Source organism: Schistocerca gregaria, chromosome 3 (assembly GCF_023897955.1).
Source record: "Schistocerca gregaria isolate iqSchGreg1 chromosome 3, iqSchGreg1.2, whole genome shotgun sequence".
Lineage (NCBI taxonomy): Eukaryota > Metazoa > Arthropoda > Insecta > Orthoptera > Acrididae > Schistocerca > Schistocerca gregaria.
The window spans coordinates 348,608,453-349,761,885 of NC_064922.1; the positions used below are offsets into that span (position 1 = coordinate 348,608,453).

The following is a 1,153,433-nucleotide window of genomic DNA, read 5'->3' on the forward strand; positions in this document are numbered from 1 at the left end:
ACCCCGAAGTTGTTTCGGTTTGTTGTCACACGATGTTCTGCCTTAAACTGTCGCACCCACGAACGCACTTTTGACACATCCATAACTCCATCACCACATGTCTCCTTCAACTGTCGATGAAATTCAATTGGTTTCACACCACGCAAATTCAGAAAACGAATGATTGCACGCTGTTCAAGTAACGAAAACGTCGCCATTTTAAGTATTGAAAACAGTTCTCATTCTCGCCGCTGGCGGTAAAATTCCATCTGCCGTACTGTGCTGCCATCTCTGGGATGTATTGAGAATGAACACGGCCTCATTTTAAAATACTTCGCATGTTTCTATCTCTTTCCAGTCTGGAGAAGAAAAATCGGAGGCCTTAGAACTTGAATGCACCTCGTACATAGTTGGGACTGGGTGGCAACGCAATATTAATTAAATTTATTGTCTGATTTATGGCGGAGGATAGTTTGTCTACTATTGTTTTGTCCCAATTTCTGTTCCAGTTGAGAATGGTTCCTGAGAACACAGTTGTTGGTCGGTCTCTGTGAAAGATCGTATTTTTCTAATTTTTGCTTTCACGGTCTTTTCTCGAGGTATAGGTGGGGGGAAACAATATGTTGGTTGTTTCAGATGAAGATAAAATGAAATAAACCTGAAATTTACCACATGTCTGTGTTGTAATCTCAAAATGTTTGTAATCAACTGACAAAATTTCTCATACATATAGCAAAAGGAAGAAATAATTATTAAAAGAATCTGTTCCCAAATGCCACGTTTCCAAATCAGCGTAACATATGTTAAATCATTTCTCCCAGCCCCAAACTGATTCCTAAACTCATAAAGTAACTCCTACAAAACTGCAATTTTCGAATTTTATAGCTAGGATAAATAACTGTATTTAACACGAAAAACTTGGGGCGCATGCAGTACATATACGATGCGCGAGTAGAAATAGATTCCTGGCCGCAAGGTGTAAGGTCTAAAAACTTTGCAGTTGTGAGTGAATTTCTAATAGATATGGAAAGAATTGTATGATTTCCAATGAAGAACTTGGGATGCACGCTATAAAACTGCTAGCAATATTTAAAAGGGAAAATTGGAATTATTCACGCATCACATATGTACAGTATCGTCCCATATTTTTCGTTTAGAGCTTATAATTATTTTTATGACTATCTAAATTGGGTTAGAAATCTGTATGGGGCTTGGAGAAATTACTGTAAAATTTTAGGCCGATTTAAAAAGTGATACATTAAACAGATTTTGATTGAGTAATTTTTCGTTCCATTTCTAAATAATACTCCAAAATTTTCCCGATGTCGTCACAAATAGGAAGCGAAACTCTGTATTCACATCAATTAAACATCATCTGACAGCCTTGTTTGTAGACGCTCTTCGAACACTCGCAATTTTTCAACATTTATTCACAATGAAATATGCATGACTACATGTTTCGTCAAAATAAAGTACTTGAGGCTTTTGTTCTGATGCTTCACTTAATCGTAAAATATTGAAGATAGTACGCTCTTTTTGCGAGTACATTCTCTTGTCCGCACATTATCATTCGTTCATTCCGGCACTCTTCAAATGGAAATAGCATGGGCAGGACAGTATATCTACTAGCCTGGAAGTCCAGTTCTGGGCGACTTCAGCTATGAATTTTTTACGGAGATTATATTTCCTCATATTGTTCACACACTGCAGAAATAACAACACGTTTGTCTATAGTAATGAAATATTTATTGTGAGCGTTTTACTTATTCGTCTCCAGGACAAATACTTGAATTCTGCTCCACTTGAAATCATGTCCTTTCTGTAATTTGCTCTCCATGAACTTACTCAATTCATGTGTGCCTGGCTTCGTTTGCATCTCTTCGGACGGACTATCATGCCTTCTCTTCTCTCATTAATTAATAACCTTCATAGGTAGTTACCGCAGCTTTCGCAAGGTATTTTCCGCAGTCATTTTGGATTATATCTTTTCACGTTAGTACTGCAAGGCCAGAAAGTGACCAAACTGGTTCCAGCTGCAGCGGGACAAAGAGTTCACATGGCAGAGTAATAGTCACTCAATTTTAAAAATAACCTCGAAACGTCGGTCAAGAACACGAATTTTTCAACCAGACATCAACGTTGTGGCGTTTCTCCCACGTCTTCAAGCCATCCAAACGCAACGGAATTATTTTTTCCCTTACTTCTAGACACCATCTGTAGAGCTGTTTGTTGAGCTTGTACATCTGTCTTCTATCCTCACGAATTTTTCCCGGAGACGATGGATCCGCTTTAGGAATCCTGAGGATAGAAGACAAATGTACCAGCTGAACAGACAACTCAACAGATGGTGTCAGAATGTCTGGGAAAACAGATGTGCAAATTCTTGCTACGAATGAGAGACGATTGGCAATTGCGAAGAACCTGCGTCACCAAAAACCATCAAAATGAGCAGTATGTGGCGCAGATTGCGTTATGTACGATCCACTGACACAAGCGAAACTGTACGCCGAGTCATAGATGACAACTCCGCCTCCAGCGGCATAAGATGACGAAGTCCTACACTAGGAAGAACATGTCCGGACCGCATCTACGATTTTCCGGGATGAACCAACACAGTTCGAGACAGTTCGTCACTCTAGCGGAAATTAAACTACTCATACGCAAACCAGCCAACAACTGGCCGGGACTTCGTCACCAATGAAGACTTACAACACCTTTTCAATAGGCCGTTGATCCTAATCACAATAATTGTGAACAGTTTTCTTCACCAAACAGGCCTGTAAGAGGACGAGGGTGGTACCGCTGCCAGAAACCGGGATGGACGTCTCTCTTCCAAACAATTACCGCCCCATCCCTCTTCTACCAACGCTCCTCGAACGGGTATTACTCAAGGGACTTCAAGACACTATGCCATACGGTACAACGTGATCCAACCGGAACTGTTCGGACTCCAAAGTCAACTCTCCGCCGAACTACAGCTCCTCCGGAGTGCTCTTGGACCTCGAGAAAGCTCACGCTAAGGTATGGAGTGAACCAAAGCACCACCATAAACGATTTCTAGGTAAAACTACTTGATAAATTCCTTCAAGATAGGAAGCTGTATGCCTGAATGGACTATTATCCTCCTATTGACCGTGCCAGCCTATCTGAGCTGCTGACCATTAAAGCCTTTCTACTGCAGCTCAGCACAGCAGACAGTGCCCAACCGTCTGCCACCGAACATACAGGTTTCCTCCCACACACCCGCAATTAAATTTTTCCCGGCCTTTGCTACGCATAAACTCTGAAGTCACCACTATGGTCTCCTTCTAGATGGACTGTGTGCTCACGACTAGGTGACACTAAGTTAACAACTGTGTACAGCTTCTCTTGTTACAATTTCGCAGCACAGTGTAAGGCTACGCTGGTGTTCACTTGGTAAATCCTCTCAAAGGTCGATCCTTCTGACAGAAGACTTCAACATTGTCCACCAATTATCACTGAAACTGGGGAAATCTCTTTAAAAATTACAGGTACAATACTGTAACCTGAAAAGATTATTATGTAAATATTTCGCTTGAGTCCGTACCGTTGCGTGGATGGCACCTCTCGATGAGACGTTTGTATTGGCACAAAGTTGTTGTTAAGAAAACACTGCAACCGTGACCAGACGGTCTGCTTTATGCTGTGTGGGATGTGTGCCCTCTCCAGCATTCCTATTACTGTCTTGTGTTCAACCGGAGTTGGACGTTGACGTTGACATTCTTAAGAACAGCTATATCAAGGGCGTCTGCTTGGTGGTGGGAAAAATGTGGTACCCTCGTACGGTCCCTCTGACCGATCACAGTAATGTTTAGGTCCAGATTAAATAGTTAAGAGCAGTATGCTCCTCGTTTAGGTCGTCTCAAAGCAGTACCCAGTCTTCAGATAATCAGTGCCTATTTGTACTGAGGTATACAGCAACACACGTGATGTTTCGTACATCCGTCGCGACGGTAGCCGCCGTAACTTCCAATTGTCGCAGCCTTGGACGTTGTTCCTCGTGATGACAAGTTTCTTTTTTGGCTAGAATGACAGGCCCGCCTCCTGTTTTAGCGACCCGATGTGTATAGCACACGCGCATGTTCCATATGCGGAACTTGACGACTCCCTTAAAAGTGACTCCGAAATGAGCGCAGCGTCAATCTTGTGGCGTGTCAGGAAATCTGTTAGTTCTGTCATCATCGTTTTGACGCATTTCACGTTCCACATGTGAGGTGCATTGAGGGGACTCTGCGGCAGGTTCTTTGGGGAAACAAATGCTTTGAGAGATTCTCTACGAGTAAGAGAATGATACTCAGTTTTTTATGGCTGGTGTGATGGGGTCCAGGGCCAACTACACTGACTCTCCAGGGTCACGGGATGGTTCTTTCGGAAACTGACGAATATAGGTTTCTCTGTTTTTGTACGTGACAGTTCGCTAATTTATGACGGTCGCCAAATCGGACACATTTCGGTGGGAGGCAGCAGAAACTGGCAGTGCTTCCGCCTTTGAAATGCTTTGCACTAGAATGGGCCATCCTTGGAGTTTTGGGTTTCTACTCTCACTCCCCTGCTGAGGAGATACTTCAGATCGTCGAACTTTTGGTTATGTTTTCCCTTCATTAGCCGTACACAATACGCTGATTCCGATGAGTTTCTTAGTTTTCTAGGCGCTCTTGTGGTTCTGAAGTAGATCGATGACGTTGTAGCCTTTTCTTGCAGAGTGTTGAGTTCCTCTTTCTCAGGAGCCTCTTGTGATAGGCGTTTAATGAGGTCTTTGAGCAACTTGTTCTACGGAGATTGGTGAGTAAGAGAATGGATGTTGTGGTTGGCGAAAAAGGAATATCGTTTGTTGCTGGTCTGCAAACATATCGATGCGGTGTTTTATTCTGTCCTGTTGATAAATGGCCTTCAGACCGCAGTCGAGAAGCGAGCTGTTCGTCTTGTTGAGTTCAAGGTAACTCTGTGTGTTGTAAACGGTCACTGGCAGTACATGGGTAGTTTGAGGTGGTTAGTTCCTTGTCGTTTAGTCGCTGCTGATTCTTCTACTTCTTAGGCATCTGTAGCCGGTGCCTCCGATGGTCCAATCGCTTGCTACATGCTCATTATCTCTATCTTGTCAACGCGTCTTTCATATGGGTTGTGTAGTTCTTCTGCACAATTACTGTGGTGGCTCTTCTACTGGACAGTAGTAAAATCGCCCGCTTCACTGACTATGCAATCCAAACCTCCAGTTTATGCCAGTCCCAGAGGAATCTGCACAGGCGTGAACGTGCCAAAATCGGTAACCAATAATACAGATATACTAACCGGTAGCAAGACACTAAGCCACGTCACCAGTCGGACGGTGAACCAACAGCTTCGGCGCGCTCAGAAGCTCCCAATCATACCGTCGGCCGCCTCATCGCCCTCTGTCGGAAGCCACCTGGCCATGTGTGTGCCCGCGCTGGCGGGGGCGTGTCCTCGCCATTGCCGTTTGAATATCTGCGTCACTACCACAGTGCCATCCCTTGTGCGACTGACAGTTTCTCTTTATGGTCGCTGTGATCCTATGCTGCTGTGCTAATCTGATATCCTGTGCCCTGTCCATCAGAGTATTCGAGTTGTGAATTTTTACTGCTTCTTTGATAACGTTGTCCCGGCACCAAGGCGCCGACGTGAGAATTTTGATGATTTTTATTCCACACTGTTTCATGTACTGAGACAACTCCTTCTCTACTGGTCAGGATACCAGTTCTGTTGAAATTCGGTGGCCACACGCCTGCGCAGTTTCGTCTCAGACTCACATACACTATGAGATCAAAATTATCTGGACACCTGGCTCAAAATGACTTACAAATTCGTGGCGCCTTCCATCGGCTAGAATTCGGTATGGTTTGACCAACCCATTAGCCTTGAAGACAGCTTGCACTCTCACAGGCATACATTCAATCAGGCGGTGGAAGGTTTCTTGGGGGAATGGCAGCCCATTCTTCACGGAGTGCTGCACTGAGGGCAGGTATCGGTGTCGGCCGGTGAGGCCTGACACGAAGTCGGCTTTTCAAAACATCCCAAAGGCGTTCTATGGGGTTCAGGTCAGAACTCTGTGCAGGCCAATCCATTACAGGGATGTTATTGTCGTGTAACAACTCCGTCACAAGCCGTGGGTTACGAACAGGTGCTCGTTCGTGTTGAAAGATGCAATCGTCATCCCCGAATTGCTCTTCAACAGTGGGAAGTAAGAACGTGCTTAAAACATCAATGTAGACCTGTGATGTGATAGTACCACGCAGAACAACGAGGGGTACCATAACACCACTGCCTACGAATTGTACTCTTGGTACTACACGAACTGGTAGAATATGGCATTCGCCATACCCACACACAGCCATCGGATCGCCCATTGTGTGCCGTGATTCGTCATTCCATACAACTTTTTGCCAGTGATCAGTCGTCCCATGTTTACGCTCCTTACACGAACCGAGGCGTCCTTTGTCATTTACCGTCGTGATGTGTGGCTTATGAGCAACCGCTCGACCGTGAGATCCAAGTTTTCTCACCTCCCGCCTAACTGTCATAGTACTTGCAGTGGATCCTGAAGCAGTTTGGAATTCCTTTGTGATGGTTTGGATAGATGTCAGCCTATTTCGCATTACGACCCTGTTCAGCTGTTGGTGGTCTCTGTCAGTCAACAGAAGAGGTCGGCCTGTACGCTTTGGTGCTGTACGTCTCCCTTCACGTTTCCACTTTACTATCTCATCGGAAACAGTGGACCTAGGGACGTTTAGGAGTGTGGATATCTCACGTATGACACAAGTAACACCCAATCACTTGAGCACGTTCGAAAGCCGCGAGTTCCGCGTAGCGCCCCATCTGCTCTCTCACGATGTCTAATGACGACGTAGGTCGCTGATATGCAGTACCTGGCAGTAGGTGGCAGCACACTGCACCTAATATGAAAAACGTTTATTTTTGGGCGTGACCGGATACTTTTGATCACATAATGTACGTGCCAGCGTTGGCGTGTGCCCGTCCTCGACGTTGTTATTCGAGTACCTATGTCGCCATCGTAGCGTCTTCCCTTGCGTGATCAAAAATTCCTCTTTGTGGTCGCTGTGGTCCCATGTTGCACTAAGTTGGTGTCCTGACTCTGTTCAGCAGATTAGTCGAGTTGCAGATTTCCACTACTTCTTTAATAGCTTTGTCCCAATCAGAAGACGACGACGAGAGAATTTCGGTGTTTTATTGTTCCACACTGTTTCCTACACTGAGAGAACTCTTTTGCAACAGATCAGGATATCTGCGCTACTGAATACAGAATTTGAGTAGTTTAGTCTCAGATTTGTATAAATAGGAGGCTTTGGTCGTAGCCTCAGCAGTGTTTTTCCCGCTCCTGAAAACGTCGGTCAGTTTCACCGGCGAAATACTATGGAAATCTGACAACGGCTTTCGACGTTTCGCCCGAGAATATTACGCTTGTAATATTCCTTGCGAGCTGACATCAGTTACGGGTGAAGCACATACAGAATATTGCCAGTCGATGTATTCAACATCAAACGTAACTTTAAATAAAGGAATTTTGAAAAGTCAGTGGTGCCCGAAAAAACCTTGTTTCGTAAGCACAAGGTTACGTTTGAAACTACGAGAAATCTTGCCCACATATTGAACTATTGGGAATTTGTGGTTAATAAAGCAGTGGGAACCTGACTCTGTGCTAACTTCATCAGAGACAGAGGCTATGCACAAAGCAATGCAAGCAAGCGTACACTTGATAACGAAAGAAGGAAAAGGAAGACTTCTTATGTTTGGTTGCAAGCGACGCTGGACAGCGACCCCAAACGTAATGTATGGAGGTTGAGGGTCCATTTTAGCATGCATCATCTTGGTAATGTAATCCAGCGAGATGCCGTTCTCTGGGCACATAAGTGGGAGCATCCTATGTTTGATGGTACTCAGACTTGACCTACGACGACGATGATGGAAACGGTCATAGAAAGTTGGATTTTTTCTAAATATGACGCAGTAAGGTAAATGAGAAGTTTTTACCTAAGGAATCCACTGCAGACTTAGTCTCCTTTTGGTGCCGAATGCTGCCGACATGAATAATTCCACACTACAAGATGGGAGGTCTGTTTCCTCGGAGGTGTTATTGGAACGCTGGACATCAGTACTTGAGAAAACCGGGGACCGTGAACAGGTCGAGTTCTTCGTTCTCGAGTCACCCAAAATCCTACGAGAAATCAAAATTGTAATCAGAAAAGGGAAACAACCAATTCAGCTATCTGAGCATGCCACGCCGACTGAATAAACATTTCATCTTTCCATTAATTCCCTTCCTCTTACGTCCAACATCCAGAATGGTAGTGAAGCATGCCACAGAACGAACCCCTATTCGTAGAAAGGAGGAACAACTTGAAAATAAAGATTTTTAGTTATGTAAAATGAAAACACAATATTTACTGGAAAAACAGTTCTGTGACATACATGAAGCTCTCTCCGCTTCCTTACATAATCGCCTCCTACAGTTCAACGTTTGCCGTATCTCGTCACAAACTTCAGCCTTCCCACTTTATAGTCTTCTGACGCCAGTTCATTAAGCCAGGTGGTCGCTGCATCCAAATAAAAGACCGCTCCCGCATTTCAGCCACCCAGCTCACTCCTCTTTCTCTTCTCAATGTAAACTGGCTTGTGCTCGTAATGTTGTGGGGTGGGACTGCGATAAGTCGCACTTGTGCAGAGGGCAGTTGGTGAAAATGATAGCAAAGAGCTGTTATTCGAATTACGAGTGCTCAAAAGGTGAAACCTGCAGAAGTTTAACGGTAAGTGAAAGCAATGCGTGGAGATTATACAATGAACGAAACATACGGGAGAAAATTGTGTGAAATGTTCAACAATGGGCGGACAAATATTCACGACGGAACTCGACCTGGGCGGCCATCAGTCATCACAGAAGACATGAAGACTGCAGTGAATAAACTGGAACGCAGGCTCGTATTTTTCGAAGAATTGCTCATTGTGGTTTCAGACATTTCTTGTTCTTTGCTTAGCGGATCTGTTCCGCTACATCTCGGCTAAAACATAATTTATGGGAATTGGGTTCAGCACCACTCGTCGCCAAAAAACGGAGGAAATTGAAGCAGACACTCTCAACATGAAAATTCATGACAATCGCCTTTGGGATCGTAAAGGTGTTCTTTTCTTGGATGATACACAAAAAGGCACTACGGTCAATGAAAATCGCTATTGTGTGACGCTGAAAAAAGTACGGTGAGCTGTGAGTTATACAAACAAGGAGGCGAGCAATGCTTCCTGGAGGAATAATGTTTCTCCATGATAATGTTCGCGCTCACACTGTTGCTGAGACTCAGAAATCGCTCGAGCATTGGGGATGGGAAATTTATCATCCACGCATAGCCCGGAGCTTGCCCTTGGCAATTTCTACCTTTCCCCTAAGCTTAAAGAGTTTGCAGAAGATTATAACATGGAAATTCTGAAGCTCATGACCAGATACGACAAAATTTTAAATTGTGGATGGCGGTTATGTACAGAAGTGAAGGAAGCTTCACATGTGCAACACAACTCTATTTGCGGTAATGACCGTAGCATTTTTGCGCCCTAAAACCATAACAAAATAACAACTGTATTTTCCAATAAACATCGAGTTTTTCATTTCATGTAACCAAGTGTCTAGGGTGTCTGTTTAGTTCCAGATGCAACACACAGCGTTAATTCCTGAGTAAAGTTCTTTAAGAATAAAATATTTCACTACCGTTTACTACAAATGCGACGTTTAGAGAAAGTAGTCATTCAGCAGTAATGTCCCCTTAGTTTCCCTCAAATCCCCGAACGTCATTTCGCCATTAAAGACTGTAACATGGCTATAAAACAACAACCACAGTCCCAAGTCGTTTCTTTATATGTAATGGTTTATGAAACTTGCAATGTAAAAATTTTTCAGTATCCTACTGAACATGAACTACTGAATCCTTTTTTAAGTACAGACACACAGTCCTATGTTAATAAATTAAACTACAGTTACATTCCGGTACCATGTTCTAGAAAGGAGTGGCATGACAACAGTAAATGTTATGACTTACTTGTTCATGATGAGTAGTGAAGCAATGTCACGCAACATTACGTCACAAGATGCCTGAAGCAGCGCTGTGCAGGATGACGTGGCAGTTTCTAAAACAAACAAATTTTTACAAAACGTCAGGACAGCGAAGAATGTGCTTTTGAACTGATATTCAAAAATAAAAAATAAAAACACATGTCATCTACAATTATAACTGTATACAGACCCCCACTGGGAAATTTCTAAATATTTTCTACTCACTTTGATTCAGTGTCTTGCAGTCTGTGAGAGGAAAATAAATATTTTCTGCATAATTACTGAAGGGAGCAGTATGCCATCTTTTCTCTCTGGTCATAGCTGTAGAATTTGAACTGCAAATAAATATTACCTAATCAGAACCACTTTACAACGAGACTAAATTTTAGGTTTCTCTGTGAATCTATTAAAGCCAAGTTGATAGTGTGACTAACATAATTCGTTGTAAGTCATACACCGTCGGTGCAAAAAGGTGCGTGACTAATTGAGTTCTTGACGCGTAAGCGAAGACTGTTGTGAGCAGGCACTCTTAAGTTGTGGACGTACTGTGTAAGTGTCACCATTCGGTGTGTCAGAAATAGCGGTGGAGTAACATCTCTAAGTGAAACATTCTACATATTCTCCAGAATGTTTAGGAAAAGAGAAATTCTGTGCAAAGTTTTTCCTCCAAACCGTGACTCCATAACAAAATGACGTACGGATGTCTACGGCAATTGGATTGATATGCAAAACGCGGACAGTACTCTCTTCTGAAAGTATTTACGCGTAACGAGACTTGGTATTATCAATAAGACTTACCACTAAGCGACAAAGTGAAGAATTTCGCAAAAAGGGTCAACGCTTTGGTGATACAAGCGACATTCAAAGGAATGTGATGCGCAACACCCCAAAGAACGGATTTGGGACAGTTTCACAAGATTGTATGATTGTTCTGTGCTTTGTACTCAAGTAGGGGAGAATACGTAGAACACCCGATGCTTTAAAAAGAACCATCTTAACTTTTTTTTTTATGAAACCAGTATTGAAACATTTTGGGGTGGCAGGGTTATGACTCCTGTATGAGAACATAGTGACTGCTGCCGCAGCGATACTCTTATATATGTCATCAAATTGTCTGTTTCCTTCCTCTTGTTTGTGGAATCTGATTATTCCCATCATTTAAAATACTGATAAAACGTTAGTAAATTTCCGGTACCTAAGGAAAATTCGTGTTGGACTTTTCACAAAGAAACAATGTAAACGTACCTGTTTTTCTTTTTCCAGAAGTTTATTAACTCTGAATTTTACATACTAGGATTTGTAGTACCTAGTATCAGTAACAAGGTGTTAAACGAGTTGTTTGTGTCAGAGTAACTGATATCAGCTATTCAGTACGCCAATGGCTGCGGCTATCGGCCATGGTAAGTCACAGTGGACGACGTCATTACATTGAAATCAACGCATCGGAGAATTGGTAGGTAGATACAGAGTGCACGTGACTTGTGGTATGAGAATTGATTTTACTTACTGTAGTGTTTTGAATGAAGGTTCTTTTATTATAATAATGAAGTCAAGTACAGTGCATGATTACACGAAAAAAAGATGACTGGAAAGAAGCAGTATTTCATTCCATAGGTACAATTAATTCAAAAAGTTTTGAAGATCACTGTGTTAAGATTTGAGCTGAAGTTACGGAGTGATGAGTTAACCGAGAAGATGCGAAAGATTTCTATTTATGAATACATTTTTCTGTATAGCTGAATCGCATTTACCGTTAAGTTAGGGTACAGGGTTTTTCAAAAAAGCGTAAATTTATAAAATACTAGACTCTTTTTCTTTTTGTGTGGAAAACGTTTAACTTCTTTTTTACATGATCACATATACTGGCGGTGCTGCATCGTCCTCAGGCAGGCTGTTGCAACCAGCCAAGGAAGATGTGAAAAATATCAAAACATTGTCTACTGTAGGTATTTCAGATTTATTTTATAAGCTGCGTGTGTAGGAAAACATAGTTTGGTAGTGAGAAATTGAATCTGTGGTTATAAGGGATTATAACTGTTGTGGTTGGCAGGAGAGCCGACACCGTGTTACTAGAGGAGGCCGAACGGCACGCGATTTAGCTCACGCAGGCTGGCGTGAGGTCTGGAACAGGACAAGGAAATTAGAATTTAGAAACAACGGACGTAGCTGGTGGAATACTTAACTTTAATCCATTAAGGATGAACTTCGCTCTTGACGGTACATATTTCACAATATCAATAGTAACATAATGGCGCCTTTCTAGGTCGTAGCAAATGACGTAGCTGAAGGATATGCTAAACTATCTTCTCGGCAAATGAGAACGTAAGTAGGCAGTGAACCATCGCTAGCAAAGTCAGCTGTACAACTGGGCGAGTGCTAGGAAGTCTGTCTAGACCTGCCGTGTGGCGGCGCTCGGTCTGCAATCACTGATAGTTGCGACACGCGGGTCCGACGTATACTAACGGACCGCGGCCGATTTAAAGGTGGTGGCACCACAATAACTCAATACAGTGTTATAGTAATTACAAAACTACACAGCCCATTATTTTATTGAAGAAAGGAAATTATTGTGACTCTAATGTCGAATGTAATGGTGCAGTTACTCGTGTTCTATTTAAAAAAAGCGAGTGGCATCCCATATAAAGGAAGCAATAGAAAATGTAATTATTAGCGAAATATGAACTCCTCGCTAAGAGCTTCTTGCACTCTCAAGATAACGTAATCACGACCTTCATGCTGTTTTCTGCGCAGGAGACGACAACTGGAGAGGACTCCAGGTTGGTGAACATTTATTAGAACTTATTAATTCCACTCAGGGCGGTGGAAGCAAATAGGAACCTTGCGTGCTATCTAGTCTTAGTACAAATGAGGTCAGTGACAATTCATCTGTGATAACACAGAGAAAGTATGAAGAAGAGATATTTTCGAGAGAAAGTGTTTGTGATAAACTTGCCGTAAAGGGACATGGTAGGAAGTCTCAATACATTAGAGAATAACTACCTTGGTGCCACAGGGAGCTGTTGAGGGTAAAAATTGTAAAGGAAGACAGATATTGGAACACATCCAACAAATAATCGAAGACATTGCTCGCAATAGCTACTCGAATATGAAAAGGTGGGCACAGGAGAAGAATTCGTGGGGGACCACATCAAAGCAGTACGCACAGTGACGACTCACAAAAAGGCCACCTGTTTCCGCGATACAATATACAATGATCATGCTCTTTACCCTAGATAGAGTCTGAACTCTCAATGACGAAAGTATGTATGTATTAAGCGAAAATAACCAGTCTTCTCGCCTACCAGTCTCCCCAGGCGACCTGTTTACCCGACGGGAGGCACTAGCCAACCGACGTTTCATTTCATTTCATACCAGTCTTCGTACCAACTTATCATCGCACGGCATTAGCATACTACACAGTGGAAATTAGAGTACTACATAGTATAGAGGGTCTGATGCTGACGTGTTATATCGCCGAAATAGGTATCTTTTAAAACAACCGATTAAATGACAGGAAACTACCCCCTGTCACACACATGTAGGTGTAGTAAGTATATATGCATCCAGCTCTGCTGTTGCTAGCATTCCATCGGCGCATTCCATTCGACTGCGGCCGTCTCCGTGCCAGTCTCCGGCCGAATAAGTGGCCAAGCTTCTACAGCATCACCGCGAAGAGTCATAACTGGGCGAAGCAGCTGGTCTACGAGCCATCGGCTTCCTCTGATGGTTCCACGCTCGAACGGGACCTGCCGACTCGAGGCCTTTCAATGACTACCATCACCTGACACTCCAGCCAGCCTCCGAGAGCCCTTGGTTCGAATCGAGGACTCTGCACATTCCTACCAGGGACGTTGGGTCATTTGCAACGTCTGCTAGCCCAGCCGCGATATCGGCCTGCGGACTGACACCTGACTGACTTTAGCAAGGGCGACACCGATGCCAGGAGCCATTACGATACCACGACATATCAGTGCTGCAGCGTACTACTTACTCACTGCCCGCTAGCTACACCTGGGACATGGGTCGTCACCATCGACCTCCTGTTTGGAAGCATCGATTAATATAGAATTGATTCCGCACTCGCTGCGATACTGGAGATACCACACTACAGCTTCCCACACACTCCACTTTGGAGTCACCCGCGGACATCCTGCAACAATAGCGTCTTCTGGCTACCACACTAGTGATACGTTTTCTAGGCAAAGATGTACGACGGAACGATTCGAAATTTGACGCGAAAGAAGGGATTTTTAAGATAAAAGCAACTGTTAAAACATTTTTAGTTCGATTTCTGCCACTCATGTTAATGGTGCCGGAATAAGAGTAAAGGTAGATAACGTGCCAGTAACTTTTAATTTCCCTCACCATTAGAAGCCGCGGGGAGTAGCCGCGATGTCTTAGGCGCCTTGCCAATGTTCGCGCGCCTTCCTCCGTCGGAGGTCGAGTCCTCCCTCGGTCACGGGTGTGTGTGTGTGTTCTCCTTAGCGTAAGTTACTTTAAGTTAGATCAAGTAGTGCGTAAGCCTACGGACCGATGACCTCAACAGTTTGGTCCCATAGCAACTTACCACCACTCACCGTTAGAAACCAAGGGGGAAAGAGAGAGAGAGAGAGAGAGAGAGAGAGAGAGAGAGAGAGAGAGAGAGAGAGAGAGAGACTCAGTAGCAGAGAAATAAGAATGAGGTGCCATCTGCATTGGACAGTGAGATGTGAGACGCATTTCGCCTGTACTTTTATCGAATTAGTGTAAAAAACACTGTTATGCGGACTTTACAGCTGGTGTTTAGGTAACCTAGGAGCAGGAAATTTCGTTACGACAGCCGTTAGTGTCAAGCACTTAAAACTGTAGTTACATTCCATCCCATGGCTAAGGTTACCATGACTAGCAGAAACTAACAGCTATAGTTATCAGAGCGTAAATAGTCACGAAATTCGTTGACAGTGTGGTATATGCTGGGTGGGTCATACGTCAGCTGTAAAAACAGAGTTTTGAGCAATAATAATAAACAAATGAAAATACATATTTTTCAATAACTCTGAAACATATGTAGAGTTCGGCGAACCTACAAAGGCTGCCCACGGTGATTTCCATGCTGTTGTAAGCAAACATTGCATCTTGTTATCACTGATTTACAAATATTGTCGCAAATCTACTGGTACTGAACGATTTCTAATTCTGATTAGACTCATTCGTTCAAATACCCAATATCACGAATGTTGGAGGAATAAATCTCATTTTCTAGTGCATCCTAAAGTGAGACATCCACGGGTGAGATATCTGAGAATCATGCAGGACATTAAATAGTATCACGTCTGACAATTCTTACATCAAAAATTTCTTCCGGAAAGTGTCTCACAGTAACTAATATCGGAATACTCCATTTTTTTGCTGTATCAACGTTTCCTTAACCGGCTGCATATGTTGGAAAAGTGGAATACTTTCCAACTCTAATTACACTTCTGAAGCATATATTGTTGTGTTGGCTGAAGAGCCAACACCGTTTTACTAAAGGAGGCCGAAATGCACGCGTTTTAGCTCACGCAGGCTGGCGTGAGGAGGGAAGAACTATACTGACGTGAGGTCTGGAATACACTCCTGGAAATGGAAAAAAGAACACATTGACACCGGTGTGTCAGACCCACCATACTTGTTCCGGACACTGCGAGAGGGCTGTACAAGCAATGATCACACGCACGGCACAGCGGACACACCAGGAACCGCGGTGTTGGCCGTCGAATGGCGCTAGCTGCACAGCATTTGTTCACCGCCGCCATCAGTGTCAGCCAGTTTGCCGTGGCATACGGAGCTCCATCGCAGTCTTTAACACTGGTAGCATGCAGCGATAGCGTAAACGTGAACCGTATGTGCAGTTGACGGACTTTGAGCGAGGGCGTATAGTGGGCATGCGGGAGGCCGGGTGGACGTACCGCCGAATTGCTCAACACGTGGGGTGTGAGGTCTCCACAGTACATCGATGTTGACGCCAGTGGTCGGCGGAAGGTGCACGTGCCCGTCGACCTGGGACCGGACCGCAGCGACGCACGGATGCACGCCAAGACCGTAGGATCCTACGCAGTGCCGTAGAGGACCGCACCGCCACTTCCCAGCAAATTAGGGACACTGCTTCCGCTCACGCCCCAACATCGTGCAGCCCGCCTCCAGTGGTGTCGCGACAGGCGTGAATGGAGGGACGAATGGAGACGTGTCGTCTTCAGCGATGAGAGTCGCTTCTGCCTTGGTGCCAATGATGGTCGTATGCGTGTTTGGCGCCGTGCAGGTGAGCGCCACAATCAGGACTGCATACGACCGAGGCACACAGGGCCAACACCCGGCATCATGGTGTGGGGAGCGATCTCCTACACTGGCTGTACACCTCTGGTGATCGTCGAGGGGACACTGAATAGTGCATGGTACATCCAAACCGTCATCGAACCCATCGTTCTACCATTCCTAGACCGGCAAGGGAACTTGCTGTTCCAACAGGACAATGCACATCATCATGTATCCCGTGCCACCCAACGTGCTCTAGAAGGTGTAAGTCAACTACCCTGGCCAGCAAGATCTGCGGATCTGTCCCCCATCGAGCATGTTTGGGACTGGATGAAGCGTCGTCTCACGCGGTCTGCACGTCCAGCACGAACGCTGGTCCAACTGAGGCGCCAGGTGGAAATGGCATGGCAAGCCGTTCCACAGGACTACATCCAGCATCTCTACGATCGTCTCCATGGGAGAATAGGAGCCTGCATTGCTGCGAAAGGTGGATATACACTGTACTAGTGCCGACATTGTGCATGCTCTGTTGCCTGTGTCTATGTGCCTGTGGTTCTGTCAGTGTGATCATGTGATGTATCTGACCCCAGGAATGTGTCAATAAAGTTTCCCCTTTCTGGGACAATGAATTCACGGTGTTCTTATTCCAATTTCCAGGAGTGTATGACAAGGAATTAGAATACAGAAAGTGGACGTAGGTAGTTGATACTTAATTTTAATCCATTTATGATGAACGTCGCTCTTGATGGTACATGATTCACAATATTATCTGTTCAGATTATTGTAACTGAATATGGTGCCTTGGTAGGTCGTAGCAAATGACGTAGCTGAAGGCTATGCTAAACTGTTGTCTCGGCAAATGAGAGCGTCCCCGAGGCAGGATTCGAACCTGCGACCGTAGCGGTCGAGCGGTTCCAGACTGAAGCGCCTACAACCGCTCGGCCACACCGGCCGGCGCTAGGGAGTCTCTCTAGACTAGACCTGCCGTGTGGCTGCGCTCGGTCTTAAATCACTGATAGTGGCGACGCGTGGGTCCGACGTAAACGAACGGACCGCGGCCGATTTAAAGGCTACCACCTACAAATGTGGTGTCTGGTGGTGACACCACATGTATATGTTTTTACACAACTGACAGTACCGAGGGAACAATTAGGCCCAATTCGTGCACAAAAAAGTATTGCCCATACGCTCACACCATGAGGGTTTAATTCTGTCTCCATCACAACATGGGATTCGTAGAATGCCATACACTGAAGAGGCAATTAAACTGGTACACCTGCCTAATAGCGTGTAGGGCCGCCGCGAGCACGCAGAAGTGTCGCACCACGACGTGGCATGGACTCGAATAATGTCTGAAGCAGTGCTGGAGAGAAATGACAACATGAATCTTGCACGATTGTCCATGAATCCGTAAGAATACGAGAGGGTGTCGCCCTAACCGCCGTCTGCTTCACGTCTGCTGTGCAGCGAGCTACCTTAATTTAAGTATTAACTGTATTTTTCTTACTTGTCACTTCTTCTTCTGCGTGTTTTTGCTTTTAGGAAGCTTTAATAGTCGAGTGCTACTAAGTGTTCCATAGATCTCGTGTTTGTTTTGAATACAGTCAGAGAGTCCCTTTAGTCAGCCATAGTGCTAGTAGTGCTAGTGTTTGTTTTGAGTACAGTCCAGAGACAGGTAGTGCTATTTTCATTGTTTTCTACAAGAAGTGGTTAGCAATCACAGTTTAGTCAATAATCAACCGCCTTTAGTGAATTAGCAGTCTATTTAAAAGTTTATTAACACTCTATAGTAAATTGATTTCTTAGGACGGATAGGATGTGTGGCTGCTGTGTACGGACGCAGGAGGAGCTGGCCACTCTTCGCGAACAGCTGAGCGTGTTGATGGCCGCGGTCAGCCGTCTTCAGGCTGCTGCCTCGGAGTGTAGCGGCAGTGGGGAGTCTGGTGCGTCGCAAGGTACACCCCAGGTGTTACATGCTTCACCCACTGTTCCTGCTGTCGAGACATCTTCGCGGGTACCGGGCGCGGTTGGGCCACCCTCTCCCCAAGGGGAGTGGCGGGTTCAGCGGCGTTCGCGGCGCACGAGGCGGAGGGTCAATGTGGAGGCTGGCCGTGTGGCATCGCCCGCTCTGCCTGTGAGTGGACATGTGGCTGCTCCTTCAGCAAGGTCCGAGCAGGCACACGGGGGGAGGGGTTTATTAGTTATTGGGAGCTCCAACGTTAGGCGGGTGATGGAGCCCCTTAGGGAAATAGCGGAAAGGTCGGGGAAGAAGGCCAGTGTTCACTCTGTCTGCTTGCTGGGGGGTCTCATCCGAGATGTGGAGGAGGCCCTACCGGCGGCGATAGAGAGCACTGGGTGCACCCGACTGCAAAATGTTGCTCATGTCGGCACCAATGACTCCTGCCGTCTGGGTTCAGAGGTCATCCTCAGTTCATACAGGTGGTTGGCGGAGTTGGTGAAGGCGGAAAGCCTCACTCGCGGGGTGGAATCAGAGCTAACTATTTGTAGTATCGTTCCCAGAACCGATCGCGGTCCTCTGGTTTGGAGCCGAGTGGAAGGCTTAAACCAGAGGCTCAGACGATTCTGCGGAGAGCTGGGGTGCAAATTTCTCGACCTCCACTATCGGGTAGAGAAATGTAGGGTCCCCCTGAATAGGTCAGGCGTGCACTACACGCCGGAAGCGGCTACGAGGGTAGCGGAGTACGTGTGGAGTGCACATGGGGTTTTTTTAGGTTAGAGAATTCCCTCCCTAGGCCCGACAAGACGCCTCCTGAGACGCGGCAAGGCAGGAGTAGGCAAAATGCAACAAAGAATAACAATATTAATGTGCTTATAGTAAACTGCAGGAGCGTCTATAGAAAGGTCCCAGAACTGCTCTCATTAATAAACGGTCACAACGCCCATATAGTACTAGAAACAGAAAGTTGGCTGAAACCAGACGTAAACAGTAATGAAATCCTAAACTCGGATTGGAATGTATACCTCAGAGATAGGCTGGACAGTGAAGGGGGAGGCGTGTTTATAGTGCAATAGTATCGAAGGAAATTGACGGAGATTCGAATTGTGAAATGATTTGGGTGAAGGTCACGGTTAAAGCAGGCTCAGACATGGTAATTGGATGTCTCTATAGGCCCCCGGGCTCAGCAGCTGTTGTGGCTCAGCACCTGAAGAATAATTTGGAAAATATTTCGAGTAGATTTCCCCACCATGTTATAGTTCTGGGTGGAGATTTTAATTTGCCGGATATAGACTGTGAGACTCAAACGTTCATAACGGGTGGCAGGGACAAAGAATCCAGTGAAATATTTTTAAGTGCTTTATCTGAAAACTACCTTGAGCAGTTAAACAGAAAACCGACTCGTGGCGATAACATATTAGACCTTCTGGTGACAAACAGACCTGAACTATTTGAATCAGTTAATGCAGAACAGGGAATCAGCGATCATAAAGCGGTTACTGCATCGATGATTTCAGCCGTAAATAGAAATATTAAAAAAGGTAGGAAGATTTTTCTGTTTAGCAAAAGTGACAAAAAGCAGATTTCAGAGTACTTGGTGGCTCAACACAAAAGTTTTGTCTCAAGTACAGACAGTGTTGAGGATCAGTGGACAAAGTTCAAAACCATGGTACAATATGCGTTAGATGAGTATGTGCCAAGCAAGATCGTAAGAGATGGGAAAGAGCCACCGTGGTACAACAACCTAGTTAGAAAACTGCTGCGGAAGCAAAGGGAACTTCACAGCAAACATAAACATAGCCAAAGCCTTGCAGACAAACAAAAATTATGCAAAGTGAAATGCAGTGTGAGGAGGGCTATGCGAGAGGCTTTCAATGAATTCGACAGTAAAGTTCTATGTACTGACTTGGCCGAAAATCCTAAGAAATTTTGGTCCTATGTCAAAGCGGTAGGTGGATCAAAACAAAATGTCCAGACACTCTGTGACCAAAATGGTACTGAAACAGAGGATGACAGACTAAAGGCCGAATTACTAAATGTCTTCTTCCAAAGCTGTTTGACAGAGGAAGACTGCACTGTGCTTCCTTCTCTAGATTGTCGCACAGTTGACAAAATGGTAGATATCGAAGTAGACGACAGAGGGATAGAGAAACAATTAAAATCGCTCAAAAGAGGAAAGGCCGCTGGTCCTGATGGAATACCAGTTCGATTTTACACAGAGTACGCGAAGGAACTTGCCCCCCTTCTTGCAGCGGTGTACCGTAGGTCTCTAGAAGAGCGAAGCGTTCCAAAGGATTGGAAAAGGGCACAGGTCATCCCCGTTTTCAAGAAGGGACGTCGAACAGATGTGCAGAACTATAGACCTATATCTCTAACGTCGATCAGTTGTAGAATTTTGGAACACGTATTATGTTAGAGTATAATGTCTTTTCTGGAGACTAGAAATCTACTCTGTAGGAATCAGCATGGGTTTCGAAAAAGACGGTCGTGTGAAACCCAGCTCGCGCTATTCGTCCACGAGACTCAGAGGGCCTTAGACACGGGTTCACAGGCAGATGCCGTGTTTCTTGACTTCCGCAAGGCGTTTGACACAGTTCCCCACAGTCGTTTAATGAACAAAGTAAGAGCATACGGACTATCAGATCAATTGTGTGATTGGATTGAAGAGTTCCTAGATAACAGAACGCAGCATGTCATTCTCAATGGAGAGAAGTCTTCCGAAGTAAGAGTGATTTCAGGTGTGCCGCAGGGGAGTGTCATAGGACCGTTGCTATTCACAATATACATAAATGACCTGGTGGATGACATCGGAAGTTCACTGAGGCTTTTTGCAGATGATGCTGTGGTGTATCGAGAGGTTGCAACAATGGAAAATTGTACTGAAATGCAGGAGGATCTGCAGCGAATTGACGCATGGTGCACGGAATGGCAATTGAATCTCAATGTAGACAAGTGTAATGTGATGCGAATACATAGAAAGATAGGTCCCTTATCATTTAGCTACAAAATAGCAGGTCAGCAACTGGAAGCAGTTAATTCCATAAATTATCTGGGAGTACTCATTAGGAGTGATTTAAAATGGAATGATCATATAAAGTTGATCGTCGGTAAAGCAGATGCCAGACTGAGATTCATTGGAAGGATCCTAAGGAAATGCAATCCGACAACAAAGGAAGTAGGTTACAGTACGCTTGTTCGCCCAATGCTTGAATACTGCTCAGCAGTGTGGGATCCGCACCAGGTAGGGTTGATAGAAGAGATAGAGAAGATCCAACGGAGAGCAGCGCGCTTCGTTACAGGATGATTTAGTAATTGCGAAAGCGTTACGGAGATGATAGATATACTCCAGTGGAAGACTCTGCAGGAGAGACGCTCAGTAGCTCGGTACGGGCTTTTGTTAAAGTTTCGAAAACATACCTTCACCGAAGAGTCAAGCAGTATATTGCTCCCTCCTACGTATATCTCGCGAAGAGACCATGAGGATAAAACCAGAGAGATTAGAGCCCATACAGAAGCATACCGACAATCCTTCTTTCCACGTACAATACGAGACTGGAATAGAAGGGAGAACCGATAGAGGTACTCAGGGTACCCTCCGCCACACACCGTCGGGTGGCTTGCGGAGTATGGATGTAGATGTAGATGTAGATGTAGATGTAGATCTCATCTGAACGGCACGTTGCAAGTCATCCAAGATAAGCTCAATATTGTTCATGTCTGGGAAGTTTGGTGGCCTACGGAAGTGTTTAAACTCAGAAGAGTGCTCCTGGAGCCCGTCTGTAGCAATCCTGGACGGGTGAGGTGTCGCATTGTCCTGCTGGAATAGTCCATGTCCCTCGGAATGCACAGTGGCCCCATATCACTCCAACTGCACAGGCCCCACACCATTACAGAGCCTCCACCAGCCTGAAAACTCCCATGGTGACATGCATGGTCCATCGATTCATGAGGTTGTCTCCTTACCAGTACACGTCCATCCGGTCGACAGAATTTGATACCAGACTAATCCGACCAACCAACGTGTTTCCAGTCATCAAAAGTCCCATATCGGTGAGGCATAAAGCCTTGTATCGTGATATCATCAAGGGTACATGTGTGGGGATTCGGTTCCGATAGCCGATACCGATGATGTTTCGTAGAATGGTTCACATGCTAAAAATTGTTGGTACCCCAGCATTGAAATTTGCTGAAGGGTTGTACCTCTGTCACGTTGAACGATTTTCTTCAGTCGTAATTGGTCAAGTTCTTGCAGGATCATTTTCGGCCCCAGCGATGTCGGAGATTTGACGTTTTACTGGATTCCTGATATTCGCTCGTGAAATAGTCCTATGGGAAAATCCCCACTTCAACGCTAATTCGGAAATGCTGCTTTTCATTACTCGTGTGAAGGCTATATCATCATCACTCGTGTGAAGACTATAACACCACGTTAAGACTCACTTAAATCCTGATAACCTGCCATTGCAGCAGCAGTAACCAATCTAACAACTACACCAGACACTCGTCATATAGAGGCGTTGTCGACCGCGGAGCCGTATTCTGCCTGTTTACATATATCTGTATTTGAATACGTACGCCTACACCAGTTTCTTTGGCCCTTCATTGTACTTCGAGGAGGACATAAAAATCAGAATAGCAAAGGCAAAGTGAGCACTCCTTGCTAGGCGAGGTCTACTGGTATCGAAGATCGGCCTTAGTCTGATTAAGAAATTTCTGAGAATATACGCTTGGAGCGTAGCGTGGCACGGTAGTAAATGGTGGACTGTGCGCATAACCGGGAACGGGGATAACAGCGTGGTGAAGTAGAAGGATGTTAAAAATTTCGTAGAGGTAATGTATGGAATTGGATATTATAAGCACCATCCGCGATAATATATGTGGCAAACACTATCGAAAGAAGGGACACGATTGTAAAACGTGTATTCAGACAACAGGGAGTAACTTCCACGGTACTCGAAGGAGTTGCAGTGGTTAAGAACTATAGAGAAAGGCAGAGATTTGAATGTATCCAACAAATGCTGCGTGCAAGTAGTAACCTGAGATGAAAATATCAGCATAGGTGAGGAATTCATGGTGGTCAGAATCAACTCAGTCCAAAGGCTAATGACAAAAATAAATCTTCACGGACACGAGCCTGTAAAGATATCGACTCCTGGCATTCCAAGACTTTTAAGAATGCTTCATTTTTAAGTCAGATGTAGGATAACAAACAACAAAAGAACTTTTTTTCGTGTGATATAATCACAAATTAAACTTTCCGGGCTTTTTTCTTTACTTGTACTGTAAAACATTGCTTCTTGACAAACTCCGTAATTCTAGGTCAAAGAAGAGCCATACAGGTTTTGATGAATGAGTTTGCAAGTATCAAAATATTACATAAATAGCCGTGTCTTTTGGCTGCATTCCACCAGAAGTTCAAATTTTTACACCGCCAAGGGACCGTAGTCCTTAATATTTGACACAAATTTCAATTTCGTAAGTCTACCTGTTACGGAGAAAACGGGGTTTAAACTGTCGGACGGACGGACAGACAGACAGAGAGATAGAGTGACCCAAATTTTATCCTATAAGGGTACCAGTTTTAGCGACTGAGGTACAGAATCCTAAAACAACCTACTTCATATAGTAACGGGAGAAAAACGAAAAATCTTTTGTTGCAAAAAAAGAAAGCATGTGACGGAAAACGCGCAGGTGATTTCTTGAGAGCATAAGATAGTGTTTTACACATACGTTGTGGATTCGACAGAATGTCTGAAGCCGGCCAGTCCTGTGTGAACGATGTAGCAGATGAGATACAGAAAAGCGTTAAATGGAAATTCATTGAAGAAATGTTAGTTCTAGCACAAAGTTTCAGCATTTGTTTTACACTTTTTCACGGCCAACTACCAAACGACAATAATAACATTAATCATGAAAAAACGGGGAATACAGCCTAAATCTTAGCGCTGCCAGTGTAATCCAGATATAGTAGGCGTCAGAGTTTTTAAAACCTCTGCTTCACCGAGCGAGGTGGCGCAGTGGTTAGCACACTGGACTCGCATTCGGGAGGACGACGGTTCAATCCCGGCTCCGGCCATCCTGATTTAGGTTTTCCGTGATTTCCCTAAATCGTTTCAGGCAAATGCCGGGATGGTTCCTTTGAAAGGCCACGGCCGATTTCCTTTCCCATCCTTCCCTAACCCGAGCTTGTGCTCCGTCTCTAATGACCTCGTTGTCGACGGGACGTTAAACAACACTAACCTAACCTAACCTCTGCTTCAGATATAAAGGAGGGAAAAGTACACCTGTTAGTTCTACATTTCGTGGCTTGTAGTGACAGGGAAGTGGCCTTACCTCATACAACACGTTCCTCTGGTGTTGACTGCAACACTCGGCGCTACTGAAATAGACACACGGTCCAAGGCCACGCTAATGTTCAATTGCACGTCAAGTGATTACAATGGCAACACAACGCCCTTCAGTTCGGTGTTAAGTGGGTTCAACAACAGCGCCATTACAACGGCCGCTGCCTGCAGCTCACTGTGTGCACAGCGACAGTCTGCGGTGTTCGCCACAGACAGAGGTGTCCCGCCGCAAAGCAGATTTACGTCCACCGCTGACGTGACGCTATAATGTTCTCCGCTTTATGGTGGTAATAAAATCTTCACGGTCTCACATAACACACCGCGGATCCAGCTTTTATGGGTAATTGTATCAACGATCTGGGCGACAAACGGTCGACACTGACATCGAATGATAAGTCGATCTCCGCATCTATATTGCGTTTCCGATTATTAACAACTACTGTATTCTGACGTCCTCTCTAAATTTTCGTCTGACTTTTGAAGTTGTAGCGATATTTTTTTCCAGAACGACAAATATTTTGAGGCTGCTTTCATACGGGTGAATTGTTTTGCGGTAAAAACGTTCCATTTATCCTCGAAATATGGGTTGCTACCGCGTAAGTAACTCGTAGAAATAATCGAAAATCCTGAGAGCTCCAGATAAGGTTTTGCAGTAAAAACCGAACATAGATGGATCCCCTGTAGTAATACAGTTAAGTATGATGATAATCTTCGAGCTATCTAATGTTCTTCCAGGAGGTTTTTGCCTGAAATGATTTACTTTCAAGAGTACCTAACACAAAAAGATCAAAAATGGCTACTAACAACTAGGCGTTCATCCCAGCATTTCTGTAATTCTGAACGTACCCGTAAGCCTTCTTTTTGAACTCTGGAACAGTATAAAAACATTCTACAGGAAGTTACTTCCAGCCCGTAGCCTATCAAAACAGACAGGTATCAGACGTAGCATTTGAAAATCTATTCTGTCCACTATTCCGTAGAGGAATATTGGATTCACTTGAAAGATTCCTTGTCCAAATTGAGAATAAAGATGAGAAGGTGGATGTAAACGAGAAGGACGAAGATAGAAAATGTGATACAGGAAATCAGCATATTTACTCCTGACATTCTTGCAGTTGAGGAAGAAATTTTGTGAATCACTACGTTCTTACTTATTTATCTATTTATTTATATGGAACTTGAGGGTACTGACTAGTTTAATGTGAACCTTCATGATTTCCTCTTTCGTGCCACGTTTTCCCTAATAAGTAAGAGCAGCAATTACACATAATATTGTCTATTGTTTGGTGCGTGCGATCATATCTCTGTCTCTCAGTATGCTGTTTGCACTCTACGGCTCCCTTTTGTAATGTGGAAGTTAATCCCTCATGTCTTAACATATATCCTGACAAATGACGCCTTCTTCTAATCAGTATTTTCCACACACACCTTCCCTTGAGGATTTTATAAAGGCCTTTTCATTTCCTATCTTATTTGTCACCTTAAGTTTCAGCGCCCTTCTAAGACGCCATTTGAAACTCTTCAGTTGTCTTCTCTTTCTGTTTGCCCAATGTCCACGATTCCCTCCCGTACAATTCTTTGCTCCAGATGAGAGTTCTCAGAAATTTCTCCTTCAAATTAGGGCCAATGTTTGATGCTAGTAGACTTCTCTTGGACAGGAATGCCGTTTTTCCAAGTGCCATTCTACTTTTGGTGTCCTCCTTGCTCCGTCATTCATGGTTTATTAAGCTGCCTAGATAGGAGAATTCCATGGTTTCGTTGTGATGCCGCATTCTAATGTTAACTTTCTAGATGTTTTCATTTCTGCTATTTCTCGTTGCATTCGCCTTTGTTCGATTTCATCTTAATCCACCTTCTGTATCCATTAGACTGATTAGACTGTTCATTCTGTTCAAAGCATTCTGCAGTCCTACTTCACTTTCACTAATGTTAGCAATTTCATAAGAGAATCTTATCACTGATATCTATTCACCTGGAGTTTTACAACTGAATCATTCTTTTACTCCCATCATTACTTCTTCAATGAATATATTGAATATTACGGGCGAAAGACTACATCCCTGTCTTGCACCCTTTTTAATACGAGCATCTCCTTCTTGGTCTCCCATTCTTGCTGTCGCCCTTGGTTCTTGTTCATATTATATATTACCCGTCTTTCACTGTAGCTAGCGCTTAATTTTCTCAGCATCTAAACAACTTGCACCATTTACAATGTAAAACTCTTCCTCCTCTGTCTTGCCTCTTTATCAACGGCATCAGAACCTCCTCTCTGGCGTTTTCACCTTTCTGTAAGACAAATTGATCGTCTTTTAACAGATCCTCTATTTCCTTTCCTATTCTATTATGTATAATCCTTGTCAGTAACTTGTACACGTGAGCTGTTAAGCTGACTGTGGAGTAATTCTCGTTAATATCGTCTCTTTCTATCTTTGGAATTGTGTGAATGACGTTTTTCCGAATGTCTGATGCTATCTCGCCTGTCTAATACATTATCTTCACCAACGTGAATACTCGTTTCGTTGCCATTTCCCCCCATGCGTTTAGCAATCCCGATGAACCTTTATCTACCCTTCTGTCTCATTTCTTCATAATTACTGGAAAGCGCTTTCAACTCCTGACTCTTCTCTGTCGAATCCTGTTTCTTCTTCTATTACGTCATCAAACAAGTTCTATGTCTCACAGAGGCATTCAGTGTACTCTTTCCACATATAGGCCATCTCCTCTTCGTTTAACAGTGGAATTCTCGCTGCACTCTTTTAACTTCACCGAAGGTTGTTTTGACTTTCCTATATGTGAGTCAGTTTTTCTGACAATCTTTTCTTTTCGGTATCTTCATACTTTTCCTGCAGCCGTTTCTCCTTAGCTTCGCTGCACTTCTTACTTATTTCATTCCTAAGTGACTTGTATTTCTGTATCCTGAATTTTCCTGAACATTTTTGTACATCCTTCTTTCGCCGATCAGCTAAAGTATTTCTTCTAATGGCTCTGAGCACTATGGGAGTTAACATCTGAGGCCATCAGTCCCCTAGAACGTCGAGCTACTTACACCTAACTAACCTGACATGACACACATCCATGCCCGAGGCAGGATTCGAACCTGCGACTGTAGCAGCTGCGCTGTTCCGGATTGAAGCGCCTAGAACCACTCGCCCACAGCACCCGGCGTATTTCTCCTCGCAATTAACTTCTGTGACTGACCTTTTTCAAAATGTCCATTCCTCTTTAACTGAACTGCCTACTGACCTATACATCATAACAAGCTGTCCTGCACAATGGATTGGTGTTGGCCTGCTAGATCAAACTGTTTTGCTGGAGATACAGGTACAGACGCGCATGGCAATGAGAACACTGCACTGCACAGAGGAGGAGATGAACAAAGAGAGGACAGAGAGAGATGGGTGGGAGGAGGAGTACATAGATGGGGAAGATGGGACTGAGAGAGAGAGGAAGAGGAGGAGATCTAATAATAGAGGGAGAAGATCGTCAGAAAAAAAGGAGCGGAGGAGATGTACATATATAGGTGGAGGAGAAGCAGGCCCGAGGAAGAGGCGAGGAATAAATGGAAAACCAAAAGGGGATGAGAAGTTGGGCACATCGATGGGGGAAGAAAGAGATGTAAAGTGAGAAGCAGCTGGAGGGTATGTACAAAGAAGTCGAAGAGGAGATGCGTGCAATGTATGTGCCACATTGTGATATTAATGCGGAAGGGAAAAGCTAGGGGATGGTTGAGAGTGCAAAGGAGGGGATGAAGAGAGGGAGGGGCAGGAGGAGATGTAGAAAGGGAGAGGGTGAGAGTGAACTGAGAGTAGAAAAGAGAGGAAAGAATGAACGGAGAGAAGGAGTTGCAGGAAGAGATAGGAGGATGTGGAAGGGTAGGAGAAGATGGGCGGCCCAGCAACTCCTTCCCAAACCACTGCATCGTTTTCAATCAAATTAGGTAAATGTACTGCTTCTCCCACAAGAATAGGAACTGCCTTGGTGTGAGAATGGACACAGCCAAGCAGGGACAGAGAGGTGGATGATTCGTGAGAGACGGTGGAGGATGAGGTGGACAGAGAAAGCAGTTAGGAGAGGGTAGGCAATCAGAGAGATTTACAGATGCATTGTGGAGGAGGATGAGATGGACAGAGAGAGAGGGCAGAAGAGATGAACAGAGAGAGTGGATATATGCAGTAGGATTGTGAATGAAGAGAGGAAGAGATGGACAGAGGGAATGTGGAGGAGGCTAAGGTGAACAGAGGGAGAGGAACACAGATGACAGACAGAGAGAGAGAGGAGGAGGTGATGTGTGCAATATAAATGTTGAACACACAAGTGTATGAATCTGTGTCGAAGAGGCTACTTAAACATAAGATTTGCTGTTGACATTACTATCCTTAGCGAGAATGCACCTGTGGTCTATGCGGTGCATCCATGGTCTAGGGATAGCGTCTTCGATTAATAATCTAAACCCGCTTGGTCACAGGTGAGGAATCCGCCATCACTTAAATTTTCATAAAAATTAGTGTTGGTGGCCGAAAACTTTTAGTATAAGAAGTCACACTTATTCTTCCAACAGTCTTATCAAAGAGGGCGAAGGAGCAAACAGAGGTTAAGTGCAATCTCTTGTTCTTGGGGTGAGAAACTGCCCTGAAAGGCGGAAGAGCCAGCAATGATCAGTGGCGCGAGAAAGCAGAAAAAAATGGAAACCCCTGCATTAAAGACACATAACATGTACCAACAGGACGTGTGACTTGTAACTGGAAAAGTGTCATGACGATTTTTCCTTACGTAAAAGATTGCCGAATAGTCTCCCGTTTGGATCTCTGGGAGGGTGTACGTAGGCTGTTTGGGTTTTTATATTGGTAACGCCACGTAGCGCTCTGTATGAAAATCACTGTGTGTGGTGTATGCAGTCTGTGGCTGGGTGGCATTGTTGTAATATTCGATATTGTAGTGTTGGACTGTTGGCTGTTAACAGCGCGTAGCGTTGCGCAGTTGGAGATGAGCCGCCAGCAGTGGTGGATGTGGGGAGAGAAATGGTGGAGTTTTGAAATTTGTAAGACTGGATGTCATGAACTGCTATATATATTATGAATTTTGATGATATTAAGGAAAATACATTGTCTGTTCTCTATTAAAGTTTTTCATTTGCTAACTATGCCTTTCAGTAGTTAGTGCCTTCAGTAGTTTGAATCTTTTATTTAGCTGGCAGTAGTGGCGCTCGCTTTATTGCAGTAGTTTAAGTAACCAAGATTTTTGTGAGGTAAGCGATTTGTGAAACGTATAGGTTAATGTTAGTCAGGGCCATTTTTTTGTAGGGATTTTTGAAAGTCAGATTGCGTTGCGGTTAAAATATTGTGTGTCATTTTAAGCACAGTCATGTATAATTGTTCTAAGGGGACGTTTCAAGATGACTACCGAGGGCAGGTGACCATGAGCAAATGATTGAATAACAAACCTTCTACGAGTCCGAGTGTGGAATGAAAGAAGCTTGAAGGTGGTAGCGAAGTTGGAATATCTGAAAAGGGATACTCAAAGGCTAAATTTATACAGGGTGTTACAAAAAGGTACAGCTAAACTTTCAGGAAACATTCCTCACATACAAATATAGAAAAGATGTTATGTCGACATGTGTCCAGAAACACTTAATTTCCATGTTAGAGCTCATTTTATTACTTCTCTTCAAATCAAATTAATCATGGAATGTGTGTGAGAAAGTTTCCTAAAAAATTGGCCGCACCTTTTTGTAACACCCCGTATACAGTAATGGTCAGTGAAGTGAAGTGGAAAGAAGACAAAATATTTCTCGCCATATGAGTATACGTAACGTCAACAGCAGCAGAAAATGGTATAACGGGAGTAGGATTCGTTATGAATAGGAAGGTAGCGCAGAGGGTGTTACTGTGAACAGGTCAGTGATAGAGTTGTTTTCATCAGAATAGCCGGCCGGTATGGCCGAGCTGTTCTAGGCGCTTGAGTCTGGAACCGCGCGACTGCTACGGTCGCAGATTCTAATCCTGCCTCGGACATGGATGTGTGTGATGTCCTTAGATTAGGTTTAAGTAGTTCTAAGTTCTAGGGGACTGATGACCTCAGATCTTAAGTCCCATAGTGCTCAGAGCGGTTTGAACCGTTTTTTATCAGAATAAACAGCAAACAACACCAACAACAATAGTTATCCATACCGACGTCGAAAGCAGAAAATGAAGAGATAGAAAAAGTATATGAGGATATATATATAACACAAAAAAAGGGGGATGAAAATGTAACAGTCATGGGGGACTGGGATGTAGTTGCAGGGGAAGGGTTGAAAAACAGTTATGGAAGAATATACTCTTGTGAGATGTAACGAGAGAGAGGCGAAACATTACTTCAGTTCTGTAATAAATTTCAGCTTGTAATAACCAATACTTTGTTCAAGAATCACGGAAGGACGAGGTCTACCTGGAAAAGAGAGGTGACACGGTAGATTTCAGTTAGATTACATCATCATCACACAAAGATTCCAAAAGCAGCTACTGGATTACAAGGTGTACCCAGGAGCAGATATAGACTCAGATCACAACGTAGTAATTCTGAAAAGTAGGCTGAATCTTAAGAGATTAGTCGCAATGAATCAAGACGTAAAGAAGAGGGATACAGAAGTGCTAAGGAATGACAAGATGTACATGGAGTAATCTAAGGGTATAGCTTCAGCAATAAGGAATAGGTCAGTATGCGGTACAGTTGAAGAGTAATGGACATTTCTAAAGAGGACAATCACCATAGGTAAGGGAAGAAGTACTTCAGATGATCGATGAAAGAAGAAAGGACAAAACTGTTTAGGGAAATTCACGAATACAGAAAGACAAGTAACAGAGGAATGAAATAAATAGGAAATGCAATGAAGTTGAAAGAAAGTGGTTGCAGTAAAACCTGAAGATATGGAAAAAAGGAATGATTGATGGAAGGACTGACGCAGCACATAGGAAAGTCATAAGAACCTTCGGCGAAAGGAAAAGCAGGACTGGAGACATTAAGAGCACAACGGTAAATCCACAATAAACTGCAGAGGAGAGAGAGAGAGGACAGGTGGAATGTTGTTGTTGTTGTGGTCTTCAGTCCTGAGACTGGTTTGATGCAGCTCTCCATGCTACTCTATCCTGTGCAAGCTTCTTCATCTCCCAGTACCTACTGCAACCTACATCCTTCTGAATCTGCTTAGTGTACTCATCTCTCGGTCTCCCTCTACGATTTTTACCCTCCACACTGCCCTCCAATGCTAAATTTGTGATCCCTTGATGCCTCAAAACATGTCCTACCAACCGATCCCTTCTTCTAGTCAAGTTCTGCCACAAACTTCTCTTCTCCCCAATCCTATTCAATACCTCCTCATTAGTTACGTGATCTATCCACCTTATCTTCAGTATTCTTCTGTAGCACCACATTTCGAAAGCTTCTATTCTCTTCTTGTCCAAACTAGTTATCGTCCATGTTTCACTTCCATACATGGCTACACTCCAAACAAATATTTTCAGAAATGACTTCCTGACACTTAAATCTATATTCGATGTTAACAAATTTCTCTTCTTCAGAAACGCTTTCCTTGCCATTGCCAGTCTACCTTTTATATCCTCTCTACTTCGACCATCATCAGTTATTTTACTTCCTAGATAGCAAAACTCCTTTACTACTTTAAGTGTCTCATTTCCTAATCTAATTCCCTCAGCATCACCCGATTTAATTGGACTACATTCCATTATCCTCGTTTTGCTTTTGTTGATGTTCATCTTATATCCTCCTTTCAAGACACTGTCCATTCCGTTCAACTGCTCTTCCAAGTCCTTTGCCGTCTCTGACAGAATTACAATGTCATCGGCGAACCTCAAAGTTTTTACTTCGTCTCCATGAATTTTAATACCTACTCCAAATTTTTCTTTTGTTTCCTTTACTGCTTGCTCAATATACAGATTGAATAACATTGGGGAGAGGCTACAACACTGTCTCACTCCTTTCCCAACCACTGCTTCCCTTTCATGCCCCTCGACTCTTATGACTGCCATCTGGTTTCTGTACAAATTGTAAATAGCCTTTCGCTCCCTGTATTTTACCCCTGCCACCTTTAGAATTTGAAAAAGAGTATTCCAGTCAACATTGTCAAAAGCTTTCTCTAAGTCTACAAATGCTAGGAACGTAGGTTTGCCTTTTCTTAATCTAGCTTCTAAGATAACTCGTAAGGTCAGTATTGCCTCACGTGTTCCAACATTTCGACGGAATCCAAACTGATCCTCCCCGAGGTCTGCATCTACCAGTTTTTCCATTCGTCTGTAAAGAATTCGCGTTAGTATTTTGCAGCTGTGACTTATTAAACTGATAGTTCGGTAATTTTCACATCTGTCAGCACCTGCTTTCTTTGGGATTGGAATTATTATATTCTTCTTGAAGTCTGAGGGTATTTCGCCTGTCTCATACATCTTGTTCACCAGCTGGTAGAGTTTTGTCAGGACTGGCTCTCCCAAGGCCGTCAGCAGTTCTAATGGAATGTTGTCTACTCCGGGGGCCTTGTTTCGACTCAGGTCTTTCAGTGCTCTGTCAAACTCTTCACGCAGTATCGTATCTCCCATTTCGTCTTCATCTACATCCTCTTCCATCTCCATAATATTGTCCTCAAGTACATCGCCCTTGTATAGACCCTCTATATACTCCTTCCACCTTTCTGCTTTCCCTTCTTTTGTTAGAACTGGGTTTCCATCTGAGCTCTTAATATTCATACAAGTGGTCCCCTTTTCTCCAAAGGTCTCTTTAATTTTCCTGTAGGCAGTATCTATCTTACCCCTAGTGAGATAAGCCTCTACATCCTTACATTTGTCCTCTAGCCATCCCTGTTTAGCCATTTTGCACTTCCTGTCGATCACATTTTTGAGACGTTTGTATTCGTTTTTGCCTGCTTCATTTACTGCATTTTTATATTTTCTCCTTTCATCAATTAAATTCAATATTTCTTCTGTTACCCAAGGATTTCTAGCAGCCCTCGTCTTTTTACCTACTTTATCCTCTGCTGCCTTCACTACTTCATCCCTCAGAGCTACCCATTCTTCTTCTACTGTATTTCTTTCCCCTATTCCTGTCAATTGTTCCCTTATGCTCTCCCTGAAACTCTGTACAACCTCTGGTTCTTTCAGTTTATCCAGGTCCCATCTCCTTAATTTCCCACATTTTTGCATTTTCTTCAGTTTTAATCTACAGTTCATAACCAATAGATTGTGGTCAGAGTCCACATCTGCCCCTGGAAATGTCTTACAACTTAAAACCTGGTTCCTAAATCTCTGTCTTACCATTATATAATCTATCTGATACCTTTTAGTATCTCCAGGGTTCTTCCACGTATACAACCATCTTTCATGATTCTTAAACCAAGTGTTAGCTATGATTAAGTTGTGCTCTGTACAAAATTCTACTAGGCGGCTTCCTCTTTCATTTCATAGCCCCAATCCATATTCACCTACTATGTTTCCTTCTCTCCCTTTTCCTACACTCGAATTCCAGTCACCCATTACTATTAAATTTTCGTCTCCCTTCACTATCTGAATAATTTCTTTTATTTCATCGTACATTTCTTCAATTTCTTCATCATCTGCAGAGCTAGTTGGCATATAAACTTGTACTACTGTAGTAGGTGTGGGCTTCGTATCTACCTTGGCCACAATAATGCGTTCACTATGCTGTTTGTAGTAGCTTACCCGCATTCCTATTTTCCTATTCATTATTAAACCTACTCCTGCATTACCCCTATTTGATTTTGTGTTTATAACCCTGTAATCACCTGACCAGAAGTCTTGTTCCTCCTGCCACCGAACTTCTCTAATTCCCACTATATCTAACTTTAACCTATCCATTTCCCTTTTTAAATTTTCTAACCTACCTGCCCGATTAAGGGATCTGACATTCCACGCTCCGATCCGTAGAACGCCAGTTTTCTTTCTCCTGATAACAACATCCTCCTGAGTAGTCCCCGCCCGGAGATCCGAATGGGGGACTATTTTACCTCCGGAATATTTTACCCAAGAGGATGCCATCATCATTTAATCATACAGTAAAGCTGCATGTCCTCGGGAAAAATTACGGCTGTAGTTTCCCCTTGCTTTCAGCCGTTCGCAGGTGGAATGAGGGGGAAGATTTGTGTGACGTGTTAGAAGAAAATACAGGAGTCGATTTAGAAGATATTTAGAGTGAATTTAAGAGATCTTTGGAGGACTGAAAGTCTAATAAGTCAGAACTGATAGATAACATTCCACCAAAATTTCTAAAATTATTGGAGAAAGTGGTAAAAAAACTACTATTCACGCTGGAACATAGAGTCTTGAAACAGACCACCTGACTTTGAATAAAATATCATCCACACAGTTCCAAAGACTGCAAGAGCTGACAAGTGCGAGAATTATCGCACTAATAGCTGAAACGCACATTCATTTAAGTTGTTGACATGAATATAAAAGAAAACTGAGGATGTGTTAGATGACAATCAGTCCGACTAAACGAAAGGTTTAGGCACCAGAGAGCCAATTCTGGTGTTGCGATTGATAATGAAAGCAAGACTAAAGGAAAATCAAGACATGTTCGTAGGATTTGTCAACCTGGAACAAGCGTTTCACAATGTAAAACGGCGCAAGACGTGCGAGGTTCTGAGAAAAAAGGGATAAGCTATGGGTAGACTGGGGTAATATACAATACGTACAAGAACGAAGACGAAATAATTAGCAGGCGACCACAACCGAAGCGCTCGAATTAAAAAGAGCGTAACACAGGAACTTAGTCTTTCGCTCCTACTTTTCAATCCGTGCATCGAAGAAGTAATGATGGAAATAAAAGAATGATTAATGAGTGGGATTAAAATTCAAGGTGAAAGGGTATCAATGGTACGATTCGCTGATGACAATGTTATCATGAGTGAAAGTGAAGATGAATTACATGATACGCTAAATGGAATGAACAATGTAATGAGTACAGAATGTGGATTGAGAGTAAATCGAAGAAAGTAATGAGAAGCAGCAGAAATGAGAACAGCGAGAAACTTAACATCATGGTTGGTGGACACTAAGCAGATGAAGTTAAGGAATTTTACTACCTAGGCAGCAAAATAATATATGACGGACAGAACAAGTAAGACGTCAAAAGGGGTCTAGAACTAGCAAAAAGGGTATTTCTGGCAATGTTAGTCTGCAAGTATCAAACAAATACCTTAGTTTGAGGAAGAAATTTCTCAGAATGCTCATTTGGAGCACAGCATTGTATGGTAGTGAAATATGGACTGTGGGAAAACCGTAACAGAAGGGAATCGAAGCAGTTGTGATGAGCTACATACGAATGGACTGATAAGGTAAGTAATGAGGAGGTTCTGTACAGAATCGCAGAGGAAAGGAGCATATGAGGCACACTGACAAGGAGAAGGGGGAGGATGATAGGACATCTGTTAAGACATCAAGGAATAACTTCCATGGTACTAGAGAAAGCTGTAGAGGTGAAAATCTGTAGAGGAAGACAGAGTTAGGAATACGTCCAGCAAATAATTGAGGATGTAGTTTGCAAGTAAAGATGAAGAGTTTGGCGCATGAGAGGAATTCGAGGCGGGCTGCTTCCAGTCAGAAGACTGATGACTCAAAATAAATAAATAAATAAATAATCGACAATGAGGAAGATTTACAAGACCTGATGGATGGAAAGACAATCATATGAGCATACAGTATGGACTGACAGTAAACTGATGAAAGACAAAAGTAATCAGGGGTATCAGAAAAGAGAGCAGCGATGAACTTAACATCAAAATTGGGGACCAAGAAATAGTGAAGTGAAGGATTTCGAGTACCATGGAATATTGACAGGTGTAGAAAATGGGACGTAAAAAGCAGGCTTTTACTGTACAAGAGAGAATTGCTGGTCAAATGAAGGACATAAGGTAAGGAAGAAATTTCTGAATGTAAGCGTTTGGAGCACAGCACTGTATGGAAGTAAATCACGACGAGTAAGTAAACTGGAACAGGAGAGATCAGAAGCGTTGATACGTGGCGATACAGAAAATGTTGAAAATTAGATGAATAGATGAGATGAGATGAGAAAAGACGACGTTCTCCACAGAATAGGCAAGGTGTAGGTCATATGGAAGAAGGGACATGGGTCATAAAGGACTAACATCAATGCTTCTTAGGGAAAATGCATAGGGTAAAAACAGTAGGGAAGACCGAAATTGGAATATATAAAACAAATAACTGAGGCTGTAGTGTGCAACTGCTACTCCCACATGTTGCCACAAGAGGGGGATTCGTGGCAAGCAGCCGCCAAGCCGGTCAGATGCGTACTGAGATACAAAGGAAGGCGATGATTTATCAATGAGGATCACTCACAGTCAAGCCTACGTTTACATTTAAGGGCCCGTCAATTTAACCGTGAAATGGTCAGATGTAGTACTAGCAAAAGAGCAATCACACACTTCTGATCAACATCGTGTGCAAGCAAATGACCAAATGTGTGTGAAATCTTATGGGACTTAACTGCTAAGGTCATCAGTCCCTAAGCTTACACATTACTTAACCTAAATTATCCTAAGGACAAACACACACAGCCATGCCCGAGGGAGGACTCTAACCTCCGCCGAGACCAGCCGCACAGTCCATGACTGCAACGCTTGAGACCGCTCGGCTAATCCCACGCGGCTGACCAAATCATTTTGATCCTAGGGTCTTAACGCATGTTCTGAGATTGGCAGTCTTCAAGTACACCAGTTGTGTTTATTTGTTGCTTCATAAAATGTAAGATTCTTAAGAAAACATAAAACTAAATATTTATATCAGGAAAAGAATGTCCTCTGAAACTAGTCTGAGGTCTTTTATCATCAGTATGAATTTCATCCAAATGTTCATGGCATCCGTACATAGCGTCCATCGTCATGTCTCGGTAATTGCTTTAACTTATGTGAAAGGGAGGATGGAAGCTTGTGCAATCTCGACATAAAAGGTCTAATGCAGGTAGATAAGGAAGCGATAAGACTTTATCCAAAATTACTTCAAGTCTGCGGAAAAGACCAGTATTATTGGTAGTACCTCAAGGTCACTATCACTTTATTTGCGTATAGCACTAAGAGAGACATCCGCATGAACTGGATCGCAGCATTAGTTCGGTCTGCCACTGCTGCCGGAGGATCCTCCGACAGCTGCGTGCGGGGTGATACTGCGAGGAGCGGTCGTCATTCCCACTTGCCTAATTCTCTTCCTCGCCACTGCCACATGCCCCTCGTAACAGCAAGTATAAATCTCTCATCACTCTTCTGTCTGGTTTGATGCGGCCTGCCACAAATTCCTCTCCTGCGATAACCTCTTCACCTCAGAGCAGCACTTGCACTCAGCATCCTCAGATAACTCTCTTTCTCTCCTACAGTTTTTACCCTCTGGTGCCATAGATATCATTCCCTGATTTGTTTGCGGATGTATAGACGTCAGATCTCCTTCCTGGGGCATCATGTTTCAGAGGACGGGATCAGAACAGAGCGCACCTCCAACCTACCTCTCCCCCCCCCCCCCCCCCCCCCTTCGCAGAAATAAGAGGGGAATAGCTCCATTTATTGTCATAGCCAATTATGTCCGTAAATGTTCTCCAAATTTCGCCCAGCTAGCCGCCCCTCTTAATACGAGTAGCTTACGTCGAAAAGAAGAGGCTTTCGTTTGGAGAGAACGTCAGCAGTCTTCCTTTGAGGCCTTTTAAAACTGCCTTGAGTAAACCTCCAGTCTTGGCCTTCAAAAGGCGTTTATAGTCCAGACCGATGACTCCAATGCTGATAATGCCGCTGCTCGACCGCAGTAATGTTCTCGAGAGAGGCGAGCTGTCGCCTACGTTACTAGAAGCCGGACACAGGCTAAATAACAACACTCCATTTACGAGTGTGAGGCTCTGCACTATAAAAATTAAAATTCTACCTGGAGCATGGAGAGATAGATCTCAAAACACTCAGGCGTTAAGCCTAGTTCGGGCATGTCCCAAGGAAACTGTCAGAACTGCTAGATGGAGGTGCGCAAGTCCGCATTCCACTTCCAGATGCTGCGTATGAGAGGGGTGACAAACCACGTGGCCAATGCACTTAGCCGCATGTTTCAGGAGGACGGCAGGGTGATAACCGAGTGTGACAAAGCATACAACGAATCGGCTGGTGCCATTTTAACTGAGATGACGGAGCTCTTTCATGATGACGTTAAGCAGGACTGGGACCTCCAGCTGGGCACTACTAGGAAGCAGGTGCTGGGGTACTTGTTGATTAAGGCAATTTTGTGTCGTCAGATTAGAAAACCAACTGAGCCAAGACTCTGTTTGCCTGTAGAACTTGTCCCGTGCATGTTTTGTTATTTTTATGACGCCTTGCTTGGGAGCCATTTAGGGTTTCTCAAGATCACTGCTAAGACGAAACAATGGGCTGAGTAAGAATGTGCTATGATTAGTGGGGGACTGCGGTCTACGTAAAATGGAAAAGCCTAATCACAACTCACCCAAGGGCGTCCTACAGACGAAGAGACCTCAAGTTATTCATATATTACTTATGCTCCTTCTCCATACTAAGGCTTTTACCGGTTCAGCTGGCTTATTCGTAATAGGGGTATCACAGCCGCAGTTGAATCTACTATCTTTCTAAGACGTTTTCTACATTTCGTCTGCCCTGGGTCTTAGTCAGCGACAGTGCCCCAGCTTTTACTTCACAGGAGTTTAAGCGCATGTGTCTCAAAATGCCATTAGACATATTACAACACTCTACTATTATCGGGCCTCGTTTGCTGAGAGAGTAAGTAGAAAACTTCAGGCCACTCTCATCATCTATCATGCTAAGATCTGTACCAAGTGGGATGCATCGTTCCTATGGATCAACCTGACTTGTAATACTGCCCAACATGAAGCTATGAATGCCAGTCCCACTTAACTAATGTTTGCTTAACCACTCAATTGTCCCTTGTCCAGTTTGTGGAACATTAAAGACCTTAGGCTACAAAAGATCACTCTAGAGGTTTTTCAGATGTACTGGGCTAGGGCTAGGCAAAATATCCAATTGGTTCAAACGGACAAGGCAAGCGATATAATCAGAGAGGCAGCTCACTCATGTGAAAGTTGGGTATAGAATTGTCCGTAATTTCGGCTCTGCGGGCGTTAACGATGCAGGTATTTCTGGGAAGCTTACACTAAATTTTCTAGGACATTATCAGGTCCTCCGTGTGCTGGAGGCCTGTTAACCTTTTAATCTATAGTCTAGCTAACGGACCTCTCTGGTACACATCAGGCACAACTAAACAAGCCAGGTAGAGCCCCTCCGTTCTCCCACTCCCCTGTCAGGTATAAGGTGTGTGGGGGGAGGGGGAATTTATTGTTTCAGTTGGGGAAGTTGACCAGTGTCGGCTCGTATCAGTTTGTCTGATGGGCGAATTCCTCTGCTTGGTTTCTCCTTTGGTCGCCCTGTGGTGCTGGAGCTGCGTCACGGCTGGTGGGCTGACACTTCACGGCGTGCGAGTATCCTTTGGACAGCGGTGGTAGGACGCCGGAGCTCCGAGATAAATTAGTCAGGACGTCAGTTGTGCATTAAGTGACCAAAGGCTCCGTTCTGTGAGAAACTGATGGCTATTGGTTCTTCATCGAAAGTGTGTTGCCACCGCCGTCTATTGTGTTGCTGTCTACCAAAGTGACCTCATAGTGGCAAGCTGTCAGTTGACGAGTCACTTGCATTCTTTTCCTTTGCCTGTGATTCCATAGGAAATGACCATTGGTTGGTCGGTGGGTCGTCTAAGCAGGATGTGTACTGGGTGTTTTGGCCAATTCTAGATTCTGCGTGCCCCCTGATAACATGAAATTCGTTCCAGTTGCAGAACAGTGACTGGTTTTTGTATTATTTGAGTTGCTTGTGATACTGTTTCTAGGTTGATCAGTGATGGGGTCCAACCAGTAGGAGACCTAGTGGGAGAGTGAGAGTAATTATTGCTCCAAATTGTTAAGCGATTTCTTTAAAAATTGAATCACAGTGGCCATTCAATGGGGTGTCTATTAGCCCTATCACACAAGGAGATGACTGCATATAGTGGTCACTATGGACTGTTGATGAATACGCTATATTGGTAAGGTGCAGTATTTTTATTTAATGATGTTTTTGAATGATCAGTCAGTCCTAGCGCTGTCTGAGTACTGAATTTGTGAAGGCAACTTGTTGAGTGTTCTGGGGACCGATAGTAGTTTTATTGCAGTTATCTTCGATTATTTCTTGGGCGAAGGATTATAATCTTATTTTGGTGTTCGCCTTTTATTTTTTAAAAAAAAAGGAGTAGAAAAAGGGAACAAATTTAAAGAAGTTTCAAGTGCTGAATTATTCACGTGTTCCACACATCCAGCAAATAATTGAGGACGTGGGTTGCAAGTGCTACTCCGAGATGAAGAGGTTGGCACAGGAGAGGAATTCGTGGCGGGCCGCATCAAAACAGTCACAAAACTGGAAACAAAAAGAAAACTGTTTAAACTAATCTAACATTAATATCAGATTGTCAGTTTTGCAGGCTGGGTGAGTTAGCCATATTTTATACTGACCCAGCTCCTGGTTGCTCAACTGACCAACAAACTGCTCCAGTGTGACGGGAGAGGAAGCTGACCCGGTTCCAGGTGGAGGCTGGTACTGTGACTTCATTGTGACAACATTTCCGAGCCGACTTTCAGTTGCTGGTCGTCGGTCACTCAAGTTATTATACTTACTGCGACTCTCTGTTCTGAGGATTTTCTTAATTTCCTTTGCCTGCCTTCCCCTCCCGTAATCAAGTCGCAAAGTTGTGCAAATAGGAAGGTTTAAAACCATCAGACGTTACTAAATCCCACGAACTGAGACTCTATTGCATGTTTGTTTCACCACATACGTAGGTATATCGTTTCGAATTGTCGTCAATTTAACAAACGTTTAAGCTTTCTGTAACCGTTTTTACATTTATTCTATTCCTGGCAGTCACGACCGTGGCCCAGTTGTTTTGAAACAGGGCATTTAGTCTCTTAAATTGTTTTGAAAAAATTGTAATGTGTCTTATCTATTTCTGTTGAAGTGATTTTTTTTTAATTTACTAAAGAGAATATTTCCAAGCCTTCTGGGGCTCTGTATTGAGCTTCAACTTGTTATAATACTTAAAAATTTCAAGGCAGCTTTTAAGACTTCTGATGCTTGGTGATTATTGATTTTAATCTTCTTGTAAATTTTTTCTGACACTGCGTCATTGTTGATGTTGATATTCTACTTTTTTTTCTAAGAAAAGCGGATAAATTTCAAAGCAAATTCTTAAGCCCTTCTGGCGCCCTGTGATTATTGGATGTTGTTAACTGGCTTTTAGCTTCAATCCATTGTAAAGGAAAATTCTAGTGATGTTGAACCTGGGGTCTGCCCTTCCATGACCTCCTGTCACCATCAACGAAAGAATGTCCTGTCATACTCTCCTTATTTCAGTGTTTTCCGGATGTTTCCTTCTTTGCCGATTCTGCGTAGAGCCTCCTCATTCCTTACCTTATCAGTCCAACAAATTTCTAACATTCTTGTGTAGCACCATAACTCAAATGCTTCGATTATCTTCTGTTCTAGTTTTTCCACTGTCCATAATCACTGCCATACAATCCTATGCTCCAGACGTACATACTTAGAAATTTCTTCCTCAAACTAAGGCCTGTGTTTGACACGAGTAGACTTCTCTTGGCGAGGAGCGCTCTGTTTGTCTGCGACAGCCTGCTTTTTATATCCTCTGGCTTCGTTTGTCACGGGTTATAACGAGGTAGCAGAATTCCTTTAGATCATCTACTTCCCAATCACCAATTTGATGTTAATTTTCTCGTAATTCTGTTTTCTGTTAATTCTCATCGCTTTTGTCGTTGTCATGTTGAATCGTCCCCTTAGAAAAATTTATACAAGACTGTGCTTAAACTGACACACAATTTTTTTAGCGCAACGCAATCTGACTTTCAATAATCCCTACAAAAGAATGGCCCTTAACCAATACGTTTCACAAATCACTTACCTCATTCCAGATTCGAATCCTGGCAGGGTCGCCATATGAAACGTCCTCTTAGAAAAATTATACAAGACTGTGCTTAAACTGACACACAATATTTTTTTTAGTGCAACGCAATCTGACTTTCAGTAATCCCTACAAGAGAATCGCCCTGACTAACATTAACCTATACGTTTCACAAATCACTTACCTCACAAAAATCTTCGTTACTCCAACTACTGCAATACAGCGGGCGCCACTACTGCCATCTAACTAAAAGATTCAAGCTACGGGAGGCACTAACTACTGATAGGCATACTTAGCAAATGAAAGATTTTGATAGAGAACAGACAATGTATTTAACTCAATAGTGTTCAAAAGTCATAATGTATATAGCAGTTCATGACATCCAGTCTTACAAATTTCAAAACTCCGCCATCTCTCTCCCAACATCCACCACTGCTGGCTGCTCACTTCCAACTGCGCAACGCTACGTGCTCTTAACATCCACCTGCCCAACATTACAATGGCGAGTATTACAACAATGCCAACCAGCCACAGACTGCACACAGCACAGCCAGTGATTTTCATACAGAGTGCTATGTGGCGTTACCAATATAAAAAAACCTAAACAGCCTACTTACAATGTTTAGTCTCATCCCATATCCATACTATTAATTGCATTGCCTTAGGACCAAATATTTCCATTTTCCGCTCCTCCCTCAACATTTTCTCATTGTATACTCTTTCTATTGATGTTTTTCCTACTTCTACGCAAGAAAAAAGTTATTCGTAGCTATTTTCAGTTATACTAAAAGCAACAACCTAATTTACGTATCATCTCAAAGGGAGTCACTTATACGTCAAACAACTACTTAAAAATTTCCAGGGTTGTAGATGGCGTTATACATACCATTCTAAAAATTGGATCAAATACATTCTGCAAACAGAAGAGTCAGTTTCTTAGTTCAAGCATACGATCGCAAGTAACTGTCGCGAAACTATCGATAGCAATCTATAATGATCATCTTCAGATGTATCAAGAAAGAGCGAAACCAATACAGCTCCTAGAGAATTTTCTTCTTGTAAATAATAAATCAAGAAACAATGAAGAAAGAACAATTTCTTACACACAGGGTGTCCATTGATCATGACCGGGCCAAATATCGCACGAAATAAGCGTCAAACGAAAAAACTACAAAGAACGAAACTTGTCTACCTTGAAGGGGGAAACCAGGTTGCGCTAGGGTTGGCCCGCTAGATGTCGCTGCCATAGGTGAAAAGAATATCAAATGCGTTTTTTGAAAAATAGGAACCCCAATTTTAATTACATATTCGTGTAGTACGTAAAGATATATGAATGCTTTAGTTGGACCACTTTATTTGCTTTCTGATAGATGGCGCTGTAATAGTCACAATCATTTGACTTACAATTTTAGACGAACAGTTGGTAACAGGTAGGTCTTTTAACTAAAATACAGAACGTAATAAATTTGAACATTTTATTTCGGATGTTCCAATGTGATACAGGTTCCTTTGTGAACTTAACATTTCTGAGAAAGCATGCTGTTACAGCGTGATTGCCTGTAAATACCACATTAATGCAAGAAATGCCCAAAATAATGTCCGTCAGCCTCAGTGCATTTGGCAATACGTGTAACGTCATTCCTCTCAACAGCGAATAGTTCGCTCACGTAGTGTTCGCATATGCATTGACAATTGGCTGGCGCATGTTGTCAGACGTTGTCGGTGGACACGATAGCAAATATCCTTCAACTTTCCCCACACAAAGAAATCCGGAGACGTCAGATTCGGTGAATGTGAGGGCCATTGTATGGTGCTTCGCCAACCAATCCACCTGTCATGAAATATGCTATACAATACCGCTTGAACGGCACGCGAACTATCTGCCGGACATTCTTCATGTTGGAAGTACATTGCCATTCTGTCATGCAGTGAAACATCTTGTAGTGACATCGGTAGAACACTACATAGGAAATCAGCATACATTGGAACATTTAGATTGCCATCGATAAAATGGGAGCCAATAATCCTTCCTCCCATAATGCCGCACCATACATTAACCCGCCAATGTCGCTGATGTTCCACTTGTCGCTGCAATCGTGGATTTTACGTTGCCCAGTAGTGCATATTATGCCCGTTTACGTTACCGCTATTCGTGAATGACGCTTCGTCACCAAATAAAACGCATGCAAGAAACTTGTCATCGTCCAGTAATTTCCCTTGTTTCCAATGGCAGAACTGTACACGACGTTCAAAGTCGTCGCCATGCAATTCCTGGTGCACAGAAATATGGTACGGGTGCAATCGATCCTTCTCAACACCGATGTTTCTTGTTTTTCCAGATTCTCGGGCAATTTGTCTGCTAGTGACTTGCGGATTAGACACGACAGCAGCTAAAACACCTACTTGGGCATCATCATTTGTTTTAGGTCGTGGTTGACGTTTCACATGAGGCTGACCACTTCCTGTTTCCTTAAATAACGTAACTATCCGTGAACGATCCGAACACTTGGATGATGTTGTCCAAGATACCGAGCAGCCTACATAGCACTTGCCCGTTGGGCATTTCGATCAGAACAGCCATACATCAACACGATATCGACCTTTTCCGCAATTTGCAAACGCTCCATTTTAACACGGGTAATGTATTACGAAGCAGATACCGCCCGCACTGGCGGAATGTTACGTGATACCACGTACTTATACGTTTGTGATTATTATAGCGCCTTTTATCACAATACGAAAAAAGTGGTCCAACTAATACATGCATATTTCTTTACGTACTATACGAATATGTAATAAAATATGGGTTCTGTTTAAAAAAAAAAAAAAAAACACAGTTGATATCTGTTTGACCTACGGCAGCACCATCTAGCGGGCCAACCATAGCGCCATCTGTTTTCCCCCTTCAAGCTAAACGAGTTTCGTTCTTTGCAGTTTTTTCGTTTGATGCTTATTCCGTGAGATATCTGGCCTGGTCACTATCAATGGACCACCCCGTATATAGAAAAGATGAGCAGGAAAATGTGACGAAACATACTCGATTAAAACAGTCGACGTCTTATATTAGCCTAATATGATGAAGCCAGGGTTGCATCTCAATAGATATAAAGAGAATCAGCTTGGTATCTTCCTATGGATGCTATAGTGTCAACCAGGCTACATTGCCGACAGAAACATTACATGTACGTTCGTATTGTTCACGCCAAACTGGGATGTAGCTGCGACACAAAATTCATGTTTGTAATGTAACTCCCCAGGTGTCATTACGTTAAACATACTTGACCAATTTCAGTGTGTACAGTTAAGTAAAAATCTTACACTAATGTAAAAAAGCATGCTGGAACTAAAATATGTTATAATACGTAACATTAATAAAATGACGTGCATCTAAAGATATATAAATGCAGTTTTTATAATTATTAAAAAGGAAATTGGTGAGTGACTACATGTGATGCTGAAAGCTATACCTGTAACTTCGGACAACAACAAAAACATACCGATCTATAAGGTGTATGGAGCTACCAAAATTACATAAAATTATAAATTAAAGACAAAAACAACCAAACGAACGAACGAAAGCTAGTACGGAGTATGTAATCAGTGACTTGTGTTTCCGTACTCTTTTGAATGCGGCGTAGGCAACTAAGTCCAATGGAACACAACAGCAGAATGACTTCTCCGTCTCGCGCCACGTCGCGTTTAGAAAATTATCAGAAAGCTTTGTGTCAGTTAATTAATGTTCAACTGCCCATAAAATACTTTTATAAAGGAGGAGACAATCAGTAAGGAGAATGACATGAGTAGCGTAACAAAATAACGCACATGCGTGAAGTGTTCTATGCGAGGGGCGACGACTCTGGAAGGTAATTTTAATAGCGGCGTTAAATGATTAATGTAGGGCATTGACAAACGAAGTGAAGTAGGCACTCAGCCGTAATCGCTTTCTCCACTGAGCACTCTTTCTGACTCTTGCTTCGTGCTCTTGTAAACTTCTAACCCCTCCAACAAATTGAGAGCTGGCCTTTTGGAACTCAGTGGAGTAGACGAATACTGTTCGTAATGGTCTTTATTATGCTCAGTCTCTACTAAATGCTGCCACAGGGCAGGGCATTAGTACAGTCAATAGTATACACCTGAGGGCCATAAGATTTGTCATGTGCGGTTCTCAACCCGTTTTACCAGGAACTTAAGTGTGCAGTAAACTTAGAAACCACATTTAATATTAAATTTTCCAAAACATATTTCTTTCTCGGACAAATTACCGAGACATTACACTGGAACGCTTTTCGTTCTTTCTTTATTACCTCCATTAAGAGGGTGAATATGCTTTTTATGTACTTTTTCTTTAACCTACGGCAGTTTGCTTTAAAATACTGCCTTGTCTACACAGTTCACTGTAAGCCAACGGTATACGAAAGAGATGTTGAATAACTGATTTTGAAAAAGGCTCTTCTGCACCGTGGTAGACGGAAGGAATTGGGATTGATAAGATCTGTGCGTGTATGTTACCTGAAACTCGAAAACCGAAATTTGTTGTTAATTTTCTTTTTGTAAGGTCTAGGTGGTACTTTTCCATCTACGTAGTAAAGGTCGTATTTGGGTGCACGTTAACTTTTGCTTGTGAAAATGCGTTAACCTATTATGTTCCATAATTAGTAAGATACCACCGACTTAATGGCTGTAATATTTTTTTTCCTTTTAACCGTGGGAAATTTACGTCGTTCACAAAAATTTGTTTTAAAATATTAGCAAGGCTGTTATCTGTTTAAGATCGTCTTTTAAATAATATATTGTCTAAATGAAGACAGAAACTTTGTATGCCAACCACTCCGAAAGTAGTTCTGTAAATCCTGCAGTACTAATTTTAGAATGTGTTAGCAGATTACGTCTGGCCTTCGATGGAGACCAACACCAGCAGCGAGGCCAACGAACTTATATACAAGTACCTGATAATTAAGACGAAACATGCCAAATTGTTACGCGAGACAGTACTGTTCAAAATTACACTGCGCAACACCGTCGAAGGGTCACATACTCAAAACTCCATAATTGCCTATCAATGAGATGCAGAAATTTGATATTTGGCTCAAAGGTGGCAACCATCTTCTTCTGTAATGGTGCAAAAGCGTGACTCCCTGCGGCGACACCCTCAGGCCCGGCGACCCTTCAAACAAGCTGGCGACAGACCTGAAAAAACGACAGGGCGTACGATTTCATGTGATTTATGTTAATGATAACATAGGTGAGCCATAAAGGCACCAAGGACGGAGAATACTTTACGTAGTCTGCAGTTTGCTGAATTGTTCGCAGATGAAGAAACTGTGACGCAAAGAAAACTAGAAATCCATTTAAGGCGTTTCGGCGTTAGCCATCATCAGACACCTGGTTCAGATTAAAACCACAGTTGTGCCCAACACTACCGTGGAAGTGTCACACGATGGGAAAGTCGTCACACCTCTTCTTACACACGTTTCACTGCTTCTGTTCAAAATGGTTCAAATGCCTCTGAGCACTAATGCGACTTAACATCTGAGGTCATGAGTCCCCTAGAACTTAGAACTACTTAAACCTAACTAACCTAAGGACATCACACACATCCATGCCCGAGGCAGGAATCGAACCTGTGGCCGTAGCGGTCACGCGGTTTCCGACTGAAGCGCCTAGATCTGCACGGCCACAGCGGCCGGCCTCACTCCTTCTGCCGACGCCGCTGTGATACAGGTCGGAACTGGGAATTACAGCGTTGAAATAGTGCAGTTTTCTTAAAGGTTACCGAGAAAAATATTTCAGACACATCGCCGGTCAGTATTGACACGAAAACATTCTTAGGCTATCGTAAAGGGTATCAATAAAACAACCCCTTCCCTTGGGGCGTTTGCTCCCACACATTTCGCAGTCGAAAGCGACGGCTCGCATTACGATGAGCAATAGGACGGCATTCTTGATACGGACGATTCAACCGTTCTCTAATGACGATGACCCCGACGAACATTATCGCGCACAGTTGGAGAATAGCGTGACTGAGATTTTACACATGGTGTACACTGTGTAGCTACTAGCGGCCGAACGAAACTACTTGCCGAAATTTGAATGCGAAATGGAGCAGCAAAGGGCGTTTATGCTTTTGCAACCCTCATGTTACGCGCCCTCCTGTGACTAGAGCGCAGGAGTTGCGATACGGGGACATGCATGACTATAGCGGCAAAGGGTCCGTCTAAGAGCCAACCCCGCCCCCCTTCTCCAAACCGTCAACGCTCTCATCTCACCACCAAATCTTTGTTCCTGTAAAGAGGCGCCCAGTTACTGATACCTAGGAGCTGGTGTGACACCATCGAGACTGTTGTGTACATAGTTCCGCGTAGTCAGAGCGTACACAACTTTCCCACTACAATGGGCTCCACTAAGCACAACAGCGTAGGTGCAGCACTCGTCCGTCTCCGCACTACGAGATGGCGCTGCCTTAGAGATGGACCAAATTCTGCTTCCGCCGATCCACGTATTAATATGTAACGTAGCCAATGAGAGTGCTGCTAACGTAGAACCTTTGCTCCTCGCAGATCACACTCGCGCAGTGATACATGAATGTGTGAGGTATTATAACAAGTGTACAGACCTCTGATTAGTCAGTCTGCATTTGTCTCCTCCAGTCTGCATGAGTTCTACATTTGTCTGTACTAGTCTATAGTCAAGTTTCAGTGTGCGCCTAATAAGATTACCATATTCCTGTACATAGCCATGAAGATAAATGTATAGACACTTTTGTCAAGTATCAGAGATATGTGAGAATAAAATTAGCGTACCAATACCAAAGGAACTTCAGATTGCCAATTGTAAATAGCATCCAGAACCAAGTTAAGTAATTTTTATGCTTGTTATTATTTTAATAAATGTGTGCGAAAATTAATCACGTTCTGTTTAAAGTTGGTAACCGTCAATATGCTACTCTAAGTGTGCAAGTGGCATTTCTATCGTCTGACCTAACGGCAGAAGATAAACACGCCACGATCAGTCACGAGACATATTGCTGACACTCGCCTACTTCGTTAGAGCGACCAGTCAAATAATCTAATGGTGTGTGTACTGATGGTCTTGCAGTACACACACCACACAGACCCTTCAGTTTTCGCATGTGGGCACGAGGCGTTAGTCTAGTGACATAGCAGTACTCAGCGCAAGGGTGTCGTAATGGTTGCGTGTCACACTGAGGCCTAGGAAGCAATGAAAGGTACATTTTTAAAGCATCCAACGAAGGTGCCCGTTTGGCATTGAGGATGTTCCCGAAATGGTGGATCTTCTTGGAGGGACTCTTTGCACTCCCACATTCGCGCATGTGTCAATGTCACATCCTCACCCCTCCCCCCCCCCCCTCACCCCCCCGCAATGATGGCGTCACAAGGAGGCACAAATTGTGTGGCGAAAAAGCATAAACAACTTTTGCTGTTTCGGATCACGTTCAAATTTTGATGAATGTTTTTGAACACTCCCTGGTGATTCCACCTTGCACTCCAGAAAAAAGAAACGCTGCGGTCAAACTCAACGAGGTTGGAGGCTCACGATGTCTTTAGCGGAATAGCGAATCGTCCGAGGGAGGGAGGGAGGGAGGGAGGGAGGGAGGGTGTTAGCAGTGTCAAAGGTCGTCAAGAGCGTCAACCTGTTTCTCATCCCACTGTCAACTGATGATTTCGACCTCGAAATGCGAGGAAATCAATGCCTCAAGGAAAGGGGTACTACCATCGACGCCTTTTACGGCTCCAACCAACACCTTTTCGTGTAGATTCGGAGTAGGGGTGTGTTTCAAATACTTTTCCTTGGCCCGCCATAAGAAAACTGCGTGATGTCAACGCTTGGTAGTGCGGTTGTGACTTCCAACGCACACGTGTCAAAAGGAGGTGCGAAACGTTGGTAAGGGTGGTTGACAGAGCTTCCCATTGTGTAACACACCCACAGTGACGTTGGGCAGAATTGTGGTGAAAGTTGATGTCAATGTAACGTCATTATACAGCCTTATACCTCACATCAACTTCTTACCTGTGACATTTTTTTTTCACGTTTGTCGACATCTTACCATTTGAAGCGTTACCGAAGCCGAGGGTGACGTTGCGGGACGTCATGCTTTAGTTCCATTACAGAAGAATGAGGGAGGTACCTTTGAGCCAAATTTAAAGTTCCTGCACTGCAAGGCTACTAAGGACCCAAACCAAAGAATTCGTTAGTGGCTAGCAACTGAGATGGAGGTTTCTGTTTGCAACGGGGTGTGCTGTGGTGCCGAACAGCCTACACGGTCACAAAAGTTAAGAAGGATTATGTCTTTTCCTATTTTATGTTGAAGCTGAGAGCATGTTCAGCCATGTAAAAGAGAAAGTTCTGTATTGTATTTCGTAATCAAACTGAGACGGGTTCAACTACTGTATATAGCTACAAGTCTTCTAGTTTCAATTTTCGTGTTTCTTGTCCGTAGGCTCGTGTTACTAAAGGTAGATCCTATTATGGTTTCGTTCATTTATTGCTCTGTGTTATTATGGTTGGCCGATTATAAAATACTACGGGCTGAAATTGTAAAGACTGTTTTTTTCTATTACGTCTTTTTTGGTCAATGCCGTCCTATGTGTCACAGGCGCTGAATCAGATTTTTGATCTTTATATTGGATTAAGTTCTTTATTTGCTATTTATTATTGCGCGACGTCCATTTTTACAAAAGACGTGTTCCATGGGAAATAGTTATTCACTGTCAGTCATTTCTATTGTTGTCATTAGCTAGCCCATAGCGTAACAACGCAAATGCTGCTCTAACCAAATCCTTCTATACAGATATTACGCTGACGTCATCACATACACATCCGGTATTTCCTAAAAAATATATTTACTGCTGTTTCCACTTAAAAATTAAAAATTAAGGTCACTGCTAGAAAGTATCCATCAGCCGATAATACTAAGAAAAAGGAATTCGTAATGCAATTTGCACTGAATTCTATCTGTCGTATTTTCATCGTAAATTTAATTTCGACCCTGTACTAATATTTTACTTAAAGGGCCAACAGCTGATGATAAATATAAATCTTTAGCGAAAAGACAGTGTACGTTTACTAAAAGAGACATTTTTCCACTGGTCTGTAGAGTCCAGATAAAATGATAAGTGATTTCTTAATTGAATAAAAGGAGCGTGCATAAGGTAATACATACACAATAAGTGTGAACTGCCTCCGTAGCAGACTCGTCAGCATCGCTGCCTTCAGTGCATAAAGACTCGCTTGCAGTCCCAGTACATCCTCGGATACTTGTGGTGTATGACATCCGGAACGGCGTTTCTAACATTCTGCGTGGTGTCTGTTTGTTATAAGTCGTGTCTCCCTGCCACTTTCGCACAACGACGCTCTGAGCGTGTTTTTTAGGGAATTGACTGGTTTGAACCTGGGACCTGTTGCTGGTAAGGAGACACCAGACCACACATGACATGTAGAATTCAGAAGAGTTCAGTGAGACTAGCCATGATATAACCAAATACTTAATGATTTCAGCGTCAGCTCCACTGCACTCCCTGTAAAAGAATCTTAATACTAAATGTAGTGGAAGTGGTTCAAGGCTTTCCTATTTTTAGTTAGCTGGTAAAATAACGTCGAAAAAGCAGTTAAGTTTACCATTGGAAATTTTATTCTACTCACAAAACATTGTTTATGAATTGCACTATTGATAAAAGGAAATGTTTTAATACAGGATGTTAAAAACCAACTGCGTTCAACAAAAATGTGAACGAATATTCCCTGAATGGGTTTCCAAGTTCTACAATGGATCAGAGGGTGACCTATGCCATATCACATCTATAATCTAGGTTTAAATTAAGTTTCACGAAAGAGAAAACGATCAAAATGGTCTACAGTGACCCTCAGTTATCTTTAATTACTTACCTAACTTGTCGTAAATTACAGTGGCTGATGTTGCTTCTCAATAATTATATAACAGAAAAATCATCGCGTTTCAGATTTTTACTTCAAGTAGCAAATGTGAACACCATGAGATTTAATTGACGATCGACACTAGTATCACGTAAATCGGGGGTATAACGGATGAGACTTCTGCAGTTCTGAGTGAAGCTTTATGCGCTGTTATGCAGCATCGCGTGCATTCATTACCTTGTCGTTGGTTAGGCAGCGTCAGGGGGCGGCAGGCGGCGCAGCTCCATACAGCACGCCGTCTCGGATGCAAATCAGCTCCTAACTTCTCCTTACTACAATTTACCGAAGTTTGTTTATAAAAAAAAACTATCTGGCTGTGTTTTCATTTGAAAGTCAGGGTCTCAATGTTAACCTTAAGCTCCGCCTACAAAAATTCTGTCTAGCCAATGAGAAACATTATACTTTTCGTGGTGGGGCAATGTTTTTAACGTTTGCAACGTAACAGAGACGCGAAAAAGTCTCACGCTAAAACTTGCAGCTGGTGTGGCCCTTTTAGTGTTATCGTAAGATCTATACTGTTCTTCTGGAAGGCTCTATCTTTTAACATGTGCTGTGGGGTGGTCCTGGCGGTTGGCTTGAACGTGGGTGTCCGTCCCTTATCGTAGGGCCTTCTAGCTTAACACTGTTCGGCTCTCGGCTTCTGCTCTCGTTTCTCCCCTCGAAACTGCGTCTGTTTCATGGTGGGAAGGTATGACATGCATTTAGGCTTTCATGTGTTAGTCTGTGATATTCCATTTGCTCACTCGTTAATCGTATCACTTTGGTTAATTTAATGTCACGATTTATTCGGAGCTATGTGACATACTGCTGGATTTCCTTATCATGTCAGGGTTTTCATGGAAATTGTTGGATTTGCCTGACACCTTACACGTTCCCTCAGTATTGTGAGACCAAATGAGGAACAGATGAAGTGTAGAAGCGGCGGCATCATCGGGCTTGATGTACTGGTAATAACGACGGGAGGGACTGGCGCCTCGCTGAGCACATCACCCACCCTCATAGACCGTTTCTCGTACTGCCAATCGGCCAGTCGGAAGAGGGCTAATACCTAATCTGCGAATGATGTTACAATATGGGGCAGATGCAATGGTGTTGAACTACTGTGATTATTAGTTACTTGCGATTCTAGTACGCTTTATGGGATAGTAATAGACAGAGCGATACAAATGAGCCTTCCGGAATTGTCAGTAAAACGTTTAGTATAGATGTAAAAATGACCCAGACAGAAATAAATGCAAGACCGTCCATGATAATACGAGAATACAATTTACCACAGAGGACATATGCACGAGATATAGTGAGCTCATGAGATAATTCGCAAGATTTTAACAAAACTGGCAGAATAACAAAAATAACGAAATGCACAGGTGTGTATACAAGAGCTGTAAAATAGAACAAGGAAGCTGATATACTACTAACACGGTCCTTAGAAGGCCCAAATCAATCACTAAAACAAAACACTGTGTCTCCTTCGTCCATTTTTGTTGGAGCAACATTGTGATATAAAAGGCACTTTTAAATCACCCCTCTCAATCAAATTTATGGAACGCATCGAGTATCACTTATTGAGTGAATTACCAGCAAGTATTTTATTGCAAGAAGGATGTGTCTGGAGGAGAAGTGTCAGAAATTTCCCCCTTCAGGCTTGAAGATGCTGTGCTCGACCTTATAGTGCGTCTGAGTTCTTCGGACGACTAACGTACTAATATAAAGCACCCCGGAAAACTCAGGTGATCTTAATTTCAACTCTTGGAAGTATGTAATATTACTCAGTAAGCTTTCGAAGCACAATGCTACGAAATTCAGCCTGGAGAGAATAACTTTGGAAAACAAATATCACCATGAAAGAGTGACAACGTAAACGACATGTCACTAGCTAATCCGTATCAGTCCCACTTCCCTGACAAGGAGTATAAAAAAGGACCTTGAAACATATCTATGGTCTTTGCTTTGCAAGGGTTCCACCCTTAAACGAAAGTAGAAAAAAATTATTTCGAATGTAGCAGTAGTTGTTACATAAGCCAAGAATCAAACAATATAATAAAAATTTTATTCCTAGTTCAGATCACACTGATTCAATTGCTAACCTGCACATACATCTAATGTTAGTATTGTAGGTGACAGTGAACGTAATTTGTTTTTACGTTTTGTTATAAAGCGATTTTTATGTAATTCTGGCACCATCTCGCCAAAAAAAAAAAAAAAAAATGAATGAAGAATGCAAGGGCTCCCACGACTTAGTAAATCAAAAGTCGAGGAGTGTGTCTTCGCTGCTCCACAGATCCGAGAGCTTCTCGTAGAAACAAGTTTGATGAAATATTTGATGCAACATTACACAGCGATGAGATGACTGCTCGGAAATGTTTTAAGAATGTATCAGTTTCTTGGGAAATAAGAGATCAAAAAGTTATTGGGACTGAGCTATGTTAGGAAGTTGCACGTTTTTACCTCCTTTCCTACTGGCGCTATCAGGCTCTTCTAGTCGCCATGTGGCGCCTTGCTAGGCCCTTGGTTGTAATTCCTTGGGCATCTTGTTGACAACATGGGGAGAATAGGTCTTAGTCTGAATGAGCTGTACCGGTATAAAATAAGGCTTTTTTGTGAAAACGAAACACTAATTTTGAATTGAAAAGTAAAAAACATTTTATACGCAGTACTAACCATTGCTTTCTATACATTTTGACCACCTTTCTGGCAGTTTGTGGACACCACAACAATAGAAATGTTCGTCTTTTGAAGCAAACCAATCAGACACCCAATTTTCGACTTCGTCGTAGGAATGGAAGTGTTCCTCAGTCAATGCGTGTCCCATTGATGAAAACAAATGGTAGTCGGAAGGGGCCAAGTCGGGTGGGGTAGCGCCTCCCAGCCAAGTGTTTTGATTGTATCCTGAACCAGTTTTGCTTTGTGTGCAGGTGCATTGTCGTGTAAAGAAAATACTTTACCATGTCTTCTGGCCCATTCTAGTCTTTTTTCGACCAAAGCATTGTTCAAATTGATCATTTGTTGTCTGTAGCGATTAGTATTCACAATTTCACCGGTTTTTAGAAGCTCGTGCTACACCGCACCTTTCTGATCCCACCAAACACAGAGCATTGTCTTCTTGCCGAATCAATATGGTGTTTCAACCGATGTTGATGGTTGTCCCGGATTAACCCATGATTTTTCCCTTTTAGGATTCTTAAAATAAATCCATTTTTCATCGCCAGTAACAATTCGATGCAAAACTGATTTTCTTTCATGTCTTTGAAGCAAAATTTGACAAATGGTTTTTCGGTTTTCCATCTGTCTTTCATTCAGTTGTCGTCCGCAGTGGCCGAGCGGTTCTAGGCGCTACACTCTGGAACCGCGCGACCGCTACGGTCGCAGATTCGAATCCTGCCTCGGGCATGGATGTGTGTGATGTCCTTAGGTTAGGTTTAAGTAGTTAAGTTCTGGGGGACTGATGACCTTATATGTTAAGTCGCATAGTGCTCAAAGCCATTTGAACCTTTTTTTTCGTTCAATTAATGTGACACCCATTTTCAAAACTTTTGGATCTTTCCCACAGCTTCAAACGGTCAGAAATTGTTGGTTGTGCAACATTTAGCATTGCTGACATTTGCCTCTGACTCAAAGTATCATCTTCATCCAATATTGCTTGCAATTCGGCGTCTTCGAACTTTTTTGGTCTTCCTCGTTGTTAATTTCTTACATCAAAATCATTATTTCGGAACCGTTGAAACCATCTTCTGCATGTTGCTACTGATAGAGCATGATCATCATATGCCACGAAAAGCATTCGATGTGACTCTGCAGCACTTTTTTTTCAAATGAAAACAAAAAATTAATGCTATTAATGTTTACCACAAATCATCACTTTCTGGTACAAAATTCGACATTGTTAATAGGATTACAACATATGATGTGGTTCCATGATTTTATATATACTAAATATCTTTGACAGATGTCATACCAACCAACTAAACAAAAATTAAGGCTCGTTCACAACAAATGTTCCTTATCGACACGATTGTATCTTAACACTCATTTCATACCGGTACACCTGATTGTGGCACATGTGACGTACGGTGGGCTGTGAACGGAGGTTCCGGATGCACGGTTGTCTAAGCGGTCGGTCGTCGCTGAAGTGGTGTTGGCTGGCAATACATGGGCCTAGTGACGACACAGCAGATTTACCCATCAGTAAGGCGGTGTATTTGCTAATATGGGTGTTGGAGTGCTGTTCTGCCCTTGCGGGTACGGTACTCGTTACCTGATTGTCTCATGTGGTCCAGTGCTGAAGTTGCTCCCGCTAAGGAGAATTGTCTGCGTTTTCCATCACTCTGTTTCAAAAACTGAGATTTATCTTTTAGTGCCTCTGTCTGGCAGTATTTGAACGGCATACCTGTATGTTTTAAAATTTCCTGTAATTGCAATTTGTTCAATGTCTGCTTATTTGTCAGCTGCGTCTGAAATTGTCATATGTTGTAGCTCGTCAAGTGTGTTAGTGAGCAATGAGTTCGAAATTGAGTATTGTTTCTATTGGAAGTTGTTGCTTCTCTGACTGATGAAGCTACTATAAAATGTTCTACATCTGTGGAAAGCATACGCCCGAGCCCAATTGGCTCTTTTGCGTAATTGGGTTCCATTACTCTGGTGAATTTTCCCTTTCAGGAAAATTTATATTCATTGTTTCAAATATGATTACGATTGTAGTTCTTGTCTGTTGGCTTCTAAGGCACTTCAGGTAATGTGACTGAGGGTTGTGTGCGATTATTATATTTAATTGTTACATTTTATTATAAGATTAACCGGTTAATCATTAGTAATCATTTTATAAAATTCTAGTTGCTACATGTAAGTTTTAGTAGAGGCGTTTGGAGCCACGCTCACGTTGAGCTTTTGTCTTGGTCTGAGCATTTTCATATGTCTCATGATTACTACGCATGATTTATACGTCTGCTTGTTTTCTCTCGGCTTTGCTAGCTGTTAGCAGCGGTTGGAGGCGCTGCTCTGGGGTCTTATTTGTTACCCGTCGGTGCATCTGGTGTAGCCTGTCCAGGCCGCGCAGCTTCTCGTATCATCGCAACCTCTGTGGCGTTACGGCCTCCTGGCTTGCTACGGCATCCTTTACAAGATGCATTTCTATCTCGTAGCAATATGGCGTCAATTTACCCAGTAGTGCCTGTTATCTTTCCGTCTTATTCAGACCTAGGCTGCCGCATCCGCCCCTTCCGTTGTTTCCGTGTCTGAAGTTGTTTTTCTTTTTAGTTTAGTAGTTTTAATATTGATGTAATGTTCAGTTGTTAAATGGTATTTTATTATTTTTCAACTCCAGTATCTTGAATATGGTAAATAGCCTTCCCTGATAGATTATATACGTTTGCAAATTACGTGTTTCACTTTCGATAGTATTACAAGAAATTTATCTTTTTTCATTCATTTACACTGAATCTATTGTTGGTTTATCTGTAAAGCTGAACTGAGCAGTTTCCATTTTTAATGTATGTTTGAACAATGGTGTATATGTATGGTGATAAGATCGAGTAAGAGGATTCAGTGGGAATGTGTTTTTTCAACCCATGAATTACATTTATCGGTGCAATAAAATATTACTGAACTTTTGTGGAGTAACAAATGACTTGTGATAAATGGCCTTTACCTTCCCATGCCGGTTTAGTTATTGCTTAATATGAGGCGCCCATTGAAATTTTAGGGATCCGGATGGCTAACTTTTCTCATCTTGTGGAAGGCTAGGCTCTAACGCGTCTTTGAGAAACACGTCCCTTATGCCCATTTCGGCTTCTCCTCTAAAAATTGCGCTTCACTTTCAGAAGATCATATCGAGCCATATATTTGGATATAATAGTCGTGGTAAAGAGATATGCAGGGGAGTGGCATCCTGCTGTTCTGGCTGACTGCTGGTGGGCTATGGTGACGGATGCTCCACATGCAACTAATAAGCAACAAGCTAATCGGAAAAGTGGAGCCGATTTATAATTGTGTCGAACATTCTTCAAAATATCGGGGCAGAAAGTTGAGGATGGTGGAAGTGTTTATAGAACTGAATATTATTTACTGTAGCGGTGTTTACTATTTATTCTTTACTCGGTACTAATTACTGGATTGTTTTAACAAGTCTGATAAGTTCTGTAAAAAATTTGAAGAAAATGGAAAATTATTGAACTTATTCTGGCTTAATCTTCTTATTTTGTGAATTGAAGTTTATTGATTTTCATCACTGCAAGTGTTTCTCATTATTCGAGGGACTCTTCAACTCAGCGACTCACAATTATTTCTTGGACAGTATACAGATTCAAGTTTGTCTCTCATTAGTGCACAAAGCACTCTAAAAGTTATGCGAGGGTTGCCCTGAAAGCAATGCAATGCTTTTTTTTCAGCCGAAAAGAATGCTATGAATGCGAAACGCTACGTATGTATTATTTGAACTCTCCTGAGTGAGAGCGCAAAGTTTCCGTCACTTCCGACAGATAGCATAGCTGCAGGACAGTTTCAATGTACGTTGAAAGCAACTTGCCGTCATTGAATTTCTCACTGCAGAGAAAGAAATTCTGGGGACTATCCACAAACGCTTGTGCGAAGTCTATGGAGCATCTGCTGTCGACAAAAGTACAGTCAGTCGCTGGGCACGAAGGGTGAGATAGGAAGGCGGTTCGGCGGAGCTCCACGATTTGTAGCGGTGGGGGAGACCATCCAAGGCTGTCACACCTGACATGTTTCAGCGAGCTGATGTTGTCATTCGCGAGGACTGGCGCATTACGACACGGCAGTTGGCGCTGCATTTGTCAAAAAGCAAAGGAAGTGTGCGTGCAATTATTCGCACTCTTGGCTATTAAAAAGTGTGTGTACCGACAGAGCATACACGCGCTTGTTTCTACACATGGTGGCTGCCAGTCAAGGAATATTTTAGGGAACTGATTTAAAAAATTTATTTCAAAGTTGCAGTCAAATCTTTACAAGTCTACTCCCAGAGCCACTTCCGCTGTGCCTACGTGACACAAGTTGCTTGACTTTCAAAAGCGAGGCAGTTCTGTCCAGTTAAAGCAGCTGACAAGAAACGCCTTGAGCACTCTGCAAGCGAATTCACGCCATTGCCGCACGAGATTAGCCGAGCGGTCTTGGGGCGTTGCAGTCATGGACTGTGCGGCTGGTCCCGGCGGAGGTTCGAGTCCTCCTTCGGGCATGGATGTGTGTGTGTGTGTTTGTCCTTAGGATAATTTAGCTTGAGTAGTGTGTAATCTTAGGGACTGATGACCTTAGCAGTTAAGCCCCATAAGTTTAAAAAAATTCACGCCATTGGTTTTAGCCAATAGCGTGCGAGGGATAACGATCACGTGTGTGGATGCTGGAGTGTTCTACAGTGGCGAACACAGTTGCTTCTATCTCTTGTAATCCATACCTGGAGCAGAACAGACGTCGTTTTGGAAGGCAGAGCCTCTGGCTCTGCTTTTCACGCCCGGCCACCAACGTAAGTTAATATGAACCGCTCCCCCTGCTGTTGCATATTTCAGTTAATTATTGGACATCCTAGACTGGCCTAAGCTTGGTAACTTCCGATCCTAGGCGCGTCCCTTGTACACCGTACATTGAAATACATCCTCTTTATTGTACCTAATTTCCTGTTTTGTCACTTCAGCCCTGGATGACCACTCTCTATTCCTGACCGATCGACCTCCTGCCACCTCACGAGGCATATGTAGCAACCGTCTCTCCCCTTTCCCAAACCCTGTATACATTTACAATTGGTGACCAGAAGTGGGATCATACACATTTACATTTCGTGTTGCAGGAAGGCCTTGGAATGGGATAGGATTACATGGATAAAACACCATTCTTCCATTTGTGTGATTCTCTTTACGATCAATAAAGATTTCTTGAAGAAAAAAATGCCATGCATACTTCCTGGGCAACCCTCGTAGTTTTGAGGACGAGTCTGTGATGCATTACACAATCGCTAATGCCGTCGGCAAATGCCCCTTTCTTGCGAAGTGAACTCTACGTCATACACTTTTGTGAGAGTCTTTCTGACGGTAAGGGAGTATGGGTAGAGAGAAAATATCCGGATACATAGCTCGGCCACGAGAGCCTGTGAAAGAGTTACGGTGTCATAACTCCGGACACGCCGAACGGGCGTCGTCGCACACAACAGCGTCATAAACGTCAGCTGCGTTAAACAGCGGAACACGGCACTCGTCTTGAAACCAAGCGTGGCTCCGGAAAGAAACGTACCACGCAACGGGCTGCTAACGTTGAACAACAGGCGCCAAACGAAGCGAGATATTCCGTCATATATCAAAGTAAAACTAAAAAAAAGTCACTGACGTCGCAGAATGATCATATACACATGGCTGGCCATTAAAATTCCAAAACCACGAAACCCACATGCCACAAACGTCAAACTGGCATGACATGTACAGTCTTAGACATACAAATAATTAATATTTCGGCATGAGCTCACAAAGTACAAGCGCTGACGCTTTGTATACTGGTTAACACTACACAGTGTGTTTCTTTTTCAGCAATGGTCTCCTGTCAGAGCGAGACACGTCTTCCAGGATGTGGCGGAATTCTGCAGCGGTGGGATCATCCTGGCCTAAGGAAAAGGCGCATAAATTGCTCAATGATGTCCGCCGCGATAGCTGAATGGTCAGCTTGACGAATTGCTGTTCCCGGGGCCCGGGATCGATTCCCCGCTGGGTGGGGGATTTTCTCCGCTCAGGGACTGGGTGCTGTGATGTCTTCATCATCATTTCATCCCCATCCGGAGCGCAGGTCGCCAGTCTAGCGTCCAATGTAATAAGACCTCCACCAAGGCGGCCGGACCTGCCCCGCAAGGTGCTTCCCGGCCAATGACGCCAAAGGCTCACTTCCATTTCCATTGCTCAATTATAATATTGCTCGTGTTAGGCGTCATTGCAGAACCGTCATGGGAATAAAGAATCAATGGGTTATTGAGAGACGTACTCAACGCCGTGCAGGATCACAGCTGTCACGCGCCACCGGCTTTTGGGAACAGGCACACTTTATCGTCAAAAGTATGACACACCCTTGCTATTAAAAAAAAATGAATATACGATTGAATGTCTCCACAGGTGGATCCTGTACGGTAAAAGGAGATGGGGAACTTTGTGTTGTCAGCAGACTGGGTCAGTCAGGAGATCTCACTGACTTGGATATAGACTACTTTCTGGACGTCGCCAGAGTATCACATCCAGCCGGAGCATTTCGACTTTCCTAAAGCTTCCCAACTTATCTGTTGGTGGTCTGACTGTGAAGTGGAAACGTGGAGGAAGAGCTGAACGAATACCAAGTAAATCTTATATCCTGACAGACACAGACTAAGGGACAACTGAACCAGTCCCAAGTAGAACTCGTCCTGACAGACACAGCTGTCGAAGATTGTGGAGGTGACTGTAAAAAATTTTATTAAGCCAGTGAAAGGCGTAATGCGTGAATTCCAAAGTGCTACAAGCCAACCAACTAACCCGATGACTTAAACAGAATCGGGTACAATAGTCTACTAGCTTCTCATGAGATAGACGTTTCTGTAGTCGGTGCTAATGAGGCTAAAGACACCAGCCGCCGCTCCTTTTATGGATCAGCAGGTGGAAAAAACACAGCGCCACGGTCACGCCGAAGAAGAACACGGGTGCCGCCGCAACATCTCCGAAGGCCATCGGTTCCCAGCAGCTCCGCTCCGGTGAATGGGCTACCAAAGCGATCAGAAGGCTCAGGGGTATTGGCTACGTCGTCCGCTGCACAGGACTCAACTCCTGCCCTCACTGAGACTGCCAGTGCAGCCAGCGAGTCAGGACTGGTGCCGCTACGCGACCACACATCTCCGAGCGCTTGGCTTCGACGTTAGCCCACCAGACACCGATGTGTGACTGGGCCAGCCCCCGCAGCCGGCCGTGGTGGCCGAGCGGTTCTAGGCGCTACAGTCTAGAACCGCGAGACCGCTACGGTCGTAGGTTCGAATCCTGCCTCGGGCATGGATGTGTGTTATGTCCTTAGGTTAGTTAGGTTTAATTAGTTCTAAGTTCTAGGGGACTCATGACCACAGATGTTAAGCCCCATAGTGCTCAGAGCCATTTGAACCATTTTTGAACCATCCCCCGCGCCAAGTCAGGTGTGACGCAGCACGGCAAGGGGCTCTCGCTGCCTAAACTGCAGCACCGTAACGGACTGATCTCTTATGACGAACCTTGCATGGCCTGTGACAATCAGAAAGATTCCGCTATTTGCTCTTACCACCCGACTTAACTATCGCAGTAGTTTTTTTCCCCTTGGCACTTGCCTTGGCACGTTTTTCCCTCTGTCCTTCAAACAGCTACACTTCGTTCAACTTTCGTCCCATTCTATGTTCAGATTAGTGCCTGTGAATGGTTACCCTTAACCAGACGTACGCAAACTTCGCAGTAACGACATCCTGCTGGACCTCCCTTTAGTAAAGACTAACCGTTATGCAGATATGGCAGTAGACTTTTTTGTTGGTCATCATGCTGGTGTGGACGTGGGGAGGGGGAGGTCTCCACCTTTATATAAAAAGATACGCTTGGGCTGGTCTAAAGAGTGGGTGACTGGATTTTTAGTGATGACTAAAGCTATATCCTGTGGCAATATGATAAAAGTGTTTTGTGTTTGGCGAATTCCAGGAATGCAGTGAAAACAGTGATGTATAGCGGTGGTGATGTTACAGCATGATAGTGTTTTTTCTGGTTAGTTTGTCGTACACTTTCTGAACATACGAGAGCGCTAGATGCGGAAAGACACGAACACAGTTTACACTGCTATGTACTGCTTACAGTAGAGAAACAGTTCGGAGACGACGGTTGCTCGTACCAGTTGTATCAGCATGGCAGTGCATACTGCGATAAACCCGTACATAGGCAATGATTTCCGAACAATGACCTTTCTGAAATGGGCTGATCTATCCAGAGTTCCGGCCCCTACCCAATGGGACACCTCTGGGCTGAGTTAGGACGTCGAATTTTCCGCAGGCCCCAGGGTCCACCATCACCTTCTTCTCTGATTTCGGCTCTTGGGCCGAATAAAATTCCGTTCCCTCATAGGCATTAGGACACATTGGAAGTGTCCCAATCTTAAAGGCAAAGCTTGGAAACTAACGTCCACTAATAGTCCCGATACGTTTGATCAGATAATGTATATTCCACTCGGCCGTGCAGGCTCACAAATCTTGAGCTAGAAAACGGGACTGTTATCAGAAGACAAGTAGTGACGATGCTAGTGGGACGATGTCTAGAGCACTAACTGTATGGTTGTCAGCGGTGGGATCACTGCAGCGGCATTCCAAGTCTCTGTAGCAGAAATACGGGATTCGGCAGTGGTGCGCCAAAATTAGACACTGGAGTGGTTATCACTTCGTCTTTTAGCACGAATTCTGGCTTTGAGCACAACTTCATCCTTTCTGGTATTTCAACTGCAAATAGAAATATTATTCACTTTTTAAAATCTATTAAACTGTTACTAAAAAACTTTTGGTAGTCGCTTTAGCTGTTAGTAGTGTCTGCATTGGAGGATCTTACACACTCAGTTTCGCGATGACTTAATCACATCCTCAGGTGTGTACATATGACTAGTTTAACACTAGTTCTTTAAAAAAAATACACTGTCTCGCAACGTTCGGATGATGTTATGAAAACTTTTGGTAGCCCTTTGCTCTGACTTATTAGGCGGTTCTGGGAATTATAAGATTTCAATAAATTCTTCATTAGTGTAGCTATATTGTCCGTAGTTGCTTTACAATTTCGGAGGGTATTATCCTTCTGTCGCTGCAACTACAAGAAGATGTGTGTTATTTTCACCAGTGGCTTTTCGCTTCATTGAGGTAAAGCATCTTCAGTGGTGATGATTTCTTGTTGATTTCTTACGTATATCGAGGAATGCCATCTGTTAGCACATGTTTGCTGTTTTTCGACATTAGACACTGCTTCTTGTGGTCTTATTCTTAGTTTCTCTGAGGAACCATGTATTTCTTATGTTTTAAAAAGCACACTTTTTTGCACATCATTGCTTCCTGTTTATATATAAAAGTAAACAGGCACTGACCAAAAATAAACTTCACCAGGTAGTCCAGGTGCAGTCCACCTAAATCTCCAATTTTCAGAATTCGCTGGCTCAAAAAAAAAAAAAGACCTGTCTTTATTATCACTATTACTGTTGTTACTATTAGCAACAGTGGCAGCAGGAATAGTAGTAGGCAGCAGGTTTTCAGAAAATATCGTTCCTGGCCAAGGGAAGTATATTAATATCAAATATCGGCCTTAATTTGAGAAGAAATTTCTGAGAATCTACGTCTCAGTAGAGCATTGTATGGTAGTGAAAAATGGACTGTGGGTAAAGCGGAATAGAAGAGAATCGAAGCATTTGAGATGTGGTGCTACAGACGAATGTTGAAAATTATGTGGACTGATAAGATAAGGAATGAGGAGGTTCTGCGCAGAATCGGAGAGAAAAGGAATATGTGGAGAACACTGATAAGGAGAATGGACAGAATGATAGAATATGTGTTAAGACATGAGGGAATGACTTCCATGGTACTAGAGGGAGCTGTAGAGGGTAAAAACTGTAGAGGAAGACAGAGATTGGAATACGTCAAGCAAATAATTGAGGACGTAGGTTGCAAGCGCTACACAGGAGAGGAATTCGAGGCGGGGCGCATCAAACCAGTCAGAAGATTGATGAAAAAAAAATCAACACAATTAGGTCTTCATTTTTTCTATCTAAACGGAATTCAGATTGATTCCAAAAGGCTTTTGATACCGTTCCTCACACGCGGCTTCTAACAAAATTGTGGGTCTATGGATTATCGTGTGAGCTGTGCGACTACATTGGTGTTTTCTACATCTACATCCATACTCCGCAAGCCACCTGACGGTGTGTGGCGGAGGGTAGCCTGAGTACCTCTATCGGTTCTCCCTTCTATTCCAGTCTCGTATTGTACGTGGAAAGAAGGATTGTCGGTATGCTTCTGTGTGGGCGCTGTCAGAAAGGTCACAATGCGGAGTAACTGAAGGAAAGTCATCGATTAAAGCAGAGGTGATATCCAGCGTTCTTTAAGGATGTGTTAGAAGCCCTCGTATGTTGTTAATTTGTATAAATGATTTAGTAGACAAACTGAGCAGCCATTTTAAATTGTTTGCTGATGATGTTGCGTTTTACCCACAAGATCAAAACCAAATGCTAAATACTTTAAACGAGATATCTTTATCGTGCGAAGTGCGGCAATTGATTCTAAATACTGAAAATTGTGAAGTCGTCCACATGGGTACTGAAAGGAATCCGTGACATTTGGGTCACAAGAGACATCACACGACTCTGAAGACTGTCAATTCGACTAAACACCGAAGAGTAAAAATTACGAGCAACTTGAGTTAGAACGATCAGATACATAATTTGGTGGGGAAGGTGAACCAAAAACTGAGTTTTATTAGTAGAACACTTAGAAGATGCAGCAAATGCAATAAAGAGACTGCGTACAATTTGGTTGTCGGTCCTCTGCTAGACTACTGCTGTGCGGTATGGGAGCCTTACGAGGTAAGATTGACAGAGGACATAGAAAAACTCCATAGAAGGGTGGCTCGTTTTCTATTATCGCGTAGTAGGGGAGAGAGTGTCACGGATTACGGATAAGATCAGCTAGTGTGGGTATCAGTTATTAAAACAAAGGTGTTTTACGTTGCGGCGAGATGTTTTTACGAAGTCTTCAACTTTATATTCCGAATGCAAAAATGTTTTGTTGAGACTCACCTTCATAGGGAGAAATGACCATGATAATAAAACAAGATAAATCAGAGCTCTCACGTAAAAGTGTTGTGTGTTCGTTCTTCTCCAGTGACGTTCGAGAGATGAACTTAAGTGTAAATAGCAGAATATTAATGTTACTAGTATACAGTCAAACCGTTCTTCCTTTTTGTCATTACATTCACTCTGATTATTTTTACTTCTATCAATAGCCTTCTACGGCTGTTTATTATATTAAATTTAATGTTATTTCTTCAGTAACTATGATTTAATACGTATTAAATGTGCAAAACCCTGATCAACTGGAAAAGAGGGCAGAAGGCTGCAATCTGATCAGGTTGAATAAGTAAAGATATAAATAAAAATAAATGTTAATGCAGTATTTCAAATGTCCTCTGCATACAAAAACCTCAAATCAGAGTGAAGGTCAAGTCACAGGGAACATTTCGTTGTATCCGTGACTCTGTAAGATGAAGCGTGAATAAAGTGATCACAAATCTCACTAAGTGATGTCCCTCCTACGCGGACTGACACTTAGTACATGGTTTCCGGGCACTAGATCTTTCATTTTCGAACTGTGTCCCACTAGACGAGGTCGAAGACCACGCAGGTCGATAGTCGCCATACGTTAATTGGCAACATCTTTTGAATTCATAATACTTTATTCGATACAGGGGATCTTTTGCATAATCTAAGCGTAAAAGGTTTCATACATACTCTCCCTGTATTATGCAATATTTTACGCGATATCGTTTGAAAATCCGTAATACTACAGCATCTTTCGCTCAACAACATCTGGCAAAATAAACATGGTATCAACTAAAACGAGGAATGTAGCTAAGTGGGAGGTGAATGTTCCACGACTGTCTGCTCAAATTCATTACGGCTCTTCGTTGATACGTAGAATTTAAATTTGGATCTTCCTCTTTTTCCAAATAAAGCTGCATTTGAAAACTCAATTGAAAATCAAATATAATTATGCTACTAACAACTATACGTCTTAGTGAAGGTAGCTTACGTGTGTTAAATCTGATGTGCCACTACTTTGGAAAAAAAGCTGATCGTCGTTGAGTTATATTCCATGAACAAATAAAATAGTTTAAGTTTGGGCAATAGTGAAATGGAAATTCCACTGCTAAGCGCAGAGGAGAGAACGAATAGTGTGAAAAGCGCATTGAAGGCGTCCGTGAGGGGGAGTATTTACCTGAGGCCTTAAAAGAAGAAAAAGTTGGAGTCCATTTTGAACAGTTAGAAGATCCAGTAAGACTTGGATCATGTAAGGCTGGGGGGACGGGTGAAACTGAGAACCAGATGTCTATTCAGGCGATGTACCATCAGACTTTCGGAAAAAATATCATCCGTTTATTTCCGATACAGTAAGAACGGTTACTTGTGAGAACTATACAGTCAGCGTAACAGCTCATGCATCCACGTTGCTGACAAGAATAATGTACAGAAGAACGGAAAACAAACTGACGAACTTTTAGATGATTAGTTTACTTTGGAAAGGTACATCTGAGTTCTTGATAGTTGAAGAAGGACTGATGAAAAATCAGCACATGCTTATAGTATTTGTCAACTTGGAGAAAGCGTCCGACAATGCTATTTAAAATGGTCCAGGATATTCGAAATTATGAGTAAAACAGAGGTAACCAACAGGGAAAGATGGGTAATATACAATATGTACTAGAACCAAGAGGGAACAGTTACACTTGAAACCATAAAGAAGTGTTCGGATTTAAATGGGTAAAAGGCAAGGATCCTATCTTTCGTTTCTAACATTCAGTCTACACATTGATAAAGCAGTGAAGGAAATAAAAGCGATGTTCAGGTGTCGGTCTGAAATTCAGGGTAAACGGATAACCATCATAATATTCGCTGACGATCTTGCTATTCTCGAAGTAGGTGAAGAGGAATTGTAAGATCGGTTGAAAGGAACAAACAATCTAAAGAGGACGGAATATAAAGTGAGAGTAAAGCGAAGAAAGACGAAAATAATGAGCGGTAACAAAAATGATAATAGGGAGGAAGTTAAAATCAAAATTAATGATCACAAAGTAGACGAAGTTAAGGTCTGCTGCCTTGGAAATAAAATAACCAATGACCGACGAAAGAAAGGGATCATCAAAAGCAGACCAGCACAGGTAAAGAGGGTATTCCTGGCCAAAAGGAGTCTACTAGTAACAAACATAGGCCTTAATTTAAGGAAGAAACAACTGAGAATCTACATTTGGCAAATGGTGTTGTGTGATGAATTGAAGCGTCTGAGAATGTGGTGCTGCAGAAGGATTTTGAAAATCAGATTGACTGATAAGGTAAAGAACGAGGAGGTTCTCCTTAGGATCGACAAGAATGGTCATATGGAAAACACTGACAAGAAAAAGGGACAAGTTTATAGGACATGTGTTAAGATAGGTGCTTGAGGGAGTTGTACATGACAAAAACGGTAGAGGAAGGCAGAGACTGTAATACATCCAACGAATAACTCAGGACGTATAGTGAAGTATCACTCCGTGATGAAGAGGTTGGCACTGATGAGGAATTCGTGGCTTGTCGCCTCAGACCAGGCGGTTGGGAAATTTTCTGGCTATCGATATTGGCAACAAATGGGGAATTCCATCAACTTAAGTGGCTGACAAATGATAGATTCTCATGGTTAGTCGACTTGGAATGAGTATCTCGGAAACGGAGAAACTTCTCGAATGTCACAGTGCTACTGTCGGCGAGCATCTACGGAAAATGGCTGAAAGACGGTGAATCCACGAATGGACGAAAGGGTGTTGGACGACCGCACCTTGTGACTGAACGTGAATGGTGGATACTTGCCCGTTCAATAAGATAAGCTGTGTAAGATCCGACGACAGAGAATACAATGCTAGTGCAGGCAACATTGTTTCGGGTGACACTTTTCAGCGCTCATTGTTGAGCACCGGATTGCTCATGGCGCGACCCGTATATTATCCCACGTTGAGCCAAGGACATTCGTCAGTTAGAATTGCAGTGTGTACGGGATCATAGAGTTTGGACCGTGAATCAGTGGTAAAGTATCTCTTGTTCCGATAATTAACGTTTCCTGTAATAGCGGGTGCGTACTGAGACACCACCATCCAGGCGAATGACTGCTAGAAAGAAGTAGTGTGTTACGAACGCAGACCTATAGGGAGCAGTATTATGGTATGGGGCAAATTGACTTGCGCTTCAATGGGGCCTGCGATAGTAATCGATAACTGTAGACAGCGTGAACATTGCTGTGGATCAGCAGCCTCCATTCTTGCTTGATGTTTCTTGATGACATGTACCATCAGGATAACTAATCGTGTCACAAAATCAGACTCGTTTTGAGGTGGTTTGAGGAGCTGGTGAATCACGCTGACCGCCAGTTTTGCCTGATCTGAAACCAATGGAAGATTTCTGGTACTCTACCTGGCCTGTATTTCGTGACCACATACAAAAGGTCCTTAGATAACAGAAATCGGAATAACTTGTTCGTAGGGAGCTGGTGACATATCTCCGAAAACCTATTAAGGACTTGTCGAATCCTTGTCATGCAGAGCCACTGCTGTATCGCGATCCACAGGTGAACGAATACGCTATTGGTAAGGTTACTCTGATGTTCTGGTCATCCGTGTATATCCAACAAGTAAACGAGGACACTGCGTGTAAGAAGTGAAGAGTTTGCAAAGGGGAGGAAATCGTAAGGGGACGCATAAAACTAGTCTGAAACACACGTTACACAGCAAACTGCAGCCACAGACAGCACTTTTCAATTTTTGAAAGAGTGAAACTTTTGCTGGTAAACGAGGTTTGAACGCATTGTGGTTCGTTGTGTACATTTTCTTGGGACTGGAGTAAGAGAGCAAGTGCGCGACTGACACTTCTCTGCATGTAAACAAAGCAAAACAAAGGACGTATTATTGTGTTTTCTAAAGCCGAAGTTCTGCTTTCTTGCACCCAGCTTTCACGCTTCGGCAATCCTTTAAGAGCTTGACAGTGTCGTCTTCTTGTCCGCTTGTTAAAGCAGTCGAACGCTACAAAATGTCTCAAATCTCAAAAAAAAATTGTTGCCTTACACAACAACAGAAGAATAGTTCTCAGGGAGAAATGTCACGGGTTTTCATCTTATTGGGTAACGGTCATCATCGTTAATGTCCCCACCACAGGCAACAAACATTCGGCAGAGAAATTCTGCAGTGACAATATCATGTCGTTAATTTCTACTTTGAAGAGCGGAAAAATGTACGACGCTTCTTCCCAGCGTCAAGAAATCTTTTTACACCTATGTTGTATGGGTGCTAGCAGCTGAAGAGTTGGAATGAAAGCGGTATGAACGGAGGAAACTTGTTTCGCAGGTCGTGTCGAAGTGAGGCACTATTAGAGCTAACCAATTTCGGACATCTTTGGACACATTATGTTCGATTATAATCATCAAATTACACAATTTTGCCTATCGTGTTCTCTCTGCAAGACAGTGTAGATCATCGCGTCTGTTATTCAATAAACAATTGCTGTGGAAGGACGCAGCCAGCGGCAGACATATTTAACAAGCTTTTTTTTTCAGTCATGACCGGTTTCGGGTTATTTTCCGTCATCAGCTGGCTGTATTAGTTACAATAAATTGTCGGAACGTTCAACTGCATTTCATGTGCTCTTTTACTGCCTCATAAACAAGTGCCACGTTACGTGCTATATGATGGCTTGTTCAAAATGGTTCAAATGTCCGAGGCAGGATTCGAACATGCGACCGTAGCACTGGCGAGGTTCCAGACTGAAGCACCTAGAGTCGCTCGGCCACAGTGGCCGGCTACGATGGCTTGTATGACAGAAAAATATGCCTACATGCATGCCATCGAAAGCATACAAATTGAACCAGTTGTGTGCCCTCACGTTTGTTTTATGAGCACTGAGGTTTGTTCTAGTGAACAGTGGTATATCTCGTTTTGGTCGTTGTGCAGTTCTGGAGGAAATGTAAACAGGATGCACATATAAAGCAGTGACCTGCGGCGCATGAATATTTCACAACATTATTCAAAATAGTTGCAGCTTCATACTTGTAAATTCCATTTAATAATTTTGTTTAGTCCGCAACTCGCGGTCTCGCGGTAGCGTTCTCGCTACCCGAGCACGGGGTCCCGAGTTCGATTATCGGCGGGGCCAGTCAGATGACTGGGTGTAGTTGTGTCGTCTTCATCATCATCATCATCATCATCATCATCATCATACCATCATCATTCATCCCCATTACGGTCGGAGGAAGGCAATGGAAAACCACTTCCATTAGGACCTTGCCTAGTACGGCTGTGCGAGTCTCCCGCATCGTTTCCCTACACTCTGTCATTTCCATTTTTAGTTAGTAGCAAAGATTATGTTGTGATGGCAGGAGAGCTAACACCGTGTTACTAGAGGAGGCCGAAAGGCACGCGATTTAGCTCACGCAGGCTGGCGTGAGGTCTGGAACAGGACAAGGAGATTATAATTTAGAAACAACGGACGTAGTTGGTGGAATACTTAACTTTAATCCATTAATGGTGAATGTCGCTCTTGACATTACATGATTCAGAATATCAATAGTAACTGATAATGGCGCCTTGCTAGGTCGTAGCAAATGACGTAGCTGAAGGTTATGCTAACTATCGTCTGGGCAAATGAGAGCGTATTTTGTCAGTGAACCATAGCTAGCAAAGTCGGTTGTACAACTGGGGCGAGTGCTAGGACGTCTCTCTAGACCTGCCGTGTGGCGGCGCTCGGTCTGCAATCATTGATAGTGGCGACACGCGGGTCCGACGTATACTACCGGACCGCGACCGATTTAAAGGCTACCACCTAGCAAGTGTAGTGTCTGGCGGTGACACCACAGATTATCCACCAAGTAATGATATCGTTTATGTCCTGACAGGAAAAGATCTCGGTTATCTTACGCTTAGCTTAGAGTATTTGTAGGAGATGCAACAAGTTTAATAGCCCTTTCAGACCCGATACTCACAATTGTGTTGGTGCGGTTTATTTGTGTTGCAGCATCATATTATTCCGCTATGCAGTTGAGTCCGAAGTCACACGAGTGTGAATGAATCTCTGTTTCGTATACACCTCGATTTATATAGATATCTCGTTACAGACGCGAGATATTGTGTCTTAATCCTTGGTAATTTTCATGATGGCGAGTCGGAAGCATGTCTGTTGAGGTGAATGTTAATTGTGCTTTATTTATTGCGATTTGACATTTGGAAAAATTTGTTTCAGATTCCGAAAGGTGTACAGAAGTAAATAAAAATATGTCCGCCACAATTATTTGAATACGTTCATAGCTACAATGACTGTAACATCCAAACGCACAATTGTGTGTGTTGGGACTATTTTACCGGCATATGGTCGTTTTCGGTCGATATTTGCGGTTACGATTCGGAACAGATAACGCAATAGTTAAGTCATTTTACTATTGTATTTACGCCTTATTTTCACAGTTCGTTTGTTTTTTTCGTTTTAGGGTTTACTGAGGACGAAATTCTAGGCATATTAGATGACTCTGAAGTGGAAGTCTTTAGTAGTAATGACGAATTGTTAGATACAACTTGGACTCTTCCAACAATCAAAGCTAGACTTGGAGAAAGCTCTGAATCTTCTAACGAGGAGAAAAATTGTAACAATCCTTCTGCAACAATACTACCAGTTGCTCCAGAAGTTCAGGACAATTTTCCCAGTCAACACAGCAGAAAGAATTCTAAAATAAAAAAACAGTGGAAACACATCGTCGTTTGTCCACTTGGCTTGCGTCAATTCCTGGTCACAATAGAAAGTTGAATGCGAAGTCAATAAAGTACAAAAGAAAAACACTTTAGATCTTCTTGGATTCCGACAAGTGATTGGGGAAGCGCTAATTTCTTCTTCTTCAGGACAGGAACATGAAAGTGGATCCGATGAAGAGTCACCAAATAAAATGTACAAACGAGAGAACACACCATGTGATGAGAAGCGGCTAGACGGATATCATCACTGGCCAACTGTTGATGATTTGCTTTCAGCTCGTTTCTGCGGGTAAAAAAATTGCAAGAAGAGGACGAGAACAAGATGTCTGAAGTATAATACACTCCTGGAAATTGAAATAAGAACACCGTGAATTCATTGTCCCAGGAAGGGGAAACTTTATTGACACATTCCTGGGGTCAGATATATCACATAATCACACTGACAGAACCACAGGCACATAGACACAGGCAACAGAGCATGCACAATGTCGGCACTAGTACAGTGTATATCCACCTTTCGCAGCAATGCAGGCTGCTTTCTCCCATGGAGACGATCGTAGAGATGCTGGATGTAGTCCTGTGGAACGGCTTGCCATGCCATTTCCACCTTGCGCCTCAGTTGGACCAGCGTTCGTGCTGGACGTGCAGACCGCGTGAGACGACGCTTCATCCAGTCCCAAACATGCTCAATTGGGGACAGATCCGGAAATCTTGCTGGCCAGGGTAGTTGACTTACACCTTCTAGAGCACGTTGGGTGGCACGGGATACATGCGGACGTGCATTGTCTTGTTGGAACAGCAAGTTCCCTTGCCGGTCTAGGAAAGGTAGAACGATGGGTTCGATGACGGTTTGGATGTACCGTGCACTGTTCAGTATCCCCTCGACGATCACCAGAGGTGTACGGCCAGTGTAGGAGATCGCTCCCCACACCATGATGCCGGGTGTTGACCCTGTGTGCCTCGGTTGTATGCAGTCCTGATTGTGGCGCTCACCTGTACGGCGCCAAACACGCATACGACCATCATTGGTACCAAGGCAGAAGCGACTCTCATCGCTGAAGACGACACGTCTCCATTCGTCCCTCCATTCACGCCTGTTGCGACACCACTGGAGGCGGGCTGCACGATGGGGCGTGAGCGGAAGACGGCCTAATGGTGTGCGGGACCGTAGCCCAGCTTCATGGAGACGGTTGCGAATGGCCCTCGCCGATACCCCAGGAGCAACAGTGTCCCTAATTTGCTGGGAAGTGGCGGTGCGGTCCCCTACGGCACTGCGTAGAATCCTACGGTCTTGGCGTGCATCCGTGCGTCGCTGCGGTCCGGTCCCAGGTCGACGGGCACGTGCACCTTCCGCCGACCACTGGCGATAACATCGATGTACTGTGGAGACCTCACGCCCCACGTGTTGAACAATTCGGCGGTACATCCACCCGGCCTCCCGCATGCCCACTATACGCCCTCGCTCAAAGTCCGTCAACTGCACATACGGTTCACGTCGACGCTGTCGCGGCATGCTACCAGTGTTAAAGACTGCGATGGAGCTCCGTATGCCACGACAAACAGGCTGACACTGTCGGCGGCGGTGCACAAATGCTGCGCAGATAGCGCCATTCGACGGCCAACACTGCGGTTCCTGGTGTGTCCGCTGTGCCGTGCGTGTGATCATTGCTTGTACACCCCTCTCGCAGTGTCCGGAGCAAATATGGTGTGTCTGACACACCGGTGTCAACGTGTTCTGTTTACCATTTCCAGGAGTGTATTTATTTGTGTTTCTCAAAAGACAGTAATTGCTTTCGTGAATATCACTGCAAGAAATGACATAAACATGTAAGATAATCCCGACCCACAGAATCGTGTTGGTTCAAAATTTGTATCAAAATTAAAAATAAAATTTTCTAACCAATTGGTCCACGTTTCTATATTTTTTAGTTACAAAAATGCATTTATTTCAAAATTTTCATTTCAAGTGTGGGTGAGGGTCTGAAAGGGATAGCTAAGAATACATTACTGGAATAAACCCTTTACCTAAGGGCTATAAGACAAATTGTATCAACGAGTTCCTTTATCCTTTTATTTTAGAAAAATGTAGTAACTAATAGTGGATGATTGATGTATTATGATGGGACCATCGTTGTGCGTACCATAAGTAAGAAATATCTTTATAAAGGTAGGTCTATTGATAGTGACCAGGCCAAATATCTGACGAAATAAGCATCAAACGAAAAAGCAACAAAGAACAAAAGTCGTCTAGCTCGAAGGGGGAAACAAGATGGTGCTATGGTTGGCCCGCTAGATGGCGCTGCCATAGGTCACGCGAATGTCAACTGCGTTTTTTTTTTTAAAGTAGGAACTCCCGTGTTTTTTTTTTTTTTTACATATTCGTGTAGTGTGTAAAGAAATATGAATGTTTTAGTTGGACTACTTTTTTCGCTTTGTGTTAGATGCCGCTGTGATAGTCACAAACATCTAAGTACGTGGTATCACGTAACATTCCGCCAGTGCGGACGGTATTTGCTTCGTGATACATTACCCGTGTTAAAATGGACCGTTTACCAATTGCGGCGAAGGTCGATATCGTGTTGGTGTATGGCTTTTGTGATCGAAATGCCCAACGGGCGTGTGCTATGAATGCTGCTCGGTATCCTCGACATCATCCAAGTGTCCGGACCGTTCCTCAGGTAGTTACATTATTTAAGGAAACATGAAGTGTTCAGCCACATGTGAAACTTCAACTACGACCTGCAACCAATGGTGATGCCCATGTAGGAGTTTCAGCTGCTGTTGCGGCTATTCCGCACACCAGTGGCACATAAATTGTGCGAGAATTGGGAATCTCAAAAACGACGGTGTTGAGAATGGTACATCAACATCGATTGCACCCGTACAATGTTTCTATGCACCAGGAATTGCAATGCGACGACTACGAACGTCGTCTACAGTTCTGCTACTGGGCACAAGAGAAATTACGGGACGATGACAGAACTTTTGCACTCGTTATATTTAGCGACGAAGCGTCATTCACCAACAGAGGTAACGTAAACCGGCATAATATGCACTATTGAAAAACGGAAAATGCACGATGGCTGCTACAAGTGGAACATCAGCGACCTTGGCGGGCTAATGTATCGTGCGGCATTATGGGAGGAAGGATAATTGGCCCCCGTTTTATCAATGGCAATCTAATGGTGTAATGTATGGTGATTTCCTACGTAATGTTCTACCGATGTTACTTTTTACTACAAGATGTGTCACTGCATGACCGATTCACTTCCAACAGGATGGATTTCGTGAGATATTTGGCTCAGTCACGATCAATGTACCACCCTGTGTAGGCTACTGGAATATCTTGAGAATTCAGTAGTTGGCTGATAGCTATAAAGTTATCCACAAGGTGACGACATATTCAATGACTACGAGAATAAAGATTTTAGTAAGACTGACAATACAAACAAGTTATTCCCATTCAAGGTTTATGTAAATACAGTTGTAGCTTACCATACGAAGCCTAAAAGGCTTAGTCAAAGAACGTATGACATATCTGTTGACTTTGGCCTATGTTCGTTTTCGTCTATGGTATCTGTTAAGATGTTAATTAGTGACGGTGCTGTAAAGTCAAGGTTATCTATTAAAGATATTCTTGCTCAGAGGCCTGAGTGGCGGGGATCTCTATCAGAAGCGCTCCATACAGCATATGAAGTGGTGCGAACCACTGAAATATTCTTATGCATTAGTAGATCAGGCAACATTCTATTGACGATTCTTACAATGTGATAATCCGAAAGTGCTAATCCCTCTGAAGATCTACATCTGCATCTACATGAATACTCTCCAAATCACATTTAAGTGCCTGACAGAGGGTTCATGGAACCACCTTCACAATAATTTTCTGTTAATCCAGACCTCTGGCAGGACAAAAATTAAATCATGAGAGGACAGTAAGATATGAGATGTATCTTCTCGGAATATTATAAAGGATACAACAGTATGGAAATAATGGAGTGACGATCGACTATATATGGATCAAAACAGGGGTATCAAAGAAAACCTTTATGTATAAACGGAAGGGTAGATGAAGGACTGGATGACTATGAAGAAGCTACACGATAAGTTTTCAATTTCTTGCTTTCGTAACAGGCAAAAATCATGCAGAATTTACTAACGAATCTGTAGATCGTGGCAGCACTTACATTTGGCGACTAGTTTCAAACCTTACAAGTTCACTTTCAAGCCTGGTCTACTAAAACTGCACAGAAAGTGCCTGTTTTTAACACTGAACATCAAAGTGGCAACACATGCTTTATAAAATGTCCGCAGAATGAATGTTGAACTTCGATATTCATTACTAAGATAGGGCACTGAGCCTTGGTAAAAATTGCTGTTTTGAACAGCGCGCCGCAGGGCGTAGTGTGAAGCAGTCGCCCTCCGTTTCTGGCGGTGGCGCCGCTATGGCAATGGCAGCTTTGGTGTCTCCCGCTGGTGGGAAAGTGGAAAGGTTGCCTGTTCACGTGCATTTGAGAGGCGTTGTGAGCTCGCCAGTCGGTCAGTCGGGTCAGTATAGAGACAGTCTGGGGTCAGTCTCTCGTCCCCAGCTTGCCGTCTGTCTCTTGTCCGAATTTGTGGCTCAGTGAGAGAACTCAACGAATGGTCGTCCTGTCGGGGGCTTAGTTCCTGCATCTGAGTCTGCGAGTTAGGCCGTCAGTCTGCTCGAGTTGCTCTGGCAACGGTCATTGGTGGTTGGATCGATCGGTTGGACGCTCGCGCACTGAGACACAAGATGACTTGTCCGCCTTGAGCGTCGCCCCATGTGAGGTCGGCACGTGAGTCCAGTGGGTCGCGGCGTGTAGGGAGGGGTAGTGACTTCTTGGTCGACAAGAGAGCAACAGGAGTCAACCCACGACATCGCTCTGGCCGGTGCGAGCTGCGACGCCGTGAGACGGAGCGCCTTCCTGCGTCCGTTGAAGCGGCTGGCAGCGGACGGTTCGGGAGAGCCATTTGGGGGTGCTGCGCCAGGTCTTGGCCAGAAATCGCAGTTTATTAGAAGTTAAGTGAGTGCTGATATGTTGTTTCATTTACTTGTTAAATTCTGCTTGTTTTCTTGGTGAGGTCACCATCCGCTTTGTTTTGGGGTCGTCCCACCATTCTTCTCCGTTTGCCCACCCGCGGGAAGGTGGTTATTTATGAATTGCGTGGGCCGTTTTTCCCTTATGGAGTAGGGGCGGGTTAGAGAAACCTGCGGTTCAGGTTGTTCGGTAATCTCCCTATCCATCTGCCGTACGTTAATAGCTGCCTGTGTCATATTTGTTGGATCCGGTGTGTTAACAAATTTATTGCTTGGAATGTAACGACCTAATTCCTGGAATACGTTTTTATCTAGCCTACCATCTTGAGAGGCGGTATAACTCGTTTGGCCAACCTTGTATAATATTATACAAGATTGTGTTTCATGGGCTTTTATTTAAATGGTCCTTTTAGTATATAAAGTTGCCACCCTTCCACCATAAGACTTTTTTGAGAAGTTAAAATAAAGTTGCACCTTCGGTGACAAGTTAATCTTTTAATTTTAGTATTCTGTACCATTTCCATCCCTCCTACTGGGTGCATAGTTTGTGTGCTTGTGTGAATTGTTAAAACTTTTACTTTAAGGTAATCTGTGTTGCACATTTGCACCTGAGCAGTCTCTCAGAGGTTGTTGTGAATTGTCGTGACTACGGCCGTGTCAAAAGGGAGCGGCAAGGTTCTCAGCCCGAAAGTTCATACACTCAAGAATTTGTTTCTTTCTACCTCTGAATTCATTGTAACTTCATATTTAGAGGGTGCTTTCTGCTTATAATTTTAAATCTGTTTCTAAAAAGAAAAATGCATTTAGGAATAAAATTCACGTTTGTGGAAAGCAATTTCATCAGTTACTCCCTGGCAACAACTTCCATGCTCACATAGTGTAAATATATGTGTTAATGTTCTTGATGAATCGCTAGTAAATAAAGTCAACTCTTAAGAAAAAGTTTTGAAAGTAAATTCACGGTTCAGGCACTTTCAATGCAGCCTCAGTAGGCCAGGATTGCAAATCAATCTGTAATGTTTGAAACTACTCGCCAAATATCAGTACTGCCACTGCTGATAGATTCGTTAATAAAAGCTTTTTGAAATTTAATGAAGTTCCTGGTTCCCTGTCAACAAAACGTTGAAACTGAAAAAAAAGGCGAAAATGTCTAAGGTGAAAAAGTACATGATAATGATGAAATTTGAAGTTGATGATAATGATGATGATAATTATGATGATGGTGGTGATGACGATGACGATGACAATGACAATGAGGGTGATGGTGATGGTGGTGGTGGTGATGATATTAGCTTTAAATCTTTCTGTGCTCAACACAGTGTTGATGTACTTCAGAAAATAAAGTTACATCTCCATGCTTTTTTGTCACAGTTACTTAATGTCCGGCAGCCGATCAAGTCAAAGCTATCTAGTTATTTGAATACATTTACAGTTGCCGCAGGCGGCCAAGCGCCCACCATCGAAGTAAAGCTAAATACACAATCACTCTGGCGCTGCAGAAAGGGTGGCGTTCATTTATTTACATTGGTGTCGGGGCGGCGGTGGCGCGGTGCGCGAATTGCTCGGCACCGAAGCAGGGGAATTGAATTGCGCGGCACGTGCGTTGGCGTTCGCGCTGGCCGTGGCTCGCATGAAAGGCGGCCAGCAGCTCTCCCAGTGCGAGCCAGTGGCTGGAATGCGCTGCTATCGCGCGCCCCGCTGAACAGACTGGCATCACTGCTCAATGGAGAGCCGATCGGGGAAGAGAACCGAGCAAGGGCGCTAAATTACATTTGCTACTTTTATCACTTCATTAAGGTAAAATACAGTGACTAGCTTGACTGAAACTTACGGTGTTTCGAATTATCCAACATTACCGGTGAAGCGTTACACTATCAGACAGTGAGGAAAGATTTCAATCGTCGCAAATGATTTAACGTCTTAACGGCAGCGATAGCCTCACGGCGAAGCGTCACGTACGGAAGTGCGCGCGTGTCAGCTCCGCTGTACAGGGAGATCCATACATACGCTACGTGATCAACAGTATCCGGACACCACCAAGAAGATACTTTTTCACATTAGATGCATTGTCCTGTCACCTACTGCCAGGTACTCCATATTAGTGACCTCAGTAGTCATCAGACATCGTGAGAGAACAGAACGGGGCCCTACGTGGAACTCACAGACTTCGAACATGGCAAGGTGATTGGTGTCACTTGTCTCACACGTCTGTACACGAGATTTCCACACTCCTAAACATCCCGAGATCCACTGTTTCCGATCTGATAGTGAAGTGGAAACGTGAAGGGACAGCTACAGCACAAAATTGTACAGGCCGACCTCGTCTGTTGACTGACGGAGACCGTCGACAGTTGAAGAGGTTCAAAATGGCTCTGAGCACAATGGGACTGACCTTCTAAGGTCATCAGTCCCCTAGAACATAGAACTACTTGAACCTAACTAAGGACAACACACAACACCCAGCCATCACGAGACAGCGAAAATCCCTGACCCCGCCGGGAATCGAACCCGGGAACCCGGGCGTGGGAAGCGAGAACGCTACCGCACGACCACGAGATGCGGGTGAAGAGCGTAGCGTTCCAAAACATTGGAAAAGGGCACTGGTCATCCCCAGTTTCAAGAAGGGACGTCCAACAGATGTGCACGACTATAGACCTATATCTCTAACGTCGATCATTTGTAGAATTTTGGAACACGTATTATGTCCGAGTATAATGACTTTTATGGAGACTAGAGATCTACTGTGTGCGAATCAGCATGGGTTTCGAAAAAGACGATTCTATGAAACCCAGCTCGCGCTATTCGTCCACGAGATTCAGAAGGTCATAGATACGGGTTCCCAAATAAATGCCGTGTTTCTTGACTTCCGCAAGGCGTTCGATACAGTTCTCCACAGTCGTTTAATGAACAAAGTAAGAGCATATGGACTATCAGACCAATTGTGTGATTAGATTGAAGAGATCCTAGATAACAGAACGCAGCATGTCATTCTCAATGGAAAGAAGTATTCCGAAGTAAGAGTGATTTTAGGTGTGCCGCAGTTGAGTGTCGTATGACCGTTGCTATTCACAATACATATATAAATGACCTTGGGGATAACATCGGAAGCTCACTGAGGCTTTTTACGGATGATGCTGTAGTATATCGAGAGTTTGTAACAATGGAAAATTGTGCTGAAATGCAGGAGAATCTGCAGCGAATTGACGCATGGTGCAGGGAATGGCAACTGAATCTCAATGTAGACAAGTGTAATGTACTGCGAAGTCGTAAAAAGAAGGATCCTTTATCATTTAGCTACAATACAGCAGGTCAGCAACTGGAAGCAGTTAATTTCATAATTTAGCCACAGCCTGGGGGATGTTTCCAGAATGAGATTTTCACTCTGCAGCGGAGTGTGCGCTGATATGAAATTTCCTGGCAGATTAAAACTGTGTGCCCGACCGAGATTCGAACTCGGGACTTTTGCCTTTCGCGGGCTAAGCCATGTCTCCGCAGTATCCTTTCTTTCAGGAGTGCTAGTTATGCAAGGTTCGCAGGAGAGCTCCTGTAAAGTTTGGAAGGTAGGAGACGAGATACTGGCAGCAGTAAAGCTGTGAGCACCGGATGTGAGTCGTGCTTCGGTAGCTCAGATGGTAGAGCACTTGCCCGCGAAAGGCAAAGGTCCCGAGTTCGAGTCTCGGTCGGGCACACAGTTTTAATCTGCCAGGAAGTTTCTTATTAAAACGGATTAATGGCTGTGTGTGTGTGTGTGTGTGTGTGTGTGTGTGTGTGTGTGTGCGTTCCATATCTGCTGATAACCCAATGGACCGATTTCTACCACACCTCGTATACGTATCCCTTAATCCCTTATGTGAGGCAACCATTACTATGGGGTTAAGGACCACCTACGTATCACAGTTGCGTCATGAACAATGAGAAGTATAAAAAAACTGCCGTATCGTGCACGACGTTTAAATGTATACATTCTGTGCTACTAACTTTCTCGCAATCAACTTCGCAGGCAGCTTCTGAGAGCTTTCAACTGCGAAGCGCAAACGGTTGTAGGCGAAAACAATAGCCATCTATAGAGTCACGAAGAAGCGTTGCCATACAGACGTTTACAAAATCGCGTTGTAGACATGCAAAGCAGATGCGCTCCGCTTACGGAAACTGTACGGGATCATCTCTCATCTACTGCAGCAATACACAAAAAGTTTGTATCTAACAGAAAATTTGAAAAACCAATAACCAGGCAGTGACGGTTTTTTCAGCTAGTAATTAAGTGAACGAACGTGTTACACAATACTGGAAGCGACGAAATACAATACGTATTTCCCGTCGTTTCCCATCCATGTACTGGCTAAGTAAGAAGTATTTCTTTCTGGTAATTGTCAGGTTTTAACGTACGCAATTCGTGACAGAAAAGGAAAACCCAAAAGGGAGGAGGAAATGAATTTAAACTTTACAATTGGATAAGTGATTAGAAAATGAAGTAAAATTAAAAACCTGCCAGTATAAACTCAGTTATTAGTTGAGGTTGCACACCGTCTTGTCTGAGTACATGCACTGATTCCGCTGGGAAGGGTGTCATTCAACAGTTGCATTCTCTCTCTTGGGAAGATGACCCACAGCAATTGTAACTGGTTCTTGATACCTTTTTTGCTGGCAATGCGTTGGAGTTGACAACCGAGATGTTCCAAAGCTTGTTCTATCAGGGACAAATCTGGGGATGTTGCTGGACATGGGATTATCTCGATATCATGAGGGAGTTTACAGACACATGACCTTTTGTACTTCAAAATCATACCACGATAGACAAGCATTGTAAGTATATTCATGTCGTAGTTCGATGTAGCAGTCAGATGGCGATCCAGTAACAGTAAAAAAAGGTAAGTAACGACTGAGAGCCCTGACGACACATTCTACGTTTCGTCGAAATAATCAGCAAATCACTTTTAATAAACAGCATTTAAATTTATAATCGAAGATTGCACTTATTATTACTGAGAAAGAGAAATAATTTCAAACGGAAGCTTTCATTTGTTATTATTAAGCAAGAGATAGAAATCCTTAGGGAAGGTTTCATAGGTTATTGTAGAAGGGGAGGTTGGAAACGAGAGAGCAGAGAGAGCTGTGAAGAAGACGTCCGCCATTTGCACGCTGTCCGACCCCTCTCCAGGACGACAACGCGATCGCAGTGGCCTCTATGCGAAGAGGACATAAGCACGGCGCCGACTGGTGGTGGCCTAGTTACGCGGAAGCCTCTAGACAAGCGACCTAAATACAACTATCAACTGTATTACTTCACTTGTATTAGGAATAGTATGTACTGAAAAAAATACTTATTTTTCACGTAGCCCTTTGCTTGCGACACATCTATATACTTCACAAAGTTAAGTATTATCATTTGGGCCAGCCGGCGTGGCCAGCGGTTCTAGGCGCTAGAGTCTGAAACCGCGCAACCGCTACGGTCGCAGGTTCGAATCCTGCCTCGGGCATGGATGCGTGTGATGTCCTTAGGTTGGTTAGGTTTAAGTAGTTCTAGTGCTCAGAGCCATTTGAACCATTGTCATTTCTCTTATTTCAATAAAAACTCATTAATACGATTTGATTGAATGTTGTCTAGCGATCCGAGAAAGCAGGTTTCCTAGAGTCTCCATAGCTGACGACTACGGAGATTTCAACACAAAACAGGTGCTCAACACAATCCAACAGTCCATAAATATACTTTCAGGCAATAATGTGTTGAAGTCCGCCCCCGGTAGCTGAGTGGTCAGCGTGACAAAATTTCAATATTAAGGGCCCGGGGAACTGGGTGTTGCGTTGACCTAATCATCATCATTTCATCCCCATCGACGCGCAGGTCGCCGAAGTGGCGTCAACTCGAAAGACCTGCACCAGGCGAGCGGTCTACCCGATGGGACGCTCTAGCCACACGACATTTATTTACTTATTTATGTGTAGAAGACTTCACCAACAACGGAATCATTGTAGGACCAAACAACAAGACGATTACCAATATTGAGCTAAGATTCCAGGATGGATAGAAATGTTTCTCTTGTGAGTGGTACTAGTGTGTCTTAAGAGGAAAGAGACGTAATCGCCATATAAGCGAGCAACTATTTAAAAAAGCAAATTAGCAACAACTATGTTACGCTACGAGTGCATCCTAGACTTGATCATGATCCATCTGTTGGCGATGCTCGGCTTTGGTCGGTGGTGGGTCGATAATGATCTTCACTTCCAGGTCTGCAGACGTATTTCTAAGAATTGCCGACCCCTGGAACAATATTATTTGACTCTTCGCCACCGATAGAACAAAGATAACTGTACCTCGGCTATGTTTCGCAGTGGAGAGAGGCAGCTCCAGGAAAGTGCGCTTGTCTGAGGGGCGGGCGCCGTGGCTAGCGGCTGTTGAGACTGCTCTGGGCGGTCGCTATTCAATATGCCAGCTTCCGTCAGCCCCTTCCATGAGCCATGCGTTGCCCCCACGCCGTCCTATCCTCCAAGAACTCAAAATTAGTGTTTGTGAAAGTCTTGTTAACAAATTGTCATGCTTGTGAGTACTAAATACATTTCAGACGCAACAAATATCGATACAGAACAGCGGCTTCCATCCTATCTGTTCAAATGTCGGAGAAAAAAAACGCTGTCAATTTTATACCCTACAGTGAGCTACAGGTCAAAGACAATCCACATCCTCTCACGCCTCCTCCCAACACGCTATTTCCTAACATCCAACTTTGTACAACTGCGAACTAGGTTTACAATACTGTTGTCGATGACGAATAACAAAACTGCCGGTGTGAGAGCTTTATAACAATTATTTCTGTCGTATTTTCCTTTGTCTTGCGTATTTTTATACCAGATTTTCCGTAATTTCAACTCATTTTCTCAATTACTCGAGTTCATAACCACTTCTCCCGACGATTTGTCACGTCAACAAAACGTCTCATAATGTCAGTCTCGTGGTGCTTTCAGCTGGTGGACGTATCGTGAACCCCACTACATGTCTACATCAAATGATACAAATACTTTCGCAGTGTGGGAAATAGCCAGCAGAAGAGAGGAGGTGCAAAAACTATGTTCGTTAGCCGAAACGATTTACAAATTCGGTAAGATTTTATTGTGTGTGTGTGTGAATCCCTAATGGACCAAACTGCTGAGGTCATCAGTCCCTAGACTTACACACTACTTAAACTAACTTAAAGCTAAGGACAACACACACACACACACACACCCATGCCCGAGGCAGGACTTGAACCTCCAGCGGGAGTAAGATTTTATTACTATTAGCCGTCTTTCCCTATGTGGATGGGAGTCACAAAGTATTCTCGCACGAACAGATTTGATGGTTCTCACCACGACAAACGAATCATATCCATAGCAGCACTCCGCCCTCTACTTCGTAACGACTTCCTCCTTCGTCGACCTTATCGGCTTAGGATCTTAAGCGGTCTCGGTGGAGTGAGGCAGAGGGGCGTCGGGCCTCCCTCCACCTGGGCACCCAGCACGTGAAATAGAGTAATAGCGTTGTGTTTACATCATAATAACGTCAGCGCTCTAACTCCAAACAGCGGTCCATGCACAGGTGTTTTATCAACAGTTGTCGATACCCTGGCTGTGTTGGGGGAATGCATCATTATTGAATGGTATACACGAAAATAACAGACCACACCTGGTAAGCAATAAGACCATGTACTTATAGAAAATCTAGGTGGCACCAGCAGGGGAAATCTGCTCCGTACCTGTGTCAAATCCTTTTTGTAGGTCCCTACACGTTGGAGTGGGAATCAAATCAACGTACTAAACTGTTTCCAGACTTTGAGCTTCCATCAACTGACACGCTCTCTGGCGCATTAGAGTAAGACACTGAATTGTTTAGAGACTCAGTTTCACTACATCCACCACATTCAGCGCTTGTTGTGTCTAATATATCTGCGAAACGTGCGCCACTATACTTTCAACTATCTAGTTCGATTACTTTCTTGATTGTCCCACCTGAATTGCATGCATGTAGATCTTCGCAAAGAGGAAAATTCTTAGTATTTTAGCAGGTTGATGAATAGCATCCTTATAAAATCAAGCCACACCTGGATATGCTAGCAATATTAGCACATATGGTTGTCGATAAAATGTGGAAAAATGACTTAAAATGGTAAAATTTCGAAAATTGACGTAAAATGCATGATAAATGGGGCAGTGCGCGACGTGACGCAGGAAAATTGAGAGAGAATGAAAGAGTTCTTACATATATGCTTCTTGCGGAAAAATTCTTATACATGGGAACGAGTGTGTGACACCAAGTGGACATGGAAGCAGTAGGAACCAAGGGAACAGTAACTGATCGTGGAAAGCAATGCGAAGTTTGGAACAGACTGTTTAACGTGTACAACCACCAGAGGTAGAGTAATAATTTTATGTATGTCGGATCACAAGCTCAGGTCTCACCTGAAGTTGTGGGGGACAACCTCACAGATTTTTATGAAGTGTCCAGACACGTGATTACGATAAGCCTTATTTCCTCCTTAGCTACAGAGAATTTTATTTCCATCTTTGGGACTGAATATACTACTATAGAATGTGTGGCGTGTTTGAACCTGTGCACTATGGGACTTAACACCTATGGTCATCAGTCCCCTAGGCAGAGAAAATCCCTGACCCCGCCGGGAATCGAACAGGGGAACCCGGGCGTGGGAAGCGAGAACGCTACCGCACGACCACGAGATGTAGGCGTTTTAACTCTAACACTAGTTACAATTCGCTAATCTGTACTCTCTACCACTCACAACCCTGCATTGTCAGCTATAAAAGTCCTCACATAACAGTTGCTGCATGGGTTTTAACAACACGCAGTATGTCTATTGACGTAAAAGGAATAAATGCATGTTGACTGTTGTCTTGGATGCTTTTCTAAAATCAAAACATTCTAGCTCGAAATTGTCGTGGATCTGCGTTAAAGGATGTTGGAAAATAGATGGAGTAATCGGTTCTCTAGGGCACCATCACTTCTATGCTACAACCTGCGTTCGACTGGAATATAATTGCATGTGCTGGGAGTGACGTAGAGTGCTATTACTTACAATAGTTAACAGCAAACCTCCCCATACCACACCAAGCAGAGGATTTCCAATGCATATGTAATGAATCATGTCCACGAAACCGATGGAAAACCTATTTCAGCACCCTCCTCTAGAAAGACGAAGATGCAGGCGAAGTACATTGTTTCCCCGGCACATCTTGGACATAAATCGAGTCTTCAGTTTTATAACTGCAGTGATTCTAAGTCAATGATGAGGTTTTGTGAGATACTGCAGTCACTGTGTATACATTTGTTTGACAGTTGTGTGTGGAAGAGATTGTATCCTGTTCATGGAGCTAGTGCAGCACGGCGTGTAATTTCTCATGTCATACACAGCTGCTATGTATTTGTCTATTTCCTCAGAAGATGTCGTTGCTTCATGCTTATTCCTTTGCTGGCTATAAAGTTTAAGACTGATTCGAACACAGCAGAATTTTCAAAGTGTAATCGGATTTGAACAGTAGGCGCTATACACATTTGGAAATATATATACTGCATATATTACAGAGAATCTATGTTTTCTTATTTTTTGTGCAGAAGGTAGTAGTTTCATCATCTGAAAGTTTATCACCATCGTGAGTAAGATAGAAAACTTGCAGTGTGAAAGTGCATCAGGTGTATGGAAATATATTTCTTGTACTGGAGTATTAATAGTGTAGTAGTTCAATACTAATATGCGATCATTTCTTTTTTTCTAATGCCTTCTAGCTACGGACTCCAAACATTTGAACAATAATCCAAAATCTGATAGCACAAGTGATTTATGTTAAATATTCCAAACTGTTTCAGCCTAGATCTCCATTGTGCATAATCCACATGTTTCTTCTTCTTAGCCGCGTGGTCTAAGCGCCTTGTCACGGTTCTGGCCCCCCCCCCCCCCCCCCACCCCACCACTCTGTCGGAGGTTCGAGTTTTCCCTCGGGAATGGGTGTGTTGGGATGGGTGGCGTGAATAAGGTGGTATGGAAAAGTCTTCACACAATGGCACTTACGTTATTGGAATACAGTACCAGTCTGTATCACTAGCAACGGTCGGTTGTGCAAGTTTGTGACACGTGTCACGCTCTTTCTGAAAGCAAAATATAGAAGTGTATTAAGTACATTGAATCAGCTGTTCACTTCCTTCACTAGACGTTGAATGTAATGGTTATAGTTCCGTCCAACTTCTGCTCATTGCAAATTAAGTCAAAGAGAAGTTTGCTCGGGGGGGGGGGGGGGGGGTTGTTAAAGACAGAACAGTTACAAGAAGCATACAGAGACCATGCAGAGCTTTGCTCAGGATCCTTTGCTGATAGGTTCAAAGAAGGAGTAGCACGTTTCAAAATAGAGGGTAGAATGCTGCTAAGGATATGATTCATCTTTTGCGATAATCATCAAAGGTGTTGGTGAGATCTTTCACTCTCCGACTTTATCCCAGTAATGCGAGAATACTTTTGTGACTTCCATCCACATTGTGGGAGATGGCCAATCGTAGTAAAACATTACTGAATTTATGACGTGTTTTGGCTAAGGAGAGTAGTTTTTGCACCTCGTCTCTGCTGCTGGCTATTTCCCACACTAGGAAACAAAATTTTTGTCATGAGATGTGGGCAGTGTAACAGGATTCACGATATGTCAACAGGCGTGTAGCACTCACAAAGTAATGGAGGGGGTGGTTTAGCAATGTTACAGAAATTGACAGCTATGCTGAAACATCATTGGCTAATAGCATCTTGCGATTGATATGATGAGACATTTCGTTGACGTAACAAGTCATCGATAGCAGTGGTTTCGAACTCCAGTAATTAGTTAAAATGTCTTTAAATTACTGAAATCCTGATAAAATGGCGAAAATTGATAAAATCTAAGTAAAAATGAGGCAAATACGACAAAAATTATTGTTATAGAGTAATGCCGGTAGTTTTCTCATCGATCATCGAAAATTGAGCCGTAGCCCGAGTTCGTAGTTTTACTTCGTCGGATGTTACGAAATAACGAAGACGGGGGTGTAACGACAATTGCAGCTTGCTGTTAGGAGTAGAATCAACAGTTGTTCCTTTTTTTCCAACATTTAAAAGCCTCTGTTCTGTAATGATATTAGTGCATCTGAAACGTATATAATACCCACATCACGGCAATTTGTTTAGAAGACTTCCACAGACACTAATTTTAGTTCATGGAGACTACGAGAACTCGGGCTAAGGAAGCCTGCTGGAACCAGCCGACAGAAGCAGGTGTGATCGGCGCAATCATATTGAACACCGACAGCTCACAGCGACCTCAACGGCAGCTGGTCACAGCGGCTGCTTCTATGGCAAGTGCAGCCCCCAAGAGGCGTAGCCTCTTTCCACTGCGAAGCGTAGCCAAGGGCCGTAGCATGCTGACGGCTACTCTTCTCCTGAAGTGTTGTTTTGGTCCCATCCGCGACTAAAAGTCAAGTACTTCGTTGTTGTTCCAGGGAACGGTATGTCCGACAAATACGTTCGATTTCTGCAGACCTGAAAGTATGTTTCATTGTCATCTCAACACCAACCAAAGCAAACTATCGCTAGCAGATGGATCAGAACCATGGCTGGGTTGCACTCATAGCGTAACATAGTTGTTGCTATTGGTTTTTTTTAATAGTTGCTGGCTTATAAGAGTATTATGTATCTCACCTCCTAAGACACACTGGTACTGCCCACAAAAAGAAAAAGAAACACGAAAAATTCGCATATATCCATCCCGAAGTGTTTGTTCAATACTGGTTACAATGTTATTGTTTGGCCCTAGCATCATTACGTTATTTCTGAAACCTTATGCTCATCACAATGTGTGAAACTTGCTAGCTGAATGTACTTGTATAAATATTGTTGGATGCTGTTAAGTGCTTATTTTGTAGTACATTGAAGGCAAGATCCCATGTTCTTTGTTCAATATTCACCGTAGCCAAGAATAAGGTAATACCATGAGAGTAAGTTTACACTTACAGTACTTAGCTGGAGATTTAATTGATCTTACGATTACCGCTGTTTCCACTGTTGCCATCACAGTATTCGCTTTAAAGGCGGAAGACTGCACCCTATACAGGGTGTGATGTGTCTCTATAAAATATTCGTTGTACCAACAATAAGAATCACCAATGGAGAGTGAATGTACTCTTATTTAGCTCGAGGTTTCACTGATTTTATTACTATATACGCTATTTGTACTGCCACAGTATTCACATGCAAGAGCGTAAGAATATATCTTTTACACGATGTGAGACGAAGCCTGTTGGTATAACATTCGTTATAGCTAGCATAAAAATCACGCCTGGAGATGGTAATAATGCATCAAATGAGTGTTCCTGTTTATTCATTCACTTAAAAAAAAAGAGCTAATATTACAGCAGTTGGAACTGCAACAGTTTAGGCATACATGTAGTGTGTTACTCCATGAGGGGCACGTGATCTGTGTAACATACCTCCAACGACTATTCCTCTTCCACCTATGCAGCAAAAATCTCGTTCTTCCAGAATAAACAGATAAAGCTGTTATTCGGCACAGCGGAGCGTCTGAAACCTTTACCAGACGACATTCGTAGATTTACCTGAAGAAGTAGAATAAACGCTAGCGATAACAGGTTACAATTGCCTGTAATGGGGAAGGCTAGAGGGTGCTGGCAATCTTCTCCACCTGTCAGGGGCAGATCCGTATGTATCTTATTTATATGGGATGTCTTATTTCACTGTTTTACTACAAGAGACTGTTATTACTTAGCTGAGAGCCACTTCCATTCAATGCCCGCGCATCGAAATCGATTGAAAGCACACCGCTGTTGACCGTTCGGTTCTTCATCTGTGACAAATAATCTGTTGCTTCGCTATTGTTACAGGGGGGGGGGGGGGGGCAGTCTTTCCAAGAAATAAGTTAACAGCCTGCAGGAAGCGTCCTGTTCTTGAGTCTTTTGCTCATCTGTGACTGGGTTCCTCTGACGGGATGTTTGTGGCCTGCAACATCAGTAGGACTGATGTGAGTTCATAAACAAGCCAACATAAAACTCATTGTTGAGCCCGAAAATTCTTATTCAGACGTTGTCGCACTTAGCAGAAATTGTATTTGTTCTCTTATGTATCTAGTCGGAACGTAAGTGAACTGTGGAAAGTTTGAAACGCATTGGAATGTAATACTCGCAGAACAATGCCTCAGACATCTGAGTTGCCTCAGCGGATTGTGCGTTACCATTGCAAAAATGAAAGTAGAGTTTTCTCATATATGGCTGTTCTTTCCAGGTGGTGTATTTTACTTTTCATTATTCATGTTTCTACAATTTTTAGTGAAGTTTGCAGTGACAGCGAAAGCTCCGACACGATTCCCTATTCCGATGTTCGCCATATGGAAAAACAATATCCACTTCGCCGATTGTTGTATGTATTCTGGAAATATGAGTAGTTTCATGTCTGATCGCTACAAAGGAAGAGAACATACTGTTGTGACTCAAGCGCACCAACAAACACACACACTGAATCCGAGTTACTTTGAAAAGAGGTTATGTCGATTGGGTGATATTTGTGGAAAGATTATTCTTGGGGGGATGGGGGTCCAATTTTAGCTACCACACATGATAAATTCATGTCGTAGTTTTCCTTGTGGGCAGAATTGTCGCAGGACGCAAGTGCAAGGGTCGTAGTGAATCCTGACCCGGTGCAGACTATTTGAGCCCCGACATTTAGAATTTATGTGGAAAATGAAAACGCAACGCTAACGCAGGAAATCAGGTAGAAACATGCGGTGACGGCCACATTTTATTTATGCTCATTTAACATTTCTGTGATTTACTCTTGAAAATACCGTTATTTCCCAAGGAAGGGGTGTATTGATCCTAACAGACAGTAATTATTACTAACAGTTGGTTGTTTATTACATAGTTTAGCAAAAGGAAAAACACGAGAGAAACATCTTGACCAGTCTTGTCTAACTGTGGTTCCTTACATATACGTGAGAGGGCTTGGATGACAAAATTCAGATGAAGGTAGAGATCAAAAGCCTTCTCATACACAAACGGTCTTGAACATCTTTTGCACAAATTTACATCATATATACAGGTTTCAAAACAAGAAGACGCTAAGAAACAAGATCAGGAACAGGTGTTGGCAGTCTATAAATTCTGCGAAAGAATAAGTCATTCATTTCATACTTTGGGTGCTAGTGTTAGTTATGCTCGTATGCTTCAGACCTCCCTAGTTAAGATGGTTACTGAAAAAAGAGCACTTGTCTGTAGCCAGAATCATAGTAAGAATGATTACAAGTCTATATGTCTCTTCGTTCTGTGTGAAAGAAGTCGCACGTGAAAATGTAGGGACGGACTGAACGCCAAGCTAACCACTGACCTCGTGCTGCCACCACATGAGTAGTTACAAGGCAAAGGAAAACCTGACCACAAGAGCTTAAGCTTCACTTGAAATAATCAATACTTGCAAACACTTACTCCTCCTGACGGTGCTGACACCTTCAACTGTAGCCTAACTTAGAATCTCAACCCATCTTAAGATTACCACTCCACCTTCCAAATGAAACCTGCCGAATTCTTGGGCCCGGTCGAAGCCGTGCCAATCCTTTCTCCGGACTCTACGTCCAGAGGTAAATAAATCCTTAGAGACGGGCAGCTGATAGCCAAGCCGACGTGCTCTGCGAACAGACGGTGAGCGCAGGCATGCAAACAGCGAGCGCTGTACTCCCTCCATCGTCACAGGGAACAGGATGGGGAGCCATGTGAAAAACCTGTGCACAGGAGGGAATCAATCCTGAGAGAAATTCTTGGAGAAATCTAGACTCTCGTTATGTTCCATGTCCCACTACAAACACTTACTTCAAGCTGCAGATCGACGCGAACTGGGTACTGAAAGCTTTTTCACCTTCCTTTCGGCTGCGTTAGGAATCCTAATTTAATTTGTAACATCGCTGGCGCTCCGTCTGTGGACATATAAACTAATAAATTGGCAACAAACCTGCACTTTCCACATTGTTGCTGAGAACATTACATTCAGGTTTGTGCTTGCGATCTCTGCACTTCCACAGAGCGCTAAAGAATATACCACAAATTCTTCCCGAACAATTTGGAAGCTGGACCTGAACGTCGTCCTCCGTAACCTGTGTGGGAGCGCGATTGTCGTGTTTTATAAAGGGATCACATGGAACCGTTTTACGTGAAGTGGATATAAATGTTCAGTTACAACTACCTAATATTGTTTCACTAAATGAGCCTCCGTGAAAGAGCAGAAGGATTTTGTAAAAAAAAAAAAAGTGCAATTTTGTAGCTTATCCGAACGACACACTCACTCTATTTTTCTTACCCTTCTCCCTCCTATTCGGAGCGTTTGCTTTATGCTTTGAAACTTCTTCTACATTCTCAGATCCTTCACATTTTCTTTTCTATATTCTCGGACGAGACACGTAGTGTCCTCCTATCTTGAAATCCCTGAAGGTATATTAACGATTAATAATGCGCTAAATATTACGCATAGCGATGTGTTTGCGTAAAAAGTTAAGATTCCTTAACAATGTCAATTACAATGCAAAGACGTTGTCGGTATTACACATTGACGACTAGCCACTGCAGTTATTAGATGACACCACTGTCAAAACAGAACTTTCTCTGTTTCGCAGGGGGAGGGGGTGGAGGGGGGGGGGGTGTCCGTCCGTGTTCCCGAGACCACATGGTACTCGCCCACCTCCCTCACTCCCCACCACTCCGCAACTGGTTTGCTCGCGGGCAACAGCCTGAGCAGATGCAAGTGGTCTCGCTCAAAATCAGAGAGTTGCTACGCGCTGCCCTAGAGTGACCAAAAAGTGAGCGACGACGATCCAAACAGAGCCGTCGGAAAAAGTGCGGGCGGTCAATGCCCCTTGCTCACTTTCGAATAGAGAGAAATATCAGCACTTTCCGATATATCAAGCGGTGCCTTTCATGTGGTCAGTCCAGCGACACAATTTTTAGAACAGCAAGAAGCGTCTCAAGCCCGCCATCTGTTTTGAAAGAAACGGGCTTTCTCATGCCACCCCAAAGAAAAGAAACACGGAACAGCTTTAACTTCAAAACTGCGTTACGGTGATCCCACCTCAGGCACGCACCAAAAGCAGCACTTGGTATTGGAAAGGAATAACGCTGCTGATCTCAGTAAGCGATATAAAAACAAAAAAAAAAACTGTAAAATCAAATGTCCCACTGAATTCGTCCCTCAGCAAAAGCATGTGATAAAATACTGATAAAAGCCCAATGACATCAAATAAGAACCATGGAAAGACAAAATTATAGAAACGTATGAAAAATGGCGAACGTCTTTCAAAGTGTTTGCTTGCTTGTGATACAGTAGAGCAGATATTTTTCTTACTCTTACGGAGGGACGAGTGTAGGCGGCGTTTTTATCTTGTTACTGTTTCCTCGCGTTCCACACATGTTATGAATGCCCTTTCCAGTGTTACAAAAGTTATTCGCCGACGTCATAACATTCTCCAAACTGATCACCATAGCTCAGTAGGTATGGCACTTCGTTATATCGATTCTTTCTAGATGTACTACTGTACATACATCAGCATCTCATTCCTGATTCTCGATCACGGGGCGCCGCTACCGATTCCCATCCGAGACGGCCATTTTCTCGAGACTGGATGTGTATGTTGTCATCATCATCGACGCTCAAATCACCAGATTTAAACTAAAAAGAATTGCATCTCAAGGCCGAACTCCCCACACTCCCGTCCATAAACATCAAACCTAAATTTCCATCTCATACATACGCACGCACCCAATTTACATAGCTATTCATGAACTGATAAATTAAAAATAAAGGAATAACTGACTCCAATAATTCCAGTAGTAGCAGCAGTATAATTTTACAATACGAAATGTAACTCCTTAAGCGGAACGTGTGTGACTGTTTGGTCAAAAAATACGATGAATCATGTAGGACAACCCAACTCAAACCACGTTTTTAACAACAAAAACAGGTGCGTACACGCTTCATATGACTGTCGCAGTGCCACCCACCTCGAGGACATAACGAGTCATTCCCTACCATGAGAATCATCTCAATGAAGAGTGGTAGAAAGGAGAGCAACTAGTATCTGGAAAACAACACAAAAAAAAAACTTCAATTACTTTTTTGATTGTGATAGCGATTTTGAAGTAAGGAGCAATAAGTAGTAAACGCAGCGTCTGACTAATGGGAGAATTCCTTTATTACATCGCATTCCGTTTCATTTTAGTCCAATTCCTTGGATACAATAAAGTGAGTGCTGTAGGATAGGGAAAAAATTAAGAATGCATATTTTACCCAAGAGCTAGATACACAGATCGGCCAAAACATAAAGACCACCTACCTAAGAACAAGCATGTTAACCTTTGGCACGAGTAACAGCGGCGCCGCGTCGAGGCATGGAAGCATGGTGGCACTGGCCGGTCGCTAGACGGGGTTGGCACCACATCTTGACACACAAGTCTCCTAATTCCCGTAGATTCCGGGGAGGGGGAACGATGAGCTCTGACGCCACGTTCAGTCACATCCCAGATGTGATAGTTCGGGTTCACATCTAGCGAGTTGTGGAGTCAGCACATCAACTGGAACTGGCCACTGTATTCCTCGAACTGCTCCATCACACTTTTGGCCTTGTGACATGGCGCATGATCTTGTTGAAAAATGCCACTGCCGTCGGGATATATGTTCGTCATGAAGGGGTATACGCCGTCAGCAACCAGTGTACGATACTCCTTGACCGTCATGGTGCCTTGCACGAGCTCCACTGAACGCGTGGACGCCCACGTGAACGTGCATCGTGCAGCATAATGGAACCGCCGACAGCTTGTCTCCATCCCGCAGTAGAGGCGTCAAGAAGCTGCTCTCTGGAAGACGACAGATTCGCTCCGTCCCACCGACGTGGTGAGAAAGGTATCGGGAGTCAGCACCAAGCAGTGCGTGGCGATGGTCACTTCGCTACTTCAGTCATAGTTGCTGATGTTGTTGGTATCAACATTTGCACATGCGTAGGTCATCAGATTTTCAGGCCCATCTTTAGGAGTGTTCGGTGCACTCTGTGTTCAGACTCGTACTATGGCCAGCATTAAAATATGATGTTATTTCTGTCACAGTTCGCCATCTGTCCTGTTTTGCCGGTCTGCTCAGCCTACGTCGTCCGACATCTGTAATGAGGGTTCAAATGGCTCTGAGCACTATGAGACTTAACATCTGAGTTCATCAGTCCCTTAGAACTTAGAACTACTTAAACCTAAGTAAGCTAAGGACATCACACACGTCCATGCCCCAGGCAGGATTCGAACCTGCGACCGAAGCGGTCGCGTGTAATGAGAGGTGGCCGCCCAATCCTACAACATGTAGACGTGATTTCACTTTGGTTTCGCCACATGTCGAAGACACTCAGCACTCCTCGAAAACCCGGAAAGTGTTGGAGTTGCCGAAATGCTTGTGACGTCTCTGGGGTATCACAATCTGCCCTCGGTAAAACTCAGATAGTTCGCGCGTCTTCCCCATTCTACATACTCACAGCACTGATACAGCATGCGCCGTGTCTGACTAGCATCCATTGCTCGCCTGGATAGGTTTATATGGATAGTTCTGGCTTATCAGTGTGTGTAAATAGCTTAGTGATCGGCTCCACCATATTACCCATAAGACATTTAATATTATTTTTAAGTTATGAATATTTACGTACTTATGTATCATACTCTTTCCTGAACTAATGTGATGTCCTTTAAGTTTACTCCATATTACATTCACGTTTTGCTGAATTTTGAAAGTGTATGTGAAATTTTATGGGACTTCCTGAACTTTGAAAGAAAAGATAAATATTGTTAAAGATACATGATTTCAAGAACATATGTAATTTTAAATAGTTTCTGAATTATAATTTTTTAAAGACCACTGTGAAGAATATTCGAAAATTATCACTAGACATAATTATTGTACTTTAGTATTATGAAAATACTGTCTCAACAAGTTGATTACTACACTGAACAGCCATGGCTTGTTGGTCAGAATTAGGATTAAAAAAAAATGAACTAGAGAGATGAGTATCTGGAAAAAATTTCTGCGTATTTTATTAGTGAATTGATAGATGATGATTAAACTTATTTATTCGATTTTAATCACCTATGCCAATAACTATGGATACTACCAATGTACGAGTTGCATTGCTTATGAGATGCAGGCTTCCCTATTAAGGTTGAGATTTATTTGTGCCATCATAAACTGTACCATATCTCTTCTTGTACCTCGTTCTTTGTGTATACTACACTCCTGGAAATGGAAAAAAGAACACATTGACACCGGTGTACCAGACCCACCATACTTGCTCCGGACACTGCGAGAGGGCTGTACAAGCAATGATCACACGCACGGCACAGCGGACACACAAGGAACCGCGGTGTTGGCCGTCGAATGGCGCTAGCTGCGCAGCATTTGTGCACCGCCGCCGTCAGTGTCAGCCAGTTTGCCGTGGCATACGGAGCTCCATCGCAGTCTTTAACACTGGTAGCATGCCGCGACAGCGTGGACGTGAACCGTATGTGCAGTTGACGGACTTTGAGCGAGGGCGTATAGTGGGCATGCGGGAGGCCCGGTGGATGTACCGCCGAATTGCTCAACACGTGGGGCGTGAGGTCTCCACAGTACATCGATGTTGTCGCCAGTGGTCGGCGGAAGGTGCACGTGCCCGTCGACCTGGGACAGGACCGCAGCGACGCACGGATGCACGCCAAGACCGTAGGATCCTACGCAGTACCGTAGGGGATCGCACCGCCACTTCCCAGCAAATTAGGGACACTGTTGCTCCTGGGGTATCGGCGAGGACCATTCGCAACCGTCTCCATGAAGCTGGGCTACGGTCCCGCACACCGTTAGGCCGTCTTCCGCTCACGCCCAAACATCGTGCAGCCCGCCTCCAGTAGTGTCACGACAGGTGTGAAAGGAGGGACGAATGGGGACGTGTCGTCTTCAGCGATGAGAGTCGCTTCTGCCTTGGTGCCAATGATGGTCGTATGCGTGTTTGGCGCCGTGCAGGTGAGCGCCACAATCAGGACTGCATACGACCGAGGCACATAGGGCCAACACCCGGCATCATGGTGTGGGGAGTGATCTCCTACACTGGCCGTACACCTCTGGTGATCGTCGAGGGGACACTGAATAGTGCACGGTACATCCAAACCGTCATCGAACCCATCGCTCTACCATTCCTAGACCGGCAAGGGAACTTGCTGTTCCAACAGGACAATGCACGTCCGCATGTATCCCGTGCCACCCAACGTTCTCTAGAAGGTGTAAGTCAACTACCCTGGCCAGCAAGATCTCTGGATCTGTCCCCCATTGAGCATGTTTGGGACTGGATGAAGCGTCGTCTCACGCGGTCTGCACGTCCAGCACGAACGCTGGTCCAACTGAGGCGCCAGGTGGAAATGGCATGGCAAGCCGTTCCACAGGACTACATCCAGCATCTCTACAATCGTCTCCATGGGAGAATTACAGCCTGCATTGCTGCGAAAGGTGGATATACACTGTACTAGTGCCGACATTGTGCATGCTCTGTTCCCTGTGTCTATGTGCCTGTGGTTCTGTCAGTGTGATCATGTGATGTATCTGACTCCAGGAATGTGTCAATAAAGTTTCCCCTTCCTGGGACAATGAATTCACGGTGTTCTTATTTCAATTTCCCGGAGTGTATTTTTGTAGTGTACTCCTATCGGAGATACTGAATTGGTTGTACCGAGCCTTGTCAAAATTTAATGATAATCCATTTGCCCCGTAACAATTGTTGATCTTTTTTTCCTATTTCGTTCATGGCTTTTCAGTGAGGGGACTGATGCTACTCTTTTTCCTGTACCTGTATCACTCGCGAGACGTGAAAAATTGGTATCTTTTGACTGAGCAACTGTAAATTATATAGAAACAACTTAAAAGTTGAGTTCTGCAAAATAAATTACCGCATAATTCCATGACGAGTATATATATATGCACGATAATCCAGTTTCTTCATTTTTAAAACACATTTACTAATAGTTATAGATACTGCTCAAGTAACTAAATTATGTCCAAGATGTGGATCTCCCAGTTGAGGGAATGATTTACTAAAATTGTCAAAAACTTCGTTTCTGATTCTTGTAGAAGTACATCATTTACATAGCTTTTTTAGTGCTGTAAAGAATACAGAATAGTTTATATTGAACCTTGTTAAAATTTAATGATAAGCAGTTTGCATTGAAATATGCACTGATTTTCTAAATATTTCGTTAGCTGCCATTTTATTAAGAGTAGTGGGTACTAATTTTATTTCAGCATTTGTACCACTAGCGACAAGGACAGATTATATATATTTCATTGAAGCAACTGCAATATCATTTACGCAGTTAAAAAAAGAAAAAAGAAAAAGAAACACTGAACGCAAAATAGAACCCTGTGGTATCTCATGTCTGTTCCTTTCCGATTACAGTTGATAGATGTGTTCGCCATGGGACTGATACACTTTGTTTTAGTCGTAGAGATAAAATTAAAAAATAGTCTGTCTCCATTACTATACAATATTTCAACATGAAAAATGGCTTATCAAAATGACACGTCCATATTATTTTCTCTGCGTATTCTACAGCACATGATTCCTGCGAAGACGTTTTGCACCAAGCAATCGATCACTTAATGTACCATAGCTTTTGACGGACTTAGAAGTAATATGTAAAGTAAAACACTCTGGCGAGTTGTAAGGCCAACCAATGGGAAACGATTTTGTCTTCTCAATTCACTGTGTGTAAGCGGTTTGAACGGCACAAAGACAGTCAAATCTAGTAGTCGGTTTCGTGTGCTGAGTCTGCTATGGATGAGTAATATATTAAGTTGCTATCAAGTTCCTTTTTGTTGATAATAGTACGTTTACAAATAGATGTATGCTGAGATTCCGGTTCACACTGAAACATTTCCAGATGTGGATTTACCTCTGTTCCTATTTAAAGTTTATTGTTACTTGAGGTGATTTGTTTCCGAGGCATATGGTACAAAATCTAGTTTCCATTAGTCCATCTGAATAATAAGTCTGTTGAATTCATCACATTCTCGCTTAGTAAAATATTTCCACCATTTTCCAATGCATTAGGATTTATTGTTGTTCATTTACTTCTCTTGCAGAGATCCATAATAGAACTTTTTTCACGTGTGATAGATAGTACACCTTATCACAGCAATAACTGTATTTTAGGTAAATTAATCAGATGAATGAAGGATTATTCCCAATCGCATGACAGTGATAAATTCATGTTTAAGAATTGTAATACTTTCCTACTATTGTGTGCAGGTTGTAATTTGCATCGAGCTACCGCTAGAATGCTTCCACATTCTCTGCCTTATTAATCAAATTGAGCCACTATTAAAAGCAGTTTACACATTTGTCAGACCTGCAATTAAATGATCGCTTTTGCCACTTCCTTGCATGATTTACAGGTCAGAACTTAACTCCACGTATCGATATTCCGAGAGAGACGACTGCAGGTCATGTTGACTACGAGGAGACTGCTGTGCATGCGTAAAGACACAGTCTCGGTTGCGGGTTTGTTATTGTTATTTATTTGCCAATGACACATTCGGCCTCATTCGGACATCTTCAGTTGGCTGATGTTGGATGGTGCTAGGTACAAGGTGTACCGTCTGTACAACAGATTCCAAAAAATATGAGTAACTGCCCTCGTTAAATATTCGGGAACATTGCGCTGTGTCGTTGCTGAGGCATGCAAAATAGACCAGTGAATGCAAACCAGGATCAGGCCTGCATAGATGACATGTTGACAGATCTATGTAGGCCTGATCCTGCAACCAAGACTGTTTACTTCTTCATCGCGTAACCAGGACCACCTCTGCCAATCCACGTTTCTGGCAACCGTCGGTCCAGGAATCGAGGCACACTACAACTGAAGTGTGCCGGCGCCCCGTCATGTTGGAACCACATGTGTTGTCTTGTAGCGAGCAGGACGTCTTCCAGCAACTTCCTCAAATTGCAGCTGCGACGGCGTCCCTGTCCAGGTAATCTGCTAAATGACCCGGTCTCACGCAGACGTTGGTACACAGCAGCAAAGGTCGTACGATGTAGGATACGGCGATAAGGATATTGTTGTTCATAAACCCGCTGAACAGCTCGTCCGTTGTGGTGTGAACGACTCGAAATAAAAAATCGTAAGAATCGAATCGTGATAAGGACGAATCGTCGTTCAAACGATCGTAAGAACGATTGCGTGTTTCCGATTCGTGACGTTCAAGACACACAACCAAACTGGTATACCACGTAATTTTGCACCACCTTTCGCAGAAATCGACTCCTCTTTCCTGGCATAATGAAATAAAACAATAGATGCAATCAACTCAAACGTGACCTTTTCTAAACTAAGGCATTACACGTATAAATCGGGAATCACACTTGTAACGTCATATGCATATTTACTCATAAATGAACTATTTCTGGCATATCTTATCGTGACAGTTCGATTCTAACCCCATTGACGATTTCAGACATGTCCTGCCATCTGTGAGTAAGATGTAGAACTTTTTACATTCCGTAAGAATCGTGCCATCGCAGACTAGAATGAATCGTGAAAGAATCGTGAACGAATCGTAGGAATCGATTCGCAATGTGAGACTGAATCGTAGGAATCGAATCGGGAAAAAGAATCGTGTTCCGCAACTCTGCTACGTAGTAAGCACCAACCATATCTGTGTACTCACTCCAGGTGTATCGATGCACTAGTAAACAGAGACAATGCACTACTACACTGGTGGACAGCAGTTGCCTACAGTAGAAGAGCGTAATACACCCTCTAACAACTGAAGAGCGTAATATGACCTCCACTGGTTTAAATAATCCTCATAGGAAAAAATGACATTAGGGAAAAATATTTGTTTTGATGTCCCCTAAAACCTACCAGTGTTTGTCGGTTTAAATACTTTTCACCCTGTATGCAGCCGGCTGTGAGATGTCAAAGCGTAAGGGCCACAGGGCATCGTGGACACCTGGTGGCACAACGCGGACGCCTCGGCGGCCTGTCAGGTGCTGCGTGCAGACGGGGCAGAGCGAAAGGAAACAAATCAGCGGCCCCATTCAGCGACGGACGGCTGGTGTTTATTTGCGGACGCGTCCGCCAGTCGGCGCCCAAACAAAGCCGACACCAGCGCCACTGGGACAGAGAGAGCCGGGGCGCGCGTTCCGCGTGCACCCACAGAGGTGCACGTGCCGCGTGTCCAGCTGGCGACGCGCATTCCTAGCGACGCAGCGCGACGCTGCCTCGCGACCACCTGGAGAGACAAGAGCGCTGCCAAGGCAGGCGATATCGGCCGCATGCGGCGACCGGCAGCCGGGATGAATTCCACGGGCAGCTCGGCGTGTGCGCCAGTCGGTTCTGTGCAGTTCGGTTCGATACGGACCAATTCTGGCCGCTTGCAGTGCTTAGGTTCACGAGATGTGACCTTTAGTTGACATCGCTCGGAAAGGTGAGCGTCTCCGTTTTGCTCGCTTTGGGAGTGTAGCCACTGTGCAAATGGTATGCGTGCCACATTCTCTGCTAGTACTGCTGCCGAACTTTTTTTTGTTCGGTTGTGAGTGAAGTAACCACGTAGCTTCACTTCATATGTTTCAACGCATTTAGCGAAATCAAGTTATAGAAAGAGAGAAACCGTTAATACACACAACTAAAGGCCAATATCTTTGCTTCCAGTTCTTTTCAACATTATTACAACAGAAAAAAATGAGAGAGTAGCAACACTTTTCAACTGATCAAATATTTGTGGTAAGAAAAATGATATAGATCTGCATTTCCTATTCATCGTCTTCAAACAAGCGTTTGACAGCATAAATCGGCAAGAGCCGTACAAAGTACTGAAATGAGTTAGTATATGTGCTAAATTAATAACACTAGTCAGAACGACAATGACAGAGACAAGAGCAAAACTGAAGGTCCTTAGAAGAACAGGTGAAAGCTTTGACTTTAATAAAGGTGTGAAGAAAGGGGATAGTCTATCCACTGTCCTAGTCAATATAGCACTGCACAGTGTAGTAAATAAAATCAACAAAAGAGGCACTATGTTTTGGAAAACTAGCCAGTATTTGTGCATACGCTGATGACATTGCTATAGTAGGAAGAAATACCAATACACTCCTAGAAACATACCGGGAAATGGAAGCAGAAGCCTTAAAAATTGGTCTGACAGTAAATGAAAACAAAACAAAATATATGGCAACGTCACAACCGGAGGGCAGAAGAATCTCTAAAGACCTAAACATCGATGGGAAATTCTTCAATGGAGTGTCCTCTTTTAACTACTTGGGAGCCCTAATGACAAATGATACCAGTATTGGAAAGCCTACAAGGGAAAGAAAACAAGCAGGAAACAGAGCTTACTTTGCAAATATACAACTTTTCAAAAATGGCCTTGTTACAAGAAAAATTAAAATGCTAAAGTATAATTCCCTAGTCTGCTCAGCTATCACATACGGCTCAGAGGAATGGACGTTGACAGAACACGATAAAAATGCACTAAGAACCAGTGAGCGGGAAATACTACGCAAAATCGATGGGCCAATAAGGGAGGGAGAAGGCTGGAGAATATGCTAAAATGCCGAATTACAAGAGTTAATACAAGGCAGGGACATTTGTGAAATCACAGCGAATACGATGGCTAGGACACTTGGAGAGAATGGAAGAAAATAGAATACTAAATAAGAAAAATGATGAAAGGTATGATCCATTCAGTTAGGCGAAAAGGGAGACCTAGAAAAAGATGGATCGACAAGGTAATAATGGATATCACCAATATGGGAATACGGGGGTAGAAAATAGCATCAAATAACCGAGAAGTGTGGAGGAAGATTTTTGAAGAATCCAAGGCTCTCCAAGGGCTGTAGCGCTACTGAAGAAGGAGTAACACTTTTCTTTACAGCTACACTACCCGCGTGGATTTTGATTTCAGGTAGGATGTATCAACAGAAAAACATCCACTCTTCTGTCGGCGAAAGCGCTAAACGATAAGGTGATGACTGTAAGTATTTCCTTTGATTAAAAAGAGAGTTTGATTGACTGTGAGTTTCTGAATGTTGGAACATTAAGGTATCAGAGAAAAAGTTGAACGGCTTTAAATTTACATTAAGTAAACTCAACGATCAGGCCCTTAAGTCCACGCGTGTCGTCCAGCTGCCGTGCCATCCTTTGCAATCTGGCGTCATGCGGATTTTATTTATTTATTGCCAAATTATAGACCTGTTAGTTGATGTTTAAAGCAGGTCGTACATCTTAGAATTTTCGTTTTTCTTTTCATAGTTTCTTTTCTGTTGTTTTATCTATAACATTTACAAAGAATGATACTTTTAAAAATAACAATAATTTAAGGTTGAAATATAAATAAAATTTTGTTGTTCTTTAAGAAGAATATAAAAATATGATAGGATAGACGAGAGGTTTGTTAGAACCATCACCGAATGTAACTGACGGTGAATATCTCGGAATGGTTTCTTCGAGCTGTTGACCGCCAGTCTCACACACACACACACACACACACACAAACACAAATGGTTATCAGTAGAGAATTAATATTGCTTATCCTATTTATTACTAATCGTGTGTACTAACTACTTTAGGTGCCCATCTGCCCATCCATGTACAGCATTTGGCGATTTCTTGGCTAGATCGCCAGCACCTTATGCTTATTTAGTCACATCTCAGCTTCCTCCTCCTGTTCGTCCTCATTGTCACTATATTCGCTGTCACTGTGGGTATCGCTGTACACCCTCTGGAGGTCGTTCTTACGCTGCACATGGGTATGTCTGTAATGTCGTGTCCAAATGTACCCTTGATATGTTGTTTTTGAAATACTGTTTGTCAGTGCGTTTAATTGTGCCCATTGCTCTTCGTCTCTTATTGCTGTGTGTATATCTATGTCTATATCTGTGTAGTCTAGGTGTCTATTGTTCGCGTATTGCCCGCAGAAAGAGATAATGTGTTCTGGGAATCCTTCTTCCCCGCATGTGCATATAGGTGTCTGCCTACCATGCGGTTTAAGTGCGTGGCATAAGTTCCGTGTCCGGTTAAGAAATGTACCATACCGCGGCTGGGATCGATATGTCTCATTCTCAACCGCTCCCTTATGTCAGGGAGGAAGTCGTGCAGTCTACGTCCCTTATCAGTTACATCCCACTCCCCTTGCTATGTGTCCAAATGCCAACTTTTAAGGTGACGTATCGTCTCTATGGGCACACCGGTTATTGAGTGTACCTTATCTAGTCTCCCCACCTTCAACCAGTACCTTGCAGCTCTGTATTTGATCGTGATGTCTATGGGGCATATTCCGAGCACCACACACAGTACATCTGCTAAGGTGGTACCGAAGGCTCCTGATAGCCTAATACGACACTTATGTGCCCTCGTCTAACCGATGCTTTGTTGGTGACCACGTTCAGTCTATGTGCCCACGTGCTAGCTGCGAAGCTGAGTACTGATTCGAAGAGCGCCCAGTGGTATGTCCGTATGACTGGTAGAGGTAGTCTGTACTGTTTTGAATTTAGCCCCACCAGTTTGTGTAGTATTTTTTCTGCTTTGTCTGTTGTTACCAGAATGTTTTCATGGCAAATCAATTTTTCATCTATGTGTACCCTAAGATAGGGCGTAACGTGTGCTCGCTTGATGGTGTCCCCAATTTTAACCGAAGGATTCCTTTGGAGTGATCCTTTCAGTAAGATGTATGTTGTTTTGTTTTTGGCTGAGTTTGTTGTTGTGACACCACTGAGTGATTGTTTGTAGTATTCCACTGGCTTTCTCTTCTAACTGGACTCTGTTGTTTGCAGTGACTACAACTAACAGGTCATCTGCGTAGGCGACAATTCCGTCTTACCTGTCATCCCCATCCAGAAGTTGTAGGAGGAGTTCGATTGTTACGTCCGCGTTATGTTGATGCGTTATGGAAGGGCGTGGGGTCAGTCTTAGGGGAAACAGGGCGAGAACGAGTCTGATGTTGCATACTTGATAAATTAGGCGCCACCGTTACTCGGTGCTAACAAGCAGGGCCAACCAGATAGATGGGCACATCTGCGTACATCATAGCACGTGATACTACAGGTCTAATGAGTAGCAGTGACCGTCTCCAACGGCGTTCAAGTTACTATCTGAGTCTAGAATGAAATTTTCACTTAGCAATGTTCGCTGATATGAAAATTCCTTGCAGATTAAAACCGTGTGCTAGACCGAGACTCGAGGTCGGGTAGAGCACAGTAGAGCACTTTCCCGCGAAAGGAAAACAGAGCTCGCGTCTCGGTCCGGCACACTTTTTTAATCTGCCACGTAGTTTCTTATCAGCACACACTCCGCTGAGATAGAACATTTCAGTCTGGAAAAATGCCCCACTCTGCGGCTAAGCCATGTCTGCGCAATATCCTTTCTTGCAGTTGTGGTATTTCTGCAAGGTATGCAGGCGAACTTGTCTGAAATTTGGAAGGTAGGAGACTATGTACTGGCAAAATTAAAACTGTGCGGACAGGTTGTGAGTCTTACTTGGGTAGCTCAGCCGATAAAGCACTTGATCGCGAAAGGCACGGTCGCCAATTCGACTCTCGGTCCGACACACAGTTTTAATCTGCCAGGAACTTTCATATCGGGTACCATTTTAATACTTCGTAACTGCGCGTTTAAGTAGACTCACGCTCTTGATGACATACGGCAGAGTCAGAGACTTTATTGGATATCTTTTCATCATACTGGTTTCCCGCCTGGCCCTGGACGTAGCCGAGAGTTCGCGATTTGTGGCGTACAAGCCAACTAGTGTGACATCACAAGTTCGTTGAGGGGTCGGAATTTCCCGCGGGCCCCGTCACGGGCTTCCTTTGTTCAGGCTGTCGTTCCGCGAACTACGAGTCTGCGAACCGTGGCGCTGCAGTCGCTTCATAACCGTCGACTCGTCCCTTCTTACTGAGGCACGCAGGAGTGTAAGGATAGTCGTGGTTTATTGTTAGCACGGGTAATGAGTACACGATCTTGTGGCTGTAAGGTAGCACTGACATGGCGAAATGACCGACTGTCCGATGGTCTTTGTGAAACTGTGGAGGGCATAAGACGAAAATTAATTGATGCCAAATATACACTTGCAAATGAATTCCAGTAAAGGAAGGACGATATGGGGAAGAGGTTTCAAGCTTACGTTCACGCATCAGGACAAAAGACATACAAATTTCGCCCAATGCTAAAAAAATGGTGGTATTCGTGTTTATTCCACTTGCACTATGAAAAAACGTATGTAATGTGTAAAACGAAAACTGGGCGTAGACCAACTTCGCCGTTACATACCTTCACAAGAGAGTGCCTTATCAATTATTTCTCTAATTTATTTTATCACCATTTACGGATTACACTTCGTCCTCATGTCACATCTTCTGGTACTGTCGTTACATACTCGGTAACACCTTGAAAGAGTGTGGATGTCAATGTAATTGTTAAAAATTTTGTGAATAGATATTAAATATTAAAATAAGCTTAATAAGTCTTCCTAAAGCTTATCTGTATACATGTATGATGTTGTTTTTGTTGGATCTTCAGTCCTGAGACTGGTTTGATGCAGCTCTCCATTCTACTCTATCCTGTGCAAGATTCTTCATCTCCCAGTACCTACTGCAACCTACATCCTTCTGAATCTACTTAGTGTATTCATGTCTTTGTCTCCCTCTACGATTTTTACCCTCCATACTGCCCTCCAATACTAAATTGGTGATCCCTTGATGCCTCAAATGATGTCCTACCAAGCGATCCCTTCTTCTGGTCAAGTTGTGCCACAAACTCCTCTTCTCCCCAATTCTATTCAACATCTCCTCATTAGTTATGTGATCTATCCATCTAATCTTCAGCAGTCTTCTGTAGCACCACATTTCAAAAGCTTGTATTCTCTTCTTGTCTAAGCTGTTTATCATCCATGTTTCACTTCCATACATGGCTACACTCCATGCAAATACTTTCAGAAACGACTTCCTGACAGTTAAATCTATACTCGATGTTAACAAATTTCTCTTCTTCAGAAACGCTTTCCTTGCCATTGCCAATCTACATTTTATATCCACTCTACTTCGACCATCATCAGTTATTTTGCTCCCCAAATAGCAAAACTCCTTTACTACATTAAGCGTCTAATTTCCTAATCTAATTCCGCAGCATCACCCGATTTAATTCGACTACATTCCATTATCCTTGTTTTGCTTTTGTTGATGTTCATCTTATACCATCCTTCCAAGACACTATACATTCCGTTCAACTGCTCTTCTAAGTCCTTTGCTGTCTCTGACAGAATTACAATGTCATTGGCGAACCTCAATGTTTTTCTTTCTTCTCCATGGATTTTAATACCTATTCCGAATTTTTCTTTTGTTTCTGTTACTGCTTGCTCAATATACAGATTGAATAACAACGGGGAGAGGCTACAACCCTGTCTCACTTCCTTCCGAACCACTGCTTCCTTTTCATGCCCCTCGATTCTTATAACTGCCATCTGCTTTCTGTACAAATTGTAAATAGCCTTTCGCTCCCTGTATCTTACCCCGGCCACCTTCGGAATTTGAAAGAGAGTATGCCAGTCAACGTTGTCAAAATCTTTCTCTAGGTCTACAAATGCTAGAAACGTAGGTTTGCCTTTCCTTAATCTTTCTTCTAAGAAATGTCGTAAGGTCAGTATTGCCTCATGTTTTCCAGCATTTCTACGGAATCCAAACTGATCTTCCCCGAGGTCGGCTTCTACCAGTTTTTCCATTCATCTGCAAAGAATTCGCTTAGTATTTTGCAGCTGTGACTTATGAAAGTGGTAGTTCGGTAATTTTCGCATCTGTCAACACCTGCTTTCTTTGGGATTGGAATTCTTACATTCTTCCTGAGGTCTGCGGGAATTTCGCCTGTCTCATACATCTTGCTCACCAGATGGTAGAGTTTTGTCAGGACTGCCTCTCGTAAGGCTGTCAGTAGTTCTAAAGGAATGTTGTCTACTCCGGGGCCTTGTTTCGACTTAGGTCTTTAAGTGCTCTGTCAAACTCTTCACGCAGTATCATATCTCCTATTTCATCTTCATTTACCTCCTCTTCCATTTCTATAATACTGTCCGCAAGAACGTCGCCCCTGTGTAGACCCTCTGTATACTCCTTCCACCCTTCTGCTTTCCCTTCTTTGCTTAGAACTGGGTTTCCATCTGAGCCCTTGATGTTCATGCAAGTGGTTCTCTTTTTTCCAAAGGTCTCTTTAATTTTCCTGTAAGCAGTATCTATCTTACCCCTCGTGAGATAAGCCTCTACATCCTTACATTTGTCCTCTAGGCACCCCTGCTTAGCCATTTTGCACTTCCTGTCGATCACATTTTTGAGACGATTGTATTCCTTTTTGTCTGCTTCACTTACTGCATTTTTGTACTTTCTCCTTCCATCAGTTAAATTCAGCATCTCTTCTGCTACCCAAGGATTTCTACTAGCCCTCGTCTTTTTACGTACTTGATGCTCTGCTGCCTTCACTACTTCATCCCTCAGAACTACCGTTCTTCTTCTACTGTATTTCTTTCCCCTGTTCCTGTCAATTGTTCCCTTATGCTCTCCACGAAACTCTGTACAATCTCTGGTTCTTTAAGTTTATCCAGGTCCCATCTCCTTAAATTCCCACCTTTATGCAGTTTCTTCAGTTTTAATCTACAGTTCATTACCAATAGATTGTGGTCAGAGACCACATCTGCCCTTGGAAATGTCTTACAATTTAAAACCTAGTTCCTAAATCTCTGTCTTACCATTATATAATCTATCTGAAACCTTTTAGTATCTCCAGGGTTCTTCCATGTATACAACCTACTTTCATGATTCTTGAACCAAGTGTTAACAATGGTTAAGTTATGCTCTGTGCAAAATTCTACCAGGCGGCTTCCTCATTCATTTCGTAGCCGCAATCCATATTCACCTACTACGTTGCCTTCTCTTCCTTTTCCTATTGTCGAATTACAGTCACCCATTTTCGTCTCCCTTCACTACCTGAATAATTTCTTTTATGTCATCATACATTTCTTCAATTTCTTCATCATCTGCAGAGCTAGTTGGCATATAAACTTGTACTACTGTAGTAGGTGTGGGCTTCGTGTCTATCTTGGCGACAATAATGCGTTCACTATGCTGTTTGCAGTAGCTTACGCGCACTCCTATTTTTTTATTCATTATGAAACCTCCTCCAGCATTACCCCTATTTGATTTTGTATTTATAACCCTGCATTCACCTGACCAAAAATCTTGTTCCACCTGCTACCGAACTTCACAAATTCCCACTATATCTAACTTTAACCTATCCATTTCCCTTTTTAAATTTTCTAACCTACCTGCCCGATTAAGGGATCTGACATTCGACCCTCCAATCCGTAGAAGGCCAGTTTCCTTTCTCCAGATAACGACATCCTCCTGAGTAGTCCCCGTCCGGAGATCCGAATGGGGGACTATTTTACCTCCGGAATATTTTACCCAAGAGGACGCCATCATCATTTAAACATACAGTAAAGCTGCATGCCCTCGGGAAAAATTACGGCTGTAGTTTCCCCTTGCTTTCAGCCGTTCGCAGTACCACAACAGGAAGGCCGTTTTGGTTATTGGTACAAGGCCAGGTTAGTCAATCATCCAGACTGTTGCCCCTGCAACTACTGAAAAGGCTGCTGCCCCACTTGAGGAACCACACGTTTATCTGGCCTCTCAACAGATACCCCTCCGTTGTGGTTGCACCTACGGTACGGCCATCTCTATCATTGAGGCACGCAAGCCACCCCACCAACGGCAAGGTCCATGGTTCATGGGGGGTACATTATGTATAAACACAAATTCACTACAAAGCTGCCGGCAGCTGTGGCAGAGCGGTTAAAGGCGTTCGAATCCTACCTCGGGCATGGATATGTGTGATGTCCTTAGGTTGTTTAGTTTTAAGTAGTTCTACATTCTAGGGGACTGATGACCTCAAAAGTTAAGCCCCATTGTGTTCAGAGCTATTTGATCACTACAAAGCTATCAGTCTTTATCTTCTTGAGTAATCAGTAACTCGTTTCTTGCGGCCCGCTACCAATTTCTCTCCTGTGCCACCCTGTTCTACTCAAAGTAGCGCTTGCAACATACGTCCTCAGCTATTTGCTGGATATATAGCATTCTGCCTTTCTCTACAGTTTTTACCTTCTACAGCTCCCTCAAGTACCATGGGATTACTCGCTGATGTCTCGACAGATGTCCTACCAACCTATCCCTTCTTCTTGTCAGTCCGCAGCTCGTGGTCTTGTGGTAGCGTTCTCGCTTCCCGCGCACGTGGTCCCGGTTTCGATTCCCGGAAGGGTCATGGATGTTCTCTGCCTCGAGATGACTGAGTGTTGTTGTCTCGTCTTCATCATAATCATCATCCATCCCCATTACGGTCAGAGGAAGGCAATGGCAAACCACCTCCACTAGGACCGTGCCTATTCGGCGGTGCGGGTGTCCCGCATCGTTCCCTACGCTCCTCGGAGTATGGGACCTCATTCCTTTCTCATCACTCCTCCGAACTTTCAACATTCGTCTGTACCACCGCATCTCAAATGCTTCGACTTTCGCACAGTCCATATTTCACTACCACACATGATGCGCTCCAGTAGTAAATTCTCAGAAATGTCTTTCTCAATATGTTTGACACTGATAGACTTCCCTTGGCCACAAGTACCCTTTTTGCTAGTCTGCGTTTGATGTCCTCTTAGCTTGTCCGTCTTGGTTTATTTCACTGCCTCGGTAACAGAATTCGTTAACTACATCTCATTCGTGGCAATCCTGATGTTAAGTTCCTCTCTTTTCTAATTTATGCGACTTTTCATTACTTTAGTCTTTCTTCCATTTACACTCAGTCCATATTCTGTACTCATTACCGATACGTGGCGCCGTTGGCGCCAGTCGCTTCTCTGTACTCATTCTCTGCGATCGACTCTATATCCCGCGGCATATCTAAGCGAGTGTCTGTGTACTGCGAAATAACCATGGGTTCGATTTTCTGGCGGTCTGCTGTTACACTCCTGGAAATGGAAAAAAGAACACATTGACACCGGTGTGTCAGACCCACCATACTTGCTCCGGACACTGCGAGAGGGCTGTACCAGCAATGATCACACGCACGGCACAGCGGACACACCAGGAACCGCGGTGTTGGCCATCGAATGGCGCTAGCTGCGCAGCATTTGTGCACCGCCGCCGTCAGTGTCAGCCAGTTTGCCGTGGCATACGGAGCTCCATCGCAGTCTTTAACACTGGTAGCATGCCGCGACAGCGTGGACGTGAACCGTATGTGCAGTTGACGGACTTTGAGCGAGGGCGTATAGTGGGCATGCGGGAGGCTGGGTGGACGTACCGCCGAATTGCTCAACACGTCTGGCGTGAGGTCTCCACAGTACATCGATGTTGTCGCCAGTGGTCGGCGGAAGGTGCACGTGCCCGTCGACCTGGGACCGGACCGCAGCGACGCACGGATGCACGCCAAGACCGTAGGATCCTACGCAGTGCCGTGCAGTGCAGTGTGGTGTGGGGAGTGATCTCCTACCCTGGCCGTACACCTCTGGTGATCGCCGAGGGGACACTGAATAGTGCACGGTACATCCAAACCGTCATCGAACCCATCGTTCTACCATTCCTAGACCGGCAAGGGAACTTGCTGTTCCAACAGGACAATTCACGTCCGCATGTATCCCGTTCCACCCAACGTGCTCTAGAAGGTGTAAGTCAACTACCCTGGCCAGCAAGATCTGCGGATCTGTCCCCCATTGAGCATGTTTGGGACTGGATGAAGCGTCGTCGCACGCGGTCTGCACGTCCAGCACGAACGGTGGTCCAACTGAGGCGCCAGGTGGAAATGGCATGGCAAGCCGTTCCACAGGACTACATCCAGCATCTCTACGATCGTCTCTATGGGAGAATAGCAGCCTGCATTGCTGCGAAATGTAGATATACACTGTAGTAGTGCCGACATTGTGCATGCTCTGTTGCCTGTGTCTATTTGCCTGTGGTTCTGTCAGTGTGATCATATGATGTATCTCACCCCAGAAATGTGTCAATAAAGTTTCCCCTTCCTGGGACAATGAATTCACGGTGTTCTTATTTCAATTTCCAGGAGTGTATTTAGGTGATGTGTTATGAGGTAAACAAGCAGGGGCTTAATGATGCAAAATTTATTGTGTGCTAGAGTCCTGTCGTAATTATTGAGTGTGTATTATGGAACAAATATAACACAACTAATCGGCTCTGGGACTATGTTACGAGCGCGTGATTTAGTCATAAGACCAGCTTCTCATATATCTGAGTATATTATCACTTCCTGCTCTGGCAGTAATAAGCTTGTCTTCACTTATTAAGACCGTTCCATTAGCTGAGCGGTCAGCGCGTTGGAATGCCACGCACGTGGGCCCGAATTCGATTCCCGGTTGGGGTGGGATGTTTTCTCCCCTCAGGGACTGGGTGTTGTGGTGTCCTCATCGTCACTTCATCCCCACTGTCGACGCGCAAGTCGCCCAACATGGCGCCGCACTCAGTAAGACCTGCACTTGGCGGACGAACTTTCCGCCTGGGAACTTACGGCCACTGTCGCCATACTATCATTTCATTTCCAGGTATTATTAACGTCAAAGAAGTGCAGATATTTAAAGTGGTTGAATGGCTTGTGGGTCCCTTGTGGCCGTATTCCTGTTCTGAAACTTTTCTAATGTTTTAAGGATTGTGTTACTCTGGATACTGCCCAGTTGCTGTATGATGTTATGTTGTTGTTTCTTTGGTATAATTAGCACTGCGCTTCTTTCGTTGTAGCTGGTCGTTTAACTGGGGGACGACGCCTTGGCGGCGACCAGTTTGAACTGTAACCGATAGCGCGGTCGCTGTGTTTGTCAGTTGGCTCCAGATCTCCGGCGAAATTAAGTTGAGTATTTTATTATTTGTTCCTGGTGACGCGGAGGCGTCTGTCTTGTCCTTCTTCACCGTTCCTTTCAGCTTTCATTCAGTCTCGATCTGAGTTGTAGTTTCCGCGCTGAAATTTTGTAATGTTTGAAAGATGCCTTTCATTGTACTGGTTTTTAATATCTTATTCATAAAGAGATATTGTGAGTTGTTTCTGCTGTTATATTTTAAAAGGTGTCCTGCTTCTGTGGAAGTTTTCCTCAGTTAGCCATTTATTGTTTGTATGGTCCGTAATATTTATGGAAAGAGGATTTTAAAATTATTGTTTGGCGTGGGCTTTGATGCCGGTATATATCTTGTCGGTTTCGTAATGTATCAAAGTCTGGGGCATTTATTTATATCATTTTGGGGTTAACAGCAGTTCGCTGTTGTCAAGTAATTATTAAATAAAATGTTGGAAATTTCGAGCCAGAGTTTGTGTTTGATTGGTAATTACGGCCTTGTCTTATCGAGCTGAAGTACCCTTGAGCGTTTGTCCCACGCCCCAATTAGACTGCTCTTACCATTAAGTAGATCCTGTAACCTTTCTTCACTTTCACTGAGGATACAATGTCATCAGTGAATCTGATCACATATCTTTCAACCTGAATTTTAATTCCACTCTTAAATTTTCCATTTATTTCCGTTATTCCTTCTCCATGTATAGATTGAACAGTAGGGGGCGAAAGACTACATCCCCGTCTTACACACTTTTTAATCCGAGCACTCCCTTCTTTGTGTTCCACTATTATTATTCTCTTTTGGCTCTTGTACATGTTGTACATGATCCGTCTCTCCTTACATCTTACCTCTATTTCCCTCAGAAATTAGAACATATTGCACTATTTCACACTGTCGAACGCTATTTCCAAGCTGACAAATCCTATGAACGTCTCTACTTTTTTCTTCATTCTTGCTTCCGTTACCAACGGCAACGTCGTAACAGTCTCTGGCACCTTTAGCTTTCCTACAGCCAAACTGATCGTCATATAACACATGTTCAATTTTCTTTCCCATTTCTCCGTATATTATTCTTGTAAGAAACTTGAGTTCATAAGGTGTAAGGTGATTGTGCGTTAACTCCAGATTCCTACATTCTACACACTAACGTGAATTGCCGTTTCGTTGCAACTGTTCCCAATAATTTTAGAAATATTGAAGGAATGTTATCTATCCCTTCTGCGTTATTTCATTTTCTTTTAATGTTCTTTCAAATTTTGATGCTAATACTGGTTCCCCAATCTCTTCTATATCGGCCCATATTTCTTCTTCTATTACATCAGATATATCTTCCCAGTCATAGAGGTCTTCAGTGTATTATTTCCAATTAGGGTTCTCTCCTCTGCATTTAACAGTGAAATTGCCGTGATTTTAATTTACCGAAGGTTTTTTTGACTTTTCTATGTGGTGAGTCAGTCATTCGAACGATCATTCTTTTCCGATTTCGTCACATTTTTCAAGGGGCCATTTCGTCTTACCTTCCCTGCCCTACCTGTTCACTTAATTCCTCAGCTAATTGTATTTAAGTATTCCTGAATTTCCTTGCAAATTTTTGTACTTCTTTCATGGATCAACTGAAGTATTTCTTCAGTTAACCATAGTTTATTCCCATTTATCTGCCGCGCTTGATTAGCCGAGCGGTCTGGCGCGCAGCAGTCATGGACTGTGCGGCTGGTCCCGACGGAGGTTCGAGTCCTCCCTCGGGCATGGGTGTGTGTGTTTGTCCTTAGGATAATTTAGGTTAAGTAAGGTGTAAGCTTAGGGACTGATGACCTTAGCAATTAAGTCCCATAAGATTTCACACATATTTGAACAACGCATTTATCTTATTTGTACTTATGTTTCCTTTCCGACTTCTGTGACTGCGCTGTTTATAGATGTCCATTCCTCTTCAACTGTACTGCCTGTTGAGCTATTCCTTATCGCAGTGTTTATAGCGTCAGAGAACTTGAAGCGTATTTCTTTATTCCTTAGTACCTCCGTATCCCTCTTCATTGCGTGTTGACCCTTCCAGACTAATCTCTAAGACGTCAGCCTACTCTTCACTACTAAGGACTTGTGATCTGAGCCTGAATCTGCTCCTGGGTACACCTTGCAATATGGTACCTGATTTCGGAGTCTCGGTCTGACCATGATGCAATCTAAGTGACATCTTTCAATATCTCTTGGCCTTTTCCTAGAATACGCCCTCCTTTTGTGACTCTTGAACGTAGTATTCGCTATTACTAGCTGAAATTTATTGCAGAGCTCAATTAGTTTTTCTCCTTTCTCTTTCGCCTCCCTTTACGTACTGTATTACCATTTCAATATCCTCATATGCTTTCTCTATCTCTTCACCTTCAGCTTGAGACATCGACATTTGTACCTGAAGTATCATTACCGTTGCTGGATTGCTGTCGATTCTGATGAGAACAGACTCGCCTATGGGTCCCTATCGTCGATTTGTTCCTCAAAAAAGCCTCTACAACCCCTCAAAGTTTGTCGGAATACTTCTAGGACACCTTTAATATTAGAAGTGCAACTCCAAAAACTGTACAGAAACAACAAAGGCCTGCGTAGACTTGGTAGTTGATTCAGGTACCTGTAGTTATACACTAGCGTCAAAACGCAAGGAAGAAAGTAACTTTCGCATGATGTGTTACTGCCAAGTAAGTTACCTCGATGAAACTGATCCTACATAGTTAGAACTACTACAGTATAGTTGAATGAAGTATGCATGAGACGAACAAAAATGACACTTTTATTGGAAGGGAACAGTTACACTGAAGTGACCGCAATTTGTGATGGACCCTTGTACTTTCAAAAGGCGTGACATGGCTTTTAAAAAGGAGTGTTATCGCCACGGATGCTAATGCATGCTCTGCAACGTTGTACCATGCTGGCTATAAGGTTGGGAAAGAGGTGTTGTGGTAGGGTGTTCCATTCCTCCACCAGTGCTGCTGACAATTGCTGGATGGTCGTTGGTCCATAAGGACGTGCTGCAGAGCATTTCCCCAACGGTTCCCAAAGGGCTGGACGGAGTTTAAGTCGGGGAACAGGCATGGCAGTCTAGTCACCAAATTCCCCTCAAGTTCCAAAAGCTGCTTCACTTGCGCTGTTCAGTGTCATCCACAAAAATGAAATCAGGGCCGGATGCAGCGCTGAATGAACACACGTGGGGAACCAGTGTAGTGTTAGAATAATGTAGGCCGAACCGTGTACAGTTTTCAGAGATTTGGCAGTCAATACGCCCATGCAACACCACGCCACCCCACACCATAAACCCGTACCTCCAAAAAAGATCATGTTCTACAATTCTGGATGTACCCCTGTGTGGCCAGTGGGGGAACAAAGAATGCTTCCAGAAACACTGTCGAAGATGATCGTTTTGGTGATCTAGGTATTGCGGTGTGGTGGGATATAATGTTGCATGAGCGTACTGATCTCGAAAATCTTTAAACGTTGTACACTCACTGGTCAGCGGTATTGTGACACTGTATCCTTCTCGATGTACAACTTTTAGGGGTGCATTCTGTTATGTCTTCATTTTTATGAATGATGATGCGCGACCTCATCGAACAGTATTGAGGAGGGAGCTCTTCGAACTAGCGGATATTCGGCGACTTCCCCAGCTTAAATCCCATGTAGCAGGTGTAGGATGCGTTGGGTTGACATACGTTTCGTTAGGTCCATACCTACCAGCGACCATCCAGCTGGTGGAGGAGCTAGGCACCGTAACACAACAAATCTTTAGCAATCTTCTGGTCAGCGTGTTGGAGCACGTTGCAACGAATTAAGTGCCGTCCGTGATTATCACACATATTATTAAAAACCATGTCTTGCCTTTCGAAAGCGCAGGGATCCGTAATGAATTGCGCTGTTTTGTTTAATTATTGCCTTTGAATAAAAGTGTCTCATTTCTTTCAGTTACGTTTTATACTATGCTGCGCTACACTATACTGTAGGATTTCTTTCTACGTACGTCCAAGATTCATCGATCAATGTTAATTGGCAGTAACACATCATGCGAAAGTTACTTTCGTCCTTAGGTTTTGTGGGCACTTAGATATAACATATTGGAATAAATATGCAGAAAGTCCCATTACGATTTAATAATTGTACTGTCGACAAATCACGAGAAACAGTAATAACTGCAACGCGTTTTAAGTGGAACGACCACAAAGAAAGCTAATTCCAGGAAAAGCAAATATGAGGTTGAGATGCTGTAGTACAACCCTAACGATCTGTAATTCATTCACGAAGGAAGTTACTCACAAAACATTCGTTGGACCGACCCTTAGTATCGCCTGTCTGTCTCTGAATCTTTCCAAATGTCATTAGTAGAGGTGATAGTGAAGACCCATAAGAAAAATACTTGTTTCGTCGAAGCTTCGTTCTTTTACACGTTAGCGTTAAGAAGCCGCTAATCAAACTACCCTGGTAGACGCTGCAATAGCTGCGGTGTTCACAGAGAAGTAGGTAGGTGAGCCAGGTAACATATTACTTTGTCCGACATACATCTCGTGCTATGATCATAATGGGGAAAATCTATATCCACATCATACTCCGCGAGCCACCTAATGATGTGTGGCGGAGCTAATACGGAATCCTCACCGACAATCTTCTGGTGCAACATTCGGCAAATGGAACAGGAGAAGGAAGTAAATGGCAATAAGTATCGGAAGAGGCCACCGCCCCATATCGTGAACTGGTGTACCGAGAATATATACGAGGGTGTATTGGCAAGTCGTTGGCTTTACAAAGGAAAATACTGTCATGCATTTGAAAAAAAAAAACTATTTATTCAACATATTTCCCCTGCAGCTCGACAGATTAACGGCATCTTTGTTCCAGCGTCTATAGCCCATTAAAAATGAAATGAAATAGGAAAAAAATTCTCTGTGATCATCGCCTCGTCGGAAGGGATATTTTCGTGCAGAAACAAAATTCAATTTCCCAGCTTTCCTCGGCGTTTGGTGACCTATCATTGCTTCAGTTCAGTAATATACTGCTTTGCCATGATAAGTTCACCTTGTGTGAATAGTCAGGAAGTGAGATATCATCTTTACTCCAAAAGAAGTATGTGAAGAAGTTGTCTGCTGATCTTTGTGCTTTGAACTTCTTTGGACTTGCAGAACCATCTTGTCTCCAATCCTAGGAATGTTCTTTCGTCTCTTACTTGTAAGTGTACATCCACGTTTCATAGATGGTGTCCAGACGATCCAAAATCTCTCACGATCCCGGCGAAATTGGAAGTAATGGACTGTGGAGCATTCAGACATTTGGGACCCAGTTTGGATAAGGGCTTACTCATATCCAAAATTCCCTGGACACTCTCTGCAGATTCCCAGGGTCTGCTACCGTTTGCCACACTCTGATGAACAGCATCCGTGGATGCCGCAACTATAGCTTGGGTTGGTCTTCCAGGACGCTCTTCACTTTCAGTGCTGAAATACCCTATTTTAAACGCAGCATCCCGATTCTTGATGTTGGAACAGGAAGGGCATTTACACTCAGTGTACCAGACATGTCATCATAATTTTGTTCTGCCGTATTCTCACTCTGAATTCTCTGTATTCTTGCAGTATGTTACCTTTAAATCCCCAGAGAGACATGAAAATAAATCTTGCTGCTACTCAATTACTGTATGTATAATATAACGAACAAAGAGTAATGGAAGAAACACAGCTATCTACATGTATTGTAACTATAAAAAGAACTTGTCAGCACCTGCCGTATAAATAATGATGCAAATATCTGGAAGCGAGGAATATTTTGGAAAATTTCAACTGCTACCATCACATTAGTTGTAAAAAAACAAGCGCAGGAGCTATCATGACAAAGACGAATAATTTGCAGATTTTAATCATGCTTATGTGCAACGGAATACATTGAACTGTTAAGCGGATTGATGCCATAAATGATATCGGACTAATGCGCGATAAACAGTCCCGTAACGCTTAAAGAGGATTTTCAGTAGATGGTGTACAAATTTGATACATAATCAGCCAACGAGGGAAACAGTTGCAGACGTACTTACTCAGTCAGACAAAGAGGTAAACAGCTGCGGATTTGTGTGCTTAAATACATCCCTTATATTGGAATACGGGCACCATCCATTTTCTCCTCTGCACATAAAACAAGTAACGAATGTGAATTACTCTCAGCGCTGTGGAATATCAGTGGAACATTCACATTAGGAAATATTTAATACATCCGGAATTATTGAGATCATTCAGTGTGCAAATCATGTTGTGTGTAAAAGTGAAAGCGATTGCCAGTCATGGATCTAAACATAGGCACCAAAAATTTACAGACTCTGGCCTCTCAACTGAATTACTGAAGGTCGTCCTACTTATGATGTCAAAAATTCAAATTGCCACCGGTTACTCTTAAATATTTTCCTTACATTTATATTTATGCTGACATTTTCGCAATAGTTTTTAAGAACGATAGTTCAGGTATACATGCCGACGTCGCAAGCTGAAGATGAACAGATAGAGAAAGTGTATGATGATATTGAAAGGGTAATACAGTATGTAAAGGGGGACGAAAATCTAATAGTCATGGGCGACTGGAATGCAGTTGTAGGAGAAGGAGTAGAAGAAAAGCTTACAGGAGAAAATGGGCTTGGGACAAGGAATGAAAGAGGAGAAAGACTAATTGAGTTCTGTAACAAGTTTCAGCTAGTAATAGCGAATACCCTGTTCAAGAATCACAACAGGAGGAGGTATACTTGGAAAAGGGCGGGAGATACGGGAAGATTTCAATTGGATTACATCATGGTCAGACAGAGATTCCGAAATCAGATACTGGATTGTAAGGCGTACCCAGGAGCAGATATAGACTCAGACCACAATATAGTAGTGATGAAGAGTAGGCTGAAGTTCAAGACATTAGTCAGGAAGAATCAATACGCAAAGAAGTGGGATACGGAAGTTCTAAGGAATGACGAGATACGTTTGAAGTTCTCTAACGCTATAAATACAGCAATAAGGAATAGCGCAGTAGGCAGTACAGTTGAAGAGGAATGGACGTCTCTAAAAAGGGCCATCATAGACGTTGGGAAGGAAAACATAGGTACAAAGAAGGTAGCTGCGAAGAAACCATGGGTAACAGAAGAAATACTCCAGTTGATTGATGAAAGGAGGAAGTACAAACATGTTCCGGGAAAATCAGGAATACAGAAATACAAGTCGCTGAGGAATGGAATAAATAGGAAGTTCAGGGAAGCTAAGACTAAATGGCTGCAGGAAAAATGTGAAGACATCGAAAAAGATATAATTGTCGGAAGGACAGACTCGGTATACAGGAAAGTCAAAACAACCTTTGGTGACATTAAAAGCAACGGTGGTAACATTAAGAGTGCAACGGGAATTCCACTGTTAAATGCAGAGGAGAGAGCAGATAGGTGGAAAGAATACATTGAAAGCCTCTTTGAGGGTGAAGATTTGTCTGATGTGATAGAAGAAGAAACAGATTTAGAAGAGATAGGGGATCCAGTATTAGAATCGGATTTTAAAAGAGCTTTGGAGGACTTACGGTTAAATAAGACAGAAGGGATAGATAACATTCCATCAGAATTTCTAAAATCATTAGGGGAAGTGGCAACAAAACGACTATTCACGTTGGTGTGTAGAATATATGAGTCTGGCGACATACCATCTGACTTTCGGAATAGCATCATCCACACAATTCCGAAGACGGCAAGAGCTAACAAGTGCGAGAATTATCGCACAATCAGCTTAACAGCTCATGCATCCAAGCTGCTTACAAGAATAATATACAGAAGAATGGAAAAGAAAATTGAGAATGCTCTAGGTGACGATCAGTTTGGCTTTAGGAAAAGTAAAGGCACGAGAGAGGCAATTATGACGTTACGGCTAATAATGGAAGCAAGGCTAAAGAAAAATCAAGACACGTTCATAGGATTTATCGACCTGGAAAAAGCGTTCGACAATATTAAATGGTGCAAGCTGTTCAAGATTCTAAAAAAAGTAGGGGTAAGCTATAGGGAGAGACGGGTCATATACAAAATGTACAACAACCAAGAGGGAATAATAAGAGTGGACGATCAAGAACGAAGTGCTCGTATTAAGAAGGGAGTAAGACAAAGCTGTAGCCTTTCGCGCCTACTCTTCAATCTGTACACCGAGAAAGCAATGATGGAAATAAAAGAATGGTTCAGGAGTGGAATTAAAATACAAGGTGAAAGAATATCCATGATACGATTCGCTGATGACATTGCTATCCTGAGTGAAAGTGAAGAAGAATTAAATGACCTGCTGAACGGAATGAACAGCTAATGAGTACACAGTATGGTTTGAGAGTAAATCGGAGAAAGACGAAGGTAATGAGAAGTAGTAGAAATGAGAACAGCGAGAAACTTAACATCAGGATTGATGGTCACGAAAGCAATGAAGTTAAGGAATTCTGCTACTAGGCAGTAAAATAACCAATGACGGACGGAGCAAGGAGGACATCAAAAGCAGACTCGCTATGGCAAAAAGGGCATTTCTGGCCAAGAGAAGTCTACTAATATCAAATACCGGCCTTAATTTGAGGAAGAAGTTTCTGAGGATGTACGTCTGGAGTACAGCATTGTATGGTAGTGAAACATGGACTGTGGGAAAACCGGAACAGAAGAGAATCGAGGCATTTGAGAAGTGGTGCTATAGACGAATGGTGAAAATTAGGTGGACTGATAAGGTAAGGAATGAGGAGGTTCTACGCAGAATCGGAGAGGAAAGGAATATGTGGAAAACACTGATAAGGAGAAGGGACAGGATGATAGTACATCTGCTAAGACAGGAGGGAATGACTTCCATGGTACTAGAGGGAGCTGTAGAGGGCAAAAACTGTAGAGGAAGACAGAGATTGGAATACGTCAAGCAAATAATTGAGGACGTAGGTTGCAAGTGCTACTCTGAGATGAAGAGGTTAGCACAGGAAAGGAATTCATGGCGGGCCGCATCAAACCAGTCAGTACCCAAAAAAAAAAAAAAAAAAAAGCCAGTCTCATCAGGATCTGTGCGAAGAACATGTTTGACTCTGTCTGAATGACTTTGGCATTTATTCATGATTAATTACTATTGCGATCTATGTTTTACAGTCTACTACTAATGAAAATGATATGACAATATAATTCTGTGTTATTCAGATTTATTTTATCCAAAAAGTGTTTCGATGGGTAACCATGTAAAACTACTACTATACTGCGTTAGTATCGCTCTCCTTCCTCGTTTTCGTTTCCTTTGACATAAAAAAGAAAGCAGTAATGAAGGTTTCGTGTTTGTTTCTACATGATTTCTGTAACCGCCATCTATGGTATTTTTGCGTACCACTTTCCGTTATTATGTGCTTACAGCTTACACATTTATTAATGTGTTGTTTAAATATTTCTACGTGCGTAAAATGTAGATTAATTTAACTAGTGTAACATGTTAAAAGATTGACGATCTCTGAAATGTAATCGAAAGGTCGCTGAGTGAGTGGTCTACATCGACATCTACGTTGTTACTCTGCAATTTGCACTTAAGAGCCTGGAAGAGAGTTCATCGAACCATTTTCATACTATTTCTCTACTATTCCACTCTAGAATGGAGAATGGGAAAAAGGAAGACCTAAATCTTTCCGTTCGAGCTGTGATTTCTCTTATTTTGTTATGATGATCATTTCTCCCTAGGTAGGTGGATGTAAACAAAGTATTTACGCACTCGTGAGAGAAAGTTTGTGATTGAAATTTCTTAAATAGATATCACCGAAAAGAAAACCGCCTTTGTTTCAGTGCCTCCCACGCGTATCGTAACAGTTACACTCTCACACCTATTGCGCGATGACACGAAACTAACTGCCCTTCTTGCACTTTTTCGATGTCTTCCATCAATCCTACCTGAAAAGGATCCCACACCGCGCGGCAATGTTCCAGCAGGGGACGGACAAGTGTAATGTATGCTGTGTCTTTAGTGGGTTTGTCGCATCTTCTAGTGTTCCGCCAACGAAGCGCAGTCTTTGTATCACCTTCCCCACAATATTGTCTACGTGGTCTTTCCAATTTAAGTTGCTCGTAATTGTAATTCCTAGGTATTTATTCGAATTTTCAGCCCTTAGATTTGTGCGATTTATCGTATACCAAAATTTATCGGATTTCTTTTAGTTCAAAAATGGCTCAGAGCACTATGCGACTTAACATCTGTGGTCATCAGTCGCCTAGAACTTAGAACTATTTAAACCTAACTAACCTAAGGACATCACACACATCCATGCCCGAGGCAGGATTCGAACCTGCGACCGTAGCAGTCGCGCGGTTCCGGACTGAGCGCCTAGAACTGCGAGACCACCGCGGCCGGCTTTCTTTTAGTACCCATGTAGATGATCTCTCACTTTTCTTTGTTTATTGCCAACTGTCACTTTTCGCACCATACAGAAATTCTCTCTAGATCATTTTGTAATTGGATCTGATCGTCTGATGAATGCACTAGACGGTAAATTACAGCGTCATCTGCTCAAATTATCACCTAGATCATTTATGTGAATCAGGAACAGCAGAGGGCCTATGACACTACGTTGCAGAACGCCAGATATCACTTCTGTTCTACTCGATTATTTATTGTCTATCACTACGTACTGTGACCTCTCTCAGAGGAAATCACGAATCCAGTCACACAACTAAGACGATACTCCATGTGCACACAATTTGATTAATAGTCGCTTATGAGGAACGGTATCAAAAGCATTCCGGAAATCTAGGAATATGGAATCGATCTGAGATCCCTTACCAACAGCACTCATTGCTTCATGGGAATAAATTTTTTCTGAATCCGTGTTGGTTATGTATCAATAAGTCATTTTCTTCAAGGTGATTCACAATGCTCGAATACAGTACATGCTCCAAAATCTTAGTAACTTTGGTTGTGTTTCTGCCGTATGACATGGACTGTTTTCCCTGCATATCACGAACTGTGAAGTTAAGATATAAATAGAGCTAAGTGATTTCTGTCGTTCACTATCGTCTCACAAAGTAACTTGAAAATTATGAACTGCGGACAGTGGTGTGGCGTGTCTGCTGAGTAAATTACTTCGGTGTGTAGCGTGGACTGTGAACTTAAAAGCATACAGATCAAAGTGATTCTCGTTGTATATTATTATATCAGAAAATAATAACGTGAAATCTACAAATTCATACAGTGAAGTGACAGGTTATCAAGCAGACTGTTTTCAGTGCACAGTTAGGACTTTGGAGCTGAGGTACGAATGTACTTCTTATCATGGACTGATATTTCTCAAAGCAATTAAAGGCTACAAATGGGCAGTGGACTAACGTGTTCTCCAAGAATTTTCGATACATAGCGCTTACTGCGAAATATAAATCTACCGAAGTGTTTCCCGCCGTATACTTATATCTAAAACGAAATATGGAAACTGCAATGTTCAGACAGTAGTCATAAATCTTTAAATTTTTAACTTTGGCAGATGCGTGTTAGCTGGCGTGTAATTACATCTCAAATGGTTCAAATGGCTCTGAGCACTATGGGACGTACCTTCTGAGGTCATCAGTCCCCTAGAACTTAGAACCACTTAAACCTAACTAACTTAAGGACATCACACACATCCATGCGCGAGGCAGGATTCGAACGTGCGACCGTAGTGGTCGCGCGGTTCCAGACTGTAGCGTCTAGAACCGCTCGGCAACTCCGGCCGGCACTTACATCTTACAACTCCTCATACTATCGTATTCCAGAGCCATTGCGACTTTGCTTACTGAGTTGGTAGCTGTTTGTAATTGTTTCAGTCAGAGTGAGTAATATTGAGGGAATTAAGAGACAGTACAAAAACAATGTTTTCAATTTTTCCAGGATTATTTACTAGAGATCCTATGTTCATGTCGTTAGAAGATTTCTTCCATTTTTTTACTTTCGTCCCCTATTCGCTAAAAATGGAAAGCTTATAGGTTCACTTTGCCCTCTATCTCTCCGACTATTCCTATTGCTCATGATCGTGTAGACACATCAAGTTGCAATTTATCTCCCATATTAACGTCCACAGTACCTTCACGACGTAAAAAAAATTAAACTCCTAAGCCAATAAAATCAAAAGATACGGTTCTTTATGTCACATTTTTTGATAAAAGTAAACTCACTCATTAAATATTCGTTTTGTAAATAAAAACCATATTTTTCTTGCTGCAGTGTACTTTGTTACCGACTCGTTTCTCCTTTCACTTTTTTACTTTAAGGCACTTCAGTGAAATCTAGAAAATACAAACACACACACACACACACACACACACACACACACACACACACACAAATAGAGAGAGAGAGAGAGAAAGAGGGAGGGAGGGAGGGAGGGAGGGAGAGAGAGAGAGAGAGAGAGAGAGAGAGAGAGAGAGAGAGAGAGAGAGAGAGATGAAGAGAACAGAAATGAACAGAAGTTAGGTTGGCAATATGAACAAAGACAGACCCAACTGGACACCACATAAAGGACACGACTTTAAATCGAATATTTTGGTAAACTATCTACAGCCAATGCAAGAAGAATAACGGTGTTACTCAGCCTTTAGTGCAAAGTGCATAAAAACTGTCAAGAAAAAAGTTCACAACGTGAAAATGTGCGTATATTTCGTAAGTGAAATTAATATGTACCCTCCAACACGTGTGCAGATGAGAGGAAACGCAGATGCTAGCCAAGAACTCGAATAACGGTAAGTAACCACATATTTACGTAAAATGTAATACTAAACTATATCATTCTAGATTCGCCTGAGGATGCCACAAAGTAAAAGACAAAACGGTTCTGCCACAAATACGATACAATTCAGCAAGAAAAAGTCGGTTTATATTTATTGCACGATTATTTCTGTGCTTTCTGAGGATGATGGCCACACAAACAAATGTGTTATTCATTAAAACCAATAGCGTACTTCCCCTTGACGCAGGGTTACGAAGCTTGGTAAGGAGAATAGTTTCACAGCATACGTAAAGGAAGAAAGTTAGAAAGTTGCTAAGTGATAAATACTTCCGAAAAAAAATCTTTTTTCATTCATTATCTGATTTGAAACAGAAACACTACCGAAGGTCTCGGAATCAATGAAACCGATATCTTGCCAACATGTGTCGATAACAGGCAGCAATTGTCGAGATCCTTGATTACTGCCATGGATTAACTGTCTGTATCCGTCGTTCAGTTTGTACGGAACTATGAGTACCCGAGTCCTTCTCGCAACTGGCCAATTTTTAATATGACTTTTTAGTGAAATTCCGTTTGAGTTTCAAAAATAAATTATTTGTAGTCATCTTTTTTATATAAGAACACGAGTATTTCTGGTACAAGCTGTCTTAGAACGTTCCTGTTTCGTCGTCATTATCAGATGAACTACATTTTTTCCCCTCACTCACGAACCCTGTGTGTAAAGTGACATGGAAGTTCATGCTTCTATAGAAAAACTAGTCCAGAATAGTTGGCGATGGTCTCCATCTTCACAGTTGAGTTGTGCATTTACTGATCCAAAAGATTTCGAGCGTGCAGAAACTCCATTCATTCAGCTGTTATTCGGCCGCACACCTTTCTGCCGTCTGCCAAGTGATCGTCCTTTTAAACCTGATGGCCTTGCCACTACAGACGTAGCAGTCAATAAACAACGGCCAGAGATACTGTTTGACCACAGAGGCAATTGAATGAACTAAATCTCAGATCAGATGCCAGGTCAATGCAGTTTCTACTGATCCATTACTATTCCAGGGTAAAGCGAGAGCTAAGGAGTCATGTCGTGCGAAGTTTTTGCCGCCAGATAACTCCTCCCACAGGCGGCATACAATCTCGGTGACACGATAACTCAAGACTGATCTCTTCCTACACAAGTACTGACGTAACAGCGAGTGCCTCCAGCTGAGTCCTGCATCATACTAACATGTTACTAACTACAAGATCCCGACGGTATACCTGTGCGTATATTCGTGACCACATGCGCAGAATCTCCGTCCACTGCTTTACAAGGACAGACATAAGTGCTGTTCCTACTCACAGCATCTTTCCATATTCCTTCCTCCCCTTTAGTCCCCACTTGCGGTACCACAAGGCTCCATGTTAATGTTCCACCTCTATCACGAACTTGATCATTTTCATGCACCGTCAGCTTCCCCATTATACGGTAGTAGTATTAATAATCGCACCAGTGTTTAAATTTTAACAGTAATATAAAATCAACTGAGAAGTTCTAAAGGTCTAAAATAGTCCAATATACTGAAAAAAACATTTCTTATCTCCTTTCATATATGTTAAAATACACTACTGGCCAATAAAACTGCTACACCAAGAAGAAATGCAGATGATAGACGTGTATTCATTGGACAAGTGTATTATACTAGAACTGAAATGTGATTACATTTTCACGCAATTTGGGTGCATATATACTGAGAAATCAGTACCCAGAACAACCACTTCTGGCCGTAATAACGGCCTTGATACGCCTGGGGATTGAGTGAAACAGAGCTTGGATGACGTGTACAGGTACAGCTGCCCATGCAGCTTCAACACGATACCACAGTTTATCAAGAGTAGTGACTGACGTATTGTGACGAGCCAGTTGATCGGCCACCATTGACCAGACCTTTCAATTGGTGAGAGATATGGGGAATGTGCTGGCCAGGGCAGTAGTCGAACATTTCCTGTATCCAGAAAGGCCCGTACAGGACCTGCAACATGCGGTCGTGCATTATGCGGCTGAAATATAGGGTTTCGCAGGAGTCGAATGAAGGGTAGAGCCACGGGTCGTAACACATCTGAAATGTAGCGTCCTCTGTTCAAAGATTGCCGTCAATGCGAACAAGAGGTGACCGACACGTGTAACCATACCATCAGGCCGGGTGAAACGCCAGTAGGGCGATGACGAATACACGCTTCCAATGTTCGTTCACCGCGATGTCGCCAAACACGGATGCGACCATCATGGTGCTGTAAGCAGAACCTCGATTCATCCGGAAAAAAATGACGTTTTGTTATTCGTGCACCCAGGTTCGTCGTTGAGTACACCACCGCAGGCGCTCCTGTCTGTGATGCAGCGTCAAGGGTAACCGCAGCCATAGTCTCCGAGCTGATAGTCCATGTTGCTGCAAACGCCATCGAATTGTTCGTGCAGATGGTTGTTTTCTTGCAAACGTCCCCGTCTGCTGACTGAGGGATCGAGACGTGTCTGCACGATCTGCTATAGCAATGCGGGTAAGATGACCTTAATCTCGACTGCTAGAGATACGAGGCCGTTGGGATCCAGCACGGCGTTCCGTATTAACCCCCTGAACCCACCTATTCCATATTTTGCTAACAGTCATTGGATCTCGACCTACGCGAGCAGCAATGTCGCGATAGGCTACAATCCGACCTTTATCAAAGTCGGAAATGTGATGGTACTCATTTCTCTTTCTTATACGAGACATCACAACAACGTTTCACCAGGCAACGCCGGTGAACTGCTGTTTGTGTATGAGAAATCGGTTGGAAAATTGCGTCATGTCAGCACGTTGTAGGTGTCGCCACCGGCGCCAACCTTGTGTGAATGTTCTGAAAAGCTAATCATTTGCATATGGTTCAAATGGCTCTGAGCACTATGCGACTTAACTTGTGAGGTCATCAGTCGCCTAGAACCTAGAACTAATTAAACCTAACTATCCTAAGGACATCAAACACATCCATGCCCGAGGCAGGATTCGAACCTGCGACCATAGCGGTCACTGGGTTCCAGACTGTAGCGCCTAGAACCGCACGGCTACTCCGGCCGGCCATTTTCATATCATAGCATCTTCTTCCTGTCGGTTAAATTTCTCGTCTGTAGCAATTTTAATTACCAGCAGTGTATAATAGTAAATATCTACAACGTTTGGCTCAAGAGTGGGTTTATCCGCCTCCAGTCTATCCCTTAATAGGGAATTGAAATAAAGACACTATAGCATTGGTCTGTCTGCACCCTCGAAGATGGTACACGGCTAAAATACCAGATGAGGAGGTTGATGCACACGCGAAATCTAAAGGATCAATATGTAATAACTATCAGTTTTATTGTTCTTTTCAGGTGCTGTTACATTGTTTCCTCATCGCTGTGTTGAACATCATCTGACGCTGTTTCAGGCTGAAAGTGTTAGTGCTAACAGCTATACGTGGCACGGTGTGACGTAGGAAGAAAGTTACAGATTAAGCACAATTAAAAATGGTTAGTGACTCATGCACTGAATTAATGTCTTTATTTGTTTCATAGTGACTTTTTCACGCTTCGGAGGCTTCGCTCTAAGTACACAGTGAAGAGGTCGGCACTCTGCGTGCTGTGGCATGGGACGAGTGCGGATGAGTGCGGACGAGCTTAGGACGAAACAGCGCACGGCAGCGCCAGAAATAGTCTGTCCATTCCAGCAGGCGGTGACAGAGCGGCTATTCATCAAATGACTTGAATGACTCAGTTTCGGAGAGTAGGGTGTTGTCGCCTCAGTGGAATACAACGCAAAACTTTCTCCTTAGGACCCAAAGTAGAATGGTACGGAGTAGCATTCGTTAAGAGTGGCTCATGACCATTTTAAAGTCGATGTGTAATATTGTGTCCACGCACGTGTATCACTCACCAAAACTATCCGTCAAAGACAATTTCAAAGAAATAATATGAGTTACTGTATTCATCTAAGCGAAATTATTACAACATATCTTCACGTTACTTCTTCCGAAATATGTAACAACTGCGATGCGCTGGAGTCGATCACTAAAGGGATACCAGAAGGTAATGAGTTAATTATCAAAAATTATTAATTTTATATGAAATAACTTTAATAATAACTATTGTAATCAGAAGTTGTCAAATTTAAAAAAAAGGTAAAAGTCATCAGCTACCGACAGAAATCTACGAAATAAACATTAGCCAAGTAAAAGAACATTAATCTATCTTTTGAACAGCGCTCTTATTTATTCCACATCTACAACGTACATCAAGAACATATTTTGACTTTGAAGAAACGAACAAAATTCGTGCTTTAAAACATAGCACTGATTTTCAACATAAAACATGCACAGTATACTACAAAGAAATGCAGTATTTAACTCTCAGTTCCGCAGTAAAAGTTGTAACACCTATTTTTGAACTGTTTTGTGTCTATATCGATATTTCTATGTCAATTGTGGTATTGCTTATGTATAATGTTGTATCTGTTATGGAAATTCTTTGACTTTGTATACATGTTTCAGTTACGTGAAACCTTTGAACGATGTTGTCTAAAATTATGCTTGTGGATTTAAATAACTAATGGAATGATTGCTATGTAATTTACTCTAAATGACTTGGTCCTTAGGTAGAGAACGTAGGGTTAAATGTAAAAGATGTGGGGAATCGCCACAGCTACAGAAGTAGCCTGGCGTAGTGGAAAAGGTGTGATTGGTGCACAAGTGGCAACTCATACTTTGTGACAGGTAAGGAGTCTGGGCTGAGCAGGGCTGTGGTTAACAACTCGCTAGCAGTAGCGGATCGTTGTGGCTCATATTGCTGTAGTTTTGAGGCCAGAAGAGCTTAAGGGCAGTATTTATGGGCTGCGGATGCTGCATTTGGTGATACCATTATCATGGCACTGTTTTCAGCCCTATAAATATAATTCCGATGCCAAGAAGATATGTCACAGGGCGATACCAGCAGTACTGCCATGACTGCATCGCCGCCAGCTGAACAGCCGCTGCAAATTGCGCCACCAGTGTCACCAGCATTCCACTACATTGTTTATATTTGGAACTCTGTAAATCGACCAGGTATTTGTGAAATTCGGTTGATTTTAATAATAATAATTGTTGTGTTGCTAAAAACTCTATCTTACACATGTGATTATCACTAAAAAAAATGGCTCGTAGCACTATGGGACTCAACTGCTGTGGTCACTAGTCCCCTAGAACTTAGAACTACTTAAACCTAACTAACCTAAGGACATCACACACATCCATGCCCGAGGCAGGATTCGAACCTGCGACCGTAGCAGTCGCACGGTTCCGGACTGCGCGCCTAGAACCGCGAGACCACCGCGGCCGGCGATTACCCCTAAATCACAAACCAGGACAGGAATCCTATCCCAGTGTATTTAATTCCAAGTGCCCTAATTTATTATGAGAAAGTGATTGATCTTGAATTTAATGTTGTGTTGTCATTTGCACAGTCAGTTATATTTTTGAGTAGGTCAAAAGTCTGCTTATGAAAGCACAATTATTATTTAAAGAGTTATAGTTTGCTGTGCTTTACTTAATTAAATACTAACGATAAGAAAACTCACCATTTCTCTTACATAGTGGTGTAGTTTTGTTTATGACCACAGTTCTCCAAACCATGAAAGTTTAAGCATCCCCATGTACTAAGCTAGTTAGTTAATGAAGCAATGCAAAAGTTCCTTCAGAGTCAGTGTAGTTAGATCTGCATTTTGTTTAGCTGCTTCAAACCGTATTTAAGAATGAACTATTTACTGTTTTATCTATTCCGATGCAACTTAGTTAATGCATAGACATAGAAACCCTGTACTAACTAATAAAGTTATAGATTATGATTATTAGCAAACCCCCATCCCTCCTGATTTAAATTCGGAATCGTTTCAACCTTTTCCCGGTTCAGTACTGCTAGTAGTTTCATGTGTGTTGGTAAATGGTTTTATAAATTGCTGCACCTAGTTCATTTAATGTACGTGTATTTGAGAGGCATATGTTGCTGTTTACCATCTTATTGACCATTTGTTTTCTGAATTACTAGTTAGTTGCACCTTTATCTGCAATGTTAAACAGATGCAAGGAAAGAGTTTAGTGTGTGTGCTCGCGCGTGCGCGCGCGTCTGTGTGAGTGTGTGTGTGTGTGTGTGTGTGTGTGTGTGTGTAAAAGAAGGTTATGTTAGTCTTAGGATTGCCTTCTGCTTTATCATTTAGCTTGACACAAAAATACCTAATTAGGCTCGCGAACGATTTTAATATGTAATGCTACAACTGACTTTTGTGTTGGCAAAACGTCTGTTCCTGACCCATCTGTTTACTTTTAGTTATACTGTGCTGCAGTGTTTCGAGAGGGAGTCCCAGTTTGATTGTTTTGTTTCCATTAGCTTATATCACGGTCAGGTCTCAAAAATTCCTCGCAGAGGTGTAACACTAGCATCGATTGCCTATTTAATGGTGGTCGGTGGTACCGTTACAAAGTTCTAGGGATTAGAAAAAATGGTTGAAATGGCTCTGAGCACTATGGGACTCAACTTCTGTGGTCATTAGTCCCCTAGAACTTAGAACTACTTAAACCTAACTAACCTAAGGACATCACACACATCCATGCCCGAGGCAGGATTCGAACCTGCGACCGTAGCAATCGCACGGTTCCGGACTGCGCGCCTAGAACCGCGAGACCACCGCGGCCGGCTCTAGGGATTAGAGATTTGGTCATTGTGACCTTCAGACGAAGACTTCACAGGAACTGACGGAACGATATGTTGTTTATGCACCTACAGGAACGAAGCGTACGCCGTGAAACAGAGACTGAGAAAGCTCAATACAAGCAAACAAAGAGGTCAACCGAGAATTTGTATAATGTTATATCTCCTGCTGCACTAAATATTTGTGTGGAAAGTTTACATAGATATCAGGAAGCAGATACTGAATCTTAATATCAAGGTAGTTGAAGAAATGGTGCAAAGAGCACAGGATATGAAATTAGAATAATCAGGAGAATGATAGCAATGATGATTTGCAAAAATGACATTACGGGTAAACTTAACATCAAACTTCAGAGCTAAGTGAAGACTCTCTCAGACAAGATGGATGATCTATGACATACCTGCTGTAATACTTGTGAAGCCTGACGCTCAGAACAAAAGAGTTCCATTTCTTTGGATCTGGATATTGTGAGATTTTCCTGAAAGCCACAGAAGACAGGCATTGGTTAACAAAAAGGAATCTCTTGTTTTAGGACTGGCTGACAGCTGAGGGACGCTGGCAAGGACCCGAGACACTTGCGTGTGGACTTAAAGGCGTTCCCATTACGAAAAGTTAAGTTGTTAGGTTGCAACCTTCTCGACAACTCAGGAATACAGCAAGTGATTTTCTCAAGAAAAATGCGGCCCCTAAGCTACTATGGAACTGGCGACGCACAGTGGCAGGTGCTACAACGGAAGACGTCGTGACAACAACTGGTGGATTTCCTGTGAAATATGATATCCCTCGGCCAGGCACCTTCCGAAGCAAAGTCTGAAAGTTTGTCACCCTGCGCAAAGATGGCACGTGCGGCTACCCGCTCACTGGGCGACCTTGCTAACTGAGCCGACCAGTGACAAAGAAGATAAGACGGGAAATTCAAGTCTGAACTCTGAGGATGAGCACTCCTGTCGAGTAGGGGTGCTTCGACAGAAGTCTGGGGCTCTTTGCGGTAAGATCAGTCAAAAACATTGTGTGATCTGGCGTTGTCAGCTCAAAGAGGATCCTCTCATTCAGAAGTCTTTTGGAGATCATTTGGTGTTCACACTGTGGGACTGATTCGGAGATGACTGGGAGGCCATTGTGTGAGAGTCAAGCACGAAGATCATTTCGAGATATTCTCACACATCATACTAAATGAATCACATGCATAAAGCTTTCTGACGTGACTGTCTGGCGGAATGCAGCATATTTTGTACCGCGTGCTGAGACTGAGTCGGACGCTTACTTTCGATCCGACGTTTATTGTCACTTGGTGACATTTTTATTTCTCATTCCATGTCAGCTTCCGTTCTTGTCTCCATAGTTTGAAATTTTAAGCCTATGACTGTGTTCCCCACGTATTATCTCATCTTGCAATTATAACACTGGTACTTTCCCTTCCGTCTAATTGCTGTAGTCAACAGACGCCACGACCGTGTTGGGAGCCAGTGAGTAACGAACCCGGTGAGAACAATAGTAACCGTGTCAACCGCTGGACGGCACTGTACCTGGAGAGCGATAAGGCAGGAAGTACAGAACGAGGAAGACATTATACCTCCAAAGTAGTAGATGGAAATGAAAGCTACTATTTGTCAAACAATGCCCACGCTCACCATGTGAGATCTGCATGTTGATCTACGCTTAACCTGACTTCTGCCACTTATGCTTGCCATCAATTTTCTCATTTGGTGAGTAAAGTTATTCATCTAACCCCCCCGCCCCTACAAGTCCAATTGCTGAGTCGTGTTCATGTCCAGATTAAAGGTTCATTTGCAAACTCAGTCTACGAAATCTTACAGGTGTCAATTTTAACATCTCCTGTGAGTCGGGACATACTGATGAGGGCAGTGTGAAGGCGCCATGAGTCAGCAACATGAATATCATAGCAACATACTACCCTGTCCAGTTTTGTTGCTATGAGTTACATGGGTACCTTTCCTCTCTTCTGATAAGCAAAGAGATACGGCACAGGCAGCAGCATTATTATACGTAACCTGGAATGCATACAAAAAAATCGCCCTGAAATAATAATTCTTGGTACATGATGACATACATCAATGAATCCGTTTTGCCTTTAGCCTTTAAGCCTCGAGTAGTAGTCTCGACACAGGCCTATGTAGGATGGATGAAATCAAAGTCATGGAGCACTAATCATCATAATCCCTCAAGGAAACACCAGCCGGCTTCATTGGTGTTGTATCCTAGCAGGGAACCGAAAGGAGCGTTCTTGTCGAACCCACCTGTTGCTTTAACAAGGACACTCCGCCAGTAGCTGAGGCGGTAGAAATAAACAGAGCAGTAGTTCTGAAGATGTTAGACAACAAACACGAGGGCGGCCTGCAGCCGCTGGACATAAACACCCTCGTATTTCCACGTACCACTGCCTACACGGAGCGTATGGTACTCCCTCTGGTGTGTTGCATTGCTGACTTGGCCCAATTCACGGCCGTATGTTGGTTTCTCCTTTTCTAGTCTGGTTCACAGTTACATGAGTCATCTGCTCGGCTCCACATTCGTAATGCGATCGTCTGTATACTTTGTAATCACTCTGTCAATATATTCCGCGTTCTTAAACCTTGGACAGTTAGTTAATATGGACGGTTTCTGGCCCTATTGTAGGTGGCTACGTTAAGCCAGACAAGGCGCCAATAACTATTTTCGAAACATAGTTGTTCCATGATAGATCCATGCTTGATGTTCCTTCTCAGATCTAAGAATTACTTGACTAATCCTAATGACTCAGTCTGGTACGCCACCAGCATGTATCTAGACACATGTGGGGTAGATGTTCAGCATAAAATGTTTGTTCATTGCTTTCATTGTTTAATGGAATCAACGACATGACACTTCTCTATCGATCATAGAAAGGTTAGTTAAATGAAGCTATATGATTACAGAGCGCTTCTCAAGTCACAAAAATCTAAAACGTCTACATCCAAACTGAAACAATGAAAGAAATTCGTGCCGGCCGTTGTGGCCAAGCGGTTCTAAGCGCTCAGTCCTGAACCGCGCTGCTGATACGGTCAGAGTTTCGAATCCTGCCTCGGGTATGGATGTGAGTGATGTCCTTAGGTTAGTTAGGTTTAAGTCTAGGGGACTGATGACCTCAAATGTTAAGTTCCTTAGTCCTCAGAGCCATCTGAACAATATGAAGGAAATTCGTACAAAGGCTGGGATTCGAACCTGCGTCTCCTACTGACTAGCCAGATGTTCTAACCAGTATGCCACCCTGGAACAGTGACTTTTAAAAATGAACGCCTCCCTCGTCAGTCCAAATTCCCATTCACGCCTCAGACCTTGAGACGCTTGAGGCTGGAAAAGGTCTCTGGAACCTTATGGTTTCAACTGATAGCACTTATGCCTGGGTTTTAGGCATGGTATCCCATATCGTTCGAAGCTGAGGTGCTATACCATTACAGCTGGAGATCCTCTGCGATGCTATTAGAGTTTAGGTTGTATACCAAGTAGCCTGAGCGTGAATGGGAATCTGGATTGAACAGGAAGGTGTGCTAGGGTAGTCCGTGCAGTTGTACCACTTTTCTGTGGTTGCGTAATGGTAAGCTCAGCTTCCTAGTGAGCAGGAGAACTGGGTTCGAATTCCAGCCTTAGTACAAACTTTCATTCATCGCTTCAGTCCCCATATATTAAAGACAGACTATTCCTGAAGTTTAAGAGACGCTCTCATCCCCCAAATGAACTGCCCAAATACATTTCACATCATCCTTAGGATTTACACAGCCTTTATTTATTATTCAAAATCTCTATTTCAATTATTTTCAAATCTCAGCAAATTGCTGAGTAACATACAGACACTTGTGTTAAGGAGGTAAAAATTAACCTGTGTTGTTATAAAGTGTGATTCATTGGAGCACGCTGTATATCCAGTAGTGGTCTTTCAATATTGCATCCGTGAATACCTAGAAAAGTGGCACACCTGCAAGGACTATCCTAGCACATCTTCCTTTTCAATGAAATACCCATTCACGCCTCACGCCACTTGGTATAACCCCTAAACTCTAATAGTATCGCAGAGTATCTACAGCTGCAATGGAATAGCATCTCTGCATCGAACGAAATGGGGTATCATACCTGAAACCAGGGCATAGGTGCTTTAATCAGTTGAAACTACAAGGCTCCAGAGATCTTTTCAAGTCTCAAACATCTAAAGGGATGAGTTGTGAATCGGAATTTGGACTGAGGAGGGAAGTGTGCTAGGCTAGCAGACGCAGTTCAGAAAAGCCTTTGTTGCAGTGTGGCATAAGGGTCATGTGTAGCTAAGAAGCAACGCAAATCGCTCATTGAATTGATATATACCACACAGATGCCATTCAGACACTGAGTTACAAAACACAAATCTGTCTCACACCCACAGTCAGTACTATTATTTGATATGCGTTATCAAATAATTACACCTCTTATTTACCTTAGGAGGATACAGAAGAACTGTGCCACCTTTTTGGACGCAGCTTCGAGGGCTGTGTTGACCTATAACATACGTCACCGTTTCCAACGATCTGTTTGAAGCCTATTCTGAAGAGACAAAGAAACTGCTACAACTGCTTAATATCGTATGGGGCTCCCGTGAGCACGCAGAAATGCCGCATTACGACGTGGCATTGACTCGACTAACGTCTGAAGTTTGTACTGGAGTTTACTTAACACATAAATCCTGCAGGGCTGTCTATAAATCCGTACAATGGGTGGGAAATCGCTTCTGAACAGCATGTTGCAAAGCATCGCAGACATGCTCAGTAATGTTCTTGATTACGGAGTCTGGTTGCCAACGGAAGCGTTTACACTCATAAAAGTGTTCCTGGAGCCACTGTGTAGCACTTATGTATCAATTCTAGGTGTGTGGGATGACACATTGTCCTCCTAGAATTCCCAAAGTCTGTCGGAATGCACAATGAACATGAATGGGTGCAGGTACGTACGTGTCACCTGTGAGAGTCGTATCTAGACACATCAGGGGTCCCATGTCACTCCGACTGCACACTCCCCACACCATTACAGAGCTTCCACCGGCTTGAACAGACCCCTGCTGACATGCATGTTTCATGCATGCGGTTGTCTCCATACCCATCCATGTCCATTCGGTCGATACAATTTCAAACGAGACTCGCCCGTCCAGGTAACATTTTTCCAGTCAGAAACAGTCCAGTTGAAGGGCCCAGTCGTGTAGTCAGCAAGTGTACGCGAGTGAGACTTCACCTCCGAGAGCCCATATCGATGATGTTTCATAGAATGGTTCGCACGGTGACATTTGTCGACGGCCCATCATCGAAATCTGCATCAGTTTGAGGAAAGGTTGCAGTTCTGCCACGTTGAACGTTTCTTTTCAGTCGACTTTGGTTCCGTTCTCACAAGATCTTCTTCCGGCCGCAGCGGTGTCAGAGATTTGATGTTTTACCGGATTCCTGGTATCTACGGTACACTCGTGAAATGGTCGTACGGGGAAACCCCACTTAATCGCTATCTTGTAGATGCTGTGTCCCATCGCTCGTGCGCCGACTAGAACACCTGGTTAAGACTCACTTAAATCTTGATAAGCTGCCATTTAAGCGCCAGAAATTTTATTAATTCCTGGGTTCGACAAAATTTGGGTTTTTGTTTCTCCTGGTTGTATTTCGTTTGCAAAGCATTGCTGTTGCGTAAGGTCTTACATAGGCATTACCGACTGCAGAGCCATATTCTGCCTGTTTGCGTATCTCTGTATTTGCATACGTATGCCTATACCAGTTTTTGTCGCTTCAGTGTAGGAGCCTATTACGACAAGCGCGCAGATCTCTGCGACGTACTGTGCGATAATGGCGGGCAAAGGATCACTTTCGTGATTCACGAGTGTACATTTAATCTGGATCAATTATTCTCTTCAAGGCCGAGTGCATTACTTTTTGACGCTTGTGATAGTCGAGTTGGTCAGCATCAATGCAAGAGGACACATTTTAGGCCAGTTTCATATGCGAATGACGGACGCCGCTCATCAGTGTGGAGAGTAAGTTTCGGACTGCCCATTTTATCGCCCAGGTCTGTCGTTAACATCTGGGTCAAGGGTTTTTCTCGCCGCGCTCAGCTCATGATAACCTTTCCCCAGAAATGGTATTTTAAAAGTTTTACCGTTTTCTGCTGCACATTGATTTTATTAACTCGTTATTTACATAAACAAACATGCTTTTTTCCACAGTTTGCCATTTTCTAGTTATATCCCACAGTGTACAGTGTACAAGAGGTCGCATTTCCGGCCAAGTTCAAATGTGGATGAAACTATAAAATATGAGACAGACGACTTGAGTCTGTTTTTGTAGATATTTACGTTTCTATGTGTCACAACAAGGTTTTGGAGTGTCGGGAAGTCCATTCTGGAAGTATTTGTATGGTGTGTAGCATGTATTGAAGAGAAACATGGACGGTTAACAGTTTAGAAAAGAAGGGTATAGACGTTTTTGAGATTTGGGACTACGAGAGAATGCTGGAGACTGGATAGGTAGATCACGTATCTAATGAGGATAGAATTGGGTCGAAGAGAAATTTGTGGTACAACCTGATTAGAAGGGTCAAGGGGTCACCAATTTGGTCCGGAAGAAAGCACGGGAGGTAAAAATCGTAGAGGGAGACCAATAGGTGAAACGGTAAGCAGATTCAGAAGGATGAGCGTTGCAGTAGTTACTCGGAGATGAAGAGGGTTGCGTAGTATAGAGTAGCATGGAGTGCTACATCAAACAGTCTTTGGACTGAAGACCACAGCAACAACAAGAATAACAATATGGATTGTGTGGACTTGTTTATTTGCACTTACGTCAGTTTAATAAAAAAATTTCAAATGTCTTCGAGCACTATGGGACTTAACCTCTATGGTCATCAGTCCCCTACAACTTAGAACTACTTAAACCAAACTAACCTGAGGACATCATACACATCCATGCCCGAGGCAGGATTCGAACCTGCAACCGTGGCAGTCACGCGGTTCCAGACTATAGCGCCTAGAACCGCTCGGCCACACTGGCCGGCTACGTCAGTTTGACAGCATAGTCCACGTCGTTGACACATTTATATTTACTGTGAGTTTACATTTCATATTTGTGTAATTTCTGCTATAATTGTTACATACAGTGATGACAATATTTAATGCTTTTGTGTTGTGTATGAAGATGTAATTTGTCTTGAGGGTTCTAATGGTTTTATTTATTTCTGGCACCGTGAAGTACTGAAAAGTACCCTCTCTCTTTTAGAAAGTCACTGAAAGTTTCCTAATATTGCTTGTACTTTAGTTTTTTTTTCACTAAGAATTTTGTCTGGAAGTTCGTATGAGCTGATATAAATTTCGAATTACAACAAACTGGTCATTATGGTTCCTTTAGGTAAAGGATGTAGAATTTTCACTGCGTTTTCTATTTGTTCCGCTTTGTTCTTATGGTCAAGTAACTGCATGTAAAATAAGGATACCTTCACAATTTGACGTGTGTTCTTTAAATCTATCCGGGAAGTCCCTACCTGTTTGTCCAAAATAAGATGGATTTTATAAATTCCTGGATTCAACAAAATTTGTATTTTTGTTTCTTCTGGTCGCATTTCGATTGCAAAGCATTGCTGGCGCGGAACGTCATTTGCACGTACGCACCTAAAATATTGTACAGTGTTTTCCTGAACTGTGGCCAGTGTATTGTGTTGTTGCATAAGTATGTCTTTTGTGAGTTTTTTCTTTCCCTATCAGCTTTATTTCAGCATTTAAGTTTTGTGGGTTTCATGTATGCATTGATTATGTAGTCTTAATACTAACGCCCTGTTAAACGCAGTCTGTTGTTCTACATATCGTAATGTTTCTGTTTCTTTGTGCTGCGTATGTGTCAAGTTGTAAGTACGTGATTCGATCAGCTATTGATTTAAAAAATGGAACTTTATGTAATTTTGGGTTACAGAAATGACTGTCAATAATAATGTCTGTCGTGGTACGATTTCTATATGCCTCAAATCTGTGGTGGTTTTTTATTATTCCTGATTGTTTGGACAATAAATTTGACTTACTTGTTTTGTTGTACTTTTGTGACTATTGTTTTGGGTTTTTCTCTTTTTTGGGTCGTCAATCCTCCCAATGGCTTCATGCGGCCCGCCACGACTTCCTCCACTGCGCCAACCTCTTCATCTCAGAGTAGCACTTTTCGGTGTAAGCTATTAAATTTCTACGTCATTTTCGCTAGCATTTGCACGTAATACGGTGTAGCCTACATCCTGTGGTAGTATATAATGACATCTAAGGTGAGCGAACTTGAACTGAAAACTTTTTCTTCTAATATGGTAATAAATATATCAGCACTTGTGCCTGTTATGCAGTTGACCAGCGCCACTTCATCTAATTGTTTGTACAATTTGTTCTCAAATTCGAAATTGGGTGAATTCCAGTAATTCAAATAATTATTATGCTTCGACAGTACATACTTTTCCGTTGCCTAAGAGGTTTTTTCATACTTTCGCAAGTGTTTCTGTCAGAAGTATGTTTGTGTGGAGGTTGGTAATATCAAACGATATTTATTTCTCTTCATGGGTGATCTGTATGTTTTCCATAGTGTAAGCTATATTTTAGTATTTCTTATTGTGTACTTTAGTTTGTGTGTATATAAGATGTTCCACAAACGTAGCTACAAATTTCGAGCGTCTATGGAGGGTGTCTTGAGGAAAACATCGAGGGTGGGATCCCATGACCGGAAACGTCGTGCAACGACGCTGCAGAGCGTGAAACCTATAGGAGCAAACGTGACGTTGTGTACTGCCAGATGCCAAGAGAAACGTCTCATAATGTTGTTTGTGATTCAGTGATCACGACTGACTGACTGCCATGATCACCATTGGAGAAGATGCAAAAAAAAAAAAAAAAAATGGTTCAAATGGTTCTGAGTACTATGCGACTTAACTTCTGAGGTCATCAATCGCCTAGAACTTAGAACTACTTAAACCTAACTAACCTAAGAACATAACACACATCCATGCCTGAGAGAGGATTCGAACCTGCGACCGTAGCGGTCGCCCGGCTCCAGACTGTAGCGCCTAGAACCACACGGCCACTCCGGCTGGGGAGAAGACATAAGCTGAAAAGCGTTGGAGATTTTACAGGATTCCCGGAGAAAAATAAACTGCGGATGTAAACACCGTCCGAAACGGTCATCTATCAAGGCATCAGAGCATCGCATTCATAGGAGACAACATCGTTGTACATAGCACATATTTTCATCTTCTCCGTCCCCCCTCTCTCTCTATCTATGTATCTATCTATTTATCTATCTGTCTGTCTATATATCTACATACATCTCTATCTATCTATCCATCTATCTACACTCCTGGAAATGGAAAAAAGAACACATTGACACCGGTGTGTCAGACCCACCATACTTGCTCCGGACACTGCGAGAGGGCTGTACAAGCAATGATCACACGCACCGCCGAATTGCTCAACACGTAGGGCGTGAGGTCTCCACAGTACGTCGATGTTGTCGCCAGTGGTCGGCGGAAGGTGCACGTGCCCGTCGACCTGGGACCGGACCGCAGCGACGCACGGATGCACGCCAAGACCGTAGGATCCTAGCAGTCCGTAGGGGACCGCACCGCCACTTCCCAGCAAATTAGGGACACTGTTGCTCCTGGGGTATCGGCGAGGACCATTCGCAACCGTCTCCATGAAGCTGGGCTATGGTCCCGCACACCGTTAGGCCGTCTTCCGCTCACGCCCCAACATCGTGCAGCCCGCCTCCAGTGGTGTCGCGACAGGCGTGAATGGAGGGACGAATGGAGACGTGTCGTCTTCAGCGATGAGAGTCGCTTCTGCCTTGGTGCCAATGATGGTCGTATGCGTGTTTGGCGCCGTGCAGGTGAGCGCCACAATCAGGACTGCATACGACCGAGGCACACAGGGCCAACACCCGGCATCATGGTGTGGGGAGCGATCTCCTACACTGGCCGTACACCTCTGGTGATCGTCGAGGGGACACTGAATAGTGCACGGTACATCCAAACCGTCATCGAACCCATCGTTCTACCATTCCTAGACCGGCAAGGGAACTTGCTGTTCCAACAGGATAATGCACGTTCGCATGTATCCCATGCCACCCAACGTGCTCTAGAAGGTGTAAGTCAACTACCCTGGCCAGCAAGATCTCCGGATCTGTCCCCCATTGAGCATGTTTGGGACTGGATGAAGCGTCGTCTCACGCGGTCTGCACGTCCAGCACGAACGCTGGTCCATCTGAGGCGCCAGGTGGAAATGGCATGGCAAGCCGTTCCACAGGACTACATCCAGCATCTCTACGATCGTCTCCATGGGAGAATAGCAGCCTGCATTGCTGCGAAAGGTGGCTATACACTGTACTAGTGCCGACTTTGTGCATGCTCTGTTGCCTGTGTCTATGTGCCTGTGATTCTGTCAGTGTGATCATGTGATGTATCTGACCCCAGGAATGTGTCAATAAAGTTTCCCCTTCTTGTGACAATGAATTCACGGTGTTCTTATTTCAACTTCCAGGAGTGTATCTATCTGCTCTGCTTTTCGCTTTTTCATCTTGATATTCCCCAAAATAACAATAATTGATTAAAGTCATTTGTCTGTGAGATAAAACTACATCAGAGTAGGCACAGGGTTACAATTACGTGTTAAGTTCATAGGCACGTACGCTGATCACTGACTTTACTTTTGGAAAATAAAACTTAAATTCATTAAAAAAATAGTAACCTTGTATATAAATTTTTCGGCACCCTTCATTAGACCGCCTGACAGTGTAAAATATTTCAAATGTGCGATCGCTGCGCGGAGTGGCAACGCGGTTTGAGGGGCCATATCAGGAATTGCGCTGTCCCTCCCGCTTGAGGTTCGAGACCTCCATCGGACATGGGTGCGTGTGTTGCTCCTAGCACAAGTTAGTTTTAGTTTAAGTAGTGTGTACGTCTAGGGACTGATGGCTTCAGCAGTTTGGTCCCTTAGGAATTCACACAAATGTGTGATGTGAATCCATGTGCACGGAAATTGACTGTGATTTGGACACAGGCCACCACTCCTTTTCAGTGCTTCCTCCTTAATTATATCTGCTTAGGGTCAGATCTTTTGCCTTATTGCAAAACTTGGAAAATATTAGCTCACAGACATTTTAGATATTCTGGCGGTTTAACCTGGTCAACAAGTCAACTGCACCAATAACCAATTGCGTTTATTTTTGGAAGCAGAAACATAGTGACTTATATCCTTCCAGATGAGGATCTCTCGAGTGGCACCCGACTAGTAAGCCACATGTCATCGAAATCTACGTTTCGCAAGGTCTGGTGTCTCCTTGTAAAACTTTTTAGAGAGATTGAAGGTAATTCCATTTCATCTATTGGGGGAACCGCATGGGAGACACCGCTGCTAAAAGACACCACTGCTACCCACGCTTGAGTACTGTCTCACTGCGTATCAAGTAAGAATGTCAGCAGACGTCTAAGGACAACTTAATTCTATCGTAGTCGCTGTTATCTACAGCTTATACGAAAGAGGGATGCTCATGGAACTTTGAATGCTCAGAAAAAGGTAACATTTTTCTCATGAAACCTTACTGGGTGTAATAAGAGAACTTGTATTCTTTGAAGACTATTAATGGTTTCTTTGCATCCATCATATATCTCGAGCCGATGTGACCGAGCGGTTCTAGGCGATACAGACTGGAACCGCGAGACCGCTACGGTCGCAGGTTCGAATCCTGCCTCGGGCATGGATGTGTGATGTCCTTAGGTTAGTTAGGTTTAAGTAGTTCTAAGTTGTAGGGGACTGATGACCTCACATGTTAAGTCCCATAGTGCTCAGAGCCATTTGAACCATTTGAACGATCACGTAGAGCCTTGGTACTAGGATAAGAGAGATTGTCGTTTGTACAGAAACATGCAGAGTTTCTCTTTCCTCCTAGCTCCATTCGTTAGTGAAATGGGACAGGAAGGACTCATATACTCGTACGAGGGGCGTTCAGTAAGTAATGTAACACATTTTCTTCCCTGTAACGATTCGAATAGAAGATATTATTTCCCACTTTTTTGTCTACAAGATCCTTTATTTCAGTATAGTCCCTGTTCAATGTGACGGCCTTACGCAACCTTACTGGGAGAGACCGTACAAGTCTACAGGTCGATGTCGGAGCCGACGTCTTGCCGAATCAATAACCTCCCCACCATACATGCATTTCCTGCTAAGTGCATCCTTCATCGGGCCAAACAGATGGAAGTCGGAAGGTGCGAGATACGACTGGAGGGTGGATGAGGATGAACAGCCCATCGATGTTTGGTGAGCTCCTCCTGTGTGCATAGATTTGGTTCAAATGGCTCTGAGCACTATGAGACTTAACATCTATGGTCACCAGTCCTCTAGAACTTAGTACTACTTAAACCTAACTAACCTAAGGACATCACACAACACCCAGCCATCACGAGGCAGAGAAAATCCCTGACTCCGCCGGGAATCGAACCCGGGAACCCGGGTGTGGGAAGCGAGAACGCTACCGCACGACCACGAGATGCGGGCGCATAGACTTGTGTGAGGCGTTGTAGTGTCGTTTGCATCACCTCAAATGAGAGTGTCCGCACGTTTCAACATTGCAGGACTTCCAGCTGTGTGCGGTCGGTGAGTACGCAGGAGATCGGACAGGCTTGAGAGTCCTTGATGCGATGATTACAAGCGCTTTGCCCAGCTACTCACCGTGCGTTGGTTCACTGCCAGGTCTCCGCAGACATTCCACAAGCCCCTATGAAAATCTGTGGTGCTCTGGTTCTACGCCAAAAGAAACTTTGTTTGGAGCACACCGCGGTTACACACACCGCTTTGTATAGCGCCGCCACATGTCGGAACTTCATGAAACCATAGGGGCTGAATCGGGAATATTCCACGATGTCCAACAACAAATTCTCCATTTTTTACTAGAAACTGGCAGAGAGAAAAATGTGTACCATTACTTATTGAACGGACCTCGTACGTACGAGGTTCCCCTGGTTAAGTACTGTTTTATTGCCCCTCGGAATATACATGAAAATTTAGATGCGTCAACGACGAAGTAAATGAATTTCAGATTAAAAATATGAAACCATGTTTATGAGAGATATTTATCATAGTTATGAGAAATTTTTGTACATTTAGTACCTAGCAGTTGTGTAGTGATTGTTTCTCACTTATGTTATTAAATACGGAAATGCGTCTTTAAGCCTTACAGGACGACAAATGGGTCTCTCCTATCAATCGACACAGTATGTCAGTCTCTTGACATTTCTTTCTTATTTAATTTTTTGCCGTTTATTATTACCCACTTTTCACGTATTTATGCGTTCAGCTCGAGTGTAAACGGGGCTCACGATTGCGTCCGGTAACACAGAGTGGCTTCGTGTCCGTTTCAAGCGACATTCGTGCCACATTTAGCGCGCCAGCGTATCTGAGTCCACGAGCGCTGGACACCACCGCACTTGCATCAAGCAATTTCCGGTAGGCAGTCTGCGAGATTGGGGGCAACCGCAAAGCTAACTACGTTGCTCAGCGGTTAAACTTTTACCAGTAGTCATCAGCCAATATTTCTAAATGCGTGTTCCACAAACTGCAATATAGATCACTAGTAGCTATCCTATACATTTTCGATCCCTTAAAATAAGGTTCGGAAGTTATCTTTTTGTTTGTTTGTTGTTGTCCTGGTACACAACTAAAACCCCACGCCACAGTACCGCATTTGTCTACTACAGGAACCAATACGAAATGGCGGAGCCGGCCGATACGAGGAATAGTCAGAAATCTTTCGTCACCAGCTCGAAAGAATCAAGCTGATAACAGTGTTAGTTTTCTCTACACATCACCCTGAACTGGGACATATTTTTTACCTACGTTGGGATAGCTTAGAAGTCTGCATTTTGGCTGTTAACGAAATATTTCATTCTAAAATTTCCCTGCAATCATTCTGAAAATGCCTAGCGTGCGATGGCTTCTCCATCGCACGTAAACTAAGTAGGCACTCTGGATGCCATGTTAGGAAAATACGGCGCGCGCGATAAAATTTGATAGCCGAAAGAAGCACGTGCGACTGTGTCTTGTGAAGATTGGGCTGTGGCGTTTTCGTGCAGTACATCTGCTTCTTTGGGGATACAAAATTTTGTCTCACCCCATCATATTCTCCTAACACGGTACGCAGAACTTCTTCACTTGCCTCGGGCGGTGAAGCCCTTCCCCGAGCGAAGACGAGGTGATTTCCGTTCTGGGACGTTTTGTTAACAGCCTAATTGGAGACTTCTAAAAACAAGGTCTCTTACAAACCACCAGTGTAAAATAAAATAATGCGTTGTGAAAGACTTAACACTATTTTTTTCCGATCTGATAGTAAAATGTATATGACTACTCCTCTATCAACACTTCATTGAGATAACTAACAAGTACTCCCTCATACAAGATATGCACACTTTGTACGAGTACATACACAAAATTTTCATTAGTTATTCAAGGTTCGCAGGAGAGATTCTGTAAGGTTTGGAAGGTAGGAGACGAGGTACTGGCAGAAGTAAGACTGTGAGGACGGGGCGTGAGTCGTGCTTGGGTAGCTCAGATGGTAGAGCACTTGCCCGCGAAAGGCAAAGGTCCCGAGTTCGAGTCTCGGTCCGGCACACAGTTTTAATCTGCCAGGAAGTTTCAATTTCATTTTCCCCCGGGACAAGATTCTCATCGAAGGCTGTTGTCCCAGAAATATGGTTCCAATCCCGAGGTTCCGACCACGGTTTTCAGGAGGTTTTCCTTGGTTGTGCGGCGCATGCCGAAACTGGTAGGCCACTCTCATTTATTAATTTACTCGCAGCTGGGATCCCCATTTGCCACACTATCAGCCTGGCTGGATGGGGTTGACCTCAAAGAGACAGCCCACCAAACTCATAAGAGTGAAAAAAAATCACCTTCTTTTAAGTCCCTCAACAGACAATAAATGTGACAAAGTTAATGCATATTGCTTCTTCGGACTGCAAAGTTGTATTTTACGAATGATTATGTAATGTATTCAGATATCATCTGATGATGACTTTCTAAGAAGAAAACAGTGTCACAGCTCTTCAGTGATCTCAGGCTGAAAAATATAAGGAATTTTTTTTTAAAATAATAAAAAGCTGTAACACCTGTCGTGAGAAGATTTACTGATTGGTTCACAACTAGTTTCGTGACCATAATTATAGCGTCAGGTGTCTTTTTAGACATGGAAGCAGACTTTCATTAAACCATGTTCTCTCTTACAGCCAAAAAACACAGTCGTCAACAGCTTCACAGTGAGAATGCTACTTTGTAGTCAAGAAACTAATTTTGAACTAACAGGACGTCAATAAATCTTCTCACGGCAACTGTTGCTGCTGTTTATTATTCAGACTGATTTCTACAGCTGTGGCTGTCCCACTCACCTACTGATGTGTGTAATAAAAAAACATTTTGAGAAATATTACATTGCTGTTCCAATTGCAGCACACAAAAATAGTCAGTTTACAAATAAATCAAAGAAAAGAATGACGTATGAAACCAGTCAGAAGACTGATGACCAGAAAGGAAAATAACGGAAAGCGATGAATCACACCTGCGTTTGCTCACGAACGTTGCTTCGCAAAGATGAGCGGTAATCGGTTAACGCAACTCGTGGTCGTGCGGTAGCGTTCTCGCTTCCCACGCCCCGGTTCCTGGGTTCCATTACCGGCGGGGTCAGGGATTTTCTCTGCCTAGTGACGGCTGGGTGTTGTGTGATGTCCTTAGGTTAGTTAGGTTTAAGTAGTTCTAAGTTCTAAGGGACTGATGACCTAAGATGTTAAGTCCCATAGTGCTCAGAGCCATAATCGGTTAACATTGATGTACTCCATCCACCCTGATAATGCTTTTCCATAAGATAAATGTTCTGGTCGGATAGTTCTCCTCGTCCATCAATAATGCCACCGAGGTTATCTGGGAAGAAGTTCAAGTGATCATTCAAGAAAATTAAAGTGAAATCTTACATACGATAAGGTAGTGTAGTCTCAAAAGTTCTTGTAAATATCTCGATTGCTCTCTGACCATCGTGGAAGTGCTGTTTTCAGCTTGACTTTGCAGGCAGCTATGAGCTAGAGCCATTCATTTAATTTACGTTGCCAAGATTCTCCACAACGGACTAGACATCATTACAAAAAATAAAAAATTAAACAAACTGCTCTCGCTGGAGAAATATTCAGATAGGTGGTTGCAATAAACACTCACTTTCGCATCGCGAAGAAGTACGTTTCACGCTTTTAATAAGGAAATTTAAGGCTCAACTTGTTGCTTCAATCTCTATATAAATCAGGAACAAGATCGTTGAGTGTGGCTCATTTGATTCACAATGGCAAGGAGATTTGTGTCAGCAGGAATATCTCCTTCAGTGTCTTCTGCACGCTGGATGCTGGACTCGTCTTCATTCACTGCCACACTCTCCGTGACGTTATATTTCAGTAAGATAACGCAAGCCATCATGGTGCCGCAGTTGCCCTGAAATACGTCGATATGAAGGGTGTTCGGTAGTTGTCCTGGCCAGCACTCTTCCTCTGCCAATCGGAAGGTCACTCCTGACGTGTAAACGTACACACACAGTTACCATGAGCGCACCCACTGACAGAACGGCGCACCCTAATGGATGAAGCGCTCCAGTTGAAAGAAAAGCACCAGTAGGGTGGCAGTAGAGACGTCTGGGCAACAGCGAAGTGAATATTCGTCATGCCACAACGGAAAATCATGATCTGTGGTCGGACCAGCAGCATCACATTACGTGCAGAAGGTTTGTCAACCATGGAAGTTGTTCAACGAGTGAACCGTAATCACAGTCAGTCCACCGTCGACAGGTGAACAGGATAATGAGCACCAATGGCTTTTGAGTCAGAGGAGCCGTGGGATAACTGCTCCAGAACGAAGGCTACAGGAGGTCAAGCCTGGCATCAAATTGATGGGATAAGATTGCAAGTTACGAATGTCCATTCCCGATGACCTTGGAAAGCACCACTTCGTATACCAAACACCATGGACTCCGTTATAGGTGGTTAAGAAATTATGGAAAATGGGTGGCAGAGGATTGCTGCACGTTGTTGTTTAGGAAAGAAACTCGGATCTGTTTGCACTTGCTTGGAGACATTCGGTAATGTCGTATGTCTCCAACAATGTGTCCAACATGTGCAACAAGGTGGTGGTAGGGCGTGATGCTATAGTGCGGCATTACATGAGGCCACAGTACACTTACCGTTTCTGTTGAGGGACGTCTCCTGTTCTACGGCACAGGGACGAGATTCTTCCAGCAATAGTGGAACCGTAGCATAAACATTTTGGTGTCAATTTCATCTTGATGGATGATAGCTCGCGTGTTCATGGTGCTATTCTCGTGACCGCCTTCCTTCAGCATGCTAGGATCACTAGGGTGAAGTGGTCTGCCTGCTCACCAATCGAACATTTGTGGGACTGATGAAACGAGCCCTTTTTAGACGACTACAACAGTCACATCCTCCGTGCGACTGGTGCAGAATCACCTTAGAACAGTGGAACAGTTTGGCCCAGGGGTGGGTTGAGAATCTCATCGATGGTATACAACGAAGGATTCAAGCCTGCATCCGAGCTAGTAGACGCGCATTCATATTATTCAGGAGTGCTGTGAAAAAAAAAAAAAAAAACCATGTGGGAAACAGATGATTTAGCAGATATAATTTTTTCAGTTTGATGATATCGATGCATTGCAAGTGAAGAAGTGCACATTCCCCAGAGACAATTTCTGTTCGCTATGTTTATTGGAAATTACGAAGGTTTACTTATATACGTATATGTTTCATTTCTTTTCTGTCTGTTTTTATCCATTCATTCGCCTTAGTAGTTTACGGCAAAGATTAAAATGCCGTCTGCTCACGGCAGTCAAGCCTGTAGAGCTAGCGAGAAAAGATGAACATTAATTTTCTTAGGCTTGTAAAAATCCCATCGGATGTACTGTCTGTCTTTTCCCGTCCATGATACGGAGAGGACGTGGATTTCTGTTTAGTTCATTAATCACGTGATTTATATTAATTCTTCTGCTACGAACTCAACTTCACTTACTAGTATCTTATTTCGCCTGATCTATGAATCTACGTGTCAGTAATACTTCGAAGGAGCAAGAAATTTAAGCAGAGCAAGCTGCACGCCGTAATATTTTCTTCGAAGAGGAATAGGAGGTAAATAATTTCAAGGCTCGAACAACTAGCATCTAATAATCCTATATTATATGTTTGGATAAGCCAGACTTCCTGGAGTGTGTGCTGCATTGCTTAAATTAGCTGAGATACACGCTCTCGAGCGAACTCACTATAGTTGCACCTCTCGTGCGGCACCAGCAAATTTCCATTGTAATTATTATTCTTAAAATTATGAATTAGTCAATACCGAAATACAGAGGTGAGCAAAACTTTTGTTGATGCGCGTATTTTCCGTTATTTGCTGTAAATGTTAATGACACCAACCGAAACGTTATGTTTAAGGTGGTGACATTGCTTAACATCTACGTATAATGATGATAAACGCTATCAACAGCGGACAGTGCACCCAGTACCTGTAAGGTATTTTGATGCAAATCAGAGAACCAACAGCCCAACACCTTACGCTGAATTACAACAAGCACCCAGCGATGCCTAAAATATTTTTTTCCCACTGCGCAATATAGCAAATTTTCGAGGTTGAGCTCTCACATTTAACACATACCTCACCAAATAAACATTTATGTTTCACTATAACTGACCTACTTTGGCCATAAAATATAGGCCTTAGAATACTAATAAACATATGGTGGACATACTGAGTCATAAATATGGTAACTGAGATGGGGTAGCATAAATATAGAGGCACCCATGTTACGATAGTGCGTCAAAGTTAGTCTTACGTACATACAGAATAAGACCGCAAGAGGTCTACTGTGAGAGGGGAAGGGATGACCTCTAAAGTCACTGATGGTGTTTGCTTACATAAGGACCATAAATCTTTGCTCCAGAAAGTACTGTGCCCTTTACTGAGAGATTTCACTGTTAAAATCATTATGTATAACAAATAAGATGGGATTATAAGAAATAGGTCGATGTAAGAGGATGAGACAAGGATGTAGCCTTTCCTTCCAAATGTCCACTTTGTACTTCGAACGAGCGATGTCAGAAACAGAAGATTTGCTCATCAATAGGATCAAAACTAAGGATAAAAGAATAACATGATTCACTGATGATATTCGTATGAACGATGGAAGCGAGATAGAATTGCAGGACATAGCAATGGAAATGGACCAATGAGAAACGAATGTGATGAGGACAAGCAGAAATGATGGAGATATAAGTTACATCAGAATTGGTGACCACGAAGGAGCGATCGAGTTCTGCTGCCTTGGAAGCAATGTACGTCTGAAGAAGCGTGGGGTACGTAAAAAGCAGACTAGTGCAGGCAAAGAGAGTATTCCTGGCCCAAAAACGTTTACTAGTATCTAGCATTGGCCTTAACCTGAGGAAGAAAATTCCGAGAATGTACGAATGGAGGAAACATTGCTCGGAAGTAGCTCACGGGCTGTGCGGGAAGCTGAGAAAAAGAGACTCGTAGTGTTTGAGATGTGATGCTATAAGGTAATGCTGAAAGTTAGGTAAACTGATAAGCTCAAAAACGAGGAAGTTCTCCGCATAATCGATGAGCATAGAAATATGTGTGAAATATTGACAAGAAGTCAATTAGTAATTGCGAAAGCGTTACGGAGATGATAGATAAACTCCAGTGGAAGACTCTGCAGGAGAGACGCTCAGTAGCTCGGTACGGGCTTTTCTTAAAGTTTCGAGAACATGCCTTCACCGAAGAGTCAAGCAGTATATTGCTCCCTCCCACTTATATCTCGCGAAGAGACCATGAGGATAAAATGAGAGAGATTAGAGCCCACACAGAAGCATACCGACAATCCTTCTTTCCACGTACAATACGAGACTGGAATAGAAGGGAGAACCGATAGAGGTACTCCCCTCCGCCACACACCGTCAGGTGGCTTGCGCAGTATGGATGTAGATGTAGATGTAGAAGACGGGACAGGATGACACAAAAGCCTTAAGACTTCAGGAGGTAAGTCTCGTAGTATTAGAAAAAGATGTAGGGGGTCAACACTGTACGGGAAGGCCAACATTGCAATAGATTCAACAAATAACTGAGAGCGTTCGGTGTAAGTCCTGCTCTGAGATGAAGAGGAAGTCGTGGCGACCCGCATCACATCAGTCAGAGGCCTCATAGAAACCAGGGTTCCTCTTTATTACATGCTCCCTTCGAATCCACATCCAAACACGATAGTTCAGTTAGTTCAAAACTTTTGCAGTAGTCTGCAGTCAGAGGCCTCATAGAAACCAGGGTTCCTCTTTATTACATGCTCCCTTCGAATCCACATCCAAACACGATAGTTCAGTTAGTTCAAAACTTTTGCAGTAGTCTGCAGTCCAGTCATAATTAAAATGGTTGTTTTTCTTCATGATAGGTAAGCAGTGTCAAAGCCCGTGCATCACAAAGTGCATTACATTATTCAGGGAAGGCGCCCTCGCTTCCACAAAGTGCACTGTACCTCTCGTTATACTCTCTCCGTAAATTGTGCCCCTGTTCCACAATGTCATTAAATCGTCACGTACATTAAATGCTAAGCGGTTTGTAATTACTCTGCCTATGCACTCTCAAATCTGTTACGTTTAACTGATGTTCCTGTTGCGCAATCGCCTTTGCGTAAAGAGCGCCAACTTTTCCACCGTTAATTTATGCGTACAAACAGGATCGATGCGTGTAGTGGTACGTCGGACAACAAAACTGTTTGCTCGGTGCTTTCGGCAGTCTCATTTTGGAGGTCCACGGCTCAGCGAAAACCACAGAGTCACCCACAAAGCACACAAAAATGGCACTTGTTTAAAGGACCGTCATATGCGAATTGTTTGTGTGAAGCAGAAATCATTATTAAATGGGGATCATGTGTAGAGTGGAGCAGAATTAGCTGCAATTTCATTTTTGTGGAGGACAGTCCGACCAATGAAGGACAGTAACGAGAGGCGGAGACTGATGCTAACAAGGTTCGAGTAATTGATACTAGCATTTCCGTAATTTTATGACTACTCTAAAAACTCTGTAGTCATACATGAAAGGCGATGAGAAATATTTATGTCCTACTGAACTCAGTATTACTGCGCTGTATTATGGGATTTTCAATATGTTAAGTATATTGTGCCCTTGAATAATGAATTTCTGGACACTACTAACAGCAGCTACGGCTGATGATTGTGCTACATTGTATAATATATCAGCTTTTACTTTCCAGTTTAAAAGATCAAATTTCTTTTTTTGGCTCAAATTGCCCATAACTCAGTACGTTGCGGTTGTAACACGTAATTGAATAAAATATAACTTCCACTTTACATGTTTCATGTCCACATCTCATTCATGATGGCAGTATCTGGCACAATAATTTTAACTGTGATAGCCTTGAATGAATACGTTAATGCGAAACCGTGATTTCTATTATGTTTTCTGAGCGCTTGTTTTTTATCGTTTTGCGTACTTCTATCATCGCTGTATGTCAGGCAGCCTGTCATCTTTTATAATGATACACAACGTTTTGATAGTAAAATTGATACATGTGTTGTCATACATTCGTGTATGGTTACTACACAAGCCAAAACACTAAATGGCTTTTCACTGGATGACCGGCTAGAATAGTTTTGTTGAAATCGGTCACCCATTAAAAAGCTTTTTAGCCATCTTTGCTTGGAAAGTTTTCTTCAGTTACCGTACTGTCTCATACGCATGAGAGCCTACAAAGTGTTCAAATGGTTCAAATGGCTCTGAGCACTATGGGACTTAACTTCTGAGGTCATCAGTCCCCTAGAACGTAGAACTACTTAAACCTAAGTAACCTAAGGACATCACACTCGTCCATGCCCGAGGCAGGATACGAACCTGCGACCGTAGCGGTCGCGCGGTTCCAGACTGTAGCGCCTATAACAGCTCGGTCACTCCGCCCGGCCTAAAAAGTGTATTTTTATGTCTACTGGTCTTACGCGGTCCAGTAAATCTTCAGTGCATGTATTCTTAAACTTTTTATGTCTAGGCCAGAGCTACTCGTATTGTTGTTCGTATATGTTTTAGAAAGTATATAAATATTCAACTGGCTAGTGATTCCAGTTTGATCAATTTTATTTCATCGACATATCGCAACAAAGATTAAATTCTAGTCGAGATATTCACAAGTTTTTAATATTCAGTCGGCACAATTTCACACATTGGTGGCAATGTGTGAAAGTATGGTAGTAAACAGTGACACAGAGATCTCTTATTTGGCAGCTTACATTCTGTGCTGCTGAGTCCCTAAAACCTTAATTTATGTGTTTTAGAGTACCACACAAATTATTTTGAAGCGCCAGCAGCACAGAGGTCAGTTTTCCGATTTGATATTCATCTCGAGCGGGCGTAATACGTTGTGTTCCTCATTTATACGTTAGATTTCACTGTAATACTATTTTGCTTTGTAGCGCATAAAACCAAAGCTACTGTGTATTACACTGCATGATCGCCAGTTAATGTGGCAACTATTGTGGGTACATCTTATTCTCTGTACCGTACGTATTGTAAAGCACCGTTATCCATTCGTTCATTGTGTTTTTATTTAAGTCTAAACGCACTTTTTTTTCATAGTTTGGAACAATAAAATAAATATCATGGATAATGGCTGAAAGTGGTAGGGAAGAAGGGTAATTTACCAAACTTCGGGTCCCAAATGACTTTCTTCACTTCCGCTGCTGGAGCATAGAATATACGAGTAAAACAATAAATACTCCACTGGCATTAAGAAAGAGAAAGAATAAGTTTCCATAATCACTATTGAGGCAACAAGAAAATATTTTGATTTCATTGCTGCGCAGGATTAGCCGAGCGGTCTCGGACGCTAATTTATGGACTGTGCGGCTGGTCCCGGCGGAGGTTCGAGTCCTCCCTCGGACATAGGTGTGTGTGTTTGTCCTTAGGATAACTTATGTTAAGTAGTGTGTAAGCTTAGGGACTGATGACCTTAGCAGTTAAGTCCCATAAGATTTCACACACATTTGAACTTTTCTTTTTATTTCGTGGCTGAAATTTGCTGCACTGAAACAATTTATACATAATCAATGAATGTTGCTAAATGAATTAGCTCCAGAATATGGTAAGCGTAATAAATGTACCACTGTATAAATGGTTCCTTGACATTTTACACTAAATAATATAGGCTAACATCATTGGGGTAACAAGTTGTTCCTCAAAAGACCCATTTTGGTCACAGAATTCGTTTACTTTGAAGCTAACTAATTATAGTAACTCATAAAATTTATCAATTCAAGCTTTTCCGTGAAAACGGTGAAACACTGTACACTACTTGTCACCAAACAAGCTGCTTTTCACGTCGGGATGGAATGATCAAGGAGCGGTCGCTGTTGTGACGTCAAGTCGGGGAATCCCAGCAATAGCCGCGGCGGGTCCCATCTAATCTGGCCACGGGAGAAGCAGCGGAGGGTTTCCAGCTCCTCTGTCTGTAATGTGAGTCCTCATTGGCGGGAGTCCTCTTGGCGATACAGCGAGGAGCGGAGTGAGGGGCGGTGGGTGGGGGTGGGTGGAGGAGTGGGGGGGGGGGGGGAGGCGGATGACCCCTGCTATCTGGTAGCCAGCGTCCACTGGGGCCGTACGTCACGTTGACTGCAGGAGGGAGCTCAGGATAGCCCAGCCCACTAGGAATTGGACCGTGCGCAAACGACTTCTGGAGAACGCCGAACGGTTTCACAAGGGAAGAACTCCAGCGAGGGAACACACACGATTAACGCTTCCTTCCAGACCGCGTTGAAAATGAATAAATAAGTAAACAAACTCTATTCCTGTAAAATTTCAGTTGTATTGCACTGCATTCGCATACCAACAATCGTCGCTTGTTCTGTTCGTGGTAACCGGAGAGCAGCAAAGAGGAAATACAACAACAGAAAAGTCAGTTTACTAAACAGGATAGTAGTGGCAAAGCTATAATGTTGCGTTTCAATGGATGTCACTTTGAGTTTAGGTTAAAATGTTAACCCTCAAACTACTTCTTTGTACTATAAATAGTGATGTACAGTCCACAAGGATAACAATTCGTTTTCACCATGAAAAGTAGTTTATTTACTCTCATCAGAACATTCTTCATAAACAATATATATATACATATACATATATATATATATATATATATATATATATATATATATATATATATATATATAGAGATCATATTTATGTAGCCTTGATAATACGGAAGTGAAGTGAAACATAAAAATTCTGACTAGTTAATTGTATTAGAATAGATACGGATCAGTTCAAAAATGGTTCATATGGCTCTGAGCACTATGGGACTCAACTGCTGTGGTCATTAGTCCCCTAGATCTTAGAACTACTTAAACCTAACTAACCTAAGGACATCACACACATCCATGCCCGAGGCAGGATTCGAACCTGCGACCGTAGCAGTCGCATACGGATCAGTAATTGGCTGTTTAAAAGTGAACATATAGGGAGCATGTAATGAACTTCACACTTGAAGTGATTAAAAAAGTTTCACAGGATGTTCAGTCGTCATCGATGTTCTACACTCCACACTCTTTACACATATCCAATAAGAGATTTGATAAACCAAACGACTGCAGCAGGTACAGTCTTTGCTTGGGCTTTTTCTCGTTGATAAGCAGAGACACAGCTCATCGTTTCCTCTTTGAATCCAGAATGGGTATTTGTGATTTTGGGAGAAGTTTTTCAAAAGCCCTGACATTGTCATTATTAGTTCTTTTGGTAACCTGTCACTGATCAGTCTCTCGTTGACGTAGTGTTCAGTAAGCTGCCAGTGTTTTGTTGGAGTAATATTGGGAAATGGCTATGCACTTCTTGCAGCATGTTTACATAACATGTGAGTCAACTCCGTTTACGCTCGGAATTACGTAAAGGAAATAATTGCTGCTGTTCCTGTTAGAGAATCTGTACTTTCTGAATGATGCGCACTGAAAATGAAAATATCAGCTTCTCCTTTCTTAGAGAGGTAAGAAAATCAATGTTCTGTCATTTGAGAAGCTACACAGTGTTCAAACTTCTACATCGATATAATATTTCTGGAATTCAGGCGAATAAGAGCGCAAAGCAATACTAATGAAAATAAATTAATACACAAATAAAGCATTAAAAGAAAATGAGTTGTGCCATTATTGAACCCTTGTATCCTATACCGTCAGAATTTAATATCAAACCTTGCAGGTATACACTGAGAGAGCCGACTTACTGACCATGCTTCTACGCACATCAAAAAATGTTTTCCATCACCCCGGTTCCGAAAGTTCCGGAACCTGTACAGAAAACTGGAATAGAGATCAACATAAATATCTTTTCTGGCGTATTTATTGCTCATGAAAACCACATGCTGCATGTTTTACCACTATACATCGAGACATTCAGAGGTGGTGTTCCACTTTTCTGTACACACCGGTACCTCGAATACCCACTAGCAACTCTTGTACTGATGCATGCCTATATTCGTCCCGAAATACTATCCACAAGCTCATCAAGACACTGTTGGTCCAGATTCTCCCACACCTCAACGGCGATTGTGCGTAGTTCCCTCGGTTGGTGGGTCACGTCGTCTATAAACAACCCAGGCATGTTCGATAGCGTTAATGCCTGAAGAAAATGCTGGCCACTAGCCGAGCGATGTCATTATCCCGAAGGAAGTCATTCACAAGGTGTGTACAATGGCGGTGTGAATTTTCGTCCATGAAGACGAATGCATCGACAAAATGCTGCCGATATGGCTGCACTATTGTTCCGAGAACGGCATTCACGTATTGTGCGGCCCTTACCGCGTCTTTCACAAACACCAGCGGCGTACGTCGGCCCCTACATAATGCCACCCTAAAACATCAGGGAACCTCCACCTTGCTGCACTCTCTGGACAGTGTGTCTAAGGCGTGCAGCCAGACTGGGCTGCCTCCAAACACGTCTCCGACGATTGCCTGGTTGAAGGCATATGCGGCACTCATCGGTGAAGAGAACGTGATGCCGGCATGTTGTTGGGCCCATCTTTACCGCTCTGCATGGTGTTATGATTGCAAAGATGGACCTCCCCATTGCCGTCAGGTCGCGCATCAAAAATGGTTCAAATGGCTCTGAGCACTATGGGACTTAACATCTGTGGTCATCATTCACCTAGAACTTAGGACTACTTAAACCTAACTAACCTGAGGACAACACACACATCCATGCCCGAGGCAGGATTCGAACCTGCGACCGTAGCAGTCACGCGGTTCCGTACTATGCGCCTAGAACCGCTCAGCCACCGCGGCCGACAGTTGCGCATCATGCAACCTGTTGCGCATGGTGGCTGCTCGGAAAAGCATTATTCAACACGGTGGTATTGCTGTCAGGGTTCCTCCGAGCCATAATCCGTAGGTAGCGGTCATCCACTGCGTAATAGCACTTGGGCGGCTGGAGCGAGGCGTGTCATCTACAGTTCCTGTCTCCCTGTGTCTTCTTCATGTCCGAACGACATCGCTTTGGTTCAGCCCGAGACGCCTGGACACTTCTCTTGTTGAGAGCCCTTCCTGGCACAAAGTAACAATGCGGAAGCTTTCGAACCGCAGTATTGACTGTCTAGGCATGGTTGAACTAGACAACTCGAGCCGTGTACCTCCTTCCTTGTGGAATGACTGGAACTGATCGGCTGTCGTACCCTCTCCGTCTAATAGGTGCTGCTCATGCATGGTTGTTTACATCTCTGGGCGAGTTTAGTGACACCTCTGATCATGTTTTACTGCTGACGCTCTGCTTCATCCCACGCTTTGGTGTGGGTGAGCACATGTTTTTCAACGATTGTTACCCATGTTTTCTGTTCCGTTTTATATTCCTGTTCTGGGATTTTTCTCACTATGTACTGAACGGGCGCTGAAGACCTTGCTGTCGAGCGCCCAAAACCCCTCTACTACTGCTACTACTCTGAACAGTCTAATGGACTGTGACTGTGATACAATATTCAAAGTGAGCGTCTATCTCCAGTAGCTCTGGGAACCGGGGTGATGCAAAACTTTTTTGATGTGTGTAGTTCGTCTGCAGACTACTTATCAACAGTTTACAGGGTGGGTGGAGTTTCAGAGTATAGAAAATGACCCTACAATTCCGTTTGTGGCTTAAAACAAGAAGAACGCTCTTATACCAGTGAATAAAACTTAACGTTAAACGTATGGGCGAAATAATCCGCTTTTTTTTAAACTGCAAAAGTGCCTGCAGTGTTGTATCATTGGCACTGTGTGTTCTCCCGCCGTGGTAGGTATCGGAATTTTACACTCATCAATTGCCAGCGACTGAACCAAAGACAGTAACATCTTTTCGTGCAACTTTTAGCTCCTAGGAATTACTACTGTAGTACACAGTGGAACTATAACAGCTTCTCCAATACAATTTCAATTCAGTCTTGGGTGGATTTTATAGTAGCTAAGAAGTAATATGTCATTTACGACAGAATGATAGTGTCAGAATCAAGTGACAGAACTGAAGTATCATCTACACCTATACTCCGCAAGCTACCTCACGGCGCATTGTGACGCATAATAACCAAACGGCGCATTGTAGAGGGTACTTTTCTTCCATTTACGAATGGTCCGTACGAAGAAAGACTATCCATGAACCTGAGTTCGACATCTAATGTAATAGACTTTCTCGTCGTGTGGTCATTTCTCGTGATTTATATGGGACGAGTCATGTGTTTTCCAGCTTAAGCTCTTGAACTTTTATAAATATAACCTTTCAGGGACAGAAACAACACCTATATTGTAGGGTATGGCACAGCAGTTTGTTGAGCATATCCGTAACGCTCTCACGCTGACTTAACGGTCCTGTGACGAAACGTGACGCTTTTCATTGGATCTTCTCTGTCTCTTCTATTGATGCCACCTGATATGGGCCACAGACTGCAATTTTTTTTCGGATCATCAATCTTCTGACTGGTTTGATGCGGCCTGCCACGAATTCCTCTCCTGCGCTGTCTCAGAGTAGCACTCGCAACCAACATCCTCAATTATTTGCTGGATGTATTCCAATCTCTGACTTCCTCTACAGTTTTTACCCTCTACAGCTCCCTATAGTACCATGGAAGTCAATCCCTCATCTCTTAATAGATGTCCTATCATCCTGTCCCTTCTCCTCGTCAGTGTTTCTACATACTCCTTTCCTCTCTTTTCTGCGGAGGACATCCTCATTACTTATCTTATCAGTCCACCTAATTTACAAAATTCGTCTATAGCACCACATCTGAAATTCTTCGATCCTCTTCTGCTCCGATTTTCCCACAGTCCATGTTTCACCACCATACAATGCTCTACTCCAGACGTACGTTCTCAGAAATTTCTTCCTCAAATTAAGGCCGATATTTGATATTAATAGACTTCTCTTGGCGGGGAATGCCTTTTTCCCATTGCCAGTCTGCTTTTGATGTCCTCCTTGCTCCGTCTATCATTCGTTATTTTACTGCCTAGATAGCAGAATTCCTTAACCTCATCTACTTCGTAACCATCAATCCTGATGTTAAGTTTCTCGCTGATCTCATTTCTACAACTTCATTACCTTCGTGTTTTTCGGCTTACTCTCAATCCATACTCTGTACTCATTAGACTGTTCATTCCGTTCATGTAATTCTTCTTCGCTTTCACTCTGGATAACAATGTCATCAGCGAATAGCATCATTGATCTCCTTTCACCTTGAATTTTAATTCCACTCCTGAACCTTTCTTTTATATTCATTATTGCTTCCTCGATGTACAGATTGAACAGTATGGGAAAGACTACATCCTTGTTTTATACCCTTGCCACTTCCCCCAATTATTTTAGAAATTCTGATGGGATGTTATCTATCCCTTTTGCCGTATTTTATCTTAAGTCCTCTCAAGCTCTCTTAATTTCTAATACAAATACTGGATACCCTATCTCTTCTAAATAGACTACTGTTTCTTCATCTATCACGTCAGACAAATCTTCCTCCTCATAGAGGCTTTCAATGTATTTTTTTCTCCTACCCGCTGTCTCCTCTGCATTTAACAGTGGAATTCTCGTTACACTCTTAATGTTATCACCCTTGCTTTTAACATCACCGAAGGTTGTTCTGTCTTTCTTGTGAGCTGAGTCTGCCCTTGCGACAATCATTTCTTTTTGATATCTTCCACTTTTCCTGCAGCCAATTCGTCTTAGCTTTCCTGCCTTACTATTTATTTCATTCCTGAGCGACTTGTACCTCTCTATTCCAGAGTATACCGGAACATTACTTTACATCCTCCTTTCATTGATCAATTGAAGTATTCTTCTGTTACCCATGGTTTCTTTGCAGTTACCTTCTTCGTACCTACGTTTTCCTTCCCGTCTTCTATGATGGCCCTTTTTAGAGATGTCCATTCCTTTTCAACTGTACTGCCTACCGAGCTATTCGTTACTGCTCTATCTGTAGCCTTAGAGAACTTCAACCATGTCTCGTCATTCCTTAGCTCTTCGATATGCCACTTATTTGCGTATTGGTTCTTTCTGAATAATGTCTTAAACTTCAGCCTACTCTTCATCACTACTGTATTGTGACCTGAGTCTACATCTGCTTCTGTGCACGCCTTACAATCCACTTTCTGATTTCGGTATCTCTGTCTCACCATGATGTAATATAACTGCAATCTCCTTGTATCACCTGGCATTTTCCAAGTATACGTCATACTCTTTTAATTCTTGAACAGAGTATTCGCTATTACTAGCTGAAACTTGCTACGGAACTCAATTAGTCTTTTTCCTCTCTCGTTCCTTGTTCCAAGCCTATATCCTCCTGTAACGTTTTTTCTACTCCTTCCCCTGAAACTGCATTCCAGCCCCCAATGACTATTATATTTTCATCCTCACACACTTTCTGTCTGTCTTCATCGTCAGCTTGCGACGTCGGCATATATAGCTGAACTATCGTTGTCGGTGTTGGTTTGCTATCGATTCTGATAAGAACAACTCTGTCACTGAACTGTTCGCAGTAACACTCTCTCTTCCCTATCTTCCTATTCATAACAAATCCTACTCCAGTTATACCATTTTCTGCTGCTGTTGATATTACCCTATACTCATCTGACAAGAGATCCTTGTTTTCTTTCTACTTCACTCCACTGACCGCTACTATATCCAGATTGAGCCTTTGCATTCCCCTTTTCAGATTTTCTAATATACCTATCACTTTCAAGCTTCTGACATTCAACGCCCCGGCTCGTAGAGCGTTATTACACTCCTGGAATTGAAATAAGAACACCGTGAATTCATTGTCCCAGGAAGGGGAAACTTTATTCCCACATTCCTGGGGTCAGATACATCACATCATCACACTGACAGAACCACAGGCACATAGACACAGGCAACAGAGCATGCACAATGTCGGCACTAGTACAGTGTATATCCACCTTTCGCAGGAATGCAGGCTGCTATTCTCCCATGGAGACGATCGTAGAGATGCTGGATGTAGTCCTGTGGAACGGCTTCCCATGCCATTTCCACCTGGCGCCTCAGTTGGACCAGCGTTCGTGCTGGACGTGCAGACCGCGTGAGACGACGCTTCATCCAGTCCCAAACATGCTCAATGGGGGACAGATCCGGAGATCTTGCTGGCCAGGGTAGTTGACTTACACCTTCTAGAGCACGTTGGGTAGGGCGGGATACATGCGGACGTGCACTGTCCTGTTGGAACAGCAAGTTCCCTTGCCGGTCTAGGAATGGTAGAACGATGGGTTCGATGACGGTTTGGATGTACCGTGCACTATTCAGTGTCCCCTCGACGATCACCAGAGGTGTACGGCCAGTGTAGGAGATCGCTCCCCACACCATGATGCCGGGTGTTGGCCCTGTGTGCCTCGGTCGTATGCAGTCCTGATTGTGGCGCTCACCTGCACGGCGCCAAACACGTATACGGCCATCATTGGCACCAAGGCAGAAGCGACTCTCATCGCTGAAGACGACACGTCTCCATTCGTCCCTCCATTCACGCCTGTCGCGACACCACTGGAGGCGGGCTGCACGATGTTGAGGCGTGAGCGTAAGACGGCCTAACGGTGTGCGGGACCGTAGCCCAGCTTCATGGAGACGGTTGCGAATGGTCCTCGCCGATACCCCAGGAACAACAGTGTCCCTAATTTGCTGGGAAGTGGCTGTACGGTCCCCTACGGCACTGCGTAGGATCCTACGGTCTTGGCGTGCATCCGTGCGTCGCTGCGGTCCGGTCCCAGGTCGACGGGCACGTGCACCTTCCGCCGACCACTGGCGACAACATCGATGTACTGTGGAGACCTCACGCCCCACGTGTTGAGCAATTCGGCGGTACGTCCACCCGGCCTCCCGCATGCCCACTATACGCCCTCGCTCAAAGTCCGTCAACTGCACATACGGTTCACGTCCACGCTGTCGCGGCATGCTACCAGTGTTAAAGACTGCGATGGAGCTCCGTATGCCACGGCAAACTGGCTGACACTGACGGCGGCGGTGCACAAATGCTGCGCAGCTAGCGCCATTCGACGGCCAACACCGCGGTTCCTGGTGTGTCCGCTGTGCCGTGCGTGTGATCATTGCTTATACAGCCCTCTCGCAGTGTCCGGAGCAAGTATGGTGGGTCTGACACACCGGTGTCAATGTGTTCTTTTTTCCATTTCCAGGAGTGTATTTCGTTGATTATTCAATCCTTTTTTCATTGTAACCTCCCCCTTGGCAGTCCCCTCCTGGAGATCCGAATGGGGGACTATTCCGGAATCTTTTGCCAAAGGAGAGATCATCATGACATTTCTTCAATTCTAGGCCACATGTCTTGTGGATACACGTTACATATGTTTATTGCAGTGGTTTCCATTGTCTTCTGCATCCTCACGCCGTTGATCACTGGTAATTAATCCGTCTTTAGGGGCAGCTTGCCACCCATAATAAAAGAGAGTGCCCTGAACCTGTGTCCACTCCTCCGGCTTTGTTTACCAACGCAGTTGGCAGAATAAGGGTGACTTCTTATCCCGGAGGACTTCGGCCGCCAGTGCTGATCATTAATCAAAAATGAAGCAGCGGCTGGATTGGAACCCAGGATCGAAGACGTTTTGATTATGAATCAACAACGCTACCCCCTTTTTTCCCAATTTATTGATCATAAATTCTACAGTAGTACATAATTTTCAACTAACATTTAAATCTAATAAAACAAACGCTCCAGGTTCTTCAATTTTGCATCTCCTTTAATACAATTAGTTTTATGTGCTCATTAGACTTGTTCCAAGCCATTATGCCATGGTATTTTACAGTAGTTGTTGTTTTCAGTGATTTGTTGCCATTAGCTCACTCAAAGAGTAATGGACCTCTTCCCTATTAATGCAGAAAGCGCTACGTTTCTCGATGTTCACTGTCTGCCAGTCATTGCATCAATCATCCACGTGGTCTCCCTGCACTTCACTATATTCAGGTTGCGAACCATGCTATCGACTACATAATCGTCTCCGAACTGCCGTTTGGAGTTTTCAACGTTAACTAGCAGATCATTTATACATGCTGTAAACGCAAGTCAACTCAGGTATTCTCGAATTTACTTTTTAATCTGTCGATTTTGTCAAGTTGGTAAGACATGTTAAATTATTTCAATTAATTATTTATATTAATTATATTCGAATTTGATACCAACTTTTTCCGATACCAAAGGGCAGTGCCTTCCTAAAGTAAAGTAAGACGATATCGCTCTGACCGCCTTTGATGCTGGGATAAACAGAGCGAGCTGAGTGAGCCATGAGAGACATTTTTATCGATACCTGCTGTTCTAGCGTAAAGTCTTCGGCCCGTTGCTGGTAACTGGGGCTCTGGCGTCTCGCTTGTGACAACGACGTATTGCTTCGCGAGGATAAAGGATTGCCACTTTTTAAAAATTTCTTCTGTTGTCAGTTTCTGTCTTCCCAGTGTAATAACACCTTCTTCTGTAAATTTACAATCTCCAGCTTCTCTGATTATATTTGTCAATTTAATTGGATGTGTAGAAACGTTTACATTTACATGGTTAGTCAGTCATTCACCATGTAGTGCCAGCAGAGCATTCATCGAGCAATCTTCAAGCTCTTTCTCTACCGTTACTCTCCAGGAGAGCGAGCGGTAAAGGCATACCCGTAAATCTTCTCGTGCCAGCTTCGATTTATCTTATTTTATACCAATGATCGTTTTTCCTATGTAGGTGGGCGCTAAGAATATTTCCTGACTGAAATTTCGTGAAAAGACCCTAGCGCAACGAAAAACGCCTTTGTTTCAAAGATTGCCACCCCAACTCGCGTATTATGTCCCTGGCACTCTTTAACCTATTTCGCGATAATGCAAAACCACGTGCCCCACTTTGCACTTATTCGATGTCCTCCGTCAGTCGTTTCGGATGTGGTTCCCACACAACACTCCAATATCCAGAAGGGGACGTACAACGGCGATTGATTGAGTCTCTTTAGTAGAACTGTTAAATCTTCTGAGTGTTGTGCCAAAAAATCGCAGTCTTTGGTTCACTTTCCCTACAACATTAACTATATTATCGTTCCAATTGCAGTTACTCGTAACTGAAACCCATAAATATTTAGTTAAATTCATAGCCTTTATATTTATGTGATTTATAGTGGAACTAAAATTTTGCGGATTCTTGTTAGTACTCGCATGTATGACTTCACACTTTTATCTAGAGCCAATTGTCACTTTTCGCGCCATAAAGATATCTTGTCAAAATCATGTTGCGACTGGCTTACATCATGAGCTGACTCTGCGAAATGGTAAATAACAGCATCATCTGCAAGCAGTCTTAGAGGCCTGCACAAATTTTCTCGTAAATCGTTTATATACCCGTAGTTGATAAACAGCAGGCAGCCTATAACGCTTCCTTGGGGAATGCCAGATATAACTTCTGTGTCATTAAATAATTCTTATTCGGTTACTGCATACTTTTACTTTTCTGACAGGAAATCACAAATCCAGTCGCAGAACCGAGACGACACTCCATACACACACAATTTGGTTAGAAGTCTCTTGTGAGGAACGGTGTCAAATAAATAGAATAGAATAGAACAGAATTGAAAGAGATAGTTGTACTTCACAAAAGCCTACTGCAAATCGGCTTTAGCGGTATAGGTCTGTAATTCAGCTGATTACTCTTACTTCCTTTCTTGAGTATGGGTGTGACCTGTGCAGCTTTCCAGTCTTTTGGTACGTGTCTTTCGGCGAGAAAGCAGCTGTATATGATTGCTGAGTATGGAGCTATTGCTTCAGCCTACTGTGAAAGGAACTTAATGAGCATACAGTTTGCACCGGGAAACTTGGCTTTCTTGTTTTAAGCTGCCTCGGTACACCGAGAATATTCGCTTCGAAGTCACTCACGTTGCAGCTGTTCTTGATTCGAATTCTAAACTATATTCTTCTTCTTCTTTGGTGAAGGAATCTCAGAATCCGCACTTAGTAACATTGCATGGCACCTATCATCGGTGGTATTACGGTGAAGGTATTGATTGTGCCCTGCTGCTGGTGCGCTTTACACACGATCACAGTCGCTTTGGATTCTCTGTCAGAGTTCGAGGCAGAGATTCGTTGTGGAAACGCTTAAATTCATCTCGCTTTCAAGTCCGCGCTATGTTGCGATAGTCAGTAAAACATCACCAATCTTAGAGATTATTCTTTCTTTTGAATTTGGTATTCTTCGTTGTTTTCGAAATAGTGGTCTGACCGATTTTATGTACCACTGAAGATCAGTACCATCCCTTATTTTCTGGTATTAATGTCTCAGTTCCGGTCAATATTATTTCTTCGAATTTAAATATCTGGTCTACGCTTACACAATCCGTTTGGAAGGAGTGAAGACTGTCTCTTAGAAACGCGCCAAGCAACTTTTATGTGCTGTTTTAAATAGGTATATTTCGCGTTTATTTTTGGTAGATTTGGATGTTACGATATTCAGTCTTGTGACAAACAGCTTGTGGCCATCTCTGTATCCGCCATGACACCCCTATTTGCTCAGGATTGTTTTTTGCCATGAAGTCAAGTGTGTTTTCATAGACATTCACTATTTGAGTAGGCTCCTGAACCAATAATTTTCGGAGAAAGTCTTTAGCACGTTTTCAGACGATGTTCTATGCCTATCACCATCTTCTTGGTTGCATACTATTCAAGAACTATGTAAGACCAGTAAGTTTATTTCTTGTTGTTACTTCTGAATGTGCTTACTGTTTATGAATGTGCTGTCATTACTGTTATTTGTGTTCATTGTTTATCGCTACTCCACTGAATTTGCGATACTGGCTACCAAAGTGGCAGTACATAATAAAATTTTAGTTCCTGTCCGTGTGCTTTTTGTATGGAAGTTACATGATTAGGTTTGTAGGTGGTTTTTCGAGTATGTAAGATGTGAAATTTTGTAAACAGACCTATAACAATTCCTCTGATCCAGTTGGGCATTATGCCAAACTGAGGTTGGATGACACATAAGCGTACCTCAGTCCATGCTGCTTAAACTCCATACCAATGTTCATTAACTGCAGCAACTGACAATCGATGGCACGCCAATCTGTAGTCAGCTTACAGCCAGATTTTTTCAGTGTGGCTTTGCCTTATCCTGTGAAAGGTTAATATAACGCAAACCAAGAAGAAACAGCTTAGCTTCCAGAGCTCAACCCAACAGATATCGTTCGGGTTCTGTCCCAATCAGCGGCTATGTAAAGCAGAAGTGAACGTCTATTCCAACCAGTTGCCACCCCCATACCATTACGCCAGGTGCTACGCTCATACGCAGATTACCAAAAAACTCTGGCAGCGTTATTTCTTATGTCCGAAAGAACAGACCACCCACAGAGTCCACAGCTATGAAACATTAAATGTAAATTGAAGTAGATCACTTCTGTCAGCTGCAGTGGGACTTTACTCAGAATCAACAGTAACGAGTGAAAATGTGTATCACACCGGGGTTCGAAATTAGGATCTGCGGTGTCACAACCAGATACCACACTTGCTAGGTGGTAGCTTTTAAATCGGCCGCGGTCCGTTAGTATATGTCGGACCCGCGTGTTTCCACTATCAGTGATTGCAGACCGAGCGGCGCCACACGACATGCTAGAGAGGCTTCCTAGCACTCGCCCCAGTTGTACAACCGACTTTGATAGCGATGGTTCACTGCCTACTTACGTTCTCATTTGCCGAGACGATAGTTTAGCATAGCCTTCAGCTACGTCATTTGCTACGACCTAGCAAGGCGCCAGTTACTATTGATATTGTGAATCATGTACCGTCAAGAGTGACGTTCATCGTTAATGGATTAAAGTTAAGTATTCCACCAGCTACGTCCGTTTTTCTAACTTCTAATTTGCTTGTCATGTTCCAGACCTCACGCCAGCCTGCGTGAGCTAAAACGCGTGCATTTCGGCCTCCTTTAGTAAAACGGTGTTGGCTCTCTTGCTAACAACAACAGGATCTCCTGCTCGGGCGCGCGAATGGGGTCCGTCGCTTCAGGCCGCATTTCCCGTGCCGCGGCGCGTTTCCTCAGACCGCGACCCGTTTCTCCAGCAGAGGGCTCTGGTGTTCGACGCCGTCTACCATTGGTCCATTGGTCTTCCATGACGTTATGCCCCCCCTGGCGCCTGTGCTGTTCTAGAATGCCAACATATTAATTGCGGAGCTTCTCAGCGATACGGCACTAGCAAGCGGGCAATTGTCTCACTGAAATATTGTGCGGTTTTACAATATTATCCGGCGTAATATCCGGGAACGTATCAAGCAGATGCAGCGCAGGGAAAGCCTCAAACAGCACATCTGGGATCTCTTGTTTACTAGGCAGGCGCGTTAACGCATCCGGGACACAGCGTTACCCCAATTGCGGCCGATCCACATTCCCACTTACTGCCACCTATCCGCACTCCCTGTCCATCATAATCTCGCTCGCAACTGTGAGATTCCCAGAGAAGATCGGGTGTATTTGTGCATCCGAACTGAAGAAGGTGGATCCATTGCTAAGCTATGTGTATCAAATACACTGTGTGATCAAAAGTATGCGGACACCCTCAAAAACATATGTTTATCATATTAGGTGCATTGTGCGTTCACCTGCTGTTACGTAACCCATACCAGCGACCTCAGTAGTCATTAGACTTCTTGAGAGAACAGAATGGGGAGCTCCGCGGAACTCAAGGAATTCCAAATGGTCAGGTGAATGGCTGTCATTTGTGCCATACTTCTACGTGCGAGATTTCCACACACCTAAATGTCACTATGTTCACTGTTTCCGATGTGATAGTGAAGTGGTAACGTGAAGGGACACTTACAACACAGAAACCTACAGGCCAACCTCGTCTACTGACTGACAGAGACCGCCGACAGTTGAAGAGGGTCGTAATGTGTTGTAGGCAGACATCTATCCAGAGCATCACACAAGAATTCCAAACTACATCAGGATCCACTGCAAGTACTATGACAAAGTACTATAATAGTTAGGCGGGAGGTGAGAAAACTCGGATTTCATGGTCAAGCGGCTGCTCATAAGCCATACATCACGCCAGTAAATACCAAACGATGTCTCGCTTGGTGTAAGGAGTGTATGCATTCGTCGATTGAACAGTGGATAAACGTTGTGTGGAGTGACGAATCACGCTACATAATGCGGCGATCCGACGTTAGGGTGTGGATATGGCGAATGCCCGGTGAACGTCGTTTGCCAGCGTGTGTTTGCCAACAATAAAATTCGGGGGCGGTGGTGTTATGGTGTGCTGTCGTCAAACCTAAGGGTGGGCCAATACCATATTGACATCAATATGTCCCACTGCAAATGACTGCAGTGATCCCCTTCAACTTACGTTTAACGTTGTTTCTACTCGGAGCCTCCAATCACGGCTGCGCCCACCGTGATACTGTACGCAGAACCAGGACCTCGGTCTACCTCTCTCCTCTACCACGTCAAGGGAATTCGCAGTAATGGTCGCCTTGCTCTCGACTTCGTTGCAGTGTCAGTTCGGCTACTTGACCTCTGGCAGATAAGCCTGTTTCGTTACACAATGAACATGGGGTGACTGTAACATCCTGCATGGGCAGGTGGGTAATGCACCTGTCCTCTGACGTTGATCGCAAGGGTCAGTTGGTGATTTTACGTGGCTTTCAGTGTGGCCCTCTCCAGCACGTCGGTTCCGCGTTCGTTGAACAGCAATTTGATGCCTACCAACGCGAACATCAATATCGTGGGACGGTAATCCTTTCTCGACGGGCCGCGGTCCGCCAACTTTAGAACTGCGACATGTACTGGTAGAGGCTTCTCGTTCTTACACAATGCATAAAACAAAACACAGTATCCTTACAAACAAGATCCCGAAGCGATATGTGCATGACAAACCAGCTGCAAAGTATTTCTTTTCATTTTAAATGTAAATGGTGTTAGGCGTGCCTGTTTTCTTCGGTAGCACTAAACGCTTATTTGTATGTCGAAGCATGTAGTACACGTACTGTCAATTTGATGGCAGTGCGCGCCATCTTCACGGTGTTGTGGAAACTACTTCGAGGGAGAGACAGTTTTGGTGCTCTCTTCATCATACTCCTAAATTCTGCAGAGTTCTATGAAGTGGGTTGCGAGTATCTAAGGAGGACACAAATGTTATTGATGCGCTCAAAGTCCAATGAAATGCATCCAGGCTGACAGAATGAACTATTGTTTCCTCTTTGTTTTCGACACCTGGCGGACATTTCAGTTTTTTTAAGTGAACGCTCGAGGGTGTAATGATGTTTTGTTGTGTACTTAATTTATCAGACATCAAGGTATAATTTGGTGACATAAGCAGTTCTCAATTATTGCTCGCTATAGACTGGCAGACGCCCAATGTCATGTCGTCCTCATTCTCTTGAGCTGTGTATTTATCTGTGTGAAAATCTTACCTACTGGCTGACCCCCCATATTCCATCTGTGTAGAAGCTCCAGAGTAAAAGCTATGATGTTTCAAAGGAATTGTAAGATAATTTTTTTAACGTCCCCTCGACTTGAGGGTCATTAGGGACCGAGCTCAAGCTCGAGTCGTTTCGGGGATGGGGAAGGAAATGTACCGTGCGCTTTCTAAGCTATCTTCCCAGTATTCGCCTGGAGTTATTTAGTGATATCTAGTAAAACATTAAACTGGATCGCTAGACGCAGATTTGAACTGTCGTCCTCCAGTATGAGCTGCTACTGCGTCTCCTCCCTCGGTAACGATGCTGCGGTTTGACACGTTTTCATACTCTACGAGCATATAATAAGCTTTTTCATGTAAGTATACTATATGGGAAGCAGATGCTTAATATAGGAACCCTTGATTGAGAAGTGTAATGAAGAGTTCCTCGAGGCACTCACTGGCAAAAGCGTGGGATACGTCCAGGAGGGCGACACAAAAATGTCGTAGTGCGTCGTTGTGTCCGTCACCTCTTCCACCAGTCGCTTAATGTAATATGCCGTGTCTTACCCGCGCCGAGATTAGAACTGCAAGTCATCAACCGAGGTATGATCTATTATTAGTTACAGTTGGAAGAAATAATAAAATCTCGAACTGGGAACTGAAACGAATCCTCATCATCGACTCCCAGGTAATTGCCGTACACAGTGGATAGCTACACTAATACGAGGTGCATTCAAGTTCTAAGGCTTCCGATTTTTTTTCTCCGGACTGGAAAGAGATAGCCTCCGATTTTTTTTCTCCGAACTGGAAAGAGATAGAAACATGCGCATTGTTTTAAAATGAGGCCACGTTCATTGTCAATACGTCCCAGAGAGGGCAGCATCGTACGGCAGATGTAACTTTACCGCCAGCGGCGAGAATGAGAACTGTTTTAAATACTTAAAATGGCGACGTTTTCTTTACTTGAACAGCGTGCAATCATTCGTTTTCTGAATTTACGTGGTGTGAAACAAATTGAAATTAATCGACAGTTGAAGGAGACATGTGGTGATGGAGTTATGGATGTGTCGAAAGTGCGTTCGTGGGTGCGACAGTTTAATGAAGGCAGAACATCGTGTGACAACAAACCAAAACAATCTCGGGCTCGCACAAGCCGGTCTGACGACATGATCGAGAAAGTGGAGAGAATTGTTTTGGAGGATCGCCGAATGACAGTTGAACAGATCGCCTCCAGAGTTGGCATTTCTGTGGGTTCCGTGCACACAATCCTGCATGACGACCTGAAAATGCGAAAAGTGTCATCCAGGTGGGAGCCAAGAATGCTGACGGACGACCACATAGCTGCCCGTGTGGCATGTTGCCAAGCAATGTTGACGCACAACGACAGCATGAATGGAACTTTCTTTTCGTCGGTTGTGACAATGGATGAGATGTGGATGCCATTTTTCAATCCAGAAACAAAGCGCCAGTCAGCTCAATGGAAGCACACAGATTCACTGATACCAAAAAAATTTCGGGTAACCGCCAGTGCTGAAAAAATGATGGTTTCCAAGTTCTGTGACAGCGAGGGTGTAATCTTTACCCATTGCGTTCCAAAGGGCACTACGGTAACAGGTGCATCCTACGAAAATGTTTTGAAGAACAAATTCCTTCCTGCACTGCAACAAAAACGTCCAGGAAGGGCTGCGCGTGTGCTGCTTCACTAAGACAACGCACCCGTATATCTAGCTAATGTTACGCAACAGTTTCTTCGTGATAACAACTTTGAGGTGATTCCTCATGCTCCCTACTCACCGGACCTGGCTCCTAGTGAGTTTTGGCTTTTTCCAACAATAAAAGACACTCTCCGTGGTCCCACATTCACCAGCCGTGCTGCTATTGCCTCAGCGATTTTACAGTGGTCAAAACAGACTCCTAAAGAAGCCTTCGCCGCTGCCATGGAATCATGGCGTCAGCGTTGTGAAAAATGTGTACGTCTGCAGGGCGATCACGTCGAGAAGTAACGCCAGTTTCATCGATTTTGGGTGAGTAGTTAATTAGAAAAAAAAATCGGAGGCCTTAGAACTTGAATGCACCTCGTAGAGAAACTTGAACGATAACAGATCATCTATGAAATTCGAAGAGAGCTTTCGAGTAAGCGAGTTCTCATTCACCAACTGGAAAATCGCCCCCACCTGTAGAATCTGTCGGACAGGGGGAAGAAGAAGTTGCTTAGATTTTCTGTGCGAAGCGTACCATAAAGGACGGTTCCTTATCGTGACCTGGTGCCGTGTTATAAACGGCTGCTTATCCAACATTCACAGAGAGAAGTCTACATTGTTCGGACCACAGTACTAATAAATCTCTTAGTCACAGCTGTGTGACGCCGAAAGACTTGATCAAGACCTGAAAAGGCAATACTTTGGTATAATGTTTCGTTATTGTCTGACCGATGTCTCTCTGATTAGCCACGAGATTTGTCATTCAAAACATACTTCAACCAGACACTACTTCCAATGTCTCAATTTCCGTTCAAAGACCAAATCTTGCCTCTATGTAGGTGATTATTTACTCGCTTTGGAATCGCGCTGGATTTCATATAGGCACCAGCAACGCCCAAAAATGGATTTTTTTTCATCCGTTATAATGTTTGGAACTTATGATACAGGTTAATCTTCTTCTCCTTTGGAATGCGGCCCTGGATTCACTAAGGAATATGAAGTTGAGAGGGAGAGTGCGGAGCGGAGAAAATACTCGACCCCGCCGTGAAATGAACCCAGAAGCCCGTCATCGAGATGCAGTGACTTAAACGAGAAGCCGGCCGGTGTGGCCAAGCGGTTCTAGGCGCTTCAGTAAGGGGCCGCGTGACCATTACGGTCGCAGGTTCGAATCCTGCCTCGGGCATGGATGTGTGTGTTATGTCCTTAGATTAGCTAGGTTTAAGTAGTTCTAAGTCTAGGGGACTTATGACCTTAGATGTTAAGTCCATAGTGCTTAGAACCAATTGAACCACTATGTAAATGAGAAGACCACAAGCTGTTGACGGAGATGTGGTAAACCCCGTTCACATTAAGTCATACATACCTGGACGCTATCACGAGACTCAGATACCACCATCTGGTCGGCCAGAACACAATTTGAGTCACTGCACTTCTGCAATGAGGTGATAAAAGTCGTGGTATACATCGCGTCGGATCTCCTTTCCCTCTGCGCAATGCAGCCGCTCGACGTGGCATAAACTAAACAAGTCGTTGAAAGTCCACTGCTGTAATAGCTATGCTATCTGTATAGAAGCCGTCAGCTGCGAAATTTTTGCCGTTGTAGGGTGTTGTCCACGAACTGACCAAACGATTATGTTCGTGTCGGGCAATCTGGGTGGCCAAATCATTCTTTTCGCACTTGTCAGAATGCTCTTCAAACCAGTTGTGAACAACAGTGGCCTAGTGACATGGCGCTTTGTCGTACTTAAAAATATCGTCCTTTTTTGGCTGCAAATAATCTCCAAGAGCCGAACATAATTATTTCCAGTTAATGACCGGTTCAGTTGGCCCAGAGAATCCAGTACATTCCGTGGAAATACAGCCCACATCATTACGGGGCCAAAATCAGCTTTCAGAGTGCCTTCTTGACAGTTTGGGTCAGGAGCTTCGTGGGATCAGCGCTACACTCGAACCCTACCATCAGCTCTTACCAACTGAAATCGGTACTCATCTGACCAGCGCACGGTTTTCGTCTAGGGCCCGGCCGATATGTCATGAGTCCCAGAGAGGCGCTGCAGGCGTGTCGTGCTGTCAGGAAAGGCAATCGCGTCGATCGTCTGCTGCCAAAGTCCATTAACAAGAGATTTCGCCCCAGTGTCCTAACGGATATGTTTTTCGTACATCTCCACATAGCTTTCTTCAATTATGTGACACAATGAAGTTAAAATCTTCTGGGTTATCAGGCCGCGTCATGCTTCTTCGAAAATTATCAACGTTTCGGCTCCTCTGCTCGGATCTTCCTCAGGCTCTTCTGATATCCACTCTAAACATTCATGGTGGTGTCTGTTTGTTCTATATCGTGTCTCTCTACCACTTTCGCGCAACGACGCTTTGAGCGTGTGTTTTAGGGAATTGACTAGTTTGAACCTGGGACCTGTTGCTGGTAAGGAGACGCCAGACCACACATGACATGTAGAATTCAGAAGAGTTCAGTGAGACTAGCGATGATATAACCAAATACTAAATGATCTCAGCGTCAGCTCCACTGCACTCCCTGTAAAAGAATCTTAATACTAACTAAATATAGTGGAACGGGTTCAAGGCTTTCCTATTTTTAGTTAGCTGGTAAAATAACGTCGAAAAAGCAGTTAAGTTTACCATTGGAAATTTTATTCTACTCACAAAACATCATTTATAAATTGCACTATTGATAAAAGGAAATGTTTTAATACAGGATGGTAAAAACCAACTGCGTTCAACAAAAATGTGAACGAATATTCCCTAAATGGGTTTCCAAGCTCTACAATCGATCGAAGGATGACCTATGCCATATCACATCTATAATCTAGGTTAAATTTAAGTTTCACAAAAGAGAAAACTATCAAAATGGTCTACAGTGACCCTCAATTATCTTTAATTACTTATTTAACTTGTCGTAAATTACATTGGCTGATGTGGCTTCTCAATAACTATATAAAAGAAAAATCATCGCGTTTCATATCTGTTCGTTAAGTGGCAAATGTGAACGCCATGAGTTTTAACTAACGATTGACACTAGTATTACGCAAAAAAAGGGGGTGTAACAGATGCGTCTTCTGCAGTTCTGAGTGAAGCCTTATGCGCTCAAAAATGCGGCATCGCGTGTGTTCATTACCTTGTCGGTGTTTAGGCAGCGTCAGGGCGACAGCGGCCGGCGCACCAGCCACCCAGCTCGCCGTCTCGGAACTAACTCTTCTAACTTCTCCTTACTACAATTTACCGAAGTTGGTTTAAAAAAAACTATCTGGCTGTGTTTTCATCTGACCAATCAGGGTCTCAATGATAACCTTAAGCTCCGCCTGCAACAATTCTGTCCATCCAATGAGAAACGTTATACTTTTCGTGGTGGGGCAATGTTTTTAAAGTTTGCAACGTAACACAGACGCTAAAAAGTCTCACGCTAAAACGTGTGGGTGGTTGTGGCCTTTTTTGTGTTATCGTAAGATCTATACTGTTTTTCTGGAGGGCTCTAGCTTTTAACATGGGCTGGGGGGGGGGGGGGGGGGAGGGGGGTGGTCCTTGACGTAACAGGGACGCAAAAAAGTCTCACGCTAAAACGTGCGGGTGGTAGTCGTTCAGGTTGGCTGGCGGCCTGGGTGTCCAGACCGTCCCTTATGGTAGGGCCTTCTAGCTTAACACGGTTTTGCTCTCGGCTTCTGTTCACGTTTCTCCCCTCGGAACTGCGTCGGTCTCGCGGTGGGAAGGTACAACATGCATTTAGGCATTCTTGTGTTAGTCTATGGTATTCCATTTGCTCACTCGTTACTCGTATTACTTTGGTTAATTTAATGTCACGATTTATACGGAGCTATGTGACATACTACTAGATTTGCTTATTATGTCAGGGTTTTCATGGAAGGTGTTGGATTTGCCTGACACCTTACACCACTACTGCTAGAGCACTGTCAGAGACAAGTGTCGCGTCCTCTTATAAAGGGGTAATTTTCACGCGTTCGTGCTGGAGAAGTTTTAGTAGTGGTTAAAATTCATATGGCTACCGTTGGCGGGCCATAGTCATAGGCCGATATTCCCGCTCTGATGCAGAAGAAGTGGCGTTGTTAGCTAATCTACTGTGCCAGGCGTCTATCAAGTGACCTGTAGCTGCGGAAAAGTGCATATAGTCGAAACGGGAAGAGTTGTTAAAGAACGCATTAAGGAAGACGAACGGCACATGAAGCTAAAACTAATTTCAAAATCGGCAGTAGCGGAACATCGTGAGAACTATGGCTCTGACATCGATTTTAATAACGTACCTGTACTGGCTAAGAAAACAAACATTTATAGAAGAGAGTCTGAGAAGCTGTTGAAATTTCTAAGAATGTATCTAATTTCAGTAGACAGGATGGCTTTAGGCTTCCCGCATCATGGCTCCCCACCATCAGGGAAGTAAATACGCGGCTGCGGTGTGTGAGCGGCATAAACAACGCGCTTCAAGTCACCTCGGCGGACAATAATATTTTGGGTAAACATTCTCCCTCTCATGATCTGTCCGTTTCGAATCTATCCAATGATAACGACCAACCAATAGCGGTAGCAGAAATTTCAACCAATAACCCTTCTCCAGCGTAAGTGTGGAATACTGCCTTTCTATCCAATGACAATGGGCAGCCAATGGCATCTACAGGAGAGTGGCTAACAACGCCCATTCTTCTACATCAGAGCGGGAATATCAGCCTAAGACTATGGTTCACCAATGGTAGCCATATGAATTTTAACTATTACTATCACTTCTCCAGCACGAACGCGTCAGAAATCCCCCTTTATAAGAGGACGCGACACTCGTCTCTGAGAGTGTTCTGGCAGTAGTGGACACCAGAAGATCCTGAGGAGGATCCCAGCAGAGGAGTCGAAACGTCGATCATTTTAGAAGAAACATGACGCGGCCGAATAACCCAGAAGATTTTAACTTCAGTGACAATGCCCACGAAAACCAGCAGACTTACATATTTCACACAATGTTGCTTGTCTGTTAGCACTATAACTCCGCGCAAACACCGCTGTGGATCTTGTAATATTGAATTCACTAAAGATTTTCTAAATGGAGTATCCTATGCGTCTAGCTTCAACCACCATTTCACCCTCAAAGTATGTTAATTCCCGTCGTGTAACCATAACCACTTCGGAAACCTTTTCACAAGAATCACCTTAGTACGAATTCAGCTCCGCCAATACACTGCTCTTTCACACCATGTGTACGCGATGCTACCTTCTTCAGTATATGTATATATCGCTGTCCCATTACTTTTATCACCTCAGTATGTATAAGCTGTTTTACTGTCAGTCACAGCTCGACGCATTAGGTATTTATCATTAAATGGACACTACAGCGCAATCGTCAGCCAGTTCCCACAGCAGTGTCTGCAAGAGTAGAAGGGTACGTTGAGAGATTGATGAGAGAGAACGGCGCTGTGGCTGTGCTGAAGTGCTTTCTCTGCTCCATGTTCAAGAGTTATGATGCTCTTCTCTGTACGAGGCACTCGGCAGCTCTAGCGCTTGGCTTGTTGCGGGAGAGCCGTACTGCGAGAGAAAGATGTGCAAAAAAAGCATTCTTCTACCTTATATGCATTCAGTCTAGAGCATCGAGTATTGCAAGGTAAATTATTGTCAAACTATTCACGTACATTGTGACAGCAAGTAAATGTAAGTAGATGTTAAGGAGGGGAGGAATGGGAAGTCCAGCATCTTTGTCGATCTACACTATTTGATGGTGAAGAAGGAATAGAGATGAATTACTGAATAGGTAACCTGCAACTGCTAACGAGTTCCGCGCTCTGAGATAGTAGTTCTGTGATTGTGTTCTTCCCGTCGTCATACGGCGCTCATTAGTCCTTTGACAGTTTTTCAGCAAGTTATTTTGACTGCTATCTGCATTTCATGTAGAGAGTAAGAGTATTATGTAGAAGATCAAAATGAACTGATTCTAATATGTTGAGAAAACGAAAGGAACGTCACACATGTTCTCACGTTCTATGCTGAACGATTTCCGCCGAGGATATTATAGCATAGCCTCCGCAAGAAAGTAATGTAAACTAATTTATCGATAATAATCAACAATGAAGCGCTCTCTCCTCTATTAGATGTGCAACAATTGCTATCTCTGTATTGTGGTATATGAAAAAAGATATTTTCTTTCTTTGTCTTCTTCAGTGTCTCCTTGGTCTTGTTGTTTCTGATGTCCTATCTGACGGTCCCACAGAGATCACAGTCTGTAAATAATTAATATAATTATCTGTAATGTTATTATAAATTTTGTAAATATGTTGTTGTTGTTGTTTTCTTCAGTTCTGAGACTGGTTTGATGCAGCTCTCCATGCTACTCTATCCTGTGTAAGCTTCTTCATCTCCCAGTACTTACTGCAACCTACCACCTTCTGAATCTGCTTAGTGTATTCATCTCTTGGTCTCCCTCTACGATTTTTACTCTCCGCGCTGCCCTCCAATACTAAATTTTTGATTCCTTGATGCCTCAAATGATGTCCTACCAACCGGTCGCTTCTTCTTGTCAAGTTGTGCCACAAGCGCCTCTTCTCCCCTATTCTATTCAATACCTCCTCATTAGTTACGCGATCTACCCATCTAATCTTCAGCATTCTTCTGTAGCACCACATTTCGAAAGCTTCTATTCTCTTCCTGTACAAACTATTTATCGTCCATGTTTCACTTCCATACATGGCTGCACTCCATACAAATACTTTCAGAAACGACTTCCTGACACTTTAATCTATACCCGATTTAACAAATTCCTAATCTTCGGAAACGCTTTCCTTGCCATTGCCATTTTACATTTTATATCCTCTCTACTTCGACCATCATCAGTTATTTTGCTCCCCAAATAGCAAAACTCCTTTACTACTTCAAGTGTCTCATTTCCTAACCTAATTCCCTCAGCATCACCCGATTTAATTCGACTACATTCCATAATCCTCGTTTTGTTTTTGTTGATGTTTATCTTACATTCTTCTTTCAAGACAGTGTCCATTCCGTTCCACTGCTCTTCCCAGTCCTTTGCTGTCTCTGACAGAATTATAATGTCATCGGCTAACCTCAAAGTTTTTATTTCTTCTCTATGGATTTTAATACCTACTCCGAATTTTTCTTTTGTTTCCTTTACTGCTTGCTCAATATACAGATTGAATAACATCGGGGAGAGGCTACAACCCTGTCTCACTACCTTCCCATCAACTGCTTCCCTTTCATGCCCCTCGACTCTTACAACTGCGTGTGGTGTGTGTGTGTGGTTTGAGGTTTTCGGGCGCTAAACAGCGTGGTCATCAGCGCTCAAACGCATAGAAACAGGAACAATTGCGGTGAAGGGACGAAGACGTACAGCGAACAAGGAGAACTGCTAAAAGACACAGGCCTGACGCAGTTCCAAATCCTCACACACAGATTCAAAACAAGAGGAAAAGAAACGCATTAACAAAGGAAAGGAAACACAAGGAAAAGAGAACAAAAATCGAAGTGAAACAAGTAGGTAATCATGACTGGCGGACCTCTCACCCAGCAGCACATTAAAATCCTCTCCCTAAAATCCGAGGCAACAAAATGGACAGGACACAAAACCGTAAGACCTTAACCACAGTCGTTGCGTCGTCTTGCAAAATAGAGGGCAAATCCGTTGGCAAGGAAACCACCACCCTCTGGTCAGAGAATAAAGGACAGTCAAGTAAAATGTGGCGGACAGTAATCTGGACTCCACAAGCACTGCAGGTTGGGAGGGTCCTCCCGCCGGAGTAAAAAACCATGCGTTAAGGGACTGTGCCCAATGCGGAGGCGAGTCAGGAGAACCTCATCCCGCCTGGATGACTGGTAGGACTTACGCCATGGCCGCGTGGTGACCTTGACCAGACGCAGCTTATTTTCACCAACTGCCAGCCACTCCTCTTCCCATTGACGCATAACACGAAAACGAAAGGGAGGTAACAGCATGGAGGAGGACGGCACATTCAACAACGTGAGGGAGGGAACATGCGTCTTTGGCAGCCACATCCGCCAGTTCGTTTCCCCTAATACCCACGTGCCCCGGCACCCAGCATAAAGAAACCTCCTTCCCCTGCCGTTGCAGGTGGAGTAGGGTATCGTGGATGTTCTGGACGACCGTAGCTACTGGGTACAAGTGTTGTATGGTCTGAGGGGCATTCAGGGAGTCAGAACAGATGAGAAACACATCTCATCTGCTCCAATGCCCGCAAGATCGCAAACAATTCGGCATCAAAGATGGTAAACGCCCCAGGAAGCCGTAACTTGACGACTCGATCAGGGAAAACAACAGCCCAACCAACAGAGTCCCCCTGTTAGAGCCATCCGTAAATACTGGCACATGGTTGGGATGCTGGTTTAAAATATCGTAAAATAAGGAGGCGAAAACAAACGCAGGAGTGCAGCTCCTCCGGTACTCTGACATGTCTAGAAGGACGCTGGGCCTCTGGAACAACCAGAGAGGCAGGCGGGTAAAACCCTCGAGTTGGGGTGCCACACGCTCCACAACAAGGGACTCAAGCAAATGCTTGGTACGAATCCCAAATGGTCTCGTTGCCCTGGGACGACTGGAAAAGAGACGTTCCATAGGCGGTCGGGCAACGGTAGGGTACGCAGGGGAGGTAGGACAGGCAAGGAATTGACACACCCGTCGCACCATGAGGAGTTTCCGCCGGATGGCGAGCAGCGGTTCCCCTGCCTCAGCACACAGGCTGGGGATGGGACTGGTACGGAAGGCACCAGTGGCCAGCCTGATACCCTCATGGTGTACTGCGTCAAGAATCTTCAGATACGAAGGCCTCGCTGACGCAGACACGGTGCATCCAAAGTCAAGACGCGATCGGACGAAAGCCCTATAAAACTGCAGAAGACGCGCCCGACCTGCTGCCCAGGACCAAAGGCTCAGACACTTCAAAATATTCAGTGCCTTCAGGGTCCGCACCTTGAGGTCTTTATTGTGCGGCAACCACGACAACTTGGAATCAAAAGTGAAACCCAGGAACATCACATTGTCGCTAAAAGGAAGAATGGTGTCCCTCAGACGCAATTCATGGCAGGTAAAAGCACGTCAAGAACGATTAAAATGAACACACACACATTTGTCTGCAGAGAAGGTAAAACCCGTCTTCGCAGTCCATGCCTCTAATCGCTTAATCGTAAGCTGCAGCTGCCGACTAGCAGTGACAAGACTGGAGGAAGAACAGAAAACAGCGAAATCGTCCCCAAACAAGGAGCACTGGGCAGGACTCCAGTAGTGGACGTGATACTGTTCATGGCGATGGCAAAGAGGGTGACACTTAAAACGCTTCCCTGAGGAACACCATTCTCCTGCGCGTACGAATCAGATAGAACATTACTAACCCAATATCGAAAGAGGCGGCGGGAAAGAAAGGACCGAATGAAGATTGGGAGATGGCCACGAAAGCCCCACTGATGGAGTTGATTGAGGATAAGGCGGCGCCAAGTAGTGCCATACGCCTTATTAATGTCAAAGAATATACCTAGACAATGCTGGTTACGTAGGAAGCCTGCTGGATGGCCGCCTCAAGCAGGGTCAAGTTGTCTATAGTTGAACGACATCTCCGAAATCCATACTGAGAGAGGCTAAGGAGCTGCCTGGTCTCGAGCAGCCAAACCAGGTGACGGTCGACCATGCGTTCCAATGTCTTCCCGAAACAGCTCGTCAAAGCAATACTCCGATAACTACTGGGATGCGTTCGGTTTGAGGAGGGGAATCAAAATCGCCCCCTCCACGAGTCAGGGACCGTGCCGGATGGCAATATCATATTAAGACAATTCAGGGGAACTTCGTTAGATGGCAGCAATAAGTGCTGCAGCATGCTGTACAGGATTTGATCATCACCTGGCGCAGTATAATGAGCCACAGACAGCGCCTTATCCAGTTCCCACGTTGTGAAGGGGCAGTTGTAGGGTTCAGAATTTGGAGACCGGAAGTCCAAGTGATCCCTCTCGATGGCAGTGCGGTAGCGGCAGAAATCTGGATCACAGTTAATAGTGGCACTAGATGCCCCAAAATGCATGGCCAGTGTCTGGGCAATGTCTCTCTGCGCCGCGAGCAGACATCCCTGATGCAGCAATGCCGTGACAGGTAGTTGGGGGCGTTTCCCGGAAATCCTCCTGATGGCTTCCCATACTTTCGTAGAACTAGTGGAGCGGGAGATGGAGTTCAATAACAATTGCCATGACCGTTGTTTGCTCTCTTTAATCACTCGCCCTTGCCACCTGAAAGGCCGCAAGATTGTCAGCGGAGGGACGGCACTTGAAGCGGCGCAGAGCTGCACGGCGGGCTCGGATGGCTGAGCGGCACTCCACCAAGGGACAGGTCGCCTCTTGGGATGACTTGAGGACCGTGGGATAGTCAGTTAAGCAGCATGGGAGATCACGGCTGTAACATGGTCGACCCATTCGTGGGCGCTGGCACGGTGTTCCAAAACAGCTAAATGGCTGAAAAGGGTCCAGTCAGCTCTCCAGAGGTGCCACCTGGGCAGCACTGGTAATGCGACAGCCTCATCCAGGAGGCGAATCCAAGGGGGGAAGTGGTCACTAGAAAGGAGGTCAGCGGCAACATCTCACAGAGCAGAATCCACGAGTGCTGGAGACCAAAAGAAAAGGTCAATAGCTGACGACGACCCAGAAACAGTACAGAAATGAGTGGGAGCAGCAGAGTTGAGGATGCACAGTTCTTCGGACGCTATGAGGCCTTCCAGAATGCGACCTCTGTGGCAAGCAGTCTTAGTGCCCCATAAGACATTATGAGCATTGAAGTCCCCCAGAATGAGAAATGGGCAGAGGATTGGCTAGTAAGGTCTGTGAGAGCTTCAGAGTCTATTGCATCCTGAGGCGGTAAGTAAATGGAACAGATTGTGGGCCTCCGCCCCACAAGAAGGTCAACTGCAAGTGGTTGCAAATCCGTAACGAGAGGGAGCTCAGATGAGTGGTGCATGTCACCGACAAAAACTGCAACACCACCCTTTGCCCTTTCCCCCATCAGATCATCTTTTCGATACGCAGTATAGCCCCGTAAAGGAGGAGCATCAGTGGCCCGAAAATGTGTCTCGTGTAGACATAAGCGCAAGGTCCGCTCTCGTACAAGGAGTTGTAATTCGGTCACATGCGTCCTGAACCCATTCAGGTTCCACTGTAATATGGGAGCCAGTGATCAGGGTAGCTGAATTTTCACCTTGCCTCTGTGCTTGGGAGGAGAGCCCGTATTGGCTAGAGATTTATTCCTGGGACGAGAATATCGCCCCCAGTCGACATTAATGTCCATCAGCTCCGATGGCGACCCAATGGATATGTCAGACAGTACGATGGCATCGTCATCGGACTGACCCTTACTAGTCTCCTCAGGTGGCAAAACCTTCAGCTTCGGCGTCTTTGTCTTGGGGGGCTTAGAATGCAGAGCCTTGTCAACAGTTGGAGCTTTACTCGCCTGGGCAGAAGGCGCCATATGGGGAGGGGCTGGAAGTACCCCAATGTCAGCAACCAGGGCCTTGTCCGACATTGTGGGGAGAGCTGCATGTTGCAAAACAACCGCAGCAGCACAAGTGCACTGGAAAACGCAGGTATTAGTGCTGACACTAGCAACCTCCGTTTGTGTAGTAACAGTGGCCAACTGTACCGGTTTCTGCAGAGCGGAAGCGAAAAATGTTGTAAACACAGGAGGCTGCATGGGAGCTTCTTGGCGTCACCATAGGGGATGCGCTTACATGTTTTGATCTCCTGTATCTTCCGTTGCTCGAGATAGATGGGGCAGACCCGGCTCTAGACAGGGTGACTCCCAGAGCAATTCACGCAATTCACAGACGATGAACAATCGGCTCCTTCATGGGCAGGCTGACCACATTTACCTCAAGTGGCGATCCCATTGCACCCCAAGTTAGTATGCCCAAAGCGCTGACATTTAAAACAGCGCATTGGGTTGTGGAAATATGGTCGTACTGGCAAACGTAAGAAACCCGCTTTAACATGCTCTAGGAGTCTCTGGAAATTGAACGTGAGAATAAACGAGTCGGATTTGACTAGGTCCCTATCGGCTCGTTTCATAATATGCTACACGTCGACAATAACTTTGTCAGCCCACTCAGATTTCAACTCGTCTCTGGGGATATTCACCAAGTCCCTACATGTCACAACACCCTTACTATACTTCAAAGTGGGGTGGAGCTCCGTCTCGATAGCGTACTCTCCGAGACAGGTTGCTTTCCGAAGAGAAGTGACTTGACGGGAACTAGAAGTTTCAACTAACAGAGTCCCATTGCGCACTCGCTTCACAGATTTCAGTTTTCCTGCAATTCCCTCAAGACCCTTGTGGATGTAAAAGAGAGAAACCCTCTCAAAGCTACCTTCCTTCCTTCCGTTCGACAATCAAAAACATAGTCTGGTTATCAGCATGTGCTTTGCTACGACAGTCTGATAAATCTCTAGTAACACAAGGCGCTGGAGGACTCGCAGCACGAAGTCGCTTTTTCGATGGAGTGTGTCTTCCTACCAATGGCCCACCCAATCCACTGGTAGGCGAAAATGTAGAGCTCGAAGGGTCCATTGCGGTCCCACGAGCAGCTATGGAACTAAAGGTCCACTCAGACAGAGCCCCTCGTGCCTGAGTAAGCCTTATACAACTGGGGTGCGGCAAGTGCCCCAGAGCTTGCCCGCATTCGACTGTTCCACCCCAACAGCCATGCATCTTATAGGCGCGCAGCACACTGTAAGATTGAGGTTTACCTTCGTCGCAATCCAGGCTGTCAAGCCAAGATTACCGTTCCTCGCAGCACACAACATTCCACCGCCGCGCCATGCGGTGGTCGCTGAAGCATGTCCGGGAGTTACGGTGACAGGAGGCTGCCGGCGCTGACCAGTCCCCAGCTCAGGACAACGGGGTCGCCAAGCCCGTACTCAGCAAATGAATGCTGAGCCCCTGGGGGGTTTTATAACTGCCATCTGGTTTCTGTACAAATTGTAAATGGCCTTTCGCTCCCGGTATATTTCATCCCTGCCTTCAGAATTTGAAAGAGAGTATTCCAGTCAACATTGTCAAAAGCTTTCTCTAAGTCTACAAATGCTAGAAACATAGGTTTGCCTTTCCTTAATCTTTTTTCTAGGATAAGTCGTAAGGTCAGTATTGCCTCACATGTTCCAACATTTCTACGGTATCCAAACTGATCTTTCCCAAGGTCGGCTTCTTCCAGTTTTTCCGTTCGTCTATAAGAATTCGTGTTAGTATTTTCCAGCAGTGGCTTATTAAAGTGATAGTTCGGTAATTTTCACATCTGTCAACACCTGCTTTCTTTGAGATTGGAATTATTATATTCTTCTTGAAGTCTGAGGGTATTTCGCCTGTTTCATACATCTTGCTCACCAGATGGTAGAGTTTTGTCAGGACTGGCTCTCTCTCCCAAGGCTGTCATTAGTTCTAATGGAATGTTGTCTACTCCCGGGGCCTTATTTCGACTCAGGTCTTTCAGTGCTCTATCAAGCTCTTCCCGCAGTATCGTATCTCCCATTTCATCTTCATCTACATCCTCTTACATTTTCATAATAATGTCAAGTACATCGCCCTTGTATAGACCCTCCATATACTCCTTCCCTCTTTCTGCTTTCCTTTCTTTGCTTAGAACTGGGTTTCCATCTGACCTCTTGATATTCATACAAGTGGTTCTCTTTTCTCCAAAGGTCTCTTTAATTTTCCTGTAGGCAGTATCTATCTTAGACCTAGTGAGATAAGGCACTACGTCCTTACATTTGTTCTCTAGCCATCCCTGCTTAGCCATTTTGCACTTCCTGTCGATCTCATTTTTGAGACGTTTGTATTCCTTTTTTCCTGCTTCATTTACTGCACTTTTATATTTTCTCCTTTCATCAATTAAATTCAATATTTCTTCTGTTACCCAAGGATTTCTACCAGCCCTCGTCGTTGTACCTACTGGATCGTCTGCTGCCTTCACTACTTCATCCCTCAGAGCTACCCATTCTTCTTCTATTGTATTTCTTTCCCCCATTCCTGTCAATTGTTCCCTTTTGCTCTCCCTGATACTCTCTGCAACCTCTGGTTTAGTCAGTTTATCAAGGTCTTATCTCATTAACTTCTTAATTATGGTAGAATGTGTATTTTGTTGATAGAAAAAAGTACCTTCTGTGATCCACGATTCATTTACATAATAATTGAATGTGGCCCTGGTCATTTTGTGAAAGTTAATTGCTGTAGTGACGCCATTGATAAAATGATAAAAACTTTTAATAGTCATTTATTGCAAGAAGTATTAAAGATAATAGTGCTAATAAATTGAGAAGGGCGTCTTGTAATATTTTCAACTTCATTTTTTAGGCCATAGGTACAGTTTTATGAATAATAATTTTTGTTAATGTATACGCTGCCATTGCACATAGACAGCGATACTGGAGCATCAAGCCTCACAGAAAAAGAAATAATTAAGCAGTTTACTTAACTGGTTTATCGCGTAACTTGAAATCAAGATTTATTTTTTTTAAATCCATCGTGAGTAAAGCGGATTTCTTCACGTTATAATACGTATGATATTTGTGGCGATAGCGCGCTCAGAAAATAATTAGGCGTGGCTTTTAACCATCATAAAAGATAATTATTCACAAAACATATTCATTTCCAATTATCAGAATAATTTATTTCATTCTCTTTTGAAAAAGAGGTTACGCGATAATATTGTCTCGTGCTTCCTTTCAAGCGCATTGGGAACGAGCTTACAATTGGCGAACACATATACGCGAAGGGAACGAACAGATAAGCTGAGACTGAGTAAGGAGGCTGTTGACATAATAGAGATAGACGTCCTGATCGACAGAGGCAGTGCCTCTGCTCTCAGTAAAGCGTGGGAACTCAGTATTCAGCCGACTATAATCTCAACGACGGTCGAGAGCAACTTTCCCGCCCGACGGAGGCGGCAGAACCACTGGGGGACTACAGTTCGCACACAGCATTACGCTATCGCATCTCCTCGCCACACGAAACGGGTTGTGGCCAGGTAATGGGGGAAGGGGCGGCAAGCGATAGAAGTATAAACACAGTCTAACACCTACAATCGCGACACTCACTGCTGTGAAAATTGTTAACGTCTGACAGTTGGTGCAACACTAGCGCTCCAAGCGACGAGAAAAAGCACTCCGTCTTCAGGCCACAAGGGGCCCATTGCGACCATCCGACCGCCGTGTCATCCTCAGATGAGCATGCGGATAGGAGGGGCATGTGGTCAGCACATCGCTCTACCGGTCGTTATGATGGCTTTCTTTGACCGGAGCCGCTACTGTTCGGTCGAGTAGCTCCTCAATTGGCATCCTGAGGCTGAGCGCACCTCGAGAAATGGCAAGAGCGCATGGCGGCTGGATGGGCACCCATCCAAGTGCCGGCCACGCCCGACAGAGCTTAACTTCGGTGATCTCACGGGAACCGGTGTATCCACTGCGGCAAGGCCGTTGCCAAGCGGCGAGAAAGCAGTCTAAAAATTACTGTGTTTTAACTATTTTACAATTAGCGAGATAATTATTACATTTTTGCGTCCCAAGCATTAGTAAATTATCAAAAGACAGGATCATTAAATACATGTAAAATCAGCCGAATCTCACTGATTTAGTGACATAAGTTATAATTTATGATTCAAAATACTTTTGAATATGTAGTTGAAAACAACTCAAGCATGAAATGACAGTTACTTTCAAAAAAATGGTTCAAATAACTCTGAGCACTATGGGACTTAACATCGGAGGTCATCAGTCCCCTAGAACTTAGAACTACTTAAATCTAACTAACCCAAGGACAGCACACACATCCATGCCCGAGGCAGGATTCGTACCTGCGACCGTAACGGTCACGCGGCCCCTTACTGAAGCGCCTAGAACCGCTTGGCCACACCGGCCGGCTGAGTTACTTTCCCTGACGTTTAACAGCTTTGTAGGAAGGCCTATGTTTCACACAGTGTTACACTTCACTCCACTTTCTAGTAGATAAATATTGTAGGTTTAATTAATTTTTCTTCAAAGTGCGTTGAAGAATCTTGCCATTTGTGGCTCAGATGCAGCAACAACGAATTGTAGAACTGGTTTCTTATGAGCTGGGAAACAGTTTTATTGCTTTTGTTCTTTTATTATCACGTCTGTGTGGTTTTTCCTTCAGCCACAGTTGCGGAAGCTCATCTGCTACATTAAATAATGGTAATGGTACTGGATTCTATACATATTTCCGACGTTTCACATTCACTGATGTGACTGGAAGTTTAGAGAAGTAAACTTCAAGTTTCTGAGCAGATATACGAGCTTTTCTTTAAAAGGTTAGGGCCTCTGATATTTACGAGCAGCTTTTTTGCTCTTAGAGACTACGACATTGTCCCGTAAATATCGGTAGGCTACAAGAAAATCGTAAATAAATTGTTCTGTAAAGCAGGAAACAAAAAAAAGACGAATGTGGTGTCCTCTTCTTCTTGATTCTGCAATTTATTGCGCTGCAGACACTCCCTTTTGTAAAAACCATTCTACAAGCGAATATAAATTTCGCTTTCAGAAGATCTCACCGAACTGAACAGTGTAACTTTTTGCCTTCTTAGCGAGCTGCAATTGCAGTGTGAAGCAAAAATGAGAGGCAGTGCCGCGACTAGTTGCAGAGTGCTGCATTCGTAGAAAATATGCAAGCGTATGGGCCTTAGTGTTCGATTAATGTTACAACAGATCCATGATGGAAGCAGATTGCTAAAATTAAATTGCACTTCAAAGCCTGGTACAAATAGAAGATCTATAATTTCAGTGGGAAAGGTTATGGTGGCTCTTCATGGCGTGCAGTAAATTGTTGTTCATTGCGAATCTATATGGGTAGTGAGCGTAAAACGAATTAATGGAACGGCATTCGTGATCCTAAAGAATGGTGTTCTCATATTGAAACCTTCACAATCCAAATCGTTTCGGAACATTCCGCGGTCTTGAGAGAAACAAAAGGTGGGAATTCTAAGGAGCGCATTGTAACAACTTTACAGGAAAAGGGACTGGAATGACTGGGTATCCTTCAGAGAGTGTCAAGGAACCTTTCACACGCAAAGAAAAAATATTGTACATGCCTCTAATAAATATACGGAGTTTAATATCCTTTCAGCTTGTAGTCATGGGCTTACACGACTTCATTTCATTGTACTTAATCCTAATGTTTTTGTTACTTAGGACATTTCCTTTTACGACAGCAAATTTACAACTTCCCAGAAAATTGTAACGGGAAAAAGTTATAATGGAACTATGAGGCAGAGCACTAGGACGATAATGAGTAAAGACAGCATTTTAAGATACACCATCTTTCCACACAGACAGGTCAATATGCACATTTGGCGGCATCATATGCAGCAAAATAAGCAGTGTCTGTTACACCCTTTTTTGTGAGAGTACTACCTTTTCCACATTTTCCCTTCTATACCATGCTTAAGCACCTATCTCCCCCACATTTATCTGAGATCTTAATAGATGATACAGAGTTGTTTTTCTCTTATTTAACAAGATCTTAATCGTATTTTGACTAAAACTGGGATGGTGAGACCGTGGCTGTGTACAATTAATGTAGATTACTTCTTACAAAGAAGAAAACAGCAACCAGCCACTATTAATATAGCTATTTATTTAAGTAAAGTCGGCCGGAGTGGCCGAGTGGTTCTAGGCGCTTCAGTCTGAAACCGCGCGACCGCTACGGTCACAGGGTCGGATCCTGCCTCGGGCATGGATGTGTGTATCGTCCTTAGGTTAGTTAGGTTTAAGTATTTCTTAGTTCTAGGGGACTGATGACCTCAGATGTTGAGTCCCATAGGGGTCAGAGCCATTTGAACCATTTAGATAAATAGCGCCGTTACCGTAAATAAATATTTATTTACTCTGTATTCCATCGTTTGGAGGTTAGTTATTTTCACATAGGGCGCTTCTAACACTGTTTTCTACCTTAGGGCAAGAACACACCAAAAATACTTCGCCACAGTGGAATAATAAAAAAATCGAAAACGGACGATAATGTATAGCGTATCTTGAAAATTATGTGAACAGCCGTCTGACGATGAACTTGCCAGTTCGAAACCGGTAACGGCGCTATTTACCTAAATAAATAGCAATATTAATAGTGGCTGGTTTCTGTTTTCTTCTTTATAAGAATTAACCTACATTAAGATTTTTAATGTTTTTAATCACAACAATGGGCAATTAGTATTAAAATATTGTTAATGGGAAGCACGAGTAAGTATTCATACCCCATGAACTATGCACATCCTCAGCGTCTGTAACAATAGTCAACCTGCAGCTTTGAAACTGAAATTTAAACAATGATGCTACAACTGTAGAATGCTAAATTCCGTTAGTGCTGGAGTGAATTTAACTGCACCTATCTACCGGCAGTATACTGTCTTTTATTCCGTCCTAGTTTTTCACTAGAATGAATGTTTCACAACAAAATGTTGCGGAACGTTAAGGAGGAGTTGTGTGCACGTTCAGAAGACTTCAGTACTCAGTTTATAGAAACTGTCGGCATTCATCTGCGACTTGTCATGTGCAAAGTAAATATTGCAATCGATAACAACCATCAAAGAAACAGAATGAACCAACACAGCGAGGACAACAAACATTTAAAGAACACTGAACTTCGCAAGCCGGAACCTAAGCAAGCTACTCTGATACACGCCTTCGCTTCAGCATCTGAAAGCAGCATTCAATGAAAAGTGTCCGTCCCCGGTAGCTGAGTGATCAGCGTGACAGAATGTCAATCCTAAGGGCCCGGGTTCGATTCCCGGCTGGGTCGGAGATTTTCTCCGCTCAGGGGCTGGGTGTTGTGTTGTCCTGATCATCATGATTTCATCTCCATCGACGCACAAGTCGCCGAAGTGGCGTCAGATCGAAAGACTTGCACCCGGCGAACGGTCTACCCGATGGGAAGCCCTAGTCACACGACATTTACATTTAATGAGGTTAGTGAAGATCTTGCCATGGTATTAATCCAGTCAGGAATACTACTCCACAAGGTAAATAACCCTGCATACAAATTATTTCCTGATAAATACACACAAAAGTCAATACGAGATGAGAGCAATCTGAGAAAAAGTTACAGACAGCTAATTGATGGGAACGTTTTAGAGAAAATAAGATTCGGTCGGTAAACATGAAGTGGAATTCATTTTATGTGACACTACTGATTAAATGAAAATATACATTTTGAATGTGTTGCTTTTCTATTACCTGGAGAACGGGTAAAACATATTCTTTCATTCAAAAACTCACATATGAACTTGTGGCCAGGAGCTAAACAATAAGAAAAAATGAAGTTTGTTGTAACTGATCAAGCACGGTAAGGTTTCCGGTTTTCCCACAACTGAGGGGCATATAATCAAATCTCAACCAGGGACACCGTGTGTTTGCAGATGGTGCGCACTGAATTTGCGGAAGTACCAGGGAGAATCACTGCAGGGTGATCTAAAGAGGATTCTGGTAAATGCTCCCAAGCGTCAAGTATTTTTACCAGAAAATGACAAAGCACTGTCTTCCACAGTTACTTGTCATCACAAGGTAGGAGAAGTGGATAAGATGTGCGGTTTTCTGGTGGAAAGCGTTTATGAAATCAAATATTTCGTAAGTTCTTTAGACTCAAAGAACGCAGAAGCCATCAAGCAGACCCAGAAATTGGTCAACCTCAAAGACCTAGAGTTGGATCTTTCAGCAATGTATGGCTACAGGTATTTGCCTGATGTGACTCACAGTTTGGAAGAAGAAAGTGTGTGGAAGGACGAACAGTGAGAAAGTTGATGAGTGTTAGGTATATCTTTGATGGATTTGCTAGAGACAATTCCAATTAAATTTGAAGAACAATTCAGATGTGGTAACCTTTGCAACTCTATTTTCTTCAAATGTGCAGACAAGATAGGCGCCACTGGTTTCTGTAAATGTCGAGCAGAGTTTCTGCGTGTGTAAGAAGCTATCGAGCTCAAAGGCCCAGCATATTATTGTCAAAAACATTGAAATGACGTATGTAATCCAGCATAATAGAACCCTGTGTATAGGAAAAAGTTTATGTAGCTACTTAGAACTCAAATAAAGTAATTTCATCTACACAATTTCTTTCAGCTTTTAGCATGGTCTTTCAGTACCCATTTTCTCCTTATTTTATGACCATAATTTTCACCTTAAAATATTGTCATTAGTACTCAAGCCACATTTTCAGCCAGCACCGGTCAGAGACCCAAGTGCAGAGTGGATCAACATCTCTTTCGCGCCACAGCATATCGTGTAAAGAAACCAGGCCAGTCACCACTATAGCCCTACCCGCTGCCGATTACGATAGCCGGTCATAAGACGACACGCTGAAAAGTAATGCCTTCGAATTTTTTATGTGAGAACTCTTACGGCTCTTTTTAGATAAAACCAACGTTATTAACATTTTACACCTTTATTCTTGACATCTACTTATTTATTTCTTGACATAGTCATCCTGACGACATACCTGTCTCCCAGTAGCCAGTTACGGTGGCCGAGCGGTTCTAGGCGCATCAGTCTGGAACAGCGCGACCGCTACGGTCGGTGGTTCGAATCCTGCCTCAGGCATGGATGTGAGTGATGTCCTTACGTTAGTTTGGTATAAGTAGTTCTAAGTTCTAGGGGACTGATGACCTCAGACGTTAAGTCCCATAGTGGTCAGAGCCATTTGAACCATTTTCGGAATTTCAATAGCAAATCTCAGGTTGCTACACAACACGTCTCTTTGTATCGTCTTCCGTTGGAGGTTCATGAGCAACTCCTTACTAAATAAAAAAAAATACTAGCTTATGGACCTGACCTGTTACTAATTGCTTTGTCTCTATAAAATACCCGTTAGATGAGCATTTGGGTGGCTTTCTGTGTGTCTATGATCTGTCTAGCGCGGAGTGAATAGGCTAATTACCAATAACTCGTATAGTGGCAAAAGATGGACCTGTGCTGTTTTGTGATTAACGGCTTCAGTTAGCTTTGTCAACTTTTTTGCCTCAAGAACAACACGTTGTGTTCTGTGATACTGTGTGGCTCAGATTTTCCAACTGCGGCTGTCCTGCGGCACCGCAAGTGTGACCGCAGCCGGCCTACGCCCCTTCAACGGCGTTTTGCGGAAGCCGCACAGAGCTGCCGCCTTGCGTAAGACGTCCACCCACCAACCTGTCAGACATAGCTCTCGCGGCACTGCAGGTCTTCTCCTGAAGATGCCGAACTCCCCTTTATGAGCTCACACAACTGATTTTGTCGTCACACAGTTGAACTCCCGGTACTTGTTTGCACTAAAACTAACAACTAACATATTCTATGGAAACTACCTTAGGTTTTGTTTCGAAGATTGCTTCGTATACGAGAAATTTCTGCCTGTTCTGCTCCATTCTAGATTGGTGTGCAGCGACAATAGCTGCTGCTAAGCCTCCATTTGAGCTTTGATTTTCCCGATATGATAAATTTCACCACAGACACAGTGTTCATCAGCCCAAATAACTTCTTCTTCAGAACCACAACAAAAAGTTTATTATTCATATTTTGTTCAGCTACCTATGGGACATTAACAAACATAACTGACTTTCTCTTATTTTTGTTGGCTACGAACATCTGAAAAGCAGTACATCAATTTGAAAGAACAAATAAAATTAGTATTTCCTAATCCACTTCCTCTCATAAAGGCCTGTCCAACAACATACCACAGTGAAAAAAATTGTTCAAATGGCTCTAAGCACTATGGGACTTAACATCTGAGTTGATAAGTCGCCTATACTTAGAACTACTTAAACCTAACTAACCTAAAGACATCACACACATGAGTGCCCGAGGTAGGATTCGAACCTGTGACCGTAGAATCAGCACGGTTCCGGACAGAAGCGCCTAGAACCGCTCGGACATAGCGGCTGGCTATCGTAGTGCACCGTCCACGTAACAATTAGTTTATTAAAAAAACACGAAACTGACTTTCACTGCCCCGTAGTAACACACAGTGTACGGAAGCAGGGTAACTTGACTAGTCTACTTGCTGTAACTGACAGTACACACATGGAAACACGACGGAAATGGACATTGGCCATTAGGTCCACGGCTACGGATTATGGTCCTGTAATGTTAAATACTGGGCTGATGATTTAAGGGGACGGCCGGTGTGGCCGAGAGGTTCTAGGCGCTTCAGTCTGGAACCACGCTGCTCCTAGGGTCGCAGGTTCCAATCTTGCCTCGGGCATGGATGTGTGTGATGTTCTTCGACTAGTTAGGTTTAAATGGTTCTAAGTTTCTAAGTTATAGGGGAGTGATGATCTCAGATGTTGAGTCCTATAGTGATCAGAGCCATTTTTTCCATTTTAAGAACGGTTGTCAATGGAAACGCTATTTTCATCGGTAGAGGAGAAAGAACCGATGATGTTATGGACAGCGAACAAAAACGAATTTTGTAGTTGATTAATGTTGGCTGACTTACAAATACTTGCTCATATGATTAATTTTAGTACATCTACATGACTACTCTGCAATTCACATCTAAGTGCTTGGCAGAGGGTTCATCGAACCACAATCATACTATCTCTCTACTATTCCACTCCCGAACAGCGAGCGGGAAAAACGAACACCTAAACCTTTCTGTTCGAGCTCTGATTTCTCTTATTTTATTTTGATGATCATTCCTACCTATGTAGGTTGGGCTCAACAAAATATTTTCGCATTCGGAAGAGAAAGTTGGTGACTGAAATTTCGTAAGAAGGTCTCGCTGCGACGAAAAACGTCTATGCTGTAATGACTTCCATCCCAACTCGTGTATCATATCTGCCACACTCTCTCCCATATAACGCGATAATACAAAACGAGCTGCCCTTTTTTGCACCCTTTCGATGTCCTCCGTCAATCCCACCTGGTAAGGATCCCACACCGCGCAGCAATATTCTAACAGAGGACGAACGAGTGTAGTGTAAGCTCTCTCTTTAGTGGACTTGTTGCATCTTCTAAGTGTCCTGCCAATGAAACGCAACCTTTGGCTCGCCTTCCCGACAATATTATGTATGTGGTCCTTCCAACTGAAGTTGTTCGTAATTTTAACACCCAGGTACTTAGCTGAATTGACAGCCTTGAGAATTGTACTATTTATCGAGTAATCGAATTCCAACGGATTTCTTTTGGAACTCATGTGGATCATCTCACACTTTTCGTTATTTAGCGTCAACTGCCACCTGACACACCATACAGCAATCTTTTCTAAATCGCTTTGCACCTGATACTGGTCTTCGGATGACCTTAATAGACGGTAAATTACAGCATCATCTGCGAACAATCTAAGAGAACTGCTCAGATTGTCACCCAGGTCATTTATATAGATCAGGAACAGTAGAGGTCCCAGGACGCTTCCGTGGTGAACACCTGATATCACTTCAGTTTTACTCCATGATTTGCCGTCTATTACTACGAACTGCGACCTTCCTGAGAGGAAATCACGAATCCAGTCGCACAACTGAGACGATACCCCATAGCTCCGCAGCTTGATTAGAAGTCGCTTGTGAGGAACGGTGTCAAAAGCTTTCCGGAAATCTAGAAATACGGAATCAACTTGAGATCCCCTGTCGATAGCGGCCATTACTTCGTGCGAATAAAGAGCTAGCTGCGTTGCACAAGAGCGATGTTTTCTGAAGCCATGCTGATTACGTGTCAATAGATCGTTCCCTTCGAGGTGATTCATAATGTTTGAATACAGTATATGCTCCAAAACCCTACTGCAAACCGACGTCAATGATATAGGTCTGTAGTTAAATGGATTACTCCTACTACCCTTCTTGAACACTGGTGCGACCTGCGCAATTTTCCAATCTGTAGGTACAGATCTATCGTTGAGCGAGCGGTTGTATATGAGTGCTAAGTAGGGAGCTATAGTTTCAGCGTAATCTGAAAGGAACCTAATCGGTATACAATCTGGACCTGAAGACTTGCCCGTATCAAGCGATTTGAGTTGCTTCGCAACCCCTAAAGTATCTACTTCTAAGAAGCTCATGCTAGCAGATGTTCGTGTTTCAAATTCTGGAATATTCCATTCGTCTTCCCTGGTGAAGGAATTTCGGAAAACTGTGTTCAATAACTCCGCTTTAGCGGCACAGTCGTCGATAACAGTACCATCGGCACTGCGCAGCGAAGGTATTGACTGCGTCTTGCCGCTTGTGTACTTTACATACGACCAGAATTTCTTGTAGTAAACGCAGGTTTAATGACTCTGGACTGCGTTAAGGCAATGACAAAGCTAATATTATAAGTAGTATTCAAAGTATTCAAAAGTGTCAAATAATTTTAGATCCGTCGGAGCAATAAAATAAGTTCGATAAACCCAGTCAAGTGTTCGCCTTCGCCTCTGTAATCTTAGATATTACAATAAATATTTCCTCAGTAAGTCTCGATATGGAGATGCAGTGAATATCAAGAAATTTGGATGACCCGAATGTCAAGACGAGAAAGCCGCAGTGTCAAAGTGCTGTAAAATTCTGAATGGTTATGAGTTAGCATCGATTTATCAAATGGTTAATCGCTAAAATTAAACTGTGGGGTTAGGAGAGCACGCCTGTGAGGCAACGGACGAAATCACTGATCGGTGGTAAGAGACCGATCAGTTTGATCAAATTCTTACGTGAAAAATTTACGTGAGAATGAGGGAACGATCGACAATTAAATCTCATTGTGGTTCTGCTTGTTAATAATGAATAAGTAATGAAACAACAAGAAGTGTCCGGTAGTTATAACATCGAGCAATCCAGCCTCAATAGTTTTGATGTGGCCACGGAAAAAAACTGAGAATTAATACAGGATGGGGCAAATAAAAGTGACCCCGAAGAGTGGATACAACTGGAAGTGAATGTATGTATATGAACGCACCCTGTGTCGCGCACACCACGCTTTCGCCTGCCATGAGATCCACGTTGGTTCCTTGGAACACACCTATACAGTCTACAACTTCTCATGGTTTTGAGATTGTGGTGCTTTCTCATATGTTGTTGGCGAAGCGAATAGGCTGATTTCGTGACCGATCGTCACTTGACAATGCACTTTCTCCTATTTTTCAAAACATGGGCAGAATTTTTGTAATAGTGGCGAAAATTCTGCTATGTTTTGTAAAATTGGAGAAAGTGCAGTGTCATGTGACCATAGGTCACGAAATCAGCCTATTCGCATCGCCAACAACATATGAGAAAGCATCACAATTTCAAAACCATGAGAAGTTGTAGATTGTGTAGCAGAATAGCTACCAAAGTAAATGTCTACCAGCATCATGTAAGCTAGAAAATTATAAGTAACCCACTGAAGATAGCACAGAAAGTGCTGAAATATATCTGGGAAAGAAAGAGAAAAAAGGTGTCTTCCAAAAGGCGAAATTCCTCGTCCCATAGAAACAAATATTTTTTCTTGCATTTTTAAAAGGCTTATCAAATCACTCAGACATACGTATATATATACAAGTGCATGATGCATAAATTACATGTACACAGATATGTCAATGGATACGGACACGTATACTTTATGAGATACGAACGTATTTCCAAAAAAGGGCACATTTAACTGTTGAGTGATATTTGAGATAGCGTTACTTTTACAATTAAACGACTACTTCTTTTAGGTGCAAGCATAGGAACTACTGCTGTTTCTAATGACTTAGGCAGCAACTCAAATAACCCCAAAACAGTATGCTACCATGTGGCAGTTGGACGATATAATCAGTGTACCGCGACGGAAGCGAGTGCAGTAACGTCTATAGTGCTACGAAAGAAGTACAACATTTGGTCCTTGATGACAAGACGCAGTGAAGGTTTCTGGCAGTATCAGATTATGAACACAAATACGCACTCTGAATATCATCTGATTACTGTCTGTGGAAAGAATTTATGTACGTGGACTCTTCTTAACAATACAGCGTAATTCTGTATTCATAAGACACAGTTGCAGTAAATACGTATTCCATTACTGTTCTTAAATTTTACTGGTACTTCCGGATGTATAGCGGAGGGCACAGCCAGGTTTCGCAGCGGAAACGTCGTATGCAGCCCCTCTGCGCCGAGTTTGGCAAATGTGTGAGGCCCACCCCCTGGGGATAACTCAATAAAGCGCAGCTGCGAGGCGAAACACCCTCAGGAGGTGGCGAGACCGTTTGCCGCCCTTCCACCTGTCATCTTTTCTTAACGTCTCACACAATTTTCACCTCGCTCTCTCAAGCGCTTAGTTGCTCGGATGAACGTGTTTCATCCTTCACCAGTCCCCCTCCACCCCTACCTCAGCCTCTTTCCCCCCACAATGTCCACATTTCCTTCAAGCTCCAGCTCTCTCTCTCTCTCTCTCTCTCTCTCTCTCTCTCTCTCTCCCCTCAAAATGTTCATTCAGTCCTCAACGTACTTGGCCACTGGGCGTACATCATAATGAGGACTTCCGTTAATTATTCTCTATTCACTTTTATTAAAGGTAGGCACTCCATCTTCTGGGAACACTTTTCATACTTTTTAATTAACGCGGGGTAACACAATATTGGTCGCGACATAGAACACGCTCGTTAATAGAAGAAGTTGTGACCATATGCAGCATGTGTGCGTCATAGTCTGCAAGTGGGAAACATAGAATTAAAAGGCTTGAGAAATTGCTGTTGTTGCATTTTCGGCGAGTAGATTTCTCGTTGATTGGTGACATCTGCCTTCATCGTTTTCAACACAAAGCACTTAGCTCCATAACGTACTTTGTCACAAAGTTTGTGTCCGCAACTTCTAACCATCACAAAAACCTGTTTAATGAACACGACAAGTTTCCTTGTCTTCTGCACAAGAAATAACCTGATCAACACAATATATTTATTATTTCTGAATTATAACGATCTGTTCCACAGACTGCTGCTGGATGGATTAAAATATTCATTTTTCGCCAAATACGGTTAACGAAAAGCTTCAGTGTTGTAGCCATTTTGAATTGAGTATTCAGATGGTTCAAATGGTTCTGAGCAGTATGCGGCTTAACTTCTGAGGTCATCAGTCGCCTAGAACTTAGAACTAATTAAACCTAACTAACCTAAGGACATCACACACATTCATGCCGGAGGCAGGATTCGAACCTGCGACCGTAGCGGTCGCTCGGTTCTAGACTGCAGCGCCTAGAACCGCACGGCCACTCCGGCAGGCAAGTGAGTATTCACGGTGTCTCAAATGTTTTGGGTCAAACTGAAACAGGTGAGTGTCGGGCCACAACAGATTATATTGAGATAGAAAACTAATAATCGGAAATGCATATTTATTGCGTTATGGACATACGAAGCTTACACCACCTAACAACATCCTAGGTCATAGTAATCGCTGAAAGTGACGACCGCCAATCTCAATGCATGCGTTACAAAGGCCTGATGGTCTGCTACAGTACTCGGAGACTGTACCACAGGTTGTCTGTGAAAGATGTGGTTCCCATACGACGGTGCACCAGTCCACTTCGACATTAATGTCCACGAGCACCTGGATAAAACGTACCCTCATCGTTGGATTGTAATGGGAGGTCCTGTCTCATGGCTAGCGCGATCGCCGGATCTCACACCTGTGGTTACGTAAAGATGTTGGTGTACAAGCTGCCTGTCTCCTGGTATAACAGACACAAGGGATCTTTGAAAAGAGTGCGGCAGAACTTGATGCGCCATTGCCGTGAGACTGCCTGTCGCCACTTTCAACAAAAACTACGAGCTATGCTGTTGTTATGCGGTGAACGCCGTGTATGTTCATAACACAATAAATATGCGTTTCTGATGTTAGGTTACCTGTGTCAATGTAATCGGTCGTGGACCGACTATCAGCTGTTTCAATTTGGCCAAAAAGGTTTTGAGACACCCAGTAGTTTAAACCGACCACAGGAATATACTTCTGAAGCGAGCTAAACGTTCGTCGCGTTATACCTAGCCAAAGGATAGTGGGTTGTCTACCTTTAAGTGAAAGAGCGTACCGGACATAGTATAATGCCACCCAACGGCACTACGTGTTGTCGAATTTCTCTTGAGCACCAAAAGTAACGTTTTGCTCAAAAGCATAATAAAAAATTTTGCAAGCAAATATTGTTTAGTTACCACGAGGACTCTAAACTGCATGTTTACATTCCTCATTCGGAAGATATAAATAGCATATGTCTCTTTTACCCAGGAACCTTTTTTTTTAGGTAATCCATTTCCTCTCCTCAAGAGCTGTTCACAAACGTGTAACAGTACACCATTCACGCACACATGATGTTGTCAACAACGTAGCACAAAACTGCATTACAAACACTGAAATATTTTTAACGAGGTAGATGATTTCACAAAAGTCCACAACGACTGCAGACTTATTCAGGAAATTTGTTTCCTTTATGAATAAACTCAAATCGTTTAATGTTCGACATTCGGTTAGAAATAAGTTTGTCAACACAGATATACGAAATCCGGTCATAGCCTTCTGCATACATCTTAACATCGTTTTTAAACTGAATTTTTTTAAATTAAAACTAGGCATATTTGAAAAATGGAATCAGAATTTTGTATTCTTCAAGCAAGAATGTAATCATAAAAACACGAAAAATATTGGCTATGCGCTTAGCCCTTACAAGTAAGTCATTTGGAATTTGCAACGCAAAATACAAAAGTATGAACGTTGTTTTTATAGTTGAGTACTAATGTAAAGTACGGTGAAATTAATGTAGCTTCAGTTAGATTTAACTTAATTTATGATCAATATGCAATGCCTTCCAAGATTCAACATTTTGGCAACAGGTACATTCTGTACAAGTATATCATTTTCCAGTGAAGTGAGCGCTGTTATGAAATTTCTTGACAGCTTAATTCTGCACATCACGCCAGATCTCACTTACGATACATGCATAATAACTTCTCTGCTGTTTGGAATGTAAGAGAGTAGTGTTTCGAACATTTTAGTTGTTAAGGGAAATCGTGTGTACGCATTGCTAGCTCAGTGACATGCGAGCATTCCCAGTGAATGGCAAGATCCATATTCGAGTCCCGATGCTGTAGACAGCCTCAGCTCGCCAAGATTTTTCTCTGCGAACTTCCATTAATTCGCACCTTTCATGTTGCTATCAGCCTGGTATAACTATGTTTAGTTGACGACACATTTGTGTTTAACAATGCGTTGAGATTTGCAGTGGAACGACCAAGTAGGCATTGTCGTTAGTAAGGAAAACGTCAGGCTACTACTGTCGGGAGCAATATTGAGAAAGTGCAGTTTGTCAACAAAACATAAAGTTTACATTTAAATCTACATGATTACATTGCAATTCACACTTAAGAATTTGGCAGACGGTTCATTGAACTACATTCAGACTAGTTATCGAGCGTTCTCTCTAGAACAGTACATGAGAAGATCGAACACGTAAATCTTACCGGACTATTATATCATGATGGTCATTTTTCCGTATTTAAAAGCGCATAAACAAAATACTTTGGTACGAGGAGAAGAATTTAGGTGACCGTAAATTAGTGGAAAGCTCTCGCCGTAATAATATACGCATTTGTTTTTGTGATTGACAACCCAACTCGCTTATCATATACTTCATACTCTCTCCCCTATTTCAGAGGATTACTCAACAAGCTTGCCTTGATAGAACGTTTCCAATGTCTTTCGTCAATACTGTCTGATAAGGATCTCGTGACACGCAGCAGTTCTCTACAAGAGCATGGTCAAGCAAAGGGCACGCGGTTTCTTCAGTACCTTTCATGTACATTCAGAGTGCTAATAAGACTTCGGAAAAAATTTGAATGAAGTGAACGTGAATTAGACGTTCTATAACAATAACTATCAAATCGTATTGCAAACTGTAACAGAAACAATGATTATTGCATTCAGCTGAAATAGTCGTGACTTTGATAACGAGTTCTTTACTTCGTGCATTCATATCTATTATGGCCTAAACCTTAGTCATGACTGTGTGCACTCAAAGTACAGAGAATGTGATAATAAAGTTACCAATCACACACCGCAGCACCGTTAACCATGTAAGTGAGATATTTTAAATTCAACAGAAAACTAATTATGTACGTGGATCGCAAAATCGTTAAAGCAGATGAATCTAAGGTACACGTTTTTGTAACACAACCGTGAGAATCTCTTACAAAGCAGGAGAAAATGGTACCCTATCGAATGAACGGCCGTAGTAAGAAAGTAACGTCTGGTTTCACACGGCTCATTACCACCGGCTGCTGGGCAGTAGCGACAGTAAAATGACTGCCGACAAACATGGACAGGTGAACCACTTGCGATGGTAATTAGCATTTCCATACGAATGATTTGAATGGGAGTAAATAGGTAAGTTACGTGACTATGATACAAGGATTGGACAAAAGTGCGGAATACGAAAGACACAGCCGCGCGGAGTGGCTGCGCGGTTTGAGGCCCCAAGTCACGGATTGTGCGGCCCCTCCGGCCGGAGTTTCGAGTCCTCCTTCGGACATGTGAGTGTGTGTGTGTGTGTGTGTGTGTGTGTCTGTGTGTGTGTGTGTGTGTGTGTGTGTGTGTGTGTGTGTGTTGTTCTTAGTATAAGTTAGTAGTGTGGAAGTCTAGGGACCGATGGCCTCCGCAGTTTGGTCCCTTGAGAATTCACACATACACACGCACACACACACACACACACACACACACACACACACACACACACACACACACACCAAAAACACTTTACATTACCATACCTAATACGATGCAGGAAATCTGTTGACATTCGAAACTGCTTCCAGTACAGTTCCTGTGTCAATATCAAGTAAATTTCACTTGATTCTTCCTTCAAAATAGTGGCAAGTTCAGATAATGATGACAGAGACGGGTAGCAAGCAATCACACTACTCTCCCTTCTCAATAATATTCAGATTTTGTTACAATGGTAACCAGGGCATAAGCGAGAATTCTTCATTGTGCAAAACCAGTCCTCGACGATGATAGCTGTGTGAAGAAGGGTCCTTCAGTCTAGGTACAGAGCATTGCGATTGAGGTACGAACACTATACCGTGGGCTACACCCCATCATTCAAAACGGTTACACAAACCTTGACATTAATGCGACCTTGCAGAGTAACTATGGATCCCATGGAACACCACGATGTGGGTGCCCAAATGTTGCCGAACCCTGGACACGTTTAACGCTTGGGACATAAACTTGGCCAGAATTTGGAAACAGAGGCAACCGAGACTGGCCCGACCAAATGGCTTTCTTTCATTACTCCATGGTCTAGCTTTTATGGCTTCGGCACCACGTATTCGTATTAGAGGCTTTTTCATCACATATCAGTGGTTTTCAAATTCCATCTTTCCCTGTGGTACCGTGATGATAGAGCTCCATTGATGTTGTTTTGGTACTGATAGGGTTAGTGAGTGAGACACACTGTTCCGTGGTGACTTTTGCTGCTGTCGTGCATTTATTCGTCCTCAGAATCCTCTTCAATGACCCTTTGCCACGATCATTTAGCATACACTTTTGTCCGCGTTGTTATTTAGCAGATGATGCTTTCAACTTTTCCTGAATGCTGTATAAATCTTCTCGAAGCTACCGTGGTTACGAATGTACCCACTATACGAGCATAAACTGGTTGCCCACGTTCGATTTCACTTAGTTTCGACGTACTGCACTCACAGCTACGCAGAACACTGTTCCGACCATGACGGACACCTGCACTGTATTGAGGACATTTCAGAGATGCCTTTCGTGGTCAAATACAAGATCGAATCTTGCAAGCTTGTTTAGGACCTGCATATGCCTTCAAGCACACATTTCTCGTGGTATTTCCATATTATATCCAAACCCTGTGTGTTCCGTCTGTTTCATAGTACTCAGAGTTTGCGTTATTCTCCGTATGTATCCGCACATACCAAAATATCTACATCCAGTAATTGTAGATCATAGCGAAAGTTATGGAAGAGTATACGTAGCATTGTATCAGCTGTTTCTTCACCTTCTAATCGCGTATGGAGCTCAGGAAGAATGCTTTAATGTCTCGGTGAACGCTGTAATAATTACTCTAGTCCTAACTTTACATTATTTACACAAGAGATGTTTCTAGGTTATTTAAAAATGGTTCAAATGGTCTGAGCACTATGGGGACATTACCTGACAAATAATAATAATAATAATAATAATAATATGTGGAAGACACATAAGATGTTAATATAACCTTGTACACATACACACAGCATGCCAATGTGTTAGTGATTAGAACTAAAATTCTGTGTGACAGGGAAAACGATCACCAGAATATGTTAGTGTTGTTTGTGTTTAGTGTCGTAGCTAGACTAGTTAAGGTATACAGGTTGTTTCACAGCTCATGTTATACACATTTAGAGGTTGTAGAGCGAAGTTTGTGGATCCAGTTTTACATAGGAACCCATGTATGGAAACTTCATCCAACGACGCTACAGAATGTCAAAGGAAAAGACACCAGCACCAGTAAGTGCCTGTGTTCAGGGTGATTACAGGGGACGCTACAAACCTTCAGGAATGATGGAGAAGGATAAAACGTATCTATCTGCGGTAAGGGTGCCGGGTTCGGAAACGAAAGAGTCGAAATCAACAAGCGAATGTCATTCTGATTCATCTGACAGTGGGATACATGTACCGGTGCTGCTGTTGCTAAGAATGTAGGGTATGCAACTTTCAGAGGTGGTAGTATGCACTGAAACAAGGAAAAAATCCGGTAAACATTGGCTTTAAAATGCATACCTCAGGAGATACACATCTCTATTGAGCAAATGCTCATAGCTCTTAAGGTATTCATTTCTCAGCTCATGTTTGCTAGACATTTTTTCTTGTTGTTGTCGATGGTTCTACCTCTGAAACTGGCCTACCCCACAGTCTTAGCAACAACAGTCTGGGTACATGTATTCCATTGTCAGAAGTATCAGAACGGTTTCCCCTTATAACTTTCGACTCGACCGCTTTCGTTACAGGGACCCTTACCTCCAATTTTTACATGTATCTCCTGCATCATCTTAGTAAGTTTGTAAAATCATCACGGAATCAACCTGATTTACAGGTGCCGGCGGCTATAGCTTTGATGCTCTGTAGGGTCGTTGGATGATGTTTCCGGACATGGGTTTCTATGTAAAACTGGGTCTACTAATTCCCCACTAAACACATTAGAAATGTGTAAAGTAAATTGTAAAACACCGAGTCTAAACGACGTGAAAAACGGCAGGTGAACAGCGTCATTCGTGTGAAAGAGTGTTATCAGCATTTTTGGGTGTATTCGGATGTGACGGTGCACCGATGCATGAGCGCAGGCAGATGCGTTGTCTAGGTTCTGGCCAACCACGTCACAGCACCGCAAACGAGGATCGCCTTATTATGGACCAAGCACATCGTATGCGCTTCACATTTGCTCCTGGCATCCGAGAACAAGTTCTGGACTCCGTACATCATTCTAAGTTATCACAGAGACTAGCAACAACTGGGCTAGAGAATTACGTCCCTTGCGTGAGCTGCCGTTGGCACCACGTTAAAATTGGATGCATTTGGATTTGTATCTCTACCGCGAAATATGGACTGCTGATGGCTAGCGTCGTATTGTGTTTGGTGATGAATCATGTTTCTGCACTGCCACGGGTGACCAACGGCGGCGAGTAGACTGGCGAGCTGGGAAGACGACCCATGCTTGCAGTATTTTGCAGAGTTACAGTGGCGTTACTCCTGGAAGCTTAGTGTGGGGAGGCGTCGAATATGACTTCAGATAGCACCTGGTAGCGATTGAGGGAAGTCTGACGTCACAGCGGTACGTCACGGACATCCCGCACCCTCTCAAGCGACAGGTCACTGTGCCATTTTTCAACAGGACAATGCTCGACTACCCATTGCATTTGCATCTATGAACTGTCTGCTTGATGTTGAGTTACGCCCGTGGCTAGCAAATGAACATTTGTGAGACCAGCTCGGATGTCAGTTCAGTCCCAGTGGTAGTATTGAAGATATTAAAGACCGTTGTGGGCAACTTTGCCTCATAACAGGACATAACATTATGTCACCGTACTCAACCAAATCAGTACTTCCACCAAGCCATAGAGGGTAGAACGCATTACCAGCAAGTAGTCTCGTACTGACAATTTCTTTGCAAATTTGACTCGATTTTGTAGTCACTGAACTAGCATCGCATACCCTACCAATCCACGAAGTTTCATGTTCTCCTTTTCATCTGTGTGCCTAAACTTTCTTGTCACGCATTGTATCTGAAAACGTTTGCCAATTCAAGCTTTCCAGCATTTACGTGATGCTCTCCCACTACTTAAAGACACATGTGACTACTTCTGTTGCCCTTCTTTCAGTATGTACAGTACTCCCTGTCAGTTGGATGGTCCCAAAAATTTGAATGATAATCTAGCATGAGATGCACAGGGGTTTTGTATGCAGTCTCTTCTGCAGACATCCAAGATGTTCTGATATCCCACTAAAAGACAGAAGTCTGCGCCTCTATTACTTAAGACTGAGTGTATGTGACCATTTTATATAACCAGGACCTTGTCTGAGATGACTGATTCCATTTGTGACTCTTTGATTTTTTAGTCATAGGATTTGAAGTGAATAATTTTATCGGTTATATACATTTAAAGCAAACTGACTGTCTTTGCACAACACTGAAATACTATTAAGATCTGACTGAATGTCTCTGCACCTTGTTTCAGAAAATACTTAACTATGGATAACTGCATAATTTTCAGAAAGTCTGAACAAGCTATTGTTACCTTCCGCCATGCGATTAGTGCACGAAACGAACAGGATGTTTCTCAGTATATTTCCCTCAGGAATGGCTGTAGTTCGTTTTACTTATGACGATGATTCTTCATACAAGACAGAATGCTGCATTGTCCACATGAAGAAATCCAGTAAAACATGTTGTGTGGTAAACTCCTTAACAAACGTTGGTGCTGCACCGAGTTAAACGCTTTCCGGATGTCAAAAAATACTACATCCCCACCTGTTTGTCTTTTTCCATGACTTTCAGAATACAGGCTTAATATCCTGGGTGTAAGCATCCTTAAACAGCCATTCAAATAAGTTTCCTGCATTCAGGAATATATCCGGATCTTGAGTTTAAGAAAAATCATGAACGGGACGCTGACCACATGTCCACAATCTTAGAATACTTGGATTCGGCTCTCACTAAAGACTGAGTGAATTTTTATGTTTTCTTACTGTGTTTCGTCTTTTCTTACTGTCGGTAGCTTTAATTAAATTACAATTTGTTGATGACACAATTTAAGAAAACACTTTCTTGAAAATTGCTACCGAAAGTGCTCATATGTGTTCATGAAATATTGCCCAGTTTGACATTACAGTGTCACGAAAAGTAAAGTGTACTGTAGGACTGTGTAAAAACATCTATGTTGTCTCTTTTAAGTCCGTAACTCCGACAAGTTGTGCCTGTAAGACGTTTTGAAAACTTAAATTGTAAATAATGTTCTGTACAAAATTAAGATTTATAGAACTTTGTTTGATTCCCAGTTTATCGATGCACAAAACCATAAGAAACGTAAAGTGAACCTTTTTCCTCTGAAGCGCGCAGAGTTGGGCCAGGCTAGTAATGTTTATCGATTTCGGCAGCAGAGGTCATTCGTAGCGAGGATGAAAATCTACTTTATACTTCTCGGGTCAGCACGTATTTTCGAAGCCGTATTTCGCCTACACCCGTTCAACGATGAGGAGTTAAGGTTCCACGCAAATAAATGTGATGAATCTTATTACTTCGTAGGAGCCGTGGATACCATTATGTCAGGAGCTATGCAGACTCTTATGATAAACCAACTTTTTAGCGTTATGTCGATGTCACTGACCACTTACTGCTTTCTGGACTGCTATTCAGACTACAAGTCTATGATATTCCAGTTAACTATGTCCACCTTATATCACCTTCCATTTACCACTGTCCTAGCTTTGTCACGATCAACTGCACCTGCTGCATATTTTATCTCCATTACAAGTGTGTCTCAAGGCTCTGCCCTGTCACTCCTCCTTCATTCCCCAATCGTCACCGCGCACCTACCTCCCATGCCTCCCGCCAACGCCACTTGAATCTACTTGTCGAATACGTGGAAACTTCAAATACACCAACAGAAAAGCCAAGGTACAATCTTTGGCCGCACCACTCGGCGTTGACATCGACCAGATTTCCATCTTTCCATCTAAAACCAATCCAATCTTCCGACTAACACAGTAATTTAGTACTGATCCTCAACAGGAAACTAAAATGGAATTCACACCCCCTTACCATCCAACACGAAGACCGGAGCCAACTAAAAGTCGCTCCCAGGGTCTACAACCCTTCTCCCGTTATCCTCACCTACAAATCCCTCATCTCTCTCATCCTCACGTCAGCACTGCCTGGATCTCTGCCTCCCCTAAATTCTAGACACTTCCTTGAAATTCAGGAAAAGATAGGCACTCCGCCACGCGTTCCACAACCGCCTACCTTGCCCAAATCTCATCCTATGTGTATACCGCACATTCATTTCCCACAATTTTTCTTCCTAGAACACCTTTGGATCGAATACGTTAACCGCAAACCCAGCACCCGACATCCAACCCACTAATCACAAATACAGGTAACCTGCTGCGCTACCAGCTCACCTTAAATGTACCCTCACACATTATCCATTCTGTCCCGCAGGAATTTCAATCAACTCCAACTTCTCGGTGATGAAATCCGTCCCAAGACATCCCATTCTTTCTAGCTATACTCACAACGGCCCAACTCATATCGTCATTCCACATTTATCCCTCGCCCTTCCTCCATCTTGCTGACCTTAAGTCGCAATCTACAGTTCCACAAGGCTCCGCAGTGCATGGTCTTAATCATTCCATCTCCATCACGACCATCACCATTATCATGCATTACCAGAATCACCAATACACAATAGCCTCTTTCACGTTACAATTAGTAATTACAGGGTGTTTCAAAAATTACCGGTATATTTGAAACGGCAATACAAACTAAACGAGCAGCGATAGAAATACACCGTTTGTTGCAATATGCTTGGGACAACAATGCATTTTCAGGCAGACAAACATTCGAAATTACAGTAGTTACAATTGTCAACAACAGATGGCGCTGCGGTCTGGGAAACTCTATAGTACGATATTTTCCACATATCCACCATGCGTAGCAATAATATGGCGTAGTCTCTGACTGAAATTACCCGAAACCTTTGACAACGTGTCTGGCGGAATGGCTTCACATGCAGATGAGATGTACTGCTTCAGCTGTTCAATTGTTTCTGGATTCTGGCGGTACACCTGGTCTTTCAAGTGTCCCCACAGAAAGAAGTCACAGGGGTTCATGTCTGGTGAATAGGGAGGCTAATCCACGCCGCCTCCTGTATGTTTCGCATAGCCCAAAGCAATCACACGATCATCGAAATATTCATTCAGGAAATTAAAGACGTCGGCAGTGCGATGTGGCCGGGCACCATCTTGCATAAACCACGAGGTGTTCGCAGTGTCGTCTAAGGCAGTTTGTACCGCCACAAATTCACGAAGAATGTCCAGATAGCGTGATGCAGTAATCGTTTCGGATCTGAAAAATGGGCCAATGATTCCTTTGGAAGAAATGGCGGCCCAGACCAGTACTTTGAGGATGCAGGGACGATGGGACTGCAACAAGGGGCTTTTCGGTTCCCCATATGCGCCAGTTCTGTTTATTGACGAAGCCGTCCAGGTAAAAATAAGCTTCGTCAGTAAACCAAATGCTGGCCACATGCATATCGCCGTCATCAATCCTGTGCACTATATCGTTAGCGAATGTCTCTCGTGCAGCAATGGTAGCGGCGTTGAGGGGTTGCCGCGTTTGAATTTTGTATCGATAGAGGTGTAAACTCTGGCGCATGAGACGATACGTGGACGTTGGCGTCATTTGGACCGCAGCTGCAACATGGCGAACGGAAACCGGAGGCCGCTGTTGGATCACCTGCTGCACTAGCTGCGCGTTGCCCTCTGTGGTTGCTGTACGCGGTCGCCCTACCTTTCCAGCACATTCATCCGTCAGTCCGTTGAAATTTTTCAAACAGATCCTTTATTGTATCGCTTTTCGGTCCTTTGGTTACATTAAACCTCCGTTGAAAACTTCGTCTTGTTGCAACAACACTGTGTTCTAGGCGGTGGAATTCCAACACCAGAAAAATCCTCTGTTCTAAGGAATAAACCATGTTGTCCACAGCACACTTGCACGTTGTGAACAGCACACGCTTACAGCAGAAAGACGACGTACAGAATGCAGCACCCACAGACTGCGTTGTCTTCTATATCTTTCACATCACTTGCAGCGCCATCTGTTGTTGAAAATTGTAACTACTATAATTTCGAAAGTTTGTCCGCCTGAAAATGTACTGTTGTTCCAAGCATATTGCATCAAACGGTGTATTTCTATCGCTGCTCGTTTAGTTTTTATTGCCGTTTCAAATATACTGGTCATTTTTGAAACACCCTGTATAACTTAAATATAACACAAAACCATGTATTAAGTTACATATAATCATGAATATTGTGCGCCAACACGTTCTTTTTTTAAAATTCCTTTATTGTCGTCTGTTTTAGTAAAAATTGTAAGTATTTTCCATCAACGTGTATGTAACAATAGTTTATCATCCACTTTCATTTTAAAACATTTTTGCAAGTTGGGTAATATTTGGCTGAAGGACAATTTTGTCTCGTGACAGCCCTTCCCTTCGTGGGGAATTTAAATACAATAAAGAAAAAACAAGGAACCCCCCTACAACAGAAATGGATACAATGTTATTGATGATCTGTATGATATGAAAATTACAGCATTGTGTCTTAAATACCACTAAAGAAGCTACATTTTTTAGTCACAAGCCCCTGCTAAATAATATACTGCAGCAAGTCTAAATTGGCATGCTAAACTGTCTGACCTCTCAGTATTATCACAGTCTGAAACATACACGCGTCAGACACGAAGTCATTTTTGTTATACACTGCGACAGAACCGCAGCAAGTGACATAGAAGTTATATAATTAAACATCACACCCCTAATACGAACAGCATCGTTTGTTCTGATTTGTAACATATCTTTATTACAGTAGGAAACGTATGTGGTGGAAAATAAGGTAAAAATAACAAGAAGAAGATACCACGTTAGATTCTCTTCATGTTTCTTAAGGATCCTGGGAGCTATTAAGCATCGCATTACTATTCATGTGCCCCCTACAGCACTTACAAATTTTTGTTAGTGTAACACTGTCATGCCTGCCTATGTGTCTGTTTAAACACACCTGTCCTAAACTACTCTACGAATTTTCATGGGGTTTTTGTAGGTAACTTCAGAAACCAGTTCCAGAACTATTATAATATCAGAGTAAGAATAATCAAACACACAGCCGTCAGCATATTCGTCTTTTGAAAACAAAGTTATATTAAAAAAATTATTTGTAGATTGAAATGTAGGAATATATAACTCATTAGACTCTGTGACAACGAAAGTGCCTGTTACCAACTGCGAAGCTATCTCAGAAGGCCTTTGAAGGAGAAACTTGAGACAAGACTCAAAGATTAAAATATTTCATCATAAATACGATTACAGTTCGCGTCATTTCATTTCATTAATGAGTCTTTGTTGTCTTTACATTCCTTTTACGATCGCTTTAGACGCAAAATCAAAACTATATCGCAAAATCAGAAACAGAATTGAAGACAAATATTATTCTTGTGGCGTGAATTATATGAATTGACGGTAGCCTTTTTCGCCGCTTGAGGCTCTAATACCATTCCATCTGTCAAATGGTAACGAATTTCACGGAAGGGTGACGCTCTTATTTAAATTAGACTACGGTGTAATTATGCTTGGCTGTACCAGCGGTTTTCAGTTCACTAAAGAGCTCACTCAATGCTTTATAAGCTACTATTGTTAACATTTATTTTGTATTTGGAGACTCTAGGGGCTGCACGGAAAGCTCTTAATTTCTTTGTCAGCTTTAGCTTTTATGCATTTGCAGAGGCCGCCAATACACGTTGGTTACTGTTTATTCGAAGGTGAAAACAAAATGGCTCTGAGCACTGTGGGACTCAACATCTTACGTCATAAGTCCCCTAGAACTTAGAACTACTTAAACCTAACTAACCTAAGGACATCACACACACCCATGCCCGAGGCAGGATTCGAACCTGCGACCGTAGCGGCCCCTCGGTTCCGGACTGCAGCGCCAGAACCGCACGGCCACCGCGGCCGGCGAAGGTGAAAACATTATCAGGCTGAGTTCTGCAAATCGTTTATTGTAAATGCCAGTAATTTGAACCCCCATGTACGACGTATATTCCCGTATCTAAAACTGCTGTGGATATACTTTGCTTGCAGTTGTTTGTTGTCTAGTGTTGCATGTCTGTGACTCTGTAAGTATGTTTGAGGTTTAACTTTATAAATGATGAACAAAACCATCGAATAATGTTTATTATCCTGTAAAAAAATCCATAGTCGATTACTCAACTATTGAAGTATTCTGGTGCCTTAGTGAGGCGGTATGGCCATCTTCTCTCAAGACAAATACATCACCATAATGTAAACACATGCTGATGTCATTCGTCATGTGCCATGACTCTTATAAGATGACAGTGCAACCACGAAAGGTCTTAGAGCCTCCCGCCATCTGAGGTTTCTGCTTTTACTCGAAATGTATGCGAGTTGTTGGCTGACGTGCAGTGTGCTGTTGACTCTCTGGAGGCACGCAGTGGAGTGTGCACCTGCCTACCATACGTACTCAACACGGAAACGCTATAAATGCGAGTGTCTCGTTGTACAACATTAAACCAGAAAATTCCACTAATTACAGCAATTGTACCTTTATATTATCTGATCACTTAGGTAAATACAAATGAGAGCAAGCCTCATTAATGATTTGTTACATAAATGATTTAAATTTCCTGCAGTACGCATTAAATGTACCAAGTACGGCATCTGTTTTGCAATGGAATGCTGTCATAGTGGGAGCACAATTTACCTACACAAAAAAGCAGGTAATATTTAATTTTTAAGTTCGGCTCGCCTAAGAAATACATTTGTTGGGAAAATTACAAAAGCAAAACCGCTCCTAAACTTTAACAAATAATTTTATGTTCCTCAGACTGAACCACCATTAAACCACTTAAACTTAATTTTCTGAACGAAAATGAATCCCACGTCATGAAGTTACGACAGTTCATTGCTTACCTGAAGCTCAAAGTATGAGGGGTGCAGGTGTGCCCCAGGGCTCTGTCCTCTCCCCTCTCCTCTACCTCCTGTACATGGCAGATATGCCCCAGCCCCCCTCACCCTCCAGTACACCTCCTGTAGTATGCCGATGACACCGCATTCCTTGTCCTCGCTCCTATCCTCCAACGGTCCCAAAGCCTCCTACAGAATCACCTTGAACTTTTTGCCGCATGGTGTAACCAGTAGCTCCTGAAAATCAATCCTTCCAAGACCCAGGCAATCATCATAGGTCGTACCATTTGCTCCTTCCAGCTCCTTGATTTCTCCCTTACCATCTGTGCCCGTCCCATCCACCTCTCACTCACCCTCACCTACCTTGGCCTCACCATTGACCGTCATCTCACCTGGATCCCTCAACTCTGCTCTATCCAATCCAAAGCCCACAACCATCTCTGACTCCTCAAACTCCTCTCTAGTCAGATATGGGGGTTGAACCCCTCTACCATCCTCCACACCTACAAATCCTTAATCTGTCCCATCCTCTGTTATGCCAATCCCGCCTGGATATCCACCCCCACCCCCCAAACACTCTGTAAGTCCCTCCGGATCCTCGAGTGCCTTGCACTCCACCTCACCTACTATATACACCTCCCGTCTCACCCGTGTATCCTCTACAACCTAATTCCTTTCCCGCTTCTGCTCCTATTCCTTGAACATCTCCACATACTCTACATCTCCTGCTGCCTTGTTCCTCTAATCCCCTGGATGCTCCTCTCCTCTCCAACCCCAACCTTCTGCCGCACCTTCACTGTTGTTACCCCCTAACCTCCATCTCTACACTTATCATCTCCTTTCCCAAGGTGGCTTCCGTCAACTCTCCCTCCCTGATGATGCCCTCTCTCCCTCCATTCATCCCTCCTATCAGCTCTGATCCTCAGCTCCCCCTCCTTTCCTCTGTCCTTTCCCCAGGCTCCCTTCCCCCCTCCTTCCCCCCTCCTTCCATCCTGTTTTTCCCCACCTACCATCTCTCTGCCTCCCTTCTCTTCCCCAAGTCCTTTTGCATTTACTTACTCCGCCTTTCCCCATTCCCTCTTGCGCCTGCCCTGCTCCCCTCTTCTGAGTCCTCTCCCTCCGTCGGTTCCCCCTTTCGTTTTTCCTCTTCTCCCCCATTCACCCCTCCCCCACATCTGCTCTTGCCAATGGTGTGTCATCTTCATGCCGACTTTTTAGTGCAGTGTTTCCAAAGTGTTGTGAACAGACATCATACTGTCGCCGGGTATGATTTTTATATCTATTGCGAACAGAAATCAGACTGTCGACGCATTTTTTTTTTTAATTTTCTGTGTACTACTTTCCCTGTCTGCTTCCTATGTATTTTATTATCATCTCCCACCATTTGTTTTATGTTTTAACTTTCCACAATTTTTCGCTATTTTACAATTTACATCACCGTTTTATCGTCTGCTTTTAATGTTTCTTATCTTCTTATGTTTTAAAAATTCAGAAGGCTGAAGAGCAGCGTATTACGCTGCATCATTAGCCCCTACATCATCCACGTACTGCTTCCCGAGGAGTGCGTCTTTCATTGGGCCAAACGCATGGAAGTTGGAAGGTGCAAATATGGGCTGTAGGGTGGATCACGAAATCCAATGAAGTTTCGTGAGCGGTTCCCAGATGCGCAGAATTTTGTGAAGCCTTACGTCGTCATGGAGAAGGAGAAGTTCATTTGCACTTATGTGGCGACGAACATGCTAATGTCATTTCTCCGGTTTCTGAGGGTAGCACAATTCACTTGAGAGTTGATCGTTGCACCATGAGCGAGGACATCGAACACAATGAGCCCTTCAAGAGTTCCGGAAGACCGCTGACATGACTTCACAGGCTGAGGGCGCAGCTTTTTCGTCGGAGGAGAAATGATGCAGTGCCACGCGATGGGTTTGTCTCTGGTTCGAAGTTACGAATCCGTGGTCCATCGCCTGTGACGACGTTCGACAAAAATTGCCACGATCAGCCTCTTAACGCTCAAGCAATTTCGCACAGCTGGTCCGTCGCCGCTCTTTATGATATTATATTAAGCGACGAGGAGCCCGAGGAGCCAGCAGGCACCTTTGAGCACCCCACCTAGTGCAACTGTGTCAGCACTATTAACAGAAACGTCCAGCTCTGTGACGAGGTGTATGGTTACATTCTGTCGATCAGCTCGAGTATTAGTGTCCGCAAGCTCCAACGTAGCAGGCTTTACAACTGTATGCAGCCGAGCGGCACGCGGCAGATAGGACTGGATTGTGCGATCTGATTAGGATGAAAACAGTAGTCATACACAACAACTCTCCGTGCTTTTGTTCACTGCCAGGTTTTCGGAGGCATTCCCTAGTTATCTACCAAAAGAAAGCCAGTGACAGCTCTCTGCTTGGAAGGCCTCTTCAGCACAGATGCCATTTTCAAGGCCACATATAGAAGAGCCAACTGTTGGAAGTTCATGAAACTACGTGGCCGTAAGCGGGAATATCACATGATGTCACAAAGCGAATTCCGTATGTCTTCAATCTCAATTGGCCGAGAAATAAAGGCTCGCATTAATTCTTGAAAGCCCCTCATACAAAAGAGTTCAAAACCTAATTAAAAACACTCCACATTTTCTTGAATCTGCGAGTGGATAGTTGACTGATTAACAAAATAAGTTCCGCAACAGAATACACTTTTATGTCTGCAAAAATACAACAGATGACGGTTTGAGTGAAACTCAATTTCCACATAATGTACTGTTTACGTGCAACTCGAAAACTCTAGGTATCATCGGATCGATGATCCAAGTAAGCGGTGTGACGCGCCTTGTCACGGTTGGTGCGGCACCCTCTGTCGGTGGTTCGAGTCCTCCCTCGAGCATGGGTGTGTGTTGTTGTCCTTAGAATACGTTACTTTAAGTTAGATTAAGTAGCTTGTAGGCTTAGGGACCGATGACCTCAGCAGTTTGGTCCCATACGACTTTACCACAAATGTCCAAAATTTCCAAGTAAGTGCAAATTGTGAGCGCTGTTATACACTCCTGGAAATTGAAATAAGAACACCGTGAATTCATTGTCCCAGGAAGGGGAAACTTTATTGACACACTCCTAGGGTCAGATACATCACATGATCACACTGACAGAACCACAGGCACATAGACACAGGCAACAGAGCATGCACAATGTCGGCACTAGTACAGTGTATATCCACCTTTCGCAGCAATGCAGGCTGCTATTCTCCCATGGAGACGATCGTAGAGATGCTGGATGTAGTCCTGTGGAACGGCTTGCCATGCCATTTCCACCTGGCGCCTCAGTTGGACCAGCGTTCGTGCTGGACGTGCAGACCGCGTGAGACGACGCTTCATCCAGTCCCAAACATGCTCAATGGGGGACAGATCCGGAGATCTTGCTGGCCAGGGTAGTTGACTTACACCTTCTAGAGCACATTGGGTGGCACTGAATACATGCGGACGTGCATTGTCCTGTTGGAACAGCAAGTTCCCTTGCCGGTCTAGGAATGGTAGAAGGATGTCTTCCATGACGGTTTGGATGTACCGTGCACTATTCAGTGTCCCCTCGACGATCACCAGAGGTGTACGGCCAGTGTAGGAGATCGCTCCCCACACCATGATGCCGAGTGTTGGCCCTGTGTGCCTCAGTCGTATGCAGTGCTAATTTTGGCGCTCACCTGCACGGTGCCAAACACGCATACGACCATCATTGGCACCAAGGCAGAAGCGACTCTCATTGCTGAAGACGACACGTCTCCATTCGTCCCTCCATTCACGAATGTCGCGACACCACTGGAGGCGGGCTGCACGATGTTGGGGCGTGAGCGGAAGACGGCCTAACAGTGTGCGGGACCGTAGCCCAGCTTCATGGAGACGGTTGCGAATGGTCCTCGCCGATACCCCAGGAGCAACAGTGTCCCTAATTTGCTGGGAAGTGGCGGTGCGGTCCCCTACGGCACTGCGTAGGATCCTACGGTCTTGGCGTGCATCCGTGCGTCGCTGCGGTCCGGTCCCAGGTCGACGGGCACGTGCACCTTCCGCCGACCACTGGCGACAACATCGATGTACTGTGGAGACCTCACGCCCCACGTGTTGAGCAATTCGGCGGTACGTCCACCCGGCCTCCCGTATGCCCACTATACGCCCTCGCTCAAAGTCCGTCAACTGCACATACGGTTCACGTCCACGCTGTCGCGACATGCTACCAGTGTTAAAGACCGCGATGGAGCTCCGTATGCCACGGCAAACTGGCTGACACTGACGGCGGCGGTGCACAAATGCTGCGCAGCTAGCGCCATTCGACGGCCAACACTGCGATTCCTGGTGTGTCGTCTGTGCCGTGCGTGTGATCATTGCTTGTACAGCCCTCTCGCAGTGTCCGGAGCAAGTATGGTGGGTCTGACACACCGGTGTCAATGTGTTCTTTTTTCCATTTCCAGGAGTGTATATTGCACCCGTGGTCGCTTGGGATAGCGTCTTTGATTCACGATTAAAACGTTTACGGCCCAGGGTTCGAATCCCAGCGCTGTTTTTAAATTTTGATTAATAATCATCACTAGCGGCCGAAGTCGTCCGGAATAAGAAGTCACCTTCATTCTGCCAACGGCCTTGTCAAAGAGGGAGTAGGAGCGGACAGAGGTTCAGAGCACTCTCTTGTCTAATGGGTGGGAAACTGCCCCTGAAGGCGGAAAAATCAACAAAGATCAACGGCATGAGGATGCAGAAGGCAATCAAAACCACTGCATTACAGACACGTAACTTGTATCCACAGGAAATGTGGCCTGTAATAATAAGAAGTGTCATGATGATCTCTCCTTTGGCAAAAGATTCCAGAATAGCCCCCCATTCGGATCTCCGGGAGCGGCTGCCAATGGGGAGGTTACCATGAGAAAAAGATTGTATAACCAACGAAAGGATAACGTTCTACGAGTCGGGGCGTGGAATGTCAGAAACTTGAACGTGGTAGGCAAACGATAAAATCTGAAAACGGAAATGCAAAAGCTCAATCGAAGTATAGTAGGGGTCAATGAAGTGAACTAGAAACGAGACAAGGATTTCTGATCAGGTAAGCATAGGGTAATATCAACAAAGGGTGTAGGATTCGTTACGAATAGGAAGGTAGGGCAGAGAATGTGCCACAGTGAATAATAGTTCAGTGATATGATTGTTCTTATCAGAATCGACAGCAAACCAACAGGTACACATGACGAAATCGCAAGCTGAAGATGAGGAGACAGAGGAAGTGTATGAGGATATTGGAAGGGTAATACACTATGGAAAGGTAGATGATAATCTAATAGACATGAGAGACTGGAATGCAGTTGTCGTGGAAGGATTAGAAGAAAAAATGTTACACGAGAAAATGGGCTTGGGGCAAGGAATGGGATAGGAGAAAGATTAACTGAGTTCTGTAATAAACTGCAGCTAGTAATTGCGAATACTCTGTTCAAGAATCACAAGAGGAGGAGTTATACTTGGAAAAGGCTGAGTGATACGGGAAGATTTCAGTTAGATTACATCATAGTCAGATAGAGATTCCGAAATCAGATACTGGATTGTAAAGCGTACCCAGGAGCAGATATAGACTCAGATCACAATATAGTAGTGATGAAGAGTAGGCTGAAGTTCAAGACATTAGTCAGGAACGATCAATACGCAAAGAAGTCGGATACGGAAGTTCTAAGGAATGACGAGATACGCTTGAAGTTCTCTAAAGCTATAGATTCAGCAATAAGGAATAGCTCAGTAGGCAGTACACTTGAAGAGGAATGGTCATCTATAAACAGGGCCATCACAGATGTTGGGAAGGAAAACATACGTACAAAGAAGTTAACTGCGAAGAAACCGTGGGTAACTGATGGTGAAAGGAGGAAGTACAAAAATGTTTGGGGATACTCAGGAATACAGAAATACAAGTCGTTGAAGAATGAAGTAAACAGGAAGTGCAGGGAAGTTGAGACAAAAATGGCTGCATGAAAAGTGTGAAAAAATGATTTTCGGTAGGACTGCCTCCGCATACATAAGTCAAAACAACCTTCGGTAACAATAAGAGCAAAAATGAAAACATTAAGAGTGGAATGGGAATTTCACTGTTAACTTCAGAGGAGAGAGCGGATAAATGGAAAAAAATTACATTCAAAACCTCTATCTGGGGGAAGATTTGTCTGATGTGATAGAAGTAGGAACAGGAGTCGAATTGGAAGACAAAGGGGACCCAGTGTTAGAATTAGAAGGACTTAAGATCAAATAAGGCAGAAGGGATGGATAACATTCCATCAGAATTTCTAAAATCGTTGGGGGAGGGGGAACAAAATGAGTATTCACGTTAGTGTGTAGAATGTATGAGTCTGGCGACAACCACCTGACTTTAGGAAAAGTATTATCCACATAATTCCGAAGACGGCAAGAGCTAACAACTGTGAGAATTATAGCACAGCCAGATTAACAGCTCATACATCCTAGTTGCTGACAAGAATAAGAGTGAAATGATGCGAGATGTTCGAAATTCTGAAAAAAGTAGGGGTAAGCTATAGGAAGAGACTGGTCATATAAAATATGTACAACAGCCAAGAGGGAATAATAAGAGTGGACGACCAAGAACGAAGTGCTCGTATTAAAAAGAGTGTAAAACAAGGATGTTGTCTTTCACCCCTACTGTTCAATCTGTACATCTAGGAAGCAATGATGGGAATGAAAGAAAGAGTCAGGAGTGGAATAAAAATTCAAGGTGAAGGATATCAATGATACGACCGGATGACATTGGTATCCTGAGTGAAAGTGAGGAAGAACTACATGATCTGCTGAATAGAATGAACAGTCTAATGAGTGCAGAACATGAATTGAGAGTAAACCGAAGAAAAACGAAAGTAAATCGAAGAAAGAGGAACGTAATGAGAGGTAGTAGAAATGAGAATGGTGAGAAACTTAATATCGGGATCGATGGTCACGAATCAGATGAAGTTAAGAATTCTGCTACCTATGCAGTAAAGCGACCAGTCACGTACAAAGCAAGGACATCAAAAGCAGACTAGAGATGTCAAAAAGGGCATTCCTGGTCAAGAGAAGTCTACTAATATCAAATAACTGCCTTCATTTGAGGAAGAAATTTTTGAGAATGTGCGCTTGCAGTACAACATTGTATTACAGTGAAACATGGACTGTGTGTAAACGGGAACAGAAGAGAATCGAAGCATTTGAAATGTGGTGCTACAGATGAATGTAGAAAATTAGGTGGACTGATAAGGTAAGGAAAGAGGAGGTTCTGTGTGCAATCGGAAAGGAAAGGAATATGTGGAAAACACTGACAAGGAGAATGGACATCATGATAGGACATCTGTTTGGACATGAGGGAACGATTTCCATGGTACTAGAGGCAGCTGCTGAAGGCAAAAACTGTAGAGGAAGACAGAGATTGGAATACATCCAGCATATAATAGAGGAAATGGGTTGCTAATACTACTCTGAGCCGGCCGCTGTGCTCGAGCGGTTCTAGGTGCTTCAGTCTGGAACCGAGCTGCTGCTACGGTAGCAGGTTTGAATCCTGCCTCGGGAATGGATGTGTGTAATGTCCTTAGGTTAGTTAGGTTTAAGTAGTTCTAAGCCTAGAGGACTGATGACCTCAGATGTATAGTCCCATAGTGCTTAGAGCCATTTGAACCATTCTTTACTACTCAGATGAAGAGGTTAGCACAGGAGAGGAATTCGTGGCGGGCCGCATCAAACCAATCAGAAGATTGATGACCCAAATATATATATACAGGGGAGGATACAGGACTTTGACCGTAATGATGAGTAAGAATTTCGTTGCACACACAAAAACGCAGCGGCAGCCTGCCACAAAACTTTTCCGCCAGAACTTACTGGAAATCAGATAATTAACCAAAGGTTGGTACTCTGTATTATTGCTGCGTCACCATTCATTGACTCAGACAGTCGTGTGCCGACCCATCCGATTGGCTGACAACATCCAAAACGTACGGTTGAGAAATTTTCCCACACTGGAGATGGGAAAATGGCGGCTTGGTGAGTTTTTATTAACCTGCAGCGTGCGCAGATTTGTCACGGCAGCAATACTCAGAAGACATGAGGGCGCTATGCTGTAATATCAAACGTCCAAACCGACAAAGGAAACAATGTCAGCTCTGTGTCCTCGGAGTCTTTCGCGACGGCATTCATGAATATAACGTTCTCGGTTTTCCAGCCTCGTCAATTCAAATCGTATTTGAATTGAAGCGGCTGGAAAACCGAGAACGTTTTATTCATGTCAGCTCTGGGGAGCAGTTCTGCGGATCGACTGCCACACAGATGGTTAGAAACCTCCCCATACCCAAAACGCCAGGGCTATCAACGCTTTTTGCAGGATATCCGGTCTGGTGCGTCTCATGGACGAGAAATTTTAGCTGCATATTTCTCCCGAGGAAATTTTAGGAAAAACCGCTACGAAATTTAACTATTATTGTAAAACAATGTTGGAGTCTACTGTCATATTTTAGTTGCTAGTTACATTATTCCCATGCCGTCTATTAAGCCTTACGTCGTAGTCTTGACGTGTCTAACGATTCAAATTAAATAAGTGTAAATTTCAGTCATTGTGATGTCCAGTTTAGCAAATGTATCCCAAAATTTGGAGTTCTCTATCAACTGTTAATTTTGGTCGCGAGTGAAACATGTTTATAACATGCCGACTGGAAAGTGGTGAAAGGGATGGAAAAGACTGAAGACATAGAACGCAAAAAAGTCATTAGAGAAATACAGAACTAAAAATCAACGGAGCATCATGCTGTACATCAAACGACTTGGTTTGATCTGAGGGTTACGTAACTGTAACTTGATTTCTTAGCATGAATATTACTGTTATGTATTTATCGATTTTTAAATAATTAATAGTAATCAAAAATCTTCTTTTAAGTGAATCAAGTGTCAGCATCGACGTATTGTGACCACCACGAGTTCAGAAAAGTGATGAGACACAGATATGCACACCTACAGATGGTGGTAGTAACTGTACACAAGGTACAAAAGAATAGTGTATTGTCGGAGCTGTTATATGTACTCAGGTGGTTCATGTGAAAGATATCCGGCGTAATTACGGCCACACAACGGGTATTAACAGACTTCGAACGAGGAATGGTAGTTGGAGCTAGACGCATGGGGGCACTCTATTTAGGAAATGATAAGGGAATTCAATTTTCCGAGTGCGACATTGTCAAGGGTGTGCCGAGAATACCAAATATCAGTCATCATCCCTTACCACTGACAACAGAGTGGCCCACGGCCTTCATTCAATAACAGAGACCAATGTAGAGTTGTCAGTGCTAACAAACAACAACACCGTGTGACATTACTGCAGAAATCAATGTGAGGCGTACGACGAACAAATCTGGTAGGACAGTGTTGCGAAATTTGGCGTTAATGGGGTATGGCAGCAGACGAACAACGCTAGTGCCTTTCCTGACAGCACGGCATCTCTTGCAGCACCTTTCCTGGACTCGTCACCATATCGATTGGATCCTAGACGACTGTAGAACTGGCCTTATTATATGAGTCCGTGTTTCAACTGGTAAGATCTGATCGTAATGTTCGAGTGTGGCACAGACCCCACGAAGCCATGAACCGAAGTTTTCAACAGTGTACTGTACAAGATTGTTGTAGTACCAAAGCGGTGTGAACTGTGTTTAGATGGAACGGAATAGGTCCTGTAGTCCAACGGATATGATCAGTGACTGGAAATAATTATGTTCAGCTACCTGAATACCATTTGTAGCCATTCATATACGTCATTTTCCCAAACAAAGATGTCATGTCACCGGGCCACAATTGTTCGCGATTGATTTGAAGAATATTCTGAGCAATTAGAGCGAATGATTTGGCCATCCAGATCACCCGACTCGAAGCCCTTCGAATTTGTATGGGAAGTGCTCGAGAGGTTAGATCGGCACAAAGTCCTGCACCGGCAACACTTTCGCAGTTATGGACGGATATACAGGCAGCATACTTCAGTATTTCTACAGGGGACTTTAAATGACTTGTTGAGCCCATGCCAATTCGAATTGCCGCTCGGGATAGGACGTAAGACGCGATATTAGGAGGTTCCTCATGACATCTGCTCCAAAAAGCTCTTCTAGGGGGGACAGCGCGACATCTGTCACTTCAGTGTACATCAACTACTTCAAAAAGCTCTTCTAAGTAAATGTCTAAATTAAGGTGAGGAGTCTTCCCTTGTAAGGAGCTGCAGGATCATTGATAGGAGGTATTCCTTACATAGTTTATTACACCCTTGCGAATAAGCGGTTGTAAATGTGGGGATATATCCTAAACAAACAAACCGAATATAAAAATCTGAAACACACGAAGAAAACTGACAAGGAATATCTAAGTAAAGAGGTCAATATAGACAGCGACAAATAATTCCAAGCGATTTTACGTGGTCCCCGAAAATCTCTATTATCTTATATAAAAGCTAACTAATTTTACATAGAAATTAGGTCACGACAGAAAAGTAGTTTTCGTCAGAAGAAATCGATTTTAAGTAGACTGACCGGTCGCAGTAGATCAAGGATTTAAGAAAAGCACAGTGAGCTGAATAGTATTAATCACATGTTTCATTTGCTCCCTGTCGTTTCCCGCGAGCTACAAAATACAGTAAACAATGCGAGTAAAGTTTTGGCTTATCTGTAAGTAGATGCCTGTTGGTGTTAAAAATAAGGTAATACAGCACGATTTCAGTCCTCTATTTACGAAGCAGTCGTTTTACAATTTCTTTTGGATGTCGAGTATCTCTGATGCAAGCATTGCAAAGTTTAGATAAGAGAAAAATTCATGAAGTTAATTAAGTGACAGCTAATTACAAAATCTTGATGAAGTTTATTTGGTAAAAGAGAAGTTCTGTAGCACTAGGCGTACAAGGTAGCACCTGAGAAATATTATACACAAAAAATGCGAAACTCTTGTCGAGCAAGAATATGAACGGTGAAATAACTAGCATCTTCCGACTTTTGTAAGATACCTACACTTTACAGCTATCATGGTAATTAAAATCTTTTCACAGTTAGCTCTATTAAAGCAATGATAATTTTCTGTAGCTCTAGCAAGGTTGCATAATATTATTAAATCATACGTTTTTATTGGTAGTATAAACATTCCACCAAACTCTTCGGACTTAAGCTTAATATCTGGAGTCTTAACACAAAAGATGGCAGTAAATTATAAAATAAAATTTATAAAACTTTACAAGATTTTGGCGGTCTGTTTTCTGTTGTGGCTTTTGTGATGTATGTAAGAGTTTTATGTTGATCCCAAGTACGATAAAGTACCACATACGTCAAGTTCAAGAATGTAGGGCTGTGTTTAGTGCGCTAAAGTTCTTTCAGTGATATCACTACACATCAGCCCGCTCATGAAATAGAACTGGAATTACTGGGTAGATTTCTCTGTGTATTGAAAGCACTGCAAGCACAGCCTTATTTTCCTCAACGTGAATTAGCATGCTTGGCAAACGTGAGGAGTCTCATGGGAAAAGTCGTTAACGCACTAGACATTTTAAAGGTCCAAGGACACACATTGTGCTGGGCAGGCAGAGCAAATTTATTGTTTCCTGCAGTGCTTTCCTGTCTCGATCAGAAGTGAACAGTTTGTGAGCGTTGAAGTCTCAACATCTCAAAGTCGTAGACATACTTAAATGTGAAGCGATTAGTCTGCCAACAGTGAAAATCAAAAACAGTTCCTTATCCAGCGTCTGTACTTACGCTGCCTAACAGCCACTTGCCAAACGATAATTTTTGTTACTCATTCTCTACTCCAGGGGTTGTACTAGGCTCTTTATTCGGCCAATTACCAGACGAGCTCTGTTGATCCGTCGTGGACACGGGGCAGCTGCCAGTCAAATGTTTACCAACCGAAATCTCCAATCGGCCGTATGTTATGAGAAGTTATTTTATTTAGACAACCAGTTTCGTTATCTCATTAATGGCATCTTCAGACCCATATGCAGTACCATGTATACACAGTCAGATATATCTATACTTACATGACGGGAGCCATTAGTATCTGGATTCTGTGAATACTATTTAGAAGTGTTTACTTCGAAGACTTGCCACGTACATAGGAGTCTGAGATGCAGAAGCGGTTGCTTAAAAAAAATAATTCTCAGAACATAGAGCTGTTTGGCGATTTTCCTTGAGAAGAACTGTGAGACGTGTAGGTAAAGAGGCAGAGATGAAATGGAAGGGGATTCTAAGGTCCGTCAGTTGCATCACCAACGGGAACCTCCGAAAATCTGCATCCACGTCTACAAAGAGTCTGCAAACCACCATATGGTAGCTGGCGGAGGTTATCTGGTACAACTACTGGTCTTACACTCGCTTTATTGCAGATCGAGCGAGGGCTAAGCGACTGTCTGAATGCCTCGGTAGTAGTCTTCGTGAACCATATGCTAAATGTATGTTGGTGGAAGAAGAATCTCTAACTTTACTCAACACTATTTCGCAAGAAAAAAAAATCGTTATTTCCCTGCAAGGGTTCCCATTTTACGAAGCAGCTCCGTAATAACGTGCTTGTTGATCGAACCTATTTGCACTACGTGTTTTAAAAATATTTTTCAACCTGAAGGTAACCGATTGGATGATGACAGATTGGAAACTCGGAAATTTTTCAGCCAAATGTCCTACAACTGAGGTATGCAAGACAAGTAAAGATCTACTGTCACACCTTTATTTCCATCAACGTCTCTGTCCTACCTTCACAAGGACTCCATCTTTCTTGTACAATTTAAACTGCCAGGAAGTTTTGAATGGCCGTGCACACTGATGCACAGTGAAAAGGGAATCTGGATGCCTCCCAGATTTTGTCGATCGAACTCAGTTTCATACCATATGTTACTACTAAAGTGTAGAAACCAGTTATTGTTCAGATAATCTAGGTAAATTGTACATTAACTAGGGTGATCCGTTAAAGAGCAGAAAATACACTCCTGGAAATTGAAATAAGAACACAGTGAATTCATTGTCCCAGGAAGGGGAAACTTTATTGACGCATTCCTGGGGTCAGATACATAACATGATCACACTGACAGAACCACAGGCACATAGACACAGGCAACAGAGCATGCACAATGTCGGCACTAGTACAGTGTATATCCACCAATCGCAGCAATGCAGGCTGCTATTCTCCGATGGAGACGATCGTAGAGATGCTGGATGTAGTCCTGTGGAACGGCTTGCCATGCCATTTCCACCTGGCGCCTCAGTTGGACCAGCATTCGTGCTGGACGTGCAGACCGCGTGAGACGACGCTTCATCCAGTCCCAAACATGCTCAATGGGGGACAGATCCGGAGATCTTGTTGGCCAGGGTAGTTGACTTACACCTTCTAGAGCACGTTGGGTGGCACGGGATACATGCGGACGTGCATTGTCCTGTTGGAACAGCAAGTTCCCTTGCCGGTCTAGGAATGGTAGAACGATGGGTTCGATGACGGTTTGGATGTACTGTGCACTATTCAGTGTCCCCTCGACGATCACCAGAGGTGTACGGCCAGTGTAGGAGATCGCTCCCCACACCATGATGCTGGGTGTTGGACCTGTGTGCCTCGGTCGTATGCAGTCCTGATTGTGGCGCTCACCTGCACGGCGCCAAACACGCATACGACCATCATTGGCACCAAGACAGAAGCGACTCTCATCGCTGAAGACGACACGTCTCCATTCGTCCCTCCATTCACGCCTGTCGCGACACCACTGGAGGCGGGCTGCACGATGTTGGGGCGTGAGCGGAAGACGGCCTAACGGTGTGCGGGACCGTAGCCCAGCTTCATGGAGACGGTTGCGAGTGGTCCTCGCCGAGACCCCAGGAGCAACAGTGTCCCTAATTTGCTGGGAAGTGGCGGTGCGGTCCCCTACGGCACTGCGTAGGATCCTACGGTCTTGGCGTGCATTCGTGCGTCGCTGCGGTCCGGTCCCAGGTCGACGGGCACGTGCAACTTCCGCCGACCACTGGCGACAACATCGATGTACTGTGGAGACCTCACGCCCCACGTGTTGAGCAATTCGGCGGTACGTCCACCCCGCCTCCCGCATGCCCACTATACGCCCTCGCTCAAAGTCCGTCAACTGCACATACGGTTCACGTCCACGCTGTCGCGGCATGCTACCAGTGTTAAAGACTGCGATGGAGCTCCGTATGCCACGGCAAACTGGCTGACACTGACGGCGGCGGTGCCCAAATGCTGCGCAGCTAGCGCCATTCGACGGCCAACACCGCGGTTCCTGGTGTGTCCGCTGTGCCGTGCGTGTGATCATTGCTTGTACAGCCCTCTCGCAGTGTCCGGAGCAAGTGTGGTGGGTCTGACACACCGGTGTCAATGTGTTCTTTTTTCCATTTCCAGGAGTGTAGTTTAATTTCTCAAATTAACTAGGTTATTTGCAAATTACCCAGATCCTCTGCACATCATCTGCTATTAATTCATTAAACTGAAAATAAGATGGAACGCCGCTCCGAGTAGCCGCGCTGTTATAGGCTCCATGACACGGATTACGCGGCCCCTCCCGCCGGAGGTTCCAGTCCTCCCTCGGCATGTGTGTGTGCGTGTGCGTGTGTCTGTGTGTGTGTGTGTGTGTGTGTGTGTGTGTGTGTGTGTGTGTGTGCGTTGTTGTTCTTAGCACAAGTTAGTTTAAGTAGTGTGTAAGTCTAGGAACCGATGACCTCAGTCGGCCTTGGTTGCCGAACGGTTCTAGGCGCTTCAGTCCGGAACCACGCAACTGCTACTGTGGCAATGGACAATAAAAAGGGTCCGATGAATCCGTCGTTCGGTTTCGTCATGTATCAGGTTTGTCTGGAATACTTCATGTCGACTTCCCTGTTTTCTTCATTTCTGTAAATACCAGCGACCTAGCAGCTGTAGGGCCGAAACTGGGTGGTGAAGTTAAACGTTGTGGTTTCTGTTGGTAGCATCGAGCGACGATTTGGTCATCATTTCCTTCACACTTCACCCACCAACGCAAAGACCAATCTTGTGGTTTAGATTTTTGTTCATCACTTTCAGCAACTGTTTTTGAAGAATGTCTACGTGAAAAAAATTGCACACAGTTGAGTTAGAAATTGTTTTTTGTCGCAACTGGTGTGCTATAACTTCACATTGGATATCTTGTTATTCCATTCACACCGCCAATCCCTAGTGCAATTCGACTACTTCTTTGTGCCATCTATACTTCTCCACACAGTCAAAGAAAAAAACTAGTCGTAATCAAAGCTCAAATTGTAGTAAGACTCCTCCACACAGTGAAAGCAAAATTTTGTTCTACTGCCATTTCAAGATAACTACAAATATTTATCGAAAATTGCGAAAAAATATATTCTGAAACAAATATATCTGCACTTGATATTGCCATTTCGATTTCGATATAACTATGTATCAGTGACAAAAATATCGATATTATTTTGAAAAACTATCAATATTACGTCAAAAATCCTACTTGGAACATATTTCGTTTAAATGAATTTGTTTTAAATACCCGTTAATGCACTAAGTACTTCGTACTAGAACTAAGACCAATAGCTGAATTCGAGTGGTCATGAGCTTTTTACCTGTATATAGCGGGTATTTTAATTCTCACAGTGAAACATACCTCGATATTTGGGGGATTTGCTGTGAAACTAACGTTTTCTTTGCTTACTTCATTAAAAGTTGCCTTCATCGCGATGTATTTTCTGATTCAAATCATTTTCACACATGCTGAACAATACATCCTTACAGGCTCTTTCCTCTGTAGAAACTATTTCACCACAAATTACGTGATCAAGTGTATCACACCATTTACAATTGTGACCACCTGATAATGCTTTTGAGCAAACGGTACAGATAATGTCTTCTATAGTCTTCTTTGAAAACTGTACGAAACTATGAGGGTGAAGTTGATGATAACTCAGTGATTGGCTTCAACATGGAGAGGTGATTCCCTGGAGGCGCTGGAAAAATTAATATTCTTCATAACTGTGTCCTCCGTCAATGGTGTAGAAGGCAGTTTAAGATTACTGTCGATAAATTATTTTATTTATAAATGTGATTCTCTAGAAGCAGGGGATAACGCAATGTCCTCTTGAACAAGATTTGACAGTGGTCGTATAATCACAGTACCTTGTGAACCTCGTGATTTTGTGTTGTCTTCTTCTAGCGAATATAAAACAATTCATGGTATAATAGTAGGAACCAATCGCACTTTTGCGAGACAACCGAATTTGGCTTCGTATGAACTCCTTTTAATTGCAGAATTATAAGCACGATACTTCATGAATTTTACAATCATACACCGTCTCTCCACATGTTAGTTTGATTACCAGCGAACCAGGTAGTGGGCACATTTTCAATGTCCTGATCCTCTCGTTCTGCGCTTCCGTGACTTTGGCTGTATCTACGTTTGTCAGTAACCATTTTGATTTTTGGCCACAGCTATGTTACAAATGAAATGCAAAGTTGTTGGAGCGCCAAGAAGGAGAAAAATATGAACAAAGTTACAGGCTACTTCATATACCAGTTCGGCCTAAGCGGCATCAGTACAAAAAATGTTGTTAAATGGTCATGGTACATGACAGGAAACTTAAACTTTCCATCTGGTTGAGATTGGTAGTCTATGAGACCAATCTGGCATCTGCTACTGAAATGCGATGAAACAATCGTGTTTACAACAATCCCTTGTTTCACACCTTTTTGTTTCTGTTAACAATGTTCGCATAAAAACAAAAACATTTTCATTTGGGCTTCTGTACTTTTTTCCTAAAGTCTATTTAATCCCTCGATCATTCAGTCTCTTCCAATGTGCCAGTAACCAAAGGAATAGAATACAATATGTCAAACACTTCTTCGGTAAGGACAGATTTATCACACTTTCAAATACAACTGACAACAGCTCAATGAGTTTTTCTCTGCACTGTTCAGTCAACACATCAGACACTACGTGATCGAAAGTGTCCGGACACCTGGCTGAAAATGACTTACAAGTTCGTGGCGCACTCCATCGGTAATGCTGCAATTCATTATGGTATTGGCCCACCCTTAGCCTTGATGACAGCTTCCACTCCCGCAGGCATACGTTCAATCAGGTGCTTGGGAAATGGTAGTCCATTCTTCACGAAGTGCTTCACTGAGGAGAGGTATTGATGTCGGTCGGTGAGGCCTGGCACGAAGTCGGTGTTCTAAATCATCCCAAAGCTGTTCTGTAGGATTCATATCAGGACTCCACGCAGGCCAGTGCACGACAGGGATTTTACTGTCGCGTAACCACTCCGCCAGAGGCCTTACATTATGAACAGTTGTCCGGTCGTGTTGAAAGAGGCAAGCGCCATCTCCAAATTCCTCTTCGACAGTGGGAAGCATAAAGGTGCATAAAACATCAATGTAGACCCGTGCTTTCATAGTGCCACGCAAAACAACAACGGGACCAAGCCCCCTCCATGAAAAACACGACCACACCATAGCACCACCGCCTCCGAATTTTACTGTTGACACTAGAGACACAGGCAGATGATGTTCATCGGGCATTCGCCATCCCACAACCTGCCATCGGATCGCCACATTGGGTACCGTGATTCGTCACTCCACACAACGTTTTCCACTGTTCAATCGTCCAATGATTACGCTCCTTACACCAAGCGAGGCAGCCTTTCTCATTTACCGGCGTGATGTGTTGCTTATGAGCAGCCGGTCGATCATGAAGTCCAAGTTTTCTGAACTCTCGCCTATCTGTCACAGTACTTTCAGTGGATCCTGATGCAGTTTGGAATTCCTGTATGATGGTCTGGATAGATGTCTACCTGTTACACTTTACGACTCTCTTCCACGGTCGGCGGTCTCTGTCAGTCGACATATGAGGTCGGTCTGTACGCTTTTCTGCTGTACGTGTCCCTTCACATTTTGCACTTCACTATCACATCGGACACAGTGGACCTAGGGATGTTTACGAATGTGGAAATCTCGGTACAGACGTATGACACAAGTGACACCCAATCAAGTGAGCACGTCCGAAGTCCGTGAGTTCCCGTGGAGCAACCCATTCTGCTCTCTCACGATGTTTAATGACTACTGAAGTCGCTGATACGAAGTACCTGGCAGTAGGTGGCAGCACAATGCACCCAATATGGGGAATGTGTTTTTGGGGTGTCCGGATACTTTTGGTCACATAGTGTAGTTTTGAATTATTCGATAATCGCTAGATAATTCTTTCTGCCTGGAAACTTTTATTCGCTTTCCATCTTCAAGTATGAAATCATACTTTAGTTTGTCATTAAAACATATATTTTGAGTCTTTGCTAAAGAGGTTTTTGATGAATCTTTTCTTTATTTTACTCAACAAGTCGGTGCTTTTTTTCATACTACGAGCTAAATTCATCTGACTTTAAACAAATCATGGCACAAAGAAATGCACTGCCAGCCGACTCAAATTGTGAAAATAAAAACAACCGCCGGTGGGCAAGACGCTGGTGTCATTAAACTAGAAATGGATGAAAAGAGGGAAGGAGCACGGAAAGGTAATCAGAAAAAAAAAACTTTTGAACTTGAACGACGCTTAAGCTGTTACTGGGCACATTATCATGGTACATCTACATCGATACTCTGCAAATCACTTTTAACTGCCTGGCAGGTAAAAATGTGGAAAGCTCTTGATTCCCCTCGCTGATGAATCAAATCAGTTATCTGCAGATTAGCTGTGTAGTGTCCACATTAAAGGCTTTCAACAATTACACTACGTAAACCAACGTAGACACTATACAGCATGAGTCAGCTGCCCCTACCGAAGGGGTTTTATGCAGACTGCCGCACCTTTAAATACAAGTCTAATAATATTTATATTCTCTCGTTCGGTATGTGCAAACTATAAGTCCTACAGAAAAAAGATCTTCAACTTTCTGTAGGCAAGCTTTATGATGAGATTTGTTTTCTATAAAGGATCTAGTTTTAAAATTATTCAAGAAAAGCTTTAAAAAGTGACCTTCCAACGCGTGTATCTGTAGTAACTCGAAACGTGTAGCGTCCAGTGGAAACGTATCCCAGTACAAAATTTAAGTAAATTAAATTTTCTGTAAGAAACTGCTGTTCATTTGTTCTGTAGGACAAATAATTCGCACGTAGCGAGTGAGGGTGTATGAAAATCTCCCAAGTGATTTTTGAAAATGCTGCAGGTAGTGTAATTCCCATCCAAAGGGACTGTTGAGTTACTCGGTATCTACACCCACTATCAGAACCAGCTGACAGTGTGGTTCTCATAAGCTTTACTGGACATCGAAACATGCGGGGAAAACCACTTCAATCTAACATGACGCCCAAGTGGCGAGCAGGTAGGTGAAAGTGAAGGCGACTTTCGCTTCCGCAAGGAGACTAAACCACAGCTCCCTAGCGGCTGACAAAGGAAGCGCAGCTGTAGCGCGGAGGAATCCAATAGCCCCGGGCGATGGCGACGTGGTCCTTGTTTGAGGGCGGCGTGTTGACGGTGCGCGCGGATGGCGACCTTCCCACAGGATCCTGTTCCCATCGCGAGCGCAAACACCGCCGCAAACACGCCGGCCGGCGGACGCCTTCTGGCTGCCCGCCTGGGGCTCTGCCGCTCCGTCTGCGGCGGAGGACAGGGACAGTCACCGCTCCCCACCCACTGTGCACGCGGCCCCAGAGGCTGCGGATAAACACGGCGGCGCGAGTCGGCTGAGGCAAATACCAATTCTCGTACATAAATGGCCAGCGCCGGCCACCTGCCGCTTCCAGCGTCCCCATACCTCCATTATTATGAGGCGTAGTCACGAAGTACTAATTATGACCTCTAAAAGTTAAAAATGCGGAATGTTTTGTTTTCTTTGGAGGGTCTTGTTTGAAACACGGGTAAGCACTTAAATCCACGAGCCATGATAGTGAGATTTCTCCAGAGAGGCATTTCTACTACATCTACATACATACTCCGCAATGCACCATACGGTGCGTGGCGGAGGGTACCTCGTATCACAACTAGCATCTTCTCTCCCTGTTCCACTCCCAAACACAAAGAGGGAAAAATGACTGCCTGTATGCCTCTGTACGAGCCCTAATCTCTCCTATCTTTGTGGTCGTTCCGAGAATTGTAAGTTGGCGGCTGTAAAACTGTACTGCAGTCAGCCTCAAATGCTGGTTCTCTATATTTCCTCAGTAGCGATTCACGAAAAGAACGCCTCCTTTCCTCTAGAGACTGCCACCCGAGTTCCTGAAGCATTTCCGTAACACTCGCGTGATGATCAAACCTACCAGTAACAAATCTAGCAGCCCGCTTCTGAATTGCTTCTATGTCCTCCCTCAATCCGACCTGATATGGATCCCAAACGCTAGAGGAGTACTCAAGAACAGGTCGTACTAGTGTTTTATAAGCGGTGAACCACATCTTCACAAAATTCTACCAATGAACCGAAGACGGGTATCCGCTTTCCCCACAACTGCCATTACATGCTTGTCCCACTTCATATCGCTCTGCAATGTTACGATCAAATATTTAATCGACGTGACTGTGTCAAGCGCTACATACTAATGGAGTATTCATATATTACAGGATTCTTTTTCCTATTCATCTGCATTAATTTACATTTATCTATATTTAGAGTTAGCTGCCATTCTTTCCACCAATCAAAAATAGTGTCTAAGTCATCTTGTATCCTTCTACAGTCACTCAACGATGACACGTTCCCGTACACCACTGGGTTCTATTCCTTAAGAAGTCTTCGAGCCGCTCACATACTTGGATACCAATCCCATATGCTCGTTCCTTAGTTAGGAGTCTGCAGTTGGGCACAGAGTCAAACGCTTTCCGGAAGTCAAGGAATATGCCATCCGTCTGAAACCCTTCATCCACGGATCGCAAGATATCATGTAAAAAAAGGGCGAGTTGCGTTTCGCAGGAGCGATGCTCTCTAAAGCCGTGCTGATGTATGGACACCAACTTCTCTGTCTCAAGGAAATTGATTATATTCGAACTGAGAATATGTTCGAGAATCCTGCAACAAACCGATGTTCAGGATATTGGTCTGTAATTTTGAGGATCCGTCCTTCTACCCTTCTTATATACAGGTCTCAGGCTCTAGCTGGGGTAAGAGGCTTTCTGGATGTAGCATACATGCACAGTAAGAAGTGGTTCCCCATGTAGCATTGTAGCACACCGTGCCGTAATCCATGACACAGATTAGTATGAAATTTTTGATTTAGTTTGAAACACTAAGGAAACTTTGCCTAGTCAGATTTTTATAATAATTTATTCGTCATGATTTATGAAAAATACAGAGCTTAGCCCCAATTAGCACTGAATTAATTTCAATGGCAACAAGCGAAAATTTCTGGCGGACAGAACACATCACACAGACAGTAACATACGAACACCTTGATGGTAGCTACAACTTCAGTGCAGATGCTTGCTAATTCCAAACTCTTGGGAGAGTCATGTAGAGCTGTGAGCATTGAGGATAATGACCGCTGGACGCAACAGGTGTAGTGCGCGACAAGTTGAGAATGTGGGATGAAATGGAAGCGTGTCCAGATAGTCGGAGAGGTTAAGGCGACCACTCGTGTAAAAATCCGAAATCGAGACGTAGTCTGACAAATTTTCGCTTGTCACCACTGATTTTAATTCAATGCACAAATGGGCCTGAGATCTGTTATTCCTCTTACATACGAATGCAGTATCGAAAATGGTGTATGTTCTGTCAGGCATGCCCGACAGAACAGATTATATATATAGTCGTAGCAGGCGGAGATGTGGTACTCCGACGTGGCGCGTCCCAGGTGGCGAATGAGGAGGGGATGGAGGTCCTCACCAGCTTGCCGGCGGACTTGAGCGAAATAAAACGCACAAAAAATTGCTCTGAGCACTATGAGACTTAACATCTGAGGTCATCAGTCCCCTATAACTTAGAACTACTTAAACCTAACTAACCTAAGAACATTACACACATCCATGCCCATGTCAGGATTCGAACCTTCGACCGTAGCGGTCGCGCGGTTCCAGACTGAAGCGCCTAGAACCGCTCGTCCACATTGGCCAGCACCAAACACACAAAATTCACTAGTGTCTGTTCTGTATCCAGCGACTAGTGGTCAGCGCCTGTTCACCTAGTTGGTGCGCATGTGAAATGTGGCTTCGTCTCAACAATCAAGTCTGCAATCATTGTGGTCTTCTTCAAAGATCACCGCAACTAAACTCAACCTGAAGTGAACATGATGGAAGAAAAGGAAATGAATCCACAACCCCAGGCCCAGTCAACGCATTGGATTTTCCTGGTCATCGGATTCTGGGTGACCAGGAACATCTTTAGGAAAAGAATCAGAGCTTTTCAAAATCTCTTCTCAAGCACTACATTGGCACTCTCAATACAAACACACTCTTGGAAAACTAATACTACACAAGGACATACTAGAAAAAGTGTCATATCAGAATTCTCGTCATTCAAGAGACGCGCTTCAGAGATGAAAACCATTTCAATTCAGAAAAATCTACGAAGTGAAACCTGTTGTCAAAAGAGGCTGTCATAAGAAGCATACCATCATTGTTTGGTACAGGATTTGCTGTACACAAATCAGTCATGGATAACATCACAGATTTCAGTTCCATATCAGAACGTATTTCCACACTCTCCTTCAAATCAGGTAATAAAGCATACACAATTATCAATGCTCATGCACCAACAAATGACCATAATAGAAAAAAGCCACGAGAAGTTGAAAACTTCTGGGAAGACATTGAAGAAGTAAGCAACAACAATGCAGAAAGACACGTGAAAATTTTGATGGGAGATTTTAATGCGCAATTAGGTAAAGAAAGAAAGTACAATCAAATTACAGGTCTGCACACAGCACACGTTCGTACAAACAAAAATGCAGAACACCTCATAAAATATTGTCAAAATTTCAACCTCACAGTTATGTCGACGCAGTTTCAAAAGCCAAGCTGAAAACTTACAACATGGAAAGCACCCAACACCGTGTTGGGAGAATTCCAGATTGATTATGTGGCCAAATGTACGCGGGAAATTCTAAATTTCGGAACACGTAAGGGTTTTTTCGAGTCTGATCATTATTTACTACAGGTTAAGATTAGGACAATCCCAAGACAGAGAAAAAACAGCACGAAACAAAACAGTCAAAACTGATCCGGAATACTTGAAGATAAACAGGGACAAAGTTGTTCAGGAGATTAATAGGCATTCAAAATACACTTGGACAGACTTTCTAAAAACAGTTCAGAAGGCAATGCGATGGGGGAAACCTTCTAAGAAACAAAAACATAGATGGTGGAACGCGAATTGTGATCTACCCATTGAAAGAAGAACACAGGCATGGAAGAAATTGAGCAGTAACAGAACATCAGAAACATGGAAGGAACTTCACGAGATTCAGAAACCATCAACAAAGGGAATCAGAATAGAAAAACGGGCATATGACAACAACAGGTTGAAAGAAATTGACGAAGATTTCAAGAGAAATAACATTACAAGCTTTTACAGAATATTCAAAGACAATATGAAGGGTTATCAACCTCACAGCCTCTGCTTCCAAAGAACAGATGGCTCCATCGAAACGAACACGAAAGAAAATTGCAAAATCCTCAAACAATATTTGGATGGACTTCTGATTTGCAAGAAACCCACAGAAAAATTAACCTTCCGAAAGGCCAAAGCCAACCGTGATTCTAATCCACCCACAATAGAAGAGACAGAGAGAATCATCAAACAAATGAAAAATAACAGAGCAGTAGGAGAAGATGGTATAATTGCCGAGATCTGGAAGCTCCAAGATGAAAACATCACCAAGCAAATTTGTAAGATTATCTCAGAAATTTGGGCCACAGATAAGTTGCCAGAGTAATGGAAATGTGCTTTGATCCATCCCCCGCATAAAAAAGGGTGATAAGTCAGATCCAAATAATTACAGAGGTATTTCTCTAGTTCCAGACACAAACCAAATTCTCTCAAAGGTGTTGTTAAACAGACTAGAACCACAAGCAGATCCGCAAATAGGGGAATACCAGGCAGCCTTCAGAAGAGGAAAATCAAGCATAGAACATATATGGAACTTGAAAACATTTTGAAAGTCAGACAGACAAGATACACTATAGTTACCTTTGCTGACTTCAAAAAAAACATACGACTCCATAGACCGACAAACGCTCTTTGACGTACTGGAAGGATATGGCATCGACAGAAAAACCCAGGTTAATTATGCAACAGACGCTCACAGACACCGCCTCGAAGATTAAGTTCATGGGAGAAATTTCGGAACCCTTCCAGATGCACACAGGTGTCCCATAAGGAGATGGGCTTTCACCAGTCCTGTTTAACATAGTCTTAGACAAAATTGTCAAACATTGGGAAGAACAAGTTAAAGGAATACAGCTCGAAAGAAAGAACACGTGAAAGAAGAACAATCACAAAATGTCTTGCATTTGCAGATGACATAGCCATACATAGTAATAACACACAAGAGGCAAAGGTGGTACTGGAACACCTACGGGAAATAGCTGCTAAAACAGGTCTACAGATATCGTATCAGAATAATCAATATGTGGAACGACAAACAAACAATGTACACATCATGCAAACGATGTATGGATCCGTAAAAAGAATCAAAAAATTTAACTATTTTGGGGAATACATACAAATAGGAGGATCAAACAATGAAACCAACATACAACGAACAGAAAGACTCCAGAAAGCAAAGAAACTCACACGGTCACACTACAATAAGAAAAGCATATCAAGGCAGGCCAAAATTAGACACTGCAAAACAGTTGTATAACTGTAAGCACTATATGCGTCAGAAACGACCACGATTGAAGCATTATGCATTATAGAGACAGAAAAAACAGAACCCAAAATTCTCAGGAAAATATTCGGACCAATACACAAAGATAGCATATGGATGAAAAGAACTACAAATGGCTTATACCAGCACACTGACAGACTCATAGACATGATCAGAAAACGCAGACTAAATTTCTACCGACACATACACAGAATGGACAACACAAGACTTACAAAGAGAATCTTTATGTAGTAGAACATTCAAGTTCTAAAACAAATTTATTTATTTATTTATTTATTTATTTATTTATTTAACCTGGCAAGATTAGGGCCATCAGGCCCTCTCTTAAATCTAACCAGGCATTCTACTTATTTTACAGTCATATGTTTCAGTAGGCATGTTAAACTACATCTAATACAAAAAGTGAGATAAACAATTAGAAAGGTACACCTCGAAAAATACATTATTGAAGAGAAAGATTTAAGATAGGAGTGCTGGCAGCAGGGAGTATGAGGGAGACTCATGGTGAAGCGAGGAGAAGAATAGAGAGACATGATGAAACATAATTAAGGAAAATATAAAGGAAAAGGAGACTGCATGTCTAATAGAGATAGATGAAGAGGAAGGCATCTCAGGAGCAAGATAGGAGACACTAGCTTTGCTATTTGACAGATGAGAGGATTTGCCTTGCACATTAATTTTGTGGAGAATTTTATGCGGATGATAGTAGGAAATGCTTCAACTTCTTCTTAAAAGCAACAGGAGATTGAATTTTCCTCAAGGTAAGGGGCAGTTTGTTCCAGAGGCGGACAGCGGCAACTGAGAAGGAGTTTGCAAAAGTTTTTGTTTTGTGAGTGGGCACAGTTAGGATACCAGATAAGAGTGACCTCGTGTTTCGATTATGATGGTATGACAGGATTTTAATCTCTGAAGCTAGGTACTGGGGTGCTTGCGCGATGAGGAGTCGGTGAAGTAGACATAGAGTGTGGTAGTCACGCAGTTTGTCCGGCCGCAGCCACCCTAGCTCGGAGTATGAAGCACTAACATGATCATATCGGCGAATGTTGCAGGTGTAACGCACACAGGCATTCATGGTTAGCTCTAGCCGTCTTTTGTTTTCACTACTCATGCCTTGTTGAATCACATCACAATAGTGGAGGTTCGGTAGAACGAGTGCTTGCACGAGCTGGCGTTTCAAGTCCTGTGGGAATATGTTCCGAAACTTTTTGAGAGCATAGAGACAAGCAGACGTTTTTCGGCACACTGCGACTGTATTCTCCGCCCAGTTGAGATGCTCGTCCAAAGTTACACCCAAGTTCTTCACTGTTTTCTGATATGGTATTGGAGTACCTTCGAGCAGAATAGGAGGTAGCCGTTCGCGGAAATCTGAACTTATTAATTTCTGATGGGCTATTAAGATTACTTGCGTCTTTTTTGCATTTAATTTAAGCCCCAGGTTTTTCGCCCATGTCACTACTGAAGACAGATCATCATTCATCAGAGCGATTGCAGTGTTTACGTCTTCAGGTCTGACGCTGAGATAGAGCTGGAGGTCGTCGGCATAGAAATGATGTTTACAGGAGGACAAAACCGACGAAATATCGTTGACATATAAAGAAAACAAAAGTGGTCCTAAGACTGATCCTTGTGGCACTCCCGAAGAAACATGTTTCCAGGAAGATTTTTCATTTGCGCAGACAACACATTGCTGTCTGTCTTTTAAGTAGCTTTCAAACCATCTCATTGCACTATCAGAGAAATTAAGCTGTTGCATTTTTCTGAGTAATATGTCAAAGTTAACAGTGTCAAAAGCTTTGCTGAAGTCCAGTAGCGTCAATATTGTTGCCTTTCGATTGTCGATGGCATATTTCAGGTCATCAGTTACTTTAATTAGAGCAGTGTTTGTGCTGTGATGTTTACGGAAACCAGATTGAAATTTGTCATATAGACTGAATTCATGCAAGTGTTCAGTGATTTGGTCATGAACAATATATTCCAGTGCTTTGGAAACAGCAGGCAGTATGCTAATTGGTCGGTAATCACTAGGCAGTTGCGGGTTTTCGACCTTAGGGATGGGTCGAATTATGCTTCTTTTCCATGCAGTGGGGTATATTCCGTTCACGAGGGAAAAATTAAATATGTCAGTTAAGACAGGTACTAATATATCGGCAACATTCTTAATCATGGTTATACCGATACTGTCGTTGCCTATTGCATCAGAAGAGATTCTCATTATTGCTTTTCTTGCCGTATTTGTTGTTACATGTTTTAGATGAAAGGTATCGTTGTTAGTTATCCTGTTTGGGGATTCTTGTGGACGGAAATCATCAGCCGTGCTGGTATTCAGAGGTGCAGAGAAGAATTCATTTAATTCGTTAGCTGACACATGAAAAGTAGTTTCCGATTTTGCCTTTCCGACCCCCAAGCTACGGAGATTCTTCCATAGAGTCGTGGGTGTCAAATCGCTGCATACGAGGGAGCGAGCGTGCCTGATTTTGGCATTGCGAATGCATTGTTTCACTCTGTTCCGTAGCTTTCTATATTCTTCAAAACGTTCGGGTTTCGGATCTGCCTTGAAACGCCTGTGGGCAGCATCCCTATTAGTCATCATTTGACGTAATTCAGCTGTCAGCCATGGAGCAGGAGATTTTCTTACACGGACTGTGCGCACAGGTGCATGTTTGTCATAGAGGGCAGTGAGTTTATCACCAAGTTCATTAATTTTGCCGTCGATTGTAGGTTCTCTGATTATTTGATGCCATGAGATTTCTGAGCAATCGGCTGTTAGAGCGTCAAGGTCAATACGTTTCATGTTCCTACAAGTTATGTAACGCGATTTGATCCTTGGGGGCTGCACAGAGTAGGCCAGGAATATTACATCATGTGCTGAGAGGCCAGGGGCCGATGATTGACCAACATCTCTTACTTTGTCAGTCTGTTTCGTTGCGATCACGTCTATAAGAGTATGACTGTGCGCCGTATGGTGTGTAGGTTGTAATGGAAGAATGTTCATGCTATTGCAACTAAACAATCTTCTTAGGTTTATTGCGGAGGGAGTGTCTCTTAGCAGGTCTATGTTCAAGTCACCCATTACGATGACATGTTCGTATTGACACTGAAGTGAATGTAATTCCGACTGGAAGGAACTCATTGAGCTTATTTTTGGCGGCTTGTACACGACGCCAGTCAAGAATTTCCGACTTTGTATATTTATTTCAATGAACATGAATTCAGCCTCTTTTTCTTCAGCAGGATTTGACGTACATAAGACTTTCGCTTTGAGATCTGTTCGTATATATGCGCCGACCCCGCCACCTCGCTTTTTTGATCTGTCTGCCCTAAGAAATGTATACCCTGGGAGATGAATAGATGCAGAGGATATGTGTGGTTTCAACCACGTTTCGGATAAGAGGATTACGTGGTAGTTTAGTTGGTGGAAGAGGAGGCTAAGTTCTTCGTAATGCGCAGGTAAAGACTGAATGTTGCAGTGAGCTGCTAAAAGCTCGGACGCGTTCCGCTGAGCAGCCTGGAGTAGGGTGGCAGACTGGTTTGTCCCTTTGTTAGGCACTACCTGCCGCGAGGGGCACTGACCGGTGTTTCCGCCAAGTGACATATTCCAGGGGTGTCCGAGATTTTGCGCGCCCTGTTTGTGACTCCGCGAGAGCCGAAAGAAAAGCGACTGCAAGAGATTTCCTGAGGTTACGGGAGTATAGAAAATGGATTAGTGGTATTCGGTGAAGGGAGAATATGACCAAAATGGTGACAGCTGTGTGTCACTGAGTATCCTATGTCGTAAGAGGAAAAGTGTAATTAGAGTATTTGAAACAGCTTAGGGTGGAAATAAGGGAAAGAGGAGTGATTTAAGAGGCCGATGCTGCCAGCAGAGAGAAGAAAGCTTAATATTTAATAGAGTATCGTAGGAAGCTAGAATTAAATTGAAATTTGCTAAAGTGATACTGATAGTAATTTTTGTTATGCACAATTTAAACCGAAGAGATGGTTGACTAATGAACTAAAGGAGAGACAAATAATTGCAATAGAACTATTACAGAATGGAAGAGAATAAACTGAGAAAATGAAAAAAGTATTAGCAGTAACTAAAACTAAGCAATGGCTACAGCTAAAGACACAAAAATTGTAAAAAGTTAATACAGTTACAAAAACAATTAGTTGAAGGTACAAATAATTGAAAAGTTAATAAGTTACAAAAACAATTAGTTGAAGGTACAAATAATTAAAAAGTTAATACAATTACAAGACTATATCTGAGTATAGGACTGTTAAAATTTGAAAATGGTGTTAAGTTTGACTTTTGGCTCATGAAATAGAGGAAGGCATAAGGCACCTGGAGATCAACAAACAAATGATAAAAGACAGAAAGGAATTCAGGAACAAAATTAGGAACGCAAAATTTATGGTAAATGAGAAGAGGAAGACAAGAGCATTATGGACGGAACAAAGAAAACAATAGCATAGTCAAAGGATGAGGATATTTTGGGAAAAGGAAGAAAGTAAAGAAGCGAAAATTGTGTCATCATGAGAGATTTGAGTTCAAAAATTGTCCATAAGGGCAAAAATGCTATGAATGAATGAATGAATAAATAAATGAATGAATGAACGAACTAATGAATATAATAATTTATTTTTCCTTTATCACTTTCTGGTTGGTTTGTCCATCTTCAGACGGAGTCTCTATTTGTTCGGAGTTTTTAAAATTTGATGGCTTTGCCATATTGTAAGTAGGCTGTTTAGGTTTTTTTTTATTAGTAACGCCGCCGCCACGTAGCGCTCTGTATGAAAATCACTGGCTGTGCCGTGTGCAGTCTGTGGCTGGCTTGCATTTTGTCTGCCATTGCAGTGTTGGGCAGCGGCAGCTGGATGCTAACAGCGCGTAGCGTTGCGCAGTTGGAGGTGAGCCACCAGCAGTGGTGGACGTGGGTAGAGAGATGGCGGAGTTTTGAAATTTGTAAGAATTGCTGTCATGAAGTGATATATATAATATGACTACTAAGGTAAATACATTGTTTGTCCTCTATTAAAATCTTTCATTTGCTAACTATACCTATCAGTAGTTAGTGCCTTCCGTAGTTTGAATCTTTTATTTAGCTGGCAGTAGTGGCGCTCGTGGTATTGCAGTAGCTTGAGTGACGAAGATTTTTGTGAGGTAAGTGATTTGTGAAACGTATAGGTTAATGTTAGTCAGGGCCATTCTTTTGTAGGGATTTTTGAAAGTCAGATTGCGTTGCGCTAAAGATATTATGTGTCAGTTTAAGCACAGTCTTGTATAAATTTTTCTAAGGGGACGTTTCATATGTCAATCCTTAGCCGAGGATACCTCACTGGAATCTTCTGATTTTTCTTGTAGTTTGTGTAATTAATGTAGATTTTGTTTCTTGCTAGTTCGTAATTGTAGAGAGAATCTACTTTGTAGTAGTAGTCTTTCATTGTTGTACAGTACAACAATTGTGGCATGCATGTAGGGTTGCACCAAGTACACTCCCGGAAATTGAAATAAGAACACCGTGAATTCATTGTCCCAGGAAGGGGAAACTTTATTGACACATTCCTTGGGTCAGATACATCACATGATCACACTGACAGAACCACTGGCACATAGACACTGGCAACAGAGCATGCACAATGTCGGCACTATTACAGTGTATATCCACCTTTCGCAGCAATGCAGGCGGCTATTCTCCCATGGAGACGATTGTAGAGATGCTGTATGTAGTCCTGTGGAACGGCTTGCCATGCCATTTCCACCTGGCGCCTCAGTTGGACCAGCGTTCGTGCTGGACGTGCAGACCGCGTGAGACGACGCTTCATCCAGTCCCAAACATGCTCAATGGGGGACAGATCCGGAGATCTTTCTGGCCAGGGTAGTTGACTTACACCTTCTAGAGCACGTTGGGTGGCATGGGATACATGCGGACGTGCATTGTCCTGTTGGAACAGCAAGTTCCCTTGCCGGTCTAGGAATGGTAGAACGATGGGTTCGATGACAGTTTGGCTGTACCGTGCACTATTCAGTGTCCCCTCGACGACCACCAGAGGTGTACGGCCAGTGTAGGAGATCGCTCCCCACACCATGATGACGGGTGTTGGCCCTGTGTGCCTCGGTCGTATGCAGTCCTGATTGTGGCGCTCACCTGCACGGCGCCAAACACGCATACGACCATCATTGGCACCAAGGCAGAAGCGACTCTCATCGCTGAAGACGACACGTCTCCATTCGTCCCTCCATTCACGCCTGTCGCGACACCACTGGAGGCGGGCTGCACGATGTTGGAGCGTGAGCGGAAGACGGCCTAACGGTGTGCGGGACCGTAGCCCAGCTTCATGGAGACGGTTGCGAATGGTCCTCGCCGATACCCCAGGAGCAACAGTGTCCCTAATTTGCTGGGAAGTGGCGGTGCGGTCCACTACGGCACTGCGTAGGATCCTACGGTCTTGGCGTGCATCCATGCGTCGCTGCGGTCCGGTCCCAGGTCGACGGGCACGCGCACCTTCCGCCGACCACTGGCGACAACATCGATGTACTGTGGAGACCTCACGCCCCACGTGTTGAGCAATTCGGCGGTACGACCACCCGGCCTCCCGCATGCCCACTATACGCCCTCGCTCAAAGTCCGTCAACTGCACATACGGTTCACGTCCACGCTGTCGCGGCATGCTACCAGTGTTAAAGACTGGGATGGAGCTCCGTATGCCACGGCAAACTGGCTGACACTGACGGCGGCGGTGCACAAATGCTGCGCAGCTAGCGCCATTCGACGGCCAACACTGCGGTTCCTGGTGTGTCCGCTGTGCCGTGCGTGTGATCATTGCTTGTACAGCCCTCTCGCAGTGTCCGGAGCAAGTATGGTGGGTCTGACACAACGGTGTCAATGTGTTCTTTTTTCCATTTCCAGGAGTGTATTTCGCAGCTGCGCTTGCAATTAACTAGATATTATTTTCAGTGCTACGATAATATGTTCTCTTATTTTTGCTCTTCAAATTGTGCTTTTCTGTGTTGTCGTGTGAAATATTGTGACAATAATGGCTTTGAAAAACGTAATACTAGGCTCCAAAGTAAACTGAGAAATGACAGTGAAGACGAAAGCAGTGTGTTAGCGCCACCGAGTAATGAATTAACTAATGTTCAAAGTAGTAATTTGGTAATTGTACATAGGGAAATGGAGCTGGCTGCAAACTATGGTGTAGACAGTGAAACAGTTAGTAAACAGGGAAGCATTATCGATCAATCGGTCGGCAACAGCTCGCGTCAGGAATCCGAAATGATAGGACACAATCTTGCAAATACTGTACATTCAGGTTTTGCGTCCTCACCGTTTTCTCAAATAAGTCAAGACACATTTTTTGCTTGTCAAAACGTGAATGTTGCCGGCGCAAATGCACTGCCGGAAAGCATAGAGGAACAGATTCCAAACACTAACACATTATTATTGCAATTAATGCAACAAATGAAACAAAATCAGAGACAAACACAGCAAAATCTTCAAAAGTTAGACACAATGGAACAAAATCTTCGGAACAAACACGTGAAGATTTAACTACTCAGTTACATAACATTGAATCGAAATGTCAAAAAATCTGTAATGACGTAAAAACACAAATTTGTGAGCATTTCCAACCTATTTTTTCGCGGCATGAAAACGCATTACAGAATCACGAAGCAGTCATAAAAGAATTGCAAACTATTGTTCGTGAAAATCACGACACCTTACAAGCTAAAATGGACTCAGTTGCATCCACCGATTCGGTTACGCAACTTGCAAGAACACAGGAAAACTTAAAGGACACAGTAGATTCGATTTCAACACAAATGGACACTCCGAAACTTGGTTCAGAAAAACACTGTGAAGAAATGTGTTCACTATCGGAGAAAGTAGCCGAACTTTCGGATCAGTTCACTAACTTATCTGCAAAGGTAGATGATGATCTGAATGACACAAGACCTGTAGCCATCACTGACACAGAAGAGTATGAACAAATTAAGAAATTCAAACAAAATCAGAATCAAATTAATACGCAATACAAAAGAGAAATCCGGAAAGTACAAGATCAGTTGACGCAGGTAATACAAAAATTACATATTTCAGAGGTCATCGCGCTCCAACACTGGAAGAGGAACTTAGAAATACGGAAAACCCTTAAAATAATAACACAGGGCATTTCGAAAATCATGAAAGAAATTGGCAAGGTGCACCGAATTTTGAGATGGAACCGCCGACACGACGTAACAATGACCGATATGCTACTCGCCGACACGATGATTTTGACTATAAGCTGTTCATTACTGCACGTAAATTCAAAACATTTAAGAATTCTGGCAACGACATTCATCCACAAGCGTGGCTCCATCAATTCTCTCATTGTTTTCCTCCCAACTTGTCATTAGAGCACAGATAAGAATTTATGTGTGGCTACTTGGAGAATGAGCCAGCGGTAAGAATGCGATCGGTCATTCACGATTGTCACAGTGAAGGAGAATTTTATCATGCCTTCCTCTCATCGTATTGGTCTCAAGCTACACAAGACCGAGTAAAACATAGCATCATGATGATGAAACACTTTGAACAATCTGAATTTTCCAGTCTCGTCAAATATTTTGAAGACATGTTGCATATGAATCAATATCTTTCAAACCCATATAGCCCTTCAGAACTGATCCGCATTTGCATAATGAAATTGCCTGAACATTTAAGGAATATTATTTTGGCAGGGCGTTGCAAAGACGACATTGAAGCTTTTCAGGGACTCTTACAAGAATTAGAAATTGACACAGACAGTCGTGGGATGCGAAAACAGGAAAACAATCACTACAGTTCACATCCGTCACAATTCCGTGACGACAGAAACAATAACTGGACACGACAAGTCTATTCTTATAACGCAAATCGTGACGAAAACAGACACCACCCATATGACAACCACTGGCTGAGTAACAATAGTTACAGAGAAAGATCCCATTTCCGTAGTAATGAATATGAAAGAGATAACTATAGAAACAGACAATATGTGAATAAAAACAATTATTATTACGGGAGACAGAATAACTTCCGACTCAACGGTCCAGCGCGCAGTTACGATTCAGGGAGAAATTCTCCACCACTTAACCGACAAGAAAGAAACTACAGGAACTACCGACATGACGACAGACGATATAATCATAACGACAGACCGGAATTTCATCAGAACTGGCGGGATTCAAACAGGGCAGAGCCTTCTCGTCAAGGTGAATTTGTAGAAGTTAGGTCTAACCCCAATAACGGCGCGCGCCAACAAAGAGACAGACAATGACTCGCACCGCAGGCAGCCGCGTGCGCCGGCTGGCTCAGAGAAAAATAACATAGACGCTAACCTTGAGAAAAATTCCAGTATTCTTTACAGACGTATACAGCATGATAATTGCGTTCAAGTTGAAACTTTGCGTACTAGGAAGAGCAAAAGTTTATACCACATTTCACATGTAAAACCGTTTATTGAAAGATAATCTGTGTTTTAACTTTGTCTTTGCCATAAAACATTTCACTTCACATTTCTAGTATGCTTTGTCACACTGAGAAACTGTTAACATGCAACAATGTTTTGAAGTTAACTATCCAGTCTAGAACCTAGGGAACATTTTTAAACAGAAATTACGAATGTATTGTTATAGTGAACAGATGACACAGTGTTGTTATTTGTACATTCTTGCTTGTTAGTTGCACGATTACGTAACGACTATAAGGCTTACATACTTAGAACATATACTAGTAATGAGATTTTAATGCAACATTTTGGTTTAGTTGAAAAGACATTCTTTATTTGAAGTACTTTCTGTGAGATTAAAGATGACTTAGCACTTGGTTTCTTTGATAGCTACACAATTATATCACGACGCTACTAATGTGTGACACAATTTACATTGTGCTTTTGCGGTGTATCTGTTTTATATCTGCACAGTTTTCTGAATTCTTCTGGAAAGTAAAACATGTTTTACTAGTAACTTTTGTGGTATAGCTACAATGAGACAGCCTTTTCCGTAGCACAACAATGCGTTACATTATAGTACTTTCTTTTTCACGATAAGGTACGTAATAACTACAATATCTATACGCATAGCATTTCACTTTGGTTTATCATGAGGTAAGTACATTGACTTCTGCAGAACTTAGCTTTCGGAGGACGATAACTACGACACTTCCACAGAGATTATCTTACAACACGACGCACAGTTTAGCGCTACAGTACGTGTAGTTGAGTGATTTTGTACTTAAAACATTTATTTTTAAAGATATTTGAAGTACAATGATACAAAGGTTTTCCGTGATACATTTCATTCCATTGCTGTAATCTGTAACACCTGAGGTATTGCAGTAGCTTGAGTAACGAAGATTTGTGTGAGGTAAGTGATTTGTGAAACGTATAGGTTAATGTTAGTCAGGGCCATTCTTTTGTAGGGATTTTTGAAAGTCAGATTGCGTTGCGCTAAAAATATTATGTGTCAGTTTAAGCACAGTCATGTAGAATTGTTCAAAGCGGACGTTTCAATATCACAAACAAACTGTCGAAGAAAATCACCTGATTTTGATGAAAAGCCTCATGTTTTGCTCAGCTAGAGACCTAGGTTAGGTTGAAAAGTGACAGTCTGATTGTGAGAGTGGAAATTAGCAAGTGTGAAAGCGAAAACCCTGGATGTGGTGACAGACTTACCTTACATATAACTTACAGCGGGGACTAGGTAAGGTGGGAATGTAACATTTTGGTTGTGTTCCCTTCCAAACGTCACATTTTTACTTCCAACTTTGATGATGCCCTGTATGTGCAAGCTTCGGAGCGAGAGGCCCTGGGGCAGAGTGGAGAGCAGTTCAGTTGACTGGACGCCAGAAACCGAGACGGAAGTTGTACTGGAAGGGGTGTGCGAAGAGAGTTGGCAGCTTTGGAGTCAACGGTGAACGCAGGATGTCAACCACAACCAGATACACATAAGAGTGATGTCTTTGTTACTGCAATATACACACTAGCAGTGTGCTTTTCTCTCCCTTAGTGTTTGGCACGCCATTGACAAGTTGACGGGTTGAAATTATTATACAGCGAGTACTGTGTACGGAGAAAGACAGCCGGTGACTTCTGTATTCGTTCTGAATATGAAGTGTTCATTATAAGACCCAATAGCGTGCACGTGAGGCGTAAGAGTGTGATCCCAACATTGAGGTGGTTTGTGTTTTAACATTCTACAAGATAGAGTTCCGTAGTCTGAAATTGAGCTGAAGGGATGTACAAGAATTGTGCAAGGTTGTAATTTTCCAACTTTCTGTTGCTTTGTGGGGACTACGGAGTCTTGATAGAACTGTTGTATGCTGTAGTAGTAAGTCCTTGGTGGAGGTCGTTGGTAATAGTGGCAGGTCCTGCTGTGATTTTATTCGCTTATTGTGCTGTGCTTATATAGTTCAAATGGCTCTAAGCACTGTAGGACTTGACATCTGAGGTCATCAGTCCCCTAGACGCAGAACTAGTTAAACCTAGCTAAGGATATCACATACATCTGTGTCCGAATAAGGATTCGAACCTGCGACCGTAGCTGTGGCGCGGTTCCGGGCTGAAGCGCCTAGAGCCGCTCGGTCACAGCGGCCTGCTGCTGTGCTTATATGACTACTAAATTTTAATTTGCTACCGGTGGAGAGTGTGAATAAAGTCTTATTTTTTCACTGTTTTTTTATTGATGCCCACATGTGCATCACATGGGCCAAAAATCATTTTTGGTGTATGTGTACTGTGTTGATTAAGAAGATTTTTTTACTTTACTATAGTATTTATACAAAAGGCCTGTACTGGGTAGAAAATGGTTAATTTACTGTTAACTGCCTAATATTCTATTGATGCCATTGGGTATGTGTGAATATACTTATGGAGTTAAGAAATACTTCCATAACTTAAGCACACTCCTATACAACTCCCAGCCCAAACTTCACACCACTCGGAAATTGCACCATAGTTGTGAGTTGGAGAAGGCAACGAATGTGAAGGAAAAAACTACCTGAAATCTCCTGCGTAGAGCAGAAAAATCAACACATTCCATTTTTGAGACAGGCATCATTCCGAACAGGTGTTACCTAGTTCCGTATCAAGTCGCTATAAGAGGCGAACAGAAATGGTGTAACCCATGCCCTAATATTGAGTATCGCTCTGTAATTCATTTTTTTGCTTTTACTGTGGACCAGCGTTGTAACAATCCATGCTGAGTTCATGGAGACTACAGCAAGAATGCACCACCACATAAGAGAGTGGTCAGTTGGAGCAGACGCTTCCAAACTTTTCAGAGAGATCAGAATGACAAAGAACGAAGTGAGAGACCGTCTCTCTGTGGAGATGAAGGAATCTAAAGGTAAATGGAGATTCTGGTGCTCAAAGACCGGCTTATTACAATGTAGACGATTATGAAAGAATTAAAAATTAGTCGCGGATTGGTTTTCAAATTCTTGTACGACGTTTTGAACACGGTAAAACCACGTCTGCTCACACCTCTCAGGGTAAACAGCTGAAACATGCGGATTCACCAGCGTTGAAACTAGCGTGGGCCCAATCATCATCGCTCAAGGTAATGTTGGGTGCTTTTTGGGACTGCTATCGCATTCTGTTAAAATATGTTTGGACAACATGCTTATGGAGTAACAGCGATTAATATAATTTAACTTAGTATTAAGAAAACAGTCTTAATCACGTTTTTTATTTATTTAGTGCCGATCGGTTTCAACCCATCGCAGGGGCCAACTTCAGAGCGAACATATGGTCGACTGCGGGTGGCGTTACGTCTACCAAGGTGTGGCAGTCGACCATATGTTCGCTCTGAAGTTGGCCCCTGCGATGGGTTGAAACCGATCGGCACTAAATAAATAAAAAACGTGATTAAGACTGTTTTCTTAATATGAAGTTTTCTGTTAAAATATCATTCTCGTAAGCGGTATTTTAATAAAGAAGGCTTCATTATTTGGTTTGGAACCGTTTCTAAGCATGCAACACGCTGTTGAATTGTTTATCACTAGTTTCCGAAACTGCCTTCACCGTTAAACTAAATTACACAACAGTTTTCATCAGACTTGTGGTTAGGTCCTGGTCTTTTAACTGCATCATTGGATGTAGAGAGTGCTTCCTGTCTTCATGGTTAACTTAAAAGACAATCACATGTGAGTCGCACAATCAAGCTAACCCTCACACCACAACTATAATTGTCAACAATGGGCTTGTTGTAATACCACACTCCAATTCAGAGGTGATTTACCTTCATTTCACGGTGCCATTTAACGTAATGCCCGGCAAAATTGACGACAATAGAAATTAACCGTTCCCTGCGTAATGATTACGGGAGCGCCTCAAATTGGTACGCCGTGTGAAGATGGCATCTATTGAAAAGCTGAACGAAAACTTCGTATAACAACTGCTAAGACCCGATCATAATATCGCCAACGCCAGAATAGCAGCGACTTAAAGAAGGAGGGGTGAGAAGGGTACAATCCGATATTGCTGTGTCCAGCGTTCAGTGCGAAATGAACGACCCTCGAGAAACACATTTTCTGTAACATTACTCTGATGAAACCTTTGTTGATCAGTTTTCACACTAACATTTTACTTCAAAAGTGAGGTATCGAAAGAGAGTAATTTTATGTACTTTAATTCGTGATGCCTTGCTTACTTGTGCGGGCACCACATGGAAAGCCCTTACGCACCACCGTCTGGGAACGCCTGACATACGTGAAGGACCTGCGCCATAATCTAGATTCAAGGTCGCAGCTTGATTTTTCCGAGGTGACTACCACCAGTATCTGAATTACTTCTGTCAGCTTCACCACTCTTATTTTTACCAACATTACGACGAATTCTGACCACCATAATATATCCATATCAGTTAGATAAGGTATCCTGCCGCGTTTTTTTTGTGTATATGTAAAGGCTAATTTCAGGAAAAAAACTGTAGAGTTTTTGATACAATTTTCACTAGTACATACATTGATTCACGACGAACTTTTATGTATATCATCCGTTACCGCTACGTCACAGAATGTATCCAGCCGAAGATTCTTAGAAGACAAAGGCCTCAGACACGGCCAACCTATTCGGCTCATACTTGGCAGGTCGTTTGTGGAAAAACAAAAATCAAAGCCTAAATTATACTCTGGCTCAACACCACCCCTCTACCTCCACGTCTATTCTAAGAAAACCAACCCCAAAGTACATTAAGCGCAATAGAATCAAAATTTACGGGGTTGATTTTCATTATCACATGTGGGGGCCAACCACCATTATTTTCCAAGAAATCGAGGAAACAAACTTTTCTGATTGCCACTTACGTGCCCACAAGGTAAAAGCTCTTTCAACGGAAGCGCTGCTGACATAATGACCAAGGCATCTGTTTGGAGAGTAGAGAACTGTGTTCGACTGCTAAATCCGTTATGGAGTTTTTAATTTGTATTTTTTCCGTTTAGAAATTAGTAGGAGTAAGAGGGTCCGTAATGTAAGTAAATCAATAAGGAGTAATAACAAGGTAGGAAAATAAATTTCTCAAGCGACTTGGATTAAAAAATAAGTAAAAATTAAATCCTGGTCGCTTTAATATGGCTTTCTGACTTTGTAAAATGTCCTCAATTTCCTTCGAAGAACTAGATGGTTACTACCTCTCATGTAAACATTCGAAGCAAATATTCTCGCTGCGCCAAGAAGCTCTGATGAATGCAACACTGTGTACCTACATCGTTCCCTCGGAATACTCGGCGGCAAACAGACGTCGTTCACATTTTATAATATTCCTTTCCTGTGAATTAATTTTGATGCTTACCGCGCATACAATAACATCGCCTGATAAATATGTGCTGAAAGTTGATCATGAATTATGCTGTGAATCGTTATTTCATCCGCTGGGTTTACAGAATAGGACTACAATTTCGAAGCCACGAAATGATGTTCTTTTCTTGCCGATAAAAAAAAAAAAGATGTGCAAGTCAGTTGACCCTCGTCATCTATAAACATGCTAACATACATGATAGTATTACCTTCACCACAACAGCCAATTTTATCATCATATACCATGGCTTTAGAATGCTCTTAAGATATGTTTTGTAAATTGAACTTGTCACTTTCCTTTATTTGGAATCAGTAATAAACATTTTTTAACGATGCGGTTAAACCACTAACCTCTTCTACATCCCGAGGGCCCTATTATAATTACTTAGTTATAAGCGCAAGAAAACCTTACGCAATCGTTCTTCAGACGCTGTGATGGAACAATGCGCCGTGTAGGAATATGTTGTTTTATGTACGCTAGCAACTGCGAAAGAGATTAATTTTTCTCCTTTTCGTTTTTCTCGCTTATGCGATAACGTGTGTCGAATTGTCGTTTCCACAGCAGTCTTCCTAGCAACTGTTTTCATCCAACAAAGTTTAAAATTTTAATTCTGTACATATCAAAACCTTCTGAGGAATTAATTCGACTGCCTTCTTGTTAGTCCTTGCTGATTAACTAACCTTAGCAACCCTCCTATTCCTGCCAATTTCGAAACGGAAAGAAATATAAACGAATAATATTGTAATATGCATTTGGAAATCTGACACACGTTCTCTGCTCCGTAGCCAGGTTTTATTTTTTTAGAAAAATATGCATTTGCTTGTCTCATAGATATATGATGAAAAATAGTTATTGATTCAGTACCTAGCGATCCCCTCCTTTTGGTTCGATTGAACGTCTTGAACTCCCTGGGCGGTTTTCTCAAAAACGGGGTGAGGTTGGGGGGGGGGGGGGGGGTTGTTGAGCCTAATACCTTAGTCTTCCATTTTAACCAAGCGACCTGCCAAAGCGAGCCGATTCTATTGGGCGTGTCTGAGGCCTTCCCCTTATTAGTGTTACCCACATGAAGCGGAGGAGGGTCGCTTTGTTTCCTGTAAATCCAAACACTCATGAAGCTGATGATTCGAAAATGGTGACAAACCTGGGCGAAGCTACCATCACTCCAAAATATTTCTTTATTTAAGGCAACCAGTTTCAGCAGTCTTAGCTGTCACCTTCAGGTCTTAAACTTTTCTATGTAGGAAAACATGCTCAGTTTATGCTATTTATAATGTGCTGAGATTTATACATTTCACATCTTGTGCGTTAGGTCAGCATAAAATGGGTATGTTTTACTAAAAAAATAAAAACTGTGGATCTGAAGATGACAGCTAAGACTGTTGAAACATCTTGTCTTGGATTAAAAAATAAAAACTGTAGACCTGAAGATGACAGCTAAGACTGTTGAAACACCTTGTCTTGGATTTAAAAAATGGTATGTGCAATGTTGGCTTTCAAGTGTTTTCTAGCAATTAAAATAGATCGTCCTTCAGTATTCGCATCATGGGTAAATTCTATCACTCTCACTATTAGATAGTATGGGAATAGGCTTTTTATATATGTACACCACTTGATAAAAGCTGAAACTAGATATTTAGCGAAGATGATGTTTAAATAAATGAGGACAAAGGAGAAATATTGCCATCTTCACCAAAGAAATAAAACATACAGTTGCAATTATTATCATTATTATCATTGTTAGTTAAGAATGCGAACATGGACTGCCGGGAGACACAGCGATCGTTGTAATTAACTTGCGCAGAACTTCTATCAGTTTTGCTTGTCGGATGCAGTATTTGACAGCAATGGCAGACAGATCCTATTAGGCGACTAACAATATGGAAACTTAAGAATCATTGTCGTGGTTGCAACATTTCACTCGTTACCGCAGTCAAACGGAAAGTCATTGTTGGTTGTTTGGAATAGTTTTTTCTGTCATCTGTTACATTGTTCACAACCGCACTTTAAAAAATGATAAAACGCTGCTAAACTTGGAGGTCCGTGTCTAACCTCTAACCCCGTACACTCTGTGGTAAACGGCGCGCTCCCACGAGAGCTGGCAGTGTGAGTCAGAAGCGTGTCGTTTAATGCCTCGTGACAAAGTGAGGGCCCAGGAAACGCATTAGTTTGGGGCCGGCAGGCGCGGTTGCGCCGGGGCGCGGGTCAGGCCGAGGCGCCGGACGGCTGCGACGCCGCTCTCATCCCCGGCGCGCAATGCACTTAACGCTCGTAATCATGGCGGTGGCCGCGGGCGGCGCGGCTGTCGCTGCGACGAACGGACACCTGAAGAGCATCACTCACGAGAGGGCTGAAACGTACCCGACGGCAAGGAAGCACCGAGCCCCGAGACGTAGGGTAATCCCTTCAAGATGATCATTTTATATCTCTCTCAAGTACTGCATATTTCTTTACCTGCTGGCAGCTAAAACAATCTGGCACCCACAATAGATGAATGTAAAATTATACTCAGTATACTATCTTACAACGTAGTGGAAGATTCTTGAGATTTTATTACAGTTCCCTCGTTTCTGTTACACGCGAGACCGATGCCCAGGAAGAACGATTGTCGGTAATTTGTCTTCTGAGCATCGTGCCTTTAACGAACAAATATTTCTGGAATAATATCGTCCTCAAGACAATACGTGTACCAGCATTTCATCAATAACTGAACAGGTACATCTCTCTCTCTCTCTCTCTCTCACTCTCTCTCTCTCTCTCTCTCTCTCTGTTTCTCTACCTCCTACGCAGCCAGCGATATGCAGGGTGTTACAAAAACCTACGGCCAAACTTTCAGGAAACATTCCTCACACACAAATAAAGAAAAGATGTTATGTGGACATGTGTCCGGAAACGCTTAATTCCGATGTTAGAGCTCATTTTAGTTTCGTCAGTATGTACTGTACTTCCTCGATTCATAATCAACATGTGAGGAGTGACGAGAATCCGCACGCAATTGTGCAATCACGTCATCAACACAGATTTTCTGTGAACGTTTGGGCAGGCATTGTTGGTGATGTCTTGATTGGGCCCCATGTTCTTCCACCTACGCTCAATGGAGCACGTTATCATGATTTCATACGGGATACTCTACCTGTGCTGCTAGAACATGTGCCTTTACAAGTACGACACAACATGTGGTTCATGCACGATGGAGCTCGTGCACATTTCAGTCGAAGTGTTCGTACGCTACTCAACAACAGATTCGGTGACCGATGGATTGGTAGAGGCGGACCAATTCCGTGGCCTCCACGCTCTCCAGACCTCAACCCTCTAGACTTTCATTTATGGGGGCATTTGAAAGCTCTTGTATACGCAACCCATGTACCAAATGTAGAGACTCTTCGTGCTCGTATTGTGGACCGCTGCGATACAATACGCCATTCTCCAGGGCTGCATCAGCGCATCAGGGATTCCATGCGACGGAGGGTGGATGCATGTATCCTCGCTAACTGAGGACATTTTGAACATTTTCTGTAACAAAGTGTTTGAAGTCACGCTGGTACGTTCTGTTGCTATGTGCTTCCATTCCATGATTAATGTGATTTGAAGAGAAGTAATAAAATGAGGTCTAACATGGAAAGTAAGCGTTTCCGGACACATGTCCACATAACATCTTTTCTTTATTTGAGTATGAGGAATGTTTCCTGAAAGTTTGGCCGTACCTTTTTGTAACACCCTGTATACATACACTGAAGAGCCAAAGCTTTTTAGTATCACTTTAACGTTCCCAAAGAAACCAGTACACCTGCGTAATATAATGTACGGCCCCGCGAGCATGGAGAGGAGCAGATTAGTGTTTAACGTCCCGTCGACAACGAGGTCATTAGAGACGGAGCGCAAGCTCAGGTTAGGGAAGGATGGGGAAGGAAATCGGCCGTGCCCTTCCAAAGGATCCATCCCGGCATTTGCCTAAAGCGATTTAGGGAAATCACGGAAAACCTAAATCAGGATGCCCGGAGACGAGATAGAACCGTCGTCCTCCCGAATCCGAGTCCGCGAGCATGCAGAAGTTCCTTATCACGACGTGGCATGGACTAGACTAATGACCATATTGTGCTGGAGGGAACTGGCACCGTGAATCCGCAGGGCTGTCCATAAATCTGTAAGAGTGCGAGGGGGTGGAGATCTCTTCTGAACACCATGTTGCAAAGAATCCTAGATGTGCTCAACAATATTCATGTCTGAGGAATTTGGTGGCCAGCGGAAGCGTAGAAATTCACAAGAGTGTTCATGGAGCGACTCTGTAGCAATTCTGGACGTGTGGTGTGTCGAATTGTCCTGCTGGAATTGTCCAAGTCCGTCGGAATGCACAATGGACATGAATGGATGCAGGTGATATGGCAGGATGCTTACGTACGAGTCCCCTGTCAAATTCGTATCTATACGTATCACAGGCCCCATACCACTGCAACTGCACACGCCCCACACATATTACAGAGCCTCCACCAGCTTGAACAGTCCCCTGCTGACATGCATGTTTCATGGATTCATGAGGTTGTCTCCACACCCGTACACGTCCATGCGCTCGATACAATTTGTACCGAGGCTCATCCGATTAGGCAACACGCTTCCATTCATCAAAAGCACTGTGTAAGTGTTGTCGGGCCGAGGCGAAGCGAGAAGCTTTGCGTCGTGCAGTCATCGAGGATTCACGAGCCTTCGGTTCCAAAAGCTCATACCGATGATGTTTCGTTGAACGGTTCGCACGCTGACACTTGATGATAGTCCAGCAGTGAAATCCGCAGCAAACCGCGGAAGGGTTGCTCTTCTGTCACACTGAACGCTTCTCTTCAGTCCTCGTTGGTTCCGTTCTTTCAGGATCATTTTCCGGCCGCAGCGACGTCGGAGATTTGATGTTTTATCGGATTCCTGATATTCAAGGTACACCCGTGAAATGGTCGTTCGGAAAAATAACAGCTTCATCGCTACCTCGGAGATTCTGTATCCCACTGCTCGCGCTTCGACTGTAACACTACGTTCAAACTCACTTAAATCTTCATAGCCTGCCTTTGTAGCAGCAGAAACCGATCTAACAACTCCGCAAGACGCTTTTCCTATATAGGCATTGCCCGCCCCAGCGACGTACTCTTCCTGTACTGTATTTGAACACGCGTGCCTATACCAGTTTCTTTGACACTTTAGTGTATATATATAATTAATAAAGGACCAGAACCAGTTCCGCCATTATCTTTTGTTTTAAAAAACACGACAACTTTCAGCTTCCAAGGCCATTATTGAGATGTGTCTACATAGTATCGAAACGAAAGCTCTCCAAAATTATGAAGTTAAACAGTAAGTCTTATTCTCATAAGAACTTTTACTACGATGGTGACCGGTTCCATTATATTCGCAGACTATCTTCAGACCAATGATATCAGTCGGACGTTGTGAGTGGAGAAGCTGTTGAAAGACGAACGTCAACTTTTAGCTCAAAAATATTGCACTGAGATCGCCATGTATTACATAAAATAAATAGTGTTGAAAACCAATTTTTCAACAAGCATCGTGAAATCAACATAACAAAAATATTTTCTGAATCGTTTACAACTCAAGAATCAGACATATGTCACACGACCTTACACGTTTGGCGTCCTGAGAGGACACTGAACGACTGCTGAGACGTGCCGGGAGATGGCAACGAAGTAGGGAGGAGACAGCCTCTAGGCAGCGCCAGTCGAAGACTAGCGTTTAAGCGGGAAAATGCTAGTGATCTGATAAAAGTTGACAAAATAATTGAACATAAAAGAAAATGCAGAACAATATGATAATTGAAAGATTTTCGTCTACAGTGGGAACTATTTTTATAATAATACTTGTTACATATTTTCTTCATCATGATCTTTCTGTCGATTCCTTAGGCTGTATACGACTATAGGTAATATTTATGTTACTATGTTGTTCTGGTGATTCCTATTAGGAAGATAATTTTCAAAATTACTTACTTTGCGTAAGGTACAACTTTTTTAATGATAGACTAATTCACACAACACTATTTTTTTTATTTTTTTACTTTACTTTTATGTTGAGGATGTCTGTTTTTACATCTCTAGTTGACTAATCATATTGTGCACCGTAGTTCGATAGTATATAGGTACCCCTGAATAACGACCGTGGCGCCTGAAACCGGACGTTCTTTTCCAAATAAAAAAGAAAGTTTTAACGAAAAAAATATATTTATTATGTAAAAATGAGCGAGTTAGATGAAATAAAAAGAAAAATTTATTATTATGCAAAAATGAGAATGGGGAGAAGAAATGGCTTTAAATATTTATGTTATTTACTCTTTCAGTACGAACTTTGTTGTAGAACCCTTATTTACGTGTGGTAATAAAAATTCATTTAGACAGAATTAAGCACATTTAAAATTACGTGAACCTTAGCAACCCTTTCATGCTGATATATTCAAACTAACTGATTAATAACACTTATTTGAAACTTATTTAAATTAATTTTTTTACGTATTTCGGCCTTGGCACACATTTTCTAGATGCAGTGGGTTTTTAAATATTAACTGAATTCTTTCCCGGCGTTAGCTATGGAACACAAGACTGTCTCTGTTAGCATAAAATGGTTAAATATTGCCAAGCCGACCTGAACGTTTAATTATCACTGACAAATCACACTTCACTATACGTTTAAGTTATTTGCTTTAGAAATGGAAAGAACCAACAGATTAACAACTTCAACGTTAGTTATCCGCCTATGACTGCACAAATGTAAAACCAGTAATAAATTCAGTCAGCCTCAAGATCGCTGTAAAAGAAAAATATTTCGTAATTCACTGCTAATTTTACCTGCTCCCGATTTACGGGTTTGGTTAATTTTATAGCGGTGCAATTTTTTAAATGTGCCGCCGCTGCAAATCTTTCGGTCGCAGCACAGCCCAGCAACACCAACGGTAATCTCTAAAAGTGCTGAAAATTCTTTAAAGAAATATTATAGATGATATGGGCAAGCTAATTTACATTAGAAATACACAATTTTGATAAATTATAATGTATTTAGACCATAACAATAATTGAAATAACACGCCTTTGTAATTTCTCCTCTAATGGCGGCTAAAGATAGATACAGACAAACGAAGTCTACTCATTCATATAATGCTACGTCACAGGTTCCTCTCTCTCTCAGCTCTCGAGGAAGACGAAGAAGAATACACATTATGTAGCGCTATTTATATTATTGCTGATTGTGAATGTCTCTTTGTAATCTTACAACATTATTTTCCTCTGTGGCTATATTTCACATTTTTTCATCGGTGACATAAACATATTTCGTATTTACTTTATGAGTATAGAAATATTACAATCGTAAATACATCGAGAATATTATTACAGAAAATATTTCAATAATAACCAACATCCTTAACACAGAATTAAATTTGGTAAACAATTACAGTACATACGAATTGCTTCACAGCGGCGTACACAGTACAATTAAATGTCATTTCATTTTATTAATAGTGTGTGTGCTGCCAGGGAACGTTACAAAGTGCAACTGGTGTCGGCATTTTATTCAGAAACAGGACTACAGTTGACGAACCTGCATCAAGAGTTTCTGTATGATGGTCAAGAAAAGATATATAGCCTGTTTTTATTTCTATGGCTCCCCCTTTTAATATACACTATATTTTAATATCAATAAAAATAACTGTAATATGAAAATAATATTTTTTTTTACATCAGTGCTTAGTGCGCTGCTGCAACATGACGTCCAACAAATTCCTATTCAGAGAAATAAAAAATTTGAAGTACTTACCACCACGCCCAGAATTCTGTGATTTACATATTGACATTAATTTAAGAACTATAAGAGCAACAGAGGTTCACATTTTTGGCAATGTCATGATGTGAACTTAATAAAGTGTGCACTTCTAATTATCTGTATTATATTAGCACTAAGATTGTGAACACAGGTCAGTATACGGTGGCTATGTGAGCATGTAAATGATGTGAATCCCGTTTCCCTCAGTTCATCCCGTGTACGCTCGTTATGTCATCCCTTAGGTTCTTTTGCCTTAGTGTGATGGCGGAGAAGGTGTGTGTGTGTGTGTGTGTGTGTGTGTGTGTGTTACTCTATCTGCCCTGCTTTGCTCAACCTGCATGTCTTACCGGATCTACCTGTTGATTCACAAACGGTGTCAGACTTGTTGTTGGCAGGTTGCAGCAAGTATGTCCATCTGGTAACTGGCCCCTTTACGTGGCTGCAATGCTTTCTGGAGGCGTTCTCGCTGCAAGCCCATCCATGTGGCATACCCCTGAGGTTAGCATCTGATCACTATCATATGCGAAATGTAGATAACAATTTCTAGAATTCCTTGTTGTTTTCTAAATAGCGATCGATGGATCGTGCCACAGTCTCTATTAAAACTTCCTTGCCTTCGGAGGGCGTGGTTCGCGCGTACATCGGAGGTGCGAGGGCAGTGTCAGTGAGACTGGAAAGGTGAAAGCAACTCGCTCGTGGTGAGGCGGCCAAGTTGGAAACTGGCTGCGAGGCCAGCAGTGTGCCGGCAGTTGACAGCTCGAGTAAGGTCGCCAGTTAATAGTCGCAGGCCCTGAGCGTAGCAGCGATACGAGGAGGAGACACTCAGGAGGGTTCCTTGACTGCGAACCATTATTACCTCGGTTGTGGTCGGCTGCAAGCCTTTGGACGTGAGGGGCGTGTACCGAGGCGTGTTGGGTGCTTCAGCGACTGACCAGTCTGGAGACAGAGGACGGACCACCGCTGTGTTGAAGCTGTGTGTCGGCTCCACGCTGCCCTTCCTAGAATGTTGTACGGATGTGTCTGCTGAGTCTCCGATTTAGTTTATCTTATTCATTGAGCCGAGGGTCAGCAGTAACCATAGCGATGATCGCCATTTGCTGCACCAGTACAGTGAGTGTTTAGTTCAGTAGTTTTCTAGTTATTAGGGGTTCCCGTCCGGTTCCATATTAGACTTGTGACTACTGATCTCACTTCTATCTCTGGGCAGGAAAGCTGTCTGTGCACTGTTATAAAACTACTAAATTTGTTTAGGTACCTAATGCTCCTATTTGAGTGTTATTTGCTGTAAGGCGTGAGATTTGTGGCAGCGCGCATTCATGTATTAATTGGGTTTATTTCATATGCCACGTCCTGCATGTACTGTTACTGGACCTCACAATTTCATCTGCCTGTTTGGATGTTTATCTACCAAATTTGACTGGATTTTTTTCTTTTTTTGTAATGTTGGTATTTCTTAATCTTAATAAGTCAGTCTCTCTCTCTCTCTCTCTCTCTCTCTCTCTCTCTCTCTCTATCTATCTATCTCTCTCTCTCTCTCTTATCGAGGATTTTATTTTGCGTTTGTTGCTACTAGCTTATATGTGGCTTAATGCTATTCAAAGGGTTATGTTCTATGTGCCGTTAGTCAGGGGTTCGTTAGCCAACTAAAGGCTTTAGCTTGCGGTCCTGTGCTCCGCTCCACGTAACAGTTACTTGTTACCCCTCACCCACGTGGGGCGAATTTGGTACAATCTGTGGTTAGCAGCCGAACATCCTGCTTGGTTACAACATTTATATTTTAACCACATCACATTTTACTTTTTTTCTTTTCGCTGTTATTTTTACTGTCGTGCGGCGGCGTTTGACCTATGGCAGAGGCCAGGCCCAATTCCTCTACTAAATACTGTATTGCTCTATGAATTAGGCTACCATTTGTGTTTCTTTGCGTGGGACGTAGGTGAAATCTGCCTGACTGATAGAGCAAGCGCAGCGTCCGAAACATAAGTCCTCTCCCTACCGAACGGCCGGCCGCGTGCAGGTGGTAATTTTCCGAGCGAACTAGGTCTTGCCGCGACGGAGTTGTGTATCACATCCATATATTTATTTATGTGTTAATCACTGCGAGCCTACTTCTTTTAAGTTTTTTTTATGGCTCAGCTATATTGTTTAAGCTTAACCGACTAAGTTGCCACTTGAGTAATTATTATACTTGGTGACCAAAAACTCAGTATAAATTTGAAATCTTATAAACCACGGAATAACGTAGATAGAGAGGTAAAAATTGACACAGATGCTGGGAATGACATGGGGTTTTATTAGAAAAAAAAGTATTGCTAGACGCGTGAAATATCTCTCGCGCGTCGTTTGGTGATAATCGTGTGCTCAGCCGCCACTTTCGTCATGCTTGGCCTCCTAGGTCCCCAGACTTCAGTCTGTGCGATTATTGGGTTTGGGTTTACCTGAAGTCGCAAGTGTATCGTGATCGACCGACATCTCTATGGATGCTCAAAGACAACATCCGACGCCAGTGCCTCACCATAACTCCGGACACGCTTTAAAGTACTGTTCACAACATTATTCCTCGACTACAGCTATTGTTGAGGAATGATGGTGGACATATTGATCATTTCCTGTAAATAACATCATCTTCGCCTTGTCTTACTTTGTTATGCTAATTATTACTATTCTGATCAGATGAAGCGCCATCTGTCGGACATTTTTTGAACGTTTGTATTTTTTTGTTTTGTAAAAGAACCCCATGTCATTCCAAGCATGTGTGTCAATTTGTATATCTCTATCCACATTATTGCGTGATTTATTCAGTTTTCAAATTTATACTTTTTTGATCACTCATTATTTATTTACTTAAACATTTTGTGCTAATGTGGCTAGGCCAAATGAATGGTTATTGATCTTACTCCTTGTATACACTGTTGGGTTTTGAACTGGTCAAACACGAGGAGATTTAAGACCTGTTAATTTCATAAAGGTTCTCACTCACTATTTGTACCATTCAGGACGAAGTATCTAAAAGCAATTTTGCTTGGCTTGCATGCCTTGTGCACCTCCGCTATCCGGAGACACAGTAATTTTCTTGTATGATGCTTTTATTGTACTGCTACAGTTTCTATTATTGTTTTTAATCTGTTTGCTATTAATCAATCTGGTACAGTTTTATCAGCGTAAATTATTCTGTTTCCTAGTAGTCATTTCAACTGAGATGTTTACTAAATGTAACTTAGTGTGTTCTTTTAAAGTAAAGAGGAAGCTCACAACACGAATGATGTTCAGTCTCCCTTTGTCCTGTCCTTCCTACCACAGATAGCCTGACGCTGGCACTGCGTACCAGTTTCCCATACTGCTTTATTCTCCGATACTTAGCCGTAAAATTTGTGTTTTGATATATGAAAAAATGTAAATGAATCTACTAAAATAACTTTCTTGAGTAGGACTATAAGCATAATGACCCTCTCCACGTATGATCCACAAGTGCATATGACTTCGTAGTGAAGTTATTATCAACGATCAGACGTGACACTGTATTGAATTATCAGTGCTTACATATACATCAACGGGTAAAAAAACTGGAAATTTGTGGTAAGTACTATGGAACTAAACTGCTGAGGTCATGGGTACCTAGGGATACACACTACTTAATCTAACTGACACTAAATTGGGCTAAGGGCAACACACACTTACCCATGCCCGAGGGAGGACTCGAACCTCCGACGGGGGAAGCCTCGCGAACCGTGGCAAAGCGCGTTACACCGCACGGTTACCCCGCGCGGAAATGAAATGGTATTTCTTAACGGTCGTACAGTGATAAACCAAGCAAATTTACTGTTTTTTTTTTGTTATCACTCCCACGTTCAGTTATTCCTACCCAATGAATGTGTTGATCAGTAATATGAGTAACTTTGATTGCAGTTTACTTCTATTAACAGCCGAGCGGAGTGGCCGCGCGGTTGTAGGCGCCATGTCACTGGCGCGGCCCCTCCCGTCGGAGGTTCGAGTCCTCCTAGGGGCATGGGTGTGTGTGTGTGTGTGTGTGTGTGTGTGTGTGTGTGTGTGTGTGTGTGTGTGGTTTTTAGTATAGGGTAGCTTAAGTTAGTTTAAGTAGTGTGTAAGTTTAGAGACCAATGACCTCAGCAATTTGGCCCGTTATAAATTCACACACAATTGAACACATTTCTGTTAACCCTCGCATTACCAAGCAGGGTATTCTGACTACCCCAGCTTGATTTTTTTCCCTGTAATAATGTTATCTGAAGGGCCACATGCCAGTGGTTTCATGACTCTGTACTAAAATGATTAACGTTGAATTCACAATCAAGAGTGTGTAATTTTTTTGGCTTTGTCATTGTTATTCAAGTCATCTATTGGTGGAATTGTGAGACTACCCCGCTTGGTATGAAACGTCTTATTTTCTTATTTGTAGAAAAAGAAGATTTTGGGAAATCTATCTGTCATTCATCTTCTCTGTTGAGTTTTGCCATAGATCCAATGTTTGTTATTGTTGCTGGTTACTACTGTTGAGTTGAATTTGAAATTCACTGTTGACATTACACAAGTCAATATTTCATCTGCAAGTAACGATGTCCAAAGGACTTTCTATCGAAGAGATCATGGAAATTCTATACAATTCTGATGTCAGTGATGATGAAAATGAATGGGACGTCGATAATGAAATGAAAGAATATATGGAAACTCTTGACAAAGACTATATCATAGCATCAGATGAAGCTGATGATGAAATATCAGAAGACACTACACATTAACGTCAACAAGTAGAAGAAGAAGATGATGATAATGATGAAGAATACTCAAGTATTGCAATAAATAGTATGTCGAGTGTAGTTCTAGAAAGATCTGCTAATGATATTTTCATGGATATTAATAAATGGTTTAAAGCCAACTCACTGACATTAAACTTCGAAAAGACTCACTATATGCAATTCAGAACCTGTAAGAGGTTTCCACCCAGCATATGCATTAAGTACGACGAAGAGCAGATAGAAGAGGTTCCTGGGATTATAACTTGATAATAAATTCAGTTGGGAGGAGCACACCACAGAACTGCAGAAACGCCTTAACAAATCTGTATTTGCAATCCGAGTGTTAGCAGACATAGGCGACATGAAAGTGAAAAAGCTTGCATACTTTGCCTACTTTCATTCCATAATGTCATATGTTATAATATTTTGGGGTAACTCTTCAAGTCAAACAAAAGTTTTCAGAGTCCAAAAGCGTGTAATACGTATTATTTGTGGAGTAAACTCACGGACGTCTTGTAGAAACCTCTTCAAAGAACTGTGTATACTAACTACTGCCTCTCAGTATATTTACTCCTTCATGAAATTTGTCCTAAATAATATATCTCTTTTTCCAACAAACAGCTCAGTTCATACGTACAATACTAGGAACAAAAATGATCTGCACAAGGATTTAAAAGCACTTACTTTAGTCCAAAAAGGGGTCCACTACTCAGGAACACTCGTCTTCAATAATTTGCCAGCAAACATAAAAAAATTTAGTTACAAATAAAGATCAGTTTAAAAGGAGCCTGAAAGACTTACTAGTGGCCAACTCCTACTCCATTGACGAATTTTTTAATAGGAACAAATGATGTGTTGTATATATTTATACTATTAGTATTGTTATTTCAGCTTACAAATAAAAATAAAAAATAAAAAATGGTGACATGTTCCACATCCACGAGGATTTCCTCAACACGGATCTATGGAACGAAAAACTGATATAATCTAATATAAGACGAACACAATGGAGATTTGTTTGTTTCTAGAAGTGAACTACAATTTCTAGTGAAGCACCAAAAGGTGGACGGCGTCAACGTCGCAACATTTTGAACGTAACACCTTGCCCAGTGTATGATGGAAAAACAATCAAAACAATAACAGAGTCATTTTCATTATTTATCTCACCGGAAATAGTGAGCATCATTGCAGAAGAAACGAACAGGGAAGCCAAACGAGTAATTTCTTTGTGGAATGCAGCTCATTCTTCGAACAAAACGACATGGAGAGATATAAATGCAACTGAAGTGTACGCTGTATTAGCAATTCTAAGAGTAGTTAGTCGAAGTCATGGACATCGCACAAGTGCTTCCGATCTGTGGGGAGGTAATGTTGCCTTTCGGCAACCATTCTTTTCTGCTGCCATGTCAAGAAACCGATTTTTGTCTATACTGAAATTCTTGCGATTTGACAACAGAGACACAAGAGCACAGAGAACTGAAGAAACCAAGGACAAGCTACAAGGCATCAGGATAGTGTTCGACAAATTTCAATCTAACTTGTGCAATAAGTTCTATACTTACGAATATGTGACTACTGATAAACAATTAGCAACGTACCGAGCAAATTGCCCTTTTAGGGTTTATATGACGACCAAGCCTGGGAAGCATGGCATTAAAATTTGAGTTTTTGTTGATGTGAAGACATCTTACTTATTACGGATCCAAATTTATACAGGAATGGTGGACAATACTCGGAACGTGAATCAAGGACAGAGAGTTGTTTTAGATCTGATGGAACCATTCCTGAATTACGGTCCTGGAGTAACAACTTATAATTTTTTCACCAGTTTTCCATTGGCTGCTGAATTACTGCAAAGAAACAGGACATTGGTTGTTACGTCGCGTTCCAATAAGAAAGAGATTCCGAAGGAATTCTTGCCAAACAGAAAGAGAGAAGTTCACTCTTCAATGTTTGGTTTCACAAATGACTTGACCCTACTTTCCTATGTTCCACAGAAGGGAAAGGCAGTAATACTGCTCTCTACTCAGCATAATGAGAGACAGGTGAGTGGTGAAGAAAGTGAACCCAAACCCGAAATCGTACTGCACTACAACAAAACCAAAGGTGCTGTAGATAATGGTGACAAAATGACAAGAGAATACAGCTGTGTTAGAACAACGAGGCGGTGGCCACTAAGAATCTCCATGGAAACGATAGATATTGCAGCACTGAATGCATATATTCTGCACACTTATAGATTTACTGAATGGCAGAAGAATAACCGAGGCCGACGTGAAGTCTTCACGACTGAACTGGCATTCAGACTCAGCAAGGGCAACATGGAAGAAAGAGCCAAAAATATCAACCGTCTTCATAAAGATCTACAAGATGCACTGAAAGCTTGTGTTGTTGCAATTACTACAGCAGTGATCCAGACCCAGTGTTCCAAGTTACCAACGACACAACGATGTCTAGATTGCAAGAGAAACGAAGACCGGAATTCTGTTGTGTAACGTGCAAGAAACCTGTTTGTAATATACACGGAAAAGAAACTGTTACCGTGAAGTGCACGCAAAGCAAGAATGTACTTGACTGAAAAGTTGAAAAAAGTCTTGCGTTATTTTACTGCAGTGACTGTTGAGGTACATAGATTATTAACTTTCTGTTCGTTGAGTACGGAATTTAGTGAAAGATATAAAATTTTTTTTGTAATTTGTATCTGTGATCTGATTAAATACTTCTAATAACCTGAAAAGGCGCTTTTCAATACTAATTAAACCCACTCAATGGAAATAACGAAATCTGAGAACAAGTATTACAATAAAACACAAAACTCTTTTGGGGTAGTCCAGATACCGCGCTTGGCAAAATAGAGGTGTGGAAAAGCTTGGTAACGGGAGGGTTAATAAATGTATTTACTGAGTGTGCGTATGATGGGAAGTACTTTTCGAAGTTTCAGGTTCTTTGTCCTGTGACAGTTAGGAAATACTTGTACCAGGACGTTCGTGTGTAAGCAGTGTAAATTTTACTCATTTTCACATCCAGCTGTTGATAAGGCGACGTCCAGAAACATTAATGTGACTTCCTGTCAAAAGCCTGAATAACCACACTTTGTAGCACGGACCGCCGCAAGACCTGCATGCAAAGAGCCAGTCATGTTCTGGAACGTACCGATTGGGATTTGAAGCCATTCCGAATCCAGTGCCGTGGTCAGCTGCGCCAGGTTTCTCGGCTGAAGACCCATGGCACGGATAGCCAGGTCGAGGTGCTCCCACATATTCTCGTTTGGGTTGAAATGAGGGGAGTTTGGTGGCCAGGGGGTTAGCTAAACTCATCCTGGCACTCTTCGAACCACGCTCGTACACTATGGGCTCTGTGACACGTTGCATTGTCTTGCTGGTAGATACAATCTTGTCGAGGAAAAACAAACTACATTTAGGGGCGAACATGATCCCCGAGGATCCACTGCGTCTTCCAGACTGAGTAGATCAACCGGCGAACGCCACGAAAACATTCCCCAGACCACAACGCTCCCTCCTCCGGCTTGGACCGTTACGACGATTGTTCCAGGGTCTCTACTTTCAGAGGCTTCACGCCGTACATGCGAACGGCCTTATGTCTTCTGTAAAGGCCACTCTGCGGTGTACTGGCGCTGACGTTCAAATTCCAGCCTTCGTCGTCGATGAAAAGATCTCAGCACAGTGCATGTACCAGGAGCCTGTTGGCGGAAGCCAACACACACTGCAACGTTCAGTGTTCGGTCGTTGAGAAGACACTGTTGGTAACCCTTAGTTCATCTGGGCGGTCATTTGTTCAATAGTTGCTCGTCTACTCGCACGTACACGTCTCCGCAGCCAACGTTCACTCTCTGTCATCTATGGCCAGTGGGGCTCTAGAGTTGCCTCGGCGGCTGTTTTGAACAGCGTCATTTCGCTCAAAATCGTTCAAATGGCTCTGAGCACTATGGGACTTAACATCTATGGTCATCAGTCCCCTAGAACTTAGAACTATTTAAACCTAACTAACCTAAGGACACCACACAACACCATCCATCACGAGGCAGAGACAATCCGTGACCCCGCCGGGAATCGAACCCGGGAACCCGGGCGTGGGAAGTGAGAACGCTACCGCACGACCACGAGATGCGAGCCGTCATTTCGCCATACAGCACACTTCAAGCGCGGCGGCACGTAGACAGTTTACAAACTTAGTCGTTTCGAAAGAGTTTCCACTCTTGGCCTAGACCTATTAGGAAACAAAAATGTCAAACTACAAGGGCCTTATAACTCCATCACCCGTCAGTTCTGTCTGTAATACTTAAAAGAAAGAAGTCAATTCTAGTTTTCCTCATTTATTGATATACTGCTTGTAATAAGCTATATGATTCTACTCTGGTATGAAATTTGTGTTTGTGGCTTCTTCTCCAGTCTTCAAAAATGTAACCACCACGAACGGTTAATTTTATGTTACATGTGTGTGTATTAGTCATTCCACGCGGGCGTTATCCGCTGAATATTATGTTTTAAATTAGTGTCCGTAACGTTCAGTTTTTTGAGAATCATGGGAGTTATAAAACTAATTAGCTTCAACTCAGCATCGGTTTCTCTATAATTATTAACGGAAAGAATCAAGCGAAGAAAGTGGCAGACCTTGCTAGCACGACAGAGGAGAGAAGCGGGGAAATTTTCTTGCTCCGCCTCTGTTTTTCGTAATCCATCTCTCCATTTCATCTCCAGAAACACGCTTCCGCGTGGCGTCACGTTAATTTGTCAGAGGCAGGGTAGCGTGTAATGTAATGGGGGCGGTCCCATCTAGCAACGAAGGGAGGAGCAGGCAGCTGCGATACGTTATCAGCCGCATTACACGTTTCCACGCAGCGGGCAAAGTGAAATTGGACCACCCCGTGTTCTGGACACACCTGGCTCTCTGCGTTGCAGATCTTGCTAGCGAGATGTAGAATTTCAACAGAACTAGCGCACCAGTGGGCTTCACTTACGATGATTTTCGCTACTGGGCGAGACAAATTGCGTTCTGAGTCTTTGAAATGAGCCAAAACAAGTTACTGTCAGTTGCACTCAACGTACAAACTTTGTTAAAACACACAATCACACGAGCAAAAATCAAAAACTCACAAGGTTTTAACGAAAGACCTCCTTTGATTTAATTTAGAACGGCTGAAGGCCACATCGAAAATCCAAGGCACAACGCCTATGCATGGAATTGAGGTACAGGAGTTCTTCTGGAGGTTTCAATTCTTTAGAAAAAAAAAATGTTTTCAATATAAATAGGCTGAAAGCCTTAGCTTAAATTTTTCCCTTAGAACTCGGCTGAAGCCCACACATTAATCAAGAACAGTGTTACAGATTAAGGTCGAAACAAAGATTTTCAATGATTAATCTAAAACTCGGATGAAGGCCGCATATCAACAAAACAATTTAACGACTTGAGGCCTATGAAGGACTATTTTCAATTTGAAAAGGCTGAAGGACTTATCTTAAAATATTTCGTGTAAGATTCGGCTGAAGCTCTCGTACTAAAGAATAAAAGTCTTACGACTTAAGGGCAAACCGAGCGAGGTGGCGCAGTTGTTAGCACACTGGACTCGCATTCGGGAGGACGACGGTTCAATCCCGTCTCCGGCCATCCTGATTTACGTTTTCCGTGATTTCCCTAAATCGCTTTAGGCAAATGCCGGGATGGTTCCTTTGAAAGGGCACGGCCGATTTCCTTCCCCATCCTTCCCTCACCCGAGCTTGCGCTCCGTCTCTAATGACCTCGTTGTCGACGGGACGTTAAACACTAATCTCCTCCTCCTCTTTAAGGGCAAGACAAGGATTTTGAATTTTTAATTTAAGAAAGGTTAAAACGTGGCTTAAGGCCACACTGAGTACTTCAGACTAAAAACGAGATCACTATGTAAAACACAAGGAGCGGCGCTCAGAAGGTTCCAAGGGTTGGCCTGGGAAGGTAACAATAACGCACGTTTACATGAGACAGGTAACCAGACCAACAACCTCTTAATCGGGAGGCAACCCAACCGAAAGCCAGCTGACTAACCAACCAAGAAGATCAGTTATGTTCCACCCGACCAGCAAAAGATGTCGATAGCACAACAAGACAATAGACAACAAGATGTCAATAGCACAGCGTTCTGGATACTGGTGCCCAATCCAGCCAAGTCAGAATAAACGCCCAAAACTACGAGCAACACCGCAGCTGTCGAACTACACGTCATGCTTGACAGCACAACACGACGAGGAAAATACACTGCCGAAAACTGCGTCAACGACGAAGGCAGGCAACCGGAACGTCAACGGCCACAAGGCAGTAGGTAGCGCTGGTACACTTCATTAATGAAGGAGTGCATTAAATTAAGTTACACACCACACAGGAAACGGCTGCAATTCCAGCCGACTTCAATGCACGCACGTTGTTGCTCGCGGGAATGTCCCAGAAAGTGACAACTAGGATCAAACGAAGAGATGTGATAGCAGTTGAGCCTTGATAGTAGGCTAAGTGAGCACTGAACTTAAGTGTCCAGGATCGGCCGGCGACGTACTTCGCAACCCTCGCAAGAGGCGCTTCGCAACTACAGCCGCACATGCACGTCGCCAGGGGCTTCTGCCTCACTATGCGCCATGGAGACTTCCTCGCTACTCTGCCCCAGCCGACCGACCGCTGTACGCAGACAAGCCGCAGACAGCATTTCAATCACTGCCCAGCGGACATGATACAAACTACAGACACTTCCACGAAAAGACCTCCACAAGGAAAAAGAACAATAGTAAAATCAATCACTGAACAACAACACAGACTAATCAGAAGTCGACATACACACACACACACACACACACACACACACACACACACACACACACACACATAGAGAGAGAGAGAAACGATAGGCGGTCGGTGACCAAATACATGTCGTCTGATCAGACGACCGACCGATTGGGCAAGCAAGGCCGTCGCAACTCAAGTCATGTGTTTCAGCAACGGTCGGGAGAATCATGGCTGTCCGGACCTCACTGCTGCTGCGCCGTGGCGTAACTCCGGACATACAACGACCCGGAAACACTAGCCGTCGCAGCAAAGATAATATGACAGTGATGTTATCGAGAAGCGCTGCTGCTGCCACTCGCGGGCAGGCAAGCCAGCAACTTAGTGACGCCAGTAATTCAAATAAAATAAAAAAGGAGGCGGTAGTACCGTAAAAACAAAATGACAAGTAGTAAACGGCATGAACACGAACAACGAACGGCTCAACCATCTGTACATGATTTCTCACATGTTCATGAGAGTAAAATCATTCTGTTGTAAAGAAATATGTTGATAAATGAGGCTCAAATTCTATACAGAATTAATGCAGTTTAAAAACGAACCATCAGACAAAATTTTGTTTCCTATTTCATTTTGGTAAATATTTTACAGGTTAGTACGGGGTGAGTAGAGATCTAACAGCCCTTTAATTTCGTGAACGGTTCACGCTATAGGAGCGAGGGTGTCGTGAAACGACAGCACGTAGAGGAAAACATATGTGCGTTACATGGGTAATTCTCGTACCTCTCTTACAAACCGAGGTATCGAAGCTAGTACAGAGGCAGTGTTTTTTTTTAACGAAATGACACATTTATTTGTGACATTATAAATGTGTTGGAAACACAATTACAGTGAGAAATGAACTATAAGATGGAGGCAAGACGGTGGTTAGAATCAGTTTAGGTCTGGTTTGTACGCTGGTTATACTGGGTCATCTACAATTTTTGTGAATGGAACTGTGTGCTATCTTTTATTGCGCTGGAAATGGTTCATCAAAATGCTTCTAATTTAAGTTTGCCCCAATGTAAAATTGTTTTGCGAACAACTACGCTCGCGTCAGGAAATATTCTATCTTATCTCCAAACCAAAAAATTGATCTTATACTGGTGACATTATTATGAGTCATGAAAGAATTTTCTCTCTTTGGCTGAGTGTAAGATTATATGATGCTGCCTGGCAGATTGAAAATGTGAGCTGGACCGGGAATCGAACCTAGGACCTTTACCTTTGGCTGGCAAGGGCTCGACCAACTGAGCTTTCCAAGCACGTCTCACTTTTTGTAGCTTGAGGGTGGGCCGTCAATAGTGCTTGTGTGGCTCAACCGATAGAGCATTTGCCCAGGAAAGTCAGAGGGCAGAGGTTCGAGTACCGGTCCGGCACAGGATGTTTCCCTATCAATCCTGCATCTGCCCGTAGACGACCAAGTGGCCCGTGAACGACTTGGAAAGACAAGAAAGATTCTCACTGCCGGAATTTCTTGACTACACATACCACATGAAATTTCAATTATACGAAAAAACTTTTGCGCAAAGTACTCTTCTGCGTATTGCCATTTTGCAGAAATCTGAGGTCATCAGTCCCATAGAACTTAGAATTACTTAAACCTAACTAACCTAAGGACATCACACACATCCATGCCCGAGGCACGATTTGAACCTGCGACCGTAGCGGGCGCCAGGTTCTAGACTGTAGCGCCTAGAACCGCTTGGCCACACCGGGCGGCGTACAGCGCCGTACTTTAGGCAATAATTGTTATATTGCCGAGAGGTGATAAGGTAGTGTGCTGTTAACATGACAAAACGTGATTAAAGTCGTCGTGTACCACTAACCACCCATCTCCAACTTCATTAACAACTATTTATGCCACAACACATTTGTTACCTTTTTTTTGTCATCAGTCTACTGGCTGGTTTGATGCGGCCCGCCACGAACTCCTTTCCTGTGCTAACCTCTTCATCTCAGAGTAGCACTTGCAACCTACGTCCTCAATTATTTGCTTGGCGTATTCCAACCTCTGTCTTCCTCTACAGTTTTTGCCCTCTACAGCTCCCTCTAGTACCATGGAAGTCATTCCCTCATGTCTTAGCAAATGTCCTATCATCCTGTCCCTTCTCCTTAGCAGTGTTTTCCACATATTCCTTTCCTCTCCGATTCTGCGTAGAGCCTCCTCATTCCTTACCTTATCAGTCCACCTAATTTTCAACATTCGTCTATAGCACCACATCTCAAATGCTTCTATTCTCTTCTGTTCCGGTTTTCCCACAGTCCATGTTTCACTACCATACAATGCTGTACTCCAGACGTACATCCTCAGAAATTTCTTCCTCAAATTAAGGCCGGTATTTGATATTAGTAGACTTCTCTTGGCCAGAAATGCCTTTTTTGCCATAGCGAGTCTGCTTTTGATGTCCTCCTTGCTCCGCCGTCATTTGTTATTTTACTGCCTAGGTAGCAGAATTCCTTAACTTCATTGACTTCGTGACCATCAATTTTGATGTTACGTATCTCGCTGTTCTCATTTCTACTACTTCTCATTACCTTCGTCTTTCTACGATTTACTCTCAAACCATACTGTGTACTCATTAGACTGTTCATTCCGTTCAGCAGATCATTTAATTCTTCTTCACTTTCACTCAGGATAGCAATGTCATCAGCAAATCCTAACATTGATATCCTTTCACCTTGTATTTTAATTCCACTCCTGAATCTTACTTTTATTTCCATCATTGCTTCCTCGATGTACAGATTGAAGAGTAGGGGCGAAAGGCTACAGCCTTGTCTTGCTCCCTTCTTAATACGGGTACTTCGTTCTTGATCGTCCACTCTTATTATTCCCTCTTGGTTGTTGTACATACTATATGTTACCCGTCTCTCCCTATAGCTTACCCCTACTTTTTTCAGAATCTTGAACAGCTTGCCCCATTTTATATTGTCGTAGGCTTTTTCCAGGTCGATAAATCCTATGACCGTGTCTTGATTTTTCTTTATCCTTGCTTCCATTATTAGCCGTAACGTCGTAATTGCCTCTCTCGTGCCTTTACTTTTCCTAAAGCCAAACTGATCGTCACCTAGCGCATTCTCAATTTTCTTTTCCATTATTCTGTATATTATTCTTGTAAGCAGCTTCGATTCATGAGCTGTTAAGCTGATTGTGCGATAATTCTCGCACTTGTCAGCTCTTGCCGTCTTCGGAATTGTGTGGATGATGCTTTTCCGAAAGTCAGATGGTATGTCGCCAGACTCATATATTCTACACACCAACGTGAATAGTCGTTTTGTTGCCACTTCCCCTAATGATTTTAGAAATTCTGATGGAATGTTATCGATCCCTTCTGCCTTATTTGACCGTAGGTCCTCCAAAGCTCTTTTAAATTCCGATTCTAATTTGTTACATATGCGTCTAATATCTGTGATTCTTGAACCATAGGAACATGATAGAAAAACTGTAGTTCTAATCGCTAAAGCAGTGTGGAATGAGTTACTGCTTGTTGTTGCTTTTAGTAAATGTTATGTTTCTGATCTCTATGATATCTTCACCTATAGAAACAGAGAGTACTCCTAGTTACAACGAGGAAAACAGAGTATGAGAATTTTCTATGAAGGCTTTCTGGTTGCTGTAGATAAATTGTCTGAGTTTAATGCTGTCTTCAGATCTGACTGAATATTGTCAGAGTTTCTATCAGGTCACAGTGCTATTCAGTTGAGGGAATCACACCACCTGACATATCGTCTCAACATATTAACTGCACAAGAGGTGATACCCAAATACTAATATCATAGATTCTTTAAAAAGAAGATTTAACGCTGATTTCTGGCTAGTGAATTTCTGGCGACACGTTCCTTGTAGCTCGGGAAGATTTTCTTTGAGTGAAAGTTTTGTCGTCTTTCGAATTTTTTTTTTTACTTATTTGTCAAGATTAATTCTGATAGCGGTGGATATGAAGCCGTTCTTGTTATAATAACTTTCTTCTATTTACGATATAACTTTAAAACTCTTCTGGTGTTTCCTGGCTTACTGAGACAAGCCTCATTCTTTTTACAGAACTGAAGCGTAGCTTAGTGACAACAGTATCAAAATAGTGGACCTGTGAAAACACAATGGAGATATAGTAGAGACTGCAAACTTTACATAAGACAAACCAGCATTCGCAGACGTAGCAGCGCAGAAAATGGACCACGCTTACTATACAAATGTCGCATCATCTGTATACAAAGCAGTACTTTCCTCAACAGACATGAAACGACAGATGTCGTACTGGAGGAAAAGTGTACGCCGTGTGGAGTTCAGTGAGGGAAAACTTCACCCACTGTAGGTCATGCGGAAACGTAGAGGCTGCTACATTTAACATATGAAGATCACAACGTAGAACAAAAATATACAGGGTGTTGCAAAAAGGTACGGCCAAACTTTCAGGAAACATTCCTCACACACAAAGAAAGAAAATATATTATGTCGACATGTGTCCGGAAACGCTTACATGTGTGTGAGGAATGTTTCCTGAAAGTTTGGCCGTATCTTTTTGAAACACCCTGTATAATCTGCAACGGTATAAAAGGGATTACAAACGAAAGCAGAAAAGATGAGTAAATGCGAAACATACTGTTATGCTGTTTGGATAAATGGAAAGAGTGCTGCTTTACAATTAGTAGCGGGCAACGTGTGGACTAGTACGTCCAGATGAGGTAAGATTTAATTATATGGTAGAAAAATAATTGTAAGGAGGATTAAAATTAAACAAATATGCAAAATTCAGAGTAAAAATACAAAGCCAAAGCCTGCGAATATATATATACTCTTCCCCACTTGTTGGAGACTATGTATTTTTGTTCTGGATTTTTCATATTCGTTTATTTACATTTTATCCTCCTTAAAATTATTTTTTACCGGAAAATTGTTTCTTATCTCATCTGACTGCACATATTAGTACATACGCTGGCCGCTACTAATTGTAAGGCATTTATCCAAACTGTGTATCAGTGTGTTTCGCATTTACTCATTTTTTCTGCTTTTATTTATAATTCCATCAAATGTTTGTATTTTTTATTGTTATTGTGCATTATAATTGTTCATTATATCTTAAATACTGCAATTTTTATGTTGCACCTATTATTGTTGTGATTTATAATTGTTCATTATATCTTTAATACTGTAATTTTTATGTTGCACCTGCTCGAGACATTTAGATGAAGTGTCTCTCACTAAATTCACGCGGCGTACAGTTTTCCACCAGTTCGACATGTATGATTATATGTCAGTGGTGAGGAAACTGCCACTGTCTATGCAGATGGCATTCGTATAGATTTGTAAGCTTGTTCCATTCTCTGCCTTTTTACGTTCGTGGATGTTGGTGTTCCCTGCCACGCACGATTTGATGAATGTTTATTTGCAGAACACTACGTACGTTTTTCCTTACGACGATTTTTAAATTAGATATTTTCTCACTGTAGAAGTGTCTGAGAGACACATGGCCCCTTTAACTGTTAATAGTTTTCTTCATTCCCCTCCTTTGTAGATAATCTGATATCCAAAAAGGGTGGAACCCATTACTGAACGATCATTATTTTGCAACAAAGAGTGTTTTCTTTTTGAGATCTAGAAGTTACTTCCCGTGATTCCACTAAACCTCTCGTTCAGTCAATTTGTGTCACCTCTAAGATTCTTGTGGCAAGACACGTCTTGAAACTTCCTATCTCACCTATATCACGAATGCAAATTTTAGAATTTTACCAGCCTCGCCCTGGATAAATTTCTGTGGACGTTAATCAATGGATAGCTCAGCTGGGGACCATGGTCAGCGAGAGGCCAGCTTCCGGGTTCGGGTCCTGTCTAGGCACACATTTTTCATTTCGCGGGAAGTTCCGCTAAGTGATACGCCATCTCTTTTTTTTCTTGGAGCAAACTATATCGGAATTTTAAGAACGGACCTCTCCGTGACACACTCCATACATCCGCTGTAGTTGGAAGTGGATCTCGGTGACATTTATGACGTTGATGCAAGAACTTGTTTTTAAACACGCCGCTCTTCTGCGAATTTTCTTGGTCTCTTCAAGTAACCCCACCTGATCATGGTCCTGCACTGGCAAGCGTTTACCAAACATCCGTCGGAGTGTTTTGCAGTGTCACCTTTTCACGTGTGAACAGCTGTCGCTATGATTCACGGACTGAGCTAAGCATGGCATCCGGTTCCTACACTTTTTTGGTTGGTCCAGTTTAGTTCACTCCTAGATACACGGAGTATTACCAGTATTACCGTCGTTCCCAGAGACTGGCCACAGATCAGGTAATCAAAAGGAAACAGTTAGTTGTATCAATTTACAGGAAATACGCTACATTAAATTATTTTTAGGATGAATTTTCCAATCACTGCACCATGTGCCGAGCTTCTGTGCGCTTTTCTGCATTTCGCTACAATTTCCTGCCTTTACGAGCCTCCAATGTACCGTGCTTCACCGAATTTCCGAAGTTATACATCACATTATTTACACTAACTGTTAAAAACAAGTTTTCAACTCCCCTCCTGACTTACATACTAGTGCGCTGCCTGCCGGGAAAAGTGAAGCACCCAAAACACAGCAGCGGCGGGTACGTAAATTACACCGGAAGGTACCCGGGGGATGAAGAAAAGTAATCTTACTTAGTTTTATAAATTTCTAAAAAAGAGTTAGAAATTTATTTGTCCCGATTGCAAATATTAATTATAAGAGACAGACAGACGAAAACGAGACAAATGGAAAACAAAATAGGCGAAGTGTGAGTAGGACACCGCGCTGAAGGTTTCATTCAAACTTCCTTATGTGTATCAACAATTCATCCGTTCCGAGAATCGAGAATCTCGAGAACATCTGCCGTTATCACCATTTACATGATAGCGATCTCAGGAATTCCATTATCTTTGAGAATGGTTTCATTTCAACCATGCAGAGTGACAATTAGTGAACTATATGAAAAATAAATCCATTATTTACAATCTACGAAGTGCACACACTTTATTCAACATGTAAACGTCACAACAGATAAACGGATTTAGGTTATGACATATTCAATATGCTTGCCATCACTGACGATGATACGGCTCAGACGAGTAGAGAAATTCTCCAAGAACTAATGGAGTGTCGGAACATCTATCCAGACAATGACCTCCTGAATGGCTGATTTCAGCTCAGCAATGGTTTGGGGTTTATTGCTGTACACCTTGACTTTAATATAGTTCCATGAAAATGAATTGCATGTGTTCATATCCGGAGAATATGGCGGCCAATCCAGGCCATGGCCAGTGGCCTCTGTGTACCCCTGACACAGAATGGGGTTCCCAGGCAGGCCGGTGTGGCCGAGCGGTAGTAGGCGCTTCAGTCCGGAACAGTGCGACCGCTACGGTCGCAGGTTCGAATCCTGCCTAGGTCATGGATGTGTGTGATGTCCTTAGGTTAGTTAGGTTTAAGTAGTTCTAAGTTCTAGAGGACTGATGACCTCAGATGTTAAGTCCCATAGTGCTCAGAGCCATTTGAACCATTTTTTGCGGTCCTCAAAGTGTTCCTCCAGGACATCACTCTCCTGCTCTGATGGGGTCGAGCACCGTCTTGCACGAACCACATCTGGTCGAAATCAGGGTTGCTGTTGATAATGGGAATGAAATCACCTTCCGAAACCTTCAGGTACCGTTCGGTAGTCACCGTGCAATCCAGGAATATCGCAACGATTATTCCGTGACTGGACATTGCACACCACACAGTAAACCATTGAGGGTGAAGAGACTTCTCTATCTCATTCCCCCAAATGCACCAATTTTGATTACTGAAGAACACATCCAAATGAATGTGGTCTTCGTCGCTAAGCCGAAATACTAATTCCCATCATGCCCGCCAACATCCGTACAGTTTGAACGTCTTAACGCAAACCATTCAGAAGTTATGACCATTTTATTTCTTATAGCTCAATAATTGTCACCCTGTATTAATGCAACAGTCATGCAGGACATATGCTACCATTGTCATAATAATCAGTAGTTCTCCATTCAGGCTGAGTGGGTCGCAACGAGAAAAGTCAAATACCAGGCAAGGAGCGACTTTATTGCTCATTTGACGCGTTTCGTAATTTATCCTCATCAGATATCTAGGGTAGATTGCTACTCGTAGCAATGTTTGTGTGTGAAACAGATATTCCCAGATTGTGTGATGAAGTTTAACTTGATACAGCTACCCGTTCCTGAGAAAAATGGGTGTTAACAGGCGCTAGAACAGACAAGGAATGAGATAAAAAATGGGAATTTTTGTTGTGATATAGTTATAAATTTACAGTTATCGGAATTTTGCTCTGGTTGTACTGTGAGCTCCTGCTTCACGCAGAATTTCATGATTCAAGGCCAACTTGAAGTACCCCAAAGCTTTCATTAGTGAGCTTGCGAAATGCTATATAAGCAGCCGTATCTTTTGATTGCACTTCGGCAAGGGACCATAGACTTTAACGTTATATGTGTCCTGTTCCTGAAAAAAGATGGTTTGTAACAGACAGGCAGACGGAAGGACAGCCAAGTAATCCTTTAATGGTTCCATTTTCACCGAGTGAGATGTGGAACCATAAAAACTAAGTAAAACATTATTTCAAAAATAATGGCCGTAATTGTTAATACATTTATTCCACCGTGAGGCAACATGATCATTACCTCCAAGGGAATATGTTTGCGGTTGCCTACGGGATCATGATGTTGCCCAGGCCTCTTCGTCCGGATCAAATCGACAGCCACGAATGTCTTTCTCTATGGACACAAAAAATAGGGAAATCGCGTGGGAAGAGATCGGAACTGTATAGAGGATGTTAAGGGCGTCGCCAGGAAACTTCCGCGGCCTATTCGAAACAACCTCCTCAACATGTGGGCTCGCCCCCCTTACACATTCTCCATACGATCCCCATCTCTCCCCATGCAATTTCCACCTTTTTGGGAACCCAGACGACAGACACCTTGAGTCACCTCAGCATCTTGCAGAGCATATGACCGGTCCAGTTTATACACCATCATCAATCAGAGCTTTGAGCACAGTTCTCTAAGCATTTGCTGCTGATACACCATTGCGAAGAGCAGAGTGCAAAGCCGGTTCGTCTGACCTTGAAAGTATCTTTTAACATATATTAAACTACTGGCCATTAAAATTGCTACACAAACAAGATGACGTGCTACAGATGCAAAATTTAACCGACAGGAGGAAGATGCTGTGATATACAAATGATTAGCCTTTCAGATCATTAACACAAGGTTGGCGCCGGCGGCAACACCTACAACTTGCTGACATGAGGAAATTTTCCAATCGATTTCTCATACAGAAACAGTATTTGACCGGCGTTGCCTGGTGAAACGTTGTTGTGATGCCTCGAGTAACTAGGAGGAGTGCGTACCATCACGTTTCCGACTTTGATAAATGTCTGATTGTAGCATATCGCGATTGCGGCTTATCGTATCGCGACATTGCTGCTCGCGTTGGTCGAGATCCGTTGACTGTCAGCAGAATATGGAATCTGTGGGATCAGGAGGATAATACGGAACGCCGTGCTGGATCCTAATGGCCTGATATCACTAGCAGTCGACATGACAGGCATGTTTTCCGCATGGTTGTAACGGATCGTGCAGCCACGTCTCGATCCCTGAGGCAACAGATGGGGACGTTTGCAAGACAACAACCATCTGCACGAACATTTCGACGACGTTCACAGCAGCATGGAACATGAGCTCGGAGACCATGGCTGAGGTTACCTTTGACGCTGCGTCAGAGACAGGAGCGCCTGCGATGGTGTACTTAACGACGAACCTGGGTGCACGAATGGCAAAACGTCATTTTTTCGGATGAATCCAGGCTCTGTTTACAGCATCATGATGGTGGCATCCGTGTTTGGCGACATCGCGGTTCACGCACATTGGAAGCGTGTATTCGTCATCGCCGTACTGGCGTATCACCAGGCGTGATGGTGTGGGGTGCCATTGGTTACACGTCTCGATCACCTCTTGTTCCCATTGACGGCACTTTGAACAGTGGACGTTTCATTACAGATATATTACGATCTGTGGCTCTACCCTTCATTCTATTCTGGCCGGGGTGACCGAGAGGTTCCAGGCGCCACAGTCTGGAACCGCGCGATAGCTACGGTCGCATGTTCGAATCCTGCCTCAGACATGGATGTGTGTGATGTCCTTAGGTTAGTTAGGTTTAAGTAGTTCTAAGTTCCAGGGGACTGATGACCTCAGAAGTTAAGTCCCATAGTGCTCAGAGCCATCGGAACCATTTGAACCTACATTTCAGTAGGATAATGCACGACCTCATATTGCAGGTCCTCTACGGGCCTTTCTGGATACAGAAAATGTTCGACTGCTGCCCTGGCCAGAACATTCTCCAGATCTCTCACCAGCTGAACACGTCTGGTCAATGGTGGCCGAGGAACTGGCTCGTCACAATACTCTTTATGAACTGTGATATCGTAATGAAGCTGCATGGGCAGCTGTACCTGTACATGCCATCCAAGCTCTGTTTGACTCAATGCCGAGGCGTATCAAGGCTGTTATTACGGCCAGAGGAGGTTGTTCTGGGTACTGATTTCTTAGGTTCTATGCACCTAAATTGCGTGAAAATTTAATCACGTGGCAGTCTAGTATAATATATTTTTCCAATGAATAACCGTTTATCATCTGCATTTCTTCTTGGTGTAGCAATTTTAATGGCCAGTAGTGTACATTACGATCCTGTTGCTACTACCACAATCTTACTCTATTATGTCCAAGGTAACCTCTCTGACCGATGTCTCTAACGTAGTTCCAAAGTGTGTAAAGTGTCTAATTGTAAAGGTAATGTGAAACCGATATTAGAAAGCTAGAGAAGTCAAGAAATATACAATTTAACTCATATTTGTGACCCATGACTTACACAGAATTATGACAGCAGAAAAGTCAGCCACCTTTCGACCTCTTTGCAAGGTCACCCGAGCAGAAACTGTAGACCAGCTGATAAATCAGGGGGACGACTGCAGAGAATGCGACATTATACAGTTTCCCGCAGCACGCTGGGTTCGGCCCCTGCGTTGCACGTACAGTAGTGAGGCAGTCCAAAATTAACGTCAGGAATGCTTTAGCGAGTAATAATGCCCGCTACGGATCAGGTGACTGATGGCGCTCGTGGCTATTGAAGCGACGTCCGGCTGCTGACGTGTGATGACGCGTGACGCATCACGCTGCTGATGTCTGCGCGCCTGTATCGGCCTTTGGCCTCGCCGATGAGGAATTACCGTTGCTGGTGTACAGCATGGGATGTTGCCGCGCTCTGGCGCAGTCGATATATTGCATTCCGCACAGCGTTCACATATTAGAGACACGGCTCATTGCTTTACTGTTCAGTCGGCTTGCCTTTGAAACTTTGTGGCAGTGGACGAGGCGTTCTCCGGAGATTTAGCTGGTGCAGGACGGTACCGCTGCGGAAAGCAGTTGTCCGGAGTCACGCTGGTGGTGTACTTGCCTTATGCGTCAACGAACGGAACGTAATTCTGTCATATGCATATAACGTGCAACGTTCGTACTTCGAGTGTGAGTGGAAGGAATCTTTGTGTGTGTGTGTGTGTGTGTGTGTGTGTGTGTGTGTGTGTTCCCTGGTGAATTTGGTACGGTTTACTTAGTGATACCGCAAAAAATAACGATGGATGCGCACTCAACAAAACATCTATAACGGTACTTTCTGTGTGCTTTTACAGCAAAAGTAATGGAAACGGTAGTCAGAGCACGCGGTTGCAAAGATGTAAGACGGGATGTAAAATGTAAATTGACTTTCGCAATTTCTCGCCGAAGGACTTGGTAACACTGTTAGTATGCAGGGCTGAAGTATTGTTCTCTGCAACAGGTGTGTACCACTTCTCGCTCCTATTCCCGTGTTAGTACATCTATATCTACGTGGATACTCCGCAAATCACAATCAAGTGCATGCCAGGGGGTTCATCGAACCACCTTCACAATTCTGTTATTCCAATCTCATAAAGCGCGCGGAAACTATGAACACCTATATCTTTCCATACGAGCTCTGACTTCCCTTATTTTATCTTGGTGATCGTTCCTCCCTATGTAGGTCGGTGTCAACAAAATATTTTCGCATTCGGAGGAGAAAGCTGGTGATTGGAGTTTCGTGAGAAGAATCCGTCGCAACGAAGAACGACTTTCTTTTAATGATGTCCAGCTCATATCCTGTACCATATTTTGCGATAATACGAAACGTGCTGCCTTTCTTTGAACTTTTTCGATACACTCCTTCAGTTCTATCTCGTAATGATCCCACACCGCACAGAAGCAATCTAAAAGAGAACGGAAAAGCGGAGTGTAGGCAGTCTCCTTAGTAGGTCTGTTACATTTTCTAAGTGTCCTGCCAATAAAACGCTGTCTTTGGTTAGCCTTCCCCACAACATTTTCTGTGTTTCTTCCAATATAAGTTGTTCGTAATTGTAATACCTAGGTATTTAGCTGAATTTACTGCTTTTTATTAGACTGTTTTGCCGTGTAATCGAAGTTTAAAGAGTTCCTTTTAGCACTCATATGGATGACGTCACACTTTTCGCTATTTAGGGTGAACTGCCACTTTTATAACCGTTCAGATATCTTTTCTAAATCGTTTTGCAGTTTGTTTTGATCTTCTGATGATTTTATTAGTCGATCAGCAACAGCGTTATCTGCAAACGACCAAAGACGGCTGCTCAGATTGATTGTATTGTAGCAGGCCGTGAAACCATGGTAGCTGCAAAGTCTGTCCCCTATACTCCCTTTTTTGACGATTCTCTTGACCGCCAGTATAGGCTGCGCTCGTCTTCTCTGTTGCCTACCGCAGTTCGCTTTCGTTTGGCTGCTTCGTTAGCTTTGCTTTACGCTCGCTGCGAGCTCTTTACCGCCCTTGCTTCGTACCGAGGTGTCTTCGTTTCGGACTCCATTCGCTTATTAGGAACACTACTCTTGGCCAGGTGTATCGCAGCGAGTTTCTCTCGCACGCGGCTTGGAGACAGTGTCTCCGTATACACAGACGGTTCGAAGAACGACCATGGTGTTCGGTGTACCTTTGTACTTGGCGACGATCCTTTTTAATATCGGCTTCTTGACCAGTGCTCAATTTTTTTCCCGGGAAATCTGCGCCCTTCATCAGACCACCCGGTACAGCCGGCAACCCGGACTTCCACATTGTGTTATCTGATCAGATTCTCTCGGTGCTCTCAGACCCATCGCGCGCTGTACTCAGTCCCCCCTTTAGCACACCGGTTCCATGACTGCCTTCAAAAATGGTTCCAATGGCTCTGAGCACTATGGGACTTAACTTCTGAGGTCATCAGTCCCCTAGAACTTAGAACTACTTAAACCTAACTAAAGTAAGGACATCACACACATCCATGCCCGAGGCAGGATTCGAACCTGCGACCGTAGCAGTCGTGCGGTTCCGGACTGAGCGCCTAGAACCGCGACATCACCGCGGCCGGCTAACTGCCTTCACTCGCTTACTGTGGGTGGGAGCCAACGTGGTGTTCCTGTGGATTCCTGGGCACGTCGGCGTGCCCGAGAACGAGGCTGCTGCTGCTGTTGCTGCTGCAGAGGCTACAGCCCTCCTCCCACGCCATGCTAGTCATTCTGTTCCACCGGATGACCTTCGTGTCGTCGTGTGTCCGCATGTGTTCACAGTGGTCTTCGTTCCAGAGAAACAACCTCCTGAATATTAAACGTCTCCCAATAGTATGGTAGACTTCATCTCGGCCCTCAGGTCGCCAGGAGGTCATTTTACCTGGCTGTGTATAAAGCACTGTTGGTTTAGTCACCGCCATTTATTAAGTGGCGGCCCTGCCTCACTCTTTGCCTACTGCTCTCATCCGTTGACGGTGCGCCAGTCTCTGATCCGGTGTCCAGTTTTTAACTGTTTATGTTTGCGTCTGCGTTTGCCATCTACTTTGTCATATGTTTTAGCGGATGACACGCGTTCTGTCTATAGTTTCTTACGTTTTATTTGCAGGGGCGAGGACCTCCGGCATCTCAGCGTACTTTTGAGGGATTTTCGCTAGGGACAACCATGTCCTTAGCTGCTCCTCTTTTAAATTTGCTTGATTGGGTTTTTGCCTTCTTCACCTCAGGTTGTTTTATGTAGTACTTGTTTTTTCTTAAGCTATAGTACGGGCGCTTATGACTTTAGGAGTTTTGCGCCTTAACGCACCAACCAATAAACCAACCAACCAGCCGATGTCGATCTGCACAAAAGGGTCGCTTTTTGTTTGTGAAAGGTGTTAAACCCTTCGGAAATACTCGACGAATGAAAGTGCAGCATGGTGGCAGTTGTTAATCTCCAGCAAGATCTTCGAATGGATAGAACGCTTCTAACGGGGAAGATCTTCTTTAAATGACAACAATATCATAGTCACTGAGAAAAGAAGAGAGCTCCATGCAGAGAAAGCAAATGAAGCTCTCAGGAAAGTTTATGATTGTTCAATAAGCAATAAAGTAGCATTGAACATGAAGAAAAATAATGCCATGATTTTCAATTTCAAGAGGGAAAATGACAACGTTAAATTAAATGTTGATGACACCTCTATCGACTGTGTGACAAATGCAAAATTTATATGAACTAATATTGATTTTCAATTAAAGTGGTGTGAACACACAATGGTAGTTGCCAACAGAATGTCATCAGCATGCTACGTCCTTAGAATCTTATCATCATTGTGTAAATTGCAGTGTCTTTTAGTTATATACTATTCATTTGTACACTCAGTTCTTAGCTATGGCATTTCTTTTTGGGAAACAAACGCACGAAATATGAACATAGTTTTCAAACTGCAGAAAAAAGCCATAAGAATCATAATCAAAATTGGATATCGAGCTCATTGTAAAGATATATTCCAAACACTGGGGATTTTAATTGCTCCATGTGAATACATTTACCATTCAGTTGAACACATAAAAAATGACATTGGTAATTACTGCACAAACAATTCTGTCCATGACCATGGAACAAGAGGCAGACTAAACTTACATTTACTAAGAAAAAATAAACATAAAACTTAAACCAGCATTTTCTACCACGGAATAAAACTGTACAACAGATTACCAAAAGATATTTAAAAAATGCAAAAATACACTTATTTAAAAAGGAAGATAAAATATACCTATTATGCAATACATTTTATACATTGAAGGATTACTTAGATAAAACAGAGTAGGGGCATGGTAAAAGAAAGTTAAACAAATAAATAATAATAATGATTATAAAACATCCATCATTACACACAACACCTTCACTCTACTTCTTTTCTTATCTTTTCCGTTTCTAGATAAACTTACTCCCAAGCTATGCATTACACAATACTAACACCTCTTCCTCTTTCTGTGCTCAACATCTCACTCATTATAGATGGATGCTGACTCAGTTTTTTTAAGATAGCAGTACGGAAAATGGCACAGAGATAGCCAGTGTGTGTGTGTGTGTGTGTGTGTGTGTGTGTGTGTGTGTGTGTGTAGTGAGTGAAGTGTTGAGATGTGAGTGAGCAGTGTATTTTATAAGTTATTTGTAAGAAAAGTGTTGTATGCCAGGAATAAAACTCTAACTAGAGGTCTGTAAATGTATGTGTTTACGAATTTACTTATTTTAAATTGGTCTAAACTTGTAAATACGTTGACTTGTCTTATATCCTTGTAAAAAGAGATCTGCAGGTGAATAAAACTACTATTACTACTACTGTTTCTATACATTGGACACTCGTAACTTTGTTGGTCCTCCCAAAGATCTTAATAGTCCAGAGGGAATGTTGTCCACTCCACAGGCCTTGTTTCGATTTACGCCTTTCGGTGCTTTGTCAAATCCTTCTCGTAGAATCGAACTACCCATCTAATCTTCATTTACTCCTTTTATCTTTCTAATATATTGTCTTTTATTTTCCTTGTACAGGCCTTCTGAACACTCCTTTCATCTTTCCCTTCCTTGCATGTCAGTGGCTTGTGCTTGAAGCTTCTGATAATGATACAGTGCCTCCTCTTTTCGCCAAAGCTCTCTCTGACTTAACAAGAGACAGTATCTTCTATCTTTACTCTGTAATGCAGCCTTCTAAAACTTTTCCATAGCTGCTTTGCCATTTTGCACACACTACCAACCTCTGCTTCTTTATTATTTCCTTTTCCTTGTTTCATTTTTTGCATTTTTAAAAATATTTTCTCCTCTTGTGAATTAATGCAGTATCTCCCTAGTTACGCAATGATTTTTACTGAGCCCTGTCGGTCTGCCTATTTAATCCTCTTCTGCCTTCACTATTTTGTCTGGAAGCTATCCATTCGTTTTCTGTTGTATTCCATTCCCATGTTTCAGTCATTCGTTGATTAATGCTACCTTTTAAACAAGCTCTGGTTCTATTAATTTATCCAGGTCCCATCTCCTCAATTTTCTATCATTCTGCAATGCCTTCAGCTTTAATCTGCAATTCACAAACAATAAATTATGGTAGGACCCCTAATCTGAGAGCATAAATGTTTTGGAACTTCACATAATTTATACATTCTCTTTTCAATAGTAATAAACAAAACCATTCATCTACTTTCCCAACAATAATGTAACCTATTTTACGGCTTAAGAAAATAATGTTTCTTGTGTACTTAACATTATTTTGTGTTAAATGTCACGCTTCGCTGTAGAGTTCTGAGCGTGCTTATACGCCACCAATAGGAAAGTGATTCGATTTCATGTAAAATATTTTTCCCTTATAAGGTATTTCTGCTGGTGCATAAGACATCCCGATGTGATACTTTTAGTGTTGAGATCCAACCTTTGTACATAGCCAGCCTCACTTACGTTTTTCGTAGTTTCCTTAAGTCACTTAAGGCAGTAGTCTTCATGGTTCTTTTGTAAAGGACTAGGCCCAATAACTTCTCCCAATCCGAGTTTGCACTGTGTTTCTGATAGCATAGTCGCCAACTGGCGAAAATGGCCAAGTTAAAAATCATGGTTTTTTTTTTTAAATCTATGTATTAGCACAGACTGTGATCGTCCTTCATTACTTCAAAATTTCAAGTAAAAGTAGACTCGTTAGATGATGAAGAAGTAGATGCAAATCTAGATGGGAACAGCTTCATTAGACGTTAGATCATAGACGTAAATCATCAAAATTTGTTCAGTAGTGGACTTATGTAACACATTTACATTTCAACACTTTATAAAAGGTAGACTAAACGGACATGATAACGTGTGCCATTTATCCGACAAGACACTTATACAAAAATTAAGTCGCAGATATCATGCGACCTAAAAGAAAGAAAATCTGAAAGGGACGTGGTAAAAATTTCAGACAAACCATAATAGAAACACTATCGAAACTGCCGAATTAAATGAAACTGTTGGTTCCTGTCTTCAAGAATTGAGACAATAGAATTAAAAGAGAAACAATTGTAAATAAGAAATTAGGAAATCCTAAAGAGAAAACGTTGGTTAGAGACCAAATTTCATCACTTGAGATGAGGAAAGTCACTTTATGGAACAACAGAGAAAAAACTATTCAATCTCTCTAGTACAATTCAAGATATGAATCTGACACATGGATGGTTAATACGCACATAATGTCGTTCAAAATGTAATACCAGAATTTGTGTATGAAGCCGTTTCGAGGTGTAAATAAATGAAAGACATATGGAGACGGCAGCATTTCTATAAATATAGCTAAATCTGAAGAAAAAAGGAGCCTGAGGAGGTCCCAAAACTACTCGCTGAATATCTGTCAAAGGCTAAGATCGCCGAAATCTGGAACGGTAATGTGAATGGTGAATGTTCTACTTCACGAAGAGTGAAACAGAAAGAAGAAAGAAACTAAAGACCTAGAGAGAGAGAGAGAGAGAGAGAGAGAGAGAGAGAGAGAGAGGGGGGGGGGCGAGGGGGAGCGGGAGGGAGGGGGAGGGGGAGGGAGAAGAGAGAGAGAGAGAGAGAGAGAGAGAGAGAGAGAGAGAGAGAGAGGAGATACTGGAGTTAATAGTGCCGTGGAAGAAACTAGCTTTAGAACTGGATATAGCGCGACGCATGATTTGGAAAATTATGCTCAAGACCAATCAAAGAAAATCAATATCAACAATAACCCAATCCCTATGTTACTTCACAACAGAACATACACCAGGAATCGAAATAAGAGTCAGTTACGCAAGTTACAAACCATCAAAACTAATGTCAGCTATACTAGACGAATATGTCAGGTCGATTAAGTGGAGGAACGGGTAAATACGGATTAATGAATCTTCCCGAAATTCCTTTGTTATGCTGATCAATCTAAGGTATTGTTTATCTCTGGTTAAATAAGCTACAACGAAAAACGGAAAAACTTCATACAGCCAGTTGAAAAGTAGGTCTGAAAGTCATGTCACTTCGTAATAGGTATACAATAAAGTCAACGAACACAACGGGAAGAAAACTGTGTGGATAAATAATGGATCCACACAAAGTGAGTTTTCGTTTTAATGGAAACTGAAGGCAATGGCAGGATGGAAAACGGCAAAGAATTCATTTGGTATAGTGTGCTATTTATGGCTCAAAAGGAAGGATTAAAATCAGTTTGTAATCCATGTTTTGACTAGGAGCAGTGAGCGTTTATGTGAAAAACATTCAAGAGATAACGGGCGCTCAGAGAGCAATTGTGACAGTCGATTTGGATGTAACTAGGAGGTAGATAAAGGCCAGCGTCAGATAAATCACCATACTAGAAGACAGAATTATTACTGTAAGAAAATAAAATTTAAGTCTGATTAAAGTAATTAAATTTTTCCATTTTTTCATCGTGTCAGATGCACATCTATTTTTGTGATCGTGTCGCTCAGTATTTGATTGTCTTCAGATCTATATTGTTCCGTTAAGCAACTCATCATATCCACGTGGAACTACACATCATAATCTACTTGGATCTCAAGACGACAAATATTGATCTAACAGTTGTCGTAAAAATAATATGGCGACTCACATGGTGAAAGGAATGACTATTTAGTAAGTTCAAGTCAGATGTTTGCCTCGTGAACTGAAAACCGGTTACCAGAAATGAATTAATGCTGTAAAACATACACAGTATTGTGTTCCACATGTACTCAGTAAGGACATTAATTCTGTACTTGACACCAAAGACTTCCCTTAACTTGATGTAAAGTTAATCCGTGAACCGGATACGGTTACTTGCTTAAAGCTCAGTCTCCATAAATAAATTCTCGCTACAGTGGCTTTCGGTGGTTTTGTGACGCCGTTTCTTGAAAGGTGTCTTACGTAGGCTACATGCCGGAAATTCTGTTTCAAGTGTATGGTAGCATCTCTGATGTTGGTATTCTAAAAAAAAATTCAGGAAAGACTATTTAAACTAATAACCAACCTCGTTAGTTGTTAAGCAAATCAGAATTACACTACAAGAATATCACTATCAAACAATATTGGTTTCTGGCCCCCTAAATTAGGTGTATAAGAACTCGGTCTGAGTGCGGAAGGGAGGTTCGTACCAACAGCAAATGCTGCATAACAAAATTCTATTGAAAAACTCAGCAAAACAGACTGTACATAAAAGTTATCATAATTAGTGGTAGTGCTTTGAGGTTGCTAATAGCTTCTAAAAATCTCAATTATTCTTGTGTAATGGTAAGAATGCTCCAAATCGCGTAGCCAATAGTAAATCAGTATCGAGGAATGGATGATTATTGTTGCTCGATCACCGCACAATCAGTTGTTTGGAGAAACGTCATTCATGGGTGCTAACGCGGCAGGCACGAATGTAACTAAGGTTTTACAGCCTTTTCAATCTCACAAAGCGGAGAGTCTCCTCGCTTTTAACGGCAGGAAGAGGGCGCTCAATCACCTGATGATGAATGACTTTCTCGGCGAAGTGAGTACGGAAAGAGCAACTTCGCGAGACGAGAGGGGGGGAGGGCCACGAGGTGCGCGTGACGTCACACAGCCCTATCGATCAGGGTGTCAGTCTAATTAAGCGTCGGCGCTGCACCCACTCACATGACTTATTAAAGAGCCTCGCGGCTTTGCACTCCTTTGTAGATAAGCCGCACAATTACTCTCCACCCAGTGGCGCAGGGGTTGCAAATTCTCTATGAATCTTAGAGGAGGCGGCGCGGAATTTTGCCAGGCTCTGACTTAATAACGTCCCGATTAATTGACCTGTTGCTTTGTGCGAAATAAGATATTCATTGAGGGTCATATAAAGTAGGTAATTAGTGCAAGGAATTTCTTTGGTAATGAGTTCTGTATAGTTTTCACTCAGAAAAACAGGAGCATTTTCACCTTGGTCGGTGTCATCCTCAAGAGAAAGACCTCCCCCAGAGAACGTTGTGCGCTACAATTTCGTAATTCTTCTGAAAGTAAAAGTAATTAACGCTTGATCAAGTGATCCGGTATTATAGGACACCACATTGTGTTCAGATTATTTTACGATATTTAGAAACTTATTTTAATTTCTGCGTAGTTTTGCATATAGGGACGCTGTATATCCTGTAAAAGTACATTGTAAAATAACGTATTAGTATCTAAAAAGAATATTAATTTTGCATTACACTGGCAAAAATAATGGAAAGTATTTATGGAATTTATTATCTGACACACAGGAAACTAAAAAAGCAAAAGAGAAATATATTTAACTGTTCACTCAGAAAGTATGTTCATACAAAAATTACCTTTATTTGCACGTATCCAACAGGTCGTTCTTTAATCTGTCGTTAGAGGAGAAAGATCTCTGTACAACTAAAAAGACCTCATAATTGGTACAGGAGTGTTACGTTGAGGTTGATTTCCTCTTTTCTTTTTAGCAAGAGAAAAAAGTACCCATTGTTGAATGACATTATGACGAAGCCACACATCCACTGCATTTATCTACAGCCACGTAACTTCCGTAATCTTCAAGTTCGGGACACACTTCATAGCTGTTTCAAGAAAGTTCACAGCATCAAAGTTATTGTGGTTAATTTCCTTTATAACGAAAGGGACACTTAAAACAAGCTTCAGATATTACATACTTCCATTCGAAGGTAACCATGGCTCCATTACCCCTCTGTTTGAACAACTGATGCAAACGTAAGGTTACAGGGCAGAGAACTATGCCTAGAAACCACAAAAATTCTCTCTATTGTTGTAAAATATCCTGTCTAAGCAAGGTAATTGTAGAAAAGTATCATTGTCCAGTTGTTGTTTAGCGTAACAGAGTGTTCAGACGAAAGAAGTTATTCGGCTGTACAGTTTTTAGTTTATAATTGTATACAATCGTCTTGAACACACTATTTTGATGTTTTTTTCAGGAACATCCTTACCAGCTGCACTAATCTAAGATTTTCCACCGTTCTTCAACCTTCTCTGACATTCTTTTTCATTCCTGTTCTATTATTTAACGTTACTATAACCAGTTCTGCAATTTTCATTGATATACAACGTTCTTAAAGGATGGTCGGCTTTACAACTACAAACAGCTCAGCTCGTAAAGAGAAAAAGACATCAGTTACTTTGAAAGCATGTCTCATGAGATGTCAGAAACTGTTCGAGTGAAAGCACTGTGAAAAATGAGAGGGAGGGCTTCTCCAGTTTTTTATGCTCTCTTGCGTTACAAATGCATTATGCAATTCAAAGAGGGTACGGTGTGTTTCACAAAGATTCCAATTCACAAGATTGCATCTTCTACGTCAGTGAAGATGGAAACTTTACATTACGCACAGGACTACAAAGTTTTTACAAGTTTTTACATTCGAAAGAAGTGTCAGATTTTGGAAGGGTACATGTTTTACATATATGCAAATACACCTTGAGTTGGAGTCCTGAGTCGTGCTTGGGAACCTCAGCTGATAGAGAATTTGCTCGCGACAGCAAGGATCCTGAGTTGAGCCTGGGTTCCGTACAGAGTTTTAATCTACCAGGAAATTTCATATTAGCGCACACTCAAATGCAGAGTGAAAAAGTGAGATACATTTTGCAATGATGTTTAGTATCAGTTTTCCGTGAATCTCTCACAGATGCTCAAGAATTTCTGCAGTAGGCGCAAGACAAACGTCCAGACCATTGCCTAAGTACATACTTCTACGAGCGTCTCTGAAGTGTTGTATCGACTTCTGTTCCTATGTTGCGTCTCAAATGGCGACGGTTGGCATGCAGACTGAGTCCTTCACAAACTCTTACAACAAAGTTACATTTAGAAGAGGCCATTACCTGGGACGTCAATGGTCAAAGTGGAGACCATATGGCCTTTACTGCCAATGTATCACTGAGGTCACCCTCTGTACGAAAATCGCACCACACAGTTGTAGCCGAATTGCAGCTGTAGAAACGGAGAACACATACGCCTTCTGTTGCTTTGTTATCACCATCGCACACATACAAGGTAATGAACGAACGAACGAGCGAGCGCGCTGGTTGCATCCAGGGGATCCCTGCCAACAGTCACATCAAGCAACAGCGATATGATGTGATACGATACAACACAACGCGATATGCGATACGGTAGGTACGTTAAAGTATTTGCGTATTCATTCCTGTAGAAACTATGACTGTTCAGTGCGAGCGCAAAATCATTGGTGCTCCGATATTGACTGTGTGTGCCCGTCTTCGTCTCTGGCACCTCGCTGGGAGACCAGAGGACGTCTGGTCGCACAGGGGGGTTCGTAAGCAGTGGAGGACGCAGATACAAGGATGTGCTCGACTGTGGATGATTGAATTGCTGGCAGTTGCGGGCAGTTGGAGGTTAGAGTTCACCGAGGAACGTTGAATTGGGCCCAACGTAATTGGAAGGAGGCGGCCTGGCATGTGGAGTGTTACTGGCGCCATTAGTCCGGTTGGGGCTTGACTGTAAGCAACTCGACGGTTGAAGGAAGCGATCCTGCTCGGGGAGCTGTTGCGTGCCCATGTTCTGGGCTATAAGGACGGATAGCCATTATTTAATGCATTATTTAATGTATTACTTTTCAGAGACCTCACTATATGCTTTAGTTGATCTGGTGACATTCGCCAAACGATTTTGACATACATCTGTGGAAAGGGAATTTATTTTGGTGAGGCAGCTGAACAGCTGATTACATTAAGTCCGTATTACTTGCCATTTACTATTTTCCAAATTGGTACCCTGAGTGATTAAAAAAATGGTTCAAATGGCTCTGAGCACTATGCGACTTACTTGCTGAGGTCATCAGTCGCCTAGAACTTAGAACTAATTAAATCAAACTAACCTACGGACATCACACACATCCATGCGCGAGGCCGGATTCGAACCTGCGACCGTAGCGGTCGCTCTGCTCCAGACTGTAGCTCCTAGAACCGTACGGCCACTCCGGCCGGCAGTGACTCAAATGTTCAAATGTGTGTGAAATCTTATGAGATATAACTGCTAAGATCCTCAGTCCGTAAGCTCACACACTACCTAACCTAAATTATCCTAAGGACAAACACCCACACACACACATGCAGAGGGAGGACTCGAACCTCCGCCCGGACCAGCCGCACAGTCCATGACTGCAGCGCCTCCAGGCCGCTCGGCTAATCCAGCGCGGCGGTATCCTGAGTCATAATTATCTTTTCATTTATTATTTAGCGTTACCATCTACCGGACTTAGTTGATTCCGTGTGCATATCTGGTCTTCTACTATCGCAGTTTATTTTCCTGTAACCTCAGAAGTTAGCTGCTGGGCTTGCTTTGGTGTTATATATGAATGCAGTGAACAGGTTAACACAGCCGGTTCCTTCCAAATCTCGTTTGAATAAATGTAAGTGACACCGTATATAGGCAGGCTTTCGTGCACGGTGACGTGATGTTTTGCTCGACAATTGAGCTGTAAAGGCTCTCTTTATTTAAGCTTAAAAATCTCCAAAGTACACTCCTGGAAATGGAAAAAATAACACATTGACACCGGTGTGTCAGACCCACCATACTTGCTCCGGACACTGCGAGAGGGCTGTACAAGCAATGATCACACGCACGGCACAGCGGACACACCAGGAACCGCGGTGTTGGCCGTCGAATGGCGCTAGCTGCGCAGCATTTGTGCACCGCCGCCGTCAGTGTCAGCCAGTTTGCCGTGGCATACGGAGCTCCATCGCAGTCTTTAACACTGGTAGCATGCCGCGACAGCGTGGACGTGAACCGTATGTGCAGTTGACGGACTTTGAGCGAGGGCGTATAGTGGGCATGCGGGAGGCCAGGTGGACGTACCGCCGAATTGCTCAACACGTGGGGCGTGAGGTCTCCACAGTACATCGATGTTGTCGCCAGTGGTCGGCGGAAGGTGCACGTGCCCGTCGACCTGGGACCGGACCGCAGCGACGCACGAATGCACGCCAAGACCGTAGGATCCTACGCAGTGCCGTAGGGGACCGCACCGCCACTTCCCAGCAAATTAGGGACACTGTTGCTCCTGGGGTATCGGCGAGGACCATTCGCAACCGTCTCCATGAAGCTGGGCTACGGTCCCGCACACCGTTAGGCCGTCTTCCGCTCTCGCCCCAACATCGTGCAGACCCGCCTCCAGTGGTGTCGCGACAGGCGTGAATGAAGGGACGAATGGAGACGTGTCGTCTTCAGCGATGAGAGTCGCTTCTGCCTTGGTGCCAATGATGGTCGTATGCGTGTTTGGTGCCGTGCAGGTGAGCCCCACAATCAGGACTGCATACGACCGAGGCACACAGGGCCAACACCCGGCATCATGGTGTGGGGAGCGATCTCCTACACTGGCCGTACACCTCTGGTGATCGTCGAGGGGATACTGAATAGTGCACGGTACATCCAAACCGTCATCGAACCCATCGTTCTACCATTCCTAGACCGGCAAGGGAACTTGCTGTTCCAACAGGACAATGCACGTCCTCATGTATCCCGTGCTACCCAACGTGCTCTAGAAGGTGTAAGTCAACTTCCCTGGCCAGCAAGATCTCCGGATCTGTCCCCCATTGAGCATGTTTGGAACTGGATGAAGCGTCGTCTCACGCGGTCTGCACATCCAGCATGAACGCTGGTCCAACTAAGGCGCCAGGTGGAAATGGCATGGCAAGCCGTTCCACAGGACTACATCCAGCATCTCTATGATCGTCTCCATGGGAGAATAGCTGCCTGCATTGCTGCGAAAGGTGGATATACGCTGTACTAGTGCCGACATTGTGCATGCTCTGTTGTCTGTGTCTATCTGCCTGTGGTTCTGTCAGTGTGATCATGTGATGTATCTGACCCCAGAAATGTGTAATAAAGTTTCCCCTTCCTGGGACAATGAATTCACGGTTTTCTTATTTCAATTTCCAGGAGTGTAGTTACTAATTTCTGTAAATCTTGAAGCGCCATCACCAACTGTAAAGTTGTTACATGGTCAATGGCCGTTAATCCTGTTACCTAGTATTTCCGTAAATGCTATTAGAATTCGTTGAAGTGTAATTTTGACCACACGTTTGGCCGGTGTTACCAGTAAACTGGATTTACGGGCTTATGACGGAGAGAATTTGTTCCTCAATGAAAACTGTATTGAAAATTGCGTTCTCTGAAATGGCTTCGCTGTGGTAGACACGTATCGTTTGGCCTTGAGCCGTTTGTGCAGTTGCTAAGAACTAGAGGAAATTTCATGTTACGAGAGCGAAGACGTCGCGTGTGACGTCAGTGAAGAAGTTGGCTTACTGCAGTGACAGTGGTATATCTGAAGTTGTGTACCTTTGTCTCAATTGTAGAGCGGACAGTAGTCGATATATAACATGGAGTATGCTTGCAAAAGTTTCAGCGTTGTACATCCTGGAGGAGGATTTTGCAGAAGACAATTTTTAGAAAGTATTAATATGATGGAAGGACTTAAAGATGCAGCATTTATGGAACAGAGAGAATGTATTTGCATTGCGAATACGTTTTGAAGGTAATAATTTTTTTTTTTTTTTGACGCATACTGATAATATTAGCGATGCTTGTAACAGAACAGTCCTACATCAGTTTAGGCCATTTCAGTTTAGTACTTTTTGGTTCATATAATCGTGAAAGCATTACTCTGTAACACTCTCGAAAACAAAATAATTTTTTTTGGTTTTCTGGGAGTTTTATGTTGTTGTAAAATAAGGCTTTAAATTACAACATAGTCATTATGATGAAAAGATCAGTATTTTCATTTCAAGTAAGATTTTTATTTTTTTTTTTTTTTTGGTAGTATGAGCAGATCATCCCAATCTTTCACCCAGTAGTTAGGGTTTACATTAGCATATTTTAGCCGGCGCAATTTTTTCACGCTGTGCTGTTGCTGCTGATTATGCCGTAATTTTTCAGGTGGTCTTCTTTTCATATTTTTGTCAGTTCCTTCATTTCTCATTTCACGTTTCCTTTGCCCAGATTCTAAGCATTTCCTTTATAATTTAGATTTTCAATGGGCCAATGAAAAGTATTTCATTGTGTTTCTACGTGATAATGTTTCAAATTTTTTGGGCAGTGAACAGTTCGATTTTTGTAGTGAATTTTGACTAACAGTTTTGCTTTAATTTTCTGCGTAGTGAAAGTCAGTTACTTTTGTCTTTATGTAAATGTGTGCACTGAGACTCAATACTCGCAACAGTAATTCAGGATCGAACTTTTTGCAAAAGAGGACAGTACATCAGTTCTGAGTAAAAAGAAGGCAAACATTTTAATGCTTACGAACGGACGGACGAACGATCGAGTCTGAGCAAATAACTTTCAAACTGCCTACTACTTAAATTATCAAATAAAGTACTAGGCATTTTCAAGGTAGGAATCCTCCTTTTTTATTATCATTTCAAGGGTTATACCTAAGGCTTATTTTTGTATTAATAAATCAATGTCGAGGATCACTTCATTTTGTGATCGCAGTACCTCTCCACTCCCCAACCAGCTCACTACCGCAGCAGTAGTCCTGTGAAATGGGATGAATGTTTGTGAAACATTCTTCATGTGTACATCTACATCTACATGACTACTCCGCAATTTGCATTTAAATGTTTGGCAGACGATCCTCCGAACAACTTAAGCACTATATCTAGAGCTTTCGACATTAGAACAGCGCGGAAAAAAATGAACACTTCAATCTTTGCGTGCGAGCTCTGATTTATTTTATTACGATGATCCTTTCGCTGCAGGCAGGTGGGCAAGAACAACATTTTTCCTCACTCGTAGGAAAAAGTCTACGATCCCGCCGCAACGAATAGCGACTTCGTTTTAATAATTGCCACCTATAACTGCGTAACATAATCGTGATGCTCCCTCCGCTATTTCGTGTTGTATGACCTTTTTCGATGTACCTCCATCAATCCCGTCTGGTATGGATCACATACCGCTTGGTAGTACTCTGGCGGAGGATGGAAAAGCGTAGTCTCTTTAGCAGATTTTTTTTACATCTAAGTGTTCTACCAATAAAACGTCGTTTTTGGTTCGGCTTCCCACACATAATCATTTACGCCTTCGTTCCACTTTCAGTTGTTCATAATTGTAATCCCTAGGTATTTTGTGGATTTGACACTTCTCGCTTGTGAATCTTAAACACGGCTGCGAAACAACAACTGTGTAAATCTGAAGAGGTTGGAAAATCAGCCAACCAGTTGAAAACAAATGTTTATTAGCCTTTGACCTCGGCTTCGATATTTGTAAAAAATATCTTCTTGAGAGATAGTGGGCCTTACTACATCACATGATGGTACATTATACGACATGAATCCGAGCGGCTCATATCATATATTAAGTTGACATAACAAGAATTATCCCAATCCATGGCTTTAGACAGCTGCCAGGTTACATATATCGTACAGTCTCTTGTTAACAAAAACTGTCACAGGATAAAATATTTGAAGAAGTTACGTGTACATCATGCCAGAGAGTAAGGCCAACTGTTCTGGCCTTAGTCACCAGCTGCACAGCCGGCAGACTGCCTACGTATCTCAAGACCTCTCAGCCTTCCGCTGGCAACCGGAAAGGCTCCAAGAAGTCAAACAAAGGCAAGTGGTCTTCTCTTTGGCCAACTCTGAGATCATCTTCGACAGTGTCGCCATGTGATACCTTCACCCGGCCGACATCCGTATTGCTGGTGCTCACCACCAATTTTTTTTTTTTTTTTTTTTTTTTTTTTAGCGGGTCTTTGAAGGTTGGCGCTCGGCAGCCGCCGAGGTGGCACCCCTTCATTTTTTTCCTCTCCTCAAATGGAACGTTTGCGGTCTTCGATGGAAGAACCGCGGTGAGCGCCTGTTCACTGCCTTCGGGAAACAAAAATAGGTTCTCACGACCGCTTTAAGCTCTCGCAGTCCTTCCAGGTCTATTTTTAACTTCCCCCCAAGGACGGCATTCCATCTCGTGGGGTAGTTAAGCGGCTCATAAGGAATGACCTTCATAGACAACCCATCTCCATGACTACCCACCTAAAAGCTGTGGCAGTTCGCCTTCACCTTCTACACGTGACTTTTTGCCTTTGTATCGTTAACAACTCTGTCATTCGATGTCACCAAGGCAGACTTCCTCCAGCTTACTGGGCAGCTACCTCACCCCTTCCTGCAGCTCTGTGACTTTGATGCACACCATCCCCTTTTGGTTGCTCCCAGAACCTGCCCGAGAGGTGTCCTCTTAGCTGACCTTCTCGGTCGAGTTAAACCATTCTGCTTTAAAACAGGAGCACACGCGTCACTTTCAGACTCCATGCACATCTATTCCAATCTGGACCTACTCTTCTGCACTGCCCAGATTCATCATCGTCTCGAGTAGTCCATTCTTTCTGACACATACTTGAGCAACCATTTCCTGTGTGCTATCCGTTTGCTGACACCTACGCCACCTACGTGCACACTCAAATGGCAGCTGACTAAGCCCTCTCGAGGCTTTACTCCTCCCTGGCGACCTACAACGAACATTGCCCCAGTTGTGATGACCAGGCAGAAAATCTTACAAACGTTATCCTTAGTGCCACAGGAATTTCCATTCCTCTCACTTTCTCTCTACCATCGTGTGTGCAGGCCTCTTGGTGGACTGATGCGTGCTACCACGTAATTCACGAGTCGAGTCGTACTCTCCACGTTTTTAACGTTTTTTCTTTATAATAAGTTGCCGGCACAGTCTCTTTCTTCGGGATTCACTTGTTCTTTTAAGAGTTCCACACCTTCTTGCGTCGTGTGGGCCAAGCCCCGACGACTTTCTGGGACCAAGATCAATTTCCCAATTCCCGGCCTGATAGTAGCAGACTGTGTCATCGAAATAGTGCTATCTCCAGCACCTTGCGCCGCCATTTTGCTGAGATTTAGAGCTCCTACCGCTAATCACCCTGCCTTCCTTCCGAGGAGGCTAGTGCGATACCCTTCTCTTCTCAGAATCGTGAGTGCTACACTGCTCCCTTTACTATGAGGGAGCTAGATCATGCTCTCACTTCACCCCGATCCTCCGCCGCAGGGCCAGTCGATGTTCACATTCAGATTTCTTAGCACCTTTCCTTTATGGGCAAGCACTTTCCACTTCATACATACAACTGTATCTGGGCGGACAGTACGTTTCCCAGACACTGTCATGAAGCCACTACCATATCCAGACGTCAGCCTGGTAAGGACAAACACCTTCCTTCTAAGTGCAGCCACATTTCTCTCGCCTGCTATGATTGCGAGGCGATGGGAGGTATGGTTCATGCCTGGCTCGTATGGTGGATCGAGTCTCGTAATAACCACTGCACAGTGTGGATTAGGAGCGCGCCGTTCTGCAGTTGATCTCACTTTGTCCTTCAATATCACGAATGGTTTTCTGCGGAAATCCCAGACTGTGTTTTTGCGTTTTTCGATTTGGAGAAAGCCTACGACCCCTGCTGCAGGACTGGTACGCTTCATACTCTTCACACGTGTGATATTCGAGGCCGCTTGCACCGTTAATTCAGGAATTTTTGACGTACCGAGTTTAACAAGGTGCGTGTGGGTTCAGCCTTGTCAGACACCTTTATCCATTAAATCGGTCTGCCTTAGGGTTCCGTCCTGAGCGTCGTTCTCCTTGCCTTTGCTATTAACCCTATAATGGCCTGCGTCCCGCCGGGTGTCTCCGGCTCCCTTTTCATTGGCAATTTTGCTATCTATTGCAGTTCTCCACGGGTGTGGCTTATTGAGCAGTGTCTTCAGCAGTGTCTCGCTCGTCTTAACTCATGGAGCATCTAGAATGGCTCTCTTTTTTCCACTGACAAAACTGTTTGTATGAACATCTGGCGGCGCAATTCATTGGCACTACGACATTCATGGCGCTCATGCTTGATAGGAAACTTCCTTGGTCCTCCCACGTGTCTTACCTGGGAGCCCGCTGTACGCTATCCCTCAATGTAGTACGTGTCTGGGGAGCAGATCGAACGACCGGCCCGGCCGCCATTTGTACCAGTCTCTTGTTCGTTCGGAGCTAGACTGTGAGCGTTCCGTTTCACGCCCGGGCCTCTTGCGCCGCCTCAGTACTATCCACCCTTGCAGCATCCGTTTGGCGACTGGCGCCTTTACCCTAGTCCTGCTGAGAGTCTGTATGCAGAATCTGGCGAACTACTGTTGACCCACCGTCGTGACTTTCTCCTCAGCAGATATGCATGCCGTTTGTCTGCCCTGCGTGGCCACCAATCCTATGCCTCCTTCTCCCATGACTCCTTTGATCGCCAGTGTGGGACACGTCTTTCTTCTCTGTTACCTGCTGGAGCTCGGTTTCGGCTCTTGCTCCGGCGGCTTAACTTCACGCTACCGGCCACTTTCTTGGTGGGAGTGAACCCTTCACCGCCTTGGCTTCATGTTGTGGCCTCGTTTTCCCCTTGGCCTTCATTCGTTTCCCAAGAACACTACTGCAGCCTCGCTCTATCGCCTTCACTTTCACGACGTTCGCATGGAACTTCACGATAGTATTTTTGTGTACACCGATGTTTCTGGGACGAACCGTCGTGTCGGGTTTACCTTTGTCACCGGGGCGACGCTTTCGTCATCGGATTCCTGAACACTGTTCAGTATTTACAGCAGAACTCTTCGCCCTATATCAGGCAACGCAGTACGTCCGGCGACACAGGCTTTTCAATTGCGTCATCTGCTCAGACTCACAGTGCCCTTCAAAGCCTTTGGGTGCTGTACATCATCCATTCCTTAGTGGAACGGGTCCAGGAAAGCTGTCACTTGCTGACTGTTGATGGAGCCACGTGATGTTTATGTGAGCTTCTGGTCATGTCGGTCTGACAGGAAACAAGGCCGCTGACGGTGCTGCTAAGGCTGCAGTTCTCGTTCCTCAGCCTGCTAGTTGTTACCTTCCGTCCGGTTGTCCTTTTGTTGCCGTCTGTCACTTTATCACTTTGGCATCACCACAGGTCCTCCCTTCATGGGTACAAGCTCGTTTGTGTTTGCCGTCTGAGTTATCGGCCGTTTTAACAAACGACGCGCGGAATACCGACTGCGTTTTACTTTTTATCCGTCGCAGCAATATGGCGAACGTGATTTAATTTTTAGTTCTGGATCTCCGTTTCTCTATGGCTTACTTTACAGACCTTTCTCCAGGGCCCTGTTTTTAGCTGTCTACTGTTCTGTCGAATGGGATTGACGTCTAGTCGTCTTTAACTCCTCCCTTTGCCTTCGTGTTCTACAGTTTTGACATGGCCGTGTATGGCCCTAGTTGTTTTTGCGCGCTAAAACAAAACAAGACTGAAACGCCCCGCTAAACCCGCAGGACAGGACAGGTAGTTGGAATTGTGGAAATGAGCGGCTGTCAGTTACACTCGAACACATATAACATTATTTATTTGACAAAACACTACAGTACAAATTGTTGAACTTAGTTATCGGTTAAATATCCACACTATCTTAAGCCTTAAGGGCACAATCACTTTAATTTAAAAAAAATGACTATAACCCATCAACTCAAAATTCAGACGCCAAAGAGAATATTTAGGAGCCAGAGACCCTTACGTTAAGTAAGTTCTATAATTTGGCAGAAAGCCAAAAAATGTAACTCTTGAAAAGCGATAATCTTAATTCAAAAAAGGTCTGAGCACTATGGGACTTAACATCTGAGGTCATCAGTCTTCTAGAACTACGTAAACCTAACTAACCTAAGCACAACACAAACACCCACGCCCGATGCAGGATTCGAACCTGCGACCGTAGCGGTCGCGCGGTTCCAGACTGTAGCGCCTAGAACTGCTCGGCCACCGCGGCCGGCAATTCAAAAACGGATGAAGGCCCACGACTTAAAGAACAACTAAAATAATTTTTAGTAGGCAGAAGGCCCAAGGCTTTATCTTCAAACAATTTATTAATCAGGCTGAAGACCCGAACAATCTAACACTTGACAAGCAAGGTATTTTAATTTTAAAGCGGCTGAAGGCCTATAACTTAAAACACCACTAAAAACCACTCAACAACAGAAAATAAGAAAAGGCAGTGCAGTTAACGCCGCTCACAAGTCTCGGGGCTCGACCAGCACTTGAAATACTAACGATCACTTAGGTGAGACTGACTGTTGGTTGAGTTGTTGTCGGATAGAGAATGGTTGGGCCGACTGCCTGTCATCGGACCCACCGACAAGGTAACTTGCGCTCCACTGGACCATCACACAACCGGGAGTTCGATTCAAAGCGTAAAAAGGCATGGACGCCCACAACCAAGCATACATTAAGCTGTCAAACTACACACCCTGCTAGACAGCGACAACACGGTGAGAAAAGGACAATGCCTGAATTTACGTAAACAGCCATGGCAGGTAACCGGAACGTTAACGGCCACAAGGAAGAAAATTCCGCTGGTGCGCTTCAATTGCAAATAACGAAATACAGTTAGACTCCACTGGACGCTGGCTAAACCTTCGACAACTTCAACACACACGTTGTTGCTCGCGGGAATGTCCCAACAGCGAACAACGAGAACCAAATGGCACAGTGTGGACAGTCTTGACTCGCTGGTGAATTAAATCCAAACTCAACTTTCGTGTTCACGGTCGGTGAGCCACGGACCTCGTAGCAATGGGAATAGCCCAACACACTACGACACTGCGTGGAAACCGCCAGTGGGCCTGGCCAAACTACACCCCGCGGAAATTTCCCAGCTGCTCCACGCTAACCGACTGACTGCCGCACATCAGCTAGGAGATAGGACTAAAATAACTGAGCAGTCGATACCACAAGCAACACACAGTTTTTCACGAACACTTGCGCGAAAGACTAGACAATAATAGCGGTAGCGACTGTGCAGTAACAAGGAGGAATCACCGGTCGGCACACGCAGGCAACCGGTAAGCGATCGTCGGCCAACGTACACATCGTCCGACAAGACGACCGACCAACGACCAACCAAGGTGGTCCGCACTGAAGTGATATCTATCGGAAATCGTCGGGAGAGCCATGGCTGTCAGGACCTCACTGCAGCCGCGCCCCGACTGAACTTCTGCCACGTCCTAAGTCAAACACTGCCAGGTCTTAACTGCAATGCTAGCGCCTCCCAATTGACTAGCAGATTCAAACTAAATCCGAACACACGACAACCAGGAATTAATAACAGTCAGCAAATATAATATATCGATTTGCACCGCTGCTGCCGCTCACGAGCAGGCAAGGCGGCAGCTCGGTGACGCCAGTAATTGAAATTAACATAACGAGGTGGTAGTATAGTAAAAATAGGATGTCAAATGAGATATGGAACGAAAATGAGCCACACACGGCCCGAAGACCTAGATAAGTTTTAGAAGTAGTGCGCATATTGGCGACTTGCGTTAAATGTTGAGAAATAGAAAGATGTGCACCGCTCAAAACGCACAGGCATAGTGTCTATTTACCCAGCATCAATCAGTGACAAATGGAATCATTTGTACAGAATAGCTGGGTGTATCTTTTTGCCGGGGCATGCTATGTAATGATCGCATAGGTTCATTTGTAGTTACATCAGGTTGCAGGCCGTATATTCGCAGGGTACTAGGAAAATGCAGTCATTGTACTAAGGAAACGTGCTACACATCTTTCGTGCTATATCACCTTGGAATCTTATTAACAGAATTTCTAGAAACGGTGTGAAATGAGCATCTAGCATATTATTTAAACAAATAGGTATCGCTTCCGCAGAAGCTGTGAAGACAAAAACACAACGCATAGCACAGTATGTAAGCAGATGTAAATTTTCATGGCTGAGTTTTTCATTGCAGTGTTTATCTTCGTCTAGTCTCACCTCCTACAACAACTAACTAATGTTCATGCAGAGGGTCTACAGCAGTAGTGGTCAAGTATGCAGATCATATACTTGAAGGTTCCATGTTGTTGTTGTTGTGGTCTTCAGTCCTGAGACTGGTTTGATGCAGCTCTCCATGCTACCCTATCCTGTGAAAGCTTCTTCATCTCCCAGAACCCACTGCAACCCACATCCTTCTGAATCTGCTTAGTATAGTCATCTCTTGGTCTCCCTCTACGATTTTTACCCTCTACGCTGCCCTCCAATACTAAATTGGTGATCCCTTGATGCCTCAGAACATGTCCTACCAACCGATCCCTTCTTCTGGTCAAGTTGTGCCACAAACTTCTCTTTTCCCCAATCCTATTCAATACTTCCTCATTAGTTATGTGATCTACCCATCTAATCTTCAGCATTCTTCTGTAGCACCACATTTCGAAAGCTTCTATTTATCGTCCATGTATCACTTCCATACATGGCTACACTCCATACAAATACTTTCAGAAATGACTTCCTGACACTTAAATCTATACTCGATGTTAAAAAATATCTCTTCTTCAGAAACGCTTTCCTCGGGATTGCCAGTCTACATTTTATATCCTCTCAACTTCGACCATCATCAGTTATTTTGCTCCCCAAATAACAAACCTCCTTTACTACTTTAAGTGTCTCATTTCCTAATCTAATTCCCTCAGCATCACCTGACGTAATTCGACTACATTCCATTATCCTCGTTTTGCTTTTGTTGATGTTCATCTTATATCCTCCTTTCAAGACACTATCCATTCCGTTCAACTGCTCTTCCAAGTCCTTTGCTGTCTCTGAAAGAATTACGATGTCATCGGTGAACCTCAAGGCTTTTATTTGTTCTCCATGGATTTTAATACCTACTCCAAATTTTTCTTTTATATCCTGTGTAATTTTCACATCTGTCAACACCTGATTTCTTTGGGATTGGAATTATTATATTCTTCTTTAAGTCTGAGGGTATTTCGCCTGTCTCATACATCTTGCTCACCAGATGGTAGAGTTTTGTCAGGACTGGCTCTCCCAAGGCCGTCAGTAGTTCCAATGGAATGTTGTCTACTCCGGGTACCTTGTTTCGACTCAGGTCTTTCAGTGCTCTGTCAAACTCTTCACGAGGTATCGTATCTCCCATTTTGTCTTCATCTACATCCTCTTCCTTTTCCATAATATTGTCCTCAAGTACATCACCCTTGTATAGACCCTCTATATACTCCTTCCACCTTTCTGCTTTCCCTTCTTTGCTTAGAACTGGGTTTCCATCTGAGCTCTTGATGTTCATACAAGTGGTTCTCTTATCTCCAAAGGTGTCTAATTTGCCTGTAGGCAGTATCTATCTTAACCCTAGTGAGATAAGCCTCTACATCCTTACATTTGTCTTCTAGCCATCCCTGCTTAGCCATTTTGCACTTCCTGTCGATCTCATTTTTGAGACGTCTGTATTCCTTTTTGCCTGCTTCATTTACTGCATTTTTATATTTTCTCCTTTCATCAATTAAATTCAATATTTCTTCCGTTACCCAAGGATTTCTACTAGCCCTCGTCTTTTTACCTATTTGATCCTCTACTGCCTTCACTACTTCATCCCTCAAAGCTACCCATTCTTCTTCCACTGTATTTCTTTCCCCCATTCCTGTCAATTGCTCCCTTAAGCTCTCCCTGAAACTCTGTACAACCTCTGGTTCTTTTAGTTTATCCATGTGCCATCTCCTTAAATTCCCACCTTTTTGCAGTTTCTTCAGTTTTAATCTACAGGTCATAACCAATAGATTGTGGTCAGAGTAAACATCTGCCCCTGGAAATGTCTTACAATTTAAAACCTGGTTCCTAAATCTCTGTCTTACCATTATATGATCTATCTGATACCTTTTAGTATCTCCAGGCTTCTTCCATGTATACAGCCTTCTTTTATGATTCTTGAACCAAGTGTTACCTATGATTAAGTTATGCTCTGTGCAAAATTCTACCAGACGGCTTCCTCTTTCATTTCTTACCCCCAATCCATATTCACCTACTACATTTCCTTCTCTCCCTTTCCTACTGCCGAATTCCAGTTACCCATGACTATTTAATTTTCGTCTCCCTTCACTATCTGCATAATTTCTTTTATCTCATCATACATTTCTTCAATTTCTTCCTCATCTGCAGAGCTAGTTGGCATATAAACTGCTGCTACTGTGATAGGCGTTGGCTTCGTATCTATCTTGGCCACAATAATGCGTTCACTATGCTGTTTGTAGTAGCTTACCCGCGTTCGTATTTTCCTTTTCATTATTAAACCTACTCCTGCATTACCCCTATTTGATTTTGTGTTTATAACCACGCAGTCACCTGACCAGAAGTCTTGTTCCTCCTGCCACCGAACTTCACTAATTCCCACTATATCTAACTTTAACCTATCCATTTCCCTTTTTAAATTTTCTAACCTACCTGCCCGATTAAGGGATCTGACATTCCACGCTCCGATCCGTAGAACGACATCCTCTTGAGTAGTCCCCGCCCGGAGATCCGAATGGGGAACTATTTTACCTCCGGAATATTTTACCCAAGAGTACGCCATCATCATTTAATCATACAGTAAAGCTGCATGTCCTCGGGAAAAATTACGGCCATAGTTTCCCCTTGCTCTCAGCCGCTCGCAGTACCAGCACAGCAAGGCCAGATCAGTCAATCATCCAGACTGTTGCCCCTGCATCTACTGAAAAGGCTGCTGCCCCTCTTCAGGAACCACACGTTTGTCTGGCCTCTCAACAGATACCCCTCCGTTGTGGTTGCACCTACGGTACGGCTATCTGTATCGCTGAGGCACGCAAGCCTCCCCACCGACGGCAAGGTCCATGGTTCATGGGGGGGGGGGGGAGTTCCCATATAAAATCTAACAAATAATCCGAAGCGAGGTGGGACTGGCAAATGTACCACTATCATTTGTTTTCAAACATCGATGTTATTGGTTACGATTTGTAACCATTCGTGTATGCCGTGGCACAGCAATTGTAGGCTGTTAGATTCTTTTTGCCGTTCTGTACATGAGTTCCATTGCATTGAAGTAGTAGCTGATTTTTAGTTTTCGTGTTACTTGTAACCGTCAAGTGCGACCAAAGTTTGTTACGGAGTTTTAAGCCAACGACAGCATTTTCCTTGTGTTACGCGAAAGGACAAACAGGATTTAGAGACCACACGAATAAACAACCAATTGTGTTAATTCTTTCCGTCCTTACAAAATGAGCCAACCAGACTACATCTGTTCCTAAAACAGATTAACTTACGATATTTGTGTTGGAAAACACTGAAAATAATGGAAAAATAGATATTTTACAACATAGTCTTGGAAACAGTTCACACGAAAAAAAATATTTTAAATCCACGTTGACACATTTTTATCTGAACCCACATACCTGAAAATCTGAAATCTCTGTAGCATTCATGACAGCAAAATGTTGATAAGCAAAGCAGAAAAATACGGCATTTTGCGCTCTCTTGAGGTGTTCTTCCGCAGAAAATGTAACAGGTAACTCCACCACAGTGTACGCAGGAAACACCCAGAAACTAAAAAGGCTATTTCTTAGCTACCTTCAACCGGCGCATTAAGTAGCTAATTGTTCGCAGGTCCATCACAAAACTAAGCCGTGTACGAAACATCTCCGATAACAGCTGCAACAATTTAATTTTTCACAGATGATCTGTTTCCTCAACTAGGACGTAAGTGACCTATAGGTTACACGAAGGCCTCTGCTAAGAACGTGTGAACATTCCATAAATTGTCGGGGAAACTGCCGGATGTCAGTACTGCCTGTCGAGATATTTCGGTGCAGAGCCTTTTGGGTATCTCCAGGCGTGTACTGGCGAACGTACACTCTGCTCCTATATGTGTGTGTGTTGTATCTGGATTTGTAGGGGGGGATACGAAGTAGACGCTGATACCAGAAACACATACAATTGCATTGGTGAGATTCACACAGTTTTGTTTAAAATATTAATATGATGCAACCAATCTGAGGAAGGCCAGTAAAGATGCTTAACTTATTTTGTTGGATATACAATTGTTTGTCTCACTAATACCACTTCGGTTCTAAGTAGATTCTTAAGTAATTTTTGTGGCACACATTTACTTCCACTTTGGGCTTGCACATTTGGGCAGAACTCCATTTTCATACGTCATGGTTCCTTGCGGCTAGTAACGGAAGAGAGTAAATGGACATGGTGCCCCACTGAATGCCAGACTAGAGTTGTCACAGGCTGAATTCGAGGTGACGCCTTGGCAGCGACGTGTGCGATGGGAATAAACACTGCCGATCCCGCAATAAGAACCTGCCGACACATGCATGATGTACTCCACTGTGTCTACGCGAGCACCTCCGTAGAGGAAGCTCACTGTCTACATCAGATCGATTTTCTTCTTCGTCTCCTGCGTTCCTAAGAGGAGGCTCCACTTCTTCAGTACCCTCAGTCTACTATGAGACTATCGGTAAACCTTTCCCGTTGACGGAATATATATCTTTTACCAGTTGGATATTTCTTTCTTACAATTTTCACAATCTTCCGTTCATTCATCTAGTATTTGTGTTCGGGGCATTCATGCTTTGTATGTACCCAGTTAATAGAGTCCACTTTACATCTTTTTCTAGTGCTTTCACTTCTCTCTCTTTGTCTTCCCTACAATCCACTGCCGAAATTTAGTTTACGTGGTTACCCAAAGTCTTCCAGTTTTTGATGTTTCAGGTCTTGTCTCGGCTGTGTATGTCGTAACTGATCTCAATACTGTTTTGAATATTGTTTCCTTTGCATCTTTACTTACGTGTTTGGATTTCCAAAATGTATCATTTAAACACCCATCCATTTTATCTAGTTTTGCTACTTGTTCTCTGACCTCCATTTCGACATTTACACTGCTCGACAATTCCGAAGAAAATTATTTAAATATAATTATCTATTCAATAATTTTCCTCCACTTCCAGTCTGCACCTGATTGGTTCCACAAAAATGGTCATAAATTTGGATTTATTAATGCGATTTCGCTAGCGTTCATCAGTATAACAAATGATTTCTATGTCTTCGTTCACCGTTCAATAATTACTACCAGCCAATACCTTCTTTATCACCTTGATTATCTCCATATTAGAAAGTAGCGAGCTGAAACAGGCACCTCCTCTATTGAAACTATTAATCACTGTATAGCTAGATAACCTGAAACCAGTTTTCGCCTGGATGTCGTTCTCGGAATAAACATGTTCTATTTGTCGTTTTTAAGTGGGAGGGAATACCTCGACTGTAGAGCAGGTTTACCACACCGGTTGACTGAATTCTGTCGAAAGACTTCCGTATGTCGATAAAACAAATATAAATCTGGCAGGCTGTTTGTTGGCTTCTGTTTTGGGTTCTTCGGCCGACGTTTGTTTGATTTTTCTGACGTTTCGCCGGCACGAGTGACAGGCATTGTCAGAGCTTCGTACTCCATTGCTGGTGATGGACTGGAGTTGAGTTCGCGGCCGCAGATTATATATGTACCTGGCGCGCGAACGTACAAAGGCTTTTCCGTGCGCAATTCCGGTACAGTTCTCCTCTTGTTGCCTCCAACGGTCGTTCACTGCAGCACGAGAATCCAGGATCCTTTCTTCTTTCTTGCTGAAAATATTCCCCTTTTTAATTATTTCTATAGCTTTCCTGAACAAGAGAGTGTAATACCTCTTCTCTACAGTCAGAACTTCCGTGTCGGCGAATTTTACTGTGTGATTCGCCTCAACAGCGCGTGCTCTGCCAAAGCCGATTTCCCCACCACCTCTGACATGCAATTCCGCTTATGCTCTATAATCCTGGTGTCGATTGATCCGCCAGTCACTCCAGCATAAACTTTTCCGCGTGTGCATCGTATGCGGTATATTCTCGACATTGCAAATGGGTCCCTTTCCTCCTCTGCAGATCTGATACTCACTTTGATTTTCTTTGTAGGTTTATAAATAGCCTTTACTCCGTGTTTGTGCAATAAACAGCCGATTCTGTCCTTCATTGTCGTAATGTATGGCAGAAAGGCCGTGCCCGACATTTCTTTGTTCAATGTCTCACACATGCTGTCTACGAGCCGGCCGAGGTGGACGAGCGGTTCTAGGCGCTACAGTGTGGAACCGCGCGACCGCTACGGTCGCAGGTTCGAATTGTGCCTCGGGCACGGATGTTTGTGATGTCCTTAGGTTAGTTAGGTTTAAGTAGTTCTAGGGGACTGATGACCTCAGACGTTAAGTCCCATAGTGCTCAGAGCCATTTGAACCTGTCTACGACACAATAGAACGAATTTTTTCTTCGAGAGCTGATTCATGCAACACGAAGATGCTTGGAAAGAACGGATGAGAGATTTTGGACATTTTCTATCAAATAAGTAGAAGAATGCATCGAGACTACGGGGACAAAATATACACTATCACTCACAGGAGCATGCAGAAGGAACTCTAGCGCTGCACTAAACGACAGAAGATAAAGTTTGTAAGATGCCGGAAGCAGATTGACAAGACGGTTTGCGACATGTCACGCACAGTGCTCAACTTCGATAAACGATAACTGACTAAAGAGGAACTGTCTGTCCTTTAGAAAAAGAGGAAAGTTTGTATTTCGCCATCACCCCGAGAACTATACCTATGGAGGACATCACTGCAAACACCCAAGCAGCCGTACAGCTCCTTCCTGGTGAAAGAGCTGAAGAAAAACGCATTTAAACAGCCAAAATGCTGCGTCGAACAAAGCCACCAGTTTGTAACCTGAAGAAAGAAGTGGTACAAGCTTTCAAGAGTCTTAAAGCCGACAAGAGTATATTGGTACTGTCTCACAATAAGGGAAATGGAACCGTCTTAATGATGACCGATGATTATGAACAAAAGATCCGGGACCTATTAGAATAGAAGACGTACCGAAAACGAAGCACAGGTCCGACGCAGTGGGTCGCACTGAGTACGAATTTGTTAATCGAGACGTCTTCTCTCTCGGTGGACATACAGAGGAACCTGCGCGACACAAAAACCTTGCCTGTATGAATTACCAACGATCTATAAGAATAATGTTCCATTCCGACCAACTGTTGGTGCTCCTGGCTCACCGACGTATAAACTGAGCGAATATGTGAGCCTCAGCACCTCAGAAGTGAGATGCAAAACCCGTAAAGTGTTCTGAGCAATGTGTACACCACCAGTTATAGAAGAAGTGTAAAAGAGTCAAACACTCGGCGAAGAAACACATCGGGCAAAGAAATTTCGGGTACGGCTTTTCTGCCATACATTCCTAGAGTGGATCACATAATCGGCCGTATATTGCACAAACACGGCGGAAAGACTCTTTATAACCCGACAAGGAAGATAAAAGAGTACCTCATATCGGCAAGGGAGAAAAGGAAATATTCCGCATACCATGGACATGCGGAAAACTTTGTAGGAATGACTGGATAACCAGTCAACACCAGGATGTCAGAACATAAGCGGTACTGTATGTTCGGATTGGTGGAGAAACCGGCCACAGCAGAACACGCGCTGTGTGAGCCCGACCACAGTTTGTGAAAAAGTGGCCGCGAAAGCCTTAGAAGATGAGCTTGTTTGTCATATTCAGTTAACAAACAATGAATACTGATATGTGCCTGATCTATCAGATCTAAAACCATACTGCTTCTCTGCAAGGGCTACATTTTTTTTATTTCCTATTACTTTTGTTACTAGTTAAAGAACTGAACTGAATACTTTTATCCCTCTGTACCTGGACGTGTCTTTCTAATTCCAGTTTTTGTACATGACGGTAATAATACTAGTTCTCCATTCGCTTGGAATTTTGTTATGAGTTACAACTGTTAACTAACGTGGTTGATTGTTCAATTAGGGGCTGTCCTCGGTATTTCAGTAGTTCACTGCGAATCTCTTCTGTCACTGAGGCTCCTTTTCTTTTTATAGCAGTCTTATAGTACGTGAAATAGTTACACCATTGTTTACTTGTCTACTTATCTCTGATATCATTTCGTTTTCTGATAGTTTTTACTTTTAACATCTCTGTTAATTATTTAACCCATGATTCTTCATGTCCTAAATTATCGTCTGCGTTAATGGCGTTCTCCTTTATTTTTTCTGCTAATTTATTATTTATTTATTTATTTATTTAACCTGGCAAGATTAGGACCATCAGGCCCTCTCTTACATCTAACCAGGCATTCTACTTATTTTACATTCATATGTTTTAGTAGGCATGTTAAACTACATCTAATACAAAAAGTGAGATAAACAGTTAGAAAGGTACACCTGGAAAAATACATTATTGAAGAGAAAGATTTTAGATAGGAGTGCTGGCAGCAGGGAGTATGAGGGAGACTCATGGTGAAGGGAGGAGAAGAATAGAGAGACATAATGTAACATAATTAAGGAAATATAAAGGAAAAGAAGACTGTGTGGCTAATAGAGATAGATGAAGAGGAAGGCATCTCAGGAGCAAGATAGGAGACGGTAGCTTTGCAATTTGACAGATGAGAGGATTGGCCTTGCACATTAATTTTGTGGAGAATTTTATGCAGATGATAGTAGGAAATGCTTCAACTTCTTCTTAAAAGCAACAGGAGGTTGAATTTTCCTCAAGGTAAAGGGCAGTTTGTTCAAGAGGCGGACAGCGGCAACCGAGTTTGCAAAAGTTTTTGTTTTGTGAGTGGGCACATTTAGGATACCAGATAAGAGTGACCTCGTGTTTCGATTATGATGGCATGACAGGTTTTTAATCTCTAAAGCTAGGTACTGGGGTGCTTGCAAGACGAGGAGTCGGTAAAGTAGACATAGAGTGTGGTAGTCACGCAGTTTGTCCGGCCGCAGCCACCCTAGATCGGAGTATGAAGCACTAACATGACCATATCGGCGAATGTCGCAGGTTAACGCACACAGGCATTTATGGTTAGTTCTAGCCGTCTTTTGTTTTCACTACTCATGCCTTGTTGAATCACATCACAATAGTGGAGGTTCGGTAGAACGAGTGCTTGCACGAGCTGGCGTTTCAAGTCCTGTGGAAATATGTTCCGAAACTTTTTGAGAGCATAGAGACAAGCAGGCGTCTTTCGGCACACTGCGACTGTATTCTCCGTCCAGTTATGCTCGTCCAAAGTTGCACCCAAGTTCTTCACTGTTTTCTGATATGGTATTGGAGTACCGTCGAGCAGAATAGGAGGTAGCTGTTCGCGGAAATCTGAACTTATTAATTTCTGGTGGGCTATTAAGATTACTTGCGTCTTTTTTGCATTTAATTTAAGCCCCAGGTTTTTCGCCCATGTCACTACTGAAGACAGATCGTCATTCATCAGAGCGATTGCAGTGTTTACATCTTCAGGTCTGACGCTTAGGTAGAGCTGGAGGTCGTCGGCATAGAAATGATGTTTACAGGAGGACAAAACCGACGAAATATCGTTGACATATGAAGAAAACAAAAGTGGTCCTAAGACTGATTCTTGTGGCACTCCCGAAGAAACATGTTTCCAGGAAGATTTTTCATTTGCGCAGACAACACATTGCTGTCTGTCTTTTAAGTAGCTTTCAAACCATCTAATTGCACTATCAGAGAAATTAAGCTGTTGCATTTTTCTGTCAAAGTTAACAGTGTGAGAAGCTTTGCTGAAGTCCAGTAACGTCAATATTGTTGCCTTTCGATTGTCGATGGCACATTTCAGGTCATCAGTTACTTTAATTAGAGCAGTGTTTGTGCTGTGATTTGTCATATAGACTGAATTCATGCAAGTGTTCAGTGATTTGGTTATGAACAATATATTCAAGTGCTTTGGAAACAGCAGGCAGTATGATAATTGGTCGGTAATCACTAGGCAGTTGCGGGTTTTCGATCTTAGGGATGGGTCGAATCATGCTTCTTTTCCATGCAGTGGGGTATATTCCATTCACGAGGGAAAAATTAAATATGTCAGTTAAGACAGGTACTAAGATACCGGCAACATTCTTAATCATGGTTATACCGATACTGTCGTTGCCTATTGCATCAGAAGAGATTCTCATTATTGCTTTTCTTGCCGTATTTGTTGTTACATGTTTTAGACGGAAGGTATCGTTGTTAGTTATCCTGTTTGAGGATTCTTGTGGACGGTAATTATCAGCCATGTTGGTATTCAGAGGTGCAGAGGAGAACTCATTTAATTCGTTGGCTGACACATGAAAAGTAGTTTCCGATTTTGTCTTTCCGACCCCCAAACTACGGAGATTCTTCCATAAAGTCGTGGGTGTCATCGGTGCATACAAGGGAGCGAGCGTTCCTGATTTTGGCATTGCGAATGCATTGTTTCACTCTGTTCTGTAGCTTTCTATATTCTTCGAAACGCTCGGCTTTCGGATCTGCCTTGAAACGCCTGTGGGCAGCATCCCTATTAGTCATCATTTGACGTAATTCAGCTGTCAGCCATGGAGCAGGAGATTTTCTTACACGGACTGTGCGCACAGGTGCATGTTTGTCATAGAGGGCAGTGAGTTTATCACCAAGTTCATTAATTTTGCCGTCGATTGTAGGTTCTCTGATTATTTGATGCCATGAGATTTCTGAGCAATCGGTTGTTAGAGCGTCAAGGTCAATACGTTTCATGTTCCTACAAGTTATGTAACGCGATTTGATCCTTGGGGGCTGCACAGAGTAGGCCAGGAATATTACATCATGTGCTGAGAGGCCAGGGGCCGATGATTGACCAACATCTCTTACTTTGTCAGTCTGTTTCGTTGCGATCACGTCTATAAGAGTATGACTGTGCGCCGTATGGTGTGTAGGTTGTAATGGAAGAATGTTCATGCCACTGCAACTAAACAATCTTCTTAGTTTTATTGCGGAGGGAGTGTCTCTTAGCTGGTCTATGTTCAAGTCACCCATTACGATGACATGTTCGTATTGACACTGAAGTGAATGTAATTCCGACTGGAAGGAACTCATTGAGCTTATTTTTGGCGGCTTGTACACGACGCCAGTCAAGAATTTCCGACTTTGTATATTTATTTCAATGAACATGAATTCAGCCTCTTTTTCTTCAGCAGGATTTGACGTACATAAGACTTTCGCTTTGAGATCTGTTCGTATATACGCGCCGACCCCGCCACCTCGCTTTTTTGATCTGTCTGCCCTAAGAAAGATGTACCCTGGGAGATGAATAGATGCAGAGTATATGTGTGGTTTCAACCACATTTCGGATAAGAGGATTACGTGGTAGTTTAGTTGGTTGAAGAGGAGGCTAAGCTCTTCATAATGCGCAGGTAAAGACTGAATGATGCAGTGAGCTGCTAAAAGCTCTGACGCGTTCCGCTGAGCAGCCTGGAGTAGGGTGGCAGACTGGTTTGTCCCTTTGTTAGGCACTACCTGCCGCGAGGGTCACTGGCCGGTGTTTCCGCCAAGTGTCATAATACAGGGGTGTCCGAGATTTTGCGAGCCCTGTTTGTGACTCCGCGAGTGCCGAAAGAAAGGCGACTGCAAGGGATTTCCTGAGGTTGCGGGAGTATAGAAAATCGTTTCTTATATAAATATTTTGGGGATTTATTCTGTAGTGACGCTACGTGAAAGTGCTTTCATAAGATACGTTCTGTAGCCTTCTTCTTCCTTCTGAAGCTGTGAGCTCTCCCTATATTGGCATATTTTAGTTCTAACATCTAGCGCTAACTGGGGATGGATATTTCTGCTTGTGACACTACTCTATTGTAGATTTATGACCTCTTGTGTTCTGGAAAGTGTATTTGTACTCCTCCATGTTATCTTAAAGTATATAATTTATTCTCATTTCATTGCCTGACAATAAGTTGACCATGATCTCATCATTATAATGTAGAATGTCTTGATTAAACCGTTGTTTAAGTTTAAGGATGACACACTTTCCAATAAGAGCATTATAACTCCCTATTTTCCTCTTAAGTTAGCTTGAAGGTATCAAGAAAATCTCTAATACTATCCAAATCAAGAGACCAAACTGTATAAACAGCCTTGGCCAGAATCACTACTTACTTACCACTATCCTTTTTATTTAAGGAGCTTTCTTAATAACCTAACCGTGTCGGGATGGGGAGAGCTTTTATCTCACCTGGTGCCTAACAACTTTATAGATGATTCTGAGGAGCATACACTCGGCTCGACGGTCTTAAAACCAACTGCATTTTGACTGTATCTTGACGATGGATTTACAGTTCAGTCTAGAAAACAATTCCCAACAGTACAATTGAAACTCTTTGACTAAAGGCATTCTGAAAAACACAGCTCAGTTCACTTCGTGCAATTTGTGCCACAAATTTTGTAAACATTTAAATAACGTCTTTTCGGTGTAACACAAGACCTTTCCAACCACCAATTGGTGGTGAAATTAAACCACAATGAAAACCCGATGAATCTTTGCGCAGATATGCTTACAATCGTCTCTAATATTCCCGTCGATCGTGTCGTGCCGCAGTTGAACAGTGAGCAAGTAAAGATGCCGAGGTGTTCTGCCCGGTTTCATTAAGCCCACATAATATAACTGTTACGACCACACAATGCAGGGGTAAAAAACGGCGCTCCCGCAGCATTTTCGATGCAAAGTGATCACCCGCCTTACAACCCGGACTTGGCCCCTTCTGATTTTCATCTCTACGCTCACATCAACAGCTGGCCTTGAGGACAGCATTTTGTCACAGACAGCGAGCTGCAGACCAGAGTAGAGAATCAGCGAAACTCACAGGCGGCTGCCTTCTATGACGAGAGTCTTGGAAAGCGGGTATCACACTTAAGACAAACGTACTAGTCGAAACGGCGGTTATGTAGAGAAGTAGATGGTAGGTGTAGATAAACATTAGAAGTGAAACTTTTTATTTTCGCTTTAGTTTCCATCATGCATACAATCGGAGGTTGAGAAAAAACAGCCCTCGTAAAGAAAGTTTTATCTGACATCAGCGTCGTAATGGTTTACTTCTATAAGCGAAAGGGCGATACAGAAATTCTCAACAAACTAATTGAGGGATTTTACAAGAAAGACATCGAGCATTATCTAGAGCCTTAGACACTGACTGACCATAGAACACGTTTCAAAACGAGAAACGTACTAAATCTTTCAAGCCAAGTCTTGCATACTGTCTTAACTATTATGGTGTGTACGTCTCGTTCTAATACTTATTGGGCTTGACTTCTTATGAGAACCTGGGATCTGTCTTTCAGCGTTGTGATAGAGTGTGTCATACTCCATGTTGATGTTGATGTGGAGTAGGGGAACAAGTAATTTATGTTTCACTGTTTTGACGAATTCGTTTTCCGCAACGCAGTTACGCAAATTTCGACATGGCCGTGGATTAAACCTGTGATCCAGGAAGTATAGAATGATTTTCTTTTATTTCCAACAACTAATACAAAACTTCTACTTCTTTGAGTACCGGTTTCGGGCAGCAATGAACATCTTCAGATCTGCAGGAAAACATGCGAAATGAAACCAAACTAGTGAAAAGAATACATGATACAACAATTCAGTATGCTACAACAAAAACTTATTACGTTCATGGATGTGCCAACATGCCCTTAAAATATGACGAAGTATACCTATTTTACAACATGTCGCAATATAATAAAGCCAAACTGGCATCGTCACGGAACATATTTTAGTCTATTTTTAAAATTCTTTTCGCTTCTTTCACTTGTTATTTTATCAACTTTATGTTATTTTATTAGATCTACAAGCTTGATCTGGTCTATGTTACTATTTTTATCTAAAATGACGTCTCCGAATCATACATTATCACTTACCCGTTTCCTTTTAACAGTTTTAAATTTAACTTTGTGTTTTTAATTTTTACGCTTTATCGCTGTAATAACTTACATATTTAGCAACCCCACTGCAGACTTCACCTATTGTATTCTTCATTTAGTACATGCAGTACAATTTTATAATTGATGAATATGTGTAGACTGACAGTAGTGACACATAACCAGCTTACGGCACCGATATATGTTGCGGCTACTGTACTGCAGTTTGTTATGAACAGTAGCGACAGACAGTACTACAGCCAGAACAGTGGCCAGTTAAGCCGGCCGCGGTGGCCATGCGGTTCTAGGCGCTTCAGTCTCGAACCGCGCGACTGCTACGGTCGCGGGTTCGAATCCTGCCTTGGGCATGGATGTGTATGATGTCCTTAGGTTAGTTAGGTTTAAGTAGTTCTAAGTTCTAGTGGACTGATGACCTCATATGTTAAGTCCCATAGTGCTCAGTGCCATTTGAACCATTTTTAGAACAGTGGCCTAGTTTACACCTTAATTTAAATATGGACGACGATGCAGAGATGATATTGCAAATATTTGGTGACAAAGTCATTATGGCTTTATTATGTTAGCACATGTTATAAAACAGATATGCCGCGTTATTTTTGAAGTGCATGTTTTCGTATCCATGAAAGTAATAATTTTTCGTTATGGCGTATTTCATTGTTTTAAGGCGTAATCTTGTCGCTAGTCGTATTTTGCGGCAGATTTGAAGATGGTCTTTGCTGACCGAAACCAATACTACAACACAGTTAACCGCCAGGATTGCGGTGGTCTCTTTTGTAGGCCGTCACTCATTCGGATGAGAATTTAAAACGGGTGTTTTAGGACGCTGCTGTCAATTTATTGTGTGCTACTGTCTGTCGAGTTATTACAACGATTACACCTAATAAAATTTTGTAGGAAACCATCCCTCCACAGATGTTTTCACTGTGACCATACTACTGGCCTCATTTGCACTGAAACTGGAGTCCTTCTAGAGGTCGGTGCTGAAAACGGATAACGTCATAAAAGTAGATATCGTAGGTGTTGCGAACCAACTCAAATCACCTAAGAAAGGCAAATCATCTGCTACCAATCAGGTTCCATTCAGAGTATGCAGACAAAATAGCGCCTTTCTTAGCAAACATATACAACCACTCACTTGACGAAAGGTCTGTTCCTAAAGACTGGAAAGTAGCACAAGTCATACCAATATTCAAGAAAGGAAATAGGAGTAACCCAGTGAATTACAGACCCGTATCACTGACCTCAATTTGCAGTAGGATTTTTGAGCATATATTGTACTCTAACATTATGAATCACCTTGAAGAAAATGACTTATTGATACAAAACCAAGACGGCTTCAGTTCTGCGACTGGATTCGTGAGTTCCTCTCAGAGAGGCCACAATTCGTAGTGATGGACGGTAAATAAAAAAAAAATGGTTCAAATGGCTCTGAACACCGAAGCGGTCACGCGGTTCGAGACTGTAGCGCCTAGAACCGGTCGGCCACTCCGTCCGGTGACGGTAAATCATCGAGTAGAAAGAAGTGATATCTGGCGTTCCGAAGGGTAGTGTCATAGGACCTTTGCTGTTCCTGATTTACATAAATGGCTCTGAGCACTATGGGACATAACGGCTGTGGCCATCAGTCCCCTAGAACTTAGAAATATTTAAGCCTAACTAACCTAAGGACATCACACACATCTATGCCCGAGGGAGGATTCGAGCCTGCGACCGTCGAGGTCGCGCGGTTCCAGGCTGTAGCGTCTAGAACCGCTCGGCCACTCCCGCCGGCATTTGCATAAATGATTTAGGTGATAATCTGAGTAGCCCCGTTACATTGTTCACAGATGACGGTGTAATTTACCATCTATTAAAATCATCAGACGATCAACTACAATTACAAATTGATCTAGAGAGAATTTCTGTATGGTGCAAAAAGTGGCAATTGGCACTAAACAAAGGAAAGAGCGAAGTCATCCACATGGGTACTAAAAAAATCCGATAAAATATGCGTATACGGTAAATCGCACAAATCTAAGGGCTGTCAATTAGGCTAAATACTTAGGAATTACAATTACAAGCAAACTGGAATATAATAGATAATATTGTGGGGAAGGCGAAACAAAGACTGCTCTTTGTTGGCAGAACAGAAGAAGCGACAAACCCACTAAAGATACAGCCTACAATACACTTGTCCGACTTCTGCTGGAATATTGCTGCGCAGTGTGTGATCCACATCAGGTAAGATTGACGGAGGACATCGAAAAAGTGCAAAGAAGTTCAGTTCGTTTCGTGTTATCGCGCAATAGAGGTGACAGTGTCTGATACGATACGCTATTTGGGGTGGCAGTCACTGAAACAAAGGCGAGATCTATTTCCGAATGTGAAAATATTTTGTTGATATTCACCTGCGTAGGAAGAAATGATCATCATAATAAAATAAGAGAAATTAGAGTTCGAACGGAAAGATTCCTTTTTCTCACCCGCCATTCGAGAGTGGAATTATAGATAAGTAGCATGAAAAGGTTCGATGAAGTCTCTGCCAGGCTTTTAAGTGTGAATTGCAGACTAACATTGTAGATGTAGATGTAGATGTAGAAAGATTACAGAACTCCGTAAGTTGTACTAACGTGGTGTCTTCTCTCCAGGAAATTTGTTCCAGAATAATGATATGCCAGGCATCGGGTCGTCTTCAGGTGAAATGCATTGCTACTGTAAATGACTTTGATATTGATGCTGAGACAATTTTTACAATATATTTATTCACGGCACTGCAATAGTTCAGAATAAACTGCGTTACAAATAAGAGAAAAGCCCAGAACATGTGGTCGGATGTCAGAATAACTACGTAGACAAGCACACAGTGGCGGGTACGTAAATGATTAGAACTGCACTTCCCTGTGAGAGGCAGAACGGTACCAGAGTGCTTTTGTGTTGTTCCTGTTCATTGTTGTTACTAGCGCTGGTATTGTATGTAAAGGATGTGAACAGTGACTGATGTTATCTCTTTGACGGACATAGAGTGACATTCGTGTGAGACAGAGTTAGGAGGGTCATGGAGGATCTCCAGTTGGCGGCTGGGCGACTTGTGTATTTTCCAGATTTGTGGTGCAATCCGATATGACGGTGGCCTAATGTCTGACAGCTTCGGAACGCGAGGGCGGGTTTAATTGTTGCTATCTTCCCAGCTGACCACATCTGACCACCGCAAAGGAGGACCGCGCTCCAAGTACATCGTAATTCTTTCACATCTGCCCCCTCCATCGAGGAACAAGTCTTGGACTCTCTACAACGTTCTGTGCTGCACCATTCCACTGCCAGCAGGCTAGCTGCATCTGGATCAGTCCAATTCGAAGGCTGCTTTTAAAAACAAAACGGCAGCGTTTGGAGTGATGTCGTGACGTGAAGTGTGGATGAACGGCTTCTCATTGTACTCAGCACTGAATCGCTGTTCCGCACAACCTCGAATAGACCTCGTCGCCGGGTATGGCAGCAGTCTGAGGAGATATGTCATTTTTCCAATGTTTTGAAGGTACCCAACGCTGTTACTGCTGATGTCGTGATGTATGCCCTGCGGCCTCATGTATTACATCTCAAGCGACAGTGCCATGGTTCCATTTTTCAACAGGACAATGCTCGTCCACATATGGCACATGTCCTTATGAACTTCCAGTGTGACGGTTAAGTACCCATATGGCCATCCCAAGGGGATGTGTGGTTTCAGCTCGGACGTGAATCCAGTCTCAGTGTCAGCATCCATTCCCGGCTGTCAACGACGATTTAGAAGAGGCCTGCGCCAGTTTGCTTCAGGAGAGGGTTGTACAGGGTACAACCTTCCGAACGGTATCACCGTATGCATCTAGGGCAGATGGGATGCAACCTCATACTGCTAAGGGCCAAGGTGTTTTTAAAATTTGACTCGAGTTTGCAATCACTGAAATAACATCACATACCGTCTCAATCCTTGAAGTCTGATACAGTTTCCACCTCCTCTTCTGCGTGCTTCACATGTCTTGGTGAGGTAGTGTAACAACGCTCCATAATCTGCACGTAAGGCAACCTCGCATTAAATAAAATGTTACGGGCTACTCTGAACGGTCGAAAAACAACTAGAAGACTCAAGGGCAATTACAGACGAGGAGCGACTGAGATCAGCTGTACCGGAACATACTTTGCAGCCAGGAGACCACTTTATTCATTTTGATAGGACTCAAGTACTGGCAGCCACAAGCGAATATCATGAAAGATCCTTCAGAGAGGTCACAGAAATTTTAAAACACACAAGGAATTTCAGCAGGAAGGAGAAGAGCGCGAAATTGAATGAAATCTGGCTTCCGGTGCTGAAGATGATGTGTACCAGTCTTCCAAAATGGGGTGACAGCAGCAGTAAACGACGGCAGTCGACGATGACCAATTGCGCTAGCGCATTCAAAGCATGTGACGTCAGGCTACTGCGCGGAAGTGAAATTTTGCTGTAGTCGGTTGTGAGCGAAGGTGAGGCTCCGATAATCAAAGAAGTTACGATCCCCCTTGAAACTGTCCTCGACAGATGGGAACGAAACGTTGGGTTCTAAGGTAAAATCTGTTCCACCACGGCATAACAGCCCGGAACATTTTATTAATTGTGACACTTCCGGCCGTGAATGTGTATGTTTTACAATAACCTCGCATGTTACTGGAGTATTTTTATACAGAATAAGCAATAAATATTCTAATAATAAATGGTTTGTAATTGGTCAGTTTTTCTCGCAGTAATTGCGGGAACAGCCTCACGGCTTCCGGTAAGGCGAGCACCTCACCGCTAATCAGAGCGCATCACTTCTGGGGCACGATGAGATCATGGCTATTCAAATATTTTATTATTTTACAAATGTTACTGTCAGGTTACTTGAATACTACTGAAAGGTTATATTACCCTTTTGCGAATGAGTATCTGACGTCTTTTTAAATTACGAGTAATAACGAGTACTTCGTGTATACGTTCTGGTCCGCATGCTCCCCTGGTCTCACGTCAGCAACACGTAGCAGCCCACAGAACTGAAGTGCCACGATTTTATCCATTTTGACGCCACGCGCAAGCCGACAGGTGGAAACTTCGCTTGGTCGAAAAAACACCAATGAATACATTTTTGTGTTATCTGCCTGGTGCAACACGTAAGATGCTTTGAATGTCAAGAAAGAAAAGATGGATACGAGTGCCAGAAATATAGCGTAAGTGACAGCGGCCTGCAGGAAATTAGCTGCTCCAGCAGGCTTAGGAAGGATGCGCATACTCTTGTTCAGTAACTATTTTTAGTTGCAATGGTGGGCCTGTTCTGTTTTGTGTATACTGCAATACCTGCAGTCCAGTTACCAACATCTTGTGGAATTCTTAGGGAAAAGTCTATCTGTGGCTCTATATCGCTTGGCAAGCTATAAAGGAACAGATGATAGTGGTGCACTGAACATCTTCTGTCGAAAGGCGGGTTGCGTTGTACAGATATAGTTGCAGACTGGTGTTAGCTAGTTAGTTAATTACATTTTCCACAAATCATTTGGACGGTTCTTTCATTGAAATGAAGTCGAATGACTGAGTCTTATTTAGTATTAACATTAATGAACACACTTCTCGTTCCTGCTCACGAACCTACACTTCAAAACAAGGTATTTTTATATTTTTCATAACAAGTTACACGTTTTTAAACAGGAATTCGTCCAAGGAATGGTTCAAATGACTCTGAGCACTAGGGGACTTCACATCTGAGGTCATCAGTCCCCTAGAACTTAGAACTACTTATACCTAACTAACCTAAGGACATCACACACATTCATGCCCGACGCAGGATTCGAACCAGCTACCGTTTTCTGACTCTTGTGCACTTGCTGCATCAGTTGTTGGCATGATTCTGTTGCACAGAACTGAATATAGTGTGTGGCATCTTTTTCCTTTTTTTCCTAAATTGGGGGAGATCCTGTTTCAGAGAACTACTTAATAATTCTTTGAGAAACGTCACTAACACCTTTCTTCTGTGGATTTCTCTCTAATGTGATTCTTTATAAGACTAATATATTTTGCAACATGTACCATTCCTGCTTGCTGAATGTTAAGTTGAAGATCGTTCATATTTGTAGAGAATGGGGGTGGATCCAAAAACAAACCGTGTGGGTCTCCGTGATCTACCCCCAGTAACTAAAATTTAATTCTCTTCTAACATTGTCCGAATTATTCATGAACCGATCCACTATTGATATCCGAAGAAACTGAGGCTACACCTCTAGCTAACGCTTCCGTCGGCCTCTCCCAAGACTGCATCGAAATTGAGCTATGAGGTTATAAAGCACTGTGAGTGGCCCGTTCCTAGCAGCATGATAGCTATTCGCAAGTGGAGTTAGTGCAACGTGATCGGCACAGTATTATCTTCGACGGAAGCTCGGTGGCATCAGTTATGCCCGCAACGTCACCTGAAAATATGGTGGAGTTTCAAGTAAAGTCTTGATCTTGGATCTGGCACTGGCGTGGAAGTACTGTACTTGGCAGCCAACTACTGTTTCCCCGAGATTATCAGCTTTCCATGCACTGCTGAATATGCTTCCTGGATTATTTAAAGCTCAACAGGCACAATAAGTACACCACATATCATTTGCTAATTTGGCTGGATTCCACCGTATTGATTGTCTATTTACATAGTATGAAAATAAGGAAGAACTCAAACCAATAAACGACGAGTTCTCTAGGTAAGTACGCCACTGATTAGCTTTGCTTATTACTTCGATGGTGTTCGGGTTTGTACACTGCCAGTGGCACACTGTGTTGTCAGACTGTACATCGATTTCTTCAATAATTAACTTTGAGTGAGTGCTGTTAAGCCTTTTCATTACTTTGGTGGTTTTTAAAATTACATACGATAATGCGGTTAATAATGGAAGCAAGACTAAAGAAAAATCAAGACACATTCATAGGATTTGTCGACCTGGAAAAAGCGTTCGACAACTTAAAATGGTGCAAGATGTCCGAAATTCTGAAAAACGTAGAGGTAAGCTATACGGAGAGACGCATCATACACAAGATGTACAACAGCCAAGAAGGAATAATAAGACTGGAGGACCAAGAACGAAGTGATCGTATTAAAAAGGGTGTAAGACAAGGATGTAACCTTTCGCCCCTACTGTTCAATCTGTATATCGAGGAAACAATGATGGGAACAAAAGAAAGTTCAGGAGTGGGATTAAAATTCAAGGTGAAAGGATATCAGTGATATGATTCGTTGATGACATTGCTATCCTGAGTGAAAGTGGAGAAGAATTACATGATCTACTGTGTTCGGATGAGGGTTGACTTGGCATCCCTACGCTCACAGCTGCAATCGGCGCTGACTTCGGTCGCGCAGCTTGAGGCTGTTGCTAATGGGCACCACTGTGGGGAGCCGGACTTGGGTATCACGGGGATGTCAACCTCGTTCCGTCTGTCCCCAGATCGTTCTGCCGCTGTGGTTGCCCCTGTTGCTGCCCGCAGTGGGGCTGAGCCCTCGCCTGTCGTTGATTGGGAGATCGTTCCAAGGCGTGGCAGGCAGCGAAAGGCGTCCCCGGAGGCTGATCAGAAAGCCTCCCCGGTGCGTCTGACAAACCGGTTTCAGGCACTGTCTCTGGCTGAGCCAGATGCAGCTGCCTGCCCTGTTTCAGAGGATCATTCTCAGCCTTCAAGGTCCGGGCAATCGCAGAGGGTGGGCTTACTGGTAGTTGGGAGCTCCAATGTTAGGCGTGTAATAGTGCCCCTTAGGGATACGGCGGCTAAGGAAGGGAAGAAATCCAGTGTGCACTCCGTGTGCGGAAAGGGTCCTTCTGGATGCCATGAAGAGCACAGGGTGCAGCCAGCTGCAGGTGGTGGCACATGTCGGCACTAATGACGTGTGTCGATTTGGATCTGAGGAAATTCTCTCTGGATTCCAGCGGCAATCTGATTTGGTGAAGGCTGCCGGTCTTGCTTACGAGATGAAGGCAGAGCTCACCATCTGCAGCATCGTTGACAGAACCGACTGCGGACCTATGGTGCAGAGCCGGGTGGAGGGTCTGAATCAGAGGCTCAGACGGTTTTGCGACAGTGTTGGCTGCAGATTCCTTGACTTGCGCCATAGGGTGGTGGGGTTTCGGGTTCCGCTGAATAGGTCAGGAGTTCACTACACTCAGCTGGCGGCTACACGGGTAACGGAGGCTGTGTGACGTGGAATGGGCGGTTTTTTAGGTTAGAAGGCCTCGGGAAAGTACAGGGTGGGCTGCAATGTCAAAGGGTGCATGGCAATTACAGGGCGTGCTTGGATCAAGGAACATTCGGAAGTATAGTTGTAAATTGTTGTAGTTGCGCTGGAAAAGTCCCTGAGCTTCAAGCGCTAATAGAAAGCACAGAAGCTGATATAGTTATAGGTACAGAAAGATGGTTAAAGCCTGAAATAAGTTCTGCAGAAATTTTTACGAAGTCTCAGACGGTGTTCAGGAAAGATAGATTAGGCAGAATTGGTGGTGGAGTGTTTGTGTCTGTCAGTAGTGGTTTATCTTGTAGTGAAGTCGAAGTAGATACTCCGTGCGAATTGGTATGGGTGGAGGTTATACTTAACAGCCGAATTAAGTTAATAATTGGCTCCTTCTACCGACCCCCAGACTCCGATAATACAGTTGCGGAACAGTTCAGAGAAAGTTTGAGTCTCGTAACAAATAAATACCCCACTCATACGGTTATAGTTGGTGGGGACTTCAACCTACCCTCGGCATGTTGGCAAAAATACTTGTTCAAAACCGGTCGTAGGTTGAAAACGTCTTCCGAGATTGTCCTAAATGCTTTCTCCGAAAATTATTTCGTGCACTTAGTCCACAAACCCACGCGAATTGTAAATGGTTGCGAAAACACACTTGACCTCTTAGCCTACCAAAAAAAAATCCAGAGCTGATATAGAGCATCATGACTGATACAGGGATTAGTGATCACAAGGTCGTTGTAGCTAGGCTCAATACCATTTCTTCCAAATCCATCAGAAACAAACGCAAAATAATTTTATTTAAAAAAGCGGATAAAGTGTCACTAGAAGCCTTCCTAAAAGACAATTTCCATTCCTTCCGAACTGACTATGCGAATGTAGACGACATGTGGCTCAAATTCAAAGATATTGTAGCAACAGCAATTGAGATATTCATACCTCATAAATTGGTAAGAGATGGAACGGATCCCCCGTGGTACACAAAAAAGGTCCGAACGCTGTTGCAGAGGCAACGGAAAAATCATGCGAAGTTAAGAAGAACGCGAAATCCCGAAGATGGGCTAAAATTTACAGACGCGCGAAATTTGGCACGTACTTCGATGCGAGATGCCTTTAATAGGTTCCACAACGAAACATTGTCCCTAAATTTGGTAGAAAATCCGAAGAAATTCTGGTCGTATGTAAAGTACACCAGCGGCAAGACGCAGTCAATACCTTCGCTGCGCAGTGCCGATGGTACTGTTACTAACGACTGTGCCGCTAAAACGTAGTTATTGAACGCAGCTTTCCGAAATTCCTTCACCAGGGAAGACGAATGGAATATTCCAGAATTTGAAACACGAACATCTGCTAGCATGAGTTTCTTAGAAGTAGATACCTTAGGGGTTGCGAAGCAACTCAAATCGCTTGATACGGGCAAGTCTTCAGGTCCAGATTGTATACCGATTAGGTTCCTTTCAGATTACGCTGATACAATAGCCCCCTACTTAGCACTCATATACAACCACTCGCTCACCGATAGATCTGTACCTACAGATTGGAAAATTGCGCAGGTCGCACCAGTGTTCAAGAAGGGTAGTAGGAGTAATCCATTTAATTACAGACCTATATCATTGACGTCGGTTTGCAGTAGGGTTTTGGAGCATATACTGTATTCAAACATTATGAATCACCTCTAAGGGAACGATCTATTGACACGTAATCAGCATGGCTTCAGTAAACATCGCTCTTGTGCAACGCAGCTAGCTCTTTATTCGCACGAAGTAATGGCCGCTATCGACAGAGGATCTAAAGTTGATTCCGTATTTCTAGATTTTCGGAAAGCTTTTGACACCGTTCCTCACAAGCGACTTCCAATCAAGCTGCGGAGCTATGGGGTATCGTCTCAGTTGTGCGACTGGATTCGTGATTCCCTGTCAGGAAGGTCGCAGTTCGTAGTAATAGACGGCAAATCATCGAGTAAAACTGAAGTGATATCAGGTGTTCCCCAGGGAAGCGTCCTGGGACCTCTGCTGTTCCTGATCTATATAAATGACCTGGGTGACAATCTGAGCAGTTGTCTCTTAGATTGTTCGCAGATGGTGCTGTAATTTACCGTCTAGTAAGGTCATCCGAAGACCAGTATCAGTTGCAAAGCGATTTAGAAAAGATTGCTGTATGGTGTGTCAGGTGGCAGTTGACGCTAAATAACGAAAAGTGTGAGATGATCCACATGAGTTCCTAAAGAAATCCATTGGAATTCGATTACTCGATAAATAGTACAATTCTCAAGGCTGTCAATTCAACTAAGTACCTGGGTGTTAAAATTACGAACAACTTCAGTTGGAAGGACCACATAGATAATATTGTCGGGAAGGCGAGCCAAAGGTTGCGTTTCATTGGCAGGACATTTAGAAGATGCAACAAGTCCACTAAAGAGACAGCTTACACTACACTCGTTCGTCCTCTGTTAGAATATTGCTGCGCGGTGTGGGATCCTTACCAGGTGGGATTGACGGAGGACATCGAAAGTGTGCAAAAAAAGGGCAGCTCGTTTTGTGTTATCACGTTATAGGGGAGAGAGTGTGGCAGATATGATACACGAGTTGGGATGGAAATCATTACAGCAAAGACGTTTTTCGTGGCGGCGAGACCTTTTTACGAAATTTCAGTCACCAACTTTCTCTTCCGAATGTGAAAATATTTTGTTGAGCCCAACCTACATAGGTAGGAATGATCATCGAAATAAAATAAGAGAAATCAGAGCTCGAACAGAAAGGTTTAGGTGTTCGGTTTTCCCGCTCGCTGTTCGGGAGTGGAATAGTAGAGAGATAGTATGATTGTGGTTCGATGAACCCTCTGCCAAGCACTTAAATGTGAATTGCAGATTAGTCATGTCGATGTAGATGTACTGAACGGAATTAACAGTCTAATGAGTACTGGGTATGGACTGAGAGTAAATCAAAGGAAGACGAAGGCAATGAGAAGTAGAGAAATGAGAACAGCGAGAAACGTCTCAGGATTGATGGTCACGAAGTAGATGAAGTTAAGAAATTCTGCAACTTAGGCAGTAAAATAACCAACGACGGACGGAGCAAGCAGGACATCAAAAGCAGACTAGCAATGGCAAAGAGGCATTCCTGGCCAAGAGAAGTCTACTAATATCAAATATCGGCCTTAATTTGGGGAAGACATTTCTGAGGATGTACGTCTGAAGAACAGCGTCGTATGGTATTGAAACACTGACTGTGGGGAAACAATAATAGAAGAGAATCGAAGCATTTGAGATGTGGTACTACAGAGGAATGTTGAAAATTAGGTGGACTATAAGGTAAGGAATGAGGAGGTTCTGAGCAGAATCGAAGAGGAAAGGAATATGTGAAAAACACTGATAAGGAGAAGGGACAGGGTGATGCGACATCTGTTAAGACATCAAGGAATGACTTCTATGGTATTGTAGGAAGCTGTAGAGGGCAAAAACTGTAGGGGAATACAGAGATTGGAATAAATCCAGCAAATAATTGAGGACGTTTAGCAAGTGTTAAGAGTGTTCGCGAACTGTGAATAACATTCACAAGATTGCCATTTAGTTTGTTATGATAACTCTTGTATCCCGTTTCACAGTGTCTCATATATTTTTATTCTTGCTGTCTACGTTATTAGCTTCTTTCAGGACTTGCATATTTCTACACGTTTTAATGACCTTCCTTGCCGGCCGGGGTGGCCGAGCGGTTCTAGGCGCTACATTCTGGAACCGGGCAATCACTGCGGTCGTAGGTTAGAATCCTGCCTCGGGCATAGATGTTTGTGATGTACTTAGGTTAGTTAGGTTTAAGTAGTTCTAAGTTCTCTAAACATTCATGGTGGTGTCTGTTTGTTATATATCGTGTCTCCTTACCACTTTCGTGCAACGACGCTCTGAGTGCGATTTTTTTTTTTTTTTTAGGGAATTGACTAGTTTTAACCTGGGACCTGTTGCTGGTAAGGAGAAGCCAGACCACACATAACATGTAGAATTCAGAAGAGTTCAGTGAGACTAGCGATGATATAACTAAATACTTAATGTGCTCCCTGCCGCCGTTGGATAAGCAGCTGCAGCAGCAAGTCGTATAACCCTAGCTTACTTATTTGTTACATAGTTTAATTAATTTCTTTGCGTGTTTTTGGGTACTTGCATTGTTTAATTCATATATTTCGGGCGTATTATAGTATTTGAGGGTTGTAGCATCGCGCCTTAGTACCTGAATAGTGCAAATTCGCGTAGTCGTCTGTCTTCTGTTTTTGTTGTGAACGGCCAGTGTCGGTTGGCCAGTCAGTGTGCTCCCTGCCGCCGTTGGATAAGCAGCTGCAGCAGCAAGTCGTATAACCCTAGCTTACTTATTTGTTACAGAGTTTAATTAATTTCTTTGCGTGTTTTTGGGTACTTGCATTGTTTAATTCATATATTTCGGGCGTATTATAGTATTTGAGGGTTGTAGCATCGCGCCTTAGTACCTAAATAGTGCAAATTCGCGTAGTCGTCTGTCTTCTGTTTTTGTTGTGAACGGCCAGTGTCGGTTGGCCAGTCAGTGTGCTCCCTGCCGCCGTTGGATAAGCAGCTGCAGCAGCAAGTCCTATAACCCTAGCTTACTTATTTGTTACATAGTTTAATTAATTTCTTTGCGTGTTTTTGGGTACTTGCATTGTTTAATTCATATATTTCGGGCGTATTATAGTATTTGAGGGTTGTAGCATCGCGCTTTAGTGTTTACTTCGTAGACTCTTATTTAAATTGCGTGTGAGTTTCGTATAGGAGGTGCAATTTCGAGTTTTAGTTACTGTAATCGTAAATTCAGCAGATTGTAGCGCAGTCGTTAGGCATTTGTACAGCTTAGTTGATACATTCTTTGCGTGTTCCGCTTGTGTTATCTAGGCACGGACTCGTGTTTCGGTAACTGTTGTTAAACATCGATTAGAATGGACAGGGACTGCGATTGCTGTGTTCGGATGAGGGTTGACTTGGCATCCCTTCGCTCACAGCTGCAATCGGCGCTGACTTCGGTCGCGCAGCTTGAGGCTGTTGCCAATGGGCACCACTGTGGGGAGCCGGACTCGGGTATCACGGGGATGTCAACCTCGTCCCGTCTGTCCCCAGATCGGTCCGCCGCTGTGGTTGCCCCGGTTGCTGCCCGCAGTGGGGCTGAGCCCTCGCCTGTCGTTGATTGGGAGGTCGTTCCAAGGCGTGGCAGGCAGCGAAAGGCGTCCCCAGAGGCTGATCAGAAAGCCTCCCCGGTGCGTCTGACAAACCGGTTTCAGGCACTGTCTCTGGCTGAGCTAGATGCAGCCGCCTGCCCTGTTTCAGAGGATCATTCTCAGCCTTCAAGGTCCGGGCAATCGCAGAGGGTGGGCTTACTGGTAGTTGGGAGCTCCAATGTTAGGCGCGTAATGGGGCCCCTTAGGGATACGGCGGCTAAGGAGGGGAAGAAATCCAGTGTGCACTCCGTGTGCATTCCGGGAGGAGTCATTCCTGACGTGGAAAGGGTCCTTCCGGATGCCATGAAGAGCACAGGGTGCAGCCAGCTGCAGGTGGTGGCACATGTCGGCACTAATGACGTGTGTCGCTTTGGATCTGAGGAAATTCTCTCTGGATTCCAGCGGCTATCTGATTTGGTGAAGGCTGCCGGTCTTGCTTATGAGATGAAGGCAGAGCTCACCATCTGCAGCATCGTTGACAGAACCGACTGCGGACCTATGGTGCAGAGCCGGGTGGAGGGTCTGAATCAGAGGCTCAGACGGTTTTGCGACAGTGTTGGCTGCAGATTCCTTGACTTGCGCCATAGGGTGGTGGGGTTTCGGGTTCCGCTGAATAGGTCAGGAGTTCACTACACTCAGCTGGCGGCTACACGGGTAGCGGAGGCTGTGTGGCGTGGACTGGGCGGTTTTTTAGGTTAGAAGGCCTCGGGAAAGTGCGGGATGAGCTGCAATGTCAAAGGGTGCTTGGCAATTACAGGACGAGCTTGGATCAAGGAACAGTCGGAATTTTAGTTGTAAATTGTTGCAGTTGCGCTGGAAAAGTCCCTGAGCTTCAAGCGCTAATAGAAAGCACAGAAGCTGATATCGTTATAGTTACAGAAAGCTGGCTAAAGCCTTGTTCAGGAAAGATAGATTAGGCAGAATTGGTGGTGGAGTGTTTGTGTCTGTCAGTAGTGGTTTATCTTGTAGTGAAGTCGAAGTAGATACTCCGTGCGAATTGGTATGGGTGGAGGTTATACTTAACAGCCGAATTAAGTTAATAATTGGCTCCTTCTACCGACCCCCAGACTCCGATGATACAGTTGCGGAACAGTTCAGAGAAAGTTTGAGTCTCTTAACAAATAAATACCCCACTCATACGGTCATAGTTGGTGGGGACTTCAACCTACCCTCGGTATGTTGGCAAAAATACTAGTTCAAAACCGGTGGTAGGCAGAAAACGTCTTTCGAGACTGTCCTAAATGCATTCTCCGAAAATTATTTCGAGCAGTTAGTCCACGAACCCACGCGAATTGTAAATGGCTGCGAAAACACACTTGACCTCTTGGCCACAAACAATCCAGAGCTGATAGAGAGCATCATGACTGATACAGGGATTAGTGATCACAAGGTCATTGTAGCTAGGCTCAATACCATTTCTTCCAAATCCATCAGAAACAAACGCAAAATAATTTTATTTAAAAAAGCGGATAAAGTGCCACTAGAAGCCTTCCTAAAAGACAATTTCCATTCCTTCCGAACTGACTATGCGAATGTAGACGAGATGTGGCTCAAACTCAAAGATATAGTAGTAACAGCAATTGAGATATTCATACCTCATAAATTGGTAAGAGATGGAACGGATCCCCCGTGGTACACAAAAAAGGTCAGAACGCTGTTGCAGAGGCAACGGAAAAAGCATGCGAAGCTCAGAAGAACGCGAAATCCCGAAGATGGGCTAAAATTTACAGACGCGCGAAATTTGGCATGTACTTCGATGCGAGATGCCTTTAATAGGTTCCACAACGAAACATTGTCTCGAAATTTGTTAGAAAATCCGAAGAAATTCTGGACGTATGTAAAGTACACAAGCGGCAAGACGCAGTCAATACCTTCGCTGCGCAGTGCCGATGGTACTGTTATCGACGACTGTGCCGCTAAAACGGAGTTATTGAACGAAGCTTTCCGAAATTCCTTCACCAGGGAAGACGAATGGAATATTCCAGAATTTGAAACACGAACATCTGCTAGCATGAGTTTCTTAGAAGTAGATACCTTAGGGGTTGCGAAGCAACTCAAATCGCTTGATACGGGCAAGTCTTCAGGTCCAGATTGTATACCGATTAGGTTCCTTTCAGATTACGCTGATACAATAGCCCCCTACTTAGCACTCATATACAACCACTCGCTCACCGATAGATCTGTACCTACAGATTGGAAAATTGCGCAGGTCGCACCAGTGTTCAAGAGGGGTAGTAGGAGTAATCCATTTAACTACAGACCTATATCATTGACGTCGGTTTGCAGTAGGGTTTTGGAGCATATACTGTATTCAAACATTATGAATCACCTCTAAGGGAACGATCTATTGACACGTAATCAGCATGGCTTCAGAAAACATCGCTCTTGTGCAACGCAGCTAGCTCTATATTCGCACGAAGTAATGGCCGCTATCGACAGGGGATCTCAAGTTGATTCCGTATTTCTAGATTTTCGGAAAGCTTTTGACACCGTTCCTCACAAGTGACTTCTAATCAAGCTGCGGAGCTATGGGGTATCGTCTCAGTTGAGCGACTGGATTCGTGATTTCCTGTCAGGAAGGTCGCAGTTCGTAGTAATAGACGGCAAATCATCGAGTAAAACTGAAGTGATATCAGGTGTTCCACAGGGAAGCGTCCTGGGACCTCTACTGTTCCTGATCTATATAAATGACCTGGGTGACAATCTGAGCAGTTCTCTTAGACTGTTCGCAGATGATGCTGTAATTTACCGTCTAGTAAGGTCATCCGAAGACCAGTATCAGCTGCAAAGCGATTTAGAAAAGATTGCTGTATGGTGTGTCAGGTGGCAGTTGACGCTCTAAATAACGAAAAGTGTGAGATGATCCACATGAGTTCCAAAAGAAATCCGTTGGAATTCGATTACTCGATAAATAGTCAATTCTCAAGGCAGTCAATTCAACTAAGTACCTGGGTGTTAAAATTACGAACAACTTCAGTTGGAAGGACCACATAGATAATATTGTCGGGAAGGCGAGCCAAAGGTTGCGTTTCATTGGCAGGACACTTAGAAGATGCAACAAGTCCACTAAAGAGACAGCTAACACTACACTCGTTCGTCCTCTGTTAGAATATTGCTGCGCGGTGTGGGATCCTTACCAGGTGGGATTGACGGAGGACATCGAGAGGGTGCAAAGAAGGGCAGCTCGTTTTGTATTATCGCGTTATAGGGGAGAGAGTGTGGCAGATATGATACACGAGTTGGGATGGAAGTCATTACAGCATAGACGTTTTTCGTCGCGGTGAGACCTTTTTACGAAATTTCAGTCACCAACTTTCTCTTCCGAATATTTTGTTGAGCCCAACCTACATAGGTAGGAATGATCATCAAAATAAAATAAGAGAAATCAGAGCTCGAACAGAAAGGTTTAGGTGTTCGTTTTTCCCGCTCGCTGTTCGGGAGTGGAATAGTAGAGAGATAGTATGATTGTGGTTCGATGAACCCTCTGCCAAGCACTTAAATGTGAATTGCAGAGTAGTCATGTAGATGTAGATGTAGATGTAGATGTAGATGTAGATGTAGATCTCAGCGTCAGCTCCACTGCACTCCCAGTAAATGAATCTTAATACTAACTAAATTTAGTGGAAGGGGTTTAAGGCTTTCCTATATTTAGTTAACTGGTAAAATAACGTCGAAAAGCAGTTACGTTTACCATTGGAAATTCTATTCTACTCTCAAAACATCGTTTATAAATTGCAATATTGATAAAAGGATACGTTTTAATACAGGATGGTAAAAACCAATTGCGTTCAACAAAAATGTGAACGAATTTCCCTGAGTGGGTTTCCAAGTTCTACAATGGATCGAAGGATGACCGATGCCATATCACATCTATAATCTAGGTTTAAATTAAGTTTCACAAAAGAGCAAACTATCAAAATGGTCTACAGTGACCCTTATTTATCTTTAATTACTTATTTAACTCGTCGTAAATTACAGTGGCTGATGTGGCTTCTCAATAACTATATAAAAGAAAAATCATCGCGTTTCAGATTTTTACTTCAAGTGGCAAATGTGAACACCATGAGCTTCAATTGACGATCGACACTAGTATTACGCAAAAACGGGGGTGTAACAGATGAGACTTCTGCAGTTCTGAGTGAAGCGTTATGCGCTCCAAAATGCGGCATCGCGTTCGTTCATTACCTTGTCGGTGTTTGTCAGGGGGCCGGCGGCCGGCGTAGCAGCCACCTAGCTCGCCGTCTCGGAACTAACTCTCTCCTAACTTCTCCTTACTACAATTTACCGAAGTTGGTTTAAAAAAAAAAACTATCTGGCTGTGTTTTCATGTGAGCAATCAGGGTCTCAATGTTAACCTTAAGCTCCTCCTACAAAAATTCTGTCTATCCAATGAGAAACGTTATACTTTTCGTCGTGGGGCAATGTTTTTAAAGTTTGCAACGTAACAGGGACGCTAAAAAGTCTCACGCTAAAACCTGCAGCTGGTGTGGTCCTTTCAGCGTTATCGTAAGATCTATACTGTTTTTCTGGAGGGCTCTAGCTTTTAACATGGGCTGGGGGATGGTCCTTGACGTAACAGAGACGCGAAACAGTCTCACGCTAAAACGTGCGGGTTGTGTGGCGCTAGTGGTTAGCTGGCGACGTGGGTGTCCAGTCCGTCCCTTATCGTAGGGCCTTCTAGCTTAACACGGTTCTGCTCTCGGCTTCTGTTCTCGTTTCTCCCCTCGGAACTGTGTCGGTCTCACGGTGGGAAGGTACGACATGCATTTAGGCATTCTTGTGTTAGTCTGTGGTATTCCATTTGCTCACTCGTTACTCGTATTACTTTGGTTAATTTAATGTCACGATTTATTCGGAGCTATGTGACATATTACTGGATTTGCTTATCATGTCAGGGTTTTCATGGAAGGTGTTGGATTTGCCTGACACCTTACAGTTCTATGGGACAGATGACCTCAGAAGTTAAGTTCCAGAGTGAACCATTTTTGAAAGGCCTTCCTTAAAACGTGCCAATAATGTTTATACTATGCAAGTACTTTCGGGTCTTGACATATCCTAGCCTTTATATAAGTGTCCTTCACTTTAAATGAGATTTTATTCTCTTGGTAATTTATGGATTATCTGTTTTTTGGATTTTGTGGATTAGCTTTTAGGAAAACTACTTTCAACATTGAGAATAATTAACTGTGGAATGAATTAAATTTGGCTAATCTGTATGAGACTATTGTCCTTAGTATCATTCACAGGCGTTAATTCTTAGCCAAGTTCCACACATTTCAGACACTGTTAACCTTAACTTATGGCCTTTTCTTATTAAAAGGTTCCTTTACACCATATAATGTCATTTGCCTCACATAGAACTGTAACTTCACTTATTATGGTTTATTTGCCAGTAACAATTCTATCTGTTGTAACTAATAATGTTATCAATTTATGTTTGTTCATAGTAATGTGCTGTACAGTTTTTATAAGTCATTTGCCTTTTATGGAACAGCAACTTCAGTGACTTAAGGTTTAAATGCCATTAATAGTCCGAACTATTGCAATAAGCTATTTTCCATCACAGTCCCAGCTAACATTTACCAGTTTTAAGTCAGTATTACTCCGCACACACATGCGCGTGACCGCCAGCTGAGTTCGCTGCGTCGCTGCCCTCGGCTCCCCGTTACGACTCAGCGCCCGCGGCCCACCTGTCTGGCACGATGGCGTGACCTGTCGGCGAAACGTTAGTAGAAGTGACGCAGTCTTATGACTACGTACTGTAGAACTAACATTAGTTTGACACGCCAATTTGGGGTATATTTTAATTTAATTTTATATTGTGACATTTCTGAAGAAGGCTACATTATTAAAGCCGAAACCTAGGTAAAGTTTCTTTGCTTATGCAACTGGAGGCTGAAATTTAATATAATTCAGGGATATGACAAGAAAGGTCATTCGAATCTAAAAGTCCAGTAAACATAGACTCAAAAATATTTGTCTTAATGGTTATGAGGACGTCTTCGTCTTGGATACTGTGTATAACACATCTTATCTGTTGTTAAGTTCTTTCGTGTCTAGTTTTCGAGAGGTTGCAGTCTGGACGAAAAGGCGAAAATAGTGTACAGTAAACATGCACTCTGACAAGGGAAACTGCCCATCACACCACTCTCAGTTTTTGTAGTATGAGGGCCCAATGGACAGCCCTTCGAAAAGTGAACTCGATCAAGTATGAAATCATGAAGAAGGTATAATGGACTGTGAAAAAAAGAAGCAAAATCGAAACAGTGAACGGTCAAAGATGAAGTGAAATATATAACAGTTGAGAAGAGAAATGGAATCGCGGTTGAATGGCGCCGGCAGGGTCGCTCATCGTGTTCGGTCAGAGAGCTAGCTGGTCTCTGCAATAAAAAAAACTGAGTGAAGGGATCAACAACGGACTTCAACGGATGTCATGTGACTTCCGCTACGACCAAATACAACGAACTATAATGATCAAAATAGTAACGGTGTTTGACTGCCAAGCGGGCGAGCCATGTTCAAATGTACCTCGTGCCTTTTGTTTTTCCTCGGCTGTTCGCGTTATTCAGATTTGTGTCTGTGTCGTGGTGTAACGTCCGTTTGCAACGGCGAGGTGTAAGGTAGAGAGAGACCTATAATGAGAGTTGATTCTGCACAATTACTCAGTTATCCGACGAAACGAAATGACTTTCGAATGGAAACGGCAAACTTGTAATGACAAGGCTACAAGTGAACCGAATCCTCCACCGGAAAACACATCTGGTGTATCATATTCGGCATTAATGACAGTACGCTTCATATAACAGGGATCTCTTATCGACGCACCCAATTTGTACGACTGGTAAATTTGTGAGATAAGCCTCCATGTCCAAAATAGGTGTTCGTATAAATGTGGATATTACCATTCTGAAGGAGATTGTAAAATCATAATAGTTTGTAACATAAGCTGCCATAAATTAACGCAAAAGTTTCACAATCACACAGTTTTTCTGTGCTCTGTCAAAACATACCTTTTTTAACGTTTTTGAAGTTGCGTTCCGTTTCGGAAGTCTTCGCTCTTGCTGAGCCTTCGCTGGCTCACTTTGATGCCGTTTGTTCTTTGGCAGTTTGCCGCCAATCGAGTGGTTACTGAGTTACTATCACAACGAGTTGCTGACTTCCCTCTATCAGTGGCAGCAGCAGCGCTTATCGATACTAGTACTGCTGTACCATCTTTCGTGTGACCGCTATATTTCCGTGTGATGGGGTGTGTGGCAGAGCAGCACGGATGTCTCCACAGCGCGAGGTCAGGTCGGGACAATTGGTGGCGTGCACGCGCGGTCGGATTGTGAGGCGCTGGACACTGAAGTTGAGTGATCAGTTAACCTATTACGAAACTTCAACTGCTGTGGCATCTCTTCGTTCATTGTCAGTTGTTGCTTCCCGGGCCGTTCCGGCTAGCAGCAACGCATGGTGTGTTGGAGTCGGCGAAATTTTGCAGCTCTCATCCTGCATGGTCTTTAACTATTAAACTGGTGGTTACTTATGAGTGAAGCCCACCAGTTGTATTTTATGCCTTATGGCTGTTAACGCCTCAGTTACCTGCCCTGGTTGTTGGTGTAGTTTTCCAGCAGTGTGTTTTTCCTCGATATGTTGATGCTGTCTGTCATGGTGTGTCGTTCGACAGCCTTTTAGTTGTTTGTTCATATTTTTTCTTGAGATTGGTTATTGTGTCTTGGCTGTTTTTAGACGCCAGTTTGAAGAGGTAGTGCGGCTGGTATCTTCGTCCTCATCTGATATTTTCCGTTGTCATATCACTGGTCGGGCGGGAGGGAATTGATTAGGTTGTTGGTCGGTGCTTCAGTCATTCCTGGGTCGGGTCGCCATCCGATTATTTAATCTTATTCTTGGCTGCCTGTCTCACCTCACCTTACGTTAGAGTTACCTCCTCAGGCAGACCCTTGGAACACTTCTGAGCACCACTGTTCTGTTGGTTTTGACTGATTTTCATTTGTGTCTGCTGTATGGTGTGTTGCCTTCAATCCCCTATTAACTTAGTTTGTTTTAATTTCAAGATAAGGCCTTTAGCTGACTTAAATTATAGTTTGATGTTTGATTTGTTTAATAACTAAAATTCTGTAAGTTGGTTCTATCTGAACTTTTCGTTATCCAGGCCCTAAGCCCTGAGTTGTTCAATGTCTTGTGTGTCGCCCTCAGCCGAGTATTTACAAGAAATATTTTGTAAGTAAGGCCTTCAGCCACGTGTATACCTTAATGCAAATTTTATAACTTGTGTTCAGGCCTTCAGTCATTCTTGTTTCTGGTGTGGTTTTGGGCCTTCAGCCCAGGAGGTATCGCAAATTTCCTTAACTAGGCCTTCAGCCATATTGTTTTAATTAGATACTTTTATGGCAATTTGTAATTAAGTGGTTCTTAGTAAAATAAAAGTTTGTGCAACCAATAGTAACTGATTACAGCCCCTCCACAACCGTAACCTGATCCGCTATGTGCTGCGAAACCAGATTTCACTTTTATTCCTTTATTGCACGTAGTTCACGTCCATTTATACGTTGTTTTCATTTCCATGGACGCCTATGTAGTATCTCCCCTGGAATACCACATGACTCGTATTCTATAACAAATGTGTAGTTTGACAACTGCCAAGACTACAGAAATAGAAAAAACATTTCAATGATCGAACGGGCAGTTCCTAATGCTGTGGGGAAAAAAAGTTGCCACGAGAGAGCTTTGAAGACATGTTGCCCACTTGGCAGTCCAACATGGCCACTTACCCACGACGCTGTTGCTGTTTCTTTACTGCACTTCTTGTTTTGGACCATTCAACGTCCTTGTTTTGCTTTTTTTCACAGTTCACTACTCTTCTTCCACTTTTCACGCTTGATCTGCGTTCAGTTTCTGACGCGCTGTGCAATATGCGATCTTACCACTAAATCTCCGGGTGTGCAATGGAGAGTTTTCCTTGTAAGGTGCACACCTTAGGAGCTTTGAGTTTCTGCTCATCTTCAGCAATGTGAAAGACGTCTTTCTGCTTAATAAGTGTTCACGACTCCTACTGTATGCATTTTAGAGCCCATGTTTGCTAGATAATTTTTTTTCTTCTTTTGGTCCATACGACCTCCTCTCAAAATGTGGAATGCAAAGACCTTGGAGTAGAAGAAATCTGTTTCACGGTACCGACAAATCCCATGTTTACCGGACTTCTTAGCTTCGAATGATCGTCCCTGACATATCCCTGAACCTTTCCTGCTGTGACACCTTATACGCCTCAACTCATACCACCTTTTCTAACACTTAAAACCTGTTTACTCTTACTGAAGGTACCACAGACATGCCGATTCAGGGAAAAAAACTGTATGGAAACGAAGCGCTTCTGTAAAGTCTTAGGGAATGCACAGGTCTGCGGTGTAATTGCGTCATGTGTTCGGGGCGCTCCTTGGCTGGGGTTTGCGTTGCGCGTCGCGGAGCGAGCAGCCTGCTCTGAGCGGCGACGCCTGCCAATATGAGGACTCCCTGCTGACTGCTGCCTTGTGACGTGGCCTATCAGCGGCTGCAGCAGCCGCAGGCGCGGCCGGCACGCCGCGTATTGGCGTGCGCTTAGGCAGCTCAAGTCAGCGGCAGGGCGCTGACAGGGCAGTGACACGCTCAAGCGCCGTTCTCGTCTCACGCTTGTATTTGCATGCCGCAGAAGAAATTTGTTTTCTCACTCCTGCTGGTCTCAACCACACATTACCCCTCTTCCACGTACGTTCACTCTTTCCTGTTCAATAGACATCATCTCGAATGAAACTATATGGCACTGAAGACGTTTTCAAGTCTCGAACATCTATTGAAGGTGACAGAGGCGACAAATGAAAATTTATGCCAAGTCCGGGATTCGAACCCAAATCTTTAGCTCAATGGACAGATGTCCTAACCGCCACCTCACCTCGGCACAGTGGGTTTGCATAACTGCACGGACTGCATTAAACGCCTCCCTCTCAATACAAATTCCCATTTGAGACGTGGTAAAAGTTGCTATTTTGACGAGCGCGCCGCAGCGCGTAGTGTGAAGCAGTGCTCTCCGTTTCTGGCGGTGACGCCGCTGTGGCAATCTCAGCTTTGGTGTCTCCCTCTCGTGGGAAAGGGGAAAGTTTGCCGGTTCAAGCGCATTTAAGGGGTCAGTCAGTCTGGGTCAGTCTTTCGTCCCTAGCTTGCGAGTCTGTCTCTCGTCCGCATTTGTTAGGCAGTTAGGGTGTCTGTCGTTTGGACTGCTAGTATGTCTGTCGTTCGGATTAACTTCCTTTAAAGCCGGCAAAATGAGAATCTTTCCGCTCCACCAGTAAGGGAACTCAGCGAGTGGTCGCCCGGTCGGGGCTTAGTTCCTGCACCTGAGTCTGCGCGTTAGGCCACCAGTCTGCTCGAGTTTCCTCAGGCAGTGGTTATTGGCGGTTGGTCGGTCGCGCACTGAGACACAAGATGACTTGTCCGTCTTGAGCGTCAGTGCATGTGAGGTCCACACGTGAGTCCTGTGGGCCGCAGCGTTTGGCGAGGGGTAGTGACGAGAGAAACACGAGTCAATCCACGACATCAGTCTGGCCGGTGCGAGCTGTGACGTCGTGAGATGGGAGTTCGGCGCGCCTTCCTGCGACCGTTGAAGCCGCTGGCAGCGGACGATTCGGGAGAGCTGTTTGAGGGTGCTGCGTTAGATCTTCTCGAGAAATCGCAGTTTATCAGAAGTTAAGTGATTGGTAATATCTTGTTTGATTTACTCTTGTAAATTCTACTTGTTTTCCTGGTGAGGTCACCAGCCGTTTTCCTTCGGGGTCGTCCCACCATTCTTCTCCGTTTGCCCACCTGCGGGAAAGTGGTTGTTTATAAATTGGGTGGTCCGCTTTTCCCCTGTGGAGTAGGGGCGGGTTAGAGCAACCTGCGGTTCGGGTTGTTCGGTTATCTCCCTATCAATCTACCGTACGTTAGTAGCTGCCTCTGTCATGTTTGTCGGATTTGGTGTGTTAACGAATTTATTCCTTGGAGTGTAACGGCCTAATACCTGAAATATGTTTTGATCTTTGAAAACTTTAATATTATTGTCTATGATCTTAAGAGGCGGTATCTGTGTACTGTAGAGCATCTTAACTAATGTTGGCCAACCTTGTAGATTTTAATATAAGTTTGCATTTCATGCACTTTTATTTAAATGGTCATTTTACCCTATAAAGTTGCCACCCTTTCACCGTAAGACTTTTTTTGGAAGTTAAAATCAAGATGTACTTTCGGTAGCAAGGTTAATATTTTAATTGTTAGTGTTTTGTACCATTTCCATCCCTCCTACAGGGGCAGCATAGTTGTGTACTTTTGTAAATGGTTAAAAGTCTTAGTTTAAATATGTCTGGTGCGTTGCATATTTGCACCAGTGTAGTCTTTCAGAGCCTGCTGTGAGCGGTCGTAACTTCGGCTGTGTCAAAAGGGAGCGGCAAGGTTCTCTGCCCGAAAGCTCATACAGTCAAAACTTGTTTCTTTCTGCCTCTGAATAAATTGTAACTTTGATATTTAGAGTGTGCTTTCTGATTATAATGTTAAATGTTTCTTTTAAAAAATGCTTTTAGGCAATATTAAAGTAAATAAAATTTCCATTTGTTAAAAGGAATTTGGTTATTATTTTATCAGTTACTCCCTGCCAACTACTTCCATGCTTGCATAGTGTGATTAAATGGCTTAATGTTCTTGATGAATCGCTAGTAAATGAAATAAATTCTGAGAACTGTTCTTTGAAAATAAACCACGGTTCACCATTCACGCCCCCATTCGTCACTTTAGTCTACATATGTAGATTATTCATCTTTGAGACTTGAAAATGTCTCCTGATCCGTATAGTTCAATTTCATTGAAGTACCTGTACCTGAGATTCAGGAATCCCCCGTGTCGCTCGATGATAACGTACTATTCCAATAAAGTTGTACAGCCACTGCAAAGTTGTTAGAGTTTAAGGGAAATACCAATTGGGCTCAGGTGTGAATGAGAATTTGAACTAAGGAAGGAGGCATGTTAGGTTAGTCGTTCCGTTGTGCGAAGTCAGTGTGCCAAGGCAGTGTACGACGGTCTTTTGAAAAATCTGTGCAAAAATAAAAACTACTTACTTGTTTGGGGTAAACCTTTTTTATTTTTCGGCATAGTCTCCTTTTAGACTTATACACTTTGTCCAACGCTGTTATAATTTGTTGATCCCTTCCGTATAAAAGGAATTGTCGAAGTCTGTAAAACAGCTATTAGTTTCTGCAATCACCTCCTCGTTTGAATAAAGTATTTGTCCCTCCAACCATTTCTTCAAATTGGGGAACAAATAGTAGTCCGAGGGATCCAAGTCTGGAGAATAGGGGGGATGTGAAACGAGTTGGAATCCTATTTCCATTAATTTTTCGACCACAACTGCCGAGGTGTGTGCTGGTGCATTATCGTGATGGAAAAGGACATTTTTGCGGTCCACTCGCCGGCGTTTTTCTTGCAGCTCGGTTTTAAAACGATTCAGTAACGATGAATAACAATCACCTATAATATTTTTGCCCTTTTCCAGATAGTCGCTGTGGATTATCTCTTGCGAATCCCAAAAGACAGTCGCCATAATCTTTCCGACCGATGGAATGGTCTTCGGCTTTTTTGGTGCACATTCTCCCTTGGTAACTCATTGTTTAGATTGTTCTTTTGTCTCAGGGGTATAGTAATATATGCATGTTTCATCCACAGTGACGAAACGACGCTTAAATTCCTACGGATTCTTCCTGAAGAGCTGCAAACCATCCTTACAACACATCACACTATTCTGTTTTATGTCAAGCGTGAGCTACCGCGGAACCCATCTTGCGGATACCTTTCTCATTTCCAAATGTTTATGAAAAATATAATGTACCCGTTCGTTTGAGATGGCCACAGGACTAGCGATCTTACACACTTTAACTCTTCTACAATCCATCACCATATCATGGATTTTTATCAATGGTTTCTGGAGTCGTAACCTCCACAGAGCGTCCAGAACGTTCAGCGTCACTTGTGTCCATACGGCCACTCCGAAAATTTGAAACCACTTGTAAACTGTTCTGATCGAAGGTTCAGAGTCACTGTAATGTTTATCAAGCTCCTCTTTACTCTCCTGAGGCGTTTTACGTTTCATGAAGTAATGTTTATTCAGCACACAAAATTCTTTTTCGTCAATTTTTTGACGATCACACGAATTCATTGATTCACACGAATGCCAAACACAAAGAAATAGACCAATATGGCTAAAACTTGGTGTACGTTCTTTCCAAAGATGCTACTGACTCAAACATGACCTCGATACGCGCCGGTGGTGCCATCTCTTGGAATTTACACGGACTTTTCACACACCCCTCGTAGTTGTTAGTGCATGTGTCTAGTGAGCAGGAGACCTGGGTTAGAACCCGGCACTTCGTACAAATTTTCGTTCTTGGCTTCAGTCTGCAATTGTGAAAGAGACACTCTCATCAAAAGTATCTGCAGATCTATTAGTGGGCATTAATTTGGTGCGTGACTACCTTCCACCATTATGATGGCTTGACACTTTCCGTGAGGTGTATGATTGTCTGTGGAGGAATTGCAGCACATTCTGCCTCAAGACCCAAAATCAGAGAATGTGGTGATGTTGAACTTTCGGCCCTGCAGCAAAGTGAACGTTGCAACTCTTACCAAGGGTGTTCCACTGGGTTCCTGCCCAGGATCTGGGCAGGTCAGTTCATTATTGTCTATAGACTATTGCCTGACAGATACTGGTATACGATAGGGTGCAATGTCACACCGATGCAAATAAACGTCTACGAACTTACTCATACCGGAAGACCACTTCTGCCATGGTTCACTATACATGATGACTAGTCAAGTTCTTCAGGCATTCGCCAAACCCTTTGCCACAAGGCATAGCGTGATTAACCACTGAAAATCACTCGTTTACAGCTGTCCAGTTGCGTAGGGCTTTATGCCACCTCAAGAACTGACAACAGAAATGTGTGGCTTATGCGGAGTTGGCCACAGTACCCAATTCTTTCAACTCCTTACGCACGGTTTTTGTGCCTGCTGGAGCCCCGGTAGCACTTCGGAACTCACCAGTGATTTCTTCTGCTGATTTCATGCTATCTTTTACAAGCACCTTCTGCACCTTTCCTGTCCGTCGGCTCACGGCGTCGGTCTAAACTTAGTTTAGCAGTGGTAGTTCCTACGCGTTTACACTTCACTATCTCATCATCAATACTCGCTTTGGGTAGCTTTAGGAGAACAGAAACATCTATAACTACATTTATGTAGTTACTCTGCAATTCACACTGAAATACCTAACAGAGGGTTCATAGATTCCCTTTCATTCTGTTTCTCTACCGTTCCACTCTCGCACAGCGCGATGGGGGGAAACTAGCAGGCGAGCTCTGATTTCTCTTATTTTGTAACAATGATCATTTCTTCCTATGCAGGTGGGCGTCAACAAAATGTTTTCGCTTTCGCAGGAGAAACGCAGGAGAAATTTGGACATCGAAATTTCTTGAAAACATCTCGCCGCAACACAAAAACCCCTTTTTATTAATGACTGCCACCTCAACTCGCGTATCATATCCATGACATTCTCTCCATTGTTTCGCGATAACACAAAACAAAGTGCCCTTCTTTGAACTTTTACGATGTTCTCCGTCAATTGTATCTAGTACGGATTCCATACTGCACACCAATACTGCAGCCGAAGACGGATAGATGAAGTTCGGGTAATCTCTTTAATTGACCTGTTTTAAGCGTTATGCCAATAATAGACAGTCTTCCATTTGCCTTTTCCACTACATTATCTGCATTATCCTTGTATTTTAAGTTGTTCGTAATTGTAATTACTAGGATTGTATTTCAAATGAGAGCCTTTACATTAGTCTGACTTATAGAGAAACCGTAATTTAACGGATTCCTTTTAGTACTCATGTGAAAGGCAAACTTTTTTTTATAGGGTCAACTACCACTTTTCGGACCATGTAGATACCTTCTCCGAATCATTTTACGATTGTGTTTGATGTTTTCATGTCTTTACTGACCCTGTATCATATGCAAACAATGTACGAAGGCCACATAAATTGTCTCCTACATGCAGTAGATTAGGAACAGTAAAGGGCCTGTTCCATTCTTTGCGGAATGCAACATTTTACTTTTATTTTACACGATGACTTTCCGTCAGAATGAGCTCTGAGCTTTCTGACATGGAGTCACGAATCCAATCGCACAGCTGAGACGATATGCAATTGGCAAGCAATTTGATTAGAAGAGAATTTCCAGTTACTCTGTTATTCAACTACCAGTACCATGAGGAAACTATAGCTATAGCCACGAAAGTGTGGAACAGTGTAGCCTAAGTACTGGGAACCCTCATCCGCAGATATGCTCTCTGCTACTTGTATTTCGCAACCACCACCCCTCCTTTGAACAGTCACGAGTGCTTCAAAAATGTCTAAATGGCATCGATCTTACACAGTCGCTTTTGTGTGCATGAAGCGAAGACGAATAACAATTACTTAAATTCCTTTTTCTTAGCACTATAGCATTTTTAGATAATCATTTTTTGGGGTATGGCAAGTTTAACTTTTTCATATAACCTTTCTCAGATCTCTCCGTCTTACAAAGTAATTCGACAAATTAGGAAATATGCAGATTCCACATGTCAAAGGATTTGAAGGTAATACATGAGACAACATGCTACAATATAGACAAAGTAAAACTACTCAGTTCCTCAACTGCCAAGTTTATATTTTATATAGTTTCTCTAAAACATTACCGACTAGTTTATTCAACAGGCTAACAGTCAATAGTCAATTTCTTCATACATCACTCCTCATCCAAGGCAGGGCTCAAATTACATCGAACTGGATGTGATCTTCATATCTGTTATTCTATGTCATCTTTCAGTTTCACTTAGTTAACTGAAATGAAGATTATTAGTTCCTGCAAGTAACGATTCCTTATTAAATATGTGACTTTGTGGTCTTCATTTTGATAATACCTGCTGATAGTTCTGAAGTCCCTTGTCTCCATGGAAATAAATGTAGAACAGATACATATTTACGGATTACGTTGCAGAACACAGTTAATTGGATGAAATGAAATACGGCCTAGACAATTGTATGAATTTAACACACACATATAATATTTAGTGTTCTAACTGCGACATATAATTCCCAGTTTAATAAAATCACGCTGTCTTTAATGTTACAGTATTTAATATTATATTATTTAATATTACCGGAAAAGTGACAAATATAGTATAATCCGACCTATTATATTGCAGTAAATAACTATGTTTAATTCATTATCAAACAATATTTTCTTCTGCATGATATAAGTAAGAATCAGGCCAGTTTTATATGGCGTTATTTTCCCTTTCTTGAGAGATTCATTTATCTTATAAGGTCATGGTTCCTTTAATCGTAATAGACAATACGGAAGTTGAAGTCACTTTCCTCTTTTACAACCAGTAAGGAAGTTTTACTGATCTGGGTCCAAAAGAAGTTGTTCTAATCGTAAATGTGTATGAAGTCCCATAATCGCACGGTTACAAAGCCACTGGAGATACGAGTATATTCATGGCATACACAGAATGGAATTCAAGCCATAGAACTAGTGCTCAGTCTCTGGTAAATTACGGAGCTCAATGAAGAGGACAGCAGTAAATCCATGGGCAGATTGTGGGCTGATCCGCAAGACGGTGTTTCGGCAGAAGTTCCGCAGAGGCTACTGTTCCAGCTCAGACAAGGCAGTGGCTTAGAGGGAGGCTGAGATTAGACGATATGATATCGCTCGATGCTAAGGCGATGCCAGAGGAACGACCAGGGTCATTATTTATACGGCCGGTTGTTCCCAGAATCATTCACTACGCATGCTGCGGACAGTAATTTCACTTTTTCTATCTGCGCAGATTCAAACATTTTAAATTAAAAGAACAATATTGCCAGATGTAAATTATGTTAAATTGATCACTACGGCATAACGTTGCCAGAATTGCTTTTCCCAGGCTAGCATATTACCGGTTACTCGCTACAAAATAAAAGTGCTACGTTTTACTTGTGTAAGATTATCACGCACAAAAGTGCATGAATATAACATCAGTTTTTTGTGTTCGTCTCAAAATATATTCTCAACCTTGGCTCGCAACGTTCGTTTTAACATTTACATCTTCAAATACACTCCTGGAAATTGAAATAAGAACACCGTGAATTCATTGTCCCAGGAAGGGGAAACTTTATTGACACATTCCTGGGGTCAGATACATCACATGATCACACTGAAAGAACCCCAGGTACATAGACACAGGCAACAGAGCATGCACAATGTCGGCACTAGTACAGTGTATCTCCACCTTTCGCAGCAAAGCAGGCTGCTATTCTCCCATGGAGACGATCGTAGAGATGCTGGATGTAGTCCTGTGGAACAGCTTGCCATGCCATTTCCACCTGGCGCCTCAGTTATACCAGCGTTCGTGCTGGACGTGCAGACCGCGTGAGACGACGCTTCATCCAGTCCCAAACATGCTCAATGGGGGACAGATCCGGAGATCTTGCTGGCCAGGGTAGTTGACTTACACCTTCTAGAGCACGTTGGGTGGCACGGGATACATGCGGACGTGCATTGTCCTGTTGGAACAGCAAGTTCCCTTCCCGGTCTAGGAATGGTAGAACGATGGGTTCGATGACGGTTTGGATGTACCGTGCACTATTCAGTGTCCCCTCGACGATCACCAGAGGTGTACGGCCAGTGTAGGAGATCGCTCCCCACACCATGATACCGGGTGTTGGCCCTGTGTGCCTCGATCGCATGCAGTCCTAATTGTGGCGCTCACCTGCACGGCGCCAAACACGCATACGACCATCATTGGCACCAAGGCAGAAGCGACTCTCATCGCTGAAGACGACACGTCTCCATTCGTCCCTCCATTCATGCCTGTCGCGACACCACTGGAGGCGGGCTGCACGATGTTGGGGCGTGAGCGGAAGACGGCCTAACGGTGTGCGGGACCGTAGCCCAGCTTCATGGAGATGGTTGCGAATGGTCCTCGCCGATACCCCAGGAGCAACAGTGTCCCTAATTTGCTGGGAAGTGGCGGTGCGGTCCCCTACGGCACTGTGTAGGATCCTACGGTTTTGGTGTGCATCCGCGCGTCGCTGCGGTCCGGTCCCAGTTCGACGGGCACGTGCACCTTCCGCCGACCACTGGCGACAACATCGATGTACTGTGGAGACCTCACGCCCCACGTGTTGAGCAATTCGGCGGTACGTCCACCCGGCCTCCGGCATGCCCACTATACGCCCTCGCTCAAAGTCCCTCAACCGCACATACGGTTCACGTCCACGCTGTCGCGGCATGCTACCAGTGTTAAAGACTGCGATGGAGCTCCGTATGCCACGGCAAACTGGCTGACACTGACGGCAGCGGTGCACAAATGCTGCGCAGCTAGCGCCATTCGACGGCCAACACCGCGGTTCCTGGTGTGTCCGCTGTGCCGTGCGTGTGATCATTGCTTGTACAGCCCTCTCGCAGTGTCTGGAGCAAGTATGGTGGGTCTGACACACCGGTGTCAATGTGTTCTTTTTTCCATTTCCAGGAGTGTAGATAACGGTCACCGATTACAACTTTTATCGTTTATGAAGAAGAAGCTTTACAACAGGGTTCAAGAGGTCGCTATTGTTTCAGAAACTGGATTACTGCGGTAAGTCGTATCTTTAGAATCTGATTTATTGAAGCTATGCCTTATTATCAGTAAATTCATGATCTAATGATCAGTCTTGTAACGAAATGTGCCTTCGATAATAGGGAAAGGAATAGTCACAGTAGCACAAACTTACAATAAATCGCGTAACTAGTATCTGCTAGGCCCAGTTTGTATAATTGAACATAAGATACTGTGAAAATGACTCGTAAAATCTGATCAAAACTGTACGGTTCGCAAGCGATCAACTAATAGCTGAACGCGGTGCAGTGATACCGTGGCTGTCGACTGTGATCGCCATGCTTTATGGTGGAAGTGACTCATTGTTAACAAAGCCTCTCCATATCATTTGTCTAATGATAGGATTCGAAAGATTAAATTTTTATCAACTATTACGAAATGTTGAAGGGATCCGCACTATGCTTTGTGCAAATTATTTCGTGGAGACATGAACCCAAACACACTGTCGAAGAACTTGCCGCGGGGATTCTGCTTTCAGGAACTACTGTCAAAACTTACCTTTACACCTGAAATTTAAACGTGGAGGAGACGACATATTTATCCCTGCTAATGTGACAAAACTGTATACGAACGGAGTTACTGAATTATCTGCACTATCTATAATCACTCAATAGGCAAGAGCGTAATGATAGTAAAAGGAGTGTACAAGGTGGTAACAGAAAAAGAATACACCATAAACCCGTATAAATATGTTGTAAATGATACAGGATAGAAGAAATGAGCAACATCAATATCAAATGAGTTATCTATATTCTCTTCAAATCAAATAACGGATCCAAGCCACGCAGGAAATTCTAACAATCACAAAGCAAAGATTTGCACACCTGGTTTTCACCAAAGCATAGAACTATCTAAAGTGGAGGAGAGAAAGACGGAACTGAGTACATAATACTTCGGACTAGAAGAAATACAATTCAGCAACCAGCTTCCGATTAGAGAGTGCGAAGACCCTTAACCTTTTAACATTTCTCACCTAAATAGCACCCAGGTTCCCGGGTTCTATTCCCGGCGGGGTCAGGGATTTTCTCTCCCTCGTGATGACTGGGTGTTGGGTGTTGTCCTTAGCTAAGTTTGGTTTAAGTTGTTCTAAGTTCTAGGGGACTGATGACCATAGATGTTAAGTCCCATAGTGCTCAGAGCCATTTGAACCATTTAACCTAAATATCAGTTTACCTTCGTAATTCATCACAAGTTAAATACGCAAACTGAGTGCAAAATAACCCGTGCGATGCGTATATCATATGCATCGTTTGACATCCAAGAACAAATGCTTTCACTGCATTCAAAAGCGTTGCCCAAATGAACCACAATCTCTTCTATTGTCTGGAAGATAAGGCACGCTATCTTGACGTATCTCAGAGAGACATCACTAATGAGTCTACGTTGCGTGTCGATAATTGTCACTGAACGTCTTTAGACGGGCCGCGGCGCGTACGCGACGAACGCAGGCCTGAACTCACTCACTCGCTCCGCTCAGCAGACAAAATGCGTTTCTAAACCTGTTAACTCGTAGCTGTGCGTGTACGTAATACGAGAATTGAATCTTCTACTGGGGTCTGCTATCGTGGAGTCTTACTGATTAACAGTAGTACAACACAATTTAAGATAAATACTCGATATAAAAGATATAACGGATTGTGTATAGCATTTAGTCTCTTCTGCCTAACAGTCCTCATTTCATACGAGAAGTTGTGCCTCATCAACTGATAATCATTTGGCATGGTTTTAATTTTATTGTACCCAGTACAGCTGTAACAAATTGTAAGTAGGCCTATGGACTTCCTATCACCGTAGGACTAATAGAGGCAAAAGTGGAAAAATGGGCCCGTGCTGGTATTATGGGCCCCCTACATATTTGGAAGTACAGGCCACGAATTCTAGCGGAGAGCACATGAACTACTAAAACTAGTTGCCAAAACTTCACTGTACAGTACTACTGTACGTAGTAGCTGTCATGGTTTGTGAGTAGTTGTGCTGTGAATTTTTCACTGTCATCAAAAGTTTGAAAGGTTAGTGTTTACATGAATAAAACTCAAATTTCTAACATGTTAGTAGTTAAAATAAGGTAAGGTACGTATTTGGCTTGCTGTTTGGATACCGTTTTACGTTAATTAACGTCGGTTGCGAACCAAACTAGCCGTAGGCAAAATCGTTTTTCCCAAGATGGCGAGGTTGGATATATGGGCCCCTTCTGCTGCTGGTATTAAGGGCCCCGTAAAATCAATCAGATTTTATAGGACAATTTACAAATATTGTTACTCTTTATGATTCAGATGCCTCGAACACATCTTGCACCCCCAAAAAGATCGAAATGGCAATCATGGGACAAAGGAAATATGGCAAATGCTATTGTAGCTATAAAAGAGAAAAAAATGGGGTTGACAAAAGCGGTTAAAGTGTACTCTGTCCCTCGTTCTCCTCTCCAAAGGCTTTCCACCGGTTTTACCACAGGGACTTGAGGACGAACTGGTTAAATATCTTCTCATTATGGAATCCAAATTCTAATGCCTTACCAGAAATGAGGTCAGGCGCATGCCCTACCAGCTTTGCACAAGAAATAAAAAGTTGGTGTTTTTGTGCCTGATGTTGACGACGCTGTATGTCTATTTTGTGAAGGGATTTTTCAAAGGACACAAAAGGTGAACTTTGGTTCCAGTGTATAGACTGTGAGATGTGCGCTCAAAACGAATGCGATGGACGCGAAAAAAATGCTTAAGTGTGTGACTATTGTAAATAGGCTAGGCGTAGCCTGTAAAAATTATCCCACCAGTAGACTAACTTACAATATTCATAGCGAATCTTTCTTTCATTACACAGAAAAATTAAATAAAATTATATTTATCAAATTTTTGTTTCTTTTTATTTCAAACTACCTTGGGGCCCATATTACCAGCACAAATTCTTGAAGGAACAAAATGCAGAGTATCAGGAAAAAATTAAAATTTTGTTTTAAATATTAAAAAGTTGGGCCAAAACATGTAGTAACTATTGGAGGACATACCAGAGATATGTTTTATGTTAATTTCTGATGATTATACTAAAAATAAAACATGTTATACAAAAAAGAGGTGGAGGGCCATTTATCCACCTTTACCTCTAACAGCCTCCCCCCATGAACCATGGACCTTGCCGTTGGTGGAGAGGCTTGCGTGCCTCAGCGATACAGATAGCCGTACCGTAGGTGCAACCACAACGGAGGGGTATATGTTGAGAGGCCAAACAAACGTGTGGTTCCTGAAGAGGGGCAGCAGCCTTTTCAGTAGTTGCAGGGGCAACAGTCTGGATGATTGACTGATCTGGCCTTGCAACATTAACCAAAACGGCCTTGCTGTGCTGGTACTGCGAACGGCTGAAAGCAAGGGGAAACTACAGACCTAATTTTTCCCAAAGACATGCAGCTTTACTGTATCATTAAATGATGATGACGTCCTCTTGGGTAAAATATTCCGGAGGTAAAATAGTCCCCCATTCGGATCTCCGGGCGGAGACTACTCAAGAGAATGTCGTTATCAGGAGAAAGTAAACTGACGTTCTACGGATCGGAGCGTGGAATGTCAGATCCCTTAATCGGGCAGGTAGGTTAGAAAATTTAAAAAGGGAAATGGATAGGTTACAGTTAGATATAATGGGAATTAGTGAAGTTCGGTGGCAGGAGGAACAAGACTTTTGGTCAGGTGAATACAGGGTTATAAATACAAAATCAAATAGGGGTAATGCAGGAGTAGGTTTAATAATGAATAAAAAAAATAGGAGTGCGGTTAAGCTACTACAAACAGCATAGTGAACGCATTATTGTGGCCAAGATAGATACGAAGCCCACACCTACTACAGTAGTACAAGTTTATATGCCAAGTAGATCTGCAGATGATGAAGAAATTGAGGAAATGTATGATGAGATAAAAGAAATTATTCAGGTAGTGAAGGGAGACGAAAATTTAATAGTCATGGGTGACTGGAATTCGTCAGTAAGAAAAGGGAGAGAAGGAAACATAGTAGGTGATTATGGATTGGGGCTAAGAAATGAAGCCGTCTGGTAGAATTTTGCACAGACCATAAGAATCATAGAAGAAGGTTGTATACATGGAGGAATCATGGAGATACTAAAAGGTATCAGATATATTATATAATGGTAAGTTTTTAAATTGTAGGACATTTCCAGGGGCAGATGTGGTCTCTGACCACAATCTATTGGTTATCACCTGTAGGTTAAAACTGAAGAAACTGCAGAAAGGTGGGAATTTAAGGAGATGGGACATGGATAAACCAAAAGAACCAGAGGTTGTACAGAGTTTCAGGGAGAGCAGAAGGGAGCAATTGACAGGAATGGGGGAAAGAAATACAGTAGAAGAAGAATGGGTAGTTCTGAGGGATGAAGTAGTGAAGGCAGCAGAGGATCAAGTAGATAAGAAGACGAGGGCTAGTAGAAATCCTTGGGTGACAGAAGAAATATTGAATTTAATTGATGAAAGGAGAAAATATAAAAATGCAGTAAATGAAGCAGGCAAAAAGGAATACAGACGTCTCAAAAATGAGATCGACAGGAAGTGCAATGGCTAAGCAGGGAGGGCTAGAGGACAAATGTAAGGATGTAGAGGCTTATCTCACTAGGAGTAAGGTAGATAGAGCCTACAGGAAAATTAAAGAGACCTTTGGAGATAACCACTTGTATGAACATCAAGAGCTCAGATGGTAACCCAGTTCTAAGCAAAGAAGGGAAGCAGAAAGGTGGAAGAAGCATATAGAGGGTATAACGAGGGCGATATACTTGAGGACAATATTATGGAAATGGAAGAGGATGTAGATGAAGATGAAATGGGAGATACGATACTACGGGAAGAGTTTGACAGAGCACTGAAGACCTGAGTCGAAACAAGGCCCCCCAGAGTAGACAACATTCCATTGGAACTACTGATGGCCTTGGGAGAGCCAGTCCTGACAAAACTCTACCATCTGGTGAGCAAGATGTATGAGACAGGCGAAATTCCCTCAGACTTCAAGAAGAATATAATAATTCTAATCCCAAAGAAAGCAGGTGTTGACAGATGTGAAAATTACCGAACTAAGTCACAGCTGCAAAATACTAACACGAATTCTCTACAGACGAATGGAAAAACTACTAGAATCCGATCTCGGGGAAGATCAGTTTGGATTCTGTAGAAATGTTGGCAATGCTGTCCGTGCCACGTACCTTAGAATCTAGACGAAGGAATGGCAAACCTACGTTTCTAGTATTTGTAGACTTAGAGAAATCATTTGACAATGTTGATTGGAATAGTCTCTTTCAAATTCGGAAAGTAGCAGGGGTAAAATACAGAAAGCGAAAGGCTATTTACAATTTGTACAGAAACCAGATAGCTGTTATAAGAGTCGAGGGACATGAAAGGGAAGCAGTTGTTGGGAAGGGAGTGAGACAGAGTTGTAGTCTCACCCCGATGTTATTGAAATTGTATATTGAGCAAGCAGTGAAGGAAACAAAAGAAAAATTTGGAGTAGGTATTAAAATCCATGGAGAAGAAATAAAAACTTTGAGGTTCGCCGATGACAGTGTAATTCCGTCAGAGACAGCAAAGGACTTGGAAGAGCAGTAAAACGGAATGGACAGTGTCTTGAAAGAAGGATATAAGATGAACATCAACAAAAGCAAAACGAGGATAATGGAATGTAGTAGACTTAATTCTGGTGATTCTGAGGGAATTAGATTAGGAAATGAGACACTTAAGGTAGTAAAGGAGTTTTGCTATTTGGGGAGCAAAATAACTGATGATGGTCGAAGTAGAGAGGATATAAAATGTAGACTGGCAATGGCAAGGAAAGCGTTTCTGAAGAAGAGAAATTTGTTAACATCGAGTATAGATTTAAGTGTCAGGAAGTCTTTTCTGAAAGTATCTGTATCGAGTGTAGCCATGTATGGAAGTGAAACATGGACGATAACTAGTTTGGACAAGAAGAGAATAGAAGCATTCGGAATGTGATGCTAGAGAAGAATGCTGAAGATTAGATAGGTAGATCACGTAACTAATGAGGAGGTATTGAATATGATTGGGGAGAAGAGAAGTTTGTGGCAGAACTTGACTAGAAGAAGGGATCGGTTGGTATGACATGTCCTGAGGCATCAATGTATCACAAATTTGGCATTGGAGGGAAGCGTGGAGGGTAAAAATCGTAGAGGGAGACCAAGAGATGAATATACTAAGCAGATTCAGAAGGTTGTAGGTTGCAGTAGGTACTGGGAGGTGAAGGAGCTTGCACAAGATAGATTAGCATGAAGAGCTGCATCAAACCAGTCTCAGGACTGAAGACGACGACAACAACAACAACGACATAGTGCACAACATTGGTTGTTCAGACACGTTATTCAGGAATGAAAAAGGCTAATGCTACACTGTTCACTCATTCCTCACTCCCCATCACTGCACACACTTGTCATACATTACTTCTTGACGTTATATTACGTACACTACTAGCAAACATCAAGTCCGTGCCGTTGTTTCTATTCTGTGTACCGCAACTTCCGATTTTCTAAACTGAATAACTGAGTCGCCATCCATCTATAACGTTAGAGAAGCTCTACTGAGAAAGAAGATAAGGTGTTAACACTATGCATTGTATAGCTTTGAGAGTAATGTTTTCCAGAATAGAAAATAAATATAAGTAAAAAATAAGAAAAGAACCTAGTATTAAATCCCCTACTATGTGTTATCGAAGTTATCCTTCACTGCATAGATTGTATTGGCTGAACTGGTACCTCTTAGCTCCGTTTTAGTAGTCCCTCTAGCCTAATTACGTAATTTGTTGCACCATTTAATTCGTTGGCAGAAAATGCTTTTTTGAGTTTTATGTTCATTCTTCCTTGATAAATGTAAGATCTTGTTCCATGGTTATGAAAAACCTGTTTGTACAGTAATTATCAAGGTTATTTTTTATGTGCACAGCTGATCGGTAAATATCCTAACATGGTGTGGTTGAAATCTGCGGCGTATATACAACGAGAAAAACTGTTCGTGTTGGTTATTTTTCTGAGGTCTTTTACTGTAGTTTGTAAACTTTGTTCATATGTTTTGTATTTGCTCTCAGTAAAAGAATTTCATAGCTAAGAATTTATGGTTCATATATGCTGTATGTCACTAAAATACATTGACTGTTACATTCTGATAACTGGACTCCAAGGGTGCAGCACGCTAATACTATTCTGTTTACAATATCTCTGTGTGTTCACAATACAACTGAAAGTCAACCGGCAAGAAATAAGTATTAAATGGAGTGCCACCAATCTGTAGACGAGTGAAAGCGATTCACCTGGCTGAAGTGGCCGCAAGGCTGATGCAGAGGTCGCGTCTCACTGTCAAACACTTCCCGTCACCCTTCAGATCATAAACATGTAAATCTGTTCTTCAACAGTAAGGTGGCCTCTTTTATTAGAAATGTTAGAAGTCTGATCTATGGAAAGGCAAGTATAGCAGGATCGTGTCCTATATTATTTTGTCATTCTTCGTACGAACGGGATAAAATTTCTTGAATCCCTCAGTGTTCAGTCTTGCAGGTCTATTTATGGTTGTGTGCATTAATTAACTTTAATCAGTAGATGAAAATGTCATGTGACGAGGGCCTCCCGTATAGTAGATCGTTCGGTAGGTGCAAGTCTTTCGATTTGACGCCACTTCAGTGACTTGCGCGTCGATGGGGATGAAATGATGATGATTAGGACAACACAACACCCAGTCCCTGAGCGGAGAAAATCTACGACCCAGCCGGGAATCAAACCGAGGTCCTTAGGATTGACAGTCTGTCACGCTGACCACTCAGCCACCCTGGCGGACACTTTCATCAGTAACTCTACACATACTAAGTATGTTCCAAACAACTCAGGGGCTGACTAGTGTAGGTGCTGATAGAATTGCACAACAATCAGTTTAATAAGTCATGGTTGTAAAATACTGGCACAAATAGCATACAGAGGAATAGAAAGGAGGAAGGAACTAGCTTTGGGAAACATCAGTATGAACTTCTGTTAAGTGAAGGAACACGCGAAGCAATGCCCACCATGCAGCCTATGTTAGAGGACAAATGATGAAAACCTACATTCGTACTTACTGTTGCTTTAGAGAAAGCTTTTGACAAAGACGACTGGAATGAAATCTTTGAAATTCTAAAAGTAGCATAGATAAATCGCTGGGAGCGAAAGGTTATGTATAACAACAGATGTGAGAGAAAAGTAATGAGGTTAATATTTTTTTATCTACCAACAATATTTTACCCTTCAAATTAGCTCCCTTCTGCAGCAGTATACCGGTGAAGTCGTTGTTCCTACTCTAGGTAGCAGCGCTGAAAGGCTTCAACTCTACGTCGGTCACACTCTTCTGGATTTTTTCCAGGCTCCAAAATAACATCCCTTTAAGGCATTTTTCAATTTAGAGATAAGAAAAAGTCACAAGGACACAGATCACAAAAATAGGGTGACTGTGGAACAACACAAATGCCTTTTGAGGCCAAAAATTCCATGATGGCCGTTGCCTTGTGACGTTGGGAGTTGTCTTGATGCAACATCCACGTGTCTGCAGGGTCCGGTCTCATTCGATTCACACTATTGCTGACTCTTACGAGGACATCCTTGTAAACCACTTAGCTCTTTGTCCTCCAAGAACAAATTATCTAGGAACGATACGCCTACTATCAAAAAAGAAAATCAGCATTGTTCTGATCTTTGATTTATTCATTTGAGCTTCTTTCGGTTGAAAAGGTGTCTCAGTGTACCACTCCTCACTTTGTCGATTTACCTCAGGACCTTACCCAAAAAAGCTAGGATTCAACATATGTGATCACACTTATATGCCTGGGGTAGCAGGACAGAGCGGATTAGGTTGTGGAAAGGGGCACTCAACAATGAAACTTTATTTATCAGCACACAATATTAAAATAAGGATGCAGAACACTCAAAACTTTAATCAACCTCCTTTGATTAACTTTAGATCGGCTAAAGTCCACGTTCAAAATCCAAGACAAGGCCTAAGCAAAATTGGAATACGTGGTTGTTCTGGAGGTTTCACCCAAGAATGTTTTCTAAATCTTCAATCTAATGGGCTGAAAGTTTTAGCAATTTAATTTCAATGGAACTAGACTGGAGGTCGCGTATTAAGCAATAAGAGGAGTTTCAATCAAAAGGCAGAAGGACTTATCTTAAAACATTTCATGCAAATTGGGCTGAAGGCCCCATTCAAAAGCATAATAATCTTATGCCTTAAGGGCAAGAGAAGACATTAATTTAAGAGATATTGACACTCGGCTGAAAGCCACATGTCAACCAAATAACTAGAATCGAAACACAAAGAACGGCCCTCAGAAGTTTCCAAGAGTTGGCCTGGGATTGTAACACTAGCTCCCGTTTAGGTGAGACAGGCAACTTGTCCAACGACTTCTTAATCTGGAGGCAACCCAACCGACATACAGACAGCCGACCGTCCAATCAACAAAATCAGTTCTACTCCACGCAACCAGCAAAACTACCACTAGATTTCAGTACACAACACACAGAAAATTGGCACCCACAACGACCAACAACCCCTCAGCTGTCGAACTACTCGCCGCGCTGGACAGCAACAACATTATTAGCAGATAAACTGCCTAAAATTGCGTCAACGACCAAGGCCGGTAACCGGAACGTCAACGGCCACAAGGCGCTGGTGAACTTCAGTTACAGGGAATAGATTAAGTTAAATTTCACAGGAAGATGGCATGAATCATAGTTGCCTTAAATACACAAAAATTTTTGCTCGAGGGAATGTTCCAAAATCGACAACCAGGATCAAACGAAGAAATGTAAACAGTTGATGCTCGATAGTAAGTTAAGTGAGGACTCAACTTTCACGTCCATGATCGGTGGTCGACGAACCTCGTAGCACTCGCAGGCAGCACCTCACACTCCAACCACGCCAGCGGCTCCAGCCCGACTCCGCGCGACGGGTGCATGCTTGCTGCTCCATGTCAGCCGACCGACTGGACTGCTGGTCCGTGCGCGACTGCTGCTCCGTCGCGACTGCACTGCTGGCACTTCTCCCACTCACTGACTACCCAACACACGACGACCCGGAAATACTATCGGTCGCTCCAGGGATGGTACAACAGTGCGCTTATCGATGCGCTCTGCTGCTGGCACCCACGGGCGAGTAAAGGAGGAAGTTAGTGACGCCAGTAAATGGAATAAGAAAACGAGGTGGTACTACCGTAATAGAAGATGGCAAGCAATTAATGGGATGAACACGAGCTATTCACGGGTCACACACGACTGAACCATTCGTGACTATTGGCAATATTCTCAAGAAGATAAACACAAACGTTTCTTCCATCGTCATTTTGCTCAGTTGTGAGGTTTTTCGGCACCATTTAGGCTCAAACCTTTCGCTTGTGTAAATCTTCAGTCAAACTTTGATGTACCGTGAATGTGTTTAACAGGTCATCCATCATCCTTTTGTTGAATGTCGGTCTGATCCCACAAGAGCACGCACACGTTCGACGTTTTCTTTTGTTTTTGAAGCTCTCTGTGAGAGAATTTCATCTCCAACGTGTTCTCGGCGTTTCTAAGTTATGTTTGCCAGTGTAAATATTGTGCTCTTGCTAAGGAATTCTCGCAAGACTGTTCCAACTTTCGGAAGGTCAGCCTTCGGGAATTTCCCAAGTTTAACACAAAACTTGGTTGCATAATGTTGCTCTAAATTACGATGTTTCATTTTCGTAACACACAATAAAAACACCACATCACTTATGGCGTGGTAATTGTACAGAGCTGAAACTCAGACTGCACCTACGGAAGGGATGAACACACTGGGAAACACACAAAAAACAACACAGCGTAGCCAGATCCCTCTCAGTTTGTCATACTCATTATTTTTCTAACACTCCTCGTACGTGCACAAACCAGACTACAGTTGTCAGAGACGATGCGTATGCAGAGGGACCGGTAGTTGAGTGGGGAGGTAGACGGATGTAATGTAACTTCTATTTGGAAAGGGAATTCAATTTCTGGGAGCAGAAATAAAAACTTTAATATTTGTCAATAACGTCATTATATCGGATGTGCCAAAGGACTTGGAAGATAAGTTGAACGGAATGGATAGTGGATATAAACGAGATTCTTATGTGTCAATGGCAATAATACTGTTCGTAGCTGAATTAAATCAGGCGACGATAAGGGAATCAAATTAAGTAATTAGACTCTAAAAGTACAATATGAGTTATTTGTTTCCTCGTTGATGAATTTTTACTTAGCTCTCGTATCGCTTTTGTGAAAAAAAAAACAGTGTGGCAATATCTCCTTAATAATTTGACAACACAATATATCGCTATAGCGTGCTTTGTTAATCAACTGTTGAGCCGACGAAGGAAGTGGAAGCAGTTTCTTTAACAAGATACCGACGGAAACACATTATTCTCAGTGATAAAGACGGTTGTTTTAATTAGCATAAGAAGTCACGAAACTGCTGTGGGCCTGCTTTAAGCACGGTGAGGATAAATACGACCCCGGGAAACTCTGCAGGATTTACATATCTCTCAGTTTGGAAAGTGTAGGCTGCCACTGAATTAAAATTGCGTTAGCATGAAATGTGAGCGATGTTTATTCACACGTGGTAGGCAGTCTTAAGGAGATCACGCTCGGTGAGTAGCATATCCATTCGTATACTGAATTACACTTTAGCCTACAAGTAACCCAATTACAGGACTAAAATTGATCCGTGAATTTAGGAGAAATATGATTTAAGGAGCATTATGTTAGTATTCAGTGGTTTGCGTGGGAGCGTTACGACGTTATTTCAGAGCGGTTTATAGCGGTTATTTTCCCGACGTCAAACAGAGAATGGGAGTAGCAGCTTACCCTCCGGTGGTTAGTTTTATGGTAAACGAACATACAGTTATTGCAAGAAAGCTGGCTCTTTATTGCATGTTCACTTACTGTGGCTTTTAGAGGGAATATTGTTCTTCACAGTAATAAACTACTACGTTTAAGTATATAAATCATTAAGGATTTTATATTTACGATACAACGTCGAACAACGTGCTTTGTTATATAGCTCAACTTGTTTTTTTGAGTCATCAGTCTTCTGACAGTTTTCATGCATCACGGCACGAATTCCTCTAACGAACGTTTCAGTTCAAAGCAGCATTTGCAATTTACGTCCTCAGTTATTTACTGGATGTATTCCAATCCCCGTCTTCCTCTACAGTTTCTACCCTTTACATCTCCCTCTAGTACCATTCAAGCTGTTCCCTGATGTCTTAACAGATCATCCAGACGCTTGATCTTTGTCGGTGTTTTCCACATATTTCTTTCCTCGCTGATTCTGCGAAGAATCTCCTCATTCCTTACCGTACCTGTACACGTAATTTTTCACATCCTCATCTCAGATGCTTGGACTCTTTTCTTTTCCTGGTTTCTCAATCCATGTTTCACTACCACACAATGCTGTGCTGAAAAGTATATATCAGAAATTTGTTCCTGAAACTACAACCTAAGTTTTACACAATTCGACTTATCTTGGCCAGGAATATGTTCCCTGCTAGTATTAGTCTGCTTTTTATGTTCTCCTTGCTTCGTCCATGATGGGTTATTTTGCTGCTCAGGTAAAAGAATTAAAGAACTCCGTCTACTCTGTGATCCTCAGTTCTGATGTGAGGTCTCCCGATGTTCTAGTTTCCGCTACATGTCATTGCTTTCGTCTTTCTTCAATTTACTCTCGCCCATGCTTCGTAGTCATTAAACTGTTCATTCCATTCCATTCAAAAGTCCCTGTAACTCTTCTTCATTTTCACTGAAGATAAGTGTCATCAGTGAATCTTAACAACGATATCCTTTCACGCAGAATTTTAATCCCACTCTTAATCCTGTCTTTTATTTCGGTCATTGCTTCTTCGATGTATAGAATGGACAGTACGAGCGGAATACTGCATGGTTTTATACACCCTTTTTAATCCGAGCACTTCATCCTTGGTTTTCCAGTCTCATTTTCCCCCTCTTGGTTCCTGTAGATACCCTGTATTACCTACCTTTACCTAACAGCTTACCTCTGTTTTTATCAGGATTTCAAACATCTTCCACCACATCGCAACGCCAAACACTTTTAGCAGGTCAACGACTCTTACCAACGTATCTTTATTTTTCTTCAGCCATTTTTCCACTTTCAACCGCAGCGTCAGAACTGCCTCTCGGGTTCCTTTACCTTCCCTAAAGCCAAACTGTCGTAATCTAACAAATACTGTTTCCTTTTCCATTCTTCTGTATATTATTCTTGTGATTAACTTGGATGCATAAGTGGATGATGTTTTTCCAATAGTCGAGAGTTTCATACATTATACTTCTGGCAATGGTTTTAGAAATTCCGGCGTAATGTAAATGGTTCAAATGGCTCTGAGCACTATGGGACTTAACATATGAAGTCATCAGTCACCTAGAACTTAGCACTACTTAAACCTAACTAACCTAAGGACATCATACAATCCATGCCCGAGGCAGGATTGGAACCTGCGACCGTAGCGGTCGCGCGGTTTCAGACCGAAGCGCCTAGAACCGCTCGGCCACACCGGCCGTCCCGACGTAATGTAAAATATACCTTCTACCTCATTTAATTGTAAGTCGTCCAAAGATATTTTAAATTCCGTATCTAACACTGGACCTCCTGCCTCTTCCCTGTCGACACCTGTTTCTTCTTCTGTCACGTCATTATACAAGTCATTCTTTCATTGAGACCTTGAATGTGCTCTCTCCCTACATTGAATAGTGGAATTCCCATTGTACTATTAATGATGCCTTCCTTTCCTTTACTTGCGCCGAAGGTTGTTTTGACTTATGACAGTATAAGCTGAGATGATCCTTCAGATAGCCATGTATTATTCGATTTCTTGAGTGTAAGCCGTTTCGCCTCAGTTTTCCTGCACTTTCTATTTGTTTATTTCCTGAGTGTCTTGTATTTTTGTTTTCCCGAATGTCTCTGTACATTTTTATATATTCTTCTTTCGTCGATTGACTTAATTATTTCTTTACTTACCACGGTTTCTTCGCAGTTGTGTTCCCTGCAACCGTTTCTCTGCCCATTGTCGAAGATTGCCCTTTTCAGAGATGCCTACTCTTCTTCAAATGAACTACCTACTGAGCTATCCGTTACCGCAGTATCTGCAACCTCGGGAAGCTTCGGGCGTTTCTCTTCATTTCTTTGTACCCCAGTTATTTACTCATTGATTCTTCATGACTAGGCTCTCAAACTTTACCCTACTCTTTGTCATCGTTACATTGTGATCTGAACCTGTATCTGCTCCTGAGTACGCCTTACGATCCAATATCTGATTTCGGAATCTCTGCCTGACCATGACGTAATCTAACTGGAAATTTCCCGTACCTCCTGGGTTCTCCAAATATACCTACTACTTTCGTGCTTCTTAGAGTATTCGCTATTACTTGCTGAAATTGATTGAGGAACTCAGTCTTTCTCCTCTCTCGTTCCTAGTGCGAAGCCCAACTTCTGCCGCCACGGTTTCTTATGCCCCTTTCTCTCAAATCAAATTCCAACCCCCGTGACTCCTAGATTTTCATCTCCCTTTACATACTGAATTATACATTCAGTTTCGTCGCATACTGTCTTTATCTGGTCTTCTGTTCTCCAGGTCAGCATGTATATCTTAACTGTTGTTGTCGGTTTTTGTTTTGCTGTCGGTTCTGATGAGGGCAAAGCTAGCACTGAAGTGTTCGCAGTAACTCACTCTGTTCTCTACCTTTCTATTAACAATTTCTGCTGCTGTCGGTATTTTCCTATATTCGTCCGACCAGAAACGCTTGTCATGTTCAATTTTACATCACTGACCCGCACTATACGTGATAGGGCCTTAGCATTTCCCTTCTTTACATTTTCTAGCTTCCCTACGACTTTCTGACTTCTGATATACCATACCCCAACTCGTAGAACGTTACCCTTTCGTTGGTTATTCAACCTTTACTTCATGGTAACCTTAGCAGTTCCGGAGATCCGAAAGGGCCTAGTCTGGATTATTTTGCCAATGGAGGCGTCATCGTAATTCTTTCTCAGTTACAGGATATACATTTTGCGTCTTTGATTCAGTAGTTTTCATTGTCTTCTGCATCCTCATGGCGTTTGTAGTTGTTGATTCTTCCGCTTTTTAGAGGAAGTTCCCCACCGCAGACTTCTTATGACGTATATCTTCACCTGACATTGCTGACGACTTTTATTCAGATTTTAGACAGTGACGAGGTTCGAAACGGGGCATTGGACATTTTTATTACTAGTCAGAGATGTTACCACTAGACTAGGGGCAAAATACTTCAACTAGCTGAAGAAACTACTGGCTGCGGGCAAATATTATTTCATACCTCAGCTAGTGGAATAGTATTTGCTCACATTCAGCCGTTAAATCCAACATCTTTATAATCTTTGTTGTACCTGCCCTTATCCCAGATAGACTGACTGCTTTTCCAAAAAAATCATCAGTTACGCAACAAGATTCTCTTATCGAACATAATCGCATTCAGCACTGCTACAATTATTCGTGAATTATGATAGCCGTATTAGTTGCGTCCTCTCTTCCGGTAGAAGCACAGTGAGGTAGTAAGAGAGTATAATTCTTGTCCTGCTATACGAAATTGGATACGAAACTACAGTGGGCTGTTGGAACTGTATATGTCACCTTAAAATACAACAAACCTAGTTTTGGGCTAACCATTTGGCCAAATTCACTCTGATGTTCATTACATGATGCATCACTTGATCAAAAGTATGAATAAAGAAGCAGTGTTTGTTGCAATGTCTACGATGTAAAGCTTTACAGTAGGCCTGATTCCGTTTGACAAGGGGCATGTACTTGCTGGAATATTTTATGTGCGTTATTCCATGTATCCATAGTTACCATATATCAGCCAAACCGAAGATGCCGAGATAAAGGTGAAAAGCGTCATTGGGCAATAATAAAACAAATTTTACACTACCAACCAAGACTGCTTGTTTCTTCATATCATACATACTGATTGCTGTACCTAAGCCGTTATGAACTGGAAATAGTTTTTCTAAACGAAAGTGTCTCATTTCCTGTTAACTGACATTAATGTGGTGTTCGCTCACCCTCCTCCCCTATGACGCCTTGAAATCTTCTGGAGACACTTTCAACGCAGTGTCTGTCCGTGGATGAATGGCAGTCAATTATTCCTCAAAAGTGACACGCAGAAAAGGTATTCACGTTGTACGTTGGGGTCTGGAGGAAGGTCGATGTTCTAACTCATCCCACAAGTTTTCCACTGAGTTGAAGTCGAGACTCTGGGCATGCCAGTTCATTTCAGGAATGTTGTTGTGCAAAAATCTCTTTTATGCTACTTGTAATGCTGATGCAAACAATAATCTTCTTCGAATTGTCTCTCAGCTGTATGTAGTATGCAATGCTGTAAAACGTATTCATTTACTTCCAATTACAGCGTTTTCTTAAGCTCAATAAGGAGATGACCACCTAATAACGAAAAGTGCCTCCATATAATGACACGACTTCCTTCATACTCCACTGTTGGCACTGCGTACGAACGCAGGTAGTGTTCCTCAGGCAATCGCCACACCCTAAGCCTGACTGCCACAGGGTATCGTGTGATTCCTCATGTCAGTTCACTCGCTTCCAACCTGAACCCTCCACTGGCGTCGGTCTTTACACGATCTTTAGCGTCGCTTAGCACTGAGTATAGCAACGCATGGTTTATAAAGTGATGCTCAGCTACCCTTTCCCAGTTATTTTACCTCCGCACGCAGAATCCTTGACTAGCTGGACTACTGGGGGCACTTTGGGACTCAAGAGAGGTCCCTACCGCTAATTTAAGGCTATTTTTTACAAGCTGTCTCTACTCCAGTGATGATAGCACTGCTTTCTCCTGAACGACCCAGCCTGTTGTTAGTGCTTCCTGCCTTCCTTATACTGGCGAGTCTGCCTCTCTTGACATTGGATCATATGGGATATTCGTTTCGTGGTTCGATGTGCTTTGACCATGTCCAGCTGAAACCTTGAACAAAAGTTTGTGCACCTTCAAGAGTGATACGAATGAGGTCTTGAATCTGGTTAGATTCAAAATATAAAATACAAAATAAGAGAAAAAGGAAAGAAGTAGGCGTTTGGAGAACAAGGAATCATAAAATGTTGCAAGAATGATTATGAGCAGATGCACAAAACTATAGATCTATATCTCTGCCGTCGATCTGTTTTAGTATTTTAAAACATGTTTTTTGCTCGAGTATCATGTCGTTTTTGGAAACCCAGAATCTACTCTGTAGGAATCAACATGGATACCGGAAACAGCGATCGTGTGAGACCCAACTCGCTTTATTTGTTCATGAGACCCAGAAAATATTAGATACAGGCTCCCAGGTAGGTGCTATTTTCCTTGACTTCCGGAAGGCGTTCAATACAGTTCCGCACTGTCGCCTCATAAACAAGGTAAGAGCTTACGGAATATCAGACCAGCTGTGTGGCTGGATTGAAGAGCTTTTAGCAAACAGAACACAGCATGTTTTTATCAATGGAGAGACGTCTACAGACATTAAAGTAACCTCTGGCGTGCTACTGGGGAGTGTTATGGGACCATTGCTTTTCACAATATATATAAGTGACCTAGTTTATAGTGTCGGAAGTTCCATGGGGCTTTTCGCGGATGATGCTGTAGTATACAGAGAAGTTGCAGCATTAGAAAATTGTAGCGAAATGCAGGAAGACCTGCAGCGGATAGGCATTTGGTGATGGGAGTGGCAACTGACCCTTAACATAGACAAATGTAATGTATTGCGAATATATAGAAAGAAGGATCCTTTATTTTATGATTATATGATAGCGGAACAAACACTGGTAGCAGTTACTTCTGTAAAATATCTGGTAGTATGCATACGGAACTATTTGAAATGGCATGATCATATAAAATTAATTGTTTTTAAGGCGGGTGTCAGGTTGAGATTCATTCGGAGAGGCCTTAGAAAATTTAGTCCATCAACAAAGGAGCTGGCTTACCAAACACTCGTTCGACGTATACTTGAGTATTGCTCATCAGTATGGGATCCGTACCAGGTCGAGTTGACAGAGGAGATGAAGAAGATCCAAAGAAGAGCGGTGCGTTTCGTCACAGGGTTATTTAGTAAGCGTGATAGCGTTACGGAGATGTTTAGGAAACTCAAGTGGCAGACTCTGCAAGAGAGGCGCTCTGCATTGCGGTGTAGCTTGCTGTCCAGGTTTCGAGAGGGTGCGTTTCTGGATGAGGTATCGAATATATTGCATCCCCCTACTTATACCTCCCGAGGAGATCACGAACGTAAAATTAGAGAAATTAGAGCGCGCACGGAGGCTTTCAGACAGTCGTTCTTCCCGCGAACCATACACGACTGGAACACGAAAGGCAGGTAAAGACAGTTGCACGTTAAGTGCCCCCCGCCACACACCGTTGGGTGGCTTGCGGAGTATAAATGTAGATGTTGATGTAGATCCAGTAAAAAAAAAAGTCTTAAATTTAACAATCTTTACATTAAATTTTAATCGAAGTCCTGTGCCATCTCAGAGCAGCACTTGCAACCTACATCCTCAATTATTTGCTAGACGTATCCCAATCTCTGCCTTCCTCTACAGCTTTTGGCCTCTGCAGCTCCCTCTAGTACCATGGAAGTCATTCTCTGATGTTTTAAGAGATGTTCCATCATCCTGTGACTTCTCCTTATCAATGTTTTCCAAATTTTCCTTTCGTCTCCGATTGTCCACCTCATTTTCAACATTCGTCTATAGCACCACATCTCAAATGGTTCTATTATCTTCTGTTCGGATTTTCTCACAGGCCATATTTCACTACAACACTATTCTGTGCTCCAAACGTACATTCGCTCAAATTTCTGTTATTAGCTAATCGTATCATTAATATCCTTTTACCTTAAACTTTAATTGCACTCGTGTACCTTTTTTAATATTTCCGTCGTTTCTTCTTGGATGTACAGATTAAATAGTAAGGGCGAAAGAGTACATTCCTGTCCTACACTCTTTTTAACCCAAACACTTCGTTCTTGGTAGACCACTCTCATTATTCCCTCTTGGCTCTTGCACATATTACCCGTCTCTCCCTGCAGCTTATCCCTATTTTTCAATGAATTACGAACGTCTTGCAGCATTTTCCATTGTCGAATGCTTTTTTCCAGATCGACAAATCATATGAACCTTTAGTGTTGCTTCCATTATCAAATTCAACATCAGAATTACCTCCCAGTTGCGTTCACCTTTTCTAAAGCCGAATTTACCGTCATCTAAAACATCCCCAGTTTCCTTTCACATTCTTCTGTGTATTATTCTTTCAGAAACTTGGAAGTATGAGCTGTTAAGCTGATTGTGCGATAATTCCCGCACTTATCAGCTAATGCAATATTCCAAGACATGTGGACGTTATCTTTCCAAAAGTCAGAAGGTATATCGCCCGATAAAAACATTCGACATAAAAACGTGAGTAGTCGTCTTGTTGCCACTTCACACAATTTTATTAGAAATTATGACAGAATTTTATCTGTCCCTTCCTCTTATTTGATCATAAGTCCACCGCAGCTCTCTTAAATTATGGTTCTGATACTGGATCCCCTATCTCTTCTAAATGGACTCCTGTTTCTTCGTCTCTCACGTTAGACAAATCTTCACCCTCATAACGGCCTTCAGTGTACTTCTTCCACCTGTCCTATCATTCCTCTGCATTTAACAGTGGAACTGCCGTTGCACTCTTAATGTTACCACCATTGCTTTTAATGTCACCGAATACTGTTTTGACTTTCCTGTATGCTGAGTCAGACATTCCGACAATCATTTCTTTTTCCATGTCTTCAAATTTTTCCTGCAACCATTTCGTCTTAGCTTCCCTGCACTTCCTCTTTACTTCATTCCTCAGCCACTTGCATTCTTCTATTCCTGAGTTTCTAGGAACATTTTGTACTTTCTCCTTTCATCGATCAATTGAAGTTTTCCTTATGTTACCCATGGTTTCTTCGCATTTACCTTCTTTGTGCCTATTTTTTCCCAGATTCTGTGACGGCCCTTTTTAGAGAAGTCCATTCCTCTTCAACTGTACTGCCTACTGACCTATTCGTTATTGCTGTATCTATAGCCTCACAGAACTTCAACACTATCTCGTCATTCCTTAAAACTTCCGTATCCAACTTTTTGTGTATTGATTCTTCCTGACTAATCCATGCAACTTGAGTCTACTCTTCATCACTACTACATTGTGATCCGAGGCTGTATCTGTTCCTGAGTACACTTTACAATCCAGTTTCTGATTTCGGAATCTCCGTGTGATCATGATGTAACCGAGCTGAAATCTTCCCGTACCATCCAATATTTCCCTAGTATACCTCCACATCTTGTGATTCTTGAAGAGAGTATTCGCTACTACTAGCTGAAATTTATTACAGAACTCAGTTAGTCTTCTTCCTCCCCCATTCCCTGTCCCAAGCCCACATTTTCCTGTAACGTTTTCTTCTACTCCTACCCCTACAACTGCGTTCCAGTCCCTTATGGTTATTAGATTTTTATCTTTCTTTGGGTACTGCATTACCCTTTTAATATCCTCATGTAATTTCTCTGTCTCGTCATCTTCAGCTTGTGACGTCGGCATGTATGCCTGAACATCGTTCGTGATGTTGGTTTTCTGCCGATTCTAATAAGAACAGCACTATCACTGAATTGTTCGCAGTAACACACTGTCTGCCCTACCTTTCTATTTGTAACGTTCCTACTCCATTTTCTGCTGCTGTCTATATTGGCCTATGCTCATCTGACCAGATGGACTTGTCTTCTTTGCATTTCACTTCACTGACTCCTGTATATCTAGACTGAGGCTTTGCGTTTCCCATTCCATATTTTGTGTGTTCCATACCACGTTCAAGCTTCTGACATTCGACGCTCCGACTCGTAGAACGTTATCCTCTCGTTGGCTATTCAATCTTTTTCTCATGGTGACCTTCCCCTTGGCAGTCCCCTCCCAGAGATCTGAATGAGGGACTATTCCGGAATCTTTTTCCCATGGAGAGGTCATAACAACACTTTTTCAGTTACAGTCCACATGTCCTGTTGATACACGTTGTGGGTCTTTAATGCAGTGGTTACCATTGCCTTCTGCATCCTCAAGTCGTTGCTGATTTTTCCATCTTTAGGAGTAGGTTCCCAACACAAGGACAAGAGAGTACCCTGAATCCGCCCCTCCGCCCTCATCGACAAGGCCGTTGGTAGAGTAAGGGGGCCTTGTTGTGCCAGAAGCTTTCGGCTGATTATTAATCCAATGCTGATTATTAAATAAAATTTAAGCGGTGGTGGGTTTCGAGCCAGGGATCGACGACGTTTTGGTTACTAAGTATTTTCAGTCAAAAACTACTTAAAATGTCTGCATCATTTGATTCAGATGCTCAATCGCTACTGATCAGAGACGTTTGCATTTATTATGACTTCTCATGTAAGGTGTCACGCAAATCCAACACCTTCCATGAAAACCCTGACATGATAAGCAAATCCAGTAGTATGTCACATAGCTCCAAATAAAGCGTGACATTAAATTAACCAAAGTAATACGAGTAACGAGTGAGCAAATGGAATACCACAGACTAACACAAGAATGCCCAAATGCATGTCATACCTTCCCACCGTGAGACAGACGCAGTTCCGAGTGGAGAAACGAGAACAGAAGCCGAGAGCAGAACCGTGTTAAGCTAGAAGGCCCTACGTTAAGGGACGGACACCCATGTCTCCAGCTATCCACCATGACCACCCCCCAGCCCATGTTAACAGCTAGAGCCCTTCAGAAGAACAGTATAGATCTTACGATAACACTAAAAGGGCCACCCCAGCCACAAGTTTTAGCGTGAGACTTTTTCGCGTCTCTGTTACGCTGCAAACGTTAAAAACATTGCCCCACCACGAAAAGTATAATGTTTCTCATTGGATAGACAGAATTTTTGTAGGTGGATCTTAAGGTTAACATTGAGACCCTGATTGGTCAGATGAAAAGACAGCCAGATAGTTTTTTTAAACCAACTTCGGTAAATTGTAGTAAGGAGAGAGTTGCTTCCGAGACGGCGAGGTGAGCGGAGCTGTGCTGCCCGCCGCTGCCCTGACGCTGCCTGAACACCGACAAGGTAATGAACGCACGCGATGCCGCATTTTTCAGCGCATAAAGGTTCACTCAGAACTGCAGAAGTCTCATCTGGTACACCCCCTTTTTGCGTAATACTAGTGTCGATCGTCAATTAAAGCTCATGGTGTTCATGGTTATTGAGAAGCCACATCAGCCACTGTAATTTACGACAAGTTAGATAAGTTATTAACGGTAATTGTGGGTCACTGTATACCATTTTGATACTTTTCTCTTTTGTGAAACTTAAATTTAACCTAGATTATATATGTGATATGGCATAGGTCATCCTTCGATCGATTGTAGAGCTTGGAAACCCAGTCAGGGAATATTCGTTCACATTTTTGTTGAACGCAGTTGGTTTTTACCATCCTGTATTAAAATTTCCTTTTATCAATATTGCAATTTATAAACGATGTTTTGTGAGTAGAATAAAATTTCCAATGGTAAACTTAACTGCTTTTTCGACGTTATTTTACTAGCTAACTAAAAATAGGAAAGCCTTGAACCCTTTCCACTAAATTTAGTTAGTATTAAGATTCTTTTACAGGGAGTGCAGTGGAGCTGACGCTGAGATAATTAAGTATTTGGTTATATCATCGCTAGTCTCACTGAACTCTTCTGAATTCTATATGTCATGTGTCTCCTTACCAGCAACAGGTCCCAGGTTCAAACTAGTGAATTCTCTAAAAAACACGAAAGTGGTAGGGAGACACGACATAGAACAACAGACACCACGCAGAATGTTAGACTCATACTGAATCAATCATTCCGTATGTCATCCATCCAGCTGGGTGAAGTGCTTCACAGTGCAGATCTTAAAAGGCGCCTCTTTCTTACTTGAATGTACGCCATGGAGTGACATGCAAGATAAATTTTACTATAAACGTTCATTCAACGAAATACCTAAATATCTATTACTTCCAGGGTCAGGCGGCTTACAAGTACATGGGACAAAGTACGATTATTAGCCACATGTGGAAGAAGGTTAATACCGCTTAACACCCGCTCTAGCTTTGATATAACCTGATATAACGTGACTTCAACTAGGAAGCGAATCCACAAGTTTCTTCAGGTATGACATATCCGGCTAAGGCTACTCTTTGATCATTAGATCCCTTAAAGTTAACAAGGTGTGGGGATATTGGCTGCCACACTTCACTCCACTGTTTCTAATACTTGCAGATTAACTATGGGATGAAGGATTTATGAAGCTAACTGATGTGCGATACGATCCCTGAGAGTAATCAAAGGTAGGAGTATGAGTGCTCCCCGTGACGGGGGAAAGGGGGAGGGGTGTCAATGATCATTCAAATGTCCAGTGAATGAAGTTCCCTTCGTGATTTTCATTCAGAAACAGGCTGTGATGGACTTCCCTTCGCTGATAGCAGAAATTCAAGTAGCACTTGAAACGGCGTAACATTCATTCCCAGTCTGTCAGAGTCATTTTACATCCACTGTCTTAAGGCCATGACACATGACTGCGACGGCCGTCATTACTTGTAGATGCATCACCAAATAAAATAAAGTCATTCATAGTGTGGTCATGAGTGCGACGAAACACGACTGTTTTTTTTTCTATGGTTTCTGATATCTCCACCTCGACTTATGCTATAGTGCTGATTTCCTTCTACTACTCTTAAGACATCAGGGAATGACTTCCATCGTACTAGACGCAGCTGCAGAGGGGGAAACTGTAGAGAAAGACAGAGATTGGAGTACATCCATCAAATAATTGAGGATTTTGCGGGTTGGTATTTGTAATTATAGACACTCTGGAAATATTGATTATCCTTGAATTAATGTTTTATATTCCATGATCTACGTTCCTTGGAGATAAATAAATTAATGTTGTATTGGAATCACGGTGCTGTGTGTCCGTAATAGAGGACGTAGGTTGCAAATACTACCCCGAGATGAAGAGGTTGACACAGGAGAGGAATTCGTGGCGGGCTGTATCAAATCAGACAGAAGACTGGTACTATTTTCTCCTTCAGAAATACATGTTGTTACGTTGGTTACATTAAAACATATCACACGAACGACGAACTGGCCACCTCAAGTCACATGAAGTAACTATAATTTAAATATCCATTTAAAAGTCTGGCAACGTATTGGCCTGTTTATTTTGTTAGTTGAATGAACTCAAAGTTACTGTTAACATCCTTGTTCACGGTTTTATTGTGCACTGCACAACAGCATTAAAAGATCACTTTTTCGGAACTCCATAATTCCTACCCGTTGTGAAGCTTAAGTGTGAAATTTGGCTCAAAGGTGCCCACAACTTCCTCTGCAGCCATGCAAAAGCGCGTTGCTCTGCGACGTTACTCTCGGGGTCGATGACGCTTCAAAGAGCAAGGTGTCGACACTTGGCAAGAAAAAGGCCTCAGCTCAAAAGTTCATGCGACGTGCAAGGCGGGTTAACTATGTCACAGTGGCGGTAAATTTCACCGTAGTTCTACCAAATCCCATCGTAGCCGTCACAGCCTCTGTTTCCCACATTACGCATCGCCGATGAGCGTTAGTAACTCGACGCCCAGCGTTAAAGCCACGCAATTTTCTTGTGAGTGGTCGGGAAAAATATACCAGACATACCGCCACTCCGAATCAGCACTGAAGGACCGCGCTTCATACCATCCATTTCTCTGCAGAGCTGATTCCAACACAAGCAATGTCGGAAAAGACAGTTCGTAGAGCGAAGAGCAACAGGAAGATGTTATTCACAACCTTTAACCTGCTGACGATCTCGGGCGTTTCAAGCCTTCTCTAAAAACACAGTGGGGCTGCATCCCAATTGAACGTGACAACAACCGTCTGGAGTGCATCGCGATGGTAATTTTTGCACAGGCTGGAACCATTAGGTTGCGTTCAAATCCATTTGACGAATTTTGGTCATGATTCAAAGCAGCTAAAAGTGCTTACGCTTTTCAAGAGCTCCTACTTTGTGTACTCCTGCTGTGGCGCGATCACAGGGGGATGCGACATTGACACACGCGTGAGTGAAATACGTAAGGGTCCCTTTAACAACCCCGCACCCCTTCCCTTCATCCCCCCAGGTCGCCTTTATTAAGAAATTTAAAAATGCACCTGTGCAGAGAGGACCGGAGACAACGTCCTAGGCGCTTTCAGGCCAGCAACCCCTTTGACACTCTCAGATTCTGGATGGCCTGCTACTATCAAGTACAAAAGCAGCATCGTGGCGGCTAAAGAGCAGCAGCTTAGCCTGCCTGCAGGCGCCTGGCACTCTCGTGACGGGTTCTATTTGCAGAGGGGCATTTTTAAGATCTTCACTAGACGTTGGCGCGTACGACTGAGAGTTTTGCCGAACGGTGGTGTCTTAGAGGAACTTTTACCCGATTTACTCACAGATATGTCAATGTTGCATCCACACGTAATCAAGTCACATGAGGACACAAAATAAAGGCGCTGCTAAATCATTAACATCCTTAGCTACTTCGAATCACGGTCAAACTTCGGCAAATGATATTTAAGGGTCCCTTGTGACTACAACATGTATGCGACATGTGGTCGCGCTGCACTTCTAATGTTTGCCATCACGTTCAATGCGGATACAGCCATCTAGTATCATTTGAGAAAGGTTGAACGTTCGAGAGTGTCAGCAGTGTTGAAGATTGTGAAGAACGTCTTTCTACTGCTTATCGCACTGCAAACTGTCCTTTTCGAACGCGAAATGTGTGAGCATCAAATTCGCAGTGAAAGGGGTGGTTTCACTGATGCCTTTTATGCCACCCCTGTGCCCTCTTCTGGCGGATTGGTTCAAATAGCTCTGAGCACTACGGGGCTTAACATCTGAGGTCATCAGTCCCCTAGAACTTAGAACTACTTAAAACTAACTAACCTAAGGACATCACACACATCCATGCCAGAGGCAGCATTCGAACCTGCGACCGTAGCGGTCGCGCGGTTCCACACTGTAACGCCTAGAACCGCTCGGCCACTCCGGCCGGCATTCTGGCAGACTCTGCGCGGCATTGCGTCTGGACCGTTTTCCTCAGCCACTCATAACAAAACAGAGCAATGCTGTATGCACCCTTGAGTCATATTTCGTAAAAGTGATTCTTAATTCTCTTGCGCAACTGGACAGGTAACTCTGCTCCCTGTTGCGATTTTAGTAAATGTGCTTGTATGTCCCTACCTTTTATGCATTGTGACCAGGTAGCTCGGGAACATTGGAGTGGGTACACCTGTGTCAGCACAGCAGGTTCCTTGATCAGAGATATGCAATGTGTGTATTGTCACTTGTTACAATTAACGTGGGTTGTGTGTCAAATAGTTTGTTTTCGGGTTAATCATTTGAGTGGAAGAAAGGGCAGAGCAGTGATCCCTCTCAAGCCACACACTCGCAACTTAAATGTACGAATGCAGGAGCCACAGACCTGCAAGTGTAAAACATACAATGGTCAGTGGTGGGTGGTCACAGTCTGACACGTTATAGACCATTTACAGCACTCTGCAACGACCGGGGTGCTCTTTTAAGGGCTGCCCAATATTTAAACGGATGAGCTTCGTTTACATACATTTATCCACCGACATAATGTGCCTACTGTTTCCAGACTGTCGTTGATCCTTCCACGTGAAATTCTGGCCAGTCTACAGGCTAATGTGCGATCGCCAATCCCGGTTGGCGAGACTGCTGCCCGCCGTTTTCATTGGTCCGTGGCAGCTGCAGTTCCCGGGAGAACCACAGTCGGCGCCACAGCAGCAGCAGAGAGCCCCCGCGCGGGACGAGGCGACTAACTCGGGGAGGCATTAATTCTTCATGAGGCGGCGGACCCGGCACAGGGAGGACGCTCTCTGCGTGACCCAAGGGACTCTCCCTCAAACGTCCAGCCGCGGAAACGCGTCCATCAGCCTCCTTTGCCTTTCACTGCCAGTCCCTTAATGTAATCTCCGTAACTGGAGTGCAAAGTGTCTTTAACAAGCTGAAATTTGCTAACATGTTACGGCTACGCTTTAATTAGTCATTTTCATAAGTTCCTGTTACGAATCTTCATACGAACTTCGCCAGTGCTGCATGAAAGAAATGTTTTCTTTGGCTAATTTACTTTGCTGTGTAGGGATAAAAATGTTACAGCACCTTGGAACCAATGACGATGAGCGTACAATAGCCTGTCCGACAATAAGTGGAATATAACTTGGCCTGAATGCTCTAGCACTGATTCTTCGAGCCTGATAATTGAATATTATACATTAAGGGGAAATTATAGTTATGCAAATAATCAACGTGTTAGATGGCAGGAAATAGCGTTTATCACCTTAAAAGAAGCCCCTTACCAGGAAGTGACATCATTTTGAAAGTAAATAAAAACAAACCTAAATTAGTAAATGATCGTCTGAGTTCACTATGATCCGCTTCAAGAATGTGTTAATATGAATATTAAAATTCTACCTATGAACTGAATATTCAAGGGATTGCTCAACTTAAGTTCACTGACAGATTCGAAATGCCTTCATAAAAGAAGACGAAGTAAATATTCCAGAAATCGAATTGAGAACAGCTGCCAACGTGAGTAACGTAAAAGTAAATATTCTTGGAGTAGAGAAGCAACATAAATCACTTAATAAAAGCAAGTCTTCTGCTCCGGACTGTATAACAAATAGGTTCCTTTCGGAGAATGCTGATGCATAAGCTCCATACGTAACAATCATACACAACCGTTCGCTCGACGAAAGATCCGTACCCAAGGACTGGAAAGTTGCACAGGTCACACCAATATTCAAGAAAGGTAGTATGAGTAATCCTCTAAATTATAGGCCCATATCGTTAACGTCGATATGCAGCACGATTTTAGAACATATATTGTGTTCGAACGTAATGAATGACCTAGAAGAAAACGGTCTATTGACATATAGTCAACATGGGTTTAGAAAACATCGTTCACGTGAAACACAACTACCTGTTTTTCACATGAAATGCTGAGTGCTATTAATAAGGGATTTCAGATAGATACCGTATTTCTGGATTTACGGAAGGCTTTCGACACTGTACCACACAAGCGGCTCGTGTGAAATTGTGTGCTTGTGGAATATCGTCTCTGTCATGTGACTGAATCTGTGATTTCCTGTCAGAGAGGTCAAGGTTCGTTGTAGCTGATGGAAAGTCATCGTGTAAAACAGAAGTGATTTCTGGCGTTCCCCAAGAAAGTGTTATAGGCCCTTTGCTGTTCCTTATCAATATGAACGATTTGGGAGACAATTGGAGCAGCCGTCTTCGGTTGTTTGCAGATGAATCTATCTATCGATTAATAAAGTCATCAGAAGATCAAAACAAACTGCAAGACGATTTAGAAGAAATATCGTAATGGTGCGAAAAGTGGCAGTTGACCTTAAATAACGAAAAGTGTGAGGTCATCCACATGAGTGTTAAAAGGAACGCGTTAAACTTCCGTTACACGATAAATCAGTCTAATCTAAAAGCCGTAAATTCAACTAAATTCCTAGGAATTACAATTAAGAACTATTTAAATTGGAACGAACACACATAAAATGTTGTGGGGAAAGCTAACCAAAGACTGCGTTCCATTGGCAGGACACTTACAAAATGTAACAGACCTACTAAGAAGACTAGCTACACTATGCTTGTCCGTCCTCTTTTAGAATACTGTTGCGCGGTGTGGGATCCTTACCAGATAGGACTGACTGAGTACATTGAAAAAAGTTCAAAGAAAGGCAGCATGTTTTGTATTATAGCGAAATATGGGAGAGAGTGTCACAGAAATAATACAGGATGTGGGATGGACATTAAAAGAAAGGCGTTTTTCGTTGCGACGGAATCTTCTAACGAAATTCCAATCACCAACTTTCTCCTCCGAATGCGAAAATATTTTTTTAACACCGACTTACATAGGGAGGAACGATCACCACGATAAAATAAGGGAAATCAGAGCTCATAAGGAAAGATATAGGTGTTCATTATTTCCGCGTGCTACACGAGAATTGTGAAGGTGATTCCATGAACCCTCTGCCAGGCACTTAAATGTGATTTGCATAGTATCCATGTAGATGTAAATGTAGATGTCGTAATATCGTGGTTTTTGAGTTAACGATGACGAGCAGCTAATCCGAAATTTCTTGAAATAAGATGCTAATCTTCTATTATCTGCGTGAAGTACCAATTCGGCTGATTCCAAGCATCTCCCACTTCACTTTACTTCGTGGTCGGATGTCTCGCAGCGTCATGCCTCACGAGAAAAGCACATGCCTAACTTGCCGCGTACTATGAACATGGCATAGGTAATGATCAATGGAGCATCAGTCGGTCCCAGCAGGTAAAGTGATGACAAAGTCACATTTACGTGTGCTTCAGACCGTCTGCTGCACGACAAACGGCATAAATAAATAAAAGGTATCGTAGTTGTAGGACAAAAGAAGTCAGCTAAAGAAAAACGCCAATACTGTAGTCTCTTTGGCAAGATCTTGGTCATTCTTCATCTGATTCCTCTTAGGATCTCATGACAAAGACCAATAAAAAATAGCAGTAACATGAAGTCATTATTAAAAGTTTTCATTTAAGTAAACTAATAGCAATTGATACTTCTCACCCAGTTACTATTGATGCAAGGTAAAATTTAGAAAATCAACCAAGAGGTTTTTGCAAAAATTTCACAGCGAACGTAACAGAAACATTGTAACATGCTAAAACATTCGTACTTAGTAAATGCAACAAGAAATAAATTTCACATTACCTAAGCAGACAATATGAATCCTTTATGGTGGGTATAACGAAACAAAAGTTCGTGGGTATTCTACAATTTCTCACCATTGTTGTTCAGTATAGCACTGGACGAAGTGATCAGGCAGTGGAGAGCAATAAAAGAGGAAATGGGAATACTGAACACGCATGTGGGGGACAAAACGGACAGCCGCTTCAGTCTCGTACTGCGCGTCTGCACGGTCGCAGGTTCGATGTGTGTGACGGTGTGATGTCCTTAGGTTAGTTAGGTTTAAGTAGTTCGAAGTGAACTCAGATGTTAAGTGCTCAAAGCCATTTGAACCGTTTTTGATTTTTTGACAAAAAGGACAACATGTCTCAAGTGGACTGTCTAGCCCTCCCAGACGTCACAGCAATAGTAAGTGAGACAGAAGAAGACGCAAAGACACAACTCGACAACTTAAGTAAGGTAGCCAGAAAGATGGGACTGAGACTTGCTTTTATTAAGTGATTTAAGTTGCTACACTACTCCAAGGATATTTACTGTTACGTTACTCATGTTGGCAGCTGTTCTCAATTCGATTTCTGGAATATTTACTTCGTCTCCTATAACAAGACAAAGACATTAAATACCACTGCAGACTGGGGAACATATAACGATATGTTTACGTAATGTGTATACATAAGCATACGTTATATATGTCCCCGTTCGTAGTCGCTAATTATAACAATATGTTTCTCTTATGCTGCAACATATAGCTATAATCAGCGGTGGAAATATATTTGCAGACGCCGACCGTGTGCGGCTGCCTCTTGTTGGATCGTCTGATCAGTCGGAAGTTGCATTGCAGAGGAGAGTAAATGCCTATTCAAAATATAATTACTTTTCGATAGCTCAACATGAATTTCCTAAGGGACCGTAGTTTATCATGCATTTACCAGTAGAATGTGGCGCGGAGAAAATATTTCACTGCATACAACTTCCGTCCGATTTCCACGAAAGAATTCGTGACTGTGAACTCTCTATTTGGCAGAAACATAAAGAAAATTAAATAACTTCATGAAGGAGTGAGACATAGATTCTACACTAAATAAATAGTCCATACACCAATTCCATTTAAATCTGAATTTATGTCAATTAATAGAAGAACTTACACTGCAATGAAAGATTTAACATATATGCCGTTTTGACTGGCACTTCTCTTCTGGTAATGACAATAATTCCTGTGACGTTTTCGCATACACGTCGCACAATAAATTTACTGCTATGCAGTATTGCACTTTTAGTATTGCACTTTTACTTTACACTAAAATAATATTATTTTTAACGATAATAATAATACGGCGCCAAGATATGCGCATCCGACACAAGTTACAAGAGACAAGAGAAGAATAAGTAACTGTTCATCGAGAGTATCTCGTAGATAAAAAAAAGAAAATGTGTAAAAGTGTTCTTCTTCTGTCCGTTTTTCGCGCCGCGGTTTTCAAAGTCAATAACTCACTGCATCTCTGACGGCGCTTCGACAATAAACAAGTTACGTCACAGGTCGTTCACCTTTTACAATCTCGCAACATTATTTGCTAACTGTAGCTGTTGCCGAGCGACTGCTCGATTAGTGAATGATTTAAAGTGATAAGGCAATCACATAATGTTACAATCACCGGAACGCACTATGAAAATAGTGGACAAATTTAAAAACCTGGGAGAATTTATAACAGGAACAGGAGCACGGAGGGAATAACAGAGAGGATAAAGAAGATGAGGTCAGCCTTCTGTACGACGAGAGAGATATACAATGAAAAGAATATATCCACAGAGGCGAAGATAAGCCACAACAAGGCAACGCTGAGGAATGCACTATTATATGCTGCTGAGACGATGCGACTACGAAGAAATGGGGCAGAACTAGAGAACGAAGAGAGAAAAATACTAGGTCACAAAAAGAAGTGGAGGGAGATGGATGCGAAGACCTAGGGAAGAACTGTACCGGAACATGAAAATAATAAACTCAAAAGGTCAAGGTTTGCTGCACATGTAATTAGGGTATGAGTATGGACAGAATTACGAAGACAATGTGGGAAACAGAAAGGACAAGGGGATGGACAGGAACCAAGTGGGCTGTTGAACTTCGGAAGGACTGGTTGGAATTAGGGAAATTGGAGGAAGAAATATACACGGACCAATATGGCGGAGATCAACGGCAGAGAGTCACCAGTAGAGCCGACAGGAGAAAAGGACACTAAAGATCTCTGAAGAAGTGCTGGAGAGAAAAGAAACAGGTTCTGGGAGAAGAAGAGGAAAATGCAGCCCACGGAGGGGCTACCCGTGGTCCTAAAGAGGCCGTAACGCAAGAGGAAGAATACGTCTTGTAAAGTGATCACATGGCAATCTGACTTTTGTGTTTTTTTTTATATTTATGGTACCTGAAGTTCAGAACTAAAATACCAGTCCACAAAGCATTAAATGCAGCTATCAAATGGACTTTTAATTTTTAAAGCGTCTTTAATTCAGTAATTCGCGGCCGACTTTTGACGACGGAACACATGTGTCTGTGGTAGGACACTTGTCTATATCTTGGGAGCCCGGGTTCGCTTGACGGCTGATACAGCTTTTTTAACTATAGTGAACATTCTACAAGCATTTCCGTGAATCGTAAAACACCTAAAGAGGAAAAAAAAAGTTTGCGTCTTGTTTAGGTCTTTTTTTCGCGTTTTCATTCAAATATAATAAAAATGTTCAAATGTATTTGAAATCTAATGGGACTTAACTGCTAAGGTCATAAGTCCATAAGCTTACACACTACTTAACCTAAATTATCCTAAGGATAAACACACACACCCATACCCGACGGCGGGCTCGAACCTCCGCTGGGACCAGTCGCCTAGTCCATGTCTGCAGCGCCCTACACCGCTCGTCTAATCCTGCGCGGCCAAATATAATCCATACGTAATTTAAATATAAAATTCATCGAATATATGTTAATTAACACATATTTGTCATTTTGTGAAAAACGCACCACTTATCTTCTTTCTAATTGCATATCACACACCAATAAACATAAAAGGCAATGTCCTGACTGACTACTCATCATTGCGAAGCCCAAAGCGCCACGGATGGAAACTTGATATTTGAAGTGGGTGTTGATCTTGTACTGAAGGGATCGTTTAAGAAGGTTTCTTTTTTTAATGCCACCCCTGAGTCTCTGAAACAGGGGATGAAAAATGTTTTGAAAATACGTCACTTTTAAAACAGTTTTTAAGTTAGACCTACGAAAATTCGTAGTTGGTTCCTGGGTCAGAAATAAAGAAATACGTGTTTCAGAACTTCGGAAACTTAGTGCCTGTAAAGGTTAAATAATAGGGAAAAGTTTTTTTTGTAAAAAATCATTATTGAAGTGTACTGATGTATTTTTAAAGCTACCTGGTATTTCACTTCTTGATTACAAATACAAAAATAGAGTTCAGTGTCTTTTGAAGCAAACCAGTGTGGCCGTGCGGTTCTAGGCGCTTCAGTCTGGAACCGTGTGACCGCTACGGTCGCAGGTTCGAATCCTACCTCGGGCATGGATGTGTGTGATGTCCTTCGGTCATTTAGGTTTTATGAAACGTCCCCTTAGAAAAATTATTCACGACTGTGCTTAAACTGACACACAGTATTTTTGGCGCAACGCAATCTGACTTTCAATAATCGCTACAAGAGAATGGCCCTGACTAAATTAACCCATACGTTTCACAAATCACTTACCTCACGAAAATCTTCGTTACTCAAACTACTGCAATACAGCGAGAGCCACTACTGCCAGCTAAATAAAAGATTCAAACTACAGAAGGCACTAACTACTGATAAGCATATTTAGCGAATGAAAGATTTTAATACAGAACAAACAATGTATTTACCTTAAGAGTCATAATATATGTATCAGTTCATGACATCCAGTCTTACAAATTTCAAAACTCCGCCATCTCTCACCCCACATCCACCACTGCTGGCGGCTCACCTCCAACTGCGCAACGCTACGCGCTGTTCACATCCAGCTGCCGCTGTCCAACACTACAATGGCAGACAACAATGCAAACCAGCCACAGACTGCACACGGCACAGCCAGTGATTTTCCTATAGAGCGCTACGTGGCGGCGGCGTTACCAATAAAAAAACCTAAACAGCCTACTTACAGTTTAAGTAGTTCTAAGTTTATCGGACTGATGACCTCAGAAGTTAAGTCCCATAGTGCTCAGAGCCATTTGAATCATTTTTTGTCTTTTGAAATTCAACCTGTATGGGTACAAAATATTTCACTGTGTAAGCATTTTTAAATATAAATCTATAAAAATGAAATAATTCATTATACGAGGATTTTTCAAGCTAAATATATGAAAATATGTATGTGGCTTCTCTGTTAAGAAAAGAAAAAAATATACATTTCAATGTTTTTGGAAATTCAGCACATACTGAGTTGAAATAGCGTCTGACTGAGGCTCTGACTCATCATCGCCCACCTCAAACTGCTTAGGATAGAAAATTGGAATTTGGAGAAGGTATGGACATTGTACACTAGGAATTATTTAAGAAAGGTTTGTTCGAAATTCCACTCCTAACGGTGTGGAAATAGGGGATGAAAAACTTTCTGAAAAATGTCGCAATGAAGGCAATTTTGAAGGTAGAACCAGGAAAATTATTATTTAGTCTCTCAGTCAGAAATAAAAATTTGCGCGTTTCAGCATTTTAGGAAATTCACTCACTGAGAGGGTGAAATACTGAAAGTTTTGAAAATAAATCATCATCAAAGAACTACTAAGCTCTAAAGTATTTTTAAAGCTACAGCTATGAAAACTGGCATTCGACTTCACAATTAGAAATAAAAAAATTAAGTCATTCATTGTTCTTTGAAATGTAAGCCCCTAAGGGACTGAAATAGGGGATGAAAAATTTTATGCAATTATTTCATTTTGAAAGTAGTTTCAAAGCAAAATCTATGAAAATTTGTTTTTGGTAGCTCTGTTGAAAATAAAGAATAAATTGTTTCACTGTTTTTGGAAATTCGACACTGAAGGTGGTGACATATGGGATGAAAACTTTTAAGTATTTCATTGTATTAAATAATTTTAATGCTGCTTCCATGAAAACTGATATTTCACTTCTGGGTCAGAGATAAAGAATCATGTGTTACGGAATGAAATTTTCTATGGAAATATCACCACAAGAACGCAGAAGGCATGATTAGCAAAAACCTAGTCCTCCGGCTACCGAAAGAGTTTTATGCTCAGGAGTGCATTCGGAAAAGGCCTTCCTTATATGACATTAATTAAGTGAAGAAATTAGACGGAGTTGCAATCTGAAAAAATAAAACAAAATTCGATTAAACAAAAACAAAGAAAATTTTTAAAAAGTGTGCAGACCATAGTCTATGCGAGCATAGCTACAGCAGCTATCCTAGCGAAATATAAATTATGAATTACTTGTCTTTTATAATAGATTATTAACAAAGACCGTTTAAACAAAAACGTATTGGATTAATATTTTTCATCTTCATGTATTTTGCACTTCAATGAAGCGTTTATAGAACATACACCATTGTTAGAAAATTGCTTCAGCTGGTAATCGAACCCAGGCTGACCACATTTCAGAGAATCATTCTAACACACAGCCATGTAACTCTTCGATAAATGGCGGTCGAGAGTTATGAACTAAATACACTTGGAAGATTTCAGTTGATTTTCTCGAGAATTTTTTAAGAGCTGCATTTGACTGCTTTGCGTGTTTGTTATTCTGAGTTCTGAATTTCACGTACCAGAAGTTTTAAAAAAAATTACAAAATCGGATTACGGCCTTGTGTCCTAGTCAGTTATGTACCGAGAAAAGTTGTAAGGGATTGCAAAGACCAACAGTGCTGGAACACCACTCCAATAGCAAACAGAACTTCTCCGCTTACGGCAGGGTCAGGGATTTTCTCTGCCTCCTGATGACTGAGTGTTGTGTGATGTCCTTAGGTTACTTAGGTTTAAGTAGTTATAAGTTCTAGGGGCTGATGACCATAGGTGTTAAGTCCCATAGTGCTCAGAGCCATTTTCTCCGCTTATTTAGAAGTAACTGAAGAATCATAGACTTACAGAAACGTAACGAAGTCAAAATTGGTGTAATGAGAAATGCACGTGATCAGTCCAATAAATTCCAAAGTAAAACTCTAACTAACGAACTGAAGGATACTGCTAAAGTGTTTTCGTCTTACGTTAAATCAATAAACAGACCCAATCCATCCGTCCCTCGGAGGCCACAGTAACATCGGATCGAAGGATGAGTCAATGGCGGAAATACAACAAATACAAGTTGAGAGGTATTCGACCGCGCATAGGAGCTGAGCAACACTGGCGTGCGAAGTGGCTGAGCGGCTCTAGACGCTTTAGTCTGGAGCCGCACGACCGCTACGGTCGCAGGTTCGAATCCTACCTCGGGCATGGATGTGTGTGATATCCTTAGGTTAATTAGGTTTAAGTAGTTCTAAGTTCTAGGGGACTGATGACCTTCGCTGTTAAGTCCCATAGTGCCCAGAGCCATTTGAACCTTTTTTTTTTTATTTTTTATACCAACAGTCGATGTTCTCGCGCCACCTTCGTGATTGGGACAGGAAAGGGGTAAATGACAACGGTACACAAAGTCCTCTCCGCCATACAACATAATGTAATATTCGTAGTATAACTGTAGATGTGGATCAATGAACTGGTTCTAGGCTCTTCAGTGTGGAACTGCGCAACCGCTATGGTCGCAGGTTCGACTCCTGCCTCGGGCATGGATGTGTGTGATGCCCTTAAGTTCGTTAGGTTTAAGTAATTCTAAGTTCTAAGGGCTGATGCCTCAGCTGTTAAGTTCCATAGTGCTCAGAGCCATTTGAACAACTGGACCATCAATAAACTGTTGTTTCAAAGAGATACGTAACACAGTTGAAAAATGTACAGAGGATGTTCAATAATTTTTATTCTTCAAGCACATTTTTTTCAGCATTCCAATATATCATATTATTCCTTACTTTTTTGTCTACAAAATCCTGTTTTTCGACATAATGTCCGTTCCATGCAACTGTCTTACGCCATCTAACGGTTGGGGTCTGTATGCCCGCATGTTACCACCCAACTGGTGGGCGTCGGTGCCAGCGCCTTTTTGCATCAACAATTTCCCAATCGTACAAGTACTGCTTTGCATGGAGTGCATCCTTCATTGGGCCAAAGACACGGAAGGCGGAAGGTGCCATATTCGGGCTGTAGCACGGAAGAGGAAGAACAGTCCAATGTAATTTTGTGAGGTCCTGTGTAATGTGCAGTCTTGTATGAGGCCTTAAGTTGTCTTGGAGAAAGGGAAGTTCGTTTGCAATTTTGTGGCGGCGAACCCTCTGAATACGTTACTTCATGCGTCCTCGGAGTCTTTGGCGACGGCATACATGAATAAACCGTTCCCGGTTTTCAAGCCGCGTCAGTTAGAATAAAATCCTCGAGCTTTCGAAGACTATCTCCGCCATCGTCGTCAGGAGTTCACTGACTGCGGGGACTGCATTTTTTTTCCTTTATTGTATTTCAGTTCCCCATCAGGGCGGGCTGGTAGCAGCATATGCTCTGCTCTTCTGCCAAAATACATAGAACAAAGAATAGAAGACATTTAAAAATAACAAAGGAGAAAACATGGTGAGCATAGATATAAAATATTCCCCTGAACATCATGGAAGACAATAGACAAAAAATGGAGGACTGTAAAATGGAGATAAAAACCGTAAAAAGTAGTGCACACAAAAAACCACACGCTGGGACTATTAAAAGAACACAAGGCACAGTATGACCGGAGCATAAAAGTATCGCTGGATGGCGTAGCACATAACAAACACTGACAGTAGCGCTAAGTACAAGGCCAGCACATAATTAAAATCACACCTCTCGATGCACAGGAGAAACAACACTAGACACAAGACTGACGTGGCACATTGATGATGATCAAACCGAAAGATCTGCCTGGTGCAAGGAGATGAGGGAGAAGGGAAGAAGGGAGGGAGGGGAAGAGAGGGGGGAGACTGGCAGGGGGTAGGCCATAGAGCGCCAGGTAAGAAGGGATGTGGGAGGGAAAGAGGCAAGGATGGGGTACTAGGTCTCAGGGGAAGGAGGAAAATCCGCTCTGGAAGAAGGAGGGGAGAGGAAAAAGGGGGTCCTGGGGAGGGGGGGGGGGAACAAGGCCAGATTATAGTTCGAAGGAAGCATATATGTCGTGGCGAAGTTCATCATCCAGGAGGGGAGGCGCTCGAAATTGACCTGATGAAGGAGATGGAGGGTGTGAAGGTGGAGAGAGGGAGAGATGCAGCAACAGAGACGTGGCAACAGGTGGGGGGTGGAGGGTGAAGGAGAAAATCAGGGGGTTGGGGGATCAAGCCTGAAACAATGTAAAGGATTTGGAGATGCTGGAGGAACAGGAGGAGGTGGGGGAAATGGATGAGTTCATACAGGAGTGTGTGGGGGAAGGAAGGGGGGAACAGAAAGCAAGACAGAGTGCACAGCGCTCGAGTATTTGGAGGGCCTTGTAAAAGTGGGTGGGTGCGGAGGTCCAGACTACACTGGCAGAACAGAGGATAGGACGGATGAGGGATATGCAGGTGTAGAGAATGGTGGAATCCCCATGTCTGTCCAGACAGGAGTTTCTGGAGGCGGAGGCAGGAATGGGCTTTCTGCTGGACAGTCTGGAGATGTGGGGCCCCAGTGAGGTGACAGTCGAGGGCGAGGCCAATGTATCTCAGGCTGGGGGTGAGCTGGATGGGATGACCATAAACGATGAGGTAGAAATCATAGAGACAGAAGGAGCAGGTGCTGCAGTCTATGATGATTGCCTGGGTGTTGGAGGGGTTGAGATGGAGGAACCACTGGTTACACCAAGTGGTGAACTGGCTCAGGTGGGCTTCAAAGGTGCATTGGGACTGTTGAAGGGTAAGATAGAGAGCCAGGAAGGTGATGTCATCAGCATATTGGAGAAGGTGGTGGGTGTGGCTTGGGCATATCAGCTGTATACAAGAGATAAAGGAGATGGAGAGCACAGAGCCCTGGGGGACGCCATCAGTGGGATAAAACATACCGGAGTTGGTGTTGTGGAGGGTAACATAGGAAGGAGGATGCGAGAAGAAGGAAGCGACCAGACAGACAAAATTGATAGCCAGGGCGTAGGTTTGGAGTTTAAAGAGTATACCGGGATGCCATACACGGTAATAGGCATATGTCGAGGGAAACAAAAATGACGAAGTCACTGGAGTTGAACTGGAGGGAGAGAAGATGAACAAGGGTTAAGGAGTTGGTCTTTAGTGGAGAAGGAAGGTCGGAGGCCACACTGGGTAAGGGGGAGGAGGTGCTTTTGATTAAGGTGCTGATGGAGACGGTGGGAGAGGATGGGTTCGAAGACCTTACTGAAGATGGAGATGAGGAAAATGGGATGATAAGAAGAGGTGACAGAAGAGGATTTGTTGGGTTTTAGGAATAAGAGGACATGGGAAGTCTTCGACAGGTCAGGGTAGAAGCCAGTAGAGAAGATGATGTTATAGAGATGAGTGAGGACAGCCAGGAAGGAACAGGGACTTTCTCTAAGGTGGCGGTAGGTGACACAGTTGTGACCAGGTGCCATGTTGCATTTGGACTGGAGGATAAGTTTAATGTCTTGTGCTGTGACTGGAATTTTGATGTTGGAGGGGAGCCACTGCACCAATTACTGGAGAGTAGGAGCAAGTGGAGTGATAAGTTATTGGCATGTTCCATGACAGTGGGGAAAAGAGAATAATCAGAGTGGAGATCATCTGGGATCGAGAAGACCTCAGAAAGGTGGGAAGCAAAGTGGTTGGCCTTGCTGAGGTTGTCAGGAAGAGAGCAGTTCTTATGGAGAAGGTGGTAGTGAGGAGCAGAATGGGAACCAGTAAGGCGATGGAAGGCGGACCAGTACTTGGAGGAGTTGACAGGGAGGGTGGCGTTGAGTCGTGTGCAGGTTCTGGCGCCAGTCCCGGCGTTTCTTCATTGTAATAAGGTTCCATACATGTCGCTGTATTTGCTGGTGGCTTTGGAGTGTATCCCTGTCACAAATGCACAGGAAGGAGTAATTGAGATGACAGGATTCACGGAGGAGGACGACAGCTCGCGGAGGGAGAGTGGGACAGTGGAGGTGGATGGTTTTGTAGGATCATGGGCCTCCATGGCGTCAGTAATTACCTTCTGAAGAAAGGATGAGGTGTGGATGATGTCGTCAGGATGGCGATAGGTTGAAAATGGTTCAAATGGCTCTGAGCACTATGGGACTTAACATCTATGGTCATTAGTCCCCTAGAACTTAGAACTACTTAAACCTAAGGACATCATACAATACCCAGTCATCACGAGGCAGAGAAAATCCCTGACCCCACCAGGAATCGAACCCGGGAACCCAGGCGCAGGAAGCGAATGGCGATAGGTAAGAGGGTGGCTTTCGACATGGGTGGTGATGGATTCCTAGTAGGCGTCCCAGTTGGCTCGGTGGTAGTCATGGAAGACCTTTGGAGGGGGTGCAGGGTTGGGTGACAGAGAGCGGGGGGGTGGGGGGGTGAGCACACGTTATGGTGAGAAGGATGGGGAGGTGATTGCTACCTGTGGGGCATCAGTACGGTGGAGGATATAGACATAGGTGCGAATAGAATGGTGGGGCCGGAGAAATGTTTCTTTCAAGTGGAAGGTGTCGACCTGGTGGTGGGAGAGGGTGTGCTTGAGAAGGTATTTGTTGGAGCGGAAGGAGCGAATATTCTGGAAGAGGATGCGATACTTGTGCCGCGCAATGGCGGGAAGGGGGGGGGGAGGGAAAAGAGGGAATGGAAGGGGCTTAAACTAGGGTGTCGAGGCGGGTGAAGGTGAAGTGGGCTTGGCTGTGGGAGTAAGTGACAAAGGTGTTCAGGTGGAAAACGGAGCGAGCGACAAGGGAGATTTGTTGGAAGGTGTCGGGGCGCTGAAAAGTGTGAATGTTTTGTAGTACAGTGGTAAGGAACCGGATAATGTCCTCTACCATAGGGGGCGGACGGAGGAAATTCTTGGGGCGGACAGAGGGATCAACAGGACGGACAGAGACTGTAAGCTCAGGGGTGGTTGGAGGGGGTTTGGCTTTACACTTGTGGGCGTCGGTGGGACGGGAGCCATTGCAGGTGTTGCGGGGACTGCTACGGTTTCTCGCTTATAAAGACATGATGACATCATCAGCAGCCAATCAGATAGACCCAACGTGTCGCGAGCGCGTAAGTCCACCCGGGAAGCTAGCGAAGCTATTGCCCTCGGCAGCAAAGGTGGCCCCAGTGGCAGGCGCCACGTTTGAAGCTGCTGTTCCCGCGTCGTGCATCTGTCTTTGCTTTCTTTCGATGTGCAACGGCCGCCCCCATGCCCTGCCGAGTGTGTACTCCTGCTCTTTGTAGAAATTATTGTTGTTTAAACGAATCTCGGCCACTTTCTTTACAAAGGAGTCTCAATATGTAGATGCATGAGCCAACATTTTTCTCTTTACGAACTGTATTTTATGTCCGTTTTCTAGGCAATGCTCCGCTATGGCCGACTTGTCAAGATCCCTTTGTTATATGTGGCGCTTGTACTCAGCACAACGCTCCGCAACCGTGAGAAATGTATGTCCGATGTACACACTGCCAAATTCACAGGGTACACCATACATGCCCGACACTAGAAGAGCAATATAATCTTTAGCAGGGCGCAACATATCTCGTACCTTTGGGATGGGCCGGAACACTGGTCTTAACCCATGTTTCCGCAGCAGACGTCCTAACTTACTGCTAGTTCCTCCACAGTACGCCAGCAATGCAGTCCGTCTGGCATCTTCTACTGATTCACCATGTGTCTTTCGTTGGCGGTCCTTGAAAGCGGTTGCGATGTCTCTCTTGCTGTATCCATTTTCCCCAAAAGCACGTTTTAAGTTTTGCAATTCAGCTTGTAGGTGGGTCGTCGTAAGAGATAATCTTGCCTCTATGAATCAACGTTTTCTGGACTGCCTTGTGTACAGGGTGGTAGAAACTATTGGCTTTCAAGTACCGATCAGTGTGTGTTGCTTTTCGGTATTCTGAATGACCAAACTGCCTTCCGCTCAACCAAAACATCCAAGAATTGTAGCTTGCCGTGCTTCTCCATCTCGACAGTAAATTTAATGTTGGGATGGACACCATTCATGTGGTCGACGAACTGTTGTAGTGTACCTTCACCGTGAGGGCATATCACGAAGGTGTCATCAACGTATCGTAGAAAGGAGGACGGCCGTAATGTCGCAGTTTGCAGATCCTGCTCCTCAAAGTGCTTCATTAAGAAATTTTCATTGTAGACAGTGATGATCCCATGGCTGTGCCGTCCGTCATCTCATAATATTCATGGCGGTACAAAAAGTATGTTGTCGTTAGGATGTGACGGAACAACTTAATGATTCCAGGTGGAAAATGTTGGGCCAAAAGATCCAACGTATCTGGTATTGGCACCCCCGTTAAAAGTGACACAACGTCCAGGCTGACCATTAGGTCGTTTGGGCCTATCTTCATCCTCTCGGAAATTCTGACGCAGTCGTACAAAGAAACATTCGTCATGTACCAATATATAAGCACGTTATCAAAATTTTTTGTACACGTTTCTGTGGCGACGCCGCTTCACAGCTCTACAGACGGAAATCGTTTTCTCCTACAGTCGTTTGTGCTTCGCTGTTGAAAGCTGTCAAAAGCGCTGTCAGGTGTCAGATATTTTCTTACGCTGACTCTACTATAGGAGCGTCTCAGTAGTAAAGATTAAATGCATCAAAACTTCATGTATGACGCGCCATTTTTCCACGCATCTCAATGTTTATGCCGTTATGTCTGTTGAAATATTTGCCGTACAATAGGATATTTGTGTAGGTACCAGCGGCATAGAGGGATACTGCCTGCAAAATATACTGCGAAATGGAGTTAGCAGCAAAGGCGTAATAAATTTAAACGTCAATCATGATACGGCAGTTTCAACTCGTGTCACTCTTTGGGCGTCTTATCACCTGATCCGTGCGTCATACAACGACATCGTTTTGTAGGAACATTCGGCGGCGTATGTGTACACTGTCTGCAAAATGTGTTGCGAACAGCGTTATTAGCAGAAAAAAGATGGCTCTGAGCACTGTGGGACTTAACATCTTAGGTCATCAGTCCCCTAGAACTTAGAACTACTTCAACCTAACTAACCTTAGGACATCACACACATCCATGCCCGAGGCAGGATTCGAACCTGCGACCGTAGCAGTCCCGTGGTTCCGGACTGCAGCACCTAGAAACGCACGTCTACCGCGGCCGGCCGTTAGTAGCAAGGAGATAGTAAATTTAAAAGTCACGCAAAGTATAAGAGTGCCTTACGCATGTCTCTATTACGTCACATCTCCTGAAGTATGTGTGGTACCAGGATATAATTTTGTAGGTGCTTTTAGCTGTGCATGTGGATACTTTGTGCGAAATTTATTGCAAATACAGCAAGTAACGTAGAAATATAAAATTTAAAAGTCACGCATAAAGCGGCAGTTTTATATGCTTCTCATTAGTTAGGATATGTGTACCAAGATTGCTTTAAGTGGGGATGTGAAACATACACAAATACATATGTCCTCGGAGTCTTTCGTGACGGTATACATAAATAAAACGTTCTCGGTTTTCCAGCCGCGTCAATTCGAATAAAATCCTCGAGCGAGAGACCGTAGCAGCCCCCGGCAGTCAGTGAACTCCTGACGACGATGGTGGGAGATGGTCATCGAAAGCTCACGGATTTTATTCGAATTGACGCGGCCGGAAAACCGAGAACGTTTTATTCATTCACACATACATACATCCATTTTTATAATATGTATGTATTTAGAATTTACATCAGAAATAAACAATGCTACAATGACGGAGTTTTAATCCATATTTCATGAAATATATGTAAGCTGCGTGTTGTCTAGAACATGTATGGTTCAAATGGCTCTGAGCACTATCGGACTCAACTGCTGAGGTCATTAGTCCCCTAGAACTTATAACTAGTTAAACCTAACTAACCTAAGGACATCACACACATCCATGCCCGAGGCAGGATTCGAACCGTAGCGGTCTCGCCGTTCCAGACTGCAGCGCCTAGAGCCGCAAGGCCACTTCGGCCGGCTGGAACATGTATTCGGGCAACACACGGGATAAGCCAAACTCAACTAGGCAGTAAAAAAATGGCACCTTGAGCTGTCAGTAGATATCTCCACCAAGGACACTGCTTTCCTCAGCGTGTATAATGGCGGAAAATAGTTGTCATCAGAAGCGCGTAAAGTGTGTGCGCATTGATCGGTTAAGAACAATTAATCCTAAGTCCAAGACCGATTGTCGGAAGAGTTTGTACCACATTCAGTCCACAGAGACACAATCATCGAGCAAACGAGCAGTTTCATTCTTGTTCGCCCATTGCTTGAATACTGCTCAGAAGTGTGGATCCGTACCAGATAGGGTTGATAGAAGAGATAGAGAAGATCCAACGGAGAGCAGCGCGCTTCGTTACAGGATCATTTAGTAATCGCGAAAGCGTCGACGGAGATGATAAATAAACTCCAGTGGAAGACTCTGCATGAGAGACGTTCAGTAGCTCCGTACGGGCTTTTGTTGATGTTTCGAGAACATTCCTTCACCGAAGAGTCAAGCAGTATATTGCTCCCTCCTACGTATATCTCGCGAAGAGCCTATGAGGATAAAATCAGAGAGATTTGAGCCCACACAGAGGCATACCGACAATCTCTCTTTCCACGAACAATACGAGACTGGAATCGAAGGGAGAACCGATAGAGGTACTCGAGGTACCGTCCAACACACACTGTCAGGTGGCTTGCGGAATATGGATGTAGATGTAGATTTGGATGCCAGTGTTTTAAATCCCCAACGCCCCCGCCACCCAAGAACTGTCCGAACCCCAGACAAGCAAGCAAGTGCTGCTATGGAAGTGGCATCCTGTCCTGAGAAACCGAAGTCTACCCGTCGTTTGCCGTTCGTGCTGGCCACATCGAACAAGTTTGCCGGGAGTTCAGCGTGGCATGATGTTGAAGCTTTAGCATCCACGTCTTATTCATGTGCTTAACGAGGACGTCTTCGGCGGACGACTAGTGTATGCTGAGGTGAGGATCATCAGTCCTGTGGAGGACCCTGACCTCATGCGAAATATTGTCTGGACTGATGAAACCGAATTCCACACTTCAGGTTCGGTGAACAGACTGGCTGTGTGTTTTGCCGGCGAGACAACTCTAATGTCACCCCCGAATAAGATTCCAAGCCGCGGAAGTGATTTATGAATGGTTGATTGGCCTGTTCTTTGTGGAAGGTCGCGGCACGGCCGGAAACCTAGCTTTGGTTACTGAGGGATGCTATCAGAACTTCACAAAAGATCGAACTTTCATTAAAAATGATGGCAGTAAGGTAGTGCTCCGCCATACTTCACTAACATTCATCGCGCGATCGCATACGCAGTGTTCCGTGAGCGCTGGATTGGCCGCTAAGGTCATTACAACTGAACAGCATCTGATTGATGTAATCTTTCAAGAGTTCAACGAGTTTTCGGTGGATATGTGCTGGATGGGGTGTGAAAGCGTATCAAGGAGTTTGCGAGCCAGTGTTTACATATGGGATGGTTTCGTCGACAACTACCCTGAAAACCGATGGCTGTGTCATAAAAATTACACTACTATCCCTTAAAATTGCTACACCACGAAGGTGACGTGCTACAGACGCGAAATGAAACTGACAGGAAGAAGATGCTGGGATATGCAAATGATTAGCTTTTCAGAGCATTCACACTAGATTGGCGCTGGTGGCCACACCTACAACGTGCTGACATCAGGAAAGTTTCCAACCGATTTCTCATACACAAACAGCAGTTGACCGGCGTTGCCTGGTGAAATGTTGTTGTGATGCCTCGTGTAAGGAGGAGAAATGCGTACCATCACGTTTCCGACTTTGATAAAGGACGAATTGTAACCTATTGCGATTGCGGTTTATCGTATCGCGTCATTACTGCTCGCGTTTATCGAGATCCAATGACTGTTAGCAGAATATGGAATCAGTGGGTTCAGGAGGGTAATACGTAACGCCGTGCTGGATCCCAACGGCCTCATATCACTAGCAGCCTATATGACAGCCATATTACCCGCATGGCTGTAAAGGGTCGTGCAGCCATGTCTCGATCCCCGAGTCAACAGATGGGGACGTTTGCAAGACAAAACCCATCTGCACGAACAGTTCGACGACGTTTGCAGCACCATTGACTATCAGCTCGGAGACCATGGCTGCGGTTATCCTTGACGCTGCATCACACACAGGAGCGCCTGTGATGGTGTACTCAACGACGAACCTGGGTGCACGAATGGCAAACCGTCATTTTTCCGGATGAATCCATATTCTCTTTACAACATCATGATGGTCGTATCCGTGTTTGGCGACATCGCGGTGAACACACATTTGATGCATGTTTTCGTCATCATCATCGTCATACTGGCGTATCACCCGGCGTAATGGTATGGGATGCCATTGGTTACACGTCTCGGTCACCTCTTGTTCGCATTGACGGCACTTTGAACAGTGGACGTTACATTTCGGATGTTATGAACCGTGGCTCTACCCTTCATTGGATCCCTGCGAAACCCTGTATTTGAGCAGGATAATGCACGACCGCATGTTGCAGGTCCTGTACAGGCGTTTCTAGATACAGAAAATGTTCCACTTCTGCCCTGGTCAGCATATTCTCCAGATCTCTCGCCAATTGAAAACGTCTGGTCAATGGTGGCCGAGCAACTGGCTCGTCACAATAAGCCAGTCAATACTCTTGATGTGTGTTGACGCTGCATGGGCAGCTGTACCTGTACGCCATCCATGCTCTGACTCAATGCCCAGGCGTATCAAGGCCGTTATTATGACCAGAATTGGTTTTTCTGGGTACTGATTTCTCAGGAACTATGCACCCAAAATTGCGTGAAAATAAAATCACATGTCAGTTCTAGTGTGATATATTTTTCCAATCATCTGCATTTCTTCTTGGTGTAGCAATTTTAATGGCCAGTAGTGCATGAACATGTGTGACGTATCGCATTTTTGTTTCCCTTACTAGCATTTAATAATTAACATGTAATCAAAAACTGCCTATCTGAGTCTAGACCGCCCTGGTTTGTGATAAGAGCCTAGATACCGATGATAACGAATTCTACCACTAATAAGGAATAAAAGTACTTGCAGCTTCTCACGGGCTGTTTTTAAGAAAACACTAATAATAATTTAATGACCAAATAATCTGAATGGAAGTTTAATGGTTCAAAAGGCTCTGAGCACTATGGGACTAAACATCTGAGGTCATCATTCCCCAAGAACTTAGACCTACTTCAACCTAACTAACCTAAAGGCACCAGACACATCCATGCCCCAGGCAGGATTCGAACCTGTGACCGTAGCAGTCGCGCGGTTGAAGTTTAATGTTTCCAGAACCACGCCTCATAGTATTCACAGACACTACGGCAGAAGACACAGAAATCCCTACAGTTGAAGTCGATTCATACATAGTATCATCTTCCGCTTTAAATCAAAGCAGCTGGTTACTGGACATTTCAGTAGACACAGTCCATCACTGACTTACAGAGAAGGTGATAAGAATTGAAGAATTTGGTTGAAGTCGTGCGAATATAGCTCGTACACACCACAAAGTAACAATAGTCTTTATACTAAGAGACGATATTTCTGGATATAGCCCTGTTTTTATATCTTTGTAAGCGAATATACGTATTACACACCAGACGGAAACAGATGTTTCCTAGATGTGACTTTTGTTTCACTTTTACTACGTGTTTCCCCTGCTGAGTGTGTTGTTTTTTCCCTTTCTGTCTCTTACAATTTTCATTGTTATCAATGTGATTTCTGTATTAAGCTTCCATTCCATTTCATTTGTTTGTTAAATATCATGCTTGATCTTAGCCAGAACGCTATCTTAATTTGCGAAGCCTCTTCATTTGATATTCCATACACGAGTGAAAGAACAAAAAAATACTTTTTCCTCATCGAATTTATGTGCAGTGGTGATTGCCGCTTTTCTATATTGCAGTATTTTAAACTGTGACGTATATCCTTCGTTTTTACTTGAGTAATGAGTATCAGTCGAGGTGAATAATGTCCGTTATGGGTTTCACGTGCTCTCTCTTACGATTAACATCTCTTTGTGCCAGATTATCATGCTAAAGATTTTTCACCGGGTCAATAATTATAGCAAATTTTCTCATTCCATTCTTTCTTCACTAATATCAGTGCACGAAAAATTTTCTTTCTTGGACCTTTACCGTTTCCCATTCCAAGCTGGGTACTACACGTATTTCTTAGCTTTATAAATGTTTCATACCAGTATACGAAACAGAACAGAATTAAAAGTGAAATGAAAGGCTGCATCTGAACACTGTTTAAAGCCGATAACATCATAATACGTTGTACGTGATACGACATATTCAGAAATGGTGGAAGTATTAGAAAGATGCACTGACTAAACACATGCTGTAACATTACTTACTATGCTGTGGGTCGAATTCCCCTTGCAATCAATCTTCCTTTCAGTTGCAGTGCGGCTGTGTAGTAGCTAGGGTAGTTGAACCTCTCGAGCGAGCGCCGTGTTGTATATTACGATTACTGAATAAATAAACGCGCGCTCGATGCCAGTCTCTCGCATTTATGTATTTATGGCTTAATTTAGCTGCAGCGAATCAGAATAGCTGAGATAGAAGCAGATTTCCTCCGTTGCTCCCGTAGGCACAACAGACATATAGGTTTCATACGAACTTTAGCCAATACATTTTAACAGAGAAGAATAATGTTCATTACAACAACCTCCGGATCTTTGTAAGAGTGTAGTGATGCGGTAATTCCTTTAGCATCATTCTATTTGACTGCTGTTAACAATGTGGTCATTGGTCGTTACTCGAAGTTGCAATACATGGGTATGTGCGTTATGGTGGACACCTTCCTTCTTGTTTCAAGCTTCCTGGAATGTCAAGAAGACCGCAAGAAAATATGTCTAAGCACCCATCGAATAATGTCAGAGAGAGAATTAAATATCGCTTTTGCATTTCTCAGTGAAGGTACGATACCGTTACACAGATTTATAAATTTTTGCAGAAAATAAATGTAAACAGAAACAGTGTAATTTTAGATGCCATAGTAGAGTATACCCTTAAGTTTATCGTCTTGTAAAATGAGTCAACAGCCTATGTGGAATACTGAAAGGACATGATACATAGCTTGTGTGTGTAGGAGGTTTATTTTGATGTTTCAGTTTCAGAATTACGCCATTGTGAAGGATAAACGGTGTCATTGCCAGAATAAATCATTTACTTTGTACCGAAGTGTGTGGAGTTTTGAAGATTCCTGGCAGATTAAAATTGTGTGCCGGAGCAGAACCCGGGATTTTGCATTTCGCAGGCAATTCTCCTTTCGGCTCAGCATGTGCGTCTCCTCTGGAAATAATTGCTCTATGAGCTTTGAACCATATGGTTCGTTTGACGTAGTTTTTCCGCAATATTTTTTTTAATTCTTACATAATCTTACTATATAAAATAGGTAAGTGGATTCTTGAGAGACAGTCATCTTCTCCTGTTATGTTTTTTAAGGATTCAGAAATTTAATTTATAGATTTACCTGTAAAAGGAATTTTCAAACGTTTCACTCTACAACAACAGCAACATAAATACTTTTTCACACCTGCGCCTCGCAATGTGACCATGAGGAGAATAGCAGAGGAACTGCAACTCATAAGAAGGACTACAATCAATCTTATTCCTACCCACCATTCGCTAATTATACAGTGACGGGGGCTAATTGATAGTGGTATCGAATATACTCCTTCACCCCCCACACCCTACCTGCCATACACCTTTAAGTGATTTATGAAGTAACGATGTGGAAACTGATTTTATCCTTGTTAAAGCCTGAACACTAGTTGTCAGTAAAAGATTTCAACAAGCTATTGCCTCAATGCAAAGTTATCACAGAGAACAGAATGTTTTTCTGGTGAGTGTTTGCTTTTAGCTGTGATGTCTGAAGTTCGTTTGCGCAATCGTGCTACGTACGTATAGTCAACGGCCGTCAGCAACAACACATTTAGTATTCCACGTCGAATCTCTGTACGTCGCTTCACCTCTGGAGAGACATGTTTTATTTATACTCTGCGTATCGATCGTCATGATGAGGCCCTTCGAGAGAGACAGCCGACCACTGTGATGTGTCAGTCACGTGTTTGGCAGCACGTTTGCTGTCCTTCCAGAACAAGAATGGTTGGAGAGGCTCAGTTTTTACGGCATGAGCAAAACACGACGATCGTTAGGAAGAATCAAAGAAAGTGCAACTAGAAAAGCTGCTACTGAAGGGTTGGGAAAAGTAAAATCAGTTTTCTTCTCCAGAACATGAAGGGACTGAAAACGAAGGTAGATAAGCTTCTTGTACTGCTTTAGCGTGGGAAAAATTTTGGCTTGATATGTGTTCTGAGCCTCTCTGAACACCATATATCACAAGGACAGGAAAGTTAAGTGTAATAGGTTATAACAATCATATTCATGGAGAGTGGCTATCACAAATGGACGACTTGCTACATAAGTCAAACTTGGATATGGTCAAAAATATTGGTAGAAGCAGTTTTCATGTAGATCATAACTTAGAAGTGTGTGCTTGTGAGTTGTTACCGTAGAATACGTCTCTCGTAATTGTAACACTCTACAGAGCCCCTAAAGGAAACGTTCACCCACGTATTAGAATTATAGATGAGAAGGAACAGTTACTAGTATCTGGAGAATTCAATGTAGGTTATTTAAAAGGTACGGACAGGAAAATGAACTTCCTGAACTTCATTCACAGTTGCGAATATAGACAGGCATCAACTGTGTACTGAAATCACATTATCTGTGCCAAACCAGAATTCGAACTCAGATTTCGCCATTAGGCTATCCGAGCACGACTTATGAATACATCCATATTTCCATATATCGTCAACCCTGTATCTACATGGATGCATTCTTGCATGACCGAAGGAACTATACGTCTTACTCCGGAACAGCGCAGATGCTACAATATCGTATTGAATCGAAAAATGTGCTGTTGTCATTAACTGGATACTTCAATCTGATTTCAGTGGTTAATTCTCCACCTCCTGCGCAGCAACGTAGTAGGACTCTTACTGCTAAAATTTTTACGCGTAGTGCTCAGGTTGAAACAGCTAAGGCGTGCCCAATTTTTAATGGACTATCTGGTCCTGAAGCACAATTAATGGGAATACACTGTACACCTGAGGTAGGTTCATACTACGCAGTGAGTCTTTTTAAAGAGTACAGGATACAATGATTTAAGAGTAGGTTTCAAGAGGATGACGTATGTACACAAATAGATGATAGTGGAAAAATTCTATTTATTCTATAGTAAATTTGTGTCAGTATTTGAAAGCAGCTTTCCCAAATAGCTGTCCAGGAAATCCATTATAAATCAAGTAAGCAGTGGACAACTAAGGGAATTAGAACCTCATAAGAGGAAGAAGGAAGCTTGTGTAAAAGACAGAATAAGTAAATATCTGAAATTACTTGCACAGACCAAAAAATACCGTTACATTTTAAGAAAAATCATTAAAATATGCAAAAGTCCGCACGACCTGACAAATTAATAATGAAGATAGAAAGATTAAAACTGGATGGATATTGTTAAACAGGAGACAGAGCGCCAGCCTATGGACAAGGTACCAAAAGAAAGTGGTTGAGAATGTTGTGACTGATGACTGACAAAATGCAAGTACTTTTAACAATCTCTCTCTAAATTACAAACGACTGTTTGGTCGAGGTATCCGCAGCTGTGGTAGTATATTTTGTAGCAGGAATTCCGCAAATAGTTGTATTTTGAACCAACAAATTAGTAAAAACAGTTTTTACGAAGTTCTTGCTATAAAATGTACTTTGTAAATGTAGCAGCAAGAGTGATATTAAATGGTAGTTTAAACTGCAGGATAAATCGTTAGGAAAGACATTCCACAAAATTTTAAGCAACAGGATGTAGTACCACCATGTTTCCTTGAAATTAATAGAGCTATAAAAATTCCAAAAAAAGAAAAGCAAAAAGACCGCAAGTTTGGTATGGTGCTGATGCTATTTTAAATACAGATCTGGAAAGTTGTTCTAACTTAGTATCTTCCTAAGTAACATACGTAACCCGTCACCGGCACAGTGTATTGTTCCAGGCAGTTTGAAATATGCTGTCGTCAAGCCTTAAAGTGACAAGAAAAACTAAAATAATTATCGTCTTATTTCCCTATTGACACCTTATTCCAAAACATTCCATGTACTAATGACTAGTCTCATATTCAAGTAGAAACAATTTAGTTAGCACATCACAGGTTGGATTCCGTAAGGGTTGCTCAACTGAGTCTGCTATTTACGCCTTGTAAACCTCAAATAATATATAGGTAGTTAGTAGTCTTTGTGATCTTTAGAAAGCTTTCGACTGAGTACATCATGATACACAAAACTGATAACTCTACACAAAACTGATCTGAATCATAAGAAATATAATGATGAAAGTAATAATGAAGAATTAAAAGAAGGTTTGAAGGTTAGAAAATTTTAGTGACGGGAGAGAAATTATAAAAGGTTACAATTTCTGATCCAAGCGTGTTCCTCATGTACGTGAATGCCCTTCCACGTAACACTCAACAAGCAGAACTGGTGGTTTTAGCAGACGATAGTTGTGTTAAAATAAATCCCATTAGACAGAAAGCCACAGACGAGACTGTTAATGTTTTTTTACAAAGAATATTAACTTATTCTCTGAAAATTGACTACCATTAAATTTTGGGAAAACACACTATATTCGGTTCTGTACAACAAACAGTCATACCTTCAACTGATGTAGCACGTGAACAGGTGTCGGTAAACACGATAGAATGCTCCAGGTTTTTGAACGTTTATATTTATGAAAGCCGGAGCTAGGAGATACTGTTAGGAGAGTATACATCTCCTATGTAGGAGGGCGCATATAGAAGTTTTGTACAACCCTTTTTTGAGCGCTGCTTGAGCATTTGGAATCACCACCAGGTCGCATCAGAGGATGAAATCAAAGAAATTCAGAACTGCGCCGCAAGATTTGTTACCGGCACGTTGAATCACCAGGCGAGTATAAGGGAGGTGCTTCGTGAGCTCAAATTAGAATTACTAGAGGGAAAATGACATTCTTTTCGGGGAAAGCAGTTGAGAAAATTTATCAAACTGGTGCTTGCCGCTGAAGAACGATTCTGTTGCCGCCATCGTACATTTCACGTAAAGACGGCGAAGGGAGGAGAAATTAGGGCTCGTTGGGAGGTACAGAGACAGCCGTATCTTACTCGCTCCATTTATGAGAGGAACGTCAATTGAAATGACTATACTCCGATTAAAATGGCTCGAAAGTTGACACTTTACGCGTCGTAGCGGGTTTTGTGCAACCAGAGTGCACAACGTCACACCTGAACGGTTCGCCGTTACCAAACTGCACCACACCAACTATTTCACTTCGAATTCATTGCCAACTTTCTTTCTTGAAGTGTTTAGATCCGACTCCTGGGTCTGGCCCTTTTACTTCTCACTTAATCTCACATGGAAACTACACTAGAAGCAAAACACACACACACACACGATGCTATATGGTATAACGAAATACAGACCTTTCGTACACAGCACTAACCAGACGCAACTGGACTCCTCCACACAAGGTGCGACTCAGCGTCACATATACAGTTGCTATAATCAGAGATCAGCCACCTTCAGATAGACATTGCACGACATTGCGGCAAGACGAATTTTTGAAGGGTGCAGTCAGTTGTTGTGACCAGGGCAGCAGAGTCATAAATGCAACCACCTTCTATAGCGTAATGGCGTAGCACAGTCGTTAGTGTACAAACCTGCCATCTGAAAGGTCGTAGTTTCTAATCTCGTCAAATGCTCTGAAACTATTCAGTTTTCTAAATCTAATCAAGAGACTTATTGTATTTATTCAGTTTATTGCTTTAAATGTGCTTTATATCCGTAATACGCTGCCGTGTCATTTTCATCTTCTACTGACTTTTATTTGCTCTTATTTTCCCTTCTATCACTATTTTTTGCGTTTGGTGTGTGCTTCTGTCGCCTGTAATCTGCAACCAAGTGCCAAACTCCTATGCTCATTAGTTAGTGATGTGATAGCCTATATTGTCATAGTGAGGATAGTTCCAGGGAACTAATGACAGCGAGAAATTACAGTTTGCTTTTACTACTAACGCCGGCCAGAGTGGCCGAGCGGTTCTAGGCCCTACCGTCTGGAACCGCGCGACCGCTACGGACTCAGATTCGAATTGTGCCTCTGGCATGGATATGTGTGATGCCCTTTGGTTAGTTAGGTTTAAGTAGCTCTAAGTACTTGGGGACTGATGACCTGAGCAGTTAAGTCCCGTAGTGCTCAGAGCCATTTGAACCATTTTTACCACTGACACTGCAATTTTTCCGTCTTGAGTTTCCTCGTAGAGGTTGTTGGCCTTAAAGCCGTGAACGAAGCGATAGTGATTTTAGTTCTATGGTAGACTGTTGACTGCCGTTTCCTCGGATATAACGCGCATCACGAGTCTGTGGATAGTTTAGGACATGCGGTTCATTCATTGCTACGGAACGTGTCGTCTGTCACAGTTCAACTATTGGTCACTTAAAATCAGCTGTCGAGGGACAATCTCCTACTTCCGTCACACGTCGCAGCGGCCACTTCCAGTATTCCACAATGGGTCAGATTAACTGATTTTGTGAAGTCATTCGCCGTATTCGTGTGACGCCCGTAACCGAGCGGTAGCCGACAGCCGATGTGGCAACACTGTAGGGGCAAGTAACAGACGTGAACTATCAAGTAATTTTAATCGGAATATGATAGTGATACAAAGTACACTCCGTCATGCACCGTATTGTGACATGTGGCTCGTGTCTATAGATGTAAATATATTTATGCCTCTTCAATTGCCCTACTGGTCAACTCTAACTGACAATGAGGAAGCGGCAGTGGGAAAGACACTCACTGTTGAAGCGATGCAGCGTACAGCGTCATCAAGAGAGGCGCTGTTCTACAGCCCGGCGTGTAGAGGACAGAGAGGGGTGGCAGGAATTAGACACGCGCCAGTTCCCGCCGGCTGATTGGTTATTGGCCCGCGCGGCTGCCTGCCCTTGCCTGGCTCTTTTCACGCCCACGCCACACCACATCAAGCGCTTTTTGACGCCGCTGTGCCTGGCAGCTCGCCCTGGGCAGCACATTCCCAGAACTCGCAGTCGAACAGTATATCCTACCTACACATCGGTGCAGCCTGCTAAACCAGAATCTGGCGCCAGTCTGACCTTACTTCGTCTCGTCCCCCTTCTATCGGTTCGACACATTCTGCTCCGTTTGAACTCAATTTTTTGTTTCCTCCTTATCATCCTTTCCACGAACTCGTAATGTGCACCGACTTTTCCTGTTCCCTTCTAATTGGAGAGAAATTCTACCAGTTGCTAGAGACAGACTTTACTTTCCCCTTTTGTGTTAACAGTCTTCCGACTGGTTTGATGCAGCCAACAATGAATTCCTCTCATGTGTAAACCTCTCCATCTTACAGGAGCAGCTGCAAACTACTTCTTCGATGTACAGATTGAAGAGAAGGGGGAGAGACTTCATCCGGGCACTTCATTCTTCGTCTCCCACTATCGTTATTCCCTCTTGTTTCTTTCACATATTGTACATTACCTCTCTTTCGCTGTAGCTTACCTCTGTTTTTCTCAGAATTTGGAACATATTGCACCTTTTGATATTGTCGAACGCTTTCTCCAGGTGAACAAATCCTATCAACGTGTCTTGATTTTTCTTCAGTCTTATTTCCATTATCTGCCGAAACATCAGAATTACCTTTCGGTGCCTTTATCTTTCCTCAAGTCAAACTGAGCGTCATATACCATATCTTCAATTTTCTTCTCAATTCTTCTACATATTCTTGTCAGCAACTTGTATGCATCACTGTTAAACTGATTGTACGATAGTTGTCGCACTTGTCGGCTATTGCAACCTTAGGAACTGTGTGAGTGATGTTTTATCGAAAGTCTATACTATATCATGTAGTCAAAGTTAACGTATTAACACCCTCTACTTTCAGCAGTAGGGAATAGTTCAAACATGTCTTTGCGGCACAAGGCGACCTCCGTGAAGTCATGTCCAGTTACACCTTCCGTGCGGCGTCCTCAGGGATCCGATACGGTGCTGTAGGCTCCAGGAGTACCAAAGCATTCGTCTCAGGTGTCCCAAAGCCACTGGAGCCCAGGGCAGCAGCCAGAAGCCTGTCGAAAGTAGTCAATACTTGTTTCAGCTGTTTATGGACAGTGGCTGATTCCCTTTGCACACGTACACAATAGGCGCAGTCTTTGGCCATCTTTTAGTTATTATTTCTTCTCTGTATCATAAGTATAGTAGCACTAACGCAAAACGTCGCTTCGTACAATCTACGTTCTGCTGTACACTGCCTCTAGTCTATACTACGAAAGAAAACTGCCTCACACAAAGCTAATGCAATAGAAATACGGAAGAAACCTTGTACACTGACGGAGAAAATCTTAACACATGGAGGAGTTGTGCGACGTAAATTCAAGTTGGTAGGCGTGTTATACATCTGAAAGATGATGCCTATTCTGATTTCGTTCAAGTCGGAAGAATGTCACGGCACAAGCTTACTGGCAGCGGTGATCAGGAGAACGTACGGTGACAGTGATGGCTGTGTTGAGTAGGTTTGAGAGCCAGCAAACAACCCGTCAGTGTGTTAGACACAATGGATTTACACCTAGAGTTATGGTCTCGGGTGCAATTTCGTATGACAGCAGGATCATTTTCTTGGCTGTCTCACGCACCCTGACTGCAAAATTGTCAGTCAGGCGATTCAATCTGTTGTACTGCCATTCATGTACAGTATCCCAGGGATAGTTTTCCAACAGGATAACGCTTGTCCACATACTGATGTTGAAACCCAACATGATCTACAGATCGTCGACATGCTCTCTTGGCCTGCTAGATCACCAGATCTGTATAGAATCAAGAACATACGCGACATCATCTTAGAACAATTCCAGCGTTATCCGCAAACAACTGTACCTGTATTGACAGACCAAGTGCAACAGGCATGGAATTCCATCCGATAAACTGACATCCGGCACCTCTACAACGCCATGAATGCATGTTTGTGTGGTTGTACTCAGCATTCTAGCGGTTACACCTGTTATTAATGTGCCGGCATTTCGCATTTATAGTGGCTTATTTTGTAGTTTCATTAACATGTGATCTTGCGGCGTTACCTATAGAAAAGTATTCCCGACTTTTCATTACTCTACACTAACTTTTTTTGGTGTTGCGATTTCTTTCCGTCCGTGTCGTAAGCTAGTTAATACTAGTGTACAAATTAAAATACACGTTGACTTCCTCACAGAAGTTCGTGGGACTACAAAGTACAGTAAATTGTTGTGTATAGAACAGACTGTTCTGCTACTGTTCTAGGTGTGTCCACTCGATTATACAATGGCCGTTACGCTGACTTCGTATGTGAACATTTACCCTGAATACCTATCCATGAAGAACAATTAGTTTTGTGAAATTTCATGAATCTTTTTGAAATGTCCTGTAGATAATGCATGATCAATCCGTTTACTGAATTAGAAATGTAAATCAGATAGTGACAAGAAATTATATCTTTGCGTGATTTTGCGCGCACATAGAAGGCAAGATGATGAAAATTCCTATGACATTAATGTTTTATATTCCCATCAGTAACAACTAGAGCATTCTGTTTGTATAATTTATATGTATTGGTTAGTGCAACTCATTTACAATACTATACCTCTGATAGTAACAGTAATGGAAATAAGATTCACACTTTATTGTGAAAGGCACAGAATGAAGCGCATTTTAAGGTATATGAGCATTTAAGCCTCTTCTTTTACCATTTCAATGAAATTTGTATTATTAATGGTTCATATTGATTAAGGTAATCTGGTTGTAGAATGAAAAGTTCCTCACACTACACAGGTCATTACCCCAACAGCGTGCTCTACCTAGAGACTGAGAAGAGAAAACAATGTGGTGTAGCATTATTCTGGACGCTAACTATCCCGGGACCCTGGTGGAATGATTGGAACTGATCAGTTGTAGGACCTCCTCCGCCTAAAAAGCGCTGTTCATGCATGGTTGTTTACATCTTTGGGCAGGTTTAGTGACATCACTGAACAGTCAAAGGGACTGTGTCTGTGATACAATATCCACAGTTAACGTCTATCTTCAGGAGTTCTGGGAACTGGGGTGATGAAAAACCTTTCTGTTATGTGTGTAGAAGATTTATGCCACATACAGGGAAAGCGAACAAACGTCATACGCTAGGTCAAAGTGTGTTGACCGATGGTGACACATTTTCATTGATGAGTATTGTGACGAAAAATATGATGACGCCAGATGCCAAAGTCACTGCTGCAGAACTGAGTATCCCTCTCCCGGACTTAGTCATCGCCAAAACAACACAAAGGAAGCTGAAATTGGACAAATATATTCTCATCAGAATTGACAGAAAATCAACACCGGCAACAATATTTCAGCTAAAAATGCCAACGTGGCAAGCAGTAGATGAAAGGCAGAAACTATATGAGGGTACTGAATAGGGAATGCGGTAGGTAAAGGAAGATGATAATCGTCATGGGGGATCGGAATGAGGTTGCAGTGGCCGAGTACAAGAGAGGGTTCTGGGAAAATATGGACTTGGTAATAGAAATGTGAGAGGAGAATGAGTTCTAAAATGAATTTCAGCTAGTAATATTCTGTTCAAGAAACACAAGAGGAGGAGATACGGGAAGGTTCCAGTTAGATTACATTATAGACAGGCACAGATCCCGAAATCAATTATTGGGTTGCAAGGCGTAACGGGAGCACATAAAGAGTCAGATCACAATTTACTAGTGATGAAGACTAGGCTGAAGTTTAAGAGTCAAGTGCGGAAGATTAAATGTGCAAGGATGTAAATTACGGAAGTACTAAGAAATGAAGAGAGACGCTTGAAGTTCTCTGCGGTTATATGTACTGCAACAGTGAATAGCTCAGTAGGCAGTGCAGCTGAAAAATAATGGACCTCTCTAAAAAGGTAAATCACAGACGTTGGAAAGAAAAACCTATGTACAAAGAAGGTAACTGGGAAGAAAACATGGGTATCAGAAGAAAAGTTTCAGTAGACCAACGAAACAAGGATGTATAAAAATTATCAGGAAATTCAGGAACAGAGAAATACAAGTTGCTTAGGAATGAAATAAATAGGAAATCACGGCGCTAAGGCGGAATGGCTTCATGAGAAGTGTGAACTATTGAGAAAGGAATGACTGTCGGAAAGACGGAAACAGCACACAGAAAAGTAAAAATCTTTGGTATATTAAATGCACCGGTGGTAACATTACAAGTGCTGTGGGAATTCCGCTGTCAAATTCAGAGCAGAGAGTGGGTAGATGGAAACAGTACATTGATCTATGAGTGGGAGGACTTGTCGGATAAAGTGTGGGAAGAAGAAATGGTAGTCAATAGGGAAGACATAGGGGATCCACTATTAGAATCGTTATTTAAAGGAGCTCTGGACGACTTAAGGTCGAATAAGGCAAATGAAAAGATAACAGTCCATCGAAGTTACTAAAAACAAGCACGAAGTGGCAATGAAATGAAAATTCACGATAGTGTTTAGGCTGTATAAGACTGATGACATTCCATCACCAGAAAATCATCATCTACACAATTCCCGAGACAGAAAAAGCTAACAATTGCTAGAACTGTCGCACAGTCAACTTAACAGCTCATCCGTCCAAGTCGCTGGCGAGAATAGTATAGAGAATAATGGAAAAGAAAACTGAGGATTTATTACATGATGATCAGTTTGGCCTTAGGAAAAGGCAAAGGGCATCAGAGAAGCACTACTGACCTTGCGGTTGATAACTAAAAACTGAAGAAAAATCAAGACAACTTCATGGGATTTGTCGACTTGAACAAAGTAATCGACAATATAAAATGGTGTGACCAGTTAAAAAGTTCTGAGAAATATAGGGAAAGGCTATAAGGAAACACATGTAATACACAATGTTCAGACGAACTAGGAGGGAGCAGTAAGACGTGAAGACGGTGAACTTAGTGCTCGGATTGGAAAGGGTCTGTCTCCCTTGGACGTCGAAGAGGCAGTGACAGAAATAAGAGAGATTCAAGAGTGGGATTAAGACCCAGGGTGAAAGGATATCAATGGCACGATGATTCGCTGATGACGTTGCTATGCTCAGTGAAAATGAAGAAGAATCATAGAACTTGTTGAATGGAATAGACAGATAATTAGTGAGCCTGGATCGAGAGTAAACCGAAGAACGACAAAAGTAATGAGAGGCAGCGGAAATGAGAACAGCGAGAAACTTAACATCAGGACTGATGATCTCGAAGTAGATGAAGTTAAGGAATTCTGCGGCGTAGGCAGAAAAGTTAGACACGATGGACAGAGCAAAGAGGTCATGAAAAGAAGAACGCACTGGCGGTAAGGGCATTCCTGGCCAAGAGGCGTTTATTAATATCAAACGTATTCTTGAACCCGAGGAAAAACATTATGAGAACGTACGTTTGAAGCCAGTATAGTAAAACATTGGCTGTAGGAAAATCGGAACAGAAGAGAATCAAAACATTCGAGATGTGGTGCTACAGACGGAAGTTGAAAATTAGGTGGACTGACAAGGTAGGGATTGTGGAGATTGTCCTACGATTCGGAGAGGAATGGAATACATGGAAAGCATTGACAAGGAGAAGGGATAGGATGGTAAGACATCTGCTAAGGCATCTAGGGATAACTTCAGTGGTCCTAGACTGAGCTGTATAGGGTAAAAACTGTGGAGTGAGACAGGTACTGGAACGATCTTGACTGAATGACAGTTTGCTAAGTCATTCAGTCAAGATGATATACTCAGTGATAAAACAAACCAGTAGGCTTTTACCAGAAATATTGACTCTTAGACAATGTGTCTACTAGTGTATTTTAAATACGATAGTATGCAATCTTAGGCACTGTGTAATATTAAAGCTCTTGATAATGGCACTTTAAAGCCGAAATCATGATCGTGTAATGTAACACTACAAATACAAAACAGTCTAATGGCGGTACTGACTTTAAAGAAATGCATCATCACTGTGGCCCCATACTATGAAAAAATTATTACACTTAAGACAGTTTTAAAAGGCAAAGTAATACACGTATTGCTCTACATCTTGGTTTTTATCATGAAAACTGCACCAGTTATGTGTTTTTTCATCCTCAGTACGATACGTTTCAAGGTTTTATTCTCACTGTCTTGCCGTTGGTGGGCAGGCTTGCGTGCCTCAGCGATACAGATAGCCGTACCGTAGGTGCAACCACGACGGAGGGGTATCTGTTGAGAGGCCAGACAAACGTGTGGTTCCTGAAGAGGGGCAGCAGCCTTTTCAGTAGTTGTAGGGGCAACAGTCTGGATGATTGACTGATCTGGCCTTGTAACATTAACCAAAACAGCCTTGCTGTGCTGGTACTGCGAACGGCTGAAAGCAAGGGGAAACTACAGCCGTAATTTTTCCCGAGGGCATGCAGCTTTACTGTATGGTTAAATAATGATGGTGTCCTCTTGGGTAAAATATTCCGGGGGTAAAATAGTCCCCATTCGGATCTCCGGGCGGGGACCACTCAAGAGAATGTCGTTATCAGGAGAAAGAAAACTGGCGTTCTGCGGATCGGAGAGTGGAATGTCAGATCCATTAATCGGGCGGGTAGGTTAGAAAATTTAAAAAGGGAAATGGATAGGTTAAAGTTAGATATAGTGTGAATTAGTGAAGTTCGGTGACAGGAGGAACAAGACGTTTGGTCAGGCGAATACATGATTATAAATACAAAATCAAATAGAGGTATTGCAGGTGTAGGTTTAACAATGAATAAAAAAATAGGAGTGCGGGTAAGCTACTACAAACAGTATAGTGAACGCATTATTGTGGCCAAGATAGACACGAAGCCCACGCCTACTACAGTAGTGCAAGTTTATATGCCAACTAGTTCTGCAGATGACGAAGAAATTGAAGAAATGTATGATGAAATCAAAGAAATTATTCAGATAGTGAAGGGAGGCGAAAATTTAATAGTCATGGGTGACTGGAATTAGGTAGTAGGAAAAGGGAGAGAAGGAAACATAGTAGGTGAATATGGACTGGGGCTAAGAAATGAAAGAGGAAACCGCCTGGAAGAATTTTGCACAGTGCACAACTTAATCATAGCTAAAGCTTGGTTCAAGAATCATAAAAGATGGCTGTGTACATGGAAGAAGCCTGGAGATACTGACAGGTTTCAGATAGATTATATAATGGTAAGACAGAAATTTAGGAACCAGATTTTAAATTGTAGGACATTTCCAGGGGCAGATGTGGACTCTGACCACAATCTATTGGTTATGAACTGTAAACTAAAACTGAAGAAACCGCAAAAAAGTAGGAATTTATGGAGATGGGACCTGGATAAACTGACTAAACCAGAAGTTGTACAGAGTTTCAGGGAGAGCATAAGGAAACAAATGACAAGAATGGGGGAAAGAAATACAGTAGAAGAAGACTGGGTAGCTTTGAGGGATGAAGTAGTGAAGGCAGCAGAGGATCAAGTAGGTAAACAGACGAGGGCTAGTAGAAAAAATTGGGTAACAGAAAAGATACTGAATTTAATTGATGAAAGGAGAAAATATAAAAATGCAGTAAATGAAACAGGCAAAAAAGGAATACAAACGTCTCAAAAATGAGATCGACAGGAAGTGCAAAACTGCTAAGCAGGGATGGCTAAGGGACAAATGTAAGGATGTAGAGGCTTATCTCACTATGGGTAAGATAGATATTGCCTACAGGAAGATTAAAGAGACCTTTGGAGATAAGAGAACCACTTGTATGAATATCAAGAGCTCAGATGGAAACCCAGTTCTAAGCAAAAAAGAAAAAGCAGAGATGTGGAAAGAGTATATAGAGGGTCTATACAAGGGCGATGTACTTGAGGACAATATCATGGAAATAGGAGAGGATGTAGATGAAGATGAAATGGGAGATATGATACTACGTGAAGAGTTTGACAGAGCACTGAAAGACATGAGTCGAAACAAGGCCCCAGGAATAGACAACATTACAGTATAAATATTGATAGCCTTGGGAGAGCCAGTCCTGACAAAACTCTACCATCTGGTGAGCAAGATGTATGAGTCAGGCGAAATTCCCTCAGACTCCAAGGAGAATATAATAATTCCAATCCCAAAGAAAGCAGGCATTGACAGATGAAAATTACCGAACTATCAGTTTAATAAGCCACAGCTGCAAGATACTAACACGAATTCTTTACAGACGAATGGAAAAACTGGTAGAAGCCGACCTCGGGGAAGATCAGTTTGGATTCCGTAGAAATATTGGAACACGTGGGGCAATACTGACTCTAAGACTTATCTTATAAGGTAGATTAAGGAAAGGCAAACCTATGTTTCTAGCGTTTGTAAACTTAGAAAAAGCTTTTGAAAATGTTTACTGGAATACTCTCTTTCAAATTCTGAAGGTGGCAGAGGTAAAATACAGGGAGCGAAAGGCTAATTACAATTTGTACAGAAACCAGATGGCAGTCATAAGAGTCGATGGACATGAAAGGGAAGCAGTGGTTGGGAAGGTAGTGAGACAGGGGTGTAGCCTCTCCCCGATGTTATTCAATCTGTATATTGAGCAAGCAGTAAAGGAAACAAAAGAAAAATTCGGAGTAGGTATTAAAATCCATGGAGAAGAAATAAAAACTTTGAGGTTTGCCGATGGCATTGTAATTCTGTCAGAGACAGCAAAGGACTTGGAAGAGCAGTTGAATGGAATGGACAGTGTCTTGAAGGGAGGATATAAGATGAACATCAACAAAAGCAAAACGAGGATAATGGAATGTAGTATAATTAAGTCGGGTGATGCTGAGGGAATTAGATTAGGAAATGAGACACTTAAAGTAGTAAAGGAGTTTTGCTATTTGGGGAGCAAAATAACTGATGATGGTCGAAGTAGAGAGGATATAATATGTAGACTGGCAATGGCAAGGAAAGTGTTTCTTAACAAGATAAATTTGTTAACATCGAGCATTGATTTAAGTGTGAGGAAGTCGTTTCTGAAAGTATTTGTATGGAGTGTAGCCATGTATGGATGCGAAACATGGACGATATATAGTTTGGACAAGAAGAGAATAGAAGCTTTCGAAATAAGGCGCTACAGTATAATGCTGAAGATTACATAGGTAGATCATATAACTAATGAGGAGGTACTGAATAGGATTGGGAAGAAGAGAAGTTTGTCGCACAGCTTGACTAGAAGAAGGGATCGGTTGGTAGAACATGTTCTGAGGCATCAAGGGATCACCCATTTAGTATTGGAGGGCAGAGTGGTGGGTAAAAATCGTAGAGGGAGACCAAGAGATGAATACACTAAGCAGATTCAGAAGGATGTAGGTTGCAGTAGGTACTGGGAGATGAAGCTTGCACAGGATAGAGTAGCGTGGAGAGGTGCATCAAACCAGTCTCAGGACTGAAAACCACAACAACAATAACAACTGCATTCGTAACGTGGGACACAGTAAGTGGGCATATTGTCTACATGTTACTATTAGAAATATTATTTCTGTCTGTGTAGTTACAGGTACTGTGCCTCCTCTATTATGCAGAATATCACACACAAACCACAACCCACACCGTTTTGTTTCTTTTCTGTAATCAAGACACCTTACGGGAATATTACGAAAATATGTTTCAAAAACACTTAGTACCCACTGAGAGATTAAATTATTCAAATAAAGTTGTCAAACATGAAGTTTCTTCTAGCATTACTATTACCGTTCTTTAATTTATCGAATCCGTTTTATATTCTACTATCTGACGAATCCGACATTTCTCCAGTACTCATTTTGCCCTTTTTCTATTATAAGCGGAAACAAAAAATGAGCTGCCTTTGCAGTGGGATATGCAAAAAATTTCATTTTTATGTATTCGTGGAAACACCTTTTGAAATAACGCAACAGCCGTGTAAAGAAGTATGCATAATGTATAGATGTGTAAGTAGAGTGTCCAAATTAAGAAACACGATACCGGACTGTTTCTGTACGCTGAGCGCAGATGTTTCTCGTGTCTACAACGCGAGTTTGTAAACGTCTCTACGGCTACGTCTCTTTTTAGTCAAGCGATGGCTACTGTTTTCGCCTACAGCCGTTTGCGCGTCGCAGTTCATAGTTGTCAAAAGCCCTGTCAGATGTCAAGGCTTTACTTAATTTGACTGAACTGCAGAAGTGTCCTAGTGGTGAAGGATAAGTGGATTAAGATTTCATACATGATGCAGGTATATCAATTTTTATGACGTATTTCTTTAAGCATGTATCATACATTGATGTATTTGTGTCGGTACATTTACTTCAATCATGATGCGTTAGTTTTCTACATATTTCAATGTCTATGACGACATTATTCCTGATGTAAGTCTCACACAATAATATAATTTTGTAGGTGATGATGATGAGGTCCCATACTCAGAGGAGCGTAGGGAGACGATGTGGGAGACTCGCATTGCCGACTAGGCAAGGTCCCAGCGGAGGTGGTTTCCCATTGCCTTCCTCCGACCGTAATGGGGATGCATGATGATGATGATGATGATGATGATGATGATGATGATGATGATGATGAAGAATACGACAACGACACCCAGTCATCTCGAACCCGCCGGTAATCGAATCCGGGACCCCGTGAGCGGGAAGCGAGAACGCTACCCCAAGATCACCAGCTGAGGACAATTTTCTAGGTACTATCTGCAAAATGTATTGAAAGGAGAGTTAGTAGCAAAGAAGTAACAATACATATAAATGTCATGACAATGGAACAGTTTTTCAAGTATCTCAGCGTTTATGACGTCATTTCTTCTGTACTACTATGAGTAGCTGATTCTTACCCACACAGCGATTGTTGGCTGAGAGTAAGGGACATGTTTGCCAGTCCAGTGGTTTAGAAGGAGATTTTGCACACACGCATATATATATATATATATATATATATATATATATATATATATATATATAATCCTGGAAATTGAAATAAGAACACCGTGAATTCATTGTCCCAGGAAGGGGACACTTTATTGACACATTCCTGGGGTCAGATACATCACATGATCACACTGACAGAACACAGGCACGTAGACACAGGCAACAGAGCATGCACAATGTCGGCACTAGTACAGTGTATATCCACCTTACGCAGCAATGCAGGCTGCTGTTCTCCCATGGAGACGATCGTAGAAATGCTGGATATAGTCCTGTGGAACGGCTTGCCATGCCATTTCCACCTGGCGCCTCAGTTGGACCAGCGTTCGTGCTGGACGTGCAGACCGGGTGAGACGACGCTTCATCCAGTCCCAAACATGCTCAATGGGGGACAGATCCGGAGATCTTGCTGGCCAGGGTAGTTGACTTACACCTTCTAGAGCACGTTGGGTGGTACGGGATACAGGCGGACGTGCATTGTCCTGTTGGAACAGCAAGTTCCCTTGTCGGTCTAGGAATGGTAGAACGATGGGTTCGATGACGGTTTGGAAGTACCGTGCACTATTCAGTGTCCCCTCGACGATCACCAGAGGTGTACGGCCAGTGTTGGAGATCGCTCCCCACACCATAATGCCGGGTGTTGGCCCTGTGTGCATCGGTCGTATGCAATCCTGATTATGGCGCTCACCTGCACGGCGCCAAACACGCATACGACCATCGTTGGCACCAAGGCAGAAGCAACTCTCATCGCTGAAGACGACACGTCTCCATTTGTCCCTCCATTCACGCCTGTCGCGACACCACTGGAGGCGGGCTGCACGATGTTGGGGCGTGAGCGGAAGACGGCCTAACAGTGTGCGGGACCGTAGCCCAGCTTCATGGAGACGGTTGCGAATGGTCCTCGCCGATAGCCCAGGAGCAACAGTGTCCCTAATTTGCTGGGAAGTGGCGGTGCGGTCCCCTACGGCACTGCGTAGAATCCTACGGTCTTGGCGTGCATCCGTGCGTCGCTGCGGTCCGGTCCCAGGTCGACGGGCTCGTGCACCTTCCGCCGACCACTGGCGACAACATCGATGTACTGTGGAGACCTCACGCCCCACGTGTTGAGCAATTCGGCGGTACGTCCACCCGGCCTCCCGCATGCCCACTATACGCCCTCGCTCAAAGTCCGTCAACTGCACATACGGTTCACGTCCACGCTGTCTCGGATGCTATCAGTGTTAAAGACTGCGATGGAGCTCCGTATGCCACGGCAAACTGGCTGACACTGACGGCGGCGGTGCACAAATGCTGCGCAGCTAGCGCCATTCGACGGCCAACACCGCGTTTCCTGGTGTGTCCGCTGTGCCGTGCGTGTGATCATTGCTTGTACAGCCCTCTCGCAGTTTCCGGAGCAAGTATGGTGGGTCTGACACACCGGTGTCATGTGTTCTTTTTTCCAGAAGTATATATATAGTCTGTTAAGAGCGTGGCCGGCAATATACACAGATGGGAAAAAATACAGCCTTGAAAAAATATAGCCTTAGTTCTTTCACAACCCAACAGAGGGAACCTTTGTCCACGCTCGGCAATTTTCACAGGTTTTTCGACAATTTACCTGCACAGGGTAGATGATTCATGCAGAGTACCGAACGTTGGTTTTTCGACATATTTCAAGATTGGAAACTGCAGGAGGACGATGATGCAAGCAGCGCAGCAAGCTTTGCAGCGACTGGAAAAAGGATGAAGGTTTTCAGGTTCTGGATTGACCCCCACAGTCATCTGACGCTAATCATACTGCAAACGTATGGTGTCACATGAAAAAGAAGTTGCAAGAAAAAAATATCTTGACATTGAAACAGCTGTCAACGCGAACTCGACGCGTTTGGACGTCTCTTCCACGTAAATATGCCAAAAAAATTGGCTTGAAGCATGCCTCGGAGATGCAAAGCAACTATCGACGCTGCGGGCGACTGGACGTATTGTCAGTTGTAGTTGGATTTTTCTTTTGTTCATATATGGTCAATGTATATATTTTAGTTTACTGTCAAATACATTTTTCCACTGATTAACCCAACCAAGATTTTACTTAACAGACTGTACACCCTTTTTTATAACATATTTTCAGTTTTAAATGTTGAGTAGCGTCTATGAGGAAACGAACATATTTATGGATTTTACTTCTGTTATATACAGGAGAAATGATGACGATTGCGTCACAGGGGCACTCAGGCGTGTACGATGGAGCAATACGAAATGCGGGAAGTTCACGTGTTCAAACGATAATTGGACAAATAACGCTCTTTGGGGTTTTGCTGCTTTTTAAATTACTTAATGTAGTTACATTTTTATTCTGTTTTACTTTATCGGCTGCATTCTAGGTGCTGTGTTTCATGTATGAAACAAACGATAATTGCTTTAGCTACGCTGCTATTCGAGCCAACCATCAAAGTGGTAATGAATTGGAGGTACACTTAATTTACTGTTACAGCTAATGGTTTTCATTTCCGCTTTTTAAACACTTTCTAAAACTGTAGAGCAATGCGTGCATTGACTTACTTACTCATCTTTCTGCAATGAAGCCACAAATGAAGCAAAATTATATTTCCGTTTATGTGAGGAATAGAGAGCAAAACTAGTTTCGTTGCTATATTTTCGTGATTGAATCACCCGTTGTGGTGACCAAACATGATAAACAGATATAAACAAAGTAACGTGTGCGTCGTTAAACGCTGAACGAGAATTGACGTCTGTCCGATGAATGCTACCAAAAGATCAGATGATGTTAAAAAAAATTACAGTAACTTCATGTTTCTTCTCTCTCACACAGTATCCGTGGAACAATTTACATTTTAATTTGAAGAATAAGAGAAAAATCGCACTAGAGAAAATGCCTTAGTGTGGCACCTTAACGAAGCTACGTACAGATGAACATATGGATGTGGATAATATCCCTAGTTTTTATTTTTTATTTTCTTTCATATATTTATTTTTTTGGGAGAGGAGGTGGTGGGGGAGGCTTTGACTGTAAACAGAAGAAACGTCTGATTTCTAGTTCATAGAAGCAAGATGCAGCAATACGGCAAGCTTAAGGAAAAAGTAAATCATTGGGTTATTGTCAACAGTAATTGTTGCTCATGAACTGTAAAAGCTAACGTCACTCCAGGAATTATATTCGATGGATTGCGAAGTGCAGAATTTCGGGAACCAAGTGAACTAACTGAAGAGTAACTCAATTAGAGGTTGAAAATGATGACCTTGCAGTTCATTCTCTTAACTCCAGCCAACAAACCAATGACAAGATTGCTACTACCGCTTACTGCCGCGGCTTATAGGCTTGTTTGGTTTGTCACTTGGCAAGCCATCAGCGTGGATGTGAATCGCAACTTGGGCGAAACTGCAAAGCAAAATCGGTGAATTTGATTGTGACCAGATTGTGGGTGTACGAAGCATGACACTTCCGTCTCGAGCCAGAGCTGTGCGATTTTCGACCGCCGTTGTGTCAAGGATCGTGTACGATAAATGACTGTGTTCGAAGACAGTCAACCAATGCTTACGGACGGATCCAGTTAATTTATAGGTTTCATCACTGCGCTCCCTCCAGGAATCTACGTAGATGTCATGGGAGGCGATAAGAAAATGGCTGAGACGGTAATTCGGAGAAAGACAGACGACAGAGATTGACAATGTGTGGTAATGTACACTAAGTCTCATACAAACAAGTATGTTCACTGAAGATCTATAATCTCGGACGCCGGCCGGTATGGCCGAGCGGTTCTAGGCGCTACAGTCTGCAACCGCGCCACCGCTACGATCGCAGGTTCGAATCCTGCCTCGGACATGGATGTGTGTGATGTCCTTAGGTTAGTTAGGTTTAAGTAGTTCTAAGTTCCAGAGGACCGATGACTTCAGAAGTTAAGCCCTATACTGCTCAGAGCGATATGAACCATATAATCTCGGAAACTTCCTACGAAAATGCTTTCTCCGAGATCGTTATTATAACTGGAATAAGGAAATTAATAATTTTTAGATACGTCGAAATAGAAGTCGGATGTCTGTTTCTGGAAAGAGTCGAGGATTATAAAAAACTGTTTGTGTGGACGGCCCTCTGCAATGGCTGGAGCAACGTCTAATCTCCACTCCAATGAAGAAATTCGTCTTATGTAACTGCTACTGTTAATTCTACAGTAGTCTCCGTTTTGTTAATTGTTTTTCTTTTCAATATAGAGATAGTGCATATTATTTACTGATTTGCTTAATACAAAGGTAAAATATTGATGAATGTATCTACATTTACGTGAATACTATACAATTCATACTCAAGTGCTGGCACAGGATTCCTTGAACCACCTTCATGCTATTTCTCAACCGCTTCACTCTCGATCAGGGAGTGGGACGAACGAACTCTTAAATCTTTCCGTGCGACGTCTGATTCCCCTTATTTTATATGATGATCATTGCCCCCTAAGTAGGTGGGAGCCTATTAAATATTTTCACACTCTGAGGACATAGTTTGTGATTGCAGTGTTATGGAATGATCCTGCCGCAACGGAAAACGTCTTTCTTTTAATGATTTCCACTCCTTCTCACGTACCATACCCGCGGTGCTCTCTTTCCGATTTCGCTATAGTACAAAACGAGCTGCCCTTCTTTGAACTTTTCGACGTTCTCCGACTACTCTGTGTGATGCGGATCCCACACCGCACAGCAATACTCCAGAGGAGGACGTACAAGCGTAGTGTAGGCAGTCACTACAGCAGTCCTGTTGCGTTTTCTCAGTGTTCTGCAAATATATCTTAGTCTTTGGTTTGCCGTACCCACAACATTTTCTATGCGATGGATCCAGTATATGTTACTCGTAGTTGTAACAGCTAAATATTTGGTGGAGTTTAGAGCTTCAGATTTGTGAGATTTAACATGCAAAAAAAATTTACCAGATTCTTTTTTGCACTCAGGTGGATGACTTCGCACCGTTCATTATTTAGAAACCACTGAAACTTTTTGAATCATGCAGGTACCTTGTCTAAATCATTTTGCTATAGGGGCTTGGTTATCTGATGACTTTTCAAGACGGTAAATGACAGCATCATCTGTTAAATTTAAGAGTGCTACCCAGACTGTCTCCTAAATCATTTATGTAGGTCAGGGAAAGCAGAGGACCTATAACGTTTCCTTGGAGAACGTCAGTTATTGCTACCGTTTTACTCGGCTACTTACCGCCAGTTATTAAGAAGTGTGATCTTTCTAAAAGAAAATCACGAACCCCTTCGCGCAACTAAGACGATAGTTCATAGGCAAGCAATTTAATTAGAAGTGTCAAGATTTCTGTAAATCTAAAAACATGGAATCAGTTTGACATCTCCTGTCAACAGCTCTCATTACTTCGTGACAGTAAAGACTTAGTTGTGTTCCACAAGAACAACATTTTCTGAGTCAGTGTAGGCTATTTGTCAACAAATCGTTTTCTTCAAACAATACCTCATAATGTTCGAAAACAGTATACGTTCCAAAATTCTACTGCAAATCGTTGTTAGCGATATGGGGTGTAATTCAGCGGATTACTCCTGTTTCCTTTAATGCGTATTTGTGTGACTTGTGCAACTTTCCAGTCTTTAGGCACGGAACATTCGAAGAGCGATCAACTGTATATGATTGCTAAATATGGAGCTATTGCATCAGCATACTCTGAGAGGACTCCATCTAGTATACCATCAGGACCGGAAGTTTTGCCTCGCCTCCATGAAGTGATTGAAGCTGCATTGATACACCGAGTATATCTACTTCTCAATAACTCACGTTGGCTGTTGTTTTTGTATCGGATTCTGGAAAGTTTATTATTAGATCTATTCCTTGTATTGTATTTATGTGTTATGTTAATGTACCGAATGTTTGCTTCATAGTCATCAGTCAGCTGACTGGTTTGATTTCCCTCCACTGCTAACATCTTCATCCCAGATCATCACTACGTCCTCAATTACTTGCTGGATGTATTCTAATCTCTGCCATACTCTAGAGTTTCTGGCTTCTACAGCTCCCTCTTGTAGCATGGAAGTCTTTCCTGATGTCCTAACAGATGTCCGATAATTGTGTCCCTTCTTCTTATCAGTGTTTCCCCACATTTTCCTTCCCTCTCCGATTCTCCACAGAATCTCCTCATTCCTCACCGTATCAGTCAACCTTATTTCCAATATTCGTCTATAGAACACATCTCAAATGCTTCGATTCCATTCTGTTCAGTTTTCCCACAGTCCATGTTTCAATACCATACAATGCTGTGCTCCAAACGTACATTCTCAGAAATTTCTTCCTTAAATTAAATTAAATTTTATCCTAGTACACTTCTCTTGGATAGGAATGACCTTTTTGCCCGTGCTAATCTGCTTTTGATGCCCTCCTTCCTGATATCAATCCTGATATCAAGTTTCTTGATGTCCTCATGTTTGCTTCTTCTTATTGCTTTCGTCTTTCTTCGATTTACTTTCCGTCCATATTCTACACTCATTAGACTGTTAATTTCATTCAGCAAATCGTGTAATTCTTCTTCACTTTCATTCAATATAACAATGTCATCAACGAATCGTATCACTGATATCTTTTCACTTTGAACTGTAATTCCACTCCTTAACCTTTCTTTGATTTCCATCATTGCTTCTTCTATGTACAGATTGAACAGTAGAAGCGAAAGCCTACATCCTTGACTTACACACCTTTTAATCCGAGAACTTCGTTCACGGTCGTCTACTCGCATTATTCCCTCTTGGCTCTTATACATATTGTATATTAGCCGTCCCTCGCTATAGATCACCCCTCTTCTTCTCAGAATTTCAAACATCTTGCACAATGTTACATTGTCGAACGCTTTTTCCAGGTTGACAGATCCTATGAAGGTGTCTCGAGTTTTCTTTAATCTTACTGCCATTATTAACGGGAACGTCAGAATAGTCTCTCTGATGCCTTTACCTTTCCTCAAGCCAAGCTGATCATCGCCTAACACATCCTCAATTCTCTTTTCCACTCTTCTGTATACCTTTGTTGTAAGCAGTTTGGATGCATGAGCTGTTAAGCTGACCGTGCGATAATTCTTGCACTTCTCGGCTCTTGCAGTCTTCGGAATTACGTGGATGGATATTTTTTCGTAAGTCAGGCGATGTGTCCCTCGACTCATATATTCTACACACCAACATGAATAGTCGTTTTGTTGCCACTTCGCCCGATGGTTTTAGGAATTCTGATGGAATTTTATCTGTCCCTTCTCCCTTATTTGATCTTAAGTCCTCAAAAGCCTCGTAAACTCTGATTCTAATACTGAATACCCTATCTTTTCTAAATCAGCTCCTGTTTCCTCTTCTGTCACATCAGACAAATCTTTTCCATCATAGAGGCCTTCAATGTACTCTTTCCACCTATCCGCTCTATCCTCTGTATTCAGCAGTGAAATTCCAATTGCACTCTTAGTGTTACAACCCCTGTTTTAAATTTCACCTAAGGTTGCTTTGAGATTCCTATATGCTGGGTCAGTCCTTCTCACAATCATTTCTTTTACGATTTTTTCACATTTTTCATGCAGTCATTTCGTCTTAGCTCCCCTGCACTTCCAATTTATTTCATTCCTCAGCGACTTGCATTTTTGTATTCCTGAGTACCTGCGAGCATTTTTGTACTTCCTCCTTTCATCGATGAACTGAAGTATTGCTTCTGGTACACATGGATTTACTTCACTAATAAGGGAAATCACAGAAGTTGGAAAGAAAAAAATATGTATAAAGAAGGATAATGCGATGAAACCATCTTCAACTCTGCTACCTACTGGGCTATGCCTTATTGTTGTATCTACAGCCTATACTGTTCAATCTTTACATAGAAGAAGCAATGATGGAAATGAAAGAAAGGTTCAGGTATGGAATTACAGTTCAGAGTGAAAGGATATCATTGATACGATTAGTTGATGGCATTGCTATACTGAATGAAAGTGAAGAAGAATTATACGATCTGCTGAATGAAATTAACAGTCTAATGAGTGTATAATATGGACGGAAAGTAAATCAAAGAAAGACGAAAGCAATAAGAAGAAACAGAAATCAGGACAGCAATAAACTTTACGTCAGGATTGATGGTTACGAAGTAGGTGATGTTATGAAATTCCACTACCGAGACAGCACTGGCAAATCGGCGTTCCTATCAAAGAGAAGTCTACTAATATTAAATTTAATTTAATTTGAGGAAGAAATTTCTGAGAATGTAAGTTTGGAGCACAGGCATATATCGTCGTTACTAAGTACTTCCGCATACCACTTCTTTGTGTATTGATTCTTCCTTGCTAATCTCTAAAACCTCAGCCTACTCCTCATTACTACTACATTGTGATCTAAGTCTACATCTGCTCCTGGGTGCGTCTTACAATCTAGTATCTGATTTCGGAATCTCTGTCGGACCAAGGTGTAAACAAAATGAACTTTACTAATACCAACCGGCCTTATCCAAGTATGCCTCCTCCTCAAGCGATTCTTGAACAGGATATTCGCTATTACCAGCTGAAATTTATTACAGAAGTCGATTATTCTTTCTCCTCTCTCATTCCTTATCCCAAACCCCCATTGTCCTGTAACCTTTCCTTCTACGCCTTCCCCTACAACTGCATTCCAGTTCCTTATGACTATTAGACTTTCATCTTCTGTTACGTACTGTATTACCCTTTCAATATCCTTATATACTTTCTCTATCTCTTCATCTCAAGCTTGCGACGTCGGCATGTTTCCTGAACTATAGTTGTCGGTGTTGGTTTGCTGTCGATTCTGATAAGAACAACCCCATCACTGAACTGTTCACAGTAACACGCTTTCTGCCATACCTTCCAATTCATAACGAATCTTACTCCCATTATATCTATTTCCGCTGCTGTTGATATTCCCCCATGCTCGTCTGACCTTGTCTTCTTTCCGTTTCACTTCACTGACTGATACAATATCTAGATTATACCTTTGCACTGAATGTAGTTCGCGTTATCGCTTCCCGAGCAAGGGGTCCCGGGTTCGATTCCCGGCACGGTCAGGGATTTTTCCTGCGTCGAGATGACTGGGTGTTCTTTTTTCATCCTCATCATTCATCCCCATTACGGTCGGAGGAAGGCAATGGCAAACCACCTTCACTAGGGCATTGCCTAGTAAGGCGGCGCGGGTCTCCCGTGTCGCTCCCCTACGCTCTGTAAAGAAGTATGGGACTCATCATCATCATCATCATCATCATCATCATCATGCAACATAAATTTTATGATTTCTATAATACTAGGCCCTTTCGTTCAAAGTTAAGATTTGTATTTTGTAATTGGACATGTGAGAATGTCGACAAATGGTAGTGGAATGTGGAGTGAGACATGGAAGTACGTTAGTGGAGGAGCAGTTTGTGTAACTGTTAGAAGATATGGAGTACTGAGAAAATGTTGAAAGAATACTGCTGACATAATGAAGAGTGTTGCAAATGAAGGTGATGGGGTCATATTATTACAGGACCATGAAGTGTAAGCTCAGACAAGGTGCATGTAGAAACTGTTACATGACCGTGAAAGCTGATCAGGAAAGAAAGTTGTTCAAATGGCTCTGAGCACTATGGGACTTAACATCTGAGGTCTTCAGTCCCCTACAACTTAGAGCTACTAAAACCTAACTAACCTAAGGACATCACACACATCTATGCCCGAGGCAGGATTCGAACCTGCGACTGTAGCAACAGCGCGGTTCCGGACTGAATCGCCTAAAACCGCTCGGCCACAAAGGCCGGCTTCAAGAAAGAAGAGAGGAGCGTCGACATTTGGGGGAAGAAATTGCGTCAATTTTAGAAGAGTTCAAGGAAAGAAGACGAGAAGAGATCAATAATTGTGTAATTGTGCAAGGCAACCTCGTCCGCCACACACCGTTGGGTGGCTTGTGGAGTATGAATGTAGACGTAGATATAGTTTGAAGGAATTTGAGTAACTATTTTGGCTTTGTTCGAATACTGCAGGGTGGGAGATGTGAAAGAAGACTATAACAGCGAGTGTAGTCTCAAAAAAAAATTCTTGGTCAGAAAAGTTGAAACGTCCCCTTAGAACAATTTATACACGACTGTGCTTAAACTGACACACAATATTTTTAGCGCAACGGAATCCGACTTTCAAAAATCCCTACGAAAGAATGGCCCTGACTAACAATAACCTATACGTTTCACAAATCACTTACCTCACAAAAATCTTCGTTACTCAAGCTACTGCAATACAGCGAGCGCCACTACTGCCAGCTAAATAAAAGATTCAAACTACGGAAGGCATAGTTAGCGAATGAAAGATTTTAATAGAGAACAAACAATGTATTTACCTTAATAGTCATAACATATATATCAGTTCATGACATCCATTCTTACAAATTTCAAAACTCCGCCATCTCTCTCCCCACGTCCACCACTGCTGGCGGCTCACCTCCAACTGCGCAACGCTACGCGCTGTTCACATCCAGCTCCCGCTGCCCAACACTACAATGGCAGACAACAATGCAAACAAGCCACAGACTGCAAACAGCACAGCCAGTGATTTTCTTACAGAGCGCTACGTGGCGTTGGCGTTACCAATAAAAAAAACCTAAACATCCTACTTACAAAGTGGAAGGTATATTTAGACTCTCGTGCAGACGGAGTGACGCAATTGAATGACCTGTAGCTATAAAAAAGTGACAGTTGTGGGGATTTTGGTATTAGCCTGATTAATGAGAACTGGCTTTGCTATTCATGGCGGCGTCATACAGACGTTGTGGGCAGTGAGGATTTGAATAAATGAGGACCCTATCAGTCACATACACAACATAGTGCGGGTGTTCGTCGTTCCCATTAACATTGATGTTCAACAAGATATCCGATGTAAATAAACCTGAAATATTTTTTGGAGCAGACTCTTCAAAATTTGAGTCAATTTTTGGATGATTTAGTCAATTTGAACTGTAGACACCGCCATTTTTGCAGCCATCTGCGGATGATGAGCCGGCCGCGGTGGTCTAGCGGTTCTAGGCGCCCAGTCCGGAATCGCGCGACTGCTACAGTCGAATCCTGCCTCAAGCGTGGATGTGTGTGATGTCCTTAGGTTAGTTAGGTTTTAGTAGCTCTAAGTTCTAGGGGACTGAAGACCTCAGATGTTAAGTCCCATAGTGCTCAGAGCCATTTTATTTTGCAGATGGTGAGACGAAGGGCAGCTCATTGGTCACAGAGGGAGTCAGAGACAGAGTAACATGACTTTTCTCTAGAAAGAATGGTAGGACGTAAGTTGTTGGTTAACCAGCTAGAAGAAGGGGTCTGGTGATTTTTAAGGAGCAGCTTTAACTCTCGCCACTGGGAAGCTCCAGAGCACAGCCAATCAAAATTCATTGAGAGGTAGAAAACACTGCATTGCAGGGTTTCTTTTTAATTAAGTTATGATCTGATATCACTTCTGCAACTGCAACTTAGGAGCCTTCGCCACCGGACTTCTAAGGTGGGAGCCACCACCAGCCTGCTGTGGCGCCTGAGCTGATGTATGTTTTTAGGCTGATCTGCACTTAGCCACTAGCAAGGGTCGTTGGTTCCGCCAATGGTTGAGTCTGCAGCTACTTCAGTCTCCACCGACAATACTATGGTGAGATTGAAATTTCAACAAGAGGCTATGTGTAGGGACATTAGGGTCATTTATAGTCACTCAATTGCCTCAAGGTTCTCTCTGAAGATTTCCTTTTTAACGCCGATGAACAGTTTCTTCTCAACTCTACAGTAGTTCTGTAGTCACTACAATCACTGGGCATTTAGTAGGTGTAATTGATTCACTGCACTATTATTAGCAACTTCCTCCCCCCCCCGCCCCCCCCCCATCCCACTATGTTAGTTATGCCAAGGTATTATTATATGAATATTGCCACAGTTTGCCATTTGTTTATCAATCAATTTATTGGGATAAATTAAAGTTGTGTGTCATCCGCAGAGTGGGATTCGGAAGGGGTTAGCACCTTGCAAAGAAACCACAAAAAGTATAGTCGCCGTATGCCGCACTGGTGAATGAGAACCGCCTGCGAAGCCACAGCTACTAGAGCTTCACTAAGCCGCAGCAATCGATGGTCTCTTTACAGCTGGGAAGAGGAACGCTCACTCCAGTTGGCAATGAACAGTCAAGATGACAGCAACTTCTTCGATAGGCCGCCAGTAAATTAGATGTCTTATGCAGAACTTGTATTGTATTGCATTGTATGTATGTATGTTAACCGGGGACCTAGAAACGACGGAGAGGCTCCGTCCCCGCGGCAGCCGCAGTGGTCCACAACCCCATGACGACAAACCCAGTCCACTTCACCACTGCGCCGCCCCACACTGAACACAGGGTTATTGTGCGGTTCGACCCCCTATGGACCCCCCAGGGAACATCTCACACCAGACGAGTGTACATCTACATCTACATCTACATTTATACTCCGCAAGCCACCCAACAGTGTGTGGCGGAGGACACTTTACGTGTCACTGTCATTACCTCCCTTTCCTATTCCAGTCGCGTACGGTTCGCGGGAGGAGCGACTGCCGGAAAACCTCCGTGCGCGCTCGAATCTCTCTCATTTTACATTCCTGATCTCCTCGGGAGGTATAAGTAGGAGGAAGCAATATTTTCGATTTCTCATCCAGAAACGCACCCTCTCGAAACCTGGACAGCAAGCCACACCGCGATGCAAAGCGCCTCTCTTGCAGAGTCTGCCACTTGAGTTTGCTTAACATCTGCGTAACGCTATCACGGTTATCATACAACCCTGTGACGAAACGCGCCGTTCTTCTTTGGAACTTCTGTATCTCCTCTGTCAACCCGACCTTGTACGGATCCCACACTGATGGGCAATACTCAAGTATAGGTCTAACGAGTGTTTTGTAAGCCACATCCTTTGTTGATGGACTACATTTACTAAGGACTCTCCCAATGAATCTCAACCTGGTACCCGCCTTACCAATAATTAATTTTATATGATCATTCCACTTCAAATCGTAACGCACGCATACTCCCAGATATTTTACAGAAGTAACTACTACCATTGTTTGTTCCGCTAACACATAATCATACAATAAAGGATCCTTCTTTCTAACCCATATGTTTGCGTGGTAGAGTAATGGTGGTGTACGCGTACGTGGAGAACTTGTTTGCGCAGCAATCGCCGACATAGTGTAGCTGAGGCGAAATAAGGGGAACCAGCCCGCATATGCCGAGGCAGATGGAAAACCGCCTAAAACCATCCACAGACTGGCCGGTTCACCGCACCTCCACTCAGATCCGTTGGGTGGGTTCGTGCCGGGGACCGGCGCTCCTTCCCGAACGGAAAGCCGTGCGTTAGACGTCATGGCTAACCGGGCGGGCCATGCAGAACTTACTTTGAATATTATTTCAGCTGTCCATGAAATGTAATCGCAGTTACGAATATGGACAACCATCAGACATATATGTGATGATGACAACAAAAATTTATACGGGACCGGGACTCGAACCCGGATTTCCCGCTTATCACGAGCTCTCCAAGAACGAGTCAAGGCCATACCCAGATTTCCGTATGTCGTCATCCATGTGTACACAAGGTGCACCCGTACAGTTCCGTACAGTTGAGGCATTTTAATTGAAAGTCGTTTGCCCGATGTCGGCGGTTACACGTGAGAGGGAACATTGGATCGTAATTGTGAACAAAACAGGCACTGCAGTACCGTATGACGGCAGTTGCTTTTCAAGTGAAGTCTTGTAAATGTGTGTGTATTGTAAGTAGGCTGTTTAGGTTTTCTTATTGGTAACGCCACATAGCGCTCTGTATGAAAAATCACTGGCTGTGCTGTGCGCAGTCTGTGGCTAGTTTGCATTGTTGTGTTTTTGACCAACATTGTATCGATAAGTGTGTGCATTTCATTTCTTTGTCATTGTAATTATGAAAAAAATTTTCAAATCTGTATTGGCCACTGCCCAAAACAATTTGTAAAATTTTTTGTGGGGAGCATGGGGGCTATGTAAGTAGGCTGTTTAGGTTTTCTTATTGGTAACGCCACATAGCGATCTGTATGAAAAATCACTGGCTGTGCTGTGCGCAGTCTGTGGCTAGTTTGCATTGTTGTCTGCCATTGTAGTGTCGGGCAGCGGCAGCTGGATGCTAACAGCGTGTAGCGTGTAGCGTTGCGCAGTTGGAGGTGAGCCGCCAGCAGTGGTGGATGTGGGGAGAGAGATGGCGGAGTTTTGAAATTTGTAAGAATGGATGTCATGAACTGCTATATATATTATGACTAGTAAGGTAAATACATTGTTTGTTCTCTATTAAAATCTTTCATTTGCTAACTGTGCCTCAGTAGTTAGTGACTTCCGTAGTTTGAATCTTTTATTTAGCTGGCAGTAGTGGCGCTCGCTGTATTGCAGTAGCTTGAGTAACGAAGATTTTTGTGAGGTAAGTGATTTGTGAAACGTATAGGTTAATGTTAGTCAGGGCCATTCTTTCGTAGGGATTTTTGAAAGTCAGATTGCGTTGCGCTAAAAATATTGTGTGTCAGTTTAAGCACAGTCTTGTATAGTTTTTCTAAGGGGACGTTTCAGTATAAAGTGATACTTCAGTATTCAGACACAGTTGTAAATGCTCAGACCAACTCAGCAGAAATGGGTTATACAAATTTAAGTATATCTTCATATCTATACTGCATCAAATGGAGTAATATCTTATACTCTAATGCTGCCCTCAGTCTCGTCTTGTAGCAAACCGAGGAACGTACCATTGGACCGGCGAGTCTGTTTTAGTACGCGCACGACAAGAGTAATCATTAGTAGGCACAATTTTCCCGCGTCATTTTGTTCTGGAGAGTAGCCGTGAATAATTTTTCAATGCCTTCCGGGATTCCAGTTCACTAACCTGGAGCGGCACGTCATGGATTTCAGAACGTCCCCTCAAGAACGAGCGTAGAGTGGTGCGATACATTGATCAGATCGCAGACCCGCTGTCTGTCGAGACGTGTGTATGTAGTAGTATTGGTTGTAATGTGCAATGACCGTACCGAAGAGGCGCACTGATATGTGATACATGTCGAGACCAACACAAAAGCGAGCCCGCATAATTTCAATGAGCGGAAGCTTGCGCGTTAACGAGAATGCTGGCACCAACAGCTACCACATCACGCCAGCAAACGGTAACAATTCGTCATTGTTCTACTGCTTCAGTTAACGCAATTTGTGAACTTGACTGGTAATATTCAGTTACTTGAGAATCCACATGATGTTGAAAGGAAAAGAAAATTCTAGAGATTGTCCAAACCCATCTTTCCGTTATAGAAATGTATGTTGGGTAACTGTAAAGAGAGTTCCATCCTCCTCCGCCTCTGAGCATCAGATGTCCTAGAGCCACACAGATGGTCCGGCTTAAATTCCAGGTACCACCAGAGATTTTTCCTTGGCTGGAGAATTTTAGAGAACATCACGCAGCCTTTTGAAGCCAATTGACCAGCAACTTGAGGGAGAAGCAGCTTCTCAAAGATTCTGAAAGCTCACGATAGCTGGGAGGGAGGTGTTTTGATCTCATGTCTTTCCAAACTGCCTCAAGATGATGCCATAAGTTTGTTTTACAGGCGCGACTTCCTGTTCAAAATCGAATATTCGTAGTGCACGCCACTGACATGCCTGCTTGCAAATCAGCTGCAAGTAATGGGAGAAATAGTGATTAGGAAGATGATGCTAATTCAGTATCTTGTATCAACTTCTACGCACCTGTTTTAATTATAAAGTTTGATGACGTCGGCTGTGTCACACCTGCATGATAATGAACTATAATAGAGAAGTCACTGTTCCTTTTTCCTGTTCACAGGCTGATTTTCGAACTAGATTGTCTTCTTCTGAGAGAACAGTGCTGTACATTGAGGCGTTGCACCTTATATCGCTCCTGTCTAGAGCCTGTGTATCGGGAGAATGACTCATGCGTGCATAGTGACAGATGGTCTGAAGCGGGTTCACACGAGTACGTAGTTTTCGTCTGGTAAAGGACAGTAGTGCAAAGTGTCATTCAAGAAACAGGTCAAGAGAATGTTTTTGTGGATTTTTCTGTCCATTTCTTGAGAGCTTTTTGGTTTTTTATGCCTGCAAAGTTTTATATATGCTTTTAGTAGTGTGGATTATGCATGAATATGGTCTAAAGTAAATATGTAGACCACTGTTCTACTGATAAACGATGTACGAACTAGCGTGAGAAATTTTTAAGACAGTGTGAACGCAGACAACGGCGAATTTTGTATCATAATATGTTAAGTAAGTTCATGATAAAAGGAGAGCTAATTCGTGTGCAAATAAAAATAGTTAATAACGTAAAGTATAGAAAATGAGGATGTTTAATATTTATTTCGGGAAAAGTACAGTTCGAAAGTGTGTTATTTGTTGATTGGTTAGTCGTGAAAAGCGCTGACTAAAGCGGGAGAATTTTTTTCTATTGGCCTTAAAGAAAACTGACCAATCAGGACGGAGTATTGTTCGCGATTGTTTTCTCTTGGAGATACAGAATGCTTACAGCAGTCCAAGAAGTCGGAGCCAAGCCTTTCAATTGTACGGTCGTGTGTAGTATGAGCACCGAAGGAAGTTGTATTTTGCCGGTTTTAGATGTTTCATTCCACGTGGCTTATTGAACTCATAGGTGACTAAAACCTTGAGTACATTAGACAGCGATAAACTTAGTAGTATGGCGAGAATTTTCATTTATGAACAATCCGAGCAGTTCAGATTTCGGGAAACACATTACCATAAAGTAGCTAACGTGAATGAAAGGGTTTGTGGATGATTAGCACGGGCTTGGCAGAGAACGTGTAAATTATCAAGGTTCAGAATATACCGACGTTTTGACAGTATTTCCATCTTTCATTCAAAATTGAGACGTTTTCACGATTATTGGAATGGTTACGTTGTATGCAGTCTGGTGCGAGACGAAGTACGGTACGTTTCTGCTCAGCTTTCCTTGCGTCGATCTGCTACAACTAGTTCACAGGTAGGTACAGATGATGAACGAATGTGACTGCGCAGCCGCATTATGAATATTTCTCCTATCTGGTCTGCAATACACTTGCTTGAGTTTAATCTGTACGCTTCGACCATGTCTAGGAATCGAAATTTTAATATTAAAAACAAAATTAAGGCCAAGAGGATACAAAACGATTTACTCGTAGAACGATGTTTCCCCAACCTGGAAAATACTATTGTAATGGACCTTTCTTGTAATAAATTATTCGTCAGCAACCTGAATGTGGATTAGTTGTTTTCCAGTGACCTCATATCACAACAAGATATGAGTCACATACATAGAACGATGAAACAAACTTCATCGGTCTAAAGTTTTTACTGCAGTCCATTGTCACGTTAGTGTTATGATCATGTAGGTCTTGTCCAACATTGGACATTTTCATGTTAGTTTAAAAAAAATAAGGAGCGTCGTTTCAAATCGTAGCGACGCATTCAGTTTTTGATGTAGTACGTACAGATTTTGTCCTTGATCTACAACATCATTCAATTGCTTTTGTGAGACGTTTTCAGTGACACGCCATTTTCAAATTAAGGTACTGTGACTACAATCACGAGGAATCGCCCTAATAGCTTTGTTTGGCTACAGCACACGTACTTCCGAATGAGTTTCGCATTGGTCGGTGCTCAGTCATGTGAGCTGACCCTGCTAGTCTCAAGCGATTCAATTTTCTGTGTGTTCTGCTGTGATTGCGACGTTTCATACTATTTATGGTCAAACTGTGTTATAAAGCATAGCATTATAGATACTCATACAGCAAGGTATAGCCTCAATAAATCAGGGCCAAATCTATAAAGTTAGTAAATCAGTTCTTAACACAGTAGGGCACTCACAAAGCCCAGCCGAACACGTTAGGACGTGTTGCTCACTATATGTGGTAGGCCTACTAAAGATGGTGGTGTCATAGTGTGAACATATTTTCACAGACAAAATAAAATTATGTTTAATTTGTAAAACTAAACCTGAAATCCATTATAGTTCTGAAGAACAGTTGGAGGATGTTAGGAGTATATGAAAAGTTAAGTCATGATGTGTAATGGAGAATGAATAATGGTGTAAAATTCGCGTTAGCGAAACCCTTACAGTAAATGTTTACAAAAAATACCATTTATCGCAGTTTATTCACTGTTGCTGTCTAGTTAATTTCAGGTGTCCCTAAAACTCAGAAATTTAACATGTTATTTTTATTTTGCACCTGTCAACAGCTTAAGGTGTTGATTAATTGAATCTCGATATCGTCTCTTGAAATATTGAGGTCATTTACACTGATGCCCAACGTTACACACTTAATCAAATCCAAGATGAATATTTCAAAATACTGCATGTGTATTTCACTAACACGCTACATAAGACTCATTGCTCGCTGACTGCTCGTAGTAAACTATTGTGAAGACCTTACAGAGAACCACAGAGAGGAGCAAAACCTGAAATAACGGAAGAGCAACGGAAATTCGGACAAAGGAAATAAATTATTTATTTATGAACTTGTAAGACGCGGAGTTAAGAACATATATTTTGCCCCGACTGCGTTCCTAAGACTAACGACAACTTCCCTCTTTCCTCGCTGGAGACACAAAGCCTTTCGTCGGTCGCTGACACAACCCCCTGCCTCTCCACAGCTCTCCCCACAGTGTAGCCTTCGTTCCGCTCTGTTATTACCATCCCCCTGCGGCAGTTTACATCAGCGAGCCTCCCCTTTCAGCTGTTTCTTGCTGCGGCTACCACTGCTGTAGGAGAATTTGTCATCTGAAGTACATACTGTCTACTGAAGAGTCAGGCTTTTCGGAAACACGACTTATTTTCATGACGCTCCATTTCCATGAGAGTAAACCAAACTCTTTTCTTCTTCCCTATTTATATCTCAAAGGTGTAAGTGCTCCGTATTGTTACTCTTAGAAGCAGTGTAACACTAGCTTTCTCAATTCATTTCATATCGGCACTTACTACATCTTCGCATTAGCCACCCGGTACAGATATGAATAATTTAATGCCATTGTTTATTTTCATGTTTGTAGAAACCGCTATTCTCACAGCACATCCCTACACAGCTTATCAAATGTTCATATGAATGAACTAACCTGCATGGAATTAAGTAGGGCTTGTAGCTTCAATCTACACTACCTTCTCATTCCTCTACTCTAGGGTGTTTTAGCATAATTTCATGAATACTGTAAATGTTCCTATTTCCTTACTTTGCTTAGACATTCTTTCCAAGGTTCTTGCCAGGCACGTAACGAACTACAGTTTCGCATTACTAAGGATCCCTGGAATCACCAAGCACCGCTCTTGCACTTGGGGAGAAAGTAATGACACCGTTCCTCCTAACTACACGATCCTTTCCAATTTCTCCTATCCTCCCTGAGAGAGATTAACATCGATTAGCTATAGTATTCAAACATAGGTGTGTTACGCAGGTACTGTGTACTTAAACCTCAGGAATGTTGTTCCGTATCACATATACCTTTCTTCCAACCGTTCCAGAAGGGTTGTTGGTCAGATTTTGACCTCTCATGTGCTACTATCTTGGAGCTTTAAACTATACAGCTCTGAACTACAAACTTGCCTATCCTGTCCTTGTACTATCTTACATGAACGATGTCAAGGGGATACATCAAACGCTGAAACGCCAAAGAAACTGGTATAGGCATGCGTGTTGAAATACAGAGGTACACTCCTGGAAATTGAAATAAGAACACCGTGAATTCATTGTCCCAGGAAGGGCAAACTTTATTGACACTTTCCTGGGGTCAGATACATCACATGATTACACTGACAGAACCACAGGCACATAGACACAGGCAACAGAGAATGCACAATGTCGGCACTAGTACAGTCTATATCCACCTTTCGCAGCAATGCAGGCTGCTATTCTCCCATGGAGACGATCGTAGAGATGCTGGATGTAGTCCTGTGGAACGGCTTGCCATTCCATTTCCACCTGGCGCCTCAGTTGGACCAGCGTTCGTGCTGGACGTGCAGACCGCGTGAGACGACGCTTCATCCAGTCCCAAACATGCTCAATGGGGGGACAGATCCGGAGATCTTGCTGGCCAGGGTAGTTGACTTACACCTTATAGAGCACGTTGGGTGGCACGGGATACATGCGGACGTGCATTGTCCTGTTGGAACAGCAAGTTCCCTTGCCGGTCTAGGAATGGTAGAACGGTGGGTTCGATGACGGTTTGGATGTACCGTGCACTATTCAGTGTCCCCTCGACGATCACCAGAGGTGTACGACAAGTGTAGGAGGTCGCTCCCCACACCATGATGCCGGGTGTTGGCCCTGTGTGCCTCGGTCGTATGCAGTCCTGATTGTGGCGCTCACCTGCACGGCGCCAAACACGCATACGACCATCATTGGCACCAAGGCAGAAGCGACTCTCATCGCTGAAGACGACACGTCTCCATTCGTCCCTCCATTCACGCCTGTCGCGACACCACTGGAGGCGGGCTGCACGATGTTGGGGCGTGAGCGGAAGACGGCCTAACGGTGTGCGGGACCGTAGCCCAGCTTCATGGAGACGGTTGCGAATGGTCCTCGGCGATACCCCAGGAGCAACGGTGTCCCTAATTTGCTGGGAAGTGGCGGTGCGGTCCCCTACGGCACTGCGTAGGATCCTACGGTCTTGGCGTGCATCCGAGCATCGCTGCGGTCCAGTCCCAGGTCGACGGGCACGTGCACCTTCCGCCGACCACTGGCGACAACATCGATGTACTGTGGAGACCTCACGCCCCACGTGTTGAGCAATTCGGCGGTGCGTCCACCCGGCCTCCCGCACGCCCACTATACGCCCTCGCTCAAAGTCCGTCAACTGCACATACGGTTCACGTCCACGCTGTCGCGAATTGCTACCAGTGTTAAAGACTGCGATGGAGCTCCGTATGCCACGGCAAACTGGCTGACACTGACGGCGGCGGTGCACAAATGCTGCGCAGCTTGCTCCATTCGACGGCCAACACCGCGGTTCCTGGTGTGTCCGCTGTGCCGTGCGTGTGATCATTGCTTGTACAGCCCTCTCGCAGTGTCTGGAGCATGTATGGTGGGTCTGACACACCGGTGTCAATGTGTTCTTTTTTCCATTTCCAGGAGTGTATGTAAGCAAGCAGAATACGGCGCTGCGGTCGGTAACGCCTATGTAAAACAACAAGTGTCTGGTGCAGTTGTCAGATCAGTTGCTGCTGCCACAATGGCAAGTTATTAAGATTTAACTGTGTTTGAACGTGGAATTACAGTCGGCGCACGAGCGATACGACACAGCATCTCTGAGGTAGCGATGAAGCGTAGATATTCTCGTACGACCATTTCACGAGTGTACCGTGAAAATCAGGAATCCGGTAAAACATCATATCTACTGCAACTCTGCGGCCAGAAAAAGGTCCTACAAGAACGGGTCAAAGGACGACGGATGAGAATCTTTCAACATGACAAAAGTGCAACCTTTCTGTAAATTGCTTCAAATTTCAATGCGGGACCATCAACGAGTGTCAGCGTGCCAACCATTCAACGAAACATAATCGATATGGGCTTTCGGAGCCGAAGACCCACTCGTGTACCCTTCATGACTGCACGACACAAAGCTTTGCGCGTCGCCTTAGCCTGTAAATGCCGACACTGGACTGTTCGTTACTGAAAACATGTTGCCTGGTAGGACGAATCTCGTTCTAATTTGTATCGAGACGATAGACGTGTACAGGTATGGAGACACCCTCATGAATCCATGGACCATGCGTATCAGCAGGGGACTGTTCAAGGTGGTGGAGGTTCTGTAATTGTGTGAGGCGTGTGCAGACGGAGTGATACGCGACCCCTGATACATCTAGATACGACTCTGACAGGCGATAGCACGCAACCATTGCGTCTAATCACCTGCATCCATTGATGTACATTGCCCATTCCGACGGACTTCGGGCAACTGCAGTAGGACAACTAGACACCCACACGTCCACAATTGGTACAGAGTTACTCCATAACTCTCTCTTGAGTTTAAAAACTTCTGCTGGCCATCAGACTCTCCATGCATAGACATTATTGAGCATATTTGGGATGCCTTAAAACATGCTGTTCAGAAGAGATCTCCACCCCGTCGTATTCATTCGTATTTATGGACTGCCCTGCAGAGTGCATCGTGTCAGCTTCCCTAAATACTATTTCAGACATTAGTCGAGTCCATGCAACGTCGTGTTGTGGCCTACATGATATTAGTCGGATACTAGTTTCTTTGCTTCTTCATTGAAAGAGATAACTATATACTCTAAGACTAACAGAAACACGACGTACTAGGAGTGGATTGTCCGAACAGAATGGAAACCGGTAAATGTGATGCATGTGTACGAACATACAAAATTATAATTTCAGAAAAATTCTATGATTTATTCAACAGATCACAAATTGAAAAAGTTAATAATGTTTGATCCACCTGTGATTCCTACGCAAGTCGTTATTCAGCATGGCATTGATAGTTGTAGGATGATGCCGTCCTGAGAGTTTCCTTACGCAAATCTCACTGACCGGTGTACTAGATCGTCAAAATCCCGATATCGTTGCTCAACCGTTCTCAACTGGGGAGAGATCATACGACCTTGCTGGCCAAGGTATGGTTTGAAAAGCATGAGGAAAATCAGTAGAAATTATGCTGTCTGTGGGCGAGCACTATCTTCCTGAAATATAAGCCCAGGATGGTTTGCCCCCAAAGGGCTACAAAATGGTGTGTAGAATATCTTCGACGTACTGCTGTGCTGTAAGGGTCCCGCGAAACCAAACGGGACTTGCTATGAAACGGAATGGCATTGCAGGGTATTGGACCGTATGGCAGGCAACACTAACGGTGGTATCCCACCACTGTGCAGACAAGTCTCCAGACACTCAGGGGCTCAGTTCGGATTGACACCCATCACTGACGATATTTTTACTCCACTCAACGAGATTCCAGACTTAAGACGTGTCTGGTTTGAAGTAGCTAGCGTCTATTGTGCCAACCTTTTCATCTCAGAGTAACGATTGTTAAATATGTCCTCAATTATTTCCTGGGTGAATTACAATCTCTGTCTCCCTCTACTGTTTTTATCCTGTACGGCTCCCTCCAGTACCATGAAAGGTATGTCTTAAAAGATGTCCTGTCATCCTCTCATTTCTCCTCGGCGTTTTCTGTAAATTCTTTTTCTCTTGTATTCTGCGCAGAACCTTTTCGATTCTTGCCTTGTCAGTCCAGCTAACTTTCAACATTCGTCTGTAGCACCACATCCGAAGTTCTAATGGTTCAAATGTCTCTAAGCACTACGAGACTTGACGTCTGAGGTCATCAGTCACATAGACGTAGAACTACTTAAACCTAACTAACCTAAGGACATCACACACAGCCATGCCGGAGGCAGTAATCGAACTTGCGGCAGTTGCAGCAGCGCGGTTCTGGACTGAAGCACCTAGAACCGCTCGGCAACTGCGACCAGCACTTTCGAAGTGTTTAGGTTCTCTTCTGTTCTCGTTAACCCACGTTCTGTGTCTCACCACTATACAATACTGCGATTCAAAGTACATTCTCAGAAATTTCTTCCTCAAATTATGACCTGGGTTCGATTCTACTATACTTCTTTTGTCCACGAATGCCTTTTTCGACAGTGCTAGTCTGGTCTGCTCTTTACGTCCTCCTTGCTCCATCCATCATTGTTTACTTTGCAGCCTAGGTATCGGCATTCCTTAACCTCATCTACTTCGGGATCCCCATTTTTGATGTTAAGTTTTGCGCTGTTTTCATTTCTGCTAGTTCTCACTGCTTTCTTCTTTCTTCGATTTACTCTCTATCCATACTCTTTGTCCGTAATATGTTCATTCCATTCAATATTTCTTGTAATTACTCTACTATTTCATCAAGGTTAGCAATATCTTCATCGAATCTTATCACTGATATCCTTCCATCTTGAATCTGATGCTACTCCTAACTATTCTTTTAATTCAGTTATAGTTTCGTCGGTTCTGGTCTACAGATGCCACAGTAGGAGCTAAATTTAATCCCACTCTTAAAAATTTCTGTTATTATCACCATTGCAACTTAGATCTACAGATTGTACAGTAGTGGTGAAAAACTGCATCTCTCTCTTACCGGTTTTTAATCCGAGGCTTTTTTTTTTCTTGGGCTTCCGCTGTTTACAATAACTCTTGATTCTCGTACACACAGCATATTATCGGCCTTCCTGTATAGCTTACTTTGTTTCTTTCAGACTGGTTTAATATCTTCCAGCATTTTATGTTTTCCAAGTCTTTTTCCAGGTCGACAAATCCTATGAACGTCTCTTGATTCTCTTTGCTTCCATTATCATTCATAACGTCACAGTTGCCTTTCAGGTGTCGTTTTCTTCCCTCAGTGTTATTTTCCATTGTCAGTATATTAGCCTATACAAGTCAGGAACATGATCCATGAGGGATAGTGCTCGCAGGTATCTTACTATCATCAGGATCGTGTGTGTGTGTGATATATTTTAAAAAGTGTAGTATCATTGCCACAGATACTACTACAACGCCGCTCCAACGCAACGTTGGCAGCCCGTGCCTCCGCCACACACCGTCAGGTGGCTTGCGGAGTATGGATGTAGATGTAGATGTAGATGAACACAGCGCACTCTAGCGGGCTGTGCAGCTCGACGGAACTGGAGTGTGCCTCGTCCATTTCTTAGCTAGATTTCAACATAGGCAGACGCACTTTCATAATCAGCCCTCAGCCAGCTGTGTTTGCATGGATTCTCTGGGGAGGGACCATCAGGCTTAGTCCCTGAGAATATGTTGTAATAGTTAGCCGTTGCTGCAGTCCTACAAACTACTGAAGGTAAGTAATTTTTATTGTACTACGTGTTTATGGAATAATAAACCTTCTAACAGTGTGCCGTACCTCATATTATTGCAACCTGGACTCCTTCAGTTCCTATCAACTCCGCCTCCTACTTATTTGCATTTAGTAACGAGCTGAAAACACCCACGCCTTTTGTGCCTCTTAACAGGGAGACACAATGGAAAGTCTGGTGGGTTTGTTTCCAGATTCGTATATTTTACACAACTTCAAAAGTCGTTTCGTAGCAACTTCCTCTAACGATTTCAGAAATTCCGAAAGAATGTTTGTTATCCCTTTTGGCTTATTTGAGCTCAGGTCTTCAAAACGTCTTTTAAACAGTGACTTCAATATTCTACCAATGTCGACTCTCATTTTTTATTTACTCACGTCATCAGACTAGTCCATTCCCTCATTGATGAGGCTTTCATTGTACTCTTTCAACCCACACGAAGTCGTCTCTGCGTGTAACAGTGTAATTCTCTTAACCCTGACCCTATTGCTTTTAATCTCATCGAAGATTCATTTCACTTTTTGCTTTCATTAGACTTTTCCTGCCGACATTTCTCTTAGGCTTCCCTGCATTTCCTATTTATTTCACTCCTAAATCGACTACATTTTTATATTACGTAATTTTCTGAACATGTTTTCACTTCCTTCTGCCATCGATCATTTGAATTACATTTTCCGTCACCTAAAATTACATTGCAGTTACCTTCTTTGTACCTACATTTGTCTGTTAAATTTGTCAACTGCTCTTTCTAGAGATGTCCATTCGTCTTCAATTGAAATGTTTACTTTGGTGTTCACTATGGCCAATATGTGGCTCTGGAGAACCTTAATCGCATTTCATCATTTTTCAGTACTTCAGTGTCCAACTTCTGTGTGCACTGAGTCTTGTGGATGAGTGTTTTTAACCTTCATCCTCTTATTCGCCAATATTAAATTGTGATGAAATTCTTTATTTGCTCTTGTGTGCGTCTTACAATCTAATACTCGATTTCTGAATCTGGGTCTCAATGATATAACACTGCTGTATTCTTAGCGTATTTGCCTTGCCTTTTCCAAGTGTGCCTCCTCCAATTGTGATTTTTAACGGTGTATGCGCTTTTACTAGCTGACATTAACTGCAAAACTTAGTCATCTGCCTTTCTCATTCCTGCTACTAAGCCCATTCTATCCCCGTTGTTTTCTTCAGTCCTAGTACTGCTTTCCAATCCCCTATGAATATTAGATTGTCCCCTATTACTGAATTACCCATTCAGTGTCGTCGTATACTGTTTCTCTTCATGTTGTGACATCTGCATGTATATCGCTGGTTCGCTGTCGATTCTGATGAGAATAATCCTATCTTTTAATGTTTTTCTTGCTGTTACGTCCTCCTTGACAGCCCCGTCTCAGACATCTGATTTGGGGGACTAATCAGGAAACATCTGCCAATGAAGAAACCATCATGACACTTTTTTAGTCGCATGCCGTGTGAATAAACATCTACATCTACATGACTACTCCGCAATCACATTTAAGTGCTTGGCAGAGGGTTCATCGAACCACAATCATACTATCTCTGTACCATTCCACTCCCGAACAGCGAGCGGGAAAAACGAACACCTAAACCTTTCTGTTCGAGCTCTGATTTCTCTTACTTTATTTTGATGATCATTCCTACCTATGTAGGTTGGGCTCAACAAAATATTTTCGCATTCGGAAGAGAAAGTTGGTGATTGAAATTTCGTAAAAAGGTCTCGCCGCGACGAAAAACGTCTATGCTGTAATGACTTCCATCCCAACTCGTGTATCATATCTGCCACACTCTCTCCCCTATAACGCGATAATACAAAACGAGCTGCCCCTTTTTTGCACCCTTTCGATGTCCTCCGTCAATCCCACCTGGTAAGGATCCCACACCGCGCAGCAATATTCTAACAGAAGACGAACGAGTGTAGTGTAAGCTGTCTCTTTAGTGGACTTGTTGCATCTTCGAAGTGTCCTGCCAATGAAACGCAACCTTTGGCTCGCCTTCCCGACAATATTATCTATGTGGTCCTTCCAACTGAAGTTGTTCGTAATTTTAACACGCAGCTACTTAGTTGAATTGACAGCCTTGAGAATTGCACTATTTATCGAGTAATCGAATTCCAATGGATTTCTTTTGGAACTCATGTGGATCATCTCACACTTTTCGTTATTTAGCGTCAACTGCCACCTGACACACCATACAGCAATCTTTTCTAAATCGCTTTGCAGCTGATACTGGTCTTCGGATGACCTTACTAGACGGTAAATTACAGCATCATCTGCGAACAGTCTAAGAGAACTGCTCAGATTGTCACCCAGGTCATTTATATAGATCAGGAACAGTAGAGGTCCCAGGACGCTTCCCTGCGGAACACCTGATATCACTTCAGTTTTACTCGATGATTTGCCGTCTATTACTACGAACTGCGACCTTCCTGACAGGAAATCACGAATCCAGTCGCACAACTGAGACGATACCCCATAGCTCCGCAACTTGATTAGAAGTCGCTTGTGAGCAACGGTGTCAAAAGCTTTCCGGAAATCTAGAAATACGGAATCAACTTGAGATCCCCTGTCGATAGCGGCCATTACTTCGTGCGAATAAAGAGCTAGCTGCGTTGCACAAGAGCGATGTTTTCTGAAGCCATGCTTATTACGTGTCAATAGATCGTAACACTATACAGTTACGTTAATGTGATCACCTGTCAAAAGCCTGAATAACCATCTTTTGCACTGCGAGCCGTGAAGTTCTGAGAAGTACTAACAAGGATATGGAGCTGTGCTGCAGTGGTCACCTGCGTTACGATCTTTCTACGAACAGCCCGATCTAGGTGGTCCCACATGCTCTAGACTGAGTTTAAGGGGGAGGACGCAAACGGGCCGACCTGGAGCAGGAGTGGCTTCAGGGGACATTTTAATTTCCACTGTCTATACTTTTACAAATAAATTCATTGACCAGGAGGGATTGAGGACTCACTCATAGCAGCGGGAGTTCAAAAACGTAGCAAAATACCTTTTTTTACAAGTGAAATTTCATCATTTTTTCACTTACTACTGGCTGCATTTTTTGCTGTAGGTAAAATTTTCTTCCTAAGAGAGACTCTTCGATGAATTTTGCCCAGCTTACAGACAGTTCTTATAGGTGTATCAAACTCTAGAATTTTCCAAATCTATTAAAAAATTGTGATAAAAATTTAGATAATTAACTATAAATTTTAGATTTTTTTTTCCTAAACATGAAGTTTAAAATGTAACAGTTCATTCATTTTTTCATAAATAAATTAAATTCTAGAGTTTCATACACCTGTAACTGTGGTTTGTATGCTGTGCAAAATTCCTCGAAGAATCTCTCTTACTTAGGAATAAGTGTACCTATAGCAACAAATAAAGCTAATAGTAAGTAAAAAAATAACGAAATTTCACATGTAAAAAAATTGTTACGGTTTGAACTTCCACTGCTATGAGTATGAATCCTGAACGCTTCCTGGTCATGCTTTCAACATTTTATGAATTAACTTGTAAAAGTATAGATAGTGGAAATTAAAATGTTCTGTGGTGCCTCTCCTGCTCCAAGTCGGCCCGTTTGACGTTATACCCCTCTTAAATCAGGGGGGTTTGGTGGCCAGAGGAGTACACTAAACTCATCCCGGGGCTGTTCGAACTATGCACGTACACTGCGAGCTGCGTGACGTCCCGCTAGTAGATGTCATCGTGTCGAGGAAATACAAACTGCATGTAGGAGAGGACATGGCCCACAACGGTACATCCAAAAACGCAGTGATCCCCCGTGCCTTCCAGAATGACGGCATCACCTATGGAACGCCGCTAAAACAGTCCTTAAACCATAAAGCTCTCTCCTCCCGCCTGCACACTTCCGGCGATTGTTTGCAGTGTGTTTGCTTTCAGACGTTTCACGCCACACACGCAAATTATGGTCTGTCATCTGAAAAGGGCGGTTGGCGCAACTCAGCGAACGTCCAGTTATGGTATTGGTGTGCAAATTCCAGCCTTCTTCGCCGATGAACATCAGTCACCATGGGGCATGAACCAGACGCCTGCTACGGAGGCCCTTATGCAGCTGCACGCTATGAATGGTCGTTGAGTAGACACTATTTCTAGCCCCTTGGCTCATCTGGCTGGTCAGTTGCTCAATTTTCTTCGGTGCTGGTTTTGGATAGCAGCATTTTGCCATGCACGGTATGCTTTAACGACGACGGCAATCGAACAGTTTACAAACTTACCCGTATGGGAATGGTTCAACGCTTAGCCCCAAAGCCAAAGACCGTGCCCTTTTGGATATCAGGTAAGTGACTCAGTTTCCGCATTACGACAACGGCTGTACTCTTTTCCGCGTCCCTCCGACACGCTAGTGCTGCCACCTGCCGTCTGTGAGTGTTTAGTGCACGCTTATGTCGAAGATAGGCAGTGGTCACTTTCATGTGACTGGACCACATATGTCATTACTGCAGTGGATTCCATTAGCTTTTTCATCGTCATGCCATTGACCACGGCTGCTTCTCCCTCCTTTTAGTGGTAATTTCCCACTACAGGATTAAGAGGTAGCTGTTAGACCATAACCATTACTCCACGCCCATACGACGGATATTATTTCAGTAGAAAAGTGGCTTAAAGATTTGTAAGTAGGCTGTTAGGTTTTTATGTTGGCGGCCGGCCAGAGTCGCCATGCGATTCTAGGCGCTACAGTCTGGAACCGAGCGACCGCTACGGTCGCAGGTTCGTATCCTACCTGGAGCATGTATTTGTGTGATGTAGTTAGGTTAGTTAAGTTTAATTAGTTCTAAGTTATAGGCGACTGACATCAGGAGTTAAGTCGCATACTGCTCAGAGCCATTTGAACCTTTTTTTTTCTACGTTGGTAACGCCACGTAGCGCTCTATATGAAAATCACTCACTGTGATGTGTGCATTCTGTGGGTGGTTGGACTCATTGTTGGAATATTTCCTTGTGCAGTGTTGGGCAGTTAGATGTGAAAAGCGCGTAGCGTTGCGCAGTTGTAGGTGACCCGCCAGCAGTGGTGGATGTGGAGAGAGAGATGCCACAGTTTGGAGAGCGGACGATCTGGACGTGTGTCCGCCAGAAAAAGGAAACTTGTTAAAATAGATGTCATGAACTGAGGTATATATTATGCCTTTTGAATGCTATTAAGGTAAATACATTGTTTGTTCTCTATCAAAAACTTTCATTTGCTGACTATGCCTATCAGTAGATAGTGCCATCAGTAGTTAGAATCTTTTATTTAGTTGGCAGTATTGGCGCTCGCTGTATTGCACTAGTTCGAGTAACGGAAAACTGTTGGAGTACCTTGAGTTTGCTCAGCAGTTTTTAAATCAAATAACGTAGAAGTTTCCCAGCACAGTAATTATAATTTTCCAAAGGGGACGTTTCATATGTCGACCCTTAGCCGAGGATACCTCACTGGAATTTTCTGATTTCTTCTTGTAGTTTGAGTAATTAGTGTAGTTACTGTTTGTTGGTAGCACGTAATTGTACAGAGAATTTTCTTTGTAATTGTAGTTTTTCATTGTTGTACTGTAAAACATCTGTGGCATGCATGTAGACTTGCACGAAGTATTTCGTAGCAGCGCTTCCAATTAACTGGATATTATTTTTAGTGCTATTTTAATGTGTTTTTTTTTATTTTGCTCTTCAAATTATGCTTTCCTGTGTTATCGTGTGAAATATTGTGACAATTATGACCTGTGCAAAACGTAGTACTAGACTCCAAAGTAAACTGAAAAAGGACAGTGAAGACGAGAATAGTGTGTTAGCACCACCGTGTAATGAATTAACTAATGTTCAACCAAGCAATTTGGTAATTGTGCACAGGGAAATGGCCAGGCATAAGTAATCGTGTTGACAGTGAAACAGCTATTGAACAAGATAGTATTGTGGATCGATCTGTCGGCAACTGCTCTCCCCAGGAACCCGAAATCACAGGACACAATCTTGCAAATAGCATAGATGCAGGTTTTGCGTCCTCACCCTTTACTCAATTAAGCCAAGACACATTTTCTGCTTTTCAAAAAGCGAATTTTGCCGGTGCAAATACACTGCCGAAAAGCATTGAGGAACAGATTCCAGACACTAATACATTATTATTGCAATTAATGCAACAAATGAAATAAAATCAGAGACAAACACATCATCAGCTTCAAAAGATAGACACCACGCTTGAGCAAAAATGTGAAAGTTTAATTGCAGAGTTATTTAACATCGAATCGAAATGTCAAAAAGTTAGTAATGACGTAAAAACACAAATTTATGACAATTTTCAACCTATTTTTTTGCGCCATGAAAATGCATTACAGAATCACGAAGCAGCTATAAAAAACTGCAAACTATTGTTCATGAAAATCACTACACCTTGCAAGCTAAAACTGGTTCAGTTGCATCTACCGATTCGGATACACAACTTGCAAAAACTATGGAAAACTTAAAGGACAGAGTAGATGCTCTAAAACGTGGTTCAGAAAAACACAATGAGGAAATCAGTTCATTATTCGAGAAAGTTCCCGAACATTCGGATCAGTTTACTAACTTACCTACAAAGGTAGATGATGATCTGAATGAGACAAACCGGTAGCCTTCACTGACACAGAAGTGTATGAACAAGTTACAAAATTCAGACGAAATCAGAATCACATCAATACACAGTACAAAAGAGAAATCCGGGAAGTACAATATCAGTTGACTCAGGTAACACAATAAACTCATAGTTCAGAGGCGGCTGGCGCTCCAACACGGGAAGAGGGACATAGAAATACGGAAAAGCCACAAAATAACACAGGACACTTCGGAATTAATGAAATAAATTGGCAAGGCGCGCCGAATTTTGAGATGGAACCGCAGACACGAAGTAACAGTGATCGATATGCGACTCAGCGACGTGATGATTTTGACTATAAGCTGCTCATTACTACACGTAAATTCAAAACATTTAAGAATTCTGGTAACGACATTCATCCACAAGCGTGGCTTCATCAATTCTCTCATTCTTTTCCTGCCAACTGGTCATAAGAGAACAGACTGGAATTTATATGTGGCTACTTAGAAAATGAACCTGCTGTAAGAATACGTTCGACCATTCGCGATTGTCACAGTGAAGGAGAATTTCATCATGCCTTCCTCTCAGCATATTGGTCTAAAGCTACTTAAGACCGAGTAAAACATAGCATTATAATGATAAAACACTTTGGAGAATTCGGATTCTTCAGTCTTGTTAAATATTTTGAAGACATGTTGCACAAAAATCAGTACCTGTCCAACATGTACAGCCCCTCTGAACTCATCCGCATTTGCTTAATCAAATTGCCTGCACATTTATGACATGTTATTGTGGCAGGACGTTGCAAAAACGGCATTGAAGCTATTGAGGGACTGTTCATCTAAAATTGTGAGCCATATTTTTGACTATTACAGCGCCATCTATCACAAGGCAAAAAGTGGCCGAATTAAAATATTCCTATTTCTTTATATACTACACGAATATATAATAAAAAAGGGGGTTCCTATTTTTAAATAAAAACGCTGTTGATATCCGTTTGACCTATGGTAATGCCATCTAGTGGACCAAACATAGCGCCAACTCGCTTCCCCCTTCAAGCTAGACGAGTTTCGTTCTTTCTAGTTTTCTCGTTTGATGTTTATTTCGTGAGATATTTGGCCCGGTCACTGCCAATGGACCACCCTGTATATAAGAGACTGTCACTGTAGCAGAAACTGCTGTCGTAAATATTTCGGTATGTGAGGTAAGTGACATTGACGTAATGTGCTGTGGGCGTCCAGCTGCACGACAGTCGCCTGGAAAAAAGCCATTACGTGGAGAAAATAATAGGCCATTAACCTCACTATTGACATTTATTTGTAGAAAGCATCGCAAATACGACACGCCCATACGTGAAGATATATGGTTACAATTTGGAGCTAGTAATTTCTGATATTTATGAAATGCCTAGTGAAATGATGAGAATTATTTTAAGTCTATTTTTTTCTAGTTGAGAGATTATTTAACTACTTTAGGAGATGCCATATGGTCACTGAATGACGTTCCATGCTTTGCTGGAAATGGAAAAAGAACACTTTGACACCGGTGTGTCAGACCCACCATACTTGCTCCGGACACTGCGAGAGGGCTGTACAAGCAATGATCACATGCAAGGCACAGCGGACACACTAGGAACCGCGGTGTTGGCCGTCGAATGGCGCTAGCTGCGCAGCATTTGTGCACCGCCGCCGTCAGTGTCAGCCAGTTTGCCGTGGCATACGGAGCTCCATCGCAGTCTTTAACACTGGTAGCATGCCGCGACAGCGTGGACGTGAACCGTATGTGCAGTTGACGGACTTTGAGCGAGGGCGTATAGTGGGCATGCGGGAGGCCGGGTGGACGTACCGCCGAATTGCTCAACACGTGGGGCGTGCGGTCTCCACAGTACATCGATGTTGTCGCCAGTGATCGGCGGAAGGTGCACGTGCCCGTCGACCTGGGACCGGACCGCAGCGACGCACGGATGCACGCCAAGACCGTAGGATCATACGCAGTGCCGTAGGGGACCGCACCGCCACTTCCCAGCAAATTAGGGACACTGTTGCTCCTGGGGTATCGGCGAGGACCATTCGCAACCGTCTCCATGAAGCTGGGCTACGGTCCCGCACACCGTTAGGCCGTCTTCCGCTCACGCCCCAACATCGTGCAGCCCGCCTCCAGTGGTGTCGCGACAGGCGTGAATGGAGGGACGAATGGAGACGTGTCGTCTTCAGCGATGAGAGTCGCTTCTGCCTTGGTGCCAATGATGGTCGTATGCGTGTTTGGCGCCGTGCAGGTGAGCGCCACAATCAGGACTGCATACGCCCGAGGCACACAGGGCCAACACCCGGCATCATGGTGTGGGGAGCGATCTCCTACACTGGCCGTACACCTCTGGTGATAGTCGAGGGGACACTGAATAGTGCACGGTACATCCAAACCGTCTTCGAACCCATCGTTCTACCATTCCTAGACCGGCAAGGGAACTTGCTGTTCCAACAGGACAATGCACGTCCGCATGTATCCCGTGCCACCCAACGTGCTCTAGAAGTCAACTACCCTGGCCAGCAAGATCTCCGTATCTGTCCCCCATTGAGCATGTTTGGGACTGGATGAAGCGTCGTCTCACGCGGTCTGCACGTCCAGCACGAACGCTGGTCCAACTGAGGCGCCAGGTGGAAATGGCATGGCAAGCCGTTTCACAGGACTACATCCAGCATCTCTACGATCGTCTCCATGGGAGAATAGCAGCCTGCATTGCTGCGAAAGGTGGATATACACTGCACTAGTGCCGACATTGTGCATGCTCTGTTGCTTGTGTCTATGTGCCTGTGGTTCTGTCAGTGTGATCACGTGATGTATCTGACCCCAGGAATGTGTCAATAAAGTTTCCCCTTCCTGGGACAATGAATTCACGGTGTTCTTATTTCAATTTCCAGGAGTGTATATATTTGCTCATTTTGTTTAATATCTAGTTTCTAGTTGCATTGCAGCATTGTTTAAAATAAAATATAATAAATGTAGTAATGTCACTATTTCCTGTCTACAGACGCATTAAACAATAATTTTATAACCTACTTTCTCGAAAAAAAATGGGGGAGCAGAAATAGACATTTCCCTTCACAGGAATTGCATACATAATTTTTTTCAATGAGTTGGTAACTTGTTTGGTAGAGTAAGTTATTGTGATGCATCACTCCAGTCTTAAGATCTGACATGGGTATTGGACATTTCTTATCTTGACTGTAGTATTTTTTTCTGCTTGAGTTTTATCATGTTTGGGTATAAGTTATTGCATTTTCTGCTGCTGTTTGTCAGGTACTGTCCTACTGAATTTTACGTTGTATTAAGCCAGTTTTTCTTGTTGCTGCACATTGGCTCATATTATTTGTAATGTTTCACTTGCTCTGCTCATTTAGATGAACTGCTGCTTTCTTTGCGAATTAGCATTTTTTTGTTCTTGCTGTTTGTGTTAATTATTCTGTGCTGTTGCATTGCCTTGTCCCTTAGTTTATACATCTGAGCTCAGCAGATTTAAGTTAGCTGAAGAAGGGGTAGGCTATGTAAGAGAATGAGTTGTGATGAATTGGAAGAAATGCACTGATAAGCTGTAAGAAAAATGTTTGGCCAAACAAGTAGTGTATAATGAAAAATAATAATTTTGAAAGAGTATATGAACAAAATGTAAGGTTTAGGGACAACAGGTTTAGGTAGGATTTTCTTGGAAACAAATGATGAAAGAAGGGAGATCTCTGAGAAGTAAAGAAAATTTTTTTTTGCAAATCAAATACTATAAATACTGCAGTACCAAATGTCACACTGAAAATAAACCCTGTCCTTTCCTTTTGTGTTATTCCGCTATGTGTTATTCCGCTATGTGTTAGTGTACCCTTGTGTATTTGTGTTCTTGCTGTCATTGTGTTTATCTGATAGTTGTATTAAAGAATCTTTCTAATACTCAGCTACATTCACTTTGATCAGGAATACTGTTATCCTCAAATATAATTTCCGTGTGTGAAGCTAATGTTTCTAAAACTATTCCCATTGTTTTATTTGTTTACTTACGTCGTAATTACTCTAGCACTGATGTATATGATTATTTCTATTCTTTCGTAAAACCCATATTACTGCAAAAGTTATCAGTATTATTATGTTCTTTAATGATGTTTTCTGTACCTTTGTAATTGTATTCTCGTGTTATAAAATTGTAATTGACACCAGTTTATTAAATAGAGTAACTTGTAGGGATTCATTTCAGTGCACACATTCCTGTTGGTCATAGTATATGCACAAAATGTGAGAAGAAAAAAAAGTGACTTTTAGTGCTCGCACATGTGTTGATAATTCAGCAAGACAAGTTAACAACATTGCTGGTTTTAAGGACATTTCAAAAAAAATTGTGAGTGCACAATTGGTGGTTCATGGACTTGCTATATTGTCCGCAAGACACTTCGATGGTGATTAAGTCGCACAGTCGTAACAGATGGCTGATGACCCTCTCTGTAAGGACTACTGTTGGCCTGCACCTTTGATGGACCACCAGTACCATTATTTCTACAAGGACTGCAGTGGGTCTGCACTTCTGGTGCCCCACCAATACCATAATCTCTACAAGAAATATTGTGGGGTCTGGTCTGTGATGATCTACCTACCAATATCAATCAAAACTTCAACTGCCTCTGCTGTGGGCTTGCTCTGTTGTGACTCATTACCTGTCTGCATGTCAAGAGTCAACACTTTCTTTCAATTAGGTCAACACTACTTCTTCAAGATTGCATGGAAATCCACTACTCAGACTTTGAGAAAAAAATTGCAATTACTACTGTGATGAATGATCAGGACTGCCTTTGAGTACAATTTTTGCTTTTGACCAACAATGTACCAGTCATTGCGTGCATCTGATATATTTATTAGCGTTAATATAAAGAAATTAGGAAATTTAGTCTTGGCCACTGCGCAAAACAATAAGTAAAATTTGTTGTGGGGAGCATGGGCGCTTTGTAAGTAGGCTGTTAACGTTTTTATGTTGGTAACGCCACGTAGTGCTTTGTATGAAAATCACTGACTGTGCATTGTGCAGTCTGTGGCCAGTTGGACTCATTGTTCGAATATTCGCTTGTCCAGTGTTGGGCAGTGGGACGTGAACAGCGCATAGCGTTGTGCAATTGGAAGTGAGACACCAGCAGTGGTGGATGAGGAGAGAGAGAGATGCCAGAGTCATGACAACGGATGCTCTGGACGTGTCCGCCAGAAAAAGAAAATTTGTCAATATGGATCTCACATATATGGTATTAAGGTAAATACATTGTTTGTTCTCTATCAAAATCTATCATTTGCTAACTATGCCTATCTGTAGTTAGTGCCTTCAGTAGTTAGAATCTTTCATTTAGCTGGCAGTATTGGCGCTCGCTGTATTGCAGTAGTTCGAGTAACGAAGATTTTTGTGAGGTAAGTGATTCATGAAAGCTATAGGTTATTGTCAGTCAGGGCCATTCTTTTGTAGGGATTTTTGGAAGTCAGATTGCGTTGCGCTAAAATTGTCAGTTTAGTTATGATCAGAATAAGTAAAGAGAAAACTGTTTCAGTACGATGAGTTTTGCTCAGCTGTTTGTAAATCAAATAACGTAGAAATTTTCTAGCACAGTAATTTTAAATTTCCAAAAGGGACATTTCAGATTATGAAAGAAGTACGCTAGATATTTGGGCTTTGCGTTCACATTGGGCTAGGTTTGCCACTAAACTACTAACGTATACATCACCAGGTCAGCGCAGGTGGATTACGACACCTCCCGAAGAAATTTCCACCTGCTACAGGTTGCCACTGTGTGTTGATGGCCGTTGTCATACTTCGTTCCAGTGATTACAAAATCATATCGAAAGTACTTGTTGTATAGCCGAGACCGCTGGTCAATAGTTGGGTTTGATTGGTTGGGGAAGGAGACCAGACAGCAAGGTCATCGGTCTCACCGGATTAGGGAAGGACGGGGAAGGAAGTCGGCCATGCGCTTCCAAAGGAACAATCCCGGCATGCTAGTCAATGGTGTTTGTCAGACACGAAATGAATGTATTGACCAGGCTGTAATCAAATTTCAGGTAGTCAGAACTTTATCGAATGTGGCGCATCCTTTGTTACGACAAAAAGAAGGCCAAGCCAAAAGAGTTGGATGATCTTCGGGATTAATGGTAGTTCGTTGTGGGTGGTAATGCCAAGTGAAAGTCATGGTATTTCAGTATGGTTCGTAATCCACGTTTAACGTGTCGCTTTCCTGGAGTAGAAAGGCGAAAGTCGCAGTAAGTAGAAAGTCTGACAACAGAAAACTTTTTTAGATTCGAAATTTTATTTTGTTTAACAGACCAACCACGATGAAGTTGAGAGGGTACTTGCTTCTCCACTTGAAGGCTTGTGCAAACGGCGTTCGTCCCTTGAGGTGTTAGGTGTGGTTGACCGGAATCTTACGACACGTATGCCTATCCTGACGTTCCCAAGCAGTCCAGCTTCGGACTACTGTCACATCCGAACCCTCTCCGCAGATCTGGTTACTGCACGATTTGACCAGCTACCCAAATGGAGATTTACAATGGGACCCCTTCCACTTTCTCTCTGGTGCTGATAACGCTGTCTCACACCACTACGTTTTATCTCCGTGCTCTTCACTCAAGAGCTGACGCTGTTCTGTTCGCATCTCTCCTATGTCCCATCAGGTCTGACAACAGCGGTAAGGACGATCAACAGTAATACACTCTGGTGGTTGTTCTACATGACAGAATTAAAACTCCAGTCGTCTACGTACCCGACGAAGGTGCGTAAGTGTACCATGTTATATTGACATTTGGCCATGTCTTCTTACTGCTTCCCTTTTTTTTTTTGTCAGGCAGTGTAATTGCTGGTAAGCAGCAGTAGTCTAAACAATATAGGAAGCTATCCCTGCATTACAAAGCTGTTTACAGGCGCTAGGACACTACCTATAGACACCATGAACAAGTCATGACGGCATCTAGTTTCTAATAATTGTGCGCTCGCCGCTACTCAGAACTAAGTATTTCATGGTCTTGCAGTGGCTTAAGTTTGACGTCGCCCTAACGTCAGACGATACTGATGGCGGTCAGAATTGGTTTGCCGTAGCTGTTACTGTCGATAAGACTAACACATAAGGAATACAATAAGAGCTTTAGAAAATTTCCTCCGCGAGCCTTCGTTATTTGAAAGGCATTAATACTGTGCGAGACCATCCGGTCTTATTCTGCGTCCGCAAGCGCATCTGTTGCTTAACCATTGTGTATTACGTCTAGACATCGTTATAATGTAAGTCTTGGTAATATATTATGTGTTAAGACTAAAGGACGAGGTGATATTCTGCGATGAGTGACTGTGCTGTGTACACATCATTTTACAAATAAATAAAAGTGCAAAAAATAAAAGCGTTTACTTGCTTCACGGGTTGTGATGCAACCAAAACCATCTCATTTACTAATGTTTTCCCTAGGGGTCTCACGAACTGATCGTTTTGTGTAATCGGACGGCTGTCAACTGCGATTAAAAGTCAGTCGTCAGCTGGACACGAAAACGTTTATTTCGTTCACGTTACCAGTGTCAACAATTTAAACGGTCATCTTCGTAAGTTATATAGGAAGAAATCATAAGTACGCCAACTTCAAAATATGAATTGGACGATACTACAACGCCAAAAAAGAGAGTAGATTACCCACAAGGAAGTTGGCTGCGTGCAAATCAGGCGGATCGTAATTTAGTTCGGGCAAACACTTTTGAGCACAATAATTAATTACCGAATGCTTTGTAAAATTCTGAGAGTCCACGTTTCAGAACTAATAAATAATGGTATTAGATCCTCAAATACGTCCTCGTAATAATCACTAAGCCAGTATTAAAGGAAACCAGAGCAACACAGAGAGGTACGGACTCCATATGGTCATGTACCTTACGAGACTGGAACAGCAGTGATACTGAGGTGTATAACCTAATATGCTATGCACCGTCTGTCACACCTCGTGCGATGGCTTGCGAAGTACACACATAGATCTTACAGGCTTTTTATCACAGGAATAACGACCAGCAGCTTTACTGATAATCAAATACTCATAGCCGTGTTTCAACGTACCATGCGTCATGGACGTACACGACATCGTTGATATTTGCTTATCAATGATGTAACTGTTGTACGCGACAATCGAAAAAAGCTGGTTAAACGTTTAACGTGGTGCCGATGTAATTATGAGGGTTGGACATTTAATAGTGGCAACTATTTATTTACAGCTCGTATAAAATAGACACGTGTTTCTAAGGTTTACACATTTTCACAGTAGTTAGCAGCATTGTGTATAACCCGACGCCGGCGATGTGAAAGTCGTAGGATACACTTAGCAGAACCAGTTGTGTTGACAGTTCGAGCGGCGCCGTCTATTGTCTGACGAGTTTGCAGCAGTTCCGAAACGAATGCCGTGAAGTGTTCCCTTCAGTTTAGAAATCGAGCTGAACTCACGAGGGCTTCAGTCAGGGGAGTGAAGTAGGTGGTATAGCACTTAGCAGCCCCATCAGTCAAACAAATCAGTAACAGCTTGCACTGTAAGTGCTTGAGCAATGTCCTGCAAATATTTACTATTAAAAAACAGTCTTGATCACGATTTATATATCAAGGTGACCGGTTTCGACTACTGCTGTGGTCACCTTCAGACCATTGAGTAGGAACCACTTTCTGTTGGAGAATCTTCCAACAGAAAGAGGTACCTACTCAATTGTCTGAAGATGACCACAGCAGTGGTCGAAACCGATCACCTTGATAAATAAATCGTGATCAAGACTGTTTTTAATAGCAAATATTTGTAACACATTGATCAATGCCGCTCCCATAATGTATTCAAAAGTAATTAATGTCCTGCAAAATGATGGCCAGGACCAGCAGAAAGTGTCATCATTTCTGCACTCCCTTAAGCCCTCTTGAGTTCAAATCTATTTCTAAACTGAAGGACACACTACACGGCATTCGCTTCAGAACTCCTACAGATTCGTCGAGCAATAGACCTTTCCGCTCGTACTGTGAAACGAAGTGAGGTAGCGCAGTGGTTAGCCCACTGCACGGTTCATTTCTGCGTCCGGCCATCCTGATTTAGGTTTTCCGTAATTTCCCTAATTCACTTCAGGCAAATGGCGTGATGGTTCCTTTGAAAGGGCACGGCCGATTTCCCGTCCTTCCCTAATCCGAGCTTGGGCTCCGTCTCTAATGAACTCGATGTCGTCGGGACGTTAAATATCAATATCCTCCTCCTCGAACTGTCAACACAACTGGCACTTCTAAGAGTATCCTACGACTTCCACATCGCTGGCAACGGGTTATACACAATGCTGGTTACTACTTTGAATGCCACTAAAACTCTGAAACACGTATCTAATTTGTACGCCTGTAAATTAAATAGTGGCCACTATTAAAATTTCAACCCCCGTACATACAGACCAAGGTTTTCTGCTTACTGTGTGGCTTAATGGGGCAGTAGCTAGCTGAATGGAGATTTAAGGCTTCGAGTCTGAGCTAATGTAGTTTTCATCGGAAATTCAGTTTCATTGGCGAACAGCGTTAGAGTTAATCGGTGTCAATTAGAGAGCAAGGCGCATTAACGCAAGCGCCTCCTAATGCTCTGGCTGGCTGTCCGGTCGAAAGGCAGCGCCGCACGCACACACCAGGCTGTCGGCCGGGCTTTGTTTTTGAGAAGCTGTTTATTGACAGCCTCCGGGCTTATGGGCTCCCCAGCAAAACACGCGGGGTGGTTCCTGCGCCCATTTATCCGGGATGCCGCTGGATCTCCGCGGAGAGGAATGGCTGGGTGGCGCTGGCGGGAAAACAGAATAAATCTGAGCCAATATTGGAGGAGTCAGGCTCCCTAAAGATGAAGAGGCTGACGGGTGATGTTCACTATACACACAAACGATGGGCGACAGGGAAAGGCACGTGGAGAGCGACTAACTGCCGGGCATTTCGAAATTTCCTGTCATCTCATTTACTGGGTGACATGAGTAGGAGTCTCTGAGATGTCGAAAGAAGTCCATGACATGCATTATATTTAAGTGCCATTAACTATAATGAATATGTGACACGTGAAATTTTCCTTTCGTAAAGAATATTCCATCACGTTTCGGGATTGCAGCCGGAAAACGTCGACTTCTTGTTACGATATATCTGCTGACAACCATTCAACCATCTTCAAGTGCGCGTTTTACACTGGAGACAACTAGTTCACAAAAAGACCATGACGCTTCCAACGACATTTAATTTTATCAATTTTCACATCTGAATTTTAACTCCACGAGTGCGCATTTCGACAAAGAGCGCTCATGTTGCACAACATTACACATGCGCCTGTGGCCATAGATGGAACAATATTCGGAGAGGGTGCTTAACTCGACAAAGGTGGCTCATGTAATGGCTGTATTCGCGTATGCGTCTTCGCTCCAATTCTTTGCATAAAGGTGTCAATTAGAAATCTTTAGTGCAAAACACTCACCTAAAGATGGCTAAATGGTTGCCAGCTAAAATATCGTCGCAAGAAGTCGACGTTATCCGTCTGAATTCCCGAAGCTTCATGGAATAGAATTAATATATCTGAAATAATGTTCTATTACAGATCTAACATGAATTTTAACAATAATAAAATATGGAGATACTGTTCAACAGAAAAAAAACTGCTCGAAACAGAGTAGGGGGTGTTGGAAAAGAATTATCTAATTGTCTGGTAGAAGAATTGTAGGTGCCTCGTTTTATGGAAAGACAGTTACAGTACTTACGGCGTTAGATTCATGAAGCACGCCCAACGTATACCTGAAGAAGAGACAACACAGTTTTGAAATCAGTACAACACAGAGATAAATATCAAAATAAAATAAAACAATACAGCTGAAAGGGAACACACTTTCTTTGGAATAAATAACACCTCATAGTCCTATGAAAATTCGGTACGTAGCCGTCGAAGCCCCTGAACGAGCTTTGTTGACAATATTATTTTAACTCCGATCTCATGGCTGACGCAATGTGTTATGAAAGCACAAAATACTACCGGTGCGCGTAATTTTTATTTTTTGGTTCTGGTATATCTACATCTACATCGACACTCCGCAAATCACATTTAAGTGCCTAGCAGAGGGTTCATCGAACCACCTTCACAATTCTGTTATTCCAGTCTCATAAAGCGCGCGGAAAGAATGAACACCTATACCTTTCCATACGAGCTCTGACTTCCCTTATTTTATCTTGGTGATCGTTCCTCCCTATGTAGGTCGGTGTCAACAAAATATTTTCGCATTCGAAGGAGAAAGTTGGCGATTGGAATTTCGTGAGAAGATTCCGTCGCAACGAAAAACGCCTTTCTTTTAATGATGTCCAGCCCAAATACTGTATCATTTCTGTGACACTCTCTCCCATATTTCGCGGTAATACGAAACGTGCTGCCTTTCATTGAACTTTTTCGATGTACTTCGTTAGTCCTATCCGGTAAAGATCTCACACCGCTCAACAGTATCTAAAAGAGGACGGACAAGCGTAGTGTAAAGTTTCTTTAGTCGGTCTGTTACATTTTCTAAGTGTCCTGCCAATAAAACGCAGTCTTTAGTTTGTCTTGGCCACAAATTTATCTGTGTTCCTTCGAATTTAATTTGTTCGCAGTTGTAATACCTAGCAATTTAGTTGAATTTACGGATTTTAGATTAGAATGATTTATTGTGTAACCGAAGTTTAACGAGTTCCTTTTAGCACTCATGTGGATGACCTCACACTTTTCGCTATTTAAGGTCAAATGCCACTTTTCGCACCATTCCAATATTTCTTCTAAATCGTTTGCAGTTTGTTTTAATCTTCTGATGAGTTTATTAGTCGATAAACGACAGCGTCTTCTGCAAACAACCGAAGGCTACTGCTCAGATTGTCTCCCAAATCGTTTATATACGTAAGGAACAGCAAAGGGCCTATAACACTACCTTGGGGAACGCCAGAAATCACTTCTGTTTTACTCGATGACTTTCCGTCAATTACTACGAACTGTGACCTCTCTGACGGGACATCACAGATCCAATCACATGACTGAGACAATATTCCATAAGTAGGCTATGTCACTACGTGCCGCTTGTGAGGTACAGTGTCGAAAGCCTTCCGGAAATCCAGAAATACGGAATCGATCTGAAATCCCTTGTCAATAGCACTGAAAACTTCATGTGAATATAGAGGTAGTTGTGTTTCACAAGAACGATGTTTTCTAAACCCATGTTGACTGTGTGTCAACAGGTCGTTTCCTTCGAGGTAATTCATTATGTTCGAACACACATGTTCTAAAATCCTGCTGCATATAGACGTTAATGATATGGGTCAGTAATTTAGTGGGTTACTCCTACTACCTTTCTTGAATATAGGTGTGACCTGTGCAACTTCCCAGTCTTTGGGAACGGATCTTTCGTCGAGCAACCGGTAGTATATAAGTATGGAGCTAATGCATCAGCATACTCTGAAAGGAACCTAATTGATATACAGTCTGGACCAGATGACTTGCTTTTATTAAGTGATTTAAGTTGCTTCACTACTCCGAGGTTATTTACTTCTACGTTACTCATATTGGAAGCTGTTCTCGATTCGAATTCTGGAATATTTACTTCTTCGTCTTTTGTGAAAGCATTTCGGAAGGCTGGAAGGCTGTGTTTAGTAACTCTGCTTTGGCAGCACTGTCTTCGATAGTATCTCCATTGCTATCGTGCAGAGAAGGCATTGATTGTTTCTTGCCGCTAATATACTTCACATCCGACCAGAATCCCTTTGGATTTTCTGCCAGGTTTCGTGACAAAGTTTCGTTGTGGAAACTGTTATAAGCATCTATCTAGGTGAAAGCAGCGTCTTGAGAAAGTAATCTTTTGAAACTGATTTCTGTAATGAGAGATTAATACTACGTGCCGGACCAGGACTTGAACCCATGACCTTTATCTTCCTGGGGCAACTGGTTAATATTTGATATTGTTGTACAATTATATTGCAGTTTCGTCTCCCAAAATCCACTAATAAAAACAAATCGCAACGTAATCAAAACACGATAGACATGTTACTACATATGAAAGAGGACGTCGACTCAAATTTCCGCCAGTTGCATGATAGTGACGCCAGTTGTGCCACTATGACAATGCCGATCAGGCTTCCTTTAAATCCACGCTGTAACGCTCGTGAGCGTCAGTTACCTTTGGAAGTGCTGAGTTGATGGTAGTCATGAATGTCTTTAAGGCTATAAAGAAACAACTAGCAACATCTCGCCGAGTATTAACGAGGTCGTGTAACAGCACTCTGAAAAGCTGAATGTTCCTTCTGCATTACCGCAGGAACAATTGGTAGGAATGTAGCCGCTACACATCACTACTAGCAGCGGTGGTCACGAGAATGTACTATAGCAAGAAGACACGTATCCAGACGGCCACGTGGCACTACCGAGATGGTATCACCGAGAAGGAAGAACATCGTGTTCCGTGTATGTCGGCGGCGCATCGACCTGTAACTGCAGCAGCGATCTGAGAAGCAGTTGGCCCCACATGGACACAACGAACTGTTACAGATCTGTTACTTCAAGGACATCTCCGAGCCAGGGACCCTGTAGCGTGACCCAAAACAATCGCTATTTGCGACTTCAGTAGTGTTAAGTGAGAACTCATTAGAGGGTCGGTTGTGGGTATGTTGCGTTTTGTGATAAAAGTTGCTATTGCTTCGGTGACAGTGATGGCATTGTGTTGATTACGAGGCGGCCAGCTGAGGGCCTGAAACCAACCTCTGTGCGTGTTAGACACACTGGACCTCCATCCGGGGGTTATGGTCTGGAGTGGGATTTCGTGTGACAGTAGGAGCACTCCCATGCTTATCTCACTCACCCTTACTGCAAAAATGTAAGTCACTCTGTTGATTCGACCTGTTGTGTTGCCATTTATGAACAGCTTTCCCGGAGGTACTTTCCAACAGGGTAACGCTCTCCCACGTACCGCTGCTGTAGTCTAACATGCTCTACAGACTGTCGACTTGTTGCCTTGGCCTGCTCTATCACCTGATCTGTCTCCAATTGAGCACATATGGAAAATCGTCGGACAACTTCAGCGTCATCCAGAAGCAGCATTAACCGATTCTGTATTGAGCAACCAAGTGCAACAGGCATGGAACTCCATCCCACAATTTGACATCCGGCACCTGTACATCACAATTCATGCACGTTTTCATGCTTGCATTCCACATTGTAGCGGTTACACCAGTCATTAAAGTATGAGCATTTCAGATTTGCAATGGCGTGTCTCATGCTTACATTAACCTGTGATCTTCCAACTTTAATGACAAATATTTTGTCGAGAGAAATGCATTCCAGAAATTTCCTTACTCTGCATTAATTACTTTTTTTGGTGTTGCGAATTTTTTTTGTCAGTTTTCGTCAGCTTATAATTAATTACAAACAAAATTGAATAGGTCACTTTTCTATACTTTCGTTTATTTTGTATAATGACAGAACTATAACATTTAGATTATTTCAGAATTCACTAATACAGGAGACTTTTGCAATGATAAATCATTTCATTTTATTGTACTACATATAAGTTAAGCGCATATCGTTGAATTCATTCCATACGCCTAACACCACTCCCCGTGGGATCCATGATGACTTATGTACTGCTTAAGTATACATGGGGAAGAACCAAATTTGGTACAACCACTAGAAGAAAACATCAAAATCAACTGGTAATAACCCTGAAATCTTCTTTGAGGATGTTGGATACAGTTTAATTTTATCACGTTCGTACTGCATGCACTACTTAGAAACTGCGGGACATGGAATTATAAAGTTTTAACTCCTCCAGTGTATGCTGCGATAGTAGAAGCTATTAAAATTGATTGTTATTTCGAGGCTGTCTGCGATCAGCTCACTATTCTTCTACTTTTCAGGCAATTACCTTATTTTCCCATTTTGTTACTATTGTGCGAATTCCATGTTTGTCATCATCTGAGATTTACTTTCGACCGATGGCGTGCGACATGCTTTAACCGTGTCTACAGGCCTCTAGAGCACGCATCGGACTGATTCAGCGTGTGATGCGACGCATTCCTGTCACTCACCTTGAACTTAGTTGGATCGTTCTTTATCTCCCCATTTGGCTACCACGATACAGTTTTCTGCTAGGACAATTGAAAACGTGAATGTTTTCTTAATGACGATCACGGACGGTACCTTTCACCAACACATCACCCCACCTACCTATCTAGTAAGTGATAGCGGAGAGATGTTTTATTTTTGTTTCTCGATTGATGAATATGAACAAGCGGTAGCAAAATGATATTGTGGATAACAGCAGATTTTGGATACGTAAATGACGGAAATGTAGATTACTTTTTCTTGTTTTCACTCGCTTATTATAACGGCTGCTACATTGATTCTTTGACGAAGAAAGTGTGCGTAGTAGAACCTTCGTCAGACGGCTCCGTGAACCGTTGTAGTTACTGACAACAGCCACAAAGTACTTGTCTTCCTTAAAAAGTTTGCTGTCAGCAGGGAGTCGCAGTCCTAGACCAACAGTAACACTAAAACATACAATGCTAGGAGGGGAAGTGACTTTCCCTGTTATTCGTAGCGTGGCACAATAAAGTGTGAGACAGACAAGCATATTAATTTTTGACCACATACAGATTGATATAAAGAATATACAGATTTTTCTTTTTTGGGGTGGGGGGTTGGGGGGGAATCAGACTTCTTGCTGGTTTTCTGCGGCCCATCGTGCGTGAATTGCTCTCCTGTGCTGACCTCTTGATCTCAAATAGCACATGAATCCAACGTCGTGTGCCATTTATTGGATAGATTCCAGGGTCTTCCTCTACAGCTTTTACCATCTACAGCTCTTTCAAGTACTATATATACTTTATTACTTGCTGTCTTTACACATGTCAGAACGTTCAGTCCTTTGTTGTTGTCAATGATTTCTGCATGTTCGTCCCATCGCCGATTCTGTGGAGACTTTCCTCGCTTCCTATCTTATCCATCCAACTATGCTCAGTGTCCTTCCGTAACAACACATTCAAACGCTTCGATTCTGATTCTTTACGGTTTTCGAACAATCCATGATTCACTTCCACATAATTTACATTCTCAGAACTCTCTTCCTCAAATTTATTTTGCTAGGAATGCCATCTTTGCATGTGATAATCTTCTGCATCTATTCTTGCTTCGTTTGTGATGTGCAGTTTTGCAACCAAGTAAGCAGAATTCGATGTTAAGTTTATCACAGATTTCATTTCTGCCACTTCTCAATGGTTTCATTTTTCTAGGGGGTTTGCTCTCATTCTGTTCAGTATGTTCTACAAATTTTCCCCACTTTCAGTGAGGATAGCAATGTCGTCATGAATGTTATCATTGAAATCCTTTCATCGTGAATGTTAATCACACTCCTGAACCTTCCTTTTATTTCCGTCATTGCTTGTTCTATGTATATACTGAACAGTAGGGGTAAAGGGCTGCTTTAATCACAGCACGTCGTTCTTGGTGTAACGATCGCGTTATTCCCCCTTGGTTGTTGTACATTATGTATACTAGTGAACCTGGCAGTACTTGGCAACTGCTACATACGTATGGCAGTTAAATATCTCACCTAACCTGCTTCTCCCTCACCTCTCTCCATTTTTTTTTCATCTCCTACTCTCTCCCATATCTATCTATCATCTCCCCCCTGCCTCTCTATATCTTGCTTACCCTAGCCCACTTCCCCCCCCCCCCTCTCTCTCTCTCTCTCATATATATATAATCTCCATTTCTCTCCGCTCTCGCCAACGCTACGCCTCGGTTAAAATAAATAACAAATGGGTAAACATTTTGAGAACATTCCAGAATTTGAAACACGAACATCTGCTAGCATGAGTTTCTTAGAAGTAGATACCTTAGGGGTTGCGAAGCAACTCAAATCGCTTGATACGGGCAAGTCTTCAGGTCCAGATTGTATACCGATTAGGTTCCTTTCAGATTACGCTGATACTATAGCTCCCTACTTAGCACTCATATACAACCGCTCGCTCACCGATAGATCTGTACCTACAGATTGGAAAATTGCGCAGGTCGCACCAGTGTTCAAGAAGGGTAGTAGGAGTAATCCATTTAACTACAGACCTATATCATTGACGTCGGTTTGCAGTAGGGTTTTGGAGCATATACTGTATTCAAACATTATGAATCACCTCGAAGGGAACGATCTATTGACACGTAATCAGCATGGCTTCAGAAAACATCGCTCTTGTGAAACGCAGCTAGCTCTTTATTCGCACGAAGTAATGGCCGCTATCGACAGGGGATCTCAAGTTGATTCCGTATTTCTAGATTACCGGAAAGCTTTTGACACCGTTCCTCACAAGCGACTTCTAATCAAGCTGCGGAGCTATGGGGTATCGTCTCAGTTGTGCGACTGGATTCGTGATTTCCTGTCAGGAAGGTCGCAGTTCGTAGTAATAGACGGCAAATCATCGAGTAAAACTGAAGTGATATCAGGTGTTCCCCAGGGAAGCGTCCTGGGACCTCTACTATTCCTGATCTATATAAATGACCTGGGTGACAATCTGAGCAGTTCTCTTAGACTGTTCGCAGATGATGCTGTAATTTACCGTCTAGTAAGGTCATCCGAAGACCAGTATCAGCTGCAAAGCGATTTAGAAAAGATTGCTGTATGGTGTGTCAGGTGGCAGTTGACGCTAAATAACGAAAAGTGTGAGATGATCCACATGAGTTCCAAAAGAAATCCGTTGGAATTCGATTACTCGATAAATAGTACAATTCTCAAGGCTGTCAATTCAACTAAGTACCTGGGTGTTAAAATTACAAACAACTTCAGTTGGAAGGACCACATAGATAATATTGTCGGGAAGGCGAGCCAAAGGTTGCGTTTCATTGGCAGGACACTTAGAAGATGCAACAAGTCCACTAAAGAGACAGCTTACACTACACTCGTTCGTCCTCTGTTAGAATATTGCTGCGCGGTGTGGGATCCTTACCAGGTGGGATTGACGGAGGACATCGAAAGGGTGCAAAGAAGGGCAGCTCGTTTTGTATTATCGCGTTATAGGGGAGAGAGTGTGGCAGATATGATACACGAGTTGGGATGGAAGTCATTACAGCATAGACGTTTTTCGTCGCGGCGAGACCTTCTTACGAAATTTCAGTCACCAACTTTCACTTCCGAATGCGAAAATATTTTGTTGAGCCCAACCTACATAGGTAGGAATGATCATCAAAATAATATAAGAGAAATCAGAGCTCGAACAGAAAGGTTTAGGTGTTCGTTTTTCCCGCTCGCTGTTCGGGAGTGGAATAGTAGAGAGATAGTATGATTGTGGTTCGATGAACCCTCTGCCAAGCACTTAAATGTGAATTGCAGAGTAGTCATGTAGATGTAGATGTAGATGTAGATGTAGATGTATAGGATATGAGAGACCTATCCTGCTGCTCGATTTGTGAGGATAGTTACTTCAATGACAATATTTCACATAGTTTCGATCTGCAAATTGGTAGGATTTCAAAGTTTCGGACGATTCAGATCCCATGGTAGTATTCTGATCATAAGCTGAGAAGTAATTAATACATTCTGTTAAAAAAGACTGCAAGGGAGGAAACAGCACATAGTTTTGTATACAATTGTTGTTTAAAACTATCAGTCGACCACATATTATTGCACCTGGCAGTGAGGACGCTTTGGTCAGCTTATAGTGATGATGTTTGGCTTGTGGGGAAACAACTGCGTGGTCATCAGCGCCCACACACAGTCACAATTCTTACTCAGTCCAATGTTGCACCGTCCAATTTAGCCACTGTCACGAAAGATGAAGAAGATGATATGATAACAACAAAAAAACACCCAGTCCTCGGGCAGAGAAAATCCCCAACTCGCCCGGGAATCGAACCCGGAACCCCAGCTTATCGTGAGTCAGCATGTACTCGAAGTTAAGGGAGTACGTACGTCCTATACCTACAGTGTTGAATTTGCAATATTAATGACCCATTCTTTCAGAACCTTTCCGAGATAGATATCTGAAATTTTTTAGGAAGAATAGTTTCACTTTTTTCTGATTACTGAACCAGGATTAGAATATAAAGACAAATAATTAGTTACGATTTTTCAAAAATTATGTTGATTGTTTTAAGAATATTCCCTTGTTCTTTCTCTAAATAAAACCGTTATAAGTAAAGATGTTTTGGTTGTCCAGCAGGTGCAGTATACTAAGAGGAAACCTAGTGTAAAATAAGACATACGTATTTGTAATAGTTTTTGAGATAACGAGTCAAATATTTTTTTAAAAAATATCATTTCTGGGGAATCAAGTTTAAACACTTTATTTGATGAATTCAGAATGAGATTTTCACTCTACAGCGGAGTGCGTTCTCATATGAAACTTCCTGGTAGGTTAAAACTGTGTGCCGGATCGAGACTCGAACTCGGGACCTCCAGAGTTCGAGTCTCGGTCCGGCACTGAGTTTTAATCCACTGCAGAGTGAAAATCTGGTCCTGGAAACATCACCAAGGCTGTGGCTAAGCCATGTCTCCGCAGTATCCTTTCTTTCAGGAGTGCTAGTTGTGCAAGGTTCGCAGGAGAGCTTCTGTGAAGTTTGGAAGGTAGAAGACAAGGTACTGGCAGAAGGAGAGCTGTGAGGACGGGGCGTCAGTCGTGCCTGAGTAGCTCCGTTGGTAGAGTACTTGTCCGCGAACGGCAAAGGTCCCGAGTTCGAGTCTCGGTCTGGCACACAATCTGCCAGGAAGTTTCACTTTATTTGATATTAACTTTCATATGAAGCCATTCCAGCTCCTAGAAACAACCAGGCCCATAATCAGCATTATCTGAATCGTGTACTTGATCATCCTGCAAACCTAGAAACTTCCTTCTTTCCTTGCCTCTTGCTTGTTTAGTCATTTCCTCTGCTGCACGCTGCGCTTTCATGATCCTGAGTCGACCCATTCGCACAAGGATTGCATTGTGTTGGCTTCTGTAGTGATACCACGTTGCTCTAGTACCCTAATTCTTCCTACATTGTCATCATTAAAAGTTGTGACAGCATCAAAAACACCCAAGCATAGAGTGTTCATGCCTACAATGAAATTTTTTTGGTATGCGGATCCAAATGACATTGACAGACTCATTTGGGTTTTGCGTACAACCATGGAGATATTTGGAAAGGAGATCAGGATGAGCTATCTCTCAATATATTGGCTTAATTGCCTCCATCACTGCACATGGTATGCTGTTTTTGTGCCAAAATTGTTCCCCTGTAACCGCTACCTGAGCTTTGCGGTACTTGCACCATGAATCATTACCAGTTGGGCAAAAACCACGTATATTTATATCATCAGTGGATGATTTGTGGAACAATGGACCCACACTGCTCCTTTCATTCCCTGTTAGTCATGTGTGTTGTTCCTTATTGCCATTCTATAATATTGCTGGAGTTCATTAATGTTTTTGTCTGTAAGTCTTCCTTTAACATTTAGAGTCTTTCTGTTCGGTAACTTCTGTTTTCCATTTGTCCGCTTCAATTTTCGAAGGCGTGTTCCTATCCGTTTTTGAACGTGACCCACACATTCAATCTTCAAATTATACTTCTCTCCATAAGATTGGCTTTACACGACTGTTTTGAAGGCCTTCGAATCACCATCCCTCAAGTACTCAGTGTAGCACACACCTCTTTCCTGTTGTGAAAAATGGCTCTGAGCACTATGGGACTCAACTGCTGTGGTCATTAGTCCCCTAGAACTTAGAACTACTTAAACCTAACTAACCTAAGGACATCACACACATCCATGCCCGAGGCAGGATTCGAACCTGCGACCGCAGCAGTCGCACGGGTCCGGACTGCGCGCCTAGAACCGCGAGACCACCGCGGCCGGCTCCTGTTGTGAGCGTCTGAACTTAGAGACAACTACATCAGCCTCCATACCCCCACTAGTTCAATCATAGTTCTTGGTACAATTTTTTTATGGCTTTCACTTGTTTCTTTCTCAACTGATTTAAACTGATGGCAGTATTTAGTTAGCACTTCCATGTCTAAAATTTTACCTGTGTCTAAACTAGTGACAGTTGCAACGGCATTTTTAGATGTGTGGCCCCTCCTCTGCCATGTACCATCAACTGCCACACATAAGTCCGTCGTGTTATTTAGTTACACTGCTTCTTCAGCAGCGGCTTTCATAGAAGCAGCAGCAACAGATTTGGCAGAGTCACCAATTACTTCCGTGTACTTACTTCATCTGGTTGGTGGGTTTAACAAGTTCAGCGTCGCACGTAATACTTGAGATACAGTCAATCATTTACCTTTGTACCTACAAGACTCTAACATTGCTCTCAAACAAATCAGTCATGCGCTTTTGAGAAGTCCAAAGTGACGTAGAGAGCGTGCAAACTTTGCACTGAACAACAAGTTTGTTAGCTAGTAGAGTCACTGCAGGTGTGTCCTCAAACATGCTAATTTACACACCACAAACCTTACATGATACAGCATCTTGTAAAATCTGTCCTAACATACTCAGATCTAATTAAAAATAACCCAAAGTATTTACATGACGACGGCCGGGGTGGACAAGCGGTTCTTGGCGCTACAGTCGGGGACCGCGCGACCACTACGCTCGCAGGCTCGAATCCTGCCTCCTTAGGTTAGTTAGGTTTAAGTAGTTCTACGTTCTAGGGGACTGATGACCTCAGATGTTAAGTCCCATAGTGCTCAGAGCCATTTGAACCATTTATATGATCTCCTTTGTCAATAAATAAATCCTCATGTTTTCCAAGTTTCCTCCTCAAAGCAGTAGTAGGTCTGTCCTTATCGTGTGTCTGTGAAACATTTATTTCAGAATCAGCTCTGGATTCAGATCCAGTCGTATGTTGACTTCCATGAAACGTCGCTTCTTGAAAGAACTCTTTCATTTCGTCATGTTGGAAAGAGGTATAAGAACTTGAACTGTAAACATAATGGTTTGGAGTACTGGTTTTTTTTTTTTTTTTTTTTTTGTCGTCTGTCTACTGACTGGTTTGATGCAGCCCTCCACGAATTCTTTTCCTGTGCTAACCTCTTCATCTCAGACTACTGTTACAACACCTATAAAATACTACACCCACAAAGTAAACCCACAAGATGCATGTGCAATACCGCCATTTTTCTTTACACAGTGCATCCAACCTCATAGTTCGAATTCAAGGAATAAATAGCCGAAAACCACAGCATTGTAGATTGAATAGTTCCAGAGATAGCAAGTCAATGCACAAAGACCGGATTTTTATTACAGTTGCGTTATTAACTCTGAAATGATAAAAATTACACTTCCAATTGGAATTAATCGATAAATGTTGCATCAAATAATTCAGGAGAGATCAAATATTAATAAGAGAAAATAATCGGAAAATTTGTCTAATGTTTTAAATACTGTCAACGTAGTAAAAATTGACTGCGAGAAGGAAAATGCACATTTTCACATCACAGTTTGGAATAGAGGTTTGCTTCTTGAAGTTGGTTTTAAAAGAAAATCAGTACATTAGTTTTTAAAGAAATATTTTCTGTGACCGTTGGATTGTTAATTATGCCAACAATTTTACCCTATTACGTATTTATATATTACTTTTTTTTAAAATATGTAGCGTTGAAGAACATCGATTTGACGTAAGTCTGTCAAGGTATTTGTGCTAAGTTTTTTTTCCAATTGCGTATTTATATATTACGCATTTTAAAACGATGTAGCCCATTCCCATCCGAACATCACTAGCGTATTATGCAAAAATCGGTTAGGAAGTTTTCCACTATTGTTTCTAATAAAATTTCCCCCTTGTATAGTATATATTAAAAATATATATGGTTTATGTCGTCCGAACTTTTATTGAAGTCTGAAAGATTGATGTAAGTAGGTTTAGAACGTTTCAAGATTTTTTGGTAAAAGAGTTTCCTCCTTTATGAAGCTATTTTTACATACCACATTTCTTAAAAAATTATTTTGTGTGTCCGTATGAACGTTTATTAGTGTCGTACAAAATTTTGAAGCACATCGGTCAATAACTATTCGACATTTTTGGTAACGACGTTAAACGGCAACTTGGCTTTACATCGTAATCCGTGGATTACTATGATTTCTTTGTAGGTTTTCTGAGAATTTTCATCTTGTAACACTTTAGATTGTCGAACGATTTTTCAGTGTTGACCATGTGAACGTGTCTTGATTATTCTTCAGATTTACTTCCATTGTTAAGCACGTCAGGATTGACTCTCTCGTGCCTTTACCTTTGCTAAGCCAGGCTGATCGTCGTTTCACAGTACCTCAATTTTTCCGTTCTTCTGTACATTATTCTTGTCCGCAAATAACATCAGCAGTTAAGGTGATTATGTGTTAGCTTTCGCACATATCTGTCCTTTTTATCCATGGGATTGTATGGCTGTTTCTCCGAAAGCCGGATGGTATGTCTCGAGACCCATAGATTCTACACATACTTCGATAGATGTTTCGTTACCACACCCCCCTCCCCTTCTGCCTTACGGGACGACAAGTGTTCGAAAGTTGTATTCAACTCGGTGTTACTGGATCTATGTCTACCCTTATTTCGTCTGTCACACCATCAGACAAGCCCTCCACATCGTAGAGGCCATTAGTGTTACTCAGACGACCTATTCGCTCTCTCTCTGCACTGTCCTGTGGGATTCCGACTGCACTCTTATTTTTTACACCCTTGCTTTTATTTTCAACTAAAGCTGTTTTGACTTTTCTGTATGCTAAATCAGTCTTTCCACCAACCATTTCTTTCTCGATTTACTTATATTCTTCCTGCAGTCATTCTGTGTTGGCTTCCCTGCACTTCGTATTTCTACTTTCGTCAGTGTCTTATCTTACATTTCCGTGTTCCTGAATTTTCCTGAGCATTTTATACTTCCTTCTTTCGTCGATCAATTGAAGTATTTATTGCGTTACCCAAGGATTATTCGCAGTGATTTTCTCTCTGTTCAATGTCAATGATTGCCCTTATTAGAGACACCCATTCCTTTCCTACTGGAACGTCTGGTGTTGTTTTCATTGTTTCTATCTTATCCCTAGACAGCTTAAAATGCACCTCGTCGTTTCTGGGCACTTCAGTATCACCCTTCTTTTCTTAGTGATTTTACTGTACCAGTCTCTTCATCCTACAAATACTGTTCACCATCACTAATTGCGATGTGTGTCTATATCTGCTACTAGTTACGCCTTACAATCTACTATCTAATTTTGCAATCTCTATCTGACCATGCTGTAATTCAGCTGGAGTCTTCCGTTGCCTCCAAGACTATTCCAAGTACCTCTGCTTCTCTTTTAATTTTCGGACTCTGTATTCGCTTTTACTTACTGAAATTTATTTCAGAGTTTAGTTTGCTCCCTTCTCTCGTTCCTACTACTCGAAGGGTGGATGAAAAATTACTTCTTAAAGTAACTCTAGGTCACAAATTGCATGGAAAGAGAAACTGTGACAATGCAAGAGGTACAAAAGCCGAGAGAATGCGGCGAAGAAGAAGAAATAAATCAATCGCAGAGGGAATCATTTAAGTTATGAGCATGTTGCCGTACTTTTTACTGGAACATTAAATAATCTAACAAATTCTTTCCAAACCATAGAGAGATATGACGACAATAACCCAGGGAAAAGGGAAATAACTAACAAAAACAAGTGGGCTTTTACATTTTCTTACATCAGCTATCTGTTTGTAACTATGGTGTTAGGTGGCAAGGACACGCACAAGCCAGTACCAAAAGCGCTGCTTCAGAAAACCAACCCTTCATCTACATCTACGTGATTACTTTGCTATTCATAATAAAGTGCCTGGCAGACGGTTCAATGAACCACCTTCAATTTGTCTCTGTAACGTTCCACTCTCGAACGGCTCGCGGGAAAGACAAGCACTTAAATTTTTCTGCGCGGGCACTGATTTCTCTTATTTTCGTGATGATTATTTCTTACTACGTAGGTGGGTGCCAGCAGTATCTTTTCGCGATCGGAGAAGAAAACTGGTGTTTGAAATTTCATGAGAATATCCTAACGCAACGAAAAACACCTTTGTTTCAATGATTGACACTCCAATTCACGTATCATGTCTGTGACACTATCTCCCCTATTTCGCGATAATACAAAACGAACTGTCCTTCTTTGTACTTTTTCATGTCATCCGTGTGTCCCATCTGATGCGGATCCCACACCGCAAAGCAATACTCCAGTATAGGGGGACAAGCGTGGTGTAAGCAGTCTCTTTAATAGACCTGTTTCACTTTCTAAGTGATCTGCCAATGAATCGTAGTCTTTCGTTGGCTCTACCCCCAACACTATCTACACTCCTGGAAATTGAAATAAGAACACCGTGAATTCATTGTCCCAGGAAGGGGAAACTTTATTGACACATTCCTGGGGTCAGATACATCACGTGATCACACTGACAGAACCACAGGCACATAGACACAAGCAACAGAGCATGCACAATGTCGGCACTAGTGCAGTGTATATCCACCTCTCGCAGCAATGCAGGCTGCTATTCTCCCATGGAGACGATCGTAGAGATGCTGGATGTAGTCCTGTGGAACGGCTTGCCATGCCATTTCCACCTGGCGCCTCAGTTGGACCAGCATTCGTGCTGGACGTGCAGACCGCGTGAGCCGACGCTTCATACAGTCCCAAACATGCTAAATGGGGAGGACAGATCCGGAGATCTTGCTGGCCAGGGTAGTTGACTTACACCTTCTAGAGCACGTTGGGTGGCACGGGATACATGCGGACGTGCATTGTCCCGTTGGAACAGCAAGTTCCCTTGCCGGTCTAGGAATGGTAGAACGATGGGTTCGATGAAGGTTTGGATGTACCGTGCACTATTCAGTGTCCCCTCGACGATCACCAGAGGTGTACGGCCAGTGTAGGAGATCGCTCCCCACACCATGATGCCGGGTGTTGGCCCTGTGTGCCTCGGTCGTATGCAGTCCTGATTGTGGCGCTCACCTGCACGGCGCCAAACACGCATACGACCATCATTGGCACCAAGGCAGAAGCGACTCTCATCGCTGAAGACGACACGTCCCCATTCGTCCCTCCATTCACGCCTGTCGCGACACCACTGGAGGCGGGCTGCACGATGTTGTGGCGCGAGCGGAAGACGGCCCAACGGTGTGCGGTACCGTAGCCCAACTTCATGGAGACGGTTGCGAATGGTCCTCGCCGATACCCCAGGAGCAACAGTGTCCCTAATTTGCTGGGAAGTGGCGGTGCGATCCCCTACGGCACTGCGTAGGATCCTACGGTCTTGGCGTGCATCCGTGCGTCGCTGCGGTCCGGTCCCAGATCGACGGGCACGTGCACCTTCCGCCGACCACTGGCGACAACATCGATGTACTGTGGAGACCTCACGCCCCACGTGTTGAGCAATTCGGCGGTACGTCCACCCGGCCTCCCGCATGCCCACTATACGCCCTCGCTCAAAGTCCGTCAACTGCACATACGGTTCACGTCCACGCTGTCGCGGCATGCTACCAGTGTTAAAGACTGCGATGGAGCTCCGTATGCCACGACAAACTGGCTGATACTGACGGCGGCGGTGCACAAATGCTGCGCAGCTAGCGCCATTCGACGGCCAACACCACGTGTCTGGTGTGTCCGCTGTGCCGTGCGTGTGATCATTGCTTGTACAGCCCTCTCGCAGTGTCCGGAGCAAGTATGGTGGGTCTGACACACCGGTGTCAATGTGTTTTTCTTTTTCCATTTCCTGGACTGTATTTCTATGTTTCTCATCTCGGCAGTTCTTCTTGACTTGAATTCAGGATTATTTATTTCTTCTTCTTTGGTGAAGGACTTTCGGAAAACCGTGTTTAATAACTCTGCTTTTAGTGGCACTGTCATCAGTGACTTCACCGTTGTTATCGCGGATGCCGGCCGCGGTGGTCTCGCGGTTAAGGCGCTCAGTCCGGAACGGCGTGACGGCTACGGTCGCAGGTTCGAATCTTGCCTCGGCCATGTATGTGTGTGATGTCCTTAGGTTAGTTAGGTTTAAGTAGTTCTAAGTTCTAGGGGACTTATGACCACAGCAGTTGAGCCCCATAGTGCTCAGAGCCATTTGAACCTTCTTTTTTTTGTTATCGCGCAGTGAAGGTATTGAATGCGTCTTGCCACTGGTGCTCTTTGTGTATGACCAGAATCTTTTTGGCTTTTCTGCCAAAATCCGAGACAGAGTTTCTTTGTGGATATTATTAAAAGCATCTCGCATTGAAGCACGCGCTACATTTCGAACTTCTGCAAAACTTTGCCAATCTTCGGGATTCTGAGTTCTTTCAAATTTGGCACGCTTTTTTCGTTGCGTCTGCAACAGCGATCTGACACGCTTTGTGTACCAGAGGGGATCAGTAACATCACTTATTAATTTATGTGGTATATATCTCTCAATTTCCATTGATACTATCTCTTTGAAATCATTCCACATGTTTTCTACGCTTAGGGATCAGATCGGAAGGACTGAAGACTCTCTTAAAAAGGCGTTAAGGCATTTTCAGCAGCTTTTTCAAATATATGTACTTCGCGTTTCTTTTTGATGGTTGTAGGAGTTACGGTATTTAACCTAGCAGCTGCTGCCTTGTGGTCGCTAATCCCTCTATTTGTCAGAATACTCACTATTTCTCCAGGATTATTTGTTGCTAAGTGGTCAAGTATGCTTTCGCAACCATTTACGCTTCAAGTGGGCTCAAGAACTAACTGTTCAAAATAATTTTCTGAGAAAGCATTCAGTACAATTTCGGATGATGTTCTATGCCTGCCGCCGGCTTTAAACGTATAATTTTTCCAGCATATCTAGGGTAGATTAAAGTCACTACCGACTATAATTCTATGAGTGGGGTACCTATTTGAAATGAGACTCAACTTTTCTTTGAACTGTTTAGCAACTGAATCTTCTGAGTCGGGGGGTCGGTGAAACGACCCAATTAACAGTTTAGTCCGTTTGTCAAGTATAACCTCTACCCATACTATTTCGCAGGAACTATCTACTTCTATTTCAAATGGTTCAAATGGCTCGGAGCCCTATGGGACTTAACATGTGAGGTCATCAGTCCCCTAGAACTTAGAACTTCTTAAACTTAACTAACCTAAGGACATCACACAGATCCATGCCTGAGGCAGGATTCGAACCTGCGACCGTAGCGGCCGCGAGGTTGCAGACTGACGCGCCTAGAACCTCTCAGCCACACCGGCCAGTACTTAAATTTCACTCCAAGGCAAACTACTTCTGAGAACAATTCATACTCCACCACCAGTTGTATTTAATCTATCCTCTCTGAACAGTGTTAGATGGTTAGAAAAGTTTCTGCTGAGCCTATTTCCGGCTTTAGCCAGCTTTGTGTACCTGTAACTATTTGAGCTTCAGTGCTTTCTATTCGGGCTCTCTATTGGCTCTGTCCCTTCCCAACACAGCTACGACAATCTAAAACTACAATACCGATAGTTTCTACAACTAACGTACTGTGTTTTACCTGCCCCCATTCAGACGGACGCTCTTTCTGTGGTTCTTTGAGGCCCTCTAACCTAATAAACCGCCCAGTCCCTGCCACATTGCCCCCGCTACCCGTGTAGCCGCTTCCTGTGTGTAGTGGACTCCTAACTTCTTAAGCGGAAACCGGAAACCCACCACCAGATGGCGCAAAACAAGGAACCTTATGAGCGTGGGTTCCATCTCGTATATTTTGAGAGAAAAAACCTTTTCTCAAGACGATGTACGACTCCGTAATAGCAAGTAGGAATGTTGTCAGACACTTTTTGCTCGTTGCTCTCTGTTTAACTAATTAACTTTTGCCCCTTACGTCATATAAACTTTGAAGTATTGTATTTTATTTCTTAATTTTGAGTCGCGTAATTTTGCAGTTTAGTTTTTTCCTTGGAATATCAGTTTTATGACTGGTTCGCCGCACCTTTTATCAAAGAGTAGCTACAACACCAAACATCCTCAGTTATTTGTTGTGTATATACTAAAATCTGTCTTTCCTTTCAATTTTTCTCCACTACGTCTCCATTTAGTACTCTGGAAACTACCTTTTGTTGTCTTAAATCACGTCCTATCTCCTTTTATCTTATTCTAGATGGAGAGTCCTGCAGACTCACTTCCTGAATACGTCTGCGGATTACGTCATTTTCTGCACCCTACTGTTGTTTAAGACCTTATCAGAAATGCTTGGTTTCTCTGCTTTTTCGCTCTTGTCACGGTCACGATACTTATCTGTACTAGACTTGTACTGAAACCGAGGAGAATTCTGTCTTGTGGTGGTAATTTATCCATCTTGCTCTGCCGTGCTGTCACTTAACCTCGTCATTTCTTTTTTCAAAAGGTTTATCGACAAGCTTTTTCATGTACGTAGTATACGCGCTATATATAGCTGTAAATGATCTACGTTGTCAGATGTTATACGCCGCCAAGTGGATCGTTGTGCGCCACCGGAAGGATGCACGTGTTTCATAGAGCACAAGCATACGTTTGGACAGCAGAAATTAGGCGTATGTTTGGTCAACACATATAACGAGTCGTATGGGATGTGTGCAGTGGGCAGCAGTTAATCAAAAGCTGTTGCAGGTCAGCAGTCCGTACAGCGCTAACGCAATGCATATTCAACGCGGGATAGTCTTGGTCCGTCTGCTACAACAACTCTTGTCGCAATACCGGTGCTGCTTCTACACTGCTGTGGACTTGCAATTTCCTGGGAAACTCGGTTTTTTTATTTGTGATGAGGCTTTCTAATTGTGATAGGTACAACTATCATTACATGTAACAAAGAAAACTAAAACGTATAAATAATAAGTTATGTACAGTAATATCAATTTCATAATTTAATGTTCGGTAAATATCATAGAGCGACTTTAAATCGAAGTTCAACCAAATTGTACCATTTCACGATTGCACCAAACGAAGCCAACGAAGCGTCTTGCATCCTGATCCTTTATTCAATAAATTAGGTAGTATACATGGTCGTAATCTTTGTGTTAGTTACATATTTTTCAGGAATTTATGGAGACAAAATTATGTGTCGATCTCATAATCCAGCTCCAGTGACTACACTGTTTGTATCCAGTTCGAGTCAACCCACAGCTGTCGTAGGTTTTCTATGATTAAGGCCACTCATCGCAGGCCGGCCGCAATGGCCAAGCGGTTCTAGGCGCTTCAGTTCGGAAGCGAGCAGCTGCTACGGTCGTAGGTTTGAATCATGCTTCGGGCATGGCTGTGTGTGACGTCCTTAGGTTAGTTAGGTTTAAGTACACTCCTGGAAATGGAAAAAAGAACACATTGACACCGGTGTGTCAGACCCACCATACTTACTCCGGACACTGCGAGAGGGCTGTACAAGCAATGATCACACGCACGGCACAGCGGACACACCAGGAACCGCGGTGTTGGCCGTCGAATGGCGCTAGCTGCGCAGCATTTGTGCACCGCCGCCGTCAGTGTCAGCCAGTTTGCCGTGGCATACGGAGCTCCATCGCAGTCTTTAACACTGGTAGCATGCCGCGACAGCGTGGACGTGAACCGTATGTGCAGTTGACGGACTTTAAGCGAGGGCGTATAGTGGGCATGCGGGAGGCCGGGTTCACGTACCGCCGAATTGCTCAACACGTGGGGCGTGAGGTCTCCACAGTACTTCGATGTTGTCGCCAGTGGTCGGCGGAAGGTGCACGTGCCCGTCGACCTGGGACCGGTCGCAGCGACGCACGGATGCACGCCAAGACCGTAGGATCCTACGCAGTCCCGTAGGGGACCGCACCGCCACTTTCCAGCAAATTAGGGACACTGTTGCTCCTGGGGTAACGGCGAGGACCATTCGCAACCGCCTTCATGAAGCTGGGCTACGGTCCCGCACACCGTTAGGCCGTCTTCCGCTCACGCCCCAACATCGTGCAGCCCGCCTCCAGTGGTGTCGCGACAGGCGTGAATGGAGGGACGAATGGAGACTTGTCGTCTTCAGCGATGAGAGTCGCTTCTGCCTTGGTGCCAATGATGGTCGTATGCGTGTTTGGTGCCGTGCAGATGAGTGCCACAATCAGGACTGCATACGACCTAGGCACACAGGGCCAACACCCGGCATCATGGTGGGGGGAGCGACCTCCTATACTGGCCGTACACCTCTGGTGATCGTCGAGGTGACACTGAATTGTGCACGGTACATCCAAACCGTCATCGAACCCATCGTTCTACCATTCCTAGACCGGCAAGGGAACTTGAGGTTCCAACAGGACAATGCACGTCCGCATGTATCCCGTGCCACCCAACGTGCTCTAGAAGGTGTAAGTCAACTACTCTGGCCAGCAAGATCTCCGGATCTGTCCCCCATTGAGCATGTTTGGGACTGGATGAAGCGTCGTCTCACGCGGTCTGCACGTTCAGCACGAACACTGGTCCAACTAAGGCGCCAGGTGGAAATGGCATGGCAAGCCGTTCCACAGGACTACATCCAGCATCTCTACGATCGTCTCCATGGGAGAATAGCATTCTGCATTGCTGCGAAAGGTGGATATACACTGCACTAATGCTGCCTGTCCATTTATGACTTCCGGACAACGTTTGAGGGTAGCATGAATTCACATTGTTTCTGAGTTTCCTTTTCTCCAGCCATCCGTGTCTCGCATGAGAGGAAAGATTTTCTCAGGAATTTACCATGAAATACCAACGGTTACTCAGTTTCTGGCTTTCTGGTACTCAAAGCCCTGTTTGACGAAAGTATCTCTAGTGGAACTATTTTAGCATTACATGCCTTGAGTTCTTGTTATGATTATCTGTTTCACAAGGAAGAGTATTTGGAGTGCGTTAATATCCAGTGTCTTAACTTCTGCTAGAAGTTGTGCTACTTGAACTAGGTGACCAGATAGCTTAGCTATCACATTCCAGCGTCCTATGCAACGCGTTACTGCACTTGATAGCACGAACACTTCCGTCTTCCGTTTACAAACCTGTAGCAGTCTGAGCTATCTGTTTGACCATCTGAAACGAATGAGATCCATCAGTTTTCCAACACGGCATTAAAAATGTCCTGTGTCAGCTGATCAACCCTGTGCAATAAACCTTGGTTTGTTAGTATGTACTCATTTTTATTCCACGGCCTACGGCGATGGTCCTTTGATTATTGTCTTGCTAGACATTACGCTCCCACAACACAGCGTTCCTTAATCTAAGTAAAGTTTTGCAGATTTTGGTTGCTAATATAGCGTTCAGTGAACGTTGCGCTTAGCCCCGTTCGTCGATGATCACAAATCAGTTCCCAAAACAAAACAATGAACTGACGTTGTCTCCTACGCAAGAGCAGCTACGTTTTCCGTGATAATTAGAAATTTTTTCATTCCATAACATTTCAGCGCTGTTAACTCTGCTTTTCCGGAAGATTACTTCGTATTTTGAGTGTTCGGAATTAGTTAACGCTTTTTAGCACACATACTTTTCCTGATAGAAATCATACTAACTGCATTTGCTGAAGCAGGAGTTCCTAAACGCTCCAAAAAGGCATTTTCGTACTGGCTGCAGGGTGAGCCGCGAGTTAAGCTGTTGCAGTCCATTAAGCACCTACTGCCAGACTTCGTGCGCTTTGGCCTCGGAGGTCTTGACCTACATTCAGCGCAATCTCTTTTCACCCCACTCAGCTGATTTCTTCTTTCCAGGATCTTCGAAAGTGCTCCCAGAGGATTTCTATCTAAAGAACGTAAATCTCGCCTCCGTAAAAAAAAAAAAAAAAAAAAAAAAAAAAAAAAAAAAAAAAAAAAAGAAAAATCGTTCAGGTACTATTTCCTACTCATCTTGTAATGTGGTCTTCAGCTACCGATTCCAATTCAGTACTATCAATACCAAACTATTTACATACGTGTAGAAAAGGAAAATACTAGTTAACATACGTGTTGTTTTATGTGAAACTTGGTTCAAATGCCTCTGAACACTATGGGACTCAACTGCTATGGTCATCAGTCCCCTAGAACTTAGAACTACTTAAACCTAACTAACCTAAGGACATCACACACATCCATGCCCGAGGCGTATGTGAAACTTCTCGCTACATGGTACAGAAAGCTCAGTGCAGCACTTTCTGTAACAGAAGAAAAATGGTACTGTGTGATCTTAGGATATTAACGACTGTACAGGTAACAATAAATGATTATCGCTTTCAGTTTATGAAGACTAGTTTAAAATTTTGACGGAAAACAGTGGCTGCATTTAGAAGAAGTAGTCTTTAATGCAAGAAGCAGCAGAAGATGAAAGAGAAAGGCAAGTGAGTTGTTTTAAATGAACGGGGTATTACTTGTATAAGGAAGAGGACATAAGGCAGGTTAAAAGGTTATGGAGATTATTCACAGAACTCTGTACAATGAACTGAAAGGCCGCAGATACAGACAATATGTTTCAAGACGGCGCAGTTCCAGGTGTAATGGATGGTGGCATATCAATAACGAAGACAGAGGCAAAAATCAGATGGTAGAAATTAAACTTGGAAGAGAGAGAATTGGACATACAAAGGAACTCAAGAAGAGTAATATTAGTATCTGGAAACAGTTTAAACTTTAACGAACTACAACACATAATAAAACTATGGAACAGAAAATGGAGCAAAAATCTGCAGGCTCTGAAAGCAACTCGGAAATCTGCTGGAAAATGGGTAAATTGTTTGATATTAGTTGATTGCGAAGTAACTCATTCCATTTCTTGATTGAAATCGTTTACATTACTCTTAAAGGGACAGCTTTGTATTGTTCTCTACTATGGAAATGAGCGTACGGCATTGTTGGCCGAGAGTTACCATTCGGGGAAGTAGGGCCACCGAGGGCCAGTAGTTATTGCATTCGACGCCACATTGGGCAACTTGCGACTCGGAGATGGGGATGAAATAATGATGACAACACAACGCCCAGTCCCTGAGCGGAGAAAATCTCCTGCCCCAGCCGGAAATCGAACCAGGGCCCCTTGGCGTGGCATTCCGCCGCGCTGACTACTCAGCTAAAGGGGACGGACGTTCTCTACTATGTTGTATTAACAGAATTGTCGCATTCGTTTTTGTTTGTTAAGTTTTCATTTTACATTTCCCTTGCTCCGGCAATGTCACTTCGTTGCCCGAACTGAATTCTATCAAAGAAGAGAAAGGGTAGTTAACTATATTCGCTAAAAAGCAACAGGCGATCACTACACATTCTATGTGAATGTGAAAACACCCAGCTAACTACTCTGATCGATGTCTAGAACTGTGTGTGGAGCTCGGAAGCCTCTGTGGATAATAATGTGTACATGGAAAGGAAAACAGAGGGATACAAAAAGACCAAAGAAGAATTTGTTGTACCTCATTTGTCCGCACGACATCCATGTCAGACAGAACAAAGGTAGGAGACGAGGTACTGGCATAAGTAAAGCTGTGAGGACGGGGCGTGAGTCGTGCTTGGGTAACTCAGTTGGTAGAGCACTTGCCCACGAAAGGCAAAGGTCCCGAGTTCGAGTCTCGGTCCGGCACACAGTTTTAGTGTGCCACGAAGTTTCATATCAGCGTACGCTCCGCTGCAGAGTGAAAATCTCATTCTGGGAATCTGAGTCAGATGTTTGTACTGCCACTACGTCAGTAATATTAAAACAGGGTTAACGAACAACACTGTAATCATCTTTACACTTGTACTTATAGCCGATTAACAACAATGTGTTTTCATAATAATGAAGCACGTCGTTCAAGAATTGAGAGAGCGAGTTGTCACAGACGGCCGTAGAGTATACCCAATTAATTCTCTATACCTTAGACCTCTCCGCCCTCTTTTTATTACTGCCAATTTTTGCATTTATATGTATCGCGAAGTGAATGTTTTCGTTGAACATAAAGGTATTCCACAAATTCCTTCCCCAGGCTTGATCAGTCCTAAAAGGTTCTACAGTGTTCTTTTCAAATAAAATTTGGCGTAAATGACACCTGAACTATTTTTAATCGCTGTTGGAGATGTCATAGTCCCTTTGTTATTTTTTATAGTACATCGTGTACTAAGCTGTAATGCATCCGAATGCAAGGCGTCCCATGTCAGAGGACCCTTAGGAGTCCAGTTGCTCTACAAATGATCCAATGTATGTTCAATACTGCTTGAGGCTCTGGAGGGAGCCGATTAGATCATCCAGCATGGTTTATGCTAATAATAAGATTTATCGCTTGCCCGCTTATGTAACTTTAAAATGAGTTTTGCCATATTTCATTTACAGTCCTCCACCAGTGAAGGAAACCCTACACTTTGGGCATTATCATCGATCAAATGGAACACTTTTGCTGTACATCGCATCTGCAAGGGACAGCTTAGTACAGTACGCCAAAAAGCAGCTGTAGTAGCTTACGTAGTGGTAGCACAGAGCCACCCCGACAAGAAAACGTAGACCACTTCACGATTCTGGAGTGGTGTGAAGTTGTCTCAGGCACGACCTTCAAGAAGAGACGGTCAAATATGATTCATTCGTTAACTGAAAGAAAGCCGAGCCTAGTCATCGATGATTGATCGAATGTTGGATGGTGTCTACCCAGATCAGATCTACTCTTGTTGGCAGTCTTCGTCCGAAAAATATTTGTTATGCATATTTACACGGTCCAGTCACACTAACGGGCCCAGCGCCTATATTCCACTTGAACACTAACAGATGGCAGGTGGCAGCACAAGCAGGCGAAGGTAGGTAAAGCGTGTCGGGGGGGAAGCGGAAAGCAATGCAGTCATCGTTGTAATGCGGTAGAACGATTTATCTCACTTTAAAAAGGGCATGATAATTTTTGTTTGTTTTTTTCTTTGTTTTTGCCAAGGGTGGAAGCACTTTCAAAACGGCTAGGTCTGTAAACTGTTCAGTGTATGACAAAATGATAGTATCCAAAACTGGCGCCGAGACAACTGTGGTGTGCTCCGGGCCATAGATACGGGGTGTAAGCCGTATTGTCATATCGCTGGCTTAGTTGTGGAATATCTTTGCGGGCAGCCGCGTCTGTATTAAGTCGAGCGCGGGACACGGAACTGTTATGTTGTGTAGTGTGTAGCTCTGTATGAGAGAGGCATTGTTAGCATGAAAGTTGAAGTGTTGCTACGAGTGTTATTACAGTAAAGTGATAAAATAAGTAATTGGTTCAGGGGAAATTGCGTCAAGAAGTATTTTAAAAATGAGCAGTGGTGCTAATAATGTATTTGTGTATCCTCTCGTTGCGTGTCGCACCGTACAGTATCGACCATCCGCGCCGTGTTCGGCCTCTCTAAATGAACTGATGTGAATCAGCAAAAATTAGTTACCACAAAAGAGTACAAACAAGTGCCAATGTCTTGTAGCGAGCGTGAGGACGTGCGTTCGATCATAGCGTTTCCGCATTACCAACAATCAGCCGCGCCGCGACGGTTAAGCGCTCGCTCGTACAACTGAGAACTGTGAACTATAAATTTAACCATGTAAACAGCGTTAAAACATCTAGTGTCAAGGAGGACTGGTACCAAATGTCTGCGTATGCGTGACGACCGCAAGGACTTCCGTGCGATCATTTGGCTTCCGCATTATCAACAATCACCCGCGTCGTGTCGGTTACGCTTACGCTCGTCCGAATGATCTTGTGAAAGGTGGCTACACTGAGTCACAGTGGCAGAAATTGAGCCAAAGAGAAATCTTCCGCTGCCTCCGCTGGGGCAGTAGTAGTTCAGAGGTTGCTGTGAGGATGTCGACAGCAGTACGAGTTGAGGGCATGTCGTGTGCAGTTGTTGAGTTGGACGAGACAGCAGATGTTGTGTGATTGGGGATGTTGCAATGATCAGTGTATTTTTCGTGAATATATATGAAGGTAACAAAAAAATTTTATTTCAAATTTCCTAAATAACAATGCCTCTTGGTCACAGGTTCAGTCAACAAAGCATCTGGCTTGTGTTCATGTATTGGACCGCAATTCTGGTTTCTATGTGCAATTATAGTATATCTTTTTTTTTTTAAAAAAAATCACTTCATTGTATATGGTGTTTACAATAACTTGTATTGTGAAAGAACCGTGCCAGATGTGTATGTTGAACCTCACTTCCACACACAGAACATTTACACTTGTGTTTTGTTGTTTCGTAGTTTTTATAGCTGCAGGGGACTTATTAATTAATCTTGTTAACGGAAATTTCTTTCATTCTTTGTGGTTATTCTATGCAGTAAGATTGCGTACTAATACTACTCAGGGCCAACCGGTAACGAGACTTCGTAAACGCACAAACAGCTACTAAAATTATTTGCATTTTTATTTAATTAAGCCCCCATGCACTTGGCGACCGCTGCTTCGAATCGTCCCTTGGAATTCTTCTGATAGTAAAAATAGCAGACAGTAGGATTGTTGTAGTGATTTGTAGTTTAGTAATTGTAGTCTATATTGCACTATAGATTTGGTAATTGAACATTTGTAGTTGTCTTGTCATTCTTCTAATGTTATTTTTGCAGAATTTAATTTTTGATGTCTCGTATACGGGTTTGACAATTTTGTACAATTATAAAGATTTCAGTTGTTCGTTAATCGTGTTTGTCGGGAAGCATTTCGTGTGAATGGTATTGTTGGTGATAAAGTGCTATATTGTGTGTAATTTTCGTATAGTGACGAGTTTTGTATGTTTTGTAAATGATTACGCGATCGATGAAAAAGGCAAAAATGGATAGTCGGAATGACGAAATTGTTAACATGGCGAACTCGCGAACACGGAACAGTAGGATGAATAATGAAGTAGAAACCAATTTAATAAGCCGGGAAAATAGTCGGGAACCAGTTCAAAATTTTTCACAATCAAAAAATTCACAGAATACGAGATTAACGAATGAAGATTCTGAAATAGTATTGAACACAAATAGCTTTACGGCTATGCCGAAGGAAGTTAGTTTTACGGGAAATGTTAGGGGCAGTTGATGAGTGCAATATTAAATTGGGGGTCACAAATACGAGTAGGAACAATTAAAACTGGTATGGGAACATTGTTAGACTCACGAATAGGGATATGTTTCAAAACCATGAAAGATGAATTAATGAACGAAATTAGAGAAGAAGAATTTGAATAGAAATCAGACAAAAGGAACAGGACAGAGAACAGGAAGAAAGAGATCGCGTGATAGTACAAAAAATTTCAGAGTTAAATTTACAACGTGCGCACGATGAGGAAGTAATATTTGAAAGAATCCAGGAATCTGTACCAAATGACAGAATAAATAACCTAACACAACAATATGAACAGTTAACTACTAAATATGTCAATACTGTAACCCGAGTCGCGACACTTACGGAAGACCTAAATAAACAGAAATAACAAATAGGTGGCTTATCGGAAAGAGTTGAGATTTGAGATAAATTGACAAGTCTTAGTTTAAATGGGAACAGAGATTCGGATGATACAGCTCCATTGCTATTTGCAGAAACAGAAGAGTACCGGAATATAAATAAACATGTTGAAAATCTTGGAAAATTTAATGAACGTGTTAAAAAGGAATTTGAGGCGTTACGAAAGCAAGTCAAACAAATTGAAAGCGAAATCGTAGGAAAAGACAGTAGAAGAAATTTAGAGTCACAGATAGCAGCGGGTTTTGAAGAGAATAATTTATTTCACTTACGAGATGCAACAAGAGGGCGCCAGGCGCGCGAACTTGACAATAATCGACATTCGGACTGGGACAGACGCGGTAGGTCTTTGTCGCCACGAGGCGAAAACTTTGACTATAAACACTTTTTAACTGTTCGGAAATTTAAGATCTTTCGCAATTCTAATAATGACATACGTCCATGTTCATGGTTAGATCAATTTATGATTCTTGAAGTGGTGGACACACTGTAAAATATTACAATCATTCACACTCTGTATTCATACTTACTTACTGATAGTTATTCAAACTAAGGGCTGTTAGAGGTCATGTATGCATTTCCTTTATTTAGTGATGAACAAGGTAACCAAAATGTATTTTATAATTCATAGTGACTAGAGGATTTTGGTCAGATGGATTACACAGAGGTTTGTGTTTTCGTATTCTATGGGATGATGTATTAAAGTTTGCACCAGGATTTTATCTGTACTGGTTCGAGGAGACTGACTAGAGGAAAGAGTTGTTATGGGAGTGAAATGATATTGGCGATAAGGTTTATATGTATCGACGTATTAAAGAGAAGAGGTATTATTGAGATATTGAGATTGTGTGAAGTTGATGATTATTGGAGTTTTGGTGGGCAAGAGGTAAGGTAAATGATATTGGTGGTAAGGTTTATATGTATCGACGTAAGAGGTATAAATGAAGTATTACGATTATGTGATGCTGATGATTACTGAAGTTTTGGTGGATAAGAGATAAAGTAAGTGAGGAGCACATTTTTTTGTTGCTTTATATGGAACAAGGAGGTTGAAGATGGCAGACAAGAACACTCAAGTGGAAGGAAGATTGTCTACACTCACACTTTCTTAAATCAGTAAGCAGTATATACTTTTTTTTTTGGAGAGAGGAAGTATTTGCATATCTTGGCACACTGACAGTTGTTCAGCAACCGTACATTTGATTTGGCTTGGCAAACACTGATCTTGTTCAAAATGTTCAAATGTGTGTGAAATAGGACTTAACTGCTAAGGTCATCAGTCCCTAAGCTTACACACTACTTAACCTAAATTATCCTATGGACAAAAACACACACACACACACACACACACACACACACACACACACACACACCCATGCCCGAGGGAGGACTCGAACCTCCGCCGGGACCAGCCGCACACATTGCTCTTGACATGATGACTATGACGTTGACTAACTATTATTGACTGTTATACACTCTTCCACTACCACCTGATACACATGTTGAACATCAAATTTGTGACAGAACTGCATTTACACAGTTAACACTATTGAATTAGAGAGACGAGTGAGTGTGTTTTGTGTGTTTTCCTTTTCTAATCCCAAATAATAGGTACCGACCTACCCCCTAAATATTATTTTGTCTGTTGTGACTTGCTCTGACACCCATAAATTTTATAGGTTTACTGATATCTGTGTATTTGTAATAGTAATAAGACAATTATCTGATATCATTTGTGTGTTTATTATAATTTGTATGTTTAGTATAAGAGCATTGATAATAATTTTGTAAAAACCAATTGTGTGTGCATTCAAACTGTTGTTCGTGCTTGCACTTGTTCAACATTGCTGGGTGCCACTGATGGAGCTGCTGCAGCTGATATAATGTCACTTGTTGGTGCCTGCGCCTGCTCGCCATTTCTGGGTGCCATTGTAGGAGCTGTTTAAAAACTGGTGATGAAATGTTATGAGACTGCTATTTGCACCTGTTGACCATTGCTGGGTGCTACTGTTGGAACTGTCAACTACTATGAGGAGTACTACTTGTTTATTGAACTATTGAAAAGATTTTATGTGAATATTTGTATAAACAAATTTTTTTGTGTATTTACTGTTTATGAAATGTTACGAGACTCTTACCTACACCTATTCGTCTTTGCTGGTGCCACTGATTGAATGATACTTGTGTAAACTATTATGTAACATCACATGTATGCAAGCATTTGTATTCCTTACTGTATTGAAAGGTCTCTGTTCGATTCCTTTCATGTTAATTTCTTAAATATGTTGTCATTTACGGCATAAATTCCTCTTCTAAATTTACTGTGGCGTTTCCGACTATCAGGGAGGAGACTGAGCAGTGAAACGTGTTACTTTTACACATAAACAAGACCGATCTGTCACACTAGTACACATTAAAACACAGATTATATGTAATTCATGTCACACAGTCTCATAAGGAACCTACATCCGCTTTCTTTATGTACAGTATACGATAAGATACTGTCATCCCCCTTCCCCTTCTGTGAAAGAATGAATGAGCAAATGTATTTCTAGTGGCATGCCTCATGGTAGCAGACAAGCCTGTCTGCTAGAGAACGGTAGGACCAACGTCAGAACAGGTAGCTACGCTTTCTAGAAGCAAAGATGTTTCTATTCTTAGTTTGGTCCTGTCTGTCTCTTGCCATGTTGGTATAGGGAGCTCCCTCTCTGTTCACTTCCGTTTGTATCTGGTGTAGCACGCTTGGTAGGATCCCAGGTCAGTCTGTCCGCCGCGAGCGTCTGAAGTGGTAAGATCTCCGGCTAAGCGTGTGTCTCCTAAGTCCCTAGGACAATGGATTTCTTAAGTTCAGCCTAACTGAAAATTCAATCACCTTTATTTCAGGTTTAGCTCTAAAATATCTAATGTTATCTTAAATTGCAACGCAGTGTATTTCGAGTGTGAAGTTCAGAATATCTTCCAATAGTTGCTTTGTCACTACTTTGTGAGTAAAGTGGAACCACGTGTTTATCAGTAACTCTAACTAAGATCATCAATCTTAAATGCGAATGTGAGTGACATTATAACGTCTCGTCTTGACAATATTTTTCAATATAGCAACTTTTCTTTATGTTCAACCCATGTGGGGTGTACTTTATGAGACCAGTACCTGTGCTTATAAAATTGTTTGAACCATCAGGTTAATAGTAAGACGATAGTAACCAGTTCGAGGTTCTTCTTTTGTAAATTGCTTTTCGATCTAATTTCTTTTAATTACTGAAATTATTGTGGAGTTACACTCTTTGTGTGAACCAAGTTGACCACGTGAAGCATGTGGTATAATCATTAAAGTAGCCCTCAGCTATTCTTTTTGGGAAGATTTCACAGAGAGTTAGTATGAATTTAGTTTACCAATGTGTGGTAATTACATGATGGACAGGATTGCGCTACGAATGTAGCTTCTTTGGGTGAAAATTGAATCGGTTGGTTGTGGTTAACTTCCTCTTGCATATGTTTCAACTTTCTTCGTGTGTTATTTTATGAATGCAGTGTTGTATGCAGTCTTCCAATCTTGGCTCCATATTTAATGTGTTCTGTAAGATTACAAACTCGCCTTTTCACAATCCTAAATAAGGCACCTGTTCAGTTATGAATCAGGTTTAATATGCTGAATTTCAACGATCAATGCTAAAATAAATTTCGAAATACAAACAGATTTATTCCTTTTTATTTAAATTCTCTTTATATATATATATATATATATATATATATATATATATATATATATATATATATATATATATATATATATATCACCGGTTATCGTATGACGATTAAAAGATTATAATTAATGTTAGTCTGGTTGGGAATTTGGTAAGCTAGACTGGATACCTGGTGAAACAGTTCTGCAGTAATGCAAGGTTAACTAAACCTAGACAGCTCACAGCTTTTAACCAGCTTTTATTGCCTATCAGCACCGCCATCATAACAAATTAATGCAGCAAAGTGACAGTATTTTATATATTAGGTTATTGAAGGGTCAGTGCAAAGGCAAAATTTATTTAGTTACTTGATATTTACTTATTAATATTTCTTATTTTTGTCTGTATTTTTTTGGATGAATTTGGTGGTATTTTCACGGCCAATGCTGGCAAAAATTGAAACGTCCTCTTAGAAAAATTATACACGATTGTGCTTAAACTGACACACACATTTTTTTTTTTTTTTTTTTTTTTTTTTTTTATCGCAACGCAATCTGACTTTCAGTAATCCCTACAAGAGAATGGCCCTGACTAACATTAACCTATACGTTTCACAAATCGCTTACCTCACAAAAATCTTTGTTACTCGAACTACTGCAATACAGCGAGCGCCACTACTGCCAGCTAACTAAAAGATTCAAACTACGGAAGGCACTAACTACTGATAGGCATAGTTAGCAAATGAAAGATTTTGATAGAGCACAAACAATGTATTTACCTCAATAGTGTTCAAAAGTCGTAATGTATATAGCAGTTCATGACGTTCAGTCTTACACATTTCAAAACGCTACGCTACGCACTGTTAACAGCCAACTGCCCAACACTACAATGGCAGACAACAATGCAAACTAGCCACAGACTGCGCACAGCACAGCCAGTGATTTTTCATACAGAGCGCTATGTGGCGTTGCCAATAAGAAAACTTAAACAGCCTACTTACAAAATACCATCAAATTCTAGCCCGTGGAGGAGGGGCATATGAAAGGTGGCTACACTGAGTCACAGCGCCAGAGATTGCGCCAAAGAGTATTTTTCCACCGCCCCCACTGGGGCAGTAGTAGTTAAGAGGTTGCCGTGGGCAGTGCTTGTTGAGAGGATGTCTATAGCAGTACTAGTTGAGGGCGTGTCGTGTGCAGTTGTTCTGCTTGACGAGAGACATACAATCTGCAAGAATACTACAACTTAACTGGAAAGGAGTGCCCTGGAACATTGCGAAACACCAAAATCCTTAGGCGTCACCTTGACTGGAGCACTCACCTGTTAAAAGCACTGCATGGACACTAAACACAAAGTAGCCGCGAGAAACAACACTGTGCGCAAAGTAACGGGCACTACATGGGGGGCACAGCCTGGACGAGGGAGAACCACAGCCCTTGCTTTGTGCTATTCAACAGCGGAATACGCGTGCCCAGTGTGGTACAGTTCTAGCCACGCCATGCAAGTGGACATACCGCTTAATGTATCCCGCCGCATCATCACAGGCTGTCTGAGACCAACCCCAATTGATAAATTGTACTGCCTGCAGGCGTGGCCCCACCAGGTATTAGAAGGAAAATAGTGGCCAGGAAGAAAAGACAAAGGCGTTGATCTCACCTGCCCATCCGCTGTACAAACACCAGCCAGCCCGCCTTCGACTAAAATCTGGAAAATTCTTCCTGCACACAGCAGAAAACATCGTCGGGACACCGCACCAAGTGAGGCTGGCAATGTGGCGAGAAGAAAACGCGTACGTTGGGGTATGGATAGTCCCAAACGAAGAACTCCCTCCCAACCATATGGAAGGATAGACGACATGGAAATCTCTTAATAGGCTGCATTCTCGTGTTATGCGATCCAAAGACAATATGCTCAAATCCGGCCTCTCAAACGAACCGGCGCTGTGTGACTGTGGACACACTGAAACCACCATCCACCTCCCACAGTGTGTGCTGTGCTCAAGCACCTGCACCATGAAGGATTTGATGAATGCCACCCCAGAAGTGCTGGACGTGGCCAGGTTCTGGTCCAAGACTTCATAAAATAAAAAACTAGTTGACCCTGCTTATATATCTGTATTCTTTTATACTCTTTTCATATTTGTTATATACCTGATATGTATGTGTTAATTATTCTGATTTTAGTACGATGCTTCTGACACGATTAAATAAATAAAACTTGAATACCATAAGGAAACGGACTGAGAAGTCACTAAGGGTCTATACATACCCTGTCGAAAGTTGTTATTAAATTATAGTAACAAATACAATGGCGAGATTCGAATATGTACTTTCGTTTGGCCGCTAGCCAGAGAGAAGTATTGGCTGATTTTGCTGCTTGTGTAACGAAAGCGGCGCCGCTGGGGCGGAGGAGGACACCCAGCGAGTACGAAGTCTACTGCAGGGCTGTCGTGACTAGGATCTACAGTTTAAATACACTGACGGTCGACATGGGGCGTGGCTGCCGAGTGTGGACACAATAGACCAGGAAGGCGGTTGCTGTCTTTCCATTGGGAGAAGACGGCGGCTCCAGAAAATCCGCAGGCAGGGGCTTCTGTATCACAAGAGGAGCAGTCGTGTACCTACGGGGTCGAGTTTTGTCTTCTTCTGTGCACCTAAGTCACGCACTCGCCAACAGATAACGAACGTTCAGCAGTGTTCTGATCACACTGCTGTGAATGTCGCAGCAACTGCGATTTTAGTGAGTTATTAAGGGAATTTTTAATCCATTTGTTGCCTATTGTTACCGCTAATGGTGATGGTAAGCGACAAATTCTGCATAAACAAAACTTGTAATTGCACAGCCATCGTGGTTGAAGTGTGCCGGCCGCAGGACGTCACGAGTCGCTCTGGCTTGAGTTCCCGCGCGTTGCAAGTAGGCTGTTTAGGTTTTTATGTTGGTAGCGCCACGTAGCGCTCTGTATGAAAATCACTGAATGCGCTGTGTGCAGTCTGTGGTTGGTTTGCATGGTTGGAATATTTGCTATCGTAGTGTTGGGCAGTTGGATGTGAACAGCGCTTAGCGTGTCGCACTTGGAGGTGAGTCGCCGGCAGTGGTGGATGCGGGGAGAGAGATGGCAGAGTTTTGAGAGCGGACAAATTGGACGTGTGACCGTCAGAAAAAGGAAATTTGTAACACTGGATACCAGGAACTTATATATACATACATAAAAACCACTCCGTCTACCGGCCACAAGTGGCCCATCGGAACCATCCGACCGCCGTGTCATCCTTAGAGGAGGATGCTGATAGGAGGGGTGTGCGGTCGTTATGATGGTATTCTTGACCGAAGCCGCTACTATTTGGTCGAGTAGCTCCTTAACTGGAATCACGAGGGTGAGTGCACCCCAAAAAATGGCAACAGCGCATGGCGGCCAGGATGGTCACCCATCCAAGTGCCGACAGCGCTTAACTGCCGTGAAATCATGAGAACCGGCGTATTCACTGCGGCAAGGCGGTTGCAATATTTTTCAACGCTATTAAAGTAAATACTGGTTTATTTTCCATCGAAACCATTCACTTGCTAACTATGCCTATCAGCAGTTAGTGCCTTCAGTAGTTAGAAGCTTTTATTTAGCTGGCAGTAGCGGCGCTCGCTGTATTGCAGTAGTTCGAGTAACCAAGATTTTTGTGAGGTAAGTGATTGGTGAGACGTATAGGTTAATCTTAGTCAGGGCCATTCTTTTGTAGGGATTTTTGAAAGTCAGACTGCGTTGCGCTAAAAGTATTGTGTGTCAGTTTAAGCGCAGTCTTGTATAATTTTTCTACGGGGACGTTTCAAGCTGTTTAGAAATCAAATAACGTAGAGGTTTACCAGCACAGTCATTCATAATAGTTCTAAGGGTATCCTTCAGCGTGCCTCTCGCTGCATCGCGCCGCTGGAGCGGCGCGGTTGTGACGCTGCCTAGACACAGCTGCGGCTTACCCCGTAATCGTTAGAGCGTCATGCATTCAGCCCTCGGCTTGGAGGTAGCAAGAAGTATCTCGCTCCCCACGCAGTAGCCGTAACACAGCGCAGCGGTTACTTTGTTCGCATCGGTGACTGTGGGGGTTATCATCAGACATTAATGTTACTTTGTGTACTAGTCAGGGCCGATACAGGAGAAAGCTTTCGCGCTAGAATATGCGAGCATCGCTGCGCGAGTCGGCTGATGGTAAGCGACAAATTCAGCAAAAAGAAGCAGGAAATACTGTTTGTTCAAGCGCCAAGTGTAGCTGCAGTGGCTGTTTACTGTACATGAACAGCTCCCGATGATACCTTTGTGTAAACCACAGTGACTGGGCTGTACCGGCATGAAGTTTATCGCGATTAACCAGTTTTGAAGAATAATAACGATATTGAAATATATTATACAGACAAGTAATGATTTGTGTCGCTATTCGTACTAGTTGGTGGGCATACGTAAGATCATGCTGTTCGTTGTTTGAATATATTGCAATTTACCGTTCAGTCAAAATATTTCATGGTTGAAAGGGGCGTATTCTCTAAGACTGCCGATGTTACTTCTACCTTGATGATCAAGTCATTATATCACAGCCGACTGTTAATTGGAATTTTATTGTCATTGTGTGGGAAGTCATTTGTATTCTGCGTTATTACAATTGTGCCGGAAGGCATTTGTATTGGTTTATAATAATTACGTGTGAGCTGATCTGTATGTAACATTTAGATAAATTTTGGCATTCGAAATCTTGTAATAAAGACAGTGTTACTGAGCTTTTTAATAACTTTCTTAATAAATGTTTGTTGTATGCTGGAATTGCAGTAAATGTAGTGTGTTTCAGAAATATGTGTCACACCCACTTCAACCAAGGTATAGTTTCTGATAAAAGAATTATTGCCGCATGCCATGAGATGCAGGTAAAATGTTTAATTGGGACATAGAGCCGAAAGTCAATGGCACTGAGCGTACATGTTGTAGCTGTCAGGGGCTAATAGGCCATCCTTACTTGTGACACTACACAGGATTCAAGTTTGTAAATGATCAAATGCAAAGACTCCAGCGAACAGTACACTGAGCAAGCGGGAAGGGTTTTCGGACCTAGATTCAGCAAGCACACACATTCTCAGAACAAAACAGCGTTTGTAGCACACATGGAAACCTTAAAGCACTCATTTATGAACAACGAGCAAAACTTGGACGTTCTGCGTCCAGTTGCTGTAATGGCATGCACATTCCAACCATAGTCGCTGGTGATCATGGGTGCGTCAACCGAGCCGCTGAACCATAGTCGAGAGGACACAGTTAGTAACCTCATGCTTCGTCTGTGCAGTCAGTAGTTCAGAAGTTACACGCATCTCGGCAGCAGTTGTTCACCCTTCACCCTCCATCATCCATGGCCCATGGTGCACCACAGCTCGTTGACGTCTTGGGCAAACTTGAAAATTACCGGCACAAAAAACAAGCTCCGAGGCTGCAGAGCGAATTCAATCATCATGGCTATTTTAACATTCAGGGTGACTTAATAAGGTGATGACTATCGTCTCAGTTATATGACTGGTTCATAATTTCCTGTCAGAGGGGTCATAGTTATTAGTAATTGAGAGAAAGTCATGGAGCAAAACAGATGTGGTTTCTGGCGTTCCCCAAGGTCGTGTTATAGGTCGTTTGCTGTTCTTCACCTACATAAATGATTTATGAGATTATCTGAGTAGCCGTCTTAGGCATTTTGCAGATGATGGTGTCGTTTATCGTGTAGTAAAGCCATCAAAAGATCAAAACAAATCGCAAAAAATATTTAGAGAAGGTGTTTGTGTGAAGCAAAAATTGGCAATTGACACTAAATAATTAAAAGTGAGAGGTCATCCACGTCAGTGCTAAAAGTAATCTTTTAGACGGCATCTCGTGGTCGTGCGGTAGCGTTCTCGCTTCCCGCGCCCGGGTTTCCGTGTTCGATTCCCGGCGGGGTCAGGGATTTTCTCTACCTCGTGATGGCTGGGTGTTGTGTGTTGTCCTTAGGTTAGTTAGGTTTAAGTAGTTCTACGTTCTAGGGGACTGATGACCATATATGTTAAGTCCCATAGTGCTCAGAGCCATTTGAACCATATGGAATCCTTTAAACTTCGGTTACACTATAAATCAGTCAAATCCAAAGGACGTAAAGACAACTAAATTCGTACGAATTATAATTACTAACAACTTAAACTGAAAAAAAAAAAACAGAAAATGTTGTGAGGAAGCAAACCAAAGACTTCGTTTTATTGGCAGAACACTTAGAAAATGTAAGTGAACTACCAAAGAGACTGCCTACACTACGCTTGACCGTCCTCTTTTGGAATACTGCTGCCCGCCCTGAAATCCTAACCACATCGGATTAACGGAGTACATCGAGAAATTTCAGAGGGATAGCAGGTTTTGTATTATCGCGATATAGGGCATAGAGTGTCACTGACATGGTACAGGTTTTGGGGCGGACACAATTAAAACAAAACCGTTCTTCATTATGGCGGAGTCTCCTCACGAAATTTCAACCACCAGCTTTCTCCTCCGAATGCGAGAACATTTTGTTGAAAACGACCTGCATAGGGTGGAACGATCATTATTATAAAATAAGCGAAAGATATTTGTGTTGTTTTTTCCGCGTGCTGAGCGAGTTTGGAATACTAGATGATTGCGATTTGCGTAGCATTCATGTACACTCCTGGAAATTGAAATAAGAACACCGTGAATTCATTGTCCCAGGAAGGGGAAACTTTATTGACACATTCCTGGGGTCAGATACATCACATGATCACACTGACAGAACCACAGGCATATAGACACAGGCAACAGAGCATGCACAATGTCGGCACTAGTACAGTGTAGATCCACCTTTCGCAGCAATGCAGGCTGCTATTCTCCCATGGAGACGATCGTAGAGATGCTGGATGTAGCCCTGTGGAACGGCTTGCCATGCCATTTCCACCTGACGCCTCAGTTGGACCAGCGTTCGTGCTGGACGTGCAGACAGCGTGAGACGACGCTTCATCCAGTCCCAAACATGCTCAATGGGGGACAGATCCGGAGATCTTGCTGGGCAGGGTAGTTGACTTACACCATCTAGAGCACGTTGGGTGGCACGGGATACATGCGGACGTGCATTGTCCTGTTGGAACAGCAAGTTCCCTTGCCGGTCTAGGAATGGTAGAACGATGGGTTCTATGACGGTTTGGATGTACCGTGCACTATTCAGTGTCCCCTCGACGATCACCAGAGGTGTACGGCCAGTGTAGGAGATCGCTCCCCACACCATGATGCCGGGTGTGGCCCTGTGTGCCTCGGTCGTATGCAGTCCTGATTGTGGCGCTCTCTTGCACGGCGCCAAACACGTATACGACCATCATTGGCACCAAGGCAGAAGCGACTCTCATCGTTGAAGACGACACGTCTCCATTCGTCCCTCCATTCACGCCTGTCGCGACACCACTGGAGGCGGTCTGCACGATGTTGGGGCGTGAGCGAAAGACGGAATAACGGTATGCGGGACCGTAGCCCAGCTTCATGGAGACGGTTGCGAATGGTCCTCGCCGATACCCCAGGAGCAACAGTGTCCCTAATTTGCTGGGAAGTGGCGGTGCGGTCCCCTACGGCACTGCGTAGGATCCTACGGTCTTGGCGTGCATCTGTGCGTCGCTGCGGTCCGGTCCCAGGTCGACGGGCACGTGCACCTTTCACCGACCACTGGCGACAACATCGATGTACTGTGGAGACCTCACGCCCCACGTGTTGAGCAATTCGGCGGTACGTCCACCCGGCCTCCCGCATGCCCACTATACGCCCTCGCTCAAAGTCCGTCAACTGCACATACGGTTCACGTCCACGCTGTCGCAGCATGCTACCAGTGTTAAAGACTGCGATGGAGCTCCGTATGCCACGGCAAACTGGCTGACACTGGCGGCGGCGGTGCACAAATGCTGCGCAGCTAGCGCCATTCGACGGCCAACACCGCGGTTCCTGGTGTGTCCGCTGTGCCGTGCGTGTGATCATTGCTTGTACAGCCCTCTCGCAGTGTCCGGAGCAAGTATGGTGGGTCTGACACACCGGTGTCAATGTGTTCTTTTTTCCATTTCCAGGAGTGTAGATGTTGATACGAAAAGGACTCCGTCTTCGGGTCACAAGTGGCCCATCCGGACCATCCGACTGCCGTGTCATCCTCAGCTGAGGATGCGTATAGGAGGGTCGTGTGGTTAGCATACCGTTCTCCTAGTCGCCATGATGGTTTTCGCTGACCGGAGATGCTACTATTCGGTCGAGTAGCTCCTCAATTGGCATCAGGAGCCCGAGTGCAGCACGAAAAATAACAGCGCATGGCGTCCTGGATAGTCACCCGGCCACGCCCGACAGAGCTGAACTTTGGTGATCTGAGGAGAACCAGTGTATTCACTGTGGAAAGGCCGTTACCGCTGATATAAAGCAAAAACGATAAATACATCATTACAAAATTCCGAATCAAGTGGATAACAAGACGAAAAGACTAAGCATAAGGTAAAAGAAAAGGGATAAATTATACGAAGGGTAGGCGGAAAAGTGTCGTGTGACATGGAAAAAGAGAAATAGAGAGAACAGATTTTCAGATGCAGGAATCCAGTTTAGGCTACTCTATTGAAATAAAGTGCATAGGACCAAAACGGAGAAAGGAAAATAGAGAGAACCAAGGTTCTTTCTGAGACCTTTATTTCAGTGAGAAATGCATGAACAGTGAGCAAAGTATTGTACTACGTAAATACTTCAAACGAATACAAATTTTATTATAAACAGCTAAATAAAAAGAAGAAAGCTAAGTGACTGCAAATTCAGTACGGAACTTTACCATGTACATTAGCAGTTATGTAGTGCGAAAATTTTAGAAAAGATAAAAATCTTGGCACGATGTAGGTGGAAAATTTGCTTGACAGTGATCAACACAGTAGCACATAAATTGACGTCGAAAGTGACAGGTGAGAGAAAGTGTGCAGTGTGACAGTGGAACATGCGTGTTGTGCCTGAGATCAGTGAAGGGGTCGTCCTGCGAAGCTTCTGACAACGGTTGCGGTCCAGGCCCACGGGAAAGACAGGCCGCAACGCGTACGTCACAGCACGTGACACTGCAAGTCTTACGAATGCCAGCAGCCGTCTCCGGCGGGGAGCGAGTAACTGTTTATGCCGGGTTCAATAACTCTGACTTACGCGTTTTAAATGCACGTGAGCTCTCAATAGCACACAACAAACAAGACCGTTAGTGGGTACCTTTTCGTTGGCATGTTCACTTACCGTGGGCCGTGCACGGAAACGAACATTCGCGAAATATTACGGACAAGAAGCATAGTGTGACATCACGTTTGTTGCGCGGCAGGAAACGTTAGCGACAGCCCCGGACATTTGCACAAACCCCGCCCATTTACCTCCCTCCACACCTACCCCCCCCCCCCCCTCCCCACCATACCAACCAAGAGCACATCAGTATGATCTTTGGTATTCCTCGTCGCTGTCGTGTTTTTGTTCGTCGTTTTTTGTTTCACCGCGGTTGTTGATACTAGGAGTATTGTGCTGTTAGTACTTCTGAGCAGTTTGTGTAATACTTTCAAAATGAAACATAGATATGCACTCTCAATAAAGTTATCATACACAAGGTACCTAATCTTGACTGTTGTGGCCAACTGCTGTCAAAACTGATATCTAACATACATTAAAGTACGATTAGATGTGTTGTAATGACACTGACGAAATTACGTACATATGTTTAACAACAGGCAGCTCTAAAGCTCTCAGACACTGAAGAAGAACTCAAAGTAATCTCGTGTCTGCTATAAGCAAGCAGCCGTAAGAGTTCACAAGTAAAAATTCACCCATTACACAGGCAAATATTAATGAAGAATGTCACTGTATAAATATCTGACTGCTTGCACTACGCTATTCTACATTATCCCATATTCTTTACTCTGAATGAGGTGATCAGAAACAAACCAAGACATCGGCTTTGCCTTGTTTATGCACAACATTGACTTTAGACAATCGAGATAATGGACAGCATCGTTGGCGATACTACCAATTACTATTTCCCAACAGAATTTCTTACATTACGCGAGGTGACGGACATTTGCGCTCACTGCAGTTAACAAATATCAGATATTTTGAAATAGTGCAGATGAAAGATCATGAAATAAATAAAGACAGTGTGGATACCATTTTTATTTTTCTTTCTTATTGATTTTCAACTCGCATATTCAATAGACATATTTCTAATTCTTTTCACAATGGTACCGGAAAAACTGTGTTTCGTACTAACTACTGATTTCTGGAGAAAATATAAAAATGCAGTAAATGAAGCAGGCAAAAAGGAATACAAACGTCTCAAAAATGAAATCGACAGGAAGTGCAAAATGGCTAAGCAGGGATGTCTAGAGGACAAATGTAAGGATGTAGAGGCTTATCTCACTAGGGGTAAGATAGATACTGCCTACAGGAAAATTAAAGAGACCTTTGGAAAAAAAGAGCCACTTGTATGAATATCAAGAACTAAGATGGAAACCCAGTTCTAAACAAAGAGGGCAATGCAGAAACGTGGAAGGAGTATATGGAGGGTCTATACAAGGGCGATGTACCTGAGGACAATATCATAGAAATGGAAGAGGATGTAAATGAAGATGAAATGGGAGATACGATACTGCGTGAAGAGTTTGACAGAGCACTGAAAGACCTGAGTCGAAACAAGGCACCGGAAGTAGACTACTTTCTATTACAACTACTGACGGCCTTGGGAGAGCCAGTCATGACAAAACTCTACCATCTGGTGAGCAAGATGTATGAGACAGGCGAAATACCCTCAGACTTCAAGAATAATATAATAATACCAATCCCAAAGAAAGCAGGTGTTGAAAATTACCGAACTATCAGTTTAATAAGTCACAGCTGCTAAATACTAACGCGACTTCTTTACAGACGAATGGAAAAGCTGGTAGAAGCGGACCTTGGGGAAGATCAGTTTGGATTCCGCAGAAATGTTGGAACACGTGAGGCAATACTAACCTTACGACTTATCTTAGAAGAAAGATTAAGAAAAGGCAAACCTACGTTTCTAGGATTTGTAGACTTAGAGAAAGCTTTTGACAATGTTAACTGGAATACTCTCTTTCAAATTCTGAAGGTGGCAGGGGTAAAATACAGGGAGCGTAAGGCTATTTACAATTTGTACAGAAACCAGTTGGCAGTTATGAGTCGAGGGGCATGAAAGGGAAGCAGTGATTGGGAAGGGAGTGAGACAGGTTGTAGCCTCTCCCCGATGCTATTCAATCTGTATATTGAACAAGCAGTAAAAAACACAAGAAAAATTCGGAGTAGGTTTTAAAATTCATGGAGAAGAAATAAAAACTTTGAGGTTCTCCAATGCCATTGTAATTCTGGCAGAGACAGCAAAGGACTTGGAAGAGCAGTAAAACGGAATGGAAAGTGTCTTGAAAGGAGGATATAACATGAACATCAACAAAAGCAAAACGAGGATAATGGAATGTAGTCAAATTAAATCGGGTGATGCTGAGGGAATTAGATTAGGAAATGAGACACTTAAAGTAGTAAAGGAGTTTTGCTATTTAGGGAGTAAAATAAGTAGAGAAGTAAAATAAGTAAAATAAGTAGAGAAGATATAAAATGTAGACTGGCAATGGGAAGGAAAGCGTTTCTGAAGAAGAGAAATTTAACATCGAGTATAGATTTAAGTGTCAGGAAGTCGTTTCTGAAAGTATTTGTATGGACTGTAGCCATGTATGGAATTGAAACATGGACAATAAATAGTTTGGACAAGAAGAGAATAGAAGCTTTTGAAATGTGGTGCTACATAAGAATGCTGAAGATTAGATGGGTAGGCCACATAACTAATTAGGAGGTATTGAACAGGATTGGGGTGAAGAGGAGTTTGTGGCACAACTTGACAAAAAGAAGGGACCGGTTGGTATGACATGTTTTGAGGCATCAAGGGATCACAAATTTAGCATTGGAGGGCAGCGTGAAGGGTAAAAATCGTAGAGGGAGGCCAAGAGATGAATACACTAAGCAGATTCAGAAGGATGTAGGTTGCAGTAAGTACTGGGAGATGAAGAAGCTTGCACAGGATAGAGTAGCATGGAGAGCTGCATCAAACCAGTCTCAGGACTGAAGACCACAACAACAACAACAACTGATTTTCTCCCTTCTTATGATTGGCATATCTGTGATACGAACAACTTTGATGTTGGAACATGCGGCAGACCATGGGCGGAGCTTAGGACATGAATTGATGTGGAGGGAGGTGAATGGGGACGGGACTTGTGCACCGTCCGGGGATGTCGCCAACGTTACGTTTGCGCGGCCCGCATTTTTGTTGTGAGCCCAGGCGGCGGACGTCTCGCAGCACAACTTAAAAACTGTGGTCACAGGAGTAGGCACGCCACGACGGACACAGGTCTGCAGCAATGCTACGAATACTGACGCTGCCCGTGTTTTAAGTTACAAATTTTATGATGTTTTTTATAATGTCTTTTAACTTTGACAAACGACGGATTTTAATTAAGGGCCTCCGGAAAGAGTATTCTCACAGAGCAGTAACTGTGTTAACAGTATTGCCGCCGAGCAAACAAAAATTTTATTTAATCCAACTCAGGGTTTATGTTTTATTCAGATGTGACAAATGTACCAGACGACACATGTTCGCAGTAGCCGTATGGGCTATATTAATAACTTCGATTCTACTATACCTCTGTGTTATTATGTGGCATGTAAATTTGCTAATACTTGGTCAGGTTACTCTTGTAACCAATACATTGAGATCTGAAGATGATTCGCGTCGAAGGGAAACTACTGATTTAAAAAATGTATGCAATTAAGACGGGTAACAAGTCCGTTCGAAAAGCAATGATTGCGGGTTTGTTCGCCGAAGACGTTATGTCAGTTTTACAAAGCGTGAATAGCATTATGAAACACAATGATAGTATATTGTGTAATACAGTATACAGGATGTCTCTCCTACCGGTAGTGAGGCGCATTTTCTCGGATGTTTCGTCATATTTGCATTTACGTGTTTGCAACATGTAGGTGAAGTTAGTCCAAGGAAATCCTTCTCATAAAGTCTTGTATGCGACGCCCAGCGTCGACGGAAAGCAGTGGTTTGTTTACCGTTGACATAATGATTTTTAAAGCGGAATTTTAAAGTTTTATTAGCTATAGCGGTCCCAATGTAGTCTGTGTTATTCGTTTTATCGATATGCATTAACAGGAACAGTAAAAGACTAAAAAATCTGTACTCTATCAGCGACTGAGCAGCGCTTCAGCCCCGATGTAGCAGTCAGCATAGGCCAGGACGGTGCTCTCGCCACTGCAGTACTCGTTATTCCTCGTGTTTTACCGACCCTGTTAATACATATCGATAAAACTAATAAAACACTTGAATACATTTGGACCGTTCTCCCGAACATGTACATAAAATTCCTCTTTAACATTCTCTGTTTTCCCCATCGGAGGTTCGAGTCCTCCCTCGACGGCCGGAGTGGCCGAGTGGTTCTGGGCGCTTCAGTCCGGAACCGCGCGACCGCTATGGTCGCAGGTTCGAATCCTGCCTCGGGCATAGATGTGTGTGATGTACTTAGGTTAGTTAGGTTTAAGTAGTTTTAAGTTCTAGGGAACTGATGACCTTAGAAGTTAAGTCCCATAGTGCTCAGAGCCATTTGAAGTCCTCCCTCGGGAATGGCTGTGTGTGTGGTCCTTAGCGTATGTTAGTTTAAGTTAGATTAAATAGTTTGTAAGCTTAAGGACCGATGACCTCAGCAGTTTGGTCCCATAATACCTTACCACAAATTTCCATTTTCCTATCATTATGTTTGCAACAGGAAACAATCCGACGCTTTCCATCGACCCGGGGCGTAGCATGAAAGACTTGATGAGAAGGATTTGTCTAGAAAAGCTCCATCTATAAGCTGCAAAAATTAAATTGTGAATGTCTGTAGAAATATCAGAGAAAATGTGCCTGACTACTGTAAGGGGAGGTGCCCTGTAGTGAGTGAGTTTCTATTATGTCTTCGTCTTATGTTGATTAAGACCTTGGCTCGATCCAGATCCCTGAAAATTCTTTTCTAGATCAAAAATAAAAAACAATATGAATGTATAAGTGAATCAATGAATGAATCACAGTTAAGGGGGCACCTGAATGCATCGGGTTCATCACCTCTGTTGCGAAAGCGCCCAACAACGCCACCAGAGGCCACTGCAAAAGTCACACAATGCTTGACCAGGAATGAAAAATTTTACTAGCAGCTATGCTCTCCCACAGCTAGTTGCATTAGTTCGATGGTAGAGGTTGCATACCCTTAGACTCCACAGTAATTGATGCTGTGTTTGTCCTACTGACCAAGAATGAAATGTTACACTGGTACCTATGTTCTCCCATACCGGGTCGTCAATAGATGATGGTAGAGGATGCAAAGCATTAGACTCCATACTGATTGACGAGTATGCTACTGGCAGACTGACGTCACATGATACGTACCACCCGTGGCCTGCTATCTGACTACATACACAGGGTGGTCCATTGATAGTGACCGGGCCAAATATCTCACGAAATAGGCATCAAACGAAAGAACTACGAAGAACGATACTCGTCTAGCTTGAAGGGGGATATCAGATGGCGCTGTGGTAAATGGTTGGCCAAGTAGATGGCGCTGTCATTGGTCAAACGGATATCAACTGCGTTTTTTAAAACAGGAAACCCCACTTTTAATACATATTCGTGTAGTACGTACAGAAATATGAATGTTTTAGTTTGACCACTTTTTTCGCTTTGTGATAGATGGCGCTGTAATAGTCACAAGCGTGTAAGTACGTGGTATCACGTAACATTCTCCCAGTTCGGACAGTATTTGCTTCGTGATACATTACCCGTGTTAAGATGGACCGTTTACGAATTGCAGAAAAGGTCGATATCGTGTTGATGTATGGCTATTGTGATCAAAATGCCCAACAGGCGTGTGCTATGATCGCTGCTCGGTACCCTGGACGACATCATCCAAGTGTCCGGACCGTTCGCCAGATAGTCACGTTAGTTAAGAAAACAGGAAGTGTTCAGCCACATGTGGAACGTCAACCACGATCTGCAACAAATGATGATGCCCAAGTATGTGTTTTAGCTGCTGTCGAGGCTAATCTGCACATCAGTAGCAGGCAAATTGCGCGAGAATCGGGAATCTGAAACACGTCGGTGTTGAAAATGCTGCATTATCATCAATTGCACCCGTGCCACATTTCTATGCACCAGAAATTATATGGCGACAACTTTGAACGTCGTGTACAATTCTTTCATAGCGCACAAGAGAAATTACGGGACGATGACAGATTATTTGCAATCGTTCTATTTAGCGGCGAAGTGTAATTCAACAACAGCGGTAACGTAAACTGGCATTATATGCACTATTGGGCAACGGAAAATCCACGATGGCTGCGACAAGTGGAACATCAGCGATGTTGGCGGGTTAATGTATGGTGCGGCATATTGGGAGGAACGATAATTGGCCCTCGTTTTATCGATGGCAATCTAAATGGTGCAATGTATGCTGATTTCCTACGTAATGTTCTACAATGTCACTACAAGATGTGTCACTGCATGACAGAATGGCGATGTATTTTCCACACGATGGATGTCCGCCATGCAGCTCGCGTGTGGTTGAAGCGATATTGAATAGCATATTTCATGACAGGTGGATTGGTCGTCGAAGCACCATGGCCCGTACGTTCACCGGATCTGACGTCTCCGGATTTCTTGCTGTGGGGAAAGTTGAAGGATATTTGGTATCGTGTCCACCGACAACGCCTGACAACATGCGCCAGCCAATTGTCAATGCATATGCGAACATTACGTGAGCGAACTACTCGCTGTTGAGAGGAATGCCGTTACACGTATTGCCGAATGCATTGAGGTTGACGGCATCATTTTGAGCATTTATTGCATTAATATGGTATTTACATGTAATCACGCTGTAACAGCATGCGTTCTCGGAAATGACATGTTCACAAAGGTACATGTATCACATTGGAACAATCGAAATAAAATGTTGGAACGTACCTACGTTCTGTATTTTAATTTAAAAAACCTGCATGTTACCAACTATTCGTCTAAAATTTAGAGCCATACGTTTTTGACTATTACAGCACCGTCTATCACAAAGCGGAGAAAGTGGTCCAACTAAAACATTGATATTCCATTACGTAGTACAAGAATATGTAATTAAAAATGGGGGTTCCTATTTAAAAATCGCAATTGATATCTGTTTGACCTACGGCAACGCCATATAGCGGGCCATCCATAGCGCCATCTGGTTTCCCACTTCAAGCTTGACAAGTTTCGTTCTTTTTTAGTTTTTTTCGTTTGACGCTTATTTCTTGAGAAATTTGGCCCGGTCAAGATCAATGGACCACCCTGTATATCCATGTACCTCAAATGGTGTCCGTATTATGGCTGTGCCTCGTGTCTCTCGTGAACCACGTAGATACCTTAACTATTGGGCAGAGAGTTTGTTTCAGGTATGAAGCTATTGTATTAACTCCCCTACGGCGGGGTTACTCTTGCGGGAAAATTTCTCTGAAGCATTCCCTCTGGCCCTGCCATAGACTTTCTACCCTTAAAAATAGCTGACATTAGAGTCTCTGGCGGCACGTCACAGCTGAGTAACCGAGAGACTTGCGCAGGTCACCCGGCGTTTTGTTTGTAGACAGCTTAAGGGCCGACTAAACCGAGCCGACAGCAGAGCGTGCTATGCGGAACAAAGGGAGAGGGGCGTCTTCATCGCTAAATCGCATCACGCCCCGCTCACACCCACCCCCGTCTCTCTGCCACCCACCCCGGCCGGTCCTCTTCTGACGGGGTCTTCCCTTTAAAGCCATCCCGCCGCTGTGCCAGCCATCCTTTGTGCTCTTCACTCCTTTTTCTGGCAAGCATAAAACGGCCTTCCCGAACAGACACCTTTGTATGCGTTTCGTAAGGCTCATACGCCTTGTCTAAGGGTCACATGAAAAGCAAGTTATACAGCCGTTTTAACTCTCTTATCTCTCAGTACTTAACTGCTGGAGAGAATGGCTACTGTGGCGGAGTGCTTGTTTCCAGAAGCTAGTTCTGTAACCCTTTCATGTTTTTAATGCAATCATGTAGTGGCTACATTTTGTGTCTGTTGGTGCAGGATCTTCATACAGGTGTGTGTTTGTGTGTGTGTGTGTACTACATTGTTTACTATTACCAGAGCCTTAACAAAATGTTCATACAAAAAATGGTTCAAATGGCTCTGAGCACTATGGGACTTAACATCTATGATCATCAGTCCCCTAGAACTTAGAACTACTTAAACCTAAGAAACCTAAGGACATCACTCAATACCCAGTCATCACGAGGCAGAGAAAATCCCTGACCCCGCCGGGAATCGAACCCGGGAAACCGGGCACGGGAAGCGAGAACGCTACCGCACGACCACGAGCTGCGGACAAATTTTCATACAAAACGCATTATTTGCCTAAGACATGTTTTCACTTTTTACGTTTTACATTTTTTGTAAAAATTCCAGTTTTTTAGTGTAACTGTTTCGATGGGATTTTTACTGTCGTTTGATGTACAATGGAGTAAAGAATCTAAAACCAACGATGAAATTACATCATAATTAGAAATGCAGCGATCAAAATAAATGTTTCGTAACGCTTCATTGTTGACAGTGGACATAATAGGAATCAAAATTGATTTTCTACATCTACATACATACTTCGCAATCCACCATACGGTGCGTGGTGGAGGGTGCCTCGTACCACAACTAGCATTTTCTCTCCCAGTTCCACTCCCAAACAGAACGAGGGAAAAAATGACTGCCTATCTGCCTCTGTACGAGCCCTAATCTCTCTTGTCTTTGTGGTCTTTCCGCGAAATGTAAGTTGGCGGCAGTAAAACTGTCCTGCAGTCAGTCTCAAATGCTGATACTCTAAATTTCCTCAGTGGCGATTCACGAAAAGAACGCCTCTTTTTCCTCTAGAGACTCCTACCCGAGTTCCTGAAGCATTTCCGTAACATGTAAGGTGTCAGGCAAATCCAACACCTTCCATGAAATCCCTGACATGATAAGCAAATCCAGTAGTATGTCACATAGCTCCGAATAAATCGTGATATTAAATTAACCAAAGTAACACGAATAACGAGTGAGCAAATGGAATACCATAGACTAACACAAGAATGCCTAAATGCATGTCATACCTTCCCATCGTGAGGCAGACGCAGTTCCGAGGGGAGAAACGAGAACAGAAGCCGAGAGCAGAACCGTGTTAAGCTAGAAGGCTCTACGATAAGGGATGGACTGGACAACCGCGTCGGCAGCCTACCGCTAAGTCTACCACCCGCACGTTTTAGCGTGAGACTTCTTCGCGTATCTGTTACATTAGGACCACACGCCAGACCATGTTAAAAGATAGAGCCCTCCAGAAGAATAGTATAGACCTTACGACAACGCTAAAGGGACCACACCAGCTGCAGGTTTTAGCGTGAGACTTTTTAGCGTCTCGGTTACATTGTAAACTTTAAAACATTGCCCCACCACGAAAAGTACAACGTTTCTCATTGGATAGACAGAATTTTTGTAGGCGGAGCTTAAGGTTAACATTGAGACCCTGATTGGTCAGATGAAAACACAGCCAGATAGTTTTTTTTAAACCAACTTCGGTAAATTGTAGTAAGGAGAAGTTAGGAGAGAGTTAGTTCCGAGACGGCGAGCTAGATGGCTGCTGCGCCGGCCGCCGCCCCCTGACAAACATCGACAAGGTAATGAATGCACGCGATTCCGCACTTTTGAGCGCATAAGGCTTCACTCAGAACTGCAGAAATCTCATCTGGTACACCCCCTTTTTGCGTAATACCAGTGTCGATCGTCAATTAAAGTTCATGGTGTTTACATTTGCCACTTGAAGTAAAAATCTCAAACGCGATGATTTTTCTGTTATATAGTTATTGAGAAGCCACATCAGCCTCTGTAATTTACGACAAGTTAGATAAGTTACTAACGATAATTGAGGGTCACTGTAGACCATTTTGATAGTTTTTTCTTTTGTGAAACTTAAATTAAACCTAGATTATAGATGTGATATGGCATAGGTCATCCTTCGATCGATTGTAGAACTTGGAAACCCATTCAGGGAATATTCGTTCACATTTTTGTTGAACGCAGTTGGTTTTTACCATCCTGTATTAAAAATTTCCTTTTATCAATAGTGCAATTTATAAACGATGTTTTGTGAGTAGAATAAAATTTCCAATAGTAAACTTAACTGCTTTTTCGACGTTATTTTACCAGCTAACTAAAAATAGGAAAGCCTTGAACCCCTTCCACTAAATTTAGTTAGTATTAAGATTCTTTTACAGGGAGTGCAGTGGAGCTGACGCTGGGATCATTTAGTATTTGGTTATATCATCGCTAGTCTCACTGAACTCTTCTGAATTCTACATGTCATGTGTGGTCTGGCGTCTCCTTACCAGCAACAGGTCCCAGGTTCAAACTAGTCAATTCCCTAAAAAACACGCTCAGAGCGTCGTTGCGCTAAAGTGGTAGGGAGACACGATATAGAACAAACAGACACCACCATGAATGTTTAGAAACACTCGCGTGATGATCAAACCTACCAGTAACAAATCTAGCAGCCCGCCTGTGAATTGCTTCTGTGTCCTCCCTCAATCTGACTTGATAGGGATCCCAAACGCTCGAGCAGTACTCAAGAATAGGTCGTATTAGTGCTTTATAAGCGGTTTCCTTTACAGATGAACCACATCTTCCCAAAATTCTACCTATGAACCAAAGACGACTATCCGCCTTTTCCACAACTGCCTTTACATGCTTGTCCCACCTCATACCGCTCTGCAATGTTACGCTCAAATATTTAATAGACTTGACTGTGTCAAGCGCTACACTACTAATGGAGTATTCAAACATTACGGGATTCTTTTTCTTATTCATCTGCATTAATTTGCATTTATCTATATTTAGAGTTAGCTGCCATTCTTTACACCAATCACAAATCCTATCCACGTCATCTTGTATCCTCCTACAGTCACTTAACGACGACACCTTCCCGTACACCACAGCATCATCAGCAAACAGCCGCACATTGCTATCCACCCTTTCCAAAAGATCATTTATGTAGATAGGAAACAACAGCGGACCTACCACACTACCATGCCTTATGCCAGATACACTCATAAGAAAGCAGCTACCTACTTGCCAAATACAAAAACACTTACTAAAGATTTCACTTAAAAATACAAAAACACTTACTAAAGATTCAACTTCAAACATTACAGTTCCTTCACAGTGTCGGCTTGCGCGACTCATTGTTTATGAACCAACTGGCCTTTCTGGTAACTAGCGACACTTTTGAATGCCATGGTGTATTGTCCCTTACCTGCACAGCGGCCTCTATGATGTCCTGTAAGGTCTCTTCTGGGGCAGGATGATTGTAACCCGCTCGTTTTAGCACGCCCCAGTGCGGAGAATATGGAGGTCATTTCACCCGACTGATTCTATGCTCCCCTAGGAATGTGGTAACAAAATTATGACGATGGGGGCGTTCACTGTCGGGCATTAGCGTGAATCACGTTCCAATATGTTCACAAAATAGAGCCACAATGCGTTCAAGGATGTCGTCCCGCTACTTCACCCCGGTCATCCTTCATGTATTGGCACAACGAGTGTTCTGTGGCCATACATGATTCCACCCGAAAACATAACTGAATCGTGTTCATAAGGGGGCTGGGAGAAGGTCTGTAACAGTTAGGGTGTAAATGTTGTCCTCGTTGCCTCCACACTTGAATCTCAGTATTGTTCAAATGGCTCTGAGCACTATGGGACTTAACTTCTCAGGTCATCAGTCCCCTAGAACTTAGAACTACTTAAACCTAACTAAGAACACCATACACACACATGCCCGAGGCAGGATTCGAACCTGCGTCCGTAGCGGTTGCGCGGTTCCAGAGTGTAGCGCCTAGAACCGCTCGGCCACCCCGTCCGGCCTTCCTCAGTATTGTCAGGTTGAAGACTGATTTGGGTGTCATTAGAAAGGAGCGTTGTGGCCCACTGGTGCCTAGTTCATCAAAAGTTGTTTCGCCCCCTTGCGAGACGAGCCCCTCTCAGAATGCAGTTTAGAGAAGAAGTACTACGAGGTCTTCTGGCACGTAGCCCCTGCTCATGGAACCTATTTCGTATCGTTTGCTTTAACACCTGCACTCCTGCAGCCGTTTGCAACTGCCATAGTAGACATGTATCATCGTCTTCATGGTTTCTGCTTTCTCTTATATGCAGGTATCGGTCATGCACTCACGCTGAATGTTACCCGCGGCGACTTCTGTGAAGATCCTCAACTGGTCCTGTTACTAGAGACACCTTCCAGATTCCAGAGACATAACTTTGACCTTAGCAACACTCTCTGCGAAGTCCATCTAGCTCATTCTCTGCTGCATTAGACTGACTGTATGGAGCCACTGATCGGTTATTGTTCTCCGTATCATCGTGAAGCAACAAAATCCACGTAATGATACACAGCGCATATACTGCAATGTTTACAAGTGAAAAGGCTTCTCAGAGTGCACAAATTGCACACTCAAGGTAGAAACATGTGCTGTTTCCGCTGGAATTACATTACAAACTGATCAATGGAACCAACATGTTGACGTCAGGACGTATTTCTATACCACAGGGGTCGATGTTAGGGTTTCGGCAATTTATTTTGACCAAAGAATACTCAGCTATGAAGGAAAAAATGAAATTATTATGCGGCACATTGATGGTCTAGTACGTAACTCATTAATTACAGTACCGGAATTTGGTATTTATTAAGAACTACGTACTATCAAAACAATAGTTCATTGGATTCGTGCCGGCCCGAGTGGCAGAGCGGTTCTAGGTGCTACAGGCTCGAACCGCGCGACCGCTACGGTCGCAGGTTCGAACCCTGCCTCGGGCATGGATGTGTGTGATGTCCTTAGGTTAGTTAGGCTTAAGTAGATCTACGTTCTAGGGAACTGATGACCTCAGAAGTTCAGTCCCATAGTGCTCAGAGCCATTTGAACCAATTTTTGATTCGTGATTTCCTGACAGAAATAAATGACGAGTAAAACAGGAGAAATGCCTGGCGTTCCCCGAGGCAGTGTTGTATGCACTCTGTTGTTCCTGATCTTCATAAACGCTTTTGGAGACAATCTGAACACCCCTGTTTCATTACTTGCAGATAACGGTGTTATTTTTCGTGATATAATGTCAACAGATGATCAAAACCATTTGCAAAAGAATTTAGACAAGATATCTGTATGGCGCAAAAAGTAGTAACTGACTCTAAATCATGAGAGATTTCAAGTCATTGACATGAGCACGAAAAAGAATACACTGTATTTAAGTTACCCGATAAATCATTCAAATCGAAAGACCTTATATTCAGCTACATACTTAGGGATTACAATTAAAAATAACTTAAATTGGAACGATCACATGGATAGTGTTGCGGGGAAAGCAAACCAAAGACTGCGATTTATTGGCAGAAAATGCAACAGGTGTATTAAAGTGACTGCCTACATTACACTTAGGCAACACCTGGCCGCCATGCACTGTTGCCATTTTTTCGGGGTGCACTCAGCCTCGTGATGCCAACTGAGGAGTTTCTCGACCGAATAGTAGCGGCTCCGATCAAAGAAAACCATCACAACGACCGGGAGTGTGGTGTGCTAACCACACGCCCCTCCTATCGGCATCCTTCTCTGAGGATGACACGGCGGTCGGATGGCCCCGATGGGCCACTTGTGGCTGAAGACGGAGTGCTACATTACACTTTTCCGTCCTCTTCTCAAGTACTGCTGCACGGTCCGAATCAGAAAGGACTGATCGACGATGTCGAAAAGGTTCAGAGAAGGACACCTCGTTCGCTATTATCGCGATATAGAGGAGAGAGTGCCATGGATATGGTACACGAATTGGGGTGGCCGTCATTAAAATAAAGGCGTTTTCCGCTGCGGCACGACCTTGTCATGAAATTTAAATCACCAGCTTTCGTCTCAGAAGGTGAAAATATTTTATTGACGCCCGGTTACATAGGAAGAAGTGGCCATCATAAGAAAATAAGAGCTCCTATCGAAAGATTTAAGCGTTCGTTTCTCACGCGTGCTGTTCGATAACGGAACGGTAGAGAAGTAGCTGTTAAGTGATTCGATGAGTCCTCTGCCAGGCAGATTGTTAATTACAAGTTAATCATGTAATGTAGTTAAATCAGCGGTTATCCTTTCACTGTGATAGCATACTCTTAAGAAGAACAATAAGCAAATGAGAGCGCCTATGGTCTTTGGTTTCCCCGCTTTGGTTCTAATGGCTCTGAGCACTATGGGAGTTAGGTCATCAGTCCCCTAAAACGTAGAACTACTTAAACCTAACTAACCTAAGGACATCACACACATCCATGCCCGAGGCAGGATTCGAACCTGCGACCGTAGCGGTCGCGCGGTTCCAGACTGTAGCGCCTAGAACCACTCGGCGTCTCCGGATTCATCGATTAATGGTGCGCTTTCTAATTTTCAGTGTTGATTCTATAGTGAATCCAGTAATGTCGATATTTCGGGTCGCTGTTGTATCTGGCAGTTTCAGATTATCAATTACCATAAAGTAATGTAGTGTTTGTACTGTGGTTTTTAGACTGATATTTGTCATAAACCTTGAATTCAAGCATATATTCATTCAGTTAATTGTGAGCCGTTTATTCCAAGGTCTTTGGATACTCCTGATAAGATGCTGATTAGTCAGCAAGAGCAATGTTCTTAGGTTTTCATTTGTAGTGAAAGTTTGGACTATGCTTTTTTGCCATTAAATGGCTTACAGCCGATTCATGAGGAAAATGTCTGATGGCTCTGTTAAGACTGGTACTAAGTTACCAGGGACACTGTTGATCGTGGTTATTCCGATGCCGTCGTGGCCTATCGCTTCACGAGAGATTCACGTTACTGTTTTTCTTTCAGTGTTTCAGTGCTTTCTGCAACGTTTTCATTGGTGACTGAGTGGGAGGTGGGTTAGCAAAAGATGGTTCAGTGATGCTAGGGGGACCTGACTGGTGCTGATCACAGTTCGTACAGTTCGTCAGCTGACACTGCTGAACTGTTTCAGATTTTGCCTTTCCTACACCCGATCTACGGAAATTCTTCTGGATACTTGGTTGATATGTATCGCTGCACGGAGCCGAAAGATGAGCTTTAGGTTTGGTATTACGGACATATTTCTGTAATCTTCTTCGCGGCTTTCTGCTTTCTTCGTAGCGTTCAGTTTGCAAATTTGATTTGAGAGATAATGACGTTTGAAGTGTACGTATAGGAGCATGTCTATTTTAGAGAAACGTCAGATTATCAGTAAATTCATGAATGTGGCAACTATTGCCGGCTGTCCGGTTATCTGAGGCCATCGGTTTACTGAGCAGTTTGTTGTTAGACCGTTTCTATCCGTACGTTTAATGCTCCGAAGAACTGGAGCTTTGGGGGCGGTGGCGTGTAGACCACAAATATCTACTTCTTTACGATCTGAGAAGCCTGAAACCGAAGCCTGACCGATACTTCTTACTTCCTCATATGTTTCATTACATTGCATAAAGGTGTTACTGTTTACGTAACAGTGCAATGCACTTGTCACTTGAGACGCTGTAACGTCCCTCCATAATTGGGGAAGCTTATCAAGAAACCGTGATATCAATCGGGGTAATGCATGAAAATCACCATTTCGACACTTATTTTTAATGCTGACAAAAAGTTTTGATCTGACTGGAACGTCATCTTCAGATATAGTGCTGGATGATACAATTTGTCTGTACTCATAAGAACTGTAGTAAACTGTAAATAGTTTGTTTTAGTTGTTTGGATTGAAATATGCTGTGTTTTATAGTTTCGCTGTACAGTTTATTTAATCAAGTTATTTGTCACTATAGGATATAGGATGAGTTGTCAGTCTTGTGTTTTCAGAAGTACTTCTGGACTGAAATGTCTTTGAATAAAAATTTCCATTGAACTGACATTTACAACACTGATGTTTAGAACACTTGGACTCGCTGTTATATTATCTGAGGGATTTAACCGAGGGATCACGGGACACTATAAACTGATAAGATGGCAGTAGAGAGATGTTACGAGGAAAAGGAGATATTGTGGTGGTGGTCTGTGTTTGTGCATGTATTTATTTGCTAAATTTTATTTTATTTCTTGATAAAGTTATGTATCAGCGAGGATATTATTCTCAGATTGGTTCTGATTTGACCATCGGTGCATTTTCTACTTTCTTTGTGACTCTGAAGAACGATATCCTCTTTGTTGGTGGGGGTTGGGGCTGAGCATGCTCCTTATCTTCCTACTTTTGGCAAAGGCTTTCATGTCTGTACTTATTTCATTGAAGTGGTATTGATTTTCCCATAGAAGTTGTCATGCGTGAGCATAATTTATATTTGATCTTTGGATTGTTCTTGTATGCTCTTCTTGCCTAATATTGAAGTTTCTGGCCGTACCTCCTAAATACCAGGTGTGGCTATAAAATAACCTCATGCTGTGACGGAGTAAGTACGCATGTACCAAAGATGAACGACCAGTAACTTGAAGCGTGAAGCCTTCTTAGTGGAATGCAGTATCTCTACTGCCTGTAGATAAGAGAGATTAGGGCTCGTACAGAGGCATATAGGCAGTCATTTTTCTCTCTTTCTGTTTGGGAGTGTAACAGGGAGAGAAGATGCTAGTTGTGGTACAAGGTACCCGCCGCCACGCACCGTATGGTGGATTGCGGAGTATGTATGTACTTGTAGATGAAGACATATCACTATGGCTGTGACCTTTGTTTGTGTAAGGCAAGTTATTTTGTTTTGCCAGAAAAAAAATGGTACATGTAATAACAGAGCAACGAATCCTCATTAAGTTTTACAAGAAACTTGGAAAAGCTGCTTTTGAAACCTATCTTGTACTAAAAGAAGTGTATGTCGAAGACAACTTATCACGTACATGAGTCTTTTTGTGCTTCAAGCCTTTCCAATGTGACCGAGAAGTCGTTGAGGATACGTCCAGAACATCTTTCAGCAGCATGAAAATATCGAAAAAATTGGTAATCCTAATCGATCTTACCGTTGGTTGGAAGAATCAGTCGATTTCTGAAAATGTAGTAAGTGACAAATAAATCGTAAGGCAACTTTTACATAAGCAGTTTAAGATGAGAGACTTAGTGCCAAGCTGGTGCGAAAATTCTCATAATCCCATGAAAAAGAAGCTGGTGAAAATGTATGTACTGACATCTTGGAGACCATTGAAAATAACCCTAATTTCCTGGATAGAGGGAGAAAATTTTATGAATATTAGATTTGCACTTATGATCCAGAAAGTAAGCGTTAGGCCATGCACCGATATAACCCTTTCTCACCGAGAGCGGAAAAAATCTCGAACGAGCAAATGAAGATTGAAAGTGATGATGATCGTTTTCTTTTCAGTGTTCATCGAATTATGTATCTTCAGTGGCTTCTTGAAGCATAACCTTTAATTAAATATACTGTATGGAGCGCCTGACTCAACTCTGCAGGCACATAAGAAAAAAAAAAAAGACCGGAATGGTGGAAGAACAAGTCATGGGTTCTGCATCAAGACAGGGCACCGGCTCATACCGTATTCTCTGTTAAGAAGTGTCTAGTGAACTACAGCACCCAGTCTTAGACTGCCCACCTTATTGCTCCGACCTAGCACCTTGTGACTAACCTATTCGGAAACGTCATATCTGCATTAAAAATGAACAAGGTTTAAGTCAGTTGAAGCAGTGAAAGAGAGAGAGCGGTACGCATCATCAAGGAGCACACAAAGGAAGACTTCCAGCGCTGTTTCAATCAATGAAAAAGTCGCAAGGAAGTTGTAAAGATAGAGGAGAAAGAAATAACTAGGAGAAAGAAATAACTAAATATGTAATTTTATGAAATAAAATGTTTTACAGCAATAATCCCGTTTATTTTACAGTCACACCTCGTATTTATATACTACTCAAAAAAATAGTTGTTACTTTCGCGGAACCTTGTAATTGTCTCTAACTGCTAAGCTTAACTTTGAAAGCTAGCTCAAAGGTGCCTTCAATACTTCTCCGTAACGGTGAAAAGCGTGTCACCCTACGACGTCACCCTTGGGCACGGTGACGCCTCAAACAGCAAGTTGTCGAAATATGCGGAAAAAAAACACCAGAGCCCCGAAGTTCATGAGTACTGCAAGGTGGGTAAATGTTAATGCCCCTGCTATCTCGGTCACAACCGCGATATCCAGCGTTGGAATCACTCTGTTTTTTTATGGTTGACCGAGGAAAACATTTCAGGCACACCGCCGCCCAGGATTGACACAAGAAGCCTTCAGGAGGTGGTATAAATGATGTCAATGATTCAAATGGCTCTGAGAATTATGGGACTTAACTTCTGATGTCATCAGTCCCCTAGAACTTAGAACTACGTAAGCTTAAGTAACCCAAGGACAGCACACACATCCATGCCAGAGGTAGGATTCGAACCTGCGACCGTAGCGGTCGCGCGGTTCCAGACTGTAGCGCCTAGAACCGCTCGGCCACACCGGCTGGCTGATGTCAATGAAACCACCTCTTTCCTTGGAGCGTTGATTCTCACACATTTAGAGATCGAAAAACGACAGTTCGTAGTGAAATGAACAACAGTCCGACGTTGTTGACAAAATTCGACACTGCTGACATCGTCTGGATGATAAATGTTCAAATGTGTGAAATCTTATGGGACTTAACTGCTAAGGTTCTCAGTCCTTAAGCTTACACACTACTTAACCTAAATTATCCTGAGGACAAACATACCCACCCATTCCCGTGGGAGGACTCGAACCTCTGCCGGGACCAGCCGCACAGTCCATGACTGCAGCGCCTTTGACCACGCTGCTAATCCCGCGCTGCGTCTGGATACAACCCTACTCTAAGGACGTCGTGGGGATGCAAGCCCGTTGAATGCTATCTGAACTCTTTGGTGTGTAGTGCGAAAACAACTTTTTGCTCTGGTGCCCCGTGTGGAACCACTACGGACCATTTAAAAGCACTCGACGAAATATGATCGTCAACCAAAGCAGCAAAGTGCAGGCAACCCCAGCCAAGGCGTGTCGAAGGGCTCGTCTGCCCTCAGGCGCTAGTGCAGCAGCAAGGTACGTATCACTCAGCTGAACGGGTGTTGATGTCTCCAACAGGTACATTTTTTGGCGTGTTTAAGAAGTGTGATTGGGTGGCTCCGAGTGTGTGGCTGAACTGAGAGTTCTCAGAGTGAACCTTTGACGTTTTATTCATGCATACATCAATATTGTACCCACTTGTAATCAAGCTACAGGAGAATGCCAATCAGGATGTCTAAAAAAGCATAAATAACCTATGCTGCTTTGGGTACTGCACATATTTCGTCACGAGCTTTCGAATCATGCGTAGTTATTCCACTGGGTATAGCATAGCAAAAACTGTGTTCGCACTGAATACCAAAGGTGCCAGATCGCGTTCAGTGGGGCTAGCCCCACGATGTCCTTAGAGTAGTGTTGAATCGTCTAGAGGGTGTCGGTAGTGTCGAAGGCTGTGAAGGATGTCATGCTTTTGTTCATCGCACTGTGAACTGTCGTCTGTGACCTCTGAATGTTTGAGAATGAACGCCCCAAGAGTAGGAGTGGTTTCATTGACGCCGTTTATGCCAGCTCCTAAGGGAGTTTCGTGTCTATTCTGAGCGACGGTGAGCAGGAAATATTTCCTCGGTCATCCATAAAAAATGGAGTGATTCCAGTACTGGATGTAGCGGATCTGAACCCACAGCACAGGCGTCTAAAGGAGCGGCAAAATGTGTGTAACAGGGAGTATGATGGCCTTTCAAACGTGTGACACGTCCACGATTGGTTGGGGCAGAATTGTGGTGAAATGCTGTGCCAGTGTGACCGCGGGTTAACCGCATTACACCTCACAGGGAGCGAAAGGCTATTTACAATTTGTACAGAAGCCAGATGGCAGTTATAAGAGTCGAGGGACATGTAAGGGAAGCAGTGGTTTGAAAGGGAGTGAGACAGGGTTGTAGCCTCTCTCCGATGCTTTTCAATCTGTATATTGAGCAAGCAGTAAAGGAAACAAAAGAAAAGTTCGGAATAGGTATTAAAATCCACGGAGAAGAAATAAAAACTTTGAGGTCCGCCGATGACGTTGTAATTCTGTCAGAGACAGCAAAGGACTTGGAAAAGCAGTTGAACGGAATGGACAGTGTCTTGAAAGGAGGATATAAGATAAACATCAACAAAAGCAAAACGAGGATAATGGAATGTAGTTGAATTAAGTCGGGTGATGCTGAGGGAATTAGATTAGGAAATGAGACACTTAAAGTAGTAAAGGAGTTTGGTATATGGGGAGCAAAATAACTGATGATGATCGAAATAGAGAGGATATAAAATGTAGATTGGCAATAGCAAGGAAAGAGTTTCTGAAGAAGAGAAATTTGTTAACATCGAATATAGACTTAAGTGTGAGGAAGTTGTTTCTGAAAGTATTTGTATGGAGTGTAACCATGTATGGAAGTGAAACGTGGACGATAAATAGTTTGGACAAGAAGAGAATTGAAGCTTTCGAAATGTGGTGCTACAGAAGAATGCTGAAGATTAGATGGGTAGATCACATAACTAATGAGGAGGTATTGAATAGAATTGCGGAGAAGTTTTGGCACAACTTGACAAGAAGAAGGGATCGGTTGGTAGGGACATGCTCTGAGGCATCAAGAAACCACAAAGTATTGGAGGGCAGCGTGGAAGGCAAAAATTGTAGAGGGAGACCAAGAGATGAATACACTAAGCAGATTCAGAAGGATGTAGGTTGCAGTAAGTACTTGGAGATGAAGAAGCTTCCATAGGAGCTACATCTACATTTATACTCCGCAACTCACCCAACGATGTGTGGCGGAGAGCACTTTACATGTCACTGTCATTACCTCCCTGTCGCGTATGGTTCGCGGGAAGAACGACTGCGCGCTCTAATCTCTCTAATTTTACATTCGTGATCCCCTCCGGAAGTATAAGTAGGGGGAAGCAATATATTCGATACCTCATCCAGAAACGCACCCTCTCGAAACCTGGTGAACAAGCTACACCGCGATGCAGAGCGCCTCTCTTGCAGAGTCTGCCACTTGAATTTGCTAAACATCTCCGTAACGCTATCACGGTTACCAAATAACCATGGGACGAAACGCGCCGCTCTTCTTTGGATCTTCTCCATCTCCTCCGTCAACCCGATCTGGTACGGATCCCACACTGATGAGCAATACTCAAGTATAGGTCGAACGAGTGTTTTGTAAGCCACCTCCTTTGTTGATGGACTACATTTTATAAGGACTCTCCCAATGAATCTCACTCTGGTACCCGCCTTACCAACAATTAGTTTTATATGATCATTCCACTACATATCATTCCGCACGCATACTCGCAGATGTTGTACAGAAGTAACTGCTGCCAGTGTTTGTTCCGATATCATATAATCATACAATACAGGATCCTTCTTTCTATGTATTCGCAATACATTACATTTGTCTATGTTAAGGGTCAGTTGCCACTCCCTGCACCAAGTACCTCTCCGCTGCAGATCTTCCTGCATTTTGCTACAATTTTCTAATGCTGCAACTTCTCTGTATACTACAGCATCATCCGCGAAAAGCGGCATGGAACTTCCGACACTATCTACTAGGTCATTTTTATACATATTGTGAAAGGTAATGGTCCCATAACACTCCCCTGTGGCACGCCAGAGGTTACTTTAACGTATGTAGACGTCTCTCCATTGATAACAACATGCTGTCTACTGTTTGCTAGAAACTCTTCAATCCAGCCACACAGCTGGTCTGATATTTCGTAGGCTCTTACTTTGTTTATCAGGCGACAGTGCGTAACTGTATCGAACGCCGTCTGGAAGTCAAGGAAAATAGCATCTACCTGGGAGCCTGTATCTAATATTTTCTGGGTCTCGTGAACAAATAAAGCGAGTTGGGTCTCATACGATCGCTGTTTTCGGAATCCATGTCGATTACTACAGAGTAGATTCTGGGTTTCCAAAAACGACATGATACTCGAGCAAAAAACATGTTCTAAAATTCTACAACAGATCGATGTCAGAGATATAGATCTATAGTTTTGCGCATCTGCTCGGTGACCCTTCTTCAAGACTGGCACTACCGGTGCTCTTTTCCAATCATTTGGAACCTTCCGCTCCTCTAGAGACTTGCGGTACACGGCTGTTAGAAGGGGGACAAGTTCTTTCGCGTACTCTATGTAGAATCGAATTGGAATCCCGTCAGGTCCAGTGGACTTTCCTCTATTGAGTGATGCCAGTTGCTTTTCTATTCCTTGGACACTTATTTCGATGTCAGCCATTTCTTCTTTTGTGCGAGGATTTAGTGAAGGAACTGCAGTGCGGTCTTCCTCTGTGAAACAGCTTTGGAAAAGGTGTTTAGTGTTTCAGCTTTACGCGTGTCATCCTCTGTATCAATGCCATCATCATCCCGGAGTGTCTGGATATGCTGTTTCGAGCCACTTACTGATTTAACGTTAAGACCAGAACTTCCTAGGATTTTCTGTCAAGTCGGTACAAAGAATTTTACTTTCGAACTAAATGAACGCTTCACGCATAGTCCTCCTTACGCTAACTTTGACATCGTTTATCTTCTGTTTGTCTGAGAGGTTTTGGCTGCGTTTAAACTTGGAGTGAAGCTCTCTTTGCTTTCGCAGTAGTTTCCTAACTTTGTTGTTGAACCGCGGTGGGTTTTTCCCGTCCCTCATTGTTTTACTCGGCACGTACCTGTCTAAAAAGCATTTTACGATTGCCTTGAACTTTTTCCATAAACACTCAACATTGTCAGTGTCGGAACAGAAATTTTCCTTTTGATCTGTTAGGTAGTCTGAAATCTGTCTTTTATTACTCTTGCCAAACAGATAAAAATTCCTCCCTTTTTTTATATTCCTTTTAACTTCCATATTCAGGGATGCTGCAACGGCCTTATGATCACTGATTCCCTGTTCTGCACATACAGAGTCGAAAAGTTCGGGTCTGTTTGTTATCAGTAGGTCCAAGATGTTATCTCCATGAATCGGTTCTCTGTTTAAATGCTCGAGGTAATTTTCGGATGTGCACTCAGTATAATGTCACTCGATGCTCTGTCCCTACCACCTGTCCTAAACATCTGAGTATTCCAGTCTATATCTGGTAAATTGAAATCTCCACCTAAGACTATAACATGCTGAGAAAATTTATGTGATATGTATTCCAAATTTTCTCTCAGTTGTTCTGCCACTAATGCTGCTGAGTCGGGAGGTCGGTAAAAGGACCCAATTATTTACCTAGCTCGGTTGTTGAGTGTAACCTCCACCCATAATAATTCACAGGAAGTATCCACTTCTACTTCACACCGCCTGTGCCTTTGTAAAAATTTCGGCAGAATTTATCTCTGGCCTCAGCCAGCTTTCTGTACCTATAACGATTTCAGCTTCGGTGCTTTCTATCAGCGCTTGAAGTTCCGGTACTTTACCAATGCAGCTTCGACAGCACAATTACAATACCGATTGCTGCTTGGTCCCCGCATGTCCTGACTTTGCCCCGCACCCTTTGAGGCTGTTGCACTTTCTGTACTTGTCCGAGGCCATCTAACCTAAAAAACCGCCCAGTCCACGCCACACAACGCCTACTACCCGTGTAGCCCCTTTCTGCGTGTAGTTACTTCTGACCTATCCAGCGGAACCCGAAACCCCACCACCTTATGGTGTAAGTCGAGGAATCTGCAGCCCACACGGTCGCAGAACCGTGTCAGTCTCCGTTTCAGACCCTCCACTCGGCTCTGTACCAAAGGTCAGCAGTTAGTCCTGTCGACGATGCTGCAGATAGTGAGCTCTGCTTTCATCCCGCCAGCGAGACTGGCAGTCTTCACCAAATCAGATGGCCGCCGGAAGCCACAGAGGATTTCCTCCGATCCATAGCGACATACATCATTAGTGCCGACATGAGCAACCACCTGCAGATGGGTGCACCCTGTACCCTTCATGACATCCGGAAGGACCCTTTGCACATCTGGAATGACTCCCCCCAGTATGCACACGGAGTGCACATTGGTTTTCTTCCCCTCTCTTGCTGCCGTATCCCTAAGGGGCCCCATTACGCGCCTGACTTTTGAGCTCCCAACTAGCAGCAAGCCCACCCTCTGCAACCGCTAAGATCTTGCAGACTGAGGGGCAACCTCTGGAACAGGACAAGCAGCCATGTCCGGCCCAAGATTAGCATCAGCCTGAGACAGCGCCTGAAACCAGTTCGTCAGACAAACTGGAGAGGCCTTCCGTTCAGCCCTCCGGAATGTCTTTCGCCCCTGTCACACCTCGAGACGACCTCCCACTCTACCACAGGTGAGGGATCAGCCTCAATGTGGGCAGTATCCCGAGTAGCCACAGTCGTAGCTCGATCGGGGGATGCATGGGACGAGCTGGCCGTCCCCAACAAACCCCCATCCGGACCCCCACAGTGATGCCCATTGGCAACAGCCTCAAGCTGTGTGACCGAAGCCAACACTGCCTGAAGCTGGGAGCTAAGGGATGCCAACTCAACTTGCATCGGAACACAGCAGTTGCAGTCCCTATCCATGCTAAAAAATGTAGTGCAAAGAATGTCTGAACGAATTTACAGAGAGCGCAAACAAATCGACACAAAATTTAAACGGTTATTAAAATACAAGACTGCCTAGTATATGCAGTAATGCTGCTACTTGCGCACTGGTGACACACTGCTCGGCAGCGTAAGGAGACTACGCGATTTTACACTATTCAGGTACTAAAACGCGATGCTACAACTCTCAAATACTATAATACGCCAGAAATTTATGAATTAAACAATGCAAGTACCAAAAATTAAGAATTAAACTATGAAACAAATAAGTGAGCTAGGAGCATACGACTTTCTGCTGGCAGCTGCTTATCCAACGGCGGCAGAGAGCATGGAGAGCTGCATCAAACCAGTCTCAGGACTGAAGACAACAACAACAACAACACCTACATAGAATTCTGAACCCTGGAATAATTTTTTACATATTTCAGCACCTTGCTGTTCAAGCATCGTAGAGCCTAAGGGTGACGACGCATGGTGCCATGATTTTTTACCATTAGAGAGGGAGGTTGTAAGCACAAGTGAATTTTTTTATTTTGAATAGTTTAGTTGCATCTATTACTGTTGTGCACACAGTTCCGCGTAGTCAGCACGTACACAACTTTCTCACTAGAGTCCGCCCCGCTAAGCACAACAGCGTAGGCGCAGCGCTCGTCCGTCTCTGCTCTAAGAGATGGCACTGTCTTAGAGACGGACCAAATTCTGCTTCCGCCGATCCGCGTATTAATATGTAATGCAGCCAAGGAGATTGCTGCTAACTTGGAACCCTTTCTCCTCGCGGATCACACTCATGCAGTGATACCTCAACGCTCGAGGTATTATAACGAGTGTAAAGATCTCCGATTAACCAGTATGCATTAGTCTTATTCCTGTACATAGCCATGAAGAGAAATGTATAGACACTTTGTCAAGTATCAGAGATATGTGAGAATAAGATTAACCTACCAAGGCCAAAGGAACTTCAGATTGTCAATTGTAAATAGGATCCAGAATCCAGTTAAGTAAGGTTTATGATTTTTATTATTTTAATAAATGTGTGTGAAAATTAATGAAGTTCCGTTTAAAGTCGGTAATCGTCTGACCTAATGGCAGAAGATAAACACGCCACGATAAGACCACGAGACATATTGCTGACACTCACCTACATAGTTAGAGCGACAAGTTATATAATCTGATGGTGTATGTACCAAAGGTCTTACAGTATGCACAACACAATTACATTTTAATTCATATGTATTCCTGAATTAATGTAATTATTCTCCTGTTGCTGTTTTTAATTTGGTTTGAACTGTGCCATTTATTTTAATGGACTTATTTTCTTTTTTTCAGTATGTTACTGATTTTATTCCCTGTATGAATTAGACAGTTATGCAGCTGCTTCAGTTTGGCTCTCTCGATATGAATCACAATAAAAGACTAAAAATGATTATTATTGGCTGGCTCCATCCTATTTCAGACGGTCTTAAGGAGTTGGGTTCACTGAATGTCAGTGTTTCAGAAAGAGGAAGCTGCCACCCCGAGCTCTGTGGCAGTTTTCATCTGACCACCTCTTCTGCCGCAGTCCCCGAACGTCCCCTTATAGATGGTATAATTACCAACTTCCGCGATGTCTCAGTTATATAACACTGTCAGCCCCGGAAACAGACTGGAAGGGGTGGGGAAGTGGGACTCGCAGATCGATGAAGCACAAAGGAAACACTGGACGGGAGCGAGGGCTCCGGACTGTTTCACGAGAAGACAGACTGTTACGTGATTTCTTGTAAGGAGCGAAAGAAGCGAATTTGGTTAGAGTTTAATACGTCGGCCAAATCAATATTACTATAAACCTCAAGCGGACAAAGGTTAGAGGAGGAAATTATTGAATTCTGCTTGAGGAAAGAATCTTGCACTCAGTGGTGCTTCGAATGATCAACGTAAATCGATTTGATCGTAATTCTCTCCCCCCACCTTCCCCCCTTCCCAGAATGAGTCAACGAGTCCAGTGTCTTAACCACTAAATTATTTGACATACAATGAAGGGGAAACACCGTATGAAGGGCTGCCGTACAGATCGAGACAAACGTCAAGGCTTACTGCTTTGACGAGTGCACACGATACGACGTAGTTTTTCCAGAGGTGTAACGACAAAGAAACCACGACAAACGAGACTGAGAGACTGAAATAGTTTTTTGGATGTATACTTATTAATCGTAGACCTAAATCTGAATTTGAAAGATCCTCAATGAAAGACAATACACTGACAGAAGAGAAACTGCAACATCAAGAAACTTTTGTGCGACATAAACGGCAGTTGGTAAGCGTGTTTCTACATCTGAAAGATGACGTCTATTCAAATTTCGTGCCAGTCGCGTAATAGTAGCGCTAGTAACGCCACTATGACGACGCAAGTCAGGTTTGGTTTAAATACACGCTGTAACGGGCGTGAGCGTTAGTTAGCTTTGAGAGTGGATATGCTGAGTGAATGTTAGTCAATAAAGCTGTTACGGCGACAAAGACATCATTATCAACAACTCACCGAGTTTGAACGATGTCGTACAATACGTCTACGACAAGCTGGATGTTTCTTCTGCGATACTGCAGAAAGACGGCAGAAATTAAGCCACTGTACAGCGGTGATGACGAGAACGTACGGCTGCAAGAAGCCCGGGCTCCGGTCGGCCACGTGACACTACCGAGGACGACCATCGTGTTCATCGTGGAGCTCTGGCGCATCCTGCTGGACCTGCACCAGCAATTCAAGCAGCAGATGGCAGCACAATAACACAACAAACTGTTCCATATCTATTACTTTGAGGACAGCTCCTACACAGACGCCCTGCTGCGAGCATTCTACTGACACAAAATCGCCACTTCTTCTACTTCAGTGGTGCCAAGCGATAGCTCATTGTAGGATAGGGCGGAGGTTGGTTGTGTTTTCTAAAGAAAGCTGGTTCTACCTCTGTGGCACTGATGGTTAGTGTTTGATAGGAAGAGGAGAGTCGAGAACCTGCAATAAGCCTGTCTGCGGCATACAGACAATGGACCTACTCCTGGAATTTTGGTCTGAGGTGCATTTTTGTATGATAGCATGAGCACATACCCTGACTGAAAAATTGTACGTCAGTCTGGTGACTCGACCTGCTGTGCTGTGATTCGTAAATAGTATTTCCGGGTCTTTTTTTCCCCAACAGGATATCGTTCGCCCATATACCGTTGTTGTAACTCAACGTGGTCTACAGAGAATTGCCCTCTTGTCTTGGCTTGCTCGATCACGAGACCTGTCTCCAGTCGGGCACAAATGGGATGTCAGGACGCCATCTCGAGCGTCATCCAAAGACAGCAGACTGTATTTACCAACCAAGTGCAACAGGTGTAAAACTCTAACGCACAAACTGACATCAGAGACCTGTACAACCATTGCCTACATATTTACATTCAACATTACGGCGTTCACACTGGTTATTAGTGTATCAACATTTTACGTTTGGAATGGCTGACCTCGCTCTTAAATTAACCTCTGATTTTGCAATGTTAATCACTCAAATATGTTACGTTGGCAAATGTATTCCCGAAATTTCATTACTCTACATTACTTATTTACTGGCGTTGCGATTGTTTCCCATCATTGTGTAAGGAGGGCATATGATGAACTGATGTGCGGTGCTGTACGAAAGAGAGGATTATAATCTGCCGACATAATGCTATCGCAGAAAAACGATGGGTATAATTTACCTCACTTTCTGTCTCGCTTTTATTTAATGTTAAATTGCAGTGTTTTACTCTAATGTCTAAAACCAGCGTTTCTTTACTTTATCGCTTTACTGTGTTATTCACCTGCATCCATACTCTCCAAACCATTGTGAAGTGCCTGGCAAGGGGTTCTTCTAACTGTGCCACATATTAGCGTTTCTTCCAATTTCACTGTAGTACTGATTGCTGGATGAACGCCGCTCAAATACCTCTGTACTCATAGTAATTATCGTAACGTTGTGTTCACGTTCGCTAATAGTTCGTGATGTTTTGTATGCAGCCTTTCGCGGGGTACTTTGCTTCTATTCGAAAGCGCCTCCTCATGTTTTTCATTATTGCCGTGACATTGTCCGGCGGGTCAGGAGATAATTTGTGCTACTTTTCTTTGTATGCGTTCCACCCGTCTCAGTCCTTTTTGGTAAAGCTAGCCCACATTTGAGCAGTATTCTCGGATTGGCCGCCCAATTATTTTGTAAGCAATTTCCTTTGCGAAGTGACTGAACTATCTCAGTATCCTACCAGTCAATCAAAGTTTGCCACTTCCTTTAACTGCATTTCATGTCCCTTTAATCGTTACACCAAGGTATTTGTGTAAGTTAAATGAATCTGGGATACTTTTGAATGTCTGAAAATTTAAAGGGAACTATAAATATTTTTATCGCTTTGAAACATTATCAATACTTGTTTGTATATTTGGCATTTTTTCAGACAGTAGATTATGAATAACTGCGCCATCTTAACATTCGTAAAATAAGTAAATTTTCTACATACGATATAATTTTATTTTGAAACTAATACATTATTTAACTATTTGTAATTACCACAGTCCAGTCTTCCGAACGTTACGAAGCTACACATCATCAAAAATACCTCCTAAGGGGAAGAGATAACACATCGCGTAGGAATTACCCCAATGGGTCGGAAATCGGTAGATGTGGTGGGCGCGTGGAGAGAAACGAATTATTATTATTTCTGAGAAATAGGATGATTTATCGAAAATAAGTAGCTACAGAAATTGAGCAAGTCAATATCGTGTTGTTCCACAAATGACCCTTATGGAAAATTTTAAAAATCTCCCACAAAGTCAGCAATATTTAGGCTTACGTTCAAATGAAAATCATATGAACAATAGGTTAGGATCAAAACATTCCAGTATCGTTGGTATTCTCTGAATGCTGTCCTTCACTGATTTATTTACTTGATATCCTCCTGAGGCATTGTTGTTGTGGTGGTCTTCAGTCCTGAGACTCGTTTGATGCAGCTCTCCATGCTACTCTCTCCAGTGCAAACTTCTTCATCTCCCAGTACCTACTGCAACCTACATCCTTCTGAATCTGCTTAGTGTATTCATCTCTTGGTCTCCCTCTACGATTTTTACTCTCCGCGCTGCCATCCAGTACTAAACCGGTGATCCCTTGATGCCTCAGAGCATGTCCTACCAACCGATCCCTTCTTCTGGTCAAGTTGTGCCACCAACTTCTCTTCTCTCCAATCCTATTCAATACTTCCTCATTAGTTATGTAATCTACCCATCTAATCTTCAGCATTTTTCTGTAGCACCTCCTGAGGCATATCATGCCAAATTCTGTCCAACTGGAGCGTTATATCGTCAGAATTTAGAACTGGTTGTAAGGCCCTGCCTAAATGCTGCAAACGTTGTCAACAGGGGGAAAGTCGGCGGTGTTAGTGGTCAAGGTAGGATTTGGAAAGTACGCAGACAAGCAGTGGAAACTATCGCCGTGTGTGGGTGGGTCGTTGTCTCCCTGAAATGTAAGCCCAGGACGGCTTGCTATGAAGGCAAATAAAACGGAGTGTAACAGTGCAGCTGATGACAACCAAAGGTGTAATGCTGTGAAAATAAATGGCCCCCAGACCATCACTACTGGTCAAATGTAAATGTCGTGTGAGTATGGCCTCCCGTCGGGTAGACCGTTCGCCGCGTGCAAGTCTTTCGATCTGACGCCACTTCGGCGACTTGCGAGTCGATGAGGACGAAATGATGATGATTAGAACAACACATCACAACACCGAGTTCCTGAGCGGAGAAAATCTCCGACCAGATGGGAATCTAACCCGGGCCCTTAGGATTGACATTCTGTCGCGCTAACCACTTTTTTTTTTTATTCTTTGCATTTATTCGTGTTTGGTTGTTGCGGAAGTCACATGACATTCGTTCAAGTTCGTTTGTCGATCCTCCCACTCAGTTTTTCTTTATTACAGAGGTCAACCCGCTCTCTGACTGAACACGCTGAGCTACCGTGCCGGCACCGCTCAGCTACCCGGGACGGATATCACTACTGGTTGTCGAAGCGTATGGAAGGCGACAGTCTGATTGGCATGGAACAAACACACATAGGAATTACAGACATTGCCTGCGAGAGGGAATCGATTGGAATCAATGGGGAAAGTTGCTTAATAAGCAGAAGACCTGGGTTCGAATGCCGGTCTGGCACAAATTTTAAACTTCCCTCGTTGAATTCAATCAATGCCCGCTGGCAGCCAATGTCTGTAATTCCTTTGTGTCTTCATCTTCGTAGCAAGAAGATTGTAAATAACGTCAAAGCCATCTAGGCTAAAGTACCTATTTTAAACTATGAAATTACTTTTCATTAAGTTTAAAAATTGTGTAATCTGTTAGCTGAAGAGCGGCAATTTGTCCGCTGCTAGCCTACCCTTTCAAGGTGGAATACAAATAACTGTTAAATAAAAAATAAGAAATTCTGTAAGATGTATCTTTTTGTGTTCGATCTAGTGGCATCAACATTTCTTGATTATCCTGTCTATTATTCATAAAACTGTGTTACGTGTCTCGTTTCTATTTGGGGTTAGCATTGTGAACTGCTTATCGTGCTGCTGTACGTCACATTTCCTTAAAACTGTTGCTTTTTTTCGGTAACTGCAGCAGAGTTGTCCCCAGAAATTTCACTTTGTACAGCTTCTGTATTGTGGATTTTGCTAAACAAATGCAGTCGGTTTGGTAAAACAACTGATACGTGATTGAAAAATATACGAGTCTTTCTTCTTTTCCTCGAGAAGGGTTGGCAAGTACGTGAATTGTTACATAAGTTAGCTCTAGTAAACAAAAGTAGCGGTATTGTCATTCAAGAGAACTGCTATGTTCGTTACTACCAGAAAAGTAACGTCGGTGACGTTAGCCAAGAATTCAAAAGCAAGTCACGCACGTGAACCATAAAAGTTGACGTAACGTTGCACCTAACATCGTCTTGAAGAAAAGAAAGCATTAAAAGCCCTTAGCACCAAGAGACGACATCTCAAAAATACATGTAATTCAAAGGTATCGTCGACGATGAGTTCGATAGGTATCACAAACTCATGCAGGGGACAGAAAGAAACTGCATCTTTTTCAGAAGAATGATCTCGGCAATTGCCTTAACGATTTGGGGAAACTACTGAAAATTTATATATGCGTAGCAGGATAGTGATTTGCATCGCCCTTCTCCCAGAGGCGAGTCTTATGTCTTCCAACTGTGCACCTCCACGGTTAGTAAGAAGTTGTGAAAGAGAACTGCTAGGCTCAGTTCTCACAGAAATGACCTGGCGGCTTCGAGTCAAGGACGTGGCAAGGGAAGAACGTGAGCAGTTGACACTGAAGTGGCGCTGTCTGAGGGACGCGAACGGTCGCGCTGCCAATGGATCAGAAAAAAACATTCTTCATCAGCGATACTGCCGTCGTAAACGTTGAGCTGCGAAGATGATGTTGGGTAGGTACTTCAATTACGGTTGAATAAAGGGTAGAAATATGGCATACTCGACGCAACGAAACAACTCAACATTTATCCCGAAGTTCCCAGCACTTTTACAGAATTTCTCAAGACAGTTTCTACATTGCGTTAGGCAAAGTGAAGAACATCATTCGGAGAAAAGCAATGACACTGAGATGTTTTGATCGTAACTTCTATAGTTAATATGATTTTAAATTGAACGTAAGCCTAAATATAGCTGATTTTGTGGGAGACGTGAAAAATTTTACACCAAAATCGTTGCTGCAGCAGATCAAAAATGCATCGTTACGGGTCTTGGTTTCCTTCCGTGTGACAGAGACATTGCACCTCTAGACAGGAGCAACAATAATCATTGCTAACACGAGGAACTACGAATTCCTTCTGTGTGACAGGGAACCAAAGAATTTCAGGAATCTTAGTTCACTAGACCACGGTTTGCACAGCGGATCACTCAAAATAAATGGATATGGTTGGCTTAATACATGCAGCAACTGACGATTTGTGAAAGCCGTGAAAAGACACCGAGAGGTGCAGGGGAAAGAATTATACCACTAGATAACATTAGAGTTTTCAATGCCTTGTGTGATACAACTCGCCGATAAAAGGTGACAGTATATCCCACACGAAAAACTGAATTTCTATGAGCAAATAGTGGATTTACACGTCTGCCAGGCAAAAGCCATTGCCTGAGGACAGAAAATGTAATGCCAACTGTAGATGTTTAGCGTAATTGCAACAAGAATGGTGTTCGGATGTGGGGTGCAGTAGTAAAAGTTACGTGTTTTGACCTGTGTTGAACGTTCCGAAAAGTAAGGTTTTATATTTCTGCAATAAGTAACACAGGAAAACCGAAGTGTTTCAGAAGCTTGGACGTTGTTCGCCTAGGAAAATAAAAGAAGATAGCACTATTTTTCAGAGATAACATAAGTAATTAATTGTGTAATAACTGTTACAAAAATATGCAAAATGCCATTTTACCTCATATACACTCCCTGCATAAAAAAAGCCTAAATATGTAAACATTAAACAGGAAAGCAAAGCACAAAATACACAGAATACTTAAGTTGTATTAGTAACGAAATCCCATTACTTCATTCATTGCTCACTGAGACACACGCCATTCGTTCGAAAATATGTGAACGAAAATAATGTTTCGTGAACGCAACTGTTAGTGAAGATACGAAACAATACGTATCGAGCAGAGAGCTAACAATGCCACTCGATTTGTCATCCTCTGTCTCTTGTTTTATAATGGAACTAACTCTTGTTGCAATATTAACTTCCAATGTGATTGTAACAGACTCCATAAATCATACACGAAAGAGAAATACGAACGAGAAATCTGCGAGACGATGGGCGTTAACGTCCAGGTGTTGAGCGCCGTAGTTAGTCATACCCAGGCATAAAAATATATCATTTACTTACTCGAAAATGGGAAGAGGTGCCGCGTTCTTTCCACCGTTAAAAAAGATTTCGGTATGTAAGCTACATTTCTTAGGCAGTAAACCATATCATAACCACCAAATGTAGCTTTTGGTTTGCTAACTGTGTGCAATAAGAGAAATAAAACCAGTTCACTGTCAAGCTGTGATGTTGGACGGTAAGATGTCGAAAAATCTATTTTTTATGCGAAACACTTTCCTCAAAAACAAATGAGAGAGACTGCGCAGCGGAGAACAAGCGCTTCACCAAAAAAGTGGATTTTAATTTTTTACGCAGAAAGTAATAGTTTTACTGAGAAACTACAGAGATGAATGTAGTTTTGCTTCATCTAAGTTTTTTCTTTCTTTTTCTTTTAGCACATCAGCCGACTTCAGACTAACGAAAACAGCAGCCTGCCACCCCTCCACGCCACCTTTGTGTGAACGGTTGGTAGGTGGCGCGAAAGAGCGCCATTGTCACGCCAGATGTCCGCACATTGAAATTTCTGAGTGCACTGGGCCCTAAACGTTTTTCTGTGGGCGATATCCCTATGGAAACCTCAGCGATCACCATATGACGGTATACATCTGAGGTTCGACAAAGAGAACGCCTCAAAATTACAATAAACACATCAATATGAATAAAGTAGACTAATTTATCACGGCGAGAATTAAAGTGAAACGTGTATTAGCGAGTACAAGTCTGCATCAAAGTACAGGCACAAACATCTCGGAATTATCCAAAACAATCTACCATAAAGAAAACTGCCTTGTGTATGCAACTCCATAATAATCGCAGAACGTTAATGTAGACCATTCCAGAACGATTTTATGTCTTACAAAGGTTCAGCACGTAGCATGGTAACACACAAACGGTGTAACTGAGAGCCCTTTATAGACATTGAGGAATTGTTGTGGAGTCGGGACGGTAACGTTTAGCACAGCAAAAGATGTCTTTGTATGTGGTGAAACGGGTTCTGCCTGAAACCAAATAAAATAAAGACTCATATCCGGAAACGTACTATTTTATCACTACAAGCAAAATACCAGTACACTTGTTGTTTTCTTACTCCTGCTGCTTGACGTCTGGGTCCACATCCCAATAGGGCTGGACATGATGACCGCCGACGTAAAAATAGATACGCCATCTCTGTACCATGTTCCGGTACACACGACAACCAACCCCTTGTCGCCCAGGATCCACCATACCCATAACACGCACCAGTAGGTCTCCTTTGGATGCCGCGTGGGACTCGTAAGTCCAAGATATCATGTGACCCCACAGGCAGCCTCTTGCGGATTCAAGTCTGGAGGAAATGCAGCCTAATAAATTCGGTGACCACGATCTATCCATTATTGCCCAAATCGTTGGTGCAAATTATATCGCACTGGACGCGAAAAATAAGGTGGTGTGCCATCGTGCTGGAGCCACGTGTTTTGAGACACATGCAGTGTCACATAAGGTCCATGTGGTACGCCATAAAGAATCTCAAGTAGACAGCACCCGTGAGATGTAGTGGAGGAAGGTACGGTCCAATCATACATCCATCCAGGGGACCTGAGCAAATGTTCAGTATGTATCGTTCCTGAAACCCATGGCGTATACAGATTACGGAGTTTCGCCGACCCACACACTGCTGTTGTAGGAACTGAGAACACCTACCCTGGTGGATTGGGATATCGTCCACACAGTGGTACAAGAACTACCTGCAGATGTGGTCTCGCTACGCAGAACCCTGTAGCTGCGTTGTCTGAATCTACTGAAAGTGGCACGGGCGTAGCCGCTGCTCATGCAGAACGCGTCCGACTGTTTAGTGACCCGTATTTAATCTATCCACTACGTTTCCATAGTTCGTCATCGTGCTCTCTTCCATTACATTGAGTACAGACTCTTCAAACTCGGGTGTGCTGCACCATGATGGATCTAGTTGTGAATGTACCCTAGGCCCGCCGATACACTGTGGCAAAAAGTGAGTGGAAAGATGTCCAGCGGTGTGGAAAACGCTCGACACATCTGACGAGCATCCTTTCCATTGCACCGAGCTTCGGCATACAATAACATCATGGTGACGGGTTCACCTAACGTGTAATCCACAATGGTCAACTCCAACACACTAAAAATGTAATGCACGCACAGCTTTAGTTCTGAACTGTTGTGAAATTACTACTGTGCGATAGTACATTATGAACAAAGAGTGCAAGCACAACGGCTGGTAACAGCCTCCCTGCGCAGGTCACAAACTCAACTGAACACCATGTATTCAAATCTGTAGTGGGCATGAGGCATCAGGTGATGGGTGAATGACCTGAATTTGTGTTGTGGTATTTTACGTGTAGCGAGAAAAAGGTACGTTCCCAGACAAGAGTTCTTGCTGTAAACGTAACCGTCCTGGACCCCACTACATGTCTTCAAAGTCTATAAGTGGAATTTAGTTATCAAAGAGGGTGGGATAATGTACGACCGTGAATTATAGTAGCTTGTATACTTTGCCGTAGAGTCTTACATTCATGTCTACACTAATGTTCTAAAACTTGTGTCTTACATTCATGTCATAAAACTGTTGTAACTAAAAGTGCAACAGATTATGCACGCTGTCGTATGGTTGAAATGTCCTAAATCAGGGAAGTTTGAGAATTAATAATTAAATTCCAGAATGAGATTTTCACCCCGCAGTGGAGTGTGCACTGATATGAAACTCTCTGGCAGATTAAAACTATGTGCCGGATCGCCGGATCGAGACTCCAACTCGGGACCTTTGCCTTTCGCGGGCAAGTGCTCTACCAACTGAGCTACCCAAGCACGACTCATCCTCGCTGCTTCAATTCCGCCAGAACCTCGTCTCCTACCTTCCAGACTTCACTGTGAGGACGCGTCGAAGGTGCTTGGATAGCTCAGTTGGCAGAGCACTTGTCAGATAAGGCAAAGGTCCCGAGTTCAACGTGGATCGCCACAGAATAATTAAATTATTGTGGTCCAGGAGTGGCAATTATATTAACCAACACCAGAAGTGTATGGATAAAATTAAGTCGGATGTGCTGTTTGAGTTCTGTTCGAGGTAAAAACTGCTCTGGCGTTGTGGCTGAAGGCGTTATAGCAACTGCGCAATATATCTACGAGGCAGCCGCCCGTCATTTTCATGTGCCTCGTTGAAATATTGTGCAATTTCCATGATCATTTGGATGGTTTTTATCAGTTAAAACAGATCGCCCTTCAGTATTAATGAGAAAATTCGATCATGTCAATAGAACTTTCGAATGATGTTCTTATTAGTGTGAGAAATAAGGATATACGTGTAAGGCTATCATAACATACAGCTACAGTAAGTCTTACGTATATACAAGCAAGTGCTAGGATATTCCCCTAAGTAATATTTACAATTCCGGAATGAAGAATTGGTACACCTGGAACGACGTCGATTTTGAAGCGATGGCAGTCACCTCGGTGGTGGTAGATGAACTGATAATGGTTTCAAAGTTATCCGCCATCAGACAGCGTTGTGACACTAAGAGCGCCATGCGTCCTTTAATAGGGAATGCTCACAGCAAGACGTGTGAAGCAAGCAGCCACCCTGCCATGGAGACGCACTCGTGCTTCCTACAGCCAACTGAGTGAGTTTTAAAGGGTCAAACTGTGGCCTTACGAGTAGCGGTGCGGCCCTTTAGGATAAATACCAAACAACAGTTGTGCGAAGATGCTCGTGTCAGTGGTAATGTGACCATTCTCAGACCCGTAGACGAGGATCTGCACGCCCGAGCAGCACAGACGCCCGCCAGAGTCGTCATATTGTAAGGGGAGAAGTGGCAAACCGTACAGGTACGACAGCGCAGGGAAGAGGGCTTTTGAGCTCAGACGTGTGAAAAGGAACTGTTGCGGACGGGTTATTATCTGTGCCACAATGGGGACGCACACCTCTAGCCCGTCTTCCATTCACGTCAGAGCATCGACGTGCACGGCTCTACTGGTGCGTCAGAGGATCACTTGAAAGATGGAATGACACGCCGTGGCCTTTGGCAATGAAAGCAGATTCTTCCTAAACGCACGTGATGGTCATTACCGCATGCAACGCAGAGCTGGTGAGCGCTACGTCAGAGAGTGCATTTGTCAAAGACGCACTGACACGCTGCCCCCCCCCCCCCCCCCCCCCCGGTCACTCGGGCATTATGGTCTGTGGAACGATAAACTACATTCTTCTTCACATTTGTTGATTCTGATGCGAATAATTGCCCAGGACGCGCAAAACGTTGTTGGACACGTTCTATTGCAGTTATTGCAACACGATAGCTCTTAGCACTATGGGACTTACACTTCTGGCCATTAAAATTGCTACATCACGAAGATGACGTGCTACAGACACGAAATTTAACTGACGAGAAGATGATGCTGTGATATGCCAATGATTAGCTTTTCAGAGCATTCACACAAGATTGACACCGGTGGCAACACCTACAGCATGCTGACACGAGGAAAGTTTGCCCACATCTCGTCGTCGTGCGTTAGCGTTCTCGCTTCCCACGCCCTGGTTCCCGGGATCGATTCCCGGCGGGGTCAGAGATTTTCTCTGCCTCGTGATGGCTGGGTGTTGTGTGATGTCCTTAGGTTAGTTAGGTTTAAGTAGTTCTTAGTTTACTGATGACCTCAGATGTTCTCCCATAGTGCTCAGAGCCATTTGAACCATTTTTGCAATCATTTAATGTAGACATTATGCACTGTTATAGAAATAAATCTTGAATTTGAAACCAAGGGGTGTACTAGATTTTTTCTGCGGCAGCGTACTTAAATGGCGCGTAAATATGAAGTCGTTTGGTTGGTTGGTTGATTGGGGAGGGGACGAAATAGTGAGGTCATCGGCTCTGTTGGATGAGGGAAGGATGGATAAAGAAATGGGCCGTCTCCTTTCAAAGGAACAATCCCTGAATTTTCCTGAAACGATTTAGGGTAATCACGGAAAACGTAATCAGGACGGCTGGACGCGGGTTTGAACCGTCGACCTCTCGAATTTGAATTCTGTGTGCTAGCCACTGCGCCACCTCTCTCGATAAAGTACGTAGTCCCGAAGCCATTCAACTCTACTAACATCCAACTACTAAAACACCAAACTGTAGTTAAATGTATCCTATCAATGTCTTACAACTGACAAACGTAGAAGTAAGAAAGACATGCTAACGTCTGTCCTTAAAACCAAGCACAACAACCGCGCATTGTGTTAGACTCCCTAATTGTTCTAAAACTTTTCCATCTTATAACAAAAACAAACTTGTTGTGATATTCAAATGACGGCAATTTTTATCAGTTCCCAAAATAAATAACAACTCAACTGATCGAACAGTCCTCGTGTGTACTTCTGGTTCATAGAGTGCAGTGAGCACAGCACTACTAAGTCCACTCTGGGTGTGAAGCATTGATGGGCCTATAGTCTCAGTTCCGGCTGATACGTTAGTCTCTTCACATTTTGACTGCCCCTCTAAACGACTCTGTGCCAGTATTTTGACATTCGTCGTGACCTTCTGGTGTTTGGTATGTATCTTGAGAGTCTCTGATACGCAATGCTCTTTGACCACCGATGAAATCCGAATGTTCATGGATTGCAGCACAAACGCCTAAATGAGGTCAGTTCGTCAGCGAAACTTACGATAGTAACACATCCGATTACCGAAGTATTCTGCCCGCTGGACACTATGAATGGGCAGAACACCCATGGAGAATTCAGTCAACTCATATATGGGGAGAAACTGAAGAATCAAGCAACCTGATTAGCTATATTGCATGTAAAGAACTAACTATACAATGCTATATTAAAATTAAACGTATATGTGGAAGATTAAGAGTTTCGGCTAATTTTCGTGATCGAACATGTGGTAATTTTCGATTGTTGGATTCCGTAGAAATACTGGAACATGTGAGGCAATACTGACCTTACGACTTATCTTAGAAGAAAGATTAAGGAAAGGCAAACCTACTTTTCTAGCATTTGTAGACTTAGAGAAAGCTTTTGACAACGTTGACTGGAATACTCTCTTTCAAATTCTAAAGGTGGCAGGGGTAAAATGCAGGGAGCGAAAGGCTATTTACAATTTGTACAGAAACCAGATGGCAGTTATAAGAGTCGAGGGCCATGAAAGGGAAGCTATGGTTGTGAAGGGAGTGAGACAGGGTTGTAACCTATCCCCGATGTTATTCAATCTGTATATTGAGCAAGCACTAAAGGAAACAAAAGAAAAATTCGGAGTAGGTATTAAAATCCATGGAGAAGAAATAAAAACTTTGAGGTTCGCCGATGACATTGTAATTCTGGCAGAGACAGCAAAGGACTTGGAAGAGCAGTTGAATGGAATGGACAATGTCTTGAAAGGTGGATATAAGATGAACATCAACAAAAGCAAAACGAGGATAATGGAATGTAGTCGAATTAAGTCGGGTGATGTTGAGGATATTAGATTAGGAAATGAGACACTTAAGGTAGTAAAGGAGTTTTGCTATTTGGGGAGCAAAATAACTGATGATAAAATGTAGACTGGCAATGGGAAGGAAAGCGTTTCTGAAGAAGAGATATTTGTTAACATCGAATATAGATTTAAGTGTCAGGAAATCATTTCTGAAATTATTTGTATGGAGTGTAGCCATCTATGGAAGTGAAACATGGACGATAAATAGTTTGGACAAGAAGAAAATAGAAGCTTTCGAAATGTGGTGCTACAGAAGAATGCTGAAGATTAGATCACATAACTAATGAGGAAGTATTGAATAGGATTGGGGAGAATAGAAGTTTGTGGCACAACTTGACCGGAAGAAGGGATCGGTTGGTAGGACATGTTCTGAGGCATCAAGGGATCACCAATTTAGTATTGGAGGGCAGCGTGGAGGGTAAAAATTGTAGAGGGAGACCAAGAGATGAATAAACTAAGCAGATTGAGAAGGATGTTGGTTGCAGTAGGTACTGGGAGATGAAGAAGCTTGCACAGGAGAAAGTAGCATGGAGAGCTGCATCAAACCAGTCTCAGGACTGAAGACCACAACAACACAACAACAACTTGAGATCGTGATATAATGTGATAAAGGGTGACAACGGATAGCTTCAGCTAATGTTAGTGGGTGTCGTACCACTCATCCAAGTGCTGTCAATTTTTAACGTATTTTTGTAAGCAGTGAATTACCTGAACTGTCACAACTTGGTTAACTATCAGCTGAGGGTCTCTGAATTCACGATAATGATGTCTTAAGGAAATTTTAATTATATCAAATATATAGACAATGAGGTTGTTTCATTAACGGGAACATTTTAATGTATCTGGAATTTCTGTAAGATTTTTCGATGACGTGAAACTTTATTTCTATAGTGTCGACATGGATAATTCTCGTAGCTTGACACACGATATGCCATTATACCTTCGCGCCTACGCCTATGGCCACTTCCGTAGAGTCAGATTGTGACCAGTGATAACGCGTTAAACATGGTCAGTCACGAATTTGCTTATAGATTGGCTTTTATAGGGTTGGCGTATTGGATTGTACATTACAGGCCACAATGTCATTTGAGAACAAAATTGAGCACCAACTGCCAGTAGCTCTTCGAAGGAGTTTTGTGAGTGTCGGGACTTGACAATATTTGACGCTGCGAGAAACCATACACAATAAATATGAAATCATCAGGCACGAACTAAAAACTTTTTCGCCATACATGCCGGTAGATATATGTTATCATTTAATGCGATCACGAGTCAGGACATCGTCGTCACCATCGTCATCTGCATCATTATCATCATCAGCAGGAAGAGCAAGCTTGCAGACCTGCTACCAGTCTGCTATGCAGGACGTCACATCCCGCAATTCGGGACTGGTCGTCACATGGAGCCAACACGCTCTCGTCGCCAAAGATAAGACGCTGGGTCTACTGCGATCTTTGTGCTCTCCTACCGGCGTTACCTGCATATTAACGTATCAGAAAACCACAACTAAACAAATACTGGGCAGGCCTCATGTAATGACAGACAGGACCATTGAGAACTGAAGGAGGTATTCGTAAAATATTGCATTAAATCAGCGGAGAGATTAATCATGCGCTCCAAAACGCTAACAGCAGTAGAGCTAACACAGTGACTGTGCGTAGGAAGTTAAAAATAATAGGATGCAATGGTCGAGCAGCACTTCAAAAGCAACACTTTTCTGTAGTCAATGATAAACGAGGCTTTTGGTTGTGTAAAGAGCGACGCCAGTAGAAATGGATGACTGGCAACGAGTGATTTGGAGTGAAGCATGACGGTGTACCTTGTGACAATCTCGTGGAAGGGTCTGGGTTTTCCCTGTGGCTGGAGAACGTTACCTGCCATCATGTATAGTGCGACCAGGATGTATGGTGGAGGTGGTTTTGCGTAGTGAAGGTTGGTCTCCTTATTGCGCTCAACAGAATACTTGTACAGCACCAAGCAGAGTGACAATTATTGAACTACATGAAATAAAATCGTAATAACTTCAGCACGGTATGACTTAGTACGTTCAAAACTACAGGGTTGCCCGTGGGGCATGTCGGTAATTCTATGGTTCGGTTTAGCGACGAAGCGCACTTTCATTTGGCTGGGTTCGCCAATAAGCAAAATTGGCGCATTTGGGTGATTGTGAATCCGCATTTTTGAGATCGAGAACTCTCTTCAACGGGTGACTGTGTGGTGTGCAATGTACAGTCACGGAATAATTGATGGCACGGTGACAACCGAGCGTTACGTGAATGTTTTGGAGGGTGATTTCATCCCCATCACCCAAATTAACTCTGGTTTCTACAACACGCGGTTTACTGAAGTCGGAGCTCGACCCTACTGAAGGAGGAGAGTGTTTTATGTCCTGGAGGAGCACTCCGGAGACCGCATCCTGGCTCTGGGGTACGCAGAGGTCACTGCCTTGTGCCTCGTGTGCTCGCCATATTCTCCGGATCCGAACACATTGACTTCTTTTTATGGGGCTATATTAAAGATATGGTATACAGAAGTAGTTCCAAAAACATTGCTAAGCTGAAAACAGCCAATCAGGAGACCGACAGCATCTTCAGCGGGCCATGCAGAATTTCGCTCTTCGCATGCGCCGCATCATTGCTAATAATGCCAGGCATATCTAACATGTCATAACCTAAATCTGAGTACGCGTAGTGCGGTTTACATGTTGAATGAAGTCTGAGCACGCCATAGTTTGTAACTAATTTAAGTGGTTTCTTCGTATAGTTCAATAATTGTCACTCTCTATACAGCACACAGTAGAAAAAAAGTTTGTAGACCCCGTTTGACTGTATCAGCGTGACAACTCACCTTGTCATAAGGCAGCATCAGTGAGGCATCGGTTTGTAGACAAGAACATTCTTGAAACGGATTAGCCTGTCCAGAATCACAACCTAAACCCAATGTAACACCTTTGGGACGACTTAGAAAGTCGACTACGTTCCAGACACCAACGTCTAACACCACTAGGTATCTAATTTCGGTTCCTAAGGAAGAATTCGTACATAGACTTCCGATACCTCGTTGATAGTGTCTACTCATATTTAAACTGTCGTAAAGGCAAAGGGTGGTCACATTCCATACTAATGTCCATCAATAGGTACAGATAGGTACAGATACGTTTGATCACGTAGTATGTATCATCACTCCATCACACCATCTTAAAACTCCAATTTAACTTGGAATGAAATACTGATGATCGAATCGACACGTTGCACGCTGCCAGCTTTCGTCCATCCCTAGCGCCATTGCACCAACGCCCCCCCCCCCCCCCCCCCGGCCCACCGGCCACAGACCCTACATTGGGGAATGAAATTAGCACATAAACAATAATAGAATAATACTGAACAGAATCTTAACGTATGCTATGATTCAGGGCATATTGGTCGTGGTCTTCCACTTACAGGGTGAGAAACTCCTATCAACCTCGCGCCTCTCAGTGTACTAACTACAGCTACCATCTTACATTAGGGAAAAGATTACAAGCTACAAATTTTGCAGATTGTCTTTAAAGAGTCGAGGTGGCTCAGTTCGTTACGGCAATGGAATAAAGAAGAACGGCGTTCAAATAATGTATTCTCTTCACGCCTCCTGACCACCCGCCCTATAGTTTCCTGAACGGTCTAAGATACTGATCCGTGTTTAATAACCTCAACGTTGAATGGAAGATAAATTCAGTTTTTCCTTAGGGCAATATTTCATAGCTGGTCATTCTGTGGACCAGGGCACTCGCAAAATTTCCCTATCACAGAATATCGTCTTGGCCCAATGTATCTCACGTGAAGTCCAACGTTGCTAGACTGAAAACGCTTGTGTTTATCCTACTCGGGGACTCTTATTCTGCGACTAGGTCCATTGGCGACTACGCTACTTATTACGCTTCTAGGCATCATACACACATCAAAATCAGTACCTGAAAATGAGCACTCGCTGCAGCCTCGTCAGTAGTGCTCACACCAACTAACGAACTTGTGGATTACATGTTCTTTAAAATTATTTGAACAGCAGACTACGTGCAAAAGCAACGCTCCGCTGTGATAGAATTACCCTTGAGATAATCAGCCCTCGGCACGCAAATCTCCCTAACTAGCCGTTGCGTAACGGATCTGGGATAGGGCCGTGTCAGGATAAACACCCAGCAATGGCCACTGGGGTTACACAAGCGCCGTAGTTAGTGGACACAAAGGCTGGCGCGATAGGGCTTAAGTGGCAGGACAGAGCTGTGGTCGCATGCAGTCCACGTGTTGCACACACACGGGTGACGGCCCTCTGTGCGCATGCATGTGCGACGCCCAGCTCCAGTGGGGCATCTCACTCTGAGTATGGCACCTGCGTCCAGAAAATGGGCGGTATGGAAGACAGCAGGATGCAATACGCCTCGCCTTGAGAACCGTGTTAAGATAATTTTTCTTATCATCTATGTCAATCTGCAATGTAATGAATATTCTCAGATTTTTGGTGAATGACGTCATAAATACTGCGGGCTTTTTGCTCTGAATCAGTAAGGGAAGATAAGCAAAGATATCTAAATTTTTCCCAAGAGGTTATCAGCACTTATATATATTAAGAAATACATAAAACTAATGCTGACTTGTATTGTACTGTCCAACAAGTTTCACTCCAAGACTATGCTCACGGTAGTCAAAATGCTATTTCAAGTCCAACTCTGTGACATGTAGTGTTCGATTTCTAATAGCTCTTTGACAACCGTGGACATTGTCTTGAACTGAAACCTGTTGATCAATAAAATAAAAGACAGCATTTGTATTACGTATTTCTTAGAACAAAGTTCTACGTTTCTGTGACACGAAATAATAATTCATCGTCGTACCATATGTTGTTGTTGTTGTTGTCGTCGTCGTCTTCAGTCCTGAGACTGTGCAAGCCTCTTCATCTCCGAGTAACTACTGCAACCTACATTCTTCTGAAACTGTTTGCTGTATTTATCTCTTGGTCTCGCTCTATGATTTTTACACCCCCCCCCCCCCCCACTCTTCCCTCCAGTACTAAATTGGTGATCCCTTGATGCTTCAGAAACTGTGCTATCAACTGATCCCTTCTTCTAGTCAGGTTGCATCACAAATTTCTCTTCTCCCGAATTATATTCAGTATCTTATTAGTTACGTAATCTATCCATCTCATCTTCAGCATTATTCTGTAGCACCACATCTCAAAAGCTTCTATTCTTTTCTTGTCTAAACTGTTTATCGTCCATGTTTCACTTCCATACATGGCTACACTCCATGCAAATACTTCCAGAAAGGGCTTTCTGACACCTAAATCTATACTCTTCTTCAGACATGCTTTTCTTGCTGTTGACAGTCTACATTTTATATCCTCCCTACTTCAACCATCATGAGTTATCTTGAATCCCAAATAGCAAAACTCCTCTGCTGCTTTAAGTGTCTCGTTTCTAATCTACTTCACTCGTCATTTCCTGATTCCATTCGACTCATTCCACTATGCTCGTTTTACTTGGTTGATGTTGATCTTGTATCCTCCTTTCAACTGCTCTTCCAGGTCGTTTTCTGTGTCTGACAGAATTACAATGTCGTCGGCAAACCTCAATGTTTCTATTTCTTCTCCATGGATTTTAATTCCTACTCCAAAGTTTTCTTTTGTTTCCTTTACTCCTTGTTCAAAATACAGATTGAATAACATCGGGGATAGGCGACAATCCTGTCTCACTCTCTTCCCAACCACTGCTTTTCTTTCATGCCCCTCGATTCTTATGACTGCCACCTCGTTTATATACAAATTGTAAATAGCCTTTCGCTTCCTGTATTTTACCCCTGCCACCTTCAGAATTAGAAAGACAGTATTTCAGTCAACATTGTCAAGACCTTTCTCTCAGTATACAAATGCTTCATGAGAAGTCGTAGAGTTAGTATTGCCTCGTCTGTGTCCGCAGCTCCTGGTCGTACGGTAGCGTTCTCGCTTCCTACGCCCAGGTTCGATTCCCGGCGGGGTCAGGGATTTTCTCTGCCTCGTGATGACTGGGTGTTGTGTGATGTCCTTAGGTTAGTTAGGTTTCAGTAGTTCTAAGCTCTAGGGGACTGATGACCATAGATGTTAAGTCCCATAGTGCTCAGAGCAATTGAACCATTTTTGAGGCCTCGCCTGTTCCTAAATTTCTCTGGAATCCTAAGCGATCTTCCCCTAGGTCAGCGTCTCCCAGTTCTTCTACCCCCTGTAAGGGATTTGTGTTAGCATTTTGCAACCGTGACTTATTAAACTGATAATTCGGCAATTTTCACACCTATCAGCTCCTGCTTTCTTTGGAATAGAATTACTACATTCTTCTTTATGTCTGCGGGTATTTCACTTATCTCATGCATCTTGCTCACCAGGTGGAAGAGTTTTGTCAAGGCTGTCTCTCCCATGGCTATCAGTAGCTCTAACGGAATGTGGCCTACTCCCGGGGCCTCTACTCTTAGGGCCTTGTTTCGACTTAATTCTTTCACTGCTTTATCAAATTCTTCACGCATTATCATATCTCCATTGTCATATTCGTCTAACTTCTCTTTCATTTCCATAATATTGCCCTCCCTTGTATAGACGCTCTGTACACTTCTTCCGCCTTTCTGCTTGTCCTTCTTTGCTTAGGACTGGTTTACCATCTGGGTTTTTGATATTCATACAGCTGCTTCTCTTTTCCCCAAACGTCTCTTTAATTTTGCTGTAGGCAGTAACTACCTTACCCCTAGTGACATATGCTACTACATTCTTAGATTTGTCCTGCAACCATTCCTGATTACACATTTTGCACTTCCTGTCGATTTCGTTTTTTAGACGTTTGTATTCCCTTTCGCCTGACTCATTAATTAACTTTTATATTTTCTCCTTTTATCAATTAAATTCAATATCTCCTGTGTTAGCCCTCGTGTTTATACCTATTTCGTCCACTACTGCTTTCACTGTTTCGTCTCGGAAAGCTACCGATTCTTCTTCTTCATATTCCTTTCCCCTCTTCTTGCAATCTTTACCTGACGGTCCCTCTGAAGCGCTCTACAACCTCTTGTTCTTTCAGTTTATCCAGGTCCCATCTCCTTAAATTAACGCCTTTTTGCAGTTTCTTCAGTTTTAATCTGCAGTTCATAACCAATAAATTACAGTCAGAGTCCACATCTGTCCCTGGATATATCTTACAATTTAAAACCTTGTTCCGAAATCTCCATCTTATCATTACATAATCAGTCTTATCCTTCTTGCGTCTCCAGGTCTCCTCCACGTATAAAACATTATTTCATGATTCTTAAACTATGACTAAATTATCCTCTGCGCAAAATTCTATCACATGACTTTCTCTTTCGCTCCTCCCCGCCCCCACCCCCTCTCTCAGCCCACATTCGTCTACTACTTTTTCCTCGCTTCCTTTTGCTATTATCGAATTTCAGTGCCCCATGACTATTAAACCATTAAATTTTCGTCTCCCTTAACTATCTGAATATTTTACCTCATCACACATTTCCTCTATCTCCTCCTCATATGATATGCAGAGCTAGTCGGAATATGAACGTAATTCTGTGGTGGGTGTGGGCTTCGTGTCTCTCTTGGCTACCATAATTCGTTCACTATGCTGTTCACAATAGCTTACCCGTGTTCGTATTTTGTTATTCATTGTTAAACCTACTACTGCATTACCCCTATTTGGTTTTATATTTACAAGTCTATATTCACCTGACCAGAAGTCTCTTCCTCCTGCCATCTAACTTTACTGGTTCCCACTATATCTAGCATTAACCCATCCATTTCTCTTTCAAGTCTACCCGGCCGATTAAGGGAACTGGTATTCCACACTCCGATCCGTAGAACGACAGTTTTGTTTCTCCTGATAACAACATCCTCCCAAGTGGTCCCCTCCCGGAGATTCGAATGTGGGACTATTTTACCTCCGGATATATTTTACCCATATTCCAGAAATAGGTGAACTTACCGCACAAAACAGTAGTGATCCCGTTCAATTTGCTCACTAGCCAGTTTAGGCCACAGCAGATGCTGTCTAACTCATACTGGACGATCATGTGACACTCGACCGTCGACGTAAGTTAAGGTAGTGATGCAATGTATAAAACCAATGCATTAAGCTAAGCCGAGGTGGAGACACTGTAAGTAGGCTGTTTAGTTTTTTTTTTTTTTTATTGGTAACGCCCCGTAGCGCTCCGTATGAAGATCACTGGCTGTGCTGTGTGCAGTCTGTGGCTGGTTGGCATTGTTGTAATACTAGCCATTGTAGCGTTGGGCAGCTGGATGTTAACAGCGCGTAGCGTTACGCAATTGGAGGCGAGCCGCCAGCAGTGGTGGATGTGGGGAGAGAGATGGCGGAATTTTGAAATTTGTAAGACTGGATGTCATGAACTGCTATATACATTATGACTTTTGAACCCTATTGAGGTACATACATTGTTTGTCCTCTATTAAAATCTTTCATTTGTTAGCTGTGCCTATCAGTAGGTAGTGCCTTCAGTAGTTTGAATCTTTTATTTAGCTGGCAGTAGTGGCGCTCGCTGTATAGCAGTAGTTCGGGTAACGAAGATTTTTGTGAGGTAAGCGATTTGTGAAAGGTATATGTTAATGTTAGTCAGGGCCATTCTTTTGTAGGGATTATTAAAGTCAGATGGCGTTGCGCTAAAAATATTTTGTGTCAGTTTAAGCACAGTCCTGTATAATTTTTCAAAGGGGACGTTTCAACACGACAGAATGTCGGCACGTGCTCACTACCATACCGTGAATGAAGTTGCCCGATTTGTTAGTGTATCGAAGGGCACAGTCGGTCGGGTCCACGAACAATAGTATATTAATAGCAGCAGTGGAACAGGGAATAGATACCGTGACGTAACAGGATCCTAACCTACAAGGTCCGGAGTGTGACACACTTTCAACGGCAACCGGTTTCTTACCCAACAGGAAATGATGCTCTCAGTGAATGCAGGACTACCTCAAGCAGTTCCGGAGCGAAAATTGCGAAGGGGACTTCATGCAGTGGATAAATTCGAAACATGTACCTCTCAAGAGGCCATTGCCGCAAGCAGCACACAAAGGTGCAATACTTCAGTGGGCCAAATAGCACCGAATCTGAAGAATTAGTGACTGGAAGAAGGCAGCCCCGTGTTTATCTTAGATTATACTGACAGCGTAATGAGGAATTTAATCCGTAGTTTCGGGAGGCTGCGTGCCAATGGCCTTGCCCAGCGGTAACACCGTTTCCCTTTAGATCGCCGAAGTTAAGCGTTGTCGGTCTTGGCTACTACTTACTGGGTGTCCTTCAGTGTCTGCCAACTGCTGCTGACAAGTGGGTGCGTTCTGTACATGTGATGCCAGTTGAGGAGCTGTTTGATTGAGAAGTAGCGGTTCCGGTCACGAAAGGTGATTACGGCGGGAGAGAAGTATGCTGACCACATGCCCCTCCATATCTGCATCCAGTGACGCATATCGACTAAGGAATACACTGAGGTCACTCGGAGAAGTTGGGGTTTCCGAGATCTGTGCGGAAGGAGATTTATTTCGGATGGCATAGTTCAGGTTGGAAGCAGTTCTGCTGTAGTTTGATGGTACATTGACCTAGACACACGCTTTCAGCTTACGGTGAACTCGAACCAGGTGGTTTGTTGAAGCAACCACGATGATCATGTACTGCTCTTTCCTCTGTAACTTCTCAGTGAGTATGGTGTGGCCACTCACGTCTTCCATGACGACTGCCGATTTTACAGTGCTCCACACAAACATTCCTAGTTTACCGAACGTTCATGCACAATATCGTTAGCTAAAGCACCCTGTTTTAATTCTATAAAAAATGTCGGGGGATATACGGAACACCTACTGAAACGTAGCGATCGTCATCCCGTCACAGCCTGATGTCGCTATGGGATTTCATGGTCAATGAGTAGCTTTAGCTGGATGTAGCATACCTGAAGAAGCCTCTCTTCCTCGGCAAAAAAGGTCATTATCAAGGCTGCAGGCGGCGTAACAAGGTATAGAGAGATGTCTCATTAGCGTGACTAATTTCTTGTCTGCTGCGAGTACATAAATGAACCAGCGAGAAAATGCCACTCTTAGAGCACAAAGAAGCCATTTCATTTTAAAAGACTGTGATGGGAAATTGGGAAACCAGCTATCTGAATACCCATTCCATCTTCCCTACAAAACATTTTGGCATACTAAATCCTTTTGGTTCAAATGGCTCTGAGCACTATGGGAGTTAACTTCTGAGGTCATCAGTCCACTAGAACTTAGAATTACTTAAACATAGCTAACCCAAGGACATCGCACCCATCCATGCCCGAGGCAGGATTCGAACCTGCTACCGTAGCGGTCGCGCGGCTCCAGACTGTTGCGCCTAGAACCGATCGGCCACTTCGGCCAGCCCCATTGATTTCCCAGTGCCATTGTCTGCCCTCTCACTTATACTGTTTCCTCTTGTATTTCTGACTTCACCGTACTTCAGGAACTCAAAAATTCTGCGAGATCCAACTTATTTTTTTCCCTATACTCCTGTGTTTAAAATTTCCGTTCACAATGCGTGTGTTAATGTTCGCCGATATGGAACGGTTCAGATACCCAAAGCGTACGTTTGGTCTCCACTCATCTGTATTTTTCTTTTTCATTGTCTCCCCTCTCTTTTGCTACTACTTCATCTGCCTCCATTCGCATCCCTTCCTCCTTTCTGCCACGTTTTCTCATTCACCATCAACATCCCCTCGGACTTTCTCTCCCACTGCTATTGTCTTCATTCACCTTTCTTTCTCTTTCACCACCACCTTTTCTCTCCCACCACCACTCTCTCTGTTTGTCTATTTATCTCCGACTGATTTGTCTCCTATTTCTTCCAGAGTCACTACCTCTCTGCTACCTTCAGAACAAAGAACTGCGAATAAATTCGCATGCCATAATTTTGGTGAGGAAGACGGAATGAGGATTAACGTAGCTGGTTCGCCACTTTTATCTCAGTGTGTTTTAAAGAGAAACATATTCATATCTTTTGTGCTCCGACAGGAGTATTTTTCATCAGTTCCATCTTTTCCCTGCTACAGCAAAGTGTGATGCGTAAATAAAACGTTCTCTATAGCCCATAAAAGTTTCGACGGTTTATTTCTATACTTCGAACATTTGTACATACAAACAACAAGTAAGTATGCGTAATGTAAGGCTTTCATCGTTTGCTTTATGTTTTTATGGATACTTTGCCCATCGATCATAATTAGGCAAAAAGTTCCGACTAATGATTTGAATCTCAAAAGAGTAAAAATAATATTAGAAATATTTTACTGAATTTCCAGTCATTCTAGTTTTACATATCGCTCGGGAGTCATTTTCTTTTCAGGCATGTTAAGACCGTTTTAGCCGATTTACTGTCACTGTAGTATCACTATGGTCATAATTTTATATGTGTGAGTTGCCCGTTATACAGATGCAGCACGTCATAGAATTCTGTTGGTGAAAAAAAACTGACTAAAATCGTAGTTTAATGACCTCAGAAAACTTCCGATGGACCTAGAACCCTTGCTTTATGATCACAAGGTCAGTTAAAGCGACGTTTCTGCTTGTGACCTGATATTATGCGCATATTTTACACTTGTAAGTACAATAAATTTGTAGGTTTGGATCTCTGTAAAGGATAATGGTAACAAACAAAAAAAATTCTGAAACCCCGAAATCATCATCATCAACATATGTTAAAAGTTTCGACGATCTGCTATGAACAGAAATTACAGTAGTGACTATCGCCACAATTATCACTTTTCGTACCCAGAAACCATGGCTCTTCAGGGTCTTCGCATCCATGAACTACACCTGCTGCAGAAGAGCCAACCGATTTGCTCACTTTGCCTGGGCTGGAGGAAGTGTGTAATCTTTGTTCAAATGGTTCAAATGACTCTGAGCACTATGGGACTTAAAATCTTAGGTCATCAGTGCCCTAGAACTTAGAACTACTTAAACCTAACTAACCCAAGGACATCACACACATCCATGCCCGAGGCAGGATTCGAACGTGCGACCGTAGCGGTCGCGCGGTTCCAGACTGAAGCGCCTAGAACCGCTCGGCCACACCGACCGGCGCGTGTAATCTTTAAATTTTGACCATGAACTGTAAGACAGATACAGTATGCCCGTTCTTCCGTTAGGTGTACAAATGGTAGCTCGTCCGATGGCTATTCAAAACACTTGACTATTATCTCTGATCAATAAAACCCCACATACTACTCTCTGAAAAACTGCTTTTCCGCCAGCGGCTCTTTTGGAACATACTGGTACCGTGCAATGTCGTGCAAGGCCAGATAAATGAAGTGAAACACTATAAATTTGTAATGTCGGAAACTATTGCTACCGGGGGAACCCTACTTGTATGCTCAGATGCCTAAGGGGAACGGTTTTCGTAGTGCTGTCGGCCACCTTTCCTTCGGTGTGCGACAAAGTTTCATCGTGATTGTATCGGCAGCGTATCGATAACTGTGATCAGCGGGTAGAGTTCCTTGTCGATGTGGCTTTTAAATCCATGATGTACAGGAAGGAGTGTAATGTGCAGGAGAGGGAGGAAGGTTGCTGCATCCGGCTTACGACGACAACCTAGAGGAGGTCGAGCGTTCAGCACTTGTGCGTGAACATCCAGGGCTGCCGTTAAATGACAGTACAGAAAATAAGTTAAAATAAAAAAAAAATATTTAAATGTACGGTATACCAGGGGCTTTCCCCGGGAGGAAGCTACCACTTTGAGGCCAATCTAAGAGGATGTTGAAGTAAAGAAGAGATCAAAGGAAATGGTGGCGGTTAATGTTAATTTATGTTGGTAGCCGATCATGGAACGCAGAGCCGGAGGCACTGCCTCCCATGAAAGACGTTTGTTCTGCTCGAGAAATGGATTACAAGAATCTCACGCACACTTGGCTACAACCGGTGGCGTAAATTGGCTAGCAGTTCCAGTAGAGGGCTCAAGGCGTCTCGTGTCTGCAGCTTTAACTGGACAGATCTGCGTTAGTTCTGAAAGGCAGGCAACTTATGTCAAGTAGGCCCAACCGAAATTGCTCTGAGAGAAAAGTTGTAAAGATTTGACGGGGTCTTTGAAATACATTTTTTAAAACAATTCCCTAACGTTATTCCTTTACCGACTGCCACCCTGTACTGGACATGGACATGCCCCTTCCAGGCACGTAGACTGTTCCTCTCAAAATAGCCACAAGTGGGTAGTCGAATTTAACACTCCGCTGACGGAATGAAAACAGCCAACGGCGTCGCAAGCCTTCACAAAACGAAGAAAATTTCAGCCTCATTCATTTCTCACGTGCACATTCTAATGGCCAGGATCTTGATGGCACAAAATCATTTCTTGCCGGCCGGAAGCTCACAGTGAAAATTTCCTGCTCCATCGGCATTCAACTCCAACTCCAGAGCAATCGCACTGGCACGCATTGCAATGTAGCCGATGAACAGTGGTGGTGGACGGGGGGGGGGGGGGGGGGGGGGGGGGGGATGTAACAATTAGGACATCAGAGGCACAGCACAACCTGAAACAGTCCTGTCAATTGCCTACAGTATTTTCGTGAATAAAAACCAAACCCAATTCACAATCGCCGTTCAGCAATTGAATCCTTCCCCTTTTGAAGTAGAGTATAGCTGTGTGCAAAACACTGCTTTTGACTTACACAGATGGCCGCTGTGGCCAAGTGGATCTAGGCGCTTCAGTCCGGAACCGCGCTGCTGCTATGGTTGCAGGTTCGAATCCTGCCTCAGGCATGGATATGTGCGATGTCCTTAGGTTAGTTAGGTTTAAGTAGTTCTGTCTAGGGGACTAATGTCCTCAGATAAGTCCCATAGCGTCCAGAGCCATTTGAACCATTTTGACTTGCACAGTTCCTAACGAATGTAAGAATTATCTAGCGTAGTATTCAGACCACCATCTGTTTAAAAATTTAACAGTCTGGCATCACGGACTGCTCGTGATAAAGGAAACGTTAAGTATGATTTGAACTTCGGCCTTGAAAAGTGCGAACATTAAATTTTGTTTTCAAGGGGTTAAAAATATGCAGACGCTATTCACATGAGGCGCGAAACCATTTTTACGTGGTTTGTATGGTTTCGTGATGGTGGAGAAAGCATTGAAGACGAGCAACGTTCAGGAGTATGACTTACAGTTGGAGTCGAAGAAAATGTTCAAAAAGTGGCTTAAGGTCTTCGAAACGAACGTTTATGTATCTACCAGGTTAACTGAAGACCTTCATTCATCGCATTGTAACTGAAAATTTATCCAAAAACTGGATCTGTTGTGGCTATGTGCCCTACTCAGTCACTGAAGATCAAAAATATTGCAAACTGGAACACTGCAGAAACATGAAAAGATCTACCACTAGGCACTCAGGCTGCATCATAACAGATGATGAAACATTATGTTTTCAGTGTGACAGACTTCCAAAGTGTCAATGCTCGTAATGGAAGTGACGAGAATGTCAGAGACAGAAAAAAGTGAGCGTGCAGAAAAGCTGTGTCAAGACACTGCCCACTGTTTTCTTTAATTGAAAAATAATCGTCAATAAAGTAATCGCTCTAAGACGTCAAATGGTGAATGCAAGTTGCTATTTGTTTTAAATTGCTTATCGACGAGAATTAGTATGTTCTATCTGAGTATTAGACTCAAGTAACGTGGTGTTTGTTGCATGGCAATGTACCAGCGCACAAACTTGAGATTGTATGTGATTTCTTGGCTAAAAAATGTCATCGGGTGCTTGAACACCCTTCCTATTTGCCAGATTTCTCTCTGTGCTACTTCTGGTCATTTCCAAAACTGGAAACTGCAATGTAAGGAACTAAGGCTACTACTATGGCACTGAAAACACTTTCAAAGATCGAGTATCAGAATTGTATCAACCAACTTTCCCAACTCTTATAATTGTTTATTGACTCAAAATGAACCTATTTTGAATAAAATGTCATGCTAATTAAAAATAAACCTGTTATTTCTCTTCAGACACCTTTCCTTTGGCAATATGTAAATATGGTGATTTCTTCATGTATTCTCGACATGCTGCTCGTTTATACGGAATGCAGTCACATCCAGTAAGTCTCCTATGATGGTATTTCGGATGCAGTCGGTTCTGCCATCCTCGGAGCCATAAAACGGACCTTGTCGGCTTGCCGCCCGCCTTATAAATACGTCACTATGGTGCGTGCAGAACAGGCCGTCATAGCTGCAGAAATGTCAGGCAGGTGGCACAGAAATATATCAGCGGCATGCCCTCTGTAAAAGACATCGTTTGGTGTGTGACACCAAGCGTAAATGACAGGGGTAACATAACATTGTCCTTCAGAACTGATATTTCAAGTCTCGTTAGACAGCGCAAGCCACACGTGGAATATGTGTGCTGCATCTGTCTGTTAAGCTCTAACCTGTCATCGGTGACAATGATACTACCCATTCAATTGGCCTATGACAACACTGAGATTCTTATCGTTACAGCCTATTGTACATGTTTCCGGCGTTGTGTGAAATCCCGGTATTGAACAGAATGCCTAGGGATTGTATAGAATGCCTGATGATTTTAGGCAAACTATGAAATATTAAGTTTTTTGTAAAAATGTTATATTTTTTTCCTAGGCGTTATATACCATTCCTACGCGTAATGCAGAACGAACAGTATCATTTACATAAAGAGCCTTTATTAGTTAATAGTCGTTTGAAAATTAAGAACAAAACTACGAAATAATGCACGGGAAACAATGAAAGCAGACCTCAGATTTAAGTCTTTATTACAGTAAGAACTCACTTTTCTTCTTCACAAAAAGGCACATTACATTTAGGCAATTTGATCTTGTACGTACATTTCATGACTTAAACAAGAATGCGAACAGCATACTGTTACCGGTGAGACACGAAACACAACTGGCATGCCCACATTGTTGGTGCAAGAAAAGTTAGAGTGACATTTTCAAATGCGCTCGATTTTCATTTTGATGGAAAGGCATCTCATACGTTGACATTTCATGTTGCACATTCATCTCAAGAATCCTTGGCACCTTACTGTGGACTGATAAGTAATTACAGATCGGAGAGATATTTCGTGTTCAGGAAACAAGTTAAGTTCATAGGAGAATTCTGACCTCTCGTAGAACTGCTTCAAGATTCTTTCTGCAATTTCAAATCGATAAAAGCCATCTACCGTCATGTTCGTAACAACTGCCAACAGCTTACGTGAGTCACCCCGCCCTTTGTTGGTATCGGGAATCGAGACTCGCACAGCGGCACCCAAATGCCTAGGATGATTCTTTTTTTTCAGAATCCATTTTCATTGTTTCGACCTGACTCTCAAAGTTTAATTTTGATTCTGTTTTACTTTGGATAGCCCTCTCAATACTGAAGCAAACATTCAACAAAATGTTAACCCCTCAACCTTCCACTTCATAGCTGTGGTCTTTAGGAGAATGTCCACAGTCGGAATGAACCTTTCGGCCACACTTTCGACATGTATGATCACCGCTGGTTACTTTTAAGTAGACGCAACACATATTAGCGAAAGAAGGGTATTCAGTAAACGCAGAAATGGAAGGCTCTTCGATATCCATAGCTTCATCAATATTTTTGTTTCCTCTTTTATCTACGCCTTTTCCAAGGAACTATACCCCTTGCAATGACTCACCTCGCCATCCTTTCTCCTGCTGTGTTGTTTGCAGGCGTTCTATTATTTTTTCCGGCTCTTTCTCCATCCATACGTTTTGTACAATGTCGTCAGGCAGGGACGACATCGAACGACCTAGTCTAGCTTACAGCCTAACAGATCTTCGCATGTTAATCTCGGAATGGAAAGTGTTTTCGTAAGTTGGACAAACCGCAGTTGTCACTCGAGCATCTAGTTTTTCCATCTTGCATACAGGCGCACAGCATAATTTCAGTGTCCTGAACTGCTCTTTCGACGTTACTGTGACATTGTGAGTGGCGCTGCTTACCATGGACGAGCATCAAGGTAGGCTAATACTCCTTTAGGCTGCTGACCACATTATTTGCAAATGCTCTGCTTTTATCGGACTGTAGAATCGTTGGAGCACCAGCCAACAACAATATTTCGAAGATGTAGCATGCTGCTACTTCCGCTCTCATTAATTTCAGAGCCCTGAGAACTATGACCATAGTGAGATGCTCTTGGAAGACCATTATAAACTTGTACTGCCTATCAGGATGGGACTGAAAATCGATGAGGTCGGCCTGACAAAGAGTGAGTGTACACTTAATACCATGGCGGGTAATGTTCTTATACTTGGGTGAAGCTCTTTCAACATCCTGTTCCATCCTCCGTAACCAATCGCAAAATGGACGTTGTGGAGTATGTCAATAACTCCGAGTCCCCGACGTAAAACTGAATAGTACTCGTAGTTTCCTTAACTGGACAGATTGACTTAGTGTTATTCTCGACCGTCATTACGTAATAGTGTTTCAGCAGCCTGTAGTCCCGTTGTTCCTTCTTCATGGCCTTCTTAACCTTTTTCACTTCGTTGACAAACTTCTCGTAACTGGTTTCGGCCAGGAAAACTTATATTTTAACAGCATTGACTCTACCATGAGATAATTCATCGCACAACCGTCGTGCATGTCAGCACGGCGTGATTCCTCTCTTAGCACAATATTCCCTTCCGACATGGTGATACAGGAACAACCGGTATAACTGCTGGGAGATCATCTGTGGAACTTCAGCCGGATGGTATGCACTCGAGAACTTTTATAGCGATACGCATGGCTTCATAACTAAACGTCATTCAACAACATTCTGTCTTCGCAACCATTAAGCAAAGACCCGAATGCCACCGTAAACATTTGTGGCGAGAAAAATATCTAGATTAGGCGTGTTATCTTATACTTTGCCAGTAGACAATTCATCGAAGTATATGATGAAGAGGCAATGAATAAAATATAAATCTTTTCATACCTTGACATTCGATTCTAGGCGTTCTATACATCGCCTAGGCATTCTGTAGACCGCCGTATTTCACACCGTGCGGGTAACGTCCTTCTGGGACGCAGTGATTAGGGAGCCACTGAAGTCAACCTGACGGACGATTTAATCACGATGGCGACTAACTACGATTTAGCGTGTAATAAGGGACTTGGAATAGTCAGCTCAGTTTGAAATGGTCACCTCTAATTAATCATGTGGCACGACATGCATAACAGAGACGGTTTCTCCTGTTGCCTGAGTGTTATTTCTGCGGCTGTGATGGTCTGTGCCCGCATGTGCAATGAATGTCACATGCGAGGCGTTTACAAGGCGGGCGATACGCTGCCCTCTCTCCCATACTGCTCATAAGACGAACTACCAGCAGACGAAACATGTTACGTATATAGGGATACGTTCCAGTAATTTATGCAGTGTGTGCAGTGTTGGTGCTACTAGATTCAACTACCATGATTTAATAGACTATCAAAGAATGAAACTAGAATGGATGCTGATGCCTTACGAAGGATTTAGCATGGTGGAAGGTGCGCGAGTCGATAGCATAACTAAAGTGAGAACAAGTCCCATACAAATCATTTTTCGCCATAGCCTCACACTTCAGCATTACACGAAAAATTTCAGGCTAGAATTCTGATTTACCTCATATATTTAGAGGATGGCATGGGTTATATTCTAAACGTTTGAAACACAAAGAATCTTTCGTCTCCATTCATCCATTACAAACTGCTATTTCACTCACGTTTGCATCCATATTATACACTAAGAACGTAAGAAACAGTGAAAATGCGTGTAATACTTAATGTGTGTCATATCTGTGCCAAAAACCTTTTCTGTTGACCAAGTGTATTTACTAAGGGCACAATTTAATGCTGTCCTACCTCTTCGCCTTCAGACTGCAACATTCTACCGCTCATTCCTGTCTCGAGACCCTTTTCGATAATGTTTACTGTGCTTTAATTCTGATACTGTGTGGATGGATCTATGTAAGCAGGTTTGGCACTTAAGTATCTCGCGTAAGAGTCTATTGTGAATCACCTACAACCTGACGATCGTCTGGACAACTTCGAAGAGCACTGGCTGATGGATACACCGGGAAAACGTTGACTGCTTTACGAATAGATAAGGAGTAAATGTTAGCCCACGAAACATACTGCCCGTCACAAAGGTGAGATTGACACAACACGACTACATGGACGATACATTTCGCGCGATCCGACGGGATTGCTCGCATTGGTTAAATTTTCAGTTGCCATAGCTTCACATTGAACGAATATGCAAAAACAAAATAGCATTTGTAGCCAGGCCGCACTAAAATACTTCCGGAAACACTAGTGTGTTAAACTATAAAAATCTCCAAACACCAGCTGTGGAGCAGGTGATCATTAACGTACATGAGACGACGAATCCTGTATTCTAGAGACCACAAAATGTGTATAAATAGTGGCCCACATATTCAAGACGGAGGACATATACCCGACATTTCGATGGTACACCTTACAACACGATTGCACTCTGTTGGAAACGATTTTACTGTTAATGAAGCACAAGCCATTAACATTCCATAATGACCACATCCCGACACTCAATACCTTTTGATCGTACCTCCTAATTGCAACAGTTACATCCCCATTACCGAAGGGTTCAGGGTATCGGTATGAGTAGAAGGCATTGACATAACTATACGTTTACTAACTGTAGGTATGGACAACTTACACGTTGTACTACTGCAAGAAAGGTGGAAATCGTAGTAAAGATACCAATGCCTTGCTCCAGTAGTAATACAGTTTCCAAGAACTGTAATTGTTCTAGCGTTCTGGGAAATGCTTCCCTATTTCCATTTTTTAATCAGAGAAAAATATATCATATGACGCAATACTTATAGGTAAGCTAATATCATGTTAATTAAGTACTCAGACGTCGGGACACTGATGCTCAAAGCACAGTAAAATAATCGAAGTAAGGTCTCTTCGCCTTATAACCGCCTCACTGAGGTAAATAAAAATCCTTGTAGAACTTCCTAGATTAGATTCACCAGGTGTGGTACTTAAATAGTGGTTTGTAAAACTGGTTGACAAATCTAGAATAAGAATTTGGTGGAGCTATTGTGATGGCGATTTCTGGCGATCACAACGAATGCAAGTGTGTATGGCTCCGTTTTGTACTATAGCATGAGTGTCCACTTTAGCAACAGTTTGCACTTTCCCTGGATCAGCATGATACTATTCTTCACAAAGCAAATCATTATGGTAGAAAGGAAATCAAGTAGGCTGTGCCGGACATATGAAACAAAATTCCTACTAACTACAGCCCAAGTTGTGTGTCAGTCATAGTTCCTACTATAAAAGTGTGACTTTTAACTACTGAGGTAAGTCAGTTCTAAGCACATAAAATAAAAACTTAAATGAACAGTACGGTGCGGTAGGAAGAATTTGAGGCTGTACAGGATGCAAAACTTCGACATTCTCCCTCTGAGAGCAAGAGAGATGCACACTTAGAACTGTAGATAAGGGACTGTAGATAAGGGTGCTTCATTCCACAGTGTTTTAACCCTATGCCACTGTTCAGTCGTAATGAATGGCCAGTGATGGCGTGCCAGTCTGTCGACAGGATATGACCAGATATTTTCAGTGTGTGGAAGAACTGGAGAACCTAGCCGTCAAGGCAACAGACGAATACCCCCCACATTGAAGCATAAGCACTTGCCGTCATGTGTTATCATGCTGAAAGACAACGTCACGGAGACCTCGGAGATATGGGCTAGAAACAGGCCTTACCACGTCGGAAATGTAAATCCAGCGGTCCTAGTTACTGGTTGTGCGAACTAGAAGTATCACATAAAGTACATAGTGGAACGCCAAGCCAGGTTCTGAGCCCCTATGCCGATGAGGTATACTGTCTGGCAGCGTCCGTTCTCCTCGGAGCCTTGACACATGCATTCGTCCATCATGATTTTGTACTCACATACGGAGCTTCACCTGAAACGATATCGTGATCCACTTGCTATGTCAGTCGTTGTCGTTCGGTGAGTCCAATTTGTGTTGCCGCGTCTAGGTAAGCCACAACGCTAGTCCAGACGGCGTAGTGTACGCATGGTTACTTGTATTGTTAGAAACAAACCCATTTCATGACTATTATGTGGCTGTACGATGTTGTACGGCTGAATGAACAAAGGGTCTGCCCTCTTGGGTGTTAGACTCATGGGATCAACGAGCGTTTGAACGGCATTGAGTACAATTCTACTGAACGTATCGATTCCAAAACTTGGATGACCGTCATAGGATGCCTATTAACAATAGTCGACATAGTAAAGACTAGGTAGAGATTGTACCGACGCTGAATCCCAACACACGCTGCTAATCGTTTTTCCTCCTTAAACGAGAGATCATCTCACAACCGAGTAAGTGAGCGGAAACGTGGTATTCTTCAGAGTGGTAAATCAAACCAAAATAGGAGGGGCGTTCTGAAAGCAGGTTGGTTTTATTTAATATTCCAATACACCGTATTATTTCCCACTCTTCTGGGCATTGAAACCTAGTCTACAAATTCTCCGTTCAATGCGACGACAGGGAGGGCCTGTAGGGCCGCATGGTACCACTCTACAGGTCGAGGACGGGGCAAACATCTAGTTGCATAAATAACCTACGCGCATAAATAACCATCCCGCGGAGTGCATCCTTCAATGGGCCAAACAAATGGGAGTCGTAAGGTACGAGATCCGGGTTTAGGAGGTCGGAGAGGTTTGCGCGACTTTGTTGTGACGAAGATGGACTCACAGCAGTTTTGTTGACTGCCAAGTCTCGGTAAACATTCTGCAAGTGCGTTTGAGTATTTGCAATGCTCTGATTTTCCTTTAAAAAATATTCAATGACAGCTCTCTGCTTGGAACGCATCTCCATTATAGACACCATTTTCAAGGTTACCTATGGCTCCGCCACCTACTGGAAGTTGATGAAAATATAGGGGACGGAAAGGAACTATTCTACGATGTCCCATAAAAAACTGTACATTTTGTGACCCTAAACTGGAAGAGAAAAAATCTGTTGCACCACTTATTGAACGCTCCTCGTATGTAGAATAAATATCCCTTTAAAGTGGAAGAGTTAATTACAAAGTTTTCGGACCTACTCCGATATCAAGCGAGAATAGTATTTTGACATTCACAACAGAACAGAAAGTTAAAAAATGAAATTCCAAAACTGGCTTTTTATACTGCAATGAAACAGAAATCGTAATTTTCACCCAGTAGTTAACAATAACTCCAGAATGAACTGGTCTGAAATTAAATGTGAAGAAAGGGAAAAAATTGATAACTTTTACACACAAAGATAATAGCCTTCGGGGTATTCGAATGAAAAATAACACAGAAATCACAGTGATGAATGGCGAATCGATAAATACGTTCAACTATACGGCTTATTTAACGTTCTTAACACTGTAGCAAAGACAGAAACAACAAGGATTAAATTGATTTGTTATGTAAAGAGATATCAAGAAGAAAAATTCGTCAAGAATCCCAAGATAGAAGAGAATTACGAGGACAGGCGGACAATGACACGTTTAGAAAATTCGTAACACTATCTAGAACCGTAGGAAATAACTAATTCGGGAGTACAGGTAACTTCGGTGAAGTATTGTTAAATCACAGATAACCAAGCTTGTAACTGTTTTACAACAAACGAGGAACAGTGGACAAAAATTTTGCTTTCATCGAACCACAATTTGTAGGAATGCTTTCACCAAAGATAAAGCGCTTAACAGTGCCAATAGGCGGTTTTGTTTGATTTTAGTGTTACGGGATGGCGACTTCGGAACGAAAAGAGAGGCGCATGTGGAGTCTCCTTTCCACAAAGTTTACCTTATTTATATGCAGCCCATAATATATTTGGAGTTACCTACAAAGCTACTACAAAACTAACCAAAATTGCCAGATTATCCCAGCTAGACAGGAAAATGAATAAAACAAGAATTACTTTATTAGTACGTTTTAAAAACGATTGAAATACTTGAGCAAACTTTATTTATAAATTCACTAAGACTTTCACGTAAGGCAAAACATAGCTATAAAGTACTATTTTAGTGTTTGCACCATGAACATAACTATATAAATTTTTTTTGAAACTCCACGTGTTCCCTGTCATGCCACATTGTGTGTGTGTGTGTGTGTGTGTGTGTGTGTGTGTGTGTGTGTGTGAGAGAGAGAGAGAGAGAGAGAGAGAGAGAGAGAGAGAGAGAGAGAGAGAGAGAGATTCTAGAAGCATCTATAAATTTTCATTTGGTTTAACATTGAATATGTTTTCAGGACTGTCCTAAATAAGCCTAGCGACCTCAAATACCAAAATTCGACCTTAACCAAGTTTGTTTTTGGTTATCTTACATGTCACCCACATCGGTGCAAAGGAATATGTTACTTCAAAAGCATAAGTTTCCAGGTAGTAAGCCATACGTACTATACAGATAGAATGAAGCTGTCCCTACTGATAGAATTTATGAATAAATCAGCAACTACGACCTCCAGTATAAACGTATCCCAGTACAAAATTTAACTACATTAAATTTCCTTCAAAAAAATTCCTGTTCATCGTTCCTGTAAGACTAATAATTTCGTCGAAACGAGAGAGAGAATTTGAAAACTGTGCACGTGCTATTATGAAGCGCTGCCAGTTGCTTAACACCAGTGGGTAGATACAATTGTATGTAAAAGTTTTGATCGGAACCAATCCGTGTTAGTTATGATTCTTTCTCTCCCTCACCCCCAACAATAGACGGGATGTCTTAAATCCATTATGGCCATAGTCTATACGTTGTGCTAGGCCGTTAGTGGACAGCCGTGACGGAAAGGGATACAGTCACTCATAATACTAACCCGAAATGGTCTGTAATACGAGCATGACGTCAAAGTTTTATTTCCTCTTTCACGGAGTAGTAAATGTTACGGCACATCTCTGTGTGAGGGGAATGTAGCATTTTATTTTCTGTTTTAGATGGCAGTAAATGTATCAAGAAAATTTCGGTACTTAAAATCTTATCGGCCCCGTGATGACTTCTGAAATGCTACTAGAATACTCTGGAATTTTTATTAAATTCTTAGAACTAACTTTACTGCCAGGGTTTATTTCAATATCTTAGCAATTCGTGACAACGAATGCTGTAGGAAAGTCCTGTTGATAGGTTTTGTGGCCACTGATAGGAGCTTGCGTAGAAGAATCACTCAGCTAGGCTATAGTGCCCATGGGTGCTAAGGCAAACGCTCTCCCTACGGCAGCAACGTGTTCAACTTACGCTCCGTGTGCAGTACTCAGCTGCACGTCTTGAAACTGGAATCACCGTTGCTAGCTAAGAATCACGCAAGTTCTGCTTCGACCTTGATACACTACTGCCCATTGAAATTGCTACACCAAGAAGAAATGCAGATGATAAACGGGTATTCACTGCAGAAATATATCATACTAGAACTGACGTGTGATTACATTTTCACGCAATTTGGGTGCATAGATCCTGAAAAATCAGTACCCAGAACAACCACCTCTGGCCGTAATAACGGTCTTGAAACACCTGGGCGTTAAGTCAAACAGAGCTTGAATGGCTTGTACAGGTACAGCTGCCCATGCAGCTTCAACACGATACCACACTTCATCAAGAGTAGTGACTGGCGTATTGTGACGAGCCAGTTGCTCGGCCACCACTGACCAGACGTGTTCAGTTGGTGAGAGATCTGGAGAATGGGCTGGCAAGGGCAGCATTCGAAAATTTTCTGTATCCAGAAAGGCAGGTAAAGACCTGCAACATGCGGTAGTGCATTATCCTGTTGAAATGTAGGGTTTCGCAGGGATCAAATGAGTGGTAGAGCCACGGGTCGTAACACATCTAACGTCCACTGTTCAAAGTGTCGTCAATGCGTACAGCAGGTGACCGAGACATGTAACCAATGGCATCCCATACCATCACGTCGGGTGATACGCCAGTATGGCGATGACGAAGACACGATTCCAATGTCCATTCACCGCGATATCGCCAAACACGGATGCGAGCATCGTGATACTGTAAATAGAACCTGGATTTATCCGAAAAAATGACGTTTTGCCTTTCGTGCACCCTGGTTCGTCGTTGAGTACACCATCTCAGGCGCTCCTGTCTGTGATGCAGCGGCAAGGGTAAGCGCAGCCATGGTCTCCGAGCTGATAGTCCATGCTGCTGCAAACGTCGTCGAACTGTTCGTGCAGATGGGGTTTGTCTTGCAAACGTCCCCATCTGTTGTCTCAAGGACGTGGCTGCACGAACCATTACAGCAACGCGGATAAGATGCCTGTCATCTCGACTGCTAGTGATACGAGGCCGTTGGGATCCAGCACGGCGTTCCGTATTACACTCCTGAACCCACCGATTCCATATTCTGATAACAATCATTCGATCTCGACTAACGCGAGCAGCAATGTCGCGATACGATAAAACGCAATCGCGATAGGCTACAATCCGACCTTTATAAAGTCGGAAACGCGATTGTATGCATTTCTCATCCTTACACGAGGCAACACAACAAGGTTTCACCAGGCAACGCCGGTCAACTGCTGTTTGTGTATGAGAAATCGGTTGGAAACTTTCCTCGTGTCAGCACGTTGTATGTGTCGCCACCGGCGCCACCCTTGTGTGAATGCTCTGAAAAGCAAATCATTTGCATATCACAGCATCTTATTCCTGTCGGTTAAATTTCGCGTCTGTAGCACGTCATCTTCGTTGTGTAGCAATTTTAATGGCCAGTAGTGTAGAATGAGTTTCATCGACAAATTACTCCTATTCCCCCTATTTTCATAAAGCCCTAATTTGAACCTGTGCTAGAATTTACATTTGTATATGGAATCTATTAACAGTTGCGAATATGATCAACAATCAGCTGTGCAAGGGAATGACAATAGTGACAATTTGTGCCTGACGGGACTCGAAGTTGGAATGTCAGCTTTATGCGAGCTGTCACCTTAGCCGCTTTGACTGTCCGTGCAGGACCGATGGTCAGACTTATATTTTCTTATGTCGTAATTCATGTGTCACTACCTGCTACACACACTGTGTAACTGCTGTACACGGCCGGACATTTAAATTTAAAGTCACTGCCCGGTATCGGGGGATAAGTATGGTACTGCAGCGCCTGTGTTATTAAGAAGAACGATGCAGTATACAAGTCCGAAGAAACACTGCATCACTGTTCGTAACAACAGAGACACTGCAATATCGTATTTACATTTCTTTTCTTCTATGACGTCATTACCAAGCCTGACCAGAATTTCCACACTATTGTGTTACCGTATTGCCATAGAAATCAGTGTTCACAACTGATTTTACAGTATTAAGTGCAGACATCGCTTAACGGAGACGTTAAACTCTAGATCTAAGCTGAGACGACGTTAATGTCTACTTCTGCTACTGGATCAGAACAAATTACAGTTCACTCATAACTATTCTCCGTAACGAATCATATTACGCAAATCAGCCTAGTGTTACTTCTTTCTGCTACCAATCCTGTATTTGTCACTCGAGACTATTTTCACATCAAGTAGGATGTCTTCTGTGACTCAGGCTACGTCAGAATCTGATTTCAGTTTAGCTCTACGAAAAGTTTCCAATAATGCCCTTCTGACTATACCTCGTTTGAAACATTAGACATCAAATGTATCTTAAGTCACATTATACTGACTCTACGACTATCTGTTGTCAGAAACTATTGTTTTTTATGATTCATTGAACTGGACACATGCTCAGTAAATGATAACTGCAACGGAAAAAGGCGTTTATACTATACACAGTTAAACTTGATAGTGATGCTGAAAGCTTCAGCTTATACTAACCAAATGAATTACTGGGCGGTATCCACTGATCCGCAGGCACCCAATTCTTCACCAAGGCCACCTACATAACAAAAGACACACTCCAAATATATTATTCTGATTTATTTTGCCATGTTAATTTTCGGTCCTCAGCAATCACTGTTTCAGTTCCAGTGTTGGAAATTTTTCAGGTCTCACTTTCATGCTTGATCACTGGACATCGTATGAAGTCTGTTAATATTTACGATCTGAACGTTGTAACATCTCATACGTTACATGTTTCACATCTGCGGCTTTACGCTAATGTGCGTAATAATAACACACTCGTAGTTACTAAATAATAATAAAAAGCCAACACTGGTTTCCGATATCTTATAAATACAAGTAAACATTCTACCAACCTGTAACAATTATTTTACGTAGAACTCCTTTGCGACCGTGATTAGTCTGTCGGTGTATCCTCTAATAGTATTGGACTTGCATCATATAGGTTGCAATTTCCATGGACGTATATTTAATTAGGAGTGACTGATAACCCGTCAAAGTATTTTTCGTGCAACGAAATTTCTCAAGAATTGTCATTTCGTCGACTCTCAGCCTAACTCACTGTAACTTAGCTAAGTAATATTTAAAGTCCAAGTTGAAACAGAACTTTTGCACGCCAATAGCCACCTCAAATTGGACGTCATCCCACCTAAAACAGGCCCACTGCCTTAGTCACTCATTTATGTGCAGTAATTGTTACTTTTTTTCCTCTAAAGTTCCAAATACTTCTTGTAATCTTTTGGTAACTAAGTATACACCTGTAAGGCGTCTACGAAACGGTTCAGAAAACATTCTACGCTTCGTCATTTTTAAACAATATTTCCCTGGATTATTTGTAACAGAAAAATATGCTGCGTAACTGTAGTTTCTCTCTTGTCATTTCTGACATATGTGTTTATTCTCTGGGAGTGCAACTCCACCTCTAGTCGTAATGTTGCGTAGCTTCCGCAATTGGGTCTTCTAGAAGGTAATGCTTTCCAATTCTCATCCTTTTATTCTACATAAATAACTAGACTGTGTTTATAAAAGAAATTACAGTAGCAGATTGCTTCCTGATTTTGTCTGTTGCCATACCATGGGCTCCTGCCTGAGAGCTTTCTGTCCAAACCGTGTCCCAACTTACAGATGTAATTAAGCTTCATTCAATCTTAATCACTGTGGTTGTGATCCAGCTGCTAACAATACTTGAGAACAGGTGAGAAAATGACAATACTACCTTAATAAAACTCAAACAGTCAAATAAGCATATATAATGAGTAAAGCTATTACAGATAGAAAAATCTCAGTCTTATGGCACCGAAATGAGTGGCAGGGCGTGCTTGAATTGTTCAGCTTTTACAAGTCACTTGACAAGCAGCCACTGCTCGGTTGGCAGGCAAAAATTCATGCTAGGAAGAATGAATTACACTTCAAAACGAAAGTCTGTGAGAAATATGTGTGTCAAGTGAAGTTTCCATGGCTACGTGCTTCGAATGTGACCTCACTCCGGAGCTGTCATCGTAATATTTATTAATCGATTTGTTGCGATGAACGAGTAACAAGAGGCTTCAACGATTTACACTTTGGATAACGGACAGCTTTCCCTAAATATCTAGTGTTTCAGCATCAGGAAGACTGCCACAAAATGGCACTTAGTGTGTCGGTCAATTTGGACCGCAAGCTGAGTGTACGTATCGTAGAAGCGACGGTTGACGTCTCCAGTGCGGCCCAGTAAGTGAGAGCCAATGTTCGCCTTGGGTGCTATTTAAAACCTCTGCTCTCGAGGAAAACAGTTGAGAGACCAAAGTGGCACTGCTTTTTATGGCGAACTCCGTCTTTTGCAGCGCTGAGATGTAAATTGTCCAGGCGGTATTGACCAACACAGACAAAGGGAACATTCCTCGCTGAAACAAGTCAGCTTGTAATAAACATGTATATTAATTTTGGAAGTAAATGTCGCTGAATCTGCCTCTGGAGCACAGCAATTTATAAAAGTCAGTAACGGATTGAAGGAAATCGAAAAGTATAGAATTGCAAATTTTCACATATGGTCTTACGAAAATATGCTGAAAATTGCTGTAATCTATAATGTAAGAAATGTAGAGTTTCTCCACAGAGTCGGCAAAGAATATTATGCGGTGCGCACTAACTATAAAAACGAACACGTTGATACCACCTGTGTGAATACGTGAGACAGTACCTACCGTGCCATTAGAGGCAGTGGTAGACGACTAAAATTGTACAGACAGAGAGAGAGAGAGAGAGAGAGAGAGAGAGAGAGAGAGAGGGGGGGGGGGGGGGGGAGGGAGGGAGATCGTACCACACCCTAAGACAAAAAGTAACGTTGTCCCAGGAAGTAATTATCCGAACGGAACCGAAATCGGTAGACGAATCGTACGCGTATGGAAACAGATAATTAAAATATCAGAGAAAATTGATGATTTCTATAAGCAAAAGAGCTTCACACACTGAGAAATTCAGTAATGCGTTCGTCCACCTCTGGCCCTTATAAAAGCAATTATTCGTGCAAGCAATTATTTGCCTTGGGATTGATTTATTAGCTGGATGTGGCACATCGTGAGAAATTCTGTCCGATTGGCGCGTTAGATCGTCAGGCTCACGAGTTGGTTGGAACGGGCCTCCCAATACGTTCAAAATGTTCTCAATTGGGAGTAGATACGGCCAACTTGTTAGCCAATGTAGGGTTTGGCGAGTACGAAGAGAAGCAATAGAAACACTCGTCGTTTGAGGATGGGCATTATTTGCTGAAATGTAAGACCAGGATGGCTTGCCATGAAGGTAACACGACAGGGCGCAGACTCGTCGACTTACCACTCTGCTGTAAGGGTGCCTCGGATGAGAGTCAAAGTGGTCCTGCTATGACATGAAGCGGCACCCCCGAGACCGTAACTCCTATTTGATGGACCGGATGGCGGGATGTAGTCAGATTGGTATTCCACCGGAAACCAGGATGTTTCCAGGCACATCTTCGATGAACGTCTGGGCTGAGTTTGAAGCGACACTCGTCACTGGAGACAGTTCTACCCAAACCTATGACATCCCAGGCTGAAGACGTCACTGGAGACGCCGCGATTAGCGGTGATATACGAAACTGACTGTCACCCGCTCTATGGCCAGACCACCAGGAGAGTCACCCTGGCATGCCTTTTTTGGATATATATATATATATATATATATATATATATATATATATATATATATATATATATGCGGGACTCCTCTGACTGTCATCCGTGGCACCTCACAGGACAGCGGTACATCGACGATATTGGACAGAATTGAGATGATATCCCTCAGGAGGACATCAACGTATAAGGAGCAGAGATGGGGCAACGTGTTACTGATTTGGCCAATTTGTGAAGCTCTTTCTCTTGCATAACTCATCTAATTTTTCATAAACTGTAGTCATTTGTTGGTTATGTACTCGTACATATTCAATAGATCTATTGATTCCCATAGCATACGGATAATTATTTCGTGTTGCGGCTGTTCCCCCTCCCTTAGAGCTCATAGAGTGCAGACCCGAACTCCACCGGTAAATTCGGTGGCTATTTAAGGATTTTTTCTGCAATGGAATAATAGACCCGGAAGTAATAATGCTGTTCTTATAAATTATTCAGTTTCTCATCCCCATGACCTATCCAACTTTCTTTGGCAACACTGTAAACGCTTTAAATTGCAACCGTTGTCGATAAAACATACAACGCAGTGAAATGCAGTAGCCCTCAGAAAGATGAAAAAGTTACAAAGAAATGAATACCCCTAGCTGCATACAGGCGTTCATGTAAGTCAACGGGGACAGTTGAAAATGTGTGCCCCGAACGGGTCTCGAATCCAGGATCTCCTGCTTACATGGCACACTCTCGATCCATCTGAGCCACCAAGGACACAGATAAGTCCCTGCTGTCGCGGTGTCCTCGGTGGCTCAGATGGATTTGCCGGCACCGTATCTCACCGTGTTCGGTCAGAGGGTTACCTGCCCTCTGTAATAAAAAAAAATTGAGTTAACCGATCAACGACCAACATAACGATGTGTCATACGACGTCCGTCCCGCGCAGAAGCAACGAACGGAACCGAACAGAGCGAGATAAAAAAAAAGATGGATAGAGCGTCTGCCATGTAAGTTGGAGATCCCTGTTTCGAGTCCCTTTCGGGGTACACATTTTCAGCTGTCCCCGTCGACTTATATAAAGGCCTGTGTGCAGCTATGGGTATTCATTTCATTGTCAGTTCGTTCTAACGAGCTGCCTGATCACCGATGGTGTCTGTTCTTTTTGACATCTCCCAAAGAGCAGATACCATCTTCATATAGAAGGAGAAGTACCGTGACGTTGTTGCCATCACTGCTGGAAAAGCTTAGGGGTTGTGTTGTTTGGGGAAGGAGACCAGACAGCGAGGTCATCGGTCTCATCGGATTAGGGAAGGATGTCGACCGTGCCCTTTCAAAGGAACCATCCCGGCATTTGCCTGGAGCAATTTAGGGAAATCACGGGAAACCTAAATCAGGATGGCCAGACGCGGGATTGAACCGTCGTCCTCCCGAATGCGAGTCCAGTGTCTGACCACTGCGCCACCGGAGGAGGGTAGCACCGTTCTTTCCGCCTTCCACTGCATTCAATGAACCCAAAGGCGACGTGCATATCTACCATGTATTCACCAGTAAATTTATCCGTAACACTGCGTATAGCTGTCCTCGTAAAATCCGAGACAGAACGCAGTAGTACTGAATGCATGCTCGAAGACGAAGAGTAAAGTGGACATAACTGTTGTCGACAGCAAGTTCGGCGGAGAAGTAATGAAGTTTCTATGCAAACAATACGTACTGTGGGTGTCTGCAGTATTGCTGAAATTTTTACGGTACAATACACATATTGAAATAACGGGGGTAAGAAATCAAACCAAATGGACTTACTCTCTGACGAGCTACCGTAGACCACGGGTCCCATCTGTGAAAATTCTTAGAGAATATCTCCACCCTCCGAAATCATGTCGTCGTAGTTCTACTTCACCCTGAATACAATAAACAGTTGCTGATGTTGTTATCAGTGCTAAAAAAAAAAAAAAAAGGCTCAGGTGAGCAAGTCGTTGCGAGACGCTTGAGATCAGTCGGAATACTTACAAAACAAAGAAATTAAATAAGAAAAAATTGGTTGGGTGAGAGTAGATCTCGCGCTGTGAGGGGTCTGTAGACACTTGATTATGTATAGAGACAGTTCATCCATGCTGGAATCGAGAACCCTGTCAACCTTTGCCTATTATCGACATTGCTATCGGTCCTGGGAAATACAAGATTTCCGAACATGTTTAAGTTTAAATCTTGAATTCGGCTAACAAAGACAAAAGAAATATTATTTTTCGCTTGATGTAATTATAAATTAACAAATTTGTGTTTTTTGCTTCTTGCGTAATTTCGTGATTACGGGGAAATACCCTACAGGTTTTGATGAGTGAGTTTTTACCAAAATATGTGACATAAATGGCCGTATCTTTTAAATGCACTGACTTAGAAGCTTACAGTTGTTACACCGCCAAGGGAATATAGGCCTTAGTATCCGACAAACACGGGTAATATACAATATGTACAAGACTCAAGAGGGCACAGTAAGAGTCGAAGACCAATAACGAAGTGCTCAGAGTAGGAACACTGTAAGGCAGGGGTGTAGTCCTTCGCCCCTATCGTTCAATCTACACTCCTGGAAATGGAAAAAAGAACACATTGACACCGGTGTGTCAGACCCACCATACTTGCTCCGGACACTGCGAGAGGGCTGTACAAGCAATGATCACACGCACGGCACAGCGGACACACCAGGAACCGCGCTGTTGGCCGTCGAATGGCGCTAGCTGCGCAGCATTTGTGCACCGCCGCCCTCAGTGTCAGCCAGTTGGCCGTGGCATACGGAGCTCCATCGCAGTCTTTAACACTGGTAGCATGCCGCGACAGCGTGGACGTGAACCGTATGTGCAGTTGACGGACTTTGAGCGAGGGCGTATAGTGGGCATGCGGGAGGCCGGGTGGACGTACCGCCGAATTGCTCATCACGTGGGGCGTGAGGTCTCCACAGTACATTGATGTTGTCGCCAGTGGTCGGCGGAAGGTGCACGTGCCCGTCGACCTGGGACCGGACCGGAGCGACCCACGGATTCACGCCAAGACCGTAGGATCCTACGCAGTGCCGTAGGGGACCGCACCGCCACTTCCCAGCAAATTAGGGACACTGTTGCTCCTGGGGTATCGGCGAGGACCATTCGCAACCGTCTCCATGAAGCTGGGCTACGGTCCCGCACACCGTTAGGCCGTCTTCCGCTCACGCCCCAACATCGTGCAGCCCGCCTCCAGTGGTGTCGCGACAGGCGTGAATGGAGGGACGAATGGAGACGTGTCGTCTTCAGCGATGAGAGTCGCTTCTGCCTTGGTGCCAATGATGGTTCTATGCGTGTTTGGCGCCGTGCAGGTGCGAGCGCCACAATCAGGACTGCATACGACCGAGGCACACAGGGCCAACACGCGGCATCATGGTGTGGGGAGCGATCTCCTACACTGGCCGTACACCTCTGGTGATCGTCGAGGGGACACTGAATAGTGCACGGTACATCCAAACCGTCATCGAACCCATCGTTCTACCATTCCTAGATCGGCAAGGGAACTTGCTGTTCCAACAGGACAATGCACGTCCGCATGTATCCCGTGCCACCCAACGTGCTCTAGAAGGTGTAAGTCAACTACCCTGGCCAGCAAGATCTCCGGATCTGTCCCCCGTTGAGCATGTTTGGGACTGGATGAAGCGTCGTCTCACGCGGTATGCACGTCCAGCACGAGCGCTGGGTCCAACTGAGGCACCAGTTGGAAATGGCATGGCAAGCCGTTCCACAGGACTACATCCAGCATCTCTACGATCGTCTCCATGGGAGAATAGCAGCTTGCATTGCTGCGAAAGGTGGATATACACTGTACTAGTGCCGACATTGTGCATGCTCTGTTGCCTGTGTCTATGTGCCTGTGGTTCTGTCAGTGTGATCATGGGATGTATCTGACGCCAGGAATGTGTCAATAAAGTTTCCCCTTCCTGGGACAATGAATTCACGGTGTTCTTATTTCAATTTCCAGGAGTGTATATATCGAAGAAGCAATGACTGAAATAAAACAAAGTTCAAGAATGGGATTCAAGTGCAACGTGAAAGGATCTCAATCATAGGTTTAGCTGATGACACTGCTATCCTGACCGAAAGTGAAGGAGAATTAGAATTACATGATCTTGCTGACAGGAATGAACAGTCTAATGAGTACAGAGTATGGGCTGAGAGTATAAAGACTAGAGTAACCAGAAGTAGCAGAAACTAGAACAGCGAGGAACTTAACATCAGGATTGATGGTCACAAAGTAGATGAAGTTAAGGAATTCTATAATTGTGTAGGTAGCAAAATAACACTTGACAGACGGAGCAAGGAGGACACTAGAGATGGCACAAGGGGCATTCCTGGGCAAGAGAAGTCCACTAGTATCAAACACAGGTCTTACTTTGAGGAGGAATTTTCAGAGAATCTATGTTTGGAGCACACCATTGTATACTTGCGAAAAATGGACTGTGAACTAATCGGAAAAGAATAGAATCAAAGCATTTAAGATGTAGTGGTACAGAAGAACGTTGAAAATTAAGTGGACTGATAAGGTAAGGAATTAGTAGTTTCTCCAAAGAATGGTCGGGGAAAGGAATAATGAAAAACACTGACAAGAAGAATGGATAGTACGGTTCGATATCTGTTACTACATCAAGGAACAACGTCCGTGTTAATAGAAGGAGCTACAGAGTGTAAAAACTGCAGAGGAACAAACCCAGCAAATAATTGAGGATGTAGGTTGTAGGTGCTGTTGCTACTCTGAGATGGAGAAGGTTCGGTGGCAGAGGAATTCTTGGTAAGCCTCATCGGACCATTCAGAAGACTGATGAGGAAAAAAATTTGGACGTCATAAGTCTATCCATTCCTGAGAAAAGGGGTTCCTAACATTTGGACAGACAGCAGACAACAAAGTTTCCCTATGATCCTTTAAGGTTTCCATTTCTACGGAAACCTAAAACCGGAACTTTGAGAGCGACAGCTCAATAAAAAGGCCGCTACATTATAGATGGATGTAGGACAATGGGCCAAATAGTAGCTCGACGCATCATTAGATTATTTCACGACAGGGTTAGTAGTATGATTTTCTATCTGACTGTCCTCCACTGCTCTGGTATTAAGTTGCAGCCCTTGTCGCAAGGGAGCAGCTCGACGGGAGTCTCCGAGTGGAAGGGAACGGTTTCTTGGAACGAGACATCTGCGACAAAGTAGCTTGCCTTGCAACGGGAAGAAATTCTGCTCTTCTGATGAGGCCGGAATTCGTTAAGTCGCTGAGGTTTCCCCGCGGCCCCACATATTCTGCGCTCATTCGTAGCCACCACCGGTTTATCGATCGGGACAATCACAGCCAAGGCCAGTGGTAGCACAGCTCTATATCCACCGGGTAATGCGAAGAACTCATCAGCAGATAAACACCGATGAGCATGCTGACAGCTATTTCAGCATGTCGCAGAAGGCAGTTACCATGTATGCTCCCATGCAACTCCAAATTACATTTAAGAAAAGAGGCCCTAGTTCGTATAAACTGCGACAGTCAGTGTCTTCCGAATCGTAATATTCCAAAATACAGGTAAAAACTAATTTTTATCTCTTAATTATTAAGCAGCAGTTATATTAATTTCCTAACACATAGGAATGAATAGTAATCGTACTCAGCGGGTTACAGTACATTCGCCGAAACAGTTCATCCCGCACCGAATAAAATGCATCACCGGCTTTCTGGATGGAAAGCAGCTAAATGAACTTTCTGTGTTGTTTTAAACCAGTTAATCTCATTGCGCGTGTCCGGTGGCAGACAGGAAAGTTTTTTAAAGCTGTATCTGCCAGTACTGCTGATCCATAACTCTCCTGCAGACGGCTGCGCGGGAACCCCGGAAAGCTCGTAGTACAGTTCTCTCACGCTGCTTCATCGTCCTACTTCAATGGCAGTGGGAGGATTACGCACATTCCATTTTTATTCCCTTTTTTCATTCCCTTCTAGGCTTCCTCAACGAACGAAACTGAGGCATAGAGGTGGTATAATTACTCTTAGTCAGCTACTATGAAGAATTCATTCATTCATAGCGTTAGTGCGTCTTTTCGAGAAACGCTATATTCTGAGAAGAGTATTGGTCGTTTTGTAAAATACTGCCACAAAAAGTAATCTGATACCAGTGATGCAACTGAAATATTTGGCAATAGTTATAGAAGGAACATAGAAGAGAATAATCATAGTTTTGTCCTGTCCGTCCAAACCGCATTTCAAAGTTGTAGCTCTAAAGTGATAATTTCGTAATTTATGCCGCAGAATTTTTAAGGAATTTTGATTATCTCTCGCTTTCAACTTTTGATGACGAGTAGTTCTTTGCTGAAAGCCTTACAGCTAATACTCTTAGCTTGTGCATTCGAAGACGAGTGTATAGAAGTTGTTCACTCCTACACCCAGCCGGCCAGTGTGGCAGAGCGGCTCTATGCGCTTCAGTCTGGAACCGCGTGACCGCTACGGTCGCAGGTTCGAATCCTGCCTCGGACATGAATGTGCGTGATGTCCTTAGGTTAGTTAGATTTAATTAGTTCTAAGTTCTAGGCGACTGATGACCGCAGAAGTTAAGTCGCATAATGCTCAGAGCCATTTTGAATCCTACACCCCCTCTCCTATGCACTCAACATATATCTCAGTAACATTTGAAAGACATAAATGAAATACTAACAAGAACATGAATCAGAAACTACCAAATACTAACAAAGAGTTAGATGAAATTACATAAAGAATTAGTTATTATTGTCTAAGAATGTTAGACATTGTCAGAACTGAATTCTTAAGGTGAGGTTCTTCAGTGCAGTACATGTGTTATCATTGTTCTACAGGGAATTCTATTGATCAGTGAAGAACCATAAGCAATAAAATGCAACTAGACCCTCCAGGTATAATACTGAGACATAAAGTCACTGCGAAATATGACTTAGGTATATTTCAGAGTGTCACATCGGTAACCTCACACTATATCGAGAATCAGGACATTACAGGGTGTACTTAGAATTTTTAAAAGTGGAGCTACGTTGTAACTGCCAGATTTTTCGTCGTTGAGGCTGTATCAGCTATCATTTGTTACAAACAGTGCTCCTGAAACTCGAGGCGCACTTGTTCTTCTAGCGTAATGCCGAGAAGGAAACATGAAGGACTACCTCCCCAACTCAAAAACTGCTCGACCAGGCCATTTAATTTTATCTTGTGGTGTTTCCCAGTAATCTATCCAAACAGCACACTTTAACGTAGTGAATTGTAAAACATGGTAATTACTCAGGCATTCCGATCATTTCTTATAGAAATAAATGTCGTTTCGTGATCTTTACAAACCACAAAAGCGAAAAAGTTACGGAAGTCTTGCTAAATGTTCCGTAATTTATAAGATGCTATGGTCCGTACAGTAAACTGAAAAATCACAAGGGAAGGTAGCGAAAATATAGCTCACAATACAAATCTTCAAATAGTAACACGAAATTAGGAGTAATAAAACGGAAACAAGTACTTGGCAAGAAATTCTTATATATAATGTGTAACATGAACAGAAAATAACCGAAATCTTGAATTAATATAGTATGATTATCTTCTGTGATTTCTCAGCTCGTCAATGATTATACTTAAATAGTTCCGGTATATCTGCAACGCGAGATCCAAGTGAAAAATACCACTTAAAATTGTCCGAATCATTTTATAAACTTGACGCTTACTGAAAATTCACTCCCCAGCAAGATGATGAATCATACTGCAGGAAACGTACGGTTGTATTTTAGAGTGACTCGTCCATTTCGTGAGGCCAACAACGATAATAAGAACTTCGCTCTCGATGCCAACCATCGTATTTATACGCTCTTCAACACAAACTCGTATAACATCGTGTTACTGTTTCAGGTAGGCACTGAAGGGCAATAAGGAGGGGATTGTAGGGGGAAATGGAAGGAGAGATGATAAATTCTCTCACTAAAATAAAATTCAGTCGCCAGCAGCACAATATTTTTTAAAAATCTTATTTTAACATTTCCAACAGATTAGTCTGTCATCTATATTAGTAGAAGGAAGATTAAATCAGAGGTGAACGGACGTCAAATGAAGCTCGAACGATAGAGTTTATGATTCTTTAACGAAGGACAACTTTAATACTACGAACAACGTGCATAGTATACACGAAGAATAACAAACAAAAGATAGTTACGGCATCACTGGAGATCATCAGGCATCTCAGTCCAATCGTAAAAGGATTTAGAAAGGGCTACGGCTTGCTGTACACATTAAAGTTAAACAAAATTTTAGTCCAGGACACCATGGGGGGCTACTGACACCCCACTCATTTCTCCCTTAAAATTTTCTAACAGGTGGTAGCACGTTATTATACGGTATTTTAGTTATTCTTTGATCATGTACAGGCCTGTTCAGTACACGTGAAAACTTGATTGAATTATTCGTAGTCTTCAGTAGCAGCACTGTTGAGACACCACTTACCCAGTACTGTACTACAGTAAGAATTTTCCACAACTCCGTATTTATGAAGCTTTTTAAAGCGATGTAAAACTGTGCTAGTTTTCCTTCTTAGTACGGGGTCTGCTGTGCTCAAGATTCGGAAGATTAAACTTTGCTGCTGGACGCTTTCTTGGCACCGCAGTCGTCAGTTATCCAAGGGACGGAAGTCATGTGCGCCACGTGTCTGAGAATCGTGTAAAGATTGTGTGTTAAATGTTTGTGTCTCGTACTCATGTTTTATGAGGCGTAATGTGCGGACAAGTCTCGCATTTGCCTGAACGGGCGTGTGAACCAGCCTAAAAACCATATTCAGACTCGTCAGTGGACCAGCCACAGTCGATCTGTGTGTGTCTTACCTCCTTGCCTCACAGGTTAGCGCGCTCCATGCTACACTCCATGGTGATGTTGCCCCAGTAAGAGTTTTACGTGTTACAGTAATAAACGTATGGAGACGTATAGGCATATGAACTATGTGATCAACAGTATCCGGTCACCCCCGAAAACAAACGTTTTTCATATTAGGTGCATTGTACTGCCAGTATCAGCGACCTCTATAGTCATTAGACATCGTGAGAGAGCAGAATGGGGCCCTCCACCGAACTCACGGTCTTCGAACGTGGTCAGGTCACTGGGTATCACTTGTGTCACACGTATATATGCGATATTTCCGCATTTCTAAACATCCCTAGGTCCACTGCTTCCGATGTGACAGTGACGTGCAAACGTGAAGGGACCCGTACAGCACAAAAGAGTACAGGTCGACCTCGTCTGTTAACTGACTGAGACCGCCGACGGTTGTAGGGGGGTCGTAATATGAAATAGGCAGGCATCTATACAGACCAGCACACAGGAATTCCAAACTTTATCTGTATCCACTGCAAGTATTATGACAGGGGGGAGGTGAGAAAACATGGATTTCATGGTCGAGTGGCTGGTCATAAGCCACAAATCACGCCGGTAAATGCCGAACGATGCCTTGCTTGGTGCAAGGAGCATAAACATTGGACGATTGAACATTTTAAAAAAATTGTTGGATTGATGAATCACGGTACACAATCCGATTATCCGATGGCCGGGTGTGGGTATGGCGAATGCCGAGTAAACGGCATCTGACAGAGTGTGTAGCACCAACAGCAAAATTCGGAGGTGGTGGTGTTATGATGTGATCGTGTTTTTCATGGAGGGGGCTTGAACCCTCTGTTGTTTTGCGTGGCACTATCACAGCACAGGCCTACATTGATGTTTTAAGCACCTTCTTGATTACCACTGCTGAAGAGCAATTCGGGGATGGCGATTGCATCTTTCAACACGATCATAATGCACGGCCTGTGGCGGAGTGGTTACACGACAATAACATCCCTGTTATGGACTGGCCTGCGCAGAGTCCTGACTTGAATCCTAAAGAACACCTTTGGGATGTTTTGGAACGCCGACTTCGTGCCGGGATTCACCGACTGACATTGATACCTCTCCTTAGTGCAGCACTCCGTGCAGAAGAGGCTGTCAATTCCCCAGAAACCGTGAAGCACCTGATTGAACGCATGCCTGCGAGAGAGGAAGCTGTCATCAAGGATAAGGATAAGCCAACACCATACTAAATTCCAGCATTACCGGCGGAGGGCGCAACGAACTTATAAGTCGTTTTCAGCCAGGTGTCCGGATACTTTTGACCACATAGTATATGATTAACATGTAGATAGTGAAGAAAAGATGCCACACTTGACGGTCGGCATGCGACTCCTCGTCCCATTTAAAGACAAGAGTGTATGCAATAAAACCTAGTCTTACCAAAAGGTTTAATAGGAATATGATTCTAGCAACGCTGTAGCTGCGTACAGCGAGGTCAGTAACAGGTACAATGAATTCTGCGCTGTACCAGAGACAACCCTTCAGGTCATCGAGACAATAGCGTAGGGAACGGATAAGCAGACTTGCGGATGTCCGAGTCACGTTCGCACCAAACTCTGTCAGTTAAGCATAAAAATGTATCAAGCTTCCACCTCAGCACTGCGGTATGTTGTGTATTTGTTTGTGTAACTGCAACCTTTATGTAAACATTAAAATATAAAATGAACTACTTACAGACGTAAACGACCAGTTTGTATCATCAATGACATTAATGAAGCCAATACAAAAGTCACTAAAGTAAGTCTGTATCAATGAAGATGATACGGAAAGAAGATCTGGGCAGAGGGGTGGGACGAAATGGACATAGCAGAAAGGATGAGATGTAGTATGAAGCTCAGGAAGAGATGGGGAACTGTGATGCTCAGAGAGGGAGGTGGAGAGGGAGAGGTGAGAAGGCAGGAGAATAGAGGGGGCGGGGAGAGAAGTTGGATGTAGAAAAGGAGGAAGCGGTGATGGACGGAGATCGGAGAGGGCGGAGGGATGAGAGACAGAGAGGTGAAGGAGGTGATGGAGAAAGAGAGAATATAGAGAAAGAGAGACGGAGGAAGAGGTGGACAGAGGGTAGAAGAAGGTTAGGATGTATATACAGTTCTCATACATATTAGGAATGTGCACTTTGTCTTTTCTTTGTTTTCCATTTAACAACACTGGGAATTTTATCATATTTGGTGATAAATATCGGACGAGAAGATTATCAGGATTACTGCGAAGAAGAAGGTGACGCTTGAGGACGAAAATGACTCTATGCACTGTGGGACTTAGGGGACTCACGTGTTGAGTCCCTTAGTGCTGAGAGCCATTTAAGCCACTACGGGACTTATCATCAGAGATCATCAGTCCCCTAGAACTACTTAAACGTAACTAACCTTAGGACATCACACACATCCATGCCCGAGGCAGGATTCGAACGTGCGCCCATAGCGGTCGAGCGGTTCCAGACTGAAGCGCCTAGAACCGCTCGGCCACTCCGACCGGCGATGCTTGAGGACGAGGTGAATATAGAAGTAATTAAATACATGGTTTATGAGAATGATGATCATGATCATGTTGAAGAGCTCGTGAAAGTTGGTAATAAAACTTTATTCTGGGAAAAGAACCAAAAGTTACATCCAAACAATCTTCACAAAAGAGAGTGCTGCCACTGCGGACACTATTTTGTCCCAGGAAGAGTAGCAGAAAGGCAAAGATTATGTGATGACTTTAGCTGATTTCCTTGCAGCACCCATAAAAGGGTTAATTGAATTAGTAACAATAATTTCATAGCAACAACATATAACTTTCGACAACAGGAGTAGTGATTTCAGTTAGCTTGATAGTTGGAATAGTCAGTTTCGCAGTATAATATTTGTAGGTAGCACTCGTAATTACTATATTGCATGGTTAACATATAGGTATGCAGATGAGGATAAAACACCTGCGCAAGAGGATAAGGAATGTGGATATAAAACACACTTGGTGTTCCAATATGAAAACGAAAGACGGTCAATTCTAGAACTAAAGTCTAGACGTGCTGCAATAAAATGTCAGTATGAAAAAGTGACACAGATTACGAGCTGCAAGCTCTTAAATCGATTTCGGAAGAACATAATAGTTGATAGTGACTGTGGTTACCGTGCAGCCGTCAGGCTCGGCACGGGGTTCATGAATATGTAGGACACCACGTGACAGTGCGAGTCCTTTCTCCTCTGTGAAGCGAGCCAGGAGATCTGCCCGCTTTAGCCACTTATCCGCGGCCGCGGACCCTCCACGGTCGATGCCTGAAGCGGTCTCTCGGGCAGCCCCGCCGCCGGGTTAAGACACGCCGCGCTGCGCCGCGTCTCCCACGCCTGACGCCTGCCCCCTGCCCCTGCCCTGCAGCTGGAACCGCTGCCGCCGAGATACCGCGGGCGAAAATAGCGCCGCTCGCGCCCGGCGCAGCCCTGAAACCGGGCGCGCGTGACGTCACAGTAGCTGCGTGCGCCGCGCGGTCACGGAGCGGCGCGACAGCGCCGGCCGGCTCATCCACCGTGCTCCGAGTTACACCGCGACATTCCGGCGCATACTATAACGGAAAGGACGTTTAAGCTTCTTCTAAATACGCCATTGAATGGGAAGGAACTTGACCCCCTTCTTGCAGCGGTGTACCGTAGGTCTCTAGAAGACCGTAGCGTTCCAAAGGGTTGGAAAAGGGCACAGGTCGTCCCCGTTTTCAAGAAGGGACGTCGAAGAGATGTGCAGAACTATACATCTATAACTCTAACGTCGATCAGTTGTAGAATTTTGGAACACGTATTATTTTCGAATACAATGACTCTTCTGGAGACTAGAAATCTACTCTGTAGGAATCAACATGGGTTTCGAAAAAGACGATCTTGTGAAACCCACCTGGCGCTATTCGTCCACGAGACTCAGAGGGCCATACACACGGGTTCACAGGTAGATGCCGTGTTTCATGACTTCCGCAAGGCGTTCGATACAGTTCCCCACAGTCGTTTAATGAACAAAGTAAGAGCATATTGACTATCAGAGCAATTGTGTGATTGGATTGAAGAGTTCCTGGATAACAGAACGCAGCATGTCATTCTTAGTGGAGAGAAGTCTTCCGAAGTAAGAATGATTTCAGGTATGCCGCAGGGGAGTGTCGTAGGAACGTTGCTATTCACAATCTACATAAATGGCCTTGTGGATGACATCGGAATTTCACTGAGGCTTTTTGCGTATGATGCTGTGGTATATCGAGAGGTTGTAACAATGGAAAATTGTACTGAAATGCAGGAGGATCTGCAGCGAATTGACGCATGGTGCAGGGAATGGCAATCGAATCTCAATGTAGACAAGTGTAAGGTGCTGCGAATACGTAGAAAGATAGTTCCCTCATCATTTAGCTACAAAATAGCAGGTCAGCAACTGGAAGCAGTTAATTCTATAAATTATCTGGGAGTACGCATTAGGAGTGATTTAAAATGGAATTATCATATAAAGTTGATCGTCGGTAAAGCAGATGCCAGACTGAGATTCATTGGAAGAATCCTAAGGAAATGCAATCCGAAAACAATGGAAGTAGGTTACAGTACGATTGTTCGCCCACTGCTTGAATACTGCTCAACAGTGTGGGATCCTTACCAGATACGGTTGATAGAAGAGATAGAGAAAATCCAACAGAGAGCAGCGAGCTTCGTTACAACATCATTTAGTGATCGCGAAAGCGTTACGGAGATGATAGATAAACTCCAGTGGAAGACTACAGGAGAGATGCTCAGTAGCTCGGTACGGGCTTTTGTTGAAGTTTCGGAAACATACCTTCACCGAGGACTCAAGCACTATATTGCTCCCTCCTGCGTATAGCTCGCGAAGAGACCATGAGGGTAAAATAAGAGAGATTAGAGCCCACATAGAGGCATACCGACAATCCTTCTATCCACGAACAATACGAGACTGGAATAGAAGAGGGAACCGATAGAGGTACTCAAGGTACCCTCCGCCACACTTGCGGAGTATGGATGTAGATGTATATTGAAGCATTACAGGGTAATTATGAAATCCATGGAACATACGAAAAAAAACGATATAGGTAAATGGCTGAACATAACGTAAGAACTGATACACTAAGTGGAACAACCGCCGACAGAGGCGACACAGACTAGATTCACGGGTTGGCAACGCTCACAACCTGCACGAAAACAAACGAACAGACATAAACACTGTAATACTGTGCAGAGAGAGGAACATACATAACTTCAGTTCTGTTTACGAAGGTGAAGTGTAAATAACTCAAATCCAGGGCATGAAATACTGCAGAATGTCAAAAACGTCCAAGTGCATATGTGAAACGAAGTATTTCAACGTTAATCGCTGTTAACAGGGAAGGAAGAAGCTGTGATTTCGAAAATATTTAAAGAAAAACCATAACTTGCACTCAAGCTTTATAAACAAAATGCAGTTTTTAATCTAAAACAACAAATAATGTAAAAATTTCTGAATTCAATTTGCAGAATAACCAAGGAAGATGCTGCATAAAAAAATCGAAACGCGTCTTTTATGAAATTGCCATACGCTTAAGACGGAAAACAGAAATAACGTATCTAACAGTACGCCAATATGAAGACGGAAGAAGGTAAATTTTGGAACTAAAAGTCTTGATGGGCCGCAATAAAATGTCAGTACGAAACAATGACACAGATTACGAGCCGCAAGCTTTTATTTCGGTGTCGGAAGAACATAATAGGTGATAGATACTACGCAGCCGTTAGGCTCGGCACGGGATTCATGAATATGTTGTGATCGGGAGACACATTCGTTCGTTAGTAATTTAATTCTATCAGAAACGGTCAACAATTCTACCTTGAGGTGGAGGGGGGGGGGGGGAGGGAGGGTAATGGGCAATCTACGGTAATAGTACTTTTGCTGTACGTCATTACGAGAATTGTGTTGCTTCAGGATGGTTCGACCAACAATGTACGTTTAGGGGCTCAGCACAGTCACTCTATTGGAATAGGGAACGAGACAGGCAGACGTTGCAGTGAATGTCTAAAATGTGGAACAAGTTTCTAGAGAAAGGATCAGTTGAAGATCATTACAGAAGTCACAACGGAAGAAATACAGGTGCCCAGGACCGAAACTTGCGTACAAGAGCAAGCATAAACCTATAATACAATGTTGGACGTGTACAGATGCAATTGCAATCAGCTACAGAAGTGCAGGTGTCAACACAATCGATACAATACAGGCTCTGTGAGCAGGGACTGTGTGCCAGAAGACCTCTCAAGACTCCTCCTCTAAATCTGGTTCAGAGAGGGCTTCGTGTCGCATGGCACAAAGCTACACTTGACAGACTAGGCAGCACTTGGACACAACGTTCTTTTCTGGTGAGGCATGTATCATGTTCCACATTAATAATACTGATAGTCCTGTGTGGAGGCAACGAGGACAACGTTTATACCCCAACTGGATGAGTCATGTTTTGGGGGAGGGGGAGTCATGCACTCACGTGCCGAAATATGGGAGGATGACTCTGTGAGATATCTGTAAGATATCCTTGCACGGATTGTGGCTCCATTTGGTGAACATACTTAAATGAGACTAACGCTGATGGATGACTATACCCCATTCGTTACAATCTTGTGAACACCTTTCCTAATGGAGCACAGAATCAGTCATATTTTGCAGATCTCGACTGCATTGAGGTAGCATGCGTCATGATAAAATGAGCGGTTTGTAATCGTCGCGTCCCACCAGGGACGTTACATGGACACATAGCGGCCAGTGTGGTGAGATGAGGCAAGTCCTCACAGGCTTATCTGGACAGCTTAATGACTATGACTCGCTGCATTCTCCAATCAGGAGGAGGGCCAACTAATTCATAAACAATTTCTTACGCAAAATGACAATGAGACGACACTGTAGTGTTTGCAGTGGAATATTTGTCAGTTGGAAATGTTCATCTTCTTCCTGTTTGTTTACTGATGAATTTGTCTGACAGGACAAAATCGCTTCTATTTCCTATGATGCCCAGTACGGACAAAACCAACATGCAACATTTCTTTTGACCACTGTATTGTGTGTGCTGGAATTTGCTCGATGCCAGCCAGTCGTGACTGTGCGAAGAGATTTCCGTGGCAAGTTTCAGAAGACGCCACGAGTTAACAACAGCACAGTGAAGTGCTCTGAGAATTTCGAAGAGATGGTTGTTTGTGCGATGTAAAACGTTCAAGACGACTTTGTGTGTCAGAAAAGTGAACCATGTGAACCATGTGAGCTACGTCGTATTGCCCAGTCTCTTAGAATCTACCTGTCGAGCTAGTACTGGATTCATTATCCCCAACCAAAGAGTGGGGAAATTCCTTTGTAAGCGGTAAGATGGTTGGTTGGATTAAAAGAGGGGGAAAGGGGCCAAACTGCGAGGTCATTAATCCCTTGTTCCGAATCAAACAGTGCCACAAGCGTGAGAATAAAACAAACGAGACTGACAACTCAAAACGGAATGAAAGGAGAAATTACAAGAGCGATGAAGGGCCACAACATGTAAATGGACCAAAGGGGACAAGAAAACTACAGAAACGCAAGAAATGGGATGAAGAGAGTAAAAGAACAAAGCATATTACCAAGGCTGGCTGACCATGAGAATAAGAAAGCCAGCCACTCTGCAACACACAAAAAAAAGTGGTTCAAATGGCTCTGAGCACTACGGGACTTAACATCTAGGTCATCAGACCGCTAGACTCAGAACTACTTACACGTAACTAACCTGAGGACATCACACACATCCATACCCGAGGCAGGATTCGAACCTGTGACCGTAGCAGCAGTGCGGTTCCAAACTTAAGCGCCTAGAGCCGCTCGCCACAGCAGCCAGCAACACATTAAAACCTCCACCCTAGAAGCACCAGGGTGGAAGACACAGAGGGACAAATGACATACGCTATTACTTAGATTAAATGGTAAAACACGCCCTGATGAATAAAATATAGAACTAAATCAGCCGATGAGGCGTTGTCAGATAAAATTAGCGGCAACGAATCCGGTAACCCAAGATTTCATCGCTGGGCAGTCAAAGTGGGACAGTGCACCAGAATATGGGCCACTGTCGACCAGGCGCCGCAGCGACACTTAGGCGAGGCTTCACAGCGCGGTAGGTAACCGTGGATCGCCCAAGCGTGGCCAATGCCGAGCCGGCAGAGGACAACTGATTCCCCGCGAAAGGCCTGCATGGAAGTCTTCCACACATTCGTAGTCTCCTTAATGTCACGCAGTTTGTTGTGTGTACTGTTATGCCATTTCGTCCTACGAAAGCCGATAAACCCTACTGCGTAAGTCAGTACGCAGGCAAGGTTCAGAGATGCCCATCTCTAGAAGCGGTTACCGCGTAGCCTGTTTGGCCAGCCTTTCGGCAACGTCGTTACCTGGGATGCCGACGTGTCCTGGGGTCCACACAAATACCACTGGAGGACGGACTAGTCCAGGGCATAGATGGACTCCTCGATGAACGCTGCCAAAGGACGGCGAGGGTACAACTGGTCAGTCTATCTCAGTCGAAATCGTATTAATTTTCACTGAACCCAGTAACCATGCGATTCAACTTTTGTTGAGTTTCCTAATTTTTATTTTTCTATTTTTTTAACTGAGATAAACTGATATATTCTGAAAATGAATGAATATAAATTTTTTACTCTTTATAATGATTGAATTTATAAGATTTTAGTTTGGGTCTCAGTTACATAAAACAGATTAAAAATGTAACAAACAACTGACAGTATGCAGTTAGCGCTTAAATACCTTCGATGTGTTCATGACGTCGATTTTTAATAATTCATAAGTAATTACCAATTTTATAATTATGGTATTCTTCAACCAATATATAGCTCGTGGCGAACAGGGAGACCGCTCTGTCTCTACATACAACTTCACTGCACAAAGATTGACTCAAGAGTGTTCTATCGACAATGCTGCGCGCTACTCGCCGCGCTCCCTATGTATCAATGCGCTGGCTCTCCCGCCAACAAAGAGCTTGGTGCGGATACTTCACTGTCACCATCGATATGCAAAGAATTTAAATAATTTTTTCTTAATATTTTTCTTACACACCATAATTATTTACATATTTCTTAACTTATAAATATTTTTCATCAGTTTATTACTTTGATTTATTTATATTTTGGCCTGGTTGATTTTCTGTTGACATATTTCACCGTCTATGGACTATTCTTCTTTGGTAGGAAAATTTAAAGCCACATTAACTGTTTACCGGCAGTGGCTGTAACTATAAACATGAAAAGATTTTACAAATAGGCCTACTTAAATTATTTAATTTGCAGCATGCTTCGAGGTTGGACCTCGCACTAGACTACTGTGTGAAACTCCCCGCTAAACACGCAGGACAGGACAGGTACTTGGAATTTTGGAAAGGGGCCGAAATGAGCGGCTGTCAGTTACACTCGTACATATATAACTTTATTATTTGACCAAACATTACTGCAGAAATTTTAAAACTTAGTTATCGGCTGAATAGGCCACAATACCTTATGTCTTAAGGGCACAACGACTTAAATTCAAAAACGGCTAAAAACCATTAACTTAAGAGTCAGACCCAAAACAGAATATTTAGGAGGCAAAAAGCCTCACGTAAGTAAGTTCTATAACATGGCTGATCTCAAGATAAAATAAATTTAAACCACAAAGCATTATCTTAAATTAGGTTGAAGGCCCCAAACAATCTAACACTTGACAAGCAAGGAATTTTAATTTTAAAACGGCTGAGGGCCCGTGACTTGAAACATAAGTAAAAATAATTCAACTTTAATTCAAAACCATCGGCTATGGGCCATACACATACACACAATAGAAAATAAGAAAAGGAAGTGCAGCTAACGGCGGTCAGAAGTTTCGGGAGTAGGCCAGCACTTGAAATACTAACGTTCACTTAGGTGAGACAGGCAGTCTGCCCAACCATGCTCAATCCGACGGCAACCCAACCGACAGACCGTCAACAAACCAATGCTTCACTCTTGCACCAAGGTTCCGCTGAGCACTTGTACAAAAGTGCCAACGATGCTGACACCAGAGACTGTGGAACCAAACAAGAACGGATCCCAGACAACCCATAATGGGTGGACAACCCGAAAACCCACGTCGTTTAATCAAACGACCGACTAACTCAGAGGCAGTACGCCGTCAACACTTAAATAAACTTGTCAGTGGAAATCACATGAACTACACACAGCCCCAAGAACATCTGCACGAGGACCAGACGATCTTCACGGCAGTGACTGTGCAATAACGAGGACGAACCACGAGTCGGCGCACACAGCCAACCTATAAGCAATCGCCGGTCAAATACACGTCATCTAGCAAAACGACCGACCGACGGTCAACCAAAGTCGGCCCCGCGCAAAACGTGTGTGTCGGCAATCGTCGGGCAAGTGATGGTTATCCGCATCTTCCTGACGCTGCATGCCCAACTGGTGGTACGTCACGACTGCGCCAACCCACCAAATGCTGCACACCAGCACGCAAACAGCACTAAAATAACTGTGCAGTCGACATCAAAAGCTACACACAGTATCACATAGACGTGGACGAAGAACGCGACCAATGGTAAAGGCAGTGACTATGGAGTGGCTAGGACGAACGACGAGACACGCACATCGCCAACCCATAAATGATCAGCGAGCAATCACGTCGTCCAGTAAGACGACCAGCCGAACCTCACTGACGCTCCAACGACACCGACTCCTGCCGCGTCCCAACAGTCCGATTGCCAGGTCCGAACTCCACTGCTGGCGCGTTGCAACTCACTGCCAGATACGAACTCCCTCCCAACACACGACAACCGGGAAGTCATAGCAGTCAGCAAAGATAATACGCCAGGGCTTATATGGATAAGCGCCGCTGATGCCACTCACGCGCAGGCAAGGCGTCAACTCAGTGACACCAGTAATTTAGCGTAACGAGGTGGTAGTACAGTAAAAACAGGATGTCAAATGAGATACAGCACGAACACGACCCACGCACGGCTCACAGTGATGGAACAAAAAAAGGTGAAACAAAAATGTAATCAAATAATAAAAGTTCTTTGTGTAGTACTTGTAAGCGACGTTTTCATCTTTGTTCTTGTGGCGTGGCAGTCTTCTTATAATAGAAACTGAAATACCACAACACATAACAAGCAGAATGCCACGCCCCAAGAACAAAGATTACCACAGAGCGTACGAGGAATATACTAAGAAAGTTTAACAGTTACGTGTACTCGTGTTAAATGTAGGAGGGGCGCTCAGTAAGTAATTTAATGGATGTTTTATCGGCCAGTTTCAGTCGGAAAACGTGGAATTTGTTGTGGGATATCGTGTAATGCTCCTGCTTCAGCCCCTATAATTCCATCAAGTTCCAATCTTGGCTGCGCTATACGCAACGTGCAAAATGGCTTATGTAAGGGAGGTGCTTTTCAGGCAGAGAACTGTCATTGGGTTTCAGTTGACGAAAAAATAGAGCACCGCAGATATCATAGGAAATCTACGGAGGGGTAGCAGTGAACAGAAGCACCTGAGTCATTGGGCGAGGCGTCAGTCATAAACCAAGAAGGTCGCGCAATCCTGTCCGATCACCCCCATGTCAGCCGACGGCACATTGTTGAACTCCAACAATGTTGAAAACTGCGGGCACTCTTATTCGAAGTGATTGACGGATCACAAACACCTCGCTTCGCAACTGGACGTCTCAATTCGTGTGGGCCGAATGGGTTCCTCGCCATTTAACTGAAGAACTTATAGAACAACGATGGACCATTTGTGCGGCGTTGGTTGCTCGTCACGAGGCTGATCGTGAAAATTTTTTATCGAACGTCTTCAGAGGCGATGAAACATAGGTTAATCACTTCGAACAGAAAACAAAACTACAATACACGGTGCAACGAGGAACTCTGAAGGGTAATGTGATACCCCCAAGAATTTGAAGAAACGACTTCACCGTGTTAGACTCCACAAAAATGCTACAGAACTACTCCTTCTGTATGACGAGGCTTCACCCAAGTCCATGCACCTAAGAAGAACTCACAAACCTTCATTGGATGTTGTTCTCCCTCTACCCTACAACCCGAATCTCGCACCTTCCGAAAGCCATCTGTTTGGTTCAGTGATAAATGTACTCCGCGGTAAACAGTGCATCAATTATGAGGAAGATATCGACTTTGGCTCCGACATCGACCAGTAGAGTGATACCATGCGAGCATTCAGCCCCCCCCCCCCCCCCCCAGTAACTTGGAGTAATGCCGTCGCTTCGAACTGAGATTATGATGAAAAACGGGGTTTAGAAGCAAAAAGGGTGGGAAATAATACGATTTATTGGAATCCTGAACATAACCAACCAGCTTTCAGGAAGAAAGTGTGCTGTGTTACTTACTGAACGCCCTCGTATTTGTACCACCTCCATAGCGTGATCAAGAGGTCCTAATCTGAAACATGTCGCTTATTAAATAATTTAGATAGTCAACAAATTTTGTGAGTGGTAACAGTATTTGTTAAACGTTGTAGTAAAATTATCGTGTCACTTAGCCCCACAAGCAGTTCAAATGGTTCAAATGGCTCTGAGCACTATGGGACTTAACATCTTAGGTCATCAGTCCCCTATAACTTTGAACTAATTAAATCTAACTAACCTAAGGACATCACAAACATCCATGCCCGAGGCAGGATTCGAACCTGCGAATGTAGCAGTCCCGCTGTTCCGGACTGCAGCGCCTAGAACCTCACGGCCACAGCGGCCGGTTCACAAGCAGTAATAGTGGCTCATGCCACTACTTGAAACAGATACTAGGGAATTCATCTTTCTACAATAAGGCGCTCCTAAACATTTCCACAATTGTGTAAGAGATTACCTCAGTGGGCCGTTGCCACATCGGTAGATTGGCCGTATTGTGGCGGTTGACCTTTCTTTGCTATTGTCGGTTGCCCTTAAGTTTTTTCCCCCTTCTGGGGTTAGATCAAGTACTGCGTTTATATTCCAACTCTACCGCAGTTAATTGGCATTGAAACATTAACCAAAACGGACTTCATGTGCTGGTACCGTGAACGTCTGAAAGCAAGGGGAAACTACAGCCTTAATTTTTCCCGAGGGCATGCAGCTTTACTGTTTGGTTAAATGATGATGGCGTCCTCTTGGGTAACATATTCCGGAGGTAAAACAGTCCCCCATTCCGATTTACGAGCGCGGAAAACACAGGAGGACGTTGCTATCAGGAGAAAAAAACTGACGTTCTACGGATCGGAGGGTGGAATATCGGATCCCTTAATCGGGCAGGTGGCTTAGGAAATTTAAAAAAAGGGAAATGGATAGGTTAAAGTTAGATATAGTGGGTATTAGTGATGGCACGAGGAACAAAGCTTCTGGTCAGGTGAATACATGGTAATAAATAAAAAAAATAGGTAGGGGGAATGCAGGAGTAGGTTTAATAATGAATAAAAAATAGAATCGCTGGTAAGCTTCTGCGAAGACCAAGGTGACCGCATTATTCTAGCCAAAACAGAGATGAAACCCACGTCTACCACAGTAGTTGGCAGTTGATTGTTGGACTACTGATACTTTATTTGCGTATCCAGTTATGCTGGCAACTGATATGATACATATAGGAATCATATCAACCCTTACCGCATGAACAACAGCCTGAAGATGGCGCACTAAAGCGTTGAAACAGGTTGCAAAAAAATAAAACCAAAAACACTGCTGTAGGTGTTTTATTTTGTCACAATTGTAAACGGCTGTCGTCCCAAACACCTCCTGCCAAAAGGATGGATATACAAAAATAGTAGTGCAAGTTTATATGCGAACTAGCTCCGCAGACGTCGAAGAGATTGAAGAAATGTACGTTGAGATAAAAGAAATTATTCAGATAGTGAAGGGAGACGAAAATTTAATAGTCATGGGGGACTGGAATTCGATAGCAGGAAAAGGTAGAGAAGGAGAAGCTGAAGGTGAATATGGAATGGGGGTAAGGAATGGAAGAGGAAGCTGCCTGGTAGAATTCTGCAAAGACTATAACTTAATCATAGCTAACACTTGGTTTAAGAATCTTGAAAGAAGGTTGTATACGTGGAAGCGGCCTGGAGACAGTGGAAGGTGTCAGATGGTTCGATGGACTTTATAATGGTAAGACACATATTTAGGAACCAGATTTTAAATTGTAAGATATTTCCAGGGGCAGATGTGGACTTTGACCACAATCTGTTGGTTATAAACTGTAGATTAAAATTGAAGAAACTGCAAAAAAAGTGGGAATTTAATTGCAGAAAATTTCGGAGAGAGCATTAGGGAAGATTGCCAAAAACGGGGGAAGGAAGTACAGTAGAAGATGAACGAGTAGCTTTGAGAGCTGAAATAGTGAAGGCAGCAGAGGATCAGGTATGTAAAAAGACGAAGGCTGGTAGAAATCCTAGGGTAACAGAAGATACATTGAATTTAACTGATGAAAGGAGAAAATATAAATATGTAGGTAATGAATCAAGGTGGAACGAATACAAACGTCTCAAAAATGAGATCGACAAGACCTACAAAATGGTTAAGCAGGGATGGCTAGAGGACAATTGTAAGGATAAAGGGACATGTATCACTAGGCATAAGATAAATACTGCCTATAGCAAAATTAAAGTGACCTCTGGAGAAAAGAGAACCACTTGTATGAATATTAAGAGCTCAAATGGAAACCCAGTTCTATGCAAAGAAGGGAAAGCAGAAATGTGGAAGGAGAATATAGAGCGTCTACACAAGGGCTATGTACTTGAGGGCAATATTATGGAAATGGAAGAGGACGTAGGTGAAGATGAAATGGGAGATACAATATTGCGTGTAGAATTTGACAAAGCGCTGAAAGACCTAAGTCAAAACAATGCCCGGGACTAGACAACATTCCATTAGAACTACTGATAGCCATCGGAGAGCCAGCCCTAACAAATCTGTACCATCTGGTGAGCAATATGTATGAGACAGGCGAAATACCCTCAGACTTCAAGAAGAGTATAATAATTCCAATCCCAAACGAGCACGTGTTGACAGGTGTAAAAATTACCAAACTATGTTTGATGAGTCACGGCTGCAAACCCTGACACGAATTCTTTACAGACGAATGGAAAAACTGGTATTAGCCGACCTTGGGGAAGATCAGTTTGGATTCCACATAAACGTTATAACACGTGAGGCAATACTGATCCTACAACTCATCTTAGAATATAGGTTAAGGAAAGGCCAACCGAAGTTTCTAGCATTTGTAGACTTGGAGAACGCTTTAGACAATGGTTACTGGAATACCCTCTTTCAAATTCCGAAGGTGGCAGGGGTAAAATACAGGGAGCGAAAGGATATTTACAATTTGTACAGAAACCAGATGGCAGTAATAAGAGTCGAGGGGCACGAACGCGATGCAGAGGTTGAGAAGGAAGTGAGACAGAATTGTAGCCTCTCACCGATGTTGTTCTATCTATACATTGTGCAAGCTGTGAAGGAAATAAAAGAAAAATTTGGAGTAGGAATAAAACATTGAGGTTTTCCGATGACATTGTAATTCTGTCAGAGGCAGCAAAGAGCATTTGCAGCGAATGGATAGTGTCTTGAAAGGGGGATATAAGATGAACATCAACAGTAACAAAACGAGGATAATGGAATGTAGCATAATTAAATGAAGTGATGCTGAGGGAGTTAGATTAGGAAATGAAACACTTAAAGTAGTAAAGGAGTTTTGCGATTTGGGAATCAAAATAACGGACGATGGTCAAAGTGAGGAGGATATAAAATACAGACTGGCAATGGCAAGGAAAGTGTTTCCGAAGAAGAGAAACTTTGGTAACATAGAGTATAGATTTAGGGGTCCGGAAGTCTTTTCTGAAATTATTTGTATGGAGTGAAGCCATCTATGGAAGTGAAACATGGACGATAAGTAGTTTAGGCAAGAAGACAATAGAAGCTTTCGAAATGTGGTGCTACAGAAGAATGCTGAAGATTAGATGGGTAGAGCACGCAACTAATGTGGAAGTACTGAATAGAATAAGAGAGGAGAGGAATTTGTGGCACAACTTGACAAGAAGAAGGAATCGGTTGGTAGGACATGTTCTGAGATATCATGGGATCACCAGTTTAGTATTGGAGGGCAGCGTGGAGGATTAAAATCGTAGAGGGATACCATGAGATGAATACTCTAAGCAGATTCAGAAGGATATTGGGTGCAGTAGTTACTTGGAAATGAAGAAGCTTGCACAGAATAGAGTAACATGGAGAGCTGCATCAAACCAGTCTCCGGTCTGAAGACCACAACAACAACATTTTTGTTACAGACAATTAGTGCTTATTTTCCCCTGGGCAGCAGATCAATTACTTTAGTACAGCGTGCAAGCTGTAGAATTTCCTATTACACAGGCAGGGGTATTCCCGCAACGAATTCTCCTTCGTAACCTCCGACTCTATCACTTACGGGCCAGGATTCTGTGTCCCTAAGTGATATATTGGTCCTTGTCCATCTGTCCACTCTGGTGGAAGTAACACAATGGCTGCAGGTAAGGTCATATGACATTTTAGCAGCGCGTTTGTGATATCTGATTTTGTGCAAACAAACATGAATATTTGTCAACGATGACAATGAACTCGACTGGATTAAGGGTCTCTCAACTGTGTAGTCATCAAGGCCCGTACAAAGTCCCAATTTTTACACAGTCTAGTTTCTTTTCAATCCAATCTATCCACTCTCACGAATGATGATGGTAATGATGAAATGATAAGGATAACACAAACATTCAGTCCCCGGACAGAGAAAATCCCCAACCCGGTCGGGACCTCGTGATCCAGAGGAAGTATTTGTCAACGAATTCTATTGTTCCGAAGTAAACATTACAAACCATTGTTCACTAATGATGCTGAAACATTATAATGTTCACTTCGCAACAATAGAATTAGTTGACAAATTCCTACTCATAAAACCTCTCAGCCTATGTGGTAGAATCTGTGCAATGCATTACAGCAAGCTGCTTATTTATGCGGGGTGACGTTTTGTGATCCCACACGCCACACCAACTGAGTGACGTGGTTGGTTATTTGTAAACTTTCGGCCCGTAGGCGTCACCATGTGACCACACTATTCTGCTTTCAAGGGAAAAAAATGTCTGTGTTGAGTAAGTAGTAAATGTGTCTGCCCCCTGCTGGCCTGTGACACTTTTCACGAGGTCTGCTTAAGTCTTTCCCTTTTCAGAACTTTCAAACAATTTTGCTTCAGAGAAGTTTGCTATTCGAAATGTTTACAGGGGTGTCGAGGACATTTAATGGCATGTGACAAGTCATCTCTTATCATGTCAACTCACGTGTCCACAAAGTCATTTTGATAACAGCTTTCAATTGCAAGTTGTTGGAACATTCATCTTGTTCACTTAATTGGGTACTGACTACGGTACGTCCTCATACCTAAATAAATTAGCTACTGGAAACGCTTTGAGTGTAGTGCTGAGGTCATTGCAGTCGTTGACTGGTACTATGCCGTGCATTAATTCCAAAGAACATGTAGATAGTATGCACAATTACTTGAGAGAAACGGCACCTGCAAAAGCTCAACCAGCAGAGGTTGTGCGTACGTAGATCCGAAGCGACATTAATGGAGTTGCTAAAGTTGGCGGAAGAATCATCTATCTCGATTTCAGAACTGACAGCCACTTCGCAACGAGGTCTGCTTAAGTCTTTCCCTTTTCAGAACTTTCAAACAATTTTGCTTCAGAGAAGTTTGCTATTCGAAATGTTTACAGGGGTGTCGAGGACATTTAATGGCATGTGACAAGTCATCTCTTATCATGTCAACTCACGTGTCCACAAAGTCATTTTGATAACAGCTTTCAATTGCAAGTTGTTGGAACATTCATCTTGTTCACTTAATTGGGTACTGACTACGGTACGTCCTCATACCTAAATAAATTAGCTACTGGAAACGCTTTGAGTGTAGTGCTGAGGTCATTGCAGTCGTTGACTGGTACTATGCCGTGCATTAATTCCAAAGAACATGTAGATAGTATGCACAATTACTTGAGAGAAACGGCACCTGCAAAAGCTCAACCAGCAGAGGTTGTGCGTACGTAGATCCGAAGCGATATTAATGGAGTTGCTAAAGTTGGCGGAAGAATCATCTATCTTGATTTCAGAACTGACAGCCACTTCGCAAGACCTGAAGCTCGTACTGCAGCGTGCTGAGAAAAAGAAAATCGTAGCGTGCTCAGATTCGCCTTCGGCTTTGTTGAATCTAATCAACCATTCGATGGAACGTCAAAACGATCAGTTGGTTTAAGAATTATCTAGGCATATTTACCAGTCACAAGACGTACAGAACTGCATTCTGTATTTCGGTTTACACGTTGCATTCAAAAGACAACGAACACAGTGGAGTGATGAATAGAAAACGTCATCGCCCTCAAGAGGCAGAAATTGTAGGCAAGAAGTATCTTCAAAACATTTGTTTTGGAGGAGAGTTTCAAAAATCTTACATGCAATTACTTTTCGCATTAAGTTTAACCGTGTTTGTTTCAGATAACATTTGCACAGAATTTTTTATGAAACATATGGCACTTATGAATGCGGAGACAGTAATCATGTTATTATTGCTTGCTCACTGACGAAACCAAAGACGGACAATCCCTTACGCAACTGTACCGTATGGGTTTCTAGGGCTCTTCACTGATCGCCACTCTATTAACAATGGAAAATTCAAGACACTACGAATCAATAGCACAATTTCTTAACGACATGAGTGTTTCAGTGTAACACCTAAGACACCAGTTTCATAATATTATCTCTGGTGGCTACACTACAGGATACAATTCTGGCTTCGTGAAGTTGAGAGCCCAACACTACTGAATATGTAATGTTTATAACCAGATCACACCTTACTTTATTTGCTGTTTGGATCAATTAATCGATCACTTCGATGTTACAGTGGTGGAGAGAATATGTATTATTGGACGACTGTATAGTTCAAAACCGAAGGCCAGATAAATAAATACGTTCTCATGCATACTGTGTAGCCACTAGAACGGGTCTGAAAATGAAAATATAATCCGAAGAAACCAATGTCTTTCAACTGTATGATGACAAATTACGAACACATAGAATAGGACATCATCAGTTCTTGCTTTAAACTTGGTCCATAAAAATTTCACAATACCTATCAGGTTGGATTCCTTATAGAACAGGTGCTCTCAGCGACTGTATTTACCTAAAGTTTAGAAAACGTAAAAATGTAACTCGCTAAAAATCTCTTTATTACACGTCTACATTTCACCGAAAAAGATTATTGCTACAGATTTTCTTAACTGTGATACCTAATTTAAAGCTACGTTAGAGAGTTTCAGACTGATATTACGAAAGTTGAAAGAAGCCGTAAAATTGATAATTTTTATTGTTTAAAAGAGTGATCGAGTGAACAGAATTTCAGTGCACGTGTTTTATTTTCATTAGATTTGTTTCCCATTAGAGTTCATAAGCCCACCGACAAAAAACTAGTCAACCCATCGCTCACGCATTGATGAATCGTTAAGCCTTTACAGATGGTACAATGTTCGAGTCACGTGCTCAATCCTGTGTGCACTGCCTCTACGTGAGCATGACGCTGTGGCCATCAGTGAGACATTTATGTTTCAGACGGACATTGCACGTAAAACTGGGTACATGTAAGGACGTGACAGAGTGGCAAAAAAGGGGCAACCGTGTTTGGCCGTGTCCAAGACCACACAGGTGGATTTGTTCTAGTTTTGCGGCGGGCTGTTGAACGTGTCTACAAGTAGTGTATAACACAAGTGGCCGGTCATCTCGCAAGAAAACATTGCTCACACAGCCACATAAGGACGACAACAGAGGTTCATTGGGCTGTGTCTGCTTCTCTGACCATTCCCCCACGCTATGAAATCTCGATTGGACTGCAAAATCAAGTGACTTGAACCTCGTAGAAAATCTGTGCCATATGTTGGAACTGCCGGTGAAACGCAGACATTAACATCCCCGCAGTTTGGTGAAACTGCCTTAATCTGAATGCGACGTACCTGCACAACCGTGTGTACTCACTTTCCAATCGAATCCAGGTGATTATCAAGTTAATTAAATGGTATAAATATCCTTATAACGACGTGACTAATATTTTTGAACAATAAGTTTAGGAGTGAAACTTTTTGCATTATACCAACAAAATGTTAAGTGGCATTGTGATTAGAATTGTTCAATCAGAGACGTCGGGGTTTTCGAAAGTGGCCTGATTTCGGGATGAAATATTAAGTACCTAAATATGTAGAAAAATTAAAATTTCCATAAAAGCGCTGGCAATGAAGGAGGAAAATGTACACACAAATGTCCTTTTTTCATACTTACGACTTGGCTTTGTATGAACATTAATTTTCTGTACGACAATTCTCCTTCATTAGTATTTCAGTATGACTGTGTCAGTAGTGCTGTTGTGGCATGGAAACTTCTATCAAATCGATCACTGTGTACCGGCATCAACCGTCAGTCTAGCAAACGCTATTTAATCTGGGGAGCAGACGAGGAACGAAGTGAACCTTTACCAAAACCCGTAAGTAACTGAAGCGCTCGTTTCCTCTTTTCCCATTTTCTGTGTATTTTTATAAGACCTTTCATTGATGTGAAAGGCCACTTATGTATCAAACACCATTCATTTAAGTAACTTAATCTGAGACTCTCGTTTGGTAAGAAACCTGATTTCATGCATGCGTCTTGTGTTCACACATGACGTTTCATTACAAAATACTCTCTGTGTTTTACGTATTTGAGCTGTGTCAGTCAAACACCTTTGCTGGAAACGAGGCTGCTGGCAATGTCAAAACATTTGGACATATGTACATTTATATATATAGTTGGTGAATCCTCCTGTCACTTTTGACGAAAGCTCTAACATGTAGTACCAAACGCAAACATTGTTTGTTTTCGCTTCTCGTGCCTGTTTACACAATCAATGCAAACTTGGCAGCGTATCCAGTGACGCGATTTCGACGCAACCTCCGAATGGGAGCCTGTATTCGTTCCAACGTATCATCAACGAGGACTATTACTGGTGGCGGTACACACAACAAACGACAGATACACCCAAAGAAACGACGCCAATATTTCTATGTACTGTAAGCTTTATTTGACCCTGATCTTACTCCCTTTTTTCTTATCGGGGTATGTTAAGGATATGGTGTTTCGGCCACCTCTCCCAGCCACCATTGATGGTTTGAAACGAGAAATAACAGCAGCTATCCAAACTGTTACGCCTGATATGCTACAGAGAGTGTGGGACGAATTGGAGTATCGGGTTGATATTGCTCAAGTGTCTGGAGGGGGCCATATTGAACATCTCTAAACTTGTTTTTGAGTGAAAAACAACCTTTTTAAATACTCCTTGTAATGATGTATAACAGAAGGTTATATTATGTTTCTTTCATTAAATACACATTTTTAAAGTTGTGGTATTCTTTTTGAATCACCCTGTATATCTCCATTACGGGTTCCTCGTGTATTGTTAGTAGAGCAGAAAACTTAGATATTGCAGAATTTTTATGAGGACGTATAGGGCGAGGAGGAAACGTACTGCCGAACGGTATGAAGTGCGTTCCACTGGACCAATAACAAAGTAACGTAGCGGGTATGGTAACAGAGACAAGAACAATGTGTACGATAACGTCACACGTTCAACAAGCATGGACACCTGTTGGAACTCAGAAATTGGTTGGAAGAGAAACAGAAAGAAAACATAACTGTGACGTGCTAAGAAAAGTAAGCTTTTTGCTAGCATTAGTGATAATTAGTTAAAGAAGTGAACCAGTAGCGGTACATGCTGAGAAACTACAAACTCCTTACGTAATAAAGGAGTATGGCTACAATAGAATAGCAGTACGGTTTCTCTTTAAAAAGTAACATTGTAAACATAGAGTAAAATATTTCAAAACACCCGAAATAAGAAGACAGAAAACACTTTCTGTTTCTTCCATATATGAAAGATGATTAAAATACATGAATCTCTAGTATCCGTAGTCACTGTCTTAGTATCACTGCATAAAGAGAACAAAAGTATACGTTTAATTATTAATGAGAATGGGGCTCTGATGTTAGAACTTCGTAAGTGAATGTATAAAATTTCCTGCGAATTACAGTGTGGCTAGTAGCGTACTTTCTCCTAACAGAGCTTATTTTTCAAGTTATTCTGGTTTCTCAACTTAAAATTTACACCCTGTACAAAAGCGGTGAACAGCGCCTGATATTAAATGATCACTGTGAAGTGATCTGAGACATAGTTATGAGTACCTGGCAACCCAGAGGGAGCCCATTGTGAGTCTGTATTTGGCGAGCTGGTCACATTCTGCAGTATACAGATTTCTGGGGCATTCGAACTTGACATTGGCCAGATGTTGGACTGCATGGGAAAGACAAGGCATGAGTTTGTTGGTTGGGTGATTCTGGGGGAAGGAACCGCACAGCGAGGTCATCGGTCGCATCGGATTAGGGAAGGATGGGGAATGAAGTCGGCCGTGTCATTTCAAAGGAACCATCCTGGCATTTGCCTGGAGTGATCAGGATGGACGCTGGTTTGAATAGTCCTCCCCTCGAATGCGAGTCCAATATGCTAACCACTGCGCCGCCTCGCTCGGTATGAGAGCATGTGTACCCGTCATCAAGGTTCCACTCGGCCATTTATGGTGCTCAAAATGGAGGATCGCCTTATTGTGTATCAGGGTTGTCGTAATCCCTTTAGTTCTGCGCCTGTTACCCGAGAAAAAAGCAACGTACTTCCTGCAACATTCTATGTAATCCCGCAACAATGGCCAAAGACTAGCAGCATCTGGACTAGGAAATTAAGGTCACATGCAAAGGCTGCCGTTACCGCAACAACAAAAACGGTGCTTTCTGTAAGTATGGACTGTCGATGAATGGAACTCCACTGTGTTCAGAGATGCACCGCTGTTCTACACTACTCCAGGTTACCATTGTCAGCGAGTGTGGCGGTGACAATGGCAGAGGTCACGATCATCCAACGTTCTGGAGATGCATGGCGTTTGGAGCCATCGGCAATGACTTCACTTCACTACTGGTAGTGAGAGAGGGAATTCTGACCATACAACGGTAAGTCACCGACACCCTGCAGCCTCATGGGTTATTTCCCACGCGACGATGTCGTGTTGCCGTTTTGCATCGCGACAATGTAGTACTTGTTTCTATGAACTGCCTGCTTGATGACGAGGTAATACTGTGGTCTGCGTGATCCTCAGATCTATCTCTAATAGAGTGTGTGTTGGTGTAACTCTGACGTTAGTGTACAGTATATCCAGCATCAGTTACAGCAACTGCGGGTCAGCTTACACCAGAAGAGGTTACAACAGCTTTATGACACCCTTCCGTATCGAGACGAGACGAGACGAGACGAGGTGCACCATCACACTGGTAAAGGAACTCATCTTGCCAAGCAGTTTGTAACTTTCGCTTGGGCACAAGAGAATCACATACATTGGCTGCGAGCGGCCATTCATTGAAATCAATAGCGAATGTTCAAAATTCGTGCCGGACTGGGATTCCAACCTGTGTTTCCTGCTTACTAGGCAGATGTGCTGACCATTCCGCCATTCGGGCACAGCAGCGATCGCAACTGCACGGATTACTTTAGCACGCCTAACGTCAAAACCAAATTCGCAACTTATCCACACACTACTAATGTAGTGCCTCTTGTCCATTATCCTCAAAATGGTTCAAATGGCTCTAAGCACTATGGGACTCAACTGCTGAGGTCATAAGTCCCCTAGAACTTAGAACTACTTAAACCTAACTAACCTAAGGACAACACACACATCCATGCCCGAGGCAGGATTCGAACCTGCGACCGTAACGGTCGCGCGGTTCCAGACTGTAGCGCCAGAACCACTCGGCCACCAGCGGCCGGCCCATTATCCTCATTACTCGCTTTAGTTCGCCGAGCCTAGTGTGCATCTAAACTGTCTCATCCTCATTGTATATGTATGGTGTTTGTTCTGTTGGACATGTCTGAAAAAACCAACACCACATATTACTTTGGGTCGTTTTTTTAATCACTGAAATAACATCAATCCTCTCGGCCCATGACGTTTCATGTCTTTTCTCCTCCCATTGTGTATGTCTACCTTTTTTTCTGTCAGACAGTGTATGTCCTATATTCTCCTGTACAAGGTATAATGTCTCCCCTCTCTTGACCTTACGGTATTTACGTGACATGAACTTTGGAGTAGTTCGGTAGCTTGCAAATGCTGCTTGTCTAAACTTGTCTCAATTCCATTACGCAAGTAGATTGTCTTCTCTCACAGGACTTTCGTCTAAGAACACGGTTCCTCTTCGTGAAGCCGGCCTAGATGACCGAGCGGTTCTAGGTGCTACAGTCCGGAACCGCGCGACTGCTATGGTCGCAGGTTCGAATCCTGCCTCGGGCATGGGTGTGTGTGATGTCCTTGTTGGGTTTAAGTGCTTCTAAGTTCTAGGGGAGTGATGACCAGATGTTAAGCCCCATTGTGCTCAGAGCCATTTGAAGCTCTTCGTGACACTCAAATATTGATCGGTCCTCATTCACCGTGTTGCAGGCTTTAATGGCCAGAAGTGTTCATCACTTTTGTTGACTCTGGATTTAGTATTCGCAAAACAAGAGACGCTATAGCATAAGGTCAGATTTAGTGTCTGCTCCAGCAATTTAATTTCCGTAATCGAAATGGAAGTTCTTTACTATTTTTTTCGAAAAGTTTTTTGTGTACGCCTACGGCAGCACAACGTGTAAGTACCGGAGCTCTATAAGAAGACAGAAAAGCACCTAGTCGCCACTGGCGCCACGCCAGGAAAGCATCGTTACGACACGCGTTGTTATTCCAGGAGAGCGCAGTTGCTGTTTAAGAAGGGAGGGCACGTTCATCGCAATATTTCAACAGCTCTGCCCCTTGCGGTTAGATCTAAAGGAATCTCGTGTTAATTACACCCAGCACAAGATCGTAAAACGTGAATTAACTAGCGTCTGTAACTTCTGAGAAATGGTTACCACTTCTAGAGGAAAGGTTTCACGTGGGAGCAACGATGTTAGCGTTTTGTCCGAGCGATTCCTGCAGTCTAGTCAACGGGCAAATTGGGGATTTAAATTATAATATTTAAGACGTAGTAAGATAGTATTTCTGTGTTTGATTCAGATCTAGAACGTCAGCAAAAAACGGAAGAATTCAACAGAGCTTGTTTGATAGTACGCCTGAAGATTAATTAATTAATTAATTAATTAATGTGTTACCACACTAATGTGTAATCAATATTCCAATAAATAAATAGTGAAGACTGACGATGAAATGGTAGAAAAGTTATCCAATTTGTCTGGTTAGGGAAACTAAGAACACTGATGTTTCAGAGTAAATATGACAAAGACGGCTCAGAATTAATTTCTGAAGCTGACTGCTGTCTTAATAATCGCAGTATTAAGGGTAGCGGGTGTACTTCATGCTCACCGTTTGAAAATATTACAATCTAGTCAGTTACCTGATGTTTAAAAACTTTGAAAAGTATGTATTTAATGAATTCTTCTTCCAGATTCTATATACGTATTAAATTCTGCCATTGAACTTAACACAAAAATTTAAAACTAGATATTAGATATCCCTTTCCCAAATCAATGTCATAGTCAATACTCTGAATTTCAGACCTTTACTTACATAACAGTACCCCTTAAAACGTATGCTGAAAGTGGAAGTCAACAACAATCAACGAAACTTGAATTTTCTAATTTTTTATTTTATTTTATCTTATTTTATTTTATTTTGCCATTATGTACTCACCGAGTGAGGTGGCGCAGTGGTTAGACACTGGACTCGCATTCGGGAGGACGACGGTTGAATCCCGAATCCGGCCATCCTGATTTGGGTTTTCCGTGATTTCCCTAAATCACTCCAGGCAAATGCCGGGATGGTTCCTCTGAAAGGGCACGGCCGACTTCCTTCCCCATTCTTCCCTAATCCGATGAGACCGATGACCACGCTGTCTGGTCTCCCCTTCCCGAAACCAACCAACCAACCATTATGTACCCATACCCTCTTGGTAGCACACGTTGTTGAAAATGAGTTGACATTGCTAACGGTGTGCTGAAAGATATTGTCAGGATCTGAACTCTATTCACACATCAGTACCTCTCTAAAGAAAATTAAAATATGAGTTAAAGGAAAGACAGGTACTTGCACGTGGTAGTCACTGTTATAGAACTGAAATGGCCTGTGCATGTACACTATGCGACCAACAGTATCCGAACACCCCCCAAAACATACGTTTCTCATATTTGATGCATTTTGCTGCCACCTACTGCCAGGTACTCCATATCAGCGACCTCAGTAGTCATTAGACATCGTCAGAGAGCAGAATGGGGCGCTCCACGGAACTCACGAACTTCGAACGCGGTCAGGTCATTGGGTGTCACTTGTGTCATATGTGGAACTAGTCGAATATAGTTCAAAGATTTGTTTGTCTAGGTTGGTAGTGAACTAACCTATTACGAAAATGTGAATTTCGAAGCTGTAAGTACCAGTTTAAACTGTGATATTATAAGTTCAGTACATGGTAAGCAGATTTGCAATTCCGTTTCATTAAACAGAAGTTCAGATTTGAAGTATTCTTCAACCTGTTTGTGTTTAGGTTGATTGAAAATGCAAGGTTATGTTTTCGGAATTTCTGACGTGAATAGAAACAGCAATGGTGAGTATTTCTTAAAAAAAGACAAATACTTTGACGGAAATGAAAAGCCTCTGGGCACTGCTCCCAACCGAGAAGATCATGCTGTGATTGAAGTGATTAAAGTATATGGAAAAAGTAAGCAGTCATTTAGATTGTACGCATGTAGAATTTGATATTTACAAGTAAAATTATATGCTGTTGTCTTTTTTAAACAAGGCCGGTTAAACACGTTTCATTTAACAAATGACGTGTCATGTTTTAGTTACGGCGATGTTACACGAAATCTGTTCCTTATTTCTGAGGGCGGGGTTTCTGTATTCAAAGACAGTACCATTTTTAAACATGGCGTTATTAACTTAATGAATTAATGGTCGTTCTAAAGGTAGTTAATTTATTGATGTAATAAATTAATTAGATGTGTAACAACCGTTATTTGGAAACCAGAATAAAAACCACAGTTCATGCAGTATTTTTGTACTGAGCCAGAGAAAATTTGTTCCTTATTCCCCTTGAGATGAATCGTCTTCTGGCATGTCCCTATTCACCAGAAAGAGTAATACATATGGAAAAAAAACAATATTTACACTGCCGTTTCTATTCATTCCTTACTGTGGGGTGACGAGACGCACTACAGTATTTTTTCCTTATGGTATAAAACCATGAGCGAAGTCCCAAATCTGATTATGAGTTTAACATGAAACATGACGCCTATAATTCTATGTAATACTAATATTCATATTTCTTTCCAAAATTCTTTTAAAGCTGAAACCAGTTTCCATTCATCCCATTTTGCGGTAAATTCTTTCATCAGAGAAAAAGAGTTGTTCCAGTTTTGCTGCAGGTAATGCTTTGATAAGAGAGCTGTATGACTATGCTGGCCGGGGTGGCCGAGCGGTTCTAGGCGCTACAGTCTGGAACCGCGCGACCGCTACGACCGCAGGTTCGAATCCTGCCTGGGGCATGGATGTGTGTGATGTCCTTAAGTTAGTTAGGTTTAAGTAGTTCTAAATTCTAGGGGACTGAAGACCTCAGAAGCTAAGTCCCATAGTGCTCAGAGCCATTTAAATTTTGTATGCCTATTTCAATCAATAAAGTATACAGCCAAGCGATTGCGTAAGTTTATTGCAAAAACCTAGACTCACTTTCAGTACCACTAAAAGGTATCTTCTTCAGAGGGATAGTTATCCCTGTTGGGTATTTTTCTTCTGACGTCTTTGTATTTGGCGACAATCATGGATACTTGAGCAGGTATAAATCTCACACGTTTGTGTATGACTGACAGTAACAACCGTAAATACATTTTCGGTAAATAAAGCATGCATGTTCATTCTAAAAACCTTGACCAGATTTCAGTACCACTAAGGGTATCTTCTTCAGAAGGAAAGTCACCTGTGTTGTATACCTTCCTTCTGACATCTTTGTATTTCCTAACAGCTCTGCATCTTGGACAGGTCGAAATCTCATGGATACAAACAGAAGCAGAACGTGAACTCAGCGTGGTACGCTCATGATTTACGAGTGTACCTTCGCGTCTGGAGCGGGCACAAAATGTCAGATTGTCTGAAATGAATTAGGAAGAAGTAAAGTGCCGAAATTTCGACACAGTATGATGGTGGACCCTTTGCGATTGGCAGAGAACGTTGCCACAAGATGAAAGGAACGTTCCTATTGGAGCACAAAAGGACGCAGTTTGAGGACAGTTTTACTACGAGAGGCACAAGCCCGAAAATTTCGAGGACTCTCCTCTGAACCAGCGTCAAAGGCAGAACAGGTCACATCATGCTCTGTACAACGCAAAGGAGGAATTTTGTGTGAACACTGTATTCACTTTGGCTGACGTTCAGCTAGATAACAGCTGTAGTGTCGCTGAGCTCCAACAGTGGAGAAACGTTACAGCCACGTAGTTAATTGTTCCTGCAAGAACTTAGAATGCATTGTAATATGCACGCTGCTCCATCCATACACGTGCATATCGCCATATTTAAAGACTAGGGATGAGTGCATGTTTACTCACCCAATGAGAAATATAGGACAACTTCTGCTGATAAAATCAGCAAAAATTTTGATTAGCTTTTATAGGACTTTCAGAACACGAGAGCAGCCATGCAGCTGACAGCTCATAGCAGCTAAGGCAAATACCGCTAGCAGAGGTGTAAACTTGTTGGTTCACCAGCTTGCATCCACCGTGAATTCGAGCTAACTTGAGTAAGCTTTTGCTTCTCACAAAAACTAACAATCCTCCATAGACTTGATTGTCATCCTAAATAGTACCGAACTTAGAATCGGAATCGAATGATTTGTCGTAATATTGGTCATCTTCAAGATGAAGTAGTAAGAATAAGCTTGTAGATAACGATGTGGTTAAAATTTGATATTGTTGTGTTCAGAGTTATTTCGATTAAACAGGACTAAATGCATTATATTGACAACTGTGCTAAAATTATCATGTTACAACCTATGTAAATTCGTGTACTTCTTTGACAATTATCTTGAATTAAAAACAATTTGTGTACAGTTAAAAATCGTTGTGCTCTGTCATAGAATAAGGGTCCTCTCCTAAACCCAATCATTTACTCTATAGACTCTAAAACATTCACAGGATGTTTTTGCTGATGTCTGACGATAGAGAAAAGGAGGAGAGTGTCAGACACTGGTGGTCGAGATGATCAAAACGACCGCTAGCTTCAACAGATCTAGTTCCGGCCTGGCATTGTCACCAATACACAGTGCAACCAAGTTTAGCAGCCATGTTTGAAAATGCGAATCTTGAACATTGAATGACGAGAGAGGGAGAGAGAGAGAGAGAGGGAGAGAGAGAGAGAGAGAGAGAGAGAGAGCACAAAAGAGTACTATTGTTTTAAAATTTCAGCTTTAACGATGGTTACCTTTATACGAAATGTGTTTTGGACGAGACATTTATATCAAATTACTATGTCGTATTGCGTTGTACATCATGTCTATTTTCCCTAACAGTGCTTGCTTTATTAGAAACTAACGATGTAAGTGTGTATGTATTACCTAAAAAATGAAATAATCTAAACGCTGTTACCCATTTTCACGCAGTATATTGGGTAACAGGATGAGTGTAGCGAAAGCGACAGCAGCGTTATGTTAATGTCTTTCAAATGACGCAAATGTGTGCCCGGCGCGGCAGTGATTTCAAAAGCACGTGCGTTCGTGCGTGATGGGCGCCGCTTGCCGGCTGACACGTGGGTTCATTTATTTGTGCAAATGTCCGTTTTTCGTTTCATTTAGCATCTCCAATCACCTTCGCGCGATTAAGCTCACTCTGCCCATATTTCCACTGCACCCCGTTTCTCTCTACCCTCTTTCGACAAAAAAATACCCTTTGCAAAACTGCCGGACTGTAGCAAACCAAAGTCCCTCCAAAAAAAAGTTAAAAGCTTCAGTGGAAGTAATGGAAGTCGAAACATTGCGTTTGGAATCTGTTGTTTCGTATCTCTCCTACGGTTTCCGAACCGTCCTTCAGTGACACTATTTAGTATTATTATAGCTCTATGCAATTTCATCCACTGTCTTTATCAGACACATGTTCTGCTGACACTTTCCTTGCTGTTGTAGCGATCGATAATATTCACGCATTTGAATTAATGGTCATCAAACGTAGTTCGGAAAGGACGAATCTGGTGTTTACCAGTCAGTAGTACCTGTAGCAATTTGTACAGTCCCTAACGGCTTCAACAAAATTTTCCAGTTTCCCTCATTACGTATTTTCTTATAGCTCATTTGAAATCTCGTTTCTGACTGTCCATCAGCGAGTTGCGAAACGTAACAGCGAAGCTCGGGGAAACTTAAGCATACAAAACGTACAGTGTTTCCCAGAAAGTAATTTGGACATAAATATTACTGATCACGAGAAGTTACTCGCAAAAAACAATACTGAGTAAGAAAAATCTGGATGTTTCGTACGTTTAACTTTTTATAAACACCACGTCTACCTCCTCCGTGATGCGTTAACGAAAAGATATATTTCTAGTGAGCTAGGGATTTACGACACTTTAATTTGTGTCAGGAGACAGCAATCACCAACGAAGGCGTAGTAGCCAGTGAGAAAATGCTTCCTAGATTCTTCGTGCTTTCCCTTTGCCGAAGAGTGTAGAAAGTTTAACTCGGCTTTCATTCCACTTATGCTCATTTAACAGCAATTGTCACTAAAAACAGCGACTCATTAAAAAGAAGAAAAATTGTTTTTAGTTGTATAACACTTCTTTAACCGTTATACAGAAAATTGTTGCTTGCTCTGCAAGTTACATCTTTAATCCGCTCACCGCACACTGAAAAAAAGATTGATAAACGCCGTATTTTACAAATCCAGGTAAAAGGACTTTTAGCACAATCCTTCCTTTTCTCTATGGGGGACATCGCGGTGGTACAGGGTCTCAGTACTTCGTATATATTCTATACATTATGGTAAACCCTTATTTTTTCCTATTTTAAGTCCTGTATGAGTGTTTGGTGACGTTCTCCATCACCAAGTAGCCTTTACTACAGTAGTCATATGCAACCTGACGAAATTAAGTCCGAAAATTAGCATGGTATTCATATCGCAGGTTGACTCGGAGCAAGAGTCAAAGTTTACACTGCGTTTGGCTTAAGAACTTCAGTTGTGGCAGATTCAGTGTGCCGGCCGGAGTGGCCCAGCGGTTCTAGGCGCTACAGTCTGGAATGGCACGACCGCTACTGTCGCAGGTTCGAATCCTGCCTCGGGCATGGATGTGTGTGATGTCCTTAGGTTAGTTAGGTTTTAGTAGTTCTAAGTTCTAGGGGACTGATGACCTCAAAAGTTAAGTCCTATAGTGCTCAGAGCCATTTGAACCATTTTTTATGCAGTCCAGGGCTTACTTATTTATAGGAACCTTAAAATACGTCAGGCAGAGTTTGGAAGATATGCGTAAACCATCAACCGTTAATGAAGACTAATCGTAATAAAGTATTCTAGCGAACTATTCTACATACAGTGGTGTATCTTCGTATCGCATACAGGGAAAAATGTTCGGAGCTGATACACTGTAACAGTTATCCGAACCTACCCTCCTGCTGGTAGCAGATTTTTACATCGGGAAGTTTTCAGTTAATTTATAGTATGAACCTAGTTGCGGTAAGACTATGTACACGAACTCTTTATGTGGCTTTAAACATAACCCACACAATATTTTCTTCTGCCTGCGACATGCTCAGTAAGTTGAATTTATGTTAATCAGTTCAAACACCATCACTTCTTTGCTGATTTCTGCTTCACTCAAACGTATTTACCCTACCCGCGTAGAACTTGCTACGCGATTTTCTGTTCGCTTGATATACTGTATATAGCATCGTTCTTAATACTGCCAGAAACATACTGCTGTCGAATGTCCTACAGGTCGTCAAATGCGTAATTGCGGGTGTAGTGAAATCATCTACTATAATGCTTGCGACTTCACATACCTGCCATGTGTTCCAGGACTAGAAGTAACTACATGGACCGTCCATTCAGTGAAGTGCCGTTGCTCAGAAAATCACTATGAAACCAACGTGCGTAAAAATTTTAATGCAACATATAGAATGTCCATTGCTACTACACAGAATATGCAACACTCTAATACGGTTGAAGCATTTTAACAGGATTCGTTGTTTGGCATCGCGTTTTAGATTGCCTTAAGTGTGGGAAATAATTAACTTCGTAGTATTTCGCGGTAATACTCATTCCGTTCATAAATGTAACAGTCCTCAACCGATCAACGATATTGGTTACCGAAGAACCTAAAATGACGCGAACAAATCTCAATTTTCATAGTTTTTACCAGTTAGATTGCTTCATTTGCTAACAGAACGTTGTTTTCGTAGTCAGTCCTTATTTCAAATGATATTAAAATTCCAACTGCGAGAATATATTCGGACTTCTGAGATTGTGTAATTAGTTAACGACATAGAGAGTTAGTAACAGCAGTAATCATTACCACCTTACAAAAATACAACTACTTCTGTATCTTGCGTTAGGTCATTTCATCATAGATACACATGGATGTGACACAATTTCGTGCAGTATAGGACTTGTTTTGTTCTAGAGTTAACGTCCTTCCCCTTTGCGATGACGTACTTTGAGTCGTGTGAGGGGCTTCTCTTTCTGGTTCAGGTTCTCTCCTTGCTATGGTGTCAGAGACAGATTGCCAATTTCTTATGCTTCTTTCGCTTATTTCAAGAAAATCTTACTTCTTCCACTGACTCGTTGATTCCAGGAATATTTTTGCTGAGACGTCTCAAACACGGGAATGAAAAATTTGTTCAAATTGTCACACGATTTAGAGACGAAATATAGGATAAATCTTTACGTCCCAGAAGCACAATGCAGTCACTGTATTGTACAGAGTGTTGTTGGTTTATCGTATGCGTATCCTCTCTGACTGCCGAACATGTATCAGAAAGAATAGTGGTCGTATAAAGTCTCTAGCAGACAGGGACCGAAGACAGTTGCCACGCCACGTCAGTGTCAGTCTGTTTCATCGCAGAATTGCTCCTGCCTGTGAATGCAGATTCGCCTTAGGCAAATTCCGGCAGAGAACTGCATGCAGTTGATCTTGGGTACCTGGCAAAACGCCATTCTTCGTGCCGGCACCCGAAGCTGCACTTTTTAAGTGGGCTAAAGAACACAGAGAATAGACTGTAGCTGATTGGAGGCATATTGTGCGGTCTAAGGAGTCGCGATTTTTCCTCTTTCCAAATGATCCACGGCATCGAGCGAACGGACGTTCCAATAGGCGTTTAACTTGTGATGTGAGGAGGAACGTATTTGAGATCAGATATCAGTCTGGGATGGTTTGGAGCTGCCTTTTGTACCTTGACTTGGAAACGTTCATTTAGGTTACCGTGAACGCAAACCAGGTTGTTCATTTCTACATTCCCGGAGACCGAGAGTTGCCGGTTCTTCTACGTGATGGTTAGTGGAGCTACTCACTGAGGTCCGGTGTGAGCTGTAATTGTCGTCTGTCAGCGAAACTTTGCAGCTATTCTAATGATTAATGCAAACTGATTTAGCTGGTAAAAATACTTCCCAATTTGGCCATCAGGTGAGAATCTGGTGCTGTATAGCACGTCGTCGACGTCTTTGGTGCAGATACTGAAGAAACTGTGTAAGCGGAGATAAGCAGTATCAAAATTATGGGTTCCTCGCTTGTCTGATATTTTTGCCCATGTAGTGTTCCTAATCCGCACGTAAGGAAAAATTTCTATACGTCTATCTTGCATTCACGGTGCCAGATTTGCGCCAGGTGGCCCACATTGGAACTACTTTTTTCTCAGCGTAAATCGGTTCCGCATTAATGGATCAGAGTATCTACCAAATTTCGCTGTTATACAATAATTACACTCCACAGTGGGACTCTGTGAGTAGCAGAACTTTCGTTATAACATCCCGCTACGTTTTCATGATGTGTACACTGTGGACACTTCCGTCTTCCAATACGCAAACTACCGTTTCAATAGGGCTGCAGCTTTACATTTCTGGTTTTATGAATGCTCCGTCACCTTATCGCACCTCAGATTTCCCGATAAACGACCTCATCAGAACTGCATGTAAAATGTCAACAACCATTCGAAACAAAGGACGAAACATAGCCAGCGATACCCCGTAATTTTCTATGTCTACTGTATCTTATCACCAGTATCGGGGTAGTGCAGTGGTTAGCACACTGGACTCGCATTTTTTTTTTTTTTTTTTGCTTTATGGCGCAAAAGCAACTGGGGTCATACGCGCTCAAGTCAAAACTATAGAACACGAAGATAGAGAGCAGTAATCCACGCGCTTTCAAATAGAAACTGAAGAGTTTCCTCACGGATCACTCCATCTAAACTGTTGAGCAGTTTCTTGAAAAATTAAGCTGATTCCTATGTTACATTGTTGACTGCGTCTATTAAAACTTACGACTTGTCTTTTTCTGGGTTCATAAACATTTTATTTTTATCTGTTATTACTTTTATGTTGAAATCTTACGTATTGACACGTTCCATGACCTTGGAGATTTGCTCCTCAATTTGGTCCTATGGAACTTGACGTCTAAATAAATAAAATAATCTATTCATTTTCCAATCTCTAACAGCGCGCGGAAAAACGAAAACCTATGTCTTTCCGTGCGAGCTTTTATTTCCCTTGTTATTATGATCTTCTCTCCCTGTGTAGGTCGGCGTCAACAAAATATTTTCGCCTTAGATAACTGGTGACTGAAACTTCGTGAGAACCGCACAGAAAAGGGCCTTTGTTTTAATGTCCACCCCTAATCCTGTATCATGTCCGTGACACTATCTCCCCTGTTTCGCGATAATGCGAAACATGCTGCTCGGCTTTGAACTTTCTCGATGTACTCGGTTAATCCTAACTGTTAAGGGTCCCAGACCGTGCAGCAGCACTCCAATAGAGGACGGACAAGAGAATTGTAGACAATCTCTTTAGTAAATCGGTTTCATATTCAAAGCGTTCCATGAACAAAACGCAGTCTTTGGTTAGCCTTCCCCACCACATTTTTGTACGATCTATTAAATTTAAGTTGTTCGTAATTGTAATTCCTAGGCATTTAGTAGAATCTACAGCCTTTACATTTAATTGATTTATTGTCTAACCGAATTTAAAGGATTATTTTTATCACTCATGTGGATGAGCTCACACATTTTGGTTCAAGTTCCAATTTTCACGACATACAGTTACCTTTTCTAAATCGTTTTGTAATTTGCTTTGATCTTCTAATGACTTTATAGACGATAAACGACAGCATCATCTGCGAACAACCTCCGACGGCTGCTCAGACTGTGTCCTAAAACGTTTACATTGATAGGAAACATCAGAGGGCCTGTAAAACTACCTTGGGTAGAGCCAGAAGTCACTTCAATTTTACTTGATGGCTTTCCATCAGTTACTACGAACCGTATCTGAAAGGAAATCACGAATCCAGTCACATTACTGATATTCCAGTAGTACGCAATTTTACTACAAGCCACTTGTGTGGTAGAGTGTAAAAAGTATTCTGGAAACCCAGAAATACGGAATCAATTTGAAACCCCTTGTGAAAAGCACTGAACACTTTGTGTATGTAAAGAGCTAGTTGCGTTTCACAAGAATGGTTTTTGCTAAATTCGTTAAGACTGTAGGTCAATAGACCGTTCTCTTCGAGGTAATTCATAATGTTCGAACACATATTCTAAAATCCTGCTGCATATCGACGTTAATGATATAGGCCAGTAATTTAGTGGATTACTCCTACTACCTTTCTTGAATACTGGTGTGACCTGCGCAACTTTCAAGTCTTTTAGTAGGGATATTTCGTCGAGCGAGTTGTTGTATATGATTGTTAAGCATGAAAGAATTGCATCAGCATACTCTGGAATGAACCTAAATTGGTATACAGTCTGGACCGGACGACTTGCTTTTATTATGTGATTTAAGTTGCTTCACTACTCCGACGATATTTACTTCTACGTTACTCATGCTGGCATCTGTTCTTGGTTCGAATTCTGGGCTGGGATATTTACTTTGTCTTCTTTTGTGAAGGCATTCGGAAGACTGTGTTTAGTAATTCTCCTTTAGCAGCACTGTTGTCGACAGTATTTCCGTAGCTATCGCATGACGTCTTCCTTCATACGAAGCGGACATTATCTGATACCTGTGTGCAGTCACCAATCTTTATAATCGACGTAGTGTGTGTGTGTGTGTGTGTGTGTGTGTGTGTGTGTGTGTGTGTGTGTGTGTGTGTTTGTTTGTTTGTTTGTTAAAAACACTGCCTAACAAATAAATGAGGCAGGAGATGAAAAAGAGGGGAGGAGAAAAAGAAATTTAAGAGGGTATGTCACGTTATTGCTGTCATTATAAAATTGAGTCAGATCTACAAAGAACTTGGCAGTATGAGCCTACCTAGGAGTATGACGTTGCACCGCTTCTCGGCAGGATTCATACACAAATTCGGTTGGGAAGGGTGTTTGACAGCCTTGTTGTTGTGGTCTTCAGTCCAAAGACTGGTTTGATGCAGCTCTCCATGATACTCTATCCTGTGCAAGACACTTCACCGTGCGGCTGGTCCCAGCGGAGATTCGAGTCCTCCCTCGGGCATGTGTGTGTGTTTGTTCTTAGGATAATTTAGGTTACGTAGTGTGTAAGCTTAGGGACTGATGACCTTAGCAGTTAAGTCCCATAAGATTTCACACACATTTGAACATTTTTGACTCCATCTCCGAATAACTACGGCAACCTACATCCCTCTAAATCTGACTACTGTATTCCTCCCTTTACTATTTTTATCCCCCACGCTGCCCTCCACTACTGAATAGGTCATCCCTTCATGTTTCAGAATGTGTCCTACCAAACAATCCTTTCTTCTAGTTAGGTTGTACGACAAATTCCTCTTCTTCCCAATCCTACACGGTATCTCATTAGCTACGTGATCTACCCATCTGATCTTCAGCATTCTTCTGTAACACCACGTTTCGAAAGCTTCTATTCTCTTCTTGTCTGAACTGTTTATCGTCCACGCTACACTTACATATATGGCTACTCTCCTTACAAATACTTTGAGAAATGACTTCCCGGCACTTAAATCTATAGTCTATGTTAACAAATTTCTCTTTTTCAGAGACACTTTCCAGGCTACTGCCCATCTAAGTTTTGTATCCTCCCTACTTCGACCATCATCCGCTACCTTGCTTCGCAAATAACAAAACTCATCAACTACTTAAAGTGTCTCATTTCGTAATCTAATTCCCACAGCGTCACATGATTTAATTCGACTATATTTCATTATCCTCGTTTTGCTTTTGTTGGTATTCATCTTATATCCTCCTTTCAAGGCACTGTCCACTCCGCTTAACTGCCCGTCCATGTCCTCTACTGCCTCTAACAGAATTACACTGTCACCGGCAAACCTCGAAGTTTTTATTTCTTTTCCATGGATTTTAATTCCTACTCCAAATTTTTCTTTTGTTTCCTTTCCTGCTTGTTCAATATACGCATTTGATGACATCGGGGACAGGCTACAACCCTGTTTCACTCCCTTTCATGGCCCCCGACTCTTGTAACTGCCATCTACTTTCTGCACAAATTATAAATAGCATTTCGATCTCTGTGTTCTACCCCTGCCACCTTTAGAATTTGAAAGAGAGTATTCCAGTCAACATTGTCCGAAGCTTTTTCTCATTTACGTATGCTATAAATGCAGGTTTGCCTTCCCTTACCGTATCTTCTGTGAGATGTCGTAGGGTCAGCATCGCCTCGCATGTTCCTACATTTCTACGGAATCTAAACTGATGCTCCCAGAGGTCAGCTCCTATAAGTCTTTCCATTCTTCTGTAAAGGCTTTCTTGAAACCATTATATTCTCTCCTAATGCAAACTGACCTTCAGCAGTTTTAACTTATCCTTGATGTGCAGGGACGAGCTTCTTGCACGCGAGTGGTTGTGTAGTGAACTTCTCTATCACATCCAAGGAAGCCAATCCTCAACCGGGAAATGGATGGTTAACAGTTGCTGTACTTCGATGCAATGGTGGAACAGTTAAAGCCCTTGCTGGATTGGAGAGTGTTAGTAGCCGTGATGTTATTGCTTATCGAACGTGGAATGTATTTGCTGTGGCGAATAATGATTATGGAAAATGTTATGTGTCTTCAAACATTTCTTTTATTATACGTACGATGAACCATAGTAAAATTAATGAGATGAAGTCTGTTGCTATATGGTTTAAATGTTTTGGTGTTTGTTCTAATATTAAAATGACTGGTGATGTAACCCATTACTATAGACATTAAACAATGATTAACTCTATATTGTGATTTATTTAATACCCCCCCCCCTCTTGCCTAATACCTATTCCTAATATATGTGTGAAATGCTGATCATTATCAAAGACATTAACCTGTTGATGTTCATCTAGAACCAGGTATGTAGCTCTTTCTGGACACCTCAACATCGTGTAGATACTTCGTAAGGACACTTCCATGTCCCAAAAAGCATTGTTCTTCTGAAAATGACACCTCTATACCGTCGCATGAGAGGTAACTCACACGGACATTCTGTTTTGCCTCAGAGTCCCCTCAATCACTACCAGCCATAAATTGGCATCATACTGGATGGCTCTTAAAATTATGACGCCAAGAGTAACATCGCTGTGCCTGATCGCAACATTGCAAGAATCGGGCCTATCCCAAGATCTGCGCCATACTAAATGACGACGGTTATCTGCAGTAATGCTGAACACAATGCGACGTCATTCTTCAAAATCTCCCGCTTTTCGGTCGTGGCACAATTGTAAACGCCATCTACGTTAACGGCAGCGTGCACATGGGATACACTGATCAATGGTGCGGGATGGCACAAAACGATGTATAGAGTCTATTACTTGTTTATAGATGACTGGAGCAGGTGGGAAGGGTATGCTATGAGCGGAAGAATACGATACCCCCCTGGGGGGGGGGGGGGGGGTCAGACGCGTTCGATCGGAAAGTGAACGACGATGGTTATGTCTGCTCTCACGTTCCCAGGCAGTGCAACACCAGGGCACTGTCACATCCAAATGCATTAAAAAAATCTGTATATTTCACCATTCGACCAGCAAGACATATGGAGACACTCAGTGAGACCTCTTTAACACTTCTTCAGCTACTGATCTACTGATAAAACTGTCCATTCGTGTACACGTCATCTCCTTTTTCTTTACTGCGATTACTCTACATATGACGCTGTTCCCCGTTACATACCATAGCAGGCCTAATAACAACACTAAACAAGAAACTTATCGTTTACGTACCCATTGGTGGTGCCTATTTGTAGAAAGTCTTATGGACATCCCGCCATGTCTTACGCGTGCTTCTCCTTTTTGTCATATGGGGTCTCTTCAATAAATTCCGAAACTTTGTCCACAAAACTTTTCTGGCTTACTTTTTACTTATTGTGCCCTCCTTCGAAATATTCCTATCCACAAGTGATACAACGCTCTCAAAGCCGTTTCCACTTCGGATGCAGTCTTGGTAAGACTTTTGCTGGATCAAAGGAACCGACGGCTGCGAATTTTCTTTTATCTCATCTATAGTTGCAATTTTACTTCCTTTAACCGAATTTCAACTCAGCAAATAAAAAAAAAAAGTCCGCAAGGGTCAGGTATGGAGGGTATGGAGAGTACGGAGTATGAGGTAGCACACTTATTTTTTTGTGCGTTAGTCACTCGCCGACACGGATGAATGTGAGGGTGCATTATCGTGATTTAAGAGTCATGAATTGTCTCGCCACATTTTCTCCCAGGCGTCGCAACACGCCCCGATAGTACCATCGATTAACAGTTTGTCCCCGTGGCATGAATTCATGACGAACTAACCCTTCAAAGGCGATGAAAACTATAGCTTTGACATTTGACCTGAACTGAAGAGCTTTTTTTCATCTTGGAGAACCTTTTCCTACCAATTGTGAAGATTGAACCTTGGTGTCAACATCATAACCATCGACCCACGTTTCGTCACCAGTTATGATTCTCTCAAGGAACATCTCGTTCTCAGCTGCGTGATCTAAAAGCTCCTCACATATTGCGCGCCGAAGGTCTATCTGCTCTTGAGTCATAAGCCGTGAGACGAACTATGCGCCAACGCGATGCATTCAAAGGGGACAGAATTTTATGACATGATTCGAGTGAAATGTTTCATTCTTCTCAAATCTCTCGGAAAGTCGGTCTTCGATTGGCACGCACAAATCGTCGACGGTAGACGCGGCAGAGCCTCCTGAACGAAGGTCACCTTTAACTTCCGTTCGGTCATTTTTAAACAGTGTGAACCACTCGTAACGCCGAGTACGGCTTAAGCACTCATCACCGTATGCTTCCTATATAATTTTGTGTGTCTCCGTCAAGGTTTTCTGTAGTTTCACGCAAAATTTAATGCAGGTATGTTGCTCGTCTAACGCTGGCATCTCGAAATTCGAATTCTTCTCAATACAGCCTTGAACAAAAACTAAACGATATACAATCATGAAACTTCCGGTAGTTACACATTACACACAGGCGTGTGCAGGGATGCCAACAGCATTTCGCTCCAACTCAACATTGGCGTAAAATTACGAATGCACCGAAATTATTTTAACAGAGGTCATATTTCGCTTTATTTTTTATATTTCAGTAACATACTCCTTCCTTCCTGTTACCCTCCCTAATAAAGCGGGGCTAAGCTATGTAAGTAAAATCACAGATCTTTGTTCACTCCCTCCCCTGAATCGATAAAGACTCTGTGTGTCTCTAAAGATCCAGATCCAGATCCAGTGTCGTATCTCAATCTTGAATTTGTAAAATAAATTTGTGCTCCATACGGGTGGCGCAGTGATGTCTTCGTCTTCTTCTCTGTATCTCATTTTTAAACCTGATGAAACATCTTTTTCTTAATATTACCATCCCCCTCACTTTTGGAACTCAAAATTAAACGTACGATAGTTGTACTGCCTGGTTCGCGCGCTGGGGAAATACTAAAGGTTTAAGTGTATGTCACTGATATTGTGCACTGTAGATCATCACTGCAACAGCCATTTTTTCAGATGTATGTTTTTTACAGCACCTACGTCTGACTGAAGTGCTTGCCGTACGTTTTCCTTTGAGACGAATGGCTCAAGCGATCGAACCGATAACGTCGACACCCGACGGATTTACTGCTCTCCAAACGATGCAGGCCGCATTTCTCTCTACGCCCAGGAAAACGTCGCGAATCCGGTGAAAACACAAAAACAGTAGAAACAGTCAAAGGGGTAAGTACATTCATCTCTGCTTCTCACTGTTCACAGATACGTATGCCACGTTATGCAAGACGAGGGATTCTTCCTAATGTGGCTTACATTTACCAACGATGACTCTTTTCGGTCTGTCGAACAATCTCAGTGCCTCAGTTTTACTTCACGTCACTATTAATTCCACGTGTATAGAGATGTACTGGAACTCCGTATCTTAAATAGGCCACGACCATTGTTTCGCGTAACCATCGGTAATGCATAATAGAATAAATTTTCTTAATGAAGTAGTTGACTAAATTGCTTGTGAAGAACTCAGCAGTTCTTTTTCTTTTTTAAGAAAGGGATAAAGAAGCACAATTTCTTTTGTAGAATGCTGCCATTGTTTTTTGTGAGCATCAGTAATGAACTTTACAGGACAGTTTAGTAGCACAGTGAGTAATTACATTTCTTATGAAGTATTCAAAAGGATTTTATGAGAGGCAAGTCCAACTGCTACTGAGAAAGAAGCTGCGTTATAAAATATGCGACCCGAGGATACCGGGCGTTAGATACGCCCGGAGATAATTGAGACCAACTTCTCGGACTCTGCATTCAAACTTCTGCGTAATGAGTAAGTAAAATCTTTGGTTTCCTACCGTTTGAATTCATTTTGTAACAGCGTAGACTAGCTCTAATTACTTCAGTGATATATTAGGGGGCATTGTCCTTTCTATGGAAATAATAACAATAACAAAAAGGCTAAACATTTACAACGGTCCTGCAAGTAGCAGCTTCTTAGTCGTCAACAGCTGAAAAGTAGAGGGACAAGGAGAAGAAAGAAAGAAAGAAAGAAAGAAAGAGAGAGAGAAAGAAAGAAAGAAAGAATGAATGAAAGAAAGAAAGAAAGAAAGAAAGAAAGACCGACAGAAATTCGCTATTGCGACGACTCGTTGAAGACTAAAGCTATGTCAATTTTATTTCCCAATGGACAATTATAGTGAATCGCTTCTGCACTTCTGAACAGCATAGTGTCACGAAAGTACATCCACGCCGCTGTCTACATGTTCCACATCTTTGCAACACATGTGAAGGTGCTGCGGAACATCCTTTTATAGCTGTCACTGAGCAATTTTGTAATTGTCGATCGTTACTCAGTTCTGTGTCCTGTCGATTTTTTTCTGTACTTTTCATTCTTGAAGGGATAGAGCGGGCTGTTGACATCCAGTCCATTACTGAACATAGGTGCTGTTCAACCGAATACCAGACGAGGAGGTAGCGAGGCAGTCGAGGTACCAATTTGGGATCAAGTGGGAGGGAACTGCCTGATCCGTCATTTACCTTTACCTTAAAATTAAGGGAAGCCTTCCGTAAATATTGGTATAAATTATTTTGAATTTATCAAGCATATCGATTGTGGATGTTACTGAACCCGTGACACTACAAAAACAGAGAACTGCAATCAGTCAGTTTCCTGATATGGTTATTTATTCCGTAAACCGCTTTTCGAACCTTTCCAGGCTCATCCTCAGATGGTACACAGGAGGTTACGTGGCTATATCAAAGCATAATGCTGGTACTGACTTGCTGTCCGACACTGTCTCAAGCCGTTACCCAGCATTACGCTTTGAAACATTAATGTAGTCTCTTGTGGACCATCTCAAGATGAGCCTGAAAAGGTTTAATAAAGGTTTATGGAATAAACAGCGAGTTCAAAAAAGTGATTGGTTGCTGTTATCTGTATTCAGATTTTAAATTTATTCCTAGGACAATATTGCCCTTTTCCTGTGCCATAAATATATAGGGTGGTCCATCAATAGTGACAGGGCCAAATATCTCACGAAATGAGCGTCAAACGAAAGAACTACAGAGAACGAAACTCGTCTAGCTTCAAGCGGGAAACCAGATGGCGCTATCGTTAGCCCGATAGATGGCGCTGCCATAGGTCAAACGGATATCAACTGCGTTTTTTTAAAAATAGGAACTCCCATTTTTTTTATTACATACTCGTGTAGTACGTAAAGAAATATGAATGTTTTAGTTGGACCACTTCTTTCGCTTTGTGATAGATGGCTCTTGGTATCACGTAACATCCCGCCAGTGCGGACGGTATTTGCTTCGTGATACATTACCAGTGTTAAAATGGACCGTTTACCAATTGCGGAAAAGCTTGATAACGTGTTGATGTATGGTTATTGTGATCAAAATGCCCAACGGGCGTGTGCTACGTAAGCTGCTCAGTATCCTGGACGACGGCATCCAATGTTCGTACCGTTCGCCGGATAGTTACGTTATTTAAGGAAACAGAAAATGTTCAGCACATGTGAAACGTCAACCACGACCTGCAACAAATTATGATGCCCAAGTAGGTGTTTTAGCTGCTGTCGCGGCTAATCCGCACATCAGTAGCAGACAAATTGCTCGAGAATCGTCAATCTCAAAAACGGCGGTGTTGAGAATGCTACATCAATATCGACTGCACCCGTACCATATTTCTATGCACCAGGAATGGCATGGCGACGACTTTGAACGTCGTGTACAGTTCTGCCACTGGGCACAAGAAAAATTACGGGATGATGACAAAATTTTTGCACGCGTTCTATTTAGCAACGAAGCGTCATTCGCCAATAGCGGTAAGGTAAACCAGCATAATATTCACTATTGGGCAACGGAAAATCCACGATGGCTGCTACAAGTATAACATCAGTGACCCTGACGGGTTAATGTATGGTGCAGAATTATGGGAGGTAGGATAATTGGCCCCCATTTTATCGATGGCAATCCAAATGGTGCAATTTATGCTGATTTCCTAATGTTCTACCGATGTTACTAGAAGAATGTTTCTCTGCATGAGAGAATGGCGATGTATTTCCAACATGATGGATATCCGGCACATAGCTCGCGTGCGGTTTAAGCAGTATTGAATAGTGTATTTCATGACAGGTGGATAGGTCGTCGAAGCACCTTACCATGGCCCGTACGTTCACCGGACTGACGTCCCCGGATATCTTTCTGTGGGGAAAAATGAAGGATATTTGCTATCGTGATCCACCGACAACGCCTGACAACATAAGTCAGCGCATTTTCAATGCATGCGCGAACATTATGGATGGCGAACTACTCGCTGATGAGAGGAATGTCGTTAGACGTATTGCCAAATGCATTGAGGTTGACGGACATCATTTTGAGCATTTACTGAAAAATGTGGTATTTACAGGTAATCACGCTGTAACAGCATGCGTTCTCAGAAATGGTAATTTCACAAACGTACATGTATCACATTGGAACAACCGAAATAAAATCTTCAAACATACCTACGTTCTCTATTTTAAATTAAAAAACATATCTGTTACCAACTGTTTGTCTAAAATTGTGAGCCATATGTTTGTGACTATCACAGCGCCATCTATCACAAAGCGAAAAAAGTGGTCAAACTAAAACATTCATATTTCTTTACGTACTACACGAATATGCAATTAAAAAATGGAGGTTGCTATTTTAAAAAACGCAATGGATATTCGTGTCACCTATGGCAGCGCCATCTAGCGGGCCAACCATAGCCCCGTCAGGTCTCTCTCTATGACGCTAACACTGTGGGGACGTGGCAAATTATACCGAAGAGTTGATGGGGAAAATTTGACAAGTTATCCGTATCTCGGCAGCTAGCGAATTCGAACTTAATGTGGCAAAACCACAAAATGTAATCAAATGGGCAACTTACGCTGCTTCAGAATACAGATTGCGATGCCACAGCCTGCAAAACACACATCTCCCCAAATCAGAAAAGTGTGTTCCCATCATCACCAGACTACAGCCAGCTGACCATCCGCATGGGGGCCAGATCACAAATGCTGCGTAACTTAATTCCTCCTTTGCTTTCGACAAACTCTACATGGAAGGGACGACGAAATTTTGTTGCCAATGTGACAGGCAAAAATACCGCTTATTTCATGAAAAATGGGGAAATTGAATAGAAACTTCCCACTCTTGGCGTACAAAGTGCGGTGTCGTTGTTGGCCAACGCAGGCCAAGCGTTATGGTGGAGCGACTTACTATACTACTGGCCATTAAAATTTCTACACCAAGAAGAAATGCAGATGATAAACGGCTATTCATTGGACAAGTATATTATACTAGAACTGACATGTGATTACATTTTTACGCAATTTGGGTGCTTAGATAATGAGAAATCAGTGCCCAGAACAACCACCTCTGGCCGTAATAACGGCCTCGATACACCGAGGCATTGAGTCAAACAGAGCATGGATGGCGCGTACAGTTACAGCTGGCCATGTAGCTTCAACACGACACCACACTTCATCAAGAGTACTGACTTTCGTATTGTGACGAGCCAGTTGCTCGGCCATCATTGACCAGCCGTTTTCAATTGGTGAGAGATATGGAGAATGTGCTGGTCAGGGCAGTAGTCGAACATTTTCTGTATCCAGAAAGACCAGTACAGGACCTGCAACATTCAGTCGTGCTTTATCCTGCTGAAATGTAGGGTTTTGTTTGGATCGAATGAAGGGTAGAGCCACGGGTCGTAACACATCTGAAATGTAACGTTCACTGTTCAAAGTGCCGTCAATGTGAACAAGAGGTGACCGAGACGTGTAACCAATGGAACCCCATACCATCACGCCGGGTGATACGCCAGTATGGCGATGACGAATACACGCTTCCAATACGCGTTCACTGCGACGTCGCCAAACACGGATGCGACCATCATGATGCTGTAAACAGAACCTGGCTTCATCCGAAAAAATGACGTTTCGCCATTCATGCAGCCAGGTTCGTCGTTGAGTACCCCATCGCAGGCGCTCCTGTGTGTGATGCAGCGTCAAGGGTATCCGCAGACACGGTCTCAGGAGATAGACCTTCTTGCTGCAAACGACGTCGAACTGTTCGTACAGATGGTTGTTGTCTTGCAAACGCCCCCATCTGTTGACTCAGCGATCGAGACGTGGGTGCACGATCCGTTAAAGCCATGCGGATAGGATGGCTGTCATCTGGACTGCTAGCGATACGTGGCCGTTGGGATCCAGCACGGCGTACCGTATTACCCTCCTGAGCCCACAGATTCCATAGACTGCTAACAGTCATTGGATCTCGACCAACGCTGTCAGCAATGTCGCGACACAATAAACCGCAATAGCGATAGGCTACAGTCCGACCTTTACCAAAGTCGATAATGTGATGGAACGCATTTATCCTCCTTACACGAGGCACCACAACAACGTTTCACCAGGCAACGCCGGTCAACTGCTGTTTGTGTATGAGAAATCGATTGGAAACTTTCCTCATGTCAGCACGTTGTAGATGTCGCCAACCTTGTGTGAATCCTCTGAAAAGCTAATCATTTGCATATCACAGCATCTTCTTCCTGTCGAAGAAATTTCGCCTCTGTAGAACGTCAACTTCGTCGTGTAGCAATTTTAAAGTCCAGTAGTGCAGAACAAACGCGACTGTCTTTCTGAAGCTGGACTAGCGGTGCTGCGGCGTCTCGACCCCTGATGATCATGTAGAAAAGGCAGGAATGTCACACTCGGTTATTATCTGGGAATGGCAGTGCTGTCAAGATGCCTCGTATCCTGAGTTGGGGCAGGCACTGGCTCTGCCCAAAGATGCATGAACCAGGCCACTGTCTCGCTTCTACTGAAATTGTTCTAGACGCTACAGTCTGGAGTCGAGCGACGGCTATGGTCGCAGGTTGGAATCCTGCCTCGGGCATGGATGTGTGTGCTGTCCTTAGGGTAGTTACGTTTAATTAGTTCTATGTTCTAGGCGACTGATGACCTCAGAAGTTAAGTCGCATAATGCTCAGAGCCATTTTCAACCATTTGAACACACTCCAAGAGCTAATCACTGGACAGGAATTGCGCAAGGCTGGAATTATCCATTTAATTTATATCTGGAAATGTACTTGGAAACCACAGAGAAGAGGAAAATATTGTTGAGTAGCATACCGTTTAAAACCAGGATTTCAACACAAATCGCCATGTATTTTGGCGTTTTGTAAAGTATCGTTGGAGAATGGGAAAGTATATTACAGAGATCTGGAATAAATCATCAAATAAAGATTGAAATAGAACACAAATGAATCGAAATCAAGAACATAACCTTTACTGATAAAGATGAGCTTCCAGACTTTGCAAAATATGTAGAAAAACCGTTTTTTTCCTCTACGGTATTTACCCGGCGCCCTTTCTACTAATACCATGGAAGTAATTGGGTGATGTTTTAACACATGTCCTTCCACAGTGCCCCTTCTTCTTGTCAGTCTTTTCTATGTATTCCTTTCCTCACCGATATTGTCGAGAACCTCGTCGTTCCTTACCTCATCACTACACCTAATTTTCAATGTTCTTTAGTAGCACCAAATTTCAAATCCCTCGATTCTTTTCTTTTACGGTTCCCAGAGTCCAAGTTTATCACAAAACATGCTTTCTCAGGAATTTCTTCCCCACTTTAAGCCTATGTTCGATACTAGTAGACGTCTCTTAGCCAGAAATGCCCTTTTTGCCAGTGCTAGTCTGCTTTTTATGTTCTCATTATGATTTATTTTGCTGCCTCGTTCACAGAATTCCTTAGCTTCATCTGCTTCCTGACCACCAATCCTCGTAAGTTTCTCTTTTTTTCCTTTTCTTCTACTTCTCTTTACTTTCGTCTTTCTTCGTTTTACTCTCAATCTATATTCTGTACTCATCAACTTGTTCATTCCATTCAGCAGATCCGTAATTCTTCTTCACTTTCATTGATGATCAGCAGATAAACCTCCTCTGAAGATTATCAAAGTCAGTAAAACAGAATGCATGCAAATGGTCTTACATTTTGGAAAAAGTTGAAAAACTTAAAAACACCAAATTAATCATCCAGATCAATGGGTTTTCCATAGAAGCAAACAACAACAGATTCCATAAGATTGAGATGCCGGATCAACTCTAGAAGCATACATAATGAAAGAAATCCATCTGCATTACTGCGAAAATTATGAAGCCATTATAAAGCAGCACGCGCTGTATGCAGCGAAGTATGAGAAATGGAAAGATATGGAGTAAGATAGACGTGAATCCTTCGAAAGATCCTAGGCTGGACGGAAAAGGCATCCCCAAATTAGGAAGCAACAAAGTATTACATCAAAAAGTTCCCAGACTTCCAGGCATAAATCAGAGAAAGTGTCTCACTTTCTTTCAACATGACCGGAGGAAAACAGATTGAGAACTAGAAAAGAATTGAAATAAATGCATTACACACAAAGCCACTTTGAAGCGATGAAGATAACTGAAGATGATGTCAAAAAGCAGAAAAAATCAGAACCCAATTAAATAACATTTTTGTGCAAAGCGGACAATAATGGAAGCATCTTTTTCCGGGAACAGAAACAGGAGCACAGCGGGAGCATGAAAAATTGTTAGGATGGGTGAAAGACGAAATAGGTTCGAAAGAAGGACTCACTGAATGTTTTATGTAGTCTTCTGTTGGCGGATTCGACTCCAGAGCAGGAATATACCGAAGATCTGAAAGGTCAGAAAGTCAAATACTCCAGTTTCTGCAAAAAACATATAAAATTAATTGTTGGTAAGGCGGGTACCAGGTTGAGATTCACTGGGAGAGTGCTTAGGAAAATGCAGTCCATCAACAAAGCAGGTGGCTTACAAAACACTCGTTCGACCTATACTTGAGTATTGCTCATCAGTGTGGGATCCTTACCAAGTCAGGTTGACAGAGGAGACACAGAAGATCCGAAGAAGAGCGGCGCGTTTTGTCACAGGGTTATTAGGTAAGCGTGATAGCGTTACGGAGATGTCTAGCGAACTCAAGTGGCAGACTCTGCAAGAGAGGCGATCTGCATCTCGGTGTAGCTTGCTGTCCAGGTTTCCAGAGGGTGCTTTTCTGGATGAGGTATCGAATATATTGCTCCCCCCTACTTATACCTCCCGAGGAGAACACGAATGTAAAATTAGAGATATTCGAGCGCGCACGGAGGCTTCCCGGCAGTCGTTCTTCCCGCGAACCATACGCGACTGGAGGTAATGACGGTGGCACCTAAAGTGCCCTCCGCCACACACCGTTGGGTGGCTTGCGGAGTATAAATGTAGAAAAATGTGTAATTCCCGATTTCATAGCCTTGGCCAGCCCGCTTCTTTCTCCACCTAGTAGCTATCCCACTCACCCCAAGCATCTTTTTCTAAAGAACAGTTGGTGCCGTGTAATGTCAGCCTGGGCTGCATCAAAGTACACTCGGCCCTGAGAGGAGTCATAACTGCCGAATCGCTGGTACCAAAGCACATCTACTGTCATAAACATCTGACTGCGCTGAAGTACTAAAGCCCGTCAACAACACTTTTAACTGTCGAGAAAACTCAGCATCCAAGACCGCTCTCCACGAACGTCTGGGACTGACACCCAGATTCTGAGATATTAGGAAGCGTCTCCCAGTTTGTTAGGAACTTAAACTGCAGGCGTAAAATTCGTAGCTTATTTCCCGCTCACGGAGTTTCCATTTCCTGACCTCCTGCCCAGCTAATCACAAACTGCAAATCTTGAGGTGACCTTGTTGTAAACCCGCCCAATGCTATGTGCTGCATTCACGAATGTCACACTAAGCTCAGATTTGGTGAAAGTCTCCCGTCCCTGTACGGTGCCGACAGAGAGGATATCCTTTTCCCACCCAGTCCAGAACGCGTTATTGAAACCGAGTTGAGGTTTGCGCCCGTCTCAACCACTACAGCGGTCTGACGCACCCAATTACGGCACATGGAATTACTCTCCCAATTACTCCTCTGACAAATCACTGCTATTGGCGTGGAAATGCAGATTAAGTTTCGTAGAATAGACCCTTCCCTAATATTTTCTGTGTCACAATTTCGTTGAATTACGAACTATTTTGGAATCCGAAAGAGCAGATAACCATTGTGAGTTGTTGTGAAACACAACTAGCTATATATTCATACGAAGTCTTAAGTGCTATTGAGAAGGGATTTCAAATTGATTGTATTTCTAGATTTCCGGAAGGTTTTTGACACTGTATCACAAAAGCGGCTTGTTGTGAAATTGCGTGCTTATACAATAACGTCTCACATATATGACTTGATCCGCGATTTCCTGTCAGAGTGGTCACAGTTCTTAGTATCCGACGGAAAGTCTTAGGGTATAACACAAGTGATTTATGGCGTTTCAGAAGATAGTGTTTGCTGTTCCCTATCTATATAAACAATTTAGAAGACATTGTGAGATGAGGTCTCAGGTTCTTTGCAGATCACGCTGTCTTTTGTCGACTAATAAAGTCAACAGAAAATCAAAATAAATCACAGAATGATTTAGAATATGTATCTGTATGATGCAAAAATTGGCAATTGACGCTAAATAATGGAAAGTGTGAGGTCATCGACAAGAGTGGTCAAAAGGACTCCGTTAAACTAGGGTTTCACGATAAATCAGTCACATCTAAAGGCCGTAAATTCAGCTAAATACCTAGGAATCACAATTACGTGAAACTTAAATTGGAAGGAACACATAATAGAGGTTTTGGCGAAGGCTAACCAGAGACTACGTTTTATTGGCAGGACATTTAGAAAATGTAACAGTCCTACTAAAGCGACTGCCTACACTACGTTTGTCCGTTCTCTTTTAGAATACTGCTGCGCTGTGCGGGACCCTTAACAGATAGGATTGATGGAGTACATCGAGAAAGTACAAAGAAGGGCAGCACGTTTTGTATTATCGCGAAACAGGCGAGAGAGTGTCACTGAAATGATACAGGATTTGTGATTGACATAACTAGAACAAAGGCATTCTTCGTTACGGCGAAATCTCACGAAATTTCAGTCACTAACTTTCTCCCCCTAAGGCGAAAATATTTTGTTGACGGCAACATGCATTGAGAGAAGCAATGGTTATAATAAAATACGGGAAATCAGAGGTCACAAGCAATATAAACGTGTTCGTTTTTTCCGCGCGCTGTACGAGAGTGGAATAATAGAGAATTATTGTGAAGGTGGTTCGATGAACCCTGTATCACGCACTTAAATGTGATTTGCAGATTATCCAAGAAGATGTAGACATAGATGCAAGAAGTCTGTACATTCTTCCAAAATCCTTTTCGGTGTACTTTTTCAATAACTTCCCTGCATATTTTCAGTGTGTAACAACCTACTGAAAAAGCGCAGCTAGAGATAAGAGTCTGGTTTTACTCCGTAAATTCCCGAGAGTGTAAATTAAAAGAAAATTGAAGATTTCAGGTACTGAATCTCATCAGGTTCGTTAGGACTGCAATTTAAATTATAAGGCAGCAGTTTCACGACATTAAAAAAGTTGGTTTCTTAACTGGGTCTCAAAATGCCTTGGGAGCAGGTTACAAATTATAAGAAGTAACTAACTGTATTACAAACATTATTACTCTGTCGTTATACAGAGTGCTCGGGAATTCCCTTTACATACTTCTAGGACTTTTAGAGGGGAGGGAGTATATAATATTTTTAAACGGAACCAAAGTCCAGAAACGTACCATTTCTGTGCTACAGCCGTTTGAAACAATGTTTGCTAGGTAAGTATGCGACATGACAGTTATGGTGGGGGTTGCGTACGTCGGGTCGGATGATTTCATTTGACATCTACCTCTCGGACCTGGTTCGAGCCTCACGAATCAGTAAGGATTAGAGCAACATGACTGAGGACACGTTTGCAGAATACACCGACATTATCCTTCTGAACGGCGAAGCTTGCGGTTATAGATGAGCTGCTCGTCGCCTTTATCAAGATCATTCCCCTCAACGACCGACTCCATCGCATACCCTTTCCGCCAGAATCACGAGAAAGGGTATCTTCAACGTCAGCAGTCCTGACTGTGGTGCTCCAAAGAGACGTCACACGCCCGTATTGGAAGAAGTCATATTGTATCGCGTTGAAGAGCATGCGTCAACAAGAACACAAACATTTTTAATAGCTCTTAATTAGTGGAATCGTAGAACAAGTGATGTAGTGGGTCATGCCTAGTCAATTACTTCTGAAAGTGATTACATTCCCAACACGTTTTCAAATGGTTGTAGCTCGGAACAGTACCTTTTCAGTAGTGGATTCCAGTTCAAAATATGACATACTCACTCCCCTCTACCATTTCTTTTACTGCAAGGGCTGCTTCACTTTCTATAATTTCAAAGTAACTAAAAATCACTGACAACTGTAAAAGCACTGTTAAAACATTCATAACGCTTAGATACTACACATTTTGTTTTCAGATGTAACCGAATAAATCAAGATGTTCTAGTCTTCAAAATGAACTCTCTTGCATACTTCTTTGAGTCACCTTCCGTAATGTACTGCAACAGTTCATTCTATGTGTAGTCCAAATTTCATCAATCTATTTTACTTGGAAATGACACAGCATGCGAAACTTACTTTAGTTCTAAGATTTCGCGCATCAGTGTATTTCATGTATAATTAACTGCGTACATCTCAGGTAAACAAAGGCCAACAAGTGTGTGCATTTGATTGTTCTTTACGTAAATTTGTCAAAGACGTGTACTGAGGTCACCGTGAAGGTACAGAATTATTGATAGCTATATTTATTTTTGTCGTGTAGTGTTACAAGCAAATTATTAATCCATATGGTAGCCTGCGTAATTTCGATGAACTCTTCATGAGTAGATAGGCTGCTTCTCCCCTTCATTTACCAGATAGCTTATTAGGAATGAACTTGTAGTTATGTGCTAGTAATTGCTATTTATTATACCCCAATATCAGGTATGTATCACTTGTAACCCCCAAGAATGTAGAGACCTTATTGTAGAACGGAATTTGCTATTTTAAGAAATAGGTATAATTCAGCTACACTAAGATGTTTGTTTGCAAAGGAAAACGGGATGACAGAAACACAAACTATTATCAGTGGTTCTTACAACACATTAGCTCTCATTTATTCCTCACAGAACTGTTTCAGTGTGTTCCCTACGGCCTTTCTTCACTCGTTTTTGGGTTGGAAACTGGCGAAAAGTGATAACAGTCGAGAGATAAGAGGGGTGGCGACAATTATGTCGAAGTTTACGCCAAACGACGTACCAAATAATCACAATATGGCAAAAAGTATACCACTCTGTCTGACGGTAAAATTTTATTAAATACAAATAATAAACGAGTTACGTGAATAAATATTACGAGATTCACTAAGGTGTCATATAGGCTCTGAAACACTTCTAGGTAAAAAAGGAAAGAGTAATGTTTTATATTTATATTTTTTATATTTTTATAAAGAGACGCTCTCGGTTAAAAAATTACTTATAGTTGCAATAAAAATAATTTTGCAACCACGACTGTTCCATTATATACTTATGGAAACAGGTTACTGTACCCTTCCGCCCATCATGGAGCGGAATAAGAAGGACACTTAGTGTTTTTCGCAATCTGATGTTATAAAAAACTTATTCATTATACAAACACGAAAGAGCAAAAAGAGCATCAGATTCTATAATACGAACAAATTACTACAAATATCTTTTTACTATTGTGAAAAACCCTAGAGCTGAGTTTTGAGGCAGTCCGGGACCGATCCCTGATGGACACCATACAGTATGAGCCGAAAATACTTACAACAGTGCAACCACTTTTATGCTTCATTCGCAGACACTGATAGCGGTTTCACAAAAATTATTTATTCATATCATCTGTTGTAACAAGCAACCGAGTTTTTAATGATAAGTTTAGACAAACATAAGACAATCTTTAAGAAGGGCAGGAAAGAAGACAAAGACGCTCTTGCGCTCTTAAGTGCTTCGTGTCTACTACAAGAACTTCGAAGTTCACTGTTGCTATACTGATGTAGCCTAGCTGAGAATATTATATTTTATTTCAATAAAATACGTAGTCCTTCTTCTACAACAACTTCCATTTTAATGAGGGATTAATTTCATGTGCATCTACATTTATACTCCGCAAGCCACCCAACGGTGTGTGGCGGAGGGCACTTTACGTACCAATGTCATTACATCCATTTCCTGTTCCAGTCGCGTATGGTTCGCGGGAAGAACAACTGCCGGAACGCCTCCGTGCGCGCTCGAATCTCTCTTACTTTACATTCGTGATCTCCTCTGGAGGTACAAGTAGGGGGAAGCAATATATTCGATACCTCATCCAGAAAAGCACCCTCTCGAAACCTGGACAGCAAGCTACACCGCGATGTAGAGCGCCCCTCCTGCAGAGTCTGCCACTTGAGTTTGATTAACACCTCCGTAACGCTATCACGGTTACCAAATAACCCTGTGACGAAACACGCCGCTCTTCTTTGGATCTTCTCTATCCCCTCTGTCAACCCGATCTGGTACGGATCCCACACTGATGAGCAATACTCAAGTATAGGTCGACCGAGTGTTTTGTAAGCCACCTCCTTTGCTGATGGACTACATTTTCTAAGGACTCTCCCAATGAATCTCAACCTGGTACTCGCCTTACCAACAATTAATTTTATATGATCATTCCATTTCAAATCGTTCCGTGGGCATACTCCCAACTGCTACCAGTGTTTGTTCCGCTATCATATAATCATACAATAAAGGATCCTTCTTTCTATGTATTCGCATTACATTACGTGTGTCTATGTTAAGGGTCAGTTGCCACTCCCTGCACCAACCGCCTATCCGCTGCAGATCTTCCTGCATTTCGGTGCAATTTTCTAATGCTTCAACTTCTCTGTATTTTACAGCATCATCCGCGAAAAGCCACATGGAACTTCCGACACTGTGTGAAATGCAGTGGTTCCGTAAGACTCCCCTGTGGCACGCCAGAGATTACTTTGTCTGTAGACGTCTCTCCATTTAGAACAACACATGCTGTGTTCCGTTTGCTAAAAACAAAATTTAATAGTAACTAATCTGTTGTTAGGCAGAATTTTTCTCGTTGCCTTGCTTGTATATAGAAATGACATTTACGAAGTATTCCCTCTTCCATGTTTCAGTTGGAAGATAATTACACAGGTTCACCTAGGAATAATATGAGAGTTAATCCATATAATAACTAGTTATAACTAGTTGCGTGACTGCGAGACTGTAGTTCTGGTTGACTCACGCAGCCTGAAAGATAAATAAAGCAATTGTATCCCCAGCGGACTCATGGAAAGTTCTGTACGATTTCAACTGTGAGAATAGCTATTGATTTGCAGTTCAGTTGCAATGAATGGGGCGATACGTGTGTTAGACCAACTACATATTCATGATACGAGGAGAATTTTTGTCCGCTTTCAACCAATACAGCCATACAATTACATGTTTAATAAATTCCGCAGTTATCGTCTGCCTGCCAGTGTGGCACATAAAGGAAAGCTTTCTCTATTAGCAGCTTGTTACGTTGTTATTACAGTAATTCTCTGCATCCGATGTATTGACGCAGTAAATAAAATCTCCGACGGTTCATCATCAAATGTTAGCGGAATACCAGTATGCTTACTGCCAGTTGAAAAGGGAGTAGCTTTGAACTAAAGAGTCTTGGTTTCCTTAAATACAAAACTCTTCAAAACATGTAAAGAAACTGCTAATCTACTTCATTCAAATTTAGAACAAGGAAGTTTTATCGCAGACGTCATCCCTGAAAACTGTTCACTCTGTTGTGTATGTACTTTGGAATTAGTAATCATACTGTGATTGTAGGATGACAGAAATAAGAAATAGGAACTTTTATGACAACCTCAGAGGTGTACTATTTTATAGCAAATAAGGAAAATTCTACGGAGAATCTAAAGTAAAAGCGCTTTAGAAAATCTCTCTCAGAACTTTTACTTCAGAAATCCTCCCACGACTGTCAGGGAAGAAAAGCCTCTTCGATCAGTTTCACCATAGACTGTCCTTACTGACAATTTTAGCAACAAACTTCAACAAGGTAGAAATAATTACAACAGGCTGTCTTCATGTTCAGTAAGTCTGATATGTAAGAAGTAACCTCATTCATCAAACAGGAAGCAGAATGAACTGATGAAGGAAACGTGTGAAGTCACTGTGTAAAGTTTAAATGCACATTTTTAAAGTTCTTAATGAAACCATGCACTTAACTGTAATGTTTGCTTTTGTGACCCCACGAAAAGTAAATAATTATCTAATTCGCACTTTGAACGAAATACGAAAATTAAACTATAACCCGTTACGTCTCAGGGCATCTTGCCCTAGTGCAGGATCATGTTTGAATTAACTGTTCCGTAAGGCCTCCTGAATATTGAACTTAACTGAATTTCATAAAACATGTGAATTATTAGGTGAGTGGTGTTTGGTGATAAGCCAGTGTTTATTATGAGCGACAGTGAGGTCTGTTAGCCAAGCTGAATACAGGAGGTCATAGTGATGTTTTGTGCCAGACATTACTGTCCAAAGCAACCCATACACAGCTGTGGCAGATCGAGGATGGTTACCGCTTTGTGCCTCAACGTCGTAAATGCCTGCCGAACTTGCAGTAATTCTGGTGGCGAATGGTTTAATGGACTACTCAGCAAATCAGGTATGGCCTCAGACACATCATAACTAGATTGTGCCTCACTATGTAGATATTGTTTTCTATCTTCTATGTTGCTTGTCACAAATAATTACCGAACTGTTTGAGACTGGTACTTACCGTTCAGCACTGCCTCTCAATCTTTTGGCGTCTCTCTTCTGCCGGTCCATTTCACTATACTTCACGTGGACGTTTGTTTCACCATAGCAATTATCATTTGGTTCTGGGTGTCATATCATTGATCTTAAATGATGTATGTGCAACAGCTAGTATCATTTCAGACATCAGATTAGCGCACTGGAATTCAGCATGGCTCCAATGGAATGATTCTTACCTCCTGTAACTTTTGCACCATTAGCAGTTTTCATAGTTTCCTGAATGTCGTATACCTTATCTTTAAAGATACATGTGCTACACTTCGCGCATCAGTCTTTTCCCCCGGGATTCCGGCCAACTCCCCTGAAATCATTCTAATCCCGCCCTTTTTCAAGCGACCCTCACCAACCATCTATGGTTCAAATGGCTCTGAGCACTATGGGACTCAACATCTGTGGTCATAAGTCCCCTAGAACTTAGAACTACTTAAACCTAACTAACCTAAGGACATCACACACATCCATGCCCGAGGCAGGATTCGAACCTGCGACCGCAGCAGTCGCGCGGTTCCTTACTGAGCGCCTAGAACCGCTAGACCACCGCCAACCATCTATGATGTGTGACGGAAGCAACTTCACGTTTCAATAATCCAGCGTCCCCTTCCCTCGCCCCCCCCCCCACCTCCCCCTACCGCCCCTGTCCCTCCATTTACTGTTCCTTTCAAGAATGGCATGTGCGTGAAAGAACTGCCTACAGAGTTCTGTATGACATTTAATTTCTCCTTTTTCCTCGCTGAAATGATTTCATGAGACGTTTGCAGCAGGCAGTAATTTGTTAATTTAAAAGGTTTCTGGAAGCGGTATCACATCATATTGTGAATAATTGTCACTCATGAAACCAGCGTTTCAGCTACGGTTCCAGTTGTCTCATTCTGCGCCTACTGTGGCGTTTTGCTCTTCTGCGTCCATTATATTTTATCACAACTGTTCTACTGAGCATGACATTACGTCACAATTGTATTAGTCTCTTCTGGTGGAAGGAGTGGGAAACATTACGGCAATGGGTTTTCGGTGGTGAAAATTTGTGTACTGTTGTTGAATTTACTCCTACAATGTATGTCGTGACTGTTAGTTATCGGCGAAAGAAGAGAGGACTTTCGTTTACCTCATGTTGGATGTGAGTAGTGGATCAGAGCTGATACAGGATCTTATGGATCCCATTGTCTCAGGGAGGGGGAGTGGTGGCGTGGGAGGCCATCGACCCTTGATTTAGTAGGTAATATTTCTCTTGTATAAACGAGCCACCCATTTGATCTAGCCTTATCACATTTGTTAATGACCTAGCATGTTACTGCTTTAATTTCTGTATGTATAATTAATCACCATTATTTACCACCCATTTATAATGATTTACTACCGAACTCCCTTCATCAACAGTCCCAAAAATTCCCCACAGCTCCCTTGGTCTTACTGACCATCGAGAGTAACTCCACGCTCATGCCCTGTACAGCGTAGCATAAGGATCATAAAATGTCAGCAGCAGGGATCAGCCACTGCTCCAGGAAGAGAAAGAAAAAATGTAAGTTGGTGTGTTGTTGCAATACTTTTTGTCCTATTATTCTGCTAAAATGTATTACCAAATTTCTTACTCACTCACTTTGGAGATGCATAAACTGGTCCCATGTATAATAATAACCACAGTTGCACTGCTAGTGTAACGCATGGACGCTACCTTTACACCACAATTGGTCCGCAACGGAGGTATAAATGACGGAAAATTTTCATTATTGGAGATGGTGCGTTGGCCTATTGGCTATTAACAATTATCCTGCTGTAATTGATTACCAACATGTTGTGTGACCACTATCATTTAGAACCATATACATTTATAAATTTGGATATGTTCCTGAACGTAAGTACGTACACTAAAGATAAAGGATGGAAATAATTTTCGAGGAACTGTCTTTATCCAACTGTAAACATATAGGTCAAATGATCTATTTTGTATATGTGTTGGTTTGTTGTAGGGGCTGGGGGAATGGTGCAGAGAGCGCTGTTTCGCAAGATCTCTGTTTGTGAAATCGACGTTGAATTTTATAGAAATTTTCTTTCCAACTACATCATAGTGTGTGAGCATAAAATATGTTTCACAAATCTACAAGATCCATCCATATAACTGTGCGTGTTAAGGCACCACTTCCATGATGGGGATGTGCCCCGACCCTGGACCAAATCCGCCCAGTGGACTGACAGCAAGGAACAGTGTGATGACCAGCATGGAACTGTTTTTTTTTACAAAACTTGCGATTATTCACACTCTCACTACACGCAGGTTATTGTGGGTACATTTCATTCAATACCTTGGCGACAGGTGACAGGAAGAGAACCAGGCCACAACTTAAGATAACCATGCAAAGTCCGTTAATAACGACACTTGCCCTGCACTGATGTGGGACACATGCACAAGCAAAAGAAGGAAGAGATAATTCTACAACAGATTAATGTCAGACATACAGGAATTTGAAGTGAACATAAATAATCCCGATCCCAAGAAACATTTATTTTTGTGGCTACTGGTTTCGGTTGGTTATGGACCATCTTCAGACCGCATACCATGTTGGTAGGCGGTGGGAGTGAACGAAGCACGCGTTACGAACTCCACGAACGTCAGCTGCTCACGAAACGCCTGCTCCGTTTACTGCCTACCACCGTGGTGAGAGTCTGAAGACGGTCAGTAACAGACCGAAACTGGAGATCACAAAAATAAAGGTTTCTTGCGGTCGAGACTATTGATGATCATTTTAAATTACTAAAAAACCGCTGTTCTCCACGAGATGTGTTCTCATAAGTTACTGATTCAAACTTATAGCCCTCTAATTATGTTTGTCTTTCGGACAGCTGTTCTGGAAATTCGATTACTCTGCACTTTTATCCAGTGGGTACTGCTGCTAGATGGGTAGCGAGTTCTTTGCCATAAGGTCCATAGAATCTCACAGTATCTCACCCAGTCCAACTGCTTCGCCATTGTTGAGCAGTTTTATTTTATTTTATATTATATTATATTCCGTGACCGCATTAGCACGAGGATTGTAAGGAGGAACTGTAACACGGTCTTCCACGGTGAAACAATTTTTATACATTGAATTCAGTACACCGGCCTTCTCTCTATTACCCTCTTGTTTCGATGCATGACCACGGAGCAGCTAGCGAATGATTTAGAAACGCTTACTACTTTCATCAAACTAAAATTTCTTAGGATTTTTAGTCAGATCGTTTGGCAAACGTTTACGTGGTATTTCATTGTATGATCATCGCACTACTTTCCTCTGATTCATTTTGACTTCCTTTGTCTGCCAGGAACTGACTTTGCTCAAATCGGAGGTGATGCTCTCTTTCATTTAGCAACGACTTTCTAACACGGGTACTGAACCACGAGGGGTCTACCATAACTCTCACAACCTTTTATGGTACAAACTTGTCTAAGGTATATTGTACAAGAGTTCTTAGAGCTGAATATTTTATGTTAATTACTTAGATTCTTGGTAGAATCTACATCTTGTCACGCTTCCTAACCGAACATACTTACCTCTCCCTCTCCCTGTAACAGTCCAGAAAATCCCCTTACTCATAGATACTTGACAACATTTAGATCACTGATGCTCTCCTGGATGTCTGTCTGCCTCTATGAGGTCTAAGACAAAGCCACCGCATTGATTCTTAAACTATCTGCTGCAAACAATTTTTGACAAGACATTTGAAACTATCTCACACGGACCCGTTTCTCTACCACCAGATACAACTGTGTGACTCTCTCATTCTGTAGATGAGAAGCTGAAGTCATCCACTACTACAAATGCATCATCAACAAACGTATTAGTGCAGGTGGTCTGTAAGGAAATTAAATTACCGTGCTTCTCCCACCTTTCATGCTTGCATTTAGCCACACTACTTCACATTCGGGATTTTCAACATCACTAGATAATCTATACATATGAAAGGGGATGTCCTGACTGACTGACATCATTGCTCAACCCAATCTCTAAGGATATAAACCTGAAATTTGGAGAAGGTGTTGTACTGTTGGCATCGTTAAAAAAGGATTTTTCGAGGTTCGTCCTCTGAGCAGATGAGATAGGAGATGAGAAGTATTTGAAAATATGTTGCTGTCCAATCAATTTTGACATCCATGACTGCTTATTTTTTCATATTCTCGTAGACAGTTTCAACTGTGATGTTTTCCCACATGTATATTTACTTTCTCCGTATACAGAGTATACAGATATCAAATATCTGTTTGGTAGAAATACATACTTTAGAGCAGTTTGTAAAGGGTAGATCATTGCTGGTACATTTAACATATTACTGCGTGTACATTGTTGCTAGATATCATGTACTAATCTCATGTTAACAATTAAACACATGTTTCATTGTATACAGCGTGAAAGTGCATGATGTTTACTGCAGAAGAATACCTAACTATGACGACTTGGAGACTACAGAGATCGTCAAACAATGACACTTGGAAGAGATTTCACCGAAAATTCCATTACGATGATCCCACGATGAAACAATCCGCACATTGGTAAACACGTTCAGGTGCACTGGATCGCTGGTAAAGAAGCCCTGGCAAGGACGTCAGTCAACCTCCAATGAAAGGATTGGAGCCATCAGGACACCCACTGAAAAAGAGTCCAAAATCGCTGCGGCGTCCGTCAGTGGAATTCAACATTCTACGCTCGACGGTACACAAGGTGATTTGGTTTACCCTAACGAAGAAGCCTTACCACCAGAAGTTTCTCCAGCATCTACATAAAGAAAATGTTGTGTAACGTGTAGCCATGTGCATCGACCTGCTCGTTGCATTAGAAGTGCACAACACCTCGAATAACATCTTATTCAGCGATTAAGGGACCTTCCACCTTTGTGGAAAGGTCAACGGTTATAACTGCGCTATCTGGACTAACACACCAACAATGGGACACGAAGTCATGCGAGACTCTCCGATCGTTAATGTTTGGATAGGCATCACGTGGGACAAGGTTTGCCGAACGTTCTTCTTTGTTGAAAAAAAAAATGCTCAAAAATTTTCTGTTGTCACAGCTTATCCAGGATGGGCGTCAGGATACTGCCTCCTTTCAGCAAGATGGAGCAGCATGTCATTATGCCTTAGATGTTCGCACATTCCTTAATTCACAGTTCTCTGGGATATGGGTTGGACGCACAGGCCCCCTGTCATCACGCCGAGGGATTCCTTTGTGTGGAGATTTATCAAAGGGCGATTGTTCACGCCACACTTTATCACGTTGCAGATCAGGAACCGCATTACACAAGCTGCTGTCGTAACACGAGTAATGGTTCAGAATGTGTTTCGCGCCACTTCTGAAAAACGCAAGTAATCACTAACAATCCGATACCAGGGTACCGTCACTATTTCTACAGAACACATACATAATTTCTGAATGTCCTGTATATAATTTCAGACGACAATTGCATGCACAACAACGTGCTCTTTTGTTTTCTTCCTCGCCATAGACTTTACAGGTAACGAAGTTGTATTTATGGTTTATCGGCTTACGGTTAGAATACTTCTAGGGAATCTGATTCGTCTGAAACTTTGTATTCCTACCCATTCGCTGGCTAAAACTACGCGGCATAATTTCACTGCAGCAACAATCTTCACAGGTCCAGCAGCTGTAGAGGTCTCTCTCATATCCTGGTTACGTATGATGACAAGCGATTTACTTATTCATTTTAAGCGGTTTCAGCAGTTCCCAAAAATTGTTACATAAAATGTTACATGTGCAATAACAGTACAGAAAGCTTGGGGAGGGGGGGGAGAGAGAGAGAGAGAGAGAGAGAGAGAGAGAGAGAGAGAGAGAGAGAGAGAGAGAGAGAGAGAGAGAGGGAGGGAGGGAGGGAGGGAGGGAGGGAGGGAGGGAGGGCGGGCATTGGGAGGTGGGGGTGGGGGTGGCATGGCGGGGGGGGAGGGGAATTAAGATGGATATCCTTTTCCAATGAGACTTAGCAATTGGTAAATATTGCCTGGTTCGATAGTATTGTATATTCCTTATGCCAATACAATGCTGCCACCGGTAGTCCGCAACCGACCATTTGGAAATTTTTTCCTGTCCGAATTCAGCATTTCGCTGCAATTTGAATGTAGTCGACTGTTAGACACCTTTCATGCCATTTACTCATGCGCATATCGACGCCTCGAGAAGGACTTGTGGCCGGCCGGAGTGGCTGAGCGTTTCTAAGCACTACAGTCTGGAACCGCGCGACCGCTACGGTCGGAGGTTCGAATCGTGCCTCGGGCATGGATATGTGTGATGTCCTTAGGTTAGTTAGGTTTAAGTAGTTCTAAGATCTAGGGGACTGATGACGTCAGAGCCATTTGAACAAGCACTTGGCTGTCTCAATGAGCCTTGTCAGTTACTAATCTGTTAGATACACCTATTTTTGGATCAAAACTGCGGGATATGTCTTAAGCCAGTCAGCAGGAAGGCTTGGCATGCAGAATCAATTACTGAGGACCGATTCATCAGTGGACGGAGCTGTGAGGACGTGCCGATCTGTTTAGTCTAGACGGTCTGTCTTCTGATAAATAAATAGGGAGCCTGACGTAACATTGTGATTATGATACGAGGGTTGTTTGCTTGAGCAGCATTTACATAGTACGGCTTTGTGTACAGCGGATTAACAGCAGTCATCGACGCTTGTTGTGCCGTACGGTTCTTTAAATTATGCGTGTTATATTACTCCAGGTTTGAGTTAATCTCGATTTTATATAAATGTGTTACCTTTTCTGAATTGATTAACATACATCGCTAAATTTTTTTATACCATAGTTAATATTTGCGCTGGTTATTGTGTAATTTATTTAGTACTTCGAATTGAAATAAGTTCAATAGTACTATCGGATGTATTAGTTTAAATCATGTGGGAGTTGTTAAAATTTCATTTATACATTATCTCATGAAATTTGACTTATCACAACTTAAAAAGAACGTATGTACATTGGTCATTCTCTCTTGGATGATATTTGCATTCCACCTAAAGCTATGTTTTAATTCTCCTTCCTAATCTCGGACTCTTCAAAGAGACAATCGCTACCTATTTATGGTCAATCTTTCTCTTATTTCTTGCAGGTCATATTTCACTTGTTTTTTGCTGTTGCTCATTGCCTATGGTGATCTGACGTGTTTACAGGTTGATGCGTTAACGAAATATTTATTAATGTTTAATGAGTCAGTGTGGAGCAGTTGTTAACTGAAGTGTATTTCCGGCTGTCCTCGTGGTCGTATATAACAACATTCGTTTGAGCTTGTCAAATTTTCTGTACGAAAAAAATTCATTATAACATGTTGCACAATTTTTTACACAAAAATAATTGTTTTTTTCTGTGCGACGTGCTGAGTCTTTGTGGCCTGGCATATTGCCATTCCCAGCTCCTCGCTTGTTAATGATTTTGAGCATCGGATTTATTTATACGAGACAGTTGCACTCGCAATCAGCGTGGGCAATTTTAGTTTTTTGTTCGAGTGCACACTTCCATTATAACACGTGGGAATCAATATCCAGTTTCCATTCAGTCATCTACGCAACCAATTTGATTGTACCAATGATTTTTCCACTCATTAAACAGTATCATGAGCGTTAACTCGAATACAGGCAATTTTCCTTGTTTTTTGGTTATGTATGGTAGTCAAGTGGCCCGTTGGAGCACACTTGTATGTGAATCAGATTTCGTATTAATTTTTTTTTACAGTATACGTTTATTCATATTATTTGGGATTGTTACGACTTATTTTTGACTCCTTTGATCCTTATTTAAACCTTTACGTTTATTTACTTAAAAACTACGATTCACTACATTTCAAGACGAAAGAGAATAAACTGCATTTATCGGTGATGGGAATATGTTATTTTTTAAATGAAATTTTGAGCTAGCCATTAAGTTCATGTTGCAATGGAACTTAAAGTCAGGTGGTTGCAACGACGGAGACTTTCTTCTTGTTCACAGTAACTCAACTTTTATAATTTATTTAGAGCTGTAGGATACACATTTGCGTAGCCTACACATTTGCATTGCGCGAATTATACGTATAACGTATAAATCATAGACAAAGACAACGAGTAGCTACGTATCTGTTCTAAGGCTTATGATTTCAGATTTGTTTTGGTTCAGCTTACGTTAAACCCCCCCCCCCCCCCCCATTAATTATTCCGTAGTGCTATCAAAGAGGTCCTCGCCATTGCGAAATCCAAAACAAAGACTTGTAAACTGCGTTTGTTCATTTTTGAGTCATGAATAAAGGAGAACGGTTCAAGACTTCGCAAACATGGGTGATATTTCTTATGAAACCGCAGGTTAAAATGTAAAGTAGTCTTTCAAGTTTATTTCTCGTTTTAGCCAACTTGTTCCTAATAAAACGTGAAGCTGGCCGATGTGGCCGAGTGGTTCTAGGCGCTTCAGTCTGGAACCGCGCGACCGTTACGGTCGCAGATTCGAATCCTGCCTCGGGCAACATGGATGTGTGTGATGTCCTTAGGTTGGTTAGATTTACGTTGTTCTAAGTTTTAGGGGACTGATGACCCAAGATGTTAGGTCCCATAGTGCTCAGCGCCATTTGAACCATTCTGTAAAATGTGAATACAAGAAACGATTAACTGACGATTTGATCGAAGTGATACACCTAATAAATGATTAAAGCATCGTGGGTAAAATGGCGCCACACAATGGTGGCAGTTTTTGCTGAAAATGTGTAAATGTGCTAGTAACCTAACAAATAACGGAGAAAAATGATTTTACAATTTGGGCTTCGTCTTTACCGGGCGAGATGCTGCAGCTGTAAATACACTGGATTCCGGATCCCCGTCCAGCAAACAAGATTACAAATTCTTTTTAAAATCATTCGTCACAGCTTGCATAAAAGACTATGTTGTAAGAACCACAATTATTGAGCAACTAGTTTCAACTTTGAGGCCATTATACCAGGAGCGTTCAATAAAAAAATGCAACACATATTTTTCTCGCCGTTTCGTGATGGAAAAATGTGGAATTTGTTGTGGGACATCTTGGAATAATCCTGCTTGAGCCCCTATAGTTTCTTGCTGTTCCGAGAGATGGAGGGGTAATACGTAGCCTTCAAATGGTGCCTGAAACGGAGGTGAGTTCCAAGCAGAGAAGTCATTCAGTTTATCTCGATGGAAAATCAGAGCATCACCGTATTCACAGCTTACAGAATGTCCACAGAGACCTGGAGGTGACCAAAATCATGGTGAGTCATTCGGCGAGGACTCTGTCGTCATCACAACAGCACAAACCCGAACGCCATCCCGCGTGTCGGCCGGCCACACAGAGCTGTGACTCGTGCAATGTTGGAACGTGCGGACGCTCTCATTCTAGGTAATCGACGGCTCACAGTCAAACACGGCGCTACTCAACTGGACGTCTCTGCTGGTTGTCCCACGACACTCATCAACCAGCTGTGGTACTCAAAGGTGTGTGTGTGTGTGTGTGTGTGTGTGTGTGTGTGTGTGTGTGTGTGTGTGTGTGTGTGTCCGCTGCGTTCCTTGACACCTAACAGATGACCATAAAGACAAACGAAGGACCATCTGTTCGGAAGTGCTTGTGCGCTGCAAGGCTAATCGTTAGAACTTTTCGAAGAACAGCATCACAGGTGATGAAACATCGGCTCATTAATTCCAACCGGAGCGAAAACGGCAGTCCATGGAGTGGTGCCACCCCACCACCCTTTCGGAGAAAATATTCAGAGCCGCTCCCTCAATCATCGCGACAGTCTCCTGGAGCTCGGAAGGGCTGTTCTGTTTAAAATGCTGCCTCATACTTCAACTCTCAATTGCGTTATGCCGCCCCCAGGAAAATGTACAATTGAATTTAGAGTATACACGGCATAAAAATGTAAACGAACTTCTCCTTCTCACAAGTCTGCTCACCCAAGAGGGGCTCAGAAGACGTCTGTGGACTGTACGTCCTCAGCCACCCTACAGCGTGGATCTCGTACCTTCCAGCTCCCATCTGCATGCCCCAAAGATCGATGCACAACGCGCAAACCAGTACGTGGATGATGGTTAGGTTACTGATGCGTCAAGACGTTGGTTCCGACGTCGTCCAGTGGAGTGGTACCATGTGGGCATACATATCCTCTCTGTAAGGGCGTTGCATTGAACGCAGATTAAGTTTGAAAAAACGTTTTTATAGCAAAAAAAGTGGGGAATTATATGATGCATTCGAATTCTGATTTTAGAAAAAAAGGGTACTGAATTATTTATTGAACGCCTCTTGTGTAACAGAACTTCTAAATCTTTCCATGTTGATACCACGCCGCGCGGAATTAGCCGAGCGGTGTAGGGCGCTGCAGTCACGGACTGTGCCGCTGGTCCCGGCGGAGGTTCGAGTCCTCCCTCGGGCATGGGTGTGGGTGTTTGTCCTTAGGATAATTTAGGTTAAGTAGTGTGCAAGCTTAGGGACTGGCGACCTTAGCAGTTAAGTCCCATAAGATTTCACACACATTTGAACATTTTTTGATACCACCCACCTGAAATTTTAAAAGTGGAGATATAAACGATTGTCAGCCTCTGGTGGTTGTTCGCAGCTGAACATTCGCATTAAGTTTTATCATGTTCTATCTCTTTCACTTTCGGTGAGTAATGAGACGGTTCCACTGCAAATGACACGGCCGATATCCCATCATTGTTTAATTGAAGATTATGTTCTATCTTCGTGCTCTATCGAATGTTTAGTCATTATCTTAGTTCCTTCCGTCACTTCCATCAGTACCCTTTCTCCTAACTAGATAAAACGTAATAGGCTTTTCCGATATTGCAGTAATTATAATACACACCAAATATGCGAGACTATTTTGGCACAAATGATCATTTTTATGTACCTCATTTACGACAGAATATAATTCGCGAATACGAATATCAAATGCCTATTAAAAGCAAACAGATTTACGTTAGAAAATAGTTTCACATTTCATTCACATATTACAGCTTCTTAAGCTTGAGATCGAAAAGACGCGGTAGAATATTTTTGTTATAAATCAGGAATACTCATATTCTTCCATATACTTTGTGTGATTTCCCCATTTCTTCGCCTTTCTCGTTCTAAGAAACAATCTTGTCATCACTAATTCTGTGACTATTCCTGTCATTGTCAAAAACTTATTCTCCAGTTAACTTCGCTAACTCTGAAAGAATAATCGGTTCAGTTATCCCACATTTATTCTCCGATTAGGTGTTATTACGTGATTGTACAACTCGTTTTCCGCGATATTTCGAGAACAGAACTTAAAGCGGCTACTAATCTAATATGTTGTTTTATTTTACCTGCTTTTCCTGTTAGTCGCTTATTTCCTCTCTGGTAGTCTCAATTTATGGATTTCGCTAATAGTTGTAACAACGCTGATCTTTCACACACATAGTCAACCACATAAACAAACAGCGATTGGCATTCACGCGTTCGGGTTTCTTCGTCGCAGCTCTTATAGCCTCGTCCCCTTTTGTCCCCGGCAAAGTTTTTTATTTTTAAATCCAACGGGGTTTCCCTTGGCAGAGACATTCTAAAGTCAACCTATAATTAGTTCAGAAATGAACTCTGAATGTGTTCAAAAAAGCTCGGAGAACAACTGGGATGCGTTTCAAAATCGTATGAGTAATAGATGGACCAACGTGAGCTGGATGCTAGGCGCTGTGTGAAACAGGGACTTTTTTCCCCAATATGAATTTGACGCCTCCTGAAATTGCTGCCGGGCCAGATACTACAGTTTTCCGCCTCCCCCACCCCCCTGCCCCCTTACATCTAGGCCTGGCTACTGCTAGTTTCGACCAACAGAGCGGGATGACACAGGCTGTGGCAGGAAGTCCAGTATTTGTCATCGAATGGGATGTGTAGATGTGAAGGAGTTACGATGTGCTTGGTCCGCAATACAGCAATCTTCCCTTGTCAACCAGAACAATGATAATGCTGTACCTGCTCTCACACTCCAATGTAGGCCATGAGCCGTTTACTGTCACCTCTCAAATTCTTTTCAAACTATGTCAGGTAATGATAACGCTGCCTCAGAGCGGATACAAGGCAACTCAATCTCCTGCACACTGAACATCTGATTCGCGCTCCTTATACGCTGCCAGGACTAGTGAGAAACTATTTAATTATATCAAGACCAATGCTCTCTGATGTGTACTAGAGTCCAACAGGAGCGTGACCTATCTCCGTGGTCTTCACGCGGCAGCGGTGAGAGTAGGTGAATACATTTCACGAACTCTGGCAGAAATTGCCGATGATGGTCGATGCACCTCGCTGATAGCGTAGCCGCGTGAGCGCTTCTTGACAGCCACAGGTTAATTGCGCGGTTGTCTTTTACCGTACAGATGCCACGCGATTGCATTTACTTCCTCATTGGCTATGGACTAGCTGCGTGAAAATGCGTGATGGGATATGCTTACCGCTACACCTTGCGATTCTTACTTCTCTCCGGTCACTGCCGTTAACATTGTTGACTGTAACGTGTCGTATTAGTTCATTTGTTCGATGTAAACAGCAACTGAGTGAGCAAAAGCAGAACGTCGGTGCAGGACACTTCAAAAGAAGGCGATAGAAGAAATATACAAAATTCGAGTAAAAAATTTCATCAGGTGACTGGGTAGTGTGGGCCATAACGATTAAAAATGTTTTTACAGTTCTCTTCTTTTACCTTTATTAGATTATGCCTGTATATCTGTTCTGGCAACAGTTCCATTTTTTGAGTGGCCTTCCGGTGTCCAGCTTTCCTTTAGGTTTCTATTATAAAGTCATCTTTGGAATTTTACTTCCCGTTTTCGTTGTGGTCTGCTCTTTTCTCATTTTCCACGAACATATTTAGTTCATGTCCTATGACTTCATTAGGAATCCTGTCGAACTTAGTCCAACCCGTGACTGCTCTCAACTATTTCGTTTCAGTCACCTCAAAGTGGCCAGAACCTTTTCCCTTGAAAATACGTGTTTCGCTACAGTACAGTGTTAAGGTTCTCATACACTATGTGACCTAAAATATCCGGACACCCCCAAAAACACACTTTTTTCATATTAGATGCCACCTACTGCCAGGTACTCAATATCAGCGACCTCAGTAGTCACTAAACATCGTGAGAGAGCGAGAGCAGAATGGGGCGTTCCGCGAAACTCACCGACATCGAACGTGGTCAGGTGATTGGGTGTCATTTGTGTGATACGTCTGTATGCGAGCTTACCACACCCTAAACATCCCAAGGCCCACTTCTTCTGACGTGATAGTGAAGTAGAAACGTAAAGGGACACGTACAGCACAAAGGCGTAGAGGACGACCTCGTCTGTTGACTCGAAGAGACCGCAGACAGTTGAGAAAGGTCGTAATGTATAATAGCCAGTCTATCCAGGCCATCACACAGGAATTCCAAACTGCATCAGGATCCACTGCTAGTACTATGGCAGTTTGGCGGGAGGCGTGAAAACTTGGATTTCACGGTCGAGCGGCTCATCATAAGCCGTACATCATGTCGGTAAAAGCCAAACGACGCCTCGCTTGATGTTAAGAGCGTAAACATTGGACGATTGAACAGTGGAAAAACGTTGTGTGGAGTGACGAATCACTAAACGTAATGTGGCGATCTGACGGCAGGGTGTGGGTATGGCGAATGCCAGGTGAACGTCATCTGACAGCATGTGTAGTGCCAACAGTAAAAGTCGAAGTCGGTGGTGTTCTGGTGTGATCGTGTTTTCCGTGGAGTGAGCTGGCACCGCTTGTTTCTTGGGCCCGGAGCAGGGACGTGTTTTCTCTCTGCTGCAGTGACACATTTCATTCTGCGCACGACGTCTAGGCTGGCCCACAATCGGTAGGCACTACCAGTCGACTCGTGTTCGCTGAAGTTAAGTTTGATCGTTTAGTACGTGCCACGGGGGAGTGTCGCCAACTAATTCCGGAGTTCTTGATCTATACAAGCTTTAAAGCGTGTTCTACAAGTCTGAAACTCCTTATCACTATATTTGCTCTTTAAATACTTGAGCCTTGTTACTAGTTCTAGAGCTTGTTAATTTTTAAAATCCTTTACTTATGAGTATGAACTGTTGAGGTTTTCCTTTTTCAGTCACAGTCATTACCTAACTCCATTCACTGTGAAACCTGCCTGTTTGTTGCTCCATGGCTGTGTTAGCCATCTGCTGTAATTTTCCACCTTTTCTTTCTTTTTGGAAAATTGCATATTTATTTAAGGGTCATTGTTAATGTTTCTGCTGGTGTGTACCTGTTGGAAGCCGTATTTAAACTGTATGTCTTCCCAGCTTCTCTGTATTTTGTGGGATTTTGCATTTTATTGCTTAAGGGATTTTATTAAGGTCATAAACTGTTAATGGCTTTCCAGCAGCCACAGTCACTGGTGTGACTTATTTCCCTTACTGTATTTTGCGTGGGCGTTGTGTATTGTGTTAGTGCCTTTAGTGGTACTCATTTGTAATTTATCTTACATGTAAACTCTGTCTGTTTGAACCAGCTTGCAGTCACGTCCAGTTGATGAGACTTCTTAGCTCACTTTTCCCATATGTGTAAATATCTGGTTTTAAGCACTGTTCTTAGTGTTATGAATTGTTAAGGTCTTTGATTAATGAATAGATCCTGTTCAAGTTCACTAAATTATTGCTGGCATTGTTATTTACTTTGACCACGTTTCTAATTTGTAATCTAACAACTGTAGTTTGGCGAAAAAGTTTGTGCCATGAAATGACAAATGACGAAATATGTGGGTTCAACTTCCATGTATTTTTCCTTAAAACTATCCCACAAAATTTTTAATTTTTAATTATAATATCTGTTGTTGGGCGAAAACGTTTGTGCCATGAAATGACAAATGACGAAATATGTGGATCCAACTTCTGTGTATTTTTCCTTAAAACCATTCCATCACTTGTCATGTAACACACTTTATTTATTGGAAGTACTGAATTTTTTCTGTGGCACTGTGACAAGCAATTATAGAGGATTTTAACGACGTGATCTGTGTGGAAGCTTATGAAACAGTAAACAGTAACAAGGTAACAGCGCACGCAACACACTGTCGCAGCTCACAGGTGAATCGGTTCCAGAACTGTCTGCGGAGCTGTACCAAATGTAAGCAAACATGTACTCCGGTACTGTTCACTTGTTTACCTGTGCGCTTAAAGCCCATCAGTCTGTGCTCTGCTGTAATGCTCAGACAACAAGCCGCCGCTTCTGTACGTGTGGAGTACTGTGCGCTGCATCTGAAGGTGAACTGGCGTTTTTTTTTTTGAAACATTGTGGTGAAATCTTAGGCTGCTCCTCGGTCGATACACTTGCAATAATAAACACTTACAGTAAGAAAAACAACCTAATTTTAAACACAGAGTAAACAATAGACATGTATCACATGGCTCAGTTGTAAAGTATGTGTCACAGCATGAGCTGTATATGGATACTGACAAATTTAAGTCTATTTATCAGACGTTTTTGTCCACCTCTGGTTGCTGAGTGGCCAGCCCGACGGAATGTCATACTTAACGGCCAGGGTTCAATTCCCGGCTGGATCGGAGATTTTCTCTGCTCAGGGTCTGGGTGTTGTCCTTATCATCATCATTTCATCCCCATCGACACACAATTGGCCGATGTGGCGTCAACTAGAAAGACTTGCACCAGCCAAACGGTCTTCCCGACAGGAGGCCCTAGCCACACGGCATTTCCATCACACATTTTTATATAAGAAATATATTTAAAACGAATTCTGACGTAAGATGACCTTACTGGGATTCGTGAGCAACCATTCATAAAAACTCTGTTTCCAACAATGTAAGAAACGACTGCAAGATCGTAAATTGCTGACCTCATACAACATGTAGCCATATTGTGACGTAATCAACGCCTATGAGGTGACCAAGGGCAGTAATATCAAAATAGCCGACGTCAGTGTTTCGTTTCGATAGTGGGCTGTCATTGATTCCATTTTGAAGAAGGAAAATGTGCTGTCGAAATACACGTTAGTCTTTGAAGATATCTGCGTAGACGCCAGCAGTGTAAGGGCATGAATGAAACTTTTGAATGATAGAAACGTGGCTATTCAAGATGAGCCTCGTGATCACTAATCTCCAACTGCCTTCACGGAACGCAACAAAAAGCGGATTAATTGATTTCCTTGAACATGGACAAACCATAAATGCTGCCTGCTGTAAACAGATACTTCTGAAGATCCGCGTGCTTTGAGATATGAAGTCCTGGGAATAATATTACCCTGCTACAGGATAAAGCGCTTCTTCACGCTGGTACATGTCGCTATGGAGATAAAAAAACTGGGATGTCAGCACTTCCACATCTTCCATATAGTCCTCGCATGACACCCTTCCGCCACAATCTTTTCGGCTCTGTTCAGAAACAATGCGGGGACAAATCTACGATACGGTAGAGGATGTTTGGCAAGCCGTGCGTCATTGTCTTTGGGAAGCTACATCGTCGTAAGATAATTTTAAAATTTTCAAGACGTTGGAAAAGAAATGTGTTTGAAGAAATGGAGACTACATTGAAAAGTAACACAAAATCTACAAATTAATATCATAGATTTGGTTAGCCTATGAAATAAAGATAAAAAATTCAAAAGAGTTGCTCGCTGTTTCCGGTATGACACTTGTATTTTCAGATTTTATCATACAGCAAAACCTTTTCAGGTAGAATAATGAAATGGAACATTGAATATAGCACAGAAAATCCTGTACAAGGCAATTCGAAACCTAACCTGAAACTTTTCAGACAGGAAGAATGTAACGAAAAAACCGCACGTGCACATTTTTTCCGCAAGAAGAACCGCTTATTACAGCTGTTTCTACAGCCGTTCCTGCCTGAGCGCGAATCAGCGAATAAGCAGACACAGCTATGTCAAGAGAACGTAGTGTCGCGTAGCGCTAACGAATTTTAAACAACGAACCATACGAAGAATGCACGAAATCATTAATTTTTTGAATAACTTGCAGTTCATAATGGCAGGAAAAGTGTTGCAGCTGTAATTGTTAGGCAAGTGTCTAGAACAGAAATTAAGGCATTGCATGATGCTACCCTTACAGACGATTTTTATCAATCGGGACTTTAGCATGTTGACACGAAATGTTTTATAACAATTTCTTTAGCACTGATACTTTTTGAATAATATTTTTTACTAATAACGAAACAGTTCCTTCGTATTTTTCAGAAGTCGAAAAAATGTGAAGTGTCTACTGGATGACGAAAAGAACTTTTTCTGTACACAAGGCACACGTAGTAGAAAAACTGATGCAGTTAAGGACCTTACAGTATTTACTAGTGCTGTTTAGACAGAATTCGGATGGAGTAAAAAATAGTCGTGGCCGTTGTTCTGCATGTTAGCTACATACCATGCATACTTGATCAAATTCGTAATTTCTGATGCGAAAAGACATTGCAAAAATGACTGAAGTTTAAGAACACCATTCCACTGATAAACCTGAAATAACAAAGATCTATCAGAAATAATATTGTCCAACAACAGTTTTCTGAAACATGTTTTACAGTGTCGACACATTTATTTGTCGAAAGGCTTCTTTATCGAGAGGCTGAATCTTTTCATTATTCTTCTAAACACGTTTGTGGCTGAGAGACCAACAAAAGCAGTGCTATTTGCTGCAGCCGGGAAGCAGACCTTTAGGATGTAATATTGAAAATTATTCTCTTCATTTTTCCAGATTTTGCTTTGCCGGTTACAAAATTTTTGGAACCAAACACTCTTTTTTTGTAATTTTTGGTTCTTATTTGGCTTGAGGTTCGTAGAGACAGCTATAAAGCTGCAGAAACAATAATCCACATACTTACCACTGTTATATACGAGTCTGTCATAACATTCGTCGACTGCAGAAGCGACTTCCTTTATTTCGCTCGAATGATAAAGCATAGTTTGCAAGCAGTTCTTGCACACTGCATTTTGGGGGATACCAGGAAACTTCGCCTTGATGTCAGCAAAGAATTTCTCCATTGTATTACCTATTAATTGCATCTCCTCTATACGTTTAATTGAACTGAACTTCTCAATTTTGTTCTGCGTATAATTTTCTGAATCTGTGTAACTAGGTCGAAAAACCGTGGAAATCAGTAGTATTTATCTCACATGCGATTTAGAGGGCCCAGACACGTATATCTCTCTCGGTAACGGCGCACTGATTCTCGTTAACAGTTCTAAATGTTTCGAATAGTTTTGCTTTTACAATTGTGTGTGTTTATTTTTTCGTATATTTCATACATCGTGTAAATCTCTGATCCATGTGTACGATTCAGTTCAGATTTTACGAAACGTAACTGGCTTTGCACGCTGCTTGACTAAGTGTTTTCTTCCTCCTTCATTTAAGCCGACAGTTTACTGCTTTTTCTTTGACACTGGAAGCTATTATTGTACATGTTTCTTCAGCCTAGGGAGATATTGTGTTTTTCTTCTCTACTTTAATGAGCCCAACAATCTTCGTTCGAACCACAGTACACAAAAATCCTCAGTTATTTCCTGTTTCTTTTAGTGTTTCCGTAATCCCTGACAGAATGTCGACATCATTCGAATGAAGGTCCAAGATATTAACTAATAAAGGAAACGTATGTAGGTCTTCAGAAGACGTAGGTGATTACGGCTGCGTACCAGTTCCTTCATATTTCATGTTTGCAAGGTTGAAAACCTTAACTGGATTCCACATTGCTTTGAAACTCTGGAACCCGCTAGTAGCTAACATGTACGAAGTAAAGACGAATAGTATTCATTCAGTTTCGTCTCCACTGTTAACAACGGTACCACAGAGGCAACAGCTAATTTTTACGGATATTAAATGAGTTGCAAATTTAAGTGAATAATAACTGTGAACATTTCTCACAGAAACTATCAACGAAAAGAGGCCTTCATTTTACAAAATAAGATCGCATTGTGTCGGGTTATTTGTTTACAGATTCACCATCAATCAAGGCTAGGTACCCACCGTGCTGCGTTTGTGCCTTCTGCCGCAGATACGGCAAAGGGTGTAAGTTCTTCCAGCTGCCTAGTGAGCCACGAATTTGGCAATTTTCAACATTTAAAAAAATACTTGCAGTTAGTCTCAGCAGCTAAACCTTGAACATTGTGTTTCTTCCGGTGTTATTACTGCGTAAAAAAGAAAAAAAAGGGGCATGTTTCGACATGTTAGATTGGACGGTTACCTTTTTAGTCTCATGTAATGTATTGAAAATCAATTTTTTTGCCTCTAGCAGTCGTTGGATAGCCAAGCTTTAATTGGAACCTGGTTCCAGAATAGTTGTTTGATAACACGAATTCTGGTTGATGATTCAATTCAAATGAAACCCGTCAGCATTAACATCTTTTACCTGCCCCCGTCGTCTACGGGTAGCGTCTTTTATTCATAATCAAAACGTCTTGGGCCCCCGGTTCGATTCCCGCATCTGCTTAAATTTTGATTAATAATCAGCATTGGCGACCGAAGACTTCCGGCACTTCAGAGTACCCTTGTCCCAGGTGTGGGAAGCTACCACTAAAGGCGGAAGAATCCGCAATGATCAACGGCATGAGGATGCAGAGGGAATGGAAACCACTGAATTAAGGACATGTAACGTGTATGTACAGGACATATGGCCTGTAACTGAAGAAGTGTCATGATGATCTCTCCATTGGCAAAATTTCCGGGATAGTCTGCCATTCGGATCCTCTGGAGGGGACTGCAAGGGGGAGGTTACCATTAGAAAATATTGCATAATCAACGAAAGGATAATGTCTACGAGTCGGGGCGTGGAATGTCAGAAGCTTGAACATGGTAGGGAAACTAGAAAATCTGAAGAGGGAAATGCAAAGGCTCACGAAAGTGAAGTGGAAAGAAGACAAAGATTTCTTGTCAGATGAGTATGGGGTAATATCTGCAGCAGCAGAAAATGGTATAACGTGAGGAGGATACGTTATGAATAGGAATGTAGGGCAGAGAGTGTATTACTGTGAACAGTTGAGTTCAGTGATAGGGTTAATCTTACTAGAATCGCCAATAAATCAACACCGACAACAGTAGTTCAGGTATACATGCCGACGCACAAGCTGAAGGAGGAGAGCCTGAGGATGTATATGAGGATACTGAAAGGGTAATACACTATGTAATGGGAGTGAAAATCTAACGGTCGTGGGTGACTGGACTGCAGTTGTAGGGGAAGGAGTGGAAGAAAAGGGTACAGCATAATATGGGCTTGGGATAAAGAATGAGACAGGAGAAAAACTAATTTAATTGTGTAATAGGTTTTAGCTAGTGGTAGCGAATACTCTGTTCATCAATCAAAAGAGGGGGAGGTATACTTGGAAAATGCCAGGTGATACGGGAGGATGTCAGTTAGATTAAATCATTATCAGACAAAGATTCTGAAATGAGATACTGGATTGTAAGGTGTACCCAGGAGCAGTTACAGACTCAGATCACAAGTTCAGAAGTTCTCCAAGGCTATAGAAACATCAATAAGGAATAGCTCAGTAGCCAGTACAGTTGAAGAGGAATGGACGTCTCTAAAAAGTGCCATCACAGAAGTTACAAAGAAATCATAGGTATAAAGAAGGTAACTGCGAAGAAACCATGGGTAACCGAAGAAATACTTCAATTGATCGATGAAAGGAGAAAGCACAAAAATACAGAAATACATATATACAAGTCGCTGAGGAATGAAATAAATTGGAAGTGCAGAGAAGTTAAGACGAAATGGCTGCAGGAAAGTCAAAACAACCTTCGGTGACATTAAAACCAAGGTTGGTAACATTGAGAGTGCAACGGGAATTCCACTGCTAAATGAAGAGGAGAGAGCGGATAGGTGGAAAGAATGCATTGAAAGTCTCTATGATGTTCAAGATTCGTCTAATGCGATAGAGGAAGAAACCGGATTCGATTTAGAAGAGATAGGGGATCCAGTATTAGAATCAGAATTTAATAGAGCTGTGGATAACTTAAGATCAAATAAGGCAGAAGGGATAGATAACATTCCATCAGAATCTCTAGAATCATTGGGGGAAGTGGCAACGACTATTCACGTTGGTGTGTAGAATATATGAGTCTGGCGACATACCATCTGATTTTCGGAAAACCATCATCCACACAATTCCGATGACTGCAAGAGCTGACAAGTGCGAGAATTGTCGCACAATCAGATTAACAGCTCATGCATCCAAGTTACTTGCAACAATAATATACATAAGAATGGAAAATTGAGGGTGTATTAGGTGACGATCAGTTTGCCTTTAGGGAAGGTAAAGACACCAGAGAGGCAGTTGCCCAAGGGCGTACCCTGGATCTGATCTAGGGGGGGGAGGCAGGTCATACTAGTCTCAGGAAACAAGGACTCGAGACAACATACAGCACTTTTTATTAAATAAAACACTAAACCAGTGAAAATCTGACTTTAATAAACATTTTAAATACAAGAATGCATTTGTACAATCCGAGAAAACATGCAGCATTTCTTATTAAATAAAACAGTAAACTAGTGAAAAACTGCGAATTTCTTCTATGGGGTTGGGGGGGGGGAGGGTAGCTGCCCCACCCCCCTGCCCCTCGCTGGGTACGTCCATGGGCAGTTCTGACGTTCATGATGGAAGGAAGACCAAAGAAGAATCAAGATACGTTCATATGATTTCTGGACCTGGAAAAAGCGTTCGACAATGTGAAATAGTGCAAGATGTTCGATATTCTGAGACAAGTAGGGGTAAGAGAGAGGGAGAACGGGTCATATACAATATGTACAACAGCCACGAGGGAATAATAAGAGTGGACGACCAAGAACGAAGTGCTCGTATTAAAAAGGGTGTAATGCAAGGCTGTAGCCTTTCGCCCCTACTCTTCAATCTGTACATCGAGGAAGCAATGATGGAAATAAAAGGAAGATTCAGGAGTGGAATTAAAATTCAAGGAGAAACTATATCAATGATATGATGCGCTAATGACATTTTTATCTTGAGTGAAAGTGATGAAGAATTACATGATCTGCTGAACTGAATGGACAGTCTAATGAGTATGTATTGAGAGTAATCCGAAGAAAGATGAAGGTAATGCGAAGTAGTAGAAATGAGAACAACGAGAAACTTAACATCAGGATTGATGGTCACGAAGTCAATGAAGTTAAGGAATTCTGCTACCTAGGCAGTAAAATAAGCAATGACGGATGGAGCAAGGAGGACATCAGAAGCAGACTAGCAATGGCAAAAATGGCATTCCTGGCCAAGAGAAGTCTACTAGTATCAAATATCGGCCTTAATTGGAGGAAGAAATTTATGAGAATATAGGTGTGGGTTAGAGCATTGTATGATAGTAAAACATGGACTGTGGAAAAACCGGAACAGAAGAGAATCTAATCATTTGAGATGTGATGCTACAGACGAATGCCAACGGCGTTGCAGCAGTGGTAGTACCGGTACCCGTCAGACGACCGAATTTCAGCGCTGTCAGGCTGGGCTAGCACTTGGATGGGTGATCATTCGGTCTGCCGAGCGCTGTTGGCAAGCGGGGTGCACTCAACCTTTGTGAGGCAAACTGAGGAGCAACTTAACTGAGAAATGCCGGCTCCGCTCTCGTAAACTGACATACGGCCGGGAGAGCGGTGTACTGACCACGTGCCCCTCCATATCCGCATCCAGTGACGCCTGTGGTTGAGGATGACACGGCGGTTGGTCGGTACCGTTGCGCCTTCATGGCCTGTTCGGGAGGAGTTTAGTTTAGTTTTAGCTACAAAAGAATGTTGAAAATTAGGTGGACTGATAAGGTAAGGAATGAGGAGGTTCTCCGCATAATCGGCGAGAAACGGTGTATGTAGAAAACACTGACAAGGAGAAAGGACAGGATGAAAGACATGAGGGATTGGCTTCCATGGTACTGTAGGGACATGTAGAGGGTAAAAATTGTAGAGGAAGACAGCAAATAATTGAGGACGTAGGTTGCAAGAGCTACTCTGAAACCAAGAGGTTGGCACAGAAGAGGAATTCTTGGCGAGCAGCATCAAACAAGTCAGTAGACTGATGGAAAAAAAAAGTGCGCTATCCTGGAACACAGACTACTGAATAATCATAAAAATCTTACCTCTACGAAAAATGACTGTTTCTTCCGGTAATTTCCGCTGAAATTCTTGGTATGTGACTAGCAGATGCAGTGGTGGCTTTTGTAACCAAATAAGCGCACTCCTATTCATTAGTATACAGAAACAGTTTTTTTGCGAATCAACTGTCTCAGACTTCGTGGAATTAAATACAGCATACTTGTTCCTTTCTTTATTCAAGATATGATTACTAACAATTTTTTTCCTTCTAATAACTAAAACACTCGCGACAAGGTGATAGCTGCAGACTGATGGAAACACGAAATAGTATCTACCGAAAATGGTACGTATATAGAGCTCGTATGTAATAGGAACCTGCCAGAGCACACAATCCTGGAACAAGAGAGCTATATAATCTCTGAAAAAGCTGTTAACGTCGCTGCTGCCCCAGTAAGAATTCATATATCGCAAGAATGCATTATTTCTGCTATTAATGATATAAACGCTTTTTCTGTACTAATGCTTTGATATAGCTGAGGATACATGAGAATGTTGCTGTAATGGTATTGCATAGCTGTCAAGAACACAATACTCAGCAAGTCCTTTTCACCGCTTTTTGGCCCCTAATAGTGACAGTCACTTATTGCTAAAACTATTTATTTACGCGTTCGAGGCATCAGAATCTCATATAACAGGACTTTATATAGAATATTGTGTCGCATTATTTCAATATATCGTTACGATAGCGCTTATTTAATATTCCGGTAAATCCAAAATGTTAATTTGACATCAAAAACCCTCTTCAAGCTCTAGCCACTAAATCAATGTAAACTTTTACAAATTTCATTGTTTTAGTGACTATGACTTGACGACCATTTGTAGTGTCAAATAATCATTTTAAATTTCATTCAGGCACACACCTTGAAGACAGCTATATCGAAATATATAATATTCTGGTAGCCATGGTGACTTAATGGGTCTCTACCATTGGATGTCTCGGTTTCAGTTCCGTGTAGCAGCTGGGACTGACGGGACTACTACTCGTTCCAGTCTCTCCAGGACAATCCCCACTCAGTATGCTATCAAACGACTTCCGGGATTCTCTCCCGGTTATTAAAGGCTGTCATGGCGATGGGCTCGCCACCCTACCCCTCCTACTGCCACGGAGAAGAAAAGCTGTATTGTAGTTAAAGTCACACTAACAGTACGCTCACCGGCTTGCCCCATAGACTTTACCTGTTGTTTTCTGCTATTCTGCTGATACATAAACGAATGAAGTCTTAAGAAAGAAGGAACTGTTATTATTAGCGGCCCAGAAACTAGTGAAGGAGACATACTCAGTATTCACGTAATGATCACAGGCCTCTTACGCGACTGTACATCACATTGTAATAGTATCACACCACTTCTGATGCGAACGAAATAATGATAGCTTTAGTGGCAGAAACTGTATTCAAAGACCTAACATTTTGTCTCCGATTTAGTTTAAAAAGTAATGGCAATGCTTGCTGTAAATGGAGAACGTTCTTCAGACGTACTGCCTCGTGCCAGGAGAAGTCGCAGAAACTCGTCGGTGCGTTAGTTCGCGCCGGCACTATATTCTGAATTATAATCATATGCGCACTTAACACGTTACTCGCGAATCATGTAGCGCAAGCGTGCAGGTCTCTCTCCTCTTACCTTGCCTCTGCTCCTCGGCCCTCGCGGCACACCCCTGTGACTGGCCGTTGCGCCGCTGAAGCGGCACAGTGTTCCGGAGGTGTGCCCAACTTCGTAGTATACGACGGAGACGGCGGACCTCTCTCACGCCGTGACAGCGGCCCGTTGCTTTAACAATTTCTCGACTGGCGTGCTGGTGAAACCGAATCGCCGTATAAGCTGTACGTGCACTGTCGATCGCTGTGAACCTCCGAGTGGGATCCATATAGACGGAAATTCAGGGAGAGCTAGTGTATTGGAAACTTTATTCTGCATTGGTACCCCCGACACCTTCCCAACGACCGAAGGTTTTGCGGATGAGAATATTCTGGAATATTTGGTCCTATACCAGAAAAGCGGGTGAGTATTCTTAGAGAGAATTGCGTCTATAGATGAAACACGGTGCGACTATTTCGAACTTCCAACAGAAAGATGAAATAACAAGCAGATTTTGTTGAAAAATTGGATTTTTTATGTTGTTTAACCTCCAACGGCGAATCACCCCTTCTACAAGGCATCTTCAGATTGGTCTACGAGAAAAACGTACGACCTTTTATACAAATTACATGACCCCGATTTATAGCAAAATTGGACTAGAAAAGAAAACAGAGAAACAACTTACTGGAAGAGTATGGTGTCAAGCAAACAGGATGCCGCACATACAAACTTCCCAGCAGGAAACCGCCATCGACTTTATGCGATGTTCAGGAAGGTAAGGGTAACATGTCTCGGAATATGGTCGATAACATGTTCAGAAAACGGTAAACACTGTACTACACTAAAAGACAGTGAGAGTCGAGAAAATCCTATCTGGATGCTAGTAACTGTGTCGCAATATAAATATTTGATGAAGATAGAGACTACAAAAAAATTGTATCAGTGTAAAGGATCGACTGTATCGCATATTATCGTGCATAAAACAGTAGCTCACACATGAAGTGGAAGAACTATCATAAAAAACCATTAAGATTAAAAATTGGAAATTTAAAAAATACAATAAATCTGTTAGCTGTGAAAAATTACAAAAATGTCAAGCGGCACAAAACGTTTGACAGGTTTAGCAACTTACTAAAACCAAGACCTCATGTTATCAAAATATATTTCATCCTTCCCAGGCAGCTGATCATTTGCCTTACATGTTTGGATATTTCTGTTTCTTCCAGAATATTTAGCGTTTTTCCTTTTTGAGCGTTATGGAGGGTTTTCAGATTCGATAAAATAAGGGTCGGCTGGCTACTGCCTTTTGGGTTATCCTAAAAAGTCGTCTTTGACTTGGTCATTTTTATTCAATTGATGTTCATGAAACATGGGCCTTAATGTCCTGCCGGTTTGGCCAATACATGCAGCCTGACACTCACCACATAGTGATTTTCGATATTTATTTCTAATTGGTTGCTCATTACGTAAATAGTTATGTTGAATATTAGTTACTGCTGAGAAAACTATGCGCACATCCACCCCCCGGAAGAGTTTAGCCAGATCGTAGAAAAAAATTGCACAAAATCGCTCAAAGACAAATTGTTTCGTAGTAACTGCAGTAGGAACTTTCGAGCAGGTTTTCCAGGGTTACCCTACCATTAATTACAGAACGAATAGGGAAGTCACCTTTACGTGTCTTGACCTACGATCTAAGTGATGACACATGTGGTTTGTAACATTCAACTAGGTAACTGATACACAAATACTCATTTATGTGTGTAGGAACATGGTGAAAGACAACCCCCCTCCCCCCTCCGTATATGGTAAAGTTAAAATTTATAAAAAAGTGAAACAGCGATAACGACAGAATCAAAGACCGATGATAAGCGTCGGCAAAGACACTAGTTACGAATGCGCAGTAAATCGTAGACAAATGACCATAAAACATCACTCACTTTTTCCTACATGATTTTGTTTCACTCTCTCGTATGTAGAAGTCTGGTTGAAATGTACTGTTCGAAGTATGACGGGCTACCAGTGTTTTGTATTATTCGTGTTTCTGAGTAAGAGACGACTTAGTAACAGTGTTAAGTATTTTTATTAATGTGAAATAGAACTAGGTTAAGCTGCACTCCTTTGTATTTTATATTATTTTGAGAGGCACTGGTGTTCCCTGGAGTCGGCTGCCTGCATCCATAATTCAAATGTAGGAAAAGAAGTCCACGGCCAGATTTTCGTAAAATTAACAGAGGGAGAAGCCTCCATAAAACGACAAATATAAATAAAATATATATAGTGATGGACACAGAGAAAGAAACGACGCAAGGTCAATTGAAAGAACAATAGCACAATTTTCGTACACGCACAACATTTCATAATAATACGCTGTACTAATATTCTGTTTTCATTGCAAGCGAAAGGACAATTATCAATAAATGCCTCTTATTTTTCCTTCGAACTATATTTTTTTATTATAATACATAAGTAAGACTAACTTTTTCGCATAGCCAACCGCAGCACCGTGATCTAATGTTTGTATGCCATTGTCGTGGAAAAGAGATAGTACTTTTCAATATAGTGGTTACGGTATAAAACAACAATTGTATTTCCTTTATCAACACTAGTGATTACGGCTTCGTTTTCTTCCAATTTTTTATTTATAGGCATTAAAGTTACAAAATTGCTATTACAATATTTTCCCGGGGCAGATGTAGCAATAATGTCACTCTCCTTACATGCAGTTTTTAAATTTTCTCCTTCTTTATTGGAGCCAGATTTATCTACTGCTAACTTTAGGTTAGCTGCTAATGTCGTAACAGTTCTGTCTTGGAAATTAGGTCGCATATTGTTCTTTAATTCTTTGTGGAGTAATTCATTTGTTCAACATCAAAGGAAATGCCGGTTGATTTTAATCACCCTTTTCGCAAACGGAAACAGGTGAAGTCAGCCTATTAGGCCGGGATACCGTTGCCGAGGTATTTCTAATTTTCAGTTATATCTCTGCTCGATCCGCTGGCCTCATTCCCAAACAGGTACGTCAATAGTATCCATCATTCCATCAAAAGTAGCCACAGAAAAAGTGCGCTGTCAGCTAAAGCACTTAAACTGTCTTTTTGCATGTACCTCTGACAAGTTTCATTAGTTATCACTGTCTTGGCGTACTAGAACAAAACGAAACTTTGTAACTGATACTGTTTTTTCGAAGGGTTTTGTGTGCATACTCCGGAATTAACCTACCCTACAAACACTGCTTGTTAAATTTGATGTTCATCAATGCTTTCATTGTTTTATATTTACGGTTTCGCAGTGATGACGCCGGCCTTTTCTATGCCCGACCAGACAGGTTCCTTATTATGTAACGGTGACCAGACATTTTATCAGATGTGTATACGTATACTCTCTCGAAGATTATAAAGTGGCGTGGTATTTGTAACCCTCTTCGAAGTATCATGTGCAATTTCTTGTGCAGAAACTGAGAGATTCAATGCGTATGTAGTCGAAGTTCGTGAATCCGAGCGGATTATCATGCGACGACAACAGACGATGGGGATCTATTTTAATGATACTTCCTTCAGGTTTCAGTATCACGACCAAATCACCACCTATCCGTAATGAACAGGCGCACTTGTGGTTATTTCTCATCCTTCGTTAACTCTATCTGCTAATATCTGAGTTTCTTGAGTTTATTATCTACTTTCAACAAATGGTGTGTTTGTATAGCCTATAGTTCAATTGTATTCACATCTACGCTAGCCACACATTCTTTCATTCAACATGAGTAGCAGACACCATTGTAACAATATAGACGTGGATCGGATGAAGAGAATTTCCGTTTATGAATTTTATGGTAAGAACTTACTTGTTTGTTTCCATTGACAGGTCAACAGAGTTGATTTGATCTGTTTCTTGGCTGTTCACATAATGAAGGGAATGTGATATCAAAGAGTCACATTTAAGTGAAATTTAGTTTCACAAAAACACTTGCCAGAGTTGCCCTTCATTTCCCCACCAGGAATATTTATTGGTTCGTCCATTTTATTAAAATTGTAATAAGTAATCTTTATCGTGTAATTTTTTTGATGCAAATATCTATGATGGCAGTTCGTATATTGATTCATCTTGAGGAGTTAATAGTGTTATGCTTTGTTTATAATACTATAGAGATGAAAAGTATAATTTGGAAATCGATCATGTGAATCAGAAAACAGCAATGAAAGATCTTTATGGTTTATCTAATAATATTGCATTACAGATCAAATTATTTTTTTACGTGAAACAGTGGGATAGCACTGGTCATATAGCACATCATAGTAGACAGCATGATTATTGTTAAACGTCCCATATATGCAAGGTTTTTAGAGCAGAAACACAAGATCACAATACCAGACTGGGGAAAGAAGGGATAAGGAAATCAGCTGCATACTTTTAAGAGGAATAAGAATTCAGAGAAAAATTACATTTAAGTTCTCCAGAATACAAGTCCAGTACCTTTCTTACCTCTGCGTCACCTTGATCTGTGGAAATTCTCGTGAGTCTACTGTTCGGCCGTAGCATACATCGTCAGTTTCATCGATTCTCTGCCGCGGTTCTGATACCATGTTTTCAATAATAAAGAATGAGACGTTAATTTTTAATTTCATTTGGTTAGCGATTTTTTTTAAATATAAAGAAAGCTGTCTTCTTCAGTTCGTCATTGTGAGTTGAAGGAAATCTGTGGGATATTTATTCTCTTCCTACTGTCAGCAACATAATATTCATTACCGTTACTATGTTCAAACTCTCTGCATAAAACATCTAGGGGCGATAGACCACGTCATGGGGAACAACTTTTGTTAAGAGACAAAATGTTTGCTGACGCTTCCCGGTGATGCTAGGAGTCGTTTTAGGTTGCTTATGCTCCTGAGAGGGAGGCACTCCGTGGTATAGGCACTCCGTGGCGTCAATATGCATTGTGTGTTGCCTACCATCCAGTCATCAACTCTGCCTGAAAGGCGGTAGGCCGATTACAATTAAAATTCCTGACTTAGTTCTAAAATTTTAAAAATTTTATTGTCGGTTTAGAGGCTCCTTTTTTATGTTTTCTTGTTGCCAATCGTTCAGTTAGTTGATGAAGTTGGATTTCATTACAAACGTTGTAAAAAAGAGACTGTGATGTAATTCAGTCAAGAAGTAAGTCAGCAACCAGTTTAAATGACATACATGGGATAAACCTGTGATACACTAGAGAATCATACGAGTAGTACACTATTCAATCACGTTAACGTAGTCACCTGTCAAAAGCATGAAGCATTTTACGGCGCGGGCCGCTGGAGACGTTCAGAAAGTTTATCAGTGATGTTCTCAAGGCATGTGGAGCCATGCCAGCTGCGCTAGGTTTCTCGGTTGAATATCCATGGCGAGAACAGCCCGATCGGTGTGGTCCTACAGATCCCCTCTTTGGTTTAAATCCGGGGAGTCTGTTGGCTGAGGGAGTTCCGTAAATTCGTCCTGTGGCTCTTCGAGTTACGCACGTACACTGTGAGCTATGTGACACCCTGCATTATCCTGCTGGTAGATGCTATCGTGTCGAGGAGGAACGACCAGCATGTAGGGTGGACATGGTTCCAAAGGATAGATGCATACATGTCTTGATGCATTATACCTTCAAGAATGACGAGATCGCCACGGGAAGTCACTCGTGCCTGGATCCTTCCAACGACTGTTGCAAGGTATTTGCTTCCAGATGTCTTATGACATTCACGCCAATGGGCATCTGTCAGATGAAGCATAATTAATTCTTCTCGGTGAACGACGTCCAGCTGCCGTGGCGGCGTGCAAATTCCATCCTACCGTCGTCGATGAACAGAAGTCAGCATGGGTGCATGAAGCAGGCGCCTGTTGCGGAGGCCCACACGGAGCGACGTTCGTTGAACTCTAGTGGAGGATACGCCGTTAGTAGAGCCCCTAGGTTCTTCTCAGCGATGAGTTGCTCAACATTTGTATGTCTGCTTGCCTGTACAAATCTCTGCAGCTGTCGTTCAACTCCGTCATCTATCACCAGCGCTGCACCATAGTTGCTTCTGCGCTTGTTTCGGAAAGCGTCATTTTGCCATGCATGACGTATTTTAATTAGCCGTTTCAGAAATGCTCCCATCCTTGGACGTGAGATACATCGCTCAGTTTCCACTTCACAAGGAGGACTACCCTTAAGTGACAGTGACAACGGCCACAAAAGCCTGCACACTTTCATAAAGGACTGCCCTGTTTATTACGTACACTCCTTCCCCGACGCACTTTATATACCCTGCACAGCTAGTGCAGCTCTCCGTGATCTGTACGTGGTTAATTCACGTTGACGTCGAACATAGGCGGTGGTCACACTAATGTAACAGACCGTGTATATCGTGGGATGCTTGGAAATAGACATCGCCCCCAGCGTTGCATATGAATTTTGCATACAGCGGCTATTAGATCCTTCGGAATTTCAGTTAATGTGGTTGGCCCAGTTGAGCTGTGAGCCGGCTGTTATCGATATCTGATGAGAGCGGCTAAAGACCGCGTTACTGTTCAACGGGGCGTTAGGAGGTGCGTGGAAGGCAGACACGTATTTAGTGCGGAAATGGAGTGCACTGGTTTGTACACTGGGAGTCGAACACACCTTGTCACAAGAGCTTACTAATTTTCAGTAACCCAAACCTTTTTATATGTCGGCTGAACAGTCAACACCGTACCGTACCATTTCATTTATTTTGCTAACGGAAAGTGTTAGTTTCTTTCTTTATTTAACATCCAAAAATCGTTAGTTAATCAGTTCCAGCTTACACAGAAATTCTTTTGTTTGGAAACGTTCACTTAGAAGGGATTATGCGAGGACAATGCCCAAGAAAGGTTTAAACATGAAAAAAAAAAAAAAAAAAAACAACGAAAAGAAGCAAGTCAGTCACTACCAGAAGACAGTTCTTTTACAATACTCTATAAACTAACAATTCCAGAGGACACTTGCCATTGAATTTCGACAAGTTAAATCAGTCTACCAAAAGCATTTACGAAAGCACTCGATAATAAATAACTCAACGTTTAAGAGCACTTGATAGCAAATTATTTAACTAAACCTCACCCAAAAAATGATCAGTTTAAGTTCTCACGCTATTATTTGCAGTTAGTTAAACAAACGAAATGCAATTAATAAAGTTCAGTTTACCAACAATTGTTCCTAACATATTAACCCGAGAGCTCTCCACTATTTCCGGTAATTGCTACACTGAGCCAATACAGTCCTCAAACAAGAACACTTTCTGTGTACTATATACGCGTACACAGTGTGATGTTACAATAACAGAAAAGACGATCTCTTATCAAAGTACCATGTACAGAAAAACCTTACTTAAATTGGTTTGTTGGGGGAAGGAGACCAGACAGCAAGATCATCGGTCTCACCAGATTACGGAAGGACGGGGAAGGAAGTCGGCCGTGCCCTGGAGCGATTTAGGGAAATCACGAAAAACCTAAATCAGGATGGCCGCACGCGGGATTGAACCGTCGTCCTCCAAGCACCTTAACATCTACCCTCCCCTTGTACCCGTCGTGCAATTGTACTACTCGTACCGCACTTCTCATGCCTGACCACTACAGCAACAGGTCCTTCTCTACCTGTGCAGTAGGTTACAGTTAGTGCCTTACTTCCACCAAAACAAATCCACTTATTCGTTACCGGCCCTGTCCATATTTCTCCGCGTCTTAGAAGATCACCTTCTCTTCTACGAGATTCTAGAACAAGATCACTTCATCAGCGGAAACCGAAAACAGTCCCCACGTTTTCCATGATCAAAATTTTCGAACGTTCCAAAAGCGACACACAATCATTCTTACACAAGATGACTACGATGACGTGCCGACCTCTTCCTCTGAAGTAGCTGACGTCTGAGCGTATGCCTTCCTTCATACACGCATGCTCCTCTGCCCCCAAGTTCTATTCCCGGCGGGGTCAGGGATTTTCACCTGCCTTGACTAGATGTTTGTGTTGTCCTCATCATTTCATAGTCATTCATGAATGTGGCGAGATTGGACAGAGCAAAGGTTTGGAATTTGTCCGGCAGCTGATAACCGCCCCGCAAATAACCATTATCATCAACTGCTGCCAGCAGCCTCAACAGAGCCGTCCACTCGTTTGCCGTTAGTCTCGCAAACCCCTCCTGCGAGTGCATAGCCACTTCTTCTCCTTGTCCGCACGCGCCCTCTCTCTCGCTGGCCTCGCATGCCTCATCCATGCCGCCAACGACGTTCTATGAAGGCAAACCAGTCAATCAACCCCCAGCTGAAATCTCGATCTATCTAACCTGGTTCAGCGCGTGAACATGAGAAGTGAGGAATTAACGCTGCATGGTGGATGGAGGGAAGTTGGATGTGGATGGGAGCAGAGGTGCTACGAATTGCAGTGGACGTGTTGTACCCACTCTTTATCTGTGTGTTGTAAGGGACGTTGCTACCGAACACCGTCATCCGGCTATCTGTTCTGTGGCGTATAAGGAAGACCTCTGTCAGGCCAGGTCTAAACTTGTCTGCAGATTGCTCAAACATACTCTTCGGCGATTTAGCGGTCGTACTATCTACGCAGCAGGATTGTGTTGGCTTTGATAAGCCTTTTTTACTATCTCAGCGATTATATTTTGTTTTGTGGGAGACCGGTTTTTATTGTGTGAAAAGACTGCTGCTATTTTCTGTATTCGTAAGTGATCTGGAGGAACGGGTAAGCAGCTGTCTGCGGTTGTTTGTTAATGATGCTGTGGCGTACGGGAAGGTGTGACTGCAGGAGGATGCAAGATGAGTTACACAAAATTTTTAGTTTGTCTGATGAGTGGCAGCTACCTTCAAATGTAGAAAAATTTAAGTCAATACGGATGCAGAATTAGTAGTGTCCTGCTTGACACAGTTACATTGTTAAGGTATCAGGGCGTAACGTTACAAAGCCATATGAAATGGAAAGACCTTCGCTATATTAGGAGAATTTTGTGGAAGCGCGGTGTATCTGTAAAGGAGACCACGTGTAAGATGATAGTGCGACCTATTCTTAAGTACTGCTCTAGAATTTGGGATCCCTAGCAGATCGAATTAAAGGATGACATAGAAGCAGTTCATATGGTGGCTTCTCGATTTGTTACCGGTACGTTCTAACAACACGCAAGTGTTACGGAGATGCTTCGGGAACTCAAGTGGGAATCAAAATGGCTCTGAGCACTATGGGACTTAACTGCTTTGGTCATCAGTCCCCTAGAACTTAGAACTACTTAAACCTAACTAACCTAAGGACAGCACACACATCCATGCCCGAAGCAGGATTCGAACCTGCAATCGTAGCAGTCGCGCGGTTCCGGACTGCGCCCCTAGAACCGCTAGACCACCGCGGCCGACTCAAGTGGGAATCGCTGGAGGGAAGACGAAATTCATTTCGAGGAACACTATTGAGAAAATTTACAGAACCGACATCGGGGCTGCCTGCAGAATTATTCTACTGCCGCCAACATACACTTCGCCTACGGATCACGAAAATAAGATATGAGAAATTGGGGATCCTATGGAGGCATATCGACAGCCGCTTCTCCCTCACTGTTTGCGAGTGGAACAGAGAAGGAAATGACTAGTGGTACTACAAGATACTATACCACGCACCGTACAGTGGCTTGCAGATTATGTGTGTAGATGTGGACAGTGCTGTCCCTGGCCGCGCTTTGGCTATATTGGGAGTACTTCTGTTGAACACTGTTTTGACTGGCCTTTCATGAGGTGAAATCGTGGTTATCATGGTTACTTTCCAGAAGGTCTGTCGACGTTAAGTACGAGCCAACTAGGCATTGATGTTACACATACTGATGATACTCGTTCCTTCGAATTGTTAAGTCCAGTGCGTTGCCAAGCACAGATTAACTAGTAATTATTCTTGGCATGCATTTCATTCTTTAACCTCAATCGAGTGGTTACATAGGGTGATTTTTTTCCACCTTGTAAAACTTAAGGGATTGATCGATGAGAGCACACGAAACAAAAAGCGTCTAATAACTTATGTCCGGAAATGCATGGTGTCCGCGCTAGAAACCATTCATTCAACCACACTTAGTTACAGAGACTGCAGTCTAATACGCACTGTACCACGCAACCACTGTTACAGTATGCATGGTTTCCTCCTACAGGGTGGTTCTGTTCTTCATACGTCATGCCCTAGCGCCCTCACCTGACATAGTAATTAGTAGTACACCGTCCGGTTCACCTATCTTGTGATACAACGTTGTACACAGTGGTTCCGCATTAAAATTGAGAGCTTGCAGACGTATTATTTACTTACGAAAATGCAAATGGCGACGATATCACCACCAACAACAACCACAGCATTAATGTTCGCAACAGCGTTTCGCCATTTATCTGAGACTGGGTAGTTTTGCAAGCAGGAAATCATGAAGGACGTACGAGAGATGTTCGAACACCAGACTTGGAGGAAAATGCGGTTAATATCGTGGAAGGCGACTGCCGTGTCAGTACCAGGCAGTTGGCCCGCCAATATAGGGTAACTCAGACGACCGTGTGGAACATTCTCCATGACAATTAATACTACCATTATCACTTAACAGGGTATGCAGGACTCACTAGCGACAGACTTCCTACGTTGGGAGCAGTTTCGCCATTGGTTTCTTCACCAGGCAACCACAATCCGGGATTTGCGTCACACATCCTGTTCACAGATGAGCTCACCTTTATGGAGGAGTGGTATCCTCAACTTTCATAACGGTCTTCTGTGGGGTATCGGGTAGTATCCAGAACTCCAATGAAATGGTGACAGTGAATCATCAGCATCGATGCAGCCGTAATGTTTGGGCCGGGATAATTGGCAACTGTATTTTAACAGGCCTGAAGTAACGGCGTTTCTTGCGGATGACTTTGTCTCGAATGCTGGAAGTAGCGCCATTGAAGTTTCTAAGGGTTATGTGGCTGCTACATGATGATGCACCAGCCACTTCGCCTTTAACGTCCGAACGCATCTCAATCGTGTTTTTCCTAGTCGACGGAACGGACGATGCGGGGATCCAGTTGCATAGCCTTTTCATTCACCAGATCTCAGCCAGTACGATTTTTGGTCCATCCAGATATGGAGACACTAGAACGTTATTTGAAGCTGTTTTCACGCTGTTGGGATGCAGCCTGGCCTGTGAGACAGAACATGCAACGGTGTATGCACGCATGCGTTGCGACATATGGAAACAATTTTCAGCGCATACTGTAACTGTGGCTGGATGGTACAGCGCATATTAGACAGCAGTCTCTGTAACTAAGTGTGGATAAATGAATGGCCTCCAGCGCATTCCCGGCCTTAAGTTCCTTAAATCTTTTTTTCCGTATCTTCTCATCGATCAACCCCTAGGGTTCGTAGACGGTAGAAAATATCGGACTATATTTCTCATGCATTTGAGTGTACGGCACATGCGTAACTTTCCTTTATGTATGTTGTAGTCAAGTGACCCAGTGGTTCTAGTGGTATTTTTATGGAACTCGTAAAGCTCACACGCCTCCTTACGGAGCCAGCTTAACTGGTGTGTTGGTTGGACGTCTTTGCCACCATGGGGTCTGATTATGAATAGTTATTGCTTTGGAAACATGTTTATCAATCTTCGTAGAAACCAAGTACATGAGTTGTAATTTACACTAGTAGCCATTACAATTGCTACACCAAGAACAAATGCAGATGATAAACGGGTAGTCATTGACAAATATATTATTATAGAACTGACATGTGATTACATTTTCACGCAGTTTGGGTGCATAGATCCTGAGAACCCAGTACCCAGAACAACCACATCTGGCCGTAATAAAGGCCTTGATACGCCTGGGCATTGAGTCAAACAGAGCTTGGATGGCGCGTACAGGTACAGCTGCCCATGCAGCTTCAACACGATACCGCAGTTCATCAAGAGTAGTGACTGGCGTATTCTGACGAGGCAATTGCTCGGCCACCATTGATCAGACGTTTTCAATTGGTGAGAGATCTGGAGAATGTGCTGGCCGGGGCAGCAGACGAACATATTCTGTATCCAGAAAGGCCATTACAGGACCTGCAACATGAGGTCGGGCATTATGCTGCTGAAATGTAGGGTTTCACAGGGATCGAATGAAGGGTAGAGCCACGGGTCGTAACACATCTGAAATGTAACGTCCACTGTACGAAGTGACGTCAATGCGAACAAGAGGTGACCGAGACGTGTAACCAATGACACCCCATACCAACACGCCAGGTGATACTCCAGTATGGCGATGACGAATACACGCTTCCAATGGTTGTTCACCGCGATGTCACCAAACACGGATGCTACCATCACGATGCTATAAACGGAACGTGGATTCATCCGAAAAAATGGCATACTGCGATGGTGTACTCAACGAGGAACCTCTGTGCACGAATGGCAAAATGATGTATCATGCACCGTAACTTGCTGTGACAGTGCGAGAGAGAGCGAGAGGGAGAGAGAGAGAGAGAGAGAGAGAGAGAGAGAGAGAGAGAGAGAGAGAGAGAGAGAGAGAGAGATATATATATTGTTTATTACTCTGTGGCGGTCAGAGCTCACATAATTATTCTTAGGATACAGAGCTTTTGTACTTGTTAAGAGTAATTTTACAAGAAGAGAGCCATTCTTGTGATGTAAAAATCGACGCCATAACGAGTATTTGATTCACATTGTAAAATATATGTGTATATGGAACGAACTCAGTTAATAGAACAATAAAATATTGTTCATGTCAAGAAGGTACAGCCTGAGAACAGTTCCAAAGGGAGCGTTCAGTTCCAGTGAAATAGTTCGATGCTTTCTTCGGAAAAGAAGTCAATTCATGGATCATTCAATTCCACATTTGTACATGGACATTTCTCAGAACTGAAAGCAATTCTATTTGCTATGTAACAGAGCCTCGAAGAATATTTCTCCGTACTTTAGTTACCACTTTCAGCTCAACATGGTATCTGCAGCAGCTGGAGCAGATTTCTACAACAGCGGAAGCGTGTAATCGTTATCAGTTTCACACATCGTCCTGTGTACGCTGTTTGTATTTACCCACAACAGTGAACATACAGTTACTCACACACATAGAAAGGCAATACAAGGTGGTGTGGGAAACATATCAATATAAAGGTCCTGTAGAGCTAAACAGTAATTAGCCTAGTAGTAGTAGTAGTAAAGAATTTTTTTTTCAAAGAATCCTTTATAGCAGGCGCTACTGTCTGTGGTGCAGCGTCAAGGGTAACAGCAGCCATGGTCTCCGAGCTGATAGTCCATGCTGCTGCAAACGTCGTCGAACTGTTCGTGCAGATGGTTGTTGTCTTGCAAACGTCCCCATTTGTTGACTCAGGGATCGAGACGTGGCTGCACAATATGTTACAGTTACGCAGGTATGATGCCTGTCATCTCGACTGTTAGTGATACGAGGTCGTTGGGATCCAGCACGCCGTCCCGTATTACCCTCCTGAACCCACCGATTCCATATTCTGCTAACAGTCATTGGATCTCGACCAATGCGAGCAGCATTGTCGTAATACGATAAACCGCAATCGCGATAGGCTACAATCTGATCTTCATCAAGGTCGGAAACGTGATGGTACGCATTTCTCCTCCTTACACGAGGCATCACAACCACGTTTCAGCAGGCAACGCTGGTCAACTGCTCTGAGAAGCTAGGCATTTGCATATCACAGCATCTCCTTCCTGTCGGTTAAATTTCGCGTCTGTAGCACATCAACGTCGTGGTGTAGAAGTTTTAATTGCCAGTAGTGTGTGTTACTTCATTGTTTTATTGGCTTTAAAACTGCTTTGATAATTTTAGTTCCTTAGTTCAAACTGTAACTGTAATGGTCAAGGTACCTAAAACAATTTTTTATTTACTTTAACTTGAGGTTGTTTCAGAGGGTTTTGTTTCAACTGTATTACATTTACTGGAATACGTCTTTTAAAACATTGTGCCAAATTTCCTTTGTGTAGACCTCTGGAAAATAAAACCAAAACCTTACTGTATTGGAACCCAAGTACCTGGTGCTCTCATGTTCCATGCCGTTGCTGCATGATGAATATACTTTCTCCATGCCAGTTAGGGATTTGGAGACAAGTACTGAAGGGCGAAAGTTCTAATCCCTGACCACGGACTGCTATTTTCAATTTTCTGTAAATCATTTCAGGAGAATGTCATCACGAACGCATGGTCGTAGCCTTCTTTCACTGAATTAGGACTCCGAAGTTGATCTCTGTTATGACGGATCGCGGGCATTCTAAACTTCATTTCTTCATTTCGCAATATGATACTCTTATACGGAATATATGAACGATGATTTCAGGGGCAGAACCCTGAAAACAATTACGGTTGTATTGACATGTTGTCTCACGTTACTGGAGAAGTACGATGGTGGCACTTTGTAAGTAACATTAATAAGGTTCGACAAGAAAACAGGAACAGTAGGTGTCTCCGCCTTTCTTGATAACAAGGCTGGTAAGAAATTTGTAGGCTACCACTTCTAGGATCAAAAGAGTTTGCATAGTGTCGATTTCTTCGCAAATGAATATCGTTAATGGTTTTACCTTTACAAAGTTCAATAAATATTGCCGTACAAAAACGTCATCTATATAAAGCCGAGTGTAATTTAGACAGGACAGCAGTCGCGTTTTGAGAAATACCCGTCATAAACCTAAGCCAATTGCTACACAATTTCTGTGAATACAAAGATAAAATATGTTACTAGGAAATGTATAGTGTACAGCATAAAAAGTAGAATGTAGCCACGAACGTTATTTTTAGGAAAAGAACAAGGTACTTTGAAAACCGTAGGTTCTTATTCCTGAGAAATTAGCTCTACCAAAATGAAAACAATGTTTTGTTTCTCCGTAACGCGGTGAGGTGATGTGAGTATCTTTTTACGTCTGTCGCTAGTAACTCCTTTAGCTCCGACCTTAAAGATTTTTTTCTGTTTAGTACTTCATCTTGACACCCTATCCTCGTTCGTACGAAGTAACGTTTCCATATTATTTATTGATTCCACTTCAGAAATTTCGGTACCTTCTACACTTACAGAAATTTATGGACCGATGTGCTAAAAGAACATTACAATTTTATGACACCTATAAAACTTGACTGTCACGTCTTTCGTGGTTTATTACGACGTGTTTCCGGGACGGCGATATACCAGTAAGTAACAAATCGAATTATTAGTACTTTTGAGGCCATTTCGGAGAAACAGGGTTTATACAAAATCCTGGGTTTAGGAGCGGAAGTAAGTTTTACTGAATGTTAATGTAAGAATATGAGTCGTTTATAGGCGATTCCATTTGCCAAAATATTTCATCATGGAATATGTTAGTTGTCGATATACATTGAAGCGCCAATGAAATTCGTGTAAGTATGCGAATACAAATACAGAGATTAAACAGGCTGAATACGGCGCTACGGTCAGCAGGGCCTGTGTAAGACGACAAGTGTCTGGCGCTGTTGTTAGATCGGTTACTGCTACTACAATGGCAGGTTATCAAGATTTGAGGGAATTAGAACGTGGCATTATAGCCGGCGCACGAGCGATGGGACACAGCATCTCCGAAGTAGCGATGGAGTGGGGATTTTCATGTATGATCATTTCACGAGCGTACCGTCAGTAACAAAAATCCAGTGAAACTTCGGAACTCCGACATCGCTGCGGCCAGTAAAAGATCCTGCAAGATCGCCACCGACGACTGAAGAGAACGTGACAGAAGTGCAACCCTACTGCAAACTGCTGCAGATTTTGAAGCTGGGCCATCAATGAGGTTCAGTGCTCGATCCATTCAATGTAAAATCATCGATATGGATTTCGGAGCCAAAGGCCCACTCGTGTACCCTTGATACCTGCCCGACACAAAGCTTTACGCCTCGCCTGCGCCCTTCAACACAGACGTTAGACTGTCGATGCCTGGAAATATGTTGCCTGCTCGGACGAGTCTCGTTTCAAATCGCATCGGGTGGACGTACGAGTATGGTTATATAGACCACCTCATGGATCCGTAGACCCTGCATGTCAGCAGGGGATTGGTCAAGCCGGTTTAGGCTCTATAATGTTGTGGAGCGTGTGCAGTTGGAATGACATGGGACCCTTGACGCGTCTAGAAACGATTGTGACAGGTGAAGCGTACGTAAGAATCATGTCTCATCACTTGCACCCATTCCTGTCCATCGTGCATTCCGACGGACTTCGTCAGTTCCTGCAGGACAATGCGACACCCCACACTTCCATCCCACACGTCCAGAATTAAAGGAGAGTGGTTCCAGGAACACTCTTCTGAGTTTAAACACTTACTCTGACCACCAAACTCCCCAGAAACGAGCATTATTGAGTGTATCTGGGATGCCTTGCTACGTTCTGTTCAGAAGACTTCCCCACCCTCTCGCACTCTTACGGATTTATGGACAGGCCTGCGGGATTCATGGTATCAGTTCCCTCCAGCACTAGTTCAGACATTAGGCGAGTCCATGCCACCTCGTCTTTCGGCACTTCTGCGTGTTCTCTGGGGCCCTACACGGCATTTGGCAGGTGTACCAGTGTCTTAGGCTCTTCAGTGTATTCATTAGTATGAAGAATAATTTAACGTCGGTTTCAACGTTAGTTCCCACAGGGCGAGTTTCTTTTTGTCTGCGTCACTTGCAACTACTGCAATTTACCACCATTTGAATCTGTTAACACTGTTCCCCCTCCCCTCCCCATGGTGGCCCCCTGACTACCAATGTAACGAACCAATACCACTTAACTCTGTTCACGACTTTGGCTTTAAATATAAACTTTCTCTACGCTCATTATCGCTTGTCATTATAATTATCCCTCTTAATCGCTATTTACATATAAACACAACAAAAAAGTTTTGCATCACCTCGGTTCCTAGAGCTTCAGAACCTGTACAGAAAATTGGAATGGAGATCAACATAAACATCATTTCGGCCCTTTTCATTGCTCATGAAACCCTCACTCTGCATGTTGTACCACCATATAGCGAGACTTTCAGGGGTGGTGGTCCAGACCACTGTACATACCGGTACCTCTAATACCAAGTAGCACGTCCTCTTCCAATGGTGCATGCCTGTATTCGAGGTGGCATACGTTCCAGAAGTTCATCAAGGCACTATTGATCCAGATTGTCCCACTCCTCAACGGCGATTCGTCGCAGATCCCTCAGAGTGGTTAGTGGGTCACGTCATCTATGAACAGCCCTTTTCAATATATCCCAGGCATGTTCAATAGGGTTCATGTTTGGAGAAAATTCTGGCCACTCTATTCGAGCGATGGCGTTATCCTGAAGGAAGTCATTCACAAGGTGTGCACGATGGGGGCGCGAATTGTCGTCCGTGAAGACGAATGCCTCGCCAATATGCTACCGATATGGTTGCACTATCGGTCGGAGGATGGCATTCACGTAACCGCAAAACAGCAGGGACCCTCCACCTTGCTGAACTCGCTGATCAGTGTGTCTAAGGCGTTCAGCCTGACCGGGTTGCCTCCAAACACGTCTCCGACGATTGTCATTGAAGACATATGCGACACTCATCGGTGAAGAGAACGTGATGCCAATCCTGGGCGGTCCATTCGGCATGTTGTTGGGCCCATCTGTACCGCGCTGCATGGTGCTCTGGTTGTAAAGATGGACCTCGCCATGGGCGCCGGGAGTGAAGTCGCGCATCATGCAGCCTACTGCACACAGTTTGAGTCGTAACACGACGTCCTGTGGCTGCAGGAAAAGCATTATTGAACATGGTGGTGGTGCTGTCAGGGTTCCTTCGAACCACAATCAAAAGTTAGCGGTTATCCACTGCAGCAGTAACCCTGAGCGAGGCATGTCATCGGCAGTTCCTGACTCTCTGCATCTCCTCCATGTCCGAACAACATCGCTTTGGTTCACTCCGAGACCACTGGATAATACCCTTGTTGAGAGCCCTGTCACAAAGTAACAATGCGGTTGCGATCCAACCGCGGTAGTGGCCGTCTAGTCATGGTTGAACTACAGACGGCACCAGCCGTGTACCTCCTTCCTGGTGGAATAACTGGAAATGATTGGCTGTCGGACCCCATACGTCTGACAAGTACTGCTCATGCATGGTTGTATACATCTTTGAGCGGGTTTAGGAAATTTGTGAACAGTCAAAGGGACTGTGTCTGTGATACTATATCCACAGTCAACGTCTACCTTCAGGAGTTTTGCGAACCGGAGTGATGCAAAACAGTTTTTGATGTGTGTATTATAATCCTTAGCGCTTTTCGCCAGAGCCACCATCTGCACCACTCACATTAACAGAAGTAATATTCCTACAACTATTACAACAATACATTTATAGATTAAGAACAAAACCTTCCACATTTAAAACCTCGATTCGCTGTACCTTATCAATTCGCATATACAGATTCGTCCTAATTAAACTTTTGCTATTTGGGAGGCTTCTCCATGAAAAACGAGTGATCTAAGGAGAACGAAACTTTGCCGAAACATTTTTAAGGACATTCAGAAGAGAAGTGACGAATAAAATACATTGTAACGAACATATTTTAATTTTCATATTTCATATTTCATAATTGTTACTATGTTTACGCTACAGTGCACAAACGTTGCTCAGAGCGACAACCATCTGCATCAAGCATAGCCTGAAACCGCGGTATAGATACCATTTCACTGTTGTCCCCTGCACTTTTCTGCGATATCGACAGCTATCCGGTAGCCACATTTTCAAATACGCGCGCCTCGTCTGCGGCACGAGAATGCTGCCATGAACGATTACGTCGGTGCCAATGAGATGCAAGCATCCCTTTACCAGAGCTCCAGTGCGGCGGTAAGTTCGATCATTCATGCACTGGCCTCCTTTCCGTGTTTGCCAGTTCAACGACATTTACAGACTTTCATAGTGGAGAGTGCCCGACATATTCTTAATAAACATTGAATTGGCTCTGAGCACTAAGGGACTTAACATCTGATGTCATCAGTCCCCTAGAACTTAAAATTACTTAAATATAACTAACCTAAGGACATCACACACAACCATGCCCGAGGCAGGATTCGAACGTGCGACGGTAGCGGACGCGCGGCTCCAGACTGAAGCGCCTAGATCCGCTTGGCCACAACGTCCGGCAAACATTGTATTGAAAAGTAACAGATTTATAAGCCTTTTGTTTCTGTAATCACTTCTACTTTAAAATCTACTGTTACCAGCTGACGCTGCTAATTTTACTGTTTGATATTACATGTAGAATAAATGAATATTTGAATTCCCTATTCTTGAACGGAATATGTTCCTCGCTCCTGTATCCACTGAAGAATCTCACAGCGGACAAGGAAGACTTAATATTTTCGAACTGAGGACCCTGGAATGTTCAGCTGCCGTGACAGCCGCACATTGCGTCCGGCATTCGGAGCCATGGCAACAGTATGATCTTCATCAGTTTGTGACGCCGATGGCTATAGAGATCAGAAACGGAATGCCGTACAAGTCCATTTTTCGGGCTACATTCTTCACATACCACGGCGCCGCTGCTGCATTAGTGCTAACGAGCTTCCTTCATTGCGCTGTTGTCCAGAGAGTATGACGAGTCTGACGAACAATGGCCCTGTGGTCGCTTGACAATCGTCGACTCGTTCTCTCTTACTGAAGTAGACTAGAGTGTAACGCTTGTCCTGTTTTATTGATGGCACAGAGGTTGAGCAGTCAGCATGAGGCAGAGGCAGAGAAAAATCCCTGACCCCGCCGGGAATCGAACACGGGAACCCGGGCGCGGGAAGCCAGAACGCTACCGCACGACCACGAGCTGCTGAGCACAGCATCTTGCAGCTTTGAAGAAACTCTGACAAGGAGAAATGACCGATTGTCGGGATCAGACGGTCTTTAACGAAGCTGTGTTTGTGAGACTCTGGAGGTATGTAAAACGAAAGTTAATTGATGCAAAGTACACAATTGAAAATGTGTTCTATTAGAGGAGGAATGATATCTGGAGTGAGTTTGACGCTATTAGTTCACGTTTCAGACCAAAAACTTTCAAATTTAATCCAGTAAAATAAATGGTTGTATTCTTCCGTAATCCACATTCAGAGTGAGAAATCTTACACTATGTGATCAAAAGTAGCTGGGTACCTGGCTGAGAATGACTTACAAGTTCGTGGCGCCCTCCATCGGTAATGTGGGAATTCAATATGGTGTTGGCGAACCCTTAGCCTTGATGACAGCTTTCACTCACGCAAGCATACGTTTAATCAGGTACTGGAAGATTTCTTGGCGGGAAATGGCAGCCTTTTCTTCACGGAGTGGTGCACTGAGTAGGGGTATCGATGTCGGTAGATGAGACCTGGCACGAACTCGGCTTTCGAAAACATCCCAAATGTGTTCTTTAGGATTCAGGTCAGGACTCTGTGCAGGCCAGTCCATTATAGGGAAGTTACCTGCCACAGGTCGTGCATTATGAACAGGTGCTCGATGGTGTTGAAAGATGCAATTGCCACCCCGAATTGATCCAATAGTGGGAAACAAGAAGGTGTTTAAAACATCAATGTAGGTCTGTGCTGTGATACTGCCACGCAAAACAGCGAGGGATATAAGCCAGTCCGTGAAAAACACGACCACACCCTAACACCCCCGCCTAGGAATTCCACTGCTGGTACTGTACACGCTGGCGGATGACGTTTACCGAGCATTCGACAAGTTTTGTACCGTAATTCGTCACTCTAGACAAAATTTTTCCACTCCTCAACCGTCCGAGGTTTACGTTCGTTACACCAAGTGCGGCGTCGTTTATCATTTACCGGTGTGATGTGCGGCTTACGAGCAGCCGCTCGACCATGAACCTACTTCCTGTCATAGTGCTTGCAGTGGATTCTGATGCACTTTGGAATTCCTTTGTGATGGTCTGGATTGATGCCTGCCTATTACAAATTATACGCTCTTCAACTGTCGGCGGATTCTGTGAGTCAACAGACGAGGTCGGCCTACATGCTTCTGTGCTCCACGTGCCCCTTCACGTTTCCACTTCACTATCACATCGGAAACAGTGGACTTAGGGATATTTAGGAGTATGGAAATCTCGTGTACAGACGTATGACACAAATGACACCCTATCACCTGACGACGTTCGAAGGCCGCAGAGCACCCCATTCCGCTTTCTCACGATGTCTAATGAGTACTAAGGTCGCTGATAGGAGTACCTGGCTGTAGGTGGCAACAAAATGCGCATAATACGAAATACGTATGTTTTCGGGGTGTCCGGATGCTTTGGATCACCTAGTGTATATACTCCCTCAAACTAAAAGTGGGCACAGAGCAACGTCACTGTTGTATCCCTGCGACAAAAAGCGCGCTATTTCTGTATTCCTTTGACAACAGTAACATGCGTTGGTGGACCAGCAGCGGGTTGCGTATCTTGTCTTTCATTTCTGTAATTTATTTTATAATTAATCGTAGTTTATACAATTAACTTCATCCTAACGTCACGTATTCGGATAGAGTCATTACAGAGTGGGTAAACGCCTGGAAAGTGTGTGTATTTCAACGTAATTGTTAGATATACTCTGAATAGATATCACATATTAAAATATTTCATGTACGTTTCATGTAAGTAAATGTATGCAGTAACGGAAAAATATCCACTGCTAACCCATCAGACATTATACTGGTACATAACTTGCTTCTATTATTTTGGCAGGTCGAACATTTTGTGACATTTTAGCTTGCACTTGAGAATGGCTTTACAGTCAAATTATAATTGTGTGCAATAAATGAACAGTAATTTCCAGTTTAACGGCAGGAGATTTCTTTCTAAATGGCTATACTTCCGGATTCGTACACTTACTCTTCTTCATGAGCGAGTCGAGTCGACTTCTGAGCGACTAAACACGCAGCGGAGGAGACTGTCTCCGTGTGCTCGAAGACTCCATTCGTCAGAGTTCCGAGATGACGGCCCAGGACTCGCCGCCGAGTTTAAAGCGAGTATACGAAGATCATTTCTGATCTCTAATTGGCCGTCGTGCTCTCCCAGCAGCTGGTCCCAAATTGGAAGTTAATTCCAACTTCTGGATCACGTATTTGAAAGCCTATAGGAAAAGAGGACCTCTACGTTTTCCTTTAATGCGTCGATACTGCCACAGAGCAGCAGCACTAGTGCTGTTGTTTTGATAAAACAGTATTACGAGTAATGCACTGCACACCTTGTCCAGAGCAGTGTTGACTGTCTGCAGGTGTAATCCACATCGGTCCTCGTGTTTCAACTCTATGTCATCGTTCCAGTACTGGGCCTAGCGGCAAGTCAGGACACTAACACTACTAACAAACCAAATCATCCAGCACGCTGTCTGGCCACCATTTCTATGGAGTAGGGTACCCATTCGGTAAATAATTTGAGAAAGTTTAAGTGTAACCAACCTGTACATACGTAGTCAAAGTCCAAATGTACATATGAATCTACAAGGTACAGTGTTTCGTGGTTTTAATCGTGGCTTGTTTTCATCGTAGTCTATAACTTTATTACTATCGTAATACTTGTATAAATATTAATTCTGACTGTTCCGCTTATCCGGCAGATTCTGATGGTTGTTTAGTGAGATATGCTTTAAGAAGTGTATGTTTTAAAAAATAAAAATGTGAATAGCAGTTCAGACTATACACAACTGACAGCGTGGAAAATAATAATGCGGAAGTCAAAAAGTGTAAAGGATGGCAAAGAACATGAACGACAGTGATCTAACTCAAATCCATGGAAACTAACTATTCGACTAGGATGTGCAATTTATTAAATGAGTATCTCTCTTAGCGTTCAAAAAGCGACGGTTATCTACTGCTAAACGGGTTCTCGGAAAAAGTCATTTAGCTACAGCGAGTCTGTTCGAAACGAAATTATGTAATCACAGATGCAACACACTAGTGTTTCTTCAACACATTACTTCGATAGCGAAATTATTTAGAACTATTCTCATTGTACCTACGACTTATATATATTGTCGAGTAGGCAACAAGTGTATGTCACGAGTGATGTAACATGTTATTGGTAGAATAAATTACCTACGACATACTTTATTTTTTTTAGGATGAATTCGTTTTATTTCAGCCAATGATAAGAGATTCAGCGCTGGCCATCTTTTTATTTGCATTCTCCAAAGAAAACAGAAGGCTGTGTTCTCAATTTGTTTGAGCAGACTATCATAAAATCCGCTACAGTTTTAAAAATGATTTGTTTCTACCTAAGGGAAGCACTACCCGGTTTCAGGGCATATATCCCATCTTCAGCTGCATATGAAAATGCGTGTGCGCAATGGATACATAACTATCGTCAAAATAGGCTACGATATCTTGATACAGTGCATGCCTGATAAATGACAGTGACGTAATTTCCTATGAAGAGAGACGATTTTTACAGCAACTTTAAGGTCATAAAAGTAAAACACGAGACACAACATGCATTGTAAATGACTATTTTGTTTTATTTTATACTAACCACTGAAAGCCTGTCTTACATATCTCTTGCCTTGTCGTTACCTAGTATAGAGCGCATTACACACTTTGTCCCATTTCCTTACGTTGATCATGTTACACTCGTGGATGACCATTATCTGTTTATATAATGCATTTCATTAACAATGTGATCTTATTAATTGATTAATAAAATGTTCCATGATTCTTTTCTTGGCACTGAATGTTGTGGGGTACGAGATGCCATCTGGCGATTAAGTTCCGCCTACCACTTCTCGCCTATGCTACATTTCGATGGTTACGCGAAGTGAAGGCGCTAATTACATACTCCAGTTATTTGTTTCATTCATTTGGCTTCTTTCTGTAGTTATTTTATCATTCTTACTTAATTTTGTTAGCTTCTTACGCTTGTTCTTGTGCATGTTGTTTTTTAATCTAAAATCAACGCAGGAGTGTTTAAAAAGCACATTTTTAAAATTTAAATATATTCGTGTTTTTAATTTATCGTACTTTATTACTGTAATAATTTACGCTCCTTATAAGACCCCGATAGTTTTGATCTATTGTACACTTATTTTACTGCAGTTCGTACAACTGTAGAATTGACTAATACTTGTAGGCTTAAGGTAGTGAAACCTAACAAGCTTACTGCAAAAACATATTGTATGGTTACTGTACCTTAGTTTGTTATAAACAGTAATCCCGTTAACAGGATGACTCTGTCGGTACTGTTGCCTGGCTTAGAACATACTGTCAAAATGAGCGACGGTCCTAAGCTGATATTTTTGATGGTGCCGTTGTGGCTTCATTATGTATTGGAACATGTTTTAAAACAGATATGTTTCATCATATTTTAAGCGCGTGATTTCCAAGTCTACGATTTCTTCTTTTACTATGTAGACTCTTCGCTAAGTTGTGTTTGGTATTCTTATATTTTGCTGGAGATCATCGCAGGTCTAAGGACTAACAGTTTTATAATTACAGGCGGAAATAAAAACTTACTCTACACTTTCTAGAACACTACTTATACTCACAACTACGTCGCAGCATTTGAAGCTACTGCATTAAAACAAAAAAATTAAAAGCAGCTTTGGAACTGTTTCAAATTTATCCCTAATGTTTCATCAGAATCCCGAATGGAGAAACGAAACAGGATATTGCCAGTTTTATTCCCTGACAGGTGGTTCTCGCAAACGTACGTATCTCCGGAGAGCGCTACTGTGAAAAACGAGAAGGCCGCAGAGAGTAATTAATTCTAATTGGAAACCTGCCAGTCGTATTGAATTCCCTACTCTACCGTATACCGTGAATTCCTCATCATTTAATTTGGTTACCAGGACGTTATTAAGACCTACTGAAGCCAGGCATTAGACACAGTTTAATAACGTAATCGTTGGAAATACTGCTAATACTTCCACAGTACTATCACAGAGATACCAATGTACCTCAGTTTAAGATTAAATCATTGTAACTGTGCACACTTTTTTATTTGCAGTATAAGCTTTGTTCATCGAGTAGTTCTGCTGCAGTGGGAGGATAATAGAACGGAGTTTGAATCACGTTTTCGGAGTCATTTACTCGTCCGACAAAAAGAATGGTTCAAATGGCTCTGAGCACTATGGGACTTAACATCTATGGTCATCAGTCCCCTAGAACTTAGCACTACTTAAACCTAAGTAACCTAAGGACATCACACAACACGCAGCCATCACAAGGGCAGAGAAAATCCCGGACCCCGCCGGGAATCGAGCCCGGGAACCCGGGCGTGGGAAGCGAGAACGCTACCGCACGACCACGAGATGCGGGCACTCGTCCGACAGATTAAATTACACATAATACGTGACGGGAGGCTACATGGACTTCTCAGAGTTATTGGGAGAAAAGACAGAAGACAATAAACGCGAAATGTAGGGCACAGTAATTCACTAATCCGTTGAAAGTTTCCAAGCATTATGACATCTGTTTCTTAGTAATAACACAGATAATTCCAGTAAATAGCGAGTTGGTTCTTACACGTCTCAATTAAGAAGTTTTAATTTTTTTCTTTTCTCATCAAGGTCTCAGGATTTTTGTATATGCTTTCGATGAGGGGTTGAAACCGATCAAAAATAAAAAAAAGATCTACGAAAGACAGGAAGTGTAAGAAACTTTTCTGCTCTGCTCTTAAGCATTACCAAGATTTTGCTACATTAACTCGATATTTGTCAGTAATAAAGGAGGCGACTAAGTATTTCCGATTCTAGTTGTTTTTGACCAGCTGATTTGAATTTTATGTGCCGGTGTCCTATGAGATTGTTTTGCAAGAAAATATTCGTTTTATAATACTCTTTTAGGCCAGAACTGCGATACACGGGTTCTGAGCTGCTGTAATACGTTGAATAAAGATAATTTCTGCTATAATTTGTACTAAAGTTGCTCAACATTGATATTTATTTACGTGCATTCGGAACTAGTACCGGTCATCCTCAGCGACATAATGAAACATATTAATGCTGCTTGAGACTCTTTGTACGAGGTGCATTCAAGTTCTGAGGCCTCCGATTTTTTCCTAATTAACTACTCACCCGAAATCGATGAAACTGGCGTTACTTCTCGACGTAATCGCCCTGCAGACGTAGACATTTTTCACAACGCTGACGCCATGATTCCATGGCAGCGGCGAAGGCTTCTTTAGGAGTCTGTTTTGACCACTGGAAAATCGCTAAGGCAATATCTGCACGGCTGGTGAATGTGCGGCCACGGAAAGTGTCTTTCATTGTTGGGAAAAGCCAAAAGTCACTAGGAGCCAGGTCAGGTGAGTAGGGAGCATGACGAATCACTTCAAAGTTGTTATCACTAAGAAACTGTTGCGTAACGTTAGCTCGATGTGCGGGTGCGTTGTCTTGGTGAAACAGCACACGCGCAGCCCTTCCCGGACGTTTTTGTTGCAGTGCAGGAAGGAATTTGTTCTTCAAAACATTTTCGTAGGATGCTCCTGTTACCGTAGTGCCCTTTGGAACGCAATGGGTAAAGTTTACGCCCTCGCTGTCCCAGAACATAGATTTTTTCAACACTGGCGGTTACCCGGAATTTTTATGGTGGCGGTTAATCTGTGTGCTTCTATTGAGCTGACTGGCACTTTGTTTCTGGATTGAAAAATGGCATCCACGTCTCATCCATTGTCACAACCGATGACAAGAAAGTCCCATTCATGCTGTCGTTGCCCGTTAACATTGCTTGGCAACATGCCACACGGGCAGCCATGTGGTCGTCCGTCAGCATTCGTGGCACCCACCTGAATGACACTTTTCGCATTTTCAGGTCGTCGTGCAGGATTGTGTGCACAGAACCCACAGAAATGCCAACTCTGGAGGCGTTCTGTTCAACAGCCATTCGGCGATCCCCCAAAACAATTCTCTCTACTTTCTCGATCATGTCGTCAGACCGGCTTGTGCGAGTCCGAGGTTGTTTCGGTTTGTTGTCACACCCTGTTCTGCCTTCATTAAACTGTCGCACCCACGAACGCACTTTCGACACATCCATAACTCCATCACTACATGTCTCCTTCAACTGTCGATGAATTTCAATTGGTTTCACACCACGCAAATTCAGAAAACGAATGATTGCACGCTTTTAAAGTAAGGAAAACGTCGCCATTTTAAGTATTTAAAACAGTTCTCATTCTCGCCGCTGGCTGTAAAATTCCAACTGCCCTACGGTGCGGCCATCTCTGGGATGTATTGACAATGAACGCGGCCTCATTTTAAAACAATGCGCATTTCTATCTCTTTCCAGTCTGGAGAAAACAATCGGAGGCACCTCTTACACGTGTGTTTCATCATTTTCCACCAAAGACGGATCGGGTGTGTCAGTGCTTGCTTTCTCCTGCCTGTCGATGTAAGGTAAGTGCTGTTTAGAGCCTTAATTCTCAGCTGCACGTGACAGCGATGCAGCGCAGAGGCTTAGCCGGATGTTTGTGATTGACTACACTTTCATTGTACTTTTGATGTCAGCTGATAGGACATATGAGTGTAATGCATCTTCTGCAAATAGATATTTTTAATCGTGCTGCTGACGATGGGAGTGAAACACGGAACAGGTTCGCCGAGGTTGTAAAAGTCATGTTCAGAAAAAGAAAGAACACCTTGAATGAATAAACACAGGAAGTTCATGTCCACAGAAAAAAAAAAAAATAGTATGTTCTGCAGAGAGGATTTGCATATGAACCAGGTCGTTCGGCTTGTTCAAGGTCAACATTGATATCGCGGTGCAACACCAGCTATCGGTAAAACGCATCTGAGGCTGTCGTTGTCGCTATAAACAGAACGTAATGGATCAGCGAGACTTGAGCAGATGTGCAGGATGCCTCGCAGACGCATCACTGAGTTTGAGAGAGGACGCGTTGTTGGTGTGAGAGAAATTGATGCCTCCATCCGGAAATAACCGCTGGTGTGGGACGGAGTACACTACTGGCCATTAAAACTGCTACACCACGTGGATGACGTGCTACAGACGCGAAATTTAACCGACAGGAAGAAGATGCTGTGATATGCATTCACACAAGGTTGGCGCCTGTGGCGACACCTACAAGGTGCTGACATGAGGAGAGATTCCAACCGAGTTCCCACACACAAACAGCAGTTGACAGGCGTTGCCTGGTGAAACGTTGTTGTGGTGAATCGTGTGAGGAGTAGAAATTGCGTACCATCACGTTTCCGACTTTGATAAATGTCGGATTGTAGCCTATCGCGATTGCGGACGTTTGCAAGACAACAACCATCTGCACGAACAGTTCGACGGCGTTTGCAGCAGCATGGACTATCAGTTCGGAGACCATGGCTGCAGTTACCCTTGACGCTGTATGATAGTCGGGAGCGCCTGCGATTGTGTACTCAACGACGAACCTGGGTGCACGAATTGCAAAACGTCATTTTTTTCGGATGAATCCAGGCTATATTTACAGCATCGTGATGGTCTCAACCCTGTTTGGCGACATCGCGGTGAACGCACGTTGGAAGCGTCTATTCGTCATCGCCAAACTGGCTTATCGCCCGGGGTGATGGTATGGGGTGCCATTGGTTACACGTCTGTCGCCTCTTGTTCGTATTGACGGCACTTTGAACAGTGGATGTTACATTTCAGATGTGTTACGACCCGTGGCTGTACCCTTCATTCGACCCCTGCGAAAGCCTTCATTTCAGAAGGATAATGCACGAACTCATGTTACATGTCCTGTACGGGCCTTTCTGGATACAGAAAATGTTGGACTGTTGCCCTGGACAGCACAATCTCCAGATCTCTCACCAATTGAAAACGTCTGGTCAATGGTGGTCGAGCAACTGGCGCGTCACAACACGCCAGTCACTGCTCTTAATGATATGTGGTATCGTGTTGAATCTATTTGGGCAGCTGTACCTGTACACACCATCCAAGCCCTGTTTGACTCAATGCCCATGCGTATGAAGGCCGTTATTACGGCCAGAGGTGGTTTTTCTGGGCACTGATTTCTCAGGATCTGTGCACCCAAATTGCGTGAATATGTAATCACATGTCAGTTCTAGTATAATATATTTGTCCAATGAATAACCGTTTAGCATCTGCATTTCTTCTTGGTGTAGCAATTTTAATGGTCAGTAATGTATTTCAGCAGTGCAACGGGTGTGTGCAGAATGGTTCCCGGAAGGCCGTAAGACACTACGAATTGAGTCACGTTCCAGCACGCAGACGAACCCCCGAGAAAATTGACACCTCATCCGAATGGCATTGCATGATGTATGAGCATCGTCGTTGGCTTTGGCGCAAGAGTGGAATGGTATAACACATCGCACACTATGACGCATAACAGTCGTCCCCGATTATTATGGGGTGTATGGAATGACGTTACTGGGGTCAGGAATAACATCGGATAGTGTCTTCGGACAAATGCAGGTTCTGTTTTTAAATGATAGCCACTTTTTGGTTTGCCGTACACAGGGCAAGTGGCATCACCGTGACTGCATTCGTACAAGACATACAGTGCTAATTCAAAGCCTTATGTTCTGAGGTGCTACTGGATACAACCATAAATCACAGTTGGTGCGTGTCGAGGGCAGTGCGACATTCTGCGACCTGTAACCTTACCCTTTCTTCACGACACCCCAGACGCCTTTTCACCAAAACGATGCACGAGCACGTGCCGTCTTGGTGTCACAGGGCATCAACCTTTTGCCCTGGTCCACCAGATTACCAGACTTGTTGCCAATCGAATATGTGAGGGATATGGTGAAACGATGGGTGCAGTGCTCTGACCCAGTGCCAACCGTCACAGACGAACTTGGGACCCAGTTGAATGCAGCATGAATGATTGTACCACACGTTTCCATTCGCGTATTACACGCGTCGAAGGCATCACGGATGGAAGGAGTTATCTGGCCCATTGCGGATCATGTGCCTGTTAGACAAGAGGAATATGATGGACCGAGGTGACTGAAATTCTAATGATTTTTGTATAACATAATAATGTACATGTCCTTGAATATGAACGTCGTTCAGGTGTTCTGTTTCTTCTATTCATGATTCTACATACTCGTATTATGCTGCATCTGCTGGTATTAGTAAACGAAAGATAACTTAGTCTGAGGAATATCTATTCGTGACAGTATGTGAAGTAGTTACACAACTTTCACCTAATGATCATATTGAAAAACGTACAGACAGACATTTATCCGGGTCTCGAATTTTAAATTGGTTGACAGGCGAGTAAAAAATTACAGACTGGCTTACTCTGAATGCGGTTTGCGGTCTATGCACAGAGATTCGTAGTTTTCTGAGGAAGTGCTGTGAAATTCACCTGAACTAAAAACTGTAGACAATAACAGCTAGCATGAAAGCAAACACACTCAAGACCTAACCAGTAGAGTGTAGCGGACCAGGTCTACGACGGACAGATTCCATGTGTAACTACATTATGTAAATGAATCCGAAACAACAATTTTTAGGTTTTTTCTATTCGTGGAAATCATGGAAAATAAGTTCCCGAAGTTTCAATGATGAACTCACATCCGGAATGCCTTAAAAATAATTAAATGCGTGACACGACGTTCCTGTCACGCCAAATTTTTGAAGCAACACTTCAATACTGGCTCTGTGAACAACGATTGCGTGGATTACTTGAAGCAAACTTGCACGGGATCCATCTACAAAGCTATGATACATAGTCTTTCGTTTTACAGATCATCTGTGACTCTGTTCCGCATCTTAGAAACGACAAGAAACCAGATTCCTTTTTAAATGAAGATGCTACTGTTTTTTCGCCTTGTGCTACCGACGGAGATGCCAGGGCTGTCAAACAGAACCTCCCAAACAGAACCTATGTAGTGTGATATGAGATTTGCAATATGTGCCACATATTCTGAGATGACAAATGTCATGAGACAGCTACATACGCATGTACAGATGGGGATAGTAACGCGTACATAAGGTACGGTACAACAGGGCAGTGCGTTGGCGAAGCTGTCATTTGTACTCAGATAATTCATATGAAAACGTTTCCGATATGATTATGGACATACGACGGCAATTAACAGACTTTGAACTCGAAATGGTAGTTGAATGTAGACGCATGGGGCATTCTACTACGGAAATAGTTAGGGAATTTAATATTCCACAGTATGCCGAGAATGAAAAATTTCAGACATTACCTCTCACCATGGACAATGCAGTAGCTTTTACTTAAAGACCGAGAGCAGCGGCGTTTGCATAAAATCGTCAGTGCTAACAGATAAGCAACACTGCGTGAAACACCCGCAGAAATCAGTGTGCAATCAGTATGAATTAGGACAGTGCGCTGAAAAGTAGCGTTTATGATCTGTGGCAGCAGACGACCGACGCGAGTTCCTTTGCTAACAGCGTCATATCGCCTCCAGCGCCTTTCCTGGACTACTGGCCGTTACATCCTAGACGACTGAAAAACCGTGGGCTGGTCCGATGACTGACGATTTCAGTTGGTAAGAACTGGTGGTAGGGTTCGAACGTGGTACAAGACTTTACGAAACCATAGTCCAAAGTTGGCAACAAAGCACTGTGGAAGCTGGTGGTGTCTACATAATTGCGTGACCTGTATTTACGTAAAATGGACTGAGTCCTCCGGGCCGATTGAACCGATCATTGACTGGAAATAGTTACGTTCAGCTACTTGGTCACAATTTGCAGCCATTCCTGTACTTCGTATTCTGAAACAACGATGGAATTTTTACGGATGATGATGCGCCATGTCACCGGGCAACAATTGTGAGCGATTGGTTTGAAGAACATTCTGGACAATTCGAACTAAAGGTTTGGAAACCCACGTCCCCTACATGAATCGCGTCGAACGTTTATGGGATATAATTGAGAGATCAGTTCGTACACAAAAGCCTGCACCGGCAATACTTTCGTAATTATGGGCGGCTATAGAGGCAGCAAGACTCAGTGCTTCTGGACGAGGCATCCGACGACTTGTTGAGTCCATACCACGTCCAATTGCTGCTCTATGCCGGGGAAAAGGAGGTCAACCCCGGTATTAGAAGGTGCTCCATGACTTTTGTCACCCCCAGTTCCCACGTTCTACATAGGTGTGACTCTGTGGTGAAGGTTGTTAGACGGACTGGGCGGGACAAGTTCTGGCAATGCAGGCAACACAAGAGGTTCGTTACGAGAAGAGGTTGTCGTCCGTAAGTAAAATTTAGGAAGTACACTCCTGGAAATTGAAATAAGAACACCGTGAATTCATTGTCCCAGGAAGGGGAAACTTTATTGACACATTCCTGGGGTCAGATACATCACATGATCACACTGACAGAACCACAGGCACATAGACACAGGCAACAGAGCATGCACAATGTCGGCACTAGTACAGTGTATATCCACCTTTCGCAGCAATGCAGGCTGCTATTCTCCCATGGAGACGATCGTAGAGATGCTGGATGTAGTCCTGTGGAACGGCTTGCCATGCCATTTCCACCTGGCGCCTCAGTTGCACCAGCGTTCGTGCTGGACGTGCAGACCGCGTGAGACGACGCTTCATCCAGTCCCAAACATGCTCAATGGGGGACAGATCCGGAGATCTTGCTGGCCAGGGTAGTTGACTTACACCTTCTAGAGCACGTTGGGTGGCACGGGATACATGCGGACGTGCATTGTGCTGTTGGAACAGCAAGTTCCCTTGCCGGTCTAGGAATGGTAGAACGATGGGTTCGATGACGGTTTGGATGTACCGTGCACTATTCAGTGTCCCCTAGACGATCACCAGAGGTGTACGGCCAGTGTAGGAGATCGCTCCCACACCATGATGCCGGGTGTTGGTCCTATGTGCCTCGGTCGTATGCAGTCCTGATTGTGGCGCTCACCTGCATGGCGCCAAACACGCATACGACCATCATTGGCACCAAGGCAGAAGCGACTCTCATCGATGAAGACGACACGTCTCCATTCGTCCCTCCATTGACGCCTGTCGCGACACCACTGGAGGCGGGCTGCACGATGTTGGGGCGTGAGCGGAAGACGGCCTAACGGTGTGCGGGACCGTAGCCCAGCTTCATGGAGACGGTTGCGAATGGTCCTCGCCGATACCCCAGGAGCAATTTGCTGGGAAGTGGCGGTGCGGTCCCCTACGGCACTGCGTAGGATCCTACTGTCTTGGCGTGCATCCGTGCGTCGCTGCGGTCCGGTCCCAGGTCGACGGGCACGTGCACCTTCCGCCGACCACTGGCGACAACATCGATGTACTGTGGAGAACTCACGCCCCAAGTGTTGAGCAATTCGGCGGTACGTCCACCCGGCCTCCCGCATGCCCACTATACGCCCTCCGTCAACTGCACATACGGTTCACGTTCACGCTGTCGCGGCAAGCTACCAGTGTTAAAGACTGCGATGGAGCTCCGTATGCCACGGAAAACTGGCTGACACTGACGGCGGCGGTGCACAAATGCTGCGCAGCTAGAGCCATTCGACGGCCAACACCGCGGTTCCTGGTGTGTCCGCTGTGCCGTGCGTGTGATCATTGCTTGTACAGCCCTCTTGCAGTGTCCGGAGCAAGTATGGTGGGTCTGACACATCGGTGTCAATGTGTTCTTTTTTACATTTCCAGCAGTGTATATTATCATCGCAAAATCCACACTGTGCTCTCCAGTCCCAAATTCTGTAATGACAAAAGGAGACAATCAGAGTCGAATCCGGAGTGAATTGCTGTATTAAAATGTTGCAGGTGGCTTTGTTACGTTTTGCAAACGCACATAAGCTGATTCTAAGGAATTATATTTTTGTAATGTTCTCTATAAAGCCGGTTGCGTAAAACTATTACTCCTTGCAGATCACAAGCTAGATGACCTACTGAACGGATGCAGCCATAGAAACGACAAATATGTTTTCCCCATAGTATGTATGCTTCGGAGTAAACAATCCGAGTTCTTGACGGGCAGGGAACGCCTACAGCCGACGTACTTTGGGATCTGCGCATACCGGCCTCCCAGGCTACCAACCGTTCCCTGGAAAGCCGCGGGCCCTGGCATTGCGCGGTGATGCAGACTCGCGATTATTTCTCGTCCCGCAGACAATGAGACGCCGGAGTATGTGGAGACTGAGAGGTTTATTTTTACTGAGTCGGCAGCGTCTCCAGTGCGAAAGCTCCGGTACCACGGAAAACTACACTCCCGTACTTCTGTTTACAATTCAGTACAGTCGTTGTATACTTATTACCACTAGGCCGGAATCAATTTAGAATTTACTGATACTCCATGGTTAAAAAACCTTCATATCTTAGAGTCAACGAAGTTTTTCAAGGTTCTGGCGTCAACACTGACTTTTCAGCCAATGTTGTACATCGACAAAGGGATGTAGGGATATGGTGGCTTACGACAAAAAGCTGCCATCGAACGTGTCAGAAACCGAGATGCGAAACCGGAATCGTTACATGCGTAAAAAAAAAAAAAAAAAAAAAAAAAAAAAAAAAAAAAAATTAAGACTGCTAATGGGATATCAGATTCATACCTTTTTTGGACCACGTTGTACATTCGTATACTTACTTTGTAAGTAGTCTTTCTGTTAGTCATTACTCAGTTGTAAAGGGAATAGATGGATATTGATGAAATGTGACAGGACAGGCCAGTGGAATAGTGCCTGGTGTCTTATTAATAACGGCTTTGTTCAAGCCGTAGCATTGTGAAATTCCATTCACAAAATCTTTGTAGCCATTCCAAATTGCGTGACTGTTTTGTCGCTGTGTAGAACTTCTGGTACCAACCATCATTTGGTTTGCACCGCCTGGCAGACCTAATATTTTATTCAACAGAAGCTTTCTGTGGGCATTGATCAACAATTCTCTTACTAGTTTCTGTTGACAAGTCATATTGATTATAAACTGCTTAATAAACAAAGCAATCTCATGAAGGTTATTTGCAATAGTGGTCGAAATTTTGACACATTATTTTATAGTAGATGCGGTCTACATCACGGAATAATTTTATGGAAATGGGTCAGAACGATTTGTAACACCTTTCCCGTTCCATATTTCATCTCTTCCTGCATCTGTCGTATACAAAGAAGAAGATTGTACAGATCATATTTTGTTGTGTTGTCGTTATTATTGTTATTGTTGTGATCTTCAGTCAAACATGAATCTATCTTGTTCAAGCCTCTTAACTTCTGCATAACCGCAGTAACGTACATATACTTGGAACCATTTATTGAAGCCTTGTCTTTCTGTACAGCTGTATAACCACCAGACATTGTCTCATTTGCAGTCTTTCTCCCTGATGCTTCAGGATGTGACCTGTGATGTACAACTAACATATTTGGTTGACGAGTCGTCTGCATTGATAGCTCTTGTAAAGGTAAGTGTTTAACTATGTAGTAACAATTAATTGAAGCAGTATTATATCATAAATAAGTAAATTAGTACCTACTGTAAGTTATCTAATGAAGGTCTCACTTTTATTTGCGTATTTTTCGGAAAAAGAAAGCATTTCATAGGTGCGAATTTTGGCCTATGTTTTGTTAACGTTATCGTATACTCTAAGTTACGTGATTATTTCAATAACGTACAGTCCCTGTTATTTCAATAACGTACAGTCACTGTTATTTCAATAACGTACAGTCACTGTTATTTCAATAACGTACAGTCACTGTTATTTCAATAACGTACAGTCTCTGTTATTTCAGTAAAGTACAGTCTCTCTTGCCAGTGTATCCTTACACGCTATGCATTTCACTCTAGTAAGTGACCAAAGTGGAAAAGTTAGGAAGTAAGTGAAAAGCTCAAATAGTGTATGCACAATTCTTTGTTTCACTTAATCAATACAGATTTAATAGTTTTTATTTCTCTGGAAGTTTTGAATTAACATGCAAACCTTAGGCCTAACCTTTCTAGGAAAATTAATATTTTTGATTGAACAGTATGAAAGTTATTCTTATGTAATATAGCCTAAAGCTAAATTTGTTGCCATGTGTGAGAAGTGTTTAACTTTCTTTAGGATTTTAGTTCCCGGGTGTGGTGTGAGGGTTGTTGTCATTTCTTTAAGGTGGGTGACCGTAGTGGCGTGGAAATTGGGAAATAAAGAGGGCTTGTGTGTTTTGTACGCTTTTCTGTAGACACACGAAGATAGTGGAACAGGAGGAGAAGATTGCCGCCCTTCAGGTGAAACTAGGTAAGGCAAAACACAGTCTGGAAAGGTTAAGGGGGTAGAAGGGAAGAGAGAGGTGGGAAGTGACAACAGGTTATAGAAGAAACAGGAACAGAACTTTCTCAAACTTTTCTAGTTAATGTGGAAAACAGATCTGACATATTGTCACAGTTGGTAACTAATGAGCCCCAAGTAGATGTAGGAGTAGACGGAATAGAATAAAATGTTAAAATTCATGGTGAACTTTCTGCTGTCCTTTACTTTATGCAATGCGCTTCTCTACTAGTTCCGGTCAAACGAACATTATCAAGCATAAGCTAGCATGAACGGCTTGGGAAGTTATGCTATAGTAAGTCGTTCATGCCAGTGTATGCTTGGTAACGGACATTTGATGGAAACTAGTAGCGAAGCGTATTTTGCAAAATAAAGGAGAGTTGAAGGTTCACCAAGAATTTTAAGAATTATTTTGTGGCTGAATATTCCCACCTGCAAACATACATGGAATAAAATATCTGGAGGCTCTGTTGCCCATCACACAGTATCATAAAAGAACAATTATTTCAAATCAGTAACAGTGTCATTCAGTTTAATTCCTAGTGTGAACACTGCCACTAGATTACGTAAATGGTCTGAGGCTTCTATTGATAAAATCTTTTTATACGAATCTGGGAAAAAGTTTCGTATCACGTATCACATCATAGTAAATAGTTTATCTGATCATGAGACGCATCATCTTATTTTAAATGCTCAAACTTGTCAGCATATAAAAATCTATTCAATGTGAGTTCAAGAGGGTGATAAATCAGTCAGAAATTGAGAATTTTAGGAGACTGTGTTAAGACATGAACTGGATAGATGTTTACAACCTTCTGACTTTAGTGGAGAGTACAAAGCATTCATTAATAATATTACTTACACATACGATAATTTTTTTTTCTCCTAAAGATAACTAAAATCAAATAGAAGTCTAAAACCCATGGATTACACAGGAAATAAAGGTATCAAGTGGGACATAAAGAAAACTGCATGCGCTATCTAGGAACGACTGTGATATTAGAATTTTGATGCATTGAGAAAGAGTATTGCAAAGTATTCAAGCTAGTAATCCATGAATCTAAGCAGCTTTACGGTGATCAGGCAAAAATATAAAGCTATATTGAATGTGAAGACAGAAATAGGTGGGAGAACAAAGGAAGAATGAGAGATAGTTCTAAAGATAAATATTTTTAACAGGTGGAGTTAGTGTTTAAAACCTCTTAAAAAGTACTTTGGTTGTGTTACTGACAGCTTGGGATTATCAAGTTTAGCAAACAGTGCAGTGGTATATCTGAGACCGCTATCGACAAAAAACTTGAAGTCTAAATTTAAACGTTTTCTGAAGGTATCTGTCTGAAGTGTAACCACGTAAAGAAGTTGTACGTGTACAACAGGCCGTTCAGAGAAGCAGGGAACAGATGGTATAGAAATGTGTTGATACAGAAGAACGCTGAGGATTAAAAAGATATATCAAATAAGTAATGAAGAAATACTGAGTAATTTGAGGCAGTATAAACTTATGGCACAATTGGCTGAAAGACGAGATCAGTTTTACACTAGATTTAGACCCAAAAATGGGATGATTATCGAGGGTATGGAATATTTCAGGAAGTACGACATAAAAAAACAAAATTTTAATACAACACTCATTTCCCTTATCATTTGTCACGAGGTTGTCAAAATATATGAATATATTACAGTAAACTGCAACTGGTAATATTTACAAAATTAACACACTTTCAGAATGAAGCATAGTTATTCCATTCAATAAATTGATCGCACACAAAATACCTAATTTTGACTGTTGTGATCAAGTGCTGTCAAAACTGAAATCTAACAGACATTTTTAGTTGAACTTGTCTAACAGTCCCTGTCAAGTTATTCATCTATAGAGTAAAAGGAGTAGGCTATCAAAAAGTCTTTCGAACTCTGTTTAAACTGTGCTTTGTTCTGAATCTAAATTTTTAATGGTTGCTGGCAATTTATCGAAAACGTGTGTTCCTGAATACTGGACTCCTTTTAGAAACAAATAAATGATTTTAGGTCTTTATGTAAAGTGTCCGTATTCCAAGTATTGATGCTTTGTATTGAGCTATTCTGTGTAAATAGAGACACATTATTTGGAACAAATTTAATTAAGGAATAAATATACTGAGAATCATTTGTTAGAATACCTAGTTCCATGAACAGGTTTCTGCGTTTACGCCACAAATAAATTGTATTACATGGTTTTGCACTCTAAAAACGTTTCCTCGGTTTGACGAGTTATCCCATATGACGTAACAGAATGAAAGCTTGAAAGTATGCAACTTTTTAAATTTCATCTTCTACGTGTGACGTATTTCACATTGAAAATTCAGGCTTGTTTAAGCGCTTTAGCAGTTCTATGGGATGCTTTTCGCAACTAAATTGATTACCAAGTTCTAACACAGAAGTTTAACACTGTCAAACTCTTCTGTCTCATGTCTTCATATATTACACACATGCTGGAAGGAAACCTACTGATTCTGAACTACAGAGGTATTTTAAGGTGAATTAGTTTTAAATCATGTATTTATGTCGGAGAAAATTATATTAAGATATTAGATATTCTTATATCTGTACCTGACTTGCCATTTATTGCACTGTTTCTATCATCTGCAAACAAACAAACTTAGCAACTGGCAACGTCACAGACTGGAGGTGATTAATAGACACAAGAAAAAGAAACAGACCCAAGATGGAACCTTGAGATGAAGACTCCGTAGTTATTTCAGGACGACACCTTTGTCTTTCTGTTAGTCAGGTAAGACTCAGACCATTTTAAAGCACTACCAGTGACACCATTCTCTCTATACGTGTGAATAGCCTTCTCTACATAAAAACCCTTAAGGAACCCTAACTGTGACGTGTATAAAATATTTTTAAAACCAGATGCCTCAGAAGGCGCTTGGACACAACCTCTTCAAATTTATTTCAAAAACCGGCAAAAGCAAATTAGTGAACAGTTTGATGGTATCTCTTCATCCCCAGCATATTTTAGCCAGTCTGGAAATGTTCTGCTGATAAGAGGTTGATTACACAAATAAATTAAGATAGAACTCAACTCACATGAACACACTTTGATTAACTTAGTTGACGTGTTATCATAACTAATAGAATACTTTGATTTTAAAGCTTTTATGGTGGATGCTGCTTCTTTGGGAGGAGTGAGTGTCATTTACATACACTTTCTGAAAAAGTAGTTTTTCAGAAACTACTTTCTTGCTATTGTCTGTCTGCATTTTTTATCCTCCCTTCTTCGGCCATTGTAAGTTATTTTACTGACCAAGTAGCAAAAACACACCTACTACTTTTAGTGACCCGTTTCCAAATCTAATTCCCTCAGCATTGCCTGATTTAATTCCATTTCAATCCATTGGCCTTGTTTTACTTTTCTTGATGTTCATCCTATAATCTCTTTTCAAGACACTGTCGAAACCGTTCAGCTACTGATCGCAATACATTGCTGTCTCAGACAAAATTACTCTGTCATCAGCGAACCCGAAAGTTTGTTTCCCCTCCTTCAGCTTAAATCCCTTTTCCGAATATATCCCTGTTTTCCCCATTGTTTGTTCCATGTACAACTGACCTCTTTCATGAACAATGGTACCGAAATGTTCCTTCCGTCTCGATGATGTAGCTCCAGTCACTCGCAGCCGCATCCAGAACCAAAAAATTCACTTCATGGATGTGCGTCGCGCAAGCCAAAAACGGGCATATAGCTTGGCAGATCGAGTCGTCAACACATACTGGTGGACTTCGATTCGACAGCCTCCCTCTGACCAGCAGGACAGGGTTGAATTTTTCTTATCGTAGTCCCGTATCACTGATAGAGTTTTATTTACTTTATTTATTTACTTACCCTGGAACGGACAGGGCCATCAGGACCTTCCTTACGTACAACAAGGTATTCTGTCTAATTTATATTACATATCATATTACCGTAAGTACGTCATCCTACATTTACAAATTGAAAATAGTGCAGAGGAAAAACGCAAATACTCTTTATAATAGTACATGGCAGTTTAACAATAATTACCTGACTTTCAGATACTACGTAGGATACGTTTTAATTATGATCGCTCGCAAGAAAGGTGGAGGAAGTAAGAGTGTGATAAAACGCGGATAATGAACGTAGAAGAAAAGAGAGTGCAGGGGTTCATAAAGAAAGAAAAACAAAGAAACGTAACTAGGAGAGGATAGGAGCAGTGACTTCGCTAAGCTGATATGCAGAACTAAGGACGAAAGTGCTTGGTTGGTGCAGAAGCTCGTAGCGTCTCTCCGTAGGTTTTTTAAACACGACGGATGCGCATAACAGGGACTTCAGTCATTCATAACATATTCTCTTCACTATTTATTACAGTCTGCCAACACTGAAGTAGCTTCAAGATTTCGCCACTGTAGAAATAACATTGCTTTGAGGCGAAGAACTCGTCGAGCCATGTTCGGAGTGTATTTTCATTCGCAAAGAATTTAATTGAAGGTTGCTCCCCAGAGAGCGGGAAAGGTGAACCTCTGAGGGTGCAAGATCAGGTGAATTAGGTGGGTGCGGAATGATTTCCCAGCCCTGCTCCTGTGATCTCGTCAGTTTAGCAGAATGCAGCGGGCATTATCGTGGCGTAGCATCACTTCACGCAGTGTTCTGGTTGTTATTCTTAGATTGCGGCTGCAAGACGTCTTATGTGTTGACAACTGATTTCAGCAGTGATGGTTACTCCTCAAAGGAGCAATTCATAGTACACTGTAACGTCGCTGTTCCACCTGACGCGTAACATTATTTTTTGTGGATGCACACAGGTCTTTGTACGGGGAATCGCTGGTTTTTTTCGTTTGGTCTCAACCATTCTTTCCTTTCTGTCGTGTTAGAGTAAAGCCAGTAACAATGTTGTTTTGTTGTGGTCCTCAGACAAAAGAGTGGTTTGATGCTTATCTACATGCTAATGTATCCTGTGCAAGCCTCTTCATCTCTGAGTAATTACTCGAACCAACATACTTCGGAATCTGCTTGATGTATTCATCTCTTAGTCTCCCTCTACGATTTTTACCCTCCGCGCGTCCCGGCAGTACTAAATTGGTGATCCCTTCATGCCTCAGAACGTGTCCTGCCAACCGATCTCTTCTTCTAGTCACATTGTGGCACAATTTCCTCTCTCCCTCTCTCCCTCCTCCCCCCCCCCCCCCCCTCCGCTATTCTTTTCATTACCTTCTCATTAGTTATGTGATCTAGCTATCTAATCTGCAGCGTCCTTCTGTAGCACCACATGTCAAGATATTATGTTCTCTTCTGGTATTAACTGTTTATCGTCGATGTGACAATACACGGAAGGATTATTCGGTATTTTTCTCAACTTACTAATGATGAGGTAGCTAGATATGCACACATGGCCATCCGCTGATTTTGGTGATTATGGCTTAGGGCATGAGGCATCATTGTACATTATGTTTTAAGTGTCCTCACTCTATGAAAATGTCTCACGATGTTGGAATGATCATAGTACTTTCAGTTAACCAGTTCTCCAGTACCCTGATGTGGATCATTGATGAAGATCGCTCAAACTAGTTAATCCATCCAACTCGGAAGATCTTCCAGGACATGGAGAGTTACTAACGTAAAACGGTCCTCCTCAAAAAGGGATAATCATTGTCGTCGTGCTTGGTCAAATGGCATTGTTCCCATGCACGACGCAAGTGTGTCTGGTTGACTACGCTGCTGTCACCCGTCTACAGAACTCAAAGAGTGTCATATGTCGGAAATACCTCGATTTCTCCACTTGGCACCCCATTTTCTTGTGTCCACAACTCCACTCACCATCTCCAAATCAAAGAAATGACAATATGTAAGTTTAAACAGCAATAGTGAACTACAAACAAAAATTTACAATCGTTAAATAAAGCCAAAGCAACCAGAAAAGCAACAGGCAACATTCACATGATGATAAAAGGAGCTGCAAGGCACATCGGTCTGCAAGGCATACAATTTCATGGTCCACAGTGGCATGGCGACTGCATTACGTTTTGTTCCGTTGACACCCACGCATCGCCGGCACCGTTTGCCACGGTGCGAAGAACATATGGGCCGGACCAATGTGGTCTGCGATCGCATGTTGTGGCCTAGTGAGAGCAGATTGTATCCGATAGTGATTCTTGACCCACTCATGTAGTGAGGGGTAGGAACGCAGGAGTGTCCGAGCGGTTTGAGGCACCATTTCACGAAATGCGTGGGCCCCACGCCGGAGTCCTCCATTGGGCGTGTGTGTGTGTGTGTGTGTGTGTGTGTGTGTGTGTGTGTGTGTGTGTGTGTGTGTGTGTGTGTGTGTGTGTGTGTTATTCTTAGTAAGTTAGTTTAAGTAGTGCGTTCGTCTAGCGACCGATGACCTCAGCAGTTTGGTCCCTTAGGAATTCACACACATATGAACACATTTTTGAACACGGTCGTTTGATGGCACAGCTGTTATGGTGTCGAGAAGCGTAATGATATATGGAAGTATTGACTTCCAGATGTTCGAACACGATACACTCTCCTATTAATGTTAATCGGACAGTGTAATCCTTTCTCATGTGCTTGTTTTAAGCGGTACATTCGGTCCTGTCTTCATTTTCATGGATGATAATGCGCGACTGCATCGAACAACGCAAGTGGACGAGCTCTTGGAACGAGAAGATGTTTGGTGAATGGACTTGCCCGCCCGTTACCCCTGTGAAATCCCATCGAAAGCTTGTGTGATGGTCTGGGGACCGTATTCCAGCATGTCCGCATGGACCAACGACAGTGCTGCAGCTGTTAGCCGCTCTGGTGGAAGAATGAAACACCCTGTCACAGGAACTCCTTACTAATCTTGGGCTGGGCTGCGTGCACGTTGCGGATCATGCTCTGCAGTCTGTTGTGATCGCACACTCTATTAAGATTCGTGTCCGACTCTTAGCGATATCCAGGGGACTATCGGTAAAGTCAGGGGACTTTGAATAGACGTTCGTCTCATAGTGTATTTGTTGGAGTTGCCTTCTGCACTTTACTGTGGCAGGTCCTTCTATGTACTGTAAAATTGTCACCGAACTATGTTTTTTAGCAGTGACTACATGCGAAGGTTACTTTTGTCCATTACTTTTCCACCACTGTGTATTTGATACAGGGAAAGTTGATCATACACGCTAATTTTTGGGATAACGCAACGACGATGACAGAAAGAGGTGCTTCAGGTTCATAAAAGTAAAAAGCCATTGGCAAGTGTGCAACAGAAACGGAATTTGCGACAGTTTTTGTTGTATGGGTGGGCACACCTGGGATACTAGATAAGTGGGAACTTGTCTTTTGAGTATGTTCAGGTGGCAGGTGAAGTAGAAACAGCGACCGGTAATCGTGGAAATTGTCTGACCGCCACCACCTCACTTAGGCGTATGAAGCACTTACCGTCAGATTTAACGCAGCAAATATAAATGCCTGCAATAATCCTACTACCTTCAAAAGATTCTCAGATTCTACGACTAGAATAGCAAACGAACGCTGCAAATAGACACTACACCGTCTCCATATGATTTCGAGAAACTGACACCGATTATTTCATCCGTAAACTCAGAAGGATAAAAGGACGAGTCAATAAAGGAGAAGGACATACACAATAACACCACACTTTAAGATTTCACAGGAATTAACGGAATTTACTGGCTAGCATGAGATGTTGTCACGTCCGATTATGGACAGAGATAATGGCTCCACTCTCTGCTATGAGAGCTCTTCTACCGACCCCTTGCGCTCTCACTAAACTGCTACATTTATCGAGAAAGAAATCTACATACTACAAACATCACCTCCTTCTCCCTTCCTACACTCCCAAGAACTGCCCACCAACGTCGATTTCAGGAGCTCCAAAATTGTTTCCAGTATCCAAAGAATGAGGTGGTATGACAGGTGGTAACAACCTAACAGTTCATCCGGGGATTGCACTTGAACATGTTCACATCAGGCGAGCGACGCCAGTTCTGTGCGCTCACTTTGGTATTTCAAAAGCTGTGCCCTGTCGCTGAAAGTTTCGTACGGTCGTGGTTCCGTTGGTGAATAAGCGCTTCGCATCCATCCTGGGAATGTGGAGGTCTACTTCGTTTCAAGGGAGCCCAGAAATTTAATCCACTTCACAATGTTTGACGCAACACTGAATACATTCGCTGATATTATCAGTATTATATCCTTGTAAACACTTCCCAATTAATGACAATACAATGTCAGACACACAATTGCGCAGTGCCATATATTCACACAAATTACTGGTCCGTTCAAGATTCTTGCGTAAATGTACGCCACGAACTAAATGAAATTCAACTAAAGTTGATTAACACCGTACTGAAATTAAGTTTTCCGAACAGTAAACACTGTTCATGCCACAAAGTTCCTCTCTGTGACTCACCCTACTGATTCCCTATTAAAAATTCCTAGTGGTGACTGAATCCACTCAACTGTTGTCAAGCTGCCCTGGAGTCTCTGTCTCTTAATACTGACCAATCAAAGGCCCCGAACGCCACGTTATCACATACGACATGTCACGACCATCATTTTATAGGTGAGCAAACAGTCTCTCCGTGAACATCGACGCGTCAGCTGGTGATCACTATGCAACGGGCTATACAACAGTAGGATTTACGCCATATTGCAGAACATTACTGTTCGCATCAAGACAATCAGCAATAAATATTATACTCACCACGAAACTGTTTTAACATCCAGAGCTTTCAGCAGAATGTAGGACTTTCGCTGGCAAATACCTTCTCCTGCAAATAGAAATATAAGCTGTTTTCTGTCAGACTTTTCGGAGATTATATTCAGCACGAGCTGATAACCACCTGCCGTCACACAAAAACTACGCGCTCTTAATCCAGCGTAATACACACAGAACAAATATCATTTAGGATTCCTGAAAGCCCGAGTCATCATTTCGAACTTATCGCAGATGCAGAAAACCAACTCTGAAATCCAATAAAGCTAAAAGATAAACACAGTGGCAAGGCCGAGAAAATTATGTTATCGTGTAAGTAAGCTCTTGGTTATCACGTACACTACCTGATTTAAAGCATCCTGTTTGGAGTGCCTGGATACTTTTTGTGTACTAGAAGTGACCACTAGATGTCACGGAAGGAGGATCAGTCAGCACAAAAACAAGGCGGGGAGTACCATCAAGAGGGATAGAGTAACAGTGGACTGGCGCAATGGCAGGTGGATTATTGGAAACGAGTGATTGGGACTGCTGCACTATGTGTCAAATGTATCCAGACACATGGCTGAAACGTTCGTGGCGCCCTCCATCGGTAATGCTGGAATTCAATAGGATCTTGGCCCACACTTTATGACAGTTTCCACTCTCGCAGCCGTACGTTCAATCAGGTGCTGGAAGGTTTCTTGGGGAAAAGCAGTCCATTCTTCACGGAGTGCTGCACAGAGGAGAGATATCGATATGTGTCGCTGAGGTCTGGCACTAAAAGTCGGCGTTCCAAAACATCTCAAAGGTGTTCTATAGCATTAAGGTCAGGACTCTGTGCAGGACAGTCCATTACAGGCTAGTTGTCGTCGTGTAACCACTCCACCACAGGTCGTGCATTATGAACAGGTGCTCTATCGTGTTGGAAGATGCAGTAGCCATTCCCAAATTGCTCTTCAACAGTGAAAAGCAAGGTGCTTAAATCATCAATGTAGACCTGTGCTGTGAGAGTGCCACGCAAAACAACAAAGGGGTTCAAGCCCCCTCCATGAAGAACACGACCACACCGTATCACCTCCTCCGAATCTTACTTTTGGCACTACACATGCTGGCAGATGACGTTCACAGAGCATTCGCCATACGCACACCCTGCCATCGGATCGCCATATTGTGTACCGCGATTCAACACTCCACACAACGTTTTCCCGCTGTTCAATCGTTCAATGTTTACGCTCCTTATACCAAGCGAGGCGTCGTTTGGCATTTGCCGGCGTGATGTGTGGCTTATGAGCAGCCGCTCGACCATGAAATCCAATTTTTCTAATCTCTTGCCTACTTGCAGAGGATCCTGATGCAGTTTGGAATTCCTGTGGAGGGTCTGGATAAATGTCTGCCTATTACATATAACGATCCCCTTCAACTGTCGGCGAGTGTTAGTCAACAGACGAGGTCGGCGTGTACGCTTTTGTGCTGTACATGTCCCGTCACGTGTCCACAATCACATTGGAAACAGTGGATCTAGAGATGGTTAGGAGAGTGGAAATATCGCGTACAGACGTATGACTCAAGTGACACCCAATCAGGTGAGCACGTTCGCAGTCCGTGAGTTCCGCGGAGCGCTCCATTCTGCTCTCTCACGATGTCTAATGACTACTGAGGCCGCTGATATGGAGTGTCTGGCAGTAGGTGACAGCAAAATGCACCTAATATGAAAATCGCATGTTCTTCGGGGTGCCTGGATGCTTTTCATCTCAGAGTGTGGTAATCAGATGGAAGAGGTTGGATGAGCGAATGCCTGGAGAACATTAAGTGGAATGTGTAGTGCCTACAGTGAAGTGCGCATGAGGCGATGTTACGATATAGGGATGTATTTCTTGGGTAGGCAACGTATTTTACTTGCAGCAGAGAAACTGTTCGTGGATCGTGGTTGATTGTATGTCCACGAAAGTCAAACCTGTCAGAAAGCAGCGTCTGTGAGGAAATGGTTTGTGGACTGTAAGATTCCTGAAATGAACTGAGTGCCTACCTGGCCTAATTACCACATTTGGGATGAGATAGGATTTCGAACGGACGCCTATCGTCCAGCATCACTAACTTCTCTGGTTTCGGCTCCTTTGGAAGTATGCGTTGCCACGCCACCACAAACATTCGCGCAACTCACAAAGTGCCCTGAACAGTGTTCAAGGCGCCATAAACGGGACGATTGGAAGCATCCCATATTAATGTCCACTATCAGTTGTCAGAATACATTTAATCAGATAATGCAGCGGTGTCGAAACTACGGACCGCGGGCCAACAACGGCCAGCGAACACCATTAATCCAGCCTGCGATAAGGAGTCAGAGATGCATGGTATCAGGCTCGCCGTAATTTCTTTGTTTTTCTTTTATTACAGTCGAACTTCGCTTATCGTGCACTTCCCATAAAGAGTACAATAAAATGTAAGACAATAATCTGCTTCACGAACGGTTCTTCCAATTTAGAGTCTGATTGATGTCATTTTTTTTTCTTGTCTTTAATAATCATTTCAAAACCACCGTCTCGCCTTGATCGCCCTCTTTGGAAGCTATAAAAGAACCTTAATGTTCGTCTCATTTTCGAAAAATTTCGAAGCACAGGCGTTAACAAATTTCTTACGACAACTTTCTTCTAAAGTAGGATGTCTTGTACTTTAAAAAAAAATTCAAATATTTCATTATCTGTAATCGGTGTAAGTATCTGTTTTTTTCGGGCAACGAATCATGCTCCTTAAGCGAAGTGACATTGTACATTGTAAAATGTACAATGGAAATAAATCATACAAAAGACCTATAATAATGAGCTTCTATTTTTGAGCAATAAAAATAAGCATTACTTTAACGGTAATTACAAGAGATTTCCTGAAAATTTACCGTGCCTAAGTGATTATATATATAGGCAAATTACATCATGAAACGAAGCACTAAAGTGGAGATGTCGCTTTGCTGCCACATATACAAACTGCGACGGACCACATCAATTTTGGATGAATATAGAATAAGTTCATGTAAACCGACGGCGAAAGTAAAGCAGGTACTGTCCTCAGTAGAAGATAAACAGGATCCACTGGATGGGGCAGGCATCTACAAATATCCGTGCAGTTGTGGCCGTGTGTATATTTTAACTATGAAGTGCCGACACACTCTGGAACGAAAATAAAAGCCAGTGTATCCTAAGAACGATTGCAGAATACGCTCACGTCGTCGTCCGATTAAGAGAAGCGTCTGGTACTACTGCTAGTGAACAGAACGTTACAGAAACAAAAAGCTTCAATACAAACGGGAATTCGATAATATATATGGCATCTGTCTTCGTATAAATAAAAAATGTAAAATCGAAGCACGAGCAAAAATTACTATGGAACAAGCAAATAGCAATGATACAAAAATATAAAGTCGTACGAAGTGGTTGAAATTTAATCCAAGACATTAGCCTAAAGACTGGTGATCATGAACTTAACGTCGTCACCCTCCGCCTTCCACTTTGACGTAAAGGCAGAAGGAAATCAGTCAGCAAGATGTGGCGTGCTTAGGCGGTTTTCCATTATGTAACCAACCACACCAAACAATAAGAAGCAACAATAATTTGACACCATCAGAAGGATATAAAACGAGGATGTAATAAATTCATCGATGCCAAATACTATCGAATGTCGGAGGAACAGAGGTCTGAAGGTTTACGACATAACTTTGGTCTCTACGTCATGCACGGCTGTTATGTTAAAATCAGCACTCTGGGAAGCTCCTCTGTATTTCTTCTGTAGTTTCATGAAATCTTCGTCAGAATGCTGACAAAGCTATTCTGAAAATCCACTGTTAGCCTCAGTTCTAAGGGTTTAGTATAGTACAGTATGACCTAGGAGTTGTCATAAGAAAGTGAGGGGATAAGATTAGGAATTAATGTCCCTTAATAAGAAACGCTTAGATTACACAAAGATGGTGAGGTATTTCGTCGTATCAATTTCAAATGAATTGTTTAGGGAAACCATAACAAATCTAAACTTCCGCGACGCAATGGAATTTTTTAGTTGTGTTCCTTCCCACTGCGAATCCAGTGCCTTAAATCGAAGTGGCGCAGTAGTTAAAACCGACAGTTTTAGAAATGTGGATTTAAGTTTAAATTCCGACATCCAAATTTAAGCAGATCTGTTAATTACGAGGGCATGAAGAAATTAATGCGTCTGAATTTTTGGGAAAACATTTTATCTACATCTACATCTACATGACTACTCGACAATTCACATTTAAGTGCTTGACAGAGGGTTCATCGAACCACGATCATACTATCTCTCTACCATTCCACTCCCGAACAGCGCGCGGGAAAAACGAACACCTAAACCTTTCTGTTCGAGCTCTGATTGTTCGTATTTTATTTTGATGATCATTGCTACCTATGTAGGTTGGGCTCAACAAAATATTTTCACATTCGGAAGAGAAAGTTGGTGACTGAAATTTCGTAAAAAGGTCTCGCCGAGACGAAAAACGTCTTTGCTGTAATGATTTCCATCCCAACTCGTGTATCATATCTGCCACACTCTCTCCCCTATAACGTGATAACACAAAACGAGCTGCCCTTTTTTGCACACTTTCGATGTCCTCCGTCAATCCCACCTGGTAAGGATCCCACACCGCGCAGCAATATTCTAACAGAGGACGAACGAGTGTAGTGTAAGCTGTCTGTTCAGTGGACTTGTTGCATCTTGTAAGTGTCCTGCCAATGAAACGCAACCTTTGGCTCGCCTTCCCCACAATATTATCTATGTGGTCTTTCCAACTGAAGTTGTTCGTAATTTTAACACCCAGGTACTTAGTTGAATTGACAGCATTGAGAGTTGTACTACTTATCGAGTAATCGAACTCCAACGCATTTCTTTTGGAACTCATGTGGATCACCTCACACTTTTCGTTGTTTAGCGTCAACTGCCACCTGCCACACCATATAGCAATCTTTTCTAAATCGTTTTGCAACTGATACTGGTCTTCGGAAGACCTTACTAGAAGAGAAGAGAATCGAAGGATTTGAGATGTGGTGCTATAGACGAATGTTGAATATTAGGTGGACTGATAAGGTAAGGAATGTGCAGGTTCTACGAACAACCTATGATAACTGCTCACATTGTCACGCAGGTCATTTATATAGATCAGGAACAGCAGAGGTCCCAGGACGCTTCCCTGGGGAACACCTGATATTACTCGATGATTTGCCGTCTATTACTACTAACTTCGACCTTCCTGACAGTCAATCACGAATCCAGTCGCACAACTTATTAGAAGTCGCTTGTGAGGAACGGTGTCAAAAGCTTTCCGGAAATCAAGAAATACGGAATCAACCAGAGATCCCCCGTCGATAGCGGCCATTACTTCGTGCGAATAAAGAGCTAGCTGCGTTGCACAATAACGATGTTTTCTGAAACCATGCTGATTACGTATCAATAGATCGTTCCCTTCGAGGTGATTCATAATGTTTGAATACAGTATATGCTCCAAAACCCTACTGCAAACCGACGTCAATGATAGAGGTCTGTAGTTCGATGGATTACTCCTACTACCCTTCTTAAACACTGGTGCGACCTGCGCAATTTTCCAAACTGTAGGTACAGATCTATCGGTGAGCGAGCGGTTGTATGTGATTCCTAAGTAGGGAGCTATTCTATCAGCGTAATCTGAAAGGAACCTAATCGGTATACAATCTGGACCTGAAGACTTGCCCGTATCAAGAGATTTCAGTTGCTTCGCAATCCCTAAGATATCTACTTCTAAGAAACCCATGCTAGCAGCTGTTCATGTTTCAAATTCTGGAATATTCCATTCGTCTTCCCTGGTGAAGGAATTTCGGAAAACTGCGTTCAATAACTCCGCTTTAGCAGCACAGTCGTCGGTAACAGTACCATCGGCACTGCGCAGCGAAGGTATTGACTGCGTCTTGCCGCTTGTGTGCTTTACATACGACCAGAATTTCTTCGGATTTTCTACCAAATTTCGAGACTATGTTTTGTTCTGGAACCTATTAAAGGCGTCTCGCATTGAAGTCCGTGACAAATTTCGCGCATCTGTAAATCTTAGCCAATCATTGGGATTTCGCGTTCTTCTGAACATCTCATGCTTTTTCCGTTGCCTCTGCAACAGCGTTCGGAACTGTTTTGTGTACGATGGGGGATAAGTTCCATCTCTTATCAATTTATGAGGTATGAATCTCTCAATTGCTGTTGCTACTATATCTTTGAATTTGAGCCAGATCTCATCTACATTTGCATAATTAGTTCGAATGGAATGGAGATTGTCTCTTAGGAAGGTTTCTAGTGACACTTTATCCGCTTTTTTAAATAAAATTATTTTGCGTTCGTTTCTGATGGATTTGGAAGAAACGGTATTGAGCCTAGCTACAGCGACCTTGTGATCACTAATCCCTGTATCAGTCATGATTCTGTCTATTAGCTCTGGATTATTTGTGGCTAAGAGTTCAAGTGTGTTTTCACAACCATTTAAAATTCGCGTGGGTTCGTGGACAAACTGCTCGAAATAATTTTCGGAGAAAGCATTTAGGACAATCTCGGAAGATGTTTTCTGCCTACCACCGGTTTAGAACAAGTATTTTTGCCAACATATCGAGGGAAGGTTGAAGTCCCCACCAACTATAACCATATGAGTGGGGTATTTATTTGTTGTTGTTTGTTTTGGTCATCAGTCTACTGACTGGTTTGATGCGGCCCACCACAAATTCCTTTCCTGTGCTAACCTCTTCATCTCAGAGTAGGACTTGCAACCTCTACAGTTTTTGCCCTCTACAGCTCCCTCTAGTACCATGGAAGTCATTCCCTTATGTCTTAGCAGATGTCCTATCATCCTGTCCCTTCTCCCTATCAGTGTTTTCCACATATTCCTTTGCTCGTAGAACCTGCTCATTCGTTACCTTATCAGTCCACCTAATATTCAACATTCGTCTATAGCACCACATCTCAAATGCTTCGATTCTCTTCTGTTCCTGTTTTTCCACAATCCATGTTTCACTACCACACAAAGCTGTACTCCAGACGTACATCCTCAGAAATTTCTTCCTCAAATTAAGGCCCGTATTTGATATTAGTAGACTTCTCTTGGCCAGATATGCCTTTTTTGCCATAGCGAGTCTGCTTTTGATGTCCTCCTTGCTCCGTCCGTCATTGGCTATTTTACTGCCTAGGTAGCAGAATTCCTTAACTTCATTGACTTCGTGACCATCAATCCTGATGTTAAGTTTCTCGCTGTTCTCATTTCTACCACTTCTCATTACCTTCGTCTTTCTCCGATTTACTCTCAGACCATACTGTGTACTTATTGGACTGTTCATTCCGTTCAGCAGATCATTTAATTCTTCTTCACTTTCACTCAGGATAGCAATGTCATCAGCGAATCGTATCATTGATATCCTTTCACCTTGTATTGTAATTCCACTACTGAACCTTTCTTTTATTTCCATCATTGCTTCCTCGATGTACAGATAGAAGAGTAGGGGCGAAAGGCTACAACCTTGTCTTACTCCCTTCTTAATACGAGCACTTCGTTCTTGATCGTCCACTCTTATTATTCCCTCTTGGTTGTTGTACATATTGTATATGACCCGTCTCTCCCTATAGCTTACCCCTACTTTTTTCAGAATCTTGAACAGCTTGCACCATTTTATATTGTCGAACGCTTTTTCCAGGTCGACAAATCCTATGAGCATGTCTTGATTTTTCTTTAGCCTTGCTTCCATTATTAGCCGTAACGTCATAATTGCCTCTCTCGTGCCTTTACTTTTCCTAAAGCCAAACTGATCGTCAGCTAGCGCATTCTCAATTTTCTTTTCCATTCTTCTGTATATTATTCTTGTAAGCAGCTTCGATGCATGAGCTGTTAAGCTGATTGTGCGATAATTCTCGCACTTGTCAGCTCTTGCCGTCTTCGGAATTGTGTGGATGATGCTTTTCCGGAAGTCAGATGGTATGTCACCAGACTCATATATTCTACACACCAACGTGAATAGGCGTTTTGTTGCCACTTCCCCTAATGATTTTAGAAATTCTGATGGAATGTTATCTATCCCTTCTGCCTTATTTGACCGTAAGTCCTCCAAAGCTCTTTTAAATTCCGATTCTAATACTGGATCCCCTATCTCTTCTAAATCGACTCCTGTTTCTTCTTCTATCACAGCGGACAAATCTTCACCCTCATAGAGGCTTTCAATGTATTCTTTCCACCTATCTGCTGCCTCCTCTGCATTTAACAGTGGAATTCCCGTTGCACTCTTACCACCATTGCTTTTAATGTCACCAAAGGTTGTTTTGACTTTCCTGTATGCTGAGTATGTCCTTCCGACAATCATATCTTTTTCGATGTCTTCACATTTTTCCTGCGGCCATTTCGTCTTAGCTTCCCTGCACTTCCTATTTATTTCATTCCTCAGCGACTTGTATTTCTGTATTCCTGATTTTTCCGGAACATGTTTGTACTTCCTCCTTCCATCAATCAGCTGAAGTATTTCTTCTGTTACCCATGGTTTCTTCGCAGCTACCTTCTTTGTACCTATGTTTTCCTTCCCAACATCTGTGATGGCCCTTTTTAGAGACGTCCATTCCTGTTCAACTGTGTTGCCTACTGCGCTATGTCTTATTGCTGTATATATAGCGTTAGAGAACTTCAAACGTATCTCGTCATTCCTTAGAACATCCTTATCCCACTTTTTAGCGTATTGATTCTTCCTGACTAATGTCTTGAACTTCAGCCTACTCTTCATCACTACTATATTGTGATCTGAGTCTATATCTGCTCCTGGGTGCGCCTTACAATCCAGTATCTGATTTCGGAATCTCTGTCTGACCATGATGTAATCTAATTGAAATCTTCCCGTATCTCCCGGCCTTTTCCAAGTATATCTCCTCCTCTTGTGATTCTTGAAAAGGGTATTCGCTATTACTAGCTGAAACTTGTTACAGAACTCAATTAGCCTTTCTCCTATTTCATTCCTTGTCCCAAGCCCATACTCTCCTGTAACCTTTTCTTCTACTCCTTCCCCTACAACTGCATTCCAGTCGCCCATGACTATTAGATGTTCATCGCCCTTTACATACTGCATTACCCTTTCAATATCCGCATACACTTTCTCTATCTGTTCATCTCCAGCTTGCGAAGTCGGCATGTATACCTGAACTATCGTTGTCGGTGTTGGTCTGCTGTCTATTCTGATTAGAACACCCCGGTCACTGAACCGTTCACACTACCATACCCTCTGCCCTACCTTTCTATTCATAACGAATCCTACACCTGTTATGTCATTTTCTGCTGCTGTTGATATTACCCGATACTCATCTGACCAGAAATCCTTGTCTTCCTTCCACTTCACTTTACTGACCCCTTCTATATCTATATTGAGCCTTTGCATTTCCCTTTACAGATTTTCTAGTTTCCCAACCACGTTCATGCTTCTGAAAATTCCGACTCGTAGAACGTTATCCTTTCGTTGATTATTCAATCTTTTTCTCATGGTAACCTCCCCCTTGGCAGTCCCTTCCCGGAGATCCGAATGGGGGACTATTCCGGAATTTATTTGTTACGAGACTCAAATTTTCTCTGAACTGTTCAGCAATTATATCATCGGAGTCTGGGGGTCGGTAGAAGTAGCCAATTATTAACTTAGTTCGGCTGTTAAGTATAACCTTCATCCGTACCAATTCGCACTGAGTATCTACTTTGACTTCACTGCACGATAAACTACTACTGACAGACACAAACATTCCACCACCAATTCTGTCCAATCTATCTTTCCTGAACACCGTCTGAGAATTCGTAAAAAATTCTGCAGAGCATGTTTCAGGCTTTAGCCAGCTTTCTGTAGCTATATAGATTTCAGCTTCTGTGCTTTCTATTAGCGCTTGTAGCTCAGGGACTTTACCAGCACAACTACAACAATTTACAACTACAATTCCGACTGTTCCTTGATCCAAGCACGTCCTGTATTTGCCATACACCCTTTGAGATTGTAGCCCACCCCGTACTTTCCAGAGGCCTTCTAACCTAAAAAGCCGTGCAGTCCACGCCACACAGCCTCCGCTACCCGTGTAGCTGGCAGCTCTTTAAATAAACCAAACGTCATTAACATTCTACATCTTTATACTTAATGTCTATATATGTGCGCTCCTCTGCCGCCAGAGGGTTTCGAATTCTAGGGTGTAACATGGTGGTGTGTGATGTAACTGTGTCGGTGCTTGAGAAAGAGCTTGCTCTAACCGAGTTTCAAGTTGTAAGATTTCATTCACACATGGAACATCCTCTCTTTCAGCACAACAATGTCAAACCACTTACGAGGGCTGCTACAAACTGCAACAATCCGACAATTTGGGTTCACTGCTATCGATCATCCTCCACACAGATCCGGTTTGGATCCAGCCGATTTTTCTTGAAGAACACCTCCCAGGACTTCACAGTGATAGAGATAAACGCTGAGGGCAGAGGTGACGTTGTGGCTCCGTCAACAAACTCAAAAACTCCAGATGACGGTATCAACAAATTGGTCTCGTGTTTATAGAAATGCATTCTTCGTTAGGGTGACATTTATGAGGAATAAATGTGTAGACATGAAGGATAAAGATGTAGAATGTTAATAACACTTCTTTATTTAAAGACGTTTAATAGTTTTCAAACAAAAAATCGGAGGTATTACGTTTCAGCACGCCGCCTAGTTTAAAGCGAAACCTGGGATGCTTCCTTTAACAACGATAAGACAGATTTCAGTTACAGCACCAACTTCGATGTTGCTTTAATCACTGCGATAGAACTGCTGGTGGATAAGCAAAAGACAGAGTTAATCATGTCAATCCTACAGCTACGCAGACGGCCACCGATAGCAGAAAAGTACGACAACCAAACAAGAAGGAAACAAAATTTCAGTTGCAGAAGTTGACAGTAGTGTTATACGATAACCAACCATACACGGGTGAGTTTCCATTCAACGTACTATAGAACGGATGTGATTCTTGAGGCCGCTGCGAAGAAACAGAGACTGTACATAACTAGACGTTGCTCCTGGCTGCGCTCACTTATCAATAGTTCTGTTGTTATAAGTGATGGTGAGTAAGTAAGCTATTGTATGGGCAATAAGTCAGCCGCCCTCATGTATGATGTAACCTTTTGAACTACACGTATTCCATAAGAATCTCCTCAGTGTTTACAAAAATGATTCAAATGGCTCTGAGCACTATGGGACTTAACATCTGAGGTCATCAATCCCCTAGAACTTGGAACCACTTAAACCTACTAACCTAAGGACATCACACCCATCCATGCCCGAGGCAGGATTCGAACCTGAGACCGTAGCGGTCGCGCGAATCCAGACTGAAGCGCCTAGAACCGCTCGGTCACTACGACCGGCCTCCTCAGTGATTACCACAGGTATGGTTTCGTTCTATGACATGTGACATTACACTGGTGCGTCTTCATAAACGAGTGTGATTGGACGACAGTGCACGGCACTGAGTGGCACAATGATGTATGTAGATAATTTGAAGATGGAAATTTAAATTACCGAAACTAGTTTCCTACATAAGTATTTATTGCGATCTCGATAAATAAAACTTCTCCAGTAAGAATATTACATTTCTCAAATCAAATGTAAACTAGCTTTATGTAGCAACACACTTTGAAGACTTCTTTTCTGGTGTTGTTTGTACTATTTGCTGTGGCATAGGACTCTGGCCGGCCATCACAGTCAGCCAATAGATACGCAGCCAGCCAGCCAGCAACAAAACTCTACAGCATAATGCTGGCATAGCATTCTGCAACATGGTGTCCTGCCGGCAGCGATGGACTACATGGCAACGTGCTGTAGCACACGGCAGTATTTCTGCAGCTGGCTACGCGACGGACGGGAGCCTAGCTTTTGTCACAATACACTTAGCCGGAGCGACTACAAACGCTCCCCGCTCATCCATTAGCAGCGTTTCAATACCACCCCGCATTTCACCAGCTCACGCTCTACCCAGTCACTGGTCGAATGTGGGGCCAAGCAGTTGCAGTTACAACCTCATCGAGCAGCACAGTCCAGTAGATGAAGTCACTGGTTTACAAGCCGTCAGCTCATCCTTACGGATTCCGGATTCTGACTGGTCCTGCCAACGTGAGGCCACCCACTGAGTGAAATTTGCCTGACGCTTCAGCCCTGATTTCAATTCAGGGAATCTGCATGCACTTGCCCCTAGCCCACAGTCACCCAATTCCTTTAGAGCAGCGTCGATGTTGATACACCTCGCTGTGGTACTCCCAGTCCACCATTCCACAGCTCTCAGCAGGCGCCAGAAAACAACTGGGCCGAAAAAATGTAATAGTCCACGTTTGACTTCAGCATGTAACAAAGTCTATTCCGTAACATCCCAACAGTAAAAACAATAATTATTTATATCATTCACATTTAGTGTAAGCTTCCAACAGATTTATTCCGTAACCACCCAACAGCAAAAAATAATATAAATAATATTGTCATTTAGCGTAACTACGCAACAGTAAAAATATGTATAGCATTGACATTTAGCGTAACCTACCAATAATACAATGTGACAAACCCCTCGATTAAATTGTCGCTCACTTATAATCTTTCAATAATTGACTGTCAATTTAACCTGGTAAATTTTGGACGTCAGCAGTGCAGCGTCATGGCCCTGGAAGATCATGCTGAATAAATTGAAAATTCTTACCTCAGTCTACCCGCCAGATAACGCATATACATCTGCCCCTATAAGAAATTTTTCTGGCGCAGCTCTGTGCAATGCTGCCCGATAGATTTGTTATGTATAAAAAAGAAACAACTGATTTTTCCTTTCAATAATCGCGATGACGAAGGATTGGAGAAATTAGTAAATTCTTTAAATTGAAATTAATGGTTGTCAAAAATTACTTTTTATGAGAAAGATTATTAGTAAGAGATTTTTAAAACATTTACATGGGACTTGATATAACAATACTACATATGCTCGAGGCTGCTTTTACCATACACTACAATGCTCAGGCTCCACCATCGCTCTATCACGACCAGCCCAGCCAACACAATACACCAGACTGCTCGCTGCTGCTGCTACTACTGCTACTGCAACTGCTACACAGTTCCTACTGCAGTCAGCACTGCTCTTTGGTCTCAGATTCTCTTATAGCTTATATATTGCAAGCAGCGCGTGAGCAATCCATCGAAATTACATTTCTCCAGTGCGCTAGCAACAAATTCCTTAACCATGGACCTCTGACAAGCTTAAGGCTTCAAACTAACCAAATACTATAATACTGCCGTGATCTGCTTTTTTTTTCTCCTTGATTAGCGAAGCTTAGCTGCTGTTGCTACAACAACTACTGCTACTACTACTATTGCCGTACTTTCTAATCGAATACTTCTGGCCTCATCTGACTTCTCAACACTCCAACAAAATTATTCCTCTTTTACTGACGCTCATCTCAGACGGTCCAGTCACATTCTTGTAATCACAATCTACCCTTGACAACGTGAAGTAACTACTCACACGCAGTAGGTGGTAACACTAGCATTGGAAGGTTAAAAACAGGTGTGTCGAGCAGATGCGGAAAACAGTGTAGTCCCTGTGGTAGTACGGAAACGGAGCGATTTGTCTGATGTCCAAATGGGGCTTTCGGATGAAGGACGTAAACATTTTCGAAACATTTCACGTGCCGTCGTTGTCAAATGATGCTACTCAATATCCGCGCCGAGCCAGCTGTGTTGCGGGGCGTGCCGTAGATGACAGGGATGGACCACGGTTGAGAATTTACGTACGGGTAAACAGACGTGGAAGTGAAAATTCCTGGAAGATTAAAACTGTGTGCCGGACCGAGACTCGAACTCGGGAACTTTGCCTTTCGCTGGTAAGTGCTCTACCATCTGTGCTACCCAAGCACGACTCACGACCCATCCTCAAACCTCCAATTCTGCCAATACCTCGTCTCTACCTTCCGAACTTCACAAAAGCTCTTCTGCGAAACTTGCAGAACTAGCACTCTTTGAAGAAAGGATATTGCGGACACATGGATTAGCCACAGCCTGGGCGATGTTTCCAGAATGAGATTTTCAGTCTGCAATTTGAAGTTTCATATCAGCACACACTTCGCTACAGAGTGAAAATCTCATTCTAGACGTCCAAGTGTTGGGCAACTGATCACTCTGATGAACCAGCTGGAGCCTCGTTCATGCATCTAAACTGATTGCTGTTCTTCTACATCTATCTCCATACTACGCAAGCCACATGACGGTGTGTGGTGGAGGGTACCTTGAGTACCTCTATCCGTTGTCCCTTCTATTCCAGTCTCGTGTTGTTCGTGGAAAGAAAGATTGTCGGTTTGCCTCTGTGTGGGCTCTAATCTCTCTAATTCTCATGGTCTCTTCGCGAGATATATGTTGGAGGGAGCAATATACTGCTTGACTCCTCGGTGAAGATGTTCTCGAAACCTTAACAAAAGCCCGCACCGAGCTACTGAGCGACTCTATTGCAAAGTCTTCCACTGGAGTTTATCTACTATCTCCGTAACGCTTTCGCGATTACTAAATGATCTTGTAAGAAAGCGCGCTGCTCTCCGTTGGATCTTCTCTATCTGGTACGGATCCCACACTGGTGAGCAATACTCAAGCAGTGGACGAACAAATGTATTGTAACCTACTTCCTTTGTTTTCGGTTTGCATTTCCTTAGGATTGTTCCAATGAATCTCAGTCTGGCATCTGCTTTACCAATGATCAACATTATATAATCATTCCCATTTTAAATCACTCCTAATGCCTACTCCCACATACTTTATGGAACTAAATGCTCCTAGTTGCTGACCTCCTATATTGTAGCTAAATGATGCAGGAACTTACTTTCTATGTATTCGCAGCACATTACAGTTGTCTACATTGAGATTCAATTGCCATTCGCTGCACCATGCGTCAATTCGTTGCATATCCTCCTGCATTTCAGTACAATTTTCCATTGTTACAACCTCTCGATATACCACAGCATCATCCGCAAAAAGCCTCAGTGAACTTCCGATGTTATCCACAAGGTCATTTATATATAATGCGAATAGTAACGGTCCTACGACACTTCCCTGCGGCATACCTGAAATCACTCTTACTTCGGAAGACTTCTTTCCATTGAGAATGACATGCTGCGTACTGTTATCTACGAACTTTTCAATCCAATCTCACAATTGGTCTCATAGTTCATATGCTCTTACCGTGTTCATTAGACGACTGTGGGGAACTGTATCGAATGCCTTGCGGAAGTCAAGAAACACGGCATCTACCCGGAAACCCATGTCTATGGCCCTCTGAGTCTCGTGGACGAATAGCCTGAGCTGGGTTTCACACGATCGTCTTTTTCGAAATCCATGCTGATTCCTACATAGTAGATTTCTAGTCTCTTCGACGAAGACGGATGAAATTTAAACGCCAGTACTACGGCTGTACGTCCACTGAGTGGCGACGAGTGGCCTTTCCAGGTGAATCATGTTTTATGCTCCATTGGACAGATGTCCTTTGCCATGAACGGCCTAAAACGTCAGAAAGCGAAGACCCTGCAACCAGGAGGAAGCATTGTGGTCCGGGAAATGTTTGCGTAGTAATGCCTAGGTTATCTCGTCATTCTGCAAGACAATGGATAAACGTAACTGTCCATCCATTCTTGGGAACCACATCCACCCTTATATGTTGTATGTTTTTCATCTGCACGAAGGCATCTATTAGCAATACAACGTGTCACGCAGTTCTTAGTGTTCATGTATGGTTCGAAGAGCACCAGGATGTCTTTACCGTACTTCACTGACCACCAAACGCTCAAATGAGAATCTATGGAACCAGCTCGATCGCCCTTTCGTGTCATGGATCATCAAACGGGAAACCTAGCGCAGCTGGGCACAGCACTGCAGGGGTCTGCATAGCTCCACGTCCCTGACGGTACCTACCTGAACCTCACTATCTCTCTTTCTGCACGTCTCGCATCGGTCCTTGTTGCGAAACGTGGTTATTCAGGTTACTGACAGGTAGGCAAGTTAATGTGACGTGAGAGTGTATAATCTCTTTCTAATTCGCTATCTGCTCCGTACAACTTACCTTCCATATCCTTCACCATCTCTGCAGATTTACAAGGTCATTGGCACCCATTGTTTTAATTTCCCGTCTTAGAGAAAATTCTCTTTTAGATTTCTTCTCTCTTTAAGTTACATCTACGTTGTACGGAAGTTGCAATATCGAATTCCTGTTGTAAAATCAACACAGAAAAAAAAATGGCAGTTGCTGTGTATCACGTATGGAACTCAAATGTTCAGCGGAGCAACATGGAAGTACATGCAAGATAACCACTTCGTCAATGTAACTTTCACATGAATACCCACCCAATCCAAAGTGGGTTGTAAGTAAGTAATTTTATTTGATATGCAATAACAGGGAGCACACATTTAGTAAGCCACTTTAGTTTTAAAAGTTAATCGTTTCCACTATACTTTTATTTTTACAGCAAGGATATTCGATGATTCATTTTATTCCGGACCTGTGGATTTCTTAGATCCGTCTGCGCTACCTCAGCCATTAACATCAACATTGTGGCTTTTGTGGGCAGGCACACAAGACTATAACACAAATTTACTACACAGTCTCTTATGTTACTAAAATTTTAGCATGATATATTGCAGACATACTTCAAAATGTACTCATCACTTATTTTTCACCTTTAAACTTCCTTTGCACTTCTTATTTTTACCAATGATCCAGGTGTCACCTGAATGGCGAACGCATATGTAGACCCACCACAGTTGAACTGCTTTAATGAAAGACATCATCTGTCATTCTAACCCTTACGATGAAAAATTTCTAAACTATATTTAGCTAATAACGTTTTTAAATACGTTATACGCCTACAAATTAGATTCACCGTTCAGTTTTTATGTGCTACTTATAGACTTAATGTTTTATCAGCAATATTACCTCTTGTGCTTATCATTTTAGCGCAAAATTCTAATTAAATATATCTGAGTACCACATCTTAGTACCAGCGCAAGAGACGAGTAAACGTAGTGGAAAGCTAGAGAGGTACTTTGATATCCATACGCTCTACTTCCTCTATGTGATGCGAGACCTCTTCGTGAAACTATTTTCGCAAGTAAGTGTAAAAAAAATATACCGACTGTAATTTACACTGTTGGTGTGGGAGAGATGCTACGTTTTTCGTGATTTGTAAAATAATATTAATCAATATAATCAAACAAATTTAGTAATAAACATCAACGTAAAAAATATCCGCGTTTAAAGAGAAGGAATGTTTCAAAATCAAGATAAATATATCACTATTAAGAAGATGCAGGAGTGAAATTAATCAGATTGGTAAGAACCTGAAGCCGGCCGGAGTGGCCGAGCGGTTCTAGGCGCTACAGTCTAGAACGCGCTGCTGCTACGGTCGCAGGTTCGAATCCTACCTTGCGCATGGATGTGTGTGCTGTCCTTAGGTGAGTTAGGTTTAAGGAGTTCTAAATCCAGGGGACTGATGACCTCTGATGTTAAGTCCGATAAGTGCTCAGAGCTATTTGAACCATTTTTTAAAATGTTATGCATACTGACAACTAGTTCACATTACACATATAAATTGGCCAAGTACATTGTCAAATTTAATTGTCATTTAAAAAAACGGAAACTTCCATAAATACACTATGTGAACAAAAGTCCGGACACCTAGCTGAAAATTACAAGTTCGTGGCGCCCTCCATCGGTAATGCTGGATGTCGGCGTTCCAAAACATCTTAAAGGTGCTCTATAGAATTCAGGTCTGTGTGCAGAACAGTCCATTACAGGGATGTTATTGTCGTGTAATCACTCCGACACAGGTCGTGCATAATGGAAAGGTCGTCGATCGTGTTGAAAGATGTAATCGCCATCCCCGAATTGCTCTTCAACCGTGGGAAGCAAGAAGGTGCTTAAAACATCTGTGTAGGCCTATGCTGCGATAGTGCCACGCAAAACAAAAAAACCAACAAGGGGCGCAAGCCTCCTCCATGAAAAACGCCACCTCACCTTAACGCCACCGCCTCCGAATTTTACTATTTCTACACACGCTGGGAGATGACGTTCACCGGGCATTCTCCATACCCACACCCTGACATCGGATCGCCACACTGTACCGTGATTCGTCACTTCACACAATACTTTTCCACTGCTCAATCGTCTAATGCTTACGTTATGCTCCTTATACCAAGCGAAGCATCGTTCGGCATTTACCGGCGTGATGTCTGGTTTTAACAGCAGCCGTTCGAACATGAAATCCAAGTTTCCTCACCTCCCGCCTAACTGTCCTAGCACTTGCAGTGGGTCCTGCTGTAGTTTGGAATTCCAGTGTGATGGTCTGCACGGATGTCTGCCTATTACACATTACGAGCCTCTTGAATTGTCGGCGGTCTCAGTCAGTCAACAGACGAGGTCGGCCCGTACGTTTTTGTGCTGTACGTGTCCCTTCACGTTTCAACTTTAATATCACATGGGAAACAGTGGACCTAGGGGTGTTCAGGAGTGTGGAAGTCTCGCATACAGACATATGACACAAGTGCCACCCAATCACCTGACCACGTTCGAAGTCCGTGAGTACCGCAGAATTGTGGTATTCAGCCATAAAGAAAATTTGATTCGTAATTCAGTAATATATATAATATATAGAAATTGTGTGTGTGTGTGTGTGTGTGTGTGTGTGTGTGTGTGTGTGTGTGTGTGTGTGTGTGTGGGCCCGCGCGCATGTTTTCCACAACATAACGAGACAAACCAATTATGATCCATGGAACATGCATATAAGTAAGCAAGTGACGAACATGAACCTGCACAGTACTATTAAACATGCGTAAAACGTTTGAAACGTCGCACTTTAAAACAATTAGCTTCTCATTGTTTATGGCGTCCTGTTGTGGCATACAGAGTCAGTTCTCGTAGGCGCTGCTCCGTGTTTTCTGTTGCGTATATACAAGGCATTGACAAATGAAACGGTGGCTGAAGGGAGGGTGGGAGGGAGGGGAGGGGGGGGGAGAGGGCAGGGTGTTCGAGGGAACGCGAAAGAAGGTGGAAGGGAAACGTGTTGGAGAAAGACGGGAAAAGCGGTACAGATGATCTCATCAAAGACAGATGAGGGAAAAGTGAAAAACCAAGGTGTATGAAATTAATGAGATAGGTTGTCTAGGCGAGTGGGTAGAAAGAAAAGACATTACAGTGGGGATGGATGTGGATGAAGTGACAGGGAAAAATGGTAAAAACACACACACACACACACACACACACACACACACACACACATTGAGAGAGAAAAACAGATTAGTGAGTTGGGGGTGGATTTGCAGAGAAAGAGTAGGTGGAGAACACAAGGAATGAGGGGAGGGGTGGCCAGGGGGAAAGGGGGACGGTTTCGGTACGTTGTCTCTTAATCTTACTTTTTTAAAAATCTTTTAAATCCTCCCATAGCAGAGTTATTTCAGTTACATGCAATGCACTTCATAGGACTATCCACTCAATAATAGTATGAGAATGCTTTATACGTACACATATTTTTCAATTTGTTATAGTTAATTCGCTCAGCTTGTTCTGGGTGATTGTTTTACCTCACGATAGTGAAATCGTGCACTACTACTGCAGTATCAGTCTAGATTTTTGACGTTTTGTTTATTCGTGTTACCACTCTTATTATTCCCAAAACTCAGAATAGGGGATTCCCCTAGAACGTATTTCTTGTAACAGTTTCACTACGTGAGTGAGAAGCTGAAAATTTTGGGAATTACGAAACCTATGTAAAGTTTCTAATATCGTGATTAAATTTATACCATATATGAGAAACTGAAATATTATTTTCAAGAAACGCAGCTTCACTAGTGGAGGAGGAGAAGTGCGCAACGTTCCGTCGACAACGAAGTCATTAGAGCCGGAGCACAAGCTCGGATTAGGGAAGAACGGAGAAGGAAATCGGCCTTTCCCTTTCACAAGAACCATACCGGCATTTGCCTGATGCGATTTAGGCAAATTACAGAAAACTAAATCAGGATGGCCGAAGACGGGCTTGAATTCTCGTCCTACAGAGTGCGAGTCCAGTGTACTAACCATTGCGCCACCTCACTCGGTACCGGAATTAGTAATTTCAACGGTGATTTTTTTCCTCCCTGAGACACTGTTATGTGAGTAAGAATACAGTCATGAACTTTGCGTGTGTGGTGTTATGGAATTTAACCATATGAATATTGCATAGCCTCGCTATGATGTTAACTTTTTAAGGAGGTGCATAGTTCTAAGTTTCTGACGATTGTCGAGTCCAGATAACGACATGGATATGAATGACGGCTATTACGTAAATATGAAAGGCATATGAACATCGTTGTTATTTATTTAAACAACAGTGCATATTTCATTCTGTGAGCAGCAGTAAAGTATAGTCATGTTACCTTCAGGAAATGGAACCTTTGAGAAATCGTTCCTCTTTCGCTGAAAGTGCACTACGTCATGTGCCAGATTACACGTTACGCTACAGTAACTTCCTAGTGTGTAACATTTTTTAAACCTGACGTGAACTCCTCGGCTGTAACTGACAGTGGTACGACATTAGATACAACTGAGTTCAATAACTACACGCGCAACGGAGAGTGGTGCCTTATTTCATTAGGGTGTAGTTGTTGTCATGCTAGACTATGCCTGTGTAATATCTTCGTAGATATACCCGCGGGCAGGATGTAACTGCTCGAGACGGCATCTCCTCGTAGCGGACAGGGGAATGCTTCCCAGTTATGAGCCCCTGGAAGGAAATGAAATACCTTCCTCCCGGTAGGACCCACGGCAGCTCCTGTTCCCTCATTGGTGGATGCCGAAATCCCTCTTCCGCTAGGTTTGTGTTGCCTGGCAACATGTCCTCAGTAAAAGAAAAACATTTTTGCACGTTTCATGAAGTTTCACCGGATTATATCACACGTCTTACGCTATCTGCACTTTTCTTCGTGTCTGTTGTATCTGTAATGTAGAAAATTCGTCTTACCATATCGTGTCGAAAATAAGACGAAAATAATTGTAAATTCGATCTACTTCATACCTAACATCTAATATTATTCCAAGAACTGTCTGTTTTGATACTACATTATTACATCATTCCTAATAAAGTGCCAATTGTGAATGCTGACTCGCATATAGATCTTGTGTGTTCAATTGGCGTGTTTCTTACATAAAACATTTCGGTAATATTCATTGGAATTCGTTAATCTGTTTCGATTAAGCATTAATAATTTTTTTTAGTGTGTGACATCTGATAGAAATAGTTAGGAAGATAGTTTGCTCTTCCTGCATTTGTTGTGACACTGACTTTATTTTCAATGGATATATTATACATCGACTAAAAACACTCATTGCACGACAATATGAAATGAAAGTCAGATCCTCTTCATCCTCCAGCCTTCTGTTCAGGTAAGCAGGCATACCAATTGCAATGTCAGAGCAATAGCCTATCGAAAATTGAAAATACCTCCTGTATTGATATACAAAAACTACGAATGAAGGTCAATTGCGAATCACGATTTCACTTTAGCCCTTAAAATTAAGAGGGATGTTTTTGTGAAATGACGTTTAATCAATTCCTTGGTGATTTGAAGGTGCTGGTAAACAGTTTAAAAGCGAACTGAAATCATTGAAAAATTTTTTGTTGTTGTTGTGCAGTGTAGTCTGCCTGGAAAGCTTATAAGGGTGATTTGTTGAGAAATAATTGTTAAGAAACGAAATTGATACGTTGCGCTGTTTCAGAATTAATAGAAATTGAAGTTAGCCAATCAAGCCATTGAGCGTGCAATGTCTAGTGGCCCGAAAGATACAGTGTAAGTGTGAGTTCTTCTCAAAGCGTAGATGAAAGCGTCTGATACTGCTTGGGTTGGATAATTACTACCACCCCAAGTCTAATATTAGTGGCGCTCACTTTTTCAGGTTTAGGAAAGCATACGAAGAACGCGTTTGGCGAGACCGTCTGTGTCGGGCCACTTGAATTTGCTTGCGCAACGACCTGACTGGCTAACTGAAATACTAGTTAACTCGGAAACGGCGCAACGTACCGATTTTTTTTCCTAAGAATTATTTCTGAGTGCAGTCTACCCTGCAACACCCTAACAAGTGTTTCAGACTTCTTTGACCACCCTTTACGTGTGTGTAAGAATTCGGAATATGAATTAATCTACGTCAATGGAGGTCAAATATAATTTAGAGATAAATAGATCCACTCATTGATGTTGTCATTCATTAACAGGGAAGAATCGTATTTTTGGCATCGGTCACTGCTTAGAGAATTTTCAGGAACTTTGTCAATGGAAAACGGAAGTTATAAACCGACGAAGTAGATGAAAGTGTCGATAAGCCCTCGGAACAACTGTTGAGTAAAAATTAAATAAAGTAGTCAAGTGTTCAGAGCTGCAACAGCTAAGAACAAGTTATTGAAAAGCGGTCTCCTGAGGTGGTCGTTCAGTTACATGCCTGTATCCAGTAATTTTTTTATAAATGGGATGAATTTATCGAAAGCATTTTGAAAGTGGATTGAGAAATATGTGTCACCAACAGTCATTAAAGCAAAAATGAGATTTGTGGGCATGAGTGGTAGCATAGACTGGCGAAGCAGTAACATGTTTGAAACGGGAACAGCAAAAAAGGAGGACGGGAGTGTGTAAAAATTTGAGTTCAGCTTCGGCCGTGTCACAAACAAGATAAAGTATTATGATATTTAGAAAAGCACAGAAGAGTTTGGTAATGATGAGTCCGCGAGACCATGCATATACTGATTATCTGCTTCTGACATCCATCTCAAACGGAGATGGAGTAAAACTGGCGAAGTTTTCGAAAGACTTAAGTATTACTTTTGAATGTAACCTGATCCCGAAAATAATTGTCTGTAAAGTCTTGGAAAGTCCAAATTACAAGGATGAAAGTTTATGTGTATCTTATAACCCACATATCTCAATATAGAAAGTAAAATCATTGAAGGACCTTCAAGGCGAACACAAAATTGTGATTAACTTCTAAAGTTGAAATCATAGAACTTCATTACAGCGATGCTACAAAAAAATATTTTATTTAAATTACAGGTAATGTGTGCCTAAGATGGATATTTGTAAGAACGGAAAATCAATATTTTACGCCGAATGATACATACCTTTAAACGGGGAGGGGTGTAATTTCTTGTTATAAACGAACTTTCATATAAATAGAAACTGTAATCAAACAAAAATAGCGCAACTGCTGAAACGCTGAACCTAACATACTTATTAAGTGAGAATAGAGACTTTCTCGCTGGATTTTATTCATGAAATCTTCTCGAGATTTCAGTTTAGTGGCAGTATCGCCAACCAGCTTATTATGTGTTGCCATAATAAGGGAGACAGAGAGAACATGAAAGAAAACAAAACAGACGAAAAATGTATTTAAGTTGGATAATGAATCGCGAGATTAGAATACATGCATATGTATATATTGGCAGATAACGCTTGGTTTATCAGGAGGTATGGCTGTGGTATAGGCTGCGTATGGATGAAGGATTTAAAAGGAAAGATTTGTGAGGCTCGAGAGAGGTTCTAAGATCCCTTCTTCAGTTCATTTCCTTCGGAATATCCAGTCAGGTTTCGACACAGACTTTAGTAACGGCTTTATCAAGTACTGCGAGCATTTTTGAAAAATCCAGGAGTAGGCAAGAAAAGCACGGCCTTCAAATTAATTATTACGATGAATAGAGCGTATTTTAAAGGTTCTGTAGAAGACAGATCAAGGGTCTGTCTTGTAAAATGCTGAAAGAAGTTCACCACACAAAATGTAGTATTATTTATGTTTTTGCTGGTTGCGAATACATTCTACCAAATCCTAGAAAGACCGTTTTGCACGATAGCAAAGTTTTATTGTAGTGAGGGTCAGTTTTATCCAGACAAATTTAATTTAAATGTTGTAATTGTACTGCTTTCGAAGCTAGAAGACTACTGCGTTTACTTTGGCAGAATCACATAATTATTACAAATATTATTACAAATATTAGAAAAACTTTATGGCAGAAAAACATGATGATGGATGAAACATTTTGGAAACAATCTCCTGGAATGGCAGTCTTTGGCAGAAGTTCGCGGTATTGACCGTCTAAGCATGATTGAACTACAGATAACACGGCCCGTGTACTTCCATCCTGGTGGAATGACTGGAAGTGATTGAGCTATCTCACTCTAAACAGGTGGTCAGGAAACATTGATTCACACATGTAGTTTCCTACTCCGTATTTTTCAGAATTGTGAACAGTGCATGATATTTTTCTCATTCTGTTTTCCAGATTTATGTCCGAACCTGATTTGGGACTTCGAATGCCATTAATTGAAGGAGGCGGCTCAGAGCCTCCACCGAAGACATACTTTGTTAACGAGCTCTTCCTGTGTCAGTACGGTTGTTTTCTTATTCAGTCGGTTTTTTCAGGCGAATGAAACGACCGAAGGAAAATAACCTCACCGGTCACGCCAGCTGTATGAATGTTTTTCACTCATCCCTCAGGTTTGAGTGGTTTTACAAAATGTGAGACTCCCGACGGACACAAGTGTCTAATAGATACGTCAGTTATACATATGTTTTCACTCAGTCTTCCGGTTTAAATGATTTCATTAACATACATCTTCAGTCTTTACATTTATAAAGAAACAAGACTAAAGTTGCTAAAGCTTTTAGAGACAAATTACGTACCTTATATCAAGTTGAGGTGAATGAAATTCAAAGTTTTGAAGATGATTCATCTCATAAAAGACTGATTTTTAAATTTTCCAGTGACTTAACCACTTGATTTTAACCTTATATTAGCACTTGTCGCAATTATTTCTTTCGCGAAAGATATTCTTATCATTCTGCAATTTTCCTTGAGTTCCTTAATCAATATGGCTTTAGAATATGGATCATTGGAGACATCGTAATCTGCGTCGAGATTATCGAGATATGTTTTCTTGCATTTCCACGCCACTGAACATTTAGACATTTTGATTTAGACACATAGTTCACTATTAAGTAAACACCTATTGGCAAATGTGGACGTACAATCTGAACTACAAGTCACTTCTTGGACCTCAATAAAAGCAAATGTCGCAATGCCGGTAACAGTGGCGACGGCGATAACAGAGTGCAGTCAACGATAATAATTTAACAATGTCAAAACGACAGAACGTTTCCGCTGAGAATTGAATGCGCCGAAGACCAGGCGATTCCAAACTGCATCCCCCAACCGTGCAAGGGTGAGGAGGGGTTGCTATCGTGGTTACAGACTGTTTACAGCGATGACTGCAGAACATTTTAAAGGTGTAACTAAAGTGCCAATGGCTGAATGTCAGGTCCGTGAAATACAACACCTTGTACTTTTCGAAGCCTTTAAATGTAAACAGGTTCGTGAGTATGGATGTAACTTGTACGTACGTAGCTAGTACCGTAGCTTTTTGCACAATGTATTTACCTCTCACATGAATAAATGGCTGGAAAAGTGTTTAAGTGCTAGATTCGAATGCTTTTTATTTAATGAAAATCGTTACACATTTGAAGTATAGAATGCAAACAGTCCCTAAAATTTTGTAATGCTCCTTCCTTCTATGTGTACCCCTATGACAATATTTATGGTGAAATTTGTACTTCAAACGATACGTTACCTTAATTAGTTACATGTATTGGACCTGAAACAAATCAGATCACGGCAATAGGCTATATCAATGAGTTTTAAGTGACAAAATGACTCACTACACCCAGAAGAACGAATCGACAGCTCAGTCAACTGCGATACCGGAGTTTCGTTTCAGTTGAAACATCAGTACGCCTTTCAACGGACCGGTGAACTACGTACTGGTCTCACTTACAAAAATAAAATGAGTAATTCATTCAGTATATAAAATGACAACAGACTGAGTTGACTGCTTTTATTCGGTTGCTCACAAAAACTGGTTTCACTCTAAAAAAAATAATCCAACCGATGTGTAAAATTACAACCAACTGATTTCCGAGAAGCGTCTGATACGGTGCACCATTGCAGATTTTTAACAGATGTCCGGCCATACAAATTAAGTTCGAATTTCGCATATACGTGAGCATCCTGTTCAAATAACTTACGGGTTTGCTGCCGGGTGACATTGTCGAACACCGCCGACATTTCGACAGGAGCACACCCTGCCATTGTCAAGAAACAAATGCAAGGAAGAAAAAATGTGCAAGCAAACTTAATACCTCGGTTCACAGAGGAGAAACAAGGAAGACACCGCAAAGAAAAAGTGTCAACACAACCAAAGGTCACCAACATCAGAAATATCGATAATTACATTAATGAACAGGTGAGGTAGCACTAATTCTGTCCCTCTGTTTTTTGATGAATGAGTGACAGAGCCGGATTCCAAGCAGCATTTAAACAAAATCCACCATCTCTGTTAATAAGATTGCTTGATAGTTGATTTCAACAGCTTCCTTAATAACACTATCCCAGTAGCTGGACGTGCAAGCCAGAATCTCCGTGTTGTTGTATTCCATAGGATGACCGGTGTCAAGGAAATGTTCTGCAATAGCGGATTTGTTCGGCTGTTGTAAGCGTGTGTGACGCTTATGTTCAATACACCGGTCTTCCACAGTCCTGATTGCTTGACCAATATATGACTTGCCACAACTGCAAGGAATACAGTAGATCCCAGCCTTACGCAAACCAAGATCACCTTTCACGGACGCCAACAGTGCCTTAGTCTTACAAGGTGGTCGAAAAACACATTTCACGTCATATTTCCGCAAAAACGACCAATCCTGTTGGAAACGCTTCCTGTGTAAGGCAAAAAGGCCGTAGACTTAGGTGCCACTTCGATGCTATCGTCACCCACCCGTTGCACAGAAGGCAGATAGCGCAACGTATGTTTGATCTGCCTCTCACTATAACCATTCTGACGAAAGGTGACTTCGAGATGTACATCTCAGCTGTCAAACTTTCAGGGTCTGAGATAAAGTGGGCCCTGTGAACCAATGTGCGAAGTACTCCTTCACGCTGAGCTGGATGGTGACAACTATCAGCTCGCAAATACAAGTCAGTGTCGGTGGGCTTCCTATAAACAGGATGTCCCAACGTACCATCAGTCTTCCTTTTGACCAAAACATGAAGGAAGGGAAGGCATCCATTCTTTCCCACCTCGATAGTGATCTGAATATTCGGGTGGATTTAATTCACATGTTCCAAAAACCGGTTTAAATTCTCACTACCATGAGGCCACACAACAAAAGTATCGTCTACATATCTGAAAAAACACGCTGGTTTCAAAGTCGCTGACTCCAATGCACGTTCCTCAAAGTCCTCCACAAATTGGCCACAATAGGTGACAACGGGCTTCCCATTGCAACTCCATCAGTATGTCCGTAGTACTGACCATTGAATAAAAAGTAAGTGGAAGTCAGCACATGTCGAAAAAAATTTGATAACTCGATACCAAACTTAACCTCAATTAGCTGCAACGAATCAGAGAGAGGAACGTGAGTGAAAAGAGAACCACATCAAAAGTGACTAAAATATCATAGTCATTCAAATGCAATCCCTGCAATCGACGTAAGAAATATGCAGAGTTCTTAATGTGGTGTTCACACCCACCTACTAGTGGGCTCAACAAACTAGCAATACGTTTAGCTACACGATATGTCGGAGCACCAATATTAGAAACAATAGGCCTCAACGGGACAGCCTTTTTATGTAGCTTAGGGAGGCTATATAACCTAGGTGGGACAGCACAGTAAGAACTAAGACTCTTGATAGTCTCCTGTGACAAAGAAAGTTTCTTCAGGAGCTTATTTGTCTTTCACTCAACACTCTTTGTAGGGTCAGAACCGATTTTCCGATACGCCGAATCAGAAAGTAGACACTGCATCATTTGAATGTAATCGTGCTTGTTCAACAAAACGGGGGCGTTACCCTTGTCCGCAGGTAAAATAAAAATATCAGGATCCATTCTAAGTGAACGTAAAGCAGCCGCCTCAGCTGCTGTAATGTTGGGTGGACGAGCCCCAGTCAACACACAAAAAGCTTCCCTCCTACCCTCTTCCGCAGCCTCGGAAGTTAGTTTATAAACAGCCTGTTCGATAGAACTAATAAAATCAACGACTGGCAAACTCTTAGGCGTCGGTGCGAAGTTCAAACCTTTCCCCAGCACAGACAAAGCTGCGTCGTCAAACGTTTTCTCCGTGAGATTGATCACAGAACGTCGAGAATTAGAATTAGACACTGAGCCAAGGAAACGTTCAAACTTCACCGAATTACGAGCAGTTACAGTTTGAAATTCCCAGTGAGACTGCGACCAAGAGGCACCGTTCACCCAATCCCAAGAAAATTCGACGACGTCAGACGGCAGCAAACCCGTAAGTTATTTGAACATTTGATTCGCCGGGGAAAGTTAAGGTCTCAAATCGTAAAGACTTCTTATATAATACACACATCATAAAATGTTTTGCATCACCTCGCTTCCGAGAGTTCCGGAACCTGTACAGCAAATTGGAATAGAAATCAACATAAACATCATTTCCGCGATTTTTATTGCTCATGAAAACCACACATTGGATGTTGTACCACCATACACTGTGACCTTCAGAGACGGTTGTCCAGTTTGCTGTACACACCGCTACCTCTAACACCAAGTAGCACGTCGTTTTGCAATGATGGATGACTGTTTCCGCCGTGGCATACCAACCCCAAGTTCATTAAGGCACTGTTGGTCCAGATTGTTGCACTCCTCAAAGGCGATTCGGCGTAGATCCCTCTGAGTGGTTGGTGGGTCATGTCGTCCACAAAGAGCCCGTTTCAACCTATGCCAGGCATGTTCGATATGGTTTAAGTCTGTAGAAAATGTTGGCCACTCTAGTCGAGCGATGTCGTTATCCTGAAGGAAGTCACGATGTGGAAGTCACGATGTGGGCACGAATTGTCGTCCATGTGGACGAATGCCTTGTTAGTATGCCGATATGGTTGCACTATCGGTCGGAGGATGGCATTCACGTATCGTTCAACCGTTACGGCGCCTTTCATGACCACCAGTGGCGTACGTCGGCCCCACATAGTGCCACCCCAATATCAGGAACCTCCACCTTGCTGTAGTCGCTGGACAGTATGTCTAATGCGTTCAGCCTGACCGGGTTGCCTCCAAGCACGTCCCCCGACGATTGTCTGGTTGAAGACATATGCGACATTCAGGGGTAAAGAGAACGTAATGCCAATCCTCAGCGGTCTATTCGATATGTTGTTGGGCCCATCTGTGCCGCACTACATGGTTGCAAAGATGGACCTCAACATGGACGTCTGGAGTGGAGTTGCGCATCATGCAGCCTATTGCGCACAGTTTGACTTTTAACACTACGTCCTGTGGCTACACAAAAATCATTATTCAACATGGCGGCGTTGCTGCCAGGATTCTTCCGAGCCATAATCCGTAGGTAGCGGTCATCCACTGCAGTAGTAGCCCTTAGGCGTCCTGAGCGAGGCATGTCACCGATAGTTCCTGTCTCTCTGTATCTCCTCCATGTCCGAAAAACATATCTTTGGTTCACTCCCAGACGCCTGGACACTTCCCTTGTTGATACCACTTCATGGCACAAAATAACGATGCAGACGCTATCGAACTGCGGTATTGACTGTCTAGGCATGACTGAACTACAGACGACAAGAGCCGTGTACCTCCATCTTTTTGGAATGACTGGAACTGATCGGCTGTCGGAGCCCACCCGTCTAATAGGTGCTGGTCATGGCTCATATTTGGGCTGATTTAGTGACATCTGTGAACGGTTAAAGGGACTATGTCTGTGACACAATATCTACAGTCAACGTTTATCTTCAGGAGTTCTGGGAACCTGGGTGATGCATAACTTTTTTGATGCGTGTACAATCTAGTAGGAGTGTTCATGAGAGACAATGGTATTACCAGGAGTGCGCCAGGTATATGCGATGGAACTGCTATACATATTAACGATTTCACGCAAAGGGTGAACAACAATTTGCGGCTGTCTGCTGATGACGCTGTGGCGCACGGGAAGGGGTCGCAGTTGAGTGACTGTAGTAGGATACAGAATGATGTAGACAAAATTTGTAATTGAATGGCTACTTGGTTTAAATGTAGAGAAATGTAAGGTCTGCAGGTGAGTACGAAATCTTCCCCGTAATATTCGATTACAGTACTGATAGCGTGCTGCTTGACAGACATATCGATTAAATATCTAGGCGTTAGGTTGGCCAGCAATACGTAAGGCTAATGGTCGACTTCGGTTAACTGGGATAGAACACCAGTGCGCATATTCTTGAATACTGCTCGAGTGTTTCGGATCCCCTTCCTCACCCCCATCCCCTCAGGTCTGATTAAAGGAAGACACCAAAGTAACTCTCGAGTATTACGGTGACGCTTCGTGAACTCAGATGAGTATGCATGGGTGGAACACAATGTTCCATTTTCAAGAAACTGTTGAGAAAATTTAGAGAACTAGCATTTGAAGCTGACTGCAGACCGATTCTACTGCCTGCAACGTACATTTTGCGTAATAACCACAAAGAAGAACTAGGGCTCGTATGTAGACCTACAGACAGTAGCTTTTCGCTCTATTAGTGAGTGGTACAGAAAAGTAAACGTCTAGGACGGATACAAAATATCCTCAGCTATGCACCACACAGTAGTTGCGGAGTGTGTAAGTAGTTCTGATTCTTCAAATTTTTCCGGTTAGAAGACTAATCCATGAAGTTTTGGAACTACAGCAGGATGAAGAGGACTTCTTGCCACGAAATTTCGGCTGAGAGCGATACAGCCAACTTCAGTTGAGCGTTTTGCACTTGAGGTAGTTAGTTCACATCGCTGACATTATACCAAATATTAGCGCGGAGACGCATGCACAAAGGCAGCCGCTACATTAGCAACCTCTCGAGTTTCGCGTCCTCTTAGAATATTGCGCCATTATGTCGCCGATGCGCATGCGTAATGGTGAGACTGTATGCGCCCTCTGTGTCTGTGTGAGGGTTCGCGGAGCTAATATTCAGATGCCAAATTAAAGTAATTAACTGTCGTAAGACGTCTCATTGGTCTTAAATTGATTCCTTTCTCAAGGCATTAAAGAAATCACTAGCTCCAGCGCCTTATAAAAGGCTTGTGCTCTTCTCAGATCACCTAAGGACGATCTCGGATTGTGAAGGGACGGTATTTACAGCTTTTTGGTGTGGGAGAGCCTACATTGGACAGACGATGTGCATAGCGAATGCAAAGTGTTTTGAAAATGATTGTCACACTAGTCTTCGCAGGTAAATCAGCCATATCCGAACGTTTTATGCCTACAGGACATGTATTATTCCGCCACAGAAATATTAATTTCGACGACATCCTTCTGGGATTCGATTATTAAGGAATTGGTGGAAATAGTTTGCCGCTAGATATGATTAATCCCGATGACTACTTTCAACTGGAGAAGGCTTGGGACCCTGTGATTATTTGTATTTTGTACTGTACCCAGAAAGTAAATATTTTATGAGTAATGACACGTCTTCCAAGTTATCTTCATTTAAAACGTCCAGTCTGATAGGCCGTGGTTGAAGTATAAAACTATCCCCTGACGTTTCGTCTCCGACTGCGGGAGACATCCTCGGAGGTACAGCGGTGAACTGCGAAGAGAACTCGAGGAAGCGCTGATTATGTAGGCAGTACAGAGGGCGGCACTGTCGATCATTTGGCGTCGGCTATGAGACAGTCTCTGGTAATGCCAACATTTTCGATTGAAAGTAATCGACCGTCGCACTAGCGGTACAATACTGATATCCACATTTTGTCCAATTTAACACCTTCGTCTTCCCTGTTAAAATTATTACGATGTATATCAATCTCGATAGCCTCTCTATACATGCGTGGATAATAATGCGAGGTTTTTGATATGACGCTCGTCTCGCTGAATTTTATTTCATGATTACCTTCCTGGTAAACATGTTCCGCTACGGCCGATTTATCCGTCTGACCCAGGCGGCAATTCCTCTTATGTTCAACAAGACGGGTGTCCACACTTCTCTTTGTGGTACCGATATAAAGTTCCAAGTTAATTTCATTAATTTGATACCTGGTTTTAGGTCAGCGAGCCGCCTGCAGACAGGAAGTACGCATATAACTTATTTACAGATACAATAATTCACAATTTAAGAGATTCTCAGGATATCGTTGCAGAGGTTCTGCTGTGGATTTTATACATTTAACTTATCTTGTTTATTCGAAGGATTTAATTACGCATGCGCCTACGCGCCATAGGTGGATACATACTCGAGGAGGGTGCAAAACTCTTACGAGGTCGCTCACATAGCGGCTGCCTTTACGCAAGTGCCTCCGTTCCACTTTTCGATATAAAGTTGGCGATGTAAACCAGTACTCTCCTGGAACGCACATCTCCTTACCATCCAACACAAAGCCCGAAACCGACTACGACTACTCAAACTATTAACAGGCCGCAGGTGGGTTTTAAATCCTTCTATCATTATCCTTAGCTGTAACTTCCTCATCCGCCCCATCCTAATCTACGCCAATGTTGAGTGGAACTCTGCCTCGCCTAAAGTCTCTAAGTCCTAAAAGACACACTCCGCCTCACCTCCTCCCCCCCCCCCCCCCCCCCCCCTCGCTGAACTTCCCCAACACACACAACCTGTACCAACTCGTCCGCTTCCCAACCTTCTTCTCTTCCTGGAGCACCTGAGATTCCGATATATTAATCGCAAAACTTATTCCTAGCGTCCAATCTCCCACCAACTAGTAGCCAATCCAGGTACCCTGCTGCACCTCTGCGTCCACATTCCGCCTTCCATGCACATCGATGCCACACCAGTCTTCACCTGCCGGAATTTTCATCAATTCCCATTCCGCAACAATGAAATCCGTCACGAGATACACCCTTCTTTCTTATCCTAATCACAGCGCTCCACCGCACACTATCTTTCAATTTTCTCCTTTCTCTTTCATCTACTTTGCTGACTTCTAGTCGCTACCTGCGGTTCTACGAGGCTCCATAGTCATTCTCATCATCGCATCTCCATCATGACAAATGTTTCGTCTATCACCTAGAATCGCCATTACACCATAGCATCATTCCCATTCATCAATGACAATATTTGAACTGTAATATAAAATCATCAAACGAGTTTTCAAAACCGTAAACATTTTCAGTCTATCCGTATTTCATAAACTCCTCCTTCATTGGCACTAGTTTTATGTAGAAATCGTAAATATCGCCCATCTATGTGTTTTTTACGCAGTCGCCTGTTATTGTCACCTTACATATATATTTAAACATATTTAACTGAAGAGTAGTTTTTATCCGCTGCCAGACCGCCCACTTTGTGGGGAATGTGAAACAATAATCACGAAACAATAAAACAAAACAAAAAACAAAAAAAACAAAAAACAAAAGCTGGAAATCTCCAGTGCATAACACTCACTGAAGATAGCTGCATGATTGTCAACAGAAAAATCGTGGCAAGACGTCGACATCATCCGACTCCAATGCCGAATCTTCATGGAGTAGACAGTGAGGCGTAAAAGAAACTGGTATATGCTTTTCTTCAAACAGGCAGAATACGGCTCTGCGGTCGGCACCGTCTATATAAGGTATCAAGTGTCTGGCGCTCTGGCGCTGTTGTTGGATCGGTTACTGCTGCTAAAATGGCAGGTTGTCAACAGTAAAGTGGGTTTGAACGTGGTGTTCTAGTCGGCGCATGAGTGATGGAACACAGCATCTCCGAGGTGGCGATGAAATGGTGATGTTCCCTTGCGACCATTTCACCGTGAATTTCAGATTTCAATGCTGGGCCACCGATAAGTGTCAGCGGGCGAACATTCTATGAAAAATCATTGGTGTGGGTTGGTTCAAATGGCTCTGAGCACTATGGGACTCAACATATGAGGTCATCAGTGCGCTAGAACTTAGAACTACTTAAACATAACTAAGGACATCACACACATTTATCCCCAAGACAGGATTCGAACCTGTGACGGTAGCGGTCGTGCGGTTCCAAACTGAAGTGCCTAGAACCGCTCAGCCACAAAGGCGTGCCATTGGTGTGGGATTTCGGGGCAGAAGGCCAACTCGTGTACCCCTGAAGACTGCACGACAAAGAGATTTACGCCTCGCCTGGGCCTGTCAACGCCGCCATTGCACTGCTGATAGCTAGAAATATATTGCGTGGTCGGACGAATCTCGTTTCCAATTGTACGGGTATGGAGACAACCTCATGGATCCGTGCACCCTGCATGTCAGCAGTGGACTGTTGAAGCTGGTAGAGGATCTGTAGTGGTGCGGAGCGTGTAGAGTTCGAGTGATATGGAACCCATGATACGTCTAGATACGACTCTGACGCAGACTGTCTGATCACTTCATCCATTCAAGTCCATTGAGCATTCCGACGGACTTCGACAATTCTAGCAGGATAATGCAACATCGTACACAATCAGAATTACTACGGAGTGGCTCTAAGAACACTCTTCTGAGTTTAAAATCTTCCGCTAGCCATAAAACACATATGACATTAACATTATTGAGAATATCTGGGATGCCTTGCTGTTAGAAGAGGTTTCCACCTCCTCGTGCTCTTACGGATTATTTATGTACAGCCATGTAGGATTAATGGTGTCAATTCATTCCAGCACTACTTCAGACATTAGTCGAGTCAATGCACGTCGTGTTGCGGCACTTCTGCATACTCGCGGCTCGGCTGCCCAAGGGACTGAGCCACTTACGGAAAGTAGTGAAGGAAAAGGACTGCAACCACTTCCAGAGTTCGCAAGTCATATTTCCGAAATCACGGAAGCAGGCAACCCCGAGGAAGACTCGAAGATCGCGCGGAGAGGCCGTGCGGTTTCAGGGATCATGTCACGGACTGCGGAAGAGGAAGGTGCGGGGAAAGGGGGGGGGGGATGCGGCTAGAGGTAACACTTCCCAGTTATGGAATATGGGGTACAGATATTACTAATTACATGAATGCATGGTTTCGCGGCTATACGTACTGATTAAATTCTCTCGCGCTTCAACCCCAGTGCAGTGCACTTCTCGGCCACTGTCACGTGATCACTGAATTTTGGTTGCTGTTACCGTCCCTATATAGCCGAGCTATCTTCTGTGAAGTCATTAGTGCCTGCTCTATGATGTTAGGCGGATGTACCAGTTCCTTTGGCTCTTCAGTGTATGTAGTTGTAAATGTAGAATGGATTGTTTTCATTTGGTTACTCAGACAGACTGGTTTCAGTCAAGGCAATTAATGCATAATTCAACTGGTAACAATGTACAACCAAATGAGTCGATTGTTCTTCAACAAGCGGCTAATTCGGTTATTCTCGTCCGCCGCTGGCGCCGCGCGCCACTTGCAGAGCGGGAGGTGTGGGCCAGCCAGCGGCAGGGACACGTGGTGCAGCCGGCCGCGTGGAGTGGCGTGCGCAGGTGCCATGAACTATTCACCGGCGGTCGCGCCGAGCCGAGCCGAGCCGGGCAAACCCGCGCTGCCGGCAGTCCGGCGTGCCGCGCTCTGGCCTTGCGTGGCCGGGCGCCTCGCGCCGCCACCGCAGGCCGACCGTCATCGCAAACGGACGTACGTACGTGCTAACCGAGTCTCTTACACCCACCAGCTTCTCATAACCAGCACGCGAAGGCCTCCACCATGTCACGCAAGATACAGCTCGATCATTCTTTCACGTCCTTCGGAATAAGGACAAAGAAACAACTTGCCAACACCAGCAACAAGCTTACGACTGCTTCTGACCACCATCTTTCGAAAAGCTTTTCAGAACCACTTTGACACCGAACATAGTCGGTCGTAAGAGAGGAATGGGCCAAGGCGGGGGTGGGGCGGGGGGAGGATGCGGCTAGAGGTAACACTTCCCCGTTATGGAATATAGGGTACAGATATTACTAATTACATGAACACATGGTTTCGCAGCTATACGTACTGATAAAATTCTCTCAACCCCCTTGCAGTGTACTGCGTGGCCACTGTCCTGTGGAGACTGAATTTGGGTTGCTGTTACCGTCCCTATATAGCCGAGCTGTCTTCTGTGACGTCATTGGTGCCTGCTCCAACGCCATACAAGATAATGTTCTCGGTATTCGTTAAAAACAGCCTTGGTTGCAATTTTTTTTATTTTTTTTATTTTTCAACGACGCGTTTCGCCTTATTTAGGCATCTTCGGGTTATCTTTTCTAGATGGACGCGAGAAGCACCAAGATCCGCATAACGCGCCCCCATCTTACTGTTACTCGCTCCTGTGAACGGGAGCGCGTTATGCAGATCTTGGTGCCTCTCGCATCCATCTAGAAAAATAGAAAAACTAAAATTGCAACCAAGACTGTTTTTAACCAATACTGTTAAACACTGGTTTGCTGTTATGCCACATATGGACTGGAAGAATTTCTATAACGTTCTTGTTCCGCTCCCGCCTCGCTCACTCCATCCTTCCAATGGACGGGTCCAAAGTCGTACTTCGCTGCACGCCTCCATCTTGATTCAGGGTGAGGTCACAAATTTGTATCTCCATAGCTTCTTTAATTACGCCATCCCAGATGATACCAGTCGTGTAATAACGCGGCAAGGTCCTCAGAACAGAACGCTTCTGCTGTGGACGGTGCATCGAGTGGAAGCCATCTCAGAGGCTGAAGAGCTGCCGAAAGAACTGAGCCTCTTACGGAAAGTACTGGAGGAAAACGGCTGCTAGCACCTCCAGATTTCGGAAGTCATTTTTCGGATGTTACGGAAGCAGGACAACCCCGAGGAAGACTCTAAGACTGCGTGTAGTCGCCGCGCGGTTTGAGGCGTCTTGTCACGGACTGCGCGGCCTCTCCCGTCGGAGGTTCGAGTCCTCCCTCGGGCATGGGTGTGTGTGTTGTTCTTAACATAAGTAGTGTAAGTTAGTTTACATAGTGTGTAAGTCTAGGGACAGATGACCTAAGCAGTTTGGTCCCTTAGGAATTCACACACAATTTAACATTTGAACAAGACTCGAAGAAACTTGCATTTTTGCCGTTCTGTGGCTCAGTAACAGAAAGGATTAGCCGTCGCCTAAATAGACTTAAAATCGATTCTGCCTTCAGGACTCTAACAGAACTTTGACAACTTATGAGCCCTGTCAAAAAATGGTGTAGGTTTCAGAAGGCCAGGAGTATATACATTATACACATATGAGTATGGTGTCTGTTCTTTCCGACATGTCTGAAAGAACAGATACCAAACCCATATAAGTGTATAGTTCTGGCAATACCGGCCATGACCTTCTTCTTCTGTGCGGATGCACACGTATTCCTCGAACTCTTATGGGACTTGGTAAGAATGTCTTCCACGGGTAATGACTGTGTTGGGGTAAATAATGAAATACAAGAAATTAGACCTACATAACTATTTCTGTGGAGCTGCATGCAGAACTTTGGGAATAAAAGTCCACTGAAGGTAATGATTATACCTGTACTGCCCTGTGTATACGAAACTTGAATCTTTACGGAGAGAAAGAATAACATGATAGTGAACTTCTTTCGATACGTGGATGGATATATTTTAAAGGATAGAAAGACAATTTATACTCGAGATGAAATGAATGCAATAAAACAATATCATATGAAGTGGAAAGGACACATAGCCCTCAATGTCAGATACAAGAATCCCTAAAACAGTACACCAGTATAAACCAAGAGGTAAAATATCTTCAAGAAGACCGACGAAGAGATGCCTAGACCAATTTTGAAAGAGACGGAACGGACCAAAAGTCCCGAACCCTGATGTAGACCTTAATGACAAAGATTATTCTCGCCAGAACCGACATCAAAGCAACTCCAACCAAAGTGCTCGATCTAAATGAGGATTTCCTGTCCGGCATATCATGGAAACCTTTCATGTCTGTAGTATCAGAGGAGTTATTGCGCTACGCCATCGCTGCCTGGTATGAAATGAAATGAACACAAAGGAGAGAGCGGATAGGCGAAAGAGCGCTTCAAAGGTCTCTATCAGGTGGAGGACTTCTTTCATAACGTGACTGGGGAAAATATGCTGCACAGAGAGCCAAAATTAGCGTTTAGCAAGATTTAGAAGGCTTGCACTCAAAGAAAACGTAAGCGATAGATAAAATTCCACCTGAATTATTGAAATCATTGAGGGAAATAACAGCCAAGCGACTACTGAGGTTGGTATATAGAATCTGTATTTCTGGAGCTGTCGTTAGACATGAGTTACAATATTATTCAAGCAGTCTCTAAGGAAGAATGAGCAACCAAACGGCTCGTGCATCGAAGTTGTTGAAGAGACAGACGAATGGAAAAGAAAATTGAGGATCTGTTAGATGATACATTTAGCTTTCGGAAATCTGAACAAACGGAATAGGTAGTGCTGACGTTTCAATTGTTAGTGGGAACCACCCTCAAGGAAAATAAGGGACTCTTTCGTAGATTTTATCGACCTGGAAAAAGTGTTCGATCACGTGGTGCAGGATGTTCCAAATTGAGACAGAGACTGGGTAAGCTCTGTAGGAAGACACGTAATATACAGTATGTAAGAGAATGAAAATGGACCACTAAGAATGGAAGACCAACAATGAAGTGCTCAGACTCAAAGTGTTTAAAGAAAGGGCTGTAGTGTTTCGCCTTTACTTTTCATCTCCTCATCGAAGACGCAATAATAGATATAAAATAAAGGTTAAGAGTAAGATAAAAATTCAGGATTAAATAACGGCAATGGTAATATTCACTGACAACTTAATACCCTCGGTCTAATTGCAGAATGAAATGAACAGTCTTTTCTGAGATATGTTACTGGTGGAAACAAAGCGATGAGGAGGGGTCGTGTTCCCCGGTAGTTCAGTCAGTAGAGTGCTTCGGACGAAAGGCAAATGTTCCTGGTTCGAGTTCCGATAATGGCACACACTTTTAATCTGTCAGAAAGTTTCCGTCTAATCTAGTCAGAAGACTGATGACTAACAGAAAGGTCTTGTCTGGTACGTAAATTTTTACATTCTCTACGAGATGACGGACTCTGTCCTCCTTAACCTTATCAGCCCATTACATTCTTTCTGAAACAGATTTCCATGGTAAAGTTTATAGTGTCCCCAGAAATGAAACAGTCATAGCTTACAGCCGAAGATACTTGTCGTCGGTTGCATTGGTTGTTTAAGGTATTTTTACCACAAAGCCGCACCACCATAGCTTAGAAACCGAGAAAAAAATAATCTTAAACTGCATATGTTGCAGAGTCAAAAAACAGATCTTATTCGTTTAAAGTTAATTAGGAAATTAAGAGTATTGCATTCATAACCAAAGATAGAGAAAGTCGTAGAAATATGGAGTAAGTGATGGAAAGACGGTATCAGAAGTAAATCAGAGCAACTAATATTTATCTTCTAACTGATTTATGTGCAGAAACTTTTCTTTAAAAAAAAAAAAAAAGGAACTGACAGGATCTAAAAATGGAACGGAAGTGTTAAGATAAATAGTTCCATCTGTTCCGTTTTATCGTCTGTACTAATGATTACACAATTATGATCAAACAAGAAGTTAATGTGTAGACAGCGATTTGAGCAGAATAACACGTCAGACAAATGTTCGTGAACATGACCAAGAAAAATGAGAGTTTCCGGTCACTAATAAAACGCAAACACAAGCGTGACAAGCATCAACTTACATATCGGAAACCAGCTCACAATTAATCTCAATATAAGCAAAGCGTAATGCAAATAATTTAAAAATGAAAATGCATAGGCACCACGACCGTAATGGAGGTATGATGCTGTGTAACTTAAGAAAATTGCTGCATGTCTTCCTTATACTGTAGAATGATCAGTCATGATGATCTGAAATTATGCAGAGTATAATCATAGTAATGAAGGTAAGTAAACTGCCTTGAGTGATACGCTATGAAATGAATTGTTGACAAAAACGAATTATTCCTGAATAGTGTTCGATGATACCAGTGTTACTAATAGTATCAAAATACGGAGAAGGGCAGTTTCAAAACCGAACCCTTTTCATTGACACAGTAAAAGAATGACACAGATGACTTGATCCTAGTAAAGTACAGAGTGTATGTAGTAGAGGCAACCATAACCAGTTTCAATGGAGAGGGTTAGAGTAGACGAGCCACAATTTAGGAAAACTGTATTGGGGGGGGGGGGGGGGGTTGTGACGTCAGGTATACACTGTCCCACCGTAAGTCCCTGCTCGGGGAACTTCTGAAAGTCAGGAAGATGGATTGCTGCCAGTTCAGTGGAAGTCTCGTCTAGGTGTGTGCTTTACTCTGCTGCCTACGCATAAAAACGTTCTACTGGGTGCACGTTATATGTTGATCGTCCAACTATGGTATTTATGAACTCGAAATCTATATCTGTCGCATTTATCTGACGATCTGTTTCTAAAACACTATGAAACAATAGGTCATTAATCACACTGAAATAATTGTGTGGAAAAATGTCAAGCGCACAAGACAAGCAAATAAAGATAACTTATTAACGAAGGATGAGAAAGAGATACGAGTGTTAGTTCTACCATCGTCTTTTATTTTGCCCCCTAAACAGAAAAAATTTTTCTTCTTAGTTTAGTGTCTCATTTCCTGATCTAATCCTAAGCATCACTGAATTTAATTCGACTGCGCTGCACTAGTCGTCTTATGCTTTTGTCGACGTTTATCTTGTAGCCTCTTCTGACAAAACTATTTGCCGACTGTGCAAAAATACAACGTAAGTGGAAAATTTAAAGTTTTTTTTTATTCTCACTAAATATGAAATTCTTTTCCAAATTCCTCCTTACTTTCCTTTACATCTTTCTGAATGATGGGATTCGGTAACGTAGGGAATAGGCTACAACCAACTGCCACTCTCATGTACGTTACTGGCTCCCATTCTTGCGCTCAGAATCTTATGACTGCAGTCTGGTTATGCAAGAACTAACAGATGGAAGCGCAGATATTTTTACTGGTGACTGAGTATGGTGTGCTGAACAGCATTACATCAGTATTTTTTTTTTCAGACGGGTAGTCGTAGCTATTGCAGTAGTATGTTTTGAGGTTGATTAGTACATCCAAGTAGATGCAGAAAGAGCAAGCCGTTAGTGATTGGGCAGGGCAGATGTTGGACTGCGGACGCATATATGCAAAACGGTTATTCTAGACTGACAGGTGTACTCCACTTAGTGATGCAGTTACGACCCTGCAGTAAAAATCTGGTTGTAAGGTTTATGATGTGTTTGAGGCAAGACTGTTCAACACAGTGAAGATACAACGAACACACTGATGTGTGTACATATTAAGGTACCACATATAAAAATGTTTGTGTTTATACCCGTTACACCATGTATATTTTACATCAACTTTCGCTTCAGAATTCCTAAAAATGTAATCCAGTGGAAGTGTTTAATTGCGTAAAGTCTTTAGAGATATACTTCTCCAAACCTTCACATTTTTCAAAGTTGATTTACACTTACAGTAATAACATTTTGCAGTATGTTGTTAGTTAGTCTTGACATATATACTGAAGACTATAAATTACTGTTATCATCAACCCCGTAAGTAAAAGAACTTTTTTGTCCTTATGTTTATTACTGCATGTGATGACGACGACTGATGGAATCGTTAAGCAAGTGTAGTTGGAAGCGACATGACTGATCAATAAATGTTGTAGCAACAACTATACCTGGGAATCCAGACGTCCAACGTAGAGATTTTTACATCATTAGTAACGGCGGTAGGTATTCAGTCAGTAAAGGAATGTGGAAGGATTCATTTCTTTTGTGCTACTCTGTACGGTTCTAATCCTACCCTTATGAAAGGAGTATGGATCCATACCCCACCCTGAGGAGAAATGATATTACTTTACTCGAATGACATTTTCAAATTTTCGATGAGAGGTAGCAATCGGAGACGAAAATACCTTAATAACATCTGGACTCGACCTCTGTTCGTATGTGAAAAAGCATGTTTACAATAATGGTTGAAGTGTTTCGTAAAATGAATTTAGTAATTTGTCTGAGCACCATGACATATGAGAATGTAAAATGACATTCTAGAATATGCCGTTTGGAATTGCGGATACCAACTGACGATGGATCACATAGATGAATGGACCATCTTGCGTAAACTCAACTCTGTTATGAAGACAGAAAGCGCATGACAAGAATCATCACGTGCACCATAGAAAGTTGTAAGAGGTCCATGGCTAAGGAATTTTGTTGCTACCGCACTCGAGAAGATGTAATTTCGATGGATTGCTCACGCGCTGCCTGCGATATGTAAGCTAGAAGAGAACCTCAGACCAAAGACCAGTGCTGACTGCAGTAGGAACTGTGTAGCAGTTGCAGTAGTAATAGCAGCGAGCAGTGGTTTGTATCGAGTTGGCTGGGCCGGTCGTGGGGAGAGATGGCGGAACCTGAGCGTTGTAGTATAAGTGTAAAAGCAGCCTCGCGCATATGTAGTATTGTTATATCACGTCCCACGTAAATGTTTTAAAAAATCTTATAGTAATAACCTTTCTTATAAAAAGTAATTTTTAACAATCATTCCGTTCAATTTAAAGAATTTACTAATTTCTCCAATCCTTGGTCATCTCGATAATTGAAAAGAAAAATCAGTTGTTTCATTTTATATATGACAAATCTATCGGCCAGCATTGCACTTGGCTGTGCCAGAAAAATTACTTATAGGAGCAGATATGTATGCGTTATCCGGCGACCTTATTGAGGTAAGAATTTTCAATTTATTCAGAATGATCTTTCAGGGCTATGACGCAGTACTGCTCACGTCCAAAATTTACCAGTTTAAATTTACAGTCAATTATTTAAAGGTTACAAGCGAGCCACAATTTTTTATTGAGAGATTAGTCACATTGTATTATTGGTAGGTTACGGAATTCATTTATTGGGAGTTTACGCTGAATGTGAATTATAAATAATTATATTTTTTACTGTTGGGAGGTTATTATATAATTTTTCGGTTGAGAGGTTACACTGAATGTCAATGCTACACATATTTTAACTATTGGGTAGTTACGCTAAATGAGAAATTATTATTATATCTTTGGGAGGTTACAAAGTTACAACCTGTGGTCTTGAGGTTGCAGTTAAGTATTTTTTGTCTCACTTCTACAATTTTGCTTATTTAAGTACTGTGTACCATTGTACTACGTGATACATAGGACGCAGCCGTTCACAAGTAAAATGAAATAAGATATTAGATCTCTTGGTTGTAATGAACAAAATAACTGACAAGGAAATTAAATCAGGTTCTTTAACCACAAACAGCACTCCTATTCCAGTATGTGAAACTTTCAGATTATTGTATTTCAGGAGATGCTCTATGAAATGTAGCCATAGGCTTCTGTGACTGATTCCCAGAAGGCCACTGTTGGGTTCATTAGTTTTCAGCTGTAAGGAGAGATATTTTATTTCACTCTGTAATATGTGTAGCAGCGGCGCCTGCACACGGCGGCGTGAATATCTGCCGCACTCTCGGAACGCCGAAAGCAGCCCGAGGCGGTTCCGCGGCGCATGAGCTGGAAAAACCGCAAACTCCACGGCGGCGCCGGCGGTGGCGGTGGCAGCAGCCGCCGCTCGCGCTACATTACACACGCGCCGCGATGGCTGCGCCAGAAAGAAACCAGGTGCCGCTGCACCCAGAGGGCGGAGAGAATCATTCTCACACGATACGTCACGTGTTAAACTAGTATTTTTCTCCTTTGGTGTAGTTAGAATCAAAGGTTTGGTATGTTTAAATTATTAGTGGTATAGTTTCGGCCTTCAATCCGAAGAATGGTTTGCCCAAGCCTACCCCAGATTACACTACTGGCCATTAAAATTGCTACACCACGAAGATGACGTGCTACAGACGCGAAATTTAACCGACAGGAAGAAGATGATGGGATATCCAAATGATCAGCTTTTCAGAGCATTCACACAATGTTGGCCCCGGTGGCGACCCCTACAACGTGCTGACACGGGGAAAGTTTCCAAGCGATTTCTCATACACAAATACCGGTTGACCGGCGTTGCCTGGTGAAACGTTGTTGTGATGCCTCCTGTAAGGAGGAGAAATGCGTACCATCACGTTTCTGACTTTGATAAAGGTCGGATTGTAGCCTATTGCGATTGCGGTTTATCGTATCGCGACAGTGCTGCTCGCGTTGGTCGAGATACAATGACTGTTAACAGAATATGGAATTGGTGGGTTCAGGAAGGTAATACGAAACGCCGTGCTGGATCCCATCTTATCCGCATGCCTTTAACGGATCGAGCACCCACGTCTCGATCCCAGAGTCAACAGATGGGGACGTTTGCAAGACAACAACCATCTGCACGAACAGTTCTACATCTATCTACATCTACATCCATACTCCGCAAGCCACGTGACGGTGTGTGGCGGAGGGTACCCTGAGTACCTCTATCGGTTCTCCCTTCTATTCCTGTCTCGTATTTTACGTGGAAAGAAGGATTGTCGGTATGCTTCTGTGTGGGCTCTAATCTCTCTGATTTTATCCTCATGGTCTCTTCGCGAGATATACGAAGGAAGGAGCAATATACTGCTTGAGTCCTCGGTGAAGGTATGTTCTCGAAACTTTAACAAAAGCCCGTACCGGGCTACTGACCGTCTCTCCTGCAGAGTCTTCCACTGGAGTTTATCTATCATCTCCGTAATGCTTTCGCGATTACTAAATGATCCTGTAACGAAGCGCGCTGCTCTCCGTTGGATCTTCTCTCTCTCTTCTATCAACCCTATCTGGTGCGGATCCCACACTGCTGAGCAGTATTCAAGCAGTGGGCAAACAAGTGTACTGTAACCTACTTATTTTGTTGTCGGATTGCATTTCCTTAGGATTCTTCCAATGAATCTCAGTCTGCCACCTGCTTTACCGACGATCAACTTTATATGATCATTCCATTTTAAATCACTCCTAATGCGTACTCCCAGATAATTTATGGAATTAACTGCTTCCATTTGCTGATATGCTATTTTGTAGCTAAATGATAAGGGACGTATCTTTCTATGTATTCGCATCACATTACACTTGTCTACATTGAGATTCAATTGCCATTCCGTGCACCATGCGTCAATTCGCTGCAGATCCTCCTGCATTTCTGTACAAGTTTCCATTGTTGCAATCTCTCGATACACCACAGCATCATCTGCAAAAAGCCTCAGTGAACTTCCGATGTCATCCACCAGGTTATTTATGTATATTGTGAATAGCAACGGTCCTATGACACTCCCCTGCGGCACACCTGAAATCACTCTTACTTCGGAAGACTTCTCTCCATTGAGAATGACATGCTGCGTTCTGTTATCTAGGAACTCCTCAATCCAATCACACAATTGATCTGATAGTCCGTATGCTCTTACTTTGTTCATTAAACGACTGTGGGGAACTGTGTCAAACGCCTTGCGGAAGTCAAGAAACACGGCATCTACCTGTGAACCCGTGTCTAAGGCCCTCTGAGCCTCGTGGACGAATAGCGCGAGCTGGGTTTCACACGACCGTCTTTTTCGAAACCCATGCTGATTCCTACAGAGTAGATTTCTAGTCTCCAGTAAAGACATTATACTCGAACATAATACGTGTTCCAAAATTCTACAACTGATCGACGTTAGAGATACAGGTCTATAGTTCTGCACATCTGTTCGACGTCCCTTCTTGAAAACGGGGATGACCTGTGCCCTTTTACAATTCTTTGGAACGCTTCGCTCTTCTTGAGACCTACGGTACACCGTTGCCATAAGGGGGGCAAGTTCCTTCGCGTACTCTGTGTAAAATCGAACTGGTATCCCATCAGGACCAGCAGCCTTTCCACTTTTGAGCGATTTTAATTGTTTCTCTATCCCTCTGTCGTCTATTTCGATATCTACCATTTTGTCAACTGTGCGACAATCTAGAGAAGGAAGCACAGTGCAGTCTTCCTCTGTGAAACAGCTTTGGAAGAGGACATTTAGTATTTCGACCTTTAGCCTGTCATTCTCTGTTTCAGTACCATTTTGGTCACAGAGTGTCTGGACATTTTGTTTTGATCCACCTACTGCTTTGACATAGGACCAAAATTTCTTAAGATTTTCTGCCAAGTCAGTACATAGAACTTTACTATCGAATTCATTGAAAGCCTCTCGCATAGCCCTCCTCACACTACATTTCGCTTCGCGTAATTTTTGTTTGTCTGCAAGGCTTTGGCTATGTTTATGTTTGCTGTGAAGTTCCCTTTGCTTCCGCAGCAGTTTTCTAACTCGGTTGTTGTACCACGGTGGCTCTTTCCCATCTCTTACGATCTTGCTTGGCACATGGTTTTGAACTTTGTCCACTGATCCTCAACACTATCTGTATTTGAGACGACGACGTTTGCAGGAGCATGGACTATCAGCTCGGAGACCATGGCTGCGGTTACCCTTGACGCTGCATCACGGACAGGAGCGCCTGCGATGTTGTACTCAACGACGAACCTGGGTGCACGAATGGCAAAACGTCATTTTTTCGGATGAATCCAGGTTCTGTTTACAGCATCATGATGGTGGCATCTGTGTTTGGCGACATCGCGGTGAACGCACATTGGAAGCGTGTATTCGTCATCGCTATACTGGCGTATCAGCCGGCGTGATGGTATGGGGAGCCATTGGCTACTCGTCTCGGTCACCTCTAGTTCGCATTGACGGCACTTTGAGCAGTGGACGTTACATTTCAGATGTGTTATTACCCGTGGCTCTATCCTTCATTCGATCCCTGCGAAACCCTACATTTCAGCAGGACAATACACGACCGCATGTTGCATGTCCTGTACGGGCCTTTCTGGATACAGAAAATGTTCGAATGCCGCCCTGGCTATCACATTCTCCAGTTCTCTAACCAATTGAAAACGTCTGGCCAATGGTGGCGGAGCAACTGGCTCGACATAATACGCCAGTAACTACTCTTGATGAACTGTGGTATCGTGTTGAAGCTGCATGGGCAGCTGTACCTGTACACGCCATCCAAGCTATGTTTGACTCAATGCCCAGGCGTGTCAAGTCCGTTATTACGGCCAGTGGTGGTTGTTCTGGGTACTGATATCTCAGGATCTATGCACCCAAATTGCAGGAAAATATAATTACATGTTAGTTCTAGTATGACATATTTGTCCAATGAATACCCGTTTGTCATCTGCATTTCCTCTTGTTCTTTTAATTTTAATGGCCAGTAGTGTATATGAACTCTTACATGATTAGAATGAGAGGTTTGCTGTGCGTTAGCAGTTGGAGTTCGAGTCATGAGTCCGAAGACTTGATTCCGGCAGCTCTCCATGTTATTCTAAGCCGTGTAAGCATCTCTGTATAGTTCCAGCAGCGTGCATCCACTTTACTATGTTCATCTCTTGTTCTCAGATTTTTACCCCTCACACGTTTCATCATTCACTGAAGCCCCAGAATGTTTCCTATCAACCTATCCCTTCCGTTTCTCATGTTTTACCGTAGTTGTTTTCCCCAATACGGTTCACTTTCTACTAATTAGTGAATCACTTACCCATCTCATCTTCAGCACTCTCCTATAACATCACATTTCGCACGCTTCTATCCCTGACCGTACCGCTTGTGCTCGACATTTGAGTTCCGTACAATGCAGTACTCCAGACAGACTTTGTAAGATGTGTATATTTCTATTGTCAAATCACAATTTATTAAATATGTTTATATTTTATTAATAGGATTAAGTAGGAATAATTAATATGTCTCATGTTGGAAATAATTGTGGTAGCAGGGAATGTCTGCACCAAAGTGTTGTTGGAAGGAGAGACCGCACATCGATATAATTTTAAAAAGTGTGGGAGTGACTGCGTATGGATACATTTTAAGAAAATAGCAGGAAAGACCGCGAATTTATATATTTTATAATGGTAGCGGGGATGGTCTTCACCAGTAGGCATTGTTGGCGGGAGAGACCGCACTTTAGCGTTAGTAGGAAGTCAGTAGTAAGCGAGATGTGAAGCGAGTTGGTAAGAGGTCTGAAGCGAGAGGATGAGAGGAGCAGTGTGCCTGCCAGTCACCAGCTATGATTTACAAGAGATTATAAACGGATGTACAGAGACATCAGCTAACTATTATCATAAGAGGAACAAATATTATTGAATTATTTTTTTGAGAAACTCAAGACTACTGAAGGTATGTTTGCGCAATGCTGGTTGTAAGATTATTGTAAAAAGTAAGCCCCATATGAACGTTTGTACAACCATTTCATTCAGAATATAATTAATTTCTGCCAGCAATATTGCATTACTGATTAAAGTCCATCCCAAAAACTTTGCAAAATGTTATTGTTGTCAAGATAAAGTTTAACAATGAATTATATAACTTCAATCAAATTAATTAAAGAATAACGTCAGCTTTGCTACTGAAGAATAGTGTCAGCTTTGGTAATAAATATAGTCACTTATTATGACAGCCGAACAGCAGCTAATATAGCAAAACAGAGTAAGTATATTCATGTCGCAGTTCGATGTAGCAGTCAAATGGCGATCCAGTAACAGTAAAAAAGGTAAGGTATAGTTTCGGTTATTGCAGGTAATGACTGAGGGCCACGACGACCACACATTCTATGTTTCGTCGAAATAATTAGAAAATTACTTTTAATAAGCAGCATTTAAATTTGTATGCAAAGATTGAGAAAGAGAATTAATTTCAAAGAGAAGACTTCATTTGGTATTATTAAGCAAGAGATAGAAATCCTAAGGGAAGGTTTCATTGGTTATTGTAGAACGGAAGGTTGCGTAGGAAAAGAGATATAGAGGAGACGGGAAGGTTTCAACTTCCTTAACATTTCAATTTATAACATGTTTTCCAACAATATTCTTTGTGATGTAACCAGTCTGTATTTTATATCCTCTCCGGCCGTCATTAGTTTCTTTGCTCATAAAATACTACAGGCTATCCATATTTGAAGTTCAATTTTCAAAACGCTGTAGAAAGATAACTGCTGCTCAGAACGACGCCAAATTTTAACGGCATATTATTGATGCATGAAGAAACACTATGAAAAAGATCAAAAATATTTTACCAATAGATGGAGCTTTAAGCGTCTTAACGGAAATGTCTGATGAATTACAATACAACGGCTATAGTTTGAGTTTCACATGACACCATGTCTACTGTTCGAAGCGCATGAGTGCCTCAATTTGGCAGTCAACAGCTGTGCGACTCGTAGTTAAGAAAGGTCATCCAACCACTACAAGGTCGTGCAACATCGGATGGAAAAAGTCGGTTTTTAGTTACCCTGGGGCCAAAAACCGTATATAAAGTACAATGACGACGGTTTCTGTGTGTCTTGAGTGCTGTGGCCGCTCACTCCATACATCGTAGCGCCTAATGACCCGGCACCCTACTCACGTCCAACAAACACGGGATGCCTGAGTCACAGGGTGTATATTCACCAGGAAAACGTACATTGTCTGTGTTGTCAACACAAATATTTACCGGCGTCCACAACACAACACTAGGTCTGCATCAACGGCCGCCAGGGACCGCTACCCGTTCGCGGTGCCACAGGACAGCTTCACGAGAGGTCACAGTTAACCCAGTAACTACTGTGATACGCCAGGAACGTGATCGCAAATAGTTCCGGCAGATACATCCGCCAAATGGGTTTTATAGGGCAGCATACAACCGGAATAGAGCAGTTCGACGCATCACTTCGAAGTATACAGAGCTACCACCCCTGCAGCATCGGCCAGACACCTCTTCTAGCTGGCCGATCTCTTGCAGATTGCTTTACTGTGATCTCTCCCCAGGAAGAGACGTGTCTTTTCTATAGTTATTTGTTACTTTATATTTGTGACAGTCCACAGCTGGAATCGAGCCTGTTGTTCTTTTGGAGAATTTATTATTGCTTCGCTTTGGTGAGTCCAATAAATTTCGTAGGGAGCACATTGTGTTCATGTGGAAGCGATCTAGATACTTGTAAAACAATAAACTAGTAGCCAAGATGGCAGGAATTCTTTTCAATCCATGATTATCGGTTTCTGCGAAACTAAGGAACTCCATCACATGCTTGCGCTTGTATGTGATGGAGCACGTAACGTTTATAATGTCATCTCTATTGGATGCGTATGTCCTACTTACAATAATTTTTTAAGGCCTGCGTGTTATAGGCAGCTATTAATATCACCATTGTTTGCCTTCATGTTGTAACCTGTATGTGTCTTAAGGGTCAGCTTAGTGTTAATTGTGGAATGTGCATGTGCACCATCATGCTGATACCACATACTTCGACGCGTTTCCAGTGGGACATTTTCGAGACACGTTGGCAGATCATTCTGTAGAAACGCAATGTATGTTGCAGCTGTTTGGGCCACTGCAATGAAGTGAGGACCAATGGGGTGCTCGCCAATGATTCCCCACCATACATTTAGAGTCCACGGTCGCTGTCGCTCTACCTGTCTGAGCCAGCGAGGATTGTCCACGGACCAGTAATGCATGTTCCGTAGATTCACTGCCCCGTGGTTTGTGAAACCCGCTTCATCGGTAAACAGGTAGAACTGCAACGCATTCTCTGTTAATGCCCATTGACAGAATTGCACTCGATGATTAAAGTCATCACCATGTAATTGCTGATGTTGCGACACATGAAACGGGTGAAAGCGGTGACGATGCAGTATGCGCATGACACTACTTTGACTCAGTCCATCGGCTCTCGCAATGCCCCGTGTACTCATGTGTGGGTTCATGGCAACAGCAGCTAACACAGCAACTGCACCCGCTTCTCCTGTGACGGGCCTGTTACGGACCCGTTTACGCGTTACGACCATACCTGTTGCATACAGTTGGCGGTAGATATTTTGCAATGAGCGGCACGTTGGATGCTCTCTGTCCGGGTACCGTTCTGCATACACCCTGCAGGCTTCAGCTGCATTTCGTCGACACTCGCCATAGATGAGTATAATCTCCACCTTTTCAGAGTTCGGATACACCATCGTCACAGTTCCTACAACACTATACTATCACAGACGTCTGATAACACGGTGTACTACAGTTGGTCTGGGTGCGGAGACGAATGCAGAATAACAATAGCAGCACGCGCTACATGCGGACACTGCGACAGCTAGACCAAACCACAACAGTGCACTACAGCCACACTCGTAAACACGGTCGTCATCGTAAACATGTCCCTGCAGATGCTGCTCGCCGACCGTGGCCCGTGTTTGTTACAACACGCAACTGAACGTCGGAGGTTTCAAGCATCAAATTTAGGTTAGAATATCTCCGGATGTAATTAACATTTTACAGTACAACAAACGGCACTGATTACGTATTTGTTTATATGTTCATATGTGCTAACAAAACTAACGTGGTTCCATTTAAAAAACTTAGGTTTGTGTTAAAAAACATACTTCCGTGTATTTTTGTATGGTTTGTATTAAACAATTACACTAGCCCCTGTCCTCACGTTCGGTCTGTGGATTCGGTTCGTCAGTATTTGATGTGGTTTACGAAATATACCCAGCGGTAGCGTTAGGTGACTCACCCTGTATTTCTTCTAATGAACGGCGATTCGTCTTGAATTCGTCCTTACGGAACTGACTTCTCAAGTATTCTTAAGCAACGCTGGACCCGGCGATAAGCTGCTGACGAATATACCACTGTAGTGAAAGAAGTTTATCCACCTAAAAATGGACGGACTCGTAATATCCTGAAACTGGCCACGACAGAAAAAAAGCTTTTTCGTTGCAGTAAACTAAATCTTTTCAACAGTATTTGTGACTGACTGAGTTCTCCACCAACAATCATTAATGAAATAACAGCGACGAAGTTCAGCAACATCGAGCATTAATGGAGTAACATAATTTTTTCAGCGCAAGGTAATCGTCAGAAAACTGCTGTTTACTGCTTGGTAATTCAATTTTGTCCTGTGGTAGAGAGTTTCACATGGCAATTCCGTTTCAAGTTTTCTCTCATTGTTGCTAGTAAACGTCGTTCAGCAATATGTCACACTTTTGTGAAAGACAAATATGGCCTTTAAACAGCGGAAACTGACGTTCAGCAAATGAAACTAGGATTAGTGATTTGATGTGAAAGGAAAACAATTGTTAGTTAGAAGTAAGAATTTAGTGGAATAATTTAATTTCATTACCTGTTTTCTTTAATTTAAATTTCATTTTCAGCTTTTACCTGTATTTAAAGAACAGCGCAATAGAACCACCAAAAGCTATTCTAATTTATATCTATTTCCGGTTTGTATATTAAAATAGCTATTTGTGTATTGTAATTTAAATACGATGAATTGATTTTCGAAACACTGTAAGATCAAAACGATTTGACCAGGCTGTTGAGATGAGAAATATTTTTAATTTTGTGAGTGCTTGTCAAAATTTTGTTGTTTGTACTGATATAATCTTAGCGGTCTCGTACTATGTTAGTTATAGTAAAACTTTTAATTTAGGGCTGCCTGTTTGCAACAGAAGAAAATCAAAATTGTTTTCGGAAAATTCGTGATTACGATGTGTCCGAGAAGTAATGGTCGATATTCGAGAATATGACAGGTACGATCATCGAAGCAAAAAATGTGTAGCAGGCAAGGTAGCTAAGACGCTCAACTTAAGAGCTGTGAGCGTTTACTCATTTCTGAAATTAAAATGTAGCTCAGTAGCTTAGCGCGAATTTCCAAGACCAGTTAGCTCAGTTTTGTTACTTCAACAACCGCAAACAGAATCTTTGCGCCTTATCAGTGGGGTCCAATAATGAGAAAGTTAATGAAATGTGACAAAGTTGCCTGAGAGTTAAGAATTAGTTGGTACAGTCCTGCTAGTTGGAGAGGATGTGTTTACCCGTGAGCACTGGTGCTTCTCATAACAAGCAATTTGCAGATTATAATGCTGAGTACCTTCATGTATTGTGTTGTGTTTGCATTGTCGCACTGCTTAGTGACGGGGAAAGGCATTTCACTTCCCATACTAGTTCTAACAAGGGATCATATGACAATCACATTTTTATAATTTTTATGTTTTCAGTTCGACAAGCGCAAAACTCAACAGTCCAAAGCATATAGATACAAATCTAAAAAAAATTCTACAGAATCGACTTAGCATTCCTGAAAGGAGGTCACTCTGAGAACTGTGATGACAAATGCTGTTACGAGACTGGCCACCATCTGTAGCAATAATAATAATAATAATAATAATAATAATAAACAACCAGGTGCCCGTAGGACTAGCTCATTAAGAGTCCCTTATGAAGTTAATTATATACGTAGGCAGTTTACCCATTCTAGGAATCTAGGATCTCTACGAATTTTGCCTGTTATCGACACTGCTACAAGATTTTGGTCCCAGAGTTTCCAAGACTTTCGAGAATGTTTTAATTTCAACTTTGCAGTCGAAAAGTAACTGACAAAAGAAATACTTTTCCATGTGATACAATTACAAATTCCAATTTTCAGATTGGTTGATTGGTTGGTTTAAAAGATGGGGGAAGGGACGAAACTACGGGGTCACCAGTCCCTTGTTCCGAAGGAATCGATGCCACAAGGGTGAGAATAAGACCACGAGACAACAGAAAGGGAATGAAAGGAAAAACCACAACGACTGAAGGGTAACAAACACTTAAGTGGACAAAAAGGGACAAGAAAATCACAAAGACGCAAGAAACAGGTAGAAGACGTTTAAACAGGAAAGCTTGTTACCATGGCCGGCTGATCACGAGGATAAAAACGAAAAACCAGCCTCTCTGCAACACATTAAAATCCCCAACCTGAAAGCACTAGGGTGGAGGACACACAGGGACAAAGGACATATGCTAAAACTTGGAGCAAATGGTAAAACTCACCCTCACGAATAAAACGTACAAATAAATCTGATGTTGAGGCATTGTCGCCCAATACTGAAGGTAGGGTGCTGTGAAAGTTAAAAGTCCACCGCAGAGCGGCTAAAAGTGGGCAGTCCAGCAAGATACGGACGACTGTCATTCGTGAGCCACAGCGACACTGAGGTGGGTCCTCGCGACGGAGGAGGTAAGCATGCGTCAGCCACGTATAGTCAATGCGGAGCCGACAGACAACCACAGAGTCCCTGCGAGAGGCGCGCACGGATGTCTTCCAGACGTTCATAGTTCCGTTAATGGCACGCAGCTTGTTGTATGTACTGAGATTATGCCATTCCGCCTCCCAAAGCCGCAAAACCTTTCGGCGTAATACTGAATGCAGGTCAGTTTCTGAGAACGTGATCCCCATAAGAGGTTTCTGCATAGCGTGTTTGGCCAGCCTGTCGGCAAGTTCGTGCCTGGAATTCCGACGTGACCTGGGGCCCAGACAAACATCATTTAACGACGGGGCCGTTCCAGGGCACAGATGGACTCCTGGATGGACGCTACCAAATGATGGCGAGGGTTGCACTGGTTGATAGCTTGTACGCTGCTCAAGGAGTCAGTACACAGGAGAAATGACTCGCCTGAGCATGAGCGGATGTGCTCAAGACCGCGAGATATGGCCGCCAGCTTTGCAGTGAAAACACTGCAGCCATCTGACAAGGAGTGCTGTTCTGTATGTCCTCCATGAGCACAAGCAAAGCTAACGTGACCATCAGCCATCGAACCATCGGTGTAAACCACGTCATGGCCCCGGTGCATGTCGAGAATCGAGAGAAAGTGACATGGGAGAGTCGCAGGGTTTAATGGAGTACTTAGGGATATGTCTAAGGTCCAGGGGAAGTCGAGGCCTAGGTGTACACCATGGAAGTGTACGCGAATTGACCTGAAGTATAGGTGGTAAAGGCAAAGACTCCAGTTCGGAGAGAAGGGATCGCACACGAACTGCAATTGTAAGCCCTGACCTGGGCCGCCGATGCGGGAGATGAACAGCAGTGAGTGGCAAAAAGAGACTGTAATTCGGATGCGGAAGAGAACTACGAACGTGTGCAACATAACTGGAGGGCAATTGCGCTCTGGAGGGACTCCGGCTAAACCTTGAATTTACATTCAGCGCCTTTTTTAAAGAATTTGCTTTATTTACTAGCGATTCATCAAGAACATTAATACATTTAATCACACTATGTGAGCGTGGAAGTAGTTGCCAGTGGGTAACTGACGAAAAAAATCAAACTTCTTTCAACAAATGGAAATTTTGTTCCTAAAAGCCTTTTTTTAGAACAGATTTATAATTATGATCAGAAATCATCCTCTAAATATCAAGTTAAAATTTATTGAGAGGCAGAAAGAACCAAATTTTTTTTGACTGTATGAGCTTTCGGTCTGAGAACCTTGCCGCTCCCTTTTGATACGGCCGTTGTCACGACCGCTCAGAACGAAGACTACACTGGTGGAAATCTGCAACACACCAGATTACTTTAAACTAAAAATTTTAACAACTCACACAAACACATAAACTATGCACAGCGTAAGAGTGATGGAAATGTTACAAAACACTAACATTAAAAGATTAACTTGCCACCGAAAGTGCAACTTGATTTAAAAAACTGTTACTGTGGAAGAGTGTCAACTTTATATACTGAAATGACGATTTCAATAAAAACTCATGAAACGCGGTCTTACACAAAATATAGGTTAGCCAAATATGCTCTACATTACACATATACCGCCTCTCAAGATGATAGGCAAGATAAAAACATATTCGTTAACACACCGAATCCGACAAACATGACAGATGCAGCTATTAACGTAAGGCAGATCGACACAGACAGACCGACACGAACTGCCTAACAAATGCGGACGAGAGATAGACGAATAAGCTGGGGACGAGAGACTGGCCAAGAAAACAAGTAGAATTTAACAAGTAAATGAAACAACATATCACAAATCACTGAACTTCTAATAAACTGCGATGTCTGGCGAAGACCTGGCGCAGCACCCCCAAAACGCTTTCCCGAACCGTCCGCTGCCAGCCGCTTCAACGGACGCAGGAAGGCACGCCGATCTCCCGTCTCACGGCGTCGCAGCTTGCACCGGCCAGACCGATGTTGTGGGTTGATTCCCTGTTGCTCTCGAGTCGGCAGCGAAGCCACTACCCCTCGCTATACGGCGCGGCCCACTGGACTGACGTGGCGACCTCACATGCGCCGAAGCTCAAGGCGGACAAGTCATCTTATGTCTCAGTGTGCGACTGATCAACCGATCCATCCAACCGCCAATGACCATTGCCAGAACAAACTCGAGCAGACTGGCGGCCTAACTCATACTAGCACTCCGGACGACAGACAGACACTGACTGCCGCACCAATGCGGGCGAGAGACAGACCAGCAACGGGTGATGAGTGACTAACCCAGACTCACTCCGACTGAGCAACTGATGAGACTCACCCCTCTAGCGAGCTCATAGCACCCCTTAAATGCACGTGAAAAGGCTACCTTTTACCTTTCCCACCAGAGGGAGACACCAAAGCTGCGATTGCCACAGCGGTGCCACCGCCAGAGACGGACGGCGACTGCTTCACACTACGATCTGCGGCGCGCTCTTCAACACAGCGTCCGCCTGGACTCGTCCTGAAAGCTCCTGTCGCTAGGATAACGTTACAGTGGTGCACTGGATCGAGTAAACGCTACGCTGAGGGTGCCGCCGAACCATAAATCAGGTTCCCATAGCCGAGGTGGAATTAAAAAAGGGCTCTGTACAGCTGCAGCAGTGTAGAACGATCTGCACCCCAGTTGGCGCTGCTCAGGCAGTGGAAGACTTTAGGTGCTGCCAGCACTTCCGCCTAAGCTGACAAAGGTGAGGTAGCCAAGGCAATAGGGCTCGAAAACCAATCCTAGGAATCGATATGTCTCCACCAGGTCAGTCAGTCCTGGGTGTTGTATTCCCTTATTTTCCTCTCTTTCTGTAAAATCAAGCAGTCTGACGAGCAAGTTGAACGATGATCTCCGCAGGTGGCACAGATGAGAGGCGGGGCACATGGAGTATTTAAATGTGATGGACATCCACAATCTCGACATGTGATTCTGGATGTATAGTGGAAAGACATATGGCCTAACATATGGCACTTAAAGCATCTCTTCAGGGGAGGGATATATATGGTTTGACACCACAGCGGTAGACCATTACCTCGACCTTCTCGGGTGATGTCACCCTCGATGGCCAATATGAAGGCTCCAGTGGCAACCAGATTATCCCTCGGACCCCAAGGGACGCGCCACATGAAATGAACACATCGTCGCTCCAAAATGGCGTGCAGCTCGCCGTCAGACTACAAAAAAGGTCCCTGTGGAACATAATATCCTGGACCATATTTAATATCTTTTTAAGGCGTGATAGTAACAGAAATATCCCATAACTTGCCACAAGCGAGTAATTCCCACGAGTGGGCAGAGGATCCTGTTTTTACCAAAACTGACCCAGAGCGCTTTCTGGACAAGCTGTCCACCTCCCTAAACTTGTCCTCCAAATGCTTACCCAATAGGCCCGCTCTTCAGGAAAATTTTGAAAATGGAGGTCAAACCCTACAGGGGACCATCACATAAAGGCCGAAACGTGTGATACTCCTATTAGGCGCCTCTTACGACAGACAGGAATACCTCGGGCCTATTCTAATGCCCAGACCGGGGGGGGGGGGGGGGAGGGGGGGGGGCGCAATTTTCAGAGTTTTTCCTTATTTTGTAGTGTCAAACTTGTTTCTTGCCAAATTTTATGATTTTAAGTCAATGGGAAGAGCCCTATAGCTTCTGATGAGAGTCTGCGGGTATCATATATGACAAAAAAAGGCCCTCTTTTTTGACTGCACTGACTTAGATTAACTCCGTTACATCGCCAAGGCACTGTAGAACTTAATGTGTGACATAAATTTCAACTTGAAACGAAAATCAATCACACTTGTAAGTATCCGACATTGGACTAAAACGAATTAATTAATACCAGCGGTGTTCTCATCGATTTAATCTGAAAAATGTTATGTGACATCCACACAGATTGAAAGAAAAAGCACTCGAGGAGATGTAGTCGCTGGATCTCTGATGGGAATCTCGCTTCGGTTATAGTTTTTCTTTTGGTTCATTTCGTACACATAAGTCATTTAAATATGAAAGTCATCAAACATAATTAAAAGACATTTATGAACATTTTGTGTGATTTAAAATGTGATACTTACGTGTGCCTCTTTATGGAGAGAGTTAACATTTCATTTTCTCTGCCTTTGTTTACAAACTTCGCAGTACGAACGCTATTGTCACCTGACGAAGAAGGAGTGAGACCGAGATTTCATACCGCTGGTCCGAGCTTACACTAGTAGAATTACCTGTGGAGCGGGCCACAGCTGCTGTCCGCCAATTCCACAACGGTCGGATGGGTAAGACGTTTTTTGCAAGGGACGGCTGCGGCTGTATTTGCATTTCAGCCTTCTCTGTAGAAGCAGCGGATGGTATTTTGCCGTGTCGTGCATGAAACTCTCCTACTATGACAAGAAACAAAAAAGACTGGAATATGAGACATGGACGTGGTCCTCAGTAGGTACAAGAAGATCCAGAAGATTCTTTATGCACTGAACATGCAAGGTAACGCAATGACAGATGGTCTTGTACGGACTCTCACAGGAAACAGTCTCGTATAACCAACCACCATTGGCGGTATTTCACGAAGAAGTAATGTTACTACCGAACGTTCCACTATACACTATAAGTGTTGCACGAGAAAACGTTTTTGACAATTGAAATGTTAACTACGATTTAATAAAATTTTTGATTCTATACACGTTAGCCGGTGAACCCTGGTGGCAGTGAAGGGAAGGCGGAATTCGGTTACGATTGTGAACGGGCCGTAGTCAATTACTATTGGTTGTCTTTTGCAATTACACACAATTTATTTTGAACCAATAATTCCAGAGTCAACAATAAATAAAAATACCACACGTAATTAACGAAGGAATAAACAACAGCGTAAGTAATATTGTTTTCAGTGTGTTACAATTTAGCAAATCACCATTAAATACAGATACAGCAAATAATGTTTTAAAAGCAGACCACTGTGATCTGGGCAGAAGGCCTTACACACCAAGAACGGCAATAAATTAAGAATTATTGTTTAAGAAATCGCTGCACCTTACAAATTACAGGTGTTGAAATATTAAAGTAAGTCGCCACAAACGCAGCAGACGGCATCATACGCCAGGAATGGCAGTAAATAAGGTTGTAAAGGCTTACTGCGTAAATACAAATACTAAATTCGAATTTTAAGGCGAATGACCACAATCGCAGCTGAAGGTCATACATGCCAGGAACGGCAATAATATAACATAATTTTGAAACCTGCTGTAAAACAGCAAATACAATAGCAAAAGTTAATTAAACAAAGAAGCAACTTATCCAAATGGTGCTCCAGGAACCGATCTTTGAGAAGGTCCGGCAATAAACACTTTCGCGAGCGATGAGACAGGCAGCCAAGAGTTGCGTTCACTTCACAAGATGGTAACTCAGACTAGTGACAGTCTACCAAATGACTATTGATAGTCTTGCTGAAGCTACCTGACGTTCGGTAAACCAAATGCAACGATGGAACAATACACCGAAGCCGGAACCGGCGGTCTGCACTACGTCCCCAGAATACTGTGTTTAGAGCGCCCGGAACGAGAAAGGAACCACTACCACCAGAGTAGAAGAATCACCAACCGGCCTACAATCAAGAAAGTTGTCAAACCACACGCACCTGACAGTAGTGGCAAGGCGGGGAAAGGTACACTGTCGTAACACACACTTACCACCAGGGCAGGTAACTGGGGCGTTAGCGGCCACCAGCCAAGAAAAATTACCGCTGGTTGAACTTAAACTATAAGAAGTTGAAATCAGTAAACAGTAATAATAAGTCGAAGAAACCTAATCAGATCCGCCTTCCCCAAGCACTCAACTCGCTGCTTTTCACCTTGGCGACACTACGAGCAGTAACACGTATCCACGTCACTGGAGAATAGCAAGATATCACAATAGTGGAGGTTTCTCTACTTGGATTGAAACGCACTCATCTTAAAGCTTGCTGGATCCGGTTTACGAGGTCGTGCACCCTCGTGACCACAGCCCCTCCTTCCGGCAGTCCATGTGTGCCGCCAACGTTCCCGGAGTGTTCTCGGCACTGTGCGGACCTGGCTCCTCCTGAGTCCCCAACCGAAATGCCACACTCACACGACCAAGAAAAACAACGACGTCGCCCCAAAGATAGGGAAGCAGTTACTATATATCGGTAACCACCGCTGCTGCCACTAGCGGACAGGGAACGCTTGCGAAACCGAGTGGCGCCTGTCAACACGAGAAGAAGAAGACAAACAACTACAACCATGCCAACTAAACGATACCGTCTGGCCTGCAACAGAAGTCGGAAACTTACAAACAGGATCAACGCGAGCCGCAGCACGGCTCAAACAGCTTATTTTGAACGATTAGCTACTCGAATAGATGGGAAAAATTAGAGAAGCGACACTAGAACTGGAAATCCTATAATTAACACATTTTTTTTCCAAGCGGAGGCAGCCCGACGACGTTCATCCCACCATTAGTTTATTAAAATCGCTCAGAGAACTTCAGAGACGGTATTCCCGAGATTTCCTTATAATTTTCAGTTGAACTCCTTTTGAAGACTGATATTTGAGTTCTGGAATTCATGTACCTTAAATAGAAATGTTACATAGTCCCGATTTCCCTGGGTCCCTTGTCAATCGTCAGTATGAAGACGACCCTCCCTCCATCCACCCCTATTGGTGAAGTCGATTTAATACGGAAAGGAGTTTAGACAGTAGAGGCATCCGTTCATCCTCGGGGGATGATGGTCTAGCAACGTCTGGAGCGGCTGTTAAGTCCTATTCAAGAGCGCAATCCCTAATGCAGTTTCAGCTGGTGTAATATGAGGTATATCGATCACAAGTCTCTCTCCGTTTGCGTCCTGTCCCCTTCCCGTTTTGTATTGCACGCGTTCGTCCTTGGCATACTTGGCCTCATTTCATACGGTTAGTCCCCACTTGACACTGTCATCAGCGGCACTTCCCAGCGCCTTGGATTAATACTGACCTTCGTCAGATCTCTTTTGCAGACATCCTTCAAGCGAAGGTGCGTCATTCCCACTCGCCTCACACACCCCCTGAAGTTCTGCGTACAGTAGGTTTTTCTTTTCGGTACTCGCTAAGGATCCATGGGTCTGACGTGTCCAAGTCACCTTGAGATCGGTGACTTAGGAGTCCATGAATGCTGGCTGTGCTTACGAACTGTAAGACTTCGGTGTTGGGTATTCTCTGTCTAAGGCATCTGAAGGATTCTCCTGAGACAGCGGAGATGGAAGGTTTTCACAGTATGGCCTATGATTGGCAAATTGGCAGATCACAGATCTAAATGTTATCTATAACCGACCAGTCTGCATGCGCGCTATCGACAGTGTGTATCGGAGTATTTTTTTCTTTTTTTTTCGCGTCCGCCAGGGTTAAATGGGCGAGGAGGGATGAGAGTAGGAAGGTGTGGAAGGGGAGAGGGGAGGAGGTAGCCGATGCAACGTCGAATAAGCGATTTGTTGGCCGACCTCACCGAATAAGTCGTGTGCTGGAGTGAGTTGTCACATATCATCAGTGTGTCGTTTTGTGAGATTCACTGCCATATTACTTTAGTCTATGCTGTGGACGACTGAAGCGTTCTAGGCGCCTTTCTAATTTAAGTGCGTTATCTGCACTCTACGACCGGCTATTAACTTAGTGAAGCGCCTTGAGAAGGAAGTTAGCCCGAATCGGCCAACAACATCGAAGGCTATGAATCGGCCACTCCAGCATGATAACGGGGGAAAATTGGTCGGTGAGAGCTTGAGGGTTAAACTTGTAGTTGTATTCGCTTCGGATCTCACCCTAAAACTAACACCTAACTTCTGCTTTGCTGTTTACCATGGTTAATAATTTTCCTCTGTGTTAATGTTTATTATTTAAATTTTATTGAGAGTGATTACAGTTTACCGATATTGTCAGTGCATGACATTTTACTCTGGGTCGATTGCTTATGGTTGTGTACCGTGTTTTACCTTTTGAACTTAGTACTTTAGCTGGCAGCCTTTAGGCCCATTCCTTGTTTTCCTTTAGGTATTGTGACAATTCAGCGAGTGCCAAAGCTGAACATAGTTTTAGTAGCACTTAACAACAACAACCTTTTATTCGTATCTTTCCGTAACCTTTTGATCATTTTCATATTGTATCTGGTATATTAAGCCATGTGTTGTTTAAGCAAGAAAGACTGGCATCTCATGTGTTTTTTGTATCCAGTTGTTACTAGTTGCCTACATTGGTCCTTAACGATTTAAATGCTTCGTTTAATTGTGGTCCCTCCCTGTCATAATTCTGCACGACTTCTTCAAACTGGTTCAAATGGCTCCGAGCACTATGGGACTTAGCATCTGCGGCCATCAGTCCCCTAGAACTACTAAAACCTAACTAACCTAAGGACATCACACACATCCATGCCCGAGGCAGGATTCGAACCTGAGACCGTAGCGGTCACGCGGTTCCAGAATGAAGCGCCTACAACCGCAGGGCCACAGCGGCCGGCGCACGACTTGTTATTCACACTGATATAAAGTTTCTCATTACTATTCTAAAGCTCAAGCCGGCTCATTAAGAAGCAACGTATTATGCTAGCTGGTTTAATGTTTTTGTCAATGCCCGTGAAACTAATCATCTCAGAATCCCGCTGTTTTATTCACGTATTAACGGAATTTTACTTCTGTAACTATATTGTAGTAATAAATTATTACAAGACCTTCCTTCATTGGTTGTTAATTTCACAAATTTCAACAAATGGACTGAGGAAAAGTTGTTCTATTCTGCTAGAAATTGATGAAATCTCCTTTAGAGGAGATAAATTTTATCATTTTGGAGAAGACCGAATTAATACAGGTTAGTAAAATTGCGTGGGCAAATGTCCTTACTAAGAACTGTGCTTATTCATGCTCTGACACGTTACGACTGCAAAGTGCCAGCCTGCCCCCTAACAATGACGACTGTGCCACACAAAAATGGGAACCATTCTAGTGAAACACGTCACTGAGCTGCATGAAGCATTTATTGTGATATTATGTTAATCTTGAGTAAATCAGAATAGAAACTTTCACACAGTTGGAAGATAACAATTCAAATATTTTCAAATTGTGGACGAGACTCATCACAGGCATACAAATACATGAATGACGACCTTAATCTGAGTACGGGAAGAGATGTAAGTTTTCTCACAATAGTCCATATTTCGTTACAAAATATATAAATATGATAGATGTTTCAAATTTCTAGATTCTAAATAAACAGCGTCGACTAGGAAAATGTAACTAAAGATATATGGCCGGTGGGGGAAATGTAATTCGGTGTGCGGAGAAGAGGCAAACAAGTTAATGTCACGACATTTTAAATGTTTTTGGCAACTGTTCACATTCACTGCTCCACGTAAAGTTCACTCGGGACACGAGAGAAGAGGAGTGAGTTTCGCTTAGCAAGCTATGATCACGTAAATTACAAATTTTCTACGACGATTCTTCTGGAGGCAATCCTTACGTTCGCAAAAGCGACTAACCATTCTATGATTCATTGTTGACAAAAATACATTCGCTACCTCAGGCAAAAAAAAAATCCAGAATTAATGTTTTCTCTTTACCGCGAAGCGTGCTATTTTGAGACACAGGTAAAATTGCATATCGTACTCGCACTGGAACCAGAAAACTTACCGACTGATCTTTCCCGGCATGAGTCAAGGTTTACTCCCGAAGTTTTAGTTGTACCAGTTCGCGAAAGTCAGTTTTCTGGCCGGCCGGAGTGGCACTGCGGTTCTAGGCGCTACAGTCCGGAACCGAACGACCGCTACGGTCGCAGGTTAGAATCCTGCCTAGGGCATGGATGTGTGCGATGTCCTTAGGTTAGTTAGGTTAAAGTAGTTCTATGTTCTAGGGGACTGATGACCACAGCAGTAAGTCCCATAGTGCTCAGAGCCATTTGAACCATTTCTATCGAGACGAATCCAATGATGTGTAACATCAAGGTCTTTGAAGGTAAACGAAACGTCCAATTACAAAAGGTGTTCGAAGTGATCGCAGTTGGTATAAATGCAGCGCTGCAATCTTCTTATCATGGATGTGATCAGGAATACCTGATCACATCGGCACTTATCGAAGCAAATATTCTGAAAATTCTCTCTCGCATATATTCAGGTGTAGTTGTAACGTCTTTATAAACAATGTCTTTTACGAGTCCCCACAAGAAAAAATCGAGAGGCATCAAGTCTGGCGAACGAGCCAGCCAGGACACATATCCTCCTCGTCCAATCCAACGATTTGGAAATTGTCTTTGCAACTTATTTCTGGCCATCAGGGAAATATGTGCCGGACACCCATTGTGTTGATACCATTCTGTTCCTTGTTCCTAAAAGTATTTCTTCCAATAACAGACCTAATGTTACTTGCAGGAATGTAGAGTAATTCCTACCATTAAGATTTCCTTCGATGAAATAGCGGCTTCTAACTCTGTCCTCCAGAATGCCACACCACACATTCACCGACAACGGATGTGGTGTGCCGCTTGCCGCAGCCAAAATGGATTTTCAGTTACCCATTAATGCGTTATGCAAATTAACATTTCCATGGTTCGTGAATGTAGCCTCGTTAGTAAATAATATCAAATTAATAAATGTGTTATCCCTCCGAATCTAAAGTTCAGCCCATCGGCAGAATTCAATGCGGCGCATACAGTCCGTACCAGTTAATTCTTGGTGCAGACTGATGATAAGGATGATATTTATAGCGACGCAGACACGAACAACACTACTGTGCATCATGCCAGATTCCCTTGCCATTTGACTCAAACTAACACAAGGATCTCGAACCACAGTGGCAAGAGTACTTTGCCGGATACGTTTCCGATGCGTTAAGGATCCAGTTTTTCCCAGTTTATCAAACACATATTTAAATGTACGGCATGTGGTGTGAGTACATTGAGGATATCCTTGAGAGTATAAGTGCCTAGCTCTCACTGAATTTCGTTGGCATTCTCCGTAAACGAAAAGAATATCGACCTGTTCTTCCAAGGAATACATCATTCACATTCTCTTGATTCGTCGATACTAGTATTACCGTTCCTAGTAGTGTTGTATTGTGAAACCGTCGCACGGACTTTACACGTCAATGGCACGTTAGGTGGATACGCCGTATTCAGCGAATGTTTACTATTTGCGTGGTATACGAGACAGAAGAGTCGGAGCATGTGCTTCGATACGTGACAAAGTGACAAGGAATACCACTCAATCCATGATAAGAAGATTGCAGCACTGCATTGATGCTAATGGTCATAACTTCGAACACCTTCTGTAAATGAACGTTCATGCCACCTTCCTGGCCTTCGTTCACCTTCAAAGACCTTGCTGTTACACATCATTGGATTCGTATCAATAGCCGCTGTCTGAAAGTAAGTACCAAACTATAGCATACCATTAAAAAAAGCTAGCGTCTCCTATCTTTCTCCTGAGATGCCTTCCTCTTCATCTACCTCTATTAGCCACGCAATCTAATTTTCCTTTATATTTCCTTAATTATGTTTCATCATGTCTCTCTATTCTTCTCCTCCCTTCACCATGAGTCTCCCTCATACTCCCTGCTGCCAGCACTCCTATCTAAAATCTTTCTCTTCAATAATGTATTTTCCAGGTGTACCTTTCTAATTGTTTATTTCACTTTTTGTATTAGATGTAGTTTAACATGCCTACTAAAACATATGAACGTAAAATAAGTAGAATGCCTGGTTAGATGTAAGAGAGGGCCTGACGGCCCTAATCTTGCCAGGTTAAATAAATAAATAAATAAATAAATAAATAAATAAATAAATAAAAGTTTACCTTCATGTCTCTGATGTGACCCAAACTAGCAACAAAAAGAGTCGTATTATGGCCCCTATTGTCCGATGCAACATTTGTCCCACAAACGTTTCAGGTACTATCACACATTCGGAGTTATTCTTGGTTGCAATAGATAATGACTCACTCTGTATATGTTTATCATCTGCTGCCTCCGTTTCCATCACTGTTGTCGCGATGTAGTGTGATGCAACAGAAAACACATATTCCACAATCACCGACACTCATACATTGTCCATGTCTGTGCATCCATTGTATCGTGGTACAACTATCTAAGTAGCCATGTTTCACTTACTGACAGCAGTTGAAAGCATGGCGAACCCGGCTCCACCGAGGAATACAAACGTCATTTGGAGGTGCATCAGTCAGCATAGAAATTCTCGACCACCAATTCTATGGCGGGAAAGGCCGGGGGGGGGGGCTAAATCCTCTTCCCAGCGTAGTTGATTCTCATTCTCTATTAGCTTTCCATTCACATCTTTTGTGTGATGAATAGGTCATTCACCAATCCGCGTCCGTAGCTGAGAGATCAGCGCGGACGAGTGCCATGCTGGGGACCCAGGCTCGATCCCCGGTACTACCACGGACTTTTCCTTGGAGGGAGGCCATCGCACTTGGCCTCATAACGCCCACTGCGTAGATGCTTGCCCGAATAGTAGTTGCTCCAGGTAAATAAAACTGACCCGTCCGTACTAGCGATGGGAAGAACCGTAGGATTCAAAGTGACACCAGTAATTTAATTCTGAATAACCGGCAATTTTTTTTTTTTTTTTTTGTCTCTGTTGTAACATATTTCCCCCCCATGAACCATGGACCTTGCCGCTGGTGGGGAGGCTTGCGTGCCTCAGCGATGCAGATAGCCGTACCGTAGGTGCAACCACAACGGAGGGGTATCTGTTGAGAGGCCAGACAAACGTGTGGTTCCTGAAGAGGGGCAGCGGCCTTTTCAGTAGTTGCAGGGGCAACAGTCTGGATGATTGACTGATCTGGCCTTGTAACAATAACCAAAACAGCCTTGCTGTGCTGGTACTGCGAACGGCTGAAAGCAAGGGGAAACTACAGCCGTAATTTTTCCCGAGGGCTTGCAGCTTTACTGTATGATTAAATGATGATGGCATCCTCTTGGGTAAAATATTCCGGAGGTAAAATAGTCCCCCATTTGGATCTCCGGGCGGGGACTACTCAAGAGGATGTCGTTATCAGGAGAAAGAAAACTGGCGTTCTACGGATCGGAGCGTGGAATGTCAGATCCCTTAATCGGGCAGGTAGGTTAGAAAATTTAAAAAGGGAAATGGGTAGGTTAAATTTAGATATAGTGGGAATTAGTGAAGTTCGGTGGCAAGAGGAACAAGACTTCTGGTCAGGTGACTACAGGGTTATAAACACAAAATCAAATAGGGGTAATGCAGGAGTAGGTTTAATAATGAATAGGAAAATAGGAATGCGGGTAAGCTACTACAAACAGCATAGTGAACGCATTATTGGGGCCAAGATAGATACGAAGCCCACACCTACTACAGTAGTACAAGTTTATATGCCAACTAGCTCTGCAGATGACGAAGAAATTGAAGAAAAGTATGATCAAATAAAAGAAATTATTCAGATAGTGAAGGGGGACGAAAATTTAATAGTCATGGGTGACTGGAATTCGGTAGTAGGAAAAGGGAGAGAAGGAAACGTAGTAGGTCAATATGGACTGGGGCAAAGAAATGAAAGAGGAAGCCGCCTGGCAGAATTTTGCACAGAGCACAACTTAATCATAGGTAACACTTGGTTCAAGAATCATAAAAGAAGGCTGTATACATGGAAGAAGCCTGGAGATACTGACAGATTTCAGATAGATTATATAATGGTACGACAGAGATTTAGGAACCAGGTTTTAAATTGTAAGACATTTCCAGGGGCAGATGTGGACTCTGACCACAATCTATTGGTTATGACCTGTAGATTAAAACTGAAGAAACTGCAAAAAGGTGGGAATTTAAGGAGATGGGACCTGGATAAACTAAAAGAACCAGAGGTTGTACGGAGTTTCAAGGAGAGCATAAGGGAGCAATTGACAGGAATGGGAGAAAGAAATACAATAGAAGAAGAATGGGTAGCTTTGAGGGATGAAGTAGTGAAGGCAGCAGAGGATCAAGTAGGTAAAAAGACTAGGGCTAGTAGAAATCCTTGGGTAACAGAAGAAATATTGAATTTAATTGATGAAAGGAGAAAATATAAAAATGCAGTAAATGAAGCAGGCAAAAAGGAATACAGGGGATGGCTAGAGGACAAATGTAAGGATGTAGAGGCTTATCTCACTAGAGGTAAGATAGACACTGCCTACAGGAAAATTAAAGAGACCTTTGGAGAAAAGAGGACCACTTGTATGAATATTAAGAGCTCAGATGGAAACCCAGTTCTAACCAAAGAAGGGAAAGCAGAAAGGTGGAAGGAGTATATAGAGGGTCTATACAAGGGCGATGTACTTGAGGACAATATTATGGAAATGGAAGAGGATGTAGATGAAGATGAAATGGGAGATACGATACTGCGTGAAGAGTTTGACAGAGCACTGAAAGACCTGAGTCGAAACAAGGCCCCCGGAGTCGACAACATTCCATTGGAACTACTGACGGCCTTGGGAGAGCCAGTCCTGACAAAACTCTACCATCTGGTGAGCAAGATGTATGATACAGGCGAAATACCCTCAGACTTCAGGAAGAATGTAATAATTCGAATCCCAAAGAAAGCAGGTGTTGACAGATGTGAAAATTACCGAACTATCAGTTTAATAAGTCACAGCTGTAAAATACTAACGCGAGTTCTTTACAGACGAATGGAAAAACTGGTAGAAGCCGACATCGGGGAAGATCAGTTTGGATTCCGTAGAAATGTTGGAACACGTGAGGCAATACTGACCCTACGGCTTATCTTAGAAGCTAGATTAAGAAAAGGCAAACCTACGTTTCTAGCATTTGTAGACTTAGAGAAAGCTTTTGACAATGTTGACTGGAATACTCTCTTTCAAATTCTGAAGGTGGCAGGGGTAAAATACAGGGAGCGAAAGGCTATTTACAATTTGTACAGAAATCAGATGGCAGTTATAAGAGTCGAGGGACATGAAAGGGAAGCAGTGGTGGGGAAGGGAGTAAGACAGGGTTGTAGCCTATCCCCGATGTTATTCAATCTGTATATTGAGCAAGCAGTAAAGGAAACAAAAGAAAAATTCGGAGTAGGTATTAAAATCCATGGAGTAGAAATAAAAACTTTGAGGTTCGCCGATGACATCGTAATTCTGTCAGAGACAGCAAAGGACTTGGAAGAGCAGTTGAACGGAATGGATAGTGTCTTGAAAGGCGGATATAAGATGACCATCAACAAAAGCAAAACGAGGATAATGGAATGTAGTCGAATTAAGTCGGGTGATGCTGAGGGAATTAGATTAGGAAGTGAGACACTTAAAGTAGTAAAGGAGTTTTGCTATTTAGGGAGTAAAATAAGTAGAGAAGTAAAATAAGTAAAATAAGTAGAGAAGATATAAAATGTAGACTGGCAATGGGAAGGAAAGCGTTTCTGAAGAAGAGAAATTTAACATCGAGTATAGATTTAAGCGCCAGGAAGCCATTTCTGAAAGTATTTGTATGGAGTGTAGCCATGTATGGAAGTGAATCATGAACGATAAATATTTTGGACAAGAAGAGAATAGAAGCTTTCGAAATGTGGTGCTACAGAAGAATGCTGAAGATTAGATGGGTAGATCACATAACTAATGAGGAAGTATTGAATCGGATTGGGGAGAAGAGAAGTTTGTGGCACAACTTGACCAGAAGAAGGGATCGGTTGGTAGGACATGTTCTGAGGCATCAAGGGATCACCAATTTAGTATTGGAGGGCAGCGTGGAGGGTAAAAATCGTAGAGGGAGACCAAGAGATGACTACACTAAGCAGATTCAGAAGGACGTAGGTTGCAGTAGGTACTTTTAGATGAAGAAGCTTGCACAGGATAGAGTAGCATGGAGAGCTGCATCAAACCAGTTTCGGGACTGAAGACCACAACAACAACAACGTAACATATTTCTGTCCTTTTGGTAATAAAAAGGATAAAAAACCGGCTTATCAATTTGCCTTAGAGGTAGTGCTAAAAGTTTACGTTTCTAAATAAAATGTTTCCTAAAAAGGAGTAATTCTTATTCGTAAAATTTCCACTGCTTTGAAGCAAGGTTTATTGTAGGAACTGAGATGAGCGATCAGCACTACTTTGGGAACGACGCCTATAGTTAGAAACTAGCAACAAACACATGATGTAGGAATCGGTACAACATTACATAAACAAGAATGTAACGGCTACCTGTGTCGGGGGCCATTAGACACTACGCTGGTACTTGAAGTGTGCACATCTACATCTACATACATATTCCGCAACCTGCCGTATGGTGCACGATACCGTGTGTCACTACCACCCACTTCCTGTTCCAGTCGGAAAATGATTGGCTGTACGCCTTAGTAAGAGCCCTAATTTCTCTTCTCTTAGCTTCATGGTCCTTAAGCGAAACGTCCATTGACAGCAGTAGAATCGTTCTGCCGTCAGCATCGAACGCAGTTCTCTAAATTTTGCCAGTAATATTCCACGAAAAGAATATAGTCTTCACTCTAGTGGTTCCCTTTTGAGTTCATGAAGCACTTCAGTAACACTCGCGTTTTTTGGAACTTCAGCGTCGCACTAGTACTCTTCACACGGTCTTCTTTGCAGATGAACTACACTTCCCTAAAATTCTCCCAGTTAACCGGAGTCCTTCCCTAATGCCGTCCTCAACGTGTTCGTTCCATTTCGATCTCTTTGCAACGCTACGCCCAGACATTTAATCGACGGGACTGTGCCAAGCAGCATACTACGAATGCTATATTCGAACATTACGAGAGTGTTTTTCCTAATCACCTGCATTTTTCTACATTTACAGCAAGTGGTGACTTCAGATCATTTTATTGTTAGAGCCTTGTGATCCATATGCACCAAGGAAGAAATGAAGGGAACGATTTGCTTATTTACTCTACACGCACTAAAGCCGGGGAGATTATCGAGTGGATAAATCTATTTACAACATCTGCAACGAAGAGGGTTCGGGCAGGCCACCCACTTCGAAAATCGACATCGAGATGGCTGAGCGAATTATTCCCGATTATTATTACTCCAGAACTAGTGACATTGTGATTGAGTTGCACATCAGCCAAAGTTCAGCATGGTCACTGACTATCAAATCAGCTGACAGACAGATACAAAGCACCACCACCAATGACAAATTCGCTACAGTTGTAATTTTTTAAAAATTTCGTTTAAAGAAAGCACAACCCGGTTTCAGGACCTATACCCCATTTTTAGATACAAATAAAAATGTGAGACCATAAAATTCTAATAACAGAGATCAAATTAGGTTAAAATAGTGCGTCCCTGGTTTAACCTAATTTGCACTAGAAGATGGGACACAGGTCCCGAAACCAGGTTGTGCTTCCTTTTCAGGAAATAAAAAAAATTTACAACTGTAGTGGACCTTATCATAGGTGACGAATATCAACAGTTGTAGATGTTCCATGAAGAGAAACATGTGAGAAACTGTAAAGTTTTGTAATGAAATCAGTTTAAGGCCTTTTGAAGAGTTATGATAACACTTTGTCAGTCGGACAGTAACAATTCGTGGGATGTGAATTAATCACTACGAACCACAGAGTAAGCAGCAGAGCATAGAGTGTGAATATCCGTCTTCGCGCATAGCAAAAAATTCATAACTCAAGCTACTGCAGAGAAGTTCATGACGACAGTGTACTGAGATCTAGAAAATTCATTGCTGATTCAATGCAGTTCTGGAAGTCCAGCAGTATGTACAGACAGCTACCCAGTCATAACGCGAGATATGAAACCCAAAATCAAAACTTGGAGTTGGAAGCATGAGGGTAGTACCTGCTCCAAGAAACCTGGGAGAACAGTTCAGTACATTCGAATCTCTTGTAGCTGCTGCAGCACCTGTCTTCCAGTGCTAAGCTAGTGGCAACTAAATCAATCTTCCCCTTTTGAATGAAAAGAATGACTGTGCTGGCAAAACTTCTACGCTACACCCTTTTCAAACTCCAGAGTGAAACGTACTAAGACTGTTTTCCGTTTACTTATTCTGATCATTTTTAAACTGACACACAACGTTTTAGCGCAATGCAATCTAACTTTCAACAATCCCTACAAAAGAATAACCCTGACTAACAATAACCTATACCGTCCATGAATCACTTACTTCACAAAAATCTTCGCTACTCTAACTAGTGCAATACAGCGCCAATGCCAATACTGTCAGATGAGAAGAAGTTTCTAACTACTGAAGGCACTAACTACTGATAGGCTTACAGTTAGCAGATGAAAGATTTTGGTAGAGAACAAACAATGTATATACTTAATAGTGTTCAAAAGTCATTATATATACAGGGTGAGTCACCTAACATTACCGCTGGATATAGTTCGTAAACCACATCAAATACTGACGAATCGATTCCACAGACCGAACGTGAGGAGAGGGGCTAGGGTGCTTGGTTAATACAAACATTAAAAAATGCACGGAAGTATGTTTTTTAACACAAACCTACGTTTTTCTAAATGGAACCCCGTTACTTTTGTTAGCACATCTGAACATGTAAACAAATACGTAATCAGTGCCGTTTGTTGCATTGTAAAATGTAAATTACATCCGGAGATATTGTAACCTGAAGTTGAAGCTTGACTACCACTCCTTCGCTGTTCGATCGTGTGTATCAGAGAGCACCGAATTACGTAGGGATCAAAAGGGAACGGTGATGGACCTTAGCTACAGAAGAGACTGGAACAGCACATTACGTCCACATGCTAATACCTTTTTATTGGTCTTTTTCGCTGACGCACATGTACATTACCATGAGGGGTGAGGTACACGTACACACGTGGTTTCCGTTTTCAATTACGGAGTGGAATAGAGTGTGTCCCGACATGTCAGGCCAATAGATGTTCAATGTGGTGGCCATCATTTGCTGCACACAATTGCAATTTATGGCGTAATGAATGTCATACACGCCGCAGCACATCTGATGTAATGGTGCCGCAGGCTGCCACAATACGTTGTTTCATATCCTTTGGGGTTGTAGGCACATCACGGTACACATTCTCCTTTAACGTACCCCACTGAAAGAAGACCAGAGGTGTAAGATCAGGAGAACGGGCTGGCCAATTTAAGCGTGCTCCCCGTCCTGTGAAACGTCCTTCGAACATCCTGTCAAGGGTCAGCCTAGTGTTAACTGCGGAAGGTGCAGGTGCACCATCATGCTGATACTACATACGTCGACGCGTTTCCAGTGTGACATTTTCGAGCAACGTTGGCAGATCATTCAGTAGAAACGCGATGTATGTTGCAGCTGTTTTGGCCCCTGCAATGAAGTGAGGATGAATGATGTGATCGCCAATAATTCCGCACTATACACTTACAGTCCACGGTCGCTGTAGCTCTACCTGTCTGAGCCAGCGAGGATTGTCCACGAGCCAGTAATGCACGTTTCTTACATTTACTGCCCCGTGGTTTGTGAAACCCGCTTCATCGGTAAACAGGTAGAACTGCAACGCATTCTCTGTTAATGCCCATTGAAAGAATTGCACTCGATGATTACAGTCATCACCCTGTAATTGCTGATGTAGCGACACTTGAAACGGGTGAAATCGGTGACGATGCAGTATGCGCATGACACTACTTTGACTCAGTCCACCGGCTCTCGCAATGTCCCGTGTACTCATGTGTGGGTGCATGGCAACAGCAGCTAACACACCAACTGCACCCGCTTCTCCTATAACGGGCCTGTTACGGACCCGTTTGCGTGCTACGACCATACTTGTTGCATACAGTTGGCGGCAGATATTTTGCAATGAGCAGCACGTCGGATGCTCTCTGTCCGGGTACCGTTCTGCATACACCCTGCAGGCTTCAGCTGCATTTCGTCGACACTCGCCATAGATGAGTATTATCTCCTCCTTTTCGGAGTTCGAATACACCATCGTCACAGTTCCTACAACACTACACTATCATATATGTCTGATAACATGGTGTACTAAAGTTGGTCTGCTTTCGGAGACGGAATGCAGAATAACAATAGCAACAAGCGCTACATGCGGACACTGCGACGGCTAGACTAAACCACAACAGTGCACTACAGTCACACTCGTAAACACGGTCGTCATCGTAAACATGTCCCTGCAGATGCCGCTCGCCGACCGTGGCCCGTGTTTGTTACAACACGCAACTGAATGTCGGAGGTTTCAAGCGTCAACTTTAGGTTACAATATCTCCGGATGTAATTAACATTTTACAATGCAAAAAACGGCACTGATTACGTATTTGTTTATATGTTCAGATGTCCTAACAAAACTAACGTGGTTCCATTTTAAAAACTTAGGTTTGTGTTAAAAAACATACTTCCGTGAATTTTTGTATTATTTGTATTAAACAATTACACTAGCCCCTCTCTTCACGTTCGGTCTGTGGAATCGGTTCGTCAGTATTTGATGTGGTTTACGAAATATATCCAGCGGTAACGTTAAGTGACTCACTATATATATATATATATATATATATATATATATATATATATATATATATATATATATGAAATTGTTGACGTCCTGTTTAACAAATTTCCTTTTTCTGACGGACACGCGTCCAGAGCATCCGCTCATATTAACATCTCAAAACTCTGGCATCTCTCTCCCCACATCCACCACTGCTGGCGGCTCATGTCCAACTGCCCAACACCACGGGCTGTTAGCAGTCAACTGCGCAACACTACACTGGGTAATAACTTCCAACAGTAAGTCCAACCAGCAATTACAAGAGAGAGCGTTACGTGGCGTTACCAACATAAAAACCTAAACAGCCTCCTTACATAATTTTCACTTTTTTGGTCCAGTGATGGAGTACCTGCATGAAAACAAGTTTCGTTGGTTGATGAGAGTGGAGGTTGTACAAAAATGGATGATGCAGCTATCACACAGCTTCTTATACGAAGGAAAACGAAACTAGTCGAGAGACTGGGCAAAATACATGGAGGTCGAGGAACACAAATTAAGACAGTGAAGTCACTTTCCAGTGTAACTTTCCCAATACAATGTATTAAAATAAACAGTTTATTTATTGGTACGTTGTGAGTTGGCGTCCTACTGTAAAGCTTGTTCTTTCAAATATTTGTTCTTGTCAATGTTCATGATTCTACGTCAAAGGGATACCTACAGCTTTTAATGACTGAGTTCCCAACTGGCCAGTTATGTTAAATAAAAGACCGTATATTTTGATTGGATTTATTTCAGAACCTGATACTTATTATACCGCCGAGAGACCACGTACCTTATTACGCGATATAAATTTTAACTTAATACGTCTACCACTTCCTGAGAAATACGGGTTTGAACAGTGAAAGACAGATAGGCATGCAGACGGACTGACAACGAAGTGATCCTACGAAGGTTCCGTTTTCGCTGATAGAGAGAATCCTAAAAATGAAGAAAAACATTAGCACGCAGAAGGTAAATATTAGAAAATAATTTGGAGCCCCAGTGGAAGCTATTTAATGACCTGGATTAGAAGAGGAAACCACAAGAGGGCCCTCACGAAGCTGATTATGGAAATGCTGAGCTGAGCTTGTCCTTTTGGACAAACATCGGAGGACAGATGACGTATTGTAGCAGTCTCATAACATTAACTAGAAGATCTTGGACTGTGATGAACAACAAGAACCGGACGTGTGTGGAGTGAAAACATGACGCATGACGTAACAATGAAAGGGACAACACGCAATGGATCACAAACACGGTAGAGAAGACGAAATGAGTCAGACTTGCACAACAATCAGTTCAAGAAGAAAATTAATGTAATTAAATATATATTCTTAGCGTAGTACACCCTTTCAATACTACCAAAATGTATAGAACGTTTGATTGTAAATTACGTTAGAAATTTATTGACGTCGTATGACCTCCAACACGTCCCGCGGCTCAGAGCCTGGCTTCGAGTGACTGCTGCTTTGTTCTGGGCGGCAGGTGAAGCAGTCGCTTGGCGGTCGGGCTTTAATTTGATTGTCCGCCGAAAATCTGACTTGGGACGTTGGATTTATTGGGCGCGTCCGTCCCGCCCACGAGTCCGGCGGTAATTACATTTACTCCGAGCAGAGCGCATCCGTGTTTATACGAGGAAATGGATTTCCGACAGCATCGCTAAATCCCCCATTCAAGCACACTTTCATCTGAACGTGAAAGTAGACGGAGGAGGTGGGTTAGGAAAACACCTCGATAAGTGAGTTAAAAATTCATTGGCCCTGGGCTTTCTCTTTCCAACTTCCGCAATATGCATTTCATTCTACATTGCACAGCAGTTTATTATTCTCTGGGTACCATGCAATAGGGGCAGGATTTACGAATTTGCAGCGTGCTGCAGGTGAAAAACAGGTCCGTCACTTGTTGCACAATTGAAATAAATAGTTGCATCTCCGTCGTAAGTTGCACTGAAAAGTACCTTTTGTTATTCATTGGTGACTGGTTTCGGACACCTTGTAAGCGTACTGTCATATCGCTGACTTAGTTGTGGAGTATCTTTGCGGGCAGCCACGTTCTCGAGTCGAGCATGGGAGACGGACCGGTTATGTCGTGTTGTGGGTCGCTCTGCCTGTGAGAGGCATTATTAGTATGGAAGTTGAAGTGTTGCTGCAAGTTCTGTTACAGTAAAGAGATGAAATATGGGAATGATTCAGAGGGAAGTGCGTCAAGAAGTAATTAAAAAATGACCAGTGCCGCCGATAACGTACTTGTGTATCCTCTCGTTGCATGTCGTACCGTACAGGATCAATCATCCGCGACGTGTTCGATCTCCAAGAATGAACTGATGTGAATCAGTAGTACTATTTACCACAAAAGAGAGCATTTTAAGTGCCAGTGTCTTGTAGCGTGCGTGAGGACTTGCGTTCGATCATCGCGTTTCCGCATTATTACTAATCAACCGCGCCGCGCCTGTTACGCGCACGTCCGTACAAGTGAGAACAGAAAACTGAAAAATTAACTTTAATAACAGTGTTATATCATTACTGGTGTGAAGGAGGACTGGTACCAAAAGAAATCTGTGTATGTCTGGCGAGGGTAAGTACTTTCGTCCATTATTCGGCTTTCGCATCATCAACATTCATCCGCGCCGTGTTCGGTACGCTTACGCTCGTCCAAGTGATATTGTGGGCAGATAATTATCAAGGTTGTTATTGGGATAAATATTTACGACTCAGAGTGTAAACATTGCAACGTGCGATTTTCTTTAATCGTCTCAGAATATAGTTGTTTATAACAGACGTAGGACAGTGTTGTGTTTTGAAGTTGAGTGGCTCCCCTAACTCGCTTGCAAATTTCGATAGATAATTTCAGGCAAGCCAACTGTGGAGCAGAATAGTACGTCCGCCGCAGGATTATCAGGTACGTGGCGTCGACAGGGCGCACGGTCAAGAAAAGCAGAAACGACAATCAATCAAAAGGACCTCGCCTATTAGTACCCCCCGGGCATGTTACAACCTGTGTCCATAACAAATAGGCGATAGCAGGTGTTTGCATATCGTATCACCTGTATTGTCAGCGTTACGATACGATTGTTTGAAAATGGATACAGGTGTACGAATCTAGTCACCACCAAGAAATAAAAGAGAGATACTTCTCAGTGCACACTATGACGGAGCTGCAACCATTTATTTCGGGATCAGGATTTGCTGGACGATAATGACAGTGACGCCATCTTATTTTCATAACGGAGGAGATGAGTGAGATTTTCGTGGTTGTGGCCGCCAGTACTTTTAATTTGCTAGAATCTCGCCTTGATATAGCTTGATACACGTGAAGTAGCATATGGAACGAAAGGGGAGTGAGGTACAAGCGGCAGATGGTACAGTATGTCCCAGTCCTGTGGGAGAGTCCGGAAATTGTACTGAACTTGCTTCTGATTGGTCGACAAATTCGCGTGTTAGGCATCTCTAAACGCCTAACTTCTCTTATTAATTATTCATATACTTTCATTGTATTTAACCCAGATTTTAGTATGACAGTCTCTCATGGCTACCCTTCGAGTATATCGTTTTTATTTATTAAATTTTTCTTTAGTTTTGAGACACGTAAGAGTAACGATAATCTAAGCCAAGTTTTTCGGGTCGCTTTGGCGCGCCTAGTGGAGAAGCACTCTGGCTGCTCTAGTCACTCTGTCTCGGGCATTTTGGAGGGACGGACACGTCTGTCTGTTTAGGGCGTTCTTCAGAGGCGGACTGTTGTCTCTCTTTCGGTCAGACATGCCTTACTCTGTATCGGAAGTGAATAATGGTTCAAATGGCTCTGAGCACTATGGGACTTAACAGCGGAGGTCATCAGTCTCCTAGAACTTAGAACTGCTTCAGCCTAACTAACCTAAGGAAATCACACACATCTACGCCCGAGGCAGGATTCGAACCTGCGACCGTAGCAGTCGAGCGGTTCCAGACTGAAGGGCCTAGAACTGCTTGGCCACCACCGCCGGCGGGAGTGAATAGAAAATTTACCGTAGAATTAAGGAAGCTATGTCGAGTGTTGCAAAAGACAATGTAAGATGTGTGATTATTTAAAATACAAACAGGATACATTAATGAGAGGTGTCGCCTACCATCATTGTCAGTACAACAGATCTTGCCCTTTGCAGATACAGAGACCAATCTAGGCAAATGCATCTCATAAAAAGCTTAATCACAGGTCCAAGTTGATAGCATAGAAGCCTGCGCCGAAGAAGATCCCACGACCGATGAACAGTGATTCACTCCTGCAACTACCATCTATATATCGACGACATCCAACTGTACATAAGTGCAAGCCCCAAAAACATTGCTGACGCAGTAGCGAGTATGGATGCAGGTCTTTGTTCTGTTTCTCGATGGGCACAGAACCTAGGTCTGAAACTAAACCCCAAGAAATCCCAGGTCATACTTATATCTCATCCAAAGTTAATCAGCCGGTACTTTCGCGAAACAGTCCCTCAAATACTTCTCGATGGTACCCAACTACCATATCAAAAAACAGTAAAAGACCTTGGAATAATCCTGGATTAACACCTAAACTGGGAAGAACAAACAGTCACAGCTTGCCGGAAATCGCTCTCCTCCCTACATGCAATTCAAAAATTTAGAACAATATTTCCAACCCATGTCAAACAAAAATTAGTCCAAACACTAGTCTTGCCTAATCTTTACTACTGTGATGTAGTTCAACACGGCACAAATAGAGAAAATTCGAGATGCCTCGAGCTAGTGATGAATGCTTGCGTTAGGTATGTGTGCAATATTCGGCTGTATGATCATATTAGTCCTTCATACTCCCAGGTAGGTTGAATAAGCCCACATAAGGCACGCGATCTCCACACGATGTGCTTACTTCATCGATTTCTTAGCCACTGGTGCCCCCAATACTTATCTTCTCACATTAAACACCTATCACCATTCCACAATCGCAATACCAGATCGGATACGTCTAGCATCTTGGCTGTACCTTTACATAACATAAAACCTTTCTCCGTGTCATTCTCCATCTCAGCCATACGACTATGGAACGCGCTCCCCTGTGATCTGCGTCTTATCCAGAACTACTCAACATTCAAGAGGGAACTCGAAACTTACATATTAGGGACGGTATAGCCACCATCGTTGTGCCCCTCCCATCTCTTTCTTTCTCCTCTCCATCACAGCTTCGAATTTTACCATTATATTTCTCTTCCTCTAACCTATCTATCTCTTATATATCTCTTTCACCCCATTCTATCGTCTTATGTCTCTGCTCGATGAGAATAACTCACAAGCTGCAAGAACATAACGAGAAAATTCCTAACTAACAATAGGTCTGACATTCACAAAAGAAAAGTATGTTTACTTTCATATTCATAGTCATTACTATTATTATTATTATCATCCTTGATTGTTATAATTATTTTTCATTGTTATAATTATCATTGTACTACTGTTATAATCTCTATTTTTCTCTAACATCAATACTGCATAATACGTTATATGTCCTTAATGTTTTGTAGAAACTGTAACTCGTTCAATCTGAGTATGCCTGGTTAGGTGTAAGAGAGGGCCTGAAGGCCCTAATCTTGCCAGGTAAAATAAATGCATATATAAATAAATAAACTGTCTTCTGCGGTGGGTACTCTACTTTAGAAGACGACAAGCTGGTGGAAAGAACGATTAGGGACTATTAATCTCTCGAGATCTCTCCACCATCCAGATCTGACTTCCAAAAATGTTCAAATGTATGTGAATTCCTAAGGGACCAAACTGCTGAGGTCATCTGTCCCGAGACTTACACACTACTTAAACTAACTTAATCTAACCTACGCTAAGAACGAGCCACACACACCCATGCCAGAGGAAGGAGTCGAACCTCCGGCGGGAGGGGCCGCAGTGACATGGCGCCTCTAACCGGGCGACCACACCGCTCGGCATCTGACTTCCAAAGCACACATAATTTATAACGCGGAACATAGAAATCAGATATGCGCTGACCTTTAACACGAGAAGAAATTATCTGCCCACTCCAATCCCCCTCGCTGTCACTTTCACACAAACGTCCTTCGTTGATACTGGCAAAGAAAGCTCTGTTGATGGGCTAGATTACTGATGGAGGGTCTTGCGATTGTTTCGACACAACATTAAACAGTCGTAGAATAGTTATGGTAACCATTCCACTGGTGAATGGAGGATATTAAACGAGAGCACGTTTGGCAGTGAACAATAATTTACAGTTAGTGTCTGCATCTAAGTTTACATACATAGTCTGCAGACTACTGTGAGTTGCACGGCTGAAGGTACTTAGCAAGGTAACATAAGTGAGCGGTCCTCCTCCTTTCAGTCAAGTACGAAGAGCGGGAAGATTGTCTATTTAAATGTCTCCGTGGATGCTGTGATTATTCTAAACTTATCTTCACCTTCTCTAAGGAAGCCATGCCTGAGGGCGGAAGAATATGCAGAGTGATTATAATTGAACTCTCAAAACGCTGTAGAAATAACTCTTTTCTAAACGTTCATGGTGGTGTCTGATTGTACTATATCGTGTCTCCCTACCTCTTTCGCGCAACGACGCTCTGAGCGTGTTTTTTTAGGGAATTCACTAGTTTGAACCTGTGACCTGTTGCTGGTAAGGAGACGCCAGACCACACATGACATGTAGAATTCAGAAGAGTTCAGTGAGACTAGCGATGATATAACCAAGTACTTAATGATCACAGCGTCAGCTCAACTGCACTCCCTGTAAAAGAATCTTAATACTAACTAAATTTAGTGGAAGGGGTTCAAGGCTTTCCTATTTTTGAGTTAGTTGGTAAAATAACGTCGAAAAAGCAGTTACGGTTACCATTGGAAATTTTATTCTACTCACAAAACATCGTTTATAAATTGCACTATTGATAAAAGGAAATGTTTTAATACAGGATGGTAAAAACCAACTGCGTTCAACAAAAATGTGAACGAATATTCCCTGAATGGGTTTCCAAGTTCTACAATCGATCGAAGGATGACCTATGCCATATCACATCTATAATCTAGGTTAAATTTAAGTTTCACAAAAGAGAAAACTATGAAAATGGTCTACAATGACCCTCAATTATCTTTCATTACTTATCTAACTTGTCGTAAATTACAGTGGCTGATGTGGCTTCTCAATAACTATATAAAAGAAAAATCATCGCGTTTCAGATCTGTTCTTCAAGTGGCAAATGTGAACACCATGAGTTTTAATTAACGATTGACACTAGTATTACGCAAAAAGGAGGTGTAACAGATGAGACTTCTGCAGTTCTGAGTGAAGCCTTATGCGCTCAAAAATGCGGCATCGCGTGCGTTCATTACCTTGTCGGTGTTTAGGCAGCGTCAGGGCAGCGGCGGGCAGCACATTTCCGCTCACCTTGCCATCTCGGAACTAACTCTTTCTAACTTCTCCTTACTACAATTTACCGAAGTAGATCTAAAAAAGCTATCTGGCTGTGTTTTCATCTGACCAATCAGAGTCTCAATGTTAACTTTAAGCTCCGCCTACAAAAATTCTGTCTATCCAATGAGAAACGTTATACTTTTCGTGGTGGGGCAATGTTTTTAAGTTTGCAACGTAACAGAGACGTGAAAAACCCTCACGCTAAAACCTGCATTTGGTGTGGTCCTTTTAGCGTTATCGTAAGATCTATACTGTTCTTCTGGAGGGCTCTATCTTTTAACATGGGCTGGGGGGTGGTCCTTGACGTACCTGAGACGTGAAAAAGTCTCACGCTAAAACTTCCGGGTGGTAGTGGCCCTTTTTGTGTTATCGTAAGATCTATACTGTTTTCTGGAGGGCTCTAGCTTTTAACATGCGCTGGGGGTGGTCCTTGATGTAACAGGGACGCGAATAAGTCTCACGCTAAAACGTGCGGGTGGTAGTCTTAGAGGTAGGCTGCCGACGTGGGTGTCCAGTCCGTCCCTTATGGTAGGGCCTTCTAGCTTAACACGGTTCTACTCTCGGCTTCTGTTCTCGTTTCTCCCCTCGGAACTGTGTCGGTCTCACGGTGGGAAGGTACGACATGCATTTAGGCATTCTTGTGTTGGTCTGTGGTATTCCATTTGCTCACTCATTACTCTTATTACTTTGGTTAATTTAATGTCACGATTTATTCGGAGCTATGTGACATACTACTGGATTTGCTTATCATGTCAGGGTTTTCATGGAAGGTGTTGGATTTGCCTGACACCTTACAAGGGCGGAAGAATATGCAGAGTGATTATAATTGAACTCTCAAAACGCTGTAGAAATAACTCCGCTCGTCAGAATGCCATCAAATTGCAACGGAATTTTATCAGATAAGGCGGAAAACGTATGGCACAAGAAAAAAAAGTGAGAAAATTGATCAGTAGATGGCTCCCTATATGTCAGAGTACCTAAACGATAACACCTCTGACTCGTACGACTCATTGAAGTTGGTAGATGGCTTTTCCACCTTTCGCGTCCGAGACGTTCACCATGACTGTCTCATTGCAGAATCGCGCTCTGCTGTATTAGAAGAATGATGAGTGTGCACCCGTGTCTCTGCTAAGTTCTGGACACTGAAGGATTAGAAAAAAGCCGTTGGTCCGGTGACTGCCGTGGATCTGGAGAAAATGATTCGGAGTTTCGAAAAGACGGGTTCTTTTGGTGAACAACCTGGTAGAGGGAGGAAACTAATTGATTCAACGTCAGTGGAAGCAGTGGCCACTGCATTGCAGGAGGAGACGATAGGTGGTGTGGATACGCGTAGTGCATGGAGAATTGCCCGAACATTGGACATACCCGTGAGTGCGGTGCGTAAGACCCTACGAAACAAACTGATTTGCTATCCATTCAAAATTACCCACGTGCACGATTTACTTCCTGTTGACCTGCCAGCAAGAGACTCTTGTTTTCTAATGGACAATGATTGGCCCTGGAAGATTTTTTGGACAGACAAATTCCACTTCCGTGTGAGAGGATACTTGCACAACCGCGTCATTCCAGCTCTCTAACAGCTTGGATGTGTGCACGGGACCATTTTTATGCGAGATGGTGCACCACCGCACAATGAAAATCCAGTTAATCAGCTGCTGAAGCCCCATTTCGGAAATGCTAGAATTATCAGCCACCATTTCCCTACAGCCTCATCTTAATCCGTGTGATTTCTGGCTGTGGGGCCATCTGAAAGATGTTGTGTTCAGTGTTCCGATTGCAAACTTAGATGCTCTGAAAGCACACATTGCGCAACTCATTCTGAACGAGACCGCGAAAACACTTCGATAGCTTGTGGAACATGTTTCTCGAATTCAAGTTGTTGCAGAAAACGGTGGACAGCACACTAAACATGTTTTGCGCTACTCACACGGAAATTAATAATCCGATATGATTTTGATTGATGCATTTTATGCGGTTTTTGGCCTCAGGACAATTAAAAACCGATGTGAGTGATGATTTTTATGCCGTTTTTTGTCTCAGGACAATTAAAAACCGACTTATTCCATCCGATGTGGTATGACCTTGCCGCGGTGGATGGGCTTACGGTGAAAGTATCACACCTGTACACTTATGCACAGTGAGTAGCGCAGTTTTTTTAACGGCAGATGTATACCATAGGCATTGGTGTATGAGTTATTTGTCATTTGTAGTCGACGACTACTAAATTATGATGCTTACAGCGCCATATATTGCAAAATTTTGTAAGTATTTATTTTTATTCTGCCATACGATTTCCCCCCTTCCCCAATAACACTCCGTTGCAATTTGATGTCATCTTGACCAGTGGAGTTATTTCTAAAGCTGTTTGAAAGTTCAACTTTAATTATAATCACCCTATATACTGTCTGACCAAAACTACCCGCACACCCATACGTAGTGAGAAGCTCACCACCAGATGTGACAAGAGGTGAATCAGACAGTACAAGAGGAGGATAGTAGTATTGTATCACTACAGAAGCAGTTACAGCAGAATGGGTCGAACGTGGACCAGTCACTTGACGTTGAGTAAGAAATCCATCAGGGACATTTAATGCAACCCAAATAGATTGTTGGTGATGCGATTGTGAACTAAAAACGCAAAGAAACGGCCGCAGCTAAACCAAGAAGCAGCCCAGTGTTGTGTACGATTTCGTACACAAAGCTCTGCAGAGCCGTGCGGCAAACAGGACAGGAACAGAAATTGTTAGCAACCAAGTTAACACAACGCACAAACGTTTACTTAACTTTTATTTCTCTAAGCGAACGAAGACTCGCTACAAATAATGTGACAAGAAATAGAGTCCAGGTCTCAATACCAACAAGGAAGAGTGTGCCTGTACTGTAGCACGAACGATGAGATCGGTGCCACCACTAGGAGGCATCTGCGTAGCCTCCCGTAGCGAAGTGGCTGCAAGGGAAAGTGGGCCGTATGTCTGCCGCCGGATGTCTTATATTGCGGCGGCAGAGGGCGGTTGCAGTACAGAGCTGCTGGAGTTGTGGCTCAGCGTACGCGCACCATTGGGTTCGCCATTACCCGATCGACCGCTAACGGCGTCAAATGGGAACGTGCCGCTCCATTACCAATTGTCATACGGCACTAGGTGCTATCGGTAAGTGACACCACACACACCCCACGTGCTGAAGGACAGGATCGACGACCATTGCGTAGGCATGAAACCATTGGAAGGAATCTTAAGTTCCAAAGCGATATCAGCAGTCTAGCTAGAACAATGACTTTAAAGGGTCTAAAAAAATTGGGTGCCAAGGTCGAGGAGCTCCTCAAAAGCCGCACATTTCTGTATTCAATGCTAACCAATGTTCGAGGTGGTGCAAAGAGCAAAGCCACTGGGGCATGGATGACTGGAAAGAAGTGGTTTGGAATGACGAATCACACTGCACCCTATTGCAATCCGACGGAGAGTTTCGGCATGGAGAATGCCTACAGAACGTTATCTGCCATCATGTGTTGTGGCAACAGTGCAGTGCGGAGGAGGCGGTGTTTTACAGGCTTATGGTGGGTAATCCATGATGCAGTTAAGAAAATCCAAAATGCTGGAAAAGTATGAATACATTTTACAGTATAATGTACTAGAGACTGCAGAGAAACAGTTCGGAGACAATGATTGTATCAGCAAGATATTGCACCCTCTCATAAAGCAAATGTGGACAATGGCTTCTGTATAGTAACGGTGCTGAAGTAGACTCGCCTGTCCAGAGTTCCGACCAAAACCTAACGGAACATCGACGTAGACGTTTTCTGGGTATCGTACCGCGTCATATTGTATAAAACTACTGCTAGGTTAATACCTGTTTACAATGCAGCATATACGCAAAGAGGGCGCTGTACATTGGTATGACGTACACTGAAGCCAGCTGTGCATCAACTGTAAACAGCGGCCTCAGTGTGATCTCAGCACCTGACAAGAACTATGCATTTGCGATAGGTAGTTTGTAACTGACTCACATTTATGCCTCATACAGCTGTACATATAATATTGCATGTTTTGATACTGGCTCTTTATAAACCTTTTAGCACTGACAATGGACACACAGTGACCGAAATCCGGATTTCCAGTAAACATTATTTGCGAATCACTGTTGTGCACTTTATTAGTTGAAACAAGCACGATCTTTTGGCACGTTTTCTTCCACATGGAATCAAACTTGATAATGTTACATAAGTATTACTCGTTGCACCGTCAGATAGTTTTCCCTGTTGTCAAGGAAATGTAGGTCCATATCTCAACTTTCAATACAATTACCTACCGCGGTGATGCAATGGCTAAGACGCTGAACTTTCACTCGACAAGATGTCACTTCCAATACCCGACAAGCCACATAGACTTGGCTGAATCAGTTTAAGGCAACTGCTGAGGCGTTTTCTTTAAAATAGGACACGGCCGATTTCATTTCCCAGTTCATGTGTGCAGCCAACCGAAACCTCGTTGTCAACGAGACGCTAAGCACTAATCTTCTTTAAATTTTTTCACTGTGTAAACAAGGGCAATTCATCGTGTCATCTTTCACTCACGTATTAAACTGTAATATAATCGACCAGGGCCATTCAGCCCGGGAGTCGTAACTGAAGTAAACAAAGGCCATCAAATCCTACATTGTATGAAAAGCTATAAAGCAGTGGGAAAATCAGTGTGCGTCGGTGTTTTCAATCAACGCTACCCGTATATCGCTTGGTAAATACGACAGGATAGTTAATGGACTTTTAAGCTGGTAATCAAAACCGATCGGCTTATTTAAATAAAAGAAGTCTACGCATTCCAGGCAGAGCATAAGTATAGACACTGGATGACGTGTAGGTTCACGTTTTCACTATGATGACTGTCGAGATTTGTTTCTGTCGTCTGGAACACCAAATCAAATGGTTCAAATTGCTCTAAGCACTATGGGACTTAACATCTGAGGTCATCAGTCCCCTAAAAATTAGAAAAACCCAACTAACTGAAGGACATCACACACATCCATGCCCGAGGCAGAATTCGAACGTGCGACCGTAGCGGTAGCGAGGTTCCAGACTGTAGCGCCTAAAAACACTCGGTCACAGCTGCCGGCCTGTCCACAACGTATTTCCTTCAACGGTACCACACCTGTTGTGAGGACAAGTAACACTAAATAGAAACCAGTTAATACTATTCATAGGCAAAGACGAGTTGCTTGCATTTTTAAAACCTAGTTATAAATTAAAGATAGGTTTTTCCAATTGACTGTACTCTTCCATTAATTTTGCACTTCCTTTGCCGATGTCACAGTAAGGTGCATGTCACTTCAGTATTATCGCCAACGTAGGTCACTGAAGAGTTGAAGTGCACTTTCGTTAAAAATCTGAATATTCCCGTGAGTTTTGAATAAAATTTAATGTGTAAACAAATACATACATAAATTCGTCCCAATGTGACTAATCTGGTACATTCACAGCGAAATTTTTGTCTTTGTGCGTTAAGGCTGTTAGCAGCTACGTTCCTTCCCGTTTTGCCATGTAATGTTGTATCTTTCAATCAGCTGAGTGGGAAATAGCACCATGTAATTCACTTCAAAGGCATTTAGATATTGTTCTGCCAATAAACTAAATATTCTGGAGAATGGAAGCAAACTTGGTATTCTACATACTTACGAAAAAATTCATCGACTTACTGAACGCCCAACAGTACAGCTCACAAGTAACTACATGCACCAGTTTGCTATTTACAATGATCTTTCCACTTTTACAGCTGGGTTGTCAGACATTGTCACTCAAAATCAACAGGTTTCCAAAATGCTGTTGAAGGGATCAGTAGCCAGACTATTTAGTACGTAACAACTGTTGTTAAGTACACTCATGTTCATAAATTAAGGATAATTGAAGAATGTGGTGCCACACAAAGTGGCACTACAGAAAACTGGCGCCAGTAGCATAGGCACATAGGGAACACATACACATATCTGTATTGGTGATAAGTTGAGAAAATCGTTCCGAAACACGTGCTACAAAACGCCACTGTTTCCTGCACATGTACCCTGACATCAATATGGGATATGATCACCATGCATACATACATACACAGGCCGCACAACGGGTTGGCATACTCTGGATCAGGCGATTCAGCAGCTACTGGGATATAGCCTCCCATTCTTGCAGCAGTGCCTGTCGGAGCTCCTGAAGTCTCCTAGTGGTTTGAAGACGTGCATCAATGCGTCGACGAGAGCATCCCAGACGTGCTCGATGGTCTGGAGAACAGGCTGGCCACTCCATTCGCCTGATATCTTCTATTTCATAGTACACCTCCACGATGGCAGCTCGTTGGGGCTGTGCGTTATCATCCATCAGGATGAAGGGGGGACTCACTGCACCCCTGAAAAGGCGGACATACTGGTGCAAAATGATGTCCCGATACACCTGACATGAGACAGTTCCTCTGTCAAAGACATGCAGGGGTGTAAGTGCACCAATCGTAACTCCACCCCATACCATCAAACCACGACCTCCAAACAGGTCCCTTTCAAGGACATTAAGGGGTTTGTATGTAGTTCCTGGTCCATGCCAGATGAAAACTCGGCGAGAATCACTCGTCCGTGAACATAACTGGGGACCCCTTTTCCAATGACCATGTACTATGTTCTTGACACCAGGCTTTACGGGCTCTCCTGTGACCAAGCGTCAGTGGAATGCAAATTGCAGGTCTCCAGGCGAATAAACCATATGTTTTCAGCAATCTGTGGGCTGTGTGTCTAGAGACAACTCTTCCAGTGGCTGCAGTAAGGTCCTGAGCAAGGCTACCTGCAGTACTCCGTGGCCGTCTGCAGACACTGATGGTGAGATATCGGTCTTCTTGTGTTGTTGTACAGTGTGGACGTCCCGTAATGTAGCGACTGGACATGTTTCCTGTGTGCTGGAATCGTTGCCATAATCTTAAGATCACACTTGTGGTACAAGGGGGGCCCGTGCTACGACCTGCTGTGCTTGACAAACCTCCAGTCGCCCTAATATTCTACCCGTCATAACATCATCAATATGTGTTCTTTGAGCCACTTTCAACACACAGTCATCATTAGCACGTTTGAAAATGTCTGCACACATACTGGCTGCACCGTACCCTGACATGCACCAACACAACTCTTCGTATGTGGATTGCTGCCAGCGCCACCGTGCTATGGCTGTAGGTCAAATGCGCACATGGCCATACCCCGAGGAGATTTAAACCCGAAAACCGCCCACCGGAGTGTTGTTTCACCATGTATCAGCATTATACTTAATTTATGAGCATGAGTGTATTTGATTGTTCTTTCATTAACAGCAATTACAGCAGGTGGTCACAGAGCTCGATGGAATTAAGTTCTTAGGAGCTATGGGTAAGGGAAACACCTCCAACATCTGATTGTAGCAGCAGGGCAGGAAGCATTGTCTTGTGGGATTTTATCATAACGAGGTTAGACGACATCCCGTAAATTCTTTTCCTAAGATTCACAGCCAGGTTCATGTTTTTCAGCTGGTATAAGTTTCGGTGTATTGCATCCGTGGTCTAGTGTAACGTCATTGGTTCATAATCTAAAAGTTTTCGGTTTCGGAATCGAATCCCATCGCTGCTTAAGTTTCGGAAAAGCACAAACCAGAAGAACCGACCAGCACTACTGACCAGATAGACTTAAAGAATATGATGGTACAGGATACAAAGCTGGACGCAGACACAAGGATGCCGACTATCTTCCAAGGAATACATTGGTGTTATCGCAGTCATTGTTGAAATAATGCACTCTCCTGATGAACAAAGAGAAGATAATGCATTTCTGAACATGATACTGGCGTCAGGGAAGGAACAAGCTGTCAAAGGTGAATTCAGATTAAGAGATACAGCATTGTTTGTTAGAAGGAATTATGACCTATTAAGACCTGTCATCCTACGGATTGGAGAGTGGAATGTCAGATCCCTTAATCGGGCAGGTAGATTAGAAAATTTAGTAAGGGAAATGGATAGGTTAAAGTTAGATATAGTGGGAATTAGCAAAGTTCGGTGGCAGGATGAACAAGACTTTTTGTCAGGTGAATACATAGTTATAAATACAAAATCAAATAGGGGTAATGCAGGAGTAGGTGTAATAATGAATAAAAAAATAGGAGTTCGGGTAAGCTACTACAAATAACATAGTGAACGCATTATTGTGGCCAAGATAGACACAAAGCCCACGTCAACCACAGTATATGCCAACCAGCTCTGCAGATGACGAAGAAATTGAAGAAATGTATTATGAGATAAATTATTCAGGTAGTGAAGGGAGACGAAAATTTAATAGTCGTGGGTGACCGGAATTCGATGGTAGGAAAAGGGAGAGAAAGAAACGTAGCAGGTGAATATGGATTGGGGGGAAGAAATGAAAGAGGAAGCTGCCTTGTAGAATTTTGCACAGAGCATAACTTAATCATAGCTGACACAAGGTTCAAGAATCATAAAAGAAGATTGTTAACATGGAAGAAGCCTGGAGATACTGACAGGTTTCAGATAGATTATGTAATAGAGATTTAGGAACCAGGTTTTAAATTGTAGGACATTTCCAGGGGCAGATGTGGACTCTGACCACAATCTATTGGTTATGAACTGTAGATTGAAACTGAAGAAACTGCAAAAAGATGGGAATTTAAGGAGATGGGACCCGGATAAACTGACTAAACCAGACGTTGTACAGACTTTGAATAGATAGCTTTGAGGGATGAAATAGTGAAGGAAGCAGAGGATCAAGTAGGTAAAAAGACGAGGGCTAGTAGAAATCCTTGGGTAAAAAAGATATAATGAATTTAATTGACGAAAGAAGGAAATATAAAAACGCAGTAAATGAAGCAGGCAAAAAAGAATACAAACTTCTCCAAAAAGAGATCGACAGGAACTGCAAAACGGCTAACCAGGGGTGGCTAGAGGACAAATGTAAGGATTTAGAGGCTTATCTCACTAGGGGTAAGATAGATACTGACTACAGGAAAATTAAAGAGACCTTTGGAGAAAAGAGAACCACTTGTATGAATATCAAGAACTAAGATGGAAACCCAGTTCTAAACAAAGAGGGCAATGCAGAAACGTGGAAGGAGTATATGGAGGGTCTATACTAGGGCGATGTACCTGAGGACAATATCATAGAAATGGAAGAGGATGTAGATGAAGATGAAATGGGAGATACGATACTGCGTGAAGAGTTTGACAGAGCACTGAAAGACCTGAGTCGAAACAAGGCACCGGGAGTAGACAACTTTCCATTACAACTACTGACGGCCTTGGGAGAGCCAGTCATGACAAAACTCTACCATCTGGTGAGCAAGATGTATGAGACAGGCGAAATACCCTCAGACTTCAAGAAGAATATAATAATTCCAATCCCAAAGAGAGCAGGCGGTGACAGATGTGAAAATTACCGAACTACCAGTTTAATAAGTCGCGGCTGCAAAATACTAACGCGAATTCTTTACAGGAGAATCGAAAAACTGGTAGAAGCCGACCTCGGGGAAGATCAGTTTGGATTCTGTAGAAATATGGGAACACGTGAGGCAATACTGTCCCTACGACTTATCTTAGAAGCTAGACTTAGAAAAGACAAACCTACGTTTCTAGCATTTGTAGACTTGGAGAAAGCTTTTGACAATGTTGACTGGAATACTCTCTTTCAAATTCTAAAGCTGGAAGGGATAAAATATAGGGATCGAATGGCTATTTACAATTCGTACAGAAACCAGATGGCAAATGGTTCAAATGGCTCTGAGCACTATGGGACTCAACTGATGTGGTCATCAGTCACCTTGAAATTAGAACTACTTAAACCTAACTAACCTAAGGACATCACACACACCCATGCCCGAGGCAGGATTCTAACCTGCGACCGTAGCAGCAGCGCGGCTCCGGACTGGAGCGCCTAGAACCGCACGGCTACCGCGGCCGGCACCAGGTGGCAGTCTAGGGACATGAAAGGGAAGCAGTGGTTGGGAAGGGTGTGAGACAGGGTTGTAGCGTCTCCCTAATGCTATTCAATATGTATATTGAGCAAGTAGTAAAGGAAAGAAAAGAAAAGTTCGGAGTAGGTATTAAAATCGATGGAGAAGAAATAAAAACTTGGAGGTTCGCCGATGACATTGTAATTCTGTCAGAGACAGCAAGGTACTTGGAAGAGCAGTTGAACGGAATGGATAGTGTCTTGAAAGGAGGATAAAAGATGAACATCAACAAAAGCAAAACGAGGATAATGGAATGCAGTCAAATTAAATCGGGTGATGCTGAGGGAATTAGATTAGGAAATGAGACACTTAAAGTAGTAAAGGAATTTTGCTATTTGGAAAGCAAAGTAACTGATGATGGTCGAAGTAGAGAGGATATAAAATGTAGACTAGCAATGGCAAGGAAAGCGTTTCTGAAGAGGAGAAATTTGTTAACATTAAGTATTGATTTAAGTGTCAGGAAGTCGTTCCTGAAAGTATTCGTATGGAGTGTAGCCATGTATGGATGTGAAACATGGACGATAAATAGTTTGGACAAGAAGAGAATAAAAGCTTTCGAAATGTGGTGCTACAGAGGAATGCTGAAGATTAGATGGGTACATCACATAACTAATAAGGAGGTATTGAATATGATTGGGGAGAACAGGAGATTGTGGCACAACTTGACTCGAAGAAGGGATCGGTTGGTAGGACATGTTCTGAGACATAGTGTGATCACCAGTTTGGTATTGGAGGGCAGCGTGGAGGGTAAAAATCGTAGAGGGAGACCAAGAGATGAATACACTACGCAGATTCAGAAGGATGTAGGCTGCAGAATGTACTGGGAGATGAAGAAGCTTGCACTGCATCAAATCAGTCTTTCGGATGAAGACCACAACAACAACAACAAGGAAATGGTTGCTCTTCATCCTACTTCACAAGAAGTCTTCTATGAATCTTTTCTCGTGAGTACATTTTAGCTCATGCACTGTCTATTTTCAAAAGAATCATCTGATTTTACATGGTTGCATATTTGGGTTATTTTTTACAGTTTAGTTTAAAAACAAATTATTGTTTATCGTTCATAAATGCTTCGTATTTATTCCACAGGATGATGGTGAACATCCATACGATTATCTTGTTCCTTTTCCTTACATTTTTGAGGTTGTCTGGAGTTCAGTTTACCAGATCAGTGTATTGCATCTTACTACCCGTGGCTAAATCTGAATCTGATACGCTGTGTGTCACAAAGGAAGATGGCACAAAGCATTATTAATATCGAACTCTATCAAGAGATGTGGTTGGGCCGTCAACTTTCCACCAATATTCCATGAATATCTGTAAAATGTAAAAGAAAAATTTCCGACTACACGGAATTGTGAGAAGTACCATGACTGTACTTGCATTTATGGAGATTTTGAAAGTTATATCCGTTGTATAAATTCAGACAATACAACATGAGGATGAATTATCTCCACACCAGCAGACGTTAGTGAGGCTGGATATGGAAGAGACACCATCGAGAAAGAATGGATACTGGATTTGATTCAGTGTATATTCTAATCACATCGGATGGCAGAAGAAGAAGCATTAAGTTTCACAGTCTATGAACTTAACGTGGCTCGGTAGCATATTTGCTCTTTGAGACGATCAGTAATTGCGCTCTCTGATCGGCTGTGATCAAACTTGGCAGTCATCTCAGACCTCTGTCTGCTTCTCTTTGCTTTGCAGAAATGGCCCCATTCGTCCATTAACAAAACACGTTCCTTACTGATGGCTGGAAGCATTCACCAACTACACAGCCTTTAAGACGCTCGGGCTATGCGTAAGCTAAACAGCAATTTTTAACAAGATAATGGCAGTGTAGGCACGACCATTTGTATCTGACTAGTGAGTAATAATACAAATACAAAAAAAAAAAAAATCGCTGTCCATTTGCACGTAGGACTACCATCACAAAATCCTCGTGAAATATCTTTTTCAATGTGTTATTCATAGTTGCTAATAATATTAAGTTCCCCCCTGGGTATCACGGATCTTTCGTGAGTTCGTGCATGGCGCACACGGAGCCCCTAGCTATTGCAGCCCATTGTTAATTCCCTGGCTGCTTTTCCTTCACCCAGCCCCCTCCCTCCCTATTCTCGCTCCTTCCCCGTTGCCAGCTCCTTCCCCTCTCTCGGTTTTCTCATTTATGTCGACCTGACTACCCATCTGGTTTCCTGTATTGGTTGCAATTTTGTTCCTTTTGCCTGTTCTTTCATCCCCTTCGGCGTTTAGATTCCCACTTGAGGTTTGACCTCCAAAATCTCCTGTTTTTAGTGTTAGCCATATGGGAAAGAGCTCCCTTCCTAGCATCTACGGTGTGGATTCCTCTCCCCCTTCCTTCCCCTATCCCTTCCCCACTGTAGTCTTCTTCCATCCTTCTAGCTCACCATCAAATGTATCCAGTCCATGTGGTGGGGCTGTTATGTACCCATATGGCTGATCCCCTTGACAACACAGGTATCACACTACTGATACCTGAGCTGTTCCCTCCCCAAGTATGCCAAGAAGTGCTTGCTTGTCTTCTTGGAGCATTGGAACTCCCAGCAACGGACGCTGCGCCAGATGGTCCTTGCTGTGCCTGGGTGGCGCCCATGGGGAGAGTCTGTGGTCTGAGTGGGTGGTATCAGGACGGATGCTCGGCTCATGAAGCGTATCAAGCTACAAAAATCTGGCGGTTCCATTCCCTGGCTACCCTATGGGAGGAGGGCCAGGCTCGCCATGTTGGAGTGAAACATTTTCCCCATTACATCGTCTGTACTAGGACGGATGGGGATACATTCAATGCCACAAAAGCGTTGTTTTTTGTGGAAAATATCGAGGACAAGTTTGGTGGAGTTTCATAGTAAGATGCGGTCGGGCTCAATGTTGATCAACGTTCCTTCTGCCAACCAACCCGCTGCTCTTCGTGCCTGTGATCGTCGTGGCAATATCCCAGTGTCTATCACTCCTCATCAATCTCTGAGTAATTCTGGGAGTAATTTTTCATAGGGACCTCATCCAGCAAACAGATGAACTCCAGGCTAATTTGGAACGGCGTGGCGTTCATTTTGTTCGACGCATGCAGAAGGGTCACTAAGACAACTGCACCAATACTGGTGCCTTCATTCTGGCTTTCGAGGGGGATATCTTCCCAGAGAAGGTCAAGGTTTTGTGCTAGAAATGTGATGTGAAGACGTACATCTCTCCACCTACGTGGAGCTTTCTGTGCTTGCGTTTAGGACACATGTCTTCCCACTACACGGCAAGCCCTTTGTGTGGTGACTGCCGCTACTCACTCCATGAGGGAAGCCTGTGTGTTCCGCCACGTGAGTGTGTCAATTGTGCTGAACACGGTACCCTTTGTTTACAAGCCCCTGGATCGTCCATCCTATGCTTAGGCTCGCCAGAAGTATGAGAGACTCCATCCATTGTCACTATCTTGTCTATCGTCCTTACCCCTGTCCCACCTCACTCTCCCCTCCCCCTCCATTGCAGTTCCCACAACCTCCCATCAGGGAACCGCTCCCCATCCGTGCCCTCCTCCCTCAGCCTCTGCTGCTGATTGGGCTCCCTCCCTTAAATTTAATATTATCAGACGATCCACGGACGGTTGAAATGGTGCTCGGTTTTCTTCGTGAAAGTGCTTTTTATTTCCAGTTATAAGGTTCTCCTTAAGTCTTAGAGCAGGGGCAGGTTGGTTGTTGCGACTTCTTTTACAGTCTTCTAGGTTTGTGACCCCGTGACAGCCGCCCTATTTTACACTTTTTAGATTTGGTCTCGCCTTTTATGCCTTTACTGGGTGTGTTTAATGTTTATTATTTTATAATTTAACTCCCCTGACTTTTAACAGATCCTCTTTTCTTCTGTAACTCACTTCGGAATCGCGGGCTGATGACCTCACCGTTTGGTCCCATAACCCATCTCAGTCAATCAAATATTTAGTTGTTATTAACAAAGTTCTTCACGGATAGTCTAGTGAACTGACGTGAAAACATATTGAATGTGTCAGCAATAAACTGTAATACATTACCTGCGATCGTTACAGATTACAACACAAAAGCAGTCACATTTCTGCTACATATTTTACAACAGTAAATAACTCAGTTATTGTGTTTAATACCTAGGTATTAGGGATAACTACTACTACTGAACCACCTATGCTCTCTGGTAAAGAAATGTCACCCTTCTATAACAGTTAGTTCATCGGAAGCATTCACTTATCAGCGAAAGAAATATTGCTTCAATCGATTTCTTTATAAAGCACTGTGTTTGCTCTGTTGCGTTATTCAGAAAAATGATAATGGGTTAGTGTGTCGTATCAGGCTATGTGAACACAAACAAAACAATTGAGAATTGAGATAACCATCTACATTATTGATGAGAACAGTTGTTTGCAAATTCCTGTAAGTTAGGTAGGTAATAAGTAAATTGTCTCAAGCAAACCCACGGCCGAATTTTTTTTTCTTTTTTTCCCCACACCGTTGTGGACATTAATGCTACTCATGAACTTTAGATCTTACATTGGAGAACTCTGTTCTGCTTAGAGTAACAGTGGACTCTAATTTTGAGGAAAATTAAGCACGCTCCAACATTTTAAGCAATTTTAATAGCATCGCATTAAAATATTTTCTGTCTTTGAACAGATGTCAACAAAATAATGTGCATACAGTAGTAGTTTTGTCTTCAAAAGCAATTTTATCAAAGATACACATATGCGGTTTTACTTCGTTTTCAAACTATCTAAAACCTTCTATTGATTTAATGAAAGGAGACCAAGTGCGAGTATTAAACCCAGATCAATTACCAGTATCTTTCTGACACACCTTCACAACCCGATCACTCTGAATGACCGTTTAGTTTGACTACACATTTCGAGAAACCTGTACCTGAGAAGTGCAGCGACAAAACAGTAAGATTCTGATATTTATCCATGATCAGTTGGTGGAATTTCCTTTAGCTTTTACAGAACCACGCGCTAGGCGCTAGTGACGTCTGTGCGCCAGTAAACGAATCGCCGCCATTAACGACTACACGCAGCGTGAAATTTATGAATATGCTGTGCCAATAAATACCGGAATGAGCGGCCAGAGACCGTTGTTTACGACGGAGCGGAAGTCAGAAGCGGTCGTATAGATGCAGCCGAGATCATGTTTACAAATGAACCTCGGAATATCAGTCGATGGTCTCCATTCGCCTTTTGTAACACGCACAAGGTTTTTTATTTTTTTCAAAAAATCTGTTTTTCCGATGCTCCAAATAATGTTTCAAAAGCAAGAACGTAGATTTGGATTTAATATTCAGGTACCAGTTACTATTTTCAAGACGTTGTGCGTTTAAACAGAGCATTTTAGTTTTCTCTGTATAGTTTTCTTGGGTCAATGTGAAACGTCCCCTTAAAAAAATTAAGTCTGGCTATGCTAGTAAACTTTTACGTTATTTGATTTTCAAATAGCTGAGCAAAACTCTCAATGTACTCGGACAGTTTTCTCTTTACTTATTCTCATCATTTTTAAGCTGGCACACAATTTTTTTGCGCAACGCAATCTGACTTTCCATAATTCCTACAGTAGAATTGCCCTAACTCTCAATAACCTATACCTTTCATGAATTAGATACCTCACAAAAATCTCCATTGATCGAACTACTGCAAAACAGCGAGGGCCAATACTGCCAGGCAAATAAAAGATTTTAACTACTGAAGGCACTAACTACTGATAGGTATAGTTAGCAAATGAAATATTTTGATAGAGAACAAACGACGTATTTACCTAAATAATCTTCAAAAGTCATCATATATATACATGTATAAATTCATGACATCCATCTTTACAATTTTCCTTTTTCTGGCCGACACACGTCCAGATCGTCTGTTTACAGTAACCTCTCAAAACTCTGGAATCTCTCTCGCCACATCCAACTCTGCTGGCGAGTCACCTCCAACTGCCCAACGCTACGCGGAGTTCACAGCCAACAGCCCAACACTACACAAGGGAATATTCCAACAATGAGTCCAACTACCCACAGACTGCAACACAACGCAGTCAGCGATTTTCATACAGAGCGCTACGTGGCATTACCAACATAAAAACCTAAACAGCCCACTTACAAATGAAGCATTGTATATTTGAGTTACGAATAAAACTGTGACGAAAAGACGTAAGTTTTCGTCTAAACTCGGTAATATAGTTTGCAGCCCTTTTGTAAGATTTCATCCGAAGAATAATTTGATTTAAGAGTTCAATTCCAAAGTTATGCTAGCATCTTACAGGAAGAAACTTGCGCAACAATAATTTTCTCATGGAACAGAAAAAAAGAAATGTGGAAATCTGTAAGAGGAAACTGGCAACCTACTAACCTCCTAAGAAATGCTACACTATCTCACAAACTATTATGGAAATTAAATGAGCTAAAGTTACTTAATGTCATGCCACTGAATTCGAACCTGACGTTGAACATGCCGTACCAGCTCTGGTTTTCTTATTACGTCGTTATAGGTAGCTACACTTTTCTTTACTAATTATGGAGATCCACAAATAAGCATTTGTCACACTGTGTGAATATGTCGCAAATCTCTCGGTATGGTAACACAACTTCTCCGGGTGCACCTCATGTTACTGGCTATACTAAGGCTAGATAAGGGTTTTAAGTTCTTATAATCGTTATAATGAAGTGGTCGTGATTGAACTCTTCTTGAAGTTCGTTCTTCAGAATGTTGTGGTAATATACTACCGGTAGGTAATCTTCACTTAATGGCACATGCAATGATGATTCACAAATATGTTTATATTGCACAAAACTACTGGTACGTCCCTGGTGAAGTAACGTTTGCTTAGGCATACTTCTTATATTTTGGCTGTATGGTAGGGAACCAAGGCATTAAAATGAAGACCGCTCATATGCTGTTCAGCAGGTCCGTACAAACGGAATACATGAAAAACTAAAAAGGGACTCATAGCGTGTCTCTATAGTAATGACTTAATTATGTATGATCACGAATAAAATTTTTTTGAAAAATTGGACAATTGTTTCATGGAATGATTTGTCGAAAAAAAAGAAGATATTAGAGAGTTATTTGATGTGCCAGTCTACATAAGCGAACAGACCAATATCCTCCAGTACTCTTTAAAATTCTAAGATTCTATGTTAAAACTATGAACTCTAAATTCTCTATTGGAATCTCTTCTGCTCTGCAAGATTTCAAGAGTCATCCAAAGACGTGTCAAATCTACATTTCATTTCTTACCTGTAAACAAATCACTTCCCAAGACATTTGGCCGGCTTTCCAAACCTTTTTTAATTCAAAGTTTTTATTAATAATTGAATATCACATTAATGTTAATTTTTATGCCGAGAATAGCTAGGCCTTGAGGAGATGAACATTTACATGGCTGGCAGCAGCTGTTCGTGGCATATTTCAAACTTCCGTCAAGTCACTGATTAAATTTCTCTTAATTATCCTGGTTGCTTTCAAGCAATTTTTTTTTTTTTAACTAGACGTCACGTACGTGAACTGGATACCCCACTTGTCCACTTCCTACTCTTTGTTAGTCTATTAAAATTCAGTCAGAAAACGAGTTGTGTAAGTTCTGCAGAGTCTTGTTTTCGCTCCGCTCTAACATTTGACCAATAAGCAAACTAGTCTCCGAGAAGGAAAAGCGGGAAACTAAATTTATTAACGTACAGTGTGCAAATTCTGCCTGAATCTCATGATGAGGAACTTCCTGTTCTTGAGCCTACAAAAAAAGAATGCTGCTATCTCTATTGAACGCTCCACTGAATATTAAAACACATCAATTTCGAATTTGGCGTATTGTCCCTGATGAGCGTGTACAAGGAACTGCAGTGTACGGTAACTAAGGCTGGACATTTTGTAATTATAACTCGATTTTTTTCCTACAAATTGAAGTGATGTAAGCGATGAATAAGATGACTGCTTTCACCACGATATTTCACTGGCGTTCCAAAGGAAATGGAGAACTGCAATGTTAGTGCTTTTTGCTAATGTCGGAAAAATGGCTCTGAGAACTATGCGACGTAGCTTCTGAGGTCTCTGTCGCCTAGAACGTAGAAATAATTACACCTAACTAACCTAAGGACATCACACACATCCATGCCCGAGACAGGATTCGAACCTGCCACCGTAGCGGTCGCTCGGTTCCACACTGTAGCGCCTAGATCCTCACGGCCACTCCGACCGGCTTACTCCCAATCTGATCATCATCTAACACATCATTTTTTTTTTCATTCCTCAGTGTATCATTCTTGTCTGGAAATTTGATGCATGAGTTGTTACGTTCATTCTTACACTTATCACCTCTTGCTATCTTCAGAATTGTGAGGATGATAGTTATGAGAATGTCTTATGGTATGTTGCATTTTTTGGATCTTAAGTCCTCCGAAGTACTTTTAAATTCCAATACTGTACTTCCTACCTCTCCCATACCAACTCGAATCCCTTCTTCTGTCTTCTCTTCAAACAGTTCCTTCCCTTCATAGAGGCCTTGAAGGTGCGCGTTCCACATATCCGCCCTCCCTTCTGTGTTTAACAGTGGTACTCCAACAGTGCCAACGTGGGTTTCCACTGCACTTCGAGTTGTTTTAACTTTGCTGTAAGCTGAATTAATTCTTCCGACGATCAGTTCCTATCCGATTTTTTCATACTTTTCCTGGAGCCTTTCGCCTTCGCTTCCCTGCACTCATAATTATTTCATATGTAAATGATTTATATTGTTGTATTCCTTGTCTTACCATTAATATTTTTGTGGGCCTTTTTTTCGTCGATCAACCGAAGTACTTCTAATGCACAATGTTTCTTCGTAGATACCTTCCTAGTAACTAAATTTTCTTTCCAGCAATGTGATTGTTCTTTTTAGAGATGTCCTCTCCTTTTCAACTGAACTACATCTATATAGACACTCTGCAAGCCACCGTACCGTGCGTGGAGGAGGGTACCCTGTAACACTACTTGTCATTCCCCCTAAGGTTCCATTTGCAAGTACTGCAAGGGAAAAACGACTCTGTGTACGCCTCCGTATGAGTCGTAATTTCTCGTATCTTATCTTCGTGATCCTTACGTGCGATGTATGTTGGCGCCAGTAGAATGATTCGGCAGTCATCTTCAAATGCCGGTACTCTAAATTTTGCCAGTGGAGTTCCTCGTAAAGGAAGTCATCTTCCCTCCAGGTATTCTCACTCTACCAAGTGTCGAATTCCTTATTGCAGTATCCACACCTTTACCAAATTACAAACCTGTCTCGTCCTTGCTCAGTACTTCATTATCATTCTTCTTTCCACCATGTTTCTTCCGATTTCCTCTGTTAAATTTCAGTCCACTCTTCACGGTTACTAAATTGTCATCTGGACCTACGTCTGTTCCAGGGTACGTCTTACAATACGGTATCTGAATTCGGAATCCCTGCTCGTGATGTAATCCTCTGTCTCTTGACCTTCTCAACTTATTACTTCTCCTCTTGTGGTTCTTGGAAAGAGTATTCACCATACTAACTGTAATTTATTGCAGAACTCAGTCTCTTCCTTCTTTCGTTCCCGCTACCAAGCCGATATTCTCCCGCAAGCGCCGGCCAAAGTGGTCTCGCGGTTCTAGGCGCGCAGTCCGGAACCGTGCGACTGCTACGGTCGCAGGTTCGAATCCTGCCTCGGGCATGGATGTGTGTGATGTCCTTAGTTAGGTTTAAGTAGTTCTAAGTTCTAGGGGACTAATGACCACAGCAGTTGAGTCCCATAGTGCTCAGAGCCATTTGAACCATTTTTTTCTCCCGCAACCCTGTCTTCTCATCCTTCTCCTGCAACCGCATTCCATTTCCTCGTGTTTATTAGATTTTCATCTCCCTATATGTACTGGATCAACAGTTGAATATATTGAAATGCTTTTCCTATATTTTCATCTTCTGCTTGCTACGTCGGCGTGTACACCTGGAACACTGTTGTCGGTGCTGTTTTGCCATCGATTCTGATGAGAACATTCATATCACTGAAGAGTTCGTAATAACTCACTCTCTGCCCTACTTTCACATTCATAAAGATTCCTGCACCCGTTCTACAACTTTCTGTACTCATCTGACCACCCCACCATATCTAGATTGAGCCGTAGCATTCCTCCTTTCAGATTCTCTAGCTTTCCTACTGCGTTCACGCTTCTGTCATTCGACGCCCCGTTATCCTTCCGTTGCTTATTCCACCTATCTCGCGAGTTCATGGATGCCTACTCCTTGGGAGTCACCTCCTGGTGAACCGAATTGGGGTCTAATATGGAATCTTTTGCGAATGAAATACTGCACGAAGTCAATTAATATTGTGCAAAGTAAGGTCTGGTAGCCCAGAACCGAAAGTTAAAATTCATGTATGATATTTATTTTAACCCAGGGACGTGATGCAAGGAAATTAGGCATGTTACAACAACCAAATAGTGCAACAGATAAAACTGTATTTTTTTTTTGCAAAATTAAAAAAGAATGATAATGAATTTACTTTTATTTACACCAAATCTGATCTGATAGCCCCATAAATCTTTAAGAAAAAAATGCCTCAGCTTCTTATAACTTGAATCGTAATTGAATCAGACATATGCTAACAGCATTAAAATGCAAATAATTGTAGTGAATCGAAAGAGTAATGTAACGTGAAGATAAAGTATTGTTTACTTTTTTTCTTTGACAAGGTTTGCAGCTAATAAACTAACATATTGCAAGTATAAGATACGTATTTTAAAACACGGAAATTCTACGTCTGATCAATCTTTTCAGGTAATAACAAATATAGGCTAATTATTCTCGACAAACGATACACAAATAGATTCTTCCGCCCCCACACGAACAGGCGAAACACTGTACAGGAAGTAGCAGAATAACACATATAAACAACAGTGAGAGCCGTTCTTGGCACCAAAACACACAGATTACGATAATAAATATGCAGTGAAGTTCTCCGTGACACAGCAATTGAGAACAGTTAGTTATAACTTTACCTGAATCGCTTAAATTACTACAATCAGTGAACCCTAGAGTGAAATTTTGAAAACATCGCTTCAACGGACAATCCTAACCAAAAAAACAACTAAGCGTACATAAGTGTTTATTTCAGATTGAACGGTAACAGTATGAGCTCAGTGAATCAACTGTAGTAGTGTGGCTGTAATAGGAGCACGAACAGGTGCCAACTAGATATCAAGGAAAACTAAGTGCAATGTTTTCAAACGCAAATCCTCACCAGCAACGACCGATGTGCGCTCTCTGTGATGAAGTTTTAGTACTGACGTTTAACGTGATACTTATGTCACCAACTAATCAACTCCTAAACGATCAGTGGCATATATATATCAGAAAATAAAATTTCTCCTCGAGACAGCCCAGCTACCAACCGTCACTGGTTGCGCATGCGCTGCTGAGTGTAGCCGTACTGACTGTCGCAGCCTCCTCCTGGGGAAAGACACACACACACACACACACACACACACACACACACACACACACGCACATCAGGATTGATCGTGCTGACCACGGCTCAAATATCATCTTGACTCATTTTCAGTTACAACCCCAATGCCTTATGGCTACAATGTATATGTCTTTAATGCAGTGGTGTACATTACCTTGTACACCTTGCCGTTGATCACTGCTGACTCATCCGGCCTTTTAGGGACATTTCCGACCCCATGGGCAACGGAGTGACGTGAACCTCTGTCCTTTACTCCACCCGCTTTGAGTTGGAAGAACGATGTTGACTGCTTATGCGGGAAGTTTTCAGCCACCATTTCAGACTGTGTTATTATCTTATTACAGATGATTTCTGTCAAGCTACCATTGTTCAGTCACGGATTAACATTACACACGTTTCTAGGAAGGTTCTTTCACGTCATTAACTGTTTCAGTCAAAGCTTCTGTCTCATCTTTATTTGACGACAAAAGAATCTGCCTTAAAACTTGTACAATGCTAATCCGTGACCTGAAAGTGGACGCCTGAGCGAAATTGTTTACTTGTGAAGAAATCTACATTACATCCGCTTTTGCTGGTTCATAACTGATAAATATTTACACTGACTAAAATAAACATAAGCACTCAATTTGATACTTCAGTCTCGTCTGATTCCAACGTCAATTTCGAGTAATTGTCATTTATTTTTGTAACTTTCACTTTCATATTAGTATTAGAAAAAGTAAATTAAATCATATATAAGTACACCAGCTGAGTAACTCGCATATCTTTACAATGATATGATGAGTCGAATTTGTTCACTGCACTTAGATATATAGATGTTTATCAGGACTCCTGTAACGTGTCGGGCGCTTTTCACACTCAGCTACTTCGAGCCCTGTTGACAGGACACAGTTATGTGGCTGTGGCCGCTCTGAAACTCTCGTGAGTGGCCATTGATCTTCTCCAAGAGCAGTGTATCGGCAACAAGAGCACGCTTGTCTGACACGCACTCACCGCTGAGTGTGTCTGCCGGCCCGCCAGTAAATGGCGAACGCCGCTTGCTGAGAGCGTGGCCTTTGATGTTCAACTGGACCCGTGCGAAGCTGCGGAAGTTTCGTCCCGGCTAACTAAGCGCAGCCTCTGAAACACTCCAGCGAATAGGCTCCATCGAACGTACACAATCGAACAAGCACGCCGATCAGTCACGGTAGATACTGTTCTTGATGAGGCACATATCGCCGTTTACCTGAATAACTGAGAATTGGTGGACACGGGGTACTTTCCCTATGCAGTCTACCTGAAACATTATTCGCCTTAATAGATCTGTCATTAGATGAATGATCACGCCACTCTGAAAAATCTTTTTTTCCTATATTTTCGCCACACCTCTTGCGAGATTTCATCAGTTTCTTCATCTTTCTATATTTCAACTTTTGTGTGTCGATACCCATAAAAAGCTTCGTTGTTCATACAAGTGAACTGATAGTCCATTTTATGTGTGTAATATTTCGTTACTAATAGTCTCTTTCAGTGGCACGATTAAATGGACTTACGTGCTTTAGGTTACTAATAAAAGTGAAACTCCGGCACTGTAATAAATTTTCTTTAGATTCAACTTATCCATTACGGATATTTTAGCACCCGTGACTGTTAATTCAATTCGAAGAAGTTACATAAAACTGCATCCAGTCACATTTTTGAATAATTATGGTTTATTCCACGAACCGGTTTTCGAACCTTTTCAGGTTCATCTGCAGATTGTTTCTGGAAGTTACATAATTATTTCTAGCATAATGCTAGATGCTGGCTCTGTAACAAGATGGAACACGCTTTAATGTATAGCCATGACTGTCGTTGTTTATCTGTTGGTATGGATGTAAATTTAGTTTTTTGCTTACTGCGACAGTATCGGACGCTTTTTCCCGTTAGTGTCTATCTGTCTGATTCCATTTTGATGGCCAGTTGGTGTATCACTTTACACACTTTTACACAACGTATATTAATTTACGCTCTGATACCGAAACTTTGCCAGCATCCAACAACTGTTATAGAACTGTTGCGTATAACAAATATCTTGAAAGAAGGACGTTGCACATGCCTACTTTGCACAGAGATGAAATTGTTCCTTTTTTACATGTGCTGAAGCCGATAAAAGGGCAAATATTTTATTTAGACTGGTGGTAACACGAGAGCACAAAGTAAAATAAATGAATGAATTAATTAATTACTACAAAAACAAACTTCGAGTGATCTGATGCCTTATTTATATTCTTATATTAACGTACAATACATTCAGTTCATTGTACATATTTTAATCAAGACTGGCTTTATCATGAATGAACAGGATTCAGTAATACAGAGTCATTGTATTTGCAATGAGATACAGCTGCTTGGATGACTATGATCTTTATATTGTAACTACTGTCCGAGTCGTCATAACAGCATAGGGAGACAAAACTTCAGGCAGAGAAATAGGTCTTAGACCAAGGCCTAATTCCCATAAAACAAAGTTCACCAAAGACACAAATATTGGACGAGAAAACCCGCATTTTACGAATATCTCATATCTTCAATACCTGTGAGACACAACTGGAATCAGTTAAACGTATACCTTGGAGAAACAACGTGTGGTCATATTAAATGGAACGATCATACACGCTCAGCCATTGGAAGAGCAGGATACAGACCTAAGTCCGTTGGATAGGTACTTCGAAACTACAGTCTACTAAAGAAAGGAGGAAGATTATAGTTTAACGTCCGGTGAACATGAGGTCTGTAGGGACAGAACACAAACTTGGGTAAAGAAAGTTAGGGGAAGGAAATCAGGCGGGCCATTTTTTTAAAGGAACCATACTGGCCTTCCTTGGAGCGACTTAAGAATATCACGGAAAACCTAAATGTGGAAGGCCGGACCGAGATTTGAAGCTTCGGCCTACAAAATGCATTTTACGATGGAGATTCCTTAAAGAACGGTAAGGCTATCAGAGGCTATCTCAAGAGGGTGTATCCACACCAAATGGGATTAACAGGAGAGACGAAACATACACAAAGAAGGTTAGAGCGAATGGTCACAGCTGTATTTATCAAGAGGGGGAGGGACACGGAAACGCTAATTAACACGAACTGGCAGACGCTTAAAGAATGATTCGAACTACCACGCAAAAGCTTACTTGCGGCCTTTTATGATCAAGTATTCAAGTAAGTAATCTAGGATAATACAACTGCCCTCTAGAGAGCCCTCTCACAGGACCACGAATACAAGATTAGACTAATTAGGTAGCACACTGAGGAATTTATCGATCATTCTGTCCGTGCTCCATTTGCGTTGGTATCCGAATATACTCAGAAACATGGTAAGTTGGTACTGCCCTCTGGCATGCAGTTCACGGGTTATGGATTTATAATCTGAAAATGAGACGAATGATGTATTACATCAAAACACTCATAAATCTCTTACAGAAATAGTATAGAAGTTATTTAATTTACCTAGCTTTAAATACAGCGCGTTATAATTCAATTCAGTAATTTGAAAGACGAAATCAGTATGAAAATCAGCTCACAAAAATGTGTTGAATTTAAAGATAATAAATTCATGGCAACATTTATGTATTATTATTATTATTATTATTATTATTAGTTACATACCAACAGTACAAATATTATCTCAGTATCAATTTGACTTTGTACATACCGCTGAGAAACTAGGCTAGTTTAGAGTGTGTAGTCACAGTTAATAGGGGGAGGTTAAATAAACCATTTTGCCGCGGTGGCCAAGAAGTTCTAGGCGCTTCAGTCCGGAACCGCGCGACTGCTACGGTCGCCGGTTCGAATGCTGCCTCGGGCATGGATGTGTGTGATGTACTTAGGTTAGTTAGGTTTAAATAGTTCTAGGGGACTGATGACCTCCGATGTTAAGTCCCATAGTGCTCAGAGCCAAACCATTTTGCCTCATCGTTCGAAAGAGATTGCTTTACATGAAGGCCTGTGTAGCTGATGCGATGTCGGCTTGACGCGTTGTGCTACGGTTGGTATCGTGTGGCTTCGGATTGACAAGTGGCAGCTTCCGCCTTCCGTGTTCTGTGAATTTGAGGGAATTTCCTGGGTGCCTTATCTTGCCACCCTCTCATGCGCTTCCAATTGAAGCTAATCTCTTCATGTTGACCGCGACACAGTGGTATAGTCTTCAAACTCGACACGTGTAGTCTTTGATGATTACCCGCAGAGGCGGTGTGAACGTCATATTTGCAAGCTATGGTCACCCATCGAAATGCAGTAGGATGCGTTAAGTTTTAAGTATCATACAGGAAGGAAGTCCAGGCGAGTTGGATTGGGAGACGAGAACGTTACAAGAGAGACGATAGACATCGAAATGAATGCAGGTATATGATTAAACTCTGAGAGTTTGTTAAGTTGGCATTTTGTGCTGTGGTGCGATCTGTATGTCTGGAAATGAAGAACATACCTCGTACGCCGCGATCGCAGTACAAAAACTTTTATTCTTCCAAGATGATCGGTTGAAAAAATCTTATCCTGCCCCTATCTGTTCTAAGGGAAGAATATGAAATTAATTAGGGGGAAAGGAGGAGAGATCTAAGTCAGTCACACCTGTACATAAAATAATTAACCTCTTCCACGTGTAAACGTCTCATTGTATAAGGCATAGATAATCTGCATACAGAACAGGTATTTCATCTAAGAGTTATTTATCATTTTGTAGCCTAGCGCATTAATTTGTAGCTATATCATTACCCTGAGGAGAGGCTGATATAAGTTTCCGTCTCATTAATTAGCCATAATACTAAAGACGGACCTCAGAATTGACTCAGCAACTTTATTTTGGTCACTGCTATCTGCTTAAGTTCCCCAGTTTATAGTAGTTCTGGACGCAGGATAGATCAGACACCTATTCAGACAAGCACTGTTTCGACCCATTTATACCTTTTTATTTTATTGAAGTGGTCTAGATTACTTTTTATAGTGTTCATCATTTCGATCTGTCTCCGTATTGGACCCTCTAAATCCAACAAGCTTGCATCTGAAGTAAGTTTACCTACGCGCGGTCTGGTCGTCTTAGCCTTCGCGCATGACTGCGGTTTTTTCGTTACGTCGTGTTGTTTGGTTAATTAAGAATATAGGTTGTGACATGCCCTATTTAACCCAGAGGACAGGACGTTTAAATTGTGGAAATGGGGCAAAATAATCGGCTGTCAGTTACACTAGAACATACAACTTTATTTATTTGACCAAACGTTACAAGAGCCAAGAAATATTTAAAAAAAATTTAGCATTAATTTTTGGAACTTAACTACAGGATGAATGCTCCATAAAATCTCATGCCATAAGGGCAAGACTACTTTAAAAAAGTCGGCTGAAGGCCCATGACTTAAGACTCAAATCAAAATAAATTCTTAAAAGTTCAAAGGGTTTACCTTAAAACAGTTCCTTAAATTAGGCTGAAGGCCCAAACAATGTTATGCCTTAAGGGCAAAACAGGCAGTCGGTCCAACCACTCTCGGTCCGAGAACAACCCAACCGTCAGACAATCAACGGACGCACCGACAAGATAACTTCCCCTCTACCTGACCAGCACACAATAGGGAGTTCAATGGAACAACGTAAAAGCTTGGTTGGTTGGTTTGTGGGATTAAAGGGACCAGACTACTATGGTATCGGTCCCTTGTTCCAAGAAAAAAAAACTAAAAACTCCTAAAGAGATAAAAAACGAACAACAGGAAAGACGGCAGACGACACAGGACAAGAAATACTCAGACAAAGAACAGACAAAACAAAGTAACACCACACAGAGTGTGGCGGTGGTTGGCCGACCATAAGGATAAAAAAGGAAAAGCCAACCACCGAGAACACATTAAAAACTAAGTTTAAAATCGTAGGCCAATGGCCAGAATCAACAAAAAACAATAAAATAAAACAGAAACACTCAGATTAAATAATAAAAAACCCTGCCCGAATAAAACGTAAAACTAAGTCAGCCATAGCACAGTCATCTGTTAAAAGCGCAGGGAGCGTGTCAGGCAGCGCGAACGACTGCCTGAGCACAGCTAAAAGTGGACAGTCCAATAAAATGTGGACCACTGTGAAAATAGAGCCGCAGCGACATAAAGGTGGGTCCTCACGTCGCAATAGGTGGCCGTGCGTCAGCCATGTGCGCCCAATGCGCAGCCGGCAGAGGACAACAGACTCCTTGTGAGAGGCCCGCAAGGAGGAGCGCCACACACCGGTAGCCTCCTTGATGGCCCGAAGTTTGTTTCGTGAAGGCAGGGCGCGGGTTTCAGTGTCTCAAAGGTCAGGAATTTTGCTGCGTAGGAACGCTCCAGGAGGCCAATCTCCAGAGATGGTGTACTGGTGGCCTCTTTCGCCAGGCGGTCAACATTCTCATTGTCGGGTATCCCAACATGACCTGGGGTCCACACGAAGACCACAGAGCGGCCGCAACGCGCAAGAGTACACAGGGACTCCTGGATAGCCATCACCAGATGAGAACGAGGGAAACACTGGTCGAGAGCCCGTAAACCGCTCAGGGAATCGCTAGAGATAACGAATGACTCGCCTGAGCAGGAGCGGATTTACTCTAGGACACGAAAGATGGCGACCAGCTCAGCAGTGTAAACATTGCAGCCAGCCAGCAACGAACGTTGTTCAGAATGGTCCCCTAGAGTTAGTGCATAACCGACACGACCAACCACCATCGAACCATCAGTGTATACAACGCCAGAGCCCTGATACGTTGCCAGGATGGAATAAAAGCGGCATCGGAAGGCCTCTGGAGGGACTGAGTCCTTCGGGTCCTGTGCCAAGTCGAGCCGAAGGCAAGGGCGAGGAACACACCATGGGGGTGTACGCAATGTGGCCCGGAAAGGAGGTGGAACTGTGAGAACCCTAAGCCCGAAAGAAGCTCTTTGACTCGGACCGCGATCGTACAACCTGACCGAGACCGACGTTCTGGCAGATGGACGATTGCGGGAACAGAAGACGATAGTTGGGATGCCCAGGAAAGCTAAAGACGTGGGCAGCATAAGCGGCCAGCAAACGTTGGCAACGTAACCGCAGGGGAGGGACACCTGCCTCCACAAGTATGCTGTAGACAGGGCTGGTTCAGAAGGCACCAGTGGCAAGGCGTATCCCGCTGTGGAGAATTGGGTCCAGCACCCGCAACGCAGATGGGGATGCTGAGCCATCAGCCAGACTCCCATAGTCCAGACGGTACTGGACTAACGCCTGGTAAAGCCGCAGGAGAGAAGATCGGTCGGCGCCCCACCCGGTGTGGCTCAGGCATCGCAGAGCATTTACATGCCGCCAACACGCCTGTTTAAGCTGCCGAATATGAGGCAGCCAAGTCGACCGGGCATCAAAAATCACCCCCAAAAACCTACGTGACTCTACCACTGGAAGAAGCTCACCGTCAACATAAAGCCACGGCTCCGGGTGAACAGTGCGTCGCCAGCAGAAATGCATAACGCAGGTCTTGGCTGCAGAAACCTGAAAACCATGCGCTACAGCCCAAGACTGCGCCTTGAGGATTGCGCCCTGTAGCTGCAATGCCAATAGAGCTGTAGTAAAGGCAGAAGTCGTCAGCATACAGGGAAGTGGAGACAGAATTTCCCACGGCCGCAACGAACCCGTTAATGGCTATTAAAAACAGACAGACACTTAGATCAGAATCCTGTGGCACACCGTTCTCCTGGACTTGGGAGGAACTATATGAGGCAGCGACATGTACGCGGAAGGTACGATATGACAGAAAATCAAGGGTGAGTTTCCGTCGCAATGGCAGAAAAGTCTTTCTGTCCCTATTCTGAAACCGGGGAAGAACCCTTTAGAGGTGGACAGCTACCGTCCCATTAGCCTCACCATAGATCGGCAGAGGGCCCCGAAGACCCCATCCATGAAGCGTAGAAAGGATGTGATGACGCCATGTCGTATCATACGCCTTCCGCATGTCGAAAAAGACAGCGACCAGATGCTGACGGCGGGCAAAGGCAGTACGGATGGCCGACTCCAGGCTCACCAGATTGTCGGCGGCGGAGCGGCCTTTACAGAACCCACCCTGAGACGGAGCCAGAAGGCACCGAGACTCCAGTACCCAATTCAAGCGCCGGCTCACCATCCATTCAAGCAACTTACAAAGAACGTTTGTGAGGCTAATGGGACGGTAGCTGTCCTCCTCTAGAGGGTTCTTCCCTGGTTTCAGAATAGGGACAAAAAGACTTTCCTGCCATTGCGACGGAAACTCACCCTTGACCCAAATGCGGTTGTAAAGGTCGAGGAGGCGTCGCTGGCAGTCCACAGAAAGGTGTTTCAGCATCTGAGAGTGGATGCTATCTGGCCCAGGAGCGGTATCAGGACAAGCGGCGAGGGCACTGCGAAATTCCCACTCACTGAATGGAACATTGTACAATTCAGGATGGCGGGTGCGAAAAGAAAGACTCCGACGTTCTATCCGCTCTTTAATGGAGCGGAAGCCCAAGGGGTAGTTGGCAGAAGCGGGATTCAGAGCAAAGTGCTCTGCCAAGCGGTTTGCAATGACGTCGCAGTCAGTACAAACTGCTCCATTCGGTGAGAGCGCAGGGACGCTGACAGGGGTCCGATAGCCGTAGAGGCGGCGAATCGTGGCCCAGACCTGCGACGGAGAGACATGGAGGCCAAAGGTGGACACATACCGCTCCCAGCACTCCAGCTTGCTTTGGCGGATAATGCGGCGGGCTCGCGCACGCAGCCGTTTGAAGGCGATAAGGTGTTCAATTGAGGGGTGTCGCTTGTGACGCTGGAGCGCCCGCCGGCGAGCTTAAATCGCTTCAGCGATCTTAGGCGACCACCAAAGCACAGTCCGCCACCGAGGGGACCCAGAAGAACAGGGAATGGGAGATTCGGCGGCAGTAACGATGCCGGTGATGACCGATTGAACGACTGCATCAATTTCAACGTTAGAGAGAGGCTCAATAGCGGCAGTGGAGGAGAACAAGTCCCAGTCAGCCTTATTCAGAGCCCATCTGCTAGGACGCCCAGAAGATTGACGCTGTGGCAGTGACAGAAAGATCGGAAAGTAGTCACTACCATACAGGGCGTCATGCACTCTCCATTGGACAGACGGTAAGAGGCTAGGACTACAGATGGAAAGGTCAATGGCGGAGTATGTGCCATGCATCACACTGAAGTGTATGAAGGCACCATCATTTAAGATCGAGAGATCTAGCTGCGCCAATAAATGCTCAACGATGGCGCCTCGACCTGTTGCCACTGACCCACCCCACAGATGGTTATGGGCGTTAAAGTCGCCCAGTAACAAGAAAGGTGGAGGCAATTGGGCTATCAGAGCAGCCAGGACATGCTGCGCGACATCACCATCCGGTGGAAGGTAAAGACTGCAGACGGTAACAGCCTGTGCCGTCCACACCCGAACAGCGACAGCCTCTAAAGGAGTTTGGAGAGGTACAGACTCGCTGTGAAGAGAGTTCAGGACATGTATGCAGACGCCACCAGACACCCTTTCATGAGATGCCCGGTTCTTATAATAACCCTGGTAGCCACAGAGGGCGGGGGTTCGCATTGCCAGACCAAGTTTCCTGCAGAGCAATGCAGAGATAAGGATGTAGGCTGATAAGTTGGCGGAGCTCAGCTGGATGGTGGAAGAAACCGCTGCAGTTCCACTGGAGGATGGTGTTGTCCATGGCTGAGAAAGGCGTGACGGTACTGGGAAGGCAGATTACGCCGCTGGGTCACTTGGTGCCTCCAATTGAGCACCTGTGACAGCGCTTTCCATGACGTCTGAGGGACCGGCGAGATCGAGGTCCTCAGCGGACGCCAGAGTCTCCACCTCGTCCTCAGACGCAGAGCTTGTAGGGAGCGGTGGGATGGGTGCCACCGCAATGTCGTTAGCCTTGGGGACTTTCTTTTCTTCTGTTTCTCTCGCTGTGCCTTCGGTAGTTCAGGCTTCACGGGCTTCAATGGGTCAGTCTCAGGGACAGACGACGAACGTGAGGCCCGACGACCAGGGACTGGTGGTTGTTTAGCCACTTGTGGGTGTCCTCTTTTCCATGGGTCGGAACTTGGGAACTTGCGAAGGGAGGTCCCCAAGGGACCCCTTCCTGGCGAGAGTAGCCAAAGAAGTCTTACTCTTCTCCGGCTGGGAAGGGGGAGCTGATGTCCCCGATGGTTGGGAGGGTGTTGCTCCTGAAGAAGATGGAGCAGGAGCAACAGGGTGTGAAGTGCCCCCCACAACCAAGGGGGCTGTTGGATTCTGACCAATCAGAGAACCAACCGTACAGGACGACACAGGAGATGGAAGAACCGTCGTTGCAGCAGCGGCGTACGTTGACGTCATTGGCACAGGATGGAGCCTCTCATATTTCCGCCTAGCCTCTGAGTAGGTCAGGCGGTCCAGGGTTTTATATTCCATTATCTTCCGCTCTTTCTGGAAGATCCTACAGTCCGGCGAGCAGGGGAATGGTGTTCTCCGCAGTTAACACAGATGGGAGGCGGAGCAGATGGAGTATTGGGATGCGAAGGACGTCCACAATCTCGACATGTGTTGTCGGAAGTACAGCGGGATGACATGTGTCCAAACTTCCAGCATTTAAAACACCGCATCGGAGAAGGGATATATGGCTTCACATCATAGCAGTAAACCATCACCTTAACCTTTTCAGGCAAAACATCACCTTTGAAGGCCAAGATGAAGGCACCGGTGGCTACCTGATTATCCCTCGGACCCCAATGGACGCGCCGGACAAAGTGAACACCCCGTCGTTCTAGATTGGCGCGTAGTTCATCGTCGGACGGCAGTAGAAGATCCCTGTGGAATATAATACCCTGGACCATGTTTAGACTTTTATGGGGAGTGATAGTGACAGAAACATCCCCCAACTTGTTGCAAGTGAGCAACTTCCGTGACTGGGCAGAGGACGCTGTTTTGATGAGAACCGACCCAGAGCACATTTTGGACAAGCCCTCCACCTCCCCGAACTTGTCCTCTAAATGCTCCACAAAAAACTGGGGCTTGGTTGACATAAATGATTCCCCATCAACTCGCGTACACGTGAGGTACTGGGGTGAATAATCTCCACTGCCTTCTTTAGCCATACGTTCCTCCCATGGAGTGGCCAGGGAGAGAAACGATCTCTGATCAAATTTCTTCCCATTGAGGTTAGACCTTGATAGCTTAGAGAGTGCTGCTAGAGGCCCACCAGCGAGAGATGATGTACCATGCTTCATTGCGGGTCATCCGCCCTGATGCCACACACTCTGACCAGGGGCTCTCCCCACGGGCGCCACCCAGCGGCAGCAGAGACCACCTGGCAGGATGGCCTTTGCCGGGATTCCTGATGCCCCAGAGGGATAGGCATCTAGTCCTCAGCATATGTAGGGAGGTAGCAGCTCAGGCATCAGCAGTGCGATCCGTGTGTAGTCAGGAGGCTACCACCAAGAGGGTACATGACAACCCCACCACAACGGACTGGCTACCGTGCTGGCTGTCGGGTGTCAAAATATCCATGTACATATCGAGGGCAAAGATGGAAGTGCATTATGGAGGGAATGGACGCTACCCAGAACACACTGCAGCAGATGTGGCCGGGAGCTCGATGTAAGTCCAACTCTGTGACAATATCGGATGGGCCAGATCTTAGGGCAAGATGGATATATAATACACCACGTAAGGCGTCCTTCCCAAATGGTACGCACTAACAGAAAATTTTGAAAGGTAGTGGTCAAACCCCTTAGGGGACCATAACATTAAGGCCGAAACGTTTGAGACTCCTTTTAGTAGCCTCTTACGACAGGCAGGAGTACCGCGGGCCTATTCTTACCCCCGAAGCCGCATGGGGGAACGTAGAAGCTATTGGCACCCACAACCAATTATACATTGAGCTGTCAAGCTACACACCGTGATTTACCGTGACACCACGGTGAGGAAAATGCACTGCCTGAATTTACGTCAACGGCCAGGGCAGGTAACCGTAACGTTAACGGCCACGAGTCAGAAAATTCCGCTGGTGCGCTTGCATTCAAAATAACCAAGTACAGTTGAACACCGGAGGGTGGCTAAAATTTGCAAACTTGAAAACAGACGTTGTTGCTCGTGGGAATATCCAAACAGCCCACAACGAAATCCAAACGACACAAAGTGAAGTCGTGACTTGCTGGTAGATTGAGTCAAAACTCAAACTTTCGTGTCCAGGATGGGTGAACCACGGACCTCGTAGCAATGGAAACAGCACCACACATTCCGACCCGAGTGGACGCAGCCAGCGGCGTTGGGGAAACTACGCGGCGCGGAGATTTCCTCGCTGCTCCACGTCAACAGACCAACTGCCCAGGCCCGGAAACGGTGAAAGGACCAAGGTATACGTCGGCCGATGAGCCGACAGACCGAACGACCATCCAACAGTCGTCACGCTCCAGTCTCCCTCTGTCGGACAGTTCATGTGTGTCGCCAGCGGTCGGCAAACACTCGCTGTCCGCGCCTCACCGGCGTGACGCTCCGACCCCAACTTCACTGCTGTTGCGTTCCGACTGCCCTGCTGGTATGTCCCGAACTGACTACCAGACACATGACGACCCGGAAATACTATCTGTCGCTCCAGAGATGATACGACAGTGCACATACCAATATGCGCTTCTGCTGCCGCTCACGGCAAGTAAGGCAGGAAGTCAGTGACGCCAGTAAATGGAATAAAAAAACCAGGCATCAGTACAGTAATAGAAGATAACAAACAAATGCGATAAACGCGAGCCGTGCACGGCATAGGTTAGTTTAAGTAGTCTGTAAGTCTATGGACTGGTGACCTAAGCAGTTTGGTCCCTTAGCAATTCACACACATTTGGACAGTTGAAAAGTCTTACCGGCCCATGATCTTCATCAGTGCGGATGCACTCACATTGCTCAAACTCTTACGCGAATCGGTAGATTGACTGCCGCGAGTAATGAGTACGTGGGTAGGGGCACTGCAAACGCAGTGTGTGGAAAGTAAGTCGGAAATGTGGGTCTCACAGGGAGCGTGCCAGAGGTAAGTCCCTGCAGTCGCACTATCCTCTATGTCCTCTATGGCTCACGCCGGAGCGACAGCTCAAAGTGTTCGGTCGTAGGGTTAGCTGCCCTCTGTAATAAAAACCTAAGTGAACGGATGAACGATGAACTTTAACTGGTGTCATGGAACGTCCGCCGCAGGCATATCCAACGAACATTTACGAACAATATGAGATCAGAAAAAAAAAAATCGGATAGAGCGTCTCCATGTAAGCAGGACCTCCCAGGTTCGACTCCCAGTCGAGGCATACAGTTTTAACAGTCCCCGTTGATATTTATCAACGCCTGTAAGCAGCTAATGGTCCGAATTTCAATGTAATTTCATTACGATTATAGATAATATGGAGCGTAGGCCTACGGTAACTTTAAATGTATGGTCAATTAATATTCGGTTTTGTGATATCGGGCATTCTCAAAATCCACCTTTATTTATCCTGCAACGTTACTCATTGCTTGTAACCTTAGCATGTAGTCATCGAGGCCCACGAGAAACATAGGCCGTGGAGCGTACGTCACAGCACGTGACTCTACTGGTCTTACGAATAGCAGCATCCTTTTCCGGCGGGGAGCGAGTAACTGTTTCTGACGGCATTAATATTTCTTGACTGTCTTTAATTGTATGCAAGTTCTCGACAGCACACGATAAAATTAAGACCTTCAGAGGGTACGTTTCCCTTGGGGCCCTGTGGCGGACAAGCCGACAAGTGTGACGTCACACGCTCATTACAGGGCCCTTGTATCTCGCTGGTACCTGTGGGCATGCAGCGTGTACTATTTACGCCATCCAACGGCGAGATCTGCCACCTTTATTTCAGTACTCCGACTGCAGCATTGTGTTATGCAGCAAGCTTGGGAGAATTACAACCGATGCTGATATACATGGATGGTACGACGATGTTATCAACCATGTGCTTTTTATCAACTGTGTGTTTCTTATCAATATATTTGCATGTGTGGATTGCCTTTCGTGCTTTGACTTTTATAACAAGTTGGATAAGATAGATGGAACTTTGTATTTTATATAATACACTCCTAGAAATTTAAATAAGAACATCGTGAATTCATTGTCCCAGGAAGGGGAAACTTTATTGACACATTCCTGGGGTCAGATACATCACATGATCACACTGACAGAACCACAGGCACATACACACAGGCAACAGAGCATGCGCAATGTCGGCACTAGTACAGTGTATATCAACCTTTCGCAGCAATGCAGGCTGCTGTTCACCCATGGAGACGATCGTAGAGATGCTGGATGTAGTCCTGTGGAACGGATTGCCATGCCATTTCCACCTGGCGCCTCAGTTGGACCAGCGTTCGTGCTGGACGTGCAGACCGCGTGAGACGACGCTTCAACCAGTCCCAAACATGCTCAAAGGGGGACAGATCCGGAGATCTTGCTGGCCAGGGTAGTTGACTTACACCTTCTAGAGCACGTTGGGTGGCACGGGATACATGCGGACGTGCATTGTCCTGTTGGAACAGCAAGTTCCCTTGCCGGTCTAGGAATGGTAGAACGATGGGTTCGATGACGGTTTGGATGTACCGTGCACTATTCAGTGTCCCCTCGACGATCACCATAGGTGTACGGCCAGTGTAGGAGATCGCTCCCCACACCATGATGCCGGGTGTTGGCCCTGTGTGCCTCGGTCGTATGCAGTCCTGATTGTGGCGCTCACCTGCACGGCGCCAAACACGCATACAACCATCATTGGCACCAAGGCAGAAGCGACTCTCATCGCTGAAGACGACACGTCTCCATTCGTCCCTCCATTCACGCCTGTCACGACACCACTGGAGGCGGGCTGCACGATGTTGGGGCGTGAGCGGAAGACGGCCTAACGGTGTGCGGGACCGTAGCCCAGCTTCATGGAGACGGTTACGAATTGTCCTCGCCGATACCACAGGAGAAACAGTGTCCCTAATTTGCTGGGAAGTGGCGGTGCGGTCCCCTACGGCACTGCGTAGGATCCTACGGTCTTGGCGTACATCCGTGCGTCGCTGCGGTCCGGTCCCAGGTCGACGGGCACGTGCACCTTCCGCTGACCACTGGCGACAACATCGATGTACTGTGGAGACCTCACGCCCCACGTGTTGAGCAATTCGGCGGTACGTCCACCCGGCCTCCCGCATGCCCACCATACGCCCTCGCTCAAAGTCCGTCAGCTTGCACATACGGTTCACGTCCACGCTGTCGCGGCATGCTACCAGTGTTAAAGACTGCGATGGAGCTCCGTATGCCACGGCAAACTGGCTGACACTGACGGCGGCGGTGCACAAATGCTGCGCAGCTAGGCCATTCGACGGCCAACACCGCGGTTCCTGGTGTGTCCGCTGTGCCGTGCGTGTGATCATTGCTTGTACAGCCGTCTCGCAGTGACCGGAGCAAGTATGGTGGGTCTGACACACCGGTGTCAATGTGTTCTTTTTTCCATTTCCAGGAGTGTAGGTGTGATTGATTGTAGTCTCTTCGCCCCCTCCCCTTAATATCTTCATATTCTTGCCTTAGATTATAAGACTCTGCATAAATGGTCACTTTGGAACAGTTGAAGATTCAGTAATGTGTTGGCGGTGCACGGTTTGTGTTGTTCATTTCAAAAATCTCAGAACAGGCGTCAGTAGACCGAAGAAAGTCCAGGAAACAGAGCGTTTTGTTTGACGCAACGAAAAAGTAATTCTAGGGTAGCTCTGATTCTTATAAAATGCTCTCTGCCCTTCTGATCTCCCTCTGTGGCTGAACCTGAGCTGTTCTGGATCGGCAGTTTTGCAATCTCATTCAGTGAAAGATCGACACTATATAGCCACACCTTCCAGTCTTTGTACAGGGCGACAAAATTTCCGCTTTAGCGTGTCAAAACTCCGGGGCGGCAACCGTCGTCTAACATGGGACCTCCAGAGTAATTCACAAGCGGACCCTTTGGTTTGGGCCCTTGGCCGATGGCTCCTCGGTGGAATCTGTATCACATTTAGCCGTGGGTACTGCGCATGTGTCCCCAACTGCCACCAGGTTTTGGGATTCTTCAGCATCCCTTTTGTGCCAGACATTAAACGGGACAACCCATTCAGAGTGAAGCACACATTTGTTAACATGTACCTGTCTGACTTTTGGTATAGTCTCAATTGCAGGTGTAACGTAAGTGAGGCCCTCTTTCCTGAACGCCTGGCAGAAGTGCTACAGAGATAGTGGAACTATCGCTAAGAATCATGAGTCATCAGAGATATTAAGAGATGCTGTGTTAATATAATACAGTAGAAAGGCGAAGAAAAAAATTGGCGACATAAGGAAAAGGTGTGATTTCCAGATAGGAATTGAGATAAAATATATCTCTGAGGGTAGGGATTTAAGGCAAATAATATGTAAGAGGGTAGACCAAAAAAATAATAAATGAAACAATGAAGATGGAATATTATGAAAAACTAAGAAAAAGTAACTGCATGAAGGAATGGATTGAAACATGGCTAAAAAGTTAGAAGAAATAAGTAATAAGGAAATAAAAATTATTTTGAGAAATGAAATAAAAATCTTCAAATGTGCAATCTTATGGGACTTAACGTCATCAGTCCCTAGGTGTACACACTGCTTAATCTAAATTATCGTAAGGACAAACACACACACCCATGACCGAGGGAGGACTCTAACATCCACCGGGACTAGCCGCACAGTCCATGACTGCAACGCCTTAGAGAGAAATGAAATAGACTGGTGTATTAGTCTTAGGGATAAATGTAACTTTCCTGTGCTGCGTCACTGCTAAAATTGATGAAACTTGGACCACACATAGAAATAACGGATACAGTATAGTATAGAAGGTAACTAGATAAAATGTCGATGTTGTGGTCTTCAGTCCAGAGACTTGTTTGATGCAGCTCTCCATGCTACTCTATCCTATGCAAGCTTCTTCATCTCCCAGTACTTACTGCAACTTACATCCTTCTGAATCTGCATAGTGTATTCATCTTTTGGTCTCCCTCTACGATTTTTACCCTACACACTGCCCTCCAATGGTAAATTGGTGATCCCTTGATGCCTCAGAACATGTCCTAACAACCGATCCCTTCTTCTGGTCAAGTTGGGCCACAAACTCCTCTTCTCCCTAATCCTATTCAATACTTCCTCATTAATTATGTGATATACCCATCTAATCTTCAGCATTCTTCTGTAGCACCACATTTCGAAACTTCTATTCTCCTCTTCTCCAAACTATTTATCGTCCATGTTTTACTTCCAAACATGGCTACACTCCATACGAATACTTTCAGAAACGATTTCCTGACAAATCTATACTCGATGTTCACACATTGCTCTTCTTCAGTAACGCTTTCCTTGCCATTGCTAGTCTACATTTTATACCCTCTCTACTTCGACCATCATCAGTTATTTTGCTCCCCAAATAGCCAAACTCATTTATTACTTTAAGAGTCTCATTTCCTAATCTAATTCCCACAGTATCTCCCGATTTAATTCGACTACATTCCATTATCCTCGTTTTGCTTTTGTTGATGTTCAGTGTCCTTTCAAGACACTGTCCATTCCGTTCACCTGCTCTTCCAAGTCCTTTGCTGTCTCTGACAATTACAATGTCATTGGCGAACTTCTAAGTTGTTGTTTCTTTGCCATGGATTTTAATTCCAACTCCAAATTTTTTGTTTGTTTCCTTTACTGCTTGCCCAGTATACAGATTGAATAATATCGGGGATAGGCTACAAGCCTGTCTCACTCCCTTCCAAACCACTGCTTCCCTTACATGTCCCTCGACTCTTATAACTGCCATCTGGTTTCTGTACAAATTGTAAATAGCCTTTTGCTCCCTGTATTTTAACGCTGCCACCTTCATAATTTGAAACAGAGTATTCCAGTAAACACTGTCAAAAGCTTTCCGTAAGTCTATAAATGCTAGGAATTTAGGTTTGACTTTCCTTAACCTATCATGTAAGGTACGTCGTAGGGCACTATTGCCTCACGTGTTCCAATATTTCTATGGAATCTAAACTGATCTTCCCCGAGGTCGGCTTCTGCCAGTTTTTCACTTTGTCTGTAAATAATTCGTGTTAGTACTTTGCAGCCATGACTTCTTAAACTGATAGTTCGGTAATTTTCAGATCTGTGAACACCTGCTTTCTTAGGGATTGGAATTATTGTATTCTTCTTTAAATCTGAGGCTATTTCGCCAGTCTCATACATGTTGCTCATCAGATGGTAGAGTTTTGTCAGGACTGGCTCTCCCAAGGCTCTCAGTAGTTCTAATGGAATGTTGTCTACTCCCGGTGCCTTGTTTCGACTTACTGCTTGAAGAGTTTGACAGAGCACTGAAAGCGCTATCATATGTCCCATTTCATCTTCATCTGAGTCCTCTTCCATTTCCATAATATTGTCCTCAAGTACATCGCCCTTGTACAGACACTCTATATACTCCTTCCACCTTCGTTCTTTCCCTTCTTTGCTTGGAACTGGGTTTACATCTGAGCTCTTGATATTGATACAAGTGGTTCTCTGTTCTCCAAAGGTCTCTTTAATTTTTCTGTAGGCAGTATCTATCTTATCCCTAGTGAGATAAGCCTCTACATCCTTCCATTTGTTCTCTAGCCATCCCTGCTTAGCCATTTTGCGCTTCCTGTATTCCATTTTGCGTGCTCCATTTACTGCATATTTATATTTTCTCCTTTCAATGAAATTCAATATTTCTTCTGTTACTCATGGATTTCTAGTAGCCCTCGTCTTTTTACCTACTTGATCCTCTGCTGGCTTCACTACTTCATCCCTCGAAGCAACCCATTCTTCTTCTACTGTCCCTCTTTCCCACCTTCTATTCAATCGTTCCCTTATGCTCTCCCTGAAACACTATTACCTCGGGTTCTGTCAGTTTATACAGGTCACATCTCCTTAAATTCCCGCCTTTTTGCAGTTTCTTCAGTTTTGATCTACAGTTCATAACCAATATATTGTGGCCGAAGTCCACATGTGCCCAATATTCTAATATTTTAATACCTTAAATTTCCTAGAAAAGATGCTTTTGATTTTTCCTGTAGGTCAACAGTCTGCAGTTAGCGAGCGAAAAAACATGAAAATCTCGCACGTTGTTTTTAAAGGACAAATATAGCATTGTTGGTTGCATAAAACGATATCGATAGCGGCAGTTAAGTATTCCGTATACAGGGTGATTATAACTAAAGTTAAACTTTTAAAACGCTGGTAAATAACACCACTGATCAGAATGACGTCAAATGGCAACGAAATATTATCGCAGAAGGGGAAAAACGTATTGCAGAAGAAAAAAAAATAGTGTGAAAATTGATCAATAGATGGCCTTGTATGTTTCAGGATACGTTAATGAAAACACCTGTCATGTGCAAGACCCACTGAAGTTGGTACAAACAAGCCAGATACGCGGTTTTTCCTCCTCTCGCGTCTGCGACGTTCGTCATGACTGTCTCAATGCAGGATCGCGCTCTGCTTGTAAAGCTGTATTACATGAATGATTAATGTGCACACTTCACCCTGCAGAACTTCCGGACGTTGAAGGAATTGAAAAAGGTGTTAGTCCTATGACTGCCGTGGGTCTGGAGAAAATGATTCGGAAATTCGAAAAGACGAGTTCTTTTTGTGTGCAGCCAGGAGGACGGAGGAAACGAATTGAATCGACGTCAGTGGAAGGAGTGGTCACAGCAATGCAGAAGGAGATGAGTGGTGATGTGCAAACGTGTAGTGCACGGAGAATAGCCTTAATATTCCATATTCCCGTGAGGACGGTCCGTAAAATCCTACGAACCATCCTTCCTTGCTATCAATTCAAAATTACGCTTGTGCACGGGTTGCTTCCTGGTGACCTGACAGCAAGTGAGACCTTTACTCGCATGGGAATGGACAATGACTGTCCGTAGAAGATCTGACAGGAAATGTCAATGCTCAGAAATCCGAATATGGGCAACGGAAAATCCACACGCAAATCAAGAGGAGGTCACTGTGTGATACGGGTCTACGGCATCGTTTATAATATAGCTATTTTTTCGAATAGAAAGGTACTTCCGGTTCTGTTACCTGTACCGTCACTGTTAAGCACTGTGAGTGTCTTTTGCGCAACCGCGTCATTCGAGCTCTCCAACAGCGTGGATGTGTGGATGGGACCATTTTTATGGAATATGGCGCACATCCGCACATTGCAAATCCAGTTAAGCAGCTGCTGAAGCGCTATTGCGCAACACGTTCTGAACGCGACCCCGGAAGAATTTCGATCAGTTGTGTATCATCCTGCTACTCTATTTCAACTTGCTGCAGATGATGGTAGACAATACATTGAACATGTTTTAGGGTCGGCCTGATTTTGATTTATGCTTTTTAGGCGGTTCTTGGCCTCAGGGCAATAAAAACCAATTTTTCCTATCCGATGTGATATGACCTTGCTGTGATGGATGGGTTTACTTAACTGACAGTATCACAGCTGTACACCCATGCACTCTGAGTAGTGTCGTTTAAAGTCAAACATACTTCTTAGGCATCGTTGTATGATTCATTTGTCACTTTTAGTTGACCACCATTAAATTATGATGCTTACAGCACCATCAATTTCTACATTTTGTAACTATTTATTTTTCCTCTGCCATACGTTTTCCCCCCTTCCCCGATAATATTCCGTTGCAGTTTGACGTCATTCGCACCAGAGGTGTTGTTTCTAGAGCGGTTTGAAAGTTTAAATACAATTATAATCACGCTGTATTCGTGAATTTGAACTATGTAGGCAGGTCACACCCTTATGTGGTCTGCCAACTGCTTAGTAAAAATACCTAAGTTAATAGACCATAATTCGTCTTACTCCCGGAACAATAGGGCATTTGATAAAACATTTGTAGAGGTTAATTTGTTTGCTCACATTTTATCACCATGTTTAGAGGGACTCTGTTTTAATATTCACCGCCCAGAAGTTTTCATCCCCTACAATAAAGGGTGTGTTAACGAAGACTAAAGTTCTCGAAGAAAAGAGAAAAGAATTTCGAAGTACGTATTAAACGAAGTGCGTCTAAGTTAGCGTGGGTCCGCCTTTCTTGGCCGTGCGGTGTTTAGTATTCTACGCTGAATTAAGAAGTTCCGTCAAGAGTAATTACTCTTCGCTCAGGGTTTATCATTCATAATTATTGTGTGGGGGAACACACACACACACACACACACACACACACACACACACACACACACACACAAAGTTGTTTGCCTCTTTGAGGAGGTGGAGGTGGAAACATTGTGTCACAAACTGCTGAGAAACGGGCAATTAGCAATTATCTTCATTGTTAGCTTCATCTGAGTTTTCTCCATCTTTTTGTTCGAATGCAGAAACTGAGTCTCTGGTATGCGTATTATTTATTATATGACGAGAAAGTCGTTCATAGGGTGTTTGGTTTCAAGCGTCTTATCTGCTTACAGTTCCGAAAGTCAGCTGAATGAGAAAGTCGTTAAAAGAAAACAATTGTCACTAATTTTATCTTGATTTATTTTATCTTGAATTTATATTTTAAAGTGGGGTACGTTTTTTCACTAGGAAAAGCAGATCTCTGAGGGAACAATTCAGTGGTACTGACTGTTCTGTGGATCTGAAGAGAAATTATGGAGTAAAATTGTGCTGAATATGTTTTTGTGCAGATGTTGTCGACTGAATGACGCATCCCTCAAAAGTTTACTCCACTGTCAGACGGGAGTGGCGTAAACATCTAGTCTCAATTACTTCGGCCACTGTTAGTGTCTCTGGAGAGCGGCATGAAGTTCAGAATTACACGCCATTCAAAGCGCCACAACAACAACAACAACATCAACAACGCTGTGTACACAAACTACACTACTGGACATTAAAATTGCTACACCACGAAGATGAAGTGCTATAGACGCGAAATTTAACAGACAGAAGAAGACGCTGTGATATGCAAATGATTAGCTTTTCAAAGCATTCACACAAGGTTGGCGCCGGTGGCGACACCTACAACATGCTCTAATGAGGAATGTTTCCAACCGGTTTCTCATCCACGAGCAGCAGCTGACCGGCGTTGCCCGGGAAAACGTTGTTGAGATGCCTCGTGTACGGAGGAGAAATGCATACCAACACATTTCCGACTTTGATAAAGGTCGGATTGTGGCCTATCTCGATTGCCGTTTATTTGTATCGCGACATTGCTGCTCGCTTTGGTCGACATCCAATGACTGTTAGCAGAATATGGAATCGGTGGGTTCAGGAGCGTAATACGGAACGCAGTGCTGGATCCAAACGGCCTCGTATCACTAGCAGTCGAGATGACAGGCATCTTATCCACATGGCTGTAACGGATCGTGCAGCCACGTCTCGATCCCTGAGTCAACAGATGGAGACGTTGGCAAGACAACAACCATCTGCACGAACAGTTCGACGACGTTTGGAGCAGCATGGACTATCAGCTCGGATACCGTGGCTGCGTTTACCCTTGACGCTGCATCAGAGACAGGAGCGCCAGCGATGGTGTACTCAATGACGAACCTGGGTGCACGAATGGCAAACGTCATTTTTTCGGATGAATCCAGGTTTAGTTTACAGCATAATGATGGTCGCATCCGTGTTTGGCGATATCGCGGTGAACGCACATTGGAAGCGTGTAATCGTCATCGCCATATTGGCGTATCACCCGGAGTGATAGTATGGGGTGCCATGGGTTACACGTCTTGGTCACCTCTTGTTCGTATTGACGGCACTTTGAACAATGGATGTTACATTTCAGATGTGTTACGACCCGTGGCTCTACCCTTTATTAAATCCCTGCGAAACCCTACATTTCAGCAGGATAAAGCTCGACCGCATGTTGCAGGTCCTGTACGTACCTTTCTGGATACAGAAAATGTTGGACTGCTGCCCTTGCCAGCACATTCTACAGATATCTCACCAATTGAAAAAGTCTGGTCAATGGTGGCCGAGCAACTGGCTCGTCACAATACGCCAGTCACTACTCTTGATTAAACTGTGGTATCGTGTTGAAGCTGCATGGTCAGCTGTACCTGTAAACGCCATCCAAGCTCTGTTTGGCTCAATGCCCACTTGTATCAAGGCCGTTACTACGGCCAGAGGTGGTTGTTCTGGATACTGATTTCTCAGGATCTATGCACCGAAATTGTGGAAAATGTAATCTCATGTCAGTTCTAGTATAATATATTTGTCCAGTGAATACCAGTTTATCATATGCTTTTCTTCTTGGTGTAGCAAATTTTAATGGCCAGTACTGTACGTAATTTCATAACAGATTTACAAAAGAGTAACCTGACTGAGTTTTTCTCATGCACACCTGCAACTGAGGCACCAAAAAATGCCATAGTCCAATTCCAAAAAGTGCTGGTCGCTATTGTAGTTTCTGGAGCATTATTCACTTCGTCTTCGGTGAAGTAAGATGGCAGGACTTCCTAAAAACAATCCTTGTCTGAACCATTTTCTCGTCACGTCAAAATTTATATAGCTATTATGCAGAGTACTCCGGAACAGTCTGAAAAGCTTATAAAGATGTTACAGGATAGGTTTTGCTGAGAGATAATTATCTTTCCTTCGTGGGATACTACAGGCATCGTGAATGTAGTCTTAATGTACTACATCCAACACATATGTCTTGTATGATCTCTCACCAATAGATGTTAAATTTCGAATTTTAATAACTCATAATATTTGATGGACTCATATTTTGTTACATGTAAAAAGACTATGTAGGTATGTCACCTTGAAAAGTGCATAGAACGCATTAATTTTGTTTCCAATCTTCACACGATTTGAACAGTAAGACCCTATTAACACGTAATTAATGATATTCATGTAATATTGTAGTACAATGATTAAGTACATAATATGTGGAACCTACTATGGATGGTTCAGATCGTCATATTCTGTAAATAGCGGAAACACATTAATATTAATTTATTTTAATACTGACGTGTATGGTGAGGTATATAACTCACGGATGTACCGCGTTCCGCAACTTTCTCCATTCCGATCACCACCCCCCTTCCTCCCCCCGCCCTCCCCCCGCCACGCAAACCTGTACCAGGTGTCAGCCACGCCCGCATTTCTTATTCACCCTCAACTGTCCTCCTATCCACACTCTGTTAAACTCTGTCACCTGGCTCCTCTTTGCCCTCCCCACTTTTCACTCTCCCTTCTGGCTAGTTTGAGTGTGCGGCAGACTCGTCGTTTCACGGGCGTCGTGAAAATTTCTGCACAGGTGTGACATCTATTATGCAAGTCTCCTTGAATAAGCGAATTACTGTTTCGTAATATTGTAGCCGATGCGATCGTTTTGAGATCATCATGTTATCGTCTGTCGAAAACGGTTCTCTTTACAGAGCATGGAGTATTACAGTGTATCCCTCTAAGAGGCTGTTACGAACCTGAGTGACAAGGACACGTTAAGCATTTAGCTAAACAAATATCCACCTTATCTTTCCTGAGAATACCTCATGTAATGGAAAGATCATATGGGTCACAAAGTACTACTGCTAGTTACGATCTCTGCCAGTGTTTTTAATATGTTAACGCCCTCTAATGGGTGCAAGTAACGAATGTATGTCCCAGGAATATACTGGTGTTAAATACGCCACATTGTGTGTTGATCGTTATCCGCTGCGCACAGTGTCAGCCATACTATGTGTTCTGTATGTATTCATATCCCGTAATAGGACAATTGGTCTATAAGAACAGAACTATGTTTTCTCGGTGATGACATGACACAGACAGGTAAGATATATTTTTAATGTTTTGAAATACGTAATAACTTCTTGATCCTATGCTCTGCACTTAATGATATGTAAGCGTTATTAATTTTCAGTTCAGCATGCGCTAAAGAACGGCTACAAAAATGAAATAATACTTGTGTAAAATAAATGAACAATTAACAGCCAAATAGCGATGGCGGGAATTTCTTTAAAAAACTAGACATAGCTGTTAAGAAAAATATTGTATCGGTGCTAATATGCATTCGGACCGCCACGGACGGTGTCTCGAAATGTTTTCTTCGTTTCGTTTCGTAACAACGAACAAGAAAGTGATTCAAAAGTTATAAATGGGATGGTAGTAAGGATAAAACCTGCACCGAAAGCTGAGCAGTCTCGCCCGGTAGAATCTACGCTATGAGATCAGCTGACATCATTTGTATCTGGCCACCAATTTAATTTTCGCGCGCAACAACCGGACTTTCTAAATTTTGTGCTAATTAACTAGTAAACGCCACAAGGTGCATAATTTTTTTCGTAGGCATTATTTCTCAGCACGACCTACTCTGCAACACCCTTACACGCATTTTAGACTGTTCCTGACCGCCCTGTAGATGTCCGAGTTAGATGGGCTACGATGTATTTATAGATGAAAACCGGCCTAAGTAAGGTCGAATAATATTAGTCACTCCCGTAAAGAAGGAAACTGCTCGCTTTGGAGACCTGTAGGCAGTGTAGAGTTGCTACCAGTTTCTCTACTGCTGACGTATGACAGTTTAGTATTAAGTGCCAATTGGTTGTATGGAATCAGTCAACAAATGACTGATGAGGAGAGAGATTACATTTGTCCGTCCTCTGCTGGAATATTGCTGCGCGGTGTCCGATCATTACCATGTAGGATCGACGGACGACATCGAAAAAGTGCAGAGACTGGCAGTTCGTTTCGTGTTATCGCGCAGTAGGTGTGAGAGTGTCACTGATAAGATACGCGAGTTGGGATGGCAGTTACTGAAACAAAGGAGGTTTTCTTTGCCGCAAGATCTGTTTACGAAATTTCAATCACCAACTTTCTCTTCCGAATGCATAAATATTTTGTTGACAATCACCTACATAGGGAGAAATGATCATCATAATTAAATAAGAGAAATCAGAGCACTAATGGAAAGATTTAGGTGTTCCTTTTTCCCACGCACCATTTGAAAGTGGAATGGTAGAGAAGTAATATGAAAAAGGTTCGATGAACCCTCTGCCGGGAACTAAAGTGTGAAAAGCAGAGTAACCATGTAGGTGTAGACGTAGATATAGGTAGGAAGGAGCTACCGCTTTTGGACGTGACTATGACAACACCGTGAACGAGGATGACTTGGTGGTGTATCAAAGTGAACTGGTGGACCACTTGCATAGATGTAACATAGCGTAAGAACGCTGGACATAAAAAATGATAACCAAAAGGGACGGCAGAAAATTATCACGCTTTTTCAGTTACAATTAATTTCAAACGCAATAGGAAATCTGAAGGCAACAAGGGTTCGAAGGAGTGATTGACGACACCAAAAACATTAACTTTATTAACAAAACCAAAACTCAGTTATAATGTCATTGGATGATTATCCATACAACTATTTACAACAGAATTCTATCTCCTATGAGCTGCGGTGGACAGCATCTGGAAGACCTGGGACGTTACTGGGCCGTTGCTGACGGCGTGTGAAACCTGATGTGCTCCTAGTGAAGACCAAGACGGACTGGGTCAGATCTGCCAGCTAAATGAAAGTGGTGAAGTTGCCAACTTGTAGTGCCTCTACTGAACTGTTACTGCTATCGGCTTGAGGCGCAGTAGTAACTAACCTTTTCGCTCCCCGAAGATGGCCTAGATGATCGGGAGCGGATGGATATCTGTGTGACACTGTGAGGGCACATGAGTAGGCGTAGCAAAATAGTGCTCCACCCGCAGCACACACTGCAGCGACAGGCATTTTGCCTGCATGTGAAGTTATCGCCCCAGACACTGTGAAGGCGACAAGTAATTCCGTCGTTTACAGGCGAAGCCATACAAGGAAAGTATCTCTCTCTGTCGGAGACCCGTTTACGCACGTCACCCTGGAATGGCGGCTATCCGCACGGCGTGCCGGGTGTGCGGAGAAACGGTAACGAGGCGGATACAACACATCTGAAGCTGTTTCCGTGCGAAGGGAACTGCATCTAATGATATCTTGCGAACCATGGATGACGGGTATCAGACGGATGCCATGTTCCTTGACTTACGGAAAGCGTTGGTCTCGGTGCCCTACTGCGAACTCCTAACTAAGGTACGAGCATATGGGATTGGTTCCCAAATATGTGAGTGGTTCGAAGACTTCTTAAGTAATAGAACCCAGTATGTTGTCCTCGATGGTGAGTGTTCGTCGAAGGTGAGGGTATCATCTGGAGTGCCCCAGGAAAGTGTGGTAGATCCCCTGTTGTTTTCTATCTACATAAATGATCTTTTGGATATGATGGATAGCAATGTGCGGCTGTTTGCTGATGATGCTGTGGCCTACGGGAAGGTATCGTCGTTGAGTGAGTGTTGGAGGATACAAGATGACGTGGATAGAATTTGTGATTGGTGTAAATAATGGCAGCTAACTCTAAATATAGATAAATGTAAATTAATGCAGATGAATAAGAAAAAGAATCCCATGATGTTTGAATACTCCATTAGTAGTGTAGCGCTTGACACAGTCACGTCGATGGTCGATGAAACATTTGGGCGTAACATTGCAGAGCGATATGAAGTGGGACAAGCACGTAGTGGCAGCTGTGGGGAAGGCGCATAGTCGTCTTCGGTTCACTGGTAGAATTTTGGGAAGATGTGGTTCATCTGTAAAAGAGACCGCTTATAAAACACTAATACGACCTATTCTTGAGTACTGCTCGAGCGTTTGGGGTCCCTAACAGGTCGGATTGAGGGAGGACATAGAAGAAATTCAGGAGCGGGCTTCAGGAACTAGGTTGGGAGTCCCTGGAGGAAAGGAGGCGCTCTTTACGTGAATCGCTACTGAGGAAATCTAGAGAACCAGCATTTGAGGCTGACTGCAGTACAATTTTACTGCCGCCAACTTATACTTCGTGGGAAGACCACAGAGATAAGACAAGAGAGATTAGGGCTCGTACAGAGGCATATAGGCAGTTATTTTCCCCTCGTTCTGTTTGGGAGTGGAACAAGGGAGAAGATGCTAGTTGTGGTATGATGTACCCTCCGCCACGCACCTTATGGTGGATTGTGGATTATGTATGTAGATGTATTCCAGAGTCGGATACCTCGCTGGCGGCCACACTGGTAGCATCATATAATTTTCCCTGTCGTTAATGAGCCAAGGAACGCAGATACTGGGCTGTAGTTGACTGCCGGCAGATAGAGTGGCCCGACGTCGAGATTTTGCTTCTTTTCGTGTTTTGAGAGGCATTTAAAGGCCGCACAACAAGGCTATACTTCAGGCTAGAGGCGGTTCCGTGATGTTCAGGAAAGTGTTTTCCGTACTGGAAAGGACCTTTATGGCGACATTCTCGATGGCCAAGTGTTCGTCTTTCTGCTAACCATCATGAGTGTGCTATTGACACATCAGTCTTTTGAGATGACAACAGCTGTGATCACAGGACTGTTCCCGGTTTGACGTAACACTCGATCCTATATCTCACCTCGATAGGCCCTCTAAATCAATCTGATCTCAGTCCCATAGAAACTGTGTATGGCCATTTGGAACAGCAGACCGGAAATATGAACTAATATAGTCTCAGTCTGGTACCTCTGTCGGATTTGAGTGGCTTTATCTGAATATAACATTCCTGAAGAAATTTGTGCACTATCTCTCTCATCGAATTGAGACATAGAGGCGGTTTTAACAACTGGCTGGTTCAACTGGCTCTGAGCACTATGGGACATCTGAGGTCATCAGTCCCCTACAACGTTTTTTTTTGCTCATCAGTCTACTGACTGGCTTGATGCGGCCCGCCACGAATTCCTTTCCTGTGCTAACCTCTTCATCTCAGAGTAGCACTTGCAACCTACGTCCTCAATTATTTGTTTGACGTATACCAATCTCTGTCTTCCTCTACAGTTTTTGCCCTCTACAGCTCCCTCATGTACCATGGAAGTCATTCCCTTATGTCTTAGCAGATGTCCTATCATTCTGTCCCTTCTCCCTATCAGTGTTTTCCACATATTCCTTTCCTCTCCGATTCTGCGTAGAACCTCCTCATTCCTTACCTTATCAGTCCACCTAATATTCAACATTCGTCTATAGCACCACATCTCAAATGCTTCGATTCTCTTCTGTTCCGGTTTTCCCACAGTCCACACAAAGCTGTACTCCAGACGTACATCCTCAGAAATTTCTTCCTCTAAGTAAGGCCCGTATTTGATATTAGTAGACTTCTCTTGGCCAGAAATGCCTTTTTTGCCATAGCGAGTCTGCTTTTGATGTCCTCCTTGCTGCGTCCGTCATTGGCTATTTTACTGCCTAGGTAGCTGAATTCCTTAACTTCATTGACTTCGTGACCATCAATCCTGATGTTAAGTTTCTCGCTGTTCTCATTTCTACCACTTCTCATTACCTTCGTCTTTCTCCGATTTACTCTCAGACCATACTGTGTACTCATTAGACTGTTCATTCCGTTCAGCAGATCATTTAATTCTTCTTCACTTTCACTCAGGATAGCAATGTCATCAGCGAATCGTATCACTGATATCCTTTCACATTGTATTTTAATTCCACTCCTGAACCTTTCTTTTATTTCCATCATTGCTTCCTCGATGTACAGATAGAAGAGTAGGGACGAAAGGCTACAGCCATGTCTTACTCCCTTCTTAATACGAGCACTTCGTTCTTGATCGTCTACTCTTATTATTCCCTCTTGGTTGTTGTACATATTGTATATAACCCGTCTCTCCCTATAGCTTACCCCTACTTTTTTCAGAATCTTGATCAGCTTGCACCATTTAATATTGTCGATCGCTTTTTCCAGGTCGACAAATCCTATGAACATGCCTTGATTTTTCTTTAGCCTTGCTTCCATTATTAGCCGTAACGTCATAATTGCCTCTCTCGTGCCTTTACTTTTCCTAAAGCCAAACCGATCGTCACCTAGCGCATTCTCAATTTTCTTTTCTATTCTTCTGTACATTATTCTTGTAAGCAGCTTCGATGCATGAGCTGTTAAGCTGATTGTGCGATAATTCTCGCACTTGTCAGCTCTTGCCGTCTTCGGAATTGTGTGGATGATGCTTTTCCGAAAGTCAGATGGTATGTCGCCAGACTCATATAGTCTACACACCAACGTGAATAGTCGTTTTGTTGCCACTTCCCCTAATGATTTTAGAAATTCTGATGGAATACTATCTATCCCTTCTGCCTTATTTGACCGTAAGTCCTCCAAAGCTCTTTTAAAACCCGATTCTAATACTGGATCCCCTATCTCTTCTAAATCTGTTTCTTCTTCTATCACATCAGACAAATCTTCACCCTCAAAGAGGCTTTCAATGTATTCTTTCCACCTATCTGCTCTCCTCTGCATTTAACAGTGGAATTCCCGTTGCACTCTTAATGTTACCACCGTTGCTTTTAATGTCACCAAAGGTTGTTTTGACTTTCCTGTATGCTGAGTCTGTCCTTCCGACATTCATATATTTTCCGATGTCTTCACATTCTTCCTGCAGCCATTTCGTCTTAGCTCCCTTGCACTTTCTATTTATTTCATTCCTCAGCGACTTGTATTTCTGTATTCCTGATTTTCCCGGAACATGTTTGTACTTCCTCCTTTCATCAATCAACTGAAGTATTTCTTCTGTAACCTATGGTTTCTTCGCAGCTACCTTCTTTGTACCTATGTTTTCCTTTTCAACTTCTGTGATGACCCTTTTTAGAGACGTCCATTCCTCTTCAACTGTGTTGCCTACTGCGCTATTGCTTATTGCTGTATCTATAGCGTTAGAGAACTTCAAACGTATCTCGTCATTCCTTAGAACTTCCGTATCCCACTTCTTTGCGTATTGATTCTTCTTGACTAATGTCTTGAACTTCAGCCCACTCTTCATCACTACTAAATTGTGATCTGAGTCTATATCTGCTCCTGGGTACGCCTTACAATCCAGTATCTGATTTCGGAATCTCTGTCTGACCATGATGTAATCTAATTGAAATCTTCCTGTATCTCCCGGCCTTTTCCAAGTATATCTCCTCCTCTTGTGATTCTTGAACAGGATATTCGCTATTACTAGCTGAAACTTGTTACAGAACTCAATTAGTCTTTCTCTTCTTTCATTCCTTGTCCCAACCCCATATTCTCCTGTAAGCTTTTCTTCTACTCCTTCCCCTACAACTGCATTCCAGTCGCTCATGACTATTAGATTTTCGTCCCCCTTTGCATACTGCATTACCCTTTCAATATCCTCATACACTTTCTCTATCTGTTCATCTTCAGCTTGCGACGTTGGCATGTATAACTGAACTATCGTTGTTGGTGTTGGTCTGCTGTCGATTCTATTTAGAACAATCCGGTCACTGAACTGTTCACAGTAACACACCCTCTGCCCTACCTTCCTATTCATAACGAATCCTACACCTGTTATACCATTTTCTGCTGCTGTTGATATTATCCGATACTCGTCTGACCAGAAATCCTTGTCTTCCTTCCACTTCACTGACCCCTACTGTATCTAGATTGAGCCTTTGCATTTCCCTTTTCAGGTTTTCTAGTTTCCCTTCCACGTTCAAGCTTCTGACATTCCACGCCCCGACTCGTAGAACTTAGAACTACTTAAACCTAAATAACCTAAGGACATCTCACACATCAATGCCCGAGGCAGGATTCGAACCTGTGACCGTAGCGGTAGCGCGTTTCCAGATTGAAGCGTCTAGAACCGCTCGGCCACACCGGCCGGCAGGTGTTAACATGGTATTAACTTGATGTCTCCCGCGAGTGACTAAATTTCCGTGTGATGTGCTTGTCTTCCGTGCTATGGACCCTCACACTTACTTTGATCGAAAAAAATTGTTGCTATTAATGCCAGAGTCGTATTCATTGTAATATCAGGAATGGGGTCACTCCCAAACTGGTTTGGAGTGGAAGTAAAGAACCACTCGAGGCCTGCTACAGTACTGTCTCTTGGGACAGGGAATTGGTAGTGTTCGCAAGTGGGTGCAAGGAGTTTAAACCTCCACACAGGAACTCAGTTACTGTTATGGATTAAATTTATGGATTTCGTTGCGAAGAGATAGAAAATTGTCGATTTCAGCAGAAGTATACCCTGGGCTACGATCCTGCTCCGTTTGCAGTTCTGGAATATTAGTGTCACTGGCTTGTGTGATGGTCGTTAAGTAGTTAATAAGTGAACCAGGTTATACGTAGTAAAAAGGAAATTATTATTTATATTGTTTTGATATAATCCTGGGTTCAACAATGCTTTTAATGAGTAAAATATCTTCAGCAAAAAGGTTGATAAATTTAGGAAACACTCTTTCATTTAATGCATGATTCAGGCACATTTACTTCATTTTCACAATTTCTCTTTGTGATTGTGCTGAGGTATGTTTCAGCGTTAAGCTATTTTGTCGAATGATAACATTATATGAAAGAGGACGTTGTGTGGTGCAGAATTTCTCATGTCCACAGCAACTAACAATCAAAACTTGGTTCTACTTCATTTTACTGTACTTCAACAGTGTCGTTTCCACTTTCTAATTCATCATTAGACGCCTATCGGCGTAGCAAAACCTCTTTCCCCAAACACGTTTTTCCGCGATTGCGTGCACACTGTATTTTCATTGCTGCTGGATGTAACGTTGCGCTTCGTTCGTAAGACGCCAGTAATTTACGGTGAATCTGTGTGTAATATAGATAACTTTCCCACAAGAATCGACCAGTCCTGCGTACTGCAGCCTTGGAGTGCATTTCCAGCTGTTGCGTCACTTCACTCACTACTGCCATGCACCTGTTACCCGTGTCGTAACAGGCCTGCGTATGCGGTAAACCCGAAACACGCACTCTCTTCTGCGTTACACTCTTGTTGTGCTGTGGTCTTGGCGTGAGACATCATGTGTAACTTATTTCTGAAGCCTGTAAGTATGTGGTTGTCGAACAAGCTGCGATACAGACGTGTAGCATAATATAGCACAATATTTTTTTAATGACTACGTGATGCCTTCAGCTGCCATTGTCTTTATTTAATGTACGTGCAATTTCGGTCTTAGGCCATTTTCGTGTATCTAAAACTGAAGCATTATACATTAGATTCCATTAGTGACGTGATTTTGACATTTTAACAATTCATATCTGTACATGTACTAAGAATATTATAATTTGCTTTATGGATGTACATCCTTGCTCTTATGACTGCATGTAATGAACAGGCAACAAATTAAAGAGGTTTTCCGCTATTTTAGGAGCAAGTTACTTCCCAGCAGTTGATGACAAGCTCTTATACAGGGTGTTACAAAAAGGTACGGCCAAACTTTCAGGAAACATTCCTCACACACAAAGAAAGAAAATATGTTATGTGGACATGTGTCCGGAAACGCTTACATTCCATGTTAGAGCTCATTTTATTACTTCTCTTCAAATCACATTAATCATGGAATGGAAACACACAGCAACAGAACGTACCAGCGTGACTTCAAACACATTGTTACAGAAAATGTTCAAGATGTCCTCCGTTAGCGAGGATACGTGCATCCACCCTCCGTCGCATGGAATACCTGATGCGCTGATGCAGCCTGGAGAATGGCGTATTGTATTACAGCCGTCCATAATACGAGCACGTAGAGTCTCTACATTTGGTACCGGGGTTGCGTAGACAAGAGCTTTCAAATGCCCCCGTAAACGAAAGTCAAGAGGGTTGAGGTCTGGAGAGCGTGGAGGCCATGGAATTGGTCCGCCTCTACCAATCCATTGGTCACCGAATCTGTTGTTGAAATGTGAAATCTTATGGGACTTAACTTCTAAGGTCATCAGTCCATAAGCTTACGCACTATTTAACCTAAATTATCCTAAGGACAAACAAACAAACACACACACACACACACACACACACACACACACACATGCCGGAGGGAGGACTCGAACCTCCGCCCGGAGATCTGTTGTTGAGAAGCGTACGAACACATCGACTTAAATGTGCAAGAGCTTCATCGTGCATGAATCACACATTGTGTCGTACTTGTAAAGGCACATGTTCTAGCAGCACAGGTAGTGTATCCGGTATGATATCATTATAACGTGCTCCATTGAGCGTAAGTGGAAGAACATGGGGCCCAATCAAAACAACACTGCCTGCCCAAACGTTCACAAAAAATCTTTAGTGTTGACGTGATTGCACAATTGCGTGCGGATTCTCGTCAGCCCACACATGTTGATTGTGAAAATTTACAATTTGATCACGTTGGAATGAAACCTCATCCGTAAAGAGAACATTTGCACTGAAATGAGGATTGACACATTGTTGGATGAACCATTCGCAGAAGTGTACCCGTGGAGGCCAATCAGCTGCTGATAGTGCCTGCACACGCTGTACATGGTACGGAAACAACTGGTTCTCCCGTCGCACTCTCCAAAAAGTGACGTGGTCAACGTTACCTTGTACAGCATCAACCTCTCTGACGCTGACATTAGGGTTATCGTCAACTGCACGAAGAATTGCCTCGTCCATTTCAGGTGTCCTCGTCGTTCTAGATCTTCCTCAGTCGCGAGTCATAGGCTGCAATGTTCGGTGCTCCCTAAAACGCCGATCAATTGCTTCCAACGTCTTCCTGTCGGGACACCCTCGTTCTGGAAATCTGTCTCGATACAAACGTACCGCGCCACGGATACTGCCCCGTGCTAATCCATACATCAAATGGGCACCTGCTAACTCCGCATTTGTAAACATTGCGCTGACTGCAAAACCACGTTCTTGATGAACACTAACCTGTTGATGCTACGTACTGATGTGTTTGATGCTAGTACTGTAGAGCAATGAGTCGCATGTCAACACAAGCACCGAAGTCAACATTACCTTCCTTCAATTGGGCCAACTGGCGGTGAATCGAGGAAGTACAGTATATACTGACGAAACTAAAATGAGCTCTAACATGGAAATTAAGCGTTTCCGGACACATGCCCACATAACATCTTTTCTTTATTTGTGTGTGAGGAATGTTTCCTGAAAGTTTGGCCGTACCTTTTTGTAACACCGTGTATACACTGCAGAGACAAAGAAAATGTTAGAATTGCCTAATATCGCATTATCCTGCTGGAATCGCGCAAATCCGTCGGAATACACAATCGACATGAATTGCTGTAGCTGATCAGACAGGATGCTTACGTACATGTAACCTGACACATTCGTTCCTACACGTATCAGAGGTCCCATACAACTCCAACTGCACATTCCCCACACCATTACAGAGCCTCTCCCACTTTGAATAGGCCCTTGCTGATATGCAGGATCCATTGATCCATGAGGTTATCTCTAAAACAGTACACGTCCATCAGCTCGATACAATTTGAAACGAGACTCGTCCGACCAGGCAACGTGTTTCCAGTCATCAACGGTCCAATGTCTGTGTTGACGCGCCCAGGCGTAAGGCTTTGTGTCACGAGTGGGCCTCTGGCTCCAAAAGCCTATATCGATGAGATGATGTTCCGTTGAATGGTTCGCACGCTGACAAACATGTTGATAGCCTACCATTGATATCAGCAGCAATTTGCGGAAGGGCTGCACTTCTGTCACGTTGAAGGATTCTTTTCAGTTGTCGTTCGCCCAGTCTTTGCGGGATCTTTTTCTGACCGCAGCGATGTTGGAGATTTAATGTTTTACCGGATTCCTGATATTCACGGTACACTCTTGAAATGGTCGTACGGGAAAATCCCCAGTTCATTGCTACCTCGGAAAAGCTGTGTCACATCGCTCGTGCGCCGACTACAGCACGATGTTCAAACTCACTTAAAGACTTATAAACTGCCATTGTAGCAGCAGTAATCGACCTAACAACTGCGCCAGACACTTGTTGTCTTACATAGGCGTTGCCTACCGCAACTCTTGTTTACATACCTCTGTATTTTAATATGCATGTCTATACCAGTTTCTTTGGCGCTTCAATCTATACGGTCCATGTTTTAACATAATTGACACTGGGAGCAAGGGTGTACATGGTATAATAAACTAATAAAGCATCATCCATAAAGTAAATTATAATGAGTCTAGTATATTTGCGGATATGGCATGTTCGTATGTTAAAATCGTCAGTAATGTATCCGATGTCTAATGCTTCCGTCTTAGATACCTGAAGATGGCTTAAGGCCGCAACTGTACAATCGTACATAAAACGGAGAGTGACAGCTGAAGACCTCACGAAATCATTAAAAAATTACATCGCAACCCTATCGCATCGAAAATTATGTAGCGCAATGATTTGCCATTTCAAGAAAATGAGGGGATATTACTACTAAATTAGATTATCTCAGTCATAGCTCTCAGACATTTGCAACTGGTAAATTCCTTTTACCCTAAGGCACCTCATATATAAAACGACGTATCATGTGTTGCAACGAAAGAATGGGAGCTGTCCGATTAAGAATATGTAAATTTTAAACAGTACTTTTAAAATAAAGTGAACCAAACACATGCTGTCGATGGTTGCTGCTGCACATCACACAGTATTTCAGCTATGTTTCCTCTTCTTTTTATGAAAGCCCGTTATTAGTATTTCCCTGAACCGTAACGGCAGTTATTTGTATCGGTTTTAACTGCTCTACTCGTTCTGCTCTGCCCTATGGGCTCCAGTACAGTAATATTTCTCCCTCAGAAAGGTCCCCTGTTCTGTTTGATTGACCTGCACAGAGAAACGATGCCACGCTTTTCTCCACTCGTAAACACAGAACGAGCGGCTCAGCTCAACCTCAGAACTTTTCTCACTGATTAATGTCAACTGATTACTGCCAAGGCTAGTATCTATTTCGGCATTTAATATTAGTGTACCAAGGGAAGAAAAGATGATTTGGAGCTTTTTCCTGGCAGTGGTTGAAATTCAAAACCGAAGAAGGTGATTCTGTAATGATGGTCTAACTTTCAGAGGTGATGGAGGAGGGCAAAGTCGATTCTATGAGCTCTTGTGCTACCGGTTAGTTGGTTTCCCAATTTTTGTAGGAGAAGAGAAGAAAGAAAGCGTGCTGTTAATTCAGATCCTGAAAAGCATATCTTAAGAGCCATGGCACTTGCTCATCTACGCTACTGTGAAACACATCTCTTCTGCTGAGGAAATGCCCATAGTTCTTAAGGTATGAGTTTTAGAGCCTGTCTTCACTAAATTTGTTTCTCGTATTGGTTCATAGCACCACTTCTGAAAGTTTTCTACATTACTATCTTAGCAACAAAAGCACCGCAACATATGATTTTCACTTCTTTCGACTCGGTCGTTTCCGGACCAGGAGTCCGTCCCTCAAAATGCTATATTTACCTTTCTCCAGCATAACTGAAAGTGAAAGTCCGTGACAGCGTTTATGACATGAGGACCGGGGATGCGCAGATGATAGCTGCGCAACTTGTCAGTCAGCACTCGGTCTGTTTCCCAATCCCGTTTTGTGTAAACTTCCGGCATTTTGGAGCCTTTTATCATGCTTTACGCACGCGAAACTGTGAATGTTTAATTTCTGTGGTGTTTGGAATATTCTGTGAGTTTTCTCACAATGGCTGAAACACTTGCAAGGCACGGAATGTTTCACATACGGGCAAGGGACTTTACTTTTAGAGTGTATGCGCTCTTCAGATGTGAGGCAGATTCAGACGAGCCGACCTGCGACGTCGCCAAGGTGCAACGCAACAACTTTGTGGCGGTTTATGCACTCTCAGCAGAAATGACAACGCAACATTTCTTGTGAGTTGCGCGGCCAGAGGCCATTACCGCTGTCTCCATCAGCAAATCACCCTGTGTAATTTTCCTCCTCTAGTTGTGTCATATGTCACCGACATGAGGCTAGATAAGACCTGTGTGCCAACCGGAAAGCCAATCCAAAATCTTACCAATTTAGTAATCCAGGAGTGCTAGTCACGCCAGGAATGCGGGAGAATTTCTGTGAAATTCGGAAATAGGTGAGAGCTGGTGACATAATTGAAGCGGTAGGTCGAATCCTCTGTCGCGTCTGTAACGTTACATCAGTAAGAGCAATGCTCTGGAAAAGTAAGGCCACGCATTCCGCTCCTTGTACAACACACAACTGTAATCTGGTACGAAGTTTTCAAATAGCACGTATGCCACTATAGAAAGAACCTCCATTCTGGAAGGACGGTTTTATCTTTCTTTCATTGCGTTCTAGCACGACGTCAGCTATCAACTTTTATAATTTTCTTTCACGATTACAAGAACCCAGGAGGAGAGGAGGGAAAGAAATGAAACTTCACGCATCGAAAGGGTATATAATGTTATTTCAGTGATTAGAAAATCGAGCTAAATTTATGAAGGATTTATCAGTATGACATTACACCTCTTCTGGCCTGGATACGCGCTCATTAGTTTGAGAAGTGTCTCATAAAACCCTTTTATCATACCCTGAAGGCAGTTGGTCTACAACTGGTGTAAAAGGGCCTTCATATTCTGGTTATTGGCCCTGGGACGAAGTATGGTCGCACACACATTGCGTTGGGTACAGTTTGGGGATCATGCTGTCCAGAGGCTTACCTCAACATCATGCTTACAGTTTGTAAACACACGTACGATGTGTGTACTAGCAGTGCCCTGTCGAAAATTGGAACCACAATACTGTTACGTCAGAGGTCGAAGTTCGTAGTAATTGACGGAACGGCATCGACTAAAACAGAAGTGATATCTGGCGATTCACAACGTAGTATCGTGGGCCCCGCTCTGTTCCTTATCTATATAATTGATTCAGGATACAATCTGAGCAGCGGCCTTAGACTGCTTGCAGATGATATTGTCGTTTATGGTCTAGTAAAGTCATGAGAAGATCAAAACAATTTAGAAAATGTATCTGTATTGTGCACGAATTGACAGTTGATTCTGAATAATAAAAAGTGTGAGGTCATTCCCGTGAGTGCTTAAAGGAGTCCCTTAAACTTCGATTACGCAATAAATCAGTCAAATCCGTAAATTCAAATAATATTTACCAATTACAATTACGAACAACTTAAATTGGGTAGAACACACAGAAAATGTTGTGGGGAAGGCCAACCAGAGACCGTTATTTATTAGCACAACACGTAGAAGATGCAACAGAGCTACGCTTCTCCGCCCTTCTTTAGCTTGCTGCTGCGCAGTGTGTGATCCGTATCGGACAGGATTAACAATAGGGGGGTGGGAGGGGGGGGGGGGGTGAAGGGAGTGAGATAGTCATAGACATGATACATGACTTGGGGAACATCATCAGCTGCGGTGGGATCTTCTCACCAACTTTCTCCTCCGAATTAGAAAACATTTTTTTGATTCGGACTTAAGTAGGGAGAAACGATCATCATCATAAAATAAGGGAAATCAGAGCTTGCACGGAAAGATACAAGTGTGTTTTTCTCCAGGCACCGTTAGAGGGTGCAATAATAGAGCGTTATTGTGAAAGTGGTTCGAAGAACTTTCTGCCAGGCACATAAGTGTGATTTGCGGAGTTTCTATGTAGAAATAGACGTAAATGTAACACACGTGGACTCAGAATGCCGTGATGTGCTCAATCACTACGAAACGTTACCAGTAGCTCTACCCGATGCCTTCCCGCGCCATGAAACAGGTGTAACACTGCTGCGCTACTCCATAAAATTGGCATAGACGGACCTCAACCAATGTCGCTATCATACTCACTGACGAAGGTCATCTGGGGTAGTACCGAACACCGATTCACTGGTGAGCACCATTCATCAGCAGTTCGTGATTAACGGCCACGGTACCGCTACAAACTTTGGCGTTTGTGTCGCGGTGTTGGCGGTACCCCGCCTATGGAACGGTAATTCCCTAGCCCGACTGCTGCCCGTGTCTGACCATCGGTGTGGTGTGACACAGAATGCATGGAGTCCATTACTCACTTTTCCACGAATGCAACCACAGCTGTGAAAGAGATGTAATGTGCTAGGAGCACAACACAGTGCTCTCCCTTTCTGGTTGTATGGTGGTACCTTGACGACCAGACTGCCAGTTATCATGGTCCTGTCTGTCCAATATCGGACCTCTACCACAGTTGAAAGCCCCGGTAAGTGTGTATATTGCACGATTCGACCTTCCGCCAAATTGGGGACCCAAAATGAGGCCCCTTTCAAAATTCACCAGATGCTGACAACACTTCTTACGACCGAGTGTAAGTTCCACGTCCTTCACGGTGATCACTTACCTCACGCAATTTATTCCCCTTTTACACAATGCTACGCCTGATATCCCTGAGCCGGTCGCGGTGGTCTCGCGGTTCTAAACGCGCAGTCCGGAACCGTGCGACTGCTACGGTCGCAGGTTCGAATCCTGCCTCGGGCATGGATGTGTGTGATGTCCTTAGGTTAGTTAGGTTTAAGTAGTTCTAAGTTCTAGGGGACTAATGACCACAGCAGTTGAGTCCCATAGTGCTCAGAGCCATTTGAACCATTTTTGATATCCCTAAGGCATTCTGATAGCCGTTCTACCAGCCACCACAGATCTGAAATAATTTACACAGTTGTTAACATCCGATCTAGTGTTCTGGATGCTTCACATATTTTATAAGACGGTCAGTGCTCATAGTTTCGATCAAACGTTTATGTAACTACTACACAGCCTCGACATAATTTCTGAGTGCTAAAATCATTTTAAATTCTCATCGCAGGCTGCCATGGTTTTTTAACACCTGAACTTCATTGCGTCAGGAATTGCACTACTGGTCTCAACAGCCTCGTGGCCATCATCAAACGCAGTTTTTTGGTGTAATGTTTTGTTGAATAGCTTTTAAATGGGTAGATGAAATGTTTTGTGATGTAATTTTTAATTGGGAAACACATTTCACCACTCCACTGCTTTTTATAATGGCCACACGCCTAGACTGACAGGTATGTAAAAAATGAGATAATAAAGTTAATAGGTATACAAAATTTGACAACGAACGATGGGCATTCTAGTGCATTTAACATTTGGATACTGTGATGTGGTCCATACCTTGTCATATTACTCCTACGTAGGATCGACATGATTTCTATGAAAAAAAAGTCGGATTCTCTTTTGGGATGCTTATTAACCGTAAGTATATACACTACCCAGTTACACTTACCTCAACAACACCTTTGTAGCACAAACCGCTGCGATACATGCAAGAAGAGAGTGATGGGGATCTGGAAGGTACCGTCAGGGATATCGAGCCATGATGACTCCAGTGGCCTGACCAGCTGCGCTAGGTTTATCGGATGATGATAATGATGTTTGGTTTGGGGGGCGCTCAACTGCACGGTTATCTACGCCCGTACAAATTCCCAACCTTTGCTAAGTCCAATTTCGACACTTTCATGAATGTTAATGAAATGATTAGGACAACACAAATACCCAGACACCATCGTGCCGAAAATAACGAACTCCATGTGGGGACGGACATGGTCGACAAGGATACATCAATACATGTGTTGATACATTGTGCCTTCAAGAGTGACGGTATCACCCAGGGAACGCTAGGAAAACATTCCACAAGCCATAACTATTGCATGTTGTTGGCTTTCAGACGTCTCACGCTAACGACCATCTGGCCGAATTGCCATAAAACATTATTCTTCTGAAAAGCTTATTCATCTGAAAAGCCCATCTGTCGCCGCTCTGTGAACGTACGTTTGCTGTACTGGTGGGCAAATCCCAGCCATCGTCACCAGTGGACGTCAATCAGCAAAGGTGATGAACCAGGCGCCTATTGCGGAACAGGATACGCAGCAAGTTCGCTGACCGGTCGTTGAGGAGACACTGTTGATAGCCCCTCGGTTATCTGGGAGTCAGTTACTCAACAGCACCACGGCTATTCTCCCGTACGTATCTTCGCAGCCGTCATTCACCCTTGTCATCTACCATCCGTGTTGCATCAAAGCCGCCTTGGCGCTGGTTTTGGATAGCGCCATTTTGCCATAAACTGTGTACTTTAACCAAGGCGGCACATGAACAGCTTACGAACATGCCAGTTTAGGAACTGCTTTCACATTAGCCCGAAATAAAATGATAATCCCCCGTTGGATGTCACATAATTAGCTCCGTTTCTGTATTACGACAATGACTGCATCGTTTTCCGCGTACGCTTTATACAGGGTGGTCCATTGATCGTGACCGGGTCAAATATCTCACGAAATAAGCGTCAAACGAAAAAATTACAAAGAAAGAAACTTGTCTAGCTTGAAGGGGGAAACCAGATGGCACTATCGTTGGCCCGCTAGATGCCGCTGCCAAACGTAAACGGATATCAACGGAGTTTTTTTTTTACTAGGAACCCCCATTACATATTCGTGTAGTACGAAAAGAAATATGAATGTTTCAGTTGGACTACTTTTTTCGCTATGTGATAGATGGCGCTGTAATAGTCACTAACATATGACTCCCAATATTACACGAACAGTTGGCAACAGGTAGGTTTTTTTAATTAAAATACAGAACGTAGGTACGTTTGCACATTTTATTGCGGTTGCTCCAATATGATACATGTACCTTTGTGAACTTATCATTTCTGAGAACGCATGTTGTTACAACGCGATTACCTGCAAATACCACATTAATGCAAGAAATGCTCAAAATGATGTCCGTCAACCTCAATACACTTGTCAATACGTGTAACAACATCCTCTCAACAGCGAGTAGTTCTCCTTCCGTTATGTTCCCGCATGCATTAACAATGCGCTGACGCATGTTGTCAGGCGATGTCGGTGGATCACGATAGCAAATATCCTTCAACTTTCCCCACACTAAGATATCCGGGGACGTAAGATCCCGTGAACGTGCGGGCCATGGTATGGTGCTTCGACGACCGATCCATCTGTCATGAAATAAGTTAGTCAATACCACATCAATCGTATGCGAGTTATATGCCGGACATCCATCATGTTGGAAGTACATTGCCATTCTTTCATGCAGTGAAACATGTTATAATAACATCGGTAGAACATTACGTAGGAAATCAGCATACATTGGAACATTTAGATTGCCATCGATAAAATGGGAGCCAATAATCCTTCCTCCCACAATGCCGCACCATACATTAACCCGCCAAGGTCGCTGATGTTCCACTTGTCGCTGCCATTGTGGATTTTCCGTTAGCCAATAGTACATACTATGCCGGTTTACGTTACCGCTGTTGGTGAATGACCCTTAGTCGCTAAACAAAACGCGTGCAAAAAATCTGGCATCGTCCCATAATTTCTCTTGTGCCCAGTGACAGAACTGTACACGACGTCCAAAGTCGTCGCCATGCAAATCCTGGTGCATAGAAATATGGTACGGGTACAATCGATGTTGATGTAGCATTCTCAACACCGACGTTTTTGAGATTCCCCATTCCCGCGCAATTTGTCGGCTACTAATGTGCGGATTACCCGCGACAGCAGCTAAAACACCTACTTGGGCATCATCACTTGTTGCAGGTCGTGGTTGACGTTTCACATGTGGCTGAACACTTCCTGTTTCCTTAAATAACGTAACTATCCGGCGGAAGGTCCGGACACTTGGATGATGTCGTCCAGGATACCGAACAGCATACGAAGCACACGCCCGTTGGGCATTTTAATCACAATAGCCATATATCAAGATGATATCTATCTTTTACGCAATTGGTAAACGGTCCATTTTAACACGGGTAATGTATCACGAAGCAAATACCGTCCGCACTGGCGGATTGTTACGTGATACCACGTACTTATACGTTTATGACTATTACAGCGCCATATATCACAAAGCGAAAAAAGTGGTCCAACTAAAACATTCATAATTCTTTACCTACTACACGAATATGTAATAAAAATGGGGGTTCCTATTTTTAAAAAAATGCAGTTGATATCCGTTTGACATATGGTAGCGGCATCTAGCGGCCGACCATAGCGCCATCTGGCCCGGTCACGATCAATGGAACACCCTGTATAAGCTCCACTACTAGTGCTGCCACCTGCCGTTTCTAAGTGGTATTCCTTGTGACTTCGAACATAGGCGGTGGTCACACTAATGTGACTGAATCGTGTGTCTGACTTAAATGTGGAGCGCATGCTAAACACTAACCAACTAACTGGTAAGTTAGTTTCTGTAAACCGAATACATTGACTTCGAGGTCTGTACCAGTTTAAAATTCAACTACAAGAAGTAATGGTGCATACTTTTGATAGTTTTATTTCGGTTCAAGAAGATTTAGTCCACTTCCGTATTTCAGTGTTCATAGTGACTAGCTGATATACGAGAACCCCGCTTCGATTCCCGGAACTGCCAGGAAGAATGCCGACAACGCTGTACTGACACCCTGTCCTTTTACACCGCATCCAAATGATGGCATTGGCAGAGGTTGGCACGGTTGTCGATCAGTCCTGACTGGTCTGCCAGGTTCACACTGCATAGCTTCGTGTTTTGCAAGAAGATTTCTCTCTTTATGTTTCCCCATAAGAAAATAACTGGTATACTGCAATTTTCTACTAATCGTAATTTTTCGGCTTCATACCTTCACAAATCGTTTTACAGGGTGTTTCAAAAAGGTATGGCCAAACTTTCAGGAAACATTCCTCATACACGAAGAAAGAAAATATGTTATGTGGACATATTCCCGGAAACGCTTACTTTCCATGTTACAGCTCATTTCATTACTTCTCTTCAAATCACATTACTCATGGAATGGAAACACATAGCAACAGAACGTACCAGCGTGACTTCAAACACTCTGTTACAGGAAATGTTCAAGATGTCCTCCGTTAGCGAGGATGCATGCATCTACCCTCCGTCGCATGGTTTCCTGAAGGACTGATACAGCCCTGGAGAATGTCGTATTGTATAACAGCCGTCCACAATACGAGCACGAAGAGTCTCTACATTTGGTACCGGGGTTGCGTAGACCAGAGCTTTCAAATACCCCCATAAACGAAAGTCAAGAGGGTTGAGGTCTGGAGAGCGTGGAGGCCATGGAATTGGTCCGCCTCTGCCAATCCATCGGTCTCCTAATATGTTGTTGAGAAGCGTACGAACACTTCGACTGAAATGTGCAGGAGCTCCTTCGTGCATGAACCACATGTTGTGTCGTACTGGTAAAGGCGCATGTTCTAGCAGCACAGGTAGAGTATCCCGTATGAAGTCATGATAACGTGCTCCATTGATCGTAGGTTGAAGAAACTAAAATAGCTCTAACATGGAAATTAAGCGTTTCCGGACGCATGTCCACATAACATTTTTTCTTTATTGGAGTGTGAGGAATGTTTCCTGAAAGTTTGGCCGTACCTATTCGTAACACCCTGTATAATGGCAGATTTCTGCCTGTAACCAATATTACCTCCATCCCACCCGAAGCAACTGTACACCCATCCTATTAACTACCGGGGTTGCCAGAAAGTAATGCACCGCACTTTTTTTTCTCGGCCCAGAACATTGCTACGAATGCGAATCGTTACGTATGTATTACTCGAAGTCTCCTCAGTGAATGCGCCACGTTTCCGTCACTTCTGACCGATTGCATAGTTGCTGGACAGTTTCAAAATGGCGTCTGTAGGTGAGGTACGTTGCAAGCAACGTCCCGTCATTTAATTTCCCACGACAGAGAAAGAAACTTTGGGGAATATTCACGAACGCTTGTGCAAATTCTATGGAACATCTGCTGTACAGTTATTCGCTGGCTACGGAGAATGAGGCCATCAGAAGGCGGTTCGGTGGAGCTCCACGATTTGCAGCGGTCGGGGAGACCATCCACCGCTGTCACCCCTGACACACCTGGCCTAGTCCCTCCGACATCCACTTGTTTGGGCCATTAAAGGGTGCCATTCGTGGAAGACATTTTGATGACGATGAGGAGCTGATTCACACAATGAAGCACAAGGATTGGTACCGACAGGGCATACACGCCCTTGTTTCGCGCTGGAGGAAGGTCGTAGAACAGGATGGACATCACGCGGAAAAATAAGATTTGTAGATAAGACACCATTCTTTCGTATGTATAATTCTCATTAAGTTCAATGAAGAATTATTGAAGAAAAATGTGATGCATTGCTTTTTGTGCAACCCTCGTAGTTATTAGGTCCTGATTACAAGGTCTTGTAACTGTAGGAAAAACACAGAAGGTTGAAATATATGACAAGCGTTCAATTAGCCACCGAGTAAGTGTCAGGGCATTTAAACTCTTCATCACTTACAGGCCATATATTTTGCTGCCACCGCATTAAAATGAAATGTGCGAATCCAGGTGGTGATTTCTTAGTAGTAGTTTCTTTCTAGCAGAGTGGCAGGTGGTTAGCTATGCTTGACCATAAACGTGTCTTGTTCTGAAACAAACTACTCGGAAATTCGGTGGCAGATTTATGGCGCTGCAGGCGTCTCTATGCGGCCTGGCGTTGGTGGAGCCTTCCGTGAACTCAACCTCGGCCGTCTTCAATTCCCAGGGCGGCTCCGGTGCAGCAGAAAAACGATCGCACCGAAACACGGCTCCCAGCTCTCAGTTCTTGGCAAGCCTGCCCTTTACGACTGACGTTCTTGGCACAACGGACCTCTTTCTCGTTCCAGAACAAACAAACTTCCACCAGGCAAGTGGACATGAACTGTCTTCACGTCTCCATAACATTTACTTTACTCCCTACTTGCTTACCGATTCTGATTCGAATATACACATTCAGGGAATGATTATCGCTCTAAAAGATGAGTGTATGTCAACCATAAAAGGAGTGTTCTAGATAACCTGACATTCGTGCGCTATTGCAGAAAGAATAATTTGCTAATTTGCGGTTCTTCAAGTACATGACTGAACATGTGAGGCATAATTAGTCAAAAAATAATTATTCTCTTATGGTTCCTTAGCGTATTGTAGAAATTTGTTGAACTGAAACCGGTCAGATATTGCCAATTTTTTCTTTAGGTGTGACTGGTTCGATCTATCAGATCACCATCAAAATCATCGCTTTTCCTGAACTAATAAACAAACAAAAAAGTGGTAGCCAACGCAGCTACCGTCAAAGGTGTCAGACAAAATGATAAAACTGTGATGAAACACAATAGAACTTACGCTGATAGTCAGTTGAATCAGATTTATCACCTATTAACAGCATTTAACAGTTTTTATATTATCTAAAATTTAATAATGTTTGTTTACTGGTTCAGGAGGGCAAACGTGTCTGGTTATGATCCCATAGAATGAAACCCTTGAGAAACTGTTTTCAGTTTCACTAAATTTGTCAAATTGAGTATATGGATACTCCACCTGTGCTAATGATACATTTAATTTACATTATTTTGGTCTCTTTTTTTTTTAACAACATACAATTGTAGAAGTTCTATGGCCAATGGTCAACGGAGTTTACTCAAAGGAGACATAAAATCAACTGTTTCGAAAAATTCATCAACTGACTAAATGTCATTCTACTGAGCAAACGTAGTGAATATTTTGGTGACTTTACCCAAGGATGTCAAATGTTGATACCATGTTTTGGTACTTTCAAGTTCCTCACATCATCTTGGCGAAAGAACTTGCTCGCAGAGGAGCATATTCACCATCCGAAGGGCTTTTCCTCTGAGAGAGCTAGTAAACAGTTTTCACAAGTGTGGCAGTTGATTCCCAGTTACCAACTAAATGCCATGAAATTGTACAGCCTTTAGCCGGCCGTGGTGGCTGAGCGGTTCTAGGCGCTACAGTCTGGAACCGAGCGAACGCTACGGTCGCAGGTTCGAATCCTGCCTCGGGCATGGATGTGTGTGATGCCCTTAGGTTAGTTGGGTTTAAGTAGTTGTAAGTTCTAGGGGACTGATGACCACAGATGTTAAGTCCCATAGTGCTCAGAGTCATTTGAACCATATAACATTCAACTTTTTTTCCCCTCCTGCCTTCTAACTCGTTGCGGTCCACTACTATTTCCTCTAGTATGAGCATCAATGTCTCATTTCAGAGAAGCACTTCAATCCAAAGTTATCTATTTCTTGTGATATATTCTCTTTCTTAGCTTTACTTGGCTTTCCACTATCATATTAAAGATTTCCCCTGAAGGACTGGTCTGGAAATTCTGTGCCGTGGTACAGCATACATTTGTAAGGTCAGTCTTGTGTGGATCAGGGAACAAAATACTTCCCGTTTGTCATTTGATCGATGGTTTGGACGACTACTGAACAACGTTCACTGATTTTTCGCTTCCTGGGATCCATCTTACGGAGTTTGGTTCAGTATAAAGAAGAGGCAGTGGGCAATCATGACTGCAGTTACTGCACTGTGACATCATATTGTCTTGCCAATAGCCCGTTGTCTTATTAAGTAACGACATACAACGGGAGATATCCTTCCCAAATGAGCTTACCTCGTAACAAAATTATACCCTCAGAACATCAGATGGTACAGAGATCAAGAGCTCCAGTTGGCCATTAAAATGGAAAATCTTAAATGGTTTTTCTGGCATTACCGTATTCTAATTTCAGAGTTTCCATGCTCACACAAAATGAAAGTATATATATATATATATATATATATATATATATATATATATATATATATATATATATATATATATATATATATATATATATATTGGATCTCCGACGTGTTAATTACGTCAGAAACGTTGTTACCTGAATGGCTGCCATAAACGATGTTATAGCAAGGGCATCAGAAAAATGGCATTAAATGTGCTACTTGTTCATTTCTGTCCTCCAGCTCTTCTAAGGCGCCAGCGTCCCCTTGCGTATTGACATCAAAGAAACAAAAATTTTACGTTTGGAGATTAAACAGTAAATTCCGCGCGGCCTCCAAATTTCATTTCACCTACTTACCACCTCAAAGCAGGCGCGTTCGGCTGAAGCACTGGGGAATTTTAACGACGCAGTGCTGAACTTTCATTTCCGCGGAACCGCATTCAAAATAAGATGGAAACGGAAAAGATGGCAGTATTCGTAAATAAATGCGTGCACTTGTAAACATCTTCGTTTAATAAACATCTGGGCGGCCAAATGTTGAAAACTTACACATTAACATCAGTTCTACTTGTCTTCTTAACAATAAACGTGCTAAGTTCAAGTGTAAATTACGTCTGTTGTATGACAGATAAGATAGAGAAATAAAATGATGAATAATATGCAAGGCGTTTGACAGTGGCCATAGTGTTTTGACAGATCGATATATTTACACACACACACATACCGTTTGTTGCAATATGCTTGGGACAACAGTACATTTTCAGGCGGACAAACTTTCGAAATTACAGTAGTTACAATTTTCAACAACAGATGGCGCTGCAAGTAATGTGAAAGATATAGAAGACAACGCAGTCTGTAGGTGAGCCATTCTGTACGTCTTTCTGCTGTAAGCGTGTGCTGTTCACAAAGTGCAAGTGTGCTGTGGACAACATGGTTTATTCCTTAGAACAGAGGATTTTTCTGGTGTTGGAATTTCACCGCCTAGAACACAGTGTTGGTGCAAAAAGACGAAGATTTCAACGGATATTTAATGTAACCAAATGACCGACAAGCGATACGATAAAGGATCTGTTTGAAAAATTTCAACGGACTGGGAACGTGACGGATGAACGTGCTGGAAAGGTAGGGCGACCGCGTACGGCAACCACAGAGGGCAACGCGCAGCTAGTGCAGCAGGTGATCCAACAGCGGCCTCGGATTTCCGTTCGCCGTGTTGCAGCTGCGGTCCAAATGACACCAACGTCCACGTATCGTCTCATGCGCCAGAGTTTACACCTCTATCCATACAAAATTCAAACACGGCAACCCCTCAGCGCCGCTACCATTGCTGGACGAGACATTCGCTAACGATATAGTGCACAGGATTGATGACGGCGATACGCATCTGGGCACCATTTGGTTTACTGACGAAGCTTATTTTTACCTGGACGGCTTCGTCAATAAACAGAACTGGTGCAAATGGGGAACCGAAAAGCCCCATGTTGCAGTCCCATCGTTCCTGCATCCTCAAAAAGTACTGGTCTGGGCCACCATTTTTTCCAAAGGAATCATTGGCCCATTTTTCAGATCCGAAACGATTACTGCATCACGCTATCTGGACATTCTTCGTGAATTTGTGGCGGTACAAACTTCCTTAGACGACACTGCGAACACCTCGTGGTTTATGCAAAATGGTTCCCGGCCACATCGCACGGCCGACGTCTTTAATTTCCTGAATGAATATTTCGATGATCGTGTGATTGCTTTGGGCTATCCGAAACATACAGGAGGCGGCGTGGATTGGCCTCCCTATTCGCCAGACATGAACCCCTGTGACTTCTTTCTGTGGGGACACTTGAAAGACCAGGTGTACCGCAAGAATCCAGAAACAATTGAACAGGTGAAGCAATACATCTCATCTGCATGTGCAGCCATTCCGCCAGACACGTTGTCAAAGGTTTCGGGTAATTTCATTCAGAGACTACGCCATATTATTGCTACGCATGGTGGATATGTGGAAAATATCGTACTATAGAGTTTCCCAGACCGCAGCGCCATCTGTTGTTGACCATTGTAACTACTGTAATTTCGAAAGTTTGTCTGCCTGAAAATGTACTGTTGTCCCAAGCATATTGCAACAAACGGTGTATTTCTATCGCTGCTCGTTTAGTTTGTATTGCCGTTACAAATATACCGGTCATTTTTGAAACGTGTGTGTAAATATCAGTTTCAGAAGAAAGAACGAAACCAGCCGCAATCGGTCATCGAAATAATTCGATGGTGAATGCAGGAAATTTTTGGCGGACTGGGACGCGAACCCGCATCTCCAGCTTGCCGCGTGGGGGCTGCCTGTACCGCCCCCCCCTTTTCTTCGTTTTGGTTTCTTTCCAACTCGTTCACCATTGTTATCGTCATTCGATTTGGGCACATGACACCGCTTACAGTTCATCGTTGAATATTTAGCTCAGTTCAAAGGCCAGCCCTCTGACTGTAAACACTATGCTATCGTGCCAGCTGTCTTAGCTATCCGGACTCAGCTCACATCCCACCTACATTCTCAACTTTTCACGTGCAACCGGCGTCCGCTGTCTATTCATAAAGTTGTCCAAAAGACGAAACAGATACCACACACATATATAGTGAGTCCCAGCTATCTTGTCCACTCAAAATATCTATGGTACAATAACAGCTATTGGAAAACGACTTTCACCGGTATCAATGTAGGGCTTGGGCCCATGAAGTACATATTTGAAACATTCTAAAACGAAAGCATATATGTTTTTAACACAAACTTATGTCTTTTTTTTTTAAACGGGCCTCCTATATTTTTTTCTTCAGCAATCCATAGCATGACAAAGCACATACACAATGGCTTTGATTGCATCGCAATATTCCCATTACATCCCGAGATATTGAGACGCGAAGTTGACGATTGAAACACCCGACTTGCGCTGCTAGCGCATGTTCTGAGGCTCAGGCGTGAACCTCATGCTGCAGGATGGCAGCAGACCGTATTTTTCGTTTCGGACCTCTTGAGAAGTATGGAAGTGTGATTACGCATGTTAATTACATCGCGATTACGGGCAGCGTGAGGTTCACGCCTGAGCCTCAGGACGTGCGCTAGCAGCGCATGTCGGGTGTTTCAATATCGTCAACTTCTCGTCTTAATATATCGGGATATAATGGGAATATTCCGATGCAATCAACGCCATTGTGTATGTGCTTTGTCATGCTATGGATTGTTGAAGAAAAAATATAAGAAATCCATTTAGAAAAACATAAGTTTGTGTTAAAAACACATATGCTTTCGTTTTAGAATGTTTACAAATATGTACATTCATGGGCCCCAGTCCTACATTGATACCGGTGAAAGTCGTTTCCAAATAGCTGTTATTGTTCCATAGATATTTTGGGTGGACAAGATAGCTGGGACACCCTGTACATGTGGCGTGACTGTTCTGATAACTTCAGTGTGGATGGCGAACATAATCCGAGCCTGAACGATATTTTCACTCTGCAGCGAAGTGTGAGCTGATATCAAACTTCCTGGCAAATTAAAACTGCCTGCCGGACCGAGATTCGAACTCGAGACTTTACCTTTCTCGGAAAAGTGATCTACCGGCTGAGCCACCCACAGACTCATGACCCGTCTTCACAGCTTCAATTCTGGCCTGTACCTCGTCTCCTACCTTGCCTGCGAAAGGCAAAGGTCCCTAGTTTGAGTCTCGGTCTGGCGCACAGTTTTAATCTGCCAGGAAATTTCATAATCAGAGGCTTTTGCTAGGACACAGGACTCGCTGCGAGCAAATAGGAAAATGGTCACTGAACGATAGAGGGGTGTGACAAGTTCAGAATACGTGGCGGATTTGAAGCATGTCTGGATGGCCAACGTAGTTAAGGCAGCCGCAGACGTCAAGCGCGAGATCCGGGTTCGCGTCCTGGTCCTGCACAAATGCTATTTAGATGCACAATTACGGCTGTCGTCGGCCTTTATTTCGAAATTATCACAGATAACGTTAAATCAAAATCAAAGCGTAGAAACACTTGTATCTCCCTGTGTCACACAACATTCGCGTTGATCAACAGAAACATCAGCCAAACGACGATGGTTGAACTTCTTTCAATTTTTTTCAGTCTCTCCACCGACCAGGGTAACTCTGTACCAAGAGGTACTGCCGGCGCGGGTGGCCGAGCGGTTCTAGGCGCTACAGTCTGGAACAGCGCGATCACTACGGTCGCAGGTTCGAATCCTGCCTCGGACATGGATGTGTGTGATGTCCTTAGGTTAGTTACGTTTAAGTACTTCTGTGCTCTAGGGGTCTGATGACCTCAGAAGTTAAGTCACATAGTGCTCAGAGCCATCTGAATTATGAGGCACTGAAGTAGCGTTTCCTGGATTTGGGAGGCGAAGTAGTTTGAACACATCCGCCGGCAACCTTGAACATAATCTCCTGTGGTTTCCCATTTCCAATTTCGATACGTGCTGGGTTGGCCCTTTAGTATAGGCCACAGCCAATTCCCTCCTTCCTTCCTTGACAGATTCCAGATGCAGTCTCTTATATGAAAAGAGCAGCACTGAAGGCGCGCCTAACATATCTACAGTGGCTCCCAGCAGTACAAGACATATTTACATAGGAAGGCGACTATCAATCGTCAGTTTATACTATATATTCGTATCTGTACATAAGGATGGCTCCTTTGTGGAACGGATACACGATATATTCAAGTTTCACAGAAGAAAGGATGCCTTGCTGCGAAATATCTTATTCGTAATATCCTTGGAACATTGAGTATAACCGTCACAACTATAACGTGTTTGAAAATGAACGTCATACATAAGTTGTACACCGTTGAGGGGACTTAATGATCACAACATCACATCGTAATGGATAAATACAGTCTCGTTTATGAGTTCACATGCTTTAGGAGTCTAGTTCAAATTAATTTTTGGGTATATGTTAAGGAAACCGGAGCCGCTCCCCCCCCCCCCCCCCCCCTTCCCACGCCTTTGACAAAATCCTGCCTAGCTCCTTGGTATGGGTGGTAGGGCAGGGGCGAATGAGTGTGTGGGTTTTGATACAAATGCTATCTATGAATATGGTGTTCGAAATAACGGCTAAATAATTTACAGTGAAAAATCTCTGCAACCTTGCTTTGGATGACAGCTGATAAAAGTCAAGACGTAACCAAGCTATTTTGTCGATGTATCCTGGTCAATAATGATATAGACCATTGCGAAGTAGCAAAATAAAATATCAGCAATTTTAGCAGCAGGTAACAGTAGTTTAGCATCCACAACACATAAGACACTAAAATATTGGCTTCCCTACTTTTTCCTCCATTGCATGAGGCGAAGTGAAGGACCTGCTGTAACCCTTCAAATATTTACATGTATTATATGGTAACACACAAGACGTGCTGCTCTTTTCTTGTAAAAAAATTTGATCGATTTTTCTCTGCTGAGAAGGTTCGCCCCCTTTATCTAATGCAGGTTTTCTGTCTTTTAAGAAAAGTTAAGATTTTGATATTCTACTATTTTCGAAAATAAATGGTATTTCCCATAAATAACACTCAAACGTTTTCCGAAACTGTGGAAGTACACAGTAGTCATACAGCAAGCTCCATCAAAGTCTAATTCCCACAATCGGTTTAATTCCCACAACCTGGTCATCTTCAGATCGGATAAAAATCTGTTTCCTCGAAGTCAGTGTCTCCTTTGAACAGTCTTCTTGTGTCATACAATGTAGACTTTCAAGGCCGGTGTTATCTTCAGCTGAGAGGCCGTGGTTGTTGCATAAAATTTCCACCTAACGTTTCGTCTCCATCTGCGGGAGACATCTTCTGAGGTCGTCCGGCTACTTCCTATGTTTACAATTACATATAAACGAATTAGGGATCAATGTTTAACTTACAGCAGATTCTGAGATTGCTTCATGCTCATTACAGTGAAATATTGTTTTCTGAACTGGTAAAGTTTCGAGCCATGTAATTGCGTAAATTTTGAATAAATTCATCCGTAATGGTGGCCGAATACTCTCGGTATAAGGAGTTACCCCAATTCTGCCAACGCCCTTGTCGAAGAGGGCGGAGAAGCAGACAATGGGTTCTGTGAAAAATTTGTGCTTGTAGCAGCGAATACAAGGTTTAGTGACCAAAAAGGAAGATGTATACTTGGAAACGACCCAGAGACACTAAGATCCCAGATGGATTAGATCGTTTTGTTAAATACAACACGAAATCAGTTACTTGATGGTAAGATCTATCCAGGAGCAGATATAGACTTAGATCACAATTTAGTAATGATGAAAAGTAGGCTCAGATGTAAGAGAATCGTTCGTAAGAACCAAAGTAGAAGAAAGTAGAACACTACATTACTAAGGAACGGTGAAGTGCAATGGACATTCCTAGAAAATGGAATCACAGAATTCGGACAGACGAGGTAGGGAAATGCGAAGAAACCTTGAGTAGCGGACAAAATGTTTCAGTTGGTCAAAAAAGATGCTCAGAAAAAGACAATACAAAACACTTAGATATGAAATTAATAGGAAAAGCAGGAAATCTGAAACGATGGCGCCACGTGAAAGAAACCGAAAAAGAAATGTTCATCGAACTTACGGGTCTAGCAAACAGGAAAGTCGAAACAAGCTTTTTTTTAAATTAAAACAACGGCATCAACATTACAAATGAAAGAGTAATTCCCCTGTATAGCGCAAAGAAAAAAGCAGCTAGGTGAAAAGATGTCATTGAACGCCTATACGAGGGAGTAGATAAGAGTCAAACGTCCCCTTAGAAAAATTATTCATGACTGTGCTTAAACTGACACACAGTACGTTTAGCGCAACGCAATCTGACGTTCAATAATCGCTACAAAAGAATGGCCCTGACTATCAAAAACCTATACCTTTCATGAATCACTTACCTCACAAAAATTTTCGTTACTCAAACTACTGCAATACAGCGAGCGCCACTGTTGTTGTTGTTGTTGTTGTCTTCAGTCCTGAGACTGGTTTGATGCAGCTCTCCATGCTACTCTATCCTGTGCAAGCTGCTTCATCTCCCAGTACCTATTGCAACCTACATCCTTCTGAATCTGCTTAGTGTTCTCATCTCTCGGTCTCCCTCTACGATTTTTACCCTCCACGCTGCCCTCCAACGCTAAATTTGTGATCCCTTGATGCCTCAAAACATGTCCTACCAACCGATCCCTTCTTCTAGTCAAGTTGTGCCACAAACTTCTCTTCTCCCCAATCCTATTCAATACCTCCTCATTAGTTACGTGATCTATCCACCTTATCTTCAGTATTCTTCTGTAGCACCACATTTCGAAAGCTTCTATTCTCTTCTTGTCCAAACTAGTTATCGTCCATGTTTCACTTCCATACATGGCTACACTCCAAACAAATACTTTAAGAAACGACTTCCTGATACATAAATCTATATTCGATGTTAACAAATTTCTCTTCTTCAGAAAGGCTTTCCTTGCCATTGCCAGTCTACATTTTATATCCTCTCTACTTCGACCATCATCAGTTATTTTACTTCCTAAATAGCAAAACTCCTTTACTACTTTAAGTGTCTCATTTCCTAATCTAATTCGCTCAGCATCACCCGATTTAATTTGACTACATTCCATTATCCTCGTTTTGCTTTTGTTAATGTTCATCTTATATCCTCCTTTCAAGACACTGTCCATTCCGTTCAACTGCTCTTCCAAGTCCTTTGCTGTCTCTGACAGAATTACAATGTCATCGGCGAACCTCAAAGTTTTTACTTCGTCTCCATGAATTTTAATACCAACTCCAAATTTTTCTTTTGTTTCCTTTACTGCTGGCTCAATATACAGATTGAATAACATCGGGGAGAGGCTACAACCCTGTCTCACTCCTTTCCCAACCACTGCTTCCCTTTCATGCCCCTCGACTCTTATTACTGCCATCTGGTTTCTGTACAAATTATAAATAGCCTTTCGCTCCCTGTATTTTACCCTGCCACCTTTAGAATTTGAAAGAGAGTATTCCAGTCAACATTGTCAAAAGCTTTCTCTAAGTCTACAAATGCTAGAAACGTAGGTTTGCCTTTCCTTAATCTTTCTTCTAAGATAAGTCGTAAGGTCAGTATTGCCTCACGTGTTCCAACATTTCGACGGAATCCAAACTGATCTTCCCCGAGGTGTGCATCTACCAGTTTTTCCATTCGTCTGTAAAGAATTCGCGTTAGTATTTTGCAGCCGTGGCTTATTAAACTGATAGTTCGGTAATTTTCACATCTGTCAGCACCTGCTTTCTTTGGGATTGGAATTATTATATTCTTCTTGAAGTCTGAGGGTATTTCGCCTGTCTCATACATCTTGCTCACCAGATGGTAGAGTTTTGTCATGACTGGCTCTCCCAAGGCCGTCAGTAGTTCTAATGGAATGTTGTCTACTCCGGGGGCCTTGTTTCGACTCAGGTCTTTCAGTGCTCTGTCAAACTCTTCACGCAGTATCGTATCTCCCATTTCGTCTTCATCTACATCCTCTTCTATTTCCATAATATTGTCCTCAATTACATCGCCCTTGTATAAACCTTCTATATACTCCTTCCACCTTTCTGCCTTCCCTTCTTTGCTTAGAACTGGGCTGCCATCTGAGCTCTTGATATTCATACACGTGGTTCTCTTCTCTCCAAAGGTCTCTTTAATTTTCCTGTAGGCAGTATCTATCTTACCCCTAGTGAGATAAGCTTCTACATCCTTACATTTGTCCTCTAGCCATCCCTGTTTAGCCATTTTGCACTTCCTGTCGATCTCATTTTTGAGACGTTTGTATTCCTTTTTGCCTGCTTCATTTACTGCATTTTTATATTTTCTCCTTTCATCAATTAAATTCAATATTTCTTCTGTTACCCAAGGATTTCTAGCAACCCTCGTCTTTGTACCTACTTTATCCTCTGCTGCCTTCACTACTACATCCCTCAGAGCTACCCATTCTTCTTCTACTGTATTTCTTTCCCCTATTCCTGTCAATTGTTCCCTTATGCTCTCTTTGAAACTCTGTACAACCTCTGGTTCTTTCAGTTTATCCAGGTCCCATCTCCTTAATTTCCCACATTTTTGCAGTTTCTTCAGTTTTAATCTACAGGTCATAACCAATAGATTGTGGTCAGAGTCCACATCTGCCCCTGGAAATGTCTTACAACTTAAAACCTGGTTCCTAAATCTCTGTCTCACCATTATATAATCTATCTGATACCTTTTAGTATCTCCAGGGTTCTTCCACGTATACAACCTTCTTTCATGATTCTTAAACCAAGTGTTAGCTATGATTAATTTGTGCTCTGTGCAAAATTCTACTAGGCGGCTTCCTCTTTAATTTCTTAGCCCCAATCCATATTCACCTACTATGTTTCCTTCTCTCCCTTTTCCTACACTCGAATTCCAGTCACCCATTACTATTAAATTTTCGTCTCCCTTCACTATCTGAATAATTTCTTTTATTTCATCGTACATTTCTTCAATTTCTTCATCATCTGCAGAGCTAGTTGGCATATAAACTTGTACTACTGTAGTAGGTGTGGGCTTCGTATCTATCTTGGCCACAATAATGCGTTCACTATGCTGTTTGTAGTAGCTTACCCGCATTCCTATTTTCCTATTCATTATTAAACCTACTCCTGCATTACCCCTATTTGATTTTGTGTTTATAACCCTGTAGTCACCTGACCAGAAGTCTTGTTCCTCCTGCCACCGAACTTCACTAATTCCCACTATATCTAACTTTAACCTATCCATTTCCCTTCACTACTGCCTGCTAAATAAAAGATTCTAACAACAAAAGGCGCTACCTACTGATAGGCACAGTTAGCAAATAAAAGATTTTGATAGAGAACAAACAATGTATTTACCTTAATAGTGTTGAAAAATCATAATATACATTGCAGTTCGTGACATCTTGTCTTACAAATTAACTCTTTCTGATGTACACACATCCACATCGTCCGCTTTCAAAATTCCGCCATCTCTCCCCCCACATCCACCACTGCTGGCGGCTCACCTCCGACTGCGCAAAGCTACGCGCTGTTAACAGCCAACTGCCCAACACTACAATAGCGATTATTGCAACAATGCCGACCAGCCTCAGACTGCACACAGCACAGCCAGTGATTTTTGTACAGAGCGGTGCGTGGAGTTCCCAATATAAAAACCTAAACAGCCTTCTTACAAGATATCAATCCTCCGACGCGACATAAAAAGAAAATCAATGGGAGCCGGTATAGATGGCATATAGAGTCCAGTATTAGTCGGTTGGATTAGAAGAGGGGGAAAGGGACCAAACTACGAGCTCATCAGTCCCTTGTTCCGAATAAAACAATGCCACAAGTGTGAGAATGAAACGAACGAGACACGAAACGGAATGAAAGAAAAAAATCACAACAACAATGAAGTGCAACAAACATGTAATTAGACAAAAGGGGACAAGAAAACCACAGAAACGCAAGAAACAACAAAGCAGAATACGATGGCTGGCTGACAATTAGAACATAAAAGGAGGAGCCAGCCACTTTGCAACACAATAAAACCTCCATCCTAGAAGCACTAGGCTGGAGGACACAAGGGACAAAGAACACGCGCTAAAACTTAGATAAAATGATAAAACACACCCTCATGAATAAAAAACTAAATAAGCCGATGAGGTGTTGTCAAATAAAATTAGCGGCAACGAGTCCGATAACGAGCCCAGGATTCATTTAGCAATCGTAGAAAAAAGTGTTCCGACATTGTTACCTGAAATGCTCCTCCATGATACTAAGAAGAGGCAGATCGAGTTAATACATGGTTCAGATGGCTCTCAGCACTATGGGACTTAACATCTGTGGTCATCAGTCCCCTAGAACTTAGAACTACTTAAAACTAACTAACCTAAGGACATCACACACATCCATGCCCGAGGCAGGATTCGAACCTGCGACCGTAGTGGTCACGGGGTTCAAGACTGAAGCGCTTAGAACCGTACGGCCACACCGGCCGGCGATCGAGAATAATTAAATCACTAAATACCAAGAACTCTCATGGATATAACCGGGTATCTAGCAGAATACTGAAGTATTGTTCCATGTATGTTAGCCCAGTACTTAGCCATATCCGTAACTTTTCCTTTTGGAGTGGTCGGTTTCCTGACCGATTCAAGTACTCGTTAGTGAAGCCACTTTATAAAAAGGGAGACAGGGATAATGTTGAAAATTACAGACCTATTTCTATGCCGTCGGTGTTTGCTAAAGTTATCGAGAGGGTTTTATATACAAGGTTACTAGAGCATTTAAATTCACATAATTTGCTGTCAAATGTACAGTTTGGTTTTAGAAATCGCTTAACAACTGAAAATGCTATAGTCTCTTTCTCTGTAAGGTTTTGGACGGATTAAATAAAATGTTGCGAACGTTAGGTGTTTTCTTTGACTTAACGAAGGCTTTTGACTGTGTTGATCACAAAATATTACTGCAGTAGTTGTACCATTATGGAGTAAGGGGAGTAGCTTACAATTGGTCCGCCTCTTACTTTAAGAGCAGAAAGCAGAAGATAATTCTCCGCAAAATTGAGAGTGGTAGTGATGTTCAGTCGCAATGGGGCACTGTTAAGTGCGGCGTTCCCCAAGGGTCGGTGCTGGGGCCACTGATGTTTCTTATTTATATAAATGATATGCCTTCTAGTATTACAGGTGATTCGAAAACATTCTGAAACATTCTGAAACATTATCAAATAATGTAGTTCATGAAATAAGTTCGTGGCTTGTGGAAAATAATTTGATGCTAAATTACAGTAAGACTCAGTTTTTACATTTTCTAACTCACAATTCAACAAGAACTGATATTTTAATTAGACAGAATGGGCATATTATAAGCGAGACGGAGCCATTCAAGTTCCTAGGCGTTCGGATAGATAGTAAGCTGTTGTGGAAAACCACTGTTCAGGATCTTGTTCAGAAACTAAATGCAGCATTATTTACCATTAAAACATTATCTGAAATAAGTGACATTTCAACACGAAAAGTAGTCTACGTCGCATATTTTCATACGCTTATGTCATATGGTATTATTTTTTGGGGTAATTCTTCTGATTCAAAAGGGGTATCTTTGGCTGAAAAACGTGCTGTTCAAGCTATGTGTGGTGTAAGTTCGAAAACCTCTTGTCACACCTATTCAATAGTCTGGGAATTTTGACATTATCCTCACAGTATATATTTTCTTTAATGTCGTTTGTTGCTAGCAATATTAGCTTATTCCCAAGAGTTAGCAGCTCTCACTCAGTTAATACTAGGCAGAAATCAAATCTGTACGTGGAATGCACTTCCTTGACTCTTGCGGAGAAAGGAGTGCAGTATTCTGCTGCATCCATTTTCAATAAGCTACCACAAGAACTGAAAAATCTTAGCAGTAGCCCAAACACGTTTAAGTCTAAACTGAAGAGTTTCCTCATGGCTCACTCCTTCTATTCTCTCGAGGAGGTCCTGGAAGAGCTAAAATATTTAGCAAATTCCAGTGTTACATTCTTGATTTTCTTTATTTAAACTAACGACTTGTCGCCTGAATATGTTTCTTATATTTCATTTTATCTGTTTCTAAAATCGTGTTATAATTTCATGTATTGACTTGTTCGTGACCATGGAGACTTCTCCTTAATGTTGTCCCACGGAACAATAAATTCGTAAATAAATAAATGAATAAATAAAAATATTTCGTCGCTGGGCAGTCAAAGTGGACAGTGCACCAGATTATGGGCCACTGTCAACCGGGCGCCACAAACGACACTTAGGCGGGTCTTCACGGCGAAGAAGGTAACCATTGGTCGCCCAAGCGTGGCCAATGCAGAGCCGGGAGAGGACAGCTGGTTCCTTGCGAGACACCAGCATGGAAGACTTCCACACATTCGTGGTCTCCTTAATGACAAGCAGTTTGTTGTGCGCACTGCTATGCCATTCTGTCTCCCGAAGTCGAAAAAATCTGCGGCGTAAGTCAGAATGCAGGTCAAGTACAGAGATGCCCATCTCCAGAAGCGGTTTCGGGTAGCCTGTTTGGCCAGCCTGTCGGCAAACACCACTGAACGATTGGACCGTTCCAGGTCACAGATGGACTCCTGGATGGTGGCTACGAAACGATGACGAAAGTAGCACTGGTCGATAGCTTGTAGGTTGCACAAGGAGCCAGTACACAGCAGAAACGATTCCGTGTTGTATGAACGGATGTACTGAAGTACACGAGAGATGGCCACCAGCTCTACAGTGATCAGACTGCAGCCATTGGGCAAAGAATGCTGTTCAAAATGGCCTCTGTGGACGTAGGAGAAGCCAGCATCGACAGAAGTGCACGACACACGACTTAGTAGCTGAGAACTCAAAACCGTAGGCGAGATCATAAGGCTGTGATTTGTGGATGGTTCCCTGAAGGCGCCACTCAGCAAGACCAGTTCTGGTGGATCAGTATGAAATGCAGAAATCGTCTGCATATAGAGAGGGTGAGACGGACGGCCCTACAGCTGCTGCTAGACCGTTAATGGCCACTAAAAATAGAGATACACTGAATGCAAAGCCCAGCTGTACCCCATTATCCTGGATATTGGGGGGGGGGGGGATTATGAAGGCACTAACTTGGACACGGGAAGTACCGAGTACAGGAAATGCTGGATAAAAATCGGCAGCGGGCCTCGGAGACCCCACCTTTAATGTGGCGTAGATCAGAAAATACGGCAACAAGGTGTTGACGTCTGTTAAAGGCTGTTTTGATGGCAGACTCGAGGGAGACAAGATTGTCAGTGGTAGAGCGCTCCTGGCGGAAGCCACCCTAACATGGGCAAGTAGGCCACGTGTCTCCAGGATCCAACCCAACTGCCGACACACCATCCGTTCCAGCAGCTTAAAACAACGTTGGTGAAGCTGATGGACCAATAGCTATCCACATCAAGCGGGTTTTGCCGGGTTTGAGCACCGGAACGATGGTGCTCTCCCACCATTGCGATGGTAAGACGCCATCGCACCAGATCTGGTTGAATATGACGAGGAGATGGCGCTTGTAGTCAGACGCGAGATATTTAATCATGTGACTGTGGATCCTGTCTGGCACAGGAGCTATGTCGGAGCAATGTCCCAAGTGCGCTGAGGTGCTCTCACTTCGTAAATGGGGCGTTGTAAGGTTCACTGTGGCGTGTAGTGAACGAGAGGACTTTCCATCCGCCGTTTTCGGGTGCAAAAGGCTGGGGGGTAGTTCTCTGACGCAGAGGCTCGAGCATAATGCTCAGCAAAGTGCTCGGCAATTGCGTTTGCGTCGGTACATAGCAGGGACACCTGTTGGGGTCTGGTAGCCAAAAAGACGTCTGATCTTTGTGCAGACTAGGGAACGTGACGTATGCCACCCAACGGTCCGCGGAGGGCAGGTGTCCACATTGCAGGGAACCAGGTGTCCCAGAGGGCAATGCAGAAAGCAAGTGTAAAGCTTAACAGTGGCCGTAGCTCAGCCAGGTGGTGGAAAAAAAAACCGCCGCAATGACGTTATCGTGAAGCTGGGAAGGAATAGAACATTCAATGGGTCAGTTTACGCTTCAGGGTCACCTGCTGCCACCGACCTTTTGCCTGAGCAGTCTATGTCTATTGTGTCTGAGGGTCCAGCGGGATCCAGGTCCTCAGTGTACGCCAGAATCTCCACCTCAGACACAGAGCTTGTAGGTAGCGGTGGTGTGGTAGCCACAACAAGTTCCTTGTTCTTAGGGGGTATTCTTTTTCGATTTCTCGCGCTGTTCCTTGGGTTTCCCTGAATGTGAGGACTTCACTGAATCAGTCTCCAGGACTGAGGTTGAGCGTGAAGCCCTACGACCATCTGCTTTTGGACTCTTCAGCTGCTGGCGTGTGTCATCTTTCCCACTAGCAGAAACTTATGAAAGGAGGGACCCAAGGAACACTTTCCTAGCGAAAGGAGCTAAAGAAGCCTTACGCTTCTCTGGCTCAGAAGTGGGGACTGAAATCCCTGATGGTTGGGGAAGGGGTGAGGGGGAGGGGGGTTGTTGCTCCTGATGGAAGTGGTGCAGAAGCACCAGGGAGGGAAGTGCGCCCCACCATCAAGCGGCAGGTGAAGCCTCCTGGCTCTGAAATCCAACTGGAATTTGCGGAACTGATGGGGCTACAACTGTTCTCGTAGCGGCGGCATATGAGGTGGTCATTGCCACAGGATGTAGGCGCTCAAATTTCCTCTTATCCCCGGTGTAGGTTAGTCGATCCAGGGTCTTATATTCCATGATTTTCCTCTCTTCCTGTAAAACCCTACAGTCAGGCGAGCAAGGTGAATGATGCTCTCTACAGTTGTCACAGATGGGAGGCGGGGCACATGGAGTATTGGGATGTGATGGACGTCCACAGCCTTGACAGGTGGGGCTGAAAGTACAGCGGGAAGATATATGGCCGAACTTGCAGCACTTAAGGCACCACATCAGGGGAGGGATATATGGCTTTACATCAAAGAGGTAGAAAATCACCTTGACCTTCGCGGGTAATGTGTCACCCTCGAAGGCCAATATTAAGGCACCAGTGGCAACCTGGTTACCCCCGGATCCCGACGGCCACACCGCACGAAATGAACACCTCGCCTCTCTAAACTGGCGCGCATCTCGTCAGACTGAAAAAGAAGGTCCCTGTGGAATATAATACCTTGGACCATATTTAAGCTCTTATGAGGGGTAATGGTAACAGAAGCATCCCCTAACTTGCCACAAGTGAATAATTCCCGTGATTGAACAGAGGATTCTGTTTTATCAAAACTGACGCAAAGCGCACTTTGGACAAGAGCGCCACCTCCCCAATCTTGTCATCCAAATGTTCCACAAATAACTGAAACTTTTTGGACATGAAAGATTCCTTATCAACTTTCGTACATATGAGGTACCGGGGCGAATAAGCATCACTGCCGTCCTTTGGCATTCCTCCGGCAGTGTGGCCAGGGAGTGGAACGACTTGAGGTTATAGGTCTTAGTATTCAAGTTAGACTTTGCCCGCTTAGCGGATGCTGGCGGCGGAGGGTCTAGTATTAGAATGAAAGTTTAACGGAGTTACGGAAGACGGAAGGCGCAGATAATATTAATTTATTTAATTCCTGAATGTATTTTGTGAAGTGGCTTCCAAACGAGTATTCATTCTGGTGTGTTGAAGCTATGAGACTGGAAGCAAACCATCCGACATCCGATTAAATATCGTTCGGAAACCATCGAAGATAGCAATGGTAGCCAAGTACATATACCGTAGTACAACTCATCGAAGTTGCAAAGAAACATAATAAACAGGAGAATAGGAAAGAAAGTGTAATGTGATGCGAATATATAGAAAGAAAGATCTCTTATAATTTAACTGCAAAATAGCAGCTCAGCAAATGGAAGCAGTTAATTCCATAAATTATCTGGGAGTACGCATTAGGAGTGATTTAAAATGGAATGATCATATAAAGTTGATCGTCGGTAAAGCAGATGCCAGACTGAGATTCATTGGAAGAATCCTAAGGAAATGCAATCCGAAAACAAAGGAAGTAGGTTACAGTACACGTGTTCGCCCACTGCTTGAACAATGCTCAGCAGTGTGGGATCCGTACCAGATAGGGTTGATAGAAGAGATAGAGAACATCCAACGGAGAGCAGCGCGCTTCGTTACAGGATCATTTAGTAATCGCGAAAGCGTTACGGAGATGATAGATAAACTCCAGTGGAAGACTCTGCAGGAGAGACGTTCAGTAGCTCGGTACGGGCTTTTGTTGAAGTTTCGAGAACATACCTTCACCGAAGAGTCAAGCAGTATATTGCTCCCTCCTATGTATATCTCGCGAAGAGACAATGAGGATAAAATCAGAGAGATTAGAGCCCACACAGAGGCATACCGACAATCCTTCTTTCCACGAACAATACGAGGCTGAAATAGAAGGGAGAACGGATAGAGGTACTCAAGGTACCCTCCGCCACACACCGTCAGGTGGCTTGCGGAGTATAGATGTAGATGTAGAAAGTTTATAATCTGTTATATGACAATAAATCTGACTTTAAGAATTGCAAAAGCACCAGAAAGACAGTTACGATATTACGCTTGATAATAGAGGCAAGTCTTGAGACAAATCAGTCACGTTCCTAGAAGTTGTTGACCTATAAACAGCCTTAGACTATGTAAATGGGTGGAAGATGCTCGATATGAAGACTGGTGTAAGCTATAAGAAAAGTAGCATTCCATCCTGTATGTACGAAAGCGAGAGGGAACAATGAAAATGGAAGACAAAAAGCAAAGTGCTGAAATTAAAATGTGTGTAATACAGCGATACAGTCTTTAACTTCTAATGTTCAATCTGTACATTGAAAAAGCAACGACGGACATAAAGGAAAGATTCAGAAGCGGTATTAAAGTCACGAGTCAAATGACGTCAATGATAAGATTCCCCGACGACATTGGTATCTTTAGTGTAAGAGAAAAAGTATTAAACAGGACCTGTTTATGACTTAAATATTCTAATGAAAACAGAAATGGTCTGAGATTAAATCAAAATAAGACGAAATTAATGAGACTTAGCAGAAATGAGGTTAGTTCGAAACATTTCAAAATTTGGTATTACGAAGTGGACGATGTGAAGTAATTCCTGTACCTTGGAAGCAAAATATCACATAGTGGACGGAGCAAGGATAACTTAAGTAGCAGACTAGCACCGAGAAAGAGATCTTTCCTGCCAATAGAAGCCTACAACAATGCTTATTTGAAGAATAACTACGTGAGAATGTGTATTTGGGGCAGAGCACTGTGTGTAAGTAAGAAAATCAAAACAAGAGAATCGAAGCGTTTTAGATGTGATGCTATAGATGGGTGGTGAAAATTACGCGGAATGATAAGATACGACATGAGGAGATTCTCTGCATAATTGACGAGGATAGAAATAGATGGCGAACAATGACAGGACAGTGTGATAGTATATACGTATACAAAATCGTTGGAAAATTACTTTCATGATACTGTAGAGAACTATAAAACGTATAAACTGTAATTGGAACACACCCAACAAGCAACTGACGACGTAGGATGTAAGTGGAGTTCTGTGACGAAAAGAATAGTTCAGGTCACAGGGGAGGAATCCATAATGCACACCATTGATAATTCCCTTGCGATGCAGCAGGGTGCAGGCAGACTGCAGTGCGCGTCTGCAGTGTGTGTTGACTGTAATCTAGTCGCGAACGAGGCTAAGCAAAACAAAAAATCCTTTGTTGGCTTTTAAATTATCGCTCTCCGCTTAGAGACACTCATACGTAGGGTTCTCTTATTGAAAATTCCTCTCTCAATTTAATGGGGTAGGTAGTATGCAGATGTTACACAGCTGGTTGATAGAGCATTCCAGTTTGCTGAAATCACGTCGTCACAGAGGCAGAGAACAGAAAGACGCCTAGCGTTGCTGGGAAGCGTCAGGTGACACTTTTATCCTAAGCAACAGCTATTCCTTGTGACGATGTATCAGACAATGTCGTTTGATGTAAAGACTGAAACGCGATGTATATCGGAGTTTACTAAGGTAAAATATTGCCATTAAAACACACACACACACACACACACACACACACACACACACACACACACACACACACAGAGAGAGAGAGAGAGAGAGAGAGAGAGAGAGAGAGAGAGAGAGAGAGAGAGAGAGAGAGAGAGAGAGAGAGAGAGCTATTTCAATTTGTACACTGATCTATCATTCTTGAATATTAATAACAACTCACATTTTCTTTCTCTACACCTATAATCCAACCATTTGTGCGACCCTGTGCATTGGAAGGAACGAACAGCTCTACTAAATCCTCACCGCGTTTGTAGCACTGGATTTCATTGTTTGCTTTTGAGAATAAACTTATCATTGTGAGAGGACGAAAAGACACATATTTTATTAAAAAGATATGAAGAGAGAAGGAAATAGAATATCGGAATTAAATCGTCCAATGGTTTATTTACGCGAGATGAGGACTCGAAGATATTGCAGTGTGAAGAGTAGCAGAAAAAGGGTCAGAGGGCGAGGTGAATCACAGTACGAAAGCAACGAGTATCCGTTCTGTGCGAAATCACAATTGACTTTTTCGGAAATTACGTAACAAAGCAAAGTATTCAACAAGCAACACCCACAGTTATTAGGACGTGTTAAACATGTTTCTTGAATATTTGGCCCGAATCCTTGCCTGTCAGACGGAACCAATCGTCGTCTTTCCTTGGGCTACTATCTGGTCGGTATTCTCCGCAGCTGGCTGGTGCGAAAGCTTCTGCCTGTCAAAACGCCTGTCAATAGCACGAAACGTTCTGGCGTCTCGGAGCTCCTTATTTAGCTATCTCCCGCTGTACAGACGAACCGCTTCTTCAGCACCGCGCTCTCAAAGACCGTACATGACGGATAAATCCTCGCTGTAGCATACCTGCATAGTGTGCCTGTGCTGAATAATAATGCCTTTAGAGTCCTTCACGTGTCAATCGTCAAACAGCGCGGCCGATCGTTTCAGTCTTGTTATACTGAAGTTACTGCACTTTTCTGCCTCTCCCGTTTTGTCGCCAACATTAATCACGTTCTGGGTGAAGCGATAACGATTATACGTGTTTAGTACGTAATTTATTTTCTCCAACTTGCTATTTCTGCCATTTAGAATGTTTATTCTTTTCACGTAAGCAGTCTTCTGATTACTGTGATACAGCTTGCCACCATTGCCACCATTCCACTGTGAAAACCTCAACCGTTCAGAGTAGCAATTACACGTTACCTCCTATATTATTTGCACCACGTACACTGCGCAGCATAATTAAATGAAACACAAGAATTGTTTTCCATTGCGACAGAAGTGAAACATTTAGCTCCTATGTAATTTTGTAAAAAACACGACATCCCGGGAAGTCACGCTCGGATTCCGCGTCGCTAGTAACAACCGCCTGTCGACACACGCAAGACAAAGGCCATAGCTCAGAGCTTCATGTGAGCTCTAAGGTAGGTTAATGAGTCCATGTTGGAGTAAATTTCACCACATTTCTGCCCACCGTGGGTGTGCCATACGAAGTGAGCGTCGTCACGTCTCTCTTACCCAAATTTCGCGCCTTCGTTAGATGCCTCTGTAATAGAGATCAGAGCGGCGACGCCCAACGATGAAATCGCGTTGGTTTATTATGGGTGGTCGAGGACGACGTTTCGAACACACGGTCACTCAGAATCGACAAGAAAATTCCTCAGCAGGTGGTAAAAAGGGCGTCACTGAAACTACCCCTTCCCTACTTGGGTTCAGTTTTCACGCATTTACAGCACAAAAACGACGGTTTGCATTGCGATACAGGAAGATAGTGTCGACAAATTTTGTAACAACTGACACCTTACGGTCCGTTCAATCTTTTTCTAATGGCATCAAAGGACTGCAACACAGCTGAATGTCATCTCACCCCTTTGGTTGGTACCGTGGCCCACGTTTTGCTTTGCAATACAGGGTAGAAGCACTAGGAACCCTTCAAAACCATTTGGATGACATCTAACGATATTTATGTTGTATTTAATATACGACAGACGATTCAACAAAACCCATCAACTATATAAAAAAAATGAAAATAATCGTTTCTTCAAAATCGTGTATCTCCGAAAGTTCTTGGCAGTTTGCTTTGAAATTCTGACAACTTTGCATTCTTACAATCGCCTCTTTTGGTACCTATTTCTCTAATAAAGGCAGATGTGCCCCCCCCCCCCCCCCCATGAACCATGGACCTTGCCGTTGGTGGGGAGGCTTGCGTGCCTCAGCGATACAGATGGCCGTACCGTAGGTGCAACCACAACGGAGGGGTATCTGTTGAGAGGCCAGACAAACTAGTGGTTCCTGAAGAGGGGCAGCAGCCTTTTCAGTAGTTGCAGGGGCAACAGTCTGGATGATTATCTGGCCTTGCAACATTAACCAAAATGGCCTTGCTGTGCTGGTACTTCGAACGGCTGAAAGCAAGAGGAAACTACAGCCGTAATTTTTCCCGAGGGCATGCAGCTTTACTGTATGATTAGATGATGATGGTGTCCTCTTGGGTAAAATATTCCGGAGGTAAAATAGTCCCCCATTCGGATCTCCGGGTGGGGACTACTCAGGAGGACGTCGTTATCAGGAGAAAGAAAACTGGCATTCTACGGATCGGAGCGTGGAATGTCAGATCCCTTAATTGGGCAGGTAGGTTAGAAAATTTAAAAAGGGAAATGGATAGGTTAAAGTTAGATATAGTGGGAATTAGTGAAGTTCGATGGCAGGAGGAACAAGACTTTTGGTCAGGTGAATACAGGGTTATAAATACAAAATCAAATAGGGGTAATGCAGGAGTAGGTTTAATAATGAATAAAAAAATAGGAGTGCAGTTAAGCTACTACAGACAGCATAGTGAACGCATTATTGTGGCCAAGATAGATACGAAGCCCACACCTACTACAGTAGTACAAGTTTATATGCCAACTAGCTCTACAGATGATGAAGAAATTGAGGAAATGTATGATGAGATGAAAGAAATTATTCAGGTAGTGAAGGGAGACGAAAGTTTAATAGTCATGGGTGACTGGAATTCGTCAGTAAGAAAAGGGAAAGAAGGAAACATAGTAGGTGATTATGGATTGGGGCTAAGAAATGAAGCCGTCTGGTAGAATTTTGCACAGAGCATAAGAATCATAAAAGAAGGTTGTATACATGGAGGAATCCTGGAGATACTAAAAGATATCTGATAGATTATATAATGGTAAGGTTTTAAATTGTAGGACATTTCCAGGGGCAGATGTGGACTCTGACCACAATCTATTGGTTATCACCTGTAGGTTAAAACTGAAGAAACTGCAAAAAGATGGGAATTTAATGACATGGGATCTGGATAAGCTGAAAGAACCAGAGGTTGTACAGAGTTTCAAGGACAGCATAAGGGAACAATTGACAGGAATGGGGGAAAGGAACACAGTAGAAGAAGAACGGGTAGCTCTGAGGGATGAAGTAGTGAAGGCAGCAGAGGATCAAGTAGGTAAAAAGACGAGGGTTAATAGAAATCCTTGGGTCACAGAGGAAATATTGAATTTAATTGATGAAAGGAGAAAATATAAAAATGCAGTAAATGAAGCAGGCAAAAAGGAATACAAACGTCTCAAAAATGAGATCGACAGGAAGTGCAAAATTGCTAAGCAGGGATGGCTAGAGGACAAATGTAAGGATGTAGAAGCTTATCTAACTAGGGGTAAGATAGATACTGTCTACAGGAAAATTAAAGAGACCTTTGGAGAGAAGGGATCCACGTGTATGAATATCAAGAGCTCAGGTGGCAACCCAGCTCTAAGCAAAGAAGGGAAAGCAGAAAGGTGGAAGGAGTATATAGAGGGTCTATACAAGGGCGATGTACTTGAAGATAAAATTATGGAAATGGAAGAGGATGTAGATGAAGACGAAATGGGAGATAAGATACTAAATGAAGAGTTTGACAGAGCACTGAAAGACCTAGATTGAAACAAGGCCTCAGGAGTAGACAACATTCCATTAGAACTACTGACGAACTTGGGAGAGCCAGTCATGACACAACTCTACCAGCTGGTGAGCAAGATGTATGAGAGAGGCGAAATACTCTCAAATTTCAAGAAGAATATAATAATTCCAATCCCAAAGAAAGCAGGTGTTGACAGATGTGAAAATTACCGAACTATCAGTTTAATAAGTCACAGCTGCAAAATACTAACGCGAATTCTTTACAGACGAATGGAAAAACTGTTAGATGCGGACCTCGGGGAGGATCAGTTTGGATTCCGTAGAAATGCTGGAACACGTGAGGCAATAATGACCTTACGACTTATCTTAGAAGAAAGATTCAGGTAAGGAAAACCTACGTTTCTAGCATTTGTAGACTTAGAGAAAGCTTTTGACAATGTTGACTGGAATACTCTCTTTCAAATTGTGAAGGTGGCAGGGGTAAAATACAGGGAGCGAAAAGCTATTTACAATTTGTACAGAAACCAGATCTCAGTTATAAGAGTCGAGGGACATGAAAGGGAAGCAGTGGTCGGGAAGGGAGTGAGACAGGGTTGTTGCCTCTCCCCGATGTTATTCAATCTGTATATTGAGCAAGCAGTAAAGGATACAAAAGAAAAATTTACAGTAGGTATTAAAATTCATGGAGAAGAAGTAAAAACTTTGAGGTTTGCCGATGACATTGTAATTCTGTCAGAGACTGCAAAGGACTTGGAAGAGCATTTTAATGGAATGGACAATGTCTTGAAAGGAAGATATAAGATGAACAATAACAAAAGCAAAACGAGGATAATGGAATGTAGTCGAATTAAGTCTGGTGATGCTGAGGAATTAGATTAGGAAATGAGACACTTAAAGTAGTAAAGGAGTTTTGCTATTTGGGGAGCAAAATAACTGATGATGGCAATGGGAAGGAAAGCGTTTCTGAAGAAGAGAAATTTCTCAACATCGAGTATAGATTTAAGTGTCAGGAAGTCATTTCTGAAAGTATTTGTGTGGAATGTAGCCAAGTATGGAAGTGAAACATGGACGATAAATAGTTTGGACAAGAAGAGAATAGAAGCTTTAGAAATGTGGTGCTACAGAAGAATGCTGAAGATAAGGTGGATAGATCAAGCAACTAATGAGGAGGTATTGAATAGGATTGGGGAGAAGAGAAGTTTGTGGCACAACTTGACTAGAAGAAGGGATCGGTTGGTAGGACATGTTTTTAGGCATCAAGGGATCACAAATTTAGCATTGGAGGGCAGCGTGGAGGGTAAAAATCGTAGAGGGTGACCAAGAGATGACTACACTAAGCAGATTCAGAAGGATGTAGGTTGCAGTAGGTACTGGGAAATGAAGAAGCTTGCACAGGGTAGAGTAGCATGGAGAGCTGCATCAAACCAGTCTCAGGACTGAAGACAACAACAACAACGCAGATATGGTCAGTCACGTAAGACTTAACACCCATTTTATTTCGCGAACGTCAAATGTTGGAGCGTCAATGTTGAAATGGCTCTGAGGACTATGGGACTCTGTTTGACTCAATGCCCAGGCGTGTCAAGGCTGTTATTAGTGCCAGAGGTGGTTGGCTCTGAGCACTATGGGACTTAACATATAAGGTCATCAGTCCTCTAGAACTTAGAACTACTTAAACCTAACTGACCTAAGGACAACACACAACACCCAGCCATCACGAGGCCGAGAAAATCCCTGACTCCGCCGTGAATCGAACCTGGGAAACCGGGTGCGCGAAGCGAGAACGCTACCGCACGACCACGAGATGCGGGCGAGCGTCAAGGGATCTGTTGTTTGGGTAATGTTTCTAGCCCAGATATCACCGGATTTTTTTTTTCAAACTCAGGCAGCCTGTTCGCACTAGCTCCTTAATAATTCTTGCGATTACCTGGCGCGTCGTACATTGGCGAGGCGATTCGGATAGCTAGCTCAGTACTACTGTTCTGTTTCTACAACATTTCTCTCACATTCACCATACAAAAGTGGTATTCACAATTTCCCCTGATTGGTGTACATATCTGTACGCAACTGATGTTGGAGCAGCAATGTGCGGCGTCCAGTGCAGACAAGTAAACAGGAAATGCGTTGACATTCCGACACAGCGTAGCACGACAACTCTGCTTGGCTTTCTTTGCACCTCTAATGCCGATTCCGGCTACCATTCTCTCACATTCTAGGATACTTTTCATTTTTTTTTACTATAGGTCAGTGTGATCTATAACGAACCGTCTATCACCGTAATTGTCTTCTCAAGAGCAACCGAATGTAATTAGAAAAAGTATACAGTCCTATTGAAAAAAACGTATTTGCTCCAATAGCTGCTTTGATACGGGGACTAAAATCATTAACCCAATAAAATCATAGGTGACTCACTAATTTCGATCATTTAGATGTGTGTAACGGTTCACGAATTAAAAGAGGTGCTACATCTTACGTGATTCTCAATGTGTACACACACACACACACACACACACACACACACATACACACAGAGAGAGAGACACATAATTTAGAGATTTTTTTTACAATGTTTCCATATTGTTAAATTTATAAAAATCATTTACCACATATATTTAAAAAATAGGCAAATAAAAACACGCTTATTCCCACTCAACTTGTGTCAAATGTTCAAAGCAATCGATCAAGAACTTTCTTAGATTTGTTATTAGGAACATTCACAGTTTCTACATCAGTACAGACGAAAATGTTCAAAAGTTCTTAACGGATTGCTTTGAAATTTTGACACGACATTGCACTCAAATACTCGCGTATTTTTTATATATACTGGAACGCTATTTAGTCTAATATATGTGTAATTAAAGTGGAAACGCTATAAATAGGTAAATTTTGGTTTGTTCAAAGTCGTTAATCTCCGAAAGAGCTTGACAGACTCTTTTGGAATTTCGGCACAAAGTTGAATTCTAATACGGTGGTGTTTTAGGTACCTAGTTATTAAACACATGTATAATTTAAAACATATAATATATAAATATAGAGTTGTAATATATAACGGAAAACACAGTTACCAAAAATCTCAAAACGTATCTTTCCGATTTACTTCAAATTTTTAAACATTATTGTAATAAACGTTTAGACACATATCAGCTATATACTGATTTATCTATACATACATATACAATGAAGAGGCAAAAAAACTGGTACACATGCCTAATATGTGCGGCCCCATAAGCATGCAGATGTGCCTCAACACGACGTGGCATGTACTCGGTTAATGTCTGAAGTAGTGTTGGAGGGAAATGACATCGTGAATCCTGCACGGCTGCCCGTACATCCGTAACGCTAGGCGCAAATTGAGACGCGTAGAGCGCGACGCAGCGCAGCGCAGCGCGCGTTTTTGTAACTTCACAGGTTCAAATGGGACCGCGCGGATTGCGATGCGACTGGGACGCGACACGTGCCTGCGCCAGGTCGCGCGGCGTTGTGGTTGAGGCACAGTTCCTCGCGCCGCGCGTGGCGCTTGCCTCGCTAGCACCGTGGGAAATTTGAGGCGGGGAGCGGAAAATTAGCCCGGCCATATGCTCACATCGGAACGGCGCATATCAGCAGTGGTAGTATTGCCAATACGATAAGTTTTGCCTTACTGTGGACTGAATTTTATTGCCTTTAGGTAGTGTTTCGTTTTTGGCCAGTGAAACGCTCCAGCTTTCTTCGTTATCACGCTATACTTTTCTGTTATTTGTATCTGCATAGTTTTGTTTTGTTTTTATTCTGTCAAGAAAAATGTATACCTCAGTAACTGATGAGCCATTGGCCGATGGAATTGCACCATGTGCCTCCGCGATGTTTTCAGATCGCAAGAAGGGACTGAGGGTAGAGAATAAGGAAGCAAGGAATACTAGAATATCATGTGATTAAGAATCAAGGCAGGATAGTAAAGCAAGGTTGTATTCTCGCTGCCTTGTAAGGTAGCGTATCTGTACGATCTGTTACAAAAATTTAGAAAGGTATAATCTCCACAGGTGTGATCTCTTTGTGCTTGTGGTAACAAGCGTTTAAGATCTGAAGTATGGAAGTTTCACTGTGATTACTCTGATAAGGATGTAATAACGTAATATAACACACTGTACTACATGCATATGAACAACATATTTTCACTGCAAGCTAGAAATAGTCGAAAAGCAGTCACAAATAACAATGTTTTAGTTGGTTCGCCATGATGAGAAAAAAGCATTCCAATTGTTGCATGGACATTATCAGCATTAATAAACTAATTATACAACAACAGGCTACACAAATGAAGAAAATGGTATTATTACGAAAGTAGGAATATCCTAAAAGAGTGTTATCATTAGATATATTTAATTTGTTGAAATGTGCTGCTGACAAACTACTTTCATGACAATGTTTTTCGAACTCCATCTCACAAGGCACACATGGCTAGCTTGTGCATTCCTGTCGCGCGCATTATCCTTCGCTGCGTACAATAAACTGACCATTGTGTTGTGCGACAGATCAGTTGTTTATTTTTCTCAATAACAACTATTTTATTTGCGATCACGTATTTTCAGTTTGGCAAGCCCTAGATGAGTAAACAGTATCTGGCATGAACCTATCATTCCGCCTAAAAGAACGCTCATTATTTTAATACTGCTCAGATCAAGAGAAGGAATAAAATCCTTTGGTAAATTTCCATTCCATTCACTCAGTGTTAAAAATACGATGGATTACGAGATCTCCACCAAAATTCCAACAGAATTGCGAGTCTGTTTTTGTGTGAGTTGTTAACCTTTTCTCATTCGAAGAAGCATTACCATTTATGAGTAAAGGCCACATTTCTCTTGGTGACTGGTTTAATTGTACATCCTTTGTCACAGTGTAATTTGCCAAACTCATCTCACAGCAGCTATTGAGACAGAATTCCAAAACGGAGGGCCTCATTAAACAAGTAATAGGAAATCAGAGAGTTCAATAGCTTACGAATAGTGTCGCTTTGCAGTAACATAAAAGAAGAAATTTCATATTTATTTTCATACTAGGAAGTCTTGTTTTGCTAGCTGTCGATAACTCTTCAAAAATTACAGTCACTGGAGTGAAATAAATAAAAAAAGTATAAGTAGTGATATATCGCCATAGATAAGAAAGTTCCGTGTCTTTAATAATTGGCAAAACACTCTCCTCCCTGTGTGCTATCATTCGCCAAACTTTTGTTTCGATGTCTCGAGCGGTTTAGGAGAAACGAGAGGTGTTGCGAGTATTTCATTCTCGCGGGCGTGAGATAGGAAGTGAGCTACATGGGATCCATTTTCTCGAGCTCGGAGGCAGATACAGATCTCTTCCCAAGTCTAAACAAAAATTCAGCAAGTTAGCTAAATTTCATACGCAGCAACATATGGTGTAATATGCATCAAACGCAAAATCATAGCGACCCTTAATTTTCGTTGCAAACTTTGAGTTTTGCGTGGTGTCTTGGTTGGTTGGTTGGTTTGTGGGGTTAAAGGGACCAGACTACTATGGTCATCGGTCCCTTGTTCCATAAAAACTAAAACCACCCGAAGAGAATAAACAACAGGAAAGACAGCAGACGAAACAGGACATGAAATACTCTGACAGAGGCCAGACAAAACAAATTAAAACACACAGTGTGACGGTGGTTGGCCGACCGTAGAGAAAAAGAGGAAAAGCCAACCACCAAGAACACTTTAAAAACTCAGTTTAAAATCAGAAGCTAAAAGTCAGAATCAACACTAAAAAACTCAGATTAAAGGATAAAAACCCCCTGCCCGAATAAAACACAAAACCAAGTCCACCATGGCAGAGTCATCTGATAAAAGAGTAGAGAGCGTGTCAGGCATTGCAAAAGTCTGCCTGAGCACGGTTAAAAGGGCGCACTCCGACAGAATATGGACCACCGTCAAGGACGCCCCACAACGGCAAAGAGGGGGATCCTCACGACACAGTAAATAAATATGCGTGAGTCGGGTGTGGCCAATGCGGAGCCGACAAAGGACGACTGAGTCCCTGCGGTTGGCTCGCATGGACGACCGCCACACAGTCGTCGTGTCCTTGACGGCACGGAGTTTGTTAGGGGTGGTCAGACCGCGCCATGCAGCATCCCAAAACGAGAGAACTTTGCGGCGTAAGACTGCCCGCAAATCAGCCGCCAGGAGGCCAATCTCCAGAGATGGCGCACTGGCGGCCTCTTTCGCCAGGCGGTCAACAGTTTCATTGCCGGGTATACCAACATGGCGTAGGTCCAAACAAAGACCACAGACCTGCCGCTACGGGCGAGAGTATGCAGGGACTCCTGGATAGCCATCACCAGACGAGAACGAGGGAAACACTGGTCGAGAGCTCGTAAACCGCTCAGGGAATCGCTACAGATAACGAAGGACTCACCTGAGCAGGAGCGGATAAACTCTAGGGCACGAAAGATGGCGACCCGCTCATCTGTGTAAACACTGCAGCCAGCCGGCAACGAACGTTGTTCAGAATGGTCCCCTAGAGTTAGTGCATAACCGACTATACCAGCAACCATCGAACCGTCGGTGTAGACAACGCCAGAACCCTGATACGTAGCCAGGATGGAATAAAACGGCGTCGGAAGGCCTCCGGAGGGACTGAGTCCTTCAGGCCATGTGCCAAGTCGAGCCGAAGGCAAGGGCGAGGCACACCACGGGGGTGTACGCAGAGCGGCCCGGAAAAGAGGTGGAACAGGGAAACACCCAAGCCAGGAAAGAAGCTGTTTGACACGTACGGCGATCGGACAACCCAACCGGGGCCGACGTTCTGGCAGATGAACGACTGACAGCGGGAAGAGATGCTCGGGCAAGCTAAAAACATGGTCAGCATAAGCAGCCAGTAATTGTGGGCGTTGTAACCGCAGTGGAGGGACACCTGCCTCCACAAGTATGCTGTCCACAGGGCTGGTTCGGAAGGCACCAGTGGCAAGGCGTATCCCGCTGTGGAGGATTGGGTCCAGCACCCGCAATGCAGATGGGGATGCTGAACCATAAGCCAGACTCCCGTAGTCCAGACGGGACTGGATTAACGCCTGGTAAAGCCGTAGGAGAGTAGATCGGTCGGCGCCCCACCTGGTGTGGCTCAGGCATCGCATAGCATTTAGATGCCGCCAACACGCCTGTTTAAGCTGCCCAATATGAGGCAGCCAAGTCAACTGGGCATCAAAAACCATCCCCAAAAACCTATGTGACTCCACCACTTTAAGAAGCTCGCCGTCAAGATAAAGCCGCGGCTCCGGGTGAACAGTGCGTCGCCGGCAGAAATGCATAACGCAGGTCTTGGCTGCGGAAAACTGAAAACCATGCGCGACAGCCCAAGACTGCGCCTTGTGGATTGGCCCTGTAGCTGACGTTCAGCAGCTGCAATGCCAATAGAGCTGTAGTAAAGGCAGAAGTCGTCGGCATACAGGGAAGCGGAGACAGTATTTCCCACGGCCGCAGCGAGCCCGTTAATGGCTATTAAAAACAGACACACTTAGAACGCAACCCTGTGGCACACCGTTCTCCTGGACTTGGGAGGAACTATATGAGGCCGCGACGTGCACGCGGAAGGTACGATACGACAGAAAATTGCGGATATAGATCGGCAGAGGGCCCCCAAGACCCCATCCATGAAGCGTAGAAAGGATGTGATGACGCCATGTCGTATCATACGTCTTCCGCATGTCGAAAAAGACAGCGACCAGATGCTGACGGCGGGCAAAGGCAGTACGGATGGCCGACTCCAGGCTCACCAGATTGTCGGCGGCGGAGCGGCCTTTACGGAACCCACCCTGAGTCGGAGCCAGAAGGCCTCGAGACTCCAGTACCCAATTCAAGCGCCGGCTCACCATCCGTCCAAGCAACTTGCAAAGAACGTTGGTGAGGCTAATGGGACGGTAGCTGTCCACCTCCAAAGGGTTCTTCCCTGGTTTTAGAATGGGGACAACAAGACTTTCCCGCCATTGCGACGGAAACTCACCCTCGACCCAAATGCGGTTGTAAAGATCGAGGAGGCTTCGCTGGCAGTCCACTGAAAGGTGTTTCACCATCTGAGAGTGGATGCTATCTGGCCCAGGAGCGGTATCAGGACAAGCGGCGAGGGCACTTCGAAATTCCCACTCACTGAATGGTACATTGTACAATTCAGGATGGTGAGTGCGAAAAGAAAGACTCCGACGTTCTATCCGCTCCTTAATGGAGCGGAAGCCGAAGGGGTAGTTGGAAGAAGCGGGATTTAGAGCAAAGTGCTCTGCCAAGCGGTTTGCAATGACTTCGGAGTCAGTACAAACTGCTACATTCCGTGAGAGCGCAGGGACGCTGACAGGGGTCCGATAGCCATACAGGCACCAATCTTGGCACAGACCTGCGATGGAGTGACATGGAGGCCAATGGTGGACACATACCGCTCCCAGCACTCCTGCTTGCGTTGGCGGATAATGCAGCGGGCTCGCGCATGCAGCCATTTGAAGGCGATAAGGTGTTCGATTGAGGGATGTCGCTTGTGACGCTGGAGCGCCCGCCGGCGAGCTTTAATCGCTTCAGCGATCTCAGGAGACCACCAAGGCACAGTCCGCCGCCGAAGGGACCCAGAAGAACGGGTAATGGCAGTTTCGGCGGCAGTAACTATGCCGGTGGTGACCGATTGAACCACTGTATCAATGGCATCGTTAGAGGCTCAATAGCGGCAGTGGAGGAGAACAAGTCCCAGTCAGCCTTATTCAGAGCCCATCTGCTAGGGCGTCCAGAAGACTGACGCTGTGGCAGTGACAGAAAGATCGGAAAGTGGTCACTACCACACAGGTCGTCATGCCCTCTCCATTGGACAGACGGTAAGAGGCTAGGGCTACAGATGGAAAGGTCAATGGCGGAGTATGTGCCATGCGCCACACTGAAGTGTGTGAAGGCACCATCATTTAAGATCGAGAGATCTAGCTGCGCCAATAAATGCTCAACGATGGCGCCTCGACCTGTTGCCACTGACCCACCCCACAGATGGTTATAGGCGTTAAAGTCGCCCAGTAACAGGAAAGGTGGAGGCAATTGAGCTATCAGAGCAGCCAGGACATGCTGCGCAACATCACCATCCGGTGGAAGGTAAAGACTGCAGACGGTAACAGCATGTGGCGTCCACACCCGAACAGCGACAGCCTCTGAAGCTGTGTGAAGAGGTACAGACTCGCTGTGAAGAGAGTTCAGGACATAGATGCAGACGCCACCAGACACCCTTTCATAAGCTGCCCGGTTCTTATAATAACCCCGATAGCCACAGAGGGCGGGGTTTCGCATTGTCGGAAACCAAGTTTCCTGCAGAGCAATGCAGAGGAAAGGGTGAATGCTGATAAGTTGGCGGAGCTCTGCTAGATGGTGGAAGAAACCGCTGCAGTTCCACTGGAGGATGGTGTTGTCCATGGCTGAGAAAGGCTTGACGGGACTGGGAAGGGAGATTACGCCGCTGGGTCACCTGCTGCCTCCGATTTGGCACCTGTGATAGTGCTTTCCATGGCGTCTGATGGACCGGCGAGATCGATGTCCTCAGCGGACGCCAGAATCTCCACCACATCCTCAGACGCAGAGCTGGAAGGTTGCGGTGGGATGGCTGCCACCGCGAGTTCCTTGGGCTGAGAGCTCTTCTTGGGTTTCTCACGCCGTTCCTTGGGTCACACCGGCTGGAAGGTTGCGGTGGGATGGCTGCCACCGCGAGTTCCTTGGGCTGAGAGCTCTTCTTGGGTTTCTCACGCCGTTCCTTGGGTCACACCGGCTGGGAGGGCTTCACCGATTCAGTCTCCGGGACAGAGGAGGAACGTGAAGCCCTACGACCAGCTGATTGCGGGCACTTACGCCATTGTCGGTCGTCAGACTTCTCGCTGGCTGAAACCTGGGAAGGGAGGGACCCAAGGGACCCCTTGCGAGCGTGAGAAGCCGAAGAAGTTGGACACTTCTCCGGCTTAGAAGTTGGGACGGACGTCCCCAATGGGTGGTATGGTGTTGCTCCTGAGGTAGGTGGGGCACGAGCAACCCGGTGGGTAGAGCCCCCCACTGGCGAGGGGGCAGGAGGAGTTTTACTACTCGTCGATCCGGACACAATTGGAGAAACAGACGGGGCTAGCACAGGTGTTGTAGCAACAGTGTAGGAAGATGTCATTCTCACAGGATGGAGTCGGTCGTATTTCCTCTTGGCCTCAGTATAGGTTAGTCGGTCCAGGGTCTTGTATTCCATGATTTTACGCTCTTTCTGAAAAATTCGGCAGTCTGGCGAGCAAGGTGAATGGGAGGCGGGGCACATGGAGTATTGGGATGTGATGGGCGTCCGCAATCTCGACATGTGAGGCTAGAAGTGCAGCGAGAAAACATATGGCCGAACTTCCAGCACTTAAAGCACCGCATCGGGGAAGGGATATAGGGTTTAACGTGACATCGGTAGACTATCACCTTGACTTTTTCCGGTAATGTATCCCCTTCGAAGGCCAAGATGAAGGCACCGGTAGCAATCTGATTTTCCTTCGGACCCCGATGAACGCGCCGGACGAAATGTACACCTCGGCGCTCTAAATTGGCGCGCAGCTCTTCATCAGACTGCAAAAGAAGATCCCTATGGTAAATAACTCCCTGGACCATATTTAAACTCTTATGGGGTGTGATCGTAACGGCAACATCCCCCAACTTGTCACAAGCGAGTAACCATCGTTACTGGGCAGAGGATGCCGTTTGCATCAGGACTGACCCAGAGCGCATTTTTGACAAGCCCTCCACCTCCCCAAACTTGTCCTCTAAATGCTCGACGAAGAACTGAGGCTTTGTGGAGAGAAAAGACTCTCCATCAACCCTCGTACAAACTAAGAAGCGGGGTGAATAACTGCTACTGCCATCCTGAGACTTACGTTCCTCCCACGGTGTGGCCAGGGAGGGGAACGTTTCCGGATCGTACTTCTGAGCATTAAACTGAGCCCGAGAACGCTTAGAGACTGCTGGCGGCTGGCCACCAGCGAGAGACGATGTACCACGCTTCATTGCGGGTCATCCGCCCTGATGCCACCTACTCCGACCAAGGGCCCTCCCCACGGGCGCCACCCAGCCACGGCAAGAGCCACCTGGCAGGATGGCCGTTGCCGGGAGTCCCGATACCCCAGGAGGATAGGCATCTACTCCTGCGTTATCAGGGGGCAACAACCAACAGGGTACATGGCGACCCCACCACAACGGACTGGCTAACGTGCTGGATGTTAGGTAACATGTGGTCCATGGTCGCCGTCGGTGTAGAAAGAGGCACTGCACAGTGCAAGGTGTTATCTGCACGCAGAAAAAGAGTTATGCCCAAGAGATGGAGAGCGGACAGGACTGCAGTTCAACGGTGTATAAGCTGGCGAAAGGTCTGATCGCAAGATGGACACAATGCACCAAGTAAGGCGCCCTTCCCCAATCGGCTCGCTCTTCGGAAAATTTTGAGAGATGGAGGTCAAACCCAACAGGGGACCATCATGTAAGGCCGAAAAGTTTGAGACTCCTTTTAGTCGCCTCTTACGACAGGCAGGAATAGCGCGGGCCTATTCTAACCCCCGAACCCGCAGGGGGCGCGTGGTGTCTTACTAAAATGAGTACATCACAGTAAGTATCGTCATTAGCGAGGTGATCGGCACTCCGTCACGAAGCTGACATATAATGCTACAAGTAAGGCAAAAATAATAAATTTTCAGATAATAGTTTCTGTAAAATCGTTTGAGAAAGATAAGAGGTTGCGCGAACTTCGGTTCAGTCAGCGCAGAGCGTCGCCAGTCGGCGCGTGAGAAGTATGGTGTACGCGTCGCAATATGCGCTGCACCCGCGCGACTCGTGCGGCACGTGCGTAACCCGCTGTAGTGTCGTGTCACATCACACCTGCTATACGCGTCTCAACTTGCGTCTAGCCTGAGCGCCAACTGGCGACGCTGTGCGCTGACAGAACCGAAGCGCGCGCAACCTATCTTTCTCAAACGATTTTACAGAAAATATTTGATTTTTGCCTTACTTGTAGAGTTATATGTCAGCTTCGTGGCGAAGTGCCCATCACCTCGCTAATGACCATTATTATTGTGATGTACACATTTAAGTAAGACACTATGCAAAACTCAAAAAGTTAGCAAAGAAAATTAGGGGTCGCTGTGATGTTGCGTTTGGTGCATATTACACCCTATGTTGCTGCGTATGAAATTTTGCTAACATGTTGAATTTTTGTTTGGACTTGGTAGGAGGTCTCTATCTGCCTCCGATCTCGAGAAAACGGATCCTATGTAGCGTGCTCACTTCCGATCTCACGCCCGCGAGAATGAAATACTCGCAACATCTCTCATATCTCCTAAACCGCCAGAGACATCGAAACGAAAGTTTGGCTAATGATAGCACACAGGGAGGAGAGTGTTGTACCACTTCTTAAACACACGGAACTTTCTCATCTGTGGCGATATATCAGTACTTATACTTCCCTTTTTACTTATTTCACTCCAGCGACTGTAATTTTTTAAGAGTTATCAACAGCTAGTGATACGAGAGCTTCCTAGTATGAAAATAAACATGGAATTTCTTCTATGTTACTGCAAACCGACACTATGAGGTTTTTGGTAAGCTATTGAGCTCTGTGATTGCCAATTACTTTTTTAATGAGGCACTCCGTGTTTCAGAATTCTGTCGCAATAGCTGCTGTGAGATGAGTTTGGCAAATTACACTGTGACAAAGGAAGTACAATTAAACCAGTCACCAGGAGAAACGTGGCCATTACTCACAAACCATGATGCTTCTTCGAATGAGAAAAGGTTAACAAATCACACACGAATAGATTGCCAATTATGTTGGAATTTTTGTGGAATCGCCGTAACCCATCGTATTTTTAACGCTAAGGGAATGGAATGGAAACTTACCAAAGTGTTTTAGTTGTTCTCTTGAGGAGCGTTCCTTCAGGCAGAATGATAGGAACATGTCAGACACTGGTTACTCACCTACGGCTTGCCAAATTGACAATGTGTGATCGCGAATAAAATAGTTGTTATTGAGAAAAATAAAGAATTTATCTGTTGCTCAACACAATGGTCAGTGTATTGTCAGCAGCGTAGGATAATGAGCGCGACAGGTGTGCAGAAGCTAGCCATGTGTGCCTTGTGAACTGGAGTTCGAAAAAGATTCTCAAGAAAGTAGATCTGCCTTTGTCGGCAGTATTAAATATTTCTAATCATGACACTCTTTTAGGATATTCCTACTTTCGCAATAATACCGACCATTTTCTAAATTTGTGTAGCCTGTTGTATAATTAAAACATTGTTGATTATGACTACTTGTCGACTGTTTCTGGGTTGCCGTGGAAATGTAACGTTCAGATGCATGTAATACAGTGTGTAGTATTATATTATTACATCCATATCAGAGTAATCACCGTGCGACTTCTGTATAGAAGATCTTGGACGCTTTTTACCAGGAGCACATAGGGATTACACCTGTGGAGATTATCCCTTTCAAAATTTTTGTAACAGATCGTACAGATACGCCAGCATACTAGGCAGCGAGAAGATAACCTAGTTTTACTTTCCTACCTTGATTCTTAATCACATGATTTTATAATATTATTTGCTTCCTTATTTACTACTCTCTGTCCCTTCTTGCGATCTGAAAACATCGCTGAGGCATATGATACAATTCCAGAGGACAATGGCTCATCAGTTACTGACGTATGCATTTTCCTTGACAGAAGAAAAACAAAACAAAACTGTACCGATATAAATAACAGAAAAGTATAATGTACTAACGAAGAAAGATGGAGCCTTTATATGGCGAAAAACGAAATACTACCCACAGGCAATGAAATTTAGTACGCAGTAAGGCAAAATTTATCGTATGGGCAATATTATCACAGCTCATATGCACCGTTCCGATGCGAGCATGTGGCCGGGTTACTTTTCCGCTCCCCGCCTCAATTTCCCACGGTGCTAGCGAGGCATGCGCGACGCGCGGCGCGAGAAACTGTGCCTCAACCACAACGCCGCGCGACCTGGCGCAGGCGCGTGTCGCGTCTCACTCGCGTCGCGTCGCAATTTACGCGGTCCCATTTGAAACTGTGAAGTTACAAAAACGCGCGCTGCGCTGCGTCTCAATTTGCGCCTAGCCTTAGAGTACGATGGGGCGGAGAACTCTTCTGAGCGGCACACTCAAGGCATCCTAGATATGCTCAATAATGTTCATGTCTGGAGAGTTTGATGGCCAGTGGAAAGGTTTAAACTGAGGAAAGTTTTCCTGGAGCCACTATGTAGCAATTATGAACTTGTGGGGTGTCGCATTGTCGTGCTGGAATTGGCCAAGGTGATCAGACAGCATGTTTACGTACGTATCACGTGTCAGAGTCGTATCTAGACGTATCAGGGGTCCTATATTCCTCCAACTGTACACGCCCCACACCATTACAGAGAATCCAACAGAGTGATCAGTATCCTGCTGACATGTAGGGTCCATGGATGTATGACGTTGTCTACATACCGATACACGTCCATCTGCTCGATACAATTTGAAATGAGACTCGTCGGACAAGGAAACAAGTTTCCAGTCATCAACAGTCCAATGTCGGTGTTGATGGGCCCATGCGAGGCTTAAAGCTTTGTGTCGTGCAGTCACAAAGGGTACGTAAGTGTGAAATATGCGGCAATTTCCGGAAGGGTTGCACTTTTGTGACTGACTCTCCAGTCGTCATTGGTCCCGTTCTTACAGATTTTTTTTTCCGCCAGCAGCGATGTCGGGGATTTAATTTTTTGTTGGATTCCTGATATTAACGGTACATTCGTGAAGTGATATGGTCATAGGAAAAATCCCCACTTCATCGGTGCTTAGGAGACGCTGTGTTACATCTCTTGTGAGCCGAGTGTAACACCACAGTTGCCGACCGCGGTGGTCTCGCGGTTCTAGGCGCGCAGTCCGGAACCGTGCGACTGCTACGGTCGCAGGTTCGAATCCTGCCTCGGGCATGGATGTGTGTGATGTCTTTAGGTTAGTTAGGTTTAAGTAGTTCTAGGTTCTAGGGGACTGATGACCACAGCAGTTGAGTCCCATAGTGCTCAGAGCCATTTGAACCATTTGAACTCCACTGTCAAACTCACTTCACTCTTGATAACCTGCTATTGTAGCAGCAGTAACCGATCTAACAACTGCGCCATACACTTGTCTTCTTATACAGGCGTCGCCGACAACAGCGCCGTGTTCTACCTGTTTACACATCTCTGTATTTGTATAAGCATGCCTATACCAGTTTGTTGGCGCTTCATTGTATATGTACAATAGTGAAATTTTGAAAGCTATCAGGAAAGTTGTATTTGTATTAGTTTATAGTTGCACTATGGGAATTAACATCTGAGGTCATCAGTCCCCTAGAACTCAGAACTACTTAAACCTAATTAACTTAAGGACATCACACACTTCAATGCCCGAGGCAGGATTCGAACGTGCGACCGTAGCGGTCGCACGGCTCCAGACTGTAGCGCCTAGAACCGCTCGGCCAACCGGGCCGGCTTACTGGTTTATGTTTAGAATACTACTAAATAATTATATAATTGCGTAGGCTTTCGCGGCCACAATCAGTCGACATAAAATTCTTCTGGGTTTGGTAACGCGTCATAATGTAAAAACTACTGCTGCTATAGAAAATCCAACGTTTCGGCCACGATTGCAGCCATCTTCTTCTGGGTCTAACGTTGCGTACTAGCTATGCAGTGTCCTTTATATTTTGTTGCTAGTTTCAATGCGCATGCCATTACGTCAGAATTTTAAACAGGCAGTTAGTTTATTGTTCACTAAAGGAAGGAGGAGAGGGAACTTTATTTTGATAGGTTATTGCGGTGGAGGGAGAACGTGACCTCTGTTGTCCATTTGCTCTTGTGTTATGTACCATGATTGGTGGCCACCGTCGAATGAGAAGTTCGCTGCTGTTTACCAACTGCTGGACGTCGGCAGTTACTCGCCGGTAGTGCTCGTGCCTCTGACAGCCAAGATGGGGGCCAGCCTGAGTCCATCCTCCCTGTTCATGTTGCTAGGGTCTTTAAGTATTTCGATGGCCTGTCTGATTTTGCGTTTCGTCATAATTGGCTGCTTGGCAAATACACAGGCGTCGCTCAATTTTATTTCTTTTCTGCAGTCGTAATTATAATTTGCAAAAACAACAACAAAAATAGGCTCAAGTTCAGAGTGAGTGCAAGGGGAGATGGACAATAGGGTGGAAAGAAATAGACTCAAAAAACCTGAAGGAGGGGGCAGGAGGAAATGGATAGAGAAATTGGACAGACAGAGTGAGAGAGAAGGGGAAGGATTAGATGCAGTGAGAGAGAGGGGCGGGGGAGGAGATTAGAACAGAGGGCAGGGGAAGTGGCGAAGGACAGACAGAGGGGAAGGTGGAAAAGGTGGACCAAGAAAGAGAAAGGGAGATCGACAGAGGAGAGATGGACGTTAGAATGTATACCCACTTCCCATGTTATTATAAATGTCTGCTTTCATTTCTTTTTCCTTTAAGCAGAGTGAGCCACAGCTAAGCGTAGTCGGGTACAGCTAGTGGCTAATATTCGTATTTCATAATTTACCGTTTGAAGCAACCAGTTGTTTTCTTTTTCATTCTTTGCTGGTCCGCATCATGATTAGAGCGTCTGCAACGTACGTTCCATTGTCCGTCAACAGGCAGATGCACATCGATGCAGAGACGTGACGCGTGTGAAGCCCGCGCTGGCGGCGGACAGCGGCGGCCCGCCAGAACCCATCCATCAACAGCGGTGCCCGCCGTCACACCGGCGCTGCGCGGCGCTGCGCGGCGCGGCGCGGCGCGGCGCCGGCCGTCGCCCCCTATTTGCTCATCGGAGCCCGCACTGTATGTCATTCCAGCCTCCCGGAAATCATTTGCCAGCCAATGATCGCGTGCCTCTGCAGTCAGGGCAGACACACTCATTTGCATACCCGCTGCCAGATCCCTGGAAGCCACCCGTACAAGAACTGGTTCATTGCAGATTCAGGCGAGATGACACTGAACAGCTCTTACTGCACAATAGAGCGGGCATCTATAATCATGTCAGTAACGATGAGGTATTTGTTCAGCTACTTTAACAAACTCGAATATAAAAACGCCACACGGCGGCACCGTGTCGTTCCGTCTTTTGGAACTTTATTCGCCGTAGTGAGCTGCCTGCCCTGAAGCAAATTCTAAGGTCGTTCAACTTGGAAAAGGTCTTTAAAAGACAGGCTGCACTATACATCTCAGCAGGGTGCATACAACGTTCTGTTTCCTCATGCGAAGATGATTATTTACAACTGGTTTAACAAACTACTTCATAATACCAGTTGCCCGTAGGAGTGGCCGAGCGGTTCTAGGGGCTACAGTCTGGAACCACGCGACCGCTACGGTCGCAGGTTCGAATCCTGCCTCGTGCATGGCTGTGTGTGATATCATTAGGTTGGTTAGCTTTAAGTAGTTCTAAGTTATAGGGACTGATGACCTCAGAAGTTAAGTCCCAGAGTGCTCAGAGCCATTTGAACCGTAATACCAGTTGTTAATGTCTGTACCAGGGTTGCGATCTACGAGAACTATGATTTTAGTACTGTACATAAACCACGTAGTAAATAGTAGGATTACGGATAGTATTAGTATCATTAGGAGGGGAAGAAAGTAAATGAATATATGCGACAGGAAATAGGACCCAATGACTTCTCTTTGTTTCTTATTTGTTTGTATGTTTGTTTCTCACTCAGTGCTGGTCTAGTCTAGGTGTGTCTTTGGATCTTACGGCCGCCCAACGGCGAGGTCATCAGCGCCGGTCAGTTGTATGTTTTATATCCATACAAAATATAAACTGCACTTTATAAGTAATAAAAATTATTTTGATCGCATAGCTTCTGCTCTTTTATGTAATCGAAGCAGTCTATTTTGATGCAAGCACAGTTTTCATACACAAACATGAAAAGATCTATTTAGTTGTTATTTTCTACTCAGTGGAACGTTCTTAGTCATCATCAAAGGCAACAGTTCCCTGTTATTATTGATAACTGCTTAAGTTGTTTATGAATAACAGAAAAGCACTTTATACTAAATCGCCGAAGTGTTTAAGCCATATTTGATACATATGTTTAAGTTTTTTTTTTAATGTTAGTTTTTGTGAAGAAATTGCGTTTTATAACGCTGCAGGATAAATTTATTTTGCTCTTTTTTTATTTCTGCTACTTCTTCGCAAATCAGTTTTCGAATAGAACCTGAATTAAACATTGACAGTAATAATTTGGCTATAAATATTATTTATTTTAAGAGACAGAATGGAAGCTACCTACGTAGAACAAAAATGTTCCTTAGGTTACATAGTACTTTATACTTCTTCACTCTGTAGACGGTTCACTACTTGCAGTTTCTAGGGAACCTACTGAGTCACTGATGGCATACGCAAACAAAGCGATCGAAATAAGTTAACGCCCGATATGTATGAAACACACCTAACGTACGAATAACGTTGTGACGATCTTAACTGACCAAGTATACCAGGGAAGCGATCGTAATCAACGTTTACTTATGATAGTCTACGGTAGCCTACGGCAGTAAATTTGGAAAATTTTGGTAAGGTCTTATGGGAGCAAACTGCTGAGGTCATCGGTCCCTAAGCTTACACACCAGATAATCGAACTTAAACTAACTTATGCTAAGGACCACACACACACACACACACACACACACACACACACACATGCCTGAGGGAGGATTCGAACCTCCGACGGAGGAAGAAATGCGGACCGTGACAAGACGCCCAAGACCGCGCTGCCACTTCGCGCGACTCTACGGTAATGTTACATCTTTAGTCTGTACTATATTGTCATTTAACAAGCTGCTACAACTCCACCCTAACACATAGCTTTTGACGTAAAAACATCAAGATGACCATTGTTAGTACTGTTACATTCATACATATAGACAGGACTAGTATAGAACTCGCGACTTGCTGCCCAAAGAACAGCAAATTTTGTCAGTCAATAAACAGTTCGAAAGTTCAAACGATTGCTATCAGCTCTTTATGCTCGCCAAGTACTATTCAGTTTGCCAATCTGAAATTTCGGAACTATGGCTACATGGCATGCCAAGCCGAATTCCTTATCTCGTCGGGGAAAAAAAAATTACGAAATTCCCTAAAAAGCCTCAAAACTTTCGGAATGTCATTCACATCTGCTATGAGTTTCCGAACCAATCAGCACCTCATCTACAGCTAATTGTAACCCCCTCCACACAGTCAAGATGCCCCCCTCCATAGTCAGACCCCTCCCCCTCCCACAGTCAAGATGCGACTGAATCAGGTCTTTGTAGAGATGTAAAAGTGTAGAGTGGTCTGCACCTCAGCTACTGTTACTTAGGCCGTGCTTTTACTTAAACTGGCGAAGATAGGGAAGCTACGACAGTTGGGAATGAAAGACTCGTCCGAGAAATCGGTGTGTCTGAACTATAAGAAGTAAATGATCGTCTATGTAAAGCTCTGGGTGTGGGTGGACAGCATGACTGCGACAAAAATGCATGACACGAATCTTCGTCGCTGAAAACCGACATGGGTGAGAGTCCATGAGTGCACATTTTGTATAGTGCCCTGTAGGCGATGCTCAACAACCGTTATATTGGAAGAACAATACTAGAAGCAAAAAATCGTCGGTATACAAGGAGGGCGATACCGAAGATCACACAGCCACTGCTGCACCATTTACAGCCATGAGAAAGAGAGGTATGCTCTGTAGAGAGACCTGCAGGACCCCATTCTTTTGGAAATTAGGGGTACTGAACGGAGTGCCCACTTGAAGCTGGAATGTATAGTGAGACAGGAAAATCTTGACAAGAAAATCAGTAACACATTAAATGAATACACAGTTGCAAATAACGACAACCATCAGCTGTAGAGTGGAATGGTGACAATGAAAACTAGTGCCGGACTAGCACATGAACCCAGATTTCCCACTTCTGAGAGGTCGCTTTAGCATTTGGTTATCCATGCATGGCTCATGGCCAGACCCCAATCCCCAACCATGTCTACCATCTGTGCTCAAACATTCATTATGTATATTCCTGTACACGTCAGACGTATTTTAAAGTCACTTGCCCAGTATTGGCAGATAAATATGATAATGCAGTGCCTGTGTTATTCTGATTACGATGCAAAGTTCCTTTGGACATGCTGATGGTTGTGATTATTCGAAGTTGCGAATTCATTTAATGTATTTTATAATGGCTGACCATAGAGACCCCACTCATGTAATGGAGTAAGGATGAGGTGATACCATGTCATGTCTAAAGCCTTCAGTAGGTCGAAGAAGACAGCAATGAGGTGCTAATGATGTGCGAAGGCCATCTGAATGATAGGCTCCAAGAGATCCAAATTATCAGTAGTGGAGTGGCGTCTGTGAAAGCCACGCTGACATGCAGCCAAAATACCCTGGGACTCAAGAAGCCAACACAGCCACTCTCTCACCATGCATTTGAGCAATTTACAGAGAAGACTAAGATCGGAACTACCTGTCATTCAATATCCATTAAAGAGGGCAAGTATTTGAGGCACACAGACCACTGAGAGATGTTTCAGAAACCTTCCATTCCCAAAATTCTTGCTTTCTTTTGTTTGATGAGTTAGCTGATGCTGATGCTAATGAGCAGCTCCAGTGAAGGGCGCCATTTATGTCATTGGAGAGCCTGACTACGACTTCTAATGGCCTTAGTGCTCTGTGGAGTCCACCATGGTACCATCTGTCCCATGTATGGATCCCAAGGAAGCGTGGATAGCTTGGTTGGCTGCCGAAAGACAGCTGCCATTGTATGCTGACCAGCCACATCGATACCATCTTCCAAAGGGGAGCTAAGGACGACAGCAGAAGTGAACCATCCCAGTTATCATTACAGAGAACCCACTTGAATGAGTGTCCTGGGGAGCTATGCTGAGGAAGATCTGGATGTGGTTACTACCACACGGTTCATCATGCACCCTCCAGTGGATTGGTGGTAGAAGACCAGGTCTACAGAAGGAGAGATCAATTGCAGAGTAAGTTCCATGTGCCACACTGAAATGTTTAGGGATCACTAGAGTTCAAGTGGCAAAGGTCAAACTGTGAGTAAATTTCCAATTTCTTCACCATGGCAAGTATTCATTGTTCCACCTACAAAGGGTTAGAGTTGTCGAAGTTGCCCAAGACTAGGAAAGAACTGGGAGACTAAGCCAGACACTACATCCTGAAACATTACGTCACAGGGAGGGAAATAAACATTACAGAGAGTGATATGCTGCTTCACTCCCGCCAAACAGTGACAGCCTTCAAAGGTTTATCAAGAAGCACAAGGTCACTGTATATAAGGCCAAGCACATATATGCTAAATCCATTTGATACTCTCTCATAGTTGGTAGGATTCTCAAAATAACTTCAGTAGCCATGAAGGGCAGGTTTCAGAGTTGCTGGAAACCATGCTTCCTGGAAAGCAATACAAAATACAGAGTAAGTGCTTAACAGCCGCCGTAGCTCAGTCAGGTGGTGGAAAAATATGCTAAAATCACATGTCGGCCAACGAAGTGGCCAGGAGAGGGAGGCAGGTTACATCCAAGGGTCATGTACTGCAACCAGCTGAGCCATCAGGGGATCCACTGATGTGTGTTCTGTGGCAAATTCCCGAGAGAGATCTGGTGCCTCAAGGAAAACCAGGATCTCTGCCTTTGGAGTATGTGCAAAGTCCAATGGAGTGGGAGCCATTGCAGAATCATTCGTCTTAGAGCACTTCTTTCTGTCCTCTTCCTCCTGATAAGATGGGGCTTGAAAGTTTACCTGAACTAGTCTTAGGAAAAGAGCAAGAATGAGAAGTCTGATAGCCAACAGCCCGTGGTTCCTTCATTCAATAGCTGGCGTCTGGCAGTGACCAGCAGGTCTCTATGTACCTCTTCCTAGCTATAGAAGTTGGGGTCGTGGCGAACCAACGCTCCCACAGTAGGTGTAGTTGAAGCACGAAAAGGGCCTCCAACTTCTTCGGTAGCAGGTATCAGGGGCCAGCTATGAGGGTCTGCTGGAAGAGGCACAACAGAGGAAGGCACTGTCGAAAGAGAAGGCGACGACATTGCAGGTGTTGCATAATACTGTGTCGAAGTTTCCTGGCAGATTAAAACTGGGTGCCAAACTGAGGCTCAAACTTGGGACTCCGCTTTTCACACGACAGGTGTTTACCGTCTGAGCTACACATGCACGACTCACGACCCATTCTCAAAGCTTTACTTCTGCCAGTACCTTGTTTCCTACTTCCCAAACTTCACAGAAGCTCTCCTGCGAAACTTGCAGAAATAGCACTCCTGGAAGAAAAGATACTGTGGAAACATAGCTTTGCCACGGTCTGGGGGATGTTTGCTTTCTGTTTTATATCAGTGCACACTCTGCTGCAGAGTGGAAATTTCATTCTGTAAGGCTGTCATTTGTCTGGGATGAAGACGCACATACTTGATACATGAGCTTGTCCAGCGACTTATATTCCTGAATTTTCTTCTCACGCTTGGAAATAGAGCAATCTGGTGAGCAGGGAGAGTCGAGCTCACTGCAGTTTACAGAGTTGAGGGGAAGGGCATAAGGAATGCTCGAATGCAGTGGACGTCCACAATCCCTACAGATGGGGTACTAATGCAATGTGAAGACAAATGTCCAAAATTCATAAGCTTGAAGCATCTCATAGGAGTAGGAAAACATGGTTTCACATTACACTAATAAGTCATCATCTTGATCTACTCAGGCAACGTATCACCCTCAAAAGACGAAATGAAGGACCTGGTAGCAACCCTGTTTTCTATTGGCCCCCTATGGACACGACTGATCAAGTGCACATTCCATCACTCTAAGTTGGCCCACAGCTCCTCGTCAGACTGCGGAGGAAGATCATGGTAAAATATGATGCCCTGTATCGTACTGAGACTCTTGTGGGAGTGACTGTTATGAGAATGTCACCAAGCTTTTCATAAGAGAGCAGAGCCTTTGACTGGACGGGAGATGAAGTTTTAATGATGAGGAGACGATACTTCACTTTGGGATGGCTGCAACTTCCTCGTATTTCTCTTCAATGTTTTCCACAAAAAACAAAGTCTTTGTAGCCAAAAAGGTGTTCCCATCAGTTCTGGTACAGAGCAGCTGTTGGGGGGGGAGTTTGCACCTTGTCGTCTAGTCCTGTGTGAAAAGGGAAGGAAACTCATTGGAATCATACTTTGTGGCATTCTACGAGGCCTTCCAAATTCAAAGTCTGCTAGGGCCCTGTGGCCACCAGTGGGAGAATATTTAATTTGCTTCTTGTGTGAACTATCCACCACGGTGCCACCCACTCCAAATAGGGCTCTCCCCATTGGCGCCACCCAGCTACAGCAGTAGTTACCTGGTCAATAATCCATTGCCAAGAGTCCCTGTGCCAAAGTCATGATGGACGCATACTCTGTGGCATAAATGGGGAGCGTGCAGTGCAGCCACCAACAGTGTGATCCATGCATGGTCAGTGGGCTACTACCATGCAGATACTGTGCTAGCATTTTGCAGACGAAGACCCCAGTCCCCTCAATGGAATGGCTACCATGCTGAGTTTTGGACATATTATGAGAAAAAGTGGGAAGCGTACCAGAGAGTAATGCAGCAGAGGCGGAGGACACTTTTGTAAAATTTGGAAACTATGACAGGTCAAACCCAATAATGAGGACTATATAATGGTTAAAAGAAGGTGAAGACAGCGCCAGAAAAGGAACTAGGAATCAATATCAAAGTCATGAACCAAACCAACCAGGGTCTGCACAAAAAGACCATCCGACGGAAAGTGAGAGTGGATAAGAAGCATTCGAAGTGTAGGTGTGTCTCACAGAAAGAGGAAGCAGTGCTGCGAAGGCTGAGGCCCTTTGGTAGCCAAGCACAAACGCAGCAAAGGGTGGTGAGCCCCCTGGGGAGGAGAGGGAAGGTGGACGAAGGGGGAGGTAGCATATGGATCGAGGGTGCAGGAGCAGCTGGACAGAGAGGGAGATGGTGTGGGAGAGGGAGGAGAAGGCGATGGCCCAACATAAAATGGGAGTAAATACATACCATGCCAATACCGTATGCTCAGCTAGTTATTAATAATATCAAATAACGTGAGTGTTAGGCAAAAGCTGAGTTCCAAATATTTTCCGTGTATTGCTGAAGTACCTACTGTAAACAAAATTTTTTTCACTGATATATGACAAATAGTATGTGAAAAACCATATGCACCACAGAGTATTTGACATTACTTGCTGTGTGAGATTTTCATTGGTACCTCTTAGATGAAAATTTATTAACATTATTTTATTTACTCCATAGCCATAAGAATTAGTAAACTTGAATTTGCATATAGCTCTTTTGCAAATATGTTTTGCGTATTCTTTTTATTATGTCCACAATTTAGAATATGCTTTACTATGACTCTATGAAACAAAAAGCTACATCGAATCTTAACATAACAGCAGTTTAAACGACTGAGAATTTGTGGTTAAGAGCAGCAATCAACTTAGTGGCCTGGTTAGTATAAATGTATTTAGAAGGTAAATTTTCAAATACGACCACATTTAATGGGGGCTTATATTTCACTTACTCCTTGGTTGGGAATAAGGTACATACTTTTTGGAAATCTGCACATTTTTCTGTTGTTGTAAGACATTTAACGCACCAGTGCGGCAAAGAGGTAAACCTCGACCATGCCCTGTACCTAGGGCTCTTGAGGCTCATGTCTGCGAACTTCCCTACTTTGATCTCTTCCAGTTACTACTAAGTTAACTTGCGAGTATTACATAAATCCTGTTCCTAGAATTATTTTTAATTTAGATAATAATGTGAAACGGCAGAGACAAACTGTCCAGTCACAGGACGTCAGTAAACATTTTTCTTTTTTTTCCTTTTTTTTTGTAAAGCTTACAAAAGACAATCGCTTAGAGACACAAGGGCTAAGAGTCTTTTCTACAGCACAGTCGAAACTGTCTCGTTTCGTGTCTGAGCCTTTGGCGCTAGAAGATGTAATCCGTAATGGGCGGCTGACAATCTCAATCCATTCGGGAGTCAATCCACGGGATGATTTTTGAAAATCGTCGCATATCAGCTAAAAAGATACCTGAGATACTTGCCGTCTTACAGATTATGTTAGCTTTATTATTAACGATAGCTTAGGCTATATCCAAGTGTGCGACGAAATGCTTGAACAGTGAACAGATGAAGGTTCGAGTTGAAACATCCAGAAATATTTCGATGTTAGGTTAGTGACTAAGGATGAAACTTGGCTCCATGTTTATGATCCTGAACCCAGATAAGAAAGAAATGGCTCAAATAGTAAGTCGAGGTGACTGCTTTGCAGGACGAAGATTTCTGTAACTACCTGCTTCAGGAATGTTTTGAAAGGTGGGGAGTATTGAATCAGAACCGCGCTGGATTAGCCGAGCGGTCTCCGCCCTGCAGTCATGGACTGTACGACTAGTCCCGGCGGACGTCGAGTCCTCCCTCAGGCATGTGTGTGTGTGTGTGTGTGTGTGTGTGTGTGTGTGTGTGTGTGTGTGTGTGTGTGTGTTTGTCCTTGGGATAATTTAGGGTAAGGAGTGTGTAAGCTTAGGGACTGATGACCTTAGCGGATAAGTCCCATATGATTTCACACACATTTGAACTTTTTTGAATCAGATTCTTTGGTAAACTGAAGAATGAAACATTGTGGAAAGTTGGTCAAACAGATTCGTTTGTCAGAGGGTTGCACTCTAGCAGAAGTCCGAAGCTGTGATTATCAGACTGAATATCTTGCGTATACATCTCCCTTGGCTCCTCCAGACTGAAGAAATAGCTGAAGAATCGTCATTTTGAAACTTACGATGTAGAACACGTCGCTGACAGCTTCTTTCAATATATATCATAGGATATCTTTTTGAATGGATTACTACGGCTCCTAGAACGATGTAACATTTCTCTCTGGGGGAGGGTAGCGGCGAATTAATTTGAGTAAATGCATAGTTCCATATTATCTCAATGAGAAGCTAGTGTCTCTCCAGCCACCCTACCTGCCGATGTGGCCGAGCGGTTCTAAGGGCTTCAGTCTGGAACCGCGCGACCGCTACGGTCGCAGGTTCGAATCCTGCCTCGGGCATGGATGTGTGTGATGTCCTTAGGTTAGCTAGGTTTATGTAGTTCTAAGTTCTAGGGAACTGATGACCTCAGATGTTATGTCCCATAGCGCTCAGAGCCATTTTTTTTTCAGCCACCCGTTCCCACTCTCGTATAATTTAACCGAGTATAAAATTTTACCTTGTGGAGGATTAAGAATTACTCTTCTTCTTCTTCTTCTTCTTCTTCTGCTCCAGCTAAATGCAACACTGTACACTGAAGACAGTGGGGGGGGGGGGGGGGGGGGTTGAGAACGGCGAGGTGAGAAATCGTAGCAGTATACGAAGAAGGTGAAGTTTCATTTCAGGAAGGAACTGCATTCATATTCAGGAGAAATGGTGGCGTACATAAAACACCCTCGTGGGATCCATTTCCCTCCAGAACAGAGTTACGAGAGAAACTTATGACAAGATAGCAGGGAATGTACTTCAGTAGCGCTTATCTTACCAGAACGATGCATTTTGTAACAGATTAGAGTCTACAGTAACTTCTGTGGTTGCATATGTACGTCCTTCCGGTGTTCTTTGCTTTTAAAAACACGACTCATCTTCACGCATTTCTACGAGAACATTTTCTGACGGTTTCTTGCTTTTAGCATCGACAGTATGCAACCTAGTGCGCATGCCACATATCGCGAGCGAAGATTGATAAAGCGCAGTGTTAACTATACTAGCTGCTCAAAATTGGAGCCCTTCTCTCGCGGGTTTAAACGGTTTTTAAAAGGATAAAAGGATACATTATCATTAATTTCGCCTGAAGTACTCGAAATATGAAACAAATTGATTTCAATGATAACAATGAGATTCTAGTAGCAATGCTGGACGAGAAGTGTAAACCGATTCCAGGTGTGAAGAAAGGCAAGCTATACGGAGATGATGTTTCGAAAGAAGTGATTAAAGTAGCAGGGGCAATTGTACAAAGGGATCTTTCAAAATTATTTACTCATTTCTAGTGACAGGAGACAATGTTATAAAGTTGTACTTATTTTACGTCACAAGAAACGGTGCAGCTAGGACATAACAATACTGAGACCCCATCCTCCTCTCTGTGATCTGCAGGACATTCACAGAACTTTCTTATAACAGCAAAAGAAAAAGAGAATCGGAACAAACTTTCAGAGGTGAATAAAGCATAACGCAAGCTTTGAAAGTCGCAAGCGAAACAGTCAGTATTCCCTACTGAATAATAAACAGTTGCAGTTTTTGTCGCTAGAGGGAGCTGTATGTTCGAAATGACTAGCAGCAGCCTTTTAACAACGCCAATGGCGCCGAACTGCAGACAGAATTACGGCTATCAGAGGCTTAATGGCCGCTTATGACGCTACGAGTTTTTCACGTAGCTCGTTGGTCGGAAATTGTTTTTGTCGATACACGTCATCTTTGGCAGTCTCCCACACCTCCACTGTTGTGAACAGAAGAGAGTGAGGTGGATACTCGATATAGCGTCTTATACCCATGGGCTACACTGGTCGTGTGTTATCTCACTGGTAGTGAGGACAGCCTTTGCCTTTTTAGAGTTAAAAATTCAATCCACATGCATAGCTCGGATTAATAAAATCTTGAGCCATATCAGATCACCCGATGACAGACCACACAACACAATCATTGCCTTGTCCACATGTACGTGAGTATTTTGCGAAGTCCCGTCGACACAGTTGTGGGGGTTCATAGCACCTTTAAGTTTTAGTTGCGTCTCTTCAGCTTAAATAAATTTCCTTGCAAATTCCCTATCTTCGTGAATCATCAAGTATCCAAATATTCTAGCTGGGATCATCCTCGTTCATCGCATGAATGTACAGTCCCCAGCTTGCAGCATTTAAAATTTATCTACATTTGTTCGCTCACCTCACTATCGCTCGCTTCCTGGAGCACTGATTTTTGCGGTGATCGGATGCAAAACCGCACCATTGAGCACTAGACTTGCAACCGCTTGTGATCGGCCGAATCCTACCTTCTGGACATGTTTAAGTTCCGTCGGCTTCGAACTTATTACTGTTATGAGTAATCGTTCTTTTGGTGACCATGATACAACCTCTTTCTGTCACAGCTTCTCGTGAATGTTCTCGTGCTTCAGTAGTCTTATGTTTCAGAGATATTCACGTAATCGACTGTTTTCGACTCCCTACGCCACCTACCCTTCGCAAATTTAAATGTTACATTACACTTCCGCATGTGATCTGCAACTGTAAATGATTTTTTAACAAAAAGTAGTGCAGATCTCAATAAATCATTTATTTTGAATCCGGTAACTCTATACAACCATCTTCAGACCGGAGGCTCTGAAAAGTTCACCGAAGTGCCGACGAAACTTGTATAGGCATGCGTATTCGAATACAGAGATACGTAAACAGGAAAAATATGGCGCTGCTGTCGCCAACGACTATATAAGAAGACAAGTACCTGGTGCAGTTGTTAGATCGGTTACTGCTGCTACAATGACAGATTAGCAACATTTAAGCGAGTTAGGACATTGTGTTACAGTCGGCGCACGTGCGATGGGACACAGGATCTACGAGGTAGCGATGAAAAGGAGATTTTCCCGTGCAACCGTTTCGCGAGTGTACCGTGAACATCAGGAATCCGATAAAACATCAAATCTCCGACATTGCTGCAACCGGAGAGAGATGTGCAACGCTTCCGCAAATTGCTGCACATTTTAATTCTGGGCCGTCAACAAATTCCGAAGTACGAACCATTCAACGAAACTCCATTCACACAGACTTTTGGATTCGAAGACCCACTCGTGTACTCTCGACGACTGCACGACAGAAACCTTTACACCTCGTCTGGGCCCGTCATCACCGAAATTGGACTGTTGATGACTGAAAACATATTGCCTTGTCGGATGAGTCTCGTTTCAAATTGTATCGAGCGGATGGATATGTATGGGTATGGAGACAACCTCATAAATCCACGCACCCTGCATGTCAGCGGAGAGTTTTTCAAGTTGTTGGAGGCTCTGTAATGGTGTGGAGCGTGTGCAATTGGAGTGATGTGGATCCTTGATACGTCTAGATACAACTCTGACAGGTGACACGTACGTAAGCATTCTGTCTAATCACGTTGGGAAATTCCAGCAGGACAATGCGAAACCTCATACGTCCAGAATTGCTACAGAGTGGAACCAGGAACACTCTTCTGAGTTTAACACTTCGGCTGGCCACCAAACTCCCCAGATATGAGCGTTATTGATTCAGCGTATCTGGGGTGCCATGAAGAAGAAAAAAATGGTTCAAATGGCTCTGAACACTATGGGACTTAACATCTGAGGTCATCAGTCCCCCAGAACTTAGAACTACTTAAGCCTAACTAACCTAAGGACATCACACACATCCATGCCCGAGGCAGGATTCGAACCTGCGACCGTAGCGGTCGCGCGGTTCCAGACTGAAGCCCCTAGAACCGTACGGCCACACTGGCCGGGTGCCTTGAAACGTGCTGTTCAGAAGAGACCTCCACCCCTTCGTACTCTTACCGATTTATGGACAGCCTCACAAGAATAGTTGTGTTAATTCCCTCCAGCATTACTTCACGCATTAGTCGAGTCCATGCCACGTCGTGCTGCGGCACTTTTGCGTGTTAGAGGAGCCCTACACGATGTTCAGCAGGTGTACCACATTCTTTGGCTCTTCAGTGTGTAACAGGTCGTACGTTGTATCTCGAAAACGTTAAAAATCATCCACGGGTGTGGACTTAATTATTATATTTTCACGATGAAGTAACCCATTTAACTTTGCAGTTCTGCTTTGCCTGTCTACACGTCTTTTTTTTGCGCCCATCTTCATATTTGTAAATGGCATGTAATTAAAAGGATGAGCTGTAGCGAAATTCAGTAATGGGACATTTCCTTAATAACCTAATGCAGCTGCGTAAAATGTTAACTGCTCTATCAATTTATGAAAGCCTCTGAGGCCCGGAGCGCTTGCGCCACGTAAGCAAACGCTTGTCGATAACGCAGGCAGCGATGCTGGAGCGTTGAATGGAGGCAGAGGACGACAAAAACGTACCTCAATTTCCAGAGAGCACGGAGCTAGTGGCTAGCAGCACATGGATGAAGTGTCTCGCATTTCAAGTGTGGACAGGAACTAAGTGACGAGAGACATAGTTTGGTCAAGGAATACTGAGGTACTACGAAAGTAAGGCACCAATCTGATACCTGTCGGTTGTGTGTGAGTCATTGGCAAAATCAGTACGGGCCGTAACAGAGTGTAGCTGTATGCAAAAGACTAGTTTCGATTCACAGCTGTTGCATTCAGAGATGCTACGGGCATTAGCCAATGTACGGGGTGTCAACAATTATAGTTACAGTCTCAAAAAGCTCTAGAAAGAGAATCACTGCTCAGAATGAAGTAAATTTCTAACAGCATATTAACGCAAGAGGGAACGTCATGAAACCAAAATATTAAGGAAAATTTAACCAATATCTGGCACTGTAAGTGTAAATGGGGTCAGCCGCAAATTATAGATGAACCACATTACACCATCCCCATTGTTCAACGTGAATGACTGCACACGTGCGGCATTATCAGGTAACACCATCCACCACGGCAAGGTCGTCCCACATCAGATGCGAACTTGAACCGCTAAGAAAGCGTAGTGATTCAAATGGCTTTGAGCACTATGGGACTTAACATCTATGGTCATCAGTCCCCTATAACGTAGAACTACGTAAAACTACGTAAACCTAACTAACCTAAGAATATCACACAACAACCAGTCATCACGAGGCAGAGAAAATCCCTGATCCCGCCGAGAATCGAACCCGGGAACCTGGGCTTGGGAAGCGAGAACGCTACCGCACGACCACAAGCTGCGGACAGAATGCAATGTGACTTCGGTTTCTAATTGTCTTCCGACTGGTGGAAGGCATGTTCACGCACGTTTTATGACAGGCTGGAAATCGAGAAACAGCAAGTTTCTCAACCAACTGGAATGTCTCGAGAAGTCACGTTCAGAATGCATCGTGCTGTGCATGCCTTCAGTTCAGCTGGGTCAGTGCCGGCCGCGGTGGTCTAGCGGCTCTAGGCGCTCAGTCCGGAACCGCGCGACTGCTACGGTCGCAGGTTCGAATCCTGCATCGGGCATCGATGTGTGATGTCCTTAGGTTAGTTAGGTTTAAGTAGTTCTAAGTTCTAGGGGACTGATGACCACAGATGTTAAGTCCCATAGAGCTCAGAGCCATTTGAACCATTTTTTAGATGCATCCGTAATATGAGCACTAAATACAATATCTTTCAGATAACGCCACAGACAGAAATCACACGTAACAGGATCAAGTGATCTGGAGGGCCAGGCTGTAAGGAAATGACTGCTGGTGATTGCAGCATTTCCGGAATGCCTCTGCGCAATTTGCAGCGTGAATAAAAATGATCCTACTGATACGTCCTCGCTGTTTTAGGGCTGCAATGACGTCGTTACGCAAAAGCCTTTCGTAGCGTTTACCAGTCACCGTACAGGTAACAGGACCCTCAGGACTCATCTCCTCCAGGAAATACGGTCCTACGATAAACAATACCGTCAACCAGCACCACAAAGTTACCTTTGCGAAATGAAACGGTACCGGTTGATGTGCGTGCGAGTTTACCGTGCCACATATCCTTGGAGCTGGAAATGAGCGTCGTTTGTCCACAGAACGTTCCATTGCTAATCACTGTCCACTTCCATGAAAGGAAGAAGTTCCTGAGCTAACGCCTCTCTTGACGGAACGTCATCATGAAGCAGTTACTGAACATGGGTGATTTTCTACGGATTCCAATGCAAGATATCTCGTGCAATTTTATACACTGCGCTAGCATGCATGTCCAGCGCTCTTACAGTTTCCTGTGCACTGCATGTTTACACACAACCGCTCAACCTCTCCTGCAATTTTGTGGCCTCATCTCTGACATATATAGAATCAACTACATTGCTCCCGCTGCTACACTGCACTACTGAACAGTTTCTCTTTTTGTACTTATTTTCTCAAGACTATTAGCAGTCATCGGGTGAATGCCTTTTTCCATGTCCTTGAGTCTCCGGAACTTCTATAGACCACTGACGCACATCAACCAGTCCCATAACAGAGCTTTACCAATAGCACACGATCCTTCATGGACGAATTCATCTTGGGCGTCAAGAACGCAAACTGAACCGAGTATGTGCCGCACGGTCCTTTGTTACATATTCTGTTTTAAAAAGACTCATTTTTATGGAGAAGCTTCTTTCTGTCTTGCCTAACACCTGTTTTATACTTATAATCGTGGAACCCCTGTACTATCAGGTAAGATAATGAAATTGGGTGGCTTGAGAATGCCTTTTTTGCGAAAATTACGACTTGAAACCGTCTTCAGATAATTACTGATGTATCGCCCTGTAATCGCAGGAAACGCTCAGTCAATTACGAACTAAGAAGACATAATTTGTTATCATTTATTTGATGAAACTTACATAATTTGAGTATGTTGTTTTGTAGGGCGGCCAACCACAGTCAAACTTCGACACTTTTCAAAGAAAATTCCGCGCTGGCTCTATGAATGGCTTTTATTAAATCTGCGACCGGTTTCGCACCACTTATTGGTGCATCCTCAGGCAATATAAGCTATTTATAACATAGTAACGTTGAACATTGCCCTCTAGCCACTCCCCACCATTCACGTCCAATATACAGTCATCTGGTGAAAGCGGTAGTTAAAATTCAAAAATCTGCCGCGCGGGAGCGGACACTGCCTGATTAACTGGCCGAAACCCGGAAAGCGCTTTACTTTCATGACAGACTTTTTTGAGCATGACGATCTACAGACGGATAATAAAAGTGTTTCGTTTGAAAACTTTGTTCGATTCACGATGTAGCGGTTGTATGATTTTTGTTCATCATCGACTAACACAAAAAAACGCAACAGCAAAAAAATAAGGTAGAATAATGAAATTATGGGAATGTGCATGCACTGTATCGTACAGGTGTCGGCTGTAGGTTTGCGAGATGGAGTTGTAGGCCTGTTGCACTTGATCGGCCAATGCAGGGACAGTTAATGCTGTCTGTGGGTGACGCTGCAAATGTCGTCTGATGACATCCGTTATGTGCTCGATTGGAAACAGATCTATTTATCGAGCAGGCCAAGGCAAGATGTCGATATTCTGTAGAGCATGTTGGGTTGTGGGAAACAGTCCCTGGAGTGCTACTCATGAATGGCAGCACAAGTCGAATCACCGGATTGACATATAAATTTGCAGTCATGGTGAATTGTATAAACATGAGGGTACTCCTGCTGTCAAATCGAACCCCAAGCCGGAAGTCCGGGTATAGGTCCAGTGTGTCTAGCGTCCAGACATGTTGGTTGCTGGCCTTCAATTGGCGTTTTTCCAACCAACATACCGTTATAATTGGTACCTAGGCAGAAACAGCTTTCATCAGAAAACACAACAGACCTCCACCCTGCCCTCTAATGAGCTCTCGCTTAACACCACTAAGTCGCAGATGGTGGTGGTTTGGGGTCAGTGGCGATCACTCTACAGTACGTCTGGTTCGGAGTAGTCGGTGAAGTAACCAATCTGTAACAGGTCCTTGTGTCACAGTGGTGCCAACTGCTGTCCAAATTGCTGCTGTAGATGCAATTAGATGCACCAGAGCCACACGCCGAACACGATGGTCTTTTCTCTCGGTAGCACCACATGGTCATCCGGACCCCTGTCTTCATGCGAATCTACATTCTCGTCACAACCTCCGGCAGCAATCTTGTGCAGTGGCTACATTCCTGGCAAGCCTTTCTGTAATATCGCAGAAGGGGCATGAAGCTCTTCGTACACCTGTTACATAATTTCGTTCAAACTCATTAATGTGATGATGAAGGCGTTTTCTATCGCTTTAAAGACATTTTTCACTAACCTGATCTCAAGACGTCTAATCCCAAAGGTAACTCACGACCATCACCCCGTATATTTAAAGCAAACCTGGATAGCATCCTCATAATAATACCACTAGAGGGTCTTTTATGCGACGGGCGCGAAATTTAAAGAGACGTCTACCAAGTTCCATTTATATCACACACCATCATCTTGGTGTAGCGGTTTTTTCCATCTGTGTATTTGAGAATCTAAACAGGCCCCCTCATTAATCGTAACGAGCAAGCAGAGCCCGTTGCCTCGGTCTTCTACAACTGACATTCCCCACACTCTGAGCATAAAATAAAATGCAATGATCTTGCAGCATTATTAGCTGGGTGACAGAGTCCGGCGTGATTCGACTGCCTGGTGGATCTCTTTTCATTCGACGCCACTTTGGTGACTTGCTCGTCAATAGATATGAGACGAGACTTGGACAACAGGAACATTAACTCCGTGAGTGAGTAATATCACCAAGCAATACAGGAATCGAACCAGGTCCCTGCGATCATAAGGCAGCGACGCCATCCACGAGCTGCACTTCATTCTGGACATGTAGGACTAGAAAAAAAATCATACCTACAAGTGTGTCCTCCGAAAGCCGGCTTGGTAATCCCCCCACAATTTCATCTGCATATGGTGTAAGCCTGCTTAGCAGAATATTCGAGAAATTTTTTTAAGTTACTGGTAATAGCGATATCCCTCTATAATTACTACAATCCATTTTGTCGCCTTTCTTAAAAATTGGGGACAGAATCGACTCCTGCCACTCTTCAGGTATCATCTCTGAGTTCCATACTTCAGTTATCACTTTGTGAACTACTACCACCAATTTCTGTCCCCCATTTCTAACTAATTCTGCAGTTATGCAAATCTGATCCTGGTGCTTTATGGTTTTTCCATTTGTTGATTCCATCTCTTACATACTTTAACGTTGGCTCAAGTATCTGGGGTTCTGCTGTATGTATTTCGTACGCCTGCTCATTTCCTGCTTCCTGGTGTACATTTAATAGATGCTCAAAATGCGCCCTCCATTTACTCAATATAACACTGGGGTATGTCAGTATTCCCCCAGCATCCCCTCGAAGTGCATTTGTCCTAGCCCTGAAGCCCTTCGTATACCCATTTATGTCTAGATAAAGTTCCCTAATGTTTTTTGTTTTGCTGTTTGTTTCCATTTTTGTAATTTGATTGTTCAAATAATCCATCTTCTTTGCCCGTAGCCTACAACAAAGTTCCCTGCTCAAGTTCAAGAACTCCTCTCGTTTTCTGTCTCCCATTCTATCCCAATCTAATCGCGCTTTTCTCCTTTCCACTATCAATTTCTTGCATTCCTTATGAAACCACGGTTTCCACCTGTTATTCTTAGTTGTACCTATTGTGATCAACTATAGACCTAATATTCATCCTGCGTCAAATTTTGGAAAAGAAATGGGAATAAAATAAACCAGTTTATAATCTTTTCATAGATTTTACAAAAGCATATGATTCAGTATTGAAATCAAAATTGTACAGAACTCTTTTGGAACTTGGAATACCAAAGACGTATGTTCGACTTATAGAAGCGAGTTTGAAAAACACAAAAGGTAGAGTACGCGTGGGGAAATTGGAGTCAGAAGAATTTGTAATAAAGAACGGAGTTAAGCAGGGAGAAGCCCTGTCTCCGCTACTTCTTAATTTAGCCCTAGAATATATTGTACCAATGGCAGCAGATAATTCAGAGGGTGTGGAGTTAAATGGAAATATTAAGATATTAGTGTATGCAGATGATCTGAACATGCGAATGCGTTAATCAAGGCTATTGAAGACGTATTTCTAAGGATAAGTGAAGACAAAATACCTGGCTACTACTAGAATGCCAACAGCAGTAGATCAAAAAATGTTAAAAGTTGGAGACATGCAGTTTGAAAAAGTGAACACATTGAAGTATCTAGGCGTGGACATCACTTCGAGAAATGAGATTGAATCCAAACTGAAGAAGAGATTACTGGCGGGAAACGGCATGCTACTTCTCACTGAATAGATTACTTTCATCACGGATATTGTCTAGGAATTTAAAGATTAGAATATACAAAACTATTGTTCTACCAGTTATGCTGTATGGGTGTGAGACTTGTTCTCTCACTGTGTAAAATGCAAAGCCGTTTCAAGTATTTGAAAACAACATTTTGAGGAAAGTTTTCGGAGCAGAAAGCGATGACATTAGCGGAGAGTGGTGAAAACTGCATAGCGAAGACGTTCACGAACTCTATTCAAGCCCTGTTATAATCAGTATTATTAAATGACGTAGGCTGTGATGGGCGGGTTACGTAGCTCGAATGGATGAGGGCAGGGCAGCGCGCAGAGTACTGGTAGGGCACCTAGAGTGAAATGTCCTGTGGGGAGAACGAGGCGTAGATGGGAGGCCAATGTGAAGGCTGATTTGAGGAGCCTAGGTATTGAAGATGAATGTAAGAAACAGCCCAAGTCAGGTACAAGATGGCGAAAATACGTTCCTGCGGTAATGGACTTTCGAGTCTGGTATGAGAAGTGAGTAAGTGACTACCTACAAGTGTGTCTCGTCTAAATGAGAAGTAACTTGACAGCTGTGTAAAATTTGGTATCACCCTATGGGCATGGCGAACTTGGTAACCGAATTAGAAGTTCCGTGACACCGACGCGGTCACACGAGTTCTGGTGGACCCAATAGTGCGCGTCCACTGGTCCGTGTCTCCAACGGCTTCGGTCTACGAGCGCCGTCTGCTGCCGCAATATAGGACGGCCGGCGCCATCTACTCTAGCGACTTGCACTTGGAGCCTCATCACCGTCACACCATAGTTCTTGCTCAGTATAGCGAGCCTCATCCTAGCTAGCTGCTATTGGATGAAAGCACTCGAACACTCCGTTTCCAGACCGCAAGTGGTCTATCAGTACCACCGGACCGTCGAATGCGGATAGGAGGGGGAGGGGGCGGGAAGGGGGGCGGGGTGGTCAGCACACCGCTCTCCGGTCGGTATGATGGTTTTCTTTCACAGGAGCCACTACTATTCGGTCGAGTAACTCCTTAATTGGCAACACGGGGCTGAGTGCACCCCGAAAAAATGGCAACAGGGAATGGCGGCCCGGACGGTGACCCATCCAAGTCCCAGCCACGCCCGATAGCGCTTAACTTTGGTGATCTGATGGGAACCGGTGTATCCACTGCGTTAAGTCCGTTGCCTTGCTGCCGTATGAGCTGGACTCAATTCTTGCTGCATTATTTGTAATGAGTCTTCGTATTGTTGGAGAAATACGAGTTAAGTAAATTTCCTGTTCTCTGTGGTAACTTGTTAGCTAATACTTTCTGCTCGTACCCATCTTGCCCACGAAAACAGTTGCTGCGCCTCTCTGTAGCCCACTACTATTTACCGTTGTGTACGAAGTCGTACACAACATACAACTTTATTGGTCTCTTTCTGAAATTCATTCCCACTAAGTGTGGAACAAAGTGAGTTTATTGTGCAAATTGCAAAGGACTCAAAGCACAGCTGTCACTTGTAATCGGTGCGGTATTCCTTGATGGCTCGATGACTACCGAACGGTACGTAAAGGTTTTGGAAGATGATTTAATCCCCATTATCCAAAGTAATCCTGATTTCGACAAGATGTAGTTAATGCAATATGGGTCTCGACCTCATCGAAGCAGGAGAGTGTTTGATGTCCTGAACGAGCACTTTGAGGACCGCATTCTGTCTCTGGGGTACCCAGAGGCCCCTGGCATGGGCCTCTATTGTCCACCATATTCTCCAGATCTGAACATGCGACTCCTTTTTTGGGGCTATATTAAAGACAAGGTGTACAGCAATAACCCCAAAACCATTTCTGAGCTGAGAGGAGCCGTTCAGGAGGTCTTCGACAGCATCAATGTTCCCAAACTTTAGCGGATCATGCAGAATTTCGCTATTTGTCTGCGCCAATGATTGCAGGAGCATCTAATACGTCATAACGAAAATCCGAATATCTGTAGCCACATTTACATATTGAATAAAGTGCGTGCACGCCTCATCCTGTAGATTTTACAGACACAGACTGACTAGCTGCGACTTGATTTCTGACGACATTGTCGCCGTTTCTCCATCGGACACAGTGACGATTGTGATGGTAGATTACCTGACGAAACTGATGCTAAATCTGAAAACATTGGATCACACACAGAGGCAACTATGCTGTTGGTCATTGTAACTGGTTATTTGGGACGTCGGGCGAGAACAACTTCGGCCGAACAGTTGCTAGTGAAATGCCGTGGCTGTGTTGCACATAAACAACTTACGAACCTAGCTAAAAACAATCACATTGTCACAGTTGGGAGTTAACTGTTAGAGCTGTTGTCATAGAAAGATGTCGCTAAATTTAACAATTTTCGCATTACTCCCTCACGTCGACTCCCTTTGCTGTTGGCTTAGTGATTAAAATCTAACAGGTAAGTCACGGCCCTATGAAACAGAAGACACAATAACGACTTACGAGAAGGCAGGTAGTTACGTAAACTAGTCCTACCTGTTACGTAATAAGCTTTGGTAGCTGCATCAACACCTGGATGTGCTATTTTAGGATGTAACCAGAAGTTTTTTTCGGAAGTTCAGAATTGGAAATTTACCAATTTTTTATCATGTAAGAAACTTCCTGGCAGATTAAAACTGTGTGTCGGGCCGAGACTTTGCCTTTCGCGGGAAAGTGCTCTACCGTCTGAGCTACCCAATCACGACTCACACCGCGTCCTCACAGCTTCACTTCTACCAATATCTCGGCTCCTACCTTCCAAACTTTACAGAAGCTCTCCTTTTGATCACGTCTTTAAGATCCTGTAGGTGATGACTAGGTCTCTTACAGTCTCTAACATTTATAATTAGGTAGTAATTATAAAAAAATTTCAGCTTGAATTAAACGGAAGGGTGGGTGAAATAAAGACTGGCTAATCTGAAGCTGTACCACATGGAGACTAAGAATAGAATGAGAATAGACTGACACCAAACAGAATGACCGAAAGCGGAGACTGACTGAAAATGGCGCTGACTTTGGCCTTAACAAAGCATCGTTCCAGGGTATCACTGTAAACTTGATTAACTTTTAATAGTTTGCAAGTTCTATAGCTAAAAATGTTTGCCTTTCGATGGCTGAGTGGATTATTATTATGTTTTGTATTTATCTTATTTGTATGAGCAGCAGCTACTGAAGTATTCAGCAGTAATTTGTGCCTACGCATTCGGAATCCCAGGTATATGACCATGTGATTGATCTTGTTTATTAAAATTTAAATTTAGTCATTTTTAATCAAAGCCCTTGCTCACAAATGTGGATGTCAATAGATTAAGAAAAACCATACGATCAAATGTATCTCAAACATATCCTAGAAATTTGCAGTACTTTGGCTGTAATTGGCTTACCTGGTAAACTAATAAAGTTTTGGCTCATGTAGATATTTTGCTGTAACGAGGAAAGATAGTTCCTTAATTTGACACTGGTCTTTCCTCCCATATTTACCTATTAGCACATAAGATTTTTCCCTGTCGATAGACGTACCAGATTTCGAGACAGGAAAAACTATTAATTGTCATCATTTCCTACGAAACTAATTAGCTCATTGTAACTAGGAAAACGAACTGCATGATCTGAATAACAACATTTTAATGTAGTAACTTTACTATCGGAATTTATTTATATCACTGTGATAATATGTACTACGTCGTTGATGTAGGAACTTTACCATCAGAATTTTGAAAAGAAAGTTATCGAAAATCTGATATAAACCTTACTACAAGAAACAGACACCTTGTGTCAACCTGCTTTTTGACGAGGTGTTTCAAAGTGTCTTGGTGGTGAGCACAAAGCATTCGAACACATTGCACAAGAATCGATGTCGACGTGATTAATTACTGAAAGAGTGTATTATGTAACCTCTCCTACGCTTTCTCATAATGCACGTTGCGGTGTGGGGAAAGTCCCGGAAATGTTCGGTGTACTTTTACATAAGCGGTGAAATACTCCCATAATTTACAATAATACTTTTATTTCTTGAGACAAAGTCAAATAGTTCAATTTGGATTGTAAAATTACAGTCAAAACATATAGAACAACAACGAACGGCTCACGTAACATGCAGTAGTTTAAGATTCGGTTAAAAATGTCAAAATTACACACGATGTGAAAGAGCCAACAATGTTTTGTGATAAGATGGCAAATGTTACTCTAGCGCATTCATCGCAGATGCACATGGGAATGAAGACCTTGTATTAATTATTGTTTTGTACCGTATGACAATGTGACAGAGTAAGGAAGTAGCACTGCCTAACGTCTGACAAATATCCTAGCAATCTTCAATTTCATCCAGAATTACTGTGAAATAGATTAACCACAAAACGTTTCTATTACACAACCGAAATAAAATAATAGAAAACTAACATAGTCTAACGCGTTCCTTCCAAGACCAGGCAGAGTTGCTCCCTCAAGAACGTCAACTTCAGCCAGATGGGATACGAAAACACGCCCGCCAGCGAAACTATTCCTCTGCTCTTTATAATGGAGGGAGAGTTTCGTTAAGTTTGAGGTGACAAACCAAAATTTCTCGCTCCCATGGCAACTTTTTCAACCTTGTCCATGCCTGTCTCCTTGTATGTCGTGTCAAGCCCGCACGCAACGCAGAGAAAGATCCTCCTGTTCAAAAAGTAGCGGAGGAGATATCAGTTGATTTGGAATGTCCGGTCACACTTTCTGTTTTTACAGTAATTTTAACGTTCTTTTTTTCAATCATTGTATTTGTTGCCAGTTAGCATGATATAGATCACCTGTTACGTACGCTGTATCTGCTTACATGAATTTCTTTTCCTCACGCAATGTACAACTTGCGTAAAACTGTGCTCGCTGCAGGTCGGTACACCAAATTAAAAAAAATGTAATTATACGCTACAGGCCATTAAAATTGCTACACCACGAAGATGATGTGCTACAGAAGAGAAATTTAGCCGACAGGAAGAAGATGCTGTGATATGCAAATGATTAGCTTTTCAGAGCATTCACACAAGGTTGCCGCCAGTGGCGACACCTACAATGTGCTGACATGAGGAAAGTTTGCAACCGATATCTCATACACAAACAGCAGCTGACCGGAGCTACCTGGTGAAACATTGTTGTAATGCCTCGTGTAAGGAGGAGAAATGCGTACCATCACGTTTCCGACTTTAATAAAGATCGGATTTTAGCCTTTCGCGAATCCTGTTTTTCGTATCGCGACATTGCTGCTCGCGTTGGCCGAGATCCAATGACTGTTAGTAGAATATGGAATCGGTGGGTTCAGGAGGGTAATACGGAACGCCGTGCTGGATCCCAACGGCATCGTTTCACTAGCAGCCGAGATGACAGGCAACTTATCCGCATAGCTGTAACGGATCTTGCAGCCACGTCTCGACCTCTGAGTCAACAAATGGGGACGATTGCAAGACAACAACCATCTACACGAACAGTTCGACGACGTTTGCAGCAGTATGGACTATCAGCTCGGAGACCATGGCTGAAGTTACCCTTGACGCAGCATCAAAGACAGGAGCGCCTGCGATGGTGTTTTCAATGACGAACCTGTGTGCAAGAATGGAAAAACATTTTTTTGGATTAATCCAGGTTCTCTGTACAGCATCATGATGGTCGCATCCGTGTTTGGCGACATTGCAGTGAACGCACATTGGAAGCGTGTATTCGTCATCGCCATACTGGCGTATCACCCGGCTTGGTGGTATCGGGTACCATAGGTTACACGTATCGGTCACCTCTAGTTTGCATTGACGGCACTTTGAACAGTGGACGTTACATTTCAGATGTTTTACTACCTTTGGCTCAACCCTTCATTCGACCCCTGCGAAACCTTATATTTCAGCGTGATAATGCACGACTGCATGTTACAGGTCCTGTACGGGCCTTTCTGTATACAGAAAATGTTTGACTGCTGCCCTAGACAGCACATTCTCCAGATCTCTCACCAATTGAAAACGTCTGGCCAATGGTAGGCGAGCAACTGGCTGGTCACAATACGCCAGTCACTATTCTTGTTGAACTGTGGTATCGTGTTGAAGCTGCATGGGCAGCTGCACCTGTACACGCCATCCAAGCTCTGTTTGATTCAATGTCCAGGCGTGTCAAGGCTATCATTACGGCCAGAGGTGGTTGGCTCTGAGCACTATGTGACTTAACAGCTATGGTCATCAGTCCCCTAGAACTCAGAACTACTTTAACCCAACTAACCTAAGGACATCACACAACACCCAATCATCACTAGGCAGAGAAAATCCCTGACCCCGCCGGGAATCGAACCCGGGTTCCCTGGAGGGGTGGTTGTTCTGGGTACTGATTTCTCGGGATCTATGGACCCAAATTGCGTGGAAATGTAATCACATATCAGTTCTAGTATACTAGATTTGTCCAATGAATACCCGTTTGTCATCTACATTTCTTCTTGGTGTAGCAATTTGAATGGCCAATAGTGTAGAAGTAAGGAAGAGCTATATCGAAATAATCATCAATCATTTGCATAAATTGACTTTAATTTATTGATCGGTTTCAGGAACTTAGTGTCCTTCATCAGAAATAGTTGGATAGTTATAACCTCCTGAAGAACACTAAGTAGCAGAAACCTGTTAAGAAATTGTATTTATTATATGCAGCTATTTGTTAATTATTTCGATAAAACACTACAGCTGCTGAGGATGGGTAAAATGTCAAAGAAGACCGTGTAACGTAGTACTAATAGTGGATTACGATGTGTGGATCTGAAAATACTCGCTTCTTGTCTTCACACTCAGCCCCACTTTCTGATACAGAGGGCTCAGTTGAAGCATTTCACCCTTGGAGGAGATACGAAGACGGAGGCTACAGGAAAACCGCGGCAGACCTGGAACCACTCGGTGAAATGAAGCACGGAATGCTCTTAAGGACCACAAATAATTCAAGCGTTCCGGAGCTGCTGCGCTGGACTAGATGGGATCCACGCGACGAGCGGTGGAAGGTCGAGCCGTTAATCCATCGCACGTAGCTGAGTCCTTTATTGGTAACGTGTAGTCTACCCTCTCTTCATCTGTCAGGATTAAATTCACGACCGTTCGCACTGCTGACGACCAGCTACAAAATCTAGGAGTTCACGTGCGCGTACAAGTGTGTGTGTGTGTGTGTGTGTGTGTGTGTGTGTGTGTGTGTGTGTGTGTGTCTGTGTGTGTGTGCGTGTGCGTGCGTGTGTGTGTGTGTGTGTGCGCGCGCGCGCGAGTGTTTGTGTGTCAGTGTATTAACAGAATGCTACTATTAACTCAGCTAAAACGCTAACGGTAGCAGAAAGCTGTTTTCCTGCTGTTGTACCTCAGTGGTGGCCGATTAGCACATTTGCCAAAACAAACACTTGTTTGATAAGGCGGCGCTAAAACGAAGGTGTTCTGTCACTAAAAGAAGCAAGGAATAACATTTATTAAGACTTTGTCAGAAATGCTAATTCGGTACAATTTGATGCGTGCAACTTTATGTCCTATGACTGATACAGCTCTTAGTTCTCTGCAAACAGCGACTGCTCAGCTGCAAGGTAGTCTTCAGCATACTGCACTGGTAAGGGAATACTCTCCAAGTGTCAATAAACGAGCCTTATGAAACCTGGCGAGTGTGTAGAGAGGACAAAATACTGCAATAAGTATTTCTTGTTTGTGCCCATTTTCACTTTAAAGGGGTAAAACACAACCCGAAAGATAATTCGGCATTTTGTGTGTAAGGAAACGATGATATATAAAAAAAATCATATAAAAGTTGAAATTTAATTAATGTTCTTGAAAAGTGTATCATCAACTTTTGTAACAATTTGAGATTTTGTTGAGTATCCCACCAACATTAATCAATTTTGAGAAATGAAAACTTTTGTTACGACATAAATTAATGAAATGTCAAGCCACCTACATCCCTTCCTTAAATACTATTTCTGGAAGATAGCTTTACACAATGTACTGTCGCAGTATTTCCTACATATCTAATTAAACTATCGAAATACTGACTACTGTTACTATTTATTCTCCTTCTATTTGTTTTATGTTTTAAATTTTAATTTCATGTTTTTTTTCTTTGTTTATTGTTTCACATGCGTATACTGTGTTAATTTAAAAAGTAATTAATTATTATTATCATAAAAGTAAATACAATAATGATAAACTGCAAAGAAATGAATAAAATGTAACCTTTTTTTAAACAATGCACATAGAACTGAATGAAAGTTATTCACGTAATATACACGGCGGTGGCGACAATATAAAAAACCAACTACAGGACTTCAAATTATCAAGGCTGATTCTCTAAATATTCTGATTTGCGTCAGGCGTATTTCAATTCATGGGTAAGCCTTGGCGAGGGAACTGGTTGTGTACTAGTGACTGCTGTTCGCTTGTATTGTTTCTCAAGTGGATATTAACATAATAAACATTCAAGAGACCAGGATCTGAAGATCTCTCAACGTTCTTTCAACATCGAAAGCCGTATACGTCCCACGGTGTTACCTGTGCCATCGAGATCTTTGGGAGCACCAGATATTTCTTGTCCTCCGCTAAGACGGTCAAAACGGTTTTTTTTTCACACTGACCGCATGACTTTTCATAGTTTTAAAAGAACCTAATGCTGAGTTTGGACCGAGAATTCGAGAATCTCTGTTCGAAGCCCCGAATGTTCTCCTGACAGCGTCGAAATCTGGTAAACAAAGGTCTGACAATATCGAAATATATTTAAAAATGTTTCCTTTTCCACAGATGGAGAAATGTGTGTGTTATTCCTAGATTCTTGCCGTGGTCATTGTGAAAGAACCGTTTAAAGCATCATACCAGATGACAAGGAACTTGTTGATCCCAAAGGGCTCGATGGCACAGCTGCAGCTTTGGAACGTATACAGCTTTAGATTTTGGAAAAACTTTATGAGAGGATTTTCAGATGTAGTTCAGTTGAATTGTAATGTCACTCTCCACTTGAGAAACACTATAATCAAGCTTCAGTCGTCAGAACTATTCTCTTTGCGAAGGCTTACCAATCTACTGAAACATGTGTACCACAAGTCAGGGCCATTAAAGGATCACCTGCGACAATTTGAAATCCTGCACAATTTTGTTTTGTATTGTCTTCTCGGTCGTGTATATTATCTGAAGAAATTTCGTTCATTCTATGTGCGTGGTCTAAGAAAACGTTATGTCTTAAGCATTTCTTTACAGATTGTTTTTATTGTAATTATTTCCTACCATAATAATGAGATACTTGTCATTTCCAATAAACCAATAAACCTGTGTGGAACGCTAAACTAAGAAATCAAAAAAGCAGTAATGTAAAACTTAAAATAGGAATTTAAAACGTATAACAAATGTAATCAAAATAAACAATTAGGATAGTAATTAATGTTGCAAATACTCAGACAGCCCGCAGTAGATAGATTACTTTCCAAAACTGTTGTTTAAGAAACCAACTGTATTTCACAGCTGGGTACATGGCTTCAAACCCTCTTTAATTTATGTTTCATTTTTCAAAATTAATTATTGCTGATGAGGTATTTTGCAAAATTTCAAATTGTTAGAAAAGTTGACTACACGGTTTTCAAGAACATTGACTACTTGTCAACTTTTATATGAAAAACGTTTTTTATGTATCATCGTTTCGAAGATATTCTACACCTAAGTATTCTACAACAAAATTCCACTAAAATTCCAAATTATCTTTCAGAGTGTGTTTTACCCATTAAAAGTGTAGCTGGGTACAAGCAAAACATACGTATGGCGCTATTTTGCCCGCTGTACACATCCACCAAATTTGATCAAGATCGTTTATGGACACTTGGGAATGTTGCCTAGTGAGCTGTCTGCAAGCGCTGAAGCAGTCCCTAAGCTTACACACTACTTAACCTAAATTATCCTAAGGATAAACACACACACCTATGCCCGAGGGAGGACTCGAACCTCCGCCGGGACCATTCGCACAGTCCACGACTGCAGCGCCTTAGACCGCTAGGCTAATCCCGCGCGGCTTTTCATTTTTCCAAGAATGGTTTTTTCTTTATTCGTATAGGCTTAACATAAACAGAACTGAACATAAGGCCCGTTGTAGTTTGAAATTTATCTCAATAGTTGACATAATGTAATGCAGAAGTGTAGTACATAGTTATACCCACAGACTTCAGTTAATTATAAACTTCACAGAAGATTTATGTCACTCGCTAAACGTCTGTATGCCATCGCCCTACATAGAACAATAGTTAAACATTTACCATCGCTTTTGTTTGACAATACTACTCGCACTAGAGCACTCCAGCAGCTTTTATTTACAGTATGCTCTTTGTAAAACCAGCTCTAAATAAACCACTGGCTGACATGGACTGAAGTCGTTGGACTTCCCCTGCATTAGTACTGAGCCATGCTGCCTCTATAGCCGTCCGTAATTACGAAAGTGCTGCTGTTTCAGGATTTTGTGAACGAACTGACTCTCGACTATGTCCTGTAAATATTGGATGTAATTCACGTCTGACGATCTGGCTGGCGAAATATTTCGCTCGCATTGTCCAGAATGTTCAAATCGATCGCGAACAACTGTGGCCCAGTGACACGACGCTCTGGCATCGGTGAAAAGTCCATAGTTTTGTAGGAACAAGTAGACGAACATAATTTCCAGTAATCGGTTCAGCAGGACCAGAGAACCCATTCCACTCCATGTAACAGAGCCCACATCGTCATGAAGCAATCACCAGCTTGCACTGTGCCTTGTTGACAACTTGGGTCCATAGCTTCGTGGGGTCTGCGCCACACTCGAACCCTACCGTCAGCTCTTACCAACTGAAATCCAGACTCATCTGAACAGGCCACGATTTTCCAGTCCAGGTCCATCAGATAAGATAAGGAGGTCAGGAGAGGCAATATCATGCTGTTAGATAAGGTACTCGAGTCGATCATCTACTACTGTTGCCGATTAATGTCAAACATTGCTGCACTGTCCTAACAGATGAGTTCGTCGTACGGCCCACATTTCCGTGGCTATTTCATGCAAAGTTGATTGTCTCTTAGCACTGACAGCCCTGCGCAAACGCGGATGCTTATGGTCGTTAATCGAAGGCCGTCGGCCACAGCACAGTCCGTGGAGAAAGGTAATGCCTGAAATTTGATACTCTCGGCACGCCCTTGGCATTGTGGAACTTGGACTGTTGAATTTCCTGACGACTGCCGAAATGGTATGTTCCATCCGTCTAGCTCTTACTCCAATGCAGCCTTCAGAGTGTCTTGATCCCCGTCGCGCAGCCATAGTCCTTTCTCATGAACCACATCGGATAAAAATGACGCCTCCAACAATGCACTACCCTTGTGTTCGCAACACTACCGCCATCTGTGTTTGTGCATATCGGTATCCCTCGACTGGAGTCACCTCAGTTCACATGGAGTGACTGTACTTTCCTTCTACGTGAATGACAGTCCGCTTAGCATCTTGTGTAATTAACAAACTTATCCAACATTATAATGTTGCTCACACGCTTCACTTTCCTTTCTCCTTCTCACCGTTAGTAAATTTAATAACCCGTCCGGCATGCTGTCGCGGATGTCTAGAAAGGCTTTTTCCGCGCTCACTAGCCAGGCTTGCGCAACAAGACAAGAATGCGCGCTGCTTTGCACGGCAGTCACATAACCAAGTTAGTTTCTTGTGCGGCCAAGCATATAGCTTGCTTTGTCGTGTAACACATACTACGCAGACAGTTCCATATTGCAGTAGTCGTACATCACTACATCAAGTTCGTAGTAGTTTAGGAAAGAAAACACGCCCGCAACAAGCTATTAACTGATTTCGAATGTTTCTCATCTTTCAAGTACCTGTAATACACCCACAAAAGTTGTGACATTGGTTTGTAGATAGTCTGAGTACATGAAATATCTCGTGCACATACGTATTTCATAATCAAAGACTCATTATCCGTACATATCACAAGCCTCAAGCTCCACATCACAATTGGTTAAATAATCAATACGCATGTAAAGCACAAATCGCTTTCATGCGCGTGTGTGTTTTTCTCCAACAAGTGTGGTGCTAAGTCCGTAGCAATGTTTGAGTTTGCCAGATAACCACTATAACTTAATGTACGTGCTTTGGCGCTATTAGCCTGACTAGGAGCAACGAATAACATGATCACTTACTGCATTTCCGATAGCGAACTCCGTGTTCCTGACAGACCAAAGCCACGATATCTCTCACGCCCTCCCCTCCTTTACCGCCCTCTTTAACCCACAGGTTGCACGCCAGCACTTCACGGCTGAATTTCGTGCCCAGTAGCTGTTAAAGTCGTGACCTCGGCTCCCTAAAGGGGACTAAAGTTCATCAGTGCACGAAATCGCCAGGGTCGAAGAGGACTAAGCAGTGTTTGATATAAAATTCTCCGTTTAGCTTTGAGACTAGTGCTTTCCTTTTTCGCCCAACAGTTCCGATGATTAGATTGCAACGTAGGAAGTCGTACGAAGTGGCCCTGTGATTTGCTCAGCGCTTCCGGCACCTTGTGTGCTAGGAATGACCGCACAGCCACTGCACAGACAGGGGGAATTCGTATAAGTTGCGCTGTCAACAGGTTAAAGAGGAGAATCACCTCATTCAACAAGGCTTCGTTTCGCGTGAAACATTCCTATTCGTCAATGTTCGCCGTCGTAGTACCTAAAAAAATTGAGAAACAAAGATTTGCAATCTAAGACAGGCACTATTTTCAAATATACAGAAAGAGGGTTGATGTTTCTAAAACTATACCCCCCGTTAGATACACAAGCGACACAGAAGACTTTTACAACTACGTCGATTAATTCCCCTAAACACTGTTACTATAGCACTCCGTCTTCAGGCCACAAGTGGCCCATCAGGACCATTCGACCGCCGTGTCATCCTTAGCTGAGGATGCGGATAGGAGGGAGGTGTGGTCAGCACACCGCTCTCCTGGTCGTTATGATGGTTGTCAGTGACCGGAGCCGCTACTGTTCGGTCGAGTAGCTCCTCAATTGGCATCACGAGGCTGAGTGCACCCCGAAGAATGGCAACAGTGCATGGCAGCCTGGATGGTCACCCATCCAAGTGCCGTCCACGCCCGACAGCGCTTAACTCCGGGATCTGACGGGAACCGGTGTACCCACTGTGGAAAGGCCGTTGCCCACCGTTCCTATAAGGCTACATTTAATACCCTAATGAGTACTGAACACCCTAATTCGCCTTCTTTCACAATACATGTCAATAGTACTAATTAATACAAGAATTGTTATATGCTTAACAGATACAGAAATGTGAGAAACCAACAGGGTATATTTTTCGTACCAGCAATGAATTCAATACTCCCTAAAGCGACGATATCATTACTGTTGTAATTCTAGTTACGAAATTGAGAAGCCAAGACTAAATCGATACCTCGTCGTCACAAATCACCATTACTGTTATCCGGAACCACATATTCTATCAATAAAATACAGAAAAGTCTATAGAGAGAGTCTTTTCAAATACTTAGGTGATATTAAAGAATGTTGAACAAAAAAAAGGTATGAAAGTCTTTGCCAAAAACTCGAAACAGCCTTCATATTTACGAAAGGAATTGGAAGCAAAAAGTGCATGTCAAACTACAGAGAACAATGTGTTAAACGGTCGTCAAAAGTGTGTTTCTTCAACTAAAATGTTTTAAACAGAAAGAGAAATATTGAAGAATCAAACAGCATGGAACAAAAATCATAAGAAAAATTATAGGTCCAAAATACACTAAAGACCGTAAATACAAAGTAAGGCGAAAGAAGAAAATTCGAAAGTATCCTAGCATTTACTCGGATTCGAGAAAAATCAGGCTATAATCCTATGGACATGTTAAAAATTGAAACAACCATATTTAATAGAAAGATATTGTAGCTGTAAGAATAGAGGATTAGAACTAAAACTGAGACAGAAAAAATGGAGCACAACAGTGAAAAAAGAAGACCTATATGAAACACTGTAGCACAATAAAAGAAAATGTTGAAAATTTTTTTACACAGAAAATTCAGTTGGCTAGACTGAAGAATACAATTTTTGATTTATTGAGTTTGATGACAAGAAGAAAATACCCTCTCTGTGAGGCCAGGTAATATGAGGGACACGGAAAGATTAACAGAAAACTCTGACCAACCCTTTGTTGTCTATGATGTGATCCAAGAGGGCCCGAAAGTGAACAGTAGTAGTGAAGTAGTTACTAGCTAAAAAACTGACAACAGAAATTTGTGCCTTGAAGAATGACATGTGATAGCGGAAACAGCTGCATATTTCACGGCTTTCCAGTGAGAGGTGATCCGTAGCAAGGAACCAGCGCACTACCGTTGCTGGCACCTGTTCTTCGCTTTCATATTGTCCTCCACAGCATTCCGGTCTGTTTGGAGTGCGCTTTTATACCAGCGCTCATTCATGCCGAACACAGGGCGCCCAATACAGACTTTGCTTCAGAAATGTGGATCCTGGAAACGAGCAACGGTCTTTCGACTACAGAAAGAAATATTTACAATACGAGATAACGGATTTACATCCCAAAAGGAAATCGTAAAATCTGTAAATAATTAAAGGAACATGTTTGCACATATTCAGTTACTGTTGTAAATGACGATTCCTGCTACGTTACATCGCAGTGTCTCCATTACCTGAAGCACATTCCTGTCTAATTACAGTGTGAAACATCTCTCTCGTGCTATTAACCGACTCTCTGGCTACGACAACTTCGATGAAGTACTGATACCATATCCTTGTCAGGCCTTCACGTATCATCAGTCTAGCAGCCCATCCGAACAGAAATTTAATGATTAACTCGAGGCAACTAAATAAAGAAACGCGGTAAGAGCAAATGCCGCTAGACAGTTTTTATAGAAGTCTAATATTTTAACTAAATTTTCCGTTCTTTTTTGAGTTACTTTGTGAAAATGCCTACTGAGAAGCGTAAAATATACAGATACTCGTAGAAATTTTACTTGCTAATAGTTAATTAAGAAGTTAAGTTACCCCAATTTACTGTAATTTATCAAACTTTAAATTTCAGCTAAGAAAGAGTAATTCATGGTTTGAGTAACAGTCGTTGGTCGTGATTCTGTAAGGATGCAGGTAACTCATAGAATACGACAGGAAGCTTGACCGTAACCTGATCTAGCACTGTGACATGCAGTTAATTCTTGATTTGTCATTTCTTTAGGTACAGAAAGATGTTATTCACATTTTCCGGATATGCCTGGGATAATATAATAATCAAAAACTTATCTTCGTGTACAATAATAGCTATGCAAAACACCAATAACGACTTTTTCCTCGCATTTTTATATTCCTTTTATTGGTACCTGACTCCCCTACAAAGGTGAAATACAGCTCTATGACGTTTGTTGTTGGAGAGGAATGTTCCGCGAAAAGGGGCGTGAAATAAGCAAACAATGAAGTTCATACTGTCGGTACCCTGTTGTTTTCCTAGGTGGCGAATAGAGTGATATCTCGCTCTGTTGTTCTGTCCATTTTATTTTCATCGTTTTGAATTCTGCGAAATTTGCCATTGCAAATCTTAAACACTCCAAATCAGTATGCTCTGGCTTTCCAAAAGACACTGTAAACTAACGGTAGACAGTACTTTGTACCGTTCCTAGTCATCGTTTTCTGTTCCGCTCGCAGATGTGTAAAGTGAAAACATTGCCAGTATGCCTTTGTCATATAGCCTATCACACCTTGTCTTTGTAGTCCGTTTTTGTTTTTCTCTCTCTCTCTTCTCAGTGGCTCTCCATGCACCTCAAAAACATTCAATAACACGTTTTCTTTTCTAGGCAGAGTTTTTTTAGCTTTGATATTATTAGTCTAAGTAGTTTTCTGCCTGTATTATGTAACATTCGTCGTGGGTGTGGTCTGTAACTACTCGGGTAGCCTACTGCGTGATTAGTTCATCCCACTGAGTTTCGCAGCCGGAAAAAAATTTAAAAAGAAATAAAATAAGAAATACGTAAATGGTGAAACAATTTCTTACTGCAACTAGTTGCCTTACACTTGAAAATCAATTCCCTCACATTTTCGTTATTTTTAATTACTATACAAATTGCGTGCCGTGTGATTGCTATGAGTGCGTAATTTCTACTAGGTATATGATGCTTTGTGGGCTTCTAAAAGGGCCACAGAGCTGAATGTAGCTAGTCTGACGAGATAATAGACGACTTCATTCGAGAATAAAGTAGCCTGTCTAGGAGAGAAATTGGCTTCTTTATTTGAGCTAGTTAATTCATTCTTGTATTGAGATAAAATTTAACAAGTTTACAGAATTTCTTCAAATTTTTCTATTTACGTCACGAACACTTATCTATCAGTGCAAATGCCCAAAGGAAAAGACGCACAATGAAAACACAACTTCTATAAGAAAACATACATAGCACTTCGTCTATGTTAGGAAACATGACATGTTTCGATGAAAGTCAGTCCTGAGTCCCTGGTCTCGAGTGTCATCAAATTACTTGTTACATCATGAGCTATGAACTATTTACGTATTTCCAAACCAAAAATGCCCTTATTTGGAGGATACGTTTGTTAATAACACTTACATACTACTTCGCCGCTAGTACATAATTTGATATGTTTCGCACAGAGTCACTCTCCACACCTTCACCTTGAATTTCGTCAGTTCATTTTTAAGTCGTGAACTTTGAGTAATCAGTGTAAGCCTAAAAAGAAAACGCGCATTATGGCAACATAGCGTCGTCAATGAGAGTTGTACAGTATTTCATCGAGATTAGATAATCGTGTACGCCTTCTTGTAGAAATACGAAACAGCCATTCGGTTGCGAAGTCTAAGGTTTATTGTATCCCCTGTACAATGGATTCAACGTTTATGAGAACTTTTTTTAGACGGAAATTTTGACAACTGGGTTACATGTTATGACAGAAGTACGTTGAAATAAAGCCGAAAGGCTTCAGTCAAAATTTTATCTCCGTACTAATTAAAATATGCTCAACAATGTTGTCATTTGTTACTTCCTCATCAGTGTATAGCTAGCGCGTGTTTTAATTATTATAGAGATGAATTTTTATGTCTGACTGACTCCTTTCGATTATATTTAAATGTACCTCTGCCATAACATGTGACCCAGCTGCCAATACTTCCTTCCGAAGGGGACGTATTTATAATAAAGCACTATGGGACTTAACATCTGAGGTGATCAGTCCCTTAGAACTAAGAACTACTTAAACCTAACTAACCGAAGGACATCACACACACCCATGCCCGAGGCAGGATTCGAACCTGCGACCGTAGCGGACGCACGGTTTCAGACTGAAGCTCCTAGAACAGATCGGCCACTCCGGCCGGAGTATACAGGTGTTTTAATAAAAATTCTGTTTTGAAACTGACTGGCTGTTTACTATTTCCACAAGAAGAGTTCATCACACGGTTGCTGCTCGATCCACGTACAATATTTTAAAATCTTGGATCTCCGCAGCGAGTCAGTCTTTGTACACAGGTACTGAGTTTCGCCAAACTGCCTTTTATGCCATGAACTCTGAATTGTCCACGTAATTCCAACGCGAGAACGTGCATAATGAGAATACTGGGTAGTTCATAACACTTCCTCACTACTTCGCCATCATTTGACAATTTGATATGTTTCGCACAAATTCAGTGTCAGTAACCTGATATCGAATGTCATCCAGTTTTATTTTACACCACGATCTTTGACCAACCAGTGCAAAAGCATAAAGTAAACACGAATATTTGGAGTACAGTGTCGTCATGGGGAGGTGTTTTCAATTTAGCCAGCACGAATATATATCGCAGGTGTGCAGTCCCGATACCAGACGTCCGTATATCTATTGTGGCTGCAGTGAGGAGGCGCAGATGGGTGGAGGAGTCGGGTACTCACCCAGTGAAGAACGCGGCCATGGGCGCCAGAGGCACGCACGTACGACCAGAAGCCACACCCGGCGTCGTCGCACTCGGCACGCCCATCAACGCCGGCACTGTCAACGACCACCTCGGAGCACTTTGCCACACCGCGGGACCCGCTTCGCGCACTCGTGTCGCGGGACGGCCGTGCTGCCGCGACGGCGTCCGTGCGGCTACTGGCGCGCGAGGCCAGCGGCGCAGCCATAGGCCGACGCGGGGGCCGGGCTGGCCCCGCCGCCAGACGCACGTGCGCGCCCGCCGCCGCCGCCGCCGACGCCGCCCCCGCACCGCTGTGGCCGTCCGGGCTTCCGCTCGTTCTCCGGCTCGCTCAGTCTGCCCACGAGGCTGCACTGCCCGCCGCTCCCGCAGAGGTGTTTAGAAGTGACGCGGCAACTCTCGCGAGATAGCCTTGCCAAGTAGTGCGAAAAGTCTCCGGTGACTACCGCACAGGGAGAAGCGCGCTAGTGTTTGTTGACACTGAAACCACGTGACCTTTCAGAGTCAGACCGAGAGAGAGAGAAACGGCGCCGGTGAGCCGGATGGGGACGGTGGGAGCGGGACGGCAGGAGTAACAAGAAGTACTGCGTGGGTGGCGGTTATTATAAAATCAACCGATTTTTCGTTATATACCGATTTTTTCAAAATAATTATTAGTTTTTCAGAATAACCGGTTTCTGATAGTAACAAATTTTCAGTTTTTTACTCCTATTGGACCTTGTAATAAACGTAGAAATCGAACAGAGACTGAAAAACTATTAATCTTCCTGGCAGATTAAAACTGTGTGCTGGACCGAGACTCGAACTCGGGGATGGAGAGCTTCTGTAAAGTTTGGAAGGTAGGGGACGAGGTACTGGCGGAAGTGTAGCTGTGAGGACGGGGCGTGAGTCGTGCGTGGGTAGCTCAGATGGTAGCCGGCACGGTAGCTCAGCGTGTACAGGCAGAGAGCTGCTTGGCCTCTGTAATAAAAAAAAAATGTCGAAAGTTCCACAAACGAACTTGAACGGATGTCATGTGACGTCCGCAACGACCAAACGCAACGATCAACAACGAAAAAAGAGAAAAAAAATGGTAGATCACTTCACCGCGAAACACAAAGGCCCAAGTTCGCGTCTCGGTCCACACACAGTTTTAATCTGCCGGGAAGTTTCATATCAGCGCACACTCCGCTGCAGAGTCAAAATCTCATTATAGGTACTGAAGAACTTTGATTTACTCAGTTTCAAGATACATAGACCCAAAATCTTGTTGTTTTTGTGGTCTTTAGTCCAGAGACTGGTTTGATGCAGCTGTCCATGCTACTCTATCCTGTGCAAGCTCCTTCATCTCCCAGTACCTACTGCAATCTCTATTCGTCTGATTCTGTTTAGTTATTCATCACTGCTACGGTCGCAGGTTCGAATCCTGCCTCGGGCATGGATCTGTGTGATGTCCTTCAGTTAGTTAGGTTTAAGTAGTTCTAAGTTCTAGGGGACTGATGACCACAGATGTTTAGTGCTCAGAGCCATTTGAACCAGTTATTCATCTCTTGGTCTCCCTCTACGATTTTTACCCTTCACGCTGCCCTCCAATACTAAATTGGTCATCCCTTGTCGCCTCAGTATATGTTCTACCAAGTGCACCCGTCTTTTAGTGAAGTTGTGCCACAAATTTTTCTTCTCCCCAGTTCTGTTCAATACCTCCTCATTGGTTACATGATCTACCCATCTCATCTTTAGCATTCTTCTGTAGCACCAAATTTCGAAGGCTTCTGTTCTCTTTTTGTCTAAACTATTTATCGTCCAAGTTTAACTTCCACTACACTCTATACTTTCAGAGACGACTTCCTGACACTTAAATCTATAGTCGGGTTAACAAATTTCTCTTCTTCAGAAACGCTTTCCTTGCCATTACAAGTCTACATTTTATATCCTCTCTTCTTCGACCATCAGCAGTTAGCATCACCCGACTTAATTCGACCACAGTCCATTATCCTCGTTTTCCTTTTGTCGATATTCATCTTATATCCTCCTTTCAAGACGCTGTCCATTACGTTCAGCTGCCCTTCCAGGTCCTTGGCTGTCTCTGACAGAATTACAATGCCATCGACGAACCTCAGAGTTTTTATTTCTTCTCTATGGATTTTAATTCCTACACCAAATTTTTCTTTTGTTTCCTTTACTGCTTGCTCAAGATACAGATTGAATAACATCAGGGATAACCTACAGCCATGTCTCTCTCCCTTCCCGACCACTGCTTCCCTTTCATGCCCCTCCACTCTTATAACCGCCATCTGGTTTCTGTACAAATTGTATAGAGCCTGTCGCTTCCTGTATTTTACCCCTGCCATCTTGAGAATTTGAAAGAGAATATTCCAGTCTACAAATGCTAGGAACGTAGGTTTGACTTTCCTTAATCTTTCTTCTAAGGTCAGTCGTAATGTCAGTGTTGCCTCACGTGTTCCAACATTTCTACGGAATCCAAACTGATCCCTCCCCGAGGTTCTCTTCTACCAGTTTTTCCACTCGTCTGTAAAGAATTCGTGTTAGTATTTTACAGCCGTGGCTTGTTAAACTAATAGTTCGGCAATTTTCACCACTGGCAACACCTGCTTTCTTTGGGATTGGAATTATTACATTCGTCTTGAAGTCTGAGGGTATTTTCACTGTCTCACATATCTTGCTCACTAGATGATAGACTTATGTCAGGGCTGGTTATCCCAAGGCCATCAGTATTTCTAATGGAATGTTGTCTGCTCCCGGGGACCTGTTTCGACTTAGGTCTTTCAGTGCTCTGTTCAACTCTTCACGCAGTATAATATCTCACATTTCATCTTCATCTACAGCCTCTTCCATTTCCATAACATTGTCTTCAATAACATTGCCCTTTTATAGACCCTCTACATACTACTTCCATCTTTCTGCTTTCCCTTCTTTGCTTAGAACAGGGTTTCCATCTGCGCTCTTGATATTCATGGAAGTGGTTCTCTTTTCTCCAAGGTTCTCTTTAATTTTTCTCTAGCCATTATCTACCTTACTCCTAGTGATACACGCTTCTACATCCATATTTGTCCTCTAGCCATCCCTGTTTAACAATTTTGCACTTCCTGTCGATCTCATTTTTGAGACGTTTGTATTCCTTTTTGCCTGCTTCTTTTACTGCAGACCCAAAATATTAAATCAAATAGGCAAGTAAAGCAAAATTTAGCCTGTCCACCGTTCGCTGCTTTTCTCTAAAAGTGATTAGAGGTTGAATACTACAAAAAATCACCAGTACTCTCTTACTGATAACAATTTTCTGAGACTCTGCTCAAAGATCGTGTTATAATCGAAGATCATACCACTATTTACCAACCAATTTTTGGCTATACCGTTTTTTCTTCTAGCGCTACTTTAACATAAATGTTAAAACCGATCAAAATAACTTGTTTCTGATAATCACCAATTTTCAGTTTTTTGTTCACATTAAGTCTTGTAATAAACATAGAAATCGAACAAAGACTGAAAAATTTTGATTCGCGGCGTTTTAAGAAACATACAACAAACATATTAAATTAAAAAGGCAAATAAAAGGAAACTTATCCTGTCCACCGCCAGCTGCTTTCCTCAAAAATTGATCAGAGGCTGACTACAACAAAATGCCATCAGTATTCTACTACTGATTCTAATTTTTTGAAATTCTGATCAAAGGTCACGTTATTGTCGAGGATCATAGCACTATCTCTGCATTGCGAATATTCAATGCTAAAGGGCGAACAGTGAGGCTGTAGCGCTCGGGTTTTCGTGTTAGATTGTCCGTTTTCACTGGCTACAAGCAGATGAAGCCATATTATGCAGACAGAGACAGCTACTTTCTATTTTTATTGTATGCTATGAATCAATTATTATTAAATTCTTAGTTTATTACTGTTCCCACTGATTCCTTCCTCTTTTACTGCTTTACAGAATTGGCCGAAAAATCTTTTAATCTATTAAAGCAAATGAGCAATTGTGCTTCACTGCTACATCACTTCGTATAAATATTTCCAGACAAAGGTTCGTCCTATTCTACAGTACAGTGGAAGTCCAGCGGCGGCAGTGAGAAATTATCGTATGCAGCAGGTAGGGGCAAAGTCTTGTACACTGCACGAATACACATAGCTTAAGCCATGACACACGGCAACTCGAACATTATTGTCTCAACAATTCGTTTTTTTGTAGTTGCTATATGCATAGTTATTAAGATAGCTGATAGCTTTACCCATTTCTATAACAACGCAGTACTTCAAACCAATCCAAATTTTACGAACAAAAGTTACTCTTTTTTTAAAATGTTTAGTTAAAAACGAAAAAAATGGCACTGCTAATATAGCTAATGAATATTTCGTTTCTTTTATTCAATTATTTGTAAATAATAAGAAAACACCTTTTATAACCGAGACTAAACAAACACTGAAAAATACCGCTTTATGTATAGTTGAAATACAGGTACCGGCTTCAAGTGATCGGTTTTTCTCATCGCTAAAAAAATGGTTCAAATGGCTCTGAGCACTATGGGACTCAACTGCTGTGGTCATTAGTCCCCTAGAACTTAGAACTACTTAAACCTAACCAACCTAAGGACATCACACACATCCATGCCCGAGGTAGGATTCGAACCTGCGACCGCAACAGTCGCACGGTTCCGGACTGCGCGCCTAGAACCGCGAGACCACCGTGGCCAGCTCTCATCGCTAAAGTAGAGGAAACTGGGTTATCATTAAATACCATCTGTGAGCATAATTTATTACGGAAAGGGCTAAAACGGCCCAAAACCAAAACGAATATAAATTGTAACTCATTGTGATAATTTATATATTGTGTAGGTCATTTTCATGAGTTCTTATTAAAAAGAAATGAAACAAAAGGAGTGCCAGATGGAGAGTATTACTAAATAGCCTAGTAACCGATAAGCACACTTAAAACGCTCTATAGCGCTGCACATAAAAACGGGATTTTCTGGTGCTCATACCACCGGTACTATTGGTTATAAAATGTAGCATCCTGCGTTTTGGATATCTTTTGGGCTTTGAACCATTTGGATACCCAACAGAAGGATGTCTTAGTGTCCTCATTCTACACAACGGATAAAACTAAGAATATTACACAATTCCTTTTTCTTAGGCAAATGGAGTACAGATATCTCGTATAAGTCCCTTCAGTGTTTCATTCACTCGATTTCCAAAATGTAGTACGCCAGTTTAATCAAGTAGAATGACTTTGTCCCGTCTATAAGCATATTGCAGGCATTTATCTGTAAGTGCCTGATCTAAATTGAGTAATTCTGAATAGCAGTAGTCGGCATTCATAGTCTGACCCGGTTGCAGCAGCTCGTGGTACACTACACCGACTAAGATGCGTTTTGTCACTCTCCAAGTTGATGTCTTTCTAATCGTCGTAACCAATTTTCGCAGGGTGATTCCGTCAGAGAATGTTCTCGATGCGATTTCACTTGCAATCGATGACTTTCCGTAGCAGGAACATAACACTTCCCTCACCGAGCGAGGTGGTGCAGTGGTCAGACACTGGACTCGCATTCGGGAGGACGACGGTTCAATCCCGCCTCCGGGCATCCTGATTTAGGTTTTCCGTGATTTCCCTAAATCGCTCCAGGCAAATGCCGGGATGGTTCCTTTCAAAGGGCACGGCCGACATCCTTCCCCGTCCTTCCCTAATCCGATGAGACCGATGACCTCGCTGTCTGGTCTCCTTCCCCAAAAACAACCAACCAACACGTCCCTCAAATGCTGTTTCGAAGGTACAACACCCTAGATGTTCGATCCACTAAACAGGTATCTTCTTTTGACTTGCCTCAAACGTCACACACATCCCTAAAACCTAATGTTTCCACTGTTAAACATGCCTCGTGTGGCTCTCCCGTATACTGCACTAGAACAACTACTGCCTGTATTCGTTAATGGCGCCAATTAATCCAAGTTTCCCATACATTTCATATGAGTACTCAACATGGAAGGATTCGTCATTTACTTTCGGGCTGTTTTGTAGCTGTTGGTTCGACTTTTGTCTACTTTATCGAGAATAGGTCAGTATAGCTGGTAAACCTACTCTTCTGCTTATATTCGACATCTTTGTTTTTGGTGTGGTGGTATCACCAAGGATGTAACCAAGAGTTTTCGAGGAATAAGAAGTGGGTACATAAGAAGAAGAACACGAACTGTTCGTCAAAACTCTTACATTTTCCACATAAACCGAAGGACCCATTTCCAAAAATATCGTTTCTCTCACTAAAGAAGAAGTAGTCAATTAAAAATCTCCCAATGGATATTAAATTAATATTGTTTCAACGTACATTACATATAATGTTCACGTCTGCATCTACGATAACTGCTTACAACATAGCACAGTGATGTTGATCAAGTCGAGACGAACAAATTCATATGGGACACTTGCGGTCAATTAATCCGCCAAAAAGCCTCAAATTGGGGTACAAGGCCACAGAATGTGAGCGTCACGCGAGGTTTTTGGCTAAATCGTCCTTGAATATTAAAAACCCCTTGTTCCTATAATTACAAAATGTAAAATTTATGTTTGTGTCATTTTGGCTCAAAATATCGTAAATGTTAACATCCCGAAACTAACAATTGCATTGTGTTGTGTGAATGGACTTCTTACTACAAAACTACTGTCCTTGTGAAGGTTTAAATCTAATTGTAAGCCTAATTAGCTTTTTCATCACGTTTACGAAAGTCTTTTTTCTCTCGTTACCCTCAAGGGAAAGTTTCATTTAATACATTAACGAAATAGCCTATTAAGTGTGTGGTATAACACAGGGACAGGATTTTCAACAAATAAAGTATACTGCCAACTGACTTCGTGAGTTTATTGTAAAAACCGCGACCATAAATCAAAAGTACTATGGATATATTCTTGAGAAGAAAAGTCACCAATAATGTTTTAAGCATATTATAGAATAAACGCCTTAATATTTACTACTTTACTGTACTGAAATAGAGTACATAGACAAAAACTAGTACTTAAGTTAATTACGACATGTTAAAATTGTAAGCATACATAATGAGCTAAGATGATAAAGTCAAACAGCAGAAAATACGTAATAAAGTCCTCCACAGAAACAGTAAAAATTGTTACAAATGATTCAAATGGCTCTGATAACTACGGGAGTTAACATATGAGGTAATCAGTCCCATAGAACTTAGAACTATTTAAACCTAACTAACGAAAGGACATCACACACATCCACGCCCGAGGCAGGATTCGAACCTGCGACCGTATCGGTCGCGTAGTTCCAGACTGAAGCGCCTAGAACCGCTCGGCCACTGCAGCCGGCAAAATTGTTACACAGGTACAGCTTGTTTAAAGAGCAGACACTAGACTGAACGTGTGGCAACCAGTTGCGATGCCAGGTAAATTGCGCGACTTACAGTATGGTAGTATCGCGTTAACGCTGACCGTTTTAAATACACAACTGTTCCAGTAATACATCAGTATCATACATATTGTAGATTGTGTGGAGTACAAAAGAAAGGATGTATAAAAGACACAAAATGAATGAAATAACTTTTGTAAAACATGCTACGACAATATGTAGAATAAAGTGAATATAATGGTAAATTACAATGCGGTGCTGAGAATAAAGAACGCAGTGCAGCAGGATTTTACTGTTACAATATGCTGAAAAATTGGGGGTTGGGAGAATGTACTTCACGTAAAATCTGCAAAGCAGAATGTTATGATGTTATGTTCAGTGCCATCTGGCATGATATCAGTAAGGAAACGCAGAGTTCATAAAGGAAATGGAAGTGAATGGATACATGAACCGAAACATCACATAGTTGCGAACAATGTCTTAAAGGCGTTAAAGAAACCTTTGTTACGTTTGTTAAGTTTAAGATGAGGTTGTCATACTGACTATATGTTGAAAGATATAAAGTTCTTCTAACAAGTCATGTTTCGACCCTTTCTTCTTTCTATGTAGAACCGTCATTTCGTGCAAATAGTGGTTGAGAGAGCGAGAGGGGATTGAAACTGTCATCCGACGCGCATGCTCTGTCACTTAGGCAGCTTTTGTAGGCCCATTTGATGTTGTTTCCCTGCTTGATAGACAGCAATTATCTACACCTACGTGGTACGCAGTAAACAGTCGCTACCACCCCAGTTATGGGAAATAAGTCACCACGCTTACGAAAATTCCGTGCGCCTAGGACAAAATTGCGTTATTTGGAACGAGTAGCAAATAGTAGCAAATTAATATGTAGTTTTTGACTGGCAAAGAAACCTACGTCTTATGGTGTAAACGTTAAGTAAAGAGGCTCTTTAAAGTGACGTAGGACAGCGTCACTAAATGCATTACAACAACGCATGAATTTTTTTTATTTTCTTTCAGATATCTACATCTACATATATACACCGCAAGCCACCCAACGGTGTGTGGCGGAGGGCACTTTACGTGCCACTGCCATTACCTCCCTTTCCTGTTCCAGCTGCCTATGGTTCGCGGGAAGAACAACTGCCGGAAAGCCTCCGTGTGCGCTCGAATCTCTCTAATTTTACATTCGTAATCTCCTCGGGAGGTATAAGTAGGGAGAAGCAATATATTCGATACCTCATCCAGAAACGCACTTTCTCGAAACCTGGACAGCAAGCTACACCGCGATGCAGAGCGCCTCTCTTGCAGAGTCTGCCACTTGAGTTTGCAAAACATCTCCGTAACGCTATCACGCTTACCAAATAACCCTGTGACGAAATGCGCCGCTCTTCTTTGGATCTTCTCTATCTCCTCTGTCAACCCGACCTGGTACCGATCCCACACTGATGAGCAATACTCATGTATAGGTCGAACGAGTGTTGATGGACTACATTTTCTAAGGACTCTCCCAATGAATCTCAACCTGGCACCCGCCTTACCAACAATTAATTTTATATGATCGTTCAACTTCACATCGTTACGCACGCATACTCCCAGATATTTTAAAGAAATAACTGCTACCAGTGCTTGTTCTGCTATCATATAATCATACAATAAAGGATCCTTCTTTCTATGTACTCGGAATCTCTGTTGTCTGTTTCAAGGTGAAAGAGACAGCTGAGGTTTCATACACCAACAAGTACACAGAGCCCAATAGGAAAAAATTACCTGTGGACACATAATAGATGGTTGTGTTTTGATTCTCAAAGTGACGTCACCAACGAAACTGCAAAAACATGGGCAATTTTCGAACACAGTTCTTTTACGTACTGCCTGTTCAAGACTTCGCAACGCCCTGAAACATCAGTTGTGACCACCGGTCTGTCACAAAAAAAATTAATGGTTCAAATGGCTCTGAGCACTATGGGATGTAACATCTCAGGTCATCAGACCCCTAGAACTTAGGACTACTTAAACGTAACTAACCTAAGGACATCACACATATCCATGCCCGAGGCAGGATTCGAACCTGCGACCGTAGCAGTCCCACGGTTCCGGACTGCAGCGCCTAGAACCGCACGGCCACCGTGGCCGGCTAGAAAAAAGTAATGTTTAGAACTGTGTAGCGTCTGTATAATATTGCGATTCCTACACTAACACATATTTTGCAGGTTTAAGAGTGTACTATCGTAAATTACCGTCTCATTTATCGTTTAACAACAACTCTGTGGTTGTGTTACGTAATGAGTCTGCTTAGCTTCCATCCAGGTAAAGCGAGGCGGCCAGCATATGGAGGACGACGCATTTGCTTCACTGTGCCGAGGCTCCCCAGTTTCCGTAATAGCATCGATTACTGGTAGTGACGTATCGGCATGGCCGTCACGCGCTGTCTCATCCAGTGAAATATTCAGGACCGGGGGACTATCGACCACTGTTTAGCCTACGCGTCTTCCACTTTATTCCTCGCAATCTTTCGGAAATTTCTGGCTTCAAAGCCAGCTCAGCTCATTCATTTCAAGAAAGTGAGACTGACACCTGTATCTTTAGAAAGTTGACGCCTTCCTTGAGATCTGCAACAGTGTTCATTAGAAAGCTACATACCCAATAAAATGAAAGGTTCAGCATTTCGTAGTAATATGTACAAATTACCGGTCGGACCACGGAGTTCATATGTTGAGGAATGCCATTGCGCTATTGACTATGTAACCTCTCCCTCACTTATCGACCTTAATGACAGTGAATTAAACCGCGAGTACCTAATGGAAATTTGGGAAAAGAAATCTTCACCGAAGTTAATCTGTCGGTAGGGTGGGAGGAAGGGCTACATCTTGGTGAAAGGAAAAATGCAAATGAAACTGGTGGAAATTAATTTTGAAAAGGGGTAAAGTTAATAAAGAAAGTAAATGTGTGGCCGTTACGTTAACAATTAAGTAGCGGTAATTAGATATTTACGATTTGGAAGAAAGTACGGTCGCCAGTCCTATGAACAACTACTATAATAATTGAAAAAGTAATGTTATTGCACATATAATTAGCACTAAAAGCGTGGCAACTGAAGGTTGACACGTGTTGTGTGATAACTGAATGTTTGTCAGAAGTAATAAATTCCGATACACTCTGACTTAATTTAGCAAAAGAATTAATAAAACGGGAAAATTGAAAGTTAATTTAGTGACTAAAATTAATAGTGAACTTTTTTTCTGAAGCACTACGAAATTCAATAAAATAAGGTTAGTCTTGGGCTATCTCAACAATCATTCCAAAAGCTACTTGAATCTACGCAGTTAAGAAACAAGAGATATAGCTTTGAACTTGAATTAAATGATTCTGAACAATTAACAATAGTAAAATTTAGTACGTACCAAGCTGAGCTGCAGGCACAGGTAAGCTAAAATTTGGTAACAAAACTCACGCTCTTAATTTTGTGCTTGTGTAATCTAAATATTTTAGCAAGCTATGAATACCTTAACTGTACTTTGAAATTAGAGCAGTGAAATCGAATGATATTACTTTAATGCTGGCGTTTGAATTTTAACGACACTCGAGTTCATTTCGGAAAAGGAAGGGACCCAGGTTGGCAATGCAATTGGGACAATGAGCAACAAAGGTTGATGCTAAGTTGCTGTATTTTAATGATGCTAATGGAATAGTTTGAAAAGCTGAGGTCTGCCATACCGTTCTAAAACTTTACGTGCTTTCAGTCTTCCTTGTTGGTTGATTGAAGGTTTGAAGTCGTCGATCGAGGAGGAGGCGCCAATCACTCATTGTCGGCCGAAGCTGTTGCAGAAGCTGGATGTTGGCGCGCCTTCTTCTCGACACGGTCACCAGGCGAAACGGGCTCTTGATGTGTGCCTGCTAATGTTTCCCGTCCGCGACACCGTGCCAGAAACTATCATACCAAGTCGAGCGCAATTACATGCTGCCAAACCCCGGAAGCACGGCAACTCGCGGAAGCGTCACTCAACACATCTGCTTCTCCGACCTACTCCAGCCAGACTCCTCTCTGCCCGCGCTCCACGCGGCAGAGTTAACGCTACCAAAAATACTAAACACTTTGGTTCTCCACATGACCTATCGATGTAATCGCTCGATAGCATACTTTTCCCTAGGCAAGAGCCAGCGTAAAAATAAAAATAGTATTTACAAAACAAACCAATTATACATCGACATAAATGCATAAATATATATATACAAATAGTAAAACAATTACAATATGTCATTTCTTCAGGTAACAAAGTAAGGAAAAAAATTTTTAGTACAATAGATGGAAGTAGGAGGATATGCATTTCCGGCTTTACAACCACTGCCCTTGGACAATTTTATTTCGTAGTAAGTTCTTCCCAGTGATTCAGAAACATAATCTGGATGCAAGTCACTCGCTCATCTGACACAGAGTGCTATCGATTCTTACACTCATAAAGCTTAAAGAAAAGTATGAGATTAACGGTAATGAGGTCCAGAGACGGAGCGGTCATCAAAATCACCGGACAATCTGAGTAGTTGTCTTACATTGTTTGCAGATGGTACTGTCTTTTATATGCTAGTAAAGTCATCAGAAAATCGAAACATATTAGAAAACGATTGCGGAAAGGTCTCTGTATGGTGCGAAATTGGCAACCGTTACCTAAATAATGAAAATGGTGAGGCAATCTACATGAATGATAAAAGAAATCACTTCGATAAATCAACCGAATCTAAATACCGTAAATTTAACTACACTCTTGGAAATTGAAATAAGAACACTGTGAATTCATTGTCCCAGGAAGGGGAAACTTTATTTACACATTCCTGGGGTCAGATACATCACATGATCACACTGACAGAACCACAGGCACATAGACACAGGCGACAGAGCATGCACAATGACGTACAGTGTATATCCACCTTTCGCAGCAATGCAGGCAGCTATTCTCCGATGGAAACGATTGTAGAGATGCTGGATGTAGTCCTGTGGAACGGCTTGCCAGGCCATTTGCACCTGGCGCCTCAGTTGGACCAGCGTTCGTGCCGGACGTGCAGACCGCGTGAGACGACACTTCATCCAGTCCCAAACATGCTCAATGGGGGACATATCCGGAGATCTTGCTGGCCAGGGTAGTTGACTTACACCTTCTAGAGCACATTGGGTGGCACGGGACACATACGGACGTGCATTGTCCTGTTGGAACAGCAAGTTCCCTTGCCGGTCTAGGAATGGTAGAACGATGGGTTCGATGACGATTTGGATGTACCGTGCATTATTCAGTGTCCCCTCGACGATCACCAGAGGTGTACGGCCAGTGTAGGAGATCGCTCCCCACACCATGATGCCGGGTGTTGGCTCTGTGTGCCTCGGTCGTATGCAGTCCTGATCGTGGCGCTCACCTGCACGGCGTCAAACACGCTTACGACCATCATTGGCACCAAGGCAGAAGCGCTGAAGACGACACGTCTCCATTCGTCCCTCCATTCACGCCTGTCACGACACCACTGGAGGCGGGCAGCACGATGTTGGGGCGTGAGCGGAAGACGGCCTAACGGTGTGCGGGACCGTAGCCCAGCTTCATGGAGACGGTTGCGAATGGTCCTCGCCGATACCACAGGAGCAACAGTGTCACTAATTTGCTGGGAAGTGGCGGTGCGGTCGGCTACGGCACTGCGTAGGATCCTACGGTCTTGGCGTGCATCCGTGCGTCGCTGCGGTCGGGTCCCAGGTCGACGGGCACGTGCACCTTCCGCCGACCACTGGCGACAACATCGATGTACTGTGGAGACCTCACGCCCCACGTGTTGAGCAATTCGGCGGTACGTCCACCCGGCCTCCCGCATGCCCACTATACGTCCTCGCTCAAAGCCCGTCAACTGCACATACGGTTCACGTCCACGCTGTCGCGGCATGCTACCAGTGTTAAAGACTGCGATGGAGCTCCGTATGACACGGCAAACTGGCTGACACTGACGGCGGCGGTGCACCAATGCTGCTCAGCTAGCGCCATTCGACGGCCAACACCGCGGTTCCTGGTGTGTCCGCTGTGCCGTGCGTGTGATCATTGCTTGTACAGCCCTCTCGCAGTGTCCGGAGCAAGTATGGTGGGTCTGACACACCGGTGTCAATGTGTTCTTTTTTCCATTTCCAGGAGTGTATATACCTAGGAGGTACAATTACTAACGTATTAGATTGGAAGGAATACATAGATAATATTGAGGGGAAGGCGCACCTAGTACTGCGTTTTATTGGCAGAGCACTTAGAAGATGCGACAGATCTATTGAAGAGAGTGCCTACACTACGCTAGTCGTCCTCTTTCGGAGTATTGTTGCCAGGTGTGATATCCTTACCGGATAGGATTAACGGAGTACATTGAGGAAGTTTAAAGGACAGCCGCGCGCTCTGAGGCACCGTATCACGGCCCGCGCGGCTCCCTCCGTCGGAGGTTCGATTTCTCCCTCGGGCATGAGTGTGCGTGTTATCCATAGAGTAAATTAGTTTAAGTTAGATTGAGTAGTGTGTGGGCTTATGGACCGATGACCTGAGCACTTTGGTCCCATAACACCTTGCCATAAATTTCCAGTTTCTGCTTTAGAGTTGATTTTGTTTGTAACGGAAAACATACAGACGCTTTCCGTGGACAGTGAGCGACGCATGAAAGACGTGATGGACACTGTAAATCAGTAATGTTTGACTACCGATACACAAGGCAAAACTGAAATTGTAAATATTTGCACTTGACGACTCTTAGGAGACACGGCGTATATTGATTTGCAGTGAATCTAGATCACCAAATAAAAAGTTAATAAATATTTGTCTAACAACAAGATTGTCTGTTTCCCGTGGTGGTTTCTTACAGCACGTCAGTACGTCCCATTGCTCGGATGCAGGCTTGGTTACGTCGTGGCATGCATCTACATCTACATCTACACAGATACTCTGCAAATCATATTTAAATACCTGGCAGAGGGTTCATCGAAACATTTTCACAATTCTCTATTATTCCAATCTCGTATAGAGCGCGGAGAGAACGAATACCTACATCTTTCCGTACGAGCTCTGTTTCTCTTATTTTATCGTGATGATCGTTTATTCCTATGTAGGTCGGTGTCAACAAAATATTTTCTTATTTGGAGGAGAAAGTTGGTGATTGGAATTTCGTGAGAAGATTCTTTCTCACCGAAAAACGCCTTTTTTTTAATGATATCCAGCACAAATCCTGTATCATTTCTCTGACACTTTCTCCCATATTTCGTGATAATGCCAAACGTGCTGCCCGTTTTTGAACTTTTTCGATGTACTCCGTCAGTCCTATCTGGTAAGGATCCCACCCCGCGCCGCAGTATTCTGAAAGAGGACGGACAAGCGTAGTTTAGGCAGTCTCCTTGGTAGATCTGTTATATTTTTCAAGTGTCCTGCCAATAAAACGCAGTCTTTGCTTAGATTTCCCCACAACATTTTCTATGTATTCCTTCCAATTTAAGTTGTTCGTAATTGTAATACCTAGGTTGAATTTACGGCTTTTAAATTAGGCTGATTTATCGTGTAGCAGAAGTTTAACGAATTCCTTTTATCACTCATGTGGATGACCTCACACGTTTCGCTATTTAGCGTCAACTGCCAATTTCGGCACAATTCAGATAACTTTTCTAAATCGTTTTGCAATTTGTTTTGACCTTCTGATGACTTTATTGGTCGATAAACGACAGCTCACCTGCAAACAACCTAAGACACATTGTCTCCAAAATCGTTAATGTAGATACGGAACAGCAAAGGGCCTATAACACTACCTTGGGGAACGCCAGAAATCACTTCTGTTTTACTCAATGGCTTTTAGTCAGTTACTACAAACTGTGACCTCTCTGACAGGAAATCACAAATCCAGTCACATAACTGAGACGATACTCCACAAGAAAACAGTTTCACTACAAGCCGCTTGCGTGGCACAGTGTCAAAAGCCTTCCGGAAATCGAGAAATACGGAATCAATCGGAAATCCCTTGTCAATAGCATTTAACAATTCATGCAAATAAAAAACTAGTTGTGTTTCACAGGAACGATGTTATCTAAACCCATGTTGACTGTGTGTCAATAAACAGTTCTCTTTAAGGGAACTCATAACGTTTGAACACAATATGAAAGTAGTGTGTTTAGGTTTTTATGTTGGTAACGCCACGTAGTGCTCAGTATGAAAATCACTGACTACGCTGTGTGCACTTTTTTATTTAATTTTATTTATTTATTGTTCCGTGGGACCAAATTAAGGAGAAGTCTCCACGGTTATGGAACGGGTCAATACATGTAATTACAACACGATAGTAGAAACAAATATAATGAAATATAAAAAACATAATCAGGCGACAAGTCGTAAATTTAAATAAATAAAATCAACAATGTAACACTGAAATTTGCTTAATTTTTTTAGCTCTTCCAGGAGCTCTTCGACAGAATAGAAGGAGTGAACCATGAAGAAACTAAAATTTCCTGGCAGATTAAAACTGTGTGCCCGACCGAGACTCGAACTCGGGACCTTTGCCTTTCGCGGGCAAGTGCTCTAAAATCTGAGCTACAGAAGCACGACTCACGCCCGGTACTCACAGCTTTACTTCTGCCAGTATCCGTCTCCTACCTTCCGAACTTTACACAAGCTCTCCTGCGAACCTTGCAGAACTAGCACACCTGAAAGAAAGGATATTGCGGAGACATGGCTTAGCCACAGCCTGCGGGATGTTTCCAGAATGAGATTTTCGCTCTGCAGCTGAGTGTGCGCTGATATGAAACTTCCTGGCACATTAAAACTGTGTGCCCGACCGTGATTCGAACTCGGGACCTTTGCCTTTCGCGGGCAAGTGCTCTACCATCTCAGCTACCGAAGCACAACTCACGCCCGGTACTCACAGCTTTACTTCTGCCAGTATCCGTCTCCTATCTTCCAAACTTTACAGAAGTTCTCCTGCGAACCTTGCAGAACTAGCACTCCTGAAAGAAAGGATATTGCGGAGACATGGCTTAGCCACACCTGGGGGATGTTTCCAGAATGAGATTTTCACTCTGCAGCGGAGTGTGCGCTGATATGAAACTTCCTGGCAGATTAAAACTGTGTGCCCGACAGAGACTCGAACTCGGGACCTTTGTCTTTCGCGGGCAAGTGCTCTACCATCTGAGTTACCGAAGCACGACTCACGACCGGTACTCACAGCTTTACTTCTGCCAGTATCCGTCTCCTACCTTCCAAACTTTACACAAGCTCTCCTGCGAACCCTGCAGAACTAGCACTCCTGAAAGGAAGGATATTGCAGAGACATGGCTTAGCAACAGCCTGGGGGATGTTTCCAGAATGAGATTTTCACTTTGCAGCGGAGTGTGCGCTGATATGAAACTTCGTATCAGATTAAAACTGTGTGCCCGACCGAGACTCGAACTCGGGACCTTTGCTTTTCGCGGGCAATTGCTCCACCAACTGAGCTACCGAAGCACGACTCACGCCCGGTCTCACAGCTTTACTTCTGCCAGTGTCTCGTCACCTACCTTCCAAACTTTACAGAAGCTCTCCTGCGAAACTTGCGGTATCCTTTCTTTCAGGAGTGTTAGTTCTGCAAGTTTCGCAGGAGAGCTTCTGTAAAGTTTGGAAGGTAGAAGACGAGACACTGGCAGAAGTAAAGCTGTGAGACCGGGCGTGAGTCGTGCTTCGGTAGCTCAGATGGTAAGCACTTGCCTGCGAAATGCAAAGGTCCCGAGTTCGAGTCTCGGTCGGGCACACAGTTTTAATGTGCCAGGAAGTTTCATATCAGCGCACACTCCGCTGCAGGGTGAAAATCTCGTTCCACAATAAAGTTGTCGAAACACCTTCTTCCCCGCTTGGTAAAATGGTGTTTGTTTGTCTTTTGGCTGTGCTGTGTGTGACTGTGGTAATCTCACACTGTGTATTTTGATTAGTTTTTGGAATTATTCAGTAGTTGATTTTTGAAAATATAGTTTTATGAAGCCTTGTCACCATAACTTCAATTGATAAATATTGCAGCCCTTTTCAGAATTTCGTTTTGTGCTAATCTTCCCGTATGTCAAGTTCATATGCAAGTAATAAGCAATGTCAGGTTGTTAAAACTATAGATTAAATTTTCTAGTGATGCATTACTTTTGACTATCCCTCTCCCTAAAATGGTGGTGAAACATTACTTTAAAAATTTATAAAAACGTATGAGTGATGGCAGTACTTCTGCAACACAGCAACAGACTAAAATGTCGACACAGTTTACACAGTTATATATCGCTGCAACAGTTGAAAAGCATCAGAGAGCAAGCTGGATATGGAAGCTAATTTAAGGGCGCACTGTGATATACACGAACAGTAGGCCTAAATAATGGATTTAACCACATTATTTCAGTGGTTCAGGCCACCTGTTTGTTTGTGTGTTCGACTGCTTAGCATAATATTTCGACTACAGTGATTATGTGTGTGTGTGTGTGTGTGTGTGTGTGTGTGTGTGTGTGTGAGGGGGGGGGGGGGGGGGGGAGATTGTGATACTTAACGTCATCATTGCACTTTTTACACTGTTGACGTATTTCTGCAGTCATTTTAGACGTGTAATGAAAAATGTTACACTTGGGGTGTGATTTGGTGTGTGCTGCAGAATAATTATTTAGATGTGAAAAATAATTAACTTACACAAAACCTCGTATACAGATCAAAGTGTGAATGCTGATATTTGTTGGGACAAGCAACAGAAGCATGAAGCAGCAGTTGATTTTATTTCACACATTGAAGTTTTGCGGTATAGAAGCTAAACTGAAAGTCATCTTCGAAAACTACATATTAGTAATTTATTAATCATAATGCATAAACAAACGTTGGTTTTCATATATTTATTGAGAGTATGTTTTATACCCATTCTCATATTCCATAGCAAACGACCTACACGTTACAGTGAAATGTACAGATGTGACTGAGGGTACAGAACAAAAACAGTTTTTTGCAGTGAGGAATGAAACCGTAGTGGTGATTTTGATTTCAACTTTTATCATAGTGCTATTTTATGAGTTTCAGCTGGAGTTTGGTACATTTTAAGTGCACGTCCATGTATGTGCGCTCAAGCTCTAGCGCGAGCCCTTATGTATCTGTGTGTGTGTTTAGCAGACGTAGAAATACTGCAAGTTGTAAGGAGTACTGCTTGTCTTTGATGTTGCAACTTGACGATATTGTACTTCTTGCTTTTCGCTGGCTTCCAGAATATTTCGAAGACCAAAGCGCCTTTTCTCTGAGGGAGCATTGTTTGTTTTACAGCAACAAATACCCTCTGTCAGTAGTCACGGGCCGTTTTGGTGTGTGGAAGGAGGGTCTTTGTGGACTTCTGTCCGATGCTGTTATGTGTACCTGCGTTGCGTATAAACAGTGTGAAAAATCTGCTAGAAAGTGTAATTAAGGGTTTCAAGTGTTACATCGGCTCATAGGAGAAAACATTGAGTAATGCAGTTACTTCACCGAGAGACGCGCAGCTTTCACAATGAGATTTGTGACTGAAACAATGTCATATTTGTGAATCAGTCATTTTCTTGCAGGAACATGTTGACAGCACAACGTAAAAGAAAAGGCATCCGTGATCATTGATTAACTGTATAATTAGTGTGAAAACGCAACGTAGCAGTGGTTACTTCAGTGTGAATATGAAACCAGAATAACTGTTAAAACGAGACGCGATGTGTTTAGTCATTGTTAGGAGAAGGTGTTACGTACTAAAGGGACAATAAAAAAAGTAATTTGACTTGTACAGTTATTATTTCAAGGTGACATTTTCCAATTTTCAGCTGATTAATGTTTCAGAATTATAAGAGACATGTTTGTATTAGGCAGTTGGTAAGGTTTATTTCGAAAGGAATTTTGTTATCTATGTAAAGGTCCCATATTCGGGTTTAGTAGCTGCAAAAAGTAACCAAAAATAAACTGCGAAAACATTCAGAGCTTAAAAAATATCGCATATTTTGCTTAACTAATTGATAGACAATTCAGGTCGTGCAGATACTTCTGGGCATTATACAAAAATTCAGGCCGTTCGGATACTTTTCAGCACAACCAAAAAGCTTGCTCTGGGGCTACATAATCATTAATGGACTATAAAGAACTGCGATGTGACTAGCGGAGAGGGGAGAATAAGAGTGAGGGAGAAGGGAAACGGTTACAAATCACAACCAAACCAGGTAAGGCTGAAGATGATTGAGAAGAAAGTAAAAGGAGAGCACAGTAAAAAATTAAAGTTTATGCAAGGTCTAGAAGACGTATATGAAGATGACAACGCAGCTATAAGATGTGTTTGTCGCAAAATAGGAAATTTTGATTATTGTCCTGGTCTAAGCGTATATGTTAATTCCAACATAGTCATTACATTGAGGTTAAGCCCTTCTAGGTAATACATCATCTGTATCATTTCACGCCACTGCATCTACACTGATTTCACCTCCATTATCTCCACCTAATTATGATTTTATCGTAAAATTACTAGCTCCTCTGGTGACCTATTCCGAAACTGCAAATCATCTACGTTTGTTCGCAGTTAATGAAAGGAAACTCTGTGACAGTTAAAATTTTGGTCACGCCTAAGTGCGTGCTCAGATAACCCAATAGTTAGCACAATATCTTGAGAGAAACAGGAAAATGGGGCGTAAGTCCAGGTCAAGCACCAATTATTATTAGTTATGACATATTCGTTAAAATTAATGAACATCAATTTCCATAACATTAATAAAACGTCATGTTATACAGACCTTACATCGAAACTGCTTCAGACAATGACTCGTATACTGTATTCTGAAATAAGTAATTTTACATAGCAGTTACAAGCGAAAAAATAAATAGATCCACTCAAAATATATTTAAAAACTAAAAACCCGCCTAGATTGCGAAAAAAGCACCGAGTGTTAAGTGTTAACCCAGATTTCGGCGTGGATAACTACACCCTCTTCAGAACAATAAAACCCACAAATTCCTAAGAAGACCTCTGTCAATGATTAAAAGAACATCATAGGTATACATTTATAAACGAAAAAGAAAAGGAAAACACAAACAGTACATATGTGCAAAGTCAAAACCACTACTTAACTTAATAGTGTACGCTCCACCCCACAACCGCCTGTGTTCGATGGGCCATGACCCGAAATAAACTGCAGCTACAAACGGTCGCTCACTTACAAGCCTGACCCGCGCAGCTATGCACGCGCGCAAGACAAGGGAAGTTACTTCAATGCGCATGCGCATATGAATACGAGAAAGTTTATACATGGGTCGGGGCTAAATAGCCCATGTATTCCCGACCGTGGATCAACGTATATCAAAAAATGTATGTTCTATCCATTCTATCCATTAAAATATACATTGCACCTCTAAGGGCAACAGCTGCAATCTCTCGGAAATTAATATACGTTATGTCATTCTGTTCGGTGTGAGTTGCAGAAAGTATGTGTAGTAGATGTGCCTGTGTTCCATTAAGGACACTATCAATTTCCAACATGGCTATTTACTGTGCAGTGGAGTGTGCGCTGCCTTTAATTATCCACGGACATTAAAACTGTTCGCCGGACCGTAATCAGAAACCGGAACCTTTGCCTTTGGCGGGAAATTGCTAAACCGACTAACCTATTCACCCGCATAAAACGCTTGGCCCTCATAGATCTTCTGGTGTCTCTCTCTCCTACCTTTCAAACTCCACAAAGGTTCTCGAGCTTTTTGCAGAGAAATGGCTTAGCCACTACTTAGGGACCTGTTTCCAGGGAGGTTACTGCGGGAGTACTAACCTGAGGGCGGGTTGTGAGTCGTGTCTGGAGATCTCAGTCAACAGAGCACTTGCACGCCATAAGCAAAGGTTCTGAGCTCGAATGCCGCTTCTGCAAACAGTATTAATTTACCAAAAAGCTTCACATCAGCTCACACGCTGCTGCAAACAGCTTGTGCTCTGGCTCCCTCACCTGCCTGCTGTCTGAGTGCGAGAAGGTGAAAGAATTTGTCTTTCAAACGAAAATTACATTGCAAATCAATCAGTCCCTTCTGTACATGCACAGGGGAGCTTTCAGTTAAAACGACAAACGGTCTGAATAAAAAAAAAAAAAAAAAAAAAAAAAAAAAAAAAACTGGAACCAGATGTAAGATTGGCAACATCCGCAGAAGCTTAGAAAACTATCCCTGTAACTTTTTTCAAGGCTACAATGAATTCTGCAGACCATTGCGCTTAGGGAAGAGCACGCTATTTTTTGGAAGAATTTGTTCCTTCCCCAGTGCAATTTTTGTAAATCTATTCATATCAGGAACAAGTTGTTTCTCGACTTTCAGTGCCTTACTGTGGGAAGTGTGCACTTAAGTCTACTGAAAATGCGATGTCTGCAGTCTATTCTGGGCGTTTTAATTTTAGTTTTCTCTTTCCTTTTTCCGTCATAAATTCAACAACATCGTATTTTAAATCGAAGAATCGTTCCAGCCATCCGCCTTGACTTAGCCAACGTACTGTACAGCAATATATAAATTCCCGATATCCTTCGTTCAGTTCCTTTCAAAATTCTGATTACTGACAGTGTAATAAGGCGCGCAACTTCAGAAAATACACTATTCGTATTACCAGTTTCATCACTTGCTCCATGCTTTGATGGAGAGAACAATGATTTCCTTCTCTCAGTCACTGTACTTTATTGTTCTTTCACTGTCAACGAAACCTTTAAATTCCTTATCCGTTGTCTAATGCCGTTGCACAGCAAATGTACGGTACCCGTCAATTATTTGACTGCCTAAAAACAGCAAATTCTCGTCCTTCTGGCACTCCCATTTATTTTTAAAGGCTTGTGACGATAGATAGGGAGATCGCCTTTTCTAATGCAAAAAGCCACTGGACATGTGAACTTCTTTTATACCACGAACAAGTAGCGAAGGGGTAAATTGCCCTGAGACAACGGTTATGCCGAACTGAAGAATGTCGTGCAGACGAGAAAGTACCGCACCGCTTTTAAATAAAATTCACGCTGTGCCGAGTACTTCCGAGGAGCCCCGAGCGAATCCGAGACAGGCCGGCCGGAGTGGCCGGGCGGTTCTAGGTGTTACAGTCTGGAACCGCGCGACCGCTACGGTCGCAGGTTCGAATCCTGCCTCGGGCATTGGGTGTGTGTGATGTCCTTAGTTTAGTTACGTTTAAGTAGTTCTAAGTACTAGGGGACTGATGACCTCAGAAGTTAAGTCCCATAGTGCTCAGAGCCATATTTCGAATCCGAGACAGGCCAAACAGCGCCCTCGATGCGCCCCGCACGCGCTGCCCGCGTGCAGTCCATAGGCCGATCCAGGCCTATGTTGTCGCTTAGCTATCTCTCCCCTCTATCCTTTATTTCAGGAATCCTAGTCCCGCTAGGTCGCAAGGTATGTAGGAGATCTACTGAGAAGTCTTGAACGGTAGAACTGAAGTTTTGAAGATTGTAGGAAGCGTCTGAATACGTGAGTCGGGAGGAAACTTCCTGTGAAAATGAATGCTCCAAGTTCGTGTTCCATTCTCACATAAAGTTTTATTCTGCCAGGAATATTCACACCAACAGTCTATGTTAGTGTGAGTCCACCTACATCTTCATATGACCACAGAGGAATTACAGACAGTGTTTTAGCAAGTAAATGGGACTATCTATTACATCATCTCCATTGCTGCATCGACCTGAATCGCCTATTAGCTGAATGTCTATTTTATGAGTGCAATGAGGATCCAACGTGGCGTTTCACAATGCTCTAGAACCCTCCAGTTGTTACTGGGGCTACCATGAAATCAGGGGATTCCAGATGTACAATTAATAACTTTTCACTCAGTTCTGCATGTCTTTCTCACTAGATATAGCAGTTACGAGGGGGCAATTGGCCACACCCCAATCATTTCACGGATATCATAACTAACTCGACTTTATACCTTCGTCTGCGAATCTACCGACTTATAACTGTACTCCCATTTATGGGAACCTCGTACTTCGAGGAACTGTAAGCCTCTTCTACTTTGGATACAAATTAATGTGTTTTTTTATAGTATTGTATTTGAATGACGCTATTAAGATGAATAAACCGCTTTTTTGAGCAGTGCTATTGGTCACTACAGCATCGAGTAAGAAGGCGTTTTCCATGATTTGAACGCAGGTTTTATATTAAATACTAATTATTAATGTCCAGTTTCGGCATTATAAATGCTGGGGGTCATCTAATAATCGTTAAAGCTCATTTATCATAACTGATCTATGTAGTAAACTAATTGTAATAACAAATAACTGATCGTTAATGTTACTTACAAAATAGGAATTCTTCTGATCCTCTACAAAGTTTTATTAGAGGTTTCTGTTGCGCACCAAGGAATTCAGTCAGCATACATACGCACAGTTTGGCAGCAGTGCGTACCGATAACATTCTCTCGAACTTCCAGCTGGGTCAAGTGATTTAAAATCCACGAGCTTTCAGTCGAGTACTCCTCACCCATTGTCAAGTGGTGACCAGCACCTAACAATGGCTGAAGCATACTCGGCCGAAAGCGAGTGGATTTTAAACCACTTGACGGAACTGGAAGCTCTATCAATTCAGTCAGCGTTAGGATGCACTGCAACTCTGATATCCGGGTCACACACGCTCTTTATTTTCCATATTTTTTAAAATTAAGTAATAGTGAATTATTTGACAGTGATTGTCAATAAATCCGCCGTAATGACATCCCCAAATGTAGCTTAAATAGATTACCTATCTGCACGATCAGTTACAGCCCTATGGACTGTTTGCAGCTCATAGGTATTCCAATACGCTGCCAGATTGCTAGGGAGGACTACGTGAGAAAGGTAGGTGCACAGATCGGGTAGCAGGAAGCCCTACACGCCGATTCAGAAAGGTAATCCAGGGAACGTCTCGCTTTAATCTTACAGTTACCAGTACATGGGATCGAACAGTCTCTGTACGTCATTTACCTCGCCTTCTACGCACTCGTGACTAGACTGAGAAACATTTGTTAAGATTTAGAATAATTTGCAATATCTGTGCTGCGGCTAAGGAGTACAAAGAGTTTCGTTATTTATTGGAAAGCTAGAATTAGAGGAGGAACTGAACTCGGAATAGAAACTCATTAAAATACACACCTGGAAATGGAAAAAAGAACACATTGACACCGGTGTGTCAGACCCACCATACATGCTCCGGACACTGCGAGAGGGCTGTACAAACAATGATCACACGCACGGCACAGCGGACACACGGAACCGCGGTGTTGGCCGTCGAATGGCGCTAGCTGCGCAGCATTTGTGCACCGCCGCCGTCAGTGTCAGCCAGTTTGCCGTGGCATACGGAGCTCCATCGCAGTCTTTAACACTGGTAGCAGGCCGCGACAGCGTGGACGTGAACCGTATGTGCAGTTGACGGACTTTGAGCGAGGGCGTATAGTGGGCATACGGGAGGCCGGGTGGACGTACCGCCGCATTGGTCGGCGGAAGGTGCACGTGCCCGTCGACCTGGGACCGGACCGCAGCGACGCACGGATGCACGCCAAGACCGTAGGATCCTACGCAGTGCCATAGGGGACCGCACCGCCACTTCCCAGCAAATTAGGGACACTGTTGCTCCTGGGGTATCGGCGAGCATTCGCAACCGTCTCCACGAAGCTTGGCTACGGTCCCGCACACCGTTAGGCCGTCTTCCGCTCACGCCCCAACATCGTGCAGCCCGCCTCCAGTGGTGTCGCGACAGGCGTGAATGGAGGGACGAATGGAGACGTGTCGTCTTCAGCGATGAGAGTCGCTTCTGCCTTGGTGCCAATGATGGTCGTATGCGTGTTTGGCGCCGTGCAGGTGAGCGCGACAATCAGGACTGCATACGACCGAGGCACACAGGGCCAACACCCAGCATCGTGGTGTGGGGAGCGATCTTCTACACTGGCCGTACACCTCTGGTGATCGTCGAGGGGACACTGAATAGTGCACGGTACATCCAAACCGTCATCGAACCCATCGTTCTACCATTCCTAGACCGGCAAGGGAACTTGCTGTTCCAACAGGACAATGCACGTCCGCATGTATCCCGTGCCACCCAACGTGCTCTAGAAGGTGTAAGTCAACTACCCTGGCCAGCAAGATCTCCGGATCTGTGCCCCATTGAGCATGTTTGGGACTGGATGAAGCGTCGTCTCACGCGGTCTGCACGTCCAGCACGATCGCTGGTCCAACTGAGGCGCCAGGTGGAAATGGCATGGCAAGCCGTTCCACAGGACTACATCCAGCATTTCTACGATCGTCTCCATGGGAGAATAGCAGCCTGCATTGCTGCGAAAGGTGGATATACACTGAACTAGTGCCGACATTGTGCATGCTCTGTTGCCTGTGTCTATGTGCCTGTGGTTCTGTCAGTGTGATCATGTGATGTATCTGACCCCAGGAATGTGTCAATACAGTTTCCCCTTCCTGGGACAATGAATTCACGGTGTTCTTATTTCAATTTCCAGGAGTGTACAATTCAGACTCATCAAGTCAAACAAAATCAGGTTATGAACGTGAATCTGAGAAAATAGAAGTAACTAACAATAAAATAGGAGCATTAGAAACAATTATCACTAACGCTAACAAAGGAACAAAAGAATTGCGAGAGGATTACTAGGTTCGTACAAGAAAGAAAAACGAACGAATTACCCAGTAGACCGAGTACCAGTGAGATCTTTCAGGTCGAACAAACGAAAATGTTAGCGATCGGACAGCATTTGGAGCGCATGTAAAAGATAGTAAATATGAAGTGAGTAATATAAATGAACAAATGGAGGTGCTACATAAAGCTCCAAATAGTCTCTATCTTAACGTGCTCGAAGAGATTGAAATATACGGTAATCAAAGAAAAAGTCCAGATCTACTACTTAACGAGCAAAGTGATTTTATGCACAGAAGTTGATATGAGATTTTTAAAGACCTGTTTTAGGCTTACTCTTGAATGCAACAGCACGCTCCAGTGAGAGCAAGCTGCAGCGGAACGGCCCTCAGCGTACTGGCGGCGAGGTGAGTTGGGCGCGGCGGAAGAGGATTCGGCGTGGCGCTGTATACGATCTGACATAGGGAAATCCTCTTAACCACCAATCAATACAAAGAAGACGAAACGCACATTTTCGAAGGAATATCTACATTTTAATTATATTTTTAAATTTCTTTATTTAAAAAAATTACATTCGTGTAAATTATTTTGGTTCATGGCCCACTCAAAGAAAAATAAATTGTTTTATTAAACGTACATTCGCCATTAATATGTACGGTGAAAAAATAACATATGCACAGTTCTTAAAGGAAGAGGGCATTTTTTACCGTTTCCAATCACGTTGCCCCAAAACTGCAATATAAGCTTTTAACAAATTAAAATTTACTTTAGTTATGACAGTGAACCGATAGTTCCGTACTGACACGTTACTTTGTAACTACAAATATATGGCATGTTAGGATTTAATACATTCAAAATTTTCTTCTTTTTGTAAACTACGATATTTCTATCAGTAAATGTATCTCTCTTGTTAATTATATTTTTAACTTTGTCTAACAGATCTGAAGATGGGCAGCTAGCCTGAAACCGGTCACTGAAAATAAAAAATAGCGATCAGAGACTGAAATCCATATTTTTATTTAAAGACCGATCGCGAAAATCCCAAAAAGGCAATCATGTCTAGTTTTTTTAACGTTCAAAATGGTTCAAATGGCTCTGAGCACTATGGGACTCAACTGGTGTGGTCATCAGTCCCCTAGAACTTAGAACTACTTAAACCTAACTAACCTAAGGACATCACACACATCCATGCCCGAGGCAGGATTCGAACCTGCGATTGTAGCAGTCGCACGGTTCTGGACTGCGCGCCTATAACCGCGAGACCACCGCGGCCGGCTTGATAACGTTGAGGAGGCCAACAGTAAAACAGAAGCAACAAACAACAAAAAAGGAGCATCTGCTATGGACACTAGCAGTTATATAGACAGGACTAAAGAGATTATTGCGAATACTGACATGGAATTTACAGAAATAAATCAATAAATTAATGACTTTATGGAGGAATAAAAGCTAATTACCAGCGAATTTTCAGATAAGGTGGATGAAAGTGAAACCCCTCAGGTAGAATGGGATACCGATGTAAATGAAATGAGAAATACAATGGGACTTTGCTAACAAATGTCAGCAAGTAGACTAATAAATGTAAAAGCACAGTCTCTGATATAAATAATAACTTGGTCCCATTTGTACAAGTGAAAGTAAATTCTGTTAAAAAAAAGTGCTGTCGCTTACACAATGGAGGTTCTTGAGAAGGTATACGGTTGCCAGAGTGAGAGCTGTTATTTGTTTTATATATATATATACGAAGTCCCCTGCTACTTCAGAGAGCGAAGCGGGAGACCCGCACCACCGTACTAGGCAAGGTCCTAATGGAGGTGGTTTGCCGTTGCCTCTACCCATTCGTAATGGGGATGAATGATGATTTTGAAGACGACACAACAACGCGCAGTCATCTCGGGACAGGTGAAAATCCCTGAGCAAGTCGGGAATCGAACACGGGGCCCCGTGATCGAAACGCGAGAACGCTACCGCGGGATCACAAGCTTCGTACTTTAATAACGTAGACACTGATATTTGTGCTGAAATTGTAAACAGGGAGTTTAATTCATAATTAAATTTTAGGGTTACAGCAAACAATGTTCGTAGAAATGTCAAAGAAAATCACCAGGTAAAACACTAGGTAAATGCAACGTATTTGCTACTACAGAGAAAGTACATTCTGTTGGAAACCATGAAAAGAAATCTGAGAAAATTTTTCAAGATTGCTATCAGACGGCAGCTTTATCAGACGAAGCATGAAGTGTCATGGTTAGGAGGCGTGACATGGAAATCAAGGGAAAGTGTAAAGAGAAACAATTACAAAGTAGGCATTATTCCATAAATTTAAGATGCAGTAACGGTTTCCCCAGAAAAGGAATAGGTGGGAACTGAGGTGTGCACATTTTCGTGGCTGTAGGCAAAATAACGATTGCGACAAAGAAAACGTTGCGAGGGGTTCACAGTTTCAGGATAACAGACAATATAACGATCACGACAAATAAACGAGGATTATCAAGTTGCTGTGAGTGCTGAGGTTACTGGCATTCAAGCAGAAGAACTAAGAGACACAGATAAAGAGCTAAGCACCACTGCAGAACCAAAGTTACTAGTACGCATAATTAAGATCGTAGATGTCTTTGGAGATAGGAGTGAAGCAATAAAGAAAAGTTACTAAAAATGAGAATTCTACATCGAAGCGCCAAAGAAACTGGTACAGGCATGCGTATTCAAATACAGAGATATGTAAACAGGAAGAATATGGCGCTGCGGTCGGCAACGTCCATATAAGACAAGAAGTGTCTGGTGCAATTGGTAGATCGGTTACTGCTGTTACAGTGGCAGATTACATTTAAATGACTTTGAACGCAATGTTATAGTCGACGCACGAGCAATGGTACACAGCATCTCCGAGGTAGCGATGGAGTGGAGATTTTCCCGTATGACTATTTCACAAGAGTACCGTCAATATCAGGACATTGGTAGAACAACAAATCTCCGACATCACTGCAGCCTGAAAAAGATCCTGCAAGAATAGGACCAACGACGACTGAAGACCGACAGAAGTGCAACCCTTCCGCAAATTGTTGCAGAATTCAGTGCCGAGCCATCAAAAAATGTTAGGGTACGAACCATTCAACGAAACATCATCGATAATGTCTTTCGGATCCAAAGCCCACTCGTGTACCCTTGATGACTGTATGACACAAAGCTCTACGCTTCGCCTGGGTCCATCAACAACGACGTTGGACTACTGATGACTGGAAACATGTTGCCTGGTCGGAGGAACCTCGTTTCTAATTATATCTAGCGGATGGACGTGTAAGGGTATGGAGGCAGCGTTATGAATCCATGGACTCTGCACGTCAGCATGTGATTGTTCAAGCTGGTGCAGGCTCTGCAGTGGCGTGGAGCGTGTGCAGTTGGAGTGAAACGGGACCCCTGACACGGATACGAATCTGTCTGATCACCTGCATCCATTCTTGTCCGTCGTGCATTCCGACTGAGTTTAAAAATTCCCGCTGATCACCAAAATCTCTAGACACGAACGTTATTGAGTAAATCTGGGGTGCCTTGCAACGTGCTGTTCAGAAGAGAACTCCACCACGTCGTACTCATTCGGAGTTGTGGAAAGCCCTGGAGTATTCATGGTGTCAGTTCCCTCCAGCACTACTTCAGGCATTAGTTTAGTACATACTACGTCGTGTTGCGGCACTTCTGAATGCTCCCGAGGGCTCTACACGATATTAGGCAGGTGTACCAGTTTCTTCGGCTCTTCAGTGTAGAAACACTATCTCATGATAGGCATGGATCTGTTACTAAACAATGAGCCTGTCGTAGAGTTGGAAGAAAGAAAATATAACGGTGACGGTAAACGGTACAAATCATAGTTTTAGTCCTCACAAGTGAGCCCGGAATCAAATGATACTTCAAAAGTGATGTGTAAATGTTTTCTGTTGAAAGCTAATCAGCATGAAATTACCTATGGAATGAAAAGGACAATTGGAACAATATTGAAACAAAACTATCAAACAAGGAAATAAAGGATCCGTAAAAATATAATTAATAATAATAATTAACAGAATTGAAAAAGGAGCATTAAAGAATTTCCTTTTGAAGTAGAAGGATGAGTTTCCAAACCAAAGAGGTTTAATGAAAGGTGACATTGAACTATCCAGTACTAAAGAAACGTTAGGAGTTTTTGAAACTACGTTTGTGTTGAATAGAGTAACACACCCGAATTCAAAATAAGTGTCACAACCTATGACACAGACAGTAAAAGATGACTGTAACGTGGTAGATGTCAAAAAGTTACCGTGGTACATAAGATGACGCTACCTGGATATGATGAATACCAAGTACTGTGAGGAGATCCTCGTTTTTGAGCAACTGGAAGAACCAAAATAATTTAAAGAATTGATAGAATATTAAGTATACATAAGCGTATGTTGTAAAGTAATAGTTTATGAGTTTTCTGTAAGAACAAAAGTAAAGGAGCATATTACAGACTGACTAGTAATCATAAAGAATATGACTTCCGTTAAGTTTTTTAACACGCAAGAGTAAGCCTGTGCTCAATGAGAATCTTTTGATGGATGAATGGACCTGAGTATCAGGACTAGCGACACTTTCAAAGGGCGATGGACAGATGCACAGCCGGCACCGGTGGCCGTGCGTTTCTAGATGCTGCAGTCCGGAACCGCGGGACTGCTACTGTCGCAGGTTCGAACCCTGCCTCGGGCGTGGATGTGTGTGATGTCATTAGGTTAGTTAGGTTTAAGTAGTTCTAAGTTCTAGGGGACTGATGACCTAAGATGGTAAGTACCATAGTGCTCAGAGCCATTTGAACCATCTGAAAGATGCACTTATTGATGCTAATGGTGCTATGGAATGTGCCACTCAGCCGCTGTTCGAGTTTTGCAGTGGCTTAAGCACACGTGTGTCATCGTATTAGGGTCAAATTTCTGTAAACACAGGAAGTAAATAATGACTTCGTAATAGAATGGCGTAGTCCTACAGTAACATAACAACTGTAAGTAGGCTGTTTACGTTTTCTTATTGGTAACGCCACGTAGCGCTCTGTATGAAAAATCACTGGCTGTGCTGTGCGCAGTCTGTAGCTAGTTTGCATTGTTGTCTGCCATAGTAGTGTCGGGCAGCTGCACCTGGATGCTAACAGCGTGTAGTGTTGGGCAGTTGGAGGTGAGCCGCCAGCAGTGGTGGACGAGGGGAGAGAGATGTCGGAGTTTTGAAATTTGTAAGAATTGGTGTCATGAACTGCTATATATATTATGACTAGTGAGGTAAATACATTGTTTTTTCTCTATTAAAATCTTTCGTTTACTAACTATGCCTATCAGTAGATAGTGCCTTCCGTACTTTGAATCTTTTATTTAGCATGCAGTAGTGGTGCTCGCTGTCTTGCAGTAGCTTGAGTAACGAAGATTTCATTCCATTGCTGTAATCTGTAACACCTGAGGATATAATTACATTAATCCTCAGGGGGGTACACGCTTACTTTGTGTACCATGTGTTTAGCAAGCACAAGGAGCCCTAGCTAATATGGTATTTGCTTATTCAACTTTACACATCAGTACCATATTTCTCTAACACAAATTACACAGCTATCTGATCATTTAACTGAGAGAAACAAACATTTATTATACTACATTAGTGACAGATGTTTACGTAATTAAACAATTGGATAACTTCAGACTTATGAAGTTGTATTTTGTCTGTACTTTGTGAACGGTTCATATTTTTTCAGAACCATTGTGATACTTTGAGAGCTTTGAATGATGTATTTGGTATGGGGTCATGATTTTTAAAGTACGTTTGAGGTAGATGACACTTTTGACATGAGCACTGATTTTTTTTTAGGTTTTGAAATAGGAAACCTCGACGATTTTGAGATTTGACTGAGGTTTTATGATGTTATGATGACGATGTGTATTACGCTGTTGTGGTATGTTTATGATCAATAGGCTGATGCTATGTGAGGAATTTGATTATGCTATGTATTTCTTATGATTAAATATTGAAGAAGTGTCGACAAATATGTATATGTGTAATAAAGCAAGGAATAATGAGTAGTGGTTAGGGACTTTGGTTTGTGCAAAAGGTTGTTGGAAACCAAGAATCGTACTTTAAGAATTATGAAATGTATGTAAATGCGTGAATGTATTTCAATGCCGATGAAAATTTTTTGGACACTATTATATTTAAAGGATTTTGTTTCTACAGATTTGTAACGCAAATTCTCAACCTGTGAAAATATTTTTATATGTGACTGTCACTGTAGCAGAAACTGATGTCGTAAATTTTTCAGTAAGAAAGGTAAGTGACCACCTGCACGTAATGTGTCGTGGGCACCCAGCTGCGCGACAGGCGCCTGGAAAAAAAAGCCTGTCAGAGGCACAGGTGGAGAAAAAAAAAAGAGGCCATTATCCTCGCTATTGACATTCCTTTGTAGAAAGCATCGTAAATACGACACCCTCAAACTTGAGAACATGATTACACTGTAGAGTTCTTAATTTATGATATTTACTGAAATGAAATGATGAGAAATGTTTCATGTCTATTGTCTTGCTAGCTGGAAGATTGTTTACTGCATTATGAAGTGCCTTATGGCTAGCGAATGACGTTTCACGCCTTGCTTTGCCTATTTTGTTTAATATCTAGTTTCTTGTTGCAACGCAGCATTGTTTAAATTAAAATTTAATACATGTACTAATATAACTACTTTCTGTCTACAGACCCAGTAAAGAATCATTTTATGATGTACTTCCTTAGAAAAGAGAGCACAAATAGACATTTCCCTTCACAGGACTTACAAAAATAATTTTTTTTCGATTTGGTAACTTATCTGCTAGTGTATGTTCTAGTGATGCATCACTCTAGTGTTAAGGTGTGACATAGGTATTACACATTTTTACTGTAATATTTTTTCTGCTTCAGCTTTGTCATGTTTAGGTATAAGTTATTACATTTATTGCTGCTTGCTTTGGTTACTTGCACTTTTTTGTCATTGTTGTTTGTGTTAATTGTTTTGTGCTGCTGCATTGCGTCGTCCCTTAGTTTAGCATCTGAGCTCAGTAGCTTTAAGTTAGCTTAAGAGGGGGTAGATAATATAAGAAACTAACTATGATGAATTGGAAGAAAAGCATTGAGAAGCTATAAGAAAATGGTTTGGCCAATAAAGTAGTGTACAGTGGAGAAAAACTATTTTTGAAAGAGGATGTGTACAGAAGACAGAAAGCAGGTTTAGATAGGACTTTTTGGGAATACTGATGAACTAAGGCAGATCTCTATGCAAAATACTGCAGTAAAACGAACCCTGTCCTTTCCTTGTGTTATCCCACTATGTGTTTGTGTACCCTTGTGTATTTATGTTTTTCCTGTCTTTATATGTTTATCTGATAAGACTTATGTTGCAGAATTTTTCTAATACTAAGCTACATTCACTATGATGAGGAATACTGTTATCCTCAAATATAATTTGCATTAATAACATGTTATTTACTTTGTAAAGATGTTTACACATTATTTATTCTGTTTTGTTCTAATGCTCATGTATGAAGTAGATGTTTCAAAAGTTATTCTGATCTTTTATGTATGAACTCATAATCTTTGTAACACTGATGTATTAGTTATTTCGATTCTTTTGTAAAGCCTGTATTACTGCATAAGTTATCTGTACTGTTATGTTCTTTAATGATATATTTTGTACCTTTGTTATTGTATTCTTATGTTATAAAATTGTAATTGACACCAGTTCATCAAATTAAGTAACTTGCTAATTACATTTCACTGCACACGTTTCTGTTGGTCATAGTATATGGACCATATGTGAGAAGTAGGGACTGATAGTGTTTGCATGTGTGTTAATAATTCAGTAAGGGACTGGATAACAGCATTGCTGGTTGTAAGGACATTTCAAAAACAATTTTTTTGAGTGCATAAGTGGTGGTTATGGACTTGCTATATTATCCGCAAGACTCTTCAATGGTGATTGTGCGCCTGCACAGTCGCAACAGATGGCTGCTGGCTATCTCTACAAGAACTACAGTGGGTCTACACCTTTGATGACCCACCAATACCATTATCTCTACAAGGACTGCAGTGGGTCTGCAACTCTGGTGGCCCACCAATACCGTAATCTCTACCAGGACTAGAATGGGTCTACTCTGTGACGACCTACCTACCAATATTCTTTAAGACTTCGACTGACTCTGCTGTGGGTTTGCTCTGTTGTGGCCCATTACCTGTCTGCATGTCAAGAGTCAGCACTGTCTTTCCGTTGGAAGGACAACACTACTTCTTCAAGACTGCATGGAAATCCACTACTTCGGAGTGCAATTTCTTTTATTCCTCAGATTTTGAAAAAAAGCACTGCATTTTTACTGTGATGAATGATCAGGACTGTCTATATGGACTGTGAGAACATTTTAGCTTTTGATCAACATTGTATCAATAAGTGTGCGCATTTGATTTCTTTGCTATTGTAATCATAATTATGAAAAAAAAATTTCAAATCTGTATTGGCCACTGCCCAAAACAATTTGTAAATTTTTTTTGTGGGGAGCATGGGGGCTATTAAGTAGGCTGTTTACGTTTTCTTATTGGTAACGCCACGTAGCGCTCTGTATGAAAAATCACTGGCTGTGCTGTGCGCAGTCTGTGGCTAGTTTGCGTTGTTGTCTGCCATTGTAGTGTCGGGCAGCGGCAGCTGGATGCTAACAGCGTGTAGCGTTGGGCAGTTGGAGGTGAGCCGCCAGCAGTGGTGAACGTGGGGAGAGAGATGTCGGAGTTTTGAAATTTGTAAGAATTGGTGTCATGAACTGCTATATATATTATGACTAGTGAGGTAAATACATTGTTTTTTCTCTATTAAAATCTTTCATTTGCTAACTATGCCTATCAGTAGATAGTGCCTTTTATTTAGCATGCAGTAGTGGTGCTCGCTGTATTGCAGTAGCTTGAGTAACGAAGAGTTTTGTGAGGTAAGTGATTTGTGAAACGTATAGGTTAATGTTAGTCAGGGCCATTCTTTCGTAGGGATTTTAGAAAGTCAGATTGAGTTGTGCTAAAAACTATTGTGTGTCAGTTTAAGCACAGTCTTGTATAATTTTTCTAAAGAGGACGTTTCACAACAACTACACTCCTGGAAGCGGAAAAAAGAACACATTGACACCGGTGTGTCAGACCCACCATACTTGCTCCGGACACTGCGAAAGGGCTGTACAAGCAACGATCACACGCACAGCACAGCGGACACACCAGGAACCGCGGTGTTGGCCGTCCAATGGCGCTAGCTGCCCAGCATTTATGCACCGCCGCCGTCAGTGTCAGCCAGTTTGCTGTGGCATACGGAGCTCCATCACAGTCTTTAACACTGGTAGCATGCCGCGACAGCGTGGACGTGAACCGTATGTGCAGTTGACGGACTTTGAGCGAGGGCATATAGTGGGCATGTGGGCGGCCGGGTGGACGTACCGCCGAATTGCTCAACACGTGGGGCGTGGGGTCTCCACAGTACATCGATGTTGTCGCCAGTGGTCGGCGGAAGGTGCACGTGCCCGTCGACCTGGGACCAGACCGCAGTGACGCACGGATGCACGCCAAGACTGTAGGATCCTACGCAGTGCCATAGGGGACCGCACCGCCAATTCCCAGCAAATTAGGGACACTGTTGCTCCTGGGGTATCGGCGAGGACCATTCGCAACCGTCTCCATGAAGCTGGGCTACGGTCCCGCACACCGTTAGGCCGTCTTCCGCTCACACCCCAACATCGTGCAGCCCGCCTCCAGTGGTGTCTCGACAGGCGTGAATGTAGGGACGAATGGAGACGTGTCGTCTTCAGCGATGAGAGTCGCTTCTGCCTTGGTGATAATGATGGTCGTATGCGTGTTTGGCGCCGTGCAGGTGAGCGCCACAATCAGGACTGCATACGACCGAGGCACACAGGGCCACACCCGGCATCATGGTGTGGGGAACGATCTCCTACACTGGCCGTACACCTCTGGTGATCGTCGAGGGGACACTGAATAGTGCACGGTACATACAAACCGTCATCGAACCCATCGTTCTACCATTCCTAGACCGGCAAGGGAACTTGCTGTTCCAACAGGACAATGCACGTCCGCATGTATCCCGTGCCACCCAACGTGCTCTAGAAGGTGTAAGTCAACTACCCTGGCCAGCAAGATCTCCGGATCTGTGCCCCATTGTGCATGTTTGGGACTGGATGAAGCGTCGTCTCACGCGGTCGGCACGTCGAGCACGAACGCTGGTCCAACTGAGGCGCCAGGTGGAAATGGCATGGCAAGCCGTTCCACAGGACTACATCCAGCATCTCTACGATCGTCTCCATGGGTGAATAGCAGCCTGCATTGCTGCGAAAGGTGGATATACACTGTACTAGTGCCGACATTGTGCATGCTCTGTTGCCTGTGTCTATGTGCCTGTGGTTCTGTCAGTGTGATCATGTGATGTATCTGACCCCAGGAATGTGTCAATAAAGTTTCCCCTTCCTGGGACAATGAATTCACGGTGTTCTTATTTCAATTTCCAGGAGTGTAATTATTTCAAGGATGTAGGGAGAGTAAATAATGTCACATTTCTGTCAAAACAGGAAGTAAATAATGACTTCATAATAGAATGGCGTGGTCCTACAGTAACATAACAACAAATAATTATTTCAAGAATGTAGGGAGAGTAAATAATGTCAATAATACGAGTGGTATAAGGGTGTAGTAGCTCAGCGTGTTCGGTCAGAGGGCCGCTCGCCCTCTGTAATAAAAAAACTGGGTAAAGGAATCAACGATCGACTTGAACGGATGTCTTGTGATGTCCGTCCAGATCGAACGCAACGAATGATACCGAACAAAATGAGAAAAAAACAGGGTAACATCTTTGATTAGTGATCAAAGCGTTTTCGTTTCCGGGTTCGTCCCCAGCACTGCTTAAATTCTGGATACTAATCTACAGCAACAATGGCAGAAGACTTTCAGCGTAAGAAGTCATCCTCACTCTGCCAACGGCCTTGTGAAATTGGGTGGAGGAGCGGACTGAGGTTTAGGGCACTCCCTCGCCCCCGGGATGGAAAACTGCCCCTAGAAAGTGAAATAATCAACAATCAATGACATGAGGATGCAGAAGGCAATGGAAACCACTGCAGTAAAGACACGTAACGTGCATGCATAGGAAACGTGGCCCGTAAGTGTCAGGATGATCTTCCCGTTGAGAAAGACTCTGAAATAGTCCCTTATTCAGATTTCCAAGAGGGACTGCAAAGGGGGTGGTGAGCATTAGAAAAAACTGAGTAGCCAACGAAAGGATACCGTCATACGAATCTGGGCGGAGGATGCCAGAGGTCTGAACGTTGTAGGAAAGATAGGTAATCTTAAAAAAGAAATTCCAGGCCTTAATCTAGATATAGTAGTGGTCAGTGAAATGAAATGGAAAGAAAAGGATTTCTGGTCAGATGAGTGTACAGTAATATCAACAGCAGCAGAAAATGGTATAACTGAGCAGGATTCGTTCTGAGTAGGACGGTAGCACAGAGATTGTGATGCTGTCAACAGTTTAGCGACAGGGTTATTCTCATCAGAATCGACTGAAAATTTTTAACACCTATGACAATAGTTGAGGTATGCATGCCGACGTCGCTAGCAGAAGATGAAGAGACAGAGAAAGTCTATGAGGATACTGAATGAGGAATCCTGGACGTAAAGGAAGATGAAAATCTAATACTCAAGGGGGATTTTAATGACGTAATAGGTGAAAGATAAGAATAAAACCTTATGGAAGAGTTTGGACTTGGTAATAGGATTAGAGAGAAAAAAACACAAATTAAGTTCTGCAATAAACCTCGGATGGTAATAGCGAATATTCTGTTCAACAGTCACAAGAGTAAGAGCTGTATTCCAAAAGACCGGGAGATAGGAGAATATATTAGATTACTTAGTGGGCATGTGCAGACCCCGAAATCAAATATTAGACAGTGAGGTGTTCCCGGTGGCAGATATGAACTCACAATTGGGTAATAATAAAGAGCTGACTGAAGTGTAATAGACTAGTCAGGAATGATCACTGCATAAAGACGTGATAAGAAATGAAGAGATGCGGTTGAAATTCTTTATGGCTATAGACAATGCGATAATGAATATCTCAGTGGGCGGTTCACTTGAAGATGAATGGACATTTCCAAGAAAAGGGTGATCACAGAATTTGGAGAGAAAATCTTAGGCACAGGGAAAATAAATGCGAAGAAACCGTGGGTAATAGAAACAGGACTTCAGTTGATTGGTGAAAGAAGGCAGAACAAAAATTCAGGATTACATAAATAGAAGCCAATTACGTAGGAAATAAATAGGAAGTGCATGGAAGCTAAGGTGAATGGTTCCATTAAAAATGTGAAGAAATCGAAAAAGAAATGATTGCCGCAAAGACCGAATCATCACGTAAAAAAGTCAGAACAGCCTTCAGTGAAATTAAAAGCAAGGATGGTGACATTAAGAGTGCAAAGAAAATTCCACTGTTACACACAGAGACGATAACGGATATGTGAAAACAGTCCATTTAGTCCCTCTATGACAGAAGAAGAAACAAGAGTAGATAAGGAAGAAATAGGGTACAAGTATTAAAATCAGAATTTATGAGAGTATCAGAATTTGGAAGAGCTTTGGAAGACTTAAATTCAAATAAGGCAGATAACATTCAATTTCCTCCCCCCCCCCCCCCCCGCCCCCATTGAACCATTAACCTTACCAGTGGTGGGGTGGCTTGCGTGTCTCAACGATACATATAGCCGAACCGTAGGTGCAACCACAATAGAGGGGTATCTGTTGAGAGGCCAGACAAACGTGTGGTTCCCAAAGAGAGCCAGCAGCCTTTTCAATAGTTGCAGGGGCAACAGCCTGGATGATTGACTGATCTGGCCTTGTAACAATAACCAAAACAGCCTTGCTGTGCTGGTACTGCGAACGGCTGAAAGCAAGGGGAAACTAAAGCCGTAATTATTCCCAAGGGCATGCAGCTTTACTGTATGATTAAATGATGATGGCATCCTCTTGGGTAAAATATTCCGGAGGTAAAATAGTCCCCCATTCGGATCTCCAGGTGGGGACTACTCATGAGGATGTCGTTATCAGGAGAAAGAAAACTGGCGTTCTACGGGTCGGAGCGTGGAATGTCAGATCCCTTAATCGGGCAGGTAGGTTAGAAAATTTAAAAAGGGAAATGGATAGGTTAAAGTTAGATATAGTGGGAATTAGTGAAGTTCGGTGGCAGGAGGAACAAGACTTCTGGTCTGGTGAATACAGGGTTATAAACACAAAATCAAATACTGGTAATGCAGGAGTAGGTTTAATAATGAATAGGAAAATAGCAATGCGGGTAAGCTACTACAAACAACATAGTGAAAGTAATGCAGGAGTAGGTTTAATAATGAATAGGAAAATAGGAATGCGGGTAAGCTACTACAAACAACATAGTGAACGCATTATTGCGGCCAAGATAGACACGAAGCCACGCCTACCACAGTAGTAAAAGTTTATATGCCAACTAGCTCTGCAGATGACGAAGAAATTGATGAAATGTATGATGAGATAAAAAAAAATTATTCAGGTAGTGAGGGGAGACGAAAATTTAAGAGTCATGGGTGACTGGAATTCGACAGTAGGAAAAGGAAGAGAAGGAAACGTAGTAGCGTGTGGTCATTGCTTGTACAGGCCTCTCGCAGTGTTCGGAGCAGGTATGGTGGGTCTGACATACCGGTGTCAATGTGTTCTTTTTTCCATTTCCAGGAGTGTATTTGTGTGGAGTGTAGCGATTTATATGTAAGTGAAACGTGGACAATAAATAGTTTGGACAAGAAGAGAAAAGAATGCTGAAGATTAGATTCGTAGAACACATAACTAATGAGAAAGTATTGAATAGGATTGGAGAGAAGAGGAGTTTGTGGCACAACTTGACTAGAAGAAGGGATCGGTTGGTAGAACATGTTCTGAGGTATCAAGGGATCACAAATTTAGCATTGGAGGGCAGCGTGGAGGGTAAAAATCGTAGAGGGAGACCAAGAGATTAATACAATAAGCTGATTCAGAAGGATGTAGGCTGATGTAGGTACTGGGAGATGATGAAGCTTGCACAGGATAGCGTAGCATGGAGAGCTGCATCAAACCAGTCTCAGGACTGAAGACCACAACAACAACATCCTATTGGAATTTCTAAAATCATTGTGGGAAGTGACAAAACATGGTTATTCACGCTGGTGTGTAGAATGCATGACACTGACGATATAGCACCAGACTTTCAGAAAAGAAGCAGCCACACAATTCCCAAGGTAGCAAGAGCCGTCAAGTGCGAGAATTACCTGACAATCAACCTAAAGGCTCATTCATCCAAGTTGCTGACAAGAGTAATTTACAGAACATTGGAAAAGAACACTAATAATCTGCTATACGACGATGACTTGTGCTGTAGGAAATGTAGAAGCACAATAGGGGCAATTTTGAAGCTATTGTTGATAATGGAAGCAAGACAAGAAAAATCAAGTCTCGTTCCTAGGATTTGCGCACCTAGAAAAAGATTTAGGCAATGTAAAATGATTGAAGATATTCTAAATCTTCTAAACAAATAGTTGTAAGCTATGGGGAAAGGCGGGTAATATAAAATATGTTCCCAAGAGGGAACAATAAGAGGGGAAGACTAGGAAAGATGTACACAGATTAAAATGTATGTACGACCGACATGTAAAATTTCGCCTCTGCTATTCAAACTATACGTCGAAAAAAGCAATGGCGGAAATAAAATAAAGGTTCAAGAGTGGATGTAAAATTCAGGTTGAAACAATATGTGTTAAGAATCGCTTACGACATTGTTATCCTCAGTAAAAGAGTAGAAGAACTACGTGATCTGCTGAATGGAATGTACATTCTAATGGGAGCAGTGTAGTAAGTACTGAATATGGGTTGAGAGTAAATAGAAAAAAGACGAAAGTAATGGGTAGTAGCAGAAAAGAGAACAGCGACAAACCTAACACAGTTAGTGATCACGATGTAGAAGAAAAAGTTAAGGAATTTTGTTACCTCGCCATCAATGGACCCATGACGGAAGGAGGATGAAAAAAGTAGACTAGCACTGGGAAAAAAGGCATTCCCGGGTAAGAAACCACCACTGGTGTCAGACATAGGTATGAAGCAGAGGATGAAATTTCTGAGAATGTATGCGTGAAGCACAGTGTTGTATGGCAGAGAGAGGTGGACTATAGGAAGACCGGAACACGAGAGAGTCGACGCATCTGATACGTGGTGTTACAGAAGAACGTTGAAAATTAGATGGAATGACATGGTAAGGAACGTTAAAGTTCTCTACAGAATCGAATGGAATATATGGATAGACTGAAAACAAGAAGGGATATGATGTGCTAAGACATCAGGGAATTAGTTCCATAGTACCAGAGTGAGCTGTAAAGAGTGAAAATTGTAAAGGAAGACGTAGACTAAAATACATCTACTAAGTAATTGCGGATGTATGTTGCCAGTCACTACTAAGAGATGAGGAATTTGTCACAAGAAAGGAATTCGTGGCGGCTGCATCATATCAGTCAGAAGACTGATGACTCGAAAGAAATGGCATGATTAAGATAGTCAGTTAATTCGGGAATTTTATTAATGTTTGCGTGACATTTATAGGTTAACATTTATAGGTGTTATTGTAAATGCAAATAATCTTTGAATGCATCAACCTAAAATAAATATTTTCTACTGTTACATATAATTCATATGCACCAATCAATGGCTGGAAACAGGGGAAAAGACGAAACTATGATGACCAAAACACCTAAGCTTAAAGGTCAAAGCTAGAGTAGTAGCAGAGAAAGTCGGAGGCTGCGTGCTGCCAAATGCCAGCACTGAGTAATGCCAGAGTCATAGTACTGAGAACCATCATATTCAGCGGAAAAGCCGTAAGTGGTTTAAAACGCTCTCAGTAACGTTTGTACAGAATAATGTCAACAGAGTTGTGGTGCTTCATTAAAAAGAGTTGTGGTAAGTGGCAATGCACCATGGAAAAGTGAAAAGGAATGTATATATCATCTGTGAATTATATATGTGTGTTATCAACGCCAAGACGTCGGAATATAGGTCATCATAAATCGTATTGTATGTTTCAGTGTATTAATAGGCTACAAAGATCTCTTTGATAACCTGGAGTCACTGAAAGTGCAATGTATTTCATTGGGAAGTAAGAGAGCAGGGAGTTGAGTTTTAAATAGTAATTGTCATAAAAAATTTGTTTATAGAGAATACTTGAAATTCTATTTTGTACAGTCGTAAAAAGTTATTACTAGTGATTTTATGGCTACACATAAAAAGCAGCATTTTTACAGAGGACATTGTGTTATTCATCTGATGTGTAAGGAAACTATAATGTTTGCTGTATAGAAGAAATGTCGAGGTGGAAAGATTACATTTAGGTGCCAAAGATTTATGGAGGTTTAGAACATGAAGGGATCTAACAGACTATCCTAGAAAATGCAAGTTGATATTAATGATATTCCAACTCGACTAGATCTACTGTTAGTGTTTCGTCAGATAATTCACACAATGTATTAGGCATTCATGATATGAGATATCTGACCTTTAGTGTTTTTTGTTGTTTCATTCAGCAGCATGCATTGAGGTGCACTGTTTTCTGTTACCGATACGTATCCGCATTGACATGGGGTACTTACATATGTCTTTTGACGTGTAGAGTAACGGTCCTTGGACTAAATAATGCTTTCTATCATGACAATATTATTAAAAGGAAAGTTGCTACTCACCATATAGTGGAGATGATGAGTCGTAGACAGGCACAACAAACGACTGTCACGAATAAGCTTTCGGCTACCTTCGTTTAAAATAGACGACAGACACACACACACACAAAACGGCTCTGAGCACTATGGGACTTAACATCATAGGTCATCAGTCCCCTAGAACTGAGAACTATTTAAACCTAGCTGACCTAAGGAGATCACACACATCCATGCCCGAGGCAGGATTCGAACCTGCGATCATAGCCGTCGCGTGGTTCCAGACTTACGCGCCTAGAACCGCTCCTCTGCCACACCGGCCGGCAGACACACACGCACACACACACACACACACACACACACAGACACACACACACACACACACACTGCAATCTGGTTGCTGCCATGTGTGTGTGAGTAGGTTTTGCGTGAGTGTGTCTGTCACCTATTTTTGACGAAGATGTTGCTGGCCGAAAGCTTATTTGTGACAGTCTTTTTGTTGTGCCTATCTATGACTCAGGATCTCCACTATGTGGTGAGTAGCAACTTTCCTTTTCGTAATATTGTTACATTCCTGCCAGGATTTTCCATTGTTAGATTTTTTCTCTTTATTGTAACTCATCTTAGAACAGGCTCAAAACTGAACTCTTAGATCAATTTAGAAACATACTTGATGTGAAATACCGTATTTGCAAAAAAATATTCATACTTCAACAATACTCGGGCAACAGAGAAGGTTGCCATTTATTGCTGTGAGTGTATTAACTAGTTCGAGCAGTATTTTATGAAAAGTGGTAATTTACATGCGGCCTACTAACGCTGGATGCAGTTGTTGCTTGGGAGACATATTTTCGTCATGTGTCGAAATGACTTCGTCCATACATCCTGTGAAGTTAAGACTAACATTATTTTAATTAAAATAAATGTATTAGAATAGCGAAATTAAGCCCTCACAGGACACCTGTGCTTTAGGCATGGAAATCTTGGTTAAAGAATAATGTCTGGCATGAATAGTTTTCGGGTAGGTTGGCTGAACAGCCCACTTTTTAAAAGAAAATAACAGATTTATAACATCTCGTTGAAATAACATTAAAATGAAGAGTATGAAAAATAATGTTTTGAGGGTTGTTGTTTAGAGAAGTCACATTACTTAAAATGTCATAATTGACGTGAAAAATTGTTTATCCTGAACTATATTGACCTTTCGCTTCGAATGAGGTACCCCAGTAACTAAAAATGCCGTTTGCGAAAGCTGAATCAGTGTTACTCTTGATTTTGTAGCTTTGCCGCTTACCTAAAAATTCATTATGTCACTTTCAATAAAATATTGTTTGCATTCTCGATATATTACAGCAACTGTACCATGATATCAAAGACGAAAATGAAAGTGATATTTCGATTTATACGCTGAAATCTCTTCGAGTAAATGTATGTGATGTGGTTAGTGTTGAAAGAAGAAGATGTTTATAGCCAGTTATATGGGTAAAATCAAATGTTAATGTCTTGTTACAACTGAACCAGCTTTTATTACGTGTCTAACGAGCTTAAAAAAACTAAATGCTTCTTGTCTGGGGTAATAAACCCCTTGTCGATCATATTCTTCCTGTTGATCTTAACGGATAGGATGCAGTGATGGCATTTGAATATATGTCGCATGAATAGTGAATCACAAATATCTCCAAGCAAAAGGACGCCAATACTTAATGCAAGAGAAAAACTGGCCGATTTCAAACAAACTCATTAGTAAAAATACTGCACCAACAGAATAACACCTGATGTCATAAATCTTTTCATTTGATTTCCTGTAACCATCACCAAGATATTCTCAATTTTACGCTTTCGATGATGTTAAGGCACTAAACCTTTGATCTCCAGAATACCACAGCAATGTGTACAATTTACTGGAGATGTAACATGACATATTTCGAAATTACTGAAATGTTGCTAGCTTACTTGTAAAAGATCCAGGCAATCTTCTGCATCTGCTACGTTCCCAGATGTAGATATGTTGTCGATATGAACATATTTGCACTACCAGCCGTCTGTGAGACAGTCTCTCATGTGAATGTGCATTGGAATAACTCGTTGAGCTTACGAAAAACGATGATGAAAATCCCCAACTATTGGTAGATGTAAATGTAGTAATCTCTTGCGTATAATAGGGGACAAATCATACATTTAAACTACACATATGCCAGCTTCTACAAACGATAGAATAATCACGTAATAGATATTAACTCGGCAACACAAAAATAGTAGAGGTTAATATGTTATAATCACATCTCTATTGCTATTCGAAAGCAATAAATATATGTCCTGAAATTGGCTTGTGTCATCTGTATATAGCAAACAACTGCACGTCTGAGAATGAAACGCCCGATTCTGATGCGTGGCAGGGAAAAAAAAAAAAACAACTGCGCGGTGTAGTTGCATGTCTGTCATACGGGGCTCCAGTAAGGTAAATGGATGGACCTTTTTCCACTGCCGCGGCAGTAGCCGTTGCCACAGCAGCGATTCGGTCCAGATGGCTCGTGACTTACTACTCGATTGCTCTGCCTATTCGATCGGAGTCGTTTCCTTAACCGCATTTTCCTCTGGAAGTTTTTCATCACGAAATATATCATTCACAACTCATCCAATTAATGAGAGAACACTCAAGTACGAACAGCTTTTTATTTATTTATTTATTGATCCGTGGGACCAAATTAAGGAGAAGTCTCCATGGTCATGGAACGAGTCAATACATGAAATTGTAACACGATAGTAGAAACAGATAAAATGAAATATAAGAAACGTATTCAGGCGACAATTCGTAAGTTTAAATAAAGGAAATCAACAATGTAACACTGGAATTTGCTTCATTTTTCAGCTCTTCCGGGAGCTCTTCGACAGAATAGGAGTGAGCCATGAGGAAACCCTTCAATTTGGACTTAAAAGTGTTTGGGCTACTGATAAGATTTTCGAGTTCTTGTGGTAGCTTATTGAAAATGGATGCAGCAGAATACTGCACTCCTTTCTGCACAAGAGTCAAGAAAGTTCATTCCACATTAAGATTTGATTTCTGCGTAGTATTAACTGAGTGAAAGCTGCTAGCTCTTGGGAATAATCTAATATTGCTAACAACAAACCACATTGAAGAAAATATATACTGTGAGGGCAATGTCAGAATTCCCAGACTATAGAATAGGGGTCGACAGGATGTTCTCAAACTTACACCACATATAGCTCGAACAGCTTGTTTTTGAGCCAAAAATACCCTTTTTGAATCAGAAAAATTACCCTAAAGATAATACCATATGACATAAGCGTATGAAAATATGCGAAGTAGACTACGCTTCGTTTTGAACTGTCACTTATTTCAGATACTGTTCTAATGGTAAATAAAGCAGCACTTAGTTTCTGAACAAGATCCTGAACGTGGGCTTTCCACAACAGCTTACTATCTATCCGAACGACTAGGAACTTTAACTGTTCCGTCTCGCTTATAATATGACCATCACGTCTGATAAAAATATCGGTTGTTGTTGAATTGTGAGTTAGAAACTGTACTAACTGAGTCTTACTGTGATTTAGCATCAAATTATTTTCCAAAAGCCACGAACTTATTTCATGAACTACATTATTTGATAATGTTTCAATAATACACACAAGATCCTTCACTACCAAGCTGGTCTCATCAGCAAACAGAAATATTTTTGAATCACATGTAATACAAAAACGCATATCGTTTATATAAATAAGAAACAGCAGTGGCCCCAGCACCGACCCTTGGGGAACGCCTCACTTTACAGTGCCCCATTCGGACTGAACATCACTAACACTCTCAATATTGCGGAGAACAACCTTCTGCTTTCTGTTCTTAAAGTAATAATGGTCCAACTCCTGCAGTAATATTTTGTGGTCAACACAGTCAAAAGCCTTCGTTAAATCAAATAAAACACCTAGCGTTCGCAACCTTTTATTTAATCCATCCAAAACCTCACAGAGGAAAGATACTATAGCATTTTCAGTTGCTAAACCATTTCTAAACCAAACTGTACATTTGACAGCAAATTATGTGAATTTAAATTCTCCAGTATGCTTGTATATACAACCTTCTCGATAACTTAAGCAAACACTGATGGCATAGAAATAGGTTTATAATTGTCAGCATTATCCCTGTCTCCCGTTTTATAAAGTGGCTTCACTACCAAGTACTTTAATCGGTCAGGAAACGGACCGACCACCCCTAAGGGAAAAGTTACAGACATCGCTAAGTATTGGGCTAACATACATAGAACAATACTTCAGTATTCTTCTCGATACCCCGTCATATCCACGAGAGTCTTTAGTGATTTAATTTTTAACTCAATCTTCCTCTTGTCAGTATCATGAAGGAGCATTTCAGGTAACAGTCTCAGAACACTTTTCTACGAGCGCTGAATTATTCCCTGTTGGAACTAGGTTTCTATTTAGTTCACCTGCTACATTCAGAAAGTGATTATTAAATACTGCACATATATGCGACTTATCAGTAACATGACATTCCTACTACGCATTGATTCTACAGGGTGATTCAAAAAGAATACCACAACTTTAGGAATTTAAAACTCTGCAACGACAAAAGGCAGAGCTAAGCACTATCTGTCGGTGAATTAAGGGAGCTATAGAGTTTCATTTAGTTGTACATTTGTTCGCTTGAGGCGCTGTTGACTAGGCGTCAGCGTCAGTTGATGCTAAGATGGCGACCGCTCAACAGAAAGCTTTTTGTCTTATTGAGTACGGCAGAAGTGAATCGACGACAGTTGTTCAGCGTGCATTTCGAACGAAGTATGGTGTTAAATCTCCTGATAGGTGGTGTATTAAACGTTGGTATAAACAGTTTACAGGGAATGGGTATTTGTGCAAAGGGAAAAGTTCTGGATGGCCGAGAACGAGTGATGAAAATGTAGCAAGCATCCAGCAAGCATTTGTTCGCAGCCCAGAAAAATCGACTCGCAGAGCTAGCAGAGAGCTGCAAATTCCACAATCAACTGTATGGAGAGTCCTACGAAAAAGGTTAGTTATGAAACCTTATCGTCTGAAATTGGCTCAAGCACTGTCTGCAGCTGATAAGATTAATAGAATCGATTTCTGTGATTTTATCCTTGCTGAAATGGAAACAGATGAATCTTTCGTTTCAAAGATTGTGTTTAGTGATGAAGCAACTTTCCACACTAATGGGAAAGGCAACCGTCACAATGTCTGTATATGGGGCACTGAGAATCCGCGGGAAACAACTCAGTATGATAGTGACTCGCCTAAGGTGAACGTTTTCTGTGCCATTTCAGCCAATAAAGTTTTCGGTCCCTTTTTCTTCGAAGGTGCTACTGTAACTGGACTACAGTATCTGGAGATGTTAGAGAATTGGCTGTTCCCTCAGCTCGAACAAGAAGCACAACAATTCATATTTCAGCAGGATGGAGCGCCACCACATTGGCACTTATCTGTCCGTAACTACCTGAACGTCAACTACCCAAGGCGATGGATCGGCCGCCAGGCAGCCCATGATAGAGCACTGGCCTCCAAGAAACCCTGATCTTACCCCCTGAGATTTTTTCTTATGGGGGTATATTAAGGATATGGTGTTTCGGCCACCTCTCTCAGCCACCATTGATGATTTGAAACGAGAAATAACAGCAGCTATCCAAACTGTAACGCTTGATATGCTATAGAGAGTGTGGAACGAGTTGGAGTATCGGGTTGATATTGCTCGAGTGTCTGGAGGAGGCCATATTGAACATCTCTGAACTTGTTTTTGAGTGAAAAAAAAACCTTTTTAAATACTCTTTGTAATGATTTATAACAGAACGTTATATTATGTTTCTTTCATTAAATACACATTTTTAAAGTTGTGGTATTCTTTTTGAATCACCCTGTATATCCTCGACCTGTCTCTCCAGGCTACCCTCTTCCTCTACGACTGAGCATATGGTTTTAATTTTATCCTGAAACTTAGTTTTTCTATCTGCATACCATATACGTTTTGCCTTCCTAATAACTTTTTTAAGCACCTTACAATACTTTTTGTAGTGGGCTGAGGCATTTAGATTTTGACTGTTTCTAACATTTTGATACAATTTCCACTTTGTTCTACAAGATATACTTATCCCTCCAGTCAGCTACCCAGGCTGCCTGTTTGTGCTAGTACCCTGTTATGAACGTTCTAACGGAAAGCAACTTTCAAAGAGCACGAGAAAAATCTTGAGGAAAGAATTTGATAACTATATTTAAATTGTGTTGCAGCACAAAAATCTTTTAGGGTTAAAACTTGTGCATCATGATCTGAAAGGCCATTCACCTTTTTCATAACAGAATGCCCTTCTAGTAGTGAGGAATGAACAAAAATGTTGTCTATGGTTGTTCTACTGTTCCCTTGCACTCTCGCTGGAAAGAATACGGTTTGCATAAGATTATATGAATTAAGGAGGTCTACCAGCATCCGTTTCCTTGCACAATCACTTATACAATTAATATTGCAGTCACCACATGTAACTGACGTTTTGTATTTCCTATAAAGTGAACCAAGAACCTCCTCTAACTGTAGCAAAAATGTTGTGAAACGGAGTCTGGGGATTTATAAATAACAACAGTTAGAAGTTTAACTCCACTAAATTTAACCACAGCTGCACAACATTCAAACACCTTTTCAGTGCAGTACTTTGAAACATCTATTGACTCAAATGGGACACCGTTTTTCACATACATGGCTACTCCCCCACACCGCAAAGAGCTCCTAGAAAAGCTGCCAGCCAACCTGTATCCTGGTAAAGGAAGCCTCTGAATTATCTCTTTATTTAAGAAGTGTACAGTTATACCAATAATTTCAGAGTCAACATCTATAAGCAGTTCACTAGCTTTATCTCTAATACCTTGTATATTTTGATGAAATATACTAATTCCCTCATTACTCGGATACCTAAGCTTTGTCGAAGTGGTTTCTTTGTTAGACTTCCCTTAAGCAGGAATACCTATTAGCTGACTTCAGTCTAAAACGGGTGCAGCTCTAACACCCACTACTACAGGAATTTTCCCATGAGTGATCCCACCACCCACACCTATGCTGTCACCTATAAGCTTTGCCAACCTCCCCTTTCCACACCTGTTGAGGTGCGGGCCATATCTAGTGAAACCCGTCCTGCTGATAGACGCCATCGACAACATTGAAATGTGACTCATGGCTTCTGTCATCAGCGCACCCCCAAGTCTCATGTCATTACGCTTGACGTTGGTATTAAGATAAGGCCGATCGCGACACTGAAACAGTTCCACGAAATGCACATGCATGTTGCCAGTCTGAGTGGCTATCTTTTACAGGTCACCATCTATGTCACACTCCCCATCCCTATCAACACTATTACCAGCCCCACCCACAATCACTACCTGATCCTCCTCAGTAAAATCCCTACATAACCCCCATATGTTAACAGCCACCTGAGCCAATCCTGCGTTAGGCTTCACAATGCTGGTGACCTGGTACTCACTCCCCAACACTTCCTGAAACTGCTGGCCTACACACCTACCATGAGAACTACCTAACAGCAGAATCTTCTTCTTTCTCTTAGACTTTGCAACTGCCCTAGACACCGTAACTGCTGAGGTCTGTTGCAGACTTCCTACATCTACAGCTACTAGATATTTCTCTCCACTAGTCCCTGATAGTTGGTCATATCTATTGCAAACACCAGTAGTAAAAGAATCTGAAAATCTCCTTCTCCTAGAAGATCTCTTGCCAACAGCCAGCTCCCATTCCCCAACCCGCTTCTCCCTCCTCATCCTATCTATCTCCTCCTGTGCGTTTTTCAACTGCACCTGAAGGGCAGAGATCTTACTCTCCTGCTCCTCTATCAACTTACTCTTACTACATAACCTGCAGTTCCAGGAGAGGATCTCACCACAATGCCCACTGACCTCCCCACTGCATTCCCCCCAGTGAACAAGTACTTCGAACAAGTATCACAGTGCAGTCCACTACTCACGAACATACGGCAAAGCCCACACTTCTCACTCGTGGCAAAATTTTACAGTTATTGAAACAAGAAAACTACATTATCTTAAGTCCGCTACTAAAATAAGAAGTTAAAGACTGACTACAATAATCACAAACTTACTCTACAAGGAAAGTAACTACTATTATTAACTGTATTAATCAACAGCAAATGAGAATATAACAAAAGACTAACACAGAAAGAAAGTCAAACGTCTAATGACACAGTAACGAAACTGAAAACAGTTCCCAAAAATTTCTTCTGAAATTATTTCACCAGAAAACACCAAGAACACCAATTGAAGATTACTAAAGTTCCTAAATAAACCACTATACACAAACAATTAATTAGTACTTAGCTTTCAATGCGCCGCTACAGCTGCAACAGGTCAGCGCGGAATGTAAACACAGGTAAGAGGTTAAGTTGCTCGATACGAAACACTCACAAATATCAGGTCACAACACTAGAAAGGTGGAGTTCAATGAAGAAACCACTAATAAGTCACTTATATAGTAAATATTATCACAAAAACCGTTAAAATATGTATCTGAAACCTAAAAATGTATGAAAACTTAGAGAGCGATCTGAGACGCAGTCACGCGCGTATGACGTCACACCGAAGACCACCAAATAGTGTACATACAAAACTTCTACTACCAGTGTTAATGTATGATTAGAAAATGGAAATGCATCAAATGGGTGGAATACTTTATTCGCCATGCTAGCGTAATTGAAGAATGGATTTTCACTCTGCAGCGGAGTGTGCTGATTAGAAACTTAGTTTAAAACTGTGTGATGGACTGGGACTTCAACTTCGGTCTTATGGGTTTCGTAGATTCTTTCAATTGAGCTACCCAAGCACGACACACGATCAGTCCTCACAACTTTACTTTCACCTCTACTTCATCTCCTACTTTTCACACTTCACAATTCTCCTGCACACTTTGCGAGGCTCTTACTTCCAGGTGTCCCAGATTCCGTTTCGGCCACAGTGTTAATGTCAGGAAGTTTGAACTTAATTCCAGTTTATTAATTTGACTACACACTTTGTGATCAAAAGTATCCGGACACCTGTCTGAAATTGACTTACAAGTTCGTGGCCACTTCCATCGGTAATGCTGGAACTCAATATGGTGTTCGCGCACCCTTAGCCTTGATGACAGCGTCGACTCTCGCAGGCATACATTCAATCAGGTGCTGAAAGGTTTCCTGGGGAATTCTTCACCGAGTGCTGCACTGAGGAGAGGTATCGATGTCGGTCGGCGAGGCTTGGCACGAAGTCGGCGTTCCAAAAATCGCAAAGGTGTCCAATGGGATTCAGGTTAAGACTCTGTGCAGGCCAGTCCATTACAGCAGTGTTATTGTCGTGTAATCACAGAAGCTGTCATCACTAAAGTGATCATTGAAACCTCCTCCTTCAACAAAGCCACACTATCCACTAAAAGTTTAGTATTTTTAATGAGTCTGAGTCACCAAAATCTATGTGACTTAAGCTAACGAACATTACTTATTGCGCTTTTTCTACTTATGTACCCGATTTCAAAACCAAAAGGCTTCACCCTCAATGTGGGAACCTACGACTTACACACCTGTAAGTCTATCATGAGGAAGTGAAGAGGATTTCTGGTTGTATATTACTACACAGCACTACAAGCTATAACAGATTAATAATGTTTACAAGAAATACGTGTTTTTCCTCAAAAGAACTGTAACGTGAATTCCAAGCAGGTGTTATCTCAGAATTTACTCAATGTACCATGTCTTGCAGACCTCCGTATTGAAGCATTAAATGTGGATTTGCTACAGAGTACTTAACTATTTATTAAATAACTTTTGTTTTCTGATACATTCTGGTGTGTATGAAACTGTGAAATAAAGTTTTGGAAAGAAAACACACAGCATTGTAGTTATATCCAGTGATATAGAGATGCTAAGGTACGGTTACATTCGTAGCGCACATGGGTCCTTGGGCACAACAGCAAGCTTCACAATTTTACAACTAGAAAAAATTTGGCAATACTTGCCTTCCTCAGACAAGTTGCTATACCGAGCTCTAGAAAACCCACAATGACACAACTTCTCGCCGACCCATCTGCCTTACTTCGGTGTTCAGCAATATGTTTGAATGTATCCTTTACCAACAAATCTTTAGACACTGAATCTGACGTAGAGTTTCATATTAACCAGTGTACATCCAGTCCAACTCCTCTGGTGGTCAACTATATCTCACACAGTTCCCATCTTGTAACAATAATAAACCATAGTCCGCGAATTTTGTATTCTTTGAGCTTGAAAAGTCTCTAGCCCTCATATGCATGCTTGAAAGAATAGAAATTGTTGACCATCCACAGCTTGACGAAATACCCTGAAATTAGTTGACAGAATGTGAATTCCTTGTCCTCAGCTGTAGTAGGTTAGATTAACAACCCAGGTGGGGTGTTAAGGCGACCGATCGTTATAAGCGGGAAATCGGGGTTTTTCGGGTGCCAGTCCAGCACAGATTTTCTTATGTCACTATTAAGTACTAAATCTATACCTAACAAAGCTGATGTCGAGGAATTCTCAGTAAGTCAATAATTTTCATGACATTCCAAGCCACTCTCGAAGCCTATGCACTTTCAGTTAACTACACACACCTTATTGCTTCCTATCTATCAAATCGACCATACTTTCTCACTAAAAACAACCATTCAAGAATTTTCTGTACCGCAGGATTGTCGCAAAGCCCAATCTCTCTTCACTCCTACATATCTTTCACACCACTGACGCCCAAGACACTGCCTCCGAGACTTTGCATTCTACTCTTCTGCCAAACCCTCCAAAAATCCCAGTTGCCTCTTCCAGTCCGTTTCAACAAGTTCTCTTCCCAGTCTACCAATAGATCCTCCGGAAAGTTTGTAAAGTAGGAGAGGTGTACTGACTATCCTCCTTGGATAGTAAGAGCCATGCCTCTGGCGTCAGGGAGATACTCGACGTCTTCTGCGGATATACCGTCGCGGAGGAGGATCGCCACACCACTGCCATTGGCAGACGCATGTGAGACCCAAGTCTGTCTGGTAGCCATAGGGTCCCTTGAAGTCGGCGACATACACCTCTTGAAGGAGCGCAATGTCGATGTCTGCTGCGTTGAGTAGATCCTGTAGCATCGCTAATTTATGTCGGGCACGTATGTTGTTGATGTTAATCGTCGCTAGACGGTATGTTTGGTCAGCCAGGTCGGCAACTGGGTTGTGTAGGAGGCGAGGTGTGGGCGGCAGGGGCGGCCCCACAGAGGCTGACGATACAGCCGTAATCACTGTTGTTGGCTGGTGCTGGGTACAGCCGAGGGAGCATCTCTGCCTTCTGCATCCTCCTGGTGCTGTGGCTCATCCTCGACATCATCCGCCCAAGAATCAGATGCAGCAATTGGTAACTGTTGATAAGTGCTGTCAGTAGAGCGCTTGCGCGTATGTTCAGTAGCAGAAGTGATGTTGTCAGACCGAGGCTCAGAAATTGTATCCGCCGTAGCATCGTGATGGGAAGGTTGAGTTGCGGTGCCTGAGCGTCGTCCGACGCCGGATATTCGTCTGGGTCACACATCCGAAGCAGGCAATCATCGGACGGCGTATGGCGCCGTTTCTTGCGTTTTCGAGGGGACCGTTGTTTCCGGACATGTTGTTCTGTGTCAGAGTGCGGGCGACAATCATCTGATGCTGCTTCCATTGATAGGAAGGCAGAGGTCGGGACAATTTTAGTTTCTACTTCCATCTTCCCTTATGCTCGTCTTGGTGGCACAATTGATCACCGTCTTGAGGCAAGTCTGCCGAAGGCGTCGTAGAGGGGGATATGCTGTCCGCCACACTGTCATCGACCACTGGGTGCAATATGGTGTTACGATCCTGGGCAGGAACAGCTGCTGCGGTTGCAGCCACTGCATACGTGATGGGGTGTGAAGTAGGAGTCGCCGGGAATGGAACTTCACCAACCGGTGTCTGAGTCAGTCCGCGTTGAATGCAGGCCGATCGGACATGTCCTTCCTGGCCACAGCCGGCGCAAGTACGCGGTTATCCGTCGTACATGACAATAGCTCTGCAGCCGCCAATTACTAGATAGGATGGGACATGCTTCGTCAGTTCAATCTTAATTTGTCTCACTCCATTTAAGACGGGGTACGTCTCAAACGTTTGCCATTTTTCAGCCAAGTGGCTTAGCACGTTGCCGTACGGTTTGAAAGCTGTCATCACAACATCTGGCGGGACTTGTAAGTAGGCTGTTTAGGTTTTCTTATTGGTAACGCCACATAGCGCTCTGTATGAAAAATCACTGGCTGTGCTGTGCGCAGTCTGTGGCTAGTTTGCATTGTTGTCTGCCATTGTAGTGTCGGGCAGCGGCAGCTGGATGCTAACAGCGCGTAGCGTTGCGCAGTTGGAGGTGAGCCACCAGCGGTGGTGGACGTGGGGAGAGAGATGGCGGAGTTTTGAAATTTGTAAGAACTGGTGTCATGAACTGATATAAATATTATGACTATAAAGGTAAATACATTGTTTGTTCTCTATTAAAATCTTTCATTTGGTAACTGTGCCTATCAGTAGTTAGTGACTTCCGTAGTTTGAATCTTTTAGTTAGCTGGCAGTAGTGGCGCTCGCTGTATTGCACTAGTTCGAGTAACGAAGATTTTTGTGAGGTAAGTGATTTGTGAAACATATAGGTTATGTTAGTCAGGGCCATTCTCTTGTAGGGATTATTGAAAGTCAGATTGCGTTGCGCTAAAAACTATTGTGTGTCAGTTTAAAGCACAGTCTTGTATAATTTTTCTAAGGGGACGTTTCAGACTGCGAATGGCAGCTCGAAGACCCTCACAGTGCGAAGGCCTAATCCAGCGTGGTCGATCGTGACAGTTCTTATGTGACCATCAGAATGCTTAAATTTAAGTCCATGAGCGTGTCGGCACACAACATCAGTGCACGCCTTTTCATTGATCATTTTTATGTAGACGACACTTTGTGTTATAGAAAAGTGGATCCCAATGATGTCTTGAGGTGCAATACGAAGTTCTTCTCGGATGAAACGTTCAACGTCAAGTGCTCGAGGTCTTGCGTAGTCCGCTTGAAATGTGATCTTAATTGTGGACTTGCGATACGAGTGCGCCATAGCACTACCGAGACACGGACGCGTGACACTCGCCGCAGTGGAAGGTAAACAGTAAACACTGCCGCGCGCGGTGCGCTAACAGGGGGACGCAGGCGCGGCGACCTTGCCCCACCGCTGCTAACAGCGGACTGCCACCCCTAGACCACGGGTCTTTTTATTGTCTTATCAAAATAATAAGACTGGTGCAACAATATTGCTTATTGTGAGAATCCTAATGCACGTTCTGAATCCCTGAAACGAATTGGTAAAAAAATTTTCGTTTGTAGGTGGAAATGGTTAGCATGAAACTTTGTTTACTAAATTTAACTATTTTATGTATGACTAAATATCACATTATTAAGATAATTTTGAAGTTTAATTATCACTAAAACATATAAAATTTTTCATTAAGTTTCGTAATATACATCAGCTGATTCAAAGAATGTGTTTAGGAAATATGTCAGTAACTGGTGAAGGGCAGTTACATTTTGCATGGAGCTAAAGTATTCTACCGTATATCTTAATAAATCGTAAATGTCTGGCCTCTGGTCTGTCATGGAATTTCTGTAGAACAAATAAGCGCATGTGTTTAGGAATCACTGGTAGCCACCTCTTTCCAAGTTTTTCTTGCAAAGTAATCCATTAAGTAATTGTCCTTTCGCATCCTCTGACCGATTTAAGGCAAGCATAATTTGAGATATCCTGGTGTCCTTCTTCTGATCAGCAGAGATATCGTGGAGTGCAGCTAGGCAATCACTATCTTCATCAAGGTCTTGATGGTATTGCACAGGGTTTCTTGAGAGACAGTCGGCAACTTGGTGTTTTCATCCACTTTTGTACACTAGGATAGTGTCATACTCTTGAAGACGTAGTTCCCACCTGGAGAGTCGTCCTGTTGGATCCTTAAGACCGGTCAACCAAAAAAGTGAATGCTGGTCTGTACCATCTGTGAATGGCCTTCCATAGAGATACTGTCGAAATTTGCACATGGCCCAGATCACAGCAAGGCATTCTCTTTATGTAGGTGAGAAGTTTTTCTCGGCTTTTGCAAGTGTCCTAGAAGCACAGGCTATAACCTTCTCTTTTCCATCCGAAATTTGCACCAGAACAGCACCAATCTGCTGGCATCTGTGTGTAGTTCTGTAGGTGCTCTGTCATCATACAGACCAAAGTACAGGGTCAGTCTTCAGAGCTTTGCGCAGTACATCGAAAAGAATCTTGTTGATCACCACCAGAGATAAATTTAGCATCAGCTTTTAACAACTCTTTGAGTGGCCTGGTTTGATATATAAGTCTTTGATAAAACGACGGTGATAAGAATCAGAGGAAGCTTCTCACATCTCTAATACTTTTAGGAATAGGAAATTCCGTTATAGATTTCACCTTTTCTGGGTCCGACCGCACACTTTCGTTTGACACAATGTGTCCAAGTATTTTCACTTCTTTTGCTCCAAAGAGACACAATTTTGGATTAAGTTACAGTCCACCTTGTTGGAGACACTTAAGAACGGCCCTCAGTCTTTCTATATGTTCATCAAATGACTCTGAGAACACTACAATGTCATCTAAACGAAGACACATCGTCCAGGTACCTTAGAAAATTATCCATCATTCGTTCAAAAGTTGCTGGTGCATTACACATTACCTTAAACTCCCATCATTCGTTCAAAAGTTGCTGGTGCATTACACAAACCAAACGGCATTACCTTAAACTCATACAGACCCTCAGGAGTGATGAATGCAGTTTTCTCACGATCAGCCTCATCTACTTCGATTTGCAAGTGTCCCGAGTATATGTCCATGGTTGAGAAAAACTTACCCTTCCAGAAAGTCTAGTATATCGTCAATTCTTGGAACGGGTGAAATGTCCTTTTTAGTTGTCTCATTAAGCTTTCTGTAATCAACACAAAAGCGCCACCTGCCATCCTTCTTCCTTACGAGCACCACTGGTGACTACCATGGACTCTGCGAAGACTGAATGATGTCATTCGTTATCATTTTCTCTACCTCTTCGCGAATTATTCGACATTCTGTTGCTGACATACGGTATTCTCTCAGGCGTATTGGTTGATGCTCTCTAGTGCTAATCCGGTGCTTCACCGTCTGTTTGTCTAATTTGCTCTTCACCTGTGGACTGGAACATTCAGAGGACTCTTGAAGAATGGCAAGCAGCTTCTTCTGTCGTTCATCAGTGAGATCTGGTGATAGTCGAGCTAGAAGATCTTGTCTCGTAGTGGTAGCGCTAATTTTGCCCACAGACTCGGCACGGGAGGTTTGTATGATGCTCCACTGTCCTTCTATTAAAGGCTGAGCGTTTGCTAAGCACATGCGTCTTGAAAGGTTCCCGGCGACAGTTCACTGTCTACAATTCACCGAATCCGTTCTTAAATGAGACGACAGACCAAGTTATTCTTCAGTGGCATGCCCCTCTTACATTCCACTACAAGATCCATGGGTTGATGCATGGTATAACACGTGACAGTTGCCTTTCTAGCGCTGACTGCAGGAATGATCACTTCATCTAGCACACATAGTCTCTACTCGGATGCGCCTCTTCCTGTCCACAATCTATAATTGCCTGAGAAGCTTTCAAAAAGTCCCATCCGAGAATGACGTCATGACTACAATCTTGTAAGACGATGAATTCTAAAGGTTGTGTATGGCCTCTTATACCCACACGAATGGTACATCGTCATGTAGGTTTTCCATATTTCCCATTAGCCACCTTCAGCAGAGATGTTTTGCTGTCTACGAATACATTTTTATGCGACTGGCGACGGTACTTCCCCGAAATGATTGAATATGTTTATCCAGAGTCCACAAGAGCTTGGGATGGTCGGCAATCCAAGAGGATATCGAAGTAATTTGCTATCATTTTTGTAGCGATCGACAGCGAAGGATTTTTATCTTAGGCGGCCTCATCTCCAAGAAATGTCGCACCTTTTACTTTTCCAGGTTGCGGCGGCTAGGTGATCGGCTGGAGCTTCTAAATGGTGATGGAGAACTTGATTGGCGTGTTTGGGAGCGTCCTCTCCAGCGGCTAGCAGGCGGCGATGGTGTCCTACGTCGTCCTGCATCCACATCTTCTTGTTCATCTTCGTCGTCCCGGAGTTGGCGTGGGGTAAGATCGGTCTGCTGTCTTCTGGCAAGGGCATCATCAAATATCCACCGCCTTTCTCGACAATAGAGCACCACATGTCCCGGTCGTCCACAGTGGAAACATACTGCTTGGTTATTCTGGGTGTTCCAGACGTCAGTCTTCCTTGGTGCCCAAAAAGGTGCCTCATGCGGCATTGTAGGAACTTAGCTCCGCCTGGGTCTCGACTCTTTCACCGTTTTAAAGGGAAATGAAGGACGAGAGATTGGGTTCAATGTCTGTTCCACTTCCTCCATTATGACCTCTTGAAGCATATCGGATTTTTGCTCGCCGTGCAATCCAAGTGCCTTCTGTACTTCCTCTCTCACTATCTGAGGAAGAACACTTGTAAAATCAGTTGCTTCCTCCATCACAGACATCGATTCGACGTTTGGAAGCCGCTCAAACTTCTTGCGTGTAATTCTTTTTTTGATGCATTGCCTCGATATACTAGCACCATTTTTTGAAGTCGTCTGCTGTCGAAACCTCCTTCAGGAGTAGGGCTTGATACATGTCCTCAGTAACACCCTTCATGAGATGTTCAACCTTACCTTCCTCCTTCATTCTAGGACCACTATTTTACACAGCTACAAGATGTCTTAAATGTAGGATGCTGTAGTTTCTCCTGGACCCTGTGCCCTGCTCTTTAATTTATCTTCAGTCTTGCACTTCTGTCGTTGTGTGTCGCCAAAGTACTTGCACAGTTCCGCCTGCAATACTTCCCAGCTTGTGACCTTCTCCTCGTTGTTCTCATACCATTGCTTGGCAGTGCCCTCCAAGAAGAAAAGCACGTTAGCCAAACACACTGTGTCTTCCCATTTGTTAAATTTGGATTTGCGCTCATATACCTTCAGTCACCAGAGAACGCGGAAGGATCTCTCACGTGGCGGCACACAGTTACTGTCGTCGTAACGTCCTCTTCTTCTTCTGTCTCCGATAGACTGCGATCTTTTGAATATGGCTCGAATTCGGATTTATCGCCACGTAAACGGCGGCTGTGTCATGGCCTGATGGGAGCCACTGTGTCGTCGGTAATGTGCGCTGTCACAAGTTTCAATACCCAGCGTCTCTACCAGAATAATGTCACTTTGAAGAAGGTGCAATTAGATGAATGACGCACATTAACCTCATTTAACGAAGGTTTATTCAGCACTTGCACAAACAAGAGCGCGGAGCGATTGCCTCCGGCCAGAACACATATGAATATGTACGGCTACAGAACATTCCAGTACAATGATCCTTGATATTTGTCGATACTTCTAGAATGTACTCTAACCGAATATAGAAATTAAAATTGTACAGCCCAGGGTAGTTTTAAACTCACAACCCTCCATGCAACAGTTTAGTATCATAACCACTACAACCCGGTGATACTCAGCTTCTGCTGCAACACTATAAAGTTTGTGTGTAATGGAATAACTATGTGAGAAAGAAGGTTATGCATTGGTTTCAAAGGGTGTATAGTCCATCACATTATTTCACGTGTTAATTTTAGTATTAAAAATTGTTAATTATTGGTAATTTACGTAAACAGTATTATGGTCTTACGAAACACTGACAGTATTAAATATCTTCAAAAAATAAATTAGTTTAGTTATCGAAACACAATCAAATACTTCGGTTTTCACTCCTCAGTAAATTTCATTTTATTCTTCATGAGATAATTGGTATTATGTTGGGAACCACTGCTTAATCGGCGTTATCTTTGGGTCTATCATTATAGTCCCATACTGAGATATTGTACAGCGTGACAACCTTATGTTAAGTCCTTAAGAAATGGTAGAGCAATATCTGTAACAGCTAGTGAAAGGCAGCAATCAACGTCCCCGCTATTTCCTAGGCCTCTGGAATGTAATCATCGGTGGCTGTCTGCAGCTGGATAAGACATACTTCAAAAAACTCTGTGCGTATCCTAACTAAGGCCATTCTCAACACCGATGGCGGTGTAAAACGGTATTAACTTGACGCCTCCTGGGGCTTTGCTTATGACGGCCATTACGACTTAATGAAGGAGGTAGTCAAATGCTTCTTCGTCCAGAACGCCGGTTACCTAGACTGTGCCATAAGGTCATTTGTGCCGAATACTATGTACCTGGCTGCTGCCGTTGAGTGTATACAGCGGACAGCGGTCAACTGGGCACCTGTTGCTTCTCATTTGGTTCTCGTCTACCTTCTCGGGCTCGCACATCGCTTGCTTGCACTTGCAATAGTGTAAGGAGTGTGTCAGAACTCTCCATTACATTGAAACCAATATAGTCAAATTAATGCTATTCTTTGCATTGTGTAATCACTCAGGTATCGACAGTAACAATCTGAGGGTGAAACATGGGAGCTCCAGTCTAAGCATTGTTGTGAGAAGAGTTCTGTCTGCGTGAGTGGAAGTAGCAGTTCCGGTCGAAAGCTCGGAGACAGAGGAAGTAACCATACTCAAGGCCTGATTTCATTTTTATAGCCACGAGAGATTTAGCTGGCTTAACTACGCTTGAAGATGGAATTCAAGGTAAAATTTGCAAGCATAGCGCAAAAGTAGTTCCAGAGGTAGGCTCGTAATTATTAGTCCGAGTTTGCAATAATGCCATGTTTTCCTTATCAGTTAAAGATAATAAATATACTCCACATCTAATTAATAAATAAATGCTGTCGTTATTAAATCTTAATGTAACTTTGAAATTGAAATAATTTTTTAATCTGACACTAACCCATTATTGACACCTATGTCACTATGATGATGATTCTGAAGTTTTAAATAGGCCTAATTTACGAAATCCAATATCACAAGTTATTTAGAAGTAACCAAGACCCAAGCAAACTTCTTTTTATTAAATTTATTCTTAGTAACAATAAGCTTTACCCGCTGCTTCTGAATCCTGCTGCGAATTGCGTAAACCACATGGAGAAAGGCCATCATCTAATGAGGTGAGTGCAAAACTTAGGGCAAAAAGACATTTACACACCATAATATGCCATGTACTCTAATCCAGTAAATTCCCTTGCACAAGTCAGATTCTGTGTCACTTGAAAATTCTTATTCAAAAGTTGCAGTCAGTTAGCTTATCCAAATGTTAGTTGTAAGTTTTTCGTGTAACGAACGATCTGTTGAGGACTTAAATGACAGTGAAATTGACACTCATACAAAACGCACACAGTGTTATGCAGGTTAGATTCCGTTTACTGATAGCGCAGGTTGCTTATCGATTCCATTTTCACAGACGAACGTAAGCATATTGACTGTAGTTACGTTACATATTTGTTGCAGTTACGTTACATATTAGTTGCATATACCTTACAATAGTTACTCTTGCAACGATGTCATATGGCAACTTTAAGTAGTTCTTACGTAGCCCTGCTCAGGTGGAATATTTAAATACGAATTTCCCTTTGGCTACCTAGATATGGTATATCTGTGACTAAAATACAAATCTTAGCAATCTTCTTTCTATCTCCACAGCCTTTGATGGGTCTTGCCCCGCCCTAGGACTTCATTCCATTCGTCCCTGTCCAGCCTGTCTATCCTCTGACACCAATAATTTTTAAATCTTCTTTCGTGCCATCCAGATACCGAAGTCTTGGATTTCTCCTGCTTCTTTGTCTCAGTGGATTTTACAGCAAAGCTAGTTTGGGGTTCTCATGTTCCACCCGAGAAACAAGGCCGACTCATTCCAGGTGGATTATAATTTCAAGATCTTTGTATACTCTCTGAAGTTCAAAAGTATATCATCTACGCTATGTACCTTCATTAGTCGCTCCATAGATTTCGCGTAGCACCTTCAGTTCGAAACAACCAATCTGCTCTTCACACTGCTACTTCACTATCCATGCTCGTTAATAATGGTCGTATTAAAGCTTTATACACTTGACAGTTATTTCTTATGGACAGATGCTGGACTTAAGTTGTGCGGCCAACCCATAATATCATTTATTAGATAGGTGGTCTAAACATTCATGGTGGTGTCTGTTTGTTCTATATCATGTCTCCCTACCACTTTCGCGCAACGACGCTCTGAGCGTGTCTTTTAGGGAATTGACTAGTTTGAACCTGGGACCTGTTGCTGGTAAGGAGACGCCAGACAACACATGACATGTAGAATTCAGAAGAGTTCAGTGAGACTAGCGATGAGATAACCAAACACTTAATGATCTCAGCGTCAGCTCCACTGCACTCCCTGTAAAAGAATCTTAATACTAACTAAATTTAGTGGAAGGGGTTCAAGGCTTTCCTATATTTAGTTAGCTGGTAAAATAACGTCGAAAAAGCAGTTTAGTTTACCATTGGAAATTTTATTCTACTCACAAAATATCGTTTATAAATTTCACTATTGATAAAAGGAAATGTTTTAATACAGGATGGTAAAAACCAACTGCCTTCAACAAAAATGTGAACGAATATTCCCTGGATGGGTTTCCAAGTTCTACAATGGATCGAAGGATGACCTATGCCATATCACATCTATAATCTAGGTTTAAATTAAGTTTCACAAAAGAGAAAACTATCAAAATGGTCTACAGTGACCCTCCATTATCTTTAATTACTTATCTAACTTGTCGTAAATTACAGTGGCTGATGTGGCTTCTCAATAATTATACAACAGAGAAATCATCGCGTTTCAGATTTTTACATCAAGTGGCAAATGTGAACACCATGAGCTTTAATTGACGATCGACACTAGTATTACGCAAAAAGGGTGTGTAACAGATGAGACTTCTGCAGTTCTGAGTGGAGTTTTATGCGCTGTTATGCGGCATCGCGTGCGTTCACTACCTTGTCGTTGGTTAGGCAGCTTCAGGGGGCAGCGGCCGACGCAGCTCCGCTCACCTCGCCATCTCGGAAGCCACTTTTCTCCTAACTTCTCCTTACTACAATATACCGAAGTTGGTTTAAAAAAAACTATCTGGCTGTATTTTCATCTGACCAATCAGGGTCTCAATGTTAACCTTAAGCTCCGCCTCCCAAAATTCTGTCTATCCAACGAGAAACGTTATACTTTTCGTGGTGGGGCAATGTTTTTAAAGTTTGCAACGTAACAGATACGCGAAAAAGTCTCACGCTAAAACCTGCAGCTGGTGCGGTCCTTTTAGCGTTATCGTGAGATCTATACTGTTCTTCTGGAGGGCTCTATCTTTTAACATGGGCTGGGGGTGGTCCTAATGTAACAGACACGCGAAAAAGTCTCACGCTAAAACTTGCGGGCGGTAGTGGCCCTTTTTGTGTTATCGTAAGATCTATACAGTTTTTCTGGAGGACTCTAGCTTTCAACATGGGCTGGGGGGTGGTCCTTGACGTAACAGAGACGCGAAAAAGTCTCACGCTAAAACGTGCGGGTGGTGTGGTTTTAGCGGTAGGCTGGCGACGTGGGTGTCCAGTCCGTCCCTTATCGTAGGGCCTCCTAGCTTAACACGGTTCTGCTCTCGGCTTCTGTTCTCGTTTCTCCCCTCGGAACTGCGTCGGTGTCACGGTGTGAAGGTATGACATGAATTTAGGCATTCTTGTGTTAGTCTGTGGTATTCCATTTGCTCACTCGTTACTCGTATTACTTTGGTTAATTTAATGTCATGATTTATTCGGAGCTATGTGACAGACTACTGGATTTGCTTATCATGTCAGGGTTTTCATGGAAGGTGTTGTATTTGCCTGACACCTTACAGAGGTTGCGCCGTTTTATTTCCATACTGATATCATTCTGTCATGCTACCAGGGCTCCCGGATAGACAAATTCACTAACAGATTTTGTTGGCGCCTGATCAGTTTTTAACATGGTATTTAGTTCTGGTCGTATTATTCGCATGTACCTTGTTTTATTGATGTTCACTTCCAGTCCCACTTCTACTGATGCTATGTATGTTTCTTTAGCAGCTAGTTATGTGCATGCTGTAATACCCACATCGTCTGCATAGGCCAGAACTTGTACCGTTGTGTTACGTATTGTGCCTATTGTGTTGACTTGAGTTGTCTTTATTACATTCTCTAGTGCTGTGTTAAAAAGCACATGTGAGAGTGCGTTCCCTTACCTCAGTGCACGGCTACTTTCAAAACTTGGCGTTAAATTTCCTTGTATCCATACATTACATACGGATTTTTGCATAGTATATCTGACGAGACGTATTACTTGTGGCTGTAAGTACAATTTACTCATGACTTCAGTAAGCTTATTTCTTTTTATGGTGTCTTATACCTCTTTAAAACTAACAAATATATGAAGTGCTTCTACATTGTACTCCCTTGGAAGCGCCGGCCGCGGTGGTCTCGCGGTTCTAGGCGCTCAGTCCGGAACCGCGTGACTGCTACGGTCGCTGGTCCGAATCCTGCCTCGGGCATGGATGTGTGTGATGTCCTTAGGTTAGTTAGGTTTAAGTAGTTCTACGTTCTAGGGGACTGATGACCATAGATGTTAAGTCCCATAGTGCTCAGAGCCATTTGAACCCTTGGAAGCCTGATTGGTATAGCGAAACATACGAGGCAGATATCATGCCCTTGCAAGAGGTAGGCTGGACTGGTCATTATACCTTTCAAAGACAGCAGTGTACTATATACTAGAAAACGCTATTAATGCTGAAAATTGTACAAAAAACCGTGGAAGGAACCGAAGGCGAAACAGGACCAATATTATCAATTATAAAATTAACTGAAGTGCTAAATAGATGTGCAGGATTAGGTTTGCTATTCGTCCAAATATTAAACCCACCAGTGAAAGGAGAAATGTATGGCAAAATTATTCGTAAACAAAGGCCAAGTGGACAAATAAAAGAAATTTGTGTTGGTAATGGTGTGAAGAGTGTCAAAATAGTCTTCACGTGACATGTGCCGCTATACGACATGTTTCATGGTTTAACGGTGTATGTAATTTATGATGGACAGTAATGGACATCTGAGGTCTTTCGTTCCATACAGTATTTGACCTCTCCATGGGCAACAGATTCCAGATCAGACCCTGCCTTTCTGTTCTCCGGTAGCGGACTGCCATTGGAGAGGTAACCTTGTGAAACTGAATAACGAAAGGGAGACATTCTACAAGTAGGAGCGTGGAACGCAGATCTCTAAATGTTACAGGGAAGCCAGAATACCTGAAAACGGAAATGTAAAGACTCATTCTGCAGTGAGAATCAGTAAAGTGAAATGGTAACGATTTGCAGTCAGGTGGATGTAGGATAATACGAAAACCAGCAAAAAGAGGTGTAACTGGAGTAGAAATCGTTATGTGTAGACAGGTAGGACAGAGAGTGAATTGGGGTGAACATTTCAATGACAGGAATTTTCTCTTCAGAATCGAGAGCAAACCAACACTGGCTGCGAAAGATCAGGTAAACTTGCTTTCGACACAATAGAAGATGAATTAGAAAACCAAATAAAATAAAATAAAACGAAGCACGACAGAGGAATTATACGAATAGAACGGAAATCGATAGACATTATGTACAGACAAGCTAATGATTACAATTAATGAAAAACTGGACGATTTATTCAAAAGAAAGAGCTTCACACGTTTAGTTAGTCAAGACCACGTTGGTCCTCCACTGGCCCTTATGCAATCAGTTATTCAGCTTGGCACCGATTGAGCTGATTGAGTTGTTGCATATCCACTTGAGAGATATCCTATCAAATTCTGTCTAACTGGAGAGTTAGATGGTCAAAATACCGCGTAGTTCTGAGGGCCTTCTCATGATGTTCGAAACGTTGTCACTTGGGGAGAAATCAAGCTTACTTGCTGGTCGAGGTAGAGTTTGGAAATTTGGCAAGCATGACGACCTGTTGCAGAAGCATACACCGTGTGGAAGCTGTTATCTTGCTGAAACGTAAGTCCAGGATGGCTTAACATGATGGGTTACAAAGAATACTGTCAACACACCGTTCTGCTCTAAGGGTGCCACTTATGGCAACTAAAAGGGTCCTGCTACAGAGTAAAACGGCACAGACGACAGTTAGGTTGATATCCCACAGCACCCCGGGGAATCTTGGGTTCAAATAGCTCTGAGCACTATGGGACTTACTTCTGAAGTCATCAGTCTCCTAGAACTTAGAACTACTTAAACCTAACTAGCTTAAGGACATCACACACATCCATGTCCGAGGCAGGATTCGAACCTGCGGCCGTAGCGGTCGCGCGGTTCCAGACTGTAGCGCCTAGAACCGATCGGCCACTCCGACCGCTTCGGCCTAAAATTTCATCGATTGAGTGATTAGTCGCGCTTCGAACTGAGCCCAGATTACCAGTTAAGATGTGTCTGGAGACGCCCTGGACAGTGATGGGACACAAAGTTGACTGTCGCCCGGTCATACGGCCCGACAACTAGGGGTGATGGTCATAGCTGCCAATGATTTTATAGCAGCACCCCTTTGGTTGTCATCCTACGTCGACGATATTTTTCGCACTGATTTGCTGACTTCAATGGCAAACCAAGCTTCACTGCAAACCATCTTGAGCTTGAGCTTACGTCAGCAACGTAATGACCGCCCACACATAGCGAGAGTTTCTACCACTTATCGTTGTACTTTCCAAACCTCGCCCTGGCCGGAAAGATAGCCAGATCTCTCCCCATCTGAGAACGTTTAAAGTATTATGGGCAGGTCCGTCGACCATCTAAAGCGCCTGTTGGGCGAAAGTTGGCTCGATGTTACTCAGGAGGACATCTAACAACTCTCTGAATCAATACCAAACCGAATAACTGCTAGCAAAAGGGCTAGAGGTGGACCTACACTATATTGACGTCTTCAATTTCTGAAACTACTTCTATTGCATAAATTCACCAATTTTCATGAAACTGTAATTAGTTGCATGTCTGTGCATGTACAGCACATATACAGATTTCCGTCTCATTCGGTTAACTCCTGCATGATGCGTCTCATTTTGGAGTGTATATGAGGTTACTCAACAGATAACTATGTAAAGGATGATGACAATATAACAACTATCGGGAAACGCAACGTGGCATTAGGGGAAGGAATAGAAGGAAGACTTACAGGAGTATATGGACTTAGTAGTAGGAATGAGACAATAGGAAGACTGAGTTCCACAATAAAAGATAGTAATAGCGAATACCCTGTTAGATAGGGTCCTAATCATATTCAGCCAGTGATGAGATGATGGATCGTAAGGGGTCCCCAGGACAGGCATACACTCAATTCAAAGTTTATTCATTATGAACAGTAGATTGAAGTTCAACAAACTCTTTCAGAAAAACGAATGTATGTACAGGGTGGTCCATTGATAGTGACCTGGTCAAATATCTCACGAAATGAGCATCAAACGAAAAAACTACAACGAACAAAACTCGTCTAGCTTGAAGTGGGAAACCAGATGGCGCTATGGTTGGCCCGCTAGATGGCGCTCCCATAGGTCAAATCGATATTAACTGAGTTTTGTTTTAAATAGGAACCCTCTTTTTTTTATTACATATTCGTGCAGTACGCAAAGAAATATGAATGTTTTCGTTGGACAAGTTTTTTCGCATTGTGATAGATGACGCTGTAATAGTCACAAACGTATAAGTATGTGGTATCACTTAACATTCCGCGAGTGCAGACGGTATTTGCTTCGTGATGCATTACCCATGTTAAAATGGACCGTTTACCAACTGCGGAAAAGGTCAATATCGTGTTGATGTGTAGCTATTGTCATCAAAATGCCCAACGGGCGTGTGCTGCGTATGCTGCTCGGTATCCTGGACGACATCATGCAAGTGTCCGGACCGTTCGCCGGATAGTTACGTTATTTAAGGAAACAGGAAGTGTTCAGCCACATCTGAATCGTCAACCACGACCTGCAACAAATTATGATGCCCAAGCAGGTGTTTTAGCCGCTGTCGCGGCTAATCCGCACATCAGTAGCAGACAAGTTGCGTGAGAATCGGGAATCTCAAAAAGGTCGGTGTTGAGAATGCTATATCAACATAGATTGCACCAGTACCATATTTCTGTGCACCAGGAATTGCATGGTGACGACTCTGAACGTCGTGTACAGTTCTGCCAGTGGGCACAAGAGAAATTACGGGACGATGAAAGATTTTTTGCACGCGTTCCATTTAGCAACGAAGCGTCATTCACCAACAGTGGTGACGTAAACCGGCATAATATGCACTATTGGGCGACGGAAAATCCTGGATTGCTGCGACAAGTGGAACATCAGCGACCTTCGGCGGGTTAACGTATGGTGCGGCATCATGGGATGAAGGATAATTGGCCCCCATTTTATCGATGGCATTCTAAATGGTGCAGTGTATGCTGATTTCCTACGTAATGTTCTACCGATGTTACTACAAAATGTTTCGTTGTATGACAGAATGGCGATGTACTTCCAATATGATGGCTATCCGGCACATAGCTCGCGTGCGGTTGAAGCGGTATTGAATAGCATGTTTCATGATAGGTGGATTGGTCGTCGAAGCATCATACCATGGCCCACAAGTTCACCGGATCTGACGTCCCCGGATTTCTTTCTGTGGGGAAAGTTGAAGAATGTTTGCCATCGTAATCCACCGACAACGCCTGTCAACATGCGTCAGCGCATTGTCAATACATGTGCGAACATTACGGAACGCGAACTACTCGCTGTTGAGAGGAATGTCGTTACGCGTATTGCCAAATGCATTGAGGTTGACGGACATCATTTTGAGCATTTATTGCATTAATGTGGTCCAACTAAAAAATTCATATCTCTTTACGTACTACACGAATATGTAATAAAAAAAATGGGGGTTCATATTTAAAAAACCGAGTTGATATCGGTTTGATCTATGGCAGCGCCATTTAGCGGGTCAACCATAGCGCCATCTGGTTTCCCTCTTCAAGCTAGACAAGTTTCGTTCTTTGTAGGTTTTTCGTTTGACGCTTATTCCGTGAGGTATTTTGCCCGGTCACGTTCAATGGACCACTCTGTACAAAAGTAATACTGAAGAGCTGAGGAGTGATATGTGTCGTCTGAAATTTCCTAACACGGTACATAGTGCCGTAACGACTGCTACAACAGGGAGTTCAGTTGAGGAGGGTTGGTCATCTCTAAAAAGGACAATCACATAAACTGCACATACAAACAGAGATTTAAATAAGTTACTGCGATGAAGACTTGGGTAACAAAAGAAATATGTCAAGAGACCAACGAAAGAAGGATGCACAAAAATAATTTTTCGGCTTCCACTTTCCTGAAGAGATGCGGCCATCAGCTGACATATCAGCAGTACTGATGCGTAGAATATCTGTTTATTCTCTTTATTTTGAAATTCATTCCAAGAAGCTGTACTTAGAATTTTTTCTATGATTGGTTTAGAAGATCTGCAGAACCTTTGTTCCATGATTACGCAAATATATAACTCGATGGCGCACAGCAGTTTGATCGCCACAGCGTGTGCCCAGTGTGAAGCCATCCGAGCTTCTACCTCGAAAGTAACAAATAAATATAATCTAAAAAGGCTGTTTGGAATTAATAAGAAAATAAAAAGATTATATGCAACAGAAGTAGAAAAATGTCCAGGAAAAGATAAATATACAGCAATATCAAAAAGGGAAGCGAATTCGAAATGGCTGCCAGACAAATGCAAAGAAAAGGAGAAAGAAGTGGTTACAGTAACGACTGATTCAGCATTACTACCTGACAGGCAATAAAAGCACCTAGACGAATTGGTCGGATGTCAGCGTACGTTCATACACGTTTGCGAACGAGGGACTAAGTGGCCGCAGTTCGGAGACAGCTGAAGGTGCTTTCTTGGCACGGTCAGCTGTTTCGGGGTCTAGCGGTGGAGGAGCATCTGTCTGGTGCGTTGCTTAATTCGCCCACGGGCCCCGCTCCTGAGGCACTTTCCACTGGATCTCGTGCAGAGGATTCGACCTCACTGGAGTGTAAAAGGCAGATAGTAACACGAGACTCGCTCTCTGACTCTCAACCTGCAAGTTGACAGGTGATCCGCTCCTTCAGAAGGGTCTCAGCAGGAACAAGGGAAGAAATGTTTGCTAGTTTTCGAAAGCTCAAATTCTATGCGCGTTATGGGGTGTCTGAGGGAAACAGTGCTCAGGTCCGGAAAAAAGCCAGTGCGTATTCGATACATCTAGAGGGGAGTCTCATCCGAGATGTGGAAGACGCCTTGCCTGCGGCTATAGAGCGTGTCTGCGCCAATGTTGCCTGTCGTTTGACTTCTGAGACCATCGTCAGTTCATACTGGCGGCTGGCGTAGTTGAAGGTTGCTGGCCTCTCTCGCAGTGTGCAAGCAGGGCTCCCAGTTTGCAGCATTTTTCAGAGTTGAACGGGGTCATTTGGTTTGAAGTCGAGTGAAGGGCCTCAATCAAAGGCTTCATATCCTGTGACAGACTTGTTGCAGATTTCTGTACGTACGTCATCGGTCTGAGGATGGTAGCACTCCTTAAAGTTCATGATGCACTACACACAGGAAGCGGCTACTCGGGTAGCAGAGTACGTATGGATGTACTCTGACAGACCCACCAGGCGACAGACACAAAACGAAATCAAACCAGGTTCAGACTAAAGACACTTCGACAGCCAAAATTTCATCAGTAAATTGTAGAAGTATTCGTAATAAAGCTCCCGAATTTACTGCCCCCTAGAAAATTTGTCGAGTTCAAATTAATCTAGGAACCCAGAGCTAGCTGAAACTCGAAAAAGAAATCTCTGAAATATTTCATGGAACGTTCACCGGAAAGACAGGAGATGGAGCGTTCGCTGCAACCGAGAAAACTATTGCTTCTAATGACGTCGAATTCGAGTGTGACTGACAAATCGTCTGGACGCTTGTAACAGATCTAGGTGAAACCAAATTGTTTTTTTTTTTTTTAGCGGCCACCTGATTCCGCCGGGACAGTTTTAGAGTCATTCAAAGGATGTCTACGGCCAGTAGTGCGGAAATACCCAGGTCGTACAATATCTTGGAGGCGACCTTGACCAACCGAGTACACACTGGGACATCTATGGATTCACTGCACAGGGCACGGAGAGACAGATTTGCGGAGTAGCTTCAAACACTTTTTCCGAAAACTGTTTTGATTAGATGATTCGACATTGGAAATGTTTTAGACCTGCTACAAACAAGTCTGACCTTATGATATCACAATAGCGACAACGGCTGCTAAATTAAGAAACCATTCAGGAAAGCTAGCAGAATATTTTTGGTCGAAAGAGCAGTTGCTAACATCCCACTTAGACAATGAATTTAGATCATTTAGTTCTAGTAAGATGGAAGTAGAAGAATTGTTGCAGTTCACGTTCTGGAGAAACATGTGCCGAGTAGGTGAATTAAGGGCGATAAAGACCCACAGTGATTTAATAACAAAATTCGGAAAATGATGAGGATGTTAGTGTTGTTACAGTATCGGTTCAAAAGAGGAAGCGGAGATAACGACAGGAAAAGTTAGTAGAGATTCGTGCATTTGTAAAATGACTGATACGCAAAGCATACAACTACCACCGTGAATCCTCAGCAAAGGACCTAGCAGAGAACCCGAAAGAATTTTCATCCTTCGTAAAATCGCTTAGCGAGTAGAATGGTTGTGTCCAGTCACTCGTTGACCAGTCGTGTGTGCCAGTAGAAGACTGCAGAAGGAAAGCTGAAGTTGAAAATTTCGCGTTCGTGAAATCGTTCACTCAGAAGGATCGCACGAACTGCACCTTCAAATTATTTATATCCAAATTATGTTTTGGTAGCTCTTCCGTAATAAAAGAAGTCAAACCGGTGCCAGTAGTATCAAAAATTAGACGATAATCTACGAAGTGCTCTCATATTTACAACTGTCATGTGTACTGAAAATGGTTCAAATGGCTCTGAGCACTATAGGACTTAACGTCTGAGGTCATCAGTCCCCTAGAACTTAGAACTACTTAAACAACCTAACTAAGCTAAGGACATCACACACATCCATGCCGAGGCAGGATTCGAAACTGCGACCGTAACGGTCGCGCGGTTCCAGACTGTAGCGCCTAGAACCGATTAGCCACACCGGCCGGCTGTGTACTGAAATTAATGAATCTGATAACAGACCTAATACTGATTTGTTCGGCATATTAATAATCGGAAAGACTGTCAAGAATAAGTGAAAAATATTTATAAGTTATACACAAATTTTGACCATCGGATACACTCCCGTATGGAAGGCTTAGTAATAAGCACCCCTGGCGTAGAGAATCATCTGAAAGAGTTGAAAAGAAGTCGCCCGGTCTGGATGGATTCACAATTCTATTCCACAGAGTGTAGTCTACGGCCTTGGCGCCATAGTCAGCTAGCATTTATCGAGAATCTCTTGCACAGCGCAAAGTCCAAAGCGACTGGAAAAAAGCGCAGGTGACTCCTGTATACAGGGTGTTTCATAATTCATGGTACACTTTTCTACAGGTTGCAGGGGAGACTTAGCACATCAAGTTTTACATCGGAAGTCACGTCGTACAATAACGCTGTAGAGGGTTAAAGTTATGGGCGCCGGCGCCTGTAAATGTTTGTTCAGGGTGACAGTTATTGAATTCTATGAAAATAAACGTAAATTAGTTACAAAGTACGACGTGCAGACACATCATTCAATATGTAAACGTCACTACAGACATTCGGATTTAGGTTATGGCATGTTCGATATGCCTGCCATTATTGGCAATGATGAGGCGCAGAACAAACAAAAAAAAAAAAAAAGAAAGAAATTCTGCATGACTTTCTGAAGTGCCGAAGTGTCGGAACATCGATGCTGTCGCTTACCTCCTGAACAGCTGTTCTCAGCTCAGCAGCGGTTGTACAGTTATTGCTGTACAGCTTGTCTTTAACATAGCCCCACAAAAAGGAGTCCTATGTGTTCAGATCCGGAGAACACGGTGACCAGTCGAGGAACATGCCAATGGCCTCTGGGTAACCCAGAGCCAGAGTGCGGTCTCCAAAGGGCTCCTCCAGAATATCAAACATTCTCCTGCTTCGATGGAACAGAACTCCGTCTTGCATGAAGCACATCTTGTCGAAATCACTTCGGAGAAGGGGGATGAAACCATCTTCAATATCTTCAGGTACCATAAAGGAATATCGCACCGATTATTCCGTGACTGGACACAGTCACCTATGAGGGTGAAGAGACTTCTCGATAGTAAAATATTGATTCTCAGTCCCCCAAATGTGCCAGTTTTCCTTATTGACGAATTCGTCCAATTGAAAGTTGGCTTCGTCGCTAAACCAAACCATGCATGCCCATACCAATTCCCATAATGCTCTGCGGCCAACCGTGCATTTTGAACATCGTAACGCAAACCGTTCAGAAGGTGTGACGATTTTATTTCATATTGCTCAATAATTAACACCCTGTATATCCAAGGTGATGGAGTGATGATGTTACGGAAGAGCAAATGTATCAATTTGAAGTGAAGGTCCCTATACGGAAACGAACAAGTCGAAAGTTATAAGCGAAAACCGTTCTGATAACTCTAATGGTTGAATACACATACGGCTACAGCTGTTGCTAAGATAGCAGGGTAGGCAACTTTCAGAGGTGGCAGTAGGGGCCAAAACAAGGGAAAAAGTTTGGTAAACATGGGTTCTAAAAGGCACACCTTAATAGCTATGAGAATTTATTCACTAGTTAAGATGTGTATCACGGTAACGAAGATGAACAAGTGTTCATTGCTTCTCAGATGTGCATTTTAGAACCAATGTTTACTGCATTTTTCCTCGTTTTGTCCATATTACCACCTCTGAACGTTTCCTACCAGCAATCTTAGAAAAAGCAGACCACTGCATGTATTCCACTGTAAGAGGGAAGAGAACTTTTTCGTTCATCACTTACGGTACAGGGACCTTTACCTCAAATTTATAGATTTACCGTTTTTCATCACCCTGCGAAGTTCGTAGCACTATTACGGATTCACCCTGTTACAGAAGCCGGTGCCTTTGACACTCTGTAGCGTCGCTAGAAGACGTTTGAGGACAGGGATTCCTATGTATAACTTTATTTACTAAGTCTTTTCTACAACCTCTAAAAATATGTAACGTGAACTGTGAAACACCTAACATAAGATTGTTAAAATAACTGCACCTCAAAATTACAGACCAATATACACTGTTTTCCTGCAGAATTCTTGAATGTTTTCTCAGTTTGAATATATTGAAGATTTGCTAAGAAGGACGTCCGCAACTGAGCTTCATAGTAGATTCAGATAATTTGCCGCTTTTGTTTTAAACAGTTCTATCAGTTCAAAATTATGATCGGTTTCAAATCACTACAGGCCGTTCTTCAGGTGCAAAAGACTGCAAAAATGAGAATGAATAAACTATAATAAGAGATTGTTTATTATAATTATAGTAGGGATACACTGTCCAACTACAAATGTGTGCTTGGTATGATCTGGTTAGTCAGAATGAAACCAAGGATGTCTCACCGATAGCCATAAAATAAGCTAAGAAAAGTGTGCAGTTAAAGGAAGGAAAGAAGTGAGAGACCTATTAAGAGACATCAACTAACAACGTAAGATAATTTACACTGTTGGGCGCGCACTTTGCACGAAAGCTAGCGGCTGTCATATTACAAGGGACAGTAATGCCATCTAATGGCGAATAGCGTGAGGGCTTACTGACTAGTTCGATCGCTATCAAATGGTGAATTACTAACATACACTTCAGGCAACAAAAACATTGGTACATCTGGAAAGACGGTGTCGATTTTGATCCGATGAAGGCACATGCAACCTTGTGGTAGATGTACTGCTAACGGCTTCCACGTCGTCCGCCAACAGATATCATAGTGGCACAGCCACCAGAGCATGTCCTTTTTTTTGCAAAGGGCTTAAAAGATTTCTGTTTTATTAATTACTTCTTTTGTTTCGGCAATGACTTTAGGAATTTAGCGGTACGATTGAAAGGGCAAACGAGTATATTATTACAAGACGAAAATTCTGGAGCGTTTTCAATGTAATCAATTTTCTATAGGATAAAAGAGGTACGGCTGTTGTCTGCTTGTATGATGAGGACCTGGTCAAGCTTAAGTTTTTTTTGTTAATGCTACGTGTAGTGAAAATCTTTTTTAAGAAATGGTGACCTTAGGAATCCTACGTAATCTTTATCCTGCCCAATCTGTTTTTGTTGTTGTTGTTTTTTTTTAATCTATAGGTAATAGCTTTATTAAGCGTAAGAGTGATATGATCTCTTGTGCATGCATCGTAAGCAACTTGGTCTAAAGCGCCAGATGTGTAAGCTACAAGCGAGGTAGCTGCAATATTTTGAACATGTCCTCACTACAGCAACAGTTACAAAACAGCAGCTGGCTGTTCTTTATTCCTGCCGAGCTAGCTGCCTTTGGATCAGGAGCTGTATTAGTATTTTAGGATAGATCTTTATTTAATTAGGGCATTTCGTTATAAGTAAAGTCAATGCTAGTATGATTTGCAACCTTTTAGCGGAACCGGAAGTTGCGTTTCTATCCTCAGGTTGTGGATGGTCAAACCTTACTCATAGCAAGCTTCCTCTCGAGGGACATTATTTTTTTAAGAATGCAATATATATATATATATAATATTACCCAATCCCAAATGGACAATGTAAGTTCCCTTATTTCAAAAATGACAGCTGACGTACCTAACGTGGTGAACTAGAATCCGGGCTAGTCAGTCTGCGCTTACGCTATTCACCACTTCCTGCCTTCACTTTACCTTGTGATATGATGGTCGCTTGTTTGGTCCCCAGTTTTTGTGCGCGTCTGCTTTCCCCGTCATTCCATATCTCATCTTCGCAAAGCGTTATCACCTGCCTACGTCTCACGGTGTATGTTACCTTACTTGTTAGTATTTCTCTCCTTTCTTCTTCCTTTGAATTCTAGCTTCTCTTAAGTTATATTCTGTGACTATCTGGTGCGACACCCGTGATTTTATTCTAACCCGATCGTATCAAACTAATATCTATAGTTGGACAATGAAAACCACTTTTCTTACAACACACAAGTGTCAAGTCTTACACAGTCTATTATTATAGCTCTTTGGTTTTCCCGTTTGCAGTCATGTACCCATGACTACGTATTTATAACTGCCCGAAACCGGTCGCGATCTTGAACCAATAAAACTACCCACCGAAGTTGTTAATTATCTGACTCCTCGAGATGGAAAAGCTTCTCTCAACAGATCAACATGGTTTTTGAAAGCATCGCTTTGTGAAACTCAGCTTGTCCTTTTGTCAGATGATATCCTGCGAAGATTCCGAAATTTCCGAAAATCATTTGACAAAGTATCCCACTGCAGACTGCTAACAACGATACCAGCATACAGAATAGGTTCCCAGAGCTATGAAGAACTCAAAGACCAGTCAACTAATAGAATCCAGTAAGTTGTCCTCGAGGGCGAGGAGTGCATCTCCAGGAGTGTCCCAGGGGAGTGTGATAGGACCGCTAATATTATCTATTTACAGAAATGATCTGACAGGTAGGATGAGCTGCAGTTTGCGAGTGTTTGCTGATTGAACTGTGGTTTACGGAAAGGTGCCGTCGTTGAGTGACTGTAGGAGGATACGAGATAACTTAGAGACAACTTTTAATTGGTATGATGGATGTCAGCTTGCTCTAAATATTAAAAAAAATTATATTAAAGCGGACGATAATAAAAATAATACCGTAACGTTCGATTACAGCATTAGTAGTGTGCTGCCTGACACAGCCAGGTCGATTAAATAGCTAGATTTAACGTTGAAAAGAGAGTTGAAATGGAACTAGAATTTAAGAATTGTAGTGACGAAGGCGAATGGGGGACTTTTAGGGAAATGTGGTTCATCTGTAAAGGGCATCGCATATAGAATACTAGTGCGATCCATTCTTGAGTACTGCTCAAGTATTCGGAATGCCCACCTTGTCGGGTTAAATGCAGACATCGAAGCAGTTCAGTGACGGGCTGCTGTAGTTATTGCCGGTAGGTTCGATCAATGCTCAACTATTACAGAATTTCTTCAGGAACTAAAATGGGAATCACTGGAGCGAAGGCGATGTTGTTTTCGCAAAACTCTATCGAGAAAATTTAGAGAACTGGCATTTGAAGCTGACTGTAGAATGATTCCGCTGCCACCGACATACATATCACGTAAGTACCACGAATATAAGATAAATTAGAGTTCATGTTGGGTAGTATAGACAATCGTTTCTCCGTCATTCTGTTCACAAATGAAACAAGAAGGAAATGATAGTGGTACAACGTACCCTCTGCCAGGCACCGCACGGTGCCTTGAGGAATATGCATAAAGATGTAGGTGTATATGTAGGTATGTAAATGATCAGACTTGAATTTCTATGTCACAGGTAGGACGGAAACCAGAGTACATTAATGTTCTTCGTTTTTAGTACTGTAGCCACTATCTGATACTTCTTCTAGCACAAGGTAATCAACCATCAAAAGTGGTATTATTTGTAGCTCTATCTTTTGCTATAGAAAGTCAGTATGTTCGTTTTCGATTTAGAAATTTCGACGTGTTGTTTCGTCACGTAAGTAGGACGCTGTGAACGCTCTGATTCGCGAAGTAATAATTCATCTTCACCGCACAGTAAATCGTTTCACACCTTTACTTCTGTTGGTTCAGTGCCTACGTCATTAAATTTTCTCTTGAAATGAGCTATGATTTCCACATAAATGTTAAAAACGAAAGGTGGTAGTGCACACACTCGTCCTACATGTTTTGTTTTGCAGGACAACTATTATTTTCATTTTACTGACCACTGCCGTTTGCCATTATCATTTTTAATATCTGACAAAGTCTACAAATGCTATGTGCATTTATAAATTAAAGGCAGGATTTTTTTTCTCTAAAGTCTGCAGTATGACAAATATAGTGTGTGCTGCTGGGCCTCCTATTCCACGCATATTTTGTTGTTTTATCAGGTTTTCTGAAATTGGCTTATGCCCACTGTGCATTATTCTTGCATGTACAATAATGTACGTGTTGAATCTTTTTCATTTAGCATATCTGAACTAATTTGGTAGGAGTAACGAGATATTGCTGTTCCCGTTGGCTGGAATCCCACCACTGTCATACGAATGTGGAGGTGATGAGTTCAACTTGGCCTTACTGAGTTTCATGCTAGATTTCAATGGCCTCTAATTCGACTAGCGCCCAAAAGTACTAACTGTTCATTCAGCTGTGCAAAAGCTCCAGCCACAACACATACGCAGAGTGAGGACCTTATACTGTTTGCAGCAAGACAATTATCACATAGACAGTGCGATGACGTTTGGAGAACCATTGACTGTCAGCAGGGTGGCCTTTGTCGCAGCTTCACTTGACGTGGCAACGTGAGACGCGATAGTGCACCTAACATCAACACTTTACATAGCACTTGAAAGTCGCTTTCCCGGTGTCGTCGGATAAGTATGATATGACAGTGTCTGTGTTATTCCGAATTACGACGCACGGTCCCTTCGGATATTAATGCATGGCACTGCGGCGATTACAGCCTTGTGAAATACAGTAAATTTATTCGCAGCGGCGAATATGAAGAACCAACAACTGTAGAAAGGAATGACGACAGTGGAAATTGGTGCCGGAATGCGACTCGAACACGGATTTCTCGCTTATGGAGAGCTATCGCCTTGCCCTCTGGTAAGTAAAATATCTCTCCTGTACAAGAATATACATAATGGATGTTCGAGTACAGGATGTAGACGCATGGTTGACGACATATGGAGGTTTATGTCTGGTCGTGAGTTGTGCTCGGATAGCCAAACGGTAAGGCGACCGCGCGCGATAAGCTTGAAATCCGAGTTCAACTCCCGGTCCGGCACATATTTTCACTGTGGTCATTCCATGACACAGCTGAAAGTAGTCCATATGCTCAATTGTGAATACATTTCATGTACTTCCTGACGGCTGTGGTAGCCGCAGTGCCTGTTCCTTCGGACATGCATGCCTTTTCGAAGGATCTTTCCATCGTAGTTCGGAATAACACAGGCACCGCAGTATTGTATAATGCTGAAACATGTCAAACTGTGTGAGAACATGTCAGTTGAACGTGTTATTTGAACATGTCAAACTGTAGTTCTACTCTGGTTATTATTGATCGGTCAACGTGACATTTAACTTTTTCCCTCCTTTCAGTGGAGGATTATGGGCCTAAATTCTGGGGTGCTTGGGAAACGTATTAAACGATTCAAATGGTTCTAAGCACTATGGGACTTAACATCTCATGTCATCAGTCCCCTAGACTTAGAACTACTTAACCCTAACTAACCTAATTACATCACACACAGCCAAGCCCGAGGCACCGCGGTTCAGGACTGAAGAGCCTAAAACCACTCGGCAACAGCGGCCGGCAGGAAACGTATTAGGAAATTCTCTTTACTTCCCTTTTAATGTACGCGTAAATGAACAATACCAATTATTTTTATTTACTCACGAATTAGCAAATTAGGCGATTTAGCGGTGTTACTTGTAAAATAAGTTAACTCGATCATCCTTCTTGTTTCAGAATCGTCAGGTCGTGTGTCTAGGCTTTCAAGTATTCACAGTACTGGTTTTCAACTGAAGTACATGCAAGAACTGATAAGCTATCCGGGCCACACCATTCCTCAAACGGGTGTTACGAGTTTAAGTCAAGAAAAACTACTTTCAACTAAAACATTTGTTGCAGGAAACTTCCTGGCCGTTTAAAACTGTGTGCCGCACCGAGACTCGAACTCGGGACCTTTGCCTTTCGTGGGCAAGTGCTATATATATATATATATATATATATATATATATATATATATATATATATATATATATATATATATATTTCGGTTGAGCAACAGCTTTTCATTTCACATCTGAGCCTGTGGTGACCGATCGACATTTCGATAGGGCCCAGTCGATGCAGATTTAAATGGCAGCGGATTAAAGAAGCTGCGTGCTCGTGCTCGGTGGCACCTTACAACGCAAGACAATGGTTTGCTCATGCAGGGGTACTCATGACCTAACTCGGTAGAGGGGATGTTCGATTGTAGTCCTGAGCCAACGTATTGCAAAAGTATCAACCCCTGAAACATCTGGCCACGTACTCCCACAAACCATCTATAAATTTAAATATTCTTTAAGGAGGAGTGTTCAGTAAGTATTGCAACATATTAAGTATTGCAACTTTTTTTTCTGAGAGGAGGCTGGTTTTATTCAGGGCTTCACTACCCCGTATTATTACCCACTCTTTTGGATGGAAATCCTATTTTTCAACATATCTCCATGCGACGACGTTGTGCTGACTGCATGCCCTCCTGGTACCACGCTACTGGTCGAAGTCGGAGCCATCGTCTTGCTGCATCAGTAACCACGCCCCCCCCCCCCCCCCCCCCCTCCCACACCCACCTCAGTGAACCATGTTGAGTGCGTCCCTCAGTGGAGCAAAGAGATGGAAGTCGGAAGGTACCATTCTGGGCTGTAGGGTGAATGAGGACGAATTCCAATGACGAACACATCGTCTTGCGATTCACCGTGCTTTTGTTCACTGCCAGGTCTCTGTAGACGTTCTGCAAACATCTATGGATATCAGCAATGCTCTCGCTTCTTCTTCTTTTTGTTTTTTAGTCATCTATATTCCAACCTGTGTGATGTAACCCGCCACGAATTCCTCTTGTGTGCGAACCTCTTCATCTCAAAGTGACACTTGCAATCTACATCCTCAATCATTTGCTGAATGTATTCCAGCCTCTGTCTTCCTCTACAGCTCTTACCTTGTACAGTTCTTACCTTCTACAATTGCCCCTAGTACCATGGAAGTTAGTTCCTGATGTCTTAATAAATTTCTTATCATCCTATCGTACGTTCTCAGAAATTATGGCCAACGTTTGATATTAGTAGAGTGCAAATTGTGCCATTGCTAATTTGCTGTTTACGACCTCCTTGCTCCTTACGTCATGGGTTATTTTGCTGCTTCGGTAAAAAAAAGTTCCTTAACTTCGTCTACTTCGTGATCAGCAAGCCTGATGTTACGTTTCTCGCTGATCTTATTTCTGCTACTTCTCATTACTTTCGTGTTTCGTCGATTTACTCTCAATCCAAGTTAAGCGCTCATTATACTGTTAATTCTATTCAGCAGATACTACAATTCTTCACTGCCATTGAGGACAGCGATGTCATCAGCGAATCTTATTATTAATATCCCTTCACCTTTCGTTTTAATTCCACTCTTGGACCTTAGTTCTATCTCTGTCATTGCTTCTTCGGTGTATAGATTGTATACCAGAAGTGAACGATTACATCCCTGTCTTACACTCTTTTTAATCCAATCATTTCCTTCTTGATCTTTATCTCTTGTTATTCCCATTTGGCTTTTGTACATGTTATATATTACTCGTATTTCGATATAGATAACCCCAGTTTTCCTCACAATTTGTAATGTCCTGCACCGTTTGACATTCTCGACTGTTTCATCGAGGTCGACAAATCCTATGTGCGTGCCTTTATTTTTCTTTAGTCTTGCTTCAGTTATAAACTGCAAAGTGCCTCTCTTGTGCCTTTACCTTTCCTAAAGCCAGACATCGTTACCTAATACATCCTCAGTTTTCTGTTCCGTTCTTCTGTACATTATCCTTCTCTCCCACCTGCTTTAGACCCCAATTTGAAGGTTACGTATAGCACCGCCACCTACTGAAACTTCAGAAAATTACAGGGACTAAAGGGAGAATATTGCACGATGTTGCACAACTAATTTCCCATTTTTTTAAACGAAACTGACCGAGAAAAAAAATGTTGCATTATATACTGAACGCGTCTCGTAGTATCCTATGCGTAAATAATAAGTAGAAATTAATTTTGTAAATTCCTTCCAGATATAGTATTTTTGTGGCCAGTAGTCTATGCATTATGCAGTGAATCCCGCCTTCACACTTCAACAATCCTGCATTTATTCTCTCGGTGCAGTGGCCGTTCTATTTTCAAGCCCGAAACTTTCCTACACATTTATTTCCGGTGCGTTACTCATACACAGCCACACGTCAATACGCGGTTGTCCACTTTCGGTTAATCTGCCAGCTAATCCGCTAGCCGGGCAGACTTGCAGCCCCTGGGAGCCGTAACAGCTAATGACGGAGGACGACAAACAACTGCGCGCCACCTCCCTCCCGGGGCCTCCTTTCCTCCAGGGTGGAACTTCGTGTCCCTCTCGGATTCCTCTCGCGCAACTTGGAATTTCAATTTCTGGTTCCCGAAACTTCGCTCAGCGAGTCGAGCACTGTATCTCCTGGCTACATACTGGAGTTACCGGCGTGCCGAGGCCTTGTGGATGTTCCAACCCACGATTCTACATTCGTAACCTTAATTTCATGCAAAGTACTTCTACTCAGAAACAATATCATTTTATAAACTTCAGATGTTTCTTTCGTCCTCTAAAGTGGTTCAGTCAGTTCGGAAGTTTCATTATGTCTGAGTGGTTTGGTACCCTCCGCTCTTCACTGCCTTTTCTCCACTTGTTTTGCATACAACGAAGTGACCCAGTATCGGTTACGTTTTAGAGATTAGTAATGTGGCCTTTATTCATTCCAACAGTAAGGAAAATATCTCAGGGGCAAATAATCTTTACATCGGCCTTGCGGAAGTGGAGAGACTCTCAGACTTAGTGATGGAATTGAAAGTTTCAACTAATCTGGCAGGAGAACTATACAAAACTTTTTTACACTCTGGTTTTCTTCGTTGGGTCGCCATTATAAAATAAAATATATCAAGCTGCTACTCTAATTTATTCACACCTACTTTAAAATACAGCGGATACAAATCTACGGTTTTATTCGAATCTTGGAGAAAATACGCACAATTTACCTTCAAAACAAAAGGAAGATCATTGTCTACATAATATTTCGTAAACTGACTTGAAACATGCATGTATGTAATATATAAAGGATAAAAGGTCTTACTTGACCGATTTATTTTAAAGCTCATCACCGATTTACTTCAACTTTCTACATTCTGTTGGAGCAAATTAATGAAAAATAAAATGTCGAACAAATGATACATATAGTGGTTAACTGACTAGTTCGTATCGCAAGAAAATTTACAGCTACGTTACACTTCTTGGATGTACACTCCTGGAAATTGAAATAAGAACACCGTGAATTCATTGTCCCAGGAAGGGTAAACTTTATTGACACATTCCTGGGGTCAGATACATCACATGATCACACTGACAGAACCACAGGCACATAGACACAGGCAACAGAGCGTGCACAATGTCGGCACTAGTACAGTGTATATCCACCTTTCGCAGCAATGCAGGCTGCTATTCTCCTATGGAGACGATCGTAGAGATGCTGGATGTAGTCCTGTGGAACGCCTTGCCATGCCATTTCCACCTGGCGCCTCAGTTGGACCAGCGTTCGTGCTCGACGTGTAGACCGCGTGAGACGACGCTTCATCCAGTTCCAAACATGCTCAATAGGGGACAGATCCGGAGATCTTGCTGGCCAGGGTAATTGACTTACACCTTCTAGAGCACGTTGGGTGGCACGGGATACATACGGACATGCACTGTCCTGTTGGAACAGCAAGTTCCCTTGCCGGTCTAGGAATGGTAGAACGATGGGTTCGATGACGGTTTGGATGTACCGTGCACTATTCAGTGTCCCCTCGACGATCACCAGAGGTGTACGGCCAGTGTAGGAGATCGCTCCCCACACCATGATGCCGGGTGTGGCCCTGTGTGCCTCGGTCGTATGCAGTCCTGATTGTGGCGCTCACCTGCACGGCGCCAAACACGCAAACGACCTTCATTGGCACCAAGGCAGAAGCGACTCGCATCGCTGAAGACGACACGTCTCCATTCGTCCCTCCATTCACGCCTGTTGCGACACCACTGGAGGCGGGCTGCATGATGTTGGGGCGTGAGCGGAAGACGGCCTAACGGTGTGCGGGACCGTAGCCCAGCTTCATGGAGACGGTTGCGAATGGTCCTCGCCGATACCCCAGGAGCAACAGTGTCCCTAATTTGCTGGGAAGTGGCGGTGCGGTCCCCTACGGCACTGCGTAGGATCCTACGGTCTTGGCGTGCATACGTGCGTCGCTGCGGTCCGGTCCCAGGTCGACGGGCACGTGCACCTTCCGCCGACCACTGGCGACAACATCGATGTACTGTGGAGACCTCACGCCCCACGTGTTGAGCAATTCGGTTGTACGTCCACCCGGCCTCCCGCATGCCCACTATACGCCCTCGCTCAAAGTCCGTCAACTGCTCATACGGTTCACGTCCACGCTGTCGCGGCATGCTACCAGTGTTAAAGACTGCGATGGAGCTCCGTATGCCACGGCAAACTGGCTGACACTGACGGCGGCGGTGCACAAATGCTGCGCAGCTAGCGCCATTCGACGGCCAACACCGCGGTTCCTAGTGTGTCCGCTGTGCCGTGCGTGTGATCATTGCTTGTACAACCCTCTCGCAGTGTCCGGAGCAAGTATGGTGGGTCTGACACACCGGTGTCAATGTGTTCTTTTTTCCATTTCCAGGAGTGTAGTAACGAAAACCTAGAATTTGACAGAAACATGACTGCACACTCTTATTTATTGACAATTGCCGTTGTTATATATGACATATACCCTGAAAGATGTTTCAGTCCGTGTTAGATGGTTATTTCTATTATTTTAATCCACAGTGCCATACAAACACTAAGGCAGGTCGTGTATAAACAAAAGTCTCTAAATCGTGAGCAAATCAAAATATGGCACACAATCTGAGATATCCTGAAGTGTGACGTAAACTGTTCAAACAATTCGAATTGTACTCAGACAAACCCTACTTGAAACACTGAAAAAGCCGCATTACCATCATCAAAACTACCATGGCTACGCAACAGAGAGAATATTTACCAGAGAAGAGAAATGCAACGTACAACGAGCAACACGTGGTCGCGCGTGTCATTGCGCATCCATAGAAAAAACCCGTACAGCCTCGATAAAATCCACAGAAAGTTACTGACATGTAAATTTCATCCACAAACGCTGAAGCCGTATGCATATTCTGAAAAATTAGTGAAGCGACGCACTGAATTTTATCAAACCCTGCAGACCGCGGAACTCTACTAAGTCACTCAATTCCAGAATCTTAAAAATAATTTGGCATGTAACAATTCATTCCATCCGGCAAACTGATATCTGTCTACAGATTAATAAGAGTATTCAACGTGCTTTACCTCTAACTCATGTGACTGAGAACACCTAATCTCATACAGTGAATAATCAACAGTTTACGAAAGAAAAATATAGTATCAGCTTGGGGTATATTATGGACAACACTCACGCAATGGCTGTGCATATGCTTCCTGAAACTAACAAAGAATAGGCATGAATCTTATCCACGTGGCAGTGGGGCTGCACAATGCTTCCGAAAACGCGTGAATTTCAACCTGGCTCCTTTTGCAATTACATTTAATACATTTGTCCCATACAATGAGAACAATGCAACTATGCTACCTATCTGTGAAAATAAAGTCTCCTAGTCCTTTCCCATGCGTGGAGCCTAGCTCACACGCAAAGTACTCCCAACCAAAAATTCAAAAGTAATGCTATATCCCCATATGAAATTACTCCAACGATTACTAGCATGTTTACTACTGAATATCAAAAGGAACTGAAATAAAAATTGTTAAAATCCACACACGAAATAAATCAAATACCTCCAACTGTGGGCTCTCCTCAGACACATCCGTACACATCCAGTTGCAGCAGTAAAGCGTTATCTCAGACATAAACGCTCAGCGCTTCCAGTAGCCCTATGGTGAGGGAACCCACTAAAGATGTGTCCAGTAGTTTACTGCCAACCTAATCATTTTCCTGGCAACCTAATTATTTACCTCTACCTATCTGCTTACACTACAGATTTCGGCAGAACTGCAGTAGCAGAGAGCAGCTACAGGCTACTCTTACAAAAACACAGTCAGTCGTTTCTGTCGCGCACAACATGTAAAATGATACGAAGGGATGTGGTAGCGACTCAGGTGTACAATTACTACTTAAACACTATAAGACAAAAGAATACCACACCCCACGAAGGAATTATCCGAATGGGACGGAAATAGGTAGATGTGATGTACCTCTGCAAAGAGCCAAGTGATTATAAATTCTGAAAAATCAGATGATTCATAAAAGAGAAAGAACCTCACAAACTGAGGGAGTCAATAGAAGCGTGGTCCAGCTCCGACTCTTAAACAAGCAGTGATTCGGCTTGGCATTAATCGATACAATTTGTGGAGGTTGTCCTGTGGGATATCATGCCAATATTCTGTTCAACAGGCGCGTTAAATCATCAACCTCCCGAGCGGATTCGTCTGCCCTGCCGATAATGCTGTAAACGTTATCAACTGGGGAAAGATCCGGCGACTTTACTGGTCACTATAGGGTTTGGTAAGCACGAAGACAAGCAGCATAAACTCTCGTCATGTACGGGCAGACATTATCTTGCTGAAATATAAGCGCAATATGGTTTGCCACGAAGGGCAACAACACAGGGTGTAGAATATCGTAGATCTGCAGCTGTGCTGTGAGGGTCCCGCTGGTGGCGAGCAAAGGGGTCCTGCTGTGAAAATAAATGGCACCCCAGACCGTCACTCCTGGTTGTTGGGCCTTATGTGGTGGGCGAAGTTCAGATCCGTAGCCCACCACTGTCCGGATTGTCTCATTATATGTCTTCGTTGATCATCTGTGCTCAGTTCGAAGCGCGACCCATCACTGAAAAGTCTGCTACACTCAATGAGATTCCAGGCCGAAGGCGTGTCAGGAGACACCCCGGAGAGATACAGTATGTCAACATGTCTGTTGCCGTCCACACAGCACTACATCGAGGACTGAGGTCTGGCCTGCCATTTCGTTTCATAGCAGGATCTCGTTGGTCATCACCTGCAGTACTATTACAGTACAGCGATACGCCGACGATATTCTACGCCCTAGTTTGTAGCACATCGTGATAAGACATCTTGGGCTTACTTTTCACCAAGATGACGCCCGACCGCAAACAACTAGAGTTTCTACTACTAATTTTCGTCCTTGCCAAATCCTACCTTGGCCAGCAAGGTCACCGGATCTCCCGCCAATTGAGAACGTTTAGGAGATTATGGGCAAGGTTTTCCAACCGTCTCGACGACGTAACTCGTCATTTGGCACAATATCCTTCGGGAGGACATCCAGCAACTTTACCACTCAATGCTAAGCAAGTCCTATAACTGCTTGCAAAAGGGTCAGAGGTGTACCAACGCGTTATTGACTTGCTCAGTTTGTGAAACTATTTCTTTACAGTAAATCATCCAGTTTTCCTGAAATAATAATCATTTGAGTGTCTGTATAAGTAACTCACATCTAACAGTTTCCGTCCAGTACGGGTCATTGCTTTATGGCGCATCGTTCCTTTATTTTCATCTTCTTCCTCTTCTTTTTCGTCTTACAGTGTGTAATATAGAAAAGAATTGGCAAACGATCTGTTTCTGCTTAATAATTTACGTTTGCTATCTGGAACCGATTTTTTCCTGCAGATTTTAAAAGAAAATGCAAGAGCTTTTCTTGTTCGCGACAAGTGTTACAGTTCAGATGTCCTTTTTGTTTGTGTCGCATCAGTTTTGCGAAATCGAAATGACTTCCCAGTGCACCGAAGAGACTATTTTCCGAAAAACAATGACTTTGAAATTGTGCCGTGCAGATGATTCTTTCGTTTTTAATTTGTGGTTTTATGTTTACTCCTCCTTCACCCTTGGGTTAACTAAATTAGTAACGATACATACTCGTTCTCATCATCGTACGTATTAGCACCTTAGTTTCCTATTGTGACTACTTTAAAATGAGAGCAAAGCTGTATAATGAAAAGCTAATGAGTCAAACTGTCAAATGCAAATTTAAATTGCAGATGAAAATAGTTCGAAATATGTTTACATTCAATAGGCTGAACGACTTTACACTCCCGCACTACATAATACAACGCCATAAAGTCACTAAAATTGGCCCTTCGTTTCTATTTCTTCGTTACACTGTGCCCCGATATTAATAAACACATAAAACGCATAATACTGGTATGCTATCGATAGTTAGATGTCCTTTGGCGAATATCGAATTGTATCTGTAGCGACCACAGTCGAACACAATTGCTCTTAGTATAAATAAACGTGTGAAATGAGAGGAAATACGTGTAATATTCAAGTTTATACCTTAGCGACAAATGTACACAATTGTACTGTTTAAGTATTTCCCGACGTAGTACCGTGCGAGGTGGCGCAGTGGTTAGCACACTGGACTCGCATTCGGGAGGACGGCGGTTCAATCCCGTCTCCGGCCATCCAGATTTAGGTTTTCCGTGATTTCTCTAAATCGTTTCAGGCAAATGCCGGGATGGTTCATTTGAAAGGGCACGGCCGATTTCCTTCCCAATCCTTCCCTAACCCGAGCTTGCGCTCCGTCTCTAATGACCTCGTTGTCGACGGGACGTTAAACACTAACAACCACCACCACCACCACCCAACGTAGTAACTGCTTCGTTCGTTAACAGGCGTTGCGTTCGATAATGTTGTGGAAGCTGCACAATATTTAGACGAGACGGCTGCTCGTCATCTTCAGGCACTGACTGACGTGTTGTTGCAATGGCTCGCCGACATCTACGCTGGCTCGCTAGAGGTGCGCAGGCGCCAAGTGTTAAGGCCGTAACGTCATCGTAGACAAATCATAGAGCACGGCGACCTGCAGTGCCCCCTTCCGTGCAAACGGCCGACGGGCTTCTCATTCGCGATGCGGGAAAAGCGCGGCCGAAAATAGTTGCGCAGCGCGAGTGCGGGCGGAGTGTTTGCGCTCAGGTTAAGTGTGTGGACTTTGATTCTCTGTCTGTGTCGAGTCAGATTCGTTCGACTAAGGCCGACGCTGCCTTAGTACCGTCGGTGCTAGTTCCCATGCCTTGCTGAGTTAAAATCCCGTGTCTGTACTAAGCAGGTTGTTACTTATATGAATTTCGACGGCTTCTTTGATGATGAAATCCCAGTACGTGTAAGCGTTCATGTTGTGTCCCGCGCGAAGCTAGTGTTCAGTCACAGCAGAGCAGACTTTTCTGGTGTGACGTCGACGTTCAGCACATCTATCCTTAACACTGCGACACGTCTGTCCAGCGTATGATTTCCCACGCTCGCACGGGCTTTTATATATTCCTGGTCTCCTTAGACCTAGGTCGTCTTTAACAGAACACAGCATAGTTTGCACTCGCGCCAGAGGGCGCACGACCAATTTTATCTCAAGTTTTTTGAACAGCCTGCCAATCTTAAAGGACACGCCAGCATCATACGGTAGAAAAACGGTCCTCGTGGAGTTCTCTGTTTCTTCTGGCTGTTCTAGAGCTTTAACGTGTGCAGTTTTAAATGCACTACGGATCTTTTTATCAGAGTACCCTTTTTGCACAAACACAGAGCGAAGATGACTAAGCTCTGCTCATAAGCTCCCTGCATCAGAGATAATTCGGGCCCTATGAACGAGAGTCCGCAACACGCCACTACGTCGAGACTGGTGACGGCAGCTCGTAGCTCTTAAATATGGACAGTATGAGTCGGTTTGCGAAACACACATTGACCCAAGGAACCATCATCTTTTCTGCTGACCAAGACAACAAGAAACGGGATCCCTCCATTTCTTACCACTTCCACGGCGAATAAAATGCTGGGATGGAGGGAATTGGAGTTAAGATGTTGCTGAAATGCAGCAAGCTTTGCTGCTCCGTGTGGAAAAACAACAAAAGCGTTGTCGACATATTCCCAGACTCAACGACAATGCCATAACAGCACCACGAGACTATTTCGATTTATTATTGGCTACATTATTACTCTATGGACGCAGCCAGCGGCAATACAGGGCACAGGCGCTGCACCACTTGATATTTTTCTGAGTCCCTTTCCCGTGTGTACCGCAGCCGTTTGTAGACACCCTGACGACAACGACCATTGCTGTGTTCCACTCATGGCCAGACACCCGCCGTAACGATGAGGTGCTCTATTGGGTCACTCATAGTGAATTTTCAACAGAAATCGTTACATTCTTCACTTGTTACGGTCGATGGCTGTGCCCTGTCTTTGAGGTCTTTGCGACATTGTCTTCCAACAAGATGACGCAAGGCCGTTTATTGTCCGTGCTGTCCTGACCTACGAAAATACTCGCGGTTTTCGACTACAAACGCTTCATAAAGGTTTTCAGAAGAAAGGTACGGCCACTGTAGTAACTGCTACAAGGAGACATTAAATTTACTAGGACCAGGATCGTTGTTTCCTTCTAGCCAAAACCTCAAGTACTGGAGTGCTAGAAAACAGATCACTAAGCAGTTTATGAAAAATAATTAAATCAAAAAATAAATAAATTTTTTAAAAAGTGATGTTGAAGTTTGACTGCATGAACGGAGGAAGAGAAGTAAGCGATAAACTTTCTTTTCCCTTCATCGATGAGAAAAAGTTTCATAAAGGTTTGAAATTACGTGTAACGTGTTTTAGAAGCTGCTAAGTTCTCTCAGTATCAAGTACTGGATGAATACACTGAGGTGACAAGAGGAATGCGGTACCTCTTACTAACTTGTCGGAACTTCTTTTTCCCGGCGTAGGGCAGCAGCTCGACGTGGCATGGACTCAACAAGTCGTTGAAAGTCCCCTGTAGAAACACTGAGTCATTATGTCTTTATAACCTTCCGTAATTGCGAAAGCGTTGCCGGTGCAGAATTTTGTGCACGAAGTGACCTCCCGATTATGTCCCATAAATGCTCGATGGGAATCGCGTCGGGTGATCTGAGTGGCTAAATCATTCGCTCGAATTACTCAGAATGTTCTCCAAACCAGTCGCGAACACTTGTGGCTCGGCGTCATCGTTGTTTGGGAACATAAAGTACAAGAGTGCAAAAGGGCTGCAAGTAACCGACCACAGCCATTTCCTGTCAATCATCGGTTCAGCTGGATCAGAGGACCCAGTCTCATGCAAACCCTGACGGCACCATCGTCAGGTTGCACAGTGTGTTGTTGACAGCTTGGGTCGGTGGCTTCGTGGGATCTGCGTCATACTCAAACGTACCATCGCCTCATAACAAATGAAACCTGGACTCATGTGACTCGGCCACGGTATTCCAGTCCCCTAGAATCTCAAAAAACATGGTGTAAGATGACTATTTTTTGACGATGTTATTGAGTGGGTCAATAGTTATAAAGGAAAATGATATATTTGAAAAATTGTGGTCAGAGAAACAGTTGTTGGGCAACAGTATTTTCGATGCCAGCATTGTGGAGTCGTAGAATCTTTGACGGTCAGTAGTGGATAGCTTCGGGATGCAGTAGGCAAGGATTCATTGGGTGTACAGTGTAATGCATGGACACACTTCTGGAACTATGTGAGATGTAGATTTACTAAGAAGAGGGTTGTTGACTCAGAACAATGGGTTGATAGGATACGGACGAAAATAAGGTTCTGAAATGAAGAACAGGGTACTATTTGGAGATGTAAAAAGTTGCTTTTTCTTTTTCTAGACTTGTATCGTTGGTCCACTTCAACATCGTAACAGTCGAGTTTTTGATAATTATTCTAGTGATCCATCTTCTGACTAAATTTACTGTGCCATAGAATTTATTAGATTAAATGAATTTTCATATTGGAGTCTATAATTTTATTTATTTATTTATTTATTTATTTATTTTTTTGGATAAATTCCTTCCCAACTGAAATTTCAATACTTAATGATTGAGTCATATGTTTCACTGGCATTCTGTGTCCCTGGATCAACTGTCGTTAGTTTTTAGCAGTATTTTTTTAGCTGCTGCGAAGTCTTACGGTGTTGCGGTTTCTGCTAGTATTCATTTCTGTGGTAAGATTCATAATATGTGACTGTTTCCTTTCCTTTGCTCAATGTAGGTTTCTGTCAGTTTCTTTATTTTATATGGGTCAGTGCAGAAATTTTCGTATGTTTAAGGTTACAATCTGATTCAGGTCGGCATTACAGATTTTTTTCATACAGTTACGTCTTTTTTGTTTTTAAAACAGTTCACAACGACCAAGTCTATTGAGCGTGAAACTATTGGTTTGCTTTTTTATTTGCTTATGAAGGAGATCGGTTTTCACACACACAGATTTCTTTTCTGTTTCATTTAGGCTTCCAGTTCACATTCCCAGGTTTGTATTCACGATAAAAGACACAGAAATAAAGACAATTCGCAGCGGTCACGAGCCCAGAAGAGGCGCGTCAGGAGATATCGTGCTATTATCGAAGGCACTCGGTCGGTCGTCTGCTGTCATAGTCCAGTAAGGACAAATTTTGCAGCAGTGTCCTAACGGATACGTTCGAGGCTGGTCCCACATTGATTTCTGAGGATATTTCACGCGTTGGTGCTTCTCTGTTGGCACTGACAACTCTACGCAAACGCCGCTGCTCTCGGTCGATAAGTGAAGGTCGTCGGCCACTGCGTTGTCCGTGGGGAGAGGCAATGCCTGAAAATCTCGGCACACTCTTGACACTGTAGAATTCGCTATACTGAATGTCCTAACTATTTCCGAAATAGAAAGTCCCATGCGTCTAGCTGCAATTACCATTCCGCGATCAAAGTCTGTTAATTCCCTTAATGTGCCCATAATAAAGTCGGAAATATTTTCGAATGAATGACCTGAGTACAAATGACTTAGCCCGTTTATTCCTTGTATACCCGATAGTAATGCCATCTATGTATCTTCACGGCACAATCCCATGACTTTCACCTCAGTGTCAAGGACCCATGGTTTCCTGTGGCTTTTTGCAGAACAATAAAGTAATTATAACTTACGCTGTTTGCTGGCCCAGTTACTTTCGTTATTTTGAAAACACCTTTACAGCACTGAAAAAGGGCGCTATAAGCAGTTACCAAAACGTCGAACTCACTACAACACATTAGCCCTCGGACTGTTGCAAAAATACTGTAAAGTACAATAATTGCCATCACTGCGAGTGCAGCTCGGCACGAGGTGCATATCGCCCTATTTTTCGTTAGTAAACCTCATCACGGTGGTGTATGTTACTGTTAAACTACAACAAACACTGCCACACTGCCGAAGAAACAAAGCCGATACTGATCCGAACAGTAGTACACGCGAACTTAAGGACTAAAGAGTAAAGTGAGCAGTACCGTTGTGAACAGCGAGTACCGTGAGTGAGTGGACCAAGTTTGTTATCCAGACGAGACTATCTATGCTGATATACAGACAGACAAGTAAAAATACATTGTCAGTGGAAATACTGTTTGAATGACGCCGTTATTTACCACTGGAAGAACCATGGAGATGTCGATGTGCATGGTTCAACAAAGACGATTTTGAAGTTGCCATAGCCACTAGCTGTAACATAATATCGTCATGCAAGTAAAACATTGTATGTTATATACCCCGTACATAATATCCATTGCATCGAAGAAATGGTTACACCAAAGAAACACTACAATACAAAATATCATTGACTCATATAGGTAATCAAAACACAAAACAAAGGCAGAAGGTGCCAAAAAATGTATTTAAGCATTAACAACGTTGCTCTCCTTAGCAGTTGACATTCGTTGAGTTGCAGCACCTGCTACGTCCACTGCCAACGCCTACCGTAATAGGTGTAATTTCTTCTTCTAACATTTGTTACATATCATGTATTTTATATGTCACTACTACGTCGTACCTCGCTCTAAATCTATTCTGTTTTATGTTTCAGTATAAATGATTGAAGATGATCACATTCTGACCGAAATCGGTAACCATTGCAAATGAATATTTTATTGCTGTCAGGACTGTTTTAATCAATTGTGAAGTATTTTAGCCGGACAGCTGTTTTTCTCCACGAGCAATGTTCCCACAAATTACCAGTTAAAATTGCAAACATCCCAAGAAAACAGGCGAAGACAAGAAAGAAAGTAAGACGAAGAATATCCGTAACGCTGTCGATGGAGTTGGGTTTTACGCTGTGTATTGGCACTGAGGTAGGTGTGTTTTCTGAGGGCGGCGATGGAAATGGTGGCTGCTGTTAGTAACTGGTTAACGGCAACACTGAAAAACAATGTTCTTTTATTACCACATAGTGAAATATGGGGAGCTCACTTAATGCACTTACAAGACACATACGTACACTGCGTGAGCCTGTCAAAAATAGCCCAAAAGTAGAAACTAATCGCGAAGTAAGACAATAGTGAACCACAAAACAGTGAAGCTGTGAGTCAATTTAGTTTTGACATCTGCTCTCGGAAATACGGTGGAAAATTTATAGTTGCGCAGTGAGAAACTCTCTTCTGTGCCGAACGGATTCGTGAAACTTTTGTTGAAACGTGTCATTTTAAGAGTTACTGAATAACTTTGGTTGATTCTTCTTCCAAATGTTGTCTGCGTTGCGGATCGACGTACTCTCTTATATCTCACTGGTACAATCAAAGGCTCAGTTTCATTTCATTTACAAAGAGGGAAACTGGCGCTATAAATTTTTGCTACAGCAAAATATATGCAGTTTATCAACACGAAAGCTAGTCTATTTACTCCATGAGCTAAATTTGGAAGACTATGTTCACGTATTGTACATTCAATGTCAGGCATACCGAGAGGTTCGACATGTTTTTGTTAAAACCTCGCAAAAATCTGCTTACGGCAAATAAACTGCACAGTCACATAATGAAATATCTTTATTAGTAATTAGAGATGTTAGCTTAATTCCTCGATAGGTCGCGCATATACTCCATCCATCGAACAAATTTCGAACCTGCCTTTCTTCCTGGCGTATAAGCGACGTCAGGCAGTAATTGCAGTGGCAGCATGAACTAGCAACTGTAAAGAATAAATGTGCAGTCAGTCAGCCATTTGTCAGCAGACTGAGTTAAGCAGTGCACGTGCGTCTGTGGTGTGTCAACGTTGTTGTGTCGCAAATCGCAACTGAGCAACACCTCTAAAGCAAATCTTCAAGACACTATCCACAATGCTTTAAAAAAGAGAAAAGAATGTGTGCAACTACGCGTGGACGCCTGCTGAAAAATAAATGAATTTCAATAAGAGGAGAATTCTTTTCCGAAAAAAGCTTTGTGTGAGGAGACTTGGTGTTATCTATAAGAATCTTCCAGGAAACGATAAAGTGCAAGAATTAACACAAATGGTCAACGCACTGACGATAAAACACATTCAGTTCAACGTGACGCGCGTGTTTAACAACATCTGAGAAACGGACTTTTCAGACAGTTTCACATGGTTGTTTGAATGTATGTATGTAACCGGCCGGTGTCTGGAATCGGGCGACCGATACGGTAGCAGGTTCGAATCCTGCCTCGGGCATGGATGTTTGTGATGTCCTTAGGTTAGTTAGGCTTAAGTAGTTCTAAGTGCTAGGGGACTGATGACCTCAGATGTTAAGTCCCATAGTGCTCAGAGCCATTTGAACCAATTTGTATGTATGTACTGTGCATTGCTCTCAAGTGGGTGGAGACCACGTAAAACTATTGACCATTAAACCCACTAAACGTTTCTCAATTTTTTTTATTAGTGTACACTCGTAGAGTCTAAGGCTTTTAGACAGACAGGGACAACTGTTTCTGGACATCGGTGACAAATTTTGAACTACTGAATTGACGAAAACCTTAAAATGCTTTGTTCGTATACAATGACAATTAACGGGACAGAAGAAAAGAATCTTGTAGATGTACAAACAAATAAACGATGCTTCTACGAGGGCTATGACAAAATGAATACAGTTTTGAGATCGTCTACATCAGAATCATCGGGGTTCATGATAAATGGAAAGTAAGCGTTTCCGGACACATGTCCACATAACATATTTTCTTTCTTTGTGTGTGGGGAATGTTTCCTGAAAGTTTGGCCGTACCTTTTTGTATCACCCTGTATATAGGCTGAGTCTGTGTCAGGCATGTGACAAAGAAGTGTTACATGATCCTGTGAGCCGTATGCATGAGAATAGTATGTGGTAGGAGGAGTTAGATCACTGAATAAAAACATGTATTCTCGCAGTCCTGTAGTCTGTTACTATTACTCCTACAGGTATTAAATCACTACAAGCAGATTTCACAGATGGTATGCCTGAGTATCGTATTTCTCGAATCAGTCTGAATGTAATGTGGGGTGAATTAAAGGCACATACAAACAATAATTCACAAAATTAACTTATCAGCCAAATTAATTACAATAACAGCTGTTAAATGTACTAACATTTTGCAAGCTTAGGTAACCGTTATGCAATCGGACAACCTTCATCCAAATACAGGAATGATCATAGGACACGCCACTGATTGTAGTTGTTAGGAAGCCGCTTAGCAAAGCTTAACCGTTAATAAGAAAAGCCCTTAAGTAATAAAATCACAGTCCCTCAAACAGACAAAGTGGGAAGGTATCAAATTTAAACGTAAATGCCCACCCATATATTGCAGCCAAACATTTACAACAGCCCTTCATAAATATAAAATTGCCCCAAGCTCACGATAAGTTCAAATTACATGCAATTGAAATGTATTTCAAGTGGTACACACCAGCAGAAGTATTGACAACCTTTTACATCGATACAATTGCCCATGGTGGTGGTGGTGGTGGTGGTTAGTGTTCAACGTCCCGTCGACAACGTGGTCATTAGAGACGAAGCACAAGTTCGGGTTAGGGAAGGATTGGGAAGGAAATCGGCCGTGCCCTTTTAAAGGAACCATCCCGGCATTTGCCTGAAACGATTTAGGGAAATCATGGAAAACCTAAATCAGGATGGCCGGAGATGGGATTGAACCGTCGTCCTCCCGAATGCGAGTCCATTGTGCTAACCACTGCGCCACCTCGCTCGGTGCAATTGCCCAGACGCATATCATAGTTAGCGAGGAACGACAAGACAAAATTCACATAAAATGTAGTAGCTAATGACTGGGAATCAAGGAAAGGCTCGGCTGTTTATATTGATAGATAAACGGCCTTAAACTTAAGGTGCTGAGAAGAAGTAACACCATTAAAAGAACAATTATAGAGGTATAAAGAGGAACCTCAAGCTTAGAAAACATGCTTTAACCTCCTGAGCTCCTTAAATGAATCAAACAGATGTAAGTACTGGTTCCCGCATAAACGGCAATACTCACTATCCGTCAAAAGTATGCCGCGCGACAACGGGAGTGCCGCTGAGTGAACAAACACCCCTTTGCTACCGGCCCAGGCAACAGGAACGTTTCGTTTGCCCTGCCAACACACATCAAAAAAGGAGCAGTAATCTATGCAATTAAAGCTTCACACAAGAATTGCCAGGACGAAAAAAATTATACATATAATATGTATGTAAAATTGCATACATATACAGGGTGGTCCATTGATAGTGACCGGGCCAAATATCTCACGAAATAAGCATCAAACGAAAAAACTTCAAAGAACAAAACTCGTTTAGCTTAAAGGGGGAGACCAGATGACGCTATGGTTGGCCCGCTAGATGGCGCTGCCATAGATCAAACGGATATCAACTGTGTTTTTTAAAAATAGGAACCCCATTTTTATTACATATTCGTATAGTACGTAAACAAATATTAATGTTTTAGTTGGACCATTTTTCGCTTTGTGATAGATCGCGCAGCGATAGTCACAAACGTATAAGTACGTGGCATTACGTAATATTCCGCCAGCGCGGACGGTATTTGCTTCGTATTACATTACCCGTGTTAAAATGGACCGTTTACTTTTGTGGTTGTCAGGAGAGCCAACGCCGTGTTACTAGAGGAGGCCGAAAGGCATGAGTTTTAGCTCACGCAGGCTGGCGTGGAGTCTGGAACAGGACAAGGAAATTAGAATTTAGAAAAACGGACATAGCTGGTGGAATACTTAACTTTAATCCATTAATGACGAACGTCGCTCTTGGCGGTACATAGTTCACAATATCAATAGTAACTGATAATGGCGCCTTGCTAGGTCGCAGCAAATGACGTAGCTGAAGGCTATGCTAAACTATCTTCGAAGCAAATAAGAACGTAAGTAGGCAGTGAACCATCGCTAGCAAAGTCGGCTGTACTACTGGGCGAGTGCTTTCTAGACCTGCCATGTGGCGGCGCTCGGTCTGCAATCACTGATAGTGGCGACAGGCGGGTCTGACGTGTACTACCGGATCGCGGCCGATTTAAAGGCTACCACCTAGCAAGTGTGGTGTCTGGCGGTGACACCACATTTGCCAATTGCGGAAAAGGTCGATATCGTGTTGATGTATGGCTATTGTGATCAAAATGCCGAACGGGCGTATGCTATGCATGCTGCTCGGTATCCTAGACGACATCATCCAAGTGTTCGGGCCGTTTGCCGGATAGTTACGTTATTTAAGGAAACAGGAAGTGTTCAGCCACATGTGAAACGTCAACCACGATCTGCAACAAATGATGAAGCCCAAGTATGTGTTTTAGCTGCGGTCACGGCTAATCCGCACATAAGTAGCAGACAAATTGCGCGAGAGTCGGAAATCTTAAAAATGTCGGTGTTGAGAATGCTACATCAACATCGATTGCACCGGTACCATATTTCTATGCAATAGGAATTGCATGGCGACGGCTTTGAACGTCGTGTACAGTTCCGCCACTGAGCGCAAGAGAAATTACGGGACGATGACAGATTTTTTGCACGCGTTCTATTTAGCGACGAAGCGTCATTCACCAAGAGCGGTAACGTAGACCGGCATAATATGTACTTTTGGGCAACGGAAAATCCACGATGTCTGCCACAAGTGGAACATCAGCGACCTTGGCGGGTTAATGTATGGTGCGACGTTACGGGAGGAAGGATAGTTGGCCCCCATTTTATCGATGCCAATCTAAATGGTGCAATGTAGGCTGATTTCCTACGTAATGTTCTACCGATGTTACTACAAGATGTTTCATAGCATGGCAGAATGGCGATGTACTTCCAACGTGATATATGTCTGGCACATAGCTCGCGTGCGGTTGGAGCGGTATTGAGTAGCATATTTAATGGCAGGTGGATTGGTCGTCGAAGCACCATAGCATGGCCCGCACGTTCACCGTATCTGACGTCCCCGGATTTGTTTCTGCGGCGTAAGTTGAAGGATATTTGCTATAGTGATCCACCGGTAACGCCTGACAACACGCGTCAGCGCATTGTGAATGCATGTGCGAACATTACGGAAGGCGAACTACTCGATGCTGAGAGGAATGTCGTTATTGCATTAATGTGGTATTTACAGGTAATCACGCTGTAACAGCAGGCGTTCTCAGAAATAAGTTCACAAACGTACATGTATCACATTGGAACAATCGATATAAAATGTTCAAACGAACCTGCCTTCTGTATTTTAATATAAGAAAACCTACCTGTTACCAACTGTTCGTCTAAAATTGTGAGCCATACGTGTGTGACTATTACAGCGCCATATTTCACAAAGCGAAGAAAGTGGTCCAACTAAAACACTGATATTTCTTTACGTACTACACGAATATGTAATAAAAAATGGGCTCCCTATTTTAAAAAACTTGATATCCGTTTGACCTATGGCAGTGTCGGCCGGAGTGGCCAAGCGGTTCTAGGCGCTACAGTCTGGAACCGCGCTACCGCTACGGTCGCAGGTTCGAATCCTGCCTCGGGCATGGATGTGTTTGATGTCCTTACGTTAGTTAGGTTTAAGTAGTTCTAAGTTCTAAGGGACTGATGACCTGAGAAGTTAAGTCCCGTAGTGCCCAGGGCCATTTAACCTATGGCAGCGCCACCTAGCGGGCCAACCATAGCGAAACTTAACACTCAGTAAAAATTACTTATCTTAACGAGTGATCTTTTCAGGGCCTGATGATTCAGTAACACGAACATACTCATGTACCACCTTGCCCCCCACACTGATTCAGCCACAATTTATTCCCTCCATGGAACCTATGACACTGACCGATGGTCGTGTGCTCCAACACTGGTAGGTGCGTTATTATGACAGGTTCAATTCCATGTAACACAAGCATGGCATTACAGTGTGAGATATTCAAAAAAAGATCACAACACTTACCTCCACTCAGGTGTGATGCAACCACGAGTTGCAGGATTCCAACTAGGGCGTTATTGCCTCCATCCCATACATGTGATCGAGGCGCCAAAAGCCTTAAGTGTGCACAGTAAGCCGGGAACTTGCCGACAAGGTTGCGCGCAATATGCGTCATTGCGCGCGCCGACCACCACTACCAATTCATAAGTGATCCGGGCAGGCTTGCCCCAACCAGTTTAACCTTATGCCGCTGATCGAGACCGGCGCTGGACTGTCGGAGACCCCTAAAGGCACAATCTGTCAGCCACCTGCCCCCAGCCAACTGACTCTCCAGACAAAAAACCTTAGCACGCGAAACACAACCGAATTGATATCGGCAGCCCAAGTAGTTAGCCGAGCCATTGGAATGCCATACTGCCAAGGTTAGAGCCGCCATGCCTCAGTCCCAACACTATCCTTCCTACAGTAGCTAAACTACACTCAAGCACCAAAGAAACTGGTATAGCCATGTGTGTTCAAATAAAGAGATACACTCCTGGAAATGGAAAAAAGAACACATTGACAACGGTGTGTCAGACCCACCATACTTGCTCCGGACACTGCGAGAGGGCTGTACAAGCAATGATCACACGCACTGCACAGCGGACACACCAGGAACCGCGGTGTTGGCCGTCGAATGGCGCTAGCTGCGCAGCATTTGTGCACCGCCGCCGTCAGTGTCAGCCAGTTTGCCGTGGCATACGGAGCTCCATCGCAGTCTTTAACACTGGTAGCATGCCGCGACAGCGTGGACGTGAACCGTATGTGCAGTTGACGGACGTTGAGCGAGGGCGTATAGTGGGCATGCGGGAGGCCGGGTGGACGTACCGCCGAATTGCTCAACACGTGGGGCGTGAGGTCTCCACAGTACATCGATGTTGTCGCCAGTGGTCGGCGGAAGGTGCACGTGCCCGTCCACCTGGGACCGGACCGCAGCGACGCACGGATGCACGCCAAGACCGTAGGATCCTACGCAGTGCCGTAGGGGACCGCACCGCCACTTCCCAGCAAATTAGGGACACTGTTGCTCCTAGGGTATCGGCGAGGACCATTCGCAACCGTCTCCATGAAGCTGGGCTACGGTCCCGCACACCGTTAGGCCGTCTTCCGCTCACGCCCCAACATCGTGCAGCCCGCCTCCAGTGTTGTCGCGACAGGCGTGAATGGAGGGACGAATGGAGACGTGTCGTCTTCAGCGATGAGAGTCGCTTCTGCCTTGGTGCCAATGATGGTCGTATGCGTGTTTGGCGCCGTGCAGGTGAGCGCTACAATCAGGACTGCATACGACCGAGGCACACAGGGCCAACACCCGGCATCATGGTGTGGGGAGCGATCTCCTACACTGGCCGTACACCTCTGGTGATCGTCGAGGGGACACTGAATAGTGCACGGTACATCCAAACCGTCATCGAACCCATCGTTCTACCATTCCTAGACCGGCAAGGGAACTTGCTGTTCCAACAGGACAATGCACGTCCGCATGTATCCCGTGCCACCCAACGTGCTCTACAAGGTGTAAGTCAACTACCCTGGCCAGCAAGATCTCCGGATCTTTCCCCCATTGAGCATGTTTGGGACTGGATGAAGCGTCGTCTCACGCGGTCTGCACGTCCAGCACGAACGCTGGCCCAACTGAGGCGCCAGGTGGAAATGGCATGGCAAGCCGTTCCACAGGACTACATCCAGCATCTCTACGATCGTCTCCATGGGAGAATAGCAGCCTGCATTGCTTCGAAAGGTGGATATACACTGTACTAGTGCCGACATTGTGCATGCTCTGTTGGCTGTGTCTATGTGCCTGTGGTTCTGTCAGTGTGATCATGTGATGTATCTGATCCCAGGAATGTGTCAATAAAGTTTACCCTTCCTGGGACAATGAATTCACGGTGTTCTTATTTCAATTTCCAGGAGTGTATGTAAAAGGGTAGAATACAGCGCTGCGGTCGGCAACGCCTATATAAGACAATAAGTGTCTGGCGCAATTGTTAAATCGGTTACTTCTGCTACAGTGGCAGGTTATCGAGATTTAAGTAAATTTGAACGTGGCGTTATAGTCGGTGTTCGAGCGATGGGACACAGCAACTCCCACGTGGCGATGAAGCGGGGATTTTCCCGTACGAACATATCATGAGCGTAATGTGAATACCAGGAATCCGGTAAAACATGAAACATGCGACATCGCTGCTGCCGGAAGAAGATTCTGCAAGAACGGGGCCAACGACGGCTGAAGAGAATAGTTCAACGTGACAGAAGTGTAACCCTTCCGCAAATTGCTGCAGATTTTAATGCTGGGCTATCAACAAGTGTCAGTGACTACTTTACCCTTTGAGGTGGGAGCAGAAAACACCACACTGAGAACGAGGAACACAGTGCAGCGGGAGCTGTAGTGTTGTGATATGTCCAAGAACATTTGCAAACTTCACGGTCTGGCGTTCTGATTATTAGCACCAAGGAGACTTTCCCTTTAGAGCATGAAATCTCGACGGATTTCAGTGTGAAGTGCACCAATTTACTGGTATGCCCAAATCAATTTCACACACAGGCACGACGCTGCTTGCTGGAATTGTCAAACGTCATACGGGCAAAGCAAGATGAATTAGTTCACTCTCGTGGTGCACGATATGTCTGAGACGGTATGCAGTTCCACTGTCAGTACAGTGGAAACTGCCACTGCCTCTTAGTCGGCCACAAGTCGCAGACCTCAAGTCTCAATCACTAGGGAAAGACCTGAATTTCTCCACCAGTGGAGGACCAGAAGATGAAGAAGACATAGAATCACAATCACTTCCCACCAAGGCTGAAAGAATTTGCTGAAGAAACAAAAACCTCCTGCACGCTATACAAACCAGTCGAACTATCCTCTACTCATTGAATCTTCCCATCTGACTTTTCTGCTGGCCTGGTAGCCAATCCAGACACAGAACAATACCAGCGTTTTCACACAGTGTGTGTGTGTGGGGGGGGGAGGGGGGGGGGGAGGCAACCATTTACAGTCTCTGAAAGAAAATTCTTAAGCTTCTCAGACGGTTGTGCCCATGAAATACATGTTTTGCCGCTCGCTAAAAGAACCTCGTGACTTCCTGGTCTTAGAACTACAGTCTTGCCTTGATTAAACAGGTACACCAGCTGCTCTGTTCGTATCGTCCCAGCTTCTAACATTTGAATGATGGTAGTTTTACGACCGTTTCGCCATTTGCACAAAAACTCAGATTACAGCAGTCTCTTTTAAATGGCTCCCACTATCCTCTTTGTGTCAACTGGCCACCTTCGCGACAGTCTTTCGCCTGGCCCAGATAAAATGCTTTGCGAACCGGCGCCCTCCTGCTCCGAACTTAAATGGAAAAAGTGGAGTGCCATGCCCCGAAGTTCCTCTGCAGGGAGAATTCACAGAGCGCTGCTGGCGCGAATAACTTGTACAGTCAGGATGCCAGGCACAACATTTATGGGATGCAATCCACATTTCTCCTTGTACTCCACTGCCTCCACTACGGCATCTCGGGTACAAGTTCTCAAGTTCTCTATGGGCTACACATGCAGTTATATGAACATCCTGTCCACAGTTTCCTGATGTAAAAATTCATAAACCACACATACCAAATAGAGATGATGATCTAAAATATGAATATTAATCTGACGAACAGTATAGTTAAAGGTGCATGTCACCTCTCAAGGTAACACTTTTAAAGGTATATGTGTAGATGACTTTTAAAATGAAGTGCAACCTTGATAGGAAACAATTACACTTTCTAGGTGATGGGGTTAATTCTTTACAAAATTTTTACATCCTCTTGATAAGCATTTTTTCTACTTTTTAAATGTAGTAAAGTAAGGTATCATCGTTAAAAAAACTGGCGTTTTTTTTCTGTATCAAATCTAATGCAACATTTTCTGAATAACTGTATTTTTATCTCTCGAATTTATCTCGTTATTGCGTTCAAAACAGTGGGAGTAACAACGTACTTAGATGTTATGCTTGTATAGATTTACTGCCTATGGGAGTAATAGTAGCAGACTTCAGTGCTGCACAGATACATGCATTTGTATATTGATCTAAATCAAAATGCACACTAAATTGTAGCAAAAGTTTGACAAATTACGCTATACACCGACATGTTACAGGAAAATTTTAAAATGTTACCCTATACAACAGCATTACCACATAAACTGCAGTGTCATAGCAAAATAGCACTACTATGTTACAGCAAAACTGTAAAAAACTGTCGCAGCAGAGTTGTATCAAATTGCTCCATACACTACAATATGTGTATATATATGTAAAAGTGAAGAGGATTTTGCACTGCAATATTTGTTTTCTTATTCATTACCCTCTCAGGTGTGAGGCGGTTTCTTGAGTGCCCAATTGCGATTCAGATTCCCAGCCCAACCTGAGGTTCTACTAAATATTTGCAGATGCACTTCTTTCTTCCAATATCTGCCCAGAAAAGAAACCACCAACATTACGCTAACTGTCAGAGCAAGTTCTTACATGCACTCTGATGCATGGATTCTGCCGAGATGGAGTGGATTAGAATGTTAGTTACCCTCTTCGTTAACCTGTTAGTTGTTGGCTGTTTCCTTCAAGAGCCACCTGTAATTTCGATTCACCACTCAACCTAAGTACCTATAAAATGTTTCCAGGAGCACTTCTCCCCTCCACATGCCTACCCAGAGAAATTTCGAATAGTTAAATGCTAGCTGCCAATGCAGACCTTTTTAATTATGCACTCAAATGCATGGATTACAGCGGAAGTGCAGTACAATATGTTCCAGGGGTGCCACTATCTCGCTAAGAGTTTTACATTGGCAACACGTACCTCTGCCTTATGTGCAGGAACACTCTGGTTTTAGTGGAGCGAGCAGACGACATGGTGCTCGTGGAAGATGGCAAGCACAGCTGCAAGCCGAGGATTCGTAATGTTTGTAGTCACTACACATACAGTAGAGATTTTGTGCTAGCCTGTTTCAGCAGACATGAACCCTTGGAACTAGTTTTAATGTGTCAATGCTCCGTCTATCTTCGACATACTGAGGATATTGGGTAAACGTTGTACATGTGGCTAGATGTGCTAGGGGAAATTCCCTCCCAAGCAGGTACTGGCATCTGATGACTGCTAACCAGGCTGATCCAGCAGCTGTCTGAGATCAGTACATCACTAGAAGAATAATAAAAGCTAGCTCTCTGCTTCCAATGCTCAACTCTTTCAGGCTGGTGTTGCGTGTTTCCTTGTATTATGTGCATATACTGTTGTGGACTGATGTTCAAGTACCAAGATAATTATAATAAGAGTATGGAATGGCTGAGGGCCATGCACTTCACATTGGTAAGTTCCATTTGTCTTGATCTTTCTTGTTAAAAAATTTAGATTTAGTTGAAGTTGTTTCCACAAGCTGGCTTTTTGTCATGGCGTTCTTTAATCATGTTTACTGAAATTTATTTAAATAGTAATTAATTTAAAGTGAATGCCTGATTGGCAGTCCAATTGCTTTCGTTTTACTATTTTTTAAATATTTCATTTTTAACCTCTGTATGACTTTTAACTGGATTATTTGAACTTGTTTGCACCCTTTTTATTATTGTACTAAATTCAATTAAGTTTTCTTGGATCTGAATTTTATTAACAATTCATTGCTGTTCTCTTTACAAATAACGTTATTTGAGCAGGTTGTCTGTTCAAATAAACCTGTATTTTCGGTCCTTGTGGTAAGTAAGTGTATAAATTTTGTACTTTCAACATGAACTCAGTCATTTGACTCCATCCTTTCATCCTAATGGCACTACTGCGTGTAACAGTTACAATGCCAGTGACAGCATTGTGAGTGTGCTGATTTTAGCTGCCTTAAATACAGATTTATGCTTACCGATTCTCACAAAATCCTACTCTCTGACCACCATCATTCCCATGATAGGATCACAACCTAACAAAGATGATACCTTTTTTCACTTTCTTATGTGTTGCTAACACAGAGTATTGATCAGCTGTGGATATCGTGGGTCCTTAAAAACTTTAAAGATCCAATATTTCTGCAGTTTTGATCATCTGATCATGTTATTACTTCCAGTTATAACCTCTAAATTTAAGCTGTTGTTTTCTGTCCTCTTCCGCTGCGCAATTAAAAAAGAATTACATATAATTTGTGAAACGAATCGTATGAAAGGCCAAAATTTTTTCAAAACATTTCATCACTTTTTAAAGTGTGCAGTAATAAATGTGTAGTCTTATATTTGTCCCCACAAAGATGTTTTGAGCCAAAGAGTATCAGTATGCATAGTAAAAACAACACATGTTGCTTATTGTAATACGCAACTGTGGTTATAGACCTCTGATAGCTAATGAAATAATTCAGTTCTGTCTTGAAAATAAAAACTGTTTTATTTCTCAATGTTGAATTCAGGTATAAAACACACATGTAGCGCTACTGTTGTAGCTTAATTGTTCTGTAGCGGAAGAAATACAAGTGGCTCACGTGTTGGCACTATTGATGTGTGGTGGAGCTACGGAACTTGGAGATGCACCTGAGGAGATGAAAGGTGACTAGTGGCTCGCAATACGAATGTGCAGTCCTGGAGGTTATAATTATTGGACATCCGGTATTTTCTTTGTGTCTGAAGGTCTGTTCATTGCCGATGCTGGGGATCATGGAGGAGCAGCGTCTAGTGCCCGTCTCGTCTTGCTGGTAACACAACAGACACTAGTGCAAAACAATGTGCATGGACAGCATGTTAACGTGGAGTTGATTATGTTCTTAGACTGCCTTTAATTCCTTTTACGTATTACGCCCAGCTGCTAATCTTCTGGGTAACATTATTTCGTCCAGTTCTTGCAACAGTATTGGATGAAGCAAATTTTTTATGCGTAATTTAATGACGCATTTGCACGTGGAAGGTAAAATTATTTTGGAGGTAATATTTCTTACGCCCATTTCATTATGTCATTTCTTGGGCTGGGGAGCATGACAAAGTATTCTGTGTATTTGATTGCTAGCGTGTAGCGTAATTTAATTAGCTGTTCTGATACCATTGGATACGATTTTTTATAGAAATAACAAGCAATCGTTTGCATAAAACAACCAAGTTTGTAAAGTTTTTTATTTAGAACACGATCGGTTTTGGGCTGTTATATGCCCATCTTCAGGTGCTATTAGTTCGTGCTGTGACCCCGACCGCCACGGTGGACGAGTACAGGACGCGGTGTATTACCAGCTCTCCGTGCTCTGCGCTCGCTGGTAATACAAGGCGTCCTGTACTCGTCCACCATGGCGCTCAGGGTCACAGCACGAACTAATAACACCTGAAGATGGTCATATAACAGCCCGAAACCGATCGTGTTCTAAATAAAAGAGCCTTATATCTGTAGGAACATTTTCAACCTCTGCAATAGCGCTCCGTTGCGGATGGTTCTCCTACAGGATTATTTGTAGTAAAATGCCACGCAGGGCGATTGGAACCCATTACCAATTTCTCAGTTTACACAAGAGACTCTGCCTGGCATCAGCAGCCATAAATTTTAATAAAACGTATATAGGATTATTTGCATAAAAGAAATTCAAGTTATTTTCCAGTTCCGGTCACTTAGTGCCCTCCGTCAGAATGTTATGGTCTTTTATTATAAGACTAAATTTAGTCAGTGTTGGTTGTAATTCTGTGAGTTGACATAGTAAGAATTAGTATTTTTCGTACTGTGTTCTTATGTTCTGGATCGTATTCTTACATTCTGGGTTTTAATTATTCAAGGACTGTTTTTGTTATTATCTTTTCTTTAGCTACCCTTTAGTGATATCCCTGCATATCTGACCTGAAATTATTATTCGTATGGATTGCTTAAAGATTTCTGTGAAGATTCTACATTTATAGTGAACTGTGTCACTTGATGCAAAGTGATGCTCATGATTCTATCCTGATAATCCTACCGTACCGCGTAAATGTAATTGTCAAAACTGAAACTTGTAAGCTAAACAAGGTGATAACTCCTTTTTACGTTAATGTAACAGTTCTTGGAAAATCGTTTTAGTAATGTATAGTAAGTGATAAACTTTTTATTTCGTCTTCTTGTGGGGGCTACTAGCGAGAAAAGTTTCGGGAAGGTTTGAAATTATGTGTGAGGATTTTTTGTGCTCTGATTCTCAGTTAGAATAGTCTGGGTAGTTTCAACGCTGTGAGTTATGCTGTCTCAAGGTATAGATTGATTCGATGATAATGTTACGAGCTTTCAGGGGTAATGCAGGAGGACGAATGTATCAAACAGAGGTAAGGAAACCCCGTCCAGGAAAACGGCCAAATCTGAAAGTTATAAGCGGAAATCGTTCTCATAAATCTGACACCGAAGCTCTTCTACTGATAGCTCTTTGCTTCCCATACTTCTGGGAGAGATAGTATGAATCAAAAACAGGAAAAGATGCCTAGTAAATATAACCCTAAAGAGCTTATGTTAAGAACTATGAGCGCTTGTTCTTTTTTCTTGCTGTCAAACCAATCTCTTCTGCTAAACACGTGCTCATTGTTCTAAAGAAATGCATTTCAAGGTCCTTGTTTACTTGACAATCTTCCCTTGTTTTTGTTCATACTACCCCCTCCGAAAATATGCAAAGAAAAGAGCTTGCAGTAAAAAAGGTCCATTGTCAGAGGCATCAGCACGATTTTCGCTTACAACTTTTGGCTCGTTCGTTCCCAAACTAGGGTCAGTTGATTCTAATTGATAAATTTATCCTCCTGAATCATGCCTGAATATTTGTAGTATCATCAAGAAATCACCCTGTATATACAGAGTTCTATGTAAGCCTAATATTCCGTGGCCATCGGCAAAATCAATAAAATTCTTATGGGTCTGTGACTGCGGTGTCGATGTTTAGAACATCCGATGTTTCAGCCACTATTGCAAGTGGCCTTCTTCATTGAGTTTTTTTTTTTTTTTTCGTTTTACCTAACTGCTGACTCTTCATATATAATGGCAGAGCCGGCCGCGGTGGTCTCGCGGTTCTAGGCGCGCAGTCCGGAACCGTTCGACTGCTACGGTCGCAGGTTCGAATCCTGCATCGGACATGGATGTGTGTGATGTCCTTAGGTTAGTTAGGTTTAAGTAGTTCTAAGTTCTAGGGGACTGATGACCGGAGCAGTTGAGTCCCATAGTGCTCAGAGCCATTTTTTTTATAATGGCAGAATGACAGAAGAGGCTCTTACTCTGATAGACTATTGAAGATGAGTAGGAGAGGTGTAGACGTCCTTTATTGGGTTTTTCATTTTTTCTTTTCATTAGTGGGTATAGTCATTCTCGATTGGTGTTTGTTTTATTGCTTGCCACTGGCGGAAGAAGGTGAATGGGTAACGGGTGGCAGTTGTAACGTAGCGCTGTTTACTTGCTGCCTAGTGCCGCCTGAGGCGTTCCAATACTCTGTGTGCCTGCGGCCGCTGTGGGCTCTCACGCGTCTGTGTGTGTTGCTTCGTGTAAGCTGCAGTTCCGTACCGCTGTTACTGCTGGCAGTCAAGGCGTTGGAAGTTGTTACCAGTCCTCTCTATTCATCTTGGCCACTTCCATCGTTTTTTCTAATAATGCTCCTGAAGGTGATACCCTGTTTCGCCAGTACGAGGGTTTCTCAAACTTATATCTGTTAGCCGCGCTCATCCTGCTGTTCGGCCGCCTCTCACTTGGTGCTTTGGCTTAGTGGGATGTCTCTTTCATGTTCAGATGCCTGTCTCCTGAGGGGTCGCTTTTCTCACCTACATACACTAGTCCACACGTTTCATAAACTGAAACAGCATGTATCTTGTCAACTACATGTTTCTTTGAGCCAAGAACATCTTTATTCTGTTGCTGCTTCGAAAAATCGGTGTAATACCTGTTTGGCGGAGAATTCTGCCGACGTGTTCCGTGACTCCTTGAACACATGATAGTAGTGCGATGTTTTGTACTTACCTCTGCACTTCCGCGTTGCCTTCATTTTTGGCGTCGTTGTTTTATCTATCATCTTCATTCCATAACCAACGGCTCCAAAAATGGAACTGAGGTTTTGTAATTCAGCCTTCAGATGTTCTTCATCGCTGATCCTGCGGGCTCACAGACAACAAGGATACATGCTGTACTGAAGGCGCACAAGGATGCATCTCCTTTACGGCCCATTGTGGAGGCACCAACTTACAGTCTAGCAACAGAGCTGGCTCTGAAGCTTCGACATTTGGTGATCGACACATATTCTTGCGTTACAGACTCCACCCATTTTGTAGCAGTTTTAAAAGAAAAGTGTGTCTTGTCTATGAACCTGATGGTCTGTTTCAACGTGAAGTCTTTATTCCCGAATGTACCAGTGTCAGATCCCGTGGACATCTTACAAGGGAAACTCCCCATGGCAACACCCTCAGATTTATTGGTAAGATGGCCCACTGGATAACGCATCTAAAACGGAACGGAGGCATGAAAACAGGAAGAAGGTGTACTGAACCGTGATAAAAGGAGAAAAAAGGAAACAATGAACGGTCCAAACTCAAGATGTGCAACAGCGAACAGCCACGGTGTTGGGCTGCGAAGGGTGAGATTAGTGTTTAAATCTCCCTCGTACCCCATAACTTTTTCACAAGATTTTGATCTGTCGGTCCAGTCATTGACGCGTGTGTCGCTGTATTCAAATTTGTGTTTGTGTCATGGTATAACACCGTTTGTAACAGCGGCGTACAGAAGGGACCCCCAGATCAATGTACCTCCTATATTTCCTACACAAGTACCACATGCTATGACTCTTGCATTCTGTTTCGGAAGTTTTGACTCTTGAATTCGTTTGTTGTACCATAGTTCACATCCGTTTATTTTGTGTTTGCATTTCTGTGAGTGCTTTATGCGGCATCTCGCCTGCTGTCACCATTAATCACATTTACTCGTGACCAACGTATAATACGAAAACTGCCAAGTCTACAAGAGGAGAACAGACATGCCAATGAAAGGACGGGAACTTCATAGTTGTGAAAAAAGCTGGGACACTAGGAACATCTGATCACGGATCTGCCGCTTTGCAGTCCAGCATCATGACTAGACAACCACTAGGACGGAGTTCTTGCAGCTCGTTCGACGTTGCACATCATGAGTTTGAACTGTTCAATGTTTCTATTTTGCTTCTTTTTTCACAGTTCAATGTACCTTCTCCCTGTTTCCATGCTTTATCTGTTCTGAGTTTATGGCGGGTTATTCATTGGACTATTTTACCACTAATGTACGTGGGGTGCGATGGGCAGTTCCCTTCGACGAACGCATGGCACCGGATGTCTGCGAGCTAGTGCTCCACTATTTAACGATCACCTAAGGGGTGGAAAGAGGAGTTCTACGAAAAGGAAGATGGTGTAGCTGTGGGTTCTCCTCTCTCGCCTATTGCAGCAGACAACTTCATGGAAGGATTTGAAAAAACATCACCCCAGTCTGCACCATTGTTATGTTGTTGACACATTCGTTATCTGGCCACATAGAGACTGTAACATTACAGGACATATTGGGACATATTGAAGTATTCGATACTGTAGACTTTTAGGGGATGTCGATACAGATATGCAGAATGTAAAGGGAAACTTTGGTGTTGTTTAAATATTGTACTGTGTCAATATTAGGACATTTTGCACAGAAAGAACAAAAATAGAATTAATGTAAATGTATATTAGTGTTAGTAACCTATTTTCATTCAATTTTGTAATTATATTTCATTTTGTAATAGAAAGACTCACTGTTTGCTGTAGCTCTGATTAATTGTATAAATTATCAGTTTTGAGCTAAATTATTTCGTATAATATGGACAAGATACTTTTAAAAACTCACCAGCTAAAGAGAAAGTCGGTAAATGAACGTTTAATGCACACTTCTGGAACTTTCTATGGAGAAATTCTATATTATGATCGCAAAAATACGAAAACTTGTGAAAACTGTTTCATAATCTAATTTCGAAAGACGATTTGTATCAAGAAATATTGCTAAAAAGATTTGTTTGCGTTTTGAAACACGATTTAAATCATTTTACATATAGATAGTTGTTCTAAATCACTCAAGAAATATCCAGAATCAAATGTCAAGATATTTCTGGAAACGTCGGTACAAATCTGGTGAAGGTTATCCAGAAGCTGGTAGAAAAATGTTATAAAATCTATTTGGAAATTATGCTTGTAAGAATTTATATGTACTGATCCTTTTACTTAATTTAATCTGTACTAAAATTCTGTAATGTCTAATTTAGTTTTAAGTCGTGAATTGCTATCGTATTGTAAACAAAACATTGTCAAAGACTCTCATTGTTTGGAAAGATATTAATACACCTAGGAGTTGCCAGTTGCCAGTTCAGTTCGGATATGCAGTGCAGTTAGCTCGGAGAGTCAGTTGTTGAGTGAGTGAAGTCTGTCAGTTCTGTTTGTAAATAAACGTCTGTAATGAAGAATTACTTGTTGTCGTCAATATGAACTCAAGACCTTTTGCACGAAGCAGACACCTCCTAATGCAACGTTTTAATTTGGTTTTGAGGAGCTGAAATGTTATAATTTGGTGCAGAAAGTCCTGGGACGTTATAATTTGGTTGAGGAAGCTGGGATGTTTTAAGACGAAGAGCTAGAGAACTTCCACTTACACTTTAATGAGCATCACAACACAATTTAGTTCATTATGGATGTATAAAGGATCAGCGTGCTGTCTTTTCTCGATATGGGGCCGCGCGAAGTAGTCGCGCGGTCTGCACCGCGTTGCCACGATTCACGCAGCTCCCCCCATCGGAAGTTCGAGTCTCCCCTCGGACATGGGTGTGTCTGTGTGTTGTCCTTAGGGTAAGTTAGTTTAAGTCTGATTTACTAGTGTGTAAATCTAGGGACCGATGATCTCAGCAGTTTGGTACCATAGGAACTTACCACCACCACCATGTGGAAGTTTACCGAAGGCTTGGCCATAGAGTATAAAGCAGACCCACTAGGACGGGCGGATACTTACATACCTCCTTCCACCATCACCCTATGCAGAAGAAATCCGCTCTGCAGGCTTTAACAAAGATTTCCCGAATGATCAGCAATGATGAGAACTGAACTACAAAACTTCAAGTCCATTTTTGGAGCTAACAGTTATGGGATGGTGACAAAGGATGAAGCCAACAGGGAAGTCTAGAAGAAAGCAGAAAATATTGCCTTACTACCATACGTTCAAGAGGTTGCTGAACACGTTGGCAAAAGTCTCCATCGAACAGGTACAAGCCAGTCTTTTGAAGCAACAACAGAATAAAAGATGTTCTTGGGGCAAGCGACATACCGTTGGAGTTTACGAAGTCGGGTACGAGTGTGGGGTTGTGTATGTAGGCTAGATGGGGCAACACATCAGTATTAGGATATCTGAACATGGCCCGTCTAAGCCAACACACCAAGTCAGCCGTGGCCGAACACCAGGACTGGTGTGGCAAACAGAATTTAGAGGAGCCCTCGTACCGGCGAAACAGCCTATCACCTTCAGGAGGGAGATCAAACAGGCGATATAAATAGCCAAGAGACCCGCCAACAAGAGTAGAGAGGACTGGTATCCACTTCCGGCGCCTTAGCTTCCAGCAGTAACAGCGGTACGGAACGGAACCACACATGAAGCAACATACACACTGGCGTGAGGGAGACCACAGCGGCCTCAGGTACACAGAGTACTGGCACGCCTCAGCCGGCACTAGGCAGCAAGTAAACAGCGCTGCCTCACAACCGCCGCCCCATTTCCATTCGCCTGTTTATACCAGTGGCAAGCAATAAAACAAACATTAATCGAGGGTGACTGTTACTACCAACGAAAAGAAACTCAGTAACCTATCAGAGTTCGATATGAACGCCTTCTGTTAGAAGCACCAAACCTTTCTCATTCAGCACTTAGGGCGGAAGAAAGCACCCTGACGAACGTCACTTGCAATATTCGCCAAAATGTCGGAAGTGTTGCACACTGACAATGAGGTCACAGACAAAGAAGTTTGTTGATTGGCTCATGTTTCCAGTTTGTCAACAAAGTTGATATTCCGTTGATATTCCTCCTCGTGAGGATGCTGGACTGGTTGTCGCAGGAATAGCAGAATTTTAATGCAGCCACCAACCTGGCCATCTGCGTTCTTTAAATCTGCAGCAACAGATAAAAACAAAAGAAACACAAAATTTTTAAGTGATAAGTGCCTCATCTCGGCACCACATTTCCCGCACCCATGCCACCTATGGAGTGTTAGAATCGCCTGAGAGCTTTGGTAAGAACTGGGCACCTGCATCTGTAATCCACAAACCATTTTAGGTAGTATAGGGGAGGCTACTTATGGTACCATTCTCGTTTCTCCCCTTTCCTTCCCCATTCGTGAATGGAGAGTGGAAAGAATGTTTGTCGCTAAATCTTTGTATGAACTCCAATGTCTCTGATTTTCCCGTTACGTACAAACTGCAAAATGTATATGGAAGAACGTATTGTGATAAGTGACTCTTCACGGAATTACGCTATGGTCTTTTATTATCAATTCTCACATTGTATGACTAATCCTCTCTTGTAGCACCTACCACTGACATCTGATCAGCGTTCCCATTACTACACTATCTGATCAAAGGCGTCCGTTCATCTATTAGTTGACATTAACATGGCGGGAGCCCACCCTTTGCTTTTATGACGCCTTGAAATCTATGGGGACAATTTCATTGAGATGTCTGAACGTCTGTAAACAAATAGTACACCATTATTTCTCGGGAGCCGAAACTTGAGAACGCATACTGAAGTTGAACGCTGGGGTCTCAGGTGATGACAACTCATCCCAAAGGTTTTCCATTTGGTCCTGATGAGAACTCTGGGCACGAATGTTGTTATCCGCAGTCCATTGCTTCTGAGAAGTAACTATACTGGTTTGTATTGTGAAGCAGATAAAAATAATAATCTTCTCACAATTGCTTCTCTACTGTACGCAGTACACAGTGCAGAAAAATCATATTTTGCCGAATTTCAAAAAATGTTTCAAATGGCTCTGAGCACTATGGGACTTAAATTCTAAGATCAGCAGTTCCGCAGTACTTAGAACTACTTAAACCTAACTAACCTAAGGACATTACGCACACCCATGCCCGTGGCAGGATTCGAACCTGCCACCGTATCAGGTGCGCGGTTCAAGACGATAGCGCCTAGAACCGCTCGGCCACTCCGGCCAGCTTGCCGAATTTACTGGTTTTCGAAGCACACGCGTGGTCTAGGAATAGAGTCTTTGATTAGTAATCAGAACATCCTCGATTCGATTCTGATTAGTAATCAGCATTGGCCGCCGAAGACTTCCCGCATAAGAAGTCACAATTCTGTCAAACGGCCTGGCCAAGTGGACGGAGGAGCGGAAACGGGTTCAGGGTATTCCCTTCTCCTACGGGTAGGAAACTGCCTCTAAAGGTTGAAGGATCGGCAATGATCAACAGCATGAGGATGCAGAAGGCCATGGAAACCACTGCATTAACGTGTATCCACATGACATGTGTCCCGGTTGACAATGTAGCTACGGGCTTAATCGTGTAGCAGGATGGTTCCATCCGAGAGCATTCCGACAGTTCAAGGGTAATTTAATGGTAATCGAAATAGCCAACACAGGAAGCATTCCACATCTTCCCCGCAAAAGAAATCCAAAGTAGTTCACACTAGCTTTTCTACGGTCATGATGACCTTCTTCGACTAAAGCGGCCATCTGCTCATCGAGTTCGTTGAGCATGGAATCACAATCAATGTGCAGCGCTAAGAAGACACCTTGCAGGAACTGCGACGCCCCATAAAAGAGCTGTCGGGCGGATTCATTCAGTTATACGACAACGCCTGCCTACACGCTGGCAATCGGTCAAAAGCCAGGTTTCAGCGATTTGTTTGAGAAACACAGCAGCGTCCTCCGTACAGCCTGAAGAAAGACAGTCGTGTGCATAGATTTCGGTTGTAGTGATGTGGTTGGGGGTTCGTCAGCGGCTGCCTTCTGCAGAACTGGAATTGATTGTCTTGTCTCCCAGTGGGATAAGTGTCTTAACACGGTGATTACTTTTTAAATGGAACCACTGCATGTTCGCTTTGTGGAGGGTGTTCCGTTCTGATTTCATTGCCCCTTATAGCAAAATAAATTACATTGTTAATAATAAAATTGATGAAACATTCTAAATGAAAAACACATTATTGTATAAGTTCTACAGACTTCATTAATCGCTTTTCGGGTTACGAGGCTACCATCAGATACCGAAACTCTTCTTCCCACATATCTCAATAACGTACATTTCCGTCAGTTTATGTGCCAGTCCCTACATGTGTCGCAGGATCTCTGCAGCTGCGCCGGCATTTCATAACAAATTTCTGGCCTTGCACCTTTCATAGACACAACTGTAATTTTCGCTAGCAGCTTCAAGTAGTGCTGAACAGCGTTTAAAATCATGGACCTTGCCTTCCACGCTTGATGCTGGCACCAAAAAAGCTATGTGGACACGACTTGTCCCCTTCTTCAGTTTAAAATGGTTCAGATAGCTCTAAGTACTATGGGACTTAACATCTGAGGTCATCATCAGTCCCCTATACTTAGAACTGCTTAAACCTAACTTACCTAAGGACATCACACACAGCCATGCCCTAGGCAGGATTCCAACCTGCGACCGTAGCAGCAGCGCAGTTCCGGACTAAAGCGCCTAGAACCGCTCAGCCACAGTGGTCGATCCTTCTTCAGTCCCTCTCTTATCTGTTTCCTTTCAAATACCAGAAAAGTTCAAGTAGAGGCTTCAAAAGGGGACGTTCGTGTTATATATTCATAAAAAGACAAGTTATTGAAAACGTTGTGGATTTGGCTTAGAAACGCATTTAGAATTTACTAGTTATGAGAAATCCTTTGATAAGGTATAAAGACCCCTTTTGTGGAAGGTACTGGACATAAAAGGTTTACATAGACATTTTATGAATACCAAAAACAGTTAGTATGTAACTAAAAAACTAGTTACAAGTTCAGATTCGAAAATGTCAGAAGAAATATGATAAAATCAAGTTGTTCGTTAAGCGTGCAGGCTGTTACCCACGCTATTTAATTTGTATATTGACGACCTAGTTATGAAGTGGAAAAATTAAATACATTTGGGGATTAAAATAGATCTAGAGTACCATTGATGACCAGATAACTATACAGGAAACAGAAAATAATTAACAAGGAACAGTATATAGATTGTACCAAAAAAGGATAAACTACAGCTTAATTGCATCTACAAGTAAGACACAGTTGATGGTTTTTGAAAGGAAAGAATCTAGAAAAATCGAAAATAATATTAAATGAGAAAATTTTAGAACAAGTATCACAGTTCCGTTAAGTAGAATGTTATATCACTTTTATCTATGACAAAGATATTGAGAAGCAGGTCAATAAATACCAAGTTATCTGCGGAACAATTGAAAGAACCTTGGGAAGAAAAATAAACACAAATGAAATTCTATAAACTTATTAGTGTACCTATCCTTGCATGGGGCTCCTGAAAAATAATTTTCACAGGCAGCAGTGATGAAGTTTAGGAGATATGGAAGACACTGTGATGAAATGGATGAAACTAAGAATGAAATAATAAGATCAAATTTAAAAATCTTTTCTGTTGATGAGAATACAGAGTAGAATAGAATCAAACGGAAGTATCTTGTTGATAGAATCACAGAAAAAAATGACCACAAAAGATAAGGAGTTAACGGCCGACTGGAAAGAGCGATATAAATAAACCACAGAAGAAATAGAGGGATGGCAGAGAGCTGAAGAGGTTCCTACAACACCTAATCCTTGGAAGGAGATGATGGTGATGATGGTTACGATGAAGACGCGAGTCATATCTAGATTCCTCAATTAGCGATAGTATTGCATGCGGGAGGGTAGGTTTCGAATTTTAGTCCCAACAGGAATCAAGTTATTGTTTGGCACAGTATTACCAATTTCATAACGAAAGTACTGGTTTCGGCTCTTAGATCCACAATATAAATAAGTTAAAAGACAAGTATTGTGGTAACAAACCTCCTTACAGACTTGACAAATTGTGGTGCAGCGAGCAAGCTCGCTGCCCGAGAGAAGTGCTGCCGGGGCTGGAGTATTGCTGAAACAGCGTGGTGCAAGACCCCAGTCCATCATAGTGATGAGCTATGTATCTTCAGGCTGTGACCCTTCATCCTCTAAATATCCAAGTTGTGGCCCTCTCACGACAAAGCTGGGTGACGCCTCTACAAATCCCTGACGCTCAGAACCTAGCACAATCTTGTCTTCTATGCGTCGATGTTGACCAATTAGCTTGTTCTGCTGGTCTACGAGCTGTTGCTAGAACAGATGGTTCCGGATCAAGAGCCGGAGTCACCATGAGGGGCCAAACACCAGGGCGACTTCATCCAGTGTCTGAGAACCTCTAAATGGTCCTGGTTTCGGTGCTCGTGCGTCAGCGCACCACGCACCAGACTGACCACAGGAGCAGCCGGCTACCCACTGCATCCGCACCTATTGCTTGCCGACACCTGACGTTGGGTCCACACCTGCAAGAACACAACCATCCGCTGCCACTTCACTGAAGCAGAGCTCCTCCAAAGAATCCATGTGAAGCCATGGCCAAACATATCGTATTTTACTATACTGAGGTATTCACAGCTGTCTGGGGAGGGAGGAGGGGGGGGGGGGGGTTCAAAGCACTCCATCGAGTAACCGCCGTTAACCACTGTACGCTTCTGTAGCTGAGTGATCAGTGCAACAGACTGAATGTAAGAAGGATTGGGGGGGGGGGGGGATGGGAGATTCCAGGGTGGTTAAGAGATTTGCTCTGCTCGGGGATTATGTGTTGTGTGATCCTCATCATTATTTCATCACCATAACATCCAAGTCGCCGAAGTTGCGTCAAATGTAATGATATGCACTAGATGTCCGAACAACCCCAGATGGGGTCCCCCATCCGGACCAATAATGCCATACAATCATTTTATTTCACCACTGTGTGAGCGTCTTACGAAACAAAGAATAGATCTGGGCTAGGGAGGCCATCCTGGCAATTAATGGTGTCCACTCTACCTGACAATGTTACACAAGTTGTGCAGATCACATCAAAATTAAAGTTCAGTAAAATAAATTAATGTCATAACATTATATTTTTCTGTATTTAAGTTTTGGCATCATCTGAACAACTTGTCTTTTAACTTTAAAACTATTTGTCTTTGAGATATGAGAATACAGCAAAATAAATAAAACAGAAGTGTACAGCAACGTGACAGCCTGTTATTATTCCTTTTTAATTGTGCTGTTGAGAGGAAGACAATGAGAATTTGAAATGAAAATGTGAATGAATATAAGGGTTTACCAATAAGGCTGGAGGAGAAAACAAAGCTACTCGAATAAATTGTCTCGCTTTTGCGGATAACTTCGCTATACTTTATAAAAATTTGACCCTCGACAAGTGTTGTAACACAAGTTAATCTTTTAAAAGAAACAGTTAATAAGACCGGCTTGAGAATTTCCGAGAAGAAACAAAATATTTTTGAAACCTTAAAAAGGCACCCAGATTTCTGCAAACTAATAATGGCCAAATTTAAAAGGCTAGAAAAATTAACTTGTCTTGAGGAGATAACGCAACAAAATAATTTGAGAAGATCTGCTGTAGAGGAAAGGATACACAGAATGCGGTGGGAATATCAAATAGCTAAAGTCTTTTGCAAGAAAAAAATGCCTATCTAAAAATGAAAAATAAAGCATTATAATTCAGTAGTGAAAACAGAATGTCTAAATGCAAGCGAGCATTAGACCATAAATTAGATAACACAAAAGTACCAGAAAAGAGTATCATTAGGAAAATATTAGATCCGGAAAAACTTTGGGAGGTTAGAAATTACGTTATAATGATGAAATTTATCGAAACGTAGCAAACATTTCAGAAATAATGAGAAAAAGAAAACTGGATTTTTTTGGACATTTATATATAATACAAAACAGTAGATTAACCAAAAAGATCTTCAGATATTTGTCGGATAAGAAGTCAAGAACAAGTTGTATCCATGAAGTAAAGAAAGGATTTAGAAGAAAATAATACTAAAGCTGAAGCGTTTAAAGAAAAAATATTGAATATTAAGAAATTGTAAGGTAGGAGAGCTAGCTTACTAACCTTTATTATCGGTTTGATAACAGGAACAAAATAGAAAGATACTGATTGTGGTCTGAAGTGGTCAGATGGTAGGAACAAGCAACAGTGAACAGTTGAAAGAGTAGTTAAAGAAATGAAGAGAACAGCGAATAAGAAATTCAAATTTGCACGTGGTCCATGGTTAGTCCATCCGAAAAAACAGGAAGTGTAAACTAATGTTGTACGATTACATTTTACGGTGTTTTCATTTTGAGGTAATCCAGATAACTTTTATTTCGAGTTTTAAGGTGAGTTCTCTTCTAGATTTGAGGATGATGGGCAGCTACCGAAACGAGTAATTTAGTTTTGAAAATGATGTGGATGTACTGGACAAGAAGTTACACTCCTGGAAATTGAAATAAGAGCACCGTGAATTCATTGTCCCAGGAAGGGGAAACTTTATTGACACATTCCCGGGGACAGATACATCACATGATCACACTGACAGAACCACAGGCACATAGACACAGGCAACAGAGCATGCACAATGTCCGCACTAGTAGAGTGTATATCCACCTTTCGCCGCAATGCAGGCTGCTATTCTCCCATGGAGACGATCGTAGAGATCGTAGAGATTGTCCTGTGGAACGGCTTACCATGCCATTTCCACCTGGCGCCTCAGTTGGACCAGCGTTCGTGCTGGACGTGCAGACCGCGTGAGACGACGCTTCATCCAGTCCCAAACATGCTCAATGGGGGACAGATCCGGAGATCTTGCTGGCCAGGGTAGTTGACTTACACCTTCTAGAGCACGTTGGGTGGCACGGGATACATGCGGACGTGCATTGTCCTGTTGGAAGAGCGGTGTGCGGAACCGTAGCCTAGCTTCATGGAGACGGTTGCGAATGGTCCTCGCCGATACCCCAGGAGCAACAGTGTCCCTAATTTGCTGGGAAGTGGCGGTGCGGTCCCCTACGGCACTGCGTAGGATCCTACGGTCTTGGCGTGCATCCGTGCGTCGCTGCGGTCCGGTCCCAGGTCGACGGGCACGTGCACCTTCCACCGACCACTGGCGACAACATCGATGTACGGTGGAGACCTCACGCCCCACGTGTTGAGCAATTCGGCGGTACGTCCACCCGGCCTCTCGCATGCCCACTATACGCACTCGCTCAAAGTCCGTCAACTGTACACACGGTTCACGTCCACGCTGTCGCGGCATGCTACCAGTGTTAAAGACTGCGATGGAGCTCCGTATGCCACGGCAAACTGGCTGACACTGACGGCGGCGGTGCACAAATCCTGCGCAGCTAGCGCCATTCGATGGCCAACACCGCGGTTCCTGGTGTGTCCGCTGTGCCGTGCGTGTGATCATTGCTTGTACAGCCCTCTCGCAGTGTCCGGAGCAAGTATGGTGGGTCTGACACACAGGTGTCAATGTGTTCTTTTTTACATTTCCAGGAGTGTATTTTCAAAACAAATAATCGTCTCCATTTCGACATAAATATCGTTTTTAATTTACCAGGACGTTTCATAGAAGGACACATTCGGCTTTAGAGTTAAAGATTCATTCTGGATCGTCACGGAAATTCCGATTTTAATGATATGGTTCATAATAGCAAGAACTTTGATTGTGAACCAGCTTTAGACAGTTAAGCGTCAATTGTAATCGCAGTTTTCGTTTTCAGAAAATTTTGAATATCGAGTTTAGATTCTACAAATTCCTTTATTACTTTTGAAACACTGTATCATATATACTAGAATTGTGTTTCCTGTATTTACAGTGAAGGACTTTTCTGCAGAAGGGTATATTTGAGCGTTATATCAGTTTTGATATCAGAAAGAAACTCTAGCTGACAGATTTACGTGATGACCACGATATCCGAGCTATTTTTGCCAAACTTCAACACCTCGAAGAGCAACTGTAAGGACGTCACAATTACTCTACTGTTTTGCCTTCAGAATAAGGCTAAGAGATTAACCCCAGATGGAAGTATCAATTTCTCCTGGATCAAGAGCTTGGAAATGCGTTCATCTGAGATAAAATGTCGTGCCAGTTTAATTAAAATAAGTTTCAAGTGTACTTGAAACCTCTTTAAACCAAGCTCTTCCTTTCAAGTTCACTAAGAGATTTAACGAATTCCTCCGCCTGAGTAAAGCCCCCTGCAGTTGGTCGGCCGTAGCATCCCGTCGGATAGCAGAATCCGCATGACTTTCGGCATTGGCTCGAAAAAGCAGATAAGTGATTTACTAAATTCATGAATTAAAATTTGTCAAGAGATCAAACAAAAATTAAAGTTTTCAGCAACCTAAATGAGAAGCAACATTAATTAGAGTTTACAATCGTTTTACACCGAGACTCATCAGCAGTATAATGCATTAAAAGACCCAAAACTGGAATATAATTGCGAGAATAATAACAAAAATTACCTAGAAGAAGTGTAAATTGTTGTTCAAAAGCACGTTTAGGAAATTTAAAAAAAATGTTGGGAAAATTGGATAAATATTGTGCGACATGATCTACCTGAAAATGAGATATAAAATACACTAGTGAAACATTTGATATTCCCTTGGATGTTCGAAATCATGTACTGTTGCTGAGATGCTAACACGCTAGTGAAGTAGGAAGACCACTTTGTCGAATTCCACCAGACAGACATACATTCAAAAGTAGAGCTCCCGCTGATCAGTTTGACATCCCATTTGTCCATTTCCCACTCTTGGTTTGGTAGTGAAAATTCGAACAATGCGTGGAGTGACAGGAAAGGTACTGAAAGCTTGATAATCATTACCTACCGCCACTAAGAAAGATATTATAGGACAAATTTATGAACAGTGATGGCGAAGAAAGGAGGTAACATGAAGTGAATGACGCATTGAAAGTGAAAGGAGCAACTGGTTCGTGTGGAGAGATTGTTCTACGAGACACCTGAAGATGTCAAGTACCATCCTAAAATTGATGAAGAACGGTATGAAGTTATGCGACTAGAAAACTGTAGCCTGGAAGTGACATTTACCCTTAATCTTACGAAAGAATGAACCGGAGGTTTGGTATACAACTTCTCTTGTCCATGCTTCAACCATTTACATAATAAGATATCAAAACATTGGCTAAATAGACGAAAAGCGAATTTAAAAGCGATAGGAAGGACAAGAAAAGTAGTTTAGCTGGATGAGGATGACGTATGAAATTGGAATTCCCATTGTTTTAGGTTTTTTTTGTGAATTCCGGTAACTACTCATGAATGGAAAAACCGTATTGTTAATCCACGTACAAACGTAAGTTGACGTAGGAAGTATTAATAAACTTTATTATAACGCGTAAAATAATATCTGACAGAAAATAAAGTCATATCTAATTTCTGTCAAGACATAAATCATACTTGGGTGTAACTGTTTTGAAAGGTAATCTGGAAATGCTGCAGCATGAGTTAAAAGTTTGTTGATATATTTGCTGATATCTAATTCAACCAGTCTTCGCACTGAAGGAACTACGAACGGCTCGCCAGTATTTCAAATAGCAAGTCACCTGGTTTCTTTGGGATACACCTTGGGTTTCTAACTCTCTGTGGTAGGAGGACTAGTGTATGGTTGACCAAATATATCTCATTGATCACAAAATAAGAATGTCTATCTAACGCTTTCAAAATTACTAAAATTGTCGTTGTTCTGAAATCGAACACCGGTCAGATAAAATAGAAAGTTATAGTGCAACAGCACTTCTCAGTTACTTAAGGGAAACACCTATTAAATTCGGTAGGCACAAAAATCCTGAGAAGTATACATGTATAACAAGCAGATTTCAGGCCCTAAAAGAACTGCACAGACCAAATATCAAGACTATACACAAATGTCCGTCCGTCCGTCCCCCTCCCCCCCCCCCCCCCTACCACCCATGAACCATGGACCTTGCCGTTGGTGGGGAGGCTTGCGTGCCTCAGCGATGCAGATAGCCGTAACGTAGGTGCAACCACAACGGAGGGGTATCTGTTGAGAGACCAAATAAACGTGTGGTTCCTGAAGAGGGGCAGCAGCCTTTTCAGTAGTTGCAAAAGCAACAGTCTGGATGATTGACTGATCTGGCCTTGTAACACTAACCAAAACGGCCTTGCCGTGCTGGTACTGCGAACGGCTGAAAGCAAGGGGAAACTACGGCCGTAATTTTTCCCGAGGGCATGCGGCTTTACTGTATGGTTAAATGATGATGGCGTCCCCTTGAGTAAAATATTCCGGAGGTAAAATAGTCCCCCATTCGGATCTCCGGACGGGGACTGCTCAAGAGGATGTCGTTGTCAGGGGAAAGAAAACTGGCGTTCTACGGATCGGAGCGGGGAATGTCAGATCCCTTAATCGGGCAGGTAGGTTAGAAAATTTAAAAAGGGAAATTGATAGGTTAAAGTTAGATATAATGGGAATTAGTGAAGTTCGGTGGAAGGAGGAACAAGCCTTATGGTCAAGTGACTACAGGGTTATAAACACAAAATCAAATAGGGGTAATGCAGGAGTAAGTTTAATAATGAATAGCAAAATAGGAATGCGGGTAAACTACTACAAACAGCATAGGGAACGCACTATTGTGGCCGAGATACATACTAAGCCCACGCCTATTACGGTAGTACAAGTTTATATGCCAACTAGCTCTGCAGATGACGAAGAAATTGATGAAATGTATGATGAAATAAAAGAAATTTTTCAGATTGTGAAGGGAGATGAAAATTTAATGACTGGAATTCGGCAGTAGGAAAAGGGAGACAAGGAAACGTACTAGGTGAATATGGACTGGGGCAAAGAAATGAAAGAGGAAACCGCCTGGTAGAATTTTGCACAGAGCACAACTTAATCATAGCTAACACTAGTTTCAAGAATCATGAAAGAAGGTTGTATACATGGAAGAAGCCTGGAGATACTAACAGGTTTGAGATAGATTATATAATGGTAAGACAGATTTAGGAACCAGGTTTTAAATTGTAAGACATTTCCATTGGCAGATGTGGAGTCTCACCACAATCTATTGGTTATGATCTGTATATTAAAACTGAAGAAACGCAAAAAGGTGGGAATTTAAGGAGATGGGACCTGGATAAAATGACTAAACCAGAGGTTTGCACAAAGTTTCAGGCAGAGCATGAGGGAACAATAGATAGGAATGGGGGAAAGAAATACAGTGGCAGAAGAATGAGTAGCTCTGAGGGATGAAGTAGTGAAGGCAGCAGAGGATCAAGTAGGTAAAAAGAAGAGGGCTAGTAGAAATCCTTGGGTGACAGCAGAAATACTGACTTTAATTGATGAAAGGAGAAAATAAAAAAATGCAGTAAATGAAGCGGGCAAAAAGGAATACATACGTCTCAAAAACGAGATCGACAGGAAGTGCAAAATGGTTCAAATGGCTCTCAGCACTATGTGACTTAACATTTATGGTCATCAGTATCATAGAATTTGGAACTAATTAAACCTAACTAACCTAAGGACAACAAGAGGCAGAGAAAATCCCTGACCCCGCCGAGAATGGAACCCAGTAACCCGGGCGTGGGAAGCGAGAACGCTACCGCCCGACCACGAGATGCTGGCGTGCAAAATGGCTAAGCAGGGATGACTAGGAGACAAATGTAACGATGTAGAGGCTTATCTCACTAGGGGTAAGATAGATACTGCCTACAGGAAAAGTAAAGAGACCTTCAGAGAAAAGAGAACCACTTGTATCAATATCAAAAGCTCAGATGGAAACCTAGAGTTGTAAGGAAAGAAGGGAAAGCAGAAAGGTGGAAGGAGTATATAGAGGGTCTGTACAAGGGCGATGTACTTGAGGTCAATATTATGGAAATGGAAGAGGATGTAGATGAAGATGAAATGGGAGATACGATACTGCGTGAAGAGTTTGACAGAGCACTGAAAGACCTGAGTCGAAACAAGGCCCCGGAAGTAGACAACATTCCATTAGAACTACTGACAGCCTTGGGAGTCCCAGTCCTGACGAAACTCTACCATCTGGTGAGCAAGATGTATGAGACAGGCGAAATACCCTCAGACTTCAAAAAGAATATAATAATTCCAATCCCAAAGAAAACAGGTATTGCCAAATATGAAAATTACCGAACTATCAGTTTAATAACTCACGGCTGCAAAATACTATCGCGGATTCGTTACAGACGAATGGAAAAACTAGTAGAAGCCGACTTCGGGGAAAAATAGTTTGGATTCCATAGGTGACACGTGAGGCAATACTGACCCTACGACTTATCATAGAAGCTAGATTAAGGAAAGGCAATCCTACATTTCTAGCATTTACAGACTTAGAGAAAGCTTTTGAAAATGTTGACTGGAATACGATCTTCCAAATTCTAATGGTGGCAGGGGTAAAATATAGGGAACGAAAGGCTTTTTACAATTTGTACAGAAACCAGATGGCAGTTATAAGAGTCGAGGGACATGAAAGGGAAGCAGTGGTTGCGAAGGGAGTGAGACAGGATTGTAGTCTCTCCCCGATGTTATTCAATCTGTATATTGAACAAGCAATAAAGGAAACAAAAGAAATATTCGGAGTAGGTATTAAAATCCATGGAAAAGAAATCAAAACTTTATGGTTCGCCGATGGCATTGTAATTCTGAATTCTGTCAGAGAGAGCAAAGGACTTGGAAGAGCAATTGAACGGAATGGATAGTGACTTGAAAGGAGGATATAAGATGAACATCAACAAAAGCAAAACGTGGATAATGAAATGTATTCGAATTAAGTCCTGTGATGCTGAGGGTATTAAATTAGGAAATGAGACACTTAAAGTAGTAAAGGAGTTTTGCTATTTGGGGAGCAAAATAACTGATGATGATCGAAGTAAAGAGGATATAAAATGTAGACTGGCAATGGCAAGGAAAGCGTTTCTGAAGAAGAGAAATTTGTTGACATCGAGTATAAATTTAAGTGTCAGGAAGTCGTTTCTGAAAGTATTTGTATGGAGTGTAGCCATGTATGGAAGGGAAACATGGTCGATAAATAGTTTGGACAAGAAGACAATAGAAGCTTTTGAAATGTGATGCTACAGAAGAATGCTTAGGATTAGATGGGTAGATCACATAGCTAGGATGTATTGATAACGATTGGGGAGAAGTTTGTGGCACAACTTGACTAGAAGAAGGGATCGGTTGGTAGGAGATGTTCTGAGGCATCAAGGGATCGCCAATTTAGTATTGGAGGGCAGCGTGGAGGTTAAAAATCGTAGAGGGAGACCAAGAGATGAATACACTAAGCATATTCAGAAGGATGTAGTTTGCAGTAGGTATTGGGACATGAAGAAGCTTGCACAGGATAGAGTAGCATGGAGAGCTGCATCAAACCAGTCTCAGGACTGAAGACCACAACAACAACGACACATATATCGAGGCTGGATTTCAGAAATAACTAAATGCGTTTGAAGTCTTCGTCGACTTGATTGCCTTAAAGTTGGGAGAGAATCAGTCCTCACATAAATAAGTTAGACACTCAACTCAATACAACTGCGAAGATCATTTCTGGTGCATAAGAACTACTCCATTACCCATTACTCTGGGTTCTAAAATACTGCCCCGTAGCTCCTCCTCTGTTAAGAAAACAAGTAGCCCTGCTGAAAGAATATTTCAAACTAATAAATAATCTTCAACTTCCTATCCATGACGTTCCAGATATCCGCGCCTGCAACAGGCTCAGCAGCTTGCTGATAGCAGCTTCGCCACTGACGGTAAATGTCATGAATTCCAGACCACAAATGCTGCACCTGAAATGTGATATCTTATTGATCATCTAATGAGACCTAAGAGTTTTGAACTCCCACGGCATGTAAATCGCACCGGAAGACGACTTGGGGTCTGTGCGCGAAACAACCTGAACAAAAGGGGTAAGCAGCCTACCCCAGGCGAGGACTGTGAAGCCCCGAAACAGACCATCCCGCACATTGTCGATGAGTGTAAAATGAAAGCTTACCTGCGCGGCCCAAACGACTTTATAATTGGCGCAGCATCAAGCACTGACTGGATAAGGAGACCTGGACATTAGAACATACCATCAGTTTGGAAAGCATTACCTGTGTTTATACTTCTTTGTGTATTGTTGTGTATTCTAGACTTCATTTCATGTGTAATGCTGTGTGATAAATAAATCCAGAAATAAGTGCCTGCCGCGGTGGTCTCGCGGTTCTAGGCGCGCAGTCTGGAACCATGCGACTGCTACGGTCGCAGGTTCGAATCCTGCCTCGGGCATGGATGTGTGTGATGTCCTTAGGTTAGTTAGGTTTAAGTATTTCTAAGTTCTAGGGGACTAATGACCACAGCAGTTGAGTCCTATAGTGCTCAGAGCCATTTGAACCATTTTTTGAACCAGAAATAAGCTCATAGCTAAGAGAGTTCTGATGTACATTTGTAGTCCTTTGCGCAACCTACGCTACAGTAAGTTCGTGGTCTTTCGCTGCGTTCAGGGACAGCTGAACAATATACGATTTTTATTGACTTCGGAACTGCAGCTACAACTGGGAGGAAGGTGCTGCTGTTATCTCGCTGTTACTGAATCTGAGGCAAGAAATAAATAGGCATTTTCTGATGAAATTAAAATTTTTATGTCATGTGACTTGTTCGTTGCTGTCGGACTACAAGTCAAAGGTCTGCGGAACAGTCCTCTGTTGGTTTTGGAACTTTTTGATTTCCATTCAACGCCTGTTTCATTTCTGCTAATGATTTGAATATATGAAGTTTCGAACTGCACCGCGGTTCGTGATCTATGTTAAACTATAGGCATGCCTAAAAGTAGCCTAGTAAGTTAGTTCTAACTGGGGTGGAAAGTGAGGGTAAACCACTACGAATAAAGTCGTAACTAGTAAATCATTTGGTATTAGAAAACGAATTTCTTGGTTAAAGACATTTTGATAGATACAAATACTTTACAACAACTTCACTTGAACCCAATGACATCTGTGTTTTCTCATTTCACTCTTTTATGCTTTATATCTGCTGTACAGAATAAAGCAGTACGTTTAATTTATCCAGCACGCAGTAGTCTGGGCACTGATTTCGTCAGTACGTTTTGATCCAATGCTATCTTTCACAAGGAATATAATAACTTCATTTTTGCCGGTAGCTTTTTTCGATGATTCTAGCATTCTCCTTGTGAAATAATTGCTTTTGTCGGTTTCACTATGATGCTGTAGTTGCATCGGCGCGTATCAAGTACTGTTTAAGGGCACATCGTCTCATTCGGCTAGTTTTAGTGAAATCGTGAAACATGGCTGTTTGAAGGAACTGTTAGGGTCTCACTCTTCACGTACGTTACACCAGTATCTTACCCACTCTCAACCATTCCTGTGTTAGAAGGGATGGTTGAATGCTATGTACGAGGGCTATCCACAAAGTATATTACGTTTTGGAATAAAAAATTAATAAAGTATTGGAATTTTTTTATTATATGCAGATGAAAGCCACACTTCAATACTTTTTTTCTACATAGTAGCCGTTTAAATCAAGGCATTTATCGTAGCGATGGACGAGCTTGGAAATTCCTTCGTCGTAAATTTCGGCCGCCTGCGCCTTCAACCACGTGGTTATCTCTTCTTGAAGCTGTGCGTCGTCATCAAAACGCTGTATAGCCAACCACTTCTTCATTGCTGGGAATAAGTGGAAGTCGCTCGATGCCAGGTCGGGACTGGATGGCGGATGAGGAAACAACTCCCACTTAAGGATTCGAGAACGTCACGAGTGGCATTTGCCGTGTGGGCCCGGGTGTTGTCGTGAATCAGCAAGATCTTTGAGACCAACTTTCCCCTGCGCTTGTTTTGTATTGCTCTTCTGAGGTTGTGCAGAATTTGGCAATACCTTTGAAAGTTTATTGTAGTGCCTCTTTCCAGGAAATCCACAAAAATCACATATTTTCTGTCCCAAAAGAGGTAACCACGTGGTTAAAGGCGCAGGCGGACGAATTTTACGACGAAGGAATTTCCAAGCTCGTCCATCGCTACGATAAGTGCCTTAATTTAAATGGCAACTATGTAGAAAAGTAGTATTTAAGTGTGGCTTTCATCTGTATATAATAAAAAAATCCAATACTTTATTTATTTTTAATTCCAAAACGTAATGTATTTTGTGGATAGCCCTCGTATATGAGGAAAAGTGCTACCGAAAGATTTTGTTAAAAGGATAGCCGTAGACGTGCTTCATAGTAACATCGCTTAAAAATAGATTCGTTGGCTGAAGATCACGACCGGCTTGGGACTATTGTAACCCCATCTTCAGGTGTGCAAGAATTGTAGGCCGCGTGGACGGGGGCAGGTAACCACCGCACATGAAGCTGACATACGGATTCCGTATCCGTATGTGTATAGCAGAGTAATAACGTAACAGATCAACTGTTTAATAATTAGATACACCTTATCTCGATTGCAACGCTTTAAGGTTCAATAGATTGTGTATTCCAGATGACAAGACCATACTGACCATCGAACATCTTTTTACGTGTGAGAAAATCTTACTTCTCCAGCGTTACTTCATAATTTCATTAAAAGACAGCAGGACACAAAACGTGAATGATATACACTACTGGCAACTAAAATTGCTACACCACGAAGGTGACGTGCTACAGACGCGAAATTTAACAGACAGGAAGAAGATGCTGTCATATGCAACTGATTAGGTCGGATTGTAGCCTATCGTGATTGCGGTTTATCGTATCGAAACATTGCTGCTCGCGTTGGCCGAGATCCAATGACTGTTAGCAGACTATGGAATCGGTATGTTCAGGAGGGTAATACGGAACGCCGTGCTGGATCCCAACGGCCTCTTATCACTAGCAGTCGAGATGATAGGCATCTTATCTGCATGGCTGTAACGGATCGTTCAGCCACGTCTCGATCCCTGAGTCAACAGATGGTGACGTTTGGAAGAAAACAACCATATGTCCGAAAGTTCAACGACGTTTGCAGCAGCATGCACTATCAGCTCGGAGACCATGGCTGTAGTTACCCTTGACGCTGCATCACAGACAGGGGCGCCTGCGATGGTACTCAACGACGAACCTGGGTGCACGAATGGCAAAACGTCATTTTTTCGGATGAATCCACGTTCTGTTTACAGCATTATGATGGTCGCATCCGTGCTTGGCGACATCGAGGTGAACGCACATTGGAAGTGTGTATTCGTCATCGCCATACTGGCGTATCACCCGGCGTGATGAGATGAAGTGCCATTTGTTACTCTTCTCGGTCTCCTCTTGTTCGCATTGACGGCATTTTGAAGAGTGGACGTTACATTTCAGATGTGTTACGATCCGCGGCTCTGCCCTTCATTCGATCCCTGCGAAATCCTACATTTCAGCAGGATAATGCACGACCGCATTTTGCAGGTCCTGTACGGACCTTTCTGGATACAGAAAATGTTCGGCTGCTTCCCTGGCCAGCACATTCACCAGATCTCTCACCAATTGAAAGCGTCTGGTCAATGGTGGCCGAGCAACTGGCTCGTCACAATACGTCAGTCACTACTCTTGATGAACAGTGGTATCGCGTTGAAGCTGCATGGGCAGCTGTACCCGTACACGCCATCCAAGCTCTGTTGACTCAATGCCCAGGCGTATCAAGGCCGTTATGACGGCCAGAGATGGTTGTTCTGGGTACTGATTTCTCAGGATCTATGTACCCAAACTCGTGAAAATGTAATCACATGTCAGTTCTAGTATAATATATTTGTCCAATGAATACCCGTTTACCATCTGCATTTCTTCTTGGTGTAGCAATTTTAATGGCCAGTGTATTTTAGAACTGGAATAAGAAAAATCTTGAAATAGAAGTACAACTTCAAATGTTCAGCAATCGTTGTTGAACAACACTTATTGTGACGACAGGTTTCAGCAAACTACGTTGTCTTCATCATCTGTGAAGCACAGATCTGCACATTCGAGCACATTGGGATCAGATGCAAAAGGGCGTAATACAATTTTACATAAACATGGATTGTACCATGAAATATAACATCCAGTCTGTTGTACGTATCACTGCATCTTAATAAAATGGATATTATACCGCGTAATATCATAGAAGGATACTTCACGTTTGCTTAACTACACCGAGGTATCAAACAACAGTATATGTTTGTCGAGGCATTATGCTGCCTGCATATTATGACACATATATTTTTGCAGTATTTGTTTTTATAACACGAACATGTCATATGACTGGCTTAACTACTTTTGCATTCAACGATATATTTCTGGTAAAGTGCTTCCTGTTAAGTTTATTATGATGGTTCTAAATTTTATGTTATTTAAATCTAAGTTATTAAAAGAAAATAAGTGTAACGTACTGAGATTTGGACTATTTATTATATGTCTACGGTACAACATTCTTGGTGCGTTCGTTTCCCTTTATGCTTTATATGACACGACGTATGTTGTTTGTCACTACTACCATAAGGCCACGTGGTGACTATGTAACGCCATGATGTTTACTTGAGAGTCTCAGTCTTCATTCTGTTAATGTACGAACATGAGTTTGTACAATCAGTGCAATATGCGCGTTGTAGTGTGTAATAGTTATTTCATGCTTCACTTACTGATATACTGTTTTTCTCATTTTCATGATGTTTCTTTATACAATATGACACCGTGTAATACGCATTTGATCAAGTTTCAGTGAAATGCACTGCAAATGGTATGTTATATTCCACGGTATAGCTGATGTTTATGTAAAACTGTGTTACATCCCTTTACATTTGAGCCCAGTGTGCTTGAATATGTTGTAAGTGTTTTACAGATCTGATGATATCAACGTTATTTACCGAAACCGGTCATCACAATAAATAATATACAACAGCTATATTCGGTGTCTGATTTGTACTTCTCTTTATACATTTTTATAGATATCCCCATAACTTGATAAAGCAAACATACACACTGAAGAGCCAGAGAAACTGGTACAGCTGTCTAATTTCGTGTAAGTCTCCCGCGAGCATACTGAAGTGTCGCAACACGACGTGGCATTGACTCAACAAATGTCTGAAGTAATGCTGGAGGGAACTGATACCATGAATCCTTCAGGGCTGTCCGTAAAGCCGTAAGAGTACTAGGGGGTGTGGATCTCTTCTGAACAGAACGTTGCAAGGAATCCCAGATATGATCAATAATATTCATGTCTGGGAAGTTTGGCGGCCCACGGAAGAGTTTAAACCCAGGAGAGTGTTCCTGGAGCCACTCTGTAGCAATTCAGACGCCGTTGATCCCGATGTCGGAAATTTGATGTTTTACTGGATTCCTGATATTCACGATACACACTTATAATGGTCGTACGGGAAAATCACCACGTCCCGACTCACTTAAACCTTGATAACCGGCCACTGTAGCAGCAGTAACCGCTCCAACATCTGCGCGAGACGCTTGTGGTCTTATAGAGGCGTTGCCAACCTCAGCGCCGTATTCTTTCTGTTTACATATCTCTGTATATTGTAGTGAACTCAAGAAACGATTTTGTGACATCAGATACCAGCCACCCCATGTTGGGTGCAAAAACTGTAGTGAATTCGAGAAATTAAATGAAAGCAAACACAAAGTGTACAAAATAAAGGGTTCATTTATGAATGTAAGAGATTGTTTGGGCATTAAAGAAATGTATTTATTTTCGTGCTGTTTAGACAAAACAAAACAAAAATATAAATCGCAGGGCAAAATTGACTGGGCGTGGACACGACTCAGGGGAAGGAGGAGGGAACGAAACGTCTCACCATCCTGCCGGAGGCAGGCACTGCGTCGGTGCAGCGTGTCGCGTCGGAGATGTGCTGTACTGGGTTTGTTGCCCTCACCAGCAATCGCGGTCCAGGTACGATCTCCGCTTTGTCTGACCCTTGACCGTTGCGTGGCCGATGCTTTGCTCTCACGGCATCGGAATGTGGATGTTGGCGCTGGGTAGAAGAGCGCCCATGACTCTCACTTCGGCGGTGTTCCCACGACTCCCCCCTTTTTCGCTTCTCATCAATCTCTCAGCTCAACTCCTCTTCGAAACATTATTCCTTTCAGCGTTGTGATTGGCAGACGAAATCTACACTCCTGGAAATGGAAAAAGAACACATTGACACCGGTGTGTCTGACCCACCATACTTGCTCCAGACATTGCGAGAGGGCTGTACAAGTAATGATCACACGCACGGCACAGCGGACACACCAGGAACCGCGGTGTTGGCCGTCGAATGGCGCTAGCTGCGCAGCATTTGTGCACCGCCGCCGTCAGTGTCAGCCAGTTTGCCGTGGCATACGGAGCTCCATCGCAGTCTATAACACTGGTAGCATGCCGCGACAGCGTGGACGTGAACCGTATGTGCTGTTGACGGACTTTGAGCGAGGGCGTATAGTGGGCATGTGGGAGGCCGGGTGGACGTACCGCCGAATTGCTCAACACGTGGGGCGTGAGGTCTCCACAGTACATCGATGTTGTCGCCAGTGGTCGGCGGAAGGTGCACGTGCCCGTCGACCTGGAACCGGACCGCAGCGACGCACGGATGCACGCCAAGACCGTAGGATCCTACGCAGTGCCGTAGGGGACCGCACCGCCACTTCCCAGCAAATTAGGGACACTGTTGCTCCTAGGGTATCGGCGAGGACCATTCGCAACCGTCTCCATGAAGCTGGGCTACGGTCCCGCACACCGTTAGGCCGTCTTCCGCTCACGCCCCAACATCGTGCAGCCCGCCTCCAGTGTTGTCGCGACAGGCGTGAATGGAGGGACGAATGGAGACGTGTCGTCTTCAGCGATGAGAGTCGCTTCTGCCTTGGTGCCAATGATGGTCGTATGCGTGTTTGGCGCCGTGCAGGTGAGCGCCACAATCAGGACTGCATACGACCGAGGCACACAGGGCCAACACCCGGCATCATGGTGTGGGGAGCGATCTCCTACACTGGCCGTACACCTCTGGTGATCGTCGAGGGGACACTGAATAGTGCACGGTACATCCAAACCGTCATCGAACCCATCGTTCTACCATTCCCAGACCGGCAAGGGAACTTGCTGTTCCAACAGGACAATGCACGTCCGCATGTATCCCGTGCCACCCAACGTGCTCTAGAAGGTGTAAGTCAACTACCCTGGCCAGCAAGATCTCCGGATCTGTCCCCCATTGAGCATGTTTGGGACTGGATGAAGCGTCGTCTCACGCGGTCTGCACGTCCAGCACGAACGCTGGTCCAACTGAGGCGCCAGGTGGAAATGGCATGGCAAGCCGTTGCACAGGACTACATCCAGCATCTCTACGGTCGTCTCCATGGGAGAATAGCAGCGGGCATTGCTGCTGAGAAAGGTGGATATACATTGTACTAGTGCCGACATTGTGCATGCTCTGTTGCCTGTGTCTATGTGCCTGTGGTTCTGTCAGTGTGATCGTGTGATGTATCTGACCCCAGGAATGTGTGAATAAAGTTTCCCCTTCCTGGGACAATGAATTCACGGTGTTCTTATTTCAATTTCCAGGAGTGTATGTAGCCTAATGACAGTCGTTTCATTGCCACGCCTTTCCGTTCAGGGTGGAAATTTTCTATCTGGCGTGGGCTGGCGTATGCCTCGTGAATTGACATCTTTATCACGATTTCACATTCTTAAGATGTTTTCGTGCATTTCGAGGCTGTTGGGAGAGCAGCTACACGACACTTCTTTATAACCAGCCTCCTGCGTGAGCGCTGGACAGACTCATATTTGGGCTCCATCTCAAAATCTGCCGGCGTCCGTAATTTACGAGGAATGTCCTCATAGTCGAGGAAAGCATCTTCTTAAGAATGCTGGCTTCTTTCACGTGTCTACCTGCGCCGATTCCCCGCGCTTCTTTTCACACTCTTCCCTGTGACCGTGGGGTGCTGGAATTGTCGGCACGGTCCCTAGTTTCTAAGGCAGGTAAAATGACTGCCGCAAGGCCAGAAGAACTCAGATGCTTCCTCGCGTACATTCCCGGCGTTCCGTCCTAGTGGCTGCAGGTGTCCATCAGCTCTCGGCACGCTTGTCGTTGTCAGACGGGCCCTTCGCATCGTGTCCGTTCTTGAGTGAGGCGAGGACGTCGGGCTGGCTTCCCGCAGTGTGCTTCCAGAGCGACTGACTGCACCCGGGGGCTCACCCCAGAGAGTCCGGTCCCTTCCTACTCCACGTCCGATCGCGGCGACTTGCGAAAGTGGCTGTGGTATTACAATATGATTACGCTTGCCTGTACCAGTTTCTTTGGCGCTTCAGTGTACAAGAAAATATATTAATTTGGTATTTGACGGCTAGCTAGCAGCGAAAGTCTGAAAAATGTTCCAAGGTTCGACATTCGCCCCTTGATTCAGGTGTTCAGTTCGCAATTAATGTCTGCTGTTTATCTGTTTCCATTTTCTGTACGATATTTCGACAACCCGCGCAGCGCTTTCCTTCAAGGGCTGTGAGGTTTGCTGATGCGTGTACTCGCAGCACGGAGTTCAGCCAAGTGACCTCTTTCATGCTAACCAGTGTAGACTTTAAAAATATCGGCCTGGCGAAAACCAAGAAATGAAATCCTAAGAGTCATTAATAAAGATGCTCTGAAGGATTTCTTGAATCTTGTGAAGCGTTTGACGCAGTACAGCACCAAGACTATCTAAAGATATTACATTCACACAAAGGAGGTTTCTTGCAAAACATTGGTTCACCGCTTATCCTCATGGAACAAGAAGAAATACTACAATAATACGTTGGCTATGGAAAGTATTCTCTACTATGCACTTCACAATGGCCTCAGAATATGGACGTCAACGGAGGATGATTATAGCGTTCTTATCAATCGTAATCGCCATTTCTAATTCAGAACCACTTCAAGTGTACGTTTTTCCTTCGTGTCTACAGCAAGTGTAAATGATTGTGCAATCATTTCATGCCATATTGACTGATAGGAGGGTGAATGTGTTAATCCTTTTGAGTACAGTAGTCCTTCGGCTCACAAAAGGTGCTGGAACAAAACTGGAAAACTCTTCGCTTCAGCGACAGTCCAGGTATCTTCCAGGCATCATATATTTTTAAAAAAGTTTAAGCTCTCTTCAACCCGTAAGCCTTTTTCAATACCTCAGTGCCTTGGCACGGTCCTGGTGCAAGTGGTGTGCCCTTGTCTCTATCTTTGGAGTGTCTTACCGTACCATTCCTGTTACAAGGGGATTTACACAGTAATGTGAACTCGTTACAAGATGCGATTTAACATTTTCCCCATAGCGGGCCATTGACATTGATCATAGCAATGAGTGAGTATTCAACTTTGGACTTTCGATATAATCTTTAACATCTACAATTCAACTTCTGAATCACATCATTTTATATTATTGTTGATCACCTGTGGTTCATCTAGTCAGTTTTCCATAAACTCAACAATTTAAAAATATGTGAATATAGTATTTTTATATCAACAGACTCCTAAGACACATTCATCACACAAAGAAAAAGGCAATATATATTATGAGGACATGAGTCTGGAAAATCTGTATTTCTATGTTACAACTCGTTATGTACAGCTCTCCAATCTACCTCAAGCAAGAAAAATACAAGGGAAGATGCTATAGCAACATACAACATACAGTCTTTTCTAACATTGGATGTTCGGAATATCCTTCGTTAGCATCGATTCATGCATCTAACTCCCATTTCACTGATCCAGTGACGTATCCCTAGAGTGTTACGTGTGGTTTCTGCATCTTATAGCGTGGTTTGATATCAAGTGCTGTCGAATGACTCAAAATATAAGTCGACTGGGCTCTCTAAACGTGGATTCGGCGTAGTTGACAGCCCCTCCCTATCCATCTGTCACTCAGTTTCCTGTTTAGAAGTCGATGGCAATTAACCCTGAAATTAAGCTATTGTATATAGTGAATGAAGAACATACACTCCTGGAAATGGAAAAAAGAACACATTGACACCGGTGTGTCAGACCCACCATACTTGCTCCGGACACTGCGAGAGGGCTGTACAAGCAATGATCACACGCACGGCACAGCGGACACACCAGGAACCGCGGTGTTGGCCGTCCAATGGCGTTAGCTGCGCAGCATTTGTGCACCGCCGCCGTCAGTGTCAGCCAGTTTGCCGTGGCATACGGAGCTCCATCGCAGTCTTTAACACTGGTAGCATGCCGCGACAGCGTGGACGTGAACCGTATGTGCTGTTGACGGACTTTGAGCGAGGGCGTATAGTGGGCATGGGGGAGGCCGGGTGGACGTACCGTCGAATTGCTCAACACGTGGGGCGTGAGATCGCCACAGTACATCTATGTTTTCGCCAGTGGTCGGCGGAAGGTGCACGTGCCCGTCGACCTGGGACCGGACTGCAGCGACGCACGGATGCACGCCAAGACCGTAGGATCCTACACAGTGCCGTAGGGGACAGAAACGCCACTTCCCAGCAAATTAGGGACACTGTTGCTCCTGGGGTATCGGCGAGGACCATTCGCAACCGTCTCCATGAAGCTGGGCTACGGTCCCGCACACCGTTAGGCCGTTTTCTGCTCACGCCCCAACATCGTGCAGCCCGCCTCTAGTGGTGTCGCGACCGGCGTGAATGGAGGGACGAATGGAGACGTGTCGTCTTCAGCGATGAGAGTCGCTTCTGCCTTGGTGCCAATGATGGTCGTATGCGTGTTTGGCGCCGTGCAGGTGAGCGCCACAATCAGGACTGCATACGATCGATTCACACAGGGCCAACACCCGGCATCATGGTGTGGGGAGCGATCTCCTACACTGGCCGTACACCTCTGGTGATCGTCGAGGGGACACTGAATAGTGCACGGTACATCCAAACCGTCATCGAAGCCATCGTTCTACCATTCCTAGACCGGCAAGGGAACTTGCTGTTCCAACAGGACAATGCACGTCCGCATGTATCCCGTGCCACCCAACGTGCTCTAGAAGGTGTAAGTCAACTACCCTGGCCAGCAAGATCTCCGGATCTGTCCCCCATTGAGCATGTTTGGGACTGGATGAAGCGTCATCTCACGCGGTCTGCACGTCCAGTACGAACGCTGGTCCAACTGAGGCGCCAGCTGGAAATCGCATGGCAAGCCGTTCCACAGGACTACATCCAGCATCTCTACGATCGTCTCCATGGGAGAATAGCAGCGTGCATTGCTTCGAAAGGTGGATATACACTGTACTAGTGCCGACATTGTGCATGCTCTGTTGCCTGTGTCTATGTGCCTGTGGTTCTGTCAGTGTGATCATGTGATGTATCTGAGCCCAGGAATGTGTCAATAAAGTTTCCCCTTCCTGGGACAATGAATTCACGGTGTTCTTATTTCAATTTCCAGGAGTGTAAGCTGGCGGTCTGATAGAGACACATCTTTTGAAACATTGAGTATATTCTGTACGAAAACGTTTTAATTCATCCGTTTAGCCTCGAAGAAGAGCATGAGTACCCAATAAACAACAATCAGCTACACGGTACTAAGAGTGCACCTATGAATATTTCTTGGCTGAGCGGAAATGGCGCAGTGCGAAGACACTGGACTCTTTTACGGAGCACAACGGATCAAACCTCAGAGCCATTCCGATTTAGTATCTCCATGTTTCGCCTAAATAATATAAGGCAGCTGCCTGGATGGTTTTTCTGTAAGCACTCGGCTGATTTCCTACCCTACCCTTCCCTACCACCAGCTCGTACATCGTCGCTAATGACCTCGTCGTCGACGGGGCGCAAAATCATAATTCTCCTTCCTTCGTACTTACGTATTTCTTTTAAGATAGAGTTTCATTTGCAACACTGGTAGTTTCTACTCCTGGCTATATGAATCCAAAGAGAAGATTAATATTTTAAAACGATAACGTTCTGGTTGTTTGATGCTATAATTTGATATTCTCTAAATCTACATCTACATATTTACTCCGCAATTCGCAATTAAGTGCCTGACAGCGGATTCATAGAACCACCTTTAAGCTACTTCTTTTCCATTCCACTCTTGAACAGCACGTGGGGAAAAAGACTACTTAAAGTTTTCCGTGAGAGTCCTGATTTCTCCTTGTGCAGGTGGGCGCCAAAAACATACTTTTACACTCTGGGAAGAAAGATGGTGATACAATTTCCATGAGAATGTTCAACAGCACAGGAAAACGCCTATGTTTTAGTGACTGCCACTCCAATAAATGTCTCATATCAGTGGCACATTTCTCCTATTTCGATATAATCAAAAACGAGATGTCTTTCTTTGAACTTTTTAGATGTCCTCCGTCAGTGCTATCTGATGCGGATCGCAAACTTTGCATCTTCTACATTTGTGTGATTTATGGTGTAGCTAAAATTTAGCGGATTCCTTTTATTACTCATGTGAATGACTTAACACTTTATAATTAAGAGTCAATTGCCAATTTTTGCACCATACAAATATCTTGTCTAAATCATTTTGCAGTTCATTTGGACCATCTGATGACTTTGCATAACAGTAAATGACGGCATCATATGCGAATAATCGAATATGACTGCTCAAATAGTCTCCTAAACCGTTTATGTTGATCAGGACCAAGAGAGGACCAATATCACTTTCTTGCGGAAGCCGATATTACCCGGAAACTTTCCGTCAATTATCACGAACTATGACATTTCTGACGTACTCCATAGGCATGTAATTTAATTAGAAGTCACTTATGAGGAACGATGTCAAAAGCCTTCTGCAAATCTAAAAATATGGAACCATTTGGACGTCCTCGGTAGATAGTACTCTTTACTGCGTGATAATAAAGAGTTACTTGCATTTTGCAAGAACGGTATTTTCTGAATTAGTGTTGGCAGTTTGTCAATAAACCGTTTTCTTCGAGGTGAATTACAATGTTCGAGCACAGTGTACTGTCCAAAATCCCACTGCAAATCGACGTTAGTGGTATGGATATGCAATTCAACGGATTACTCCCATTTCCTTTCTCCATTATTCGTATGACTTGAGCACCTTTACAGGCTTTGGATACGAATCTCTCTTCGAGCGAGCGACTGTATATGATTGTTAAGTATGGGGCTATTATATCTCTGAAAGGAATCTGGGTTTTGTACAATCTGGACGGAGGCCTTTCTTGTCTTAGGCATTGGACGCTGCTTCGGTACACTGAGGTTACCTACTTCTAAGTTATTCATGTTGGTAGTTGTTCTTGATTAGAATTCTGGAATATTTACCTCGACTTCTTCTGTGAGGGAATTTAAGAAAAGCATGTTTCGTACTCTGCTTGAGTGGCAATGACATCAATAACATTACCGTTGTTATTACGCAATGACGGTACTTGTTGTGTCTTGCCACTGGTGTACTTTACGTAAGACCAGAATCTCTTTGGCTTGAGACAGGATTTCGATGTGGAAACTATTAACAGCATCTGGCATTGAAGCTCGAGCTACATTTCGACCTTGTGTAAAACTTCAGTAATATTGGAAATTCGGCGTTCTTTTAAATTTGGCACTCCTATTTAATTCCTTCTGACCTGTTTTGTGTACCACGAGGATCAGCCCCATCTCTTCTTAATTTATTTAGTATATATCTTTCAATTGCCATCGATACTATTCCTTTGAATTTAAACCATGTCTGGTCTAAGCTTACATAGTCAGACTCTCTCTAAGGACGGTGTTTAAATATTAAACTCTATCTTTACCAAATTACGTGAGCTATATTTACATATTATTTGAGGGTTGTGACAAAAATGACTAAACAAAAAGAAAACTCTCAATGCATTTTTCACATATCAGCGTTGAACGAAATGTTGTAGACTGTGAGTTGGAAAATTTCTGTCACCAAATTATTGCTCCATGGAATTGTATGTATTTTCATTCCTGGTCTACTATCTGTAAAGCGTAACTTCCCACATATCACGGAAACATGCTTCAAAGCTAGAGCGTTTTAACTACTTTTAGAGTGCTGTAGCACCACTTAGTATCAATAGAATTATTTCAGTTGCCAGCCGAATGGAAATACGAGTGCGATGAATAGCGTGACACGCTCCACCCTCCCTCTTCTGCTTTCTGTAGACGGAAGAAAAGTGCTTTGATGTTTCCTTTCTTACAGACCCGTACGAAACGCCACTGACTCTCCGCAGGTGTTTGTTCCCAAGGGCACAAGAGGATAGGCAACACTTTAAATTAAAACTAATCGATTCAGTCAGGTCTATTCCCAAGGGCACAAATGGAGCGGCAACCTCTTAAATTAAAACTGATCGTTTCCATCGCGTCTCTTCCAACTTCAAAGTTCTCAACGGTAAGAGGGGCCCTTTAAAACACTGGACAGATCTGCCACTGTGAAAAACGAAAGTAGAAAGCACTTTAGATATTCCGTCCAAACGGCACAAGTAATTTTACAGACTTGCATTTACGACTGAAGCAACAAAATTCAGAGGCAGTGCGCTAGTAAGCTGAAAAATTCTCATCCTGTTACAGCTACTCGATTTATATCAAAGAAAAAAATTGATTTTGGTACGTTGGTACACTTACAAGAGCAGAGTAAGACAAATGCCACGCTCATCGCTGGAGTTGGTTTGTATATAAAGCTTTATGGATAATTCATTGTAAGGTGCTTCCTCACCATAGATGAACTACAATATCATGGCTTCACAAGTTTCTTTGTTATGATCAGTTTACCGTCATTGCGAAATTTTACTAAGTTCGTGACCGTTTATAGGATGTTACAAAACCACTCCCTTAAGCGAGTGATAATAACATTTTCCAATCAAACCGGTAATATCTTAAATAAATATAGACTTTTAAGTAATATTTTTCTTCAATTCACGCAGAAATTTTGATTGCGATCTATAGTATGTCCTTCCTTACAACTGTACATTTGGGAATATACTTAGATAGCACTGCATGGTATACACTCTTTGGAGGTGGAAGTATGTTTCGAAATCTTCAGTGCAAAAACTGGTTTGATGCACCTGTCCATGCTACTGTGTCTTGTGCAAGCCTCGCCATCTCCAAATAACTATTGAAATCTCCATTCTTCTGAATCTGCTTACTGTGTTCATTCCTTAGTCTTCTTCTACAACTTTTACCCCCACACTTCCCAGCAATACTAATTTGGTGGTACCTTGATGTCTTCTTTTAATCAAGTTGCGTAACATATTTGTTGTTTCTCCAATTCTATTTCATTCCTCCTCATTAGTTATGCGATCTACTCACTCAATCTTCAGCGTTCTTCTATCGCACCACATTTAAAAACTTCTATTTTCTTCTTGTCTAAACTGTTTATTGCTCATGTTTCACTTCCATACATGGTACACTCCATACAAATACCTTCAGAAGAGACTTCTGAGAACCCAAATCTATATTCGGTGTCAATAAATTTCTCTTTTTAAGGACCAGTTTTCTTGCCATTGCTAGTCTACATTTTAAATCTTCTCTACTTCGGACATCATCAGTTATTTTGCTTCCCAAATAGCAAAAGCCATCTACTACATTCAGTCTCTCGTTTCCTAATTTAATTCTCTCATAATTAGCTGATTTAATTCTACTATATTGCGTTATCCACGTTTTGCTTTTGTTGATGTTCATCTTATATACCATTTCAAGACGCTGTTCACTCCGTTCAATGTTTTCCCAGCATGTTTGCTGTTTATGGCATAATTACATTGTCATCGGAAAACCTCAAAGGTTTTATTTCTTCTGCCTGAACTTTAATTCCGATTTCAAATTTTTCTTTGGTTTCCCTTCCTGCTTGCTCAACATACGGACTGAATAGCTTCGGGGATAGGATACAACACTGTTTCAGTCTCTTTTAAACTAGTGTTTCCCTTTCATGCCCCTCGAGTCTTAAAACAGTCGTCTGGTTTCTTTTCAAGTTGTAAATAACCTTTATGTCTCTGTATTTTACCCCTGCTACCTACCGAAATTCAGAAAAAATATTCCAATCAACTTGCCAAAAGCTTCCTCTCATCAGTACTGCGTCGCGTGTTTTTATATTCCTTCGGACCCAAACTGATCTTCACCAAGGAATTATTGTTAGTACGTTGCAATCAAGACTTAATAAAATGATGGTTCGGCAATACTCACTCCTATCAGAACCTTCTGTCTTTGGAATTGGAATCATTACACTGTTCTTGAAGTCTGAGGGTATTCCGCCTGTCTCACACATCTCGCTCACCAGATAGAATGGTTTTGTCATGGATGGCTCTCCCATGGCTGTCAGTATTTCTGACGGAATGTTGTCTAGTCCAGGGGCCTCGTTTCGGCGAATGTCTTTTACACTCCTGGAAATGGAAAAAAGAACACATTGACACCGGTGTGTCTGACCCACCATACTTGCTCCGGACACTGCGAGAGGGCTGTACAAGCAATGATCACACGCACGGCACAGCGGACACACCAGGAACCGCGGTGTTGGCCGTCGAATGGCGCTAGCTGCACAGCATTTGTGCACCGCCGCCGTCAGTGTCAGCCAGTTTGCCGTGGCATACGGAGCTCCATCGCAGTCTTTAACACTGGTAGCATGCCGCGACAGCGTGGACGTGAACCGTATGTGCAGTTGACGAACTTTGAGCGTGGGCGTATAGTGGGCATACGGGAGGCCGGGTGGACATACCGCCGAATTGCTCAACACGTGGGGCGTGAGGTCTCCACAGTACATCGATGTTGTCGCCAGTGGTCGGCGGAAGGTGCACGTGCCCGTCGACCTGGGACCGGACCGCAGCGACGCACGGATGCACGCCAAGACCGTAGGATCCTACGCAGTGCCGTAGGGGACCACACCGCCACTTCCCAGCAAATTAGGGACACTGTTGCTCCTGGGGTATCGGCGAGGACCATTCACAACCGTCTCCATGAAGCTGGGCTACGGTCCCGCACACCGTTAGGCCGTCTTCCGCTCACGCCCCAACATCGTGCAGCCCGCCTCCAGTGGTGTCGCGACAGGCGTGAATGGAGGGACGAATGGAGACGTGTCGTCTTCAGCGATGAGAGTCGCTTCTGCCTTGGTGCCAATGATGGTCGTATGCGTGTTTGGCGCCGTGCAGGTGAGCGCCACAATCAGGACTGCATACGACCGAGGCACACAGGGCCAACACCCGGCATCATGGTGTGGGGAGCGATCTCCTACACTGGCCGTACACCTCTGGTGATCGTCGAGGGGCACTGAATAGTGCACGGTACATCCAAACCGTCATCGAAGCCATCGTTCTACCATTCCTAGACCGGCAAGGGAACTTGCTGTTCCAACAGGACAATTCACGTCCGTATGTATCCCGTGTCACCCAACGTGCTCTAGAAGGTGTAAGTCAACTACCCTGGCCAGCAAGATCTCCGGATCTGTCCCCCATTGAGCATGTTTGGGACTGGATGAAGCGTCGTCTCACGTGGTCTGCACGTCCAGCACGAACGCTGGTCCAACTGAGGCGCCAGGTGGAAATGGCATGGCAAGCCGTTCCACAGGCCTACATCCAGCATCTCTACGATCATCTCCATGGGAGAATAGCAGCCTGCATTGGTGCGAAAGGTGGATATACACTGTACTAGTGCCGACATTGTGCATGCTCTGTTGCCTGTGTCTATGTGCCTGTGGTTCTGTCAGTGTGATCATGTGATGTATCTGACCCCAGGAATGTGTCAATAAAGTTTCCCCTTCCTGGGACCATGAATTCACGGTGTTCTTATTTCAATTTCCAGGAGTGTGTTGCACTGTCAAATTCTTCTGCCAGTGTCATATCTCCCAACTCATGTTCATCTACGTCATCTTCCCTTTCTATAATATTGCAATGTCTCCTGTACATGCCCCGTATATACTGCTTTGAGCTTTCCTTTCTATGCAACGTACTTGTTTCCCATCTGAGCCACTGATATTCATACAGCTCCGTCTCTTCAAAGGCGCCTTTAATTTTTCTGTAGGTGGCATCTGTCTTTCCCTCGGTGAAATGTGCTTCTAAATCACTACCTTTGTCCTGTACTGTAACCATTCCTCCTTAGTCATTTTGCATTTCCTGTCAATCTTATTTTTATACTTTGTATTCCCTTTCATCATCTTCATTTGCTCTATTCCTGCATTTTCTCCCTTCATCAAATAAATTCAGTGTGTTCTGTGATATTAAGTGTTTTCTATTAGGCCTTCACGTGTTTTATCCTTATTCATTATTTCAAATCTCAAAGATACTGTATTCCTTTCCTCTGTTGTAATCAATCGCTGTCTGATTCTCCCTCTGAAAGTCCCAACAACCTTTCGTTCTTTCAGCTCATTCACGTCCCATCGCCTTAAGTTTTTGGAATTTCTTCACTTTTAATCTACAGTTCATAATCTATAAATTGTGGTCGAAGTCCACATCTGCGCCTGAAAATATTTTACAATTTAAAATCTCTTCCGAAATCTGTCTCTTACCATTATATAATCAATATGAAGGCTTTCTTTGTCTCCAGGTCTCTTCCACATATACAAACTTTTCTCCATGATGCCTAGTCGAAGTATTATTGACGATAAAATTTTAATCTGTACAGGACTGCGCCATGCGGGTTCGTCTTTCATTCTCTTCCCCCCAGTGCACATTCACCTACTCTTCTTGCTTCTCTTCCTTTTCCTACTGTCGAATTCCAGTCCACAATCATTGAATTTTCGATTTCATTAAACATCTATATAATTTCTTTTATCTCATGATACATTTCTTCAATCTATTCATCATCTGCGGAGGTAGTTGGACTATAAATGTGTACTACTATAGTGAATTTGGGCTTAGTGTCTACCTTGGCTACAACAATGCGTCCACTACGCTGTCCATAGTAGCTTACTAGTATTCCTTTTTTCTTATTCATAACTAAATGTACCCTTGCATTCCAGCTATTTGATTTTTGTATTTATAAACCTGTATTCGCCAAACCTGGTGCCAGAGACAAGGAGTCGTGTTATATTTATATCATTGTCCTGTCTGACAATTATTCCGATTATATAGAGGACCGACTCATAAGTGTAATGTCTTACATCTTCGAGCAATAAGAAGACACGATATCTTCAATCAATTAACGCAGAGAGCACCGATAATAATAATGCTGCGATAGCATAAATAGTTACAGACGTGACAGGGAAACGAACGAAAGATAAAATACACTGACGGAAAAAAATCGTAGCATCAAGGGGGTTATGCGACATGAACATAACTCAGTAGTAGTGTCTCTACATCTGAAAGATGGTTATTACGATCCCCTGGCAGTCGCATAAGAGTGGTGCTAGCAGCATCTCTACGAGGATGCAAATCGGGTTTGCTTTTCATACACCTCGTAACGGGCGTGAGAGACAGTTACCTTTGAGATTGGTCGTTGTGAGATGATGTCAGTGAAGAATGCCTTCATGACGTCAGAATCGGCATTATCAGCACCTTACTGAACGAGATCGTGTAATAGGGCTACGAGAAGCTGGATGTTCCGTCTGCGATATTGCAGAAAGACTTGGCAGAAATGTAGCCACTGTACCTGATCGCTGGCAGTTGTGGCCACGGGAATGTACGGTCTCAAGAGGACCAGGCCCCGGACAGCCACGTCGCACTGTCGAGACAACGTACAGAAGCCTAATGTAGTGTTCGCCGTATGGTTTTGGCGCATCGTACTTCATCTTCAGCAGCAATTTGATCAGCAGTTGGCACCACAGTGGAACAAAGGACTGTTACAAATCCGTTACTCCTAGAATAGTTCCGAGCCAGACGCCCTATGCTGTTCATTCCACTGACCTCTAAACGTCACCAGTTGCAGCTTCATTGGTATTAAGCGAGAGCTTAAAACTTCCTGGCAGATTAAAACTGTGTGCCCGACCGAGACTCGAACTCGGGACCTTTGCCTTTCGCGGGCAAGAGCTCTACCATCTGAGCTACGGAAGCACGACTCACGCCCGGTACTCACAGCTTTAGTTCTGCCAGTATCCGTCTCCTACCTTCCAAAGTTTACAGAAGCTCTCCTGCGAACCTTGCAGAACTAGCACTCCTGAAAGAAAGGATATTGCGGAGACATGGCTTAGCCACAGCCTGGGGGATGTTTCCAGAATGAGATTTTCACTCTGCAGCGGAGTGTGCGCTGATATGAAAGGTTCCGAGTTCGAGTCTCGGTCGGGCATACAGTTTTAATCTGCCAGGAAGTTTCATATCAGCGCACACTCCGCTGCAGAGTGAAAATCTCATTCTGGAAGCGAGAGCTTGTTTGGAGGCTAGGGTGGAGCTGATTCATCAGCTGGTTCTGCCTTGGTGCCAGTGATGGCCGTGTGTTGGTTAGAAGGAGACCAGTTATTCGACCGATACTTGAATACTGCTTACCGCTATGAGACCCTTATCAGGTTATGTTAAGATATGGAGAAGATTTATCAAAGAGTGTGAACGTTACAGAAATACTGAGCGAACTGCAGCGACACACGCCACAAGAGCAGTGCGGTACTTCAGGGAGATATTCAGAGAGCATACATTTTAAGAGCAGTAGGATAAGGTATTATTTCCTCCCGAGGACAGGTCTGCTATTGCTGTTCCGAGAGCATACGTTTCAAGAAAAGCTGGATAACGTATTATTTCCTCCCAAATAAATAATGTATCTTTTGAATTGACAAGCCTCCATTGAGAGCTAAGCATAGCAGATACCTGATTATCCAGGGAAGGCATTGTATAGCTTGATCACTGGAGAGTCATAGGTCTGTTTACCTGAGCAATCCATTATTTGACATTTATTGTACATTTGATAAATAGTTTGCAGACGAGACAGTATATTCAAAAAGTTTCTGGCTGTGGGTTTGTGGCCTGAAGAAGGATTGCGATTGAGACGCAAGAAACTGGCTGCCGACACCTGGTAAAGTCAACGGACAACACATACAATCCTAATCTAGTGTTAAGTGCTGTGATAGTATAATGTGAATGATGCAACAAATGTGGCTTGATTAAAAACGAACCAGGCCTAATGTTAAATATATGGCTTAACAATTTGTGTATATACAGGGTGGTCCACTTAAACGTTTCAACTCAGATATATCAGGAACATCACTAGATATTTTAAGAAATGAGTTTCACAGGTATGAATGTAAAGCAGGGACTCATGAAATTTTTTTATTATTTTGAATGCAAACTCATTATTTTTTATTTCGTACACAATCGATAACAGAAAAATTAGAAAACGAATGGCGCTGGTTGCATTACAGTAAGTCATCATCCCGAGAAATTGCAAAGCTAACACTTGATAAAAAAACGAAACGGACCTCTGTTGCACATCGCGAGATGCAAGAGTGCACCCCATGTTCCTCGTAATAGCGATGAGATTGACATACTAAAATGCAAGAAACGCTGTACTTACTGCCATATACAATGTTAACAAGTGGACCACAAACAATACAGACTTCCAGTGACACAACTATGTACAACTACCACTTACCCCTCTGCTAGATCCTTAGTTATCCATTAACTATGTTTAGCGTAATCGGTGATATTCGGTTTTTCGTTACCCAAATGTCCATTTTAGTACTGTAGTAATCATTAATAAAGCATGAACGAGCAAACCTATTCCTTTTTTATCATCGTATCTGACTAGACATACGTATTGTTTCGAGTCCACTTAATAACAGAGTAAATAACAGTAAATACAGTGGTTGTTGCATCGTAGTACGTCAATCACATAAATGAGGTGGCCATTTAAAAAAAACATAAGTTTGTGTTGAAAATAGTATTTGCTTACGTTTTAGAACGTCTCAATCATATGAATGAGGTGCCAATTTAAAGAAACATTAGTTTGTGTTGAAAATAGTATTTTCTTAGGCTTTAAAACGCCTCATAGAATTTACATTCATGATCTCCAGCCTTACATTCAGACCTATGAAGGTCAATTTTCAGTATCTGTAGTTGTTCCAGAGATATTTACGCTGAAACGTTTAAGTGTACCACCCTGCACATATATTTCTATGGTTACATGTGTACGTATGTTGTCCTAAGTAATAATCATGGTCTAATCCACCACCAAAAACTTCTAACGTCTGCTTGAGCACAACGAGTCGGTATGTGAAGAAACTGACAAATATTCGAGTACGAATGGCTTCAGAATGAATTTTCACTCTGGAACGGGTGCGCGCTGATACGAAACATCCTGGACGATGAAAACCCTGTGACTGACAGGTAAAGTGCCTAAATGACTGAGCTACCCAAGCACAACTCACGACCCGCCCTCAGAGCCCACCCTCAAAACAACAGTTTTCCTGCATTCCTTGAGCCACTATCACTCTTGGAAAAAAGGATATTGGGGAGACATAACTTATCCACAGCCTGGGGGATTGTTTCCTGAATGAACTTGGACTCTTCAGCAGAGCGTGCAATGATATGAAACTTGGATAGCTCGATTGGTAGAACTCTTACCTCCAAAAAACAAAGGTTCCAAATTTGAACTCCAGTCTGGCACACAGATTTAATCTGTCGTAAGGTTTCATATCAGCACTCAATCTGCTGCAGATTGAACTTCTGTGAGTTTTGGAAAGTAGGAGACTAGGTACTGCCTGCGAAAGGCAAATATCTGAGGTTCGAGTCTAGGTCTGGAATACAGTTTTGCTACCATGCATTTCATACAATTGGCTACTTGGTACTACTTCAGGTGACTGTCAGCAGGCTAATATGATATAAAGTGGAGTGTGTAAAGTTATGAAAAGAATGTCAACAATGCAAGATATTTGCGAGGTATAAAGCCTAGATGGAGGTTGGTCATTCTATGATGTTTAGCATATAATAATGTAACATGTAACTTCGTATTATCCAATAGCATATTTAATGTAGGTTTGAAATGTGTAAAAGTCGTAAATTATATAATTACATGAGTATTGGTGTAGTTGTAAGTTGCTCACTTGACTGTAGACAGCAGAGTATGTTTCAGGGTCTTTCGATGTTCGTGTCTTGCTATGTAACGCTGTATTCTAATATTTTTAATTTTATTTGTCTGTAGATCTCTTTTACAAGTTTATTGGACATGTCTGCGTAGCACAATTTATGAAAAAAAATTAAGTAATTTACATGAAAAGGATGAGACAGGTAGTCGGCTATGGTCTTATAGCAGGAACAACCCCAGCATTCTCTTGGAATAATTTATGGAAGACTCAGAACACGTAAACGACGATGACTGGATAAAGATTGGAGTCGCCACCCTCCTGAATACAAGGCAACTCTGTATAAAATGGAGCTACTTCATTCATTTTACCCCTGGTCTTTTAGAAACAAGTTATTTAATTATGATAAAGGGGACTAATGACCTCAGATGTTAAGTCCCTTACTGCTCAGAGCCATTTAATTATGATAAAAGCTGATGCTATAATGTTCATTCATTCCTCACTCCCAGTCACTGCATCTACTACATATGCTATACACATATTATTTCACAACACTACACCCACTATCAACTTATCTGCGGACCATTTTGTGCACCTCAACTTCCCATTTAGTTAGTTAGTTGGTTGCATGTTCCATTGATCAATCATATGGTATGGCAGCCCTTATGATGTGGAACGTGTCACGTGCACATATGAAACAATATATATATATATATATATATATATATATATATATATATATATATATATATATATATATATATATATGTATATATACATATATACATATATATATATACCCCATTCCCTTAAATTGCACAAAATGCGTATATAGATTTATTTACTCCCATATTGCTACTGTCTGTGAGACATTTTATTTCATCTGGTAATTTGTGGAAAATTTTTATAGCAGCATATTTGACCCCTTTCTGTGCCAAAGATAGGTTGAGTAAAGGATAGTGTTAGTATTTTTTTTTCTCTGGTCTTTCTTTTCCTTGTATTATTATCATGAATGTCACTGTTGTATTTAAACTGGCTCATGTTGTTGAGAAAAAAATTTCATTAATGAGTAAATGTACTGTAGGCCGTTGTAACAACTCCCAGTCTTTTAAAAAGATGCCTACAAGATGTGCGATATGAACCCCACACATCATTCTGACCACTTTTTGAGTTGTGAATACTTGAAGTCTGAAAAGCTCACTTGGCATCCCCCTATAACGAGTGAGATGAGAAGCTCAGAAGGTGGATAATGTGTTAGTATTATACGCTACATATCTTTGGGTATAGATTCTTTCAGAAAAAGAAAAGAAACAAGGAAAAAAACACAGTGAGAATATGTTATGGCTAATGTTAGACGTTTCATCATCGTTATCATTATTTGTGTCACATTTTTTACCAACTCCGTACTGTGTGCTATCTAAATAACCCTTAAACATACAGAATATCTCTGTTAAGAGGTACATTTTAACTGCCTCTTTGAGTAAGTTTGTTTTATCAATTTGTTTAATCTTCTTTGTTAATTCATTGCACAGTTCTGTTCCTTGATAACTGTAAGTTCAGTCGAGGCCTTGTTCCATGGTCATGGGCAGAGCTGTTTGTGCAGTAATTACCAGTGTCAGTTTTGATGTGCACAGCTGTTTAATAAATGTATTCACGTCGTGCACATAAAAGCCCCAGCGTTTTGAACAGATGTTTACAATGAGCTCGATTGTTATTTTTCGATATTATTGCAGTTTGAAAACTGTGTTCATATTTTCTGTGTTCGACCTCAGAAAAGAAAGCCATAGCTAAGAATTTGGTGTACATCAGAGAAGTATGTATTTAAAAGACATGGGCTGCTCCAGACCTACGACAGGACTCTAAGGATGTAACGTGTTGATGACATTCTGTTTGCCAGTATCTTTCGGTGTCCACACCACCTTAGTTGAAAATCGATATTCATCCCAAGAAGTTTTGGTTTCGTGACAATGTCTTTACAGGAGCCGTCTACATTTAAATTAATATTGTCATTTCCCTCTTCAAGCTGAAATTCATAATATTTGTTTTCTTTATTTTCAATACCACTTTATTGTCTATTGACCAATTGTAAACTTTCTTGAGTGTTTCATTTGTTTTCTCTTGAAGCAGTTCTCTTGTGCCCTCAGTGAATGTAATATTGGTGTCATCATCAAAGAGAATTTTTTCCACATGACTCACTTATCACATGGTTGTATAAGTGAGTTACCAAAACTGTATACTTATATAAAGTATGTGTTACCTCTGTTCTTCGTACACTAACTGCAAGTTATGACTGGAATCAGTCATTAGCTACTCCTAATGCTGGTAACTTATTTAGTAGATTTTATGGTCAGCAGTATCAGAAGCCTTACAAAGATCTAAAATATGCCTGTGACACGCTGTCTTTCTCAAGAGCATCTAATACCACTTTTGTGAATTCTGTTGTTGTTGATTTGGTACTAAAGAAAGCAAATCATTAATCTGACTTTCGCAATTGATTCTATTATTTCTGATAACTGTGAAGCAGGGAAATGGACTGGTAATTTTCTATGTCTTCTGTGTTACCTTCCTTTAGCATAGAAACAACTCTTATCCGTTTCAAATACCTAGAAATTTCCCTAATGCGAAGGATTCGTTTCCTATGTTTGTTAAGAGAGCTTGTATATTCTCTCTGCTTTTTTTCCGTACACACATTGGCAATTCATCTATGTCTACTGACTTTTTATTTTTCAGTTTTGTATACAGTTTCACAGACTTCATGTTCCATCATGTAGCAACATTTTTGTACTTATTGCATGAATATTTATAGGTTTCATATTTATTTTTGCTCTAACTTCTCTGCACAACATTAAAAATTTTCTTTCACAATGTTTTCCTGGAGAGTGTGAACCCTTTATTACTTTATCCCAGGCCCTTAACAATATGTTATTACGCCTTTGTTGGACGCTGTTTCATATTTTATGGAATCCAAGACTGCTTTTCTTTTATTTGCTGCATTGTACGTAATTTTGTCATTAAATTAGATTTTTGCAGCAATCCCAGAAAATATTTTTCTATCCATGTCATAAATTCAGGAACACTGGCTCATTATGATTTTTTTTCACAGAACTGAGTTACTTAGGTGTTTGGGAGGTCTTCTTAATACTTGCTGTTATTAACACGTTGTTGTGGGTAATTTTGGAAATGTCTTTTCAAAGATTAATTTAAATTATGAAGTGAAATTGGAGAATTTCACATTTTCAGTGGTATCCCTATGCAGTTCACCCGTGTTGAGGTTTATTACTTCTTTTGAAAAACCTTGTATTTTGATTTCTCATAAATGTCTTTTGTAAGCTTGTAGTTTAGGGTATTTTCCGTGCCTGATTTTATTATTATTATTTGGTAGAAATTTCCCGACAGTCAAAGATCTTTTACAGATACATCCCTTTCTTCCGGCCCATATTTGGGGCCACATGGTCAATTACTAATGCAGTCGTTGCAATAATGACAACAGGACATGTGAAAACCCTCAAGATTGAAACTTCCTGGCAGATTAAAACTGTGTGCCGTACCGAGACTCGAACTTGGGACTTTTGCCTTTCGCGGGCAAGTGCTCTACCAACTGAGCTACCCAAGCACGATTCACGCCCCGTCCTCACAGCTTTACTTCTGCCAGTACCTCGTCTGCTACCTTCCACACTTTCATTCTGGACCCTAAAAGTTACTTATGACAGTGCAACTAGTTTCATATATGATATTTGTGTTTTCTAAGTCTTGACGTTTGAACGCGAGATTTTACCTGAAAATTCTTTCAACTCACTGAAAAAGAAAATCCACATTACCACTGAAAGATCAATGCACACATTAAAAAAAAATACCTTGGTGTTATCAAACCCTGTTAGTTCAACAGCTTATGTTTCAAAGTGTTAGTCTTCACTTACTGTACTAGGATCATATATTGATTTGAGCTGTGTTGCTGTTCTGATACAAATGCATAATCCTCCGTCATTTGAAATAGACCCGTAAGAAGCATCCGCCCTTTCACACACTAGTGATCCTACATGTTGAATTTCTGTTTCTCTGCACCATTGCTCAGTGACACAAACCACTGTGTACTACAAAGATTGGAGCTCAATCTCAATTTCTTGTAGTTTATTTCTTATTCATTGCATGCTTTGAAGAAGTATGTGAAATAGCCCATGATGCTTTTTCCAATGACTTCTTTTTGTTCGTGACTTGTACTGTGTGTGATTTGGTGTGTTATAAACTGTTTTGTGTGTGATTGTTTCAGAATTTTTAAACTGCTAAATGTGCTACTTAGGCAGGGGAGCCTGTTATCTGGATTTATTTCAAAAACTACATACTTCTGCTAATGATGAGTATGTGTGGCCTGAGATCCACCTCTTATTATTTCATAAATGTTGTACCAATCTGTCCTTCGCAATCCAGCTCAGATGTAGACCATGCTTAGTGAAGCCCCTTGTATTTATAGATCCGGTAGACATCAGAACATCATGAGCAAAGCCAGCTGCCTTCACTGCTGTCTCTAACCCCACGTTAACCCGCCAAACAGTTCCGTTAAGGTGTGGCCGATTACGACGCTAGAACAGCTCAACAACGTGCACATGAATGCGGTTAATCAGGGAAATTATTTTGTCCAATTCATCACCTATTTGAAGAGTTCCATACCTCGAAAAACCTGTTCTCCTGCCATCCACTATCACTACACGGTCCTGTTCTGAAAAATGCTTAGATAAAATCCTTTCGTAAACTCCTCTACCATTTCATTGCATTTGGCTTGAAAATGCTGGTGATCTGGTACGCAGACTCTAGACTTTCCTAAACGTCCACAATGACTACTGAATGACAGCAGCACTTTCTTCCTCATAACAGAATTAACACATTCCTAGGCTTCCTCACAAAGGCCGAATAAATATGAACTTGCAGTGCCTGTATTATTAAGAAGTAGGGGACAGTAACACACAGTGAAACAAAAATTACATTCTTGATGATTTTGAAGAAGTAATTTCTTACAGAACAAAATGTTTGTATTTATTTAAAACAGCAATCAACTGCCCTTAATATGGACTGAAACAAAACTAATGTGGCTAGTTATTAACAAATGAAGTTATAATTTTTTGGAACAATTGCACTGTGCTACTTATGTGATACACTAGCTTATATTCATCACCACCATCTACTGGCTTAAACACTTTAGTTACAGAATTTGCAAATTTTATCAAAATGCAGCTACCAGTCACAAGATACTAGTTAAAATTAAAAATGTCTAGTGACGATCTGTCCAGTGATTCATTGGATGGCATCTTCATAGATTTTTTAAACAGTTTCCCTTTAATCCGGTTTAATCCCTTTTACGTAAACGTTGGTTAATTTTCTTGTTGCTGTCTATCTTCACACTTCTTTCCTCTTTTCTTCTTATTTTATTTTTTCCTTAAGTATTATCTTCTGTAGCCTCTTTCTCAAATGATGAAGCCAATATGGTTCTTCCCCCTTTGAGTGCGTAGTTGTTCTTGTAGGAGGAGCTTTTGGGAAACCAAGGGACATCTTCGGTGAGATATATGATTCGCTGGTGGTGTTATCATTTTGTGCTGCATTATTGTATATAAACTGCACCTGGTTGTCTCAGCATTTCATATATTATCTTTCAAAGCGTTTTGAGGAACTTTACTCAATTAGGTACACCATCAGAATTTACAATGTGGTCTGAAACTGCAGACATAACGAAAACCAATACATCAAAGATGTTGACGTTAAGTGGATAAGCTCTACACTTTCTAAATCAAGAAGTTACACTTGCTGCCCACTGCCTGAAGAAAACTTTCACCAATACATTCTGCAACTTGATACATTGTCATAAGCTTGAGTGTGTCAGCTTCCATGAGTCTACAATGGTTCACTGTGTACCGTGTACAAGTGGTTCAGTGTGTGCTAAACATAGTATCAACTACAAAATTAGTTAAGATTCATAAACTGCATATTTACCACATCTAAAACTGGTCCATATATAGCTTAAAGTGTTTATTTGATCAAAAGACAGCCAATTTCCTTAGCTGTATGTACTATGAGAAATATTTACAAGGAAATGTTAATTGTAATTTCTGAACTACCAGAAAGATACAACAACATGTAAAGTAGAACACAACTCAGAAAATTTTCCAGCATTACAGTCAAGGATGTGTCTGATACAGATCAACATGTACTGATACCAAAATGACGAACAAATGTTACTAGAAAGATCTGAAATAGGATTTTTCACTGTATAACAAGTTCCACTGTGTACTACTCTCCGCTATTCTGCAGTGTTCCTTCGGACATACCGTTCTCGTAGAGCTGGCAATCCGGGTTCCTGTCTCGGTCCAGCACAATCTATTACTGTCGTCGTTCTAATATACAGCCAAAGGTGGTTCATATTCGCAACTGCGAATACTTTTTCCTGTATTTCCTGCATAATCTGGGGGTATAACTCCTTGTTCAACCCACACCTACCACTTCCCTGTTCCAGTGTAAAACGGTCGCTAAAAAGCATCAACGTCCGGTACTAGAAACAGACATTTCTGCCTCACAGTTCACAGTGATTTGCGGAACAAGCAAGCAGGCGGTTAGTTTCATGCATCCTACATTTGTGTAACTCACAGACGTGTCGAACTTAAAACAGTAGTCGTCAGTTACCTTTTAGACCCTTTAGAGGCTTTGTCTGCGGCTTCACACGTTTCAGAACGCCATTTGATAGTCGCTCACACGACCTGCAAAGCACCTGTGCAGGCGCACAGAGGCGAGAAGCCGGTTGTAATTAGCTCCTGTTGGGGCTGCACCCAGCCTGTCGCATTATTCAGCAGGGTGGAGGGCGGCACTCCCTGTCCACACACACACGCACACACACACACACACACACACAGCACGGGGAGAGAGACCGTGTTATTTGCATATGCACGTATAAGTAACACAGGGGTGTGTAATCCGTTTTTAGATTTTAGCATTGTGCAGTACTTTCTACTTCCATTACACACAGTTTCTGGAAGAATCTAAAAGTTAATAACGTACTGCTTAGAGAAACTACTAAGGCTTTGATGTAAGGGAGTTTTAGCCTTGTATTATCGGCGGCCGTTTTAGTCGTATTCGATACACAGAAGTATCGAGAGAAAGAAATACACAATTTCACCTGTATGGGTTATAATTGGAAATGACTGAAACATGATACGTACGCGCTGATTGTGCCATTTAACGTGTACAACAGTAAATAAACATGTTGAAGAAGTTGTATAGGATAGATACTATATTTTGCAACTGTAATGAAAGTCTTACGAAGGCCAAACGCGTTTCGCTTCATTCTAAAGCATCTTCAGTGTTCATTATAACAATACGTTTCTTTTCTTAAAAATTTGTAGTTTTCGTCTAAGGATTTTCAGATTTTTACCTTCTGTTTTTATCTGATTTTATTGTGTTCATGTATTGTTTCTGTGATGTTTTTAATTTCTTTGCCTACTAATTTCTTTTCTTAAAAATTTGTAGTTTTCCTCTAAGTATTCTCAGATTTTTACCTTCTGTTTTTATATGTCTGATTTTATTGTGTTCACGTATTGTATTTATGGTGTTTTTAACTTCTTTGCCTGCTAATTTTCTTGTTAGCCTTATGTTGATGTTCCCTTCCTCTATTATTGAGAAAGTACTTTCTCAGATTCTGTGATCAGATTTTCTGTGAAATATTTACTTATTTTTGCGATTTCCTTGTGTTTAAAACCTTTCTTCAGTAGCTGTGTTTCTTCATTCTTAAGCTTGGTTCTGTGAGGTTTATGCGACGTGTGTGGAACTGATGTGTATGTCTCTGCCTGTTGGAGTGTTTGACTGTATTCGATTGTTCATAAGTGTCCATAGTTTCTTATCCTGTCTCCGCTTTAACTGCTGTATGGCTTACAGGGATGTTCTTCAACTCTATTCAGTATATAGCAGAGAGGGGTGCTGTTAGTTTTAGTGTCTCCTAAGTGCAATCGTTCTTTTATGCTGACATACTTCCGTAAAAGATTATTAAATTTACAACATCTATTAAAACTGATGAGTTGAATCACGTGATGAAGCTTCGGATGGATATTTTGCTACTTCAAGTGAAGGCCTCCAGGAAATTCTTGACTTGGCATCATATACATGTTGTCTGCATTGTTTCCGGCGTAAAGACACTTCTGGACAAACAAGTACTCACCTTAATCAGACAGAGACACGCACACCACTACTACCCGCGTCTCATAAACTTCACAGATACGAAACTTAAGGATGAAGAAACACAACTACTATAAAAAGGTTTAGAACACAAAAGCAAATGAACGCTTCGCTTATTATAGAATCTGAGATCATACTGTCTTCAGAACTGAGAATAAATTAACTAACTATACTTCACGCTATTTAAAGACATTTATTTTGTATGAAGGCTGATTATAATTAAAGTTAACGTTCAAACTGGTGTAGAAAAAAAGCCACTGGTCAGAATGACGTCAAATTGCAACGGAATATTGAACGAGAAGGGGGAAAACATATGACACGAGAAAAATAAGTAGTTGAAGAATTTAGCAATAGATGGCGCTGTAAGCATCATAATTTAATAGTGGTCGAATACAAATGACAAATGAATCATACAACAATGCCTAAGGTGTACGTTTGACGTTAAATAAACAGTACTACCCAGTGTGCTATGGTTCACAGATGTGGCACTGTTAGTCACGTAAGCCGATCCACCACGGCAAGGTCATATAACATTGGATGCGAAAATCCGGTTTTTGATTGTCCTGAGGCAAAAAACCGCATAAGAAGCATAGCTCACATCGGTTTTTAACTGTCCTGAGGCCACAAACTGCATTCCTAGTTTCCGTATGACTGGCGCAAATAACTTTCAATATGCCGTCCACCGTTTTCTGCAACAAGCTCAGATCGAGAAACAGCATGTTCCACAACTGATCGAAATGTTTCCGGGGATTTCCGGGGACACGTTCAGAATGTTTTGTGCATTGCGTGCCTTCAATGCAGCTAACTTTGCAATCGGAACACTGAACACATCTTTCAGATAGCCCCACAGCCACAAGACACATGGATGACGATCAGATGATCCCGACGGCCAGGCTGTAGAGAAATGGCTATTGATAATTCTAGCATTTCCGAAATGGCACTTTAGCAGCTGCTTGATCGGATTTTCAATGTACCGCGGTGCGCCATCTTGCATAAAAATGACGCTGTTGCAAAGTTGGAATGACGTGGTTGCGCAAAAGGCACTCATAGCGCTTACCAGTGACGGTATAGCTAACAGGACCTGAAGCACATGTCTATTCGAAAAAATATAGCCCTATGATAAGAGATGCCGTAAACTCACACCACACAGTGACCTTTTCAGGATGAAATGGTACTGGTTGATTTGCGTGTGGATTTTCCGTTATCAATATCCGACATTTCTGAGTATTGACATTTCCTGTCAGACCTTCCACGGCCAATCATTGTCCACTTCCATGCGAGTAAGAAATTCTAAACCAAAGGTCTCTCTTGCTGGCAGGTCAACAGGAATCAACTCGTGTACATGGGTAATTTTGAATCGATAACAAAGAACGATGTTTCGTAGGACTTCACGTACAGCGCTCACGGGTATGTCCAATGATCGGGCAATCCTACATGCAGTACAAGTTTGCGCACCACCACTCGTCTCCTCCTGCATTGCTGTGGCAACTGCTCCCACTCACATCGAATAATCAATTCATTTCCTCCTTCTACCACATTGCACACCGAAGGAACCTGTCTTTCCTAATTTCCGAATCATTTTCTCCAGACCCACGGCAGTCATCGGACCAAAACCTTTTCTCAAACCATTCAGTGACCGGACCTTTTGCACAGCGACGTGTGCAACAGTCATCATTCTTGTAGTAGAGCTTTACAAGCAGAGTACGATCCTGCAGTGAGAGACACATGGCGAACGTCACAGACGCGAAAGAAGGAAAAGCCGTGTACCCGGCGTGTTTATAAAAACTGGAATGGGACGTTCGCATGACAGGTGTTTTCATTTACGCATTCTGGCACATACAGCGCCTTCTAATGATCAACTTTTGTACTATTTTTTCATTCTGCCGTAGTTTTACTCCTTCTCCGACAATATTCCGTTGCAACTTGACGTCATTATGCCAGTGGTGTTATTTCTAAGGCTTTTTGAAAGTTTAACTTTAATTATAAGCACCCTGTATATCCAGTTCAGAAAAAGATGACTGGAAAATAGCATTAACGTTAATTTTAGAATATAGACAATGTTTACATATGTTTACAACGTCGTACATTTCTTGCTGGCAGCCATATGATAATTATTAATTGTTGTTTACGTAATGTGTGTTTGGAATTACGGTGGAGTGGCAAGTAGAAAAATGTCCTTTTCTTTTTCCTGGTCCTTATCCCCCATATTCACCTGGTCGGCATGTTAATTTGGATTTAGTGACCCAACTGACGGGAAGGAATTCGTGTACTCCAACTGTCTGCGTCCAGTGTTACCCATCATGTAACTGAGGCAGGACTGAGTATCAGCCCAGTATTCACCTACTGGGATGTGAGAAACCGACTAAATACCATATCGAGGCTGGCTGGAACAGTGGCCTGGGCGTCGTAAATCGGCCGGGTGGATTCGATCCTGGCCGGCGTATCTCCCAGAATCCCGGTCGAAGCGTACTGACGCTCTCGAGTATTCGGGCGGGTCAACTATTTTTAAAAATATATAGGAACACCCGTTACTAGTGTTGAACTGCATTAATTAACGGGGATTGTCTTTGGTGGCTGTCATTGTGTCTCAGAAAAATAACAGAACTCGGTCGGTTTTCGATAATCACGTACCGGAATATATAACTCGTAGCAAGGTACGTGGTCCTGAGTTATATGATGGGACATGTGAATACTTTGGTCTAAGCTAGATGTTATTTACTGTGAATAACCGACATCGTCGAGTCGCGAATAAAGAACCAAGGTGTGTACTACGTTGGCGCACGCAAGATTTCACTACGTGCTCCAATAAAAGTGAATGCTAATTAGTACAAAGAGATCAAGTAAATCAGAAGAAACATAAAAACAAAAGACTGTCTACTTAAGAACTCCTGCCAATATCTTTTATCCAGTACAGGCACTTACAGCAAAGAAAAAATTTGAGAGTGAATATTAATGACAATAGGCTGTATGTTGCCAGGTAACCACTAATATTATTTACAGGAGAAAAGTGTTGGTGTCTTGCACAAATATCACAGCGGACTGCCAGTACCTGGTAGCTGTTATTCACATTCTGTAATGAATTACAGTATTCCCTAAATAACGGACTATGATTACATAATTATTCAATTTGTTTGCTATTTACATTTAAACATAAATGCTACTGACGGTGTTTATTGTGTGTACTTGAGTAAATTTTTGATTACTTCCAAAATGTTCCGTGTGTATACGTGAGGACGATGGAACCTGGGCGGCAGTGAATTCGGTATCACATATTGGAATCAAAACAAAAATTTTAAACTACACATCTTTATAATGATGAACGATGTCGTTGGTACATTACTCCTTCACCAAGATAGGTAAGGCTTTGACGGAGAAGTAACACGTCGTACCTGGAGGTATCTGTGTATTAAGAGTTAGCGATTTCACAGCTGGGTCTTGATGATTAACGAACATAATCTTCTGCAAGATCTACTCCAGTAACAGTACCAAATTCTCCACACATCTATGTCACATGGTGATACTATGCAGTAGGCTCGCTGCAGTTGTGGTACATGTACTGATCGCCCTAATAAATTTGGTGATCAGGGTGTGCAGAAATTAACTTTCTTACTGGAATAAATTAAACAATAGCTGAAAGTCTATAGTGATGTCCTACCACCATTGTATTTCGTAAAAACAAACCTCAGTGAATCTTTGGACACAATTTTATTGACCTATGACTATGCTCATGTAACCTATACCCACACAACCTGTAAAGCACTCCGTCTTCAGGTCACATGTGGTTCATCGGCACCATACGACTGCCAAATCATCCTCCGCTCAGGATGCGGAAAGGAGGGGCGTGTGGTCAGCACACCGCTCTCCCGGTCGTTATGATGGTTTTCTTTGACTGGAGCCTCTACTGTTGGATCGAGTAGCTCCTAAATTGGCATGACGAGGCTGATTGCTCTCAGAAAACACAACCTGTAAAAGACTGAAGATATTTGGGACAATCCACATTTAGTTGACATACACTTTCACGTGATTTGTATCGTCGCAAAGTCCTTACCAGTAACATTATCAATCATTTGATACCAATCGTTAAATTAAGGCCTCTCCTAGAGATTTATATGTTCTGCCATGTTTAACTATATACAACCACCTTGCGCTTCTTGTTTTCTAATGTGATACAAGGTAATGGTCCAGTCATCAATGTCAAAACCTGCCATGAAATTTATCACACATAGAAACAAGCACTATGAAAATTTTAGTCGCTAAGCTGTACCCCAAGTATTTTTAGAAATTTCTTAAAATTACTCAGTTTTTCCGCACAAAGAACTCTTTATCACAGTGGTTTATACAGACCCGCGCGCGATCAGGCGAATAAACAGACACAGCCATGACAAGAGCTCTCACACGTAGCAAGAAGTCCAAAGTGCACATAAGCGATTTGTAACCACTTAAACTACACCAAAAATATCTCAAGTCGTAATTTTTTTTTTTTGAATAACTTGCAATTCACGTTGACAGCTAATCTGCTGAAGATGTAATTGTGACTTACGTGACTGACAGATGATACAGAATCAAGGTAGTGTATTAAGTTACATTACAGACGGCTTCCATGAATTAGGACTTCTACTTGTTGACACGAAGTATTTTCTAAAACTTCCGGTAGCAAAGTTCTTATGACAATTTTGGGATAATGTGCATTTTACTAACAATGAAACAGCTTCTTGAATATTCCCTGTAGTCGTCACAAACATGCGAAATCTGTGTTGGCTGACTAAACCAAACATTTCCCTTATACAAGACAGGTCCCTAAGGCAGAAAAAAAAATATTTTTTTTATTTATACAGAACTGGGATGGGGGAAGAATTGCTCGTGGCCGTTGTTCTGCATAATGTTCTGCGTATCAGGCATACTTGGTCAAAGTCATAAAATGTGATGATTCAAACTGAGAACGCACAAATGACCAAGTTTAACGATAATGTCGAGCTGGTGAATTTGAAATGACAAAGAGTTGTAGGAGATTGCATTGTCCGACAGTTTTCTGAAAAATAGTTTACATTGTCGAAAAAAATTTTGTGACGGGCTGAATTACACTATTGGTTCCGAGGAGGGAATCCGAATCAATTAAGCCCTTTAGTCCTCAGCTGATACATATTCCTGACATTGTTGTATACGATTATGTCATCGCTCACATAGCATCGACTGCTCAAGCTACTCCGTCCTTTTTCGCTCGAAACTATATAGGGCCGTTTGCACGCAATTCTTACAAAAAGTCTGACAGACTGGCCTTACACACTTAATTTGTCTTCAGTACTCCCTATTAATGACATTTCCTCTACATGATTACTTGAAGTAAACAATGTAATTTTGCGGCTTCGCTTTACGGATAATTTCCAGAATGTGTTTAACCGGGCTGAGGAAGCCTGGAAACCAGTAATGTTCATCTCAGTCGTAGTCTCGTAGATTTCCGTCGGTAATGGTGCATTGACTCTCACGAACAGTTCTGTATTTTTCACACTTTCGCGAGTTTCATTTTGGTGCATATTTCTTACTTCGTGTAAAACTTACTGTCGTGTGTACAATTCGCTTTCAATTTTTGCGAACATAAACCGGCTTTGGAGAAAGCTTAACATTAAGTGTTTTCTCCCTACTTCGCTTAACCAAAGAATGTACAGCCTGTCCTTCGACACTGACAGCTGTTACTTTCCATGTTTGCTTTGGCCTAGAGAAGTATTGTATTTTTGCTACTGCACAGCAGTCATTGTTCGAACCACAATTCATGGAACTGTCAGAGTAACTGACTGTTTCTCTTAACATTTCCACTGTTTCTAACGAATGAATGTCCGAAAAATTAACTAAAAAATAACACATATATAGGACTTCAGGAGAAGTAGATGATTCCTATTGGATAGCACATTCTTCTTGTTTTAGCTTTGCAACGTTGAAAACACTGATTTGATACCACATACTGTGAAACTCTAGGACATGTATAAAGACAGATGCTGTTAGAAAGCATAAATTAAGAAAACATAAGGAAAATTAATTCAGTTTTACCTCTACTGTTAACACATAGCGATACTACAAACTTAACTGCTAATTATTATGGATACTGAATGAGTAGCAGATCAAGCAGATAGTAACTGTGAACAAATGCGTCATTGAAACATTGAGTGGAAACTGCAGTTCACTTTACAAATTAAGGTCACCTTGTGTTGTGTTATTTGTTTACCGATGCACCGTCAATCAAAGATGTGCGCCTGCCGTGTTGTGCACTTATTTCTTCTACAGCTACGGTATTGGGTATACATTACTCCAGCCACCTGGCGAGCTACGAACTTGGGAATTTTCAAAATTAAAAAAAGAATACTTAAAGTGTTTCTTAGCAGCTAGAATTTCAACACTGTTTCTGTTGGCGTATTCTTCTTATATAAAAAATTTCGTGGCAGGATTCGCCATAAAGGATTAGATTGTTCTCTTGTAAGTTGTATACCACCAATTACAAAATAGTCTACGTCTTTTATGTCCTGGAATCCCACAAAGAACAACCTTGGTCATCTAGCATCCATTCACCTTCCTACAAATCACATCCACTTCCATTTGCATTCCATTACAGTAATATCCGACGTTCCCCAAGGAAGTGTTATAGGCCCTCTATTGTTCCTGATCTATATTAACGACATAGGAGACAATCTGAATAGCCGTCTTTGATTGTTAGCAGATGTTGCTGTCATTTACAGTCTTGTAAAGTCATCAGGTGATCAAAACTACTTGCAAAATGATTTAGATAAGATATCTGTGTGGTGCGAATAGTGGCAATTGACCCTGAATAAAGAAAAGTGTGACGTTATTCACATGAGTACTAAAAGAAATGAGCTAAATTTCGATTACGCGATATGTCACACAAATCTGAAGGCTATAAATTAAACTAAATATTTAAGAATTACAATTACAAGTAACCTAAATTGGAAATATCACATAGATAATATTGTGGGTAGAGAAAACCAAAGAGTGCGATTCATTGGCAGAACACTTATAAGGTGCAACAGGTCTACCAAAGAGACTGCTTACACTACGCTTGTCCGCCCTATTCTGGAGTATTGCAGTGCGGTGTGGGATCCGCATTAGGTGAAACTGACGGATGAGATCGAAAAAGTACAAAGAAGGGCAGCTCGTTTTGTATTATCGCAAAATAGGGGAGATAGTGTCACAGATATTATACGTGAATTGTAGTGGCAATCATTAAAACAAAGGCGTTTTTCGTTGCGACGGGATCTTCTCATGAAATTTCAATCACCAGTTTTCTCCTCCGATTGCCAAAACATTCTGCTGGCACCCACCTACATAGAGAGAAATGATCATCACGATAAAATAAGAGAAATCATATCACGCACATGAAATTTAAGTCCTCGTTCGAGAGTGGAACGGTAGAGAGAACCCCCTGCCAGACACTTTATTGTGAATAACAGAGTAATCAAGTAGATGTAGATGTAGATGTAGATGTCCCTGTCGCTAAAAGTAATTCCAACCATACGCCTTTCCATTCACTGTGAAGCATCCTCCCTTTTATTTAAAGGCTGCCTCAATAAATATCGGAGTCTCACCACCACAATTCAAATCTAGTTAGAAAACCGACTGCTAACTTTCTAGCCATTTGATAAACTTATTTTCACAAACGGAAATTCGATTACAAACAAACACCACTACAGCTCAGTGTTTATTTGCTTTAGTGTCCTTCCATTTGTCTTCAGCAGCCCAACACATAAAGATTCATGAACTTCTGTAACTTCATTGCTAACATATGCAGTTCCCTGTCGATTACGTTGTTACATATAAGTTCAGTCTTTTTTTTTTCGTGAGTGGTTTGATGCGGCCCGCCACGAATTCCTCTCCACTGCCAATATGAGAGTACCACTTGGAACTTACACCCGCAACTATTTACTAGATGTATTCCAATCTCTGCCTTCAATTTTCACCCTTTGAAGCTCTCTCTAGTACCATGGAAGTCATTCCCTAATGACTTAACAAATATTCTATCATCCTATCCCTTCTCCTTGTCAGTGTTTTCCATATATTCCTTTCTCTTCCGATTCTGCGGAGAACCACCTCATTCCTTACCTGATCAGTCCACCTAATTTTCTACAAGCATCTGTAGCACCACATCTCAAATGCTTCGATTCTCTTGTGTTCTGGTTTCCCCAGGGTCCATGTGCTCCAAACGTACATTCTCAGAAACTGCTTCCTCAAATTAAGGCCTATGTTTGATGCTAGTAGATTTCTCTTGGCCAGGAATGCCCTTTTTGCCAATTCTAGTCTGCTTTTGATGTCCTTGCTCCCTCTGTCATTGGCTATTTTGCTGCGTAGGTAGTAAATTCCTTAACTTCATCTGCCTCCTGACCATCAATCCTGATGTTATGTTTCCCGCTGTGTTCACTTCTTCCACTTCTCATTACTTTCGTCTTTCTTCTATTAACTCTCAGTCCATTTTCTGTACTCCTAAGAATGCTCATTCCATTTAGGAGATGACGTAATTCTTCTTCAATTTGAATGTTGCTTACGAGAATAATATACAGGAGAATGGAAAAGAAAATTGAGGATGTCTTGGGTGATTAGTTTGGCCTTGGGAACGGTAAAGACACCAGAGAAGCAAAGCTGACGTTGCTGTTGATAATGGAAGCAAGACTAAAGAAAAATCAAGAGACGTTATTAAGATTTGTCGTCCTGCAAAACATGATCGACAATGTAAAATGGTGTAAGATATTCGTAATTCTGAGAAAAAATAGGCTCTGAGCACTATGGGACTTAACTTTTGAGGTCATCAGCCCCCTAGAACTTAGATCTACTTAAACCTAACTAACCTAAGGACATCACACACATCCATGCCCGAGGCAGGACTCGAACCTGCGACCGTAGCGCTCACGCGGTTCCAGACTGTAGCGCCTAGAACCGCTCGGCCACCTCGGCCGGCGAAAAAAATATGGGTAAGTTATAGGGAGAACTGGTAATATACAATATGTACAAGAGCCAAGAGGGAATAATCAGAGTGGACGACCAAGAACGAAGTCCTCAGATTAAAAAGGGTGTAAGAGAGAGATATAGGCCACGGCCTTGCCGCAGTGGATAGGCCGGTTGCCGTGAGATCACCGAAGTTAAGCGCAGTCGGGCATGGCCTACACTTGGATGAGTGTTGCAATTTTTTGGGGTGCACTTAGCCTCGTGATGCCAATCGAGGAGCCACTCGACCGAAAAGTAGCGGCTTCGGTCAAGAATACCATCATAACGACCGGGAGAGAGGTGTGCTGGCTCCATGCCCCTCCTATCCGTAACCTCCTCGGAGGATGACACGGCGGTCGGATGGTCTCGATGGACCACTTGTGGCCTGTAGATTGAGTGGTAAGACAGAGAGATAGTCTTTCACCCCTACTGTTCAATCTGTATGTCGAAGAAGCAACTTCGGCTACCTTGGTTACGGAAGCACCCGCCATTCGAACGCCAACAATGTTCACATGTTCGAATTCACTTAGGGCCGACATAATGCGGTCGCGACTAGTTATGACACTATTCTGACCACGACTGACGCTTGCAACGTATTGAGAACATCGCACAGGTGTCGTTCTGGGTCAAGTAAAATAGCGCAACGTCAGGCTTGGCTACATCTGCATTTATGTTCAATCAACAATGCATTCCACCCTCTGTTTCCATATTTTTGTCCATCCCCAGTCAGTAAAGTTATGAGGACGGCTCGTGAACCATGCTTGTAGAACTCACTCGCAAAGAACATTTGCCACGAATATCAATGCTTCTGTTCCGAACCTGGTCTGGCACGAAGTACACTACTGGCCATTAAAATTGCTACACCAAGAAGAAATGCAGATGATAAACGGGTATTCATTGGACAAATATATTATACTAGAACTGACATGTGATTACATTTTCACGCAATTTGGGTACATAGATTCTGAGAAATCAGTAACCAGAACAACCATCTCTGGCCGTAATAACGGCCTTGATACGCTTGGGCATTGAGTCAAACTGAGCTTGGATGGCTTGTACAAATACAGCTGTCCATGCAGCTTCAACACGATACCACAGTTCATCTAGAGTAGTGACTGGCGTCTTGTGACGAGCTAGTTGCTCGGCCACCATCGACCAGACGTTTAAAATTGGTGAGAGATCTGTAGAATGTGTTGGCCAGGGCAGCAGTCGAACATTTTCTGTATCCAGAAAGGCCCGTACAGGACCTGCAACATGCGATCGTGCATAATCCTGCTGAAATGTAGGGTTTCGCAGGGATCAAATGAAGGGTAGAGCCACAGGTCGTAACACATCTGAAATGTAACGTCCACTGTTCAAACTGCCGTCAATGCGAACAAGAGGTGACCGAGACGTGTAACCAATGCCACCCCATACCATCAAGCCGGGTGATACGCCAGTATGGCAATGACGAATACACACTTCCAACGTGCGTTCACCGCGAAGTCGCCAAACACGGATGCGACCATCATGATGCTGTAAACAGAACCTGGATTCATCCGAAAAAATAACGTTTTGCCATTTGTGCACCCAGGTTCGTCGTTCAGTACACCATCTCAGGCACTCCTGTCTGTGATGCGGCGTCAAGGGTAACCGCAGCCATGGTCTCCGAGCTGATAGTCCATGCTGCTGCAATAGTCGTCGAACTGTTCGTGCAGATGGTTGTTGTCTTGCAAACGTCCCCTTCTGTTGACTCAGGGATCGAGACGTGGCTGCACGATGCTTTACAGCCAAGCGGATAAGATACCTGCCCATCTCGATTACTAATGATACGAGGCCGCTGGGATCCAGCACGGTGTTCCGTATAACCCTCCTGAACCCGCCGATTGCTTATTCTGCTAACAGTCATTGGATCTCGACTAACGCGAGCAGCACTGTCGCGATACGATAAACCGCAATCGCGATAGACTACAATCCGACCTTTATCAAAGCCGGAAACGTGATGGAACGCATTTCTCCTCCTTACACGAGGCATCACAACAACGTTTCCCCCGGGCAACGCCGGTCAACTGCTGTTTGTGTATGAGGAATCGGTTGGAAACTTTCCTCATGTCAGCACGTTGTAGGTGTCGCCACCTGCGCCAATCTTGTTTGAATGCTCTGAAAAGCTAATCACTTGCGTATCACAGCATCTTCTTCCTGTTGGTTAAATTTCGAGTCTGTAGCACGTCATCTCTGTGGTGTAGCAATTTTAATGGCCAGTAGTGTAATACTGCTTCAGGATGTTTCGTACTTTTTACGCCAATGTGGCAATAATTTTCAACACTGAATTTTCTATCGTCCACAGCAGCTTTCACTGCGATTAAGAACAGAAAATCCAATAATTAACGCCAATCACAATGCTAGTGCGCAAAATTCAGTAATTAACTTCAGTCACAAAGCTAGCAGTTCGAAAGAATGAACTACAATCTACTAGATGAGTGTCTGATGGGAAGAAGTACTTGACCTCGAGTGTCCGCCCGGCGTACCCAGTGAACGCTTTACTCGATTCGGAATGCAGAGACCGCCTCCGTGAGCAGCGTGGAGAGCGGACACGAGCGCACCACCTCCCGGTACCCCGATGGCCGGCGGGCAGGCAGCGTGCGCACGAGGCTACGTCACGGGGTAACATTCAGGTGACCTTTCCAGAGGTCGATACACTGGGGAGGGCGGCGGCCTCCGGCCCGCGGCCGGCGCTGGACCGCGGACTCCAGCGGGCGTGCCGCTCCAGCACTCTGCGTCTCGATGCCGCGACACAGCGCCAGGCCTGGAGAGCGATGCCTGCGGCAGTGGCCGACGGTCGCTGTTCCAGCCTACCGTTAGGTACGGAGAACGACGCCGGATGCTCTCTGAGAAAGTGGCTGTTGCACTGATCACCGCGGCTACCGCACGGACAGTCAACTAATCTCTAGGGACAAACTGACCTTAACAGCGTACATCTCATACTTAACCATTTCTCTACTCAAGTCGTGCTCTCTACATTCTGTGCTGACGGCGGCTTTTGTTACGGCTGTACGGCTCGCTAAATACTGGTGCCTGTGCTGAAAAAAATGGTTCAAATGGCCCAGAGCACTATGGGACTTAACATCTGAGGTCATCAGTCCCGTAGAACTTTGAACTACTTAAACCTAACTAACCTAATTACATCACACGCATCCATGCCCGAGGTAGGATTCGAACCTGAGACCGTAGCGATCGCGCGGTTCCTGACTGAAGCTCCTAGAACCGCTTGGGCATAGCGGCCGGCGCCTGTGCTTAGAGACGGCCTTCTGTCCCTTATAAAATACAGTAAAACCTGCTCAAATCGGGACATGAATAATTCAGAAATCTACCAAAAACCGTACACATATTTCAGTTCCGACGCATTCAGTGCACTTTTATATGCTGATTTTTTTGTATAAAGCGGAATATGCCTAACGCGGAAACGGAAAGCAAATCTTAGAACATATATATTATATTATGCGGAAAAGAGCCTATACAGTACTACTGTATTACAGTTCATTAGTTATTCACGACTGTACAAGAACGTTAACTTTCACACCACTGTTAAGCCGCACAAAACCAAGAAGAGAGGATCGGCGCAGCGCGGCGCTTCTGGTGCGAACCTAAACCGCGCCGCTCTGTGCAACAACGAATAAGTTACACTCACTGTTGGTACAGTACATAAAATAAAACGGTTCGTTCGTCAGCGCTCTGTTTGTCGGCTTTCTCGTTTTCTTCATTATTGGCGACGGAATGTGCACAGTGAAAGAGGTGGGTATTGTTCCGTCAAACAATGGTTTTAGCCGGCAAGGTCATTATTTTATTTCATTTTCAGCTAACTAGTAGCACTTTAAGAGATACAGTACGTATGTTCCGAAAATATTAATGCAATGTAGGCGTTTGACATGGAAAAATTCCCTGTGCTCGAAATTATGTTGCTTTTCAAATGCGGCAAAACGCAAATTTATGGGACTTTAAGAAACAAGGAAAAGATTTGGGGTGAATGGATGAAAGAGAACGGGCAGATGAAAAGGAAGGCGAAGAAGACCAGAAATGAAGAAATTAACGAAATGGTGTGGGAATGGTTCGTAAGTCCTCGGGCAAATATATACCTTTAACTGGTTCATGCTGTAAAGTGAGGCTCTGAAAGTCGCTAAAGAGCTTGGACAGTTTAAAAGCTAGGCAGAAAATCGAGCGGAATGAAGGGTGTGGAGAAGCTAAGGATGTGCAGGAAAGTGCAGCAACAGAATGGAAGACTATACTGTCCAACTTCATTGTGAATTATGACACGAAAGACGCGCTCAATGCCGATGAAAATGGACTGTTTTATCGCGCGCTGCCTTCAAAATCGCTTGCAGTTAGAGGCGAAAAGTGCTGTATGCAAACATGCTAGTGAAATTCAGAAGCTAGTGGTGACTGGAAAGGCGGCAAAATCGCTTTGTTTCAAAGACATAGACATCAGTAAACTTCTACTCACATGGCGAAGCAATAAAAAGGCGTGGATGGTGAGTGGTCTTATGGAAGAAAGACTGGGCTCTTTCAATGCCAAAATGAAAAAAAGGAAATGGCCAAGTTCTCCTTTTCATAGACAATGCAACCTGCTACCCGAAAGTAACGTTATCAAACGAGAAATTGGCTTCGTTCCCTCCAGGTTCAGCCAGCCTCACACAACCCATGGACCAGGGGGTTATTTACACATTTAAATGTCATTATAGGTGATTACTGATGCAATTTCTTATTCTTTGTGTTGAAGAGGCCGAAAGAGCGTTTGCTGTTGCACGGTTAGTTTCTGTCCTGGATGCAGAAAAATGGATTGGTTTGGCAATAAAGGAAATTAAACCCGAAACTGTCATCAAGTGCTGCCGGCCGCTGTGCAGGTGATTTTATTCGAAGCGGTGACTTTCTGTCCACTCACTCCACTTTCACTTCAGCAATAGATTTAATAGACATCCGGAACACAAAGGATGATGAAGAAGAAACAAAGGAAGAAGAACAAAATGATGCCCCTAAAAAAATTAAAACGCCTGAAGAAGCTATTGCATGTACAAACGACGTTATGCATTTTGCAGCACACCCAAATTCTCCCAACTTGTTGAACTATTGCAGAGCGCAAAAATTTTCTAGGAGAAACAGTTTTGAACACTCAATTTAAGCAAGTTTCCCTCCTTGATATGAGCGAAAAAAGTGAAATGTAAAGCAAATAAACATGGAAATAATTTGTATGTACATGCAGTTCAACAATAAACGGATTTAAAGAAATGCCGTGTTAGCTATGAGTTAAATCAATTAGTGTAATATTCTAGTGTTCTATTGTCGAACATACAGTAAATGAACATCTAGTCTGCTGGAAGGAAGGTACATAAATACAGTATATGCATAATTAAACAAATTTACTGTACTTTTGTGCATGATACCTGGCAAACTTTACGTAGCCCAGTGAGTTTTGTGTAATCTGGAAACCTGTCCAATTCGGAAAATTATTTTAGTCCCAGGCGATTCGATTTTGAGCAAATTTTACTGTATTTACAATCCGATTGTAAGAAAACTATTCGGTCAAAAAGTTTTATTTTCCAACATATTGAAACACGTGACTTCAACCAATGATGTTCTCGACGAGGTGTTTGCATACCTAGATGCACACCACAGCCCGATGTATGTCAATTGGTGCCTGCATACCTAGATACACACCACAGTATGATGTACGACAATAGGTGTTTGCATACCAAGATGCACACCACCAACCTTAATGGACCATTGGAGATGGAACTTAATCCTGATGTGGCTGCGGCAACTCAGGCTATTCGACGACGTACTTAGTGTTTGGGTACACTAAAACTATGGAGCAAGGCGATGATGGAACCACATGGCGAAACCTGGTGTTGTGCTATGTGAGGGAAAGGAACAGACTTTTGAGTGCATTCACAGACAGTTGCCAGTGCTTTGACCATGCTATCCAATTCCTTTTGTACCTTCCTTAATTGTGGTACTAAGAGATGCCAATTTGAATTAAATGTTTCATAATGTAAACTTTCAATTGCTTCATATGATCTGTATATTGATTTTCACATTTACTCTTATTCTTGTTGTTAAATTTAAGGGAACCAAATTTTACTTGATGTACAATTCCTACTAAAACCCTTTCTATTTACATATTCTCTTTATTAGAGATAGACAAATCATTTCGCATGACAGCATTTGTGTATACACTTTGTTCAAACTATTTTCTATAATCAAATTTTATACTTATGTTGAGTCCATATGACTCAACAACGTAGTAAAATTTTAAGAAAGCCGAGTAGCGGCATATGTAATTATGTAATAGGCGTATTTAAACTGTTTTAGCATGTAATTATCTGAACTGTTTCTTATTTAAATTGTTTTATTAATTAAATTGCATTGTGTATTATTGAGAAAGAGCGGGAAACCGCGCATAGATACATTTTGAGAAAGAGCGGGAAACAGCGCGCAGTAATGCATCTGTAATGGTAGCAGGGATTGTCTGCACCAAAAACCATTGTTGGCGGCGAGACCGCACTTTTGTAGCATTGAGCGTTAGAAGCGAGCAGTTGCGAGTAAGATGTGAGACAGGCAGTCGTAGCTAGCGAGACATGAGAGGAGGTCGCTGTAAGCGAGGTATGAATTAACACTTTGAAAGAAGCGGTGTGCTCGCCAGCCACTCGCTATATGTAGCGCAATGCTAGTTTTTAAGAATTTTTGTAAAGAACTATGCCCCTTGTAATTGTTTGTCAAGATCGTTCTCAGAATATAGTTATGTAATTTTGATGGAAAATTAGGTATGTAGCGCAACGCTACTTTTTAAGAATTTTTGTAAAGAACTATACCCCTTGTAATTGTTTGTCAAGATCGTTCTCAGAATATAGTTAACTTCTACCAGATTAAATGCATTAAGAATTTTCTATCCCAAAATCATTCACGTAAATGCTTTACGGAATTTATTGTTATCTTAAAAGAAAAGTCTAAACTGAGCTTCAGCTTTTATCAAATCTAAATTAACTTCAACTTAAAGAAATCCAGTCACAAAGTATTATGAAACTCCACCAGCAGCTTATAATTATGTTAAAGAGAAGTAAGTATATTCATTCCACAGTTTGCTGTAGCAGTCAGATGGCGATCCAGTATAAATAATTAAAGGTAAGAATCAGTCTTAATAATTTCAGGTAACGACTGAGGGCCACGGCGACAACACATTTTATGTTTCGTCGTAATAATCAGCAGGTAGTCTTGACAGAGCAGCAGTTAAAAGATTTTAAGAGACGCAGCGTTCAGTCAGCAAGCAAACGTTCATCCAATATTAGACGGGAAGGTTTCACTTGGCGATATCCATTCAGTACGACATTTTAGTGAATCTACTGTGGATATGAATATACTGACTTTGATAATAGTGTGAATAAGTTACTGTTAAGTGGCGCAACGCATATACTAAAGTGTATAAATTTTATTCACAGGTCATCGGCAATTCTGTTTGCTTTATTGATTCGGCGTTGAAAAGTGTTTGTTCAGTGTTGAATCCGCTTTGAACAGTGATATATTTTGTTGCGTGTGATGATTATAGACAATGTCCCGCAGAATAATTACTCGTTCTCAAACTGATAAAACTTTTTGTTGCGTGTGATGATTATAGACAATGTCCCGCAGAATAATTACTCGTTCTCAAACTGATAAAACTGTACAAAATACTGACGAGAGATTCTTTTCTGGAATAGGCAGTAATAATACGTGTGAAAACCCTGATTCTGAAACGTTAGGTGAACAGACATTTAATAACTGTAACAATATGGAAGCGTTTAACGAACAAGTAACTTCAGAAATGCCCACAGACAATGAAACGGTAGTGCAAAATAATTTGGCATTAAATGCAACAGACGGTACACAGTCACAAATTCCGCATAGTAGACATAACAGTTTCAGTAACGAAACCACTACAATGCAGTCAGACAGAGAGACTCCATTAAGCACTGATTTAGATTCAAACGGTACACAGCTACACAACCTGCGTAGCAGATCCAACAGTTCTCATGACCAAAATTCCGAAATTACGGAAAACGTGACGCAGTCACAATCATCTGAGGATGTTCAAATGAACACAGATCTACAGCCTTTAACAACGAATACAAATACACACAGAAGTCAATCCGAAACGGATCCAATAATGGCATTTTTGCTACAAATGAGACAAGACATGAATCAAAACTTTAACAGAGGGTCACAAGAATTAGAAAAAAGGTCACAAGATCTAAAAAACGAAATTAAGGCAGAACACGCACACACAGATCAGAAATTAGACAACATGTACCAAAATCTAAAACACGAAATCAAAGTAGAAATTCAAACAGTCGCTGAAAAATGTTCACAATCAACACAAGAATTACGCGACAAAATTCAAGAAATATCCGATAACCAAGCAACATTTGCAGTTAGTATACGGGAAACAATGACAGAAAACTTTGCTAAACAAAACGCTCAGATTGATGAACGTTTTAACAATCACACAGAAAACTGTTTGATACGTCACCGTAAACTGGTGCGATCGCAGGATAAAGAACGAAAAGAATTACTACAAACAATCACTAAACAGCGTCAGGACGACGAAAAGAAAGTGTTTGCCCAGGGCAAAACATATGTAGACAATCACATACAGTCGATATCGGAAGAAATCGAAACGGTCAAAGAAACAAATAATCAAATACAAGACAGGCTTACAGAAATCCAAACACAGACAATCGATGTGAAAACTTCTACAGACACTGAAATCCAGAATGTTAAAGATAAATTAACAGAGGACGTTCAGACACTAACTGACAAAATAGAACACATAGAAATTAACAATGACACAGAAAATTTAAAGGCAGATTTTAAGAAAGTCACCAAAAGCAACCGTAAATTACGAAACGAACTGACAGAAAAGATCAATGAACTCACTACAAGAATAGATCTTTTAGATACTAACAATGACGAGAGATCAGACTACACTGCACCAGTCCCAGTGCAACAGAACTCTAATAGTAATAACACGCCATTGACAAATATACAACAAACTATCACAGATCTAAAATCGCGTAATGATTCATTGCATCAGCAAATAAATTCTCTACAGCAAGAGATAGCGGACGCACAAGAAACCGCCGCACATAATCATTTTCAACAGAACACACACCGTTACGAAATGCCTCAGATCCATAATACATATAATGTTGGTAGACTTCAGAGAGTAAGAGATTTTACCCAGGAAGAAAGACACCCGAATCCATATTCAAGACAATACGACAACACTTACACACACAGACATGACAGTTTTGATCACAAACATTTTCTTTCAGTTAGAAAGTTTAAAACATTTAAAAACGACAGGGCGCAAATACATCCGTTGGATTTTATCCAACAGTTCAGGGGAGCACTTCCACCATCATGGCCAGTACAACATAAGTTAGAATTTATTGTCAGTTTTCTTGAAGGAGAACCAGCACGACGAATGCGACCAATTGCTAGACAATGTTTTTCCGTAGAAGCATTTGAGGAAGCATTTTTATCAGCATATTGGTCTGACACTACACAAAACAGCATCAAAGATCGGCTACTTAGTTTGCCAAACTTTGAAAATTCTACCTTTCCAACAATCACACAATTTTTCGAGTACATGGTGGAACAGAACCAGTACCTCAACGAGCCATACAGTCAATCGGCATTAATACAGCTTTGCATTTCAAAACTGCCCAGAGCTTTGAAAGTGTCATTACTGACAGGGCAACAAAAGGACAATGTATCCGCTTTTAGAGACATCTTACAACTATTAGAAGCACACCAGGCAGACTACGCATTTGTTAACAAAAATTTTTCACGACAGAACGGAAAACAAACAAACTCAGCTACTTTTGAACAAACACGATTTGGTAATAACAATCCGAGTAAACGCTTTCGCAGCGAAAATGACAACGAAAACAGGAGTAATGAAAAACATTATACTGACACGGTAAATTTATATTCAGGACAGCAACAGAATCCGAGACTTAACACGCAACCGAATAGGTCAAATTTCCATATGAATCATCGCTCAGATAATGCGACCGGGGAAGGCCATTACGCGGGTCGACCGCAAAATGAACAAAAACAAACGTTTCTACGGGGTGCAGGTGGGCTGCCGTACAGTCACAGTTATAACGACAGGAGAAAAGAAAACGAACACAGACCGCCGAGGACGTTCCACAATGACAATTTTAACGGAAACTACAACAGGGCCCAACAGCTGCGTTACCGTATGAATGTACCAGACACCAGATTTCATCCACCAGACACTGCTAATAATCAAAACGGCAGAACTGTACAGTTGATAGAACACATACCAAACTCCCAAGCTGAAAATCACATATCGGAAGAATTATGACTAGAGAAAACCTGCAATGAATCTCTTAATGTCGATACTATGAAATCACACAGAGAAACCATAACGACCGAAAATGCCATTACATTTGACGACGTGAGAGACACATTGTTACAGGAAAAACCAATCCTACAGAAAACAATATATCACCCAATAATAGAGATAAATTTACAGTCGCACAATATTTTAGCGATAATTGATTCAGGTTCACCTATGTGCGTAATTAACGAAGACACATTTAACAGATGCAATAGCAATAATGATTACCCAGTATTTCCTTTAAACAGAACGAAGGTCAAGGGAGCTTTTGCAGGAAAAGGCATTGAAGTTAAAAGACAGACACAATTAACATTTGTTTTTGCAGGGGAAACGTTCCACAGTGATTGTTGGATAGTTCCGAATTTAACAACAGACATGATATTAGGAATAAATTTTCTTGTTCAGTACGATGCGAAGATTGACTTCAAATCGTCATACCTCACACTACAAAAGGAAAACAGGGAAGTGATCGTAAGATTTCAAAACACAGTATCCTCCGAAGAACAAAATATGCACAGGATCGAGATTATTACTGATTCTCAAGATAACGATTGTTATATCGCACTATACACGAACACACTTAATAATGACTTGGTAGAGGAACAGGAGTACAATATGTTCGAGACAATTACACGCAAGGTAGACAATAGTGTAGCAAAATGCGACGCAGAACGCACAGAACTTGAAAATATTCTGGTACAACACAAAGCAGTTTTTGCCAATGTTCCAGGAACAATGACAGGATTTATGTACGAATTTCAGGTGAAACCACACGAGACTTTCAAAGCAAAGCATTATCCAATCCCACACATACACACAGAAGCAGTTAAGAAAGAATTACGAGCAATGATCGATCAAGGAATAATAGAACCAGCAGCCAGCCAATATATAAATCCACTACACATTGTTGAAAAGAAGGATGGATCACTACGTTTAGTTTTAGATTCACGTCAAGTTAATAAAATAATCATTACAGAAACCGACCGACCACAGACGTTAGAAGAGTTACTGCAAAAATTTCATGGCACCTCCATTTATACTACACTCGACCTCAAATCAGGATTTTGGCAAATCCAACTACACCCAAATTGCCGAAAATATACGGCATTCCTTTGCTTTGGGGAATGCTATCAATTTTGTAAACTTCCGTTTGGACTAACGATTTCGTCTGCCGCCTTTATACGAGGCATGAATACTATTCTACCACAAGATCTGAAAAACAAAATTACTACATATGTCGATGACATTTTAATTGCAGCAGAAAACTGGGAACAACACAATCATACTCTTCAACAATTACTGAATACATTCGAGCAGAATGGTATAACTATAAACTTGCGTAAATCTGAATTTGGTAAAGCGTCAATAAAATTTCTAGGGCACATTATCTCACAAACAGGTATCGCACCAGACCCTGACAAATTGCAAGCACTGAAAGACATCGACGTGCCAACAAACAAAAAGGAACTTCGGAGCTTTTTAGGTCTTATCAATTATTTTAGAAAATTTATCCACTACAAAGCATTAGACACGCCCTTGCTATACCAGCTTACAAGTAAAAACACACTTTGGTCATGGAATGAAGACGTTGAAGCTGAATTCGAGAACTTGAAAGAAGCATTATTAAAAGCACCTTTGTTATCACACCCTGACCCAACACAAAACTTTTCCGTTGCAACAGATAGTTCAACCACAGCACTAGGAGTACATATTTTCCAAGAAATAAAGGAAGAAGATAAGACAGTCGTGAAACACATTGCTTTTGCAAGCAGGATACTTTCTCCAGCAGAGCGCAATTATTCTGTAACAGAATTAGAGACACTATGTGTAATTTACGCTTTTAAGCGATTCCGTCATTTTCTACATGGCCGACATACAACAATATATACCGATCACCGAGCAATCCAGTTTTTATTGTCAGCAAAACTTACGCACGATAGATTAAGCCGCTGGATATTATACTTACAAGAGTTTGATTTTACCATTATACACATTCCAGGCACGCAGAATACTGTTGCCGACGCATTGTCGAGGTCCATTCACAATAAACGCATGGAGAAAGAAAATACCTTTTGCTACAACAACCATAGTATTATGTATATTAAACAAGTAGCTTTCGAAAACTTCATATCAGCAGCATTACAGGATATAGAGAGAGAACAGCAGAAAGATGAAACACTGAAAGAGATTGTAACGCTTTGGAAAGACAGAAGTAACGCTAAAGTCAGACTTCATTACACTGTACATCAAAATATACTCTTTATTCGATCATACCGAGACGGTAATAATTGGCTTTTATGCATTCCGGAAGGGATCGTAAATAAACTGATATGGTATACACATCTAAGTTATGGACACTACGGAGCGAGGAAATGCTTTCTGATTCTGCGACAAAATTGCCACTTTAATAACATGGAAAAACACATAAGAAAAGTAATAGCATCATGTAAGATATGTCAAAAAGCTAAATCATCAACAGTGTCACACATTCCACCATTGTATCCCATCATACCGGTTAAGTTAAGACACATGGCAGCAGTGGATCTTTTCGGTCCAATCCCCAGAACAAATAATGGTTATAGTTATATTTTTGTACTGTAGAACTAACATCCAAATTTGTAACATTTTCTCCACTAAGGAAAGCAACAGCAAGAACAGTATCAAGAGCGTTTGTAAGAGATTTTCTATCAGTAGTAGGACGTGTACAGAAGGTTATTTCGGATAACGGTCCGCAGTTTAGATCAGACGTATGGAAGAAAATGTTAGAAAGTAAGAACATAACACCTATTTACATATCAAGATATCACAGTTCTTCCAACCCATCAGAAAGAATAATGAAAGAGATCGGGAAGTTATGCAGAATTTATTGTCATAAAAGACATACAACATGGGATAAATATATTTTACAGTTTCAAGAAGTGATAAATGCAATACCCAATGAATCTACGATGCTATCACCAACCGTAATACTGACAAATAAAGACCCACCGAACAAAATTACCGAACTAATTACTTTTCCTAAGACGCGTAGGCTTCGACATTGTGAAATAATAGACACAGCATTAGCAAACACTAAAAGAGCTGCAGATCGGCGGAAGAAACAACAGAAGCAGGTAAGTCGACTACAGAAGTACGAGATTGGCGACAAAGTACTGATTCGCACTCATTTTCTTTCCAACAAAGGTAAGCACAGATGCCGTAAATTCGAACTTCTGTATGCAGGCCCTTACAGAGTTCGTAATATTCCACACGCTAATGTAGTGCATGTGGAAACGCTACGTAAGAAGAAATCATTAGGGAATCATCATGTATCCAACGTGAAACATTTCTTGACTTAAATTTTTGCATTTCAGCTGACGAAAGGACGGCGTGACACGTAAGTATGCAACAATGGTAGTTTCAGCGCGCTTCAGTAACAAACAAAGCCGCGAGACGCAGCGGGCCGCTAATATTTCACCGTACCTTAAAGAACACAGCAGTACTTAATGATGCTACGGCAGCCAAGACAAATAAAAACACGAGAAACATTTCCTAACTTAAAGATAACATGCAGACAACGACACGACGTATGAATTTGTGCACTGAGAGCTCATAAATGAAAGAAATTTTTTTTATAACGTGACATAATTACTTAAGAAAATGTCGATTTTTGCAATAGCTAAACTGATAATATAGATCGTTCATTAATCAATTATTTTAGTGGTAACATTAACATGTACTCTTTATTCCAGAATGCAGCATTGTTGTCACACGTCATCAAAATGAAACGTAGTTTTAGTTAGAATAAGGATGTGAATCTTTAGGTCACGCAGATAGCTGACGCTAATTGTCATTACAGAAATTTTATAGGTCATGCCGGGAGCTGACGTGATTTTGCAGCAGTTAATATTATGATAAAGTGTTTTGTAGGTCATGCCAGGAGCGGACGAGAAGTACCAGAAGATGTTTATTGAAGTCATGCCATGCACTGACGATAATTAATACTGAATGTTTTATAATAAGTCATGCCGTGCGCTGACGTTAATTAATGCTGAATGTTTATAACAGGTTATGCAGAGAGTTGACACAGATGCAGAAGAAGAATGTGTATGTTATGTTAGTATATAAGAAATGTATAATGTTAATAAATAATTTTGCTAGCATGTGACACATTGCAACACTATGGATGGGGACCACACATTACAATGTCTAACCAGAATAATGTTTACCTTAATTTTCAGCTGCAAAAGAATACTTTAAATAATTTTATGACAGTAATTTTATTGTATATTATGACCTGACATTTGACGACTCATAACTGACGACTACACCCCTGAATGGAAGATAAAATTTTAGGACAGTAAGTCAAGAAATGCATTGTCAACAAAATTTATAATTAATGATGTAAGAAACTAAGATATGTAAATACAGAATAAGTAATAATGTACTTGTCTATAACAAATCTGTATACTATCAAATACTGAATAAGTAGGAACTTTTATGTCTTTTATATATGGGAATAATTTTCTGGAAGAATACTTAAATTAAAACTACATATTGTTACAAATTACGACACAATATATTTTGTCATAGGGAAAATTATTTGGTAGTCAAATTATGGTACCAACAATGTCCGTGAACCCATTGCCAAAACAATTTTACCCGTACCTTAATTCCTGTGCATCCCCATGGTTATTGAGCACAGAATCAGTGAATTGTGAAACACGTGACTTCAACCAATGATGTTCTCGACGAGGTGTTTGCATACCTAGATGCACACCACAGCCCGATGTATGTCAATTGGTGCCTGCATACCTAGATACACACCACAGTATGATGTACGACAATAGGTGTTTGCATACCAAGATGCACACCACCAACCTTAATGGACCATTGGAGATGGAACTTAATCCTGATGTGGCTGCGGCAACTCAGGCTATTCGACGACGTACTTAGTGTTTGGGTACACTAAAACTATGGAGCAAGGCGATGATGGAACCACATGGCGAAACCTGGTGTTGTGCTATGTGAGGGAAAGAAACAGACTTTTGAGTGCATTCACAGACAGTTGCCAGTGCTTTGACCATGCTATCCAATTCCTTTTGTACCTTCCTTAATTGTGGTACTAAGAGATGCCAATTTGAATTAAATGTTTCATAATGTAAACTTTCAATTGCTTCATATGATCTGTATATTGATTTTCACATTTACTCTTATTCTTGTTGTTAAATTTAAGGGAACCAAATTTTACTTGATGTACAATTCCTACTAAAACCCTTTCTATTTACATATTCTCTTTATTAGAGATAGACAAATCATTTCGTATGACAGCATTTGTGTATACACTTTGTTCAAACTATTTTCTATAATCAAATTTTATACTTATGTTGAGTCCATATGACTCAACAACGTAGTAAAATTTTAAGAAAGCCGAGTAGCGGCATATGTAATTATGTAATAGGCGTATTTAAACTGTTTTAGCATGTAATTATCTGAACTGTTTCTTATTTAAATTGTTTTGTTAATTAAATTGCATTGTGTATTATTGAGAAAGAGCGGGAAACCGCGCATAGATACATTTTGAGAAAGAGCGGGAAACAGCGCGCAGTAATACATCTGTAATGGTAGCAGGGATTGTCTGCACCAAAAACCATTGTTGGCGGCGAGACCGCACTTTTGTAGCATTGAGCGTTAGAAGCGAGCAGTTGCGAGTAAGATGTGAGACAGGCAGTCGTAGCTAGCGAGACATGAGAGGAGGTCGCTGTAAGCGAGGTATGAATTAACACTTTGAAAGAAGCGGTGTGCTCGCCAGCCACTCGCTATATGTAGCGCAATGCTAGTTTTTAAGAATTTTTGTAAAGAACTATGCCCCTTGTAATTGTTTGTCAAGATCGTTCTCAGAATATAGTTATGTAATTTTGATGGAAAATTAGGTATGTAGCGCAACGCTACTTTTTAAGAATTTTTGTAAAGAACTATACCCCTTGTAATTGTTTGTCAAGATCGTTCTCAGAATATAGTTAACTTCTACCAGATTAAATGCATTAAGAATTTTCTATCCCAAAATCATTCACGTAAATGCTTTACGGAATTTATTGTTATCTTAAAAGAAAAGTCTAAACTGAGCTTCAGCTTTTATCAAATCTAAATTAACTTCAACTTAAAGAAATCCAGTCACAAAGTATTATGAAACTCCACCAGCAGCTTATAATTATGTTAAAGAGAAGTAAGTATATTCATTCCACAGTTTGCTGTAGCAGTCAGATGGCGATCCAGTATAAATAATTAAAGGTAAGAATCAGTCTTAATAATTTCAGGTAACGACTGAGGGCCACGGCGACAACACATTTTATGTTTCGTCGTAATAATCAGCAGGTAGTCTTGACAGAGCAGCAGTTAAAAGATTTTAAGAGACGCAGCGTTCAGTCAGCAAGCAAACGTTCATCCAATATTAGACGGGAAGGTTTCAATATTACTATCTGATAAAGAACTGAAGTGTATGACATAGTTATTGTGCTGAATCAGATTAAGCAAAACATTGCTCGAAATTTTAAAGATTTTGCAGAGGTAAACATTCATATTGTAAAACTTGCATGTCGTTCACAGTAGCTCATACACACTGCAATTAATTAAATGTAGATACGATATTGAAATTTCATTTAAAGTTGACAGAAGAACGGTATCTCATTTCTTTCTCAAGTTATAGGGTTTTATATCCGATGGACGGTTTCGAACGACGAGCCCATTCACGTCCTTTCGCATCGTGAATCGATTCAAGAGATCGAAACGCGATCTCATTTTTGCAAATGATAGCGGGCAATATGGCAAATATGTTGTATGATAAACACTCGAAACCCGGATGTAGTAGTAACTCTTCCGCAAGAGTGTGTTTGGCAGCTCAGGGCGCTCACAGACGCTCATAGCGCTGTAGGAAAACCTAAGCGGCGCTCAGATACACATCCTCGGTACATGGGGAAGGCCGTAATCGGTCGCGTATACACGTGCACAGCAGCGAAAGGTGTCACACTGTTTTTGCCGTATCACACACTGCTGAATCGTGCGAATCTATCGAAAACTACTGATCCATTTACTTTCTTTCCGTACGAATTTAAATATACAGTTATATATAATCTGTTGTGCAGCCAGAGAGCAATTTTATACCGTCAGTACGGAGATTATGACGCACTAATTCTCCAAATGTATGATTTCTTTCATTTGAAAAGCAAAACATGTTTCTCGGAGACGTGACGCCATTCTTATGTTCTTAAAAGCATGTCAAACATTTGCAAGATACAAAAAGTGAAAATCCAGTTTTTCTGTTTGGAAATTTTTAATCGAGTTTAATAGTTTTGGTACTCGGCGGATCAGTGATAAAGTGTCAGACAAAAATTCCAAAGGTCTCTAGACAGCTAAACAGGCCTTGATAGACGGAGCAAGGGGGATTTAAAAAGGAGACTGGCACTGGCAAAGACGGCGTTCCTGGACAAGGAAAGTCTACTAGTATGAAATATATGCCTTAATTTGAGGAAAAGATTACTGATAATTTACGTCCGGAGAACAGGATTAAAAAAATCGAGACACAAGAGAATCGAAGCATTTTAGATGTGATGCTTTAGAAGAACGTACGTTTGGAGCACCGTTTGATATGAAACATACACTGTGAGAAAACCGGAGCTGAAGAGAATCGAAACATTTGAGATGTGGTGCTATAAATGAATGCTGAAATGCAGGTTGACTGATAAGGTCAGAAATCAGAAGCCTCTCCACAGGATTGGTAAGGAAAGGAATGTGTGGAAAAGGCTATTAAGACGCCAGGGAATAGCGTTTGTGGTGCTAGAGAGAGGTGTAGAGGGGGTAAACTGTAGATGAAGACAGAAGTTGGAATACACCAACCAGATAACTGAGGACACTGATTGCAAGAGCTGCTCTGAGATGAAAAGGTGGGCACAGGAGAGGAATTGATGGCGGGCTCCATCACACCAATCAGAAGACAGAGGGCTCCTGTCAACGACAAGAATATCCGCGGGCCGCAGATTCGCCGGGTTTGTAGTGACACATTGTTTCTTGTGAGGACTTGTCCACGGGACAACAAGTGCAAAGCGTCCGGCTACCGGATGCGCCTCCGGTTGCCCACTGCAAAGCCGGCAGCCGGACAGTGCGCCGGGTTCTCAGTTGGACATGTTGGAACATGTCTGCGTTTCCACGAGCCGGCAGCTCGTTGGTGGAGGAATGACCAGTCTGTGGGATAAGAATATGAGGATAGACGACTGACATTGGAAGCATGGAAGGATGTGTTTACACAACTTAAGAGATTTAAAAAGGTTGGGTGATAAGGAAGGAAATAATATAAGTATGTAGTTTAACTTCACCTCAAATTTATTTTGTTTCGTTTTCATTACGCACCACATTCCTTCTCTCTACACAATTGTTTGTTTCACATAAAATATGAATACATCAGGCGAACTTATCTTGCCACGGAATTTTCCCATTTTCAGAAACAAAGTAATCAGCGAACTGATTTCTGATAGTGTTCACTGACACGCCACCTCGTACTGCTTGTGTACATGGCAGTTCTCGCAGGTCAGAGTCCACATCTATAGTCGTATCCTCATACAGAGTTCTAAGACCCTCTTCTTTATGGATGAAATTTTGTAGAACAGTACAAGCCTTCACTATGTCAGTAGCAAAATCAGTCGAGACATTTAAAGGTCGGTGAAAAATCCTCCATTTATTGGCTATTATGCCAAAAGCACACTCTACCAATTGTCTTGCTTTGCTTAAAAGGTAATTAAAAATACGCTTAATGATATCAAGATCTCGCCCACCATAGGGACGAAGTAAATTATTATGGAATGCAAACGCTTCATCTGCAACGAAAACATAAGGCAATTCCCCTGGAATATTTTGGAGGTAGGTTCAGTGCGTTTGTCTGCAACTTTTTCTATAAAGACGTTTCTTTCAAAACACTTGAGTCACCATCTTTTCCGTAAGCACCGACATCCACATAAATAAAATATTAATTTTAATCAACTGACGCCATTAGGACTAACGATTAATAGCCTCTATAATTGAGAAACATTGATCCACTTTCTTGTAGTTTGATAACTATGCTATGTTTACAATCAATGGCCCCTATGCAGTTTGGAAATTTTGCAGTATTTTCAAACTGACGCGCTATATTCAGCCACTCATTTTCCTCCAGGATGGGTGTATATGTGTTATGCAGTAACAACCACATCTTCATACAAACCTCATGTACAATTCTAGTAATTGTTTTTATTCCCTGTCTGAAACTGTAATGGAGATCGGTGAAAGCATTTCCTGTTGCAAGGTACCTGAAATGAGAAAAACATATGGGTTTGAGTCTACTCCGGCTTTCCTTTCTTTTCAGGAAAGAGGGTAATAAAAAAATGGGCAAACATAAGAGATAACTGCCACATGAAATTAAACGAAGGAAATAAGAGCGGTTCTGGAGCAAGAAAGAAGCGGAAATACGTATTTTATATGAAGCTACATTTTCTAGAAAAAAAATAGCAGACAGACGAGAAACTTCATCAACTATACCGGATAATAGTGACGACGTAAACACCGCTGACAATCTGCCTGATAAACATTATCGCCAAGTTAAAGATAATCCGCAGAATAACAAAACAGTTACAACTGAGTTGGACAGAAAAATGATGACTATCATTGACGCCTTTATTGAGCAGTGCCACAGTAGAAGTATCTCTTATTTTATGGGGATTGCCCCAACTATTGATAACTTAACGATGATGATATCGGAGACTTCCAGTACGAAGTCATGAAACTTATAAAAGGAATTAGGTCGAAACCACAATACAAGAACATGCAACAGCAATCTGCTCAAGATTCCTGGAACTATGCCTCACAGGAATACCAAATTTTTGGTGGTACATCAACATAGCAACTATTCGGCGTACACCTCTGCAGAACACTATCAAGTATAAACATGTACAAGGCCACCTAATGAAGACATGTCTTTGGAAACATATGCAAGTCCAGCATCCATCATATTCAACATTTCGGAGACATTTGAGTTTTGAAACTAATTCTAAATCGAACATTGTTTCTTCCATCTTAATGGAAATAAGAAAACCCTATTCACTGTCATTGTACTTTGTTTATCAAGAGCGTTTTTAAATTGTGGTGTTAATTTTTGATACAGCAAATTAATAGTTTATAATAAGTAAATTTCAATTGTTTACTGACCTCAGTGTCACTGCAAGCATTTCAGCAGGGGATATGTAGTTTCGCATATTGGTGTCTTCATGTTGCAAATGAGTTTGTAAAATTGATAGTAATTTGTCAAACGCTATTTTTGACATCCTGTGAAAATTAAAGTGCTTTATGTCGTACTGTCGTAGTTTTTCATGTAGCGTGTTGAAGGCACCAGATTTAAATCGATCTTGCATCACAGGATGCACCCAATACTTCCTACAACGACGCTGTTTCTTGTTGTAAAAATAATATAGTGCAACTGGAGTGCAAAGGTCGCTCTTATCAATCCTACTGCTCCGGTGCACACAACTCGACTGCAGTATTTCCGGCGCCGTCTCCGTGGACAAGGGCGTCCGGTTTTCTACCGGCAGAAACGCCGGTCCGGAGAACATTCTTGTCGTGGGCAAGGGGCCTGATGATTGAGAAAAGGAAAAAAATAAGGCTTACCAAAGTGAAGCAGTCATAAATCTGAACATTGTTTTGAACAGTACAGTTCTTTACTAGATATAGTCCACCTGGGAATGGTACGCTGTTCCTACCTTCGACCTTTGAATTGACTTATCCTGTCAGTTATAGGGGAACCTACAGTTTAACGGTGATTCCGAAGGACGGCGCAACTCGGCAATTTTTCACATCAAGAGACATTGCCAGAGGTGAAGTGATGAGTGCAGATAAAAATCCTACGAATGAAATAGTTTGGGGGTAAGAACAAGCAACCTCCTACTGGAGCGGAGCTGGTGGTGAGGGGAAGGGGGCAGGAGATCGACAGGGAGACTGGGGATAAGGAGAGCGAGTCAGGGAAAAGAAAGAGACGGGCAGAAAAAGAAGGGGAGGGAGAGATGCACACATACAGAGGGGAGGAGGAAATAGAAAAGGAAAAGAATGGAGGAGATAGGAGCAAGTGGATAGACAGAGAGAGAGGAGCAGATGGAGAAAGAGTGGGGAAAGAAAATGGACGGAGACAGCGGAAGGAGGCAGTGGACTGTGAGAGGAGGAAGAGATCGACAGAGAGAGGGGACAGGATGGACAAAGAAAGGAAAGAGAAGCAGGTTCACAGAGAAAGGACAGAGGAAGAGATGGAAGGGGACGAACTGATGGGCGGTGAGCGGTGGAATGACGAGACCGTCTAACTGACCGTCTCACCTGTCATTTTCACGGATCCTGGCTGTCCATGATATTCAGGTAGTCTCCACACTAAAATTATTTTATTCCCATTTAAATTTTTGAATAATCTAAGGCTTCACACTTGTGTCGTTCAGCATCGTTTTATGATCACTGCTCTTACAGTGTTTATCATTCCGCGTTGATACGCCAACAAATTGGGAAATTTTATTCTCTCTGTGCTAATGGACATGTCCAACTCCTATAGCTGCTCTGTAATCCTGTCACGATTCCACATTGATCCATCTTACAGCACGGATTCCATTCCACCTACTGGAACATGGAAATAACTTCACTGCCACATCTTTTGTCAGTGGCGGAACGTGACATGTGGCCTTGTACAAGTTCTACACTGTCTGCTTCGTAGATCCCCGAAAGAAGCTGTTCGGAAACTTTAGAGACTTTAATCATGTAGATGGATGAAGAGTTGTGTCACTGCAGCTGAAAACTGAAGATGCATTAAGTAGAACGAAAAACCAGTCCATGTTGCAGATTTTAACTTTTTATCCTATCAATGACTTGTTTCGGGCATAGGTCTCTACAGAAGCTAGTCATCGAACGAATAACCAGTAAATATTTGCAACTTGGACTGTCCTACTGATTAACAGAAGTTGCTGAGCTAAGCTACTCCAGCATGCTGGAAGTTCGTGAATAGGTCTCTTTGGTATCAGTCAGCCACGCGTACGCTGACAAAACTGTAAAATTGTGAGCTACAACAGCTCTAACTACTTAGCAACTCGATGTGCTGTTGATGACCATGGTGTGTAAAGATGGACGTTGTCATCTCGTACGACAGACTGACGGAATATTCCTCATATCGGTGACTTCAGATTCATGCTAAAAGTTTCTCTTTCGAGAGTGCAGCAGTATTAAATATTTTAGCCTCCCTTTCTCGAACACCAGTTTTCGTCCATTTCTTGTTATGGGTAAGAATAAATCCGTTATACTGCCAATGATGGAAGCTATTTCTCATCCTTCAAGCTTCTTCCTTTCTGCCAGTTCAGCGATTGTATTCCCTCTCCAGATTTCGCTATACTAAACCGAGTAATCAGCTTCCAGTTGGTGTCGTCAGTGCCAGCGCATGTAGAAAATGTATGTTAATGCGGACGATAAAGAAAAGCAACCCCGTAATTTTCGAATACAGCATCAGTAGGGTGCACAGTCAGATCAATTAAATGTCTATGCGTAATGTTACAAAGTGACATCAACTGGAACGAACGTATAAGGACTTTAGTAGGAAACAGGAATGGTCGACTTCGATTTATTGGGAGAATTTTAGGAAAGAGTCTTTCATCTGTAAGGGAGACAGCGTATGGAACACTAGTGCGACCCATTCTTGGTTCAAATGGTTCAAATGGCTCTGAGCACTATGAGACTCAACTGCTGTGGTTATTAGTCCCCTAGAACTTAGAACTACTTAAACCTAACTAACCTAAGGACATCACACACATCCATGCCCGAGGCAGGATTCGAACCTGCGACCGTAGCAGTCGCACGGTTCCGGACTGCGCGCCTAGAACCGCGAGACCACCGCGGCCGGCGACCCATTCTTGTGTACTGCTCGAGTGTTTGGGATCCCCACCAGGGGTCGGATTAAACGAAGGCATCGAAACAATTCAGAAACGCGCTACTATTTGTCACTCGTAGGTTCGATCTACACGCAAGTGTTAGGCAGATGAACTCAAATAGGAATCTTTGGACGGCAGACGACGTTCCTTTCGCGAGGCGCCATTGAGAAAATTAAGAGAACCGAGCATTTTATGCCGACTGCAGAACTGTTCTAAAGTCGTCAACATATGTTTCGCATAAGGGTCACGAAGACAATGGTCGCTGCGTCTGGCAGGCACTATGCTTATTTGTGGTTCCAGCGCGATGTACCAACTTTGCCGTGGACTCTTACGGAGGCTTATAGACAATCGTTTTCCCTTACTCTATTTGCGAGCGGTGTCCTCCACCACTTCCCGTACGGTGGCTTGCGAATTATCTATGTAGATGCAGATGTAGATGTAGAATCTAAAAATCCCTGGGGAGTTTCCATTGTGTCATCCATCTTCTTCTATAGCAAACATGGGCTCCGTCAAGTTTCGTTTCAGTTACCAAAATCCTGCAGTTGTCGATACGGCGGTCTGGGTTTCGGTTTTACACCACTGGATCTCATGTCCTCGAACCTTCTCACAACGAAAACAGACGACGTGAAAAGTAGCAGATGATACGTTTGCCCTTGGCTTCTGAAAGTTATGGGGGTAGGCAGGTATCGAGGACAGCAATGTTAATCTTGATGGCTGGCAGCCTTGTCGAAGAGCTCACAAAACAAAAGAAGTATTATGTAACTGCTATACCTAATAGTCTACTTTTTTGATGCCGCCAGCCACAAATTCCTCTCCTGTGCCAGTCTCTTCATCTCACAGTAGTTATTGCAATCTATGTCCTCATTTATTTGTTGTATACATTCTAATCTCTGTCTTACTCTACAGGTTTTATCTTCTAGAGATCCCTCTTGTACTATGGACATTATTCCCTGATGCCTTAACAGGTGTCCTATCATCCTTCTTCTTGTCAGTGTTTTCCATATATTCCTTTCCTCTCCGATTCTGCGCAGAACCCCCTCATTTCTTACCTTATCAGTCCACCTAGTTTTCAACATGCTTCTTTAGCACCAAATCTAAAATACATCTATTCTCTTCTGTACCGATTTTCCACAATCCATGTTTCCCTACCATACAATTATGTGCACCAATAGTACATTCTCAGAAATTTCTTCCTCAAATTAAGCCCTATGTTTGATTCGAGTAAATTTATCTTGGCTAGGAATACCCTTTTTCCAGTGCTGGTTTCCTTTCGATGTCCTTCCTGCTCCGTTCGTCATTGGTTATTTTGCTGACTACTTGGAAGAATTCCTTAACTTGATCTACTTCGTGACCACAAATCCTGGTGTTAAGTTTCTCACTGCTCCCATTTCTGTTACCTCTCATTACTTTCGTCTTCTTCGATTTTCTCTCAGTGCATATTCTTCGTTCATTAGACGGTTCATTCCATTCATCAATTCACGAAATAGTTCTTGACGTTCACTGAGGATAGCAATGTCGTCGGCGAATCATACCATTGATACCCTTTCACCTTGAATTTTAAATCCACTTCTGAATCTTTATTTTATTTCCGTAATTGCATCTTCATTGTATCGATTGAACAGTACGGACGAAAGACTACATAAATGACTTACACCCTTTTTAATCCGAGCATTTTGTTCGTGGCCTCCACTCTCATTATTGTCTCATAGAGGCCTTCACTGCACTCTTTCCACTTATCCGCTCTCTACTTTGTATTTACCAGTGGAACTCCCGTTACACTCTTAATGTTACCATCTTTGCTTTTAATTTTATAGAAGTTTGTTTTGATTTTCCTGTCTGCTCAGTCCTTCTGGCATTCATTTCTTTTTCGATTCCTGCATTTTTTGATTCAGGTATTTCGTCTTAGCTTCGCTGCACTTCCTATTCATTTCTTTCCTCTCTGATTTGTATTCCAGTATTTCCGAAATTCCCTAATAGCCTATTGCCCATAATTGTGCCATATGTGGCAGACTCTGCAAGAGAGGCGCTCTGCATTGCGGTGTAGCTTCCTGTCCAGGTTTCGAGAGGGTGTGCGTTTCTAGATGAGGTATCAAATATATTGCTTCCCCCTACTTATACCTCCCGAGGAGATCACGAATGTAAAATTAGAGAGATTCGAGCGCGCACGGAGGCTTTCCGGCAGTCGTTCTTCCCGCGAACCATAAGCGATTGGAGCAGGAAAGGGAGGTAATGACAGTGACACGTAAAGTGCCCTCCGCCACACATCGTTGGGTGGCTTGTGGAGTATAAATGTAGATGTAGATGTATACCTAGTGGACGACGTTGTGCTTTGTAGTCTGGTATGGTACTGAATATGATGGTTAAGGGTTTGATTTGTTTGTTGTCATTGGTGGAAATAGGCGTCATTTATTGGGTTTGCCTTATTCCTTGCCAGTGGTGAAAATTGGCGAATGGGAAACGGGCTACCGTTGCGATGTTGCGCTGTAACTTGCTGTCTGGTGCCAGTTGAAGCGTGCCAGTATTCTATATACCAACGGCACTTGTGGTCTCCAGGGCACTTGCGTGGAACGCTTTCCGAGCTCTGTCGTCCTAGCGCTATTACTGCTGGCAGCCAAGACATTGGAAGTCTGCATCCGTCTTCTCTATTCATTCTGGCGTGTCGCTTAGCTATTTATATGGACTCTCTAATCTTCCTCCTTAAGGTAAAAGGCTGTTTCGTCAGTACATGAACGTTTCGAAAAATTATCGGTTCGTCGCAGTCACCGTTTTGTTCTGCTACCGCTGACATGGTATGCTGCCTCATATGAATACTTCTTTCACGTTCAGATATATATGGTCTTACTTTATTACAAATGCTGCTTCTTCCAGTGAAACACAAAACCTAGATCAGCAGTCACGCAAACACCCTGTGTAAGGCCGTTTGCAACGATGACTGAGCCGGCCGGAGTGGCCGTGTGGTTCTAGGCGCTACAGTCTGCAGCCGAGCGACCGCTACGGTTGCAGGTTCGAATCCTGCCTCGGGCATGGATGAGTTTGATGTCCTTAGGTTAGTTAGGTTTAATGAGTTCTACGTTCTAGGCGACTGATGACCTCAGAAGTTAAGTCGCATAGTGCTCAGAGCCACTTCAACCATTTTGAACAATGGCTGAAACGTTGGAGAATTTTATATATTAGTACTGGTGGCCATACACCCTGAAGATCACCTACTTAAAAACGTGTTGGTCCACTTCTGGATCGCAGTTCACCACAGATTTTCGCGCCATGAATTCAACAAGTACTTGGTAAGTTTCCAAAGGTTTGTGGTACCAGATACCTACGAACACGTCACAGACTTCCGGTAATTGGCGGGCTGGCGGTTTGCCGGTACGGAGTTGACCCCTCACAGCGTCCCTGTTGTGTTTCATCCGATTCCGATAAGCCGAATTTGATGGCCAGGACATCAACGTGAGTTCACTATCATGCTCCTCAAACCATTGCAGCGCGATTCCGGCCTTGTGGCAAGGACAGTTATACTGTTCGAAGATGCCATCACTATGAGTAAGAAATCAAACAGGGGGGTTACAGATGTTCTCTAATAACGTCACGTAGCTCATAGCTGTCATGAAGGATTCGAGTACTACCTCAGATCCCGTGGAAGCCCACCATAGCATAATACTGCTTCTACTGGCCTGCATGCATGGTGTGCTGGATGACGGTGTATCTGGAGACGACCGTTAACCTGGCTTAACAATAAACAGGCTTCATCAGGCCAGCCGACAGGATTCCACTGATCCGCGATCCAGTCTCAATTATTCCTTGACCGCTCTAATCATAAATGACAATGTTGTTGGATCAATATGGGAACACGTAGGGGTCCTCTGCTGCAAAACACCATGTTCAACACCTGAACGCCGTGCTCCAAAGCACTTGCGCCTCCGCCATCAATATACTGTGTCATCACAACTACTATAGATCGCCGCCTATTCGACCTTAGAGAACGGACAGGCCTCCGATCCCTCTGTTCTGTGACGAAATATCGACGTCCAGCTTCTTGTGGCGTACTCGTGGTTTCAGCATTCTTCAACCATGCTCATGAGAGTAGCACACGAACAGCCGACTGGTTTCGTCGTTCCCGTGTCGTTCCCAAGCACTCAGCCACAACAACCTGACTTACGTCAAAGTTGCATAAGCAGGCGGATTTCCGCATTTGCGCTACTTATCGTCGGTAAAATGATTTCCCCTTCGTCTCTACTCCGCTCACGTACTTCTTTTACCGCGTCACCTGCCCTCAGGCAGCATACGATTTCGCGATGGGTAGTGCCATAGTCTTTTGGCTCGCCGTTTATACAATGTATAGTAATTTATATTGAAGCAGAGTGAGCTGTTTACAATCCGACCAGCTGCGGAGCTCATATTCACGCCAAGAGCAGGGAGTGGAGCAGAAGCATTCCCTTCTGGGAGCGTATGGAAGTCAGTTACCAGTCTTTGGCATTTGCTTTATAACCAAGGGAGACCACCCGACGGACAACCTTTGTGGATAATACCAAATGGAGCGCCGGCCGGTGTGACCGAGCGGTTCTAGGGGCTTCAGTCTGGAAACGCGCAACCACTACGGTCGCCGGTTCGAATCCTGCATCGCGCATGGATGTCTGTGGTGTCCTTAGGTTAGTTAGGTTTCAGTAGTTCTAAATTATAGAGGACTGATTACCTCAGCAGTTACGTCCCATTGTGCTCAGAGCCATTTTGAACCAAATGGAGCCATTTTTATTTTGAATGTAACGTGACTCATCCCATACAATTTCGAAATTATCTGTATCTCTGCGCGTGCAACACAAATTGAGGCCTAGGTTCACATTTAATTCAGTATACCTCCCTCTTCTAACGTCCGAAATAGGATTACTTCCAAAGGACTTCGGATAAAATCAACAGGGAACGAACATACGAGGGTGTAGGAGGGAATCGACGACACGTAATTTTTTGATAATGGCGGCGGAAGTTAATTATTACTGTTCCTAGAGATTGTAGCGTGCGCGTGTTGCAGTCTAATCTTTGGGTTTCGAATGGATAGCCCCCGATAGGTAATGAGAAGTGCATACGAACACTATACGTATGGAGATAGCCTCACAAAATTCGATATTCTGGAACGATATAAAATTATGAAGCGCAGTGGATAGTGTTACTAACAAAGGCACTATCGGTCTATCGCATCGAAATAAAAGAATTAGTTGAGATTCATATTACAGACTGATGACGTCAGATGTTTATATGACGTAGAACAGTTCCGATATATTTCCAGGTGAGCGTTGTACCTTACAAGTGGTGCAAGTGGCCATCCGAGTTTGTAGGTGCCCTTAACTCTAGGGGCAGCACACTGCAGCTCGTCTCGCAGATTCTCATCACCGGCCAAGCTCGAAGCAAATGAACACCTCAGGGCCGCAGGGGAAATCAGGAATTAAGCCGACACTCGAGGAGTCAATTAATGTCGTGTCTCGGCAAAGGCAACTTGTGGCAGAAAGCTGCGTACCCAGGCGAGCTGCTTTCTTTTTATACAACCATGGAAAAAGGATATCGCAGCCAATGTGCATTTTCTTTCAAACTGATGAAATTACACGAATTTTCGATAACTGTTTTTTTTTCTTTTATTGATCTCAATGTCTTTCTTACACAGCTAAATCGTTCACTTTACTGTAAATCTGGGATTTAATTAAGTTCTAGAAGTATAGTAATTTACAGATTAACGTATAACGCCAATCACGAAATCCACGTGAACACTCGTTCGTCCTCTGTTAGAATATTGCTGTACAGTGTGGGTTCCTTACCAGGTGGGATTGAAGGAGGACATCGAAAGGGTGCAAGAAATGGCAGCTCATTTTGTATTATCACGTAATAGGGGAGAGAGTATGGGAGATATGATACGCAAATTGGGATGGAAGTCATTACAGCAAAGACGTTTTTAGTCGTGGCGAGATCTTTTTACGAAATTTCAGTCATCAACTTTCTCTTCCGAATGCGAAAATATTTTGTTGAGCCCAACCTACATACGTAGGAATGATCATCAAAATAAAATACGAGAAATCAGAGCTCGAACAGAAGGGTTTAGGTGTTCGTTTTTCCCACGCGCTTTTAGGGAGTGGAATGGTAGAGAGATAGTGTGATTGTGGTTCGATGAACCCTCTGCCAAGCACTTAAATGTGAATTGCAGAGTAGTCATGTAGATGTAGATATAGAACAGTCTGATTGCCTTAATCGAGTTGCCTAACAGTCAGCAGTCTGATCTGCAAGTAGCAACAGTATCACGGTCGTTGCCTTATATGACTTCCCTATTTATTCAAGAATACAGACAGTCGAAGCTAAAGTTTACAGATTTCCTAACATCATGAGATTCGTATGACGTATTTGTTTCAGGGAAGTGGCAGCACTATATTCATGACGTTCCTTGATTATTACATGAATTTCAGCTATCGTTTGGGACAACCAATCGAGAACCCTGCAATCATTTTACAAAGTTAAGAAGTTTGAAGTTATGTCTGACGCTATTTTCACCGATATAAATTATTTTGACACAAGCTTGACTCAAAGTGTATTAGGGCTCTAAACTGTAATGACCAGTCATGGGATAGCGCAATCCCCATATACAGAAGGCGGTAGTATTGCGTACAAAAGGACGGGTACAAAAGGGCAGCGCATTAGCAAAGCTCTTATTTGTACTCAGATGATTTTTGTGAAAAAATGTCCGACGTGATTACGACCACTCGAGTGGGATTAAAAGATTTTGAACGGGAAATGACAGTTGGGGCTAGCCGCTTCGAACATTTTATTTCGAAATCGTTAGGCAACTAAATATTTCGAGATACACATTGTCTAGAGTGTCCTACCGCTTTCACATAACTATCGAGAGCAGTGGCGTTTGCGTTTTGTTGTCAGCGCTAACCGACAAGCAACACTGCTGAAATAACCAGAGAAATCAATGTGGGACGTACGACGAACTTATCCGCTAGGATGGTGCGTTGAAATTTGGCGATAATGGGGCATGGCAGCAGATGAATGACGAGGGTATCTTTGCTAATTGCACGACATTGCATGTAACACCTCTCTTGGGATCGTAACTGTCTGTTGGAGCATAGACGTCTGGAAAACAGTGGCCTGGTGAGAAGAGTCCCTACTTCAGTTCGTAAGACCGGATGGTAGGGATGTGGCGCAGGTCCAACGAAGCCACAGACCCAAGCTGTCAACATTGCGCTGTGCAAGCTGGTAATGGCTTCATAGTGCTGTGAGCTGTATTTACATGGAATGGACTGAGTCCTCTGATCAGACAGAACCGATCACTGACTGTAAATCCTGTGCCGGGAATATTTTCACAATTATGGACGTGTATAGAGGGAGGTTGGTCCATTATATCTGCACTGAACTTCCAAAGGCTTGTACTGCACTTCAACATGCTGCACAACGCTGGAAAAAAGGGGTTCCCACACGATACTACGTTTCCCAATGCTTTTGTTACTTCAGTGTATAACAAAATACCTGTCCCTCTCAAGAGTCTTCCTTACTCCTTTCACGATAGTTTTGTTTATCATCTCGAAATACTGCAAGTGCATGTCTGAACTCCCCACGACATAATAACATGTAAGATCGATAGAACAGACAAAATGGCACACTCTATTGATAAAGTGTAGCTGAGCTCCGCCACTTAGTTTTGTCTCCTGTAGTGGAGTTCTACAGTACGGTCAAGTTGCAATTTCATTGTGCACCAAGAAAATAGACAAGTACCTGCAAAGAAATAAAAATCAATTATTTTTTCGAAGTGAAAATTAAAGCCTTGGGACTACCGTTTGGATAATAAACTAACATTTTCCACTTTAGCTTTCACATTTAATTGTTTCAATGTTTGAATTTTCCTTGTCTGTATCATTTTTCCTGCTGGAATACGACCACTGACTGACCGATGTGCGTCATTCCTTTTACCAATGTTGAAATCATGACAGAATCAGACTTTTTCATTAGATTTGGAGACCTATTATTTAATGCAGTCGTGTTAAGAAATTCAGGGCCTCATAAGAAGCAAAGCCAACTTTCTGCTTTTTGTTTGTTTTCATCCAGAGTCCTAAATCTGGTTTGGTGTAGCCCTCCACGCTTGTCTACTCTGTGCAATTCTCTTCATCCTGTAGCAACTAGAGGGAGATGAGACAGAGGTTTAGATAGATATTATATCAGGCCCGACTGAAAAGTTCGATGGCTAGTCTCAGAAAGTAAAGGAAACAAGAGTTACAAACAAAATACGATCACTAACAGTCAAAACAATCATCATTAGCTACAACACACTTGTAACAACTGATGTAAAGTTGTCGGGAACAGTCTGCAAACTCTTGTCGTGGAGTCGACTTTCCAGCCTGCCAAAAAAGGTCCTGCTGACAAAATCAAGATTAAGATGATGTTAATCGCCTTTTCCGACAGTAAGTTCTTGATCTATCATTAATTTATTCTTGAGGGAGGCGGTGAGGATAATGTACACCATGCCATTAACCGTCACTTGCTCTCCGGATCATACCATTTCCTGTAATGATATGGATATCCAACAACTGGTGACCATAGTGGTTCTATCGATTCCACAAGACGAGTTTTCTGACAGTTTCGAACAGCTTTACAACCGATGTCAGAAGTATGTTGTCGCTTATACTGAAAACTTTCAAGGCCAGTATGGCTACTTTTTGTAGCTCTGGTTTCCTTTACTTTATTACACTCTTAACCGAAATTTTTAAAAGCACCTTGTACATCATCTGTGGCGAAAATGGATAAAAACTGGGGAATGTACTGCCTATCACTCTTTCCCTATCAAACAAGAAATTGCATTCAATTGCTTATGTTCTGTCCTCAGATAGTGAAGGATTCGGGATTCTTTATTTACTGCAAGTGTTTCATCACCTAAATTGAGGACAGAGGAAAAGCCACGAAACAGTACTAGTAAGTACATGCCATTAACTTTGAACATATTGGTGAAAAGGCACAAATGTGAGGTAATCCTGCCACGAAGTTTCAACGAGTCCAGTCACATTTATAAGTGACTTGGCCAACTGTCACCTTGCAGTAAGACAAGTAACGAAACAGAAAGTACATCGGAGACATAATCGTAACTAAACAAAGCCCAGAGAGAGCAAGGATCGCTTAACCAATAAGAATCAGTAAATGGAGAAACGTTAGCATTGAGTTCCTAAATACGATAACAGAGGTTCAACTACAGAGCTTACTGTATTATGTTTGGTGGTGTTTCCATGCTGGATATTCACGTTGGAAAACGGCGTGATTGCTTGGTGACAATCAACCTATCACAAAACATACCGCCGGAAACCGGACAGTCTTACCACAAGGCTGCTTCCAAGAAAGTGGAAGGCAATGTCAGGGTATCAAAATAACGGTAATTACCACTACCCCGTGAAGTGTTTATGCCCAGGTTCTGCAAACAAATGGGTGGAGAGTGGCTCTCCGTGCTTTTTGTAAACACCGCAATGTTCGGCCACGGCTAAGTGAAAGGTTCCTACAGCCAACGTGGTCGGTGGTGGATGCGGAACAGCTGCTACTGTCTCGACCCTAGGAGGTGGCGTGTAGTCTTGGCGCTCAACTTGGGGCATCTCTCCGGGCGCCAGTACGCCAAACGAACGAGGAAATAGTTTCCCTCCAAGACGCTGTGGCTTAGATTCAAACTTAACGGTCTCAGAGCATGTTGCGTCCGTTCTAAATTAATTAAATGGTGAATATGAAAATCACCTTGCCCCTCCAGTCGATGGTTCTCCATGCATGCTGCCGTTGGTGCTATTCACTGGCAGGGGAAAATTAATTAAGTTGGATAAAATGATTTATATCTGTTGATGACGTTTTAATAGATTGATGTCAGTGTGCTCAGATTATGGCAACCAACTCGAATCTGTGACAGAAGTTAAAAAAGTAATTTTACTTGACTCTCTCTCTTTGTGAAAGAGCTTCGGCAGAACACTGTAGTGACCTTGACATGTGCACTGTATCCCTTCAAGAAGTCTCCGGGTTGCAATCTCTGCATAATGACTGCAAATGACATCCTCTTGATCCAGGGTACTCCATCAAACTCGTTCCTTTTGTTTTTTCCACTGGCTTCAAAGTGATTTTATTACTTGCCCCCACTCTTCACCAATATTATCTTATTCAATCTTTATAGAATTGCAAATCATGCATATGTATCAGAGAGAACTTGGAAGAAACTGTTGTCAGCCAAGATATTTCCGGGATTTTTCATACAAAAAAGTAATGCAGTGTTTTTCTGTACTATCAGACGATATCGGGAAATAGAATGAACTTCTCTGTGTCTTTGCTACATATTTTGAGTAGGAATCACATTTGCTAATGGAAGACTTCCCACAATTAATTCCCTTAGTAAGGGAACCGTGAGTTTTCGAAACGGATCCTTTCTCCTATCCTGTTGTAATCATATTGCATGCAGTACAATACAGATGTGTATGACCAGATATATCAGCCAGACAGTTAGGAATTTTCATACGAGCTTTAAAGAACTCGCTGACTGCTGTAGCCGAGCGGTCTTAGACGCTTCAGTCTAGAACCGCTACGGTCGCAGGTTCGAATCCTGCCTCGGGCATGAATGTGTGTGATGTCCTTAGGTTAGTTAGGTTTAAGTAGTTGTAAGTTCTAGGGGACTGATGACCTCAGATGATAAGTCCCTTAGTGCTCAGAGCCATTTGAACCATTTTTTTAAAGAGCACGAAGGACTGGCCAATTCTAGGTCAGCTTCGACAATGCATCTGAGTGACAACCATCAGCTGCAGCAGGTTAGCGGTAACGTAACTATCATACACTCTGCAGAGAATCCTCAGATACACAGTGTTCTGGAAGAAGCAGAAATATTAAGAACTCTTCGTTTCCATTCTCTTGACACTACTAATGAACGCAGTGACCTGCATCACAAATATATTTTAGGTAATTACGACATTATTCAGGTAATTTAAGGTATGTATGTAACGCAATATTTTTCCTCGATTTTGGATGTACAGGTTCTCTTCCCTCCTAAAGTTGTGATGGTTCCGTCTCCTTTCTGCTGTCACTTCCGGATTTTTGGGTTTAAACAGTTTACCAATGGCATACCTAATTCATGCCGCGCCAGCGTTATGGGTCAGGTGCGTTCTCAATACTCACGGATAGCAAGTATTTACTATTTCATGGTCGTCGGGCATTAGCGATCCCGGTAGGGGCGGCACGAGGGAAAGGTTTTATGGAATTAATGTCAGTAGTTCCACACAATATGTGTTTTCACTTCCCGTTTTCACTGCGTCTTGCATGTTTTATGATTCTGGTGACATTCGTTGGCCGGTGGTCATGTCGGTTATTGCAATTTTTCTATGTACCCTTTTGTAGTCTTTTGACACGGAACACTTGTTGCATGGGGTGCGGACAACAATAGGTGGTTCAAAAAATGGTTCAAATGGCTCTGAGCACTATCGGACTTAACTGCTAAGGTCATCAGTCCCATAGAACTTAGAACTACTTAAACCTAACTAACCTAAGGAAATCACATACATCCATGCCCGAGGCAGGATTCGAACCTGCGACCGTAGCGGTCGCGCGGTTCCACACTGAAGCGCCTAGAACCGCTTGGTCACAACGGCCGGCAACATCAGGTGGGTAAGTGACTTTATTTGCAATTAACGTACTATTCCTCTTCTATTTTAGAAATTTTAACTATACAGCTCCATATCTGACGTTTTTTAAAAATAACTTGATGTTTCCCTCCAATTGTCTTATAACACATTCTTTTCGTTGTTGCAGTTTACACCAAATGGTGAAACTTTAAATGCCCGAAACAGCTCTGAATGCAAAAACAGATTTAGGATTCAGATCCTGCACGGCATCTTCATTTTACAAAATAAACTTCCACCGTTGTGGATACCCCACACGAAGAACTCTTCAGACTGCAGAATAGGACACATTAAGAGTTTTCCCCTGTAACTGTGTCTGAAGAGCCATTTAGTCAACGTGAATAACTTCAAGAAATCATCAGATCATTCGGCCGACCGAACTGCAAGCAGCTTCTTCATAGTATTTTGTTGTCCATCACAACAGTTTGCACTACTTGCAGTTTCCCTCGCATTGATGGAGCTCCATCATAAACTTGTCCCCTTAGATATCGAGTATCTATTTCAAATTCGTTCAGCTTTACTAACACAGAAGACGTTAATTCTTTTCCAAATAAATTTATTAAGCGTAGTTAACTCTAGGAAGTTCTCCGTTAACACTTGTTACTCCTAGTCAACATAGGTAGCAAACACACAAAGGAGCCAGTTTCCCAGTCTCGTCAGACAGTACAGAAAACCATTCTCCCAGGAATTGCTGCAGTACATGATTCAGTAATTTAATTTTGTACGATAAGAATTGTGTACCTATTTATTTCTCCATGACTTCTGAAACTGATTTTATCTCGATGTCTGCATTGGCCCAATACCTTAATACAGGCAAAAAGTTTCCTTCAATGTGGTGTGATAGTTCCACACAATGTATTTTTCCATAACACTTTCTTGCTTTTAAAGCAGTTTCCTGCCTACTACATAAAATAATATCTTCAGTTGTAGATACTGCATTTTTTAATAATTTTCTTAGTTTCTCAATATCAAGTAAGTTGCCAACTGAAGTCTCAGGTTTCTTTTTTTTTTTTGTAGATAAAAATAGCTCAGCATCAAAAATCATTTTTCTGTAACTGATTTGCTTTGTGCCTGTCAAAATATTCTTTCTTCCAGTTGTTATATTTCTCTTTACGGTGTGAACCTAGAAGTTAAAAATTCATTCCAGGCACTGACTTTGAAATAAGACACGGAATTTGAGGTAAGCCACCTCATCGACAGCTCTGCATGCATACCATTTTCATTTAGACAGCCATGCATGTTGATATCTGAGAATTGCTGTCTTTTGTGGATAAAGTTTTTAAACAGAGATGCATATGTTTCTTCTGGGCCCACATATTGCTTAAATATTTCAGATCAATCAGCATTGCTTAAGATACTTCTATCGACAAACAAAGAAATATTGTTTTTTTTTACACATGGGGATGGAAATTGACTGCATCAGACTGAGAACAGGAAGTGAAGTTACAGCTCGCTTGCTGTATTTCTGACTTACAAATGGTTCAAATGGCTCTGAGCACTATTGGACTCAACTGCTGTGGTCATCAGTCCCCTAGAACTTAGAACTACTTAAACCTAACTAACCTAAGGACATCACACACACCCATGTCCGAGGCAGGATTCGAACCTGCGACCGTAGCACCAGCGCGGCTTCAGACTGGAGCGCCTAGAACCGCACGACCACCGCGGCCGGCTTCTGACTTACATTTAACACTTACTTTAAGATCTTCATTTGGTGTTTCCAGTTTTGCTACTCTGAAAAAATGATTTAATTTATGCTTGCGGAGGTCTTTTTTGAGCCATGGCTTAATAATGGTTCCAAAAAAAGAGGCAATAAAAAGTGAAATGTACATTGTTGAAATGTTGTGACACTGTAGGCCTAAAATAATCATAAATATTTTGCGTTAAAGTAAAGTAAAGTAGCCTCAGTAAAACGATTTTCTAGAATATTTTTCTAATATGTAATCTGAAAAATGAGAAATCACATAAAATAAAATGATTAAAATATTGATGACTGACATTCGTAACTCTCCAAACGACACACCTACTCAAAATAAAGTACATCACCGCAAGTTTTTATTAGGCAGATAGTACATTTCGACAGAAGTTGATATAAGCTGTCAGTAATAAGTTAAGTTTCGACCTCAATGGAGCTTGAGTTGCGGAGAAATCGGGAAGGAGCAAGGTAGCTAGAATCAAAGGAAAAATAACATGGTCATCACGTTGAGAAGGGGGGGGGGGTGAGAGGAGGGGAATGTTATCTGTGTGCTACGCAATGATGCGACTTTAAGCATTCATGCGCGCACATAATCATCAACTAAGGTGTAAATTACACATGGAAGTAACAAGGTTATGTAAAAGCGTATCAAAGGGTTGTTCATTTTCAAACACTCGTTACTCTATTTAGTTTTCGATTGACACACACACACACACGAGTTCGCTTCGCTACCATATGGCTACAGCATTAGATTGCTGAATTTGACAGGAATCGTATGCATAAGACAGGAACACCAAGTGTACCGACATTTACCTATAACAAATAGAGACCCGAAGTTCAGTTTGTAGACATGGAGCCCTTCTTGCTTCAACAGAGTTAAATGTACTCCTTAATGCCGAATGTCTCGAATTTGCGTCATATCAATATTTGCCAATAATTAGAAGTTTGTTTTTCAACAACGGTGCCAGTAACTGTTGACACTTCATGAAGCTACCAACGCTTCTGACAAATGCTACATTCTCCAGAGTGTTTTGGGTACCTCTAAAGTACCACAGTTTTTGATTTTTCTTTTTCCAGGCAGTGAGCCGTTAATCTAATATTCATTATTCCACTTTTACCGTGCGCGACTTTAAAGCCAATTTTAAAAAATACAAAAACTTCATGGCTCTGGGTGGTGGGGGTATGGCTTGAACACCCTTCACCTCCTGCACACACCACACAAACAGGTCAACGTCCCTGTTTCTGAATAACCTTTAACGCCCTGTATTTTGTACTTGCTACCTTCAGACAAAAAACTATCAGGACATCTACAAATTCTATGGATTCAGGTGTACCTAAGTTCAACCTATCTTCTAAGATAATTCCATACGGTCATTACTGAGTATCTGGAATTCAAAATGATCTTCCTCAAGATCTACTTCTGCCAGCTTGATGACGTTGACCCGAAAATCATTATTTCTGCAAGATAATCCTCCACATATATTCCAAAATGTGTAATTGCCAGTTTTTGTTTTGTATAGTGTCACTAGAAACTTAGACTAGTGAAGCTGGGTATAAAGAAAAGTGTGGGATGTAAAATGTTTCCTGACACACACTATGATTTGTGGCAACTCCTGTTGAGCCTGGAAAACATAATTTCTGCGCCATATTATCGTGGAACTTCACAGAGCCTTAAACTTCTTGCAGAGGAAGAATGGACACAGAAGCTGTGTTATGAATTTCGTGAACGTTTTCGTGAGGAGACACTAGTGGGGAACTTACAGTAACTATATAATCAATGTAATTTTTTACAGCTGCTCATAATCTAGTGATAAGGGGGAAATGGAGAAGTAGAATGAATTGTTACTTAATAGGACCACTGGAGCGTCGACAGTCGCGCAGTTGAGATCGTCTTATTTAGGGTCATTGTATCCAGGTATCAGAAAGATAAAGAATTTTTGAGGCTTTCGTGGCCACTTGTTGCCGAATTGCATATAGTATTTCGTCTCGGTATCAGCAGACGACGTTTGTTTGGTATTTGTTCTGATATTTCATCAGCATGAGTGGCTGCCATTGTCAAAGATTCACAACGAGCAAGGGAGGGTGAATCTTTGACAATGCCAACTCTTCTTGACGGAAAAATAGAAAAAATAATTAAACAAACGCCGGCTGAAAATCCCAAGACTAGAGCCAACAGAAAAACGCATATCATAAGTACACTTGCTGAATGTTCTTCCTAGAGTTAATGGTTTGAGACTTTGAGTTCCTCCACATGCGTTTTAAACGAATAAATGTCCGCACTGGAATATGTAAGACATTTTATTAGTTATGGCTTTATAATCTGTTATCATTTCATCATAGATCTTGTAACATTAGGAAATCAGCAGTCGAATAACTTCGTTAAGGTAGAAGTTACGTTTTATATACTGTAATTTTTGTTCTTCGTGAAGCACACAACTTTTCCTACTCGGCAGGTATATGTCCTAAAATTTTGGCATTCTTTTAAGGATGGGTAGCCAGTTTCCACATGCAAAGTTTTGTAGAAGTTTTAGGGAGTTTCCTCTCCCTTGCTTGCAAGTATGAAGTCGCAAAATGAATGACATTTAAAACACTAGATGAGGTTTGGTACGTACTGTCTGTTCTTGAATCGGATTATTCCCGAAATCATGCAGTATAGTCGTGATAGCTTTTCTAAAGGCATTATACAGCTAATGATCTATACGATTCAAACTTCAGCCTGCTCGACATATTTTTATCTTTGATCACGCTACCTTTCACTCATCTCCACAGGTACTTTTTGACGCTTACTCTCATTATAGCTTTACGTAATGCACTTCTCTTGTTGCTGTTGATACTTCATTATACATAACGTATACTGCAAAGAACTTCGCTGTCTGAAGTTCTGTAATCCATTGAGAAGTAGAGTTCTACTCCCTAATCACAAGAATTTCACATGCTCAACATAACATGACATTTGGGAAATGAATCATTTTCGAGAAACTGCAGTACCGACTGTGGTATATTATTTTTTACTAACATCATCAACAATTATTTTCACTATTGGTTAAATCTGTTTCATGGTTGCTGGGTTAGACGCTGATAAAACCAATACGCAATTACTGCCCGTGAAAGGCTGCGTTATACAATTACTTTCATTGTCGCTGTTACACGAAGGCTCACCAATAAAATGCTTGTCTTGTTTTTAGCAGGTGATTTGGAATTCTCTGGCGGCCCATCTAATGCATTTGCAGTGGTAGAGTGAACTTCTCTGGTTTCCACACACTATCAAGAGCACAGAGAGTAGACATATTATGCTATGCTTCATACAGGTGGGGTACGGCAGATTACCCATATATAACGTGCTAGTATCTGGCCTCAACAGCCATCCATGCAATCAGTAAGAAGCAGTTGCGAGATTCTGAGAGAGTTATGAACCACCTAAGGAATTTAGAAGGGTCTCCCAAGATACTGATTTCTTGCCACACTTCATTGTACACTGTCGCACGTCACAGTGGGTGCTGAAACATGACTAGAGTTAACAGATACCCCGTGTTTACCAAAAACGACCCCGTAATTGCTGCCTTAGTCGTGTGACATTTCCATTTTGCACGAACTTAGAGGCGCCCATAGGGCGATTTGGCACAATGGTGGACTTGTATTCGAGGGGACGGCGGTTCAATTCCTCGTACGACCATCCAGTTTTGGTTTTTCCGTTATTTCTATAATTCGCATCAGGCACAATTAGATACTTCCTGTGAGTGGATGTGGCGTCTTTCTTTCCCCGCCCTTGTCCACTGGGCGCTTGTGCCCGGGTTCTAATAATCTTGTTCTCTATGGGACGTTAAACCTAGTGCCTCGCCACACTTATCGTGTGCTTAAATGACGCTTGGACCTTAGCACTCCAACCTGATAACGTTACCTTATGGTGTTGCCACTTGCGACGTTGCCGGCGGGAGTGGCCGAGCGGTTCTAGGCGCGCAGTCCGGAACCGTGCGACTACTACGGTCGCAGGTTCGAATCCTGCCTCGGGCATGGATGTCTGTGACGTCCTTAGGTTAGTTAGGTTTAAGTAGTTCTAAGTTCTAGGGGACTGATGACCTCAGCAGTTGAGTCCCATAGTGCTCAGAGCCATTTGAACCATTTGAACCAGCCATCCACTGTCCAGTGGCGTCGCTGTCTGCACCACTTCTAGCGTCGCAAAGCGTTGATTACAGCAATTTGTGGCTTACAGTGAGCCGCTGGATGTATTATTTTTGGCTCCTTCCGTTGAGTTCATGTTACTTGTAATAACCAACCTCTCCCATGCTCGGCGGTCTCTGTTCGTCAGTACATGAGCTCTACCAGGTTTTGGTCCTCGACGTTTAAGCTTCGCAGCCACATCACCTACAGTGACTTGTGCATCTGTAGAAGAGTTAAAGTGTCCCTCAGTGTTACTCACGTGAAACGAAGAAGGGACTGAAGGACAGTACTTGTGATAAAACACCAGGGAATATCTCCCAAGGTAGCGCAATAGAGGGAGCCGTATGGGCACAAACATTCTAAGGGAAGACACAGATTAGAAAGCGTCCAACAAATAAGTTACCTGCAAGAGCTACCCTGAAATGAAGAGATTGTCATAGGAGAGCAAACTGTTGCTTTTCGCCTCACGCCCATCGTGAGAGAAATTAAAGAAAAAAGAGCAATCGTTGCCTTAGCAGTGAAAAAATAGACATGTTAAGTAGATCAGGGTTCCCAAATTTTATTTTTTCAGCATAGTTCTTTTTTTATTTCGTTATTTTTGTGTTATTAGTTACGATTCAGAATTGAAGAAATCACTGATTAAAACAAGTTTTTCTTAAGAATAAAAAGTCTTTCCTTAACCTTCAAAATAAACTAGGTGTTCTATCGAAGTGTCAGGATTCTCAGTAAGTTCCGTCGGCCGAAAACTTCGGGAACCCCTGAAGCACACTTAAAGATCACCCGATCTTACATCACTTGATCTATAGTGACACTTGAAAACTCAAGTGCATCAGGCAAACGCAGAGAAAGAATCTACTTTATTTAGCTGCAGTTGCTATAGTGAAGTCCGGCATCAAGCCCAACAAACATTTGTAAATGCGCAACGATCTGGAATTGGGGGACGTGGGTTGAAAATGAAATTAATACAGGTCAGGTATACATTTGAATTGACACATACAATCATGATTCTTGGTTTACTCCACTTTAGGGACTGCACTTCATCATTATTTGATCCCTTAAATAAGGGGCATAGACTGTACGTCTATCCACTTATGAATAATCATATACACTATCTATTTCCCTATATGTAACTAAAACACTTGGTATATACCGGCTATAGAAAAAAGCACCTAAGTTGGTGTAGCGAAGGACACGTTAAATTACGCAAGACATCCTGTATCATCATAGGTTGTGAAGTTACGACCGTAGCCAATCCACGGTGAGTCGGCGGTAGTGTGTGTGTGAATTTAACCTAAATTTACACCGTCTAATATGCTGTTATGGTAAAGAGTGGACTTCCTTATTAAATTAGCTCAGCGTAATTGTTTAAGCTCAACAGTCAAAGCTAAGCAAACTTGAAACTCCTATCCATAGTTGGTTACGTTGCACGAGATTTTTGTACAATGTTTACTGTGTAAAGTTTGTCTATAAATTCACCCGTGCTGAAAGTACTGGAACTCTATTAACTTGGTAACATAACAGGTTGCACTGCCAGAAATAACGACTCTTAGACAGTGTATCTATAGTGTATTTAAAATACTACAGTATGCCATCTTAGGCACTGTATAACATTTAAAACACTTGATAATGGCACTTTGAAGCCGAAATCATGATCGTGTAAATGTAACACCGCAAATAAAAAACAGCCTAATGGCGGTACTGACTTTAAAGAAATATGTTATGACTGTGGCCCCATATTATGAAAAAAATATTTAAGGATTTCTCCATCTAAATATTTTGAAGCACGGTGGTAACTCCCTCAGCAAAGAAATTGATGAGGGATCTATTACATACAAAATCCTGCAGTCGTAAAGGATAAATAGTAAAAACATCAAACCCCTCTCAGCCAGAACAGCGAAGGAAAATGAAGACAGTCAACAGCCGCAGACATCGGACGCACGCAGATGTGCACCAACACACCATGCCAACAGCGCAGTCGAGTATTTCCAAAATACCCGTCTGACAGGCAGAAAACAAGTGGTGCAGCAGCTGAGGACGGAACAAACAGCACAATACTTACAATACCAGTGCTTGGAATGCAGAGTAATTACTACAACAACACAGCCTCCGCCAACAGCGACAAAAAATATGTTGAAACCAAAACTACGAATGTTTTTCTCCTTCTGAAAAGCTACACAAATAGGCTTAAGTAAACAATGTTTAACGTGTCACTACAGACACTTTACGTAGAACATTTTCGGTTACGAAAACTAAGACAGAAATGCTGGCATACGTAAAACAAAGTTATAGAGACAAATGTTATTAACGAGCTGTCTAAATAACTAGTAAGTAACAAATTGCAAAGTCCACTGGGTAAGAATAACTCCATGAGCGACACTTCAAAAATGCTGTTATTCAAACATTTGGCACACGCAAGCTCTTAATGTCCATTTTGAATTCCACACTGCCAGCTTTTCCCTGGATATTGCATAAATGCGTAGTAAGAAATCTCCTTTATAGTTAAGGTTCTGTTAGTTTCTTAAGGACTAGACAGATAAAGTAACTAAACTCATTAACAACAACGTGAAATGAATAAAAGTGAGGAATCATGTTGCCAAGACTCACTAGTCGTAAACAAAAAGCTGGACATAACATGGGGTGAGAACAGGGTGACCTTAGCACCAAATGACGCAGGTCGGACGAAACGAGACAGTTGAAGGAACAGGAAAAGACAGTGTGTGTCATTCAGCGAATAATTACGGTGCACTGCTGTGGTGTTCTTCATTAAAAATGTCCCAGAAACAACATTTGGATGACTTCTTACGGGGAAGAATGTTTAGAAAACTGTAAGAAAGACAACGTGTGACAAGTGTAGCCCAGATGTGTGGTATTTCTCACAGCTTTGCTTCACGTGCATGGGAAGCTTTCCGAACCACAGGCTCTGATGCTCGAAGATGGTCAATTACGGTCAACTACTGCAGCAAATGTCCTCTGCGTTACCAGCCGGTGTGGTCGAGAGGTTCTAGGCGCTTCTGTCTGGAACCACGCTACCGCTACGATCGCAGGTTCGAATCCTGCCTCGGGCATGGATGTGGGTAATGTCCTTAGGTTAGTTAGGTTTAAGTAGTTCTAAGTTCTACGGGACTGATGACCTCAGATGTTATGTCCCTTACTGCTCAGAGCCAACACAACAACCACTGCATTGTGCAACAGGCAAGAAGGAACTCACATCAAACAGCGGTTGCAATTGCGTCAAACATTATGTCGTGCGACCTACTCCATACCGTGATCGAAAAGACCAACCGTGGGAAAAGAGATTCAAAGGATGCTGCAATGGCAGACAATGGAACCTTCGATGTCATCGTATAGTACTCCGCTGGCAGCAGACATGAAAACAGACGGCAGCGTTCGATTAGTATTGGATGCACCGGACATTAACAACATAATAATAGCAGGCCCGAAAATATAGAAGAACAAATACAGAAATTCCAAGGCGTCAAGTATTTGACCAGCCTTGATAATAAAAGTTCGTACTGGCAGGTGCCCTTGACACAAACTCCGAGGAAATATACCGCGTTTATATTTGCCGATAGGAGTTACCCGTTTTGAGTTCTACCGTTTGGGCTGAATGTAAGTGTGCGTGTTCATTGCGGCACTGGATACAGTATTAGGGCCCGACATTTAAGAAAAGGTAACGGCATATGTGGATGATATCCGCATAGCAACGGAAACGTGGACTGAACATATGGAAATTTTGTACCATGTGTTAACAAGATTTGCAGCAGTCGGTGTTACGGCCAGCCTGGCAAAATCAAGTTTGGTAGTGAGGAAATAAAATTTCATTTCTCCAGTGGTAATTTTACCTAATCCCAAGAAATTAAAGGCAATGGACGAGATGCCATACCCTAAGGCCAAAAAGCAACTGAATTCATTTCTAGGAATGACCTCCTTTTTGGACGATTTTTACCAGCACAGTTATTAAATAGTGAGGCCTTAATAAGTCTACTCAGGAAAATTTGACCTTGGATTTTTACTGAGGGATGCAAAACGGCATGTGATCAAATTAAAGAAGCACTAGTATAGGCGGAGATGTTGCACCATCCTGACATGTGGCAAGATTTTTACCTTGCGACGGACGCATCTTTTTGTGGGTTGGGATGTTGTCTGTTCCAAGCCGACAACAAAACACAAACTGAAATGAAAAGTATAGGATTTGCAAGCCGTGTGCTAAGTTCCTGCGAGCGGTCCTACTTCGCAACAGAACTTGAAGCACTCGCAGTGATGTGGGCACTAAAAAAATTTCATTATTACGTATTTGGAAAAAGGGTAATAAAATTTTGCGACCACCAGGCGCTCAGCTATGTGCTGACGTGCCGTTTGTTCCACAAGCGTCTCACAAGGTGGATTTTGGGTCCACAGGATTAAAACTTCCAAATCAAACACATAAAGGGATTTGACAATGTGGTTAAAGACGCATTGTCTAGATTACCTAGAGGATTATCCGAGTTTGCGGTCTTAGTAGAACAGTCAACGGAATTTAAAATCTTGTTACTTAAAGATCCCACCAGAAAGGACAAATATCTACGTATGTGCCGGGAGACCGTACACACGCAGCTTCACGATCCGTCATGGTGCGGGATAATTAATTCACTAAGCACCAATCCAAATGGAGAATTTCGCAAGTTATATAAGATACAAAATGACATTTTGATTTACAGAATGACAGAAACTTCGGAAAACTGGTGTGTTTGTATACCGACACAGTCAGGCAACAATCTGATATAGTACACTCATGATTGATGGGGATATTTCGGTGGCAACAAATGAGCCGGTCTGTTGATTAGGTAATGTTATTTTCCAACATGCACCGGAAGCTCAAAACACTGGTGATATTTTGCCTCATTTGCCAAAAAACAAAACCATGTACTCGTAGTACCAAGAATGAACTACATAGTTCCGACAGCTCCGCCACAGGGCGGCGTAAAGTATGTGGTGGCTGTGTTTGATATTTTCTCAAAACATATAAAACTGTACCCCACAAGATCTTCCACTACAAAAACAATAGTCCGAAAAATTGTATCAGACTATATACAAAGCGTCGGGAAACCGATGACCTTGCTGACAGACAATGCCAGCTATTTCAAAAGACAGGACAGGAATGTTTATACGGAAACACGACATTAAACATATTATTGTATCATTTTTTAACCCAAGCGCGAACCCCATTGAACGATGTTTTCGCGATTTTAATCTATTTGTCCGGACATATGTGGCAAATCAACAAACTAAGTGGGTTGAATTGGTCCCACAATTTGAGAAAATTCATAACAATATGCCTCATGAATCCACTGGGTGCACGCCCTGTAAAATCATGATGCCACATGTACCTGAAGAGGAGTGGCTAAAGCCTTTGCCACTTATTCCAAAAGTCATGAACAGAGAGCAGAAGTTACAACAAGCTCTGCTCGTTATGCAACATACTGCAGCAACCAGAAAGAAAAATATGGTAGGACGCTAAATAGACTCTACAATTACAACAGAGGAGATTTGGTGATGTTAAAGAACCATCCCAAGTCTTCTAGTATTTAAAAGGTCAACAAAAAGTGGCAAGTCCTATACTCAGGGCCACGCAGAATCTTGGAGATACCTCATGACAGGTGTCACCTTCTGGCACACACCGAGACAGGAAAAATAAGGGGACTATATCCTCTCAAGGATCTAAAGCCATTCATACCCATGGTTGCACAAGTAGATTCTTGAATGAGCAGAGGACTTATTTGGGTAGCATGTTAAGATTAGGTGTAAGGTGTAAATATATGGCTAGTAAAGATTTATATGGTCTATGTTTAATTTTGTGTATTTGCTTATTATGTATGTGGTAGTTTTTAAGTATGTGTATGAGTGAGTTACTTGTGAATGAAGGTCATGCATTTAAAAGAGTGCAATCAAACAATGTATTAGTAAATGAACCCGCGTAAAGGCACTTTGCACAGAGGTAGGAATGAGAGAGAGGCATTGTGCATGGTTGTCGGAAATACACACTAGCAGCGGATCATTTATCGAATGCGAGAAATACGATTATTTATACGCTAAACAGGATAATACCTGAAAGTATGACAGATAATTAACATCTGCACAGACGCCGGCTTGGAGGCGCTTGCAGTTACACCCGTACAAATGGTTCAAATGGCTCTGAGCACTATGCAACTTAACTTCTGAGGTCATCAGTCACTTAGAACTAATTAAACCTAACTAACCTAAGGACAACACACACATCCATGCCCGAGGCAGAATTCGAACCTGCGACCGCAGCGGTCATGCGGTTCCAGACTGAAGCGCCTAGAACCGCACGGCCACACCGGCCGGCTACACCCGTACAAGCAAGGCTACTGCGAATTCCGGAGCCGACAAACACATGCTAGAAGTGATGCAGGTAAAACATAGTGAAGTGAAAAGTGTCACAGCATCTGACTCGCATGAACTCACCACAGTGACAGTGTATAAAAATTTTTTTTAAAAAGTTGGACCTCCTACTACGTTCGTACATTATGTCAGTGAATTCAGTGCATACAAAAACAGTAAGCACAAAAGACTGTGGAGTGCTTGAAAACTAATAACATTTCTTCCAGTCCTTGCGATATGTGTATTTGTCGTGTTTTGCTGCTGCACTGATATGCGGTCGAATATTTGCATGTTGCCCGAGGCGAGCGGCCGGCAGATGTTCCTGACTTCACAGCTGATGCGCCGCGCCTGCCGACTGATCGTCAGCTGTGTGCGCGGACATCACAGTGGGGGTCAACAAACTGTCGCTAACTGTGGCAGGCTGCCGTACACGCTTCTGTCGTCGCCAACAACTATTCGCCGACAGCTCAACAACACACCAGCGTCGACGAATCTTACTTCGATGCTATTTCGAAACGTATCTATGGTTGACGACGAATTAATTGGCCGTGCGGTTCTGGCGCTGCAGTCCGGATCCGCGGGATTGCTACGGTCGCAGGCTCGAATCCTGCCTCGGGCATTAATGTGTGTGATGTCCTTAGGTTAGTTAGGTTTAAGTAGTTTTACGTTCTAGGGGACTGATGACCTAAGATGTTAAGTCCCATAGTGCTCAGAGCCATTTGAACCATTTTTTGACGAATTGATAAACACCGAATGCTATGTAAACCTGTAACAGACATAATGTGCAAAGGACGCAGAAATTAATTACAGTGACTATATATTTCTTGTTGTGGTGTATATGTGTACGTGAAAGCAAAGCTGACTTAATAGTTCAAGAGAAACGTACTGTGTACGTAATTTCAGTTAACATCTGTTTCTTGTTGTAATGTATGTATATCTAGATATGTATATACATATTTCTTTGTTGATTAATTCAGTGGACATATTAGCACAAATAATATAAAGAGGGACTGAATGTCAACAATCCGAAGGCTCCGGGCGAGATTTTTGACCCGTTTTTTCCTTACGCCTGTAACCCAGATGGGGGAGCGTAAGCAAATTCGTACTGGGTCTGAAGGATTCCGGATTGTTCACATTCCTGATGAAAAATAGAGTTGTAACTAGTAGATGAACTCATCTGTAACAGTGAGATCGAAACATATCTAAAACGAACGATATAGTACGAATATAACTACACATGTAACTGTGACTTGAACACAAATATACCTAACTTAATTATGCAAACATTAACACTTAAATAATGAAGTAAGCCGGTAGTGAGACTGTACATAAAGTAGTAAACCACATTAAG

At 42.8% G+C, this 1,153,433-nt stretch overlaps 1 long non-coding RNA gene across 1 annotated transcript; it reads right to left on the bottom strand.

Annotated features, from left to right (window-relative positions):
- Positions 1 to 10,055: 10,055 nt before the first annotated feature.
- On the bottom strand, positions 10,056 to 936,077 carry LOC126354188 (uncharacterized). Its single transcript, XR_007565276.1, has 3 exons — positions 935,990 to 936,077; positions 462,582 to 462,615; positions 10,056 to 10,143 (listed from the first exon to the last, which is right to left on the bottom strand). It is a non-coding gene; the product is annotated as an uncharacterized LOC126354188 (long non-coding RNA).
- Between the last annotated feature and the right edge of the window lie 217,356 nt (positions 936,078 to 1,153,433).